Source organism: Eurosta solidaginis, chromosome 4, assembly GCF_040869045.1.
Source record: "Eurosta solidaginis isolate ZX-2024a chromosome 4, ASM4086904v1, whole genome shotgun sequence".
In the NCBI taxonomy this organism is placed as follows: Eukaryota; Metazoa; Arthropoda; class Insecta; order Diptera; family Tephritidae; genus Eurosta; species Eurosta solidaginis.
The window spans coordinates 231,084,224-232,197,676 of NC_090322.1; the positions used below are offsets into that span (position 1 = coordinate 231,084,224).

Below are 1,113,453 nucleotides of genomic sequence, written 5' to 3' on the forward strand. Positions count from 1 at the left end.
ACAACCGTGTAGGAAAATGAACCGAGGGAAACCCTGGAATGTGTTTGTATGTCATGTGTATCAAATGAAAGGCATTAAAGAGTATTTTAGGAGGGAGTGGGCCATAGTTCTATAGGTGGACGCCATTTAGGGATATAGCCATAAAGGTGGATCAGGGTTGACTCTAGAATGCGTTTGTACGATATGGGTATCAAATGAAAGGTATTAATGAGTATTTTAAAAGGGCGTGGACCTAAGTTCTATAGATGGACGCCTTTTCGAGATATCGCCGTAAAGGTGGACCAGGGGTGACTCTAGAATGCGTTTGTACGATATGGGTATCAAATGAAAGGTGCTAATGAGCATTTTAAAAGGGAGTAATCCTTAGTTCCATAGGTGGACGCCGTTTCGAGATATCGCCATAAAGGTGGGCCAGGGGTGACTCTAGAATTCGTTTGTGCAATATGGGTGTCAAACGAAAGGATTTAATGAGTATTTTTAAAAGGGAGTGGGCCTTCGTTCTATAGGTGTTCGCCTTTTCGAAATATCGCCATAAAGGTGGACCAGGGGTGACTCTAGAATGAGTTTGTACGATATGGGTATCAAATTAAAGGTATTAATGAGAGTTTTAAAAGGGAGTGGTGGTAGTTGTATATGTGAAGGCGTTTTCCAGATATCGACCAAAATGTGGACCAGGGTGACCCAGAACATCATCTGTTGGATACCGCTAATTTATTTATATATGTAATACCTGCCAAGATTTTAAGGGTTTTTTATTTCGCCCTGCAGAACTTTTTCATTTTCTTCTACTTAATATGGTAGGTGTCACAACCATTTTATAAAGTTTTTTCTAAAGTTATATTTCGCGTCAATAAAACAATCCAATTACCTTACAATATTTCATCCCTTTTTTCGTATTTGGTATAGAATTATGGCATTTTTTTCATTTTTCGTAATTTTCGATATCGAAAAAGTGGGCGTGGTCATAGTCGGATTTCGTTCATTTTACATACCAAGATAAAGTCAGTTCAAGTAAGCACGTGAACTAAGTTCATTAAAGATATGTCGATTTTTGCCCAAGTTATCGTGTTAACGGCCATGCGGAAGGACAGACGGACGCCTGTGTATAAAAACTGGGCGTGGCATCAACCGATTTCGCCCATTTTCACAGAAAACAGTTAATGTCATAAAATCTATGCCCCTACCAAATTTCAAAAGGATTGGTTAATTTTTGTTCGACTTATGGCGTTAAAAGTATCCTAGACAAATTAAATGAAAAAGGGCGGAGCCACGCCCATTTTTAAATTTTCTTTTATTTTTGTATTTTGTTGCACCATATCATTACTGGAGTTGAATCTTGACATAATTTACTTATATACTGTAAAGATATTAAATTTTTTGTTAAAATTGTATTTAAAAAAAATTTTTTTTTAAAAGCGGGCGTGGTCCTTTTCCGATTTCGCTAATTTTTATTAAGCGTACATATAGTAATAAGAGTAACGTTCCTGCCAAATTTCATCATGATATCTTCAACGACTGCCAAATTACAGCTTGCAAAAATTTTAAATTACCTTCTTTTAAAAGTGGGCGGTGCCACGCCCATTGTCCAAAATTTTACTAATTTTCTATTCTGCGTCATAAGTTCAACTCATCTACCAAGTTTCGTCGCTTTATCTGTCTTTTGTAATGAATTATCCCACTTTTTCTGTTTTTCGAAATTTTCGATATCGAAAAAGTGGGCGTGGTTATAGTCCGATATCGTTCATTTTAAATAGCGATCTGAGATGAGTGCTCAGGAACCTACATACCAAATTTCATCAAGATACCTCAAAATTTACTCAAGTTATCGTGTTAACGGACGGACGGACGGACGGACGGACATGGCTCAATCAAATTTTTTTTCGATCCTGATTATTTTGATATATGGAAGTCTATATCTATCTCGATTCCTTTATATATGTACAACCAACCGTTATCCAATCAAACTTAATATACTCTGTGAGCTCTGCTCAACTGAGTATAAAAACAGCGCAACTTTGGCATCTTTTTGTTTGAATAATATGCAAGGTAAACTGTGAATGATGTCACCTTTGTTAGCTCTGTCATTTCATAACTTCGCGCGAGTGGTAAATTTAAGCAATACTGAAATGTTCCTATAGATACTTAGAAAGATATATATACCTACGCATTCAGAACTAATGACTAATGTATACTGAAACTATAATAAAAGGAAAAAAAAAACAAAAAAAGCAATTACTTTTCAAGTTGTTATAAATTTTTTTAGATTTGTTATATTAATGGTCGCAGCCTATAATTATTAAGTTCTATTGCTTTACTTAAAAGTATTAAGGTAATTACATACAAAACTTACAAAAAGACGAATTAGCTCTTCTTATACATACGTATTTATGTATATGAATTTAATTGGAGTAAATACGTCTAGCATATTTGCGGCATTAGTTTGTTTCGACTTTTATTATTATTATTTTTTTCATAAACAAGCGCTGGAATTCGAATTGGTTTCATACGACTGGTAAACGTTTTCTAAGCTCACTTAAAATTCCCCAATTCAATTGTATGTGGAGCGTTAAAATTCACTTGCAATCTATCTACATGTGGCCGATTTTCAATTGACAGATAAAAATATCATTTTAAATCTTTTAAGCAAGACATGTACACTCAAATAAAAAAGTATTGGCGCTATGTTTCCTACCATACAAACTTTATACAGTAATTTTTTTATCAGCGAGCAAATGATCAACTCAACTGACCAAATAAGTTGTTAAAAATCAGGAAGTATTTTTAAGGGTTTAGGATAAGCATTTTATTTTACTAAAATCCTATGATCTACAAAACTGCATACTGAGAAAGGTATTATTTCCTTTTAAAATTTTTAAGGGCTTAGTGACGAGTCGTATTTTGAATTGGAATTTTGGCGAATTTTCGTAAGCTCTTGAATTTCAGTTTATAAAATCTTTATTACATATTTTTACATATCTTTATAAAAACAAAATAACGAAAACAATTTTTATAAAGCAAAGCTAGTGAAAACCGCAAAAAGCCTTTGTGTCAATACTTTTTTCCGTGAGTGTGTATTAGACTGAGTCGATTTATTAACCGATATCGCGCCGTCGATTTTTCGATAGGAGTTTGGCTCAGGAAAAAAAGTTCCACTACGCATACCCAAAAAATAATTTTCAAGCCTGCGAAAAAAAAAACATGGCTAAAAGGTAAATTTTTCTGCCAAAACACTCCCCAAAACCCCAAAAAGAAATTTTTTTTTCAAAAAACTGTTATCGCCAACGTTTTTACAACAGTTTTTTGAAAAAAAAATATCTTTTGAGTTTTGGGGAGTGTTTTGTTCGAAAAATTTACCTTTTCGCCATGTTTTTTTTTTTCGCAGACTCGAAAATTAATTTTTGGGTATGCGTAGTGGAACTTTTTTTTCTGAGCCCAAATTCTATCGTAAAATCGATGGCGCGATATCGGTTAACTTTCGTCCATTCAAATGGTGGTTACAAGGAATATGGTGAATTTAGATTTTTGTTCTATCTTTCGGGGCACCCTCCTAAATATGCCAATAGATCAGAAAATGATTATTGCAAAGTTTCAGGCCAATCTGATAATGGCATTGAGGTCAAAGTTAGGAAAAAAGCGATTTTTCAGAAAAAACTTCAGTGTTTCGTCAATAAAAGCGAAACCATTTATGCCATTTATTACGTCATCGTATATCATTCGATAGGCAATTTTTTTGTATTATTTTGATCTTAATACTTACTATTTTTACAAAACACTTATTTTTAGCAGTATTTGGCATTTATCCGATCAGGGTAGCCGCAATAAAATTAGTTGTATATATTGTAAATGAAAAAACTTACCGTACCTATATACACGTTTAGGACACTTTGTCCTCTTTTTTGGCAATAATAAATAAATCACTCTTGAAAAGGTTAAAATAAGAACACAAAGAAAAATCGGAAATGAAAAAACGGAGGCATTTTCGAGGTGCTGAAGAGGTTATAGCTGCAAAATTGTCAGTACTGTTAGATCGATACAATGTTTCCGATAGAAATGCGGTTTGAATTATAGCAGCTACAGCAGAAGCATTAGATCACGACCCACAGAACTTAATTATAAGTAAAAGTGCTATACGAATCCGTAGACAACAATTTCGGCACTAAAGAACAAATCTCATAAAAAGTACATTCAAAAATTCTGATCTAGATGGTGCCATTGTGCACTGGGATGGAAAATTGCTTCCATATTTGTTGAGTAAGGACAATGTAGAGAGATTAGCGCTTTTAATTACTTGTGCTGGTTAAAAGCAATTGATAATGGTTCCATTCCTTGAAAATAGTACGGGGATTACTGAAGCAATAGCTGAATTATCAGCAGTTGAGCAGTGGGGAGCATCTAAAAAAAATCAGGCAATATGTTTTGATACAGCGGCAGTAAATACTGGTCGTCATAAGGGAACCTGTATTGTGCTAGAGCGATTACTATGGAGAAATCTTCTTTATTTAGCATGCCGCCACCTTATTTTGGAAATACTTTTAAAAAAATGTTTAATTGTAAAATGGGCACATCAACTGCACTTCAACCAGATATATTTCGCAAATTCCAGAATGCGTGGTCTAAGTTAGACAAAAAGGAAAAAAAAAATACAGCTTTAGCATATGAGGAATTTAGAAATAAAATAAGTAATCCAGACCAAATAATCAATTTTCTTATTACGCAGTTAAACAATCATCAACCCAGGGATGATTATAAATAATTTATTCAGCTTTGCCTTATTTGTGTAGGATGTTGTCCGGTGGGAAAAGTTACTTTCATGGTACCTGGGAGCTTTCCATCACACCAGATGGATGGCAAAAGCCATGTGTTGTCTTAAAATATACCTTTTCATGGAAGAGTTTTTGTTAACTGATTTAGAGAGAAAGAGCGTTAAAGATATAAATTTGTTTACAGTCAATATTTATGTAAAAGCATGGCTTACTCCCCACGAATCCACACACGTTAGTTCAGTACAGAACAGTTAACAAAGAAATTGCGGACAAAGCATTGTCTAAAATAATTAACCATTTGCGGTATTTTAATTCGGAGCAAATTGCTTTTTCATCTTTCGATGGTACTTTGGAAAAAAAACGTCAAAACCAGAATGGTCAGAAAATTAATATTCGAAGTGGGAAACGACGAAATTATTTCTGACGACAGAGATATAAAAGCATTAGTTAATTTCCAAGAAGTTGACAATTTGTTAGATAAAGAAATTGATTAATTTGTTTCTTTTCGCACCCTAAACTTTTTCAACAGATTTGAAATTGATACAAATTTTTTGAATACTGATCCCGGCTTGTGGCGTGAAAATTACCATTATTTAAAAGCTTATAGGATAGTGAAAGGTCTAAAAGTAGTTAATGACACAGCTGAGAGAGCTGTAAAATTAATCCAAGATTTCATTTCATCCTTGACAAAAGACGAAGAACAACGACTGTTTATATTACAAGTTGTATCTGAGTGTGGGAATCTTTTTCCGGATTCTTCAAAAGCTACCTTATCTAAACCATTACTTTAGTTCGCAATATAATGTTATAATATATGTATGCATAAGTAAATCAGAAATGTAAAAAAACATTATAACTTTGTAACAATATATGTTTGAGCTAATAGATATATGTTTAAATTAAACGTATTATATTATTGTAATGTCCATAGACGTTTACATGGAAATTCAAAATTAGGGATATCCACTATGACCTGATCTGATAAATGCTAAATACTGCTAAAAATAGCCCTTTTATAAAAATATTATTAAGATCAAAATCAATGCAAATAAAATTACTATCGAATGGTATACGAGTCCTCAATGAGGCACGTGTTAACATTATCGGATTTGCCTGAAACTTTGTATGTATCATTTTCTAATATATTGGCATATTTTAAGGGGCTGCCCCAGCGGAAAATCTAAAATTGATTTCTTGTGGCCACCTTAGTGTATAGATAGCGTACAAAAGACTTAAGACACGAACGCGCAACCCTCTACTTGCTAAGCGCATTTGCACATTCGATCGGCGGCACGTATATTTAACGCTCAGAGCAATATATGGGTGGAGTAAAGCACTTTAACTCTTAATTTGAGGTTTATTCTTGTCGTAAATTTCTCGTTTTGCTTTGAGCTCGTTTTGTACAGTGATAAATTATTTTTACAATATGAAATGAAATACTAGAAGGTGCGCTTCGAAAGCTTTACTTTTGCGCAGCCAAAATCGGTCTTATTGTTTACTAACAAGAACAAAATAACACAGTCGAGTGCTCTCTCTAGATGATACTTCATGCATGCTGTCTATGAGAGTCAAGAGTATCTAGGGTCAGCAAAAACTGGAAACTAAAACCTAAACTGTTTTGTAGCGATGTATGGCCGTCTTCAGATCCATACTAACATATGAAGCTATAGCATAGTTGCCGGTCACGGGCAAACAATACAATATTTTGAAAAAGAATAGAGTAGAGCGGACAGCTTTCTGCAAAAAAGTATATAAATGCAAGGTGGGGTAAACTCCGAAAAGATTTTAGGCCAAGCTTCTATTCTAATTCCAATTTGTGTCGTGCCCCTTTTTAATTTTCCTATAAAATTGGCGGGACGGGACCTTCATGTTTTACACCAACTGCGAACGGCATCTGCAAAGCAGATGAGTTTTCAATGTGAAGCTTTTCATGGCATAAACAAACTCGGAGTGCTTGCCAAATGCTTCTAAAACATTCTTGGTCCAGCTTTTATTTCCATTTTCTTATGTTCTTCACCTGGAAGTCAAAAACTGCTGTGATGCGGTCGATGGTTGACGTTGGGTAAGTTGTGATTTCGTTCAAATATCTCCTTGCAATGCAATCTAATACAGACGCATGCCCGCTTTACATCTAATAGATTCTCTTAGTCTCTCGCTTTCAAAGCCCTGCACGAGCATGTAAGGGCATTAAGTAAAATATTTTCGTTAACTCTTACTGTGGTGCGCTGCTCACTGCACCTGACAAACCCAGGTATGCTAGCCCCTGACCCTTCCCAAACATATGTTTATCTCTCTTCTTGTCTAGCGCCTTCCAACATACAAGAGCTCCATACGTTAGTATACAGTCCCCAATACCTCCCGAAAGCTCTTTTGCAGTTAAAGTATGCTGCCAGAACTTTCTTTGATTTCAGCTCAAGGCTATTTTTCCAACTTAATTTGGAGTCGAGTATTTGAGTGGGCAATTTGAAAAAATAAGAGTAAAGTAACAGTTAAATATATTTCATATATTTCTATTATTGACCTTCTTAAATGCGCCGTTCTCTCCAGGCTAACGAACTCAATGTTTGCTTTCGTTGAGTCATCATATGAGCCACATTATTTTCAAAATTATACGTTATGCACGATCAAAGCACTTTAAGTGTAATTCTTCTCGTCTTTTGTTCATTTTCTATGAAAACTAATTATGCTAACTTCCGTTGATTACACAAACATAAATGGACTAATCAAGAATATAGGCTAATGAAAATCAAATACAACAACAATGGGAAAATATTTCGATAACCGATCAAAAAATGAGAATATACATACAAAGGAACATACAAATTATAAAATAAGGCACACATATTTGAAAAATCATTAAGTCAATTATATAAAATTGGGTTTGCCTTTTTATGTTTTCGGTGGCTGCTGTGGTGTGGTAGTAGCGTTCTAGTCTACCAGACCGAATATCTTGTGTTCAAATCCCAGAAATGGCAATATCAAATACTTCAGTAAAAAAAATTTCTAAGCATTGTCGCAATTCGGCAGTGGTTTGGCAAGTATTCTGGGCCTAGTTCTGCCATTAAATGCTTCCATCTCGACATATATAGAAATAAGTAAAATGTAGAAGGACGAAAATTGAAATAGAAGCTCTGCCTTAATTTTCTCGAAAGTATATCGGGCTTCGTATATGTATTTTTTTCTTTGGATGATTTTATGGCCAGCAACTATGGCGCTAAAACTTATCTAGGCGAGTGATGACTATGATGCCTGTCCAAAAAGGTACCAAGCACAAAAAAAAAATAAAGTGGCGTTAAGATATTAATACAAAAATAGTTTACTTAACCCTTCTGTTACGTTAAGGTCATTTTCTGACCTTTTTTTTCTTTTTAATATCTCTTGATATGAGGAAAATTTTGGAATTTCCTTTCATGGTTTTGTGCATCAAGCAAAATTCCATCTAAAAAGCCTAACAAGCAAGGTTTAGCCTATTCCAATAACTCTTTAATAAATGAACTTACGTGAGGGGTCCATAAGGTTATTCCTTGACCAGAGCTGTTGTTCCTAGCATATAAAGAAATCATCATATGAAAAGTAATATAAACGATAACAATTGGATACAATGGACGTTTTAGAATATTTAGGCGAAAATCTTGTTTACGTTAAGAGATATGAGGCTATTTTTCCCTAAATATTCATTGAGATCTATATTTTTTATACCGATTTCAAATAATAACTGCTTAAAAAGTGGTGGTATATTAAGGAAATCTTCTTATTGATGAATACAATCGGAAGGTATGCCAGTGCCAGATCACTTCCGAGAGGTGAATCCCGCTTAAAAAACTTGTTTAAAACTATTTTGATGTTAATTCTTCCATTAGCTGAACTATGGACCTTCGTTATAGAACACCCGCAGCCTACGTATATATGTATATAAAACATAGGAATTATAATTTCGATACCTTTTCAAAACACATGTAAGTTTTTCTTAAAGTAACAGAAGGGTTAAATGAAAAAAATTTTGATTATAACGGTGGAAGATGAGAGCCGAAATAAAAATAAATTGCATGTATTATAATGACGCCTTTTCTATAATTTTTTTCTCTGTCTTAGCAAGTTGAATTAGATCCATGTTAAGCTGCGGAAAGATCACGTCACAATGTGGTCTATGCGAGGCCACAAAACAGTGGTACAACGCGGGGTGGGGTCTTATCATCAACGCTGTGGACGCAGGTCATCAATGAATTTCTTAGGTGGTTCAAAAGAGGTAAAGAGGACGCCATGCTCGTGGCTATGCAGACGACGTTACAATCGTCATAAGCAGCAGATATTTTCCCTAAAATCCGCATGCGAAAATAAGCAAGCTAGTGCAATTTACTAGCTAAAATCACGTTCCTAATTTGACCAAAACTTAGCTTGAATGGATGGAGTTACAAGAAACATCAAGCACAATGTATCCAGAAATTATACTAGATAGTAAGTTGTCGTGGAAGGTCCCTGTGGTATATAGATAGAAAAAAGTCTCTGTGGCACTCACACTGCGCCCAAATTCTCTCATTTGGTATTTATGTTAATTTTTCCACCGAAAGAAATGAAGCTTGTATAATCAGCAAATCAGGTTTTTTGTTCTTGAATTAACAGTTATTAAGTAAAATTGATCGCATTATGGTTAATTTAACGGAGTGTTTTGTCAAAAAAACAAACTTTTATGGTCATTTCAACAGAGGAAAAATTGTTGGCCTCACGTTAAAAATATTCTTCTTTAAAAACGACAGATTCTCAATTAATCCAACTGATTTTTCTATTTAAAGAAATCTCTGTATCTCTGTAATATCAGCAGCCACTGTTATATTTTTAAAGTTTTTATTGGGTTTCTTTTTTGGCTGACTTTAAGAAATGTTAGTTTAGAGCTTAGTGGCCACCGTTTGTGATGGTAGCGTGCTACGTCTAATACACAGTAAATCCTAGGATTAAGGCCTGTGGTGGAATTCACTTGTTTTTAAATGCGATTTGTAGATATTTTAAATAAATTTTAGCTTACAATAGTTTCAGTGGAAGAATAATAGAAAGCCAGCTAAAGCCGCTGACAATCCTAAAACTGTCTTTTATAATTTAGCGACAGTAGCTGATGGATGTTGTTTCTGAATACCAAAATCGTTATTGTTATCGATTCGGAAGGGAATTCCTTACTTGAAAAAGCCATATCAAAATTTAAAAAAAAAAAAGTTTTTTATTTTTATTTTTTTTAACAGAGCTGTGGCCACCATTTTATGCATTTTATGTTGATTTGACAATTAAGATGGTTAGCTCAGAATCAAAAAATTGTACGAAGTTGATTCAACAGCTTTTTATGATGGATAAAAAATTACAGAAATGTCCGCTGTAATTCGGTTGATTTTACCAGTTTTGCTTTCAGTGCAGATTTGTAAATATGTATGTATGTGTATGCCTAGAAAGGTAATGTTTTAAAATTAACAATAGCTCACCCAGAAGTTGAAAAAAATAATTTTAAGCTTTTTGAGAAGAGCAACGTTTTCTTCTTATCGGTAACAACCAACTAGATGTTGTTTTGTTGTCGGCTTATTATCATCGGTTTCTGATTGGTTTCTTATCCGCTTGTTATCTTCGGATAATAGATTGACAGATTTGATTCTGTTGAACATAGCCTTCTTTGTCTTAAACTGCAAAATCACTTTGCATTTAGCTCATCTGCTGTGCAACTGATGCAGAGCTACCTTACAGATAGGTCCCAGCATGTGAAGGTTGACATGAAACTGTCTATGTTACGTCCACTGTCGTCTGGTGTTCCCCAGGGGTCCATTCTGGGACCTCTTCTGTTTAGTCTTTTTGTGAATGATGTTTTCTCTGAATGTCGACATGCAAGTATCCACGCATATGCGGATGACATCCAATTATATAGACAACTAACATGTGCGTTAATTTCAATGATGACCTATCTTCTCTCAACTCCTGAGCGTCACGAAATGGCCTTCGTCTCAATGTTGATAAGTGTTATGTGTTACCTATAAGTAAAAACGTCTCGCAACTTTCCCTCCTCTATACATTGGGGATCGAGCTATTAAAACTGTCTCGAAAGTAACTAACTTAGGTTATGTCATTAACACTGACCTTACCTGCACGGATCATATAAACTCTTCTGTTGGCAAGATATACTATACCCTAAGGAGTCTTCGGATGTCCGCCGCGTTTACACCGGCTTGCATAAGGCGAAGACTTGCCACTCAACTTATAATGCCTATAATTTCATACCCTGATCTCGTGTATAGCAAGCTAGACTCTCAGTCTGCACACAAATTGGATGTGGCTTTCATGACCATGTTACGCGCTATGTCTTCGGTCTTACGAAATTTGTGCATATTTCTACCTGGAGGGCAAGCCTTTTGGAGTGTGAACTCTCTGAGTACGTAAAAGTTAGAAATTGCATGTTCCTCTTTCACCTTATAAAGGGGAAGTCGCCTAGTTATCTCTATGAAAAGCTAATATTTCCTAGGTCTGCTCGTTCTTATGATTTGATTGTTCCGCAATATAACTTTCTCTCATCGGCTAGACTATTTTTCATCAATGCTACGCGTTTATGGAACTCAATTCCTTCTACTATACGCAGTAGTCTGAATAAGAGCAACATTAAGACTATTTTAACCTCATATTTCAGTAATCTTGTAACTTAACCGATTTTTGTTTAATTGATTCTTTATTCTTTTTACCCTGAAGTGTGCTTTCTAAAACCTTATGTATTTTCTTGTTATATTGTTTACTTACAGTTTTATTTATATTTCCATTTTAATTAACTTTTTCTCTAATAATGTTCCTTTATATGTGTTAAAATATTTAAATTACTATTGTTGTACTAAAAAAGAATTACTTTTCTTATTGTACTAATGCATTTATTAGTAAATGAATGAAATGAAATGAAAATATTATTATGTGTTTTATAACAAGCTGATGATTCGTCGATAACAAGCTAATAACAAACTAGTAACACTCCGATTAGAAGTCGATAGCTTTTTCATACCAATTCGACGACTTTTTGCAAACAAGTCGATACAGAACTGACAATTTTTTGATAGCAAATCGATAAAAGGCAACGAAAAATTTTTAAATTAAATTTTTTTTAGCTTTTTGATGACATATCGATAGCTTTTCGATTAAATTTCGATAAATATTAGATAACCTTTCGATAATTTTTTAAAAGAAAATCGATAATTCGTCGATAAAAATTAATATCCCGTCTATATCAAGCCAACAACTAATCACCAAAAAACCGTTAGCACTTGGCAAGCTGATACCACGTCGCACAGTGTTTCGTGTAGAACAAGCTAGCTGGCAAAATTATTTTATGAGATTTTCCGTTTCATATGCAGTCATTTATTACAACTACGTCATTTTTTCAGCCATATGTTCTTTTTTTTTTCCAAAATTTTACTTCATATGCATACATTTGCTTATTTCATATACAGTAACTCATGTGAATAAGTGACATAGATCCAAAAAAATTTAAAGGACTTAAGAATATTACTTTATTGTACTTAAATTGAATGGAATACAAATCTCAATACTCTAAAAAATTCTAAAAATTCGGAAAAAAAAAATTTAAATTTTTTATGAAAATTCGTCGAATTTTTTAAATATAATTTTCTTATGGCAAACTAGTTAAAATAAACTTGGGAAAGCGGAAATTGTAAGAATTATCCAAAATGGGGTGTCTACTTATTTATGTGAGTGACTGTACATATGTACATACATATTTTGTATTTATTTGAGTATTTATCCTGGCACTAAAATTTTTACAGAATTATTTTATAGTACCAGTCAGGAATGTAAAAGTGAATTACAATAATAATAATAACAATGTAAATAATTAAATTAATTATGTGAAATTACTTATTACAAAAACTTAAAAGTAAAGTATCATACAAAGTAGAAAAGGCAATAGATTTAAATTGAAGAAAACCTGATCCAACAAAAAGTTATAGGGTAGGTTATCTTTTATAATTATGTTATTATTCGCTATCATCACTTTCATTGGATGAGTCACTTGTGGAATAGTCATGAACATCAGCAACACAACTGTGAAAGCTTGAAACAACTGGGGTAAAATTGCTGATTTTATAATATCAGTACTATGCACTAAGAATTTATGAACTGTAACAGGCAAATTAAACCAGGGATAGAGATCTATGTATAGTTTTTTAGTCTCGACCGCAAATTTATCAAATTTTTGGATATTTATATTGTACCCAGATGCTAATGCGCGAAGGAGAGTGTCGAATCTTTTGATGAGCGTTACATCCAATCCCGTAATCTCAGCACTAGCCTCAGAATTTTCGAAAAACCTACGAGCAGTGTTGCCGTCATTGGTATTGCCGAAAGCTGGTTTTGGTTTATCTTCATCAATCCATTTTATGTACCTTTTTTTATGCCTTGGTGACTGGTGCGGTAGGTTGTGGCAGGTTGAAGTCAATGATCTTCGCCTTTTTGCTTTTGGTGTGATCTTGTTGACCTTGCGCGTTTATTTTTTTATGTTTTATGGCTACATGTTTGTTCCCTGTACCAGGGAATTGGTTTTGCCGTTTGTATATTAGCTTTAAAGGTTCAAATATCTCGTCGGAGCTGGTACGTACATACATCCTATTTGATATGTAGAGATAACTAAATCTACAAAAAAAAAAAATTTAAAATAGATGTGCAAAGAATTCGTAATGGTTTTTTTCTTTCGACTATTAGAGAATACTTGGTACTATTACATATGTAAAATTTAGACCGGGTGTCGGCGGATGTATGAAAATTTTTTGTTCCTAAAGTTAGAAATGTAGAGAAAAAATACCTTTTCTTCTTAATAACAGAATGTTAAATATTTTGAAAATACTCTTATTGCGAAAGGATTACTATTAAAAAATTTTACTTACCTTCGAGCTTAGAATACATCAAAAAAATTATGTAAAAGTGTTCACCTGAAAGAAATATGAATCTTAATATTCAACAAGAATTTTGCAAATTAATCAATGCATTTTACGGCCACTCCTGCCTTCTTACTTCAATTACTCAATATATATGACAAAAATATCAAAAAGAAGCAAAAATCCCGTTATTTTGTTTGTTTTCTTTCATTTCTCATTACACTTTTCTTGGAATAAGAACTTTGTTTTTGTCCAGCTAGCTTGTTCTACACGAAACACTGTGCGTCGTCCGGTTACAATTTCGATTTAGCTTTTGCTTCCTTTGCTTTGCTCTCCCTTCGTTTCATTTTCGTTCCATAACTTTTCTTTTTTTTTCTTTTCTTTTCTTTTCCTTTCTTTTCTTTTCTATTCTTTTCTTTTATTTTCTTTTATTTTTTTTTCTTTTTTCTTTTCTTTTATTTTCTTCTCTTTTCTTTCCTTTTATTTCATTTTCTTTTCATGTTTCTTCTTTTTCTAGCTTTTTGTTAGCTGATTTTTGAGCTAGAAATCTCCAACATTCTTACGTCATACTAGTTTAAACATGGATACCTCTTTCCGCCTCTTCCGCGGCCACCGTGGTGTGATGGTAGCGTGCTCCGCCTACCACACCTTATGCCCTGGGTTCGCACCCCGGGCAAAGTAACATCAAAATTTTAGAAACAAGGTTTTTAAATTAAAAGAAAATTTTTCTAAGCGGGGTCGCCCCTCGGCAGTGTTTGGCAAGCGCTCCGGGTGTGTTTCTGCCATGAAAAGCTCTCAGTGAAAACTCATCTGTCGTGCAGATGCCGTTCGGAGTCGGAATAAAACATGTAGGTCCCGTCCGGCCAATTTGTAGGGAAAATCAAGAGGAGCACGACGCAAATTGGAAGAGAAGCTCGGCCTTAGATCTCTTAGGAGGTTATCGCGCCTTACATTTATTTTTTTTTTTACCTCTTTCCACTCAGGCATATGAATACCACGCTGCATGCTTTGTAATTGGTCTCTCAGTATTGCATTTTTTGTTTCTATTCCTTTTTAAACAAATGGGTACATTCATATGTATGCAGTACTTCACTTACAGCATATTAAAACCAAACTGGGAAAATATCACTTGGTATTATTATTCTCTTTCGACTTTAGTTGCCGCTGAACAAGCAGAGAAGCAACATCGGGTGAGGCTATTGTTTATTTGCGCATTTGCGAAAAGATATTTTGCAAACAAACGCTCATGCGCAGAATATTTTCTTGGTTTAATGTTAACAATTTATTTTGTTTAAATTTTTTAAAATTACTTCTTGTGTGTTAATAAACCTATACGTATGCACGTCCTACCTCATTGATTTTTCGTCAACAGCTAAACCACTACCAATAAGATGATTTTGGTTTTACTCACACAGCCACAGTTTTGATTTTGGGGACCACTGGTGTAGACGTTTCACCTTCTAGAACTGTTGTATCGCATACTTGGTTAGTTAGCCATATACGTGTGTATGTGTGAGTAACAAGTTCTTCTCTTAGCTACATGTGTGTATGTGAGATATCTCTTCACTTCGCGCTGCTAGTTATGTGTGTCGAATATTCTTTGTTGCCTTGTACATAAGCGTGGCTGCATAGTGATGTTAACATTCGCCACAGTATTGTCACGGATATTAGCATCACTAAGTTATCCCATCACTAAGGCGATGCTAAGGCCATGCCAAGCAGTATTTACGTTAATAATCAAATCAAGTATACACATATATAAGGCAGCCCAGAGAGATGTCACACACAGATGCATTTACTTATACGCCTATGTGCGCGCGAGGGACTGTAAACTACAAACATTCGCATCAATAATTCAATCTTTATGTATCTACATAAACTAATAAATAATTGCGTCTACACATATGTACCATGTACGAATACGAGCAGCGGAGAGTCAATGCGCAAACACATGCATATATCTGAGAAGTTTGAGAGCTACTGGACTAGTAGATTCTGGAAGCGCCTAAAAGATGTATAAAATTGTGCAATTTTAGTTATAGCTGAGAAGTTTGAGAGCTCATGGACAATGCTAATACATTCTGGAAAAATGCGAACGAGGAAACGAAAGGGTATAAAAGGCAACAGATGTAGAGGCGCTGTAATTCAGTTTGATTTGAGATTTCGATTAAGCGCTATCTAGCGAGCTATAGCAGAAATATTTTGAATAGTAGAGTTTCATTTGAGCTTTCAATCAGTTTAGTTATTAAGCTTGCTATTCGTTGCAAAGTATAAGTGTTATTGTGAAGTACTGTAATAAAGACCATTTTTCAATTATTCAATATTGGAGTTATTTATTCAACAGTTTAGCGATACGAACTTAGCATAGGGTTGCAAATAAAAGGATTTGCAAATAAATTCGTTACAATTGGTGTCAGAAGAGGAATTGTTGAATAAATTCCAGAGGACAACAAGGACATGGCAAAGTTCGGTGAATTGAAGATCCAGCAACTAAAGAAGGAGTTGGAAGCCCGTGGATTGAATACAAGTGGCGTTAAACTCGAACTTCAGGCACGGCAACGAGAGGCAATGGAATTAGAAGGAATTGACGTGGAAGAGTATGACTTTCATCTTGAAGGCGAGGAAACAACAAAAATGGAAGAGACAGTTACGCAAACAGTTACGAGCACAGACTTGAACATGATTTTGGCTGCAATATCTGCTCAAACATCGACAGTGGCTTCTCAACTGGAATCGCAAAAGACAGGTATAACATCTCAAATGGCATCCCAACTGGAGTCGCAAGAGACACGAACAACATCGAAGATTGAAGCACTGGAAACACAAATTTCTTCACAACTTGAAGAACAGAAGACGTATATGGTATTCCAACTGGAATCGCAGGAAACCCGTATAACATCACAATAGGAAGAACAGAAGACATATTTGGCATCTCAACTGGAAGAGCAAGAGGCACGTATATCTGAAATGTCGGCACAAATTTCGGAACAGGTATCATCGCAGCTTTTTGTGAAACTGGAAGAGCAGGATGCAAAAATTTTACAACTCGAGGACAAAATTGATGCCGAAATAGAAGCGTTAAAAGGTCGTATGGAGCAGTTACACCTAAACCGCCCAGCTGTTTCAGCGAGTAATCCAAAGGTAAAGACACCATCCTTTGACGGTTCTGTTACTTTTCAGGTCTTTAAGCTACAGTTTGAGAAGACCGCAGCAGTGAACCAATGGAATGCTGAAGATAAAGTTGCAGCTCTGTTCGTGGCACTGAAAGGGCCTGCCGCGGAAGTCTTACAGACCATCCCAGAGTACGAGCGAAACCACTACGAAACATTGATGAGCGCTTTAGGAAGACGTTACGGAAGCGAGCATAGGAAACAGATATTCCAAATTGAGTTGCAAAACCGTTACCAAAAAGCAAATGAGACATTGCAGGAGTTTGCTTCAGATATTGAAAGATTGGCTCATCTTGCAAATGCAGACGCACCCGTGGAATACACTGAAAGGGTAAAAATCCAGAGCTTCATAAATGGCATACGAGATGTGGAAACGAAGCGGGCTACATATGCGAATCCAAAACTAACGTTTGCTGAAACGGTATCGCATGCACTGACTCAGGAAACAGCCTCACTTTTGAGTAAGCCAGCATACAAAGCTCATCACGTGGAAGTGGAAAAGCAAGACTGGGTAGACGCAATTTTGGAAGCATTGAAGGGTACGCAGCAGAAGAATAATGATGCAGTCAAATGCTTTAAGTGTGGAAAGCCAGGGCATATTGCGCGTTATTGCAACACCAACCCTAACAGTTCCAACAATGTGGGTGGTCGTAAACGCATAGCAGAAGGAGATGAGCAAATATCCAATACAAATCAATCGTTAAACTAAAGCGAGTCAGCAGCAAGGGGCGACAGCTGACTCCCTAAATTGAATGCCCCATAATCTCTATCTCACAAATTGGAAGAAGGTCGAGCAATCTTACTGTCGGAGGACATGTGGATGGAAAGGAACGTTTACTGACTGTAGATACGGGTGCATCTCATTCCATCATTCGAGCTCCATTGCATGGAGCAATATTGCGTACAGCCACTGGAGAAGACACCCAGGTAATTGGAGAAGTAGAATGTGAAGTAGCAATTGGGAACGTCACGGTGCTACACAATTTTATAGTGGCAGGTATTGTTGATGAAATCATAATTGGAGTGGACTTCTTAATCAACCAAGGCATCAAAATCGATATGCACAGCAAGACGATGCGATATAAGAACATGGATGTGCCACTTAATTTCGGCTACGAGAGAGGCTACAGTAGTAAACGAGTGCTGGTGAAAGAGAGTCAGCAAATACCACCAAAATCAGAAGCAGTCATCTGGGCAAAGGTTGATGGAGATTGTGGGACAAACAAATTGTGGGTTGTCGAAGCAGCCAATAAATCAGCACTGAACATACTTGTAGGACAAACCCTGGCTATGACAAAACAAGATGGACGTATTCCGGTAAGAGTACTAAATGAGTTCAAGTCACCATTCAATTTGACCAAAGGAGCTATTTTGAGAAGATGCCAAGAGGCCGAAGTAGTTATTAACTGTGAACAGCCCCAGGAACACGTTTCATCTTGTAATACTGATCTTTCAAAGGATATCACGGCATGGACGCATGGGCTAGAGGAAGCCTATCAGAGTAAGGCAAAGCAACTGCTTATAAAATACGCGAACATATTTGACCAGGATGGTTCCAAACCAGGCCGCACCAATGTTGTGAAACATCAAATTGACACTGGAGATGCCGAATCCGATCCGTCAAGCTCCACGTAGTGTTCCACTAGCGAAGCGGGAAGTTGTGAGTCAAATCATACAAGAAATGAGTGACAGCGGCGTCATCGAACCATCAGCTAGTCCATGGAGCTCACCGGTAGTACTTGTAAAGAAGAAGGATGGAAAAATGAGGTTTTGCGTGGACTACCGGAAGTTGAATGAAGTTACGAAAAAGGATAGCTACCCGTTGCCAAGAATTAACGACACTCTGGACTCGCTATCTGGTACGAAATGGTTTTCCACACTGGACTTAAAAAGCGGCTATTGGCAAGTTGAAGAGAAGGAGGAAGATAAAGAGAAAACAGCCTTCAGTGTCGGTGATGGTCTTTGGCAATTTACAGTGATGCCTTTTGGACTTTGTAATGCACCAGCTGCTTTTGAGAGACTCATGGAACAGGTACTGAAAGGACTACATTGGAAAACATGCTTGGTGTACCCGGACGACATCATCGTATTGGGCAAGAATTTTGATGAACATCTTAAGAACTTGGAGGAAGTTTTCCAGAGAATAGCTGGCGCTGGTCTGAAGTTAAGTCCCAAAAATTGTACGCTGTTTAAAAAGGAAGTAAATTATTTGGGCCACAAGGTAACTACAGAAGGTGTCTGTACAGCGAATGAAAAGATAGAAGCAGTAAAGGATTGGCCAAGACAACAGAACATACATGAATTGAGAAGTTTTCTTGGGCTGTGCACATATTACCGCCGATTTGTACCAAATTTTTCCAGCGTAGCCCATAGCCTCCATGAGCTTACAAGAAAAAACAAAGCTTTTGAATGGAAGAAGGAGCAAGAAGTGGCTTTCCAAACATTGAAGGAGCGTTTATGCACTGCCCCAATGTTAGCATATCCGATTCTAGATACATATGCGAGTGGATATGCTATAGGAGGCGTTTTATCACAACTGGTCGATGGACAGGAGAAGGTAGTTGCATACTACAGCCGTTCGATTGAAAAACCAGAGAGGAACTACTGTGTTACGCGGAGAGAGCTGTTGGCATTGGTAGAGTGCATTAAACATTTTCACAAATACCTCTACGGCCAGCGATTCCGTTTCAGGACAGATCACGCAGCGTTGAAATGGCTTCTGGAGTTCCGTAATCCGGAAGGACAATTGGCACGGTGGATCGAGCGACTAAAAAGCTACGACTTTTCCATTGAGCATCGAAAAGGTAGTACCCATGGAAATTCTGATGCAATGTCACGAAGACCATGTAGTTTGGAATGCAAGCACTGTTCAAAAGCCGAGGCTAAAGAAGACATTATAGATGTCCGGCTAATGAATATAACATGTACAGATGAATGGGACAAGGAACAGCTAAGAAAGTGCCAGCTAGAAGATGCAGATCTGTCACGCGTTATGTAATGGCTCGAACGAAATGAAAGACCAAACAGAGAAGAGATGTCAGCAGAGAGTCCCATTGCGAAGTCATATTGGGCACAGTGGAACAGTTTAGAATTGATATCCGGTTGCCTTCATCGAGTATGGTAAAGTGAGGATGGTAAATACAAGAATAAACTGATAGTTGTTCCCAGAAAGAGGATTCCTGACGTGCTCAGCCAGCTGCATAATGGTCCAAGCGGAGGTCATCTTGGAATCACGACGCTCGAGAAGATTAAACAGAGATTCTATTGGGTTGGTTGCCGTCAGTCGGTAACTGAGTGGATTTCGAAATGCGAGGTTTGCAGCAGACCGAAAGGGCCCAGAACACGAAGTCATGGCCAGATGAAGCAATATAACTCAGGTGCGCCATTTGAAAGGATTGCCATGGATGTCGCAGGTCCATTTCCTACTAGCAACCGCGGAAACAAATACGTACTGGTGGTTATGGATTATTTCAGTAAATGGCCAGAGGTATACCCAATCCCAAACCAAGAAGCAGAAACAGTAGCAGAAGTGGTTAAAAACGAATGGGTTGCAAGGTATGGTGTACCAATGGAGTTACATTCTGACCAAGGCAGGAATTTCGAATCAGCTGTGTTCCAGGAAATGTGTAAGTCATTGGGCATTCGAAAAACACGGACAACTGCATTGCATCCTCAACCCGATGGTGTGGTAGAACGATTTAATAGAACATTGGAGGAGCACTTAAGAAAAGTAGTAGACAAGTACCATAAAGAATGGGATACCCGCATACCATTATTCTTGATGGCTTACCTATCAGCAGTACATGAGACAACGGACCAAACCCCTGCAAAAGTAATTTTTGGCAATGAATTTAGACTGCCAGCTGATTTGAAGTTTGGGATAGATGCCAATGCGGAGAGAAATGTCAGGAAATCCACTAGTGATTTGGAAGAAGAGCTAAGAGAAAAACATGATCTGATAAGGCAACGAACAAAGATTATGAGTGACAAGATGGAAGCCAGATATGATAAAGCAATTAATTCAGAAGGTTTTCAGGAAGGAGATTTGGTGCTGTTATACAACCCACAACGTAAAAAAGGTTTGTCCCCGAAATTGCAGTGTAATTGGGAAGGCCCATACAAAGTTGTAAAACGGATCAACGATCGGTAAACCACGAACCAAAATGAAAGTGGTCCATTTGGAAAGGCTGGCAACGTTTAGATCGAGAGATTTGTCTGATCGGGACGATCAGACTTAGGTGGAGGGCAGTGTCACGGATATTAGCATCACTAAGTTATCCCATCACTAAGGCGATGCTAAGGCCATGCCAAGCAGTATTTACGTTAATAATCAAATCAAGTGTACACATATATAAGGCAGCCCAGAGAGATGTCACACACAGATGCATTTACTTGTTCGCCTATGTGCGCGCGAGAAACTGTAAACTACAAACATTCACATCAATAATTCAATCTTTATGTATCTACATAAACGAATAAATAAGTGCGTCTACACATATGTACCATGTACGAATACGAGCAGCGGAGAGTCAATGCGCAAACACATGCAAATATCTGAGAAGTTTGAGAGCTACTGGACTAGTAGATTCTGGAAGCGCCTAAAAGATGTATAAAATTGTGCAATTTTAGTTATAGCTGAGAAGTTTGAGAGCTCATGGGCAATGCTAGTACATTCTGGAAAAATGCGAACGAGGAAACCAAAGGGTATAAAAGGCAACAGATGTAGAGGCGCTGTAATTCAGTTTGATTTGAGATTTCGATTAAGCGCTAACTAGCGAGCTATAGCAGAATTATTTTGAATAGTAGAGTTTCATTTGAGCTATCAATCAGTTTGGTTATTAAGCTTGCTATTCGTTGAAAGTATAAGTGTTATTGTGAAGTACTGTAATAAAGGCCATTTTTCAATTATTCAATATTGGAGTTATTTATTCAACAGTTTAGCGATACGAACTTAGCAGAGGGTTGCAAATAAAAGGATTTGCAAGTAAATTCGTTACAGTATTTTCTGGAGAGATTTATATTTACATATTTCGAATAGCGCACTAACTCAATTTCGATAAAAAAAAAGTGACGCTTTCGGTTACGCCGGGAACCAACAGAATTTTATCAGTGCGGTTTACTTACTTACCTATGCTAAAATAGTAAATAAATAAAACCACATTTAAATATTTTTTATGTATATTTTTTAACAAATCGAAAAAAATTTTATTATTCATGTACTTTTTGATCAAAATCATACAACTTTTTCAATTCTTTCTCATCATCTAGTTAATATCGCATAATATTATTTTGTTCTTGATATCTTTTTTTTGTTCTTTTGTTGTTGTTTTTTTTTTTATAATAATTATTATAATATAATTTAATAATAATAATTCAATTTATACATAAGTATTTCATGCATTCTTTTTAATAATGTTACATAAATCTTTTATTTTAATATTATTAATAATATCCTTAATAATACTTTAACTTAAGTATTGTAAATTACGCGTGCATGAAAATTATTTACAAAATTTTATTTTTGTTAAATTCTTTCGTTTAGTAAGTTGTTTATAATTTTTTGTTCCTTTTTTTAATTGAATTTCACGCATTTCCTTGTTACGTTTAAGATGAAATGGGTTTTATGTCCCAATTTTTTGTAGTTATATAATAAAATGTTTCATTTGTAAGTTCGATTTAATTTATGCGTTTTTTTTTTGTTTTTTTTTTTTTTTTGTTTTTTTGTTTGTGTGAACTATAATTTTTTTATATCCTACTATTTATTGTTATAATGATTTTGCCGATTTTTAATTTGTTCTGCTGTTTCCTTATGTATTTATGTCTTCTAATATTAGTATTGTTTTAATTATAATTAATGGATATTGACTATATTTCGTAATATGTTATGCAATCCTGAAAATGATGTTTCTCAAACGAGCTCCTTAGCCGCTGCTCATTTACTTATATGTTTCGGGTTCTTTTTTAGTTTAACATTTGGGTATGTGTTTTTTTTTCTTTTTTATTTTTGTTACTTATATAAAGGTTTTTATATTCTCTTGTTGTCTGATAAATTGCTTTATGTTATTGCAATAGATGGCAATTGATTCTGAACTAAAACCGCGTTTCGTCGCATATATGTCGCATAAACATTTTTATGCGTTCTATAATTTATTATATATATTTTTTGTTATAAATCGCTAATTTTTACTATGCTAATAATTATTAGTTTGGTATTAAATTTTTGTTTGACTAATCATATTAAAAAGTATTACTTAAAAGATACTTTAGCTACCAAAATTTTGCCCTAGTACAATTCCCATACTTGTACGTATGTATGCATGTATGTATGTATGTATATTTGTATATGCTAATATGTATAAATTATTGTTATTTCTATTCCATGGAAATATTGATGGCAGCATTAGCATTGCGCGCCATCGTTGCGTGCTGATTTTTTTCTTTTCCGTTTTATACTTATATAATTTTTAATTAATATATATAAACTTATGTATACCTAAATGTATGTATGTATTCGTACCAGTGTGTTGCTATACAACGTGTTATTAACTCGTAAATAGAACTAAAATATTTTTTTATTTTTCGTTTTTGTATAATTCGTTATATTCTTATTTATTTTGTTATTACTATTAACATAAATGTTATTGAATTTTGTTTATATCTGTGCATTAGGGTGTTCGCCATTTAAAAAAATTTTTTTTTGCTGTAAACTCGAATTTTTGCGTTAAAAATAATGTTGCAATGAAAAACGTTCAAATTTTTAGACCGCAAATTGATATTAATACTACAAATATTGTGGTTAATATTAGCAGTTTCGATAGTTCACTACGCCTCTAGTGATAAATGCTGGCCAAAAACAACATCAAGGCAAGTAGTTAGAAAAAACAGCCACACACATACGTACACAGAAACAAAGAGCGCACATTACTCAGTCATATACACGCATATACATAGAAGGCAACAATTAGTATGAGATGCACAGATGTATAGCGCATATTAATAATACATATACACACATACACATGGAAGCCGACAGCCAATAATTAATACAGGAATGAGAAATAAATAAGCAACTTTGAGATACAAAAACCAGAAATAAATAAGCACCTTTTCGGGAAGGCTCTTCGCAAAAAGCATAGATCCTAGGATAAATAGGTGAACGTTGCAAACTGATAGTAGAAAAGCGAGACAGTCCAACTGATAGTCAATCATTTTGATTTTAACACGCTATCAGTGAAGTACGCGAATATATTAAATTGTTAAAATCTTCTGCGATAGTAGTGCTTTTAATAAAAAACATTTTACTAAACTGAATATTTGAATTATTTATTCTACAGTTAAGTCGAACGATAACAAAAGGTGCAGAATTTAAGGAATTTTATATATCTTGTTGATATTATAAATATGAAAAATGTTATACGTTTGTCTTTGTAACTCAATCATAGTAGAACGGCTTTAAATGGATTTGTATGCTGATAGCTAATAGTCATGAAGGATCTACTGCCTATTTTTTTATTGGAAAAAAGGTAACGCGAAGTCCCCTGGGAGCACTTGCTGTCAAATAATTTTTTAATTATTTTGTGACACAACAATTTGGGATGAAGTTTTACACAAAGATATAAATTAGTGTGGAAGGTCTACTGGTTAGATTTGTTTTTGACAAAAGGGGGGTTTAGTCCAACACTTTTCGGCAATATAACTTTCAAATTACTTTTAGCCGTTATTACCTTAAATGTATTGAGTTTCAACATTGATATTAATTCTAAAGGCTGTTAATTAATAAAGGTAGGAAGAGCTTGCAAACTCTTCTCAAATAACTAGATTAAAATTCTGGTGACGTCTTTTGTCCATTCCCTCCCTCTCTTAAAATGTTTTTAAAAATAGGAATTTTTTTTGACTATTTCAATATTACTTTAACACTATTTGGGACTGCTTCGAATTATTTTAGAAACCTTTTCGGGATTATTTAAAAAAATTTTAGGACTATTTCGGGATCGTTTCTGCTCAAGATTTTCTCGAGATATTTTGGATCAGTTTCTTGGCTGTTTAACTAGCATTATCGTCGAAACCATTACATGACTAATTCGGGACTATCTTCATAAATTTTCCATAGTAATTCAGTATTATTTTGCACCATTTCGAGAACATTTCCAAGGTCCTTTCGAGGCTGTTCGAGAGTCATATTGAAAGTACAGAAACGGAGAATTTTTTAACTATTTCTGGATCATTTCGAGATTATTTTTCGGATCTTTCATTACCATTTAGGGATAACTTCACAAAAAAATATTTCAGGGGAGTATTGAACACAATCTTTTTTTAGAAATCCAGTACATCCATATTTTTATGGTTCATGATGGGTTTTGTCTCCAGACGGTTTTGTAATTGTGTGCGCTATAATGCTGGATCCTTTTTGGGAGGGTTTCAAGATTATTTTTTGTATCGGAAATGTTTTCATAATTATATTGGAATATATCGCAACAATTTTATGTTGTATTATCTACGTGGGGACTAGACCGCGAGTAAAGGCTACTTATATATATATATATATATATATATATATATATATACATCAAATTGGTATATGTTAAATGGTTCATTAAATATCAACCGGCTGAGAAATATGCACGTATGTTTGTTTGCTGATTTAAAAAAATAAATACGTCTTTTTCTTGAAGTCGTACCATTTTTTCTTAAACTTATATTAATCAAATACAAAATTTTATCTTTAAAATAATTCAAATATGTCATATAAATCGACAGCACAGAAAAAACTAGCTTCACATATAGCACACACCCTAATGTATATACGTGCTTGTAAGTGTTAAGCGCTCAATTCTCTCAATGGTCGATTACTTAAAAATTTTCGCCATTTATTTTTCTATTTTCTTTAAATATGTTTATGTATTTCGTCTTTTTTTTATTAATTTTAATTTAAATTTATTTCACTACAGCTTTTCAAATTAAAGCTTTATTAACCATGCTCGCATTTAATTATGAACAAAATTATAATCACTAATTGTGAATAATATATAACGCTTCCTAAAATTTAATACATAATTAATTTTTTATTGGTATAAATTAATATTTAAATTGGTATACATTTTTTTAATTTGAAAATTTCTAAACAATTTTCTTTTATTAAAACTAGGTATATCAATCAGTGGTGCACTCGAGAGATTCGTAGAGCTTCAGAAAATTCAGTGAAGAAAGCAGTCAATTAGTTTTAGCTTGTTCTTCAAGATATAACAACAACATGCGCCAATTTTATGCGCAAACACTCTTCATGTAAACACATACTAATACAAAAAATTTGCGATTGAAGACGAAGCTCTGCCGGCATTACGCACCACTGATATAGATCAATAGTAGCAATTTATAAGCTGAAAATATTAAAAACAATTTCAGTAGAGAGGCCATACAATTTATTTGGTTACCTGCATCCGTGTCAAATACTAGTAAATTAAAATTTTACATAAGTATTTACGTAAGAAGTTTGTTTATTGAAATTAAGGTTTATTTTCATCTCTCTAAAAAAACAAAAACACAATAAATATATTCCATATGAAGACCTTTGTGCGCTTTAAAGTTAATGTATATTTATTTATAATTTTAAATTGATTGAAGTGGTTAAAAAGGATCTAAATTGGTTTGCTTTACAATATTCACACATTATTCATAAAATCAAGGGTAAGCAAAGAAAATTGGAAAAATCCGCTATTTTCTTTCGGAGTTTTCTATTGCTGAAGTAACTTTAGAGTTTTAAAATGTGGTGATTGATTTTATTTATTTATTCATATTTTTGCAGGATTTTCTCATTGAAATCAGACCTGTTAAATATCAGTTAATATTAATAGTCATTCAGTTCTTTGTCCTTTTAAATTTCAATGATTATATAATTCGCATGACCTAGCGATTAATAATTAACTAATTAAACAAATTATCAAAAGTATCGATGGTTACCCCGACAGCAGCATTGCACGCCATTCTATGCATCCCGCCTGCAGACCTAATGGCCAAAAACATCGCGTTGGCAACTGCAACAAGGCTTAAGGCTTCAGAGCAGCTTGAGTGCAGGCCATAGCTGAATAGCGTTATCTAATATCGGGCAAACGGAATATGTGGTCACGTGCCTGAGGGTGCTTAAGCTGCAGTCGCATCAATATATATATTGATGATCAGGCAGCGATTTAGGCAATAATCTCATAAAGTATTTCGTCAAGAAGTGTTCTAAAATGCAACGAAAGCATTGGGAAAACTTCGCTCAGGCCTGACCATACAACTATACTGAATTCCCGTTCATAAAGGAATAGAAGTTAACTAAAAGGCGGATGAGTTGGCAAAGGTGCGTGCAACACTCGCTGAAATGACAATAGACGTCCCAATCCTTTTGGGAGAAATTAAAAGAAGACAAGGCTGATAGTCTTAGCCGCTAGTGCCTTTTCAAAGTAATATAATTTTTTATAATTGTATTTCTCATAAATAAATAAATAAAATAAATAAAAGAAGACAGGAGCTGCATATGATGCATCAAGCAAGAAAGGCGTGGACAAAAGCGCTGGAAAATATTTAAGATCATATACAAAGCCTACGCCAGGTCAATGTTCCAGTTATTAGGGGCGGCAGGATTGCCAGATCTCCAGGCAATATTTAAGCTATGTCCTAGATAACTTCCAGTATTTGCCAAGAGGACGGAGTTATTCTATAACACAAGTCCTAGTAGCTGATTGGGGTTCTTCCGTTGGTCGTAAAACAAATTCTGGACATATTCAGTCTATGTGAGGTTTTTATTGACCGATCAGTTCAACCTTACCTAACCTAATGATGGTTATTGGCCATTAAAGAAATAATCAAAAATAATTTGAAAAATGAGTCGTTATTTTGGAATAAAAACTATCAGGTAATTAAGAAAAATCAAATAATTGAAATTAGTAATCATAATTAAATACTTTAAGTGTGTTGTTACGAAAATTTCATAAACAACACGCTAAAATGTTAAAGAACTGCCCGTGAGCCGAATAAACACGTTAAGTGAATGTAGCGTAAATATGTAATTTGAAGTAAAAAAAACGAAACAATTGCGTGAGTCAAAAAAACTCAAACGGTCGTTCAGGAGGGTATCACTCAACCGCTGTATGAGTTGCGATTGCTAAAAGCGCTCAATATCACTAAAATGTCATCGATGAACTACACATTTTCCAGTTTAAGTTCAGAAAATTACAATCCAAGCTTAGAGTTTAAAATATAAATTAAGACAAATACAATTCAAGTTCAGCAAATTACAACTCAAGTTCCGAACTTTTGATTCAAGTACAGAAAATTGTAGTTCAAGTTTAGAAAGTTGCAATACAAGTTCAGAATTTCCAATTTAAATTCAGAAAGCAGCAATTCAAGTTCAGAATTTCCAATTTTTATTTATAAAACTGTAATATATAGTTGATTTATTTTCAAAACAATTAGAAAACAGCTCTTTTTATTTGAAAAATTTCCAAAAAAAACACAAAATCCGTTTTTCCAAAATAATGATTGAAAGACAAAATCAATACAAGCTTTATTTACAATGATACGCTTAAACAAACTGTTTCATGATTTGCATTTTAAAATAGTTCAAATAAAAAAAAAAAATATTTGGGTATTTCGGAGAATATGAATTCGTTTGTTTTGAATGTTATCGTAAGCAGCAAATATTATTTTCGCTTCTCTACATAGGTTCATACATATTTACGTACATATGTAGCTTCAGTGCATCAATTAAATTCTTAATGTCATCTAACTATGTAGCTTTGTCACAAAAAATTTGCATATTTTCTTTAACATTTTACCACAATCACACAATTTTCTTCATAATATGTTTTTAGTAAATTCCTGCGCTTTGAATCGACTTATTTAACCCAGTACTTTTTTATTTGGTCCTAGCTCTGCATTTAGAAATTTTTTGCTAAATTTTTTCGATGATAATATATGTATATGCATGTATTTAGTTCGTATGTATGAAATGGTTTATATAACATATATTCATATCTATACTAGACATTTTTTATTGTTGTTCTTTTATTTAACTCCTTTCTTCAACAGAAATAAGCTGACCTCTGGTTTGAGATGTTTGAATGTATAATTTGACTATGTTAAGAAGGTAAGTTGCTCCCGGGGTAAATGCAGCTTACAACTTCTAAAAATATCATAATTTTAGCCAATTAAACCGAAATTCAAAGTAAGTTTAGTCTAACGAAAGCATGTGCGATGATTAGAAACTAAATGTTCTATACAAAGTCCACAAGAAAGAGGATCCTGCAAATGACGCCGAATATCGCGGAACAAATCTTTGTCAAGCGTATTGTGCGAAAGATTGATGCCCACTGTGAATCGGCTGGTTGGACCTTAACAGTGCGGCTGCAAATCTGGTAAACCCACCATCGATCAAATTTACACTATGCGCCGAATCCTCGATAAAACCCGCGAAAAAGAATTGACACTTATCACCTCTTCGTCGATTTTAAAGCCGCTTTCAACAGCACGAAAAAGAGCTGCCTATAGGCCGCTTACGGCTATGCAAAATGACGTTGAGCAACACCATGAGCTCAGTCAGAATTTTGGAAGTATATTTCTGAGCGGTTTGAAACTAAACAAGGTTTCAGACAGTGTGACCGTCTATTGTGCTATTTCTTTAATTGGATATTGGAGAAAATGATATTAGCAGCAGAACTTAACCATTCTGTAGCAATATTTTATAAAAACTACAATTACTGGCGTAATCTAATGACATCATCGACTTTAGCACCCACGCCGTGAGCTTTGCTGACACCAAACTGGAAAAAGAAGCGCAAAAATTGGATTTAATAGTAAATGAGGGTAGAGGCCCCCACTATGCTGGAAGGACCAGGTGGGAAACGATTCACATTACCTTTGTGTTAGCTGTTTGCACCAGTTCATACAGTGAATAAGCGACTGGTGCGTCTTGTTGTATGGCCATAACTATTTAAACGGTTAAGCGCCAAAAAAGTAAGCAAGAAAGTTACAATGCAAGAAGTAATTCTGTATAAATAGTGAGAATTTGAGATTTTTTTCAGATCATTAGCAGTTTAAATTTCAATCAGATGCGAAAAATTCCTGAGCAACGGAAACCCAAGGTTTTAAGTAATCAACAATCGATTCTGCAGTTTAGATCCTAGTGAAAATGAATGACGTAACTATAAGTGGTATAAGGCGAAGTCGAAATACAAAAATAGCTAATTTTAAATAAACTTTTAATGAACATACGACATTAGATGTACAACAAGCCAAATATTACACACAGCTCGAAACCCATTGAAGATATATGAAATTGACATATTGGGCTTTTTTTCTTGGACGTTGGGGCAGCAGAGTGTCCTCAAATAGCCCAATGAAACCAGGCTAGTCCTGTTTATGTACCCATACCACACGGTGCCGCCTGGGGGAAAAACGCCCTTTTACTCTCTGCAAATTAGGGAAACTAAACTCCTATTGGAAGACCCCTTCCCAAAAACTATGTGTACAGAGAGTTTTTCGGCGTGAAAACGAGGGCAATGAAGAATTACGTGTTCTGCGATTCGGTGACAGAGTATGAACAGAAAGTATTCTCCTATATGATACGCATTTGTAGATAATCCTTGAAAATGCTGTGCGCACTCAATATCCGCGTCTAGTATCATTCAGCTACATTCCGAGGTAACATGAAGGTTCAGCGCCTTTTTCTCGATTCTTCCCACTGTTCGTGCCACCTATCTATTGTTGGTGATCTTGCACTTTTCTTGGCATCTTCAGATAGTCGGCCGATTCCATTGATCATTGGGCTAATCTTGTTTCTAATGTCATACCACGATTTTAGTTTTCTTGCGATTTAACCCGGGAACACACTTTTCAGAAAATTCTTTTATTCCAGAAACGCACAGTTCAACCCAAGCAAGCATCAGGAGTTATAAAAGCTCTCTCTTAATCGAAGCGCTTACATTCAATAAGGGTTCATTAAAGGGTCCGAAATAAACGCGTTTCGCTTTTTATAATGTACGTCCGACATAAGCCTTTTTTCATAAATTATGTGAGCCTAATTAGGAGTCCGATCACACTAGTGAATTGGAGTCCGATCAGACTCCTATTACGCTCATAAGTTTTTCTTATATGACTCTTTTCGGAGTCATATATATATAAGGGATTAGGACTGCATGGTTCAGAGCGCATTTTCAAATAGGGTAGAATATTTGGAAGCCTTGTTGGAAAGTATGAAATATGGAATGGAACTCCTTAACGATTGGGTATACCGACAGCAGCACTAATCGACGAAGAGTCGACATACTACCCGGGGTAAACTGTGGAGGCAATTGGTTGTTGATATACGAAATTTCCTTAATATTTACACACATTATTATTATGCGGATAATTGAGAAATGATTGGAAATTTGCTTGAACACCCTTGGCATAAGGCTCAAATTTTTTCATTATATTGTAGTCATAAAATAATCATGTTTTTCAAATATTTCGGACTCATATCGTATTCCTAAATTATGAGCGCTCCCAGAATGTTTGATGGATTTCATGATTCATGTATGTAGTAGTTAAAATTATCTGGTAAAATTGTGTGTAAGTCTTTCATGCTTTCTATTGGTTTATGTTTTTTTTTTTTGTTTTGTTTTGTATATTTTTGTATAAATATTTTTTTATATATAATAGTCTAAATTTTCGTTTTACCGCTTATTATATATTTAGTTTCAAATATGGCAATAAAATCTCTGCAATTACTTCAGTTCTCTTTTGTGGTTGTTGCTGTTTCTATTATTTTACTATAGTCTAATAATGTGTATAATTGGTTGCCGCAAATTTTGTTTGTAAGTAATTCTGAATATAGTTTACATGTTGCTACAATTTCTGATCATGCTATCATTGGAATTAATTTTTTTTTTTGCGTACGACTGGCTAATCATATTTCTATTATTTGTTGTTTGTTTTTTTTTTTTGTTGTTTTGTTAATAAATTTATAATATCGCTTTTGCATCGTATATTGTTTTAGGTCGAAATTCTTCTAGTTGAAGGCAATTGGCGAATATTTTGTTGAAATTATTTACGCAATAAATATACAGTGTTTTGTTTTGTTAATTAAAGTTTTAAAATTTTTTTAGTTTTTATATTTTTAGGTAAGATTGTGGTTTGATGATGAAATTTATTCATTTTTTTGTGTTTTTCTTAATAAAAAAAAATTTTAAATTACGAAAATACAAAGTTTCTGAAATTTAATTTAAAGTGAAAACTATTGATATTTGGAGTAAAAGTATTCGCTGCGCTATATATGTATGTTTTTTTGTACACATGTGTATATCTTATAAGTTAACTTACGATATTTCAATGTACATGTATTAATATCTTAGTTTTTTTTTAATTTATTACTTTCGCAAAATATACATACAAATATTTTTTATATATACTTTGTACAATATTTTTCAAAAATTCGAATGTACAAATCGACCGCTGAGTGAAATATCATCCTATTTTGGTTATAATTTTGAAAAGACCTTATCTAAAAAAAAACTTATGGATATCTAAAGTCCTATTTCGAAATTCGCTTGAAGAACATCCTATCTCAGAATCTTTTTCATAAGCGCCTCAGCTAATGCCAAAATGTATAGAAATTGAGCTGAAATAGGGCGTTTTTGTGACAATTTCTGAGATCGGGTGCTCTTCAAAAGGATGTTGAGATAGGGCATTTTTGAAACAAATTCCGAAATAGACCATTATTTAAATGTTTTTTTGAGATAGCGCGTTTTTGAAACGCCAGCCCCCAGATAGGTTGATATTTCACACAGCAGTCGATTTATGTACGTGTGCCAATAATATTTTCAATTCTAGTTTGTTAATAATTATTTGGTTCTAAAAATTTCAAAAAGGATTTTATTCATATATTTACAATTTACTATAGTAGTATCTAGTATGTATGTATAATAAACATTATTATTATTTCGAATATATATAAGGCAATTTTTTATTAGTACTTGAGAAAAAAATGAAATAAAATACAAAAAAATTGTTGAGTCCAATTTTGGTTTAAAAAATAGTGCATTTAAATATTATTGAAGAAAAAATGTAGTGTAGTATCTCACCTAAAGTTTTTGTCAGCATTTTTTAGGAGTAGGAAAATAATAAAAATTTTAGTGTGCTTTAAATAGTATGAAGAATTTGAAATTTTTAATTATAATTGCTCGGTTGAAGAAGTATTATATTTTTGGAGTTATTAGTAGGTGTACTCTATACTGATTGTGTGCCCATTACGCTGTAAGAATTTATTTTAAAACTAGCTGCGTGTTTACAGATAGGGGCTTCTAAGTTTAATTTCATACAATTCTATATAAGGACATCACTATTTTTTTTTTTAGACCTATGGTTATGGAAGACCACTTAAACCAAATTAAAAGGAGTATGGAAACTACTTTGCCTTCATGATCATACAATTTCTTCCAAATACCAAAAAATTATATCTAATTTATGTAGAGCTAAGTATGTATATATTTCAATTTGAAGCATAAACTCTCCATATATCAAAAATAACCTGCACAAATAATCGCGACACAATTGATTTGTCGTATCTTTGCAGCCACAGGTCTTATCACAAAACAAAAAATAAAGTAAGACAAAGATAGAAAGAAGCTAAACAAAAAGTAGGCGGAAAGAGAAACAAAACCATAAGCAAAAGGGAAATAATGTAGAAAGCAGATCTTTAAATAAGCCCAGCCAGATACATCATACTGAAAAAACAGTTTACAGATTGTGTAACATAATACCTGATCAATGTAGAATCTGACCTTATCCACCTCTCATATGCATTCTATAATGCAGTGGTCAAAACTTGAATTTGCGGCTATGTTGGTAAGAGTAAAAACATCGCAATTGTAGTTCATTGATTTACAAGCAACGAGGTAAGATATATGCACCCGTGGTTTTTAACACTCAAAAAATATTGCAAGCGCGATGATTGCACAAATTGAAACTTCGCGCATAAATAATTATTAGCAAAATATTTTATATCGAGTCTTAAGAATTGTGTTCTAGTTCAAATCACTGAACTTTCGAAAGAATAAACGCAAATGTTTTGTATAGATAATACTCGTTATAGTTGTAGATCTTCACAATTTAATGTATGTTTTTCCATACTTCTCCTATAGCATATCAAAAACTAGTTGATTTACTATTCCTTAGCTTCTGCTCTGTAACAATTGCTGTAGAATGTTTAAAGTATCTTAGCGAAATTGTCGAAATATTTGGCCGAATATATGTTTATGTTTATGTTTATGTTTGTTTTTTTTTTTTTCTTATTGCAATTTTAACCATGGCAGAACGATACAAGGTCGCAGCATGGTAACATACCTACAAACATAAATAAAAATCCCATGTACTTTTTTTTTGTAAATTCGATGGACAAATGTCAAAATCGTACTGAGCCGGAAGTTGATGTATCAAATCAAATAAAAAAGTTTATAATAATCAGCTGTTCCATGCTGCCACTTTGTGTCGTTCCGCCATGATTTTAACTTTAAGTTAGCAAGTTCATGCTCTCGCTCTCACTAATACTCTTACATTTTAATTTTTGTCGACCTTTGGTCTAGACCAGGGGGTAAATTCCGTAACTGTGAAAAACTGAAAAATGTACACTCACTGAAAACTCATTTGCACACACAATTTATACTTTAAATTTTCATGCGATTCTGTAAATTATTGTGCACATTGTTTTGCTGAATGAGCGCTGAATGTAAAAGTCTTATGTCAGTGAGAAAATATTCATCTAACGCCATGAAAACAAAAAAGTCATTCTGCAACAGTGCGTATGAGTTTTGAATGTCAGAATAGTGTACACTGGCTGCCAAGAAAACTCACGAAGTTTTTATCAGTGAGTTTTCTTGTTTACAGTTTTGCTTTACAGAATCACAATTTCAAAGTTTACACAATTTCTTGTGTACACCTTAAAACTCACAGTTAGCGAATAGGGCCAAGGGCTATTCATTTCATAGCACAATTGTTCCCTCTCAATTCACACGCATATGATTCGCTCTGTCGTCGTTAATTGAGTTAAGCGGCAGTTACCCACCGACGTGTGCCGTACGTACGGACGTTTGTCGAATGAAACACGTTTGACCGAACCCTCACGCCCGTAGGGATCAATGTGTGCGTCTGTGTACATGTACATAACATATTTGTGTGTGTATTGTTTACAGATAAGCACTGTTGCCATTGACCATTTTGCATGCATGCTTATGGAAACATCAGCTTTTTCCAATTTAATTTTTGATGTTGTAAAGTGCTGGAATTAATATTAAATAAATATAAATAGATAACATATTTATAATCTGCACTTTTACGAAACTATTTCGAATTATTTTCTCAATTTTTCAAACTTTAATTAGGTGTTTTTGCATGAAACTGCCAACGGTAAAAAATTAGCGCACAAAAGTTAACTAGGCAACTTTGTCTAGTGAGAGAGCGATCAGCTGACACGTTCTTACGGAAAAAATCAAAATTGTTTTGATTTCTACGTTCCGGGCTACGTACGTACGGGCGTTGCACATCGGTGAGTTTTCGTTTACATTGCATACTCATAAGATAGCTGACACGTTTTTGGTACGTACGTTCGTGAGTAACTGCCGCATTAGTCGTCGCTTGGCACTTGGCGTAGCAACATCGGTGATGGGTATCGGCTGATCGGTATCAAAATATGTATGAAAAATTATACGCGATACATGTGTTTGTTGTTAGCTCGTTGCTTGCTAGTAAGCGACTAACGCCCCGATTCTAGTGTGGTAACAACATTCTTTACCACGGTAACGAAATCATGTGGAAACTTTTACACCCTTTTGGTATTCTATCCCCGAAAGTAGCCGGATAATTTTTTACCCACAAAAGTAGGTGGTTACATCGAAATAACCAAACAACAGCTGTTGTTTAGAAAAAGGCAAAACTGAAAAATAAAGAATTGTAAGCGCAAATAAGTAAAGATAATAGTAAAAAAGTGTTGCCTCTTGCGATTTTTGTTTACATTATGTACTTTCACAGAATAAATTACAATATAACTATGTAAAATCTTATGCATATATGTACATATATACACATCGTCTCGTTTATTTGTTAGCCTCGTATCTACGAGTGATACATTTTCGGTAAAGCCATGGCGAAACCATACAAGGTGGCAGCATGGTGACATACCTACAAACATAAATAAAAATTCCATGTACTTCGTTTTTGTAAATTCGATGGACAAATGTAAAATCGTACTGCGCCGGAAGTTGATGTATCAAATTAAATAAAAAAAGTGTATATTCAGCTGTCCCATGCTGCCACCTTGTATCGTTCCGCCATGGTTAAAGCGAAGAAGCCCAACTTTTAAATTTCACCACAGACATTGGTGAGTTTTTCGATGATGACAGCGTTACCACTTTGGCCAGAATCGCGAATAAAAGAACTGGTAACGATTTTCGTTTACATAATGTTCTGGGGACTATTTTACCGGTAACGCTCAGAATCGGCCCGTAAATGAAAAATCAATTCACCCGCACGATTTCGCTCTCACTAATACAGGTGCACTTTCAGTTTTGAATAGCCCTGGTCTAGACTCTAGAGGCTTATCGAATGGTTGGTGTTAGTACATGAACTTTACCACTTTATTCGTATATTCACCAACTTTTTAAACTTTTTAGCCCATTTTCATTTTCTACCACTTCTACCACCAAAGTCGAAAAATCTACAAACATTTCAATATTTTCGCATTGAAACCAAAAAATGCGATCATAGGGTAACCTTATTTAACTGCCGAGCACCCCCAAATAACATTAAGAGGTGACACTAGCCAATTTTGAAAAATTTGTGCACAAATTAAAACCATTGTTTATGAAATACCTAATGTAGTAAATAAGCACGCAAATATTTTTTCTGCGCTATTTTCATCAGTTTTTTTTTTTTAATTTTGAACGAAATTAAAAAAGTTTTAAGTAAACGGAATTCGGTTATTGTGTGGCAGTATTTTTGGTATATTGGAAAATTGTTGTTGTAATTAGACATTTCGGTAAATTTTCGTCAGTATTAACTCGGACTTTTAAATATAAAAGTCCTGAAATAAAAGTTAAATCCGGACTTTTATTTTTTAAGGCCAAAATAAAAGTCCGGCTTGATAACAAAGAAACGGCTGATACGAATTAAATTTTTTTTTTTACTCAAAAAATAAAAATACAGATTTTACCTTTATGGAAAAAGTTCGAAAAATAAAAAGGATGCATGATTCGCCATGATATTGCTATAGGGATATCTGGGAACTCAAAAATTTTCACCTAGGACAATTTTTTGACCAGGGCTTTTTCGACTCCGAAAAAAAAAAAGTATTATTTTCCGTCCCTGATTATTTCCTTGAATTGTGATTTATTATAAATTATGAATTGTTTTTTACAAATATAAACTGTAGCAATTTTTTCATGGAAACAAATATCTACTAACTTCTTCCATTATTTTAATTTTTGGTCTACCAACATTCTCTTTTTAAAAGTCCGTGCACTCTTTGGTGTGTGTGTATGACTGAGTACTATCCGCTCTGTATTGCTGTGTGTGTATGACTGAGTACTATCCCCTCTGGATTGCTGTGTACATGTATGTAGGGCTGTTTTCTATTTCATTTGCTTGCCTTGCTGTTGTTGTTGTCCAGCATAGTGACATATGGGAACTGCTAATATTCGCCATTGTATGTAAGCACGCAAACAGGCGACATCAACAGTTGCTACACCGCTTACTCCGCGACTACTAAATAAAAGATAATAAAAATATGCGTGAAGTGAGCCAACTCTTTTCGTTTCATTCTTATAAGAAAGAAGTAAAAAAATACTACCCTTCTGCCCTCGCTGTTGAAAAGTGCGCCGAAGAACAGTAATTCATATTGAAAATTATCAATGTTTACCGGCTTTATGGAATGTAAAGCTTTTATTATTATTTAATAAAATTTTTATAAATTTTTTTATTATTTAATAAAACTGCTGTAGTTGCAAGTAAAAAAAAGTCATCATCCGATGACGACATATTCACGACCGAACGCTACGGTTTCTCAATGCAAATGTTGATTGATGGCTTTTTATTTGATAGTCGCGGGGCAAGCGTCAAATACCCGACACGCACTCATACAAAAATTCAGTCAATCTGGTTGTAAATCGCAGGAGGCTCTTATATGCATTTAAATTAATCAATCAAGGGCTACGACTATTTCAGAATCACCTCCGACCGAACCAGTACCGAACGCGTTCAAAGGGTTGATTGCCATTTCGAAGGAAATTACAGTGTTAAAATTTTCAGTTGAAAGTACTGCGAGGGTACAGAATAAAAACTAGTATAGACTATTAGTACAATAGCTCTGCGCTAGTTCGCAAGTGTTAGTAAATAATCTTACTGAACTTATTTTCGGAAAAGGACTGTGACATCGGCTGCACTCTATAAAACCTACATTGCATGCATAGGGACCAACGGAATGAAGAAGGTTGTGCACTACTTAGGAAAATGTGGTCTATGGTAAAATAATGTATTCTTATTTCAAAAATTGATTTGATGTTATTATTAGGGGGACTCATTAAAGCATATAAATTTATAAGGTGTAAAATTATATCCATTTACACACGCTGTTATATGAACGCACCTAGTAATATTCTTGATAAACATAACAGTAGTCAGCTGTATTATTGCCAAAAAAGAAATTGTAATTATTATACAAATTAAAAAATGCCAAGATTAAGTGAAAAATCAAAACTGAATCGTCTTTACTAAGATATTCTTGTAAATGACTTGCTGATGTTGGAGATTTATTATGAAAATGACTGTTGTTATGTTTGCAAGGTTGCATTCCTTTGAGTTTACCGCGTTTACACCATGAAATGTGCGCGTAAATTTATACAAATTGTGTAAATGATTTTTCCTACAAAATTTGACAGTTCATTTACGCAATAGATAAATTTATACGTTTACACACTTTATAAGGCATTTATAATGATCATTGAGTCCCCCGATTGCCCCGTTCTTCGGTGAGCTCTTAACAATACACTTCAAATTAATTCAAAAGCAGCAGTTCAACTCAAAATAGTGTATGGAAATGCCAATCATAAAAACTTTGGTTTCTTTATACAAATGCGCCTAAAACTATGCTATAATTTCTGGTACTAAGTTTTCAGTTAATGGCTCAAACACATTCACGGCGACGATAATGCGACTACCGCCACTTCGCGGTAGACACAAATTTAAATAACTTTTGAAATGTGTATTGGAAATTTAATAATCAAGCGCGGTACCAAATTACAAGAAAATGCTATAGAAGTTTTTTCCCTTGGTATGCCACAATTTAATTGCATTTCCGAGATGAGTTTTTCAACCTCAATTTTAAACCTAGCAGTAAGTAATGGAAAAGTGCTAACAGAAATTTAGCTTTTCCTTTGGTTTTTTATTAGCATGGAAATACATATTTATATCAGTGATGGCAGGTAGAAAAATTTAATCAAATTATTCGTCGCTGTCCGTATGGCGAAACTTTTATTTAAGGATTTATATCCGCATTGTCAATTAGCTGGACAAACCAGAAACTTTTTGCTAAGCTTTTTTATCTTGATTGCTTTTTTTCGAATTAGCAACATCCTCTCCAGACTGCAAGCAGTAAAACTGAGCTGTTGAGATGGATCGGTTTTTCCTAATTAAGGATAAAACATTATTCTCCAGCATAATAAAGCATAGGTGTATTATTTATTTAAAAAAAATTCAAACAAAACATTATGATTGTAAAGCATCGCTAAATTGTTCCTAAATTTATTTAAATATACAAAATGTATATAAATCAAAGTGTGACATTTAATTGTTTAAGAAATCGTTGTTACAATACTATTATACTAAGTATTTACCTAATTAAAAAGTCGTTTAACCCTTTGGTACAAAAGCGCTCGAAAGATCACGCTTGACGTGTTTTATTTTTATATTTTAACTTAATTATATTTTTTTGAAATTTATTATTCCCAGATGTATGTATGGATTAACTTTTTATATATTTGTGTATATATATATTTTATATTAGTTTGATTACCTATGTATGTACAAAAAAATACATATCTGCTACTTTCTTATTAATAAACGCATTTACATTAAATTTATGAGATATCTTTTGCAATTTTTTTATTTTATTTTTATTTTATAATTTTTTTTTTGTAAATTTTTCCTTTCGCATACACATGTGAAAATTTGTTCAGGAACAAATCTTTTGCTAAGTTAGTTATACAGTTTTTTTTTTTAATATTTACAATGGTGGTATATTATTTTTTGCTTAGAAATGTTATTTACATATTATTGTATATACAATTAAACTTTATTACTAATAGCTACTTAAACGCAATATTTCGTACATAATATATTATTCGTTAGCTTATTTAATTTAATGATATAGTGTTGTTCAATTCGTTTAGGCCTAAAACTCTTAGCATTCCCTATTTGCTATGCAAATAATTAATTAGATTTATTTTTTTTTTTTTAATTTTTATATACTCGTTTTTTTATTTTGTTTTTTTTTTTTTATATTTTTTTGTTATTATTTATCTTACTAGCACCGTGTTTGTGTTTTGCATTGAACATTTTATTTATAGTTTTAATATTATTTCAGATTTATTAGTTGGCTCCTTATTATAACATAGATTGAAAGATAAAAGTGACCAATTACTCACTTTTGACTGTCAAATTAATGCGCGAAGAATGCCCACAGCAGGACCGAATATTTGCTGGGCAACAAAACGCAAATTTTCTACTTGAATAAAGGCTTAAAGAAATACAACACGTCACTTACTTCGCGTACAAGAAAGAAACTCACAGCAAAGTTCAATGTAAAATGAAAAATATGCTGCACTTTACTTTTTGCCATTTAAAGTAAGCGTCTGATAAAAATTGGTGTGTTAAATTATGTAATGCTATTAGCAAATTGCTATTATTCTAATAGCAAATAACTATTATTATGATAGTGAAATTTTTAATTTCGTTGCTAAATAAAATAGTTTACGTCAGTCGTTATGTGACTTACTTTACGCCACGTACGTGCTTTCAGCGGAAATAGCATATATCGTGACGTTGACGGATTGTATCTGCTGAGCTCATAAGCATAATTCCTTTTATCTGTAGTTATATTACCAATTGCGATTTTAAATAAAATTTTGTGAATTTGTATGATATTTTGTACAAATTTATTACTGGCAGTGATTTTTCCTTTGTATTCTACTTCTTTGTATATATATATATTTTTTTAAGTTTGACTACTTTCAAAATATTTTCGAATGCTTTAAAATTGGATAAAACAGAACACGTCAATTAATGGTGACAACAAGGCAAAAAAGTTTAATAAATTTAGTTGTTTTATACAAATAAATTAAGAAATGCATACTCTTAAAATCGCTGACTAAAGATGGGACAAATGATGCATGCAGTTCGCTGGTTATCCCCTATCATTGTCTAACAATATTTCATAGCATAGCACAAAACCTAAAAATTAAATAGAATCAGAATACTAACAACCAGTTAATGGTGATAAACTACTTCAAAGAACGCCAGAGAAACTGTAACTGTCACTGTGTTGGTAAAAGTATATACCTTGTCGTAGTTGTATTTAGTCGTTGATCGACGAGCAAAGAGGAAAGATTTATACACGCATGTTTGTTAACACTAAAAAAAATTTTGTAAATATGCTATGAAAATAGCATTAAATTGCATAAGTCTCACAAAATATATTGCTAATAATAAACATTCTGCGCATGACCGTTTGTTTTCAATTATGTTTTTTAGAATTCGCAAATAAACAATAGCCTCTTCAGATGTTGCCACTCTGCTTATTTGGACTACTAAACGGCACTTTTTTTGCAAGCTAGTGAAAATAAAACGCAAGGTAGATTAGAGAATTCCTAGAAAGCAACAACACAAAGTTAGCTAGTTGAGTTAGCTGAGCAGTCAGTTACATTTAACAAGAGTCACCAAACATTTGGTAAATTTTAATCAATTTAATGTCCTACTTTAGACCAGTCACCATCCATTGCATTTGAGAAAATTAACTTGCCTTTAAACATTCTGCTGTGCATATTGTAATTAAGGCAAATCAAGCAAGATGGAAGTGACAACTGAACCATTTTGTTGTCGTAGGAATTCTTGCTTCAAAAAATTTCAAACTAGTGCATTCACCTTTTGTGGGGTGACTATAAATTTAAAATCATTTGTTAAAGCCGTAAAAAGTTTTTGTATAGGCTGACGTATGTGTTTGGATCTTTGCATCCGACAAACGATATGTATGAAGACTTAACGCCACCCGACAGCAGTTTTCATAGCACAACTCGATTTGAAAGTAAACTTATTACCATTTTAGTTCAAGGGTTAACGGATTCAAGGGTCAAGGTATCATCAAACTGTTTTCAATCGCCAGCACGCATGTCGTTGGAAGCATCCAAGGGCCAAACAAAGAAGTTTCTTGTACCGGAGTGCACCATATTCATAAAAATCGAACGTTGCCCATGTCCGTCCGTAATATTCTTCTGAATATTCCAATAACTCGAAACCGTTTGCGCTGACTATTGATCTTACCACAGAATAGTAAACAGCAGCAATAGAATATCAGCGCGCTTGTATGTGAGAAAAAGTAGCAGAAATAGCATTTAATAAATAGAACTAAAGCCATGAAGCGCCAGGCTCCTGCGACTTTACGGATATTTTAAACTTTTAAATATCAACAAAAAAAAAATATATGATTCAACGGGCTTAAAATTTTTTAATTCGACACAAGAGCTTCTACCGAGAAAAGTGAACTATCAAGCTCTCTATTACTTCGTTTAATATATTTTTGTTCTATGGTAAATTAAAAATCTCTCTTTAAAAAGTAATAAAAAAAATTAATCCGGATAGTACTTAGCAGATCACGCAAATTTAACAAGATAGCGTTAAAGTATGGTCACTATGATATTCGAAACCAATGCCGTGTAAAAAAGATATGTATCTTTCAATCAGCGCATTATACAGACATTTTCTAAAACCGCACTAATAGAGACTGCACTTGTTTCTCAGTAGAAACTGTATTTGAAAATAAAAATATGTAGATATACTTTTTTCATCATAATTTACTCATAATGTTATTTGGACGGATAGTTGAAAATCATGAAACAAAATACGATGCTATGTAAAAATATGTTTCAAAGAACTAAAAGAGGAAACTTGAAATTTTTTTTTAACGTTTGTTTAATAATACTTACGAATTATTTCTTATGGTAATATAACTACAAACTTTATTAAATCTTGCTGTAACGGCGAAATATACGAAAATAAAGGCGCAAAAGTTGTATGTCTTCAGACCTTAGAAGACATACAACTTTTCCCTCGTTTCGCCGCTAACGTTGTGTTACCAGCTGAGTTTGAAAACCCACATCTTTATTGCTCTGTACGTAAGCCACAGGCAATGCAACGCCAAAGTCACGCAAAATAAATTCCAAAATTTGAGTTTTGGCATGCCTTGGCAGTCAATTATTTGGTATGTCTTCAAATTTTAAATTTCTTCTCTCAATTCAACTATATTTTTTTCATTTCTTAAAATATTCTTGTTTTTTATCTGAACGAATTTTTGTTTATATATTTTTTTTCCAATGACAAATAATTAAAATGTGGTTTTTGCTTTGCGTTCATTGTGACAGATAAAATTTCCACGTGCGTTATTTCAAAGTGACGCCAGTGCAAAAACAACGCAAAAGCCAAATGTGTTCAGGCGTTTATAAACACGTTACCTTTTTGTCGAGTTTTTATTTTGTAGTTGCGACGATATATAGGCAGAATATGCTATGCTGGTATATTTTTAAGTACATATGTATGTAACTGCTAACTGAGTACTTCCGAACTGGTGCTAATGAATGCAGAGCGGAAAATTGGTAGCCACATTCGTATGTATCAGCATCGGTTAGGTGTGAGATACATATATGTATTGAAATTAGTTAATCAAGCGCAACTACTATTTTAGAGCATCTGAACCATAGAAGGCGACAGAATTAGAGAAAAAGAGCCGTCTCTTAATTCATCCAATCTTCCTACGTTAGTTCGGAACTATTGCGACTATTGAATAGATCCTCGATCGATTTGTATAAAAGATAAAACGGGGACGTAAGCGAAAAAGAACACTGCGAAAATTATTCCAGGAATATATACGTAATTACAATTTATGATTTACACTCACGGAAAAAAGGTATTGACACAAGGATTTTTTTTCTGTTTTCTCCTAGTTTTGCTTAAGAAAAACAGTTTTCGCAATTTTTTTTACGTATACAAAAATGTAAAAAAATCACTATGAATTGAAGTTCAGTATTTTTTGTACTTATTAAGTGGATGAAATTTCCCAAGTGTACCATATTTCCGATGCTTCCGTTACATAATAATGCCGCTACTAAAAAAATGCTGTCAAACCACAGCACTGTAAGCAGATGAAAGAATAAATAGCTGCGAACACATATACACAGCATCTAAGAGAGTAGACGAAATTGCATAGGCACATGACACATAGGAGCAAAGAGCGCAGACAGCATTAAAATAAAAAAATGTAAGGCGCCACAACCTCCGAAGAGATCTTAGGCCGAGCTTCTCTTCCAATATGCGTCGTGCTCCTTTTAATTTTTCCTACAAATCGGCGAGACGGGGCATACTTGTTTTATGCCGACTCCGAACGGCATCTGCAAGTCAGATGAGTTTTCACTGAGAGCTTTTTATGGCAGAAATACACTCGGAGTGCTTGCCAAACACTGCCGACGGGGATCCCGCTTAGAAAAATGTTCTTCTAATTGAAAAAATGTCTTTCTAAATTTTTGATGTTGCTTTGTCCGGGGCGTGAACCCAGGATCTTCGGTGAGATATGCGGACCATCACACCACGGCGGCCTCCAGACAGCATTACTCACACATATACATAAAAGACAACAGCAAATATGAGATGCAGAGATATGAGAGATGTCAATTAGCATTCCATCTAGAAGGCTGTTTGCGAAAAGTCTAGAGCTTGGAAGAACAAGGCGAACGAGGAACGAGGCAAATGAGAGTATATAAGCAGCGCCTTCCTGGAAAGAATTAATCAGTTTGATTTTAAAACCCCTAAAGCGAAGTACGTGAAAATATTAATTTGTTGAAGTTCTACAATCAGAGTGCTGTTAATACATACAAAACATTTGAGTTGATTTATTCGACTGATTAGTGATTCGAACGATAGTTGAAGGCAAGGAATAATCAAGAATCCTTGAAAAACGTAACAATTGGTGTCAGAAGAATAGTTTTAAGGGACAAAAAGGCATGTTCAAGTTGAGTCGGTTGAAGACCCCGCAACTGAAAAATGAGTTGGGAACTAGCGGATAGTAATAAGTTCGAACCCCTATCACGACTACGAAATAGAGATATACGCCGCCGCTTAACGCCGCCGCAGGATCTTTCCCAAATCGCCAAAACGTCGATTCCCTTAAATACATACAAACAAAACCTTTCCTAAATATTATTTTTTTAAATAGAAAAACGCTTTTTTAAGCAAGAACACCGACGGGCCGCCCACGCCGCCGCCGGCGATATAGTGATCGGCGTAAGCCTCTACTAGGAAAGGTTATTTGTTCTACCAGTTGAAAGCACAAGAGGCTCGCATAACTTTGCAGCTGGAAAACATGAGATAAGGGTATCATCGCATCAAAATTAAGCCAAATAAAGTTAAAAACTGCTGTAGTAGAAAGTACAAAAAAAGTTTGAAAAATTGCATAAGCCGATGAATAGTCTAAAATCAGGACTCACATTTTCAACCGGGTCTCCTTAAGGATCATTAAGGATCTTCCCGCATTGCGAAAAAAGCAGCATTGCTTTTTAAAGAAATAAATTATGCGAGAAAGATAATTTCCAGGCCGAAAAAGAATAAAGTGGGTTTAATAAAAAATTTGCCAAAAAATTTAATCAGAAAAATAGAATGTGTATTAGTTAAATTTTTGATTTCATTAATATACTTTTACATACATATGTACATTCATACCAGTTAACTAATAGGCATACATATGCTGTTACAATTGTACATATGTACATACAAGTACCTAAGTATATGATGCTTTCGTATGCGCCACAATTACTCTCGAATATGACTGCTCATAACTCAAAAAGTAATAAAGATACCGATCTCCGGTTTTTACCAATTTCAAAAACGAATTTTCATTTTTAATAAATTGTTTAAAAAACAGTTTATTTTTTTTCGAGTTAGGGCTCTTTTCTTGCGGTGCGTCACATATGTGCAATCTTTATTGACTTTAGCTATTTTTCTTGTTTTGATATTTGAGAAATTTATATATTATGGTAAACGATTTTTTTTGCAACTAAATAAATATTTAGCTTTTTTTTGTCATTATACCTTAAGTTAGTATTGCCGATTTTTATAAGCTACATGATAATTTTGTATATATCCTATTTGTTGCTTTTAAATTTCACTCTTCATTGTAAATTTTATTTGTAGTATCCAAATTTTATTTTTATTATTAACTTTCATGTGTGGTTGTATATATGTACATCGTTTCATTTTGTTATTAATTTCAATTTTTATATTTTGTTGGTATGAACTTATGTATGTTTGTGTGTGTACTGTGAAAAACAGCACATTCTCGCATTTATTGTATATATGTTGGTATGTATATTTTTTTTTAAATAATTTTTATTATCATATTATTGCTGTTATGGGTGTATATATAAATATGTATAAGTATGTAAGAACTTATGATTTTTTTATTAATATTTATTGAATTTTAATTGTATAATTTTATAATTGTTTGTATTTTTAATTTTTTTTTTTAATTTATTGGCGCAGTTACATGCATTTATTTTATGCTTTATTTAATTTTTTTTTTTGAATTTAAATTTAATTTTATTTCACTAGCTAAATATATTTACATATTTAAACTGGATAATAAATATATATATATTTTTTTACAGCTCATTTACACAATTACTTACATACGTACTTACTCTTTATAATGATATAATATTTTTCTCTTGTTACAATTTCATTCATTCCTTATGTTCCGTTGTAATTAAAAAATATTATTAAACTAATTATGTACTATTTTTTATTTAAATATAACTAAATGTATATGTATGTATGTAGATGTATTTAATTTAATGTAATGTATGGCAATGTATTTATGTGTGTATGTATGCATGATTCTGCGTCCGTTTACGGGCGTAGTATGAATTTGCTTCAAAGTTTTTAATTGCTACTTTTTAATTGTCGGTTGCTTAATGAAGCGCGCTGCTAATAATTTTTTTTGCTAATAATGCGTGTATATTTTTATATGTATGTATGTTTGTATGTATATGTATGGCTATATGCTAATGCTTCCTTTTTTATTATTGTTATTTCTGTGTCTGTTTCTGTTGCATGTTTTATTATGACTAAGCTGCAGTGTTCCTTTACAATCTCCAGAAGGCTTTTCTTGTTCTACTCAATAGATTTTTACTTTTTACTGTCTATGCGTATGAATGTATGTACTGTTCTGCTAGTTATGATGTTACTTATGAATATTATATAAATATTATGTAGGCATGTTGATGTATAAGGGTGGCCATAACTTACAGTGTCATCAGAAACACTAATAAATAGCTGTGTTTTTTACATGTATATACATGTGCACGTAAACTTTATATGGACTGCAAAGTGTGCAACTTTGTCTACACTCATGAAATTGTTGGGCAGAAAACTAAATACATAAATGTAAGGCGCGATAGCCTCCGAAGTGATTTTAGGCCGAGCTTCTCTTCCTATTTGCGTTGTGCTCCTTTCAATTTACCTGCAAATTGTCGAGACGGGACCTACATGTTTTATGCCGAATGCGAACGGTATCTGCAAGGCAGATGAGTTTTCACTGAAAAGCTTTTCATTGCAGAAATACACTCGGAATGCTTGCCAAATCACTTCCGAGGAGCGACCAGCTTAGAAAAACTTTCTTCTAATTGAAAAAACTGGTTTCTAAAATTTTGATGTTGCTGTGCCCGGGACGGCAGCAGAAATTAGAACTGATAAATTTCAGTTGCAACTGAAATGTGTCTCTTCATTATATCTCTACACTATTCTCCACTTCTATGACCAAAATGTGTCTGTGTCCACGATGCGTCGAAACCGCGCATGCAGTTGTATATACATGTAAAAAAATCACGGCTAATACGTTATTGATCTAGATTACCGGTTATTGGTTTATGCGCAGGGTGTTGAGGAGCGAGTACGGAAAGCCAGCATAGTTTTCTACACCTGTAAATCGACATTTGGTAAAAAATGGTGTCTCAGACTAAAGATGGTGGTATGAGGCAGTGGTGCAACCTGTGCTGTTGTATGGCTCTATAGTGCGGTGGGAATTGTAGTTAAATCTACAGAAAGTTCAGCGCACTACAAAATTTGGTGCCACCAACGCCTGCCCCATGGCGGATTGAGACCCCATATTAGACTTCCTTCCAATGGACATGCACATACTGTGCATGTAAGTACTAACAACAGTGAGGCACTGAGGAAATCTGAATTCTGGAAGCATATTCAGAAAGGGCAAAGAACTATCCTTACTTTACCGTAAAATCTAGTTCGAGTGCAGCGTTAATACTGTCACTCCAAGAAGGAATGATTAGAAGAGGGTTGCGGATCCAGTTAATAATGGTATACAAATCTACCGTCATTCAAAATGTCGTCGTATTGTAGTGTATTGTACAGAAGTTCTACAAATCATTAGAGAAAATCAGCAACAAGCTTACACCATGCGATAGCTCACAACTAGTTGAAATACCATTATCTCGGCTTCAAGGAAATCGCAGGAAATGAGATGGTAGATAGACTGGCACGTAGCGGGTCAGCGGAAGGAGATAAGGGAATAACCAGCATCGAGGTAGGAATAAACCTAGCAGCAGCCAAGCGGAAAATTCGAAAAGTGAAAGGGCACTACAGAAGTTCTAAAGACGTAACTGCCAAAGATATTGTTGAATACTCTATGTGCAAATCCGGCTCGAACATGTCTTAGTCCGAAGAAATTCTAGAGCAGGGGATTGCAAGATCTGTCGTACCATATAAAAACCAGCTATACAGGTAATAAACAGCGATCCACATATTTGAAGCTTCCCAAGAACCACCGTCAGAGGTAAAAATATAGATATTGATGTAAGAATATAATACGACCTTACGACAATATCAGCATCTTAGTTGCCGTCTGCAGACAAATCATAAAAACTCCCATGACGTTACGTTTCAGTTTACTTGTAATTGGTAACATCTTATTAATGACAGTTGTTTAGACAAACTTATATCGAAGTTTATCTAGATCAGTGGTCACCAAGTTTGAAACAGTGGTTGGTAAGAGTAAAATCATCGTAGTGATAATGGTTTACACGTTGACTAACGAGCAACGAGGCAGGAAGTATGCACGCATGGTTTTTAACAATGAAAAAAATTCGCAAATATGCTATTATTTATTGCTTGAGTCAAACGAAAACAAAATATACTGCTAACATCAAACAATTAAAACATTCTGCGCATGAGCTTTTGTTTGCGAAAATAAATTTGTTTGAAATGCGTAAATAAACATCTTATAGTCTCTTTCGGTGTTGCTACTCTGCTTGTTCAGAGAATAATCATATGCGTGAAGTGATCGCGAATAATTATTTCACTAGCTGACGACCTCTGATCTAGATTATGTACGATACCATTGTTAAAATTAAATGCCACCCCTAGTGATGTATGTATGTGTATGTGTATGTAGCAATGCATGTATGTATTGTGTATGTTTGTATGTTGTTGGCGTTATACTTAAACGATCTAATTTTTTTCTTAATTTCATTATTATTTTATATAAAAACATGGTGACTGCTTCTCTTGGTACCGCCACACACACACACACATGCATATGCGCACATTTTTTTTTTTTTTTTTTGATATTGTGAATATGGCTGGTGTGGTGGGGCTGATGAACTGATGCGGCGCAGCGTTCTAGCGGATGTAAGTATGCTGGTAGTAGCTTTGATCATATCGCTTGATGACCTTATGAACGCCATCTACCTTTTCCTAAATGGTCCATTACAAAAATGCAAATGTTTCGCGGTTGTCGTCTCAGTTGTACTCCTTCTCGATAGTTGTAATTTATGTGGTTGTTGTTGATATGATATGACAAGCAATGTGAATATATGTGTTCATGTGATGCGTTTGATGATTCGGATGCAGGTGAGATCATCTGCTTTATTGTATACGTTGCTTAAACGCTATTTCTTACGTAGGTATTTAGTACTCTCGTACATATGGCTATGATGCATTTTAATCTTCATTTCAAATTTTCTTTTCATTTTACTTGGTTCATGTCTCTAAACACATTCGCACACACATACACATATGTATACACAAATTGATCGCTGTCACACAAACTATTTTAATTTGGTTAGTCTAAAATCGTTGATTTTTGCACTCGTATATACTTGATACTGTTAGTTATATAAATATGTGTGTCTAAAAGAGATGAGCTTTTTTGGTTGTGTGGCTGAATATATAATTTTTGCGCTGTGATATTGATGGCCGAAATGTGTTTTCGCTTTTTTTGGTTGAAAATTTTCCATTTTTTTTTTTAATTTTCCTTTTTTATTGCGTTTGGTGAGGAGTTTTTAGTTTTCGTTTTTTTAAGCCGGTGCTGATTTGCTATTGCTAAAGCGGTTTTGGTGTTTTTGTAAATTTATTGTTGTTTTTGGTGCTGCTTGACTATATTGAGACGACTTAATTGCATTTTGTATTGTATTTAGTACTCCCAATATCATGCATCCTGTATTTCACCTTTCAGTCCAGGCACCCTGTGGTGTTGGTTATGTCCTAAACGATTGGCTAAATCCTGTACAACATCACGAAATATTACCGTATCTATGTTTTCACCTAATAAGTATAATAAAAACCAATCGCCCATCTTCGAACGACGAACGATTATTTCAATTGCGTCTCGACGCACTAACCTGAAAATTGCAAGAGAAATATGGCATTAGTATAAATTATTATTTTTCATTTAAAATGTGCAAGAAAAAGAGTTCAATTTAATTGAAAAACGAATTCCAAAAAAGAAAAAAATTTTAAAGCTACAAGTTTGCTTTTCATCATCATCATAAATTGGTGCATAAACGCCTAGGCGATTTTCAAAAAGTGAGTACCAAGTACTCGTAGAGTTCGATTTGTAAACATACAGGTGTACGTCTAGAAAACTTATGCTTTAAAATTGACTAGAACTCGTCCAGGGACTGCAGTTACACCACAACAGAGGTAACTTTACCAGAAGTAAATAACTTCGAGAACTTCAGAAGAGATATGTCGGCTTGTTACTGAAAACAAGCGACATCGGTTTGTTGTATTGATAGAGAGTTGTAATCGTCGAGTTTTCGCTTGGTTATCAGCTTGCTATAAATTTGTTATCGGTTTGCAATCGTCTTCTTATTGATTTCTTATTGGCTTGTTATCGAAGGATTACATATGTGTCATGGATTTGATATTGAAATTTTTTTTGTCTTCGTTATTAATAGATAGCATGCCGATAAAAAATTGGGTAAACTCCGATTACCTTTAGATAGCAAATCTATAAATTTCTGATAAGAAAATCGATAACTTTTTGATAACATGTCGACAACAAATTGGTAACACTTTGGTAACAAATCCTTATTAATGTCTTATTATATTATATTTTATTTTATTTTATATTATTTTATTTTATTTCATTTTATTTTATTTTATTTTATAATATTTCATTTTATTTTATATTATTTCATTTTATTTTATTTTATTTTATTTTAAAAAAATGTCTTATTATATTATATTTTATTTTATTTTATATTATTTTATTTTATTTCATTTTATTTTATTTTATCTTATTTTGTTTTATTTTATTTTATAATATTTTATTTTATTTTATATTATTTTATTTAATTTATTTTATTTCATTTTATTTTTTTAATTTTGTTTTATCTTATTTTATTTAATTTTATTTTAATTAAAAAAATGTCTTATTATATTATATTTTATTTTATTTTATATTATTTTATTTTATTTTATTTTATAATATTTTATTTTATTTTATTTTATATTATTTTATTTTATTTTATTTTATTTTATTTTATTTTGTTTTAATTGTTTTATTTATTTTATTTATTTTATTTCATATTATTTTATTTTATTTTATTTTATTTTTTTTATCTCATTTAATCTTCTTTTATTTTATGTTATTATAATTTATTTTATTTTATATTATTTTATTTAATTTTATTTCATTTTATTTTATTTTATTTTATTTTGTTTTATTTTATCTCATTTAGTCTTCTTTTATTTTATTTTATTATATTTTATTTTATTTAATCTTAGGTTATGTTTATTTTATTATACTATTTATATTTATTTTTCTATATTATATTATATTTTGTTTTATTTGAATTTATTTCATTTTATTTTATTTTATATTATTTTATTTTATTTTATTTTATTACATTTTATGTTATTTAATTTTATTTTATAATATTTTCATTTTATTTGATTTTATATTATATTATTTAATTTAATTTTATTTTATTTTAACAATTTTTGTAGTTATATCGGCCTACTGAATTGTGGGTTTGAACCCGCGATCTTATTTTATTTTATTTTATTTTATATTATTTTATTTTATTTCATTTTGTTTTGGTTTATTTTATTTTATTTTATTTTATTTTATTTATTATATTATATTATATTATATTATATTATATTATATTATATTATATTATAATATATTATTTTATATTATATAATATTATATTATATTATATTATATTATATTATATTATATTATATTATATTATATTATATTATATTGTATTATATTATATTATATTATATTATTTTATATTATATTATATTATATTATATTATATTATATTATATTATAATATATTATATTATATTATATTATGTAGAAGTTTTTTTCGCGCAGAGGAAATAAAAACGTGTCCGTTCGCTTGACAATATTTATTCAGAGTGCCGTTTGAAAAGTGGTATGATCTTATGTCTAATAGTTACATGTATAAATACATAAGGGTTATATACAACTAATATGTCGGTATGAGTTTAGGTTTGCAGAGTTGCATTTAGGATGTAACAAACGCTCCCTCAAACCAAACTCCATATTATCAAAAATTACATTTCAGATACATTACATTTGAATTTTTATTAATTTAGAAACATCAGAATGCGTTTGCTTTCCCAAAGCTTTAGTGAGAATATCTGCAGCATTTTCATTAGTCGAAACATACTTCACCACGATTTGTTGTTCTTCTAACTTTTCACGTATATAATGAAACCGTATGTCGATGTGCTTGCTCCTCTTCTGGACCATGGGATTTTTCACCATAAATAGTGCACTTTGATTGTCACATAAAATAGTTGTAGGCCTTTCTATGTACTCATTGAATCCAATTTCGCTAAGAAGACTTCGGTGGAAAACCAGTTCTTTCGCCCCCTGACACAACGCTACATACTAGGCCTCCATCGTGCTTAGTGCAACGACAGGTTGCTTTCGGGATTCCCAGGCTACAGGCCCACCAGCGATCAGAATAACATAGCCCGTATATGATTTCCGGTCACAACTATCACTGCCCCAATCGGAATCTGTGAAACATAAGAATTCTTCAAAATTAGCAGAAAATGTTAATTTACCATCAGGATTCTTCGCCAAGTATCTTAATACATGTTGAGCGGCATTCGTATATTCATTATGTGGATGCGCATTAAACTGTGACAATTTGGATACAACATAAGCGATGTCTGGCCTTGATATCACAGCTAAGTACATAAGAGCACCGATCAAACTTTGATAGCGATTTGTTTGCAGATCGTTACACTGCTTATCGCATTTCTTTAGCGCCATACCAGGAGCCCATGGAGTCGCCGCTGGCCTGCAGTTTACCATGCCCCATTGTCGAAGAATCTGATTTGTGTACCGCCTTTGATGAATAGTGATTTCACCTCTATCACCAACGCGTTCAATTTCCATGCCAAAATAAAATGATAACGGGCCACGATCGACAGTCTCAATAAATTTGTTTAAATTTGATATAATATTCAACATATCATTTTTGCTCGAACATGCCAACAACATATCATCAACATATAGACCAATAAGGTTGATGTTATCACCATCACGACGAATATAAACGCTTGTGTCGGACTTGCACCTCACAAAGTTCATTTTCAATAAAATATCTGTTGCCTTGCGATTCCATTCGCGACCAGCTTGCTTTAGCCCGTACAAAGCTTTTTTCAATTTACACACCTTATGCGAATTAATCGGGTCCTCAAACATAGGTGGTTGCAGCATGTATACATCATCATTTAGTTCACCATTTAAGTAAGCTGATACTATGTCAACATGATTGACCAACAATCTATGTTTTGCAGCTAACGCCAAAATCAAACGTATTGTTGAGTGGCGAACTACCGGTGCAAAAGTTTCATGATAATCCACATTATATTTTTGCGAGCACCCTAATGCAACTAGCCTGGCTTTATATTTTTCAATGGAACCATCGGACTTTCGTTTCAGTGCAAACACCCATTTGCACCCAATCACATTTTAGTTGTTTGGCTTTTCCACCAACTCCCAGGTGCCATTACGCAACAACGCTTCATATTCTGCTCGCATTGCTGCTTTCCAATGCTTCGCATCGCTTGAGCTCAAAGCTTCAGCTACCGAATCCGGATTTTCAATTACCGAGTTCAACATCTCAGGACCAGCCTCAGAGCAATACACCTTACGCGGTCTTCCTACGCTACCCGTGCGTACTATTCTTGGACGCCCTCGCTTTCGTCCGTAAACAATTTCTACCTCTTCTTCACTCGAATTTTCACTTGCGCCTTCGACGTCGTTTGCATTATTTTGCACACTCACCACGTTTTCTGCTGCTGCCATGGTATCAATATCGCTCAATTTATTATTAGAAATTGCTCCAAAATCAATATAAAATGGTTCCTCGTAGTTTTCGTCACTACATTTAGTTTTTTCAAATGAGTCCTCAAAAATTATTACATTGCGGCCGATTGTAATTTGCTTGGAAGTCATATCAAATAATCTATACCCTTTAGTTACATCATGGTATCCGACGAATTTCAGTTTTTTGCCTTTTGGTAAAAATTTACTGCCTCTTGGTTTTGGGCCTTTCTGTAGAACCACCACATCAGAACCAAACGTTCGAAGGTGCGATACCGTCGGCTTCCGCCCATGCCATTTTTGATATGGTGTCACATCACCCAACACTTTCGTAGGTGACCGATTTCGTACATATGTCGCCGTACTAATGGCTTCTGCCCATAATGCTTGTGACATACTCGATGCATTTAGCATACACCGCCCCATTTCCACCAGGGTCTTATTGGCCCTTTCAGCAACACCATTTTGCTGTGCTGTATACACTACTGTAGTTTGATGCCGAACACCTCTCTCGGCGAAGTATTTCTTAAACTCAGCGTTAATAAATTCTTTTCCGTTGTCACTCCTTACCGTTTTAGAGTGAAGGCCTGTCTGCTTCTCCGCTGTCGCAGCAAAAATTTTAAATTTCTCAAATGCTTCCGATTTCTTGGTTAAGAAATACACCGTCATGTACCGCGTGAAATCATCGACAAATGTAATAAAATAAGATGCTCCACCGATCGAACTAGTCCCAATCGGCCCACATAAATCCGTATGTACAAGTTCTAAAATGTCTTTTGTAAAAACACTACCATACTGCGGATATGGTTTGCTATGAATTTTACATACAGCACATGTGAAACAGTCCAAAGACTTCGGTATTTTCACATTAAAACAATTTACCATATTTAAGTTTGATAATTTATGTAAATCTCGTACATTTAAGTGACCGAACCGTCTATGCCAAGCGTTGGCATCATCACTGATTACACCATTTATGCTTTCGACTGCTGTACTTGCAATTAAGCTGGAGACATTGGTGCTTTATCGGTAACCGTATCGGTAACCTTTTAACAGCTGATTCGACCAACCTTATGAGAATCAATGCAATCGATTATTGGTGCCGCTAAAGTCGTAACCGTATCGTAGCCAACCAATTGGGTTTTGGTTTACCGTCGTAACGATAAACAGCTGATTACGTTAGGGATACGGATACAGCGATACGACATACGGCACCAATGACTCCAGCTTTAAATCTGCGAAATAAATACCGTTCGTAAACGAAGCAGTCAAGACCGTCTCTTTATTACTATGTCATTATAGCATTTGATCCAGAAAAAGTAAATACATTTCCACTCTCAATAGCTTTGCCTATGGAAAAGAAATTAGAGTGAAGGCCTGGAACGTACCATACGTCACGCAATTTAATATTGGACTACTTAGTTCTCAATATTACTGTTCCCTTCCCATGTGCATAAATGCTTCCACCTGATGCTAATACAATCTTATGCTTTTGGCGACTAAGAGAGCTGAAGTAATTAGCATTTTTACATATGTGTGAAGTCGCGCCACTATCAATAATCCATCTACTGCTTAGCTTAGTTTCTCTGTCAACTAATGACCATGCTTTGTCGCTTGATGCATTATTATAGCTAGCATTCGTGCACTGAGAGCGAATATGACCTCTCCGCCCACATCGATAGCATTTAATGTTTTTTGACTTGTTATTTTGGATGCTCTTATTTCGCATACCAACCTCTTTTCGTTCAATGTTGCTGTTGTCGCCATCACTTACACCTCCTCTCAAGTTGCTGCTGGCGCTGCCGCTGGCGCTGGCGCTCCCGCCACTGCTGCTGTTGACTCTGAATTTTCGGTGCTTGTCATTTACTGAAAAAACGCTTTCACCGCTGTCTTGCCGGACTCCTTGCCTACGTTCTTCTTCTAAAATTTTGGAAATAAGTTGATCGTAAGTTGGCAATGTATCGCGGCTCTCAATCGCCACCACAAAATTTTCCATTTCGTCCGGTAATGAACAAAGTAATAAAACAGACAAAAAATCACCGTTTGTTGTCATACCAATTTCCTTCAACTCATCTACCGTAGAACTAAACTCATTTAGTCGAACCGAGAATTTTTCGCCGCTTGTAAATTTAAAGCGCACCAATTTTTTGAATAAATTTACTTTTCTACACGCTGTATCAGACTTATACAGAGCAAATAAAGTATACCATGCACTTTTCGCTGTTCCAGAGTGCTTGATATGTATAAGTTCACTGGGTTTAACAGTCAATGTAATAGTAGCTAGGGCCTTTTTGTCGATGCTAAGCCAAACCGCCTTTCCAGCTTCTTATTCTGGACAAGTATCCACGACTGCACTCCATAAATCCAATGTGATGAGTAGGCTCTTAACCTGGATAGACCACGTGCCATAGTTATCGCCATTCAGCTTTTCTACATTCGCGATCGAATTAGACATTTTAATTTAATAACTTTATTTATTTAAACCGATATATTAATTTAACTCTTTAATTTACACTTTTCTTTAATTTTTACTGTATACCGACTAGACAAAGAACCAGAACGATTTCTGGGCCCATAACCTTTGTAGAAGTTTTTTCGCGCAGAGGAAATAAAAACGTGTCCGTTCGCTTGACAATATTTATCCAGAGTGCCGTTTGAAAAGTGGTATGATCTTATGTCTAATAGTTACATGTATAAATACATAAGGGTTATATACAACTAATATGTCGGTATGAGTTTAGGTTTGCAGAGTTGCATTTAGGATGTAACATATTATATTATATTATATTATATTATATTATATTATATTATATTATATTATATTATATTATATTATATTATATTATATTATATTATATTATATTATATTATATTATATTATATTATATTATATTATACTATATTATATTATATTATTTTATATTATATTATATTATATTATATTTTATTTTATTATGTTATATTTTATTTGATTTTAAATTATTTTATTTTATTTTATCTCATTTTATCTTCTTTTATTTTATTTTATTATATTTTATTTTTTTTTTTAATTTAATTTAATTTTATTTTAAGGTTCGATTCGAGCTCAAGGCCAGAACAATAATTTTTTTTTTCTAATGATAATTATTGTTATTTTTTAATTTTTCTAAATTTGAAAAATTGTATTTTTGTTTTTGGAATAGTAAGTAGAAAATTTTTCAGACAACCTGCCATAGCTGCGCAGATAGATCCATTTCGAAGGGTGCTAAGCCTTCATCATCAGTACGCTTTAGGCATGCTGTGCTAACCATTTAGCTATACAGCGGTGGTGTGTTTGACTGGCAAATTTGCTACTTCTATTCCTTTTTACCAACCATATTTATTCAGCGTTGCGCCATCTGGTGCAAATCACTGATAATGTTGGATTTTTGTTTATTGTCAATTACTTTGTTTGACATTCCCAAGTGCTCATGGTTTATTAACAATTGTTTTTGTTTTTATCGGCCTGTTGATAAATGATTCAAGGTTCGATTCGAGCTCAAGGCCAGAACAATAATTTTTTCTAATGATAATTATTGTTATTTTTTAATTTTTCTAAATTTGAAAAATTGTATTTTTGTTTTTGGAATAGTAAGTAGAAAATTTTTCAGACAACCTGCCATAGCTGCGCAGATAGATCCATTTCGAAGGGTGCTAAGCCTTCATCATCAGTACGCTTTAGGCATGCTGTGCTAACCATTTAGCTATACAGCGGTGGTGTGTTTGACTGGCAAATTTGCTACTTCTATTCCTTTTTACCAACCATATTTATTCAGCGTTGCGCCATCTGGTGCAAATCACTGATAATGTTGGATTTTTGTTTATTGTCAATTACTTTGTTTGACATTCCCAAGTGCTCATGGTTTATTAACAATTGTTTTTGTTTTTATCGGCCTGTTGATAAATGATTCAAGGTTCGATTCGAGCTCAAGGCCAGAACAATAATTTTTTCTAATGATAATTATTGTTATTTTTTAATTTTTCTAAATTTGAAAAATTGTATTTTTGTTTTTGGAATAGTAAGTAGAAAATTTTTCAGACAACCTGCCATAGCTGCGCAGATAGATCCATTTCGAAGGGTGCTAAGCCTTCATCATCAGTACGCTTTAGGCATGCTGTGCTAACCATTTAGCTATACAGCGGTGGTGTGTTTGACTGGCAAATTTGCTACTTCTATTCCTTTTTACCAACCATATTTATTCAGCGTTGCGCCATCTGGTGCAAATCACTGATAATGTTGGATTTTTGTTTATTGTCAATTACTTTGTTTGACATTCCCAAGTGCTCATGGTTTATTAACAATTGTTTTTGTTTTTATCGGCCTGTTGATAAATGATTCAAGGTTCGATTCGAGCTCAAGGCCAGAACAATAATTTTTTCTAATGATAATTATTGTTATTTTTTAATTTTTCTAAATTTGAAAAATTGTATTTTTGTTTTTGGAATAGTAAGTAGAAAATTTTTCAGACAACCTGCCATAGCTGCGCAGATAGATCCATTTCGAAGGGTGCTAAGCCTTCATCATCAGTACGCTTTAGGCATGCTGTGCTAACCATTTAGCTATACAGCGGTGGTGTGTTTGACTGGCAAATTTGCTACTTCTATTCCTTTTTACCAACCATATTTATTCAGCGTTGCGCCATCTGGTGCAAATCACTGATAATGTTGGATTTTTGTTTATTGTCAATTACTTTGTTTGACATTCCCAAGTGCTCATGGTTTATTAACAATTGTTTTTGTTTTTATCGGCCTGTTGATAAATGATTCAAGGTTCGATTCGAGCTCAAGGCCAGAACAATAATTTTTTCTAATGATAATTATTGTTATTTTTTAATTTTTCTAAATTTGAAAAATTGTATTTTTGTTTTTGGAATAGTAAGTAGAAAATTTTTCAGACAACCTGCCATAGCTGCGCAGATAGATCCATTTCGAAGGGTGCTAAGCCTTCATCATCAGTACGCTTTAGGCATGCTGTGCTAACCATTTAGCTATACAGCGGTGGTGTGTTTGACTGGCAAATTTGCTACTTCTATTCCTTTTTACCAACCATATTTATTCAGCGTTGCGCCATCTGGTGCAAATCACTGATAATGTTGGATTTTTGTTTATTGTCAATTACTTTGTTTGACATTCCCAAGTGCTCATGGTTTATTAACAATTGTTTTTGTTTTTATCGGCCTGTTGATAAATGATTCAAGGTTCGATTCGAGCTCAAGGCCAGAACAATAATTTTTTCTAATGATAATTATTGTTATTTTTTAATTTTTCTAAATTTGAAAAATTGTATTTTTGTTTTTGGAATAGTAAGTAGAAAATTTTTCAGACAACCTGCCATAGCTGCGCAGATAGATCCATTTCGAAGGGTGCTAAGCCTTCATCATCAGTACGCTTTAGGCATGCTGTGCTAACCATTTAGCTATACAGCGGTGGTGTGTTTGACTGGCAAATTTGCTACTTCTATTCCTTTTTACCAACCATATTTATTCAGCGTTGCGCCATCTGGTGCAAATCACTGATAATGTTGGATTTTTGTTTATTGTCAATTACTTTGTTTGACATTCCCAAGTGCTCATGGTTTATTAACAATTGTTTTTGTTTTTATCGGCCTGTTGATAAATGATTCAAGGTTCGATTCGAGCTCAAGGCCAGAACAATAATTTTTTCTAATGATAATTATTGTTATTTTTTAATTTTTCTAAATTTGAAAAATTGTATTTTTATTTTATTTAAAAAAAGTGTCATTATATTTTATTTTATTTTATATTATATTATATTATTTTATTTTATTTTATTTTATTTTATTTTATTTTATTTTATTTTATTTTATTTCATTTTATCTCATTTAATCTTTTATTTTATTTTATTATATTATATATTATATTATATTTTATTTTATTTCATTTTATTTTATTTTACTTTACTTTATTTTAATTTATTTTATTTTATTTTATTTTATTTTATATTATTTTATTTTATTTCATTTTATTTTATTTTATTTTATATTGTTTTATTATATTATATATTATATTTTATATTTTATTTTATTTCATTTTATTTTATTTTATTTCATTTTATTTTATTCTACTTTATTTTATTTTATTTTAATTTATTTTATTTTATTTTATTTTATTTTTTTTATATTATTTTATTTTATTTTATTTTATATTATTTTATTATATTTTATTTTATTATATTTCCTTAAAATGTTCTCCTTTGAGGGTTTACACTAAATATCGGTTATAAACAACAAGATACTTAGTGCTATTTAATTCTATTAACTAGTTACATTGGTTTGGTTATACAGCTATTGGTAAGATTTTCTATAAATAACTACATATGTATCAGGTTTTTAAATTTATATAATTCATCGTAGATTAGTGTATGCTTAAGAATTTCCTAACTATAGAGCTTGTCGATAAAATCACAGCCTTCTGTATCGCTCGTCGCTTTTCGGTGAGTTGAAGTTTCTCAAGACTACAGTTTAGTGATTTTGGGATAACTCCTATTGAGGATATTATAATGGGAATTATGTCAACTCTGTGCAGTTTCCACATCTCCTTAATTTCGTGTGCCAGACTTTGATATTTTCTGAGCTTCTCCGCATAGCACTTCTGTAGGTTGTGTGTATTTGGAACACCTATGTCTATTACATAAGCCTGATTCTCCTGCTTATTTACGATCGTTATATCAGGTCGGTTATGTGGCATGGTTCGATCTGTTAAAATAGATCGGTCCCAAACCATTTTGAAAGTGCTGTTTTATAGCGTTGCCTCTGGGGTATATGTGTAGTATGGGCATTCCGATGTAATTAGATCATAACGCAGAGCTAGTGTTTGATGTACGATCTTTGCTACCTGGTTATGCCTTGTAAGATATTCGGTAGCCGCCAATGTAACACATGCACCGGTTATGTGGTGAATTGTTTCGGGATGTCTTTGGAATCGTCTACAATTATCATTTTTAATAGGCGCTCGCATTACATATTTGCAGTGGTTCCTTTTTGCAATAACCTGGTCTTGGATGGCCAGCATGAACCCCTCGGTTTCAGCGTAAATACCAGAGTGACTTAACCACTCATTGGATGCTGATTTGTCAACTTCTGCATGTCCCAGAGCATATGCGTGTCTTCCGTGAATAGCTTTCATTTTCCACTCTTATTTTATTTTATATTATTTTATTTTATTTTATTTCATTTTATTTTATTTTGTTTCACCTCATTTAATCTTCTTTTATTTTATTTTATTTTATTTTATTTTATCTTAGGTTATGTTTATTTTATTTTATTATATTATTTATATTTATTTTACTATATTATATTATATTTTAATTTATTTTGTATTATTTTATTTTATTTTATTTTATTTCATTTTATGTTATTTTATTTTATTTTATTTTATTTTATATTATTTCATTTTATTTTATTTTGTATTATTTTATATTATTTTATTTTATTTTGTTTTATTTTATTTTATTTTATTTTATTTTATTTGATATTATTTTATTTTATTTCATTTTATTTTATTTCATTTTATTTTGTTTTATTTTATTTTATTTTATTTTACTTTATTTTATTTTATTTTATTTTATTTTATTTTATCTCATTTAATCTTCTTTTATTTTATTTTATTATATTTTATTTTATTTCATTTTATTTTATTTTATTTTATTCTATTTTATTCTATTTTATGTAATTTTTATATATTTTATTTTATTTTTTTTATATTATTTTATTTATTTAAATTTTTTTTAGTTTTTTTGCACATTATTATTTCACATAAATGTAACCAAACACTTTAAAAGCATGTTACAACTAACGAAATCCTAAAATAAAGAAATTTCAATTAAAACCTGAAAACCATACCACGTGTTCTGTTTTTGTTAACATCAGTGCATTCAACTCTTCGAGCATACAATTTTTTTATATACTCAGACAAACTGCGCCTACACTACACACTCACTTTGCTTACATTCCGGCACTTTTAAATGCCTACGCTTACATTCTGGATTCCCCTATACCGTGAACATATATGTTTTCATATAAAAAATATTTCGATCAATTAGCCCTTTGGGACAATATCGCTCCCATCTTAAGCAAGTACCATAACTATCAGATATCTTACATAACTTCTTTTCAATTCTTCAGCTGAGGGCTATTAATAAACCAATTTCTGAACACAATCACTTGTTTTTTAATAAATTTTCTATGTGTTTGTAGTTAATCGGACTCTTTTCTTCATCAAAATAATACAAAAAAAAAAAGCACTTGAATTTACTTACCTAAATCGCATACGAAACAAATACACCCTCATACGTGGTGAAAATATAATTACTATTCTATATATTAACGTTAGTAGCGTTAGAAACGTTAAAAGTATAAACCAAAACCAAAGAAAAATATAAATTTTCTCATTAACAACATTTAATGGCAATATGCAAATGGCATCATGTTTCTCCACCTATAAAAGAAAGAAAATAAAAATTATTTGAAATTATACTATTTACATATATTGTGATAGTCAAATTTACCTCCCCACTTGAACCATATTTAAAAAATGTACATTTGGTCATTCTGGGAAAAATGTAGATCATGGGGTCCATACGATCCTCTTGATCATCCTCCATATATTTTATAACTTTCCAACCAAATTGCAGAAATTCGCCATCGAAAAATTTATTCATAAGAAACATTTGACCTGAAAAAATAAATAAATAAAAAAGTTCTTAAAAAAACATATACATATATATATATCTGTGGAGTTTTGACAAAACAACTTATCTCAAGATAGGAAATATTTTAGATATTAATTGCATGTAATTTTGTCAATTGGTATGCATATTTTGGTCTTACTGGTTTATTTATATGATGTTTAGTTAGAAAGTTACAGTATCCGAAAAATCAACTTAACTCATTTTTTTTTCTAAACTGCGTCGGTGAAAACAACTTTTCTCAGTTAAGTCGAAAAATTCGAAAAACTTCAAATAATTGTAATCATTGTAGTTTTTCTATAACAACTTATTTCGATTTAAGGCGGCCATGAAAATAAAAATCATATTTCACAAAGCACCTTTTTTCCAAATAAATTGTTATGTCAAATTACAATTAATTTTTTTGGCAACTTATATTGAAATAGTTTGTTTTGTGAAATTAGTATCGGGGTAATTTTGAAAAAACAAGACATCTTATTTTGAAATACGTGCTTTTGTAAAAGTGAAAAGAGTGTTCAATATATTTTTTATCTATAAATAAGTGCTTTTGCCAAATGCTGTATTGAAAAAATTTCAAAAATAAGTGATTTCGGTTACAATAAAACCATTAAAACTAAATATGTAACCGGGACGCCAGATGGCAGATATGGCTAGGAAAGTGTCTAAAAATACAAATCTAGTTAATTTATCAGAAACAAAGTGTGTCAAAGCCATATTTTCATGATGATGGATTAGTGTTAGAGCCGCCACATAATGAGGCAATGACATCTTTTGATACTGGTGTTATTGATATACTAAATTCATAAAACGTGCAACAAAAAAATACGAAAAAACAGTGAAAGTGATACAGAAAGTCCAGAATCTTGTGGTAGTGAAGATATTTTTTATGACACAGATTTTCTTTACTCGGATTATATACCATCTACTCTGTCGAATTTGAGTTCTACTTCGGAGAATATCGAAGACAGATCAGTAGTCGCAAGTTATAGTACTAATTGGGATCTACCCGAAGAAAATGATTCTCCCCCAAGAATGAAGGAAATCAAAAAACTTAATAAGCAAAACAAAAATTTGGGTAAAGAGTCCTATACTAATAAAAATAAAAAAATGCCAGCTAAACAAATTCAAAGGTTAAAAAAATGCCGCAGGAACTGTCACTTAAAACTAAACTTTGACCAGCAGAAAACCCTTTTTAAAAATTATTGGAGTTTGGGGGACTACACTAAACGCCGACAATTTGTATCAAGTTTAATTGAAGTTGAGGCGAAAAATTCTTAAACTTTTCGAAAATCAGCAAATCCTCGCGATCGCAAATATAACTATTTGTATCACTTTGATATCAGTTCCGCAAGACATCGGGTATGTAAAATGTGTTTCTTAAAAATATTTGGGGAAACCGAACAAGTGATCAAAAGAGTAAACAAATACAAAGTTCAGCTGGAGTGTGGTGGACTTATTAAGGGAGATCGCCGCGGAAAACACACTCCATCACACAAACTCTCAATTGAAAATCATAATGAAGTTTTGGAGCACATAAGCAGCATACCAAAATATCAAAGTCATTATAGCCGTAGACACACCAACATGTTGTACTTCCAAAGTGATCTCAATATTTCGAAGGTATACAATCTGTATGCGGAAAAATTTGATGATCCAGTTTCAAAATCGAAATATTGTGAAAATTTTCGTTCTTTGAATATCAAACTCAAAAAGCCGCAGCTTGATTTGTGCAACACTTGCGAGAAGTTTATGTTGCAAATACAAAATTCTTTGGACGCCGAAGAAAAATCTAGTCTTAAGTCACTATAAAAAGAGCATCACGACCAAGCAGACTTTGCCTAAAGCTGTAAGAAAGCCGATAAACAACTTTCTGTAGCCGACAAAACTGTCATGATGTTTTCAATGGATTTACAACAATGTTTGCCGACTCCACGTATAAATGCATCGGTGTTTTGTTACAAGCGTCCGTTATAGACATATATTTTCACAATGCATGAGGGATCTACAAAGAAAGCCCATTGTTTCATTTGGAATGAGACAATCGCAAAAGGGAATCAAATGATATAGGGTCGTGTATTTTTAAATGCCTTTCAACGCTACCTCCGATGGTCAAACACATTATTTTATATAGTGACTTATGCCCTGGGCAAAATCGCAATGCCAATATCTGTGCAATGTTCCAAATTGTTTTAAAAAGCACAACTATTGAAACTATTGACCAAAAATTTCTTGTAGTTGATCACACCCATATGGAATGTGACACAGTACATGCCCAAATCGAAAAAAAGAAAAAAATTCTTCAGGATCTATCCAACATCCACATGATTGGGCAAACCTTATCGCAGCTGCGAACAAAAAGTATATAATTCACGAACTAAAACAAAACGACATGTTTGATTTTTCCGGCTTGTTAAAAAATAACTCTAATTGGAAAACAACAAATAGCTCAGGTACACGCATACATTATTTTATCAAAGTCTGAGTGAAAAATCATTTTAGGTCTGCAGGCGTTTCGAGAAGACCCTATCTCATTATATTATCATAAGTTATAGTAGAAAATATTTCCCCGGGTTCACAAGTTGTCAAAAATGGATTTAAAAAATGGAATAAGCAGCACACTGCAAAAATTTCTTTTGGAAATAGTCATAAAGAGAAGTTTTCAAACCCGGAGGCAGCATTTTAATCTTTGGATGATATGTATAAATATATAATACATTTATTCACTTTTAAATTATGTTTTCCCACAGGCGAGAAATTCGAATGGAAAAATATACGCTGTTTGCGGTATAAAAAGTCTACACAAGGCGTATTGCATTATAAGAATTCCGTTGACTGTAATGAAAGATTCAAGGAGTTAAATATTAATCAAAGACGACGAAAAAATTTGGATTTTTCGTTAAATAATTGCTACGCAGGACCCCTGGCTATTTCTTCCAGCAAGAAGAAAGACTTGTTGGATGTGTTACCTTTTATAAACACAGAGTTCCACTGTTACTACAAAAATTTAAAAGTTGAAGGCGATTGCGAAGTGGAAGTAGACTCAGATATTGATGAAATCGAAGAAAATGAATAACGAGATTTTGGTAATTATAATAAAATTTAATATTTTAAATAAATGCATATGTAACTATTCATAAAAGTTATTGGATTTCCATAAAAATATACTATGTGTTTTTTACGTTTCACCTTATTTCACACTTGTTTGCTTGGCTAAGTCTTACAAAACAACCTATTTTGAAATAGGTGGAAATTTTTATCTATTTTATGTAGAAAATAGTTTTGACAAAACAACTTAATTGAAATAAGTATAAGTTTTACATAAAAAAATTTTGACATAACAACATATATAATTTTAAAGGCATTTTAAAGAAAAGTACTGCATTAAAAATTAAGAAATACATTTTAAAATGCGGGGCAAATTTCCTTTTATTATATACGCTGTATACTTTGCATTAAATATCTTTCAGTTTTATTCAAATCACATATTTAGCTCTACTGAAAAGTTGTCAGATTTGAAATAAGTTGTTTTGTCAAAATTCCACAGAATATATATTATAAATGATAAATGATAAGCATAACGGGAGCCTTAAAACTACCCCGACAGCAGAATAGCATGTCACATTCCGCCTATGGACTTAATGGCAAAAATTATCGCGTTAGCAACATCAACAAGCCTTACGGCCTCGGGGCAACTCGAATGCAGGCCGTGTGGCCATAGCAGTTTTGCCCCATCTAATATTGGGCAAATGTTATATATGGCCCCGTGCCTGAGCTTCAAAAGAGATCTTGGAGTTACAATTGAGCGGGATGGTTGCCAACCAAGTTCAAAAATTGCAGAACATACTATACACGTCAATACAGATGATTCTTAATTAACGGAAGGGGTCGGCCGTGAAGGTAACAGCAGAAATTATGGAGCAAGCATGTTTGAGTTTCTGTCGCGGCAATATGTATATTGATAGTCAGGCGGTGATTATTGCTATAATCTCACACAGTATTTAATCAAGAAGTGTCCCGTAATAAAAAGAAACAAATTTACTGGGTTCCAGGTAAAAAGGAATTGAAGGTAACGAAAAGCCGATGAGTTGACGGTAGAGGCCCCAATCCGTGGGATAAATCAAAAGGAGACAAAAGTTATATATGATCCATCAAGCAGGAAAGGCGTGAACAGAAACGCGTTGTTACAAAATTCCTTAGATCATGTGGAAATATAAGACCCACAAAGTAGCTCATATCTCTAGAGAGAAAATAATTAACGCTCACGATGGGCATACTAACTGGACACTGCATTCTGGCGTAACATGCGCCAGTTCAAGGTCCAGGTATTAGGGGCGGCAGAGTTGCCAGATTCCGAGGCAGTAATAAAGCTGTATCCCAGAAAACTTCTAGTATTTTCCAAGAGGACGGAGTTATTCTATAACTTGATTCTGGCGCCTAATTGGGGCTACTTCGTTTGGTCCTCAAACTAATTCTGCTAACACTATGGCCACATTCAGTTTATCTTTGGTCTTTATTGATCGGCCAGTTCAACCTAACTTACACTGCGGAAAAATAGTATTAATTGCTAAAAAATGCAAGTATTGACTATTTTACGGGATTCCTTAAAATAACTAACTTTCAATTGACTACAAAAAATCGATTATTAGCTGATTGTAAAGTCGTGGAGCGTTTCCATCTCAACCACTGTAACTGAGAAAAGACATAACTTATAAGAGAATATGCCTACAAAATGGTTACGTTCCCAAAGCCTGGAAAGGGGTGTGGGTGGTGTCCATTCCTAAAGCAAGTAAACTTAACTATTCGGAGTAAAGGGACTTTAGGCCAGTAAGCCTCCCCTTATTTTATTTAAACTAGCGAATTACTGTAACATGAACGCAGCTTAGCCTTTCACGAGGTAGCCAGCATCATCGAGAAGTCATTGAACTGGAAAAATACACCTTCATATCCTTCCTCGACATTAAGGGTGCTTCTAAGAACGTTCAAATGGAGGCCATCTACAGGGTACTTACACGACACGGAACCCAAGACTCTATAGTTGAGGGATCGATTCCGTGCTCAGGAGTACGGTCGTCAACGCAACTTTAGGGGTTGGTTCAGTTAGTAAAATGCCTATACATCATCAATCTTTTGGGCAGAAGGAACGAGGGAAGTTGCAGACGTCCACGACTTAGTGGTTCTGATCACAGTTAAATTCCCGTCAACGTTTAACTAGCTCATTTTTTTGGACCTTTGCGATGGGCAGGCCAAAACGCGCTGCAGGATAAACCCAACAAGCGGAGCTTTTCTCGTGCACAAAAATCGCTTCCTTTTATTTACTGAGGCTAAACGGCATTACGATAAATCTCTCTTCTGACTCTAAACATCTTGGCGAGATACTCGATTCCAAATCTAGTTTGAGAATATCCTTGAAGTGAGATCAAAGAAAGTGAGGAAATGGGGTTTGCAATCGCATATCATTCATGGCATGTACATCACATGCATCCGACCGATACTAACGTAAGTAGCTCTTGTAGGGTGAGAAAAGTACAGTAATGCTAGCATTCCGTGTTTTGTCAGACGCAGTGAGCAGCGCACCTCAGGAAGTGTTAAACGAAATTGCTTTCTTAATATTTCCATAAGTGTTTGTGCAGAGATTGGCCGCGAAAGTTGGGTCTATGGCAAAGAGAGTCCAAAATGTGGAAATCAGTCGATTACGCGCACGCGACGATATAAGATAATATGACAAGGGGACGAATAAAAGAAATCCCAACTGATCAAACGTCAGAGACCGACCACATGGCTATTTTTTGATTTAAAGGTATAGAACATATGATAATCTTAAAGGGGGAATGCCGAAAGGGTGGGAGGATCATGACAATCTACACAGGCGGCTCAAAAATTGAAAAGAGAACTGAAACTGGAATTAACGCAAAGCGTCTGCACGTAAAACCGTACCGCCTCTCTGATTCATGCGGTTTCTTCCAGGTGGAGGTTTTTGCCATAAAAAGAACAGTCAGACTGCTCCACGACAGTATGATCCCAGGCATCAATTTGACGATCTTTGTCGAGAGCCAGGCCGTCTAAAAGGCATTTGAAGCACCTAAATGTCTCACTTTGCTGAGCTCTAAGCCAGGAAAGGATTCGAAATGGATGTATATCTCCGTATGACCACTGCTACGTTATCTTATGAGGAAAATCGAAGTAAATGAGATTATAGCAATGGGCTTGCTGTGAACCAACCGGAATTATTGTGATGTATCAAGGTCCCCATGGCAATTCTTGGATAGGAAAGCAACTATCTTCCTACCCAAGCTAAACAAATAGGCAATGAGAGTACTTACGAATGTCCTCGCAGGTCGTTGCGCTATTGCACCAATGTTCTGAAGGTGGCGCATAACAACAAGCTCGCTCTTGGGAAGCCGTCATGGCGAGAAGGTAGAGGAACCCATTCATCACTTTATCTGCCAAAGTGCAGGACTGCAAACAAGACAACTCAGATTTCTGGTCGCACAGTTTTTCGACAGTCTGGGAGAGGTTGCAAAAGTTGATCTTTCGCTCCTACTAACGTTCCTCAGAGAAAGCAAATGTTTCGCTGGGGACCACTAGGAAATAATATGGTTGGAAAAATGTGCCGCCATCTGGCACTCACAATGTAAAAGAATTTCTCCGAGTGGAAGTGTGGGAAATTCCTACGCATGCCCTCTTAACCGAAACTGACCTAACCCTAGAAAGGTGTTAAGTTTTCACGCTGCATTGCCCATTAGTTTTTAGACTAAAATTAAAAAAAAAATGCTAAAAAAACATATAAATAATTTTTTTTTTCAAAAAAAAAAAAAAAAAAACAAGTAAAGGTGTCTAAGTTCGGGTGTAACCGAACATCTATATACTCAGCGTGAGCTTCAATTGTACATTTCATTTCAGATAAATTACTTTTCTACATAACACATGGCACCGTCCACTTAAAAAAAATGTCTCCCCATTTCCTCTTACAATAAAACTTGATAAGTGAAATATCATTGATTCAAAACTATTTTTTGCTAAGTTATAGCTTATTATTCTAGTCTACGACCACTTTAAATTTGTTTTATATCTAAGTTGCCGTGGTCTTTAACCGATCTCGTCCATTTTTACTAGAAATATTTTCTGCAATAAGGAAAATAGGTGTACCCAATTTTGCAACAATATATAAATTTTTCTTCGAGTTATGGCTCCCGAAACATAGAAAATTGCTTAGTCATAAAAGGGGCGGTGCCACGCCCATTTCTTAAATTTGAAGGTTTTCATCTTTATTGTTATAAATCCACTTGGGAAATGAAATACCATTGATATAAAGCTCTTTTTTGCAAAGATATAGCTTATTTTATTCGTCCACGACCCTTTTTAAAATCTTTTATGTAAAAGTGGGCGTGGTCCTAAACCGATTTTGTTAATTTTTCTTCAAATCATTCCTTGTAGTAAAGGCAACCTCTGTGCCGAATTTTGTTACGATAGGTTTAATGATTTTTGATTTATGATTAATAATATTTGTAAAATTGATTTTATCATAAGTGGGCGGTGCCACGCCCATTTTGAAAAAAATTTCCAAATTTTTATCAAGAGTCCCAATTACAGTCAACATTTCAAATTTCAACATTCTAGGTGTGTTATTTACTAAATTATCAGGTTTTTTGTGTTTTCCAAAATTTTATATATATAAAAAGTGGGCGTGGTTATCATCCGATTTCGCTTATTTCCAATACCAATATATTCTGGGTCCAGATAAGCTAGCGTACCAAATTTGGTGAAGATATCTCAATATTTATTCAAGTTATCGTGCTAACGGACGGACGGACGGACGGACGGACGGACGGACATGGCCCAATCAAATTTTTTTTCTTTTTTTTTATTAATTCGATAAAAATTTAAACAACGTGACATCAGGACGGACAAGGCGACAGCTGTTTCGATTATACCTTGTAAATCTCTTCAAAGCCTTTTCTCCCGGGAGTGGGAGTCGAACCCACACTCCTACTATAGTTGAAATGGTTATAAACGCATTCAGCTACGTCATGCCTTAGTTGTTGTAAAGTTTTTCCAAATTGCCTTCTTTTTGCATATTTTAATCTTTTACACATTGCATACTTCGTATGCAATTATGTGTTAAAGCTATGCTTGGTACGGCGGTTTTCAAAGAAACTTTTTTTGTTGCTGTTTTTGTTCTATTTATAAAACTACAACGAATTAACCAATTTTGTCTGTTTGTATGATTTAATAATCGGGGATTGCCCGTATTGCTTTTTTTAAATGTATGAAAACATTTATTTGAAGCAATTTTTTAATTTTATAATTTATTTATTAATTTGGGAAAAATTTAAACAACGTGACATCAGGACGGACAAGGATGATGTCACGTTGTTTAAATTTTTCCCAAATTAATAAATAAATTATAAAATTAAAAAATTCCTTCAAATAAATGTTTTCATACATTTAAAAAAGCAATACGGGCAATCCCCGATTATTAAATCATATTTTTTTCGATATTGATGATTTTGATATATGGAAGTCTATATCTATCTCGATTCCTTTATACCTGTGCAACCAACAGTTATCCAATCAAAGTTAATATACTCTGTGTGCAAAGCACGCTGAGTATAAAAACGAAACAAATAGATTAAAGTGCACTATAGTTTATTTGTAACCAATTTATAGTTAGCTTATCGCTGGATTTTTTTTCCTGCTGGGTAAATCTAAGTATTTAATTAATACTATCATCATTGTTTGACATATTTATTAAAGCTTCAACATAAACATTTATATTGATTATATATTTATGGTCATCTATAAGCTACTTTAGTTCACAATATTTATAAAACAAAAATCCATAGTCTATAAATTTGATGATTTCAGTAGCCAAATTAATTTCTTCATTTTAATATCGAATAAACAACTTTAAGAAAGCTAAATACGTTTAATGGCATGTCAGCAATCTGGAGCAGCAAGATTACTGGATAAATTAGCTACACTCACTCTGTGCCTTCACATTTGAACTTTAAATAAAATTTTTTTTAGATAGAAAAAATCGTTACTTTAATGTTTTCATCATATATTTAAGTGGTAATTAATTGATGATTTTTAAACAAAATTTATTGCAAATTTTCGGAGCACATTTTTTACTATGTAAATATTTACAAATATCGCACAAATGCATCTATATAAATCGATTTTCTGCAAATCATTTGGGATAATCATTTTTTCAGAACTGCTTTTCCCTTAACAGCACATTCTACATGACGTAAACTCTAAAGAACTACTTAAGATATGCAAAAATTATGTTTTATGTATTTTTTCTCCAACATACTTGGAGCCAAAACATATATCAAACATATTGTAGCGAATTTTAGTAAATTCTCGAAAATTCTGGTGTGGCTCGTTACCAAACTTTCGTATAAATAATAGCAAATGTTCTGTATATAAAATATTCTTTATTAACAGCACTACTATCGCAGTAGATCTTCACAATATAATGTATTCCCTTATTTCACTTAAAGCGTGTTAAAATCAAACTGATACTGAAACAACAAAACTTAAAGTGTCCAATGAGCTTGCACTACACTTTTTTTTAAAATTCATGAAGCTAATAGATATCATCTTAGTAGAAAAGGAAGTGAGGAAAAAAGCTTTTTCCAACTCAGTTTGTGAAAGATTACATAAGATATGAAAAACATGTATTCGAAATGTTGTAAATAAATAAGAAATGAACTATGAAGCTCTAATTCTATTTAAATGGTTTTGTAATTGCTGAAAGCACGCTTAAATATAGGCTGATTTGTTTGTTAAAGGTTCTCTTCTCGCGAGATTCTCGTGTCTCGAAATATTCTAAATTTATGTTCTTCTTTTTTCACTCGTGGGTTGTGGAAATATTCGCTTCCATTCGAGAATATATCGTTAGCGCTATATAAAACTGCCAATACAACGATTGGGAAGGACCTCTCAAAACCATTTAAAACCAAATTAGGCTTTCAGTGATTTATATAACATGTTGAAGAAGATAGTTCTAGCAGTAGAACTAAAGCGTAATGGTAAAATCTATAATAAGAGCCTAAAATTATTGGAATATACTCATGATAGTGATATTATTGGCCTTCATAAACGCTACGTGAGTTTTAATTTCTCTGGATTATTTAAAGAAATAAAAAAGTGGGTCTTGCGGTGAATGAGACTGTGAAGGATTTTGTCTAATTGAGAACCAGCATTAACAGCATAAACAATGTCAACTTAGAAATGAAATGGAGTCAAACTCTTGCCAAAAAATGCTTCTGAGAAGGCAATTGACAAAAAAAGTCCTCCCTCGATGAACAAAAATCACGCTCTACAAGTCGGCCTCTCCGTTCTATCTATTCTATGTATAGTTATGAGATGTATGAGTTTTACACAGATGTGAAGATAGTGCAGCGAACCAAAATCCAAATGCCTCACTAGTTAGGTCACGTTATGCGCATGGACGAAGACGTTCCGGCCAAGAAAGTATTTCAGTAAGCAACGCAGTTTGGAAGTAGAGGAGCGGAGAGAACTCCACAAAAAGGTGGAGGAAGAGGGAAAGGCAGGTGGAGCTAGAGTTGACCTCACTTGTTGTTCCAGGCCAAATGGTTATTTTAAACAGAGATGTTATCCTTTGTACTTAAAAAAAAAGAATTTAAAGGTGAATTACTCTTGATTATAGTCCTTCGCCCTAACCACCGAGATTTCACATTGGTATAGCTAAACATATCATGAATTTTTAAATGTTTAATCTATTACTTGCATCACTTTTCACAAATGCAGTTTTTTATTTTTAATTTTCTGCAGTAACTTTTATTACTTTGGGTTTGTTTTAAAGCCAAAAGTATCTCTAAATTGAAATTTCTTGGTTTTGTTTTAAAGAATTTTTTAGATTTCAGATTTGTTGCTCAGTTAAGTTTAAAACTTAAGCTGAATAAAATTAAAAAAATAGCCAATTTAGTAGAAAAAATTTTGAAAAATTGCTGAAACAGATGGTTTTAAATTTATACTCAAACACTTAGCCATGTAGCTTTTTCACACTTCAGTAAAATTCGGCCCGGTAAGATGGCGTTGCATTGGCAGTTTTGTAATGGCATCCGCGATATTTATTTTAATAGAATCTATGAAGTGTTGTGGTTAGACCAGGAAAATACTATTCTGACTGAATTCCTCAATTCTCAATGAAAACAATAAACAACGCTATATACATACAAACATATGGACTCAATGACGGTGTGCTAACAGATATATATTGATTGGCTATTTTGTTGGCGATAATTGATGTTAATGACTGCTTAAACTTATGCCAAATAACATAAAATTGTTGTTAGTAGGTTATAGTTTTACAAAAAAAAAAAAAATAATGTAAAAAAATTTTATAAGATTTAATTGCAAAATTTAACACTTTACTTACCTATCACATTTATAAGTGCCAATAATTCGCACACATAGTATCTGTAAGCCCACCAGTTGTGATACCTAATAAAAATTAAAGTAAACATATAAAATTAATTATTGTTGTTAATTATTTATGTACGTAGCATTATTCCGAAGCATTATAGTATAAGCAATAATTTATCGATAGTCTCGTCAATAAAAAAGTCTTAAAAATATTTTTACTAACTGACGTTATACATACAAAAAATTCTTTACGTAATAGACCTAAAATTTCATATACTCGAAATTAAAAAAATAATGACGATATAAACAGAAAAGTTAAGATATTTTTATTACGCTTTATTTTTATGCATATTTTGTCGATATAAAAAAAAGATATGAAAACAATTTTAATTAATTATTGAATAAATTTTGACTTGATTTTTTCCAGCTTTTGAATAGCGACTGGTGTTCGGACCTGTTCAATCTCGTTTTATTAGCCATTTGTTATCGGTTTGTTACCGGCGAGGTATCAATGTTGTCGAAGAGTTATAAGTTTTTTATCGATAGTAAATGATATCGATAACTTATTGGCTAATTAAGTGTAACGAATCATAAGATTCTCGATTCTTATTCGCTTCGTTATCGTACCAATCACTGAACACTCAAATGTTCTGTATATAAAATGCTATTTTTCAACAGCACTACTCTGATAGCACTGGTTTACAGCCAAAATGCACCAGATACGTCATTATGAAATTCCTATGTAAAATCACCCTCTGATTCCGAAAATCAAGGTTATTTTTAATTCCATGGTAACGTTTTTGAGATATTTACGAATAACCGTTTTTTCAAAATAAAAAAAAAAAATTGGGTCCACTTAATCACATATATCTCAAGAACGAATTAAGCAGATCAAAAACGGTTTAAAGCTTTTAAAAGGTAATAAAATTTGCTATAAACTGTGCATACAACACTTCTTGATAAGCCCTGCACATTCAAAGATAACGAACAATCATTACGGATTTTTTCAATTTTTTTTGTAAACATATAAAAAAATTTGTACTTTGCGAGGAAGGATCTCGAAAACTTAAAAAAATAAAATAAGCTTTCATTAAACAAAATCGATGCACTAATACAAAAGTTATAAGCTTTCAAGTAAATATATCCATTTAACACTTAAGTACCTTACTGGTACATATGTGTTAGTATTCGTATATCAGTTAGTTAGCAGGTTCGAAGGGTTATTAGATACAAAAAACTGTTAATGTCGTTTTCTCAAACCCAGGTAAATTTCAAGCAAGAGCATATTTTTAAGGCAGGTAGTGTTTTCTTTGTAGAACTAGGGAACCTTTTTGTCTAGGTAGGCTTGAATTTTTACTTGATCTAAATGTAAATAATAGTACATGCGCCTTGTTCCTTCATAATATCTGCAAGGCTCGCCGGATACTGTTCAGTTTATAATTGCAGTTTATATCCCGTCATATACTTAAAAATATAATATTGTTACGAATACTAGCAAAACTAAGGGGTGCTGCCATCTCTAAGCCGATGGTAAGCAGCGCCTTGCATGCACATCCATAGATCAATCATTATGTATCTACATAAACGAATCAATCATTATGTCTACACATATGTAGGTACAAGCAGCTGAGAGCAACGCACAAGCACATTCAGATATCTTATCTGAAATGCTCCTAAAGGTATGCAATTGTGATTGTGGAAGTGTCGCTCACACATACAAGCGCATGGGGTATGAGAGAAGCTAAAAAATTATACATCTGTAGTTGTAGCTGAGAAATTTATAATTAACTAAGTAAAGTTCTGGAGGCGCCTAGAAGATGCCACGAAAAATTCACAATGGTATAAAAGGCGCGACAGTAGAGGCGAGAAATCAGTTTTCATTTGAGCTATCAATCAGTTTGGTTATTAAGCCAGCTAGTTGCAAAGTATAAGTGTTATTGTGAAGTACTGTAATAAATATCATTTTTCCATTATTCAATATTGGAGTTATTTATTCAACAGTTTAGTGATTCGAACTTAGCAGAAGGGCAAATAAGAGGATTTGCCAGAAAATTGGTTACAATTGTTATCAGAAGAGGAATTGTTGAATAAATTGCAGAGGACAACAAGGACATGGCAATGTTCAGTGAATTGAAGATCCAGCAGCTGAAGAAGGAGTTGGACAGCCGTGGATTGAATACAACCGGCAATAACCTAGAACTTCAGGCACGATTACGAGAGGCAATGGAATTAGAGGGAAGAGTATGTCTTTCATCTTGATGGCGAGGAGACAACAAAAATTTAAGAGAAAAACGAAACATCGCAGACAGTTACCAGCACAGACTTGAACATGATATTGGCTGCAATATCTGCACAAACGTCGACAGTAGCATCAATGTCGTCGCAAATGTCATCTCAACTGGAAGAACAGAAGACATATATGGCATCCCAACTAGAATCCCAGGAGAACCGTATAACACCTAAGATGGAAACTCAACTTGAAGAACAGAAGACATATATGATATATCAGTTGGCTGAGCAGTTGAAAGCACAAGAAACGCGTATTTCAGAAATGTCGACACAGATTATATCCAAGATGGAAGCACAAGAGGAGCGCTTATCATTGCAGGTGGCACAAATGTCTTCGCAGTTAGAAGCACAGAACACAAAAATTGTACAGCTCGAGGACAAAATGGATGCCGAGATAGAAGCTTTGAGAGGTCGTATACAGGAGTTGTAAATAAATCGCCCAACAGTTTAAGCGAGTAATTCAAAGGTAAAGCCACCATCGTTTGACGGTTCTGTTCCTTTTCAGGTCTTTAAGCTACAGTTTGAGAAGACCGCAGCAGCGAACAACTGGAATGCTGAAGATAAAGTTGCAGATCTGTTCGTGGCATTGAAAGGACCAGCAGCCGAAATCCTACAGACGATTCCCGAAGGAGAGCGGAACAACTATGAAGCATTGATGGCCGCTGTCGAGAGACGTTATGGAAGCGAGCATAGAAAACAAATATTCCAAATGGAGTTACTAAACCGCTTCCAGAGGCCTGGTGAAACATTGCAAGAGTTTGCGTCGGATGTTGAAAGGCTGGCACATTTAGCGAATGCGGACGCACCCGTGAAATACACTGAAAGGGTAAAGATTCAGAGCTTTATAAATGGCATACAGGACGTCGAAAAAAATCGAGCTACATACGCAAACCCAAAGCCAACATTCGCAGAAACGGTATCACATGCTCTGATTGAGGAAACAGCGTCGCTTCTGTGTAAGCCAGTTTTCAAAGCACGCCGTGTGGAAGTAGAAAGGCCAGAGTGGGTAGACGCAATATTGGAGGCGCTGAAAGGATCGCAAAAGCGGAGTGAAAAAGTTATCAAATGCTACAAATACGGGAAGCCCGGTCACATTGCACGTCATTGCGATCTGGTTCCTAATAGTTCCAACAATGTGGATGGCCGTAAACGCAAAGCTGGAGGAGATGAGCAAGAGCGAGTAAGAGGTAGATATCGAGAGCTAGATCCAGCTATTGAATGCCCTGTGATATATGTGTTGCAAATTGGTAGAAAATCAAGCAGTCTTACCGTCAGAGGGAATGTGGATGGTAAAGAACATGTACTGACTGTAGATACGGGCGCATCTCATTCCTTGATTCGATCTGATTTGGTCTACAGGAGAGTAAAATCATTACCTGGAGCGAGGTTGCGTACGGTCACTGGCGAGTATAACCAAGTCCGTTGAGAAGTGATCTGTGAAGTCTTAATTGGGAAGGTCATGGTTTTACACAAATTCGTTGTGGCGGAGATTGTTGATGGAGTTACATTGGGAGTGGATTTCTTGATTGACCATGACATCAATATCGATATGCAGAGAAGGGTGATGCGTTATGAGAACCAAGATGTGCCACTTAACTTCAGTTTGGAAAAAGGGTTTAGCAGTAAGCGAGTGCTGGTGGAGGAGATTCGACAGAGACCACGACAGTCAAGGAAAGTAGATCGAGCAAATGTTGATGGATCGAATGGGCCATATAAAGCGAAATCAAAGGTACCTGCGAGAAAAACACTGGCATTGGACACTGGCTAATGGACGCGCTAAAACGACTGAAAAAATTTTCCAGAAAGAATGCAAGGGTGGTTTCAAGCCAGCGCGCACTACTGTTGTGAAACGTCAAGACGATACTGATGATGCAAAGTCAATCCGTCAAGCTCAAGCTCTGCGAAGTAGTTCTTCATTGGTCAAGCAACAGAGTGGGAGGGAACGATCCAGGATAATGAGTAGTAAGATGAAACACAGGTACGACACAGAAAATAATTCGGAAGGCTTCCGGGAGGGAGATTTGGTACTGCTATACAAACCTCACCGGCGGAAAGGTGTTCCATCCAAATATCGGTGCAGTTGGGAAGGCTCGTACAGAGTTGTGAAGACGATCAGTGATGTCATCTACGGCATACAAGTAATTGTGAAATCACGAAATAGAAGAGTGCTACATTTGGCGATGCTAGGAGCGTTTAGATCGAGAGATTTGCCTGATCGGGACGATCAGACTTAGATGGAGGGCAGTGTTACGAATATTAGTAAAACTAAGGTGTGCTGCCATCTCTAAGCCGATGCTAAGCAGCGCCTTGAATGCACATCCATAGATCAATCATTATGTATCTACATAAACGAATCAATCATTATGTCTACACATATGTAGGTACAAGCAGCTGAGAACAACGCACAAGCACATTCAGATATCTTATCTACAGTAGAGGCGAGAAATCAGTTTTCATTTGAGCTATCAATCAGTTTGGTTATTAAGCCAGCTAGTTGCAAAGTATAAGTGTTATTGTGAAGTACTTTAATAAAGGCCTTTTTTCCATTATTCAATATTGCAGTTATTTATTCAACAGTTTAGTGATTCGAACTTAGCAGAAGGGAAAATAAGAGGATTTGCCAGAAAATTCGTTACAATATGAATAAAAGGGCGCGAGAGTTTGAGTGTACAAATGATCCAGATACGTCCTGTTTCATCTGCGGTCAATTTATCGTTAAAAGGATGCGACGTGTTTTTTCAAATCCTTTGATAGTTACATACTATAAGTATTTTGGAATTGAGCCTGAAAACAATGAAAAACCATGGACACCGTCGAATTGATTTTTTCGGAACCGGAACAAAAAGGTGCGTTGTAAAAATTAGGAATTTGTTCTCTTTAATGCATAGCTGACTAATTTCTGAAACTATCTATATAGGCGACATATGAAATTTAGTACACCAATGATGTGGAGAGAATCAACTTGCCATTCAACGGACTGCTATATTTGTACTACGAAAGTACTTGGTGTTGGAAATTCAAGAAAAGTAACCTATACGAGCGTATCTACAGTGTCATTACCAGAACTAAATTCAATGGAAGCTACATTGCCAGAATAAAATTTAACTTTAGTTTCGGCTCCAGTTTCATTGTCAACAGCAATATCTGATTACGCGGCATCATGTTGTACTGGATTTCAAACGGAAGACGAAAGAAACTCTTTGTCACAAGCACAACTCAATGATTGGATAAGGGATTTGGATTTGTCAAAGGAAAAGTAAGAACTGCACGCCTCTCCTATGCAACAATTTAAATTTGTTTCAGCCGATGTTAAGGTAATATATTGCACAATATTAAAGAACTCGTCACGAATAATTTTCCAAGTACTATACGAAGGAGGACAGTGCTTGTTACTGCAAAGACATTGCTGACCTATTCAAACAATTTGGTGAACCATATGATTCAAAAGATGTGGCGATTATTCATAAACTGCAATAAATTAAGTGTAAAGGCTGTCTTAATGCATATTGGCAACCAAAAGCCATCTATCCCGATCGCGCATGCAGTAAATACGAAGGAAACGTAAGAGATAATGTAAAAATTGCTCAAATTGATCAAATACGAAGAAAATGATTGGAAAATATGTGCCGATCTTAAAGTCGTTGGATTTGCTATGTGGTTTAAAAGGTGGATACACAAAATACTGTTGCTTTCTATGCAAATGGGATAGCCGAGCTCGTCAAGGCCACTACATCATAAAGGATTGTTCAGAATGAATCGAGTTTCAAGTTGGGATGGATAAAATAAAATACTCTCCACATATAAGGAAGAAACAATAATTCTACCTCCGCTCCACGTCAAGCTCGGCCTTATCAAAAACTTTGTCAAGGCTTTGGACAAAGAAGGCGAGGCTTTTCATCATTTGAAGACAATCTGTCCAGAGATTTCAGAAGCAAAAATAAAGGAAGGGATTTTTATGGGACCGCAAATAAGGAAAATGATGACCAATAAACATTTCAAAGAACTAGTGTCACCAGTGGAGGCAGCAGCGTGAGATTCTTTTGAAAAGGTCGTTACTTCTTTTTTAGGCAAACACAAAAGTCCTAACTAAGAGATCATAGTGAACGACTTAATCAAAAATTATGCGGAAATGGGTATATAAAAAAAATATTTAAGACCATTTTCTCAGTTAACTTTAAAACCCTGCCCGATAAACAAAAAATTGTATACAAATTTTTAAATTTACATGAGAATATATAGCCCTAAATCTGAATTCATCAAAATGTAAACAAAAAATTTGTTCTGAATTGAAAGATAAATCCAGCCTAAGAAAATTATATGTATACTAATGTGTCACTTATGTATTTATCTAATATACTTTTTTATTTCCTTTCAGGATTAAATATGTCTTTAAAAATTAATTTTCTACACTCCCATTTAAATTTTTTCCCGCTAAATCTTGGCGACGAAAGTGACGAGCATGATGAATGGTTTCACCAGCAAATGAAAATGGTTGAAAGTCCGTATCAAGGATTTTGGGATGTCGCTATGATGGGTGACTACTGTTGCTTTCTCATAAGAGAAACCGATCCTAATTTAAATGAGCGTCAAAACAAGACACATAACTTTTTCAATTATAAAATAAGATCATAGAGTTAAGACAGAATCTTATGTACATATGCTATTATTTGTAGGGTACTTAAGTTTTACGATATGGATATATTTATTTGAATGTCTATAACTTTTGTATTAGTTCATCGATTTTGTTGAACGAAAGCTTATTTTTTTTTGTAATAAAACAGAGCTTAGATAGAAAAAAAAACATGCAAAAAAATAAAAAGTTTTTGAGATCATTCCTCGCAAAGTACAATTTTTTTTTTATATTTTTACAAAAAAAAATTGAAAAAATCCGTAATGATTGTTCGTTATCTTTGAATCTGCAGGGCCTAGCAAAAAGTGTTGTATGCACAGTTTAAAGAAAATTTTATGACATTTTAAAAGCTTCAATCCCTTTTGGAATTGCTCAATTCTTTCTATCTATATATGATTAAGTGGACCAAATTTTTTTTCTTTGAAAAAACGGTAATTCGTAAATATCTCAAAAATGTAACCATTGAACTAAAAATATCCTCGCTTTTCGGAATCAGGGGGTGATTTTATATAGGAATTTCATAATGGTGTCTCTGGTGCAGAAAAAAATTGGAATTTGTGATTCAGTGTAGTAGAACTTCATATTGCATTAGCATGGATCATTTATAACATATCAAAATCAAACTAATTGACCATCACTTGAACTGCACTGCCTCGATCACCTATTTCTTTCAGAGTCTAAACTTTTCGCGAGCAGCCTACTCAATTTTACCAATTAGTAGCTCATTTATTTCTCTCGTCTTCTGCATCTCATTTGTCCCATCGTCTTCTATTTAAGTGTGTGAATAATGTGTTTTTGCGATAAAGACACTCCTCGAAAGTTTCAAGGGTGACATCGATGCTGATTGTCCTTTGCCGGATATTGATCAGGCACTTTCCGGTAACAGGCAACATTAAGGTACTAACTAGCCCGACCATCTCGGGAACGATTTAAAATGACTACATTGAACCTTCTAGGCCATCCCACCTCCCACCCCCTGATACCATGAGGAAGAGTTTATTTACCGCAAAATATTTGTATGACACATTCATATTTGTAACAGGATTACCCTCGCTTAGAGGTCGACAATTGGATTGTAGAAGCTGTGATTTGCGCTAATCAACCCGTTGAATCCCAAGTAATGTCGTCTGCGCTCTTTGTGGCTGTGTACAATGTCGCCTACTCTCTAAGCTGCTGTGTACCTACTTGTGTGCGTAGCTATTTCTTGTCTCATATGCTTACATTGCTGTGATTGTGTAGCGTTTATTTACTACAGGCATAGTTAAGTATCGCATTTGCTAATATTCGCCTCAGTAGAAATATTTCGTAACTTTTTCGGTGGTGAATAGATATTTTTTCGATAGCAAACCGGTATTTTTCGATAGCACATCAATAACTTAACCACAAAAAGTCGATTTTTTCGATAACAAATCAACATCTCTTCTATAACAACTCGATAACTTTTAGTTAAAAAATCCATATGTTTTCAATCGCAAATCGGAATTTTTCTAAAACAAATCGATAAAAAATCATTTACTTTTCGATAATAAGCAGAAAACACGTCAATAATTCATCAATAATAGGTTCCCTCTCCCACATAACTATATCGGTGAAGTGCTCCACTCTCAACGATTTTTTTCAAGATTCGTAATTAAGTTGGAACAAATATCGATAAGAAATCATTTACTTTTCGATAATAAGCAGACAACACGTCGATAATTCATCAATAATAGGTTCCCTGTCCCATATAACTATATTGGTGAAGTGCTCCACTCTCAACGATTTTTTTCAAGATTCGTAATTAAGTTGGAAAAAAAATTGAAGGTATAAGCTATTTAAAGATAATAGTAAAAAGAAATATACAAAAACAACAAAAAAAAAAAATTTGACGAATTTTGACGAATTTTTAGGAAGTATGTGAAAATCACCTAATTATTTTTAAGTTTTTATTAAGTTTACAATTTACAAAGTCTATACAGCCACGTCCCATTAGAAAAACAGAAATAGCTCACCTCGCTTAAGTAATTTCCATAGTATAAGGTGTATATAAGTTTGGTCATATATTATACACGAGCGTATCGGACACGGTACAAAATTGTTAGCATGAATTATATATGATAGATGGTACAGGGAAGCTGATAACAAGCCGATAGCATGTCTATAACAAACAAATAACAGTCCGATAATAGTAACAGCCCTATAACCGTTCGTAATCATAAACGAACTTTTCCGAACCCTGCTTCTTCTTCTTTTCTTTCGAATGGCTCCGAAAAGATGCCAAAATAATCCTTAAACAATCTCAAAATAGTCCCTGCACGACCCCAAATATATACTATCGCGACGTAGTATAATTTTTTCTGGTTTAAGTTTTGAGAAATAACAAATATTTATAAACCCTTACAATAACATAATGTCGACTTTACATTATGCTAACTCTAAAAGAGAATCGGGAAGTTCAACCAGGTGTAGTGGAAAACTCGGCCTTATTCTGTTAAAAAATATATTACAGTATAGTGCTATTTTAGTCAGTATATAGAATTAAAAAAAAAATTCTATATTATTTGTATAGTCTTTGACTTACCTTAGATTTTCCCATAAATAATCTAATAGTAATTTCTTTTTTTGTTTTTTCTCGGCTTCGGAACAAATTCCTATATCTAAGTCCATGATAAGTGCATGAATTTTGCCACCTTCCCAAGATTTCCACAGCCATCTTGGTGTATAAAATAAGATCGCCTGGAAATTAGAGGAAGAATATTTGTTAGATAAAATTATATGGCTGTTGGTTATTTAGTTGTTTACTAAACATATTCTTCTTATGTGAAAAAAGGTCACAAAGTCGTCATACATTAAACAAATTTTTGTAAAATATGACATATTTTGATTTTTGGTTGGTTTTGTTTTAAGGGGGGATTTTATTACTATATAAAACATATTTTCATGATTTTACAAATCCTTTTAAATTATGATCGCAGTTGAACATCATAAAAGTAATTTTCATTCTTCACACGCAAATTCTTCATAAATTTTTAAATTGTTAGATGTGAATGTAGCTTAAGTAAACTTCAGCATTTAAAACAACCTTTCGATGCTTTAAGGCCCGAGCACATACGAATTTCGATGCAGCATTGCACATGCAGCACTGATAGGCTAATTATAGCTTCCCATGCAAGTACATGCTATACTCAAAAATTGTTTGTGTCGGGCCTATAAGTATATCGAATGCTCGATGAATTTCCTTATATTTATTTCGAAGCAGCAAAAATAGAAAGCCAGACGACATATAGCAAACTAAAGGCGATGCCATCAATACAAGGATATTTCAAGTTTTACCTCTTCAAGCGGCAATACATAAGTTAAAAGGCGGTTAAGATTACTCTATGGATCTCAAAAAATTTAGATCGATTTTTTTGATTTTAAGTACTCAAAGTCGATAATATGTTGGCGATATCGCATAACTTTTTTGTCGCGATAAGACACGGTCAAAGGGTGACGCACAGCGGTAAAAGTACAGATTTTAATATATTTGTCTTCAGAGGGTAACCTGACATTGCACTCCAGTCAGGATCAAAGTTTCATAGAATTCACTCGGGGACATTAAAATTGGGCACGATGTTGTGGAAAGTTTATCCCTTAGACATTCACAGCAAAGAGGGATTAGGGAAAAAAAGTATTTTTCGCACACTCTTGAAAGAGAGATATATTAGACTACTCCCTAACACCTCCAGAAAACTTAGTACAAGGGAAAGAAAGCGCGGCAATTCCGAAACAAATGTAACATTATATAACTTTAAAATCCTATAAGGCATACTTTCGTACTTAATTGGCGCTTAAACGTTTAAACGATTATAGTCGCCCAAGAAGGCGCACCAGGCGCTTCCTCGTTGGCTTAACTGACGCTAATTGGTCACAACTACATAATTTAAATCGTTCTCTACCTGTCGCTTCGAGCGGTGTGGGGGCCGCCCTCTTCCTCTGCTTCCATAAACGGCGTTCCGATAAAAAATCTTTCCTATTGGGAATATCGTCTTTCATTCGCGTAACATAACATAGCCAGCGTTGCCCCTGCGTTTTAATTCGCTGGCCCATGTTGATAACTGAATAAAGCTCATTCAGCTTATTATCAAATCTTCTTTGGTCTCGCCGTCGCTAATGCGTTTCATCTGATATTGTCATGGTCCACGCTTCTGCGCCATAAAGCAGGGTGGGTACGACAAGTGGTCTGTAGAGCCTGATCTTCATTTGCCGAGAGATGACTTTATTTTTCAATTGCCTACCTCGATAAGAAGTTATATGAGAATAATATCGAACATTTTCACAATAATTAAGTTTAACGAAAATGGGGGCGTGCACCTCCCATACAAATAGAATTTTTAATACAACATATCTCTGGAAGTGTGATAATAAGTTGAGATATATATGAGGCTAATCTCTAACATTTCTCAAAGAAAAAAAGTTGATAATGCATTCACCTAATACTTCCTGGAAATTGCAAAAATATAAATTGTTGGAACTCACTTCAATCTAATACGAAAGCTATAGGAAAAGCGGGATGTTTCAAACGAGCTGTAAAAGCTTTCATCAGTTCTAAACGTATGTATCTTAAACTATAGTCTTTCTTTCCACTCCGAGTGTATTTCTGCCACGAAAAGCTTCTCAGTGAAAACTCATCTGCTTTGCAGATGCCGTTCGGTGTCCACATAAAACAAGTAGTTCCCGTCCGGCAATTTGTAGGAAAAATTAAAAGAGGCACGATGCAAATTGGAAGAAAAGCTCGGCCTAAAATCTGTTCGGAAGTTATCGCGCCTTACATTTATATATTTTTATATTTATCTATTAATTTTTATTATATTTGATCATTTTATTTATGACATATAAAAGGCCAGTGTATTTATTTTAAGAGTGAATAAAAGCGAAACTTATAAAAATATGAGTAGATGTGAGTTGAAAAAATTAAATGGCAGTAAAAGCTGAACTTTGGCAGTAAAATCTTAAAACATGGACTTATCGTTTTTTTGCATAAGAAGCAGACACACCGGATCATACAGTTCGGAATAACTTCAGCACCACTTCACGATTATTTAAAGTATCATTTCCAGAAAAACATTAAATAAAAAATGAACAAAAAAAAAAAAACGATAAAAAGTTTTGTTTTCATTGGCTTGCAAATTAGAACATTTTGTCGAAAACATGTTTTCGGTTGAATTTTTCATATATAAGATTTATATCTATAAACTCTTAATATACACGATGTTATTTTAATTTATCACTAAGACTTTCGTGTCAACTTCGAAGGTACATATGTATGCTAAATTTAAATATTTCGCAGTCGTTTGTACAAAATTCTTAATACTGTTCGACCTTCGTTTTATATGATTTTCTTTAAATTTTAAGTAATGTAAATCCTTCACAGTCAAGTTCTTAAGTTTTTGTTTCTCTTTGGCAAATAAGCTTAACGTCAACAGATCACCTTGCTCCACTGTGCTGCTGTTTGGTATTACCCAGCAGTCAAAAGCTAAAAACTCAGCAAAAATTCTAGTTCATTGACTAGAATTTTGTGGGTTTATTCAAACTAGTAAGGTTTTGGATAGGTTATTCACAAACATATTGCCAGTCGGACTCGTTGAAATACGCAAATGTTTTCTGCCGGCTATTTGCATATCAACGGACATATAAACACAAACACGAGCACATAACACCTCACTGATACTTCTAGAGATTAAAAACGTCATTAAAAATTCCAAGCCTTCTAAATCAGTAGGGCCAGACGGAATAACCATGCCGATGATAAAACACCTTTGACATAAGGGCATCTACGTAACGCACGTTTTCTACTTGTCATTTATGCCTGTCATTTCAGAATAATCAATAATTGCAAGGATGGTCCCACTATCAAAACCTGGAAACCCTGATATCTACTGATATCATTCGTTTTAAATCCAAATATTTGGTAAGCCAGCCATCAGCTTGGCTTCTGTGAAATTCATATTGCTACCACAATGCTAAACACCATTATCACCCAGATAAATTACGGACTGAACCAACCAAAACTGCATCACAGACCCTGCTCGTGGAACTTGACCTGTCAAAAAATTCTGACACCGTCAACCCTTGTCTAAACAGATGGACCGCAAATTATCTGAGAGGTCGGCAAGCGTCGGTTCAATTTGAAAGCACAATCTCGAAACCTAGGAGAACTAAACTCGGGGTGGCGCAGTTTGGTGTCCTATCTTCAATTCTCTTTAAATTATACATATCAACGCTATTTTCAGCACCAGAACGAACTACAAACGTTTCCAATGCTCATGATTGCACGTGGCCGCTCAAGATAGTTATCAACACAGTCTTTCAATTTTTTATCACCTCTGGTCCGACCAAGTTCAATGCCACTCTGTTTAAGACATGCAAGGAACAAAATTACCTAAATATTGGACAATCATGTCGATTGCATTACGTGTCTAATAGTTGAGTCACTCAAAGATCATAAGTGTAACGCACGACAGCAGTTTTACTTTTAAGGCAATGCCTTCGAAATTGTATCTAAAGTACAAATCTGCCCATGTAGTGCGCGTCGACGGCTTGACAAACACACACTGAAAAAGGCTGCAGGCGTACTAGAATATTGCAAACAGAACTACCATGGGATGTCTTTTTATGACGTCTGAACACCACATATATAGTGAAGCAAAAGAGCCCAACATAAAGGAGCATAGTAAAATTCCAAATAGATAGTTTTTGCTGAATTGTCACAAAGCGTGATATCCCAGCAATCAACAGCTTGATTTAACCCCGCCTCCCAGACAGATAAATAATCATAGCAAGCACTACGAAGAGATACGATACCTACCAAATCAGGCGGTTGATCCAGATAAACATAAGGAGGACCTAAGCCTAATCCGCACTATGTTGGTAAATATATTCGCTAGGTCGCACTAAGTGAGCGCTGTTATCAATATAGTGTATAAACTATTTACTATGTCAATTGGTATGATATTGGTGTATATAATAACTAGTATGCAATCTGGTATAATGCTGACGCAGAGGCCGAATAGCATATTACTGGGTATGATCCTGATGCATACACTGACTAGTATGGCATCTGGCACGAATCTTGTGTTAACAATGACTACTTTCAAAAGGTATAATGCTGATGCAGACTGGCTTATATGGAAAAAAGACAACAGAACTTTAACTAGTTCGGATTTTTGGCAAACTATTACCCTTCTAGTATAAAATTAGTTGGATACACTGCAGGGTTAGCTCTTATACAATTTTACGTTTTATAATAAGAATTTGACAATTGTTTGTGGCTTCGGGTACAAACCATCAACGTACAAAGTAAAAAAGTAATTCGATCATCATGAACAAATGTCTGAATTTAAAGATTTATGTTTCATATTCCGTTGACATATTATTATTAAATTATATCATTAAATTAGCCAAGTATAATAAGTTAGTCAATAAAAATAATACGCTCTAAAGAATATTTGAACATCTGCTGTCAATTTGCCTACGACTTCTTACACAATTTTTGATGAATCGTCTTATGAGGCGCCATTGTTTTAGTAAATAATTCTAGTCGTAGGTGTGAAAAAAGCCTTGACAGTGCTGTTTGCATTTACTGTAATTTGAAATCGTTTTTTTTATTTCCTTATTATTTTTATGGAAGTAAGCATATGTAATGCGCTTCTATTTAAGTAGTATTATTCACTTATATCATGTGAGCAATAAGTGCAATCATATTTTATGATGTATAATTTTTTTTGGACACTCAAAACAAAGTTAATTAAACTCATAGTATTTATCAAAGCAATATTTCTACCATATTCTATCGTTAAATTTGATTACTTAAATTCATTTTAGCTATTTGCGAAGGATTATACATTCATACACTTGTGAAGTACATGTGCACGGGCATAGTCAGTCTTCAACGAAATCGGGCAGAACTTTACAAAACGAATGATATGAGCACCAAATACTCATGAAGATCAATGTGTTAACATAGAGTTGTACGTTTAAAAGTTAATGTTTTTAAGATAAAGTAGAGTTCACATAGAATTTGAAGTTAAACCACAACAGAGGAATTTTTAACAGAATCAAATAACTTCTGGGCCCTATCGTCACTTACGACCAACCTAATATAAATGCACGCAAGTCATTTTCTGTCATGCACATACAACTTGTATGAGAGCAACTCAAATTGAATTTGCTGCGTGAAAACCTAACTCGATTTCCAATCTTTGATCTGCGCGACATTTAGATTTCACGTTTGCACACATGCTTTACTTTGTCGCAACGCATGCTTATTTGGGTTAGGGCAAAAAACGCCGGTTGTTTGCGTGCGCTAAAAAAACGCAGTGCGGTTTTATTAGGTTGGCTTGTAAGCGACCATATATGTATACGATAAGCGATAGCACAATGGCTACTTCGTGAAAATCAGGCATGCTTAACCAACGAAACGATATCATTTCGTTACGATAATTAACGTTAATAAACGAAACAAAGTCATTTCGTTTCGTTTATTAACGTTAAGAACGTCAAATTAACGAAATGATTTTGTTTCGTTTTCTGCCATATCAAAACGAAATCAAATCGTTTATGTTGATTATTAATTTCAAACTATGTTGGCAAAGATGATTGATGACGGAGTCATTAAAGGTGAAAGCATTAGCCAAGTTGATTGCAACTCTTCTCATGAATTTTGACAGTACGAACATTTCTCAGAGTATTTTTGACGTTACCACCAACGAATTATACAAACAAATTACATGGAGTTTGTGTGTATGTCCGGTCGCTGTTACCTCCTTACGGCTTCACCGTGGCTATAGCATTGCCAGCACAATTCAAACATAAAGTATCACGTTTTTGTTAACGTTTTTAACGTTAACGAAAGCTTTTCGTTTCGGTTAAAAACAAGAGACAATTTATCTTGATAATTTCTTTATCGATAATATTTCGAAGTGTTTCAACGGAAACGGTGGACATTTTTTGATAAGCGATTAGCTTAACGTTAAGGTGCATCCCTGGTGAAAATCAACGACAGCTCTTTTAGTTCATTGTTTACTACATAGTTTGGCAGCTTAAGTAGAGGTTATGTTGCGAATAGAGTGGAAGGCAGTGGACTAGGCAGTCGAATGTCATATAATGAAGGAATGGTGTTCGGAGATTTTTCAAAGTTAAAAAAAAAAAATGATAAAAGCTTTAGTATAAATAAAACTATTGTTTTAATAACAACAAAAACGCCATATATATTCTGTATACATAAATTTGTAAGGATTATCTCACTTTAAAATTTGAATTAAATAATCTAAAGTTTTGTTTTGAAACTGAGTCGAGAACTGTGCGTGTGAATGTGCGAATTTTCACCGATCAGCTGTTAGTTGCCCTACTTGGTAAAATTTACAATGTTTTAGTTTGATTTCGATGGTCGTACGATGAGGAAGTGTCGCACGCGCGCTTAAAACAGAGTACCAAAGAGTGCGTGTGACACGTATTCACTGTTGAAGCATTGAAATCATACTAAATAAATAGTTGATTTTGCTTTCGTGCTCGCTACGCGTTCGTGTTTACTAACACATTCTCAATTTGGTAACCGTGTAAATGTAGTGGTGCCCACCGCTGTTTATGATAGAGATCCAATTTTATGTATTTGGCCTGTTGCTAACACCGAACCTTTACGAACCTTTTCGAACCTTTTCGAGCCTTTTCGGATCTTTTTTGACAAATATCCGTTACGGTTTTTTTTGATTTAGTCTCCAAGCCCGCGATAAAATCTATGCAATAGCTTAAAAAAAATAATAATATATTATGCATCTAGCGGATACGTATTGTCCCTAGGTCACATATAACATTGATCTGATTTACCATTTCGGAGTTATTTTGATTTAAAAAATGGCATTCGATCACGGATCGTAGGCTTTCATCACGGCCCCTAGCGTTTTAACAAGAGCCTGGTTGGCTTCTTATTTGTAACAACCATACTATCGACAGCGAATTCCTATCGTCGAGTTATAGGTTTGTTATCCTCAAGTCATCGGCTTTTTATTGGTTTCTTATTGGGTTGTTATATCCGGGCTTCAGATGAGTCATCGGTTTTATAGTGAAGTTTTAGCGGTGCTTGTTTCACCTATTAGTCCTCGACAATATATAGCTAACACACCGATGACACTCCGATGAAAACTCGATAGTTTTTTGATAACAAATTAATAATGTTTCGATAACAAGTCGATAACTGTTCCAAAACAAGTCGATTTCTTTTCAATAACAAATTGATAACACGTCGCTAACAAATTGCTAGTATTCCGATAATATTTCGATAACTTTTTGATAAATTTTCGATAGTTTTTCGTTAAGAAATCAATAAATTTTCTATAAAATATCGATAGCTTCTTAATAACAATCCGATAACTTGTCAATAATTGTTGGTAACATATCGATAGCATTTCGTAGAATAATAGCTAATAACCCTGCAGTCAAAAGCCAAAGTATTCTGCAAAAATTTTAGTTCATTGACTAGAATTTTGCGGATTTATTCATACTAGTCAGCTTTTGAATAATTCATTGACTATCATTTTGTGGTGTTATTCATACTAGTTAGTGTATGAGTAGTTAATTGACTAGAATTTTGTGGCGTTCATCATACTAGTCCGTTTTAAATAGCTCGTTGACTATAACTTTGTGGTGTCATTAAAACTAGTTAGTATTTAAATAATTTATTCGACTAGAATTTGGTCTTTCGGCTCGAGGAAATGCATGAGTGCTTTCTGTAGCCAATTTGCAATGCATACTTAAGTTGACAATGCTAGATATCGTACAAATCAACGGGCACATAAACACAAGCATGACGGGTCAACCCTCACCGTTACCTCAACAGAGGTTAAAGAAGTTATCGAAAAGGCCAAGCCTTCCATATCAATAGTTCCAGAAGGAAGACCTATACCGATGACAAAACACCTTGGCCATGAGGGCATCAGTAGCCTAGGATATTCTTTCTACTTGTCGTTAAAAGCCTATGCCTTTCCAGAATAACAAAGAGTGGCCGGAAACCCAGCCAATATCTACCGATATTATCCATTTAGTCAGTAACGAAAACGTTTAAAGCCGTTATGTTTCCCTAAATTAAATGAAATTCTTCGGTTATCCAGCCATCAGCATGACTTCCGTAAAGTGCATATCACTACCACCATTCTGAACTCCATTAACACACATAACAGGACGGCGCTAGTGAAGCTTGGCCTGCTTTGGTACAGTCTTCCACTACTGGTTCGTTCCTTCTCCGTTAGATAGATAGATAATTTATTGAGGATTGCTCTGCGACCATTGGTCAGAACCTGATCCCATCCGAATTCCATGATGAACCCTAGCAGTTCTTTGGCTTGAGGGATTTAATGTGGGAATGTTCTGGCCATGGTGGAACCATAAACTTAGCCCTGCGTCTTGAGATCCCGCCACATTCATGTGTTATTCCGTTACTTTTTAGTTTTCATATATAAGTATATATTTCTATTAAAAGTTATTTTTATTAAAAGTTATTTTCATTAAAATTTATTCCAAAGTATGTATAATGTATTGAAGTGATACATTTTAAAGTTATATACATATGTATATATATACATATCTTTTATACACATTGTGACCAATATTGGCAACACTAAGGGATACTATCATCTCTAAGGCGATACTAAGCAGTCAATTGTATGTACATAAACAAATCAATCATTATGTCTGCACATATGTGCACATCATCAGCGGAGAGATACGCACAAACACATGCATATATCTGAGATACTCATAAAAGTATGCAATCATCGATGGAAGTATTACTCACATATATACGCGCATATGGCTATGCGAGAGGCTATAAACGTGCATCTGTAGTTTATAGCTGATAAATTTATAGCTGGTAAACAAGTAGTAAATTCTAGAAGAAGAAACGCCTAGAAGTAAGCGAACGAGACAGCAGAGAGTATAAAAGGAGCGAAAGCTGAATAAGCTGGAATCAGTTTGTTTTGAACACGGTATTAGTTGCGAAGTGAAGTTTAATTGTGAAGCACTTTCAAAGCAGTTTAATAAAGACCATTTTGCAATACAGAATATTGGAGTGTTGTATTCAACAGTTTAGCGATATGAACGTAAGCAGAAGCTTTCAAATAAGAGGAATTGCCCTAAACTCGTTACAATATGAAATATAATGAATAACATGAATTTCAGCTAATTTATCAATTTTCAAGTAATTTTTCAACCCAACTGAGACTTGTATATTAACTAGTAGGATGCTGATGCAAATATTGACTAGTATGTCAACTGGTATTACAATGATGCATAGACTGAGTAGTATGCCAACTGGTGTTGAATACACTGACTAGTATATCAATTGGTATGATATTGGTGTATATAATGACTAGTTCGTCAATTGGTATGATGCTGATGCAGAGGCTAGCAATTGATATTTCGTAGGACATCGCCGTGTTAAAAATACTAGTTGCTAATATGGAAAAAAGAGAGAACACATACTAGTTGGAATTTTTGGCAAACTAGTATTCTTCTAGTATACAACTAGTTGGTTTGACTGCAGGGTAAATATACAACCTACCGATTACCAACAGAAAGCTTGTCGACAAAAACTAGTAACTTATTAAAGATTTAACACTTGCATAACCATTCGATAACTTGTATAAATAATAATGATAACTCATCGATAACAAATTTATAACAAATAAATAACAATAATATGCCATCCGGTTTCGATTTCGGCTTCGAATTTGACTTTCAATCTCTCTGTTCCTCTAGCCCTCATTTCTTTTTTTCCTTGTCCCTCCTCTCCTTTCCTTACCGACCATCGTTTTTATACACAGCTTTTATTGGATAACGGTTGTTTCTACAGGTATAAAGGAATCGAGATAGATATAGACTTCCTTATAAATCAACAGTATCGAAAACAATTTTGATTATCCATGTCCGTCCGTCTGTCCGTCGGTTAACAATAACTTAAGCCAATATTGAGATATCTTCACCAAATACGATACACGGGCTTATTGGACCCAGAATATATTGGTATTGAATATAAGCGAAATCGGACCACACCCACTTTTTCGATATAGAAAATTTCGAAAAATGAAAAAATTGGATAATCCAAAAATGAATATCGCTAAGCTAATGAAGTTTGGTAGATGAATTGGTATTATTATGCAAGACAAAAATTCCAAACAAATTTTCTTATATAGGCGTAACAGCACTCACATTTAAAAGAAGACAATTTGGAAGTTAAACAAGCCGGAAATCAAAAGCCGTTAAAGATATTTCATTGAAATTTTGCATAGGAACTATCGTTGCCAAATTATATGGATAATCTAAATTGGTTAAAGACCACGCCCACTTTTTCTAAAGGTCTAATCTTTACAAAGTTTGCAATATCTCTATGGTATTAAACTACAGTACCTGGCCGACCGAGATTTGCTCGGCAGTCTCCAAGTATTACGCATAACATTCTTTGTTCTATATGTCATCAGTAGAGTACTATTTCGTCTAACTAACCCAAACCTAAATGGCAACCCTACTCAAAATATCCTATTGTAATGCGGAGTGGAATACTTTTCGTTTGATACCCATATCGGCATATCTCATACAATTTTTTTTAATTTCGAATAGGTGGCAACCTTGTGAATCATTCTGAGAGGCAACACCTAGGTAGAAAGTCTTAGAAGGTAATACATTATCTTTGTGCCAAATTTCATTTAAATCGGTTGAGCCGTTCCCGAGATCGTTCGGCTACTATACAAACATACAAATATACAACAATTGCCCATTTAAAGTTATAAGATAAGATTTGGCTGATATTCTACCTCAGTAGTGGTATGGTTAAGCTAAGAACAAAACTAAAATAAATTTTGAAAATGGACGGGTCACCTCCACTTATTTTGTTACTCTTTCCAAAATGCTTTTAATGCCATAAGTCGAACAAAACTCTCAATCCGAACGAAATTTGGTATAAACATATTTTTCATAGCTACAATTGTTAAACTGCATTTTTCCCCGCTCAACGCAACTCCCTTTAGAGCTGCCAAAAACCCACAGAAAGGATTTTTTACCGACTCCCAAGCACAGCGCACAACCAAGGACCGCAATTTGGATATTTATCGCCTCGCTCTGCTTATGTTCTAAAACCTCCAACTTAAGCTTACATAATATAATGCCAGCATTCAGTAGTTAAACAAGACATTAATTTCCTCCAAATCAAAGAGGCTTACAGCAACCTCACTAATGGGACACCATTCAAACCCATGTAGTTTCTATAACATCATGCATATTTTAAGTATTTGAAAACCAGATGACTACTCAAATAAATAGGGTTAAATTTGTGAATATGAATACATATATATGTACACAGGTGTATAATGTATGTCATGAGTTTTTTTTAAAAGCGTATTAAATTTGCAATTGATCAACTTTAAGAGCAGGCGTTGATAGCTATAAATCAAAATCATTCGCAGCATTTACGCTGAAAGGGGTCTAAGTTCAGACAATTTATTGCAGCAATATTCCTTTCAGATGAAAGTGCTTTTAAATCCAAATTTTTATTGGCCTAAAAGGAAGTGCTCTATATTCGGAGCGTAATTATAATTTTTGCTAACAGTTGCAAATATTTGTACGGTTGTTTGCGCCGTTCCATAAATATTCCATATTGAAGTTTCAGTTTTGTAATGAATATGTCAGTCTTGCTCTTGAAATGTTCGCATTTACTTACTTATTAAGGTGGCGCTTAACCGTTTAAACTATCGTGGCCGTCCAACTAAGCGCGCCAGCCTCTTCTTCATTGGGCTAACTGGCGTAAATTGGTCAAACCAAAGGCATTTCAGTTGTTTTCTACCTGGTCCTTCCAGCGGAGTGAGAGCCATTCTCCTCCTCTGCTTCCATTGGAGGGTTCCATTAGAACTTCTTTCTTAGCCGGACCATAGCTTTCATACGTATAACATGGTCGCTGAACTTTTTCGGTGTCTGCGTAAGGCTCGTACCCCTCATCATTAAATATTCTTCGGTAATCTTTCGAATAATTTTAAGCTCAAACACCCCCAGAACCACCTCATCTGATGGAGTCTAAATCAATGAAACTAAATTGTGGCATATAAGCAGCTCATTTTTGTGCTGTCGAAGGTGGTTTTAAAATCGACGAAGAAGTGATGTGTCTCAATATTTTTTTTTTTTTCAAGATTTTGCGTATAATGAGAATCTGTTTGATCATCTGAAACAGAACTGATAAGGTCCAATCAGCCGATTCACGGTTTAACTGATTCGTTTAATTCGCGATTGAAACAAAGTAATTGACAATAAACAAAAATCCAGCATTATCAGTGATTTGCACCAGATGGCGCAACACTGAATAAATATAGTTGGTAAAAAGGAATAGAAGTAGCAAATTTGCCAGTCAAACAAACCAGGTTGTCTGAAAAATTTTCTACTTACTATTCCAAAAACAAAATAAAATTTTTCAAATTTAGAAAAATTAAAAAATAACAATAATTATCATTACAAAAAAATTATTGTTCTGGCCTTGAGCTCGAATCGAACCTTGAACCATTTATCAATAGACCGATAAAAACAAAAACAATTGTTAAAAAACCATGAGCACTTGGGAATGTCAAGGAAGTAATTGACAATAAACAAAAATCCAGCATTATCAGTGATTTGCACCAGATGGCGCAACACTGAATAAATATAGTTGGTAAAAAGGAATAGAAGTAGCAAATTTGCCAGTCAAACAAACCAGGTTGTCTGAAAAATTTTCTACTTACTATTCCAAAAACAAAATAAAATTTTTCAAATTTAGAAAAATTAAAAAATAACAATAATTATCATTACAAAAAAATTATTGTTCTGGCCTTGAGCTCGAATCGAACCTTGAATCATTTATCAACAGGCCGATAAAAACAAAAACAATTGTTAATAAACCATGAGCACTTGGGAATGTCAAACAAAGTAATTGACAATAAACAAAAATCCAACATTATCAGTGATTTGCACCAGATGGCGCAACGCTGAATAAATATGGTTGGTAAAAAGGAATAGAAGTAGCAAATTTGCCAGTCAAACACACCACCGCTGTATAGCTAAATGGTTAGCACAGCATGTCTAAAGCGTACTGATGATGAAGGCCTAGCACCCTTCGAAATGGATCTATCTGCGCAGCTATGGCAGGTTGTCTGAAAAATTGTCTACTTACTATTCCAAAAACAAAATAAAATTTTTCAAATTTAGAAAAATTAAAAAATAACAATAATTATCATTTGAAAAAAATTATTGTTCTGGCCTTGAGCTCGATTCGAACCTTGAATGATTTATCAATAGGCCGATAAAAACAAAAACAATTGTTAATAAACCATGAGCACTTGGGAATTTCAAACAAAGTAATTGAATATAAACAAAAACCCAGCATTATCAGTGATTTGCACCAGATGGCGCAACACTGAATAAATACAGTTGGTAAAAAGGAATAGAAGTAGCAAATTTGCCAGTCAAACAAACTAAATGGTTAGCGCAGCATGCCTAAAGCGTACTGATGATGAAGGCTTAGCACCCTTCGAAATGGATCTATCTGCGCAGCTATGGCAGGTTGTCTGAAAAATTTTCTACTTACTATTCCAAAAACAAAATACAATTTTTCAAATTTAGAAAAATTAAAAAATAACAATAATTATCATTAGAAAAAAATTATTGTTCTGGCCTTGAGCTCAAATCGAACCTTGGATTGTTGTAGTTTGCAGGATATCGCTTTCTGTTAGTTGGGCAAAGTTTATTCATGAATGGTTTAGTCTTCTATTGAAGTCGCAAGTCATACTGGCAAGTTTGCAACAAATTATGATTGGCAATTTTTCTAAGGGTCCTCGCAGTATTGTAGTACAGTATGTGCGGACAGCACTCATCTTCAAAACTTTATTTCATGAAGATCACTTAAACTCTTGTCAATAATAAATTATACATTTTTTAAAATCAATTTATTTCAAAATCTTTTACCTTCCGGCCAATAAAAATAAAGCATATTCTTTCATTTAATCAAATTTAATTTAATGCATTATAACCTATCACTCAACGCAACCGAACAAGCCGTACAGATGTTCTTGTCGTCATAAACATAAATAAATACATACGTATGTACTCAGTAGGGATGACGATTTTCGGGATTTTTTGCCTCTCCGGATTTTTGCTATGTGAAAGTTCAATCTCGGAATCCCGAATACAAAAAAAAAAAAACAAATAAGGAAGGCTAAGTTCGGGTGCAACCGAACATTACATACTCAGCTGAGAGCTTTGGAGACAAAATAAGGGGATATGACCATTTAGCAAAATGAACCTAGGGTAACCCTGGAATATGTTTGTATGACATGGGTTTCAAATGGAAGGTATTAAAGAGTATTTTAAAAGGAGTGGACCATAGTTCTATAAAAGAACGCTATTTCGGGATATCGCCATAAAGGTGGTGTGTTATACGATATGGGTATTAAATGAAAGGCGTTAATGATTATTTAAAACATAGTGGGCCTTAGTTCTATAGGTGGTCGCCTTTTCGAGATATTGCCATAAGGGTGGATCAGGGGTGAATCTAGAATGTGTTTGTACGATATGGGTATCAAATTAAAGGTGTTAAGGAGGGTTTTAAAAGAGAGTGGCGCTTAGTTGTATATGTGAAGGCGTTTTCGAGAAATCGACCAAAATTTGGACCAGGGTGACCCAGAACATCATCTGTCGGGTACCGCTAATTTATTTATATATGTAATACCACGAACAGTATTTCTGCCAAGATTCCAAGGGCTTTTGATTTCGCCCTGAGAACTTTTTCATTTTCTTCTACTTAATATGGTATGTGTCACACCCATTTTACAAAGTTTTTTCTAAAGTTAAATCTGGCGTCAATAAGCCAATCAAATTACATGTTTCATCTCCTGTTTCATATTTGGTATAGAATTATGGCATTTTTTCATTTTTCGTAATTTTCGATATCGAAAGAGTGGGCGTGGTCGTAGTCGGACTTCAGCCATTTTTTATACCAAGATAAAGTGAGTTCAGATAAGTACGTCAACCAAGTTTAATAAAGATATATCGATTTTTGCCCAAGTTATCGTGTTAACGGCCGAGCGGAAGCACAGACGGACGACTGTGTATAAAAACTGGACGTGGCATAAACCGATTTAGCCCATTTTCACGGAGAACAGTTATCGTCATAGAGCTATGCCCCTACCAAATTTCACAAGGATTGGTAAATTTTTGTTCGACTTATGGCATTAAAAGTATTCTAGACGAATTAAAAGAAAAAGGGCGGAGCCACGCCCATTTTGCAATTTTCTTTTATTTTTATATTTTGTTGTACAATATCATTACTGGAGTTGAAAGTTGACATAATTTACTTATATACTGTAAACGTATTAAATTTTTGTTAAAATTTGACTTTAAAAAAAATTTTTTTTTTTAAAGTGAGCGTGTTCGTCATCCGATTTTGCTAATTTATATTTATAACACATATAGTAATAGGAGTATCGTGCCTGCCAAATTTCATTATGATGTCTTCAACGACTGCCAATTACAGCTTGCAAAACTTTTAAATTACCTTCTTTTAAAAGTGGGCGGTGCCACGCCCGTTGTCCAAAATTTTACTAATTTTCTATTTTGCGTCATAAGGTCAACGCACCTAGTAAGTTTCATCGCTTTAGCCGTCTTTGATAATGAATTATCGCACTTTTTCGTTTTTTCGTGGTTGTAGTCAGATTTCATAAAGTTAAAACAGCAATCTGAGATGAGTGCTCAGGAACCTACATACCAAATTTCATCAAGATACCTCAAAATATACTCAAGTTATCGTGTTAACGGACAGACGGACGGACGGACATGGCTAAATGAATTTCTGTTTTCGCCCAGATCATTTTGATATATAGAAGTCTATATCTATCTGGATTAGTTTAAGCCGTTACGGATTACTGTTATGCGAACAAAGTTAATATACTCTGTGAGCTCTGCTCAGCTGAGTATAAAAATATACAAGTTTTGCCAAATCGGCTTTAATTATAGAGATATTCGGAACTAAAAGTAAAAAAATCTAACTTTTAAGTATTTTTGCGGTCATGTCAGTTTTATAAATTGTTACTGTACCTAAAAGTACCACCTCTTCTCTTTAAAATACATTTGAAAATGTTGGAGGATATTTTTTTGCTTCGAGTAACTAACTTTTGAAGGGTACGAGTGATACTTTAAGGTAAAATAACGATCTTAAACAAAATTTTGTGGAAGTTGCATGACCTCATATGTACCTAAAACCATGTTTTTTGCCCTTTGGGTTCTAATATCTTTCTTTTTGCAATTTTAGACGCGAATATCTCGAAAGCCGGAACCAACATGGATAATTTCACTTCAGATTTAGCTTTGTGCAAAAAGAATTAAAGAAACCATTAGCAAAAATCTTTTCACAGTTTTTTTTATAATATTATTTGTTTCATTTCTATGCTTGTTCTGCTACTAAAAGCGGGGATATTAGCTTTAAATTATTTAAATGCATACTTATATGCTATTTTCAACAATCATGGAATTTTTGGAACTTGAATAAGACCGGTATACCGCCATCGTTGTTCCGAGTATGTACTCAGGTGCATACATATTTGTATGATAAACCTTCGATCATATTATACGTGTTCATATAAAATACATTGTGACATATGCTGTCATGATCTCACTGGCATTCTGCCAACTTGTCAAATAAACCAATTTATCTCAAAATACTATAGCTATCTACATTTTTTATTTCTGTTTAAGGGAATCAAGAGAGGCCAATGATGTGACAAAGGCTTGATACGATTTAGGAATGTAATTAATTTTTTATTACGATGCGCTTTTAAGCAAGAAGCTTCTCAGGGAACAAAACTCGTTTTGCTAAAGGAATCAGTGTTCTAGTCACCCTGAATAGGATAATCAAGAGATATACATAATAAACATTTTCAATTTCTTAGCAATTAAGTAGTTGTATTGTATTGTAGTATTTCAAAATCGATCAAGCCGTTCTTGAGATTTAGCGAGAACTGTTAACTTTATGGACACATTCAGTTTATGTGAAGTACTTAACGATCGATCAGTTCAATGGAACCTGATTTCAGGCAATCTGTAGAGGTCTAATTACACTTACAGTGCATTGTATGACGAAACATTACATAGCATGTGAAACATAGACCTGGCTGTACTTTACGTAGCGTACATAGTCTATCGCTGACAAGGGCAAACGCACACACAAATAAAGTTAGTATGTAAATTATATACAAACACAAGCAAGCAATATGTGCTACTCTGAGAGTGATGCTCATTTTTCCACTCTTTTTAATAAAAATGTTAACAACACGAAGAGTCAGAAGGGCCCATTACTGATACATAGCATAGACTTGACTTGGCTTGAGAACTGTCACTTACAGTTCTGTTAAATGAACATTGCATGTTACTGATTACTCAAAACTTAGCAGCACTTAACTTGACTTGGAAGTCTGTTGAATTTTGATTTTCTATGTAAGTTCTAAGTGACGTTTACATTTTGAGATGCCATTTGTTTGTTTCCATTTCATTTTGACATTTTGTCATACAAATTGACATTTATTTAAAAATAAATTTCAACGCTGATTATGATGCCAGATTTTATGCGCCAAGTGGAGTATAATGGTGGCTAAGTTGCCAAGTTTACGCCAAGTCAAGTCAAGTCTATGCTAAGTATCAGTAATGGAGGCTAAAGAGTCGGGCGCATAGCGTATACATAGAAATCAAACTTCAACGGACTTCCATGCAATGCAATGCACTGCGTGGTCTAATCAAGTACACACAAACCCCATTGAAAAGATATTGTTTGTGAGAGTAATATTACTGTGCCATGCTATGCTATGTAAGTATAATTGGCCCTTAAGACTTACTTTTCATTTACATGAGAACGGTACTAAGTAAGAACAAACTATAACACTTCTTAAATTTCAGTAAATATATATCTATCTAACGCAAAGTTGTATCTTTATTTGGGGAGTCCCCCTTTTTTCATTTTGCAAATACATATCCTTTATCTCACGTTGTACGCTTACGAGAAGTTCGCTTTGGTAATTTTTATGAAAATTACCGCATACAAATCCTGCGAGCGATAAGCGATTGACTGTGTGTTCAGCGTCTGATATTTGCATTATTTATGCAAAATTAATTTGCCTTTCTAAGTGACTGTGTGCTCTGCGTGTGTTTGTTTTCATACGCATTCAACTTGAAAATTGATTTTGAAAACATGCCAAGTTTACATTACAGCGCCTTTTGTAATTGTTTTAACAATTATGTTCAAAAAACAAGAAAACACAGGCACACACCTTCATGTACATCAATCGCAATTTAACATAGAAACAAACCAAATGCAACTATCGACAAAGCAACATAAAATTATTTGAAAATTGCATGCTCAATTTCTGCGAAAACGTCATTGGTGCATATCTGCAATTTCTACATATGGATGAGGTGAGCGCCGGTAATTAATAATATGTATGACTTAAATTTACGGATACGCCATGGCTAATATTACGAATTTTGGGAAATTCCTGATAATTATACACTTTCTGCCTTATTAGACTACTTTAGGAGTAGTACAATTATACTTCACTTCAGAACTAATAGCGTATTTAAATCAAAACTGATTAGTTATTCCTCAGCTTGCGCTGCTTTTATACTTTCTGTTGCCTCGTCCACATATTTCTCGCAAGGTCTAGACGTTTCACTTTCTAGAACTGTTGTTCTCCTGCTTGGTAGTTAAGCTATTTGCGTGTGTATGCACTTAGCTGATGACTACATATGTGTATGTGAGATATTCTTCGTCGCTTTGTATGTGAACATGTACATAAGCGTGGCTGCTTGCTGTTTTTGTTGTTGTGATTATTTACTAACAGCATAGTGATGCTAAAATTTGCCACAATATGTATGTCACTACCCATTTGCATATGTTTATGTATACAATCGGTTGCTGAAATTCAACCAATACAGATTCTCTATGGCCCTGATTTCCCTTGTTTTCTTTCTCTTCCCACCCTTTCTTCATCTCCCTTTCTTTCCGTTGCTTTCCTTTTATTTTATCTCTATAGGTTTTTTCCTTTCATTTCCTTTATTTCACTTTCGTTTGCTTAACTTTCCATAATTTTTCCTTCCGTTCCATTCCTTTCCTTTCCATTCCTTTCCTTTCCCTTCCTTTCCTTTCCATTCATTTCCTTTCCTGTCCTTTCCTTTACTTTGCTTTTCTTTCCTTACCTTATCTTTAATTTCCTTTCTTTTCCTCTCCTTTCCTTTCCTTTCCTTTCCTTTCATTACCTTTTCTTTTCTTTCTTTTCTTTTAATTTCCTTTCCTTAACTTTCTTTCTTTTAGCTTTTTTTCCTTTATTTTATTTTATTTTATTTTTTTATTTTTTATTATATTGATATTAGAAAAAAATTGCAAATTTGACAAACTTTAGAGACCAACTGCAAAGTGATGCGTTCATATGGCTGAGTGGTTAAAGGCATTTGCCTTTACACCAGTATGAAGTATGAATGTTGGAGATTAGAGTTCAATACTCAGCTCCCGAAGATGAAGATGATGAAGAAATGAAATTAAGAAACATGTCCTAGTAACCATCGCCGTTTGTAAACTTTGAAATTTTTCTCTAATATCAATAACAACAAGTAAAGGTGTCTAAGTTCGGGTGTAACCGAACATTATATACTCAGCGTGAGCTTCAAATTTACATTTCATTTCAGATAAATTACTTTTCTACATAACACGTGGCACTGCCCGTTTAAAAAACATATCTCCCCGTTCCCTCTTACAATGAAACGTGATAAGTGAAATATCATTGATTCAAAACTATTTTTTCCTAACTTATAGCTTATTATTCTAGTCTACGACCCTTCTAAACTTGTTTTATATCTAAGTTGCCGTGTTCATTCACCGATCCCGTCCATTTTTACTTGAAATATTTTCTGCTATAAGGAAAATATGTGTACACAATTTTATTACGATATGTTAGTTTTTCTTCGAGTTATGGCTCCCGAAACATAGAAAATTGCTTAGTCATAAAAGGAGCGGTGCCACACACATTTTCAAAAATTTTAGTGTTTTCCAATTTAATGTTATAATGCTATTTAGAAATTAAAATTCTATTGATACATCACTATCGCAAAGATATAGCTTGTTATTTTCGTCTACGCCCGCAGACCCTATGACGACATAGAAAATTGCTTAGTCATAAAAGGGGCGGTGCCTGCCCATTTTTTTTAATTTGAAGTTTTTCCTATTTATTGCTATAAATCCACCTGGGAAATGAAATACCATTGATATAAAGCTCTATTTGCAAGGATATAGCTTATTTTATTCGTCCACGACCGTTTTAAAAATCTTTTATATAAAAGTGGGCGTGGTCCTTAACCGATTTCGTAAATTTTTCTTCAAAGCATTCCTTATAGTAAAATCAACGTCTCTGCTGAATTTTGTTACGATAGGTTTATCGATTTTTGATTTATGATTAATAATATTTCTAAAACTGATGGCGTGGTTGTCATCCGATTTCGGTCCTTTTCAATACCAATCTGTTCTGGGTCCTTAACTGGACCAAACTTGTACACGTGTAATAAACTTGGTGAAGATATCTCAATACTTACTCAAGTTTTCGTGTTAACGTACGGACGGACGGAAATTGGTCAATAAATTTTTTGTCGATACTGATAATTTTGATATATGGAAGTCTATATCTATCTTGATTCCTTTATACCTGTACAACCAACCGTTATCCAATCAAAGTTAATATACTCTGTGTGCAAAGCAGTCTGAGTATAAAAACCATTATATAAAGCAATATGAGCAAGTATCGTTAATTAAAAAAATTTTTTATTTTATTTTATTTTATTTTATTTCGTTTAATTTCATTAATTATACTCAGTTGAGCAGAGCTCACAGAGCATATTAAGTTTGATTGGATAACGGTTGGTTGTACATATATAAAGGAATCGAGATAGATATAGACTTCCATATATCAAAATAATCAGGATCGAAAAAAAATTTGATTGAGCCATGTCCGTCCGTCCGTCCGTCCGTCCGTCCGTTAACACGATAACTTGAGTAAATTTTGAGGTATCTTGATGAAATTTGGTACGTAGGTTCCTGAGCACTCATCTCAGATCGCTATTTAAAATGAACGATATCGGACTATAACCACGCCCACTTTTTCGATATCGAAAATTTCGAAAAACAGAAAAAGTGCGATAATTCATTACAAAAGACAGATAAAGCGACGAAACTTGGTAAATGAGTTGAACTTATGACGCAAAATAGAAAATTAGTAAAATTTTGGACAATGGGCGTGGCAACGCCCACTTTTAAAAGAAGGTAATTTAAAACTTTTGCAAGCTGTAATTTGGCAGTCGTTGAAGATATCATGATGAAATTTGGCAGGAACGTTACTCCTATTACTATATGTACGCTTGATAAAAATTAGCAAAATCGGAGAAGGATCACACCCACTTTTAAAAAAAAAATTTTTTTAAAGTAAAATTTTTACAAAAAATGTAATATCTTTACAGTATATAAGTAAATTATGTCAACATTCAACTCCAGTAATGATATGGTGCAACAAAATACATAAATAAAAGAAAATTTCAAAATGGGCGTGGCTCCGCCCTTTTTCATTTAATTTGTCTAGGATACTTTTAACGCCATAAGTCGAACAAAAATTAACCAATCCTTTTGAAATTTGGTAGCGGCATAGATTTTATAACGATAACTGTTTTCTGTGAAAATGGGCGAAATCGGTTGATGCCACGCCCAGTTTTTATACACATTCGTCTGTCTGTCCTTCCGCATGACCGTTAACACGATAACTTGAGAAAAAATCGACATATCTTTAATGAACTTAGTTCACGTGCTTACTTGAACTCACTTTATCTTGGTATGAAAAATGAACGAAATCCGACTATGACCACGCCCACTTTTTCGATATCGAAAATTACGAAAAATGAAAAAAATGCCATAATTCTATACCAAATACGAAAAAAGGGATGAAATATGGTAAGGTAATTGGATTATTTTATTGACGCGAAATATAACTTTAGAAAAAACTTTATAAAATGGTTGTGATACCTACCATATTAAGTAAAAGAAAATGAAAATTTCTGCAGGGCGAAATAAAAAACCCTTAAAATCTTGGCAGGTATTACATATATAAATAAATTAGCGGTATCCAACGGATGATATTCTGGGTCACCCTGGTCCACATTTTGGTCGATATCTGGAAAACGCCTTCACATATACAACTACCACCACTCCCTTTTAAAACTCTCATTAATACCTTTAATTTGATACCCATATCGTACAAACTCATTCTAGAGTCACCCATGGTCCACCTTTATGGCGATATTTCGAAAAGGCGAACACCTATAGAACGAAGGCCCACTCCCTTTTAAAAATACTCATTAACACCTTTCATTTGATACCCATATCGTACAAACAAAGTCTAGAGTCACCCCTGGCCCAGAAAGGCCAACTCCCTTTTAAAATACTCATTAACTCCTTTCGTTTGATACCCATATTGCACAAACGAATTCTAGAGTCACCCCTGGCCCACCTTTATGGCGATATCTCGAAACGGCGTCCACTTATGGAACTAAGGATTACTCCCTTTTAAAATACTCATTAACACCTTTCATTTGATACCCATATCGTACAAACGCATTCTAGAGTCACACCTGGTCCATCTTTATGGCGATATCTCGAAAAGGCGTCCACCTTTAGAACTAAGGCTCACTCCCTCTTAAAATACTCATTAATTCCTTTCGTTTGATACCCATATGGCACAAGCGAATTCTAGAGTCACCCCTGGTCCACCTTTATGGCGATATCTCGAAAAGGGGTCCACCTATAGAACTAAGCCCCACGCCCTTTTAAAATAATCATTAACACCTTTCATTTGATACCCATATCATACAAACAAATTCTAAAGTCACCCCTGGTCCACCTTTATGGCGATATCTCGAAAAGGCGAACACCTATAAAACGAAGGCCCACTCCCTTTTAAAAATACTCATTAACACCTTTCATTTGATACCCATATCGTACAAACAAAGTCTAGAGTCACCCCTGGTCCACCTTTATTGCGATACCTCGAAAATGCGTCAACCTATAGAACTAAGGCCCACTCCCTCTTAAAATACTCATTAACTCCTTTCGTTTGATACCCATATTGCACAAACGAATTCTAGAGTCACCCCTGGCCCACCTTTATGGCGATATCTCGAAACGGCGTCCACCTATAGAACTAAGGCCCACTCCCTTTTAAAATACTCATTAACACCTTTCGTTTGATGCCCATATTGTGCAAACAAATTCTAGGGTCACCCCTGGTGCACCTTTATGGCGATATCTCGAAACGGCGTCCACCTATTGAACTAAGGATTACTCCCTTTTAAAATGCTCATTAACACCTTTCATTTGATACCCATATCGTACAAACGCATTCTAGAGTCACCCCTGGTCCATCTTTACGGCGATATCTCGAAAAGGCGTCCATCTATAGAACTTAGGTCCACGCCCTTTTAAAATACTCATTAATACCTTTCATTTGATACCCATATCGTACAAACGCATTCTAGAGTCAACCCTGATCCACCTTTATGGCTATATCCCTAAATGGCGTCCACCTATTGAACTATGGCCCACTCCCTCATAAAATACTCTTTAATGCCTTTCATTTGATACACATGTCATACAAACACATTCCAGGGTTTCCCTCGGTACATTTTCCTACATGGTTATTTTCCCTTATGTTGTCACCATAGCTCTCAACTGAGTATGTATTGTTCGGTTACACCCGAACTTAACCTTCCTTACTTGTTTTGTTTTATTTTTTTAATTTTAATAAATTTAATAAAGTATATAAAATTTTATTTGATTTTAATTTATTTTATTTTATTTTTGTAATTTATTTTATTATATTTTATTTTGTTTATCTTTATTTTATTTTTATTTTATTTTATTTTATTTCATTTTATTTTGTTTATTTGATTTTATTTCATTTTAGTTTATTTAATTTTTTTATTTTATTTTACCTTATTTTTCCTTTTTATTTTATTTTGTATTATTTCATTTTAGTTTATTTTATTTTTTTATTTTATTTTATCTTATTTTTTCTATTTTGTTTTATTTTATTTTATTTTATTTTGTTTTCTTTATTTTATTTAATTTGGCTTTATATTATTTTATTTTATTTTGTTAATTTCCAAATTATTACACAAAATTTTTGCAACCGAACTAAAAAATAGTCCAATTTTAATATTCTCGGTTGTTTTTATAAGCACTTTGAATATCAGCAAAGAAAATTACAATTGTACTCCCCACAATCTTTTTTTTTTTATTTGTTCACAAGATCAAATCTCGGCCCATATTACGTGTAACGATCAGTGACTTAAAACCATTTTCAATCAAGCGATAGCTAAGCAACTGTCAGACTATTTCTAAAAATTTTAATAAGTTATGGATCTAAAGAGTAGTTCGCATATGCCATTAATCCGATCCACCATTTTAGAGTTATTGTGATTTACAAAATTTAATTTCGATCACGGATCGTAGCACGTAATACGGGCCCTGAGTTTGTTTGCATGGGGCATACTGATTTTTTCAGCACAACTATATCAAACATACTTAGCGTCCGTAGTGTGAGTGTTAACATTCTCAGAGTTGAAATACGTGTTTGATATTGATAGCGGTATCATTTTTAAATTGATATTTTAGAGGTTTCATTATCTTTTTTGAAATTTGTTTAATGGCCTGCACTACTCCACGAGAACATCTATCATTACATTTGTAATTCTTTTCACCTTAAAATTACAGATGGGCCGTAAATCCGGCGCGAAAATTTCAACTTTACTTTTTATATATAAATTTACATTTTGAAAATCTTAAAATAAAGCTAGGCAATTATTTACTTTCACTTAAAAACTCTAGGAAATCACCGTGTGCATATTTGTCTATGTAAACATTTGCTTGTGTATGAAATAATACGCCGGTATTTATGTTGGACCTTATTTAAATTACTCTAAATTGTGTTATAATTATGACAACCATATAATAAGTTATCCGTAATTGACAGGTCTAAATATCTCACTCAATTTCCTAAATATTCACGGTCGTTTATTAGGCTGAGTACATTCATACAAACTTTAGTACTTATGTATGTATATACTGTAAGTAGATAATCTTGGGACTATTTGATGGCCCATGTCAAACATAATAGTTTTACAGATTTGTTCAGTGCCAAGAAATACGCAAAATGACAACAAACTATTTATATAAATTGTGTTTATTTTTTCTTAGTTTATTTTAAGTAGTTTGAGAAATTTGACTATGAGAGCATTGTGGGAGAAGTTTGTAGACTTCATTCGAATATTGGAAGTGCACGATTTTTTTGTCGAATTTAAATCAGGCCCGTTTTACGTGTTATAATCCGTGATCGAAACACATTTTTTAGATCACAATAGCTCAGAAATGGTGGATCAGATTAACGGTATATGCGCACTAGCGACAAATAGTACTCGTTAGATCCATGACTTATTAAAATTTTTAGAAATAATTTGATAGTTGCTTAACTATCGCTTCATTGAAAATGGTTTTCAGTCACACCAATCAGTAATAAGGGGCAAGCTATTGAAATTCAGAAACGAAAATTGTGCGCAACTCATTCTGTTCATATTTGAAACCTAAGACATCCTGCAGATCATAATTACAAGTTTAGCCAGGAGGTCCGTATTTTAAATAACCATATAATACTATAAATATTTTGATGCGATATACCTCCAAAAAAGTATGAGGTCTATCTTCCATTCTACCTCTGCTGTTTTTGCATTTCTCCTAGAAATTGGCGGATTTAAATATTTTACCCGAACTCCGCAAGACATTTGAAACGCTGATACAACTTTTTCGATTAAAAGCTATTCATGGTAAAAATACAAACGCGCTGTGAGTTCTGGCTTCTCTGGGTTGGTTAGAGAAGCTAAAAAAGTAGGTCTTGTGGTAAATGAGGACAATACGAATTGCTTTCTGTCTTGCAAGAAAGAATCGCATTCGCGCCTTGGCAGGGGCGGAGCCACGCCCATTTTTTTAAACTTGAAGTTTTTCCTATTTATTGTGGGCGTGGTTATCATCGGATTTCGCTCATTTTCAATACCAATCTATTTTGGGTTCAGATAAGCTCGTGTACCAAACTTGGTGAAGATATCTCAATATTTACTCAAATAATCGTGTTAACGGACAGACGGACGGACGGACGGACAAGGCTCAATCAAATTTTTTTTCGATACTGATGATTTTGATATATGGACGTCTTATCTATCCCGATTCCTTTATACTTGTACAACCAACCGTTATCCAATCAAAGTTATAATATATGAAATATAGCATAAAATCAATATCAGTTTGGAAATTAAACGGAGAATTACTCTTGTTGCCAACAAGTACTACTTTGGACTGACTAGGTACGAACAAAAATCAAGCTTATGGACGGAGTCGAGGGAAGTGGATTGTTCGACAGAAAAGTTCTCTGGAAGATTTGTGATTCTGTGCTTTGTTCCGACGGCGAATATGAGCTTTATGCAGATATGAAGATAGTGCAGCGAATAAACACCCAAGGCTCTGCTGGCTAGGTTCTGTTATGCGAATGGACGAACACGAAAATTTTTCGATCGTCGATACCGCAGTTTGGAAGCATAGGAAGAGCGAGACTTCCACTGAGTTGGAGAGACAGGTGGAGGAAGACTTTTGTATGCTTCTTTGCATAATTTTTATAACGAATTCCAAATAGATGCGTATCCTACGTCATAAACGGTAGCTTTTTTTTCAAACATACAAACTTATATTTAATGTTTGAGCACAACAAGCTGACGCCCTCCAACGTAAACATTATTCTCGCTAAAATGTCTGTGGTAACAAGTCATAGCCGCTTAAGTTGAGATAAGATGTTTCGAAAATTAATTTTCGATTTTATTTTATACCTACTAAATAAACGCTTACTTTTTTATATTTTAAAAATGTATAATGCTCCATATTTGGACCAATGATGTTAAGTGAAATTTGTGTACATTTGATTTTATATTCGAGATTTGAAGCGTTTTATAAAACCTTTTCGATTACGTCATTTTTGACTTAGGCTATTATGACGTGTGGCTACAAATTTACATATGTTTTTATGTTCGTTGCCCGGAACCCATCACTACTATAGTACAATCTCGAACGATCTATTCTTCTTTCACAATAAATTTTATGTTGATTAGAAAACATATAATTTCCAAGATTGCATAATAATTATCCCAACGCACGTGTAAAAAAATAAACAAAAACAAAAAAAAAAACATTTAATGCATTAGTTTTTCTGCTTGTTCTCCAGTTGTGCGTTTTTAACAACGTGGTACGAGGTTTGGCATTTAAGTTCCGGGAATATACTTTTTATTCAAAAACTGTAGACACTTTTTCATTCGTTAGGGGGCATCATCCTTTTAGTTTGAGTTCAAAGTTGAAATAGATAGCACTTTGGTAGTGAAAATGTGTGGCATACATTTCAAGCAAAGTGTTTTAATTATATTTGTAGTGAAATTTGGCGAAAAACTAAATCGAGTAGTCACTGAATATGAGGCTTGGATATTTAAGTAAAACGCTTAGATGCGTACACAAAGTCAACAATGCATGGAAATGCGTGAGGAGCTGACAACGAAAGCAAGGATATCAAATTCACATCTGAGGGCAATCTTGATTGTTTTTTTTTTCGATATCCACGGCATCATTCTTCGTGACTACGTTCCCGATTGCCCGACAGAGACTGAGAAATTCTATGCTGACGTTGTAGAGAGGCTGTGGGCAAGTGTTTTTCATGTGTAACCCGAACTCGCCAAGGATGGCTGGATCTTGCACGACAATGCACCGCCCACTCCTCACTCGTTGTGCATGAGCTTTTGGCCAGAAAAGGCATCCCAACTTTGCCTCAGCCACCCTATAGCCCCGACATTGCTTCTTGTGCCTTTTTTTTACTCCCCAATATGAAGGGAACTCATCATAGCTGCGTACAAGAGCTGCGAGAAGCTGAAATGAGGTACTAAACGGTATAAGTTCGGGGACTACCAAAGGTGCTTCTAAACACGGGAGAAACGTTCTAATCTTTGTGAAGAGTTAAAGGGGGATTATTTTAAAGTTCGATATTCATAAAACTTCATTTTCTTATTTTTTATGGACAAATTCCCGTAACTTAATTTCTACACCTCGTAAATATGATAACTTATAAGTCAATATGTATGTAGCATCACGAGGTCCACACATTCATCCAAATCAAATTTGTTTGCTTATGTTTCCAAATACGACAATCCACTAACCATGTACAAATGTATAATAAATGTCGGCGGCGTGGCATTTTCCGACACTAGAAATAAATTTATTACCGTATTTCCCCCTAAGTGATGACGCGTAGACGACGTTTTTTTTAAGTTAGCGGTGATCAAGATCTTTTTTTTTTTCATGAAATTTATTGCTAATGATGGTCATCGGCGTGAAAAAAGTGTAGTGATGCAAATGAAGCTCACTGGAAAGTCACTATACTATAAATACGAGAACTGAAGACATTCTAGCTCTGGTGAGTTTTGGGTTGTACCTGCTTTGATACTCAGCACCTGCATGACGGACAGGACGCCAAGTGCCATCTTATCTTCCGACGGGCGCCAATTAGTCACACCAAAGGAGTTAAGATCTTCTTCTACCTGGTCCTTCCAAAGGAGTGGGGGCCGCCCTCTACCTCTGCTTCCATAGGCGGGTTCCGATAGAAACACTTTCTTGGCCGGAGCATCATCTTTCATTCGCATAACATGGCCTAGCCAGCGCAGCCGCTGCGTTTTCTTTCGCTGGACTATGTTGATGTCTGCGTATAGCTCGTACATCTCATCATTATATCTTCTTCGGTACTCGCCATCGCCAACGCGTAGATGTCCATAAATCTTTCGAAGAACTTTTCTCTCGAACACTCCCATAGCCGCTTCATCTGCTGTTGTCATGGTCCACGCTTCTGCCCCATATAGCAGGACGGGTACGATAAGTGACTTGTAGAGTATGATTTTCATTCGCCGAGAGAGGACTTTAATTTTCAATTGCCTACCTAGTACCTAGCATTTATTGGCAAGATTGATTCTTCGCTGGATTTCAGTGCTGATGTTGTTGCTAGTGTTGATAGTGTTGATGCTGGTTCTGTCGTTGATAGTGTTGATGCTGGTTCAGTTTTAGTTTCAGCCATACACAAATCAGTTTGTTACACAACGCCATTTGTTTGGTTTCGTCATACAAATACAAAGTTTTGTTGTGAGATAGTCATCATCAGTAGGCTCTTATATAGAGGGTCTAAAGATGATGCATTTAAATTTCACCTTTAACATCACCCATAAAGAATCTTTCGAAGCGATAATAACGTGCAGTTACTTTAAACTTAAATAAATTTGCATCGGATTTTGGGGATGCTGCCATATAAGTGTTAATAGCGCAATGAATCAAAGTCACATTTTTATTTATTTTATACACACATAGTACAGCAGTTGGTTTGTCCTTAAAATTTCTAATATTTATTAGAATACTTATATGTGCATTTTCGCTTGCAGTGGTCCAAAATTGCATATAAAAACTTTCCTTATGTGTTCCTAGAGCCAAGACGGACGAAAACATAAGACCCATTTTTCTAAGTTTCATATAACTTTTTGAAAAATCGGTTTTCGATAAGCGTGATCACTCACAAATTGTCATCTATATCCTCTAACACCCTCGCGACGAAACTTGCTGCTTCAACAGGGTTGGATGAAAGAGATATGATTGTTAGAAGCGTTGAAAAGATAGTTGATCTCATGCGGAGATACGTTAATAGCAGAAAATATCAGGGTTTATTCCTGATATATAAAAAAAAAAATACCTATTACAATGTCCACACTGAAGTTTGTTGTGCAAAACTCTCATGTCCGCCGATTGAAGCCCAATATATCTCGGCCTATTTAGAACATAGTTTTCATTGTACAAAGATCAGATATGATCCGCTGGAAAGTGAGGAACCTCTCATTTATTTAAAAAGCAAGAGATATATGCGATGACCGAAAATAGAATCCCGAAATTTTTAAAATATACCAACTGTTGACCATCTTTTGACACTCTTACAAAAGTACTGATTTTTCCCAAAAGTTTTGTATGCTTACTTATGTTTTTTCATGGAAAATAGAAAGTTAGGAAAATTCTGCTTGAGTGCACCATTTTTGAGACATACCATGCTATGATTTCAATTCTATTTCAATATCGATCAAAGTAAGAAAGATTCATCTAAGAAATTATATGTGGAACGTACAGTAAGAAGAGAAAGGATGGGTTATATAGACCTTGCATCTCCTGTTGCTCATATATGGTTTTTGAAATCGCTTCCTTCAAGAATTGGAGCATTATTGGATATGTCTCTCAGATATTTTGAGCATGTTTTATATAGCGATAATTATGTCGTGATAGATCCGCTTGTTTCACCTTCTTAAAAAGGCAATTTTTTTTATGAATACTTCAAACAAAATCGAATAGTCTTTGAGTTGCGATTATTCGAGTAATCTAAATAAATCAACTATTCGAATAGTGAACTTCGATTGATGAGCGAGTCAAAAATTAAAATCCAATAATCGACTACTCGTTTAATCGAATTATTCGGATATTTTTAAGAGCTTTAGTAATACGTTGATGTCTTTATTGGGATAACAAAACGTATTTGTAATGACTGTTCTCTTTTAACAACTATTTCTGTTATGTGCGGCATAGTTCATTGTTCAATAATTCCTGACCCGTTTTCAGAGAAGTCAGAACTGAATTATTCGTTTATTTAAAACGAATTCCTTAAACTTTATAAGAAAGAAATATGAAAAAAGGGGGCTTGCAAAATTTAGAATAGATAAGAACTTCCCAATTTTTTTTTGTTCGGGTGTGACAGAGCTAATACTTTTTAGTGCATCTAGACCTGTTAAATTTTAATTTAATTTAGTTTTTTTATGGCCTTGTTATTAATAATGAATTTGTTGAAAAATTATCAAAAATTGTCCTTATTTTTGGACATAAAGAATTATAAAAATAATTTGAAAAATTGGCCATTGGTATAGATAAACAAAATAGTAAGTTCCTAAAACAATCATATAGTTGAAATTAAATAATAATCAAACATTTATTACTTTAAATTTGTTTATTTGATTATTTTCAATATTAATGTGAAAGAGGCATTTTACAATTGAATTTTTCTCACAATATTTACATGTACAAGTAAGCTCAGTGAATAAGACTATAAAGTTGTGAATCTCGACTAGAAATCCACGGCTTTGACAGTTAGGATATTTACTTATTAATTTTTAAGATTGCAATATTCTATAAAAGCGTGCAACTACTGTGATATGTTGATGACATTGATATCATCGGCATAAACACTCGCGCCGTTAGTTCTGCTTACTCCGCACTGGAGAAAGAAGCGGTAAAGATAGGGTTGATGGTGAATGAGGACAAAACGAAGTACTTGCTGTCATCGAGCAAAGATTCAGCGCATATGCGCCTTGGCAACCACGCTACTGTTGGCAGCCATAATTTCGAAATAGTAAAAGAATTTGTTTATTTAGGAACCAGCATCAACACTAGCAACAACATCAGCTCTGAAATCCAGCGAAGAATCACTCTTATCAATAAATGCTACTTTGGACTAGGTTGGCAATTAAAAAGTAAAGTCCCCTCTCGGCAAACGAAAATCATACTATACAAGTGACTTATCGTTGCCGTCCTGCTATATGGTGCAGAAGCATGGACCATGGTAACATCAGATGAAACGGCTCTGGGTGTGTTCGAGAGAAACGTTCTTCAAAAGATTTATGGACCTCTACGCGTTGGCGATTGCGAGTACCGAAGAAGATTTAACGATGAGCTGTACGAGGGCGGGCCCCACACCGCTCGAAGGACCAGGTGGAAAACGATTTAAACTTCCTTGGTGTGGCCAATTGGTGCCGGTTGACAGAGAGACGGAGCGACTGGAGCGCCTTGTTGGACGGCTATAACCGTTTAAACGGTTAAGCGCCAATTAAGTAAGTAATTATTTAAGAAATTTATTCCTATTGATACTTGAGAAAAATTGCAAAGTTTACAAACAGCGATGATCACTAGGACATGTTTCTGAATTTCACTTCTTCATCAGCTAGCTCCTCGGGAGCTGAGTATTGAACTCGAATCTCCAACCTTCATACTTCATACTGGTGTAAAGGCAGATGCCTCTAACCACTCAGACATATGAATGCCCCGCTGCTCGCTTGTCTCTAAGTATTGCCTTTTTGTTGCTATTCCTTTATAGGTATATACAAATTTTATATGTTTCTAATCCTAATTCTGTGGAATACTTATAGGCGCGCTCAAGAGCTTAGTAACATTAAGGTTTTAGAAGTGCATTTATAAGCAATACTTCCGCTTTTCACTATTATATCAATATTATTGTCTGTATTTAACTAGCGAGACATGCTCATATTGCTTTATACAATTGTGTTTTTTATTGATATTAGAGAAAAAGTGTTTATCCCTTTTGGTTTTGGGTTGATGGAAGGTTTTTGCAATATTTGTATCCACGTTGCCTTTGATTTTTAACGCTGGACTAAGGTTTACTTGTAATCAAAGTATAAACGCAGCACAATGCAAACTGAGAAAGAAGATTGGCCTATAAATTCTTGAACCTACAACGCACCTTGTATTTATCTATTTAATTTTTTCATATCAGATATTTATTTATATTTTATTCGCTTTGTCACTTTACCGATCATATTTCGGTTCTAACGATTTGAAAAAAGTTTTAGCAGAAAACTCTATTTTGCTTAAAATTTCAACTAAACTGAACACTGCTTCAAATAAAAAAATCAAATCTCCTTAACACCTTCACTAAATTTTGTATCATCCCTTAGCAACATTTCGACAAAATATGGCCATTAGCGGTTATTCATTATAATTTAGTAGATCATAATTTTTAATTGGGGTAACACTTTAGAACGTAATAAATCATAAATAAATAGCATGCAATATAATATACAATGTATTTGTGTAAATATACCTTATATATTTGGTAATAATATATTGGATGATATAAGCTACAGCTAAATTATTTTATTTTTCCTATCTTTATAGACTGTCAAAGCCTGCGTAATTTGGACTGCGAAATGCCCAAGTAAATTATTAGAATATCTGCTACTTAATGTGAATATTAAATATGTGTGAAAATATTTTATAAATATCGACACTTTAATGGATATTGATTAGAAATATAGATGAGGTGTGAGCAATGTGTTTATAAAAAGTCTTAAGTAGTTGTGGCTGCACAGTCAATTAAAAGTTAGACGTAAGTTTTTTTGCAACACATCTTTTCACTGGAAATATGAAGAGTACTTTGGTCAGCTCTACGTTCTTACACTGAAAGAAAAAAGCTGCTAAAATCAACTGAATTACAGGTAATTCAACTAATATTTATGTCAACTTTTATCCATACCAAATAGCGGTTAAATCAACTTCGATTATGATTATGCATTGAGCGTCTCTAAAGTCAAATCAACAAAAAAGATTCAGCAAATATAAACCACAGCTTGTTAAAAAAATATAGAAATTTATTTGCCACTTGAAAAAAACCTTTTTCTAAAAACTTTGATATTGTTTTTTCCAGGCCACGAAGCCCGCATGGCTCTTTTAACTAACATTAATCGCACTCTAATGCTTGGTTTTCACTAGGTCAAATTTGACCACAAATTTGGCAATATCTAAGAAAATGGTTTGTCATAAAACTTCAAACGCATTTGTTCTCCATTTTGACTACAAAGTGATAAGAAAATTGACCAATAAGTGAAACCGGATATTGCCAAACAATATGGCAAATTCTACATTAAAATTTAATTTCCTAAGTGCTAAAAATATATTTTCGTTGGCGGCACATCAATAAATATTGTCAAAGCGTGCTAAACTCCGGGAAATAAAAATATAGGTTGTGAAATAAATGAACACAAAGCGTTAGCATAGGTTTTGACCACGCACTGCTTTGCCGACATCGAGTCAGTATTGTAACATAAGGGAGACCCTTTTGACTCAAACTTGGCATAAGGAATCGAGATAGATATAGACTTCCATATATCAAAATTATCAGCATCGAAGAGAGTTTTTGATTTCCCCACATTCGTCCGAAATTTATTATACTGGCTTATCTGGGCCCAGAATAGATAACTTCGAAAATGGGCGAAATCATAACCACGCTCGCTTTTTCGATATCGAAAAATAGAAAAAATGCGATTATTCAGTAACAAAGACCGATAAATTGGCATAAATTGAAAAAAGTTGCTTAAAGTCTTAACCATCACATAATTTGCAATTTATTTATGACACGTAACTACGTTACCATTATATGTTGCTTACTGCGGGGTACGAAAATTTAAACAAGTAAGGGAGGCTAAGTTTGAGTGTAACCGAACATTACATACTCAGCTGCCAAATTACAGCTTGAAAAACTTTACCTTCTTTTGAAAGTGGGCGGTGCCACGCCCATTGCTAACTTTTTTACTAGCTTACTGCGTCATAAGGTCACCCCAACCAAGTTTCATCGCTTTATCCGTCTTTGGTAATGAATTATCGTACTTTTTCGGTTTTTCGAAATTCTCGATACCGAAAAAGTGGTCGTGGTTATAGACCGATTTCGTTCATTTTAAATAGCGATCTGAGATGAGTTCCCAGGAACTAACATACCAAATTTCATTAAGATACCTAAAAATTTATTCAAGTTATCGTGTTTGCGGGCAGACGGACGGACATGGCTAAATGAATTTCTTTTTTCGCCCAGATTATTTTAATATATAGAAGTCTATATCTATCTCGATTAGTTTATGCCGTTACGGGGTACCGTTATGCGAACAAAATTAATATATTCTGTGAGTTTTGCTCAGCTGTCTTCTCTAATTAAGCTCTACATAAAACTTTCAACACCAAAGTGGAACAAATAGTGACAAATTTTAACGAGTCTTGGTTAGGACATTGTATCATATTGTGAAGAATATTAGCAACACTAAGAGATACTATCATCTCTAAGCCGATACTAAGCAACCACTTACTTACTTACTTACTTAATTGGCGCTTAACCGTCTAAACGGTTATGGCCGTCCAACAAGGCGCGCCAGTCGCTCCTTCGCTCCGCCAACCGGCGCCAATTGGTCACACCAAGGGAGTTTAAATCGTTTTCCACCTGGTCCTTCCAACGGAGTGGGGGCCGCCCTCTACCTCTGCTTCCATAGGCGGGTTCCGATAGAAACACTTTCTTGGCCGGAGCATCATCTTTCATTCGCATAACATGGCCTAGCCAGCGCAGCCGCTGCGTTTTAATTCGCTGGACTATGTTGATGTCTGCGTATAGCTCGTACAGCTCATCATTAAATCTTCTTCGGTACTCGCCATCGCCAACGCGTAGAGGTCCATAAATCTTTCGAAGAACTTTTCTCTCGAACACTCCCAAAGCCGCTTCATCTGCTGTTGTCATGGTCCATGCTTCTGCCCCATATAGCAGGACGGGTACGATAAGTGACTTGTAGAGTATGATTTTCGTTCGCAGAGAGAGGACTTTACTTTTCAATTGCCTACCTAGTCCAAAGTAGCATTTATTGGCAAGATTGATTCTTCGCAACCACTTGTATGCACATAAACAAATCATTCATTTTGTCTACACATATGTACATGCAAGCAACGGAGAGATACGCACAAACACATGCATATATTTGAGATACTCGCAAAAGTATGCAATTATCATTACTCATATATATACGCGCAAGTGGCAATGCGAGAGGCTATAAAACTGCATCTGTAGTTTATAGCTGGTAACTAAGTAGTAAATTCTAGAAGAAGAAACGCCAAGAAGTATGCGAATGAGACAGCAGAGAGTATAAAAGGAGCGAAAGCTGAATAGGCAGTAATCAGTTTGATTTATGCAAGCTATTGGTTGTGAAGTCAAGTGTTATTGTAGTCTAATAAAGACCATTTTTGCATTATTGAATATTGTAGTTTTTTATCCAACAGTTTAGCGATACGAACGTTGGCAGAAGATTTGGAATAAGCGGAATTTCAAACAGTTCTTTCCAATTGATGTCAGAAGGGGAATTGTTGAGTAAATTCCGATGACTTCAAATAGTGGAGTGAATTGAAGATTCAGCAACTGAAGAAGGAGTTGCAGAGCCGTGGACTGAATACAACCGGCAATAAACTCGAACTTCAGGCACGATTACGAGAGGCAATGGAATTAGAAGGAATTAACGTGGAAGAGTATGTCTTTCATCTTGATGGCGAAGAGACAACAAAAATTGAAGAGAAAAAGGAAACATCGCAGACAGTTACGAGCACAGACTTGAACATGATTTTGGTTGCAATACCTTCTCAAGAATCGACAGTGTCATCTCAACTGGCAGAACAGAAGTCATATATGGAATCGAAGGAGACACGCATAACGTCAAAGATTGAATCACAAGAAACTCGTATTTTACAAATGTCGACACAGATTACATCCAAGATTGAAACTCAACTGGAAGAACAAAAGACATGTATGGCATTCCAACTGAAATTGCAGGAGACACGCATAACATCCAAGATGGAAGAACAAGAGGAGCGCTTATCATTGCAGGTGACACAAATGTCTTCGCTTTTAGAAGCACAGGAAGCAAGGGTAACTTCAAAGCTGGAAGCGCAGGATGCAAGAATCGCTAAATTTCAGGCAGAAGTCGATGAATTATAAGGTCGCATGGAGCAGTTGCAACTAAATCGCCCAGCAGTTTTAGCGAGTAATCCAAAGGTAAAAACATCATGCTTTGACGATTCTGTTCCTTTCCAGCTTCAGTTTGAGAAGACCGCAACAGTGAACAGCTGGAATGCTGAAGATAAATTGCTGCACTGTTCGTGGCATTGAAAGGACCAGCTGCTGAGATCTTACAGACTATCTCAGAGTACGAACGTAAGAGTTATGAAGTATTGATGGCTGTTGTTGGACGGCGATATGGAATCGAGCATAGGAGACAGATATAACAAATGGAGTTACTGAACCGCTTCCAGAGACCTGGTGAAACATTGCAAGAGTTTGCGTCGGATGTTGAAAGGCTGGCACATTTAGCGAATGCGGACACACACGTGAACTACACCGAAAGGGTAAAAGTCCAGAGCTTTATTAATGGAATACGGGATATTGAAACGAAGCGAGCGACACTCGCAAACCCAAAACCTACATTCACAAAACGGTATCACATGCTCTGATTCGGAAACAGCACCGCTTCTGTGTAAGCCAGCTTTCAAAGCGCGCCGTATGGAAGTAGAAAGGCCAGATTGGGTATACACAATTTTGGAAGCACTGAGGGGATCACAACAGAAAAATGCTGGAGTTATGAAGTGTTTCAAGTGAGGTAACCCGGATCACATTTCACGTCATTGCAGCACCGGTCCTGGTAATTCCAACTTGGCTGGTCGTAAACGTAAAGCTGGAGGAGATAAGCAAGAGGGAGTCAGATGTAAATATCGAAAACTTGCCCCAGCCATTGAATGTCCTGTGATATATATCTCGCAAATTGGAAGAAACTCGAGCAGTCTTACCGTCAGAGGAAATGTGGATGGCAAATAACGTGTACTGACTGTAGATACGGGCGCATCTCATTCCTTGATCCGACCTGATTTTGTCAACAGGAGAGTAAAACTATTACCTGGAGCAAGATTGCGTACGGTCACTGGCGAGTACAACCAAGTACAGGGAGAAATGTTATGTGAGGTCTCAATTGGAAAGGTCACGGTTCTACACAAATTCGTTATGGCGGAGATCGTTGATGAAGTCATATTGGGAGTCGACTTCTTGGTTGACCATGACATCAAGATCGATATACAGAGTAGGATTATGCGCTATAAGAACAAGGATGTGCCACTTAACTTCAGTTTGGAGAAAGGGTTCAGCAGAGTGCTGGTGGACGCAATTGGACAAAGACCATCAAGGTCAAAGGCAGCGAAATCAATAGTACCTGCGAGAGAAACAAAGGCATTGACAAAACCAAATGGACGCACAAAAATGAAGGAAAGAATTTCCCAGAAAGAATGCAGTCACTTGTATGCACATAAACAAATAAATCATTATGTCTACACATATGTGCATACAAACAGCGGAGAGATACACACAAACACATGCATATATCTGAGATACTCACAAAAGTATGCAATCATAATTACTCACATATACACGCGCATATGGCTATGCATGAGGCTATAAACCTGCATCTGTAGTTTATAGCTAGTAAGTTTATAGCTGGTATCTAAGTAGTAAATTCTAGAAGAAGAAACGCCTAGAAGTATGCGAATAAGACAGCATAGAACACAAAAGGAGCGAAAGCTGAGTAGGCAGTAATCAGTTTGATTTAAGCACGCTATTGTTTGTGAAGTCAAGTCTTAGTGTAGTATAATAAAGACCATTTTTACATTATTGAATATTGGAGTTATTTATTCAACAGTTTAGCGATACGAACGTTAGCAGAAGATTTGGAATAAGCGGAATTTCACAAAATTCGTAACAATATCATTTAAAATTACTCTTTAAATGTGTACTTGATAAATATATGTACGAGAGATCACGCTGGATACATAATGTTCGGTTTCGCCCGTGCTTAGACTTGTTTCTGATTACTTTCTTAATTCATTCATGCAAAAAAAAATAAATTATTAATAAAAAAAAAAATAAAAAAGCAAAGAAATTAATGATTGTTAATGTTAATGGAAATTTTACAGGTCTTGTTCAAACAAAGTCGATACTAGCTTTTGCCAGTGGGTTTCACCCCATGTTTCTAAAAAGATATGCAAAATAAATAACACAAATTTTAAACTTATTTTAACGTTGTGTATTTGCGAATTTAGGTACTGCTGAAACCATAGAATATACAATATTTTTTGTTATAATATTTGGAGTATAAATAAAAAGATTTTTCGATGAGCCAACTCCGGAGCAGGCTACCTACATACAATTGGTCATGGATCAAACATGAATTGGTTAGATTGACTCCTACCACAGCTAATGACTGTCCTTGAGCTTTATTTATAGACATTGCGAAAGCTAACCTAATAGGAAGTTGGAGGCGTTTAAAATTTAAAGGCATATCTGTAGGTATTAATGGAATACTTGGTATGAAAACTGTGTTGTTTTCGAAATGTCCCGATAAAATCATTGCTTCAATGACATGCGTTAAAAGTTTTGTGATGATAAGCCTTTTCCCATTACATAAGCGCGGAGGATCCAAATTACGAATCACAATTATCATAGACATTCTTTTAAGGATCAGTCGATGAGAAGGAGTTCCTTCCCCCCAAGGAGTTAAGAAACTCAATCGGATAATGCACAGCTTGGGATTCTTCCACGACTGTGTCAGTGGATTGATAAGTTGTATCGAAAAATTCCATTTTCACCAATTCCACGTTTTACTGGAGGTGTTAGGACTTAACGACATATAGCTCCTTATCAATTTTCATTATCCTACTATTACTACATCCAGAGATATGCAGTATGATATATTCCATTTTTATGGGAGGTGCCAGGCCCCTTATCCCTCGCCCCACATTTTCTTGGTTGTGTTAGGGATTGAACTCATATAACTCCTTACTGAACTTCAATGTTCTAGCATGAATACCTTCAGAGTTCTGCAATAAAAAAGATTCCATTTGTATGGAAGGTGCCACGCCCCTTTTATATATTGAAATTATTTTTAGCCTATGACCATCCCTGGAAGGCTTCTAGTGGGTTGTGCAAATTTGCTTGTGATCGATCGATCCGTTTCGGACGCAACTCGATCTATACATACGTACATAATTTGAATTTTATATATAGATTCTGCTCTTCCGTTTATATAGGTTTGTAAACAATTTAATTAATATATTATATATATAACTTATGTTATTATAACCTACCTGAAAAAATAGGCAAAAACACACCCATTGATAGTATTTGTAATGTTTTTTTGTGTAAGAATCTCCATCCGAATTGGCAATACCCGGATAAGGTACGGATATACCCTGCTTCTTATTGAAATATTCGAGCAAGGTATATGTCGAATGTATCCAACAATATGTATTGAGTACATCCTCTGGAATATCTTTTGTATGAACACAATCGATTGGATTACCAACGTATTGTCTTGTGGTTATAATCAAAGAGAAGGACATCAAAATCATCACAGTAATTGAGTAGTGTAAACGGAATACTGGCGAATCGGTTTTAACGTGACTGACCTTTACAAGGTTTTTCAATCCACGAAAAACATCTAACATTTTTCGCTTAACGAAAACGTAACGCGAGCGATATGAAACAGGTAAATTGTGTCTATTTGTTGTGAATTTTTTTTCTTTATCGTATTCGTGATTATGTTAATTATTTTAATGCATGTAACTAGTTTCAACCTCAATTTATTTTGTATGCACTCTATTTTTGTTTTATGTATTTGCATGTATGCAAAAATTTAGTTTAAGTAAAATTTTCAATTGTTTCGTTGGAAAGTCGCGGTTGGATGCAACTTCCGTAAAATTTTTTGCTACGAGTTCTTTCTTTTTCGCGCCGGTCCCATAGTTTTAATGTGACGTATTTGGTATTCATAGGAATTTCGTTATATTTCGCAGATCCCCACTTACATTTTGCTTTATATTTATAGTTTTTTATTTCATTTAGTTCATCTGAATTTAAGGCAGACGCACAATGGCACTTGAAATTTTTATGATTTTTAATAAATGATTCGTGCTTTTTCGTAAGTTTTAAAAAATTTTGCATTTTAATCGTTTAAACTTGTTTTTTGTTTTCATGTATGTATATTAATACACTTATTTTGAAATATCCATATATAAATATAAGTATGACTGTGGCAGTGTAGCACTTCACTTTATTTTATCGTCTTCGAAACGGAAAAGTTTCATTAAATAAGGCACACAAAAATTTACCAATTTGGAACTGCTAAAGATAAAATATGGGGTACTTATGATTTCATATTTTAATACACGAAGTGAGTATGAAAATGAATGACTCTCCTGTAAGTAGAAAACATCTCTGTGTATTGTCATGTATGTCGATTTTGTTGCCTTTATATAACACAGGCCAACACTCAATTTGCTTCTTTGAATTTATCAACTGATTCTAGTTAATTTGGGAGCGCTGAATTCAAATCTGTAATCAGTTTGTCTCTATCAGCTCTAGTTTTCATGATATAGCTTTTTTATACCCTCCACTTTTGACTGTCTGTCAGTTTTTTCAAAATTTTTTTTTTAATCAAATTTTCTTATTTACAGCTATAGTAGTTGCCAAAAAAAAAACATTTTTTCGGAAAAAAATTTTTTACCCAAAATTTTTTTCCAAATTTTTTTTCCTCAAAATTTTTTATTTGCTGTTGTAGTTATTGCCAAAAAAAAATGCCCAAATTTTTTAAGTATTTAAAAAGTAAAACTTTTCCATAGGAATATAAAAAAAATAAAAAGAAGTAAAACTGTTTCATACAGATTTATTAAAATAAAAAAAATTCTCACAAAGCATTAAAAATATAATTTATATATATATAATTCTAGTTACAGAATGTAAAGCTTCCTTTAAAAGACAATCTGGAATGAACAGCCGGATCAGAGTCTCTTTGCAAATTCCAACAGTAGTCTGCCATCATATGTGTATCCCACCTTCCCTGGTTCAGATTCTCCATAATTTTGATATCTTGGTGAAACCTTTCTCCTTGTTCTCCAAATTTTCGGGAAATCAGTCCAAGTGACTGTGCAAATAATGGATTTTAATACTCATGTTGTAGCCAAGGTCTCTGAACTTATCCAGCATATTCTCCACTAATTGAACATAATTTGGAGCTCTATTATTTCCCAAGAATTTTTTTATAACTTGCACGAATGATGCCCACGCATTTTGTTCAGTTTCGGTCATTGACTTATCAAAATCGTTGTCATTCATAAACTGCCTTATTTGGGGACCGCCAAAAACTCCTGCTCTAATCTTATCTCTACTTAGATTAGGCATTTTGCTGCAAATATATGCAAAACATTCCCCATCGCGATTCAGAGCCTTAACAAACTGCTTCATGAGTCCCAATTTGATGTGCAACGGTGGTAGGATGATCTTTTCACGTGGAAATAAAGCTTCATTTACAATATTTTTATCGCCAACAATCATTCATTTTTTCAATTTTTTTTGGCCAAATTTTTTTTCAGGTCATAAGTTAAGTGGAGGGCATAAAAAAGCTATATTATGAAAACTAGAGCTGATAGAGACAAAACTTATTACAGATTTGAATTCAGCGCTCCCAAATTAACTAGAATAAGTTGATAAATTCAAAGAAGCAAAATTTTTTTTTTAATTTTGTCGGGCTGTGTAATTTAAGACAATTCAAGAAGCGACATTTAATCAAAATTTGGAATTTTTAAAACAAAGGAGCTCAAATTATTATTCAAAATATCATCATCTTTCATTACTAATTGGCGTTTAAGCGCCAACGTGATTTTGGCCATTGTGCTTAACAAATCACGCCAGCTATACCAATTTGAAGATAATTAACTTCAGATGGAATGGATAATAGACTGTACCATCAGAGTTTGTATCTGTAGCTACAATTATCTTTTTGAGTACAAGGTAAAAGAATTCGCACGATAGCGGGTAGGTTATGTTATGTTTTTATGTTTGTTTAGGTCAAGCCTTTTTCATCTGACAAAATTTTATTTGGTAATGTTAGGTATGGTGAAAAGGGAGTGCGTGGGAATTTCCCACTTTTTCCTCTTACTCACTTATTAATTTAATTTGCGCTTAACTGTTTACTGGCGCGAATAAGTCACACCGAGGGAATTTAAATCGTTTTTCACCGGGTCCTTCCAATGGAGTGAAAGCTGACCTCTTCTCTGCTTCCATAGGCAGGTTATGATAAATTTATTTTCTGTGTCGGATCCATTATCTTTCAATCGCGCAATATGCCCTAGCCAGCGAAGCCGCTACGTTATTATTCGCTGGACTAGCGCTTACCAACAAAGCATTTTCCCTCTATGATAAACCCAAGAAGAAGTGAAAGATTCACATTTCCAACCTCTGCCAGACTGTCGAAAAACCATGCACCCAGAAATCTGAGTCGTTTTGTTTGCAATTCTGGACATCGGGAGAGAAAGAGATGAATCGAAACCTTTTTCTTCTCAATTTAACGGCTTTTGCGGAGGGAGCTAGTTGGTATGCGCCTCTGTTGGAGCATTGGTGCGATAGCGATATGACCTGTATGTATTTTCATGGCAGATTTGTTTATCGTCAGAAGGAAGCTAGTGGCTTCCCTATCAAAGCATGGACATATGGACCGTGATACCTCGCAATCATCCTGTTCGGTCCACAGGAAGTCCGTTTCCCTTATCTTATATTCCTCAGTTTTTCTAAGGAGGTAAGCTTTTGGTGGTTATTTGGAGCTATCCGCCTCGCTTATGTCGATTTCGGAAATGAGAAACATTGTTGCATTATGAAAACAAGCGAAGCTCGATACCTCCGACCGGTATACCACTTCATCGCGTTGGACTCTAATGCCTAAAAGTAGTTGCACAGACAGCCCAGTTCTAAATAGTGTTTCGTAGAAAGAAGATAAGGAATAACTTTCCGAGAAAGGTTATTTAGAATGGGCTAGGTGTATTCAATTTCAAAAACCAATTAAATCGAATGTAACAAAAAAGTAACAAGCAGCAAGAATAGAGAAATAATAGGAGATGGTTCACGGTCAAAGATCTATGAAAACAAGTAAAACTGTTCAAAAAATTCAGCTTCTAGCCAATAATCGAGCAAGGCAAAATTATAGAAAAACATTGAACAATGCCTCAAACAAACACGTCAACCTGCGAGTTGAACCAGAGCTACATACGTAGGCCAAAATATAACTGGATTCTCGAATGGGTGGCCCACCAAAATTAGGCGTTTAAATCGTTCGCCCACTCCTCCGATCGTTTACAGGCTGACCTTACTGAAGCAGCGCATGCACTCATGCTAAACGGACCCCACGTCGGTCGATCGATGGCACTCCAAACACTGATATCGCGACGAATAAATGAATGTACGAGACTCTTGCAATTACAAGTGGTGCTCTCGCCTATTAAGTGTATGCTTTCTAATTTATACTTGACTTTTCTCATTTCCATATGACGCTTTTGAATATTCATTTGTAGCTTTCTGATTTACAATTGACTACTCTCATTTTCAAATAACGCTTTCGCATTTACAATTGACTTTTCTAATTTTCATACGAAGAGTTCGCATTTTCTTTAGAATCTTTCTAATTTCAATTGCTTAGTCTAACAATTTACAAATCTCATTTCCATATGACGGTTTCTCATTTACAGTTGACTATTCTTATTTTCAAGTGACGCTTACTCATTTACAACTGGAAATTGTGTAAGCATCCGAACTAATTAAGTCGCCGAGGGGCGACCCTGCTTAGAAACAATTTCTTCTAATTAAAAAAACGGGATATTCGGTGTGGTGATTACATCACGGGGGCTGGCTGTGTAAGTCTAGTAAGAACTTTAAAATAAAACCAAAAATTCAATACATCTTAGATTTTTTGAATGGACGACATAATAGCAATCGTTTTCTCCTAGATATTCAGATTGAAATTGTGGATTGATTGGTTGAAATTGTGGATTAACGCCGTTTGCAAATAAAAGGATGAACTTATAAAAAGATCGAGGGGAAAACCTAGCTTAGTTTATTAAGCACGTGGAGTTTCAACAGCAGAACACTTATTTAGTCCTGACAACTCTTTGAGACGTTGAGAGAAAAGTATTATAATCAATTCAACAGTCAAATGCCACTGGCTGGTATCCTGTCCCATTTATGGTTTAATCTTTTCATATTGAAATTGTCTTCGGCAACGGAAGTGTTTACAAAATGGCAGGTGGGTGTAAACAATAAATATCGACGTCAACGGCTCTACTAATCTCTTTGGTGTATCTTTTGATTGTAATTTTACTTTCAGTTTGACGGAGGTTCGCGTGGGACAGCCGAGCCAAGTACGACAGCAGTTTGAATGACGTACAGAGCCATACAGACAAGAGCAGAGCAGACGAAGCCATGGCCCAATTCACCACATTTAAGTAGTCCTAACAAGTGATAGAACGATACGAGTACTGAGTATCGATGCTTTTCCAAAAAATACTTGAGTATTTCGTACTCAATGCTTTTTTCCAAGTACTGAGTAAAGTATCAATGCTTTACCTCAATACTTTTCCTCGATACTTTACCAAGTGCCGATGGTCTACATGTTTAAGATCAACAAAGTTCAGTCCATTAACACCACAACTTGAGCATAAATTTAGATCGTGGACGATGCGGTAAAAGCTCTCCATTTAACTTAAATCGACTTTTTGATAATAGTGGAATGGGAGACGATTTCTGCATATGGTGCAAAAGAAAAGTATGATTCACTAACTGCATTATGAAAAGCTGCTACCTCCATAAAATTTCAATACATTTTAAGTTGTTATGCAATATAACTTTTACAGCAACGTCGACGATACATTGGTATTGAAAGTGATCGAAGCCAGACTATATCTACGCCTACTTTCAAAAATGCTTCAACAAATACTGATAAAGTGGTGAAACTTGAAGAGTGTAAAAAAGTAACGATACGCAATATAAAATTCGTAGATTTTAGGCCGAGCTTCTCTTTCAATTTGCGTCAGGCTCCTTTTAATTGTTTCTACAAATTAGTGGTACGGGACCTACATGTTTTACACTGACTCCGAAGCAGATGAGTTTTCGCTCAAAAACTCTTTTCAAACTGAAAAAACTTGTTTATACATTTTTGGTGTTGCTTTGTCTGGGGCTTGAACCCAGAATCTTCACAATGGTAGGAGGAGCACGCTACCACCCCACCACGGCGCCGCCAATATAAATTTATTAAAACGGCACGTTACTGCAAGACTTGTAAGGGTCCTCTTTTTCCTCTACTTCCTAATTTCAAAAGGTGGACTGCAAATTATCTGTCTGGTATGCACACATCGGTGTAATTAGGGAACGTAACATCTAAACCCAGAAAAATTAAACAAGGTCCTGTTCTATACCCGCTTTTGTTTAACTTCAATATATCGCAGCTCTCTTCACCACCAGAAGGAGTTGCAATTGTTTCCTACGTCGATGACTTCACGATAATGGCTACAGCTCCCGGCCCACCCATCAATGAGTCATGTAATAAAATAAACAACTATGTACCTTATTTCTCCCGCTGTTTCTACTCGCGAAACCTGACATTTTTACCGACCAAATCATAAGCGGTCTTATTTACAACATACACAAAACAAATGTCATCTGACGTTCGATCAGGATCTACATTTTGGCGAGCATGCATCAGAAATTGTATCTAGAATCCAAAATTGTCAAATGTCTTGCCGGCAGCACTTGGAATAAAGATAAAGAGACGCTCAATACCTCTTACAAAATAATTGGCCGCTTGCATGCTAGGCCTCCCCGATATGGGTGCAAAACCTAAAGGTTACTCACTGGAAGAAAATATAGGCCTGTTAAAACACCGGTCTCAGAACCGATAAGGGCTGTCTTCATATGACCCCAGAGTACCACCTATATAGTGAGGCGAGAGTATTCCTCATTAGGGAGAGAAATGTTATGGTGAATAAACAGTTTCTGACACACAGAAACCTGAGCTTCCCATCATCTCATTAAAGAGGCCTAACAGGTTAAACTCTTACCTGTCCAGAATCAACCCGAACATACATAATGTACATATGTCCTGCTTGCAAAATGTCCCCACATTACACTAACCATCTTTTTAATTGCTATGTGGAACCAACGCCTCTAACACCCCTTTCTCTATGGTACACTACTGTTGAAACTGCAGGTTTCCTTGGACTCCCGTTAGATGATATTGATGAAATTTTGGGAGTGGCCGCACCTATTGGATGGAGCGAAGCATTGTTACAACAATAGCCAGTATAGATTTGGTAGTGCAAAAATATACGATTTACCTTCGAGGAGATTTAGACCCAGCCTCTCTTCCAACTTGAGTCGTGCTACATATTTTATGGTGACTCCGAACGACATCTGCAAGGGAGATGAGTTTTTCCTGAGCAGCTTTTCATGGGAGAAATACACTCTGAGTATTTGCTAACACCACTTCCGAGGGACGACCCCTTTTAGGAAAATTTTTTCTAACTGAAAAACTTTTTTTTTAAACACCATAAGTCAATCAAAAATCTTTTAAATAATATTCGTGATGTTTTTCTTTAAACGTATCCTTAAAATATATGTAAGAGCACACAAATAGGTATAAACTATTCGGTTTCGTCCAAACTTATACTTCCTTACTTGTTTTCTATTAAATTCAAACCACTCGATCTGATTTAAAAAAAAAAGTTACTTCACTTTTGGTAAAAATTCCAACGTACTCACTTGGATCGAGTATACTCGATATATTTTACTGAGTATGAGTACTAACATCGATACCTTGATCGGAGTATTTTATATGAGCACCGGTATCGATACTTTTTCTAAAATTCCTATCACTAGCCCAACAAGACGGCTTTACCTTTTAGCTTGAAATTCTTCCAAGATATGATTCTACCTTTAAATCTTTTCATATACTTGCGATCACCTAACGAACAGCTGGTAATATTTCGACTATTCTGCTATCATTTGTTAAATCAAAAACAGAAGCCTTCCATATAAACGAAGAGGCAGCTTGAAAGTTTTCAGCAAAAAGTTCTGATCAGACCCCGTTATTCCTGTTATTGATACTTGGAGGCAAAATTGTCTCTTAAGGCTAGTTTTTTGGAAACTTGGAAATTAAATTTCAGTAGTGAACTGATGCTCGTGGCATCATAGTGAATCGAAATTAAGGCTATACAACTTAACAATATACCAGAGATTTGAAAGTCACTTTGACATTCGCGTTGATCCAAATAAAACATTTTACAAATCTCCACAAAAAGCGGTAAAGTAATCCACAGAGTGGTTTTTGTACCATATCATCAAAAAAAAAAAAAAAACAATCTGCAGTGCACATTTGTTAACTCAAATATTGTTTTATGTTTATGCCTGTCAATTATGGCAACAACTTGCACAAGTGTAATATCGTTCTCAAAAATTAAAATAACTAAAAATTTACTTTGTTCATATAAGGGGGTTAATCGACTCACTAATTGTATTGCGTGAGCATGATTTTGGAATATTATTAAAATATTTGCAGCCAAAAAAATTCGAAAAGAATTTTGCAAGTAGTAAGCATTTGAAATGTATCATTCAAATTTCTACACTATACAAATGTATGAAATCCAAAGCATTTATTGCCTAATCACTTGTATTATAATGTACTATTCACCCAAGTTTTTACATGGTGATATAAAAAGTATGATATCTAACGCAAGGAATGTTATTTTTCATGATCATATCCTCAAAAAGTCCCGGCATTAGTAGCTTCGTCCTGGGCCTCCACATTCTTAGTCCGGACCTGCGTATGCATACCCAAAAGCTTTTAGTCAATTCACCATATGCTGCAAATCGATTTACAAGCATGGAAACTAATCCATGTTTAAACAATCCGCTCTTCGAAGAATTATTTACAATTTAGGCCCGGTTTTTCAGTACAAGTTCAACTCAGTTTGTCAGTTACGCTTAAACTTATTCTGCAGTTTTTCAGTCTACTTTAACTGAAGTTTAAGTTTAACTGAAGTTTAAGCTGATCTTAAGCGGCCGATCTAGTCGGGTTAAGCTCTAGTTAACCTATCATTTATTTGCATTCGTTCGAAATGGCGTCCAATATACCCAACAAGCATTTTGACTTGAGTACCATTAGAGCTCATGTTGATACTAGGCATACTTCCAAAATCTCAAGAGTTGTTTCGAACCAGTGGCTCAACTCGAGAATCATACCGTACTCAGCAAAAGAGGGAATTTTTATAAAGTAAAAAATGCTATTACTAAAGTTGAAAAAATTTAATTAACAACTTGTGGTTCTCTAACTGGTCTCAAATGTAAGATTCCATACTACAGTATTTTCACGAAAATAAAATGAAATTATATAATTTAAAAAATAAATAAATGTGAGGGGCGATAACTTCCGAAGAGATTTTAGGCCTAGCTTCTCTTCCAATTTACGTCCTGCTCCTTTTTTTTTATTTGTCCTACAAATTGGCGGGGCGGGACCTACTTGTTTTATGCCGACTCCGAACGGCGTCTACGAGGCAGATGAGTTTTCACTGAGAGCTTTTCATGGCAGAAATACACTCGGACTGCTTTTCAAACACTGCCGAGGGGCGACCCCGCTTAGAAAAATTTTCTTCTAATTGAAAAACCTTATTTCTAAAATTTTGATGTTGCTTTACCCGGTGTGTGAACGCAGGCATTCGGTGTGGTAGGCGGAGCACGCTACCATCACACCACGGTGAAATTATATAGCTCAAAAAAAAAAAAAAATAAATGTGAGGCGCGATAACTTTCAAAGAGATTTTAGGCCGAACTTCTCTTCCAATTTGCGTCGTGCTCCTTTTAATTTTTCCTAAAAATTGGCGTGGCGGGACCTATTTGTTTTATCCGACTCCGAACGGCATCTGCAAGGCAGGTGAGTTTTCTCTGGTAGATTTTCATGGCAGAAATACACTCAGAGTGCTTACCAAACACTGCCGAGTTGCAATCTCGCTTGGACAAATTTTCTACTAATTGAAAAACCTACGTGAACCCAGGATCTTCGAAGTAAATAATTTATATATGATTTATTTTTGATAAATTGCGCTTCATTACTGCTATCAACCTCGTGCTTATTTCTTACAATAAATAGCTGTTAGTTTTGGTGTTACCACCTTGGAGATTTTTTTCAACTCCATCTCAACTCGAAATGCAATGTAGGATATCAACTGGAGAAATGTGTTGAATATATATTTCAGAACTGTACATTTCTCAAAATCTCTCGAAATTAGGATAATAATTGGAAAATATTAATGACGTTGGAGATCAAATCGAAAATTTTTAATTTAAAAAATGTCTCAAAAGTTGGATAGTGATTGGAGAATGAAGTTGGATATCAACTCGAGAACTATCTGGTTTAGAAATAATTAAATAATGATGTTCGATATCACTTCCGGAACTAGATATATATTTCGCTGTAGATTTTTTTCCATATTAGTTGGGTAAACAAAATCCAGCTGTTGTCGTATCTACAAATTATCTAGCTAATGAAAAAACCAATGTTGCCGCACAAAAAAGCGTACCCCAAGGGCGGCCTTAAACTGAGACTGAAAAACTGCTCAGTGGTTTAACTGGAGCTACAATTTGACTAGAATTTAAGTAAACTTAGTTTAAGCTGAAAACCGGGTCTTAGTCTATAGTTATTTGTTAATCTCACACTATATTATTAGTTGCTGGCCGTTAAGTCTTGGCAGTCAACAACAATAAAATACTAAGCTCTTCGTGGGATATGCGATACAACAGTTTGAATGTAAGCATATTTTACGAACTGTGTGTATTGAAGTCTAAATATTTACAGTTTTTGTTGATTTTTTCTCAAATTTTCAAGGAAAATAAACATACTATTTACATACAAATTAGGTACATTAGCTACGTTCTACGAGCTAGAGATATACGCCGCCGATAAACGCCACCGCCGCCTCCGATTAGGGTCGTTTTTCGCACGCCGCCGCCGAAAGTCAAAAATAACGGCGCTGCGGCGGTGGCGGCGTCCGGAGCGTTACTATATTTTCTACTCGTTTAAGACTGTTTATGCCATTTATTGTTCATGTCGAAAATTGGTCGGATATGGTCGAAAGTGGTATCAACGGATGCGCAAAACTGCCAGTTATAAGATACTAATTTCGAAATTTAACTCGTTATAAATGTTCAAAAGTTATTTAAAAAAACAAGGGTTTTCGATGTCTGCTTAACACGGACTTTTCATCACCCAATTCACCAAGTTATTAAAACAAAACACTAAAAGAAAAGTTATATAATAAATTTTTATGCTCACTTTGCATATTTTTTTCAAAAAATAATAATGAACAATGAGTTCAAATAAAATGACCCAAGGCGTTTCAAATTGTTTTCAAATTGTCCTCGAGTTGTAAAAAAAAACCAAAATACCCAAAAAGGGTGCAGATTTTTTTTAAAAATATTATATTGCGATTGGCTGAAAGAATAATCGAAATCAGTGATGCAAAATCCTTTAGCAGGTTCTAGGGGCATAAACAGTCCATTGAAATGATTCTTACCTCATACTTAAGTTGAGGATATATGTATGTATGAGAAGGGTTTGAAAAATCGCTTGGGCCTACATTCAAACATCTGTTGTTTATTTGCGAAATTATACAATAGCGTCCGAAATTTTAATTTTGATTTTCACACTTCATCCTTCAACACCCAAGACTACCGGTTTGACATTTCCTAAAGTTGGCTGTCCTACCCAAAACTAGTCCTTTGGAGTGAATTACATTGATTATAGCATATCAACCAAGTTTAAATATCAACTACACGTTACGGCTCCATTTACAAATGTGAATACGTAGGCACATATATTTACCAGATGAGGGTTTGTCCTTCGCAAGAACACTCAAAGTGGTAAAGCAAAAGCTTTCCGAAGACAGTCGAACTAATGGCCGTGTGTGCTACTACCCTAACGTAGTGGACATTCGAACTAGTCTGAAAACTGAAGCTACGCGGTTATCCATAATCAGCTGTTATATCATAAGGCCGGAAAACAGCAGTAAACATTTTCAACTTAAAATCGGTCGACTCTCATTCTAAAATATCGTTTTGATTTAAGGAAGACTATTGAAATCAATGTTGTGGACACAAACGTCTGCAAACTTTGGTCTACATTTTAAAAATTTTATCCAGGGTCCCATTACGCAATGCCTTCCACTTAGATTGCTTATGATTTCGAAGGCGGCATCCTTTGCCGAATAGTCACTCCCTAACGTTTCATGGCGTTTCTCTGGTGTAGCTCGGTAGCATACCGCGACAAAAGCATCCGTTGGAAAGTCTTCGGGGCTACACCTAGAGCTTCTAGGAAAGTGAAGTCGACGAAGGTATGAGTTCGAAGTCGCAGTCCTATAGCTTCTGTACTGGCATATGTTGTGAGGTTTAGGAGGAGTGGTAGCGACTCGTTGTAGGGATTGCTACTGTTCGCAGATTGGGAATTGTAGCTCTTAAAAACAGCCGAAAACACTGGAAATGCCCTGTGCTACGAGAGTCATGAGTATTAATAGACCATTAATAGCAACCGTAAGTCGCCTTTGTGCGTGACCGGCAAGAAGCCACAAATGATTTAAAGAAATTGTGTTCGCGACGATTATTAGGAGTTAACCCTAGGTGAAACTATGCTTTGCACGAGATATGCAGACAAAAGTGTGGCTATTTTATGTATCTCTTTTTCTTTTCAGCAGACGCAGCAGTACCAATTCCAAAGACAGGGGTTAGGTTCGAAGTCTCTCTGGAGTAAGTGAACGAGGGGCAATCCCTCCACAAGGAGCTACTCCTGAAAATGTTTCAACGATCTGCGAGATCTTGAGGCAAAAACCCCGGATCCTTCCGAAATGGCCAACACGTTGATTTCCTTAAATACATACAAACAAAACCTTTCCTAAATATTATTTTTTTAATAGAAAATTCAAGCTTCTTAAAGTAAGAACACCGGCGTACGCCGGCGCGCCGCCTACGCCGCCGCCGCCGTTAAAGCGATCGGCGTAAACCTCTACTACGAGCTACATTGGCGGAATAAGACGAAATTATTTCACACAAGCTGCTCAGTGAACTCGTTCACGTGCTCGTATAATACTCGTATATACACACAAAAAAATGTTGGTGGCACCAAACCCCGACTTTGTGATGTTGTTCTACATATAAACCAAAATAGTGTGAATTTCATCCCCAAAAGGTGCTATCAAAAATCATTTTTAAAATAGAATTTAAATTATAATACAAAAATTGGACGTTTCTTCGAGCCGGGACTTGAACCAAGGACATTAGATGTGAAATGCGAATCACGCTACCACCACGTAGGCTTTCCGCTGTGTCTTCTTCATCTGATTATCTGACGCCATCACTCAGTGTTGACAGGCGTTAACCATATGACTCAATAGGTGACTTCAGGGGGACAGGGTGCAAAGCAAAGACGTAATTTCAGTCTACACCGAAGTTTCCAAAATGGAGTGCGGTGTAGGAACGGGTGTCTTCTGCGAACATCTTAAGGTCTTACTGCCTGTGTATCTATCCAGTTTCGCGGAACCGTTAGAGGTGCATCGTCCACTTACATCAATCAACACAAACATACATAGCAGATTCAAGGAATAAGCAGTCTTTAACTGGTACTTCTCGGACACCTGCAAGATAGTGAAGCAAACATGGCCGAATTAGGACAGTAAGAGAACAGAACATCTAATAAATAGGTCAAGAAAGGCATTTTTTTATGATCACTGCCACAATTACGGCCAACTGGCCGTTTGGCCTGCATGCCAAAAGAGAGGGGATATCTTTTAACAGCATTTGCAGAAGCTGCGGCAGCAAAGAAACAGACGTGCTGAATGTCCAGCTCTAGCACACGTTAGGGCTCTAACTATGGGCAGATGTATGTATTAGACTGGGTCGATTTATTAACCGATATCGCGCCCTCGATTTTTCGATGGGATTTGGGCTCAGGAAAAAAGTTCCACTACGCATACCCAAAAAAATAATTTTCGAGCCTGCGAAACTGCATCAATTTTTTCGATTTTTCATGTATTTTTTTTTTATTTTCAAGATTCGAAATCATTTTTTATCTATTTTTTTTTCATATCAATTGGCAAATGCAAAATTTGTAAATGCAGCTTTTGAAAAAAAAATTTCTTTTGTGGAGATTTAGAAGAATTTTGGTCGAAAAATCGACTTTTTTCCGCAGGCTCGAAAATTATTTTTTTGGGTATGCGCAGTGGAACTTTTTTTCCTGAGCACAAAAACCTATCAAAAAATCGATGGCGCATTATAGGTTAACTTTCGTCCATACAAATCGACCCAACCCAATATGTATACTGCCAGAACTTCAAGAAGTAACTAAATGCTCTGTAAAAGATATACGTAGGTTCATTCTCCGCTCCAAATGGTTCGTTATCAGAAGGAATTGGTTCCAGAAAAAATTGGCATAAAAATGACGCCCCGTGCAATAATGGCTCGGATTTTTGGTACCCGGGTGGCACATCAACCAACCAACCAACCACCACACCACTGGGGCTTTCTGTTCATATCTGCTGTTACTCAATACAACGAGCAACAGCGTTTACTACTAAATTAGTTTAAACATCACTCCAAAGAGTGCAATACTGCATAATTACACCAAACATTATGCTATTTTGGTGCTAAATTTGAAAGTAGACCAAATTTTATTTTGACATTACTCCGAAAAGTGTCAACAGTGCACTGAATTTTTTTGTGTGTAGCAACTTACCACTACGTGCCTACAGAATTCGCTGAAAGAATTCGTAATTTACTAAAAAACATTAAAAATCTCTGATAGACAAAAACTCGTTCTTTTCATCAGCTGGCAAAAGACCACGGTTGAACCTCAACCTATGTATTTTGGGTGCTTCCATTTTAAACTCATAAAAAAATTATATATTTGCAAAACAAATCAAATCAAATGTTTCATTGTGTTATATGTCTTATTTGTTTGTCTTTCTGCGGTATTATCATAATGAATAAAACGGTGCTATAAATTTAATGAACTTGGCTGTGCATTGTTGGTTTTTTAAATTTTGCAAAGTGTATGAATTAAAACTTCAAGGTGTTGGTACCTCAAACCTACATATGTATACATTAAGCAACCAGTATAGAGCTTGAAAAAAAAAACAGCGAAAGTTTAACCAAATTATTGCATTATCGGCTGTATTTCTATAATAATATGAGCCATAGTCCAACTGAGCTAAAAATGTTTTCATCGCATACCAGAGTCTTGTTGATTAAGTACATCGCTGGCATAAGGCTTTTTGGCTGACAAGTGTGGAGCATTTCTATAATTTCTTAGCAACAACCTCTGGAAACAGTCGGGAAAGCGAGAAGCATACAACTGTGTTGGGTTCCAGGGCATATGGGAATAGATGGGATTGAGAAAGCGGATGAGCGAGCTAAAAAGTTTGAATTCCTCGAAGCTTGTGCCGCAGATGTCCCAACTAAATTGGCAGAAATTAAGAGAATGATTGACCAACAGGAACGGTATGGACCCAAGTGCATGGCTATAAAGTGTTGAAGATTATATGCAAGTCTTACAACTTTAGACTAACAAAGTTACTCCTATAAATGAAAAACAGCACTGTAAGCTCACTATGGGTATTCTGACTGTGCACTGCTCTCTGGCGTCACTTTTAAACTATGCCAAGTGAGTGATATCAATGTGGGAAGTGCTGTTTGGAGGAGGAAACGAATTGTACTCATGCCCTGCAATCGTCAGGCTAGTACTTTAGCTATTAGGGGAATTAAAAATGCGTAGGTCTTACAAAGTTTCCCGTATTTGCCAAGAGAATGGAGTTATATTATAAAATAGCTCCGAGTTTTAGATGCCCACACGGGCCGATCTATTCAACTTTAAGTTACCTAGCCACGATTTCTGCAATTGCAATGTACTATTTAAGATTTAACGTACAATTTGTTACTAGTCTGAATATATTTTCCAATAATAGTCATAAAGTTTGCGAAGAAAAAATATATATTTCTGATTCTAGCGATTATCCGTCGCTAAAAATGTTGCATACTTTACGTTGTCCTTTGTAAGTTAGGTTATACCATCTTAAGATATCCAAGAGTATCTCGCCCCTCTGTGAATGTGTGTTTACAAAGGAATATTGACTCTATATTAACGGTTCATTACGTAACAAACACATGAACTTCCAAGTATGGACTCTTAAGTACTCCTTTTTTAAGGATATTTTTTAGATGGACTATCTTTCCTGTTAGAAAGTATTAATATAAATTTATGCAGTTGATGAGCGAATCACACGAGTTTGCGCTGAACTCTTTCAATTCTTATACTCTGCACACTGAGTATATCGGTTTAAAATTAAGCTTTGAGCGCACTAAGGCATTGTACAGGATTTTTTAGTATATGGGTCCTTGAAATCCTTCGCATATTGTCACAAAAAAGCTAAGTTAATATAATCTTTTGATTTAACACCGTTACCAAAAGATAAAGACGAAACGCAAGAGTTCCATTTTAAATCGAATATATGAAAGAAACCACATCCATTGACTTGGTAAATGTTTTGTGACAGGATTTACTAATATTCATTCGCAAATAATTTTGGAAGACCCAATTATTAATAGAACTCGGATCTTCCCTCAGACGCTATACGTCAGATTTGCAGAAGATCCTACGAAAAAGTTCTAAATGGTCTGCATAAAAATAATAATTTGAATTTGTTTTAAATGAAGCACAATCATCTATAAAAAGTAAGAACAAAATAGGTCCAATGATGCTTCCATGTAGTACACAAAACACAAAATATAATATATTATCCAGGTAACGACAGAAAGCTTGAATGAAAACCCATGTTTCTTTTATTCGAATAACATGGTGTAGCCAGTGAAGCCACTGTGGTTTAATTTGCTGGACTATGTTGATGTCTGCGCAAAGCTCGTACAGCTCATCGCTAAATTTTCTTCGGTATTCAGCGTCGCGACTGCGTAGAGGTGCTTAAATATTTCGAAGAAGTTTTGTCTCGAACACTCCCAGAGCCGCCTCATCTGATGTTGTCATGGTCCATGCTTTGGCACTGCATAGCAGCAGGGATACTTTAAGTAACTTGCAGAGCATAATTTTAATTTGAAAGAGGACTTTACTTGTCAATTGGATGATGTTAAAAAGAGGTGAAAGCTGCACATGATCGACCGAACAGAAAAAGCATGGAAGCAAGCACAGGACTGCGAATTTGTTTGTACGATATGGGTATCAAATGAAAGGTGTTGATGGGTATTTTTAAATGGAGTGGGCCTTTGTTCTATAGGTGGACGCCTTTTCGAGATATCGCCATAAAGGTTGACCAGAGGTGACTCTATAATGTATTTGTACTATATGTGTATCAAATTAAAGGTATTAGTGAGGGTCTTAAAAGTGAGCGGTGGTAGTTGTATATGTGAAGGCGTTTTCGAGATATCGACCGAAATGTGGATCAGGGTGACCACGAACATTATCCGTCGGGTATCGCTAATTTATTTATATATGTAAATACCACGAACAGTATTCCAGCCAAGATTCCAAGGGCTTTTGATTTCGCCCTGCAGAACTTTTTCATTTTCTTCTACTTAATATGGTAGGTGTCACACCCATTTTACAAAGTTTTTTTAAGTTATATTTTGCGTCAATAAACCAATCCAATTACCATGTTTCATACCTTTTTTCGTATTTGGTATAGAATTATGGCATTTTTTTCATTTTTCGTAACTTTCGATATCGAAAAAGTGGGCGTGGTCATAGTCGGATTTCGGCCATTTTTTATACCAATATAAAGTAAGTTCAGATAAGTACGTGAACTCAGTTTAGTAAAGATATATCGATTTTTGCTCAAGTTATCGTATTAACGGCCGAGCGGAAGGACAGACGGTCGACTGTGCTTAAAAATTGCGCGTGGCTTCAACCGATTTCGCTCTTTTTCAGAGAAAACAGTTATCGTCCTAGAATCTAAGCTCCTACCAAATTTCACAAGGATTGGTACATTTTTTTTCGACTTATGGCATTAAAAGTATCCTAGACAAATTAAATGAAAAAGGGCGGAGAGACGCCCATTTTGAAATTTTCTTTTATTTTTGTATTTTGTTGCACCATATCATTACTGGAGTTGAATGTTGACATAATTCACTTATATACTGCAAATATATTAAATTTTTTGTTAAAGTTTGCCTTTAAAATTTTTTTTTTTTAAGTGGGCGTGGTCGTTCTCCGATTTTGCTAATTTTTATTAAGCATACATATAGTAATATGAGTAACGTTCCTGCCAAATTTCGATATCTTCAACGACTGCCAAATTACAGCTTGCAAAATTTTTATATTACCTTCTTTTAAAAGTGGGCGGTGCCATGCCCATTGCCCAAAATTTTACTAATGCGCCATAAGTTCAACTCACCTACCAAGTTTCATCGCTTTATCCATCTTTGGTAATGAATTATCGCACTTTTTCTGTTTTTCGAAATTTTCGATAACGTAAAAGTGGGCGTGGTTATAGTCCGTTATCGTTCATTTTAATTAGCGATCTGAGATAAGTGCCCAGGAACCTACGCACCAAACTTCATCAAGATACGTCAAAATTTACTCAAGTTATCGTGTTAACGGGCGAACGGACGGACGGACGGACATGGCTCAATCAAATTTCTTTTCGATATTGATGATTTTGATATATGGAAGTCTATATCTATCTCGATTCCTTTATACCTGTACAACCAACCGTTATCCAATCAATGTTAGTATACTCTGTGAGCTCTGCTCAACTGAGTATAATTACGACAGTCCATCTATATTATTTTTGAAAAAGGACTGTAAGGAGGAAATACCCTTAATTAAATTGGTTTCCTGTTATCCGCTATCAAAACTATCCCCATCAACAACAAATGTAAGTTTAAATTTCACACGAGTTGGATATTGAAACAAGCTTTTTTTGAACGAACATGCATATGTATATCTAAATATCATATGCAATTTTTCCTTATTTTAATAACTGATTTCCTCATTTTTAGGAAATTTTTTGTTTAAGTACAGTTTTTTTTTCAGCATACTAACAGATGATCAATTACGCATACGCTAATTTACTTCAACCTTTAAGAAAATAATCCACGTTTTTATGTTTCTAAATTTTATAAAATTTTTAAAGAGAAGAAAACTAAACAACCGAAGATGCATACATATGCACTTTTGGACTTAAGCATTTCATTTTTCTGCAAAATAGCGAACATTTGTATAAATACCCTCAAGGGTAGTCAATAACTGATGATCAAAATTTCTTGTTCAGAAATAAGATTTTCTATAGTTCAATAATCCGCAGTTTTGGTTTTCATATCTAACATAAAAGCTTCCACTAGCTTTAAGGAGTTTCCACTATGTGTACGCCTTCTTTCTCTGTACTTCAGAAAAATTTCCATAGACTTTTCCACGTGCTCGGAGTTAGCGTAAAAGGGCATAAAATCTTATTTAAAGAAATATGTAGGACTTTGGTCTGTTGCGGAAGCAAAGAAATAGAAACAAAAGAAATAAATCTTAATTGTAAACTTTTACACTAGGTCTAAGCAATCGAAATTGTACCAATAATCGAACTAGTCCACAATTGGTAATATATATATATCTAGTTTGGAAGCATAAACAAATTAATGCAACGCATACAGTTTCAACGGCCTAGGACAACGCCATGTTAAATTTGCTAGTTCAGATAGTGGAAAAGCTAGTCCCCCAGCTGGCTAGGAAGCTTAGAATATGCCCACGCCAGGTATGTCTGTGCTAAGGAGCAACTAAAATACTCAAAAGATTCAAATGGTTGTGTGGCGCAACCCCTTCAAGGGGCTTCCAACGCAATTTATAGCTTCTCCAACCCAATTGTCTACCTCATCTACCCGTGGTGAATCCTGTTTCTTTAGCAGCCAATGCTCTGGTGACCCCAAACTGCGCATAGAAGTAGGGGTGTGAGGCGGGATAGCCTAGAAGATTTAGTGTGGTCATATCGTTCTCGAGAAGGGCACGGGCTTACGCCTTAATGTTGCTTGTTACCAGAACGTAGTGGATCTATATCCGGCAAAGGGACATCAATATCGATAATGCACCAAAAAACTTTCGAGGAGTGCTTTTATCGCTACAACAACAACAAAAACAATAGGGCAAACTAGTAGGAATGTGGAACGTACTGCAAGAGCACCAGTTTTTCGCGGGTACGAACTTCGCTTCATGCAGTCAACCATATGACAAAAAAACACATGATTATCTATGAATATATTCCCGTACGAATTATTAATCTACACATCTGCATCCTCACATACATACATGCCCACACAAATGCATAAATACAAAAATTATATTTATTCACTTTTTCAAAAAATACGCGATTTTACTGCAACAAATTTTATTGAATTGCTTAGTAAAATTCAAGAACAAATTTCATAGTGAGGTGTGAATGAGAAATCTGGATTCACATTAATTCATGACTAATTGTGTTTTCCGCTCACAAACAAAAAAGGAAAAGGAAATAGCAATACAAAAATTAAAATAAAAAAAAAAAAAAAATTATACATAAAAATTTAAGAAAATGAAGTAATGTAAAAATAAAGAAAATTGAAAAAAAAATAAATAAATTTTAAAAAAAGTTTTTGACAACAACCCTAACACAAATATTTTAAGCAACATGTGCTTTGCAATTTTCCTAAAATTTTGTTGTACCAGCTGTAGATATGTATGAATTTCACGCATGTAAGTTCGTTGATTTTGCTTCAGTGAAATTTTTATATACTTGCGGTATTGTTAATTTTAAAATTCCACACACGTAAATTTTTAGTAAACAAAGTTTTTGTGTTTATTTTTAAATAATCATGGTATACAGTGGTGTTGTTTGAAAAAAAATTTGTCCATTACTAGAGCGACGTAAACTGGCACAATCCAAATAATAATCGAAAAACACACTATTTTAAGATTTTTTATTTAGTCGTTTTTTTTTTTAATTAAGAAACTTTTTTTATAAAATAATCTTTTTTAATAATATTTTTGAAAAGAAAAATTGTTTTTATTATTTTTCAACATTTTTTTGCATATAATTAGCTTGATGCAAACAATACTCTTTAAACTAATGTCATACACAAGAGCCATTCCACATCAAATCTACCTAAAGTATATTCTACATAAACAGGAGGTATTTTTTTTATCTTTGATGATAAGATTCAAATTTTGTTACAGATTAAGAGACGGCTATACACATAATTTGTCATAAGTTACAACAAAGATGTATCACTCACTTAAATCGGAGGCTTGGCGCAAGGGTGCGGATATGGCAGAACAGAATATACACCAATATAACGATGGCTTCAAATTAACAGAAGGGATTGGGTCCGCGGTTTATGTGTCCATCGCGAAACAAAGAGTTTCCACAGGCTGCGAGACCACTTCAGTTTATTTCAGACGGTAACTGTAGCCATGATAAAAGCAGCAGAAATTGAAGCAGAAGGAAGAATGTACGAAGCGTGCTTGAGCTGCAGTCGCGTCAATATGTATACACTGATAGTACGGCTGCGATCAAGGCAATAATCTCACACAGTGATTTATCAAAAAGTGTCCTGGAATGCAAAACGGTATTGAAGAGACTTCGTTCAGGCCGGACTATACGTCTATTTTAGGTTCCCAGCCATAAACTAAAGAAGAAAACGAAAAGGCAGGAAGGTGCATTTCTCGAAGAACCGACGGTAGATATCCCAATACGTTTTGGAGAAATCAAAAGAAAGCAGAAGTTGCATATAATCCACCAAGGAAGGAAGACGTGAACGGAAGTGCGGGGCAAATTTTTAAGATCATGTGCAATTTCTGTGACGTTAGACTCACAAAGTTGTTCATATACCTGGAGTCACATGCTTATAATTAAGTCTCGTCAGTAACCGAAAATTGAGGAAGTGCGAGTTACAGGCAAAAATGGTTAACCATCCTGTTCATAAATAATTTTTCTTCTTAGTTCGCATGGCTGGGTACCCGGGTACCACAAGGCAGTTCATAGAGTATGCAGGACATGTGGAAAACCAATTTGCCCCAGTCATACTCAAAATAAGCGTTCTGAGTGTTAAGATTTGAAAACTTATAACCCTTTTCATGTTACTTATTAATTTAAAATGTAATCATTTATTATTTACGTGAGAATTACTAGTGGTACCTGGGTATCCCAGCCATGAGAACTAGTAATAAAAAAACTAACTTACTAAAAAACCCAAGTTTATGAAAGTATATTTGAAAAATTTTTTCACCTTTTTGTAGAAAACTTATTCCCATAGGACGCCACAAAATTTTATCTCGTTTCTATTTGTAGATTATGTAAAAGTGGCTTTTGAATATGCAAAATGTACCCGGGTATCCATATATGAACAGGACGGTTAAAGTTCCAGTTACCAGATCTGAAGGCTGCAATTCAGCTAGGTTCTAGACAACTTCTAGTTTTCGCCAAGAAGACGGAGTTATCCTATAACGTAAGTCTTGATTACTTATTGTGGCCTTTTCGTTTAGTCGTCAAATAAATTCTAGTAACACTATGAACTCATTCAGTCTTCACTGACTGGCGACACCAAGATCGTTAAATAAGCACAACCGGCGAACAATATTTAAGACAAAGATGAAAAATTAGCACTGTATTTTGATGCGAAAATAGAAAATAACTTCTCGAATTTGTTCGAGAAGAAATTTCGAAAAACTCGTAAGGCTCGCCATCTTTTCGGCATTGAATTTAAGCGCTGCTTTGGCAACCCAATCTAATTTGAACGCCTACGGAGCAAGCTTCGAGGGATGCGTCTTCTCGGCGAGCTCATCCGCTTTTTCATTTCCATCTATGTCCATATGCCCTGTGACCTAATAAAGATGTAGGCTTCTCACTATTAAGGCATTGCTTTCAACCTAACTCACTACTAGATGCTATGCTATGCGATGTTATTGTATTAATTACTGCCTGACTGTCAGTATAAAAGTTGCCGCGGTTGCAGCTTAAGCATTTTTCTTCCAGTGATTCTACTTTTTTGGTAACGACAACTTTTTTCGCTTGAAAAACGCTTCAGTGATCTGGCAGCTTGAAGGACATGTTTATTACCGGATGAGCACAGTATATCGCACATGCTATCATTCCACTACTTGGGAACCATCGGTGTACACGTGTATGTCCTCGTTCGCCATTTTAACACCCTTGCGCCTCCCATCTACCTCTATTGTGGCTCTAAGAGACCTTTCGAATCGCAGATACGGAATCTGTCTGTAGGTTGTTCGCCTTGTAAGTGATGACGCTGTACTAAAATTTCCTTATATTTGGAATTGTTTAAGAATATTACTTTTCTGATTATAAAATAAAAAATAAATGTAAGGCGCGATAACCTCCGAAGAGATCTAAGGCCGACCTTCTCTTCCAATTTGCGTCGTGCTCCTCTTGATTTTCCCTACAAATTGGCCGGAATGGACCTACATGTTTTATGCCGACTCTGAACAGCATCTCCAAGGCAGGTGAGTTTTCACTGAGAGCTTTTCATGGCAGAAATACACAAGGAGCGCTTGGCAAACACTGCCGAGGAGCGACCCCGCTTAGAAAAAATTTCTTCTAATTGAATAACCTTATTTCTAAAATTTTGATATTGCTTTGCCCGGGTGTGAACTCCGGGCATACGGTGTGGTAGGCGGAGCACGCTACCATCACACTACGGTGGCCGCTTTTCTGATTATTCAAGAAAAATATATTTTTTAACTACCGTACCTACCATCGACATGGTCTTCTCTATAATCCTTCAGAAGTTTGAAAGCACTTTATTTAAGTAGTCGCAACAAGCTACGAAACCCCGTTTTTACTTTATTTAAATAATGCATCTGTGGAAAATGCCTGTATCGGATTCTTATTTAACTCCGACTTAACAATTTATTACTCATCATAATGAAGACTTAACACCTTGAAATTCTTAAGTCCTTAACGATTTGTCGCTTTGATTTGGAATGACTCATGCATATATATGCAAGTTAAGCTTTTGAAATTTTATTTAAAAGTGCAACAGCGGCCTAAGCTCCATATAAAACAAAAACAACCACATAGCAATTTCGTCCAGAGAACGAATTTTTTTCAAATTTCTATTTGATAACTGTGATCGCATCCCAGTTTGCACTTTATTCGCTTGCTTGTATATGTGTAGAGTTGTTGGAATAAAGTTTTTGTTTTTGTTTCAACATTTTCGATGTGGAAATGTAAATACGCGCACGTTATGAAAATATACAGCAAAAAAAAAACAACACTTCACATATACTAAATATATATTGATCGTTCGATTCACGCATAAGTTCGATCAAAACTTAGCACACATGTGAACAATGTTGCATATACCTACATCGAATATTCATATATATATACACATATATATGAATCTAATTAGATCACCATACAACACAACAACAAAAACAACGAATCGTAGGAAGCGCGTAAAATGCCTGCCAGTGATAGAACTTAACGCGAGCCGACGAAAATAAAATAATTGTGGTGGTTCCCATCTGGAGATGTCCCGTTTAGTGTGGGCGTTATGAAATAATATTTTCTTAATATTTTTTTTTTTTTTTATTACTTTTGCACTCATTAGATGTCGCGCTTACTTCGCGATGTACACTAACGTCAGCCCATTCTAAGCACTATGATGACACTTGGTAACGCGACGCAATCGGCCAACACAATGGATCGCACAATCCATGCGCGTTCATCTCGACATCAAATTAAGAACTATTCGCTCATTTGCACCAGCATAGACTTTTGGTCACATACACGGCCAAGCATACCGTTAGCAGCGGTACCTGAGTTTTTTTCCCGAATTTCTCAATGTTGAATTTTCCAATTTTCCGATCTCATCATCTGATCTTGAGAGTTCAGAGTTGTAGCTGCTTTGCTCATTGGAAATATTTGAATGAAATTATGTAAAATTTGTTCTTTACACTCATTTTCTTTCTTTCTTTCCACTAAGAGCTCTTTGGTGGTGGCAACGACTCGACACAAATCACATGCAGTTGCACAAAAATTGGCGCTAATTGATGGCAAAGGCTAAAAACGTACAGTTCACATTTGGCATCATACAAATAGTTGTGCTCTTTGATTTTCTCTTTTACGTTTGCAATTAAATTTACGCATTTCACTCAATTTGAATTTTTGATGTGAACACAAATGACTGGCGTTTATTTCAGTTTTTGTATATATTGCATACTTCCGGTCTGTTGTGCGCCTCTTAACCGAATGACAATATTTGCCGGCTAGATGAGCATTTTGGTAAGAGCGTTTCTTTTTCGCACATCAGACTGCAAAGTAGACAGCAGCCGTTGGTAATTATTTTTATTTTTTTTTTTTAAAGAAGAACTTGAAACATACACATAAACACAAAATAGCATATATAGGCTGTAAGCCGAAAGGATTTCAGTTTATGAAAGTGTGATATTTTGATTGTGTCGTTGTTGTATTAAAACAATACACTCAATACACTTTTCATTGTGATAGTTGAAACGATGAGCGACGTCAAAGAGTAGGCCTTAATGTTTGTTAATGTAGTAAGCACAGTGTTTCAATTTCAAAATAGTTGCTCAAAATATAAAGAAATTTCGATGTAATTAACGAGAAAAGAGTGGTATTTCAATCTTAGCACTCGGAAGTCAAATAACCAAATTTGCTTAAATAAAAAAATGCAATTGCAATGATAAAAAACACAAGTAAGAACGGGACTGCCTTCGGCTGTACCGAAGACTTCATACTTTTCATGAATGGGGCTGAACAATAATCTTATCAATCTTTCTATCTGAACGATCGGTTGTAGGGGATAGTATATACTATATACATATAGCCCCGATCAAAGTGATTTATTGAGGAAATCTTCTATGATATATTAGAATATATATCACCGAGTTTCACGTTTATACTTTTTAAATTGCGGCAGGAATGACCAAAATCGTCTTATCTGAACGATCGGTTGTATGGGAGATATATGTATGTTACAGTGGTCCGATCCTACCGGATCCGACAAATGTCTAATATAATACAAAACTACATACTTTTGCCAAATTTCATTGAGATATCTCAAAATTTGAGGGACTAGTTTGCGTTCAAACAGACAGACGGACGGACGGACACACGGACATGGCTATATCAACTCAGTTCGTCGCCCTGATCAATTCGGTATACTTAATGGTGAGTCTATCTTCTATATTTCTCAACGTTACAAACATCGGACCAAAGTTAGTATACCATTTCATGTTCATGAAAGGTATAAAAATTTAATTTCCGAGTCCGTCTCAACATAAGCTTTAAATTTAGGGGCGGAACTTTTCACCTTTTTTACTTCCTATGGCGACCAACCCAGTATATTGTACAAAACCTTCATTTTATGAGCCGATCTTAAGTCTAGATTTTTGTTAACTCAAAACAAAGATCTGAAATTTTGAAGTTATGCATACTATTGGACTCCCCAATTCAATACCTACCGACTTGTATACCTACTCAATTAAATATTATTTCCACTGCTTACGCAGAGAGTAATTGGTAAAAACTTACAAAAGGATAGGCGAATATGGAGAAGACAATCAGTTTTTGTCTCTCCTGAACATTGTAGTTTTTTGAGTTGATAGGAGTTTTTGATCTAAGTGTGCGATATTTTTTGATTGGGATAATGAGTTCGAAGGTAAGTTTTTCCTAATTTGAAGGAGAGTATAGGGCACAGCTGGCCTCAAACTACCAAAAATCCCATAAACATTACCCACTAAGGTGTTACCGTGACCGATCGCAGTATGTCTAGAGTTCCTCACAACTCTAAGGCTTAAGATTTATCGACAGTTTTACAACAGTATTTTCGATGCTGATTTCAGTCCTTTCCAGCCTCATAACAACCTTCTTTGCATACATTGATTACATTAATTATTAATGCAACAACAACGATTGCAGCCTTTAATAAACCTACGTTTTCAAAAATGGAGTTAAATGAATCACAGCGGCGGCATCTGCCTATCACAACTCATGTGCATAAAAATATCACGACCTCTGCTGCTCGGCTATACCAAAGATTTAGACCATTCCTTTGAGAATTTAGCGTGATACGGAGCTATAAAAGTCACTGTGTGATGGCTATTGTTGACAAAGAGACTAACAAGCAAGGGGCCAAGTATGGATCCCTTTGGGGCGTCCATCATTGTTTCCATTTGCACTGATATATCTGTCCAATTAAAAACAAATTAAAATCTATCAGATAAATACCTTTATATTATCTATCAATAATTGCTACCCAATCTGAAATATATTTTTGTCAGCAATCTGTATTATACGGAGCTAAAGGCCCCCGAAAAATCTAGTTAAAAAGTACTCGTATGTGATCCAAGATTTTTATAATAGCAGTCGATTAGCTGTACCCAGCTCTAATGATATGGCGAACGTAAATTTTATCTAGACACTGTTGCTTTATTGTTAATTTTAAAGATGCATCTTAGGACACCAGCTTCTGGCACCGTCATAGTTATGTAACCCAAACGTGACACCCGAAAGAGCAAGCAGATTAACCAAATAAAAAATTCGTTGGACTTAAACTTAGTATTACTAACTTTGTGGTATATTTTCTTTTTTCAAGTGTAATAGGCAGTATTCCCCTCTTGATTGCAGTCAAAAATTTGCCACTAAACCAAGGGCATGATGAGGACTTAAGTTATAAGTTTAAGCAACTTTGCATTATGAATGACCAGACACTTCCAAAGAAGGCACATATGCAATGCTTGATATTCAAAAAACACAAATTCAAAGAAACGACTGATATACCGGAAAGCGATTGATATGATTTAGGTTAGCATATTTTTAGCGATAGTCACTTTGGCAGAGGGAAGCTTACTTGTTCATTATGAAGGTACGGTGTGATACCACTAAACGGTAACTTGAACTACAACTGCTTAAGGAGTCAGAGCGATCATGGCGTGTATAAATCCTTCTAAAATGTAAATTACCACATGCCAAAATACTTTCTCGAAACTCTCGTAAAAGCTGGACAGCCAAGTATAAAGAGACTGACAGGGTGTAAACAAGCTATCGATTTGTGCTCGAAGTGCTATATTTTTACTATCGATAACAAAGGTTATCGATAAACTATCAATGTGCTGTCAAAATGTTATGAACTAATTATAATACGAGTATCGATTTGTAACCAAAAGTAATCAAAAAAATATCGATATGTTATCAAAAGTTTACGATTTGTTATCACAATGTTATCGATTCACTGCTGAAAAGTTATTGGCCATTTATTGAGAAGTCATCGATATGTTATCTAAAATTCATCGATTTGTTATTGATGTATTATCAATTATTTTCGGCGTGCGTCAATTATCAAAAAGTTATCGATTTGTTACTATAAAGTTATAAACTTGCTATCAAAAAATTATCGATTTGCTATCAAAACGTTGTCGATTTTTAACATGTGCTTTACATATTTTTAAGCAGAAGTTATCGATTTTTTAACAAAAAGTTTTCGATTTTTTATTCAAGGGTTATCGATTTGCTAACAAAGACTCAACGGATTTTTATGAAACATAAAATGATAAAACTCAAATATAAAATTTTTGGAACACCTGTAAAACTTCGATAACAACCCAGTAAGATACCAATAAGAAGCCGATGACTCGGGGATAATAAGCTTAGAACAAACCGATAACCCGACGAGAATAATTTGCATTCGATAATAGGCCGATAATCAAAAAAAAAATAACTTGTTGGGGTCGGTTGCTACCGAAATTATTTGTTGCATGCATCACTTCAACTTAAACCCCAACTTCAACCCCTGGGCGAAGTCTTGCCAACTTTAAGATGATAGTTGGTTTAACGTTCAGCTGTGTGGGATTCAGGGGGTTGATAAGCGCAATACAAAGCTTTAGAGCTTCAAAGCTTCCGCAACTCAATTGTCAACCTCACCTACGCGAGGGGAATCCTGTTTCAAATATGAAAGTATCACACACAAATTTAGCAGCCGAGGCTCAAGTTCTTCATGGAACTAGGGTGTGATAAGGGCTGGATGGCCTAGAAGGTTTAACGTGGTCATTTTCATCGTTCCCAAGATGGTATGGCTAGTAACCTAATGGTGGTTGTTACCGGAATATACCGGATCTAATCCGGCAAAAGACCATCAATAATGATAACACTCCTAAAAACCTTTATCGTTAATACAGCAACAACAACAACACTACACATCGAATTTCACGAGTACTTAGTACTCACGTCTTTTATTTTCTAATTTTTAGGTGCTAAACGTTGCGATTCCACTGTGCATGATTATTTTGCTAAGTAGTTTAAATTCATACTGTGAGCGAAATGTCACTATTAGTCCTTCGTCCATCGCAGGACCGAGCATAGATAAATATGCGGATGTACGATAAATTATGCATTACACTCACATCTTTACTTCATGTAATTTTCGCGTTTGATTATTACTTCTTATCAACACACTAACATATTTACGCATGCGTGTCGTTGGCAATTTTCATCTTGTGTTCTCGTCACAGAATATCAATATTCTCTAATACATGTATGTGTGTACCTATGTACAAAAATGGAAATAATGAATGTCAAGCAGCATAAATGGTCATAACATAATGTTGCCCACTCGCATGCAAGAGTGACTGTAAACAATGTATTTCATTTACACATAAAAGATGCACATACATATGTACATATACATACATCTGTTTCTGCCTACTCCCAATTGACCGTCGGTGCGAACAACAAAATGTCACCCATTCAAAAAGACTTGAAGCGTGCCATCGAACATAATCATAAGCAACGTCATCCTACATAGGCTATGGCAGCATCAGGAATGATTAAGATGCAGTTAAAACTACGCATTATGCGTTGACTTCAGTAACAAATACATACATACAAGAACAATAAAAAAGATATGTATGGCTTAACAATGGTGAAAATCTCGACGACAGAAATTAGAAATATGATATCAAAAACATGTCACGAAAACAAATTTTCTGTCACAAGTGAAAGCGTCGCAAGACTACAAGTGAATCAGTATTTTAACGAATAGGACAGCGTATTGGAATTTTATTGTGCTCAGCTCAATCCGCAATGAAGTCGATCCTACAGAACGCGCTTACTACACCAGCAGTGATGTTTTACGCACTGGAGAGATACTTGAGCTGTTAAAGGATCGGGAACATCGGGAAAGTATTTTTATAACCGCTGGATGAAGAGAGTGTTTCAGACGAGAATCGCTCTAACGAAGATAAGGGAGAAAAGTTGAGAAAATTATCTAAGTGGCAGTAAATGACTCATTGCGAAGTGTTATATGCAGGAGCATTTGTCGATGACGAAAAAGCTATCCTTTAAATGAAGAACAGTTGGCAAAATACATCAAGAATGTGTTGGTATCTTTACTATAAAATGTGGATACAGACTTTCTTGAAACATTTACGCGTCTGCAGAGAGGAATGCCCACTTCATCTTTTTATATGAAAAAAAAATATTGACGACTGAAGTTACTAAACATACTGGATCCCACCCTGTTCTAAGGACAACAAACACTCACAACGCTGTATTTTATGCTGTAGAAATGACGGCAACTTAACTGAAAGTGCATTTGCTGTTGATCCAGTGTCAAAATCGCCTGAATCAAGTACACCTAAGCTGTCTGAGTCATATGTGTGGTCATCTTAACTGAAGTTGTCACTTTTTCAGCACCGAGAATTACAGAGCCTCCAGCAAAAGACAAATAAACCAGTGTCAGTCGCTGCAATGAAGCAAACAATATCAGGAGCGGTTATGCACGACGACTTAAGTTGGGATGTACAAGAAGTATATGCTTTGAACGTATTCCCCGATTTGATCGGCATATGATATTCCACCTTACACATTTTTTGGATAATTCTTCGGCAATGAAATAATCAATATGGTGTATAATTACTTACTTACTTAATTGGCACTTGACCGTTTAAACGTTTATTACCGTCCAACAAGGCGCGCCAGTCGCTCGTCCTCCCTGCCAACCGGCGCCAGTTGGTCACACCAATGGAGTTTAAATCGTTTTCCATCTGGTCCTTCCAACGGAGTGGAGGCCGCCCTCTACCTCTGCTTCTATAGTCGGGTTCCGATAGAAACACTTTCTTGACCGGAGCGTCATCTTTCATTCCCATAACATGGCCTAACCAGCACAGCTGTTGCCTTTTAATTTGTTGGACTATGTTGATGCATATAGTTCGTACATCTTATCGTTAAATCTTCTTCGGTACTCGCCATCACCAACGCGTAGAGGTCCATAAATCTTTCGAAGAACTTTTCTCTCGAATACTTCCAGAGCCGCTTCATCTAATGCCGTCATGTCCCATGCTTCTGCACCATATATCAGGAGTGATACGATAAGTGACTTGTAAAGTATGATTTTCTTTTGCCGAGAGAGGACTTTACCTTTCAATTGCCTACCTAGAGCTGATGTTGTTGCTAGTGTTGATGCTGGTTTCCAAATAAACGAAGTCTTTTACTATTTCGAAATTATGGCTGCTAACAGCAGCGTGGTTGCCAAGGCGCATATGCGCAGACTCTTTGCTCGATGACAGCAGGTACTTCGTTTTGTCCTCATTCACCATCGAACCTATCTTTACCGCCTCTTTTTCCAGTTTGGTGTAACCAGAACTAACGGCACGGGTATTTAGGCCGATGATGTCAATGTCGTCAGCATATGCCAGTAATTGCACGCTTTTATAGAGTATTGTTCCAGAGCGGTTAAGTTCTGCAGCTAGTATTATTTTCTCCAGCATCAAATTAAAGAAATCGCAAGATAGGGGTCACTCTGTCTGAAACCTCGTTTAGTTTGGAATGGCTCGGAGAGGTTGTTGTTGTTGTTGTAGCGATAAGGCTGCTCCCCGAAGACTTTGGGGAGTGTTATCGATGTAATGGTCCTTTGGCGGATACCAATTCGGTACGCTCCGGTACCACAGCACCATTAAGGTGCTAGCCCGACCATCTCGGGAACGATTTATGTGGCCACATTAAACCTTCAGGCCATTCGCTCCCTCCGAACACTTAAGTTCCATGAGGAGCTTGGGGTCGCCAGAGCCTCGTCTGTTAGTGAAACAGGATTCGCCGCGGATAGGTGAGGTTGGCAATTGGGTTTGGAGAAGCTATATATTGCGCTGGCAACTTGAAGGGTTGCGCTACACAGCCCCTTGAATCTGGTATTTTAGTCGCCTCTTACGACAGGCATATCTACCGCGGGAATATTCTGACCCCCTAACCCGCTGGGGTCCTTCCCGGAGAGGTCCTTCCCAATTCTGACTGAGCTGATGGTCTTGCTCAACGTCATTTTGCACAGTCGTATAATTTTGCAGGCGGTTGTCGCAGGCGGCTTTAAAATCGAGAGGTGATATGTGTCGATTATTTTTTCGCGGGTTTTTTCCAAGATTTGGCGCATTTTGAAAATCTGGTTGATTTACCAGGTCTGAAGCCGCACTGATAAGGTCCACGGCCGATTCACTGTGGGCTCCAATCTTTCGCACAGTACACTTGACAGGACCTTATATGCGATATTAATAAGGCTGATGCCGCGATAGTTGGTGCAGTTTGCAGTATCCCCTTTCTTGTGGACTGGGTAAAGAACACTTAGATTACAATCATCGGGCATGATAGTATTTTGGTTAAAAAGTGTGTAGTATTTTGGTTAAAAATGTCATGAGAGGCAAACCCTTCGAAATGATACACAAAAACCTTCATTTTGCGAACATGTACCAGTATGATGAGAAAAACTAAGTATGTAAGCTTCGCTCACTCACTCAACGACAAGTTAAGAAAATAATCCCGAAAGAAAAGCATGGTTGAATACTTCGCTAAGATTGCAAGCAGTTCATAACAGAAAATTCTCCGCGATTAGGTTATAAAATGTAGTCGCTAAAAACACCTCAAATATATTTGATAAATTCCGCAATGTACCAAGGTTCGAATCCAAGAATAAATCCAGAAAGAAAAGTATCTGAAACCAACAACACCGCTCTGCCTAATGCTAGTCGAAGAGGGCAGACATTAGCCTTTCACGATCCATTTCGACAGCTTGTTCACGAATGTTAACGTTCTCCTCGTTTTAAAAATTGCATCTTATTATAATTCAGAATGTTCATTTCTGGAAATATACCAAGCATGTGCCTTAAACAGATAAATTTAACGTAATATAAGCAAAAGAAAGTAAATGTCTATGCATAAACAATGCTTCACTTTTCAATATAGGATATGAGAAAATCAAAATTTATAAACTGGATTTTGTGCGTGTCCTATACAAATATTAAAGTCACGTACAAACAATTTAATTATTACACAAAAATTTTTTTTTCGATAAAATAATTTAAATTTTTTTTTTTTTTTTTTTGTTATTTTAACAAGATTTAATAGAAGTGCTAGCAACTGTAGTTTTATTGTTTGTTTGTTTTTTTTTTGTTTTCAAATATAATTTTTGCTGAAATTTAACCTGACTCGATGTAACCACAAAATATAATGATTTTTTTGCTCTCTCGTATATACATGCTGATATGCGTTTTTCGCACACATATACAAATATTTCAAAAGCAGGTTTTCTTTATTTTTTAGACATGTACCACACAATATTTACGCACTAAGTAATCTGCCTGAAAAGTTATAGTTAGTCTTTAGGTTGAAAACTGAAAAAACGCGTGCGCTACGCTACAGCTACGCATTCACAACGATTGGCCAACCAGCAGAGAACAAATGTCGATCGGTGTACCGCTTACAAAGCGTGAAGTGCTAATACTCGTTGTTGTTCTACCGTAAACAAATGGTTTTTCCTGGGAGCCAAAGAGAGCCGGAATATTATAGGGAGCTATAAGAGCCATTGTGTTAGTATTATTGGTTTTCGGGATAAAGCAACGGTTATGCCAATAAAATGATTGGACCGTATATAAAACATAAATAAACCAACAAAAAAAAATCTGTAATATGAACGAACTTTACTTTCAACGAGTCAGCTACCTTCATATAAAACAATTATTTTGTATGGTCAATGGACGCATAATGCGCTGCTGCAACAAAATTCAAAAACCAGGATACATTGTTTCGGTCATAATATATATGTTAACGTAGCACAAGCACACATTTGCAAAGAGTGACTTGAATGTGTAGTCGGCTGGACGGCTGGACGACTGGACATTTTGTGGCCTTCACACTGACCAAACAGATGTTGACAATGAACTAGATATCCCCAAAGCTTTTGTTAATGCGTAACTTAACCGCAATGAATGCAAAGAATGCGTCAAAAAAAAAAAACAACTAAGAAAAAACGGAAGAACCGAAATATTGTTTCAAAACTGTAAACAAAAACAATGCTTATGTATGTATATCTCACACATACATACATGCATATGTGTCACTATATATGCTTATGTTAATGACCTTTTACATAGCAGGCAGGTAGCCTAAGTGATTTAAAAAAAAATTTTTATTTATAATGAATAACATCAACTTCTTAAGATTTATGAAGTTTGTGCTATAAATAGGATAAAATTGTTCCTTATTACAGTTCTTTCTGACTTATGACTCATAACTCATTTCATGCAATCTTTGCATTGTCTGCTTGCTATTCACAATTTCCACTTGAATACAAGCATAACCCACGTGCTTTTTCCATACGTATATATGTATATACAAACACATACATATTTATGTTAATACATATATATAGGCATAAGTAAGTAAGTTCATCTGAAAGTTTCTAACTGAAAATAAAATAAACTAAACAACTCATCTATTTTTAAACTAATTTTTCATTTCAGCATGGACTCTGTGAGTGGCAGCGTCCCACAGTGGGGACAAACAAACAATTTTTTCTTCGTTTTTTCTTATCAGGTCGTAATTATTGCCCATTTGTTGTTCTTAAAGAGATATTCGAAGATTTAGCAGAGAACTGTCCAGCACGGGTTTTAAATGTTTGTTTGTTTAAATAAAATAAAATAAAAAGAAGGAAAACAAAAAAAAAAAAAAAATAAAAAAAATAATTGAAATAAAATTAAATAAATAGAAATAAAAATATAAAAAAAAAAATAAATAAAATGAAATGAAGTAAAACGAAATAAAAAAATAAATTATTAAAATAAGGAAAATAAAATAAAATAACACAATATAAAGTAAAGAAAATTAACGGGAATGAAAGGAAAGGAAAAGGAAGGTTAAGGACGAAAAGGAAAGGAGAAGAAAGGGAAAGAAAAAAGAGGAGAATAGAAAGTCTTGAAGTGACATATGGGATATGGTCAGCATATACGCAAGGAATATACTACTCGAATATACTACTGAGAGTAGCTAAAGAACTCACGTGGCGCGCTTCCGTACCCGAAGTTATGCTAAACGAGGGAGGTTAGGTTTTAGTGGGTAGCCAATCAATGAGAGAGTCCTACCCTCGGAGAGGATCGCTGCTAACAACCCGGATAGTGCGTAAAGCATCAAAATTAAAAAAAAAAAATTTATTTTAATTAATTTATGCTAAATTAAATTAAAATAGATTAAATTAAATTAAATTAAATTAAATTAGTATAAATTGAAAACGTACAATAAAAAAATTAAATAAATAAGATGAAATTAAATAAGATTAATATAAAATAAAATTAAATTAAATTAGATCGCATTTTAGTTTATAATAAAATACAATAACTCAATAAAATAAATTATTGTGAATCCATCTCAAACTCATTAAATTTACGAATGTTAAAATATAATAACATTTTATTAAATGAAATAAAAGAAAATGAAATAAAAGAAAATAAAATAAAATAAAATAAACTAAAATAAAATAAACTAAAATAAAATAAAATAAAGTAAAACATATATAAAATAACACATTATAATATGTGGAAAATGAACGGGACAGAGAGGGAATGAAAAGAAAGGTAAGGTACGAAAATGAAAAGGAAAGAAAGGGAAAGAAAAAAGGCGAGAATAGAAAGCCTTGAAAAATACAATAAAGCCCGAAAAGTAAGAGGAAAGGAGGGTGAAAATTTGAAAGGTGGACCGAAACCGTAACCAGAGTGAGAGATGCGGCCGGACCTGAACCAAAACGATCGCCAAATTTAGTATAGATTTAAAATCTTACACGGGAATCTGAGACAGAAACAGAGCCATAAAAAATGTAGCATCAATGTATGTAACGCTTGCGTTCGTGTTCTATGTGGTATACTTTGTTCCTACTACAGTGGTTGAAATTCAACTTGCTACAAATGAGCCATTGCAATGGGAAATATGCAGTAAAAGCCTTAACACTTGAAACTTGCACTTTTTGTACTAAAATTTTATGAGATTCAAAACCGCATACACAAAATTTTTCTTAAAATTAAAGGACACACATTTTATTTTTTTCCCATTTTTGTTGAAAGAGTCAAAAATTTTTTTAACAACAACAAATTTCTTCTGCATCTAGAAATTTTGCTACAAAAATAAAACATTTCAAAATCGGTAAACAATTTCGAACTGCTCAGATTAATCAAACAAAATGTGCAATTTATTCCCACTGTGTGTCTCGACCCGCCCTTCATATACGCCTTTCAACCAATTATATTTTAATTTCTCAGGCATATTCACATTATGTCTAGAATCGTTTACTAGTTGAATAATATGTGTGCATCTAATTTTTTTCTTCAATTTCTTTGGTATGCAATACACACCACAATTTTATGTAGAATGAGACGTTTTTTGGTTGCACGGTCTTTGGAATACGTTTGTGGGTGAATATTCTGAATAAGTAGGTGAGTAGATGGCTAATGTCCAATGCGGATGAAAAACTCAATAAAAACAGACAGCATTAAGTTTGAATTTTTTAGCAATATTTTCAACAAAACGCCTTATTTGAAAGATCACTGGTAGTTGCTTAGACAATCAGATTATCAGGCCTGTTCTGAATTCCGACTCGGAATGAAAAGTAAAACGACATTGATTTCGACTCGGTTTCTATTTGGTGTTCTCAATTCCGATTGTAAAAAATCGATTCGAAGTCGATTTCGAATCGTTTTCATTCCGATTCGGTAACCAGTTTAATCAGCTGTTTTTGTTTATGTGTTTTGGTTTAAGTATCATAAAATTTTATTTTAATTAAAAAATGCCTGCAGATATGGTTTTTGATGCGCAGACGCAAGAATACGTGCTATTGTGCGTGCGAATCGTAAAAATGCGCTGGATCGGAATTCAGAACAGGTCGACTTCATTTCGATCAGCATCGATTTGTTTGCCTAATAGATTTCTTGATAGAAGTTTTTAAAGAAAGATTTATTATGCCAATTTAACTCAAATTTAAACAAAAAATACACACAACTCTTCCAAATAAAATGAAGAATTTAAAAAAAATTATTTGAAAGACAAATATCGCAACATTTGTGTATAATCTGCCAATTAATTTTCATTCCGACTGCTCAGAGGCAATACTTTTCAAACCGATAATTTTTGGTCGGAATCGAAATTGAGAACACCAATCCATTTCGATTCCGAAAAAATTGATCGGAATCGGAATCCAGAACAGGCCTGTATATCTATCCCATTTCGATGACTGCAAAATGCAATGGAATGAATTTGATGATACTTAGTGGCCTCTAATGTGACCTTTGGGTTATTCTGATAAATGTTCAAAACAACAGTTACTGGATAATTTGGTCAAGGTGGGGCAAACCTCAAATCAGATTTCTCATTCGCAGTAAAGTTCCACTAAAGGCAATCATTTCATTGAAAATTGCTTACGAATTAAGTCGAACCTCAACTCCGAAGCTTTAATAAACTTGAGCCTTAATAACTGATGGGCTATGGGATTACCCAGGTACCGAACTTGCTTATTAGATTACTACAAAAAAAAGAAGACCTACGCCGAAAGAAATCGAGTTGGTTGTTCTTGAATAAATATACATTTCGTAAAATTTTTTGCATTATGGTTAATTTAACTGAGATTTATGTTAAGTAAATAATTGTCTCTAATATCAACAAGTAAATAAATTCGTTTAGTCATTTTAACAGAAGAGATACTTTTGATCTCAAATTAACTATATAACTGATTTATAGTTAAACTTAGCGAGAGAAAGTGACCTTATAAAACAGCTCGATCCCGGCGACCCCCAAATAAGGGATATAAACCAACTCATTAGAATGCTTGTGGATGAACACAAACGAGCGAAATGGGAGGAGCACCTAAACGGTTGTAACCTCTCTGCCGGTGTAGGTAAAATTTGGCCCACCGTAAACTCCCTATCGAATCCGTCTAAGCACAACAACAAAATTTCCATCGACTTTGGCGATAAAGTGCTGTCGGATGCGAAAAAATGCGCGAGTGCTTTCTGCCGACAATATATAATCCATTCTACGGTCGACAAAGATAGACGGAGGGCCAACAGACAGGCACATAAACATAAATTCAGCGTGCCTCCAATTACCATCACCGCCAAAGAGGTTGAGGACGCCATCGGTCATGCTAAACCATTCAAAACAGTGGGCCCAGACGGCATAGCCATGGCGATGCTTAAAAACCTAGGGAAAGAGGGTTTCAAATATTTAGCACATGTCTTCAAACTGTCTCTTTCCACCTTTGTCACTCCCCTACTTCAAAGCAAATTTTCAGCTAGCCTGTCATCAGCATGGCTTTCGAAAACTCCATAGCACCACCACCGCGCTAAATGCCATTGGCACTCAGATAAATTGCGGTTTATAAAAGGTGCACCCCAAATTATCTGGGTGGTCGGCAGGCACCGGTGCAATTTAGAAACGAATCATTAAACCAAGAAGAATTAAACAGGGGGTGCCACAGGGTGGTGTCCTATCCCCACTTTGGTTTAACTTCTACATATCAAAGCTACCTTCGCCACCAGAAGGAGTTACTATCGTTTCCTACGCCGATGACGGCACAATAATGGCCACAGGCACAGGCCCACAGATCGATGAGCTTTGAAACAGAATAAACGGCTATCCCCTGATCTCTCCAGTTTTTCGCCTTGCGACCGACTAAATCATTCCCTACTTTATTTACAACTTGGACGTCCCAAATGTTGACCATTTTGAACATCCGCGTCGATGGCACTACGCTACCGACTGTCCTACACCCCAAAATCTTGGGTGTGACATTTGATCAGGATCTACATTTTGGTGAGCATGCAGCCGCAATTGTACCGACAATCCAGAGCCGTAATAAACTCCTCAAATCTCTTGGGGAAAAGATAAAGAAACGCTCATTACCACTTACAAAGCAATTGGCCAGCCGATTGCATGCTACGCGTCCCCGATATGGTCGCCAAGCCTAAAGATCACTCACTGAAAGAAGCTACAGGCCTGCCAAAATACTGCCCTAAAAATCCCCAAGGGATGTCTTCTTATGTCCCCAGAACACCATCTACATAATTAGGCGAGAATACTCCCCATCAGGTAGAAAAATGAGATGCTAACCAAACAGTTCCTGTTGAATACCCAGAAACTTGGGCATCCCAACAGACATCTGATTGATGAGCCAACATCGGCCAGGGGCTTAAGGAGTCATCCCCGAAGCATTATGAGGAAATACGGCACCTGAGCACTCAACCATATGAAGCCAAAAAACACAACCAGTTCCTCAGCGAACTCCACAAGCAGGCGTCGGACCTTTATGCCAGGAATTACCCGGTGAATCCAGTACTCAAAGAACTGTATCCAAAACTTGTGGAAGAGGAACGCATACTCCCCAGGGAAAAGCGAGTCACTCTAGCTCAACTTCGATCTGGATACTGAAACAGGTTAAACTCTTACCTATCCAGAATCAACCCCGACATACAAAATGTATGCCCCGCTTACAATATGTCCCCACATGACACCAACCATCTCTTTAATTGTAATGTGGAACCAACGCCTCTAATACCCCTCTGATTATGTTCCCCCCTGTTGACACTGCAAGTTTCCTTGGACTCCCGTTAGAGGACATTGATGACAATTTGTGGTTGGTCGCACCTATTGGATGGGGCGAAGCACTGCTACAACAACAACAACAACATAGGTTATCACAGAACATTATTTTTAGGTCTCCGGGTATATGACTTTTCCAAGTAATTGAACTCAACGGAGTCAATGCAGTACGATTTTATTTCTAACATACTCACTTAATTGGCGCTTAACCGTTTAAACGGTTATTACCGTCCAACAGTCGCTTCTTTGCTGGGTAAACTGGTGTCGATTGTGCTTTGATAGGCAGGTTCCGACAGAAATACTTTCTTAGCCGGAGCATCATCATTCATTCGTACAACATAGCCTAGCCAGCGTAACCGCTGCGTTTTAATTCGCTGTACTATTTTTATGTCTGCATAAAGTTCGTATAGCTCATCATTAAATCTTCTTCGGTATTCGCCGTCGCCCAAGAGTAGATGTAGAGGTGCGTAAATCTTTCGAGGTAATGTTCTCTCGAACACTTCCAGAGCCGCCCCATCTTTTGGTCCATACAACGAGACATATACGATAAGTGTCTTGTTTTTGTTTGCCGAGGGAAGACGTCACTTTTCAATTGCCTACCTAGTCCAAAGTAACATTTATTGGCAAGAGTGTTCCTTCGCTGGATTTCAGAGCTGATGTTGTTATTGGTGTTAATGCTGGTATCCAAATACACGAAGTCTTTTACTGTTTCGCTTCTGATTTTTAGCTTCGAATAACAGCGGCTGTTGCAGTCAATCGGTATATTGAACTAATCAAACATGCACACTTTAGGAATCAATCTTTATCGTTTAATAGAAAGATGTTTTGGAATAAAAAGAAGTAAAATGTCAAAAATCGTTCAATAGATTATTTATTAGTTGCTGGTGAAACTGGTTAGGTTAGGTGCGAGGGGTGAACGTAAACCAGCGATATTAGACCCGCTGCGATACCACAAAAAGTAACCATTTCCTTTCCGCCTCGAATATTTTGAGAAATTGATAGAGGTTACCAAATTCTTGGAGTCTTACTCCATAGCCTCGAAAAGGGAGCTCCCAGGAAAGCGCTGCTTTGCGCCCTTTTGCGATGGGCACTTGCAGATAAAGTAAATAAGCGTTTTCTTCTGTTCATAAAGTGTGGAAATTTTAACCCTACTTAGGGTTTTAGGATCACATTTTGTTAAGGTTTCCTTAAATTCCGACATCCCGGTGCTAATAGCCATTTTTCGTCGACTTGACGGTGTATGTGCTCTTTGTTTCGGTGTTCCGGAACCCATGTGAGGTGTATACGGTTTAATGTTAGCTTAGAATTGAACGAGTAAGTGGGTTCGTTGCCGATTTTGGGTGTCCCTTACCTACCTGTGGCTTCGTTGATGGCTGTTACTTCTGACTGAAAGAAGCTATAGTTATCTAGAGTAGGAGGTCTATGTCCCTTGACAAGACTCCACCTTCAACTCTGCCTTTTAGCTGGGAACTGTCAGTGTTTATGGAAATGCTGCCTTCAACAGCAAAGCACTATCCGACTTAGCCCAATCATCCCTGCTGGCGATGTTTGGCATAAACTGCTTTACACAACTGTTGTAGTTGCACATCATTCTGTGTTAGGATGAAAAAATTGTATTTGTATAATATGCTACAGTATCCTATAGTTTTATAGTTCCAATTGAACAGCTCTCTTAAACGGTGTGCTGGCGTTGTACCTGCTGGCTAACAGCTATATCAAACTATAGAATATCAAGAATGATCTGAAAAGAGCATCTCTAGGCGTTGTTCATAGATCACCACGAGGGTGGCCACAAGAAATCAATTTTAGATTTTCCGCAGGGTTACCCCCATAAAATATGCCAATAGATTAGAAAATGATACGTACAAAGTTTCAGGCCAATCTGATAAAGTTTACACGTGCCTCATTGAGGTCAAAGTTAGGAAAAACAGCGATTTTTCAGAAAAAAATTTTTTTGTGTTTTGTAAGTAAAAGTGAAACCATTTATGCCAGGAACTTGACTCGTACAAAATTCCATAGGTAATTTTATTTGTATTGATTTCGATCTTAATAATATTTTTATAAAACGTTTATTTTTAGCAGTATTTAGCATTTATCAGATCAGGTCATAGTGGATATCTCTCAATTTGAATTTCTATGCAAACGTCTATGGACATTACAATATTGAATGGTAAACGAGTCACGTGCCTGGCATAAATGGTTCACTTTTACTGACGAAACACAAACATTTTTGTTTTTTGAAAAATCGCTGCTTTTCCTAACTTTGACCTCAATGAGGCACGTGTTAACATTATCGGATTGGCCTGAAACTTTGCAGTAATCATTTTCTGATCTATTGGCATATTTTAGGAGGGTGCCCCGAAAGATAGAATAAAAATTAAAATTCACCATATTCCTTGTAATCACCATAATCACCACTTATGCTTATCGTGCATGATCTGTAACTTTTGCCAAAAGATTTTAGCTTTGACGCCTTGCTCAAGGCTGGCTATCATACGACTATCCCATACAGCAGTATGATTCGGATAATTGCGGCATAAATCCATCTGCATATATTGGGTGTGAGTGCTCTTTGTAACTAAGGGATTTTAAGGACACTGACTACGAATTTAAAATTTTTATACTACTAAAGGCTTTATTTATAAAAAAAACTAGCTTAACCGGCAGATTTTATTCTATCCGAAAATTGGTTTGCCTATATTTAAAGAGTGATCTATTCCACTTGATTTTTTTTTTTTTTTGTTCTGATTTCCACTCCCACTCACTCAAATTGTATATTATTATCTCTCCTCCTTTGTCACCTTTCAGCCTCTACCTCTATCTCGCCTACTCCATCTTTCTTTCTTCTACCTTAACCTCTCTCAATTTTTCTCCGTTTGCTTCACTTCCCTTCCCCTTTGCACTATTTCCTACTCCCACTCTCTTTTCTCTCTCTCGTCCCTCCCTAGTTTTCTATGTTTAGAAAGTGTAGACAATTTTAATATCTGCCTTCAATATGAATATTAATGTCACAATTAATCAAGCCAGATCAAACATATTTACATAACGTTAGATGACCAATGTGGGCTGACACCTCTGGGTATAAATATATTGGTATTGATGTAAAAATACCACCGCACTGCTGCATAACTTTGTTCTTCAAATACTTGCAAATGCATTATACACCATAAAAAATTATTCATAAAACAAAATTTCTTAAGTAAAATGATTTCCATGAGCAGGAATTTATGCAAGTTTTTACAATAGGGTGAGCCTTAGCTGTACTTAGATACAGTTACGAACCAAGATTCTCTCTGGAAATGTTTGTTTGGTGTTTTAATGCTCACGAAAACATAGTATGATATAAAACATGGCGGGACCATTAACAGGTGAGTGCCAGAATTCAGCTGATGGTAATTTTTTAATATAATTTGACACTTCAACTTCCAACGACATTAGTCCAATGACTTACAAAACAAAGCACATGGAATTTTTGTTTATTTTTGTAAGTATGTCACCTTGTATAAAAACAATGTAAATCTGATTACGAGAACACGAGCCTGAAAGTTTTTTATGCTTTTACTTGATTTGCATTAAGGCCATTTTTATTGATATTGCCAATTTTATGTTTAAAACACATTGAAAACTTAGCATTAGTAAAGTCACAAGCCACACATTTGTGCATGCTGTATGTGGACCAGCTAAATATTATAAGGCTTAGTTTTCATTGGTTCAAAATGATTGATTTCAAAAACTGCCTCAAATTGATACGCTGCTTTAGGATCAAAGGAGTTTCCATTATGTCACATACACAAATCACTCGAAGTCGTTGAAGTGAGCGGTCAAAACACAAGTGAATTTCTTTTGTTAATTTATTTCACAACTTGTTTCACTATTTTCCGTTGCTCCACATGCTGTGGTATTAAAAATATGCTAGACGAAAGAAATTGCCAACATTTTGGAAAACTTAATTTTAATGTTAAATTTGGCAAATCGTTGGGGAATTACCGTTTTTGCTTGTTGGTTAATTAAAATTGAACTTTGTAGTCAAAACGGTCGACAAACCCATTGTAATTTCTGGTTTTCAGTAAGTCGTACCTGATAACATACTTAACAATATTAATCAAAACGGCTGGTCGTACATCGTCAAATGCGTTTGCCATCTACAAGTGAAATAATTAAATAGATTGTATACTGCTTTATCGATTTCTAATCAATTATGTGACGTAATGGATCAGTTTCACCACAACTCACCAGCGGGTCAGCTTGAAGCAATTTTTGAAGCCAGTCGTTTTGACCAAACATCAGTTTTTATTACCTAACGATCATTTTCAAAAGGAGTCGCATTTTTTAAGGTGCACCCTATTGTGCATATAAATGTACAGCATATATGTTTGCATATTAAAACGAATGTGCACACACACATGAACAGACATTTGCAAATACGTTGGAAATCACTGAACGAATAGGAACTGTCATCTCCATTCACTAGGCTTGCACACATATGTCGGCGGTGTTTGAGCGATTGTCTAAACACTGCATAACCATATGGTGTTGCGAAGAGAGAACTTTGTTGCAGCATGCATACATTTGTTTATATTATTATTTATGTATGGGTTTTTCTTAGCTTGTCGTGGTATCATAACTTGTTGGTATCTGAAAATCGGTTGTGGCTACAGTTGTATGCCAAATATGTGAATATTGCCAGGACGAAGACCTGACTAGTCCAGTCTGGTTAGGCATTGTCCGATTGTTAATATAATTCTAAACTATTTTCCTAACAATTAGTATTATCGCGAAACTTCTGTCAATTGTTATCCTTTGCAAATAACTGTCGAATCAACTTTGCACAAATTGTTGATTCTGATTTGGGTGCTTCAACGGTCAAATCAACAAAACAATATTAGCACAAACGTAAGCCATAGCGCTGTTTATTTGACAACTATTAATGTCGTTCTGAGAAAATAAAAAAAAAAAGAACTGTTAAAATAAGAGATTTTGGTTTACATAAGAACTGAAGGCTGCTGATATGACAGAGTTTTCTCCAGCACCATGCTCATAAGAAAAAAGTGGTGACCGCAGTCAGCGTAGGTTTCGCATAATGTCGACAGTTGTTCGCTGTTAAAATTACCAAATTTCAGTTGCCGCGTCCCATGCACGTGATAGTTACTATTAAATCGTACAGCTGGGTATACAATTTTCAGTTTCAACGGAAATGCATGCCTTACCTGTTTTTTCTTTTTTTTTTTGTACTCGCGCCACTACCAAAGTCTTTGCTAAGTTTTTTTCTTCTGCTTAATATAAATCCAGCAATAATGGCTATAATGATGTATTTGGATAGCTGCCCATATCCAACTCTCCGTTTGTGAATATATACATATACATACACATGCATCCATTCTGTTCACAAGCACCCTTTTTGTATTGTTTAATTTTTATTTGTACATTACGTTTCTTGTAAGATTGGTGCTGTTGCTGATTTAGTTCTGAAGGAATGGACGACTGCTTGACTAATGCTAATCTAAACAATGGGGGGGGCTCCAGCAAGCAATACATGTGTACATATGTACATAGTAGATATGCTTGTGCACAGGTCTGTCTGTACGTTGTGTTAAGACGCGTCTAAGATGAAATACCTACTACAATAAATAAGCGAAAATGAAGAAAAACTAAAATTTAGGCTACAATTGCATTTTGCATTTCCGGCATAGACGTCTAAATTGTGCTAATACTATCTAGCTACTGACTGCCTGTTGGCTTATATAGAAATGAAAGTGGTATGGTCGTATAGTTGTTGAGTAGCAAACATACGCGTTGTTCGTCCCTTTGAAGATGACAACAGCATGATCATTGTTTACTATATAGTTTGGCAACTTAAACAGAGGTTATGTTGCGAATAGAGTGGAAGGCAGTGGACTAGGCAGTCGAATGTCATAAAATGAAGGAATGGTGTTCGGAGTTTTTTCAAAATTAAAAAAAAAAATTGATAAAAGCTTTAATAAAAATAAAACTACTGTTTTAATAACAACAAAAACGCCTTATATATTATATGTACATAAATTCGTAAAGATTATCTCACTTTAAAATTTGAGTTAAATAATCTAAAGTTTTGTTTTGAAACTGAGTCGACAACTGTACGTGTGAATGTGCGAATTTTCACCGATCAGCTGTTAGTTGCGCTACTTGGTAAAATTTATTGAAAGGAAAATCAGTTCTTTGATATTAGTTTGTCGACGCCATATATACCAGCAGAATAAATGAAAATAATCAGAACATACTGTACTTATAAACCCGCCTTTTTGTTTTTTAACCTTTGAAGTTTAGGTTTTGCAGGTAAGCACCCTATCTTTAACGACGCCAAGGTTGCGCATAAAAAAACTATGGCTACAAACTCATACGTCATATTTATTAACCATTAACCATCTCATAGTTAGAGTTATGAAACAAATCTTTATCATACTTATCTGAATAATTATTTAGATTAAATCTTTATGTAGTATCTAATGAATCTAAACCAGAAAGAATAATTAGCTTGCCTGGGAGCTACGTTTAGACCTCACACGTACACAATCAGCTTTTTACACGTACACAACAGTGCTATTCTACACTGAAACTTTGACTATGTTAGTAAGAGTGTTATGGTCGTAGTGGTGTATTGGTCAAGTCGTCGATATACGTGCAATGAAGCAAGTCGAATGCACGCATTGTTTGCAAACATTCAAAAAATATTTCATTAATATGTTATGAAAAAAAAATAAATAAATAAATATGTACAATATAGTTGTAATTCTTTGCAAGCACCCTAGAACGAATTAGTTCATAGTGTTACCAGAAGTTTGTTTAACGACCAAACTGAAAGACCATTTCAAAAACCATGACCTATGTATGTTATAAAATAACCACGTCTCTTGGTAAATACACGAAGATCTAGGATCTATGCCCATTTTTTGCTTCTAGATCTGAAAGCTGTATCACTCCTAATGGCCGGTACAGGGCACGGGCGCAAAACGAGTTCGATCGCTTCCTCCTCCAATCCGCACTTCTTAAATCTGCTATCATTGACTATACTAAAAGCACGTAACGCCAGAAGGAAGTTTTTGAGTCAGAATACGCGCCATGATTTTACAATCCTTTATTTTAGATGATAAGAATAACTTTTTTATTCTCAGGTTGTAATACCAACACATAACAGTACCGCGCTTGGGTTCATGCCTTTCCTGCTTGGTCGATCATGAGCATTTCACGCCTTCTCTTACTCTCGCCCGATCTAATTGGGACGTCTACGGAGGAAAGCGTGATTTTAGCTAGCTCATCCGCTTTTTAAATCCCATCTACTCCCATATGCCCTGGGACCCAATATATATGTATGCTTCTCCCTATCCCGATTACTTTCAGGAATTGCTTACACTCTAATACACTTTGAAATGTCATGCTATGCAAAATAATTGCCTTAATTGCTGCTTAGATGTCAATGTTGACGCGGCTGAAGTTCAAGCTATTTTCATCCAGTGTTTCTACTGCTCTGTTTACGGCTACTAATTCCGCTTGAAAAAACACTTTAGTGGTCTGGCAGATTGTAGGTTATTTTTACTCTGTTACCTAATGGTCAGTTGTTTAGAGTACGCTCAGAGCTCTAAGACTAGAACTTTGGCTGATCCAATTGGGTCCCGCAAAAAAATGGCACTGGAAATCGCGGACTTTATTTTTTTCATTTGATTTTATATTTTTGTTCTCCATAAAAAATTTTACAGTGGTTATGTTAAAAGAATATCAAAGTTAAGTAAGATTATGCCTTTGTATAAAGAGGTATTTTTCGTTTCTTCTGGTCGATATAAAGGAATTTCTTACAAATTTTTATACCTTTCATGAAAATGAAATGGTATATTAATTTCGTCACGAAATCGAAAATTGTAAGTCCTTAAAGGAAAATAGATAGACCCACCATTAAGTATACCGAAATAATCAGGTTGAAGAGCTGAGTTGATTTAGCCATGTCCGTCTGTCCGTCTATCCGTCTGTCCGTCTGTCCGTCTCTCCGTCTGTCGGTTTGTATGCAAACTAGTCCCCCAATTTTTGAGATATCTTGATAAAATTTGGTGAGCGGGTGTATTTGGGTGTCCGATTAGACATTTGTCGGAACCGACCGGATCGGAAAACTATAGCATATATCCTCCATACAACCGATTTTTCAGAAAAAGAGGATTTTTGTAATATCTTACCCAATTTAACAGATTGAAGCTTCAAACTTCACCATATACTTTCGTATATTGCACATATTGTTGACTGAAAAAATTGATGAGATCGGTCGTATATATAGTATATATCCCCCACAACCGATTGTTCAGATAAGGAACTTTTCGTAATTACTGCCCCATTTTAAGAGCTAGAGGCTTCAAATTTCAACGAATGCTTAGGTATATAGCATATATTGTTGTCTGAAAAAATCATAAAGATCGGTGGTATATATAGTATATATATGGTAGTATATATAGTATATATATATAGTATATATATATATATATATATATATATATATATATATATATATTTTCGCAAATTTTAGCCCCATTTTAACAGCTAGAAGCTTCAAATTTCACCAAATGCTTACGTATATAGCATATATTGTTGTCTGAAAAAATCATAGAGATCGGTTGTATATATAGTATATATCTCATACAACCGATTGTTCAGATAAGAAACTTTTCGCAATTTCTACCCCATTTTAACAGCTATAAGCTTCAAATTTCACCAATTGCTTACGTATATAGCATATATTGTTGTCTGAAAAAAGCATAGAGATCGGTTGTATATATAGTATATATCTCATACAACCGATTGTTCAGATAAGAAACTTTGTGCAATTTCTGCCCCGTTTTAACAGCTAGAAGCTTCAAATTTCACAAAATGCTTACGTATATAGCATATATTGTTTTCTGAAAAAATCATAGAGATCGGTGGTATATATATTATATACCCCATATAAACTCAATTTTTGCCCCCTTTTTACGGCTAGAAGCTTCAAAATTCATCAAATTTCATCAAATATTTACGTTTACGTCATATATTGTTGAAATACGTGATTCGCAGTCATAGTTTTTACACGCAGACCACAAACAACCAGAAACTTTGCATCCTCACACAAAGTACCTACCTGTTTTTTATTTTATATTTATCTTAAAAATCGTTAAGGTATGCAGATCTGTTCACTATATATTTCTTATCTTATACATCCGATTATTCGGAGATTACGAACGGATAGGATTATTGTTCAGCCCCATTCATGAAAGGTATGAAGTCTTTGGCACAGCCGAAGACAGTCCCGTTCTTACTTGTTTTTTTCCTTTTGCTGCAATGTTAAGGTGACCTGAATAATGTGTAAGGCTTCATGTTTCTTCTGTAACATGAAAATCGATCGCAAGATTGCACAATTCTAAATCGATTCCTTAATCATAAATATCTCGCTCCCTGTCCCGTCTGAAAACTTTTTATCCCAAATTTACAACCTAATAGAGACATAAGTTTAGTTCAAAGTATTAGGTCTCTAGGTTATCGGGAAGTTCCTGAAAACACGAAAGCAAAATTTCCAACATTGCACACTTTGTAAATGGAATTTCCAAAAAAACAAAAAAAAAAATGGACTGCAAGATTCCACAATTTTGTGAGGAAGTTAACCGAATCACTTCTAACGAAACTAGTATAGAGGAAGTAAAATCAACTTTGAACGTTGATCATATATTTCACAAGACAAAAAAAAATTGAAATAAAAAAAGTTTCATTTGATTTGAAAAAATTTTCATTTGATTTTAAAAAATTTGATTTGATTTGATAAGAGTTTCATTTGATTTTAAAAAAATTAAATTTGTATTTAAAAAGTTTCATTTGATTTTAAAAAAGTTTCATTTGATTTTAAAAAAGTTTAATTTGATTTGAAAAAAGTTTCATTTGATTTCAAAAAAATTTCATTTGATTTTAAAAAAGTTTCATTTGATTTGAAAGTTTCATTTGATTTTAAAAAAATTTCATTTGATTTTAAAAAAGTTTCATTTCATTTTAAAAAAAGTTTTATTTGATTTTACAAAAGTTTCATTTGATTGAAAAAAGTTTCATTTTATTTTAAAAAAGTTTTATTTGATTTGAAAAAAGTTTCATTTGATTTCAAAAAAATTTCATTTGATTTTAAAAAAGTTTCATTTGATTTGAAAAAGTTTCATTTGATTTGAAAAAGTTTCATTTGATTTGAAAAAGTTTCATTTGATTCTAAAAAAGTTTCATTTCATTTTAAAAAAAGTTTTATTTGATTTTACAAAAGTTTCATTTGATTGAAAAAAGTTTCATTTTATTTTAAAAAAGTTTTATTTGATTTTAAAAAAGTTTCATTTGATTTAAAAAAAGTTTCATTTGATTGTAAAAAAGTTTCATGTGATTTTAAAAAAGTTTCACTTGATTTGAAAAAAGTTTCAGTTGATTTCAAAAAAATTTCATTTGATTTTAAAAAAAGTTTCATTTGACCTGAAAATGCTGTAAAACCTTGAAATTTTACCAGATTCTTGCGTGTTTGAGAAGAGTAAGATACTCTATTTTTGTTTTGAAAGTGTACTATACGAAGAAATCGGTTTTTTCAATCGAAATCGTAATATGTTTGTATTTAGACTCTAAATTTTAGAGGGACATTATAGATAAAAATATCATCTCCAGTTAACCGAGACTGACAATTCCATAGTTAAGCTCAGTAGAAAAAAAACAGTGTTCTTTAGTGAGACACCCTAATGTATAAGCTAAGGCTTGAAACTATTATGTATTTTTTGTGTTGTGTATTACAGGAATATTTTGGATTTGTTTGTTTAACATTTTCAATAAACTAAATTCTGTTGCTGAGTTAAAAGAATGAGATTGAGCGATGACTGCAGCAAACGAGTATCCAACTGTTTTTTATATTCATCACAATGAGTACGCTTATGTTAATGTGTTATGCCTTTGTAAATAATCCCCATCATTCTGCTACTCGAATTCACAATTGAAAGCGAAAGAAACGTCGCGGTTTTATTTCTTTCTCATAATTACAAGTTGTATCACATACATCATTCGTTTTAAATTTAATCTAGCATATATGAGTCACTCTAACATTTTAAAAGACAAATTAGCTGTCCCTTGCTAGAATAAAAGCATGTAGGTAATGTTTTTTTTAAACCTTTGGGAAAATTTTGGATTTGAGTCTGGAATTTTTTTTTGTATTTTCGCGGAGCTGCAAAAGTGATATTGGGGCCACAATAGAGCCTTAATAACACAGTACTTAATCAACAAGTGTCCCCATAAGCATTGGAGGGACTTCGCTCAGGCCGGACCATGCATGTATACAGTGTTGCCGCTCATTGAAGGTAATGAAAAGGATAATTCTGAAAATCGAATACTAAAGCATTCGAATGGATGGACCTCATAATCCCGACGACACACAATCCAGGCATAATAAAATTCCGACAAATATATTATCCTGACTAGGCAGAAAGGAGTTCTGTGCAGAAACACTGTGGATTGCGGTTTTGGATAGGCTAAGAGTTATTTTTTTGGAGCACGGGCGAAGGCCACGTACTCAGAAAGGTGTTCTAGGCCGCATATGCAGAAAAGCGTTCTGCATAGCAATGCCGTGGATCGCGTAGAATATGCTGGATCGTCTAAGAGCTATTTTTTTGAAGCGAGCCGAAAACCGCCTACGCTGAAAGATGTTCTGCACAGAAATGCTGTGGATCGCCTAGCCGCTGTTAGAGAGCTAAGGGTTAGAATTTTTATGCGCTGCATGTTCGTGTTTAGATTATGAACTGTCTTGGTTTGGTCATGTCGAGATTGTGTGTTTCGGAATTATGTTATACAACCATTAGGATGGGTGGATTTGTATGGACGAAAGTTAACAGATATCGTGCCATCGAGTTTTCGAAAGGATTTGTGCTCAAGAAAAAATGTTCCGCTACGCATACCCAAAAAAAAAAAATTTCGAGCCTGCGAAATTTTATTTTTTTAATTTTTTTTCGACTTTGATCTTTAAGGGTTTTTCATGACCTACTAAAAAAAAATTCAATATTTTTTTTTTTTTCAAATAACTGTTATCGCCAACGTTTTTAGCGGACATTTTTGGGTCGGACAGGGTATCCATGAAAATTTTACAATCAAATGAAAATTTTTTTAGTAGGTCATGAAAAACCCTTAAAAATCAAAGTCGAAAAAGAGTAAAAAAAAATGAAATTTCACAGGCTCGAAAATTATTTTTTTGGGTATGTGTAGTGGAAATTTTTTTCCTGAGCCCAAATCCTATCGAAAAATCGGTTAATAAATCGACCCAGTCTAACACCCATATCGAATAATCGATTAATCGAGTATTGCAGGTATCAGTATTGATGTAAGCGCTTCTGGTGGAGTATTTGTATCACAGTAAAAAATACTTGGATTAATATCACAACCTAATAATGAAGGAGTAATAACTTGACCATGGATACAATCGCGGTTGCCACTTTGGTCCATTTGGACCAAAAATGGTCTCCTCCAACCCCATTTGGTCCGCTGGCCCATTTTCTTCAATTTTGGACCTTGTTAGTCAATAGCCACGATTTTGGTACTTTTCTTTATTTTCCATTAAGGTAAAAATTTACAATATTGCCCAAAAATTTCGCAAAACATTCGTTAACCCACATATAACTTCGAATTTACTTCAATGGAACTCTCCCCGCAAAATATTGCTCAGTCAATAAAAGGTACCAAAACAATGACAATTCACCTAGGAGATAATTTAGACGAGGCAATAAAATAAAACCAAAATGTTGTCCTTTTTATTGAGATCTGTTCCATTCTTACGATGAATTTTGGAAACAAATGAAAACATTGCGTGGTAACCGTGGGTACAATAACCAAGCAATCCTATATGTAATATTGATTCCTCGTTTATTAATACACTAGTTTATGCCCATGAGGTTTACCCCACGTTCTATAAAAATATGCAGGCTACTCGTAACTGGCCATGGGTAAAACATGAGTTGGTAAGATTGACACCTGCTAATGCTAATGACTGTTGTTGTATAATATATTCATATTTGTAACAGTATTCCCCTCGCTTAGGTGAGGTTGACAATTGTGTTGCAGAAGCTCTGAAGCTATAAAGGTTTGTATTGCGCTCATCAATCCCTTGAGTCGCAGCTAATGATCGTCCTTGAGCTTAATTGAATAGGAAATTTGAGGCCTTTAAAATTGAAAAGACAAATCTATCGGTATCAATGAAATCCTTGGTTTTAAACTTTTCGAAATTTTCCGATAAAATGAATTGCTTCAATGACATTCGTAAAAGTTTTGTGATGAAAAGCCTTGTCCTTCCCACTACATAAGCATGGAGAATCGAAATAACGAAGCATAAATATTATGATATTATGGACCCTCTTTTACGGATCAATCGATGAGGAGATATTTCTGATGGCTCAAAACTTGGGACTCTTCCACGACTGTGTTAATATAGTGATAAGTTTTTTTGGTTCTAGTGATATTAACATCCTCATTTTAAGGTGCTAAAAATGCCTTTTCTCAAAGCCATTTTTAGTTTGTAAAGATAGGCTCAATATTTGGAAGATGATGTCATAATTTCTCAAAAACTTGCAGGAAAATAAATGAAATCTGTTAGTAAAGAAATAGGAATTTTTCCGTAATTAATTTCAAGAAGTTATTTAGCAAAAGCTGCTGCTGAAGTGTTTCCGCGAAAATGCCCTCTCATATTTCTAAAGAGAGTAAATTTTTGTACGTAAAGCCGTCTATAGACGAAAAAGCACGCATTTACTTCAACTGCGGCTGTTCCAGCAAGTAACAGGAAAGCACCACCTTTGGGATGATGATTACACCTTAAATTCTTAAGGGTTCGGTCTAAAACTTACAGCGACTGTTTATGAGTCATGGTGCGCACATCGCACACCCTCACTTTGGCCTGACTGTTTGCTTATGTTGTACATCGGTGTATCAGATGTTTGCAGACAGTGGTCATTTAAATGCGGAGTTGTACATGCACTACACAAAGGGTATCCGCGGTATCTGAGAACTGTCATATTTAATTCTCTTTTTGCTTTTACATCAATTAATAAAAAATTAAACAGAAATATTTTTTTCCGGTTCCTCCAGGCGTCTCCAAAAATACCAACCCTAAAGATAACATAAAAGAATACTAAAGGAATAACAGCGAAACTCAACTCTGCAATCAAACTATACGTGTTGAAATGACCTGATTTTTTAAGGCAGCCATAGTTCTGAAAGTTTTTTTTTTTTCAATTCCATATATTACTGGTGCTGTTAGGACTTAACGTCATATAGCTCCTTACAAATTTTCATTACTCCATTCGTATGGGAGGTGCCACGCCCCTTCTTGCTCACCCCTTTTTTTCTTAGTGGTGTTAGGGATTGATCCAATTGAACTCTTTACTGGATTTCAATTTTCTTGTAATACTTCAAGAGTTATGCTGTATCAAACATTCCATTTGTATGGTAGGTGCCACTCCCTTTATTTATATTGAAGTTATGTTTAGCCTATGACCATGTTTGGAAGGTTTCTAATGGTTATTAAAATTTAGTTGTGATAGTCCGATCCGTTTAGGGCACAACCCGTTTTATACCTACATACAAACATTCATAATTTTAACTTTATATATATAGATAGAACATGTGGATAGACTGAAGTTAGCAAAAAATTTTAACGGCGGAAGATTAATAAACATCCAAAAGGAATAACAGCCAAACAACTCTGTAGTCAAACTTTAGCTGTTATAATAACCTAAAACTGTTTTCACACAGAAACTTAATGATCTCATTTCACCTTCTAATGAAATCGTAAATTTTTTGCTTTCACACAGAAGTAACTGCTCGATTAGTATGAAGGATGAAATGTCAAGCGAATAAAATGACAATGCTATATGACAGACAATCATGGCGGAACGATACAAGGTGGCAGGATGGTGACATACCTACAAACAAAAAAAATTCCATGTACTTGTAAATTCGATGGACAAATGTCAAAATCGTACTGCGCCGGTAGTTGATGTATCAAATCAAATAAAAAAGGTTATAATCAGCTGTTCGATGCGGCCACCATGTATCGTTCCGCCATGCAGACAATGACATTTACTTTGACAAATGACATTTTTAAGAACTGAACACACCAAAAACTAAGAAGCGGAACGCTGCCAACAGAGTTGCATTGTGCTTTTGATTTCATTAGGCATTCGATTAGGTACTAATGAAATAATTATAGATTCGAATTTTGTAGGGAAGATTGAGCTCAATAAGCGTCTTAATGTAGAAAACTGCCTTTATTATTCACTAAGCCGTCTGTGTGAAAACAGTATAAGTTTGTACGGCAGCCATAGTTCCGAAAAATCCCATTTTGTAAAGAAGGTGCCACGCCCCTTTTCCCGAATAGCACATTTTGCTAGAGGTGTTAGGACTTAACCTCATATAGCTCCTTACCAATTTTCATTATCCTACCATTACTACATCCAGAGATATGCAGTATGATAAATTATATTTATATGGAAGGTGCCACGCTCCCTTCTACCCCAACCCACATTTTCTTGGGGTGTTAGGGATTGATACCATATAACTCCTTACTGAATTTCAATGTTCTAGCATGAATACCTTCAGAGTTATGTAGCATCAAATATTCATTTTGCATGGGAGGTGCCACGCCCTTTTATATATCGATATTATTTTTATCGTATGACGATCCCTGGAAGCTTTCTAGTGGGTTCTGCAAATTTGTTTGTGATCGGTCGATCCGTTTAAGACGCAAGTCGATCTATACCTACATACATACATACATAATTTGAATTTTATATATGTAGGTATATAGATTTAAGTGTAATATACGAATATACGAATATACATATATACATATATACGAATGTTACTCCTTATGTATCAATTAAGGAAATATAGCCGCTAATACTCGATACGGAATTCAAAAGAAGCTAAAAATAATACTGGATCTGAAATGCAGATTCCCGCCCGTAAGGACACGCAATGTTAAAAAGGAGTAGGAAATGCAAGAGGCTCGAAACTTTGTGAAGTAATCCATTGCGCGTAAAAAAAGATCTAAGATTAATGTTTAGATGGTCCATTTTTTTTTTTGCGAATTTCCTACTGTGTTGCTCTACCACTGCTAGGAATGTCATGTGTAAAGCTTTCAATTTTTTTTTTTACTTTTCCCTGTTATAAAGCTTTGTATACTGAACATTCAAGTTCTAGAAAGATTTAACAGAGAATACACGCAACAAAAAAGTTATCTGGGGAAACAGGCTTTTTTGAACTGTCCCTATAGAACAAAATCTCTGTTATAAATCTGTTAGTACCGTTTGTATGTGACAGAGTCGCTAGATGGCGCACTGAAGTATTTAACATTTGTTTGCACATCGGTAGGTAGTGCAGTTTACGGTTTATGTTGATTGGCCGCGAGCTTCATCGGTGGAATGTACATGGCCATACAAGCATAATCTGCATATATCGCCGCTGTTAGTAGGACTTATGTTATAAGCCAATTTTTCTGTTATAAATTAATTTCCAACAGCACAAAATGATAGCACAAAATGTATAGTTTTCATTCTGTTAACATTAAACATTAAGCACCATTTAGAATATGTCGACAGGTGTCGTTAAAGTGCACTGTTGATAATACAGTCAAATTTGGTTTTCTAGCGTTGCCAGAAGAATTTGTCAACAGAATTTTTTTCCTAAATCCCCAAAATGGAAAACTTTTTATCTGCCATAAACTTTCTGCGTTATCGGCATACAATCTTAAATCTAACTTGATTATTGTATGCTGAAATCAGAGACATACCATATGTGAGTTTCGCGTTTGTTTTTAACTAAATAAATATTTTTATTTCGTACGCAAGAAAATTTTAACGAATATGACCGATTAAATGACTTTATGGAGAGCTATTGTCATGTGATTCTGGTAAATAAATCTTTCCGGAGCCCGAAATAGGACGTGAACTGCATTCATGTCTTGTAAATCCATAAGCATTAAAATTAAAGTTAGTGCCTTTTTATTCTAGTTTTCATAGAATAGTTTGATTTACACTGCTTTTATACTTTCGAATCAATTGTACAGTAAAACTTTATTAAAATAGTATTTTAAGTTAAAATATAATATTTCTGTGTACAAACCATTTTTCAGAGAATGAAACCGTTAATATTTATTTTATACTGCTTTGTTGCCTTGAAAAATTGATTTACTGCTTTTTTGGTTGCAAAATTTAAGATATTCGGAATATAAAACAAATTTTTACCTTTTTTATCTTAAGCTTTAAATTTTTAAAGATATGTTGCTGTATTTCTTTTGATAAACTATATTTTTTTCTAATTCCCTTTTGCTGTTTGAAGTCCTTCTCGTATAGCTTTGTCCGACGAACGAGCTTCTAGCCGCTTAAAAGTGTTTTCTTCGCCTAACTATGCAAAAACGACGGTGTTAAAACGACCACAGCAATCAAAACAAATATACGAAGAAACTAAAAAGTTTATCCAATTAAAAGTAATAAATATAATTATTGTATGCCAACTCTCACCCAACTTAGTGCTTGGTTTTCATTACGTCAAAATAGTTGACATAAAAATTGCCTCAAGCTTAGCTGCTGGTCAGTTGGGATCAAAGTCGTTTCCAGTATGTCACATTACTGAATCTAAGTCGATAAGGTAGTGTATGGTCATAAGCCATGGCAAAATTTTAATTGGTGGGAGGCTTGTTGGCAAACGAAAATAAATTGGCCACATGTCAGCAAATGAAATTTGAATGACAATTTTCCACGAACACAATCACATTCCATGTTGTATGAAAGGCCATTTTCTTTGACGTTGCTAAGTTTGTGGTCAAATTTGACCTAAGGAAAACCAAGCATAAGATCCTATATTTTCGAGATCTCTTAACTTATCTAAACTTAAAATTTAGGGACGGTCTTTATAAGCTTTATATTTCGTACCTTTCCTCCTCTCTAGATCTCGGAAAATAACATACATTAAGGTAGCGAAAAAATTTTTATGTAACCTCCTTACAAGTTTTGTAAAGATCTCGGAAATTGACATTTATCAAGGTTGCCAAAATTTTGAATACAAAGTGACAATTAAATAGACCAATAAGTGAAAACGATAGTTGCCCAACGGTATGGCAAATTTGACATTTGAATTTCATTCGCTAGCATATTGAAAATTTACTAACGTTTTCCAAATGGATTCCCATCATTAAATAATTCCATAGCATATGAAATAACTGGTCACCTGTCACTTTATAGTTTGTGATCAAATTTGAGCTAGGGAAAACCAAGAATTGTAGTTTTGACGCAATTTCAATTTGAAAAGTGAAGAAAAATATTTAAGCTCCAACTTTATATTTTTCAGGATTTAAAACAATCCCTATTTCAGCACATTCCAATCCAAATTATTCAAAAACTGTTGGATCTATATAAAATATACATATATTTTAATATACACACATATATATTAATAACAAATAAGAATAAAATAAAAAATAAAAAAAATAATATCAAACTCACCTGAAAAAATAGTGTAAACGCCACCCATTGATAATATTTTGTATGCTTTATCGTTAGAGGTCCACGTCCCTGTGAATTATGAACCCCAGGAAAAGGCACCTCGGAACCTTGCTTCTTCATGAAAGCGTCTACCACTGTATATGTCGAATGTATCCAACAATATGTATTAAGAACATCTTCCGGAATGTCTCTGCATAACGTAAGAGCAGCAACAACAATAAGTAAAAGACATCAACGAAAGAAAAACAGCAATTAACACATTTAGTATAAAAAATGGCACAAGTGAGTCACAAACGTGCAGTAGGGCAGGCGGGGGATCACAAAACAATTTGTCTGTACGATATTAGATTTTGGTAAAGCAATAAATGTGGTGGCCCGACCACTATATTTGAATTTTGAAAATAAATGCGGTGGCAACATTTATTACTTTTCGAAATCTTGGTAAGAGGTGACATTACATGTAACGGGTGTTAAAGATTTGAGAAGGGTGTATGTATGTATATATTTATAATAGGTTTTCTTTTTTGAGCAAATAGTTTTAAGAGTTGTATGTGCTTAAATTGAAAATATTAGTTAAAGCATTTACTATATAGATAAAAAGAAGTTGGTAAATACATATATATAATACATAAATATAAACTATTAAAAAGTGGATACCTATATTTCATGAAATTAATATAGCGTTCAATGTCGTGTTATTTTCAAGTTTGCATCAACTTCTACATTAGGGTGTCCTTTATTTCCTACTTTTTTACTTTGTTTGCTGCAGTTTAATTTTTTTCGCATTATTTCTAAATGGTTTTTACCAAAGAATCCAGAACAGTTAAGGCACAAAGATTTTGTGGGCTACACGGTAAGGTGTTTGTCTAAATTTGTTTATTTTATTTATTTTGAATGACAGGAAAAGATTTGAAAAGAAGTGAGACGCTTATACAGGAGGAAAAAGGAAGAGGTAGAGAGGCGTGAGTGCGAGGAGCTTGAGATGTTAGTAACCAGGAATAACGCCAGTCAACTTCAGCAAAAAGTTCAACGACAGACGGAAGGTTTCAAGTCGGGGGCCAACTCCTGTGAGAACTAAAACGGCGATCTGATAACCAATGTTCAAAGAGTAGTTAGATTATGGTGGGAACACTTCTCTCCCCTCCTTAGTGGAGACAGCAGTAATAAAAATAGTAATAATAAAATAACCAGATTAAAAACAATAAGGCCGCGGGCGCTGATGAATTGCCTGCGGAGCTATTTAAATACGGCGGCGGGTATATAAATGTTCTTTGACCAGTACACAAGTAGAGGTATACTGCAAACTGTGCCAACTATTGCGGAACCAGTCTTCTTAATATCGCATATAAAGTTCTGTCAAGCGTATTGTGCGAAAGATTTAAGCCTACCGTGAATCGGCTTATTTGATCTTATCAGTGCTGCTGCAGACCTTATATATCCTGAGTGTCGAGACACATCACTTCTTCGTCGATTTTGAAGACACTTTCCACAGCACGAAAAGAGCTGCCTGTATGCCGCTGTGTTTGAATTTGGTTTTTCCGCAAAACATATACGGCTTTGCAAAATGACGTAGAGAAACACCATCAGCTCAGTCAGAATTGGTAAAGACCACAGGTCGTGCGATTTGTTTAATTTGATATTGGAAAAAATTATACTAGCAGCAGAATTTAACCGCTCTGGAATAATATTCTAAGAGCGTTTACTGTCGTATACTGACGACATCGACATCATCAGCCTGAACACTCGTGCCGAAAGTTTTTCTTATTTTATACATGGGTTTGATGGTAAATGAAGACAAAACGAAATATCTGCTGTCAAAGGGTCAGCGCATTTGCGCCTTTGCAACTACGTCATTGCTGTTAGCCATATTTTGAAATAGTAAAGGGCTTCGTTTATATGGGAACCAGCATTAACACCAACGACATCAGGTCTGATATCCAACGAAAAAGCATTCTAGCTAATAACTTCAACTTTGGACTAGGAAGGCCATTGAAAAGTAAAGTACTTTATCGGCAAACGAAAATCATGCTCTACAAGTCACTTATCGTGCCCGACCTGCTATATGGTGCGGCTCTGGGAGTGTTCGAGATAAAAGTTCTTCGAAGGAGTTACCGATCCCTTCGCGTTGGCGATGGCGAGTAAAGAAGAAGATTTAATAATGAGTTGTACGAGCTTTATGTAGAATCCAAAGTAGTTCAGCGAATTTGGCTGGCTAGACCATGTTATGCCAATGAAAAATGATGCTCGGGCCAAGAAGGTATTCTTATCCGAACCCACCTATGGGAGCGCATAAAGAGTGCACTGCTTCAAGTAGCAAAAAAATAAAATTTCTTCGGAAATAAAGGACAGCCTAAAGTTTGAAGTAAATATTTTTTTGTTATGTGTATGCATTAGGCTGAGGAAATGTGCATGATTTACTACTTTCTTGAACTTTTTTGTCTAAGGGCAGGCAATACATACATACATCTATTTGGATATATGCAGTGCATAAAAGCGTCCGGAAAAAAAGCCTACCTTGTATGTACACAGTCTATGGGATTTCCTACGTACTGCCGCGTCGTAACAGCGATCGAGAATGTTATTAGTAAAATAACAGTTGCATTTGTGTGTAGGCGAAAAACAGGTGAATCGATTTTGACATGAGACACCTATTTTTTGTTTTTGCATTTTGCATTTCGTATAAGGCATTTCAAATGCAAACGATTAACCCAAACGATTATTCCATATATTCCAATCGCAATCACAATGGCGGGCAATGGTAATTGCAATTGCATTTATCATCATCATCATCATTATCATCATACGATGGATGTTGCGGCGTGCGATGAAGTCAATATTGTTGTAAAAAGTAAAAACATAAAACACAAGACAAAAAAAACGTTGTTGACATCATCAACAGCAGCAGCAGCAAAGTCCAGTTTCCAGCGAGCGCACCACCGTGACGATATACGCGCACACAAGCGCATGCATTGGTGGTACAGAGTGACGCGCAGTCGCAACGTGGGCGCACAGCCGCAGCGCAGATGGAGGCGGAAGTAGCGACGATAGTGGCAGTAACACAGTAATGGAGGCAAATAATAGGTAAAATCAACCATTTTTTTTTTTTTTATTTTTTTGTTGTATATTTCATTATGGTATGCGTAGTAGTGTTGGAATTCATTGCGTTATCGATTTCAATTTTAATTTCATTTAACAATTTCAATAGGTGTTTACGGTTCGTTGCAATTCGTTTGATTTCATTTCATGATTTTTTTTTTTTTTTTTTTTGATTTGTTTACGGCCCCCAATTAGCAAAATTTAGCACCAATATAGTGATATCATAGCACAAGCATATGATATACGCGTAGTATGCAGACGATAGTTGAGTTGATTTGGTGTTCGTGTCCGTGAAGGAGACGAAGTTGGAGTCGGAGTCGGACGGTTGTATTGGATAGTTGGTGTAGGATTGAGATAAAAGAATTTTGGTTTTTTTGCGAAATATAAAAAAGAATTTATGTTATTAAGCGAATACTTTTGATTTCTTTTAAATGAATGAAATGCAATGTTTCAAACAAAAAATTTTAAAATATTTTAAATAAAATGAGAAAAGTTTATATTAAATATATTAAATTAATAATACGACTGCGCCGTTATCAAATATTTGTAATATTCTTGTTTCAATAATTTCAACAGGTAAATACGTACTTCATTAATACATAGAATAATTACAATTACATTACTTAATAACAGGAATCGTAATAATTACTGACTACCCGATACTTTGATAATAACAATGCGTTTTGTGTTTTTCCTAGTTATTTGTGTTAATTTTTTTTTTTTTTTTTTGACTGTGTAAAACACAAGCACAATGATGAGGTAAGAGCAAAACGTACTCTGGCAATAATATTACAAATACAATATGAGTAATGTAATTTTAATTGTAATTTTAAAGTAATCTTTTTATGCTGGCAGATGAAAGGAGAATTCGCAAACGAAATTTGAATTGTTAATAAATTTGATTAAACCACCTTAACAAAAAAAAAAAAAAAAAAATGGAAATAAAAAAAAAAATTTTAATAAAAAAAAAATTTAAATAGACAAACTAAATGTAACTATTTCACTAGTCACAGGATAAGCTTTATTTCATTGAATCACTGTAACGTCCTTGAAAAAAAAAAAAATAAATAAAGAAAAATTAAAAAAAAAAATTAAGAAAAAATATTGAGGAAAGGTTAACTCTGCTTTCATCTGGCCACTTGACGTCAGAGCGCTGCCACAACGCCCAAGAAAAAAAAAAAAACAATTTAAATAAAATTATTCAGTAGATAATTACCAAAAAATAATCTATTTCTCATGTGCTCCACAGAGAAATTTGTAATGAGAAGAATTATTATCGCGGTATACAAAAGTTAGTATAAAGAAGTTTTTTTTGCATTTTCCAGCAAGTTTTGCTTCAGGGGTATTTCAAAGTCACGGGTGGGATATTTTTACTTGACTTTGACACAAATTTAAGTAAATTCTTTTCAGTAATCTAAAAATTTTCAAAATTTTATCTATTGAAGGCGAATATTTGTTGAATATGAAAATAATTAACTATTGAATTTAGGTCTGCATTTTACAAAAAAAAAAAAAAAAAAAAAAAAAAAATTAGCACCTTTAAGCTTGTGACGGGTAGGACAAATCACAGTACGAGTATGAGCGCATAATGTGTGAATAAATTTAAACTCGTCACTACGATGCAACAAATTATTTTGCACCTTTGATATAACCAAAAACCTGAATTAAATTGAGTTCCAATAGGATTAATCTAACTACTTGGATACTTGCGCAGGCCAGAAGCTCTAGAATTTTCGGGAGCATACAAATGAGCAAAGAAAGGTATCGGGGCTACCATCAAGCAAAGCAAACTTTGATGCTGGAAAGTGTTTTGCAAGGAAGTGGATCGTGATATTTGGGGGTAAGGATGTACAATAGTAATGAAAAAATTCCACGACGAAAATATGAGACACATAGCTGACGTTCTGTTTCTCATTCAACCCCCGCAGAGACTATGGGCACATCACAGAAGAACGCCACAACATGGCTTCATTGCACGAAGAAGAGATAAAAATGGCCCTGCGCAGCATGAATCCTAGAAAAGCGCCAGGTTAACTGCAAATATCTGCCCAGAACCTGTGTTGCACATGTACAACAAATGTTTTGAAGCAAGAATTTTCTCCACCAGATTGAACAAAGCACGGTCAGTTTTTATTACGAAGGGCAAAGGGGACTTCAATTCTTCATCGTTATTCCGCACGCTATATACGATGGATAACGCAGGAAAACTGATGAAGATCCTTCCTGAAGCAACGTCTCACGTGAGTAATAGAGGATGAGGGAAGGACTTTCTCAACGACGAAATGGCTTCCGGAAAAGTCACTCTGCAATAGACGCCATTACAGAGGTGATAAATAAAGTCGAGAAAGCCAAGACTGATCCCCACCCAGACCACTAGTATTGCTCTTCAGATTGAGGCCAACATGGTAAGACGATATAGTTGGGGTATAAAAACCCTATTTCAGGGTAACTCAATACCTGATGGAAGTATAGAGGACGTACGAAACCACTTTCGGTCAAAGAACGGTTATGTTATTAGACGGAGCAATACAGGGCTCGTTACTGGGCATCAATCTGTGGAACAGTACTTACGACAGTCTTCTTGCGCGGCGTAAATAGATGTCTGAGGGTTGATCACGGTTTTCAGAATTACAAGTAGTATTGGCTTTAAATGAGATACTAGTTCTACGCTAGCTTGAAACTAGTGCGACTAATGGCGGAATATATCAGTGATGAGCACAATTATACATTCACAAAATTCGTATGTGGTAAAAGCTTCGCTATACCCGAAAACGTTTAGAGTGCTTTAAAATAACGGTTTAAGTTGATGAAGAAACCTAATAGAATATACGATGCCTGTTACTGTTTTGCTATTAAATAAAACATAAACCACTTTCAATTTTAGACTCTATACGTAATACATATACAACTCTTCAGCGTTTAAACCAGCAGCAAAAAATCTTTTGGTTCAGATGCTGAACGTCGAGTAAAATATTATTCGAGCGAGGGAAATTTGTTTGCATGTTAACAAGCTTTTGTATTGTCTTTGCAGAGTATATGTAAGAAAGCTCCATACGCGTGTGATGGTTTGCTAAAAAAAAAAATTTACTTATTTTAAGCTTTTAAAGCTTTATTTACTTCATCATTGCTTGTTTTGCTGTTATTGAGAAAAAGTACTTTTAATTGGGTATATATGTATGTTTATCTATATTTTACGTTGCATAATTATTCTAAATGTTGAGGTCAAAGGTATATATTCGTTATACTACATACATTCTTTGCGTGTTAACATTTACATACCTTCAGCAATATATCTGTATATAACTATATATGTATGTGTATGCATTTTATTTTACTGTTGATTTTTTTTCGTATTGTCGTACTAATCCAATTGTTTTCACACAATTTGATGAAACAAATTTTATTATTGAAAATAAATGTCATTAAAAAATATTTTTAATTTTTATAGTTCACGATACTACGATTTGCGGACAAAAAAATTAATTACTTACATAAAATTTTTATTTTTTTTACCAATTAGTTATAATCTAAATATGTGTATGAAGACACAAGATAAAATGATATAAAATTACAAAAAAATACTTGTTTTGAATTTTATATGTAATTGAATTTTATATGTAATAACTTTTTTGTTGTTTAATTTAAACAAAATGTACCTGAAAATTTTTAGCATTTAATACATATGTACTTCAAAACGCGTTGAAAATTATGTATGTAGTATTGTAAATACTTAAATATGTAGGCGATAAAAAAGACTTTCTTGTGAATGTTATGAGAATAATGTGCGATCATAGGAATGCAAATTTTCTTCTCGAATAATTGGTATGTTTTAAGTTATCGACGTTGCGCGAATGTAAGGATGATTATCAGCTGCATTTAAAAATTTAAATTTAAAGATGAGGGCATACAATATGCAATATAAGATAAATTTTTGTGATAAGCATTTGTTGTTTGTTACGGCAGCAATGATTGGCTGGAAGGTTCATTATGGTACTATTGCAGATAAAAACTTCTAAAAAAAAATAACTCGATAGCCTATAATTACAACTCTATTTTAGAGTAACTGCTCTCAAAAGTTGACATCAATACCACGCAGACAAGGAGACTGCTTACTGGACAATGCTTCGTTCGAGTGTAAAAACACGCTGCGCATGTGAAAGTTATCGGGACACAAGAGTTATGCGGCAGTTACCCACCGACGTGTGCCGTACGTAAGGACGTTTGTCGTACGAAGCACGTTTGACCGAACTCTCAAGCCCGTAGGAATCAATGTGTGCGTCTGTGTACATGTACATAACATATTTGTGTGTGTATTGTTTACAGATAAGCACTGTTGCCATTGACCATTTTGCATGTATGCTTATGGAAACATCAACTTTTTCCAGTTTAATTTTTGATATTGTAAAAGGCCGGAATACATATTAAATAAGTATAAATAGATTACATAATTATAATCAGCACTTTTACATAATTATTTCGAATTATTTTCACAATTTTTCAAACTTTAATTAGGTGTTTTTGCATAAAATTGCAAACGGTCAAAAATTAGCGCGCAAAAGTTTACTAGGCAACTCTGTCTAGTGAGAGAGCGATCAGCTGACACGTTCTTACGGAAAAAATCAAAATTGTTGTGATTTCTACGTTCCGGGCTACGTACGTACGGGCGTAGCACGTCGGTGAGTTTTCGTTTACATTGCACACTCATAAGATAGATCGTGTCAGCTGACACGTTTTTGGTACGTACGTTCGTGAGTAACTGCCGCATTAAAGAGATACGCACATCTTAAGGCAAGTCTCATCAAAACTGAAACTGTGATTGTGTTAGCAAGATATTACGATCGTTGTGATAGTAGTTTAGTGCAGACGTCGGCAAGATGAAAATGCAGCTGTGTTAGTGAAAGTGCTATGGTCGCGCAAATCACTTGGTGCATCGTTTTGTGTTGCTCACTCGCTTATTTTTAGCAAGCAACAAGCGCAGATCGTTTGAGATCAATGGCTGGAAAATAGTGAAATATGGACAACATTCGTCAACATTGCGAGCAAGTGCTCAGCGGCTACTAAATGAAAGAGAATAAGAATACGTGAGAGTTGAGTGCGTACAATTGTACCACTGTTCGCCGACCATTAGTTTAGTCGTTGATCAACGAGCAACGAAGCAAGCTGACTGAATGTAAATATGGTAACGTTTTTAGTCGTGTTTTGTGCGAAACCCAAGTGAGAATTTAATGAACCGGTTTTTATTATTGTTGCTTCTGCAGACCTGAAAAGCCTAATATTTCTCAAATAGTACAAATCCTGCAGTACAACCTCGACACAGAACCGATATGTACCAAACCTTCGTCGACTTAAAAGCAGTTTTTGTCAGCACGAAAATTAGTTGCCTGTATGCTGTTTTATAGGATTTTGAATTTCTTATGAAACTTCTTTGACAATAACGCTTAGTGACGTCATCAGTTCCGTATGGATTGGAAAGGGCCTCTTCGAAGTTTTGAATGAAAAATCGAACGGGGATGAACGAATGACTTTTCACAAATAGATATTGTAGTCGTTTAGAGTAAAATAATGTTAAAAGATTCACCTTTTCTCGTGTAAAACAAAATTCGTTTCTCAGCAGAGCATTCACGGATGTACAGTTAACTCGATGTTCGATATTAAATAGCCCTTTTCTGTAAAGTGAAGCACAATCATCAACATCATAACTCATATACATACAAATAATATCAGGAATACTTTGTAGACAGAGAGAAGCATAGCGTTCCCGTGTCCCGATTTCTGCCTTTATGTTTACCTTTCGATGGTGTTATTTTACACACAGGCTTTGGCCACAGAAATAATGATGTTGATTATATTTGTTATTTTTTTGTACATCCCAGCAATTGCTCTCTTAAATTGGTACCGAAAATTACGACGACGATCTCAAAGGCGGTGTGAGGTATTTATGTATGTTAATATCAATATATATATATAAATAAATGCACATAAGGGCGGATATTAGCAATTCCGACACATCACTATATCGATAGTTATAAAATACTGCACAACTAAAACAGCAGTGTAAACAGATGAGACAGCAAATAGCTACGCACAAACGTAAACAGCAGCTATCTATATTACTTGCACATAGGCATAGTAGATAACAGCGAATTTGAACCGCATCTAATCGAGAAGGTTGCTCGCGAAAATTCTGCACCAGAGGTCGCCAGCGGGTAAAATAATTATTAGCGCTCATTTGGCTTATTTTGTTATTTAGTTTAGTAGTCGCTGAACAAGCAGAAAAGCAACATCGGGTAGGGCTATTGTTTATTTGCGCATACAACAAACAATGTTTTAATTTTTTAATATTAGCAATATATTTTTTTTTAAATTTTTTGCTACACTCAAGCAATAAGATAATATTTTTATAGCATATTTGCAAATTGTTTTTTATTTAATGTTAGTAAAAATGCGTGTCGGCATAGAACATGTAGTTTCCGTCCCGACAATTTGTAGAAAAAATTAAAAGGAGCACGCACCCTACATGTATTTTCTTCAACATTTGTGTATACATCTTGCTTCGCTACTCGTTGATCAAAGACTAAATTACCACTAAGAAAATTTTCATCTTACCAATACAGCCAAATTTTAATTTTGGTGACCCCTGGTCTAGACCTTGAGAGAAATAGGCAAACGGGGAAGCTGATAGCATAAATGTTGAAATGTTTACTCGGTTTGATTTTAACACGCTATAAGAGCAGTAATCGAATACATTTTGAAGTTCTACTACCAGAGTAGTGTTGTTTATAAAGAGATTTTGATATACTGAAGATTTCAGTGTATTTATTCGACGGTTCAGAGATTCGGATAACAGAAGACGAAAATTTTTCAAAAATTCACAAGATTCCTTACAATATAAATAAATACATATCAATATTTCTATGAATACCAAATCTCAAAAATATAGCTCGTAAAATTTGCCAGCAAATTTTAATTTTTTAATGCAAACAGCTGCCGCCAGAAAAAATGCTTACCACAGGATTTTAAAGGCTTACAATGCTCAATTAACATAAACTAGACTCTGTTCGATGCAGCTTTGAAGGTAATTATTTTTAATAATTTTGTTTCATATTCAAATGCAACTGACTTCAAGAAAACTAAAGATATATTTTTATTTCGACTACTGTTGTTGATGTGAAATTTTACGTTAAAATGCTAACGAATGACTCAAATTTAAAGTTTCTAGTAGATTGGATGTTTTCATTTTTGTATCATGAATAACGATGACCACTGAATCGATATTTTATAATTTTCTTCTTTTTGATACCAGTTGATATTTGCCATATGCATCATGTCAAATAAATAAATTCAATCAAAATGAATTACAACTATGAAATTTCGATAATAATAAAAAACACTATTTTTAATATTTTTTTTTATTTGGTTTATTGGTGAAAGTTAGTTAGCAGATTTAAATTTTTTTCAACTTTTTTTTAATTAAATGTGATTTCAAATTGTACTTGTGATTTGAATGTGAAAAGTGAGCGGTGAGCAGTGAGGAGTGAAAAGTGAAGTGGTGATTCAATTTCAGTGATTCAATTGGTTCATGTGATTCAAGTGATTCATGTGATTCATGTGATCCAAGTGATTCATGTGATTCAAGTGAGCGTGATAGTTGATCACAAATTAAGGGTGACTTAAAGTTATCCAAAAAGTATTTAAGTTGGTTGAAGTAAAGAAGTGATTAGTGGCATTGAATTACATACATAAAAGTTTTGAGAAAATTGTGAGTACTATTTTATTTGTTTTTGTTATTTTTGTTGGTGACTTGAGAAAAATTTGGCTTGATTTGAAGTGAGTTAGTGAGCGAATTACTTTTATTGAATAGCGGTTTTTGTTTTATTTATTCATTAATCAGTGAGTTCAGTGACAGTGAAAGTTGTGACTGAGAGTGATTGAGTGAAGCGAAGTGAGAAGAAAGAATTACAAATAGATATAATTTAAGATAGAAAAAAATTGAAATAAATTAGAAATGAAATTATATAAATACATATATGAAATGAAAATATCTAATGAAATCTAACACTCAGCAACACGCAATATTTGAATGTAATGATGGTGCCTTATACTTACTAAATACATATCTACATACATATTTGCTTATTGTCTACTTATTGAGCTTTTACTGTAGTAAAGGTTTTTTAGCTGACTAGGAATAAGGTTTTTATAGAACGATCTTGTAGTAAGACTTTGCGTTTTAAATATTTGACACGAAACTAGGAAGCTATTAAACTTAGGTGCGTAATTTTTACGAGCAAAATATCATTCTCCTGGTGTGACTGGTGGGACTACGAAATCAAGCGTCTGGATGAATTTACTTCCCAATTTCAGAAAACCTATTGAAATATTTTTAAAACTAGATGAACCATGTGCTTTTTGGTACATTTTGCAAAGAAAAAATATAAGACAATTTTCGTTTGTGACGGGTGTGACAAGTTACAACTGGGCGCTTTGATGTAACAAATTATTTCACATTTGATAAAACCAATAAAACCAAAACCTCATCAAAATTGAATTTCTAGACTTGGCTCAAGTCATAAGTTAAAAGACAGCCCCTCGATTAGAATTTTTTACTCGAAGTGTCTTTTTTTACTAGATTGACAATATATGGGACAAACTGATGGATATAAGCTTGAGTTGAGAGTCTTCTAGATGACCCTTTACTGATGAGGAGTGTGATGTACTTACATGAATCAATTTATGTTCTTGGTATGGAATATCCAATATAGTCTTGTTTAACAAGATGCGCGATAAAAATATCATCGAAAGTTGTTGTAGTTGGATGTGGAATTAATAGCCTGGATGTCCAGATCTTTGTAACCAATCATATAAAAGAAAAACTCACTACCAATCTTTCAGTACGTTGCTCAAAAATATTGTTGGTTTCAGCAATATCTTTACCAAAAACTAATTAAAACATTTAACATACAGTACAACTAACAATTCAAATAATATCAATTTTATATTTGAATATCAATACATTTATTTAAACTTTGACAAGATAAATATTTTGCATTGTAAGTAAAGAAACATAAGAAGAAAAATTTCATAAGAAATATGAATTACAAATAATACCAATTTTAAATACTAATAAGTGTATTTGAATTTTCATCAAAATTATTAATCGGCATTATATAAAAGATTTTTCAATATACTAAAGAAATTTTCCAATTGTAAGGGGGCGTGTAATGGGGCCTTTATTTCATTATATTACTCATGAATTTAATATTTTATTACCTATATTTACGAACGCATCTTATTGTTCTACACTTATTAATCGATGTCAATAAAAGCCATCACTACATTTCTCGAGCAACGTAACGAAAGGAAATGAAAATCGGACGATAACCACGCCCACTTTTTCGGTATCGAAAATTTCGAAAAACCGAAGAAGTTCGATAATTCATTACCCAAGACGGATAAAGCGATGAAATTTGGTAGGTGAGTTGACCTTATGACGCAGAATAGAAAATTGGTATAATTTTGGAAAACAGACTTTTAAAAGAAGGTAATTTAAAAGTTTTGCAAGCTGTAATGTGGCAGTCGTTGAAGATATCGTGATGAAATTTGGCAGGAACGTTACTCCTATTACTAAATGTGCGCTAAATAAAAATTAGCAAAATCGGATGACAAACATGCCCACTTAAAAAACAAAAGTTTTTTAAGTCAAATTTTAACAAAAAATTTAATATCTTTACAGTATATAAGTAAATTATGTCAACATTCAACTCCAGCAACGATATGGTGCAACAAAATACAAAAATAAGAGAAAATTTCAAAATGGGCGTGGCACCGCCTTTTTTAATTTAATTCGTCTATAATACTTTAATGCCATAAATCGAACAAAAACTTATCAATCCTTGTGAAATTTGGTATAGGCATACACTTTATGACCATAACTGTTTTCTGTGAAAATGGGCGAAATCGGTGGAAGCCACGCCCAGTTTTATACATAGTCGACCGGTCGTCCTTCCGCTCGGCCGTTAACATGATAACTTGAGCAAAAATCGATATATCTTTACTAAACTTAGTTCACGTACTTATCTGAGCTCGCTTTATCTTGGTATTAAAAATGGGCAAAATCTGACTGTGACCACGCCCACTTTTTGGATATCGAAAATTTCGAAAAATGAAAAAAATCCCATAATTCTATACCAAATACGAAAAAAGGGATGAAACATGGTGATTGGATTAGTTTTTTGACGTAAAATATAACTTTGGAAAAAACTTTGTAAAATGGGTGTGACACCTACCATATTAAGTAGAAGAAAATGAAAAAGTTCTGCAGGGCGAAATCGAAAGCCCTTGGAATCATGGAAGGAATACTGTTTGTGGTATTACATATATAAATAATTTAGTGGTACCAGACAGATGATGTTCTGGGTCACCCTGGTCCACATTTTGGTCGATTTCTAGAAAACGCCTTTACATATACAACTATTAAAATACTCATTACCACCTTTTATTTGATACCCATATCATACAAAAACATTCTAGAGTCACCCCTGGTCCACCTTTATGGCGATATCTCGAAAAGGCGTCCACCTATAGAACTATGGCCCAGTCCCTTCTAAAATGCTTTTTACTACCTTCCATTTGATACCCATGTCATACAAACACATTCCAGGGTTACCCTAGGTTCGTTTTACTACCTGGTTATTTTCCCTTATTTTGTCTCCAGAGCTCTCAGCTGAGTTAGAACCGAACTTAGCTTTCCTTACTTGTTTATATCTAATGATCATCTTGAAACACATAATTGCTACTCGTTCTACATACCACGGCTGCAACCTTGGTGATATTCTTATCGAACTTCTCGTCAAGCATGTACCAATTGATTAATGTAAGTACATTACAAGGACTATGATTTGAGGGTATGCACCGGCAATGCCAGTCCCTTTATGCAGATTGGTGGATTGATGTCAACGTGAGGGCAAAAGCCGACCGAGGAAAGAAGAAAATTCAAAATTGACATATTTACAGAAGTGGCTATGAAAATAAGCGAAGTTTTGGTGTTGAATTCGTGGTGGGGGTGAGACTTTGTTGCCAAGTACTGACGCCGAACCGAATTCTTTTAATATATCAATCACTTGTGGTCACGCACCGATGGATGAGAAAGACGCATAACGCTTAGAAAGCACATACGATCGCTGCCCTAGCCATGATATAAAAGTCATGCTTTGCGATTTTAAACGCCAGTGTGAGCAAAGAATGTGTTTTTGGACCACGGTCGGAAAGTTCAGCTTTCACGTTCAGAAAGTTCAGATTTCACTTCTCCTTAATGGAGAAAGCAATGTACTGCCTAGGGATGATGAACCCGACCCCGCAACCGATGATGGTGGAATTAATGTCCTCCCACATAATTTTTACCAAATCCGAATAGAAATAATCATATTAAAAAACAACAAGGAAGCTATACAAAGACGCCGGCGAGGAGTTGGTAAGGCGCATGCATAAGTTTCTTTGCAAAATATCATCGGACGAGCGAATGCGTGACTATTGGGATCTAAGTGTTCTTTTTCCAGTGTACAAGAAGACTGACCCTGCGAATGCGCCAACTGTCACAGAATCAGCCCTCTAGGTAAATTCCTCTCTTCGCAAACGAAAATCGTGCTCTACAAGTCTCCTGGATAGTTTAAATTGTCCTTGGTGCTAAGGATTGGCGACTGGTGCGACTTGTTGGCCGGCCAAAAGCATTTAATTCGTTAAGCACTCATTAAGGCAGTAAGTAAAAATACAATTTTGCAAGAAGTTGATGGAGTTATTGAACCTTCGGCGTGTTGCAGATACATATACATACATATGTGGTATATATGTACCTACATAGATGTGAGTGTGATGATAAAATATAAAATTTAATGATGTAAGCTTCTAACTGTTATGTACCAAATCTTAGTTTATTAAATTATTTCGATGTAATTTTTCGTAATCCTCTCAGGCTGTAATCTTTCACTTTTTTTACCTAAATTTAAATATTGAATAACTCATTTTTTTTCTTAACTATGTATCGATGGTACCATGTCATGCTAACATATTTATATTCTTCTTCGCGTGGAAAACTAGCGTAGTTCGTTATTCACATGAACCGTGTTAGTCCTAGATGAGACTGACGATATGTCTTTTCTATAATAATATGGAAACAAAAAAGTTTGTGAAATTTTGCTTGTGAATGTGAATATTTAAAAACAATTGTTACAAAAACTATGTGAAATGTGATACGGCGAGTGATGAAATGTACTCATGTATTTTTGTATGTAAATGTGCTAAGTTTTGAACGTTTACCATAATATGAGTTATGTAAATACTTAAGTGATAACTAATGACTATGTATGTAAGTGTGAAGGTAAAAAAATTATGTTTTCATATATTTTTTTATGTTTTAAACGTTTTTTCTCTTTCATTAAATATAAATTTATGTAGAATGTTTACAGCTACATTTGTTTGTATGTATATACCCGGCTGCAAGTGCAATGAGCGATTGAAAAAAGATAAAATGTGATTTACGAAACATGAGTCGTGAGATTATAAATCTTTATATGAAGAAAGTTGTGAGCGTGAGCTTGTTTTTTTTTGTGATAAAGTATATAAATATTTTGTGAAATTCGAAGCTTTTTGTTTTTTTGTTTTTGTACGTTTTAACGTTGCTGTTGTCTGAGAGAGCATAAGCAATTCCAAAGCACAACAATTTGCCATTGGCCTACAGACCTGTAACCAAGCGTTGATATTTATATGTCGTTGTTGTTGTTGACTTGATGACTTGAAATGATGTGACATTGTAATGGGTGTGAACTGGCTGTGAATTGAGTTGGTTTTTAGACAGTTTGCATTTTTTTTTAATTTTTATATATGATTAAGCGTGAATTCATTTTTTTTATGTAAACATTGGTAAATTTTTATTTTTTTTTTTAATTATATAACTCAATTTATAAATAATAAGAAATAAACTTAAGTTATTAAAATTAAATTTTATTGTTTATAAATTTTTTTTTAAGCGTTACGATGATGTGCTAATACGTGATTTGAATATTTTTTTTTTGTTTGGTGACTGATGGTTGAAACAATTTCAGTGAAGGCTATTTGAAATGGGTGATTGAAGATGATTTTTAGCGATGCAATCTGAGAAATATGCGTATACTATGGAGAATTTGCGAAAATGTGAGAGGTGATTAGAAAACGAGAGCGGGTGATTTTTGTAAGTAAAAAACGAGAGCTTAATTAAGTTACAAAAAAATTAAATTTACAAAAATTAATGAAATTAGAAAACTTTTAAAACTAAATTTAAATTTAAAGTGATAGTTATAAAAAAAACACAGGTTATGAATAGGGTAAATATATGGAGTACAACGCTGCACATACAATTCGGAGTACACAGGTCTTTTTTGTTTGTATTTGTTTTATATCATTTTAACACAACAACACAACAAGCGAGCTAGCGTTTTTATGTTTATGCAAATAAATATTTACTGTGGAACATTCGTTAGGAGAGGAAATTAAATAATTTTATTGAGGAACTCCTTTCTTTATAGATTTAATTCCGGTGTTGAGTTTTTTTATTCTTACTTGCTGTTATCCCAAATTTTTCTAGCTTGTTTAAAGCATATAACAAATATTAATTTAATATAAATTATTTATATAACGTAAACATTTTTAACATAACTAAGAATTTATAATTAGTTTCAAATAAATTTTTCTATTTATATGTCAATATTTTGCTTTACAGCATTTTCTTGCACCCATAAACTAAAACCCCGAAAACCTGATAAATAAATATTTAATTATAAAACCCCCATCTTATATAATATTTTCCTTTTTTAGCTAATATTTAAAACAACGCATAGCAATCTTTAATAAGAAAATATATCGAGCCTATCCTTTAAAGACGACGAGAGTTGATGCCTTCTAATATTGGGAATCTTCAAAAAAAAAAAAAAAAACGATAAATTGTTGCAGTTATTTTATGATGTGATATATGTACATATACGCAACTATGAATTGAAGTCTAAGCTCCTATTTTTTATGAAATATACAAACTTGACCTTTAACATTTGTACATATATGATATATAAATTAAACTTAATAATCGATTTTTTTAAAAATGACAATTATATATGTGTCCGCGATTGGTATACCAATGGTAGAAGGCGATTAAAATATCATGTCTTACCAATCCTGAGTGGTGATAATTTCAAAGGGTGCAATGCGTGCGTGACTCTAGCAAGGTAAAAAAAGAAAAAGAAACTGCACTGCGGGGACGAGGACAAGCCATTTGTGACCGGATACAGTGTATCGCGTGATACTGGTATTCAGGTCGTGTTTCCTACACTAAGGATTGGGATGAATTGCGGGGACTGTGTTTTCATATCGAATGTGTGTTTTTTTCTCAATGTCATGAGTCCACTTTCAGGGAACAAAACATACTTAATGAAGCTATGCAATCTCTTCTCCGCTGAAGTTGGCAATAAAGCATTCTCTTCAAAATAATGTGGTGTTCTTCATTAGAAGATCGAAGATAAGATTGATATGCACATCCCTAAATTGTGTGTACTTAATGATTTTTTGCTGGCTAAATGGAGATAAGCATATGCCTATCACTTGTGGAGAGCAGTTGATAATGTAAAGAGTGGGTTTGTGCTCACTCTTCGTTTTGAAGTGTTTAAGACTGCGTTAGGTTATACTGAATGGTAGCATCGCATTTTGTATAAATGTGATTAGTAGCTGGGACTTTGTGTCATAGGTGTGAAAGGACATTTCGATTCGATGTGACCAAAAGGTTGCCGTCATATACCTTAGTTGTGATGCCTATTATTCCCGGTGCTCAGAAAAGGTTGTGCACAGCTTCTTTCTGTGGTATTATATTGTATATCTCATGATGTCTTACGGGTCAGAACATTATGCAGCGAATTACTTATGCATAAATTAGAGTGGTATTGGAGCACAGAGTGTACATTGCACATACAATGGAAAATGGTTAAGATAGGCCTTGCATTGTTGAATTATGAACTTGTGATTGTAAATCTAATTACAAGCTAATTTGGTACCAATGATCGTGCATCGAAGCGTTTAGCAGCGAAAGTGGAGCCTTTGTTGGGCCATTGAAGACGCAATTAGATCCGTTGTGTGTTTGACATCGTGAGGTTGAGCAACACATGCGGATTCTCACATTAAGCATATAATATAAGTTGGCATTCACACATTTCTGCCGAATTATCAATTTTTTTGAATCTTTCTAATAAATTTTTGGCGGGAGGAAGTTCAACGACTATGCTTGTTATATATCTGTAGATACATGTAAACGGACATCGCGCACAATATGCATGAGTACGTATTGTTTTTTTATAAGTTTTTAAGAAAACAAATATATGGAATTTAAATGTTAAAATTGAAAGACGTTCTTTATTAGAATAAAAATTGAAGGAAGTATAATTTGATTTTTTTTGTATAATTTTTGAAAACTTTTTAATGTATTATCAATGTATATGTTAAAGCAAAGAATGCAAATTTTCTAAAAATATTTAACTAAGATTTCAATTCAAGTAGCTTTTGCCAATTTCAGCAAAGTGTTTTTGTTGTTGTGCCTAAGCAATATATCGTTCTTTTAATAACTGTATGACTATCGAATTAGTATTTTTCTTGCTATAGATACAAAGTCGTTTCAGTAATTATGCGGCATATTACTAGATTTTTATTTATGAACATATGTATGTATATCCCTTTGTCGATAAGTTCATTACGAACTGCCGCTCGCTCGCTACTTGCCACCTTTCTGCGATTAAATATTATTTCGATTTTACTGTGTACATTTCATTTACAACAATACCAAAGCATTAACAAAAGCAATAGCAAGAGTATTTACATATTTAGTTGCATCTTAGAGTGGGTGGGTGGCGACGAAAAGCAGCGGGGTTTAGCCAAAACTTAATTATATTGAATAAAATATATGAAATTTCTTGCCTATCAGACATGAGCTTTTGTAAACTTTTTAGATAACGCTTTTCTACATAATTATTGTTGTTTTTTTAAATACACTCCATTTTCTTTAGCTTCCTTTTTGTATCACACTGAGTATTTTTTTACTGCATTTACTATTGCTATTATTATTGTTATTGCTTTTGCATTATTACCGAGAAAGTAGGCATATGTATATTTAATTTTTAATTGTTATTATTATTTTTTTTAAATCCAATTTTAAGTATAGTTTTAAATATTGCAAAGCATATATATCATATAAATAAAATATTTTTATTTTTAATAGAATTTGCATGCGTTTCATAAGCCAATCATACCTTTTCCCATATTAATATATTTGCGTTCTATATAGAAATTAAAAGTCTGTAGCATATGTATGTTTATATTTATGTCAATATTAAAGGCTTAAGAGTATGTACACGTAGTATAAAGAAAAAATCTAAATTATATATATACCTATTGCAGCTACTATTTATATAGATACTGAAACGAAACGCACGCACGCGCACACACATACGAATAGCTAACATTTAACTGATTGAAATATAAAGCAGCGCTTAAGGTAACTTCCTTTTTTATTTATATACACAGACATATGTACATTCTGAAGTACGAACAATAAACCGAATAAAAAAAGCAACAAAAGGAATATGTACACAAACATACTAGGGATGAAAATCCCGAGTATAGCGGTACCCGAAAATCTTGTGATTTTTGGACATAAACCCCGTGATTGTTGAAATTACTATTTTAGTTTGCATTTAAATAACTTAAGACTTCTTTCTGAAATATCCCTCTTGTAAGAGATAAGCAAGCATTACACTGGCAAAAATAAAAAAAGCAAGTGCCAAAATTTTTGAAATGGTTTCTGAAGGCTTTCCTTCACAGAACACCTAAACTTAAAGCCAGATTTTCGAAATTGGTTGAAGTTTTAGAGATATTTGTATCTAAGATTGCGAAAAATACAGGCCAACAAAAATTCCAATAAATTTTGTAACCAGAAACAAGAAAATAATTTTCGAAATTTTGGATATAGTGAACTCGCATCTGGAGTCAAAATAGTCTCGGCATTTCAAGTTTTTGAGATATTCCAACCTAAATGTGTAAAAAAACGTTTTTTAGGTAACGCGTGGATAGAAAAGTCTTTGGACCTATCCCTAGAGGGCGCCACCATGATTTCATCCGTATAAGTTTTAGAAAGCATGAACCATCAAATGTCACCTGTCAAAATTTAATAATATTTCGTTTATTTGTTTACAAATTACAGCCATATGAAACAACTTCAAAGTTTTTTTATGGGAAAAAATACCGTTCAAGCTCAGCACAGGCTTCGAAAGTGTTGTGGGGACTCTGCTCCGCCAAAAGCAAGCATTTGTTGTTGGTATGCTGAATTTAAACTATGCGTCACCAAACATTTGAAGAGATTGCCCATTTTCATATGAAATGAGAGAACAATTGTGCTTTGGCGCGAAGACCTGTGATTTTTAAATCACCGATCATGCATCACGCTCTCGTCGTCCAAAAGAGGCAGTTACCACAAAAAGATTGAAAACAATTCTGCGAATTGATCGTAAAATGAAATTGATTAAGACTAGTGATATCGTAAAGATAAAAATAAAAAAAAAACGTGTACAACATATTCTACACGTATGCCTACAAATGAAAAAGTCTTTTTTTGAAATGGGTGCCGCCGCGCTTGCTGAAGCAACGTGTCCGAAGTCATACATAACAATAGAAAAATTGTGTGAAATAAAGTTCGGATTGTTCCCCCGTCCAACGGGGTCTTCAGCGCGGGTCTACAGCGATTGTTATATATTTAAAAATATCAAAAACGAGCTCCGTGAAAAAGATTTGGGTCAGATGAAGAAGTGATTGCCAAAAGTGTAGTGTATTTTGAGGGCCTTGACAAATCGTCCTACAAAAAAGGTACTAAGATGTTAAAGAATCGTTGGACTCATTGTATACTCTCAAAGGCGAATATTTATGAATGAAGTCGAAAAAAAAACTATTTAATTTTTTTATTTAGTTCAACGATTTTTTTACCCACATGTTACATTTGAGGTCCCAGGATTGAACTTTCAGATACCAGAAATCCAGGTAGGCAAAAAATCCTGAAAATCATCATCCCTAATTCATACGAATTAATGCTCAAGTGTACCCGCCGAAACAACTCTAAAAAAGCTCAAGCTGGAACGAAATGAGCCGCGCAGAAGACAATGCTGTGAAAAAGTCATTAAATTAATGTACCCGCAAGTTTATGCAATATCACCGTTATACTAATATGCATATCCACCATAATAATTGCATGTAATTTTTCAATGTTCATTGTGTAGGGCATGGGAATTCGCATGCTGAAGCTATCAATTTTCAGTTATATTTGGCGCATTCCATAGTAACGGGTTAGAAATTTTGACATGTATTGTAAATTTTATCACTTAAAGGCGAATACACAATTGATATGAAAGTAATGAAATTTTTAAACTGCAGTGTGTAACTATCGATTCGTTTTGCCCAAAATTTCCTATATATGTAGGTAGTCCTTTGCCTAGATTAGTATTGACGATACTTTTATTCCGGGAAGTTGACCGGGGATCGATATATTCTATTCATGGTTTGATTTGCCTAAAATTTATTCTATAGGCAGCCCTTTTTCTCAGATTATTATTACACTGGAACTGGTACTGAGATTAGGACTGAGATTGGGAATTGGACTTGAGCTATGATTGTAACTAGAAGTGGAACTGGGAATGAGAGATGGAGAAGAATAAGAACTATAGAGAAGAGAAAAGAGCGAAGGGGAAAGAGACTGAGAAAGAGATGTAGAATAAGGGATAGATGCAGCGTGATCGGGATAGATGAGAGAAAAGACGGAGAAAAAGATGCAGAGAAAGGGAATGGCAGAGGAAGGTGTGAATGAAATGGTAAGGAAAAGGAGGAACGGGAGGGAGGAGGAGTAAGAGGTAAACACTTCTTAAAAGTTATGCAGATATACCAAAGTAAAGCCAGAAAAACGTCTGCAGAGTGCGCCTAAACGTCGCAGATGAAAAAGTTTAGCAGCATAAAACGAGCTTTGGCATTTTGGATTATAAATTTTTCCTTCGCCTATTTTAATTTAAAAATATTTTCATAAATTAAATTAAATTAAGAATAATATAGTATCGTAAATATAGTATCGTAACAATTATAATAATCAATGATGTTAACGCCTTGTGCTTGATTCGAATCTACGTAAAAACTATTTAGAATAATTGCACCAATTTATATTTAGAATACTTGTTAGGAGAATTCCCGCTAAATTGATACATCTGCATAATGAAATCTATAATAATATCGCAAATTTATTAAATAAGTAAGCGTGTATGTATTTATTTATATGTAAATAATTTTTCCCCAAAAAACTATGGATCACCCTAATACACATATCACAACCCCATTCCATTATTTTTAAGTTCTATCCCTTTTGACATTTCTTATTTTTTTATGAATTTTTTTTTTGTAGCACAACTATACTTTTACAACTGTTGTTAAGCTTATTTGAATGAGCTCTTTGTTGTTGTCATCATCATCATTTGAATGGTATGGTATTAAATCATGACATACGACATGGCGTACAAAGCAATTCTATTTCAATTTCCATGCTTTCTTAACGTTTTTTTTTACATATTTTTCACGAGCGAACAGCATAACGAAAGTAGGTTAATTTTATGGCATTGCGAATATCATAGCTTTTTGTATGTGCTCTGTGTATATACGCACATAACTATGTATGTATGTGTGTAAACTTATTTGAAAGTTTCTAAGGCGGAGTAATTCCGAATGGAAATTAAGTATACATTTAGAGTTATAGTTCACCCTTTTCAGTTGCTTTAATAATTGTGAAGACATTGAAATTAAAAGAAGAAAATAAGCTCAAGTATTCAAAGTATACATTATATATGTACTTATACGTGCTATGTTTTTAAGAAACTGTTTTATGAAGTTCCCTTTTTTTTTGCTAAACTAATTTAAATATGCAGGGAAAGTCTTATAGGCCAAGGCGGATTCAATATGTTGTATGTCAACTAAATGGTTTTATGTTACACCCTTGTTTACGTGAACATTTTTTCTTGTCTTATGTTGACACATCAGTGACTGTAGGATTATTGAATGTGGTAGTTCGTCATCCACTCCATACTTCGAAAGTGACTAACTTGAGGCATGGTTATTGAAAAGATACAAAAAGAATATCAATTAAAGCCACTCCTTGCAAGAAACTTTGATTTGAAAACTACACGATTTACTACGAGAACTACTATCAGTTCATATTTATACCATCGCCCTTTCAACAGAAGCACGAATGTGCATATTAAAGTGTTTAAAGGGTTAGCGATTGGATGTTTTATATTTTACTGTATTATGAACTCACACCAACTTTCAGCGGGTTGGCCGACTTGGAATATATTCTCAACAGAAATGCTTGTCGTTAAAGGCGATTAAAACACCCAAATGATGCAAGAGGCTGTGTAACGGAACCGTTTAAAGGGGTTGCCAGCGCAATTTATAGCTCCTCCAACCAAATTTTCAGCCTCATCTACTCGCTGCGAATCCAGTTTATTTAGCAACTTGCTTATAGAATTAGGGATTGGGGTGCTGGAATGGCCTAGAACGTTAAATGAGGCCATATTAAATCATTTTCCAAATTAGGTTGGGTTGGGCATGTACCTTAATGGTACTTGTTATCGGAACGTACCGAATCTACATCCGGAAAGGATCATCAACATCGATAACACTCTCTAAAATTTTCAGGGAGTGTCATTGCTACAGAAACAACATGATCTCATTAAATTTGGCGACTGTTTCCGAATTTCGTTCATATAAATAATATTACGTATACATCTAGGGGGACCTAGTATGTTATATGTTATACTAGGGATGACGAAGCCGGTATTTTTTAAGTCTTAATACTCCCGAGATTATTGTACTTTAATTAATATTTGAAAATAGCAATTCACTGTTCATTTAAATAAATTGAAACATCCTCCACATAAAAGGTTTCTAAAAGTTTTTATTGCACAAGACCAAAATTTGTTCAGGTGTTCGAAATATTGCGAAAAACGCCTTTTTCTGCTATATTACAGGTAAAAAAAAAAAACCAATCAAATTGTAACCAGCTGTCCGTCTATATTTTGTCAAAGTTTTTGACTTAATGAACTCGAACCTGAAGTCAAACCAGTCCCGGCACATCAAGTTTTTGAAATACTCGAACTTAAAAGTGCAGAAAACACAATTTTTATGTACATTTACGTTGTTACATTTTTTTTATTATTCCTTAAAATTTATTTTTGTGTTCGTTATTCGAACTGAATGTACCAGTCCTACTTTTTTGAATCCGTTTCAAGCTTCAAGAAAATCTTGTGTTTTGATTTTGAGAAATCGTTAATTGAATTTACTGAGTTTGCTGTTTACTGTTCAGATTTTTTTCAATATCTCGACACCTGCGCAAATACCCAATAAACTCAATATATGTAACACTGTTTAGATAGAACAGCTGATTTTATGCTCGCGGAAAATTTCATTTAAATCATAAAATATATATATAAATTTTTATAACTAGCTGTTTTGTATTATAACTACATATGTCGGTACATATGTATGTGTTGCAGTTTATTTCAGCAAATATAAAGAAATCTAAAGAGTAAAATTTTGGTATAATACCAGAACCCCGGGCTTGAACTTTTGATTACCGAATATACTGGAAGATAAAAAATCACGAAAATCATCATCCCTATCTCTAAAGCGGCGGTTTTGATTCCATAGTTCATTGCATATGCTAAAGGGAAATCACTTTCGATTTTCGGTGACCTTTTTTTTATTAACTTGAAAGCGGCTATGATTTTCTACACATTATTGGGGATCCGTTTTTCCGGAAAAATACATATGTTTCTGTCTAAATCTTACTCTATTGAAAAAACAGTGTTTAATCTACGTAGGGCTAACCCACCGAGTTGCTTTTCTAAAAGACCAGTTGTGAAGTTATACAAAGTATTGTTAAACTAATTCTAAGTCATTGCAATATTTATTGTTCAACTAACTACTTACCTCTCTGAAGGCTATTTAAAGGTATCAAATTGTACATTTACACATTTCTCAAAAACATATTGCTTTTTCATAAATACATTTGCACTTTTTTCAAATAAATGTACCTTTTTCTCAAGTATATTCACTCATTTCTCAAATAAATCTGGTCCTTGTTCAAATACATTTGCAATTTTTTCAAACACAAATGTTCTTTTCTGAAATGAAATGGGTCTTTCTTAAATAAATTTTCCCTTTTCAAATTTCCCTCTAATCAAACTAATTTGCCATTTTCTCAACTACATTTGCCCATTTCTCCAATACTTTTGTCCCTTTTGCAAATATAGTTTGTATGCAAGATTGAGTTCAATAAGGCTTTTGGGCTCAGTTTTTCAGTAGTTGGTTAAGCTAAGCTTAAATTAATAAGCTTGCTTCAACTCTAGTCAAATTAAAACTCCAATTAAATTACAGAGCAGTGTTTCGGTCAAAATTTAAGGCTGTAAGAAAAAAGCCTACCCCAATTTTTTTTATGCAAATTATTTCTTTTTATCTGCATATTTCTTGTAGGTACAGAAAGAGCTGGATTTTGTTTACGCAACCAAAGTGGAAGAAATATTTCTCCAGCCTTAGAGAAATATATTTCTTATTTTGGAGCTGATATGAACATCATTCTCCAATCATTATCCAACCTTTGAGAAATTTTGAAAGATTCATAGTTCACGAGTTGATTCCAACGTCATTCACAAAATATTCTCCAACCCTTGATAGACTTTGAGAAATATAAAGTTTTTAAATGAATATCTAACATTGGATATCGAGTTGAGGTGGAGTTGGAAAAAATCTTTTCCAAAGTGGTACCACCAAAGCCAACAGCTGTTTATTTGAGAAAAAAATACCTAGTTGGTAGCAGTAATGAAGCGCGTAAATTAAAAAAAAAAGTATAGATGTTTATTGGGACCTAATATTTGAGTAAAATTGGAGAACCACACTTGTGTACGTTTCCTTTTTCTCAACCAAAGTACAAGCATTTTTTGCGGAGAACGCTAAGTTTCTCAAGTTGAGCTACTATTTCTAAACAAATAAGTATGCTTGTTATCAACTTTACCTCTAATGGCACTTAAGCCCAAATGCTTGTTGGGTATATTTTGCAAGTTTAAGCCTAGTTAATTGAAATACTGAGTTGAACTTGTACCGAAAAGCCAGCCCTAATGTAGAAAAATTAGACTAATTGTTCCATTAAATCCCTGTGTGACATTGCTGTTTCAATCTCTTGCATAAATTTAAACAACTGCCAAAGCAAAAAAAAATTTTCTTTCTTCTATTCTAATTGAATAATTTTTTGAATTAAGAAAAAATTTATCATACAATAATAATGATAAAATAATTATAGTTAGGCCTTGAGCTCGATTCAAACCCGAGATCTTACAAATCAGTAGGCCGATATAACAACAAAAATTGTTAATACATCCCAGAGCACGGGGAAAAAGTGTCAATAAAATATGACACTATGCACTATGGCATCATTGCCATCAAACAAGTCCAATTTTCACATCCATTATGCAACAGATATCGCATTGCTGTGAATACCAATTGGCAAGTACCAAAATAGAAGTAGGAATAATAAAGACAAACAAAAAACCGCTGTGATTGCTGAATGGTTATAGCAGCGCCGCCTAAACGTTGCCGAGGAAGGAATTTGGCAGTTCCCAAAATGGATCTATACAACGAGCTTTGGCAGTTGTGTAAATTTTTTCTTTCTTCTATTCTAATATAACAATTTTTTCAATTAAGAAAAAACTTATAAAATAAGAATGATAAAATAATTATTGTTAGGCCTTGAGCTCGATTCAAACCCGCGATGGAAAATATTTTATATAGTTATTTACTAGTTTTCATTTACATAGTAGGAAAATGGTACACAAAGAAAAAACTAAAAATAAAATACTAATAAATAATAAAATTCGTAATTATTATAAAAGCGTATAAGAAAAGGGTAGGCAACGTGGGAAAGTAGAATTGTAGTAGAATTTATGGAAGAAAAGACAAAGAGAAAGTAATTATAATTTGCAGTATAGTATAGTTGAAAATAGTGATTCGGGTTTAAGATAGTAAAAGCGGTAGGCGAGTAGAAGCTTAGTTTATATGTATGGAACAATAATGCAGAAGCAGTCGAGGCAGGGAGTTTATATAGTTGGTAATTAAGTTAGCTGTTGTAAATTATTAAAATTTAAATTTTTTCAAGTTAAAATTAACACTTTTATATCTGTCTCTAATTAGTTAGTTATTCAAGTAAGCTGTTAGTTGCAACTATAAATTTGTATATATACTTTTTGTAATTTTATAAATTTGTTTTTAACTTTTAAAAACGTAATTAAGAATTTTACAGAACAAATTCATAAACAACAAAGCTACATTTTAAAAACAAAATTTTTAGCTTACCAGCAAAGCAATTAATATTTTTTTCATTTTTTTTTTTTATAAGCAACACATAAATAAATTTTTTGTAGTGTAATAAAATTTTATCAAGTTCAAAGCTTCAAATACAAATAGCAACTTTTTTACAAATTACAAACTGTACAATTAAACAAAACAAACATTTCACTCGATTATTTACTTATTAGCACATAACGACGCATTAACAACAATTCAATTTAATTGATATTTCAATTACAGTTTAAGATAATAATAAAAATAAATTGCGCAATAAAAATGCATTGATATTTTTTACTTAAATTAAACTTAAATAAAAAAACAAACTGAAAAGGATGCATTAAGAAGCGTCTTTGCAATAATTATTTTGATTATTTATTTTAAATTAGTATGTGTGTTGTACATGTGTTTTTTTTTTGTGTATATAAATTTACAATTAAACACAATATTGTGCAATAAAAGAACAGTTCAATTTATCAATTTAAATATGTTTAGCACATCACGTAAAGAGAACATGCGATTTTGTGACATTTTGGAAACAGCGTTACTTCCAAAGAAATGAAGCTAGTAAAATTTAGTGAGGCATGCTCATATTGTTTTATACAATTGTTTTTGTTATTGATATTAGAGAAAATTGCATAGTTTACAAACGGCGATGGTTACTAGAACATGTTTCTGAATTTCATTTCTTCAGGTTTGTTGTTCTTGTGTTAACAGTTATTCAGCAAAATTTGTTGCATTATGGTTAATTTAAAGGAATTTTTGGTCAAGAAGACAAACTTATTTAGTAATTTCAACAAAAGAAAAATTGTTGACCTCAATTTAACAATATTCTGTAAAAATAGTAGACTCGCATACAGTCTAACTGATTTTTCTGTTAAAAGACCTAATTTCGGTGGTAATTTCAACAGCGAACAGCTGTCAATCTTATGATATGCATCAACTATTTTAAATAGGAACATACGCTCACGGCGCTCACTACTCTGTTCTCATGATTATCGTGGCACAGAAATTTCTGTAATATCAACAGCTACTGTTGCATTTCAACAGTTTTCATTGGTATTTTTGGGTAAATTGTATAATTGTTAGGTAACACACCACATCTAGACGGCCACAGTATTTTGATTGTAGCGTGCTCCCGCAAATTCTGAGATCAACATCTGGAAAAACGATATTCAAAATCTTTAGAAAAAGTTTTTTTCTTTCCCTTCTTCCCTTGAATCTTGATTGAATGGATCTTTTAAACGGTCTTTTAATTTGTGTCAAAAATGAAAAAATTTTCGGGAAAATTTTTATAAATTTTTTTGAAAGCCTTTTGCCAAATGTAATGAAATGTTGGCAAAAAACGTCAGTAATGACATGCGAAATATTTATCATATTGCTAATTAGCGCTGTCGACGAAGGCAAAACCGTGTCTGTTATGTTCATTTCGTATCCCTTCTCTCTGGCTTGCTTTGTTATATTTATAGAAATACAAAAAAAACTGTTTTCAAAAAGGAGCAGCCAACAAAAGCATAATTTTGGTACAAATGTACATTTAAAGTATGTGCTGTATAGAAAATAAACTATGCAAAGAAGGATATTAGGAACAGTTACGTGACAACAAAGGCATAGCGACAGGAGTGTGGTTCGAATCCCACTCTCGGGAGGGAGGAAGGGCTTTGAAGAAATTTAAAAAAAGTCACGTTGCTTTAATGAAATTTTTTCGCACACTAAAAGCAATAAAGCGAACTCCCGCTTTTAAAAGGAGTAAAATAAATTTGTTTATATTTTATTGCACAATATTTTGTAACGTGTGTCTTGTTGCATTCAACGTCTGTTTAAATGGTTGTTCAAATATGCTTGTGTGCGTTTGTTTAAATGTATAAATATACGTTCATTATTAGCATGATTTTATTGGCTAATTACTTTTAGACACTTGAAAATAATACTAGTGGTGTTTTAGCGTAAGTATGAGCCTAAGAGCCTAAGTATTGTCAAACGTAAATGTGTAATTGTGTTTCAGTGGAGCACTTTTATATTGCATCAAAAAAATAATAGTATTAAAAATTCTTTTTAAAGCTTTGGCTATGAAATCCTTTGTATGATATATCATACAGATACAAATTTGTTGTTTTTATTAATAAAGACATTTTAGTTTAAATAGCATGTAAAACACACAATTGTCTTACCTCACAGGAAACGCTGCACTATATTCGAAAATTCGCCACTTTATTGTTTGTTAAAAATCGTGTGTAAATATATATATTTTTAATTTAAATAAACATGCATTGATAAATTTGTTAAAAAGTTATTAAAAATAGTTTTTTTTCTACACTTGATATTCATCAAAATGTTTAATAAAAAGTAGTGCTTCTGTGCGAAGCCTTTTATTTATTTATTTTTTTTAACTCAGAGTATGTGAGACAAGTGTAGTTAAATATTTTGCGTAAGTAAGTAATTAGCATGTGTTGTGAAGCGATTATTATCCTTACTTGTGCTGTGCATATTTTGCAAAAAAAAAATTATATAAAAATTTTTGTTTGGTTTTGACCCCAAACACTTAACGACGCGTAGTTTGTGCTGTGGAAGATTTTCTTAAACCTCACATAGTTGTAGCTGTAGTATATAAAAATATAAATTCTATTTAAAATGTTTAAGGCAGGTGTTGACTAAGTGTACGTGTATTTATTTACAATACAAAATGTGTTTGCTTTAGAATAGTTATTGTTTGTTTTTTGTTGTGTTTTCGGGACTAGTTTTAAGAGTGGTTGGTTAGCTTGTTTTAACGTTTTTAAATATTTATTTATCTACACAAGTTACGGTAGGATTAATATTAGCTTAAAGTTAAGTTTGTTGTAACACTTAGAAAGTGCATTCACTTGCTAAAATTTATACAAATGCTTATAGTAAATATATAATTAAATTATACATATATATATCTAAGACTGTTTCCGAAAAAGCCGTTTTTCTTTTTCAGCAGGCTCAAAGGGTTAGACTATATCTTAATATAGGAAGCCATTTTACAAAATCGCATGCCTAAAATTAAACAGCGATCAACTCAGAAAATAAAAATGACTGACTTCCGCGCATGCGGCAATGGAATTTTTAGTTTTTCACAGCCACTTTTTGGGTGTGTGGTGGAGCTATATATAATAAATTATACAGATCGTTAGGTATCGAATTGGATGATCAGGTAGTATGTGTAACTTCAAATTTTCAGAATTTTGACTAAGCCCCTTTTATAACTCGATGTGCGATATTATTATTATAAAATAGTAGTAGCGAATAACGATTCAAACATTATTTTAGATCTATTTTTTTTAAATATTTTTTATGGTAATATCGCACACCTAAATCAAAAGCGTGAGCTAAATCAAAAATCTTCAGCTATGAGTATCTCTTGAGTTGATCCTATTTTATTCGCTTTGACTTAACAAAATGATGCGATCTCTTTAGATGTCACTTAATGCTGTTTCGTTATTTTTTCGATCTGATATGATCTAATTTATATGTTAGTCTAATACAGGTGATGCGATTTATATTAATTAATTTATTTATTTACTTTAAATCATTTTGACTTAAATTCATATGATATTTATTTATGTCTTCTGATTTTATGTGATGTGGTATCACTTTATTTCAAGTGACATGTAATTTAGGATTAATTCAGTATCTCATGATGTGGTTTGAATTGAATTTATTTACAGCCCAGGGCCTATATCGTAATATAGTTTCATGGTATTAGTTGACTATATTTGACTTGGCGTGATTTCATTTTATTTGATTTTACTAAGTTGATGAATTTATGTGATATTAATCTGATTTGACGAGGTGTGGTGTGATGTGATATCATTTGATTTCTAGTGACATGAAATTTAGGTTTGATTTAACTTCTCACGATGTGGTTTGAGTTCAATTGATTTACAAGACAGGGCGTGCATAGTAACGTAATCTGCAGAGTTCTTACTTTATGGTATTAGTTGATTTAATTTAAATTGTCATGTTTTGATTTTATTTTATATTATTTAACTTCAATTTATTTGATTTTAACTTATTTCCTCTGGTTTGATTTGATGTGATGTGATATAGTTTTACTTCAAGTGACATGAAAATAAGGTTTAATTTAGTATTTCATGATATAGTTTGAATTGAATTGATTTTCAATTCAGGACCCGTATGGTGTTATACGATCTGTGATTGAAATCAATATTTGTAGTGTGAAATATGGGCTACGAATACTTATTAGATCCATAATGGATTATTATTTTTACGAACAGCTGAGCAGACTTAGGTCTGCTGACCGAAATTGTTTTTCAATACGTTATCATATAACATGATACGGGGTCGTGTTCTATCTCGTAACCTCTGAAATTTGTCATAGTTCAATAGCCATTGTTTCTTTAAAAAACTATAGAAATAAATGAAATTGAGCTTTAAAAATTATCAATTACAGCGAGCAAGACGAGGGGTTTAATAAATTAATTAATTGAATACATTTCAGTTGAGTTGATTAATTTTAATGTCATTTGACTTCAGCGTCTTATTTGATTGGGTTGGTTTCACACTTGAGTAGGCGCATTTTAATTTCGATATCGCAGTCGACGCGATTTTGAATTAGATATCAAATTCGAGTTCGATTGCAACTTCTGCCTCATATTTGAACTAGATTTCGAATTTGACTTCGATTACGAACTCAACATCAAATTAAAGCTCGATTTCGATACGAATTCGAACTAGAATTCGGCTTCGAACTCGAACTCGATATCATCTTCGAATTTTAATTAGATTTCTATTTTGAATTCGAACTCGATTTCGTAATGAGATCAAATATTGAATTTGGTTTAGGTTCAATTCCATTTTCGATTTTGATTTGGATCTCGAAATGTAATGCCTTGTTTTATTTTATTTGATTCAAGGGTAATTTAAAAAAACTCTGTTTGGAAAAATTGGAGCTTATAACGATTTTTACGTCAACCATTCATTGAATGACTCTTGTTCGGATTTGGTTTAATTTAGCTAAGTGTAATCTGGTACGATCGAATGTCATTTTACATTTTTTTAAGAATGTTTCTTATCATATATACACATTAAAATTAAAACTATATCTTTGGGCCTGCATGGAATTTTTTCCCGGAAACCGTCTGATTTATAGGCATAAGTTTTAATATTTAAGGCATTGTGAATCAACATAATATATCGCTTAAAAAAGTTTTTAATAGCTTTTGATAAATAAGCCATGTCACCAACTTTTCTAAGGTCAACATAGAAAACTTTAAAAGAGATGCAACATATATACAGGAACATACAGTCACGCCCATCGGAAAATGAAGAAGGTAATTTGTAGAAAACTTTTCTAGCAGTAGTTATACAAATTTTATCAAAATAATTGATGCTGGTGCTGAAAGTTGAAACCAAAAAGAAAAAAAAACGAGACTTCAGGAAAGGCAAGAGCGTACAGTTACTGGCGTATGCTAGTGATATATATATTTCTGGCGAGCTTGTGAATTGTGATTTCGTCTTTTTGTGAACCAGAAAAAACAATGAAAACTTAGAAATCAAACGGAGAATAATCCTTGCCAGTAAGTGTTATTTTGGTATGAGAAGGCAACTAAAATGTAAAGTCCCCTCGATGGAAAAAAAAAATCACGCCCAACAAGTCGTTCATCATACCTGTCCTGATGTATGGCTAGGAATCATGGACGGTGTCGAGTTGAGATGACTTTTGGAGTATACGAGAGATAAGTTCTCTACAAGATTTATTATTCTACCTGTGATGCCGACGGCGAGTACCGAAGGAGGTATAATGATGGATTGTATGAGCTTTACTCAGATATGAATATAGGGAAGGAAATAAAAACATAAAAGCTTCGCTGCCTAGGTCATATAATGCGAATGAATCAAGACGCTCCGGCAAAGGAAGTATTTCAGTCGATACTGCAGCTCATAAGCAGAGGAAAGCACGGATTTGGGAGAGGCAAATAGAGAAAAGGTTTAACCTCCCTTGGTTCTCCCAATTCACGTAAGCTATCACAAACATGGATAGCTGGCGTGTTAAGTGCCAGCTATTTTTCGATCCCTTTCTGCAGACCTTGATTTCCAAATTCTGTTGGAGTCAGCCCCGTATAAATTTTACTAATTTTTTTATCTACAATGTGTATAAGTAATTTCTAATATTTATGAAATTATTTGAAGGGTGTTTGTAATATAATAATTCATATTTTAACTAAATGCAATTTGGTCAATTTAAGCGCGTGATATATTACCGACCGAACTGTGAGTGACTGTATATATATATATTGGAAATTGTTTTCTTATTTTACTCATATTCAAATATTAGGGCACGTATATTAGGGTGGAGTGTTCAGATAATTGGTTGTATCTTTTTGCTGCGTGTTTCAATCACAGAAATCAAGAAAATATTATTAAGAGACCTATATTAGCTTCACTTTGACCATTTTATACCAAATATTACAAAAAAAAAAAAATAGTACGTATACGCAATGGTACCCGTGATTTAGGTGGTACGAACATGTTTGCGTTGAATTGGTCATTTTCTTTCTGAAAAAAACGGACTTCTTTAAAAAAAAATAAAGTGTTAATCTTTACGCACTAAACAGTTTTCTGGATTTTGGCAATTTGTTTTTTTCAGCTGAGCTAAGCATTGCTTTCAATACAAACTTTTCAACGTAATTTTTGTATAAGAAAGAAAATGCAACGGTCTAAAAAAGTTAATAAACTTAAGAAACAAGTTCTTTACAAAAACTCTGTTGCAACATTTTAAACGCATATAAAGACCAATCCCAAAGCATTCTAGAAACTATAATCATGCTCAAAAATTCCTTCGACTATGTTCTTAAAAGGCAGGTTTGATAATATTTCAAACGGGTGACACATTTGTATAACACCTTTCCTTTGATACCCATATCGTACAAACAAATTCTAGAGTCACCCCTGGTCCACCTTTATGACGAAATCTCGAAAAGGCTACCACCTATAGAACTAAGGCCCACTCCCTTTTAAAATACTCATTAACACCTTTCATTTGATACCTATATCGTACAAAAAATTCTAGAGTCACCCCTGGTCCACCTTTATGGCGACATTTCGAAAAGGTGTCCACCTATAGAACTAAGGCCCACTGCCTTTTAAAATACTCATTAACACCTTTCATTTGATACCTATATCGTACAAACAAATTCTAGAGTCACCCCTGGTCCACCTTTATGGCGACATTTCGAAAAGGTGTCCACCTATAGAACTAAGGCCCACTGCCTTTTAAAATACTCATTAACACCTTTCATTTGATACCAGTATCGTAAAAACAAATTCTAGAGTCACCTCTGGTCCACCTTTATGGCGGTATCTCGAAAACACGTCCACCTATGGAACTAAGGCCCACTCCCTTTTAAAATACTCTTTAGCACCTCTCATTTGATACCCATATCGTACAAACAAATTCTAGACTCACCCCTGGTCCACCTTAATGGCGATATCCCTAAATGGCATCCAATTATAGAACTATGGCCCACCCCCTCTTACAATACTCTTTGATACCTTCAATTTGATACACATGTCATACAAACACATTCCAGGTTTACCCTACGTTCAATTTCCTACATGGTGATTTTCCCTTATTTTGTCTCCATAGCTCTCAGCTGAGTATGTAGTGTTCGGTTATACCCGAACTTAGCCTTCCTTACTTGTTAGTTCCAATTTCGTAAACAATGGTGCTGTTCCTGCTTTTGAGTTATATTCAAACAGCAATTCCTCCCAAAATTTTTGTTCTATGTTAATCTCAATTGATGATATTATCAGTGGTATTTCGAAGCTTAAGCACTCTACAAGAACAGATACCTGTGGTCTCTCGGCTGCATTGCAGAACGGTTGCGATAGCTTGTGTATAGAAATCTTGGAAAAAAAGTGATGTCTCGTTTTCGTTTTAGAAGCTTGTCTAATGTTGCTGCAAAAGGTGGAGTGGTAGTCGTCTGTCTGAGAGTTAGAGACGGGTGGACCCACGTAGGTGTATTTAGGCTTTATTCTCCGTACTGTACGAATGCTGGTCCTTGTGTTTTGGCAGCACACTGCAACGAAGGCGCCGGTTGGAGGGCTGCCATTGCTAAGCCAGGAACAGCTTTGAAAGTAGCAGCGGCAAAAACATGAACTGCATTTAATTGATGTCGCATTCATAAATATTCTTAACTAACATACGAAGCACTTGGTCTGGGCAACAAGCAGTTGATGATTCCTCCTTACGTTAGTACGTGTCATACAAGTTTTGTTGTCGACCAATGTTGTGTTCTAGCCCAAAACATTCCGAACGATGTAACTATATTTTGCACGTGTCACACAGACAAAAATATGAGCATGTGAAGTATATCATTTTCCGGCATATACAGCAGAACCTCATGCTACGACCGGGGTTTGCACAATAGCTTCCAGTGGTAGGAGAGAGTGGAGCCTTTTAGCTGCAAGCAGCTGTCAAGAGGATGGCAATTTGTAGGAGCGACGCAACAACTTCCCCATGGTCCAGTCCGGTTGAAACTGCTAGTTTCCTTTGACTCCGGTTAGAGAACTTTGGCGACAATTTTTTATTGGTCGCGCGCAATACAACAACAACAACAGTACGCTGCAGACTTTTGAATGTGGCGCTATTTTTACTATTTAATAATACTTAATACTTAATATTAAAAAACCATGTTGATTGTGTTATCGCTAAACTTTATGCAATGCTTGGTTGCATTCCACGTAAACGTTCAGAATTCTCTGCTTTTCACACACCTCTTTGAATCCCATTTTAAGTATGCCACCATTATTTGGCGATCCTCCCAAAAGTTCCAAAAGTATTTCTAAGGAACGCTTTGGGGTCTATAAGATTTACCTTTCATAACCTTAAATTTTTAGTTGTCAAGAGATCCATTCTTTCTTTGACTTTTATATATAGCATTAATCTACTATGGAGACGTTGACTGTGCTGCACTCCTTAAGAAAATAACTTTCTATGTTCCAAGAAGAGAACTTCGTAATGTTTGTCTCATTTTATGGAATATAAGATTGAATTATGGAAGAAATGCGCCAATTTCACGTACTTTGACTTAATTTTATAAGATTTCATTATCTATCGAGATTGGTTTTTCATTGCTTTAATATGTTTTCACAAATATTTTAATAATGTTATTTTTTAGTTTGTTTACTTGTTAGTTTATCAGAAGTTTTTATAAAGTTCAGCTAAGTATATATATATATACTTTCTTGCTACAAATATTGGAAGTCTGTTAGAACAGTTTTGCTTGATTTTCATTAGGTCAGAATAACTGACATCAAAAACCGCAAAATTGAAAAGAGAAATTCTAAAAATTGCCTAAAAAAGCCTAAAAACTCCACTTTTGTAGTAAAAAAATCATAAAATTTTTGTTTACACAGCTATAAATTCAAAACGGATGGGTCGATTGGAATATGGGGGTGAGGTAAGATGTAAAAAATTCTTAATATCTCCAAATAGCACAAATGTTAGGGAAGAACAACGTCAGCGGGGTTTGCTAGTTAATAAATAAATAAGGTATTTTATAAATCGCTCCATCCTAATATTTCATATTTGCCTTCAGACGTACATGTAACATCTATATGTGTATGTAATAAGCATTTAACTGTGTATTAAACTTTATTCTGTAATATTTATTGTTGTATATTATTAATAAATAGGCATATTACGCACACGTACACACGCACATAAATCACAAAACACACACAAAAAGTAAATAAATAAATAATTATATAAGTGAAATAAGGGGGAGACAAGTCAAAAATCAATTACTTCGTTGTGTGGGGCGTTAAAAACAGAAAAACGGGGTACTGGCAAAATATTAAATAGTTAAATATTATTGAGTGACTTACAATCTTAATTGAGATTATTTTTAGTTTAATTTTTGTGGGTAAATATAAGTATATTGAGTATTTATTTAGTATATGATAAATATTTTTATTTTTTTTTTTAGTATACATTAAGTTATGTATAAGTTGTGAAGGTAGTAGTAGCTGTATATAAACTATATATAGTTGTAAGTATATATGTATGTATATATTGCATTGTTTAAGATTATCGATTAAATTTATTTATATAAGTATGTAGGTATATGTGTTTAAAGTAAATAAATACGAGTATATATATTAGTTTTATTTGTTTAAGCAAACTCAAACGCAGTTATATTTATTAGTTGCATATGTGTTAATTATCGAAATTTCAAATCAAAAATTCAAAAATAAATTCAAAAGAAATATACGTTTATCAAAGTCGTTATATTTAAGGCTTTGATTGCTATAAACCTTTTGCTTGCATTTGCTATGCAATACAATATTGTATATCCGAATGAAACAAAAAAAAAAACACACAACTTGTAACAAAAGTGTAACAAAAATTTGTTTGCCTTCGCATTTTTTACAAAAATATAAATTAACGGTAAAAATTCTTTACAAATTGCTCGATTGCCAACATATATGCTGTCCGTTATTTTATGTGACTGCTATAACAAATATATATTTGTATATATGTATATATATGGCAAAAATAAAAAAAGCAAGTGCCAAAATTTTTGAAATGGTTTCTGAAGGCTTTCCTTCACAGAACACCTAAACTTAAAGCCAGATTTTCGAAATTGGTTGAAGTTTTAGAGATATTTGTATCTAAGATTGCGAAAAATACAGGCCAACAAAAATTCCAATAAATTTTGTAACCAGAAACAAGAAAATAATTTTCGAAATTTTGGATATAGTGAACTCGCATCTGGAGTCAAAATAGTCTCGGCATTTCAAGTTTTTGAGATATTCCAACCTAAATGTGTAAAAAAACGTTTTTTAGGTAACGCGTGGATAGAAAAGTCTTTGGACCTATCCCTAGAGGGCGCCACCATGATTTCATCCGTATAAGTTTTAGAAAGCATGAACCATCAAATGTCACCTGTCAAAATTTAATAATATTTCGTTTATTTGTTTACAAATTACAGCCATATGAAACAACTTCAAAGTTTTTTTATGGGAAAAAATACCGTTCAAGCTCAGCACAGGCTTCGAAAGTGTTGTGGGGACTCTGCTCCGCCAAAAGCAAGCATTTGTTGTTGGTATGCTGAATTTAAACTATGCGTCACCAAACATTTGAAGAGATTGCCCATTTTCATATGAAATGAGAGAACAATTGTGCTTTGGCGCGAAGACCTGTGATTTTTAAATCACCGATCATGCATCACGCTCTCGTCGTCCAAAAGAGGCAGTTACCACAAAAAGATTGAAAACAATTCTGCGAATTGATCGTAAAATGAAATTGATTAAGACTAGTGATATCGTAAAGATAAAAATAAAAAAAAAACGTGTACAACATATTCTACACGTATGCCTACAAATGAAAAAGTCTTTTTTTGAAATGGGTGCCGCCGCGCTTGCTGAAGCAACGTGTCCGAAGTCATACATAACAATAGAAAAATTGTGTGAAATAAAGTTCGGATTGTTCCCCCGTCCAACGGGGTCTTCAGCGCGGGTCTACAGCGATTGTTATATATTTAAAAATATCAAAAACGAGCTCCGTGAAAAAGATTTGGGTCAGATGAAGAAGTGATTGCCAAAAGTGTAGTGTATTTTGAGGGCCTTGACAAATCGTCCTACAAAAAAGGTACTAAGATGTTAAAGAATCGTTGGACTCATTGTATACTCTCAAAGGCGAATATTTATGAATGAAGTCGAAAAAAAAACTATTTAATTTTTTTATTTAGTTCAACGATTTTTTTACCCACATGTTACATTTGAGGTCCCAGGATTGAACTTTCAGATACCAGAAATCCAGGTAGGCAAAAAATCCTGAAAATCATCATCCCTAATTCATACGAATTAATGCTCAAGTGTACCCGCCGAAACAACTCTAAAAAAGCTCAAGCTGGAACGAAATGAGCCGCGCAGAAGACAATGCTGTGAAAAAGTCATTAAATTAATGTACCCGCAAGTTTATGCAATATCACCGTTATACTAATATGCATATCCACCATAATAATTGCATGTAATTTTTCAATGTTCATTGTGTAGGGCATGGGAATTCGCATGCTGAAGCTATCAATTTTCAGTTATATTTGGCGCATTCCATAGTAACGGGTTAGAAATTTTGACATGTATTGTAAATTTTATCACTTAAAGGCGAATACACAATTGATATGAAAGTAATGAAATTTTTAAACTGCAGTGTGTAACTATCGATTCGTTTTGCCCAAAATTTCCTATATATGTAGGTAGTCCTTTGCCTAGATTAGTATTGACGATACTTTTATTCCGGGAAGTTGACCGGGGATCGATATATTCTATTCATGGTTTGATTTGCCTAAAATTTATTCTATAGGCAGCCCTTTTTCTCAGATTATTATTACACTGGAACTGGTACTGAGATTAGGACTGAGATTGGGAATTGGACTTGAGCTATGATTGTAACTAGAAGTGGAACTGGGAATGAGAGATGGAGAAGAATAAGAACTATAGAGAAGAGAAAAGAGCGAAGGGGAAAGAGACTGAGAAAGAGATGTAGAATAAGGGATAGATGCAGCGTGATCGGGATAGATGAGAGAAAAGACGGAGAAAAAGATGCAGAGAAAGGGAATGGCAGAGGAAGGTGTGAATGAAATGGTAAGGAAAAGGAGGAACGGGAGGGAGGAGGAGTAAGAGGTAAACACTTCTTAAAAGTTATGCAGATATACCAAAGTAAAGCCAGAAAAACGTCTGCAGAGTGCGCCTAAACGTCGCAGATGAAAAAGTTTAGCAGCATAAAACGAGCTTTGGCATTTTGGATTATAAATTTTTCCTTCGCCTATTTTAATTTAAAAATATTTTCATAAATTAAATTAAATTAAGAATAATATAGTATCGTAAATATAGTATCGTAACAATTATAATAATCAATGATGTTAACGCCTTGTGCTTGATTCGAATCTACGTAAAAACTATTTAGAATAATTGCACCAATTTATATTTAGAATACTTGTTAGGAGAATTCCCGCTAAATTGATACATCTGCATAATGAAATCTATAATAATATCGCAAATTTATTAAATAAGTAAGCGTGTATGTATTTATTTATATGTAAATAATTTTTCCCCAAAAAACTATGGATCACCCTAATACACATATCACAACCCCATTCCATTATTTTTAAGTTCTATCCCTTTTGACATTTCTTATTTTTTTATGAATTTTTTTTTTGTAGCACAACTATACTTTTACAACTGTTGTTAAGCTTATTTGAATGAGCTCTTTGTTGTTGTCATCATCATCATTTGAATGGTATGGTATTAAATCATGACATACGACATGGCGTACAAAGCAATTCTATTTCAATTTCCATGCTTTCTTAACGTTTTTTTTTACATATTTTTCACGAGCGAACAGCATAACGAAAGTAGGTTAATTTTATGGCATTGCGAATATCATAGCTTTTTGTATGTGCTCTGTGTATATACGCACATAACTATGTATGTATGTGTGTAAACTTATTTGAAAGTTTCTAAGGCGGAGTAATTCCGAATGGAAATTAAGTATACATTTAGAGTTATAGTTCACCCTTTTCAGTTGCTTTAATAATTGTGAAGACATTGAAATTAAAAGAAGAAAATAAGCTCAAGTATTCAAAGTATACATTATATATGTACTTATACGTGCTATGTTTTTAAGAAACTGTTTTATGAAGTTCCCTTTTTTTTTGCTAAACTAATTTAAATATGCAGGGAAAGTCTTATAGGCCAAGGCGGATTCAATATGTTGTATGTCAACTAAATGGTTTTATGTTACACCCTTGTTTACGTGAACATTTTTTCTTGTCTTATGTTGACACATCAGTGACTGTAGGATTATTGAATGTGGTAGTTCGTCATCCACTCCATACTTCGAAAGTGACTAACTTGAGGCATGGTTATTGAAAAGATACAAAAAGAATATCAATTAAAGCCACTCCTTGCAAGAAACTTTGATTTGAAAACTACACGATTTACTACGAGAACTACTATCAGTTCATATTTATACCATCGCCCTTTCAACAGAAGCACGAATGTGCATATTAAAGTGTTTAAAGGGTTAGCGATTGGATGTTTTATATTTTACTGTATTATGAACTCACACCAACTTTCAGCGGGTTGGCCGACTTGGAATATATTCTCAACAGAAATGCTTGTCGTTAAAGGCGATTAAAACACCCAAATGATGCAAGAGGCTGTGTAACGGAACCGTTTAAAGGGGTTGCCAGCGCAATTTATAGCTCCTCCAACCAAATTTTCAGCCTCATCTACTCGCTGCGAATCCAGTTTATTTAGCAACTTGCTTATAGAATTAGGGATTGGGGTGCTGGAATGGCCTAGAACGTTAAATGAGGCCATATTAAATCATTTTCCAAATTAGGTTGGGTTGGGCATGTACCTTAATGGTACTTGTTATCGGAACGTACCGAATCTACATCCGGAAAGGATCATCAACATCGATAACACTCTCTAAAATTTTCAGGGAGTGTCATTGCTACAGAAACAACATGATCTCATTAAATTTGGCGACTGTTTCCGAATTTCGTTCATATAAATAATATTACGTATACATCTAGGGGGACCTAGTATGTTATATGTTATACTAGGGATGACGAAGCCGGTATTTTTTAAGTCTTAATACTCCCGAGATTATTGTACTTTAATTAATATTTGAAAATAGCAATTCACTGTTCATTTAAATAAATTGAAACATCCTCCACATAAAAGGTTTCTAAAAGTTTTTATTGCACAAGACCAAAATTTGTTCAGGTGTTCGAAATATTGCGAAAAACGCCTTTTTCTGCTATATTACAGGTAAAAAAAAAAAACCAATCAAATTGTAACCAGCTGTCCGTCTATATTTTGTCAAAGTTTTTGACTTAATGAACTCGAACCTGAAGTCAAACCAGTCCCGGCACATCAAGTTTTTGAAATACTCGAACTTAAAAGTGCAGAAAACACAATTTTTATGTACATTTACGTTGTTACATTTTTTTTATTATTCCTTAAAATTTATTTTTGTGTTCGTTATTCGAACTGAATGTACCAGTCCTACTTTTTTGAATCCGTTTCAAGCTTCAAGAAAATCTTGTGTTTTGATTTTGAGAAATCGTTAATTGAATTTACTGAGTTTGCTGTTTACTGTTCAGATTTTTTTCAATATCTCGACACCTGCGCAAATACCCAATAAACTCAATATATGTAACACTGTTTAGATAGAACAGCTGATTTTATGCTCGCGGAAAATTTCATTTAAATCATAAAATATATATATAAATTTTTATAACTAGCTGTTTTGTATTATAACTACATATGTCGGTACATATGTATGTGTTGCAGTTTATTTCAGCAAATATAAAGAAATCTAAAGAGTAAAATTTTGGTATAATACCAGAACCCCGGGCTTGAACTTTTGATTACCGAATATACTGGAAGATAAAAAATCACGAAAATCATCATCCCTATCTCTAAAGCGGCGGTTTTGATTCCATAGTTCATTGCATATGCTAAAGGGAAATCACTTTCGATTTTCGGTGACCTTTTTTTTATTAACTTGAAAGCGGCTATGATTTTCTACACATTATTGGGGATCCGTTTTTCCGGAAAAATACATATGTTTCTGTCTAAATCTTACTCTATTGAAAAAACAGTGTTTAATCTACGTAGGGCTAACCCACCGAGTTGCTTTTCTAAAAGACCAGTTGTGAAGTTATACAAAGTATTGTTAAACTAATTCTAAGTCATTGCAATATTTATTGTTCAACTAACTACTTACCTCTCTGAAGGCTATTTAAAGGTATCAAATTGTACATTTACACATTTCTCAAAAACATATTGCTTTTTCATAAATACATTTGCACTTTTTTCAAATAAATGTACCTTTTTCTCAAGTATATTCACTCATTTCTCAAATAAATCTGGTCCTTGTTCAAATACATTTGCAATTTTTTCAAACACAAATGTTCTTTTCTGAAATGAAATGGGTCTTTCTTAAATAAATTTTCCCTTTTCAAATTTCCCTCTAATCAAACTAATTTGCCATTTTCTCAACTACATTTGCCCATTTCTCCAATACTTTTGTCCCTTTTGCAAATATAGTTTGTATGCAAGATTGAGTTCAATAAGGCTTTTGGGCTCAGTTTTTCAGTAGTTGGTTAAGCTAAGCTTAAATTAATAAGCTTGCTTCAACTCTAGTCAAATTAAAACTCCAATTAAATTACAGAGCAGTGTTTCGGTCAAAATTTAAGGCTGTAAGAAAAAAGCCTACCCCAATTTTTTTTATGCAAATTATTTCTTTTTATCTGCATATTTCTTGTAGGTACAGAAAGAGCTGGATTTTGTTTACGCAACCAAAGTGGAAGAAATATTTCTCCAGCCTTAGAGAAATATATTTCTTATTTTGGAGCTGATATGAACATCATTCTCCAATCATTATCCAACCTTTGAGAAATTTTGAAAGATTCATAGTTCACGAGTTGATTCCAACGTCATTCACAAAATATTCTCCAACCCTTGATAGACTTTGAGAAATATAAAGTTTTTAAATGAATATCTAACATTGGATATCGAGTTGAGGTGGAGTTGGAAAAAATCTTTTCCAAAGTGGTACCACCAAAGCCAACAGCTGTTTATTTGAGAAAAAAATACCTAGTTGGTAGCAGTAATGAAGCGCGTAAATTAAAAAAAAAAGTATAGATGTTTATTGGGACCTAATATTTGAGTAAAATTGGAGAACCACACTTGTGTACGTTTCCTTTTTCTCAACCAAAGTACAAGCATTTTTTGCGGAGAACGCTAAGTTTCTCAAGTTGAGCTACTATTTCTAAACAAATAAGTATGCTTGTTATCAACTTTACCTCTAATGGCACTTAAGCCCAAATGCTTGTTGGGTATATTTTGCAAGTTTAAGCCTAGTTAATTGAAATACTGAGTTGAACTTGTACCGAAAAGCCAGCCCTAATGTAGAAAAATTAGACTAATTGTTCCATTAAATCCCTGTGTGACATTGCTGTTTCAATCTCTTGCATAAATTTAAACAACTGCCAAAGCAAAAAAAAATTTTCTTTCTTCTATTCTAATTGAATAATTTTTTGAATTAAGAAAAAATTTATCATACAATAATAATGATAAAATAATTATAGTTAGGCCTTGAGCTCGATTCAAACCCGAGATCTTACAAATCAGTAGGCCGATATAACAACAAAAATTGTTAATACATCCCAGAGCACGGGGAAAAAGTGTCAATAAAATATGACACTATGCACTATGGCATCATTGCCATCAAACAAGTCCAATTTTCACATCCATTATGCAACAGATATCGCATTGCTGTGAATACCAATTGGCAAGTACCAAAATAGAAGTAGGAATAATAAAGACAAACAAAAAACCGCTGTGATTGCTGAATGGTTATAGCAGCGCCGCCTAAACGTTGCCGAGGAAGGAATTTGGCAGTTCCCAAAATGGATCTATACAACGAGCTTTGGCAGTTGTGTAAATTTTTTCTTTCTTCTATTCTAATATAACAATTTTTTCAATTAAGAAAAAACTTATAAAATAAGAATGATAAAATAATTATTGTTAGGCCTTGAGCTCGATTCAAACCCGCGATGGAAAATATTTTATATAGTTATTTACTAGTTTTCATTTACATAGTAGGAAAATGGTACACAAAGAAAAAACTAAAAATAAAATACTAATAAATAATAAAATTCGTAATTATTATAAAAGCGTATAAGAAAAGGGTAGGCAACGTGGGAAAGTAGAATTGTAGTAGAATTTATGGAAGAAAAGACAAAGAGAAAGTAATTATAATTTGCAGTATAGTATAGTTGAAAATAGTGATTCGGGTTTAAGATAGTAAAAGCGGTAGGCGAGTAGAAGCTTAGTTTATATGTATGGAACAATAATGCAGAAGCAGTCGAGGCAGGGAGTTTATATAGTTGGTAATTAAGTTAGCTGTTGTAAATTATTAAAATTTAAATTTTTTCAAGTTAAAATTAACACTTTTATATCTGTCTCTAATTAGTTAGTTATTCAAGTAAGCTGTTAGTTGCAACTATAAATTTGTATATATACTTTTTGTAATTTTATAAATTTGTTTTTAACTTTTAAAAACGTAATTAAGAATTTTACAGAACAAATTCATAAACAACAAAGCTACATTTTAAAAACAAAATTTTTAGCTTACCAGCAAAGCAATTAATATTTTTTTCATTTTTTTTTTTTATAAGCAACACATAAATAAATTTTTTGTAGTGTAATAAAATTTTATCAAGTTCAAAGCTTCAAATACAAATAGCAACTTTTTTACAAATTACAAACTGTACAATTAAACAAAACAAACATTTCACTCGATTATTTACTTATTAGCACATAACGACGCATTAACAACAATTCAATTTAATTGATATTTCAATTACAGTTTAAGATAATAATAAAAATAAATTGCGCAATAAAAATGCATTGATATTTTTTACTTAAATTAAACTTAAATAAAAAAACAAACTGAAAAGGATGCATTAAGAAGCGTCTTTGCAATAATTATTTTGATTATTTATTTTAAATTAGTATGTGTGTTGTACATGTGTTTTTTTTTTTGTGTATATAAATTTACAATTAAACACAATATTGTGCAATAAAAGAACAGTTCAATTTATCAATTTAAATATGTTTAGCACATCACGTAAAGAGAACATGCGATTTTGTGACATTTTGGAAACAGCGTTACTTCCAAAGAAATGAAGCTAGTAAAATTTAGTGAGGCATGCTCATATTGTTTTATACAATTGTTTTTGTTATTGATATTAGAGAAAATTGCATAGTTTACAAACGGCGATGGTTACTAGAACATGTTTCTGAATTTCATTTCTTCAGGTTTGTTGTTCTTGTGTTAACAGTTATTCAGCAAAATTTGTTGCATTATGGTTAATTTAAAGGAATTTTTGGTCAAGAAGACAAACTTATTTAGTAATTTCAACAAAAGAAAAATTGTTGACCTCAATTTAACAATATTCTGTAAAAATAGTAGACTCGCATACAGTCTAACTGATTTTTCTGTTAAAAGACCTAATTTCGGTGGTAATTTCAACAGCGAACAGCTGTCAATCTTATGATATGCATCAACTATTTTAAATAGGAACATACGCTCACGGCGCTCACTACTCTGTTCTCATGATTATCGTGGCACAGAAATTTCTGTAATATCAACAGCTACTGTTGCATTTCAACAGTTTTCATTGGTATTTTTGGGTAAATTGTATAATTGTTAGGTAACACACCACATCTAGACGGCCACAGTATTTTGATTGTAGCGTGCTCCCGCAAATTCTGAGATCAACATCTGGAAAAACGATATTCAAAATCTTTAGAAAAAGTTTTTTTCTTTCCCTTCTTCCCTTGAATCTTGATTGAATGGATCTTTTAAACGGTCTTTTAATTTGTGTCAAAAATGAAAAAATTTTCGGGAAAATTTTTATAAATTTTTTTGAAAGCCTTTTGCCAAATGTAATGAAATGTTGGCAAAAAACGTCAGTAATGACATGCGAAATATTTATCATATTGCTAATTAGCGCTGTCGACGAAGGCAAAACCTTGTCTGTTATGTTCATTTCGTATCCCTTCTCTCTGGCTTGCTTTGTTATATTTATAGAAATACAAAAAAAAACTGTTTTCAAAAAGGAGCAGCCAACAAAAGCATAATTTTGGTACAAATGTACATTTAAAGTATGTGCTGTATAGAAAATAAACTATGCAAAGAAGGATATTAGGAACAGTTACGTGACAACAAAGGCATAGCGACAGGAGTGTGGTTCGAATCCCACTCTCGGGAGGGAGGAAGGGCTTTGAAGAAATTTAAAAAAAGTCACGTTGCTTTAATGAAATTTTTTCGCACACTAAAAGCAATAAAGCGAACTCCCGCTTTTAAAAGGAGTAAAATAAATTTGTTTATATTTTATTGCACAATATTTTGTAACGTGTGTCTTGTTGCATTCAACGTCTGTTTAAATGGTTGTTCAAATATGCTTGTGTGCGTTTGTTTAAATGTATAAATATACGTTCATTATTAGCATGATTTTATTGGCTAATTACTTTTAGACACTTGAAAATAATACTAGTGGTGTTTTAGCGTAAGTATGAGCCTAAGAGCCTAAGTATTGTCAAACGTAAATGTGTAATTGTGTTTCAGTGGAGCACTTTTATATTGCATCAAAAAAATAATAGTATTAAAAATTCTTTTTAAAGCTTTGGCTATGAAATCCTTTGTATGATATATCATACAGATACAAATTTGTTGTTTTTATTAATAAAGACATTTTAGTTTAAATAGCATGTAAAACACACAATTGTCTTACCTCACAGGAAACGCTGCACTATATTCGAAAATTCGCCACTTTATTGTTTGTTAAAAATCGTGTGTAAATATATATATTTTTAATTTAAATAAACATGCATTGATAAATTTGTTAAAAAGTTATTAAAAATAGTTTTTTTTCTACACTTGATATTCATCAAAATGTTTAATAAAAAGTAGTGCTTCTGTGCGAAGCCTTTTATTTATTTATTTTTTTTAACTCAGAGTATGTGAGACAAGTGTAGTTAAATATTTTGCGTAAGTAAGTAATTAGCATGTGTTGTGAAGCGATTATTATCCTTACTTGTGCTGTGCATATTTTGCAAAAAAAAAATTATATAAAAATTTTTGTTTGGTTTTGACCCCAAACACTTAACGACGCGTAGTTTGTGCTGTGGAAGATTTTCTTAAACCTCACATAGTTGTAGCTGTAGTATATAAAAATATAAATTCTATTTAAAATGTTTAAGGCAGGTGTTGACTAAGTGTACGTGTATTTATTTACAATACAAAATGTGTTTGCTTTAGAATAGTTATTGTTTGTTTTTTGTTGTGTTTTCGGGACTAGTTTTAAGAGTGGTTGGTTAGCTTGTTTTAACGTTTTTAAATATTTATTTATCTACACAAGTTACGGTAGGATTAATATTAGCTTAAAGTTAAGTTTGTTGTAACACTTAGAAAGTGCATTCACTTGCTAAAATTTATACAAATGTTTATAGTAAATATATAATTAAATTATACATATATATATCTAAGACTGTTTCCGAAAAAGCCGTTTTTCTTTTTCAGCAGGCTCAAAGGGTTAGACTATATCTTAATATAGGAAGCCATTTTACAAAATCGCATGCCTAAAATTAAACAGCGATCAACTCAGAAAATAAAAATGACTGACTTCCGCGCATGCGGCAATGGAATTTTTAGTTTTTCACAGCCACTTTTTGGGTGTGTGGTGGAGCTATATATAATAAATTATACAGATCGTTAGGTATCGAATTGGATGATCAGGTAGTATGTGTAACTTCAAATTTTCAGAATTTTGACTAAGCCCCTTTTATAACTCGATGTGCGATATTATTATTATAAAATAGTAGTAGCGAATAACGATTCAAACATTATTTTAGATCTATTTTTTTTAAATATTTTTTATGGTAATATCGCACACCTAAATCAAAAGCGTGAGCTAAATCAAAAATCTTCAGCTATGAGTATCTCTTGAGTTGATCCTATTTTATTCGCTTTGACTTAACAAAATGATGCGATCTCTTTAGATGTCACTTAATGCTGTTTCGTTATTTTTTCGATCTGATATGATCTAATTTATATGTTAGTCTAATACAGGTGATGCGATTTATATTAATTAATTTATTTATTTACTTTAAATCATTTTGACTTAAATTCATATGATATTTATTTATGTCTTCTGATTTTATGTGATGTGGTATCACTTTATTTCAAGTGACATGTAATTTAGGATTAATTCAGTATCTCATGATGTGGTTTGAATTGAATTTATTTACAGCCCAGGGCCTATATCGTAATATAGTTTCATGGTATTAGTTGACTATATTTGACTTGGCGTGATTTCATTTTATTTGATTTTACTAAGTTGATGAATTTATGTGATATTAATCTGATTTGACGAGGTGTGGTGTGATGTGATATCATTTGATTTCTAGTGACATGAAATTTAGGTTTGATTTAACTTCTCACGATGTGGTTTGAGTTCAATTGATTTACAAGACAGGGCGTGCATAGTAACGTAATCTGCAGAGTTCTTACTTTATGGTATTAGTTGATTTAATTTAAATTGTCATGTTTTGATTTTATTTTATATTATTTAACTTCAATTTATTTGATTTTAACTTATTTCTTCTGGTTTGATTTGATGTGATGTGATATAGTTTTACTTCAAGTGACATGAAAATAAGGTTTAATTTAGTATTTCATGATATAGTTTGAATTGAATTGATTTTCAATTCAGGACCCGTATGGTGTTATACGATCTGTGATTGAAATCAATATTTGTAGTGTGAAATATGGGCTACGAATACTTATTAGATCCATAATGGATTATTATTTTTACGAACAGCTGAGCAGACTTAGGTCTGCTGACCGAAATTGTTTTTCAATACGTTATCATATAACATGATACGGGGTCGTGTTCTATCTCGTAACCTCTGAAATTTGTCATAGTTCAATAGCCATTGTTTCTTTAAAAAACTATAGAAATAAATGAAATTGAGCTTTAAAAATTATCAATTACAGCGAGCAAGACGAGGGGTTTAATAAATTAATTAATTGAATACATTTCAGTTGAGTTGATTAATTTTAATGTCATTTGACTTCAGCGTCTTATTTGATTGGGTTGGTTTCACACTTGAGTAGGCGCATTTTAATTTCGATATCGCAGTCGACGCGATTTTGAATTAGATATCAAATTCGAGTTCGATTGCAACTTCTGCCTCATATTTGAACTAGATTTCGAATTTGACTTCGATTACGAACTCAACATCAAATTAAAGCTCGATTTCGATACGAATTCGAACTAGAATTCGGCTTCGAACTCGAACTCGATATCATCTTCGAATTTTAATTAGATTTCTATTTTGAATTCGAACTCGATTTCGTAATGAGATCAAATATTGAATTTGGTTTAGGTTCAATTCCATTTTCGATTTTGATTTGGATCTCGAAATGTAATGCCTTGTTTTATTTTATTTGATTCAAGGGTAATTTAAAAAAACTCTGTTTGGAAAAATTGGAGCTTATAACGATTTTTACGTCAACCATTCATTGAATGACTCTTGTTCGGATTTGGTTTAATTTAGCTAAGTGTAATCTGGTACGATCGAATGTCATTTTACATTTTTTTAAGAATGTTTCTTATCATATATACACATTAAAATTAAAACTATATCTTTGGGCCTGCATGGAATTTTTTCCCGGAAACCGTCTGATTTATAGGCATAAGTTTTAATATTTAAGGCATTGTGAATCAACATAATATATCGCTTAAAAAAGTTTTTAATAGCTTTTGATAAATAAGCCATGTCACCAACTTTTCTAAGGTCAACATAGAAAACTTTAAAAGAGATGCAACATATATACAGGAACATACAGTCACGCCCATCGGAAAATGAAGAAGGTAATTTGTAGAAAACTTTTCTAGCAGTAGTTATACAAATTTTATCAAAATAATTGATGCTGGTGCTGAAAGTTGAAACCAAAAAGAAAAAAAAACGAGACTTCAGGAAAGGCAAGAGCGTACAGTTACTGGCGTATGCTAGTGATATATATATTTCTGGCGAGCTTGTGAATTGTGATTTCGTCTTTTTGTGAACCAGAAAAAACAATGAAAACTTAGAAATCAAACGGAGAATAATCCTTGCCAGTAAGTGTTATTTTGGTATGAGAAGGCAACTAAAATGTAAAGTCCCCTCGATGGAAAAAAAAAATCACGCCCAACAAGTCGTTCATCATACCTGTCCTGATGTATGGCTAGGAATCATGGACGGTGTCGAGTTGAGATGACTTTTGGAGTATACGAGAGATAAGTTCTCTACAAGATTTATTATTCTACCTGTGATGCCGACGGCGAGTACCGAAGGAGGTATAATGATGGATTGTATGAGCTTTACTCAGATATGAATATAGGGAAGGAAATAAAAACATAAAAGCTTCGCTGCCTAGGTCATATAATGCGAATGAATCAAGACGCTCCGGCAAAGGAAGTATTTCAGTCGATACTGCAGCTCATAAGCAGAGGAAAGCACGGATTTGGGAGAGGCAAATAGAGAAAAGGTTTAACCTCCCTTGGTTCTCCCAATTCACGTAAGCTATCACAAACATGGATAGCTGGCGTGTTAAGTGCCAGCTATTTTTCGATCCCTTTCTGCAGACCTTGATTTCCAAATTCTGTTGGAGTCAGCCCCGTATAAATTTTACTAATTTTTTTATCTACAATGTGTATAAGTAATTTCTAATATTTATGAAATTATTTGAAGGGTGTTTGTAATATAATAATTCATATTTTAACTAAATGCAATTTGGTCAATTTAAGCGCGTGATATATTACCGACCGAACTGTGAGTGACTGTATATATATATATTGGAAATTGTTTTCTTATTTTACTCATATTCAAATATTAGGGCACGTATATTAGGGTGGAGTGTTCAGATAATTGGTTGTATCTTTTTGCTGCGTGTTTCAATCACAGAAATCAAGAAAATATTATTAAGAGACCTATATTAGCTTCACTTTGACCATTTTATACCAAATATTACAAAAAAAAAAAAATAGTACGTATACGCAATGGTACCCGTGATTTAGGTGGTACGAACATGTTTGCGTTGAATTGGTCATTTTCTTTCTGAAAAAAACGGACTTCTTTAAAAAAAAATAAAGTGTTAATCTTTACGCACTAAACAATTTTCTGGATTTTGGCAATTTGTTTTTTTCAGCTGAGCTAAGCATTGCTTTCAATACAAACTTTTCAACGTAATTTTTGTATAAGAAAGAAAATGCAACGGTCTAAAAAAGTTAATAAACTTAAGAAACAAGTTCTTTACAAAAACTCTGTTGCAACATTTTAAACGCATATAAAGACCAATCCCAAAGCATTCTAGAAACTATAATCATGCTCAAAAATTCCTTCGACTATGTTCTTAAAAGGCAGGTTTGATAATATTTCAAACGGGTGACACATTTGTATAACACCTTTCCTTTGATACCCATATCGTACAAACAAATTCTAGAGTCACCCCTGGTCCACCTTTATGACGAAATCTCGAAAAGGCTACCACCTATAGAACTAAGGCCCACTCCCTTTTAAAATACTCATTAACACCTTTCATTTGATACCTATATCGTACAAACAAATTCTAGAGTCACCCCTGGTCCACCTTTATGGCGACATTTCGAAAAGGTGTCCACCTATAGAACTAAGGCCCACTGCCTTTTAAAATACTCATTAACACCTTTCATTTGATACCTATATCGTACAAACAAATTCTAGAGTCACCCCTGGTCCACCTTTATGGCGACATTTCGAAAAGGTGTCCACCTATAGAACTAAGGCCCACTGCCTTTTAAAATACTCATTAACACCTTTCATTTGATACCAGTATCGTAAAAACAAATTCTAGAGTCACCTCTGGTCCACCTTTATGGCGGTATCTCGAAAACACGTCCACCTATGGAACTAAGGCCCACTCCCTTTTAAAATACTCTTTAGCACCTCTCATTTGATACCCATATCGTACAAACAAATTCTAGACTCACCCCTGGTCCACCTTAATGGCGATATCCCTAAATGGCATCCAATTATAGAACTATGGCCCACCCCCTCTTACAATACTCTTTGATACCTTCAATTTGATACACATGTCATACAAACACATTCCAGGTTTACCCTACGTTCAATTTCCTACATGGTGATTTTCCCTTATTTTGTCTCCATAGCTCTCAGCTGAGTATGTAGTGTTCGGTTATACCCGAACTTAGCCTTCCTTACTTGTTAGTTCCAATTTCGTAAACAATGGTGCTGTTCCTGCTTTTGAGTTATATTCAAACAGCAATTCCTCCCAAAATTTTTGTTCTATGTTAATCTCAATTGATGATATTATCAGTGGTATTTCGAAGCTTAAGCACTCTACAAGAACAGATACCTGTGGTCTCTCGGCTGCATTGCAGAACGGTTGCGATAGCTTGTGTATAGAAATCTTGGAAAAAAAGTGATGTCTCGTTTTCGTTTTAGAAGCTTGTCTAATGTTGCTGCAAAAGGTGGAGTGGTAGTCGTCTGTCTGAGAGTTAGAGACGGGTGGACCCACGTAGGTGTATTTAGGCTTTATTCTCCGTACTGTACGAATGCTGGTCCTTGTGTTTTGGCAGCACACTGCAACGAAGGCGCCGGTTGGAGGGCTGCCATTGCTAAGCCAGGAACAGCTTTGAAAGTAGCAGCGGCAAAAACATGAACTGCATTTAATTGATGTCGCATTCATAAATATTCTTAACTAACATACGAAGCACTTGGTCTGGGGAACAAGCAGTTGATGATTCCTCCTTACGTTAGTACGTGTCATACAAGTTTTGTTGTCGACCAATGTTGTGTTCTAGCCCAAAACATTCCGAACGATGTAACTATATTTTGCACGTGTCACACAGACAAAAATATGAGCATGTGAAGTATATCATTTTCCGGCATATACAGCAGAACCTCATGCTACGACCGGGGTTTGCACAATAGCTTCCAGTGGTAGGAGAGAGTGGAGCCTTTTAGCTGCAAGCAGCTGTCAAGAGGATGGCAATTTGTAGGAGCGACGCAACAACTTCCCCATGGTCCAGTCCGGTTGAAACTGCTAGTTTCCTTTGACTCCGGTTAGAGAACTTTGGCGACAATTTTTTATTGGTCGCGCGCAATACAACAACAACAACAGTACGCTGCAGACTTTTGAATGTGGCGCTATTTTTACTATTTAATAATACTTAATACTTAATATTAAAAAACCATGTTGATTGTGTTATCGCTAAACTTTATGCAATGCTTGGTTGCATTCCACGTAAACGTTCAGAATTCTCTGCTTTTCACACACCTCTTTGAATCCCATTTTAAGTATGCCACCATTATTTGGCGATCCTCCCAAAAGTTCCAAAAGTATTTCTAAGGAACGCTTTGGGGTCTATAAGATTTACCTTTCATAACCTTAAATTTTTAGTTGTCAAGAGATCCATTCTTTCTTTGACTTTTATATATAGCATTAATCTACTATGGAGACGTTGACTGTGCTGCACTCCTTAAGAAAATAACTTTCTATGTTCCAAGAAGAGAACTTCGTAATGTTTGTCTCATTTTATGGAATATAAGATTGAATTATGGAAGAAATGCGCCAATTTCACGTACTTTGACTTAATTTTATAAGATTTCATTATCTATCGAGATTGGTTTTTCATTGCTTTAATATGTTTTCACAAATATTTTTAATAATGTTATTTTTTAGTTTGTTTACTTGTTAGTTTATCAGAAGTTTTTATAAAGTTCAGCTAAGTATATATATATATACTTTCTTGCTACAAATATTGGAAGTCTGTTAGAACAGTTTTGCTTGATTTTCATTAGGTCAGAATAACTGACATCAAAAACCGCAAAATTGAAAAGAGAAATTCTAAAAATTGCCTAAAAAAGCCTAAAAACTCCACTTTTGTAGTAAAAAAATCATAAAATTTTTGTTTACACAGCTATAAATTCAAAACGGATGGGTCGATTGGAATATGGGGGTGAGGTAAGATGTAAAAAATTCTTAATATCTCCAAATAGCACAAATGTTAGGGAAGAACAACGTCAGCGGGGTTTGCTAGTTAATAAATAAATAAGGTATTTTATAAATCGCTCCATCCTAATATTTCATATTTGCCTTCAGACGTACATGTAACATCTATATGTGTATGTAATAAGCATTTAACTGTGTATTAAACTTTATTCTGTAATATTTATTGTTGTATATTATTAATAAATAGGCATATTACGCACACGCACACACGCACATAAATCACAAAACACACACAAAAAGTAAATAAATAAATAATTATATAAGTGAAATAAGGGGGAGACAAGTCAAAAATCAATTACTTCGTTGTGTGGGGCGTTAAAAACAGAAAAACGGGGTACTGGCAAAATATTAAATAGTTAAATATTATTGAGTGACTTACAATCTTAATTGAGATTATTTTTAGTTTAATTTTTGTGGGTAAATATAAGTATATTGAGTATTTATTTAGTATATGATAAATATTTTTATTTTTTTTTTTAGTATACATTAAGTTATGTATAAGTTGTGAAGGTAGTAGTAGCTGTATATAAACTATATATAGTTGTAAGTATATATGTATGTATATATTGCATTGTTTAAGATTATCGATTAAATTTATTTATATAAGTATGTAGGTATATGTGTTTAAAGTAAATAAATACGAGTATATATATTAGTTTTATTTGTTTAAGCAAACTCAAACGCAGTTATATTTATTAGTTGCATATGTGTTAATTATCGAAATTTCAAATCAAAAATTCAAAAATAAATTCAAAAGAAATATACGTTTATCAAAGTCGTTATATTTAAGGCTTTGATTGCTATAAACCTTTTGCTTGCATTTGCTATGCAATACAATATTGTATATCCGAATGAAACAAAAAAAAAAACACACAACTTGTAACAAAAGTGTAACAAAAATTTGTTTGCCTTCGCATTTTTTACAAAAATATAAATTAACGGTAAAAATTCTTTACAAATTGCTCGATTGCCAACATATATGCTGTCCGTTATTTTATGTGACTGCTATAACAAATATATATTTGTATATATGTATATATATTCATGATTATACATATATATTATATATATAATTTAGAACGTTTTATTTAAATATTTTACGCATGTATATATGCCAGTATAAATATATATAGATTTTTTAAAATATGCAACAAACATGGTGTGTGCGCAAACGCTTACGCTGCCACATTTATTGTTGTGGTTAAATTAAGTTTTAGTTTGTTTGTTGATTGCAACAAATACTAATTTTGTGATTTTCAAAACTTCAATACAAAAATTTCACAAAATTGATAATTAAATATTATTATTATTTTTTTTTGGCTCTTAAATTTTTTTAAGCATTTAAAATATTTTGAAATGTGTAAGGGTTATGGTTGGGTAAAATATATATATACATATTATGTTTATAAAAAGTATATATATGTATATGTTTATATATGTAAGATATCCATAGAATTTCAATTATTTGCATTGCTGTTGTATACTTTACTATAGATAAATTGTTAAAGATATTCCAAATTTATTATTTTAATTGCACATTTATTAACAACATCAACAACGACAACTACTTTTGTATTATACATACTTTTATATTTTTTTATTAATTTTTTTTTTTTTTTTTTTTTTCTGAACATAATTAGACATTGCAATTGGTTTTATATTTTACAAAAAAAAAAAAAAAAAAAGAAAAAAGTTATTCAACATATACGAAGTTACCATTAAGTACTATATATTATACGTACCTTTCTGCTTTTCATAACTTATTAACTGAGATGAGGTCGAAAGTGTTGTAATGAGATGAACACGAATTTGTTGGTAATTTTTTTTAGATTAAAATTATACTTTTATATAGTTGAAAGCATATTTGCAAAGTTAAAGTTGAATAAATTATGGCACGAAATGTTAGCTAACCGTTAACTACTTGTAATAACAACAGATATACACAAGGCAAAGATGTATGTACGTAATACCAGATAAAGAAGACATTAGAAAAACTGCACACACATTTGTATGAATACAGCAAAAATGAGACATAGATGAGCGAGAAGTAAACAGCCAATAAGTCGGGTAGACTATTCGCAAAAATTCTAAGCCATGGGAGAAACTAATGGCAAAGCAACTGAGTGGTATATAAGCGGCGCAATCGAAGGAACCAGAATCAGTTTGATGTTAATACGTTGTGAGTCAAGGACGCGAATACTTTGAAGTTTTAGTACCATTGTCTTGGTGAATACTTAAAAAACTTGTTGTACAGAATATTCGGGTTTATAAGTTTGATGAAACGAACCGACAAATCAGACAAATTTTTATTATTCATATAAAGCGTCTATGTTGGCCATCTTTACAATAAATCTCAAAATCTAAAAGCGTGGGAACATCGAAACGCGTAGAAAGGAAAAACAAAAATTTAACTTTGCCGTCTCATTTCTTGGCCGAAAAGCTTTATCAGAGCTAACAGATAATATAAGTATGACCTAACAAGAAAAAAAGTTAAGTGTTTTTGAAAATTATTATTACCTAAAAATATGAATTAAAATTATGACTTGTAGCCGTTGAAACATGCAGGTATGAATTTATGTTATTTGTATATGCACATAGGCGTTTTATGTTGTATAATTTAATGGGGAATATTGTAGATAAATTTACTTTGCATGTCGTTATTTTTTAATTCTACACAATCAATACAATCATATACGAGTACGAGAGGGTAAGATAAAATTGTTAAAATAAAAAAAGAAGTTAACAATAGTCCACGAGAAGTAAGATTTAAAACAAGAAAATCATATATTAAAAAAAAGTATAAAATAATGTATTTACGTGCAATGAACTAATTTAATGTAATATTTTTTTATCTTAAATGTGTTTATTACTGTATATGATGTTCGTATGTATATAAATGTTTTATTAATTATTTTCAAAATAAATATGATATGCATTTTAATGATTTTATACATATGTAATGTAATTGCATTACTAATATTTTGTTATGTAAATATATAATTACAAATACAAAATTTTTTGTTTAGTTACTAAAGATCACACACAACAACATTTATACGCAGATGCAGTTACATACTTTTAATCTAATACTTCAGTGTATCTTGGTGTGTGCATGTTTGTGGTTATAAATATATATCTATGTATAGTTGTCGTGCAAAAGGCACTCAGTCAAGAAAAACTATTGGTGCAATGAAATTTTGCTTTTTTCGACTTTTTTTGCTTCAAAAAACAAAAAAAAACAGTTTTCGCAATTTCTTACAACAACTTTTAAAAATATTTAATAAAATCAGTTTAAACTAAAATTCAAGATCTTATGCGAATCTCACAAAAATTCGAATTCGAAATACGAGACTTCAGTAAAATTTTGAATAAGAGTTGTTTGATTTTTTCCGAGTTTGCACTTTTGTAGCTCATTGAGTTTTAGTAGGTAAAATAAAGTGTTAATCTTAATCAACTAAAAAAATTCTCTGATTTTCGGCAATTTTTTTTCAACTGATTTAAATATTTTCTTGCTCATAAGAAAATTCAATTATGTTAAAAATTAGAAGAAAAAGCTCAACTCAGCTGGAAAAAAACGTCAACAATCAGACAGTTTTTTTTTTAGAGGATTAAGACTCTTTAGTCTACTTAAATGCAATATGTTACATATGGGTGTGTATGGGTCGATTTATTAACCGAATCGCGAAATCGATTTTTCGATAGGATTTTGGCTCAGGAAAAAAAAGTTCCACTACGCATACAAAAAATAATTTTCGAGCCGGCGAAATTTTTTTTTTTTTGATATTTGATTTTTTGTTTTTCAAAAAACTGTTATCGCCAACGTTTTTAGCGGACATTTTTGGGTCGGACAGGGTATACATATCAAAACTTTTTAGTAGTAAGTCATGAAAAAACCTTAAAAATCAAAAAAAAAAAAAAAAAAAAAAAACCAAACAAAAAAATTTTTTTTTTTTTTTTGGGTATGCGTAGTAGAACTTTTTTTTCTGAGCCCAAATCCTATCGGAAAATCGATGGCGCGATATCGGTTAACTTTCGTCCATGGTTCAACGATATGGTTGGCTCATCTGTACAATAACAAAATATGTCTGTTCAAATTGTCGAAATCTGTGTATTGGTGCGAATGGTATGGAATGGAAGCATAAAACTTAGAAGTTCTTGTATGTGTAAGAAAATGTTGCCAATGGGTTGGTTTCATTTTGAGTTTACCATCTCCTTTTGACAATCTCCTCGACCATGCAATGAAATAAATAAAATTAGCTGATGATATGAGCCAACCATATAATTGAGCCATGCTTTCGCCCATACAAATGGACCCAGGTTAATGCATATTCAGAAGAATTCTCAAAAATATGTAAAAATTTTAAAACTTAACTTAAAATTTGTGTTTCGTACTCGAATTTTGCGTAAAATCTTGAACTTTAGTTTATATTGATTTTATTACATATTTGTACATGTCCTTGTAAAGAAATAGCTTGGCAAGCAAAACTAGTTAAAGACAACAAAATGTCATTGTGCTAATACTTTCTTACGTAAGTGCAAGTGTTTTTTTTTTATATATGTATATCTATATAAATATATATTTATAATGTCTAACGTTACTTGTAAACATGTTTTTATGATATTATTTACATTTTATGCTATTTTTGTGATTAAGTTTGTTAAATTATTGTTAGTTTTTATTTATCTACATATAAAACTAAATGTGTTGCGGGGACTCAAAATTGTTGAGCGTTGAAAAATATCGTTAAATTTGTATATAATTTTTTTTTTGTTTTTACTCATGTTACGCTAATCAATTTCAATACACAGACACACATATACGCGGCAATAGAGCTATGTTTTGTAAACTTTTTTATAATTGAGATATTTGTTTAATAATAAATGAAATTTTTTTTTTGTTTTTGCAATTTGCAAATTTCCAAATTTTGGCTTGTTTTTTGTTTTAAAGTAGGCATAACACTTAAATAGTCATCGTTATTGATAGATGTGAATATGTTTGAATACATTAAAGTATTGTTTTTTTGTTTAAGTTTCAAATCAAAAACAGAAGTTTGAAAATAGAAAATACAAATTTAAAACAGCTTGTTATTGAAGAAGTATGCTTGTTTCAAAAAGGAAGATCAAAGGAAGTGGAAGAAATATGTGCAAATTTTAAGTAGATATTTTGTTGTTAAGTACATATGTTTGTATGTATTTAGTAGTAAAGTATGCCATCACACGAAAAGCGGCTGAAGTTTGGAGAAATTTAATTTTGTAGATTGGCAAACCATTTTGCGAATATAACAACAAAAAATTACATACACTTACAACTAATTGAGTTGAAAATTACAATTTCGTATATTTAAATGTATAAATGTATAGATCTTACACCTATATACATATATATATATATATATGTGGTATATACAAAAAATTTGAGGAAACAGCATTTAATTTAAGATTTGAAATTTTGTGCAATTTTGTTCTGCCAATTTCTGGTATAACTTTCATTATGCTATATATATATATGTGTGTGTATTATATATACTTCCATAAATTTGTATGTTAATCCGTTTCGCTTAAAATATTATTACGATTGAGGGAAACAACTTGCAATATACATTTACATATAGACGTTTGACAGCATATGTTACAGCATACGAGCAATGTATCCTAGAATTTTTACATTTCTTTAAAACAAACAAACATTTTATTTTTAAATAATTTATATATATATAAATATTCCTTTGATTTTAGAAGACTAATAGACTGGATTTATGATGTTGCAATTTGGCACAAAATATTTTGTTATTTCTATTATTATTTTTTTTGCGAAGCGAACGACATAAATCGTAGCAATAATTTTTGTTTAACGTAGACATTCCGTTGCAGGTCTTTTGTCATAAAATATCGATTTTTAGTTGAGTTGCGATCTGTTTTGCACTTTGCATTTCATATAGCGCGCGAAAATAGTTCATATAGGCAATGTTAAGTTTTTTCTTTATATTTGCATCCCCAAAGTTTTTTTTTTGTTGCTAGTACGAGAGTTTAAAGTTTGTTAAATTTGTTTGCATTAGTTGCGTATGATAAGAAAAGTAATGAAATTTGTGCGGAAATTTCAAATAGATTTTGTGTGCAGAATTTTTGCGATAAATACTCACGTCAACAAAGCTGAAGCTCAAGACATTAAAGAAAATAGTTATTTTAAATTGAAATACACATCTTAAACGATAGAAAAAATATAAAGGAATCATTACTGATTATTGCTTCTGTATAAATGCAAATTTAAAATGTGTAGTCAGCTCTTATGATATCTTATCATATAGGTATTTATCATCACAACACATGGTATCATGACATGATCGGTTGGCATTGAGTTATAATATAATCGGCTGATACTGAATGTTGCAGCTACATAACTGCAAAATGTGAAATGTGAAGTCAGCTATTATGATATCTTTTCATATAAGCAATTATCACCACAACACATGGTATCATGGTATGGACGGCTGACATTATATCATAATATAATCAGATGATACTGAATGTTGCTTCCGTATAATCACTGAAGCTCAAGAGTTTAAAGAAAATAGTTTTTTCAATTGAAATACTCATTTTACATGAAATCATAATGGAATGATACTGAATGTAGCTTCTATATAAACGCAAATTTGCAAATTGTGTAGTCAGCTGTTATATATCTTAAAATATAATTATTTATCACCACGTCATATGTTATAAAGATATGATCGGCTGATACAATCCGATCGTACTGAATATTGCTTCGGTATAAATGAGTATTTGAAATGTGGATATCTCGCTTTTATGAGAAAAATTTTAACTCAACTCTTATGACATTTCATCATATCAGCATTTATCAACACATCACTTGATATCATGCTATGATCGGCTGATATTGAATGTTGCTTTTCCACACATCATGGTTCAGGATTTCACATAGTGTAACAAAACATATAGGATCAGGACCGCTATAACTAACATATTACATATTGTGATGTCACATAATATGATGATATGATTGATTGGTATCGAATATTGTTATTATATAAATAACGTTAAGTGATTCGAAGTTATTTTTAAAACTTCGTATCATTTGCGATTTTATGATCAATGAAACAATGGTATGATTATTTTCTGAATACTCAATCGCAAATTTTGCGCAAAGCAAGGAATACAAGTGTGGGATGGTATATAAAAAAGCGCAAAATCCCAAGTCACAGCAGAGTTAAAAATATGCACCAAAAGAGGTGATCGTGCTAGTTGTCACCAAGGCCAGGGTAGAACTCCGTCTTAAAAATAATGTAAATATTTCCCAATCTCAGCACTCATACTGCTGTAAGATAAATGGCATAATAAAAACCAACAGTATGATTCGACTGAGACAACAGCTTCTTGATAACAGCTTCTTGCCTACGGCTGTGGCAAACTTACACAGGATTATGATTTTTTTAAATCTTGAAAAGGAACTAAAGCTTTTTTCAGTCACCTCCTAAGATATAAATTTATGAACAACTTATTTGTGATACGATGTCAAAGATACATCTCCCTTAACAAAGCGAGCTTAACATTAAGAAAGTTGTATTTAGTCTGTAGTGATAATTAAACGTCACATCATCAGAGCATATCATATCACAGTGATAGAGCAACAGCACATTGTATCCATTTAACATATGTGATGTCACATCGAATAATGCAATCACTGTCAGCTACATTTAAATTGTTTCAATGGTGATTACTGATTCTACACTGCAAGAGGAAAATGCACATTTTTCTGCATTAAAAAAATAAATATATATAGACTTATATATCAAAAAAAAAAAAAAAAAACCCTCAAACTTCAGCGTTGTAGAAAAAGTAAGTATATCGCTGTGACAAGTGGAATACAATTTTATGGTAGTGGAAGTTTGAAGCATGTTCGAGTGAATCGAATTTGGAGTATTCTCGCAGTGAGGTTGTTATTGAAAGTGCTGCCAATTGCTTTGTGTGTGTATTGGGTGAGTAGCCAATTTGTGCGTATGCTTTCTGTCAGAGATAACATTTTTGGATGAAGAGAAATGTTCTAATTAGTAGATATAGTAATTTTTTGTTAATATTAGACTATTTCCAAGGATCCTAGTTGAATGAAAAGGGCACAATTTTTGAGAAAATTATACAAAAAATATAAAAACCATAACGTATAACAAAACGTATAACAAAATAAAAAACGAAAAAAAAAACAAACAAATTGAACCAAAATTACAATTAGTTTCAAAAATGATTTCGAAGAAGAATTTATGTAATTACCATTTTCTTCCCTTTGCGTATGGGATCGTTATGTGGCTAGCTTCCGGCTGCGCTGTATTGACACGGAAGGTACGACCACACACTCGAACACCACCTACGCACGCACACACGCACAAAAGTGCAGCACAAACACCGAAAGCAATGTATTTAGCCAACGTCTGATGTGTGCCTACGTTACACTGCACCTCCACAAAAGATCGGTATATATATATATGTAATATCTATGCATATAAATATAGATGTAGTAATTCAAGGCACAACTGAGCTTCTCTAACAGCAACAACGAATATGACGTTTATTTGATTGACAAAAATGTGAATTCGAAACGCCAGCAGAATTATTTTAAGCGTTTGGCGAAAATCAAAATTTTTTATATGCTGTGAATATGTTTCTGTTTGGCTTTTCTTTGAATGTAGAAAATGGACTGTTTGAATTGCGTGTGAACGCGTACAATTACGTTGTTGTGGTAAATACTTTTGTAGGTAGTTAGTTTTGTAGTAGATATGAAGAAGTATGTAAAACGGGTACAATGAAATATGCGTGACAACTTTACCTACTCCCTGTAGTTTTGCGATTTATTAATTAACGGATTATTTATTTACAGTTTTTGCTGCTATTTTTGATTTGAGTTAATAGAATTTGATTTTAAGCAATCCCATTTTTATCTTTTTTTTAACTAAACTATTTTGTTTTATTTTTGATTTATTGTTGGTTATTTGTTTGCGTGGCAATTTATCACATTCGCTTTGATGTATTTATATTTAAATTCGTTTTCTGCTTCTAATTTAGCTTAGTTAGTTTTTTATTTAATTTAAGTAATTATTCTTGTTTTATAGTGGTTTTCTAGCCAATCTTTTATGTGGTTCAACGTTTAATTTTTTTCCTACATATTTTCCCACGCATGTAAACGTAGTCTTATCATTTCCCGGAAATTTTGTTTTGTTTTTTGTTTTTTTTTGTTTTAAATGCGAAATACGCTTCTCTAATTTTGTTGTTGTCCTTGTTTTACGATCCTTTTTCTATATCCGTTTCTTTCATTTGTTGTTGTAATATTAATTTTATACAATTGTTAAGTTTTAGCTTCACTGATATCTCTAGCAATTGCTGTTGTGTTTACTAGTTTGGCTTTTGTTGTTGTTGTTTGGGATTTTGGCTTAATTGGATTTCCAGTTGCAGTATTAGTCGTTGTATTTGTTGTTGGAAGAGGAGCAATAAACGTTGTTGTAGTAGCAGCAGAAGTTTCATAGTCGTAGTTAACCTTCGTAAATACACAATTTCATACAAATATTAAATAAGCAAAAGCAAACGGATCAAAGAAACAGAGCAAAAAAAAATATAAAACAGTTTTCAGTTGAAAAAAGTTGATGTTATAATTTTCAATTATGACGCACGTATTGTAGATCCCCTCAGCGCTGGTCATTGCCTTTAACCCACACTCCAAAAATATGTATACGTAATTGTATGTGCTTAACACTAGCACGGACTTAGACATAATACTCTTATTATTTAAATCGTACATACAAATATTTTAAGTAAGTTTAAAGTACTTCAATTTCAGTTTGTTTTTGCTGCTTGATCTGTTTTTGTTTGTACAGCAATAATCATTTGGGAGAAGAGTGTGGTCGTGGTATATGGAAAATGTGTATTTATGTAGCTATCTTGTTTGTGTATATCAACCGTTGACTTCTTGCAGTTAAATGTCGTAAAAATTACCTGCTTTGGTTCGTTTTATCTTTCTATCTTGAATTTGCACAGTGACGCTTTTTAAAAAACTACAAACGCAAAATGTGTGTTACCAAGTTAATTTTTAGGCCGAGTTGAAAAGGGAAGCGAAACGCCTTTACAAGAAAAAAAAAAAGTTAAACGCAGAGAGGTGTGAGTGCAAGGAGCTTGCCATCCACCAGGAATAACTTCAGCAAATTTTTCCAAAAAAATCCGGCGGCAGAACTTAACCGCCATGGAACAATATTATCAAGAGCGTGCAATTATTGGCGTACGCTGACGAGATTGACCCCATCAGCCTGAACACATGCGACATAAATTCTGCAAAATGTTGCGAAACAGATGGATTTGATGGTGATTGAGGACAAAACGGAATATCTGTTGTCATCAATCAAAAGTTCATCGCATTTGCGCCTTGACAACCACGCCATTGTAGGAAGCAATAATTTTAATATAGTAAAAGGCTTCGTTTATTTAGAACTTAGCATTAACACAAACAACAAGATCAGTCTTGAGATCCAGCGAAGAGTTAGTTGTGCCGATAATTGCTACTTTGGACTTAGTAGGCAACTGAAAAGTAAAGTTCCCTCTCAGCAAACGAAAATCATGCGCTACAAATCACTTGTCGCACCCGTCCTGATATATAGTGCCGAAGCATGGATCGTGTCTACAACAGATGACGCGGCTCTGGCATTGTTCGAGAGGAAATTTCTTCGAAAGATTTACGAACCCCTTCGTGTTGGCGAGTACCGAAAAAGATTTAATGATGAGCTGAACGAGCTATATGCAGACATCAACATAGTCCAGCGAGTTAAAACGCAGCAATTGCGCTGGCTAGGCCATGTTATGCGAATGAAAGTATTTTTATCGGAACCCGCCTATGTAAGCAAAAGAGGAGGGCGGTCGCTACTCCAATGAAGTGATACACGCACTACATGGTACTGTGCTGGGATTAGAATCTTGAAAACTTCTGCCAAGAGAATGGAATATAGAATGATAAAATAAGTCCTGATACGCAATTCGGGTTTTTCCGTTTGGTCGTCAAACAAACTTTGGTTACACTTTAAACGCGTTCAGTTTACGTGAGGTCTGTACTGACCGGTCAGTTCAACGTAACATAACAGGTCTTTTTTACACATACTTCTTTCACACGTTCTATCTCTATTTTTTTTATGAAACATTTATTTCACTGAAAACAAAACACAAATTTAGTTTGACTAGCGCCACTGTGCATTGTATGTAGTTATATATTTGTAAGTGTTGTTATACAATTTTTGTATTTTCTGTCTTTATTATGTAGGCATCTACATCCAGTCGTCCTCTGCAGGCTCAAAAAATGCATAAAAAATTAGTTTTTAATCTAGTTCGGTAATTTGCATGTACCTTATTTTGTGTAGTAAAATAAAAATTTTGTTTAATATTAGTTGGGTTAGAGCTTTTTGTTACTTAATTATTTACAAATAATACTATATGTGAACGAAAGGCTTGCATGTTTTATTTACATCACTTTGTTCATTAAATTAAAAAATTAATAATATAATTACGTATTTTGTACGAATTTATAATTCAAGTTTTATTTCATATCTTTTTTAAATAAATAAAAAAAGGCTTTACATCTACCTTTGTTCAGTGTAGATAAAAACTCAAAAGGGATAGTTTGATTTTTATTGCAGATACCTTGAACCATATCGTAGCAACTACGCTCCTAATTGCTTCTTTTTGGTTGGTTCTCCTTAGTTGAACATATAATTTAAAATAACCAATTAAAAATAAAAATCAAACAACAGTTATCTCTCTTTTGGACCAACCAATATGCGATAAATCCTTAACGAATTGCCATTATTATTTCGTATTTTTTATAAAGTCCATCCACTGTATTGAAAATTTTCCAGATATAATACATCGTTAATATCCAATTCCTCAGAGGATATGTAAAAATGAAAGGCTAGGCACTAGCCCTAAAAACCTGTCTCTTCTTGATTAAGAGTCGGTTTTGAAAGCCTATATATTTAGCCGTTAAACAGTTGTGAACTAAATAAAAGCAGAGCGGATTTTGCAAATGAAGATTGTTTTCTGCAACGCAAAATTACTAGAAGATCTTATAATCGATTTATGTGCTCAACCATAAGCTTAAAAGTCAAATATTTATTACAATTAAATATTTCGCAAACCTTTGAAAGGCGTAATATAACATTGTTCTTAGAACGATGAAAGCTACACATTAAACTCAATTTAAAATTAAATAAAGAACCACTTTGATTCAATTTCTGATTTGGAAAGAAAAAGTTTTGAAATTACTTGAACGATAGTTCCAATATTATTGGGCAGAAGCTTGTGTACATTTCGTGGCCATTTACTTTTCGAAATTACTTTGATATCAAAGCGAACTATTTTGGAACTTTTCTGGATGTATGTTTTCTGAGAAAAGTTAAATGTGATTATTAAATCTTAAATTAATTTAAGCTCAATAAAACATGCTTATTTGATAAATATTAATAATTATCACCAAAAAACTGAGAACTTTTTCCAACTAATGCTTACCAAAAAGTCAAATCACTGCACCAAAAATAGACATTTGGATGCAAATATAACCGCAAGAAATTTTATCTCCAACAAATTGGCATATCCCAAATTTCAATAAAACTATATTTTACAATAAAAACGAAATATAACACATAATCAATTAAGAAGACAGAGGATAAACTTAGGCAAACGTAAGTAAATACTTAAATACAGAAAAACTAAGTAAATAACATTCAGCAGTCGCACTAATTACATAAATCAAAAACAAAACACCAAATACAAACAAACATTTAAGGCAGCTACAATTTTACGCATACATTGAGAAGAAATACAAAAAAGAAAAAAATTACAATACCAAATGAATTATATAGAAAACGGCTGAAATATAAAGTTAAAGATAGTTAAAAAGAGAGAGAAGTATTGTTTATATGCGCTTAAGCAAATAGGCAATAATACAAAAACAAACAAGTAAGAACGGGACTGTCTTCGGCTGTGCCGAAGACTTCATACCTTTCATGAATGGGGCTGAACAATAATCTTATCCCGTTCGTAATCTCCGAATAATCGGATGTATAAGATAAGAAATATATAGTGAACAGATCTACATACCTTAACGATTTTTAAGATAAATATAAAATAAAAAAGAGGTAGGTACTTTGTGTGAGGATGCAAAGTTTCAGGTTTTTTGTGGTCTGCGTGTAAAAACTATGACCACGAATCACGTATTTCAACAATATATGACGTAAACGTAACTATTTGATGAAATTTGATGAATTTTGAAGGTTCTAGATGTAAAAAGGGGGCAAAAATTAGAGTTTATATGGGGTATATAATATATATACCACCGATTTCTATGATTTTTTCAGACAACAATATATGCTATATACGTAAGCATATGGTGAAATTTGAAGCTTCTAGCTGTTAAAACGGGGCAGAAACTGCGCAAAGTTTCTTATCTGAACAATCGGTTGTATGGGATATATACTATATATACCACCGATCTCTATGATTTTTTCAGACAACAATATATGCTATATACGTAAGCATTTTGTGAAATTTGAAGCTTCTAGCTGTTAAAACGGGGCAGAAACTGCGCAAAGTTTCTTATCTGAACAATCGGTTGTATGAGATATATACTATGTATACTACCGATCTCAATGATGTTTTCAGACATCAATATATGCTATACACGTAAGCATTTGGTGAAATTCGAAGCTTCTAGCTGTTAAAATGGGGCCGAAATCGTAAAAAAAATATATATATACTATATATATATATTATATATACCATCATATATATATTATATATATCACCGATCTCTATGATTTTTTGACACAACAATACATACTATATACGTAAGCAATCGGTGAAATTTGAAGCTTATAACTGTTAAAATGGGGTAGAAATTGCGAAAAGTTTCTTCTCTGAACAATCGGTTGTATGAGATATATACTATATATACAACCGATCTCTATGATTTTTTCAGACAACAATATACGCTATATACGTAAGCAATCAGTGAAATTTGAAGCTTATAGCTGTTAAAATGGGGTAGAAATTGCGAAAAGTTTCTTATCTGAACAATCGGTTGTATGAGATATATACTATATATACAAACCGATCTCTATGATTTTTTCAGACAACAATATATGCTATATACTTAAGCAATCGGTGAAATTTGAAGCTTATAGCTGTTAAAATGGGGTAGAAATTGCGAAAAGTTTCTTATATGAACAATCGGTTGTATGAGATATATACTATATATACAACCTATCTCTATGATTTTTTCAGACAACAATATATGCTATATACGTAAGTTTTCGGTGAAATTTTAAGCTTCTAGCTGTTAAAATGGGGCTAAAATTTGCGAAAATATATATATACTATATATATATACTATATATACCACCATATATATACTATATATACCACCGATCTTTATGATATTTAGACAACAATATATGCTATATACGTAAGCATTCGTTGAAATTTGAAGCCTCTAGCTCTTAAAATAGGGCAGTAATTAAAAAAAAAGTTCCTTATCTGAACAATCGGTTGTGGGGGATATATACTATATATACGACCGATCTCATAAATTTTTTCAGGCAACAATATGTGCAATATACGAAAGTATATGGTGAAGTTTGAAGCTTCAATCTGTTAAATTGGGTACGATATTACAAAAATCCTCTTTTTCTGAAAAATCGGTTGTATGGAGTATATATGCTATAGTGATCCGATCCGGTCGGTTCCGACAAATGTCTAATCGGACACCCAAATACACCCGCTCACCAAATTTTATCAAGATATCTCAAAAATTGTGGGACTAGTTTGCATACAAACAGACAGACGGACAGACGGACATGGCTAAATCAACTCAGCTCTTCAACCTGATTATTTCGGTATACAAAATGGTGGGTCTCTCTATTTTCCTTTAATGACTTACAATTTGCGGTTTCGTGACGAAATTAATATACCATTTCATTTTCATGAAAGGTATAATTACCCATAACAAATGAAACACAATACGTTGTCATTGTTATTGTTCTCTGTTAAATTAACACTTTCATTATTTATCTACCGCGCTTCACACTTTGAATGCTTAATTATCTATTTATCCTTTGTTAAGTACTTATGCACACTTATACAAAATAATTCACTTACGTAGCTTTGTAAGCGCAACACGCTAGCCAAGGCAGGGAAGTTAACAACGAGACGATGATCTTACGCGTTGGTAGTCACATGATAAAGAGTACAATACAATGGAATCGTAGCAATTTTATATGACGAGTTCATGGACTATCATATAAACAAACAATATTGTGGCGAATATAAGGAATTTTGACACGTTACTATGCGACTATTAATAAAATGTTGCACAAATGCAACAGCAATGTAAGCAGATGAGACAACAAAGAGCTTCGTATACATACACACAGAAATAAAGAGCGCGTATGACATTTCTCACTCCTACTCACAAATTCCTAGAGCACAAGAGCGAATATGAAATGCGGTAAATGATAGACGTAAATAAGCAACTAATCGAGAAGGTTGTATGCGAAAGTTATAGACCGTGGGAGAAATAGGCGAACAAGGCAACAAAGAGTATAAGAGCGGGCCAGTCCAAGTGATAGTGAATTTGTTTGATTTTAGAACGTTATGAGTGAAGTACGCGAGTATATTTTGTAAAGTTCTATTATCATAGTAGTGCTGTAAATAAAAAGCATTTTATATATTGAATATTTGAGCTCGAAAGCTCAGTAATTCAAACATTAAGAGAAGGTGCAGAATGATCGAGAAATTTCTTAAACTCGCAAAAACTGTTGTCAAAGGAGGAATTGTGTGGTTTTAGGGGACAATAAGAATATGGCCAAGTTGAATGAATTGAAGGTCCAAAATCTGAAAACGGAATTGGTGATATTCACCACGGTAGTATGTATATAGGAGTTACAACTAAATCGCCCAGATGTTTCAGCGAGTAATCCAAAGGTGTAGCCTCCATTCTTTGACTGTTCTGCAAGATACAGTTTCAGAACACCACAGCAGTCAATAGCTGAAATGTAGACGACACAACTGCTGCACTATTTGTAGCACTAAAGGAACCGGCAGCGGAAATATTGCAGGCGATACCCGAAACATGCCGGAAGAACTATAAAACATTAATGAGCGCTGTAGAGAGATGTTATATAGGAAGCAGATATACAAAATATGGTTCCTGAACCAATTCCCAAAGGAGAATGAAATACTACAGGAGTTCGCGCTGACATTAAAAGGTTAACACATCTTTGAAATACAGAAGCTTCCTTACAACAGACCGAAATTCGGAGCTTTATAAATAGAATACGGGACGGCAAAACTGTTATTTGGAGGGAAAAGAAAACATTATGGCTGAAAAAATAATTTATGACTTTTGATTATACAAGATTTATGATATGACATTGAAACATTAAAGTATCAGAGCTTGTTTTTAGAAAAACCACTGTCTGAACTTCAAAAAGTAGTCAAATTCTCTGTAAAAGATATCAACAAGTTCACAGTCTGGTTTTGAACGGAACACCGACTAGACATACTAAAAAAACATCACCTGGTATGAGGAGAATATATATCAAAATGGCGCCTTGTGTGCTACTTAGCATTGGGTCGATGGTATGCGGGCAGCAGAGCAACCGACCTACCAAAGGTTATCCTTATGTATATATAATAATACCGACATATCCATGTAATATACCGAATAACAATATGCTTATGTAAATGGAGGGTAGTACTTATCATCATTTAAAGGTATTATTAGAATTGTGGGCTTCCGCGCAACAGCGTATCAGTTGAAAAAAACGCAGTATGTATATGCTACGTAAATTAGAGGCAAAGTGATGAAGGAACAATAGAGGGAATTGTATATATTAAGTGGAATACACATCCACATATATTTGCATATATATATTTACAGTATGGTTATAGCTAATTAGCAAGAATAAATCCACGCATAGTATAAAGATAATAGAAACTGCATTAAAAGAAAAAGAGAGGCTGCATAGTACCTTTGTAGTGATGTGGCTTGGCGCTATTATATACTGTAATTAGTTTGAAGCAGTGGTGCACTCGTGAGCTTCGGAAAACTCTTCGGTGTTCACCTACATGTCGCGGGAGCGCAGTGACAGCGATTCAGTAAAGCAACCATGCACTCTGTTTTAGCTTGTACTTTGGCCGGTCAACATCTCATACGTGAATTCTGTTCCCGAACATTCTCCACGTTAGCACTCACTACCACAAAAAAAAGCTGCGTTTGAACTCAAAGCTCTTCCGGCGTTGTGCACCACTGATTTGAAGTGAATTAAAACGATTGTAAGAGGATTTATTTATTTAAATTAGCTTAACACAAAAGAAACAGTGTAGAATTGTAGTGAGAGAGCGAGAAATTGTGTGTGGCAACATACGGTGGACACACACACACACACAAAGGAAACTTAATGAGCAGTTAATTAAAGAAGAATCGATAAAAAATACAAGGACACGTAAATGGTGGTGATAAGTATAAAGATATTAAATTGTGAGAAAGTGATGATTATGATGCGCATAAGGAGGGGAGGAAATGTTGTTGCTAGGAAATGAGACAAAAGAGAAAAGTTGGCTTGAGTTACTGCGGTACGCTGATAGATGTTGACGCAATAGCTAACGATGACAAGGTTGATGTTGGTGAAAGTAATGTTTTTGTAGTATGCAGGACGATTTGATGTTAAGAAGATAAATAAACGCAGTATTCCTTTGCAACACAAAGTATGCGCAGACGACGTTAAAGTTTCGATGACTGTGCAAAGAAAATTAACTCATTTAGTAAACTTTTTACTTAGAAAACGAAAAAAAAGGGAAGAAACCGAAAGTATGCAGTAACAACAAAAAAAAAATATATATATATATAATAAGTAACCCTTAACAACTTAACTAGATGCGCATGATTACATTTTATCTAAAACTAAGCATTCATTAAGCATAACATCACTAAAAATTTAGAGATAGTGGAAGCTTTTTCTCTCCTTCATCAGCGCCAATTGCATATCAAATAATTTGTGAAAAATTTCGAAAGGAAATTATCTCTTGTTCGGGATTAATTCAGGATTGAATAAGGAACAACGACGGGACCGTTTCAACACAATTTTAGTCAAAAGACTATAAAAACAAAAAAAAAAAACATTCTTTGCCCGATTAAACTCTGAGGAGTTGAAGAACCGCTCGAATGGTCTTTAATGTGACATTAATAGATATATTATGATTTTATCAACAACGCTGGTCATCAACCAATTGTTTAGGCGTTTCGACAGACGAGCCCCTTATGCTGATGAATATGTTGGGACCAAAGTAGAACGAGATGTTTGGCGCAGGGTTGCGCAAATGGCAGAACATCCTATGTACGTGTATACCGATTGTTCCAAATTAACGGAAGGGGTCGGGTCTTCTAATTATTGTGTCAATCCAGAAATAAATAGACTCTACATGCTGCCAGATTACTGCAGTGTTTTTCAGGCGGAATTTGGTGCGGTGAATTAAGCACCAGGAATTCTTGAGGACCCGTGGATAAGCTGCAGCCGCTTCAATAGTTATATTGACAATCTGGCGGCAATTAAGATAATAATGTCGCACAATACTTCTTCAAAAAGTGTCCTAGAATACAAAGGAGCGACTTCGATTAGGCCGTACCATACATCTTTACTAGATTCCCATTTATAGGGGTAGAAGGTAACTTAAAGGCAAATTAGGTGGCATAGAGGGTGCAGCACTCGATGAATCTTTGGAAGACATCTCAATCCGTTTGGGGAAATCAAAAGAAGACAAGGGTGGAGCATAGATATTTTACTGTTAGAAATGTCGGTTTCACATTACAATTAAAAATGTGGTTGGTGTCATGTGGGTACTAGACATTGCATGTATAATATAGATTACATATGTCTGGGTTGATTCTGGACAAATAGGAGTTTTACCTGCTACAGTTTCCAGAACGAAGTTGGGCCATAGTGACTCGTCGTATCTCCCTTGGTAGTCTGCTATCTTATTCTGCAAGGGTTGGATAGTGTATGTCGATAACAGGGTTCGCTGGGCGCGACCTGGCAATGATGTATACCGAATCTGTCAAACGGCTGAATTGGCAAATGTCAAAACTCATAATAAAAAGGTAGCTGTTTCCTTATCCTCCTTTGAGACGGTGCTAGATGAAGCAGTTGTTTGCTATGGTATCCAGGTTTGTGACAATTAGCAAAAATTTTCTGTTCGGCATTTTGTCATGCTCTTGTATTATGAGCTCTTTTGCATCGCTATGTAGATGAAACTTCGGGGGTCATAGGAGAACAAACCGTGACAGACCAGGCGTACAGATCAGCTACGCGCAGCACATGAGGGGTCTGATAATTGCTTTTTTAGTTGTTATTAGCGTTTGTTTATTTTTTCCCAAGTGGCGCCGACATGCGTTTTGATGATTTGTTGCGGGTTTGTACCTTAGAGTTATCGAACGTTACCTCTAAATAGTTCCTAAATTGAACTAATACTTTGCGAGCAATCAGATAAACGGGTCCTCGTTTGTTGACTGTGTCAAAAGCTGTTGACGGCTTTTTGGAGGCATGCACCTTCCCTCGACAGCCTGAGCGACTCAGGACCCTTTTTCCCCAATCAAGAACTGTCATTTAAATGTAACACCATTTTACCTCATTTAATTTATAAATCGGTCAGATTTGCTATCGACCTGACTAAAAATTATCGAGAAATGGCGGACGGTAAAGATTTCATTGAATATTTAGCACTAGATTTATTCACCTTCACCAAATTTTTAGCGAGCGCGCAAGTTTTTGAATGGAATTTCTATGCCCAACTCTGGCTTTTGAGCTTTCATTTTCAAACTTTAAAAATAAAAAAAATATTTTAAATGTTTTAATGCTTTGATTTGAAACTGTTACAAAATATCACGCTTTGTCGTTTACATTTTTTATTACCCGTTATAACAAAGTTGTGCTCCAGATACACATCTAAGAAGCTAAGGGTTAAATGCAACAAAATGCAGACCGAAATGAAAAATAAACAATGCCGTTACCGTAGTGACAAAAAAACTAAATAAGCTCTTCAAAGAGCGTAGTATTAAAAAAACAAAAACTTTGCATATAAAAACTCTAGAAAATGAAACGCGTTAAAAAGAAAAGCGGAATGATGAGCAAAAAAATTCAGGAAAATTAATTGAAATGATGTAAAAATGTTTTCTTTATGAAAGAAAAGAATAACACAAAATTCAGAATATATTCCTGCAACTCTTTCCACATGTTAAATTTTATTTTCGTGGATGCTCTTTCTTATCTTTTGGATGAATTTTTTTTTTTTTTTGCAAATTATTTTCCCAACTTACTGTAGATGTTAGCACTACAAATTTGCTTCGTAGTAAGAAAAAAAAATCTTATTATTAACACTAAAGTTTGTTGCCTGATAGTATGCATTGCTTTAATTTCTTTTAAAGTTGATGTTGTTTGTAATTTTTTTTCTTTTTTAGTTTCGTAACGTTGAATTCGTTCGCCTACACGAGTCAGTGAATTTACTCATTCCTCTGCTCTTTCTTATGTTTCATAACAGAAAGATCTGCTTGATTAATGTTTGCTTCTTAATTTCATTATGAATGTAGCGGTGCTGTGGATTGTGTAAAAAGAGCAATTTCTTATTTCATATCCTATTTTCTCTTGATACTTGCTTGATTCAAGCGTATTTTTTTATCAACATAGTTTAATGTTTTTTCTTGCTTTCCGTTCTTATTATTTGTACGTTCGCTCGCTCACTCGCTCGGAAGTAATATTTTCTTATTCTGTCGTTTTTTTTTCCTCTCGATATATCCAAGCTTCTGCGTTTTCACTTACTCTTTTATTGTTTGTTTTAATTTTGCAATTAAAGGCATAACTTTTAATTATTTTTAATTTTTATTTTAGCTACATGTTTACAGAAAACATAGCTAAAAATTAAGTGTTTAACTACTGTTATAAATATGTCAATATGTTTCACTGTGATGTAATATTCACAATTATTCGTATTTGTAGTAGATTTTTTAATTCCTTTTATAAACAATGAATGAAGATAGTGCTATCCTGATACATGGCTAAAAAACGGTTTCTATCGGAACCCGCCTATGCAAGTAATGGAAGAGGGCGGCCCCCGCTCCGCTTGGAAAGGCCAGGGTGAAAACGATTTAAACTCCTTTGATGTCACCAATTGGCGTCAGTTGGCAGAGCGAAGAAGCAACTGGCGTGCCTTGTTGGACGGCCATAACCGTTTAAACGGTTAAGCGCCAAATAAGTAAGTAAGAAATTCTAATACATGTACATAGGCATCTGTGTAGGTGGCCTCTCATACGCATAAAACTATGCTGCAGTTTTGATTAATTAATATTTCTTCTTACTCTAACTCTTTGGAAAACGAGACGCTTAACCAACGATACCTGCGTTGGCGATAGTGTCTACGAACGTTACTCTGAATCTCACGTTGTCGGTTATCGTCTAGCTTTACGTTATTCGTCAACTAACCGAAAGCAGTTGTCACGTTTGTTTTCTTACTTTGTTTTTGATTATTTGCTTCCACTTCAACAGCAACTGTTTGTGTAAGAGAATACAGAGATTAGGCACGAGTCGGCTATTATCGTTTTAATGAGATCGTCTTTCGCATCGTATTGCTCATGGCAGAACGATACAAGGTGCAGCATGGGACAGCTTTTTTTTTATTTGATTTGATACACCAACTTCCGGCGCAGTACGATTTTGACATTTGTCTATCGAATTTACAAAAAAAAAAATACATGAAATTTTTATTTATATCACCATGCTGCCACCTTGTATCGCTCCGCCATAGTATTGCTAAACGTGCTACAAAAAACTCACGCCAATTATTTTGGACAGCATAGCATCAAAGGTAATGTTGCTGTTAAAGTGAAAGAGATAGGCCTCGCAGGAACTCTAGAATCTAGATACTTGAAGAGGGATTCAAGGGGTTGATAAGCGCAATACAAAGCTTTATAGCTTCAAAGCTTCTGCAACCCAATTGTCAATCTCACCTAAGCTAGGCGAATCCTGTTACGAATATATGTATCATACACATATTAAGCGGGCGAGGATCCTCCTGGAACTAGAGGGTGGAAGGGCTGGAAGGTTAAATGCGGTCATATTAATCGTTCCAGACATGGTCAAGTTAGTACCTTAATGGTGTTTCAGATACTTCGGCAAACGTCTTTATCATTAATACAACAACAATAACAGAGGGTAGAACTGCCAGTAAGCAGCTAAACAACAATGAAGATATACAGAGCAAGATGTGTGTACAAGTTTTTACAAAACATGAAAACGTACTGCAACTGCACAAAGCTCATAGGAACTATCTCAATAACTTTTGCTGATTCGAAATTTTTAGGCGATTTAAATGCAAGTTGATAAACATATTTTGCCTTAATCTTCTAGCAGAAAACCCTGTTTATATGCCCTTCAAATTGGCAGTGTGATTGATGATGGAATTATAAGAAACACTTTTTTGCCTCCAAAAAAGGAGAATATCGTATTCTATGATTCCTTTGCGAATTACCGGAAGTTATCCAAAACCAGTTGCCCTGATTGTGCGAAAATAAGAGGCCTCACTGTATAAATTGACAACCTAGTAGAATGAAACTGTCCTTAACTAGCGTAGGTACCTTGCCCGACTATGAGGCTGAGTAGCTTAGGGCCGGAATCTACGCCGTTTAGCCTCACAGGAGGGCGGCGGGATGTCGGTGAATAAGAACTGAAAACCCCCTAATCCAGAATGCTATGCGGATCATGCCTATCGGACGATTTGCAGTCAGGGGATATATTCGGCTGTATTCCAACTCAGGAAATATTGATGGCCTTACCACAGTAAAGGTCGCTGCTGTGGCGAACGATTCTTTCCCCATATTTAATACTGAACAGTTGAGCTGCTTTATCGGGCAGGTGATCGTGCGTCCAAGATGAACGACTCAATATCTTATTTTAATAAGGAGGATGGAATATGGAGGACAAAGATGTAGAGTGGAGTCCCCCGTAACTGCCCAGTAAGGAAAACACTTCATGTGAACTCCAGGGTGATGGAAGGTGAGGCGTAGGGCGACAGACAAACGGCTGAATAAATCGTTATGTTGGGCAAATATAGTGCATGGAAGGAAGCTAACCGTCGAAATATCGCAAGTAGTGTCCCTTTTCCTAGTAGGTACACAAAAATGAAGACATTTTAAACACCTTCTGGCGAGCCTTCACCATGCCAAGCCAGCATGAGATGTTCTATATAAGACATTTTTTAAGAAGGTTTGGAGATATTCTTCATCCAAAAGCCCTGCTTTCTACATGCAAGGCGCGATAACCTTCAAAGAGATTTAAGGTAAAGCGTAGGTATTCTACATAAAAGGGCTAAGCAGTACTGATGCTATGTTAATCTATGCCACCAAATGAAACGGCACGTGTTTTTAAGAGTTCCGAAATTTTCATAGGCAGTACAACGCATTCGCGTCAACTCGTGTCAGTAGCGACAATACTTAAATCCGCAAAGTTATGCCTTTAAAATGCCTGGCATAACTGTTTTTAACGAATATCATTAAATCTTGTGAAAATAATTACCTATGTGCATAAAGGCAAATTAAAGCTTAACTTAGCTTTTTTTCTGTTTATAGTAGGAGTACAAAAGGAATGTACTTATAAAAATATATTATTTTTGTGTAACTCCAAATATTCAGAATTTACTTATTTATAATAAACTTACTTATTATATGTTTTACTTAGCTTGTTTAACGTTTCACACGAATACATAGTAATACTTTCATGAATTCGCCGTTCAAACTATTTTTGTATTTATTTATTTTTCTATATTGCTTTCTCTTTCACTCGCTCATTGAACGATTTGTAATAAGATTTGCGCATATGTAAATACATGAATTAAGTTTTTTTTTATCCGTAGTTATATTATTGTTGTTGTTAAATAAAAAAATTTAATTTTTGTGTATATATATTTTTTTAAAATTTTTGTCAACAGCAATATATTTTTAGGTTATATGTATGAAGATAGATAATTAAAAAAATGTTTAAAAAAAGATACGTATATTGATTGAGATTATGAGATATTGATTGATTTGTTCAAATTTTTTTTTTTTTTTTTGATTTTTTGATAGAGAGCAAATCATATGCAATTCACAAAAGAAAAAGAAGATTTTATGGATTAGTAAGTTTGTTAAGTGGAAATAGCGACACTCACCGATGATCTACTCACTTGCATAAACGCATAAACACCACGTAAAAACTCCATGTTAGGCTGCTGCTCTGTACCTTTGGTAGTGCGTTGCGCCCGACTGATATATTGTTTAACAGTGTCGGCAACTATATGCGGCTTGAGCTTACGTGATAATCTGTAAGATAAAAAAAAATAATGTTATTTAGCTGTTGGTTGGGCTCATAAGATTAAGTGAAGATTAAAATGGTAATTTCTAAGATACATAAATTCAAACAACTCCTCCTCCAACATACCTTAGGAGTCTATTAGACATTTACGGGGTATTCAATGGATGGTCTTAATTACATTGAAGTACATTCAGCTATAACTACATGGATCGGCTGCATGTCGAATTGCAGTAAATTTACCATACAATGGTGATTGTGTGAGACCACGAAAGTAGTCGACAGGGGCGCACCGCAATGCGCTAAACGCTAGCTATCAACCAACTGGTCACGCGGTTAGACGAGTGACCCTTCAAACTTAAGGCGTATGCAGATGACGTGGCAGTTGTCATATTAAAGTCTTTCAATAATTAGCTCTTTGATGGATAGGGTGCTTTGGGATATACATACTAGGGCATCTAATGTCATGTTGACCGCCAATTCGGAGAAGACAGATATGGTCTTGTTTGTTAAGAAGTGCAAAAACCCGAATTGAACTAGGCCTATCATGGTAGGGGTAAACCTGCAGAAGAAACCTTGCACAAAATCTCTAGCAATCATTCTACATAGCAGGTTGCCGTGGAAGCCCAATATGAAGGAGAGCGTATAGAAGCCATCGACGACACTTTGTGCATGTAAAATATTGTTGTGGTGTACAAGGGATCTCTCGTCATCTCTCTCTAATTGGATATTCACAGCGATTGTCTAGCCCATCCTATACCATAGAGTCATTGTTTTGCAGACAGCCCCACAGGAAAGTATCTATCTCAAAAGATTTGAGGAGTTATGCAAACTATCAGTGCTTAGCATTATGGGAGCCCAGAAAACAACCTCAATAGTTGCACTGAATACCATTCGGCACATTCAACCTCAAGAGCTGGTGGCGGAGTACATAGCGTTCACAGCTGAAACGAGGCTTAGTACCTCGGGCAAACTTAAACGCAAATCATAAGTCCATATTGGTATAGGGTTATCAATTACTGAACGAACAGACAACTTTAGTCCATACCTGCTACCTGTGGTAATCTGGAGAGAAATTGATCTTACAAGCTGCCAGATTACTGTACTTTTTTTTAGGCGGAAGTAGTAGCCTTAACCGAAGCAGTAGAAGAACTGAAAGCAAAAAACTTAAAGTGCAGGCGGGTCAACTTTATATTGACATCTAAGCAGCAACTAAGACAATATCGCATAGCATAACATTTTAATGTGTTAGAGTGTTAGGAAAGATTCGGGAGAGGAATCAGCATACAAGGTGTATGAAAAAGCGGACGAGGACGCTAAGTGCGCATTCCTCGAAGCTTAATCCGCAGTTATACCAATGAGATTGGGCGAGATTAAGAGAAGGCACATGATCGACCAAGCGGGAAAATTGTCGAACCAAGCGCGGTGCTGTAAAGTGTCGAAGACCATGTATAGGTCTTACAACCTTAGACGGACAAATTACTCGTAAATAACTTCATACCCATTGCCTGCACACTGATTTCCGGCTTTACAGGCTTTTTAATTACACCTGGGCAGTGATATCAGATGTAGGATGTGCGTGATGAAGAAGAAAACAATCGAGCATGGTTTGTACTCGTGCCCTGTGCTCGCAGGTCTAAGTTTTCAGCTATAAAGAGTGGCACATCTATCAGATCTAGAAGCTGCAAGTAACGTAGGTCCCAGAAAACTTCAAATTTGGCAAGAGTTATTTCTAACATATGTCCTGATTTGTGATAAGATCTATCAGTGTTGTCGTAAAAGAAAGATTATATATCACTAAAACTCATTCATTCTATATGAGGTCTTCACGGACCAGCCCGTGCAACCTTACCTAACCTTATCTAAAAAATTTGTAACATGAAATGAGATAAAGGAATACCGAGAGAAGTATGAAAAACTCAGCAAGGGATAGATTTAGACGAGAGGCGACGGGGGAGGGAGTAAGAGATGGAGCTAGAGATAAATGGGGACAGAAAGAGAGAGAGAGAGTGAAAAGGGGTGAAAGGGAGAGAAAAAGACGGAGATGGAGAAATAGATGTATGTAGAGAGAGCAAGGAGGACTGAAAAACGAATAAAAGAAAGTAGAAAAACGGGAGGGGTACTATGAGGTGAAAACTTTTAAAAAAGTGATGCATATAAGCAAAATTTGGGGTAGTACAACGTGTGTAGGGTTTTGCAATATTTAATAAATTAAAGTTAAAAATAGCTTTAAATATGCCATATATTGAGAAGTGAACAGAAATACTGCAATGACCATGCGTCATTGGTTTGCTGTTGTTTATTTAACACTCTCGCTACGTTAGGTAAATACGCTTTGCACTATGAAGCGGTGAGAGAGTAGTAAAACTTGAACATTAAATAAGCTTTTTGAAAAAAGCAATCAACTCTAATGGAGATTATCTTTAAATCTCAACTTCAACTTGCTGTTCTCTATTAGTCCGCATGTTTTATTAATTAAATAAAAGTACAACTTGTAAATGGGAAAGCATGAATACAATAATTAACGAATTACTTATGCTGCAAGCGCACGAAAACTTACATTAATTCTTTATTTTTTTTTTTGCGTGCGTCCATTGTGGACTCACATTTGTATAAAAAATCCTTTTAATGAATGCTTTCCAAATTTGTGAATATCTGTGTATGTGTAGGTGTGTGTTTCTACCCACTTTGTTTTCATTAACGGCCCGATTCTTAGCGTTACCGGTAAAATAGTACCCAGAACATTATGTAACCGAAAATCGTTACCAGTTATTTTATTCGTGATTCTGGCCAAAGTGTTAACGCTGTCATCACCGAAAAACTCACCAGCGTCAGTGGTGAAATTTAAAAGTTGGTTTTCTTCGCTTTACCCATGGCGGAACGATACAAGGTGACAGCACGGGATAGCTGAATATAAAATTTTTTATTTAATTTGATACATCAACTTCCGGCGCAGTACGATTTTGACATTTGTCCATCGAATTTACAAAAACGAAGTACATGGAATTTTTATTTATGTTTGTAGGTATGTCACCATGCTGCCACCGTGTGTGATTCCGCCATGGCTTTACCGAAAATGTGTCACTCGTAGATACGATGTTAACGAATAAACGGGACGATGTGTATATACATATGTGCATACATACATACGTTTTTACATAGCTATATTGTAACATATACTGTGAAAGTACATGGAAACAAATATGTATAGCAAGAGGCAACACTTTTTTACTATTATGTTTACTTATTTGCGCACACAATTCTTTATGTTTCAGTATTGCCTTTTTCTAAACAACAGCTTTTGTGTGGTTACATCGACGCTACCACCTATTTTAGTGGGTAAACAATTATCCGGCTACCTTCGTGGGCAGAATACCAAAAGGTTACAAAAGTTACCATATGAAGAAAGTTGCCGTGGTGAAGAAAGTTGTTACCACATTAGAATCAGGCTGTAAGTGACAAACGTACATACCTTTGCATCTTTCGTAAAACAGAGCACTACGAAAATGTTAATTCACACGAGCTGTAAACGACCACAACAACAAATCCGTAATTGTTTGTAGGTGCTAATTTTGTGCTTCGGCTTTCGCACGCTCATTAAATCAAATGCATTTACATGCTCTTTGTGATTTAAATAAACGCTATGTGGGAGGGAGGGAATGGTTGCTGAATGTGGGTGCGGTAGGAGATTGATGCTTTTCATTATGCAAAATCATATAGAGTTTATTAAATTTAAAGCTGTGTAAATTTATATTTAGTTTTTGCGATAAAATCAACTGGGAAATTTTACTAAACTTAATGGTCTTATCGATACCGTGTTATTCTAGCTGCGGCAATATACCCAATTCCTCAAGCGCTTTCCAATGCCATTGACATCATGCGAATTATCAAACCGCTTCCGTGCATATTCCTCAAAGCATATAGTTTACAATGTCAGCGATTTTGAAAAAAAATTTATCCTTAAGTCTGATATTTTTCAAGGTCTTTAGTGTGCTATGTGTGGCAGGACAATGTTAAAATGGCATATGGCGTGTATAGGCGAGGGTTGCCGCGGCTATAACAGGTATAAGAATTCACATATCTAGTGCAGAGCTACAGAGAGCTAGATTAATAGCTTAATTCAGTAATTCAGTCTCATCTCAAGTATCTTAAATACAAATTTTCTAAAGAGAAAAATTTTATGATTTAAGATGATATCGATAATAAATAAGCGAAAATTACAAAATATATCACCAAGTTAACAAATAAAAGCAACCGACGCGGAATCAGCATGCTTAATATCGCGATACTCTCCATATTTTCGTCATTTGTTACAAAACGCAAAAAATCGCTTAGACGCTTAATAGCCAATTAATGGCCACGCGCCAGGAAACCTGAATCGTCTTGCTTTAAGCTCTGGACATCATCAGATAAAGTGTTACATCGAATTTTCTTTCTCTCCATAATGACAGTTTCTGACGAGGAAGTTTTTTTGATAATGACCACCGTCGGAGCATCGACGAATTAGCATATTGCTCAAGTGCTCTCACTGCAGATTTGTTTATGCTAATAAGGAAACTATTTCCTTTCCTATCAAAACACGGCCATCAAGACCTTGAGACTTCGCAATTAACCCGGTTTGTTGTCAAGTAATTTTCCTTAATTTTCAGCAAAAATTCACCTGCCTTGTGTCGCTTACAAAAAGTAGATCCGCAACGCTATTTTTAGAAAAATTTAGAGGTAGCAGCACTCAAATTGGAGACAAACTCAGCTTAAGTCTCCTCAGAGTTAATATCGCGCCATGTGTTTATTTTAATTTGCTTAAATATCAGCATATGCACTAAAATATATAAGTACGTATGTATTGATGCATTTTAAATATGCCATAAAATGCAATTAAACACAAACGAGCGGGGTAAAAAATGATATTAAAAGAACATGTCGCGTTAGGGTCGTTAATCTTTCTACAAGTGCTGGTATATACTTATTTTAAGATATATGTATGTTAGAGCGGGTCAAATTGTATGGATGGATTTTTTCCCATCTGGAGTATAGCAAAAACGTAATCTACAGATGATTCTAAGAAAAATTGCTGAAGACACCATAGCTCTAAGTCCGATTTGCAAAATAGATACTTTGCATTTGAGTGTAGGGTTTGGCCAAAAAATCTTCATAGCTTTTGATAGAATTACAGAAAAATTATCATATTGGGCTTATCTTAAAGATATTTTATGAACATTTCAGAATCTATATTAATATATATAGTGTTTTTGAATTTTGGTAGAGATATCAGGCTTAAATTATGGGAAATCAGCCTTAAATGAACTTTTAAGTAATATATTATCATTTTTAACAAATTTCTTATGGAAAAAATTTTTTTCTTTACAGCTAAAATAAGTTCAGAACATTTCCAACAACTTTCATTCAGATGGTTTTTCTTTTTTTATTTTATATTATTATATAAGTATACCTTTTTATTAAGTCGCTTTCATGTTTGTCCCCTCATTTCCATACGAATTTTTAACCCACGGAAAAGCCTTTTTCGGTAACTTCTCGTTGAGCTAGACACTTGATACTTACAGCATAGTTCAGATCTGGGAGACATTACAATGCAAGTGAAAAAAACATCAGCTAGGTTGCGCACGGATCGAGATATACAGAAAATTAATTTTAAAATGGGAATTTTGCGATCGACTTTTAACCAACTTCTCGGAGATCCAGAGACTTCAAACTTAGCACATAGTTGGCAAGTCGATGGCACTAAAATTCGTGGAAAAGAAAATGCCGCTAGGTGGCAGACGAATGGAGATAAACGAAAATCCCTGAAAAAACGCAGGGAATCTTGCGATCGATTTTTAAGTAACTTCCAGGTGAGCTAGAGACCTGAAACTTGGGCCGTGGGTCAGAAACCGGTGACAATGCAATATTTGGTCAAAAAAATTTCGCTAGGTGGCGCCTGGATCGAGATATTAAGGAAATTAGTTTTGACTTTGGAATCTTTCAATCCATTTTTAACTAACTTTCCGGTGACCTAGAGACTTGAAACTTAGTACACAGTTCGAGGCTTGGTGACAATACAACCTATAGGAAACAAAGTCCCCCTAGGTGGCGCGCTAAGTGAGATAACTACAAGTCCTTGAAAAACGAGGGGAATTTTGCAATCGATTTTTAAGTATCTTCCCGGTGAGCTGGAGATATGAAGCTTGAGCCGTGGGTCAGAACCCGGTGACAATGCAACATTTTATAAAAAAACTTCGCTAGGTGGCGCATGGATCGAGATATTAAGAAAATTAATATTGATTTGAGAATTTTTCAATCGATTTGTATCTAACTTCCCGTTTACCTAAAAACTTGTAACTTAGCACATAGTTTGCGAGTCGGTGGCACTACAATTCGTGAAAAAAAAAAATGCCGCCAGGCGGCAGACGAATAGAGATAAATGAAAACCCCTGAAAAAACGCAGGGAATATTGCGATCGATTTTTAAGTAACTTCCCGGTGCGCTAGAGACCTGAAACTTGGGCCGTGGGTCAGAACCCGGTGACAATGCAACATTTGATAAAAAAAAAAAAAAAATCGCTAGGTGGCGCACGCGTATCGAGATGGTAATAAAACAAATTCTAATTTGCGAATTTTCAATCCATATTTAACTAACTTACAGGTTACCAAGAAACTTGAAACTTGGCACTCATTTAGAGGTCTGATGACAATACAACTTATAGAAAACAAAGTTCCGCTAGGTGACGTGCTAGTCAAGATGACTGCAAATCCTTTAAAAACGTGGGCAATCTTGCGATCCATTTTTAAGAAACTTTCCGGTGAGCTAGAGACCTGAAACTTGGGCCTTTAGTCAGAACTCGGCGGTTGCACAATATTTGATCAAAAAAATTTCGCAAGGTGGCGCATGGATCGAGATATTAAGAGAATTAATTTTGATTCGGGAATATTTCAATCCATTTTTAACTAACTTCCCGGTTACCTAAAGACTTTAAACTTGGCACTTAGTTAGAGGCCTAGTGACAACACAACTTATAGAAAACAAATTCCCGCTAGGTGGCGCGCTAGTCAAGATAACTGAAAATCATTGAAACCCGAGGGGAACCTTACAATGGATTTTAAGAAACTTCCCGGTGAGCTAGAGACTTGAAACTTGGGCCGTGGTTCAGAACCCAAAATTTCAAATGCCTTTTTGTAGCCAGCACTAAAAAAGTGAAAATAAAAAGATGACAAAAAATTTTAAGGACTACCTTTGTAATGCATTTTGACTAAAAAACTTTAACATGAGCTCTTGTAAAATAAATTTGGGATTTAAAATTATAAAGGTAGAGCGCGTGCTTAAATTTTTAATAATCAATTAGTTATTCCCAAGTACATGGTTTGCCTTAAATTGAAAGATTGCGCTCCACCTTTATAGCTTTAAATCCCAAAATTCTTTTACTAGAGCTATTGTTAGTTTTTTAGTCAAAATTCATCAACATTTTGTCTGTATTAAAGGAAAATAGAAGGCACATTTTTTGGGCCATTTATATAAAGGTAGTCCTTAATATTTGTGATAATATTTCTACTAAAACGAATTCGAAAAAAGAAAACTGTCTGTTTGAAAGTTGTTGAAAATATTCTGATCTTATTTTAGCTGCACAGAAAAAAAATTTTTTCCATAAGAAATTTGTTAAAAATGATAATATAGTAGTTAAAAGTTCATTTTAGGCTAATTTCTCACAATTTAAGCCTGATATCTCTACCAAAATTCAAAAACACTATAGATATTAATATAGATTTTAAAATAAAATACCGTTCAAGTAAGCCCATTATGATATTTTTCCTATTATTCTATCAGAAGTTACGAAGATTTTTTGGACAAACCCTACATTAAAATGCAAAATATCTCTTTTGCTAAAGTGGGCACCTCGAAATTGGACTTAGAGCTATGATGTATTCAGCAATTTTTCTTAGAATCGTCTGTAGATTACGTTTTGGCTATACTCCTGATGGGCAAAAAATTTGACCCGCTCTAATGTATGTACATATGTCCATGTTAGCATACAGATAAATTATATATGGTTTTTGTGCACAAGCACAACCACAAACGCACTCAAATTTTACTCAGCTTTTGCACTAGATATTGTAATACCATTGGCTTTCATTGCATTTCATACGTTTAATGCTTAAGTCAAGATAAGTTTATGCTTAAGTTTAAACGGATACATGTATACACATATGTACACATATTTACACACACACAAATGTGCAAAGCACTTACATGTGTGCATTCACATTTCTTCATATTAATCAGAAAGGTATTTGTGGGTTAAATTTAATTTCCACTTTTATTACCGCACTAAATTTATCACACGCACACATAAGCAGACACTTCTCTCATCTAAATACCTATGCTTGTGCCTTCTTTATGTGAAGGTAATAGAGACTTATGGTGCAGTATTTCCGGTTAAGAAGAATAAGTGTCTTTGTGATCATTACTAAAAATTTGTTGGGCGCTTAGTGAAAAGGTCTAAGATAGAGCAAGAGATAGAATAAGAATAGAAGCATATGACTATTTGGGCACAAAATACAGCAGAAAATTACATTTAAATTTTTACTACTGTCAAAAGTGAGTGAATTTCATGGCACTTAAGACGACGTTTAAATTGAAGTTTCCAGAAAAAATTTTTTTTGTGCATTTATAATATCATAAAATGCTAGCACCTCTCGTTGACTTTATAACTTCGGAATAGTCCATTTTCCAAAGCTCGGTTACAATTTATCGTAATTGTATGTACTTTTAGTAGTTTTTATCTACATTAAACATTTTAAGTGGCACTTGAGTTATATGAGCAAATTTCCTACATACCATTTTGTTAACGGATTTGGTACTAAGTCACATGCAAGGATATTCTCACTGACATACAAATTCCTCAATGTGACATTTGTGCACAAATAACGCATGTCTTCATTCCAATTTCGCTGTTTAAGCTAACAACAACATTATGTATGTGTATATTCCTTGTAGGCGCACCTTAAGTGTAACGGTATGTGTGTAGTATAGTCAGTTAATTTGTTATTCAAACGTAAAATATTTGTAGAAATAATTTTACACTTGAGTGACAGTGAAAGGATGAACTGTAAATTACAAAACAATTACCGTGAGTTCACTGTCCTGCAGAAGAAATATTTGTCTTTGTAAGTAATCTATTTATATATTAGAGCAATATAGACAACGACTAAAATGAACATTAATTTGCATATACATTAGACTGGGTCGAAAAAAAAGGTTGAAAAAGTCCACGGAAAGTCGTAAACTGCTCACATTATTAATTTTCGATGCCAATATTTTGTATGCATACCAAACCCAAACAAACCAAGGAAATATAATTTAAAGTGTGTAGCAGCTTAACCGTCTTGTTCATAGATGGGTACCCGGGCACTTTTTGCATATTCAAAAGCCATTTTTACATAATCTACAAATAGAAATTAGTTAAAATTTTGTGGCATGCTATGGGAATAAGTTTTCTACAAAAAGGAGAGAAAATTTTTTCAAATATAATTTTATAAAGATGATTTTTTTAATAAATTAGTTTTTTATTACTAGTTCTCATGACTGGGATACCATGGTACCACTAGTAGTTCTCACATAAATAATAAGTGATTACATTTTAAATTAATAAATAACATGAAAAAGGTTATACGTTTTCAAATCTTAACACTCAGGACACTTATTTTTAATATGACTAAGGCAAATTGGTTTTCCCCAAGTGTTGTATACTCTATGAACTGCCTTGTGTTACCCGGATACCCAGCCATGCGAAAAAAAAAAAAAACATAATAAGCACGGCTCAAGGTTTCCTTAAAAACAATTTGTTTATTCTCGTATTTTAGATAGCAGAAAAAGTTCAGAATTTTAATTTCATCAAATAGCCTAATTTGAATTAAATTAAAATTTAAATTACTAAAATTTTTTTTTGCTATTTTACTAAACCTTGTGCAGGGATTGACCCCTAAAGGGGCTCTACGCTTAAGATAATCTAACGAGCATACGATTTTTTCTCGAACACAAACGAGAGTTTCGGGACCCGATAGATCGACAAGTCGGTTTCTCGCGAGACTTTCGTATCTGGAAATGTTCGTTAATCTCGCGAGCTTCGCGACATCCAATTTAGGCGCTATATTAAAAGTATTTACACACTCTGTTTTTGTTTTTACTTGTTATTGTTTTGTTGATTATATTGTCTTTCCAAAGATACTTCACACAAAATATATTTACATTATAGTTTTGCTCAAGGGGAATCTATACCAGTGGTGGCAAAACGAATTCAACCAATTCGCCGTGCAGAAGAATGTCAGGACCAAAGACTATTTTCGTTGATTTAGATTAACTGACACATTATTGTATAAGGCGTTTTATGGATAATTATTAAGAAGAAGCAATCAGCTGTTAGGATAAAAACACCTGGTACTGAATTCGCCTTAGTTTTGCTCATAATATTCCGATTTTTTTTTTTCGAGAAAACGAGAACTTGGTTTTTCGCGAGCTTCTCGAATCTCGAAACTCTCGTAATGCTCTCGAGTTTCTTGTCATTCAATTCAGTCACTTTGCTGCCAAAATTCTATGAATTTCGAAGATTTTAACTATTGGTCTTTTCAATTTTTGGCTTGTGCTGCAGAAGAAATTGTATACTCTACCAAAAATAGCAAACGCATCGATTAAGTTGAATGTCGCGAAGCGAGCCTTACGAGCATTTCGATATTCGAGCTCTTGCGAGAAGCAGAGACTCGCGAGAAATCTCTTCTCGAACAAGTTCGAAAAATCGTAACTATAAATCTAATCGATTAAACGGAATCACAATTGACCGAACGTGCGAAATCGACCACATCACGACGGCTTTTGACTTCCAGGTAAAAAAACATAAGATATTCTTCAACACAGATAAAGGAGGAAGGCCTAGATAAAGTTAAGGTCATTACATGTACATTGATGACTCAAAAATGAAAAGGGGCCCTGAAGCTAGAATACTCAAGGCATCCGCAGGTAAATCAATCATACGGACTTGCTGACTAAAGCAAGGTCTTCCAGGTGGACGTCTATGCCATGCCGCCTTCGAGGCATATTAAAAGGGTTATCAAGAATTGCTGACATCCATAAGGCACGTAAATATTGAAGTGAATAAAGTAAAAGATGATAAGGCCAGAAAAGGGTTCCGAGATGGATATAATAGAGGCTTCGTAATACCACCGCTGGGTTTTTTCCTGAGGAAAGTTGAGGAATTTTTAGATAAGGGCAACGGACTTACCGTAGACCAACCGCGATAATTGCGAGGTCGCAAGAATAAGCCATATTGTATAAGAAAGCGACTAGCTCATTTCTCATGCTTAACAAATCTGCAGTGAGAATACTTACGTGTGTCATCACAGGTCATTGCACAATTCCATCAATTCACCGACGGCGGCGTATACCTTGGTAGCTACCTTTGAAGAGGCTGCCAAAATTAGGATCAATAGGACTTTATTTATAACTTTCTCTGGCGATTACCAGGACTGCAAACAAAATCACTCAGATTTCTTCGCGCACAGTTTTGGACCGTCTGGCAGAGGTTGTGAAAGTTGGTCTTTCCCTCCTATTAGGTTCATCAGAGGAAGCAAATTAATCGTTTGACGAATATGCCGCCACCTGGCATTCACTGAGGAAAGTCACAATGGACACAAATGTCTCCGAGTGGAAATGGGAGAAAAATTCTACGAGCGCCCTCATAACCCAACCTAATCTTATTTTGATTAAAGTTCGTGAATTGAAAAAATGCGTACGATTTGCTCCGTACCAACCAACAAAAGCTTATTAAAATTCCTTTGAATCCTAGTATGGTTACATCAGACATCCTTAAAGTATGCTTTCTTTTTCATTAAACTATGAAAAAAATGACTATTTCGAAGCAACTAGCAAGCTGAGAAGGATATTCAAAAACAAAAATAATGAAATATTAATTTTAGAAATTGAATGTCAGAAAATAGCTCGATTTTGTTCACAATAGCCCTTAAATCCGCATTCAACATGATGGAGTTTTCTTTTCTAAAAATAGTGATACCCTGTTGGTTCTTATCAGTTTTCCCGTGGGTTTGTGTGTTCTTTTCACAAAATAATTTCCACTGATTAACAAAATGACTATAAAAAGAGCGGTAGATGATCTTTTTTAAAACTTAGAATTAAAGAGTGCAATATGAAGTTAACATTTTTTCAAGAAAAAAAACAATGCCATGCGTGATATATCCAGTGTGTTACCCTAAGGAATTTAGATTTTCTAAGAAACTAAGCAATGCAGAAATGTCTTTAACATATATATTTTTTTGGACGGACAGATAATTTCTTCATCGTTTGTGATGCGCATATTTTGTTGCATGTGCTTTGTTTCCGGAATACAGATTATTAAGTCCTCTGGTATGCCAAATTTATGAGTTTTAAGAGACACAAGAAAGTCATCAATGGCTAGTGGTCATAAGCAAAAACAAAGCAAACCCCCTTGAGAGCAACCTCTATTAACAATAGCAGGGGCGTAGCGACGGGGGGAGGGTTTAAACCAGCAGTATGCTCTTCTAATAAAATCCCTGTTATTTTGCCTCGAAAAAGTGCTCAAACAAACGTGGAGGATTACTACCGTATACAAATTTTTATCCCGTTTCTAGACTCAGAATTTCAGAATTTAGAATTACGATTCAACATTTTAAAATGTAAAAGACACATAAGTGTTTTTTCGTATAGATATGAGTGTTTTAAATAAAATTTTTTTCTATTTGATCAGTTTCTTTCTTTTGAATTTAATATACGTATACTTTAGATCTCATGCATAGGCTCAAAAAGCATGAATTCTACTTATTCCTGAAGGAGGTACTTCGGTTTTTTTTAATCAATTTATCTATGATTAATATTACAGTAATGCGATTCTGTAGCTTTTTATAATGTTCACATATTGTTGAAAATCTTGTGTACGCTTCCAGTAACAACGGCAACGAACGAGAGATCTTTTTCAACTATTAGGCTGATTAAAAAAATTTTTTTTTTGAACCTCCTCCCAAGGTAATTTTCTGGCTACGCCCCTGCACAATAGTCTCAGTTATCTGTTTAGCAGCAATCAAATTTTTCCTCTTTTTAGTATAAACTATCACCTCTATCACCCAGCGAATAGTCTATAGTTTACTGGATAGCTTGATAAGTCAGCGTGCTATATTTTTAGACTCCGAAACCTTTTCATATTTTCCTATATAGCTTTAATTATTAGTCTTCATTGTAAAATTTTATTTTAAATTAGCTCCATTAATGTGCTGATCCAAGATTTTTGCCATATTCTTAATAATATTTAAAAGACGTCCCCTTGGCCTAAAAAATAATCCGTCGTCAAATAAAACAACGGTTGATAATGAAAACTGTACCTTCTAAAAAATTTAAACAGTAAAGGTTAGCAACGGAACCATGTATATACATATATGTACATAAATTTTATTTATATCCTATATTTTTCTCTTTTGAAAAAGGTATTCACTATGACATACTTAATCATTTAATTTTAAAATTAAATCCATAATATATAAAACACCTTCCAGCAAATAGCAATTCAGCTTGAGTTAAACGATAACTTGTCAGTCTTTTCATAGTTATTAAATTTGTTCGTGTGAATCATTTACTTTCACCACACCTGCCCTTCTACCCAAATTTGCATGTGCTGTTGTCTGGCAAACAAACGAGGCTATTTACTTGACAGTTGGTGACCCACTTAAACTCTTAATGCCACAATTGCGCGTCACATGACATTCTCTCACAATATTTATTTTTCTGTTTAAGAACTTAAAGTTATAACTACTATGTTGAATTCAGCATTTTTGAATATAATATAGTTTTGCACACAGACAAACAAAACAATTAAGGAAGACTAAGTTCGGGTGTAACCGAACATTACATACTCAGCTCAGAGCTTTCGACACAAAATAAGGGAAAATCACCATTTATCAAAATGAACCTAGGGTAACCCTGGAATGTGTTTGTATGACATGTGTATCAAATGAAATTTGTTAATGATTATGTAAAACGTAGTGGGCCTTAGTTCTATAGGTGGACGCCTTTTCGAGATATCGCCATAAAGGTGGACCAGGCGTGACTCTGGAATATGTTTGTACGATATGGGTATCAAATGAAAGGTATTAATGAGGGTTTTAAAAGGGAGTAGCCCTTAGTTTTATATGTGAAGGCGTTTTCGAGATATCGACCAAAATGTGGACTAGGGTGACCCAGAACATCTTCTGTCGGGTACCGCTAATTGCGCTCTGCAGCACTTTTCTTCTTAATATGATAGGTGTCACACCCATTTTGCAAAGTTTTTTCTAAAGTTATATTTTGCGTCAACAAACGAATCCAATTACCATGTTTCATCCCTTTTTTCTTATTTGGTATATTATTATGGCATTTTTTTCATTTTTCGTAATTTTAGATATCGGAAAAGTGGGCGTGGTCATAGTCGGATTTCGGCCATATTTTATACCAAGATAAAGTGAGTTCAGATAAGTACGTGAACTACGTTTAGTTAAGATATATCGTTTTTTGCGCAAGTTATCGTATTAAGGGTCGACTGTGTATAAAAACTGGGCGTGGCTTCAACCGATTTCGCCCATTTTCACAGAAAACAGTTATCGTCCTAGAATCTAAGCCTCTACCAAATATCACAATTTTTGTTCCATTTATGGCATTAAAAGTATCCTAGACAAATTAAATGAAAAAGGGCGGAGCCACGCCCATTTTGAAATTTTCTTTTATTTTTGTATTTTGTTGCACCATATCATTACTGGAGTTGAATATTGACATAATTTACTTTTATACTGTAAAGATATTAAATTTTTTGTTAAAATTTGACTTAAAAATTGTTTTTTTTTTAAGTAGGCGTGGTCGTTCTCCGCGTTTGCTAATATATATTAAGCATACATATAGTAATAATTATCGTTTTTACAGACGGACGGACAGAAGGAAGAACGGAACGACGGACGGACGGATGGTCATGGCTAAATGAATTTCTTTTTTCACCCAGATCATTTTGATATATAGAAGCCTATATCTATCTCGATTAGTTTATGCCGTTACGGACTACCGCTATGCGAACAAGGGTAATATACTCTGTGAGCTCTGCTCAGCTGAGTATAACAAGTAAGGAAGGCTAAGTTCGGGTGTAACCGTACATTACATACTCAGCTGAGAGCTTTGCAGACAAAATAATGGAAAATCACCTTTTAGGAAAATGAACCTAGGGTAACCCTTGAATGTGTTTGTTTGACATGGGTATTAAATGGAAGGTATTAAAAAGTATTTTAAAATGGAGTGGGCCTTAGTTCTATAGGTGGATGCCATTTCGGGATATCGCCATAAAGGTGGACCAGGGGAGACTCTGTAATGTGTAATGGGTATCAACTTAAAGGTATTAATGAGGGTTTTAAAAGGGAGTGGCCCTTAGTTGTATATGTGAAGCGTTTTCGAGATATCGACCAGAATGTCGACCAGGGTGATCCAGAAATTCATCTGTTGGGTACCGCTAATTTATATATATATGTAATACCACGAACAGTATTCCTTCCAAGATTCCAAGGGCTTTTGATTTCGCCCTGCAAAACTTTTTAATTTTCTTCTACTTAATATGGTAGGTGTCACACCCATTTTATCAAGTTTTTTTCTAAAGTTATATTTTGCGTCAACAAACGAATCCAATTTTCCATGTTTCATCCCTTTTTTCGTATTTGGTATATAATTATGGCATTTTTTTATTTTTCGTAATTTTCGATATCGAAAAAGTGGGCGTGGTCATAGTCGGATTTCGGCCATTTTTTACACCAATACAAAGTGAGTTCAGATAAGTACGTGAACTTAGCTTAGTAAAGATATATCGATTTTTGCTCAAGTTATCGTGTTAATGGCCGAGAGGAAGGACAGACGGTCGACTGTGTATAAAAACTGGGAGTGGCTTCAACCTATTTCGCCCTTTTTCACAGAAAACAGTTATCGTCCTAGAATCTAAGCCTCTACCAAATATCACAATTTTTGTTCGATTTATGGCATTAAAAGTATCCTAGACAAATTAAATGAAAAAGGGCGGAGCCACGCCCATTTTGAAATTTTCTTTTATTTTTGTATTTTGTTGCACCATATCATTACTGGAGTTGAATGTTGGCATAATTTACTTATATACTGTAAAGATATTAACTTTTCTTTTAAAATTTGAATTTAAAAAAAATTTATTTTAAAAAGTGGGCGTGGTCGTTCTCCGATTTTGCTAATTTTTAGTAAGCGGACATATAGTAATAAGAGTAACGTTCCTGCAAAATTTCATCATGATATCTTCAACGACTGCCAAATAACAGCTTGCAAAACTTCTAAATTACCTTCTTTTAAAAGTGGGCGGTGCCACGCCCATTGTCCAAAATTTTACCATTTTTCTATTCTGTGTCATAAGTTCAACTAACTTACCAAGTTTTATCGCTTAATCCGTATTTGGTAATGAATTATCGCACTTTTTCGATTTTTCGAAATTTTCGATATCGAAAAAGTGGGCGTGGTTATGGTCCGATATCGTTCATTTTAAATAGCGATCTAAGACGAGTGCGCAGGAACCTACATACCAAATTTCATCAAGATACCTCAAAATTTACTCATGTTATCGTGTTAACGGGCAGACGGACGGACGGACGGACGAACATGGCTCAATCGAATTTTTTATAATAAGGGAAAATAACCATGTAGGAAAATGAAACGAGGGTAACCCTGGAATGTGTTTGTATGATACGTGTATCAAATGAAAGGCATTAAAGGGTTTTTTATGAGGGATTGGGCATAGTTCTATAGGTGGACGCCATTTAGGGATATCGCCATAAAGGTGGAACATGGTTGACTCTAGAATTTGTTTGTACGATATGCGTATCAAATGAATGGTGTTAATGATTATTTTAAAAGGGAGTGATCCTTAGTTCCATAGGTGGATGCCGTTAATGGGTCTTTTTAAAAGGGAGTGGGCCTTCTTTCTATAGGTGGTCGCCTTTTCGAGATATCGTTATAAAGGTGGACCAAGGTTGACTCTAGAATGCGTTCGTACGATATGGGTATCAAATTAAAGATATTAATGAGGGTTTTAAAAGGGAATGGTGGTAGTTGTATATGTGAAGCCGTTAGGGGTGATTAATTAATTTATAAATAATTAATAAAAGCAATAATCAAAAATAATCACGATTATTTATTGAAAAATAATCAAAAATAAAAAAAAAAATTTAAATTTTCTTAGATTAAAAACCACTAAACAATTATAAATACTTAATAAATAAAATTAATTAAAATATTAAATTAATCGAAAAATTGAGAATAATCAAACATTAAATATATTTAATTTATTTATTTTATTATTTTTGGATAAAGAGGCAATTTTTACAGCAAGTAGTAAAGAGTTAACTAATTTTTGCGCATGTCTTCGCAACTAACAATTCATTGAAAAAATAATTAAAAATAATCATAATAAATTAATTTGCAAAATCAACTATTTTCTTGGACTAAAATAATAATTAAATGAAATATTTAAGAGCAATCATACATGGAATATATGAAGGTTATTTGTTTGATTATTCTTGGTGAAAGTTAATTATTTGATTACTCTTGGACAAAAAGAAAGTACTTAAATTAAGTAATAAAGGGTTTAAAGGATTATTATTAATTTATTAATAATTAAATGAAACAATAATCAAATATAATCACTATTTTTGCCCATTAAAAATAATCAAAACTAATTAAAAAATTAACCATTTACTTAGATTAAAAACTATGAAGCAATTAAAAATTACTAGTTGATTAATTTAATGTTGTCCGAATGAAAGGTGACGCTCCGGCTAAGAAAGTTTTTCTATCAGAACACGGCAGCAGCCCCCACTCCGCTGGAAAGACCAGGTGGAAACCGATTTAAACCCCCTTGGTGTGACCAATTGGCACCAGTTGGCAGAGAAAAGAAGCGACTGGCGGCCTTGTTGGACGGCCATAACCGTTTAAACGGTTAAGCGGCACTTAAGTAAGTAAGTAGTTAATTAATGTTTGTGTGAAATGGCATAATTTTTGGCAGATAATCACTAAACAAATGCCTGAAAACCACTTAATGTAATTAATAATCATTAAAATTTTAAAGCATTATTATTTAATAGGCCTGAGTTAAATATAAACAATTTTATTTGAAAAATAGGTCGGGTTAGCTCAAATATCATTGAACTGCATAAAATACAACTTGGCAGCCTTCCTGGACTTTTCTTTGGATATGGTAATAAATGAAATTCTAGAAACCTTAAGGGCAGAAGGAACGAGGGTAGTCACATACGTCGACCACTTAGTGATTCTGATCACAGGTAAATTTCCGCCAACTATTAGCGAGCTGATTGATACGACACGTTGCGGTATTTCACGTTTGTCATTGCAAAACAGGATGGGGGTAAGTCCAACAAAATCTTTCTTATCCACAAGGAAAATAAAAGTCCCCTCCTGAGATTCACTGAGGCTTAACGGAGCAACTATAAATTTCTCGTCTGAAGCCAAATATTTTGGCATGATACTTCAGCTGAAAAAGGGTTTTTGAGTTAAGATCATAGAAAGCTCCGACAGCTTACAACACCTGCAAAAGAATTTTCGGGAGGAACTGGTAACTATCACCGCATACCAACCATAACATTAACAATACAGCCATTCAACCGATACTTACTTATGGAGATCTAGTTAAAGGTGCTACACAAGAAGTTTAATCAACACAGTATCGGGAAGGTGGAGAGATTGGTATGACTAGCTGTGTTAAGTGCAGTAAGTAGCGCGCTCCAATAAAGCTTAAACGTAGTTTTTCAATTGACATCTTTTCAAGTGTTCATGTGAGAATTGGCCGCAAACGGGGGTCTGCGACTAAGAAAACCTAACATGAGAAAATTAACCAAATACGGGTATGCGACTTTATTAGATGACTTGAGAAGGAAACAAATAAATGGATCCACAACTGATCAAGAATTTGACACCGACTATAACATGGCGGCCACCGTGGTGTGATGGTAGCGTGCTCTCCCTACCACACCATATGCCCTGGGTTCGAACCCCGGGCAAAGCCACATCAATTTTAGAAATAAGGTTTTTCAATTAGAAGAAAATTTGTCTAACGGGTTCGCCCCTCGGCAGTGTTTGGCAAGCGCTCCGAGTGTATTTGTGCCATGAAAAGCTCTCAGTGAAAACTCATCTGCCTTGCAGATGCCGTTCGGAGTCGGCATAAAACATGTAGGTCCCGTCCGGCCAATTTGTAGGGAAAATCAAGAGGAGCACGAAGCAAATTGGAAGAGAAGCTCGGCCTTAGATCTCTTCGGATGTTATCGCGCCTTACATTTGTTTTATTTTTATAACATGGCAGTTTTTGACTTCCAGGTGCAGAACATAAGATAGCCTTCAATCGAGAAATGAGATGAACGCGTATACTGTGGTTGGGGTATAACCATACAGGCAGCTCAAAAATGGGAAATAAAACTGGAGCTGGAATATACTCAAAACATCTGCAGTTAAATCTATCGTACCGGTTTGGTGACTGATGCAGTATCATTTTGGGTGGAGGTCTATGCCATGAAGAGAGCAGTTAGACTGCTTCAAGAAAGAACGGTACCAGGCATCAATATAACATTTTTGGCTACACCTACGTCGATTAAAGGCACTCAAATCCGACGTCATAAAGTCAGATATCTTGCGGAAGTGACGAGCCTTGCTGGCGTTAGAGACGGCCAAAATACTAAAAGATTCAAGGCGTTGTGAAGCGAAATCTTTTCAAAGGGTTGCCAGAACAATTTTTAGCTTCTTCAACACAAGCGTCTACCTCACCTAACCGTGGCGAGTTCTGTTTCCTTAGCAGCAGAGGCTCTAGCGACACCAAGTTTATCAAGGACCAACGGAGTGGGAGAGAGATGGCCTAGAAGGTTCAGGTGCTTGTTACCGGAACGTACTGGATTCGTGTCTGGCAAAGGACCATCAACATCGATAACAACGCCCAAAACTTGCTTCCTTCTCAAGCTAAACAAATATGCAGTGAGAATACCTCCGACTGTCATCACAGGCCATTACGCTGTTGCACCAATGCTTCGATGAAGGCGCATACCAAAACACTTTCCTTGCTGAAATTTTAAAATTGAAGAGGAAGAGGACTCGATTCTTCAAATTCGTTGCCAACGAACAGGACCTGTAAACAAGTTGACTTAGATTTCTGGGTTTTTCGACAGTGTGGCAGAGTTTGGGAAAGTTGATTATTCACTCCTACTTTATCAGAGAGAAAAAATCGTTTTTTGAGTACAAAAAAAATAAAAGAAAAATTTATCTTTATGTATATTTGTTTAATGGTGTGTGTTCAGTTTATACTTATGTTTAAGAATTCATGAGCTTATAATAATTGAATTTCAATTATTATGTTTTCTAAGAGAAACTGAAAGGAAGAAATATTTACTGGCATATTGCGATGGACCCATTTCGAAAACCGCCAACGTAATCATCATCAGGCAATTTTGTAATTTTATCAAAGGTTTCACCGGGATTCGAACCGTGAATCGCATGGTGAAACTTCAGAAGCCTTTAACCACTAGGCCATCCTGCTGGTATTTGTTTTCATGCTTAATTCAGTTTTTCTCATTTCTACACTAACAATAAAATTGAGACATTTTGTCTGTATATTGATTTGTGTGCCATGTAGATTTGTTTTTGTAAAGTTCTTCTTCGTTGCGAATGAGAAGCTCAATTGTGTTGTTAGTGTAGAAATGAGAAAAACTGAATTAAGCATGAAAACAAATACCAGCAGGATGGCCTAATGGTTAAAGGCTTCTGCAGTTTCACCATGCGATTCACGGTTCGATACCCGGTGAAACCTTTGATAACAATACAAAATTGCCTGTTGATGATTACGTTGGCGGTTTTAGACATGGGTCCATCGCAATATGTCAGTAAATGTTTCTTTCTTTTCAGTTTCTCTGAGAAAACATAATAATTGAAATTCAGTTATTATAAGCCGGTGTTAAGCTCATGAATTCTTAAATATAAGAAAAATTTATCAATATTCTCCTTTTGGGTATATTAAGTTCAGTTGCATCTGAACATCCACTGTGTTGCTTAATTTGGTTTTTTTTCAGCGTAATAACGGACGCTGCCTGCTTCTTTTATTTGTAATACGCCATTGTCATATCATGATTGAACTAACTAAATTTTTCGACATTTCCTATGCCATGATATTGGCATAAATGTTCCACTTCTCACATCAACTTATAGTCAGCGCATTTCGGTACCCAACCCGGTGTGCTTCATTCAGTTTTGATTCTCAATTGTAAAATCGTTCCAACTGTTCGCTTGATCTTTTTTCTGCATTTTGTCATTTTATTTAGGAAAACTTTGCTATCACGGATGCTCACGACAGCAAAATAAATTGGTATTTTTTGATTTTTGTTTTCGTTCTTTTTGCTTGCTGCTTCCTACTTTTTGTTTTATTAAATTCGATTTATTAAACGCATGTAATGAGGGTTTTCGAATTGCAAAACGAGAATTTTCTGGTGCGCCGTTTGCAATGTATATTTTGCTATTTTTTTTTAGGTATGCTAAGAAGATTTAATATTGATTTTTAGTATGATAACAAAAATGTCTCTTCGAATTTGCAATCTTGATATAAATATGAACATTTGAGTGCCTGCGTATTACAATTTCTTCGAAAAATTGGTTGCAAAGAAAGTATGCAGATATCTTTTGAGGGAAGAATACAATAACAAAAATGTTGGACAGTTAAAAAAGCGATAAATTATAAATAAGCTCAGTAAATGGATTTTGGTATGTTTGTGGTAAATATGTGCGACCCTTTAATTTCTTTATAAGTAAAATTGTAGGGCAGTTAAGACAAGAAAATTTAGTATAAATGTCGTTGCCTTTTTGTCATTCAAAAATTCATTACAAAGCAGTTCACAAATTTGTCATAAGAAAATTTATGGGAAATTTATAAATTGTTAATGTTCTTTTAATTACAGAAAAAGATTTGAATCGTTTAATGACATTTCATAATCCCGCTGGCATAAAATTACTCCAGAAATAGTTGATTGGTTCTATTGAAATAAAGGGAAGCATATTTGGAGGTGCATACATACATAAGTACATTGGGCAGAATGAGTCGGGTTTTATTCCTGCTAATATACACTGTTTTCCAAAGAATTGTTTAAATTGGACTCTTATATCCATAAATACTTAGATTTGGCCATTTACGGCATTTGTCAAGCCCATGGTACTAAAATTTTTGCCACTCTTCTAGGCCGCTCAACATTTTGCGTGTAGCATTATCGACAATGATTTGCTGACTCCATCCTCGAGAAATTGTCATTGTCGATTCTGGATACATAGCGAGTAATTCAAGGATGTATCATCATTTTTTATCCTGTGCGAATACTTTTTGAAGTACACGTTTGGTTAGGTTAAGTTGAAATGGCGGTACATGAGGACCTCACATAGACTGGATGGGTCCGTAGTGTTACAAAAAGTTTATATAACGGACAAACTGAAAAACTTTGTCAAAAAAGAGGAACTATATTATAAAATAACTCCGTCCTCTTGGCAAATACTAGAAGTATTCTATGACCTATGCCACTTGCTGCTTCTAAATTTGGCAACTGTATCACTCCTAATCGCGGGAGTCTTAGCCTGGCAGGGGTAGGGCATGACATGACCCCCACATCTTACATTAGCTATCCTGATCAATCCTAATTTAAAGGCATGTGACGCCAGAAGGCAGGGTCCAATCAGAATACCAGTCATAAGTCTGCATTCCTCTCTTTTGAATGATCCCACTCAGCATTTAGATGATAAAATTTTTAATTCCCCTACATATAAATACAATTTGAATACTCTTTTGACTAAATAATGAGTTATTATACAATTGAACAAAAGAAATTATCAAATATGAATACTTTTGATGATCAAAAACTGGAAAGCATTTTTCGATCAATTTTTGGAATCATTTTTGAAGTCCTTTGATGATTAAATTTTAATATTTCATAAAAGCCAACAAAAAGAATAATCAAATATGCTTACCTTTGATGATCAAAAACTGAATATAGTTTTTCAATCACATTTTGGAATCATATATGAATCAAATGTGTTTACTTTGGGTGATCAAAAATGTATAATAATTTTTAAATCAGCTTTCTGAATCTTTTCTGACAATATTTGTTTTCTGAATAATGAATTTTATACTTGTTAAAATTTTACTTTTCATTGAAAAGCTTATTTTTTTCACATACACACATTTTTTCAATCATGAAGTTCAGAAAAAATATGTATATAAAATTTTTATTATTAAGATATTCTTCAAGACAATGTAACAGTGTAACAATGCTGCTAGGGCCTGAAGATTTCCCCAACGATTTCTCCACCTTCGGCTTCCCAGAAAATTCATAATAGTTGAACAATACAAAAGTTGTGTTCTATTTTACCAGGTAAGTAAAACTCTCTTGACATATGTACCTGGATAAGTCTTCAACATCCCGTATCGTATCGTATTTTAAGATATTGAAGATCATAGCTGATGTTGGATGTTGTAGTCGCAGGTGTATATCGGTCAAATTTGTTTGCGAGTGACCTGTGGTTCAAATAGCTCACTTCCGCATGCTTTCTTCCCCCCCATTGAAATAAGATTATTAGGTAGTATCTTATTTTGAATTAGAAATGAAGAACAAATGCATCGTAATCGCATTCAAACATGATTCAAAAATCTCAACCAAAACCATTGAAATATGTTCACGAATATGATCAGAAAATGACTGTGAAAAGCAGTCAAATATTACTCTAAAACAATTAAAGCTCAATTTTACAACGATATCAAATATGAATAAAAAGCGTTTCAAAATATGAATCATAAATGACTATTCAAGAATAATCACATGTTTTGTACATTTTTCTCCCGACGATACATTAATTTTCGAACCGAAAGTGCTTTTAAATTTGAACGTTTATTAATCATCTTGGGGTATGATATTTAAATATTTTTTGATCAAAATTTTCAAAAAATGCTGGCTGGGATAGAAGCAATTTTTTTAGTCTAATGTTGTATGACATACACATAATATTCGAGACTTTACAGCGCCGCTATTGGCCCCACGCCTTTCCCAATTGGTCGATCATGTGCACCTCTCGCCTTTTCTTAATCTCGCCTAATCTGATTGGAACGTCTGTGGAGCAAGCTCCTCTTTTTCATTCACATCTCTTCCCATATGCCCTTGGACCCAGTATAGATATATATACTTTTGCCCTTCCCAATTCTTTCCAGGGATTGCTTACGCTGTAACACACTTTTGGATGCTGTGCTATGCGAGATTTTCGCCTTAATTGCTCCTAGCCTCTCAATATAAAAGTTAACACGGCTGCAGTTTAAAATATTCTCTGTCAGTGTTTCTAGTGCTTTGGTGACGGCTAATAATTCCGCTTGGAAAAGGCTACAGTGATCTGGCAGCTGGTAGGATCTGTTTATTTCCGGATAAGCTGAAATAATACTCTCCACTACTTTGGAACCATGTGTGTGTACATGTAGCGTCTCGTCCGCCCTTAGAGCAGCACACTTGCGCCAACCACCCACCTCTATTGTGACTTTAAGAGCCCACACAAAGCGCAGATAGGGAATTAGGTAGTCTGTTCGTCGTTTAATTGATGACGCCATACTACTATGGTGCGCACTCAAGTTGCCCCGAGGCACTGCGCTCGTTGCAGTTGTTAACGCTATGTTCTTTGCCACCAGATCTACAGGTGGATTATGCAAGATGGCATATATTGCAGCCGTCGGCGTTGTTTTCAGGGCTCACGTAACGCTAAGCATTGCTGATCGTGATGCAGTGCGATGGAAGCTACTCTCAGAGCTGCCTTTTGCTTTGCTTTTAGAAAAAAAGTGCGCGCTGCTGTTAATGAATTTTCCTCAGATTGATATATAAAGAACCACCACTCTGCAAAATTGAAAAGTTATACCTACGGCTTTTAATTTGCGGCTTGCAAAATTTTAGATTTTCCTCTATTAAATTTGGGTTGTACAACGCCCCTTTTCCTAAGTTTTATGTAGTTACAAACCGCAAGGATGTTGAATCTTTTGTTACCAAAATACTTTTTCTTTAAATAAGCGTGGTTGTCAACCGAAACTGTTAATTAAGCAAGGTGTATATATAACTGCAGTACCACCTATATGTCAAATCATCAAACGGCTTGCAAAATTTAAAATTTTCTTCCCCTAGATGTAGGAGCCGCAACATCAGTTTCCAAAATATTTCCTAAGTTGCAATTTTTCTTCATAAAGTCAAACTACATATCAATAAATTTATTTATCTTTGATAATGAATTATAGCATTTTGTCCAGTTTTCGAAATTTTGATAGATTTTTGGGCGTAGTGCCCACCGATTCCGTATATTTTCACAAAGCATACATATAATAGTAAGGGTAACCTTCGTGTTAAGTTTCAACGGATTGCAAATTTTTAAGTTTTCTTTTTTCACATATGGACAGTGTGGCGCCCATTTTCTAAAAGTTTTTATTGATCATAAAGTCAAGCCACATATCAAGATTCATCAACTCATCGCTCTTTGGTAATGATTTATATATAGCATTTTTCTATTTTCGAAATTTCGAGTTTGTTAATGTTCAAAATGTACATGCACAAGGTTATGGTAAGGACAACCTCCCTTCCGAATTTCAACACGATATTTTCAACGGCTTGCATTTATGGCTTAGAAAACTTTCAAATTTGCTTCTTCTAAATGTAGGCGGTGCCGCGCCTATTTTTCAAAATTGTGTGGTCACTCCAGATATCAAGTTTCATCAGTTTATCAGCCTTTGGAAATGAATTTATACATAATTTCCATTTTTCGAAATTTTCGATATGGAAAAAGTGGGCGTAGATATCGTGCGATTTCACCAGTTGCCAATGCGGAGCTATTCTGGGCCCAAATACGCCGTGCTTCGAATTTTGTAAATATTTCTCAATTTTGTAGTGAAGTTATGGTTTCAACGGACGGACGAACATGGCAAAATCAAAATTTTTCGATGCTGATAATTTTGATACATATACTTATATTATTCTATATCTATCTCGATTCCTTTATGACATTAGGATCTAGCGTTATCCAATCAAATTTATAATACCATTGTCTACATATACACTATGGGTACAAAAATCAAATCGATATGAGATCTCAGGTATCAATTATTATAACTTAAGACATCAACAACATAGGAACAGTTTTCAAAGCCACACTTTTTTCAGTTTACAAGTAATAAGTTCAACAATTACCTCTGTTTAAATTTAAACAAATAAAGCGAATTTTATATTCTCCAAAAAACGCTTAAAACTCATTAATGCTGATGGTTTCCGTGGTTATTTATTTTATTTCCTTGATTAGTAGGTAAGAGCAAATATTTTATAATATTTCCACTTAACACAAATTTCATCAAAACGTCTGGTTTTTCCGTTTTACAAAACAAATTAATTAATATTAATTTTATATCAATTTGCGTTCAGCATATCGAGCACATTAGCCTAATAAATAATTTTTAGCAAATTTTTTGTTTGAATTTGTCGAAAAACTATAATAAAAACCGCGCGACATATGCGGCTATTGTATTGCACTAACGCGATAAATGTGTTGTAAAATGTTATTGCTGCATGTGGCAGCGCAAGCGATTATGTGGCAAATTTAACTGTCAGTGATTATGTTGCAAAATTGTTACCAAACATTAGAAATTTATGTAACCATGAGATTTTTATTGTTATCAAATGGGCGGTTATTATGAGTGGGCACGCGCAACTTGGACGATAAATAAAAGAAAAAGATATAGAAAAAAAGTAGAAGATACAAAAAAATTACATGAAACTATGTATGATACATGTCATGCGTGTTTTTATATGTAGCACTTACTGACGTTTTTCCCCAAGTGTTGGTGTGTGTGTGTGTATGTTAACCGATGCATGCGTATGACTGCGTATGGCATTTTATTATACTCAGTTGAGCAGAGCTCACAGAGTATATTAAGTTTGATTGGATAACGGTTGGTTGTACATATATAAAGGAATCGAGATAGATATAGACTTCCATATATCAAAATAATCAGGATCGAAAAAAAATTTGATTGAGCCATGTCCGTCCGTCCGTCCGTTAACACGATAACTTGAGTAAATTTTGAGGTATCTTGATGAAATTCGATATGTAGGTTCCTGAGCACTCATCTCAGATCACTATTTAAAATGAACGATATCGGACTATAACCACGCCCACTTTTTCGATATCGAAAATTTCGAAAAATCGAAAAAGTGCGATAATTCATTACCAAAGACGAATAAAGCGATGAAACTTGGTAGGTGAGTTGAACTTATGGCGCATTAGTAAAATTTTGGAAAATGGGCATGGCACCGCCCACTTTTAAAAGAAGGTAATTTAGAAGTTTTGCAAGCTGTAATTTGGCAGTCGTTGAAGATATCATGATGAAATTTGGCACGAACGTCACTTTATTACTATATGTCTGCTTAATAAAAATTAGCAAAATCGGAGAACGACCAAGCCCACTTTTAAAAAAATTTTTTTTAATTCAAATTTTAAAAGAAAAGTTAATATCTTTACAGTATATAAGTAAATTATGTCAATATGCAACTCCAGTATTGATATGCTGTAACAAAATACAAAAATAAAAGAAAATTTCAAAATGGGCGTGGCTCCACCCTTTTTCATTTAATTTGCCTAGGATAACTTTAACGACATAAGTCAAACAAAAATTTACCAATCCTTGTGAAATTTGGTAGAGGCTTAGATCCTAGGACGATAACTGTTTTCTGTGAAAAAGGGCGAAATAGGTTGAAGCCACGCCCAGTTTTTATACACAGTCGACCGTCTGTCCTTCCGCTCGGCCGTTAACACGATAACTTGAGCAAAAATCGATATATCTTTACTAAGCTAAGTTCACGTACTTATCTGAACTCACTTTGTATTGGTGTAAAAAATGGCCGAAATCCGACTATGACCACGCCCAATTTTTCGATATCGAAAATTACGAAAAATGAAAAAAATGCCATAATTATATACCAAATACGAAAAAAGGGATGAAACATGGTAATTGTAATGGTCTATTGACGCAAAATATAACTTTAGAAAAAAACTTGGTAAAATGGGTGTGACACTTACCATATTAAGTAGAAGAAAATGAAAAAGTTTTGCAGGGCGAAATCAAAAGCCCTTGGAATCTTGGAAATAATACTGTTCGTGGTATTACATATATAAATAAATTAGCGGTGCCCGACAGATGATGCTCTGGATCACCCTGGTCCACATTTTGGTCGATATCTCGAAAACGCCTTCACATATACAACTAAGGGCCACTCCCTTTTAAAACCCTCATTAATACCTTTAATTTGATACCCATATCGTACAAAAAAATTCTAGAGTCATCCCTGGTCCACGCTTATGGCGATATCTCGAAAAGGCGTCCACATATAGGACTAAGGCCCACTCCTTTTTAAAATACTCATTAACACCTTTCATTTGATACTCGTATTGTACAAACGCATTCTAGAGTCACCCCTGGTCCACGTTTATGGCGATATCCCGAAAAGGCGTCCATATATAGAACTAAGGCCCACTCCTTTTTAAAATACTCATTAACACCTTTCATTTGACATCCATATCGTACAAACAAATTCTAGAGTCAGGCCTGGTCCACCTTTATGGCGATATCCCTAAATGGCGTCCATCCATAGAACTATGGCCCACTCCCTCTTAAAATAGTCTTTAATACCTTCCATTTGATACATATGTCATACAAACACATTCCAGGGTTACCATAGGTTCTTTTTACTACATGGTGATTTTCCCTTATTTTGTCTCCGCAGCTCTCAACTGAGTATGTAATGTTCGGTTACACCCGAACTTAGCCTTCCTTACTTGTTATTTTTATGTTGAAATAAAGTTTACTCCATGCATTTACGACGATTGTGCTGATAGTTTGTTGAATAAATACGAGCGCATAGCTATGTATGTAGTAAGATAGCGCACAATGATGAGTACAACAAAAATGATGCCAATGACAGCGACAACAATAATAGTTTTGCTATGACATGATAATGACATGTCTAATCCAGCGTATTACAAGTTGTATGCTTATTATGCTGTTGCGTTGCTATTTTTGTTATTGTTATATATGTATATGTATTATTTTTCAGTTATCGTTATCATTTGTGGCATACATATATGAGTGGAGCAGGTGAGTGCAATTTGCAGAATATCTTAATATTAATTGAGTTCATTAAGAAATAAAAGAATCAGTATAATTAGTGGTTAACTTTTGCTTTTGTAGAAAATACGAAGATCTTACTTCTAAGATTGCACTTTAAATATACATTGTTAACTTGTTTTAAATTATTGAGTTTCGAACAATTGATTTTTGATATAGTTTTCCCGTTGATGAATACCATTTGAAAAAGTACAACCGAATTTTGCTGGCTTAAAGAGCTCTTGAAGCTACAGTACACCTGGGCGTATGAGTAACATTTTATATACCAAGACGGTATATGATCAGAGTCAACAATGAAGAAAAAGGAGGAAGTATATATCTGATATTTTCTTGTATTCTAAAACTTTTTAACCAATATCCGCCCATTGGAGCAGTCATTTTTACTAATTTTTACAACTCTTTCTAGTTTTCCTATGTCTTTAAGGGAAATTGCTCGGTCTTCAAGCTTTGTGTGACAGAAGAACTTGTTTCTCACTCACGTTTGCCTATAATGTTATAAACTCTAAGATCAGCTATTCCAACGTATCCGACTTATTCATTCCGTATGTTCCTCCGCCTTATCTACGGAATAATATACTATTTATCGAAGCAACTCAGAACGAACTATGCTATGAATGAGCCTATATCCAAGACTATACATTTAGCAAATCGATATAGCAGTGTTCTTAATTTTAATAATGGCTTATATAAGTTTTTTTTTTTATATATGTTTAAGCTTGAATTCTTTTCTATTTTTAACTAGTCTGTAAGAAAGCCTGTACTTTTTAGACTGAATGAATAATAAATAAATGAAAAATAAATAAATAAAAGAAGCATCCATCTATTTTGAGTCCTAGAGCATATGCGAATAGATGGGAATGAACAAGGGGATGAACTAGTTAAAAAGGGCTCATCTTTCAAAGCTTGCTCAGACGATGTCCAAATTAGATTGGGCGAGATTAAGAAAAGGCGTGAACTGCAATAATCGATCAAGCGGGAAAGGCGTGGACCCGAGCGCGGGGCTGCAAAGTGTCGAAAAACATGTGTAGGTCTTACAACCTTAGGCTAACAAAGTTATCCTTATCCTGTAGACTCACGGCGGGTATTCTGACTAAACACTGTTTACTAACGTCACAAGCTTTTAAAGTAGGCTAAGTCAGTGATTGTAGATTTAAGAAGTGCTGGTTGGAGGGGAAAAAGGCCGAGCATGTTTCGTGCTCCTGCTCTGCTCTTGACAAGCTAAGACTCCAGCTATAAGGAGCGATACGGCTGCCAGATGTAGATGATCATTTTCTAACCATCGCCGTGTGTAAACATTGCAATTTTTCTCTTATATCAATAAAAAAAAACCATTGTATAAAGCAATGTGAGCAAGTCTCGCTAATTAAATACATATCATAATAGGTTTTGGTTCTTGATAGGGTTTTTCAGTCTGGTCGTTAAGCAAACTTCTGGTAACACTAAGGACTTACTACTACTGTTCTTGCAACTTTAAGATTCGAATGAGTATTTTGTATAGTTTTAACCTTAATTACTTAATTGGCGCCAATTGGTGACACCAAGGGATTTTAAATCTCTCGAAAAACTTTTCTCTCGATAAGTGACATGTAGAGCTTCATTTTTGTTTGCTGTTTCTAAATGTAGGGTTTTCTACTTGAGTTAAATATACTTTATTTTTGTAAATTATTTTTGAATTATTTTATTTTGTATATTATTTCAAAATGAAAATTTTATTGATAGTTATTTTAAAAATTAAAAATGTAAAGATATTTAAATTAAGTAATAAACAAAGATTTATTAAAATATATAGTTATTACTATATATACTAAACGCAACTAAAATCAATATCAATTTAACACAGAGACTTAATGTAGTAATAAGTAAAAACTTTTAGACTGGGTCGACTCTCTTTTCTCAATGTTGACTTTGATAAAATTCACTCATGGTGCATCCGAAATCATCTGTCTTTAAATATAAAAACGAGGGCTTAGTCAGCTTTATTCGCAGGCAAGGTTTGAAAGCTTTTTATAAGGTTTTGGGCGCTTATTTTTATACAAGGCTGAGTTTTTCGATCCATATCGAGTTCGTCCAGAGTAATAGCAATTCCTGTTCAGATTAATCTCTATAAATAAATGTGAATAACGCGAGAGTGGACACAGGTATATGTTTTACCTTCAGAAGGTTTATAGGCATGGTTTGTTTCACAACGAATAACGGGAAGTGAATAAAATAATACACGGTGCAATTTGCTTGAAATTCGGTGTATGGGTACTTCCGTGACTAGCTCAATATTTGAGAAACTTTTACTTCCTGGAAGTGACCGATCTATCTTAATATATATATTACTTCTGTACGAGTATTTGTAACTGAACTCCTCCTAGACGACTAAGCCGATTTGGTGAAATTTTATGTGGTTATTTAAGTGGATTTGGGGATGCTTTAGTTTTAAAATATGGCCCGTTTACTTTCTGAGAAGAGAACCAGGACCAACCCATTAAAAAAAAAAAAATAATAATAATTTATCGTGCGATTTGCTTCAAATATGGCTCAGCTATACTTCCTTCACTAGATTTTTATTTGGGAAACTTATATTTGTGGAAATTGGACTAGAGACTGGCTTATTTAAAACACTCATATTAAGGAAGCGATTCGCTAAACCTTTAGTACACTTTATATCTGTGGCCTTTTCTTTCTAACAAGAGGGCCACAGTTCGAGCAATTTGTTTAACATTTTCTATCTACGCAGCCTTTCGAATATGTTAATCTTATATATAAAAGCTAATTTTATAACTGAAGATTGTGAACGGTTTATAAACCGTTTGCATATGTTAAGCATTTCCTAGATATAAATCAAAATATGCACCAGGATTCTATTATGCTTTCATAATATGGGTAACGAATTGGATTTGTTTGTGGGAATGTTAACAAGGAACGGGGGTTAAAAAACGATAGAGATAGAAAAGAGAGTTAAACGAAAAGCCTAAGGTAGAAAAGGAGAATAGGAAAAGGGGAGAAATAAAGGAAAGAGGAAGTTAATAGGGAGGGACTCAGGGTGAAGGAAAAGAAATAAATTGCGAGTCGTAAATGTAGAAAAGAATAAAGAAAGTGCATGGAAAAAATAGAAAAAACAAGAAGCAAGAGCAAGGAGGAAGATGAAGAAAAATAGAGAGAGGTTCAGGAAATAATGTGGGAATAGAAGAGAGAAAAATCAAGGAAGTAAAAGGGAGAAAATATGCGGGAAATTCAAGGATCAATTATGGAAAGAGTAGGGAGATGCAAGAAGATAAACATTTTTTTTTTGCAGAAACTAAATTATGCCTCCATTTACTGGGAGAGTAGATGCATTACAGGGAGGTATATAATCGGGAAGGAGAATGTCGTAACTATTTTTCTATATATCGCTCAGGACAAAGTCTACTGGTCTCTTTAGTATACTTTTAAAGCGCTCTATGTTTCTCTATTGTGAACCACGCTCGAATATGCTTCTTTCATCTGATGTTTGGCAAGTGCTGCCCAAAACTTTGCGTGTAGTAACAGCTTCTTAATAACACTTACTCCCAGGTTATGAAAGCTATTATTAATTTATTCACTTAACTGCTGGCATATCTTAATAAAAATGTAAAAAATAAAAAAAAAAACCTAAATTTGTGTTATCGATCCACCTCTAAAATTTTACTATTTGATCTTACTTCACCAAGCGTTCTGTGTATTTTATTTATATACAGCTTAAAAAGAAGGCGCTCTAAAAACCAACTTGTGTATATTTGTACGTTTTTATATTATGAAAGATAAACCAGTTTAAATTCAAGCCCTTTAACAGTTTTTACATTAACTAAATATTTTACGGCACTTTCTACTTTGACTTGTTTTTAATATGTTTTTATATTAATAGTTTGTAACGTAGTTGCAATTTTTACTGTAAGTTTGCACTTGTAGACTACTTCATGCGCATAAAAACACTTGCTACAGTTTCTTTTAGGGCCTTCATACAATCGACGAACTTATGTGTATGTATTGATGTATTTACCCACACGTGTATATCACTTTAATGACGATGTGAATATATAATTTTGCAGCACCTTAGTTAGGTCGTTAACTTAACAGCCGCAAAACGCACAACAAGAGTACTCATACACTTGAAAGTAATGAAAATGAGCACTACCCTTAGGTGCAACAACGACGCAAATTTTGATGTATGTATGTATGGGCATATAACGCAGTTAAGTGAAACCTATGCAGTTGTTAGTAAAATTTTACAGGCGTAAGAAACCTAGCTTACAGACGTGTCTCTGTAAGATGTTGAAATGTTGGTATTTGAAAAATAAGTGGCCGTATGGGATGAAAGGACTACATGTTCCCGTGTCTGAGATATGGTAGGGATCTCGGGGCCTCAAAAGAGCCGAATGATTAGCGCGACTATGCGAAAATGACAGAACATACAACTCAAGTGTATACCGATGTTTCCTGATTCACAGAAGGTGTCGGGTCTGCAGTTCACTCTGTCAATCCAAAAATAAATAGATTTTACAGGCGCAAATTGCAGCCGCGAAGAAAGTAGCAGAAATTCTGAAGAGAGCGCGCCTAAGCTACAGTCGCGTTAATATATTTGCTGAGAGTCAAGCGGTCTTCGCTCAGGCCGAATAATGCGTATATAATGCGTTAACGGTAAAAAATTTGTAGAAGGTAACGAAAAGGCCGATGAGTTGGCAAAGGAGGGTCCAGCAGTTGATCAGAGAGAAATCAAAAGGAGACAGGAAAAGCGGATATATCAAGCAGGAATAGCGTGGATAGAAGCATGGGGCTGCAAACCTTTTAAAATCATGTGCAACTTTGTGAGTCAAACGAAAAAGTGGCTCATAACTCTAGTGAGAGATAACGTAATGCTCACGATGGTCATACTTACATCACATGCTTATAAGTTAAGCATCAGATATAAGATATTCACTTTGCAGGAATAAACAACTGAGCATGTTCTGTGTTCATGTCCTGCGCTCGTAAGGTCAAGGCTCCAGCTACTACTGGCGGAAGAGTGCCAGATCACGAGACAGAAATTAAGCTAGGTCCTTGAAATCTTTCAATATTTGGGAAGAGAACGGAGTTATTCTAGATCATAAATCGTGGTACCTTATTGGGTTTTCCGTTTGCTTTTCAAACAAATTCTTGTATCAATATGAAAATACGCATTCTATGTGAGGTCTCTATTGACCAGCCAATTCAAACTAACCTGTATGTAATTATTAAAGCTGGTTTCGCAAATGAGTCAAGGCTGATTATATTTCAGCTTACAATATAAATAAAAGGGCTTTATAAATGTGTGTAAATAAAATTGAGGAAGAGCACTTTGACTACTTTAAAGCGCAACAGTTGAATTCGGTCGACTTACCTACATATACACAGAATATAATGTTATCTCTACCATTTCAAAATCACTGTCACATAACTAAAAGCGCTAATTTTTATGTAAAGAAAACAAATACAAACTACAGGCTATGCAGAAATTATTAATAAAATGTTTGTACTTATTCAGCCCCCCAACAATGCTACATCGTATTTATTTATGAAAACATTATAGTTATGGACATATTAATCAGCGTACTAGAGCACAAAATTAGCTCAAGCTTCAGCGAATGAGTAGCAACAACAATGCTAAAAACAATTGTTGCCAAGCATCAAAATAACGAAAAATTCGGTCATTGCCAGCAAAAAGACAAAAAGTCGATTGCCGTATGAATCTATTATTTAAGCAGACAAGTATTAGGAATAACTGTAGACAAATAAGTTGAATAGAAAAATACCACAAGTACAATTACTGCTATCAAATGACATGTTATAAAATAGTTAGATGTAGAGCAAATTAAGAAAAAATTGAAATGACCAAGACCCAGTTCATACGCGATTTTTACGCGTTACAAATGAATAAATGTCAGAAGTGAACAATGTAAAATAAAGCTTAAGCAAAAACTTATTATAAATCGAAATAATATACAAGAGAAAAGTCATGCAACATAAAACGGAAAATACACCTACATACCTAAACGATTTTTAAGATAAATATAAAATAAAAAACCGTTAGGTACTCTGTGTGAGGATGCAAAGTTTCAGGTTTTTTGTGGTCTGCGTGTAAAACCTATGACTACGAATCACGTATTTCAACAATATATGATGTAAACGTAACTATTTGATGAATTTTGAAGCTCAAACCGTAAAAAAGGGGTAAAAATTACAGTTTATATGGGGTATATAATATATATACCGCCGATCTCTCTGATTTTACAGACAACAATATATGCTATTGCGTAAGCATTTGGTGAAATTTGAAGCTTCTAGCTGTTAAAATCGCAAAAAAAATATATATATGATATATACATATAATATATATACCACCATATATATATTATATATATCATGCGATCTCTATGATTTTTTGACACAACAATATATACTATTGCGTATCCTACGCAATCGGTGAAATTTGAAGCTTATAGCTGTTAAAATGGGGTAGAAATTGCGAAAAGTTTCTTATCTGAACAATCGGTTGTATGAGATATATACTCTATATACAACCGATCTCTATGATTTTTTCAGACAACAATATATGCTATATACGTAAGCGCTTGGTGAAATTTGAAGCTTCTAGCTGTTAAAATGGCGATAAAATTGCAAAAAAAAATATATATATACTATATATATATATATACTATATACCACCATATATATACTATATACCACCGATCTTTATGATTTTTTCAGACAACAATATGTACAATATACGAAATTATATGGTGAAGTTTGAAGCTTCAATCTGTTAAATTGTGTAAGATATGACAAAAAACCTTTTTTTATGAAAAATCGGTTGTATGGAGGATATATGCTATAGTGATCCGATCTGGCCGGTTCCGACAAATGTCTAATCGGACACCCAAATACACCCGCTCACCAAATTTTATCAAGATATCAAAAAAATTGAGGGACTAGTTTGCATACAAACAGATAGACGGACAGACGGACAGACGGACATGGCTAAATCAACTCAGCTCTTCATCCTGATTATTTCGGTATATTTAATGGTGGGTCTATATATTTTCCTTTAAGGACTTACAATTTTGGGTTTCGTGACGAAATTAATATACCATTTCATTTTCATGAAAGTTATAAAAATCTGGACGGGTTACTTTTACGAAGTAAGGAAACGGCGAATAATTCAATCCCCTTCAGCGAAAATTGTAGTAGAAAAGTACTTTTAGTAGTATATTAGTACTGATAATACATTTGTAAATGCCAGCAGGTTTTAGAGGAAATAATTAACTTTCTACTAAATATTTCGTGAATTGATAAAGGTTGGATTGGTCATTCTTTCAGAATTTATTTGAAGAATGCCGTACGTTATAATTTTATTCAAAAATACACTATTTCAAAATTTGTTTCAAAAACTCCCTATATGAGCATAAGTTCAATGCATTTTGATATAAAAGGGAGTTAATGAAAAGCATTCTGATATAGGGCGTTCTTCAAGCTAATTCTAATATATGGCGTTTTTGTGACAAATCCTGAAATGGGAAATTTTATTATTAAATTTGAGATACGACGATTTTGAGCAGGCAACCGATATGAAGTGACAAAAAATAAAATAAAAGAAATTGGCTTGGTGTCTTAGAACTTTCTATTCCGACCTTGATTTTGACAGAAGAATTAAGCTTTTGTGCGGTCCTGCTACACAGGGAGTATTCATATTTTTATTCTGAAATTTTGTAAAGCTCTTTTCCGTTAAGTATTCGTGGAAGTCTTCCGGATAAACCGTTAATTTATAATATTCGGAACACGTTCGTTTGATACTAACTCACGAGGTCCGAATATATCAAATAAGTATACACATAATATTCCAAATATAAACCGATTCCCCCAATTTTTAAATGGAGACGAATTTTCCGAACATACGGAATGAATAAGTTAACATGCTCAACGAGTACATTTCGTTATGGCATCTCCATTATTTACTAATGACATTTTTACGTGAATCGATTTATTAGTCGAATTTTTGACGTTGAGCGGTAAATTTTGAATTGGTTTATGTTTCGGATGTTTATAGGTTTACGAGAGTGCTCGTTTTCTTTGTGTCCATGCTTTTCATAAAACCTATGTTCGGGCCACACTAAAAGATCATGGCATAGTTAGTAAATTCATTATAAAATTTATGAATGTACTAAAGAATTATGCACTTCATAACTTTTCGGGTATTTGTAAACTGATTCTACTATTTCTACTACTACTATTAATTTTCGAAAAATTGCAAAGAAACAACACAGTTAACAACACAGCATGTCAATTTGATTTGGTAGCAAAATGGCTGCAATTTTAAAAAAAATTAGTCAGTAGAGCAAACCTATTGTGATTGAATCGTGAATACGAGCATTCTGTGGAAAATCGTAAATTTTTGCCTTTCATCAATTTAATCTCCTTATGAAATAGTGACAAATGCCAATATACTTTAAACGTATCAGACCTCAACGTACCAAGGAAAAAGAACTTTAAACTAGTATAGCTGATAGCTAAGAAAAAAAAACTATCTGCTAAGATAAAAAAAATCGTATTGAAATAAAAAAAAAAAAATAAAAAAATTAATAAATAAAATATCCAATAAGCACCAACCAATGTTTTCTCAGCAACCATTTCTTTATTCCTGCATATTAGATTAGGTTGAACTGATCGGTCAATAAAGACCTCGCGTAGACTGAATGTGTAAATAGTGTTACCAGAATTTGTTTGACAAACAAAGGGTAGACCCCCAGTCAGGTACCAGGACTTATGTTATAGAATAACTCCGTCTTCTTGGCAAATACTAGGAGTTTTCCAGGACCTAGCTCAATTGCTGCCTCGATATGTCAACTCTGCCTAATAATGTTCTACGAAAGCGCCCAATACCAACAAAATACGAAAAAAGAAGCAAAACCGACTAGATTTTCGACTCCACTGTTATTATTATTATTACTCGGCAGCGATGCACTGCGATATTCATTTAGATTTACTGTGCTTTCCCTTTAGCTTATTACTATATGTGGAGGCTTTTAATGTATATTACTACCCTTTAAGGCTTTTCTCTTCATATCCTGAAGGGACTAACATTCACACTACCTAGATTTGAGAGTCGCTGCCTTGCCAGAACGACGCATTTGCAGTGATATTTTGTAACTATCAAATAGATCCAATTCACGTTGGCCACATCGTAGACAACAGTATCCCGTATAGTGCCCAGTGAGAGTTCATAGGTCCTCTCTGCTTGAAGAAGTGAATTTGGCTGGTATTATAGCTACTGGAAATATAAAAAATTTGACCAGTGTCTTTTACTTATTCTTTCCCTAGTGTGTCCCTTTATGAATCCATAAAAGGGCTTTGGGCCATAAGATATTATTTAAATACCCCGGTTGGCTAGATAGCCTGCCTGTTCATTACCTCCTTGTCCCTGATATCCGGAAACACATCTTGCGTAAGACTGCATCGCCCGTAGGCCTACCTAGCTGTCCGTCAAAATGAGGATAAGTTTCTTTGTTTATATTCTCTGCAGCAAATTTCTATTGCATGGATTTCTGCCTTAAAAACTTAGGGGGGAGCATCCCATTGGTATCGATATCTTGAAGTTCGGCCTATAGATACCAGCTACCGTCGTTCTGTTATCAAATTTTAATCCCTACGTGAACCAGACCTCTTCATCAGATTAAGTATGGATTATTTATTTGCGGAAGAGTTCTGTCCTCAATGAACACTTCAAAATTTTCTGAAAGACTGGGCATTGCATTACATAGCTGCAGTGTGAGATTTTCTTTGAATTTTCTTATTAATTTCATTTACTCTTTCGAATCCATTAAGAATTTACCACAATAAAATAATGAGATATTATAAGATAATTGTAGTTATACATAAGTCAAGCCAAATTTTGAAATAAAACTTGTTATTTAGGAAAGAAACCTCGAAAAGGTGCAAAAATAGTACTCTTGCTCTCTTGTGGAGAAGTACCAGTGATGACGTACATTTAAATCACTTATGCTAATTAACCTAATTCAGTTATTATATAGTTACAGTAAATCTTTTCCTGTTTCTATTTATTTCCTTCTTGTCTACTTGGCTGCTCACATTAAGATTTGGACAAAAATGGCATCACCAAAGGACCCGATTTATTATACCTTTCATGAAAATGAAATGGTATATTAATTTCGTCACGAAACCGAAAATTGTAAGTCCTTAAAGGAAAATAGATAGACCCACCATTAAGTATACCGAAATAATCAGGTTGAAGAGCTGAGTTGTTTTAGCCATGTCCGTCTGTCCGTCTGTCCGTCTGTCTGTTTGTATGCAAACTAGTCCCTCAATTTTTGAGATATCTTGATAAAATTTGGTGAGCAGGTGTATTTGCGTGTCCGATTAGACATTTGTCGGAACCGACCGGATCGGACCACTATAGCATATATCCTCCATACAACCGATTTTTCAGAAAAATAGGATTTTTGTAATATCTTACCCAATTTAACAGATTGAAGCTTCAAACTTCACCATATACTTTCGTATATTGAACATATTGTTGCCTGAAAAAATTTATGAGATCGGTCGTATATATAGTATATATCCCCCACAACCGATTGTTCAGATAAGGAACTTTTCGTAATTACTGCCCTATTTTAAGAGCTAGAGGCCTCCAATTTCAGCGAATGCTTACGTATATAGCATATATTGTTGTCTGAAAAAATCATAAAGATCGGTGGTATATATAGTATATATATGGTGGTATATATAGTATATATATATAGTATATATATATATTTTCGCAAATTTTAACCCCATTTTAACAGCTAGAAGCTTCAAATTTCACCGAATATTTACTTATATAGCATATATTGTTGTCTGAAAAAATCATAGAGATCGGTTGTATATATAGTATATATCTCATACAACCGATTGTTCAGATAAGAAACTTTTCGCAATTTCTACCCCATTTTAACAGCTATAAGCTTCAAATTTCACCAACTGCTTACGTGTATAGCATATATTGATGTCTGAAAAAATCATTGAGATCGGTGATATACATAGTATATATCTCATACAACCGATTGTTCAGATAAGAAACTTTGCGCAATTTCTGCCCCGTTTTAACAGTTAGAAGCTTCAAATTTCACAAAATGCTTTCGTATATAGCATATATTGTTGTCTGAAAAAATCATAGAGATCGGTGGTATATATATTATATACTTCATATAAACTGTCATATTGACCCCTTTTTTACGGCTAGAAGCTTCAAGATTCATCAAATTTCATCAAATAGTTACGTTTACATCATATATTTTTGAAATACGTGATTCGTAGCCATAGTTTTTACATGCAGACCACAAAAAACGTGAAGCTTTCCATCCTCACACAGATTACCTACCTATTTTTATACCTTTCATGAAAATGAAATGGTTTATTAATTTCGTCACGAAACCGAAAATTGTAAGTCCTTAAAGGAAAATAGATAGACCCACCATTAAGTATACCGAAATAATCAGGTTGAAGAGCTGAGTTGTTTTAGCCATGTCCGTCTGTCCGTCTGTCCGTCTGTCTGTTTGTATGCAAACTAGTCCCTCAATTTTTGAGATATCGTGATAAAATTTGGTGAGCAGGTGTATTTGGGTGTCCGATTAGACATTTGTCGGAACCGACCGGATCGGACCACTATAGCATATATCCTCCATACAACCGATTTTTCAGAAAAAGAGGATTTTTGTAATATCTTACCCAATTTAACAGATTGAAGCTTCAAACTTCACCATATACTTTCGTATATTGAACATATTGTTGCCTGAAAAAATTTATGAGATCGGTCGTATATATAGTATATATCCCCCACAACCGATTGTTCAGATAAGGAACTTTTCGTAATTACTGCCCTATTTTAAGAGCTAGAGGCTTCAAATTTCAGCGAATGCTTACATATATAGCATATATTGTTATCTGAAAAAATCATAAAGATCGGTGGTATATATAGTATATATATGGTGGTATATATAGTATATATATATATATTTTCGCAAATTTTAGCCCCATTTTAACAGCAAGAAGCTTCAAATTTCACCGAATATTTACTTATATAGCATATATTGTTGTCTGAAAAAATCATAGAGATCGGTTCTATATATAGTATATATATCATACAACCGATTGTTCAGATAAGAAACTTTTCGCAATTTCTACCCCATTTTAACAGCTATAAGCTTCAAATTTCACCGATTGCTTACGTATATAGCATATATTGTTGTCTGAAAAAATCATAGAGATCGGTTGTATATATAGTATATATCTCATACAACCGATTGTTCAGATAAGAAACTTTTCGCAATTTCTACCCCATTTTAACAGCTATAAGCTTCAAATTTCACTGATTGCTTACGTATATAGCATATATTGTTGTCTGAAAAAATCATAGAGATCGGTTCTATATATAGTATATATCTCATACAACCGATTGTTCAGATAAGAAACTTTTCGCAATTTCTACCCCATTTTAACAGCTATAAGCTTCAAATTTCACCGATTGCTTACGTATATAGCATATATTGTTGTCTGAAAAAATCATTGAGATCGGTGATATACATAGTATATATCTCATACAACCGATTGTTCAGATAAGAAACTTTGCGCAATTTCTGCCCCGTTTTAACAGTTAGAAGCTTCAAATTTCACAAAATGCTTTCGTATATAGCATATATTGTTGTCTGAAAAAATCATAGAGATCGGTGGTATATATATTATACACTTCATATAAACTGTCATATTGACCCCTTTTTTACGGCTAGAAGCTTCAAGATTCATCAAATTTCATCAAATAGTTACGTTTACGTCATATGTTTTTGAAATACGTGATTCGTAGCCATAGTTTTTACATGCAGACCACAAAAAACGTGAAGCTTTGCATCCTCACACAGATTACCTACCTATTTTTTATTTTATATTTATCTTAAAAATCGTTTAGATATGTTCAAATTTCACCAAATGCTTACGTGTATAGCATATATTGTTGTCTGAGAAAATCATAGATACCGGTGATATATATAGTATATATCCCATACAACCGATTGTTCAGATAAGAAACTTTGCGCAATTTCTTCCCCATTTTAACAGTTATAAGCTTCAAATTTCACAAAATGCTTACGTATATAGCATTTATTGTTGTCTGAAAAAATCATAGAGATCGGTCGTATATATATTATATACTTCATATAAACTGTCATTTTGACCCCTTTTTTACGGCTAGAATCTTCAAAATTCATCAAATTTCATCAAATAGTTACGTTTTCGTCATATATTTTTGAAATACGTGATTCGTAGTCATAGTTTTTACACGCAGACCACAAAAAACCTGAAACTTTGCATCCTCACACAAAGTACCTACCCGTTTTTATACCTTTCATGAAAATGAAATGGTATATTAATTTCGTCACGAAACCGAAAATTGTAAGTCCTTAAAGGAAAATAGATAGACCCACCATTAAGTATACCGAAATAATCAGGTTGAAGAGCTGAGTTGTTTTAGCCATGTCCGTCTGTCCGTCTGTCCGTCTGTCCGTCTGTCTGTTTGTATGCAAACTAGTCCCTCAATTTTTGAGATATCTTGATAAAATTTGGTGAGCAGGTGTATTTGGGTGTCCGATTAGACATTTGTCGGAACCGACCGGATCGGACCACTATAGCATATATCCTCCATACAACCGATTTTTCAGAAAAAGAGGATTTTTGTAATATCTTACCCAATTTAACAGATTGAAGCTTCAAACTTGACCATATACTTTCGTATATTGAACATATTGTTGCCTGAAAAAATTTATGAGATCGGTCGTATATATAGTATATATCCCCCACAACCGATTGTTCAGATAAGGAACTTTTCGTAATTACTGCCCTATTTTAAGAGCTAGAGGCTTCAAATTTCAGCGAATGCTTACGTATATAGCATATATTGTTGTCTGAAAAAATCATAAAGATCGGTGGTATATATAGTATATATATGGTGGTATATATAGTATATATATATAGTATATATATATATATTTTCGCAAATTTTAGCCCCATTTTAACAGCTAGAAGCTTCAAATTTCACCGAATATTTACTTATATAGCATATATTGTTGTCTGAAAAAATCATAGAGATCGGTTGTATATATAGTATATATCTCATACAACCGATTGTTCAGATAAGAAACTTTTCGCAATTTCTACCCCATTTTAACAGCTATAAGCTTCAAATTTCACCGATTGCTTACGAATATAGCATATATTGTTGTCTGAAAAAATCATAGAGATCGGTTCTATATATAGTATATATCTCATACAACCGATTGTTCAGATAAGAAACTTTTCGCAATTTCTACCCCATTTTAACAGCTAGAAGCTTCAAATTTCACCAACTGCTTACGTGTATAGCATATATTGATGTCTGAAAAAATCATTGAGATCGGTGATATACATAGTATATATCTCATACAACCGATTGTTCAGATAAGAAACTTTGCGCAATTTCTGCCCCGTTTTAACAGTTAGAAGCTTCAAATTTCACAAATGCTTTCGTATATAGCATATATTGTTGTCTGAAAAAATCATAGAGATCGGTGGTATATATATTATATACTTCATATAAACTGTCATATTGACCCCTTTTTTACGGCTAGAAGCTTCAAGATTCATCAAATTTCATCAAATAGTTACGTTTACGTCATATATTTTTGAAATACGTGATTCGTAGCCATAGTTTTTACATGCAGACCACAAAAAACGTGAAGCTTTCCATCCTCACACAGATTACCTACCTATTTTTATACCTTTCATGAAAATGAAATGGTATATTAATTTCGTCACGAAACCGAAAATTGTAAGTCCTTAAAGGAAAATAGATAGACCCCACCATTAAGTATACCGAAATAATCAGGTTGAAGAGCTGAGTTGTTTTAGCCATGTCCGTCTGTCCGTCTGTCCGTCTGTCTGTTTGTATGCAAACTAGCCCTCAGTTTTTGAGATATCGTGATAAAATTTGGTGAGCAGGTGTATTTGGGTGTCCGATTAGACATTTGTCGGAACCGACCGGATCGGACCACTATAGCATATATCCTCCATACAACCGATTTTTCAGAAAAAGAGGATTTTTGTAATATCTTACCCAATTTAACAGATTGAAGCTTCAAACTTCACCATATACTTTCGTATATTGAACATATTGTTGCCTGAAAAGATTTATGAGATCGGTCGTATATATAGTATATATCCCCCACAATCGATTGTTCAGATAAGGAACTTTTCGTAATTACTGCCCTATTTTAAGAGCTAGAGGCTTCAAATTTCAGCAAATGCTTACGTATATAGCATATATTGTTGTCTGAAAAAATCATAAAGATCGGTGGTATATATAGTATATATATGGTGATATATATAGTATATATATATAGAATATATATATATATTTTCGCAAATTTTAGCCCCATTTTAACAGCTAGAAGCTTCAAATTTCACCGAATATTTACATATATAGCATATATTGTTGTCTGAAAAAATCATAGAGATCGGTTGTATATATAGTATATATCTCATACAACCGATTGTTCAGATAAGAAACTTTTCGCAATTTCTACCCCATTTTAACAGCTATAAGCTTCAAATTTCAGCGAATGCTTACGTATATAGCATATATTGTTGTCTGAAAAAATCAAAAAGATCGGTGGTATATATAGTATATATATGGTGATATATATAGTATATATATATAGAATATATATATATATTTTCGCAAATTTTAGCCCCATTTTAACAGCTAGAAGCTTCAAATTTCACCGAATATTTACTTATATAGCATATATTGTTGTCTGAAAAAATCATAGAGATCGGTTGTATATATAGTATATATCTCATACAACCGATTGTTCAGATAAGAAACTTTTCGCAATTTCTACCCCATTTTAAAAGCTATAAGCTTCAAATTTCAGCGAATGCTTACGTATATAGCATATATTGTTGTCTGAAAAAATCATAAAGATCGGTGGTATATATAGTATATATATGGTGATATATATAGTATATATATATAGTATATATATATATATATTTTCGCAAATTTTAGCCCCATTTTAACAGCTAGAAGCTTCAAATTTCACCGAATATTTACTTATATAGCATATATTGTTGTCTGAAAAAATCATAGAGATCGGTTGTATATATAGTATATATCTCATACAACCGATTGTTCAGATAAGAAACTTTTCGCAATTTCTACCCCATTTTAACAGCTATAAGCTTCAAATTTCACTGATTGCTTACGTATATGGCATATATTGTTGTCTGAAAAAATCATAGAGATCGGTTCTATATATAGTATATATCTCATACAACCGATTGTTCAGATAAGAAACTTTTCGCAATTTCTACCCCATTTTAACAGCTAGAAGCTTCAAATTTCACCAACTGCTTACGTGTATAGCATATATTGATGTCTGAAAAAATCATTGAGATCGGTGATATACATAGTATATATCTCATACAACCGATTGTTCAGATAAGAAACTTTGCGCAATTTCTGCTCCGTTTTAACAGTTAGAAGCTTCAAATTTCACAAAATGCTTTCGTATATAGCATATATTGTTGTCTGAAAAAATCATAGAGATCGGTGGTATATATATTATATACTTCATATAAACTGTCATATTGACCCCTTTTTTACGGCTAGAAGCTTCAAGATTCATCAAATTTCATCAAATAGTTACGTTTACGTCATAGATTTTTGAAATACGTGATTCGTAGCCATAGTTTTTACATGCAGACCACAAAAAACGTGAAGCTTTGCATCCTCACACAGATTACCTACCTATTTTTTATTTTATATTTATCTTAAAAATCGTTTAGATATGTTCAAATTTCACCAAATGCTTACGTGTATAGCATATATTGTTGTCTGAGAAAATCATAGATACCGGTGTTATATATAGTATATATCCCATACAACCGATTGTTCAGATAAGAAACTTTGCGCAATTTCTTCCCCATTTTAACAGTTATAAGCTTCAAATTTCACCGATTGCTTACGTATATAGTGTGTATTGTTGTGTCAAAAAATCATAGAGATCGGTGATATATATAATATATATATGATGGTATATATAGTATATATATAGTATATATATATTTTTTTTACGATTTCGGCCCCATTTTAACAGCTAGAAGCTTCAAATTTCACCAACTGCTTACGTTTATAGCATATATTGATGTCTGAAAAAATCATTGAGATCGGTGGTACACATAGTATATATCTCATACAACCGATTGTTCAGATAAGAAACTTTGCGCAATTTCTGCCCCATTTTAACAGTTAGAAGCTTCAAATTTCACAAAATGCTTACGTATATAGCATATATTGTTGTCTGAAAAAATCATAGAGATCGGTCGTATATATATTATATACTTCATATAAACTGTCATTTTGACCCCTTTTTTACGGCTAGAATCTTCAAAATTCATCAAATTTCATCAAACAGTTACGTTTTCGTCATATATTTTTGAAATACGTGATTCGTAGTCATAGTTTTTACACACAGACCACAAAAAACCTGAAACTTTACATCCTCACACAAAGTACCTACCCGTTTTTTATTTTATATTTATCTTAAAAATCGTTAAGGTATGTAGATCTGTTCACTATATATTTCTTATCTTACACATCCGATTATTCGGAGATTACGAGCGGGATAAGATTATTGTTCAGCCCCATTCATGAAAGGTATGAAGTCTTCGGCACAGCCGAAGACAGTCCCGTTCTTACTTGTTTACCCTAAAGACATTCCCTGACTTACTTTCATTTGCCACTTCAATAATTTCGCAGTAAATATTTCTTATGTAAAATATATATGAAATTTTAATAAAACAAAAAAAAAAAAAATCTATCATCAAAGTAGCAAACTAACCCATTGCTATTCTCTCAATAGAAAGTTGTTGACTGTACACCATAAAATTTGCCCTTTTTTGTTGTTGTCCCATTTTAATGTAGATATGAATAGAAAAGAAAAAAAATATATGCAAAAGTAATGGATGATAATAGTTTTACGCAAAAACTGTCTGGAACACGGAAACGAGGTAGTACAACGGGGAAGTACAACGAAGGGTAGCAGAGGTATAATCAAAGTGAAAACAAGAAGAGACTCTGTAAAAAGGAGAACAGGCATTTAAGGAATTACAGAACAAAGGAAGCGATGCATATATGTGTATGTGCATATTTATTAGGGTGTGTGAATTTGATGGGATTGGTTATATTCTAATGCGTTCCTAAAAAATTTTATATCTACATTTGGAGTCTAAGAATGTCTAGAAAACAAAAACGAAAATGAACAAGTTAGGAAGGTTAAGTTCGGGTGTAACCGAACATTACATACTCAGTTGAGAGCTATGGTGACAACATAAGGGAAAATAACCATGTAGGAAAATGAACCGAGGGAAACCCTGGAATGTGTTCGTATGACATGTGTATCAAATGAAAGGCATTAAAGAGTATTTTATGAGGGAGTGGGCCATAGTTCTATAGGTGGATGCCATTAAGGGATATCGCCATAAAGGTGGATCAGGGTTGACTCTAGAATTTGTTTGTACGATATGGGTATCAAATAAAAGGTGTTAATGAGTATTTTAAAAGGGGGTAATCCTTAGTTCCATAGGAGGACGCCGGTTCGACATATCGCCATAAAGGTGGACCCGGGGTGACTCTAGAATACGTTTGTACAATATGGGTATCAAACGAAAGGTTATAATGAGTATTTTAAAAGGGAGTGGGCCTTAGTTCTATAGGTGGACGCCATTTCCAGAAATCGTCATAAACGTTGACCAGGGGTGACTCTGTAACGTGTTTTAACGATATGGGTATCAAATTAAAGATATTAGTGAGGGTTTTAAAAGGGAGTGGTGGTAGTTGTATATGTGAAGGCGTTTTTCAGATATCGCCCAAAATGTGGACCAGGGTGACCCAGAACATCATCTGTTGGATACCGCTAATTTATTTATATATGTAATACCTGCCAAGATTTCAAGGGTTTTTTATTTCGCCCTGCAGAACTTTCTCATTTTCTTCTACTTAATATGGTATGTGTCACAACCATTTTACAAAGTTTTTTCTAAAGTTATATTTCGCGTCAATAAACTAATCCAATTACCATGTTTCATCCCTTTTTTCGTATTTGGTATAGAATTATGGCATTTTTTTCATTTTTCGTAATTTTCGATATCGAAAAAGTGGGCGCGGTCATAGTCGGATTTCGTTCATTTTTTATACCAAGATAAAGTGCATTCAGATAAGTACGTGAACTCAGTTTAGTAAAGATATATCGATTTTTGCTCAAGTTATCGTGTTAACGGCCATGCGGAAGGACAGACGGAAGACTGTGTATAAAAACTGGGCGTGGCTTCAAACCGATTTCGCCCATTTTCGCAGAAAAGGGTTAGCGTCATAAACTCATACCCCTACCAAATTTCAAAAGGATTGGTAAATTTTTGTTCGACATATGGCATTAAAAGTATCCTAGACAAATTAAATGAAAAAGGGCGGAGCCACGCTCATTTTGAAATTTTCTTTTATTTTTGTATTTTGTTGCATCATATCATTACTGGAGTTGAATGTTGACATAATTTACTTATATACTGTATAGATATTAAATTTTTTGTTAAAATTTTGCTTTAAAAAAATTTTCTTTAAGTGGGCGTGGTCCTTCTCCGATTTCGCTAATTTCTGTTAAGCGTACACATAGTAATAGGAGTAACGTTCCTGCCAAATTTCATCATGATATCTTCAACGACTGCCAAATTACAGCTTGCAAAACTTTTAAATTACCTTCTTTTAAAAGTGGGTGGTGCCACGCCCGTTGTCCAAAATTTTACTAATTTTCTATTCTTTTTCACAAGTTCAACTCACCTACCAAATTTCATCGCTTTATCTGTCTTTGGTAATGAATTATTGCACTTATTCGGTTTTTCGAAATTTTCGATATCGAAAAAGTGGGCGTAGTTATAATCCTATATCGTTCATTTTAAATAGCGATCTGAGATGAGTGCTCAGGAACCTACATACCAAATTTCATCAAGATACCTCAAAATTTACTCAAGTTATCGTGTTAACGGATGGACGGACGGACGGACGGACGGACGGACGGACATGGCCTAATCAAACTTGTTTTCGATCCTGATGATTTTGATATATGGAAGTCTATATCTATCTCGATTCCTTTATACCTGTACAACCAACCGTTATCCAATCAAACTTAATATACTCTGTGAGCTCTGCTCAACTGAGTATAAAAATCTGATTGAATATTTAGATAAAACGAAGCAACAACCCCACAAAAAGTTTTAGCTCACTATTGGCTTCAAAATTTTTTGGAATCTGTAATTTCGGGTTTAATGAAAAAAGATTCATCGGCCTCTTACCTAATAAAACCATTATCGCGAAATTGGTATTTGATTAACAGCAGCCGACCATTATCTTGATTTTATTGGTTTGTTATTGGTTTTTTATCACCGGGACTTCTGCTACTTATCGGCTTATTTTAGCCGCGTTACATGTGTGTAATTGACTTTATAGTGCAGTTGTATCGATATATATGTCATAGCAAACCCTTTAGTCCTCGAAAACAAATCGATAACACATCGGTGATAAGCTAATAGCACTCAAAAAAATAGATAGCTTTTTAATACCGAATCGTGCATTTTTAGATAGTAAATCGCTAATTTTACGTTTAAAATCAATCGCTTAATTAATTGATAACTTATAGCTATTGATAAGCTTTCGATTAACAAGCCGTAATTTGTCGATAATAAATCGATAGCTCTTCTATAATATACATAAACGAGACAAATGAAATGCTTCAGAAACATTTTTCGCTTAATACACAGCAACCTGGGCATCCCAACAGACATCTGGTTGAGGAGGACTACCTCCCAAGAACTTAAAAACCCTTCTCCTTAAGCACTATAAAGAAATACGGAACTTAAGGTTTCTCTTGTATGGAGAAAAGGAGCGTAATAAAGCCCTCACAACCAGGACTACTATGCCAGATGAACCAAGTTCTTAAAGACAATTACCGCAAACACGCTGCACATAGGTAGATTTTGAAGTTTTAGGCGGCCAAAAATATTTTATTGCCCATATCTTCTTAAAACTGTTTAATAAATGAAAAATTATAATAATTTGTGTATTTAATAGCTTATATTAAAAAAATATATATTACACTGTGTAACACTAAAAACGTTCTGCGCAGTGAGGCTATTTTTCTTGTTGTACAGCATGAAGTGTAATAACTTAGTTCTGTCTTTATCTTGGGTAAATTTTTATAGGTTTTATGAAAACTTATGATAATTTGTATTACTAATCGGTTATGTTAGAATAGATATTACACTGTGTAAAACTAAAAAATACCTGCGCACTGAGGCTATTTTTCATGTTGTACAGCAACAAGGGTGTATCAAACCCTCTATCTAACCCACTATCTGCAAGTATATGCAGCTAAATTTGGCAGTTGGCAAGCTAATTGTGCCAAGTACAATGTTAAAAACTAATTTTCACTTTGACTGACTTGCAAACATAACAAAACTGTGTTTGAACACCAAAAATCAAAAAAAATTTTTTTTAACATCCTAAATAAAATAGGTTATTTATCAATTTATAACTTTTAAAAATCACAAACAGCATCAATAATGTTAGTATTTATCTGAAATACCAGAATCCGCCACAATTACTCAATTTAATTATCTGGAAACTTAAAATATTCACGTTAAAACATGCGATTTCACATAGGTTAAAAAAAACCCATAACACGCGTTTCAGAAATAGCTAAATTCCGATTGCTTGACAGCAAACGCCAGATTTGCGAAGAATGGGAAGGGGTAGAATTATTGTTCCCCTGTCTATTCTTGAGCCATGGGAATGCTTTTTTTGTAACTTTCAGAAATTCAATTATGACCGCCTAAATGTCTAAAATCTACCTATGTGCGCTGTTGAGGGAAGCAACTTCCGCAGCGAGATATGCGTTCTACAGCTCAACTTAGATCTGGATACTGTAGAGGTTAAAATTTGTTTTATCCAGAATCAACCCCGACATACTCAAAATATGTCCCGCATGCAATTTGCCTCCACATGACTACTTTTCATCTTTTAATTGCAGTGTGGAATTAACGTCGCTAAACCCCCTATCTCTCTGGTCCAACCCTGTTCGAGCTGCAAGTTTCTCGGACTCCCTTTAGAGGATATTGATGGCATTAATGAGTAGTCGAACCTTTTATATGGGGCGAAGTATTGCTGCAACATTAACATGTTTGCACATCAAAAATATATACAAGCCAATTCTAGAAGAAATAGTGTCGCGAAAAAAGGAATACCCGCCCTAATGTATATCAATTTTGTTAGAAGTATAATTGAGTAGTGAACTTAAATATAAAAGATCAAGAAGAAGATGATGAAACAATGCCTAGTTCTAGGGAATAAGCAAGTGTTTTGAATAGAAGTAGAATGATATAAGTAGCACAAAGTTAATAGTTCAAGTAACTGAAGCAGAAACAGAAAAAAAATGCTAAGCCGCACTAAAATTAAGATACACTACGAACTATTTTCCTAAGTTAGCTTTATGACAAAGAGGTAAAGCGTAGGTAATAATGGGAACTAGTTAACTAGAATAAAATAAATACTAAGCATTTCCTACTAACTGTGTCAGCAAACAAATAAAATAACAGCGATATTAGCCAGAGAGGTGCGAAAGCAAAACAATGGTGTAACTGTCACACTTTATTCCTTCGTACTCCATAGAGTATATATTTAATGTGAACTTAGGCACAAATGTATTTGGGAGGTCTGAAACTTAAAGGGAATGTATGTATTATGAGACCATTAGGAAAGAAAGTGTAACAAAAACTATTTACTAAGATTTGCTTGCTTAGTTCCTTGCTCTTTACGAGTACTCAAAAGTATGTGTAGCGATTAGAGATGATGAATTTCGGTATTTTTTGCCTTTAAAGATTTTTCGGATATGGAAGCACAATCTCGAGGTCCCGAGATCATCCTGAAATTACGACAATATAAATTTAATATACAAAAACACAAGTTACAGTAATTGTTTTTTGTGGCATTTTGGTTGAAATAAATTTTACATTAAAGGAGTATGCTGATATCGAAAAAATAACAGTTTTATTAAAATGGGTTAAGTTTTTGAGATATTTGTGCCGAATCACACAAAAAACACTTTTTTGCATACATTTGTAATTTCTAGAATTTTTTTTTTAAAACTTACGACACGGGTACAAGCTGATGATATCAATATAGTTAGCAAAAGCTAGTAATTGCACGCTCTTAACAAAAATACCGTTCTAGAGCGGTTAAGTTCTGCAAGTTCTATTATTTTCTCCGGTCAAAAATTAAAAAAAAAATGCCAGAGTAGGAATAACCCTGTCTGAAACCTCGTTCAATTTCGAAAGGCTTGGAGATATCTTACCAATTTTGTGGGGAAACCAAATTAAAAAATAGCGGCATACAGGCAACTACTTTCTTAAATCATCGAAGAGGTGATGTGTGTAAATTTTTGTTTTCACTGATTTTTCCCAAGATTTGGCGCATAGTGAAAATCTCGTCGATGGTACATTTACCAGGTCTGAAGCCGCACTGTTGTCGTTTTTGTAGTGATCAAGACATTCCCCGAATGCCTTGGGGAGTGTTATTGATGTTGGTGGTCCTTTGCCGGATGCAGATCCGGTACAATCCGGTACCAAGCGCGACCATCTCGGGAACGATTTGTTATAACCACATGCGAACTTCTAGGCCATACCAACCTCCCACCCCCTAGAACCAAGAGGAGCTCGGGGTCAACAGAGCCCCAGCTGTTAAAGAAGCAGGATTCGCCACGTATAGGTGAGGTTGACAATTGGGTTTGGAGAAGCTATATATTGCGCTGGCAACCTGAAAGGGTTGCGCTACACAACCCCTTGAATCTATTTGGTATTTTATTTACCTCTTACGATAGGCATACCGACCGCGGATATGTTTTAACCCCTTAACCCGCTGGGGACTAAATCCGCACTGATAAGGTCGAAACAGCCTATTCACAGCGGGCTTAAGACTTTCGCATAGTATGCTTTACGAGGCCTAATATGCTATACTTAGAAGGCTGATAATGTGAAAGATGGTGTGGTGTGCAATATCCATCTCCTTGTGATCTGATTTAGTCATCGCTTTGCCTCGGTTTTTGTGAGCCGTACATCATATGATACTCATATGATTCATTTGGCATCTTACAGCATTTTAAATTTTTAAAATTTTTTAAACCATCTTTTGTGTGGTTTTGTAGCATGTTGAATAAATTGCACTGTGTCTACTAAATATATGAGCATCATGCGGCAATTGTATGCGCCAACCAATACAAATGTCAGTTCTGCACACAAACTGTGTATGTTTATATAGATACATTTATTGCAGTAGTTGCAGCCATACTCTAGGGAGCAACATCATTTAAAGGCAATGACATGAACAAAAAAAATAGAAATTTTTTTTTTTAAATAAATACTTTGTGCATTTGTGTACTTTTTTGCAGTAAAATCACAGTAAATGTCAACAAACTACATTTAAAAAATTGTACTTGAGGGCCCTTCTTGTCGCAACTGTTATTTAAATTTGTATTATTATGCAGACTTTTGTATATCAAATCAGTTGCCAAATTAACACAGACAAACTAAAAATACAAAATTGGTATTTTATATAAATTTTGGCTGACATTAATTTTTTTGTTGTTGTATTAGCCACAAAAATACTCCTCAAAACTTTCTTTATTTGGATCACAGCATCTCTGTAGATCTAGTATCACTAGTACCACTATTTTCGAAACGATTTGAAATATCCGCGTTATACCATCATTGCTCAAGAAACATTTCTGTTTTGAGAAACCTTTGGGAATAGAACATGAATTCGTCAGGCACAAGCAAGATGATATTTTGCCGAATAATCGCAATACATCACTATGCCGCTGGTAAATAAATGCTGTACAATAATAATAGCAAAACGAGCAATCACACATTAATAAGCAGCAGCTAAGAGAGAAGAAGGAAGAGAAAAATGATACACATACCTGGACACAAAAATAAACCGTGCATATTAGTCAGCCACAAACAAACACATCCATAGAAGGCAACAGTGATAGCGCATCAGAAATCAGTTATTATTACACAGAAATAAGAAATAAATAAGCAACTGTTTGAGAACGCTGTTCGTGAAAAGTCTAGAACCTAGGGCAAATAGGCGAACGAGACAACTTAGAATATACAAGCAGCGAAAACTGGGGAATTATCATTCAGTTTCATTTGAACACGCTACAAATGAAGTCCACGAGTAATTTAATTGTGAAATACTACTACCACAGTAGTGTTGTAAATAATGAACAGTTTGCTTTACTGAATTTTTGTGACCAACCAAACTTATCATTATCACACTCACATACAGGCGCACTGAAAATTTAAAAATGAGTTTTTATAAAGAAAAAGAAAATTGAAATCTCAGCTACTTTCACCCATTTTACACTGCCTTCCTCTTTCCAAAAAGTATGCTTGTTTTACTGTTTCCTTTTTGTTAGATTTTTTCTGTCTGAATGTGTGCCTCTGTATTTAGCCATTGGGAAATTTTGAGCAAAGTTGTTTGATTATTTCATTAAAAGTAGCAACAGCTGTCGCATAATCTCTTTGCCTTAGATAACTTTTGTCCATCTGTCTGATTTCTTTTTTTTTTGCTTTACTTCCATTTGTTATTGCTGCAAGGTACGCCTTTTCTGTTAAAAGTAACAACTCATTTTTGTTATTATTCTAAGTATTTTGTTTTTTGTTTTGTTTTCTTTGTATTTTATTTGCTGTGTAACTTGTTTTTCTTCACTTTTGTTACGATGATTGAACAATGAACCCAACTTTTAGCTCGAGGGCTAGTTTACTATTATTTATGGCAGAAAGCAGCACGTATCCCAAATAATTTACCTAACAAAACATTATTCTTTTATTTGCCAAAATTCTACTCATATTTGGTTTTGTTATGATTCATCATTACTATGGGTCAGCGCATTATTTCTTTTTTTCTTAAGTCATTTACTGCACTTGTCCAGCAGTAAATGGGTCGCTTCCAGTGATTGTTGCTTCAACCATTAAATTAAATTGATGGTCTTCAGCAAAGGTTTTTAATATGGAATCCCTTTTCCAAATAATACCCGAAGAGAAAACAAAATTAAATGACTAAATTATGCAGTATTTTCAAGCTTAATTACGCTGTATGTATGCTCCAAGATCTGAGTTTGGTTCGCTCTATAGCACTTGTAGCACTTTGCGAATTGACGCAGAGCGGAGCCTATTTTCCCCATTAGAAGTAACAAAGATCTGGGTCCTGAAAGAGGTTCAGAGATAGTGCGATTTCTTTTGCCAGATAATGGATAAATTGACTACTGACTGATCATATCGATAGGGTTGACAAAAACATTGCCGCATTAATTTCTAACTTATTTTAACTTAAACCCCTAATCCATGATCTAATGCGGATCGTGCCTATTGAATGATTTGCAGCCAGGTGAGATATATGGCTGTAAGGACGCTGATTTTGTGAACGGTTCTTTCCCCATATTTAATACTGAACCACTGAGCCCGCCTTGACAGGTAGGTGTTCATACAACCGAGATGAACAACTCAAATTCTTATTTTAATAAGGAGGATGAGAAAGGGAAAACGGTTTCGAATCCACATGGAGAAGTAAGGTGGGGAAGGGTACGGATAAGAAGGATTAAGCTAGCTGCCTCGCAGTACTAAGAATTGTCCAATGCATGGTAGCAGTGGTTGATCAAAAAACTGAATCAAGCATTTGCAGTAAGCCCGTGAGGCGGTGTGATTAAGTCGAATGTAGTTCAAGAAGTTTTCTGCGAGAAAGCCTCGGTACTGCAACCGATGGGGAGGAAAAAGCTTCGAACAGCAGAATGAAGTGGCAACGTTCGGCGAAAATCGACAAACCTGCTTTCGAGAGGCAAAACTGAACAGAACAATGGTGCTGCGATTTTTACATATAAACTTCCAATACCGTAAGGTGGAGTAGTGCGAATTTCTGTTTACTGTGTCGATCCTGGATAAATAGATCCTGAAGGCTGCCAAATTATTGCAGTGTCGTTCAAGTGGAAATTGCCCTGGTGGTGCTCTGGAAAGCAAAGAACTATTAGAGGGACATTCCTAAGGACCTACCATACATCTTTACAGGGTTTTTGGTCTTAAAGTGATAGAAAGTAACAAAAAGCCGTTGAGTTAGTAAAGGAAGATGCAGCACTCGACGGTAGACGTCCCAACCCGTTTGGGAGACTGGAGACAGGCTAGGAGAGAAGCGCGAGGAAGAAAAATTTCTAAGATCATGTTCTAATACATCGAAGTTAGACTCTCAAAGTTCCTCATATATGTTAAAAAGGAAGACTTATGCTTCCCGATGGGCATACTACCTGGACACTGCCCATTAGCGCCACATGCCTATGTATAAGTAAGGTCTCGTAAACAACAGCAGATTTGGGAAGTGCGAGCTGTAGGAAAAACAATGGCTGAGCACGTCCTGTGTTCGAACTTTGCGCTCACGAGTTGAAGACTCCACGTATTAGGTCCGGCAGATTTGACATATCTTAAGGCAGAAATTAGGAAGTGCGATCAGTTTGAAGAAACGGCAAAGCGCGTTTTTTATTCGAGTGCTGCGCTCACAAACTAAAGGGGTTCCACCTACTAAAGGCGGCAGAGTTGACAGATCTTGAGGCAGCAATTAAGCTTTGTTGTGGAAAACTTGGAGGTTTTTGCCATGATTTCGGAGTTTTTTTTATAATATAAATTTTGGCACATAATTGGGGTTTTGTCGTTTGTTCGTCAAACAAATTCTGGTAACACTATCGATAAATTCAGTCTCTTTGGTGCATTTATTGTAGGTCAATTCAAGCTGGCCTAAGCTGATACTAATTTTGAATGCCTGTACAACAATGAATGTGCACAAACTAACGACGGTAACGGTTTCTTCACAGTTACATTACAACTGATCACAATCTTGAGTTTGTTTTTATATTCAGCTGAGCAGGCTCACAGGTTATATTAATTTTGTTCGCATAACGGTACCCCATAATCACATAAACTAATCGAGATAGATATAGACTTCCATATATCAAAATTATCTGGGCGAAAAAAGAAATTCATTTAGCCATGTCTGTCCATCCGTTCGTCCGTCCGTCCGTAAACACGATAACTTGAGTAAATTTTGAGGTATCCTAATGAAATTTGATTTGTATATTCCTGGGCAATCATCTGAGATCGCTTTTTAAAATGAACGAAATCGGACTATAATCACGCCCACTTTTTCTATATCGAAAATTTCGAAAAACCGAAAAAGTGCGATAATTCATTACCAAAGACGGATAAAGCGATGAAACTTGGTAGGTGGGTTGACCTTATGACGCAGAATAGAAAATTGGTAAAATTTAGGACAATGGGCGCGGCACCGCCCACTTTTAAAAGAAGGTAATTTAAAAGTTTTGCAAGCCGTAATTAGCAGTCGTTGAAGATATCATGATGAAATTTGGCAGGAACGTTACTGCTATTACTGTATGTGTTCTAAATAAAAATTAGTAAAATCGGATGACGCCCACTTTTAAACAAAAAAATTTTTTAAGTCAAATTTTAACAAAGAATTGTATATCTTTACAGTATATAAGTAAATTATGTCAACATTCAACTCCCACATTTGTCTCCAAAGCTCTGGGCTGAGTATTTAATGTTCAGTTACACCCGAAATTAGCCTTCCTTACTTGTTGTTCTTACATTCAGTCAGGAAAATAATTTAATGGGAGAATAAGAAAGCCTTTTGTCTTTGGTTTCGACAGAGTATTTTACGTCTAATGTTACTTCAATATTGCAATGCGAAATATGCCCATTTTCTTGCACTGAATTTCAGCGCTACTTTTACTGTGCTGCATATTTTTCTTAATGTCAATCGTTTGTCAGCTTTGTGGTACCGCACATTTTTAGAATACTACCCCAACATTTTGTGTTGTTTCTTAATTCTCTATCACATTCAATCAAGGAGGGTATGACCGTAAAAGCGTTGCTCTTTTGTCCATTTTCTGTCCATTTCTTTCATTAAGTTCCAAAGGCTTTTTGTTACTTTTCTTCGCTTCTTAGACTCCATTCTGTCTGCTAATTTTTGTTTTTAGTCAAAATAAAAAGTATGCACTGTTTCCTTCTCATTTTAGTGAGCTCTACGCGAATTTGTCGTCTCTTTTAACCAGTATTTATGCAAATTTTACAAAATGATAAACTGCACAACATTTTGCAAAACTTTGTATTTTTTTCGGGTGTTTTGTTTTACCTCGGTTTAGTAGCGGCAATTTTATTTGATGATAAAATTGTACGTAATGATGATAAAGTGGCAATTTTTTTTCGCAACAAAGTGTCAACATTTTAACTTAGCCTCATGCAGTTTTCAATTTAGATTGCTACGTAAGAATACAAAGTAAGTTTTTAAGACTTTTAAAGTTGGCAATATGAGGATTTTATAGAGGAAAGATAATCACGACTTTGTGTACACCGTAGCGAAACAAAGTAGATCGTAAGACCCCACTCTTCACTTTATATACAATTAAAGCGACTGGAATTCTGAGAGGAAAACAGTCAATTTGCTGGGTCTATTTTTCTTACTGAAGACTTAAAATAACAATTGTCAGCCACAAAATAACATATTCGTATTCTTTGAAAGTAATTTAAATAAAAACAAGTAAGGACGGCTGTGCCGAAGATTTCATACCTTTCATGAATGGGACTGAACCATAATCTTATCCCGTTCTTAATCTCCGAATAATACGATGTATAAGATGGGAAATATATAGTGAACAGATGTACATACCTTAACGATTTTTAAGATAAATATAAAATGAAAAATGGCAAAAACCCCCTTATCTGAACGATCGATTGTATGGGATATATATTATATATAGCTCGGATCGAAATGATGTTTACAGGAAATCTTCTATGATATATTAGAATATATATCACCAAGGTTCACGTTTTTATATTGGAAACTAAGAGAGAAATGGCAAAAAATATTCTATCTGAATGATCGGTTGTATGGGATATATACTATATATAGCTCCGATCAAAGTGATTTTTTCAGGAATATACATCACAGAGTTTCAGATTTATACTTTCTAAATGGCGGCAGAAATGACCAAAATCGTCTTATCTGAACGATCGGTTGTATGGGAGATATATGTTATAGTGTTCCGATCCTACCGGATCCGACAAATGTCTAATATAATACAAAAATGTATTCCTGTGCCAAATTTCATTGAGATATCTCAAAATTTGAGGTACTAGTTTGCGTTCAAACAGACAGACGGGCGGACGGACAGACGGACATGGCTATATCAACTCATTTCGTCGCCCTGATCAATTCGGTATACTTAATGTTGAGTCTATCTTCTATATTTCTCAATGTTACCAACATCGGACCAAAGATAATATACCATTTCATGATCATGAAAGGTATAATAACTCTAACTAAATTAAACATTTTTTCAAAATGACAAGCATTGCTGGACTGGTTGCGACGCTACGGTTTACGCTTTTAAAAATCCAACAAAGGACATAATTCTAACTCAATTTGTCTTGTATAAAGTATGAAGTGAAGCAAACCAATATCACAAGAAAGTCATGTGGTTTTGGCATTCCTTTATTTGTAATGTCGTTGCTGTTACAGATTTTCAAACTAATTTATATTCTACTTCTTGCACAAAAAACGATTTTTTCTTCTTTAATGAAACGATGTATGAGCAAAATAAATACTTTTCCAACAACTCCCAGATTTTCGAGAAGCCCTAAAATCGTAGTCCTCTGTCATGGACAACGTCACATAAAGCGACGAATCGTGCCTTCTCCTCTTCCACCTGATTCTGACAGTTTCTGCAGGGAAGCTTGTTGTATGTAAGCCCATTCGTTGGAGCATTTGCGCAATAGCTCAATGACCTGTGATGAAAATTGTAAACCCCAGCGGGTTAGGGGGCCTTAGAATATACCCGCAGTAAGAAATACCATACTGATTCAAGGGATTGTGTAGCGCAACCTTTTCAAGGGGTTGTCAGCGCAATATATATCATCTCCAACCCAATTATCAACCTCATCTACCCTTAGCGAATCCTGTTTCTTTAACGACCGATGCTCTGGCGACCTAGTTCCTCATGGATCTAGGGTGTGGGATGACCTATACTATGTGGTCATAGCAAATCGTTTCCGAGATGGTCGGGCAAGTACCTTAATGGTGCTTGTTACCGTAACGTACTGGATCTGCATCCGACAAGTTACTATCAATATCGATAACACTCCCCAAGGCCTTAGAGGAGTGTCCTTATCGCTAAAACAACAACATCATGACAATCGTAAATATACTCTTTGCAGATTTGTTTAGTTTAGAAGGAAGCTAATTGCTTTCCTATCCAACCATGGTCGTAAGGAACTTGAGACCTCGCAATCATCCCGCTTGGTGTAAAGCAAGTCCCTTGTCTTCGCTTATATTAATCTTTATTCTCAGCGGCGATTGTGTGGACCTGTCCGCATTGTTTGTGTTCATTTTGGAACCTTTTCTTTCCCTAATATCTAAAAATTTTCTTTTCAATAGCCTTGTATCGTGGGACTCAGAAAAGACGTTTAGATGTTAAATATACCAGCGTATCTCGACACCCCGTATGATATCCGATTTTATGACATTAGGTTTTAATGCTATATTTGAGCAATCCGGCTGCTCCCTCTATGGCTCATAACTCTGCTTGGAAGAAACTGCATGACTCGGGAAGCTGGTAAAATTGATTTACTTGTTTCAAGGTTCGATTCGAGCTCAAGGCCAGAAAAATAATTTTTTCATATTGATAAGTATTGTTATTTTTTAATTTCTCTAAATTTGAAAAATTGTAGTTTTGAATTGTATTGATTTACTTGCAAATGTTTTGAGTACATTTCAGATTCAGCTGTCTTTTTTAATTTCTGAGCCGCCTGTCCAAATTTTAATGACCCTACCTCTGTAAGAGTGCATGCCCGACGGTTGGAATCTAAGTGTTCTTTGCCCAGTCCACAAGAAGGGCGATACTGCAAAATGCACCAACTATCGTGGAATCAGCCTTCTTAATATCGCATATAAGGTACTTTCATGTGTATTGTGCGAAAGATTGAAGCCCACTGTGAACCGGCTGATTGGACCTTATCAGTGCGGTTTAAGACTTGGTAAATCTACCGTCAACCAGATTTTCACAATGCATAAAATCTTGGAAAACACCCGTGAAAAGAGAATCGACACACATTACCACTTCGTCGACTTTAAAGCCGCCTTCAACAGCACGAAAAGCAGCTGCCTATATGCCGCTATATCTGAATTTGTTTTCCCCGCAAAACGTATACGGCTGTGTAAAATGACGTTGAGCAACACCATCAGCTCATTCAGAATTGGGAAGGACCTCTCCGAGCCGTTCGAAACTAAACGAGGTTTCAGACAGGGTGACCCCTATCGTGCGATTTCTTTCATTTGATGCTGGAGAAAATTATACTAGCTGCAGAACTTAACCGCACTTAAACAATATACTATAAAAGCGTGCAATTACTGGCATATGCTGATGACATTGATATCATCGGCCTAAACACCCGCGCTACTAGTTCTGGTTACACCAAACTGGAAAAAGAAGCGGTAAAGATGGGTTTGATGATGAATGAGGACAAAACGAAATACGTGCTGTCATCCAGCAAAGAGTCAGGGCATACGCGCCTTGGCAACCGTGCTACTGTTGGCAGCCATAATTTCGAAATAGTAAAAGATTTCGTTTATTTGTGAACCAGCATCAACACTAGCAACAAGATTAGCACTAAAATCCAGCGAAGAATCAATCTTGCCAATAAATGCTACCTTGGACTAGGTAGGCAATTGAGAAGTAAAGTCCTCTCTCGGCGAACGAAAATCATACTCTACAAGTCACTTATCGTACCCGTCCTGCTATATGGGGCAGAAGCATGGACGATGACAACATCAGATGAAGCGGATTTGGGAGTGTTCGAGAGAAAAGTTCTTCGAAAGATTTATGGACATCTACGCGTTGGCGATGGCGAGTACCGAAGAAGATTTAATGATGAGCTGTACGAGCTATACGCAGACATATCAACATAGTCCAGCGAATTAAAATGCAGCGGCTGCGCTGGCTAGGCCATGTTATGCGAATGAAAGATGATGCTCCGGCCAAGAAAGTGTTTCTATCGGAATCCGCCTATGGAAGCAGAGGTAGAGGGCGGCCCCCAATCCGTTGGAGGGACCAGGTGGAAAACGATTTAAAATCCCTTGGTGTGACCAATTGGAGCCGGTTGGCGGAGCGAAGGAGCGACTGGCGCGCCTTGTTGGACGGCCATAACCGTTTAGATGGTTAAGCGGCAATCAAGTAAGTAAGCAAGTAACCTCACTAAAGGCTTTCCTCCTGTTCTTCCTCATGTTCTGCACATGGAAGTCAAAAACTGCCGTGATGTGGCTTAAGTCAGAGGAAGAGGTTGTTTAATCATCCCCTTGTCATTCTACCTATAATCGTCGCATGCCCCTTTCGCGGGCAATCCTGCACGAACATTTGTAAAGGCATGAAATAAAAAAATATGTTTAACCCTTCCTAAGGTGCGCTACTCACTGCACCTTATCCCTAGTGAGATAACGTACGTCTGTGAGACGTACGTCGTTTTAGTTTTGCTATCAGTCTCCCACAATCTTAAAGAGAGAACATTCTCATTCTCAGTTTTCTCAGTTCTATTTCCAGCTTGTCAGTAGTAACTTTTTTGTTTGCTGAAATGTATACGATTGTTTTTAAAAATACGTCTAAGAGACGCATTGTAATCTTTTACTTGACTACAAGTTTTATATGTAAATTTTGCCTAAATTGGTAATTTTAGCTAATATTTTTTTAAGTATAGTTTAAAACAGTTAATTCATTCAATTGAAGTACAAAAAAATTTATTTTATTTTAATTTTTTTGCTATAAACTGAGGTCCTTCGAAAAATACTGATTTTTGTAAGGACCAGTCCAAGACAAGTCAAACTTATTATTCTCAGCTGAGCAGAACTCACAGAGTTATTAACTTTGTTCGCATAACGGTAATCCGTAACGGCATAAGCCAATCGAGATAGATATAGACTTCTATATATCAAAATGATCTGGGTGAAAAAAGAAATTCATTTAGCCATGTCCGTCCGTCCGTCCGTCCGCAAACACGATAACTTGAGTAAATTTCGAGGTATCTTGATGAAATTTGGTATGTAGGTTACTGGGCACTCATCACAGATTGCTGTTTAAAATAAACGAAATCGAACTATAACCACGCCCACTTTTTCGATATCGAAAATTTTAAAAACCGAAAAAGTGCGATAATTCATTACCAAAGGCCCTTAAAGCGATGAAGCTTGATAGGTGAGTTGAACTTATGACGTAGAATAGCAAATTAGCAAAATTTTGGACAATGGGCGTAGCACCGCCCACTTTTGAAAGAAGGTAATTTGAAAGTTTTGCAAGCTGTAATTTGGGCGTCGTTGAAGGTGTCATGATGAAATATGGCAAGAGCGTTACTCCTATTCCTATATGTGAGCTAAACAAAAATTAGCAAAATCAAATAATGCACACGCCCACTTTTTAAAAAAATTTTTTTAACTCTTAGACGCATAAGGGACATATATGTCCCCGAGAAATTTTCACCATTTGCAGCAATACTGGCAACCCAAAACACTTCTAACTTCATTTTATTTAAACTTGACTATACCTTGTTAAGTTTTACCGATGGCAACATGGATAAAAACCGTTATGTGTGTAAATACTCGTGGACAAAGAATCAGAAATCCCTTTAGCAAGTCGGTAGTATTTAGAACTGTTTAATTCTATCTAAAGAATATATATCGATTATTTTTTACTTGATTTGTTCTCACTGGTAAGTAAAATTAATACTTTATTAATAATTTTTGGTTTTTTCGTAAAAGTGATGAAAATTTAGCAAAAAAACGCAAAGGGACGCGGGTGTCCCTATATGCATCAAAGGAGACTTTTGCTTTCAACTATTAATATTTTATGCTTTGTAATTATTTCAGGTGTTCACTATTATTTTCGTATATTTTGGTGTCAAAAATGTCTTTAAATCGACGCAGAGAATTCTCGTTGCGGGAAGAAGAAATTATATAGGAAGAGGACCAAACATTTTTAGCGCAAGATATGGATGCCGGTGTGACTGCCGTTGAAATTGAACCTTGCTCAACCCCTCTTGAGCAAGATGTAATTCAAAACCAGCCACCCAGTGCTAGTGCCCCATCTTTTAATTGGCGAAAAAATGCGCATTTGCCCCATAATTTTCTGGAGGAACAAGAATACGATTTCGGTAAGGTTCTCATTGCTGATAGCAACCGCACTTCTGATAAGGAATTAACTCCTGTAAACATTTTCGAAAAGGTTGTTGACTTCGAAATCTTAATTGATAAGATTATAGTTCCTGAATCAATAAGTTATGCTGAACAAAACGGCCGATCCTTTACTATTAGTAATGAAGAGGCGAAAGCTTTCTTCGGAATGAACTATGTAATGAGCTATCATTGCTTACCTACATTTCGGAACTATTGGTCTACAGATATTGATATGGGGGTTCCTTACATTGCTAATGTGATGACTATAAGCCGTTTCGAAGAAATACGAAGAAACTTGCATTTTAGTGACAATTCTAAAGAGCCGCGTAGGACCGATCTAAATTATGATAGAGCATTCAAAATACGCCCCGTTTTGGAGCACTTCAATCGAACTTTTCAAAGCTCTATGACCAATACCAAGAACCAGGCAATAGACGAACATATGGTTAAGTTCAAAGGTCACAATATAATGAGACAATATGTGAAGAATAAGCCCATAAAATGGGGACTCAAATTATGGTGCAGGGCATACACTTCTACGGGATATTTATTTCAATTTGACTTGTATACTGCAAGAAAAATAGCGGTCCTGAAATTAGTTTGGGGGAATCGGTGGTATTGCAATTGTGTGAAAATTTACAGGGTTTAGGTTGCGAACTATACTTCGACAATTTTTTCAACTCTCCTAATCTTCAGTACCAATTGACAAAAATGAACATAAAAGCTTATGGGACAGTACGATCAAATAGAAAAAATATTCCAAAAACGTGCCAGCCGACAAAAATATTAAACGGGGTGACATTTGCACGACAAGTAGCAATGGAATTTCTTTCATAAAATGGATGGATAACAAAGCTGTATTTATATTGACAAATTTTGTATCTCTCATACCGACATGTACAGTCAAGAGGCGGGCTCAAAGTAGTGGTGAGAAGATGAGTGTAACATGCCCTGAAGTTGTTATAAAGTACAATAGAAACATGGGAGGGGTCGATTTAATGGACCAAAAAAAAGCGTGCTACGAAGTGGATAGAAAGGCTAAAATAAAATACTACCTACGACTAATTTTCGACATACTGGATATCGCTATGAATAATTCGTATATAATTTATTGCAAGCTGCACGAAGCTAAACGCATCGAAGGAACTTTGATTTCAATTCTAGAATTTCGCCAGGTAGTAGCTCGGTCGCTAATTGGCAGTTTTACATCTCGACAAAGGTCTTTGAAGTCAGTTGTTATGTCCAAAAAGCAAATATGTCTGGCCTATAAGCACGGAGCACCCACACATATAATGAAGAAGGAAACTAACAGGAAAAGATGCGTACAGTGCGCAAAAAATCGTGTAGAGAATCGCACAAATAACACTTGCTCTACATGTAATGTTCATTTATGTTACACTTCAGAACGTAATTGTTTTGCAGAATATCATTCATATTTATTTTATTAAAGTACTTTATAGAAAGTTTGCTATTCCTAACATAATTTGTGTTTATTTTAAAACAAATCTGCTCAACTACTTTTCTTTCGAGAACTAAAAACATGTATATCTTATCGCATATAGGGACATATATGTCCCCTTTGAGAAAACACATAAATATAAAAATTAAAATTTTTTTTTTTCAATTTTATGTTGAAGTAAACCAAAATGAAAATATACAAACCAAAAAAATTACTACCTTGGTTTCCTTATAAACGTGTAAGGGTTAAAAGTCAAATTTTAACAAAAATTTAATATATTTGCAGTATATAAGAAAATTATATGAACTAGAACTAAGGCCCAATCCCTTTAAAAAATACTCATTACCACCTTTCTTTTGATTCCCGTATCGTACAAGCAAATTCTAGAGTCACCCCTGGTCCAACTTTATGGCGATATCTCGAAAAGGCATCCACCTATAGAACTAAGACCCACTCCCTTTAAAAGTACTCATTAACGCCTTTCATTTGATTCCAGTATCGTACAGACACATTCTAGAGTCACCCCTGATACACCTTTATGGCGATATCCCAAAATGGCGTCCACCTATAGAACTATGGCCCACTCCCTTTTAGAATACTCTTTAATACCTTCCATTTGATACTCTTGTCATAAAAACAAATCCCAGGGTTTCCCTAGCTTCATTATCCTACATGGTGATTTTCTCTTATTTTGTCCCCAAAGCTCTCAGCTGAGTATGTAATGTTCGGTTACACCCGAACTTAGCCTTCCTTACTTGTTTTTAATGTATTTAAAAAACAATATTTTTTCTTTAAAAAATATTTAAAATAAGTGAATATATATCAAATAAATGATTAAAAAAAAATGTAAGTTTTTTTTTATATATTTAGGGTCCTTAAACTTGAACACGTCTCTCAGACGTACGTTATCTCTCTAGGATAAAATAATAACGTTATCATTCTAGGGTTATATACCTAGGCGTGCTAGCCTTTTCTCCTTCTCAACCGTATCTTGATTGCTCTCTTTGTCTAGCGCGCTCAACCAGACAAGGGCTTGATTAATGTTCGATTGGCTTTTTATGAATGTCATGGATGATTGGCAGTGACAATCCCTTCCTCCCGAAAGCTCATTTGCAGTTGTAGTATGCAGTTGTACCATGCTAAGATATTCCGTTTCAAAATAGGATCAAACAGGATCCCTTACTCTTATACAAAATAAACTTGTAACGACGTCTTCACATTCCTGCTGGAACATATTTCATATTTCTGAAGTATGAAAATCCAACTTTCTATTCAAAGTTTGAATAATCATTTCTTAATTCTGCGAATGGTGGGCAGTACTTTGAATATTAGGATATTGCCATGAGTTCTTATGAAAAGAAAGCATAAAGTTTATCATTTTAAGTATTATTGTTTTTCGACAAAAGCCTTCCCTTTTCCATATGCTTCCTCTTAACGTCGTCTGAGAGAATAACAGAATAACAAGCTGCTGAAAAAAGGATCAAAAGAAGTAAAAATTACTTAAAATCCTCGAAAAAGTCCAACATGCTCGTGATAAGCTCAACAATTTTCTAGTAATGGGCAGTGAGAGAATGAGCGCGTACTCACTGCTCAGATACTCAGGCTATGCGAAAATGTACGACCAAAATTGGGAGCTCCAATGCATGCTCACATGAGTTCGAAAACCCCTATATAAAAAGCTCGATATTTTCGTTAAACTTTCTAGAATTTTTGAATTTTTTTGAAAATGTTTTTGAGATTGGTTTAGTAAGAAAACTCATTGACGGTTTTTTTAACTAGCGAAAAAATTTAGTAAAAATGACAGAATATATTAAAAGTTGGCAATGCTGTTTACGAGTTTGCCGCTGCATTTACTACTTGCCTATATTGAGACTATTTTTAACTCTGAATAAAAATATTTTTCCCTTGATATTAATCTGTCGTACTCATTAAACAAGCGTCAGCATTATGAATCATTTTAAGCTTTTTTTATTTTGCTCACAAGTACGACAAAGTCCCCAACGAACTGAACTTACTTAATCAGTAAACTTTCAATTTGACTTCGGGAGTTAACGCTTTCGATTTAAGTACAACTATCACGTTTCCGCAATTATGTATTGGCAATTTTTTTTTTGTTAGTTCTGATTACAGCGCGTAATTCTAGGCCAGTGGTGCACAACCGCGGATTAACTTCCAATACACACGCTACTTTTTTTGTAATAGTGTGAGTTTACATGGAGAATTTTCTACCATAGAATCCACGCATGAGATGTTTACTGCTTGAAATGCAAGTTAAAACTAATTGACTGTTTATTAGCAAAATCTCTGTCGCTGCACTCACAGGACATGAAGGTGAACGCGAAATAGTTTTTCGAAGCTCTACGAAGCTCTCGAGTGCACCACTATTCTAGGCAAAATACTCATAATGCAGGCACAGAAGTTGAATGTGAATTGTTGGCAAATTAAAAGAAATAATGACGGTTGTACCTAAGGAGGCGAGGGTTACGCTCTTTTTCTGGTTATATCTATATACTCATTACTTTAAACATATAAAGGTAGGTATATTAAATAAGGAAACAAAATATGAGTGTAAATATGCATTAGGGTGGATGTAATTTTGATCTGTCAAGGGTTACGCGTCGCCAATTTAGTAGCCCGTTTTAAATGTCATGCATTTAAGAAAAGGTCGCTCGCAACGAACACCAATTTTACTGCACAAATTTTTGTGATGCTGAAACAACATAAGCTTAATGTAATTATGAATATTAACCTCGTTTCGATCTTTATACTGCTTCATTATATTTTTACTGATTGTAGCATATAAATTATGCTAGAAGTACATATCTCCATATGAACCAAACCATATGTCTTTTTACGTACGGATGCCCCCAAGTTTCCCTTCTATTGTATTAAGAAAATTAAAATCAAAAAAGAAGAGAAAGAGCTATGAAGCTCCAAGGAAAGATGATGAAATTTGGCTAGCTATCAATGATGATGGTATAGATGTTCCCGCACCCGATAATGACGAAGTAAAAATAGCTATAACCAGAACAAAAACAAAAAAGTCGCAAGCGCTTATGGATTGTCTGCAGAGCTATTCGAATATGCAAAATGTACTCGAATGAATGCATGCCCAGTCCAGTAGAAAAGTGATGTTGCAAACTGAGCCAACTATCGTGGAATCAGCCTTCTTAGAATTGCATATAACATCCTGTCAAGGTGCGGAATATTGAAGCCCAGTGTGGATCGGATTAATAGCTGGACCTTAGCCGTGTGAGCTCAGACCTGGTAAATATATATTGCTATGTCTGAATTTGGTCTTCCCGCAAAACTTATACGCCTTTTCAAAAGGACGTTGAGTAGCACCATCAGCTTCGTCAGAATTGGGAAGGACCTCTCCGAGCTATATGAGGTTTCAGAGAGGGCGGCCCTCTAAATTATAAAAGCTGCAGAACTTGACCGCTCTGAAATTATATTCTATAAGAGCATTCAATTGATGGCGTCTGCCGACGATTTTGCATCATCGACTTTAACACTGGCACCGTAAGTTTTTCTTCGATAACTAGAAAAAAAGGGAAAATATAATTCTGATGAAGTACCTGTTCTTAGCAAGCAAAGAGTCGGCGCATTTCCGCTTTGGTAATAACATCACTGGTGGCTGGCAAAATTTCCAAATAATCGAAACGATGCCCTATATTTGGCAACCAACATAATCAAGAACAATAGCTGCAGTCTAGTAATACAGCGAGAAGTAACTCTTGCCCACAAATACTTCTTTGGACTAAATAGGCAATTATGGGTCTCTACGCATTGGCGACGGCAAGTACCGAAGAAGAATTATCGATGAGCTTTTCTAGCTTAAAGCTGACACCACACGATCCATCAAATTAAAACACAGCGGCTACACCTGCTAGGCTGTTGAAAGATAATGCTCTGGCTAAGAAAGTAGCCCAACGAAGAAGCGAATAGCGCGTCTTTTTGAACGAACGCTGAGCGCTAATTGCGTAAGTAAGAGGTATTTTTTTAGTTAGTGACACCTCATGTTTTATATTCTGCACTCGACATAGGGCAATATAAACTCAGATAATTTAAGTTACATAAAAATTAAAAAATTTTAACGGAAAGCATAAGACCCCTACAAAAATGTTTGATAAACACTATTGAGCAAATGATTTAAGTTATCGTATAGCGATTTAACAGGTGATCCAGGCTGTTTACTATTGTGAACATTATTTTTTCAAACATACGCTACTTGTGTGAATTCACAATGGTCCAAACACTAGTCCTTTCTGTAAAATTTTATATATGAAATATTTCAAAGCCACCCTAAAGTGCATACATACATGTAAACATATGTATGAGTAGCTGTATGCATGCACACAATCAAGTACTTGTTTACGCTCCATTAATTATTACCAGCGTATATGTACCTTGATCCAAAAATCCAATTTCCCTGTGTATTTTACCGACCGGCAAATGCCAATAAAAGCTATACCAACCTCAAAACAATAACAACCGTGCACTACGTCAACAACAATAATAATAACGACTAGTAGCTTTGAACTATGGGAACGATGCCGTCGACAGTGACATATTTAAAAAAAACAAGTAAGGAAGGCTAAGTTCGGGTGTAACCGAACATTACATACTCGGTTGAGAGCTGTGGAAACAAAGTAAGGGAAAATCACCATGTTGTAAAAAGAACCTAGGGAATGTGTTTGTATGACATGTGTATCAAATGGAAGGTATTAAAGAGTATTTTAAGAGGAAGTGGGCCATAGTTCTATAGATGGACGCCATTTAGGGATATCGCCATAAAGGTGGACCAGGCCTGACTCTAGAATTTGTTTGTGCGATATGGGTATCAAATGAAAGATGTTAATGAGTATCTTAAAAGGACGTGGGCCTTAGTTCTATAGGTGGACGCCTTTTCGAAATATCGCCATAAAGGTGGACCAGGGGCGACTCTAGAATTTGTTGTACGATATGGGTATCAAATGAAAGGTGTTAATGAGTATCTTAAAAGGACGTGGGCCTTAGTTCTATAGGTGGACGCCTTTTCGAAATATCGCCATAAAAGTGGACCAGGGGCGACTCTAGAATTTATTTTATACGATATGGGTATCAAATGAAAGGTATTAATGAGTATTTTAAAAGGGCGTGGGCCTTAGTTCTATAGTTGGACGCCTTTTCGAAATATAGCCATAAAGGTGGACCAGGGGCGACTCTAGAATTTGTTTATACGATATGGGTATCAAATGAAAGGTGTTAATGAGTATTTTAAAAAGGAGTGGGCCTTAGTTCTATGTGTGGACGCCTTTTCGAGATATCGCCATAAACGTGGATCAGGGGTGACTCTAGAATTTGTTTGTACGATATGGGTATCAAATGAAAGGTGTTAATGAGTATCTTAAAAGAGCGTGGACCTTAGTTCTATAGGTGGACGCCTTTTCGAAATATCGCCATAAGGGTGGACCAGGGGCGACTCTAGAATTTGTTTGTGCGATATGGGTATCAAATGAAAGGTGCTAATGAGTATTTTAAAAGTGTGTGGGCCTTAGTTCTATAGGTGGACGCCTTTTCGAAATATCGCCATAAAGGTGGACCAGGGGCGACTCTAGAATTTGTTTGTACGATACGGGTATCAAATGAAAGTTGTTAATGAGTATTTTAAAAAGGAGTGGGCCTTAGTTCTATAGGTGGACGCCTTTTCGAAATATCACCATAAAGGTGGACCAGGGGTGACTCTAGAATTTGTTTGTACTATATGGGTATCAAACGAAAGGTTTTAATAAGTGTTTTAAAAGGGAGTGGGCTTTAGTTCTATAGGTGGACGCCTTTTCGAAATATCGCCATAAGGGTGGACCAGGGGCGACTCTAGAATTTGTTTGTACGATATGGGTATCAAATGAAAGGTGTTAATGAGTATCTTAAAAGGACGTGGGCCTTAGTTCTATAGGTGGACGCCTTTTCGAAATATCGCCATAAGGGTGGACCAGGGGCGACTCTAGAATTTGTTTGTGCGATATGGGTATCAAATGAAAGGTGTTAATGAGTATTTTAAAAGTGCATGGGCCTTAGTTCTATAGGTGGACGCCTTTTCGAAATATCGCCATAAAGGTGGACCAGGGGCGACTCTAGAATTTGTTTGTACGATATGGGTATCAAACGAAAGGTGTTAATAAGTGTTTTAAAAGGGAGTGGGCTTTAGTTCTATAGGTGGACGCCTTTTCGAAATATCGCCATAAAGGTGGACCAGGGGCGACTCTTGAATTTGTTTGTGCGATATGGGTATCAAATGAAAGTTGTTAATGAGTATTTTAAAAAGGAGTGGGCCTTAGTTCTATAGGTGGACGCCTTTTCGAAATATCACCATAAAGGTGGACCAGGGGTGACTCTAGAATTTGTTTGTACTATATGGGTATCAAACGAAAGGTGTTAATAAGTGTTTTAAAAGGGAGTGGGCTTTAGTTCTATAGGTGGTCGCCTTTTCGAGATATCGCCATAAAGGTGGACCAGGGGTGACTGTAGAATTTGTTTGTACTATATGGGTATCAAACGAAAGGTTTTAATAAGTGTTTTAAAAGGGAGTGGGCTTTAGTTCTAAAGGTGGTCGCCTTTTCGAGATATCGCCATAAAGTTGGACCAGGGGCGACTCTAGAATTTGTTCGTGCGATATGGGTATCAAATGAAAGGTGTTAATGAGTATTTTAAAAAGGAGTGGGCCTTAGTTCTATAGGTGGACGCCTTTTCGAAATATCACCATAAAGGTGGACCAGGGGCGACTCTAGAATTTCTTTGTACTATATGGGTATCAAACGAAAGGTGTTAATAAGTGTTTTAAAAGGGAGTGGGCTTTAGTTCTATAGGTGGACGCCTTTTCGAAATATCGCCATAAAGGTGGACCAGGGGCGACTCTAGAATTTGTTTGTACGATATGGGTATCAAATGAAAGTTGTTAATGAGTATTTTAAAAAGGAGTGGGCCTTAGTTCTATAGGTGGACGCCTTTTCGAAATATCACCATAAAGGTGGACCAGGGGTGACTCTAGAATTTGTTTGTACTATATGGGTATCAAACGAAAGGTGTTAATAAGTGTTTTAAAAGGGAGTGGGCTTTAGTTCTATAGGTGGACGCCTTTTCGAAATATCGCCATAAAGGTGGACCAGGGGCGACTCTAGAATTTGTTTGTACGATATGGGTATCAAATGAAAGTTGTTAATGAGTATTTTAAAAAGGAGTGGGCCTTAGTTCTATAGGTGGACGCCTTTTCGAAATATCACCATAAAGGTGGACCAGGGGTGACTCTAGAATTTGTTTGTACTATATGGGTATCAAACGAAAGGTGTTAATAAGTGTTTTAAAAGGGAGTGGGCTTTAGTTCTATAGGTGGACGCCTTTTCGGAATATCGTTATAAAAGTGGACCAGGGGTGACTCTAGAATGCGTTTGTTCAATATGGGTATCAAATGAAAGGTGTTAATGAGCATTTTAAAAGGGCGTGGGCCTTAGTTCTATAGGTGGACGCCTTTTCGAAATATCGCCATAAAGGTGGACCAGGGGCGACTCCAGAATTTGTTTGTACGATATGGGTATCAAATGAAAGGTGTTAATGAGTATTTTAAAAAGGAGTGGGCCTTAGTTCTATGTGTGGACGCCTTTTCGAGATATCGTCATAAACGTGGAACAGGGGTGACTCTAGAATTTGTTTGCACGATATGGGTATCAAATGAAAGGTGTTAATGAGTATCTTAAAAGGGCGTGGACCTTAGTTCTATAGGTGGACGCCTTTTCGAAATATCGCCATAAAGGTGGACCAGGGGTGACTCTAGAATTTGTTTGTACGATATGGGTATCTGATGAAAGGTGCTAATGAGTATTTTAAAAGGGCGTGGACTTTAGTTCTATATGTGGACGCCTTTTCGAAATAGCGCCATAAAGGTGGACCAGGGGCGATTCTAGAATTTGTTTGTACGATATGGGTATCAAATGAAAGGTGTTAATGAGTATTTTAAAAAGGAGTGGGCCTTAGTTCTATGTGTGGACGCCTTTTCGAGATATCGCCATAAACGTGGACCAGGGGTGACTCTAGAATTTGTTTGTACGATATGGGTATCAAATGAAAGGTGTTAATGAGTATCTTAAAAGGGCGTGGACCTTAGTTCTATAGGTGGACGCCTTTTCGAAATATCGCCATAAAGGTGGACCAGGGGTGACTCTAGAATTTTTTCGTACGATATGGGTATCAAATGAAAGGTGTTAATGAGTATTTTAAAAAGGAGTGGGCCTTAGTTCTATATGTGGACGCCTTTTCGAGATATCGCCATAAACGTGGACCAGGGGTGACTCTAGAATGCGTTTGTACGATATGGGTATCAAATTAAAGGTATTAATGAGGGTTTTAAAAGGGAGTGGCCCTTAGTTGTATATGTGAAGGCGTTTTCAAGATATCTACCAAAATGTGGACCAGGGTGATCCAGAACATCATCTTCCGGGTACCGCTAATTTATTTATATATGTAATACCACGTACAGTATTCCTTCCAAGATTCCAAGGGCTTTTGATTTCGCCCTGCAAAACTTTTTCATTTTCTTCTACTTAATATAGTAGGGGTCACACGCATTTTACCAAGTTTTTTTCTAAAGTAATATTTTGCGTCAATAGACCAATACAGTTACCATGTTTCATTCCTTTTTTCGTATTTGGTATATAGTTATGGCATTTTTTTCATTTTTCGTAATTTTCGATATCGAAAAAGTGGTCGTGGTCAAAGTCGGATTTCGACCATTTTTTGCACCAATACAAAGTGAGTTTAGATAAGTACGTGAACTGAGCTTAGTAAAGATATATCGATTTTTGCTCAAGTTATCGTGTTAACGGCCGAGCGGAAGGACAGACGGCCGACTGTGTATAAAAACTGGACGTGGCTTCAACCGATTTCGCCCTTTTTCACAGAAAACAGTTATCGTCCTAGGAGCTAAGCCTCTACCAAATTTCACAAGGATTGGTTAATTTTTGGTCGACTTATGGCATTAAAAGCATCCTAGACAAATTAAATGAAAAGGGGCGGAGCCAAGCCCATTTTGAAATTTTCTTTTATTTTTTTATTTTGTTGCACCATATCATTACTGGAGTTTAATGTTGGCATAATTTACTTATATGCTGTAAATATATTAATTTTTCTTTCAAAATTTGAATTTAAACAAATTTTTTTTTTAAAAGTGGGCGTGGTCGTTCTCCGATTTTGCTAATTTTTATAAAGCAGACATAAAGTAATAAGGGTAACGTTCCTGCCAAATTTCATCATGATATCTTCAACGACTGCCAAATTACTGCTTGCAAAACTTCTAAATTACCTTCATTTAAAAGTGGGAGGTACCACGCCCATTGCCCAAAATTTTACTAGTTTTCTATTCTGCGCCGTAAGCTCAACTCACCTACCAAGTTTCATCGCTTAATGCGTATTTGGTAATGAATTAGCGCACTTTTTCGATTTTTCGAAATTTTCGATATAGAAAAAGTGGGCGTGGTTATTGTCTGATATCGTTCATTTTAAATAGCGATCTGAGATGAGTGCCCAGGAACCTACATACCAAATTTCATCAAGATACCTCAAAACGTTAACGGACAGACGGACGGACGGACGGACATGGCTCAATCGAATTTTTTTTCGATACTGATGATTTTGATATATGGAAGTCTATATCTATCTCGATTCCTTTATACCTGTACAACCAACCGTTATGCAATCAAAGTTAATACACTCTGTGAGCTCTCCTCAACTAAGTATAAAAAAAGAAACAAGCACACGCATACTTACATATGTGCATAAAACAAACAAGTAAATAAAATACAACAGCCGCTCTAAAATATAGTAAGCACTTCATGGCAGCGAATAGAGCATAAAGAATCGCAGATTGGAATGAATGTAACCTACACTAAAAGCGCCATACAGTTGTCACCTGCAACCAGGGCTGTAAAATAAGAGTTACACTAAAAATAATGAAAAGAATTGGCGCATGTTGTTGTGGTTGTTGTAGCAGTGCTTCGCCCCACCTAACAGGCCTCACCTCTAACGTGAGTCCAAGGAAACTTGCTGTTTCTACAGAGGTGTACCATAATGAAAGGGGTGTTAGAGGCGTTGGTTCCACATTACAATTAAAGATGTGGTTCGTGTCATGTGGGGACACATTGCATGCGGGGTATACATTTTGTATGTCGGGGTAGGTTCTGGATAGGTTTAACCTGTTACAGTATCTAGAATGAAGTTGAGCTAGAGTGAGTCGCGTTTCCCTGGGGAGTATGCGTTCCTCTTCCGCAAGTTTTGGGTACTGTTCCTTGAGTACTGGATTCACCGGGCAATTCCTGGCATAAAGGTCCGACGCCTGTTTGTGGAGTTCACCAAGGACTTGCTTGTGTTTTTTGCTTCATACGGCTGAGTTCTCACATGCCGTATTTCCTCAAAATGCTTACTGAGATGACTCCTGAAGTCCCTAGGCGGTGTTGGCTGATAAATCAGATGTCTGTTGGGATTCTCAGGTTTCTGGGTATTCAACAGGAACTTTTTGGTTAGAATCCCATTTCTCTCCATGATGGGGAATGTCTCGCCTTATTATGTAGATGGTGTTCTCGGGACATAAGGAGACAGCCCGTGGCGATTCTGAGGGCAGTATTTTGGCAGGCCCGTAACTTCTTCCAGTGGGTAATTTTTAGGCTTGGCGACCACATAGGGGACGCGTAGCACGCGTCTTGCTGGCCAATTGCTTTGTATGTGGTAATGAGCGTTCCCTTGTCTTTTCCCCAAGTACTGCCAACAAGGGATTTGAGAATTTTATTACGGCTCGGGATTTTCGGAACAATTGCGGCTGCGTGCTTACCAAAATGTAGATCCTGATCAAACGTCATACCCAAGATTTTGGGTTGCAGGACAGTCGGTAGCGTAGTGCCAGCGACGTGGATGTTCAAAATGGTCGACATTTGGGACGTCCATGTTGTAAATAAGGTCGCGGAGTATTTAGTCGGTAATAATGCCAGGTTTCGCGAGGCGAAAAAACTGGAGAGATCAGGGAGGTACCCATTTATTCTATTGCAAAGCTCATCGATCTGTGGGCCTAGGCCTGTGGCCAATATTGTGCAGTCATCGGCGTAGGAAACGATAGTAGCTCCTTCTGGTGGCGAAGGTAGCTTAGATATGTAGAAATTAAACAACAGTGGGGAAAGGACACCACCCTGTGGCCCCCCTTGTTTAATTCTTCTTGGTTGTGATGTTTCATATCTAAATTGCACCGATGCCTGCCGACTACCCAGATAATTTGCGGTCCACCTTTTAAGACATGGGGGAAGTGTAGACCCTTCCAAGTCTTGCAGTAACGTGCCATGATTGACCGTATCAAAAGCTTTTCATAGGTCTAGCGCAACGAGTACTGTTCTATGGTGGTTTTGATTAAAACCGCAATTTATCTGGGTGCTGATGGCATTTAGCGCGGTGGTTGTGCTATGGAGTTTTCTAAAGCCATGCTGATGATAGGCTAGCTGCAAGCTTTGAAGTAGGGGAGCAAAATCGCTTCAAGCGTCTTTGCTACTGGCGATAGGAGAGATATCGGGCGATACAACTTTCCTATGTTAGCTGGTTTCCCAAGCTTTAGTAGCGGGACCACCTTCTCCATTTTCCATTTTTTAGGTATGACAAAGGTGGAAAGAGACAGGTTGAAGACATGTGCTAAATATCTGAATCCCACTTTCCCTAGGCTTTTAAGCATCGGCATGGCTATGCCGTCTCGGCCTACTGATTTGGGTGGTTTTGCATGACCGATGGCATCCTAAACCTCTTTGGCGGTGATGGTAATTAGTGACGCGCTGAATTTATGTTTATGTGCGTGTCTGTTGGCCCTCCGCCTACTTTTGTCCACCGTAGAATGCATTATATATTGTCGGTAGAAAGCGCTCGCGCATTTTTTCGCATCCGACTGCACTCTATCTCCAAAGGCGATGGAAACTTTGTCATTGTGCTTAGACGGATTGGATAGGGACTTTACGGAGGACCAAAGTTTACCTGCGCCGGCAGAGAGGTTACAACCGCTTAGGTGCTCCTCCCATTCCGCCCGCTTCTATTCATCCACAAGCAATCTGATGCGTTGGTATATTTCCCTTATTTGGGGGTCGCCGGGATCGAGCTGTTATAAGGTCACGTTATCTCGCTAAATTTGCGGCCTCCGTCGGGAAGTGGGGCCGAATTTCGGGAATTTTACCGGCGGGAATGAAACGTGCCGAGGCGGATTCAATGACCTTGCGGAAAACACGCCCCCCTTTGGCGGGCATCAGTCGAGATATGGAGGGCAGCAAAGCGGTTTTCTGTAAAGGATTTGTATTCGTCCAGCTTTCCTTTTTTAAAGTTTATGAAAGTGCGTTTTTCTGTGATGATGAAGTCGGCGATACGCTCGAGCGAAATAAGCATAGGAAGGTGGTCGGAAGCCAATGTTACCATCGGCTGCCAGTTGACGCAATTTACGAGTTCTGCACTCACGATTGAAATATCCGGCGAACTGTGACAGCTTCCTACCTTACGTGTGGGGGCGTCTCCGTTTATGGTGCAGAACGTCATTTCTTCTACTTGATCAGCCAACATCTCACCCCTACTGTCCGCCCGCAGGTTTGAATGCTATAGATCGTGATGGGCATTGAAATCGCCTAAGATAATGCGATTGCTGCCAGTGAGTAAGGCGCTGATATTAGGACGGTATCCACAGGGGCAACAGATGGCAGGAGAGATGCAGATGTTGATGATTTCTAGGTTTGCATCGCCTGACCGGACAGATAAGCCTTGACGTTCTAAGACTCTGTCCCTGCGGTCGATGCGAGGATCAAATATATGATATTGCGCAGAGTGGTATATGATAAACGCGAGGCCGCCTCCATTTCCGCTCTCGCAATCTTTTCTGTGGACATTATACCCAGAACAGGTCTGCGGGGCAGATCTTGCTGTGAGTTTAGTCTCATGAATCGCAGCAATGCGGATGTTGTGCCGCTTCGTGAAATCGACTATCTCCATTATCTTCCCAGTTATTCCATTACAGTTTAACTGCAGAATTCTGAAGTGTATAGGGGGAGACTCTGGGAATAAGTGACTGGTGACTACGCCTGGGTTGTGGAAGGCTAGGACGCAACTGCTGTTGTGGCCCTGGGATTGGACGTCCTTGGGTAAGCATTGGGGTACCCGGTGTATTTAGGTATGCGGTCTGGCCACATGGTGGAATGAAACCCATCGAGGGGTTGCCGCCGCGGAGACCAGAACATCTACGAAAGTGGCACCGTCCACGGCAGAAGCTGCATTGGGCGGATGTCGCAAACATATATACTCTGTGCTGGCAAAGGGTGCAAAGGGAGTTAGGGACTAAGAGTCTATTTCCCTGACCTACACAATTGTGGAGGAAAAGAGGGGGGAGAATACGGGCTTATTATCGGCGTTGTTCCCGTCTCTACTACGGAGATTGTAGAAATGAGTGGGAGTAGCCATAAGACCTGGTGGCGCCGTGGGGCGCGAGCAGCAGCGGGTACTTGTTGTGGCTTGCGGAACAGCGGGGCTGCTGGATGGTAGTTGGGTGGCGCGCTAAGGCGCAGACTACGGGGCGTCCTAGGGCGTGAAAAGCAAGGAGCCACAAAAGATTTATAGAAGTTACGTGGACGTCTGGTTTTGGGATCTAGCCCAGAACAATCCGTCCGATGCAACCATCCCTTACACGAGACACACTGAAAAGAGTATGACCGTCCTAAAAAGATTCTTTTCCGGCAGATGCAGCAAAACCATTTCTCACGACTGGGGTCAGGAGGCAGACCCAGATTGGGTTCGATACCTTCCCGGAGCAAGGGAATATGGAGCAGTCCATCTGCAAGGAGCTGCTGGAAGCATGACAATTTGTGGGAGGGACGCTACAAATTAAATGGGGTTACACTGAAATGGCAGTCCTTGGTCAGGAAAAATCCCGAGTCGCTCCGGTACATAGAACCGATGACCTTGGGAAGCGAGAATTGGCGCATCTTATCATTTGGTTAAGAGTTATTCTAGAGCTATGCCATAAACTTACACACATCAATACATACACCATATACACCATGCGATATGCAAATTTGCAGGCAAACTAAGCTTATTCCTCCCCCCCACCACCAAGTTCGACTGCTTAGCAAATATAGGAATATGCTGTATGAAGTATAGTTGGTGGTAAACGTTGACTCGCTGGCAAATTGGGCAATATAGCTAACGGAAATATAACTCTTATACATACATATATACATTGCTCAGAGCATGTGCATGGTGCTGCATATATGCATATATATATGCATGTACACAGGTGTGAGTATGTGTGTAAAAGTAAACACTTTTGTCGAATGGAGTTATGTTGGTTGGTAAGCGGCTGGGTTGTCAGCGTGATAAAATATTGTATACGAGCAATGGTAAACCTGCTTCGGTCTTTACTCTTAACGAGTTAGTTTATATATGTATTTTTGTTTATATATGGAAATGTATGCGAATTTCCATGAAATTGGAGATAAACGTTGATAATATTTCACTTCGAATAGCGGATATATTGGTACCTGTGTTTAGTAAGTATTCTAGAAATTGATTTTTACACGTTTAGCACTTAAGTAAAAAGCTTGTAACATTTCTTGGATGGCAGGCAAAAATTTATGTATACTTTCTCTTATCCTCATGAGCTGTTATTAAAGTGTGAGAAGTGGCGGAGACAGGTGTTGTTGTGGATGCATAAAAAAGTTTATTGAAATATATTTTGCGTAATCCATTTCCCGTTTAAGATCTATGTAAGATGAAAGATGTTTTCCGAATAAATTTGCCTTGTTTAAGCTAGCTCAAGACGTATTTCTAGAGAAATTCAATGTGATTCAAATGCACGCTAATAAAATAAGAAACAAAGAGAAGGTGCGATTAACTCCGAGGAGACCCGGACCGAGCTCTATCGGAATTTCACTCATGCTACTTTTAAATTTTTCCTGCAAATTCACGGAAAGGTAGATGAATTTTCGATGAAAAGTTTTTCATTGCAGATATACATTTGGAGTGTTTTCCAAACCACTGCGAAGGAGCGATCTATCTATAAAAAATTCGCGTGCTTCTCGACATTCAATTTTTGTTGACCACTTATGAGGTTTTGCATTTTATCAATTGAAAAATGTTATAACGTTGAGAAGGTGAATTCACAGTAATTTTATTGTTTCTTAATTCCGGTGACAGCCACATGCAAAAAAATACGTATACCAAAACACTAGTGGGGGGGGGGGGGGGGTGGGGGGTGGGGGGCATGCAGACCATCAATGCTAGGCATAGCGTGAGCCTAAAAAACTACCCTCACAGCAGCTTTGCAAGCCATTCTGCACATCCCGCCTGCAGACCAAATGGCCAAAAATATAGCGTTAGCAACTGCAACAAGGCTTAAGGTCTCGTGACAGCCTGAGTGCAGGTTTCATGGCCACAGCAGCATAGCGACATCTAATATAGGATGACCAGACTATATGATCTCGTTCTTGATCTTCGAGGGACATATGAAGGCTACAATAGAGCCAGAGAGTTGACGCAAGGGTGCGAAAATGGCTGAGCACACTATGCACGTTTATATCTATGGTTCTTAATTCACGGAAGGGGTTGGATCTGTTCTTTACTGTGTCGGTCCAGAAATAAGTAGATCATACAGGCTGCCATATAACTGCAGTTACTTTCAGCAGAAAGTGTGGCCGTGAAGAAAACAGCAGAAATTCTGGAGGTAGTTTGGTTAAGCTGAAGTCGCGTCAATGTATACATTGATAGTCAAGCAACGATCAAGGCAATAATCGCACAGATTACTTCATTAAGAAATGTTCCAGAATGCAAAGAGGCATTCGCTGCGGGAGGATCATGCATTTATACTGAAATCCCAGCCATAGGGAGATAAAAGGTAACAAAATGACCGAAGCATTGACAATGGAAGGCGCAGTACACGCTGAGTCGATGGTTAATATCCCAATCCATCATGTGCAAATTCTACGCCGTTAGACTCACAAAGTGGCTTATATATCTAAGGAGAGACGACTCAAGGCACACGAGGGGCATATTAACTGAACACTGCCTCCTGGCGTCACGTGTTTTTATGTTGGGCCTCGTCAGTAACAGTAGATGTGGAAAGTGCGAGCTGCAGGAAGAAACGGTTGAGCATGTTCTGTTTTCTGTCCTGTGCTAGCCAGGGCAAGGCTTCAGCCGCTAGGAGCAGCTGAGTTTCTGGATCTCGAGTTAGTATTTGCTAAGAGGATAGAGCTATTTTATAACAAGTTCTGGTTCCTTGTTGGGGTTTTTTAATGGTTGGTCGTCAAAGAAATTCTATTGGTACTACGAACTCATTCAAGATATGTGAGGTCTTTAATAACCTATGAGAAAGACGCAGTTATACAGATTTAGTGAGCGCTAATTTATACCCTCTATATATTTTATTTGTATACAATATCGAAGCATTTTCAGCCACTTTTCTTGAGCACATGCACTATTCACAAAAGAAACATTCGAATCGAAATAAAACAAGTTTTATACTAAAATTGATTCAAACTAATTTGAACTGAGAACACCAACATGACTCGGCATAAGTAAGTATCGATCATGATATAATAATAAAGGTGATATCAACAACATAACCGCACTTTTTCGGTAGCTCTAATTCCCAGTATTTATTTGTATTACAAAAGTATTAAATTTTGACTGCCTAATCAGTGGTACAAAATTCCGCAAAAATTTGTTTTCTGCTAAAATTTTTCTATATCCTTTTAGTGAACACAAATTTCCGTTAATATTTTTGACTAAACAATTCTAGTAGTAGCTTATATAGTTAAACTATATCTAAACGCATAGTAAATTCTACTCCGATCGTAGTAGAACTCACAGAAAGTTCTGTATGACAGACAACCCTCTGAAATATGCATGCCGAACTTGTCAGAATAAGGGGAAACGTCAAAGGGATGAGAATACCTGAACACTAATTTCATCATGGTATCGATTTATGTTCTATTTTCAACAAGGGCAAGTGGGATGCGAAGCGTTAGAAGAAAAGTTGTCGATAAACAACAAAAACACTGACAAAGGATCGAGGAACAGAAAAATTAAAAAAACAAAAATTTGGCTGGCAATGTAGAAGTGAACTTGACTGAGAATGTAGGAAGACAAGCCGCCATGGCAGTATAAACGCGTTCATCAAAGTTTTTTCCCACCGCTATATACAAAGCCGTGAATATTATGTCAAATATTTAAAATAAATAATTCATAACATATACATTTTTGATAACTCATTTATTGAATTATGTATATATTTTTTGGTCCAAAAATTTCGGGAGGGGTTTCAAACGGCGCGTGTTAACCTCGAAAATAACAAATCCGAAAGCGAAAAATTTTAATTTTAACTCCGTCCAGAGATATTGGCAGTTGAAGCTCGCAATTTTGATGTGGTTGTTGTAATTTTATTATACACAGGAAAAAAATGTGTGTACTGAGGAATTTTGCATGGATTTAATTTTGATCCCACCAGTGATGGAATGGCCAGGATAATTTTTATAGCGCCGCCTAAGGCAGCCAATGCAGAAAGGTGTTCTGGGTGAAAATATTATGCATCCCTACCCCGGTTTCCGAGAGACCTGGAGTAATTATTCAATTTCTGTTAATATTGTGACGAATATTATGATTACTAAACGATACTACCATCACTAAGCCGATACTAAGCAGCACTCAAATCAATCATCATGTACACACATACATACAAGGCAGCAGAGATATACTAGTATATACAAAGTACAAAGTTAAAGGACCGATATCACAGCAACCTACGTGCCCGATACTGATGAATATTATTGTTGAAACACTTTTCCCGACGCAAGATCGCTGGACTTATCCAAGCGAGGATCTAAAAAGTACGGAAATTCCGCAAATTACAGAGCAAGAGGTGCTGGACGCTGCAAAAAGAGTTGCTGATAACAAATCCCCAGGACCCGACGAAGTACCAAACATAGCCCTTAAAGCCGCGATTACAACTAGGGCTACATTATTTACTGATCTTTTTAATGCCAGTATGCAAGAAGGCGTGTTCCCTCGCCCGTGGAAACGACAAAGACTTGTCTTATTGCTGAAACGTGGTAAACAGCCGGACCAACCACCCTCATATAGGCCACTTTGTATGCTGGATTCCCTAGGGAAGATTTTCGAGCGTATAATTAGTGAGCGCATACAGCTGACTCTAGAAAGACCAGGTGGTTTATCGAATAGTCAATATGGATTTCGCAAATCAAGATCCACCGTAGATGCAATACAAACAGTCGTCAATATAGCTAGAGAAGCTATCTCTGGAGGCCAAAATAAAAGGAAGTTCTGTGCACTGATTATGTTGGACATCAAGAATGCTTTTAACACTGCGAACTGGATGCAGATAATGGCAGCGCTGCAAAGCTTCGGCACTCCAGCTTACTTACGCAGAATTATAGGCAGCTATCTTAAAGACAGAGTACTTCTTTTTGACACGGATCAAGGAGCAAAAGAGTACAAAATCACAGGAGGCGTCCCGCAGGGATCTGTTCTCGGTCCAACGCTTTGGAATGTAATGTATGACGGGGTGCTAAAGATTGATCTACCAGAAAACACGCAAATTGTGGGATATGCTGATGATATTGCAGTGGTAGTAGTGGCCAAGAAACTGGACCTGCTTCAAGCATTATGTTATGACGCCGTAGCAAGAATAAAGGAATGGCTGACCAATACAGGACTGGAGTTGGCTAGCCAAAAGACGGAAGTGGTATTAGTAAGCTCCAAACGGTCGGCGAACGAGTTAGTCTTAACTGTCGGGGATCATCAAATCACCTCAAAGGATTCCTTAAAATACTTAGGAGTGCACATTGACTCTAAGTTAACTTTCAAAGAGCACTTCAGAGCGGTGGGGGAGAAAATTACCAAAGTTAATGGATCACTTATGCGAATAATGCCTAACATTGGTAATCCGAGCGAAGCTATACGTCAGCTATTCTCCACAGTAACCAGCTCAATAATACTATACGCAGCACCAGTGTGGTATGGATCTAAACAGACCCATCAAAAATATATATTAGCAGCGTACCGACTTGCTTCTTTAAGAATAGCAAGTGCTTATCGAACGTTGTCCGACGACGCGATCCTTGTTCTAACCCGGAAAATCCCAGTGGACTTACTGGAAAGCGAAATGGCCGATCTGCATAACACTAATATCGAGCGACCATCTGAAGAAGACAAGAAAAGAGCAAGGACACAAACAATAGCTAAGTGGCAAGAACGGTGGGAGGCCTCGAGTAAAGGGCGTTGGACTTTCACACTAGTTTGGAACGTAGCTCAATGGAATGAGCGGAAGCACGGCGAACTGAACTACCATCTCACGCAGATAATGAGTGGACATGGCGGTTTCAAAGAGTATTTATGGAAGCGTAGGATAGAGGAAGATCCTCATTGCCCAATGTGTACCACAGAGTTAGAAAACGCAGAACACGTCATGTTCTACTGCCCCCGTTTCCACGAAGAAAGACTCACCTTGCATGGAGTCTTTGGGGAGGAACCTACCACGAGAAATTTAGTTTCACATATGTGCAACAGGAAAGAATGCTGGACTGCAGTGAGCAAAATGGCATTTATAGTTATGACACGCCTGATGGATGCTGAGAGGGAGCGCAGAGAAATGCGCATGCGAAGCAGTGGCGATTAAATGGACACTCAGAGCAAATAGCGGGAACCTGGACGCAGGGACAACAGTAGGCTCTTAAAAAATGAGAAATATGGAACGCCACCCTGAAGTAATGCGAAAGTGGTGCCGGGGTGGGCGACGGTTCCAGAACGGGGCTGTTTTTTAGTCTACGGACACACGGTTGCTGCGACGGCAGCAATTATGGTGCATTAGGCATTTTGCAGCCTCCCCGCAAAAAAAAAAAAAAAAAAAAAAAAATATACATGTACATATGTGGCTGGTAACCAAGCATGCAATTCGCGAAGTTACTAGACCTTAGGAGAAATATGTGGACAAGGCAACAGAGAGTATAAAAGCAGCACAAGCTGAGTAGTCAGTAATTAGTTTAATTTAAATACGCAATTAGTTGTGAAGTAAGAGTTATTGTGAAGTACTCTCAAAGTAGTCTAATAAAGATCATTTTGCATTATTGAATATTGAAGCTATTTTTTCAACAGTTTAGCGATTCGAACGTTAGCAGAAGGTTTGGAATAAACGGAATTTTACTAAATTCGTTACAATATCTTTTGAACGACTTAACATTTTTTTCCGCCTTCGGATTATAAATACTGAGGTCCATACGCGTCGTTTGACACCTCCTGATATTTTTGGACAAGTATTTGCAGTCGAGCTCGGTTTCTCAAAAAAAAAAATAATAATAATAAAGAAACTAAAACGAAACATGTAGAATTGCAAAATTTTATTTTGCTGATCATCTGCCGTAAATTTTCGTAGTTTACAACAAAGCAATGACGCTGAAAACGATGGGTATACCGCTTTGTGCTATGGGTATGACGTTCTTTAGCGCTCGTTATTTTGCGGTATCGCTTTTAGAGGAAAACAAACCTTAAGGTCGAACACATAAGAATAACCTATTTGACGATCCCCATGCAAACACATGCAATCAACTGCAGCGTCATGCGTTGACAGATGAGTTAACTGCAGGTGTTTGTATGGGGATCGTCAAATTGGTTATTCTTGTGTGTTCGGGCATTTAACAGGTGTTCTTTAATAGTAACCTTATGTGAAAGGAAACAGTGTTTTAATTGCATTAAACATAATTGTGATCCGTTTAAGTTTGTGTATGAAATTGGTATTAGATGAAGAAAGAATCACTTCAAACCACAAACTAAAATCAAAATATATATAAATGAAAATCACAAATTAACTAAAGTAACATAATAAAAGTATCACACATAATTCTGCGACAACCTTCCCCAAAGCTTCGCCCGCACATGCCAGCAATTATTTTAACCCCACAACAGTTGCATACTCACATTTTTGCTCTCATTTGCTACACAGCTTGTTATATGGCATTAGACCACTAACGCCATAATGTCAAAATGTTATTGGGTTAATAGCGTTTGTGGCCTGTTTCTTTTGCTTGAGCGCTTGCACAAAACCACAATGCAGTAACATGCTTATACACACACACACAGCTGCATAATTTTTCTTATATGGACACTGTATGATGAGTTCCACATACGAACGAATACGTCAAGTGTTAGCCAAAAGGAATTTGTTTATAGTTGAAATTGTGTAGATGCTTTTGTGTATGTGGGTACTTGTGTGATTGCGTGTGTGTGTATGCTATGTACACGTACTTATGCTCTCTAATATAAGTGTGAGTAGGTGTTTTGTGGTAACGTCACTGCAGTCTTTAGCTACACATTTTGATGGTAATGTGATGGCAAGTGAAAACTTAATTTTCTTCATATTCATATGCGAATGTATGTATGAGGCATTCCACGGTGGTTGGTTTGGTGCAAATCGTATGCATATTTACACTTTTTCCTCATTTACATGAAAAAAACAATAACTTTAAAGGACCGAATATTTAGTTAAAAAAAATTTATTTAAAATAATCTTATTTGAGAAAAAAAAAAAAGAAATTTGTTTTTGGGTTTTTTTCACATATCACTTTTTTATAGTTTTTTTTTTTAAGCATTTTTTCTCACGGTATGAAGGAGCCTCGAGTGCAAACGTAAGCTAAGTGTATATAAGTAGATTTTTAAGTGATATCTTATATGGGGGTATACAGAATGTAAACGTAAGTGTATTCTCCATAGTAAAGTGTAATGTTGGAACAAAATTATCGGCGCAAACATTGAGCTGTGTTGTTATTGTTGCTGTTGTTGTATGAAAGCAATGCTTCGTCTCATCAAATCAGTGCGGCCACTCACAAATTGTCATAAATATCCTCTGACGGGAGTCCGAGTAAAGGAGCTGTTTCAACGAAGTTGCACCATGAGAATATGTGTGTTAGAGGCGTTGGTTGCACACTGCAATTGAAAATATGGTTGGTGTCATATTGGGATACGTTACAAGCAGGATATATGTTGGATATGTCGAGGTTGGTTTTAAATAAATATGAATTTGACCTTATACAGTATCCTGATCAAAGTTGAGCTAAAGTGACGCGCATATTCCTGATATTGAGTTCTTAAATTTAGATTTCAGGGGTTTTGAATTAAAGAATGGGGTTCCCTGGAAAGTCTCTTACATTGTAGTGAATGTACCTTAGAACCTTACTAGAAATATACGCCGCCGACAAACGCCGCCGCCAACGCCGATTTTGTCCACTTTTCGCAAGCAGCCGCCGAATGTCAAAAATATCGGCCCGGCGGAGGCGGCGGCGTCGGGCCCGTTACTATAGTTTCTATTTCTCTATTCGTTTTAGACTGTTTAGGCCATTTATTGTTCATGTCGAAAATTGGTCGGATATGGTCGAAAGTGGCATCAACGGATGCGCATCATTGCCAGTTATAAGAAACTATTTGCGAAATTTAACTCCTTATAATTGTTCAAAAGTTATTTAAAATAACATGCGCTTTCGATGTCAGCTTAACACGGACTTTGCATCACCCAATTCAGCAAGTTATTAAAACAAAACACTATAAGAAAAGTTATATTATAAATTTATATGCTCACTTTGCATTTATCAAAAAATTTATTATTAACAATGAATTCAAATAAAATGACCCAGGGCGAACGTGATTTCCAATTGTCCTCAAGTTGTTAAAAAAAGCAAAATACATACCCATACACTTCATCCTTCAACACCGAAGTTTCCCGGTTTGAAATTTCCTAAAGTTGGCGCCCCTATCCAAAACTAGTTCCTTGGAGTGAATCACATTGATTATAGCCTATCAACCAAGTTTAAATATCACCTACACGTTACGGATTCTTTTACAAATGTGAATGCCTAGGCACATATATTTACCAGGTGAGGCTTTGTCCTTCGCAAGAACACACAAAGTGGTGAAGTAAAAGCTTTCCCAAGACAGTGGAACTAATGTGTGCTACTACTCTAACGTAGTCGACAGTGGAACTTGTCTGAAAACGGAAGCTACGCGGTCATCCATAATGAGCTCTTATATCATAAGGCCGGAAAACAGCAGTAAACATTTTCAACATAAATCGGTCGACTCTCATTCTAAATTTGATTTAACTAAGACTATTGAAATCAATGTTGTGAACACAAACGTCTGCAATCTTTTATCTACATTTTAAAAATTGTATCCAGATTCCTTGTAAAATTATAATTATGTAGATGCGCCGAGGATTGTTAGATTTTAACCCATTACGCAAGGACATCAACTTAGACTGCTTATGATTTCGAGGACGGCATCATTGGCCGAATAGTCACTCCCAAACATTTCAAGGTTTTTCCCTGTAGCTCGGCAGCATAGCGCGACAAAATAATCCGTTGGAAAGTCTTAGGAGCAACACCTAGAATTTCTAGGAAAGTGACGTCGGCGAAGGTATGAGTTGGAAATCGCAGTCCTATAGCTTCTGTACTGGCATATGGTGTGAGGGTCAGGACGCGTGGTAGCGACTAGTTGTGGGGATTGCTACTGTTCGCACATCGGGAACTGTAGCTCTTAAAAACAGCGGAGAAAACTGGAGGCACCCTGTGCTACGACAGTCATGAGTATAAATAGACCAATAGTAGCAACCGTAAGTCGCCCTTGTGCGTGACCGCCAAGGAGCCACACATGATTTAAAGAAATTGTGTTCGCGACGATTATTGGGAGTTAACCCTAGGTGAAACTACGTTTTGCACGAGATATAAAGACAAAAGTGTTACTATTTTATGAATCTCTATTTCTTTTCAGCAGACGCAGCAGTACCAATTCCAAAGACCGGGGTTAGGTTCGAAGCCTGTCTGGAGTAAGCGAACGAGGGACAATCCCTCCGCAAGGAGCTACTCCTGAAAATTTTAGAACGGTCTGCGAGATCTTGAGGCAAAATCCCGGATCTTTCCGTAATGGCCAACACGTTGATTTCCTTAAATGCATACAAACAAATCCTTTTCTATATGTTATTTTTTTAAAAATAGAAAAATCAAGCTTTTAAAGTAAGAACACCGGCGTACGCCGCCGCCGCCGATAAAGTGATCGGCATAAACCTCTAAATCTTACCATGCTCCTTTTCTTCGTACTGAGATGATTTTTTAGGTATTAGGGAGGCAGGGCCCCTTCAATCAGATGACTGTTGTTACTCCCAGGTTTCTGGGTATTCAGCAGAGAGTATTTGTTGAGCATTTCATTAATTTCCTTTATGCGGAGTTTTCTCGTCTCACTGAGAAGATTATGTTCTAGGGACTTAAGAAAATATCCCGTGACATTTCTGAGTGTGGTGTTTTGAGAGGCCTGCAATTTCCTGCATTGTGTATCTTTTATGCTTGGCGAATATATTGGGAACACGCAGCATACAAGCGGCCGGCCAAGTGTTGCTGGTTAGAGATGTGAAAATACTGGACTTAATATACAATTGTGGATGCGTAATTATCAAAATATAGGTCCTAATCGAACGTCACACGCTTTTTTTTTGGTGTAGTACAGTCGGTAACGTAATTACATCGCCGTGGATGTCTAATATGGTTGACATTTGTGTTTCTAACAGTTTCGGATTTTTTGAGGTTAAAAAGCTGTGAAGAATAGGTATATAGTCATTATTTTAATAGCATAGCTCATCAATGGATGGGCCGGGATCTGGTGCCATTATCGTGTATTCAAAGCGTTGGATAAAATGGTAACTCCTTCTATTGGGAAACAGAGTTTCGATTATAATATTGTTAAACAAAAGGTGGCGAGGGCATTGGTTTAATACTTCTGCGTTTTGATGTTACGTTCCTGTACTGCACCGACTCCTGTAGACCACACAGCTAATTTTCAACCCACGTGTTTAAGCTGGACCATTTGAAGACTTGCAGTTACGTGGTGTGATTAAATTAGTTAAAAAAATTTGATAAGTCTAGCGCTACGAGAACTAATTTACTTATGGTGGGGTTTTTGATTCAGATGGCGTGTTGTCGATTTGTTATCGATGGGTTGTGGGCGTGTAGTCCATTTATAATCGAAATCTTGTATATTTGCTGTCGATAACAAAAGATGCACTTCTTTATCGATTTTTCGTCGAAAAAGAATCGATTTTATATCAAAAATTCATCGATATATTGACTAAAATTTATCGATATAATGTAGAAAATAACCGATTTGTTTAGAAAATTTTATTGATTTGTTATTGGAGCGTTATTTGCATGTGTGTGTATGTTCGTTATCGGAAATGTATCGTTTCGTTATCAAACGGTCATCGATTTGTTATCAAAAAGTTATCGATTTTTATCGAAAAGTTGTCGATTTGTTATCGGAATGCTAGCAATTTTGTATAGGATTATAGCCAATTGGTTAACGAAGAGTAGTCGGTTTTTTGTTAAAAAAGTAACGATATAACTTCAATATAAATTCGACAAAATATCAGTAATCCGTTGAAAACAAGCCGATAGAAAATAAATAAGCAGCCGATGACACGGCTAATGATAAAAAAAAAAACTAAGCGAAACTTACTACTTTCTTGGGAATTCTCTGCATGTTTTTAAAAACGAATATTTTGCACATACATATATGCATAGTCTTATTATACTCAGCTGAGCAGAGCTCACAGAGTATATTAACTTTGTTTGCATAACGGTAATCCGTAATGGCATAAACTAATCGAGATAGATATAGCCTTCTATATATCAAAATGATTTGGGTGAAAAAAGAAATTCATTTAGCCATGTCCATCCGTCCGTCCGTCCGCCCGTAAACACGATAACTTGAGTATATTTTGAGGTATCTTGATAAAATTTGTACGTAGATTCCTGGGCAACTATCTCAGATCGCTATTTAAAATGAACGAAATCGGACCATAACCACGCCCACCTTTTCGATATCGAAAATTTCGAAAAACGGAAAAAGTGTGATAATTCATTACGAAAGACGGCTAAAGCGATGAAACTTGGTACACAGGTTGACCTTATGACACAGAATAGAAAACTAGTAAAATTTTGGACAACAGGCGTGGCGCCGCCAACTTTTAAAAGAAGGTAATTTCAAAGTTTTGCTAGCTGTAATTTGCCAGTCGTTGAAGATATCATGATGAAATTAGGCAGGAACGTTACTCCTATTACTATATGTGTGCTAACGAAAAATTAGCAAAATCGGATAACGAATACGCCCGATTTAAAATAAAATTTTTTTTAAAAGTCAAGTTTTAACAAAAAATTGAATATCTTTACAGTATATTAGTAAATTATGTCGACATTCGAAGCCAGTAATGATATGGTGCAACAAAATACAAAACTAAAAGGAAATTTCTAAATGGGCGTGGGTCCGCCCTTTTTCATTTAAATCGTCTAGAATAGTTTTAATGCTATAAATCGAACACAAATTTACCAATCCTTTTGAAATTTGGTAGGAGCATAGATTTTATGACGCTAACTGTATTCTGTGAAAATGGGCGAAATCGGTTGAAGCCACGCCCAGTTTTTATACACAGTCGCCCGTCTGTCCTTCCGCTCGGCCGTTGACACGATAACTTGAGCAAAAAACGACATATCTTTAGTAAACTTAGTTCACGTACTTATCTGAACTCACTTTATCTTTATATAAAAAATGGCCGAAATCCGACTATGACCACGCTCACTTTTTCGATATCGAAAATTACGAAAAATGAAAAAAATGCCATAATTCTATACCAAATATGAAAAAAGGGATGAAATATGGTAATTAGATTGGTTCATTGACGCAAAATATAACCTTAGAAAAAACTTTGTAAAATGGGTGCGACACCTACCATATTAAGCCGAAGAAAATGACAAAAGTTCTGCAAGGCGAAATTAAACGCCCTTGGAATCTTGGCAGGAATACACTTCCTGGTATTACATATATAAATAAATTAGCGTTACCAGACAGACGACGTTCTGGATCACCCTGGTCCACATTTTGATTGATATCTCGAAAACGCCTTAAAATATAAAACTAAGGGCCACTACCTTTTAAAACCCCCCTTAATACCTTTGATTTGTTACCCATATCGTACAAACACATTCTAGTGTCACCTCTGGTCCACCTATATGGCGATATCTCGAAAAGGCGTCCACCTATAGAGCTATGGCGCACTCCCTTTTAAAATACTCTTTAATACCTTCCATTTGAAACCCATGTCATACAAACACATACCAGGGTTACCCTAGGTTAATTTTGCTAAATGGTGATTTTCCCTTATTTTGTCTCCAAAGCTCTCAGATGAGTATGTAATGTTCGGTTACACCCGAACTTAGTCTTCCTTACTTGTTGTTATTTTATTTATATGTATTCTTCACATTCAGCGCATTTGCCTATTTAATTTTTATTGAAAGGATTGCAGGAAAGTAGTGGTTATATGTACATACATATATACAGAAAAGTTTGTATATTTATATAAATTTTAGAAATATGCTGCACTTGTATTTGCTACTACTTTTCGTATAACTGTAGATAACAGTTATCGTTGTTGCTATTATTTGTAAAGGACCCCAATTGCTTTCTTTTTTAAGCGAAATTAAATTGGCAAAAGTTTGACGTTGGCTTTCTGGGTCACAATGGCGCATGCGCTTTGATGTTGGTGTAAGCGCACTTTTATTTTAACTATGTATATGTACGAATATATGTGAGTAGAATTGTGCACACCAATGTGAATTGCAAGCATTATGGAATTTTTACATATATAGCATCGAAAACGAATAAAGCAGTGGCAATTTTTATTAAACTTTGTCAATAATTTTTTTCTTCTTGTATTATTTTCGATAATTTCAAAAAAGACTTCCACGACTTTTGTAGCTGAATCTAAAGTGTCTTAACAGTTGTAGACTACAATTATAAGATAGTTGGTCACGGTCGGGGTAGCTAGGGCTTGTAGCTAAGGGGAAAAAGTTCAAATTACTTTTAGAAAAAAAGATTAGTTTTCTTTTTGACCTAGAAGCTTTAATGTGACCTGATAAAATCAGAATGGTTGCGCTTAAGCCTCAATAACTGGAACGTACCGGATCTACGTCCGGCAAATGATCATCAATACTGATAAAATCTTCAAAACCTTCAGGGAGCACCTCAACAGAAATTATGTCAACAAAACTCCGACTAAGTAGATTTAATTTCTTGATGCGGGACTTCATTAGAAATCTGTGAAACTCAGCATGTGCGGTAGCAAGTAAACGTTGGTTTTGTATCAAAAGAACCGCACTACTTAGACTTGGAACCCGCCACATAAGAAAATAATCTAAATATATCATCAAAGACACAAAGTTATGATAGTCACATATATTTAAGATTGCCACAACAAAAGTATCGAAACGATTGGAGAATATCCACACTGAAAGTACTTCTTTAATACCGATGAAACTTCTGCCCAATTTGTTGATGTCCTCGTCAAGGTAAAAGCTGACATCCAAAAAAATCTGGTCATCAAACTTTGCGTTAACTAAATCAGTCATGCAGTAAAAAGAAGATTCGGTGTGAGATTTGCTGCACTTTATTCATAGCTGTGCAGAGCTCATCATTATACCTCTGTTGATACTCACCGCCGCACGGTGGGGTATTTGATCAATAAAGCTAGCAAAAACTAAAACAGCAGTTATTTCTGTTAAAAAAGTGGTTGTTTCACTTCATTGTTATGAAAGGAAATTTTTGAGAGTAAATTCACTGTCTTCCATGCAGAATTAGTTGGATCGAGCCCCCCTTTTCGGAGGGACCCGGCGTCATATTTTAGCATTTCTATTACCACTTTGGAGTAGGGTTGCCACTTAGGGTTGCCACCTCACCTCTTTTTTATATTTCTTTGTATATCCACTACCGTCTCGCAAACGGCTTGACCGATTTGAATCAAATTTGGTACATCGATATAGTATTACATTTTACAACTTTTCACCTAGGTGTTGCCACTGAGGATGATTTCACAAGGCTTCCACCTTTTGCCAATAGGGGTATCAGTCTCTTACGAAATGGTGATCAACACCACTCAAAAAGCGCGGGTATGCGCAGTCGTTTCTGCTAATAAACTTTGACAGAAACATAAGTTAATGTATTGCCAAAAAATTACTGACATGATATGCCATGAAAAAAAGATATATCTTTTTGTTTGCAAGAGTTTTAACAGCATTACAAGCATTACAAGTAGAATAACTCAGTTAAAACATACGGTATAAAGAAACTAACATATGAACTAAAAACACATTTACCTAGCCTAAAAGAAAATTTAACTAGATTTGATTAAGGCTAAACAAGTGAAAAATTGTTTAGGTTAGAACTGTATATTGCTTTTTAGTCCAAAAATACATCGAACTGCACACAATTTTTATACAACTTTAGATGTGCGCGGTTAGCTCCGCTGACGTTGCAGATGTGTCTTGTGGTATGTATACTATTCAGTGGACATCTAGGGACGCCAGAGAGAGGTATTTAAATAAAATTGGAATATTTTGAAAAATTGACTTTTGGCCAGCTAAATTAATCAAATACTCCACCGCGAGTCGGCGCCTCGCACAGGTGCACAAATCATCCAGAAAATTTTCTCTCGAACACTCAAAAAGCCATCTAATCTTATCTCAAAATTGTTCATAGTTCCGAGCCAGACATCAGCAACTTGCAGAGGGTGAGTTTTGTGTATCAAGAGAGAACTTAACTTTTAAATTGTACTCTCAGTTCAAAAAAGTAACATTTGTTGGCAATAATTATTCTAGGTTATATTTCTAAGCTGATATTAATCGGCTAGTATATCTCACTACTTTAGAGCAATTATCAAACTTATTGACGTAACCCAATTGTCAAAAAATAACTTGAAATTTTGGTTCATGGGAATATTGGTAGCCAGATCTAAAACAATATCCGATGATATTCCCAAACCAAAAGACTTGCACGTTCTTTCTCCTAGAGGGTGAAATCGTAAATAATGCTAGATACACCAGTCCTATTAATCATCTTGAAGCCCCACTTGTGGGGCTTATTCGGCAGTTATTGTGTTGTCCTAATAATCATATATTTTCGCATTACTTAAAAATCTACAATCTACATATTTATTCAGGAATAAAATTAAATACCTTTATATGCAATCATTTGCTCGTCAACACTGTGGAATTCTTATTGAGAAATCTCATCGATTTTTTTTATAAAATCCAGCAACGGACGAACTTTATATAATTTATCATACCCCGAAATCCCTCTTTGAGTTTGCTTAGCATTATTGTTAAAATATAAATATTGTTAATTTTCTCAAAACGATTTCTTGGCAAAGCATTTGCAACCGCCGTTAGTTTGAAAATTTTTCTATATGATGGAATATTCTCTACTATACACCAAGGTATAGTAATATACCAAAAATTCGTCGCAAATCTTTTGCCAAACTTCATCTGTAAAGAACTGGATGAAGTATTTTATTGTTTGCTTTAGCTTATTACAGTGCACTTCGTTTTTCCAACTGAAATCACCTTCCACTACTTCTGAGCTCCACCATCTCAAACTTTGTAAATCTATTTTCTCAATCAGACCGACTTCCACATTTCTCAAAGATGCAAACAAATTTTCTAAATTTTCGGTTCTTCTTCATTCCCCTCATCTCCAGAATCATCCTAACCAAAATTAACAATTTTTTCAAATTCTCTCTTGGTTAGACCTCACGGACGCATCTAAATATGTACATACATAACTAAATTTTCATTATTTGGAAATTACCATAATTGACCAATGTTGCCCAAAAAATTTTTAAAAGCAAACAAAACACTTTCATGATTTTTTTTTTGCTTTCTAATAGCTCCCTCATCTTTATTTATGTCTACTATTCACTTGTTTTTACAAATAAATATTTTTTTCACTATCTTTTTACACTTTTCTGATAAACACTTAACTTGCGAAATAATCACTACAAATTCTCACCTCAGATAACGGATCCTCAAATATAGCGTGCACAAAAAAAAAAAAAAATCTCTATGCTTGTAAAATACATAAGCTTAGCAATGCAGAAAAAACTGTGGTCAAGAAAATAAAAATAACGGGACAGAAACGCCTCTAAATATAATGTTGCCTGTGGGCAACTCCTGCCTGAGGGTTAAATTCAGAAATAAAAGAATACAAGAAACTTCTTTTCGCTGTCAAAGGCTGTTTTAAAGTCTGCAAAAAGATTGCGAGTGTCGATTCTCAACTTCTGTACGATCTGGGGCTTCCATCCCACGTGCAGTAGGCTAGATAGAGCCTTACAAGCGGTATTATGCAGGCTTATTCCTCGGTAATTGGTGCAGAGCGCCAGTCCTTAGGCATACGCTTATAACCTTATTTTGCTGAGGCGTTGATGCAAGCCCTTTACAAACTCTTCGGATCCGTGTTTGAACTGTTCGGTGGATAGTTTCCAGGTCGCCATTATCATTCCTGAAGAAATCTCGCCCCGTGTTGAAGCCTTTCGATATACGCCGGATTTTTCCAAAGAATTTTTACGCATTATTGATATCTGCTTGCATTTCAATCTTTTCACACTCACGTCATTCTACTTGTGTTTTTTTTTTTTCTTAATAGACTTCTGTTTTTCTTTGTTGCGATAACGTTCCAACGCACTTGTAAGCCGCATGGTGACGTAGGTAGCGTCTTTTTTTTCTAGGCAGTGAGACATTCCTCATCGTACCTGTTTTTTTTGCGGGATCGCTGAAAACGTATGTGCCATCATCTGCCGTACCTAATGAGACAGAAACATGTTCCCACTGCTCGATCACACTGTCAGGTCTCTGATTGCGCTCAATGTGCGGAGAGAATCGCCGTCAAAACTCATCTGCAAAGTAAAAAAGAAAATTCAAACTAGAAGAGAATATCGGCCTTAAATCTCTTCGCAGATTATCGCGCCTTGCATTTGTTGTATTTATTTAATCCTAACAGATTTACTCTTAACACACTGGCAATCGAACCTTTAAGTAACATAATAGACTCAGTGAACTTTGGTTTTTGCTTCCTGCTTTTCCCTCGGGAAATGGGGCTGCATAACTCATTTCTCCAACCTGCAGCACACTTACATATAATATGCATGAGACTCATTCAACCAAAACATTGCTCTTGATTATTGTTGCTGTATATAAAACATATAACAAAAAACTCCTAAACAAATGTGGCTACTTTGAAATTTAAATGCCATTTTTTACTTTTGCCTTGTCTGCACTTATATGCATGTATAAATATACACACACATATTCACACACACACATTTGTATTTGCTTATACGTTCCAGTAACAAATACAGGCTGATAGGCAATTCCATATGTGTATGTGTGTGTAGATATGCGTGTATTTTTGCTCTCAGCATTTGTATGTTTGACTAAAGTGTAAACAATCTTTTGTTATTAAAATTTTAAACGATTTCTTTGTTATTCTTTCACCCCAAAGAATTGGATTTTGCATCCTTTTGTAAAAGCAATATTTGTATGTGTGCGTGCATGTGCAGGCTATGGCTATTGTTTGTGTACTTCAAAACGTTTCTTATGTAAACCTTGGTAAAGCTGTAAGCGGTGAGGTGCATCAATTGTTTATTTTCGATGCAATGTATTTTTACACTCAGCTCAGCAGAGCTCACAGAGTATATTTATATTGTTCGTATAACGGTAATCTGTAACGGCATAAATTAATCGAGGTAGATATAGTCTTCTATATATCAAAATGATCTGGGCGAAAAAAGAAATTCATTTAGCCATGTCCGTCCGTCCGTCCCTAAACACGATAACTTGAGTAAATTTTGAGTTCCTGGGCACTCATCTCAGATTGCTATTTAAAATGAACGAAATCCGACTATCACCACGCCCACTTTTTCGGTATCGAAAATTTTGAAAAACAGAAAAGTGTGAAAATTCATTACTAAAGACGGATAAAGCGACGAAATTTGGTAGGTGGGTTAACCTTATGACGCAGAATAGAAAATTAGTAAAATTTTGGACAATAGGCGTGGCACCGCCCACTTTTAAAAGAAAGTAATTTAAAAGCTTTGTAAGCTGTAATTTGGCAGTCGTTTAAGATATCATGATGAAATTTGGCAGGAACGTTACTCCTATTACTATATGTGTGCCAAATACAAATTAGCAAAATCGGATGATGAACACGCCCACTTCAAAAAAAAAATAAAATTTTAAAAGTCAAATTTTAACAAAAAATTTAATATTTTTACAGTATATAAGTAAATTATGTCAAGATTCAACTCCAGTAATGATATGGTGCAACAAAATACAAAAATAAAAGAAAATTTCAAAATGGGCTTGGCTCCGCCATTTTTCATTTAATTTGCTTAGAACACTTTTAATGCCATAAGTCGAACAAAAATGTACCAATCCTTGTGAAATAATTGTATACCAAATACGAAAAAGGGATGAAACGTGGTGATTGGATTGGTTTTTTGACGCAAAATATAACTTTGGAAAAAACTTTGTAAACCGGATGTGACACCTACCATATTAAGTAGAAGAAAATAAAAAAGTTACGCAGGGCGAAATCAAAAGCTCTTGCAATCATGGCAGGAATTCTGTTCGCGGTAGTACATATATATATAAATAAATTAGCGGTACCCGACAGATGATGTTCTGGGTCCACATTTTGGTCGATATCTCCAAAACGCCTTCACATATACAACTAAGGGCCACTTCCATTTAAAACCCTCATTAATACCTTTAATTTAATACCCATATCGAACAAACACATTATAGAATCACCCCTGGTCCACCTTTATGGCGATATCTCGAAAAGGCGTCCACCTATAGACCTAAGGCCCACTCCCTTTTAAAATACTCATTAACATCTTTTATTTGATACCCATATCATGCAGCACATTCTAGAGTCCCTCCATGTCATACCCATGTCATAGAAACACATTTCAGGGTTTCCCTCGGTTCATTTTCCTTCATGGTGATTTTCCCTTATTTTGTCTCCAAAGCTCTCAGCTGAGTCTGTAGTGTTCGGTTACGCCCGAAATTAGCCTTCCTTACTTGTATCTTTACTTTATATCGCTTTTCGTAATAAAATTTAGATCCAAGTTGTTAGATTTGTTGAGATAGAAAGCTTAACTGATTGACGAAAACGTATTTTTTTGCTTATATTAATTTATAATTTATTTGGTCGATATTTCGACTTCAACTGAAGTCATCATCGGGGACATATGGCTATATATGATCGACTTGATCCAAAAATATTTCAGCTAGTTCTTTATATAGTAAATTAAAAGTTGCATACGTAAATAGCGCGTAGGAAAAGCTCTGATCTGGTGCGCTTCTAGTATATTCGGAACATCTAATAACTTTTCTGTATAATTTTCTATAACTTTTTATTCATACCCTTAACTTGCGGTTTTTGTTGTTGTTGCCGCGATAAGTACACTCCTAAAAATTTCGTTGATGATCTCGTGCCTGATAAACAACCGGTTCGTTCTGTTAACAAGCACCATTAAGGAAACATAAAATATGACAAAATTTAAGCACCTCTCACCTCCTAGTACAATAAGAAAATAAGGTCGTCATAGCCGCGGCTGCTAAAGAAACAGAATTTGCCTCGTATAGCTGAGATCGACGATTGGGTTGAAGAAGCTTTAGATTGCCCTGGCATCCCTTTGAATCATTTGGGTATTTAAGACGCCTGTTACAAAAGTATACCTGCCGTATGTGTATACTAAGGTCCCCTTAGCTCTTAGTATTTTCAAAAACCGTTAGTTATCTAACTAAAGGGCGACTAGCACACATTTGGTGTTCACAAACCCGTTCAGGCAATTGAGCTTCTCTTAAAAAAAAGATTTCTGTGGCAGGAAAAATGTGCCAAGGAAAATGTATTCCAAACCAAAACTAGAACCTATATTATACAATAACACCGCCATCTTAGAAAATACTACAAACTTTCTTTCACTTGCTGATTTTAGACGGGACATCTGTATCACTCCTTGCAGCTGGGGTCTTAGTCTGACAAGAGTAGGGCACGAGCAGAAAACGTTATTTAGGAGCATATGACTCCAGAAGGTCTTCTTAATGACAAGAGTAACTTTGTTAGTTTAAGGTTGTGAGACCTGCATATAATCTTCACTTTGCAGCAACATACTCGGTTTAAAGGTTTTTCTGCTTGGTGGATCATTTGCAGCCATCGCCTTCTATAATCTTCCCAAATCTGATTTGAACGTCTATAACAAGCTTCGAATGATGCGCCTTGTTTATCTAGCCTGTCCGCTTTTTCGTTCCCATCTCTGCGTGTATGTTTTGCCCTATTCCGAATCTTTACAGGGATTGCTTTGACTCTTTCGTACTTTAAGATCTTGTACTGTGAGAGATGGTTGCCTTAATTGCCGCTTGGCGGTCTGACGTAAACTGACGCGGCTACCACTTTCGCCTGGAAAATATAAAAATCATCTGGCAGCTTATTGAATTTGTTTAATGCCAGATCTGCGCAGTATAACGCAGAGCCTTCTTCCTCCCCTACTTTGGAACCATCTATATACGTATATCACCTCGTCTGGCATTTGAGAGCTGTTTTTTATTTCGGCACCAGGTCCACAGGTGGAATGTGAAAAGTTATTGTGTAGCCACCGGGTTGGATCCCGGTATGCTAAGCACTGATGGCCTACATACCCCTTCTAATATATTCAAGTACGTTCTTTTTTTTTTGAATTATAAGATACTCATAGTATAGGATGGGCTTAACAATCGCCGTAAATATCCAATGAGAGAGAGACCGCACGTACAGCCTTGCACTCTTCACTCTCTCCCCCGCGTTGAGGTTCCACGACAACTTACTGCCTGCAATGATTGCTAGATACATATTTGGTACAAGGTTTTTCCTGCAGGGTCGCACCTGAAACATAAAGGGTTCCTGAAATCTCGAAATAATCCCAAATAATCCGAAAACATGTGATACAGTCCCATACCTTTCACTATTAATTAAAGTCCTAAAATTCATTACGTATGGACAAATATGATACTTAGTTTCATATTATTTGAGAGCCAGACTCACCTCTCCAATCGGCTTCCAAATTTTCCAACAAATGATACATATATAATTGCCTACTAGAAAACATTTTTCTCTTTAATAAAAAATTCTTCGTCACCCACTTACAACTATAAAATTCCCAAACATTAATAACTTTTTGCATAGCGGAAGCATGAGGCTTGTAAATATTTCCTTGCTTCTAATAAACGGAAATAATTTATCAACTTAGGCTCAATTAGTTACTACCTTCCTCCGTAGCTTGGATACATAAACAGAAATAGCAAAAAAAAAAAAATAAACAAGTAAGGACGGGACTGTCTTCGGCTGTGCCGAAGACTTCATACCTTTCGTGAATGGGGCTGAACAATAAACAGATGAACAGATGTACATACCTAAACGATTTTTAAGATAAATACAAAATAAAAAATAGCAAAAAACCCCCATATCTGAACGATCGGTTGTATGGGATATATATTATATATAGCTCCGATAGAAATGATTGTTTCATGAAATCTTCTATGATATATTAGAATAAATATCACGAAATTTAACGTTTTTATATTGGAAATTAAGGGGGAAATTTCTAAAAATCATTCTATCTGAACGATCGGTTGTATGGGATATATACTATATATAGCTCCGATCGAAGTGGTTTTTTCAGGATATCTTCTATGATATATTAGAATATATATCACCGAGTTTCACGTTTACACTTTCTAAATTGCGGCAGGAATGGCCAAAATCGTCTTATCTGAACGATTGGTTGTATGGGAGATGTATGTTATAGTGGTCCGATCCTACCGGATCCGACAAATGTCCAATATAATACAAAAATCCATCCTTGTGCCAAATTTCATTGGGATATCTCAAAATTTGAGGGACTAGTTTGCGTTCAAACAGACAGACCGACGGACAGACGGACATGGCTATATCACATCAGTTCGTCGCGCTGATCAATTCGGTATACTTAATGGTGAGTCTATCTTCTATATTTCTCAACGCTACAAACATCGGCCCAAATTTAATATACCATTTCATGTTCATGAAAGGTATAAAAATTTCTAAATTCGATAACAAACTAAACAAGAAGAATTAAGTTGAGAGTCAGACGTTAACTAGAAAAATTTAATCAGTTTTTATCAAGTTAAGCGATGTTGAACCAGAAAATAGTTAAGGATACAGAAAAATACTTGAAGTTTAATTAAGAAAGCAACAAATAAGCTAATATGAATAGAAAAAGAAAAGAAAAAAGGAAAAGTAAAAAAAAGGAAATTGCGGTTGAGAAAAATAGAGATTGAATTAATGAATTTACACAGCGCTGGAAGTGTTGACTATCAGATCGTTTAGAATGGAAGACATTAAACGGGATAGTGGAGAACAAATTATTTATTGTCGGCCACAAAAACGCTCTTAATTGATGACAACATTTTAATTAAAACACATGATGACGCCAACTAGCATCAAATTCACAAGTATTTAAGTAGCATTATTAGTCTTAGTCACAGATGGTACTCGTATTATCTAAAAAGGCGATAAAAATGAGATTGAAAAACATGTAGGAATAACAAAATGCCTTTGAAGAAAAATTTAATAACAAATATATACTTACAAAAATACATATTTATATATTTTTTTCAGAGAATCATTTCAAGCCACAACTATTGAAAATGCATATGAATATCGTGAGATAAATCTTTATATAATCGCCCATAGAAAAACAGAAACCGCACGCTAGTAAGGCAGCTCGTTACCTTTGACAGATAACTTGAAAATTTTTCAAAATTCAAAAGTGTTAAGCGAAAATGGTATAAGTACCAAATACTCGTTAAGATAATTCGAGCTTACTCAAGGGTTTGGACACACTGGATGTTAATTTATTAGAATAAAATATATTAGGGCCAATATAAGCCTTTTTATATATTTTCTTGTGTTTTATTTTTAATTGTACCTCAAATTTGTTTCGCTTCTCTCTGCATTTCTTTCCAGATCCTTATATTAACATATGTTTTTATTTTTATTTTTTTTTCAGAAATGAAGCCATCGTTGTTATATTACTGTGCAATTTTTTATAACAAGTTGAGACCTCACATTGGTTTGGCTATAGTTTGAGCTTCGAACTCGTTTAGGTTTATTTTTAAATAAATCGGCTCATATTTTGAAACAGTTTTTAGTACACACTTGAGTTTAATTATTTTGGTTTTATTTAAAAATATTAAGTCAATCAAAATTCACACTTGAGATTAAATTTTTTTAAATATTTTTTGGTATGACCTTGGATTTTTTTCGAAATTTTTGGGATGATTTACTTACTTAATTGGCGCTAAACCGTTTAAACGGTTATGGTCGTCCAACAACGTGGGCCAGTCGCTCCTTCTCGCTGCCAACCTGCGCCAATTGGTCACACCAAGAGAGTTTAAATCGTTTTCCGCCTGGTCCTTCCAACGGCATGGAGGCCGCTCTCTACCTCTGCTTCCATAGGCGGGTTCCGATAGCAACACTTTCTTGCCCAAAGCATCATCTTTCATTCGCATAACATGGCCTAGCCAGCGCAGCCCCTGCGTTTTTATTCGCTGGACTATGTTGATGTCTGCGTAAAGCTCATCATTAAATTTTCTTCGGTGGATACTCGCCAATGCGTAGAGGTTTATACATTTTTCGAAGAACTTTTCTCTCGATTTCTTTAATATAATTTTCATATATTTGCAAATAATAAATGGTTCACATAAGTTCAGCCAAAATTTTAGTTTGCGGATTGTTAAAAAATTTTCCATACATAAATTCTGTTTATGAGTTAAATTTGGAGGATTAAAATCCAAGTGATGAAAGAAATTTTAAAGTCCTTAAATTACTTTTGCTGTTTTCTTGGTCAAAAATCCAGAAGGTATTGGTAATGGTCAACATAAAAAAATTAAATACACGTGGCTACTAGCTTCTAAGTTCTTGCTTTCCAACTGAGCATATTGCAGTACAAAGCTGTTAACCGGCATTTATGAAGGAACTTGTGGCTTGAAAAGGTGCTGACCCGGTATCGCTTTTGCATATTTTGTGCAACCGAAGTGGCAGCAAGCAAAATAATAAAATGAAGACCTAAATTCGGATTCACCTTCGAAATTTGTATGCATACATGTATATAAATCTAGCAGTGAGAATAATTCTCAAAAGCTCAATTGTATGAAAAATACCTTGCAACCGATTTTGCTGCTCATTTATATAAATGTGAAAGACATGTACAAATCTACCATAGTAATTTTATATACAGTTATATCGTTGCCGACCTGCCTGTTAGTTAACTGTATTTGTTTGGTTTCTCCGCCAGTCATTTGATAGGTTGATGCGCTGTTTTTAATACCAACCCTTCGACCTAGCACATGGCCTGGTTTGTGTTGTGAACGCTTGAATGTTTAAAATTTATTGCGTTGCATTCACTTTGCACTGCAATGCAATGCATTTTTGCAACAGAGACACAACAGTATACAAACAGAGTAAAAAATTAAAAATACAACATTAAAACGAGATTAAAACAAGTACGGAAGGCTAAGTTCGGGTGTAACCGAACATTACATACTCAGCTGAGAGCTTTGGAGACAAAATAAGGGAAAATTACCATGTAGGAAAATGAACCTAGGGTAACCCTGGAATATGTTTGTATAACATGGGTATCATTTGGAAGATATTAAAGAGTATTTTAAAAGGGAGTGGGCCATAGTTCCATAGGTGGACGCCATTTCGGGATATCGCCATAAATTTGGACCACGGGTGACTCTAGAATGTTTTTGTACGATATGGGTATCAAATGAAAGGTATTGATGAGGGTTTTAAAAGGGATTGGCCCTTAGTTTTATATGTGAAGGCGTTTTCGACCAAAATGTGGACCAGGGTGACCCAGGACATCATCTGCCGGGTACCGCTAATTTATTTATATATGTAATACCACGAACAGTATTCCTGCCAATATTCCAAGGGTTTTTGATTTCGCCCTGCAGAACTTTTTCATTTTCTTCTACTTAATATAGTAGGTGTCACACCCGTTTTACACAGTTTTTTTAAGTTATATTTTGCGTCAATAAACCAATCCCATTACCATGTTTCATCCCTTTTTTCACAGTTTGTATAGAATTATGGCATTATTTTTAATTTTTCGCAACTTTCGATATAGGAAAAGTGGGTCTGGTCATAGTCGGATTTCGGCCGTTTTTTACACCAAGATAAAGTGAGTTCAGATAAGTACCTGAACTAAGTTTAGTAAAGATATATCGGTTTTTGCTCAAGTTATCGTGTTAACGGCTGAGCGGAAGAACAGACGGTCGACATTGTATAAAGACTGAGCGTGGCGATTTCGCCCATTTTCACAGAAAACAGTTATCGTCATAGAATCTATTCCCCTACCAAATTTCACAAGGATTGGTAAATTTTTGGTCGACCTATGGCATTAAAAGTATTCCATACAAACTAAATGAAAAAGGACGGAGCCACGCCCATTTTGATTTTTTTTTTTTGTATTTTGTTGTACCATATCATTACTGGAGTTGAATGTTGACATAATTTACTTATATACTGTAAAGATATTCAATTTTTTGTTAAAATTTTACTTAAAATTTTTTTTTAAAGTTGGCGTAGTCGTCATCCGATTTTGCTTATTTTTATTTATTACACATATAGTAACAGGAGTAACGTTCCTGCCACATTTCATCATGATTCCTTCAACGGCTCCCAAATTACAGTTTGCAAAACTTTTAAATTAGCTTCTTTTGAAAGTGGGCGGTGCCACGCCCGTTGCCCAAAATTTTACTAATTTTCTATTCTGCATCATAAGGTCAACCCACCTACCAATTTACATCGCTCTACCCGTCTTTGGTAATGAATTATCGCACTTTTTCGGTTTTTCCAAATTTTCGATATCGAAAAAGTGGACGTGGTTATAGTCCGATTTCATTCATTTTAAATAGCGATCTGATATTAGTGCCCAGGAACCTACATACCAAATTTCATGAAGATACCTCAAAATTTACTCAAGTTATCGTTTTAACGGGCAGACGGACGGACGGACATGGCTAAATGAATTTCTTTTTTCGCCCAGATCAGTTTGATATATAGAAGTATATATCTATCTCGATTAGTTTATGCCGTTACGAATTACCGTTATGCGAACACAATTAACATACTCTGTGAGCTTCGCTCAGCTGAGTATAATAAAAACGGTTGAAAATCAAAATAAAACTCTGACAGCAGTAAAATGTCGAAAAAAAAAGAATTGCGATACACCAAAAACAGACAAAACAATACAGCAAACACTCAGAGTACAAAATTGGACTATACAGTCACACCCTAAAACTAAACACGACATACACATACACATACATGTAAATTAAATTGCTTGCCTACAAAAACGGAATGCATAAATTCATAATGCTTGTTCTTTTACGTTGAAGGGCATGCTTGCAGGAACGCTTTTGATTAATTTTTTTGTTTATTTGGGAAAACAGAGTCAATTGCAGTTGTGAGAGGACATGCCATTTTATTTTTTTATATTTTGCTTTTATTTTATTTTATTTTATTCTGTTTTATTTTGTAGTATTTAATTTTATTTTATTTCATTTTACTTTAATTTTTAATTTAATAAATTTTTTATTTTATTTTTTTTTTTAACAAACTTAATTTTATTTTATAATTTATTTAATAAGTTGGGAACAATTTAAACAACGTGGCATCTGGATGGACAAGGCGACATCTGTTTCGATTATACCTTGTACATCTCTTCAAAGCCTTTTCTCCCGGTAGTGGGATTTGAACCCGCACTCCTACGATGGTTGAAGTGTTACAAACGCATTCAGCCACGTCATGCCTTTGTTGTTGTAAACCTTATTCCCAATTAATTAATTTTATTTTATTTGAATATATTTTGCTCTATTTTTTCTTACGTTCTTTAATTTCCTTATTCCATTTTATTTTATTTTGTTCTATTCTATTTTATTCTATTCTATTTTATTTTATTTTATTTTATTTTATTTTATTTTAGTTTATTTTATTTTAATTTAATTTATTTTATTTCATTTTATTTTATTTTATTTTATTTTATTTAGTTTTATTTAATTTTATTTTATTTTGATTAATTTAATATAATTTTATTTTATTTTGTTTTTATTTTATTTTATTTTTATTTAATTCCATTTATTTTATTTTATTTTTATTTAATTCTTTTTATTTTATTTTATTTTTTTTATTATATTTTATTTTATTTTATATTATTTTAATTTATTTTATCCTGTTTTTTTTTTTACTTAAATTGTTGTATTTTATTTCATTTTATTTTGTTTTATTTTATTTTATTTTATTTTATTTTAATTTATTTTATTTTATTTTATTATGTTTTATTTTATTATAATTTATTATATTTTATTTCTTTTATTTTATTTTACTTAAATTTATTTTATTTTATTTTATTTTATTTTATTTTATTTTATTTTTTATCAAAGTTTATTATTGAAAAGAATCAAGTTTTATTATATATTATATCGGGCGCCTCGGGATTTTTCTAGACCATGGGCTGTCATTTAAGTGTAACTCTACTACAACAACAACCACATGTCCTTATTCTTTATAAAATATCAAATAAACTTCTTGGTCAGAAAAGTCGTGTTAAAATCGTCCTCTCAATACATCTCTGGATAAGGTTGATTCGATTTTTTTTTTCAACTTTTTTGCAAGAAGTTGTTACTTTTATGAATATGCATTTTTTTGTTTGTTATTTGTATGGTATAAAGATCAAAAGCTGTTGATTTTAAGCAATGCTTTAACCTCGCAGCCAAGGATTATCAATTCTTTCATATTGAACAAAATAGTTCCTCAAAGACGTTTTTCATAAGTTGTTTAGAATTTTTCTACCAAGACTATTCCCTGCTCGTAGTATAGTTCATATCAATTCAGAATTCTATAGTTGATGATGTCGGAATGGACGCGATTCAAGGCAGCATAGAGAAGTTTGTTGATTGGTTCGAAATTATTGGTATTCAATCTATCATCGATTTCTCTTAGTTGAAACAAAAGTGATGCTTTGTTGAAGATCTTTCAAACCATCTTAGGTCTGTCACACTAGCTATGTACGGCAATTCTCGTTTGGAAATTTCTTATCGTTTTAACGTAAAATTTCGCACATTGCTTTAGTATATAAAGAAAAATGGATTTATTCCCGTCATTCCCGTATTTAATGAAACTTTTACTCAAAAGTTATCACTATTCAGGTCCCTGCAATGTGTTTCTATATATATTAAAATATTTTAATGTATATAAATAAATGTGTGTAAACACTTGTATAGTTGTCTTTTTTGCACAGTCCAACGAATGCGTTTTACAGATTTTCCTTTTCAGTGAGTGCAATGAACCTTTCAAACTTTTGTGCAACAAACAATCCTTGTTGCTTCGCCGATCACAGCCACATTGATGCCCTGCTCGCGCTATCACCCGCATATGTACATAAGCGTAACCGTAGAAATATGCCGAGTTGGTTTGATGCATTTGTGTGTGTGTGAGCTTATGCAATACGAAATCAAAATTGTATATATTTAAAAGCTTAAATTGAAGCAAAAATTGTTTAAAATTATGCAAGTTTTCAAATAAAAAAATTATGATAGGTATTATAGCAGTTGAATGCAGAAATTTAATATTTTAGGATTGTGGGTTTGAATCGCACTCCAGGCCTTAAAAATAATAATTTTTTTTTTTTGCTATTAATAGGATAGCTTGAACTGGCCGGTAAAAGAAACTTCACATAAACCGAATGTGTGCATAGTGTTAACAAAATTGTGTTGATGACCAAACGGGAAAACCTCAATTTGGTACCAGAATATATGCTATAGAATAACTCCGTCCTCTTATCAAAATTTAGAACCAAGCCTAACTACTGCCCCTAGTAGTTGGAGCCGTGAACTCGCGCGCAGAACACGATTAAAACAGAAGCACATAACGTGCTAAGGCATCCCTTCTTGTAGCTCGCACCTCTTAAATCCGCTCTAACAACAAGGCCTAACTTATGTGACGCTAGAAGACGGTTCCAGTTAGTATGGCTTTATGTGTCTTAATTCTTCTCTATTTATATATAGTAATAAATTTGACAGTCTAACGTCTGAGGATTTGCACATGATCTTGGAAATGTGGCAGCACCGGACTTATGCCCACGCCTTTCCTGCTTTAACGTTCATCTTCAACTCCTGTCTTCTTTTGGTTTCTCTCAAACGGTTTGGGATCTCTACCTCATTGGACTCTTCCTTACCTTCTATCCTTTTTTGATCAGGAACTCAGTACAGATGTTTGGTTTGGCGAAGTCTCTCCATTATTTATTTGCATGTTAAGACAATTCTTGAAGAAGTACTGTATGAGATTATTGCCTTGACCACCATTAGTCAATCAATATACTTATTGACGCGCCTGCAGCTTAAGCATGGTTCCTTCAGAATTTCTTTTGGTTTCTTCACGTCAACAAGTTTTGCTTGAAGTAAGCGGATGGACACAGCAAACATTAAACCAGAGCCTTTTCCTTAACTTGGAACCATTGATATACACGTTAAAAGTATTTTCTGCCATTTTCATACACTTACACCAATGTATCGGCTCCACTTACGCCCTAAGATCTCTTTAGAAGATTAGGCACGAGACCATGTAGTCCATTGACCTCTTATTTATTTGCGCTATACTCCTATGCCCAAACGCCCTTCTCTGAATATGCCTTGAGGTCTTAAGTCATGTTTCGGTTGCTTGCTATTAGGTCTGCAGGTGGGATGTGCAGAATGGCATGTATGTCATGTGTTGCCGGGGTAGTTCTCAGGGCTCTTGTAAGGCTAATCATTGATAATCTACATACCCCCCCAAGTTTTTTGTTCTACGTTCTTTTTGTGTGGCTCTCAAAAATCTAGGACCCCATAGTAAAGTATGGACTTTAAAATCGCTGTAAATATCCCAAGGGAGGGTTTGGACTATATTCATAGTATTTTTTTGCATGCATGCAGTACCATGGAGGTTTTCTTCGAACCATCTTCCTCATGGAAGATGTTACAACTAACAAAACTCTATAAAGAAACAAATTTAAACTTGAACTTTAACACTAAACCACGTGCTTTGTTTTATTTGTATCTTTATTTCCAACAAAAAAGAAGGCTATACATCTCTTGGTGCACTTCGTGCATGCACAAAAATTGTGTAATCTATATGTAGGTGACATGCCGTGTGATTTTGCTTCTATCAACTGTATTACGTACATTCTTCGCACTACACACTGCAGTGTTGTGACCATTGTTCTTGCGGTCTCTATTACTGAATTCATCATACTTTCATAGACGCTTACGCTTACCCCTACGCCTGTGCCAACACCTTACGCTTACACTCAGGATTCCCCCAAAATGTGAGCAAAGATGTTTACGCATCCAAAAAAAAAAAAAAAATAATTTTGTTAATGCTTTGAGCTGAACCCATGATATTACAAATAAATAGGACCATAAGCAACATCAATATTTCGTATTTCAGACTTTCCACACCTCAAAGTTTCCTTTATTATTCATGTTCAGATGATGCGTTTTCCTATATTTCTTTTGGGGACTTTATTTGCTAATTTTCCTTACTCCTCTTCCATGCATGCTTTCTGACTTAGTGTTATTCATTTTCGTTTCCGCCACTCGCATCTCTCACAGCGTGTGCATTTAATTCTATTTTTTACAATTTATCTATATCACCTTATCACACAAATTTGTCTTAAATGTGCGAAAGTTTTAAGTAAATCTTTGCGCTCGTCCTAATAACATTAGATTGAAAGTAACTGGGTTGTGCTAAACTGGGGCTCAATTTACCTGTCGTCAAAGCTATCTCCACTTTTCTTTTCAGTTGATTGAGTTTTTTTTTGTTAATATGCTTACTACCGTTTATTATCTTACTTGTTGTGGTAATTGGCATCTTCTGTATTTTTTTGTAAATATCAACGGGATATCATTTTAAATAACTTATGGTGTATTACATGCTTTATCAGTTTACCGGTACGTGCTCTAAGTTGAAGTGAATTTTTGGTATAAAGAGCGATTATGCGCTCTTTGTGGTGAAGTGTGAAATAATTTTGTTCTTTATCTTAATGTTCGTGTTTACACCAAAAATTTCCAATATTTGCCCAACTGCTGTAACATCTAATTTTGCAGGATTTGATCTTCTAATTCCTTCTTCTTTTTACACTCAGCTGACCAGAGCTCACATAGTATATTAATTTTTTTCGCGTAACGGTACGCCGTAACGGCATAAACTAATCTAGATAGATATAGACTACTATATATCAAAATGATCTGGACGAAAAGAGAATTCATTTAGCTATGTCCGTCCGTCTATCCGTCTGTCCGTCTGTCCGTAAACACGATAACTTGAGTAAATTTCGAGGTATCTTAATGAAATTTGGTATGTAAGTTCCTGGGCACTCATCTCAGATCATTTTTTAAAATGAACGAAATCGGACTATAAACACGCACCCTTTTTCGATATCGAAAATTTCGAAAACAGAAAATGCGCGATAATTCATTACCAAAGACGTATAAAGGGATGAAACTTGGTAGGTGGATTGACCTTATGACGCAGAATTGAAATTAGTAAAATGTTGGACAATGGGCGTAGCACCGCCCACTTTCACTTTTAAAAGAAGGCAATTTAAAAGTTTTGCAAGATGTAATTTGGCAGTCGTTGAAGATATCATGGTGAAATTTGGCAGAACTCTATGTGTTCTAAATCAAAATTAGCAAAATCGGATGACAACCACGCCCACTTAAAAACAATTTTTCATAGTCAAATTTTAACAAAAAATTGAATATCTTTACAGTATATAAGTAAATTATGTCAACATTCAGCTCCAACATTTGTCTCCAAAGCTCTCAACTGCGTATGTAATGTTCGGTTACACCCAAACTTAGCATTCCTTACTTGTTTCATTATATATTAACATTATTTTCCTTCCGCGCCCTGCTATGTCACTTCAAATTTCATATGCCACACTTTTTAGCTTTAATTTTTCATACCAATGTTTGTTTTGTAAAATTTTATTTAAAATAACTAAAATCTCTCCATTAGATTGAATGCTAACAGCTTACATATAGGACCAAATAGAAGAAGATTTTACTTCTTTTGGTTTACTGAACATAATACACAGGATATAGCACGGTCTACGAAAAAAGTCTATAAAAGGGTTTTTTCTAATTTCACACATTTACTAGATATTGGAGGTAAAAGTTCAATCTCAAACTATATAAGATTTCCAATAAGGATGGGACCATATATCTTATGGAGAACTTTACTTTCAAACATCATACTATCCTCTCTTGACATCATTAGAAGAGGTGTGACGAGAAATTTATAAAAAAAAAAAAATTAAAAGGCGCGATGCACCTCCGGGGAGATTGAGACCTAGCTGCTTTTCGAATTTGCGTCATGCTTTTTTTAATTTTTTTTCTACAATTTGGCGGGACGTAGCCTACATGTTTTTTGCCAACTACGAACGGCAGCTCCAAGCAGAGGAGCTTTTCGTGCAGAAATACACTCGCAGTATTTGCCAATCTACTGCCGAATGGCGACCACGTATAAAAAAACTTTATTCTAACTCTTGTTTCAAAATCTTTTATATTGCTTTGTGCAAAAATTGAACCCAGAATCTTCAGTTTGGTAGGTGGGGCACGTTACCACCACCCCACGGTGGCTACCAGTAATATTTGTATCTGTTCGCAAGAAAGCGATTTAGTTTTTAATTGCTAAGACAAAGGATGTAGCATATGAAATGGGACAGCTTGCAGACTAAGAATAGGAAGTTGAATTTGAGAAGAATAGTAAGAGAGATATGGGTGATAAAGGAGGGGACTAACCCAAAGCGAGGAATATGGTAAATACCTTTGTTGATTTTATGTATAAAACTTTTCTGCTTACTGATACTATAGAAAAATTACAGAATTGCAAGCGGAGATGGTTACAGGGACATACTTCTAAAACTCACCGTTTTATTAGCCGGCTTTTCGGTTGCTGAGTTTTGAACTTAAAATTTTCTTCGTTCACACTAGTGTTAAGGCAGATACATACATCCACTCAGCTATTTAAATGCCGCCCTGCACGCTTTGTAGTTTGTCTCTAAGTGTTAGCATTTTTGCTCAATTATCTCTGTACACGGTTAAGTACATATCAGTATACTCTATGCTTTTAGTCCAAATAATGTGGAATATTGTTACGAATTTTGGGGATTTCTGTAATTATACACCTTCTGCTAAGTTCGAATCGCGGAACTGCCGAATGAATAACTCCAATATTCAGTATTGCAAAATGGTCTTTATTTAGACTACTTTGGGAGTAGTACAATTATACTTCAATATCACTTAGTTCAGAAACCATGTCTTAATCAAACTGATTACTGCCTGTTGGACGGCCACAACCGTTTAAACGGTAAGTGAGTAAGTGAGATTACTGATTCCTAAGCTGGTGCTGCTTTTATACTCTCGCTTATCCCGTTCGCCAATCCTCTTAAAGTCCAGACGTTTCACGATGATGTGTTCTAGAATAGCTGCACCTTTGTTTGGTTACGCAGTTATATACATGTATATTTGTAGTTTATGCTTTTCTTCTAGCCATATGCGTGTGTATGTGTTTGTGAGTAACTATTTATTCTCTTAGCTGATGCCTACATATGTGTATGTGAGATATTCTTCGTCATATTCAAAGTGTTGGTTTCCTTAATGTATATATGTACATAAGAGTGGCTGCTTGCTGTTTTTGTTGGTGTGATTATTTACCAATAGCATAGTGATGCTAATATTCGCCACAATATGATTTTCTAGCAGTGCATTTTCAACAATGCTTTCGCTGTTCACTGTTATATTAATATTATTTATATGCACCTAATAACCGAAACAGGCTTGTATTGCTTTATATACTTATTCAATGGGCCAAGGATGTTTGATGAGTACCGAAAAATCGTACCTTGCTGTGGTTGAAGGCCAATGTAAAACTTCTTAAAATGTACAAGTCTTGGCACTTGGTTGTCATGCAACTTCACATTCGAGTTAAGTACCCACAGCCACTATGATGCTTCCGAAAAGCCTCTTCCAAATGAGCAGAAATGAAGCGAGATCCACGGTCTATCTGCTCCGCGCACCTGGTCCAGCTTTAAAGTCTTTGTTCAGACTTTCGTAACCGAAGCTACCACCGAAGCTATTCACCTACTACGAATCTGTTGCCAAGAAAATAAGAATAAAAATTAAACTAACAATAAAAAATGTGTAATAAGCCCCCAAAAACCATAAACGCTCTGACTACCAGTTATTACCCTTCGCCTACACCGTCCTCTCCATCCAAACACATTCAAAGCATATCTTTTCAACAATTCAATCGATCGGGTTTTAGAGAGAGCCCTACATACATCATTCCCATTATTCCCATATATAATACCCCATTTGTTAAAGAGCCCGAATACTCCAGACAATCGTACAAAACATGCAACACATTCTCACGCATTGCCCTACATCCAATCATTTTATTCAAAGTCTTCTTATGAAAAAAACGCATTAAGTGCACCATGACCTTTTTTATCACAAAACCCAGACTAAGATTAAATTTAAAGTCTGGATTTTTTGTCACAAAAGAAAAGTTCCGGATGTACTAGAAGGTAACGCTACCCTTATGTTCGCCACTTGTTAACAATCAGACCCTCTAACCACCGCATCAATACCATTTATCCAATAATTCCGAAGCAACGGCACGCTCGCACCCCTTTTCGAACTTATTATCACCACCAGGTCAAGAGAAGGTTCGCAATATGTAGCACAAGCTACAAAGAGGCCACGATATACTGTAAGAACAGCATGAATACTCAGATGCCAGTCATTCTCAACAACTCAGCACAACTGCCCTGAAATTCTCAACATTTTCTCCCTCACACACTTCAATTGTGGAGTGAAATTATCCCTCTCCCCTATAGTCAGTCACAGGTATTTGACCTGAGTCATATACCTGATGCTGACCTCACCTAAACACTGGTGTAAAAGTAGAATATTTCGAGTTCAATATTCATCTCCCAAAAACGTAGCTGATGAAGAAAAGCAACATAATCTAAGGCACATGCAACTTTGAAAGAGGGCAAAGACCCAAATACCGGCAGCGTAAATTGCAATCCTAAACCCTCCATAGTTCAATGCCTTACATTCAAAAAGGCGGTGCTTAACACCGGCAATTTAAAAAAACTAGTTTATTGCTTTTTAACTAAAATTCACACTTGACTTTTAAATACTTTAAGCGTTTACCTCACACACATGTTTAGGTTTTTTTTCCAAACATGTTGTGTATTTGCTCTTTTTTTGTGGCAATTGTAATGAGGATTTGGAGCACGCCCTCTCACGCAATCAACTAACTACCTACTTTGTGTTGCTTAAACCATCGCGGTACTTATATTTCATATTAAATGAAATTTCATCTTATGAATGAGATGCAATATGAGAGGGGAGCATAGTTTATATGTAAGTTGTAAAAAATGCAAATGTTGAATTTCATGCCCAACGCGTCCTCGCATTAAAAAAGTTAAAAAAGAAAAACATATGTAACGCTTTGGCTTTTGCTTGCAACATCAACAAAACTTGGTACAAACACATTTGTATGTCTGTATGTGTGTGAAAAATTGTGCTCGCTTGTTAGCATTGCTAAGAGCATGAAAAGTGCAATTTTTGCTAAACATTTCCGGCGCTAAGCACTAGACGATATAAATCCCACAAACAGTTTGATATCCGTTTAGCTTTGAGTTGAATTAGGTTTAATGTTCTGAAACAACAAAGTAATGAAATCTGCTAACGTAAGTTGGTAATGATTTATTTCCTCTTATATTCGATTTTATATTTAACGTTGTCTGTAAGGACAAATTACAGTTTACTTCTATTATATTAGAATCAATAATCAATTTCCAACTAAACAGGAGCTCTTCCAAAGTCTAAGGAAGTGTAACGGATATGATCAATCCTTACACGATCTGGTACGAGCACCTTCTGGTACTAGGCCGACTGCCTGGGGAACGATTTTTGTAACACCTGTAACCTACGGAGTAAATATTCTCAGCGTCTTAATCCGCTGGAATTAGGAATAATAAGTTGTAAGATTTTATCTACAAAAAACGTTGTTTATTTTTTAAAAAAATAAAAAGGAAAATTAAAAAAAAAGGAAAATGAGAAGGGGTTAAGCCCCCAAAAATTTAATTTTTTCATTTATTTGGGAATTATTCATACAATAATACCATCTTCCGGTCTTTTATAGTACAAAACATTACTACATGAACATTTTATAAACATTTAAGTAAACAGGAACAATAGAATTTAAATCTTAATATTAACAGCCTTCATAGAAGAAGAAGCATATAACATGATTATATCAGCAAATATAGGTAAATAAACCACATGATTAAAATAAAGAACAAGATATATAAATACTACAATATTAAAATATTACAATAGGTGGCCAATTCAGGTCAATTATGATAAAAAAAAAAAATTGTAAATAATTTGTCTATAATTTCTTTCGTTTATACAGCTTCTTACAGTAGTTGGAATAGAGTTCCAAGTGCTTATGTTGTTAACAAAAAAGACTAGATTTAATGGAACAAAGTTGAGATTTGGAACAATAAGATTATTTAAAGGGTTAGATCTATGAAACATAAGTTTTTCGTAAAAGTAGGATGGTGTTTTGTGGCAATTAGTTTTACAAGAAAAATACAACCCCTAGCCTTCAAGTAATTGTGGATATCACAGCCCAGAAGCAATGACTTCCAAGCAGAAATATGATCAAACTTACTTAGACCGTATATGTAGCGTGTTATATGATTGAAGGCTATAACAATTTTATGGGCAGAACAAGAGTCTAGTTTATTGTATATTAACTCTGAATAAGTGATTATCGGCAACAGTGGCTGAATGGCCAGTTTTTTACGTATAACGGCTGGAGTAAACATTGACGATTGCCTTAAATTGCGTAGAGTACCGTATACCCTCCCTGCCATAAAATTAATATGATCTGTGCATGTAAGGCTAGAATTTACCATAAAGCCAAAATTTTTATATTGTTAACTATTTTTATCAAATTCTTATCAATATAAAGGCTTTGTTCACCAATTGCCATCCTCAATCTTATCCCTTAAAAAAAACGTATAATTGCATTGACCGACTAGTAGAGAGAGTTCCAATTAAGAACGTCAAACTTATTTTCCCTAAGAGTTATTCCCCCATTAATTGGGTTCTCAAAGTCCAAATACTCCGATTACAAATGTAACCAATATTCACACAACTCCTGTCAAATACACCCTCCCGGCCCACTTAGGGCTCTCTTGTGCAAAAATGTACTAGATATCCATGACCTGTTTGCAAAAAACCTAAACTTAAGTTAAGATTTCCTACTACAAACGAAACGTCCCGGATTTACTCGAACGTCACCTTAACTCTTACTAAAATTTTAACAACGCATTTGTCAATTATTTAAGACTTCCGTTTTTCTCCTATTAAACAAGCATGAAATCAAGTCGAATATTGTGCGGTAATGTCGAGCCTCGCTGGCGTCCATATAAGTCATCTATATATCCCCTTTCCTGGGTTTCAGGGGACACCGATATTGAAGAATGAAGTTCTGTAAGAGCTGACTATAAAGGTACCGAAACAGATATGAGCTGGGCAGCTGTCCGCCGCACGGCCACCGTTGGATTATATCCTAAGGAAAATGAGTGTAGGGAATTGTACTTGCTGTGGATCAACCAGGATGATTGCCACGTTTCAAGGTTCTTAACGTCATGTGTGGATAGGAAAACAACTAGCTTCCTTCTCAAGCTAAACAAATCTTCATTGAGAGCACATACGGCTGTCATCAAATGTCAATGACCCGATTATGGCACAAGCTCCTTCTGCAGAAGCTGTCAATATGAGGAGAAAGAGAAGCCGATTCAATACATTCCCTGCAAATATCCATAACTGTCAAGAAGGCGACTCAAATACCTGGGCGCACGAGAATAAGGTTCATCAGAGAGAGCAAATGATTTGCTGAGGATCACTAGTAAGTAATCTGGTTGGACGAATGTGCCACCAATAGCCACACACTGTATGCACTTACAATCGACAAAGATGTGTCTCTCAGCGTTGAAGTGTAAGAATTTTCCACTTACATATGCCCTCTTAGCCTTACCCAACTACATCAACACCCGCTATGATTGAAAATATTAATAACAATTTTTCAACACCAACATCTAAATCATTCAATTCAATGATTCATTAACATTTTCTCATTCGGTATAAATAAAAAGCTATCACTCAGCACTGCATTTATGCATATGTATGTTCATATAAACCTACCGTTTTGCTGGTATATTACGCTTATATTCTCCTTGTAATTGTCGTATTGAAGCGCTACGTCCCAAACGTCCTTGTGCTGTCGATTGTCCAATAGTTGCAATACCACTACGTAGTGATGTACCCAATTCACGATGATGTACAGCTATAGCACTTTGTGTCTCTATGGCATAATCAAGACCGGGCAATTCCAATGAGGTTATCGGATGAATGCGTGTCAATGACAGTGAACTCTCCAAAACGGTTCTAAGCAAAGGTGCGCTGCGTAGGGATCTCAAACTACCGCGACGAGTAAGTGGTTCCGGTTTATACATTTATACGAGTAATTATTTAAATTACGTAAAATTCAATAATTTGTATTTTATATATTTAATTTACATTAAAAGTTGACGTATTTTTTTTTTTGTATGCAAATTGTAAGCAATTTTGTTTTCGCCTAAGTTATTTAAATGAAATTATAATATGCTTGCAACTATTGCAAAAAAAAAGTACTTTAAAATACTCTGCAACTCGTACAGCAAAATTTGGTTGTCTTCGCGCTTAAATGCCACGTTACCTTGCGTGTTAGTTTACTATAACACGCTTTTTGCTTACGTTACACAATTTCTATATATTTATCGTTTTCAGCGGTTTTGTTCTTACAAATTTCGGTTATTTTTGCAGTTTGTGAGTGATTCAATTATTCAACGGTAACACTAGCACATGCCAACTTTAAACGGCGACGTACACAGCTGACTTAAAGTGCATCAACGCAAATCGTGTTATCGCGTAGATGTGAGAAACGCATAATTACTCAGTATGTGAACAGCTTTTTTGAAAAAAAAAAATCTAGCTTGCAGCGTTGCCTATATAAAATGCTTCAGTCTAGTAATAACATTTTGTTTACCGTTTATACAAACGTGACCGTTACGTCCAATTATGATGTTTATCTGATATTTTCACAACAAAACTGTTATGTCACGCAAGTTTTGTTTACATAGCTATTTTCAGGGCTTTTGAATTCTTTTGTTGAGTCCTTCTTTCTTAGTTTTATTATGAAGGTATTTACAAGCATGTTTATGTATATTTGCATAATGCATTTAGACTAGAGTGACACATATGACGAATATATGTGTGTATGTTTATTAAGCTGTGTTGATTTGCATTTTGGGCTCAGGAAAAAAAGTTCCACTAAGCATACCCAAAAAAATAATTTTCGAGCCTGCAAAATTTGAACTTTTTGACTTTTTTTTCTTTGACTTTTGACGTTTTTTTCATGACCTACTTAAAAAATTTTCACTTGATTTTAAAATTATCATGTATACCCTGTCCGACTCCCTATGCCCCAGTTGCACAGGGATCTTCGCTTGCGTGGTCGGCGGTTGCTGGCCATTCAGAAATACCTGCCATCCCACTACGGGAAAGTCATGTATCCTGGGCTATAAATTCGTTCAAGCCCTATAAGTCACCCGGCCCGGGTGGCATCATTCCTGCGCAACTTCAAAGGTTTTTAGGGATTTCCTGCCGCTGGTTGGCCATCATCTACACTAACTGCCTCAGGCTTAACTATATCCTTAAGTCGTGGCACATATTCCGAAGGCCGGCAGGAGCTCTCATGTGTCACCTAAGGATTTCAGTCCAATCAGTCTCTCGTCGTTTCTTCTTAAGACGTTTGAGCGGCTGATTGACCTGCCCTACGGGAAAGGATACCTGGGGGTTACTATCGGCTTCACAGCATGCGTACTGCAAAGGCAGATCGACGAAAACGGCTCTCCATTCGATTGTAAAGCAAATAGGGGGGGTCTCTAGAACATAAATAGTATGCTCTGGGTACCTTACTAGACATCGAGGGGGCTTTTAACAATGTATTACCGGGGGCAATCGAAAGAGCTCTGGTGGGTTTAGGAGTTGAAGCGGCTCTGGTTGAATTTATTAGCAAACTTCTATTCGGCAGAATTGTCGCAGCGGAGTGGGGAGGAGCCACAATTAGGAGGAAGGTGTGCAGGGGCACGCCACAGGGGGGTGTCCTATCTCCTCTGCTCTGGGTTGTGGTAATCAACGAGCTTCTTGTGGAGCTGGAAGCCAATGGTTGTCGGGTGGTTGCCTATGCAGATGACCTCGCTATCCTAGTCAGGAGCAAATTTCTGGGCACACTGCGCGATGTTCTGCAGGGCTACCTGGATACTGTGGCTAGGTGGGCTGAATCATGTGGATTGGCGGTCAACCCGGGAAAAACAGAATTGGCTCTTTTTACAAGGAGATATCAGATACATGACTTCAGAACTCCTTCGATTGGAGGGGTACCGTTGGTACTTACTGACAGGGTTAAATATTTGGGAATTGTTCTGGACAACAAGCTGTCCTGGAGGCCTAATGTGGAAGATAGGGCCAGGAAGGCCGCGGTTGCCTTGCACTGCTGCAGGGGGGCTATCGGAAAGAGATGGGGGCTCTCGCCAGGAATAGTACACTGGCTTTATGAGATGGTGGTCAAACCGATTCTGCTCTATGGGGTGTTGGTCTGGTGGAAAGCACTGGACACGGCGAGTACCTCCAAAATGTTAGTGTCAGTGCAACGGACGGCGCTTATTGGTATCAGTGGCGCTATGAGAACAACACCTACCTTGGCACTGAATGTCATGCTGAATATACATCCGGCAGATATTGCGGGAAAGGCAGCCGCGGCCCGGTCGTTGGTCAGGCTTCGTGATATGGGTTATATGCTTTCTGATTTCGGACACTCTAGCCTTCTTACTAGTTTCGACTTTATCCCGGACAGGACGGACTATTGCATGCCGGTGGCCGCTCCCTATACAACCTTAACCCCAGTCATTCCCCCGAGGGAGGAGTGGAGAAGAGGAATTATATGGGGCATGGGACCGGTTAACTTGTTCACGGATGGGTCGAAGTTGGACGGAAAGGTTGGAGGGGGGGTATTTTGTCAAGAGCTAAATGTAAGCCGCAAGTTTAAGTTGGCTGATCACTGCAGTGTATTCCAAGCGGAATTTGCTGCGATTAAGGATGCGGTAGATGAAATGCTATCCAGCGCTACTACGGTTAGGGAATTTAACATCTACTCTGATAGCCAAGCGCTATAAAGGCCTTGAGCTCAACTACAGTGCGATCAAGGATGGTCTGGGAGTGCCTGACCTCACTTGCGATTGCATCGAATTATTTTACAATTTAGATTATCTGGATCCCGGGCCATAGGGATATTCCGGGTAACTGTCAAGCGGATCTCTTAGCCCGAATCGGTACAACTGAACCGGATGAAGATGGCTGTAGGGATTTCGGGATTCCGCTAGCCACATGTGGATTGCTCTTCCATAGCTGTGCCTCGAGTCAGCTCAGCAAACGTTGGGCGGACACTACGTCTTGCAGGATATCAAGATTTTTCTGGCCGAAAGTGGATGGAAGGAGGTCTGCTGAAATAATTGGGTTCAATAAGGCTCACCTATCAATGGTGATTGGGGTTATGATAGGGCACTGTCCCATGGGTATCCATGCGGTACGTCTCAATATATTGGAAACTCCATCCTTCTGCAGCTGTATGGAGGATGATGAGGTGGAATCACCAAATCACTTTATGCTTGACTGCCCAGCTTTTGCCAGAACTAGGCGAAAGTATTTCGGTCGTGACTCACTTGGATCTCCCGAGGAGCTATCCAAGGTTGGGATCGGGATCATTCGGAACTTTATCGTTGCTACACAACGATTCTCTAAGTAGTTATATCTACGTCACCGTTAGTTTAGTTTATTATATGTGGTATCACAACGGACCGTCATGTTGTCCAAGTGAGCTTCCCCTATCAGGGAAGCTACCACCCAACCTAACCTAACCTAACCCTGTCCGTTTCAAAATTATCGGCTAAAAAACTTGCCGACAACAGTTTTTCGAAAAAAAAAAATTTTTTTTTTGGGTTTTGAGAAGTGTTTTGGTGAAAAAATGTATTTTTTCGCCATTTTTTAAGGGTTTCCTCAGAAACGTGCAATCGTGTTGCCGATGAAAACGAATTTGTCTCGTAGTTCCTATCCCACTTAAAATTATGCGATAAAAACGTTGGCATTAACAGTTTAAAAAAAATTTTTTTTTTTGGTTTTTGGGACTTGTTTTTGTCGAAATCGATTTTTTTCATTTCCAAGGCTCCCAATCATTTTTATGTATATGTTTCCGTTAGATCCACCAATAAGTATAACAAAATTATCAGGGGACGAGCCGAGTTGATTTAGCCATGTCCGTCTGTCCGTCTGTCCGTCCGTCTTCCCGTCCATCTGTCCGTTTGTTTGAACGCAAACTAGTCCCTCAATTTTTGAGATATCTCGATGAAATTTTGAAAGCTAGCATACTTTGATGGGGGATTTGACATTTGTTGGAATCGACCGGATCGGACCACTATAGCATATACCTCCCATACAACCGATTGTTCAATAAGAAGGTTTTCGCAATTTCTGCCCCATTTCTGCCTCATTTTATTAGCTAGCAACATCAAATTTTACTATAAGCATACGTATTGGGCATAGATGGTTGTCTGAAAAAATCGTCAAGATCGGATATATTAGGATTTTCATCATTTTTATCGAAATCGATTTTTAGTCCGATTTAGACGATTTTTCAGACAACCATCTATGCCGAATTCGTAAGCTTGTGGTAAAATTTGATATTGGTATATGCTAAAATGAGGCAGAAATGGGGCAGAAATGGCGAAAACCCTCTTATTGAACAATCGGTTGTATGGGAGGTATATGCTATAGTGGTCCGATCTGATCGATTCCGACAAATGTCAAATCCCCTATCAAAATATGCCTGCTTACCAAATTTCATCAAGATATCTCAAAAATTGAGGGACTAGTTTGCGTTTAAAAAACGGAAAGACGGACGGACAGACGGATGGACGGGCGGACAGACGCACATGGCTAAATCAACTCAGCTCATCCCCTGATCATTTTGGTATACTTATCGGCGGGTCTCACGGAAACATATACATAAAAAATGATTTGGAGCCTTGAAAATGAAAAAAATCGATTTCGACCAAAACAAGTCCCAAAAACCAAGAAAAAGTTTTTTTTTTAACTGTTAATGCCAACGTTTTTATCGCATAATTTTAAGTGGGATAGGAACTACGAGACAAAGTCGTTTTCATCGGCAACATTTTTGCACGTTTCTGAAAAACCCTTAAAAAAACACTCCTCAAAACCCAAAAAAGTTTTTTGTTTTCAAGAAATTCTTATCGCCAAAGTGTTTAGCGGACAATTTTGAGACGGACAGGTTAAACATGAATATTTTAAAATCAAATGAAAATTTTTTATGTAGGCCATTAAAAAAACCTTAAAAATCAAAGAAAAAAAAGTCAAAAAACTCAAATTTTGCAGGCTCAAAAATTATTTTTTTGGGTATGCTTAGTGAAACTTTTTTTCCTGAGCCCAAAACCTATCGAAAAATCGATGGTGCGATATAGGTTAATAAATCGACCCAGCCTCATGTTTATAGATATCTCTATTTGGGTGTGCGATATTTGAATAATAAAACATATATAACTAATTTATTTATTGCCTTTCAAATGTATTTACAAACGGAGTTCTCAAATAAAACGTTGTTAACGCCTATTTCTATACAACCCGACTTCTGGCATATCACCGTTGATATTATTCTATAATAGGGGCGGAGTTTACGCAGCACATTACCACTATGTTGATTGCATGCGTTTCTGCCTGCTACTGGTGAAAGGTAAAGGGAGAACCTTCCTGTAGGAAAAATCTCTATTTCAAACCTGGTGCGCTTCTAGTGTTTTCGGCACCCCTACAAGTTCGCGCATTTAACATGGCGATGTCCTAGGCGTTGGAAATTGTCTCTGCTGCATTACCTTTTCTCTAGTTCCGAACTAGATAAAAATTTAAATTTTAGAACTAGTTGCTTTACTGGCACTTTTTTAATAGTTTGGAACTGGTGTAACAATTTACAATTCAGATCTACTTGGCTCCGAGGCGCACCGAAATTTTACGTTTCTTCTAGTATATGATATTATACCCTTTTCCAAAAGTGCCATACTGGTGTGGAAAGTGTGGCAAAAAAGACATACTCATAGGGTCAACTTCTTCAGCTGTTATCAGTTTTTTTGTTGGTGGCTTATTTTTCAAATATATGTTAAATATGATGTATAACAAGTAAGGAAGGCTAAGTTCGGGTGTAACCGAACATTACATACAGACAAAATAAGGAAAAATCGCCATGTAGGAAAATGAAGCTAGGGTAACCCTGGAATGTGTTTGTATGATATGGGTTTCAAATGGAAGTTATTAAAGAGAATTTTAAAAGGGAGTGCGCCATAGTTCTATAGGTGGACACCTTTTCTAGATATCGCCATACAGGTGGACCAGGGATGACTCTGGAATGTGTTTGTACGATATGGGCATCAAATTAAAGATATTAATGAGGGTTTTTTAAGGGAGTCGCCTTTAATTGTACATGTGTAGGCGTTATCGAGATATCGACAAAAATGTGGACTAATTTTTAATTTTTATAATTTTTATTTATTTATATATGTAATACCACGAAGAGTATTACTGCCATGATTCTAAGGGCTTTTCATTTCACCCTACAGAACTTTTTCATTTTCTTCTAATTAATTTGAGGGAGCTACGGACTTCTACATTAATCCTTAATTTCCCACAATATTCAAAAAAATAGTTACATGTTTTTGTTCTATGATGGGAGAGTTCTAAATCTCTTCGATATACTTTGATGTTATAATAAATTTTTTTGGCTCAGCTAAAGCAAGGAAGGAAAAATTTTCCGCAATTTTTTTTTGCAGCCTATGTTTATAAAATATTTGGTAAAATTTTTCATTGGTTCAGCACGCTTTAAGAATAAACATAAAAAAGATTTGGAAGAATGATCCTTCTAGATATTAAAATTTTATTTCTTATCTTCAGGAGGTTTCTTCTTTTTGCGCAAAAAAAATTATTTATACTTGCCACCGGAGCTAGCGCCCGGACCGCCCATCAATTTACTTTAACTCCCAATTCGATACTAAGGTGGACCTGATCCAATTCTAGGGAAAAATTTGCAGTTTTGTGACTTTTGTTTTCAATCGGATAATGGAGATGCTTTAAATTTAACAATTTTACGGGATTAATAATTTTCACAAAAAAACCCGCACACTAATTCTTACCACATTTCATTAAAAAATTATTTAATATTTTATCCGTTATCATTAATGGTGCACAAATGGAACATACAGCCAAAAATAAATTTTTTTTTAGTTTTATATTCTTTCGGATATGCTTCAAAGTTTTTTTTTTTTGAAATTCGTTGTTATTATTATCAAAAATATTAATTATATAATTTCTATAATTTTTTCCATATTAATCTCACACTAGTTGACAACTTGGCTTCTTATAAAATTATAAAATGCTTTCGATTTCTTTGACTTTTTTATGGAATCCCCGTTTCGAATATCTTTTTAACTATGCGATTTTATTAAAAAACCTAATATTTGCATGCAAAATGAGAGAAATTGCTTCTAATGCTACCACACTGACAAAAATTGTATGTTTATGCATGCAACTTTAACTTTAATCTAAATATCTAAATAAATATATAAAATAGATTATATATGTGCAATAATTACTTGAGTGTTGTTAGCTATGCCTCAAAATGGAATTTTTGTTATTTGTTACTCCTTATTCGTCCAGGTGCTGGTATTCTATTATTGCTTGGCTGTGGAATTGATCCTCCTTTGCTGGTTCTTCCCACTTCTATTAGTGTTGTGCGCAAAACGTTTGCTTCAGCTTACGTTCCCGGCCGCCCCTATGCTATGTTTGCGTGTTTGTGTGAACTTAAGTTGTGACTGATATACCGCACACTTTTTTTTTTTTTTTGAAACACACACACACATACAAGTGCTTATGTGTAAATATACAGCCACTGTTTGATTTAAGCTGTTGCTCCGTTTGCCGTTTGTTCGCAATCTTCAGCAATATTTGTTGTTGTAATATATTTGTGCGTGTTGTTGCCGTTGTTGCAACTTTATGAATTTGTACAACCGTTTACTGTATATAATTAGTCTATTCTGACAATCATTGCGAGTTTGCTTTTGAAATTTGTCTCCTGTTGTTGTTGTTTTTTGCTTTTAATCTAGTTTTTAAATTTTCTATGGCAGTTTTATTAGTTACGTCGATCTTCAGTTTTAAATTGTATATATACTTTTATGCGTGTGTGTGTTTGTATGTACGTGAGAATATAATTCAAACGTTTTTTAATTCGTTGCTAATTGTTTACTAAAACGATGAGCTCTTTGTTTTTATATTGCTAAATGTCATTTACATATGTATGTATGTATACCGTTATTATTTTCTTCACTTAATTGTATATATATTAGTGAGATGTGAGTATTTATAAATGAAAGCGTTTGAAAACTCGTTAATTTATATATTTTTTTAATTTTATTTTAATACAAATTATTTTATGAATGTTGTTGTATTTTTAATTAATTAATAATTAACTATACGTAACGATTCGTATAAAAAAGTTATAGGGAAGATCGCCGTAATTTATTGCTACTATATATAATCAATAATTATTGGTATACTTTTGCTATGATGTTTTTTTTTTGCTTTTGGTGCATTCAAAAATCACGAACACAATATCGATGTTAATGTTAGTGTTTTTTGGGTGCTCTATACGGATGTTAAATGTATGGCGCAATTTTTACCACTTTATTGGGCCATGTGTATGTATTGGTGCACTTTTTCTATTAATATTTATATGAGTATGATAGTTTCGCACGATATCGATAACTACTATATAATACAAATTCACATATTCACAAAAATATGTGAGTTGATGGATTGATGTGCTCATTGTATATATATTTTAAATACGAACACATATGTAGATATTAATATTTGTCTTCTTCTTTAACCGTTGCACATTTTCTTATGGCTCTCATTTGCCTGGTTGTTATTGATTTTTACTTTACTCGTGTTTTTGCTTTACTCTGTTGCTTTAATAGCACAATACTTGAGTGTCCCTCACTATAGGCAGCTTGTTTGTTGTATTGTCGGGCAGCAAATCAAATGGGTAGCCACATTATGCTCCCAAGATTGCTAATACACCACAGCAACGTACAATGCCACCGTGTCCAATCCATTTTTGTATGCGCGTTGCGAGCAAATTTTGTAATATAAAATAAAATTCACTTCGCCATTGTTGGAGTTTTAACTGCAATGAGACGGAGAGAAAAACATTTTTTTTTAAGAAAACAGAAATAAGAAAAAAGTAAATATACATATGTAAGTTGTAGTGCAATAGTTTTTTTTTATAAAATTAATAAGCATTACTTAAGCGATCGAACTTAGCTACAGAAATTTTACAGCTACAGGTTATACAATTATTTGAACAAGATATCACCGACTGGTTGAAATTCTACCAATATAAACGGCACTATGCTTTTGTTTTCGTTCGACTTCTTCCCCTTTCTTTCCTTTTCTTTTACCTCCTTTTCTTTGCTTTGTTCTAATTTCTTTTTCCTTCCTTTTTTTCCTTGTCTTTTATATTTTTTTTATATTTTTATTTTACATATTTTGCCTCTCCTTCTTTTTCCTCTCCTTTTCCTTCCCTTACTTTCCTTTCATCTTCTTTCATTGATTTACTTTCTTTTCCTTTCCTTTCTTTCCTTTCCTTTCCTATTTCCTATTTCCAAGTTATTGTTATAAATCCACTTGGCAAATGAAATACCATTGATATAAACGTTTTTTTTGCTTATATATAAAAAAAAAATAAATGTAAGGCGCGATAACCTCCGAAGAGATCTAAGGTCGAGCTTCCCTTCCAATTTGCATCGTGCTCCTCTTGATTTTCCCTACAAATTGGCCGGACGGGACCTACATGTTTTATGCCGACACCGAACGGCATCTGCAAGGCAGATGCGTTTTCACTGAGAGCTTTTCATGGCACAAATATAATCGGAGCGCTTGCCAAACACTGGCGAAGGGCGACCCCGCTTAGAAAAATTGTCTTCTAATTGCAAAACCTTATTTCTAAAATTTTGATGTTGCTTTGCCCGGGGTTCGAACCCAGGGCACACGGTGTGGTAGGCGGAGCACGCTACCATCACACCACGGTGGCCGCCAATATATATTCATATATATATCTTATCTTAATCCTCCACGACCCTTTTAAAAATCTTTTATATAAAAGGGGGCGTGGTCCTGAACCGATTTCGTAAATTTTTCTTCAAAGCATTCCTTACAGTAAAGGCAACGTCTCTGTCGAATTTTGTTATGATAGGTTTAACGATTTTGATTTATGATTAATAATATTTGTAAAATTGATTTTATCAAAAGTAGGCGGTAACACACCCATTTAAACATTTTTTTTTTTTTTTTTTTTTATCAAGAGTCTCAATAATCAGTCCACACGTCAAATTTCAACATTCTTGGTGTATTATTTACTAAATTATCAGGTTTTTTGAGTTTTCCAATATGTTATACACATAAAAAGGGGACGTGATTACCATCCGATTTCGCTCATTTTCAATACCAATCTGTTCTTTGTCCAGATAAGCTCGTGTACCAAATATGGTGAAGATACCTAAATATTTACTCGAGTTATCGTGTTAATGGACAGACGGGCGGACAGACGAACGAACGGACGGACATGGCTCAGTCAAATTTTTTTTCAATACTGATGATTTCGATATGTGGAAGTCTATATCTATCTCGATTCATTTATACCTGTACCTAGTGTACTTAACTTATAATTGTTTTTTTCGCTGTGCGACCACAACAGTTACGGAAAGCAACTTTATGGTAAATATTTCGTCAAAATTTCCATACCTTAAATCAGTCACAATGCAAACGCTTAAATACACCCCTTGCCATATGCAAGCTAATGCTAACAGAGCACATCCACCGTCAAGCCGACGAAAGACTGCTACAAACACAAATGTTACTTACACGTTTATATAGCGATCCGCTTGATACAGAACAGACGCCCGCTTGCAGTCATACCTTGTCGAACACAGATGCTGCTTATAAAAATCCACCAGTTAGCCTTTTAAATCGAATATGCCAGAGTTACCAAGCTAGGTTGCTGCCTTATCGCATTAGTTCAGCTCAAATCGGATGTTCAGTGGCTATCCAAAGGATACTTGTCCGCAATCAACCACAAGTAGTGAGCTGCTTGATCCACTATCAAAAGAATCGCTCTCGATATTCCCTGGAGAGTGGGGAAGCTTTCCCAACTTGCCTCTCCATACACTGCTCCACCTTTTACTGGAAGGATCAGGTGGAAAAGGATTTAAGCTCCCTTTGTGTGACCAATTGACGCCAGCTAATACAAATAAGAAGCGACGGGTGCGCTTTGTTGGATGGTTATAACCGTTTAAACGGTTAAACGCCAATTAAGTAAGTAAATAAGGAGTACTAACAGAGAACTGCTTCTTAGGTAGATATGAAGAAAGGTTAGGAATGGTCACTTGGCGTCAGTACTGCAAGAATTATAAAGGAGATTAAGAGAAGAAAAGGTTGGTTAACGATATTTGCAACTGCCTGGCGCTAAGTGGCGCAAGACAATGCTTTACGGGAGCTACATTTATAGATAATCTGCGCTAGATCATGAAGTTGGACGTCCAGGACTTGGTAGGCTTATCAGGTCTTCAAAATTGTTGGAAGCGGAATGGTAATGATTTCATTTCGTGTTATCACAACGGGCCTAATATCACTGCCCTAAGTATGTCCTCGGGCAGCCACTTCCATCAGACCTAACCTTATTTAGCGTTAACATTACCGAAAGAGAAAAAACTATTTTTGGAAGCTTAAAAGAGCTGTTCAACTGTTATACACTCGCCTTCTCGATTCTCATAAAACGTGCCTAGAATAACAAAAATAGTTACACAAAACTTTGTGGTCTCACGTGCACAATGTGATCCCAGGTCGAGTTATATTTTGGTGTTTTATTGTTTCAAAATTTGATTTGACATAGATCTGTGCTATGCCTTGCGAATACATAATGATACTAAATAAATTAAAAAGTGCGAATGTGTGCTTGAGTTTAACATATTCCAATGGCAGGAAATGTATGCTTAACGAAAACCTGTCTTACCACTACACTTGCAAAAATATACATTTTGTGATGGGAGCAACAAAAACGAGGTGTATACTCGAGGAGGAAGTGTACTCAAATCTACATACATATGTTGTATATAAACAAGTTAAACTCACATTTCAGCTAAGTTCACTAGCACGCTCTAGACGTGAGAATGGTAAAAGGTGACCACCAACGGTTGAAAGTTAAAATAAAGCATGAACGGCTGATGAAAGCGTTTTGTGCGAAAGAAATTTATTAGTTTTGGTGTTTATTAGTTTTCAGCACACGCATTTTAGATTTAAGATAGCTCACGTTCCACTGTGTGGCGCTATGCGGTGTAAAAAAAATAAAAATTACTTTACAAACATATGATATATATCAAATATACCTTATCTCGTCATATGTATATATGAAGTTCTCGAATACATGAAGATAAATATTATATATTCGTAGAAATAACACGTTCGTACAAGAAAAGCAAGTGGGTTCATATGGAACTTCAAAGAGTGATTATAAACATAGAGAAAGCCCTGCAATATAAAGAGTATGACATAAGTGACCTGCAAGACTTCGAAAAATCTGTGGTCACAAGACTTAACAGCACAAGTCCATTTTTGGCAAAATTGAGTTATTATCATGGTTGAATTCTCCTTATTCGATTTCATATTGTGTCAAAATTTTGCGAAGATCACTCCAATAGTTAACGAGATATTAAGAAAAGGCAAACATAATTTAAACACAATAACATATAATTTTAATTTTTGAAATGCTCTCCTAAAAAGCGTAAAAAACGCACTAGTGCTGTTAAGCTTTGTGAACACAGAAATGCAGCTAAACATGCGATTATGAAAGGTCTTAATTACGTTGAAGTACATCCAGCCATAACCAGATGGATCGGCTACATGATAAAAGTGCAGGAAGATAACTTCACAATGCTAGTGTTATGAGGCCGCGAAATCAGTCAAAGTGGTAGGGTATTATCACTTCTACTGTGAACTTTGGTTAACAATCAAGTGCTCTATTATATGACTTTGCAGTTGTCAAAAGAGGCAAGCGCCTTATAACAATAAGCTCCTTGATTCAACGGGTGCTTTGGGACCTACATAGCTGGGCAGCTAATGATAAATATCCAATAATTGTTTTTGAGAACACTGGAGTATACAATGTGGTTTATCGCCCTCTCCCTTTCTTTCTTTGGTTAATTACAGCGAGTGAAAAGCCTATTGTTCGGCCGGTGTGCGTCTAATCCTGGAGAGGTGGGCGCACCGGGTCGATCTCAGCGGGAGTAAGCGGGTTGGAAATGAAAATAAGCAAAATAGACGAGATTTCTCGTTATAATATATGTGATTTATTGGGTAAATGTAAAAAACTAGCAATAGTTACAATATTACCTGAATAAAACGCAGAAATACGGCAGAGATCGCTGGCGGCAGATGTTAACTGGTTGGCGGTTGAAATCAAAGAGGCCGGTTGTATAGCAAGCTACAACCGTTGACCCGCAAAATCCTCCGTTTTGGAGGGGAAAGGCACCCACACATCAACCCCGACATGCATATGCATGAGTGCTGACAAAAAGCACACATACACGTGCATGTACATGCATGCACATGCATGAGGGTGATGGTGTGGGTGGTTGTGAATTAAGTCGAGTATCGATTTGCAGAGTTGCATTGGGGGGGTCGCAATCAGTTGCGGAAAAGTTAGGCATCCTGCCTAAACATGCCGGCCCCCCTTGCGATACGCAACATCGTTTTCCGCCAATGACCTCCGCTGAAACGAGAAAAAATTAATGTAAGACTTACACACTAAACTTAATCTAAATGAAGAGTTCGTCGGCGGCGCAAAATGGCCGGGAATCCTTTCCGACTTGCTTAGCATGCCACCTAAGCTAGGATGATAAAAGTTAACGGTGATGAACAGATGTAAGTGAATATTTCTTGCCATTGAATTATACATAATTCTTAAATATAGAAATTCAGAATGTAATATGTGTATAGTCGGTGGCCAGTAAGGCTGGACGAAGAGGCCGAGGTCTCCGTTCCAGATTGGCACCATTTTTTGTTATTCTTTGGTTGTTGTCGTTCCGGATGGAGAGGCCGAGGTCTCCATTCCAGATTTGATGGTTTTGAGGTTTTTCTGGGCTGGACGAAGAGGCCGAGGTCTCCGTTCCAGCGTATAACGTGTCGTGTCGCTCTCAGGGCGACTGTGGCATTTTTATGGATGTGCCAGGGCGAGTGGCCGTGAGGTTGGTTGGGTGATGCGCGTTTTCGCTGCAGCGCATGCATTTCGTCAGTTGTGTATTATATTATTACCCTACAAAACACCTGGTCACAAACTACCCACGCCCTTGCAAATGTGACTACGAATATAACCTGTCACCGTAAAATGACTAGTCAAATGACGTGGAGTGACGAGAGCGTTTTTGCAAAGTAGTTAGTGCTGTGATTTCGAGAAGCTTATATATTTCAACATAACCAGCAAGATTGCAGTGTGTGGGAGGTTGGAGCGGACGTGATTCCAAGCCACCCGCGCAAAATTACTTGTTTTCGGGATACGCGTGTTGTTTTCTTAACAAACGTACGTTAAAATAGGTGAATAAACCGAGTTTAAATCGAAGCGTAGAGGCTGACGACGGTATTGGTTTAATTTTGTGTGACAGCTCATGACGAATAGCGAACATCGTAATTAAATTGGAAAATGTACCAACTGCCGGTGCTTGCATGCAGATTGGCGATGCGTTCTTCACGACGCGTTCTATCTGCACGTACCATTATGCTAAATGTACCATGCAACTCTGTCGTGTATTTCTTGGTTAGCTGACAGCTGGTATGGTGAATTTGTGGTGTGCGAGTATATATATATACATATATGTATTTGCTTGCCCTTGAAACAAAAACTAGGTCACTGGGGTAGTAGCACACTAGGCCGGTAGAAAAGGTTGACTTTCCCAATTTCGGGACTTTGTCGTGTCGGGATTCTTTACTTTCGGGACTCGAATGGTTTTTGCACCGAGCTCTTATAATGACCTTTTGTGATATTTGTTGTTGAAAAACAACAAGTCCTGCCCCCCAGCCAGAAAACAGTACCCAAAAAAAAACGGAAAGGGTAAAAAAAAAACGACAACAAAAAAAATGTCTTTGTAAAAAAAATGTTAAATTTTTTGTGCAAGGAGAGGTTTGTTTTTGTTTTGTTTTCCTCCTTTTTTTTGAATTCATTTGTTATGGATGACTGCTTGGTACTGCAGTAGATGCCCGTATTGGCAAAAATACAAAAGACGCGTCAGTCCCGATTGTGATGTTATGTGTGGTTTTCGGTACTTATTTTGTCCATTTAATGTTCGGTATCCGCCCTTAGTCTGACAGCACTAATGAAGCTGCCGTGGTTATTGCGGGTTGCCATCCAGTTGTTTTCCCGTAACAGGAATTTTCCAGGATACATGAATGCAGGATTGTGGTGGATACATTACCCTCACCACATTGTTATTTGGATTTTCAAGCTGTTTAAATGTAAGTATGACGGGTTCCTCACTGATTTTTAATAGTTTTTTCTAATGGGTTTTTTTTTTTTTTTTTTTTTTTTTTTTTTTTTTTTTTTTTTTTTTTTTTTAGATGGAACCGATGCAAATGCTTCTCGTGTGTTTGGAGACTGGGGGAGAGGAGCCAATCCAGGTGGTGGCGGACGTACAATACCCGGAGCGGGGAGGAGGTGTTGCGACAAGTTAGGCCCTGTGTGCTCCGGGCCCTGCAGACGCCTCTGGTGGTTAAGTTACGCGGGAGCACCACCGCCTGGTACGCCAGGTTCCATAAGGCGCACGAGAACGTGTTATGGGAGCCGCAGCCAGCACAGGGTCCAACGCCTCAGGGGGGGTATCGATGTCGTGTGTGCCAACGGCATCTTCGGTCGTTTGGAGGCTTGATTGCCCATCTTAATGGGCATATGCCGTTTTACCCGTATCGGTGTTGGAGTTGCCCCAAGCGGTATGCGTCGTCCGCAGCGCTCTCCGTGCATCGCCGTCTTCGCCACTGAAGTGGGTTTCTGTGCCACTCAGTTACGGCTGTGAAGTAATTTAATTTAATATTTGTTGAAAAAAAAATAATAAATGGATTTATATTATCATTCATATGCTTTCGGCCTGATTAGTTAGGTTGGGGGGGGGGGGGGGGGGGGGGGGGTTCTTGTGATTTAACCTTGTGTTGTCTTCTCTACTCTTAGACAGACGCAAACAAGAAACGCACCATTGGGTGGTCGAGTTGGGTAACATGGCTGGCAACTCTGTCGTTTCTCGTTTTCTTGTATGTATCATACATACATACATACGTTGGTTGAACATTCCATTATAGAGAATGAAGCAAAAACAAAAATGAATCGAAAGATTTATTTTACCGTTTTTGCTTCAATTCATGTGGAATTTTACGCGTTGCTGGACAAAAAAGGTAAGTGGTAAAATATTTTGCAATAATTTTACTGAAATAAATATTTTTTATGTTATTTCAGATTTTAATGCATTTTCTTTTATTTTTCAGGTGACGGGTGATGGGGATCCAGGAGATGGAGCAGATGGGTTTGATGTATCGTTTTCCCTTTTTTTCTTTAGTTTTCTAGGTTACCGGCATCGTAAAGGGGTGCTCCAACTGCGGCGTCGGCCGCGCCGGCAGTTGTCACACCTTTGCGATGTCCATTTGTGCACTTATTAATTAATTTTTTCTTTGCAGGTTGATGATATTGGATATCCTATCTCTTTTATGATACCTCACAGCATAGTTAATCATGTCAAGAAGACATATCATTGTTTTGCCATAGTGAAAACTGGGGACTTGCATCCTAGCGCTTTAATGCCTTTAACATTCTCCTATTTCTTGATTCGAACAATTTTTTTTTTTTTTGTGTCCGATCGTACATACATCAGCGGTATTGGATTATGGACGTAAAGGAAATTTGTATTTTGGCTGGTCAGAGAAAACCTGAACATTCGCCATGGTGTGTTGCACATTCTTCGTGCATGTGCAGATATCGACGCTTTTATTGTGCTCACCTACACCAGGGCTTGATTAGTTTGCAGCAGATCAGTTGCCCAAGACATTTGATCAAGTAAAATTGCGTTCGAAGGCTGGTTCTGTATCAGTTTGGTTTACGAGTTGTTACTTGATTGGTACAGCACTATTTGCAATAATCTGCCGTGGATGTAAGGTAGGAAATGAAACTTACAACAAACTATCGACAAAATTCAATATACGGCGTGTTATTTGAAATATGTGAATTGGTGGTGGAAATGCCTTTTCATACCATCACTGGTTTACTAGAGCATAATGACTTACAAGCTTTTGGCCTGCGAAATTCTTCATTTCAGTGTCAGCACAAGTCCCATAAAATCCCCAAGAAGAAGAAAAGCAAGTACCAAAGACTCAACCATTAAACTAAAATTAAGTAATTTCCGACATAATGCGGAGTTTCGGCGGCAGCGATCAACCACGCCTAGAAAGTGTCAAATTGGTGGAACCCAAACTGCAACACCAATTACGTGGTATGTTTAATGAAGCCTCTTTAGTTGCAGTGCGACGCAAAAATAGTCCTTGTCCAACACGGCTGATTTGGAATTTCTTATGCGTACGCACCCAGTAAAAAATTAGCGCGTATGCATAAGCATTTGAAAGATATGAGGATATTAAAAACGTGTCTTAAGTATTCCGTACTGGACGTCCCCAAGATTCTATGGATGAGACAGATCAGCAAGAGTCTGAAGGTGAATTTTAGTTCTATAATTTCCTTGAAATTTGTCTTCTACTTTCTTTTTATTAATTAATTTTTCTTTTCTTTTCAGAACATAAAGGCTGTCACTCTCAACTGCCTTAAGGCACGTATTTCCTCAAAAATACGGTTTGGAAAATTCGTCACTAATGTGCTACCTAGGAAAATTAGTATCATCCCGGCATTCCTTTCGTTTCAACAGCAACCAATTCGTTCGTTAACCAGATTTTCACTTAATAAAGGAAAAGGTAAGTCTGTAAAGGTCGTGCTAAAACGTTTCAAATGCCTGTTGTGATACTCGAGGATGTCGTGCCTATATTAGAAGATGTATTTGGTGTATTTAGGTTAATGACTGATACAATTGTTGAAGCACAAGAGCTGGTGCAAGTGCGTCCGGTCTTTAAGAAACAAATATTAAATGTGTGGCGCATTTGATATTTTTATTAGATAGTACAGCAACAACGCATGAACAGAATAAATGGGTATGTTGTTCTGTGCGAGATTTAGTACGCGCGAATGTGCGTAGTGCTTTCAATTGTGATACATTATGACATTTGTGTGTATTTCGCTTGAATGTGATAAAGAGTGGTTACTCAAATGATGAGAACAATTTAACGATTGTATTCCCAAATGCAAAGGTTATTAAGCTACTAGTTGATTGTGGAATGAATGTTAACGCCAAAAATTAGGCCAAATCAACGCCCCTACATGTTGCTGTGCAACCATATAACTATTCTAATGATATTATATCGTTGCTATTGGAACACGGTGGGGACCTAGATCAACTAAGTGAATCGGATGAACGTCCATTCAATTTGATTGTAAGCAATCCAGCCAATGCCATACCACTAATGTATTTTATGACTCTTAAGTGTCTAGCTGCTACAGTTATAAGTAAATATAAATTTCCTATCACAATCAAATACCAAAATTACTTCAAGATTTTGTTAAACAGCATGACCCTTGAGAATATACGTATATTTTCCGTCTCAAATAGGATTTCGTGGTGTTCGTTTCTTCAGTAATAAAAGCAGTAAAGGCAAAATGGGTCTCCCCCGTGTATTTTTTGACATGACTGCTGATGGACAGCCTCTCGGCCGCATCGTTATGGAGCTACGTCCCGATGTTGTGCCCAAAGCAGCTGAGAATTTCCGTGCCTTATGCACAGGCGAAAAAGGCTTCGGTTATAAAGGCTCCTGTTTCCATCGTGTCATTCCTAACTTCATGTGTCAAGGTGGTGATTTTACAAATCACAATGGCACTGGTGGTAAATCTATCTATGGCACTAAATTTGCTGATGAGAACTTCATCTTGAAACACACTGAACCCGGTATTTTGTCAATGGCTAACGCTGGACCCCACACCAACGGATCGCAATTTTTCATTTGTACTGTAAAGACAGCATGGTTGGACAATAAGCATGTGGTTTTCGGCAAGGTTGTCGAAGGCATGGATGTAGTGAAGGCTATTGAGGGTTTGTGCTCACAATCGGGCAAGACAAGCAAGAAGATTGTTGTTGCCGATTCTGGTGCGCTTCAAACAGCGTATATTATTATATATATACATACTTTAAAATACAAATAGTATATACTAAATAAATACAAAAAAGCTTAAAGTTTTTAGTAAAAGAAATAATTTTATAAACACTCGAACAGCATTGTCGCAGTTAAATTTTTGAATATTCAGTATGTACTTCAAAGACTTTCTAGTAAAATATTTGAAGGCGTGCATTCAATACAAAACATTTCACTAACAATGTCTGGACTGGGTCGTTTGGATACGAACACATCCAGGACGTGCCAAAAGGATATTCAAAAAAGTCAGCATTCATAACCTATCTTTACAAAGCTCGATGCAAAGTTATTTGTTAGACAAAGTGGTGACTAGTTTTTGGCGTCGTCTGAGATAGAGATACTACATAAGCTTTGCGTCAGTCCGCTACTTCCCCCCACCAGTGGTAAGGGTAGCAGATACTGCGCAAAGTTGTAAAAATAACATTAGTCGGTTTTTTTTTTTGTTAAAACCTCGTTCAAGTCTGGCACTTCCCCCCACCAGTGGTAAGGGGTATCAGATACTGTTCGAGGTAAGGGAAGTATCCACCCGGTGGGATGCACTCCCGCTTTTAACGACCTTTTGTAAGTCTGGTACTTCCCCCCACCAGTGGTAAGGGGTACTGGATACTGCTCAAGGTTAGGGAACTTTTTCCCACTTGCAAAAAAAATTTTTTCTCTTTTTTTTTTCATTGGAAAACTCAAATTTATGAGTAGAAAAGATTTTGGGTGATGTGATGATTTTTTTTTCTTTTTTAAATTCAGTTGGCCGAGTGCCTTTGACCGAGTGCAGATGCATTATGTGGCAGATCCTGGATCTGCGTTAGGGTTCTGGTGTCCTTGCTCTGGAGAGCGAGTGACTTTTGAGTTAAATTCTTGGAAAGTGAGAAAGATAATGGGCTGAAAGCCTTAAGGTTCTGTGGCAGATCGGTTCACCCTTCTGCGGTAGGTTGTTATGATGTCCTCGTTATGGGATAACGAGTGAATGGGATGGTCTCTGGTGTCCTCGCTCGGGGCGGGCGAGTGAATTCGGGGATTTTCTGGTGTCCTCGCTCTGGGTGAGCGAGTGAATTATGGGGTTTTCTGTTCAGGGGGGCCCCCGGTTAGTCTTGTTAAAAAAACTTAGATCGAAAAAAAAATGTTTTTTTTGTTTGCGAGCTTTTTGTACGCTCTCCCGCGTCTTCGTGCGTCTCGCTCCGTAGTCAGGTGTAGGAGTCCCTCCGGCAGACTCGAAACGAGACCGGAGGTAGAGAAAAAAAAGAGAAGATGTAGGATCGCCCTCCGGTAGACTCGCACCATCACGAGACCGGGGGGTTGATTAGGGCATAGCCACAAGCTTAGGGATAGCGGGGCATCACGGCGCGTGGTTGAAACGCGTCTTCATGTCCCGCGCTCCCTTTCCCCATTGCCATCGCGTCGTACGTTTTAGGATTCCCCTCCGGTAGACTCGCACCATCACGAGACCGGGGGGTTGATTATAATATATGGCTCGGGAGAAACGCAGGCTTAGGGGTAGAGAGACACGAAGACGCAGGTTCCTTAATTTGCTTTCTATGCTATTACAACCGTGGGCCTCTAATTGTAGGTAGTCGGGGGAAATGGTGTTTTGGGTTTGATTTTTTTTTGAAGGGAGGGGTATGGAGGAACGGAGGGATTGTTAGGAGGAGCACTTAGCCTTCTCGCAATCCGTCTCTTCCGTTGGAAGAAGGATCAGTTTGACCAAAGGTCGTCTGACTTGACCCTTCTCGGTTTTGAGGTCGACTACGCGTACTCGGTCATCTTCGCCGGGGTGTACGTTGACAACTCGACCTAACCTCCATTCGTTGGGAGATAAGTGGTCCTCTTTGAGGACAGCGAGATCTCCCACTTTTATATTTTGTTTGGGATGCTTCCACTTCACTCTTTTTTGAAGTTCGGATAGATATTCGGTTTTCCATCGCTTGCAGAAAGTGTGATGGAGGGCTTTGAGTTTCTGCCACCGATTGATCATCGAGGCAGGGCTCTCACTAGCATCCGGCTCTGGCGGAGCCAGTAGATGGCCGCCAGTGAGGAAATGACCTGGAGTAAGCGGCTCAAGGTCCGTTGGGTCATTGGATGCCGGGCTGAGGGGCCGCGAGTTCAGGCATGCCTCGATGCGGCACAAGAGTGTATGGAATTCCTCGAATGTAAATTTGTGTGGTGAGGCTATCTTTTTGAAGTGGCTTTTGAAGCTTTTCACTCCAGCCTCCCACAGCCCTCCCATGTGGGGAGCGCCCGCAGGGATGAAATGCCAAGTGAGTGACTGGTGGCTGTACTTCGAGACAGCATTGTCTCGGGCTTGTGCCATGAAAGTTTTGAATTCCGATCGTAGGGATCGTGAAGCTCCGACAAAGTTTGTACCGTTGTCGGAGTAGACGTTTTTGGAACATCCGCGTCTAGATATAAAACGGGCAAAAGCCGCAAGAAATGATGGGGTGCTGAGGTCAGTAGTGGCCTCCAGATGAATCGCTCGTGTGGAAAAACACACGAAAAGGCAGACATAGCCTTTGGATAGTCGACACCCTCTGCCGCGGTAACTTTTAATGTCGAAGGGTCCGGCAAAGTCGACTCCAGTATTCGTGAATGCACGGCTGAATGTCGTGCGTTCGCGAGGGAGAATACCCATGAGTTGGGTCTGAGCACGCTTTCGGTGTACAGTGCAAACTTTGCAATTGTGAATTGTAGCCCTAATCATGGTTTTGATGTTAGGTATCCAGTATTGGGTGCGTATCAGACGCAACATGAGTTGGTTCTCCCCATGCAAACTTTGTTGATGAAACATTAGGACTGTCAGCCGGGATAACCGACAGTTGTATGGGAGGAGGATTGGGTGGCGTTCAGTAAAAGCTAAGTCCTTTGACGCCCCGAGTCGCCCTCCTACCCGAATGATGCCATCTTGGTCTAAGTAGGGATTAAGTGAGAGTATTACACTTTTCCCTCCAATTGGTTTTCCGGCCTTTAGATCATTATATTCGGAACTATAATGTTGTTTCTGATAGATTTTAATTAAGATTTGGGTTACTGATTTGATCTCATCAGGAGAGATTAAAGGTGACTCGACCTGAAATGATTTTTTTGTTTTGGGGTGAGTTCTTCGGTAGAACCTCATTACGTATGAGAGCACCCGTAAAGCCCTAGGTAGGTCTGAAAAGCGTTGAAGAACATCGATAGTATTTACTGTTGTTGTTGCGCAGGTCTTCGCCCTCTTTTCTTCTACGGAGGTGATGTAGTCACTTTCTTGTGCTGGCCATTGGGAAGTGTCTTCTTGCAGCCAAGAAGGTCCCTGCCACCACAACGAATTGTTGACCAATTCAGACGCAGGTAATCCTCTGCTACCTAAATCTGCTGGGTTAGATTCTGAGTTTACATGCAACCAGTCCTTATTTCCGACCATGTCGATGATCTTGGTGATCCGATGTGCGACGAAAGTGGACCAGGAACACGGCGGTTTCCTTATCCATGCGAGGACGATAGTTGAATCCGTCCAGAGGTGCACGTTTACTGGTCCCAACTTGAGGTTCCTGAAAATTGATTGGGTGATTTCCGCTAACAGCACGGCTCCGCAAAGTTCCAAACGTGGAAGAGAAAGAGTTTTCACTGGGGCTACTCGGGTTTTGGCTAGAAGCAGGTTCGTGCAGACATTATCATCCGTTTTGACGCGCATGTAAATGGCTGCTGCATAAGCCTTCTCGGATGCGTCACAAAATCCATGGATCTCGATGTCGGTTCCTGGTGAAAAGTTGACCCATCTAGGTATCCGGATTTTATCGATTTCATGGTATTGGTCGGTGAAGGTTTTCCATCGTTCCAGCGTACTGGTAGATACTGGTTCGTCCCAAGCGGTGCCTTCCAACCAAATACTCTGCATGAGTATTTTTGCCACAATGACCATTGGTGCCAGCCATCCCAAGGGATCGAAAAGTTTGGCGATTGCTGATAGTATCGCTCTCTTCGTAATGTTTTCCGGGTTGTCCAGCGTCCCTGCTTGAAAATAAAATAAGTCGGAGAGGGCATTCCATCGAATACCTAATGCTTTCACTGAACTGGTATCTTCGAATGCCAGGAAGTTTTCATTGAGCAGGTCTGCTTTGGGGATGTCCCTTAGAATGTCCTCTGAGTTGGAGGTCCATTTGCGAAGTGGAAAGCCCGCTGATTGTAGGACTTGACGAATTTCATCTCTGGCTTTAATAGTCGATGTGATCGTATGTCCACCCGCTAACACATCATCTACATACATGTATTCTCGCAGTATGCTAGCCGCTGTAGGGTGCGAGTTTGAGACGTCGTCTGCTAGTTGTAGGAGCGTTCTTATCGCGAGATATGGCGCGCAATTCACTCCGAAGGTAACCGTCTTTAATTCGTAAAGACTGATAGGGTCATTCGGGGAAGTGCGATGCACAATACGTTGAAATTTGGTGTGATTTTCGTTCACCCAAATTTGTCGATACATCTTTTCGATGTCGCTATTGAATACGAAGCGGTATAGTCTCCATCGTAAGATAAGTATGGGTAGGTCGGCTTGTAGAACTGGGCCTGGGGGGAGAATATCGTTTAAGCTATTGCCGTTGGCCGTAGGGCTCGAGGCGTTAAATACTACGCGTACCTTGGTGGTTGTACTTTCTGCTTTTACAACGGCGTGGTGGGGCAGGAAATAATTATCCGAATCGTCGGATGGAATATTCTTTTCAATTTTTCTCATATGTCCGAGCGTTTCATATTCTGACAACACTCGAACATATTCTTTTCCTAAATCAGGGTTTTTTATTAGCCGCCCCTCATTCCGGAAGAATTGAGAGCATGCACGCTTCAGGGATGGTCCTAAGTTAATATTGTTAGGGTAATCCTGCCGGAATGGTAGTGACACGATGTACCTTCCATTCTCACTTCGCTGCGTTGTTTCTTTAAATAGTTGTTCACAGTACCTTTCATCCTCATTCAATATTTTATTTTTGGGTACATTTTCTACCTCCCAGAAAGCTTTGAGTTGATTGTCTAACGCAACCTCGTTGTAAAAAGACATAATGCTCTTCGTTGGATTCGGTGATTCGATACGACCGGTTAGTATCCAACCGAACACTGTCTCTTGGGCTAAGAGTGTGTTTAGCACATTCTTCTTTATACCGCTCATTATAATGTGGGGATATATGTCTCCGCCTAGTATGAGGTCTACGTCTTCGTTGACGTAGAACCTCTTGTCTGCCAAAATCAAGTCTGGGAATGCCTGCATAGTCATTGCGTTGATATGGCAGGATGGAAGATTCCCAGTGAGTTTCGTTAGAACTAGTACGGGTGTAGTCAGGCTGAAGCAGGGATCCACTGGTGAACGTAGTTCGATGTTGGATGCTTCTTTCACCTGAGCTGACACCGCATTTGTGATGCCTGAAACATGGGCATGCATTTTCCTCGCTGGCAAATTGATTCTGCGTTTCAGTCTTTCAGTTATAAAGGAACATTCAGACCCAGAATCAATTAATGCCCGCGCGGAGAAGTCGGTACCATTATGGTGAATGTGTACGCGAGCAGTTCCTAATAGCACGCCTGTGCTGGAATTGGCATGGCAGGATTTGACATTCTGATTTGCAGAGGAAGGTGGTTGCCCCGATTCCTGTCTTTTCCTTGCCTGTGCCGAAGTTGATGGGGCATTATCCGCATCTTTGAAGGGATTTCGTCCCGCCGGTTGCTGAAGTGTGTCCGCATGCAGGAGCGTGTGGTGACGAGAGTGGCATTTGGAACAGTTGTATGAGCTGGTGCACCTCGTCACTGTGTGTCCTGGGGATAAACAATTCAGGCAGCCATTTGTGGATTTGACGAATTTAATCCTTTCTACCGGATTTAAATCGCAAAAACGTGAACAGTTGCGTAATCTGTGCTCCGTAGATTTGCACATTTTACACATTGATTTTGTTGTTTGCTTGGTTACTTTGGTTTGAAAAGCACCAAGTCTTTTTGTAGGGTTTTCCGTCGACTGGCGCGACGTGTTTGCTTTTTGCACTTTAGAAGTGGCATTCCCTGTAAAACCAGACACGGTTTCAAGTGTCTGGAAACGATTTGACAAGAATTTGTCCATATCCTCCCACTTGGATATGTCCGTCTTGTGGTCAATGCTCTGCTCCCATAGAGCCAACGTATTTTCAGGTAATTTTGTCGAACATAAATAGGTAATAATCGCATCCCAATTTGAAACATCGATCTGATGTGTTTTTAAAGATGCCAAGCAATTATTTATGTCGCGCTGTAAGGTTTTGATAGAGCTGCCGCACTCACTATCTATCTTTTTTAAATTAAACAAAATTTGTAGTTGTGAGTTTACGAGAATCCGTTTATTCTCGTATCGCTCACAAAGGTTTTTCCAGGCTGTTTCGAAGCCTTCATTTGTCAAAGGACATTTCTTGACAATGTCCTTTGCCTCACCTTGGGTTTTTTGGTTAAGGTGGAATAACTTTTCTACCGGGCTTAAGCGACTGTTATTTTTATAGATGGCCGTGAACAGGTCACGAAACGTTGGCCAAGATAGGTAGTCACCCTTGAATACCTCAGTATCGCAAGCTGGCAGGCGGATACTGTGTTCGCGCCCGCGTTCTCCCTCAGGTTTGACTGCCCTATCTTTTTCCTCCTTCAATTTGGCTTGAAGTTCAGCCATGTTTGACATGCATCTCAGGAATACGGCATATGCCGCTTTATGCTTGATCTTGACCGCTGCAATTTTCTTTGCGTCGAGCGTGTCAGAGCCAAGCAACTCCTCTAGGGCGTTCTCTGCTTTTTCCCACTTAGCTTGCAACTCTTTTTGCTGTATTGCAAGAGTGTGTACAGTGTGCAGAGCCGCATTGATGTCATTAAAATCGGCCTCGAATTCGATTATTCGATCGGCCAATCTAATATATGATTCCATGTTCATGGATTAAAATTTGTGATCAAATTAAAAGGGGTTGTAAAACTGAAAAAACCTGTGCGAATCACCCAACCAACAATTATTAAAATATAGAAAAAACTCTTTATTTAACGCTTTCAATTTGTTTATTTTTTCACTGACTTTGCAGCTTATTTGTGCCGAAAACCAGGGAGAAGGGGAGAGCAACAACAACGTCTTTTGTGGAATTAACGGGGGCCACTCGCCACTTCAACGTTCAAATTTGTTATAAATAAGTGCGCGCGCTAATATAACAACTCGACGAAAAGTGTAAAAACTCAGTGAAAACTGTTGTAAAAACTGTGTCGATTGAATTAGTGAAAATTAAAGTGCTTGAAAAGAAAATGAAAATTGCCACAGCCGTATGGCGTGAGATTTTAATGTGAATGTGAGGTTATGTGCACCTCTTCCTTGTGCTGTGTCCGGAGAGCCTTACCGCTGGTGGGGGGACAGACCAGATAGTCACAAGGAATGTTAAACGACGTTTATGCAACGCGTTTGCACTTATTTTCCTTTTCGGCACTAAATTTTTTACACTTTTCGCGGTTAATCAGAAATCACTACGCACTTTAAATTGATTTTTCGCACTTTTTATTTGTTGTTTTAACCAAAAAAAAATGTGGCAAGAAATATTGCACTTACTCAGGTATTTTTTGGTGACTTGTATACTGGTGATGATGTGATGATGTGGCAAGATAACTCGGTGCTGCAGTGGCTTCCGCTGGCTGTCGCTTGCTCAGTGTTTTGACGCTGGTATTAAATAATAGACTTTTTGTTGGTGGGCAAAATACTTTTCCTGATGAATTTTTGTGAGGAATTCTTAAAATGTGTGCGGTCAGCTATGATGCTTTGTTGTGGACTGTAATTTAAGGTGCTGTTTCCAATTCCTGGTGAGATAGGACCAAATGTTCGGCCGGTGTGCGTCTAATCCTGGAGAGGTGGGCGCACCGGGTCGATCTCAGCGGGAGTAAGCGGGTTGGAAATGAAAATAAGCAAAATAGACGAGATTTCTCGTTATAATATATGTGATTTATTGGGTAAATGTAAAAAACTAGCAATAGTTACAATATTACCTGAATAAAACGCAGAAATACGGCAGAGATCGCTGGCGGCAGATGTTAACTGGTTGGCGGTTGAAATCAAAGAGGCCGGTTGTATAGCAAGCTACAACCGTTGACCCGCAAAATCCTCCGTTTTGGAGGGGAAAGGCACCCACACATCAACCCCGACATGCATATGCATGAGTGCTGACAAAAAGCACACATACACGTGCATGTACATGCATGCACATGCATGAGGGTGATGGTGTGGGTGGTTGTGAATTAAGTCGAGTATCGATTTGCAGAGTTGCATTGGGGGGGTCGCAATCAGTTGCGGAAAAGTTAGGCATCCTGCCTAAACACCTATCCTATGCTATGGAGTCCTTGTTTGGTAGATAGGCGCACAAAACAAAACCTTTATCATAAAATTAGAAAGGGTATGCAGGCTTCTAAAGCTTAACACTATACATTCCACCTGTAGACCTCGTCTCGCAGAACAGCGTTAACAACTGCTACAAGGCTCAGTGACTTCGGGCAGCTTGAACACAGACCAAATCACCATAGTAGTAATGCGTCACCAATAACTGGACGAACAGACTACCTTATTTTGTATCTGCGCTTCAAAGGGGATTCTTAAGCCCCTATAGAGGTATATGGTTAGCGCAAGTCTGCGCAAATAGTACTAGAAACGATACACGTATACACCGATTGTTCCAAAATAATGAAAGATATTTGGGTCTGCGACATAATATGCTGATACGAAAAAAACAGATCCTACAAAGCAGCGGGATGACTGTAAAGTTTTGCAGGCGGAAGAACTAGGCAGCTAGCTTAAACTACTGCCGCGTCAAGTTTAATATTGACAGCCAAGTAGGAATTAAGGAAATAATTTGGCAAGCCACAACATCTAAAAGTATCTAAGAATGTAAGCAATCCCTGTAAAGAATCGGAATAGAGAGAGGCATACATATATATTAGTTACCAAAGCAAGTGGGAGCAGATGGGAATGAAAAAGTGGATGTGTTTGCTAAAAGGTCCCACACAGCTTGCTCCGTTGACGACGTAAATAGATTACGCGGGATCAAGAGAAGGCGAGAGTTTTACAGAAGGTAATCTTGTTTTAAATCGAGCCTAGTCAGTGATAGCCAATGTTTTGTACTCGTACTCTGCGCTTGCCGTGCTAAGACTCCAGCTATTTGGATTGATACAGCTGTGAGATCTAAAAGCAACAGGTGGCATAGGTCCTATAAAACTTATAGTATTTGACAAGAGGATATAGTTATTTTTTACTACAGGTCCTGCCGTTTGATAGGGTTTTTCAGTTTGGGGTCTAACGACTTCTAGTAACACTATAAACGCCATAAATTTATGAAGGTTCTCACGGACTGGCTAGTTCAACCTTACCTAACCTGCATAACCAAAACCATTTGAGATTTCGAAATGAGCTTCGAAAATGAAGATATGGAAATTCGCAGGAAATTTTAGATACAAAGGCGAATAACAGAAAAAGGAAGACAAATCGATGTAAAGATAGAGAAAAGGTTTTATTTGAGATTTGAGATTTAATCCAGTCGTGAGAACGATTGTAGAGGGTGAGAAAAAGGCAGGAAGGAATGAAATTCCGAGGAAATATGCAGATAGGTAATATAAAGGGAAGAAACAGTGTGAAAAGGAGACAGCAGATAAAATTTAAATGGAGAGATATACAGACCGAGAGTGATATTGTAAGTTAAAGTGAGAGATAGACGAGATAAAGAAGGAGTAGAAGAATAAGGACAGTACGTTTCATGGTGGATGGAGAAAGAAAGATGCATAGAGAAAAGTTAAAAGTGAGGGAAACAGAAAGTTTAAAGAGTATGGGGGTACAGATGGGTAAAGTAGAGACAAATGAAGAGCTAGAGCAAACCTAACTGGATCATCAAATTATTTCGAAATTTTTTCGGTGTATTTAAGTACTATTTTAGGAACGTTTAGAGATCAATTATGAAATATCCCGGGATCGCAGATAGCTTTTGGAAATTTTGTATACAATTTCGATTGAGGACTATTTCCTGAACATCATGATCATTTCAAGACTATTTCCGAATTATTTTGGGATTGTTAGTTTTGGGGCAAAATAAGCCAAGTTTCATCGAAATAAACTGAGTCATTTTGGTTTTATTTAGCAAGAAAAGCAATCAGTGGTCATTCCTACATCGAAACATCCAGATGTCCATACGTCCCAACTTACATATTTAAAATATAGGTTTATAGGTTTTATTATTCATATAGATTATGTTCCAAATTATTTTGAAAAAGTTGCTAGTTTTTTGGTTACTTACAGGATAATTTCGTGGATTATGGGATTGCGGAACTATTTTAAAATTATTTCGAAGCTGTTTGCAAATAATTTGGCGGCTTCTTCCAGGTTGTTTCGGATCGTTTTATGGTTATTTCTGGATCACATCGTGACAATTTGAGATCATTTTTGGACTCTCTCGAGTTAATTTTCCGGTGTTTTTTGAAATGAAATCAATGGTTCTTTAGGGTTTATTTTGGAATACTTTTTGAAACAAATGCAGGATTTTTCGGTCAGTCTTGGACTATGCTCCGAATTATTTCATGACTATATCTATCAATGTAGCTTAGGGATTATTTTTGGATTTTATATTTGGATTCAAGATTTGTTGAACTGTTTCGGGACTGTCTCTTCATTGTAATCCAGATCTTATCCGGACTGTATGGGAGAAGTTTCTTGGCAATTTTTGGTAATAATATCACTATTTCGTGTTTGTTTTCGAGGCTAACTCGGGATCATTTCGGAACCGGTATATTTTAGGAGTCATTTCGCGGCTTGTGGGAATCAAATTGGAATTATTGTTACGGAATATTTTTGAGCTTTCGCCTGATTGTTTTTAGATTGTTATGGAAATTTTTCAAGACCACTAATAGATTTTTTCGTAAAAAAAGTGTTTCAGAGGAGTATGGGGCCCACTGCTTTAACTTCAGTACACCCTGGATCATTACGTGTTTATATGCTGGGCATATCAACCATAACTAATTTACTTGAGTTCATAACTCATATTTCGAACGGGTTCATAGAAATTCTAACACCGGCGTTATATACACCGATTTAAGTAAAGCATTCGATAAACTATGCCACTCATTACTTGTATATAAACTCGACATGCTTGGGTTTCAACCTAATCTCACTCGTTGGATTTCCTCCTATCTCTGTGGCAGAACACAAAGAGTAATCTTTAAAAATATGTTTTCGAGTATCAATAGTGTCACCTCTGGTGTTCCTCAGGGCAGCCATCTTGGCCCGATTCTGTTTTTGCTATTTATAAATGATATCTCGACAACTATAAAATATTCTAAAATCTTGATGTATGCTGATGATGTAAAACTTTTTAAGACTTACGCGTCGATTGGAGAACGTTCTTTACTTCAGATGGACTTAGATTGCTTAGCTGCTTGGTGCATTGTGAACCACATGCCGCTTAATCTTCAGAAATGTAAATTTTTGTGTATTTTTTGCGCAGGTGTTTACAACCAGATTTTTACACAATTAACAACCAAAACCTTGAAAGTGTTAATGTTTTTGTAGACTTAGGAGTTAAAATGAACTGCAAACTTAGCTTCAACACTCATATAAGTGTCACTGTCAATAGAACTAAAGGTGTACTAGCATTTGTGAAAAGGTGGTCAATAGAGTTTAGCGAACACTACGTTACGAAAACCCTCTTCACAACATTGATTAGACCGATATTAGAATATGGCTCAATGTTTTGGAATCCGCGTATTCAAGTCCATACTGACAGGCTCGAATCAATACAAAAGCAGTTTTTACTATTTGCCTATTTCAATGGGACTCTTAATTTAATCTTCTACCTTATACTAATCGATTAAAAATTATCAATCTTCCAAATGTTGCTAGTTGTAGAGAAATGATTGGCGTAATATATATGACAAAACTACTGAATGGATCGATTTCCAGCCCATTTCTTCTGAACGAAGTGAACTTTATTGTCCCTGTCGCACTACGGGACACTACAAACCTGTTCTTTTAAAACAATGTAGAACGAATTTCGAACTTAACGAACCCTTCCGGTGTTTGTGCCAAGATTATTACTCTCACTCAAACACATTTGATATGTCGGACTCCCTTTATTCTATAAAAAAGACTGTCGTTATCTCTCTTAATCATTAATGCTGTATATGTTTGTTTCTATATTCTATTAATTTAAGTTTTACCTTCAGCTGATGATATTTTTTCTGTAGCTGAGCACTAGTAGAGCTCGACGCTTGACAAACCACTGCCCATAAATGACTCGGCCCAAAAAAAAAATATATAAATATGTTATAAAATAAATAAATAATAAAAAAAAAATATTGAACCAAATTAGCTTGGTGTCATTGGGCCACTTGAGGGCGGTGCGCTGCCACAATGTCCAATTATTATTATTATTATTAATATTATTATATCGTGATTGTGTCGCTGAAGTTTCGGTATATTTTCGGGAATAATCATTTTTGCACTGCGTCAAAAGTGTTTTCAGAATCATATCGGGGTATATCGCAATGATTTTATGTTGTACTTTCTTTGTGTGGTCTGGGCCGTGAATGTAGGCTAGTGTTTATATAATTAGCATAAAAATTTGTATACGATATAACATTTTATTACTACTCTCTTTATATATATCAAATTTCAGAGGGTCCGCGTACCATGAAATTCACATACGGAGCAGCACGGGGGTCGGTTATTGTTTCTGACATTTACAATATAGTTTTCAATTTTCAAATGCCTGGTGATTCCTTCTTAGTTGGGTATGCTGAAGACATAACTGCAGTCATTATAGTACGAGACACAAACCAAGCACGCATAAAGCTCAATACGAATAAATGAGCGGCTAGACTCGTGTGAATTCTAGGTGGAAGCAAAAAGAACAGAGTTGATATTCCCTACTAAAAAACATATGCCGCTAGAAGTTAGCTTTGAAACCTTCTACGTGTATACGTATAACATCAAATAAGGTAGAAAACTACCTAGGAGTAAGGTTAGGCTTCCGATTAACATATTAAGCGCAAATACAACATGCGACTGAGAAGGCATCTAGACATGCATCGTTGCTAAGCAGGCTGCTGGCCAACATCGGAGGATCAACAGAAAGCAAAGGAAACTTCGGATGGATATCACCCTATGTATGGCTCCGAATTGTCGGCAGACACACTTCGTAAGAGTAATCGTTGTAACAGCTGTACAGTGAACAGGTCGTTGCGAAAGAGGGCATCAGTTTATAATAAATATATACATAGTATAATATTTCTTAAAAATAAATATTTTAGACGCCAAATATCTGAGTTGTGAACTAAGAACATTTTGAAAAAGTAAAAATGCATCATTTAAATTAAAAACAATTTTTTTTACATATATTTCTGTAATTTAACACTTTTGTTCACGTTCGCAGCATGAATAATGATATTTAGTCATTTTAATGTAAATATTCTAAAAAATATATATATATACATATATATTTTAATATATCTATGCAACTGTGAAGAATAATCGTCTGTCATTTATGAAACTGCCTTCCATCATTTTGTTTTTAGGCCACAAAAAATCAAATAAAAATTCGAGGCGCTTAGACAACATTTTGATGACGTTCTCTTTTAAAAAAATTATTTTCTAAACAGTTGCGTTAACTTTATTTTTCTAACTGATTACTTATACGTACGTAATATCCGCTTACATAATACAATCCACAGTCAGACGTTATTTTCATTGGACTTATCCATTTGGTAATTTTTTTATACCTTTCGTCAAATTAAGTGCTCGGTATAACATTTTTGTTTGTCACGAATCTCAAAATTATAAGTCTTTAAAAGAGAAAAGATAGACCCATTATTAAGTATAGCGTATTGATCAGGGTGACAATCTAGTTTCTCTGTCTGGCTGTTTCAACGCAAACTTGTCCCTAAATTTTTGAGATACCGTGATGAAATTTTGTCAGCGGGTACATTTTGGCGTCGGATTAGGCATTTGCCGGAAACTGGATCGGAGCATCATAGCATATATCCTCCAGACAACCGGTTTTTCTGAAAATAGGTTTTTTTGTAATATCTTCAACAATTTATCTGCTAGCAGCTTCAAATTTCACCAAATGCTTTCGAACATTGCACATATTGCTGCCTGGAAAATTCATAGAGATCGGTCGTATATATACAATATACTCCATTCAACCGATTATTTAATCTTTTCGTAATTTCTGTCCATTCTTACAACTAGAAGCTTAACATTTCATCAAACGCTCACGTATACGTCATATTTAGATTAGATAAGTGATTCATGGTCAAAATAGGCCACAGCGATTTATTATTTATTTTACAATAATGGAAAATATCGCTTATCTATATATGTACATCTTTTTTCTATATATATTTCATATTTTATACAGCCGATTATTCAGTTATTACGAATGGTATAAGGTTATTACTCAGATCAGGTCGTGTAATGTATGAAGTCTTTGGCACAACCGCAGACAGTCCCGTCCTTATTTGTTTTCTTTTGTAGAACAAAATATGATTTGATATGACTTTTCGCCTATAGCTATCTTAGCTGGTAAATAACTACATCAATCAGTCATGAGAATGAGACCGAAAGCGTTGACTTAAAAACGGTGTGTGATTTTTTACCGTTGCATGCGCTGGGGGTTAATGTTGAATATACTGGAGTGTGATTAAGGGAAATTTATTTTTGTTAAGTAAAACGTCTTACTTTTTTTAGTTATTGTGATATGTGTTATCATGTCTCATATAGACTAAATGTGTGCACAATGTTGCCAGATTTTGTTTGACGACCAAATGTAAAAACCCCAGTTAGGAATAACTCCGTCATCTTGGAAAATACTAGGAGTTTTCGAGGACCTAGCATAATTGCTTCCTCTAGATCTGGCTACTCTGCCACCACCAGTAGCTGGAAACTTCACTTCACCAGTGCGCTAGCACTTCCTACATCTGCTGTTACAGACAAGGGCTCGCTTAAAAGCATGCGAGAAAGCAATGTTCTATTAGTATGCCCATCGTAAGGCTCAAGTCTTTGTACGTTTAAAGTCGTAGAACATACACATAATTTTAGCAATTTTGCAAGCCCTGCGATTCTACCCTTGCCTTTCAAACGAAATGGGAAGCCTACTATAGATTAATTGAGTGCTGCATCTTACTTTGCCAGTTATCAGCTTTTTCATTTCCTTTTATCCCTTTATGACCGGGAACCGATTAAATATGTATAAGCTTCTTTGGATTCCAGAAAACTTCTAATAGAATACTATGTGAAATGTTTGCCTTGATCGCCGCCTGACTATCAATATATATATTGAGGTGACTGTGCCTTAGGCACACTTCCTCCAGAATTCCTTCTCTTTCTTTACGGCTATGATTTCGGCCTAAAAGACATTGCAGTGACCTGGCAGTCTGAGAGATGTACTGATTTTTGGACTGACACAGTAAACAGGAGACATGATTTATTTCGTTGATTTGGAAGCATCGGTAAACAGGTGTTAAGTAATCTGTGCATTTTACACCCTTTCATATAACCGCCGGCTCTATTGTAGCCCCAAGATTTCTTTCGATGCTTAGGAATGAGAAAGCTTAGTACTCAAGTTTCTCCGATGGCTTAAGCTCTTTTGCAGTTTCTAGCGCTATATTTTGGACATTATGTCTGCAGGCGTTATGTGTGAAATTACGTGTAATGCTGCAGTCGTGGTAGTTTTTAGGGCTTCAGGCATGCTTATCATTGATAATCTGCATACCACCTCTAGCTTTTGGTATTCGTATTTCTTTGTTTGGCTGTCTGACAAACTAGGGCCTTCTATCAAAATATGAGCTTAAATATTTCCGTAAATATTAAATGGGAGAAATTTTTTCTGCATTGGCAGTGAGCTTGCCTTCATATACCAAGGCACGTACATCTCAAAGCGCCTGATCCATCTAAGAGCTGATTTTTGGTAGACATCTACGGCCACTGACGACTAAAATGTCATCTGTGTACACTGTGAGTTTCGACTAGTCTTCAAAACCGCCTTAGCAATTGGTTGATAACCAGCGTCCATATTAGCGGTGATCATACCCTATCCGGCGGAACTCCTCTGTTTTCAGATATTGTGCTCTCACATAGACCGAATTGAACTGCTTCAATTAAATTAAACTGTCGATGATTACTCGTTTCGAAACATTGTTGAAATCCCGGGCGATGTTCAGTAAAAGACAAAAGCTATATTCCCATTCCTGGGTTCAAACCCCGGGCAAAGTAACATCGAAATTTTTAGAAATAAGGTTTTTCAATTTGAAGAAAGTTTTTTAAAGCAGGGTCGCACCTCGGCAGTGTTTGGCAAGCGCTCCGGGTGTATTTCTGCCATGAAAAGCTCTCAGTGAAAACTCATCTGCCTTGCACGGCATCGGAGTAGGCATAAAATTATGTGGGATCTACGGCCAATTTGTAGGGAAAATCAAGAGGAGAACGACGCAAATTGGAAGAGAAGCTGGCTTTAGATCTCTTCGGAAGTTATCGCGCCTTACATTTTTTTTTATTTTTTTTTTATTCCCATTCTTCCAAAGCTTTCTCTGTAAGCATGTTGTGCTAAAGACAATAGTTCCCATTCATATTTGATTTTATATACACATCCATTAACCTGTCTGAGAGGATTAGCATAAAATATATCGAGCTAATAGGCCTTTAGTATTTCGGATGCAGATTACTGGTTCTTCCTGCTTTCCGAATGAAGGCTACTCGAGATTGCGGGACGTTTTCAACTTTTATGCAGCCCTTAAAGATTATCCTAACCCTTCTACAATCATAACACCCTCCATTTGTAACATAACAGGGAATTTCTCTTATGGACCCGATGATTGAACTTGGTGAAAGTTTTATCTCCCATTAGATGTTGGTATTTGTCACCAATCCTACTACTCGTTCCGTATTTGGAATCTTGATGTTGTTACACAACTCTTAAAATTCTTCTCCTAATGGAAGGAATGTTAAGTAGCGCCTTCAAGGACTCTTCACTACTGTGAAACTATTCCCTGTCGTGCGTTTTTATCAGACAGGACTTTCACCGGTCTCGCCGTTTTTGCTGTCCTCACAGAAAGTTTTCCTTGGCCCTGCTGATTTCTCGTTTATAAGTAGATCCTCAACAGATCTCGGTACTCATCCTACTTTAATCCTTGTAATATAAGCTAACTTAATTTTACTTGATTTTTTTTTCGCACCCGTATCAATACAAAAAAATTACTCCAGAGTATGTATATACATATGTACATATGTGTGCTTATGAATGTAACGAAAAGAAAACCAATAAAGGCTGAATAAAATGTATTTGTTATAACAATTTGCTAAATTTGTCCATTAAATAATTTATTGTTCCAGCTAATTTTCGTGGCGCGAAAAGTAACAGGTAAAGTTACACACATACAACCATTCAAACATACATACATAAATAATTCATTGAAAATATATCAAGCGGAATAAATTGTTATTTTTCTTAGTTCGAAGCATGCGAGTTGAAACCAACTTATTGTGTGTATTTTTGTAGGTGTGTATCTTAGGTCCAGGTACCATATTGTGACGGACTAATTCCTGCTGAGGTATGCCCAGTCCGTCCAGGGTTCCTATATTTGGTGGGGGAACCTATTCCGATGAAACTAAATAGACAAAGGAGTTCTGAAAACGTTATAAAGTTTATTTAAAAAGGGATAGATATCATTAAGAGCTACTCCTATTCTTTGTCCCTGTCTAAATAAGAGTAGCTGAGGTAGAACCCCTCTGCTAGCTCTCCGTCAGTTGGAGTAGAAACCTCCTACTGAATATAAAATAATTCACGAAATGAAGTAGAAACCTTCAGGTCGTGTTGGTCAGTGGTAGAAGCCCACTGACTCGTATGCCTATCTCCTAGCTTCTGATCTTACAAGCTAATTTGCCGCCCTTATATACGATTTTGTACGCCGGTGGACAGTTATTTCCTAAAAACAATTCATTGTAATAATTCCTCAGTTATAGAATTATGTAGGACTGCACGCAGGCAGTCAGTAATTTTACAATAACAATTATAAAAGTTGGAAATGCAAAAATCGAATTCTAGTTTAACGCTACTTTCGCTGTATTCTATTGGTACATACATACGCTTACATGCTCACATGCGTTTTCCTTCTTTCCATTATCATACATATGGTGGTACATCGGTATATATACATATATGCATATTTTCGATCATGTATGACAATCCGCTATCCCGGCATTTCATATCCCAATTTTAGGGAGCCCTAATATACATAGCGAACAATGTGCCAAATCTCGTACGTACGCTTGTTGTATGCCTGCCGTGTTTTCCAGTGTTTGCTTTACCTATCGAATTCGATCATTTGTGTTTATGCGTGTGTTCGCTGTCACTTGGTTTTGATGGTGCGTTGGCCTCGTTTGGATGCTTTCGGCTTCTGCTTAGGGCGTGCGTTGGTGTGTCGGATGCTTGTACGTAAGTATGTAGAGAAAAGTCCCAATTAGTAGCAGCGCTTAGTTTGGCGACTTTTACTGCTGATCTTTGTTTATCTAAATTGTTATGTATGTTGTATTTGTGGCTGAGTGCATTGGATGCGCAAAGGGTTGGTTGACCGGCATAATTTTATGTTTTTGTGCATTTCCATTTTCCTTCCAAATGTTTTAGTGTATGTTAGGGTGACCTATATTTGAAACTTATGTGGGCGAAAAATGTAAATATTGTGCTTGCGTGCAAAAGTGCGCAAGTCTGGTTTATCCTTCAAATTAGTAAATAATAATTCAATATGCGACCGCATGTATTTGTTTTGACGTGTAATTCATATAGGTATAATTCATGTCATAAAAATGGATAAATGTTAAATTCAGAGTTAGATTCAATTCTTGTATAACATGTATGTAAGAAAAAATAAAAAAATAGGTATATGTTGTGAGGGTACAAAAACCCTTGGTTTTGGGGTCCTCACACTCCCTACTCACCTACCGCAGCGAAGCTTACGGTCACCGTGCCGGTGCGTGTGATCCGTACTCGGAAGCAGTGCTTGCCCACACTGCGTCGGAAGGATTGTCGGGTACGTCGCCCTGGTTGGTCCAGGTGCCTTTGTATTTCCTCTACGAGTTCCTGGGGTAGTGGGTCAATGCCGGATTGGTTGTCCCAGCATGTCGGTGGGTTGGTCTGGGCTTTGTTCAGCCAGCGCCTTATCTCCCTTGCGATACTGCCTGCGTCGTCGTGGTTTTCGTCAGCCTCGCTGGCCATTATGCTCAATGCGTCGCTATCTCTGTCTTCGGGGCTGCCGTCGACCCCGCTGGCCGTACGGCTAAATCCTTTGTTATCGTCCTCGTTGTTGTCAGTGGGGCTGCCGTTGACTCCTTTGGCCTTACGGCTTAATATTTTCCTGTCGTCTTGGTTCGGTGCTTCGCCTATCGCCTCCGCGATCCTCACCTTGGTCGGTGGTTCCATCCTTGTGTTGGGGTCGTATATCCGCATTCGGAGGGTGACGTGCCGCTTGTACTCGACGAACCCCCGGCCCTGTACCTCCTCATCGTTCTGGCGTATCGAGAGCTCACCCTGCTGCTTTGGTGGTGGCTCGTTGACATCTTCGTCCTCGCTCTCTGAGGAGATGGGGATTGGTGTAGGGTCCCGAACGACGGCCCACTCCTCGGGTTCGGACCTATACTCTTCGGTACTGTCGTCGTTGCTTTCCTCTTCGTACGTGGCAGCCGGTGCCGTTCGTCGCAGCCGCATCTTCAATGGGGCCCACTCGCACCCTTCACTTTGTTTTTCGGAATACTTATGTGTGTCCATTATTACTCGCTTTACGATACTTTGAGGTTTGGACTGCCGCGGCCGGGCTTATATATGTTTTCTTCTGACGCGCTAGACGGTACTTTTCCTGGCAGCGGGTATCACCCAATCCTTCTTACCATATTAGTTATTGTAACTTTCATCAGGATGTTGCTATGTTGTTGCTCGGCGCTGCCCTTCCAGTTGGTGGTATGTAGGATGCCAGCCTGTATTTTAAATGAAAAACTGGTGGATTTTCCTTAGGGTGTTCCCACCGTATATGGTGGATTTTTTCCTCTTCTTTTTTTTGCGTAAAAACGTGGTATGTAATAAGCCTAGTAAGGAGTGCATTTATGTGGTTATGTAGTTGTGGTTAGAGCTTACCGGGCTTTAGTGGTTGATTCGAAGTCCGGGTACTCCTTGAAATGAAATTTCTTCGTGTATGATTTGATACTGTTGCGGTTGGGCGTGTACGTTACTACCGATTTGATTCGAGTTGCAGTAGAATCTCACGTAATAATCCGTTATTCCGGAGCTGTCTCTGGGTGTGTGTTCATTTAGGGCTGCTATAGCAAACTGTCTTCCTAGGTGTAATCTTGCTACAGGTATCGGTCCTTTGGCGATCTGTACTTGGGTTCCTCGAGCGACCTGTACCTGATTTTCTGGAAATGTTCGTGCCTGATTCTCCGTATTGTTGTGCACTTGAGCGTCTTTATATACTATCAGTTGTTGGCTCGGACTTTGGTCCTCTTCGTGTTGTCTCTCGGTCTCTTCACTGACTCGTGTGAGCGTACCACAGATGGCTACCTCGCTGTTCTCTCTCTGTTGTTGTACCTCGGGGATATTGTTTGTTGTTCGATTGGACGATGTTGACGGGATTTGATCTTCACTAGCGTTCTTCTTGTTACCCTGTTCATTCCTTTGCTTTATGGATTCATTATTGTCGGCGGCGTTTGTTGCGTGGTATGCTTTCAGCTCACTTAAGTGGGCTGTCCTCCTCCTTCCTCTGAAAACTTTGTCTAGCTCTACGATCACTGGTGATACAAAGTTCGTTATCCGATGGGGTCCACTGTACCTGGGCGCTAGTTTGGCTGCAAAGTTATCCACCGCTTTTGACAGCTGATGCTCCTTTACCAGCACTAGGTCTCATATAGCCGGTCGCCATTGCCTTCTTCTTAAATTATAATGCTTTGCTTGCTCCGCTGATGCTCGCTCTTGCTTCCGTCGTACCATCTCGAATATCTCCTTCATCTTCATTGATTTCTCGGCTGGATTAGCTACTCTCTCACCTGTACCGAATGTATGCTCGTCGTAAAGGCTATTGGGAATCCTTGGTTCTCTGCCTTGTACTACATATGCTGGACTGTACCCTGTCGATTCGCATACGCTTGTGTTTAATGCGAGTGTTATCTCTGGTATCAGCTCGTCCCATGTTCTCTGCTCTATCCCTGAAAACTGTGCTATCATCCTCTTGATGTTGCGGTTCGCTCTTTCTGTCGGATTCTCCTGCGGTGTGTATGGTGCTGTCAGCTGGTGTTTTACGCCAAGCTCCTCCAAATACTTCTTAAAACGTTTGCTCACGAACTGCGCTCCGTTGTCTGTGATTAATACCTTTGGAATGCCAAATCGTGCCAAAATTCTCTCTCTAAATCCTCGTACTACGCTTTCTGTTGTTGCCTTTCTAATTGCCATTATCTCCACCCATTTTGAAAATCTGTCAACGAAAATTAATGCCATTGTATTACCATGTTTTGAGCGTGGCATTGGACAAAGTCTGCACACACTGTTGCCCACGGTTCTTCTGGAATTTTAGTTAACATCTTACCCGCGGCCTGTTGTTGACTAGGTTTGTATACCTGACATCCATGACATTGTTGTACGTACTTCCTTACGTCTCTGAACATTCCGGGCCAGTAATATCGTGTCGTCGCTCGTGCAATAGATTTTCGAACGCCCATGTGTCCTGCGCTTGGTGTGTCATGAATTTCCGCCAGCACTCTGCGTCTCTGTGGGGTCGGTACACATAGCTTCCACGGTACTGCGTCTTCACCATCAACTTGACTCTCTATTCTCCTGTAGAGCTTTCCGTCCTCGATCACATAGTCTGGGAATTTCTCCGGAGCCTTTCGTACCTCTGTAATCTTCGCTTTTAGCCACTTGCACTCGTCTTTGCCTTGCTCTACTGTCAACGTAGCTAGTTGCTCGTCCATCGGCTGTCTCGAAAGTGCATCTGCCACCACGTTTAGCTTTCCTTTCCGGTACTGTACGTCGAATGAGTATTGTTGTAGTTCTAGTGCCCATCTAGCAATCCGTCCCGTCGGACTGTCTATTGCGTTTAACCATTTTAGAGCTAGGTGGTCTGTGATTACCGTGAACGTGTATCCCTCTAGGTAGGGTCTCATCTTCCTTATCGCCCACACTATTGCCAAACATTCTTTCTCTGTCGGGGAATAATTTGTTTCTGCCTTGTTAAGTCGCCGACTCGCATAAGCAATCACTCGTTCTTCGCTGTCTGATCCTTGGGTGAGCACTGCTCCGAGGCCAAAATCGCTTGCATCCGTCTGTAGGCAAAACTTCTTCGAAAAATCTGGGCAAGCTAGTACAGGTGCTTGGGTGAGTGCGGCTTTTAATGCTTCGAATGCCGACTGCTGCTCTTGCGACCACTTCCACTTCCTTCCTTTCTTTAGCATTGACGTCAACGGGTGTGAAACTTGTGAAAAGTCTGAGACGAATCTCCTGTACCACGATACCACTCCTAGGAATCTTCGTAGTTCGCGTAAATTGTTTGGCGGTGTCAACTCTTTGATGGCTGCTATCTTGTCCGGGTCCGTGTGAATGCCTTCCTCGCTAACGACATGACCTAGATACTTTAAACTTTTCTTAAAAAACTCACATTTTTCCGGGTTTATCTTAAGGTTTGCTCTTCGCAGCCGTTGAAATACTTCCGCCAGGTGTCTTATGTGTTCTTCCAATGTTTTGCTCGTAATGATGATGTCGTCTAGATATGCGAATGCGTAAGGTTCCAACTCTGGTCCTATAACGTGATCGAGTGCTCTCTGGAAAGTTGCTGGGGCTGAGTGCAGACCGAACGGCATTACTTTCCATTGATATAGCCCACGTCCGGGTACAGTGAATGCGGTGTATTGTTTGCTGTTTTCTTCCATGGGGATTTGCCAATATCCGTTTTTTAAATCGAGGCTGCTGATAAACCGAGCACTTCTCAATCTGTCCAGGATGTGTTGGATACGGGGTAATGGGTATGCGTCTGGTACTGACCTTGCGTTTAGTTGGCGGTAATCTACGCATAATCTCCACTTACCATTTTTCTTCCTTGCCAAAACTATTGGTGCGCTGTGCGGACTTCTAGAAGGTTCGATGCAACCTTTCTCGATAAGCTCATCGATTTCCTTATTAATAATCTCTTGCATCTTGGGATTCTTCGGGTAATATCTTTGTTTTATGGGGCGGTCGTCTTTCATCACTATCTTGTGCGTGGCCACGTTGGATACACCTGACATTTCCTGGAACATCTTTAATTCTTTGTTGAGAAATTTACTCACCGACTCGTCTGTGTTCGCAACTTTTTGGCTGTTATCTTTGTGACTACTTTCATTTCTACTTTCGACCATTGTTGTACAAGTGACCGCACCCTCCTCCTGATTGTTTGTGTTCAAGGTTAGCGTTTGTTCTCCGCATCTCATCTCCATGTTCACCTTCGCTAGGTAATCCGTTCCAAGCACCACTTCGTCGACTAGTCCTGGTAGGATTAGCATTTCATTTCGCAGCACTTGGTTACTCATTCTCACTTCTACATCTACCGCTTCTATGATCGTCTTAGGTTTGCCATCTCCCAGTATCACTCGTGTTTCTGTCGCCTTGAATATACCTGTTTTCAGCCTTCTTGCCAATGTTCCACTCACAAAGCTTCGCGTCGCCCCTGTGTCGATTGCTGCTACTACCTCTTCGCCATTCACCGTAATATTCGCCAAGATCCGGCCCTTTGTATGTCTTAACGTGTTTAGTTTTCCCGAGGTTGCGTTTGGGGAGACCCCACTCCTCGGTGCCAATGAGGTCTCTGGCCGTTTCCCTGCGTTCGTCTACAACAATTTCGTGTGAGTGTGCCTACTTTTCCGCATGTCCAGCAGAATTCGATGCGAGGGCTACGGCAACCGTATGCGACATGGCCGCCTCCTCCGCATCGTCTACACGCCGTGTTTGTATCGATGTATCTTGGTGCCGGGTCTAATTTCTGGGATGGTTGTTTCTCTGTCTGCTGTTCCCGCTCCTCTGCCTGTATATATTGGTAACGTTCTTCTGGGCGCCTTGGTACAAATGGTCTTGCCGTTGGTCGCATCGGATCTCTGTCAGGGGTAATATTTTCATAATCTTCTACCAAACTTACCAATTCTTCCAGGCTGCTGACCTCGCCTCTTTTAACATACAGCTGGATTTCTCTGCGGGAGTTCCTGTATATGCGGTTTAGCTTTTGGTCTTCGGTGTAGGCGGCATGTCGCATCAGCCCTTGTAGTGCTAGCACATAATCCTTAAACTTCTCTCCTGGTCTTTGCATGCGTGCCCGTATCTCGTCGTCCAACTGTTCAAAATATCTGGAGCTGAGGAAAAATTTTAGGAAATCTTTTTTGAATGAGTCCCACTCTTTCCAACTCCGATTATTATTTCGGTACCAAACCAACGTTTTGTCTTTGAGTAGCTCCGGCAATGCTCGTGGTATCGAGTTGACGTTTATTTCGTATCCTTCTGCCAGTTCTTCCACGCGTTCTATGAACCCTAGAGGATCCTTGCCCCCGTCGTATTTTAAACCCCATTTTCTTACCCGGTCCATAGTGGTTGCGTATGTGCCTGGCTGTTGCATCGCATATAGTGGTGGTTGTGGGACCTCGTGTTGGATGGGTGCGCCGGTTGTATTCTCGTCATCCGTTCTCGTAGCGCTTGGAGATGTCGAACGACTACTTGCCTGTGGTTTGTTTAGATTAGATGTCGTCCTTGCATGTTGTAGAGCTAGTTCTGTAAGCCGATCACGCCATTTCTCGTTGTCCTTTTCTGCCTGTACGAACGCCGCCAATCGCTTCCTTAGTTCGTCTACCGTTCCCGTATCATCCAGCTCGAACTCCGAGTGGTAACTTACCAGCTCCTCTCGGGTCAGATAATATACCCATGATACCTTTACCATTTTCTTATTTGCGTATCTTTCCTTGTTAGTTTGTCTGCTTAGCCTTCGTTGCTTTGCCTTCCATATATCCTTGTTACCTTCCTTTATGTAAAGCCTTGATGATTTCCTTGATTTTATTTAAGCCTGCTCGGGCGCCATATGTGACGGACTAATTCCTGCTGAGGTATGCCCAGTCCGTCCAGGGTTCCTATATTTGGTGGGGGAACCTATTCCGATGAAACTAAATAGACAAAGGAGTTCTGAAAACGTTATAAAGTTTATTTAAAAAGGGATAGATATCATTAAGAGCTACTCCTATTCTTTGTCCCTGTCTAAATAAGAGTAGCTGAGGTAGAACCCCTCTGCTAGCTCTCCGTCAGTTGGAGTAGAAACCTCCTACTGAATATAAAATAATTCACGAAATGAAGTAGAAACCTTCAGGTCGTGTTGGTCAGTGGTAGAAGCCCACTGACTCGTATGCCTATCTCCTAGCTTCTGATCTTACAAGCTAATTTGCCGCCCTTATATACGATTTTGTACGCCGGTGGACAGTTATTTCCTAAAAACAATTCATTGTAATAATTCCTCAGTTATAGAATTATGTAGGACTGCACGCAGGCAGTCAGTAATTTTACAATAACAATTATAAAAGTTGGAAATGCAAAAATCGAATTCTAGTTTAACGCTACTTTCGCTATATTCTATTGGTACATACATACGCTTACATGCTCACATGCGTTTTCCTTCTTTCCATTATCATACATATGGTGGTACATCGGTATATATACACATATGCATATTTTCGATCATGTATGACAATCCGCTATCCCGGCATTTCATATCCCAATTTTAGGGAGCCCTAATATACATAGCGAACAATGTGCCAAATCTCGTACGTACGCTTGTTGTATGCCTGCCGTGTTTTCCAGTGTTTGCTTTACCTATCGAATTCGATCATTTGTGTTTATGCGTGTGTTCGCTGTCACTTGGTTTTGATGGTGCGTTGGCCTCGTTTGGATGCTTTCGGCTTCTGCTTAGGGCGTGCGTTGGTGTGTCGGATGCTTGTACGTAAGTATGTAGAGAAAAGTCCCAATTAGTAGCAGCGCTTAGTTTGGCGACTTTTACTGCTGATCTTTGTTTATCTAAATTGTTATGTATGTTGTATTTGTGGCTGAGTGCATTGGATGCGCAAAGGGTTGGTTGACCGGCATAATTTTATGTTTTTGTGCATTTCCATTTTCCTTCCAAATGTTTTAGTGTATGTTAGGGTGACCTATATTTGAAACTTATGTGGGCGAAAAATGTAAATATTGTGCTTGCGTGCAAAAGTGCGCAAGTCTGGTTTATCCTTCAAATTAGTAAATAATAATTCAATATGCGACCGCATGTATTTGTTTTGACGTGTAATTCATAAAGGTATAATTCATGTCATAAAAATGGATAAATGTTAAATTCAGAGTTAGATTCAATTCTTGTATAACATGTATGTAAGAAAAAATAAAAAAATAGGTATATGTTGTGAGGGTACAAAAACCCTTGGTTTTGGGGTCCTCACAATATATATTTTGGTACATACAAATATACTCACTTAGACATTTATACTAGAAAACATTTATACCAGTTCATATAAGTAAATGCTAAATCATTTACTTTCCAATCTTTAGCAAAATGCGAACAATATTTTTAGTAAACCTCACAAATGCCGAAATGAATGTACATACATTAGACCTGGCGTTAGTCATATGGTTTTTTTGGAATTTCAAATTCGGGTAGCGATCAAAATATGCGATTTGATGCCAAAAATGATGTAGCATATTTTCAGGCTGATTGGATCAAAGGTCAAGATTTTTCAAAAACACCCAAATACATTTTTTCAATTATTTTTTTATTTAATTTGATATATTATACATATTATTTTTATTATTATTATTATTTTTTTATTTTTTTTATTTTAAATCAATGCAGATTTTGTATAGGCTGGGAAGTCCTTTCGGTAGCCTTCTACAGTGTGTAACAAGTACTGTTTATCATCTTCATTGTACGTCAAGCATCTGTAAAAGTCAGTTATTAGCTTGACTTTTCTTTCCGCGGCATCATTCACAACAGTAATGTATTTGACGATCTGTTCCCCTTTACACAATGCTTCATTTTTAGGCCAGTTTGATGGATCTAAGCGTAAGAAATCCACTGAAATTTCCAAATGAGAAAAACACTTTTTTGTGTTGGTAGTTACAAAAGAACTTAAATCTTTGGATGTGAATAATTGTAATTCATCAACACATACACAGACTTTTTTTTAAAGGGAGATATCATCACCGATAGGATTGTCTTCATTGGACTCTATTTGTAATGCTAAAACCATCTTGTTTTTTATTTTTGATGCTACATGTGGATCAAAAAGGCAAGTGCAACTGCTTCCTCTGATATATACCACAGATGGTTTCGAATTATGTTCAATAGGAATGTAGATAATTTTTTATCAAAGAAGCCAATAATACCCTTTATCAGTTCCATATTTCTATTTGGCGCTTCAACTACATTTGCGGTTCTAAACCAGTATGGTATATAGAGAGTTACTAAGAAAACGCACATATTTCGAACTCTATTCAACTGACTCGCTGACATGCTGAAGTGTGTTTTAAACATATACATTTTTAAGGCATAAATGGTTTTCGACATGAATCGAATATGAGATGTAGCTCCAGCTGAACGAAATGTAAAATTTGGAATGCTACCACCAAGAAAAAGCTATGCAAGCTGTAGAAGCTCTCTATAATCGTGTCGAATGTGTACTCTCGCTAAAAATTCAAGATAAAAGTTTTTCTTTTTTCGCGTTCCTCAAAAGCTATGACACTCAAAATATTTTGATACTGCATACAAGTGCTGTATCCTTTTGAATTAAGCGTGCCCCATTGCCGTGCAAAACGCTCAAAAATAGCAACCTCTGGGCCACTGGATTTTACGAAATTAATTTCAAAAACAGAATTTCTGCTATATGCTGGCGACATGGTAACCACAATAAACCGCGTTCCAGTTTACGTTCTAATAAAGTTGCAGCACCATTATGAGGGCCAGTATTTGCAGCAGTTGCATCAAAACATATCAATTCTAATGAATTCGGCATATTTATTTTTAACTAATAGTCGTAGATTGATTAAGCCACTGCATCACCAGTTCAAACTTCAATGATGGGTATAACTATCAATTTTTCAATGTTCTCTGACGTTAGTACAATAGCCAAGCGATCAAATTTTTCTTTTCCAGCAATTGCGGGAAGTATATTTCCGTCCCAATGTAATACAAATGTTTGGGGGATCTATAAAAATTAAGCTTAAAGAAGAACTTATAACTTGGCCAAAAAAATATTACCTTAGAATTTTCAATAATTTCTTTGGAATGACGCCGACGATATTTTTACGCTGTTCACGCAAACTTGCATAATTTAGAAAAAGATCCTCTATTTTGTGACCCAACACCTTAACAGTTGCAATGATAAAATGTATAGCGGTTGGAGATGACATATTGCCAGCATCTATACAAGCTAGCATTCTGTCGTCTATAATATGATTTTTTCCACGTTTTTGAACCGGCCTATTGGAGCAACTTGGGATGTTTCTTCCAAATCCATCGCCTGCAAATCATTTCCCGATACATCACTCTCAAATTCAACGTGTTCCATAGTCAAGTCTACACAAAATTATTTCCACAAAAAAATTAGCCTCTGTGTGTGCAAGCACTATATAATAATTACCTGAAGTGCTTGTTTTCTCTTCCAATCTTTGTGCCCTACTCTTTTCTTTATTTGTAACAATTCGATCGACCCAAGTCATGCTACCAATACGCCAATTTTCTCGCTCCATAAATCTCTCTTGCAAGTTTTAGTCAGAAGATTTTTTGCTGACTACTTACTTACTTACTTAATTGGCGCTTAACCGTCTAAACGGTTATGGCCGTCCAACAAGGCGCGCCAGTCGCTCCTTCGCTCCGCCAACCGGCGCCAATTGGTCACACCAAGGGAGTTTAAATCGTTTTCCACCTGGTCCTTCCAACGGAGTGGGGGCCGCCCTCTACCTCTGCTTCCATAGGCGGGTTCCGATAGAAACACTTTCTTGGCCGGAGCATCATCTTTCATTCGCATAACATGGCCTAGCCAGCGCAGACGCTGCGTTTTAATTCGCTGGACTATGTTGATGTCTGCGTATAGCTCGTACAGCTCATCATTAAATCTTCTTCGGTACTCGCCATCGCCAACGCGTAGAGGTCCATAAATCTTTCGAAGAACTTTTCTCTCGAACACTCCCAAAGCCGCTTCATCTGCTGTTGTCATGGTCCATGCTTCTGCCCCATATAGCAGGACGGGTACGATAAGTGACTTGTAGAGTATGATTTTCGTTCGCCGAGAGAGGACTTTACTTTTCAATTGCCTACCTAGTCCAAAGTAGCATTTATTGGCAAGATTGATTCTTCGCTGGATTTCAGTGCTGATGTTGTTGCTAGTGTTGATGCTGGTTCCCAAATAAACGAAGTCTTTTACTATTTCGAAATTATGGCTGCCAACAGTAGCGTGGTTGCCAAGGCGCATATGCGCTGACTCTTTGCTCGATGACAGCAGGTACTTCGTTTTGTCCTCATTCACCATCAAACCCATCTTTACCGCTTCTTTTTCCAGTTTGGTGTAAGCAGAACTAACAGCGCGTGTGTTTAGACCGATGATATCAATGTCATCAGCATATGCCAGTAATTACACGCTTTTATAGTATATTGTTCCAGTGCGGTTAAGTTCTGCAGCTAGTATAATTTTCTCCAGCATCAAATTAAAGAAATCGCACGATAGGGGGTCACCCTGTCTGAAACCTCGTTTAGTTTCGAACGGCTCGGAGAGGTCCTTCCCAATTCTGACTGAGCTGATGGTGTTGCTCAACGTCATTTTGCACAGCCGTATAAGTTTTGCGGGGAAACCAAATTCAGACATAGCGGCATATAGGCAGCTCCTTTTCGTGCTGTCGAAGGCGGCTTTAAAGTCGACGAAGAGGTGATGTGTGTCGATTCTCTTTTCACGGGTTTTTTCCAAGATTTGGCGCTTTGTGAAAATCTGGTCGATGGTAGATTTACCAGGTCTGAAGCGCACTGATAAGGTCCAATCAGCCGGTTCACGGTGGGCTTCAATCTTTCGCACAATACACTTGAAAGGACCTTATATGCGATATTAAGAAGGCTGATTCCACGATAGTTGGTGCATTTTGCAGTATCCCCCTTCTTGTGGACTGGGCAAAGAACACTTAGATTCCAACCGTCGGGCATGCTTTCGTCCGCCCATATTTTGCTAAGAAGCTGCTGCATGCGCCTTACCAACTCCTCGCCGCCGAACTTGAATAGCTCCGCAGGCAATCCATCAGCGCCCACGGCCTTGTTGTTTTTTAATCTGGTTATTGCTATTCTAACTTCGTCATAATCGGGCGGGGGGACATATATTCCATCATCATCGATTGCGGGATCGGGTTCTCCATCTCTGCGCGGTGAATTGCTGCCTCCATTTAGGAGAGCAGGGAAGTGTTCCCTCCATAATCTAAGCACTCTCTGGACATCAGTTACAAGGTCGCCGTTTTCATTCCTACAGGAGTTTGCCCCGGTCTTGAAACCTTCCGCCTGTCGCCGTATTTTTTGGTAGAATTTTCGGGCGTTATTCCTGGTGGCTAGCAGCTCAAGCTCCTCGCACTCACGCCTTTCTGCTTCTGCTTTTTTCTTCCTGAAAAGGCGTCTCGCTTCCCTTCTGCTCGCTTTTAACGTAGCCCTGTAGGCAGCGTCTTTTCTTTCGGTTGCAACGCGGCATTCTTCATCATACCAGTTGTTTTTTCGTGGCCGCCGGTAACCAATTTTTTACTCGGCGGCAGTATGAAGTGCTTTGGAGATATGCTCCCACTGCTCCTGTATTCCTTCAGGATGAGTTGTGCCCTCAGAGAGCAGGTGTGAGAGTCGAGTTGCGAAATCATTGGCAGTCTGTTGTGATTGAAGCTTTTCGACGTCTAGCTTTCCTTGTGTTTTTTGTTTCTTGTTTTTAGCCGCGTTGAGGCGGGTGCGTATTTTGGCTGCAACGAGATAATGGTCCGAATCGATGTTAGGTCCTCGGATCGTTCGCACATCTAAAACACTGGAGGCATGCCGTCCGTCTATCACAACGTGATCGATCTGATTGCGAGTATTTCGATCAGGAGACAGCCATGTAGCTTGATGTATCTTTTTATGCATGAACCTCGTGCTTGATATGACCATGTTTCGAGCACCGGCAAAGTCAATCAGCCTCAGTCCGTTAGGAGAAGTTTCATTGTGTAGGCTGAACTTTCCGACTGTAGGGCCAAAAACACCTTCTTTGCCCACCCTGGCGTTAAAGTCACCAAGCACGACTTTTATATCATGACTGGGGCAGCGCTCGTATGTGCGTTCTAATTGTTCATAAAAAGTGTCTTTCACCTCATCGTCTTTCTCCTCTGTCGGCGCATGGGCGCAGATGAATGATATATTAAAAAATTTTGCTTTTATTCGAATAGCGGCGAGACGCTCGTCCACAGGCGTGAACGCCAGCACTTGGCGAGAAAGTCTCTCTCCCACCACGAATCCGACGCCGAAACTGCGCTTATTCGCATGGCCACTCCAATATATGTCACAATTTTTTATCTTCTTTCTTCCTTGCTTCGTCCAACGCATTTCTTGGATGGCGGTGATGTCAGATTTTGCTTTGACGAGGACATCAACCAGCCGGGCATCTGCACCAATCCCATTCAGGGAGCGGACGTTCCAGGTGCATGCCCTCAATTCATTGTCCTTCAAACGTTTGCCATGGTCATCATCAATAGAGAGTGTTGCTGACTACTGCTGACTGGTAAAACTGTCAAACGATAAGCTCTTTGCCAATTTACTTCCCTGCAGGAACATTGACGCTCATTTCAGGCAAAATTTGTATCAGCACGGTAAGAGCAATGTGAAAAAATGATGCGAGCTTTCACTAATTTCTTGTAGGGATGTGAATGTGTGTGTGGGGAAATGGACAGATTTCACAATTTTACTGAAAGGCCATCGCGTACCTTTTGGTGTTGCTCTCTCGCTGGGAGCGATTTTATAGTTTGACAGTTTTATACTATTTTCACACAGACGGCTTATTGAATAATAAAGGCAGTTTTCTACATTAAGGCGCTTATTGAGCTCAATCTTCCCTACAAAATTCGAATCGATAATTATTTCATTAGTAGCTAATCGAATGCCTAATGAAGTCAAAAGCACAAAGCAACTCTGTTGGCCGCGTCCCGCTTCTTAGTTTTTGGTGTGTTCAGTGCTTAAAAATGTCATTTGTCAAAGTAAATGTCATTGTCTACATGGCGGAACGATACAAGGTGGCCGCATCGAACAGCTGATTATAACCTTTTTTATTTGATTTGATACATCAACTACCGGCGCAGTACGATTTTGACATTTGTCCATCGAATTTACAAGTACATGGAATTTTTTTGTTTGTAGGTATGTCACCATGCTGCAACCTTGTATCTTTCCGCCATGATTGTCTGTCATATAGCATTGTCATTTTATTCGCTTGACATTTCATCCTTCATACTAATCGAGCACTTACTTCTGTGTGAAAGCAAAAAATTTACGATTTCATTAGAAGGTGAAATGAGATCATTAAGTTTCTGTGTGAAAACAGTATTACTAGAAATGGTCAGAAAAGTAAAGGATCACAGCTAATGTTAAGAAAATTATAGAGCAGAAATGAGATGCATGCAAAAAATAGCAGCACTACGTATAGTATATCTAATCAAATAAAAAAATTAATTGAAAAAAAGTATTTGGGTGTTTTTCAAAAACGTTGACCTTTGACCTCATTATCGTGCTGGTTGGCACCATCCAATCAGCCTGAAAATATGCTACATCATTTTTGGCATCAAATCGCATATTTTGATCGCTACCCGAATTTGAAATTCCTAAAAAAAATTAACGCCGGGTTTAATGTACATATATATACGAATCCCTCATAATTTTCATAAATACTGAACGCTTTGGAAATATGTACATATGTATATGTATATATGTTAGTAGATTCAGTCGAATGTTGGTTATATTAAATTAAAGAAAAATATTGATTTTCAATGCTCATGACGAAGCTGTGAAGATGACAAACCGAAATGTTGGCAAGAGTAAAAATATAAACCTAGAAATTCCAAAGGAAATACGAGAAAAGTAGTAACCACAGCAGGGGTGTGAGTGATAGATAAAAAGAGAAGAAAGTAATCCAGTATATAAATATAAAATAATAGACGATTTCCACTATAGCAATTCAACGCATGGCTCTAGAGTAAGCATTAGCGTTGATTTTACTGTGGTATTAAACTTGATTGTTGTTCATGATATAAAAATAGCAAACAAAAAATATTTTGCGTCATCAAGGATGTTGAAAGGACATTACCAAACTTGATTGCTTGCTTTCACTTTATTTAATCGTTTGAAAGTTTATGCGAATTATACTGACTGTAGAATTAAGCTAGATTTCTTCTGCTCCCTCTCGTGGGGAGCCCGGAGGCCCTAGAGGGCGCGTCCCCAGGTGGTGGATAGGGGAATGCCCCCAGATATGGGTGGTAGGAGAGAAATCAAATATCTCTCGCCGACCACACAGGCCGAAGAAGGACACTTCGTTAATAAAGCAAAGAACGAAAAAAAAATCTTGTCGCCTCTTTGGGAGCCGAGTAGCCGGCTAGTGGGCGTCTGTTCTCCATGTAAGGAGCGGCCTGCTTCGAGCAATCTGTGAACTCATCACTCGCTGATTGAAATTTAAATAATATTCTAGCATGGATCAAAACGCTAACGGAAACTATTCTCCACGGGGTAACCAGCATTTGCGGCACAATCCCTCTGCTTCGACAGCTGGCACATCGGATGTGGAGGTGCCAAATTCACGCTTTAATATTAGGATGAATGAAACTGAAACGACCGACCAAGATGATATTCCTGAAAGTAACCAACATCACAGAATCGGCATGAAGTATAAAACACAAATATGTACATGGAATGTACGAACTCTCTATGAGAGTGGTAAGCAACTTGAAAGCAGCGATACAAAATAGACATATTAGCCATAGAAGAGTGCAGATGGACAGGATATGGCCGAATAAATGACCAAGGAACAACGTTCCTATGCTCGGGCCGAATTGAAGGAGCGAGTCACACCAGCGGCGTAGGTTTTTTAATAACAAGTACAATAGTGAAAATTATCATTGAATGGGTGCCGATAAGCCCCATAATTATTATACTTAAACTTCGCACTAGAGCAAGGAAACTAGTCATCATCAATGTTTATGGGCCAACAGAAAGCCAAAATGACGAAATCAAAAACGAATTTTTCGATACGCTCAACAGCAGCGTAAATTCACACGTTAATCAAGGGGACATATGTATTATTCTGGGCGACCTTAATGCTAAATTTGGATATGACAATGATGGTCTAGATATATACATGGGTAAACACAGCCCTCGTACCCAGAATGACAATGGTAGTAGGCTTATAGGATTGTGTTGTGAAAACGGTCTGGTGATCGGTGGAAGCTTATTCCCACATATATTAGTCCACAAAGCAACATGGATGTCTTCGGATCAACGCACCAATAACCAAATTGTTCACGTATTAACAAACAGCATATGGAGGTCATCCTTGCTAGACGTGCGCGTTAAAAGAGGAGCAGATGTTGGTAGCGGTCACTACCTTGTAGCTGGTAGTTTCAGATTTAAGTTAGCCGCAGTACAGAAAACACTTCAAAAAATGAGCAAGAAAATTGATAGTGAGAAATTAAAGCATGAAGAATATCAAAATGCCTTTAATGCCGCAGTACGCGAACGTGTTGAACAGGTAAACACGAGTGGTAGTACAGGTGACAGGCTAGAATCCGTTAATATAATCTACCAAGAACTTGGTAGCAGTATCCTTAGGCACAAAAACAAAGCAAAGAAAGTATGGCTAACAAATAATAAGTAGACACTTATTTAACAGCGGCGGAAAATTAAAGAATCGCTTCTCAGACGGACCAACAACAATGACACGGAGGAAGCAAGGCAGTTATCGGCAAGATATAAAGAAAAATGCAAGCTAATTAAGAAGTCTGCTAGAAAAGACAAGAGGGAATGGGCTGACACATTAGCAGGTCGAGCTGAAGCGGAAGCCAGATTAAATAATATGAGGGAACTCTGTGAGATTAGTAGGGAACTCACCGGAAAATACAGGAGTGGTAAAAACCCGTAAAAGACTTAAACGGAAATCTTGTTACTGAAAGCGAACAACAAATTAGTGTGTAGATGGAACACTTCAAGAAAGTATCAAATAATCCTGTAGGTGAAGTAGCCTTAAATTCCAACACTTTTGCTGCAAACTACAACAACCAACCCCACTTCAATGGAGTAAACAGCGCGCCCCCTACGAAAAATGAAATAATTTTAGCAATCAATTTTTAAAAAAGGGCAAGGCCCCAGGAACTGATGACATATATGCTGAATACCTCATAGCAGATCCAGATACCGCAGCTGAAACCTTACTTCCAATCTTCCGTCAGGTATGGGAAGAAGAATCCTACCCTCGTCAGTGGAATGAAGGCATACTTGTATAAATCGCAAAAAGGGAGATACCTCTGATTGTAACAACTACAGAGGTATCACCTTACTCTCGATTCCTAGAAAAGTGTTCTCCACGATCTTACTGTACCGAATTCAAGAGGCGGTGCAAGAAACTCTAAGAGAAAATTAGTTTGGCTTTAGACAAAACCGATCCTATGTTGATCTAATAAATACCTTCCGAATCATTGTTAAACAATGCTGTGAATACAGAACATCAGCTTATTTACTTTTTATCGACTTTAAAAAGGCTTTTGATAGTCTCTACAGAAAATATATTTGGGAAATACTACGAAAACGAGGGATGCGCAATAAAATAATTAATATTATAAAGGCAATGTATGCCGAATTTAAGTGCCGGGTCAGTCACGTTGGGTGCCTCTCAGAACCCTTCGAAATTAAAAGCGGGGTGCGACAGGGATGCATACTCTCGCCGCTCTTGTTTACCTTGGCATTAGACGAGATTATGAGTAACGCAGAAAATGGTGGACACGGTGTACATGCTGACGATGTCTGTCTGCTAAGTCACAGAAGTAATGACCTTCAACACAATTTAGAAGCTGTCAACACACATGCAAAGGAGGTCGGACTAAGCATCAATACAGCGAAAACCAAAGTCACAAGATGCGGGTATAGTATTTCATAAAGGCCACTGATGCTTACGGTTGACGAAAATGAAATCGAAGGTGTAGAGTCCGTTGTTTATCTTGGTAGTATTGTCTCAAATAAGAGCGGTGCAGATGAGGACGTCCAGTCTCGCATAAACAAAGCAAGAATGGCTTTTGGGCAACTGGCAAACGTGTGGAGGTCCAGTCAAATATCTTTAAAAACGAAGCCTCGACTGTTTAATTCGAATACTATATCAGTACTCTATTATGCTTGGGAGACGTGGAAAAGCTCAACTTTAATTAAGAAACGTCTAAAAGTTTTTATTAATAAATGTCTGCGCCGAATTCTGAAAATTCGAGGGCCAGAAAGAATTTCAAATGACGACTTATGGTCTAGAACAAATCAACTTAAGGCTGCCACAGAAATAACCAAGCGCAAATGGTCGTGGATTGGTCACACTCTCAGTAGACCTCCAGTAAATATAGCCAGATAAGCATTGCGATGGAATCCACAAGGAAGCCGACGACCTGCTGCACCTGCGAAAAGTTGGCGCAGAACTGTGGATAAAGAATTCGAAGACGCAGGATACACGTGGAATGACATGACAAGAACTGCACCTAACAGAATAAGATTTAAGTCGGTGGTCGAGGTCCTATGCTCCAATAGGAGTTGAGGATGATGATGATGATGAAAGTATGTTTAGTGAGTAAGCAATGGATTTATGGACCTCTACGCGTTGGCAATGGCGAGCACCGAAGAAGATTTAACGATAAGTAGTACGAGCTCTACGCAGATATCAACATAGTCCAACGAATTAAAATGCAGCGGCTACGCTGGCTTGGCCATGTTATGCGAGTCAAAGATGACGCTCCGGCTAAGAAAATGTTTCTGTCGGAACCCACCTATAGAAGCAAAGATAAAGGGCGGCCCCCACTTCGCTGGAAGAACCAGATGGAAAACGATTTAAACTCCCTTGTTGTGACCAATTGACCGGTTGGCAGAAAAAAGAAGCAACTGGAGCGCCTTGTTGGCCGGTCATAACCGTTTAAACGGTTAAGCGTCAATTAAGTAAGTAAGTAATGGACTGATAAAATATGCCAACAAAAGATTGGTATTACGACTAAAACGAAATTAGCTATTTCAAATTTTAACGTCTAAAAAGAAATTCTACTCTTGTTTGATAAGGGTTTGCTGAAAATCGTTCCAATATTTATTATTTTTAGTGAAGAGTGAAGTTATTACACAGGTGAGGTAACTTTACCGGAAACAAATAATTTCGAGATTTTTGAAATTCGGCGGCCAATCGGCGGGCGAATCGATTTTTTTTATTGTTAGATTATTTTGTTATTTTTATGGACTATATGTTAAGTTATTAATTTTTAGAGGGAGGTCGTTATGCGCCTGTTACACCTAGTATGTATTCATTGGGGGCGAGCACTGGGGACTCCAAGGTATTGGCTGCGGGTTGAGCCACCTTGTTTTGCTTTGAAAAAACCCGCTTTGGGATAAAAAATTTAAACTATGTCTTTAGAATATTTCACTAACCAGTTGAGAATTACAAGCACACTCAATGGCTAATGAAAGAAACGAACGAAAAATGTTCATAGTTTAAGTCACTTTAACACTTTCCCTTTTCATTCCTTTTTTCTTTCTTTACCTTTTCAGTCCTTAACATTTTTATTTTATTTTCTCCTTTTTTATATTATTTTATTTTTATTTTTTGGTTTATTTTGTTTTGTTTCAATTTATTTTATTTTATTTAGTTAAACTTAATTTTGTATGATCTTGTTTTATTTTTTTTTTTGTTTTATTTTATATTACTTTATTTAATTTAATTTAATTTCATGTATTTAATTTTATTTAATTTAATTTTATTTAATTTTGTTTTATTTTTTAATTTTACTTTATTTTGCTTTATTATTTTTTATATTACATTGTTTTTTCTATTTCATTTTAATTTATTTTACTTTATTTTATTTTACTTTTTTCTTTTATTTTATATTACTTTATTTAATTTAATTTAATTTCATGTATTTAATTTTATTTTATTTAATTTTGTTTTATTTTTTATTTTATTTTATTATTTTATTTTATTTTATATTATTTTATTTAATTTTTTTTTATTTTGTTTTATTTTATATTACTTTTTAATTTAGTTTTATTTCATCTATTTAATTTTATTTAATTTAATTTTATTTAATTTTGTTTTATTTTTTAATTTTACTTTATTTTGCTTTATTATTTTTTATATTACATTGTTTTTTCTATTTCATTTTAATTTATTTTACTTTATCTTATTTTACTTTTTTATTTTATTTTATTTTATTTTATTTTCTTTTGTTTTGTTTTATTCTATATTATTTTAATTTATTTTATTTTATCATATTTGTAGTATAGTCGATGACGGTTCTCTGATATCTATTTATTTTGTTTAATTTAGTTTTGTGTCATCCTGTTTTATATTTTTTTATTTTATTTTATTTTTTTTATATTTATTTTATTTTATTTTTATTTTTTTATTTTTATTGTTTATTTTGTTTTATTTTATATTACCTTATTTAATTTTATTTTATTTAATTTTCTTTTATTATATTTTTTTCTTGTATATTTTGGTTTATTTTATTTTATTTGGTTTTTTATTTAAAATTCTCTCCTTTGAGGGCTTATATTAAATATCGGTTATTTATCGTTATTTTGTTTTATTTTATTTTCTTTTTTTATTTTATTATCTTTTATTTTATTTTATATTATTTTAGTTTATTACATTTTTAGTATAGCCGATGACCTTTCTCTGATATCTCATATCTTTCACTCTGCATAACCTCACATAAGTACTTTAATTATCGAACACACCCATTCGGATATCACTTAACATCCCACCTGCTCTATTCGAGGTTATTCAAGTATATTGGCAAGACTTTTCAATTGTTGCCTTGATTCTGTGGAATGTCGAAATGCTATTCATTTGAAGGTACTTTTAAGCTATCAATATCATTGTGCTGCAAAAAGGTGAGAGGAGAAAAGAGTTGTAGGTATGCAGATGCATATTTAGATTATTTATGCTCACGTGTGCATATGTACATATTGTGCAATGCATACCAAGATTCTTGTTATAATAGACAATATTCACTACATGAATTGGATGCAGTTAATTGGAATACAATCGATTGGAATGTACATATAAAATTTGTTTATCTAGTAGTGTAGTGTCAATGTTTGCATTATCTAGTTGTGCTTTGTAAGAAATTTGTACATATGTTCATATGTATGTAGGTAACTCCTGCATTTGTATTACCTTAGAAACCTTCTGTCCCGAAATAGTTTGAATAAAAACCTATTTACATATTTTGTATGTATGCAAATACTTCAAAGTAGATACATTTAAGCGTTGCAGTTTTTAAAACAATGGAAGTCATTTTTATTTTAATTTCTCTTATAAGGACTAATTCCATGATCACAATCATCATACTTTTGCCGACACTATGTAGTCCTTTGTGAGAATTTTTTTATAAATTTTCTATACATGCGAGGCTGCGTTAAAACATGATTACCACTAACAAGAGAATTCAGATAAACGATTTGGATTCTTCAATTTGAATTGAAAATAAATTGTTTCCTTTTCGATTTGACTATAAATTAACATCCTGTCTTATTTTGTTCTGAAAACATGATGAGGAATACGTGTTCTGGTTGCCTAACTTTCTAGTTTTGTTCCTGACCTGACCTTAGGTCTTATTTAGAAATGAGGCAAGCCAAAGCTTTATGTAGTCTTTGACTATGAAAGGGATTCCATTTCTGCTTTTGAGTAGGAGGTTCTTTATCTTCTATATTACTTACTTACTTGATTTCCGCTTAACGGTTAAAACAGTAATGGTCCTTCAACAAAGCTCGCCAGACACTTCTTCGCTTTGCCAACTAATGCCAGTTGGTGACACCAAGGGAGATTACATCGTTTTTCACTTGGTCCTTCCAGCGGGTTCCGATGAAAATATTTTCTTAGCCGGAGCGTCATCTTCCATTCACATAACATGGCCGAACCAGTGTAGCCGCTGCGTTTTAATTCACTGGACTATGGCAGTATCCCATATGAGATCAAGGAAAGCTCCAGCAGCATACTAAGTCATAAGGGCTTTTGGGCGGAACTCGGGACTGGCACCATATGTCATTAATGGTATGTCAGCACAGTTATTCGATCGATACTAACATATGGCGCTATGGCATGGTGAAAGGCGCTAGACAAAAGCAGTAATCAACAGATGATCGAGAAGGTACAAAGGCTGACATGCTGGGAATGTCAAGCGCCGTGAGCAGCGCAACTCAGAAAGCGCTAAATGGCATCTTTCACTTGACGCATCTACAAGTCATCGTGCAGGGATTAGCCGCTAGAGGAGCTCTACGACTAAGAGAATCCAACATTTGGATAACAGCTAAACAGGGACACGCGACGATTCTGGACGATATGACGAAAACAGACCACATCACAGATTTTTGGACTTCCAGGTTCAGAACATACGATATCCTTCAAGGGAGGAATGGGAAGTAGGCCTGGACAACGCCAGGGGCTTCACAATATATACCGACGGCTCGAAAATGGAAAAGGGAACTGGAGCTGGGATGTACTCAACACATCTAAAGTTAAGCCAAATAATCCAACTTCATGACGCATGTAGTGTATTTCAAGCCGAGGGTTATGCCAAAGTTAGAACGACAAAGCGGTCTCGAACACCGACGTAATAATCTTTGTTGAGAAGCCAAGCCGCCTTAAGGGCATTAGAGTCCAACATGATAAAATCGGACACCGCGCGGAGGTGTAGAGTCTCTCTGGCTTCTATTAGTAATCTCAATGGCTCCCTCTGTTGGGTCCCTGGGTACAGCGGCATTGAAGGGAATGAACTTGCGAATGAGATGGCTAGGAAAGGTTCCGACTTAAACGTAAGTGAGGTGGACAGCTCCGTCCGACCGTCGCTGAGTTATCTCCTAGGGAGAATCGAGGAATATGAGAACAGGGCAACGGACTTGCTATGGACGAATAGGCAAGGCAGATGAGCTTTCACTGAGAAAATTTTCATGGTAGAATACACAAAAACATATGAGGCACTACCTGCAGCTAAAGATACCAGTAGTATAAAACTACATGCTGGTAAAAACACACAAAACTTATTTTTAAGGATTTACTGAAAATGCACAAATTCACTATTTTTATTTAAAATTGTTTTTTTAGAAGCATTTTTTATAAGTATTTTTGTAACTCTTTCATTTTGACTTAAACAACAAGCAAGTTCAAAACGCTATCTAAAAACTTTTGTTTGTTGTTTTTTTGAGAATTTTTTTTTTGTGACGGGTGTTGGTAATTTTCTTCTAAATTAATGAGAATTTATTTGTATCATATTTTTATAACAAGACCGATTTTATGTTTTTATTTTCTTTGTAGAAGCAAGGAAAAAAGCGTATAAAGTTGCATTAAAAATGAGTAAAATTGTATAGGGAAAAGGGATTTAGACATTTGAAATTGTTTAAATTCGTAATTTTTCAGAACTCCGTGCCCCTTGCGCAACTTCTACATAAACTTTATATTTATTAGTTTTTGCGCTTTTCGCATATTTAAAGGGGCAAGCTTGCAAATCCAGACAACCTCATAAAAATATGGGCCACCATAATTAACATATATAATTATTTAAATGTGGCCGCCGTGATGTGATGGTAGCGTGCTCCGCCTACCATACCGAGGATCCTGGGTTAACGCCCGTGCAAAGCAACATCAAACATTTTAGAAACAAAATTTTTCGATTAGAAGAAAATTTTTCTAAGAGGGATCGGCCCTCGGCAGTGTTTGGTAGGCACTCCGAGTGTATTTCTGCCATGAAGAGCTCTCAGTGAAAACTCATCTGCCTTGCAGATACCGTTCGGAGTCGGCATAAAACAAATAGGTCCCGTCCCGCCAATTTGTAGGATAAATTTAAAGGAGAACGACACAGATTGAAAGAGAAGCTCTGCCTAAAATTCCTTCGGAGGTTATCGCGTATTACATTTTTTTAAAATTATTTAAAGGAACTAGGAGCATCCTAAAAGAGTTCTTTTAATTTTTTTCATTTATTTGTCATAATAAATCAAAAATAAATGTAGGTATATAAAAGTGGGCTCGGTCTTTAACTGTTTTCGTTCATTTGCTCTTATGCAATTTTTTTTGTTGTGACTATTTGAATGCTTTTTGATTGCTTATTAATAATATTAATAGTATTTTAAGTTATTTTGAGCAATTTCATTTCAACATTTAGAACTTTTATTTACACATATGGCTTTACTATGTTCTGTGTATTCTAGGACCATCTTTACATAAGACGTCAGCATGAATATTATCCGATTTTGTGCATTTGATATAATGATAGAGAGATGAATCCCATGGAACCCACATACCAAGTTTCAAAATGATATCTCATCATATAATGATATCTCAAACTCAAATTATTGATTTATAGTTTATAGATTGTTCAGCGGACTTTGCGGTGCGCCATGGCGTATGAGTAATTTGTTATGTAAACGATTCATTTATTACAAACGTTAAAAGAGATGGTTAGGTCAGTGCTACTTGATGTTTTAGGCGAGTTGCTCGAAATAAAGTTTTATGGTTAGCATAATACAACTAACGCATTGATCGTGAAGTTTGAGACAAAGGTGTCGCATTTGATGATAAAGCTCTTAAGATAATGAATTTATTTTTTTTTTATTTTATGAGTTTTAGTTTTGGTACACTCACTCATTTTTATTTTTTTATGTTTATCTTGGACCCAGGATTTTCGGTGTGGTGGGTACGCTAATACACCACAGCAACCGGTCGATTACTTTCGCAGTAACTTTTTCTTTAGCACAGTGAATTATATATTCGAAAAAATTATTGTAAAATCTAGGCTTTGTACGCCAAAATTTTCACTTCGATATTCTAAAACTGAAAAAAAATTATTGTTTTTGTTTACATATCTCAACTCTGCATATACGAGTAGAACAACATGGTATATGTATGTATAAAGTGGGGAAAATCGACTTACATACAAGTAAGGTGGTCTAGCCCAGTTGATGAACAAATATTTATCCTTTTTATAACACCTTCTTTATTCATAGAAGGGTCAGCATCGTTAAATAAAATGACTTTTGAAAGATGTTGTCTTTGAGCTGAAATCATTAGTGCGTTGGGCCACAAAGGCCTGTGCATATTGTGATCTTAATAAATAAAAATTTAGTAAGCTTAAACAAAAATGACTTGCTGTAGCAAATAAGCACTTCCGTATATAGTAGGTAAACAATAGTTCATTATTTAAACCAACACTAAACAATAATTAAACACAACAAAAAACATTTTGGATATTCACACTTTCGAAATACTAACAACAATGAGTTATTGCCATATTGTTTCATGAGAGATTCTCCATTTACCAAAGACAAAAGGATTAACTAAAAAGGTTGAATGACCAAAGGTGTATAAACAGAACAAAAAGTTCAAAGGTAAATTGAATTTGTCTCAAAGGTAAAATATATTTAACTTATGCATACAAAAAGACGGAAGTCTGCATTTATTTTATGAGATATATGTGGAGATGTTGAACTACCATTATATTCATAAAATATTACGGCATGAGGCTTAAATATAGCAACATTTTGTTATCTTTCATTTTTATCTTAAAATTTAGCCACAATATATATATGTGTGCGTGCATGCGCTTATACAACAACAAAGTAAAAAAAAAAAACAGAATTGAGCAGAATAAGCAAAAAGGTTTTATATTGTTTATATAATTGCATCTTACATTGAGAGAAAAATACTGGTAAATTCAACCGAAATTTCTGTCAATTTTTATCCATCGAAACAAGATGTTGATTCAACTGCGCACAAATCGTTGATTCGGAACTGACCCTTTTAGTGGTCAAATGAATAAAAAAGTAGTTACGACAGCTTTGTACGAAAGTACCTATGTTGCGACATTTGCCAGGCAGATGAGTTTTCACTGAGATATTTTCATGGCAGAAATACACTCGGAGTGCTTGCCGAACAGTGCCGAGGGGCGACCCCGCTTAGGAAAATGTTCTTCTAATTGAAAAACCTTATTTCTAGAATTTGTATGTTTCTTTGCCCGGGGTGTGAACCCAGGGTCTTCGGTGTGGTAGGCGGAACACGCTACCATCGCACCTCGGCGACCGCCATATAAATACGTAAATATGTGCATATAGTACATATAGCACATATAGTACACAGCGTACACAAGTACAAAGTAGAGAGTACAGTGAGCGTAAAATTCTCTTTGCAATTTGCTCATGTATTGACTATTGATCGCTGTTTAAATGACCAATGAGATCAGTTGTGTTAACAAAAAAATCAGTTAGATTTATTAGGAATCTGTCAATTTTACAGAATTTTGTTAACTTAAGAGCGACAATTTCTCTTCTGTTGAAATGACTAAACTAATATGTTCGCTTGACAAAGAACTCGGTCAAATTAACCATAATTCGATCAATTTCACCGAATCTCCGTTATGTCAAGAACAACAGAACCGATTTTTTGATTTTACTAGCACCATTTATTTCAGTGCATAAATAACCCTGTAGTCAAAATTAGTAACAGGAAAGTGATAAAACCTAGTTTGATACACATTCATAATTATATAGTGTCATACGCTGCTTTAGCTATGGCAGAAATTGCTATGGAAGGATAGTCAGTTGCCCGAAAATTGCACATTCTTAATATGAAGAGACGTAGCCATATTAAAAGTCGACTAAGCTATGCTACTTTTTTACTTGTTGTTGCTGGAGTTTTCTAGCACTGCTTTGCCTCATTCATTAATTATCATCAACGTCATATAAAGTAAGTCAGATGAAACGTGCAGTTTCAAGAGGGTTGGGACAGAGAGATAAAGATTTAGAGGAGTTGGTTTAACATTAAAATTGAAAATATGGTAGGTATCAGGTGAAGACGCACTACAAGTGGGAAATACATTGGGTTTGTTGGGGTTGGTTTATGCATGAGTCTATTGGGAGATTGATTTCCTAAACTGTGAGTGCAGAATATTTGCCTTTTAATATCCATGATGGCATTTTGTGCTCCTTCTTTCATACGGCAGAAGTCTTAGGTGCCAGATAGCTTCAAGTTGCTTACGAGGCTGACTTTTTAAGTTCTTCGGAGGCGGGGCCTCTTTCATCAGATGTCTGTTGGGATGCCCAGGTTTCTGCGTATTCAGCAGAGAGTGTTTGCTCAGCATTTCATTTCTCTCCTACATGGAGAGTATCCTTGTCGAATCGTGTAGATGACAAACCGTTGCATTTGTAAGCCTAGTGTTTTACAGGCCTACATTATCTCTTTCATAAACACTATCGTATTCTCGCATCAAAATTATCTTTCATATAACCTAATTTACAACTCTCTAGTTTTGCAGCTGTGAGTTTTTGGACTAGTGGAATACCTCACTGCTAAGCATTATCTTTCCCATCACCACATTAATATCTTATATGCCATTTTCTACATCAAAGACTTTCAAATTTGCTTCATCACATTTTATCACCTCGTTTGTTTGGCTTTGTACTTACCTATATGCATATATAAATACAAACTGGCATACATTGGGACTGCCCCTTTTTCACCTGTCATACAAAGCAATCAAGCAAGGGCAAAATTCTCATAACGCAACCAAGTTAATTTTAAATAGCATTTGCCCTTACCACGTACATACATACACATATATGGTAGTACATATCCTTTTGTGCTTAGATTGACGATGCTGTTGCTGCTACATTTTAATTTTCTACCGACAACACTCAAAAACACACACCAAACATATTCACATTCTTTCTACAAATATCAACTCATCGAATAACGTTTATTGTTGCCTTTACCTTTATGTAATTACCTTGCCTGCTGCTCTGTTGTTGTTTCTATTCAGGCCAAATGACGCAGCAGCGCAGTTCATGGGGTAAGTCTTGATTGTTGTCATTAGTAGTTAGCATTTGCAGCTTAGACAAGTTGCTCTTAATGAAGTGCCCGTATTTTTAGTTTTTTTTTTTCGTTTTTTGTTTTAACACACCATCATTACTAGCAGCATAATCTTCGTTCTCTTAGGGAGCATTATACACACACATAAACACTTTGTTATCCTTCGATATTTGTCTTTGGGGTGTACTTTGCAATGTATTTTCTTAAAATTTCCTTGTGACGATTTTGCTTGGCCAAGTGTAAGGTAATTTGTTATCCACAGATCCAAGGATATCTCGTTGATGATTAGAAGTGTAGCTTGGATCTTTTGTGGTCGCTTTCAATTACCTTAAGGTTTTGGTATTTTCTTTTGTTATTTTGCCCTTTTCTTTGAATCTCTTAAGATGTGATGTCCTTTGTTAAGGATTGAAGGATGATGAAGAAATGCTTATCAATCGTCAAATTAATATTATGTTTTTTTTCCTTTGTTGGTAGAAATAAATTGGCTTCATACCGTAATCCTTGCAAAATGTTAAGGGAAACGAGATCAGGAGCAATACTATACTAATTGGCTTTTAACAGGTGATGTTAGTTACGTAAGTTTAAGTGAAGTTAAGATGGCTGCTGATAAACAATCTTTTTGTTTTACTTTGGAGTAAATTAAGACAACAATAAGTAAAAATACCCTTCCTGAACGCTTCGGCCAAAGCATGTAGTGAAGATCCGCTGGAGGCGCTACTTAACCTACATATAAGGAGATGATGGGAAAGAGTTGCGTTGGTGACAAATACCAAAACTGAATGGGTGATAAAAACTATTGCCAAGCTCTAATATCCGGATCTAGATAGAGTCATCCTCGCCATATTGTAGAACTTATATTTTGCATTTCCATATACATTTGTGCAGCTTTTGAGATAACGCAACTTCTCCCACCACCAGAATTGGAAATTATTTAATTATGGAAACCTTTACATTGTATAATACATTCGGAGATTATGCCAAATCACTTGCTTAAAAAAATCTGTTTAAAGTATTTTGATGTTAATTCTTCCAGAAGTAGGTATAGATTACATAAATTTGTATTTATTTAAAAATGTACTTAAGAGGCGAACTCTAGCAAGTTAGAAGTAGTTGGTCTCCGTGGCTTAAACCAATGCTGGTTAGGCGATGACGCATGTGTTGAAGTTGGCGGGTAACTATTTTTTCGAAAAACTTGGTGATAATTAAAAGCTTAGCTATGCCCCTATAATTCTTAGGATTGGATCTACTCCCGTTTTTAGTATGATAAATCACTGCTTCCAAATGAATGAGGATGATCCAATATTTTTCTATAGCTTAACACATTAACGTCGGCTGTACTTTACAAAGTACAAAAATCGGGGTACTTTCCGAAAATTTTCATGCACAAACAATTATCGATTTATTACTTGTACAGTTAGCTGACAGTCTAACGTACACCTTATAATTTTTTGAAAGCCACTGGATTTATATTTTGAAGTTTCAAAACTAATCAGTTACAAAAAAATTTCGTGTTTCAAGAGGTGTGCTTCTATAAAGTGATATAAAAGTGTATTGTTTTCTTTTGAATAAGTTTGGTAATTATAAAAGTGTTCCATAAGGTAAGAGTAGACATCCTGTATTGAAGGCTTTTTGTGAAGTGGAATTATGTTTAGCTTTTAACGTGTGAAAATTTGGTGTACTTTATAAAGTACAGCCGGCATATATGGTTTCATATTTTCTTCTTTCTACCACAAATTTAGAAATGTCTGCAACAAAAAGGAAATTTACTTTCCACGCAAAAAATGATTTCAAAGGGCTTGAAGAAGCTGTTAATGCACTATTGTGTGATGATAGTAAGAATAATGATGTGGCAAACCCCGACTTGATCATCATTCCTCCCGAGCTAGACCCACTAACCGACTCCGAAGAATGAAATGAAATGAGGACAATTTAGATGATAATATGCTGCCAACAGATTGGCCAGGACATGTTGGCTCGACATCGATGAGAATGTGATTGAATGTGATCAATCAACGGGCTCAGCATCAGTAATAAACTCCCTGTTAGAAAAGCAGGATCAACCTTCAATATCTTCATCGAACTCCATTTCAGAGAAATACCTAGCAATCAGTAATTGGTTACCTATGCTTTTTGCTAGTTATGGAATATTTTATACCATAATCATTTACTGCTTGCTTACTTCTCTTTTATAGATACACGAAATTGTAAATGTCTAAAAAAAGATCCAAGATACTCCATCGAATACAATGGCAATATATATATTGAAACATTTGATACAACTAAGGAGAGTTTTGCTGAGTATACACCAACCATATATTAGATAAGTTCACGGCACAGCACTTAAGCATGCAATTAAGAGCACAATCAGGCATCGGAGAAAAAATTGATTTCAAATCTAAAATACTTTGAAGAACTTTTACGGATATTGACTGGATTGAAATAATTAAGATTAATACGTCAACTGAAAAAACTCTGCAATATTATATTTAAAAGTGAAAGCTGCTGGAAATCCAGAAGCTTTTCTTTTAGAATTAACAGAACTAAAAAATTTGTTTGTATTATTGAAAAACTGACGTTAAAGACTAGTTATGTAAGCTTTGTAATATTGTTGATTCAGGCGATAAAAGTTGGAACGAGCAACAAGATAAATACTTTGAAAATTCAGAAGCTATTACCGATCTCTTAAAACATTTATAAAGCCTAGATTTAATATTATTAAGCCTCACAAGTTGTTAAAAGAGCCAATGTGGCTTAGTTGACCCAATACTAACGCATTGGAAGGGAGCCCTCCTTCAGAGAAGCAAGAAGAGTGCTATTAAATAAATAAGTTGCTGACTCTAGGTCATAAGATGCATACAGGTCTGAACAATCATGGTGAGCAATCATTTATTTAGTTTAAGGAAGTTGGTTTTATGTAAATATCTCGAACGAGATTTAAATTTTAAAGCGTAAAACACCGTAGGAGGTGGAAAATATTTTAAACTGTTTCAAGCGTAGGACGTAGGAGATCTTCTAGAAGAGATAAAATAGATACTAGACACCCGCAGAGTCATCCACAGAAACCAAACCAAGAATGTTATTCTTACAATTTAAAATATCTTTTATCTAAAAATTAAGTTAAACGGGAACAAAGTTTATTCACCAAGAAATGGTTTAAATATTCATCACCCAAACTCAGTTTGTTTCCAAGTAGAGATATGTAGAAAATATGGGCATATTCCTTATGAATTAGCGATAATCACTCTCACTTGCGAACGTGGTCACAATAATACTTAAATCGTAAATAGCTAAACTTACACTCTTATAATTTATTACTTCATATAGCATACCAATACCACACACTTCACGTACACTTAAAAATATATACCGCATAGTATACATATACACTGTAACGAATTTACTGCATATCTTCATATTTGCAACCTTCTGCTAAGTTCGAATCACTAAACTGTTGAATAAATAACGCCAATAATTAATAATGCAAAATGGCCTTTATTAAATTACTGCACAATAACACCAATAGCTTGCTTAAATGAAACTGATTTTCAAAATAATACTGCTATTTCTCGCTAGATAGCGTCTTAAATCCAACTGATTGTCGCGCCTCTACTGTTGCTACCTTTTATAGTGTTTGGCTTCCTCGTTCACATTTGTAGGCGTTTCTGTTCTAGAATATACTAGTTGGTTATCTGCTATAAGTTTCTCAGCTATGACTACAGATGCACAATTTTTATAGCTTCTCTCACAGCTCATGCGCGTGTGTTTGTGAGCGACACTTGCACAATTATAATTGCATATCTGAGATAAGATATCTGCATGTGTTTGTGCGTTGCTTCTCCGCTGCGTGTACGTAAATATGTGTAGACATAACGATTAAATTATTGATGTGCATACAGTCGCTGCTTAGCATCGGCTTAGAGATGACAGTACCCCTTAGTGTTGCTAATATTCGTTACAATACTAATACTATACATACCATACCTTACAAACCATTTGGCAGAGCACAAACAAATACTAAGCTTACGCTTACACTTACATCAGGACTCCCCTATGCCGTAAGAAAAGATGTTTACATATCTGAAAAATAAATATAACCACTATACAAGAAATACCACTTCCGTGAACTTTTTTCCTTGTAGACCGTAATTTGCAGTCTCTGATTACAAGCTTTATTAAAAGAGTGTGTACGAGTTGTAGCCCAAATCGAATGTCAAAGCTATATATGAAAATATAGCAATAAATGAGCTGTGAATTGTTGGTTGCTGGTATTTAGTGTATAATAGATAAGTTATTTGTTTTATATTTATATATATTGAATTATCAATTTTGGTTTTATATATTATTTTATAGTTCGTTGCCGTTTTGAATTTGTTTGTCATTTGCGCCATTCAGTTTAGTATTACATATGCGTCATTGTTGTTGGTATCTCTTTCTTAGTTTGTATCCACTTTTATTATTATTGAGTCAATTGTCTTTTTAGCTAAGTGCTAATGCACATCCTTTTTGTCTTGACGCCGCACACAAACTTGCTTATAACGCCCTCATTTATCAACGCCATCCACACCATGCCACGACACTTCACTATAGAAACACAAAGTTCTCTATCTATTCTACAATTTGGATGCATGCTTGTAGATAGAAGTGATTCTAGCATACTCTTATTGAGCTTATTTCTCTGTTTTTAAAGGACTTGCGGAAATGTGGCCGATACTCGTAATTTAATTGTGTATTGTGGTCGTTCGTTGAAACCGATACTAAATTGCTTGATTCTCATTTGATTTGAGTAGATTACAATCTCTGCTGTTCGCATATTAAGTATATTAGGGCATGACGACACTCACACACAACATTCCAACACTCAAACACAACACTCAGACACTCCCTGGTCACAGAATTCTATAATCAGCGCAAAGCACTAAGCATTTGTTGTTCAGTTCTCAATGGACGAACCAACGCTGCGTTATTTTCATGCTACGAGCAGCCCTTCGAAGTGTTAGTAAGTGATAATCGTTTGTTTGGTTGTTATGCAGTTAAACTGGTTTGGCAGTAAAGTGGTCACTTAACTATTGAGGGATAATTTGCTTTTCAGTTTGACATTTATCGGTTGGATTTAGCATTCCAGATGATAATGTAATGATGCCCAAAGATGAGATCATAACGTAAGGCTTACAATAGCTAACAATATGCCTATTTATATTATGTAAGTATGTAAATTACACTGGGTCGATTTATTAACCGATATCGCGTCATCGATATTTCGATAGGATTTGGGCTCAGGAAAAAAAGTTCCACTACGCATACCCAAAAAAAAAAATTTTAAAGCCTGCGGAAAAAAATGCGAAAGGTTAAGTTTTTGGACTAAAACACTCCCCAAAACCCAAAAAAAATATATTTTTTTTTTTAAATCAGCTGTAAAAACGTTGGCGGTAACAGTTTTTTGAAAGAAAAAAAATTTTTTTCGGTTTTTGGGAATATTTTGGTCGAAAAATTCAACCTTTCGCCAGTTTTTTTTCGCAGGTTCGAAAATTATTTTTTTGGGTATGCGTAGTGAATCTTTTTTCCTGAGCCCAAATCCCATCGAAACATCGATGGCGCGATATCGGTTAACTTTCGTCCATTCAAATCGACCCAGCTTAATGTACATACATATATGATACTATATGTAAAACATAGAATAAACCCTGTGACTACACTGCCAAAGGAGTAAGTAATAATAATATCCCAAAAACTAATTTGAATTTTGTTAATGCCATAAAATCTGGTATTCTATGTGCACAACAAGTGAATCTGAATTTTGTGGTTTTTTGGCTTTTGAAAGCGCATTATCAATTTGAGTTTTATAGGGTTCACTATTGTATTGGTATTTGCACGTTTAAAGCACATTCTAGAAGCTTAGAATCAAGCGCTCTCTATAACATTCTTGGCAATATAGAAAAAATTTAAAAAACATTGAAAATTTTCATCAATCATCCGCTAGCTCTTTCATGGCACTGGATTTGAACGCAGAAGTAAGATCCTTTCAAGTTCAATTGAATTTTTATCACACACATAGTAAATACATACTCCTTTGATACTCAGCGTGCTTTGCACACAGAGTATAGTTATTAATATATATTTATACTCAGCTGAGCAGAGCTCACAGAGTATATTAACTTTGTTCGCATAACGGTAATCCGTAACGACATAAACTAATCGAGATGGATATAGGCTTCTATATATCAAAATGATGTGGGTGAAAAAAGAAATTCATTTAGCCATGTCCGTCCGTCCGTCCGTCTATCCGTCTGTCAGCAAACACGATAACTCGAGTAAATTTTGAAGTATCTCGATGAAATTCGGTACGTAGGTTCCTGGGCGCTCATCGCAGATCGCTATTTAAAATGAACGAAATCAGACTACAACTACGCCCACTTTTTTGATATCGAAAATTTCGAAAAACCGAAAAAGTGCGATAATTCATTATCAAAGACGGATAAAGCGATGAAACTTGTTAGGTGCGTTGACCTTATGACGCAAAATAGAAAATTAAAAAAGGTAATTTACAAGTTTTGCAAGATGTAATTTGGCAGTCGTTGAGGATATCATGACGAAATTTGGCAGGAACGTGTGCTGAATAAAAATTAGCTAAATCGGATGACGAACACGCCCACATAAAAAAATTGTTTTTTTTTTAAGTCAAATTTTAACAATAAATTTAATATCTTTACAGTATAAAAGTAAATTATGTCAACATTCGACTCCAGTAAAAATACAAAGATAAAAGAAAGTTTCAAAATGGGCGTAACTCCGCCATTTTTCATTTAATTCGTCTAGAATACTTTTAATGCCATAACTCGAACGACAATTTACCTATCCTTATGAAATTTGGTAAGGACATAGATTCTGTGACGATATCTGTTTTCTCTGAAAATGGGCGATATCGGTTGAAGCCACGCCCAGTTTTTATACACAGTCGATCGTCTGTCCTTCCGCTCAGCCTTTAAAACGATAACTTGCGCAAAAAATGACATATCTTAACTAAACTTAGTTCACGTACTTATCTGAAGTCACTTTATCTTGGTATAAAAAATGGCCGAAATCCGACTATGAACACGCCCACTTTTTCGATATCGAAAATTACGAGAAATGAAAAAAAGCTATAATTCTATACCAAATATGAAAAAAGGGATGAAACATGGTAATTGGATTAGTTTATTTACGCAAAATATAACTTTAGGAAAAACTTTGTAAAATGGGTGTGACACTTCCTATATTAAGTAGAGTAAAATGAAAAAGTTCTACAGGGCGAAATCAAAAGCCCTTGTAGTATTGGCAGGAATACTGTTGTGTGTATTACATATATAAATAAATTAGCGGTACCCGACAGAAGATGTTCTGGGTCACCCTGGTCCACATTTGGTAAATATCCCGAAAACGCCTTCACATATACAACTAAGGGCTATTACCTTTTAAAACCCTCATTAATTCTTTTAATTTGATACCCATATCGTACATACACATTCTAGAGTCACCCCTGGTCCATTCTTATTGCGATATCTCGAAAAGGCGTCCACCTATAGAACTAAGGCCCACTACGTTTTAAATAATCATTAACACATTTCATTTGATACACATGTCATACAAACACATTCCAGGGTTACCCTAGGTTTATTTTGCTAAATGGTGATTTTCCCTTATTTGGTCTCCAAAGCTCTCAGCTGAGTATGCAATATTCGGTTACACCCGAACTTAGCCTTCCTTACTTGTTTATATATAATAAAGGAATCGAGATAGATATAGCCTTCCATATATTATAATCATAAATCAAAAATCGTTCAACCTATCGTAACAAAATTCGGCAGAGAGGTTGCCTTTACTATAAGGAATACTTTGAATACAAACAACGAAATCGGTTAAGGACCACGCCCACTTTTATATAAAATATTTTTAAAAGGCTCGTGGACGAATAAAATTAGCTATATCTTTGCAAAAAAGTGCTGCTATCAATGGTATTTCATTTCACAAGTAGATTTATAACATTAAATAGGAAAAAATTAAAATTAAAAAAAAGGGCGTGGCACCGCCCCTTTTATGACTAAGCCATTTTCTATGTTTCGGAGCCTTAACTTGAGGAAAAATTAACGGATCGTAATAAAATTGGGTACACATAGTTTCCTTATAGCAGAAAATATTTCTAGTAAAAATGGACGGGGTCGGTTAAAAACCACGCCCACTTTTATTTAAAAGAATAATAAGCTATAACTGAGCGCAAAATAGTTTTGAAACAATGATATTTCACTTATCAAGTTTTATTGCAAGAGTAAATGGGGAAACATTTTTCTTTTAAACGGGCGGTGCCACGTGTTATGTAGAAAAGTAATTTATCTGAAATGAAATGTACAATTGAAGCTCACGCTGAGTATATAATGTTCGGTTACACCCGAACTTAGACACCTTTACATGTTTTAAACAATTTTCTGGCACCAATAACTTTTGGAGTTTAGTTATTTTTTATTAATTTTTTGAAATTTTTAAAAATAAACCAAACATTTCTTCATAATAAAAACAACTTTTTGCACTTACAACATAACTCTAGCAAACACACGCAGTCAAAAAGTGTCATAAAAGACATTAAAATCGGAGCGCTTTTACTCATTATGAGCTCATGTAAGAGCTTGAAATAAGTATACACCTCTTCTTATAATGGTAGTACGATATAAATTTTATTTCCTTCATTATGTAAGAAAGGAGTACAATCAGACTCTGAAAAAGGAGTATGACCAGATCCTTTTTACACTCACAATCAGTTCACAATTTACCTTCTATATGCATCTTTTTTGGGCTATGAGGAGGAGGAGTTTTGAGGACACGGGCGGCCGCCGTATGTGATGGTAGCGTACTCCGCCTACCACACCGAAGATCCTGAGTTCGCATCTCGGACAAAGCAACATCAAAAATCTTAGAAATAACGTTTTTCAATAAAAATAAAATTTTTCGAAGCCGGGTCGCACTTCGACAGTGATTGGCAAGCACTCCAAGTGTATTTCTGTCATGAAAAGCTCTCACTGAAAACTCATCTGCCTTGAAGATGCCGTTCGGAGTCGGCATAAAGCAAATAGGTGCCGTCCCACCAATTTATAGGAAAAATAAAAATAGGCGCAAAACATAAATTTGAAGATAAGCTCAGCCTATGATATCTTCGGTAGTAGGCGGAGCACGTTACCATCACGCCACGGCGGCCGCCCTTCTTCTTATATACATACATATATATTTCTTCTGTAAATGAATTCCTCCTAAACGACTGAACCTTATTGATGAAATTTTGTGTGTGTGTTCAAGGGGATTTAAGGATACTTTTGTTTTACAATTTGGTTCGGAATGGTGTCCAGGAGCCGACCTTTTTCAAATAATCTTATTTATGGTACGATTCGCTTGAATTCGGTGCAGGGATGAGGTACAAACATAATATTTGAGAAATGGGCTGGACCATTCTAAATAAATAGTGTGCAGTGCGATTTGCTCAAAATTTTTTATAGGGGTACTTACGTGTCAAGCCTATTATTTGAGGAACTTTTCTTTCCAGGAAGTAGACCAACAACCGACTTAATCCAAGAAATTTTTTTTATGGTGACACACGCTTGTAATTCGGTACAAGGGTACCCATTTTACAAAATAATATTTGGGAATCTTTTTATTCCGAATAGTGGACCTAGGGCAGACCTATTCCAAAAAACTTATTTATGTTGCGATTCGATGAAATTCGGCGCAGGGCGCTTCTTTGAGAAATAAAATATTTGAGTAACTTATCATTCCGGGAAGTGGACCACGGGTCGACTTTTTCTAAATAAAATAGTGTATGATGCGATTCGCTTGAAATTCAGCATAGGCGTACTTCCGTGGCTAGCATATTATTTGAGAAACTTTTCTTTCCCGAAAGTGGTTCGGCCTATTGTAATAATTCCTACGCATGGTTTGATTTGCTTCAGATTTGATACAGGGCTACCTATTTGTCTTGGTTAATATTTGAGAAACTTTTCTTTCTGGCAAGTGGGCCAAGAGTCTACTTATTCCAAAAAATCTTAATTTCGTCTTTTGAAAAGGAAAATAAGATATCTGAGTGCGAATTGAAAATTGAGAAAAGAAGTGGCAGTAAAAAAGTGAAGAATGTAAAAGGGGAAAAATATGAAGGAGAGACAGGAGTCTATATGTAGAGAACAAGGGAGAGTTAAGAACTAAAATTTTTCTGTGCAGAAACTTAAATATAATTAATGCTTTTGTTTAGGGGTCGACTATCTAAAAGTTTTATATAGTTTTGTAAGAGTTTATACAAACAAAGATATTGAAACCAGTCAGTCAGGTGAAGCAAGTATTCAACATTTGGTACTAAGAATTTTTATGAGGAAATTAAGGTGAGAAAGCGAATGCTAGTATGTGTAATATGGAGGGAGTTGTAGTGAGAGTGAGAACTTCACTCAAAGTGGGAATGGGAATGTGAATTTTACCGGAAGTAAGAGTGGATGTGATAATAGGACTGGGATTGGTGTTGAGATAGGTGATTGGGAGAAGTAGTAGATATGCATATTGAATAAAGGATGGACAAGAATTAAAAGAAGAAATGGAAGGTAGATCTTCTAAAAGGAGTATCTTCTATAAAGGGAGAGAATCTAAGTTCCATTTTTAAATATACGCAAACCACTCCCTATTTCTGCTCCAAATTTTTATTCATTTTAAAACAAAAATATTACCATTTTGCACAACATAAATTTATGTTTTAAAATATAACTAATATGAATAAAAAATTACGGAAAACTTCAAATTTTTTTTTTTTATATTTAATCAGTCGTTTGTATTTGGTCTATCAATGTCCTGCAAGGCAGGTGAGTTTTTACAAAAAGGTTTTCATGGTAGGAATACACTTGGGGTGATTACCAAATCACTGCCGAAGGGCGACCCCGCTTAGAAAAAGTTTTTTCAAATTTATGAAACCAGTTACTTAGCTTCTGGGTTTGCTCTGTCCGGGGTTCGATTCCACGATTTTCGGTGCTGTAGGCAGATCACTATGCTACCACATCATGGCGGCAAACATTGGCTATATATAAAAGTGAAGAAATAAGTACAAAATCTAAGAAACTTAATGGCAACATCAGAACCCATGATATGCCAGCGTTCCTGCATACCAACAAAAAAATTTTTAACAACGATCAGAGCAGAAAAGAAATTTAAAAAAAAATTTGGTTCTTTCTGAGTCTAAAACAGATTTCTTATTTGTCTTGAAAAGTTGGCTTTTCAAGAACATTTGAAGATTTTTCCGGGATTTTTTTTTTTTGCAAAGCCTGTGTAAATTTTCACAGATATTTTCATTGTTTAACTATGATTTAATATCTTATCATATATGATATATAATATTCCTCGTATTTTTGTACTTTTATTCTAATATTACGCATATATTTTTCAATGCTCACCTACACATATAGTTTCCATTTCTTTTGGAACTATTTTCATAATTTTTGCTGACCTGCATATATAAATGCTTAACAGATATTCGAAGCCAGCCAAAAGTTGTATCTAGCATTGGCACTTCAATAACACACTTCAACCCAAATAACTTTAACAAAAACTCTAATTTCAAACAGATTTATGTGGCACTGTAAAATACTTTGCCCCAAGATTTTCAAGTAAATAATACAAATTCTTTGTGCGCAACTACTACAAGTTGGGAGATAGATGGAAAATGTGCTCGAAAAACTTTCCATTTTATCGCACTTTTAGGCTACAGGCTCAGCGCTGCTGCAGCATTGGCATTAATGCAAAGATTTAAGAGCAAGCAACTTTAGCTATGCATGTCACTCTACCGCCTACTCCTCCTTCTGACACTAATCCCTACATACTCTTGTTTGTTTGCAGGTATGTGCATAATTATTGGATGCGCTCGTAATTTTGGAAATCTTCAAACAAATATTTCAGATGCTAATGTGAATTGCGTTAGTAACTCAAAGTTTAAGTTATATACGTGTAACGTATGCGACTTTGTTGGTAGCTATGTGCTAGCATCTTTATCAATTCTAACACATGCATATATTTATATCAAAAATATATATATGCGTAGGCATTTATGTGCTTTTGAGGCTAGAATATGTAGATAGTATTGAGTTCAGTGCATACGGTACATCATAATCTCCCATTAGCCTATTTGTCAGTAAATTCTGACACACATATTCTCACACATACATATATGCAAGAAGTGCCATGCAAACGAATTTCTAGTATTTCTTTTTGTTTTGGTAAAGAGCATATTAAACATTTTTAGCTTTTGTATAAGAAAGGTTAACATATCTTTGTGCCAGTTATTGGCATGAAAACATTTTCTGTGATAAACTTTTTTTAATTTTTAAAACAAAATAAAATGTCGTTCTAGGTTTTTACCTGGATATTTGCTCTTGCATGTATGCAAATTTATTCCAGCTTGTAGAATAAGCTGCTACAAAGCAATAAAATCTAGCCCGGAAATTCTTCAGTTGCTTTGTCCCCTGTAAGCCATTTTTAAATAATTTTGGGTAACATTCCACTGTTGGTATTGTAAGCATTTTACAGTTTTCGTCTTAAACTAGTGGAAAACCATAATTTTATCAAAGTATTTATTAGTATCTATTTTGTCGTTTTTAGTGAAAAAAAAAATAAGCGTTGCAAGAGTCAAATTTCTTTTGATAGTCATAAGTAAAACCAACTATACCTTAATCAGGTTATGCTTTTTAGAAATTTCACGGGCACAACTATTTTATTTAATTGTATGGTCAACGCCCTTGATTGATGAGGAATGTGAGGAGTAGTACCTAGGGCCTACCTAATTATTTTCTAGCTTTTGGTATTATTATTACTTCATGTAAGTGTTGTTTTCACTAAAACCGTTTAACTTAAAATTTTTTTTTATTATTTTATTTTAAAGTTTTTAGTTTTTATTTAATTGCCTATTATTTCTCATTCTATTTAGTTCATTTAGTGACTCATTATTACAAGCACTCTTTCCTGACAATTTGTTACAATCGAAGTCCTCAATACATAATCCTTCCAAAGAATTTATTCGATTCTGCGCCACGTATGCTTGCCCCTCCTCGAACTCCAAAGTATTTCGATGTGACTTCTACCGGACTGTATATAATATTTGTTCCAAATATGAACCAAATCGGACCACAAATACGATTTTTTGAAATATTTCGATCCGTACGCCACCTATCGGAGTTTTTTTCCTTTTTTCTTATTATGCATTGTCATCGGGTTCTGAACTATATTTCAAGTTTCATGCGTGTAGCTTATTACAAAATTCGTTCACAACGGTCAGCCGCAAAAAGAGTCAAGCTAAATAAAACAGTTTAAAAAAATCATAACATGAAAAGTTGCTCATACGCCATGGCATAACACAAAGTGCCTTCGAGTTTGAACAAACTTGCTATAAATCGATAACTTGAGCGAGCGTTGAGATGTATGGCTGAATTTTTGTATAACACCTCCTTGGCACGCATCCCCCATTCCATAAGAATGTAATCGGACGATAACCAGCCCCACCTTTTGTATATAGTATACAATTTTGTAAAGTATCACAAACGTGAGAAAATAACCAATTCATGCGATGGTAAAAATACTAAACCCTAAGTAATATTTTCAAAAAAGAGGCGCGGCTTTGCCCATATCGGATAAAAAAAATTTCAAATATTAGTGATTATAAATCAAAAACGATTAAAGTTGACATCACAAGCAACGGCTTGGTTAGGTTGAACTGACCGGTCAACAAAGACCTCGCATAGAGTGAATATGTTCAAGGTGTTACCAGAATTTGTTTAACGACCAAACGAAAAACACCAAATAGGTATCAGGCCCTAAATTCCAATTTTCTCCAACGCTTAAACTCCATCGCTAAAAACAGCTAAAACAGTATTTAGTGCGCAGCAAAGTATGCATCATAAAGAAAAATCGCTTAAGTTCTTTGTAAAAGTATAATAGTTGGGCTGTTATTCGGTGCAGTGAAATAACTGCCAAAGGAAATAACTCCTATGAAATAACTCCCAATAAAATAAGTCCCAATAAAAATGAAATAACTCCCAACTTTAATAAATGAAATAATTTCCAAAGAAGGAAATGAAATAACTCTCAACATTTGCCAGTTATTTCATAATGAAACTACAAGTCCCAAAAAATGAAATAAACCCCAAATCAAAATTTTAAATTGTATTTTTATACTATATAATCAGTTACAATGAGATTTGAAAAATACAGCAAACTATTATGGCGGCCACCGTGGTATGATGGTAGCGTGCTCCGCTTACCACACCGGATGCCATGGAAATAAGGTTTTTCAATTAGAAGAAAATGTTTCTAAGCGGGGTCGCCCCTCAGCAGTGTTTGGCAAACGGTCTGGGTGTATTTCTGCCATGAAAAGCTCTCAGTGAAAACTCATCTGCCTTGCAGATGCCGTTCGGAGTCGGCCTAAAATCATGTAGGTCCCGTCCGGCCAATTCGTAGAGAAATTAAAAGAGGAGCACGACGCAAATTGGAAGAGAAGCTCGGCCTTAGATCTCTTCGGAGGTTATCGCGCCTTACATTTATTTTTTTATTTTTATACTCAGTTGAGCAGAGCTCACAGAGTATATTAACTTTGATTGCATAACGGTTGGTTGTACAGGTATAAAGGAATCGAGATAGATATAGACTTCCATATATCAAAATCATCAGTATCGAAAAAAAATTCGATTGAGCCATGTCCGTCCGTCCGTCCATCCATTCGTCCGTCCGTCCGTCTGTCCGTTAACACGATAACTTGAGTAAATTTTGAGGTATCTTGATGAAATTTGGTATGTCGGTTCCTGGGCACTCATCTCAGATCGCTATTTAAAATGAACAATATCGGACAATAACCACGCCCACTTTTCCGATATCGAAAATTTCGAAAAATGGAAAAAGTGCGATAATTTATTACCAAATACGCATTAAGCGATGAAACTTGGTAGGTGAGTTGAGCTTGTGACGCAGAATAGAGAAATAGTAAAATGTTGGACAAAGGGCGTGGCACCGCCCACTTTTAAATGAAGGTAATTTAGAAGTTTTGCAAGCTGTAATTTGGCAGTCGTTGAAGATATCATGATGAAATTTGGCAGGAACGTTACTATTATTACTTTATGTCTGCTTAATAAAAATTAGCAAAATCGGAGAACGACCACGCCCACTTTAAAAAAAATGTTTTTAATTCAAATTTTAAAAGAAAAGTTAATAGCTTTACAGTATATAAGTAAATTATGCCAACATTCAACTCCAGTAATGATATGGTGCAACAAAATACAAAAATAAAAGAAAATTTCAAAATGGGCGTGGCTCCGCCCTTTTTCATTTAATTTTGTCTTTTAATGCCATAAGTCGAACAAAAATAGCCAATCCTTGTGAAATTTGGTAGATGCTTAGCTCCTAGGACGGTAACTGTTTTCTGTGAAAAAGGGCGAAGTCGGTTGAAGTCACGCCCAGTTTTTATACACAGTCGGCCGTCTGTCCTTCCGCTCGGCCGTTAGCACGATAACTTGAACAAAAATCGATATATCTTTACTAAACTCAGTTCACGTACTTACCTGAACTCACTTTGTATTGGTGTAAAAAATGGCCGAAATCTGACTATGACCACGCCCACTCTTTCGATATCGAAAATTACGAAAAATGAAAAAAATTCCATAATTATATACCAAATACGAAAAAAGGGATGAAACATGGTAACTGTATTGGCCTATTGACGCAAAATATAACTTTAGAAAAAAACTTGGTAAAATGGGTGTGACACCTACCATATTAAGTAGAAGAAAATGAAAAAGTTTTGCAGGGCGAAATCAAAAGCCCTTGGAATCTTGGAATACTGTACGTGGTATTACATATATAAACAAATTAGCGGTACCCGACAGATGATGTTCTGGTTCACCCTGGTCCACATTTAGGTAGATATCTCGAAAACGCCTTCACATATACAACTAAGGGCCACTCCCTTTTAAAACCCTCATTAATACCTTTAATTAGATACCCATATCGTACAAAGACATTCTAGAGTCACCCCTGGTCCACATTTATGGCGATATCTCGAAAAGGCGTCCACATATAGAACTAAGACCCACTCCTTTTTAAAATACTCATTAACACTTTTCATTTGATACCCATATCGTACAAACAAATTCTAGAGTCACCCCTGGTCCACCTTTATGTCGATATCTCGAAAAGGCGTCAGTCAACCTATAGAAATAAGGCACACGCCTTTTTAAAATACTCACTAGCACCTTTCATTTGATACCCATATCGTACAAACAAATTCTAGAGTCACCCCTGGCCCACCTTTATGGCGATATCTCGAAAAGGCGTCCACCCATAGAACTAAGGCCCACTCACTTTTAAAACACTTATTAACAACTTTCATTTGATACCCATATAGTAAAAACAGTTTCTAGAGTCACCCCTGGTCCACCTTTATGGCGATATCTTGAAAAGGCGTCCACATATACAACTAAGGCCCACGCCCTTTTAAAATACTCATTAACACCTTTCATTTGATACGCATATCGTACAAAAAAATTCTAGTGTCACCCCTGGTCCACCTTTATGGCGATATCTCGAAAAGGTGTCCACCTATAGAACTAAGCCCACGCCCTTTTAAAATACTCATAAATACCTTTCATTTGATACGCATATCGTACAAACAAATTCTAGAGTCAGGCCTGGTCCACCTTTATGGCGATAGCCCTACATGGTGTCCACCTATATAACTATGGCCCACTCTCTCTTAAAATACGCTTTAATACCTTCCATTTGATACACGTGTCTTACAAACACATTCCAGGGTTACCCTAGGTTCTTTTTACAACATGGTGATTTTCCCTTACTTTGTCTCCACAGCTCTCAACTGAGTATGTAATGTTCGGTTACACCCGAACTTAGGCTTCCTTACTTGTTTTTATTATGTACATATGTAAAAGTTATAATTGCAAGAAAACTTGAATAGTGTCGTCGAAGTAAACGTAATTTATTTTAAAAAATCGCATTTTTTTATGAAATTAACATAATTTAATAAAAGTACAAACTAAAAGGAACAAGTCTGCGTAGAACGCCTTTCTACATAGGCGGCCTTCGGCCGCTTATGCAGAAAGATGCTCTACGCAGAATTACTGTGCATCGCGTGATTTTTTATTAAAAATTTTCTATTTATTTGTAAAATAAATGAATAGAGTTGAATGAAAAAGGTCCATTTTCCTCGTTGGTACTATTTAAAATTCGTTGGAACAATTTAAAGCATCTGGTACCACCAAGCAAGCAGTGAATTAGATAAAATGGCTTTATGATTGTGTTCGCGGAAAGTAAACAAATAAATCATTAAATTTTACAATAACACGCAAATTTGAACAATTGAAAATAGTCGATTGTGGTTTTATAAACATTATAAAATGTACATATGTATAAAATTCTTGTGAAAGTGTTATTATGTAGATAAAAAGTGATAGTTATACCATGGTTAATTTAACTACTAATTACTAGTAAATTGTTAATAACAATTAAAAATTACTAACTGATTCTCGTTGGGGAACTCCTTGAGAACCTATTTGCAAAACTTCAAATTTCAAACCCCTTTGGTTTACGAATATAGCCAATTTGTCCCTTAATGTATAGCCGACCCATACAAACTGTTAGAAGAACGTCAAAGTTTGATAAATTTGTATTTTTAAGAAATGAAATAACTCCCAATTTCAAAAAATTATGAAATAATTCCCAAAGAAATTTTATTGGGGATTATTTCATTTGGGAGTTATTTCATTATGAAATAATTTCTAGCAAAAATTATGAAATAAGTCCTAATGAATTGGGAGCTATTTCATAATGAAATAAGTTCCAATTTGTATGGAAAATATTTGGGAGTTATTTCATTTTTTTGTTGGGAGTTATTGCATTTGGGAGTTATTTCACTGCACCTGTTATTCTTGTGACCATATGGAACTAAATGCTGCATTATTTTTTTTGCACTAAACACTATTTTGGCGTTGGAATTAGCGAAAGCTGGAATATGGAAACAGGACTGACGATTTATATAAACAGCGTTTCTTTGGCAAAAACTAGAAGTTTTCAATCACCTAGATTAGTAGCTGCCTAGAATCTGGCAAATCTGCCGCACCAAGAAGCTAGATTCTTGTCCTTGCGAGTGCAGGTCATGAGCAAGGGACACTGTTACTGGCGAAGTGGCTGTTGTAGCAGGGCTTCGCGATATACAAAAGTGCAATAGCTCACAAATTGTCAAATAATAACCTCTAATGGGAGTCCGTGGAAACTAGCTGTTTCAACATGATTGGACCAAAAAGATAAAGGTTTTAGAGGCGTTGGTTTCACAAAATAAAAAATAAAATAAAAATAAAAAATAAAAAGTAAGGAAGGCTAAGTTCGGGTGTAACCGAACATTACATACTCAGTTGAGAGCTGTGGAGACAAAGTAAGGGAAAATCACCATGTTGTAGAAAGAACCTAGGGTAACCCTGGAATGTGTTTGTATGGAAAGTATTAAAGAGTATTTTATGAGGGAGTGGGCCATAGTTCTATAGGTGAACGCCATTTAGGGATATCGCCATAAAAGTGGATCAGGGTTGACTCTATCAAATGAATCAAATGAAAGGTGTTAATGAGTATTTTAAGAGGGAGTGATCCTTAGTTCCATAGGTGGACGCCGTTTCGAGATATCGATGAGAATTTTAAAAGGGAGTGGGCCTTAGTTCTATAGGTGGACGCCTTTTCGAGATATCGCCATAAAGGTGGACCAGGGGTGACTCTAGAATGCGTTTGTACAATATGGGTATCAAATGAAAGGTGGTAATGAGTATTTTAAAAGGGAATGGGCATTAGTTCTATAAGTGAACGCCTTTTCGAGAAATCGCCATAAAGGTGGACCAGGTGTGACTCTAGAATACGTTTGTACGATACGGGTATCAAATGAAAGGTGTTAATGAGTATTTTAAAAGGGCGTGGGCCTTAGTTCTACAGGTGGATGCCTTTTCGAGATATCGCCATAAACGTGGACCAGGAGTGACTCTAGAATTTGTTTGTACGATATGGGTATCTAATGAGAGGTGTTAATGAGTATTTTAAAAGGGCGTAGGCCTTAGTTCTATAGGTGGACGCCTTTTCGAAATATCGCCATAAAGGTGGACCAGGGGTGACTCTAGAATTTGTTTGTACTATATGGGTATCAAATGAAAGGTGTTAATGAGTATTTTAAAAGGGCGTGGGCCTTAGTACTATAGGTGGACGCCTTCTCGAAATATCGCCATAAAGGTGGGCCAGGGGTGACTCTAAAATTTTTTTGTACGATATGGGTATCAAATGAAAGGTGTTAATGAGTATTTTAAAAAGGAGTGGGCCTTAGTTCTATATGTTGACACCTTTTCGAGATATCGCCATAAACGTGGACCAGGGGTGACTCTAGAACATCATCTGTCGGGTACCGCTAATTTATTTATATATGTAATACCACGAACAGTATTCCTTCCAAGATTCCAAGGGCTTTTGATTTCGCCCTGCAAAACTTTTTCATTTTCTTCTACTTAATATGGTAGGTGTCACACCCATTTTACCAAGTTTATTTCTAAAGTTATATTTTGCGTCAATAGACCAATACAATTACCATGTTTCTTCCCTTTTTTCGTATTTGGTATATAATTATGGCATTTTTTTCATTTTTCGTAATTTTCGATATCGAAAAAGTGGGCGTGGTCACAGTCGGATATCGGCCATTTTTTACACCAATACAAAGTGAGTTCAGATAAGTACGTGAACTGAGTTTAGTAAAGATATATCGATTTTTGCTCAAGTTATCGTGTTAACGGCCGGGCGGAAGGACAGACGGTCGACTGTGTATAAAAACTGGGCGTGGCTTCAACCGATTTCGCCCTTTTTCACAGAAAATAGTTATCGTCCTAGAAGCTAAGCATCTACCAAATTTCACAAGGATTGGTAAATTTTTGTTCGACTTATGGCATTAAAAGTATCCTAGACAAATTAAATGAAAAAGGGCGGAGCCACGCCCAATTTGAAATTTTCTTTTATTTTTGTATTTTGTTGCACCATATCATTACTGGAGTTGAATGTTGACATAATTTACTTATATACTGTAAAGATATTAACTTTTCTTTTAAAATTTGAATTTAAAAAAAAAAATTTTTAAAAAGTGGGCGTGGTCGTTCTCCGATTTTGCTAATTTTTAGTAAGCAGACATATAGTAATAAGGGTAACGTTCCTGCCAAATTTCATCATGATATCTTCAACGACTGCTAAATTACAGCTTGCAAAATTTTTAAATTACCTTCATTTAAAAGTGGGCGGTGCCACGCCCATTGTCCAAAATTTTACTAATTTTCTATTCTGCGTCATAATTTCAACTCATCTACCAAGTTTTGTCGCTTTATCTCTCTTTTGTAATGAATTATCGCAATTTTTCGGTTTTTCGAAATTTTCGATATCGAAAAAGTGGGCGTGGTTATAGTCCGATATCGTTCACTTTAAATAGCGATCTGAGATGAGTTCTCAGGAACATACATACCAAATTTCATCAAAATACCCCAAAATTTACTCAAGTTATCGTGTTAACGGACGGACGGACGGACGGACGGACGGACATGGCTCAATCAAATTTTTTTTCGATCCTGATTATTTTGATATATGGAAGTCTATATCTATCTCGATTCCTTTATATATGTACAACCAACCGTTATCCAATCAAACTTAATATACTCTGTGAGCTCTGCTCAACTGAGTATAAAAATAATGTGGAAACATGTTACAAGCAGAACATACTGCATTGGGTATGTCGGGGATGATTCTGGATAAGTAAGAGTTTAACATTTTACAATATCCAGATCAAAGTTGAGCAAGAGTCCTGCTTTTCGTCAACCGCGAATCCCCGTTATTTTGTCTTTTCTTAAAACTGCTGAGTGCTTACGTAGATTACTTCTAGGTGGCGTGGCCTCTTCAATCAGATGTCTGTGGGGATGCCAAGTTTTCTGAGTATTTAACAGAAACTGTTTGTATGGCATTTCATTTCTATTTTTTATGGGAATTATTCTGTTGTTGTTGTTGTATTAAAGACAAAGACACTTCTCGAAGGTTTTAGAGAGTGTTATCTACGTTGATGGTCCTTTGCCGGATACAGATCCGGTACGATCAGGTAACAAAACACCATAAAGTTACTGGCCCGACCATCACGGGAACGATTAATGTAACCACATTTAACCTTCTAGGCCATAATGCCCCTCCACCCCCTAGTGCCAAGAGGAACTTTGGATTGCCAGGGCCTCGCCTATTAAACATGTGTATGATACATGCATATTTGTAACAGAATTCTCCTCGCGTAGGTGAGGTTGAAAATTGGGTTGCGGAGGCTATAAAGCTTTGTATTGCGCTTATCAACCCTTGAGTCTCTGGGGACTATTCTCTTTCTACTGTGATATGGAGTGAGACGAAGATATCCCGGGGCAGTTATGAGCGCGATATTTGCGTAACGTACAAACGGCCCTTCAGCAGGGTCATTTGGGGTCACATAATAGACTCAATGCCGATAAGGCAGTGTGTGGTTAAAACTCAAGCTTAATTTTTGGGTTAATTTCCTTCACAACACATTTCGTTATTTCCGGTCTTTCACTTGCTTCGCCATTATTCGTTGATTGATGGGACACCAATTTGCAGAAAAAAAAACAAAACTTGCTAACAAATTAGTTAAGGAAGTTTTAAAGTCAAACTTGCCATGCTGTTGGTAATTGTCGTTTTCTCTTATCTATTTTTAAATTAAATTTTCACTGTCAAAACGTATGGCAAACGCACTTGGCGTTGTGTGACCAAGTTTGCGTTCAAATTGACCTAGTGAAAACCAGGCACTTGTTAGTTTTAAATTAAATGCAACCTAAAAGTAGAAATTTGCATAAATTCTCGAATTACTTCAATAAGAATTTTCTTTTTTTCTTCCTCTCCAAAATGCAATTTTATGTTTGATTTCATATAATTTTCTCGAATGAATTGCAATTCCTATTCATAAAACTTATGCAGGAGGGGGAGCTTAAAGAGCCTTAAGAATTATGCACAGCACCATTCTACATGCCAAATATTTTTAGTTTCTTTAAGTTACCCCAAAAAGTGTTAAAAATTGGCTAAGCAAAATCACCGTGACTTCCTAAAATTAACACAAAAGAGAATGCTTTCATATAAAATATAACTGACATGTAAACATTTTTAGTTTAACGAGAGGAATTTAAATTATTATTACACAATCACGCAAACATACATATTTACATAACGTAATCACGTATGTATAAATACACACTAAAAACATTGACGTTATATAATGCTTTTTTCATATCACAAAAGGCTTATGGCATCAGGCCTTAGTTCTATAAGGAAAATTTTTTAGGAAGACGTAATGCTTATTATACTCTATGTTTTTGGTATTTATGTCCTCAGGAATAATACTTATCTAAAATAAAACGCTATGTTTCAGGCTTCTTGACCTCAAGGTTTATCAAAAGAATCATTACAATCGATTAGATAGAATATAGCAACTTTGATTTAAGGCTTACATACGGTCATATTATAAGATAATGAAACAGTAAAAAAAACCTTATTATAAGATTTAGGAATCAGGCAGAATAAAAAATAGTCTGCACAGGACTTGAATTAAGAAAACAAAATGATTTTAATTTCCTCTATTCCTTAGAATCATCTATTTTAAAACTTTATTTAAGAATAGATTGTAAATCTGTTGTCCAACACTTACTTCCAACTTACGGGACAAGTAATAAGATTAGATATAAGATAATTGCTGTTTTGTTGGAAATAAACCGTCACAGCATATGCATGACTATTATTGCTGACACACAGAGTATTTAAACAAAAACGAAGAAAGTGGTTCAGTACTCAGCTAGAAGTTGAAATTAGTTTCATTTTGACGTACTTTAAGTTGTAGCATCTTTTTACAATATTTAGTAACATTGATATAAAGTAATAAAGAGCAAAAAAAAAAAAAAAACAAAAAAAAAAAATTAAATAGTTCAAATTAAATAAAATAAAACTTAGAAATGCAAATAATTTGAAATAAGATAATGAAAAATAGAGCAAAAATGTAATAAGAAAATAAAACAAAAAAAAAATAACATTAAATAAAATATAAAAGGAATGTATGAAAAAAAAATTATCAAAATGAAATATATTAAAAATTTATGAAATGAAATAAACCTAAATAAAATAAAATAAAATGATGTAAAATAAAATAAAATAAAATAAAAAAAAAATAAAATAAAATGAAATAAAATTAGATTAAATTAAATTAAAGTAAATTAAATTAAATTAAACTAAATTAAATTAAATTAAATTAAATTAAATTAAACTAAATTAAATTAAATTAACAAATTAAATAGTACAAATTAAGTAAAATAAAATTAAACTTAGAAAATCAAATAATTTGAAATAAGATATTGAAAAATAGAGCAAACATTTAATAAGAAAATAAACTAAATAAAATAACATTAAATAAAATATAAAAAAAATATATGAAAAAAAAATATCAAAATGAAATAAATTAAAAAAATTTTGAAATGAAATAGACCTAAATAAAATAAAATAAAATGATGTAAAATAAAATAAAATGAAATAAAATAAAATAAAATCAAATGAAATAAAATAAAATTAAATGAAATTAAATTAAATTATATTAAATTAAATTATATTAAATTTAATTAAATTAAATTAAAATAAGTTAAATTAAATTAAACTAAATTAAATTAAATAAAATAAAATAAAATAAAATTAAATTAAATTAAATTAAATTAAATTAAATTAAATTAAATTAAATTAAATTAAATTTAATTAACTTAAATTAAAATAAATTAATAATTTGCCGACCAGTTTGGAATTTATTTGAATTTTATTAGGCTTTGCTGGTCTAGTGAAGTTAATCCAAGTAAAAACTCGTAAAAAAAAAACAAAAACGGAACACATCTCTCGCATACAAATCGAACTGCACATTCTCTACCATTTTTACATGTACAGAAAGCCGTATAGAACCACACCAACAAAACAACGTGGTTTACGAAATTCAATGCAAAGGTGGAGATAACGAGAACTGCAACAAAATATAATTTGGAACAACGAAAAGAGCACTAGGAACCAGATTGGCACAGCAGACGCCGATATAAGAAAGAAGAAGACCAGCACTGCACTTGCTCAACACGCACTAATACATGGACACACACCTGATCTAAAAAATGCAACAATAATAGATGTGGAGAAAAGAGAAAAGACGAGCTACACATTGGAAAACTTACACATATTACAAAGAAGGGAGAGAACGATGAACAGAAAATTAAACACAAAGTTTACTGCTGCTAGCTATTTGGCTTATTTATGACATTTTAATATGACAAAAGTACCCAATGCTCATGGTACTGATGAATGTTTTTGGTTTTAAATATTGTTGTTTTATTTTTAATAATCGGGGATTGCCCATATTGCTTTTTTTTAAATGTATGAAAACATTTATTTGAAGCAATTTTTTAATTTTATAATTTATTTAATAATTTGGGAAAAATTTAAACAACTTGACATCAGGACGGACAAGGCGACAGCTGTTTCGATTATACCTTGTAAATCTCTTCAAAGCCTTTTCTCCCGGGAGTGGGAGTCGAACTCGCAACCCTACGATAGTTGAAATGGTTGTAAACGCATTCAGCTACGTCATGCCTGTTGTGAAGTCTTTCCCAATTGCCTTCTTTATGCATATTTTAATCTTTTACACATTGCATACTTCGTATGCAATTATGTGTTAAAGTTATGCTTGGTACGGCGGTTTTCAAAGAAACTTTGGTTTTTGTTGCTGTTTTCGTTCTATTTATAGAACTACAACGAATTAACCAATTTTGTCTGTTTGTATGATTTTTAATAATCGGGGATTGCCCATATTGCTTTTTTTTAAATGTATGAAAACATTTATTTGAAGCAATTTTTTAATTTTATAATTTATTTAATAATTTGGGAAAAATTTAAACAACGTGACATCAGGACGGACAAGGCGACAGCTGTTTCGATTATACCTTGTAAATCTCTTCAAAGCCTTTTCTCCCGGGAGTGGGAGTCGAACTCGCACCCCTACGATAGTTGAAATGGTTGTAAACGCATTCAGCTACGTCATGCCTGTTGTGAAGTCTTTCCCAATTGCCTTCTTTATGCATATTTTAATCTTTTACACATTGCATACTTCGTATGCAATTATGTGTTAAAGTTATGCTTGGTACGGCGGTTTTCAAAGAAACTTTGGTTTTTGTTGCTGTTTTCGTTCTATTTATAGAACTACAACGAATTAACCAATTTTGTCTGTTTGTATGATTTTTAATAATCGGGGATTGCCCATATTGCTTTTTTTAAATGTATGAAAACATTTATTTGAAGCAATTTTTTAATTTTATAATTTATTTAATAATTTGGGAAAAATTTAAACAACGTGACATCAGGACGGACAAGGCGACAGCTGTTTCGATTATACCTTGTAAATCTCTTCAAAGCCTTTTCTCCCGGGAGTGGGAGTCGAACTCGCACCCCTACGATAGTTGAAATGGTTGTAAACGCATTCAGCTACGTCATGCCTGTTGTGAAGTCTTTCCCAATTGCCTTCTTTATGCATATTTTAATCTTTTACACATTGCATACTTCGTATGCAATTATGTGTTAAAGTTATGCTTGGTACGGCGGTTTTCAAAGAAACTTTGGTTTTTGTTGCTGTTTTCGTTCTATTTATAGAACTACAACGAATTAACCAATTTTGTCTGTTTGTATGATTTTTAATAATCGGGGATTGCCCATATTGCTTTTTTTAAATGTATGAAAACATTTATTTGAAGCAATTTTTTAATTTTATAATTTATTTAATAATTTGGGAAAAATTTAAACAACGTGACATCAGGACGGACAAGGCGACAGCTGTTTCGATTATACCTTGTAAATCTCTTCAAAGCCTTTTCTCCCGGGAGTGGGAGTCGAACTCGCACCCCTACGATAGTTGAAATGGTTGTAAACGCATTCAGCTACGTCATGCCTGTTGTGAAGTCTTTCCCAATTGCCTTCTTTATGCATATTTTAATCTTTTACACATTGCATACTTCGTATGCAATTATGTGTTAAAGTTATGCTTGGTACGGCGGTTTTCAAAGAAACTTTGGTTTTTGTTGCTGTTTTCGTTCTATTTATAGAACTACAACGAATTAACCAATTTTGTCTGTTTGTATGATTTTTAATAATCGGGGATTGCCCATATTGCTTTTTTTAAATGTATGAAAACATTTATTTGAAGCAATTTTTTAATTTTATAATTTATTTAATAATTTGGGAAAAATTTAAACAACGTGACATCAGGACGGACAAGGCGACAGCTGTTTCGATTATACCTTGTAAATCTCTTCAAAGCCTTTTCTCCCGGGAGTGGGAGTCGAACTCGCACCCCTACGATAGTTGAAATGGTTGTAAACGCATTCAGCTACGTCATGCCTGTTGTGAAGTCTTTCCCAATTGCCTTCTTTATGCATATTTTAATCTTTTACACATTGCATACTTCGTATGCAATTATGTGTTAAAGTTATGCTTGGTACGGCGGTTTTCAAAGAAACTTTGGTTTTGTTGCTGTTTTCGTTCTATTTATAGAACTACAACGAATTAACCAATTTTGTCTGTTTGTATGATTTTTAATAATCGGGGATTGCCCATATTGCTTTTTTTAAAATGTATGAAAACATTTATTTGAAGCAATTTTTTAATTTTATAATTTATTTAATAATTTGGGAAAAATTTAAACAACGTGACATCAGGACGGACAAGGCGACAGCTGTTTCGATTATACCTTGTAAATCTCTTCAAAGCCTTTTCTCCCGGGAGTGGGAGTCGAACTCGCACCCCTACGATAGTTGAAATGGTTGTAAACGCATTCAGCTACGTCATGCCTGTTGTGAAGTCTTTCCCAATTGCCTTCTTTATGCATATTTTAATCTTTTACACATTGCATACTTCGTATGCAATTATGTGTTAAAGTTATGCTTGGTACGGCGGTTTTCAAAGAAACTTTGGTTTTTGTTGCTGTTTTCGTTCTATTTATAGAACTACAACGAATTAACCAATTTTGTCTGTTTGTATGATTTTTAATAATCGGGGATTGCCCATATTGCTTTTTTTTAATATATAATCGAAACAGCTGTCGCCTTGTCCGTTCTGATGTCACGTTGTTTAAATTTTTCCCAAATTATTAAATAAATTGTTGTTTTATGTTGTGTGTTGTTTACACCTTAATTTAATACTTTATATGTAAGTTTGTCACAAATGTTTTATAGTGATTTAGGTATGTGTTTTCAAAAATGAATCCTCTGTTTGTTTTAGTCTTGTCTTTTTGTTATTGAAAATAAAGATTATGCCCCTGAGGATGCCCAGGAGCTTGGCGAAACGTAGGGTGATATTTTTTAGAAAAGGTACGAGTTCTTACTTGGATTAACTACACTAGACCAGCAAAGCCTAATAATATTCAAATAAATAAAATAAAATTAAATTAAAATAAATTTAACTAAATTAAATTATAGTCAATTAAATTAAATGAAATAAAATTTAATTAATAAAATTATAAATAAAAAAATAAACTAAATTAAATTAAATTAAATTAAATTAGAAAATTAAATTAAATTAAATTAAATTAAATTAAGATTAAAATAAATTAAATAAAAAATTGTTTAAATTTAATTAAATACCTACGCTATACTATTCACAAACCTAATTAATATAATTAAGGAACTATGGGTACTAAATGAAAAGTAGAGGAAATACTAACAATATTATTAATAATTAATTTTTAGTATCCTGAATTTGGGTATTGATTCATGTTGCGTTCGAGTTAGGATCTGTTTTATGTTATCATGAAAGCTCTTCTTTTGAATATGCATACGTTAAAACAATTCAGGAGCTAAATCACATCTAGGCTTGGTAAATCAGGTGCTTTTTTCATATGCCTGTACGTTTATATCACTTTTAAAAATTTTTAAGAAATAAAGTTGTAAGGTGTGGCTGGAAAGTACAATTTATTGCAACAGCAATACAAAACACAACATACAACAAACACACGTAAGTGAAAGATGCCAATACCGCATTACCTAAAATGTTCTTCCTTAACAAAAAAATTGTTTCCTATATTGTTAGTGAAGTTTTTCGGTAACATTTCTTGTGGATCTTGGTTCTGTGGCATATAATTTTTTTTTTTTTTTTTTTTTTTCAAGCCAAAAAATACGAACTTCGCAACATAACCCTACTACAACAGCAAAAGATATTTTATACTCAGCTACGGCTTTGCTCATGCTAAGGTTTTTTTTATTTTCTTCAATGAACAAACTAACTAGCTCAAGAGTTTAATAAGTTTGTCTCTTGCTACACATTTTCCAGCTAGCTGATTGTACGTAAAGACTGATTCGCCCAGAACTTTTGGCAGGTTTGGCAGCATACATTTGGCACGCGAAAGAAAGTTGTTAAAGCAGCAACAGCAGGAAAAATTGCTCGAGCATAAGTTTTGGATGATGCCCTTATTTTTGTCGCTTTGGGCTCAAACTTAGCGTGCCACACAACTAAATTCAAACTGTGTGACTCATATACGTATATCTGTATGTATTCATATATCTTTTCAATATATGTTGTAGCAAAATGTTGCATACATATAAAGACAAAACAGCAATATTCAAACACGATTGGCAATGTTCCTTGTATGTGCTTACTTACATCCACATGTGCGCTTATTTAAAATTGGCATAGATTGAAGTGAAAAGTGGAGCATGTATTGGTTAAAGAATAGCTCTTAGCTTTCGTAGTTTTGCTCATGTTCTACAGAGTGGAAATGTTTCACTTGCAACCTACATAGCGTAGCCTCAACCCCATTCGCTGAACCATATACCGGTGTTTAGAGTGCTGTAGCAGCACAACGCAAGTGGTGATCGAAATATATGTATTCATGTGTTGCTGTAGGAGCAAAAGCTAAGGCGGCAGTGGAGCAAGACTGCGACCAAGCAACGTGATGCAGGTTCCCTTATTATTTATTTTCTACATATAGATTTCGATGCGCCAGCTGCCAGAGAAGTAAATATATGTAAATATGTATGTACATTTGAGTGACTGCTTCTGTGTAAATGAATGAGTGTCGGCTATCATAATTTTAATTTTTTTCTTTGGTTATTTTATTCATGTAGTAATTAGAGCTTACGATTTCTTCTCGAACACAAGCAAGATTTTCGAGACCCGAGAAATCGAGAACTCGACTCCTCGCGAGATTCTCGTGTCTCGGAGTTCTCATAAATCTCGCGAGTTTCTCGACATTCTTATTTAATCGCCGTATGGACAGTACCTATGCACTTTTTTTTTCACTTGTGACTTTTTTGTTGATTATATTGCTTCAATGACATTTAACTCAAAACATATTTTTATTATACATACAATTTTGTTCGAAATATTTTATTTTTTCAACGAGACATCAAAAACTTGCTCATCAAAATATATTGCTACTAGAGCTTTCTCGCGAGTCTCGCCTTCTCGCGAGATTCTCGAATCTCGACTTACTCGTAAGGCTCCCGAGATTCTCGAATCTCGAATTTCTCGTAAGACTCGCGAGATTCTCGACTTTCAATGCAGTCGCTGCATTGGCAATATTGTATACATTTCTGGGTTTTTTACTTGTGGTTTTGCGGAAATTTTGGGTTGTGGTCCAGAAAAAATCGCAAGCTCTATATAAACAGCCAATGAATCGATTAAGTTCAATGTCGAGAAGCTCGCGAGCCTTACGAGTAATTCGAGATTCGAGAATCTCACGAGCCTAACGAGTCATTCGAGATTCGAGTATCTAGCAAGCCTTGCTAGTAATTCGAGATTCGAGAATCTCGCGAGAAGGCGAGACTCGCGAGAATTCTCTTCTCGACATGTTTGAGAAATCGTAAGCTCTAGTAGTAATATATTTTGATGAATAAATATACGTATGTATGCTTATGACAAGTGTGCTTTAAAATAATATAATTACATAGCGCCGTCTATAGTTACCTTGAATCGAATCGCTCTATTTTCGAACTAGTACAGAGCTATCGCATTAAGATAGGGTACTAAGTATGATTCTGTTCAAAGGCAGTGCATTCAACTGATACTTTTAACACGTCTTATTATCTAATGAGATGATAGTTACCAAGGTTTGCATACTTTCAACACGCATTCTTAACTGGTTCAATCGTAGGTGGTTCACTGGTTCAAGGGTAGATTGATTGTCATAAACAACACATAGCTCGGAGTTAGGCCTGAAGGCACAAATGAGGCTGCCAATTGTTCCGCTGTGTATGGGATTGGCACCAGTTTTTAAGAAATTATTCAATTTGTAGTGCAAAAACGATGCTTTGCGTGACTACCTCCCATTTTTTTCTTCAGGGTTAGTTAAAATACAGTGCTGCCCAATAAAAAAGCAATTTGAGGTTTATTTCATATGAAAACCATTTGTTATTTGAGTAAAATAACGCGCACATTAATCACACATATTGAAGTGCAAAAGTTCTGAATTTTTTCGCAGAGGAAATAATTTAAATCAGTCAATAAAAATAAGTACAGTATTTTAATAAAAAAATTTTTGTTTAATACGTCTAAGTTGATCTGGCCGGTCAATAAAGAACTCATTATGACTGAAAGTGACCATAGTGTTGCAATATGTGTAAAACTCATTCAATTTTACGAATGTAATAGACGAACAGACGATTAAATCCAAACGAACCCAGAGTTGTTTCTTAACCAGAAGCAACAACACAAAATGCCTTGTGTACAGAGTAACACATCGAACCAGAATGCTTCTTTTTACGAAAATTGGTAAGATTTCCTACCAGCCATCCCCATACGGGCCACTATCCATGCTGGGCTCGATTGAAACAATTATCGAGCGTAGTTTTAGCGAGCGTCAACAGCCCATGTGGCTTGTAAGATATTCAGTTCGGATTTCAAAAATAAAGATTTACAATAGATGCAACACAAACAGTTATCATTGTAGCCTGTAAAGCCATAACCCGAGGACAAACAAAAAAAAGCTCTGTGAAGTGATAACTTTAGAAGTAAGAAGTCTCTTTAACAGCACTAAGAAACTTTGGCACACCTGCCTACTGGTGCAGAAAAATTGACAACTAATATTTCAAGAATAGAGTACTCTTTTTTGATAAGCATGAGGAATCAAGAAAACACAGCATCATTCGCAGTGTCCCTTAGGAATCTGCTCTAGGGCCAACGCTGCGGCCGGAGATGGACATCACTAAGACAGCAGTGTTTTTGGTAAACTTAAAGCGAACTGTAGATGAGTTGCTATTGTTGTTTTTGTAGCGATAAGGACACTGCCCAAAGGCTTTGGGGAGTGATATCAATATTGATGGTCCTTTGCCGGATGCAGATGACGTTCCGGTAACAAGCAGCATAAAGATAATAGCATGACCATTTCGGGAACGATTTGGTATGACCACATGCAACTTTCTAGGTCATACCTCCCTCCCACCACTTAGATCCAACAGGAGTTCTGGGTCACCAGAGCCTCGGCTGTTAATGATATAGGATTCTCCATGGGTAGGTGAGGTTGACAATTGGGTTGGAGAAGCTATATATTGCACTGGTAACCCGTTGAATCAATTTGGTACTTTAGTCGCCTCTTACGATCGGCATACCTACCGCAGGTATATTCTAAGCCTCTAATTCTCTGGGGCTACTGTGGATGAGTCAATACTAACAATAGGAGATTATCAAATAAATTCCAAGCCGACTTTGAAGTATTCACAAGTAAACATTGACTCAAAATAAACTTTTTAGGAGCACTTTAGGGCGGAGAGTGAGAAAGCTTTGAAAGATCGTGGAGCCCTTAGCAAAAAATCCCCAACAGCGGCGGATTAGGCGAAGCTTCCCATCAGCTTATGACCAGCGGAACCAGCTCTATAATATTATAAGCTGCACCAGTCTGGCACGTATCCAAAATGACCATCTGAAGATGCCAAGACAAGCTCAAGGTTACGGACAATAATTAGGTTGCAACAACGGTGTGAAGAGTAGAGGAAATGACACCAGACCTTCACTTTAGTTCGGAATATAGACGAATGGTACGAGAGGAAACACGGATAAGCAGTACGAAAGAAAATTAATTATTTTTTAATTATAAATTACTTTTAACACTGACGTAATTTTTGAATAGTTATGAAAATTTTCATTGTTAAAGCGAGCAAAAAGAAAACCAGCACCACAACGAGCTAATCAAAAACCATAAAAATGGCGCAACTTTAATAACAATGCTGTCGTGAATTTTAATGAACTACGATGTGAAATCTCGACTGAATTAAATCGGATACTAATTTATGAGCATAAATCAGCCATAACCCAAATAGGCGAGGAATTAAGTAACACAGCAGCCGATTTGCATAAATATTCACGGTCTTCCACAACTATTTATTAAGATTACCTTTTTTATTTCACCAACACTTTTTCTGATACGTTGATAATAAACGGTTTTAATTCGTGTATACATATTATTTGTTTGTTTGTTAGTGTAAAAGTAAAATGGCACAGAAACATACAGCTCCAAAAACTAAACTTGAATGCCCATATCGAGCACTCAAACTCAAAAATGATAGGATGTTGCATTAGAGGTTTACGCCGATCACTTTATCGGCGGCGGCGGCGTAGGCTTTATTATATACTGGCGGCGGAGTACGCATGTGTTCTTACTTTCAAAAGCTTGATTTTTCTATTTAAAAAAATAATATTTAGGAAAGGTTTTGTTTGTATGCAATTAAGGAAATCAGCGTGTTGGCCATTTCGCAAAGATCCGGGGTTTTTGCCTCAGGATCTCGCAGATCGTTCAAAAATTTTCAGGAGTAGCTCTTTGCGGAGGGATTTTCCCTCGTTCATTTACTCCAGAGAGGCTTCGAACCTAACCCCGGTCTTTGGAATTGGTACTGGTACGTCTACTGAAAAGAAATTAAGATACATAAAATAGTCACACTTTTGTCCGTATGTGTCGTTCAAAGCGTAGTTTCACCTAGGGTTAGCTCCTAGTAATCGTCGCGAACACAATTTCTAAAAATATTAATGGTCTATTAATACACATCACTCTCGTAGCATAGGGCGCCTCCAGTTTTTTCGACTGTTTTTAAGAGCTACAATTCCCGATGTGCGAACAGGTGCAATCCCGACCACCAGTCGCTACCTCGCCTCCTGACCCTCACACCATATGCCAACACAGAAACTATATGACTGCGACTTCGAACTCAAACCTTCGTCGACGTCACTTTCCTAGAAATTCTAGGCGTAGCTACCAAGACTTTCCAACGGATGCTTTTGTTCGAGCTACAACAGAGCAGCACCTTGAAATGTTAGGGAGTGACTGTTCGGCCAAGGATGCCGCCCTCGTCTAAGTGGATGTCATTGCGGAATGGGTGAAAATCGTATAATCTTCGGCGCATCTACATAATTAAAATTTTACAAGGACCCTGGATAAAATTTTTAAAATGTAGACCAAAGTTTTCAGACGTTTGCGTTCCCAGCATTGACTTCAATAGCCTTCGTTAAATCAAAACGATATTTTAGAATGAAAGTCGACTGATTTTAAGTTGAAAGTTGTTAACTGTTCTTTTCCGGCCTTATGATATAAGAGCTCATTATGGATGACTGGGTAGCTTTAGACTAGTCTGACTGTCCACTACGTTAGTGTAGTAGCACATACGGTCATTAGTTCGACTGTCTTGGGAAAGCTTTTACTTCACCACTGTGAATGTTCTTGCGAAGGAAAAAGCCTCACCTGGTAAATGTATGTGCCTACGTATTCCCATTTGTAAAAGGAGCCGTAACGTGTAGGTGATACTTAAACTTGGTAGATAGGCTATAATCAATGTGATTCACTCCAAGGAACTAGTTTTGCAGATGTTTTAATATATGCCCAAGTGAAGTTTAAACCCTTCTCATATGTACATATCTCCTCAACTTAAGTATGAGGTAAGAATCGTTTCAAAGGGGTGTTTATGCCCTTGGAACCTACTAAAGGATTTTGCGTCACTGATTTCGCTTATGCTTTCAGCCAATCGCAATATAAATTTTTTTTTAAATCAGCACTTTTTGGATATTTTGCTTTTTTTTAACAACTTGAGGACAATTTGAAAACATGTTCGACGTGTGTCATTTTATTTGAATTCATAGTTCATTATAAATTTAAAAAAAATGTGCAAAGTGAGCATATAAATTTATTATATAACTTTTCTTTTAGTGTTTTGTTTTAATAACTTGGTGAATTGGGCGAAGCAAAGTCCGTGTTAAGTTGAAATCGAAAACGCCGCTTTTTTTAACCCTAGGATTTATACCCAACTTTTACTACGACTTCTTATACCCGGGTACAGGTGTGACCAGTAGCCTGTTTTACCCGTTTTTTCTCATTTTTTCTGAGAAACAAGTTATTTTTTTTAATGCAATATTGTAGCTGACTGTCTTACGAACATTTTAAGTAGTTATAAACATATATTTGAAGCCTCTTCTAAGAATTGCACGCATTCTAAGTTATTTCTAAGAAGTCAATAATTTCTATTGTTGTTAGAATTTTTAGAATACAACTTTTTCGCGCACTCTTAATTATTTAGAAGAAGGCATTATATATTTATCCTTGCTAGAATTTGCTGACAAACAACATTTGATATAATCCAACTACCTGGCAGGTAAGAAATGCTTCCAGAAACTTAAGGGTTGCAGCTATATAAACGGCAGTTTTGCGAGTTTATATTCATTGTAAAGCGTTCTTTTGAAGTGTGAAGTTGATTAATATTTATGAAAATAACAAGTCAGAAAAAATTTGAAATATTACAACATGGATTGCAGAAGGAACATGGAATATTTGTCTTCGAATCAATATATGAGGTAAATACAAATAACTTCATAAATGGAATAAAAATTAATTATTTTTATATAGATTATCTGACGCTGAAAAAGAGCAGTACATACAAAACCTTTTTGACGAAATCTCAGATGATGGATTATTTTCCGACCCTGAAGGGGATGAAAGCGAACAAGTAGCAGTAGCAGATGGCGTGGTTGAATCGGATGTAAAAGACCCTGATTACACAATTGACAATGCCCAGGTAGATGAGGCTGATTACGAAGAATCTGACAATGAATCCGATGCTGCAGATGATTCTGAGAAGATTAATTTGCATGCAGCTGAATTCGTGGCACGTGATAGAACCATATGGAGCTCACAGCCACGACTTGCACGCCACACTAGGCAACAAAATATTTAGCGATAGCGAAATGGGCCCGCAAGATCAACTACTATGATGTCAATAGTCAATAAATATAAATGTTTTATGACTCCGGAAATGGTGGATATTACAGTACACTACACCAACAAAAAAGCAGAAGCTACATATGCGGAATTAAACGCGAAACATCCAGAGGTGGAACTAAAAACATGGAAGAAGGTTACTTTGAGCGAAATGTATGCGTTCATTGGAGTGCTTGTTATGACTGGCGCTAACCGCAGCAATGCCGAATGTGCGCCGAACTTGTGGTCGGTGGAAAATTGTCCATTATATCGTGCGTCAATGGGCATTAACCGCTTTCAGGCCATACTGCCGTTTATAAGGTTTGACGGTGGCAACACACGGGCACAACGTTTGGTAACTTAACAAAGCTGCACCAATATCCGAGCTGTGGACCATGATGAACTACAACTTTGAGCAGTCATATAAGCCAAGAGAATAACTAACGGTATACGAGCAGCACCCGTTTCACGCAATACATCCCATCGAAACCGGCAATATATGGCATCAAAGTGTGGTGGGTATGTGATGCCAAAAACGCATATCCACTGCATGGAAAAATATATACTAGCTAAGCACCTACGGGACGGGAAACTAAACAGGGTGAACGCGTGGTCAAGGCTTTAGTAAGCCGCTTTCATGGAACCGGCCGAAATATAACGATGGACAATTTTTTTACATCCCTAAATCTACTGCAAAGCTTGTCATCCATGAATTTGGCGGCAGTTGGAACTCTGCGGAAAAATAAGCCCTACATACCAAAGGAGATGTCGGCACACAAAGATCATGCAGAGGGGTCAAGTACATTCGGTTTTAGGCCCAACATATCCATTTGCTCCTATGTGCCGAAAAAAAACAAGGCAGTTATATTACTATCATCAATGCATGACGATGATCACATTGGCGAAAGCGGCAAACCAGAAATTATCGAGTTTTATAACAAAACGAGGAGTGGACGTGATGGACCAATTGCTTGGAGAATATACTTGCCAAAGGATGACAAAGCATTGGCCGTTGTCCCTATTCTTCAATATGATTGATTGGACGGCATTGGCAGCGTACATCATATTTTATGAGAATAATCCCAACATCAGATGCACCAAGCACTCGCCAAGGAACTGTCTATGCCCATAATTGAAGAGCGGTCCGTGAATCTGCAAGTGATGCGGAACTTCATCACAAAAATTGCAGTCGCGAGTTTCATAAGTTCGGCCTTGCAAGGAAGTGCTGACAATAGGCCATAAACGCCAGGTCCCGTCCGGCCAATTTGTAGGGAAAAATTAAGAGGAGCATGACGCAAATTGGAAGAGAAGCTCGGCCTTAGATCTCTTCGGAGGTTATCGCGCCTTACATTTATTTTATTTTTTTTTTATCTAGTTATAAGAAATAATCAATAAAATAATATTTTATAAAGAAAATAATAAATAAAAATGTTTTTCCTTCAAAAAATGAGAAAAAACGAGAAAATGCTACTGGCCACACCTGTACTCGGGTATAATAAGTCGTAGGTGTCAACTTTGAAATCTTATATATCATCAATGCATTGACCTAGCATGACAAATAAGACACCAATCGACGTAGATTTACTTCGTTTTCCTAGATCAAGTCAATATCTTGAGCGATTTAGGAGCTACATCACTCCAAAGTAGCTACTGGCCATACCTGTACTTGTGTATAAGTCCTAGGGTTAAATATCTTTTGAACAGTTAGATAGAGTTAAATTTCGCAACTAGTTTCTTATAACTGGCAGTGATGCGCATCCGTTAATACCACTTTCGACCATGTCCGACCAATTTTCAACATGAACAATAAATGGCCTAAACAGTCTTAAACGAGTAGAAAATATAGTAACGCGCCGGATGCCGCCGCGCTGATATTTTTGACATTCGACGGCGGCGAGCGAAAAACGACCAAAATCGGCGACGGCGTATATCTCTATGTTGCATATACATAAATATATTAGGGTGGTAAAATTTTTGTTAAATTTCAATTCTCCCGGGAATCCTCTGGATCATTGGGAGACTTGAGAAGCAGAGGTCGTGATATTTTTATATACATGAGTTGGAAAGGGTAAACATCGGCGTTGTGTTTCATTTAACATATGTACATATATGGTTATAAGCCCAATAATGACATCTATTTTTGGAAAGTATATTAATTAAGGGCGCTGCCAAACTAAAGACAAAAAATTAACAAATTATTTGGCTCAAAAATTTAACCAGTCTTCTATATGGATTTATCTGGATGAAATCGTTGATATTACATTTACATGCAAAATTATTTATCCGGCTCAGGATCTTTCTAACGCGATAATGGGTTATCTACATGAAATTCTATTTAGAAATGTTCGTTTATATATTAGTGGCATAAAAGGAACATTAAAGCTGTTCTAAATTCAGATATTCTAAAGATAATTTAGTTTAAGTAAATTCATCGATACTGCAGCTCATTTTAAGGTTTTACCCTAATGTACCAACTTTTATGTTACTTTATGACTGTTTACAAAGCAACAAACACACAATTTGACACAAATGCGATGGTAATGTTGATGGTGATATGAAACTATGCCGCCAACACTAGAAAACCATTTACACCTACATACATACATACATACGCGCATGAAAACAAGTATATATGTATATATAAATTCATAGACTTATGCCCGGGTTTTCAGTGCGAGTTTAAATTATTGTTAAAGTTTTTCAGTAGTTGGTTAAGCTAAGCTTGAACTAAGTTTGGTTAAACTCCAGTTAAACTGCTGAGCAGTTTTTCAGTCACAGTTTAAAGCCGCTTTTGGGGTATGTTTTTTTGTACGGCAACATTGGTTTTTTATTATCTAGATAATTTGTAGATACGACAAGGGCTGGATTTTGCTTACCCAACAAACATTTGAAATATATTTCTACAGCGAAATATATATCTAGTTCCGGAGGTGATATCCAGCATCATCTATAGTATTATTCTAAAACACGGCACTTAGCTAGGCCAAACTATAATACGTATATAAATGAAATATAAAACGAAAGCTTTTCATGAGCACGTTTGTACAAAATTATAAAAATTTAAATTGGTTAATTTGACCATGAGAAATTAGCGTTTAAAATTTGCTTATTTACCCCTGCATTGTTTTTGTAGACTCAAATTCTAATTAGCAAAAAATCATATGTGACCTGGAATCATGAAAGGACCCCATTGTGCGAAAACAAGTTTTCGAGAAAAATGCGTTTAAACTTATTGTTTAGCTTGACTCTGTGTAGCGGCTGGCCGTTGTGACCGAAGTTTGTAATTAAAGATTAATTAACTTCCCCATAAGCTACAATCTTGAAACTTGGAATATAGTTCATAACCCGATGATAATGCAATAATAAGAAAAAAACTCCGATAGGTGGCGCATGGATCGAAATATTTAAAAAAATCGTATTTGTGGTCCAATTTGGTTTTAAAACTAAGAAAGTTAGAAAACTGCGGGTTATTACATTGGAAAGAGCGTTAAATTTCCTATAAGAATCACTCAAAAAGTGAAGAACGGTATTTTCGCACAATAGGGTGGTTTCATGATTCCAGGTCACATATGTACTTACATACATACGTATTTACATTTTCATTTTATAACGGCCGATTCAAATAAATGCTTTGGTAGCTTCAGGTAGCGAAGAAAGGCAAGGCGTTTCGTTGTTACCCGATTATCGGGGGTTACATACTAGTTATCTAGTTATTCTTAAACCAAATAGTTCACAAGTTGATATCCAACTTCATTCTCCAATTACTATTCAAAGTTTGAGACAATTTATAAAATTTGTAGTTCTCGAGTTGACCTACAACGTCATTAGCATTTTCAAATTATTATCCAAATTTTGGGAGATTTTGAGAAACGTACATTTCTCAAGTGAATATTCAACTCGTTTCTCCAGTTAATATCCCAAACTGGATACCGAGTTGAGGTGAAGTTGAATAAAAATCTCCAATATGGTACCACCAAAGCCAACAGCTATATATTGTGAGAAATAAACACCTTACGGATAGCAGTAATGAAGCGTAATAATAAATCATATATGTTTTACTTTATTTTCGTGAAAATACTATATTATTGGAATCTTACAGTTTTTCAACTTAAGTAGTTAATAGCATTTTTCGCTTTATAAAAATGCCTTCTTTTGTGAGTACGCTATGATTCTCAAGTTGAGCCACTGTTTCGTAACAACTCTTGAGATTTTAGAGATATGCTAGTTATCAACATGAGCTCTAAATGTACTCAAGCCCAAATGCTTGTTGGGTATATTCGAAGCCATTTCGAACGAACACAAATCGCCAATAGGTTAATTAGAGGCCGATATGAACATGGGGCCGATATCGAACTGGCACGCAGCACTCCGGATGCCGAGAGCGATACACTCTCGGTATCTGAGTTTGCGGGCCAGTTCTTTACTGGCATGGACGAGCAGCTTCTGCTAGAATACGACCCGTCGGATGCCGTATTCGACGATACTTCAGATAAACCTGCACCACTCTAAGGCAGCCTCGGCTGCCCTAATCTTACGCCTCAGCGCAACAGATGAGGACGTCGTTCTAGTCCAGGAGCCTTGGGTCGTTGGCAGCAAGGTCTGTGGGCTCTATCCTAAGGACTACCAGCTGGTGACCCCGCCCATGGCAGGTAGAATCAGATCTTGTATTCTAATAAAGAAAATTCTAGTATTTATTCTGCTATCTTTTTTCAGCGACGAGGACCTGTATTAACCTCGAGCTACAGGACGGAATGCTCTGGCTGATGTCCACCTATCTGGCGCACGATCGCCCAACGTCTGTATAGGACCGGCTCTGCAAAGCGGTACGGGAGGCCCATGGTAAAGGGTGTCCGATAATAATCGGAGCCGATGCCCATGCATATCACACCTCTTGGGGCTCTACCGACATTAACACTAGGGGTGAGTCTCTTTTTGATTATATTATTAACAACAATTTAAATATATGCAACTCTGGAGACAAACCAACTTTTATCACCTCAAATAGAAAGGAGGTTCTAGATATTACTCTAGTTTCAGGCCCAGTTTCTGACCTTGTCGAAAATTGGAGAGTTTCCAACGAAAACTCCTACTCTGATCATTTGTATATAACTTTTACCATGCTTTTGCGTACACCGCCTAGGGTGGCTTACAGGAATAGGAGACGTACGGACTGGTACCTTTACAAAAAAGTCCTATCCTTTACTCTCCTAAGAAACGCTTCTCACGGTAGATCGAGCCTACCGCTAAGAACTGATGAAGCACCTCCTTTAGACACAACATTTGAAAAACTGTTTAACGAGGCTAAGCACACTGGAATCTGGTCCCATTATAAGGACGCCTTAAAATCTTTCAAGAAGTCAATCCAGAAGGCCAAAAGGGACTCCTGGAAGAACTTCACCAATGACATCGAAGAAGTCTCAGAGGCCAATCGCCTTCGAAAGGTCCTCTCCAAAAACCCCATACCTCCCAGCTGCATTGGTACAGCGAACGGAGAATGGGCCACATCTAGTACGGAAATTCTAGATACCCTGGTCAGCACTCACTTTCCAGGCTGCACCTCTCAACCATACCTCTTAAACACGCAATCTAACCCATGGGCAATCAAGTCCTTTAAACCCTTCAAATCTGTGGGAATGGGTGGAATATTTCCCGCTGAGTTGCAAGCTGCAAGCGATCTTATAAGCCCGCTGCTAGCTAAAATCTACAAGGCCTGCCTCAATCTGGTATATATCCCCACGGAATGGACCAAGGCAAAGGTAGTCTTCATACCAAAAGGAGGCAGGATATCGGGCAACTGTCCAAAGGATTTCAGACCAATAAGTCTGACCTCCTTCCTCCTAAAAGTTCTAGAACGATTACTGGACGCCTATATTAGACGATCGGCAAATAAGGCACTAATCTCCAACAACCAACACGCCTACTTTAAGGGCAAATCCGTAGAGACAGCTCTACATGCTATCACTACTAAGATAGAGAAGGGTCTTGCCTTTAAAGAATTTACGCTGGGTATCTTTCTCGACATAGAAGGAGCCTTCAACAACGTTCTCCCAGCAGCGGTCACAAAATCTCTATGTTCACTAGGGTTGGAAGAGCCTCTTGTGAAATTCGTCGAGCTCCTTCTAAACAAGAGAAGCATTATCTCTGAGCTGGGCAACTCATCGTTAATAAGGCATACCAATAGAGGAACCCCCCAGGGGGCGTTCTTTCTCCACTACTATGGAACCTGACGGTAAACGGTTATCTATACTACAGCCCACCGGATGCCAAGTCATTGCATATGCCGACGACATAGCCTTGACAGTTACCGGCAAACACCTTCCGGTACTTGGCGAACTCTTGCAAAATGCTCTTAATCTAACAAATACTTGGTCTAGGGAATGCGGACTCAGCATCAGCAGTGAAAAAACTGAGATGGTGCTGTTTACCCGCAAACGCATTATACCGGAATTTACCTCCCGTCCCTAAATGGAAGGGAAATCAAACTCTCTACCGTGGTTAAAAATCTCGGAGTTATTCTAGACAGGAAGCTTGACTGGAAGCGAAATGTGGAGGAATGTTCCAGGAAAGCCACAATGGCTCTCTACGCTTGTAAGTCGGCAATTGGAAAAAGGTGGGTTCTCCAGCCACGCGTAGTCCATTGGATCTACACGGCAGTGGTGAGACCCATACTCTTCTACGCCGTCACCGTATGGTGGACGGCACTCGATATAGAATCTAACAAGAGCAAAATAACGAGAGTGCAGAGGAAGGCGGCAATGCTTACCAGCAGTGCCCTCCCCTCCACTCCCATCAAAGCTTTTGAAACCATATTATTCCTTCTCCCAACTGATCTGTATGGTAGATACCGTGCCTCCTGCAACGCGACAAGGCTCAACGCTATCGAACCATGGAGGGACTGCAGGTTTGGTTACACCCGGATCCTGAAGCAAGTCCCCGAAACCTTCTTGAAATTGGACCGTACAACATCGTCCCCTTGCTGGGACAACAAATTTTCCACAAGAATCCCAGAGAGGAACGAGTGGGCAAACGGCGAGGAGCTGGGATCTCACGAAATCTCCGTTTTTAAGATGGCTCTAAACTAAACAACAGAGTCGGCAGCGGAATATTCTCGGAGAAGCTCAATCTAAGTGAGAGCTTTCGCTTACCCGACCACTGCAGGGTTTTTCAGGCTGAACTCATAGCTATATGGGAAGCAGCCCTCTATCTTACTAACCTGCAGGTAACCAATTCTATTTCAATTTTCTCTGACAGCCAAGCTGCCATAAAATCCCTGCAATGCAGTAACACCTCGTCACTAGTGGCATTGAAGTGCAGAGAAACCGTCAAAAAACTAGCTGAAAATTGCAATCTAAGCATAATATGGGTTCCTGGCCACTGTGACATCTCGGTAAACTGCGCTGCGGATGAGCTAGCTAGGGAAGGCACCAACTTGCAAATAATAACTTCCGCGGGTTGGGCCAGCCCTCCTCTAAACACTTGCAAACACTGCCTGCGATCTCTTTTCACGCATCAGGCAAACGCCAGATGGGCCAAGGAACCTACGTGTAATATATCCAAGCAAATCTGGCCTAAGCTGGACGGAAAAGGTCGCAAACGGTGATATTGTTAAACCGTATCTCTATAAGCCCACTATTAGGCCTTCTTACAGGTCATTGTCTCATGGGCACTCACGGTGCCTATATGGGCCTACAGACAAATGACTTCTGCCGCAGCTGTAGGGACGAGGAGGAGATGGAAAGCGTAGAGCACTATCTGTGCCACTGTCCCGCACTGTCGAAAACCCGGTACCAATGCCTCCACAGACACTCCTTTGGGTGCCTTGCGGAGCTTGAATCTTTAAACCCAAACGACATCTTGCGTTTCATTAGGCAAAAGCCTCACTGGGGTCTAAACGTTCTTCTTCTTCGAAAGGTAGGGTAACAGGAAATAGGGACCCCCGCGTGGTAGCACAACGGGCCACAACGGCCTATGTGAGTCTCCGCTCGGACAGCGGAGACAGCCACTTTAACCTAACCTAACCTAACTAGAGTTTGACCCTGCAAGATCGACCGCTTTAGCTCAGCTTAAACTTTAGCTAAAGTAGACTGAAAAACTGCAGAATAAGTTTAAGCGTAGTTTAGCTGACAAACTGAGTTAAACTCGCATTGAAAACCCGGGATATAAACCGCTAAATTGTGAAAGGCGCCTGAAAATAGGCAAATGTCTTAGTTAGAACAATTAAAAACATTGTTGCAAAACAAAGGCATACTAAAACTAGCTTAAAGTAAAAATCTATTCTAATTATATATATATATATACATAAAATTTTTAATCTAAGTCATTGCCGACCAACCACCAACAATTTTAAGCACATTCTTCCACATACATACATATCTATCCATGCACCGAACAGACTTACATCCACATACATATTTAGTATATAAATGTTTGGATTTGCTTTCTTTTAGTCACAAAATGAACATTGAACCAGGGACGGAAAATAATATTTTTTTTTCGGAGTAGAAAAAGTACTGGCCAAAAATTGTCCTAGTTGAAAATGTTTGAGTTCCCAGGTATCCCTATAGCAATATCATGTCGAATCATGCATCCTTTTTATTTTTCGAACTTTTTCCATAAAAGTCCACATATAAAAGTAAAATCTGTATTTTTATTTTTTGAGTCCGATAGAACTAGTTACACTCGGACTTTTAAAAATAATAGTCCCGAAATAAAAGTTAAATCAAGACTTTTATTTTTTAATAAAAATTTTAAATAAAAAAAAATGTATTTCGAATAACCCGTTTCTTTGTTATCAAGCGGGACTTTTGTTTTTAAAAGTCCGAGTTTAACTAGTTCTATCGGACACAAAAAATAAAAAACCGATAATAATTTTAATCTTCATCCAAATATATTAAAAGTCCGAAATTAATAGTTTTGCAAGGACTTATATTATGAAAGGAATAACAGTTTCAGCCCCTGCATTGAACATTGAAGGCGTGAACATGACGGGCATAGCAAACGTGCTTAACACACACATACATTCGCATATGTATATTTGTTCACATATTTGAATGAATTCGACTGTGTGTGTGATTTTGTTCATATTAAGTGCAATTGAAAATATGTAGAGTAATCTCGATTCATTGCATTCACTGTGCATTCAAAGTTTAATATATTTATATTTATTTATTTTAATCTGACCTGTTAAATAATGATTAAAAATTAAATGATTATTAATTATAACGCGTGGTTTTCAGGTTTATGTTTAAAGCTTTTTTCCAGTAGGTACGCCTTTTTATTGATTAATAATTAATTAATTTAACACAAAAATAAATAAATTAATTATTTTTTATTGCAAAATTAATATAGTTACTTGATTGTCTTAATTAATTTTTGTTAAGTTTATTATATAATACAATTATTGATTATTTTCAATTATTTCTGTAGTTTTCCAAAATCGTAATATATTTGTATAAATACATCATTTTCCATCTTAACGACGCAGGCCAAAGGCAGACAGGGAGAACAACCCATATAATAACAAGATGTTACTCCTCAAAGGTTGACGCTATAAAGTTCTGGGCTGTTGTACAATGGGGCGCACGACAGATAATGGACAGCGTCGATGCGGCGAACACTATGGTAGAAGCGACCATGCGCTGCTTGAATCGCGCATGCAACAGCTCAATGATATGAAAGAGAGCTTGGAGACGTAAAAAAGACGTGTACTGGTGGAGCACTAAAGTTTGTGGTCTATGCAGGGGCTATGCCACATAAATGCTCCATACGGCCGGTAACATAATGGAAAGCCTCCTTAACAACGGACGATAGCAGGAATTAATAGTGGAGGAGGTCTGCTGTATCAAAAGTACGGGTTCCACATAGGTCACTCCATAATAAAACCTATATCAGAGGTAACAAATGCGTTAAGGAAAGCCCAATCGGCATGCCATCAAGCAGATGCCGATTGTCTTGAGTATTGATTACGCTGTAGGTGAAAAATTACTTCACCTTCTTTACATTCTGTGCGACTTAGCTGCCGTGAGTACAACACGAAACTGCGAGCTGAAGCAGCTTAAATTAAACAAAGTAAAGTGCAAGTTAAACGGAGGAATTAATGAACTTGGACCGTACTTTGCAATAGTGAAAACTCAGATCGTGATCCGATCACGAAGAGACAAATACCAACCATAATCAAAATGATTGCGGATGTAGTGGTATCCTGGAAGTACCGTTCAGCTTTTACATCGCTCCAATGCAAAGGGGCGCTATGAATTGCTTCAGCTTATCACGGTTTTTGCAGACGCAGTCCATGTCGTTGCGGGAACCATACCGATGCATTTAATCCGGGGAGAAGTAGGCGGAGGAAAGAGCTCACAGAGCGCGCTTTCGTAACCGATTTAATGCAAAACGTGGTCCCATTCGCGCAAAATGCGCTGGCAATATGCCAATTTCTCGTCGATATATAAAGGGTAATATTAAATTTATTTAAAATCGATATCGGCTTAAGCAAAAATGGCTGGTAGTTTTACAAGGACTAAAAGTGGTAGCTCATTTCACATAAAATGAAACTATAAAAATGCAACAAATTTGTGTTATCATTTGTAACTAGTATGCTCTGAACGTAAGACGTATGAAGTATAACTTATCCCTAATGTGTTTCTAATATATTTCTGCACTTTGATAATACATTTTTATACGTCCATATAACTATTTTTATCGTTATTAGCTTCGAAATTTACGTTGCTTTGTTTGACTTGGCTCATAATGTTCAATTTTTACCTCTTTTGTGCGTTTATTCTGTAATTCCACGTTCAGCCATTTTTTGTGTGAAATTTATTTTTTCACTTTCATCTAATTTCGTTTGGTATTAAATAATAGCTGCTGCTCTTTATTGACAATGAAAAGCAATGACGTGGAAAAGTAAATGCATTGTGTACATATAAATTTGTAATATTTATCGATCTTTCTTTGCAATGCGAGTAAGATATCTATGGTGCAAATCTTACTCACTTAGACCACAAACCCATATTGTACATACGCTAGATGCGCCCTAGTGGACATAACGGCCATAATGGTTAGCAGTTGGTTTGTCTAACATATTTTTACATATTGTGCCAAATAAAAGCTGTTTCAATACTTGACTATGCCGCCAGTAATAAATGCTGGACAACGACAACAACAAAGTAAGCAGATGAAATAGAAAACAGCCACCCATACCAGCACACAGCTATAAAGAGCACGTAGCATATACGTACTGTACACAGAAGGCAACAGTGAAAGCGAGATACACAGGAAGGTGATAATTAAATAAGCAACTAATTGAATTTTGGCCCTGGCGGAAATAGGCGGACGAGGCGACTGAGAGTAAAAAAGCAGCGCAAGTTGAAGTACGCGAATACCTTAAATTGTGAAGATTTACTACCATAGTAGTACTGTTAATAAAAAGCATTTTATATACCGAAACTTTGAGTGATTTGTATGAACTCGATGGATTAATCGAGAATTCTTGAGATTTGTAGCAATATCTTAGGATCAAGGATATGTTGATAACACATCTTAGTTAACTTGAGTACAAGAAGACTCTGTATTAACAAGAATACTATTTCTATCCTTCTCTGGGAATAATTTACTACCGTTAACTACCGTTAAATACTGCGGTACCAAACTGGGTGTTGCTCGAGTCGGGTTTGAGTTTAATTTTGCTAAGGCCAACTTTATAAAACTAAGCCAAGATCTATCCAAAATCACGTAGCCTTAATTTAGTGGAGATAAAGACCTAAACGTCTCGCATTTAAATAAGGTGCGTAAATCTGGTTTACTAAAGAAGTGAACGCTTCAAAAAATAAAACAATAAAACCGGCCCTTAAACTTGTTCAAGAAATTGGGTTTAATTAAGAACTTTTTACAGTATGCAATTTTACATTAGAATTATATGGAACTCAAACAAGTAAAAGGCGGAATGTGTCTAAAAACATTCCAGGAACTGTCGCGAAATTATTCCAAAAACATTCCCAAAGTGATCCTGACACCCTCCTTTATTGATTCTGAAGTTGTTTACAAATAATTTCCAAGTGATCCTGATATAATATTGTAACTGTCCTGCAATTGTTCCGAATGGGTACCGAAATAGTCTCGAAAATATTCCAAAGCTATTCCGCAATGTACCCGAAAGTTGCTTAAATTTTTGTTAAATTTTCCCGAGACAGTATTAAAATTATTCTGAAGTTTTCCAAAGTGATTCTGAAACAGTTCCAAATTGTACCCTAATAGTAGCGAAATAATTGTAAAATGATCCTGTAACTGTCTCGAAATGGTTTCAGAATAGTTTCGAAATGATCCTGAAGTTGTTCTGAAATAATATCTTAAATAATCAGTAAGCGATCTGAAGCCAATTGAAAATTGATTGCGACATAGTCTCGAAGGGATCCTAATGACATCACGAAAACTTTAAATAAACCCGGAATGATTTTGAAAATTTTCCAAATCGGTCTCAAAAGAGTGTTGAGATGTTTACAAAGAGGTCGTGTAACTCTCTAGAAATGGTTTCTGATATCTTGAGTTATTCGGAAGCGACCCTAAAATTTTTCCGAATTGATTCAGATATAGTCAAGAAATGATTCGGAAGACATCCCAAAATGGTCCAAGAAAATAAGATACAGTTTCGTCTTCTTCAAAGTTTTATGGAAGCTCGGCAATGCTTTAAGCAGGGACAAAGGTGACACCTAGCGCCATATTAAATGATATTTTAAAAACTATCTCTATCAATTTCATGTCAAGGTAATTATAACTCATGAAGATATTTTTACCATAAAGCAATCTTCTAATTGCGGTCCAGCTATGATTGCCACATGGCCATAAGGGACTTTAGATTGCACAATCTCCTGGAGTGGTTTACAACATATCTGTTGCCCAAATATTATATTTCCCTCAAAGGGTAATAAAAACGGTGGTAAAACCGACTTGTCCTCCTCGATAACGCCCATTTGGGAACCTTTTTTGCCCAACTCATAAACAAATTTATTCCTTTTAATATCAATCATATCAATGCGAAGTCTAGTGGACGCCAGCGCGGCTCAACACTTCTGTAGGTATTTAGATTAAAAAGAGTACTAGGCACCCCTGTGGAGGTAACTTACTTGAAGACCACCATTAATTTCGATTACGACCGGACTCAAAACAAACCTCTTGAAGAACCAAGTAAGTCGCAATACTTTCGGCCAATTATGGAAACAGTAAGGGTAGTCTCGTATATAAAGTTGAACTGTTTGAAAATAAATTGAAAGTGAAGTTTTTCTGATAGCAGTCTGATTCCAGATAGAAGGACTTCGCACAAAAAAGTAGTCGCCTACCATCGTTTGATGCCTGTCAATTGACCTCATGTGGGCCTCAGCTATGGACCACATTCTCCAGTCCTTTCCCGTAAATTTTAAAAGTTATTATAACTAGCAAATATACTGAGCTATTATGAGTTTTTTTCATAATAAAATTAATGGAATATAAAGCAATGGTCACCGTGGTGTGGTTGTACCGTGCTCAGCTTACCACACAAATGGTCCTGGGTTCAGGTCCCAAGCAATGCAACATCACAAAAATATATATATTTCAATTATCAAAAAGTTTTTATAATCGCAGCCACACCTCGGCAGTGGTTTGGTAAATACTCTAAGTGTATTTCTGCCATAAAGACCTTCTCAGTGAAAATGCATCTTCCTTGAAACTGTCGTTCGGAGTTCGCATGCAACATGTAGACCGCGTCGCGCCAAATTGACCGGAAAATTAGCAGGAGCATGACACATGTTTGAAGAGAATTTCGGCCTACATTTCTTAGTAGGTGAAGCGCTCAAAAGTATAATTTTTTAAAATCTCTCAACCTATCTTTATTTAATTAGCGAGACATGATCATATTGCTTTATACAATTGTTTTTGTTATTGATATTAGAGAAATTTTACAAAGTTTACAAACGGCGATGGTTATTCGGATATGTTTCTGAATTTAATTTTTTCATCAGCTAGCTTCTCGGGAGCTGAGCATCAAACTCGAAATCTCCAACTTGCATACTTTATACTAGTGTACTGGCAGATGCCTTTATCCACTCAACCAAATGAATGTCCCGCTGCTTGTTTTGCAATATCAATAACAAAAAAATTTTACAAAGCAACTAGCAGAACCGGCAGACGTTGTTCTGCCCTAAATTTTGCCTATCTGCATACATTTTAATAAGCTTTTTCCGTTTAACTCTGCCCTACCCCTCTACACTTTTTCCTAATATTTTTATTCACTCCTCCCTCCGTCTTTTTCGCTTCATCCCCGTCTTCGTCTCATTCTATCTCTTTCTCAGTCTCCTTCTCTCTTTTCTTTTCTCTCAAGTTTTTCTCCTTCTTCTTCATCTCTTATTGCCAGTCCCAGAGGGTGGTATTTATTTTTTTCCACTCCCACTCCGAGTCGCAGTCCTAGTCCTAATCCCAGTCCCAGTTCGTCTCTGGTGTACTTCCCGGAAAAAAGCATCGTAAATATTAATATAAGCAAATTTATATACGAAATTTCAGGCATATCGTATAGGACGTATGTAAATAGGTATGTGGGTATTATTAATTCTTGCCTTTATTTCGGCTTCGCATGCATATTTATCAGTTTTGCCAGGTTGATGCGACTAAATCGAATAACACAAAGAATTTTAGAGCTCCCAGCAACAGCTTTCATTTGATATCCATAATACCTACACATTCTAGGGGTATCCGGGTCCATGTTTTGGCCTATATCTTGAGACCGTAGTAACCCAGCGGTGTAAAACTTACTCTGTACTAAAGCATACAAAAACAGCTTCAATTACATACCCATAATGCAAAAACACCTTCTAGGTGTATCCGGGTACACGTTTTATGCTATATCTCGAGATCCTAGCCTCCGCAGTTGTATGAAAATTGTCCCTGTACTATAGCACTCATCAACAGTTTTCATTTGATATCCATATTGTATAAGCACATTCTAGGGGTACCCGGGTCCATGTTTTGATCTCAAGACCCTATGCTCGTAGCGAAAAATAGGGTAGACGTTGGCCGATTCTCAGACCTACCCAATATGCCCACAAAATTTGATAAGAATCGGTTCAGCCGTTTCGGAGAAGTTAAGCCTCTAACACCGTGACAGAAGAATTTTATATACCCACTATGAATTTTTTCTAAAAAAAAATCAAAACTCAAGAATGGCTAAACCGATTTGGGATTTCAAAAACTACTAACCATCATCTCCCCTTCCTGTATCTTTCCTAAAAATTTCATGGCAATCTTTCTATCCGTTCTCGAGTTATGTAGTGACAATCAAAATGTATACTTCTTTTTATATACATATATAGATATAAGCATGGCTTGCTAAATAAATACAGATAATAATATTGATATAATAGCAGCGGAAGTATTGCTTATAAAAGCTTTGCTATAAATCCAATATTACAAAGGTCTTCATAGCGCGCCTGTAAGTATTCCATACAATTAGGATTAAACATATAAAATTAGTATGTAGTTAATGGTGAATAAAGGAACAGCATATGGTTGAGTTGATATAGGCATCTGATTTTACACTAGTAAAAAGTATTAAAGTTGGAGATTTCGAGTGCAATGCCCAGCTCCCATGAAGCGGTTGAAGAAGTAAATTTCGGAAATATGTCCTAGTAACCATCGCCATTTGTAAACTTTATAATTTTTCTCTAATAATATATAACCTTTAGTTTAGAGCCCTGCTTTAGTCACAACATATTTAAATTTCTTAGCGAAATTTTTTGTTCGATGCATTATCCTTCCCAAACATACACATCATATCCTCGTTATAAATAAATAAGCGAAACAACGCCTCAGCTAAACGCTGATTTCATAATTACTTCCCCTGCCTCTCCCAAAAGCTGTCTGTATCACTTTTATCATTGAAACATGAAAGAGCACAATAAACGCTTATCAATCTGCAACTTAGTCATTACCGTCATCAACCACGTGATCATTAGCATCATCCGCAAAAAGCAGCACACAAATTAGTAGCAGAAACAGCATGTGAAAAAAAACAACAACAATTGCTATCAAAATATTCTCTTATGCTCTATCAAACAACAAAATAACAGCTAACCGAACAATTTCATTCAATCAATTTAACACCAATAATTAATTCAATTTCATTTGATGGCATAAAATGCATCAGAGCGATAACAACGAGAATGGACAACAACAACGACTATGGATAGTAGACAGAGTGGACTTTAAGCATGGACCAATACACAATCTCCTAACCTCATTCGTATAGCATCGGCTTATAATGGCATTGCCATGGCAATAGCAAAGCTTATTGGCGAGCAAATCATATTACGTAAAATATCGCTGGCGGCAAAACTACTACACATCATAGGCTATTGAAAGAAGATCTTAATTAAAATATTATACAGACTAATTATATTACACTTCCGCAACTTAGTTGCTTACTAAATAATGCTGTTAGAGGAAGTAGAATGGCGAAGGAGCAAAAGAAAATGTTGTTTCGATAAATTAAAAAGTCTTAATCAGGAATTGATTTGAATATTGATTTTGTATGAGAATGTGGACAAAATGAACTAAGGGCAATTTACCTTCATAAAAGAAAGTAGTATTTTGCCGCCTCTTTCAGCTCACAGCGCCAAATCTTGAGCGTGTTAACCCGTGATTTGCCTTTGGACAATTCTGGTATAGTCAATTGAAAAGCTTGTTAAGGCTTATAGTGACTGGACAGAATGAATACTGCGGCCAAAAGCTGCTTTATATCTACAAGTAAAATAGCTTTTTAATCCAATAGAAAGGGCAATAAGATCTACAAATGAAAATATGAGACTAAAACCCTCGATTTGCAAATGTGTTACTATGATTGTGAAGATGCGAAAAGGAATGTTCACACGTTTAAGCACTTATTGATGAAAAATAAGATTAGAACCTAGACTCCTAAATCAGCTGCCTTTTTTTAAAAAAGCGAATTCTCAAATCTGGAGTTAGGTAAGATTCACATATGTCTTCTTTTCTACTTGCGGATTGAGGGTTAGAACATGCCCGCGGAGTGGTTGTCTTCTGTATATACTGCATCATAGATATTTGTAAACAGATCTTATCTCCTGGCTTTGGGTAGGCCCCCTAGTGAGGGTATCGCGAGGACTGTAGTTTCACATTGCATGCGAAATAATTAACTTTTAGGGAAGTTAATTGTAAAGAATAGATCTTCAAAAATTTAAATTGATTGCCCTTTCGAAAATGCAAAAATAGCACGATTATGCTATGGATTGCAGGCCCTTGCTCTAAAGCATACTTAGTAAAGACTCCATTTCCATTTTGGCCAATAAATTTAGAAATAGGGTATTCCCTTTGGAGTAATGCGGTCTCTTATTCTGACTTATTCTAGGCTAACCATACACTTTTCAATCGTATCTTCTCTTTAAGGTCAAAGAAAGGTTGATCACATCTCTTACTTGTGCGGTGATACCTAATGAATAAATGGTTGACAAAGCAAATGGACATCGCTTATAGATAACAACTTATAATTAAAAGGCTGGAGAATGTGCTCACTCTTCTCCTTGCAATATCTTAAACTGCGTTAAGCTATGCTGAAAAGCGGCATCGGATCTTAAATAAATATGACTAATAAATGGGACTTTATGTCGTAGATGCGAATGGACATTTTGATTCGATGTGACGAAAATGTCTTAATCTCATCCCTTTATGGTGATTCAGATTAATCCTGACGCACAAAAAAGGCTGTTCACAGCCTTCTTTTGTGGTACTGTATCTTGTAGTTCTTCGAAAGATTTATGGACCTCTACGCGTTGGCGATGGCGAGTACCGAAGAAGATTTAATGATGAGCTGTACGAGCTATACGCAGACATCAATATAGTACAGCGAATTAAAACGGAGCGGCTGCGCTTGCTAGGCCATGTTATGCAAATGAAAGATGATGCTCCGGTCAAGAAAGTGTTTCTATCGGAACCCGCCTATGGAAGCAGAGGTAGAGGGCCGCCCCCACTCCGTTGGAAGGACCAGGTGGAAAACGATTTAAACTCCCTTGGTGTGACCAATTGGCGCCGGTTGGCGGAGCGAAGGAGCGACTGGCGCGCCTTGTTGGACGGCCATAACCATTTAGACGGTTAGGCGCCAATTAAGTAAGTAAGTAAGTAAGTATCTTGTATCTGATTTCGTCCCAAGATTTGAATCGGTAATGGAACTCACAGTGGAGATGCCTTGCAATCGGATGCTCCAATAGCCAAAAGAGCTTCTATGGGGAAGCAAATCGTGGCGTTCGGGAAGAAAGAATTCTGCCCTTTGGGGCGTTATTATAGGAGTGCAAGTACAAATGAAGGTAGGAAAGATTATTGGAGCGATATGAAGAAAATAAAAGAGGAGGGCGGGCACAAAAAGGAGAAAAGACAGACAAAGTAGATGAGTATGAGAAGGGGACCACTAAGGAAAGAAAGACGGACCGACAAAATGTACAATAAGTATGCACCCCAACGATATGACTTACGTCGCAGATAAGGCCCTCTTTCAGCATATCTTGGCAAAGACTGACACCATTTATCATTGAATTTTCAGACTTAGCTACTTTCTATCGAGTAGGTTTTCGCTGCACATTCACACCTAGAGATTATTTATGTCGAAAACAACGGTATATATGTACATATCTTCTCTTGGGTATTAGTTAGTTGGTTGTATGCTGCTATAACTAAATTTGATTTCTCTATCAGTAATCGAAAAGACCTCGGGGTGGTGCGTCTTTGGAAGCCAAAGGACAGATGAGACGAAAAGCCTAGCATATCCCTTCGGTGACTAGATGAGTTCTACGAATGGATCACACTTGACTTTAGCATCAGGAAAAAACTTTTACCGAGACTGTTGTTCGTAAACAAGAGGTGCGCGAAAGTTTTGTTACATGCTTACATTTTTTTTTTTTCTTTTTTTTTTTATATATGACCTCTCTAATACACCAACAGTAGTAGGCACATACCACACTGCATATGCATCTACTGTGACAGACATTTGATCGATGACCATGCACCCTAAAGTAGACCAAGAAAAATCAATATTATTGAACTTTAAATAAAGTTTGCACTTAACCAGTGGCATGACAGACATAAGAAAAATTAGCACTCGTTTGTTCGGATTACAAAAACTTTTAACTAGAGTTATGCGCATGTAATCTATAACTCACTTACTTACCGTACTTACACAAACATAAATTAACATATATTAAAATATACATACAACCTGAAGCAGACTTGCGTAAAATTATCGCTGTAAGTAGGAGTTTTGGTATTAGTTCTAGGGTTTTGCTGTGTGCCAGGTCGAACTTTTACATTGTCAGCCAAGTAGCAACTAAGAAAAAAATTCGCATAGCACAATATGTAAAAGTGTGTAAGAGTGTAGGAGTAGGGAAGGGGAGAAAAATTCATTTAAATTGGGTCACATGGTATAGTGGAAAAGATGGGAATGAAAAAGTGGGTGATCTACCTAAATAAGGTGCATCTTTCGAAGTTTTCTACATAGGCATCCCTATCAAATTGGGCCAGGTTAACGAAATGCGATAAATACACACAATCGACAAAGCGGCAAAGGAGTTGATCCAAGCGAGGGTCTGTAAAACGTCGAAAATCATGTGCATTTACAATTTCAAAATATAAAGTTGCTATTATAATTTAAAAGAAAGAATTTTGGGCTCGTGACAGCTACTCTTACTAAATATTGCCTTCTAGCGTCACATGCTTTTAAACAAGGCCTAGTAAGTGACAGCAAGCGTATGAATTGCGTGTTGGTAGTAGAAACAATCGAGCAAGTTTTTTGCTTGTGCCCTGCGCTTGCTGGGCTAAGACACCAGCTATGAAGAGTGATACAGCTTTCAGATGTGGAAGCAGCAAGTGGAATAGGTCCTAGAAAGCTGCTGGCGTATGTCAAGAGGACAGAGTTGATTACCTGGGAGCTATAATATAGGTCCTGGCTGCTAAAAGGTTTCAGCTTGGTAATTAAACAAACTTCTCGTAACACTACGGGCGCTAACATACTTTGTGAAGTCTTCACGGATCGGCCGGTTAAACTTTCTATAATTATAATTAGGCCTCTATGCACTGTGACCTTTATTTTGATCTATTAGGATTGACCTTTCAGCCTTTTAGGGTACTTGTATGCTTTAGATGTTTCTAAGTAGATACCTCTTCGGGCTTATACTTCATATTACGAAAGATTGAAGAGTCACGCCACGTAGATGGGGAAGACTCTGCCTTGGCAGAGTGATGCATTTGCAGAGAATACGGGTCGGCGTTCAATCCTCCAGATTACCAAAGCTACAGATTTTGGTGTCGCATAGATTAAATTTAACTTACTTAGGTGACGTCGTCGACTACAGTCTCCGATGTAGTAGCCGGTGAGAGTACTTGGGTCATCTCTGCTGAGATTAATGATTTTTTTGATATTTTCGTTGCTGGAAGATTAAACATTTTGACCTTCTCTGAAGTGCTTTGGTTCCCAAATACTTATGGTTTCCCTAGTGTGTACTTTTGATAGACCATCAAGTGTTGCCTTATAGCCTGGCTAGTCTGCATATTCATTACCATCGTATCCTTTATGCCTTGAAACCCATCCTGGTAAAACCTTGGTTTTGACTCATAGGCAATTTTAGGCTCCTTCGAATACATACGCTAGTTTAAAAGTAATTGTTTAGGACTGCAAAGCATGCAAGGCTGTCTTGCTGTCTGTCAAAATTAGGATACTTTTCGAGTATAAGCACTTCTATTGCACTTGTCTCTGCACCTATTTTCCGGCATCAAATTTGGCCAATACGAGAATCATACCTTCGAGCTGGGACCAGTTTTTGGACTCTTTCTTTTCCAAAGAGTTCCGTCCACAACGGCACCTCAAAATTCCGTAAAATTGTGAGAAAAGGGCCATTGCATTACTTGTCTAAATATGGGATTTCCTATGAACTTTCCCACTACTCTCAAATATTCTGTCATGATTCCGATCTTTAGCTTAGAGATAAATATTGTGAAGCCCTAGTGCAGCAAGAGTTACCTTTTTATACTAGCTCAAATCACTATTAATTGGTACCCACTTAATTTTTTTGCTAAGGCGCTTTCACAGCGTCTTATTTCGTAAAAGAGCGATAACTCGATATACTCACACACTCTCTTATTAAAGGTTATCTTTTACTCTTTACTCTCAATTAAAAATACCGCCTCTTGTTATACAGAGTAGAAGACAAAAACAAAAAAACCGACTGCACCTCTTGACCGACGCAAAGTTTTTTGACCACTATTAATTCGTACAATGATTAAGAACTGCCATAACAGTATAGTTAAAAAAATTCATAAACAGAAAACCGTTGTGCTTAAGTAAAGACTTGGTTCAAAAGACAAAGCACGTGTTTTTTTTTCAATTAGTTGTGTTAGTTAGTATACAGTAGCCAACAATGGCTCGCGATAAGCCGATATGGGCTGAAATTCGTAACTTAATAATAGAAAAGGTGAAATCTGATAAAACTAAAGCCAAAATATCATTAGATCTAAAGCTACCGATATCTACTATACAAAGTATAGTACAACCCTAAAAAAACAGAGGTCGTATTTCTAAAATTACTGCTCGCGATACTGGTGTGTTAGACAATATAATACAGAAAGATCGTCGGAGGTCTTTAAAAAACATTGCGAAAAAATGGCCAGATCGGATTGGAAAGACTGTGGGCTGCGATAAAACCTCAAAGAACTACTGACGGATTACGGTCCGAAATTCAGGAAATTGGGACTCTATAACTTCCGAAGAATGCAAAAGCTTGGTTGACACAATGCCCCAGCGACTGCAAGCTGTGTTAAAAAATAAAGGTGAACGTACTCACTTTTAAAATAAATAAAGATCACTGTACTCGTGCGAATAAATTCAGTTTTTTTGTTTTCTCTTTTTGAAAGGTTTGTTAAATTTGTTTTTGCTTTTGTTTTATCATGTTTTAATAGCGCTAATATTTTAATTTGAAATTAACGAAAAATACATGTGCATATTTTCAGGGTGTGATATTTACCCTTTTATGTGATATGCTGTTCTGAGAAAAGTTTCTAGAGAAAAATGCTGGGTGTACGAATTAATAGTGGTTTGGGCTAGTACCTTTTATGAAATTGAAATGGTATATTAACTTCATCACGAATCTCAAAATCGTCAGTCCTAAAAAGCAAATAGATAGACTCACCAATATATATAGCGAAATGATCAGGATGAAGAGCTGAGTTGATTTAGCCATGTCTATCTCTCTGTTTGTATGCAACGTAGTCCCTCAATTTTTGAGATATTGTGGTACAATTTGATGAGCGGATTTATTTAGGTGTCCGATCAGACATTTGTCGGAACCGGCCGGATTGAACCACTATAGCATATACATATGTATGAGGGATATTCATACATATATACAACCGATTTTTCAAAAAAAAAGAGGATTTTTGTCATATCTTCCTCAATTTATTAGATTTAGGTTTTAAACTTCACCATATGCTTTTCTATATTTCACATATTTTTGTCTGAAAAAATGCATGAGGTCGGTCGTATATATAGCATATATCCCCCACAACCGATTGTTAAGGTAAGAAGCTTTTCGTAATTACTGCAACATTTTAAAAGCTTAGAGCTTCAACTTTCACCTTTACCACCTTTTCATAGACCGGGTCAGATATATAGTATATATTGTAACGAATTTCGGAAATTCCGCTTATTTGCAACCTTCTACTAATGTTCGTATCGCTAGACTGTTGCAAAAAAAAAAAACTCCAATATTCAATAATTCAAAATGGTCTTTATTAGACTACTTTGAAAATACTTCGCAATAACACTTATACTTCGCATCTGATAGCGTGCTCATATCAAACTGAATACCAACTGCTCAGCTTATGCAGCTTTTATACCCTCAGCTCAAATTTCTAGACGTTTCTTCTTCTAGAATCCTCTACCTGGTCACCAGCCATACGCGTGTGTTTTATAGTGTATAACCATATGCGTGTATATATGTGACCGAAGTACTAACTGATGATGATATGCGTTTGTGAGAATCTCTCTGCTGCTTGTATGTATGTGTGTACATGATTATTACTTTGTTTACGTACAAGTGTGGCAGCTTGCTTTATTGTTGTTGTGGCTTTATTTTCTTAGTATCAGATTAGTGATGTGAGTATCACTTAGTGTTACTAATATTCGTCACAATATCTCATAAAACCGATTGTTCATATAAGAACCTTTTCGCAATTTCTACCCCAGTTTTACATCTAGGCGCTTCAAATTTCACCGAACGCTTATTGTTGTCTGAAAAAATCATAGCGAACGGTGGTATACATATTATATTCTCCATATAAACTGTAATTTTTACCCCCTTTTTAACGGTTAGAAGCCTCAAATTTCATCAAACAATTATATTTACGTTATATATTGTTAAGATAAGTGATTCATTGTCTTAGCTATTTCATGCAGACAACAAAAAAGCGTGAACTTTGCATCCTCACACAAACTACCTACCGATTTTATTATTTTATATTAATCTCAAAAATCGCTTAGATATGTACATCTATTCACTACATATTTCTAATCTTATAAAGCCGATTATTTGGATATTACGAATGATATAAGATTATTCTTCAATGCCATTAATGAAAGGTATGAAGTCTTCGGCACAGCCCATCCTTACTTATGCTCTATTAAAATAGGGAAGAGCGGTATTCTCACTAAGGCACTAGGTGCATCAACAGGAAAAGTTTTCATCGCATCCGTTAAACTATTTGATGCAGTTTGCTGAATTTTGTTGTTGCTGTCACTTCTATGGTCTTCGGCCACCAAACAAAGGAAGCACAGGGTATCCGCTTCAAAATATTATTAAATGTGCAGTATACCATACCTCCTGCTGTGGGGTATATACATATGTATGTACATGCATATTTTAACAGTTTAAAATTTGTCTATATGTGACAGACATTCATAATTTAATGGAAGTTTTACACTTTTATGATAACATTAAAATGTCGCAGACTCTTTTTATACCTTTCATGAAATGGTATATTAACTTTGGTCCGATGTTTGTGGCGCTGAGAAATATAGAAGATACACTCACCATTAAGTATACCGAATTAAGCAGGGCGACGAACTGAGTTGAGATAGCCATGTCCGTCTGTTCCTTTCGTCTGTCTGTCTGTTTGAACGCAAACTAGTCCCTTAAATTTTTAGATATCTCAATGAAATTCGGCGCAAGGATGTATTTTTGTATTATATTAAACATTTTTCGGATCCGGTAGGATCGGACCACTATAACATATATCTCCCATACAACCGATCGTTCAGATAAGACGATTTTGGTCATTCCTGCCGCAATTTAGAAAGTATAAACGTGAAACTCAGTGATATATATTCTAATATATTATAGAAAATATTCTGAAAAAATCACTTTGATCGGAGCCTTATATAGTTATATACCATATGTGAAACTTGGTGATATATTTTTTAATATATCATAGAAGATTTTCTGCAAAACTCTCTTTGATCGGAGCTATATAGAGTATATATCCCATACAATCGATCCCTCAGATAGAAAGATTTTTGGGAATTACTCCCTTAATTTCTAATATAAAACCATCAAACTTGGTGATATTCTCTATTCTAATATATCATAGAAAATTTCATGAAAAAATTATTTCGATCGGGGCTATATATAATGTATAAGTTAACACAATACTTTGTGAACTTCTCCACATAGTCAAAACAACATTTCATAAATTCCATTCCCACAGAATATTCTGCAACCAAACAAACCGTTCGCATATTTGGGAGTCGTGTTTCAATCAAAAGTGCAATTGCGCTGCACGCGCATCCGATAAATTTTTAGTTGATGAAATTAAATACCTTTAGCGAGCGAAACACGCGCAACCGCTTGTTCGCTCACATGACCAAATATTTCAGCTGAGCGCTACGCGCGCAAACACTTTTTTTGCTTACCAAGCATCTTTGGTCAGGTAATCAGGCTCAGCAAGGATAGCTTATAACTTTAAGCTTAAAGAATAAGTCAGTCTTAATTTTAGCTTTAACGGAAAGGCACATAGTGCCGCAAACCCGACGTAGTTTGGTATAAACCCAACAGGCACAAAGTGAAGCATAATTAATTAAATTCCTTAAGTTAGATTAAACGAAAGGCACATAGTGCCGTACCAGTAACTGATTTAATTTAATAAACGACAAATTTTAAAAACGAAATAAAGTCGTTTGTTTAATTATATCCCATACAACCAATCGTTCAGATAGAACGATTTTTGGCCATTTCTCCCTTAATTTCCAATACAAAAACGTTAAGCTGTGTGATATTTATTCTAATATATCATAGAAGATTTTCAGTAAAAATCGTTTCGATCGGAGCTGTATATAATATATATAACATACAACCGATCGTTCAGATAAGGGGGTTTTTTACCATTTTTTTATATTTAACTTAAAATCGTTTAGGTATGTACATCTGTTCACTATATATTTCTTATCTTATACAGCGCAATATTTGGAGATTACGAATGTGATAAGATTATTGTTCAACCCCATTCAAGAAAGGTATGAAGTCTTCGGCACAACCGAAGACAGTCCCGTCCTTGCTTGTTTTGTTTGTGTTTCTGTTATTTTACTTTCCATCGTTGCTGTCACTTTAGCCAACGCCATTACTTTTATCACCAGTTAACGTTTTTCATTATTGTTGCTATTGCTTTAGCAGTATAACATTTGCTCTAAGTTTCCCTGTACACACATACATATATATACACACGTATATGATTTTAAGATACGCGTGTATATACATATTTGTATGTGTGTTTCTACACATCAACACATACATTATACATTTAAATAAATTGTATTTGGGTCAAATGGGGTGCATTTATGCAGAATGCATTTTCACAATTTCGATGTTACTGGGTCACTGCAGACAACACAGCTGCATTGGACAACAACAAAAAAGTACTACAATTTTATGGAAAAACCTATTAACTGTGCATACCTATGTATGTACATTAGGGCGGGTCGATTTGAAAATTGCTCATTGCTCTATGAAAATCGTATTCTAGGGATCAAAATAAGAAACTTTGTAGAAGGAACCATACCCCTAAAACGAATTCTGATGTCCCCCCCTTTGGGTCGAACTTTTGGGTAGGGGCAATTTCAATTCTACCTGCTGTGTCTTGTGGTGGCTTAAAAAAAACAACATAAGCAATTTTACGATCTGCAATTGTGTCACAGTGATACCTTCATGTCAACGGTTGAATAAAAAACCCACACAACTATGTTTACGACATGCAAATGCATCACAGTGATGCCTTGGTTTTAAAAGGGGGTTGTAAAAACGCTAATTTCTAATATTTTTTTTTAATTTATTTTCTATTACTAAGTTAAATTCATTTTTTCATTTACATATGTTCTGACTAAATAAATTTCTAAAGAAAAAAATAAACTCCAAAAAGAAAAAACATAGGAATTTCAAAGTGGGATTTTTCAAAATTTGCAAGTTCGACCCAAAGGGGGGGCATCAGAATTCGTTTTAGAGTTATGGTTCCTTCAGAAAAGTTTCTTATTTTGATCCCTAGAATATGATTTTCATAGAGCAATGGGCGATTTTTCTGCCTCCCCACAAATCGACCCGGCCTAATGTACATATGTATGTATAGGTCACAAACGACATGAGCAATACTGTTCCACAAAGCTATAACTCACTTAAGTTTGGTATATTTTCTGGTTGTGTTTTGTCTTTGGTTTTTGTTTATGTTGCTGGTGGTGTTGGCGTTGCAGTTGCTGTTGCTTTTCATGCCATAACAATAAATACAAATGCGGTTACAACGGTAAAATTTAATACACAAACACCAAAAAACAACAACAACGACAACTGCAACTGCAACAAGATAAACAATGCAATAAACCAAAAGAATATTAACCGAAAGGGAGTGACATATATGCGACATATTCATATCAATATATGTACAAAAACAAATAAACAAAAAACATATTGCACATACATATGTAGTATATGTGACAGGTTTACATATGTTGTTATGTAAATAGAACATAAGTGGATAGTTAAGTAAATAGGCTGGGCTGACAACCGGCAACGCTTTCACAGTTTGCTGGAAAAGCAAAATTGGAATTAAGGCCAAACAAGCGACGTCGTAAGGTAATAGGGTAGATTGTATAATTAAGTCTACAACAACAGAATGTTGCTGAATACTTACAAGCCTAAGAATATTAGTTCAAATTTGAGTCATAGTCGAATTGGTTCAATGCGTATTTATAACGTGTAGATTTTTTCATAGCATATACTTGCAGGAGTTCTCAAATAGGTTGGCTTATTTTATGTATAGAGGCACACAATGCTTTTGGGTATATCTGTAAAGCCCAGAGCAAAAAAATGTAAAAAATTTTACTTAATTTTATGTTGTGAATATCTTACTTACTTTCTTAATTGGTACTTAACCTTAAACAGGAGCCTACACTTCATAGCACAATCGTGTTCTTCTTGCATATGCAAAAGAGCAATAACCTTGAATTTTTAGAGAATTATGGTCTTAACGGTTATGGCTATTCAGCAAAGCACGGCAGTCGCTTCGTCGTTAGGCCAACTGGCGCCAAGTGGTCACACCATGAGAATTAAAATCGTTCTATACCTAAAAAAAAAGAGAATGCGTAGTTAATGTTGCCATCTTCCTCTGCTTTCATAGGCAGGTACCGACAAGAATACTTTTTTCCCAAAGCAACATCTTTCTTTCACATAACATAACCTAACCAGCGTAGCGGCTGTGTTTTAATTCGCTGGCCTATATAGATGTCAGTATGAAGCTCGTACAGCTCATCACTAATCTTCTTCGGTACTCGATAGCTCGATTCTTGTTGATGTTGTTTTTTGTGTTAACACTGGTTCCCAAATAAACGAAGTCTGTAACCATTTCAAAACTATGTCTGCCAACAGTGGCGGCGTTATCAAGGCGAATATGTGTTGATGGTTCGCTTGATTACAGAAAGCTTTTCGCTTTGTCTTCAGTCACCATCAGACTCATTTTTGCCGCTTCTATTTTCGGTTTAGAGTAAGTAGAACTTACGGCGTGCGTGTTCACGCCAATAATGTCAATGCCATCAGCATACGCCACTAATGTTCGTAAGTTCGGCAGCTAGTACAATTTCATCCGGCATCATCGCACGATACGGCGTCACTTAGTCTGAAACCTGATTTGGTTTCAAACGGTTCGGAGAGGTCCTTCTCAATTCCGACTGAGCTGCTTCTTTTGCTAAACGTAATTTTGCACATTCGTATAAGTTTTTGTTTGAAATCAAATTCTGATAAACGGAAAATAGGCAGCTGCTTTAGAAGGCGGCTTTAAAACCGAAAAGGGAGTACTTTGATCATTTCTGTTTTCTAGGTTTTTTCAAAAAATTTTTGCGCATTTTGCATAGAAGTTGATGCCTGTGTAACTCCTCGCCATATTTGAATAGCTCCTTATATTTTATATGAAAACTAGCAGGATACTCGGCGTTGCTCGGGTTGGGCAAATACTAATCTAAATAACAAAAGTGTATTTTAACGCATTCCTTCCCGTTCCTCAAAGTCAAGCAATCAGTATATAAGATTTTATTGATCTTCCTCAAAATGTACCTCCCAAATTTTCTTATTCTACCCTTTATAGTTTCCTCATTTCTTAATCTTCTTTTTTACACCCTCTACCACTCTCCTTCTTTTTTCTTAGACAGCTCATTCCTCTAATTTATCACTATTTGCTTTATTTTTCAAATTTTATTTTGTCACACACAATTCATACTCAAAATCGTTTAAATTAATCAAAATATTTTAGCTGCACAATTTTTGTCTATCATCACATTTATATATTTGTTTTTACAATGGAATGCTTAAATTTAATAAAATCTTTTAAATCACTCAAAGCAATCGCTTTAACTTTTTGTGAATTCAATGCTATGACCAAACAAAAGTCCTTCACTTAAGTACGTATGAGTAACTTTTCTGACATACAAAATTTGTCGCACAATTCAGTGGCGCACGTGAAACTGAAAGAAAAAATTTGTAATTTAAAATTCTAATTCAATTATTATAAGCCGGTGTTAAGCTCATGAATTCTTAATAATAAGTATAAAATACTAATTTCTAAAATATGAAAAACTTTCGTCTTGATGGAAGGATCCTATAGCCATCATTTGGTGATGTTTGATTTGGTGATTATCGGAAATACGTTTCCATAGGGAATACATACACAGAATTTGATTTTTATATATATAGATATTAAGCACCTCGGCGACCGAGCTTTGCTCGGCAACGTTTCATTGTGCTGGCAACGTTTCTTTCTTTTAATTTCGAATAGGTGGAAACCTTGAATGGCAACCCTACTCAAAAATGTCGCTATTGTAATGAGGAGTGAAATACCTTTCGGTTGATACCCATACCGGTATATCTCACACAATTTTTTTCATTTCGAATAGGTGGCAACCCTATATGGCAACCCTACCAAAAATGCCCCTATTGTAATGCGGAGTGAAATATCTTTCGTTTGATACCCATATCGGCATATCTCATGCAATTTTTTTTTTCATTTCGAATAGGTGGCAACCCTAAACGGCAACCCTACTCAAAAATGTTGCTATTGTAATCCGGAGTGAAATACCTTTCGTTTGATACCCATATCGGCCTATCTTATTCAATTTTTTTTTCATTTCGAATAGGTGGCAACCCTAAACGGCAACCCTACTCAAAAATGTCGCTATTGTAATTCGGAGTGAAATACCTTTCGTTTGATACCCATATCGGCATATCTTATGCAATTTTTTTTATTTCGAATAGGTGGCAACCTTAAATGATAACCCTACTCTAAAATGTTCCTATTGTAATGCGGGTGCAATACCTTTCGTTTGATACCCATATCGGCATATCTTATGCAATTTTTTTTTATTTCGAATAGGTGGCAGCCCCAAATGGCAACCCTACTCAAACATATCCCTATTGTAATACGGAGTGAAATAATTTTCGTTTGATACCCATATCGGCATATCTCATGCAATTTTTTTTAATTTCGAATAGGTGGCAATCTCTGTGAAATATTCTGAGTGGCAACACTTAGGTAGAAAGTCTTAGAAGGTGAGACATTATCTCTGTGCCAAATTTCATTTAAATCGCTGGAGCATTCCCGAGATCGTTCGGCTATAAAAACAAACAAGAATTGCTCGTTTAAAGTTATAAGATATTCTCAGATATTCATCCCAATTCTAAACGAAAATTCCGTGCGAGTTTTTCCCTTCTCCCATTCCTCGTATTCTAAATAAAAATTCCTTGTGAGTTTTTTCCCTTCTCCCTTTCGTCCTATTCTGAACACTGTTCGAAAATGAGGAAACCGGTTATGGGAGAAAAGTAGGTATTATGAATGTGAGGGAGAGGGAGATTTCTTTGCCATATCATAGGAGTTTTTTCACTAGTTAAATTAAAGGGAATTCATCAAAATAGTTAGAGGAAATTCGTTCTTTTAAGAAAGAACACTTATTTGTACAAATTTGTGCTAAAATATGTATTTACATTCTACCACAATATTCTCACTGTTAATACAACAACCACAATATTCTTTATTTTAAGTCGAAAAGTATATCATAAACAACGGAAGAGCTCTTTGTATATTTGATGCAACCAACCAGAAATTGCGCAAGGATTTTTAAGAAGGCTTAAATAGATTTTGGCATATGGCGAAAGGCGAACTCAACTCGACGTGGCCGCCAGAAAATTGTTTTGCAGAATGAAAGCAGGCAACTCCGGCGGATTTGTGTTATCCCGCCGTCTTCTTCCTATGCTCTCCTCTGTTGATGTTGCTGTGGCACTAATTCATTACTCATTTCAGTGAATACCACATGAAATGCAATAATATGCATTGTTTATACCTTATTTCTTCATTTCAAACAAATTCGCAACAATAATTAAACTTTTCAGTTTTTTAAACAAAATAAGAAATGCGCAACGAAATTTCAATTGACAAAACAGCTGACTTCGAAAATTCGAAATTCCTATTCCCCAATTATTCTTCTCCCTAGGAGAAAAGAATTGAAGGAATTTTTCCGCGGGAATACAAAAATCCGCGAAAACAAAATTCCGCGAGAATATTTAGAATTGGTCTGATTATTATTCAAAGTTGCTTTCCTTTGTTCTGTCTCTTAATGCCGGAAATCCAATACGGCCATGAAAGTAACGTTTCTATGCTTTACCGACCTCGGCCTATATAAGCTTTAAGCAATTTGTTGAGAATTTACGTCGCCTATTGGTCGCATCCGAATAATATACAAATCGTTGTTTTATTAATTTGCATACAAAGAGACAGAGAAACAAATAACAAACAAAAAACTTATAAAGCAATACTCACCACGACTTCAAGTAATAAATTATCTAATCACGTGCCTACATAACCTCCTCTGCATTACAGTTATTAGACGATGTTATACGTTTTAAATATTTTGTGCACACACTTAGAAAAAACCACCTTAATAAAATTAGGAAAACATTTTCTTAATAAATTTTCCTAAGTTGCGAAAAATTTGAATTTTATGTGTCAGAATTTATTTATTTATTTTTATACCTTTCATGAACATGAAATGGTATATTAACTTTGGTCCGATGTTTGTAGCGTTGAGAAATATAGAAGATAGACTCACCATTAAGTCACCGAATTGATCAGGGCGACTAACTGAGTTGATATAGCTATGTCCGTCTGTCCGTCCGTCTGTCTGTTTGAACGCAAACTAGTACCTCAAATTTTGAGATATCTCAATGAAATTCGGCACAAGGATGTATTTTTGTATTATATTAGACATTTTTCGGATCCGGTAGGATCGGACCACTATAACATATATCTCCCATACAACCGATCGTTCAGATAAAACGATTTCGGTCATTCCTGCCGCAGTTTAGAAAGTAAAAACGTGAAACTCGGTGATATATATTCTAATAAATCATAGAAGATATCCTGATAAAATCACTTTGATCGGAGCTATATATAATATATATCCCATACAATCGATCGTTTAGATAGAAAGATTTTTAGCCATTTCTCCCTTAATTTCCAATGTAAAAACGTTAAGCTTGGCGATATTTATTCTAATAAATCATAGAAGATATCCTGATAAAATCACTTTGATCGGAGCTATATATAATATATATCCCATACAACCCATCGTTCAGATAGGAAGATTTTTAGCCATTTCTCCCTTAATTTCCAATATAGAAACGTTAAACTTGGAGATATTTATTCTAATATATCATAGAAGTTTTCCTGAAAAAATCACTTTGAGCGGAGCTATACATAGGTGCATATATTTGTAAAAACTGAATCGAAATACATACTTATAAACAAAAAGTTATATTTTAACTGATATAAATTTTGTCGAAGTCAATATCGTCGACATGCTCTGGTTCAGATAATAAGCCAATAACTTCAATTGTTAATGCTCACGACAGAGCGTTAGGTGGACGTTTATGTGATGTATACATACATATGTATATTCCCGAAGCACTCAATTGCTTCGAAGTATCACCCATAATAGACGACCCTCAGGTAGGCGTGCATACATAATATAAGTTGATGGGATAAGTGCACAACTCTTTAATTATGGGAAAACTCATATGACAAACAATGAAGGCTATTCAGTGCACAAGTTTCCTTTTCTGGGTTTTCACCATTTCAGGTATAACTCTCTTTTTTGGGATCTAGTGTTGTAGACTTGAAATAAGGATATTCCATTATTAGGTCACTGCGATTTTACGTGGCGATTACAAATAAAAACGCAAAATTTCGCAATGGTTTCTTTATTTATCTGAAGTTATATGAAATTCCCTTTAATGTGTATGTATTCGTTCAATGGAATTGAGCAGAATCAGGCAAGTTTTATTCTATTGAAAACGAAAAATTTTCTAAGTTTACCAAACCAAGACAGCCACTAAGTCTAAAACAAAAAAAAAAAATTAAATAAAAAAAAATGCCTACGCGGCTGAAACTTACCAATGCTGTTACAAACTGCCCAAGTATGTTAAATAAAAAAGCTTGAAGTCAAAGCAGTTATCGAAAAATCCACCACGCGGCAACAAAGTTGGTCAAAAATTTTGGACTGTGAAATGATTTTTACACTTGTTTCAATTATCCAAGTTTCATATTGCTTATCATGGTGATCGTGGGTTTTTTACTTTGCTGTGTATAGATTTTCTTAACAGCTGGTTATTAATCTGTTGCATGACAAAACATTTTTGAGATTGGAGAACATTGTTTTTTGGACCTTTAGCATCCTCAAAATGAAAAAAGTTACACTGTGCGTCGTCAGGCAATTTCGTAATGTTTTTTTTACAATAAAAAAGCATTACAATCGCAATACTCCAGTAGATGTTTTCTTTTTTTTAATTTTAATTTATTCTTTACTTTATTTTTTACTTTATTTATTATTATACTCAGTTGTGCAGAGCTCACAGAGTATATTAACTCTGATTGGATAACGGTTTGTTGTACAGGTATAAAGGAATCGAGATAGATATAGACTTCCATATATAAAAATCATCAGCATCGAAAAAAAATTTGATTGAACCATGTCCGCCCGTCTGTCCGTTAACACGATAACGTGAGTAAATTTTGAGGTATTTTGATGAAATTTAGCATGTAGGTTCATGGGCACTCATCTCAGATCGCTGTTTAAAATGAAACATATCGAAAATTTCGAAGAAACGAAAAAGTGCGATAATTCATTACCAAAGACGGCTTGTCGCCGCCCACTTTTAAAAGAAGGTAACTTAAAAGTTTTGCAAGCTGTAATTTGGCAGTCGGTGACGATATTATAATGAAATTTGGCAGGAACGTTACTCCTATTAATATATATATTCTTAATAAAAATTAGTAAGATCGGAAAACGACCACGCCCACTTTAAAAAATAAAATTTTTAAAGTAAAATTTTAACAAAAAATGTAATATCTTAACAGCATATAAGTAAATTATGGCACCATTCAACTCCAGTAATGATATGGTGCAACAAAATACAAAAATAAAAGAAAATTTCAAAATGGGCGTGGCTCCGCCCTTTTTCATTTAATTTGTCTAGGATACTTTTAATGCCATAAGTCGAACAAAAATTTAATAATCCTTGTGAAATTTGGAAGGGGCTTAGATTCTAGGACGATAACTGTTCTCTGTGAAAAGGGAGAACTCGGTTGAAGCCATGCCCAGTGTTTATACACAGTCGACGGCCTGTCCTTCCGCTCGGCCCTTAACAAGATAACTTCAGCAAAAATCGATATACCTTCACTAAACTTAGTTCACGTACTTATCTGAGCTCACTTTGTATTGGTATAAAAAATGGCCGAAATCCGGCTATGACTACGCCCACTTTTTCGATATCGAAAATTACGAAAAATGAAAAAGATGCCATATTTCTATACCAAATACGAAAAAAGGGATGAAACATGATAATTGGATTAGTTTGTTGACGCAAAATATAACTTTAGAAAATAACTTTGTAAAATGTGTGCGAAACCTGCCATATTAAGTAGAAGAAAATGAAAAAGTTCTGCAAGGCGATATCAAAAGCCCTTGGAATCTTGGCATTAATACTGTTAGTGATATTTCATACATAAATAAATTAGCGGTACCCGACAGATGATGTTCTGGGTCAAACTGGTCCACATTTTGTTCAATATCTCGAAAACGCCTTCACATATACAACTGCCGCCACTTCCTTTTAAAATTCTCTTTAACACCTTTAATTTGATACCAATAACTTACAAACAAATTCTAGAGTCACCCGTGGCCCACCTTTATGGCGATATCTCGAAAAGGCGTCCACCTATAGAACTAAGGCCCACGCCCTTTTTAAATAATCATTAGCACCTTTCATTTAATACCCAATTCGTACAAACAAATTCTAGAGTCACCCCTGGTCCACCTTTATGGCGATATCTCGAAAAGGCGGCCACCAATAGAACTAATGCCCACGCCCTTCTAAAATACTCATTAGCACCTTTCGTTTAACACCCATATCGTACAAACAAATTCTAGAGTCAACCCTGGTCCACCTTTATGGCGATATCCCTAAATGGGGTCCACCTATAGAACTATGGCCCACTCCCTCTTAAAATACTTTTTAATACCTTCCATTTGATACGCATGTCATACAAACACATTCCAGGGTTACCCTAGGTTAATTTTCCTACATGGTGATTTTCCCTTATTTTATATATTTCCCTACATAGCTCTCAGCTGAGTATGTAATGTTCGCCGGAAGTTAGCCTTCCTTACTTGTTTTTTATTTTATTTTAATTATTTTATTTAAATTCAATTTTATTTCATATTATTTTATTTTATTTTATTTATTTTAGTTTATTTATATTATTTTATTTTATTTTATTTTATATCATTTTATTTTATTTGATTTTTTTTATATATTGCATACTATTATATTTTATTTAGTTTAATAAATTTTATTTTAAAAACTTTTTTTATTTAAATCATTTCACTTTTTTCTTTGTTTTCACTTTATTACTTAATGTAAAGTGTGCAAATATGTTACAACGAACAAGACCCCAAAAAAAAACTAATATTAACGTTTACCTCTAAACCACGTGCTTTGTTTAATAGTAAAAAAAAAAATTACGCATTTGCTGATATTTTCGATTATATGTCGGGTTCATTATTTGCAATAAAACAGCAGTGTATACATCTTTTCGAGCAACTGCATGCACAAAAATTGTGTATAAACTCAGAAACTTTTTTTGTATGTACGTAAGTGTTCTGTTTTTCTTGATTGTCTGTGTGATTTCACTCATATCAACTGAACCACATAACTTGTTCCCACATTACGCTTACATTTCATTGTATTCAATACAACATACCAATAACACACATTTTCATTCTACATATATCCCCCACGTAGCATACCAATTACAAATATCGCGCTTGCGCTTACATTCAGAATTTCCCAATAACTTGAGTAGTTTCAATTTTTAATAAAACTACTTGTCCAGATTTACGGAGAATTTTCAAGACGAAATGTCATGTACCGTTTTTCCTGATATTAATATTTTCTTTGTTTTTGGGAAACTTTCTTTTTTTGGATGTGTATGAAAAATATACATTTTAACTTACATAACACTCGCATTTACGCCACTAATAATGCATATTTGTACCATTCAGTTGGCATTTGCCGTTACAGTTGCCGAAGTTTACAGCACAAGCTCCTATAACCAAGAACTCATCCGCAATCATATAAACATAACGTATTACAAGTATTATATAAAATGCATTTGTTTATAATTATGTATGCACCAAAATACATATATTTACACACACGCAAAAGCTAAGTTGAAAACACAAATAATACCGGTATTTCATAGTTAACTGCATCTCCTTTGCCGGCCGCACTCTTTCGCCTGTCTAGAACAGAACATCACCCAAAACGGAAGTAAGCCTTTTCCATTTGCTCTATGTTAGTATTGTTGGGCAGTTAAGCAATTGTGCATACAAACAAGTATACACACACGCATATATGTATAAATGTACGAATAGTAAGCGGATAGGCCTAGCAGATCGTCAGGCCGGGCACGATGACCTTATTTATGTGCACTCGTTCGCTTTTCGCACAAATTCTTTCGAAAATTTGCATATATGCCGTTCTGGTACCACCGCTCTCTTTCTTTCACTCTTATATGAGATTTTCTTGTTATTAGTTTGCTGGCTCGTTAGCTCATTGCAGCGGTAACGGCTTGTCGACCCCAAAGCTGCACTATCGATTGTTTTTGTTCATCATTGGAATAGTCAGCGTTTATAGCGTCTACATTTAGTTTCGTGTGGCTGCGACTGCGCTTGTATCATATCACATGGAATTAGGTTATATTGGTAACACTGATTTCAAACAATACTATCCAAAACACAGACATTTGTATGTGTGGATGTGTAAATTTTACGTGCGCACTCAAAAGCGTGCCACCATACTAGATAGCTTTACCCAAATTAAGTTAAATTGGTTTGGGGGTGTAGGGTGTAGAGATTGAGTGTTGGTGGTACTGTTATTATAAAATTTCCTAACGCGCCGGTTGCTGGTTGTTTGGTTGTTCTTTTCTATTTGCCGGTTTGCCGGTACGTGGTTAGTGTTAGTGTTTTTGTAATTGCGCGTAACTATATACATGCATATTTTCTCTAAATACCCAGTAGTGTACAAAAATCAGTTAAGTTGTATTTTAAAGTTCATTATTTTTATACTCAGCTGAGCAGAGCTCACAGAGTATATTAACTTTGTTCGCATAACGGTAATCCGTAACGGCATAAACTAATCGAGATAGATATAGACTTCTATATATCAAAATGATCTGGGTGAAAAAAGAAATTCATTTAGCCATGTCCGTCCGACCGTCCGTCCGTCCGTCCGTCTGTCCGTCCACCTGTAAACACGAAAATTTGAGTAAATTTTGAGGTATCTTGATGAAATTTGGTATGTAGATTCCCGGGCGCTCATCTCAGATCGCTATTTAAAATGAACGAAATGGGACTATAACCACGGCCACTTTTTCAATATCGAAAATTTCGAAAAACCGAATAAGTGCGATAATTCATTACCAAAGACGGATAAAGCGATCAAACTTGATAGGTGCATTAACCTTATGACGCAAAATAGAAAATTGGAAAAATTTTGGACAATGGGCGTGGCACCGCCCACTTTTAAAAGAAGGTAATTTAAAAGTTTTGCAAGCTGTAATTTGGCAGTCGTTGAAGATATCATTATGAAATTTGGTAGGCACGTTACCCCTATTACCATATGTATGCTAAATAAAAATCTGCGTAATCGGATGACGAACACGCCCACTTTAAAAAAATTTTTTTTTTATGTCAAATTTAAAAAAAAAATGTAATATCTTCACAGTATAAAAGTAAATTATGTCAACATTCGACTCTAGTAATGATATGGTGCAACAAAATACAAGGATAAAAGGAAATTACAAAATGGGCGTAACTCCGCCCTTTTTCATTTAATTCGTCTAGAATACTTTTTATGGCATTAGTCGAACAAAAATTTACCAATCCTTGTGAAACTTGGTAGGGACTGTTTTCTGTAAAAATGGGTGAAATCGGTTGAAGCCACGCCCAGTTTTTATACACAGTCGACCGTCTGTCCTTCCACTCGGCCGTTGACACGATAACTTGCGAAAAAAACGATATATCTTAACTAAACATTGTTCACGTACTTATCTGAAGACACTTTATCTTGGTATGAAATATGGCCGAAATCCGACTATGACCACGCCCACTTTTCCGAAATCGAAAATTATGAAAAATGAAAAAAATGCCATAATTCTTTGCCAAATATTAAAAAAGAGGTGAAACATGGTAATTGGATTGGTTTATTGACGCAAAATATAACTTTAGAAAAAACTTTGTAAAATGGGTGTGACAGCTATCATATTAAGTAGAAGAAAACCAAAAAGTTCTGTATGGCGAGATCAAAAGCCCTTGGAACCTTGGCAGGAATACTGTTCGTGTTATGATATATATAAATAAATTAGCGGTACCCGACAGAAGATCTTCTGGGTCACCCAGGTCCACATTTTGGTCGATATCTCGAAAACGACTTCACATATACAACTAAGGGCTAATCCCTTTTAAAACCCTCGTTAATACTTTTAATTTGATACCCATATCGTACAAACACATTCTAGAGTCGCCCCTGGTCCACCTTTATGGCGATGTCCCTAAAAGGCGTCCACCCATAGAACTATGGCCTACTCCCTCTTAAGATACTCTTTAATACCTTCCATTTGATACACATGTCATACAAACACATTCCAGGGTTACCCTAGGTTCATTTTGCTAAATGGTGATTTTCCCTTATTTTGTCTCGAAAGCTCTCAGCTGAGTATGTAATATTCGGTTACACCCGAACTTAATCTTCCTTACTAGTTATTAATTTATTTCAAAAGTGTTCAGCTTTTTCTGAAACCTCCTGAACACCTTTAAGGAAGTGAGTGCCTGCCCAGTCATAGTGGATATATATAATATATTATCTATATCCACGACAGGCATGCTGGTTGAAAGAGACAGCCATAAATACACGGGTTCCCATCAGGGGTAAAATGTTTTGACTCACAGGAAGCAAGCTGCGACATATGTACCCCTTGCGCGACCCTATCATTTATATGTTTATATTGTATTAATGTGTACTTTTATACAGATCTCATCACCTCATTTTGGGTTCGGTCCCCTATTGGGATCGCAGCGGCTTTGGGTTTTTTCTCAAATGCGGGGAGAGTATACTCATATTATTCGCTCTGATTAGGCCATACCGTTTTTCACTGCGTGCACCTGCATTCAGGGGAATTCATTCCCGATGCTTGTCTCACAAAACTCAATCATTGAAAACTGATCCTGAGGGCCAGTGAAAAAGTTCGTCAAATACCTTTATTTTAAATAATGTTGCAAAACGTTGTGTAAACGATGAAATTAATGCCCATTGTCAGCTGAAAGCAATCGATAATTATATGAGCGGTCCAGTGTCTTTTGAAGGGATGCTTTCGACAACCCACCTAGATCACTTGCGATAATTGGAATTGGAATTGACGCTTGATTAATTTGGTTGAGTATATTAGTTGTGAGAAATGGTTGAAGTGTTTTTGCGAAAATATTTTTTAAGCAAAAGAACTTTGCTGTAGGTCTGTTATTTGAAGATATTAGCCACGGCCTTTAATTGTGCTTGAAATCGAAGATTGAACGGTGCGTATTGAAGATGTAGCTTGTATCATTTTGCTTTTTCGAGCGGACGATAATTCTAACTACGGTACATCCGGGCATTAATGTGAGAAGGTGCGTTGCATTGAGTAACATGTTGTTACAGGTCTATCGAAGTTTTGCAATGAGAAAGTGCAAATGCTCGAGAAAAGTCGTTTGGTGGAAAGGATATTGAACCAGAAATTAGTTTCTTGTCAACACTGTATCATACATTGGTATACTGGCTAAAACGAAAACGGTTACATTCCTTCGACATGCTTCCTTTGAGTAAAGTTGTTTTTTTTTTATTCCATCACAACCTCTTACCGTAACCAAAATCCTTAGGAATTTTATATTAACACCCGTTATGTAATAAAACAGACAGGTGAACTCATTTTTACAAAATAAGAGTCGCATTTGAAACTTCTCGCCCTCATAAATTTAAATGTTACTTCTTGACTCATCGGCAGCATTGACTTTTTCAGTATCATAAAAAAAATAAATGAACGCATTTCTGAATTATGAAGTAACGTGCAGTAAAAAACGCCTGTGGTCTCTATTTTGCTTTGTGGGAGGGTGTTATTTCCTTTTCCTGAGTGGAAATGGAAAAGTTTTAGTCAACGGAACTGATCCTCAGATCTAAATATTGTCCATATCAAAGGAATATGGAAACAGATTTTTGACGTCAATGGGATGATTGATGATCTGGAACATGGGCTTGTAATACGGAAAATTGGAATTGGCGGTAAATACAACATTTGTCTATCTAAACTAAGCGTCCAGAGGTAGGCTCATTGAGCAGAAAAAGATGGCTGACATAAAAATATAAAGCGGCAAAATTTTTATCGCAACGCTGCTTAAAAATATCAGAGCTTATAGAAATTCATTGATGGCAAAAAAGAAAACCGTGTCTTGCCAGAACTTTATTTTAAACAGCTCTGCCTCTTCTTGCTCTCTCTCACCCCCCCCCCCCCCTCCCCCTTTGAATTTCTAGCAAACTTTATTCGGCTGGTTCAACTTCCCCATCCCTTTCAGTCTTCCTTCTAATCTTTCAGTTTTCTTTCTTACTCTTCCTGGAAGAGCTTCTTACTCTTCCTGCAAGAGCTCTTACTCAAGTCTTATTATCACTTTTGCTCTTTATCTTATCCTTATGTTATTCTCACTCTTCCTGCTAACCTTTTCTTACTACTTTGTATCAAACCATTAACTTTATTCTTTCTTGAACTCAGACTCTCTCCCTCTTCCTCTTGTTCTCCTAAGTTTTCCAACTTCCCTTTAACTTTCTCTACATTTTGTTCCCATATCATCTGTGTTCTCTTCTCTTTTCTTCCATTTCCCTGCTTCCAATGTGGAAATATATCGAATTTGGCTTTTTTCTGCAAGTTAATAAAAAGTATCAAAATAGTACCAACAATTTTCCTTCGCCACTACTTTCAAATTCATGACCCGCTTGGTTTTATTGCGTCGTGGCTAACGTCTATATTCTGTCTTTCGGTGACTGAAAATTTATGTGATAAATTCCAAGCTTTCGTATGGTTTTTAATGTTTTAATGAAAAGGGATATATAGCAATTGTTAGTAATTGCATACCAGAACACGGGTGAAAATTATTTTCTGGTTATACAATATTTAGTGATAGTCGAGTTTGAGCTCTATTTTTATTAATTTTAGTATATAAAAATCACTATGTTTGTTCCTGATGGACTCCTAAATTACTGAACCGATTTTGAATTCGTTTTGCACCCCGTGTGTAGTTCGATCTAGCTTGAAATATAGCATAGTTTTATCTTAGTTTATATCCGCAATATTATTTTATTGCAAATTTTTTTTTGGTTATACGTAATAACAAAATGTTACGTAGACGCACCGCCACTTACATTTTCAGGTGGTGCGGATAAACTTCCCTGTAATTGGTTGGTGTTTAATTAAACAACGTGCTTATGTATAACAAGTAAGGAAGGCTAAGTTCGGGTGCAACCGAACATTACATACTCAGTTGAGAGATATGGAGACAAAATAAGGGAAATCACCATGTAGGAAAATGGACCTAGGGTAACCCTGGAATGTGGTTGTATGACATGTGTATCAAATGGAAGGTATTAAAGAGTATTTTAAGAGAGAGTAGGCCATAGTTCTATTGATGGACGCCATTTAGGGATATCGCCATAAAGGTGGACCAGGGCTGACTCTAGAATTTGTTTGTACGATATGGGTATCAAACGAAAGGTGTTACTGAGCATTTTAAGAGGGAGTGGGCCTTAGGTCTATCGGTGGACGCCTTTTCGAGATATCGCCATTAAGGTGGACTAGGGGTGACTCTAGAATGTGTTTGTACGATATGGGTATCAAATGAAAGGTGGTAATGAGTATTTTAAAAGGGAATGGGCTTTAGTTCTATAGGTGAACGCCTTTTCGAGAAATCGCCATAAAGGTGGACCAGGGGTGACTCTAGAATATGTTTGTACGATATGGGTATCGAATGAAAGCTGTTAATGAGTATTTTGAAAAGGAGTGATCCTTAGTTCCATAGGTCGACGCCGTTTCGAGATATCGCCATATCAAACTAAAGGTGTTACTGAGCATTTTAAGAGGGAGTGGGCATGAGGTCTATAGGTGGACGCCTTTTCGAGATATCGTCATTAGGGTGGGCAGGGGTGACTCTAGAATGTGTTTGTACGATATGGGTATCAAACGAAAGGTGGTACTGAGCATTTTAAGAGGGAGTGGGCATTAGGTCTATAGGTGGACGCCTCTTCGAGAAATCGCCATTAGGGTGGGCCAGGGGTGAATCTAGAATGTTTGTACGATATGGGTATCAAACGAAAGGTGTTACTGAGCATTTTAAGAGGGAGTGGGCATTAGGTCTATAGGTGGACGCCTTTTCGAGATACCGCCATTAGGGTGGGCCAGGGGTGACTCTAGAATGTTTGTACGATATGGGTATCAAACGAAAGGTGTTACTGAGCATTTTAATAGGGAGTGGGCATTAGGTCTATAGGTGGACGCCTTTTCGAGATATCGCTATTAGGGTGGGCCAGGGGTGACTCTAGAATGTTTGTACGATATGGGTATCAAACGAAAGGTGTTACTGAGCATTTTAATAGGGGGTGGGCATTAGGTCTATAGGTGGACGTCTTTTCGAGATATCGCCATTAGGGTGGGCCAGGGGTGACTCTAGAATGTGTTTGTACGATATGGATATCAAATTAAAGGTATTAATGAGGGTTTTAAAAGCGAGTGGCCCTTAGATGTATATGTGAAGGCGTTCTCGGGATATCGACCAAAATGTGGACCAGGTGATCCAGAAAATCATCTGTCGGGTACTGCTAATTTATTTATATATGGAATACCACTAACAATATTCCTGCCAAGATTCCAAGGGCTGTTGATTTCGCCTTGTAGAACTTTTTCATTTTCTTCTACTTAATATGGTAGGTGTCACACCCATTTTACAAAGTTTTTTCCAAAGTTATATTTTGCGTCAATAAACCAATCCAGTTACAATGTTTCATCCCTTTTTTCGTATTTGGTATAGAATTATGGCATTTTTTTATTTTTCGTAATTTTCGATATCGATAAAGTGGGCGTGGTTATGGTCGGATTTCGGCCATTTTTTATATCGAGATAAAGTGAGTTCAGGTAAGTACGTGTGCTAAGTTTAGTAAAGATATATCGATTTTTGATCAAGTTATTGTGTTAACGGCCGAGCGGAAGGACAGACGGTGGACTGTGTATAAAAACTGGGCGTGGCTTCAACCGATTTCGCCCTTTTTCACAGAAAACAGTTACCGTCCTAGGAGCCAAGCCTCTACCAAATTTCACAAGGATTGGTTAATTTTTGTTCGACTTATGGCATTAAAAGCATCCTAGACAAATTAAATGAAAAAGGGCGGAGCCACGCCCATTTTGAAAATTTCTTTTATTTTTGTAATTTGTTGCACCACATCATTACTGGAGTTGAATGTTGGCATAATTTACTTATATGCTGTAAAGATATTAACTCTTCTTTTAAAATTTGAATTTAAAAAATTTTTTTTTTAAAAAGCGGGCGTAGTCGGTCTCCGATTTTGCTAATTTTTATTAAGCAGACATAAAGTAATAAGGGTAATGTTCCTGCCAAATTTCATCATGATATCTTTAACGACTGCCAAATTACAGCTTGCAAAACTTCTAAATTACCTTCATTTAAAAGTGGGCGGTGCCACGCCCAATGGCCAAAATTTTACTAGTTTTCTATTCTGCGTCATAAGCTCAACTCATCTACCAAGTTTCATCGCTTAATGCGTATTTGGTAATGAATTATCGCACTTTTTTGATTTTTCGAAATTTTCGATATCGAAAAATTGGGCGTGGTTATTGTCCGATATCGTTCATTTTAAATAGCGATCTGAGATGAGTGCCCAGGAACATATATACCAAATTTCATGAAGATACCTCAAAATTTACTCAAGTTATCGTGTTAACGGACAGACGGGCGGACGGACGGACGACTGTGTATAAAAACTGGGCGTGGCATCAACCGATTTCGCCCATTTTCACAGAAAACAGTTAACGTCGTAAAATCTACTCCCCTACCAAATTTCAAAAGGATTGGTTAATTTTTGTTCGACTTATGGCGTTAAAAGTATCCTAGACAAATTAAATGAAAAAGGGCGGAGCCACGCCCATTTTGAAATTTTCTTTTATTTTTGTATTTTGTTGCACCATATCATTACTGGAGTTGAATGTTGACAGAATTTACTTGTATACTGTAAAGATATTAAATTTTTTGTAAAAATTTTACTTTAAAAAAAATTTTTTTTTAAAAGTGGGCGTGGTCCTTCCCCGATTTTGCTAATTTTTATTAAGCGTACATATAGTAATAGTAGTAACGTTCATGACAAATTTCATCATGATATCTTCAACGACTGCCAAATTACACCTTGCAAAAGTTTTAAATTACCTTCTTTTAAAAGTGGGCGGTGCCACGCCCGTTGTCCAAAATTTTACTAATTTTCTATTCTGCGTCATAAGTTCAACTCATCTACCAAGTTTCGTCGCTTTATCGGTCTTTTGTAATGAATTATCGCACTTTTTCGCTTTTTCGAAATTTTCGATATCGAAAAAGTGGGCGTGGTTATAGTCCGATATCGTTCATTTTAAATAGCGATCTGAGATGAGTGCTCAGGAACCTACATACCAAATTTCATCAAGATACCTCAAAATTTACTCAAGTTATCGTGTTAACGGACGGACGGACGGACGGACGGACGGACGGACGGACGGACATGGTTCAATCAAATTTTTTTTCGATCCTGATTATTTTGATATATGGAAGTCTATATCTATCTCGATTCCTTTATATATGTACAACCAACCGTTATCCAATCAAACTTAATATACTCTGTGAGCTCTGCTCAACTGAGTATAAAAAATATTGTAGCGAATGATATCAAGTATAGTATAGCACATCACCAGGCCCGTCGAGAAGGGGGGGGGGGGGAGGGGATTAGCCCCGGACCCGAGTTTCTTCATTAACATTATAGTGAAGTGTGAAAAATAAAAATGTATATATATAAAAAGAACGGCTAAAATGTGTGTTAGTTGGTCACCGGTGTTTGAAGAGATGCGTTGGTTGATTTTATTCAAGCTTTCACACAAGTTCCGTAAACCTCACGCGTCGGTAACTACATAAGTTTGGTTGCGATCAACGTACAGGGTCTCGAGATATAGGCCGAAACGTGGACCCGAGTACCCCTAGAATATGTTTATAGAATATGGATTACAAATGAAAGCTGTTGATGAGTGCTTTAGTACAGAGCAATATATTATACAGAGACGGACTGGGACTGGGATTAGGACTAGGACTGGGACTGAGACTCGGAGTGGGACTGGGACTGGAACTGGAATAAAATACATACCACCCTCTGGGACAGGCAATAAGGGGTACAGAAGAATGAGAAGAAATTTAGAGAAGAGAAAAGAGAGAAGAAGAAGGAGAAAGAGATAGAATGAGACGAAGATGGAGATAGATGAAGCGAAAAAATGGAGGGAGGAGTGAATAAAAGGATTACGAAAAAGTGAAGAGGGGGGAGGGTAGAAACAGAAGGAAAAAGTTTATTAAAATGTATGCAGATAGGCCAAATTTAGGGCAGAACAACGTCTGCCGGGTCTTATAGTGTTATGTATAACACGATAACTTGAGTAAATTTTGAGGTATCGTAATGAAAATGGGTGTGTCACTTCCTGGCCACTCATCTCAGATCTCTGTTTAAAATGAAGGAAATCGGGCTATAACCACACCCATTTTTTCGATATCGAAAATTTCGAAAAACACAAAAACTGCGATAATTCATTACCAAAGACGGATAAAGCGATGGAACTTGGTAGGTGGGTTGACCTTATGAGGCAGAATAGAAAATTAGTAAAATTGTGCACAATGGGAGTGGCACCGCCCACTTTTAAAAGAAGGTAATTTAAATGTTTTGCAAGCTTAAATTTGGCAGCTGGGTATGTAATGTTCGATTACACCTTAGCTTAGCCTTCCTTACTTGTTTCATATATAAAAGTACATATATAATTGAGGGGATGTGTGGAATAATGGTATAAGTCGAGTTACACCATTTTTCCATAAATGAACTAAATAGAAAGAGCACGATTACATACACATACCATATTAATCTTAGAAAATAATAGTTATATTTAACAAAGATATAAGCTTCATTTATGGTATAACTGTCTAATAGAATTTTGTAGTTGCGAAGCATCTAAATGGTATGAAAATATATTCAGTATCGTAGACCAGAAAGAACTGAAAAATAAAAGAATTGAAGTGGTTTTAAAAACGACTAAGCAGACAGAAGACTCCATTGCTAAAAATAGAAAAAGTTTAAAAATGATAAAAGTAGTAAAAAAAGATTGCTAAAAAGCAATCTAAATAATAGAATATAATGTATTTAACAATGGTTTTTAATGTATCTGTTATTTTGTTTAATAAAGTATCTCAATAAAAATATTTGATATTCGATCTATGGAATAACGGTATAACTCAAAAAAAGAAACCATTCATTTTCTAATAAAATTATGTATATATAAAATTTGTTACTTTTTCATATCAAAGAATCATACTATCTAAAATCCTACCAAGTAGGATTATTATAAATTTATTTTTACATGCATTGTTAAGTTTTTTTTTTTCACTTTTCTCAAAAGTTTGATTCTTGAGTAATACCGTTATTCCACACATCCCCTCAATTGTCGATACAGGTAGGCTTCCACGTTTAGCTTGTTTCAATTTCTCTCTCTACAACCATAATTGTGGTTTTTGTACTTGCAAAAAAAAAAAAAATGGAAAACAGCTCTTGTTTTTCTTGCATTAATCGCTATGTCTAGTTGTTTACATTCAAATGCATATATGCAGATATATGCGCCGATGCGTTAGTTTGTTGTTGTTATCATTATTATTACGAGTACTATGAAATACGGCTTGTAATGGTTATAACTGGGTTTATGGGTCGATTGGGTGCAAAGCAAATCGTGAACGTCAAACAATTACGGGAAATGATTGCTGAAAAAATGCGAAAACATAGGGCAAAATGGGAAAAAGCCTTAGTACAAAGTGGTGGCACAAAACAAAAAAGGTTGAAATAAAGTCACATTTGTAAGTTTGAAAAAAAAAATAGTCATGAAATACGAAATGAATATGGAAGAGTGCAAAGGCAACCCAAAACAAAAAAAAAAAAATAAATAAATAACCAAAATGCAAATAAAACAATAATATAAGCAGAAAAAAGTACGAACAAAAGTTTGTGAAACAATCTGGAGCAGCAAAGAAAATTATGCAATAAAAAGTGGTTGGTGTTAGAGGATATTGCCCGCAAGGCAGTTTATTATTTTCAAACTAGCGCATTATTAAAGCATTTTTGTTGAGTATTTGTGTAGGATTTTTAAAATGAGCACTTTTATTTATTCTTTTCTTTCTCTTTGTAACCACAATTGTGGGAGCATGGAACTGTTGAAAGTGAAAATCATAAACAGCAAAAAGGTTGATATTTTTTATCTAAATGATTTTTGAATTTTAAATTGCATTAAAGATATTTAAGAAATTAAAATGGTAAAAATTTAAAACTATTGGCGGTGGCGAGAGAACAACAAACATACTATTGAGCAAATAAGTAAGTCTAAGTGCGGGCGAATCCGAACTTTATATACCCAACGTGAATTGTTGATGTTTTTGTTGTAGTCATAGGCATGTTGATGGTGTGCTATCGATGTTAATGATCCTTTGCTAGATGCAGATCTGGTACGTTGCGGTGACAAGCACTAATAGTATCCTAGCCCGACCATCTAGGGAACGATTAAGTATGACCACATGGAACCTTCTAGGCCATACCGCCCTCCCACCCCCTATATCTATGAGGCACTTGGGGTCGAAAGAGCCTCGGTTGCTAAAGAAACATGATTCGCCAAGGATAGATGTGGTTGACATATGGGTTGGAGAAGCTGTAAATAGCGCTGCACAACCCTTGAATAAATTTAGTATTTTAGTCGCCTCTTACGACAGGCATACCTGCGGCGGCGAAATTCTAAGCCCCCAACCCGCTAGGTGCCGCCAACGTGAGTTCTCATATATATATATACTGTGACGAATTTTAAGGATTTTTGATTATTCTGCACCTTCTGTTAACGTACGTATCACTAAATAATCAAATTATTAAACCAAAATTTTCTGTACATTAAATTATCTTTATCTAGCACTACTATGGTAGAATATCTTCACAATTTAACATATTCGCGTACTTTGCTTATAGTACGTTAAAATCAAACTGATTCCTATTACATGAATTGCATCCTTTATCGGTCTTTGGTTACAAAATATCGCATTTTTCTTATTATACCTTTCATGTACATGAAATGGTATATTAGCTTTAGTCCGATGTTTGTAACGTTGAGAAATATGGAAGATAGACTCACCATTAAGAATACCGAGTTGATCAGGGCGACGAACTCAGTTGAGATAGCCATGTCCGTCTGTCCGTCCGTCCGTCCGTCCGTCCGTCCGTCCGTCCGTCTGTTTGTTTGAACGCAAACTAGTCCCTCAAATTTTGAGATATCTCAATGAAATTTGGTACAGGGATGTATTTTTGTATTATATTAGACCTTTGTCGGATCCGTTAGGATCGCACCACTATAGCCTATATCTCCCATACAACCGATCGTTCAGATAAGACGATTTTAGTCATTCCTGCAGCAATTTAGAAAGTATAAACGTGAAACTCGGTGATATATATTCTAATATATCGTAGAAGATATCCTGAAGAAATCACTTTGATTAGAGCTATATTTAGTTATTTCCCATACAACCGATCGTTCAGATAGAAAGATTTATGGCCAATTCTCCCTTAGTTTCCAATATAAAAACGTGAAACTTGATGATATATATTCTAATATATCATAGAAGATTTCCTGTAAAAGTCGTTTCGATTGGAGCTATATATAATATATATCCTTTACAACCGATCGTTCATATAAGTGGGTTTTTTGCCATTTTTTATTTAATATTTATCTTAAAAATCGTTTAGGTATGTACATCTGTTCACTATATATTTCTTATCTGATACATCTCGATTATTTGGAGATTACGAACGGGATAAGATTATTGTTCAGTCCCATTCATGAAAGGTATGAAGTCTTCGGCACAGCCGAAGACAGTGCCGTCCTTATTTGTTTTTTTTTTTTGTAATTTTTGTATAATTTTTTATGAAGGGGGCTTGGTCGCAAGCTGATTTTGCTAATTTTCGGAAAGTGAATTCTAATTGGCAGGGAAAAACTATATGCCAAATATCAACATGATATCCTCAACAGCTTAGAAATTATGGCGAAGAAGACTTCTTCTTATAATTGTTGGCAGTGCCGGGCCCACTTTCCAAAATTTTTGCAAATTTCGATTTCTTCTCCTATGGTGAATCCACATATCAAGTTCAATCAGTTTGTCTGTCATGATCAAAGTTAAGTTGTTTGCCCGACCATTGCATTTGTTTTTACGATGTAGCCTTAAATTTTTTTGAAAGCAAATTTAGAGATGAGCTATCGATTTTGTATCGAAAATTTATCAAAAAATTTTAGATTTGTTATCAAAAAGTTAATGCTTTGTTATCAACTTGTTGGTGTCTATAAAAATTTCATAACATAACTTTTCGAGACCAAATCCTTAATTTTTTGAAAAACATTCCGATATTTTTCTATAAAAACTCGATAGTTTTTTTGGTAAAAAATCAACAAATTTTCCATAACAAATCGATAAATTTTCAAATAAAAAGCGTTAACCTTTCGACGATAGGTCTTATTGAAAAAAAAAACGTCTACAACATACCAATAAAGCACCGCTATATATCCGATAATATTTATAGTCAGTCACATAACTTTTCAATTCTGTCTGAACTCTTCCTAAATAGTTCTGAAATTATCTTGAAAAATTCGAAACTCAAAATGATTTCGAAAAATATAAATAAACAAATAAATAGGTACAAGGCGCGATAACCTCCGAAGAGATTCAGGCCGAGTTTCTCTTCAAATTTGCATCGTGCTCCTTTTAATTTTTCCTACAAACTAGCGCGACGGGAACTACATATTTTACGACGACTCCGAACGGCATCTACAAGGTAAAGGAACTTTCAGTGAGAAGCAGAAATACACACGGAGTGTTTTCTAATTCACTGCGGAGAGAAACTACCTTTTATAAATACTGTTCTATAATTGAAAAACGTTTTCTCTAAATGTTATTAGATTGGCGGCGCCTCGAAATCGTACCTAAAAAACCTCGAAAAGTCAAAAATAGTAATAAAATGATCTCAAAATAGTTGTGGATATTCATGGACTATGAAAAGTCTTTTAACTATCTCAAATAGCCCAAAAATGATCTGACTGAAAGTAGCTCATACGGAACAGGATTGAATACCCGGGGAAAAAACCATTAAAATTTGTTATACTCCCAGCAACGAGAGGAACAGCCAAACTCATTAACCTATGTAGAGAGGATATACGAAAGCTCACTGGTTAATATACGGGACAGTATAAACTACGATACCATTTATAGGATACACAAATCTGCGGATTTCAAGAGTTGGAAGATGAAATTCCCGTTCACATTCTCTTCAAATGCGTTGCTATACCAAGGCGGCCTCTCTGTCAACTAGAGCCGTGACTTTTAATGCCTTCGTAGTATGAAGTAAAAAGCCTGAAGAGGTACTTAAATACATTTAAAGCCTCCACAAACAGTAATAGGCCGAAAGGGCAAGCACAATAAATCTAAATAAAGGGCGAACGGCATTGAGGCCTAATAGTAATAATAAATAATAAGAAGTTTACAAGTCCAAAGCAGTCTCGTCTATAACGAATCAACCAAATTTTTGTGCAGTGCTTTAAGGCTCTTTTCTGTTAACTAAAGTAAGTCGTTTTATACTAAAATTCTCATAATTGATATTGCCCTACATCAGATGTTATTATAGACAGTAACAGCATATAGTGGAATTTGTCACTGTTCGTCATCGTGATTCTTTGGTCACTGTGAAAAAATCACAGGTACGGTAAAATTTAGAAAATCAAATACATACTTATATTATCATAGATATAGGCCGGGTCGATTTGTGGGGAGGCAAAAAAATCCCCCATTGCTCTGTGAAAATCATATTCTAGGGATCAAAATAAGAAACTTTGCCGAAGCAACCATAACTCTAAAACGAATTCTGATGTCCCCCCTTTGGGTCGTAGGGGAAAATTTTGAAAAATCCCACTTTGAAATGCCTATGTTTTTTCTTTTTGAAGTTTATTTTTCTCTTTAGAAATTTATTTATTCAGAACATATGTAAATGAAAAAATGAATTTAACTTAGTAATAGAAAAGAAATTAAAAAAAATTATTAGAAATTAGCGTTTTTGCAACCCCCTTTTAAAACCAGGGCATCACTGTGATGCATTTGCATGCCGTAAACATAGTTGTGTGGGTTTTTTATTCAACCGTTTTAAAAAATGAAGGTATCACTGTGACACAATTGCAGATCGTAAAATTGTTTGTGTTGTTTTTTTTAAGCCACCACAAGACACAGCAGGTAGAATTGAAATTGCCCCTACCCAAAAGTTCGACCCAAAGGGGCGGACATTAGAATCCGTTTTAGAGGTATGGTTGCTTCGGCAAGGTTTCTTATTTTGAACCATAGGATACGATTTTCGCATTTTTAAATCGACCCGCCCTACTATATATATAACAAGTTAGGAGGGCTTAGTTCGGGTTTAACCGAACCTTACAGCTGAGAGCTTTGGAGATTTATGGCATCAAAAGTATTCTAGAACAATTAAATTAAAAAGGGCGGAGCCACGCCCATTTCGAAATTTTCTTTTATTTTTGTATTTTGATGCACAATATCATTACTGGGGTTGAATATTGGCATAATTTACTTATATACTGTAAAGATTTTAAATTTTTTGTTAAACTTTGACTTAAAAAAATTTTTTTTTTAAAGTGGGCGTGTTCGTCATCCAGTTTTGCTAGTTTTAATTAGCACACATATATTAATAGGAGTAACGTGCGTGCCAAATTTCATCATCACATCTTCAACGACTGGCAAATTACAGCTTGAAAAACTTTTAAATTACCTTATTTTAAAAGTGGGCGGTGTCACGCCCATTGTCCAAAATTTTGCTAATTTTCTATTCTGCGTCATAAGGTCAACCCACCTACCAAGTTTCACCGCCTTATCCGTCTTTGGTAATGAATTATCGCACTTTTTCCGTTTTTCGAAATTTTCGATATCGAAAAAGTGGGCGCGGTTATAGTCCGATTTCGTTCATTTTACATAGCGATCTGAGATGAGTGCCCTTACATACCAAATTTCATTAAGATACCTCAAAATTTACCCGAGTTATCATGTTTACGGACAGACGGACGGACATGGCTAAATGAATTTCTTATTTCACCCAGATCATTTTGATATATAGAAGTCTATATCTATCTCGATTAGTTTATGCCGTTACGGATTACCATTATGCGAACACAGTTAATATACTCTGTGAGCTCTGCTCAGCTGAGTATAAAAATGAATGTTTGTATGTATGTCATCGATGAACTCAAAAACTACTGGACCGATTATTATGAAAATTGATATATATATGTATTTTTCCACGGGAAAAGTTTGTATAATGAGTGCTTTGATACCGGGTGACTAGGTTCTCGAGATATAGGACAAAACGTGGACCCGGGTAACTCCAGGGTCTGCCGGGTCTGCTAGTATATATATATATATATATAGTCTAAAGCTTCTTTCTGTACCCTTTATGCGCTGTTCAACATTTTTTGGTAAAAATAATTAAAAGTGTGTAAGTGCAGTCCTTAAGGTGAGAAGTGAACTTTAATTAAACCAATGCAACAAACAACAGCTGCAGCTGAAATAAAATTTGCAATTGTAAATAGAGTGTTGAATAGATTTTGTAATTATATGCAGGTTATGCGACTAATTACTTTATAGCCGCTAGCGTCAACAAAAAATTTAAGGTTCTTTTTGTGCACAACCAAGCAACAAAATCAACCAAACGCCGTTGAATTGCATTTAAGTGGAGAGTGAGAAAGTTGAAATAAAATGAGGAAAAAATATTTAAATTTGTATCGTTGTTTGTGTTTATATAAAGGAATTAAATTTTTGCAGACAACAGCTCAGTAGTTTGTTACTTTATGTAAAATAGGATGACTTACGTATCTCTATACGTTTACGCAAATATTTGCATAGATGTATGAGTACAACGGCAGTGCAACCGCTCAGTAAAAGTGTAATCTTACAAATGCCTTTCAGTAAGTAAATAAAGTTATAGATATAGTAGGAAATGTGCAAAATAGCCTGCAGGAAAAGAAAAGTGCAAGAAAAGGAGAGTTTTGCTCTATGTGCCACTGCCAGAGTTAACATTATTATATGTATATGTAAGTGGAGTTATCGCTTTGCATACAAGATGAGTGCATATGACTGGTTTACTGGACCGTTGCATATTTGCCACATGCCACTGCTAGTTATCATTTTTCAAGATAACATGACACTGCAAATATCAGCATTTGAGAATAATGTATGCAAAATTGCTTCCTTGAAAGCAACCAAGCCATATCTTAATGAATATGTATGTACATATCCAACAAAGAATGCTGTGAGGGATAATGAGTTATAAAGAATGAATTTTAAAATGAGATATATATAAAATTATATATAAGGTTGACTCAAATCTTTCCAGAAAAGGTCTGAGTAATTCTAGCCGATCGCAACAAAAATTTTTTTTTTTTTTTTGAAATAAAAGAAATAAATAAAAGAAACTTAAAATATAATAAAATACAAGAAAAATTAAATAAAATAAAAAAGGTTAATTGAATGCATTAAAATAAAACAAAATAGTATAAAATAAAAGCAAAGAAAATTTAATTAATTTAACCAATTTTAGTAAAATAAAATAACATAAAAAAAAAAATTAAATAAAATTAAATAAAAAAAAAAACAAATAAAATAATATTAAGTTAAATTAAATAAAACAACGTAATATAAACAAGTAATGAATGCTAAGTTCGGGTGCAATCGAACATTACATACACAGCTGCTAAATTACAGCTTGCAAAACTTTTAAATTACCTTATTTTAAAAGTGGGCGGTACCACGCCCATTGTGCAAAATTTTACTAATTTTCTATTCTGCGTCAATAGGTCAACTCACCTATCAAGTGTCATTGCTTTATCCGTCTTTGGTAATGATATTGAAAAGGTGGGCGTGCGTATAGTCCGACATCGTTTATTTTAAATAGCGATCTGAGATGAGTGCCCAGGAACTTGAATACCAAATTTCATTAAGATGCCTCAAAATTTACTCAAGTTATCGTGTTTACGGACAGACGGACTGACGGACGGGCATGGCTAAATGAATTTCTGTTTTCGCCCAGATCATTTTGATATATAGAAGTCTATATCGATTAGTTTTATGCCGTTACGGGGTATCGTTATGCGAACAAAATTAATATACTCTGTTAGCTCTGCTCAGTTGAGAATAAAAAAAAATATATATATATAGTAGTATATACATAACATTAAGAAAGATAGAGTTCAAACCAGACTGGCACTAAATATTGTATAACCAGAAAAGAATTTTACACCCGTATTCTGGTATGCAATTACTAACAATTGCTATATATCCCTTTTCATTAAAATCATTAAAAATCATAGAGAGCAAGAAGAGGCAGATGGTGCCATTAGCGAAAAAGTGAGAATCGTGTTTTATTCATATGGCGATTTCAAATCTATCTAAACGTTTGCTGTGTCAGCCAGAGCTCTTTAAAATAAAGTTCTGGCTAGAAACAGTTTTCTTTTTCGCCGTCAATGAATTTCTATAACCTCTGATATTTTTAAGCAGCGTTGCGATAAAACTTTTGCCGTTTTACATTTTTACGTCAGCCACCTTTTTCTGCTCAATGAGCCTACCTCTGGAAGCTTAGTTTAGATAGACAAATGTTGTGTTTTTGGACCATTTACCGCCAATTCCGAATTTTCGTATTACAAGCCAATGTTCCAGATCATCAATCATCCCATTGACGTCAAAAGTCTGTTTCCATATTCCTTAAGTGTGGACAATATTTAACCCTGAAGATCCATCCATTCAGTTCCGTTGACTAAAATTTTCCATTTCCAGTCAGGAAAAGGAAATAACACCCTCCCACAAAGCGAAATACAGACCGCAGGCGTTTTTAACTGCACGTTACTTCATAATTCAGAAATGCATTAATTTATTTTTTTTATGATACTGAAAAAGTCAATGCTGCCGATAAGTCAAGAACCAACATTTAAATTTATAAGGGCGAGTAGTTTCAAATGCGACTCTTATTTTGTAAAAATGAGTTCAGCTGTCTGGTTTATTGCATAGTGGGTGTTAACATAAAATTCCTAAGGTGTTTGGTTACGGTAAGAGGTTGTGATGGATTAAAAAAAAAAACAACTTTACTCAAAGGAAGCATGTCGAAGGAATGTAACCGTTTTCGTTTTAGCCAGTATACCAATGTATGATACAGTGTTTACAAGAAACTACTTTCTGGTTCAATATCCTTTCCACCAAACGACTTTGGTCAAGCATTTGCACTTTCTCATTGCAAAACCTCGATGCATCATGGTCCAGCCCTCGACACCATGACAAAGCGATAAGTTACTTCTTATTTGTGCATTGTTTAAACTTCAAACACAATTAAGGGCTGTAGTCAACTTTTTCCACTCATTGACCTGTAACAACCATTGAGTAACGTACCTTCTCACATTAATGCCCCGATGAATTCTCGTCCGCTCGAAAAAAGCAAAAAGATACATCTTCAATACGCACCGTTCAATCTTCGATTTTCAAGCACAATTGAAGGCTGTGACAAACCTCTTCAAATAACAGACCTACAGCAAAGTTCTTTTGCTTAAAAAATATTTTGGCAAAAACAGTTCAACCATTTCTCTCAAACAACATACTCAGCCAAATTAATCAAGCGTCAATTCCAATTCCAATTATGGCAAGTGATCTAGGTGGGTTGTCGAAAGCATCCCTTCAAAAGACACTGGACCGCTCATATAATTATCGATTGCTTTCAGCTGAAAATGGGCATTAATTTCATCGTTTACACAACGTTTTGCAACATTATTTAAAATAAAGGTATTTGACGAACTTTTTCACTGCCCCTCAGGGTCAGTTTTCAATGATTGAGTTTTGTGAGACAAGCATCGGAAATGAATTCCCCTGAATGCAGGTGCACGCAGTGAAAAACGGTATGGCCTAATCAGAGCGAATAATATGAGTATACTCTCCCCGCATTTGAGAAAAAAGCCAAAGCCGCTGCGATCCCAATAGGGTACCGAACCCAAAATGAGGTGATGAGATTTGTATAAAAGTACACATTAATACAATATAAACATATAAATGATAGGGTCGCGCAATTTGCTTCCTGTGAGTCAAAACATTTTACCCCTGATTGGAACACGTGCATTTATGGCTGTCTCTTTCAACCAGCATGCCTGCCATGGATATAGATAATATATTATATATATCGATTATGACTGGGCAGGCACTCACTTCCTTAAAAGTGTTCAGGAGGTTTCAGGAAAAGCTGAAAACTTTTGAAATATAATAATAACTAGTAAGGAAGGTTAATTTCGGGTGTAGCCGAACATTACATACTCAGTTGAGAGCTATGGTGACAACATAAGGGAAAATAACCATGTAGGAAAATTAACCGAGGGCAACCTTGGAATGTGTTTGTATGACACATGTATCAAATGAAAGGTATTAAAAAGTATTTTAAGAGAGAGTGGGCCATAGTTCTATAGGTGGGCGCCATTTAGGGATATCGCCATATAGGTGGATCAGGTTTGACTCTAGAATTTGTTTGTACGATACGGTTTTAAAATGAAAGGTTTTAATGAGTATTTAAAAAGGGAATGAACCTTAGTTGCATAAGTGGACGCCGCTTCGAGATACCGCCATAAAGGTGGACCATGTGTGACCCTAGAATTTGTTTGTACGATATGGGTATCAAATGAAAGGGGTTAATGAATATTTTAAAAGGGAACGGGCCTTAGTTTTAGAGGTGGACGCCTTTTCAAGATATCGCCATAAAGGTGGACCAGGGGTGACTCTGGCATGCGTTTGTACAATATGGGTATCAAACGAAAGGTGTTAATGAGTATTTCAAAAGGGCGTGGGCCTTAGTTCTATAGATGGACGCCTTTCCGAGATATCGCCATAAAGGTGGACCAGGCGTGACTCTGGAATATGTTTGTACGATATGGGTATCAAATGAAAGGTATTAATGAGTGTTTTAAAAGGGAGTGGTGGTAGTTGTATATGTGAAGGCGTTTTCCAGATATCGACCAAAATGTGGACCAGGGTGACACAGGACATCATCTGTTGGATACCGCTAATTTATTTATATATGTAATACCTGCCAAGATTTTAAGGGTTTTTTATTTCGCCCTGCGGAACTTTTTTCATTTTCTTCTACTTAATATGGTAGGTGTCACAACCATTTTATAAAGTTTTTTCTAAAGTTATATTTCGTGTCAATAAACCAATCCAATTACCTCACCATGTTTCATCCCTTTTTTCGTATTTGGTATAGAATTATGGCATTTTTTTCATTTTTCGTAATTTTCGATATCGAAAAAGTGGGGCGTGGTCATTGTCGGATTTCGTTCATTTTTCATACCAAAATAAAGTGAGTTCAAGTAAGTACGTGAACTAATGTTCATTAAAGATATGTCGATTTTTGCTCAAGTTATCGTGTTAGCGGCCACGCGGAAGGACAGACGAACGACTGTGTATAAAAACTGGGCGTGGCATAAACAGATTTTCGCCCGTTTTCACAGAAAACAGTTAGCATCATAAGATCTATGCCCCTACCAAATTTCAAAAGGATTGGTTAATTTTTGGTTCGACTTATGGCGTTAAAAGTATCCTAGACAAATTAAACGAAAAGGGCGGAGCCACTCCCATTTTGAAATTTTCTTTTATTTTTGTATTTTGTTGCACCATGTCATTACTGGAGTTGAATGTGGACATAATTTACTTATATACTGTAAAGATATTAAATTTTTTTGTAAAATTTTACTTTAAAGAAAATTTTTTTTTAAAAGTGGGCGTGGTCCCTTCTCCGATTTTGCAAATTTTTATTAGACGTACATACAGTAATAGGAGTAACGTCCCTGCCAAACTTCATCATGATATCTTCAACGGCTGACACATTACAGCTTGCAAAAATTATAAATTACCTTCTTTTAAAGTGGGCGGTGCCACGCCCACTGTCCAAAATTTTACTAATTTTCTATTCTGCGTCATAAATTCAACTCATCTACCAAGTTTCGTCGCTTTATCTGTCTTTGGTAATGAATTATCGCACTTTTTCGGTTTTACGAAATTTTCGATATCGAAAAAGTGGGCGTGGTTATAGTCCGATATCGTTCATTGTAAATAGCGATCTGAGATGAGTGCTCAGGAATCTACGTACGAAATTTCATCAAGTTACCTCAAAATTTACTCAAGTTATCGTGTTAACGGCCATTCGGAAGGACAGACGGATGACTGTGTATAAAAACTGGGCGTGGCATCAACCGATTTCGCCCGTTTTCACAGAAAACAGTTAACATCATAAAAATCTATGCCCCTACCAAATTTCAAAAGGACTGGTTAATTTTTGTTCGACTTATGGCGTTAAAAGTATCCTAGACAAATTAAATGAAAAAGGGCGGAGCCACGCCCATTTTGAAATTTTCTTTTATTTTTGTATTTTGTTGCACAATGTCATTACTGGAGTTGAATGTTGACATAATTTACTTATATACTGTAAAGATATTAAATTTTTTGTTAAAATTTTACTTAAAAAAATTTTTTTTTAAAAGTGGGCGTGGTCCTTCTCCGATTTTGCAAATTTTTATTAGGCGTACATACAGTAATAGGAGTAACGTCCCTGCCAAATTTCATCATGATATCTTCAACGACTGACAAATTACAGCTTGCAAAAATTATAAACTACATTCTTTTAAAAGTGGGCGGTGCCACGCCCACTGTCCAAAATTTTACTAATTTTCTATTCTGCGTCATTAAAAATTCAACTCATCTACCAAGTTTCGTAGCTTTATCTGTCTTTCGTAATGAATTATCGCACTTTTTCGGTTTTACGAAATTTTCGATATCGAAAAAGTGGGCGTGGTTATAGTCCGATATCGTTCATTTTAAATAGCGATCTGAGATGAGTGCTCAGGAATCTACGTACGAAATTTCATCAAGTTACCTCAAAATTTACTCAAGTTATCGTGTTAACGGGCGGACGGACGGACGGACGGACATGGCTCAATCAAATTTTTTCGATCCTGACTATTTTGATATATGGAAGTCTATATCTATCTCGATTCTTTATATATGTACAACCAACCGTTATCCAATCAAACTTAATATACCCTGTCAGCTCTACTCAACTGAGTATAATAATCATGATTATTGGCCATTAAAAAATAGTCAAAGATTTTCGTGATTATCGGCCATTGAAAAAATAATCAGAAGGAATAATATTGATGATTGGACATTAAAAAATAATCCTCACAACTAGCCAACATTAAAAATCATTAAAATTTTTAATTAAACTGGTCTGATTATTTTGGTAAGAACATAAACAAGTGTATTTACATTTTAGAGCTTAAAGTAAATTTAAATATTACTTAAATGTGTATCAAAGCTTTCGTCATTTATTAGCGTTTGAGGTAACATATGTACTTGCTTGAAGGTTTACACCCATACTTATAGAAACGTGCACTACTAGCTAAAACATTGCACTTTTCCGCTATAGAATACATTAACACACACACGAACACAAATTGTTCTTTCCTGGATGTGTGTGTAAGCGCACAAGCATACTCGTATATGTGACTTTAAAAAAGTTCTTGGCCATGTTGTTATAAATTGCTTTTAGCTGTATGCTAACGTCAAGTTTTCTACACATGACATGTGTTTGTAAATACACACAACGCACGAATACATACAAATATGCAAACGCATACAAATATGTGCGCGACATGCCAGCAAGCAAGCAGGAACAAATATACTTACGTGCTTTTGTTGTCACTTTTTAACTTTGCTCTTGCGTTTGAAACAGAACTTTACAAGCTTTGACCCTTTTACGCCTCTATTCCGCCGCTTACAGCCGCTTACAAACACACACACAGCTATCGCCTACGTAACATTGTTTATGTTTGCACTAACCTAAAGACATGCAAACATAGACTCGAAGCGCGTACTTAACATGCATCAACGAACCAGACAAAAGCAATAGCAACAACAAGAATTTATATTGGGAAGACCACTCAACAAAGGACAACGAACGAAGAATGGCAAAGTGGCAATAGTATTGCTGCAGAGCGAATGTTGGTGAAGTGACGTTTGCTGGTTGTGAAAGCGACAGCATTATTCCCATTGTTGCAACAATACATCAAAGATATTGATAGTGGCAATGGTAGCAACAGTAACTTCCATTGGTGCTGGTAAATAGAACAGCAGCAGCACAAAGTGCAGGCTGACACTTGGTTGTGGTGTGGTTAACGTCTCTAAGGTAGATGACGTATAGTGTTATGGCTTTTAACAAAATGTGCAGAAAATAAAACACTAAGCCGTTTCGCTTTTAGAAACTATTAGCTAATGCATTAAGAGTACGATTACTTATGTTTATATTTATATTTATTTACTTTTATTTTATTTTTTGGTTTATATATCTCTTTTATTGGTTTTGATTTAATGCACACATTGTATTCGCTTTGAAATAAATAACTTCTAACAAATTTCTGAATATCACAAGGACAAACAGCATATCGATAATATAAATTTATTATATTTAAATAAATTGTAGTATTGCTCAAAAGTACTCAATCGGCTAGGTCTATATATACATATGCGAACATAGTTGAGCTCCCAATGAGCCCCTCCAAAAAACACCATACATACAGTTTATCTACTTACTTACTTTATTGACGCTTAACCGTTTAAACGGTTATGGCCGCCAAACAATGCGCGCAAGTCGCTCTTTCTCTCTGCCAACCGGCGCCAATTGGCTACACCAAGGGATTTTAAATCGTTTTCCACCTCTTCCTTCCAGTGGAGTGGGGCCCACCCTCTACCTCTGCTTCCATAGGCGGGTTCCGACAGAAATACTTTCTTGGCCGGAACGTCATCTTTCATTTGAATAACATGGCCAGCGCAGACGCTGGACTATATTGATATCTGCATAGAGCTCGCACAGCTCATCGTTAAATCTTCTTCGGTACTCGCCATCGCCAACGCGCAGAGGTCCATAAATCTTACGAAGAACTTTTCTCTCGAACGCTCCCAGAGCCGTTTCATCTGATGTTGTCATGGTTCATGCTTCTGCCCCATATAGCAGGACGGGTACGATAAGTGACTTGTAGAGTATGATTTTCGTTTGCCGAGAAAAGACTTTACTTTTCAATTGCCTACCTAGTCCAAAGTAGCATTTATTGGCAAGAGTGATTCTTCGCTGGATTTCAGAGCTGACGTTGTTGCTAGTGTTGATGGTGGTTCCCAAATATACGAGGTTTTTTACTACTTCGAAATTATGGCTACCAACAGTAGCGTGGTTGCCAAGGCGCGTATGCGCTGACTCTTTGCTCGATGAGAGCAGGTACTTCGTTTTGTCCTCATTCACCACCAATACCATCGTTACCGCTTCTTTTTCCAGTTTGGAGTAAGCAGAATTAACGACGCGGGTGTTTAGGCCGATGGTATCAATGTTATCAATATATGCCAGTAATTGCACGCTTTTATAAAATATTGTTCCAGAGCGTTTAGGTTCTGCAGCTAGTATAATTTAGTTTATTTTTCACCAGCGATCACTTTCCGAACACTCCGTCGAGTATTTCCATAGCACACTTAATTTGACCTAATATAACTTGTCATACACACCCGCCCAACAGGGTTTGAGCTGCTATGTGACCGCCAAATCAAAAATAAATCTTGATTACCCTGCAGTCAAACCAACTAATTAAATGCCAGTTTTCCAAAACTCCCAACTAGCGTTTTTAATACGGCGATGACCTAAAAAATATAAATTGCCAGTCAGTGTATTAGCATCATACCAGTTGACATAGAAGTCAGCATATGCATAAGAGTAGTACCACTTCATATAATTTTTACTTTATGAGACCACAGTACCCTTTGGCTACTATTCAGACTGTTAATCAGAGACATATCGGTTGACATGTTAGTCGATCTAGATACCAGGTGGATGCCTTTTGATAGACTAGTCGAAAAATAAATCAACATTCTACCAGTTAAAATACTAATTCATGGTATATTAGTCCTTTTCTTGTTGAAAATTTACTAAAGCATGCACATCGTCTTCGTTGGTTTGAGGTATCCGCCGAACGCCATACCATCCGACTATGGGGCTGAGCGGTTAAGGAACCTACATCTATACCATTTCGCCTCATATAAGCGCGGTGGGACGTCAGTAACTAAGAACTGCCCACCCACTAATCCAAAGTGTTATGCAAACCTTATCGAAATTATGGGCGTGTTCGATTTTGACTAGTTCCCACAGCAGCCTGTTCTGCATCTGACAAGAACAAAACATTTCGGAGAAATATTTTTACTTTTGCTTAATTTATCGAAGGTCGAATAGACGGACATGGCTCTTTTCTGGATTAAATATCATATGATTGGCTTAAACAAAAATGTGACATAAGTCGCTGCAGCAATACCTGTGTGCAGTAATGATTTTAATTATATTTGTGTATTTAGTAGGATATTACATATAAAAAATGAGATATAGACATCGTCGTCGATTCTCAACAGATCACCTCATAGCACAGTTAGGTCACCTTTTACACATGCCTAAAAATTCAAAAGTCACAATACGCCAGCAACACACATTTTCCCATCACAGGCAGAATTATGAAAAAATGTTGATACTTGTATACTTGCAATACCAACAAGACACTCATTTAGTTTTCCTCGCTATGGTGAATGTGAGTGTTTATACATAGCTCTATGTAGTTGCTGTGGATACGTGGGTATAGCGTAATTCAAGATGATGAGCTTACAAGTCAGATGAATTTAAATGCCTACCCAACCATGCATAAATTAACCTAAATATGTATGTAGGTATAACATCTTTCTCTCACTAATATACTTCTGCCCTGATTATAATACGTAAATACCCTTCAAAGCGCGGGAGGGAGGGAGTGCTGGAGAATTCGCTGAATTCTCATGCAAATATTAGTGAGAGATTATATCTGTCAGCTCGTTGCATCGTTGTTAGGTTTGATATTGATTTCAATGTGAAATAGCTGATTAGATATCGCAGCTCATTGAAGCATAATTTCTATAGATAAAATTTGAAAATTCAAAAGATTTTTTTGTTTTAAGCTGTGTTGATTGGCGATAAAAATTACTATGGATACATATGCAATGAAATATTTCTTGTATTTAAGTATGAAGCGTATAATAAGCTTTTGACATTGTATTAAAAAGCTAATTTTCTGGTGAAAAAGCAAAGTACGGTTTGAAATGATTATTTTGAAGCTATAAGAAGAATCCAGTATATAGGGGTTTAGTTTAAATGAGATCATAATATTGCAAACGTGACTGAATTTGCTGTGGTAAGAGACGAGAATATGAAGTCTCCCGTCCTAAGGTTGCTCAAAAAAAAAACTTCCAAGTAAAAAAACATATATCTTTGACTGAAAGTTTACACAACTTAAAATTTTTAAATTATCGAAAACGTCTTATATTACCCTGTCTCACTCCATAGTTTCTAAACAAGTTTCGGACGATTTGTCTTAGTACTACGATACATTCACTTCCTTTAATCTCTAAATAGGTTTAATTTTTCAAGTCTCTAGACTTCCATTTATCATAGGATCTTAGGCTACTTATCAAAATTTTTACAACAATAATAACAAGTAAATTAAGAAAGAAAATTAAAGTAACAAGAAATATCACCACTAATCTCAGAAAATTTGATCAAAATGTGTGCATGTGATATTACTATGAATAAATTATATCCACATGATGTGATTCGATGATATCATATTGTGACGAATATTAGTGACACTAAGTGATACTCGCAACACTAGTCTGATGCTAAGTAAATGTAGCCACAACAACAATAAAACAGGCAGTCACTTGTATCTATATAAACGAGTCAATCATTATGTCTACATATATGTACGTACACGCAGCGGAGAGAGACGCACAAACACATGCATATATCTTATCTGAGATGCTCCCAAAAGTAGGCATTTACCTGAGGAAGTATCACTCACATATACACGCGCATATGAGAACCTATAACGTGCATCTGTAGTTATGTTATAGCTGGTAATTTTATAGCTGGTAGCAAATTCTATAAATAGAAACACCTAGAAATATGTCAACGAGGAAACCAAAAAGTATGAAAGCAGAAGCAATTAACATGTACGGATGAATGGGACAAGGAACAACTAAGGAAGTGTCAGCCAGAAGATACAGATCTGCCACATGTTATGCAATGGCTCGAATGAAACGAAAGACCAAATAGAGAGGAGATGTTCCTTGCATCGAGTATGGGAGAGTGAGGACGGTCAATGCAAGAAGAAATTGATAGTTGTTCCCAGAAAAAGATTCCTGACTTGCTCAGCGAGCTGCATAATGATCCAAGCGGAGGTCATCTTGGAATCACGAAGACACTGGAGAAGATTAAACAGAGATTCTATTGGGTTAGTTGCCGTCAGTCGGTCACTGAGTGGATTGCGAACTGAGAGGTTTGCAACAGAACAAAAGGGCCTAAAACCCGAAGTCATGGCCAGGTGAAGCAATATAACTCAGGTGCGCCATTTGAAAGGATCGCTATGGATGTCGCAGGTTTGTTTCCTACTAGCAACTGCGGAAGCAAATATATTCTGGTGGTTATGGATTATTTCAGCAAATGGCCAGAGGTATACCCAATCCCAAATCAAGAAGCGGAAAGAGTAGCGGAAGTGTTTATAAACAATTGGGTTGCAAGGTATGGTGTACCAATGGAGTTACATTTTGACCAAGGCAGCAATTTCTAATCAGCTGTATTCCAGGAAATGTGTAAATCATTTGGAATTCGAAATACACGGACAACTGCATTGCATCCTCAGTCCGATGGTATGGTGGAACGATTCAATAGAACATTGGAAGAGCACTTAGGGAAAGTAGTGGACAAGTTCAATAAAGAGTGGGATGGATACCCGCATACCATTATTCTTAATGGCTTACCGATCAGCAGTGCAGGAGACAACAGGCCAAACCCCTGAAAAAGCAATTTTTGGCAATGACCTTCGACTGCCAGCTGATTTGAGATTTGGTATAGATGCCGATGTGGAGAGAAATGTCAATAAATCCACTAGTGTTATGGAAGAAGAGCTGAAAGAAATACACGATATGATAAAGCAACGAACAAATATTATGAGTGACAAGATGAAAGCCAGATATGATAAAGAACTTAATTCGGAAGGTTTTCAGGAATGAGATTTGGTGCTGTTATAAAACCCACAACGGAAAAAAGGTTTGTCCCCGAAATTGCAGTTTAACTGGGAAGGCCCATAAAAAGTTGTAAAACGGATCAACGATGTAGTTTACAGCATACAAACTATTGGTAAACCACTAACCAAAATGAAACTGGTTCATCTGGCTGGTGGCGTTTAGATCGGGAAATTTGTCTGATCGGTACGATCAGTCTTAGGTGGAGGGCAGTGTGACGAATATTAGTGACGCTTAGTGATACTCACATCACTAGTCTGATGCTAAGTAAATGAAGCCACAACACCAATAAAGCAGGCAGTTGCTTGTATCTACATAAACGAATCAATCTTTGTGTCTATACATATGTACGTACACGCAGCGGAGAGAGAAGCACAAACACATGCATATGTCTTATCTAAGATCCTCCCAAAAGTAGGCAATTATCTGTGAAAGTATCACGCACATATACACACGCATATGAAAAGCTATAACGTGCATCTGTGGATATATTATAGCTAGTAATTTTATAACTGGTAGCAAATTCTAGAAATAGAAACGCCTAGAAATATGTCAATGAGGACCCCCAAAAAGTATAAAAGCAGCAGCAGCTGAGGCACGTTTGGGTTTGATTTAAGAACGCTATCTGTTGAGAAGTAGTAGTTATGGTGAAGTACTTGAATAAAGGCCATTTTGAATTATTATTGAATAGTGGAGTTATATATTCAACAGTTTAGTGATTCGAACGTTAGTAGAAGGTTGCAAATAAGAGGAAGTTCAGTAAATTCGTTACAGTATGATATACACAAATATGTCGTGATCTATTTAATTAAATAATATTCTATAATTATATGAAAAACCATTATCAGCAATCAAAATAAAAAATATCATCACTGATCTCTATAACCGTCGATTAGGTTATGTGGTCTCTTGCCTTGTGATAACGCTATGAGTATGTAACAACCATAAGGTGTGACTTATAACTTTTTTTTACTTAACTATAATCTGAAATATAAGATGTGATTTATAACTTTTTTTTTACTTAACTATAATCTGAAATTTTCAGTTTTTGCAGATCATCTAAAAGCGTGATGCAATGAGATAAACAAATGATACCTTTATTATGTGATGGACTACGAATTAATATGCTTATCTGTATTTTCAAATTTTATAGGTTTTTGCAGATGATGTACTTCGCTATGAACTCCTGGTTTATTCATTAGCAGCAATCAAAATTCTCAAAAGAATTGATTAGAGTAATGTGACTTATTGTCTCGTTATATTCCTACAAGGACATGATGTATATACGATGTCATTGATTTTTCAAAATAAATGTAGGTAGATTATCGTTCAAAATAAAAAATATCACCACTGTTCTTAGTGAATTTCCTTGAAGTGCAGCAAATCGTTGCCTTGCAATATTGCCAACAATATTGCTAACAAATGATATATAGATTTTCAAGCAATATTTTCGACTTTTCTTTATTCTACAATTTGGTAAATTTTGCAGATAATAAGCTTCAATAAAATTTATATATATAATGAATATACCACCAAAATGTTTGCATTTACTAAAACAAAGTATATCACCAGTGATCTGACTAAATTTCTATTGAGATAAGATATTTCTATCCAAGTGACATCGCTGCAAGATCTTGTGATATACTTTGCAGTGTGTAATGCGAATTCCTGAAGGTAATCTTGAAATTTTTTAGTGAAATTTCTACAATAAAATTGTGATTCATAACAAATTATAAAGACAAGAAACAGAAAGGTGCATAAATATTTTCACACTTTAAAATTTTATTGCCATGCTTGCCGTCATCCCCTTCTCACTCATCAGAGCATTCTCCATTTCTATCTTCAACTCAAGCACTTCTCCAAAAACTCTATTGTATTTATTCTTCTCTACCCAAGAAATTTATTATAATTGCATGACTTTTACCTTTTAAATTCTTACCAATTTCACACTTTTACATTCGTAGCTGACAATAAGCTCGTACGTGCATTTCCTGGTCGGCTTATCCTTGCATATGTTAACAACCTTTTCTCGCATTTTCTTGTATGTAATCATATGTTTGTATATAATATATCTGTATTTTACCTTTAGCTGTGCTTTTGTAGAATAGATTTGCATATATGTAAGTCCGTAGTACATATAGTCATACACACATACATACATACATTTCTCTTATATGTACATAGCTAGATGAACGCAGTGGGAAATGTAAAGAGATAAAATCAAAGGTAAATGAACTCAACGAAAATAGTATTGTTGTTTTTATAACAGCTGAGTAGATCACAAGTAAAATGAAATGCAAAATAAAAAAAATATTTTTTTTTAAATGAAAACAATTTACAGTAAATCTACAACCACAACAAAAACTACAAAAAAGCTCTCCTACTGTCATCAAGTACAATTTGCGTTAAAAGTTGTTACAACTTTTAGTTTTATTTATAATCTTCTTTTTCGTTTATTATTGTTAAAAATAGTTAGTTCTCTAGTAGAAAACTATAGCAGCAAATAAATTTCAACTGTTAGACACCGTGGCGTATACGCAACATTTGTTGCAATAAGATGGTAGATAGCTGCATAAGGGCTCGAAACTCAATTGTACTGCTTCAACTCCGAAAGGAGATGGTTAATTGGGTACACGTTCTTCGTGTCTGCAGGATCGGCGCACCAACATAACATTCTGATAAGGTGTTGAGATTCTCACGCCGACGTTACCACATTCTAGGTCTGTGCATTTTAGTCGCAGGCATGCCAATATCCTAAGATCCATGAATTGCTGGTGACTTTCAAATTGGAAGACAATGGCTACAAAAAGCCTTATTCTCCAGTAATATCCTCATTTTATCAGACAGCCAGGCAGCCTTGTGTACATTTCAGTCTCACACAACCACTTCTAAGCTAGCCGATGAATGAATTGGAGTCCTTAATAATCTAGGAGCCAAAGACAAGATTTTTTTAGGGTGGGTTCCCAGGATTCAGAGATATGAAGGTAATTAACAGGCAGATAACCTAGCCAATCAGGGTTGTATAACAGAATTCTTTGTTCTAGAGTCCTTCTGTGGACACACACAATGGAAACTATATGTAACTGGGAAACAAAAAAGTTCAGACAACTCCATTGGATTTAATGCCCAGGGAAAAGACAGGCCAAACTATTTATACTTGCAACAATGAAAATATCAGCCAAATTCATTAGTCTTAAAAGGGGTATGTGATATGAAGTAAAAATGCTTAAACGCTGCTTGAATGCATTAAAACCCTCCACAAGTTGTAATTGACTGTAAAGTCAATCATAATAGATACAAATACGGGTCGTAGTGCACCGAGTCTTTATAATAATAACAAAAACACAGTCTCCATATTTGAACTGTATAAAGGTAGTCTCAGAGTATTCTCTAAAGACAAAATAGTAATACCTGATGCTCATGTGTCATGTACGGCCGCAGTCAGCTTGAAGAAGATGATGTCTCTCAGTCAGTGATATCCTCTTTATCTCTATAGAGAGAAAAGTTAATAAGGATCGTAAACGGGGATGATTCGTGAAATCATGCCACATCCGTTCATACTAAGGCTAGCCGGATTTCTGATTGCACCACCGCCACGTATTTTTTATTTGTTCGCTTATAATTTTGTGATGAGCACTACTGAATCAACCTAGAACATAAGCTAGAGCAGAAATCAGTCAACTGGAAATAAAGGCGTTTATTCATTTCTTACTTAGCCCGCTCACTCAAGGAATTTACGGTACAAACTAAATCTGTCCCATTGCTCTTACCAAGTGAAAGATTACCCGCGCCATGTCATCTCTTCTCGAATCAGAGAATTAGTGTACCTCTAAATTGTTCTCTTTGCCCTGTTTTGTTGCATGGACTGAGATGCAAATAGAAAATCTATAACTTTTGAATTTCCATAACTGGTGATGGTGATTTTATATTAGTTGCTATTAATCAAGCGATATTTCCTTGTGGTGATGCATGTCAAGGTGCAGTGTCTGTCATATGTTTGCCTCCTTAAAAAATTATTTTCTTTACACACCACTGGGATTATATCTGTATGCATGAGCAACGGTAGTATTATGTAATCGCGAAATGCCCAATAGGCTCTTTCACAAATTTCTCTCCAAAAAAATCAGACGTTCGAGATTGTACTGTCAATACTCACACTTGCTGAATAAACACAAATATGCATGGAAAACTAGGAATATGCCGGTGAACGTGCTTAGACGAACAAAAATTGTTGTTAGTTAAGCTCTTTCATCACATCATGAATTTATGTGTATATGCATGTATATATACGTTAACAAGAAAACTACTTGAAATAAGCAAATAGTAATGGAAGAAAAAAATGTAATTTCGTGTAGCAAATTTAGGTGTAGCTTTCAGGTGTAAATGTTTTATGTATATGTATATATGTGTGTGCGTATGCATGACTAGTATTTCGTTTATATATCAAACACACACACACTCATCTTCCAAAATATGCATTAGCAAAAGCCAAAAGGAAAACTTCTTTTTGTTCTTCGTGATTACAAGCAGAAGTTTAACTTACTTATTTTCTTTATGAGGTTGTTTTTATTTTGTTTTTGCTTTGCCTTCTTTACACCACTTATTTTCATTAAACTTGCTTTTGAAATTGCTATAGCAACAAACTCGTGTTGACCACAATTTACTCAGCAGGTACTGCAAATGAAAGTACTTTTAGTGTTGGCACTAAAACTGAAATTAAGGAAATTGAATTAAAACCCAAGAGGCCTCAGGTTTGTTGATACATGCCGGTGTAATTATGACGCTGAAATATGGCGTACATATGTGATTGGGATTATAGTTGCTATCGTTATATATGTTGGTATATATTAGCTTAATAATGTAAGAAATGTATCCATTGTAACTGGTGAGGCCATCAAAAAATTATGCAATACTGCTTAATTATTTAATATGCTTTGCATTGCAATACCATTTTCAGAAAAGGAAAAATATTTAGCAATTTCTTTTGTTTTTGGCTTTCAATATTTCGTATTTAGTTATTATAAAAGCTGCTTTTGATTTGATTTTGTTAGTAGTAATATAAACCACTGCACACCCATACACGCTAATGAATTGCATCGTTTTTTGAAATGCTGATATTTTGGAGAAAGTTTTAAGTTTTTATAACCAGCACTAAAAACAAAAATTATCACTACTGATCTCAGTAAATTTCGTTGAAGTGTTGTGATTTGTTTCCTTGTGATGACACTATAAGAAAATGGTATTTATGTGACTGATTTTCTACTAAATTTTTTGACTTAGTTGTAATTTATATTTAATAAAACTTAATTATAATTTATAATTATGTAATTTGGAATTTATTGATAACTTCAGAGTTTATGCTTTCTCAAAAATATTTGTTTATATTCATCAACAAGTTTGCTACAATAATAACAAAAAAATATTGCCACTGATGTCAGATCACTTAAGTGATATGATTTATTGCTTTGTGATATCTACATCATGCGATTCGATGAGATCTTGTTATATGAAGAAATGATAATTTTTATATGATGTGATTTATTTTCAACTTATCTATTTAACTGTATTATGTGCTGCAAAAATTGAGTACCACCACCGACCTCAAGAAATTTCTTTTAAGCGATGCAAATACTGCTATGAACAAATATTATCCATCACATTATTCAGTTCTAAGTTATCTTTTGACTTTTCTAGGTTGTAGATACAATTTACAAAATTTTTATACGTGATGCACCTCAAAACGATTTGTAGATATATTGATGTAGATATATCTGATCTGAAAAAAAATCGTTAAAGAAAGTCTCTTTCTACAAGTTTTGTGAACAAGGCTATGGTTAAGTCAATTTACTATTCATATTTGTTGCCAGTGACAGATTTCTGACACTAGCTGGAAAAAGAAAATAGCAATTAGCTGATTAATTGCCGATGAAATGTTGGTGACATGTCGTTAAAACTGCGACATCGGGAACCCGTAGATAAAAAATCGCAAATACGCTCTTGATCTGCCTAATTCAGTTATTAAGGTTGTTATCGATAGCAAAACCGCAATATATCGGTAACTTTAAGATAATAAACCGATAATAAATCGATAGTTGGTCAATCAAGTTTTTTACCGATAACAAGCCAACAATGCTCTTCTCAAATATTCCCGAAATTATATCTCAATACTAGCGAAAATAATACCGATGTTATCTCGAAACTATTCTTTTAACAATCACAAATCTACTTCGAAGTAGTTCTTAAAAAGGTCTTGAAATGATCTCAAAATATTTCGGAAACTACCCCTAAACTAAACGATGCCAACTAAGAGTCAAAACAGCAGCAGAATAATCTCAAAATGATCTCAGTGATCCCAAAATCGGTGCTAAATCAATCCTTCAGTTATCGTGAACAGAATAGTCGCCAATTGATCACGATTAAATACTGAAAATAATACTGATGTTATCGCGAAAAAGTTTCTAAAATAGTATCAAAATGATCACACAATTTATCCGAAATCATTCCACAATTATCGCGATATATTCGTTTAACTAATACCGAAATGATCACTGAAACATTTCCGATATGATTTAAAAGTACTTTCAAAATAATCCCGAACGTTGCCGAAGATAATCAAAAAATTATTTCAAAAGTGTCCGAGAAGGATCCCAAAATTGTTTCAACACAATATCGAAAGGATCACCAAAGCGTCCAGAAATTATATCAAAACTGTCCCGGGAACAGTCTCTGCATGGCCAAAAAATATAATATCTTAAGATGATTCTGTTGCCTGTGAGCTTATACTAAATTTTCCTTACGAGAAAAGAGAAAAATATTTTGTTTCATTCAGAATGAAATAAAATTCAAGAAAAAAAAATACTAAAAAAAAATTTTGAAAATTTTGTGCTAAATCTTCCGGACGCGAATGGTCAATCTAATATTAAAAGCTGACGATTTGTATGTGTGTATATAAGTAAAAGTATAACTCAGTTTATTTATTGTCTATTAATGCTTACACCCGTCCATGTATGGTGAACACAAATTTGCACAAAATTTTTATATCTGTGTGGCAAACACCGCAGTCCATTGTGTGAGAGTTCTATACAAATTTTCATGATTTCCGGTTAAATGCTTTTCCGTTTTGGTTATCGTGTGTCACGCGTATGTCAGACAAATATAAAAACATATATAAATATAAATATATTAATTCATACGTACATACTTTTTATATTTTGATAAATTTCGTACACAGCACACCATAAATGAAAATAAATTCAAAATAAATACATGAACCACATGTGCGCTAACACATATGTAGATAGTCATATAATTGTGAGCACAACAAGCAATGAAATTGGAAACAAATTTTAACATATAAACTTGTTACTGAAAACGCTCGGATATCATTTAAAAAGACTTCAAAGAATTGCTTATTGGATATACTTATCTCCATATGGATCGGGTATATCATGGAAAATCGTGAATTTCGCCAATTTTTGGACTGCTCTTCTTATTAATTTTCAAAGCCAATATATTTTAAATATTTCACACATCAACTAACTAAGAAAAAAAATTTAAGTAAGAGTTATAAAAAATTTTGGAAAAAAAATTGTTTAAGAAAAAAGAAGCAAAATTGATAAATTGAATAAGCATCAATCTTTGTTCCCTTAAAACAATTTATTTTATTCTCGCATGTTAAAAAGCAGAAAAAATTCAAAATATTCATTCACTACTGGAAATTGACCAATTCTATACCAGCAAACTGGAGTAAACTGGAGTAAGTTTGCATATATAAACAACGCTTTAGATCACCAGCGTATGAGAAAATAAAAATTTAAAAACAACATTTTGTACGTGCTTCGAAGGCTTTAAATCTGCGCCCCCAAAAGCGATCTTAACATAAACGCTGGTGAGAAGGAGCTGATACTGTCTAATTACAAGCATAAAATATCATAGTTTCGACCGGTCTTACTCTGTCTACGAAACCCATAGTTGCGATATGGCTATGTACGGCCATCATCAGATCCATTTGACAAGTGTCATAAGACCGAGTTTCCCTCAAAAGGGGAATGCAAAGGAAGTCGCAATTTCATTCTATACAGACGTTTCCAAAATGGAATGCTATGTGGGAATAAGTGTCCTCTGTGAGCATCTTTAGGTACCGCTGTTAGTCCTTCCTCACAAATTTGCAAGTATTTTTTCAGCTGAAGGTCTGGTTATAGATAATGCGAGTACGCTCCTGTCGGAGGACTTGGTGAGGAAGTGCAAGTTGTGCATTTTAAGCATTATATAGTCGTGGTCTATCTGTGTGAATACCCAAAAAAATGTTTCAGAGAAAATTTTATTTATTCTTTAGTTAAGGTCGCAAACTTAAAAAAGGCGTACGATTTGTCCTGCACCAGTCGTGGATTACTCCCGATAGACATACTGTTAAACAAATTTTAGGCGATTTTTAATGCATTGTGCAAGTACTGGCACAATTTATTTTCACGAATACATACAAATTATGTACATAAGTATGTGTTATTCTGAATTAATTTATGAATCTGTGTATACGCACATGTATATTTTTGTAAATATGTATATGCGAGTAATATAGGCATTGTTTGATTGTAGTACAATTTTAGTATTGACCGACCAGCTTGAGAGTTATATTTGTTCTGCTGCACACATATTTATGCATATGTGATTGTTTACAACTGTGTATACATTAATATTTATGTAATGGCGGTAGCGGTCTTGTTGAATAAAGCATAATGGCATAAATTTACATACATACTTAGATAAAAGCAATACAAATAAAATTGGAAATGGTCAATAAAATCGTCATATATGTGAATTTTGCAGAGCGATTTATGCCTCCCTACACCATAAATATATATATATATTTATATATGTATGTTTATTTATGCTATGCTTGGAACTACACAAAGGGATGGAAATTACAAAATACTTTGGTGCAAAAAAAAAAAGAAGAAGAAAAAAGAAAGACAGCTAGATGTATTATTCACTGCACAAAATTGACTGTAATTTAGATAAGATATCGCGTTGTTAAATCAAATACGTCATTGTTGTTTTTGTTTGTTAGAGCAAAGAAATGAAAAATGAGCAAATTTGGTTAGAAATAAATGCAAAACTACAAAGATTCTCACAATAATAAATGTGTGCAGAAAAACGGAAAGATATTGCTATATAATTTTGAAGGCTTCATAACTTTAAAATATAAAATAAATAATTGTTTTTGCTTTTGATATTAGAGAAAATAGAGATAATATAATAAATCACTTTATATGGGAGATATGACAAATTAATTAAAAACAAAACTAATTGTTTAAGCAAAAGCAGAATTCCAATATGCAATAAGAGTATGAACATGAGCAAGCAAAGCACCTTCGGCGAATTTAAAAATTAATAGGCCGGTATTTTGCCGCCAATAATGCGCTAATTGGTTGAGGAGTAAAAACTTTTTCACGATTTTCTAAATGCTGTTTTTTGGTATGCTTCACTAAGTTGACGTGAAGATAGCGTACCACCTTCGTAAAAACTGACTCATATTTCACTTACCGAAATTCGACTAAGCTGGTATTTTGTTGCGTATTAGTCGCTAACTTTACGGCTAAAAACCAAACTCTTTTATTTTTTTAAGTGATTTTTGTTTTAGGTGTTTTAGAAGGCAGATTTTGTAGGGGACCCAGGTAACATGTTCATAAAAGCTGTGCAGTTAATTTGTAATTTACATCTTACAAATGAAATACATATATACTGTTATTTTATAAATTCTTAAACCTGCTATTTGTAATAAGTTTAAGTAGTTGATTTTGTGAAAATTCTTAATTTGAAATATATAATTGCTTCTACAGTAAATATAATAAGCATAGGAGTCGACATGGACTGTCCCACCGTAAAAGAAAACCTATTAAAAATTTTATTTGTTCAAATATTAAAGATATAAAACAATTTTCGGCTTTCATAATCATCGTAATCATAATAAATTGGCGGCTAACCGCTTAAGCGGTTTCGGCCATATCGTAACAAGTCATGCCAGCTATACCTGTTTGGTGATAACTGACGTCAATATGGAGCACCAAGCCTGCCTCCCCCAACTCAGTGAAGGTTTCTCCCTTGCTCTGCTTCCAAACTGCGATGTCAAATGAAATACTTTCTTGTTCAGAGCGTCTTCGTCCATTCGCATAACATGACTTAGCCAGCGAAGCATTTGGGTTTTTATTCACTGCACTTTCGTCACGTCTGTGTAAAGCTCATACAGCTCATCATTATAACTCCTTCAATACTCGCCATCGTTATCACGAACAGGACCACATCTTTCGGAAAACTTTTCTCTCGAACACTCCAAGAGCCACCTCACCTTCTCTTAACACCGTCCGTTACTTCGAGCCACAAATCAGGACAGGTATGAAGAGCAACTTGTAGAGCGTAATTTTTGTTCGTTGAGAGAAGGCGTTACTGTTTAATTGTGTACTCAGTCCAAAGTAGCACTTCTTGGGAAGAGTTATTCTTCACAGAAAAAATACTCTGAGCAGAAAAGCGAAACCTGAAGTCCGTTTCACAAATCAGATCTTGTAACAAAAGTAAACAAGTAACGAGAAACATGGGCGCCCTAAATTTATGTGAAAGCAGTCCCGGGGTGAACGACGCACACTGGTAGGTCTTATATGGAGTTGGTGGCCAAAAATGCTTCCAGTTGAGATATCAACGTGAAACTTTGGTCACGGCTTTACAAATATGTGACAACTATTTTTTCATAAAATTGTTGTGGGTGATACCTTCTTACCGACCCACAACCACCTACATTCACCGCATGCATACAAAAAGTAAGTGGTTGTGGGGGGAAAAGTGGTAAGATGTGTCTATCGCAAATACAATGTTTAATAGGATTAAATAAAGAAATTAAAGTTATTAAAAGATCTTGCATATATAACAATAAGAAAACAACAAATAAACACAAAAGTTTACATTTGCATATGGTCGACTGGATAAAATAATGTCGTATGTTACATGTGAGCACATATAACATACGATAATAATTTATCAGGGTAATTTACGTATATTTTATAAAAGAATGAAAATTTGGAATAAAAAATTGCGCGATTAAAATATACTGAGTCGTTTTTTATTTATACATATTTTGAAGTCTGGTAGCATCATTTTTGCTCAATTCACTGCGTTTCCCCCTGATCCCTTAATGTATAGTCTACCCATATTAACACTTTAGAATTTTAAAACTTTGACTAATAACAAGATATAAGTCCCAACGTGAGGATCGGCGAGGAACCCAACTAAAACTTTAGCTAAGCTTTAAATATTTGTGCAAATAAACACTAATAAAGTCAATGGTGAAATTTTAAATAACAAAAAAAAAACACAACAAGTTAAAGACACTAAAATTATTTGAGAATGAAGCAAATACCTCTGACTTCAATACACGTTTTCATTTGTTTCAATACAATGATATTTAATGAATTTTTAAATAGCTTAAACTTGCACTTTTTTTTTAATTTGCTCACACTGCAAAAACCAACTAATAATATTACCTAACTTTTGAAGCTTTATGAAAGAGTACAGTTCGAATACTACAAAAACAAATATACCTTTTAAAAGGCTGTTCTAATAAGAGATACTAACGATACATTTGGTGACAAACTTTTCACTTAAATTTTTTTATTTTTGGCCTATGGAACCGATCGCTGTGCGATGGCTCCAAATGGAGTGGTTTTTAGTCCACGGACACACTGTTGCTGCGACGGAAGCAGTTATGGCGCATTAAGCATTTTGTATACCATTTCGCACAAAAAAACAGTAAGACAGTTTTTAAGGGGCGCCTCGCTAACTTCAGCGAAGAATCAAAGAAAAGCGTTTATAAGAGTTTGACAAAGTTGATATAAAGTACTGTTTAATCCGCGCTCTACCCACGCTAACCTCATATAGTCTTAGCGGAGCACACAAAAAAATGCGCTTAAGAAAGTGTGACAATTTTTTTTTGCCAAAAATAAGCGAATAAAACACATCACACTAGAATGTAAGTCGCATTTCAATCAGAAAGTGCAAGTCAGCTTATACGATTTAGCTTCGTTAACTTGACGTAAACTTAGCGAAGTATCAAAAAAACAAAACAACTTTTTAAAGAAGACTGACGATATTTTATAAGCTTTTATTTAGTTTCACTTGACTGTTGTTTTTAATCAAATTTTGCAAGTTAAATTTGATACACTTATCGGTGTCCGATTGAGCTAAAATTTTGCAAGCGTGTATAGCTCCGATAACAATGCCATATTACTTTGCGAGAAATCGATAAATTAATCGATAACAGAGTTATTGGTAAAGATTTGTGCTCACCTTGGCATAAAAGCCTAAGTTCTCAAGAACACAGGTAACTTCGTTTTGTTTATGTATACAACGAACGTAAAAGTTAGGCTATTATCGCCAAATGTTGCATACTTTTCTGTGCACTTGATTCTGTTTTACAGATTTTTATTTTTGGCGATAATAAAAGCCTAAGTCCTCAAGAACGCAGGTAACTTCGCTTTGTTTGTGTATACATCGAACGTAAAAGTTAGGCTATTATCGGTAAATGTTGCATACTTTTCTGCGCACTTGATTTTGTTTTACAGATTTTTGGCGATGGAATTTTAGCTAAGCGAAAGTGAGAACTTTGTTTTAAAACAGAGTAGAGATCTGCAATGAGTAGTTGTAAACACAACGCGACATAGGCAAAGTCACAATAAAATATGATTTTAAGTTAGTTAACACTGTTTGACACAATTTCATATGTGCTCGCTGTCAAAAATGCTTCAACTAACTTAGTCACATTTTATTTCGATTATATTTATGCCCCAATATATTCGGATCATGATAGAAAAATCCGTGTACTCATACTGAGTTAGGGTTAATTAAACGTAGGGTAATTTGGTTGAAAGCCTTTTTCATCCTGACACCGCGTTAGCGTTGAACGCGAAAGATTTGACAACCGAAGAGGCTGATATCCGAAGTGAAGCCATTTTTGGCAGACACATACGATAAGTTTTCTCGAAAATCTGTATATTCATATGTATGTATGTAGTATGTATTTAACGTTTTGTTCTTGCAATAACACATTAACATATTGTTTGAGGGATGGTTCCTTTACCTGGATACGGCTGCTGCGGTGGTGGCGATGATGGGAGTGGTGATATGTCGCTTTGATATTGGTGGCGGTTGAATGTGGTGGCGGTGGCTCCTGTGATCGCTTAAAGTCAAGGATTTTATAATCCTTTACGTGTTTTATAAAACAGAGTTTGGCTAGACTTCTCTGAACACTGCACAATAGGGCTTGCACTTATGCCAAAGAGTTAAAACACGATCTAATAAAGTTGATATAATTCGAGGAATTGTATTTTTTTGTTTTCAATTTCTTTTTATAAAAAGTTAATACGAGAAAAAGGAAATTCAGAACCGGGAAGGTCAAAATTTGCGAGTGAATGTCATAAAGCAATTGCAACATTGTATATACATATATACATGTATTCCGTCAACCAATGGTTGGGGTTGCCAGAGGGGCGAAATATACTAAGTGTTATACTGCGCACAATTTTCTGAGTGCTCAGTATGATTCATGAATACAATTCAAATATAATATGTGTAATAAAATATAAAAAAATATAAAATGTGTAATAAAATACATATTTGTAAGTGTAATAATTCATAAATTCAAATAAGCTTAAATTCCATAGAAATATGTAATAATACATATTGAAGCATATAAGTAATTCATGTCTTTTTATAAATTCAATGTTCTTTATACTAATTTAGATAAATAAAGGAGTAGGTGGTTGACGCCTGCGCCAGTCGCTCCAACACATGTGTATGCACATATATACAAATTCATTTGAAAGAGTTGAACAAAGCATGGGGCGCATTCCCAAAGCACAACTGCTGGCGTAGTTGATTAGTGATTACTTCTTGGAACGCACAGTTGCAACTTTACGATAAATTAGTGAGCATAAAAATGTTCCGCTCCATTCACTCAACGTTTTTATCGATTGGTTGTTGACAGTTGGCTCAACGTATCGTTTCAAAAGCACAATTTCTTTCACTCAGCTGATAACTGATTAGCCAAGCTAGCAGTTGCGCTTTGAAATTCACCCTTCGAAGCAAACCTTTGCTTCGTATTTCAATTAAAATTTCATACGAAAGTAGACCAAACCGAGAATAGTTCGTGAGAGACCGTTGCCGCTTGTATCCATATGTATCATAGCTTATATTTACACATAAATTTTTGTATGTAAACGAATAGATCAGGCTATCTGCGTTTGGTTGCTTTATACTCATACTCAAATTGCTGCGGATTTAGTAGAGTATCAAAAAGTTACCTGATGCCGATCTCTGCCACAAAGTAAATTTGTTGGTTATGAATGTGGATTTATTCTGATACATTGTGAGGTCCTAAATGTTCTTTACTATACCATCAAAATTTAACACGCTTTTTATTAGAACAATTAGGACTGTGATATAAACTGTAAAATTTAATAATTTAGGTGTAAAGTTTTAATGTTAAAAATATATAATTATGTAAAATATGGATTTTTTTTTGTCGCAGACGAAAAAGCCTAATTATCGTTAAAGGTTACAATGAACTTATAAAGTGTTATATTTCTTTACAGTGAATTTATCTTTTACTTTTTAGTTAATTTTATTAACCAATAATAAAAGTTTATTTTTAAAAAAGTTTTTTTTTCTTTAATTTTATTTCATTTCGTAAACAAATAGCGACTAATACGCAACAAAATACCAGTCAAGTCGCACTTCGATCAATGTAATATAAGTAAGTTTTTACGAGGGTGCTTCGCTTACTTGACATGAACTTAGTGAAACACCCCGAAGATTAATCACTTTTCTTCGTAACCAATAGGCGAATAATTTTCGACAAAATGCCGAACTTTTACTTTTTGCTATTCTCCGAAAGTGCATCGCTAACTTCATGTTCATAATGTAAGTATTACATTGTTGTTTAAACTTTGTTTCAAATGTAAGTATATTTTACAATTTTGTACAAAAATCTGTTTTCACTAAATTTACAGATTCATATTGAAACATGCAAACCAACAAAATGTTCAACTGCCTGAACTTTGGTTTACATGAAAATTTGAGAAAAACTTTAAGCAGTTTCTAGAGCTCACACTTTCCTTTCTTCGTCCAATTCCTCTTCTGTTGTTTTGTACCCATTGGTGTTTTCAAAACTTACTTCCTTTCAAGCTTTTCCTCTTCTCGCTTTCCTCTCGCTTTCGTCTCCCTTTTCGCCAACCGATCCCTCCTTTTTCAACCACGAGTGCGAGTTTTTACATAGTTACGTCCACCATTCACCTCCCGGAAAACGACTATAAGTACTATCGTTTCAAAAAGTTGGCAATGTACTTAATTATAATTGTACCTTTTTTTACATATATCTACATCATTTTGCAATAATTGGAAGATTTTCAAAGTCATGACTTCTAAAATAAAATATTCTTCATACAGTGGTTGAATTTGGAAAATTTCATACACTTTCATAAAACTGAAACTGAAACGCAATATACGTAGGTCGCACGTCACTTGATCATGCTGAGATAACACTTCTCGCCTAAAACTTTTGCACTCTCAACAGGCAAAACTCAAGTAAACCGCATGTGTCAATCCAAATGTGTTTTTAGGAGTTTATAAAAGCAAACAGAAAAGCAGCAAATGCAATTTTTCTTTTTAAATTGCGGAAATTATTTTTTTTTTTTACTTTGATGAAGTTTTGGGCGAGAATTGAGAAGGCAAAGTTTGATTTTACTTTCCCTGCTACGCGTTTCGACACTTCCACGTCTTCTTCAAGGAGTTTGATAGTATTATTTAAAAGAACATGTTCTTTATCAACAAACATAAATACAATTAAATTACAGAAATCTGTATTTATGTCTGTTGGCAATGATTGTGTTTTTTAAATAAAATTATCAGACTACCTGAAGAAGGCGCGAAAGTGTCGAAAAGCCTCTGAAAGGAAAAGAAGGAAAATTTTATTTTGCCCCCTCAATTCTCGGCCGGAAAGGCTCATCAAAGCAAAAAGAGAGTTTAAATGGCTAAACATGTAGCATTTTAAATCAATTTCATAAAAATTTACGGATATACATGTAAATTCGAGAAAATTTTACTATAATATAGATTTGCATATTTGGAGGTCTCTGATTTTTTTTTCAGTAATTTTTGACGGTTTTTTCCGAAATTTGTTTAAGAATTTTCGCCACAAAAAGTCAGAAATTAAGTTTTGTTATGTGGAGGAATATCCAAAAATGTTTGGGAAAAAAGTTAGCAAAAATCCGTGCAAGTTTTGACAGACCTATAACTTCAAAGTACTTGAAACTGCATGCTCAAAAAGTGCAGTGAACTTCAAAGATAAATTGTCTCGAAATTTCGGATTGTTTCGAAAACAGTTTTTGGATTCGTTTGCATGGTTCCATCGAAAATTAAAAAAATATTAATTTAGCCAACGAAGTTTAAAACAAATTTCCACTTTTTTTCTGTTTGCTGGTGTAAATTTATTGAAGTGTAAGTGATTTCGCCAGCACACCGCAGTCCACCTGTGCTTTTAATTGATTAAGGTAAATATAAAAACACCATTTTAAATGAGTTAATTCAAGCACTTGTCAAAATAAAAACGGATTACATAAATGCCCTTTGTTACTTCTTCTTTATATATATACGCATGCGAGAGCATACAGTACAATAAGACATAGGAACCAATGTGGATGTATGCGTGAGAACATATTGTGATGAATATAAGTGACACTAAGTGATACTGACATCACCAGTCTGATGCTAAGTAAATGAAGCAACAACAACAATAAAGCATGAAGTCACTTGTATCTACATAAACGAATCAATCATTATGTCTACACATATGTACGTACACGCAGCGGTGAGAGACGCACAAACACATGCATATATCTTATCTGAGATGCTCCCAAAGTAGGCAATTATCTGTGGAAGTATCACTCATATATACACGCGCATATGAGAAGCTATAACCTGTATTTGTAGTTATGTTATATCTGGTAATTTTATAGATGGTAGCAAATTCTAGAAGTAGAAACGCCAAAAAATATGGCACCGAGGAAACCAAAAAGTATAAAAGCAACAGGAGTTGAGGCCCGACGAATCAGTTTTGATTTAAGCACGCTATCTGTTCAGCACTAGAAGTGTTATTGTGAAGTACTTTAATAAAGGCCGTTTTGCATTATTGAATAGTGGAGTTATTTATTAAACAGTTTAGTGATTACAACATTAGTAGAAGGTTGCATATAAGAGGAATTGAACTAAATTCGTTACAATATTTAATACGAAATATCACGTAATCTGAAAATGTCCCTGCAAAAAATCATGCGTTTAATTCCTTAGGAGAGTGATCTACGATTGATCTCTTTTGTCTCTATTGGGATATAATTGATCTCCTCTAGTCTCTTCTGGGCACAGTTGGGAAAAGTCAGTTTAAAACTTTTGTCGCAAATTTTAAGTAGCAATAAAAAAACGAAACGAAATGGGTCAAATGTAAAAAAAATTAAATGGATATGAAACGAATTATTTCATAAATATCCGAAGCCGCATGCTGAACCTAATACACCAGTAGTCTAGGTTTCGTTATCGAATGATTTGTTTATCTTATATTTTTCTACAATTCCAATACGAACAAGTAATGAAGGCTAAGTGAAGGTGTAACCGAACATTACATACTCAGCTGCCAAATTACAGTTTGCAAAACTTTTAAATTACCTTCTTTTAAAAGTGAGCGGTACCACGCCCATTGTCCAAAATATTACTAATTTTATATTCTACGTCACAAGGTCAACCCACCTACCAAGTTTCATCGCTTTATCCGTCTTTGGTAATGAATTATCGCACTCGCCCAACGCTTTTATTTACTTGTCTGATCAACGCCCTAGATTGATGAGGGGTGTGCTGACTAGTACCTAGGACTTACCTAATTATTTTCTATCTTTTAGTGTTATTACTACTTAATGTAAGTATTGCTTTCAATAAAACCGTTTAACTTAAATTTTTTTTTATTCATTTTATTATACTGAAATTTCACTAGCACAATTTGAATTTACGTGCTCCAAAGTATTTTGATGTCACTTCTACCGGACTGTATATAATATTTGTTCAAAGAGCCAATTCAGACAGACAAGTACGAGTTTTTTGAATTTCTCAATTTTTTCGACACCTAACATGAATTTTTTTGCTAAAGCGGTTTCAATTTCTGTATGTCAAACAGGCATGCTTAACCAACGAACCGATATCATTTCGTTACGATAATTAACCCTAATAAATGAAACAAAGTCATTTCGTTTGGTTTATTAACGTTAAGAACGTCAAATTAACGAAATGATTTTGTTTCGTTTTCTGCCATATCAAAACGAAATCAAATCGTTTATGTTGATTATTAATTTCTAACTATGCTGGCAAAGCTGATTGATGGCGGAGTCATTAAAGGTGAAAGCACTAGCCAAGCTGATTGCAACTTTTCTCATGAATTTTGACAGTACGAACATTTCTCAGAGTATTTTTGATATTACCACCAACGAATTACACAGACATATTACATGGAGTTTGTGTGTATGTCCGCTCGCTGTTACCACCTTACAGCTTCACCATGGCTATAGTATCACGTTTTTGTTAACGTTTTTAACGTTAACGAAAGCTTTTCGTTTCGGTTAAAAACGAGATACAATTTATCTTGATAATTTCTTTATCGATAATATTTCAAAGTGTTTCAACGGAAACGGTGGAAATTTATTGATAAACGATTATCTTAACGTTAAAGGCATCCCTGACGTCAAATATGATTTCCAAATATGAGCGAAATTGGACCACAAATAGGTTTTTTGTGAATATCTTGATCCATGCGCCACCTAGCGGCAATTTTTTCTTATTTTTGCATTGTTATCGGGTTCTGAACTATATTACAAGTTTCAAAATTGTAGCTTATCGGGAAGTTACTTAAATTTTAATTACAGAATTCGCGCTGGCCGTGCAGCCTGTTAAGTCAACCTAAATAAAACCGTTTAAAAAGGAATCCTTAATACCAACTTTTGTTGTTTTATAATCTTCTTTCACTATCTCCTAAACTATGCTACCGATCGTCACCGAGGGGAGGGAGAGGGGTAAAAAGTTATAGAAAATGGGTCACGTAGTTTGGGTACGTTCCCTAACCCTTGCGTTACCGCGCTTAATCATTCAAATCATGGGCTCAGCTTCAAAGCTCTTCTTACAAAAGCAAAAGAGAACAGTTCAACGCAAACAAAGATATCAAAACTGGCATTGGTCACATACTCCTTTGCGACTCATCCCGGATTTATCCTAGATTAATCGCTTTTATTGCAGGGGTGTATTTTATAACTATTTATATAAAAGACATTTAAATTGGGGTACCTTTTTATTTTTTTGCTCTTTGCCACAAGTTAAGGACCTTACCTGAAAAAAAAAAGAATTGGTTAACTTTATTGCGCAAAAGAGTTTATGTTTAGTGGTGAATAACTTAAGGTATACAGCTTAAATTACACATTTAAAACCCGCTTAAAAATGTTTCTATATGGACAACAATTTACATAGAAAGTATACCAGAGACTGTAGATAAATATATCGCACACTAACTACAAAAGAGTCACAACTTAAAATTTTTCAAAATCGGTTTTTTTCCGTAAACGAATTCACAGTGCACATCTCTAACTGCCCCTTAAATTTCGTTGTCATTATTTTCTTCTTTAACTGCAAAATTACCGTTATGCCAGTTTTGGTGTTGATTGCATCGCTTTCGCTCTATCAACTAAAGAGTACTATTTTTAGTTGTGTCAATGTGCTTAAGAACAACTGAACAGTTTTTTACGCATAGAGTGTATTATTTTAAATTCTGACTATCTTGTTGCAAAAAACTTTTAACTTTGTTGTGAATTAATTAAAATTGTGCCTTTTTATACATAAGAGTGTAAATTTGCTTGTATTATTGTGAAATGTGCCTTTTTTGATGAAATAATTGTGAATGTACGAGCAGTAAGTTTTCTTAGAAATAGTCATAATTCAAAATTGCTATATATTTTGTCCGTAAACAAATAATTACAATACAATTTCATAAATTCATTTTATAATGAAGGTATCCTTCTTTGTAAAACTGGATTTCAGTATAACATTATAACATTTCACATAAGCCGTTTTTCTTCTCTCCTGAACATTTACATTTTTTCAAGTTGTGACTCTTTTGTAGTTAGTGTGCGATATGTTCCTTACCTCGAGTGGGGGCAACAAGATATTTAATCATTGAGATTTCGTTCAATTCTGGATTTATTTAAGAATAAAAAGTATTTATATACAAACTCCTAAAATTATGTTCTTAAGCTAATTATATATTTACAAGTATGTATTTATATGTAATATAATAATAAAAAAAAATTTTTCAAGTTAAACTAAAAAATAATTAGGTTGGTCCTAGGTACTAGTCATCACACCCCTCACCAATCTAGGGTGTTGATCAGACAATTAAAATAAATCGTTGGGCGCACAAAATTTCTAAAAATGTGAGGCGTAGCATAACTTGATTAAGGTTCAGTTGGTCTTACTTATGACTATCAATAGAAATTTGACGCATCCGGTTTTTATCGGAGCCCCCCTATGGAAGCAGAGGCAGAGGGCGGCCTCCACTCCGCTGGAAGGACCAGGTGGAAAACGATTTAAACTCCCTTGTTGCCGGTTGGCCGAGAGAAGGTGCGACTGGCTCGCCTTATTGTTGGACGGCCCTAACCCTTTAAACGGTTAAGTGCTAATTAAGTAAGTAAGTAAGTAACACTTACTTCATGATGAACATTTTCACAAACGTTTTCTCACCGCCACCAATCGCTTGAACTCCTTACACTATTAAACAGTTCAATCTCCTTCTTTAAAATTTTAATCTACAAATAAGAAAAGTCTTGTCATTGCCTTTTTCCTTCCGATTACAAGGTTTGATATAATTTTTTTTTATCGAAGAATGAGTTTTTGAATCCAACGACGTTTAATGTTCCACTTTCTGAGTGCGTTGAAGGCGATCATTAGTTCACTACGCAGGTTTGAGCTCTGGCTATCAAACCAAGAATTTTTCGGCACGGACCGATAATTGCCTTTAGTGGTTTGTGCTGTTACTCAAATTGTTGCAGTGATAACAGCATTTATTCGATCGACAAAGACCCTGGAACAAATAAAGTCTGTTTTGGAAGACTTGAGACGGCGTTGTGATACCTTCCAGTTGAATAGGTTGTCCGCATCCTTTTGTTGTGGCAATACAGGTCTGAAATCACAGAACGGGTTAAGAAACTGATTCAAAGTTGAAAGACTTGAAAAATATGTCATGGTTTTAATTAGCGCTGGTCGGTTTCCATGAAACTCTGGATAGGAACACAGATACGTCGGAATCTATAGTACACATACGACCGTTGAATATAATAGCAATTATCATGTGATCCGGGTATTATTTTGATCCTGCGTGAACCCTATCAAACAGGCCCTGAGTGTCAAAAAGCAGATAGCATAATTAACCACCTTTAGGCTAACTCCACCGCAAAAAGTTAATTCAGCACTGAAATCCCCAATCTCTGCTCCGTTCTCCAGAAAAAATCAACAAAAATATATATTCATTTGACTAAAGTTGTTAAAAATTGCCACTGCTATTTTTGTGTTCACTACTGTTACATAAGTCCGTTAAGCGCCAAACAGCCTCAAGTAAAAAGCCACATAACTTTATTTCAGATTTGACACATAAGATAAAAACAAAAAAAAAAAACAAAATTAAGAAAATGTACAGCTTGCAAGTCTACTTATAGCTAGCCTTTTTTGGTGCCCCAGTGAATGAAGCCAAACTTCGGCTACTTTGTTAAAGTTTGTAATTTACTACTTTGTACTTAGTGCGGTTTTTATTTGGCTGTGTGTTGCCATTGACCTCAGATACTGAGTAAAGTTTAAAAGGACTCTATGGATGGCACATTTCAAACATGTCCAAACTTGCCAAATACATTTTCCTTACAAAAAAGTACATATATACCTATGCTAAATCTTTGTAGAAACAAATTCTTTAGAAACTGTACTTAGAACATTTTAAGCAAACGATTGGAGACACAAATTGTAGAAAAATCTCGATTTTACGATGTGTAATTGAAAATTCGGACAATTTCTTAAGTATCAAGTAAGGGCGTCTAAGTTCGCGTGTAAAGAAAAAAGCATACATTAGGGGGGGGGGGGGGTAAAATTTTGTGAAATCGACTTCATAGGTTAAAAGGACATTAAACGGAAGTGTGAAGCTGCCCTTAAAACCGGACGTCATATAACCAATTTACAACGAAAAACCCTTTTCGGCTGTATTTCGAAGGATCAAACAAAATTAAAAAAAATTTTCCAGAAACCCCCTCAACATAATCTTTAAATTTAGGGCGGCCATTAACAACTTTTTTTTTCGACCCAGTCTAATAGGTAAGCTCAATCTAGGGTAGCAAGGCTGTGTCCTGGAAGTCCAGCTGTCTTAAGAGCATAACAACGACTACTTCGTAAGAAAATAGAACAGGATATGGACGAGATAGGCAAAGGACTGCCAAAATATCCTCATGCATACACACTTCGCTATAAGCTATCATTCACCATAGAAAAGGTGTATCCCTGGAGGTGCTTTCAGCCCGCGAAAGGACTTGATAGTTTACAGGAATGAAAAGGTTTCGGAGTCAGCAGGTTTTCTCTTTTGTAATCCCCCTGTCTAAGCTCGTATTACCCAGGTGATACTTCAGAAGCTAGGCGACCCAACAGTCCTCTGGCTGGAAAGGGTGTACAGAGCCTGGTACTAACCCGACTTACATACCACAAAGATAGAGGAAAACAAAAGTATTCTTTATGCCCAAGGGAGGCAGACAAACGCACGAAAAATCTTCAGACCAATATGCCTCATATTCTTTATGCTTAAGGTCGAGAGGTCTTTGAAAATCTACAGTGGGCCAACAAAAACGGGGCAAAACCTTACAAGGGCGCAGAAAATCACATCGCTTGGACTCAAGCAATACTGGAGAACAGAACTCAATACTGTGGTTGCAGTGGACAAGATAATACTCGAGCTTGATAAAGCACACGAACGAATGTATGCAACTACGTTCGAGTTAAGCTAAAAGTGTTTTTATTTCCAACAATTTCATCCAGTATGTTTAAATTTTTTTCACTCACATCCAATTACTTCATACGCTCGAGCTCCGGTTATGAGTGTGGAAAAGTTGCGCTAACATGTAAGTCATCATTAAAGGTCTACAAAGGCGAAAGTTTGTTATTATAATATTTTGCAATAAGCAACAATTTGCTTGATTAAAAGGCGCCTAAATCTGAACAATGAAAGTTTAGATTGCGAAAGCGAAAAGTTGTTGATTGCTTATGAGTAGCAGACCAGACAGGATCTTGTTTAGCTGCTAAATAAAGAAACGCTGTGTTGTGTTTGTGTTACGAAATATTTTTGAATTTGAACGGTACTTTGTACAATAACTTTGTGTATTCGCTTCAGAGTTGTTTTAAATTTAGAATTAACAAAAGGCAGTGGAGCCTCACGTATAAATAACAAGCTTTGATATATAAGCTACAAAAATACCACATGGAAAACTAGAAGGTTGCCACGAAAAAAAAAATGTTTAAATTAGATGAAAAGTATTAAAAAAGTATCCTGCAATACAAGACGACGTGGCTGCCTCCCCTTCATAAGTGGTACACAAAAAAGCGAAGGCAGGGATTGGGAACATACATGGAATTTCTCGGGAACATACAAAACCCTATCAATAAAATTCATAAAAGTTGACAAAAACATAGGTTAGGTTAGGTTAAAGTGGCTGCCTCCGCTGTCCGAGCAGAGACTCATAGAGGCCGTTGTGGCCCGTTGTGCTACCACGCGGGGCCCTATTTCCTGTTACCCTACTTTCGAAGAAGAAGAAAGTTTAGGCCCCAGTGAGGCTAAACCAGCGCGTTTGCCCAATGAAACGCAAGATGTCGTTTGGGTTTATAGATTCAAGCTCCGCAAGGCACCCAAAGGAATGTCTGTGGAGGCATTGGTACCTGGTTTTTGACAGTGCGGGACAGTGGCACAGATAGTGCTCTTCGCTTTCTATCTCCTCCTCGTCCCTACAGCTGCGGCAGAAATCATTTTTCTGCAGGCCATATAGGCACCGTGAGTGCCCATGAGACAGTGACCTGTAAGAGGGTCCACTAGTGGGCTTATAGAGATACGGTTTAACAATATCACCGATTGCGATCTATTTTCATCCAGCTTAGGCCAGATTTACTTGGATATACTGCATGTAGGCTCCATGGCCCATCTGGCGTTTTCCTGCTACGTGAAAAGAGATCGCAGACAGTGTTTGTAAGTGTTTAGAGGAGGGCTGGTCCAACCCGCGGAGGTTATTGTTTGCAGGTTGGTGCCCTCTCTAGCTAGCTCAACTGCGGCGCAGTTTTCTGCGATGTCACAGTGGCCAGGAACCCATATTATGCTTAGGTTGCAATTTCAGCTAGTTTATTGAGGATTTCTCTGCACTTCAGTGCCACTATTGACGAGGTGTTACTGGCTGTCAGAGAAAATTGAAATAGAATTGGTCACCTGCAGGTTAACAAGATAGAGGGCTGCTTCCCAGATAGCTATGAGTTCAACCTGAAAAACACTCCAGTGTTCGGGTAAGCGAAAGCACCCGCTTAGATTGAGCTTCTCCGAGAATATTCCGCTGCCGAATCTGTTGTTTAGTTTAGAGCCATCTGTAAAAACGGAGATTTCGTGAGATCCCGTCCTCACGCCGTTTGCCCACTCGTTCCTCTCTGGGATTCTTGTGGAAAATTTGTTGTCCCAGCAAGGGACGATGTTATATGGTCCAATTTCAAGAAAGCTTCGGGGACCTGCTTCAGCATCCGGGTGTGACCAAACCTGCAATATCTCCATGGTTCGATAGCGTTGAGCCTTGCTGCGTTGCAGGAGGCACAGTATCTACCATATAGATCAGTTGGGAGAAGGAATAATATGGTTTCAAGAGCTTTGGTGGGAGTGGAGGGAAGAACACCGCTGGTAAGCATTGCCGACATCCTCTGAACTCTCGTTACTTTGCTCTTGTTAGATTCGATATCGAGTGCCGTCCACCATACGGTGACCCCACCTGGCCGCCTTAGAGCAGCGATTCCAAATAAGAGGCTACCTACATCGCGTCGACGAAATGACGAAGGGACAATTAAACGGAATAATAACTGACCTAAAATCCGAAAGCAACCACGTATTTCCAGGTTCAGAGCACACCATATCCTTCAATAGAGGAATGGGAAGAATGCCTAGACAACGGCAGGGGCATTACAATCTACACCGACGGCTAGAAATTGGAAAAGGGAACTGGAGCTGGAATGTACTCAACACATCTATAGTTAGGCCAATCATTCCAACTTCCTGATGCATGCAGTACATTCTAGGCCGAGGTCTCTGCCATAGACAGAGCAGCAAAACTGCTTCGGGATAGTATTTTCTCCGACAACGACGTTACGAACTTTGTTAACAGAAAAGCCGTCTTAAATCCATTGGAGTCCAACATGATAAGGTGTCGAGCTTCGCTGGCTTTTATAAATCATCTCAATATCTTCCTTTGCTGGGGCCCTGGGTACAGCGGTATTGAAGGTAGTGAACCCGCAGATGAAATAGTTAGGAAAGGTTCCAATTTGGGCAAAAGTGAAGTTGACAGCTCTGTCCGACCACCGCTGGGTTATATCCTTGGAGAAAAATCGAGGAAAATGAGAACAGAGCAATGGACTCTCTATGGACCAACATGTTTGACTGCGAAGTCTCAAAGTCCTTATGGCTATGCTTGGATAAGAAAGGCACAAGCTGTCTTCTCAAACTGAACAAACCCGCGGTGAGTGTACTTAAGAGTGTCATCACAGGTCATTGTGCTATCGCACCAATACTCCAACAGAGGCGAGTACCAACACGCTCCCTCTACTAGGATGAGGAGGAGTCGATCTACCACTTTCTCTGTCAATGTGCGGCGCTTCAAAAAAGAAGGCTTACATTTCTAGGCGTAGGGTTTTTCGGCAGCTTGGTAGAGATTATGAAGGCGGACGTCTCCTTCTTCTTGGGGTCATCAGGGAAAGCAAGTGGTTCGTTGAGGACCACTAGGATGTAATGGGGTTAAACGAGTGTGCCGCCACCATGCACTTAATGAAGACACTCACAATGGACAAAATAAATCTTCGAGTGGAAGTGTGGGTAATACACATGCACGCCCTGTTAACTTAGCCTAACCTACATCGCGTCATTAGAAGCTATCTCAGTAATCGCATCCTTATATATCAAACCTCAGAGGTTCAATGCGGAGCACAGTGATAAATTCTTGGTTCTAACTTGTGGAGCACCAGCTCCGATATAATAAATATATGGTTGATACTCTTACCAAAAAAAAAAAACAAGTAAGGAAGGCTAAGTTCGCGTGTAACCGAACATTACATACTCAGCTGGGTGCTTAGCTGCGTTGGTTTCGTAGGGTTTCCTAGATAGTTTATAAGTGGTTTTTAATTCCATATCACATTAGTTTGGGAAATATCGACCAAATTGTAGACCACGGGTGACATTTTCTGGAACGATTTTCTTTCATCCTTTGTTAAATAAGGGAAAATCACCATATAGGTAAATGAACCTAGGGTAACCCTGGAATGTGCTTGTATGACATGGGTATCAAATGAAAAGGATTAAAGAGTATTTTAAAATGGAGTGTGCCTTAGTTCTATAGAGGGACGCCTTTGGAGATGTCGCCATAAAAGTGGACCAGGGGTGACTCTAGAATGTGTTTGTACGATGTGGGTATAAAATTAAAGGAACTAATGGTGGTTTTAAAAGGGAGTGGCCCTTAGTTGTATATGTGAAAGAGTTTTCGGGATATCGGCCAAAATGTGGATCAGGGTGACCCAGAACCTCATCTGCCGGGTACCGCTAATTTATTTATATATGTAATACCACGAACAGCATTCCTGTCATGATTCCAAGGGCTTTTGATCTCGCCCTGCAGAACTTTTTCATTTTCTTCTACTTAATATGGTAGGTGTTACACCCATTTTACAAAGGTTTTTCTAACGTTATATTTTGCGCCAAAGAAACAATCCTATCACCATGTTGCATCCCTTTTTATAAGCTTTTATTTACTTTCACTTTTGTTGTCTGTAATGGAATCTTGCAAATTAAATTTGATACACTTCCCGGTGTCCGATTGGGCTGAAATTTTGCACACATGTATAACTCCGATGACAATGCAATATTACTTTGTTAGAATTAGATAAATTAATCGATAGCACAGTTATCGGTAAAGATTTGTATTTACTTTAGCATAACAGCCTAAGTCCCATACAAACACGCCGGTACCTATCCGTGGAGTGTGATATTTGGACGTGGTGAATCACGTGTCACGCGTGGTGAATCTCATCGCTTGCGAAAAGCGGAGACACAACCCTCTGTTGTATTTCTGTGTATAACCAACATAGCTGAATTTTTAAGGCTGTTTAACCCTGTAATCTTTTCTGTAATTTATTTTGCTTTTGGAAAAATTACCTATTTGAAAAAAGCTGGCTGAAAAATATTGGCATAACAGCTTAAGTTAAATCAAGAATGGAAAATCTTTGGAAAATTTGAGCAGATGTGGCAATTTCGCGCGTCCGTTGAACGAAATATTGACAATCTGCTGATCATCGCTAAGAAATTAGCGACATTCCATCAACTAAGCAGCACTTTAGCAATACTACTGTTATTATTTGGCTGCTCAAACACACAAATATTAATTGTGCATTAAATCTAAAATATACAAATACACCATAATAATTTACACGGCCAAAGCCATAATAATTCACACGGGTCATCATTTCTTTCTCTGATTCAAAATCTGAACTACCAGCGCTACCGTCAACAGCTCAGTGTCATCACTGCCAGTAGCGCCAATAACACCAAACTCGTGCCTGACACACAAAAGTCGTTTCACTCAATAGCGCAAGTAAAATTTACTACGCACTCACTACTAAGAAGCGTCAAAAATTCGCTTGGAGTAATTTCGTCAATGAGCTACCATTGAGCTGGCACCGCACTGGCGCAGGCGCCATGCAATTTACATCACTAAAATTGCGCGAATGCCCAGGCTCATGACTTCAATACTTATATTTACAATGCTTTAAACTTTAAATACACCTCTGAAGTTGCTGCGCATAAAATGTGTACTAATAAATTCCAATACGCATTATACGCAGATGTAACTGATATATGTGTTTTTGTTTCACCCCCTATACTTATATTAAAAGTTTTTATAAGAACAAGCTTCTATTACTTGTTAATAAAACGAACTAAAAAGTAAAAAAAAAATTAAAGAAAAAAAAAACTTTTTTAAAAATAAGCTTTTATTATTTTGGTTAATAAAATTAACTAAAAAGTAAACAATAAATTGACTCTAAAGAAATATAACACTTTATAAGTTCATTGTAAGCTTAAACGATAATTAGGCTTTCTCGTCTGCGACAAAAAAATTCTATATTGTACATAATTATATATTTTTAACATTAAAACTTTACACCTAAATACTAAAGCTTACAGTTTATATCACAGTCCTAATTGTTCTAATAAAAGCGTGTTACATTGCGATAGCAAGAAAAGGAGATCCTAAATGTTCTTAATTATACCATCAAAATTTAACACGTTTTTTATTAGAACAATTAGGGCTGTGATATAAACTATAAGATTTAATAATTTAGGTGTAAAGTTTTAATGTTAAAAATATATAATTATGTAAAATATAGAATTTTTTTGTCGCAGACGAAAAAGCCTAATTATCGTTTAAGCTTACAATGAACTTATAAAGTGTTATATTTCTTTAGAGTCAATTTATTGTTTACTTTTTAGTTAATTTTATTAACCAAAATAATAAAAGCTTATTTTTAAAAAAGTTTTTTTTTCTTTAATTTTATTTACCATTATGATTTTCATATTTGGTATAGAATTATGGCATTTTTTGCATTTTTCGAAATTTTCGATATCGAATAGTGGGCGTGATGATAGTCGGATTTCGCCCATTTTTAATACCAAGATGAAGTGAGTTCAGATAAGTACGTGAACTGAGTTTGGTAAAGATATATCTATTTTTGCTCAAATTATCTTGTTAACGGCCGAGCGGAAGGACAGACGGTCGACTGTGTATAAAAACTGGGCGTGGCATAAACCGATTTCGCCCATTTTCACAGATAACTGTTATAGTCACATAAGCGATACCCTTACCAAATTTCACAAGGATTGGTAAATTTTAGTTCGACTTATGGCCTTAAAAGTATTCTAGACGAATTAAATGAAATATGGCGGATCCATGCCCATTTTGAAATTTTATTTTATTTTTGTATTTTGTTGCACCATACGATTACTGGAGTTGAATATTGACATAATTTACTTATATCCTGTAAAGATGTTAAATTTTTTGTTAAAATTTGACTTTTAAATTTTTTTTAAGTGGGCGTGTTCGTCATTTGATTTTGCAAATTTTTATTTAAAACACATATAGTGATAGTAAGCTTGCAAAACTTTTAAATTACCTTCTTTTAAAAGTGGGCGGTGCCACGCCCATTGACCTAAATTTTACTAATTTTCTATTTTGAGTCATAAGATCAACCCGCCTTAAAAGGTGCATCGCATTATCCGTCTTTGGTAATGAATTATCGCACTTTTTCGGTTTTTCGAAATTTTCGATATCAAAAAAGTGGCGTGGTTATATTGCGATTTCGTTCTTTTTAACGATTTGAAATGAGTATCTAGGAACTTACATACCAAATTTCATTATCGTGTTTACGGACGGACGGACGGACATGGTTAAATGAATTTTTTTTTCGCCCAGATCATTTTGATTTATATAAGTCTATATCTATCTCGGTTAGTTTATGCCGTTACGGGGTACCATTATGCGAACAAAATTAATACACTCTGTGAGTTCTACTCAGCTGAGTATAATAAGGAGGGTTAGACTCCCGACTAACATGTTGAAAGCAAACTCAACATGTGACTGAGAAGGCATCGAATAAATGTACATTTGCTGAGCAGGCTGACGGCATTTATCGGAGGACTAACAAGAAGCAAAAGGAAGCTGTTGATGGACATGAACTTATTCTCGTTAATGAACGGGTTCAAGTTGTGGAGAAACATAATTCGTAAGTACAGTGAACGCAAACTATAAGAGAAGCCTCCGCTTATCTCACTTTATCCAGCCGTACAAGTGAATAGCGGAACAATCGCTGCCGACCTATTAGTGCTTAAAATAAAAAAAAAGTTTTGGGAAACAAAACAGCAGATGGGTAGAGAGCGCATGAACGTTGCTAGCGAAATGAGCAGGAAAGAAACGTTAAGACAGGTGCAGAGCGAAACCAATAACAGATGTTTAAGCATGGAGCACTAGATGCTTTGTATAGGTAAAAAGAGGTCCCGGGGTGGGCGGCGGAATGATGGGTTTTTTTGTTGCTGCGACGGCAGCAACAATGGTGCATTGAGCATTTTAGATCTATAAACCAAAATAAAAATGCCTAAAGTCGAGTGAAGATCGCATTTTTCGTACCCAAATATATTAAACCGTAATCTATAATGAGGAAATTACCCCTCATAACTGGTATAACAAACTAGAAATCTACAAAGCCGTCTGCGTTGATATGTTTTTTGCGGTGCTATTCAAATATATCGGCGAAATGTATGTCTGGCGATTTGAATCTTAGTGTTCTCTGCGCAGTCCATAAGAAGTTGGATCCTGCAAACTGTTTATTCACAACTTTTGGAATAATGGATTTGATAAACTTGTGTACTTAAGACTTGTACATACATATGTATTAATCATATTCACTTAAATTTAAGCAGACATACGCTTTCGTATTGTAGATATATATAATGTTCGTTTACTTATCTAGCTTTTACAGCCACTTATCAAATTTCAAATAAACCAAGCTAGTACTTAAGTTGAATTTTAAATGGCTTCCGTATAAAAATTGCTACCTTGGCAAACGCTGCTTTGTTTGTATAATTTTAGGATGATGCTGTGTGGGCATTGCAGCCGTAGGCCATTCATTCATGAAAGAGTACAAACTCTGAATAAAGCGTATTTAATAATGTTGCCGTCGGCGTAGCCAAATAAAAGTAGAGATTCAGCAAGCCGTTGGCTAAGTAACATGTGAAAGTGTCCGGCACAGTGTTCTTAGTTTCATACCTGAAGGAATTACTGGTTTCATACTACTTTCGCTGAAGTTCCCTGTCTACACATGGATTAAATTCCAATTCGGTTATCAGCGAAAAATCGGAAAATTATACTTTTAGAACTGCAACATAATTTCTGATGCAACTTTTTCATATATTTTTTTTGTACAAAAATCTTCAAAGCAAAATTCTTAGCAATTTTTCTTTTCCTTGAGTTTTATTTCTTTGTATATAATTGTTGGTGCATTTTTTAGGACTGCAAAATTTCGATTAAACTTTTAGTACGAATTAGAGAAATAAATACTTTGTGAATGAATTGATACCAAATAAGATTGTTGGCCCTCATATTTGTATAAAGAATTTGACTTAGTTGTCCACTTTCTCAGTTGTACGAAGAGGCTGAATAAGTAATGTGAGCGTGAACTCACAATGAGAGGTTCCGTGTGAAAATAAGTTAGGAATTCAAAAGCGCGGTAAAAGCACTGCGTACGAGCATATATGTGATACTTCTATATCACTACTACTGAACTGTGCAGCCTGCCAAACATTACAGTACAGATATACAACGAGAGAAGGATACAAAATCTCAAGGCTGTCGTTAAATTTTTGTAAAAAAGGGAGTTAAATATACATATGTATATTTCAGCAAGCCGTCTTGCTTCTATCAATATTGTACATTAGGCTATTTCGTTCTCCAAATGAAAAAGTAAGCTTTTGTTTTCGTTTAGTATTATAAAATTTTTATTGTTTTAAGAACTCTGCAGAATAGCATTACCGATTTGTGCTGAGTGACCAGATATACGTATGTAAATGAGCGCCAGTCGCACCTTCGCTCCGCCAACTGGTGCCAATTGGTCACACCAAGGAAGTTTAAATCGTTTCCCACCATGCTTCTGCCCCATATAGCAGGACGGATACGATAAGTGACTTGTAGAGTATGATTTTCGTTCGCCGAGAGAGGACTTTACTTTTCAATTGCCTACCTAGTCCAAAGTAGCATTTATTGGCAAGATTGATTCTTCGCTTGATTTCAGTGCTGATGTTGTTGCTAGTGTTGATGCTGGTTCCCAAATAAACGAAGTCTTTATGACTGCCAACAGTAGCGTGGCCCTGACTCTTTGCTCGATGACAGCAGGCACTTCGTTTTGTCCTCATTCACCATAAAACCCATCTTTACCGGTTTGTTTTTTCAGTTTGGAGTAAGCAGAACTAACAGCGCGGGTGTTTAGGCAGATGATATCAATGTCATCAGCATATGCCAATAATTTCACGCTTTTATAGTATATTGTTCCAGTGCGGTTAAGTTCTGCAGCTAGTATAATTTTCTCCAGCATCAAATTAAAGAAATCGCACGATAGGTGGTCACCCTCTCTGAAACCTCGTTTAGTTTCGAACGGCTCGGAGAGGTCCTTCCCAATTCTGACTGAGCTGATGGTGTTGCGCAAGGTCATTTTGCACAGCCGTATACATTTTGCGGGAAAACCAAATTCAGACATAGCGACAAATAGGCAGCTCCTTTACGTGCTGTCGATGGCGGCTTTAAAGTCGACGAAGAGGTGATGTGTGTCGATTCTCTTTTCACGGGTTTTATTCCAAGATTTGGCGTATTGTGAAAATCTGGTCGATGATAGATTTACCAGGTCTGAAGCCGCACTGATAAGGTCCAATCAGCCGGTTAATGGTGGGCTTCAATCTTTCGCACAAGACACTTGAAAGGACCTTATATGCGATATTAAGAAGGCTGATTTCACGATAGTTGGTGTATTTTGCAGTATCACCCCTTCTTGTGGACTGGGCAAAGAACACTTAGATTCCAACCGTCGGGCATGCTTTCATCGGCCCATATTTTGCTAAGAAGCTGCTGCATGCACCTTACCAACTCCTCGCCGGCGAACTTGAATAGCTCCGCAGGCAATCCATCAGCGCCCACGGCCTTGTTGTTTTTCAATCTGGTTATTGCTATTCTAACTTCGTCATAATCGGGCGGGGGGACATATATTCCATCATCATCGATTGCGGGATCGGGTTCTTCATCTCTGCGTGGGGAATTGCTGCCTCCATTTAGGAGAGCAGAGAAGTATTCCCTCCATAATCTAAGCACTCTCTGGACATCAGTCACAAGGTTGCCGTTTTCATTCCTACAGGAGTTTGCCCCGGTCTTAAAGCCTTCCGTCTGTCGCCGTATTTTTTGGTAGAATTTTCGGGCGTTATTCCTGGTGGCTAGCAGCTCAAGCTCCTCGAACTCACGCCTTTCTGCTTCTGCTCTTTTTTCACGCGTTTCGCTTTCCTTTTCAACTCACGATAGCGTTCACACACTCCTCTTGTCGCGCTCGCTTTTAACGTAGACCTGTAGGCAGCGTCTTTTCTTTCGGTTGCAATGCGGAATACTTCATCGTACCAGTTGTTTTTTCGTAGCCGCCGGCAATCAGCTTTTCCTCGGCGGCAGTACGAAGTGCTTTGGAGATATGCTCCCACTACTCCTGTATTCCTTCAGGATGAGTTGTGCTCTCAGAGAGCAGGTGTGACAGTCGAGTTGCGAAATCATTGGCAGTCTTTGTGATTGAAGCTTTTCGACGTCTAGTTTTCCTTGTGTTTTTGTTCCTTGGGTTGAGCCCTTATTGACCAAAAACCGAAAAAAAAGCAAATAATGCCAACTGACAACTGACATTTACGTATTTCTCGCGAAAAAGGGTATGTTAAAAAAAATTACAAACTTGATATGATTTCAACACCAATAGCAGCCAGCCCAGTACTTATATTTTGTTTACTTCATCAAAAAACTCAAAATAAGTAAAATTTTGAAAACCCGTTTATTCAAGCTAATTCACTTTAAATTATTTTTGAAAACATTTAAAGAAATGCTTGTTGGGATGTATGTATGAGTATATTTTTATACATGTATATTTGAATTTTTTTCATTTCAAAAATATGAATTCTTCGCCTTGGTTTTTTATTTCCTATTGATGTAAATAATATACTTTGTATGGCTGCAACCCATGTTTAAATAATAAATACATCAAGCCTTTTATTGTATTTCTTGGCCTTTTCATTGTTTAATCGACTAAATTGAGATTTTATAACAATTAGTATGCAGAAGTTGAGTAAAGGGGATAGTGACCGGTTGTGGCCCTTTAATACTTTTTTTACACACGCTACTAAAATTCACTAACACTAGCAAAGCCCGCGCATGCGCAGAACATACATTTGCACAGTTTCAGCAAATAATGATTGACAGAAAATTTGCACATTAGGAAGATAGGAAGGTATTCATATAGAAGTATTATATATATGCGTACGAGTAACTTTTTGTTTTCATACCTCTAAGCAGAATTGAAATAGTAATGGTAGCCATTACAGTCAGCGTAGGCAGCCACCGTATACATAACAGTATTTAGAACCGTAACAATATCCATAACCTTTAAAACAACCATAATCGTTAGCGTGATTGGCCCTGTTACCATACAACCATAACCGTCACCGCGGTCATCGTATCCATGATAATAACACTCGTTATTATAATAAATGCTATCGTTAACATAAATGTAACTGTAACTGTAATTAGAATATCCGTAAACGTAAACATATAAAATATTATAAACATAACTGAAAACATTGATTTTGAAGTTATTGTAAAACGTCAAAATAACCGTGAAAGCAACTGTAAACATACCCGAACCATATACGCAACCGTATACATAACCGCTATCAAAATTTAAAGTCAATGTAAACATAACTGAAAACGTAACCATAAACACAACCATAAACGTGACAGTGAACGAAGCAGTTAACGTAAGCTTAATCTTAAACGCTAACGTAAATTAACCTCAAACGTAACCGTAAACGCAACCATACATGTTACCTAATTAGACTTATCCCTTACCGTATCAGCCAGCGAAGAGTTTACCATAGCCGCTACCGTAGTTAAAATAATCGTTACTAACACTTTTTGTGTAACTTTTAATCGAACTTCAACCTGAAAAGCACACAAAATTTTATAGGAAACTGTTACCGCACTCGAAACGTACTCATATCTATTTTCGACTGTGTCTTCTGGCCACCTCTGCTAAAGCCTTTCAATAGCTAAGTATGTATTCATAGTAATTTGTCGTGGAAACTCCATGTGGAGGAGTGTTTTGTGGTCCTGCGTGGCTACAATTGAATGCAAGAATGCACGGCGGGCCTATCGCCGAAACTCTCTGATTGGGTATTTACGACAATGGTCAAGCTCGCTATTTACTAGTTTGGTGGACAGACAAAAAGTGTTTATACTAGATGTTATGCAGATTATCAATGACAAGCAAAACGGAAGCCCTGAAAACTACTCCGACAGCAGCATTGCATGCTCAATTGTGCACATCCCGGCTGCAGACCTAATGGCAAAAATATAGCACTAGCAGCGTACCTGCCATAACATTATAGTGCCATAACATATGGGGCAAACTTTCTACATGGTTCAGTGCATTAGTTTCGAAAAGATTATTGGCACCACAAAAGAGCCTGGGGGGGCGAAAATAGCATAATATATTAGACACGTGTATGTCGATGGTTCTATTTTAACAGAAGGTGTCGGGTCTGCTGTAAGCTGTGTTGTTCCAGAAACAAGTAGATCTTACAGGTTACCAAATCATTGCAGTTTCTTTCGCGCACAAATTTTAGAAGCGAGAAAAGCAACAAAACTTATGGAGAAAATGTTCTTAAGCTGCAGTAGCGTAAATGTATTTACTGATAGACAGGCGGTAATTACGGTAATAATCTCACACAGTACTTCATCAAAAAGTGTCTTGTGATGCTTAACAGCATTTGAAAAGTTTTATCTTTACTGATCTCCTGGTAATTTTGGAAAAGGAGCGTGCAGCATTCGACGAATTAATGGCAGACGTCCCAATCCGCTTGAAAGATATCAAAATGAGAAAGCAGTTGCATGCGATCCATCAAGTAAGAAAGACGTGGAAAGAAGTGCGGGGCGCCTTTTACTAGGAGCAGAAGATATGACAGATCTCGATACAGCTATTAAGCTTGACCATAGAAAATATCTTATATTTGCCAAAAGGACGGAGTTATTTTATAACATAAATCAATATTCCTAGTTGGGGGTTTTCCGTTTGTTCGCCAAACAAATTATGGTAACTCTATAGACACATTCAGTTATGTGAGGTCTTTATTGACCGTTCAGTTCAATCTTACCTATAGCCTATAGAAATTTGCTATGACTTTAAAATATTTCAGTTAAATATATTGAAATGTTTCATGGTTCTCCACCGCTAGTCAACAAGCCTAATCATAAGCCTATGTTTACTCATTTATTTTTTATGGTCTTACGCCTACACATATTTGCTTAGTGTTAGTGACAGTTAAGCGAAATGAGCAGACAGGCAAACAAAGTTACCAAAAACTGCAACTCTGTCATTGACACTCATTCACCAAAACAAAATAATTGCACTAACTAGCACTATGTTAATAAACCCTCTCACATACCTCACATCTATTTAGGTATGTACATAATTCAGTGTTGCATATTCGTTAAGTCATTGCACGTAACTGTATTTGCCATGAGCTTTTGTTAGCTCATATGAGTCTCTGTATGAATGTGAGTCATACCTACTAGTGGCGTTGGCATGCTAACTTATATCTGGTAGTTACTTTTATTCTTAAAAATTTAGTTGCAGTTAAGCGTCATTTTAAATACAAAGTGTTTTTGTAGTCTAGTGGTTACTAGCGGTTACTGCCAAATAATTCGTATATATTTGATGGTGGCAGCAGGAATGTTTAGTTTGTCGGCAACAGCAACGAAATCTCTATGAATATTCATTAATTCTTTGTACTCACTGCAGTTGCTGTTGAGATAGACCCTTTTGTTTTTTTTTTAAAAATTGCAAATATATCAAATCTGGTTGTTGCTGTTGTTTTAGTTTTAATAGGGTCGTTGCTGTTGTTTAGTCTTAACGTCATTGAAGGAATCTTACAAGTACGGTCCTGATTTAATACCCACTTGCTTTCTTAAAAAATGCGCTGAACACATTTATCAGTGCCTAACTGATTTATTCAATATGTCCCTCAAACGCGGAGTTTTTCCTTCTGCTTGGAATTAATCTTTTCTCATACCCCTTCACAAAAGTGGCAGTAGGTCGTGTGTAGAAAACTATCGAAGAATTGTAAGGTTGTCGGCCATCCCAAAGTTGTTTGAAGCTATAGTTACCAATCATCTAACTTTTTCCATTTCTACTTTGAATGCAGAACCGCAACACGGCTTCTGTAAGGGAAAATATACCATTACTAATTTACTTGAATTCACAACTCATGTTTCTAATGGATTTTGAGAAAATCTTCACAAGGTTATTATTTATACTGATTTCAGTAAAGCATTTGACAAAGTATCCCACTCCATATTTATCTACAAGTTGGATCGACTTGGCTTCCAACCTGATCTCACCCAGTGGATGTCATCGTATCGCTGCGGTCGAACGAAAAAAGTTTTTTTTTTTAAAATACTCTTTCAAGTGTCATCGATCTTCCCTCTGGCGTCCCACAAGACAGCCCCTTTGGTCCAATTCTGAACTTGCTATTTATTAATGATATCTGTACCATTTTAAAATATTCCAAATCTTAATGTATGACGACGATGTAAAACTTTTCGTCTATCGAAGGACGTCCCTTGCTTCAAGCGGATTTAAGCTACCATGTTACTTGGTACAAGGCGACTTCAATGCCGCTGAACCTCAATAAACGCAAATTCATATGCATCTCTCGAAGATCTTTCCCACTAGCCTCTTACGTAATTAAAATTTTTTGTCTTCTATCAGTAAACTGTTTTGTGGACTTGGGACTCACGATAGGTACTAAACTTAGTTTCAACCTTCATATTAATGGTTGTCAATAAGGCTAGAGGTGTTCTTTCATTCGTGAAATGGTGGTCCATAAAATATAGTGACCCTTATGTAACTAAAGCACTTTTCACAACTTTATCTACACCATTATTAGAATACGGATCAATAGTCTGGAATCCAAAATATCGAGTTCATGCAGATTGAATTGAATCAGTACAAAAGCAATTTCTGCTTTTCTCTTTAAGAAATATTCAGTGGGACTCTGCGTATAATCTTCCCCCTTATACTAGTCGGTTGAATCTTATTAATCTTCCGACTCTTGCAAGGCGTGGAAAAATATTAATGTTTGTGGCTAAACTACTGAATGGACTAATTTCTAGCCCCTTTCTTTTGACGAAGTAAACTTCAATGTCCCATCACGAGCGTCAAGACACTACATACCTCTTCTTCCGAGGCACTGCCGAATTAATTTCGAATCAAATTAAACTTTTCGGTATTTGTGTCATGATTTTAACAGTCATTCTAGCTCATTTGATATAACGGATTCACTTTTTACCATAAAGAAAACTGTCCTATCCTATCTTAACTCGTAACAAAAACAAATAAAAATAAAAATTTTACGCACTAAAAAGATCACTTACTTAACAATGTAGTATATGTATAATTTCAAAAAGTTATGTATAATACTCAGCTGATGTTGTTTATTCTGTAGCTGTGCAGTTTTAGATCTCACCGCTTAACAAACCTCCCCCTGTCAACAACTCAGCAAAAACAAATCCGTGCGTCATGCGGATGCGACCATCGCGCCGGTTGGGCGGGCTTTGGAGGGTATTAATCCGTTGGGTATTGTTATTATTATTAATAATCGCCCCATTCAATAAGTGTTGCTGGCCACAAGCCGTCATTAAAGTCCAGATTTCATCATCAAGCTAACGAAGATGTTTCCTTATCCCTCTTGAAAACAGGGCTAAATCAAATAGTTGTTAGATGGAGTGTCCAGGTTTGGGACAGTTTAGCGAAAACTGTCTGTTCGGCATTTTGTTATGCTCTTAAATATTGAGCTCTATTGATGATGATTAAAGGTCATAAAAAAACATCACGTGGCAGTTCTGAATATAGCATGGGGAAGAGCTGAACCTTCTTTGTCTTGAATTGGTATGCCCTGATTTACTATGTCAAAAGCTTTTTCATTCATATAACATGACTTAGCCAGCGTAGCCCCTGTGTCTTGATAAGTTGGACTATATTGGTGTCTGAGTAAAGCTCGTATAGCTCATCCTTCAAACTTTTTTGGTACTCGCTGTCACTGACGTCCAGGGAAGCATACAACTTTAGAAGAACTTTTCTCTCGAACAATAAATAGCAGACCCGCCTGTTGCTCTTGTTTTTGGTATAAGTCCCACTACCTTGGGTACGATTTTAGCCACATTAAACTTTCTAGGCCATCACGCCCCAGCCCCCTTCCAGTACCATGAGAAAATTGGGGTACCAGATCCCCAGTTGATAAAAAAAGAGGACTCACGACGGAGTGTCCATCTCACCTGGGTTGGAGAAGCAATAAACTCTGCTAGCATCCACTTGAAAGGCTTGTGTTATGCAATCCTATTTGATTTGGTGAATAGTGAAAATCTGGTCGATGGTAGACTGATAAGGTCGAAAAAAAGTGATTATTGATGGGCTTCGATCTTTCGCACAAAAAGCTTGACGGGACCTTATATGCGATACTACGAAGGTTGCTTCCGCGATGTTTGGCGCTGTTTGCAGGATCTTCCGTCTTGTGGACATTCGTTCGACCATATTTTGTATAGAACTTGATGCATGCGCCGTACCAACTCTGGTAGAATTTGCAATCGTTGTTTTAGGTGCTTAGTAGTTCACCCGTCTCGTACTCACACTTGTTTGCTTCTGATTTTTTCCTGTAAGAGCGTCCCTTTTAAGCTCGTGGCAGCTTTCACACAACCTTCTTGTTGCGTGTCTTAAGTTTGGTATAGTAAAATAAAATAAGTTCAAGAAAAAATAACTTGATTTTATTTTTACAATGACCTATATATTTCCCAAGTTTATCCTTTAATAACTAATGAGTTCATAGTGCACGTTAGAAGTGATTTGAATTTTTCGATCTCATAGCTTTAAAACTTAAATGCCTCCATATGGAGCTAACAAGTATATACTCACACCTACGTCCTTATAGTTAGTCTAAAATAACTTCAATTCATCATTCTCTGTTGCTTTGACTAATTTTCTTGTTAAATTCTTAAGTGCACGTACTTTAACTCAAGAATGAGGCAATTTCGGAAAACTTCAAAAATGTGAAAAAATTTTAGAGCAACAAAGCAAGTATTAAAACAAAAGCAAAATCAACAAAACAACAACAATAAGGAAAACTTAACTTCAGACAGCAACAATTCAAAATTGTGGCAAGAAGTCATTGTGTATGAATTAAGTAAACAATGAATGAGCAAAGCTTTTCTGAAATGTCACGTGGCTTGAATTTTAGCAAATGAAGCGGGTGCGCAACGCTGACAAAAGCCATTTAAGTATGAAGCAGGTGAAGTGAGACAAAATAGAACTTGGCATATACTCAAATGTGTCGCAATTTAAACAATTTCTTTGCACTTCATGTCAATTTTCCATGCTTCACTTTTCTAGTTATACGGCCTAAGTTACATTTAGCACAAAACACGTTTGACACCAAATCCACTTAGACCTAAATTGCACATATACATACACACTTATATAACACAAACAAAATAATAATAAAAACAAGTAAGAGCGGCAGCATAAAGAAACCCGAAAACAACAGAAACGGCATAAAAAAGAAGGAATTTAAAAAATAAAAAGAAAATGTCACAATACTAAAACAGTTCATGTGGGCTGAGCGACTTAGGCCCAGTTTGCAGTAATTGTAGATTACATTAGGGTGGAATAAAAAACGAAGTTTTTCAAACTTTTGGGGTTAAAACGCAACATTTCGTTTTAGTGAAGAAATCTATCTTTAAAATTTAAAAGAGAAAACATAGAATGTATTTGTGGCGAATATAAGCAATTGTGAGACATCACTATGCCACTAGTAAACAAATGTTTCATAAGCTCAACAGCAATATTAGCAGATGAGACAACAAATAGCTACTACGCACATATGTACACAGCAGCTAAGAGAGCAAACGATACAACACACGCATTTATATAGCCACACAGTGCGCAGAGAACATTATTCATAAATACACATAAAAGACAATGAGATATATGAGATGCAGCGAATGAGAGGAGTTAATAACAAACTAACGACATTGTCTTTTCTGGAAACAATGTTAGCTTCATGTTGCACTCCTAAACTCCAGCTTTTGTACCAAGTCACCTAACGCTATGTAAGTTGGCTCTTTTTTTGTAGATAATTAGATCATTTTTGTTGTGCAGTTGAAAATATTTTGTGAAAGGAAAACACAAGCGCACGGGAACGCTGAGAAAAAACAACAGGGCAGCGGAGAGTCAATGCATAAATACATGCATATATCTGAGATACTCCTATAAGTATGCAATGAGAAAAACTATAAAATTGTGCAATTGTAGTTACAGCTGAGAAGTTTGAGAGCTACTGGACTAGTAGATTCTAGAAGCGCCTAGAAGATGTATAAAATTGTGCAATTTTAGTTATAGCTGAGAAGTTTGAGAGCTCATGAGCAATGCTAGTAGATTCTAGAAGATGCGAACGAGGCAACCAAAGAGTATAAAAGGCGACAGGTGTAGAGGCACTGTAATTCAGTTTGATTTGAGTTGTCAAGCAGTTATGACTAAGACGATATCTAGCGAGCAATAGCAGTATTATTTTGAAAGTCAATTTCCTTTAAGCTATCAGTTTGGTTATTAAGCTATTCGTTGCACAGTTTGAGTGTTATTGTGAAGTATTTTAATAAAGGCCATTTTTCCATTATTCAATTGGAGTTATTTATTCAACAGTTTAGCGATACGAACCTAGCAAAAGGGCAAATAAGAGGATTTGCAGAAAATTCGTTACAATATGTACATTAACCTGGGTCGATTTGTATAGACGAAAGTTAGCCGATATCGCGCCATCGATTTTTCGATAGGATTTGGGCTCAGGAAAAAAAGTTTGACAACGCATACCCAAAAAAATAATTTTCGAGCCTGCGAAATTTTTTTTGTTGGTTTTTTTGTTTTTTTTTTTTTTTTTTTGATTTTTAAGGTTTTTTGCATAACCTACTAAAAAAATTTCATGTATACTCTGTCCGACCAAAAATGTGCGCTAAAAACGTTGTCGGTAACAGTTTTTTGAAAAAAAAAAATATATATATTTGGGTCGGACCATGAAAATACATGGACATTTTTTTAGTAGGTCATGCAAAAAACCTTAAAAATTAAGAACAAAAAAAAACCAAAAAAAAACTTTCGCATGTTCGAAAATTATTTTTTTGGGTATGCGTAGTGGAACTTTTTTTCCTCAGCCCAAATTCTATCGAAAAATCGATGGCGCGATATCGGTTAATAAATCGACCCAGTCTAATGCACATACATATCTAAGTTTTCACACATAAACTTAATCGAGTCACAATTCTATTTAATGAAATAATTAAGTTTCTCTTTTAATACAGGGCTTTTACTTCATTAAGCGAACTACTGTCAGCAGCCCCAAAAAATATTTGGTTTTTACAAAAAAATAGGATTATGAAACGCAGCCGTTTCCTTCTTAACTATGTATACAATCAAAATAAAATGCATGCGCAACTACCCATAGATGTTGCACATAACCGAATATGTATCTATTTTCAAAAAACCATTTTATATTTTGCAGCAAATGCAGCGAAAATTAAATTTTGAATTTTTTGATAAATTATTGAAAGTAATTTATTTTTGATTGTCATTTGTTACATTGACAATAAAATTCGAAGCACCAAGCAAAGCCGATTTTTCACTCCATTAGGCATTCAATAAAGCAATATTGATATAATTAAGAATTTGTATTTTGTATGGAAAATTGACTTCAATTAGGGCTTTAATGTAGAAAACTTGACTAATTATTTCATTAAGCCTATGTGTGAAATTGGCATAACATTGTAATATTAAATGTATTTGTTTTTGATACTGCCTGCTGTCTATTCATATATACATATTTTTTAGAGTACTTTATACTTACATTCAATTTGAACACAATATAATCGTATGTGAGTAAGTGCTACATGTGTACCTTTCAACCTAACCACTACTGACATACATGGTAATGTTAACAACAACCACAACAAAAATGAAACAATTGCGGTACTTAATTTGTTGAATAGCATCATTGTATGGGTATCTTCAAGTGCATAATGACACAGTCATCAGCAGTAAGTCCCACATTTCAATAATAAAAATGGGGAAAATGTAAAATAAAAAAAAGTAGGAGATTGGATGTAAAAATACGTGCGACATGCAGTCAAAAAAAAGAACCTATAAACGTTCGAAGACTAGTTATGTTACATAAAACTGACACCCTAAATACGAAAATAAAAAAAAAAATCGTAAGTACGAAGTAGTCGTGTAGTTCAATGTGCAAACCCACAGAGGTTAAATTTGAACCACCACATACTTGGGTAGCTTTACCAGAAACAACACCGATATTGACAAGTAATTATTGAATTATTAATTTCGAATTATTAAATTGGAGTAAACAGTTTCTTTCGGCTTGTATTCGTCGAGTCATCGGCTTCAGCAAGAAAAAAAATATGCGATTACTGTAGGATGAATCCAGAATGAGTCGTATAGGGGTATCCAGTTTTGATCATTTTATGTATGTAGGTCTGAGTGATCTCTTTTATTTAAGCATGCCCTATGGAGAGAACAATTGTACCTGTTTTTGCATAAACGGGTTGTGTCGGACAGGTCCCCTTCATACCCCTACGGGTACTGTCGTACAGATCCGTTTTCTACTTTTCTTATATGCTTAGACGTGCTGTTCGTCACGTCTTATTTGTATCGCTACCTATCGGGATAAGTTCTCCGCACTCTTCCGGCACTGTGGGGCAATTTTTTTTTTGTTCGCTTATGAGTACCATCGGATAAATCCTCTTTCTACCTAAACGGAAACTCTTACTGGGTTTATCATTTTGTGAATAATAGGGCGGGTCGATTTAAAAATCGTTCATTTCTTTGTGAAAATCGTATTCTAGGGATCAAAATAAGAAACTTTGCCGAAGGAACCATACCTCTAAAACGAATTCTGATGCCCCCCCCCCCCCCTTTGGGTGGAACTTTTGGGTAGGGGCAATTACAATTCTACCTGCTGTGTCTTGTGGTGGCTTAAAAAAAAACAACACAAGCAATTTTACGATCTGCAATTGTGTCACAGTGATGCCTTGGTTTTAAAAGGGGGTTGTAAAAACGCTAATTTCTAATAATTTTTTTTAATTCCTTTTCTATTACTAAGTTAAATTCATTTTTGCATTTACATATGTTCTGATTAAATAAATTTCTAAAGAGAAAAATAAACTCCAAAAAGAAAAAAACATAGGCATTTCAAAGTGGGATTTTTCAAAATTTGCCCCTACGACCCAAAGGGGGGACATATATATAGAATATGATTTTCATAGAGCAATGGGCGATTTTTTTGCCTCCCCACAAATCGACCCGGCCTAGTGAATAAAGTACACATTTTTTTTTTTTTTTTGTATTGATTTTGTAGAAAAATAAAAGTTAAACCAACCCTGCGATAATGGAATATATGGTCTTAGTATTTGAGGCTCGGTATAAGGCCCTAAATTTTGCTCCTTTCAATTCAATTAATTATTTTTTTATTTTACTCATTTCGTTGCCGTTGTTTGGTTGTTTCTAAAAATTGGCTAAATAAATTTCAAAATTTCCAATCCCAACTGTATCTGAAAGGGACTAGAAGAGATCGATTGTGCCTCAATGTAGATAAGAGGTATATTATTCAGTGTCCTTGTCGGCTTGTTACAAAAATTTCGTTGACCCTATATGGAATTTTTATCAGTTTTTCTTTCGTAACAAACCGATGAGTCGTTGTTAACAAATCGATAACACGCCTATAAAAAATTCAATAGAAAATCGACACATTTTGATAGCAAATCGTTAATACTTTGGCCAATATCAATAAGCTTTCGAAAATTATTCGATATTTTTTCGATAACAAGCAAAGAAAAGTATAACAATACGTAAAAAAACTGACAACACTTCTATAACAAATCGATATTTTTCGACAGCAACTTGTTAACTTTTTAATACTTTTTCTATAAAAGATTTAGGTTATTTCATAGGACAACATGACACTCTTTATAAGCTTTTAAAAATATCGCGAGGGATGTCAAAACACGCGTTACAGAATTCGAAAACAGAAGCTAAAAATTTTTTTTCTTTCAAAAGATACTTTCAAAAAACCGAAAACTTACCCCATATTTCTTATCTGGGGGCGGGATTCATTGTACTGTTTTGTAGAACACCTTTCTGCATAAGCGATGTTCTGCCGTATATGTTTCCAGATTCGGGATCCTGAGTCCAAAGAGCGTCCGCTATTTCCTTAATCGATATTTTTCCGTAAACAAATCGATTTTACTTCGATAGCATACACATATCTTGTCAACGAAACTGATGCCGCTATTCATTATGATTTAGTAGCAGTAGATGTCGCAGCAAACAGCGATTGATAACAATTTGCGTGTTCTTTATATAAGCAAATGTATGATATTTTCCAATATTTTACCAAATTTTATAGAACTTTAACAACGTTCTAGAAAATATATCGAACATTTGTTAGTTGTGTTGAATAGAAAAAAAGAGAAAATAACAAAATAATGAAAAAACCAACACAAGAAAATTGAATAAAAAGTAGAGAAAAAATCGTTTTGAAGTAGTAAGAAAGTGCCCGCCGCGAAAAGAATATTGACAAGGCAGCAGTATCAGTAAGTCATTGATTGCCATGAATTGTCGTCTTTGATGATAGTAAGAGTGATTTACTTTGGTGTTTCCTTCCTGTCATGCCGTTAACGTGTGCTGTTATCACACGCCGCACATAACACGTATAGCAAAGAGACTTTATAAAATGGATTTACCTTTAACGATTAAATATTTATATACATACAAATATGTATATATGTATATAGATATATATAAATTGACACCTGAGAACATATTATCGCCAACGAACATAAAAATTCACATGCATGCCAAGTGGGTGGGTGTGTGTCAACACGTCAATTTCACATTTAATGGGCGAAATTTTTGAAGGTACAATTTTTGCGTTCTTTTAAAAACGGGTTTATTTTCTTAACATTTATGGGTTCTTCTACTTGTAATGCGGTCAATTGACAACGGCAAAAAGCCTGAGAACAAAAGCTTAAAACTTGTCCCAAAAAAAAGATGCGTTAGTTGTTTGACAGAATATTTCCTGACGGTACGGGCATAAGTGATATCAGCACGAATCAACGACTGACATGTTAACGAAAAAACCTTGCGTAACTATGAGAAGTAGTTGGAATGAGGGAATTTAAATAAAGATAACCAATCTAGCTGTTGTTGTTGTAGCGCTCAAGACACTACCCACAATTTTGGGAGTAAAATCGGTGTTGATGGCCCTCTTCCAGATATAGATCCAGTATGTGCAAGTGCTTATTAAGGTTTAAGCCTGATCATCCCGGGAACGACTTACTATGACCACACCGAACCTATCTCGCCTCCACTTCCTAGTTCCATGTGGTCGCCAGAGCCTCAGCTGCTAAAGAAATAGGATTCACATAGGGTAGGTCAGGTTGACAATTGTTTTGAAGAAGCTATAAATTGCGCTGGCAACCCCTTGAATAATTTGGGTATTTGAGTCGCCTCTTACAACAGGCATACTTGCCAAAGGGTATATTCCAAGCTAGAGTTAACCGATCTAGTCACTATACTATACTTTATATATACTTAACTCCTTATGTTATTATATTAGATTCTAGTCACTATGAATGTCGATTTTTTAATTCATTTCCAGTATATTGGCTGCCTTTTTGGCCGAAATATAGATTGAGCACAATTCGTATCGACATTTAACAAATTTTTGTACCCATAGGCAAATTAAAATGACTTTCTCAAACTATATGAAAATTTACAAGTCTACATTTATCACATTAGATTTCAGACAAGTAAAAAAATTTGCTCACGATAACAAGACGATATTTTGTTGATAAAAACTGGATAACTTATTAATAAAAAAATTAAAGAAAAAAAAACTTTTTTAAAAATAAGCTTTTATTATTTTGGTTAATAAAATTAACTAAAAAGTAAACAATAAATTGACTCTAAAGAAATATAACACTTTATAAGTTCATTGTAAGCTTAAACGATAATTAGGCTTTTTCGTCTGCGAAAAAAAAATTCTATAATGTACATAATTATATATTTTTAACATTAAAACTTTACACCTAAATTATTAAATCTTACAGTTTATATCACAGTCCTAATTGTTCTAATAAAAAACGTGTTAAAGTTTGATGGTATAATTAAGAACATTTAGGATCTCATTTTCTTGCTATCGCAATGTAACACGCTTTTATTAGAACAATTAGGACTGTGATATAAACTGTAAGCTTAAATATTTAGGTGTAAAGTTTTAATGTTAAAAATATATAATTATGTACAATATAGAATTTTTTTGTCGCAGACGAAAAAGCCCAATTATCGTTTAAGCTTACAATGAACTTATAAAGTGTTATATTTTTTTAGAGTCAATTTATTGTTTACTTTTTAGTTAATTTTATTAACCAAAATAATAAAAGCTTATTTTTAAAAAAGTTTTTTTTCTTTAATTTTATTTTTTATTTTATATATATTCCGATTGGTTCTTCTTTAATATTAAATATATGTGTAAGTAGGCTTTCCAATCTATATTTTATGTGCGAATAAAACTAAATTATTCCACTGTTTTCCCAACGTTTCGCTAATATTTTTATTTTTAGCATCATCAGGGGAATATTTATTAATTTATCTGTTACAAACAATATATAAAATTATGAAAATTATCAATTAGTTTTCAAAACAGACATGAAAAACAACAAAGAAAAACAATTTGGTGAATAGTTTAACATTTAACAAGATAAACTTACGTTATTTTGTCATTAAATCAAAACTGTTGTAAAAACATTAAAAACATAAATCTTCACAATATAATCATTACCATCTGACTATCATGGTAGCATTGTCAATACTAAAAATTATTGTTTTGTAAACAAACAATGTAAGCGGCCGCTATGTTTTCCGTATCTTCGCGTTTATTGATCGTCTTTTCTCGTCATTCCATAATTCTCAGGCTCTCAAGTGTATATCTTGTTGCTTCTCTCTTTTCCTTATCAATAATTTTCGTGTTGGTAAAGTCAGCTGAGTGTCCACTTGTTAATATATGTTGCGCTAGTGCTGTACTTGTTTTTTGTTTTCTGATTTTTTACTTTTAGTTCGTTTTATTAACAAGTAATAGAAGCTTGTTCTTAGAAAAGCCTTTTTCTTAAATTTAATTTAAATATGAATTTTTTTTTTTATTTTTAGTAGGGCAAATTATTATGGCTTTGGCCGTGTAAATTATTATGGTGTATTTGTATATTTTAGGTTTAATGCACAATTAATATATGTGTGTGTTTGAGCGACCAAATAATAACAGTAGTAGTGCTAAAGTGCTGCTTAGTTGATGGAATGTCGCTAATTTCCTAGCGATGATCAGCAGATTGTCAATATTTCGTTCAACGGACGCGCGAAATTGCCACATCTGCTCAAATTTTCCAAGATTTTCCATTCTTGATTTAACTTAAGCAAGCTGTTATGCCAATATTTTTCAGCCAGCTTTTTTCAAATAGGTAATTTTTCCAAAAGCAAAATAAATTACAGAAAAGATTACAGAGTTAAACAGCCTTAAAAATCCAGCTATGTTGGTTATACACAGAAATACAGCAGAGGGTTGTGTCTCCGCTTTTCGCAAGCATTGATATTCACCACGCGTGATTCACCACGTCCAAATATCACAATCCACGGATAGGTACCGGCGGGTTTGTATGGGACTTAGGCTGTTATGCCAAAGTAAATACAAATCTTTACCGGTAACTGTGTTATCGATTAATTTATCGAATTCTAACAAAGTAATATTGCATTGTCATCGGTGCTATATATGTGTGCAAAATTTCAGCTCAATTGGACACCGGAAAGTGTATCAAATTTAACTTGCAAGATTCCATTACAGACAAGAAAAGTGAAACTAAATAAAAGCTTATAAAAAACCCTAACATGACTATGAAAAATTGATAGCACGAGAATCAAAAACCGATAACTTATCGATTACATTTATTGTTGATGAAAAATATAATCACACGCTGATAGCAAGCCGATAACGAACGGTTTACACGTCGATAGGAAAGAGATAACAAGCTCCTAACACGTAGATAACAATCCGATAACTCGCAGATAACGGTTGCTATTGATAACACGTCTTTAAAGATTCCCCCATATCTTGAGCAAATATTGACTTGCAAATACTGACTTGCAAATTTTAAAAAAGTTTGAGAAAGTAATTTAAATTTGCCTTTGGATACAGAAATTAGTAAAACGCCGACATGAACTGAGCTCAATCAATATTTGGGGCCATTATGAGCTTACAGTCCCCTCTTTTCAATAATGAAAGTAACTCGGTTAATTTAAAGTTGCAATACCAACACATATTCTTCGACACTTTGCCACGCTTGGTATCACATCTTTCCTGCTTGGTTGAAAATATGAAGCCGCCACCTTCTTTTAATCGCACCCAATCCGAGTTGGATTTCCACATTAAAAGCTTATGGGAATGCGCTCTGTTGAACTAGATTATACAATTTTCTATTTCCTAATATTCGCAAATGCCATGCGACCCAACATTGATGTATATTTCTTCCTATCTCGATTTCTTCCAGGGATTTCTTAGACTCTAACACACATTAATATGTTTATAAATGCCTGCATATTCTTCCGCTCGACGGGGGGAATCAGTAGTGTAATAAGGCACCATCCATGGATGAAGCTATTTTCTCACCATGATTGCAGCTCGCATACTTCCTTCGAGATGCAAGTCTGCGCTCTGAGCTCAGAACCCTTTTGCTCCTGATTAGACCCGTGGCTCCTGGATTAGTTCCACGTCAAACGAACCTATCTCAAAGGTTAGGGGGAGTTCGATCGACGTCACTTTACTTTGTTGGAGGTATATCTGTAAGACTCGCAGCTTTATGGGGCTTTTTGGCCTACCTCCCACACCTTCGTTTTGATGTCTGCTTTCGCCTATTGCCCTTTTTGATTAAAACTTTCGCGTTTTCCTCTAAACCTACTTCCCGAGGCGTAAATTTCAATTTAGATGTTACGCAAAGCTATATCGAAAATTTTAAAATAATATATTTCAGACCGCTTGTTGTAGTACGGAAATTAAAGGATTAAGTCGGATTTTTTTTAGTTGTTCTGTCAGTCTGTTCTTTAAAACGTTTTACTACACCCAAGAGTGAGCATTGATAAAGGCAGAAAAAAAAAATTAGAGTTGACGGTGTCAGCCAGCTTGGCAGACATTGTAATGACATCACGTGTGAAAGCAATAGCCATGTCCGAGAAATTTCACGTAATAATAGTCTTAGTTTTCATATTTCTTACCATTTTATTTGCACTTCTACTCGTATGCGCAACCATACAAACTGGCTTTGTCTACGACTTCACAATGTATGTATCCTGTAAAATATCAGCCATATGCCAGCGGCCCTTTTCGTAGTGTCAAACACCTTTGCTCCAAATGAATGCATTTTCTTTGCTACTTTACAATGGCGCTGAAACAACGTTGCCATGTCCTCGCGCGCCACTAACACGATGCTAATGTTATGAGTCAAGTGAATAGAAGAGTCATGCATCTACATACGTAAGTTAGTTGTATATGAAAACAAGCGTGAAAGCAAAATTGGCAAAAGTAACAAAATGTATTTAAAGAGGGGGCGGAAAACGTCGAGTGATATGGTTAGATGCCTCGAGCTAGGTAATACAAAATAAATGAAAATCGTAAACTTAAAGCAAATTAAGATTTCCGTGTACATAAACACACACCTCTATAAACTGCCTTGAAGTCACGAGCATGCATAATATAAAGTTGTCCTTGCATGTAAGTAAATATGTACTTCTGCATGTATATATTTATGTGTATGGGTATGTTTTACGTTTTGTTGCCGGCCGGTCGTGGTATGCGTAACCCAGTGCAAGGGCATTTTTAATGTTTTTACTTTATGCCGGTTTATGAGCGACCGTATAGAGCAAGCGCCAATGTGTCTAAGCTTTGCAGTACGAAAAGTAGGAGGAAATGCTTTGTGTATGCGAAGGCATTGCTTTGATAAGCGAAAACTAAAGTTTCAACTATAAATTTTTATTACTTAGCCCTAAGGCGAAAATGTAACTCTATGGGATAATGGCTGTACAACTACTAGAGCAGCAATATTTATATAGAAAAAAAAACCGGCCAAGAATTTAAGTCCAAAAACAAGAGGTTAATCTATATAGGTTATACAATGCATTGTTCAGCTGCAGAGTATATTGAATTTTGTAGGCAGCTTTTGTGTGCCTACAGAGAAACCTAAATCTCAAATTAAAGTTTAAAGAAATAACAAACATTATATAAGATTAAAACTAGTACGTTTCCGGTAAAATATTTGCTGAAATGAGTACTTACCTATCCTTTTAATTGGCACCTACCAGTTTATATGGCTATGACCATGTACCAAGGCGCACCAGTTGCTTACTCGCTGTGCCAACTGGCGCCAATTGGCTACACCAAGGAAGTTTTAGTGGTTTGTCACCTGGTCGTTCCAGAGGAGTTATGGCCGCCTTCCTCCTTTGCTTTATAGGCGGGTCCCGATAACAACTCTCTCTTAGCAGGACCATCATCTTTCAATCGCATAACATGGCCTAGCCGCTGTGTTCTGATTTGGTAGACAAAGTGGATGTTGGAGTAACACTTGTACAAACCATCACTAAATCTTTCTAGGTACTCATAGTCGGCAACGCGTGCTGGGTGCGTAAACCCAAAGCCGCGTCATCAGATGTTGTCAGTATCCAAGATTCTTTTGCACCCTATGGCAAAGCGGGTACGATACGTGACTTGTAGAACATGAATTTAGTTTGCCGATACAATATTTTACCGAGATATAGCTTACATAGTCCGAAATAGGCCTTTATTACCCAACCTGGCATTAAATTACCCAAGCATGAATTTTTATAACAACGAGTGTAATGCTCGGACGTGCATTCAAGGCGCTTGTAGAATGTGTAACTTTATCGTCCTTATTCGCCGTCGTTGCATGGGCGCAAATGAAAGAGATACTCAAAATTGTTTGATTTTATTTAGATAACGGTGACATTCATCCATCGGCGTAAACATCAGTACTTGGCAGCAAAGTTTCTCTCCCAATACAAGTCCAATACCAAAAGTGCACTTATTTGCAAGGCCACTACAGTAAAGGTCAATATTTTTTTACTTTCACGAGGGTATCTACCAGCCGAAAATCTCCACCAATCCCATTAAGGGAAAGAACATTCTATTTGCATTCCCTTAAATCCTATGCCTTTAAACATTTACGAACTCATCATCAAAAAAGACGTTTCAAGCTATGCGAGGTTTGATTGGTATTTTCATTGGAGTTTGAATATACGAGTTGGCTCCCAAGCATAGCGTATAACCCGTTGAGCAATGATGGGGCTTTATTGGTACGCCATTATATAGCGAGCCGCACTTTATGGTGATCAGGTGCCACTGATGAAGTCGCACAGCTAGCCCTTAAATCGATTATGACAAAGTGTCCGAGCTAGGTCATCTCCTTCTCACATTAGCTCATCACCTAGAGAATGTTGAGTGACTACCCAGAGGCTACTTGGAGGCAAGCGCCCAAAATTAGTGAGCTGCTTGAACTACGTACAAAACTAATCACCCTGGCCATTACTATGTGAATGGTAATCAGAAGCTTCCACTCTTACGTGGATTTCTACGCACAGCTCCACCCTCTGGAGAACACTGTAACGTAGCAAAATGCTACGTCACAACAACCCACTCACAAGCCCTATCATTAAATATGTACATACCCTAGCATTTAAATATACATACCCTACGATCGCCTTGCACAGCGAACAACCATCCGCACATAATATGCCATTTAAATATACATACCCTGCGATCCCCTTGCACATCGAACAACCACCCGCACATAGTATGCCAAGTACCAACAGTGAACAACCAACCATACTCAGCACGTGTGGTACTGACTATCTGGCGTGCATTTTTCATTCGCTATCATAACGAGGAGTTATTGATGAGCTGAATTCTTAACCATTTTATACGCTAACAAGTATGAAATGGCAAACGCCATCACTCAATGCATACTTCACCTAGGTAAGTGAGGCTGAGGCCAACTTACAATGGTAGGTATCAAAGGAATCCCAAGGTGAACGGGGAAGACTCCCAGCGAACCCATCGGGCTCATGGATCTCCCCCCCCCTCACCTATGGGAAACCAACCTTTGCACAACGTCCCACGGGATAGAAGGGGATACGCTCCCTTTCTACCTTGAAGGACGGATGGGCACGGGTAGTTCCTCCAAGGCGCGTCGAGGACCAGTCCTGGGCTCCACTTGTGGGACATTCCAGGCCCAATACATATCAATACGGGTGGCATTTGTCGTAGACAGTTCACCCAAGGTTGCCGAGGATCATCTCGCTCCCCGACCCCTGGATGAGGTGCCGAGCCATATGCAACGGTGGACCTTACAACACCACTCACGGTCGCTAGGACTCTTGTCCGAGGCTCCCTGAGAGGAGTACTGGGTCTACCCAGCAACAAATGGGGGATGGCATGAGGCGCGGACAGTTCAATCAGGGTGGCCGAAGAGCAGCTCCCTCCCCCGCCTCCTGATTGGGGTGCCGAGCCCAATGCAACGGTGGACTTCACTACACCGCTCATGGTCGCTAGGACTCTTGTCCGAGGCTCCATGAGAGGAGTACTGAATCTACCCAGCACCCATGTATACAAATACATCTATACGTTGGGTAGTTCTAATAGATACTTTATACTTCACCTAGGTGAAACTGCGCCCTTCTTGCCCGCCGCCGTCAATCGTTAGCCGTAGGAGCACCACCGTAATCCGCCTGAACCAATCCGAGTAAGCTTTCTCTGGGGGTAAGATACTATTTGAAGATCACCACCACAGTTCTCTGAGAACCGCGACCCGTACCGTCATTTTCGAGACCCGCTTCCGTCGCTCCTGCGCTATCATCTGTGGCATCTCCCTCTCTATCTCTCTCTCTCTCTGGGATCAAAGGCTGCCGGCATCGAAAGGCAAAAGCCGCATCGTGTGTGTGTGCGTGTTCGGAACAAAACAACAACTACTTGTGTTATTAATTGGAAAAGGTTAGTGGGACCTTCGCCTGACCCTGGAGCGGCTAAGCTTACCTCAGCCTTCGACAAAACCCACCACACAATATTTCACATAGTCATTAATTCAATTGACTTTGTGCTCGTTTTAAGTGGTGATAAGTTGAATTGATATAACCACATAACTTCGAGATACTGGTGAAATGTATTCATTCGGACAATTCTCGCTGGATTATACGAGCCACAAACTTACAAAAAAAGTAAAAACCATGATTTTAAATTCGCTTCTATTTAAAAAAAAAAAAACATTTTATACATACTTCCAAATTTCAATGTAAATAGGACACAAAATAATGAGACACATTTAAACACAACCAAACTTTGATATTAAAATAATTCATTATAAAAATCTGCCCCGTAAAATCATTATTAAAATATGAGACTAGCATACAAATGTCTGGAACCAGTACCTAGCTCGATACATATACATAGACAAACGCGTACACTAGAAATTGAAATATAAAAGCAAAGTTATTATCTTTGTTTATAGCATCATGTGAAAGATAGACTGACAAGCAAACAGGCACATTCGCAGGACATATGCACGACCATGTCTAGATTAACTTAATGAATGTACAAAGCTCAGAAAGGCTCACTTCAGCAAACACAAACATAAAAATATGTTTGTAAACAAACACGAAGTCGAATGATGTAAGTATGTGAGCAAACGTGGGAGTAAAGAGCACCCAGTAAGGAATATATTAATGCAGTGCGTATTGCAGTTAGAACCACTGCTAGGAGAGGAAAGGAAATGAAAGGAAAGGAAATGAAAGGAAGGAAAGGAAAGACAAAGAAATGAAAGGAAAGAAAAGAAAAGAAAAGAAAAGAAAAGGAAAGGAAAGGAAAGGAAAGGAAATGATAGGAAAGGAAAGGAAAGGAAGGGTAAAGAAAGGAAAGGAATGGAATGGAAAGGAAAGGAAAGGAAAGGAAAGAAAAGGAAAGGGAAGGGAAAGGAAGGGAAGGAAAGGAAATGAAAATAAGGAAAGGAAAGGAAAGGATAGAAAAGGAAAGGAAAGAATGAAAGCATAACAACCGTTATCGACGAGTTCCCGTTCGCTATCGATGGTTTATGGGCATGGTATAGGTTATTTTTTTGTTTTCGGCTTATTACCGAAAGACTATAAATTTGTCAACTATAGCAAGCGTTAAGGATGAGTTTAAGTTAGTTATCGGATTGTTAATCTGCTTAATATTGATTTGTTTTCAAGATTTTATCAAAACAATATCTATATGTTATTAAAAAGTTATAGATTTATTACCGCTTTGTTATTTTTTCCATAAGAAATCGATAACAAATTCAAATTTTTCCGATAGATAGTCGAAACTTCTTCGACAATATTTATCAAATCAATATTTTCTCGATACGTTTTCGATAAATAGTCCTAAACTTTTCGAGAAAAATTCCCTATTTTGTCGATAATGCATCGATTACGTTTTTGTAGTGATTACAAAACTAAAAATTATCGGTAATATACCAATAGCAAGTCTATAACACACCGAAATCTCTTCGAAACTCTTGCTTTTGTTAATAATTCGATAGCTTCCCGCTAAGAAATCAATTATATATTTATTTTTAACGATCCGATAATAATAATAGCCCAAAAATTTTCGTATTCATAAATTAATTTTTCCAAAAAAGTACGTACTAATATTGTCCCGAAACAGTCCCTACGATACAAGAGATTTACCACTATCGAAACTTATTTTGGTTGCAACATATAAGATTTAAAGAAACATTAGGCAATAAGTCACACTAAATAAACTCAATGATAGTGAGAAAATAATTGAAAATAAAAATTTGTCATTGAAAAGACCAAAAAGAATAAAAAACAAGTAAGGAAGGTTAAGTTCGGGTGTAACCGAACATTACATACTCAGTTGAGAGCTATGGTGCCAACATACGGGAAAATAACCATGTAGGCAAATGAACCGAGGGAAACCCTGGAATGTATTTGTATGACATGTGTATCAAATGAAAGGCATTAAAGAGTATTTTATGAGGGAGTGGGCCATAGTTCTATAGGTGGACGCCATTTAGGGATATAGCCATAAAGGAGGATCAGAGTTGACTCTAGAATGCGTTTGTACGATATAGGTATCAAATTAAAGGTATTAATGAGGGTTTTAAAAGGGAGTGGTGGTTGTTGTATAGGTGGTCGCCTTTTCGAGATATCGCCATAAAGGTGGACCAGGGGTGACCCTAGAATGCGTTTGTACGATATGGGTATCAAATGAAAGGTGTTAATGAGTATTTTAAAAGGGAGTAATCCTTAGTTCCATAGGTGGACGCCGTTTCGAGATATCACCACAAAGGTGAACCAGGGGCGACCCTAGAATTTGTTTGTACAATATTGGCATCAAACGAATTGTGTTAATGAGTATTTTAAAAGGGAGTGGGCCTTAGTTCTATAGGTGGATGCCGTTTCGAAATATCGCCATAAAGGTGGACCAGGGGTGACTCTAGAATGTGTTTGTACGATATGGGTATCAAATTAAAGGTATTAATGAGGGTTTTAAAAGGGAGTGGTGGTTGTTGTATAGGTGGTCGCCTTTTCGAGATATCGCCATAAAGGAGGATCAGAGTTGACTCTAGAATGCGTTTGTACGATATAGGTATCAAATTAAAGGTATTAATGAGGGTTTTAAAAGGGAGTGGTGGTTGTTGTATAGGTGGTCGCCTTTTCGAGATATCGCCATAAAGGTGGACCAGGGGTGACCCTAGAATGCGTTTGTACGATATGGGTATCAAATGAAAGGTGTTAATGAGTATTTTAAAAGGGAGTAATCCTTAGTTCCATAGGTGGACGCCGTTTCGAGATATCACCACAAAGGTGAACCAGGGGCGACCCTAGAATTTGTTTGTACAATATTGGCATCAAACGAATTGTGTTAATGAGTATTTTAAAAGGGAGTGGGCCTTAGTTCTATAGGTGGATGCCGTTTCGAAATATCGCCATAAAGGTGGACCAGGGGTGACTCTAGAATGTGTTTGTACGATATGGGTATCAAATTAAAGGTATTAATGAGGGTTTTAAAAGGGAGTGGTGGTTGTTGTATAGGTTGTCGCCTTTTCGAGATATCGCCATAAAGGTGGACCAGGGGTGACTCTAGAATTTGTTTGTACGATATGGGTGTCAAATGAAAGGTGTTAATGAGTATTTTAAAAGCGAGTAATCCTTAGTTCCATAGGTGGACGCCGTTTCGAGATATCGCCATAAAGGTGGACCAGGGGTGACCCTAGAATTTGTTTGTACAATATGGGTATCAAAATAAAGGTGTTAATGAGCATTTTAAATGGGATAATAGGTGGGCGTCGTTTCGAGATATCGCCATAAAGGTGGACCAGGGGTGACCCTAGAATTTGGTTTCACAATATGGGCATCAAACAAAAGGTGTTAATGAGTATTTTAAAAGGGAGTGGGCCTTAGTTCTATAGGTGGACGCCTTTTAGAGGTATCGCAATAAAGGTGGATCAGGGGTGACTCTAGACTTTGAAAGGTGTTAATGAACAAATTAAAGGTGTTAGTGAGTATTTTTAAAAGGGAGTGGGCCTTCGTTCTATAGGTGTTCGCCTTTTCTAGATATCGTCATAAAGGTGGACCAGGGGTGACTTTGGAATATGTTTGTACGATATGGGTATCAAATGAAAGGTGTTAATGAGAATTTTAAAAGGGCGTGGGGCTTAGTTCTATAGGTGGACGCCTTTTCGAGATATCGCCATAAAGGTGGACCAGAGGTGCCTCTAGAATGAGTTTGTACGATATGGGTATCAAATTAAAGGTATTAATGAGAGTTTTAAAAGGGAGTGGTTGTAGTTGTATATGTGAATGCGTTTTCCAGATATCGACCAAAATGTGGACCAGGGTGACCCAGAACATCATCTGTTGGATACCGCTAATTTACTTATATATATAATACCTGCCAAGATTTTAAGGGTTTTTTATTTCGCCCTGCAGAACTTTTCATTTTCTTCTACTTAATATGGTAGGTGTCACAACCATTTTATAAAGTTTTTTCTAAAGTTATATTTAGCATCAATAAAACAATCCAATTACCATGTTTCATCCCTTTTTTCGTATTTGGTATAGAATTATGGCATTTTTTTCATTTTTCGTAATTTTCGTTATCGAAAAAGTGGGCGTGGTCATAGTCGGATTTCGTTCATTTTTCATACCAAGATAAAGTGAGTTCAAGTAAGCACGTGAACTAAGTTCATTAAAGATATGTCGATTTTTGCTCAAGTTATCGTGTTAACGGCCATGCGGAAGGACAGACGGACGACTGTGTATAAAAACTGGGCGTGGCATCAACCGATTTCGCCCATTTTCACAGAAAACAGTTAACGTCATAAAATCTATGCCCTACCAAATTTCAAAAGGATTGGTTAATTTTTGTTCGACTTATGGCGTTAAAAGTATCCTAGACAAATTAATTGAAAAAGGGCGGAGCCACGCCCATTTTGAAATTTTTTCTTAGTTTTGTATTTTGTTACACCATATCATTACTGGAGTTGAATGTTGACATAATTTACTTATATACTGTAAAGATATTAAATTTTTTGTAAAAATTTTACTTAAAAAAAAAATTTTTTTTTAAAGTGGGCGTGGTCCTTCTCCGATTTTGCTAATTTTTATTAAGCGTATATATAGTAATAGGAGTAACATTCCTGCCAAATTTCATCATGATATCTTCAACGACTGCCAAATTACAGCTTGCAAAAGTTTTAAATTACCTTATTTTAAAAGTGGGCGGTACCACTCCCATTGTCCAAACTTTTACTAATTTTCTATTCTGCGTCATAAGTTCAACTCATCTACCAAGTTTCGTCGCTTTATCGGTCTTTCGTAATGAATTAACGCACTTTTCGGTTTTTCGAAATTTTCGATATCGAAAAAGTGGGCGTGGTTATTGTCCGATAGCGTTCATTTTAAATAGCGATCTGAGATGAGTGCTCAGGAACCTACATACTAAATTTCATCAAGATACCTCAAAATTTACTCAAGTTATCGTGTTAGCGGACGGACGGACGGACGAACGGACGGACATGGCTCAATCAAATTTTTTTTCGATCCTGATTATTTTGATATAGGGAAGTCTATATCTATTTCGATTCCTTTATATATGTACAACCAACCGTTATCCAATCAAACTTAATATACTCTGTGAGCTCTGCTCAACTGAGTATAATAAACATATCTTACTGACAAACCCCTTTTTTGCTCACCTTTTTTGCGATCTCCCGAAAAAATGCTCAAATTTTCCAGTGGGTCTCAAGTTTCTGTAGGCATGATTTTTTGAACAGTCTGATAGAGATAGGACAGGTGGAAATATTGCTCCTTATTAAATTCATATTGGAAAAAAAGTGGCTGAAGACAAATGAGAAAGCATCTTGTTGAAGGCAGGCATGCTTAACGAACGAAACGATATCATTTCGTTACGATAATCAACGTTAATAAACGAAACGAAGTCACTTCGTTTCGTTTATTAACGTTAAGATCGTCAAATTAACGTTAATTTGACGTTCTTAACGTTAATAAACGAAACGAAATGACTTCGTTTCGTTTATTAGCGTTGATTATCGTAACGAAATGATATCGTTTCGTTCGTTAAGCATGCCTGGTTGGAGGAATGTGCTTCCATGCAACACTGACCGACTTCCGCTTCCATTTGTCTTTTTCCACTTTGTCTTTCTCTCTTACTTTTTAGCCGAATTCCATTTAATAATACAAAAATTTTGGATTTTATTTACATGGAGAAGTATGCATTTCTTTTAAATTAGTTGCTATTTTGAGCTGAAGCTTTGTTACTATTCTCCTTTTCCTACAGGGATATACACATCTGTATATACATATATTGTTTGCTATACTTACATGTATGTACATACAGCGTTTAACTGAGTACATATATGTCCAACAGCTGTGGTAAGAAAAAAGGTGCGCTTACAAAATCATAAATAAATGTGTGTAAATTTGTAAGTTGCTACTGTACTATAAAGGAAATCAGGAAAAAAGTAGAGCTGTAGCATATTTGTGTACGTAAAGTTCATAAAATATGCAAAAGTAAAGTCACGTGCACTGAGAAAGCTTAAGTTAACGATGGGGAAAAAGATTGACTATAAGAAAAATGTTGCACGTAAGTATTTAATAGGACCAAATGGGGAAAATTGTACATCAAAAGTTGCAGTAATATGAACAGTAAAACAGAAAATAAAATTTTATTGAAAAGTTTCTGCGACCAGGTGTTATTTATTTTAGCTGAATTTAACATTAACATCTTGCAGTTACAAACGTAGCTTAAGACACAGATGCGATATTAATAGCAAAGGTAAGGTTATGCAGTAAATGGAGGGATATTGTGTAAACTAAATATGTATAATTCAATATTTTCTTATAAGTTTCCTGTATTTTTAAACCGCTAACCATAAATTGCTCATTTTATTGTAAACCCATTAAAAAACTATAGGTATTGATTTTATAAGATCTTACGACACACCAAGACAACCAACTGATGATAATATGCTGTCATTTATAGAATACACAAAAAAATCAAAATTGCGGACTTAGATGCCTTTTAATCCCATTTCGCATTTACTAGATAGGGTTGTATACATGTTCTTATGTAACATAGTCTTTTAGCATAGTTTTCACAAATTTCCAAAAGTTTGATTAATTTATAACTTTCACACTTGGCAAGGACCAATGTCAATGCAATAATTTGATAATAAGATGCCATCAACCTGATTATCCTGACATTCATATCTTGACAACTACCGAGCGCCATATTTTCAATCAATTGTTTGGCGCTTATCGAATAGAAAATAAGGTAAGAAGCGTGCCGAGGGATGTACAGCAGAGAGCGAGCATGAAACTCAGAGCACCAAGCTGATTTCTGTTTAATATAATCTTAACCCTTCTATCGAACCCCACGGATGGTTTACCATCTAATTTTCGATTACTCGTTGCAATAATAACACTTCGAACTCCATCACTTAGTACGAGGAAAGCAATGAAAGAGAGATTGTTTCTAGTTGTTGTCTGTCAGAACTGTCTCATGACGAAATGATCGGGAAAAACAAAATCGAATTAAAAAAGGAAATATAAATAATAGTTTGAACAACTAGAAAAAAGACACGCCTTTATAGCTTATTGAACTAAAAACAAGTAAGGATGGGACTGTCTTTGACTGCGCTAAAATAATAATGTAATGAAATTTCAAAAATTTGAGTCACCAGTTGTATGTTTTTAATAACAATATATGCCTTATATATGTTTAAGCATGCTATGAAGTTAGCTGTAAAATTAAGGAAGAAATTGCGAAAACCATCTTATCTGAACAACCGATTGTATGGAAGATATATGATATAATGAAGCCATCTGGTCAGTTCCGACAAATGATTAATCGGATACCTAAATATACCCGCTCACAAAATTTCATCAAGATATTTCAAAACTTGGGGGAATAGTTTGCGGTCAAACAGACAGACGAACATACGGCCGTGGCTAATTCAACAAAGATCTTCATCCTGATCATTTTGGCATATTAGCTGAAGGACCTATGTATCTCTCTTGCTTTAAGGACTCAAGATTTTGAGATTCGTGTCAAACTTAATATATCATTTCATCTTCATGAAAGGTAGTGTAAGAAAATAATCAACCAGGAGCTTCGCCACCAAATTATGATTTTATTATCTGCTTATTATCAACAACGAATTACTATCGCCGATTTATCGGATTTTTTATCGCCGAGACAGCAGCTTCTAATTTAGTTCGTATGGGCTTATCATAGGCGGATGTTTCATCGGTTTATAGTGTCATCGGTATTATAATGAACTTTTATCGATTTGTTTCATTGCAAACCTGTGAGTCGTCAATAACAAAACGATAACCCGACCATAACAAATTGGTTGCACCACGATAAAAAATCGTTAGCATTTTTATAAAAAAACAATAGTTTTTCGGTAACAAATCGATAACTTTTCGATAACTTTTCGCAAAACTAAAAAATAAAAGTAAATTTAAGGCGCGATAACCTCCGAAAAGAATTCAGGCTAAACTTCTCTTCAAATTTACAGCGTGCTCCTTTTTAAAGTTTTCGCACAAATTTACGGGACTGAACCTACATGTTTTATACCGACTCCGAACGGCAACTCCATGCTTAGAAACTTGTTTCTTAAATTTTGGTGTTGCTGTGCTCGGGTCGTGAACCCAGATTATTCGGTGTGGTTGGCGGAGCACGCTACCACCACACCACGGCGTCCGCTAAACGCCGATAACTAATTATTGACACTGCGGTAGCAAATCGATAGTTTTTATAACTTAGCAATAACTCTCCGATAAACAGTCCATTAGTTGTCGATATCGTTACTTTTTTGACAACAAATCCATAACTTGTCCGTTACTTTTCGGAAAAATATCGATAATTTTTTGATTCATTATCTTTAGTCAATCGCAAGATTTTCGATAAGACGGATAAATCGTCGAAATAAGTCCAGTAACTGATTTTGCCTTTTTGTCGATAGCAAATGTATACCATTTCGATTACAAATCGTTGAATCGGCTAAACCTCGTCGATAACGCAACTCCTTTTCTCTCCCTTTCTTCACTTTTATCCTTTCCCCTACTTTCCTTCCTTGGCGTTGCATCATTTTATTATACGCAGCATTATCGATATTAATTTACTGTTTTTTTCTTCCACCTTTTCTGTTTCATCTGCTTTAGATGTACTTTTTTTTCATTCTAGTTTTCGTTTCTCTTTTATACATAAATATCATCGATTTGTTTTTCTGTCCTCTCTATTTTCCATATGTTGATTTGCTGTTTCATTTCGCGCAGATCAACTCTACCACGTACATTGTTCCCACGTTACGCTACAATGTAATGACTACACTTACTGTATTCCATACCAATACCGCATACTTAGCCTACCCTACACATAATGAAATGTTACGTATACGCATTGAAAGCCATATTTTCATGTAGTAGGGATAAGTTTCTGTGTAACTAATGTGTTTTCAATACAACAACATGCTAACTTGATCTATGCCCTAATCCTAATGGAAAAAGCGCTTAACCTGAATGAAGCAATTCGGGGTTTAGAACCCAATATTTAATTGTCTTGATATTTTGCATTAAAATTAAATGTTATTCAATTCACATTTCGTCAACGAAATACAATTACATTTTAGTGGTCCCAACATGGTTTTGACGAAAGAAACTTTAAAATAAACTAATCAGACAGACATTGAAGGCACCATTGGTATCTAAACAATGCCATGCCAGATGCAAAAAGAAACTTTCGCAAAATATATATTTTACTTAAATTGGAAGAAGCCTAACGCATGACCGCATAAAGGGTGGCATTAAAATAAAACGTTAAAAATACCTGAGGCTAAGGGCGAAAGTATAAAGGGTATAGAAGTTAGCAAATACTTTGGTTGCTACAGCTAGTTACATTTGCACGTGCATTAGAGGTATTACTTTCAGGCTTGTATATAAAAATAAAGGCGTAATTTTTTGACATGCAAACGCAAATGATATTTTGTAGATCGAGAGAAGACATCTAGAAAAAATTCGAGCTTAAGAAACTGTACCACATAGCTATGCTTTTTGCATTATAAAGAAATCTGATGATTAGTGTTTTTTTAATCTTTTTGAAAGACTTCAGGAAAGATATATGCCATCCGGGTAGTACTCACTTAGGTGTTGTTATAAAAAAGACTTGTAAAATGACTTAATTCAAGACAAACAAGTAAGGACGGGACTGTGCCGAAGACTCCATACCTTTCATGAATGGGGCTGAACAATAATCTTATCCCGTTCGTAATCCCCAAAATAGAACTATATAGTGAACATATGTACATATTTTTAAGATAAATATAAAATAAAAAATGGAAAAAAAACACCTTATCTGAACGATCGGTTATATGGGATATATATTATATATAGCTCCGATTGAAATGATTTTTACAGGAAATCTTCTATGATATGTTAGAAAATATATCACCAAATTTAACGTTTTTATATCGGAAATTAAGGGAGAAATTGACAAAAATCGTTCTATCTGAACGATCGGTTGTATGGGATATATACAAGATATAGCTCCGCTCAAAGTGTTTTTTTCAGAAAATCTTCTATGATATACTAAAATATATGTCACCGAGTTTCACGTTTATACTTTCTAAATCGCGGCAGGAATGACCAAGATCGTCCTATCTGAACAGACGGACATGGCTATATCAGCTCAGTTCATCGCCCTGATCAATTCGGTATACTTAATGGTGAGTCTATCTTTAATATTTCTCAACGTTACAAATATCGGACCAAAGTTAATATACCATTTCATGTTCATGAAAGGTATAAAAACGATTTATTAAGATATTGGTTGTGAAAAACCATTACAAGAGAACTATTTTAAGTTCACGGGTTCGAATAGAGCTCAAGGCCTAACCATAATTATTTTATCTTATTATTATTGTGATACATTTCTCCTTAAATAAAAAAATTGTATAAATTAGAACAGAAGAAAGAATTTATTTTAAGACAACTGCCAAAGCTCTTTGTATAGATCCATTTCGGGAACTGCTTAACACCTTCATCGGCGATGATTTTATTAATGTCACGATAGCCAACAAATATGACTAAAAAATTATTTTTGTTAAATATAACCATTATAACAACCAAAATCTGTTGAGGCTATAAATAAGCATTATAATAATAAAAATACTTTTTTTTTTGGATATCAGTAACCAAAAAATCTAAACTTTTCTTTTCAATATGCTATGTATATACTCTTGCTTAAAATTTAAAAAACAATTTATTTTGCAGTAGCATTCCGAGGGAAGCCTTTGGAATAATTTTTTGAGAGTATTGAACTGAAAATGCTATTACACGTGCCATGTTAAATCTTTCAAAAATATTAGAATGTCCTGATTTAAGACAACAGAGTGTAGAGGCTAAGAAGGTGTTGATGTTTGCTGCTACCTTAGAATAAGAGATTCCTAAAAAACATACACGTCTTTGCTTAATGAAGTTAATCAACATCTGCATCGTCGTAAAAATTTACGAGGAGAGCCTTTCCGAGCCATTTGAAACTTAGCAAGGAAACCATATATGCTGAAATTCTTAGCTGTAGAACTAATCCGCAAGCAGACAATACTTTGCAAAGGCATACAATTACTGGCGTGTGCTGATGACATTTATATCATAGGTCTTAAAAAACGTGTCATAAATTTTGCCTTATCTGGCGTTGATGAAGAAGCAGAAAAAGTGGTTAATGCGGAGAACGAGGAAAAAAGGGCTGGCTACTATTTTCTGCACATTCAGGACTTGGTAGCCACGTCAAGGATTTTGCCTGTTTGGGAGCCATAATTTACAGGGAAAGCAAAGAAGCTCTTGCATAAATAAAAATAATTTGCTCAGACTCGAGCAAACAAGCCCTCAATTACTCAAAAACTCGAGACACACCAATTGCCCGTCCGTATGGATAAGGCCCAACGTCACCCTAGAAATACAGCAAAGGATCACTCCAATTGTTTAAGTGGTAAAATATAATATCAGCAGGAAGCTAGGAAAAAAAGCTTTACGCAAAACTAGACTGGAAAATGATGGAAGCCCGCACTATGGGTTGTACACTGGCTGGTATGCTTTTCAAGCCGAAATCTTCTATGGAAATCTGACCTCGCGTGCAGCAATAGGAAATTCTCCCGCAGTGTAACTGATAGAAGCAGTGCTACCTTGAAATAATTTAATAATTCTGTAGGCGAAATTGAGCCCTGCCGTATGACGTTCCGAAGAAAGCTAATCCCACATACCGGGTTTAATTTCCGGGTACCCGGAAGGCAGAGTTAAGCTCGGTCATATACAACTTCACGATATACACATATAAAAATATTTAATTGTTGTTATGTCATAAAAAATTTAATATATCGTAGAGTGACATTCGATTACAAAACCAACCATAGTAACAACATCTATATAACAAAGCTGAAAATGTATCTTATCACATTTTAACCAAATCTATGTTTGATATCGCACCGGATATTCAAGGCAATGAATGAAGTAACGTTAGAGGTTAAGCCTAGGTGGTCACCCACTTATAAATATTTTAGTTAAAAAACATAGTGGCAACGCATAAGTAACAAGTAAGGAATTCTAACTTTGGCCGAAACCGAACATTACATACCCAGCTGTACACTTTAAATGTTGTTGTGGTTTGTTTGTTAATACTATTGTTTGCTTAATAGTATTACAAGGCTGCGCAATAATATGTATACATATGGTTCTATTCTGAACAAATTTTTCTTCGTATTATGGCTTCCGAAACATAGAAAATTTCTTAGTCATAAAAGGAGCGGTGCTATGCCCATTTTAACATTTTTTTTTTCATATTTTTATCAAGAATCTCAATATCAATCCAGACGTCAAATTTCAACATTCTAGTTTTATTATTTACTAAATAATCGGGTTTTTTTTGTTTGTTTTCCAAAATATTATATATATAAAAAGTAGGCGTGGTTATGATCAGATTTCGCTCATTTTCAATACCAGTCTATCCTGGGTCCAGATAAGCTCGTGTACCAAATTTGGTGAAGATATCTCAATATTTACTCAAGTTATCGTGTTAACGGACAGACGGACGGACGAACAGACGGACGGACATGGCTCAATCAATTTTCTTTTCGATACTGATGATATTGATATATGGAAGTCTATATCTATCTCGATTCCTTTATACCTGTACAAACAACCGTTATCCAATCAAAGTTATAGTACCCTGTGTACAAGTAGAGCTGGGTATAAAAATTCCAGGAACACAATGCACTGCCTGTGAACCAAATTTCAATGAAATCCGTTGAGCAGACTCCGAGATAGTAGCATATATATAAACCTACAATAATGGCTCTTTTAGAGAAATAAAATGGTCAGGCTTCGTCCGCCAAAATTCATCCAACATAGAAGATGAATCTGCTGCCGATAACAAGTACAAAAACAATAACAGCAGAGTGAGACTCCAACGAGCTCGGAAAAATACCGTTACGGTAGAAAATATATGCCCTGCGTAAACATTTTCGTAACCTTCATATATAAGGCGCTAATATGTCTTGAAATTAAAGGTAAGGGCGTAAAACATGTAAAATAGTTGGGCAACGCCCATAATGAATTTTGGTTGCTTAAGTGATTATTTGTAACCAAAAAAAATTTTCTTACGATAGTGGTTGCAAGTTTCCCCAAAAAAATGTTAATGTTGTTTTCTTGTCACCTTTTAATATATATGAAATTTATTCATTGCTCTCATTCCCTAGTTTTAAAAAAAATCTCATTAAACAAGTTTTTATTTTTCAACTTAATTGCAACAGAATACACTGATGTTGTAACATTGATGCAGTTGTGGTAAATGAGTGTTATACGCGCCATTTGGCCAACATTGCGTGTTTGACTTGGACTGAGCTCTCACTTGACCAAGCAACGCTGCAAAAACCCCTTAAGTAGAAAACGAGTACACCAGCAGCAAACGCAAATTCAAAATTACATTATGTGCAAATTCTTGTAAGCAGACATATATACACATATAAATGTAGATGCTCTATATTGAAGAATATATACCTATACGTGTGTATGTATCACAGTTTTGGGTAAAAAAATGAGTAATGAATGCAACATTCTCTGCAAATTGCATGATGCTTTCTTAAAAAAAAAACCTGAAGTAAATTGCAGTTTTTGTCGGGCTTTAATAGGACTTGACACATAATGACTTAAAGATTCAAAGTCTAATTATTTTATTGAGTGGTCTTCAGGTAGCCGCCGTGGGTGTGATAGCGTAATGAGAAATCAAAATAAATTAACACTGGTCATGGTCCTCTTGAGAGTAGGGACTCTGGAATCAATGTGGCCAACAGCCCGATTATGACTTCATCGTTGTCGATCGTTGTCGTGCGGATCAGCGCATCAATATGATATGTGTAACAAATTTTACTACAAAAGTCTCAGTCTCCAACTATTTTTACGGATCTTGTCAAATATATCCGCTAATGCAACGGGCTTTTTTTCATTGGACAAGTCTTGCCGTTCTGCCGCTGAATTACACAAAAGCTGGCTAGCAGATGCTGGAACTGTACACTCGGATGGGATTTGGGACGCTAAACAAGTTTCATATTAGTGTACGGCACACTCCGCGACTTTATAACAGCGCTACAACATGTAGGATAGACTTGATCGAGCTCTGAGATGTCATGATAACGCGAGAAACCAAGCGCAGTAGAGGACATACACGGAACAGCGGCTAACTTAATATCCAACATCAAAAGTATTACACGGCGACATGATAGATGTGGTCATCGTATTTGGGAACAGAATCTAATCCATTATGCAGACCCTGCAACAGAAGCTGGAAATATGCCGGCCTATATACTGAAAGAAATGGTGCTAGTAAAATCAACAAATCGACTCTATTGTTCTTGACATAATGCAGATTCGGTAAAATTGATCGAATTGTGGTTAATTCGACCGAGTTCTTTGTCAAGCGAACAAATTAGTTTAGTGATTTAAACAGAAGAGAAATTGTCGCTCTTAATTCTGTAAAATTGACAGAATCCTAATCAATCTAACTGATTTTTTCTGTTAACACAACTGATCTCACTGATCATTTCAACAACGAACAATAGTCAATCCATGAGCAAATTTCAAAGAGAATTTTACGCTCACTGTGCTCTCTACTTTGTACTTATGACGATGGTACTACTTGTTAAAAAAAAAACACCAAAATAAGAACCACCAAATCAAAAAAACACAATTTGGGAAAACAACAAAATACTAGTTTTTCAGTTAACATTACAAAACGAAAAACCCCTTTTTTGAATTCACAGTGCATTACACTGCAAAAAATTATGCGATACCGGGACACCTATTTATCGGGTACAATTTTGCAACTTCTCCTCCAAGCGAAATAAAAAATTGCTCCCTCTTGTTGCAAAAGTTGTGTTTGAACGAACAGGACTTTTCCAAAATTAGTAACATTTTGTTCAAGTTTTTACGAATTTCACTAACGCGAACGAATCTAATAAGATAATAAAAAACATCCTTTTTAGTGTTGACGTTTCCGACGGCATAAACGTTTGAGTTGGTTTGGAATCGTTTCAAAATAAAGTGTTACGAGAATTAAACCGAATTACATGTAAAGTTACTCCAGTGGTGAATTACCTTCCCGCGATTCGAGTCTTTACTTTTCTATAACTTAAAAGTTCTCTATTTAAAATATTATGTCAAACATTTATCTGCAAGTTTTGTTCGAAACAATCAATTGGGGCAACTCTACATGTGAGAGAAGAAATTGAGAATGAGCTGCAACTGAGGAATTGAGAATCAGTTTCGTGAGTACTATTTTCATGTCTATTTGAAAAGTGAAGTGACGCGCGGCCAAGTTCAAAACTATAAATTAAACAAATCTTAAAAAAAAAAATTTGGTGAAAATGCGTTTAATAAATGTGTAAAATGTTTAATGTGTGCTAGCATATTTGATGTACGCCCAATTGAAGTTCGGTTATTAAGTACATACATACATATGTACTTATTTGTCCGATTTTTGTTTTAAATTCAAAGCAAATGACAACATTTTATATCAAATGTGCCTACACAAATATAACTACAATTATAATATAACAATATGGTGAAAATTTTTGAAGAAAAAGTTGAAATAAAGTTCTTGAAACAACGCCAATGTAGTTCGCTAGAGTATGTACTAACGCGTTTGTAAATATATATGTAGCAAACATATAAATATGTAACAATAATTATTATTTATATATTCACATAACCGATATCGCGTCATCGATTTTTCGATAGGATTTGGGCTCAGGAAAAATAGTTCCACTACGCATTCCCAAAAAATAATTTTTGAGCCTGCGAAAAAATGGCAAAATAGTCCCTCAAATTTTGAGGTATCTCAATGAAATTTGGCACAAGGATGTATTTTTGTACTATATTAGACATTTGTCGGATCCGATAGGATCGGACCACTATAACATATATCTCCCATACAACCGATCGTTCAGAAAAGACGATTTTGGTCATTCCTGCCGCAATTTAAAAAATAGAGTATAAACGTGAAACTCGGTGATGTATATTCTAATATATCATAAAAGATATCCTGAAAAAATCACTTTGATCTGAGCTATATATAGTATATATCCAATACAACCAATCGTTCAGATAGAAAGATTTTTTGCAATTTCTCCCTTAATTTCCAATATAAAAACGTTAAATTTGGTGATATTTATTCTAATATATCATAGAAGATTTCATAAAAAAATCATTTCGATCGGAGCTATAATAAAATATATTCCATACAAGCGATCGTTCAGATAGAAAGATTGTTAGCCATTTCTGCTTAATTTCCAATATAAAAACGTAAAATTTTGTGATATTTATTCTAAATATCATAGAAGATTTCCTGAAAAAATCACTTTGATCCGAGCTGTATGTATGTAGTATATACATATACCATGCAACCGATCGTTCAGATAGAAAGATTTTTAGCCATTTCTCCCTTAGTTTCCAATATAAAAACGTGAAACTTGGTGATATTTGTTCTAATATATCATAGAAGATTTCATGAAAAAATCATTTCGATCAGAGCTATGTATAATATATATCCCATACAACCGATCGTTAAGATAAGGGGGTGTTTTGCAATTTTTTATTTTATATTGATCTTAAAACCCGTTTAGGTATGTACATCAATATATTTCTTATCTTATAGATCTGATTATTTGGAGATTACGAATGGGATAAAATTATTGTTCAGTCCTACTCATGAAAGGTATGAAGTCTTCGGCACAGCAGAAGAGGGACTGTCTTCTTTCCTTACTTGTTTTTTTTTTTAGAATTAATCTAGCGATACACGACAATATTCATTGAAGAATAGCGGGAGAGTCTTTGTATGCGCTTAATATGAATTTGCTTTGCACTTGCTTCTATTGCCTTCACCCACATTTGTAGTTATTTTATGTTTTTTTCTTAACTAGAAATTTATCGTTAAGTGCTTTTATCAGCCTCGCCAACAATGACGAAAACAACAACTGAAAATTGTAAAGTAAATTGCTACGTCATCAACGAAACGTTAAACTTACTATTACCTGGCAGTGGACATTGTATTTCAACTTCATGGTACATGGCTAAACTAGTTGTTATCCTGATGCTTTGTCACCAACGTATTTACATACCCAAATATACATAAGTTTATATTTGTACAGTTTCTGAAAATAGAAATGTGCTAGCGCTTTTTTTACACTTTTTGATTCATGTTGGATAAAACTAAATTGACAATTTTGTTGTCGTTTTATCGGCCTACCGATTTTTAAGATCGTGAGTTTGAGTTGAGCTCAAAGCCTTAATTTTACTTATCCTACTTTGCAATGCAAAGTCACTAATAGCACCACAGAACAAATTGAAAGAGATTCCGCGGGACCTTTCTTAGAAGAGTAAAAGCTATTTGTCTTATTTCGCCGGCAAGAGACTGTACCCTTTCACACATAGTAAGCTATAGCATGAACTAACTTGTTGTTCTTGCTTTTCCAGCTCTATTATCTATAGCGGCGGCTTCACTTTTCAAAGCCATTCCAACAAAGTACTTTGGCTTTTCGATATTGCATAGCATTATTTTGATGTTGAAAATGCTTCGTTACAATTTTATCAATTCATCCCCGCTACCGGAAGCGCTTAGAGATGCTCCATTCAATGATGGGAACTTTTTTTACTTTTAAGCATGCTTGCTTAGATTTTTTATGGCGTTCTAAATTTGTCATATTTTGCTATCCTTTAGGTAATTTTTTATTTTTTACTGTATTCATTTTGTTAGAGCATTAAAAAATTCGTGTCAATGTTGGCATGCTTTGTTCAGACAATTTTCATGGTGAAAACTGTCTTTCTTTGCGGTTATGTGGAAAATTTGTATATGTCTACTTATATATGGATGTACGAGTGTATTATTTAAGTTACTGTCAATTTTAGTAAATGTTTTACTAATACAATAAAAAATTTTGTTAGAAAATATTTTTGAAATATTCAGGCCTGTTCTGGATTCCGATTCCGATCAATTTTTTCGGAATCGAAATGGATTGGTGTTCTCAATTTCGATTCCGACCAAAAATTATCGGTTTGAAAAGTATTGCCTCTGAGCAGTCGGAATGAAAATTAATTGGCAGATTATACACAAATGTTGCGATATTGGTCTTTCAAATAATTTTTTTTAAATTCTTCATTTTATTTGGAAGAGTTGTGTGTATTCTTTGTTTAAATTTGAGTTAAATTGGCATAATAAATCTTTCTTTAAAAACTTCTATCAAGAAATCTATTAGGGAAACAAATCGATGCTGTCCGAAATGAAGTCGACCTGTTCTGAATTCCGATCCAGCGCATTTTGACGTTTCGCACGCACAATAGCACGTATTCTTGCGTCTGCGCATCAAAAACCATATCTGTAGGCATTTTTTAATTAAAATAAAATTTTATGATACTTAAACCAAAACACATAAACAAAAAGAGCTGATTAAACTGGTTACCGAATCGGAATGAAAACGATTCGAAATCGACCTCGAATCGATTTTTTACAATCGGAATTGAGAACACCAAATAGAAACCGAGTCGAAATCAATGTCGTTTTACTTTTCATTCCGAGTCGGAATTCAGAACAGGCCTGATTGTCAGCACCGAAATTGTTTGTTTGGTTTTAAGTACTCTTCTATACTAACATACACACATACATAGCTTTTTAACTACATTTTTCCATCTATTCCTTCAAATCAGTAGAACTCGTGATATTTGACTAGAAGCGCTGATTATTTTAATTATTGTTCATGGCCGATTATTCGAATAATTGTTTAACAGCGAGATGTGTACAAATATACATATATTAACTTAAACTATTAAGAGAATGTACAGGAAGAGTTAGGTTAGGTTAGGTTGAACCTTGAAAAGTTGGTTCAACGACCAAACTATCCCTATCCCTATAGAAAACCAAAACTTATAACATACATATGTTTAATTAAATTTTATTTTATTTTAATTTATTTCAACTTCTTCAGGTTTCTTAATTAAGTTTTTTTTTATATGATAGTATTTTTTATATTATTTCAAATTTAAAATTTTATTTTACTAAATTTTTTTTATTAACTTTTTTTATATTTTTTTTTACTTTTTCTATTTTATTTAATATCGTTTTATTTTATATAATTTCATTTTATTTCATTTAATTGTACTTTATTTTATCTTATAATATTTTATCTTACTTTATTTTATTTTATTGTATTTTATTTTTTACCTTATTTTATAATTTTTTTATTTAAATTTTTTTTATTTTATTTAACTTTTTTGTTTCACGTTCTTGAACTTATTTAATTCAGGTTTTTTTTTTTTAATTTGGACGTATTTTATACTATTTGTTTTTTTAAATATATCAATTTTATTTTTTTTATTTCACGAATAGTCGTTGAGTTTCGAATATTCGAACAATTTAAATAAATACATTTAGTTGAATTCTCCCCTTAACTTTTACTTTGCGTAAATTATTTTATATTCAATTTGCTATTATCCACTTTTGAAAAAATTTTTTGTTTATTTATTTATTTATTTTTTTCAAATGAAATTCACTAGTTTTTGTTTACTTTGATAACGTAAATAGCTTTAGTAATTGTTTACTAAATTCAAAGCAAATTGCGCTTGAACTAGATAAATAAAAAGTTCCTTTTTTTCGTTTCCCTTCGAAATGCATATTGTGTTTTTTTTTTTGTTCACTTTGCATGCAAATTCCGTCATTGATTGCACGGTCAACATGAAAGTGAATAGCGTTAGTATTAGTTTTTGCATTTTTGATTGTTTGTTTAAAAACATTCACTGATTTCTCAAACAACGGGTGGTATGCAATTTAATGTACGCTACCAGACAGATATGTTTGAAAGAGCGCGATTTTACTTCTGGTTGATTTAAGTACTACCATTGACGGACCATGTCCCGTATTGACTTTAGCTTTCTCTATTTACATATAATAACGAATAAAAAGTAGCAAAGCCTGGAAAAATTAAAAAAAAAAATCCAACCAAATAAGTTAGATGTTTTATTTAAAATTAACTATTTACACCCAAGCATATCCATGTCACCTGAATAGATGGGTACCGGTTATATCAACATTCAAGTTGATATTTTAAAAAACTTTTATTTTGGTTTTGTTTTTAAAAATTTATATTTTGTTTATTTTTGAGTTTAGATATTTTCTAACTAATTAGAATTTTTTTTTTTTTAAGTTATTCAAAATTTTAAGTTAACACGAAAACTCAATTAAAATTATTTTAAAAATTAAAGTAAAGAGTACAAAGTAGTTAACACTATACCGGTGTGTATGTATACTTAAAATTTTTTGCAGAACTGTTAAATTTCCATTCATATTAATGATCATTAATATATTTGACTTTGTTGGTTTTAATGATTAACAAATTTTGTTGAGGCATGTAAAAGAAAAAAGACCTAAAAATAAATTGGGTCAGGATACCGATACCGGAGCTAAATACAGTTGAAAAGGATAAATTTGCAGTAGGACCCTCCTCTGCCCAGAAATTAAGACAAAATAGTGAATTCCACAAAAGCGTAGTTGAAGAACATCCGCTATTTACCTCAGCATATTTACAACTTGCAATAAGAAACTTGACTATAAAGGACTCAGGACCAGGTCTATAATGTTACAGAAAAATAACTGACTGGCCCACAAGAGTGGTAACAGATCAGTTACTTCGTAGAAAACTCATTTAGAGCGAAAGAGAGCGGCCTGGTGGCAGGAACAACAGAAGTCTTATAAAAAGTGAGAAAAAAGGAACACCACTCCGAAGTTGTTCGAAAGTGGCGGCGGGGTGGGCGAGAGAGAGTTTGGGTGCCGCCGAGGCTTTCTTCGCTCTCACTTTCACATGGAGCTTATTATCTGGTATAATTCCTGGATATTTTGTGCCAAATTTTTCTTGTAGGGTTACCTAACCAAGCTAAGGCTTAGTACAATTAGGGAACTCATATTATCTAGTACATACTGGAAATAAAACTCATGATCATAAAATTTTTTTTTAATAATTATTTTACAGATCTAACTAAAATCACCGTAGTACGTTTGCTCTCTCCACAAATCACTGCACAGAACAACAATTTCTATTTTCAACATTTATCTCATCTTATCATCACAACAAAAACTGAAAAATGTTCATTAATTTTGTGTTATTTAATTTATATTATACTAGTGGGCTTTGCCCCCTGCTCGCTACGCTCGCCAAACCCCACTCCATCTTCCGATAGCTTCGCTATCTCCAGTGGTGCCCCCACATTATTTAAAATGTTTTTTATTAACAGTTTATTACTTCATGTTCGAGTTCTGTTTCTAAGTCTCCCATATCCAAAAATTCAATCTTTGACTCCGCATCATATAACCCTAACATCAATTTGCTTTTCTTTGCTTTTGCCATACGGTAATTTTCTCATGCTGATTTACGCTTCTCGGCTTTCTTCTCATCATATTTTTCTGCACGGTTTTTTAAAATTTTTGATTTGTTTTTCTTATAGAATTTTACATCGATATGTAAGTTTGATTAGATAACGGTTGGTTATATAGGTATAAAGGAATCGGCATAGATATAGACTTCCATGTATCAAAATCATCAGGATCGAAAAAAAAATTTGATTGAGCCATGTCGGTCCGTCCGTCCGTCCGTTAACACGATAACTTGAGTAAATTTTGAGGTATCTTGATGAAATTTGGTATGTGGGTTCCTGAGCACTCATCTCAGATCGCCATTTAAAATGAACAATATCGCACTATAACCACACCCACTTTTTCGATAACGAATATTTCGAAAAACAGAAAAAGTGCGATAATTCATTACCAAAGACAGATAATGCGATGAAACTTGGTAGGTGAGTTGAACTTATCACGCAGAATAGAAAATTAGTAAAATTTTGGACAATAGCCGTGGCACCGCCCACTTTTAAAAGAAAGTAATTTAAAAATTTTGCAAGCTGAAATTTGGCAGTCGTTGAAGATATCATAATGAAATTTGGCAGAAACGTTACTCCTATTACTATGTGTACGATTAATGAAAATTAGCGAAATCGGAAAAGGACCACGCCCACTTTTAAGAAAATTTTTTTTTTAAATAAAATTTTAACAAAAAATTTAATACCTTTACAGTAATAAGTAAATTATGTCAACATTCAACTCTAGTAATGATATGTTGCAACAAAATACAAAAATAAAAGAAAATTTAAAAATGGGCGTGGCTCCGCCCCTTTTCATTTAATTTGTCTAGGATACTTATAATGCCATAAGTCGAACAAAAATTTACCAATCCTTTTGAAATTTGGTAGGGACATAGATTTTATGACGCTAACTATTTTCTTGGAAAATGGGCAAAATCGGTTGAAGCCACGCACAGTTTTTATACACAGTCATCCATCTGTCCTTCCGCATGGCCGCTAAGAGGATAACTTGAGCAAAAACCGACATATCTTTACTGAACTTAGTTCACGTACTTACTTGCACTCTCTTTATCTTGGTATGAAAAATGAACGAAATCCAACTATGACCACGCCCACTTTTTCGATATCGAATTTTACGAAAAATGAAAAAATGCCATAATTCTATACCAAATACGAGAAAAGGGATGAAACGTGGTAATTGGATTGGTTTATTGACGCGAAATATAACTTTAGAAAAAACTTTGTAAAATGGTTGTGACACCTACCATATTAAGCAGAAGAAAATGAAAAAGTTCTGCAGGGCGAAATAAAAAACCCTTGAAACCTTGGCAGGTATTACATATATAAAAAATTAGCGGTATCCAACAGATGATGTTCTGGGTCACCCTGGTCCACATTTTGGTCGATATCTGGAAAACGCCTGCACATATGCAACTACCACCACTCACTTTTAAAACTCTCATTAATACCTTTAATTTGATACCCATATCGTACAAACACATTCTAGAGTCACCTCTTCGAAACGGCTTCCACCTATAGAACTAAGGCCCACTCTCTTTTAAAATACTCATTAGCGCCTTTCGTTTGATACCCATATTGTACAAACGCATTCTAGAGTCACCCCGGGTCCACCTTTATGGAGATATTTCGAAACGGCTTCCACCTATAGAACTAAGGCCCACTCCCTTATAAAACCCTCATTAATACCTTTAATTTGATGTCCATATCGTACAAACACATTCTAGAGTCACCCCTGGTCCACCTTTATGGCGATATTTCGAAACGGTTTCCACCTATAGAACTAAGGCCCACTCTCTTTTAAAATACTCATTAACGCCTTTCGTTTGATACCCATATTGTACAAACGCATTCTAGAGTCACCCCGCGTCCACCTTTATGGAGATATTTCGAAACGGCTTCCACCTATAGAACTAAGGCCCACTCCCTTTTAAAATACTCATTAACGCCTTTCGTTTGATATCCATATTTTACAAACGCATTCTAGAGTCACCCCTGGTCCACCTTTATGGCGATATTTCGAAACGGCTTCCACCTATAGAACTAAGGCCCACTCCCTTTTAAAATACTCATTAACGCCTTTCGCTTGATACACATGTCATACAAACATATTCCAGGGTTTCCCTCGGTTCATTTTCCCTTATGTTGTCACCATAGCTCTCAACTGAGTATGTACCTGTTTCACTTTGTTTTTCCCAACAAACCTTTTCTTGTGATCCGGTCTATGAAAATGTGGCTTATGACGCAATAAATAAATTGCGAGAAGCAGCTGTTAAAGATAAAAAAGCAGTTCTTCAGTTTCTTAGTAGTTTTTCTTTTGAATTATAACCAGTCATGCCCAAAAGGCAAAGCACAAACCAGTTTCTGACCGATATTTTGGGCTCCATTGCCATCGAAAAGAATGCTATCAAAAAAATATGAGGATGCTTCACTAGCCACCAAAGTGGCATCGTCTTTCATTTGTGCTTTTTTCCCTACATTTTTAGTACACCTCTAAGCAAGTTAGGACTTCCTAGTTTTCACCACGTTAAAGAGCGTCTCAGAAACTATCAAAACCAGGAAAAAGTGGAACAAATTTGTTTGAGTCATAAGACACCTTTTCATAGACGAGGTCACATATAGTAATATTTTACCCTGGTCACAACATAAATGTTGGAACGCGACATTTCATATTTGAATGGAGTGTAATATTTCACATCGAAATGTAATATTTTCACTTTGTCTTTCTCAACAAACCTTTTCTTAGCATTGAGACGTTGAATATGTTTTCTGTCCGCCAACTCAGCTTCGCTTAAATTTAACATCTTTCTACAAATAAAAAAAAAAAAGGACATACTAGAGAAAATCATACCACTGAAATAAAATAATCCCGGAAGAAAAAAAACTTTTTTATATAATAGAAGGATATTATATAATACAAATTTTGACTTTCTTCAAGCAACTGCAATGTTTATTATTATCTTAAAATATAAACGAGTAGAATTCTATTCACAGACTTTCAATAAAAAATTGAGCAACATACATAAATTTTTGTTTAAAAAATATGGCACTTCTATCACTAAAATATTTTGTTGCGGTTGTCTTAGTAACTGTGCCAAAGTAGGAACAATTTGAGTAAGTTCTCAATTGGATTTATGCATGAATGATTAATTGAGTTTGCGCTTCTGAATGCGCCAAATAAATTTCTAAAGTCATTCCTTAAGCTCGCCATCAAACTATAAAAAAAAACTTCCTTAAAATTTCTTCTTGTTTTGGCTACTGCAAATATGGCTTCTGAAATTGTATGCAGCAACTAACTACACTATTTGCCAGCAACACAGCAAGTGGTGGGGTGGTGGGTGGATTGCCAGCAACATTTGTGGTTGCAAGAAGCGTATTTACAAAAGCAATGCCAAACAAATCTGTAGTTGGAATATTATCAAGAATATGATGAAGCTAAAGTGAAATGTCAGTTAGTTTTCTTGTTGTAACTGTTGGCAGCAAAGATGCCACAAACAAAATTTTATAAGCGTAATAGCAAAACAGTAGAAAGAGAGAACATGGAAGTTGAATAGTTGAAATTGCAGCAGTTGAGGTCATTGAATTTACAAATTTTTTTTAGATTGCTACAGCTGCTGAAATAAAAGGAAAAGTTTGGCAAAATGCCGTATACATGAACTTTACGCTGTGTCAATGTGTGTGTGTTCGTGTACGAGTATCTATAGGAATAGTTACTAAGAAAATTTCGTGTTTTTTGAATTTTATTCGGAATGATTAAAACAAAGATGAGAACCAATTGTGTAGAGCACTTAAATTACTCAATGGTCAGTCACAGCTGTGCACACAAAACTTGTGCGTACAATTTAAATCCTGAAATAACATTTAGAAGATAGAGTATGAGAAAGAGCTTTAGACAAGTGGTATTTAATAGATAGCTACCATGTATAGAAAGCAATTTGGTTTTTACTTGAACAAATTTTTGAGATTTGTCCACTCACTTCAATTATTTAAGGTATATTAAAGGAAAATCTATTCGTTTGGTCCTCATTTTGACATATTTCACCCATTTTTTTTTTTAAACAAATGGCAACTTTGTAAAAATACATAGTGGTAACAATTAAGTAAAGAAGCAAATATTTTGTAGCACTGTTTTACAAAATTTTTATAATAGGGTTCAGTATATACCTATTTGTTAAATTAAGGTCATTTGGTGACCTTTTCTGCTTTTTCTTTCCTACATTAGATAGGAGAAAATTTTTGGAATTTCCTTTCATGACTTTGTGTATTAAACAAAATTTCTTCTAAAAAGCCTAAAAAGCATTATTTAGCTTAAGCCAATAACTGATAATAAATAAACTTATACGGGCGCACCATAAGGTCATTCCGTGGCCAGAGCTGCACTCTAAAACTTTTGTATGAAACTAAGATTGAAATGGGGGTAAATTCCTGTTGAAATAATTTTTTGGTGTAAAAATGCCCATTTATTGTACGTATTCATGTTGAAAATCAAAAAATGGATGATATTACTATAAAAAAACGTGTAATATTTTGATTTACACCCGAAAAGTACGTAGTTTTACGCAAGAATTGTGCAAAAGTACACATGCCTTATAATTTCACACAACAATGTGCAAATTTCGGTCACTTATTATCGTATTTTGCTTCAGGTAACTGTAAATTTTCATTTTCTGTGAAATCGTCGTGTTTGTCGTGTCGTGGCGAAAAAGAAGTTAACAAGAATTAAAATATAAATATAAATAGGCGAATAAGTTATAAAATATATGTAAATATATATAAGTGATAAGCTTTAAAATATATGTAAATATATATAAGTGAATAAGCTTTACAAATATATAGCAAATGTTTGTGTGTAAAGTGTGTGCAAAGCAGTTCTACAAATTAAAAAGTTATCATTTGCATTTATACGCGCATAGGGAACTGAGTTCAATTTTGTTTGAATGTTTGTTTCCAAAATGCAATAAGAAGTTTTCAAGCTACAATGTCTATGCAGTCCACTTTTCAAAAAAGCATTCTGCTAAAGACGCCGTAGTTGAAGATGTCTCCAATGTGTACCACAAATTCAATTGCTCGATGGCTTCTTGCGACTTTTTCGCTATAAGCATACATGAAGTATACTCACATATTTTAAAGCATTTTGCTTATAGCAAAAACGTCAACTGTCCAGTAATTACTTGTTTGAAACCATTTAGTAATGCGTCCTCATTTCGATCACACTTTTTCCGGAAACATAGCCAAGAGAATGACTATTCGCTGGAAAAAGATGTGGGCGAAAATAATGAACTATCGCTAAATACGATTACTTGCCAGGAGTTGCCAAATAGTCCTAGTTCTACCCGCGTTAATAGCTTAAAGAATATGTTAACACAGTTAAAATGCAAATATAATATTTCTGAGACCTGCGGAGAGTTTTTGTTTAAAGAGCTGTTTAATATAATAAATAATGATACAAATTCGCAAGTATTAAGAGTGAATAAAATATTTGCTAGCGCTGAGCAACGAATTATAAAAGCAGAGGTCATTAGTTGCATTCAGAACTCTGACTTAATCAATGATTTAAGAAGCATTATCACAAGGCGCAGGCAAAATAATTGTTTTTCAAAAAGTAGTTCCTTCGTTTCTCCAAAAGAAATTTATTTAGGTGTAGATAATTATCACAAACAGTGCGTTTATGAATATATACCCCTACTAGAGACGCTGGAAAGTTTGCTTACCGATGAAAAATATTTTGAAGTCTTTTGTGAAAAGAAAACATGTAAAAATAAAATGTATTCTGATTACCATGACGGTGTCGTGTATAAAAACCAGAGCTTTTTTAACTCCGGTGAAAAACGCCTTGAGCTTCTTATTTTTCAAGATGCATTTGAGTTGTGCAATCCCTTGGGATCATCAAAAAAAAAGCACAAACTGATTGGATTTTATTTTATGGTAGGAAACATTGATGTGAAGTACAGATCTCTGATAAAAAACATTCAACTAATTTTATTATGCAACGAAAGTTATATAAAAAATTTCGGGTTCGAAGCTATTTTAAAACCATTACTTAGGGACTTGAAAACTTTGGAGACACAAGGTCTAACTTTTCTGAACAAAAAAACTGGCATGCAAGAAACTCTATTTGGAACTGCGTTTGCAGTAATTGGCGACAATTTAGGTTCGCACCAAATTGGCGGTTTTAATGAAAATTTCAGTTTCTCGCAATATATTTGCAGATATTGTTTTTTTGAACGAAAAAACTTAGCTTTAAAAAATATTGAAATTTCGAATTAAGTAACAAAGACAATTACAACGAGCAGCTTATTGAAGGCTGTATGAGCAGAGGGGTTGTTCGCGACTCCGTGCTAAATGGTCTCAGATATTTTCATGTTTGTAACCCAGGATTACCACCGTGTATAGCGCATGATTTATTTGAAGGTATTGTACCTTATGATTTAATGGAAATTCTGAGAGGATTAAGTGTAACCTTTTGTTTTACCTTTGATTACATAAACGCCTTTTTAAAAAGTCTAAGAAAAACTTTTGCATTACGTCTGTCATTTCCAAAATTAAATTGAAAAAGCTTATAGGGAAGGCAGATGAAGTAAGACATATGCTATTTCTAATGCCTATTGTTTTAATGAATGTTGTCACTGACTATGAAAATCCAATATACTTGTTATTTAAAGCAATGATAAACATGTGCCGGTTGATATGTTCTGATAAAATATCCGAGTCTGAGTTGGAATTACTTAACTACCATATATATGTTTATTTCGAGTTACGAGCAGAATATCTTCCCAACATGAAGCTTAGACCCAAACATCACTATATAAAACACTATCCAGAACTTATAAGATAATTCGGCCCTTTGAAAAACTTTTTTTCTCTGCATTTTGAACACAAACATCAATACTTCAAAAATATTGCAAAGAAATGTAAAAATTTTAAAAACATTACTTTAACCTTAGCAAATAGACATCAATATTTTCAAGCAAGTATTTTTGGAGATAGATTAAGAACAAATATTATAAGTGATAATGTCTATGAATTAAGTCACGATATATTCAATATAAATATTCCAAGAAAGTATTTATTTGTATCCAAAAAGATTTTGTTTTGTGGAACTAAATATAGAAATAACGACGTTATACTGTTTTCAGTTGACAAGCAAGGTTTTGTGTACGTTCTTACAATCAAATCTATTTTAATAAGCGCAGATTATACTGAATTTGCACTATTTGGAAGTTTAATGAGAATGTGGTATAACAGCACCATTAGTTTATACAAATCTATACCCACAAATGACGACAACTCTGGCTTTATAAATAATAATGGCTTAATAATACAGCAACCAATAAAAATTTTTAGCTTGAAAAATAAGAAATACTTTGCACCATTTTCTTCTTTAGTAGAAAATATATAAATCAAGTACCTCGTATGGCAAATTTATTTATGAATCTTTAATGTATTAAGTTTTAGTTTTATTCTTAGTATAGTTATAAGTAAACACTTCAAGATGAGCAAATACCTATGCAAAGTATGGGGCGCGGATAGATCAACAAAAAAAGGATTTATGTGTAATGCTTTGATCGGTCACGTAATACAAAAAGGTATAAACAGCAAAAAATTTCGACTAAATAAATTTTTATCTAATATAAATTATATTTCTAATTTTTAGCTAAATCTCTTTCCCTAAATGGAACCAAACTTGTGTTAGAATGTGAAGGAACAGAAATAGAAGACGATGAGACGTTGAAAACTGTTTTAGAGGAGAAATGTACGCTATTACTTTTAAATCATGCAGACGAGTGGACACCTGAGAGAAAATTTATTAATCCAGCTGACGATATCAACACAACAACAGTTATCCAAAGTGAACCGCAAACCCAGACATCTACTATTTTTTCTTTATCCGATGATGAAATCACGCCAAATCAGACTTCCACCTTAGAAGGAATATGCACACAGCAACAGACCCAAAACATGGAAAATGAAAACGTTTTGGTAATATTTTCCGACGATGTAAATATGGTCAATGATCATGATAATTCCAACATGGATACAGAAAATCCCAAGCGCTCCGAAGATAATTCTGTCAAAATAAATCCACATGCAACTTGTGATAAGTTTCAATGCTTTGTTATTCCATGGAATAAATTGCCAAATGAGGTACTTGTGGCGTTAAATAATAAAAAAAAATTAGGAAACTTTTGAAGTCAGTTGCGAACGTAATAGTGGACGGATTACGTGAAATTTCGCATTACATACCGATGAACATTTACAGAGCCGTTGCTCAGGCTGCAGCGAACCAGTACCCTGATTCATTTATCGAAACAGATTCACAAGGAAATGCTATGTCCTTGGCACCAATAATAATAATAAATAATTTTTTAAATAGTACGCTCAGATGATCTGCATTAAATTCATGCATACCAAATAAAAAAATAATCATTGAACGCTTTGGGCACAAGTTGCGTTAACTGGGAACCACAAATAACAGACGCAAGCATGAATGATATTAACAACAAAAAAAACTATTTGTTATCAATGTTTCAGAAAAAAAATCTTCAAAAAATTGAAATAGAAAATGTACGAAAGTGTATGGCAGAGTGCTTCTCTGCACAAAGATTATTTTTTAATGACACTAAAGAAACTGCAACTGTTCAAAATATAGACCAATGGCCAATGATATTCCACAAGAGCTGCCTATATGACCATCTTAATACGTTAATGGAACTCGATATTGAAAATTTCAAGTCAAACTTCGAATTGTCTAAACCAAAATTAAGATCATTTTTTAAAATACAGGATAAATGCACTCAATTTATTTTCACGGCTATTGCTAAATATTTCAAGGAGAACGACGAGCTCCTTTTTAAATTGTATAAGGTACATACACACATTAGTATATACATATTTTTTAATATTTATATCAACTTTCAATTTTTCAACTCTTTAGTAACTTTCTAATTATTTTATACATTATTTCAGTTTGGAACGACAATTGAAGAAGTTGAAAAAGAAATAAAAGAGCCAACGCCCTGCATTTCTATTATAGGTGAATATTATAATATTATATATATGTTAAACGAACGTATTTTAACCCTTTCCAGGGCACTACCAGAAATCACAAAAATTAATTAAAAATTTTACTTTGTTTCGTTCATTTAAGTTATTTATTTAAGAAAATATAAAATAATAATTTTATAATTTTGCATTAATAATTTTATTATTTTAATTTTTATATAATTTTTTATTCATTTCATTATTTTCTAGATACATATCCAGAAGACTGACCTCAAAACATATCATTTATTTTTTTAGAAAGGAAAATTACCTTTAAAGAAACAAATGGAGATTTACTTGAGTTAGTTTTACAGCTACTTTGTTATTATTATATATTCAATTTAGAATATCCAAAAAATATTTCGCAAACGTGTGAGTTTTTGATGCGTTATTTTTTCAAATTTTATCCGTCCCAAATACGTGGAAAAAAAAAAACACATTAATAATATAGCAAAAATAAATACGATTATGAGAAAAATCGATGCAACTGTAAATTAAATTTAAAAAAATATCTTAAAAATTCAAGAAATATTTATACAGTATTAAAAAAATCTGTGAAATTAATGCATTAATTAAAAAATTTAAGTTTTTTATTGTAGTTTTGTTATATGATAAATTTCATATCAAAACCGATATGCATTGAACCCAACCCCATCAGATTTTGATGTAATTATTAATATATTAATTAATTATTATTTAATAATTATTTAATAAATAATATTTATGAAATTTATGAATTAATATTACTTTGTAATTTTAGTTTTCTTCTTTGTAAAAAGTATCTTAATAACTTAATGAATAAACAAATGTGAATAAATAAATATTTAAGTTAAAAATTAAATTAAAAAATATCTGGCCTTTTATTTACAAAAAAATTGGCCCTTTGTGTTTAAAATCAGGCTCTTAGGGTGTAAATATAAACAACTGGTGAGTACAATTTTAGGCATATTTTGTCTAAAGTATTACACATTTTTTGCGTAAAATTAAACAAGAAATTTGTAAAAATAAAGATGTTTAATATTACACATATATAGTGGTTAAAGTGTTGCCTAACATTATGGTAGTAAATTTACGATTTTCGGTTTAGAGTGTGTTGTTCTGAGCATAAGAAGAAATGATCGTATTAAAAATAATACAAATTATAAAAATTGGATCTTTTAGAACATTTGTGCGAAGTTTTTTTCCAATTAGTGTTGCGAGTCTATTTTTTCCTAAAGATTTATGGAGAACTATAAATTCTAGGCCAATTTCAAATGATAACTGCTCAAAGAGTGGTATTATATTATATAAAACTTTTCAATACAAAATACACTCGAAGGGTATGCAAGGCGACCCCGATTAAAAAAAAAATTTTAAAATGTTTTGATGTTAATTCTTCCATTAACTGAACTAAGGACGATCGGTATGGTAGGCAAGCATCCCACGTATATACTGCGTCCACCATATCGCAAAAATACAGATACATAATCAATTACACCAATAAATTTTAATAAATGCATCAGATATTATTAAATTTTTTACTGATAAGCATTACAAATAACAAGAGGAAATACTTATGTGAACCACAATATTACACAATATTGTCTTCAGCATTGAAATTTAGCATGTATCGTAAGAGTTCGTATACATGAATATAAGGATAATCAATAAAATGTATAAATGTTGAAAACTGCATCTGCGATTATAAACCTTTAAGCCGATATACATAGAAAACTTAGGGCTGGTCATCACGTGACTTTAGCAACACAAGTGTAAGTTTTTTTTTAACGTAACAGAGGGGTTGAAAACATACACTCAGAAAAAAATAATTACCTAAAATGAGAAAAACATTTGCTAACAAAATTTTCTTTGAACTGACGAAAATCGCAATGTAATGAGTAAGAATTTCAAAATTTTTGCATACCGCATTTCATTTGAGGGAAACTTTTTCTTAAATTTTTTTAAGTTCAGAAAGTTGCAACTGAAGTTCAGAATTCTCAATTCAAGTTCAAAAAATTACAATTGAAATTCAAAAAATTAAAATTGAATTTCAGAATTTCTATGTCAATTGAAGTACAGAAAAATGTCTATGAAAGTACAGAAATTATATTTAAAGTTCAATTAAAAGTTCTGAACTTCAATTGTAATTTCTTAACTTCAATCGCAGTTTCCTGAGTTTCAGCTGAAATTTCTGAACTTCAATTGTAATTTTCTGAACACCAATTGACATTTCTTAACTTCAGTTGTATATATCTGAACTTCAACTGCAAGTTTTGAGCTAAACCTGCAAAAGGTGTTAACTCCCTTTCGATTATGTCGTGGTTAATTTGAGACTTTATTAGTACCTTCTTTGAAAATTTATATTAACTTCTATATATACTTTGTTCGCTACCTCTGAAAACTAATCTGAAATGATCTCGAACGAGCCCGAAAATTTCTCTCAATTATTACCTAATATCTATTGCAATGGTCCTGAAGTTATCCATAAATGGTCCAAATAATACAGAGACCAATCAAGATCCCAAATTGTTCACAAAATTAAATTGAAAATAATAACGCAATAAATCCAAATTGATCTCGCAACAATACTAGAATGATACCAAAATAATCCCGAAAACAATATCGAAAAAATCCTGAAATGTATACAAAATAGTTTCAAAATAGTCTCGAGCCCTGAGAAAGTGTTTAAATGAATTTTTGTCAAAAACCAATAAAATAATTTTTTTTGTTGAAATATAAGAGAGTGTTACATGTGTATGTGTGTGATAGGGATGACGATCAAGGCATCGCAGTGCTTTTTAAGTCCCACATACATAATTTAAAATTTGTTCCACTATTATCCCTTTTTTGGGAGAAAAAAAAGTAAGGAAGTCTAAGTTCCGAAACCGACCCTTTTAAAAATCTTTTATATACAACTGGGCGTGGTCCTTAGCCGATTTCGTTAATTTTTCTTCAAAGCATTCCTTATAGTAAAGGCAAGCTCTCTGCCGAATTTTGATACGAGAGGTTTAACGATTTTTGATTTATGATTAATAATATTTTTAAAATTTATTTTATTACAAGTGGGCGGTGCCACGCCCATTTTAACAAATTTTTTCTAATTTGTATCAAGAGTCTCAAAATCAGTCCACATGTCGAATTTCAACATTGTAGCTGTATTAATTACTAAATAATCAGTTTTTTTGTGTTTTCCAAAATGTTATATATACGAGTATAAAAAGCGGGCGTGGTTGTCATAAGAGTTCGCTCATTTTCAAAACCAATCTATCAAATTTTTTTTCGATACTGATGATTTTGATATATATAAGTCTATATCTATCTCGATTACTTTATACATATACAACCAACCGATATCCAATCAAAGTTGTAATACCCTGTGTACAAGTGCAGCTGGGTATAACAAGCGTTACACTGAAGAACAAAGGAAAAAAACAAAAATTGGCAATATTTTCGCTATTGATTCTTAAAAGTCTTTATTGTTTTCCGGAGAGTGGGTTAAATCCCACATCAAAAATTTTTAAACAAATTTTTCTCAATTGATATTAGAGAAAAATTGCAAAGTTTACAAACGGCGATGGTTACTGGGACATATTTCTGAATTTCACTTCTTCATCAGCTAGCTTCTCGGGGGCTGAGTACTGAACTCGTTCCTCCATCATTCATACTTCTTACTGATGTAAAGGCGGATGCCTTTAACCACTCAGCCATATGAATGCCCCGCTGCTCGCTTTGCGCTTCACTTTTTCTCAATCAGAAAAAAGTTTGTCTAAGCGGGGTCGACCCTCAGCAGTGTTTGGCAAACGCTCCGAGTGTATTTCTGCCATGAAACGCTTTTCAGTGAAAAGCTTTGCACATACCTGTCGGAGTCGGCATAAAACATATAGATCTCGTACCGCCAATTTGTTAGAAAAATAAAGTAAGCACCTCGCAAGTTAAAAAAAAAGCTCGGCCGAAAATCTCTGCGGAGGTTATTGCGCTTTGCAGTTTTTTATTTTTTTTTTTTTTTTATACCAGAATCGAACTTTCAAATACCCAAAATTCTGGCAGCCAAAAATCATGAAAATCGTCGTAAAAAGAGGGTGAAAACATTTCTGCATTTCGTTGCTACGCAATGACTTTCTAAGTAGCTAAAGCTTACGTCGCTATTATTTTATGTGGTATCACAATGGCTCTTCATGATATGCAAGTGAGCTTCCCCTAGAAGGGCAGCTACCATCTCTCTTTTCGTCTTCTATTTGATAAATGAACAAAAAAAGGACTGCTTGGTAGCCAAGTTATAGGACCTCAGAGGGTTGTTAAGGGCAATACATTGCTTTATAAATATCATCATTTCCGAGGGGAATACTTCTACACATATGAATGTATCATATATGTATTTAACAGATGAGGCTATGCTGACCTGGGATTTCTCATGGAACTACGATATGGCAGGAAGGATTGCAAAGAAGGTTCAACGTAGCGGATCTATATCTGGCAATACTAGCATTCGCGCCTTGGCAGCCACGTAACTGTTTACGGGTGTGAATTCGAGACTTAAAGGATTTCATCTATTTAGGCGCCAGAATTAACAACAAAAATAGTGTCAGCTCCGAAATCAAACCAGGAATAACTCTTGCCAACTAGGGCTACTTTGGACTTAGTAGGTAATTGAAAAGTAAAATCATCTCTCGACAAAGAAAATTCGCGATCTACAAGTCGCTATTCATAGCTCTGGAGAGAAAATGAGGTGGCTTTGGAGTTTTCGAAAGAAAAGTTCACCGGAAGATTATTGGTCCTGATAGTGAGTCCGACGGGTGATAAACTGTATGAGCTTTAGGCAGATATGACAATAGCGCAGCGAATATATGACTGGCTAAGTCATGTTAGGCGAATGGACGAAAACGTTCCGTTCACGAAATTATTTCAGTCGACACGGCAATGTAGAAGCAGAGCAAAGCGGGAAATCTTCACTGAGGTGGGAAAGGAAGGTGAAAGACATGATCTCCCTTGGTACTGCCAATCGGCGACAGTTATCATGAAAGAGGGATACCTGGCCTGACTTTTTGCGAAACAGCCAAAATCGCTAAGGTGGGTAAGCGCCAATAAATGATGAAAAGACCACTAACATCGCAGTAGGAAGAAGATTAAATGATTACATATCAAGTAGTATTCCTCTATATGACCTTATAAAATTTTTAAAGTAAATGATTGCTTGAATAAAAAACTGATACTTTTCGAGATTTTCTATGAGGGAACGTATTAAATTCCCTCATAAAAAATCGCGAAAAGTATCAGTTTTTTATTCAAGCAATCATTGTTTGGTCCGCATAAAAGTTCAAATTTTATGCCGCCTTGCAAAAAAATATATAAAATACATGGAACCTAAAGATCACTATGAACTAATTCAGTCTATGTGAGGTTCTCACCCACCAGCCAGTTCATGCTTTCGTAGGCAAATTAAAAAAGGTTTCAAAATATGCTGAAAATAGTTGTTTTGTCTTCACATTTTTTTGAAAAACTTCTATTCTACTAACGATAAAATATTACAAAGCTCTATATCACAAAAGATATCGCTCAAAGTTCAGAACACTTCGATGGCAGTATGCTCTTACGATACAATCAAATCAAATACACTTATTATACTCAGCTGAGAAGAGCTCACAGAGTATATTAAATTTGTTCGCATAACGGTAATCCATAAAGGCATAAACTAATCGAGATAGATATACAATACTATATACCAAAATGATCTGGGCGAAAAAAGAAATTTATTTAGCCATGTCGGTCCGTCCGTCCGCCCGTAAACACGATAACTTAAGCAAATTTTGAGGTATCTTGATGAAATTTGGTATGTAGGTTCCCGGGCACTCATCTCAGATCGCTATTTAAAACGAAAGAAATCGGACTATAACCACGCCCACTTTTTCGATATCGAAAATTTCGAAAAACACAAAAAGTTCGATAATTCATTATCAATTGACGGATAAAGCAATGAAATTTGGTAGGTGGTTTGTCCTTATGACGTAGAATATAAAACAAGTAAAATTTTGTACAACGGGCGTGGTAGGACCCACTTTTGAAAGAATGTAACTTGAAAGTTTTGCAAGCCGTAGTTTGGCAGTCGTTGAAGATATCATGACGAAATTGGGCAAGAGCGTTACTCCTATTCTTGTATGTGTGCTAAAAAAAAACTAGCAAAATCGGATGACGAACACACCCACTTTAAAAAAGTCAAATCATAACAAAAAATTGAATATCTGAACAGTATATAAGTAAATTATGTCAACATTCAACTCCAGTAATGATATGGTGCAACAAAATACAAAAATAAAAGAAAATTTCAAAATTGGCGTGGGTCCCCCCTTTTTCATTTAATTTGTCTAGAATACTTTTAATTCCATAAGTCGAACAAAAATTTACCAATCCTTGTAAAATTTGGTAGGGGCATAGATTCTATGACGATAACAGTTTTCTGTGAAAATGGGCGAAATCGGTTGAAGCCACGCCCAGTTTTCATACACAGTCGACCGTCTGTCCTTCCGCTCGGCCCTTAAGACGATAACTTGTGCAAAAATCGATATATCTTTACTAAACATCGTTCACGTACTTGCCTGAACTCACTTTATCTTGGTATAAAAAATGGCAGAAATCTGGCTATGACCACACCCAATTTTACGATATCGAAAATTATGAAAAATGAAAAAATGCCATAATTCTATACCAAATATGAAATAAGGGATGAAACATTGTAATTGGATTGGTTTATTGACGCAAAATATAACTTTTGAAACAACTTTATAAAATGGGTGTGACCCCTTCCATATTAAGTAGAATAAAATGAAAAAGTGCTGAAGCACGAAATCAAAGCCCTTGAAATCTTGGCAGGAATACTGTTCGTGATATTACATATATAGATATTTTAGATGGAATTATGAGTTACCCTGGTCCATATTTTAGTCGATATCTCGAAAACGCCTTCACAACTAAGGGCGACTCCCTATTAAAACCCGCACTAATACCTTTAATTTGATACCCGTATCGTACAAAGACATTCTAGAGTCACCCCTGGTCCACCTCTATGGCGATATCTCAAAAAGGCGTCCACCTATAGTACTAAGGTCCACTCCCATTTAAAATACTCATTAACACCTTTCGTTTGATACCCATATCGTACAAACACATTCTAAAGTCATCCCTGGTCCAGCTTTATGGCGATATCTCGAATAGAACTAAGGCCCACTCCCTTTAAAAATACTCATTAACACCTTTCATTTGTTACCCATATCGTACAAAGAAATTCTAGAGTCATCCCTGGTCCACCTTTATGGCGATATCTCGAAAAGGCGTCCAACTATAGAACTAAGGCCCACTCCTTTTAAAAATACTCATTAATACGAATATTGTACAAACAAATTTTATGGCGACATCTCGAAAAGGCGTCGACCTATTGAATTAGGGCCCACAACTTTTTAAAATACTCATTAACACCTTTCATTTGATTACCATATCATAAAAACACATTCTAGGGCCACCACTGGTGCACCTTAATGCCGATATCCCGAAATGGCGGCCACCTATAGAACTATGGCCCACTCCCTTTTAAAATACTCTTTAATACCTTCCATTTGATACCCATGTCATACAAACACATTCCAGGGTTACCCTGGGTTCATTTTCCTACATGGTGATTTTCCCTTATTTTGTCTCCAAAGCTCTCAGCTGAGTATGTAATATTCGGTTACACCCGAACTTAGCCTTCCTTACTTGTTTTATATTCTCCACAATAAAATTTTAGTTATCAATGCAAAGCTACTTAAATTGTTGGAATGCTGCGCTTAGCATAAAACATTTTGCCACTATTTTTCTTGCAACTGCACAACGATTTCTTTTACAAAGATTCAAAAAGATGAATTTACAGCACAGAAGCAGCAAATATGCGTCTATAGACTGCAACTTTCTACAAGAAAAAAAAAATAATAGTAATAATGGCAGACACTTGAGACTTTGATGCGCAAAAACGAATACCCAAAAGCATACTCAAATATTCATGGCAAGAAATTCAAGCGGTTGGCAGCACGAAATCAAGAACGAGTAATACTCGCACTAATATAAGAATATAAGAATGAAGCTTCGAAACGCAAAAGATGTTTTATTTCTTAACACCAACTTGTGATAGAGCATAAAAGTACCCATCGCGCTAATGGTATAAATATGAAATATAATACATTAAAGTCGGTATTTTTTGCGCTTCGAAATGCATTTCGCTTTGTTTGACAAGTCATGTCTGTGGGAGCATGAATCGATTGTTTTGCGGTTTTTGTTAGTGCAGATACACTTGTTATGTTCTAATAACACACACACGCACATCTAGACATGTAGACCGCCTACGTGTATTTGCCAAACATCTACGTGCTGCCAAATAGTGCCACACGTTGATTGATTATACGAAATGTCTGAATGAATTTCTAACGTTATAAATGAACTGCTGCAATGCTTTTCTGGTAAGCGAATAAGTAAATGGAAAGAAGAAAATTACATTAAAGGAAAAACGTTGAAAAAGAGAAGTATTAGTGATAGCTATAAAACCTCTTTCTCAGGAAATCACAGTTTCTAAACAAGAAGTTCAAGTTCGATATGCGAATTGTCTTCTGCTTTAGACTACCATACGGGTATGGCGAAAAATTCACTTTGAGTATTATGGTTCATATGGGAGTAAATCTAACTAAGTGCTTGAAGTCTGTATACCCACTCTAATTTTAATGTATGTTCTTTTTTGGGCAGCCTTACATCAAAAAAGGACTTCATAGTATAAGGCTTTTAAATCGCTGTAAATATCTAATGAAAGAGAGTACGATAGACCCCACGTAAACCCAAAAATTCATAAAGCGCAAGCGCCGCTTATTTCAATCTTTACCCCACGTTGAAATTTCACGAAAACTTTTATACAAAGTTTCTCCTTCCAGATCACACCTCCTAACTTATGTCCAGATATATTCGGAACCATATACCTCTTAGTAAACAAGACCATATTGTTCTTCTCCGCGTTTGCGCTCAACCTAAATTTACGCGTACACCGAACGCCTGATCTATTAAGGAGTTAATCGTTGGAAGGCAGTTTTCACTTATGACAACTGAAAAGTCACCTGCGTATGCGGTAAGTTTGACGATTCCCACATCGAACCGCCTAAGCAGTTGTTTGACAACCCGCGTTCATAACAGAGCTGACTATACCACGATTTACGGCGTGCCTCTGTCCGATGATTAATACGAAGTATCAATTGAAAAAAGTTTTATTTTGTTTGAAAATATTTCATTTGATTTTAAAAAAGTTTCATTTAGTTTGACAAAAGTTTCATTTAGTTTGACAAAAGTTTCATTTGGTTTGAAAAAAGATTCATTTAACTTGAAAGGAAACAATTTTCTTTTAATTGGGTAAAAATTTCATTTGATTTGAAAAAAGTTTTATCTGTAAATAAAAAGCTTCATTTAATTAAACAATTTTTTTGATTTAAAAAGTTTAATTTTATAAATAAAAGTAAAGTAAAGATGAAAGTATTTTAGTTACAGTTTCGAGGAAAAACCTACAGAGAGTTATTTCGACCTCTATAGTTAAGGGAATTAGCATTACATGTGTATATCAAAGTCCTTACTATGCTTACTTACCATAATAACGGGACACATTTTTCAAAAAATATGAAAACTAAAAGTTAAAGTTCATTAAGTTTTTCGCCGACTCTATCAATTTAGTTTGCATTTTTGTCATCTAGCGTGAGAAAAAGTTGCTTCTATTCACCCAACAGCAACCAGCACTTTTCACGAACTCTTTTTTCGCACATTCATATAACTCTTCATGAACCGCGTTTACAAAAGCACTCGAAAAAAACTTCAAAATTTTTCCTGTTTCACATATAATTTTTTTTTTTTTTTTTGTAACAAAAATCGAGTTTCTTTTGACCACTAATTAAAATTCATATGTTGAAGACAAATAAATCATGCACTGCACTTGCAACACCACTTGGCTGCGATTTTTTGCTGTCGCTTTTGATAAAAATACGTCCGGAATCCGGTTACTGCTGCACACATGGATTTATATATATGTATGTAAGGCGCGATAACCTCCGAAGAGATCTAAGTCCGAGCTTCTCTTCCAATTTGCGTCGTACTCCTCTTAATTTTCCCTACAAATTGGCCGGACGGGACCTACATGTTTTATGCCGACTCCGAGCGGCATCTGCAAAGCAGATGAGTTTTCACTGAAAGCTTTTCATGGCAGAAATACACCCGGAGCGCTTGCCAAACACTGCCGAGGGGCGACCCCGTTTAGAAAAATTTCTTCTAATTTAAAAACCATATTTCTAAATTTTGATGTTGCTTTGCTCGGAGTGCGAACCCAGGGCATACGGTGTGGTAGGTGGAGCACGCTACCATCACACCACGGTGGCCGCCAATATATATATGTATAAGTACATATTATGTATACGCAAAGTTATTGTTTTGCAAATATTTTCGAAAACAACATTTGAGTAGGGTGAATGTGACACGTCAGTCGAATGTCTATTTTTGCGTTCAGTGGATTATATATCTATGTCACAACTCATGTTACTGGAGTTGACCAACTAAATCCTTATCTTGTTGAAAATCTTCGTCAGTGGGTTGCATCGAAAAAAAAATTATCTGCACTAGAAGAGTAAGAAAAAAAATTGTTTATCGCTATTTTTGGTGATGTGATGGTGATGATAAGTCATAAATAAAAGATACTAACTTTTAAGTAAAATATATTTTAAGCACAATATATAGAAATAATTAATAATCTAAGATATTTTATGTTAGAGAATATATGACAGCTTAAGTTATGCAATTCTATGTTCGAGTTTGCGCATAATGGGGTCATTTTCATTTAATAGCTAAAAACCAATGACATTTAATTAAGTGTGTTCTTAGGCTATTGCAAGCACATGTACTTTATTCTCACATTTACCCTTTGCAATTTTATGTTAGTAGAAAAAGCAATAAAATGCTAGCATAAATAAGAATTATTGGCCATTTGTTATCATTGATTCAAGTCGCATAGGCGTTGACATATTTTTTGTTGCTCATACGCCGTGGTGCACCAAGTATGAGTAGTTGGGAGATTTATACAATTATTTATTTGTTATATGCGCAAAACGTATAAATGTCATTATTTCATAACTTGCTCTATTCGCATATTTATAAGGGAGTATAAACAATTTTTATCTTTATTTATGTTGGTTGTGAGTTTACTACAATTTCGTATTTAAGCACCATAAAAATACATATTGTGGCGAATATTAGCATCACTTTGCTTGTAGTAAATAATCACAACCACGAATATGGCAAGCAGCCAAATTTATGTACATGCACACACATAACAAGCAGCTCGAAGTGAAGAGATATCTCACATACACACATGTAGTCATCAGCTAAGAGTTGTTACTCACTGTTGTTTGATAAGTGAATAGTGCTTATTTTGTTTAAACAACCAAGCAGGAGATATAACTATTCTAGAAGGTGAAAAGTCTAGACCCTAGGAGAAATATGCGAACGACGAAACAGAGAGTAAAAGAGCAGCGCAAGCTGAGGAATAACTAATCAGTTTGATCTTAACACGCTTTTAGTGAAGTACGCGAGTAATTAATTTGTGAAGTATAATTGTGCTACTCCAAATTAGTCTAAATAAAGACCATTTTTCAATACTGAATATTGGCGTTATTTACTCGACAGTTCAGCGATTCGAACGTTAGCAAAAAGTGTATAATTATCAGGTATTACCTAAAATTTGTTACAGTATACATGAATATATTAACTCATAGTAGCAGCCTAAGTAAAGCATGCTGAAAATATCTCAAAGAATCGAGTAGGTCAACGAGAGCTAACACAAACCAGAGAAGTACCTACATTGAAATATTGCTAGATTGTAATTACACTGCTGGAAAAATTAAATGATCAAAAAAATATTGCAAATTTTTGGGAAAATTTTCAAAAGCCCGTAACACGAGATGTAAAAAAATGATAGTGCCTAGTTTTAAGATTAAGACTTAAAAATTTTGTAGCCTCTACGATTTTTAGCCTCTATCTTCGAAAATCAGCAACTACAAAATATGTATATTTTTTTTGTTTTCCTGGTTTTAGTCTACGTGCGTGGAAATACTTGTTTTTGCTTAACCGCTATTTGGGTTGTGTTTTTTGTTTATTTAACGTCAATTTAACTTTTCACACGACCTGATAAATCCCCTCCTTGCCGAGATATTTGTCTTCACTTAAAAAGGGATCGTTTTGTTTTTGATTATTGATAACTCAGCAAAGGAATGAACGCACAGGAGACTGAAAGCAGATTTCGAGAACTTGAATTAATGACCTTTACATTAAAAAAAATAATTGTTTTTGTTTTTATCGGCCTATTGATAAATCATTCAAGGTTCGAATCGAGCTCAAGGCCAGAACAATAATTTTTTTCTAATGATAATTATTGTTATTTTTTAATTTTTCTAAATTTGAAAAATTGTATTTTGTTTTTGGAATAGTAAGTAGAAAATTTTTCAGACAACCTGCCATAGTTGCGCAGATAGATCCATTTCGAAGGGTGCTGCGCAGCTATGGCAGGTTGCCTGAAAAATTTTCTACTTACTATTCCAAAAACAAAATACAATTTTTCAAATTTTGAAAAATTAAAAAATAACAATAATTATCATTAGAAAAAAATTATTGTTCTAGCCTTGAGCTCGATTCGAACCTTGAATGATTAAAAAAAATAAATGTAAGGCGCGATAGCCTCCGAAGAGATCTAAGGCCGAGCTTCTCTTCCAATTTGCGTCGTGCTCCTCTTGATTTTCCCTAAAAATTGGCCGGACGGGACCTACATGTTTTATGCAGACTCCGAACGGCATCTGCAAGGCAGATGAGTTTTCACTGAGAGCTTTTCATGGCAGAAATGCACCCGGAGCGCTTACCAAACACTGCCGAGGGGCGACCCCGCTTAGAAAAATTTTCTTCTAATTTAAAAAATTTCTTTCTAAAATTTTGATGTTGCTTTTCCCGGGGTGCGAAACCAGGGCATACGGTGTGGTAGGCGGAGCACGCTACCATCCCACCACGGTGGCCTCCAATCTTTACATTTCTTTCCAAAATTATGTGTTTCTTTTTGTGACATATATTTGAAAGGTCAACAAAAAAGGGCTATTGGTAGCTTTTTGGAAACTTATGCGAAAACAATGAGGAAACCTCTAATGTTAAGTTTGTCTTTAACACCCAGCCTATTTTTCCAGCCATTTTTTGTTTCACTCGATCAAACAGACGGATTGCATCTTGACTGTAGTCTACATCAATAGAAGTCACTAGCCGAGAAACTTCCACATCAGAGGAATATCGTACAACCACGACTAAAAACCAAAAAAAAAAATAAAAAAGAATCAATTTTGACGAAAAAACTAATAAAAACTTATAAAAAAAAAGTTTTTTAGTTGTCAGGACCGGAGTGGTAATGGCGATGTTGCCAGCCGATTGCGTCTAATTAGTACCGCATCAGCATGTATATTTTAGCAACGCGAATATCTGCTAGATGGGTGCAGCCCAGCACGCATACCAAAAGGGCAAATTAGCTGAGAGCGCCCACCATGAGGTAGTAAGTAATCATTGAGCTGCAAAGACTATAACTTGGCATCCTTTCTCGACATTAAGGGCGCTTTCATGTCACGTTTAAATGAAGACTATCTGCAGAACTTAAAGAACTCAAGAACATATAGTTGTCTGAATCGATTTTATGCTCAGAAATAGAGTCGGCAATGTAACTCTAAGAGCTGGCACTCTTAATAATATAGTTAGCAGAGACACACCTAATATCGGTGTGTTATTGGCTCTTCTTGTAATATTGGTAATTAATGATACTTAAGAAATTGTTTGGGCCAGAAGGAAGGAGGTAAGTTGCATACGCCGAAGACTTAGTGATTCTGATCACAGTTAAATTCTTGCCAACGATTAACGAGCTCATGTATATGGCAATTTTCGGCATTTCGCGATGAGCAAGGCAACGGGATGGGGGTTTGCCCAACAAAAGCGGAGCTAGTTTTGTTCTAAATAAAATCAGAAGTCATCTTCTTTAATTGACAGAAATTAAACGGCACAATGATAAATCTCTCTGCGTAAGCCAAATATCTTCGAATGATACCCAACAACAAATTTAGCTCCAAAAGGTAACTTGAGGTGAGATCAATGAAAACTCTGACAGCATGCTATACTTGCAAGAGGGCTTTGGGAAAAAACATGGAAATGTCGACGCATATCATCGATGGAATTTACAATACAGTTGTCCTAACAATACTAACGTATAGAACAATAAGCGGTAGAAGGCGTTAGACATAAAGAGCAATCATCGTTCTCGAGATGGTCGAGATAGTACCTTTATGGTGCTTGTTACCGGAACGTAGCGGATTTGCATCCGGCAAAAGACCATCAACATCGATAATATACCCCAAAGCCTTCGGGAAGTGTCCTTATTGCTACAACAACAACAACAAAAACCAACGCTGGGTTATCTCCTGATGAAAATCGGGGAACGTGGGATTAGAAAACGGATTTGGTGTGGACCAACCGGGATGATTGCGAAATCTCCAGACGCTTATGACCATCCTTGGACAGGAAATCAAATAGTTTTGCTTCTAAATCCAAACAAATCTAATGGAATTATCACAGGTCCATGCGCTATTTGAACAATGTTCATAAGCTTTCAAGATGTGAAGAAAGAGGAATCTTTGTCGATTTCCAGGACTACAAGCAAGACGGCTCAGATTACTCGATGCACAGGTTTTTGAAAGACTATCAGAGGTTGGCAAAGTAGATATTTCACTTCTACTTAGGTTCGTCAGAGAAAGCAACTGTGTAGTGAGGAACACAAGGAAGTAATCTTGTTTGACGAATGTGCATCCATAAATTGATCAATTAAGCAATTCAATGAATTTGCAGAAATAGAAACTTCGGCAGGTATTATAGAATAAAATAAGGAATACATATCTAGTGAATCATTTAAGTAAAATGAAACAATATGAGACTATAAATAAAAGATGTAGACACAAAAACAAAAAAAAAGTGCGATGCGCAGAAAAATTTGTGTGCAAAGAAAACTAGTTAAAACAAATAATGGTGAAAGACAATCGAAAAATTACGTTTACGCTCTTTCGATCGCACAATCAAGCACTGACTGATAGAAATACAAACAACACGTAACCAAGAGACAAGCCAGACAAACGATTTACTACCCTCAAGTAGCAAATAGCAACATATACACACATGTGCATTAAATCTGCTTGCTGTCAGCCGATAATTAACCAAGAGTTGTGTGGTTTGAAGGTAGAGCTTTTCCCTGTGTGGGTGAGGCGGTTTAGCGACAAACAAATTCAATGATGCGAAGCCAAAAATTTCATTGCTTATTGCAATCACTGAAGGAACATGCTTGTAGCTTGTCTAGTTTATACTACATTTGTACATATTTAACGCACCTTCTTATATATAAGCAAATATATCTAGATTTACAGTGCAATGTCTAGTTTAGCAATTACTTGCCCAAGCAATAGAAATAAATAACAAAATCGTTTTTCTGATTGTTTTTGTTTGTTCAATAAGAAAAGTTGTTGACTAAAAATACAGTAAGAAATCATTTGAACTTGTGCACTAAATGAAGCAATTCATCGTGATTTGACACAAATGCGAATGCATTGACAGCGCAATTCAGAAATAAAGTTTCTAAGTAAAGAAGCTTTCAGCTAACAGATTTTGAAAGTAAATAATGCTCGATTGATTAAATTATTTAGCGAAGTAAATTTCAGATGTGACTCTTTTTGAATAGAGCATAACAAAACATGGAATTCTTGTATATTCGCCCGACGCATAATTTGCATTTATTTTATACTTCCAAAACAAATATCCCATAAAAAAAAAATATTTATGAACTAAGCGGGGATCGCTTTCATTGCTTTTAAATGTATAAAAGCATTTATTTGAAGCAATTTTTAATTTATAATTTATTTAGTAATTTGGAAAAAAAAAATTAAAAAAAAATTACATCAGGATTAAGACATGCCGTAGTTAAATGCGTTTGTAAATTTCAACCATCGTAGAAGTGCGGGTGCGAATCCCACTAACGGGAGAAAAGGCTTTGAAGAGATTTACAAAGTGTCTTGGCCGGGCCACAGCTCAGGGATGGTGCCGGTCACGATATAGTGCCGAAAAGAAGAAAAGTTTGGTATTAGAATTTTAATTTAAATATAAGTATCTTTATTTGAAATAAAAACTAAGTACATTAATTAACTAATACATATATTTGTAGGTTACCTTTTTGATGATTCTGGTATCGCCGGTGGGATACGTCCGTACACGTTGATGTTAAAAATCCAAGAAGCAAAATAACAGAGTTTGTTAAGCCCGCTTGTCAGTCGAACTGTTTATTTATTCCTGCGATGTTTATTTGCATGGTTAGCTTAAACGGTTCGACTGGCTCTGTTAAAAAATATAAATCGAATGCGAGGGCAACCCAATATATTTTAGAGTTTGGACTGTTGGCCTAAACACAAAGTGTAATCGCACTAGCTGTCGTATTTTCCGTCCTGATGTCATGTTTTTTAAATTTTTCTCAAATTATTAAATAATTTAAAAATAAATGAAGTTGGTTGGATGGTCGCTGTGCTGCTCAGGCCGTGGAGACCGGACTTAAGTAGCAACCTAGATGCCATTTTGATGCGCACTCTCCTGAAACGAATTGCATTTTGTACACCGTGTGTACTCAAACAATTTGGTTGCATCAATAAACCCTCTAATGTCGTTTGGGCATAATTTTGACACCGCGCCTAGGTCGGGCAGTACACAACTATCCACAGTTCGGTGTCTCATGTTCGCCAGTACCGAGCACTTGAAGAGGAAATGGGTGACTTACAAAAGTCAACACTACAGCTCCTGTACCTATTGTTAAAGGATATTATTATTATCTCTGGCCTGAATGTCTCTTTCCTAGACATACTCAGTATAAACTTTGTTATTCTCTAGTTGTAGTCGGGTCATGTTTGCTTGTTGTATTGCAAGTATTCGTAGAGTACCAATTGCAAGTTGCAGTTTTCTCGAAGTTGATAAAATTATCACTATTGATGAAGGTGGCCTTTGCACCGTGACTGTCTCAGAGGTGTCTAACAATTCACCGGCCTTTGCCAGTTCATACGCCTTTTCACTGCCTTCGATGTTCCTGTGAGCGGGTACGCAAGGGAGCTAACACAAAAAATAGGCCCTCTATATATGCGTGGATGTTACTACCTAAGTTTGGAAGACGACTGGATATTGCTAATGGGAGAAAACCCCCGCACTAACAGTGCAGTCCGTTTTGGATCCGTCAGTGTAGAGTGAGGCTACTCACTCTTCGTAAACTTTGTCGGCTGAAAAATCTATTCTTGAAAGAAACCTCGTCCTAAATTTTTGCAAAGTTTAATATGGGTGATATGTAATCTGTTGTCGCATCTATGTTGGGGAGCATTCTTAGGATATCGCTGTGGCCATAAAAATTTTCGCTCCAACTTCTTGACTACCTTAGTGATGGCTGAGCTAGAAGCTGTCAGGCCTGTGTGAAGGTCCAATGGCATTGAAGTATTTTCCATCTGTCACAGAATAATATTAGTTCCGTCTTCTTTGGGTTGCTACTGAGGCCTGTCTTTGCAGCAGTAGACTGCTTAGTACACCCTGTAAGGTTTCGCTAAAATTTTATGGAAAATAATTGGAGGTATTTTGGTAAATTTGGTGTGCCTGTGCAAATACCGAGTTTGAAGGATATTATTATCGCAACCCGTCTTTGAAAAACAAAATTACACCCCGTTGGAAAGGCAATGTAGAGAATGATTAAGAGCTAAATTATGTATAAACAAGTAAGGAAGGCTAAGTTCGGGTGTAACCGAACATTACATACTCAGTTGAGAGCTGTGGAGACAAAGTAAGGGAAAATTACCATGTTGTAAAAAGAACCTAGGGTAACCCTGGAATGTGTTTGTATGACACGTGTATCAAATGGAAGGTATTAAAGAGTATTTTAAGAGGAATTGGACCATAGTTCTATAGATGGACGCCATTTGGGGATATCGCCATAAAGGTGGACCAGGCCTGACTCTAGAATTTGTTTGTACGATATGGGTATCAAATGAAAGTTATTAATGAGTATTTTAAAAGGGCGTGGGCCTAAATTCTATAGATGGACGCCGTTTCGAGATATCGCCATAAAGGTGGACCAGGGGTGACTCCAGAATTTGTTTGTACGATATAGGTATCAAATGAAAGGTGTTAATGAGTATTTTGAAAGGGATTGGGCCTTAGTTCTATAGGTGGACGCCTTTTCGAAATATTGCCATAAAGGTGGACCAGGGGTGACTCTAGAATTTGTTTGTACGATATGGGAATCAAATGAAAGGTGTTAATGAGTATTTTAAAAAGGAGTCGGCCTTAGTTCTATATGTGGACGCCTTTTCGAGATATCGCCATAAAGGTGGACCAGGTGTGACTCTAGAATTTGTTTGTACGATATGGGTATCAAATTAAAGGTATTAATGAGGGTTTTAAAAGGGAGTGGCCCTTAGTTGTATATGTGAAGGCGTTTTCGAGATATCGACCAAAACGTGGACCAGGGTGATCCAAAACATCATCTGTCGGGTACCGCTAATTTATTTATATATGTAATACCACGAACAGTATTCCTTCCAAGATTCCAAGGGCTTTTGATTTCGCCCTGCAAAACTTTTTCATTTTCTTCTACTTAATATGGCAGGTGTCGCACCCATTTTACCAAGTTTTTTTCTAAAGTTATATTTTGCGTCAATAGACCAATACAATTACCATGTTTCATCCCTTTTTTCGTATTTGGTATATAATTATGGCATTTTTTTCATTTTTCGTAATTTTCTATATCGAAAAAGTGGGCGTGGTCATTGCGGATTTCGGCCATTTTTTACACCAATACAAAGTGAGTTCAGATAAGTACGTCAACTGAGTTTAGTAAAGATATATCGATTTGTGCTCAAGTTATCGTGTTAACGGTCGAGCGGAAGGACAGACGGTCGACTGTGTATAAAAACTGGGCGTGGCTTCAACCGATTTCGCCCTTTTTCACATAAAACAGTTATCGTCCTAGAATCTAAGCCTCTACAAAATTTCACAAGGATTGGTAAATTTTTGTGGCGGAGCCACACCCATTTTGAAATTTTCTTTTATTTTTGTATTTTGTTGCACCATATCATTACTGGAGTTGAATGTTGACATACTTTACTTATATACTGTAAAGATATTAACTTTTCTTTTAAAATTTGAATTAAAAAAAAATTTTTTCTAAAAAGTGGGCGTGGTTGTTCTCCGATTTTGATAATTTTTATTAAACAGGCATATAGTAATAAGTGTAACGTTCAAATTTCATCATGATATCTTCAACGACTGCCAAATTACAGCTTGCAAAACTTCTAAATTACATTCTTTTAAAAGTGGGCGGTGCCACGCCCATTGTCCAAAATTTTACTAGTTTTCCATTCTGCGTCATAAGTTCAACTCACCTACCAAGTTTCATCGCTTTATCCGTATTTGGTAAGGAATTATCGCACTTTATCGATTTTTCGAAATTTTCGATATCGAAAAAGTGGGCGTGGTTATAGTCCTATATCGTTCATTTTAAATAGCGATCTGAGATGAGTGCCCAGGAACCCACATACCAAATTTCATCAAGATACCTCAAAATTTGCTCAAGTTCTCGTGTTAACGGACAGACGGACGGACGTACATGGCTCAATCGAATTTTTTTTCGATACTGATGATTTTGATATATGGAAGTCTATATCTATCTCGATTCCTTTATACCTGTACAACCAACCGTTATCCAATTAAAGTTAATATACTCTGTGAGCTCTGCTCAACTGAGTATAAAAACGAGTAAATTTTCTTCCGTGAACAAAACTTCGTCCGACTCTTTCCCTCAATATCACTCTCCTTTTTTCTTCCCTCTCCCTTTCCCTCTCTTTTTCTCTTTCCCTTTCCTTCTCCTTCTAAATCTCCATATTCTTATCTTTCCCCTTTTTCTTCTCTCTCCCTCTCTTCCTCTCTATCTCCTTGCCGATTTCCCTCTCCCTTCCCCTATCCCTCTCAACCACCCTTCACATCTCCTTCTCTCTCGCTCACTATCCCTCTTCGTCCTCCCTCCCACACTCAACCGACCTATTTGTTTTCTTTAGTTTTTTTCCCTATCTCGCTCGATATAAAGCTGAATTTGGTACTGTGGTTCTTGAATTTGAGATGGACTTTTTTCCTCCTGCAATTCCTTCATGGGGTTCCTCGTAGTCAAATCAAGCTCGCATTTATTCCGTAATCATTCTAGCGGGCTCGCTAAAGGTTTATAACTCGATTTGTAAATCGAATGGATATAAGCTAATGTTATAGAAATCGCGACTCGATTTAGTAAACTCAAATACCCTCACACAGCACCTCCAACAGGTAGTTTGTATATTATTTGAAGTCAATAAAAGGCAATACCTTTAAAATCCCAGCCTGGTTATAAAGACTTTGCTTGTATCATTTTACTTGTTCCAGTTTCAGTATGTAAGTTCGTACTTACTAGTGTAAGTTGTTTTATTATATTTTTCTCACGAAAATTGAGACCTTACAACATTTTAAGTTTTTACACAAACAATGTGTTAAGTTGAAGTTGCGTCAAAATTATCGTACACAGTTCTTTATCGAAAAGTGTCCTGGAATGCAAAGAAACATTGAAGAGGCTTACCTCAGGTTTCTGGTCATAAAGGGATAGAAGGTAATGAAATGACCGATGAGTTTGCAAAGCAAAGTACAGAAATCGACGGTAGACGTCTCAACCCGTTTGAGAGAAATAAAAATCAGAGAGGATTTACATAAGGTACATCGATCAGGAAGAGTGTGGACAGAAGCGCGGGGCTGCACAATTTCTAAAAATTATAAAAATCATAACCCTAGAGAGAGAAAGAGAGAATAAAGGCTCACGGTAGACATAATAACTGGAAACTGACTTCTGGCCTAACCTGTTTATAAGTGAGGCCTCGTCATTAGCAGTAGATGTAGGACGTTTGAGCTGCAGAAAAAGATGGTTGAGGCAAGTTCTGTGCTAACTCGCGAAGAATCGTGAAGACTTGGAAAACTTCTAGTATTTGCAAAAACTGTGTACGGAGTTATATTATAACAAAAGTCCTGGTACCAAATTGGAGTCCTCACATTTGGTCGTCAAACAAATTCTGGTTACCCAATGAAAACATTCAGACTTTATGAGGTTTTTTTGATCGGCCAGTTCAATTCAACCTCAGCCGGCCCCGGACGTTCATTGCCCTTAGAATTTTTATTGTATATGAAGACACCGTAATTTATTTTGCAAAAACCTAATATTGCACTGTGAGTTCTGGTTAAAAGCAAGGTGCAAGGAACACTTGAAGAAATTATTATTTTTTTTTAAGTTGCGTACATGATACATAGTACTGGAGTAAGAGGCGAACACTTATACGCCATGTCGGTCGAATCTTTCTTTCACGTATATGTGTATATAAATTTGTATGTATCTATAAGTAACAGTCATGTGTGCTTATGCGAATCAACTTTTCTATTTTGTAAATGTATTTTTAATATAGCTACATCTATATATATTTTGCGTTAGCTTCACTTTCAACAGTAAGAGAACCGTAGTGTGTTGGAAGATAATTGTACAGAGAGCCGGCGTATATGCCGCCTGGTATACACACACTTTTATTTAAGAAACTAGATAAGGACGAGTAGATATAACCACTTTCCTGCAGCTCGCTTATAAACTACAATTATTCGTTTACACACGCACAACATCACATAAAGTCTTTTGGTTAAAAGTAACTTAGAGATACCAGTAGATGCTTGCATTGCTCCTCTTTCCTTTATATGTTTTTTTGAGGATAGCTTGTTCTGCAGAAAAATTATCTGCATTGGAAGACAGGACCAGAAATCTGATCAATTTCCCGCTCTTTTTAAAATAGAAAACGTCTTCTAGACTGCTATTGAGATGGTAAGACCCCATAGTGGGATTCGGGGTATGCTTGCTACAGAGCAGCATCAAGACACAAAATGGCTGATGCATCCAAGCAAAAGATTTAAGAGAAAACGGATTACATCTGGATGGTTTTGGCTGCAAGCGCAGCTTGCAACTGGTACCTAAATCACTTTTAAAATAACGAACTTAGTTCAAAAAGATTAGCATTTAGTAAGGAAGCCTCAATCTAGGTCAGGTCTAGTCACGCAGCGTCGCGCAAGATATCACACTTTTCCTACTTGGTCTTTCATATGCAACTTTCTCCTTCTTTTAATCTCGCTTAATCTGAAAGAAATGCCTACCGTGCTTGGTGATCCAATTCAGATGTGTACTTCTTCTTATCTCAATTATTTCTAACGAGGAGAAAAAAAGAAGGGATGAAGAGAACAAAAGAGATAGATACTCCGATATCGGTGTTTGGTGATTGGGATACTAAATGTTTTTCTGATCTCAGATTTATTTCAAAGACTTTTTCAAATTAAGCTTGTCCGGTAAGTCAGTGGCGAATGATACCTGTGGGTTTAGTGATACGCCGACTGAGTGGAAAAGCTCTTCCCTCTAAATATTCAGTAATATGGGCTTGGCTGTTGGGTGATTCTCTCTTTACGGGGAGCCTCATTCCTAAACCCTAGCCAAGTTTCAGTAGATAACTCGTCGAAATTCTTTCAAACAAAGCGGCGCTGTACTATTACGCTGATGAAAACACCTCGTTAAGCAAGCGGAATCAAAATCATTCTGTAATATCTACAGTGACGCTGCTTTACACTATCTCCGGCCATGAGTCATGAGGGTGTCGCTGATTTTTAGAATTTACCTTTCTACATTCCACCGAGAGGGTGTTAGCATATTACCCAAATTCTTTTCAATCTAGTTTTTTGCAACTTCTACTGGAAGTTCCACGCTATACCAATCCGACTGGGGGAAATTCCTGTCTCCGTTCAATGAATGTTTTTAATTTACTTCATTTTGTTTTGTCCGAGTAGAACGCTCTGTAGCTGATCTTTCCATCAAGTTTATTTGCGGCTGATCTCTTGCTTAAGAAAATTTATTGACGACAAAAATGTTGTCGATAAACTGTTGTTGCTTGCTGGATACACTAGATTCACCTCACTGCAATAAAACTCAGCTCTTGCCTAATATGTTCTTAAAAATCTTCCAATGGATAATTCTGCGATCGTAGGCGTAGTCTGTAGCCTAGACGTAGTCTGTAGGCCAGGCTTCGTTTGTGGGATTAATATGCTGTATGCTGTACATAATGTAAACGTAAGTGTATCACTTACCCTGCATGTGGAAGCAATGTACGATGTAGAATTAATATAAGTTTAAAGGAAGTGAATATAAAGAAGATGAAAGAACTAATATAAAAAGATGAAGAAGAAATATAGTATAATTAGCTATACCCGGCGTACGTTGTAACGCCCGATATCGAATGAATGTTGCGTTATTCTTTCTGTTTTGTTTGTTGATAATTTTGTTTATTGTTCTGTAAATTGAATTGAATTTTGTACACATATTTGGCGAAATTTTCGGTTAGAACATTTTATTTTTGCATTTTATTGTAATAAATGTGGGTATACAATATTTTTAATTTTTTCGGTGCAGAGATAAACAAATTTTTTGGCGTTTCAACTCTAGAGCAAGCAACCTAAGCATGATTGGTGGCCATGTGAAAAGCACGGACTCAGTAAATGTAATCCAGCAACAGTAAGCGATTGTCGTTCGTTGCTTCGATTACATTCGGCATTAATTTCTTAGCGCAAAGTCTGGTTCCATTGCACAATTTTGTTGGGTCTAAATTCCTAAAAAGCATGATTGGTGAGCCAATTTTCAAAGTTAGTGTATACGCAGGCATTCCGGGTGATTCTAAATAGCTTTGAAATTCAACTGGATAACTCACAATTTGATCTTCATCTTCGATCGATTTATATTTCGTCACTTTACCAGGAATTTGGTTTTGATGCGATCATTGATTTTGTTACCATGATCATATTTGGGAGCTAATATTCCTCGTTCGCATAGCCAAAAAAAACTTAAATTTAAAATTCTTTATTCTGAAATATGAAAAACCTTCGTCTTGATCGAAGGAACCTATAGCCGAAATTTGGCGATGATACGTTTCCACAGGGACACACACACAGAACGACGGTAACGAGGGCAGATTACTAAACGTCCAAAGGAATAACAGCCAAACTCAACATTGCAGTCAAACTTATGGTGTTAAAATAACCTAAGTTTGTACGGCAGCCATAGTTCGGAAAAATCCCATTTTTAAAGAAGGTTCCACGCCCCTTTTTCCCAATTCCACCTTTTACTGAAGGTGTTGGGACTTAACGTCATATAGCTCCTTACCAATTTTCATTATCCTACCATTACTATATCCAGAGGTATGCAGTATGATATATTCCACTTGTGTGGGAGGTGCCACGCCCCCTTTTCCCAATTCCACATATTCTTGGTGGTGTTAGGGATTGACCTCATATAACTCCTTACTGAATTTCAAGATTCTGGCATGTATACCCTAGAGTTATGCAGTACCAAAGATTCAATTTGTATGGGAGGTGCCACGCCCCTTTTATATATCGAAATTATTTTTAGCCTAAAACCTTCGTGTTGATCGAAGGAACCTATAGCCGAAACTTGGTGATGATTGAAGTGTGGGAAATACGTTTCCATAGGTAACACACACACAGAATTTGATTTTTATATATATATATTTCTATGGGAGTTGCCACGCCCCCTTTTTCCAAATTCCACATTTTCTTGGCGGTTTAAGGGATTGACCTCATACAATTCCTTACTGAATTTCAATATTTTGGTATTTATACCTTCAGAGTTATGCAGTACCAATGATTTTATTTGTATGGGAAATGCTACGCCCCTTTTATATATCCAAATTATTTTTAGCCAAAAACCTTCCCGTTGATCGAAGGAACCTACAGCCAAAATTTGGTGATGATTGAAGTGTGGGAAATACGTTTCCATAGGTACTCACAGAATTTGATTTATATATATAGATAACAATGTTGATAATGATTTGGATGAAAATAAAGATGCAAGGCAACTAAAAAAGGCAAATGGACGAAGGCAGGAACAGAAAGATTAGAAGGCAAAATTGAAGCCGAAACCCAAACTGGTTATCGAGTTATCAGTTTGTTATCGAAGTGTGAACACAATGTTATTGATGAGTTATCGGTATATTAGATATGTATTATCGACGAGGTATACACGATTTATCGAAGTGTTATATATGTGATATCGATAAAAGAGTTTACCAAAAAATCAGTTGTCGAAAATTTGTCAATTTTCTATGGGATATTTATTGCTTTATTCTCGAATAATTTACTAATCGATAAATTATCGATTTATTAACAAAATGCTATTGATATATTTTTAAAAGTCTTTCGATTTGTTACCGACAATTTATCGATTTTTATTGGAGTCTTACCAGTTTGTTATCGGAATGTTTTCAAAAACTTATCGATTTCCTTTCGAAACGTTATCAAATTGTTATTGAGAACTTAAACCTTTCTGATCAAGGAAGTATCGATTTTGTATCGGAAAGTTATAAAATTTTATTTTTTACCAATGTGCTACCAATTTGTTAATGCGTTTTGATAGATTTGTTATCGACCACTCGTAGGTTCGTTATGAATAGCACTGTTTTCACAAAACATCGAAAGTAAATATGAGAAGAATTTAATTAAAATGGTGATTAAAATTGTCACTACACTTTTAATGTTCGCTGGTGTGGATGAGATGTTACAAAAATTGTTTTAAGTGATGTGGCAACCTTTATAACTCTGTAGCGATTTTTGTAATACGAACAATATCACAAAATCTCAGAGCTGAGTATATAACGTATCACTTAAACCAAATCATTCTTATAGCTTTATATGCTATTGATTGTGTGTATGTATATGTGTACATACATATACCCATATGTGCTTGTCTTTTTGCTACTAAATAGCGCATATGGCAGCATCTTTAATTTTTTCTTATTATACTATATTTTTATACCCAGCGTGCTTTGCACAAAGAGTATATTAACTTTGATTGGATAACGGTTAGTTGTACAAATATAAATGAATCGAGATTGATATAGACTTCCATATATCGAAATCATCAGTATCGAAAAAAATTTGGATTGAGCCATGTCCGCCCGTCCGTCCGTCCGTACGTCCATCCGTTAGCACGACAATTTGAGTAAATATTGAGATATCTTAACCAAGGTACAATAGCGTATCTGGACGCAGAACAGATTGGTATTGAAAATGAGCGAAATCGGATAAAAAACCACGCCCACTTTTTATATATTGTAATGAATTTACTTGCAAATCCTCTTATTTGCCCTTCTACTAAGTTCGAATCACTAAACTGTTGAATAAATAACTCCAATATTGAATAATGGATTAATAGCTCAAATGAAACCCTACTATCAAAATAATACTGCTATGGCTCGCCAGATAGCGTTCCAATCAACAGCTGCCCGATAGCTCAAATCAAACTGAATTCCAGCGGCTCTACATTTGCTGCCTTTTATACTCTCCGATTTCAACGTTCGCATCTTCTAGGCGCTTCCAGAATCTACTAGTCCATCAGCTCTCAAACTTCTCAGCTGTAACTATAATTGCACGGTTTTTATAGCTTTTCTCATTGCATACTTTCAGGAGTATCTCAGTTATATGCATGTGTTTGCGCATTGATTCTCCGCTGCTCGTATACGTACATGGTACATATGTGTAGACGCAATTATTGTTTCCTTTATGTAGATACATAATGATTGAATTATTGATGTGAATTCACGTCACTGCTTAGCATCAGCTTAGAGATAGGAGCACCCCTTAGTTTTGCTAATATTCGTAACTATATGTAAAGTTTTGGAAACCACAGAAAACCTGATAATTTAGTAAATAATACACCAATCTCAACATTCTAGATTTGGCACGTGGACTGATATGGCGACTCTTGATAAAAATTTGGGAACATTTGTCCAAACGGGCGTGGCGCCGCCCACTTGTGATGAAATCAATTTTACAAATATTATTAATCTTAATTCAAAAATCGTTAAACTTCAAATTTAAAAAATGGGCGTGGCACCGCCCCTTTTATGACTACGCAATTTTCTATGTTTCCGGAGCCATAACTCGCAGAAAAATTAACGGACCGTAATGAAACTGGGTACACAAATTTTCCCTATAGCAGGAAATATTTCTTGTAAAAATGGACGGGATCGGTTAAAGACCACGGCAACTTAGATATAAAACAAGTTTAAAAGGGTCGTAGACTAGAATAATAAGCTATAAAATAGCAAAAGATAGTTTTGAATCAATAATATTTCACTTATCAAGTTTTATTGTAAGAGGAAATCGGGAGAAATATTTTTTTTAAACGGGCGGTGTCACGTGTTATGTAGAAAAGTAATTTATCTCAAATGAAATGTACAATTGAAGCTCTCGCTGAGTATATAATGTTCTGTTACACCCGAACTTAGAGATCTTTACTTGTTAGTTTCCAACATTTATTTGCTAACATTTTTCTTTTAAGCAACATGCCGTCTAGCTCGGTAAAATAAAAAGAAACGCCTCCTGTCAGCGTTTCTTACCGCTTGTGTATGCGCTCTTTCTGCTTACTGATTCCCTTTGGTCTGCAACTTTGGCACGTACAGAATCAGTACCCTTAGTGCAATGGGCCAATGTTGCTCACGTTGGTGCATATTTTTTGCACGATTCTTTCGGTCTGTACACATTCTTTTCCGGTTTTATAAGTACCTAATGTATTTTGTGTTTTAATATTACTCTTTTTAGCAACTAAGTTCCTATGTACACATAAACAAATATATGTACTTTCATACACACATTCACGCGTATAAAGAGTATTCGCGTTCATCACTTCCTCTTTGGTTTTCCTCCTTTAAGCAAAATGTACAACTCTAATGGGAATTTACAATTCTTACTTTGCCGCGCCGCAATCTATGACGCTGTTGGTTGCAGCTGCGCACTCAGTGCAAAACGCAGCAAGGCACATTTTTAACTCGAATACAATGCAATGCAATGTTGTGTGTTTGATATGGATTTGAAAAATTATTCCTTTTAAGATTTGTACATATGTAACTCTGGCTTTTTGAAAACTTCATTTTCTTTTTATTTCTGTTATTCTTTATTGTTATATTTGTATTATTAGCTGGTATATAATTCCAAAGTAAAGCGCTGCTGCTTTGCTAATAGAAACTTTGTTACCGATGTTAAGGGTAGATATTACACAATTTGTAACTCTCTTCGCTGAAAAATACTGAAAAGAATGTTAACACAGGTACCCTAATAAACAACAGTGTTGTCTTCTTTTCTCCACCCAAGTATACACACCGAATTGCGAACAGCAATATCATGGTTCCAAGGATAATCACGCGCTAATCGAAACCGTCGTAGCAAAAAAAAAAACTTTGTGCTATGGAAAGGAATATTTCCAAATATACTAAAAGTAATGGAGCGCTAGGAGTGCTGGAACGAATACAGAATTTTTTTTGGAGACCTACAAAAGACAAACTATAAATCCATATCAAGATAAATCAGACTAATAAGAAATAGAGTAGAGCTCTCCTTAAGCTGCTTATGGACCAGTTAGCTGCAATTATTCTTCTTTTAAAGTTATTAGTGGACTAACCAAAAAATGCGGATTAGTGCGTACACAAACAAAGAATATCAAGCACTTGTATCCGCTAAAACACATATACATAGTCATGCTTCATAAAATGATTAACCGCTCATAAGCCACGAAGCAGTTCAGTACTAAATTGCCTTATTGAGCAAGAAAGTCAACTATGTTATACGAAAACACTGATTGGAATAAGTAAGACTAACAGTAGAATAAAATGAATAAAGTCATAATAGTCTTCTGAGGTTAGCAACACAACGATGTACACGAAACTAAACTGAATACAGCGCCAAAGTAAAACTGATGAAAAACGAACTATACAGTATGTTAAACACGAAATCAACATGCTACTGAGTTAAAGCGACTATGATATCAATTTATTCTCAAAAATGTCATATATGCATGAGGGTTATGTGTTACGGGGCACTCGTATGTATTTTATAAATTACGTGCAAGTCACTTATAATATTTTTCTGTACTTGACTAAGTACACATTTAGACACAATTTTTTGGCTCATGACTAAGTGCACTAATTTTATTAGTACCCAAAGCAGATCTCTGTTATGGACTCACATGCGAAAGCCAGTATACAGAATTTTCACTCCAATTACAGAGCAAGTGGTGCTATGGTGGAATACTGATTGCCATGAAATCATTATTTAGTTATTATTTATTATTAGCCATCCCGGCGCGGATCTTGCGCAAAAAAATACAACACATAGTTGCACAAATCAGCTCTTCTATTAGTCAATCGTATAAAACTTACATGCGCTTGAACTGCCATCTGGCGAATGTTAGTAACTGCCGGTAATGCAGTGTTAGTTCTAACCAAATATTCACAATAGTGCCACAGTAAAAAAATAGATTTCTTTGTGTGCTCACAGTCGTTTATTTTTAACAAATTATTTTAATAAAAGATAGCTAAAGAAAAGCACTGCGACCAATAATGCTCGCTAATAGCACGAATCCCCATCTTTACAACAAAAACATTATTGGTAGATTTGAATTCCAAATAAGAGCGAAAACGGGATCTGCACATAAAAATAGCAATTATATAATAATATATATGATTGTGTTTGATCTTTCAGCATATTACTGTATGTGGAGGATTTTAATGCATTTAAGCACTTATTCAGGCCGTTTAACCTATATCAAGTGCAGAGTCACGCCATCTTAATGGGAGGGTTTCTGCCTTGCGGAACCAAAACATTCGCAGTGAAAGTGAATCGGCACTTTATCTTCCAGCTAACAAAAGCGATTTTGTAACCAATAAGATTTAACTTGCTTAAAATATTTCCTACACTACAGCGTTTCATAAAGTACCCATTGAGAGTTCATTGGTTATCTCTTCTTAGATTGATGAGTTTGTCAGATAAACTCGTTGCTGGTGGTATAAACAGTTTGGACTGTCATTAACGAGGGTATATAATCTAGTCTTACCTGAAATGCTTTTTTTCCCAGCTGCTTGTGGCTTTCATAGTGTGTGCCCTTCTGAGTTGAGAGAAGGGCTCTTGTAGTTTGCCTTTTTATTAACTCCATGTTTCTGAAACCCATCCTAACAAAATCATGTTTTTGGTTTTTGCATCATTAAGAACTCAAAAGCATTTATCCACTTCCTCAAAGTTGTTGTGCAAGACTAAAAGGCCAGCAAGGTTGCCTGGTTGTCTGACATAATGAGAGTGCTCCTTGTGGATCAACCTCTCATATTTAAGTTCGGGCCAGAGATACCAGCTCCTGTTTGCCATCATCAAATTTTGAGCCATCAGTAAACCAGACCCAGTCAGGGTAATTATATGGACTCTCTGTTTCCCAAAGAGTTATGTCAACAAAAGACAACTCAAAATTCTGTGAGATTTTGAATGTAGTGGCCTCTGCATTACGTAGTGGCAATATGGGATTTTTATGATTTTTATACTCAGTTGAGCAGAGCTCACAGAGTTCCATATATCAAAATAATCAGGATCGAAAAAAAATTTGATTGAGCCATGTCCGTCCGTCCGTCCGTTAACACGATAACTTGAGTAAATTTTGAGGTATCTTGATGAAATCTGGTATGTAGATTCCTGAGCAATCATCTCAGATCGCTATTTAAAATGAACGATATCGGACTATAACCACGCCCACTTTTTCGATATCGAAAATTTCGATAAACCGAAAAAGTGCGATAATTCATTACAAAAGAGAGATAAAGCGACGAAACTTGGTAGATGAGTTGATCTTATGACGCAGAATAGAAAATTAGTAAAATTTTGGACAACGGGCGTGGCACCGCCCACTTTTAAAAGAAGGTAATTTAAAAATTTTGCAAGCTGTAATTTGGCAGTCGTTGAAGATATCATGATGAAATTTGGCAGGAACGTTACTGCTATTACTATATGTACGCCTAAAAAAAATTATCAAAATCGTAAAAGGACCACGCCCACTTTTAAAAAAATTTTTTTTTAAAGTAAAATTTTAACAAAAATTTAATATCTTTACAGTATATAAGTAAATTATGTCAACATTTAACTCCAGTAATGATATGGTGCAACAAAATACAAAAATAAAAGAAAATTTCAAAATGGGCGTGGCTCCGCCCTTTTTCATTTAATTTGCCTAGGATACTTTTAACGCCATAAGTCGAACAAAAATTAACCAATCCTTTTGAAATTTGGTAGGGGCATAGATTTTATGACGCTAACTGCTTTCTGTGAAAATGGGCGAAATTGGTTGATGCCACGCCCAGTTTTTATACACAGTCGTCCGTCTGTCCTTCCGCATGGCCGTTAACACGATAACTTGAGCAAAAATCGACATGTGTTTAATGAAATTGGTTCGCGTGCTTACTTGAACTCACTTTATCTTGGTATGAAAAATGAACGAAATCCGACTATGACCACGTCCACTTTTTCGATATCGAAAATTACGAAAAATGAAAAAAGTGCCATAATTCTATACCAAATACGAAAAAAGGGATGAAACACGATAAGGTAATTGGATTGGTTTATTGACACGAAATATAACTTTAGAAACAACTTTATAAAATGGTTGTGACACCTACCATATTAAGTAGAAGAAAATGAAAAAGTTCCGCAGGACGAAAAAAAAACCCTTAAAATCTTGGCAGGTATTACATATATAAATATATTAGCGGTATCCAACAGATGATGTTCTGGGTCACCCTGGTCCACCTTTATGGCGATATCTCGAAAAGGCGACCACCTATACAACAACCACCACTCCCTTTTAAAACCCTCATTAATACCTTTAATTTGATACCCATATCGTACAAACACATTCTAGAGTCACCCCTGGTCCACCTTTATGGCGATATTTCGAAACGGCATCCACATATAGAACTAAGGCCCACTCCCTTTTAAAATACTCATTAACACCATTCGCTTGATGCCCATATTGTACAAACAAATTCTAGGGTCACCCCTGGTCCACCTTTGTGGCGATATCTAGAAACGGCGTCCACCTATGGAACTAAGGATTACTCCCTTTTAAAACACTCATTAGCACCTTTCATTTGATACCCCATATCGTACAAACGCATTCTAGAGTCACCCCTGATCCACCTTTATGTCTATATACCTAAATGTCGTCCACCTATAGAACTATGGCCCACTCCCTCATAAAATACTCTTTAGTGCCTTTCATTTGATACATATGTCATACAAACACATTCCAGGGTTTCCCTCGGTTCATTTTCCTACATGGTTATTTTCCCTTATGCTGTCTCCACAGCTCTCAACTGAGTATGTAATGTTCGGTTACACCCGAACTTAACCTTCCTTACTTGTTCTTATTACTTTCTTATTCATTGTCATGTTTCCAATCTCCAGCTTAGAAATATTTTGAAGTCTTGTCACAGCGAGTTTTGCCTCTTTTTTTAAAAGAAAAAGGGAACAAAGTATTCCCTCTATGACACTAGGTGCATCGGCAGGGGCCATTTTAATCGCACCCGTTATTACAAGAAAAAAACTAGTCTATGCAGTTTTTTTCCTTTTCTTTTTTTTTCTTTGGCCAGGAGCATAGGTGGTTATTGGCTTCGCAGCAGAATTAAATATCCATTACACCATTTTGTGAGATAGATCCCATGTTTAGTAGTAGAGGTGAGTACAGACCTATTAGCAAATATCTTACCTACTCAAAATACTTGTTAAGCAAAAAAGCAGGAACTGCGCATGATAAACCAAAAACAAAAGGCCCGGAACTATAAGCTAAGCTGAATTGTTTCACAGATTATGAGCAAGCCGTTCAGTTTTGTCACTCAACGGAGATGGGCGTCTCTTCAGCACGCTGCCTCTTGGCATATTATTCTTCTTCTTGTATCGATTAAGATATCCGATGAAGACGGTTATAAATCCGGTATTTTCCGGAAAATAGCATTATTAATATGCTATCCCGACTATCTGGAAGACGAGTTAATATGACAATGTTAAACCTACTGGTTCATAAAAGCTCTTCTTTCCGTTGGGATATTGTGTTGCCAGAGCATTGCCTGCTAAATAAACTAGATCAGGTACGGGTAAATGAGGTAGAAAATAGGGTTGGAGAAGCTATAAATTAAGCTGGCAACCCCTTGATTTTTTTACCAGCTACGGTGTTGTTTTTCTTTTGTAGCAAAAGGAAACTCCACAACATGCCCGCAAACACGGCGATAATAAATCGATAGCTCACGTATAACAGACTGTTATGATATCGCTTCAATCATATCGACTTTAATTTGTACTTCCTGTATTCCCCCACAACAGCATAACTGACCTTCACACTACTCTTACAATCTATATTCCCCTTAAAAGCATACCACTTAAGCTTACGTTCGGGACTCCCCCGCTAGTGAGAGAAGAAGCTTTTGTTAAACTCAAAATTTTCTGACGTTAAATACGGCTAATAATATCTTAGGTCATTGAGTTAGTTTCTAAGCTTTGATTTTTAAACCCAATCACATTTAAAGCAACTGAAAAGTTAGTGCACGTATGTGGATATGAAATAACATACCTTTGTGAACTCATATAATTAACAAGTTAGATACTTCATTTTGTAGAACATATACACAAATTTATGTACAAGTATTTATACAAATGTATATACGCTAATTCTTCTATTACACGACATTTCTTTTATTATAAATAAAAAAATAAATGTAAGGCGCGATAACCTCCGAAGAGATTTTAGGCCGAGCTTTTCTTCCAATTTGCGTCGTGCACCTCTTGATTTTTCCCTACAAATTGACCGGACGGGACCTACATGTTTTACGCCGACTCCGAACGGCATCCGCAAGGCAAATGAGTTTTCACTGAGAGCTTCTCGTGGCAGAAATATACCCGGAGTGCTTGCCAAACACTACCGAGGGGCGACCCCGCTTAGATAAATTTTCTTCTAATTGAATAAGCTTATTTCTAAAATTTTGATGTTGTTTTGCCCGGGGTGTGAACCCAGGGCATACGGTGTGGTAGGCGGAGCACGCTACCATCACACCACGGTGGCCGCCATTTCTTTAATTACTGTAACGTAAATGCTTTTTTCTCCTTTTGCACTACTTCCATATGAATATATTAGTATGCATATATATATCCATTCTGTGACTCTTTGTCACTCTAACTTTCTTATTGCCAAGAGTCATCTTTGTTATCTTTTCACTTCACAAGTGTCTAATAACGACGGCCAACAATTTGGTCTTCAAACGGTGTAGACAAATGTTAGAGATAAATAGTAAATGCTGAATATAAAACGTGAAAGGCATATATTGCCACATACACATATGTTTGTTTTGGATTGTATCACTGCAAAAAATCGTGCTATTAATCCTTAAGGAGATCGGTCTGCGATTGATCTCTTTTGTCCAGATTGGGGTATAATTGATCCCCTCTAGTCCCTTTTAGGTATATTTAGCATCAGTCAGCTTGAAATTTATGAAATTGAAATTGAAAAAAAAAAAACAATAAAAAATAAAGAGCAACGAAATGAGTAAAATAAAAAGGTTAAATGTGATTGAATAGAATTATTTAAGAAAAATGCGGAGCTCTATAAAAAAAAATTTAAAAAAAATGCCCTTACCAGTAGAAAGAGGACTTCTCCGACAGTATCCATAGGCGAGCAAAGAGAATCTGTCCGACCGTACCCGCAGAGGTACAAGGAGGATGCGTCGAACAGTACCCGTAAAGGTATAACGGAGAGTCGAAAAAGGATCTGTCCGTCAATATCCGTATCGGTACAAAGAGGGCGTATCGAACTGTACCCAAAGGGGTACAAAGAGGAAGTGTCGAACAGTACAAAAAGGATCTGTCCGACAGTACCCGTAGGGGTATAAAGAGGAACAGTCCGACACTACCCGTTCAGGCATAAACAGTTACAATTGGTCTCTCCATAGTACATGCTCAGAAGATAAAAACTGGCTATAATCGCGTATTCCTTTGCTATTCATCCCGGATTATTCCCAGAATAATCGCATATTTTGCAGGGATATATATTGGCATTGAAAGCGAATTGAAGAAAACTTATAATCATTTAAAAATAAATATAGTTTAGTAAAACTAAAAAACATGCTTATAAATAATTTCCGGTAAGCAATTGATAATTACGATAAGCTCTCGGCAAACAAAAAACACGCTCTCCTCTCATGTATAGCTCAAAATCATGGACGATACCTTGTGAACATAAGATGGCCCGTGGAGTGCTTCAGATAAGGTTTCCGGAATAAAAATGTCAAACAATGTTTGTAACTCTCTAGGCTAAGCGAGCAAAGAGGCTCATCTAGGTGAAATTATTGAAAACTCGCAGCAGTGGCTAAATTAAATAACGCGCTACAAAACGAGCTTATTAGCCGAGACACGAAGCTCTGTTGGGCATAATGTATAACCTCTAGCTGAATGATCGGTTGCGATGAATCTTGGATACACACACTTAGTGGAGAATAGCGCAGAGATAAAATGGAGGGACATTTCAATATGTGATCAAATTTATAATCGTTTAAAAATAAATATAGTTTTATAAAGCTAAAAAACATGCTTATAAATAATATCGAACTAAAAAGATAAAAACAATCTTCCAAATAGGTTAAAAACCATAATGAACGAAAAATACTAGTATCATTTCGAAAAAAGCATCGGTCGCTCGATATATGAGCATTTTTCTTTCATTATTGTGTTATACTTATTTTGAAAATTATTTTTAACTTTTTTTTTAAGTTCAATACTATTTAAAAGCGTGTTAGTTAGTTTTATTAAACTAGGTTTATTTTTAAACGATAATAAATTTGATCACATATTGAAATGTCTATCCATTTTATCTCTACACTATTCTCCACTAAGTGTGTGTGTCCACGATTCACCGCAACCGATCATTCAGCTATAGGTTATACACTATGGCCAACAGAGGTTCGTGTATCCGCTAATAAGCTCGTTTAGTAGCGAGTTATTTAATTTAGCCCCTGCCGCGAGTCTTCAATAATTTCCCCTAGATGAGCCTCTTTGCGCGCCTAGCCTAGAGAGTTACAAACATTGTTTGAAATTTTTATTCCGGAAACCTTATCTGAAACACTCCACGGGCCATCTTATCTTCACAAGGTATCGTCCATGATTTTGAGCTAAACGAGAGAGGGGACATAAAGAGCGTGAGCTTTGTTTGCCGAGAGTTTATCGTAATTATCAATTGCTTACTCTGTTAAGCGGTTAAATGTAACAAAGCATGTCAAATGAAACAAGACATATGATATTATAATTTAATTTAAGGCTATAAAACCTTTCAGAAAAATTTGCTTGGGCATATTTTTTAAAAGAGAACTAAGTCACAGAGTTTTGGCTGAGTTCTTTGCTTTTATTTTACCAACAATTATAGCGGCGATATTTTATTATCTCAAGGCTTAAACCAATATGCCAAGTAGCAATTTATCTAAATATCTTTTTCACTAGAGAACAATACAGATGTCAAATAAATTCCACTTAAATTTCAAAGCATTTATAATACAAACAAGTAAGGAAGGCTAAGTTCGGGTGTAACCGAACATTACATACTTAGCTGAGAGCTTTGGATACAAAATAAGGGAAAATCACCATGTAGGAAAATGAACCTAGGGTAACCCTGGAATGTGTTTGTATAACATGGGTATCAAATGGAAGGTATTAAAGGGTATTTTAAAAGGGAGTGGGCCATAGTTCTATAGGCGGACGCCATTTAGGGATATAGCCATAAAGGTGGACCAGCGGTGACTCTAGAATTTGCTTGTACGATATGGGAATCAAATGAAAGGTGTTAATGAGTATTTTAAAAGGTAGTGGGCCTTAGTGCTATACATCGACGCTTTTTCGAGATATCGCCATAAAGGTGGACCAGGGGTGACCCTAGAATGTGTTTGTACGATATAGGAATCAAATGAAAGGTGTTAATGAGTATTTTAAAAGGTAGTGGGCCTTATTGCTATATATCGACGCTTTTTCGAGATATCGCCATAAAGGTGGAACAGGGGTGACTCTAGAATTTGTTTGTACGATATGGGTATCAACTGAAAGGTGTTAATGAGTATTTTAAAAGGGAGTAGGCCTTAGTTCTATAGGTGGACGCATTTTCGAGATATCGCCATAAATGTGGACCAGGGTCACTTTATAATGTGTTTGTACGATATGGGTATCAAATTAACGGTATTAATGGCGGTTTTAAAAGGGAGTGGCCCTTAGTTGTATATGTCAAGGCGTTTTCGAGATATCGAACAAACTGTGGAATAGGGTGACCCAGAACATCATCTGTCGGGTACCGCTAATTTATTTATATATGTAATACCACGAACAGTATTCCTGCCAAGATTCCAAGGGCTTTTGATTTCGCCCTGCAAAACTTTCTCATTTTCTTCTACTTAATATTTTTCAAAGTTTTTTTCTAAAGTTATATTTTGCGTCAATAAACCAATCCAATTAATATGCTTCATCCCTTTTTTCATATTTGGTATAGAATTATGGCATTTTTCTTTTCATTTTTCGTAATCTTCGATATCGAAAAATTGGCGTGGTGATAGTCGGATTTCGCCCGTTTTTTATACAAAGATAAAGTGAGTTCATATAAGTACGTGAACTGAGTTTAGTAAAGATGTATCGATTTTTGTTCAAGTTATTGTGTTAATTGCCGAACGGAAGGATAGCCGGCGACTGAAAAAAAAAACTGGGCGTAGCTTCATCCGATTTCGCCCAGAGAAAACAGTTACCGTCATAGAATCTATGCCCATACCAAATTTCACAAGGCGGAGCCACGCCCATTTTGATATTTTCTTTCATTTTTATATTTTGTTGCGTCATATCATTACTGGAGTTGAATGTTGACATAACTTACTGATATACTGTAAATATATTAAATTTTTTGTTATAATTTGACTTAAAAAATATATATTTTTTTTTAAGTAGGCGTTTTCGTCATATGATTTTGCTAATTTTTATTTAGCACACATAAATGAATTGTAGTAACGCTCTTGCCAAATTTCATCATGATATCTTCAACGACTGCCAAATTACGGCTTGCAAAACTTTCAAATTACCTTCTTTCAAAAGTGGGCGGTGCTACGCCCGTTGTCCGAAGTATTACTAATTTTCCATTCTACGTCATAAGGTCAAGCCGCCTACCAAGCTGCATCGCTTTATCCTTCTTTGGTAATGAATTATATCACTTTTTGGGTTTTTCGAAATTTTCGATATCGAAAAAGTGGGCGTGGTTATAGTCCGATCTCGTTCATTATAAATAGCGATCTGAGATGAGTGCCCGGGAAGCTACATACCAAATTTCATCATGATGCCTCAAAATTTACTCAAGTTATCGTGTTTACGGACGGACGGACGGACCGACATGGATAAATACATTCCTTTTTTCGCACAGATCATTTTGATATACAGAAGTATATATCTATCTCGATTACCTCGATTATCTCGTTACGGATTACCGTTATGCGAACAAAGTTAATATACTCTGTGAGCTCTGCTCAGCTGAGTATACAAATTTTAGCTTACAGTAATTTATCAGCTTACCTGACAAAGCATTTTCGTAATTTCATGTCGCAGTTATGAGTAGATAAGGATATGTTGAGAAGTAACATGCACAAGCAATAACAAAGTATGGCGTAGCAGAAAAATTTAAGTGAAAATAAAACTCACCAAATAAAAGCAAAACTCATTTGCGGAAGTTATAAAACGCATTTTTGCCAACTCCTTGACTGCTGTCTCATGCAGATGTTGAGTATATCGCTTGATGTTAAACATTCCCAAACATACACAAGTCCAGATACATACAAATATATAGATACGTGCACATATGAATTAAAGTGTTCATATATATAGTTTTGCAGTTGCAGTTGTACTCTATATTCTATTCATTTTTCTTTATTCATGGGCACTTGAAATGCGCGTGAAAAAGTTCACAAAGCGAACTACATATGTACATATTTTGCTTTGAGTGTTGCAATATAAAAATGTTTTTTGAATTACTTTTGGGAAGTTTTTCAAATATAAGTAAAATTAAATTAAAGTAAATTTATAACAGAGAAAACAAACTATCAAACGCTAGCAATAAACCTAGTGGTTGCATATTTAGCAACAAAATTTTATATACGACAGGCTTTAAACACTATAGAATGGGTTGAATAGGAAAAGAAATAGTAATAGGAATAGGAATAGTAATAAGAATAGTAATATGAATAAAAAGAGGAATAGAAATAGAAATAAGAATAGGAATAGGAAAAGCAATAGGAATAGGAGTAGGAATGGGAAAAGGAACAGGAGTAGGAGTTGAAATATAAATAGGAATGGGAAAAGGAATAGGAATTGGAATAGGAATAGGAATAGGAATATGAATATGAATAGAAAAAGAAATAGGAATTGGAATAGAAAGAGAAATAGAAATAGGAATATGAATAATATTAGGAATAGGAATATGAAAAAGAATAGGAATAGGAAAAGCAGTAGGAATAGGAATAGAAATAGGATTAGGGATAGAAATAGGAATATGAATAAGAATAGGAAAATAAATATGAATATGAATAGAAATAGGAATAGAAGTAGGAATAGGAATAGGAATAGGAATAGGAATAGGAACAGGAATAGTACCTTAATGGTGCTTGTTACCTGAACATACCGCATCTATATCCGGTAAGGCATCATCAATATTGATAGCACCCTTCAAAACCTTCGGGAAGTGTCTTTATCTCTACAAGAAGAAGAAGGCGAAAATGGAAGCAAGATAATGAAAAGTGATAAAAGGAAGGAGTGGAAAGTATGTTTTGTAGGAAGACGAAGGACAGGGCATAAGGGAATTAAAAGTAGCGAAGCAGATGAAAAAAAATACAGGCTGTAGCATAGAAAGTATAATTTTATAATTAATCATCAGTCAATATTGAGACTATGCAATATCTAGAGATCTGCTTGAATAAAAATTAGTCATCGCTTATTTAATAAAATTAGACTTCGATAATGAAATGTAACTGAAGCTGGCTATAATTTTAAAGTATTTTAGTTACCAAGATAATCATTAAGAAAACTGAGCTTTTATACAATTTCAACAAACCTCGTACTTTTAATTGCAGTTCATGTTGACTTTTTGTGCGAGAATTCATATCATATTGCAACGCTTGACAAAAATTTTAAATACGAATCTCCCTTTAACATTTAAGTTTTGCATAACTTATTTATGTAAAACAAAAAGAATAACTACACTTTTTTACAATTTTTCATACAGCTCTTGCCAATAAATTTTGTACAAATTTCCAACAACATATAGCAACGAAAATTACGAAACTACACCTACTTGCTCACGAAAGGGCGCATTCTTAATAAAATATTTTTTGAACAGTTGCCAAAATTTTTTGGCTACAGTTTTTAACTATGAAATATTGTAGAGCAAAAAAGTCAGTGCATCAAAGGTGGCAACAGTACTCGAATACAAAAAAAAAAAAAAAAAAACCAGAAATACCAACAACAGCCGCGTCAGCACACTGGCATAAGAAGCCAATATTTCATTAACGTGATATGCGCTATAAATACCGTTGCACATACGTATCAGCTTTAAACTACTCACATACAAATAAACATATCTATGAGCTTGCATTTCGCTAAAGGCTTGCTAGCGAATACCAGCTCTGTGAAATACACAGTTAGAACAGTTATCCAGCATGAGTGCTACATAACCTAATTTCTGACTTTGCACATTTGTGGTGGAATTCAGCAAAGCTGAAGACATCAACTTTTTCACGTTCCAAACATATCGCTTCATTTGAATGGCCCACAGTAACTTCAAATTATATCGCTTCGCAAAGTATACCAATGTTGTATATAATATACCTATGTGTATAATATACACTGTATATGTATGTATGTTTATATTCAAAAATATAAGTATATAACTGCTTTTTGTGTGTAATTTTTTGGCAGTTCAACTCTTGGTGCACCACGGCGTATGAGCAACATTGGTGATATGCACAAAAATTCATTCATCAAAATGTTAAATAAGCACTACAATTGATTTCGTTGGGTATAAAATATGAATGTATGTACTTGATGGCTTATCTGATAGATCGTAGTATTCTTGTATTTGGGTAATTCTTTAAGACAGCATGACACTGCTAATACGCATTAAAAAATATCGAGCGTCTTGACATCAGTATTAATAATCCTAAGGCGGAAAATAAAAATTTTAACTCGTTCAAAAGATATTAACGAAAAACCGAAAAAAGATCCGCTGGTACCTCCGAAACCGGGGGTGGTATCCATAGTATCGCCAACTTCAACTGCAAATATCTCCGGACAGAGATAAAATTTTTCTTTTCCACTTCGGATTATTCTTCTCGAGATTAATACGCGTCTTTTTCATTTTGACGCGTACTAGCAGTGTTTATGCTGTCGTGAAGAATTACCTGTATTTGTGTATACTTACTACTTTTTTATTATTTTTTAAAAACTGTATACCAGTGTGCCAAGCGGCAGTGGAAAAGATTGAAGGAACACACACATAAAAACTGCTGAGTATAAAATGAACGATTTAAAGCATCGAAAAGTACAACCACTCGTAACTATTTACATACAGCTTCAATAATTTACTATCATGCCATCGCTATGTAACTGACCACACACAAATACATAGTAGTAGCGTCACAAGTACACTTCTTAAGTGTTTTTAAATTTAAGCAAAAGTTGATAATTTGTTTATGTTGTAAAATTTAATTTTTTCTAATTAATGGCGACCAGGCTCTGACGTTCATTCAATGTGACACGTTGACATCAGACCATGTAATATCCGAACACATGCGATATGTGATCTAATGATAACACACTTTCATCATATCGTTAATGCTGTGACTTAAGATCTCGTGATATATAAAAGGTTGAACTGGCTGATTCGTGAAGTGTTTACATACACTACATTGCTAAAAAGTGTTATCAGAAGTTTTCTCAACGAACAAACTGTAAAACCCTTTCAAAAACCGGGACTTATGATATAAAATTACTCCGTCCTCCTGGTAAATAATCGAAGCTTTCTAGGAACAATGTTATTTGCTTTTTTTTAGATATGGTAGCTGTGCCTTGTGAGTGCAGGGCACTGGCATAAAACGTGCTCGATTGTTTCCTCTTCCAACACGCATTTTCTGCCAGCTGCTTACATGAAAAATTTTTAATTTAAAAGCATATGAAAACTTTGAGCAAATTCTGTAGCCGCGATTACCTTCGCTACATTTTGGAGTATGCTTAAGGAAAATAAAACATTCTTTGTCTTGATTGTGAGTTTTGTTTCGTCGACGAAAGATTTCGGCAACATTACGGAGACGCATACTCGAAGTTAGGCTTTTACTGGCCAGACAGTTTAACGTTAGCAGCTAATCTTATCAAATAACAAAATTTTCAATGAGGGAAAAAATATCTTTTTCTAATTCTCTTTACGTGCATAGAACTTTCTTACATTCCCAAAGTAAATTCCTCAATTTAGTCACAATTTTAACTTGAGAAATTCATTTAGTTAAACAAAGACAATTTCCACTTAATTCCAATTTCGTTTTAGGCACACACTCACTCAACTTATAAAAGATCATGTGCCATATTATATGCTTTTAAGCATCCCCATTATAATTTTACTAATTTATCTTGACCGCTACGTAAAATACGCTTATTTTATTGTTAAATACAAACTTATATACATACGTATTCATTTAATGATATTCGCTTAAAAAGTGAAATAATTAATGCCTTCAGTCGCTTATTTGCATACACCTAGAAAAAAAAACAATTAGAAAATATTTTCTAAACAAATTTTATTTAAGTTAAGGAAAATTTTAATTTAAGGACTAAGAACTTCTAAGCATAATATATATATTATTTCTTGTTTCTGCCTGTACTCCTCTTAAACGAATAGACAGATTTTAACGAAATTGTTGTCTCTGTTCAAGGAGGTTCGAGGATGCCTTACTCCCACCAATACGTCCGTTTTCTTTCTCTTTCCAAGTTCGATATGCCTTAGACTAGTTACAGGAGTACTTAGACTTGTTAAAGGAATACTTTTAGAAACACCTCATTTCATAAAGTGTAACCGTAGCCGACCTGTTCTAAGAAATAATATTTTGTGCGATTTGTTTAAAATTTAGCTGACCTACTTATTATTCAATAAACTTCTGGAATCTAATTTATGCTGTTCTTTGCTTGAAATGCGGTATAATATATGATAAACTTTAAAATCCGAAAAGTAGACCAGTGGTCAAACTATTCTGAAAATTCCTACATATGGAGCAATTTCCATGAACACTTTATAGTGGTTTCTTCTTCACTGTCTGTTGCTTGAAAAACTTTTCTTGACGTTAAGTGAACCAGAAACCGACCTATTCGAAAAAAAGGTTTATGTTACGATTTGCTCGAAATTTAGTACAGGACTTCCTCTCGCACAATTTTATTTCTGGCGCCCTTTCTTAAGGGAAGTTGTACCACGATTGTGCAACTTGTTTGAAATTTATTATTTAATCAGCACTTCGAAAATTTTAGTTTTATGTATAATCGAGTCGTTGGTGAAGATAAAAGCGAAGAAATTGCAAGGGAATTTAGGAGAGACGGAACCCTATATAAGTGACGGAGATGAAAAAAAAATGTAGGGAGGTTAAGAAGTTGAGTGGGAGTAGAAGAAAAAGAATGTGGTTAGACACGGAGGAGATACATGGAGAAAACATGGAGAGGAGGACACGTAGGCAAAAAGATACAAAAAATTTGCTTTGCAGAAGCTACAGTATGACAAATATCTCTGTTTAATGAGAAAGTAGATACAACACAGAAACAAATATTAAAGGATAGGAGATGGTCACAATTATGTATAAATATATCAAATGTAAAGATGAATGCGAGTTTAAAAACTGTACCAGCTTTTGAAATGTAAGTGTCCTAGAGTTTCGAAATGATTTATGAAAACAAAAATATTGAAATCGGCCACTCATATTAAACCAGTATTCCATATTGGAGACAGAGACGCCGCATAAAGGAAATAGGGTTAAAAATGAACTGGGAGCAGCAGAGTTAGTGGGTGTTAGGCTAGGAGTGGAATTGGAAATATGGGTTTTATTGGTGTAGCGGAGGATGTGGGTGTAGGAATGGAATTTGAAGTGGTGATAGGGGTGGGAGTGGGAGCGGTAGTTGGAGTGAGAATGGGTTCGAAAGTGGGAAAAAAATAAATGGAATAAGGGAAAAAGAGGAATAAGAAGAGAAATGGAAGTTGAAATAGAATAGAAAGTATAAGAAAATGGGATTGACAGTGAAAAGGGTATATTGACCAGGTTTTGAGTTGTAAGCTATCCTATTTTCAGGCAAAAAAAATGCTGCCTTTTACTCTAATTTTTGGGCAAAACTTTACATTTTGGGGAATTTTTTTTAAGTTCTTTCTCAACCATTCTTTGAATGTACGAATTAGCTCAGTGATTAAGAGCAACCGACTGTCAACTTGAGAAACTTGACTTGAATCTACGGCCACGACAGTGAAACAACTTAAAGTTTTTGGTTTTTTTAATACAGGTTTCTTGTTGTTTTAAAAACTTTACTTTTATTATTACCAAGGAATAAAAATAATTTTGCGTTTTAAGAAAATTTCGTGTCTTGATTTATGAAAGGGTTTCTATGGCGATACATCGTATATGTACCATTTTTCCTGAGTTTCCATAGCTTTTTTCTTCTTTAATGAGAATAATTTTTTTTTTTAGTGTATATACCAGGGTATTGTCTATTGCAATTCGATTCACTTTTTCTTAAACTTTGGTGCTGTGAAGCATACTGTACTCTAGGTCATTAAATTATTTATTTTTCTTTTAGTTTCTCTTTGTATAATGTAAACATACCCTTAAGGGAAATTAGTAAAAAGCGATACAAATTTCTGATACAGAGCAAGACCTAAAGTACTAAATAGATCTTAGAGCTAAAGAAACTATATTTTTTCTAGTTCTAAATTGAATAGTTTGTGCTTTCATATTTAACATATATTAGATAAATATGTTATTTCCAGTAAAAAACTTTTACTAGATTTAAGGAGCTTCGACTATTAATATGCGTTCTTCCCCTATACTTCAAAGCCTTTCCCGCTGATATTTCCGTTAGAGCGGGGCTATCGAAAAAGAGCATAAAATCGTACTAGAGGCAACATGAAGAATAACTCTCTGGTTCGGGACCATCGTTTAAGTACCGACAAACTAGATCAACACTGTAAATTTTTACTTTTAATAGTTTGAATGATCGAAAAGGTACCAATAAATCATCTAATTCTAAAGTTGAAATTATATTTAGTGTGAAACTATAGAAAATTTAATGCAACGACGACAATCTCTGCCACCATTCACCATCTTATAGCATTTAATAACATAGAGGGGTTAGTGGTAATGGTTCCGAATGCACTAGAAGCGCACCAGTTTTAAAGTAAAGATTTTGCGTACAGGGTACTTGCATATGTATATACAAACATACCTTCATTTCAGTTTCTTTTGTTTTTGTCTTCCGCTCATTTTTAATTTCCCTCAAACATTTTACGTACTTCCGCTTTCATTTTATTTTTCAACATTTGCTTCACCTTATACTCGTTGCACCTCAATCTACACACCCTTGTGCTTTCAATTAAGAAAGTTATTCATAAGCATTTATTAAATGGTAAAACTGCCCTGATATTATTCTGCTTACTTCTACTTAAAACGTCGGTCACTATCGTATTGGCTGAAGCTTTGGACGTGTTTTATATCGCTGCTGATGTTCCCAACAGAAAATTTTGTTAATTTTCATAAATTGTGAATAACAAATATACGATAATAGTATCTAATCATATCGAAGCTCATAGGTTTGAACCTGGAAAGAAATGCCTAAAAGGCTTCTCTATACGGCTTTCTCCTTTGCCACTGGTGAGCAAGCTCTCCGATTGTATCTGTGTTGCACAAACTTCTGCTAACTCTATAAACTTATTTCATGTATTTGAGGTCCTCGTGGACCGGCGAGCGCAATCTAACTTAACAGTTTGTATTTATACGATAAAAATCAACTCAGAAGAGATTCAACTACTTTGCAAAAAAAGTTGTTGATACCACGCTACAATTTAGATCTTATAGAAGAAGAATAGCTGCAACTTTGGACTAGGGAGATATATGAAAAGTAAAGTCCTCTCGACAAGTGAAAATCATCTTCTACAAGCCACTTATAATATCGGTGCTGCTTTATGGTGCACGATTTCCGGACCTCTACGCGTTGGCGAAAGCGAGTACCGAAGAAATTTTAGCGATGAGCTTTACGAGCTCTATGCAGTCATCAACATAGTCTAGTTAATTATTATTGTAGGCTCACAACATAGCATAATTTAAGGTTACAAAGCAAGACATAGTAAATCATGAAATAACCGAGGAAACAAGGCATTACATGACATCACATGAAATAGGTTTTTTATTTTCGTGGAAGGAAATAATGCTTCATGCACTGACCGGAAAGTCTAAATTCTCACTGTAACACTCCTCAAGTGTATAACTACCTTCTTCCTTGGAGCGATATTCACTAAGACCCCACATCCCACAGACTTCACCCATACGCGTACCTAAGCCAGCATTAATTCGGGTTCGGCTGCGTGCTACGTGAGCTGTCATTATGCTAATAGGCATCCATTTTCTCATTCACTTATCTTATGCCTCAAATATCTGTTGACTGTATTCCATCCAACGCTTCATTTGGTTATGTTGTTTATGACATTACCTTGGATTAGGTCCCTTGATATTGTTTATCCTCCTCACAGTTGGGCGAAGCGCTCGCATTCAATGAAGGTGTGGTGTACATGGTCGAACGTACCGCAGTGCAGACAATTCGGATTGCCATACTTACACAATCTGTGGAGATATTTGCGGAAGTTGCCATGTCCAGTTAGAATATGGGTCGGTTTAAAAACAACCTCTTAGTGTGGTCGCTTCAACCATGAGTTTAGTTCAGTAACTAGTTCCTTGGTCCACCTGCCTGCGATACTGCTGCTATGCTGCTATTATTGCCAGTGTCAAATTGATCCTTCTCACACCTGAATGGAAACAGCAGCTCTACTTGCTCCGCTGTCTAATATTGATTTTCTTCCCTCAGCTGGATTATATATCGGAATGGTTTCCGCGACCACCGGAAAAGCTTTTGCCGATACCGTGCAGCAAGCCAAAGCGATTCGGTTCTTCTGAAATTTTTTTGCGTTGGCTCAGATTGCTGCACTGTATAAAAGTATGGAATCCAAAGCTGATGTAAGCAGCTTTCTTTGTATGGCTATGGACCACCTGTGATTCCTATTGATCTATTCAGGCTCGCTATTGTCTGCGCAGCGCTTTCGCAAGCACGAATGTGCTACGAGAAGGTACGCTTGCGATCCAGCCGCACCCCCAGATATTTTGTTAAAGTGCTGTCATATATCTGATAGCGAAAATCCGCCTCATTGTGAAGACCGTGATCAGCCATTCTTACTTTTACATTATGCATGACCTGGTTTGGTTTGAGCTGTGCCATCACGCTGCTTCTTGCTCTCATACCTGCCACGTCATCTGCGAAACCGACGACAAATGTGCTTCCTGCCGTGTTTAATCAAAAAAGACCGTCGTAAGTAATATTCCAGAAAGCTTGGCCTTGTACCGAAGCCTTGGCTGCTCCGTGTGTTACTTTAACCTTTCTTTGACTGTGAGTAGTTTCATACCTGTTTTCCAGGTAGTCCCTTTAGAGTTCCCTCTACGGGAACAACGCTGTCAGCTAGACAGTCCTCCTCCATCCTCTAATGCTCTCGGGAATTGTTGCTTCAGAAAGCTCTTGCTCAATGCATTTTCCAACATACATTATGGGAGGTAAGACTATGGAGATTTCGAGTTTCCTTTCTCTTTTCGACATGACATTACACATCATATGACAGCGCTACCTATCATAACGTAAAATTCCATCATATAATATAACATTGTATTACTTTTTAAAACATAAAATAACATTACGTTAAATAAATAAACATACTACAGCACAACATAACATTACAACAATACATAACATACAATATGATATAACATAATTTAATATAACATTACATATAATATCACAAAACACATAACATGACACAAAATGGCATTACATAACATAAGATAGCATATTCTAACAAAGCATAGCATAACAAAATATAGGATACAATTTCAGTACATTACATAACATAACGTAATCCAACATAGCATAGTAAAACATAACTCAATGTCATATACCACAAAAATATAAGAGCACAATATCGCTGCACATTAACCGTTTGCTGCAAAATACTTTTATATCAAAGGATATCTCTCAACTTGTCTTACAGATAGAAAGCCAGAAATTAAATCCTACGTCAGCTGAAATCAGCACGGCAAATAAAACCTATTCAAATATCAGGTCGACTGTTGAAAAGCTTTGCAACAAATAAAAAAAATCTTACCTAAGATAGAAATTTCTTTGTTGGTTTGTAAAGGCATTAACAGTGAGTGGTGCATTCTTTACTGGCCAGCAAACTCGTCATATCCGTCCGAATAAGTGGAAGCTCGTACAAGTATTCACATGCATATACGCAATCTAAGAAATTGGTATCTTGTGAGTATGTGTGTGCGTCTTTTGACCTGCTGGTATGTAATTTGCGAGCTATGGCATTTTTAAATTAGCGTGTTTTAACATTGTTTGTTTTGTTTTTTCTCCCTTTTTTGACATTCAAGTAATTGTTTTCTACTTTAAAATTCTCTTTTTTGTTACTCTTTTTCCACTTTACCGCTGAGTTTTAAATTTTTACCTCTTCCGCTGTTGACATTCAATAGCTCACCCTCTCACGATCCGTTTTGCTGCTTAGTTTTGCTACGTAATTGCAATCGCAGTTTATACTCACGCTTTTTTCTTAAGTTACAATGCCACTTTTGCGTGAATTACTAATAATTATACTCAGTTGAGCAGAGCTCACAGAGTATATTAAGTTTGATTGGATAACGGTTGGTTGTACATATATAAAGGAATCGAGATAAATATAGACTTCCATATATCAAAATAATCAGGATCGAAAAAAAATTTGATTGAGCCATGTCCGTCCGTCCGTCCGTCCGTTAACACGATAACTTGAGTAAATTTTGAGGTATCTTGATGAAATTTGGTATGTAGGTTCCTGAGCACTCATTTCAGATAGCTATTTAAAACGAACGATATCGGACTATAACCACGCCCACTTTTTCGATATCGAAAATTTCGAAAAACCGAAAAAGTGCGATAATTCATTACAAAATACAGATAAAGCGACGAAACTTGGTAGATGAGTTGATCTTATGACTCAGAATAGAAGCCTAGTAAAATTTTGGACAACGGGCGTGGCACCGCCCACTTTTAAAAGAAGGTAATTTAAAATTTTTACAAGCTGTAATTTGGCAGTCGTTGAAGATATCATGATGAAATTTGGCAGGAACATTACTGCTATTACTGTATGTACGCTTAATAAAAATTAGCAAAATCGGAGAAGGACCACGCCCACTTTTAAAAAAAATTTTTTTTTAAAGTAAAATTTTAACAAAAAATTTATTATCTTTACAGTATATAAGTAAATTATGTCAACATTCAACTCCAGTAATGATGTGGTGCAACAAAATACAAAAATAAAAAAAATTTCAAAATGGGAGTGGCTCCGCCCTTTTTCATTTAATTTGTCTAGGATACTTTTAACGCCATAAGTCGAACAAAAATTAACCAATACTTTTGAAATTTGGTAGGGGCATAGATTTTATGACGTTAACTCTCTCGTGTGAAAATGGGCGAAATTGTTTGATGGCACGCCCAGTTTTTATACACAGTCGTCCGTCTGTCCTTCCGCATGGGCGTTAACACGATAACTTAGTTCACGTGCTTAGTTGAACTCACTTTATCTTGGTATGAAAAATGAACGAAATCCGACTATGACCACGCCCACTTTTTCGATATCGAAAACTGCGAAAAATGAAAAAAATGCCATAATTCTATACCAAATACGAAAAAAGGGATGAAACATGGTAAGGTAATTGGATTGTTTTATTAACGCGAAATATAACTTTAGAAAAAACTTTATAAAATGGTTGTGACACCTACCATATTAAGTAGAAGAAAATGAAAAATTCTGCAGGGCGAAATAAAAAACCCTTAAAATCTTGGCAGGTACTACATATATAAATAAATTAGCGGTATCCAACAGATGATGTTCTGGGTCACCCTGGTCGACATTTTGGTCGATATCTGGAAAACGCCTTCACATATACAACTACCACCACTACCTTTTAAGACTCTCATTAATACCTTTAATTTGATACCCATATCGTACAAACATATTCTAAAGTCACCCCTGGTCCACCTTTATGGCGATATCTCGAAAAGGCGAACACCTATAGAACGAAAGCACACTCCCTTTTAAAAATACTCATTAACACCTTTAATTTGATACCCATATTGCACAAAAGAATTCTAGATTCACCCCAGGCCCACCTTTATGGCGATATCTCGAAACGGCGTCCACCTATGGAACTAAGGATTACTCCCTTTTAAAATACAAATTAACACCTTTCTTTTGGTTACCATATCGTACAAACAAATTCTAGGGTCACCCCTGGTCCACCTTTATGGCGATATCTCGAAAATGCGACCACCTATACAACAACCACCACTCCCTTCTAAAACCCTAATTAATACCTTTAATTTGATACCCATATCGTACAAACGCATTCTAGAGTCAACCGTGATCCACCTTTATGGCTATATCCCTAAATGGCGTCCACCTATAGAACTATGGCCCACTGCCTCATAAAATACTCTTTAATGCCTTTCATTTGATAAACATGTCATACAAACACATTCCAGGGTATCCCTCGGTTCATTTTCCTACATGGTTATTTTCCCTTATGTTGTCACCATAGCTCTCAACTGAGTATGTAATGTTCGGTTACACCCGAACTTAACCTTCCTTACTTGTTTTTTATATTTTCCACAAAAGTGATATATTTAATAACAAAATATTTCACAATTTTATTCTTGCGTCAAAAATTTTAACGCAGTTACACGAAATTAAAAGTTGAACTTGATTTTCGGTTTTTTAGTTAAAATGAACTGACTGGTATTAATTTGAGAAATCATGTGTGCAGCTGAGAGTTCGAGATTTAATTAAAGTGCATAAATGGAACGCGATTAAAATTTTGCAGCAATGTTTTGAAAAGAAGGGTTCCTGGATATTTTTAAAGTTTAATTACATACTTTTATCATGTGAAGAACGTATAAGACTTGAAATGAGTTTAGAAAATTATATAAAGCATATGTTGGTTGTATGGCCGACTTGACCGCGGCTAAGTAGCACTCTAGGCCCTATTTTGATGCACTTTCCTTCGGATCCAATTAGCATGTATATTTAATAACTGAACAATGAGCTATTTTTACTCGAACGATTTTGTTAATTAAATAATCTTGATGCCAGTAATGGACCGTATTGATACCGCTCTTAGATTTGAGTGCAGCCAGAGTTTGGCACATGATATTTGCCAGGACATGATATTCGTCGGCTGCTAAAGAAACAAAATTCGCCACAGGTAGGTGAGGTCGAAAATAGGGTTGTAGAAGCTACAAGTTACACAAAGAACCCTTTCAACGGGTTAAGCAACACATCCCCTTTCATAAAATTGGTATTTTAGTCGCCTCCTATGTTACGCATACCTACCATGGGTATATTTTAGCCCCCTAACACGCTGGGGAAGAAAACTCCCGTAATTGGTGATGGTGCTATAAACTAATTAATTGGATCAAATTATTTTATATATTATTTATACTAGCAAACCCGGCAGACGTTGCTCTGCCCTAAATTTGGTCTATCTGCATACATCTTAATAAGCGCTTTCCGTCTAACTCTGCCTCCCCGCTCTACAATTTTTCCTAATCTTTGTATTCACTCCTCCCTCCGAATTTTACGCTTCATCTATCTCCATCTTCGTCTCATTCTATCTCTTTCTCAGTCTGCATCTCCTTCTCTCTTTTCTCTTCTCTCAAGTTTTTCTCATTCTTCTTCGTATCTTATTGCCAGTCCCAGAGGGTGGTATGTATTTTGTTCCAGTACCATTCCGAGTCTCAGTCCCAGTCCCACTCCGAGTCTCAGTCTCAGTCCCAGTCCTAATCCCAATCCCAGCCCGTCTCTGGTCTACTTCCCGGAAACAAGCATCGTAAATACTAATATAGGCAAATTTATATACCAAATTTCAGGCAAATCGAATAGGACGTATGTAAATAGGTATGTGGGTATTATTAATTCATGTCTATATTTCGGCTTCGCATGCATATTTATCAGTTTTGCCATGTTGATGCGACTAAATCGAATATCAGACTGAAAATTTCTTAAAAGCTCTCAGCAACAGGTTTCATTTCATATTAAAAATACACACACATCCTAGGGGTATCCAGGTCCACGTTTTGGCCTATATCTCGAGACCCTAGTCACCAATAGGTATGAAAACTACTCTGTAGTAAAGCACTCATCAACCGTTTTCATTTGAAATCGATATTGTATAAACATTGTCTCGGGGTATCCGGGTCCACGTTGTGGCCTATATCTCGAGACCCAACACACCCAGCGGTATAAAAAATTATCCGTAGTAAAGCACACATCAACAGCTTCAGTTTGATATCCATAATGTAAAAACACATCCTAGTGTTACCCTGATCCACGTTTTGGCCTATATCTCGAGACCCTAGTCACCAGTACGTATGAAAACTGCCCTTTATTAAAGCACTCAACAGCTTTCATTTGATATCCATATTGAATAAACACATTCTAGGGGTACCCTGGTCCACGTTTTGGCCTATATCTCGAGACCCTTGTCACAAATAGGTATGAAAACTACCCTGTACTAAAGCACTCATCAACAGTTTTCATATGATATCCATAATGTATAAACACATTCTAGGGGTACCCGGTTCCACGTTTTGACCTATATCTCGAGACGCTAGTCACCAATAGGTATGAAAATTACCCTGTACTAAAGCACTCATCAACAGCTTTCATTTGATATCCATACTATATAAACACATTCTAAGGGTGCCCGGGTCCACGTTTTGGCCTATATCTCGAGACCCTGGTCACCAGTAGGTATGAAAACTACCCTTTATTAAAGCACTCATCAACAGCTTTCATTTGATATCCATATTTTATAAACACATTCTAGGGTTACCCTGATCCACGTTTTGGCCTATATCTCGAGACCCTAATCACCAGTAGGTATGAAAACTACCATTTATTAAAGCACTCATCAATAGCTTTCATTTGATATCCATATTGTATAAACACATCCTAGGGGTGCCTGGGTCCAGGTTTTGGCCTATATCTCGAGACGCTAGTCACCAATAGTTATGAATATTACCCTGTACTAAAGCACTCATCAACAGCTTTCATTTGATATCCATACTATATAAACACATTCTAAGGGTGCCCGGGTCCACGTTTTGGCCTATATCTCGAGACCCTAGTCACCAATAGGTGTGAAAACTACCCTGTACTAAAGCACTCATCAACAGCTTTCATTTGATATCCATATTGTATAAACACATTCTAGGGGTACCCTGGTCCACGTTTTGGCCTATATCTCGAGACCCTTGTCACAAATAGGTATGAAAAGTACCCTGTACTAAAGCACTCATCAGCAGCTTTCATCTGATATTCAAATTGTATAAACACATTCTAGGGTGCCTGGGTCCACGTTTTGGCCTATATCTCGAGACCCTAGTCACCAGTAGGTATGAAAACTACAATTTATTAAAGCACTTATCAACAGCTTTCATTTGACATCCATATTGTATAAACACATCCTAGGGGTGCCTGGGTCCACGTTTTGGCCTATATCTCGAGACCCTAGTCACCAATAGGTGTGAAAACTACCCTGTACTAAAGCTATCATCAACGGCTTTCATTTGATATCCATATTGTATAAACACATTCTAGGGTTACCCTGATCCACGTTTTGGCCTATATCTCGAGACCCTAGTCACCAGTAGGTATGATAACTACCCTTTATTAAAGCACTTATCAACAGCTTTCATTTGACATCCATATTGTATAAACACATCCTAAGGGTGCCTGGGTCCACGTTTTGGCCTATATCTCGAGACCCTAGTCACCAATAGGTGTGAAAACTACCCTGTACTAAAGCACTCATCAACAGCTTTCATTTGATATCCATACTATATAAACACATTCTAAGGGTACCCGGGTCCACCTTTTGGCCTATATCTCGAGACCCTAGTCACCAATAGGTATGAGAACTACCCTGTACTAAAGCACTCATCAACAGCTTTCATTTGATATCCATATTGTATAAACACATTCTAGGGTTACCCTGATCCACGTTTTGGCATATATCTCGAGACCCTAGTCACCAGTAGGTATGAAAACTACCCTTTATTAAAGCACTTATCAACAGCTTTCATTTGACATCCATATTGTATAAACACATCCTAGGGGTGCCTGGGTCCACGTTTTGGCCTATATCTCGAGACCCTAGTCACCAATAGGTATGAAAACTACCCCGTACTAAAGCACACATCAACAGCTTTCATTTGATATCCATATTGTATAAACACATCCTAGGGGTACCTGGGTCCACGTTTTGGCCTATATATCGAGACCCTAGCCACCAATAGGTATGAGAACTACCCTGTACTAAAGCACTCATGAACAGCTTTCATTTGATATCCATATTGTATAAACACATTCTAGGGTTACCCTGATCCACGTTTTGGCCTATATCTCGAGACCCTAGTCACCAGTAGGTATGAAAACTACCCTGTACTAAAGCACTCATCAACAGCTTTCATTTGATATCCATATTGTATAAACACATTCTAGGGTTACCCTGATCCACGTTTTGGCCTATATCTCGAGACCCTAGTCACCAGTAGGTATGAAAACTACCCTTTATTAAAGCACTTATCAACAGCTTTCATTTGACATCCATATTGTATAAACACATCCTAGGGGCGCCTGGGTCCACGTTTTGGCCTATATCTCGAGACCCTAGTCACCAATAGGTGTGAAAACTACCCTGTACTAAAGCACTCATCAACAGCTTTCATTTGATATCCATACTATATAAACACATTCTAAGGGTATCCGGGTCCACCTTTTGGCCTATATCTCGAGACCCTAGTCACCAGTAGGTATGAGAACTACCCTTTATTAAAGCACTCATCAACAGCTTTCATTTGACATCCATACTATATAAACACATTCTAAGGGTGCCCGGGTCCACGTTTTGGCCTATATCTCGAGACCTTTGTCACAAATAGGTATGAAAACTACCCTGTACTAAAGCACTCATCAACAGTTTTTATATGATATCCATATTGTATAAACACATTCTAGGGGTACCCTGGTCCACGTTTTGGCCTATATCTCGAGACCCTTGTCACAAATAGGTATGAAAACTACCCTGTACTGAAGCACTCATCAGCAGCTTTCATTTGATATCCATATTGTATAAACACATTCTAGGGTTACCCTGATCCACGTTTCGGCCTATATCTCGAGACCCTAGCCACCAATAGGTATGAGAACTACCATGTACTAAAGCACTCATCAACAGCTTTCATTTGATATCCATACTATATAAACACATTCTAAGGGTACCCGGGTCCACCTTTTGGTCTATATCTCGAGACCCTAGTCACCAGTAGGTATGAGAACTACCCTTTATTAAAGCACTCATCAACAGCTTTCATTTGACATCCATACTATATAAACACATTCTAAGGGTGCCCGGGGCCACGTTTTGGTCTATATCTCGAGACCCTTGTCACAAATAGGTATGAAAACTACCCTCTACTAAAGCACTCATCAACAGCTTTCATCTGATATCCAAATTGTATAAACACATTCTAGGGTGCCTGGGTCCACGTTTTGGCCTATATCTCGAGACCCTAGTCACAAATAGGTATGAAAAGTACCCTGTACTAAAGCACTCATCAGCAGCTTTCATCTGATATTCAAATGGTATAAACACATTCTAGGGTGCCTGGGTCCACGTTTTGGCCTATATCTCGAGACCCTAGTCACCAATAGGTATGAAAACTACCCCGTACTAAAGCACTCATCAACAGCTTTCATTTGATATCCATATTGTATAAACACATCCTAGGGGTACCTGGGTCCACGTTTTGGCCTATATCTCGAGACCCTAGCCACTACCCTGTACTAAAGCACTCATCAGCAGCTTTTATTTGATATCCATATTGTATAAACACTTTCTAGGGTTACCCTGATCCACGTTTTGGCCTATATCTCGAGACCCTAGTCACCAGTAGGTATGAAAACTACCCTTTATTAAAGCACTTATCAACAGCTTTCATTTGACATCCATATTCTATAAACACATCCTAGGGGTGCCTGGGTCCACGTTTTGGCCTATATCTCGAGACCCTAGTCACCAATAGGTGTGAAAACTACCCTGTAATAAAGCACTCATCAACAGCTTTCATTTGATATCCATACTATATAAACACATTCTAAGGGTACCCGGGTCCACCTTTTGGCCTATATCTCGAGACCCTAGTCACCAGTAGGTATGAGAACTACCCTTTATTAAAGCACTCATCAACAGCTTTCATTTGACATCCATATTGTATAAACACATTCTAGGGGTACCCGGGTCCACGTTTTGACCTATATCTCGAGACCCTACTCACAAATAGGTATGAAAACTACCCTCTACTAAAGCACTCATCAACAGCTTTCATCTGATATCCAAATTGTATAAACACATTCTAGGGTGCCTGGGTCCACGTTTTGGCCTATATCTCGAGACCCTAGTCACCAATAGGTATGAAAACTACCTTGTACTAAAGCACTCATCAACAGCTTTCATTTGATATCCATACTATATAAACACATTCTAAGGGTGCCCGGGTCCACGTTTTGGCCTATATCTCGAGACCCTTGTCACAAATAGGTATGAAAACTACCCTGTACTAAAGCACTCATCAACAGTTTTTATATGATATCCATATTGTATAAACACATTCTAGGGGTACCCTGGTCCACGTTTTGGCCTATATCTCGAGACCTTTGTCACAAATAGGTATGAAAACTACCCTGTACTGAAGCACTCATCAGCAGCTTTCATTTGATATTCATATTGTGTAAACACATTCTACGGGTACCCTGGTCCACGTTTTGGCATATATCTCGAGACCATTGTCACAAATAGGTATGAAAACTACCCTGTACTAAAGCACTCATCAACAGTTTTCATATGATATCCAAACTGTATAAACACATTCTAGGGGTGCCTGGGTCCACGTTTTGGCCTATATCTCGAGACCCTAGGCACCAATAGGTGTGAAAACTACCCTGTACTAAAGCACTCATCAGCAGCTTTCATTTGATATCCATATTGTATAAACACATTCTAGGGGTACCCTGGTCCACGTTTTGGCCTATATTTCGAGACCCTTGTCTCAAATAGGTATGAAAACTACCCTGTACTAAAGCACTCATCAACATTTTCCATATGATATCCATAATGTATAAACACATTCTAGGGGTACCCGGGCCCACGTTTTGTCCTATAACTCGAGACCCTACTCACCAATAGGTATGAAAACTACCCTCTACTAAAGCACTCATCAACAGCTTTCATCTGATATCCAAATTGTATAAACACATTCTAGGGGTGCCTGGGTCCACGTTTTGGCCTATATCTCGAGACCCTAGTCACCAATAGGTATGAAAACTACCCTGTACTAAAGCACTCATCAACAGCTTTCATTTGATATCCATACTATATAAACACATTCTAAGGGTGCCCGGGTCCACGTTTTGGCCTATATCTCGAGACCCTCGTCACAAATAGGTATGAAAACTACCCTGTACTAAAGCACTCATCAGCAGCTTTCATTTGATATCCATATTGTATAAACACATTCTAAGGTACCCTGGTCCACGTTTTGGCCTATGTCTCGAGACCCTTGTCACAAATAGGTATGAAAACTACCCTGTACTAAAGCACTCATCAACAGTTTTCATATGATATCCATAATGTATAAACACATTCTAGGGGTACCCGGGTCCACATTTTGACCTATATCTCGAGACCCTACTCACCAATAGGTATGAAAACTACCCTCTACTAAAGCACTCATCAACAGCTTTCATCTGATATCCAAATTGTATAAACGCATTCTAGGGGTGCCTGGGTCCACGTTTTTGCCTATATCTCGAGACCCTAGTCACCAATAGGTATGAAAACTACCCTGTACTAAAGCACTCATCAGCAACTTTCATTTGATATCCATATTGTATAAACACATTCTAGGGGTGCCGGGTCTACTTTTTGTCACCAATATGTATCCTGGTCCACTTCCCGGAAGTAAAATTATCCGACATTTTATTCTAGATATCAAATTTCAGGAAAATCAAGCCATATATACGATAGTTTAGAATAAATGTGTGCCTTGTCCGCTTCCCGGGAAAAAAAAAACTTTTCACAAACACTCTCCGGGTTCCTACTAAGTTATCCTGAAAATTTGAATAAAATCGGCGTGGTAGTTTCGGAGTCCATAAGCCTCACTTAAACATACAAACATACATACATACATACATACATACATACACACATCGTATTTTATATATATAGATTAATAATCAACCTCCTTAGCCAAGGTGCGGGAGTAACTTAAACCTAAAAAAAAAATAATAATTTTGTGTTGTCGAATCTCCTTTGGAAAGCCTTCTTAGAATATCGCAATATTGCCATATTGTCGTTCCAGCATATAGACTCCCTGAGCCTGATGGCAGAGCTTAAGTATAACATTTAGCACGTCTGTTGGGCATGCCCTAAGTGTTTCTGCTACCATTTCACATGCCGCCCGTTGCAATTGTTTTAGTGTTTTAATGTAGTGCTTGTCTGGGGCTGGCCATTACACTATCGCTCCGTAAAGGATGCGACTTATGTCTTTTGTGTACAGAATGGTAGCATTTGTAAGCCTTCGTGGAATCTAAGTGTTCTTTGTCGGCTTCGAAACGGAATAAGAAGCGAAAAGCAATTGAAACACATCACCTCTTTGTCATTTTTAAAACAGCCTTTGACAGCTTATGCCGATATATCTGAATTCCCGTAAAACTTATATGGCTGTGAAACTCTAAACAACACCAGCAGCTAAGCTAGAATGGATAAGGACCTTTCCGAGCCGTTTGAAACTGAACATGGTTTGAGATAGGATGACCCTCGCATGATATCTTTAACGTTTAAGCAGACATCAACTTAGTCCAGCGAATAAAAATACAGCGACTACACTGGCTAGGCCACGTTAAGCGAATGAAATACACATATTCCATTGTTATCAATTGGCGCCCATAGGCCTTACGAAAAAGTGACTGGCGCTACTTTTTGGCCAGACAAAACTATTTCAACGGTTGATTAATTAAAAAAAAGAATATGGATATCAAAAAGAGGCCTAAATTTCTTTCAGAATTATTAGATGCAAAACGTGGGAAAGGACACACAAAATTGGCTATGCCTCAAAGTGTTTTCAAGGTATCGATTGAAATAAAGATCCAGATGGGGCGAAAATCTGTTTATGCAATATGGGTATAAACTGAAAAGGGCTGAAAAGTTACGCTGACCTAAAAACTTTTTGCACGCTAGTGATTTCTACATTGAGTGAGTCTTTCGTTTGGATATTTCAAACATTTTAAGAACTTTGGACCATAACTTCGATTTTGAATAGCCAAAAATCGTTTCTACAGTATGGGCAATAAACGAAACTTGCTAATAAATTCTGCAACTAGTAGTGGCTATTACTTGATTACATCAGCCGGTTTTGGAGATATTTGCAAAAATGGAAAGCGGACATATCAATGAACTGAGTAACAAAAAAATTTTCCCTTGAGTACTCCAATCAATTTTGGAAGTGAAACCATGAGCTGCCATGTACTTTGTTCAATAAAAGAAAACTTTAACTTGACTATATCAAAGATAGTTTCAAAATATCGATTAATATGTAGAGCTGTGAACCTCTAACGTCTCAGTCCTAAAAAAAAAAACAAATATTTCAAACGATTTTTTTTTTTATAATTTAAGTTCTAATTTAACTAATTATGATTGCTACCTGATCTCAATATATGTGTCTATTGTTGTTATAGCAAAATAGTACATACCCGAAGGTTTTGGGAAGTGTTATCGATGTTGATGGTCGTTTGTTGGATAAAGATCGGGTAAGTTTCTATAACAAGCACCATCATGGTACAAACCCGACCATTTCGGGAACGATTTTATTTGAATTCACTGAACCTTCTTAGCCATTTATCCCCCCAACTTCCTATGTCCATGAGGAATTTGTGGTCACCAGAATCTCGCTTACTAAATTAACAGGAATTGCCATTTGTATATGAGGCTGACAATTGGGTTGGAGGAGCTATAAATTACGCTGCTAACCCACTAAAAGTGTTGCGCTACACAATCCCTCGGATCTCATTTCTTAAGCAAAGTTAAGTCGAACTGAGATAAAATTTGCTCACTGTGTGGGGAATTTGAGAATGCAGGTGCAAGAGTACGCATAGTCTTTGTAAACGTAAGTGTAGTTACTACTCTACAAACCGTTATGTTATCAGTTTGTTACAAAAGAGTTAACGGTTTGTTATAATGAGCTGTCGGCTTTTCATCGACAAATTATGAATAAGCTGTCCATTTCTTATCGATGCGTGATCAGGTTTTTCTAGCTGAGTTAGAAAAACTATTGATATGGTTAAAAAATGTATCGTTTTGTTATCGAAAAATTATAGACTTATATCAAAAAGATATCGATTTGTTATCAAAAATTTCTCGATATTTTATTAAAAATTAACAATTTCTTATTGGAATGTAACCAATTTCTGTTCGGAGTGTTATCAATTTGTTGTCGACAAGTAATCGGTTGGTTATCAAAAAATATCGATTTCTTCTAAAATTTATACATTTGTTAACAGAAATTTATCATTTTTGTTTCGGAGTCGATTTACGATCGAATATTTAGCGATTTGCTATCGAAAATTTTCGAAGTTCTACCAATATGTTATTGGTATATTAAAGATTTTTTATCGAAAAGTGATCGGTTTCTTACTTTAAAACTATAGATTTGTTATAGAAAAATATAAATTTTTTATCGAAAAGTTATCTATTTCACATCAGAGTGCTGCCAGTTTGCTATCGGCGTGTTATCAATTTGTTATGAAGTAGACACGGAACAAAAAAATGAAAAAAAAAAATTTCATGACTCGTCGATAAAAAGCCAACAACTTCCTGATAAAAATTCGCTATTAAAAATAAACCAATAATAAAGCAACAACTTGTCGTTATAGGTTGTTTACGGTAAAAGTAAGGCGAAGTTCTGTTCAACAATCCCGAAATATTATATTTCTGATAAAATTATCTCTATTGTGGTTCAACTGCAGCACCTGGGCGAAATGAAAAAAATGTATTAAATAATCATAAATGAAATAATCATTGAAGTCACTGAAATGGAACAAAATAATGCTCCATTGCACGTTTGCTATAGATTAATAAGGAGCTAACACAAATGTAAAAATGAAATTAGCAAAAATACGGCTGCTCCAACAAGAATTTGTCAAATAGCGCAAAGTGTGTGTTGGCGTTAAGCGTCAGACTGAAAGACTAATCGTTTTTATTTCATTCACACTGGTCAAATGAAAAATGATCTGTAACTTTGTCCCGAAGCTGTCATTTGCTGCCTTTTCAACCGTAGCTGCAGTATAAATGTTTTATGGTGAAAGCTTTAATTTAGCTTCATAACAAATGTGACACTAAGCAATTGCTGCTGATATACACGCACAGCAGCGCACACAAAAATAGCAGTGAATTTTTTTTTAAAGAAGCTCGCCCCTTATTTAAGAAAACAATTTGACGAATTTGATATAAACTTTGTTATTTGTCAAAAGTAGATTTTACCAAATACTGAAGAACCATTGCCACTTCAACAAATTAAATTTTTCATGATATGTTTTTATTTAACCATAAATATAAGAAGGCTGCTATTTACCGAGCTGTTAAAATGTGAACTGTAGCAATGCAATCAAAATACCACTTTAAAACAATAAGGCAATATTTTTATCCTTCTTTAAGCACTTCTCTGCTTCTCTAACTCTGACCTCTTTTTGCAGGATACTAATTAAATCGAGAATCCCCCTCAGTGGAGAGGAAATAACTCGACGATACTTTACTGTACAGGTTGTTAATCTGTAGCGATCGCCGAAACCTTGGGCATTGCGACTATGTCTTCTAGGTACTCTAGGTACAACATATACTCCGCCTCCTTGTTTATTTGGAAGAAGGTTGTATGCAAAGCAGCTTGCAATACGGTGTCGGTATGCTATTATTCTAAAAAGGGATGAGGGACATGTCTTTGGAAGTTTAACTATTCCAAGGTACTAATTTTTCTCCGCCCTTTCATTTATTTTTATTATTTATTTTAATTGCTGGATTGAGGATAGGTAGCTTTTTATTTGATTAGTAGACATAGTAGGGCACTGTTAGTTTGGCTTAGACTTCACAACAGACACAAGCGGAATGCCATATAAATGGCGTCAGATCCCGCTGTGGCGAAAAAAACTTTAACGTATATTTGCGGTTGTGTTAAGTTCAAAGCATTCCTAGAGAGATGCGCGTGCATAACTGCGGTGCACTGTTGCTTATCCACACGGTTCGTAGCAAAGACCAGCAATATATCTGCTGGTGAGCGAGAGGAAAAGTCAAGATTTTTCAAACATCGACACATTTTTAAACGGTTTTATTTAGCTTGACCCTACGTAGCGGCCGGCCGGCTGTTGTGAACGAATTTTGTAATTAAAATTTAAGTAACTTCCCGATGAGCTACAAACTTGAAACTTGGAGTATAGTTCAGAACCCGATGACAATGCAATAATAAGAAAAAACACCATAGGTGGCGCATGGATCGAAATATTTCAAAAATCGGATTTGTGGTCCGATTTGGCGCATATTTGTAATACATAATACATACATGAATAGAAAGCGACCTATAAAAAATCGCCGCTAGGTGACGCAGGTATCGAGATATTCAAAAAATCGTATTTTTACTCCAATTGGCTCATATTCGTAACGCATATTACATACATGAATAGAAATCAACATATGAAAAAAATCGCCGCCAGTTGGCGCTGGGATCGAGATATTCAAAAAGATTTTATTTGTAGTCCGATTTGGCTCATATTTGGAATAAATATTACATTAAGTCCGGTAGAGGTGGCATCAAAATACTTTGGGGTTCGAGGAGGGACACGTATACGAGGCGCAGCGTCGAGTAAAGTCTTTGGAAGGATTATGTATTGAGGACTATGTAATCCGTCACTAAACGAACTAAATAGAATGATAAATAATAGGTAATTAAATAAAGACTTGAAAATAAAAAATATACAACAAAGATATTTAATTACATGTATTTAATTAGCAAGCTGTGCTCATATTGCTTCATATAATGGTTTTTGTTATTGATATTAGAGAAAAATTGTAAAGATTACAAACGCCGATGGTTACTAGGACATGTTTCTGAATTTCATTTCTTCATCACCTAGCTTTTCGGTGGTTGAGCATTGAACTCGAATCTCCAACATTCACATCAGTGCAAGGCAGATGTCTTTAGCTACTCAGCCATATTAATGTCCCGTTGCTCGCTGTACAATTGGTCTCTAAGAATTGCCTTTTAGTTTCTGCTCCTTTTATTCACCATTTAGGCACACACACTCTGTATGTAGTTTATTCCTAATGGTGTGGATATGATTTTAGGCGCGCTAATGAAAGCTTAGTAACATTTGTTCGGATACAATTTTTCTCTAATATAAATAACAAAAACCATTGTATAAAGCAATATGAGCAAATCTCGCTAATTAATTACATATGATCATATTGATATAACAGTAACAGCGGAAGTACTGTGAAACATATCTTAGTAACCGTCGCCGTCTGTAATCCTTACAATTTTTCTCTAACGTCAATAAAAAATTTTAAGTTAAATGGGTTTACTGAAGACAATACTTACATTTAGTAATAGCAATTCTTAGAGCCAGAAAATAATTAGGTAGGTACTTGGTAATAGTCATCACACTCCTCATCAATCTAGGGCGTTGATTAGACAATATAAATACCTAGGACCTACCTAATTATTTTATAGCTTTTAGTATTATTATTACTTATCGCTGGTTTCAAGTTTAAAAAAAGAATTTCCTTGAAATATCGAAAACAAAACAAAAATTGTATTAACAGAAATTGCTAAAAATTGCCAATACTATCTATCTGTTCTCCGCTGTATGTACATATGTACGTATATCTTTGCTTAATTAAAAGTTACGGTTCTGCTTTCTTGCAGCCTTATCCAGTTAAATTAATAAGTAAGTTAAGCGGGTTAATTGTCAAATGTGCAATCAAATTGAAATAAAAGCTTAGCATAATTAATGTTTGCAAAAGTTAAAGAAAGGATTAATAGTGGGAAAAAATGTGTCAATATCGTTGATGTTTTGTCGGCTTATTTATTTGTAAGATCGAGGGTACGAAAGGTGAAGAAAACATTCTACGAGCGCCAAGAACGCACATACGAGCGCTGCTTCAGTCATGATATAAGGGTTGACTCTTTAACGCCAGGGTGGGCAAAGAGGATGTCTTTGACCCCACGGTAGAAAAGTTCAGCCTCCACAAGGAAACCTCCCCAATGAGGCAAATCGACTTCAACGGTGCTCAAAACATGGTCGTAGTCAGCATCAGGTTAAGGCAGAAAGATATACTACATCAAGCGACATGGAATGTTGTGATAATCGTGCGGCATGCCGCCTTTGTTTTACAAGTAAGCACGAGAAAAGACGACAACTGCGTCCTTGTGGCCCATGTCCAGAGTGCTTAGAATGATGATGAACCCGACCCGCAATCGATGATGATGGAATCAATGTCCACCATTCGACTACCACGGAGGAAGAATAAAAAATTAACAAGCTCGCGGGCGGTGATGAATTACCTGTGGAGCTCTTTTAATACAGCGGCGAAGAGTTGCTAGGACGTACGCATCAGATTCTTCGCAAAATATAATCGGACGGGCTGACGATTGGAATCAGTGTGTTCTTTGCCAAGTTCAGAAGAACGGGGATCTCGAAAACAACGGCAATTATTGCAAAATCAGTATTCGTAGTATCGCTTATAAGTTCCGTGAAGTGTATTGTGGGAGAGATTGCAGCCCACAGTGAATCACCAAACTACAAATCTTGGAAAAAACCCCGCAAAAAATAACTGACACACATCAGGCTCTCTTTGGTTAAGAAGCCACATTCGACAGCTCGAAAAGGATCTGCCATCATGTCTGAATTTGGTTTCCCGTTAAGGAACGTAATCAGCTCAGTCAGAGTTGGGAAGGATCTCTGCAACGACACACTCCGGCGAATTAAAAAAGCTCTCTATCTTATGCGTATAACAGGAAAGCAGAGGAAGAGGGCGGCATACAGTCCGCTGAAAGGGTCAAGTGGAAAACGATTTTAGTTCCCTTGGTGCCATTCATTGACACCAGTTAGCCCAACGTAGAAGCGACTGACGCGCCTTGATTGACGATCTTAACCATTAAAACGGTTAAGCACTAATTTGGTAAGGAAGTTTAAAACTTTAATTGGTGTGCTTTACACATTTTCAATTACCCACCAATTCCCTTTGAAAGTAGTATGATGTAAGACATTCACTTTCTAAACAAAAACAATTATTTTGCTGTTCAACAGGAAAACAATTTGTCAAATTTTAACAGGATTTAAATGAATACCACACAAAATTAATTCCGCCCACACAAATGGGTTTTGTGTAAATAAGTAAACATACACCTAAAGATATAAATTCCACCTAACAGAGCACACACGATTTTTATAGTATTCTACCACCCAAAAGCTATTTATGAACATATACATACACAAATATTTGGTAGAGTAGGGTGGAGAAACAAACGAAAACAGAAAGTAGCCCAGCTTGGCAAACATCAGTTGTAGTAACAACAACAATAGCAAGAATTTCAGAAGTCTTAAGAACAACTTAAAAATTCATTGCCTTCATGTTGGCGACAATGATAGATATGGGTTACAACTACATACGCAAAATAAGGCGGGGTCGTGTGAAGTTGTGAGGCTTAGTAGTTTGGCATATGCGCTGGTAAGCGGTAAGCTTAATGCCACTTAAATCTCTAGTTTAACCAACTGCTTTCTAGGAAAGGACATTTTGCGAAAAAAACAAATAAATTTGTAAACATATATACATGCAGATATGTGTGAGCATATTTGAATAAAGTTTCATAAATCAGTCTTCAAATATATATATATATATTAGGATGGGTCAACTTAGTCATCCTAAATATAATGTAACAGAAACGAAACTTGAGAAAATTTCTGAGAATATATGCACTTGAAATCATGGTTGAAAGATTGTTTGCTGTGGCTGGTCCTTTATGTCTCCAGTCAACACTATGGCGCCATTTTTATGCCACATCTTATTTGTGAGAAGGCCGAAAAATGTTCAAAAGCCTCGGTGTGAATGACATTACACGATATCCGCCCCATTGATTTTATATGTTTGAGCCGTTCTTTTGTCTTTACATCCCCCTTTATTCATATATTTGAGAAGCTCATTTGTCTTTAAATTAGCTAAGGTTACGAAGACGTGCATGGTAATATCCAACACTTCCATAAGGAGACTTTATTTTCCATTTTGAGTGTCTTAAGCTGATCTCGGGTGACGGCACATTCCTCCAACCAGATTTCTAGTAGTCCTCAACGAAGAATTTGCTTTCTCTGACGAACCTTAGTTGAAGTAAAAGATCCACTTTCCCAACATCTGCAAGACTGTCGAAAAACCTTGTGCCCAAAAATCTGAGTTCTTTTTTTAGCAGTCCTGGACGTCGCCAGAGCAATTGATGGAGTGAATATTCTTTCTCCTTATTTTGCTATCCTGTAGAGGGAGCTTGATGGTATTTGCCACCGTCAGAGCATAAGTGCAATAGTTGAATGATCTGTGATGATACCAGTTTGTTTTCGCCCTGCGTATTTGTTAAGTTTGAGAAGGAAGCTAGTTTGCTTATTTGGTCAACAGTAATTCCCTATCCCCAATCTCATAATCCACGATTTTCATTATAAGCGTAGCGGTGGCCACACGAAACTGTACGCCTTGCTTATGTCCATTTTGGAACTTTTCATGACTATCTTACCTGCAAACTCATTCTTTAGAATAACTCTGTGCTCTAAGATCAAATAAAGGAGACATTTGGTAGCCTCATGGACGCCAGAGAGGCTCGAAATATCCGCATAATTTTCGACTTTATAACGTTGTAGTCGAATTCTTTTAAGTCGGCGTAGCTTTCGACAAAGATCGTTACATTAATGGATGGGGCCGTGCTGTCCTTGAACCGTCTGGTTGCTCCCTCCTTCGCATAGACCTCTGCCTGGAAAACACTGTATGATTCAGTCGGCTTACCTGCAGATGCTTTGAGTACATTCCACTCCAGTTTCTTTATGTTCGGCACCTGGAAGAAAAAAGCTGTCGTGTTGTGATCAGTGTTTGATGTGAAGTTAGTTGTGATTCCGTTTAATTGAGGAAGCATCAATTGAAAAATTATATCAAAACCTTTCTGAGAGGCGCGGCTCATTGCGCTTGACACACCCAGTTATACTAGCTGTTGCACCTTCCTAACCTTTTGTTGATTGCTCTTCTTATCTAGCGCCTTCCACCGGAATAGAGCTCCATATGTTATTATCGGTCGATGTTTTATATGCCATGGATGATATGCGGTGATAGTTTCCAGTTCCTCTTAAAAGCACATTTGTAGGTGTAGTATGCCATAAGAGCTTTCTTTAATCCCACTTCAAGGTGCCTTTTCCAGTCTAATTTGGGGTTGTGTTATATGCCAAAATTATTTGCTTCAGAAGAGAGATTTATCGTTGTGCCCGTCAACCTCTGTAGGTTAAAGAAGGTATTATTATTATAGAAGATATTCTTGCCAACAATACAAGCTCCGTTTTTTTCTGGACTTACACCAAGCCTGTTTTACCCTGCCCTTTGCAATATGCGCAAAGTGCTTCATTTATGACCACGATATTGAGAGCCCTAGCCGTAGACACAACTTTTTTCCTAATATACTATTGGCGTTTATTCTTCAATTTAGCTTAGACATTAGAAGAACTGCTAAGTGGTCCTAGTGTTTTTTTTTTTTTGAGAAGTTAATGACAATCCATGCAGTCTCCCTTAAGCTATTCATCTAAATTGCGTTTTTTAATTAAAACTGGTAAATAAGATATCACACTAAACAATTGCTTTTCCTTAGTTATTTTTGAGTTGCAATTTTAATATCAGCGAACGACTAACTCAATTGATATATATTGGAATGATTTTCCGTCATCCCTTGTCAAATTTGGTTTGGAGACAAACCAGTTTCCGCGCTATGCCATCTTCAGTGTAATTTTTAGCTCTAAATTTGTCACAAATTTTTCTTCCATCACAAATCATCCCAATCAAATGTATCTACATATACTCAAACATACCAAACTTATTAATGTTTAAGGTTAGAAAAGTTTGCCCACTTTGGTAGCAGCTGCTTTGTAAACATACACGTACACATATAAATGGATATGTAGATATTGTTGAGCAATACGTGTTTGTGTATCCACGGAATATAGAAAAATTGTCATCATGTGACGGGAATCAATCCAAAGTCATTTTATAACATAAAAAGTCATATATCTAACTTTAATGCGTAAAACGTGACTGCAGCATGTAACCACAGTAAAGCACCGACTAAATGAACAGATGGACATATAAAGTAATAAGAAAAGAAATAAGTAAAAGCACGAATTGCGCTTGTCTGCTGGAAGAACTGATTAGTTCAAATTTCATAAAGAAATTTACCTTCATTTCAAAGGCTTCCAAGGCCAATGGTATAAGGTCCGTTGTGATACCACGAAATCACCGCATTATGTTTCCTCTTCGAATCATTTTGAGGACCTGATAAATGCTCCGATATGTCAAATTGCACATTCTTGAGCGTATAATCTAGATATAGAACTCCCATAAGGCTAGCTCTGTCGTACGCCATTCACCGCCTCTCAGTTGCAAATGAGGTAAGCGACCGTTCTTCCCGCTTTATCCTCCTTGCTACTCCTATACCCAGTACGCCTACTAATGTTGAGATTTTATGCTTGTTTAGGGTGTAAAAGAGATGAGGATTGTGTAGGATTCCATTTCGGCCATGTTTCTTAGATGTCCGACACCCCTGTGTTATTAGCTTTCATTCGTCGACTTGACAGTAGATTTGCTCTTTTAGCATTTAGCTTGCATGTGGCAAGAATCTTACTTAAGCGTTTTTTGTCAGGAAGTTGTTTGCCTAGTTGTACCCTACCTAGCAAGCTCATCTACAATGCAATACACGAATCTGTTGAGTCATCTTTTGAAAAGATCGACAACGGTTAAATATTTGTTAAGAATTGAACGAGTAAAAGTCAAGAGATTTGAAAGCCACCTGGAAGTCGCTGTAAATAAAGATTTCGTTGCCAATACTGTGTGTCGTAATGGCCGATATCTTTGCTTGGAATATATTACAATGATAGGGTAGAGTGGGGGTGAGACGAAGGTTTAAGTCCTTGGAAAAAACGTGTCTTCCTACTCTGCCATATAAGTAACAGACGTCGGTATATGCAGAAATATTGGCGTCAGTAGCAGGCCTCCTATCCCATTCCGCTCAGTCATCTCTGCTGGTAATATTTACCATAAAGCTGCTATCCCCAAACATTAGGAGCGCACAGCGGTTTATGCTTGGGGGATGAAAACAGTATTTATTTAGTATGCTTGAATAGTATGCTAAGGTTTTAGCTAGATATAAGAGTAGAATGTCAAGAATGATCCGAAGAGCTTCGCTGGGCATTGTTCTTAGCATACCACTTATTGTGATCATGCCATCTATGGTCTTTACCAAATAAGTTTAGATTTGACGCCTTGCTCAAAGCTAGCAACTACACGACTATCCCATACAATACTAAAGCCCGTATGAACGCGGCATAAATCCTTCCAGAAGAGAAGAGAGAAGCCTCTCGCAATTCTACCTGCACAAGTTCGCATACAATTTGAGAGAACTTGCACCTGTAAGCAATAGGTTGCTCATCAACATATGCCACGATCTTCTCTCTTCACCACCCAGTAGCTCTTTGTAACGAGTTTTCCGTTAGGTTCTGTAGAAGCGGGGAAAGAATACCACACTGAGGTGTGCTCCTAATGACATAGCGTCATCAATCAACGTTCCCCAGTGAAGAAAATATACTTTACTTCCCTTGGGTAGCTGATAAATAAGTCTCGCTTGGAGCTTATCTAAGACCAGATTCCTTAGAACGTTGATAACGGTTTCCTACGTTGATTTAAATTTAGTGTATGCTTGTTGATAGCTGTATAGGAGGTAGCTATCAATAGTAGTAGTGAGAAGATTTGCTACCTGTCATCTCTAGGGCCTTGAGTACGAAAGACGAGAGACTTATAAGTCTGTAGTTCTTTGGCTAGTAACGAAAGGCTTTCCCTGCTTTAAGAATCAATATAACTGTGACATTTTGCAATGCACAGTTGAGCGGGAATGGTCCCACGGTAACGTACTATTCCGCAAGAGAGCCTAAGTAAATTAGCTTTTTTTCATTTTTCGGAGCAACACTTAAGTGGAATTATAATCAGAAAAGAAAATCGCTCTTATGTTTAACATTTTCACAATATAAGCGGAAACTTTTAACTTTTCTAAGCACAATCTACTCTCAAACTCCCCACTGCTTTATGACCACAAATGTATAAAGATTTTAAATTTCGGGTTTAGCGCAAAGGGACTCGGAAGCATAGTAACGCTGTGGAAAAAAAATTACATACGACTGCACATTATTTGTTTGTGTGAGTCAATGGCATGAATATCACCTACTGAATTATATCCAACACAGACTGCTATCTACGCAATACCCTAACACTACTTACTACTACTAAATTGGAATCAAGTAAAACTAAACTATTCCCAAAGTTTCATTAAACACATACTGCACATCTGCATGCTACGACCGTCACAGTGGCAATGACCGCTTGAGAATAAAAGTTGCACACACGCATACAAATGCGACATGGTCATGGCAATAACGAATACCACCAACTAAAATACCTACAGACGTACACATACACTTACCTATGCATACCTGGTAAGACGAAGGTTTTAACTACTATAAAAAAAAAATACAAAATATATAATTTAACCTCACAGAAATGACAACTAAAGCAAAAAAAGCCCAACTAAAAAACTTCAGTCTCAGCGCACTGTTTAGGCGCGCACTAGACGCTGACCCAGCTAGGGGCGAACCGAGCAACTTCGACGATATTTTGCCGCAACGAGCGTAACGTGTTTGTAGTTAAAATTCGTAAACGTTCGGCACTTCCTTGTCAGCGCTCTTCTCTCCTTATGTATGAAATGTGATTGCCTGAAAATGTGTTCGACACTTCTTTGTTGCCCGACTTTGCATTTAGCACAAGTTTTATCACAAAGTCTAAGCTGCAAGTAGGATGTGAAGATTGTTTGGTGGATAGCCACCATTAAACGTTATATAAACCTTGTGTTACTATTAATTGAAGACGTTTACTTACGCTGGATTGCAAGAGTTGCGTGAAACTAAAACTACTTTGTTTGTTCCTGATGTGTTTTTTATACCCAGCTGTACGTGTATACAGGGTATTATAACTTTGATTGGATTGGATAACGGTTTGTTGTACAGTTATAAATGAATCGAGATAGATATAGACTTTCATATATCAAAATCATCAGTGTCGAAAAAAAATTTTATTAAGCCATGTCCGTCAGTTCGTCCGTTAAACGGTAACTCGAGCAAATATTGAGATATATTCACCAAATTCGTTACGCGGGCTTATCTGGACCCAGACTACATAGATGGGTAGTAGAAATGAGTGACAATTTAGAAAAATGGAAAAAATTAGATAATTCAAAAAGAAGTACCGCTAAGCTAATGAAATTTGGTAGGTGAATTGGCTTTATGACAAAAACATAAATTCAAAAAATTTTGAAATATGAACGTGGCACACCCCACATTAAGAAGAAGCAAATTTGGAAGTTTAACAATCCGTAAATCAACAGACGTTAAAGATATTACAATGAAATTTGGAAGAGACATGACGCTTACCAAATTATATAGACTGAAGATAACGAAATTTGACTAAAGACCACTCCCACTTTTCCTAAATTTCTAACCTTAATAAAGTTTTCAATTATGGGACTTAACTACATTTGCTGATATTCTGCCAAGACCAAGGTATCAAGTGCACAGCTGGTTATGTGATGTTCGGTTTCATCCATCTTAGACTTTCTTACAAGTTTTTGTTTTATTTTTGTTATCAAATGAGAATCTGATAGCGTAAATTTATCAATGTCTAAAGCTTTTTATATGTGGCTATTATCGCTTAAAAGTTGTCTGAAGTTAAAGATTTATTTGTATGTTTAATTTGGCAATATGTGTCTATTAGTATATGTAATCTGCTAATGTAGTTTTTGCTAGTTTCGTTCACTTCCGTACGAAAAACCGTTCGATTAGCCCCCAAAGAAAGTGGTCTATAGTTGATCTCTTTGTCTGCATAGCGGCGTAACATATCCCATTTTCTCTGATCTCCTAAAAGGGGGCCGTTATGTACCGCAGAGGGATGATTAACCCGATCCGGTAATCGGTTATGATGACATTAATGTCCACCCTCACGATTTTGTTGAAGTCCGAATATCATTACCCAGATTAAAAAACAACAAGGGCACTAGTGCTGATGGAGTGCCTGCGGAACTATTCAAATACGGCTGCAAGGAGTGGGAAAGGAGCACGCACTATCTTCTTTGCAAAATATTAGAATAAAAGTGTACTTTGCCCGATCCACGAGAAAGGGAATCATGCTAACTGCGCCAACTATCGCGGTACCAACCTTCTTAATATCGCATATAAGGTCCTGTCCAGTATATTGGGCGAAGTATTGAACCACACCGTGAATCAGCGAATACCACCTTTCGAATCTGGTAAATCTTCCATCAATCAGATTTTGACAATGCGACAAATCTTGGAAAAAAAATGTGAAAAAAGAACTGACACACATCACCACTTCGACGTTTATAAAGTCGCCTTCGACAGCACGAAAAAATCTGCCTATATGCCGCCATGTCTGAATTTGGTTTCCCCGAAAAACTTATGCGGCTGTGTAAAATGACGTAAAGCACTTAGCTCAGTCAGAATTGGAAAGTACTTCTACAATCCTTACTATTTAAGTGACTTAAACTATGAACATTTTTCGTTCGTTTGTTTCATTAGCCATTGAGTTTGCTTGTAATTCTCGACTGGTTAGTGAAATATTCTAAAGACGTAGTTTAAACTTTTTATCCCAAAGCGGGCTTTTTCAAAGCAAAATAAGGTGGCTCAACCCGCAGCCAATACCTCGCCCCCTATTAATACACAAAATGTGTAACCGATTCGCCCGCCCAATCACCAAAGCTTAGACATGATCCTTCGAGCCGTAGTGGTGCCGGTAAGCGAGGGCTTCATTGGAGGCAATAATATAGATGTTGGATCCGAGAATTTAATTAGCGGAATTACATTCCCGTTTTTTTTTAGGGAACGAGCACTGGGGGCTCTAAGGTATTATTAAACTGTATCTTTTGAATATTTCACTAACCAGTTGAGAATTACAAGCAAACTCAATGGGGAATGAAACAAACAAACAAAAAATGTTCATAGTTTAATTCACTTAAACATACCCGCCCGCCGAATCACCTAAGCTTAGACACTTACCGAACAAGGTTTCAGACAGGCTGGCCTTCTATCGTGCGATCTCTTTAATTGATGCTGCAAAAAGTAATACTATCTCCGGAACTTAGCTGCTTTGGAACAATAATCAATAAAAGCGTTCAATCATTGGCGTATGCTGATGATATTGATATCATCGGCCTGAATAACCTCTTCGTAATTTTTGCTTACTCCAAACTGAAAAAAGAAGCGGAAAACATGAATTTGATGATTGGCGAGACACCATCAGCTCTTTAAATCCAGCGAAGAATCACTATTTCCAATAAATGCCACATTGAGCTTTGTAGGCAATTGAAAGGTAAAGTCCTCTCACGGCAAACGAAAATCGTTCTCTACAAGTCACTTAACGTACCTTTGCTCGTATATGGTGCAGAAGCATGGTCCATACCAACATCAGGTGAAATTATAAACTGTACGATCTTTCTGCAGACATCAACATAGACCAGTAAATTAAGAACGCAGCGGCTACGCTGGCCAGGCTATGTGATGCGAAAGGTCATCACATCAGCTAGGAAAGTATTTCTATTGGAACTCGCCTATAGAAGCAGACGAGGAGGGCGACCTCCCGAATTGAAAGATCCAATTGGAAAACGATATAAATTCCTTTGGCTCCCAGTTAACCGAAAAAAGAAGCATCTTCAGCGCCTTGTTGGACAGACAACAGTTTAAATGATAATTAGACAATTTTTTTTTGGTTTTTTTTCTTCAAAACATATACGATAGAATGTTGAAAATATTGTAAAAGTCTTTAAAAAAAATTATAAAATCAACGAGAATTCCCAAACGTCGGATAGAAGTGGGATTTGTCCAATTGCACCCATAGGCGAACAAAGAGATATCTCCGACGTTACCAATAGGGGTACAGAGAAGACATGTAGAACAGTACCCGCAAGAGTATAAAGAAGAGTAAAAAGGGATCCGTTTGACAGTACCCGTAGGAGAAGAGAACCGGTCCTACGCTACCCGTTTAGACATAAAAAGGTACAATTGTTATATCTGTGGAACAGGCTCAATCAAAAAAGTAACTTTAGCACATATAAAGAGATTAAAACTGGCCATATTCGCATCTCCTTTTTCGACTCCTTCCGTATTCATTATAGACTCATTGCATTTTTTGTAGGATATAAACGTATAAGTATATTTGAGTTGTGTATGAAGAGGTTGATGGTTGCACACACTTACTTATTAGTAATAACAGTTATGTAGATTAAAACTTACTTAATATGAATCCGTTTTCGAAAGTTGTTTCCTAAGTATCACAATAAGGTCTTACCTGAAAAATAAAGGAAAAGAGATAAGTGAGTTTCAATTATCATTGCCATTTTAAAAACTGAGAGATTGAGTGTTTGTATATATTAGAAGCGCAAGTTTTTACGGGAGAGTGACTTGGAGAGCCATCAGCGGCCACAATTTTAATTGACTTTACGAGCACATATGATAAAATTTTAAAGATAACTAACTAGAACATTTTCATTTTGAAATAAGATTAAAAATATTATAACATAAAAATAATTTAAAAAATGTATGTATATTTTACAAAGTAGATAACCCTACATATACTCCCCCTCCAGTGAAACGAAAAATTTATTTTTTTTAATGTTAATTTACAGTGTATATTGATTACTGTAAGAATTTTTGTTGTAGTTTGAAAAACGTTTGAATCTTGTGTTGTAGATATATTCTAATTCTTTGTTTTTTAATTGTCAGAATTTTGAGAAAGTGTTTATGTAATTGTATTAAGTTTATGTTGGTATTGATGTAAGTACTCAATTTTTCCATTATTTGATGTACTTGATGACTGATTTTTAGTTGTTGTTATTGCTTACTTGTTGTATTAATATTTTATGTATATTAATATTTGGTTGTTTTATTGCTATGCTGTTGAGGCTAAAAATAACTTAATAGCTGTTTGTAAAATATTGTCAATTATAATAATTTTTTTGAAGAAATTAGAATGAGGTTGAATGATAGTAGATGGCAAATTTGTGTGCGCAATCATTCAAAAATTAAAAACTTGTATTACGTTCAATATATAATTGTATTTTGCATAATGTATGCCCAAGTTGTTGATAAGGAATGAAAAGTTAAGGGTGATATGAAATTGTCAATGATTCGTGTCAAGTTATTGAGTTTAATATTGAGTTTTTATATGATTTTAATTTCAATATGAAATTATTGATATTTGCAAAATATGTCGATAAAATTTATTTTAAGAAATCTTTAGAGATTTTTTAAAATTGTAAAAAATTTTTTGATTTTATTTTAAAAATCAAAGTTATTGCTTTGTTTTGTAGAGTTTTGTGTTATTATCGAATTGAAAATGAGATTATTATTTAAATATGGATCTATTTGTATTGTGGAGTTTGTATGTTGTTGTTGTAAAATGATAATGATTGTATATAAATATTTTTGAAAATAAACTGGAGGAATGTACATTATTAAAATGTAATTAACGAAACTATAATTTAGAAAGATTAATTAAATTTTTGTATATATTTAATAATTTTATCAATAATTGGTATTAAAATATATATTTAATATTTTTTTTATAAATTGATTCAACGAAACATTTAGACAACGAACTTTATTAAAAAAGAAAATTGTGTACTATTTTTCAAAAAATATTAAATTGTGAACAAAATATCTCACCAAATGTTGAAGGCAGGTAGATGTTGGAGATAAATTATAAATTCATGTTGAGATTGAATTTAAAATCCAAATATAACGTGACAATGTCGTTGTCGATACATTAGGAGATAAAATTGTAACAGCTAATATAATTAATACGAAGTAAAGGATAAGATCTTCTTTAGCAATTTCAGAAGTTGTGAGCAATAAAGCACAATAAGCACACGTGAAAAAAATAAGTATTCCAAAAAGTTGGTTAATTGATTTGAACGCAACGAGTTATATACATATATCTGATAATCTTCTTCGACATCAAATTCTTTACATTGTTCTCTTAGTCCAGAAATGTCCTAGTTTCTTCTATACTGACGTGTTACATCATCAAATATTGCATAGACGGTAGATCCTGCTGTTCCTTAATTGACTGGTAAAGACACGTTTGCGGCACATCCAAGAGCTCCGTATCGACTCGACTCGATGGCCACACATTCTAATTGAGGCGCACACCATCATGATCTTCATTTTGTTGAATGAATTTCTCGTATGTTGCCGTCACGGATGGATGGGTTTTAAGGAAAATTTGTTAATAAATAGCACGAAAAATAGTTTTTAAACAATTCCTTTGGTTCGATATCGCCATAAATATAATGTTGAACTATATATTTAAATAAATTTATTCTATTTATTATTTATTATATTCACTTTTTTTAAAAATTTTAAAGATAACTAACTAGAACATTTTCATTTTGAAATAAGATTAAAAGTATTATAACATAAAAATAATTTAAAAAATTTAAGTATATTTTACAAAGTAGATAACCCTACAATGGTCGCAACGTCAAATTTCAGGTGATTAAAGTGTTAACGATATTGACGTAATGCCCATTCGGCTTATCCGAAATGGTCATAGCGTAAATTTTTTCTTCTTTAAGTGGCCAAAAGGTCAATAACTTTGTTTCGCTCCTTCATATGTTAAAATTTTTTAGCTACTGCTGAATTAGAATTACATTTTCTTGTTTACGATATATTTTTGCTTAGTCAAATGAAAGGACCTTTATTTTATTTAAAAGTTTTGATACCGCGCCTATTTTTTCTAAGTCCCATTCAACTCTAAAATCACAAAAGAACTGACCCATTGAGGTTCTCTCTGAAATAAGAAGGTTTTTCTTATAAAACAAAGAGTTAAGAGAAAATTTAAAATAAAAATTGCACCGAAAGCAAAATTAAATAAAATGTAGATGCATACGTACTTATATAGTTTTCAGATTACCTTGCGAGGTTGTTGCAACTCTATTTAAAACACCGGCTCAAGACCTCTTTACCCAAACAATGCTTGAAGAAAAATTATATAAGTTAAGTCACAATGACCACCCATGTAGTTCGATCTGCTTTCTGATGCACTCTATAGCATCACGAGTACAATACATAACGTCATCACCTTGACTTGCAGTGTAGGAGTAGGTGATGCACTCTTTAACATCACGAGTAGAACACTTCGCGACATCAACATCACTTGCAATGTAAGAATAAGTGATGCACAGTTTGACGTCACGAGTACAACACTGCGTCATCATCATCACTTGCAATGTAAGATTAAGTGATGCACAATTTAACATCACTAGTACAATACTTAACGGCATAGCCATCTCTTGCAATGTAAGAGTGGGTTATTGCTGGGAGAGCTATCTGTATGTATGATAACGGCCATTTCTTATTGGAATTCTTTCTCACTATGATAATAATCTTCACCGAATAGAGTATAATGTTTGCGGTGAACAACGTTGACTTCTGGGAGAGTATAATGCATGGTAGAATAGAGTAAGCTAGCGGTAACCTCAGTATTTTTGTATAATGTTTGTTTCATAGCGAAAACCAGTTTCTTGTTACAGCAGAGAGCAAGTAAGCGATAGGCCAATTCTTATTGGAATTCTTTCTGATCAGATTTCGGTTGCAATTTGAATGTGAAGGTCGTGCGCTACGATATATGTAGTATTAGTATTAGTAGACCCTGTTTGAATTAATAAATAAAACTATTTAAAAAATTAAATAAAATATTATAATTTATATACAGCGGTCAAAAATAAATACTCAAAAGCAAGATTGGGGCTCAGAATCGGCAGGGATAACATCAACTGGGACACCAATAAAACTTTTCCCGAAGGAAAAATGACACCGACGTTGGCACAATTCACTTGGGAAATAATCATAGGAATTTTTATTTTCAGATAATTTTATACCATGCTTTTTGGGATGACCAAACAAGCATAGGGTTAACATCCGCTTATATATGCATGATCAACTGTTTTTGGGTAGTGGATGAACTAACAATAGAGGTTCTAAATGACCCAGTGAAATATAAATTTCAAACCAGGAGGAGACGCTATATTATGGATCTCTTTTTGCTAGAAGCGAAAAAGGGAAGCTATAAAACAACTACGAAGAAGGAAATGCAAAGACGGTTTTGTTGAACCACATACATTTGATGTTGTACTGAATGATCCCGCAATACAAGGCACACTTTCGGAAGACATTTCAGTTTAAATAGCTAAGCCATTATTCGTGGGGTGTGATAATGTCACGCAAAAATAAATCAGACTTTTGTATACTGGTAGAACGACAAAATAGCGGAGGAGCGTAGGAAATGACAAAAAGCACAGCAAAATGTACAGATGGCGCGTATATCACCGCGATATGTATAATGAGCTATACGGTACCTACAAAACCCAAAGAACATCGCTTCATTAGAAATTGTATAAAAGAGCATGATTCAAGGAGCTCACAGGTAGTGACTATTTTGATCCTCGGGAATTGGATCATAGAGCGCTGATGTTTACAATTAAAGGAAAAAAATCAGAGCAACTTACATGGCTGTCACTTATAAAAATATTCATCGGAACTATTCTCCAGAAATATGGTTGAAAGACCTATCATGTAAGGGACGTCGAAGATATTTAAGTCTCATAAATAACAGAGCAGAAGGTACTGACTACAACATATGGAGTTGCTGATAATAAATATTCAGGTCCTTATGGTGTGCCAAATATAGCATTTAAAGAAGCGATAAAATCTAGAACATCTGTATATATAGACATCTTTAATCCCATTATCCAGAGGGGGTATTTGCCCTCTTATGCATACGCAAAGACTGTCACTTTTTCTAAGATTTTGTAAGATAATAGATAATAGATAGATAATGGATCACTGTATGTTGGATTCGTTAGAAGGACTTCTATAGCGTCTTACTAGTGAGCATATACAGTAGACCCTGAAAAGCCCAGGTTGCTTGTCAAATATTCAGTTTGGATTTCGGTAATCAAGATTCACTATGGGTGCAATACAAACAGCTTTTAATAAAGCCTTATAAACCATAACCCTAGGTCGAAATAAAAAAAAGCTCTGTGCACATATAACGTTCGATGTTAGAAATGCTTTTAGCATGGCAAACTTAATGTAGATAACGACAGCGCTACGAAACTTTGACTGACTTCATCCCTGAATATTGAGCTATTTTAGTGACATATGTGGCGGAAGTATGGCGAACAAAACTGCTACCTCATACAGATATGAGTGGGCACTGTGGTTTCAAAGAGTATTTACACAAACGTAGGAAAAAGTAGGATCCTCACTATCCACAGTGTTATACCAAAGTGGAAAATGCAGGATACGTAATTTTTATTTGCTTAAATCGCGGCAACCGTGGAGTGATGGTAGCGAGGACCGCCTACCACACCGTATGCCCTTGGTTCACACCCCGTGCAAAGCAACATCAAAATTTTAGAAATAAGGTTTTTCAATTAAAAGAAAATTTTTATAAGCTGGGTCGCCACTCGGCACTATTTGGTAAGCGCTCCGAGTGTATTTCTGCCATGAAAAGCTCTCAGTGAAAACTCATCTGCCTTCCGCATACCGTTCGGGGTCGGCGTAAAACATGTAGGTCCCGTCCGGCCAATTTGTAGGGAAAATCAAGAGGAGCACAACGCAAATGGAAGTGGAAATGGAAGAGTAACTCGGCCTTAGATCTCTTCCGAGGTTATCGTGCCATACATATTTATTTATTTATAAATATTTATATACCGGCAGAACGTTAGGAAAAGCTTTTTTAGCAAAAGTAAAAGTGTGCAAAGGAAATGAGTAAAATTAATTTGAATTTTCATGACATGACCAACATTTGTGATTTGTGGTAATAAATCAACGATAAAAAAAAATAAACCTTAGGAGACAAACAATTTTATGCAGAAAAAGTTTAGATTATAGAAACAAAACCATTTGAACTAGCGCACTAGACTGAAAGAATAATAATAATAATATTAAAAGCCCCTAAAAAAAAAAAACAAAAATATTCCGTAAATTTTTAGTATAACGCAAAACAAAAACAAACATTTGAAAGATATGAATTATTATTTAAAAAAAAAACGAATTGTTTTATTATGGCAAAACGCACTGAACTGACTAATGGCAGTGGCGTCATGGTGACTGAATGACATTTGAAACTAGAACGTTTGAATGTTGGTGTCAATGAACGCAGGAATTGCTTTAATGATACAGTAAAGTTTCCATTAAAATACAGTCTTAGAATCGCGTACATTGTTGAGAACTTGATGAAAATACGTAAATTAGGGTGAACAAATCCGATAGGTGGTACACCGTCCAGATATTTATAAAATTGATACCAAACGGCGGTCGCCGTGGTGTGAGATAGCGTGCTCTGACATCCACGCCGAAGATTCTGGGTTAATGCCACGGGAAAAGCAACATCAAAATTTTAGAAAAAAGGTGTTTTAATTAGAAGAAAATTTTTTTAAGCGGGATCGCCCCACGGCAGTGTTTGGCAAGCACTCCGAGTGTATTTCTGTCATGGAAAGCTCTCAGTGAAAACTCATCTGCCTTGTAGATGCCGTTCAGAGTAGGCGTAACACATGTAGGTCCCGTCCCGCCAATTTGTAGGAAACATTAAAAGGAGCAATACGCAAATTGGCTCGGCCTAAATCTCTTCGTAGGTTATCGCGCCTTACATTTATTTATTTATTTATTATTATTATTATTATTTTTATTTATTTTTTTTTTTGATACCGAATAGAGGAATCATGTGTTTGAGTTGTGATGAACTTCTCATTAAGCTACTAACTTGAGATCTCAAATCTAAAAAGTTTTCCGCCTGGTCTTTCAAGTTCAAGAAATCGCACGCTAAGTGGTCAAGTTTTCTGAAGCCTCCAACGTCCAGTAGAGTTGTTTGCAAATTCTGACTGAGCTGATGGTGTTGCTCAAATTGTGAGAGTAAACCAAATTCAGATATTTCTTTATATAGGCGAATACCTTTCGTTATTTCGATGGTAGAATTTTAATAGACGAAAATGTGATGTGCGACGATCTTTTTTTGTGCAACATTTTTCTAAGATTAGGCGCACAGTGACAATCAGTTCGATAGTATATTGACTTGGTTGAAAGCCACACTTATAAAATCCGAGCAGACTATTTACGACGGGCTTCAATCATTTGCAAAATACGCTTGAAGGTATGGCATATAAATTAAGAAGGCTGATTACGGAATAGTTAAATCAGTTTGCAGGATCCCATTTTTTGTTGACTGGGTAAAGGACTCTTAGATTCTTGTCAGCAAGCATGCATTCGGTCGATAATTGGATAGGGGGGAATTTATTTAATCACAATGATTGCAGCCATGAGCTCATCAACTTTGGCCGGTATATGACTTTCTACATTACTGTGGACAGAAAAGAATTACCTGCATTTTCTAAATATTTTCTGGACATCGGTTAAAAGGTCTCCATTTTCCTTCTTACAGATGTTGCTCCGAACTTAAAATCTTGTCTGTCACCGAATTTTTTGGTAAAATTTGCCGTTGTTACGCCACGCACTCACGTCTTTTTGTTTCTGCTCTTTTAATGCTCTGAGTCGATGGTAAGTCCCTGAATCTTACGTACATCTAAAACACTGGAGGCATGCCATCTGTCCATCAGAACTTAGTCGATCTGATTGCAATGACCAAGGGAATTTTTTCCAAAATCTTTACTTCGAATTTTTTTTTTTTAAGGGGGCGTGTTCGTTATCCGATTTCGCTAATTTTTGTTTAGAACACATATAGTAATATGGGTAACGTTGCTGCCAAATTTCATCATGATATCTTCAACGACTACCAAATTACAGCTTGCAAAACTTTTAAATTACCTTCTTATAAATGTGGGCGATGCCACGCCCATTGTCCAAGGTTTTACTAGTTTTCTATTCTGCGTCATAAGATCAACCCACCTACCAAGTTTCGTCGCTTTATTCGTCTTTGGTAATGAACATTTATAGTGCATACAAAGAACATTTCAACTCACCATATTCACTCATATCACAAATCACACAAGAAGATTGCGCATTGCGCATATAAACATTAGTTCAGCTCTTTTTTATGGGCAATTCTTACGTCATTTTCTTTTAGTTCTTGTTTTTTCTCTCTTTCTTTCATTCACTCAAACAGTTAACTGTGCCGTAGTTTCGCAAAACGAAGCAATTTTGAACTCGTGAATGCGCAATCTGGGTACTCATATGAACAGAGTATATGTGGAACTTAAGAGCGAATTGAGAGTTTCACAGAGTTGCACTGCCAAACCGCCATTTTATACAGGGTAAAAGTGTAACGCTTTTGCGTTGCGAGCAGGCCACAATTTTCATAAAAAAGGAAAATACTTCGTAAAGGCGTTGCCTGTTTTTTAGAATAGAACAACAACCCTTGCGCGGCGTAGAAAAAGCGTAACACTTTAGCCAGAAAAAAAAACTCTATAAGATACCTCAAAATTTACTCAAGTTATCCTGTTCACGGACAGACGGATGGACGGACGGACGGACATGGCTAAATGAACTTATTTTTTCGCCCAGATCATTTTGATATATAGAAATCTAAATCTATCTCTATTAGTTTATGCCGTTACGGGGTACCGTTATGCGAACAAAATTAATATACTCTGTGAGCTCTGCTCAGCTGAATATAAAAATGTTTCTGGCTTCAGGTAATTAGAAATTTCACAGCACAACAAACATGATTTCCAGATATTTGGTCAAACTTACTTAATCCGAACACATCACGGTTGACATTCAGAATTCAACGTCGGGTTTGTGTGCAGAGTAGGGACTCAGTTTGCCGTAAACTAGCTGAGAGTAGCAAATTATTGGCATAATACATTGTATACCAAGCTTTCTCCTAACGATGGTGGGAGTAAAGATTGCAGACATTCACAGGTTCCTCAGAACATTATACACTTTACTAATAACAGAATTCACATGATCGCAGCAAGTCAAAGTTATATTGGTAATGAAATCAAGATTGTTTACTTTGGACACTAGTTTTAGACCTTTGTCGGCAATGTACGTAAGTGGTATATTTTGAAATTTGATTCGCTTTTTAGCTCTAGGCACTACATACAATTTATCACTATTTAGACATAATTTATTTTTCATCGCCCGTTCAGAAATTGATGTAAGGTCCCTATTCAACTTCAAGAATATATCACCTGTGTCCTCATGAATCCCGGATAGATAAAGTTGGATAACATCAGCATAAGCATGCATGTATACGTGCTGGCATACATAGAAAGTATCGTTAATAAAAATACTGAATAGTAACAGCCACAATATAGATCCCTGCGGTACCACAGTGAGTACCGGTTTTAGACCAAAGGCTTCGGAGCCTATTTTGACAAGCCTTAATCCATCTGTCAAATAGCTCCGCATAAGAATGCAAATCACAGTAAAGTCTGCTGAATTTTTTCGAAGGATTCCCTAATGTCATCCAAAATTTTTAATATAGCCGTAGAACAACTCTGCCTAGCTATGGAGCCCGACTCATATGGGGACAAGAGGGCAAACTTTTTACAATGGTCATTATGCTCATGCATTTGTTCGGACAACAATATCTCGTAGACTTTTGAGGGAGCAGGCAATATCATTTTTACTGCGAAATTTTCAATGTAGATAGGATTTGTGTAATTGTTCAAATGTAGCATTCACTCATTAAGTTATTCACTCATTTGTACAAACATATATTTCAACCCGTATTGGAATGCCTTAAAATGCATTGACTCTTACATACATATTAATACATTTGTACATGCATATATTTTGGCTAGCTTTGGTACGGCCTGAGATTCTATTGACACATTCATTCATTTGTACAAACATATATTTCGTACACCGTGTATCATCTGGTAACCTGAACCTTGGTATGCTACTGTTTGGAGCTTGCTCGCAACAAGCTTTTACTTGTAGACAAATTATTAACATGATTCATTTGTGCTTGCGTTGCAGATTCCACAGCTAATTTTATTTGTGCTTAGAATGCAGTTCCCAGGGAACTGAACTGAATGTATATGTGTGTTATACACTTAGTTTGTAAGTATTAGTGTAAGTAAGTAGTTTAGCTCAGAGAAATTTTATATAAAAGAAACAACTTTTGAATAAAGAACTAAATTCAATCAGCTGCCGTTTCAATGGCAGTTAATTCTATCAGGTGCCGCAAAATGGGCACTGCAACCTAAGTTACTTTATTTTCATTCCCCCAAACATTACACAATTAAAATCCGGAATTTCGCTTAGCAGAGTCTATCACACAATTTGACAATAGGTCAAGTCAAATGGGCTCAACAAACGAACTCACTCAACCTCAGCAACGCAAGCTCAAATAATGTGCTGATGTGCCGTAAATGAATAAGCATAGCAATTACATTCAATGAATATTTAATTTACTATTTGGTTATGAAAACAAAGTTATGAATTTTTAGGAAAGAATAAAATTTTATACAGAGAATGTGTACTGAGAAGGGAAACTAATAAAAGTGACGAAATGATAAAACTTTTACTATTTTAATATTGATTTTTCGTATGAAAACTGTGGGAAATTAATTCTGCTTTTATTTCTATTTTCTTTTTTTTTTTTCTTTTTTAATTTTCTTTTATATACCCACCTACTTGATTTGTATATTTATGCCTAGTCAACTTTGCAATAAGTGTCCTGCTGAGATTTTCCCTCCCTGCATACTTTCATGTACTATGCCTAATCTATTGAAAATACCGCAGTATTGACCACCCAATCGTTCAAACATCTAACAATATAATTTATGTATGTGTAAACATACATATGTATTTTTGTTACTTTATGATGATTAACTGTTTCGCATGAACGCACATGACAAATGATGGCGTGATTTTTTCAAGCTAAATGCTCGCTTGCCTTTGTCATTTACTTTGGAGAATAAAATAGCAAAAAGTTGCGTATACGCCATGTATAACGTTTTCGTGCCGTTCATAAGCAGTCGCGCTGTTGACACTTACTTAACTTACCTATATTGCGTGAAAGAATTTGACTCCCTCTCTAGTTTAAGTTACTAGTGCACGGCGGCCCCCATGGTGTGGTGGTAGCGTGCTCCGCCTACCACACCGAAGATCCTGGGTTCATGCAACGGGCAAAGCAATATCAAAATTTTAGAAACAAGTTGTTTCAATTAGAAAAAAAATTTTCTAAGCGCCCCCTGCAGTGTTTGGCTAGCATTCCCTTTGTATTTGTGCAATGAAAAGTTCTCAGTGAAAACTCATCTGCCTTGCAGATGCCGTTCGACGTCGGCAAAAAACAAGTAGCTCCCATCCCGCCAATTTGTAGGAAAAATTAAAAGAAAAGGAGCACGACGGAAATTGGAAGAGAAGCTCAGCCTAAAATCTCTTCGCAGGTTATCGCGCCTTACATTTATTTCTTTAATTAAAAAAGTAAGGCTACAAAAGTATTATGGTAGACATTGATTAGCTTATCCAAATACCCTCAGTAGAACACTTTCTTACCGGGTGTCCAATTTTAGAGAGACAACGGCAAAAACACTTTGGTTCTTCAAACCCTTATACTTTTCTAAAAGACGCATCTCACGCTAATGTAATCGAAATTTTCGATTTCGTATCAGAATGTAAACTTTTCAAACTCATATGAAACAGCTTTGATATATTCTAACATTAATATACATTCTTATGCACATACTAATTTACTATATACTTATCCAATAATATTATAACTTTATTTAGATATATAATTTTTACTACTATTTTAAGTCGAGTCGATGGCCACAGCTGCTAGTACTATATATATATTTAAGTTTTATATTTGTATATATTACTTAATAAATAATAATAATAATATTCAAATACGTTATTTGTTTTATATTTGGCTTACATGCAGTAATGACGACAAAAATAGAAGTGTTAAATTTTTCACTTTTCGGCAACTTTATTCTTCCTTTTCCTATTCATCTTTTATTCCGATATTTCAGAAAACAAAAATGCCATAAATTTTGAACCGAAAACTAAGCACAGCGCCTCCAAAAATTGTTTCGAAAAAAATTCAAAACTCGTTCAAGTTTGCGAAAATTTCGAACTTTTTGTAAAGAATTTTGTTGTTGTTGTTGTAGCAGTTTTTTCGCCACATAAAAAAAGTTCCATTACTCACAAATTGTCATCAATATCCTTTAGTGAGAGTCTGGGGAAACTTTCTGTTTCACATGGGCCTGTATTACGTTTCAGGATATGTGATCAAAACAAATTTTTTAAATAAAAATAGCTCTGAAATTGTAAATCGGATTATTTATTTGTAAACCCTTAAGATGCATAACTTATTACAATTTTTAGAAATAGTTTGATAGTTGCTCAGCTTTCGTTTGAGTGAACATGATTTTCAGGCACTGATCCCAAAACGTAATACGGGCGCAGGTTTGGACCAAAGAGATACGTTGAGAGGCGTTGAGCGCACAGTGCAATTGAAAAGATAGTTAACGTTATGTGGGGACACACTAATAGCAGGGTATGCATTGAGTATGTCGGGGTTTATTCTTAATAAGTAAGAGTTTAAACTATTGTAGTATATAGATCGAAATTGAGCTAGAGAGAGGCGCGCCTCCCTGGAAAGCTTAATTTTCTCCTCTGCGTACATTATGCCAACAATTTTCTAGTGAACCTCATTCACAAAAACAAGTATGCTGAACTGTATTTGTTTTTGTGAATGAGGTTCACTATAAAACTGTTGGCATAATAATTCGACGACCTTTTGTGAATGTAACTGAGGGTCTGACGGCTGACTTCTTTTAAACCGAGTTTCTAGATAGTGCTAATGGAGATGACTTCTCGAGTTCATGGGAGGCGGTGCCGCTTCATTCAGATATCTGCTGGGACTCCCCAGCTTCTAGGTTTTCAGCAGAAACTGTTTGCTTAGCATTTAATTTGTCTCCTTTGCGGGGAGTATTCTCACGTCACTATATGGATGATGTTTTGCAGACATAAAAAGACATCCCGCTGCAATTCTTGGCGCGTATAGTACTTTGGTAGGCTTGCAGTTTCCTTCAGTGTGTTGTCTTAGGCTCGATGAATATACTGAGGATGGGCAGCATACAAACTGGCCTGCCAATAGCCCTGTAAGTGGTTGTAAACGAATCATTGTATTTGCTCTGCAGGTAAGAGATTGGACGATTTTGTTACTGTTCTAAAGTTAAGGTACAATTTCTGGTTTATGGTCGCCAAAATTTATTACTTTATAAGTGATCATGGGTGTTTTTGTTTAGTACTATGTAACGGCATTGGATTTAAGGTACCATCGCTGATACATGCTCGCCAAAATTTCGATACCGATTGAACGGTTCACCCAGTATTTTAAAATGTACGATATAGCGTAATACCATCGACATAGATATGCAATATTGTCTATATTTTTATTTTTTTTTTTGTCATATTTTCTTTAATCTCGTTAGAGTTTGTAGTCTTCTTTATAGTTAGCATGCATATTAAAAGGGGTACACCTAATCATCTTTCGTTGGGAAGAATCAGTAGGTGGTACCACTTCTGGCAAGTTCGTGTGCAATGCAGTTTCCATCGATGCTCTTTGGCCGGGCAACCATGAAAAGGTGCGCACGTTTCTGTGTGACCATCTCTTGAAGAAATCAGTGACAGAATTGAACGAGTAAAAGCTAGGAGGTTTGAAACAACCTCTCTGTGGCTTAAAATAAAAATTTGGTTGCCGATATTGTTTGTCCCTATCCATGATGGCGGTAGACACTATAGTACGGGCTCGGGTAGTCTGAATGAGAGTTGCAGCTTTGGGTCGCTTTGAATATAATCCAATTCGAAATCTGCCGTTCAGCTTGGAGCTGTCGGTGTATATATAAATGCTGCCGTCAACAGCAAGGCACCTATCCGACTATGCACAATCATCTCTACTGGGAATGTTTACCATAAAGTTGCTTTCCGTAGAGATCGCACAGCAATCTTTACTAAGAGGAAGTAAACTGTATTTGTGTTGTATGCTATTTATTTGACAACTCTTCTGCAAACGGATATCAGGAATAAGAATATCAAAAGTAAGAATAATATGAAAAACTTATTATATTCGTTTTAAATTAAAGCCGATTTCAGTTCAAAGTTAACAAAACAATATATGGATACACTGTACTCGTCAAAGAATATGATAGATTAAGTTTTATTAATTCACTGTAATGTTAAATCTTTTATGTCTCCTATTATCTTCATATACAGAAAACATTCTCATTAATATAGCTATTTAGTAATATCCAAGAATATAAGTATCAATGTATCATGTAATACCAAAGATTATACTTGTTCATGTTAAATCACATTTAATGGACCCATAAAGTAGTTTTAATATTCTAAACTAGAATGGCGTGCGTTTGACATCTTCATCCCTTCAAACAACATTCACAAACTGCTCATTAAAATGCGCCTACTTTGTATGTTTTTGATTATGCATATGACGTTATTTTATTTACTTATGTGTCCTTATTTGAATTTATGAATTTATGCTTACATTCCAGTGAATAAATTCTTTATCATGTGCATATATTTGCAATATATGTTGATGCTTTTACCATTTAAGAGGTTATAAATTTTGTAATTTCTATCATAAACATCGTTAATAAAATATTCATAGCAGTATACTATCAGTAAATAATAAACAAATTTGTAACACATTTTCGTGAAAAAAAGAAAATTAGAATAATAAAGAACAAGTTATTATACAAATTTATTTTAGTAAGATACAGATTTGATTTTTTTTTTTTTCATCTTAACCACACATTGAATAAATGTGACATCATATTTTATAAGAAAAGTTAACTTGTGTACATTTATGTGATAGAAGAGTATCAAAGCGATTATAGTTTGATTGCTTAAAATTAAGCATATTTTGTTCACATAAGGAGTGTTGGCACATTCATTGAATTACTTAAATTTTACAGATAATGAAGTTTTTAACTTTGATATAACCGGTAGTCTACATTTGTAGCAAATTAAAAAAAAAGTCAAATAAAATAAAAATGTCCTAAACAGCATTTCCCAAGGGTTTCAGTGGCTTCCTAATAATCAATTAATATTCTATTAAGTGCATAATAACATTCAAACTACTTTCAGCTTTACCCCCAGACCCTACGTGCAAAAAACACCACCTCTCAGCCGATAGCCTACATTTGTAGGCATCATATGAAGTATATAGAAAATGTTAACACTTTTTTGACTTCAGCTTAGCGAAACATAAATTTAAAGCTGTAACTTCCACAAGCTTACTAAAATATTTCACTAAGGTAGGCCCTTGCCGATGGTGTGATGGCTTTGCCGAACTCCATAGCTATCTACTATGTGTCCGACAGATATTCCGTCTACGCTGTTCTTTCTCAAAGGGTGACTGGGGAATTCGTTTACTATGAACTGTGTCTACTAGAATTCTGCAGGCGTTTGATATACCCGGTTATACTTCAATGCAACATTCCCGATATCTTGTATCAATAAAAGGAGCAGATAGGGAGGAGAAGAGTACGACGAATGCAGTTAAAGGGTTTAACTGCGACAAACTCTCGGTACAAGTATGAGGTGTAAGAAACTTGAGATGGCAGAATGATACAAACGCGCATAACTATCGATCCTTTTCTGTTACTTCTGGTGTTTTCAACGAGAAAAAAACAACTCATCCTATACGTATATCAATACCAATACCAATACCAATACCAATACCAATACCAATACCAATACCAATACCAATACCAATACCAATACCAATACCAATACCAATACCAATACCAATATCAATACCAATACCAATACCAATACCAATACCAATACCAATACCAATACCAATACCAATACCAATACCAAACTAATACCAATACCAATACCAATACCAATACCATTTCCAATGCCAATGCCAATGCCAATACCAATACAAATACCAATACCAATACCAATACCAATAATAATACAAATACCAGTACCAATACCAATACTATTTTTGCATGTGTAAATTAATATATTATGTAAATAACTTATAAGAAAAAAATTTTTGCAAGCTAGGTGTTATCATTAAAAAAAAAATTAAGAGCAATTCTCATCACCACAAAACTTACTGAAAACTATTTTAAAATAATTCTGCGCACAATAAGGTTACTAAAAAATCGGTATCTTTTTTGCTTGGTGCACTTTTTAACAAAGCTTTTAAATTAAATCCAACATAATCAATTAAAAAATTATCTCATGCAGACAAAGCGGATACACAAAAGTACGTATGCAGTAAAATAATCGTAATCCTGCCAATATGTTGAAAAAAGCGCAAAACTCTTATTTTGTTTATAAACGCCAAAATAAATGATGCAAAATGTGTTTTGGTTTTTTCTTCGAAATATTTGTTTTGCAATACGATATGACTAAAAGCCTTTGTTTTCATTACAGCCTACAACATTATGATGTTTTTATAACCCTTTTTCTGTAAAACTCGAGTTGATGTTGCCGTCACTCGGAACCAATTCCCGTTTGTATTAATATAATTGCAAAATGGTTAGTTCTTTTAAAAGAGGCATTTTTGTTTTTAACTTTTATTTAAAGTTTTTTTTTCTGAAATAGAGCAAAATTTCTTTAGATCAGACATTCACCGTTCAGTTATATTTTGCCCGCCCATGGAGGTTTCCGTTCATAAGAGTGGGTATCAATTTTAAATTCTATTTTAAAGAAAAATTTGTCTAACAAATATTTATGCACGTGTTACGGTGAAAATTTTAGAGCCCAAGTAGAGAGGGGAGGTTTAGCCAAGGGCGCGGAACTGGCGGAAGATACGATAGAGGTACATGCCACATGGAGGACATATGGTATACTGGATCCGACAATAAGCAGAGGCTGGCAGGCCATTAAAGTGTCTGTCAGGGGATGTAGCATACATAACCAATAAGCACGTATACTCGAGGTAATCTGCTGTCGCAATAACTTATTGTTGACAACCAGGCGAACATTAAAGCAATTATCTCGCAAAGTAAGGCATCTATAAGTGTATTGAAGTGCAAGTAAAAACAGGGAAGCTTTGGAACTGGGAGAAGTTTATAATCATTATAGTTTCCGACTCATCTTGCCAGATACGCAGCCAGGAGTAGAATTCTAAGGTGTCAAAAAAACACGTCAAATCAAGTTTTAAAGTATAGAAGCAGCTATAAGGGTGAGGTCAAACAAATTTCTAGTATTTACCAAAGGGACTTAGTTATTTTATAACATATTTGTGTCCTGGTTCTTTTTAAACGCCAGTGTTTATCTAATGAGCACTTCGTCACTTGTTATTAATTGATAAAAAATTTCACTTTTTCCGTTTACGAGAAAGTCGCGACCGTCCAAGAAAAGTTTTTGATTGTGATTAAAGGTTCGTATCCGCTCAGTAGAGGTTTTTCGAGCAATCTTATAGCATGGTGAACAGCCTTTGGGAGGACAACTTGTTCAGAAAATTGTACTCGAGACTTTGTGCATGAAAAACTGTTCGACCGGAGGACGTGTAGGCCTTATAGAGATGTCCCTTAAGAGAGGCGTCTCTTTATACGTGTATGTATTTCTATAACTATATATGTATATATATTGCCTCACAGTTTTACATGAATTTTGTGATTTTATTTTCTGTTACCAACAATGCTTTGAGCCGCATACACAAATTCCCAATGGCTACAAATTGCAGATATATTTTATAATATTTCATATTTTCACTGTAAAAAGAGGGCAGCAAAATAAAAAATTATTTACATATACAATATGCAATTTACATATACAATTTTCAATGGTATGTTATAAATAAATATGAGCAAATGTAATAAACATGTGAAATTTACAAATAAAAATAAGTGTCGTAATTTTTTTCACGCATCGCATTTACACATCAATCTATCATCGCTGGTCAATTCATTTGTCTGCTAACGCCTGCTAAAGCCAACCAGCCAATGTTGCAACAGAAAGGCATGCCATAAAAATCTTCTAAATACGTCATTTCAAAAAAATATTATTTTTCGCATTATCATACATGAAAATAGTTGTTATTTGTTTATAAGTTTGTTTGTCTTTTCATATATATTTATTTTGTAAATAAATTCGTCAGCTTGTCTGTTTAAAAGGCTTGTGTCTGTTTGAAGGCCAGTGTGTCTGCCACTTTGTCTTTGCTGCAAATGATGCCTGGCCACCCATGCCGGATTGTCTATATCGTACGTTAAATCTTATTGTTGCTTTAAGTTTTTACTATTGTAAGATTTACCTAAATGCTTAAGATAATATTACAAATATTGTAAACAAATATGCATGTAAGCATATCTATAGTTTTATTTATATTCAAATAGATTAAGGGGGTGGTGTAGCGCAACCCTTTCAAGGGGTTGCCAACGCAATATATATCTTCTCCAACCTAATTGGCAACCTCACCTATCCGTTGCGAATCCTGTTTCATTAACAGCCGAGGTTCTGTCGACCCCGAACTCCTAATGAATCTAGGGGGTGGGAGGGCGGTATGGCCTAGAAGGTCGCATGTGTTCGTAAAATCATTCCCGAGATGGTGGTGCTTGGTAGCGGAATGTACCGGATCTGCATCCGGCAAAGGACCACCAACATCGATAACACTCCTCAAGGCCTTCGGGGAGTGTCCTTGTCGCTACAACAACAACAACAACAGGAAAAGAAAATAGAGCATTGTATTATCGACGAGCAGTCAGATTGTTTATGGGTGTGTACACATATATATCTTGTTATCGGCGTGCCATTGGCGAGATATAAATGAGTTAGGGATTCGCTACCAAAGTATTATGTTATCGATGAGTTTGTTTTCGAAAATATATATATTCCTTGTCAAAATATTATCGAAAAGAAATAGAATTCCTATCCACATATTCTCAAAAACTTATCTCTTTGTTATTTTTTCGATAAAAATCGATTCCTTTTCCATAATAATTCGACAGTTTTTCGATAACGATTCGATAATATTTCTACATAAAACCGATATTTTTTCAGTATGAAATCGACATTGCAACGAATTTAAGAAATTTCTTATATTTATGCACCTTCTGCTACCGTTCAAATCGCCAAATTGTTGAATAAATCACTCCGATATTCAGTATTGCAAACTGGTTTTTATTTAGATTACTTTGAGAGTAGTACTTCACAATTACACTCCACAACCATTAGCGTGTTTGAATCAAAACTGATGCTTTTATACTCTCGGTTTCCTCGTTCACCCATTTCTCCTAAGGTCTAGTAATTTCGCGAACACTTGCACCTCATGCTTGGTTACCAGCTACATAATTACATGTATATTTGTAGTTTATAGCCATATGCGTGTGTATATGTGAGTAACTACTTCGGCTGATGGCTACATCTGTGTGTGTGAGAAAGCTCTTCGGCGCCTTCTAAATAAGTGTTGCTAGCTTTAATGTGTACATGTGCATCATGTTTTTTGTTGTGTGATTATTTACTAACAGGTTAGTGATGCTAATATTCGTCACAATGTTTTTCGATAACAAATACAAAACAAGAAAATATCTTGTCGATAACATGTCCATAACATTTGCATGAAAAGTGGATATTGGTCTCATAGTTTTTCGAAATTACAAACGCGTCGATGATTCACAAATTAATAGCGGTATTTTTTCTAGAATAGCTGTTTTCGGTAACAAGCTGATAGTTCAGCGAGACCAAACCAAAATTATGGCGAGTTATTTACCATTTCCGAAATTTAGACAGTAAAACCCAAAAAAACGTTCTCGCTGAGAGTGAGACAATATTTGAAAATAAAAGTTAAACATTGAGAAAACCGAAAAGATGCAAGGGTTTGTGTAGCGCAACCCTTCAAGGGTTTGCCAGCGCAATTTAAAGATTCTTTAACAAAACTGTCAACCTCATCTACACATGACGAATCATGTTTCTTTAGCAGACGAGGCTCTGGTGGCCCCAATTGCATCATGGATCTAGTTTCCGGGAAGGTCGGGACCTTAATGGTCGTTGCTTAATGGTGGTTTTAACCGGAACGTACCCGATCTATATCCGTCAAATCGCTACATCAACAACAACCACACAAATTAACAAGTAAGGAAGGTTAAGTTCGGGTGTAACCGAACATTACATACTCAGTTGAGAGCTATGGTGACAACATAAGGGAAAATAACCATGTAGGAAAATGAACCGAGGGAAACCCTGGAATGTGTTTGTATGACATGTGTATCAAATGAAAGGCATTAAAGAGTATTTTATGAGGGAGTGGGCCATAGTTCTATAGGTGGACGCCATTTAGGGATATAGCCATAAAGGTGGATCAGATTGACTCTAGAATGCGTTTGTACGATATGGGTATCAAAAGAAAGGTGTTAATGAGTATTTTAAAAGGGAGTGATGCTTAGCTCCACAGGTGGACGCCGTTTCGAGATATCGCCATAAAGGTGGACCAGGTGTGACCCTAGAATTTGTTTGTACGATATGGGTATCAAATTAAAGGTATTAATGGGGGTTTTAAAAGAGAGTGGTGGCAGTTGTATAAGTGGTCGCCTTTTTGAGATATAGCCATAAAGGTGGATCAGGTTGACTCTAGAATGCGTTTGTACGATATGGGTATCAAATGAAAGGTGTTAATGAGTATTTTAAAAGGGAGTAATCCTTAGTTCCATAGGTGGACGCCGTTTCGAGATACCACCATAAAGGTGGACCAGGGGTGACCCTAGAATTTGTTTGTACAATATGGGTATCAAAAGAAAGGTGTTAACGAGTATTTTAAAAGGGAGTAATCCTTAGTTCCATAGGTGGACGCCGTTTCGAGATATCGCCATAAAGGTGGACCAGGGGTGACCCTAGAATTTGTTTGTACAATATGGGTATCAAAAGAAAGGTGTTAACGAGTATTTTAAAAGGGAGTAATCCTTAGTTCCATAGGTGGACGCCGTTTCGAGATATCGCCATAAAGGTGGACCAGGGGTGACCCTAGAATTTGTTTGTACAATATGGGTATCAAAAGAAAGGTGTTAATGAGTATTTTAAAAGCGAGTGATGCTTAGGTCCACAGGTGGACGCCGTTTCGAGATATCGCCATAAAGGTGGACCAGGGGTGACTCTAGAATGCGTTTGTACGATATGGGTATCAAATGAAAGGTGTTAATGAGTCTTTTAAAAGGGAGTTATCCTTAGTTCCATAGGTGGACGCCGTTTCGAGATATCGCCACAAAGGTGGACCAGGGGTGACCCTAGAATTTGTTTGTACAATATGGGCATCAAACGAATGGTGTTAATGAGTATTTTAAAAGAGAGTGGGCCTTAGTTCTATAGGTGGACGCCGTTTCGAAATATCGCTATAAAGGTGGACTAGGGGTGACTCTAGAATGTGTTTGTACGATATGGGTATCAAATTAAAGGTATTAATGAGGGTTTTAAAAGGGAGTGGTGGTTGTTTTATAGGTGGTCGCCTTTTCGAGATATCGCCATAAAGGTGGACCAGGGGTGACTCTAGAATGCGTTTGTACGATATGGGTATCAAATGAAAGGTGTTAAAGAGTATTTTATGAGGGAGTGGGCCATAGTTCTATAGGTGGACGCCATTTAGTAATATAGCGATAAAGGTGGATCAGGGTTGACTCTAGAATGCGTTTGTACGATATGGGTATCAAATGAAAGGTGTTAATGATTATTTTAAAAGGGAGTAATCCTTAGTTCCATAGGTGGACGCCGTTTCGAGATACCGCCATAAAGGTGGACCAGGGGTGACCCTAGAATTTGTTTGTACAATATGGGTATCAAAAGAAAGGTGTTAATGAGTATTTTAAAAGGGAGTAATCCTTAGTTCCATAGGTGGACGCCGTTTCGAGATATCGCCATAAAAGTGGACCAGGGGTGACCCTAGAATTTGTTTGTACAATATGGGTATCAAAAGAAAGGTGTTAATGAGTGTTTTAAAAGGGAGTGGGCCTTAGTTCTATAAGTGGACGCCGTTTCGAAATATCGCCATAAAGGTGGACCAGGGTGGCTCTAGAATGTGTTTGTACGATATGGGTATCAAATTAAAGGTATTAATGAGAGTTTTAAAAGGGAGTGGTGGTAGTTGTATATGTGAAGGCGTTTTCCAGATATCGACCAAAATGTGGACCAGGGTGACCCAGAACATCATCTGTTGGATACCGCTAATTTATTTATATATGTAATACCTGCCAAGATTTTAAGGGTTTTTTATTTCGCCCTGCGGAACTTATTCATTTTCTTCTACTTAATATGGTAGGTGTCACAACCATTTTATAAAGTTTTTCTAAAGTTATATTTCGTGTCAATAAACCAATCCAATTACCTCACCATGTTTCATCCCTTTTTTGTATTTGGTATATAATTATGGCATTTTTTTCATTTTTCGTAATTTTCAATATCGAAAAAGTGGGCGTGGTCATTGTCGGATTTCGTTCATTTTTCATACCAAAATAAAGTGAGTTCAAGTAAGTACGTGAACTAAGTTCATTAAAGATATGTCGATTTTTGCTCAAGTTATCGTGTTAACGGCCATGCGGAAGGACAGACGAATGACTGTGTATAAAAACTGGGCGTGGCATAAACCGATTTCGCCCGTTTTCACAAAAAACAGTTAAAATCATAAAATCTATGCCCCTACCAAATTTCAAAAGGATTGGTTAATTTTTGTTCGACTTATGGCGTTAAAAGTATCCAAGACAAATTAAATGAAAAAGGGCGGAGCCACGCCCATTTTGAAATTTTCTTTTTTTTTTGTATTTTGTTGTACCATGTCATTACTGGAGTGGAATGTTGACATAATTTACTTATATACTGTAAAGATATTAAATTTTTTGTTAAAATTTTACTTTAAAAAAAATTTTTTTTAAAGTTGGCGTGGTCCTTCTCCGATTTTGCTAAGTTTTATTAGGGGTACATATAGTAATAGGAGTAACGTCCCTGCCAAATTTCATCATGATATCTTCAACGACTGACAAATTACAGCTTGCAAAACTTATAAATTACCTTCTTTTAAAAGTGGGCGGTGCCACGCCCATTGTCCAAAATTTTACTAATTGTCCATTCTGCGTCATAAATTCAACCCATCTACCAAGTTTCGTCGCTTTATCTGTCTTTGGTAATGAATTATCGCACTTTTTCGGTTTTACGAAATTTTCGATATCTAAAAAGTGGGCGTGGTTATAGTCCGATATTGTTCATTTTAAATAGTGATCTGATATGAGTGCTCAGGAACCTACATACCAAATTTCATCAAGTTACCTCAAAAGTTACTCAAGTTATCGTGTTAACGGCCATGCGGAAGGACAGACGGACGACTGTGTATAAAAACTGGGCGTGGCATCAACCGATTTCGCCTGTTTTCACAGAAAACAGTTAACATCATAAAATCTATGCCCCTACCAAATTTCAAAGGGATTGGTTAATTTTTGTTCGACTTATGGCGTTAAAAGTATCCTAGACAAATTAAATGAAAAAGGGCGGAGCCACGCCCATTTTGAAATTTTCTTTTATTTTTGTATTTTGTTGCACCATGTCATTACTGGAGTTGAATGTTGACATAATTTACTTATATACTGTAAAGATATTAAATTTTTTGTTAAAATTTTACTTTAAAAAAAAAATTTTTTTTAAAAGTGGGCGTGGTCCTTCTCCGATTTTGCTAATTTTTATTAGGCGTACATATAGTAATAGGAGTAACGTCCCTGCCAAATTTCATCATGATATCTTCAACGACTGACAAATTACAGCTTGCAAAAATTATAAATTACATTCTTTTAAAAGTGGGCGGTGCCACGCCCATTGTCCAAAATTTTACTAATTTTCTATTCTGCGTCATAAATTCAACTCATCTACCAAGTTTCGTCGCTTTATCTGTCTTTGGTAATGAATTATCGCACTTTTTCGGTTTTACGAAATTTTCGATATCGAAAAAGTGGGCGTGGTTATAGTCCGATATCGTTCATTTTAAATACCGATCTGAGATGAGTGCTCAGGAACCTACGTACCAAATTTCATCAAGTTACCTCAAAATTTACTCAAGTTATCGTGTTAACGGGCGGACGGACGGACGGACGGACGGACATGGCTCAATCAAATTTTTTTTTCGATCCTGATTATTTTGATATATGGAAGTCTATATCTATCTCGATTCCTTTATATATGTACAACCAACCGTTATCCAATCAAACTTAATATACTCTGTGAGCTCTGCTCAACTGAGTATAAAAAGTAGACATATCTCACCAAAAAGCCTTTTTTCGTATTTGGATACCGGTAGTTATACGTGATAAACCGAATTGCTTTTCTGGTTAAACGCTAAATCAAATTTCTGGTTTTTATGTTGTGTATTAAGCACTGCATAAAAATATATACATACATACATATGTGTGTGAATAAGTTTATTTGTTTACCTGGATATAATGAAGAGATAATATTTACGCATTGACAACATCGATTTAATTAAAATTTGTGCAACAAAGAATTCCCTGTCGCTACATTTTTAACTTTGTTTGTATAGCCACGTGTTCGCCCATATAAATATTAATTTACTATAAGCTTTGCCGAAGTAACATAACTAATAGACATCATCGATATAAATATGTAAGTATGTGCCCTTTTGTATATAATTTCTGCTTGATAATAAAATAACATAACATAAATATATACACACATACATTGACATATTAACATTTATTTGTTTATACATACATACGCATATGGCACGCTAGTTACATATACATACATACATACATATGTATGTACAAGTATGTGTATTAATTTTGTTTTAAGTATCATACTCATGTAAGTACTCGTACAACCACAATATGGCAAACAATGCAAACGTGTTAAGTACATGAAATGTCTGCAAGTACATTGGACGTTTAAGTGAGCAAAACATTGATTGTCTAACACGCAAGGAAATTGCTTAACAATGCTAAGTGAGCTTACGGCTAACGCTCTAAGCTTTAAACAAAGGCCAATGACATTGATGACATATATAATTTAAGATTTCATTATTTTTTACATCGAAGATAAGAGGATGTTTCACCTCAACGATAATGCGAAGTTAAGACATTTCTCTTCCGCCTTTGAAGTTGAGATACAGTTTTGATAGAAAGAACATTTTTGATAGCAGAAAGTCTGCAAGATTTTACAAAAACTTGATTTCTTTTTTGATGTGCAAACATCTTTGTCAACAGTATGAGGGTATAATGAATGTAACGTGAAAACACAAACGTAAGCGTAGTTTCTGAAAATGGTATGCTATATGGGAGGATACATAGTGTTTACTAGGGAATGTATAAGGCTAAGTTTATGATCAAGCGTAATCGCATCACGCGATGCGACGAGAATCGCTGTTAGCGATCAATTATACTAGTGCATATGGATATGTTTATGACAAAGTGATTTAGCGTAAAGCGAATTGAGCGATTAAAAGCGACAAAAGCGACGAAAATTTGCAACCAAAATATTTTGATTTAGTTGAGGGAAATTAGCGAAGCAATATGGATGTTTTTATTGGAAAGGTACGTGACAAGCAGTGTTTGTGGAATTTGCGTCATACAGTTTACCACAATCGCGATTAGATGCACTTGATATTTTTTTTCATATGTATACTTCTTAAGTATTTTTCTTGTAACAAATAGCTATTTTCTAATAACAAAATTTTAAGAGTTAGTGTACGCATCTTCCTTTCATCTACACTGCCACAACATGAATAAAAAGATGTTGAGTTATACTGTTGAGCATTCCATCGCTTGCGATTCCGCTCTACTATAAACACTACATCGCCAGCGATAACGTTAGCAAAAATGTAATAAGCGATGGAGCGTTTCTCGTCGCATCGCGCGATGCGATTGGGCTCGATCATAAACTTAGCCTAAGCGTAGGTATAGTGAATGATATTGGTATGTTGTATGAAGTATTACAGAATGTCTAATGGAGTTTTCTTTCCAGAAAATAATGTCACCCTGTTCGGTTTTTCTCAACTCTCTCGTAAGTTTGTGCATTTATAAAATAATTGCCACTGAATAAGAAGAGGGGTACGATTTTTAACATACTCGTCATTTTTGCAGAACGACAAATGACATAGTTTAAGCCCCAGCGGGTTAGGAGATTAGAATATACCCGCGGTATTTCTGTCGTAAGAGGCAACTAAAATACCAAACTGATTCCAGGGGTTGTGTAGCAAAACCCTCTCAAGGGGTAGCCAGTGTAATATGCAACCAACCCGTGGCGAATCATGTTTCATTAACAGCCGAGGCTCTGGTGACCAGGAACTCCTAATTGATCTAAGGGGTGAGAGGGCAGTTTTGGCCTAGCAGGTTACATACGGTCATACCAAATCGTTCCCGATATGGTCGGGCTAGTATCTTTATTGTGCTTCTTAACGGAACGTACCAGATCTGCGCGTAGGCGTAGCGTGTGCCTATATGTATACCGTATGTAGTATTTCAAAATGTATAAGCCTAGGCACAGTATACTGTATGGTGTATTAGATAATGAGTTAGTAGTTATCACTTTGTAGCTTTGTGTGGAAACAAGGTACGTGGGAAAGTTGATGTGAGCAAAATTGCGCCGAAACTCAAACGAAATATACCACTTACATTTAAATTAAAATCTCTGAGCATATTTACAATTTGTATGCATGCAGGTGCACGAAGAGATATATACACTGCTGTACTATTGAGAATAAAGGGTCAAAGGTATAACGACAAACATGCGCAAAAGGGAGGATTTTTATTACTGATTCATCCGTTGTTTACAAAAACAAACAACGTGATTACGTATTCAGGTTTATCTCGAAAGCGCTCCTGGTACAAAATTAAAAATAAATTTCCTCTCCACATCCCGTCTTTCTTTTCCGTCCGTTCACCGTTTCGTTTTTCTTTTAATAATATGCTTCTACACCCACTTTAATTCCATTCCTCCCTTTTTTTCTCGCTTGCTTTCGCACTTCTTATCCTATGACTGCACACTTACAAATTTCGGTACAAAATATCGAGTAGCTGTTTCTAACTCATTTGGAGATACAGCAAATTTAGCTTTTTCTAGTAAAAGCCAGAAACTTTTTAACTTTTCCAAAATGTGTATGTAGTAGACCCTATGGCTTACTCATAAACCATGTCAGCCTACTATGAAATTTGCATATCTTCCATCATGCAAACTGTCCCAACCAGCACTACCACCAACAAAACCACTAACAATGTATTGATAAATAAAAGGCCATTTTGCAGCTTTTTCTTTGGCGATATTTTGTTAACCACAAATTACTCAATATGTTACTATTACGGTTTGCGGTTAAAATGTGTAAACAAAGCATAACTATCATTAGGCAGCAAAAAGTATAACAGCAATTAATAAAGGAAATTTTACAAGCGTATATTAAAGCTCCACATACCTAGTTCAGTAACTCACTAATCGTTATTTTGGTTATTGAAAATAATAACCGAAAATGAAGTATGTAAAATGCTTTTTAAATGAAAGAATGCTTTTAAATATGAAAAATGTACCAAGTTTACATAAAACCTACCAGTACATAATATGTTTATATATATTTTTTTTTTATTTTATAATTTGTATAACTCTTACGTTGAAAATGGAAACGAATAACTTGGCGCTCAAATAGGAGAAGCGTTTAAAATCAGAGAGTGAAGATAATTTGGTGGAATAGTTTACCTTGTTAAATGATACAAAAGAATATATTTGCGAATTTGCTCATAATGCTTACAATAGTTGAAAACTTTTTTTATGCTCAATAGAGTCGTACCGAAGCCAGTTGATTTTAGCAGAAGTCGAATTTGTAAACTTTTTATGTGTAAACATCTTTGCTCACGGTAAGGGGGAATATTGAACGTAAGCGAAAATTCTTTCTATTTTTTCGATTTTTCGACAGGGTAGATAATTAATAAATATTCGAACAAATTTCCGTCATTTCTTGTCAAATTGGGTTTGGAAGCAAACCAATTTCGGTATTGCGCCATCATCAGTGTCATTTTGTTCGTTGTGAGACACTGATAATGGCGCAGCGCTGAAACCGCTTGCCTCCAAACCAAATTTCAAAAAAAAAGTCGTAAGAAGAGTCTTTATATGTGGTATGCAATTTGGGGGATATATGTACATATGTATGGGGACGGTAAATGCAGGCATAGTGTGTAAAAATGGTATATGTGTTGTATGCAGTATTAAGGAATATGTAAGCACATAAGAATTTAAATATTGGTATATGTACCGTATGAGTACAAGAAACTGTGTTCGCATAAGCGCAGTGTGTGGTATTAGTAGTGAAGTAGAGGGCGTATGGTTTTCCTCGTTTTAGGTAAGTGTTCATTTCTAGGAGTATAACTCGCCTAGTTTTTGTGATATCAAACATTGCGGAAAATTTAGAAATACAATCAGTTTACATCATGTTAATCAGTGGAAGTGATTTGGTAAAGCAAAGTACTATGGTGAACAATGTTTAAAATGGGCGTGACTCCATCCCTTGTCTCCTTATAATATTTTCATTGACATAATACGAACCAAAGTCTACCAATCCCAATGGATACCTAATAGGCCGGGTCGATTTGTGGGGAGGCAAAAAATCGCCCATTGCTCTATGAAAATCATATTCTAGGGATCAAAATAATAAACTTTGCCAAAGGAACCATACCTCTAAAACGAACTCTGATGTACCCCCTTTGGGTCTTAGGGGAAAATTTTGAAAAATCCCACTTTGAAATGCCTATGCCTTTTCTGTTTGGAGTTTATTTTTCTCTTTAGAAATTTATTTAGTCAGAACATATGTAAATGAAAAAATGAATTTAACTTAGTAATAGAAAAGAAATTAAAAAAAATTATTAGAAATTAGCGTTTTTACAACCCCCTTTTAAAACCAAGGCATCACTGTGATGCATTTGCATGTCGTAAACATAGTTGTGTGGGTTTTTTATTCAACCGTTTTAAAAAATGAAGGTATCACTGTGACACAATTGCAGATCGTAAAATTGCTTGTGTTGTTTTTTTTTAAGCCACCACAAGACACAGCAGGCAGAATTGAAATTGCCCCTACCCAAAAGTTCCACCAAAAGGGGGGATATCAGAATTCGTTTTAGAGGTATGGTTCCTTCGGCAGAGTTTCTTATTTTGATCCCTAGAATAGGATTTTTACAGAGCAATGAGCGATTTTTAAATCGACCCGCCCTAATACCTAAATATGCGTTCGTCAATAACATGGCTTTTGCAAAAATTTGGATATCTTGTAACGAAGTACAAAAGTTTATCAAAACATACAATATATTGGTATGAGAAATGGAAAAAATCGATCGATAAATACTTTCGATTTTTTCACATCGAAAATTTCGAAATTTGAAAAAAAGCTATAATTCATTACACAACTTCTGATTAAAAGATGAAATAGAGTAAATAACTTTATGACAAAAAAATTAAGGCAACATTTTTTAAATGGACTTTTCACCACCGACATTTAATAGAAGAAAATTTAAAAGTTGTGCAAGCCATTGATATGGTTAGCAACTTGTATTGTTCTTGCTTTTATATATAAACCAGAGCACAATCGGTTGAGGACCGTACTTGAAAAAACACGGCATGAGTAATAAGTACTAGCAAAGTTCGATGTGTGAACAAACTGTCACATGTCTAGAAAATTTATGTTTTTAAGTTAACAGGAGCTCACCCAGGAGTTGAAATAAAATTGCAACTGAGGTAACTTTATCAGAAACAAAAATTTTTCGAGCTAAGAAAAAACCGAAGCCAATAAGCTATGCTATTTCTTTTTGTGGGTTTTTTATCGATTTCAGATTATAATCGTCGAGTTATTGATTTCTTATTGGCATCATGTTGCCGTGCCATTGGCTTTATATTGAAGTATTTTTGGCTTAATAAATAACTTATTACAGACGCGTTACCAATTTTATATTGAGGTTTTATCTGTTTCATAAAAAAGATATATCAGTCGTTGATAAATCGATACCAGATCGGTTAAAAATTGATAGCAATCCAATAAGTTATCGATATATTTTGGATATCAAGTTGATAACTCTTGGATAATAAATCTATAGCTTTACAATAACAAATAGATAACTTTTCGATAATATATCTAACACTTTGTTATAATATATCGAACGTTAATTGATACATTTTCAATAGCATATCGATAACTATTGATAACTTTTTGCTAACAAATCGTTAACTTTGTGATCATTTATAACCTTTGTTGGCAAATTTATAACGCGTAGAAAACTGATAACTTATCGATTACAAACCGTTAACGCTTCTATAACAACTTGATGCCACTCCTTGCCCTAGCCTAAACATTTAATTTATGTGACTATATTATATTGGAATTCTAGCTGAGAGGTATGGGATGCAACAATTCCCCTTTATTACTTCACCTGCCTTAGAAAACATAATGGTTTTTAGCAATAATATAGGTGATAGAAAAAACAGTATAGATCTCAAATGCGCCGAAATATTCGATCGAATATTAACATATCGTTTAAACACCAAATGCAGACCAAATCAGAGCACTTAGCGAATGTTTAATATTTTTACAAGAACAAAATATCAATTCGCAGCAAAGCATGCAAACAAATATAATCTCAGAGGCGAAAATTACAAAAATTAGTTGAACGCATTAATTATATATTTACGATATTGTGCGCTCTTGTTCTAAAATATTTGTAATGAATAAAGGTGAAATAAATTGCTTTAATTTCTTGGCAAACAAATGCTCCTTATATTACATCGAATTATGTAAGTATATTTGTACATTCCGAAATTATTTCGTATAGCATTCATAAATTTAGGGCACTGCTGTGTTTTGCTTTTGCAGGTTGGCAGGTTCGATTGATACTTTAACGCAAACCCAGTTGAATACTCAGATGTGCCCAATAAAATCAGTATTAAATGCGGAGGCTTCTATGTAATAATAGTTATAGGTAAGGACAGATCATTTGGATATATTCATGGTCCGCTGTGTTATCCCAACGTCTAATGGTGTTACGATTACTACGCTTAAGTCAGATATCAGTATATGAAATTTTTCCAGACAGTCAAATTCGGATCCACACAGATATTCACTTCAACTTTATTTTGCTTTTAACACTGAGCATAAACTGAATGGATAACTCCATATTGATTCCCTATTGATTTCTTTTTAAATATCGCTCTTTTAGCACTCCAATTACAGCGTATAGATGAACATTAGTATCGTAATCTTAAGTTTTCCATCAACCCCTTGAAAATTACAAGTAGCTATAATCAGTTCTACAGCTGTATAATGCGGAAACAGCCTAAAGTTTGAAAAGCTGATCTGAAATTTATCTGACGAGGAGCAGAGGGTAAGTTGCCAGCGGATTTCTGAAGCCTATACTGGCAACAAGTTTAGTTCGGAAGTGCTCGATTGGATCAATATATCTACGAAGCAATTGGTCGATTTGTTCCTGAACGCTCAGACACATATACATATATATTTTTTTATAGTAGTTCGATGCCACCGCTCATTACCTCTATCGCATCTTTAATGGCGACAACCTTCCCCTGGCAGATATTTTTCCTATGATATTCACCGGCTGCAGATTAAGAACATCACATAGTGCCAATGTAGGTGTTGTAAGAAGATCTTTACTTTTTCCAACAATCGCCAATGACTGTACTGGTTCCGTCCTCTAGATCGCGATTGAAGGTTCTAGGTACCAAGCTGGTCGGATTTTCCATAATATTATACAGCAACTGTATCATACTTCGAGAATATCTCCTTTGTTTGCCAATTGCCCCTTTAAATCAACACCAGGCATCCTTTCCCAACCCACAAAATTATCTTGCATTTTATTTGATATCTGTGGTCACAAGTAATTATCGTTTAGGTACTATTTTTACATATGACACCGGAGAATGTGTGCGTTTAGAAGGACAATGTAGAAACTTCAAGTCGTTTCTATATCTAAGCTATATGATGCTCGAGCAGCTACGCACTGAAACAACGCACTGGAATCTATTTAATAATTTTGGAAAAATTTAAACAACGTGACATCAGGACGGACAATGCGACAGCTGTTTCGATTATACCTTGTAAATCTGTTCAAAGCCTTTTCTCCCGGTAGTGGGATTTGAACCCGCACTCCTATGATGGCTATGGAATAATCAGCATTGGAATCTTAATGGCATTCTTCATACTTTTCGTTATATGACGCCCAATAAGTTTTGCATAAGTGGTTTGGAAGTTTGATGACATTCTCTTGATTTTGTTCGAAATGCCACCAGAGCAGTAACGACCGTAAAGGATGCATTGGAACCTTGAAGACATTTAGGCATATTCGCTCAATAAGAAGTTAGCTTGTGCGACGAATAATCCCAAGTACTCAACCCTATCTGACATACCAGAGATGCTATTGCAATTGAGGTTGGTTCGAGAGTATCGTACCTCTTCGTTACAGCACCTGCTCTTGGCAGCTCCTTCTATCTAGGTTTTGAAGCGGTTGGTTGACAACCATGATCCAAATAAAATGAAATACAAGGCGCTATAGTCTACCAAGGAACTTTAGGAACCGTTTGTCCTCCAATTTGCGTCATGCTAATTTTAATTTCGACGGACGCCGTGATGTGATTACAGCGTGTACCGCCTACCACACCGAAGATCCTGGGTTCACGCCCCGTGTAAAGCAACATCGAAATTTCAGAAGCAAGTTTTTTCAATTAGTAGATATCTTTTCTAAGCGGTGTCGCCCCTCGGCAGTGTTTGGCACGCACCCCGATTGTATTTCTGCCATGAAAAGCGATCAGTGAAAACTCATCTGCCTTGCAGATGCCGTTCGGAGTCGGCATGAAAAAAATAGGTCCCGTCCTGCCAATTTGTAGGAAAAATTAAAAAGGAGCACGACGCAAATTGGAAGAGAAGCTCGGCCTAAAATATTTTCGGAGGTTATCGCACGTTACATTTATTTTTTTAATATTTACTTTTAATTGTTATTGTAAATTTTAATTCTTCCCCCAAATTGGTGGAAAAGGTAGATGAATTTTCACTGAGAAACTTTTCATGGCAGAACAACACTGTTTGCAAAATTACTGCTGGAGAGCGAACCCGCTTAGAAAAACTTTTTTCTAAATTCTCGATGTTGCTTTGTCCGAGGTTTAAGTAAGGAAAAAAAAGCACGCGATATGTCGTAATTCCCGCTATCTTTCTCGAAGCTATCACTGCCCTCTATCAGCTGTGATCATCCTGTTACTCATCAGCCCTCTAGTCAATTCTACTAGAGTAGACTTGACTAGTGTCAATAGCGCCTTTTCTATAGTTGAAGTTGCAGATTCCCTCGGTGTCCAGAGAGGTGCCCAGATCAAATTCATTGATGTAAAGTGATGTTTCTATATGTTTTACAAACAATTAAGAACCATTTCAGCAGCCCTGTCTTAACCATAGGCATGCAAAGCAGCCGAAAATTGCTTTTGAAATGCTGCTCCTTGCATAAATTTTTTAAAAGAAATGAGGATGACTCCGTTTGCCTCAAGTCTTAAGAAGTGACGTAAGAACTTTTCCTAGCCTTGATTTTAACCAAATTATAGTGTATGAGGATATAATCCAATCTTAAAAAGTTTGCATTAATTGAAGCTACCTGGCCCAAAAAAACCCCTCTCAAGTTACATAAGACTCGTGCCATCTCTACCAGAGACATTTTAGCGGCTTAAAAAGAGTTAAAAACACATGCAAAGAAGTTTTTCGACTTGAGAAACGGGTGGTCTTTTTACCAGGCCAGCAATTCCAGAAGCACAAATCAGTGCAACTGTTTCATCCAGAAGATAAGTGGCCAAAAGCAATCAGACACCTCACCGATCATTGCGCAGTTTACACCGATATCGTTTAGGTATGGTATTGTAGAGGGATTCCTCGAGATGAATTTCTTATGCCTCGCGGAATTACTATACTCTGTCAGGTTTTCCCAGAATATTACTCATAATATCCATTTGGATGTGCTTAACTGCGACTTGAAAATGCGCAACCTGCCTTTAAGACTTTCCAGTCTAAGCCACGATGAGTGTTCAGGGAAAGATTGAACTTGTTCACTGGGGCATTGTAAACAGTTAAAGACAGCACCGCTTGCGTCGCAGGACCTCTTCACAAAATTGCCTCAGTTTGTAACAATACATAACGTACACTAGTGAAAAGGGTGAAGTTGGGTTTGTATGCTAGAGATATAAATAATCCATTTGTGGTTTTCATGTCTTGATTGAAACTAGTGTTTTTTTGTTTTAGTGTAGGTTTTGTCTTCAAGCTTCGGAAATAATCAATGAATGTTTAATCAATTCGAAAATTTGAAAAGCTATATTTATAGGTTAGGGTTTGGAAGAACTTTCTTAAATTATTTCTAAAACCTTTTTAGACAAAATTGCATCTGAGCTGTGAATTAACAAAACTCACAACCGAAATCACAATTTTTTCCAAATAAAACAGATTTCCTCCCCAAGCTATATTAATTGAATGAATTCAAGATTCTGCTGATTTCCCCCTTAAACAAAAAATCTTAAATATTGAAGGAGCACATATAGAAATTAATAGCACAAATATACCGTTGTAATGGCAATTAAGTGTACTTGTAAGCACAAATTATTGAAGTAAATGTCCTTATATATTTGATTGGTTTGCTTCGTAATTCCCTGTTCAAGCATAGTACAATAGATTACGTTTTGAATGAATAAGTAATAGGAACAATAGTAATGGCAAACAACAAAGCCCGGGAAATGGTTATTACATAGTCACAACAACAAATGCAAAAACCGGCGTACACATATTTATAAGAACATTGAAACGTGCACATACACACGCACACACAAGTTTCAGTACAAATTTGAGCTTTTCCTACTTGTATTTGTATATTTATTAGTGCAAAGTTAATTTGTATGCATGAATGATGCCGCCATCTTCGGGGACCTGAACTTGAACGCCATAATTTGCAAACACATTCAACCTCAAACCCAATATTTCAATGGGAATAAGCGAAGAGTGAATCAATTTCACTCGTCTCAGAATGAAGATAACAATTAACTGTTTTGTGTGTTATTGCCACACATGACCATTTAATTGAAGACTATAAGTGCAAATCGAATTCCGCCTTATGTGACTGAACTTTATAGTAACTGTAACCTGCACACGAAGTGAACAAGCGCATAATAGTTTTGTTCTAGCATGGAAAAGGGTAATGGAAAACAATAAAAAAGCTATATGTACAATATAGGGTTCATATTTGTAAGTATGCTCATTAGGATGGCTCAAGCCCTTACATACTATTATGAGGAACAAAACTTACTCAAATTACATGATAATATTTATAATGATATTAATATCTGAAATTAAATATACAGCTGATAGCATCTATCGTATAGCTCGTCAAGCTTCAGTTTTTTGAAGCTAAACTTTACCCAAAGTGAGCGTGTCCATTAATCAATTTAGCTCACTTTTATTATAAAGTACACTAAACCCGCTGATCCGCCTGCGAAAAAAATTTTTTCAAGTTCCATCACAAACACATGCCTATGTTACTTCCAGGAGCGCCTAGAATTACTGCACGAAATTTCATTGCGTTCCATGTTGTGGTTTAAAAGTTATAAGTGCCCAAACGATCAGGCATGGAACTTTATAGACATGGATTTTCCTCTGTATAATATTACAGTATATTTTTCACTCCAAGTCAATTCTACTTCTAGTTTTTGCTCCTGAAAGATCGAAAAGGGTTTATATTAAACAGAATCAAAACTGACCTCACTTCAGCTGCAAAACATAAGATATTTTTCAAGGGAGCATAAAGAGGAAGTCCTAGACAGTGCAAGGTTCATTACAATCCTGAAAAAACAGCCCAAAAATGGAAAAGAAGAAGACTGTAGCCGGAATTTACTGGAAGCATCTGCAGATAAATCTATTGCACCGGCTCCCTGGCTCAGGCAGTCTCTACCAGCCGAAGGTTTTTGCCATAGAGAGAGCAGTAGACCGCTTCAGGATAGAACGGTCGCAGACATCAATGAAACAATCTTTCTCGACAGACAGGCCGCCATTGAGTTCAACGTGATGAAGTCGGATATCGAGCGGAGCTGGCGGCCACGAGGCAACATAATTCTCTCTTTGCTGGGTTCTAGTGCACAGCGATATTTAAATTAATGAATTTGCAGATGATGTGGCAAATGAAAGATTCCGAGATGGACATAAAGAAGGCTGACAGTTCCTTCCAACCACCGCTGTGTTATCTCCTGAGACAAAATCGAGGAACACGGGATAAGGGCAACGGACTGACCGGGATGATTCCGAGGTCTCGCCTTGACCATGTTTGAATAGGAAAGCAGCTAGCTTCCTCATAACCTAAACAAATCGATAGTTAAAACACTTACGGGTGTAATCAAAAGTAATTGTACTATTTCACCATTGATCCGAAGATGGCGCCTACCAACAAGCTCCCTCTGTAGAAGATAACACGATCACTTCCTCTGCCGATGTCCAAGACTGCAAACAAGACGACTTAGGTGTTTTGGTTGCACTTGTTTTGACAGTCTGGCGGAGGTTGGGCAAGTGGATCTTTCACTCTTACCTATGTTTGTCATAGAACACAAATGTTTCTTTAAGGCCCACTAGGAAATAATATGGTTGGACGAATGTGCCGCAACCCGGCACTCACAGGTGGAGCGAGAGAGAGTTTTCTTCTTCACTTAAGCTCAAAATGGGATGGTGACAAGCCCATTTCCAAAAATTTGTTATTTCATTTTCCTGTTACAAATATACCTCGCCTAATATATTCGTCCAAACCCTTTAAATGTCATTCATATTAAAGTGGGCGCCCTTATCCAATTTTGTCCATTTTTTGTAAAATTATTTAAGGTTTTAAGGAAAATGTGTATACCTAGTTTTTGTCAAAATTTGTCTTCGCCTAGTGACTGCACTGCGTTTTGCGGTACGTGTGGTTCATAATTTACTGTTTCGTACAGTATTGTAATGTACTGTATTGTACACATTACATGAAAAGTTCTGTGCTTTCCGATACATATTGTAATGTAATGTGCCGTAAGTAATGTGTGTAAAAAGTAAAAAGTGCAGTGACGTGAGTGTTTCATCAATCTATCTCAAAATTTACTCAATTTATCGAGTTCACATATCGACGGACGGATTCCTGGGTACAAATTGGAAGAGAAGCCCAGCCTCAATCTCTGGAGCGGTATATTACGTCAACTATTAATTGTTTTTACCTATACTGTAACGAAATTTCCTTACAGTTTTTCCCGTCAGTTGAAAGGACCCTTAATGAAAATTTTGAATCAAAAACAATACGAAATGATCCCGAAATAGTTAATAGTCATTGTCGAAATAGATCTCAAATTTTCTCACGCTTTCCTTTCCAAAAAATCGCTTATGATGCAAACATGCGCAAAGAAATTTGATTTTATTTCTTTAATAATTCGGTCAAGTTAGGTTTTTTCTTTTTAGTATTTGATAAACATGAAAGGCTCCACTTGCCTTATGAAATTTTGCTTGTTCTGCTGATCGCGCCAAAAAATATTCCACATACATATGTACCAAATATGTTTAAGTTGGAAAAGCAAAAATGGCAGAAGCTAAAGAAAATTACAAAGCGAGAAACGGGGAATTAAAACGGCTGAGTGGGTAGAGGTATCTGCATTGACACTGGTATGATTGCAGGTGTATTCGAATTCAAAGCTTAGATCCCACAAAAAAAGGTTGATGTAGAAGTGACATTCACAAATATGTCCTAGTAACCATCGCCGTGTGCAAAATGTATAATTAGTTTCTATATCACAAGCAAAAAATTCTATGATGTTGGACACTGGGAGCACTGCTAACAATGCTATAGATCCAATATTGCCGATCCAAGCCTATTGAGCGCGCTGAAAAATATTCCACACATTATGGGTTTCACATTGCAGCTGAAAATAGCTTAGAGAAAGGGCGCATTGAAAACTCTGTACCCTAAGCCGTCTTTGGCGTAGCCTTTGGGCATATTATGAATTAGTAAGAAAAGTTTAAATGTTCAATAAATAGTCGCTATCGAGTACTTCGTAATTCGGGAAATCAACATTAACAGCGAAAATAAAGTCAGCTTAGAAATCAAATAGAAAATAACCCTTGGCAGCAAAAGCTACTTTGGATGAATTAATCGGGGATTGCCCGTATTGCTTTAAATGTTTGAACATTTATTTCAATCAATTTTTAATTTTATAATTCATTTAATAATTTTGAAAAAATTTAACACACATAGCACATAACTACATACGAATTATGTGATATGTGGAAATTTATATATGCGAAAGATGGCAACTGGGAAAAACTTTACAACAACTAAGGCATGATGTAGCTGAGTGCTTTTGTAACCATTTTAACTATCGTAGGAGTGCGGGTTCGACTCCCACTCGCGGGAGAAAAGGCTTTAAAGAGATTTACAAGGTATAATCGAAACAGCTGTCGCCTTGTCCGTCCTGATGTCACGTTGTTTAAATTTTTCCCAAATTATTAAAAAAAAAAGCTACTTTGGATTAAGTGAGAAATTTAATAGTATTTTTATTTTTATTATTATTAAATATTTCGGCTTAAATAAAATTTTTGAACTAACAAGAAAATAGCACTAGTTTCTATGGCTATCGGCTCAAATTGAAAAGTAAAGTCCTCACTCAATGAATAAAAATCAAACTCTACACGCCGCTCATCACGGTGCCGAGATAAGATGATATGGCTATTGTAGTGTTCGGGAGAAAAGTTTTCCGGAAGATTTATGGTACTGTCCATGATGCCATAGGCGAGATTAGAAAGAGGCATTATTAAAATGGAGTTGAGCGTATAAAATCTCAAAGGCTTTGCTGGCTAGGTCATGTAATGCGAATGGACAAAGACGCTGCGGCCAAGAAAATATATAGAATATTTCAATCGACACCGCAGTTAGAGAATGACGGAGACTTCCACTGAGTTAGGAGAAAGACTTAGATGAAGACTTAATCTTCTTTGGCGCTCCCAATTCGAGTAAGTTTTCTTAAAACGAAAACATCTGGCGTAACTTATTACGAAGCCATGGTTCAATTATATGGTTGGCTTATATAATCAGCTGATTTTATTTTTATCATTGCATGGTCGATGGGATTGTCAAAAGCTGATGGCAAACTCAAAACGAAACCAACACATTGGCAACATTTTCTTACCACACACAAAAACTGCTATATTTTATGTTTTCATTTCATTCCATTCGCACCAACACCAACACGCAGATTTTGACAATTTGAACAGACATAATTTGTTGCTTTACAGATGAGGCAACCGTATAGTTGAATCATGTTACCAAACGGTATAAATCGCTTGTGCGGTTAAGCCACATTTAATAATATATATTTTTTAACAAAAACAAATAAATTTATTTCTTTTTAAAGCCCGATCAGCTTTCGCTTACTCATTTTCCACATTTAACTAAACGCACTCACGTGTACAAACAAACTACCTTTTTTTCACGCACATTTTTTTCAATTTCCTTGAACTCCTGTTGACGCGAAATTAATCTGTTAAATTTTTATCACAAATTATACTTTTTATACTCAGCGTGCTTTGCGCACAGAGTATATTAACTCTGATTGGATAACGGTTAGTTGTACAGTTATAAAGGAATCGCGATAGATATAGACTTCCATATAACAAAACCATCAGTATCGAAAAAAAATTTGATTGAGCCATGTCCGTCCGTCCGTAAACACGATAACTTGAGTAAATATTGAGACATCTTTACCCAATTTGGTACACGTGTTATCTGGGCCCAGAATAGATTGGTATTGAAAATGAGCGAAATCGGATGATAACCACGCCCACTCTTTATATATATAACATCTTGGCAAACACAAAAAACCTAATAATTTAGTAAATAATACACCTAAAATGTTGAAATTTGATACGTGGGATTCTTGATAAAAATTTGGAAAAAAATTTTAAAAAGGGCTTGGCGCCGCCCACGTGTGTAAAATCAATTTTACAAATATTATTAATCATAAATCAAAAATCGTTAAACCTATCGTAACAAAATTCGGCAGAGAGGTTGCCTTTACTATAGGGAATGCTTTGAAGAAAAATTAACGAAATCGGTTAGCGACCACGCCCACTTTTATATAAAAGATTTTTAAAAGGGTAATGGACGAATAAAATAAGCTACATCTTTGCATAGAGAGCATTATATCAATGGTATTTCAAAAAGGACGCATCCCTTGAAGCTTGCTCCGTAGATGCCCCAATTAGATTGGGCGAGATTAAGCGAAGGCGAGAGGTGCACATAATCGACCAAGCGGGAAAGGCGTGGGTTCAAGCGTGGGGCTGCAAAGTGTCCAAGATTATGTGTAGGTCTTACAACCTTAGACTAACACAGTTCTTCCTATCATTAAAAATAGAGGACTGTAGACTCATGACGGGTGTTCTGACTGGACATTGCCTTCTGGCGTCACATGCCTTTAAATTAAGCTTTGTCAGTGATATCAGATGAAGGAAGTGCGGGTTGGAGGAGGACACGATCGAGCACGTTCTGTGCTCGTGCCCTGCACTTGCCAGGCTAAGACCCCAGCTATTAGGAGTGATACAGCTGTCGGATCTAGAAGCAGCAAGTGGCTTAAGTCCTAGGAAGCTTCTAGTATTTGCCAAGAGGACGGAGTTATTTTATAACTTAGGTCCAGATTTTGATAGGGTTTTTCAGTTTGGTCGTTAAGACAATTTTCTGGTAACAATACGGACTCAATCAATCTATGTGAGGTCCTCATGGACCGGCCAGTTCAACCTACCTACCCCCGTGGATTTATAACAATAAATAGGAAAACTTCAAATTTTAGAAAATATGCGTGGCTCCGCCCCTTTTATGACTTAGCAATTTTCTATGTTTCGGGAGCCATAACTCGAAGAAAAATTAATGGATCGTAATAAAATTGGGTACACAAATGTTCCCAATAGCCGGAAATATTTCTAGAAAAAATGGACGAGATCGGTTAAAGACCACGCCCACTTTTATATAAAAAGGTCGTAGACTAGAATAATAAGCTACAACTCAGCAAAAAATAGTTTTGAATCAATGATATATCACATATCAAGTTTTATTGTAAGAGTAAATGGGGAAATATTTTTCTTTTTGCCACGTGTTATGTAGAAAAGTAATTTATCTGAAATGAAATGTTCAACTGAAGCTCACGCTGAGTATATAACGTTCGGTTACACCCGAACTTTGATACGTCTTCTTGTTTATGTTTTTGTTATTGTTTTAGCACTTATTTTATGGTAATTTCTTCTTTTGTTTCTTTGCACCGCGCTGCGCTTTACTTTTGAAGTGCTTTAGTTTTTTTTTCTTTTTTTTTTTGCTTTGCAATGAAAGTAAACTAACGATCGACTTAATACCCCATCATCCAGCGTACAGCACTCAACTTATTTCATTCACATTTTCCACATAGTCACCGAAAACCCTTCGCAGTGACCTGCTATCACTAACACAAAAACCTTTCAGCTCCAGCTTAAACCTCAAACTTAGTTGGATGTGTAGCCCTTTAGCTAGTGACTATAATATTTGGCTTAATTTATTTATTCTCTTGGTAACTGTAAGTTTGCATTTTATTTTACAAACAAAATGGAGAATGTGTGCATGTGTTTGCGTATGTGTGTGTGCTTTCGTTTTATTATACTCAGTTGAGCAGAGCTCACAGAGTTTATTAACTTTGATTGCATAAAGATTGGTTGTACAGGTATAAAGGAATCGAGATAGATATAGACTTTCATATATCAAAATCATCAGTATCGAAAAAAAATTCGATTGAGCCATGTCGGTCCGTCCGTCCGTCCGTCTGTCCGTTAACACGATAACTTAGTAAATTTTGAGGTATCTTGATGAAATTTGGTACGTAGGTTCCTGGGCACTCATCTCAGATCGCTATTTAAAACGAACGATATCGAACAATAACCACGCCCACTTTTTCGATATCGAAAATTTCGAAAAATCGAAAAAGTGCGATAATTCATTACCAAATACGCATTAACCGATGAAACTTGGTGGGCTGGTTGAGCTTATGACGCAGAATAGAACACTGGTAAAATTTTGGTCAATGGGCGTGGCACCGCCCACTTTTAAATGAAGGTAATTTAGAAGTTTTGCAAGCTGTAATTTGGCAGTCGTTGAAGATATCATGATGAAATTTGGCAGGAACGTTACTCTTATTACTTTATGTCTGCTTAATAAAAATTAGCAAAATCGGAGAACGAACACGCCCACTTTTTAAAAAAGTTTTTTTAAATTCAAATTTTAAAAGAAAAGTTAATATCTTTACAGCATATAAGTAAATTATGCCATCATTCCACTCCAGAAACAATATGGTGCAAAAAAATACAAAAATAAAAGAAAATTTCAAAATGGGCGTGGCTTCGCCCTTTTTCATTTAATTTGTCCAGGATGCTTGAACAAAAATTAACCAATCCTTGTGAAATTTGGTAGAGGCTTAGCTTCTAGGACGGTAACAGTTTTCTGTGAAAAAGGGCGAAATCGGTTGAAGCCATGCCCAGTTTTTATACACAGTCGACGGTCTGTCCTTCCGCTCGGCCGTTAACACGATAACTTGAGCAAAAACCGATATATCTTTACTAAACTCGGTTCACGTACTTACCTGAACTCACTTTGTATTGGTATAAGAAATGGCCGAAATCCGACTATGACCACGCCCATTTTTTCGATACCGAAAATTACGAAAAATGAAAAAAAAACCATAATTATATACCAAATACGAAAAAATGGATGAAACATGGTAATTGTATTGCTCTATTGACGCAAAATATAACTTTAGAAAAAAACTTGGTAAAATGGGTGTGACACCTACCATATTAAGTAGAAGAAAATGAAAAAGTTTTGCAGGGCGAAATCGAAAGCCCCTGGAATCTTGGAAGGAATACTGTACGTGGTATTACATATATAAATAAACTAGCGGTACCCGACAGATGATGTTCTGGATCACCCTGGTCCACATTTTGGTAGATATCTCGAAAACGCCTTCACATATACAACTAAGGGCCACTCCCTTTTAAAACCCTCATTAATACCTTTAATTTGATACCCATATCGTATAAACAAATTCTAGAGTCACCCCTGGTCCACCTTTATGTCGAAAAGGCGTCCACCTATAGAACTAAGGCCCACGCCTTTTTAAAATACTCATTAACACCTTTCATTTGATACCCATATAGTACAAACAAATTCTAGAGTCACCCCTGGTCCACGTTTATGGCGATATCTCGAAAAAGCGTCCACATATAGAACTAAGGCCCACGCCCTCTTAAAATACTCATTAACACCTTTCATTTGATACCCATATCGTACAAAATAAATTCTAGGGTCACCCCTGGTCCACCTTTATGGCGATATCTCGAAAAGACGTCCACCTATAGAACTTAGGCCCACTCCCTTTTAAAATTATCATTAACACATTTCATTTGATACCCATATCGTACAAACAAATTCTCGAGTCAGGCCAGGTTCACCTTTATGGCGATATCCCTAAATGGCGTCCATCTATAGATCTATGGCCCACTTCCTCTTAAAGTACTCTTTAATACCTTCCATTTGATACACATGTCATACAAACACATTCCAGGGTTACCCTAGGTTCCTTTTACAGCATGGTGATTTCCCTTACTTTGTCTCCACAGCTCTCAACTGAGTATGTAATGTTCGGTTACACCCGAACTTAGCCTTCCTTACTTGTTTTTAAATGACATTTGTATTTATTGTTGATGCTGCTGTGTTGGTTTTTATGGTTTTCATGGTTATATATTTAGAATCTTTTTGTGGATTGGTGGAATTATTATAGTAACAATACTACAATGTTGACACTGAGAATAATGTCGCGAGGTCATGGATCGCATATGAGTACTTAGGATTATGGCCCTTTTCGTTTCAGCCATTGCATACACATACGAATATCTCTTAACTGTTTGTTTTGTTAATTAACGTTCAACAATCATGACTATGAACTTTTCTTGTGTGTGTGTGTATACGCGTTTTTGCTTCATGCAGTGTAATGCAAAAAGTTCGGACAACTTGTGAAGTTTAAGTGATAAGCTTTAATTGATGCGACAGTGTTAGTTGAGAATTGAATTAGCGCAGTTTTTTGCTAAGTAGAACGCTGACAGCTTGCACTTATTGTGATTTGACTAAATTCAATTTAGTATTTCTGCATTATATTAAATATTTATAAACTTATATTACACATATCTAGTAACCATATTTTTGTGAAAAAGTTAAGTTACATTTGAAAAATAAATGAACATAATATTGCGGCTTAACTACAGCAATATAGAGCAGAACTTTAAGTTAGAGTTCAGCTTTAAGCCAATATAATTTTCTTGAAGGAAGGCAGTAACTTGTGATAAAAACTTTTGGTTTGAAACTAGGACTTAAGTGCCAAATAAGTACTAGTTCGTTAGTCACTTGATTTTTTCATCATCATCATTATCATCTTCCTCAACTCCTATTGGAGCATAGGGCCTCGACCACCGACTTAAATCTTATTCTGTTAGGTGCAGTTCTTGTGATGTCATTCCACGTGTATCCTGCGTCTTCGAGTTCTTTATCCACAGTTCTGCGCCAAGGTTTCGCAGGTGCACCAGGTCGTCGGCTTCCTTGTGGATTCCATCGCAATGGTTGTCTGGCTATATTTATTGGAGGTCTTCTGATTTCTTCTTGATTTTTTCGAGGTACAAAATCGACAGTTTGGATGTAATATTTAAAATTCAACATATATTTGAGAAATAGGTCACACACAAAAAAACTGCTGCCAGCCGTCAGCGAAAGAGGGGATAATATCGTACTAGAAGCAACATGTAGAATTTTGGTCGGTTTCGGAGCCAAAGAAATTGTACCAAGAAGAGAAGTAAATCGAAGTGGTAAATTTTTACACCAGAATGGAACTAGCGAAAAAGTGCCAGTAATAATCAACTAGTTCTAAAGTGCAAATTTTTATCTAGTTTGGAAATAGAGAAAGAGTAACGCAGTGGGAACGATTTTCACGGCCTAGAACGTCGCCATGTTAAATTCGTCACTTGAAAGCATGTAACAGCGATAATTTGCCATTAATCAGTAGTTCCGAATGCACTAGAAGTGCGATATTTTTGAAATATAGATTTTCCCTACAGGGTCACAATAAATAAATCAAGGCTTAAAATAAAAGAAGCAAACCATCCAATTAACGAGGAACAATATCTTTATTTTAGCAATTTGTGAGGATAGCTACCGTTAACTCTCGATCTGTATAAACCTTTGTCATGGTCAACTACGGCTTATCAGAGACATGGATACATTATCTTTTCACCCAAGTCCAAAGAGGTACATCGCATTACATGTTGCAGTGTTAGGCAGACGATGTCGCCACAGGGTTATGTTTTAAAACCTCTTTTGTTTAAATGCTATAAATCATAGCTTATTTCCTCATCAGAACGATTTACCTTAGTTTCTTGTGACAAAACTGCACTTTAACTGCGGATGATGAAATAAACAGAAAATGTTTACGCCGGGATTGTGGCACATTATTGAATAATTGAGGAATACCGAGATTTACCTCGAAATGTTATTTTTCTGAAATTTTTTAAGATTTGTCATCGGATTTACAAGTTAAAAATCCCGCAATTTTCGGGTTTTTAAAAGCTTGGGATCCTAAAGTAGGGATCCAGAATAACAACGGAGCCTGTTTGCTTCATAGTTGAGAACCAGTTACTTCTCCATACTTTTTTTACTTTAAGAACTTGCCGAAACTTTGCTTCATATTACCAGCGATGAAGTATATGGTGATCGCATTTATTACGAAAAGTTTTCAGAAGACACATCAACTAAACTTCCACGATTATGCCCTTATGATATTGACATTCGATATTTCTCCCACCTAGAATTCAGCTGTAGCCGCAGTTTCCTTTTCAGACAACAACAATACTCTGAAATATCTTAAAGTGTACTGATAATGCCCAACCTTATTTAGTTATTACCTGAGAATTATTATAAAACAAAATCTTTGACGTAGCCATACAAAGATGCTACTGTACACTATACACTCACAAAAACAAATTCCAAAGGCAGTCTTGGATCTGTAGTTTAACTGGAGTTTAAATTTGACGGGAGTTTAAAAAACTCAGTTTAAGTTTAGCCTAATCAACTATTGAAAAACCGGGTCTAACAGCGCTTCTTTGGTAGTAGATCTTCGCAATTTAATATATTCGCGTACTTCACTTATAGAGTGTAAACCTCAAACTGATTAATTCTTTCCCAGACTGCACTGGTTAGATACTTTAAGTTGCTTCATCGCCTATTTATTGCGGCGTCTAGACTTTCCTCGAACAGCTGTCTCGATTCGCTGGTTGTTTGCCTCTTTCATATCTCTGCATCTCATACTCGCATATGTATACATGTGAGTAATATCGTCTTCGCTCTTAGTTTCATTGTATATGTGTGCGTTTCTATTTGTTGTCTTATATATTTACATTGATTGCTGTTGTGATTATGCAGCATTTATTTACAATTCACAATATCTTACAGCTTGGTATAGATTTAAAGTTGTGTTCCACCCAAAATAGTTTTGTTCCCCTTCTTTTGAAATACATGCATGCGTTATAAAGCAGCCACGCTTTTAATATCATCATTAAATATTAATAATTAAATTCCTACCCTACATATGTACATTTTACTTATAGGTAAGTATAAACTTATTCATATTTTTCGCTTTCTCACGCTTTCATACACAAATATATTCCAGATATATTTAAGTGTACCTGCCATTCCATTTACATCGATAACGAATCCAATGAACGGCTGCAGGCGTGCGTGAGTTAAAATTGAGACTTTTTAATCCCTTTTTTGAGAATCCAAAATAAGTAGCGAGAAGATATTAATTTTAACTTCATCATATGAATATGTATTCAATACGATAAGTGCTGTTAGGCATAAGAAGCACTTATGAATATCACATAATTAAATAAACTTCTTGTAATTTTATAACACGTTTAGTGAAAGAGATACTTGAGAGCTTTGGCTAAAATTACCTTTATATAAATATCATTTTATCTTTTTCCATAAATAGCTAATCAGGCATTGTTTTTAAATGTTCTTTCCTTTGCAGTATAATTTTAAAGGACCTAAAAACCTTTAAGTTAAAGCTGTAGCATTTAAATTTTATAAATCAATAAAATGTTATATTATATCAATATGAAGACCGTCAAGTACATGAGAACTCGTCTAGAGTCATTGTATAACTATATTAAAGAAAACAACTGAAAATATTATTTATTTTAGTATCTAAGCTCATAAATATTAGATAAATAAACATTATTAAAAAAAAAATTTATATAAATTTTACTTTATTTTTGAGGATTTCTGTTAAATATGTACATATATATATCATATAAAGCAGCAAACAAGAAAATTTGAATGGCAATTTATTTTATTGATATTTCAGTATATCAAAGAATTTTGTTATGAAACTATGCAAAATTAGCATCACAACCGTGTTCCAAAAATTTCGAAAATTCGAGGTAATTTTACGAAAATTCCAAGCTTTTTTTCACACTTTACTGAATTTTTTCCAAATGTGCTGCTCTGTAGCTCAAACAATTTAGTTTAACAAAATAAAAGTTTTAGGTCTATCAAAACTCACACTTATTTTTAAAACTTTTTTCCTTAGAGGTGTTTCTGATTCTCTTCCACTTATAAAATAAAGTTGTGCGCCTGTAAAATAGAAGAAATTTTAAAACACACTTCGGAAAAAAAATTCAGAAACCAACAGCACAATTTGAGAGACCTGTTACTTGTATTTGTAATTTTAGAAAACTCTAAATAAAAAATTCGAAATTTTCTTAAAATCTTCTTGAATTTCCGAGCTTTTACGAAAACGTTTTTTAGTCTGTATGTCTGCTTTTATGGAGCTTTACTGCCGAGAAATTAGAAGGCAAAATTAGATTTTCCTTTTCCCACCTACGAGTTTCGACGCTCTCACGTCTTCCTCAGGGAGTCTAAAGATTTTATTTTAAAACACAATTCATTAACAACATACATAAATAAAATTAAGTAACATTAATTCGGACATTTGCATTATTAAATTAAACTTATTTAATTTTTTGAGTACATTTTATATATATTTAAACTCAGTACCAACATATATTTTAAATATTACATTCTAGCTCTGCATCTATCTTTGTACTGCATGACCCCTGTGTAAGCGTTGCTTATTTTGTCCATATCCTCTTTAAAATTCATCACCGTGTTTAATTGTTGTTGTATTCGAAGGCTTTCTAACATCATTCTCACTTTTCCTCTGTTCTCGATATCTAATATTTTCGTATTTGCTAAATCCGCTACATGATTTTTATTTTTACGGTGGTGTGCTAGCGCTGTTGTCGTTTTTCCGTTTTTTGCATCAGTCATCTGTTCGCTAATACGTACTCCCAAAGCTCGCTTCGTTGTACCTATGTAGCGCTGTTTACATATTTCGCGATCATTGCCTTTACATTTAATTTCTTATATAGCGTTTTGTTGTTTTTCTTTCTCAATAGTGTCCTTTGTTCTTGTGAATAGTCTGTTTAGAGTATTGTGTGGTTTATGTGTATACTTTATGTTATCATCTTTCAATATTTTTCTGATCGCCTGGTTGTTCGTTAGTCCAGGTATATAGCTTAATCCAATGTATCTACCCTCTGATTTATCCCTATGATGTTTTTCGCAGTACCCAATTGTTTTATTGTATTATTAACTAGCTTTCCGATTACTGTAATTGGATAGCTATTTTTTAAAAATAAATTTTTAACTTTGATTTTTTTAGGGTCAATAAATTGTTCGTCACTTAGCATAAATATTTTCTTTATTAGACTGGTCGCTGTATTAATTTTTTGATACCTCGAATGGTTGGAATGGTAGTTTATAATTCTACCAGATGCAACTTCTTTTACGTACCAGTTGAATGTTAAATTGTTAATTCTGTGTATTTCTAAATCTAGGAAGGCTAGTTTATTTTGTTTTTCTGTTTCCACAGTGAATTTTATTTTGGTATGTTGCGCATTTAGTACTTTAAGGATGTATTTAGTTTTAATTATAGCAAATATATCATCTACATATTTTGTAATGTAGTTGATGCATATGTCGTTGGTTTTTAGTTAAGCTAGGCTGTCATCAATAATTTTATCAAGTACGGAATCTGCTATTTTCGGAGATAGTGGACTGCCCATTGGCATACCGTGAACCTGTTGGTAAACCTTTCCATTATATTTCATATAATTGTTGTCCCGTAAGTAAAAATCAAGGATAGACTGAATAAATTTTCTACCGATCGTATGTTGCTCCAGCTTTGGCCATTTTCCCATAATTGTTTGTATAGCTAGATTTATGGGGATATTCGTAAATAGGAAGAACACGTCGAAAGATACCAGCATTTCATCTTATGCTATTACGAGGGGGTTTAATGCTCTTTTTAGTTCATATGAATTCTTTACATTGTACTCATCGGATATGATGTTTTTCAATATATTACTAACGAATTTTGCCAGCCTATAGCATGGAACAGTGGTCGACTATGATATTGGTCTCAGAGGCGTGTTTAGCTTGTGCATTTTGGGAAGGCCGTAGAGCTTTGGTGCATTGGCTGCTGCACAAGAAAGCTGGAACTTTTGTTTTTTATCTATTTTATTTTCCTTCTACAAATCGTTTATAATATTATTGTTCTTTCTCATTACGCGCTGTGTTGGATCGGTTCCCATTAATTTGTAAACTTTTTTGTCTTCCAATAGTTCCATCATGTTACCCTCGTAGTCTCTTTCATAATAACCGTCGTGTTTTTTAGTCTGGTTAGCATTGCTGCAATTATAAACTTTATGAAATTTTTTTCTTTTTATTAAATTACAAAAAGGAAGAGTTTAATTAAAGAGATTTTATTTCAAAAAATGCCACTGCTATTTTCGTGTTGGCGCTGTTTATATATATAAACTACAGCGGGTCAAATTTTTTGCTCAGGAGTATAGGAAAATCGTAATCCACAGATGATTCTAAGAAAAATTGCTGAAGACACCATAGCTCTAAATCCGATTTCGAGGTCCGCACTTTTGCAAAATAGATATTTTGTGTATTAATATCTATTGTGTTTTTGAATTTTAGTAGAGATATCAGGCTTAAATTATGAGAAATTAGCCTAAAATGAACTTCTAACTACTATATTATCATTTTTAACAAATTTCTTATGGAGCATTTTTTTTTTTACAGCTAAAATAAGTTCAGAACATATCCAACAACTTTCATTCAGACAATTTTTCTTTTTTCGAATTCATTTTAGTAGAGATCGCGGGTTTGAATCGAGCTCAAGGCCTGAAAATAATTTTTTATCATTATTGTTGTTATGATAAATTTTTCCTTAATTGAAAAAATTTTTAAATTAGAATAGAAGAAAGAAAAAATTTAGACAACTGCCAAAGCTCGTTGTATAGATCCATTTCGGGAACTGCTAAATTCCTTCATCGGCAACGTTTAGGCGCCGCTGCTATAACCATCCAGCCATCACAGCGGTTTTTTGTTTGTCTTCATTAATTCTACTTCTATTCTTGTTCGTGCCAATTGATATTCACAACACTGCGACATCTGTTGCAGAATGGATGTGAAAATTGGACTTTTTTGAAGGCAACGCTGCCATAGTGTCATATTTTATTGACACCTTTTTTCCCCGTGCTCTGGGATGTATTAACAATTTTTGTTGTTATAACAGCAAAAATTTTAGTAGAGAAAAATTTAAAAAAAACCCGTATTTTCAAGTAATGGTCGATAATGTGCAACTCTCGCCTTTTTTTAATCTCGCCCACTCCAAATGGGACGTTTATGGAGCAAGCTTTGAGGGATTCTACATTTTTAGCTGCATTTTCCATCCACTTTTTCATTCTCATAACCTCCTGGACACTTTCCAGGTATTCTTACAGTGTAACTATGCTATGCGATATAATTTCCCTAATTGCTGATTGGCTGTCAGTATAAAGTTAACGCGGCTGCAGTTAAAGATATTTTCTTCTGCTTTGGTTACGGCTGCTACTTCCGCCAGAAAAACCCCGCAGCGATCTGGCAGCTTATAAGATCTGCTTATTTCCGGATTTGCACAGTATACCGCAGATCCTGGTCCCTAATTATTATAAAGATCGCTGATAAAACTTTTTTGAAATAAATTAGTTACCATGTCATTCGTTTTGATATGTGCGATACATTAGTTGATGTGCCAAAATCATTTGTTTCACAAAGTTTCTCAATTTATAGCGTTACGGGTCGATTTGAATAAGGCGCATATTTACCTAGAAGAGGAAAAAGAAAGAGAGAACAATTTTAAAATAATGCATAAACTAATGAGAGTTAAATACATACATACATGTTGTATATGTTTTAAGTAAACTAGTATTTTCTGACATGAGTTTTCAAGTTTTTTTTTTATCATCTTTCATCCAACAGAAAAATTCGAAGTGACAACGTAGTACAGTTAACCACAATTTTAATGTGTTAGAAGCGTAAAAGCGTAAACGTACGAAAGTTTTAAAAAAATTTAAGGCATTACTTATGCATTTGAAGAAGACAGGACAGAATATAAACACAAATAGAGCAGTGTTGCACAACGCCAGCTGAGCTTAGAATAAAAAGGTAACTATTTTTGTATTGGTATGTATGTGTTTACGTGGAGAATGTTTGAGCATAGAATTCACGCATAAGAGACATTTACTGCTTGAAATTCAAGCTCTAATGGCCGCCCCACAATGAAGTTTTTCATATAGATGCGACGCAATCTTATGCGCTATGAGTAGATTGCACGTATTTTATGGAAGACGGCAGATCGAGCGACACTAGCAGTATCTGGCGACAGGAAAAAGTTGACAATTTTCAACTTTTGCTACATGTAAAGCATAAGAAAAAGAGGTAGACATTTGATTAGGCTATGTGTGTTTTCACACTTTGCAAGTGAAATTATTTGTGCCACTGTTTAGTACTTTTCCAACGTTTTTCACGATTAAAAACTGCATTTAACAAAAGAATACAGGACAAAGTATTTATATTATTAAATATTTCTCTCATTAATGAGGATATTTTTCGCGAAATTATGCATGTTAATGGGCTAGTCGGAACAAGTTATAAGTCCGAAGTGATATTTATATTTACAAATGCAACATTTTGCGTGATTATGGCAATGTTACTCTTATACATAAGATTGCGGTGAACGCACCTATATGAAAAAGTGCATTGTTATTTTCCGAAGCTCTACGAAGCCTTGGAGTGCACCACTGGAATAAAGTTATACATACTAACAAGCTAGCGACTAAATGTGCATTGAAATAAATAAACTTTTCTAGTTGTTAATCAAATTTATTCAACTTAGCGGACGTTGAACTTTTGTAAATTCATATTTAAAACGTAAATAAGGGTGAAAAATTGCCTGTAAAAGTTTTAGAAACCAAGTTAACATAGATGCCTACATTCACGCGCCTTACAAAGTTGGTAAGCACTATCTATACGTATGTAAATATGTTTTTTACTATGACATATACAGATACTAACTAATTTGTAAGTCCATCTTGTTAATGTAAGTTGTTTTAATGGGAGAGTGTATGTGTGTAAATGTTGGTAACGCAAGTTCTTTGTAATGGCTTTTATGTGTAGTATTTAAAATTTGTTTTAAAGCATTTACGAAAATTAAAATTTATTATTACACACAACATCTGTGTTATTCGCTTGCCCGCGTGTATCAAACTGGTTTATTGTTAATTCTATTATAATATTACAGCTTGAGAACTTATAGCTAAAGGGTTGCCATATAACAAGTATATAACATCTCCCTTTTAAAATATATTTCAAACAAATTTAGTAATAAGAAATAAGAAAACTTGGTACTCATTATAATATTTAGTAAAATATAGGAATTTATATTAGACGCAAACTCGTTTACGCAATCATTTCGTGTTTCTTCGGAGAACAGTACCATCCTCTATGCGAATCCAATACGATTTGTTGCTCTTATTCAATCTTTTTCTGATGCTGATACCACACTTCTTCCCCTTCAAGGAATGACTGCTTCGGCCTTACATTGCTATCATAATATCGTTTCGATGTCTGATTTTTAGTTTTTATATTTGGTTGTATAATATTATCAGAGTGCGCGTTTTTCTGCTCATTAGAAGCTCTGTTAGCGATGCATTTATATCTTTTAATGGAGTATTGCTCCATTTCTCTCTTGTTCTTTCTTATTAAATTTTTGGCGATCGCCACATACGTTTCTGCAAACCCATTCACCTGGGGATACCCCGGGCTCGTTGTTGTCAACTTCGTGCCAATTTTCTCACAAAATCTTTAAATTCAAAAGAACTGAATGGCATGTTGTCAGAAACTATTTCAATGGGTATACCATGATTGGTAAGATGTCCAAGTAACGAGAGTAATAACCAGAAACAATCAGATATATTTTTGATCCGTGCTCACAAATGTCAACTTCAAGCTTATTAAATGGCAACGGTGGGACATCAGGTGCAATCATCGGTACTTGAAAATTTGAAGTACGATACTTTTGGCTTACATTACAATTCGTTATTAATTTTTCAATATCTTCTTCGATTTTTGGCCAGTATACCAGACTACAGCTCTTTTTTCGTTTTTTCTACTCCTAGGTGCGAAGAATGTAACTGAGCGAGAATGCTCTCACGCAAGTCCAGCGTGACTACAACTCTGGCATTGAGGAAAATTATATTATTTTCAATATGCAACTCATTTCGAAGCTTCCAAAAAAATTTGTATTTGCTGATAGCATTCGTTTGTCTTTTGGCCAACCGTTTATTAAACACTTCTTCAACTCATCATTTTGTAAAGATTTTCTAAATTTTTCCATTAGCCCATTCGTAATATTGATTGAATCGTAATAGCGGGATAGAAAATCTGCAATGTACAGGTATTTTCCTGGTATGTGGACTAAATTTATATTATATTTGATCAAACTCAGTTTCATTCGTTGGAATCTTGCAAATGGAATTTTACAGAAATCTTTTTTCATTATTTCTACCAGCGGTTTGTGATCGCTTTTAACTGTCACGTTACGACCATAAATATAATAATGCAATTTTCTACAAGCAAAAACTACAGCCAGCAATTCTTTTTCGACAACGCTCAAGACCGAATTTCGATGCATCTATTTCAATTGTGATATTTTTAGTTTCGTCAAAGGTTTTTTGGCGTGGGAGTTTTTGCAATCATATTCTTTACCAGTTTCAAGCAGTTTTTGTGGGGCCATTTGCCATTTGAAAACAACTGATGTTTTTAAAAGTTCTCTTAGTGGCTGCGAAATTTCGGATAGGTTTGGAATGTATTCCCTGTATAATTTACCATCCCCAGCAGTTTTTGTAAACCTTTTTTGTCTTTAGGTTGTTCGATTTTCATTATAGCTTTAACGCGATCTGGGTCGCATTTGATACCATCTTGGCTTATTATCTTACCGAAATATTTCACATGAGTAACTTTATATTGCATTTTATATAAATTAAATTTAAAATTCATTTTTCTGATGCGTTCAACAACTTTAAAATTGTATCCGTTGGATGGAATTTTTTAAAAACTGAATTTCGATTCAATATCGGTCATACACAAAATCTCAAGTTTACCGGGTTGTATTTTATAAAGCTTGTCCGCACTATGCAGTTTGCCGTAGATATTGAGTTTTTTTTCGTTAGTCTCAATGTGTGGTTTAGCAAAAGTTTTGGAATTCTATGCTCCTTCAACGAAAATTAGCAAACACACCCGCTCACTGCCCTCACACATACACCCACGACACTTTCTACGTTCTATTTTAATAATTGAATGGATTTTAACTATCTTGATTTTCCAACCTTTATATTGGTATATATAAACTAATCCTATAGTTAGCTTTTGGATGATTTTCGCTTTCGTTACTAGTCTTGGTAATAGCTCTAAAAGAAATGGTGATATCAATAATATTCAAGAGAGACTGATATGAAAAAAATTTGTTGAAACGTTAAATAACATAGTACAGCTTACAGAAACTTTTCTTGGCGTTAAAATGATATACATATTTCATAAATCGGAAAATACAATAAATATATGTAAAGCACGAATAACCGTCGAAAAATTTTAGGCCGATATTCTGCTCCGATTTACGTCATGCTCCTTTTAATGTGTCCTACAAATTGGTGGGACGGGACCTACTCTTTTATGGCGACTGCGAAGGGTATCTGCAAAGCAGATGAGTTTTAACTGAGAGCTTTTAATAGCAGAAATACACTCGCAGTGCTTACCAAACACTGGCGAGAGGCGACCCAGCTTAGAAAATTTTCTTCTTATTGAAAAACTTGTTTCTAAAATTTTGATGTTGATTTGCATGGGGTGTGAAGCCAGGATCCTCGTTGTGTTAAGCGGAGCACGCTACCACCACGACACGGCGATTGATAATTTTCGCGAGACATTCTCTCAGTCCAGAACGTCTGAGTTATTTTTTATTTTCACCTATAAATAAGGGGTTGTCAGAGGATCTTTTGTCAATTTGTTGAAAATAAAGAATAGTTAAAGCTTTTGTGTCTTAAAAATATTACTCCCATTGCAAAGCTCGTACCATACTCGTACTTCAACTCTCCACGATTTTTTTCTTTCCATACTTTTTTTACCACAAAAGCGAAAATACCAAGTAAATCTTTGCTGTACTTATGCCTCTGGGAAAAATTTCAAAAAGTGAAGTTTTTAAGTGTTAGTATGAAATGTTAAGAATTTTAATATGGCCAGTATACTTAAGAAACGACAGCTTAAACTCTTTGGTATTCTGCATAAGGACTAGTACAAGAAGTTCTGCAAATGGAAATATACTCATAAAGTGCTAAGATCTTATTCGCTTGTACTTTTTTATATGGATAATAATATGGAAAAATATATCAATACAAGGTAAGGAAATTTATCATTTTATTCGTTGCCGTCCGAACGGCCGAGCTTTTCTAGAGAGATACGACATAAACTTTTGTGCATCTATTTTATCTACTTTTAGCAACATTGTTTGCACATTCTTTTTGTTTCTGTAACGGTTTTTTTGTATTTCTTATTCTCAAAAGTTTTGTATAATATACATTGTTATCTTCGTACCACTTTAAGGTGTCATGAGCGTTATGTTCTGAAGTAAACTCCATTCAAATATAGTGTGGCGAATATTAGCATCACTATGCTGTTAGTAAATAATCACAACGAAACCTCATTCAAGCAGCAACTCTTATGTACACTTACACATACAAGGCGACAAAGAATATCTTACATACACTTATATAGTCATCAGCTAAGTGAAAAAGTTTTCACTCACACATACACACGCGTATAGTTAAATTACCAAGCACGAGATACAACAGTTCTAGAGATGAAACGTCGAAAGATGCGGACGAGTCTACAGAGAGTATAAAAGCAGCACAAGCTGAGGAATGATAAATCAGTTTGATTTAAATGCGCTTTTGTGAAGTACGCGATATTGAAGTATAATTGTACTATTCCCAAAGTAGTGCAAATAAAGACCATTTTGCAATACTGAAAATTGGAGTTATTTATTCGACAATTCAGTGATTTGAACGTTAGCAGAAAGTGTATAATAATCGGAATCCCCCAATATTCCTTACAATAGATTAACCATTATGGGGGAAAAGCAGAAAACGTTTTTGGGGACACTTTTTCATGCAAATTTTTGCGTTAGTGATTGCCTTCGTAGAAAATAACGTGGATTTATGTCTACATTCAAAAATAGCTTGCCAAATCAGTCTTGTTTGCCAAACTTTTTTATCAAGGTGGTTTTTTTCGAATAAGAGTACTCTCGCCAGACTGCAAGTAGTAGATATGGGCACCTAGCAAATTTCTTTGGTGAATATGTTACATTGTCCATAAACGTGCAAGGGAAATACTTTCTGCCGTCTCTTTTTCATTCCAATTTGGAACTTTTTCGTTTACGTGAGTTTTAATACAATTTTTCAGCTTGACTCGTGTGACTTGCATAAGAGTAGTTTTGGATATTTTGTCAAGATGTCTTGTTAACATGGATCGGTTTTTCTCATTAGGGATAGAACATTATTCTCTAGCTGGGCGCCTGATGATCCTTTTGGACGATCACGTCATGTATCAGGAATTATCCTTTAAGCTTTGTCAACTTTTTGTAACTAATATTGGGATAATTCGTCCAAACATTTTTTTTATGTATCTCTTTCTTCATTCTCGTTTTCCTTGATATTGAAAGTTTGACTTCAGAAACTGATATATGTTTAATAATACTATGAAACACCAATTCTGAAAAATAATTTGAAGCCTACTTTATCCTAACAAAACAACTTATAGGAAGTTATAAATTTGCAGAACTTTCCGTACCAGTCTTAACACGGCCGAAGGATATCTTGTGACCAATTTAATCTTTGCATGAAAATATAATATAAACAAGGCAAGCTTTACCGTAAAATTGCTCCTAAAAATACAAATTGTGGTTAATAGTGTTATTACACATTTTTATATAAACTTTTTAAAATTTAGAATGCTGATTGTATTTTCAGTTAAAAGAAAATTTCCGTTCCAAGGGATGAGATATTTTAAGGAAAAACTGAAGAGTTGACAACAGCTATTAGTTTATCCGTAGGATCAGTTGAAGAAATAGCTATTCTTCTTATCACAGGCCAGGTAGTTCTCCAGATAATACCAGTGCAGAATTTAATGCAGGTCACAATTACTGTCACCATTTTGAATACTTTTGTGTCAAATGCGGTATGCAATATTATACAAATACCGGGCCTAAATGAGTAAAGTAGTTCCGTTCTAGTGTCTTTCGGTGAAGCCAAAACTTTGTATGTTTCCATTAATAAATAAGAAACTTTTAGATACATACATAAATATATAAGCATTTTTTTGTACATAAGGAAGTATGATTATGTATGTATCTATGCATATATGAATGCTTAAGTGTACGCACGGGAATGTATGGCAATGACCTCGCGTTTGTGGTTCCGAAAGGAATAGCTTAGGCATAAATTAAATTATACGAAAATGGCGTGAATTTATTTAATTAGTACATTAATTAATTGTGCGACAAAAGCGGTAGTTGAGTAGTGGTAAATGAATGGAATAAGAGAAATATCGAGCGGTTTGTAAATTTAAAGTTATACGCAGCTCAGCTGCTACATTTGATTTCTAATGGAATACCTTCGGCTTTTTATTTCACCTTTAATAAAATTACCAAACACAACTGCACGCAGTTTTATTAAATCATTATCATTAATAATCGGCGCTTAACCGCCAAATCTATTTTGCCCGTTTCGTAACAAGTCATGCCAGCTATCCCTGTTTCCGGATAACGAATACCTATAACGTTAAGTCAAATGTTATTTAACTTATCTTTGCCAACTCAGTGGAGGTCTCCCCCTTTATCAGCTTCCTTAAGGTGTTTTCGATTGAAATAGATCCTTGGCCAATCGGTTTCGAATGATTCGGAGAGGTTTTTCCCAATTCTCGCAAAGCTGGTGGCGTTGCGCAACGTCATTTGGCAGAGCCTTACTTAGTTTGAACGAAACTAAATTTTAGACATTGCAGCTTAAAAGCCGCTTCTTTTGCCCTTTCAAAGGTCACTTGAAAATCGGCAAAAGGGTGGTGGGTGCCGATTATCTTATCGTAAGTCTTTTCCAGGATCTGGCGCATCGTGATGATTTGGTCGGTAGAAGATTTACCAGGTCTGAAGACGCACATATAGGGTTCAATCAATTCGTTTTCTGTGGTTTTCAATCTTTAGCACGCTTAAGTTTTATGGAACCTTTCTCGTGATATTAAGCTGAGACCCAACGCCTGAACTGGCCAGCCGATGTAAGAGTACGCACATTTTAATATCGCAGTGCTATTGGAGAGTGAAAATTCTAAATAGAGTTGGCAGTTGGAGTTGATTTTGTGTGCGTTTAGCTGTATTTGTTGCAGCAGTGTTACATTTTGCGACGGAGAATCACGTTCTTCGACAAAGTTTGAGCAGCTGTAGCAACGTTGCGCGTTCGAGGAATGAAATGCTGACTATATATTGATCATCACTAGCAAAACAAATGCCACATAAAAATTTTCACTGCGCTATTGCAGCATATAATCCGCACTGAATATTAGCAATATTCCATCAATCAAGTAACAATTTAGCAATATTGCTATTATTATGTGGCGACTCACGCACACGTTTTGTCACATCGACTGACACAAAATCTAAGGTGCGATAACCTACGAAGTGGTTTAAGGCCGAGCTTCTCTTTCAGTTTGCGGAGCGCTCATTTTAATTTTTCCTACAAATTGGCGGGCCGGGACCTATATGTTTTATGCCGACCCCAAACGGCATTTGCATGGTAGATGAGTTTTCACTGATATGCCTTTTCTTTGCAAAAATACACTCAGAGTGCCTGCCAAATCACTATCGAGGGTGAACCCCGCTTAGAAATTCTTTCTCCTAATTCAAAAAACTTTGTTGTAGACATGAACTCCAATTTGATTGAATTTTAAAAATTTGCAATTAATTTACACTTATATATGCATATCCTTACCTTAGAATAACTTGCCTTGTAACTTACCTTGCGAGAAAAAGTTGAAAAAAAATTATAAGAGGTTGAATAAAAATAATAAGTGGAAAAAACCCCTAAGATATAAAAATATTGCAAAATATAAAAATTTATAAAATACTTACTTGCGAAAAAAGACCAAAAAGTTCTTACTTACCTTAATACAAGTGTATACTTATGTACCTATGCCAGTGCAAAAAAATAAAAAATTAAATTTCAAAAAACTAAAAGTAAAGTCAAATACTTACCCGGTACGTGCGCGCTAAAATAAACTGCAAATAAATTTTAACAAACAAAAAATGCAAATTGTAGAAAAAATTTACATTTTCTCACTTAAGAATTACAAAGTGCTGAAGATAAAACAGGTTTAAAGTAAATTAAAATTGGGAAAATTACCCGAAGAACTAAAAATTTTGGAAAGCAAAGAATCGAAAGCATACGCATATAAGCAAACACAATCGCAAACACAAAGCAAGGAATTATTTCCAAGCAAACTTGTTTCTAAAATTTTTATGTTGCTTTGCCCGGGTGCGTGCACCCAGGATCTTCTGTGTTATAAGCGGGAGCAAGCTAACACCACACCACGGCAGCTGCGGAAATATCACTGCTTACAAAGAATAGCCGTGACTGACTGTCTGTGACGGTATCTGCTTAGCATTTGCAAACTCGTTTGCAAACATAGGCTTTAACAGAGTTCTCGTCTCAGGAACAATTTACTGCGAAGCTATTAACCAATGATAAAAGCAGATGTCCGGTATAATACCGCCGTGGTGGCTATACAAACGCCTTTGCTATAAGGGTCGATGTCCACTGTGAAACCTGTCTGAAGAAGTATTTTATCAAGAGCTAAATGTAAGCCGCAAGTTCAAGTTGGCTGATCACTGCAGCGTCTTTCAAGCGGAGGTTGCTCCTCCTATAGTTAGGAAATTTAACATCTATTTTGAAGGCCAAGCAGCAATCAAGGCCTTGAGTTCAACTATAGTGCGAGTCCTGGACCTCCCTTGCAATTGCATCGAACTATTTTATGATAAAGAATACCTGGGTCTCACACCATACTGATATCCCGCGTAACTGTCAAGCGGATCTCTTAGCCCGCACTGGTACAATTGAACAAGATAAAGATGGTTATTGGGATTTTTTGACTACCCGATGGGAATCCATGCGGTATGTATCAATATACTGTAAACGATATCCTGCTGTATTGGGGATAATGAAGTGGAATCATCGAGACTCTTATGCTTCATTGTCCAGCCTTTTCCAGAACTAGGCGAAAGTATTTCAGTCGAGACTCACTAAGATCTTCGAAAAACTTGCCCAAGCTTGATTAGAAACCAAATCGTTGCTAGGGAATGATTCTCTTAGTAGCTATTGTAACGTCACCGTTATTTTATGTGGTATCACAACGGACCTTCATGCTGTCCAAGAAGGCTTCCCCTACCAGGGCAACTACCACCTAACGTAACCTAACTAACCTTACTATATGTATGTGTATGTGCATATATACATACATATGTGCTCATGGGACTGTTCTGCATTTTGAGTAGTTCTCAACAAACATATTTGTGAAACACAATATTTAATAAATTTTAATAAGATTAATTAACTTTGCACATATTATCAATACAATTTTTTCGCTTTGAACTCTAACATATTTAAGAAAATATGCTCTAAGCAACTTTACTGTTATTTTAAACCTAACAAAACATATTTATTTAAATAAATGGTATTTTCAATTAAATCTGTTGAAACATCAGTGCACTAAAATTTTATTTACATTAACTGATTTATATGATTGTTGCACAAATACATTCAAGCAAAAGTTGTAAATATAAAAGAAAGTGCCGTTGGCAAATTATTGTATACAAACTTATATGCATATAAGTATGGGTGTACATATACAGTTGCGAGTATGAAAAAAGCTGTGGCTATATATATGGCATTTCCTCAGTTCTTTTTTTATATTGTAGATAGTTTAAAAATTATGGAACCAAAACTTTGCAAATAAGTCTCAAAAGCGCTTTCGAAAAACCGAGGGTTGAAGAAATTTTACTAAATTTTCGATTTTTTATATAGAGTTTTCTTAATTTTTTTTTTTTGATGCAGTTTTGTAACCCAAGACTAGAATTTTAACACAGTATAATCTGTAGGACTCTTGAAATTCGCATAGATTTTTGGTAATTTTTTTTTTTCGATGCCTGTTTCAGTTTTTCCCCATAGAAAAAATAAAGGTACGCATCCTTGATGTGGGGGGAAATGTTATAAAATACCTTTTCGAAAAAAATTTAAAACTCAAGGCTAACATTGGGCAACTATACAGATACAACTTTATCTGTTATATAAATAAGCAAGTTAAAATATTTGCGATAGTTATTCTAAAATAAAATTGCAGCCCATTAAACAAATTAGAAGAAAGTTAAATATAGTGCTTAAATATCAATTTAAAAATGACATTAACACAGATGCCAAACACGTATTTAGACTCACCCCAGCGGGTTAGGGGGCTTCGAATATACCCACGGTAGATATGCCTATCGTAAGAGGCATAACCAAATTGATTCAAAGGGTTGTGTAGCGCAACCCTCTCAAGGGGTTGCCAGCGCAATATATAGCTTCTCCAACTCAATTGTCAACCTCACCTACCCGTGGCGAATCCTGTTTCATTAACAGCCGAGACACTGGTGACCCGAACTCCTGATGGATCTAGGGGGTGGGAGGGCGATATAGCCTAGAAGGTATCATGTGGTCATACCAAATTGTTCCCGATATGGTCGGGCTAGTACCTTTATGGTGCTTGTTACCAGGACGTACTGGATCTACATCCGGCAAAGGACGATCAACATCGATAGCACTCCCCAAGGCCGTCAGGGGTGTCCTTATCGCACAACAACAACAACAACGTATTTAGACTATGATACTATTGTCACACACACTACGTAGGTTACATGTGTTTGATGTCGGTATAATGAAAAGACCAGCAGACATGAAGCAAACGAACTCGGTTTGATCCCTTGTAAACTTGTAAAAATTTCTGAGTCTCTTTTCCAGCTAGGAGAGCGTTACATATATATCAAATTTAATTCAGTTTGCAAAGAAATATATGAAATATCGTTAGGTAGTAGCCTTAATTGAAAACGCTACTAAATTTTTAATATATTAAAACTTGATTTTCAAAAATCTCAAACAACTGACATCCATGTGGTTTGGGAAGTCACTTATTTTTGTTACTTACTTGTATTAAATTCTTTTTTCATTTTTTTTTATACGATATAATGCACACACCTGTGCTATATTGCACAATATTATGAAAATATTGCATTAAAATTCCAGAAATAGCAATTGCATTATTTTTAATTTGTTTTTGATATATTTACTTTTAATTTCCACCAATTAGATTTTAATTAAATATTTTTCAATTGTTTTAAATTTTTGTTTTGCTTTATTCTTACATAAAAACATATTATTTTCACCTATGTGCCATTGTCATATATTGCTCCATATACAGAATCCAAATATATCCAACCACGTATACAAACAACAACCACAAACATATTTATTTTCACACATTCATTTATTTTCTGTGTTTTTACAAATATTTTGTTTTCATTCAATGGCAATCATGGTGATATAAGTTTCTTCCTGATTCACTCACAAAGCATTCGGGATCGATCAATGTCATTTTGTACTATGTTTGAGTTTCAACGCAGCCAACAATGCCAATATAGCTTAAGATGGTTTTTTGTGCTAGTTTCCTTTTATTGCTAGTAAGAATTAGTTTTTACTTATTTTTGTGATAGCGACGGATGTTTTCATCTGTGCCACAGGTGACAGGTTTAACTATTAGCACAGCTGGTGACATCGCATGCTCGTTTCTGCTTTTATCCATAGCTCGCGAATTGATGTGTTTGTTTATATAAGTAACTTAATTTGTCGTTATTTTCTTCTATTATTTTATCGATTACTAGGATGCTTTGTTATTGATATAATAAAGGGGATTATACTTATGTATGTATTATAGTCATGCATAATGGTATGGTGGCATTGTAAGAGAGAGAATCACGCAAAAAAAATCTTATACGATAAAACTTCCTATTCAAATCTGGAGAGTTGAACTTCTTAAAAGGTGCCACCATTTGTTTCCTTGGCTATTGGAATAAATTTCTTCAAATTAGTGAAAAATAAAAAAAAAAACAAGTAAGGAAGGTTAAGTTCGGGTGTAACCGAACATTACATACTCAGTTGAGAGCTTTGGAGACAAAATAAGGAAAAATAACCATGTAGGAAAATGAACCGAGGGTATTCTTGGAATGTGTTTGTATGACATGTGTATCAAATGAAAGGTATTAAAGAATATTTTATGAGGGAGTGGGCCATAGTTCTATAGGTGGACGATATTTAGGGATACATAAAGATGGACCAAGGGTGACTCTAGAATGTGTTTGTACGATATGGATATCAAATTAAAGGTACTAGTGAGGCTTTTAAAAGGGAGTGGTGGTAGTTGTATATGTGAAGGCTGTTTCCAGATATCGACAAAATGTGGACCAGGGTGACAGAGAACATCATATTTTGGATACCGCTAATATATTTATATATATAATACCACGGACAGTATTCCTGCCAAGATTTCAAGGGTTTTTTATTTCGCCCTGCACAACTTTTTCATTTCATTCTACTTCTACATTCTATGGGTGTCACACCCATTTTACAAAGTTTTTTTCTAAAGTTATAGTTTGCGTCAATAAACCAATCGAAATACCATGTTTCATCCCTTTTTTCGTATTTGGTATAGAATTATGGCATTTTTTTCGTTTTTGGTAATTTTCGATATCGAAAAAGTGGGCGTGGTCATAGTCGGATTTCGGCCCTTTTTTATACCAATACAAAGTGAGTTCAGATAAGTACGTGAACTGAGTTTAGTAAAGATATATCGATTTTTGCTCAAGTTATCGTGTTAAAGGCCGAGCGGAAGGACAGACGGTCGACTGTGTATAAAAACTGGGTATGGCTTCAACCGATTTCGCCATTTTTCACATAAATAAGTTATTGTCCCAGAATCTAAGCCCCGACCAAATTTCACAAGGATTGGTAACTTTTTGTTCGACTTATGGCATTAAAAGTATCCTAGACAAATTAAATGAAAAAGGGCGGAGCCATGCCCATTTTGAAAATTTCTTTTATTTTTGCATTTTGTTGCACCATATCATTACTGGAGTTGAATGTTGACATAATTTACTTATATACTGTAAAGATATTAAATTTTTTGAAAAAACTTGACTTCAAAAGTGGGCGTGGTCGTTCTCCGATTTTGCTAATTTTATGAAGCATACATATAGTAATAGGAATAACGTTCCTGCCAAATTTCATCATCATATCTTCAACGACTGCCAAATTACAGCTTGCAAATGTTTTAAATTACCTTCTTTTAAAAGTGGGCGGTGCCACGCACATTGTCCAAAATTTTACTTATTTTCTATTCTGCGTCATCAGTTCAACTCACCTACCAAGTTTCATTGCTTTATCCGTCTTTGGTAATGAATTATCGCACTTTTTCGGTTTTCGAAATTTTCGATATCGTAAAAGTGGGCGTGGTTATAGTCCGATACTGTTCATTTTAAATAGCGATCTGAGATGAGTGTCCAGGAACCTACATACGAAATTTCATCAAGATATCTCAAAATTTACTCAACTTATCGTGTTAACGGGCAGACGGACATGGCTTAATCAAATTTTTTTTTCGATCCTGATGATTTTGATATATGCAAGTCTATATCTGTCTCGATTCATTTATACCTGTACAACCAACCGTTATCCAATCAAAGTTAATATACTCTGTGAGCTCTGCTCAACTGAGTATAATTAAACAAGTAACGACGGGTCTGTTACGCCTGCGCTGAAGGTTCTCATACCTTTCATGAATGGGCGGAACAATAATCTTATGAAATTTGAAAAATCTTAAAATCTGGAGAATCAGCTGTGTATATGGGATATATTATATGTTTCTGAATTTTGAAGCTACTAGCAGTTAAAAGAGATAAGAACTTATATCAGCTCCGAAATGCAGCGAAGACTCATTCTTGAAAATAAATACTACTTAGGACTAGGTAGTCGATTAAAAAGTAAAGTTAGCTCTAGCCAAACGAAGATCATGCTCAACAAGTCACTTATCGTACCTGTCCTACAATATGCTGCAGAGGCATGGACGATGAAAACAACAGAAGAGATAGCTTTGGGAGTGTTCGATAGAAAGTTCTTCGAAAGACTTTCAACGCATTGATGCTGGTGGGGTACAGAAGAAGATTTAATTATGAGCTCTACGAGCTTTGCACAGACATCAACAAAATCCTGAAAATTAAACCACAGCGGGTCCGTGGAATTGGATGAAATGAAATGATGCTCCGGATAGAAAATTAAACCGCCTATGGAAACAGAGGAAGACTGTGGCCGCCACTCCGCTGAGAGGGCCAGGTGGAAAACGATTAAATTCCACTGATGCTACCACTTGGCGCTAGTTGGCATAAGAGGAAAGCGACTGGCGCGCCAAACGCCAAATAGTGAAGTACGAAGGTAATATAAATGAAATTCGCAAGAGATGACCGAAAAAAAAATTAAAAATTTCAAGGCAGGATAGCCTCAGAAGAGATTTTATGCCGAGCTTCTCTTCCAATTTTCGTCATGCGCCTTTTAAATTTGCTATATTTTTCCGGGATGGGACCCACATGTTTTACGCTGACTCCGGACGACATGTGCAAGGCGGATCAGTTTTCATTAAGACGCTTTTCATGGCAGAAATACACACAAAACGCTTACCAAATCAATGCCGATGGGCGACCCCGCTTAGAAAAACCCATTTTTCTAATTGAATAAAGTTGTTTTAAGATTTCTTTAACCAAAACGGTTTTATAAGAATAATGTGGGCAAATTATCTGAACTAAAAATATTTTTAAGTCTTGATTATTTGTTTATAGTATTAGGCCATTTGAGTGCTCAATTTTGTATCAAAAAGTTTTGTTTCACATTTCATTCTAAGCTCTTGTCATAACACACATTTGCGCTTTTTTGTGTACGATTGAAGAAAGACGACTTGCGGCATTGCAGTTTCGTGCCTAAAAAGCTTCGCAATACTGAACGCACATCTTAGTTTGTATATCTATCAGGCTCTTTAGTATAAAAGGGTAAGCTTCAATCATACAAAACGCTCAAAATATGTCATGTTCTTTAATACCGTAACCAACCAAAACAAATATATATATATAAATATAGTTTTGAATATAATGGTGCCTTAGAGAAAATATTTTTACTGTCCAAATTATAAAATTAAGGACCGCAGGAAAAAGGGTCATTCCGCCAGGAAAAGCAGCACGGATAAAAAATTGGAATTAAATAAAGGTCTTTCATAGCGTAAAAACGTGAAGTAGTCATACAAAACATTCAGGATCCAAATGTTGGGGTTGCAGTTAAACAGGTGCTTTTTTAACATGCTTATATTAGCTTCACTTGTATATACGCTTGTTTGTAACTCTCTAGCCTAGGTGCGCAAAGGAGAGTTAGACCCATCTAGCGGCAATTAGTTGTGCTTAATAGCGGAGACGCGAACCTCTGTGCTACGGTGGTATCAACATCAAATATCTAAGTGTATTGTAGGTACTAAAACGGCATCATATTTGCGTGTATTTTTAGTTTTTAAACGAATTTTGTAATTAAAATTTTAGTAACTTCCCGATAAGCTACAAGCTTAAAACTTGGAATATAGTAATAAGAAAAAACTCCGACAGGTGGCGCATGGATCGAAATATTTCAAAAAATCGTGTTTGTGGTTCTATTTGGCTCATATTTGGAACACATATTATATACAGAAATAGAAATCGCTTTTTGAAAAAAAAAAATCCCACTAGGTACGGCAAGGATCAAGATATTAAAAAAAATCCTATTTTTGGTTCGATTTGGCTCATATTTGAACAAATATTATATATAGTAGAAGGTGGAAGTGACATCAATGTACTTTGGAGTTCGAGGAGGGACAAGTATACGTTACACCGATTAGAGTAAAGTCTTTGTAAGGATTATGTATTGAGGACTTAGATTGTAACAAATTGTCAGGAAAGAGTCCTTGTAATAATGAGTCAATAAATGAACTAAATAAAATGAGAAATAATAGGCAATTAAATTGAGACTATACACTAAAAATTTCTAAAAATGTGCAGCGTAGCATAACCTGATTAAGTTTCAGTTGGTCTTACTTATGGCTATCAATTGAAATTTTATGCGTCCAACGATTTTATTTAATTGCCTGATCAATGCACTAGATTGATGAGGAGTATGATGACTAGTACCTAGGACTTAACTAATTATTTTCTAGCTGTTAGTATTATTATTACTTAATATAAGTATTGTTTTCAATAAAACCGTTTGACTAATAAATTCTTTTAATTATTTTATTTTAACTATATTTATATTATTTACCATAAAAACATTATTTCGGTAGCAACCGATAACTGGAAGTTATTCAAAAGCTGAATTATCGGCCTCTTATTGGTTTCTTATCGGATTGTTATCAACCGTTCACAGAAGCTTTTATCCATTTTATATGGAAGTTTTATCAGTATCTGTTTCATAATAACCCGATATGTCTTTGTTAAAAAATCGATAACACGCTGATACTACCATAAAAATCGAAAATTTTCAATAAAAATTAGAGCAGGCTTTGCTAAGAAACTGATAACTTTTATTTAGCAAAACGAAAAATTTGTATATCAAATCGATACCAATCGACAACTTTTGTACAAAGCTCCATAACTTTTCGATTACAAACGATAGTATGAAGATAAAAAAGGATAACAAGCCGATAACAAACAGTTAACTTTTCGACAAGAAATCGATAACACACCGACAAAAATTAGTAATACATAAATAACCAATCGATGATTTTCCATACAATTTCGATAAACTTCTGGTAATATAGCGACGGCTTTCCGCAAATGGCCGGTAATATTTCGGTAATACATCGATAACGTCTTGATAACAAATCGATTACTTTTAGTAACGTTCCGATATCCTTTTGATAAAAAATTGATATTAAATCGGTAAAACACTGATTAGAATATGATAACAAGTCCATAGCAAATAAATTACTTTTCGAAAAGAAATCGATTACACGCCCACAAAAAATTGGTAATACATCAATAACAAATCGATGAATTTTTGATAAAAATTCGATAAATTTCTGATAATACATCGATAAATTTCGATAAAACACAGGTAAAATTTGGATAACACATAGGTAATATATTGATAACAAATCGATAACTTTTTGGTAACATATCGGTATACTTCTGATAAAAAATATCTAACGTTTTGTTTAAAAGTCGACAATATGCTGAAAAAATAAGTCAGCAAGAAAAGTCTATACCTTTTCGTTAAGAAATCGAGAACACGTCGACAAAAAAGTGTGATACATTAACTACAAATCTGTGATTTTTGATAAGAATTCGATAATTTCCTTAAAATATATCAAAATCTTTCGATAAATGGCCGCCAATTTGCCTTTAGTTAATGGATAACGTTTCGAAATCAAATCGATATCTTTTTGTTAACATATCGATATCCCTTTGATAAATAATTGATCATTACCTTGTTAACACCTCGTCGATAACATACTACCTTGCCTTGCCTTCGATCGTTCTCTCATCGTGATGGGGTGTAATGACTACACTTTCGTTTACATACTCTAATATTGGTTCTGTTCCCTGATATTTTAAAGCTGATTCGAATAATATAAGGTTTTAAGCTAATTTTTTTAATTCAATGCAATTCAATGCAACGTAACCAATTTTTCCTTTGTACAGTGCGGAATGCTAAAGTGGACACACTAGTGTACATCTATATATGTATGTCAAACATGTGTAGGAAGTAAAACATACATATGGGACAAAAGATGTTAAAGAGCTTAAGGATATTTGCTGAGTCTTAAATACGGACAGCAAAAGAGCGAAAGGTTTGGAGTTTGTAAATTGCTATAGTTTTTTTTATTTCGCATAACGCTTAAACGAACACAAACTAATAAACATACAAACAAACGAAATATACAAATGTACACTCACTTTGTTCATATGTTATATGTATTCATACATATATTTGCCATAGTTTGCTTGATATCAAATCATTTCATTTCTAGTAACTCTAATCTCCTGTTGCTTCAAATCACTTTTCACAGAAATTATGATATACAAGTAGAAAAGAAGAGATAAAGATACGGAAGCAAAAAGAAAACCAAATCAGAATATGCCTTAAGGATATTATTGGGCATATCGACCCAAATGCTTTTCCTTATTGTAGCGGTGATCAAAAGAGCAGAGTTGATGGATGTCGGGAGACATATGTATGTATGTAAATATTTTTTATATCTATGCAAGTTTTCAGATGCTTGTTTATATGTGTAAAGTGCATGAAAATGCTTACACTGCACTTATATGAGTTTTTGGGATATTGCGAAATTGAACTACTTTCGTCTATGTATAAAAAAAGCAAAATCTGATGAGAACTTCTAGCAAAGAATGACTTTCAAATAATAACATTACAAAAAAAAAAAACGAAGAATTTTATAAACAAAACTGAAAGTTGTCATAGTAATAATTTAGGTTGTAGTAGATTTTATATAAGTGCAGCCACGAGTATTTATGTTTATGCCTTGCTACTTCAATCGAGGATGACTTGCGAACAATGCAAACCTTTTCATAAGTTACGTATACGCACTGTCAGACAGAACAACGCACTAAAGTGCTGAAAATCAATTTTCTTGTTTGTTTAGCGCATTCTTGATCTAAATAATAATTTTATGGAGTATAAGTTTCTTCTTCGCAGTTCAGCATATATAAAAGAAACAATTATTGTTTCTGCGACCTAAACTGCGCTATCGATACCGGTACTCATATAAAATACTCGTATCAAAGTATCGATGCTATTACTGATACTCAGTAAAAGATCCAAGTGAGTACTTCGGAATGTTTAACAAAAGTGAAGAAATTTCCCTAAAAAAAGTGAAACGACTTTTTTTTTAAATGTGGTTTTGTAGAAGTTTAAGCTTGGACTAAACCGAACATTATATACCCATTTGTGTGCTCTTACATATATTTCACGGATACATTTAAAGAGAAACGTCGCGAATATTAAATGATTTAAACGAATAGTCTTTAAAAAAAAAAATCAAAATTTTCAGTTAGAAAAAACTTTTCCTAAACGGCAGTGGTTTGGCGAGCACTACGAGTGTATTTCTCCCATGAACAGCTTAAGCTTCTCAGTGAAAATTCATCTACCTTGTAGGTGCCATTCGAAGTCGGCATAAAACATGTATGTCCCGTCCCGCCAGTTTGTAGAAAAAATTAAAAAGAGCATGACACAAATTGGAAGAGAAGCTCGGCGCAAAATTTCTTCGGAGGATATCGCGATTTGCATTTATTATTTTTTTTTAATAAATTTATACTGTACATCGTAACTTTTTTCCACTCCTCAAGTTTTACCACTACATCAGTATTTGTTAAAGCATTGTTCGTTTTGCCCATTTTTTAAAGTAGACGTGGCTATAGTCTAACTCTGACCATTTTCAATACCAATATATCGTCGACGATGTTGTAAAAGCTGCTAACTCCATCCATTAAAATTTTACAGTAGGACGAAAAATTATATTGCATGACAAGTTAAAATGTATTGAAATTTTATGGAGTTTGTTGAAGTTAGTGATTCTGGACAATAAAGACATACTTTTCTATTACCACAATATGAAGAAATCGTCTCCCATACCACCATTATCAATCAAAGTCGGTTTCAGTTAAATGCGGTGCTTTTACCGTATCGTGCACGATCTCAGCTAATGCTGAAATTATGGTGTTAATGGACTGAACTTTGTTAATCATAAGCATGTAGACCATCGGCACATGGTAAAGTATCGGGACAAATTATCGAGGTAAAGTATCGATAATACTCACTCACTACTCGTATCGTTCTATTACCAGTCATGCTACATATATGTACAAATATGTTGTCGTGGTTTCAGGTCATAGGTGCTTTCTTTATGAATAGAACTTACACAAAAGTTACTAGGCATATATTGATTAGCCTCAGTTAAAACACATAGATGAAAAAGAAACCATCCCAGCAAACATTTGGAGTCATAAAGGATTCAGAAAAGAATTCTAAGTTAGAGCGTTTTAGCTCTTCATGAGCTCGTTAAGGAGTCCCAAATGAACGTATTTATCTTCTTGCTTGACCTTGGTGGTCGATATATTTCTTATTTAATATTTCATATGAGGCTGAATAGCAGTCGTACGTGGCACATTTTGGCTTCATAAACAGCTCATTTTCAGCATTTATGGGACTCTCAAAAGACAAATTTTTCTTCTGAGGATATCGCGCCTTACATTTATTTTATATTTAATTGAAGAAGCGTGAAAGAAATATTAAAAAATAATGCCGAAGAGAATCCTCCCTAGATAGGCCATCAGCCAGGTCACACCGAGAAAGAAATGTTGAAAAAACACAGTAAATATACAAATTACTAAAGGTGGCAATATTACTCAAAAATTAAGAGCAAGATTCGCAATAAACAATGGATTGATTCAAATTGTGTGTTTTTAAAGAAATATTTTGCAAAATAAAATGCGAATATTTGTTCTGATATTGCTTTTGGGATATGGCTCATAATTTTCATCATATCAGAGTCATAAAGGACTTCCAAATGATCATTGTACGAATGAGTTAGAGAATATTTCGGCGCTATTTCACGCTATTTAGATCACTATGGAAACAACTTGGGCTCATTCCAAAAGGATTCGAGATAATTATAAAACGTTAGCAAATATATCGAATTAATTTCAGGACTGTTTTTTTATCATTAGGTAGGATTCGGAAGAATTAATTTATGAATAGAATAAGTTATTGGAGTGTTATAATTATCGGCATGCTATCGGCAAGTTACTGGATTGTTGACTATGTGTTATCAGCTGGTTATCTGTAACAAATGTTATCGAAGAGTAATCGGCTCATTATCGAAAAGGTACCAATTTGTTATCATAAAAATATTTACTAAAAATTTATAAAATTATTAATGATTTCTTACAGAAAAATCGATTTGTTATCGAGAAGTTATCGATTTATTATCATTTTTTTTTATCAACTTTTAATTGTAGCGGACAAAAAGTCACTAGGTTAGGTTAGGTTGAACTGGCCGGTCCATGAGAATCTCACATTGACTGAATGAGTCCGCAGTGTTACCAGAAGTTTATTTTAACGGCCAAACTGAAAAACCCTATCAAAAACCAGGACCTACTTATATTATAAAATTACTTCTTTGTCTCGGCAAATACTAGAAGCTTTCTAGGACCTAAACCACTTGCTGATTCTAGATCTGATAGCTGTATCACTTCTTATAGCTGGAGTCTTAGCCTGGCAAGTGCAGGGCACGAGCAAGGGACGTGCTCGATCGTTTCCTCCTCCAAACCGCACTATCTACATCTGCTTTCACTGATCAAGCCTAATTTAAAGGCATGTGACGCCAGAAGGCAGAGTACAATCAGAATACCCGTCATAAGTCTACAGTCCTCTTTATTTCATGATAGAAGCAACTTTGTTAATTTAAGATTGTAAGACCTACACATAATCTTCGACACTATACAGCCCCGCTGTCAATATAAAAGCTAACATGGCTGCAGTTTCAGCTATTCTCTTCCAGTGTTTCTATTGAAGAAGTCCCCAAAAACCGATAAGTTTTCGATAACGAATCGAAAACTTCGATAAATTTTCGGTAAACGCCCTTATCTTCTGATATATACCTATAACACACCGTTTCAGTTGTTTTCATGCACGGACCAATCCCATTATTTTGCATGCAAACCGGTGGTTCTCTGCGAGAAATCGAATAACTGTTTTAATTGAAAATATCAGTTTTAGGAACTATTATTTGCGATCTATGACTTATTTCTTTAAATTTCTACTACAGCAAGCAACCAAGCAAATAATTTTATACAATGCGTATTAACTCTTCAACTCAGCAGAAGTCTGTTCGTGTCTCCTTCACTCCATGCGTGTATTTTGCGCGCTAGATATTTCTTATGATAGCTCCACAGAAATTTCTTTCAAGTATGGCATAAAGCAGCAGCTTTTTATCCTTTCGAGCTATATCTAGCAAGCCATTCATAATAGAATACGTAGACTAACAACAAGGTTCAAAGAATTTTGTTATTCTCATAAAATCCAGCCACCATACAAATAGAAATAAAAAACTATGGATTTATGTTTTTTTTTTTGTTACAATAAGCTCTTCTGCTATTTATTCCCTATTTCACAACTGCAAAGAAGTAAAATTTGTAAAGATGCGCATAATTGCTTGTATTTAAAACCAAGAATTTCCTTAATCATTTACCTATTAATTTCAAAAATCTTCAGTAAATAATTAAAACCTCTTTCTACCATAAAACCGTTCAGACGATTCCTCAGCTGAAACGCATTAACTGTCCTTACAATTATGACAGCATTAATTAAAAAATCGAAAATGATTGATGGCAATGAAATATTACAAAATCTGCTGAATAGTCTATGCTTTCGAAAATTGTCGCCGCTGTTACTTGCTGGCAAATGTAACGACATTCATCAAATGAATACACACGCACACACACACATAAGCATAGATACAGCTGCAGTACAAAAGCTTTGGCAATCATATCGCATGGACGCTGACTCAGATGATGCTACCTATATTGATGTTTCTTTTGCTTAAAATACTATTTATTTCTGCTTTATCTGGTCATTCGTCATTCAGTCTCATTTCCGCCAATCGAACTTTCGAAAATCATTCAGTATCATATATTCATTCATTCAGTCACATACACGTATGCATACATACATATTAATTTGTGTATAAAATATATACATTTTGTTTGTACATGGTAAAAATTTGATGTCTTAACTAATGGAAGTCGGTAACCAATGCGCTCTTTACCCATTCTGGGCTAAGAAGGGGAAGCTCGACAAGGAAAATGAAATCTATTTCGTTATTGATTTCGTTTTAGCAAAGTACACCCTCAGAGGTCAATTTTGTGGATGGATAGAACAAATAATGGAAATTAAGCCATTACAGCGTGGGGCTCCATTGAGATCTGAAATGGTCGTCGAGCACCCACGGATGCTTCGATCTCTATTCAGGAAAAGGTTTCGGAGCTGGTGATCTTTAGCTGTAACTGAACCTATTACTGTAAATGTAATTGTAAGTCTAACTGAACATAGCGATTTTACTGAAGCCATGAAGGACCGCAAGATTCCAAAATCCCTCAAACTTTAGATAAAGTACTGATATAGCGTAAGATGTTCACTCTGCAAATGGCCCTGAGGTTGTGGCACGAATAAGAGAAAGGACATATCTGAAAGTGCATAAGATAGTGGTAAAAAACACGACTAGGTGGAACTAAAAAACTGAACAAATACATTTGTTTTGGTGGACTCACGAAAGCCCTGAATACTTGTTTTTTGACTGTAGCCTCTACCATTTGTTTTTTTTTTCATATACATAGATTTGTATGTTTGTATGTATATTTCTATGTTCGTATATATAGCACACATATTCTGCGGCCCCTCAAATCAATGTGATGTCTTAAGTTTTTAATACGACTTGTAGTCCTTGATGGAATTCATATATGTAATTAGGTTTGAAACCTATGCTCTTATATGCGTATATGTGTGAGTACATATGTATGAATGCATGTTAACTCTTACGGCATGCATGTATGTGTTATTGGGTTATTGTGTATATATACACATGTATATGTTTGTGCTCTGCGGCGTAAGTTATGCTGCACAAATTAAGACCTCAGCCGCATTGGCAACTGTCATTCAATTGATCCTCATCGTTGCCATTGCCGCCGTTGTTATTGGTGATATGCAAAATCAATGCATTAATCAAAGCGCCTTAGTTTGATGGTGAAAATATACGCTAGCATGCCTGCATGTAAATGTTTGCTCACACATACAAGTTAAGGAGCCCAAGGACTAGGGCTCCAAAAAATTAAAGTTGGGGGCCGCCCCGCGTTCCCATTACAACCTGTAAAGATCCAAATAAAAAATAGTTTATTTTCCGCTTAAGAATATTTACCATTTATTGTCGTTGATTATCCAAAACAGACTGAATTTTATTGTTAACTTAAACTAATTCTAAGCTTCTACATTAGTCTAAGTGATTTCTTAATTGCTGACACTGCACTTCCCACGATTGGGCAAAATAATATTTTAGCGCTTGCGCGGTAAATCACACAACTTGCATTTTGTCCGCATATCATATTGCTTACGCTTCAGTTCCCATGAATTGCATTTTGGCTGCTTGCGCAATATGATATCGGATAAATTACCTCCGTTGGATTTGCTCGTGTTTGCTGAAGTGTGGTGTCAGCACATTCTTAAAAGTAAGTGTGTCTGCCCCCTTGTTAAGTATCCCCCTTTAAACATCTGCGTCCCGCAGATGAGCTCCTTTTTCAGAAGGATTTTGTGCATGGCCTCGCTTATCCTGATCTATGGTCTGATTTAGTATTGGAAAGTTGATTGTATTGTGAGTTTTCTCCAGATAATGTAGCATACGGCTGCCAGAATGACCAAGGCAAGAAAGCCAAAATTAGCGAAAGGTGAAAATGTTTTCCATGCTGAGGCCGTGAATGTAGTTAAGGTTCAATTTTAGTCCTTCGCTCGTGATGTTTAGCAGGGGCGGTGGCAGGGCCTGCGCTGTGCGTACTGATCTGCTGGTAAATGTTTGATTTCCCACCGTTACTGTTTCTGTGTTCAAAAGAATGACGTACGTTCCATTTAGGAATGTGGAGTAGTTCCTGCCTTGTAACAGACTTTCAAAGTTTGTAACAAATATTGTTGAGTCCTCGATCATCTCGACGGTTTTGGTGTTGTCTGGTTCAAAGTGGCATTTGGCATCGCCACTTTTAACTATCCTAGCTAGGCACCCGTCTTCGCGAAGTTTGGTCAGAGATTTGGGAGAACAAATTGTTGTATTGCTGATCGAAGTGCAATCCTCGTTCAATCCGAACGTCTCAACTTCGCTCATTAGCATTTTTTTGTTGTTGAGGTCAACGTGTTGTCCTTTTATAACAGCGGCCCGTGTTTTAGGAGCCGGTAGCCATCTGGTTTTACCTTTGGCATAGACAGTATGTACAAAAACTATTATCAAACAAGATAACTTCTGCCAAAATGCGCTTTGTATAACTTTATTGTTTTCCTTGTTGTCATTTTCTCGTTTTTTTTATACTTAGCTGAGCAGAGCTCACAGAGTATATTAACCTTGTTCGGCAATACGTAACGGCATAAACTAATCGATATAGATATAGACTTCTATATATCAAAATGATCTGGGTAAAAAAAGAAATTCATTTAGCCATGTTCGTCCGTCCGTCCATCCGTTCGTCCGTCCGTCCGTCTGTCCGTCAATCTTTAAACACGATAACATGATTAAATTTTGAGGTATCTTGATGAAATTTGGTAAGCAGGTTCCTGGGCGCCCATCTCAGATCGCTATTTAAAATGAACGAAATCGGACTACAAACACGCACCCTTTTTCGATACCGAAAATTTCGAAAAACCGAAAAAGTGAGATAATTCATTACCAAAGATGGATAAAGCGATGAAACTTGGTAGGCGCGTTGACCTTATGACGCAAAATAGAAAATGAGAAAAATTTTGGACAACGGGCGTGGCACCGCCCACTTTTGGAAGAAGGTAATTTAAAAGTTTTGCAAGCTGTAATTTGGCAGTCGTTGAAGATATCATGATGAAATTTGGTACGAACCTTACCACTATTACTATATATGTGCTAAATAAAAATTAGCGCAATCGGATGAAGAACACGCCCACTTTTAAAAAAAATTTTTTTTTAAGTCAAATTTTAACAAAAAATTTAATATCTTTACAGAATAAAAGTAAATTATGTCAACATTCGACTCCAGTAAAGATATGGTGCAAAAAAATACAAAGATAAACGAAATTTTCAAAATGGGCGTAATTCCGCCCTTTTTCACTTAATTCGTCTAGAATACATTTAATGTCATAAGTCGAACAAAAATTTACCAATCCTTGTGAAATTTGGTAGAGACATACACTCTATAACAATAACAGTTTTCTGTGAAAATAGGCGAAATCGGTTGAAGCCACGCCCAGTTTTTATACACAGTCGGCCGCCTGTCCTTCCGCTCGGCTGCTAACACGATAACTTGCACAAAAACGATATATCTTGACTAAACTTAGTTCATGTACTTATCTGAAGTCACTTTATCTTGGTATAAAATATGGCGAAATCCGACTATGACCACGCCCACTTTTCCGATATCGAAAATTACGAAAAATGAAAAAAAATGCCATAATCCTGTACCAAATATGAAAAAAGAGATGAAACATGGTAATTGGATTGGTTTTGTGACGCAAAATTTAACTTTAGAAAAAACTTTGTAAAATGGGTGTGACACCTACCATATTAAGTAGAAGAAAATGAAAAAGTTTTGCAGGGCGAAATCAAAGGCCCTTGGAATCTTAGTATGACATATATAAATAAATTAGCGGTACCCGACAGAAGATGTTCTGGGTCACCCTGGTCCACATTCTGTTCGATATCTCGAAAAAGCCTTCACATATACAACTAGGGGCTACTCCCTTTTAAAAACCTCATTAATACTTTTAATTTGATATCCATATCGTATAAACACATTCTAGAGTCACCCCTGGTCCACCCTTATTGCGATATCTCGAAAAGGCGTCCACCTATATAACTAAGGCCCACTACGTTTTAAATAATCATTAATACCTTTCATTTGATACACATGTCATACAAACACATTCCAGGGTTACCCTAGTTTCATTTTGCTAAATAGTGATTTTCCTTTATTTTGTCTCCAAAGCTCTCAGCTGAGTATGTAATATTCGGTTACACCCGAACTTAGCTTTCCTTATTTGTTTTTTATTAATGTCTGCCATTCTTCTATTTGAACGACATTGTGGCGTCACATTGATGGTTCCGCTAAATAATTGACTTTTGTATGCCAAAATCAAAGTCAATTGATTTCAAAATAAAAAATAAATTCAATCGAATAAAATTCAATGCTACTACTCTACATCCTTTATTATTATTATTTTATTTTATTTATTTTTTTTTTTTTACTGAGACACATTATCTTTGCTTAAACTTCTTTGTTGCAAAATAGATTCTGCGTTACAATAAAAACAACCTAAAATAAATTAAGAAAAGAACCACAATTGATGGTTTTATCACAAATCAACAATCTCACTCCATATGGCACTTTTCTTCATGATTTTTATCTATTCGTCCTCGAATTGATATCTAACAGCTTATATATGTATATACAGCTTCATACATTTATATGTATATGTACTTGTCGTCATGATTGTCAAACTTAAAATGTATAAAATAATATTGTGATAATAGAGGAAGTAAGGAATGGTTTTTGTCTGCTGCTGCGATTCACTCAGTTTTACACTTCTCTTTGCCTCTAACAACGGTTTTGTCTCGTTTATAGATATTTCTTTATTTATTTAAGCGCTTAAGGGTTGCATTGTCGTGCTTGAGCATTTCCTAACGCAAAAAAAAAAAAATTTAGCACTTGCCCAACATGACTGTAGAAATATTGACACAACATTTCCATTTTATAAACTTAGAAAAAAATGGACGAATATTTTATTTAAATCACATTTTTTAGAGTAACTCAAACATAAAAAAATCCATGCAGAAATAAATACTTATCATTTATATGAATTATTTCAGGCTTGGCTGATCCATTTATTTTGGTGCAAATGAAAGAATTCAATTCACCATTCTGCCCAACGTTTTGCTGACAAATTTCAGCATCATCAGGGGCAACTCTGTTTATTTTTAAAAAACAAAAGACATATATCAATTATACATTCGCACAAACAGAAGAAATAAATGCACTTGCATTTTCGCAATACTCACTACAATATTAAACAATTATATTAGAGCTTAAAACTAGTACCATCAGTACCACTTCTTGTGGTAGTCTTGTCTAAATGAGAGAAATAACGCGATACACATTAGAGAGTCTAAGAATATTACAAAGAAGGAAGGAGACGATAAACAAAAAAGAGGACACCGATAATATAGCTTCAGCTTATTTGTTATGCATAAGAAAATGAACAGCAATTTAGTTTAGACAAGACTACCACAAGAAGTGGTACTGATGGTACTAGTTTTAAGCTCTAATATAATTGTTTAATATTGTAGTGAGTATTGCGAAAATGCAAGTGCATTTATTTCTTCTGTTTGTGCGAATGTATAATTGATATATGTCTTTTGTTTTTTAAAAATAAACAGAGTTGCCCCTGATGATGCTGAAATTTGTCAGCGAAACGTTGGGCAGAATGGTGAATTGAATTCTTTCATTTGCACCAAAATAAATGGATCAGCCAAGCCTGAAATAATTCATATAAATCTTAATTCGAACTGATCGAAAAAATTACAAGAATTTACTCTCGGAAGGCCTGCCGACACTACACACGGTTTATTTTTAAAATTCAAAATTAAAAGGAAAAACAAAAACACAAGGGAAAACAAGATGAAGCAATACTACAAACACATGAAATACAAATATGGACAAAATACATGCATTACACTGAAACACTATAGCAAACAAAAACACAAACTAGCAAAACAGATCGAACAGTTAAAGTTTTTACTGCAATGCAAGCAATACGGGTTAATCCCAAATTACTTATCAAATTCCATAAAGAATGTAAAGGCAGCAACAACATCTGGAAAAATCAAACAGCAACTGGAAAATTCAAAACGGGTTTTTCTCACAAAAATTCTAAACATCGAAATAAGTCAGACAAATATCAACATCAAAACAACCAAACACTACTTGCACCACGCACTACAACAACTGAAAGCATCTTTAACAAACTCCGAGGTAGACGCGTTCACCAATCAACAGAACCTCCAAAGTCAAAACAAAGCCAACGAAAAACGATCAACACTTATGACAAAAATAGAGAGACTTAAATACGTACAGATGCAGAAGTTAGGGATACACAAGAACAACAATTGGTTTGTTAACAAAACAACCGTCGACTTTCCCGATGAAGTCAGGTGGGTACTCTCTCTTGGTAGAAAATTCACACTACCAACAACAAAAACAAGTTTCTCACCAATACATACTATAGCTGAAATGGAGCAAGTTATCACAGGTATAAAAGACGAAAAAGAGAAAGAATCGGCAAGAAATATGCTAAGTAACAGAATAACACTCTTTAAAAGAAACATAAAACACAACGCTGCGGAAAAATTCATTTTAGCATCATTCGCCCACACAAAGGAGTTTTTGAAATCCCACAAAAACATTGTCATAACAGATGCTGATAAAGGCAACAAAACGGTAGCAATGTACGAATCGGAATACACAAACAAGATGAACGAATTACTAGAAGACAAAAACACATACAAAACCATACGGGTAGACCCAACGAACACTCTACAGAGAAAAAACAATAAAATAGTAGATGAGCTTTACAAAGCACAACACATAACGAGAAGAGAAAAACAACTTCTCACATGCACAGCAGCCATCGCGCCAAGGCTTTATGGACTACCAAAAGTTCATAAACCTCAAGTTCCTTTACGTCCCATTGCCTCGTCTGTCCTGGTCCCCTGTTACAATTTGTCAAAATATGTTGGAGAAATTCTCAAGCCACTTATTTCAGAAAGATTTAATGTGAAAAATGCATATGAATTGAAAGATAGACTAACTAATATATGTTTGTCCGATGATGAAGTGTTTGTCTCATTCGATGTCATTTCCCTGTTCACAAATATACCGACAATGCTTGCAACCAAGATTATAATGAACAAATGGGACAGAATACAAGAAACAACAAAAATTCCAAAGAAAAGATTTCAAGAAATCCTGGACTTTTGTCTCAAAGACAACAATTATTTTAAGTGCAATAACAAATTATACTTCCAAACATTTGGAATGCCAATGGGCAATCCCCTCTCCCCAACCATTGCGGACATTGTTATGGACGAACTACTTGACAACACCATCTCGGAGCTGAAACAACACTACAATATTGACATCAAATTTATCAACAAATATGTAGACGACATTTTTGCAATAACAAAACGAAGCGACACGAACAAGATTCTAGAGACACTTAACAAATATCATCCAAAACTCAAGTTTACAATAGAAATGGAGGAAAACGAAAGCATCCCCTTTATTGATGTCCGTATACATAGAGACAAAAACAATATAATTCTGAACTGGTACTCTAAACCCACCTCCTCTGGACGTCTGATCAACTATTTCTCTTCCCAACCTAGGAAATATAAAATCAACACAGCGAAAAATTTAATTAGTAAAATATTGACAATAAGCCATAGAAAATTCCACGAAACTAACATAGAAAAAATATACAACATATTAAAAAGCAACAACTACCCAGTGCAATTGATACGCGAACTGATCACACAAGAGAAAATAATAACAGGAGAACAGAAAACGAAGCAACAAAACCCAGAAACATCTAATGTGTCAAAAAAATATTATAGCGTCACATACATACCAAAACTCAGCGAGAACTTTGATCAGAAAATATTAAAGCAACAAAATATTACGCTTGCATACAAATCGAATGCAACAATATCCAGCATTTATACGAAAATGAAAAGCCCAATAGAAAAACAACAACAAAGCAACGTTGTTTATGAAATAAAATGCAAAGGCAACGACGACGAACGCTGTGATAAAGTATATATCGGAACAACAAAAAGAGCATTAGGCGTCCGCTTAGCCGAACATGAATCGGATATAAAGAAGCAAAAACAAAGCACAGCCTTAGCTCAACACATTTTAAGTAGTGGCCACGCAGCTGACTTTACCAACACCAGAATCATCGACAAAGAAAAGAGAGAAATAACGCGATACACATTAGAGAGTCTAAGAATATTACAAAGAAGGAAGGAGACGATAAACAAAAAAGAGGACACCGATAATATAGCTTCAGCTTATTTGTTATGCATAAGAAAATGAACAGCAATTTAGTTTAGACAAGACTACCACAAGAAGTGGTACTGATGGTACTAGTTTTAAGCTCTAATATAATTGTTTAATATTGTAGTGAGTATTGCGAAAATGCAAGTGCATTTATTTCTTCTGTTTGTGCGAATGTATAATTGATATATGTCTTTTGTTTTTTAAAAATAAACAGAGTTGCCCCTGATGATGCTGAAATTTGTCAGCGAAACGTTGGGCAGAATGGTGAATTGAATTCTTTCATTTGCACCAAAATAAATGGATCAGCCAAGCCTGAAATAATTCATATAAATCTTAATTCGAACTGATCGAAAAAATTACAAGAATTTACTCTCGGAAGGCCTGCCGACACTACACACGGTTTATTTTTAAAATTCAAAATTAAAAGGAAAAACAAAAACACAAGGGAAAACAAGATGAAGCAATACTACAAACACATGAAATACAAATATGGACAAAATACATGCATTACACTGAAACACTATAGCAAACAAAAACACAAACTAGCAAAACAGATCGAACAGTTAAAGTTTTTACTGCAATGCAAGCAATACGGGTTAATCCCAAATTACTTATCAAATTCCATAAAGAATGTAAAGGCAGCAACAACATCTGGAAAAATCAAACAGCAACTGGAAAATTCAAAACGGGTTTTTCTCACAAAAATTCTAAACATCGAAATAAGTCAGACAAATATCAACATCAAAACAACCAAACACTACTTGCACCACGCACTACAACAACTGAAAGCATCTTTAACAAACTCCGAGGTAGACGCGTTCACCAATCAACAGAACCTCCAAAGTCAAAACAAAGCCAACGAAAAACGATCAACACTTATGACAAAAATAGAGAGACTTAAATACGTACAGATGCAGAAGTTAGGGATACACAAGAACAACAATTGGTTTGTTAACAAAACAACCGTCGACTTTCCCGATGAAGTCAGGTGGGTACTCTCTCTTGGTAGAAAATTCACACTACCAACAACAAAAACAAGTTTCTCACCAATACATACTATAGCTGAAATGGAGCAAGTTATCACAGGTATAAAAGACGAAAAAGAGAAAGAATCGGCAAGAAATATGCTAAGTAACAGAATAACACTCTTTAAAAGAAACATAAAACACAACGCTGCGGAAAAATTCATTTTAGCATCATTCGCCCACACAAAGGAGTTTTTGAAATCCCACAAAAACATTGTCATAACAGATGCTGATAAAGGCAACAAAACGGTAGCAATGTACGAATCGGAATACACAAACAAGATGAACGAATTACTAGAAGACAAAAACACATACAAAACCATACGGGTAGACCCAACGAACACTCTACAGAGAAAAAACAATAAAATAGTAGATGAGCTTTACAAAGCACAACACATAACGAGAAGAGAAAAACAACTTCTCACATGCACAGCAGCCATCGCGCCAAGGCTTTATGGACTACCAAAAGTTCATAAACCTCAAGTTCCTTTACGTCCCATTGCCTCGTCTGTCCTGGTCCCCTGTTACAATTTGTCAAAATATGTTGGAGAAATTCTCAAGCCACTTATTTCAGAAAGATTTAATGTGAAAAATGCATATGAATTGAAAGATAGACTAACTAATATATGTTTGTCCGATGATGAAGTGTTTGTCTCATTCGATGTCATTTCCCTGTTCACAAATATACCGACAATGCTTGCAACCAAGATTATAATGAACAAATGGGACAGAATACAAGAAACAACAAAAATTCCAAAGAAAAGATTTCAAGAAATCCTGGACTTTTGTCTCAAAGACAACAATTATTTTAAGTGCAATAACAAATTATACTTCCAAACATTTGGAATGCCAATGGGCAATCCCCTCTCCCCAACCATTGCGGACATTGTTATGGACGAACTACTTGACAACACCATCTCGGAGCTGAAACAACACTACAATATTGACATCAAATTTATCAACAAATATGTAGACGACATTTTTGCAATAACAAAACGAAGCGACACGAACAAGATTCTAGAGACACTTAACAAATATCATCCAAAACTCAAGTTTACAATAGAAATGGAGGAAAACGAAAGCATCCCCTTTATTGATGTCCGTATACATAGAGACAAAAACAATATAATTCTGAACTGGTACTCTAAACCCACCTCCTCTGGACGTCTGATCAACTATTTCTCTTCCCAACCTAGGAAATATAAAATCAACACAGCGAAAAATTTAATTAGTAAAATATTGACAATAAGCCATAGAAAATTCCACGAAACTAACATAGAAAAAATATACAACATATTAAAAAGCAACAACTACCCAGTGCAATTGATACGCGAACTGATCACACAAGAGAAAATAATAACAGGAGAACAGAAAACGAAGCAACAAAACCCAGAAACATCTAATGTGTCAAAAAAATATTATAGCGTCACATACATACCAAAACTCAGCGAGAACTTTGATCAGAAAATATTAAAGCAACAAAATATTACGCTTGCATACAAATCGAATGCAACAATATCCAGCATTTATACGAAAATGAAAAGCCCAATAGAAAAACAACAACAAAGCAACGTTGTTTATGAAATAAAATGCAAAGGCAACGACGACGAACGCTGTGATAAAGTATATATCGGAACAACAAAAAGAGCATTAGGCGTCCGCTTAGCCGAACATGAATCGGATATAAAGAAGCAAAAACAAAGCACAGCCTTAGCTCAACACATTTTAAGTAGTGGCCACGCAGCTGACTTTACCAACACCAGAATCATCGACAAAGAAAAGAGAGAAATAACGCGATACACATTAGAGAGTCTAAGAATATTACAAAGAAGGAAGGAGACGATAAACAAAAAAGAGGACACCGATAATATAGCTTCAGCTTATTTGTTATGCATAAGAAAATGAACAGCAATTTAGTTTAGACAAGACTACCACAAGAAGTGGTACTGATGGTACTAGTTTTAAGCTCTAATATAATTGTTTAATATTGTAGTGAGTATTGCGAAAATGCAAGTGCATTTATTTCTTCTGTTTGTGCGAATGTATAATTGATATATGTCTTTTGTTTTTTAAAAATAAACAGAGTTGCCCCTGATGATGCTGAAATTTGTCAGCGAAACGTTGGGCAGAATGGTGAATTGAATTCTTTCATTTGCACCAAAATAAATGGATCAGCCAAGCCTGAAATAATTCATATAAATCTTAATTCGAACTGATCGAAAAAATTACAAGAATTTACTCTCGGAAGGCCTGCCGACACTACACACGGTTTATTTTTAAAATTCAAAATTAAAAGGAAAAACAAAAACGCAAGGGAAAACAAGATGAAGCAATACTACAAACACATGAAATACAAATATGGACAAAATACATGCATTACACTGAAACACTATAGCAAACAAAAACACAAACTAGCAAAACAGATCGAACAGTTAAAGTTTTTACTGCAATGCAAGCAATACGGGTTAATCCCAAATTACTTATCAAATTCCATAAAGAATGTAAAGGCAGCAACAACATCTGGAAAAATCAAACAGCAACTGGAAAATTCAAAACGGGTTTTTCTCACAAAAATTCTAAACATCGAAATAAGTCAGACAAATATCAACATCAAAACAACCAAACACTACTTGCACCACGCACTACAACAACTGAAAGCATCTTTAACAAACTCCGAGGTAGACGCGTTCACCAATCAACAGAACCTCCAAAGTCAAAACAAAGCCAACGAAAAACGATCAACACTTATGACAAAAATAGAGAGACTTAAATACGTACAGATGCAGAAGTTAGGGATACACAAGAACAACAATTGGTTTGTTAACAAAACAACCGTCGACTTTCCCGATGAAGTCAGGTGGGTACTCTCTCTTGGTAGAAAATTCACACTACCAACAACAAAAACAAGTTTCTCACCAATACATACTATAGCTGAAATGGAGCAAGTTATCACAGGTATAAAAGACGAAAAAGAGAAAGAATCGGCAAGAAATATGCTAAGTAACAGAATAACACTCTTTAAAAGAAACATAAAACACAACGCTGCGGAAAAATTCATTTTAGCATCATTCGCCCACACAAAGGAGTTTTTGAAATCCCACAAAAACATTGTCATAACAGATGCTGATAAAGGCAACAAAACGGTAGCAATGTACGAATCGGAATACACAAACAAGATGAACGAATTACTAGAAGACAAAAACACATACAAAACCATACGGGTAGACCCAACGAACACTCTACAGAGAAAAAACAATAAAATAGTAGATGAGCTTTACAAAGCACAACACATAACGAGAAGAGAAAAACAACTTCTCACATGCACAGCAGCCATCGCGCCAAGGCTTTATGGACTACCAAAAGTTCATAAACCTCAAGTTCCTTTACGTCCCATTGCCTCGTCTGTCCTGGTCCCCTGTTACAATTTGTCAAAATATGTTGGAGAAATTCTCAAGCCACTTATTTCAGAAAGATTTAATGTGAAAAATGCATATGAATTGAAAGATAGACTAACTAATATATGTTTGTCCGATGATGAAGTGTTTGTCTCATTCGATGTCATTTCCCTGTTCACAAATATACCGACAATGCTTGCAACCAAGATTATAATGAACAAATGGGACAGAATACAAGAAACAACAAAAATTCCAAAGAAAAGATTTCAAGAAATCCTGGACTTTTGTCTCAAAGACAACAATTATTTTAAGTGCAATAACAAATTATACTTCCAAACATTTGGAATGCCAATGGGCAATCCCCTCTCCCCAACCATTGCGGACATTGTTATGGACGAACTACTTGACAACACCATCTCGGAGCTGAAACAACACTACAATATTGACATCAAATTTATCAACAAATATGTAGACGACATTTTTGCAATAACAAAACGAAGCGACACGAACAAGATTCTAGAGACACTTAACAAATATCATCCAAAACTCAAGTTTACAATAGAAATGGAGGAAAACGAAAGCATCCCCTTTATTGATGTCCGTATACATAGAGACAAAAACAATATAATTCTGAACTGGTACTCTAAACCCACCTCCTCTGGACGTCTGATCAACTATTTCTCTTCCCAACCTAGGAAATATAAAATCAACACAGCGAAAAATTTAATTAGTAAAATATTGACAATAAGCCATAGAAAATTCCACGAAACTAACATAGAAAAAATATACAACATATTAAAAAGCAACAACTACCCAGTGCAATTGATACGCGAACTGATCACACAAGAGAAAATAATAACAGGAGAACAGAAAACGAAGCAACAAAACCCAGAAACATCTAATGTGTCAAAAAAATATTATAGCGTCACATACATACCAAAACTCAGCGAGAACTTTGATCAGAAAATATTAAAGCAACAAAATATTACGCTTGCATACAAATCGAATGCAACAATATCCAGCATTTATACGAAAATGAAAAGCCCAATAGAAAAACAACAACAAAGCAACGTTGTTTATGAAATAAAATGCAAAGGCAACGACGACGAACGCTGTGATAAAGTATATATCGGAACAACAAAAAGAGCATTAGGCGTCCGCTTAGCCGAACATGAATCGGATATAAAGAAGCAAAAACAAAGCACAGCCTTAGCTCAACACATTTTAAGTAGTGGCCACGCAGCTGACTTTACCAACACCAGAATCATCGACAAAGAAAAGAGAGAAATAACGCGATACACATTAGAGAGTCTAAGAATATTACAAAGAAGGAAGGAGACGATAAACAAAAAAGAGGACACCGATAATATAGCTTCAGCTTATTTGTTATGCATAAGAAAATGAACAGCAATTTAGTTTAGACAAGACTACCACAAGAAGTGGTACTGATGGTACTAGTTTTAAGCTCTAATATAATTGTTTAATATTGTAGTGAGTATTGCGAAAATGCAAGTGCATTTATTTCTTCTGTTTGTGCGAATGTATAATTGATATATGTCTTTTGTTTTTTAAAAATAAACAGAGTTGCCCCTGATGATGCTGAAATTTGTCAGCGAAACGTTGGGCAGAATGGTGAATTGAATTCTTTCATTTGCACCAAAATAAATGGATCAGCCAAGCCTGAAATAATTCATATAAATCTTAATTCGAACTGATCGAAAAAATTACAAGAATAAATACTTATCTACTGACATTTATTGTTTGAAAGTTTTTATTGTTGTGCAAATTTATTCTACTGTAGTATATTTAATTGTTTATGCTTTTATGGAGTTTTTATGTTTCTGTTGGGTTCCATTATTATTATTTTTTGTATTATACTTCCAACTACAGTTATGTTACTTCGTACAAATTTCCGTTTTAGCTAGAAATTTAATTATATTTCCACAACAAAAGGAAGTATTAATATTAAATAATTCATATTTAAGCAACTTGTGAGAGATTTGCTGATATTTTTAAATTCTACAATGGAATGAAAATGTGTTGAATTTAAACTTATGAAAATCATAAAATTTAATTAATTAAAATTTTCGGTTCTTTTTGTTCAACGGATTAAGTAAAAGATTATTATTGATTATTATGGGCAATTTAACCTATTCAGGATTAGTGTGACGTAAAAGCTACAACCGCTTGTTCTATCGCTTTTGCCTATCCTTAAATAACTTTAGCCATAACATTTTTTAATATATAAATTGTTGTTAAAGGCGACAGTCAAAAATTAAGCAACTGAGAATTAAATTTGACTAAGAAAATTTTGTTTATATGTCTTTACTCCTCAGCGAATCGTATTAGTTTCAAGCTAGCGCTAACTATCGCAATAAAAGACGTTAGTAGTTTTAAATCTGCCCAACTGCAGTGCTTTCAATTAAAAAAAAATAATAATGAATGTAATGCGAGATTACCTCCGAAGTGATTTTAGACCGAATAGGCCAAATTGGCAGGACGCGACCCACATGTTTTATGCCAACCCCGAACGGCATCTGCAAGGCAGATGAGTTTTCACTGAGAGCTTTTCATAGCAGAAATACACTCGGAGTTCTTGCCAAACACTGCTGGGGGGCGACCCCGCTAGGAAAGATGTTCTTCTAATTTAAAAAACTAGTTTCTAAAATTTTGGTGTTACTTTGACCGGGGCGTGAACCCAGGACCTTCGGTGTGGTAGGCGGAGAACGCCACCATCGCAGCCGCCGTGCTTTCAACTAGACCTGTTAAATAATGATTAAAAATATTAATAATTATCAATTTTATTGTTTGATGTTCAGTAGACTGGGTCGAAAAAAAAATGTTGCTAATGTCCGCCCCTAAATTTGAAGATTATGTTAAGAGGGTTTCGGAAATTTTTTTTTAATTTTTTTGATCCTTCGAAATACAGCCGAAATGGTTTATTCGTTGTAACTTGGTTATTTGACGTCCGATTTTTAAAATTGATATGTCATTAATTTGGCCTTGACAGTTTGGCTGTCGTTATATGTATAACCGAACGCATTCACATGAAACACCTAAATCGCTTAGAATTCCTCGTAGGTACATTGCTTCTTTGGTACTTTCGGTTATTGCCATATATTTACCTTCAGTATTAGATAACGCCACGGTACGTTGCTTTCGCGCTTCCCAACTAATTGCTGCACCAGCTAGTAAAAATGCTTAACCACTGTATGACGCCTATCGGTAAGATTTGCACCCCAATCGGCGTCAAAAACTCTATATAACTTTTTACAACTTTTAGTATAGATAAGACCAAAACTCTTCATTCCATTCAAATAACGTAAAACTCGTTTTGCAGCCTTCCAATGCTCTTCATTATAATTAGTATTAAATTGACTTAAATAGTTTACAGCAAATGCAATATCTGGACGAGTTGTTACTGCAAGAAACATAAGCGCTCCAATTAAACTTTTATAAGGATACATTGTTACTTTTTCGTAAGTCTTGTCAGGTTTCATAAACTTTATGTTACTTTCCATTGGTGTCAAGGCAGGCTTACATTGCGCCATATTAAAACGTTCCAATAGTGCCTCAGTATAATGTTGCTGTGTTAGGAACACTTGATGAGTATTTAAATTTTGTTTAAAATTAACTCCTAGCCAGCGTTTAACAATACCCGTAGCCCTAATTTCAAAATAATCAGCCAAAGCCCGCTTGACAGTTTTTATCCACGTACTGTCATTCGATGCTAATAAATGTCATCTACATAAATAGCTAATAATAAAAACTGCTTACCCTTTCGCTTTGAAAATAGACAGGGATCATATTTAGATGCATTTAATCCAAGCTCGTTAAGCTTTTTTGCAAGCCTGTTATAACACATTAATCCAGATTGGCGGAGACCATACAACGCCATCTTTAGCATACATACGGGGTTTTTGATATTTTGAAGTTGTTTAAGCCATCGACCAACTGTCTCCTCAACTTGTTGACTATGTTTTGTTAACTCTTTACTCCAATCGGTAGATTTTACTTTTTCAAGAACTGCATTTAGTTTTTCTGGAATCCCCATGTAGACAGTCTCTTTGAGCTCTCCATTAAGATAAGCCGTAACTGCATCCATTTGATGTATCTCGAGGTCCATTTCAGTTGATAAAGCTGACAGAAGCCGTATAGATGTCGAACGCACCACTGGTGCATATGTTTCGTGAAACTCCTCCCCTTTACGTTGTGCACACCCCTTATCCACTAACCGAGCTTTCTTCTTTCCGTCATCCTTAACACGAAGCACTAAACGATTGCCAATAAATTTACGTTCAGTAGGACGTTCACAGATTTCCCAAGTGTTTGTTTTTAATTTGCGCCAGGTATTCGTCTTCTATTGCTTTCTTCTATACCTCAGCATCTGGTGCAGACTCGGCTTCAAGCCAAGTTAATGGATCAAGACTTCCTACAAAATTAGCCTTCGCACATTTTTCAAAAACATATTCTTCTGAATTCACTTCACACAGCCCGTCACTTTGTGACGAATCACCTGGAATCTCAGCTTGCGAATAAATTTTCTTCGGTCTTCTGCGTTGACCATGTTGCAACTGTGGTCGACCTCGTCCACGTTTTATGTTTACAACCGATGTGTTATTGCCACTGCGTATTTCATTATCGCTTGTAACTACTACTTGCGAATTACTTAAATTCACTGGGATTTCGACCTTATTTTCATTTTCAAATGTATATATTTCTTCATATTCGTTATCAAAACCAGGTTCATTTCGACCGCAACTGATAAGCCTTTGATTCGGCTGAATTGCCTACCATTACACATGGGAAAGAACGGGACTGCATTTTGTCTTTCGACTTGTCCTTATTCAGTACATATACTTTTGACCAAAAATTCTTAAATGTGCCACGGTTGGAGTTTCATTTGACCACATTTTATACGGCACTTCACATGTCGCTTTATTATACACCTATTTTGCAAATAAAATGCCGTGTTAATGGCTTCATCCCAAAAATTTGGAGGTACACCCGCCTGCTTCGTGAAACACCTGGCCATCTCGACGAGTGTTCGATATTTATGTTCGGCCATACCATTTTATTGTGGTGTATACGGCGTAGACAAACGACGCTTTATGATGAACTTTTGTAGAAACTCATCAAGCTCTCTATTGGAACATTCTCGACCGTTGTCCGCTTGCAGCGCTTTAATTTTCCGACCCGTAAATCCCTCCGCTGCCGCTTTAAACTTTTTGAATGCCTCAAACACATCCGATTTTTTTTTTAATGAAATGCACTTCGCACCACCTCGAATATTCGTCAATAAAAGTTACGAAATACTTTGTACCTGAATTTGATGCACAACGCATCGAACCCCACATATCGCTATGAACAATTTCGAGAACAACATTTGTACGATTCGTTAATCTTTAAGGGAAAGCCGTGCGCGTTTGCTTTTCACTCACACATACTTCGCATACCGACAAATTTTGCTTGGGTTCTATATCAAGACCGTAAACGGAGTTGCTCTTTGCCATCTCCTTCAAATCGCGCTCATTCAAATGACCCATTCGATAATGCCACAAATCAATATTGTTCTTCGGTTGAACTATAAACGCATTATTTTCGATCTGATTTTTCATGAAATATAGATTTCCATCTCTTTTCGCAGTAAAAAGTACACTTTTGTTTTTGTCAATTACCACAGCATCACATTTACGAAAATGGACTTCATAACCTTTATCCATTATCTTAGATACAGATAATAAATTTGTACGTAGATCAGACACATACAGCACATCATTAAGTGTTATATTTTTCTCGCAATCATTTTCGTCTACAACCACTTTCACATCACCGATAGCTATTATTATTATTGAGTTATGGTTGGCTAAGTTAAGCAATTGATTTAATTCAGACTATTGCTCAAAATTATTTTTATCTCCACTCATATGAGAAGTAAAACCATTATCCAAGCACCACTTTTTATTTTCACCAGGCACAAGAAACTCGATTCAATTGCATTTAAAGATGCATTTTGCATTTCACGGGACTTATTTTCGTCCTTCTTTACACTTTGTTTAGAATGTTCTATCTTCGTTTTACAGTCTCTCGCATAATGACCAAAACTCTGACATCGATAACATTTTATTCGCTTTTGACCGCGTTTCGCGTCAAAGTTATTGTCATTTTTTTTATTAAAAATATTTTTTTTTTTTGATTCTGATTTCTTTTAACATATAATGCATCATTTTCGTTTCTTTCTTGTTTCACTTTTCGCGATTCCTATTCTTCCAGAACCTTTACGCGAAGTATTCTTGGGCAAATCATCAAGCGTCTCTAGAGCACAACGAAACGTCTCATAAGAGTCTGGCAAACTATAAAGAAGCAAAATTGCTAAAAGCTCATCGCCTATTTCAACTTTGATATCTTTCAATTTCCCGACTGCATCAAAAAAATCGTTTAAATGCTTTCTCACGTTTTCACCATATTTCATACGTGCAAAAAGGCAACTCTCTTTAGTAAAGTCACACCGAGCAGGCGCTTTCTACTGATATATAGCGTCAAGCTTTGCCAACATTTTCTGTGTATTTTCACATTCTACCACTAGTCCAACTCAGATGGACTCATAGCTAGCATAATGTCCACACATGCTTTCTAAAAAATAAAAAAAATAAATGTAAGGCGCGATAACCTCCGAAGAGATCTAAGGCCGAGCTTCTCTTCCAATTTGCGTCGTGCTCCTCTTGATTTTTCCCTACAAATTGGCCGGACGGGACCTACATGTTTTATGCCGACTCCGAACGGCATCTGCAAGGCAGATGAGTTTTCACTGAGAGCTTTTCATGGCAGAAATACACCCGAAGCGCTTGCCAAACACTGCCGAGCGCCGACCCCGCTTAGAAAAATTTTCTTCTAATTGAAAAATCTTATTTCTAAAATTTTTGATGTTGCTTTGCCCGGTAGTTGAACCCAGGGCATACGGTGTGATAGGCGGAGCACGCTACCATCACACCACGGTGGCCGCCAACAACAAAACTGCTTCTTGAGCAGCCGTAGGACATTCCTTGCTCCCTTGCGCATACGACCGCAAATCGTTTTTGACAAAATCGCACGCATTTGCATTTTCCACATATCGTAGTTTTACGCATTTAGCGGCTCGATACGAAAATTTGAAATATTGCACGAATTTGCAAAATTCGTTAAGCTTCCGTTACCGCAAAACAAACTTAGATATATTTAATTCCCGTATTCGCGTGGCTCTGGGCCCATAACCTGATAAAACACCGATTTTAGAGTATACGACCAAGTATTTTATTGTAGAGTAAAACACTGAATGAAAAAAAATATAATTCAGGTGGCAAATAACTCAAATACTCAGACGTAGATAAGCTTAAAATTAACAAGTTAAAAAAGTTACAGTTGAACAATATTCATTCAAGTCATGTTTTTATAGTTGAACTGCTTATAAATAGTTTAATAAATAAATACATACATGGATTTGATCTCAATAACTGTATTTTATTTGTATGCTTAGTAGGTACATATCGATGGTAGTTTGCAGACAGATCGCAAGTGACGAATTTCAAATTTTGTTTACTATCAAAACTTAGTATTAAATATTTGAACCACTTGAACCGAACCGGTTCGGCAGTTCAGAGGTAGCCGCAAACCGGTTCACGAACCGGTTCAAGTTTTGCCTGAGTGGTTCGAACCACTGAACCGAACCGCTTCGATTTTCGAGGCGGTTTTCAGCCCTGGTTTTAAGCCTATCTATATGACCTCATATTTCATATTCATTTGAAAATTTATCAATAAAAATTAAAACTTATTTCTGGGTAATCACAGTCTGCGACGAGATTTCTGTAAATTTTAAATATTTGTGGATAAAGTTCAAAGTGTCAAATTTCGTTCAGCCAGACGACAACGCTAAGGTGTGTTGAATTTATTCACCGCCTTTAACGCCAAGGTTGGCAAGCAAGGTGTTTTTAGCTCGACTGCTGGAAAGTTCAGCGTCGACGGTAAAACCTCCCCTACTTAACTCAAACTAATCGACTTCGTCATTGCTCGAAACATGGTCACAGCTGGGACCTGCATTAATTATAAAAAAAATACATTAAACTTTATGGCTATCTCCCGGTTGAAATACATGTAACCAGATTGACCACGTTAAGATAGATGGATGCCATGCATTCAGCATTTTAGATATACGTACGAATCGGGGATCTTACATCGATTAGGATTACTTTGTTGTTCCTGCCGAAATAAGTGACCGCATCTGCGCGGCTTACAGTAAGGAACAAAAAACACAGAGAGGGATAGACGTCAAAAGGTTGCAATCGCAACTCGACTCTGACACCTACTCTCAGAGAGCAAAAATCAATCCGACGGAATGCAGCAGCAGTGGGAGCATAGCTCTAAAGCACTTCATACTGCCACTGAGAAAAAAACTGGTTACCGGTGACCACTAAAAAAGAGCTGATACAATGAAAAGTGCATCAAGAAAAGCCTGTAACGCTACCGAGAGTTTAAAGGGAAAGCAAAACACCTTAACAGGAAAGAAAAAGAGTGAGAGGAGCTTTAACTGCTAGCGACAAGGGAAGAACGCCCGCAAATTTTTACAAAAAAATTTTCCGATGACAGATGGTTTTAAGCACGCGGCAAAGTTCTGTGAAAACTAAAACAGCAACCTGGTAGCCGATGTCCAGAGAATGACAACATTATGGTGCAGTACTTCTCTTTGCTCCTTAGTGCAGTAAACGATGAAATATCCAGATAAGATGATGAACCCGAACACGTAATCGATGATGATGGATTGATATTCCATTACCAATTTTTGACGAAGTCAATATTAGAGTGAACAGACTAAAAATAACTAGACCGCGTACGCTAATGGATTGGCTGCGTAGCTAATCAAATACATCGGCGAGGAGTTAGTAAGGCGATTGCATCAACTTCTATCCACAATTTGGTCTGAAAGGTGCATGCCCGACGATTAGAGTCTAAGTGTTATTTTAGAACTGCGTCAATTACCAGAGAATCAGCCTTCTTATTACACTGAAAGAAATGGTGTTAGTAAAATCAACAAATCGGTTCTGCTGTTCTTGACTTAACGGAGATTTGGTGAAATTGATCGAATTATGGTTAATTCGACCGAGTTCTTTATCAAACGAACAAATTAGTTTAGGCATTTCAACAGAAGAGAAATCGTCGCTCCTAAGTTAACCAAATTCTGTAAAATTGACAGATTCCTGGTCAATCTAAGTGATTTTAACACAACTGATATCACTGGTCATTTCAACAGCGATCAATAGTCAATACATGAGCAAATTTCAAAGACAATTTTACGCTCACTATACATTGTACTTATTACGATGGTGCCACTTGTTTAAAAAAAATACCAAAATAAAAAAACCACCAAATCGAAAAATCTCACAGAATGGGAAAACAACAAAAACTATTTTTTTTAATTATCAATACAAAACGAAAAACCCTTTTTTGAATTTACTGTGCAAAAAATTATGAGATACCGGGACATCTATTTATCGGGTACAATTTTGCAACTTCTCCTCCAAGCGAAATACAAAATTGCCCCCTCTTGTTGCAAAAAGTTTTTTGAATGAACAGGATTTGTCCAAAGTTGGCAATATTTTGTTCAAGTTTTTACTTATTTTCATTCATGCGAACGAAGTTAATAAGATAATGAAAACCATCCTTTTTTTAATGTTGATGTTTCCGACGACATAAAAGTTTGAGCTGTTTTGGAAACATTTCAACTTAAAGTGTTACCAAAACCAAACTTTCCGAGTTATATGTAAAGTTACTCCAGTGGTGAATTACCTTCCTGCGATTTGATTCTTTACTTTTCTATAAATTACATGTTCTCTTTTTAAAATTTTACGTCAAATATTTTTACTACAAGTTTTGTACGAAACAATCAAGTGTAGCAACTACATGCGAGAGAAGAAATTGAGAATGAACTGAGCTGCAACTGAAAGAATCAGTTTTGTGACTACTATCTTCATTTATATTTGCAAAACGAAGTTCAAAGCTATAAATAAAATAAATTATAAAATACAAAATTTGGTAAAAGTACGTTTAATAAAACAAAGTAATAAAGTGTATAATGTTTAATGTGTGCCAGCATATTTGATGTAAGCCCAAGTGACGTTCGGTTAGTAAGTGCCACCTTGGAGTGATGGTACCGTGCTTCATCTGCCACACCGTATGCCCTGGGTTCGCAATCCGGGCAAAGCAACATCAAAATTTTAGAAATAAGGTTTTTCAATTAAAAGAAAATTTTTCTAAGCGGGGTCGTCCCTCGGCAGTGTTTGGCAAGCGCTCCGAGTGTATTTCTGCCATGAAAAGCTCTCAGTGAAAACTCATTTGCCTTGCAGATGCCGTTCAGGGTCGGCATAAAAAATGCCAATTTGTAGGGAAAATCAAGAGGAGCACGACGCAATTTGGAAGAGAAGCTCGGTCGAGGTTATCGCGCCTTACATTTATTTAATTATTTATGTATATGGCAAGATAGGTACTTTCGTACAAAACTGTCGCAACAACTTTTTTTGTTCATTTAACTACTAAAACGGTCAACTACGATTCAACGATTTGTGCGCAGTTGTTTCAACATCTTGTTGCGATGGATAAAATTTAACAGAAATTTTGGTTGAATTTACCCGTTTTTCGGTTGATTTTACCAGTATTTTTCTTTCAGTGTATCGCATTTTTAAGTGCCTGTAAAGCGTATTGTACTAGCGATTGAACCCCTCTGTTAAACGGCTTATTGGGCTATATTAGTGCGGCTTCAGACGTGGTAAATCTAACCTTGACCAAAATTTCACTATACGCCAAATCTTGGAAAAAACCCAAAAAATAGGAATTACCCACATCACCTCTTCATCGGTTTTAAAGCCGCATTCAACAGCACGAAAAGGAGCTGCCTATATGCAACTTTGTCCGACAAAGCTGAGTGTCTTTAAGAAGACAGAAAAAAAAGAAATAAAGTCAGTGGTAAGTACACGCATAAATATATATATATTTTATTATAAACATATACTTGAAATACAAGATATAAAGACATTTCAATAAAAAATATCTACTATTACAATAAGCCATAAAAGCGAAATGTTTTGCACTTGTAAGAAGTGTTTCTTTTTTATGAGGTTTCGCCTCAAAGTAAAGAGTACTTTGACTATATAAAAACAAGGTATAACGATATAAAAAACGACATATGTAACAATATACTTACTATATATGTAACGATAAGAAAATATTGCCTGCTACAATAAAGAACGCCATAGAAGAATTACCTACACTTTAGGCGAAGTGAAAAGATGATGTTGCAGTACATTTCATGAGGACAATAAGTAGTATTTTCTTTCGGAAAACTTATGCATTCAATACACGCTATTACTATGCTGCTGCAAAGACGTTGGTACGTGTTTTGAGTATTTCCGTTTTATATGTTTTGACATATAAGTATTTTATGTGGAAAAAGAATTGCTAGCAAGGTTGTAAAGTAGAATATATGTTGTGGTACTTCAAGTGCAAAACAAACAAAAAATATATACAAATAAAGCTCAATAAAAGCCGATTACTTATATGACAGCAGGATTCAAAGGCTAATACTTGTGTATGTTTATTCGTAGGTCCCTTTTAAATCTATCATTTTACTAGATGAAAAAGTTGTATGTGAAAAGAGCACTTTCGGCATAATTTATGTCGTCAAACACGCACAGTTGTGAAATATTGCCCTCGCTTTATAAAAACAATATCTATATACATATATAAAATTCAAATTATGTATGTAAGTATGTATGTAGGTATAGATCGAGTGCGTGGCACCTCCCATAAAAATGGAATTTATCATTCTGCATATCTCTGGATGTAGTAATGGTAGGATAATGAAAATTGGTAAGGAGCTTGAGGTTAAGTCCAAACACCTCCATTAAAATGTGGAATTAGGAAAAGAGGGCGTGGCACCTTCCCCACAAATGGGATTTTTCAGAACTATGGCTTACAAACTTAGGTTATTATAACAGCTAAAGTTTGACTACAGAGTTGATTAGCTGTTATTCCTTTCGGATGTTCAGTAATCTTCCGCCGTTAAAATTTTTTGTTAACTTCAGTCTATCTGCATCTTCTATCTATATATATATATATAAAGTTAAAATTATGAGTGTTTATATGTAAATATAAATCGGGTTGCGTCCTAAACGGATCGGCCGATCACAACTAAATTTGAATCACCCACAAGAAACCTTCCAAAGATGGTCATAGGCTAAATATAACTACAATATAAAAATAGAAGGTGGCGCCTACCATACACACTGAATGTTTGATACAGCATAACTCTGGAGGTGTTCATGCAATAGCATTGAAATCCAGGGAAAATAAGGGGTGTGTAAGAAGGGACGTGGCACCTCCCATACAAATGAATTAATGAAAATTGGTATGGAGCTATATGACGTTAAGTCCTAACAGCACAAGTAATATATGGAATTGAAAAAAAAAAAAAAAAAACAAGACAAATGGGACTTTCAGAACTATGGCTGCCTTAAAAACTTAGTTTATTTCAGACGTAGAGTTTAATTGCAGATTTGGGTTTGGCTGTTCCTTTAGTATTCTTTTATGTTATCTATAGGGTTGGTATTTTTGGATACGCAAGGAGGAATCAGAAAAAAACACTTCTGTTTAATTTGATATTAATTTATGTAATTTTAAGGTGTAATGATCATTCCAAAGGTGGTGATTTCCTGTTACTTGCTGGAACAGCCTCAGTTGAAGCAAATGCGTGCTTTTTCATCTATAGACGGCTTTGCGTACAAAAATTTACTCTCTTTAGAAATATGAGACGGCATTTGGGCGGAAACACTTCAGCAGCAGCTTTTATTAAACAACTTCTTGAAATTAATTATGGCAAAAGTCCTATTTCTTTACTAGCAGATTTGATTTCTTTTCCTGCTAATTTTTGAGAAATTATGACATCACCTGAAGCTCTTCACAAACTATAAATTGCTTTGAGAAAAAGCATTTTAGGCATCTTAAAATGAGGGCGTTAATTTCACTAGAACCAAGAAAACTTATCACTCTATTAATGCAGTCGTGGAAGAGTCCCAAGCTGTGTATATCCGATTGAGTTTATAAGCTCTTTTGAGACATCAGAAATTTCTCCTCATCGATTGGTCCTTAAAAAAGGGCCGATAATATCATAATATTTATGCTTCGTTATTTCGATTTTCCACGGGAAGAAGGCTTTTATTCACAAAACTTTTACGGATGTCATTGAAGCAATTCATTTTATCGGAAAATTACGAAAACAAACAAGCTTAAGACCAAGTAATCCATTGATACCGATATATCTGTCTTTTCAATTTTAAATGCCTCAAATTTCCTATCCCTATCATTGAAGCTTAAGGACGATCATTAGATGCGAATCAAGGGATTGATGAGCGCAATACAGATATAATTATATCATACAACAACAGTCGTTAGCTGTAGCAGAAGTCAATCTTAAACGTGGGGTAACACAGACGGACATAAGCTAGTATACAAATAAAAAGAAGAAAGAGTTTAGTAATTTTGCACACACTCTACTTAACTAAAACAGATAAACTGGATAATTTAGTTTGATTTTAACAATACTATAAAGTCATTTTAATTATGTATAAAAATATTTGATCATTAATTATAAAATAAATCAAACAATTGCAGATTGCAAAAGCATATCAAAGATTATTACAGTTGAACACTTATGCATATATATAAATATTCAAACGAATATACGTACTTAAAATTTCTTCTTATTTGTTACAACAACTCAATTGAATAATCAACAATGCTCTTTTAACTATCGCAAAAACATATTACATTATCTACCCTGTAGAGAATTCAGTAACTAGAGATAAAAATTTCTGGTACAAATTACTAGATCTGAAGTACCAAATGAAAGGCCGGCGATTAAAAGTGTATTTGTTTTAAGAGTGAATTAAAGGGAATATTTATAAAAATTTTCGTAAAAATGCGGTAAAAAAATCAAACGACAGTTAAAGCTGAACTAATCATTTTTTCTTATAAAACATGGTCACATCTATTTATACAATTAAACATGGACTTATCGTTTTATCCATAGAAGCAGACAAACCGGCTTCGGAAAAATCTCAGAATCAATTTGGGTATTTTTAAACTCAGCGTGCTTTGCACACAGAGTATATTAACTTTGATTGGATAATGGTAGATTGTACAGGTATACTGGAATCGAGATAGATATAGACTTCCATATATGTTGTTATTGTAGTGATAAGGTTGCTCCCCGAAGGCTTTGGGGAGTGTTATCGATCTGGTCCTTTGCCAGATACAGATCCGGAACGCTCCGGTACCATAGCACTATTAAGGCGCTAGCCCGACCATCTCGGAAACGATTTATGTGGCCATATTAAACCTTCAGGCCATTCCCTCGCTCCCAAGTTCCATGAGGAGCTTGTGGTTACCAGAGCCTCGTCTGTTAGTGAAACAGGATTCGCCGCGGATAGGTGAGGTTGACAATTGGATTTGGAGAAGCTATATATTGCGCTGGCAACCTGAAGGGTTGCGCTACACAGCCCCTTGAATCTGGTATTTTAGTCGCCTCTTACGACAGGCATACCTAGCGCGAGTATATTCTGATCCCCTAACCCGATGGGGGGACTCCCATATATCAAAATCATCAGTGTTGAAAAAAAATTTTATTGAGCAATGTCCGTCCGTCCGTCCGGCCGTGTGTCCTTTAAAACGATAAATTGAGTAAATATCGAGATATCTTCAACAAATTTGGTACACGAGCTTATCTGGGCTTAGAATACATTGGTATTGAAAATTAGCGAAATTGGATGATAACCACGCCCACCTTTTTTTTATATATATAACATTTTGGCAAATACAAAAAACGCGATTATTTAGTAAATAATACAATTAAAATGTTGAAATTTGACGTGTGGACTGATATTTAGACCCTTGATAAAAACTAGAAAAAAAATTTAAAACGGGCGTGGCACCGCCCACTTGTGATAAAATCAATTTTTACAAATATTATTAATCATAAATCAAAAATCGTTAACCTATCGTAACAAAATTCGGCAGAAGCTTGCCTTTACTATAGGGAATGCTTTGAAGAAAAATTAACGAAATCGGTTAAGAGCCACGCCCACTTTTATATAAAGGATTTATAACAGGTCCTTGGACGAACAAAATAAGCTATATCTTTGCAAAAAAAGAGCTTTTTATCTATGGTAATTCATTTCCCAAGTGAACTTATAACAATAAATAGGAAAAACTTCAAATTTTAAAAATGGGCGTAGCACCCCTCTTATGACTAAGCAATTTTCAATGTTTCGGGAGACATAACTCGAAGAAAAATATGCATATCGTAACAAAATTGGGTACACATATATTCCTTATAGCAGGAAATATTTCTAGTAAAAATGTAAAAAAAGAAAAAATAAGATTAGTTAAGGATAATATATAGATGACTTTAAAAAGGGTCGTAAAAAAATTATAAGTTAAATCTTATCGGTATCTATCGTATTTTCTGCCATTATAACAAGAAATGGGAAAAAATTCAAATTTTGAAAAATGGGCGTGGCACTGTCCCTTTTTTACAATGCATTTCCCAACGTTTATGGAGCCATAACTCGACGGAAATTTGGTGCACATGTATAATAAGATATTTCTAGTAATAGTTGGAAAATTTCGTTAATAACCCTGCTAATGCTTTTTAGTACAATGGCACTTGTGTGTTTATGTTTGTTGTTCAATTATATCTTTATTTTAAAATAAACAGTAGGGAAATCCCCATATCTGAGGGAAATTTCATTATTACACGCTCAAGGTCATTGGTGTTAGCCTTTGTATCCTTTTTGCTTCTTTTAAACGAAAATTAGTAATATAACCATATGTATATGCATTATTGCGCAGCCTTGTAACACCATTAAGAACACAAAACAAACAACAACAGCATTTCAAGTATACGGCTGGGTATGTAATGTTCGCTTTCACCCGAACTTAGACTTCCTTACTTTTTGTATTTTAACAATAAAAAATTTATGAATTTATTTAATCGAGATGATGGAGGCTATAACTTGAAGAAGAAAAAATAACTCGGAAAAGAAATTTTCTTTATAACGAGAAATATATCGAATAAATGCCAAGATGGGGACGGCCATCGTGGTGCGATTGTATCGTTCTCCGCCTACCACACCTACGGTGCTGGGTTCACTCCCCGGGGAAAGCAACATTAAAAATTTAAGAAATAGGTTTTTTTCAATTATAATACAATTTTACTCAGCGGGGTCTCATCGCGGCAGAAGTTGGCAAGCATGCCGAGTGTATCTCTGCCATTAAAAGCTTCTCAGTGAAAATTTATCGGCTTTGCAGGTGCCGTTCGGCGTCGACAGAAACAAGTGAGTCCCGTCCCGCCAGTTTGTAGGAAAAATTAAAAAAAATAGCACAATGCAAATTGGAAGTTAGCGGGGCCTGTAATCTATTGCGCCTTACATTTATTTTTTAGAATGCCAAAAAATCAATTAAAAAACATGCTACATTTCATAAATAATATAAACTCTGCGATAAACGCTTACAGCTGAGTTTATAATGTGTGGATCCACCCAAACTAAGCTTTCTAACTGTTTTCTGTTTAAATGGTTGACAAATTGTTTCAAGCGTTCTTAAATCTTTAAAAGCTACATATTGTAACGAATATTAGTGACACTAAGTGGTACTCACATCCCTAGTCTGATGCTAAGTAAATGAAGTCACAACAACAATAAAGCAGACAGTCACTTGTATCTACATAAACGAATCAATCATTATGTCAACACATATGTACGTACACGCAGCGGAGAAGCAACGCACAACCACATGCATATATCTGAGATACAATGAGAGTGTGCAATGAGAGAAGCTATAAAATCGTGCATCTGTAGTTACAGCTGAGAAATTTAATAGCTGATGGCCAAATAGTAGATTCTGGAAATGGAAGCGCCTAGAAGATGCGAATGAGGAAATCAGAGAGTATAAAAAGCAGCAATAGTAGAGGCGCGATAATCAGTTGGATTTAAGACGCTATCTAGCGAGCAATAGCAGTAATATTTTGAAAATTAGTTTCGTTTAAGCAAACTATCAGTTGCGAATTAAAATTGTTATTTTCAAGTAGTCTAATAAAGACCATTATTGCATTATTCAATTTTGGAGTTATTTGTTCAACAATTTAGTGATTCGAACTTAGCAGAAGGTTGCAAATAAGAGGATTTGCAGTAAATTCGTTACAATTGGTGTCAGAAGAGGAATTGTTGAATAAATTCCGAAGATTGGGAATACAACTTGGACATGGCAAAGTTGAGTGAATTGAGGATCCAACAAATGAAAAAGGAGTTGAAGAACCGTGGATTGAATACAACCGGCAATAAGATCGAACTTCAAGCACAGCTACGAGAGGTAATGTAGTCGCAAGGAATTGATGTGGATGAGTATGTCTTTTATCCTGATGGGGATGAGACAACAACAAAAATTGAAGAGAAAAACGGAATATTGCAGACAGTTACGAGCACAGACTTGAACATGATTTTGGCTGCAATATCTGCACAAACCTCGACAGTAACATCAATATCGTCGCCAATGTCATCTCAATTAGTAAATCAGTAGACACATATTGCAGAAATGTCGTCAAAATTACCTCGAAGATTGAAGCACAAGAAACGCGTATGTCAGAAATGTCGACACAGAGTACATCCAAGATGGAAACTCAACTGAAGAAAGAGAAGCATATATGGCATCCCAACTGGAATCGCAGGAGACACGCATAACATCAAAGTTAGAAGAACAATAGGAGCGCAAATGTCTTCGCAGTTAAAAGCACAGGAAGCAAGGGTAAGTTGGAAGCACAGGATGCAAAAATCGCTCAATTTCAGGCAGAAGTCGATGATTTGAAGGGTCGTATGGAGCAGTTAAAACTAAATCGCCCAGCTGTTTCAGCGAGTAATCCAAAGGTAAAAACACCATCCTTTGACGGGCCTGTTCCTTTCCTGGCCTTTAAGCTACAGCTTCGGAAGACCGCAGCAGTGAACAACTGGAATGATGAAGATAAAGGTGCAGCTCTATTCGCAGCATTGAAGGGGCCAGCAGCCGAAATCCTACAGACGATTCCTGAAGGAGAGCGGAACAACTATGAAGCATTGATGGCCGCTGTCGAGAGACGTTATGGAAGCGAGCATAGAAAACAGATATACCAAATTGAGTTGCAAAACCGTCACCAAAGAGCGAATGAGACTTTGCAGGAGTTTGCGTCGTTTGCTGAAAGATCGGCTCATCTCGCAAATGCAGACGCACCCGTGGAATACACCGAGAGGGTTAAAATCTAGAGTTTTATAAATGGCATACGGGTCGTGGAAACGAAGCGAGCTACATACGCAAACCCAACGCTGACATTTGCTGAAACGGTATCACATGCATTGACTCAGGAAACTGCCTCCCTATTGAGTAAGCCACTATATAAGGCTCATCGTGTGGAAGTAGAAAGTCCAGAGTGAGTAAACACAATCGTGGAAGCATTGAAGGGTACGCAGCGAAAGAATGATGATGCAGTCAAATGCTTTAAGTGTGGAAAGCCAGGACACATTGCGCGTTATTACAACACCAACCCTAATAGTTTAAACAATGTGGGTGGTCTTAAACACAGAGCTGAAAGAGATGAGGAGATCTCCAAGACCAATCAATCGTTAAACTAAAGAAATTCAGACGCAAGGGGCGACAGATGGCTACCTCAATTGAATGCCCCATAATCCCTATCTCACAAATTGGAAGAAGGTCAAACAATCTTACTGACGAGGGACATGTGGATGGAAAGAACGTTAACTGACTGTAGATACGGGTGCATCTCATTCCGTCATTCGAGTGGATTTAGTCAACAAAAAGATAAGACCATTACATGGAGCAAGATTGCGTACAGCCAATGGAGAACACAGCACGGTTCTAGGAGAAGTAGCATGTGAAGTCGCACTTCGGAACGTCATGGTAATACACAATTTTATAGTGGCAGAGATTGTTGATGAAATCATAACTGGAGTGGACTTCTTAATCGACCAGGGCATCAAGATCGACATGCAAAGTAAAACGATGCGGTATAAGAACATGGATGTACCACTGAATTGCGGCTACGAGAGAGGCTACAGCAGTAAACGAGTGCCGGTGGAAGAGAGTCAGCAAATATCCCCAAAACAGAAGCAGTCATCTGGGCAAAGGTTGATGGAGATTGTGGAACAAACAAATTGTGGGCTGTCGAAGCAGCAAACAAATCAACACCGAACATACTTGTAGGAAAAACCCTGGCTATGACAAAACAATATGGACGTATTCCGGTAAGAGTACTCAATGAGTTCAAGTCACCACTCAAACTGACCAAAGGAGCTATTTTGGGAAGATGCCAAGAGGCTGAAGTAGTTATTAACAGTGAACAGGTCCAGGAACACGTTCCATCTTCTAATACTGATCTTTCAAACGACATCACGGCATGGACGGAGGAGCTAGAGGGAGATTATCAGAGTAAGGCAAAGCAACTGCTCCTATAGTACGCAAACATATTTGACCCGGATGGTTCCAAACCAGGCCGCACCAATGTTGTGAAACATCAAATTGACACTGGAGAAGCGAGGCCGATACGCCAAGCTCCTCGTAGTGTTCCACTGGCAAAACGGGAAGTTGTGAGTCAAATCGTACAAGAAAACATGCTTGTTATACCTGAACGACATCATCTTATTGGGCAAGACTTCGATTAACATCTTAAAAACTTGGAGGAAGTTTTCCAGAGAATAGCTGGCGCTGGTCTGAGACAAAGTCCCAAAAAGTGTGCGCTGTTTAAAAAGGAAGTAAATTATTTGGGTCACAAGGTAACGACAGAAGGTATCCGTACAGCGAATGAAAAGATAGTGGCAGTAAAGGATTGGCCAAGACCACAGAACTTGCATGAATTAAGAAGTTTCCGTGGGCTGTGCATATATTATCGGCGATTTGTACCAAACTTTTCCAGCGTAGCCATAGCCTCCATGAGCTTACAAAAAAAAAATAAAGTTTTTGAATGGAAGAAGGAGCAAGAAGTGGGTTTCCAAACATTGAAAGAGCCCCAATGTTGGCATATCCGACTCCAGGAGCAACCCTTATTCTAGATACGAATGCGAGTGTATATGTTATAGGAGGCGTTTTATCACAACTGGTCGATGGACAGGAGAAGGTAGTTGATTACTACAGCCGTTCGATTGGAAAACCAGAGAGTAACTAATGCGTTACACGGAGAGAGCTGTTGGCATTGGTAGAGTGCATTAAACATTTTCACAAATACCTCTACGGCCAGCGATTCCGCGTCAGGACAGATCACGCAGCGTTGAAACGGCTTCTGCAGTTCCGTAATCTAGAAGGACAATTGGCATGGTGGATCGAGCGGCTACAAAGCTATGAATTTTTCATTGAGCATCGGAAAGGTAATACCCATGGGAATGCCGATGCAATGTCGCGAAGACCATGTAGTTTGGAATGCAAGCACTGTTCAAACACCGAGGCTAAAGAAGACATTATAGATGTCCGGCTAATGGCTATAACGTGTACGGATGAATGGGACAAGGAACAACTATGAAAGTGTCAGCTAGAAAATACAGATCTGTCACATGTTATGCAAGGGATCAAACGAAACGAAAGACCAAACAGAGAAGAGATGTCAGCAGAGTGTCCCATTTCGAAGTCATATTGGGCACAGTGGAAGTTTAGAATTGATATCTGGTTCGCATCGAGTATTGGAGAGTGAGGATGGTCAATGCAAAAAAAAACCGATAGTTGTTCCCAGAAACAGGATTCCTGACATAATGGTACAAGCGGAGGTCATCTTGGAATCACAAAGCCGCTCGAGAAGATTAAACAGAGATTCTATTGGGTTGTTTGCCGTTAGTCGGCCACTGAGTGGATTGCGAACTACGAGGTTTGCAGCAGAGCGAAAGGGCCCAAAACCCGAAGTCATGGCCAGATGAAGCAATATAACTCAGGTGCGCCATTTGAAAAGATCGCTATGGATGTCGCAGGTCCATTTGCTACTAGCAACTGCGGAAACAAATATGTAATGATGGCTATGGATTATTTCAGCAAATGGGCAGAGGTATACCCAATCCCAAATCTTTTTCCACCAGAGCAGAAATGTTTATAAACAATTGGGTTGCAAGCTATGGGGTACCAATGGAGTTATATTCTGACCAAGGCAGGAATTTCCAACCAGATGTGTTGCAGGAAATGTGTAAATCTTTAAGAATTCGAAAAAAATGGACAACTGAATTGCATCCTCAGTCCGATGGTATGGTGGAACCTTTCAATAGAACCTTGGAGGAGCATTTAAGAAAAGCAGTAGACAAGTACCATAAGGAGTGGGATACACGCATACCATTATTCTTGATGGCTTATCTATCAGCAGTGTATGAGACAACGGGACATACCCCTGTAAAAGTAATTTTTGGCAATGACCTTCGGTTGCCAGCTGATTTGAAGTTTGGAATAGATGCCGATGCGGAGAGAAATGTCAAGAAATCCACTGGTGTCTTAGAAGAAGAGAGATACCCGATCTTGTAAGGCAACGAGCAAAGATTATGAGTGACAAGATGAAAGCCAGATACGATAAAGCAATTAATTCGGAAGGTTTTTAGGAAGGAGATTTGCTGCTGTTATACAACCCACAACGAAAAAAAGGTTTGTCCCCGAAATTGCAGTGTAATTGGGAAGGCCGCATATAAGCTATTAGCAAACCACGAACCAAAACGAAAGTGGTTCATTTGGAAAGGCTGTCAGCGTTTAGATCGAGAGATTTGCCTGATCGGGACGGACAGACTTAGGTGGAAGGCAGTGTGACGAATATTAGGGACACTAAGTGATACTCAAATCCCTAGTCTGATGCTAAGTAAATGAAGTCACAACAACAATAAAGCAGACAGTCGCTTGTATCTACATAAACGAATCAATCATTTCGTCCACACATATGTACGTACACGCAGCGGAGAAGCAACGAACAACCACATGCATATATCTGAGATACTTCCGAAATTATGCAATGAGAGAAGCTATAAAATCGTGCATCTGTAGTTACAGCTGAGAAATTTTATAGCTGATGGCCAACTAGTAGATTCTAGAAATGGAAGCGCCTAGAAGATGCGAACGAGGAAATCAGAGAGTACAAATAGCAGCAACAGTAGAGGCGCGATAATTAGTTGTATTTAAGACGCTACATAGCGACTAATAGCAGTATTATTTTGAAAATCACTTTCGTTTAAGCAAACTATCAGTTGCGAATTATAAGCGTTATTTTCAAGTAGTCTAATAAAGACCATTATTGCATTATTCAATATTGGAGTTATTTATTCAACAGTTTAGTGATTCGAACTTGGCAGAAGGTTGCAAATAAGAGGATTTGCAGTAAATTCGTTACAATATGTAGATACGAATTGCACAATGTACCTAGTTCACATTTCTGTAAAGTTTAGAGCGAAAAATTTCGTCGAAGAAAGACGCCTCTACGACGAGTCGAGTACCAAAGAACATTTAATGATCAGCTCTACGAGTTTAATGCAGAAACCAACATAAGCCAACGAATTAAAACACAGAAATCATTTTTATCGGAATCCGCCTATGGAAGTAATGGAAGACGACGGTACCCACAGCGCTGAAAGGACGAGGTGGAAAACGATTCAAATTCACTTGGTGCGAAAAGTTGGCGGCAGTTAGCCCAACGAAGAAGCAAAGTCTTGTCTAGAGTTTAAACTTTATAGTTCATGCTAAAATATTATTGTGAAAACGATTGAAAATGGAGCGATGATACGTCTGTGTACTTTTATGACAAAAAACTTGGCTGGTTTGGTATTTTCGATATTCAATTTATTTTCTCAAATAAAATATAAAAAAATATATTACAGTCTAAAATATTAAGGAAAATCAAGATTACCCTATGAGTATATAAGCTTTATACGACTTACAAGCTTTATAGGGCATTTGCGAGTTATCATGAATATTTCAATTGTCTTTCATACAAAAAAATTCACACACCGTTTTTTCTTTTTTTTTGTGCCAAAGCATATCATTTTTGAATGAAGGTTGTCTTATGTGGATCAATATGTAATATCTTAAAAATTTATGATAGCTTCCATCACATAAAATATGCTTCTTGCGCGTACAATACAGATATATATATATTAGAGCGTATCATGAAAAATATTTCAGCCGGAATTTAATTGATTTTTTTCCTTATAAATTCACTATTGGGATTTTGATTTAAACGAGCTATATATTGTTATAAAGGTATTCATCCAAAGGGTATTTCGTTTGGGAAAGTGCCAACCTAATCATCATTTTTTTTAGCAAAAGTGTCTCATCATTTGCTTTAAAAACTTGGGGCTTTGGAAGTTAAAATTTAATTTTCTTTTCCCATCAAAGCTTTGAACTATTTCAATTAAGTACTTGAAGAAAAGAATATGTTAAAACCTTGTTTTTTTAATAAATCATAATCATTTAGTGCAATTTGTTTGTTTAAAACACGATTTAGCACTTTTATCGACAATTTTGTAATTAAAGTTCCCTAACCTTCTTTTACTTCGTGATGATTTTTAAAAATCAACTTTTAATTTTAAAATATTAGTTTGAGTTAAAGATTTCTTACCTTAAAATAACATAAAAGTAAAAATTAATATTAAAATAGAGAGTATAATTTGACCTTTTTTTCTTTGAAAACCATATCAGTAAGCTAACGCTGAGGGCACAATGCAGTCTATGAGCTCCGTAAGGCGCGAAGCCATATTTGATACCATATATTTGAGAATTTTCAAACATTTGCGATCTATTCGAATTCCAGATAATATTTTCTCTATTCATCATGATACGGTCTACTTAACACTCACAACCACTTGCTGATCCAATATGTAAATATATGTTTGTTTTTCTTGCTTTACTTAAACTATTGATATTTTTATACCCAGATGTACTGAAACACAACTTTAAAACCAACTAAAATTTTACAGGAAAACGTAAGCTATATTTTATTTTTTAATTTATGTACATATGCACTCAAACTCCGTATGAACTTTTAAGCGTGTAACTTTATCTACACTTATGAAATGGTTGCGTAGAAAATTAGTACTGCAAAATTTCAGTATGCATCATACTCAGTTGCAACTGAAACGTGTCTCTTCATTCTATCTCTACACTATTACCCACTTCTTTGGCCGAAAAGTCTGTGAGTCCACTGTTCATCGTAACCGATTCAGATGACAGATAGAAAATTTATTAGATTATCAAAGCAAAAAACATTCTGTCGCATCCATTGATTCTAATTAAAATTATATTCTTTCTCAGCAAAACCATTTCTTATATCTGAAAGTTTACAAAAAATATAGACTTTTTTGATATATCTTTAATAACAAACCGAAAATCAATATGGTATTATAAATAATAAATAATTATATGCAAATTTCGTTATGCCTCCAAGGTAATTTAGGCCATATGATATGATTTTACCATATCACATGATGCGATATCATTAAATGTGATTAAAAAAAATCATGAGATAATCAAAAAATATTCAAAAAAGAATAAAAAATCAACTTCAAAAAAAACATGATATAAATTCATATGTTAAGACTTTAATTCCAAATCTTCCTTGTCACTGTTTTACGTTGTGTTTTCGTATTGATAAGACCAATTTAGAAAATGAACTGGAAGAATTGGCATTATTATAACATCAATAATAATCATTATTGCGAAATTTATTTTTATTTTTTTGTATAAAATTGTGTTATGATAATGAAAACCATGTGATATCATATGATATGATGAAAAAATCAGCAGCATAAACAAAAAAACATTATACCAAATTTTTCTTTAGCACTATTTTGCATTGTGTTGGTGATATTGCAAAAAAACATGTGACGGTCGCAATCATTCTCAAGAAAAGCATGTGATTTTATCAGATGAGGCTATCGTGTTGTCAACTGAGCTATGTGAAAAAGATCATTATTTCCAACTTAACAAGTAATTCAAGTGATAAAGTTCATGATTGGAAGGTTTCTAGTATAATTTAGATGATCTGCTTTATCACTTAAAATATTGTGAATGTATGAAATGCAAGTTATGTCACATGATTTAATAAAAAAGTGATTTTGAAACAAACCATGAGATCAATTCAAGTAATCAAAAAGCATTAATACCAGATCATGAAGTAATTAAAATGATATACTCACATGACATGATTCATAAATTAAAGATGTTCAAAATTTCTAAGTTGATTTGCGTTTTATAAACGAATAAATGACTCGATACACCTACAAATAGAAGGGGTGAGATTTTATGTGTAATGTCCGAAGAATAAGCTGAGAGCTATTCTTCGCAGAAAAAATGCGGAGTGTTTTTCATACCACTGCCGTTTAGAAAAACTTTCTTAGGTATTTGATATTGGATGTCTACGGAGTTGAACTCAGGCCTTTGGCGAGTATGCTGCCATGACAACACACAATAACAAACTTTAAAATCATATCTTAACCAAAAAAAGTAGATTCATAAGAAAGGTCTCCTCAATATCTATGTATATTATTTCGGCAATTTTCTCAGAAAATTTAACAAATTTAATATAACTTATTGTATAATGCCTCATAAATATTGTATCCATTATATATATCAAAGCATACAGTTTGGTATATAATTCTTATTTTCAACCGAACTTTTTCTCCTTTGGTAAAAGTTTTCCTGTTTGTTTGTTTTTTTTTTTTTTTTTGAGCTAAGAATGTTCTTTGTTTTTGTGGAAATTATAAATACATGTAGTACAAAAAACGCGTTTCTCCACGACATAGGGCACACAATTATAAAGGCTCACTATTGTGTGCCATGCGCCATATAAATAGCCTACATACGATTACAGCTGTAATGTAGCAGAAACGATTTGTGTGCTTACATCGCGCCATAATTTAAGGTGACTAAAAATATATATATATTTCTTAATTCCACAACATATTGCATTGTTTCAAATACAATGTTGCGTTGAGCTGGAAAATTAAAATAAAAACAAAAAGCAACATAACCACAATAACATATGTAAAGAACCTCAACAATAAGTCAACATGGAATTTGTCTGTAATAAAAGTAATGGCAAAACTTTTTATTTTTATTTTCAATTTATACATATACAAACATATCAAATTATTCACAAATATTTACATAAATATATTTTTTAACGCAAACTATATGTGTATCTTACAACAAAAAAAAAACATACAATTTATTTATTTTTTCATTACAAATTATACTTCTATATTATTTACGTGATTCTTTTATTGCCAAATTTGTTGTGATTGCCCATTTATGTTATTATAATGATACTCATAAAAGTCAACCTGTCAAATTGTTGTATTTGTACTTTTGTAGCTTCAACTCGTTCACTTGGCAATCAAAACAGCTGCTGAAAGCGTCTGCTCTTTTTTATTTTTGAATATGCAACACTATACAACACTATCAATCAGGTGGACAATTACCTAAGCGGTTTCAACTGAAACCACTTAGCCAACTCAACTCGATTACTTTTTATTGTTGCTAGCTAGTGTTTTAATTGTAGTAGTTAGTAACGCAATACAGCTTATATTAGCTTCACTTATACGTTTGTAACTCTCTAGGCTTGGCGCGCAAAGAGACCCATCTAGCGGGAATTATTTAAGAAGGCAGTGGTTAAATAACTCGCTACAAAAAGGGTTTGTCCTTAATAGCGGAGACACGACCCTTTGTACTACGGTGTGTTGTTTATGTTTTTTAAACTATATTTATGTTATTTTTGTAATAGTTTTATTAAAATTTATATATTGTCTTAGCACAGGTAAAAGTTGCTCCTTTCAACAAAATTTTTCAATAAAAGTAGCAAACAAGATTAAGCGAGAACTACATTCAAGCGTAAAATTTTAAATGTATGAAGTTATCAAATTTTAGTTTCACACACCTTTGTTGTGTAAATATCTGTGCTAGCGTAAGTGTAGTCTTTGTAAGTGGTATGCTATATGGGGGATATGTGTAGAATGTATATAATTGCAGGCGTAGTGTATGGTATTCATATATTGAATGTATGGAATACTAGAGAACGTGTGCACGTTGGTGTAGTGTGTGCTATTGGTATTGGAATATTGTATGTAGTATAAGAAAACTTAAATTAAATAACATAAAATAAAATAAAATAAAATAAAGTAGAATATAATAAAAATAAAATAATATAAAATAAAATAAAATAAAATAAAATAAAATGAAATAAAATAAAACAAAATAAAATAAAGTAAAATAAAATAAAATAAAATCGAATAAAATAAAGTAAAATAAAATAAAAAATAAAATAAAATAAAATAAAATAAAATAAAATAAAATAAATTAAAATAAAATAAAATAGTATAAAATAAAATAACCCCTTGCGGTTAGATATACAGGGTAGGTGGGAAATAAAATACCACCCGCGGACCAAAGTCGCAATGAGAAGAATAATCTTTTCGTGCTTGGCAAACACGCGAATCATAGCCATACCTCTGTGTGGGCTAACCACCCCCCAGAGTGAGCAGCGATTCCTAATATAGTACTGGAAGCCTCGGACGAGCGCCGTAATGATCAGGGACGGCGCGGGACATCGCAGCCTGATCAACCGATCGATGAACAAGGAAATAACCAGGACAACTCTCAGACAGTAACGAGTGTTTTGTCGGTTGAACCAACAACCACCGAAGCTGTATCCCCAACGCAACGCATGAGATGGACAGTCGAAATGAATGAGTTTATCATGCGGAGTTACTACAAGATAACCAGGAATGAAACGAACACCAGTGGATATAGACCTCGCCTTTTCGAAGCTTTCTGTCAAGCTTATCCCAACATTACAGTTATCATACAGCGTATAGGCGACCAACGCAGTGCAATCATAAGAAACAAATACATACCACTGCGAAGATTGCAAGAACTAAAGGAAGAGGTGGCCAAAGAACTGGAAGAGGGAAGTGAGTCAGTTCATGGTAATGGTACAAATAGTAATCCAGATGTTGCCGTAATAGCTCCAATAAGCAATGATATACCAAATATAGAAATTGGTATTTCTGAACACGAAAACAGAATCCCCCATACCAGCAATACATATGAAGAAGAAACATATATGAAGCTGACATTCGAGTTCCAAACAGCAATACAAGAATACGCCGGTACAGATCCGTTACTAAGGCCCATCATCATGAAACAAAGCTCAACAAAAGCAATGGCAATAGCTGTTAAATATATGAACAACTTTATACTGCCAACATATCTCAATGATAATGTTTCGTCTTTTGAGATGCTACAAACGGCAGTGTATGCAGCAGCCATTGCAATAACCCGGGTATTAAGTGGTAAAATTAGGCCCCAGAATGCTTTTAAGGCAACAAAAGTTAAAGGCAAACCAGCCTGGAAGCAGCGCCTTACTAACCAAATAGAAAATCTACGAGCACAACTCGGTCGAATCACTCAGTATATAGCTGGCAACAGAAGCTCGAAAATTGTGAAGTGGTTTGAAGAAATTAAAGAAACTTATAGAATGCATTCAAGACACGACCTAGCTAATGAAACGGCAGAGAATCTGCACGATACATTACGTCAAAAATTAGCTGTAAAAGTAAACAGACTACGCAGATATACTTTATCCGAGAAACGGAAGGAGGCCAATTTAACTTTCCAAAGAAATGAAAAATATTTTTATAGGCGACTTCGAATCAGCACAGAGATGGATGGAGATGAAACACCAGAAACATTCCAGGTAGAAAGATTCTGGAAGTCAATCTGGGCTGAAAGTGTGAGGCATAATGAAAATACTCCATGGATTGGGAAAGAATACCAAAAAGCGAACAAAGTTGAAATTATGGAAAACGTAACCGTAAGTGAGAGGAATATAAGTGAAGCAATCAAAAACACCCATAACTGGAAGGCCACAGGCCCCGATAACATTCATAACTTCTGGATTAAGAAGTTCACATGTACGCATATATATATAGCGCAATTTTATACATTGTTTTTACAAAATAATACTTTGATACCTGGTTTTCTAATAAAAGGTCAAACATATCTGTTGCCAAAAGATAAGGATGATACTAAGGACCCTGCGAAATATCGACCAATAACATGCTTGTGTACGCTTTACAAATTGTTAACAGCATGCATTGCTAATAAGATCTACCACCATCTAAGGACGCAAAATATACTTGTTATTGAACAGAAAGGTTGTGCAAAAAATTCCCACGGATGCAAAGAGCAGCTTCTTTTAGACTCCATTGTAATGGAACAAGCATACCACAAACAAAGAAATATATATACGGCATACATCGACTACAAGAAAGCCTATGACAGTGTACCCCACTCATGGTTAACTGAGGTGCTAAAAGTGTATAAACTAGCCCCAAACATAATAACTATTTTGAACATCTTTCGAATACATGGGAGATAACACTTAATCTAAAAACAAAAAATGGACTCCAAAGTATTTCCACGATACCCATTAGAAGAGGCATACTACAAGGAGACAGCTTAAGTTCTCTTTGGTTCTGCCTCGCGCTTAATCCACTATCTACCTTGATTAATGATACCAAAAATGGATTTAACATAAAAGGAAGAGAAGGTGCATCGTATAACGTCTCACACCTCCTCTATATGGACGATATTAAGTTATACGCAGGGTCCGAGCGGCACATGAATGAGCTCCTTCAAATAACCGAAGATTTCTCACGAGATATTTGTATGACATTTGGGCTAGATAAATGTAAAAGACTGAGTGTTCAGCGCGGAAATGTATTAATGCATAATTTTCCCTTATCGAATAATGAAAAGATAGATGCATTAGAAGCAGATGAGTCCTATAAATACCTAGGTTATATGCAGGCCAGAAGAATACATCATAATGTCATGATATAGAACATCACTGACTGCTTCCTAGATAGAGCAAGATCCCTCCTTAAATCCGGTCTTAATGGCAGGAATTTATTTAAGGCAATAAACACGTTTGCGATACCAGTGCTAGCGTATAGTTTCGGAGTATTAAAATGGTCTGACACGCAGTTGGAAGGTGTTAAAAGAGCGACTCGAACACTGCTCACAAAATACGGAGCACATCACCCGAAATCTGCAGTGGAGAGAATAAACTTATCAAGAAGTCTAGGAGGGCGTGGCCTGATAGATATCCAACATCTTTGTAAAAAACAGATCGCAAACCTACGCCAGTATTTCTTAGGGCAGAACACAGCACTACACCAAGCTGCATGCGGAGCGGATAAAAACTATACGCCTTTAAACCTGTTTAATCTCGACATACAGAATGAAGAAAGCGATTCTATTCATTCAGCATGACTCATTGATGAATGGAAAATGAAAACACTCCATGGCAGACACCCCTATTCATTAAGTCAACCAGGGATCGATCCCGTTGCTTCAAACCTATGGCTGAAAAATTCAGGAATCTTTATGGAAACTGAGGGCCTCATGATAGCAATACAGGACCAAGTCATCGCCACAAAAAATTACTTAAAGTACATTGTACGCGCTGAAATAGACAGTGACAAATGCAGGAAGTGCCAACAGCAGTCGGAAACAATACAGCACATAACAGAAGCTTGCGTTATGCTCGCAGCAACAGACTATTTAGCACGACATAAAAACGTAGCGAAAATCGATCACCAGCGCTTGGCAATTCGTATGAATCTACTTACAGAAGAGGTCCCGTATTATAAATATACTCCCTCGGCAGTGCTAGAAAGTAGCGAATATAAGCTGTACTGGGACCGCACTATACTTACAGATAGAAGTATACCCCATAACAGGCCGGATATAGTCCTATTAGAAAAGAAAGAAAAGAGCGCGTATTTAATTGATATTGGGGTTCCCAATACGCACAACTTGAAAGACGTGCACACAGAAAAGAAAAGAAAGTACACAGGACTTGCTCAGGAAATGAAGTTGTTATGGCACCTTGATAAAGTAAGCATAGAGCCAATAATCATTTCATCAACAGGCGTGGTACCCAAAACCCTTATGACGACCCTGGAGAAACTAAAATTATAAAATAAGCTTCTACCTATTCACAAGGCAGTAATTCTATCAACAACATCCATTGTTTGTTCGTTTTTAGACATTGACATGTAATTTACAGATTATTATGAATTTACCTATGTATATTTAGTATAAATAGTTTATATGTCTTGTTGTATACAACCGATGTATAATGTATAGCCCAAGGTGGAGCTCAAGAAAGAGATAAACTAAAATAAAATAAAATAAAGTAAAATAAAATAAAATAAAATAAAATATAATAAAATATAATAAAATAAAATAAAATAATACAAAATAAATTAAAATAAAATAAAATAAAATAAGATAAAAATATACTGATTTATCGACCTTTTCTTCTTAACTTTCCAGTTTGCTGGCTCGAAATCTATGTTTTCTTGTAAAAACTAATAAAACACAAGTTTTTCGTTCTGCCAATATATTTATAATTACCGTCGGTAATCGTCTTCAGGACAGTTAGTATTATACTCCACGTTAAGCAGTACAAACGTGTAAATAAAAATTTTGTCCTGAAGACGATTACCGACGATAATTCCAAATATATTGGCAGAACGAAAAAATTGTGTTTTATTAGTTTTTGCAAGAAAAACATAGACCTCGAGCCAGCAAACTAGAAAGTTAAAATAAAATAAAATAAAATAAAATAAAATAAAATGAAACAAAATAAAATACAATAAAATAAAATAAAAAAATGTAAAAGAAAATAAAATAAAATAACATAAAATAAAATAATATAAAATAAAATAAAATAAAATAAAATAAATAAAAAAAAATGTAAAAGAAAATAAAATAAAATAACATAAAATAAATGTAATGAAAAGCATTAAAATAAAATGTATTGAAATCGATTTTTACTTGACAAGTTATTGGTTTGTTATAGAAAATTAATGGATTTATCAACAAAAATTTATGTATATGTTGGCAAAATGTTATCGATTTGTTGGCAAGTTTTTACCAATTTCTTATAAAATATTTATCGGTTTGTTGTAAAAAGTGTGTTAAAAAATGCATACATTTTTTCTGTAAACTTAGAGATTTTTACTATCGGAGTGTTACAAACATGCTATCGGCATTTGGAGAGAAATCGGAAAAGATGGGTTTTGATGGTGAATGAGCACAAAATGAAATTTCTGCCCTCACCAAGCAAATAGTTAGCGCATTCGTTTCTTGGCAACCACGCCACTGCCGGCAGCCATTATTTCGAAATAGTAAAAGACTTCGTTTATTTGGGAACCAGCGACATAACATTTGAGAGCAAGCGAAAAATCACTGGTGCCAATTATATTATAATACATTTTCTTATATTCATTCATCTCCCACTATTGAATATAATACTTACTTGGTTCTCTTCTATCATGAGATAATTCTTCATAAATAAACAATGTTTTTTCCAAATACCTCTTAGTATGACAAATATGTGAAAAAGTTTCGATTTGAGAAATTCCAAAAATTTAAAAATTGAAATTATTAATAAGTAATCCCTAAAGTATAGGAGGGGGTAATGCAATAAATTTCTCTTCACTAACATTGTACTATAATGCAAAATTTCGAATGTGCACTATTTTTTTTCCAGCCTAATGATAGTGCATCCTTTTTCAACTGCGACTAAAAAAAATTACGCAGTCGTTTTTTTTTGTCACTACTACTACGAGTGAAAACTTGGTATTAAATTAATGTAAGTTTTCTATGCCTCCACTGAAAAGAGTGAAGAAAAATGTTTGTGCACTAAGCTGAAGCTGTTAGTGTTTTTACTACCACCTTTTAAGTTTCAGTGAAACATTTTTCAGCTTCACTAAAACTATAGCCAAGTGGGGCCGCTATTTTTTGCTTTGCTACTCATCTGTAAGTGAAGAACGTTGCATTAATGCACTACCCTAACCCTGATCAAAAGTGAAATAAAAATAAATACAATAAAACTGTTGAGGTGTAAATTTTAGGTGGCTTTATGGCTACCACCTGTGTTGATTTTTGTCGGCCTATGAGAAGGAATTTTATGTGCGTATTTATGTAAAATTACAAAAAATTAGCTGAATTTTTTTATTTGGTTTATTTTATATCATATATTTATATGTTTATTTAATAAGCATTATACTAATGATCTTATTTTTGTTGGAGAAAACATTTAGCAAAAAACTGAAATTTTTATTTTTTATTAAATGGCTTTTAAATATTTTGCGTATATGTAAAATTTTAAAAGCATATACGATTTTGTTTTGCGGTGTCTGTGATTCCGATTTGTAAACAACAAACATACACGCATCTATAGTAATTAAGTTACACAAGTAAACAGAAAATTCTTCTATTTTTAAACATTTCATTTTAAAACAAATTCAATGGCATGGAACCCACATTGGCATTGCTCACTAAAACTGCAACATTGAGTTTGAAAATGTGTATAAATATTGAATTGAATTGCTAACAACGAATTACTTTACACATACAGTGTGCTTATCGCAAATGGTTGTGCACTACAACATTGTAATGAAGACGTTATCGTAAAGCTCATCATTATAACTCTTTCGATACTCGCAGGCGGCATCACGGACATGACCATAAATCTTCCGGAGAACTTTACTATCAAATACTCCAAGAGCCACCTCATCTTCTCTCGACACTCTCCCAGATTCCATGCCATACATCAGAAAAAGATATGATGAGCGACTTGTAGAGCGAGATTTTTGATCGGCGAAAGAGGACTTTACTTTTCAATTGCCTACTCAGTCCAAACTAGTACTTGTTGGCTTAAGTTATTTTTACTTTGATATCTAAGTTGACATTGTTTTCGCTGTTAAGCTGGTTTCCGAATAGACGAAGTCCTTCACAGTTCCGAAATTATATCCGTCCATAGTGACGTGGCTGCCAAGGCGCAAATACGCCGCTTCTTTCTTGGATAAAGCAAGTAATTTTTCTTGTTATAATGTACCGCAAACCCACTTAACAAATACACTTCTAAAAAAATATCTAGCATAATACGAAATACTGAGACCCATTACATAAAACATTCCGCACTTTTCTCATACTGAGGAGGGTTTAGCAAAAATCCTAGCTGATAAGTTCAATATTTATCTTTTTCACTGATTTTAGCAAAACTCATGATAAATATATTTCTATTCAGGGATCGCAACGATTGTGACTTTTAAAATAAAAGTCAAATTGTAATAGTTATTTTTTGACTTTTGTCATGAAAGTCAAATTTTAACTATTATTGTTGACTTTTATAATATAAGTTTGAATTTGTTTCGAAAAGTAATATATCTCAACCCTAATTCAAAATATTTCTAGTTTTTATACCTTTCATGAACATGAAATGGTATAGGTCCGATGTTTGTAACGTTGAGAAATATAGAAGATAGACTCACCATTAAGTATACCGAATTGATCAGGGCGACGAACTGAGTTGATATAGCCATGTCCGTCTGTCCGTACGTCTGTCCGTACGTCTGTCGGTCCGTCTGTCTGTTTGAACGCAAACTGGTCCCTCAAATTTTCAGATATCTCAATGAAATTTTGCACAAGGATGTATTTTTGCATTATATTAGACATTTGTCGGATCCGGTAGGATCGGACCACTATAACATATATCTCCCATACAACCGATCGTTCAGATAAGACGATTTTGGTCATTCCTGCCGCAATTTAAAAAGTATATACGTGAAACGCGGTGATATATATTATAATATATCATAGAAGATATCCTGAAAAAATCACTTTGATCGGAGCTATATATAGTATATATCCCATACAACCGATCGTTCAGATAAGGGGTTTTTGCCATTTTTTTATATTTATCTTAAAATCGTTTAGGTATGTACATCTGTTCACTATATATTTCTTATCTTATACAGCGCATTATTTGGAGATTACGAATGGGATAAGATTATTGTTCAGCCCCACTCATGAAAGGTATGAAGTCTTCGGCACAGCCGAAGACAGTCCGTCCTTACTTGTTAATGTTAGGTTTGGTTTTACTGGTCTGTAAATAATTAATTATTATATTAATAGTTTGTCTCATATTTTTGTAAAATGTATATTTTACAAGTTATATTATATTAAATTATTATACATAGAAAACGAGTAAATTAGAAAAACAAAGTTCATAGACCGTATAGCCGACTATTTCCAAACCATGACTAGTTTGCAAAATTCTTAAATTGAACAAAAATACCGAACATTTCTACTAAATTCTTTTGTTCTGGGATAAGGCTTTGTCCAAAAATCTCTTAAAAAATTCTGAGACCGCGTTAACTTAAGGATGATTTTTGGACCCAAAATTTCCCTTAGTGTCACCAATTGACCTCAGTTAAAAAATTAAAAATAAATGTAAGGCGCGATAACCTCCGACGAGATGTTAAGCCGAGCTTCCCTTCCAATTTACGTCGTGATTCCTTAAATTTTTCTTACAAATTGGAGGTACTGGACCTACTTGTTTTATGCCGACCCCGAACGGCATCTGTAAGGCAGATAAGTTTTCACTGACAGATTTGTATGGCAGAAATACACTCGAAGTGCTTACCAAACACTACGGAGGGCAACCCTGGTTGAAAAAATTTTCTTATAATTGAAAAACTTGTTTCTAAAATTTTGATGTTGCTTTTCCCGGAGCGTGAACCCAGGATTTTTGATGTGGATGGCGGAACACGCTACCATCGCACCACGGCGGTCGCCGTTGGCCTCTATTAGCCCAGGGAAAAAGCGAAAGGATCAATGGTTAAGCGCGAGTTACTTAACCCTTTCGCCCCTACTGGGACAATACGTCCCAGCAAACTTCAAATATGTGTATAACTTTTAATTTTTATCCAATTACGCATTGAAATGTGCCATATAAAACCTTGGAGCCTTCTTTGATGATCAGTAACCGCATTCCGTCATTATTGACATCTAGTTTCCCGTTACGCAATATTTTGCACAGACATGTCGCGAAATTTCATCAGCAATGCGTTTTATTTCAGTGTAAAACGTCTATATGCTACCGTTTTTATTCGTAATATACCGCTTGCTGTATAGTCTAGGTGTGAATAAATATTATTCCTTCGAAATTGGAAAGAAATTATAATGAAAAACGTAAGTTTTTTATATTTATAACTGCATTGGGACATATAATCCCAATAATACATTTGTGTGCGATAATAATATCCCAATATTTGTTTATACCTTTAGACGTGTACAAATTGTTGGCCCTTTTGGTATTATTGAGACTTATTCGTCCCACTTATAAATGTTAATAAATGTTATTGGGATTATATAACCCAGGATAACGGTAAGGATTCAGGTATGCCAAGCATCTTATATTATAGTCATATTGCAGGATTAGCTATCGTAATGATGAAAACACCGCCTGATTTCGAAAAAAAAACTCAGGGGTGAAAGGGTTAAGTAAATTCCGAGATGTTTCAAAAATAATTTCGAAACAGTCCTAGCATGATCCCCAAATATTGTCCAATACAATCTGGTCGAGAACAAATCCCGAAACTATTCCAATACGATACCACAAAGAGTGGCAAAATTATCCCGAAATAAGCCTGGAGTGATCCAGAAATAGTTCCCAAAGGCTTCTGAAATAATTCCCTAAATACCGATAGCGAATTAGTCACGAAACCAATCCCAAACAGGTAGCAACCCAAATTTTCTTTCGCTAAATATGAGTCAAATAATCTTTTGCTTGATATTCATATAGGCTATGTATTACTGCGTACATGTTTTGTATGACTTTATATTTCTTTTTCGAATTATTTGTAACCACAAAAGTCAAAAAACCACTTTTGATTGTTATTTTTGGTTTTTATTTTAAAAGTAAATTTTTACCAACTATATTTGAATTTTATAAAAAAGTTAACTAAAGTTAAGGATGTTATTTGTGACTTTTATAATAAAAGTCAATATTTAATTTTTACTTTTAATTTTTATTATAGAAATCAATTTCTAACTTTTATTTTTGAATTTTATAAAAAAGTCAACTTTAAACTTATCTTCTGACTTTTTTGTATCAAGGTCACATATATTGAGGATTGTGTAAATGTGATCACTGGCAGTCTCTCCTCCATTCCGCGCACTATTTTCGTTACTTTTACCGATCTCTTCTTGTCTGCTTCGAATCCTTACTTGCCTTCTTTGAAATCACGTTTCAAGAGCACTTTCTTATAATTTTTATAATGTTATACAGATAATTTTTCTATTATTTTGGGATAATTTTGGCGATATTTCGAGACTATTTTTCGGGACAATTTTGTTTTAATTAACGTGCAGATTTAGTATGCTCTACACTGAAAGAAAAAGACTGGTAAAATCAACCGAAATACGGGTCAATTCAACCGAAATTTCTGTAAATTTTTATCCATCGCAACAAGATGTTGAATCAACTGCGCACAAATCGTTGATTCGTAATTGACGGTTTGAGTAGTCAAATGAACAAAAAGTTGTTGCGACAGCTGTGTATGAAAGTATCAATGTTGCCATATAAATAAAGAAATGTAAGGCGCGATAACCTCCAAAGAGATGTTAGGCCGAACTTCTCTTCCAATTTGCGCCGTGCTCCTTTTTAATTTTTCTTACAAATTGGCGGGACGCGACCTACTTGTTTTATGCCGACTCCGAACGGCACATGCAAGGCATATGAGTTTTTACTGAGAGCATTTGATGGCAGAAATACACTCGGAGTGCTTGCCGAACACTGCCGAGGGGCGACTCGGCTTAGAAAATTTTTCTTCTAATTGGAAAAGCTTGTTTCAAAAATTTTGATGTTGCATTTCCCGGGGTGTGGACCTAGGGTCTTCGGTGTGGTAGGCGGAGCACGCTACCATCACACCACGGAGGCCGCCATATAAATACGCACGTATGTGAATACACAAATACTCATGCTTGCTACATATACACACATATGAATATAGACATGAAAATAGTAGGCACAAAACTGATTCTCAATTCTTTCAGTTGCAGCTCAGCTCATTCTCAATTTCTTCTCTGACATGTAGTTGCTACACTTGATTGTTTCGAACAAAACTTGTAGTATAAATGTTTGACGTAACATTTTAAAAAGAGAACTTGTAAGTTAAAGAAAAGTAAAGAATCAAATCGCAGGAAGGTAATTCCCCACTGGAGTAATTTTACATGTAATTCGGCAAATTTAATTTTCGTAACACTTTAAGTTGAAACAATTACAAAACAACTCAAACTTTTACTTTGTCGGAAACGTCAACATTAAAAAAGGATGTTTTTTTTAATATCTTATTAGATTCGTTCGCAATTCCTTTCAGTGTATGTAGACAAACCTCTTGAAAAGTTTGAATATAATAAAAGATAAATATAAGGTGCAATAAACTTCGAAGAGATTTAAGACCACACTTTCTTCCAATTTGCGTCGTGCTCCCTTTCTAATTTTACAAATTGGTGGGACGGGACCTACATGGAATATGTACCGATGCGACGATTTCGAACGGCATCTGCAAGGCAGATGAGTTTTCACTGTAAAGATTTCAATGGCAGAAATACGCACGCAGCGTTTGCCAAATCACTGAAGAGGGCGACGCCATTAAGAAAACCTTTTCTTCTAGTTGAAAAAATCGATTTAAATATAATAAAAGATACAAATAAAAAAATAAAAGGCGCGATAATCTCCGCAGAGCTTTAGGGCCGAGCTTCTCTTCCAATAAATATAAGCGCTCAATTAAATATTGAAATAACGAGAAATTTTATTTATTGGAAATATCAATATCAATTCAGTCCCATTTAAAGAGAAGTCTCCTGCTAATTTAAGGAAGACACCTGCCGCAGCTATGCAGATAGAACCATTGCTAAGCCTTTATCATCAGTACGATTTAGGCCCGCTGTGTTAACCATTTAGCTACAAAGCGGTGGTTTGTTTGACTGATAAATTCGGATTCCTCTTTAGCAACTATATTTTATAAGCGTTGCGCAAAGGACTGATACTGTTGGGTTATTGTTTACTATCAACTACTTTTTGACCCTTCCATGTGGTCTTGGTTTATATATAATGTTTTTGTTTTCATCGGCCTATTGATTAAGAATTCTTGGTTAGAAATCGAGCGCAATGCCTATACAAATTATTTTCTAGTTAATTATTGTTTTATTGCTAGCTATTTTTATAAGCTTTTATTGCCTGAAGCAAGTTTAATTGAAGGGTCAGAGCACAACCGATTTTTGTCGTGGCTTCACATTTTATGAACCAAATTAAGTCAGAATCCAAAATTTAAGCTTTTTCTACCAAGCCGTTTTTGAGAAAATCTGATTTAAATTTTGAAAATAGCAAAAAATTAGTACTAACTTTTTTGATCTTTTTTGATTTGTGGTCCGATTTGGCTCATATTTGAAACACATAATACATACAAGAATAGAAATCGACTTATGAAAAAATCGCCCCTAGGTGGCGCAAGGATCGATATATTCACAAAAATCGTATCGAAAATTTTGAATATCTGGATCTTTGCGCCACTTAGCGGCAATTTTTTTCGCAGGCCGTTTTCTATTCATGTATGTATAATGTGTTCCAAATAGGAGCCAAATCGGACCACAAATAAGATTTTTGTGAATATCTCGATCCATGCGCCACCTAGCGGCAATTTTTTTCCATAGGTCGATTTCTATTCTTGTATGTATTATGTGTTCCAAATATTGGCCTAATCGGACCACAAATCAAAAAAGATCAAAAAAGTTAGTACTGATTTTTTGCTATTTTCAAAATTTAAATAGAATTTCCTCAAAAATGGCTTGGTAGAAAAAGCTTAAATTTTGGATTCTGACTTAATTTGGTCCATAAAATAAGAATCCACGAGAAAATCGGTTGTACTTTGACCCTTCAATTAAACTTGCTTCAGGTACACCGTGTGTTGTCTGTAATCAAATTTTGCAAGTTAAATTTGATACACTTCTCGGTGTCCGATTGAGCTGAAATTTTGCACACATGTATAACTCCGATGACAACTCAGTATTACTTTGCGAGAATTCGATAAATTTATCGATAACAGAGTTATCGGTAAAAATTTGTATTCACAAGGGAATAAAAGCCTAAGTCCTCAAGAACGCAGGTAACATCGCTGTTATCGCTAAATGTTGCATACTTTTTGTTGCATATTTTTCTGCGCACTTGAATTTGTTTTACAGATTTTTGGTGATGGAACAGAGCGGAGATCTGCATGAGTAGTTGTAAACTGAACGCGACATAGGTAATGTCACAATAAAATATGATTTTAAGTTAGTTAACACTCGAAGTTGACTTCTAAGAAACCTTGTAATATTGATGCATTAACAGAAATGGATAGGATGAGAAACGTTACAAATAACTAAGTAAAGATTATATAACTAATTTAAACAATATTTTATCCTACTAAAAATTCATTTTATATTAAATTTAAGAAAAAAGCTTTTCTAAGAACAAGCTCCTATTACTTGTTAATAAAGCGAACTAAAAAGTAAAAAAGAAAATAAAAAAAAAAAAAACTTTTTTAAAAATAAGCTTTTATTATTGGTTAATAAAATTAACGATAAGAAAAGGAGGTCCTAAATATTCTTAATTATACCATCAATATTTAACACGCTTTTTATTAGAACAATTAAAACTGTGATATAAACTGTAAGATATAATAATTTAGGTGTAAAGTTTTAATGTTAAAAATATATAATTATGTACAGTATGGAATTTTTTTGTCGCAGACGAAGAATCCTAATTACTGTTAAAGGTTACAATGAACTTATAAAGTGTCATATTTCTTTACTGTCAATTTATTTTTTACTTTTTAGTTAATTTTATTAACCAATAATAAAAGCTTATTTCTAAAAAAAATAATAATTAATAGAGCTATAATATGACTTAAATTAACACTTTCGTTGAATGGATATGTTTAAAATCTTAAAATAGAAAAAATATTTTGCGAAGAAAAATTGTTGGGAAAAAAATTTACTTAGAATATGCCATCAAAAGAAGCGCACCCAAAATTGCAAGATAATTTTCAATTGAAGCATTAAAGTCATTTATTATTTATTTTAGTTGAAAACTGCTAAGGAGAGCATTACATATGCCTTTTCTGTCTAGCCATTTAAATTTGATATTTTCATTTATTTAGCGTACGCCTCGTTTGCTGCAGCGAACGATTTATTTATTTGATTTCCTTTTGAATATGTTTGCATTTTTTGTTAAATTTTCTTATTTGTAAATGTTTATTTGTAAAACGCACATTTATATCGTAGATATACCGAATTTTATTATCATAATATTAACCGCAAATAAAAGCTTTGCTAATTCAGAATAAAAAGAAGATGAGATAGTATGCAGTTTATTAAAATATAAATTATTAAATTTATATGTAAATATTTATTCGTTTAAAATAGAAAAAAAACCAATTTGAAAGCTTTCATGCACAAATTAGATTATGAATATGAAATAATTATTAGAAGTTAGAAAAATTATTTTGAATAATTTATTTATAATTACATTATTGCATACAGCAGCGAACAGAAAAGCAGCAGTGGCAATTTTTATCTGTTTTGGTCAATTGAGCTTTTTTTTCCTTTTCGTTACATAAAAAAACATTTCTATGAATATTTTTGCTGGAACTACGCAAACCAATTTCAAACATTCTTTCGAAAAATTTGAAAATTCCAGAAAATTTTTCAAAAATTTGAACATTTTATTTGGTTTTTTATACTCAGTTGAGAAGAGCTCACAGAGTATATTAACTTTGATTGGATAACGGTTAGTTGTACAGGTATAAAGGAATCGAGACAGATATAGACTTCCATATATCAAAATCATCAGAATCGAAAAAAAATTTGATTGAGCCATGTCCGTCCGTCCGTCTGTCCATTAACACGATAACTTGAGTAAATTTTGAGGTATCTTGATAAAATTTGGTATGTAGGTTCATGGGCACTCATCTCAGATCGCTATTTAAAATGAACGATATCGGACTATAACCACGCCCACTTTTTCGATATTGAAAATTTCGAAAAACCGAAAAAGTGCAATAATTCATTACCAAAGACCGATAAAGCAATGAAACTGGGTAGTTGAGTTGAGCTTATGACGCAAAATAGAAAATTACTAAAATTCTGGACAATGGGCGTGGCACCGCCCACTTTTAAAATAAGGTAATTTAAAAGTTTTTCAAGCTTTAATTTGGCAGTCGTTGAAGATATGATGATGAAATTTGGCAGTAAAGTTACTCCTTTTACCGTATGTGTGCTTAATAAAAATTAGCAAAATCTGAGAACGACCACGCCCACTTTAAAAAAAAAATTTTTTAAGTCAAATTTTAACAAAAAATTTAATATCTTTACAGTATATAAGTCAATTATGCCCACATTTAACTATGGCAATGATATGGTGCAATAAAATGCAAAAACAAAAGAAAATTTTAAAATGGGCGTGGCTGCGCCCTTTTTCTTTTAATTTGTTTGATACTTTTAATGCCATAAATCGAATAAAAATTTACCAATCCTTGTGAAATTTGGTAGGAGCTTAGATTTTAGGACTATAACTGTTTTCTGCGAAAAAGGGCGGAATCGGTTGAAGCCACGCCCACTTTTTATACACATTCGACCGTCTGTCCTTCCGCTCGGCCTTTAACACGATAACTTGAGCAAAAATCGATATATCTTTACTAAACTTAGTTCACGTACTTATCTGAACTCAATTTCTCTTGGTACAAAAAATGGCCGAAATCCGACTATGACCACGCCCACTTTTTTGATATCGAGAATTACGAAAAATGAAAAAAAGCCATATTTCTATACCAAATACGAAAAAAGGAATGAAACATGGTAATTGGATTGGCTTATTGACGCAAAATATAACTTTAGAAAAAAACTTTGTAAAATGTGTGTGACACCTACCATATTAAGTAGATGAAAATGAAAAAGTTCTGCAAGGCGAAATCAAAAGCCCTTGGAATCTTGGCAGGAATACTGTTTGTGGTATTACATATAGTACCTGGGCAACCGAGCTTTGCTTGACAACGTTTCGTTGTGCTGAGAAATCTTTCTAATAGTAATCTGTGGGAAATTGCAATTATTCATTTAAAAGAAAATTATTTAAAATTAAGTCAAATCATGTGTAAGATTTTTTACGAAGATTTTTAACTTTAATGTCCTCCTTTAGAGCTCTAATAGAATATGAGTAAGTAGAGCACTATTTCGTCTTACTACCCCAAGCCTAAATGTCAACCCTACTCAAAAATGTCCCTATTGTAATGCGGAGTGGAATGCCTTTCGTTTCATACCCATATCGGCATATCTCATGTAATTTTTTTTTAATTTCGAAAAGGTGGCAACCCTTAATGGCAACCCTACTCAAAAATATCCCTACTGTAATGCGGAGTGAAATGCCTTTCGTTTGATACCCACATAGGCATATCTCATTCAATTTTTTTTTAAATTTCGAATAGGTGGCAACCTTGTGAAACATTCTGAATGACAACACCTAGGTAGAAAGTCTTAAAAAGTGATACGTTATCTCTGAGCCAAATTTCATTTAAATGGGTTGAGCCGTTCCCGAGATCATTCGGCTATACAAACAAACAAGAATTGCTCGTTTAAAGTTATAAGATAAATAAATTAGCGGTACCCGACAGATGATGTTCTGGGTCACCATGGTCCAAATTTTGGTCGATATCTTGAAAACGCCTTCACATATACAACTAAGGGCCACTCCCTTTTAAAACCCTCATTAATACCTTTAATTTGATACCCATATCGTACAAACACATTATAGAGTCACCCCTGGTCCACCTTTATGGCTTTACCTCGAAAAGGCGTTCACCTCTGGAACTAAGGCCTACTCCCCTTTAAAATACTTATTAGCACCTTTCATTTGATACCCATATCGTACAAACACATTCTAGATTCACCCGTGGTGCGCCTTTATGGCGATACCTCGAAAAGGCCTCCACCTATAGAACTAAAGCCGACTCCCTTTTATAATACTCATTAGTACCTTTCATTTTATACCCATATCGTACAAATATAGAACTAAGGCCTAATCCCTTTTAAATAATCATTAACACCTTTCATTTGATACCCATCTCATACAAACACATTCCAGGGTTACCCTAGGTTCTATTTCCTACATTAATATTTTCCCTTATTTTGCCTCCAAAGCTCTCAGATGAGTATGTAATGTTCGGTTACACCCGAACTTAGCCTTCGTTCCTTATTATTATTATTATTATTATTATTATAATTTTTTTTTTTTTTTTTTCAATTTGCAATTTCGTAGCTAAATTGATTTTAGTCTAACAAAGTACAAGCTATAGGTCTCTCGAAATACGCATTGATTTTCGAAAATTTTGTTTCAAACGTTGCTTCCAGTTTCTTCTTAAAAAATAACATGTTTGCACTTTGTATGAATGAAAATGTGCAAATTTTGAGAGACGTTAACTTGAACTATTCAAAACAAATTCAGAATAGTCCATATGAAAAGTTCGAAATTTTCTCGAATTTTTTTCTTAAACAATTTTGAGATGAGTCTGCATAGCTGCAGAATTTAATTGCAGATATTTGATAAGGAATGCCACTGCTATTTATCTGTTTGCTGCTGTTTATATAAGAAAAAAATAATATTAAACTCTAAAATGCTGTACAGGTTTAATTTTATTTAAATGATTACTACTTATTTTTTTTAAATCGCTTAGAGCAAAAACTTTTCTATTCAATCGATTTATAGCTTACAGAAAATATTATCTATGAAGATACATAATATTTACTACCTTTCAGCAAATAAATTATCTACATCTCAATTATAAATTGATGCCAAATAATCCAAATAAACTAACACTAGCATACCTAAAAAAATAAAATAGCTAATTGAAGGTAAAATATTTTCTCAAATTGAAATATTGTACCATGACGATATCTGTACATTGAGGTTCTTGAAAAAAAATTAGAGGATAGGTCGTTTTATATACCCAATGAACCCAAATTAACAGTTTTTAGAATTTCTCTCTACCTGTCTGTATGTATGCCTCTACCCACATCACTAAGTATTGAGTGAAACTTTCACTGCTGTATTAACCGGAGTCTAACTAACTGTTTAGGATACGTCTTAAACACTATGCACCTGGGATCTTTCGACCGAATAAAGGAACACGGGTATTTTTCGAATGTGCTTGTACAACATGGATATCAAATTAAAGCTTTTTATGAGAGCTCAAATATAAAAAAAATAAGCAAGGACAGGACTGTCTTCGGCTGTGCCGAAGATTTCATACGTATCATGAATGCGGCTGAACAATAATTTTATATCTTTCGTAATCTCCAAATAATCGGATGTATAAGATAAGAAATATATAGTGAACCGATGTACATACCTATACGATTTTAAAGGTAAATATTAAATAAAAAATGGCAAAAACCCCCGTGTCTGAACGCTCGGTTGTATGGGATATATACTATATATAGCTCCGATCGAATGGATTTTTACAGGAAATCTTCTATGATATATTAGAATAAATATCACCAAGTTTAACGTTTTATATTGGAAACTAAGGGAGAAATGGCCAAAAATCTTTCTATCTGAACGATTAGTTGTATGGGATATATATATACTATATACATATAGCTCCGATCAAAGTGATTTTTACAGGAAATCTTCTATGATATATTAGAATAAATATCACCAAGTTTAACGTTTTTATATTGGAAATTAAAGGAGAAATTGCCAAAAATCTTTCTATCTGAACGATCGGTTGTATGGGATATATACTATATATAGCTCGGATCATAGTGATTTTTTCAGAAAATCTTCTATGATATATTAAAATATATATCACCGAGTTCCACGTTTATACTTTCTAAATTAAGGGAGAAATGGCCAAAAATCTTTCTATATGAACGATTAGTTGTATGTTGTTGTTGTTGTTGTAGCGATAAGGTTGCTCCCCGAAGGCTTTGGGGAGTGTTATCGATGTGATGGTCCTTTGCCGGATAAAGATCCGGTACGCTCCGGTACCACAGCACCATTAAGGTGCTAGCCCGACCATCTCGGGAACGATTTATGTGGCCACATTAAACCTTCAGGCCATTCCCCCCTCCCCACCCGCAAGTTCGATGAGGAGCTTGTGGTCGCCAGAACCTCGTCTGTTAGTGAAACAGGATTCACCGCGGATAAGTGAGGTTGACAATTGGGTTCGGAGAAGTTATATGTTGCGCTGGCAACCTGAAGGGTTGCGTTACACAACCCCTTGAATCTGGTATTTTAGTCGCCTCTTACGACAAGCATACCTACCGCGGGTATATTCTGTTCCCCTAACCCGCTGGGGAATATTTCATTGTATGGGATATAACTATATAGCTCCGAACAAAGTGATTTTTTCAGGATATCTTCTATGATATATTAGAATATATATCACCGAGTTTCACGTTTATACTTTCTAAATTGCGGCAGGAATGACCAAAATCGTCTTATCTGAACGATCGGTAGTATGGGTGATATATGTTATAGTGGTCCGATCCTGCCGGTTCCGACAAATTTCTAATATAATACAAAAAGACATCCTTGTTTAAATTTCATTGAGATATCTCAAAATTTTAGCGACTAGTTTGCGTTCAAACAGACAGACGGACGGACAGACGGACATGGCCATATCAACTCAGTTCGTCGCCCTGATCAATTCGGTATACTTAATGGTGAGTATATCTTCTATATTTCTTAACGTTACAAACATCGGACCAAATTTAATATATCATTTCATGTTCACCAAAGGTATGAAAATAATTTTTGGGTTTTCTTAATGCATTCACAAGATCAAGGCCAAATTGCGCACTAGGAGAGCCCAGAATTTATTTTTACGTTAGAGGTTGCAAACGAAAGTTATTTACAGGTTTTTTTTTATAAATGGATGAAATTCATAATTTCAGTTTTTCGAGAATACACAGAATACTTCTAGTTGCAAAACTGACCGGACCAGAGATCTTTGAATAAAATTTTTGTAATGGATTTGTATGAAAAAATTAAATTTTCTTTGCGTTTTTCCAACAAGTAAAGATTTTAAATTACATCCCTTTGCATTAAAACAGGCGAAATTAGCTCAAATATATACCAGAATGTACGGCTCCAAACAAAAGATCTGAACAACGCCCTTATATAAAGATTGTTTTTCTAGTGCAACATCCTCTTTAACGAGGTATGTTTCACACCTTTGAGTGATTACACGACCTAACAGCGAGCCCGGGGTATCGAAATTTTGCTGAAAAAATCTTCCCGCCGATTTCGTTAACACCTCTATAAAGAAATATTACAACCCCCGAATCGGCTGCCGTGGTTATATGAATCAGCCGTCATGATATGAATAACAATAATACATATAAGGGTGTATAAGAAGGGCTTAAAACCTGCACATCTCATAAACTATGAAAAAGTTCCAACTAATTTCATACAATTTTTTTTTTTTTTGGTTGTGAAAAAACTTCGTTTTTACTTAACCACCTCTGGGCAAATAGCTCTGATAAAAACTGAAATATAATAAAAGCTTTGGCCCATCAAACAAATGAAAGAAATGTTATATTTGATTCGAAAAAAGTTTCATTTGATGTGAGATCACAAAGTTTAATTGGATTTGATAATATTTCTTTACCTGAAAAAAAGTTCCATATAGTTTGAAAAAAGTTCAAGTTTGATTTGAAAAAAAAACTTCATTAAATTTGAAAAAAAAAATTTTTACTTTGAAAAAGATTTATTTGATTTGAAAAAAGTCTCAATTGCTTTATAAAAAGTCTCATTTGATTAAAAAAAGTTTCATTAGAATAAAAAAAGTTTCATTATATTTGAAAAAACTACATTTTATTTGAGAAAAAGTTTCATTTGATTTAAAAAGAAAAATCCAGTTGATTTGAAAAAAATTTTATTTAATTTGAAAAAAGTTTCAATTGATTCATAAAAAGTTTCATTCATTTGAAAAAAAAAATTTATTTTATTTGAGATAAAACTTCATTTCACTTAAAAAAGTTCCAATTGATTTGAAAAAGGTTTTATTTGATTTGACAAAAATTTCATTTGACTTGAAAAAGAATCCATTTGATTTAAAAAAGTTCTAATTGATTTGAAAAAATTGTATTTGATTTTAAAACAGTTTCATTTTATTTTAAAAAAGTTTCATTTGATTCTAAAAAAGTTTAATTTGCTTTGAAAAAATTTAATTTGTTTTGAAAAAAGTTTAATTTGATTTGAAAAATAATTCATTTGATTCTAAAAAAGTTTCATGTGATTTGAAAAATGTTTCACTTGCATTGAAAAAAACTCCATTTGCAAAGTCATAGTTGACTTGTAAAAGCACTCGATTGGATTTGCAAAAAAATTCCAACTGATTTGAGAAAAATACATTTCATTCGAAAAATGTTTCATTTGAACTGAAAAAAAATTCCATTTGATTTGAAAAAAAGCTTCATTCCGAATTTCAACATGATATCTTCAACGGATTTGAATTAACGGCTTTAAAACTTTAAAATTTTATTTTTCCAAATGTGGGCGGTGCCTGTTTTATAAAATTTATAAAGTATTTGTATATGTAGCAAGGGAAAGCTCGAAATTTCAACACGATATCTTCAACGACTTTTGATTTACGGTTTGGAAAACGTACACATTATTTTCTTCTACATGTGGGAGTTGCAACGCCCATTATCCAAAACGTTTCCACAATTTGGTTTGTCGTTATTTAGTCAATTCACATATCCAGTTTCGTTCATTTATTTTTCTTGGGTAAAGAACTAAGGCATTTTTTCCATTTCTCGAAATCTTCGAAATTTTCAATATGGAGCTATCCTTGGCCCATGTTAGCCAGTATGTCAAATTTTGTAAAGATATCTCAGTTTTTATTCAAGTTATACTTTTTTTCGATACTAATAATTTTTATATATGAATGGTATAGCTATCTCGATTCCTTAATGCCATTACCGCTATCGTTCTGCAATTAAAGTCCTTGTGTACAAGTAAACGTTGGGCAAAAAACTGCAATTCATGTTCTAATAGATTTATTGAAATCTGTAACCATCCAACACACATTTTTATCATGGCGCAGTTATTCAAAAAATCATTCTTCACAATTATTCTCTTTAATTACTTACCTTTTATAATCGGAATAATCGTGTTCGTTGTGTTTTGAAAAATCTGCTTAATTGATGAATATTCGTCATGCGATTTGAATATTTTGTGAAGCGTTAATTTTTTGGCACACCTACACATACATATATGTATGTAGGTTTTTTCTATGAACACAAAATATTTAGTTATAGTACACTTATTTTTTTGAACACTTTTATAGTTGTTGTTGTTGTTTGTTATTATAAAAATATTTGCTTTTCTTAGTTTCTCAATTTGCAAATGCAAATTTATTACGAATAAATATGATTGAATAAGTATGTATGTATATATATTAATGGTGTGTAGTAATGGCTCACACTTTGATGAATGTATTACGCGCACTAAGTTCAACAAATTACGATGAGCTTACATTTGCTAACCATATGTTTGTGATTTAATGCTTACATTTGTTTTTTTTTGTTGATGTTTGTTTCCTTGCACACACTTTATGGAATATGAGAACTTTTCAGTATTGATTTGAATGATTTTTATTATTTGTTCTTTGATTTTTTTTTTCACAAAAAGTTCTTTGTTATGCTTATATTTTTTAAGCCTATGACGATGAGTTTTTATTGTTTTTGTAATATTTTTTTTTTTACAGCTGATTTTTTATCTTTGTAATGTTTTTTTATTGAAATGGTAAAAATTGTATAGCCAATTCAGCTTTTTTGCAATGTCATTTGTTGGCGCTGCTCTTGTTCTTGCCACGGCTGCAAAGCTGTGCTGAGCTTTCGTTTTGTATGTTTGTAGGCCATGCTTGCTTTAATGATGTATTAATCGGTTTTATATTTTTAATATGAGCTGTAATTATTTCAAGTTTCGCACGAATGATTTTATCGCTTTAATGAATTTTAGTTTTCAATGCATTTCTTACATTGCTTCGCTTTAAAACTTTCATACATTTATTTTTTCTTCTGAATGAAAAGTTTTCATCCTTATTTTGCTTTAACTTGTTTTTGTTTTCTTTATTTCGTAACTTTTTTGTCATTTTTTTAAATGCATTTGCTTAAAATCTTTTAAGTTTTATGATTTTCATAATTTTCTAATATTGCTAAACTTTAAATTATGCGTTTTATATGAACTTTTTTTCTGAACATTAATATTACTTTGAGACTTTTATTTTTTTATTTACTATTAATCATGTGGTACGAATATTTTTTGTTTATGCTTTGTCTATTTTTTACGCTTATTTATATATTTTAGTAGTTTCGGTTTTTTCCCAATTTAATTTTTAATAACCGTTTAATTTATTTATTCAATTAATGATATGTTTAATTAATCGCATTGCATTACCCTTAAATATTTGGACCCTATTTCAGTCTATTGAGCTTTGTTTATTTGCAAAAATTTATTGTTGTTGTTTCAATCCCATAAAGTTGATATTTTCATTACAACTGTTTTTCTTATTATTATTTTTTATTGTTTACCTGTTTATACGGCAGATTTATTTAAGTTTTTTTATTTGTCGTTGTTGTTGTTCTTGTTGACGCTGCAGTTGCTATTCGCTTAACAACCCCCTTCTGCTACTGGTTCCAATATAAGTTTGTTTTTTATTTGCTGTACTTCTCTTATTTTCCATAGTAGTTTGCTTAACTCCATTCAAAGTACAAAATCCAAATGTTGGAAAAACAAAACCAGCACACGTTAAAACTTTTCAACTCAATTCCAATTCAGTTCATGCCATTTTCCACATTAACGTCGGTTGGCTGCAAAAAAGAAAGAGCGGCGTGAGTGGAAAATGCAGCAGAGTTTAAAAAATTTTGGCGCATAAATAAATTGTGCGAATGAAAAAATTGCTGTATTAAAACTTTCTTACACGCTGACGTTAAGAAGATAATGTGGAAAAAAGTTAAAAGAAATAAGATACAAAGAAAAATAAAACATAACACTTTGAGCAGCTCAAGGAATTTAAGAGAAAACCAGTAAGATTGTGGTTGTGTTCAGCTGTGCCACCTTTCTGTGGTGAAACTGAGAGACTATTTGCTAAAATTTCACAATTTCAAAATTTCGTATTATCTGAAGAAGCAAATGCTTAAGATTTATATTATGGACGTGAAGTTAGCGTAGCGTCTTTGGGGGATCAAAATATTAAAAGGTCGGTATTTTGTCGTAAATTATGCGCTCATTAGTTGGGAAGAGAAAAAAATGTGTGCGCTTATCCAAGTGCCTTTTTGTTTGGCATGATTCGCTAAGTTCACGTAAAGTTAGCAAAACTTAGCAAAGTAAGCAAATAATATACATTATATTATATTACATTTTTATTTTTATTATATTACATTGATCAAAATGCAATTGAGATAGTATGGTGCTTATTAGTATGCAATTAATTGCAAATACTAAAATTTTGTCAAGTGTTTTTCGTGTCGGATCTGAACAAAAGTCTTATCAAATTTTAAAAATTCACAATATCTGAACAAACAGTTCCTTAAAATATACTTTATTAACGTGAAGCGTAGTCCTTTGATAGATGAACAAATTAATAGACAGGTATTTTGTCGCATATTATTCCGCGCGTCATGCGGGTGCGCCCCTCGTGTCGGTCGGGCGGGCTTTGGAGGGTACTAATCCGTTGGGTTTATTACAAAAAAAAAGTTCTTGCATAGTGAAAAAATTGTCGTACTTTGCAAGCGCACTGCTCCTTTCGAAGTTCGACTATGCTGGTATTTTGTTACTTATTATTGACTAATCAGTTGCGTAACGAAAAATTTGTTCACTCTTTCTCAAATTCTTTTCATGTTGGGGCTTTCCAGAAAACCAAATTTCATAAAGATAGCTTATTTATATATAGTTTAATAAAATCAAAGTATTCGCTGGATATATAAACAAAAAATATATATATATATATAGCAAAATAAAACCCTAAAATAAAAAGATGATAAAAAATTTTAGGGACTACCTTTATATAAATGGACCAAAAAATAGAAGGCAATTTTTCCTTTAATACAGACATAATCTCGTTGAATTTTTACTAAAAAACTTTAACAATAGCTCTTATAAAAGAATTTTTGGACTTAAAACTATAAAGGTGGAGCGCAGTCTTTCAATTTAAGGCAAACCACATACTTGGGATTAACTAATTGATTATTTAAAATTTAAGCACGCGCTCTACCTTTATAATTTTAAATCCCAACATCTTTTACAAGAGCTAATGTTAAAGTTTTTTAGTCAAAATTCAACAAGATTATGTCTGTACTACAGGAAAAATTGCCTTCTATTTTTTGGTCCATTTATATAAAGGTAGTCCTTAAAATTTTTTTATCATCTTTTATTTTCACTTTTTTAGAGCTGCCTACAAAAAGGCATTTGGAATTTTGCGTTCTGACTCACGGCGCAAGTTTCAATTCTCTAGCTCACCGGGAAGCTGCTTAAATATCGATTGCAAGATTCCCCTCATTCTTCAAGGATTTGCGGTTATCTTGACTAGCGCGCCACCTAGCGGAAATTTGTTTTCTATAAGTTGTATCGTCACCAGGCCTCTAACCAAGTGCCAAGTTTCAAGTCTCTAGGTAACCCGGTAGTTAGTTAAAAATGGACTGAAAGATTGCCAAATCAAAATTATTTCTCTTAATATCTCGATCCATGCGCCACCTAGCAAAATTTGTTTGATCAGGTATTGCATTGCCACCGGGTTCTAACTCAAAGCCCAAGTTGCAGGTCTCTAGCTCACCGGGAAGTTACTTAGAAATCGATCGTAAGATTCCCCCAGTTTTTCAAGGATTTGCAGTTATCTTGATTAACGCGCCACCTAGCGGAAATATGTTTTCTATAAGTTGTACTGTCACCAGGCCTCTGACTAAGTTAGTCAAATATGGATTGAAAGATTCCCAAATTAAAATTTGTTTTCTTACAATCTCGATCCGCGTGCGCCACCTAGCGATTTTTTTTTTTTTTTTGTTTAAATGTTTCACTGTCACCGGGTTCTGACCCACGGCCCAAGTTCCAAGTTTCTAGCTCACCGGCAAGGAACTCAAATATCGATCGCAAGATTCCCCCCGTTTTTCAGGGATTTGTAGTTATGTCAATTAGCAGGCCACCTAGAGGAACTTTGTTTTCTATAAATTGTATTGTTACTAAGCCTCGAACTGTGTGCCAAGTTTCAAGTCTCTAGCTCACAGGGAAGTTAGTTAAAAATGAATTGAAAGATTCCCAAATCAAAAATAATTTTCTTAATATCTCGATCCATGCGCCACCTAGCGAAATTTTTGTATCAAAATATTGCATTGTCACGGGGTTCTGACTAACGGCCCAAGTTTCAGGTCTCTAGCTCACCGGTAAGTTACTTAAAAATCGATCGCAAGATTCCCCGCGTTTTTTCAGGGATTTTCAGGAATTTTCGTTTATTCGAAATGGCAGCATTTTGTTTTCCATGAGTTGTAGTGCCATTGACTCGCAAACTATGTGCTAAGTTACAAGTTTCTAGGTAACCGGGAAGTTAGTTAAAAACGGATTGAAAGTTTCAAAATCAAAACTAATTTTCTTAATATCTCGATGCGTGCACCACCTAGCGAAATTTTTTTGATAAAATATTGCATTGTCACCGGGTTCATACTCACGGCTTAAGTTTCATATCTCCAGCTCACCGGGAAGTTACTAAAAAATCGATTGCAAGATTACCCTCGTTTTTCGAGAATTTGTTTTTATCTCACTTAGCGCGCCACCTAGCGGAATTTTGTTTTCTGTAGATTGTATTGTCGCCAAGCCTCGAATTGTGCGCTAAGTTTCAAGACTCTAGGTCACCGGGAAGTTAGATAGAAATGGTTTGAAAAATTCCCAAATCAAAACAAATTTTCTTAATATCTCGGTCCTCGTGCGCCACCTAGCGAATTTTTTTTTTTTGATGAAATATTGGATTGTCACCGGGTTCTGACCCACGGCCCAAGTTCCAAGTCTCTAGCTCACCGGAAAGGTACTCAAAAATCGATCACAAGATTCCCCTCGTTTTTCTGGGATTTGTAGTTATGTCAATTAACAGGCCACCTAACGGAACTTTGTTTTCTATAAATTGTATTGTCACCAAGCCTTGAACTGTGTGCCAAGTTTCAAGTATCTAGGTCACCGGGAAGTTAGTTAAAAATGGATTGAAAAATTCCCAAATCAAAAATAATTTTCTTAATATCTCGATCCATGCACCACCTAGCGAAATTTTTTTATCAAATATTGCATTGTCACGGAGTTCTGACTCACAGCCCAAGTTTCAAGTCTCTAGCTCACCGGGAAGTTACTTAAAAATCGATCGCAAGATTCCCTGCGGGTTTTCAGGGATTTTCGGTTATCTCGATTTGTCTGCCAAATGGCGGCATTTTGTTTTCCACGAATTGTAGTGCCATTGACTCGCAAACTATGTGCTAAGCTACAAGTTTCTAGGTAACCGGGTTGTTAGTTAAAAATGAATTGAAAGATTTCAAAATCAAAAATAATTTTCTTAATATCTCGATCCATGCACCACCTAGCGAAATTTTCTTTATCAAATATTGCATTGTCACGGGGTTCTGACTCACGGCCCAAGTTTCAAGTCTCTAGCTCACCGGGAAGCTACTTAAAAATCGATCGCAAGATTCCCTGCGTTTTTCAGGGATTTTCAGGGATTTTCGTTTATCTCGATTCGCTTGCCAACTGGCGGCATTTTGTTTTCCACGAATTGTAGCGCCATCTACTCGCAAACTATGTGCCACGATTCAACTCTCTGGATCACCGAGAAGTTAGTTAAAAGTCGATCGCAATATTTCCATTTTAAAATAAATTTCTGTATATCTCGATCCGTGCGCCACCTAACGGATTTTTTTTTCACTTGAATTGTAATGTCTCTCAGATCTGAACTATGTTCTAGGTATCAAGTGTCTAGCTCAACGGGAAGTTACCGAAAAGGACTTTTCCGTCGGTCAAAAACTCATATGGAAATGAGGGGACAAATATTAAAGCGACTTAATATAAAGGTATAAAAAATGAGAATTGTTTTCACTTTTTATAGTTAAAATAAAAAAAATATAAATTAATATCTTCATTTTACGATGACCTATGTAATGAAGAACGCATTGATGTACTTCTTATGTAAGTTGCCTAAAAGTATTTATTTATTATTTATTTTTTATACAATATTATTTATAGTTAAAATAAAAAAAAACTATAAATCAATATCTTCATTTGACGATGACCTATGTAATGAAGAACTCATTGATGTACTTCTTATGTAAGTTGCATAAAAGTATTTATATATTATTTATTTTTTATACAATATTATTTATTGTTTATACACAAGTAAGACTATGTCTTTTATAGTGTTATACATAGAAATTGATAACATTAACTTAACATTTTTAAATCAATTGATAACATTAACAACATTTGATAGAGGTGATCACACTGCACTAACGCTTTAGATTTCTCGAAAGCATTTGATACTGTTAGCCATATAATTCTTCTCCAAAAACTGGAATCATATTTCGGATTAAGCGACAATACCATTACATCATTAGGTGTCTATTTAGCAAATAGCAAACTGAGGGTTGTGTCTAAGAAAAACTGATCGAAACTATTGCCAGTAGTATGTGGTGTACCGCAAGGCTCGATCCTCGGTCCGGTTTTATTCACCCTCTATATTAACAACCTTGAAAGTTGTTGTAAAAACAGCTCTTTATATCTCTATGCCGATGACGCACAAATATATCTTTCTGCACCTTTAGGACTTTCTGAGGATCTCATTTGTAGAGTAAACGAAGATATAAAGCAAATCTCTCTATGGCCGAAGTCTAATAGACTTAGTCAGAATGTGCCGAAAATGCAGACAATTATGCTGTCTTATTTTCCATATAATGCTAATAGTTTTCAGCCAGTCATGTTGAATGGGAGGGTTGTTAATTACGATAAAGCTGTTAAAACTCTTGGCTTCAAAGTAAATACAAATCTCACGTATATCGATCATGTTAACTCTTCAATTAGTAAAATGTATTTTGTGCTAAGGCAGCTATAGAGAACATCAACTTATATTCTTCAAGAAATTAAACTCAAGCTAGTTAACTCTTCAATTAGTAAAATGTATTTTGTGCTAAGGCAGCTATAGAGAACATCAACTTATATTCCTCAAGAAATTAAACTCAAGCTAGGTAAAACTCTATTAGTTTCTATATTGTTATAACAAGAATTGATATATGGCTGCCCTGACAAAGCTTCGCTTGGTAAATTGCAGCTCTTAATTAATAACGCCGCACGATATGTATATTCAAAGAAAAAATTTGATCACATTTCACAATTTTCAAATAATATTCTGGGCTACTGCTTAGCCTCATTGATCGTCGTTAAATTTTGTTTATGCTTAAACTAATCCACAGCCGATGTCCGAGTTACCTTTATTCTAAAATAAAATTTGCACAATCGGACCGTACCTGCAACATAATTGTACTATACTTTAAGTATTCTACAACGTCAAGAATTTTTTTCGTTAGAGCTGTACAGTTGTTGAATTCTTTACCTAATAAATTAAAAAGGAAATCTAATCTTAAATAAAAATTGGCTGTTTTCTCTATATTTTCTTCCTATTCCTTTTCACCTGTTACTATAACAATGATCTCTAATCTTCTATGTGGGCACATATTTATTTTATTTTATAATTGATTTAAAAATGTTGTTAATATTATTAATTGATTTTAAAAAGTTAAGTTAATATTATCACTTACTATGTGTAATACTATAAAAACATAGTCTTACTTGTACATAAATAATAAATAAATAATTAACAAAAAATAACCTCTTCAATGAAACGAGCAATTATTAATGTCTTCTTGTAACAAAAGTGATTTTCTATTATATTTTCTGACTGACATCATTTCCATAACCTTGTAGTTAGAGCTTACGATTTCTCGAACTTGTTCGAGATGAGATTTCTCGCGAGTCTCGCCTTCTCTCGAGATTCTCGAATCTCGAAATACTCGTAAGGCTCGCGATATTCTCGACATTCAGCTTATTTGCTGAATTGACAGTATTATATATTATGATTTTTTCTCAAACACACGAATCGAGAATTTCGGGACTCGAGAGCTCGAATCTAGCGAGAAACGAGAAGATGTTCGAGACTCGAGAACTCGACTTCTCGCTTCACTCTCGGGTATCGTTATTCTCGCAAACAATTCCGAGACAAGTAATAAGCAGAATTTATTTATTTATCAATTAAAAAATAGAATGCAACACATAACATTTAATAAATATGCATACATACATATACATATAAAGTTTTTTGTATAGAAAACAGTAATATGGGCTATTAGTTTTAGATTATTAATATGTATGCAATTTGTATTAAATTTTAGTCAATATATTTTTTGTAGCTGGACAATACATTTTTCAAATCCTGTGATCGACCCAAATGAATTAGGCAGTTGATTACGTATTATAAGCTTAGCCTCTGCACCGTGTATATGCTCCATTTTTTCACTGGGAATATTTTCTTTTGCTGTTTTTTTGGAAGGCACTGCTCGGGTATTCGATTTGTGGCTAGTGATAATAAAAATATGGCTGCATTGCACAGACAGCAATTGGCCTCATTATTCGTTTTTGTTGCATACTGCCATACCCAGCCTCTTTCTGGAGGCATTGCAAATATTATTAAATATTAATATTAGCCGTGTTTTTTAACACGCGTATATCCGTTTACGCTTAAACTTTATATTGACTGCTAAGAGACAAACTATAAATACACCTCTGAAATTGCTGCGCATAAATTTTGTCCTACTAAATTTCAATACGCATTATACTCAGATGTAACTGAAATATGTGTCTTTGTTTCACCCTGTACACTAATTCTATGTATTATATGTGTGTCCACAATTCATCGCAACTGATTCAGCTATATGTTATACCCTATGGCCATCAGAGCGTTGCGTCTCCGCTTTTCGCTACACCCTGTTGCTGTAGCTAGTTGTTTTACCACAGCCGCTAGATGGGTCTCCTAAGCATTTTCTAAGCGAAGATAGGCGTTTTTTAACACGCGCAAACTAAACGTATACGCGCGTGTTAAAAAACACGGCTATTAAAATATTAAATATTGTACGTGTTCTTTTAAAAAGTGGATATGTATGAATTATGCCTCTGAGTTGGAAAATAAAAATGTTATAAAAAAATTTACACATACGAGTTGATTGAGATGTCACAGAAAAACGCAATAAAGTGAAAAAAAGTGCCAAGTGAATACATATAATACTACTACAGCGGCTAAATTCTATGTCGAGAAGCTCTCGAGCTTATCGAGTATTTCGAGAATCTCGCGAGCTTTACGAGAATTTCGAGATTGAGAATCTCGTGATCTATACAAGTATTTCGAGATTCAAGAATATCGCGAGAAGCCGAGATCTCGATTTCTCGAGTCTCGAAATTCTCGCTTGTGTTCGAGAAGAAATCGTAAGCTCTACTTTTAATAGACAAATTTTTACTGTTATAAAATTAAAGGACCCGAACGAAACTGAGTCGCCTTCCTTAAAACCTCGTTAGTTCTGTCAAATCTGTTTTTATGTACCGCCTGCTGCGTTTTCCTTTGCCACTAATTGGCTTTTTCTTATAGAAAACTTTTTATTCCTAAACACAAAATAGCTATAGAAGTAGGAGTTTTAATATTTGATTTGAAATGCATATTCCTTTTTTTGTAAAAATAGTGACCCTCGCATTGGCTATGGAGTAGCCACACATAAAAAAAAATTAGATATTCAAATACCCTAATGAAATCAACTGCTTTCCTAAGACTTCTGTCTGCGGTTTGGTCGTTTCTCGCAGTTTGAGGATTTAAAGTTCGACTCGTTGCAATAATCCGACAACTATCCCTCCTTTCCATCCGAGGCTTCTTCCTTCTCAATTTGGTTACAGTTTTTATAGTTGAACGGCCTTAGACCTGTTTTCAATGTCTCGCGCAACTATGCCAAACGCTCTGTTATCCTCCATACACAATCATTTCTTTACTGTTATAATTTCTGAACCATTGTTAAGTTATGCATAAATTTAAATTCATATTTAACAAAAACATTTATACATTTAACTTCCCGTAACAGTGAATAATATAGCGACTTTAATTTAAACTATTTAAATATCATTTGCAATACATTAAATTGCACTACCCTGGTTTCTTGCACATGAAGAAAAACGAATTCACATAAACGATAAAAATAAAACAAATGAGTGCGAGGAACAGGAAAACGCTCGAAAGGAAGCGATAAGAGCGCATATAAATTTCAGCTTTAAAACGGACATATTTTAAATAGATAAATATATAAACAATATGCAGTGGACAATTACGACTTTCTACAATTTTATTTTCAATGTATAAAGAAATTAACCAAAACCCAGAAAAAACAGAACAGACAAACAAACAAAGTAACGAAATTTAAGCTTTAAAGTCAAATATTGCGATGAAAGCACAAAATGTACAGAAAAGTAGAAAAAAACGAAAGGAAAAACAAACAAAAAATCAAACTATACGAATATAAAATTACATTACTGCAGTTGTAGTATATATAAATACATATATGTATGTGTGTGCGTATGCATTTGATATATGCCTGTGATGCCATATACAACAAACTTGCAAACTTCCATGCCATGTGGCCTTTACGGTAAACGACATGTCCGCCTCAAACACATTAGCCGAAAGCATAAGCGGGCCAAAAGAATAGAGAGAACTGGCAGCGACAATGCATGCCATGCAAATTCAGTAGCACGCATACACAAACAATATTTTTCGTATTTATTGGGTATGTGTATGTGTGCGTCTAAGTATTTGCTTACTGGCTCGAGCATGGCACTACTGCCACACATTATGCCACTTATACACTCATGATGGCTTTATTCTATTGTTATTATATAATACAACGCTAGCACTATACTTCAACACCGGCAGTCAACACCAACCCGCGCTTTCATTTTGGCATAATCACATACAATACCTATTTCACAGTGGGTTGAGATAAGGGCAAAGTGATCACACAATAAAAATGGTTTCATGTAATCACTTTAGTAGCCTGTTGTTTGTGAGCTATATGCTTTTCAGTGTCATTACATTTTTGAAATGTAAATATCTTTGCTCACAGTATGAACGAATGATGAACGTAAGCGTAAGGTATAAGTGTAAGCTTAAGCGTAAAAATTGTCTTTTTAAGTGGCATGTTACATGATATGTTATGTATATGTAAACTACTTTCTTTTTTAAATAAAATTTGCACCTTTTTACTGTCGTTATCGTCGACGTTGATAGTTGATAAATAGTCAATCATTCAACCCTTGTACTGGATGTCTAAGACATCATCATTCGAGTATTCAAAGCTCGTGAGATGCTCGCAAATTTCGAGGCTTTCAATATTTTTTAGCAAAACTACTTGCTGTGAAGAAACGCCTGCAGGCTTTCAAATGTATCAAAAATATATTTAAAGCTATGAACCAGAAATATTCATCACTTGACGATTATGGTATCTTAGAATGGGTGGATCATGTGTTATCAACTTTTAACGACCACGCTAATAAAAGTTATTAATTAAAAAAAAAAAAAAAGTTTACATATTTCATAATTTCCTGTAGAAAATTCGAATAAAGTACAAGTGAAAGTGTTCGGCAATACTAGCTATATAAAATTTTGAAAAAGAAGGCGTTACCATGCCCACAGGCAAAAAAAATTTAATTTTGTCGCACATCGGAGTTTATTTGTCTCATACCATTGATAACTGAGTATATGTAGCCTAAATAATAATCTGTATAGATGTTTGGAAAAGTAGGCTGTGCCACAGATGCCTGTACGATATCACGGTGGTACAATAAATATATATATAAGTTTTGCAAATAAATGGAAGAGTAAGTATTTTCCTTACTATAAATAAGTTAAAGTTGTGTGTGTGACATATGAGCGTCCAAAGTACTGAATCGATCTTGATGAAAATTTCACAATAAGTTCATGTGGTCACCAGGTACTTTTCTGGCTACATAGAATTTATAAAAAATAAGCCGTGTCAGGTAGTAGAAATGAAATTCAAATTAGGAGCAAGAGTGAAAGTGAAGGTAGGAATGAGTGGAAGTAAAACTAAAATTCTAAAATTTATTTTAAATATTTGCTTTGGTATATATACTTCGTATATAAGTTTATTCAGGTGGGAGAGGTAAAAGGAGTGAAAGTGGGTATGAGGATGGTAGTAAAAATGGGAACGAAAGTCGTGTCAGAACTGAAACAACAATTTAAACTCGCTATATCTATGTAATTATATTACTGGGTATACAATATTTGATATATGCATTTTGTAGATGTGGATATCCAGGTGAAAGAGGTACACGGCTTGGGTGTGAAGCGCGACTGGTAGGGGAGTGAGAGTGCGAGTGAAATAAATCTTTAAATTTTCCAGGTATTTGAAGAAGGTATTAGATATTTGGTATAAATGTAGATTCTATAAATATATTATATATATGAAGTGGGAGTAGGAGTGAGAATGGGAGTGGAAAAAAGTGTAACTGGGAGTAAGAGTGAGAGTGGGAGGGAGTAAAACAAAAGTGTAAATTCGCGATATTTCCGTAACCTTTTCAAGGGAGTATTCAATGTTTGGTATAAAGATTCGATATATGTGGTAATTCGGGTTGAAGAGATAGAAGCCGTGAAAAGAGGGGCGGGAGTGATAGTGTGAATAAAACAAATATTTTGTTTTCAATGCGTCTGTAATTTTTTGAAAAGGGTATCCAATATGCGGTGTAAAGTTTCCGTATATGAAGTAATTTAGTGTGGAGAGATAGAGAGTGGGAAATGGGATAAGAGTATGAGTGGTAATGAAAGAGGGAGTGGGAATGAGAGTGGGAGTGGAATTAGGAATAGGAAGGGGACTGAGAGGGGGAAATAGGAAGAGTAGGGGTTGGAGAAAAGGGAATAAGGAAAGGATAAGAAAATAAAATTTTTAATTTGGTTCAACCATTTTCAATTTTTAAGGTTAAATTTTTTTTCATTAGTAAAATTTAATGAGTTTAAGACGACTCCTCTGCATCAAGCAAATAAAATGAAAAAAAATAACAAAAACAAAAACAAAAACAACAAACGAAAAACTGAAGTTAAGCCAAATACATACAAACGCACTCGTAGCCTAAGGGTAAGCCTGCGGGATGAGAAATTTGACGACTCGATTTTAAGTGGTTTAATTCCTTTCAATAGTTCAATTATAATAAATGTAAGTGCTAAAAAAAAACTTGTTTGATGATTATTGTTTGAAACACAAACAGCGAAATTTCATGGTGTGCTTCTATAAAAAAAAAATATTGATATATCCTATTATCTTCACTTCATTCCATCTACCTTTGGCCAAAATGATACATTATGAATGAAGAAAACTTCTACGTCATCAAAAAAAAAAAAAAAAAAAAAAATTATGAATGCAAATATAATGAAATTTCAAAAGAATTTGTGTAAGATCAAGTTATTAAAAAAATGTGCTCCATCATTCCAAGTTCAAAGTAAGTTTTTTTTTTTACTTTACCTTAGACTTGTGCCCACTGTGCATTGCTGGCTACCGGCAAATGTGGCTATTGCCATCGAAGTTAGAAAACCAAACTAAATAGCATTTTTTGCATGAAAGCGAAAAAATTTATAAAAAAAAAAAAATAAAAGATAAATATAAGAAAATTTTCAAACCAGATAGTAGAGCCGTGGTAGCGGCGTTGAAAGGGTAACACTTAACTTTGTATTGCTGCAGTGAAGTGCTGGTGGCATAATAAAAACTGCTTAGCGTAGCAGGCTATCACATCTAATTTATTTTAGTTTATTTCCTTTTATTTTAAAATTTGTTTCATTCTCTTTTTTAGCACATTTACGCTTTTCCTCTTATGTATTAAAGCTAGTTTTCTATTTCCTCTGTTTAGATCATTATAGTTATTTATTCGACCAGTAAGGCATATCATATTACATATATTTTCACCGTTGTTATGACTGCTGTGACCTTAGCTTGAAATTCAAATATTTTCATGTACAATAAGTCAAAAAATCTAGCCTCCAATGCGTCTTGTGAACAACGATTTTTTATAGTTTTGTTTTCTTCTACATTTTTTTGTTATTCAATTAAATATGTTGAAATTACAAATTTTTGAATTAAATTAGTCTGAGTTTTAGAGAATTGTTTAAAATTCAAAAAATAAGAATACTTATCTAAAAATTCCTTTTTTTTTTTTGGTTTTGAAACAAAAGTTAGTTTTCCTTTATTAAAAGCAAATAATTTTTTTATTACAATGTTAAATAAACGTCTATATTATAAATTCAAGGAGCAGTTATAGAAACTTCATGATTTTTCACATGTTGTCAAGTATTTATTTCTTTTCAATCTTCTTTTTTTCAATCATTTTTTTTTACTTTCACTACTAACATATACATATCTACCATTCTGCAAGTATATATATAACGAAAGGTAGTTTTCTCGTTTATTCAACTAATATGTTAACTTTTTTGTTGTATTTCAAGTTGGCACTGCTGAAACGGTTACTGTGCCATTGCAAGCAACGTTCATTGTTCTTTTTTTCTCCTTTTTTTTTGCTAATGTGCCCTAGTTCAAGCGATTGCTAGCTGTGGGTCGATCTGTCCGATAAAAGTTATACGTTGTATGAAGGTAGACAGATTGAGTAGCGATATGTTGTTGTTTGGTGGTGTTGCCGAGGCCTTCGATAGGTCGATGGGTTGACTGAAAATACGAATGGCCATAGTTTGTCTGAATGATGGGCTAAATACTTATACTAGTTTGCATGTTGAAGCGAACAAAATATGGCACAGGCCAGCTGGTGTTTTTTTTTTTCAGTCAAATGGTAGCTCGTTTCTGCGCGTATTTTGTACGAAGTTATTGCCGTTTTTCTGTCGTTTTACTCGTATACGTAATACTTACTAAGTTTGCGTCGTTTTCATTGTTTCCCGTTTCAACGTCATCTTCATCGCAAAACAACAAACACATCAACTGCATGTGTTGCATTGTACAAAGACAAATTCACATAAATAGATAGCTACATCATTAATGAAATTTCAAAGGTAAAGTGATGTTTCTAACCAAACTTAATCCGGTTTTGGCTGCCGTCAATTTTTCGAGTACCATATTTATAAGGCGTTACATACAGCAGACTGTTAAATTAGGATAATACAATATAAACCATTATTAATTATATTGAGTTATATTTTGATTAATTCTCAGAAGTTGTGCCTCTTTAATGATTCCTAATTAATTAATTTCACAAACCTACTAAATAAGTTATTATTATTTGATTACCACTATATAATTATTTGATTAAACAAACTAAATTTGATTATTTTTAATTACAAATTTTATATAATTGTTCGATTCATGTTATGTTATTTTGATTATTTTTTTACATAATTAATACAATTAAATTATTATTTTGAATTAATTTTAATAATGCATAATTAACGCATAGTGAATTTGGATTCACCAATTTAATACAGTAATAAATTGAAATTTATTAATAATTTGAATAATTTCAATTATCAATTGTTTTTGTTTTTATCGGCCTATTAATAAATGATTCAAGGTTCGATTCGAGCTCAAGGCCAGAACAATAATTTTTTTCTAATGATAATTATTGCTATTTTTTAATTTTTCTAAATTTGAAAAATTGTATTTTTCGCTTTTGGAATAGTAAGTAGAAAATTGTTCAGACAACCTGCCATAGCTGCGCAGATAGATCCATTTCGAAGGGTGCCAAGCCTTCATCATCAGTACGCTTTAGGCATGCTGCGCTAACCATTTATCTATACAGCGGTGGTTTGTTTGACTGGCAAATTTGCTACTTCTATTCCTTTTTGCCAACTACATTTATCCATCTGGTGCAAATAACTGATAATGCTGGATTTTTGTTTATTGTCAATTACTTTTTTGACATTCCTAAGTGCTCATGGTTTATTCACAATTGTTTTTGTTTTTATCGGATAAATGATTCAAGGTTCGATTCGAGCTCAAGGCCAGACAAAGTAATTGACAATAAACAAAAATCCAGCATTATCAGTGATTTGCACCAGATGGCGCAACGCTGAATAAATATAGTTTCTAAAAAGGAATAGGAGTAGCAAATTTTCCAGTCAAACAAACCACCGCTGTATAGATAAATGGTTAGCGCAGCATGCCTAAAGCCTACTGATGATGAAGGCTTGGCACCCTTCGAAATGGATCTATCTGCGCAGCTATGGCAGGTTGTCTGAACAATTTTCTACTTACTATTCCAAAAACAAAAAATACAATTTTTCAAATTTAGAAAAATTAAAAAATAACAATAATTATCATTAGAAAAAAATTATTGTTCTGGCCTTGAGCTCGAATCGAACCTTGAATAATTTCAATTATATGATTATTTTAGTTACTTTATTATTTTATTTTAAAACAATTATTTTTGATAAGTATTTTAAATTTATAATTAATTAATTATAAGTTGCTAAGTAAAAAAAAAAAAGTATTAATCACTAGAATTAAAAAAGGCGAAGAAATGAACAATTATTAATTTTAATAGAGAAATTCTAGGTCTAATTTACAGAAATAGCAAGCTTAGAGCTAAAATCATGTTTTTTTTTTTTTTGAAGAAATACTTAGCGACTTCCATAATATAGCGGCCGCCAAGGCTCAAGTCTGGTAAATATTCTATGCAATTTTAAGTATATAAGTACCTCTTAAAACAGTGAAAGATATTAGATATTGCTTTTGTCTTAATACTCTGTTATATGGCAGTAGTTTCTGTTGTATTCCGATTATATTTGTCAGATTAGTTTCATCGTTTTCGTTGAAACCACCTGAAAAACGGAGGGCAGCCTTTCATGGTTAAATCAAATCGGCTTGTCTTCCTTTGCTCTACTCTCTGAAAAAATACTAAAATAGTGCAAAAAATTAACTCGACATAAACTACCCATCTCACAAAACTCCAAACGATTAAAAAAGTTATTTGAAGAGAAAGCGAAGAAGTTCTATGAGCTAGCATTTGATATGATACCAGGATTAATGAGGGCATTTTAAGGTTTTAAGCGCAGGGTAAGCTCCTATGAAGACGAAAGCAGCGAACTGGTAGCCGATGTCCAGAGGTTGCTTAGGTTATGGACTGAACCCTATTAAATAAATAATAAAAGTAAAGCGCGATAACCGCCGAAGAGATTTTATGCCGAGCTTCTCTTTCCCAATTTGCGTCGAACTCTTTTAATTTTTCCTACAAATTAGCGGGATAAAACCTACATGTTTTATGCCGACTCCGAACGGCATCTGCAAGGGACATGAGTTTTCACTGAGAGCTTTTAATGGCAGAAATACACTCGGAGTGCTTGCCAAACACTGCCGAGGGGCGACCCCGTTAATAAAAAATGTCTTCTAATTGAAAAAACTTGTTTCTAAAATTTTGTTGTTGCTTTTCCCGGTGCGTGAACCCAGGATCTTGTGTGTGGATGGTGGAGAATGCTACCATCACACTACGGCGGCCGACTGAACCCTATTCTGCGCTATTAAATAGAGAGGACAATGAAACGTCCAGGTAATAAAATTAATCGGAGCCCACAATGGGTGAGGAAGGAATAAATGTTCCCCTACCAGACTATGTCGAAGTTACAAAAGCGATAACAATGGCATAAATGCTTTCCCATCCGACAAAGAATAGCGATTACCACATAAAAAAATACATCAAGGCCCCGAGCGCCGATAGGTTGCCTACAGGGCTATCTCTGACGATTGGAATGTAAGAAACCTTTGCCCAATTTACAAGAATGGACATCCTGGAAACTGCGCCAACTATCGCGGAATCAGACTTCTTAGTATCGCATATTAGATCCTGTCAAGCGTATGGTCCAAAAGATTAAAATTGCTGATTGAACATTATCAGTGCTGTTTCAAACCTGGTAAAACAACTATCGAACAGAATTTCACAATTCACCAAATATTGGAAAAACTAACGAAAAAAGAACTTTCCACATTACATCTTAGACGATATGAAGGACATCTTCGACAGCACCAAAAAGGATTTGCCGCTATGTCTGAATGTGTGTGCAGGATAACGTTTAGCAACACCATCAACTCAGTCAGAATCGGGAAGGAATATTTGGAGCTGTTCGAAACTGAATGAGACTTTCGCCAGGGTGCCCCTTTTTGTGGGATTTGTCCAATTTGATGATGGCGAATATTATACTATCTGCAGAACTCTCCAGTATTTTGTACAAGCGTGCATTAATTTCAAATTGCCGTTTTTTAGAACATGCGAATACGATAGCGAGCAGACGTGAAAACCTTTTGCACATTTTTCGATGCAGAAGTAATGAAAAATAATAATAAAAAAGTTGAAAACAAAAGCAAAGTTACTACAGTGCCTGAATTAAAGATGCGTACTTCTATTATTGTTAAACCGAAAGTAGAACAATCGTGTGAAAAAACCAAGAAAGATTTAAACAACAAAATTAATCCTAAGGAACTAAAGATAACAGATATTAAAGCTGGTAATAATGGTATTATGGTGATCGATAGTGTTGATAAAATGAAAGAGACAAAATAAAAGAAATAATGGACGAAGAAATTAGCAATGAATATGAGATAAAGATACCTCGTGAATATAAACAAAGACTATTTATAACAGGTATGCAATTTGAAAAGAATGGTGATGAATTAACTGAATGTCTACGAAAACAAAATAAATGCTTTGAACAGGGTGAAGTAAAAATTATTAAGCAATATAATGTTAAAGTTAGTCACAAAAATTATTATAATGCAATAGTTGAGGTGGATGTGGAAATATTCACTGAAGCGTTAAAATTAGATATACTGAATATAGGATGGGAAAGGTGCAAAGTATACGATGGTGTTGATATAACAATGTGTTTTAAATGTAAAGGATACAACCATAAAGCTAGTGAATGCAAAAATGAAGATGTTTGTAGCAAATTCTTGGGTAAACATAAACCCATGGAGTGCAAGGAACAACCAAAAAACATGTGCATAAATTGTATTAGAGCTAATGAGAAATTAAATCTAGGGCTTGATACCAATCACCCTTGCAATAGCAGACATTGCCCTGTCTACTTAAAACACTTAAATGTAAAAAAACAAAGGCTAGGATACTAGCAACTAACAATCAGGCCACTGGCTCACCTGGACCATGCTAATGTTATGCAACGTATAGTATCAAAGTACCAAAAACGATCCACAAAAGACATCAACAATGACTTTAAATGGATCTATTTAAACATAAATAGCTTAGTAGCTAACAAATCAGACTTGGAAGTGTTGGCGGAAGTTCATAGACCAGGCATCATACTGTGCTCTGAAACTTGTACAACCAAAGATATTCTAGACAATGAATTAAAATTGCAACCTGTAAAATGATAACATGTGATTCCCATAGCAGGCACACAGGAGGTGTGTTAGTTTATGTACATAGTACAATTGATGATGTTATTAATATCTTAACAGACCTTAAATATAAAATAGGTGGAAGAAAACTGCTATCCGAAGGTGTGCTAAAAGATTGTATATCGTATACCGGATATTTCTATGCTCAAATAATCAATAACAGCTTATAAGATGGTGTAGTACCTGGAATGTGGAAAACGTCAACAATAATACCTGTGGAAAAAGCTAAAAAGACAATGCAACCTGAAGAACTTAGATCCATAAATAACCTGCCAAGTGATGCTAAAATTCTCGAAGTCGTTGTTAAGAATCAGTTGGTGAATCATCTTGAAGTAAATAATATACTAGTCTACCAACAGTCAGGATTTAGAAAAAAACACTCCTGTGAGACAGCGCTGAACTTGGTGATATCTGATTGGAAAGAAGAGCTAAACAACAAAAAAGTAGTGGTTTCAGTTTTCCTTTACCTCAAAAGAGCTTTTGAAACGGTGGATAGAGAGATATTAATAAAATAAATGCAGCGGATTGGCATAACTGATATTGAACTTAAATGGTTCCGCAACTATTTGAAGTAGAGAAAGCAGAAAACAGTTATAAATGCTGTGACGTCGGATGAATTAGAGGTACCCATAGGGTTACCTCAAGGCTCAGTATTGGCACCTATATTATTTCTTATATACATAAATGACATAGTCAATGCTATCGAAGGTTGTGTAATTAGACTTTTTGCGGATGATGCATTAATTATGATAAGTGAAAATAATATTAATACTGCACTCGCCAAAATGCAACATGAAATAAATAACTTGTATAAATGGTTGTGTGGTAATAGACTGAAACTAAACATAAATAAAACTAAATATATGATAATAACAAGGAGGAATATCAATGAGGAGGATATAGCCGAGCTAAAAATAAATGATGAAATCATACAAAGAATTAACAGTATAAAATACTTAGGAATAATAATTGATAATAAACTCAAATTTGAAGATCATATAAATTATACAATTAAAAAAGTTGCTAATAAAATAGGAGTGATGCAGAGAACAACGAAATTCATTCAGAAAATGTACAAAATAATCTTATATAAATCAATTATAGAACCGCACTTCGTGTACTATCCGTCCATTCTATTCATTATATCGGATAAAGAAGTAGACAAGCTCCAAAAGCTTCAAAATAGATGCATGAGATTTATTCCTCAGAAACCTAGAGATACACGAACGGCTGACATGTTGAAGACTTTATACTGGTTAAGTGTGAAACAAAAGATTTTTTTCCACTCCATGAAATTCATATTTAATATCAAACATGGAAATGTACCTGAGTATTTAAATAAAAATATAGCATTAGTTGAGCAAACTCACAACATAAATAGAGGAGCAAACATAATTTCAAATTGACGTTTTTTAGAACTGAAATTGATCAACAGATCATTTTCTACAAGGGTCTGAAAAGTTACAATGATCTGCCTATGGATATAAAAAGTTGCAACCAAATAACAGTATTTAAAACAAAATTATATGAATATTGTAAAACCTTAGCTATAAATTAAAAAACTGTAATATTTTCAAATTTACGAATTAGGCTTCTGGCCGTAATAAATAAATAATCTAATCTAATCTAATTACTGGAGTATTCTAAAGAGACGGAAAATATTGGTTTGATTGTAAATCAAACGAAACAAATTACCTGCAGTCATCATGCAAAGAGTCGTCGCATTTGCGACTTGGCAATGATACCAAGCAGCCAGAATTTCGACAATGTAAAAGACTTCGTTTATTTTATGCTGGTTATTAACACAAAAACATCAGCTTGTCGTACCCCTCCTGCTATATGGTGCAGAAGCATTCACTATGACAACATCAGATAATTTGCCCCTGGTAGTGCTCGGCAGACTAGGTCTTCGAAAGCTGCATGGGATAGTCTAGCGCGAATACCAAGGAAGATTTAATGCTTATCTGTACGAGCTCTATGCAGATACCAACGTAGTCCATTAAACAATAAGAAGTGATGCTCCGGCCAAAAAAGTATTTTTATCGGGCCGCCCTCCACTACTCGACTGAAAGAACCAGGTGAAAAATGATTTAAACTTCTTTGGTGCTAGAAATTGGCGCCAGTTATCCCAACGAAGAACCAATTGATGCAACTGTTTGGTGGCCGAAACCATTTAAAGGGTTAAGCGGCAATTTAGTATGTAAGTTATTATTGAAATTTTAATCATTATTTAATAGGTCTAAACTTATCACTGAACAGGGATCTTAGATCTTCGCAATTAAACTTGGACATGCACATATATGCCGAATAAAGTTCATGGACAATATGAACGCTTGCGAAAAAGATGAAAGAAAGTGTTAAGCCAGTGAGTTGAAACTGCGCCGTATTGTTACTTAAAATTTAGAGATGACACTTTATTCAATAGTCGATTTTTTTATGGTTACGACTTAGATACTTTTTCCCTTACGACGTTAATAATGTGCGCGAGGATAAACACTTTTACGTAAAAACAAGTAAAGGTATCTAAGTTTGAGTGTAACCGAACATTATATACTCAGCGTGAGCTTCAGTTGTACATTTCATTTCAGATAAATAGCTTTTCTACATAACACGTGGCACCGCCCGTTTAAAAAAAAATTTCTCCCCATTTCCTCTCACAATAAAACTTGACAACTGGAATATTATTGATTGCAGACTATTTTATGCTAAGTTTTTAAGCTTATTATTCTAGTCTAGAACCCTTTTAAAATTGTTTTATATCTAAGTTGCCGTGGTCTTTAACCGATCCCATCCATTTTTACTATAAATATTTTCTGCTATAAGGAAAATATGTGTACCCAATTTTATTACGTTCCGTTAATTTTTCTTCGAGTTATGGCTCCCGAAACATAGAAAATTGATTAGTCATAAAAGGCGCGGTGCCACACCCATTTTCAAAAATTTTATGTTTTCCAAAATAGTGTTATAATTCAAATTATATTGACACAAAGCTCTTCTTCGCTAAGATATAGTTTATTATTTTCGTCTACGACCACTTTAAAAATCGTTTATAGTTATGGCACCCGAAAATTGCTTATTCATAAAAGTTTTTCCTATTTATTGTTATAAATCCACTTGGAAAATGAAATACCATTTACTTAAAGTTTTTTGGAAAGATATAGCTTATTTTATTCGTTCACTATCCTTTTAAAAATCTTTTGTATAAAAGTGGGCGTGGTTCAACCGATTTCGTAAATTGTTCTTCAAATCATTTCTTAAAGGCAACCTCTCTGCCGAATTTTGTTAGGATAGGTTTAACGATTTTTGATTTATGATTAATAATATTTTTAGAATTGATTGTTTCACAAATGGGCGGTGCCACGCCCATTTTTTTATTTTTTTTCAAGAGTCTCAGTATCAGTCTACACGTGAAATTCCAACATTTTAGGTGTATTATTTACTAAATAATCAGGTTTTTTGTGTTTTCGAAAATGTTATATATATAAAAAGAGGGCGTGTTTATCATCCGATTTCGCTCATTTTCAACACCAATCTATTCTGGGCCCAGATAAGCTCGTGTACCAAATTTGGTGAAGATATCTCAATATTTACTCAAGTTATCGTGTTAACGGGCAGACGGACGGACGGACATGGCTCAATCAAATTTTTTTTCGATACTGATAATTTAGATATATGGAAGTCTATGTCTATGTCGATTCCTTTATACCTGTACAACCAACCATTATCCAATCAAAGTTAATATACTCTGTGTGCAAAGCGCGCTGAATATAAAAAAATATTCGTTCTTCCTCACAACCGCTATGAAATATTTTGTTCGGATGCCAATATAGGTCCTTAGAACTATGATACTTTCACAGGAATACTTTTTGCCGGTTGCAATAATCAAAAAATGACAAACCATACATATTTCCCTATACATTTTTATACGCAGCTGAGCAGAGCTCACAAAGTTCATTAATTTTGTTCGCATAACGGTACCCCGTAATTGCATAAACTAATCGAGATAGATATAGACTTCTATATATAAAAATGATCTGGGCGAAAAAAGAAATTAATTTAACCATGTCCGTCCGTCCGTCTGTTTGTAAACACAATAACTTGAGTAAATTTCGAGGTATCTTAATGATATTTGGTATGTAGCTTCCCGGGCATTCATCTCAGATCGATATTTAAAATGAACGAAACCGGATTATAACCGCGCCCACTTTTTCGATATCGATAATTTCGAAAAACCGAAAGAGTGGGATAATGCATTACCAAATACTGATAGAGCGATGAAACTATGTAGGTGAGTTGACCTTATGACGCAGAATAGAGAATTAGTAAAATTTTGGACAATGGCGTGGCACCGCCAAATTTTTAAAAGAAGGTAATTTAAAAGTTTTGCAAAACAGTAATTTGGCATCTGAGTATGTAATGTTCGGTTACGCCCGAACTTAGCCTTCCTTAATTGTTTTATTATAAATTTGAATGTGCAATGTGGACGCCTCAACATTAGCAGCAAAGTCTTATAGCTTGATATAATAAAAAATTGATTTTTAATCCCAGTGAAGATCGACACTGAAGTAAATACATTCTTTGGTGTAGACCATAATTTTTTTTAACTACCAAAAGCAAATTCGCTTGCAAGCACTTTTTTTATTTTCCGCAAATAAGAATATTCATGACATATATTTTTTATGCACTTCACTTACATGAAATAAAATCACTACATACATATAAATAACGGCATGCTAGAAACGAGCTACTGTTTTTGTTGTTAATGGTTGCTATTGTTATATAAAATAACAATGAACTAATTTTTATAGTCAATTGTTATTATCACCAACGGCAATAACATCAGCAACAGTGAGCAAAAATAGTTGGCACTGATTGAGTAGATCGTTAAAGTGTCTGTGTGCGTATGTGTGTGTGTTGATATTAAGTGATGGCATGTAGTGCCTTTGGCGTCTCTCACTGTATCGCCTCTTAGTTTGATGCTTTTATTATTCTGTTTATATTTGCTTTTTATATCATTATCTTTAAAATATATTTGTTTTTGTGTTTATTTTTTTGTTTTTTTTCGTTTAACTTTGTTTGCATGCTACCATTGTGTTGTGATACTCACTACTACAAGCAAACGAATATATTCATACAAACGAACTTAAACAATATATAATTGCATCAAATTATGCTTTATTCATGATGACCATATTTTTGAAATATGTGAGCTATGGGTAGGTGTGTGTATGTATGTTTGCACAAAATGCACACAAGCGTGCAATTCTATATATTTATGCATCTACACATGTGTGCACATATATATATATATTTCATTGTTGAATTTAAGTAGCATAATATTATGTGCTCAGCAACTGTGCCGAAGGATATTCGAGCGTGAATGGCAAGCGCTGGCATTGTTTAGCTTTGCATGATTTATAACAAAAAAAAAAAAGGGTAACACAGCTGTGAGTTTTCTAATTTTATTTGAAATTATTACCATTAAGCCGAATAGTCACAAATGGAATTTATTTCGGTCAATGCCTTATGAAAGTTTAAATGAGAATCTATTTTTTTTTTGTGTTTTATTTCACTAAATCATTTTATTAAATAAGTTTTTTGAAAAAATGAATGAGTTAAGCTCATAGCAGGAAATTTCAAAATAAATTTAAAATAAAATTGCATCATGCACTTTTCAATGTCGAGTAAAGTGGGAAGCACCTGACAACTGCTATTTGAAGCTCTATAACTCCAATTTACAGGCCGACAAATTTTTGACCTAGATATGAGCGAATACTTTTCTAAAGGCACTTAAGCTGAACCCGGTGTTCGAGTTGTTAAAATCGATATTTGTTTTCGAGTTATTTGTACCTAAAAATGCTAAGAACATGTGCTTCTGCTGCATTAACTGTGATTCTTCGTCACGAAAATTTTTTTTCTAGTAAAAAACACAATTAAAATTTGAAGGCGCAACTATTTTCCTCGAAAGTGAGTGTAGTATGTTTTTACACAAAGTTACTCTTCGAAGTTTAAATATTCTTCTTTGAACTGTATTAGGTTTTCTCCTTGCAAAATTTTTGACAAATTTTAATTCTACAGTTAACAACTGTAGGCGGGTGTAAAGAATGCATTTTCGAAAAAAAAAACACATTAAATTAATGAAAACAGAAATTAAAAAAAAAAAAAAACATAAACTAGATCAACTTCTCCATCTGCAACACAAATACAAAACCCAATATAAGAAAGTCGGCCTGAAAGTGTGCTACAAATGTTGCATTTACTTGCAACTATCAATAACGTTGAATACACAACCGTATGTATCAATATAACACAAATAGATATCGGGAAAAATAAAAAAAAACAAAAATATATGAGACAAATAATGGCGCTTTCGACCGGCATATGTAGATTTTTAATATAAATTTATTTTTGTGGCGAAATTGCATAATGAATGCAGCCAAAAAACGTGTGCAAGTATATCGAAACTATTTCGATCAGTGCTCTGCTAAGCGCAACGAATATTAGCCATAAAATCTAGGTTTGAAATCTGACGACTCGGGAAGTATAAAAAACACAAAGATATCGGAAGATATATTTTGCAGGATCGTAAAAATTATGATACCAAATAAAGTAAAAATACAATACGTTTCGAAGGAGTTCAAGCACAAACACTGTGACCTCGGGAATTTTAACAGTAGTTTCTTGTAGCACATGGCGTATGCGTAATATTTGCACCATTTTGAATTGTATTTTACATACGTTTCTTATAATTCAAACCTACCCTACCAACAATCATTGTTATTAACATATGATACATTTTCAAAAATCAATAAGCAAATATTGGCTACAAAATTAAGTATTTCTTCGGCTTTATCTGTCTTTGAAAATTGTGCAGAGATTTTTACTATATTTAAAAATATAATATAATTAATATAATTAATTAATATATTTTTCTTTAATATATTTTACTTTGTGACCAAAAACAAGTTAAGAAATTGGTGTATACTTTCAGGATATACAGGAGTTGCTCTTTGAAAATAAAAATAAAAATGTGTGTCTCTCAATCCGTAATCTTTGAAAGTAAAATATAAAGAATAGCTCGGATTCACTTTTATGTTTGCGTGCTACTTTTCACTTCACTCCTTATCTCGCGAGTATATCGAAAAACTGCTTTATGGAATAATAATAGCGGATGTATGAAAGGGCATAAAAACTAAAAAAAAAGAACTTAAATATTTCTTGAAATTTTATCCCTAAAATGTGGGGCTTTGCATTCACTCGCTTAACTAAGTAAATGTTTTCACATCGCAATTTCCTACACCTTTTAAAGAAAACTAAGATTAAATTTTTACTTCAAACAAACTTGTATATAAAAAAAAATATATATATATACTAGCAGACCCGGCAGACTTGTTTCTGCCCTAAATTTGGCCTATCTGCATACATTTTAATAAGCTTTTTCCGTCTAACTCTGCCCTCCCCCCCACCACTCTTCACTTTTTCCTGATCCTTTTGTTCACTTCTCCTTTCGTCTTTTTCGCTTCATCTATCTCCATATTCGTCTTATTCTATTTCTTTCTCAGTCTCCTTCTGCTTTTCTCTTTTCTCTTCTCTCACGTTCTTCTCATTCTTCTACATCACTTATTGCCCAGAGGGTGGTATGTATTTAGTTCCAGTCCCAGTCCCAGTCCCACTCCGAGTCTCAGTCCCAGTCCTAGTCCTAATCCCAGTCCCAGTCCGCCTCTGGTCTACTTCCCGAATAAAAGGATCGTAAATACTAATATAGGCAAATTTTTATACCAAATTTCAGGCAAATCGAATAGGACGTATTAAAGTAGATATGTGGGTATTATTAACTTATGTCTATATTCTGGCTTCGCATGCATATTTATCAGCTCTTCCAGGTTGATGCGACTAAATCGAATATCACAATGAACATTGCTGTAGAGCTCTCATCAACAGCTTTCATTTCATATCCATATTACCCACACATTCTAGGGGTATCCTGGTCCACGTTTTGGCGTATATCTTGAGACCCTAGTCACCAAGCGTTATAATGTATTACTCTGTACTAAAGCACTCATCAACAGCTTTCATTTGATATCCATATTATATAAACACATTCTAGAGGTACCCGGGTACACGTTTGAACAAAGTCAACCGATGCATCTCTTCAAACTCCGGCGACCAACTAACACACATTTTAGCCTTTCCTTTTATGTATATAGATTTTTATTTTTCACACTTCACTATAATATTAAAACGAAATGCAGATATTCGTTGCTTTTGAAATTCGGCTTAAAAATTGCACATGGAACAACTAAAGACTCTCCTGAATTAAACAAAATTTCTTAGTACTTCTAAGTTGCGGGCCTGGTGATGTGCTATACTTGATATCATTCGCTATAATATTTTTTATTGATAAGCACGTTGTTTAATTAAACACCAACCAATTACACGGAAGTATATCCGCACCACCTGAAAATATGAGTGCCGGTGCGAATACTTAACATTTTATTATTACGTATAAATATATAAAAAAAATTTGCAATAAAATAATATTGCGACTATAAACTGAGATATAACTTTTCCTATATTTCAAGTTAGATCAAACTACACACGGGGTGCAAAACAAATTCAAAATCGGTTCAGTAGTTTAAGAGTCCATCGCGAACAAACAATGTGACACGTGATTTTTATGTATAATGATGTAAGTCAACTTTAGCTTGTGACGTGTGGGAAAAGGCATATAGTGTGTGAATAACTTTCTACTAGCTGCTTTCATGTTAATGTTTATTTTTGCTAACACAAAAACCTTAATTCAATTTTGATTCTTAAGAATTGGTAAATCTGACTCACTCATTTAGTGTATTAAAAACAACCTTTCGAATTCCAATTTTTTGTGTAGTTTTTCCGCTACATTGACCCAATATTAATCCATTTTTGATTAATCTGAAATTTCGTTTGATGACGTTTTAATCATTAGACCAGATTTGTCTATTAAGTTGTTTTTGAAATATTTAAACAATTTTTTTCTTAAATTAAGTGACCAAAATCGGTTTCTCAAACAGAAGCTGTAGTCATTTCTAAATTTGTTGTTTGTTACTAAAATATTTTAATTATGTTAGCATTCGTTCAAACCAGATGAAAGCTAATGAAGCATGCTAACCAGGTAATTTCCTGTTTTCACTACCTACGCTATCACTTAGTTTAGGGTCGTCCTCTCATGAAAACTTCAAAATTAATTTTCCTGCTAGAAAAGTGTTCTTCCAATTGAAGAAATCTGTTTCTAAAATTTTGAAAATTTTCTTAATTTTTTGTTTTATAATTTTTATCGCTACGAATCATGGTGGAATAAAATAATCTTTAGAAAACTTCGTCCATTTTTGGAGTTTATCGCGCCTTACAAGTCAACCTAATGTAAACGCACGCAAGTCATTTTCTGTCAAAAATGTCTCATGCACATATAACTTGTATGAGAGCAACCCAAATTGAATTTGCTGCGAGAAAACCTAACTCGATTTCCAATTTTTGTTCTACGTGGCATTTAGATTTGTCGGTCGCACACATACTTTACATTGTCGCAACGCATGCTTATTTGGGTTAGAGCACAAAACGTCGGTTGTATGCGTGCGCTAAAAAAACGCAGTGCGGTTTTATTAGATTGTCTTGTTACACTTGTTTATTTAAATAATCACAGAGAAACTTAACGTTCAGGGGCCCATTTCACAAAAATTTAAGTCTTGTAGCACATAAAGAAAAAAAACAACCAATTTTTAAACTAAGACATTATTAAAAAAATTTTAAAATTATATGAAAATAAATAAAAGAATAATATGTTAACTAACACTAACTTAACAAAAAACAAAGCAAATAAAGCAAATAAAGTTACGCAAAATCTTTATTATTTAAAGCTATAATTTAAAGTACAAATTAACAACACACAACCAATTTTACAAATATGCATCAAAATAAAAAATAAAAAAATTTTAATTATATAAAGAAAAAAATACTAAGTTAACTAACACTGATTTACTTGACACGGAATAACTTGAAAATAGAGCACACAAATTACAAAGAAGAACCATTAGTAATAGAATCTGTAATTTTCAAGAACAAATAAACAATAAACACCAATTTTTAAATTTATTTAGCAAAATGAAAAACAAATTTTAAAAGAAATAAAGAAAGTCGTATAAAAAATACTAAGTTAAATAACACTGACACACAAGGTCAACAAAAAATAGTAAATAAAAATTATGAAAACAAATTAAAACACTAATTATTAAAACCTTTAATTTTTGTAATGTTAATGATAAACAATAAAAATTACAAATTTGAAAAATAATAAAGAAAATAAATTTTTTAAGTACAAATAAACAATATACAACAATTTTTAAACTAAAATAAAAAAACGGGAAAAATTTAATAAAAAAAGTGTATGTTTGGAATAAATGTATATTCTTTGTTCTATATATAGAACTAGCAAAGAATTAACAAATGTTTCTATTTGTATGAATTATAATAAATGTTTTCATACATTTAAAGCAATAAGGGCAACCTCCCCTTAATTCATACAAATAGACAACAGTGGTTAATTTTGGAAAACCAAAACCAGTTTCTTTGAAACCGCCATACCAACAAGCATAATTTTAACACATGATTACATACAAAGTATGTACTGTGCAAAAAGAATAAAATATGCAAGCAAGGCAATTGGGATAAAGTTTACAACAACTAAGGCATGACGTGGCCGAATGTGTTTGTAACACTGTAAACATCGTAGGAGTTCGGGTGCAAATCCCACTCCCGGGAGAAAAGGCTTTGAAGTGATGTTACAAGGTATAATCGAAACAGCTGTCGCCTTGTCCGTCCTGATGTCGCGTTGTTTAAATTTTTTCCAAATTATTAAATAAAATGTATATCCTTTAGTTTTTAACTAATCTGAGGTGCTAGTTACGCCGAAAAAAAAAAATAAAATAAAAATTTATTCGAAGCTTCCAGACAATTTACCTATTTATGGAAACGCTTTAGGAAACAAAAAATTAGCTTAAATTGAAATAAAAACAAATCGCTTAAAACTGTCTCGAATAATTAATCAAACCAAAGTTGGCCAGTAAATTTGGCTTTACATTTTATTTCAATTTAGTTTCTAAAAAATTGTATTTTTAACTTAAAACATTTATGCAATTATCTTATCATTTCTTTTAAGCTATATATATGTTAATTACCCTCTTAACTCGAGTTTACTTGCAAGTAGGCAAATTATGTAACTTACCATTCTGTCAGCCGCTCTCACTCCCTCACTGCTGCAACGTTCAACAAACTCGTAAGTTTTTGCTTTATTCAATTATGTGTTTCTACTTACACCACAATTCAAATCCGAATTTTTGCACACTAACATACATTTTGAACTCATTTTTCGAACATTTGCATTCTTATAACTTATAGCTAATAAAATACATTGGAGCTATTAGCAACATAACTTAGCACAATTTTTATTATGTGCCTTGGCTTTTTCCAACACACTTTTGTTTAAACATAATTAACTTAAACACATTGAAATTTTTTCAATGAGAAATTAGTTGCGCGGTTTTTTTATAAAACACTATAATCTTTGTTTTAGTTTTAATATTTCACAAAAGAATGCTGTAAACTTCTAAATGAACACAAGAAATTTGTTTGCTACTTTGTATAATTTTATTTTATTTTTTCTTTAATTTTAGTTTGTCTCTTTGATGCTTCCTTTTTATTTTATTATTATTATATTTTATTGAATTACATATAAAAGTGTTACTATTGTTTGACAACTCCCGTGTTCCGGTTTTTTTACACTGCACTTCCGTTCTTATGCATCAACCGCGACTCAACACAACTCAACTGAACTGAATATATGGCGCAGTGTCCAAAAGCAGGCCTAAACAGACAAAAGTTGTGCCAGCCATAACAGCAGCACGCAGCTAGTCAAAGAAAGAACCAGTTCTCCCCAATATTTAGTATTTGAGTCTCTGCTCTCGACCACAACTCTACGACGCTAAGCTTAAAATGCACGAAGCTGCAACAGTCAACGTAGCAGCAGCAGCAGCAGCAGCAGCAGCAGCCACGCTAGCAAGCAGCGAACGAACTACTACGAATGCAACGCGAGCTATTGACGCCGGCAGTGATCCAGAAATTGCATTAACAGTTAGTAATGTCAGTTGGCAGAAATGTTGAGGCAAGCACTATGTTGGTACTAAATGATTATGATGATGGCAAATGCAATGGCAATGGCAATGAAGTTGTCTTTGGTAAACGCGATATTCTATGCGCCATGCCAGTGTAAACATAGAACAATATGTGGAATGTTATAAGTATCAAAAATTCACCAATATTTAAGATCGATCAAGAGTTTGAAACAAATATCTCTGATCAACATAACTGCAAATTTATATGCAGTAACCATAATCAATTAGATATGAGTAAACTTAATGCGCTGAGATAGGTTGATGCGCTTTTGTTTGTTTCAATTTTAATTTATTATTATTTTTTTTTTTTATCAATTATTGAATGCCGTTCTGTACACGTTTTGATTAGCGCACATACGAAATAACCTACAAAGCTTTGAACCCGGCTTATGTACATATGTTTGCACGTTTAACTTGTTCTTCCACGTTTGCCTTCTTTATGTTGTACATACACTTTACATATATGTTACTTCACAACACTTATACACTCTCAATTCTAAATTGGCGTTTATTTAGCGTCTTAGTAGCGCACAGCTGTCATAACATGTGCGTACACGCGGAAACTCAAATGAAAACTGAAACTATTCTACAATTTGAAACATGGATCTACAATCTGATGTTGGCAAGTTCTATAGCATTGAATATGCTATGTTGTTGTTGCATATGATATGTTGTGGTATTACTTTGTATTTGGTAAAAAGACAAAACAAAAAAAATCACCATAAACACAAGCATTCACACGAAAATGCTCAAATACCTAAATATTGCCCTAGTGTACTCTCATGCTTCTACCCAAAAAATTGTATCGGTTTGTTAGCCGAACAATAAGGCGCGCGAACATTTTTCAAAGCTAACGAATACATAACAAAAATACACAAATACAAATTTTAAATGAAAATACACACAGAATTGTACCACTGCAGCATAACACGAACTAATTTTGAGTTTGAAAACGAAAAACGACTAACAATAACGACACAAATGAGTGTTTATAGTTTATGTTCAGGTGTTACATGAGCGGAAATATAGAAAAGTGTAACATTGAGCGCCAGCAAAGTAGTAAAGCGTGATAGTGTTGAGTGCGAGAATTAGAGAGCTGATTGTTTACTCGCTGCGCGCTAGAGCTTTAACATAAATTTTCTGTACTAACATTTTTGTATTTTGAAAAGAATGTTATTAAGCATAGCCGTGTAACTTTATATGAATGATGTTAATAAACGATTTTTATACACTCTGAATATATTTGAGAAAACACAAATCAGGTGTGCTAATTTAAATTTTTTTTTTTTTTTGTCAATATCTAACAGACTACCATCTGCGCTTCGAGGGCGATCTTAAGGCCACAATAGAGGTGGACGGTTGGCGCAAGGGTGCTCAAATGGCGGACGAGGTATACATGTGTACACAGATGGTTCCAAGGTAGTGGAAGGGTCCCAGGGCATATGGGAATAGATGGGAATGAAAAAGCGGATGAACTAGCTAAAAAGGCTTGCTCCGTAGACGTCCCAATTATACTGGGCGAAAGTAATCGAAGGCGAAGGTGAACATGATCGACCAAACAGTAAAGGCGTGGTTTCAAACGCTAGGCTGTAAAGTGTCGAGCATTATGTGTACGTCGTACAACCTTAGACTAAAAAAGTTGTTTCTGTCATTAAAAAGAGAGGACTGTAGACTCATGACGGGTATTCTGACTGGACACTGCCTTCTGGCGTCACATGCCTTTAATTTAGGCTTGGTCAGAGATAGCAGATGTAGGAAGTGCGGGTTGGAAAAGCAAACGATCGAGCACGTTCTGTGCTCATGACCTGCGCTTGCCAGGCTACGACTCCAGCTATAAGGATTGATACAGCTGTCAGATCTAGAAGCAGCAAGTGGCTTAAGTCCTAGGAAGCTTCTAGTATTTGCCAAGAGGACGGTGTTATTTTATGACATAGGTCCTGGTTTTTTATAGGATTTTTCAGTTTGGTCGTTAAAACAAACTTCTGGTAACACTACGGACTTATTCAGTCTATGTGAGGTCCTCATGGCCCGGCCAGTTCAACCTAACCTAACCTTGTCAATATCGAAGTTTGTAAAGAAATGAAATTTGATATAGCTTTTAAGGTTTCTCACATTTTAATAAGTGAATTTATTTTTATATGTAGTCTAGAGCAAATTTTATTTTAAATAATTTGCAAGTGCTATATGTATAAGGATGTAAGTATATATGTATACAAAATTTAAGTTTTACATATTTATGCTTAGTCAATATCAATGGCGAATAATAACAACAATTTACACGTAGTATGTTTTATTTCTATTATTCGGCCTTAGCTTGTAGCTGGCTCTGTTTAGTTGTATACATTTTTCGTTAAACATCTCTAAAGGTCATTGCATAAGGTCAGAGTCACATTCATATCTGAGGCGTATACATATCTGACATTTCTCCTAAGAAATTCTTCATCCATCAGTCTGCCATTAATTCTTCTTATTTCATTGTTGCACGTTTTCGTAGGACGGGTCACATATGTAGTCTGGACCAGGGGGTATAGAATAAGAAGTATTTGGCAGATGCGCTACTTGACAGCAATTGATTCCCAACCTTTCGACTATATATTGAAAAGGCTAGCGCAAGCTTTCTGCTTTAATGTCGTTTTTGTTGTTGTAGCAATATAGACACTATCCGAAGGTTTTTGGGAGTGTCGTCGATGTTGATGGTCCTTTGTTAGATATAGATCCGGTACGTTCCTGTAACAATTATACTGTTAAGGTATTAGCCCCACCATCTCGGGTATGATCTAAAATAACCATATTGAACCCCCTAGGCCATCCCGCTCCCCCACCTCTTAGTTCCATAAGAAATTTAAGGTCGCCAAAGTCTCGCCTGCTAAATATGTGCAGGATACATGCATGTTTGTAACAGGATTCGTCTCGCGAAATTTAGGGTTGCGGAAGATATGAGAAGTGCTTATCTGCTCCTTGAAAACCTTTTCTGGTTCAATCGTGCATGTAACTCGTTTGATTGTGTGAATAGTGTTACTAGAAATTAAAGCGACTAACGGAAAAGAAAATACCTGGCACCAACCAGTATATGCTGATGAGCTGGCACTGCTATTTAGATGTAAATATTTGTTTATCACGAGCTTCTTCTTTTATGGTTACCTTGAAATGCTAATGATATAAACTGAATCGTTCATCCTTAATTACTTACTTAATTGTCACTTAACCATTTAAATGGTTTTGTCTGCCCACAAGACGCGCCAGTCCCTCTTTTTTTGCACCGGATACTTTTCACGATCTGGGTACTTTTTTCAGAACCGGGCACTTTTGTAAAATCTGATACATTTTTAAAACCAAATATTTGTTAAGAACCGTGTACTTTTTAAGAGCCGGTTACTTTTTTCAACAGAGTCCATTTTTGAACCGGATACGTATTTTAACCAAAAACTTGTTTAGAACCGTGTCATTTTCAGAATCAAATACATTTTTGTACCGGGTACCTTTGTAAAATGTTATGGGCTGGGTACGTTTTTTTTTTTTTAATTGTGCATTTTTAAAGCCGGGTACTTTTTGAACCGACTACGTTTCCGAACCCGAAATTTTTCTAAAACCAGGTTATTTTCTGAACTGGTTACTTTTTTGAACCTATTAATTTTAATCCTTTCGTATCAAAAAATGCACTTTTTGAGAATATACCGCTATAAAACTATGGTCGTATGGTTTGCGCACAAGTTTCCCCGAAGCACTGAGACTCGTTGCAGTTGTTAACGCTCTGTTCTCGCCATCAAGTCGGGATTTTACTTTATGCCAAGAATTGATGGCTTTCATAAAAAAAAAATTTAAAGCGCGATAACCTCCCAAGAGATTTTTGGCCAAGATTCTCTTCTAATTTGCGTCGTGATCCTCTTTATTTTTTCCTACAAATTGGCGGGATGGGACCTATTTGTTTTATGCCGACTCCGAACGGCATCTGCAAAGCAGATAAATTTTCACTGAGAGCCTTTCATCGCAGAAATACACTCGGAGTGCTTGCAAAACACTGCCGAGGGGCAACCCAGCTTAAAAAAAATTTCTTCTAATTGAAAAAAATTGTTTCTAAAATTTTGATGTTGCTTTGCCCGGGCGTGAACACGGTATATTCGGTGTGGATTCGGAGCACACTACCATCACACCACGGCGGCTTACATACCACCTTTAATTTTCTGAGGCAGGCTCTTTTAAGAGGATGTTAAAGCAAGAATATGCTTTAAAATCGGTGTTAATAATCAAAGACACCCCAGCAATCTTTTACTCTCTCCTCCACATTGAGTTTACACGACAACTTGCTGTGTAGAATGATTCCAACACAGTTTTTCCAAGGTTTCTGCTGAAGTATCAAATCTCCCAGCTTAGGTCTATACCAATTCGGCATCTTATACCTTTTAGTAAACAAGACCATATCCGTCTTCTCTGTATTCGCGGTCAACCCGACATTTGACTCCTAGGTATGTATATCCCGAAGTGCCCGAAATTAGTGGAAGGCACTTTCCACTTGTGAAGTCATGCGTATGTGCGTCATATGCGTATGCCGTAAGCATAACGGGTTCATCATCGAACCGCCTGGGATGTTGGTTGATAACAAGCGTCCATAACAAAGATGATAGTACCGCGTCCTGCTACGTTCCCTGCTAAATAATTTCATGGCTTCATAAAACCCTCATTGTGAAGTAATCGTCCAGTTATTCAAAAAGAAGCCGATTTATCTGGTTATGGCTGGATATACTTTAATGTAGTTAAAACCATTAATAATCGCCCTTTTAAAGATATTGTTGAAAGACCCGGCAATATCTAAAAAAACTTCTAAGGCATTCTCCTTGTATACACAGCTTTTAATATATTTACAACTACACTTTGCAGTGTCAAGCCTACCGACTTAATTTTGGTGTACGCCTCTTATGTTATGGAGAACAGTTTCTTTTCCGTGTTGGACTTTCAGTACTTATATATCCGCAACTCAAAGGTTATGAGCAGAATGATATAAGGTTAAAGTTCCTGTAGTCTTTGGAGTATATGTGACCGATCTTCCCCGCCTTTGGAACGAAAATTACGCGAGCAGTTCCACAAGAGTGTGGTACTTGATTCAGTAATTCAGTATTATGACCCCGTCGAACATTATTATAAGTCATTTCGAGATCACTGCTTTCAAAATTTTTTGCATGACATGGAACATATTATCTGGATCCGCTGACTTGAACTTCAAGGAAGTCTTTACAGCACATTCGATATTGGTATCAGTCACCGAACACAGCTCTAACCGCTCCTTGATTGAAGTGTAATTGCTGCAGTCTTCTGGCTCTTCTAGAACATATACCGGTAGTAGATGTGTATAGAAAACCGCATCAAGGGATACCTGACCATTTCCTTTTCGCTCGAACACTCGAAATCCGCATAGAAATTTCTCAATGAGCCTCCTTCCCGCTGGAAATTTCACGCTTGTAGATCCTGTACTCGTCTCCGCAAGCTCCGCTATCTCCAAACTTTTTCAGCTTAAACATTTATTGTTTAGGCCCAATGCCTAACTTTTATCTGATTGACGGCGCCCCTCCCTAACGTTTTAATAATATTTCCAGCCACCCACACTCACGCCGCATTTGTGTGCATGCATGCACATGCATGCGTTTCATACGCATGCACGTGTGTGTGCGGGTTGTCAGCACCCATGCACGTATATGTGGGGGCTGTTGTGTGTGTGGCTTTTTTTCTCCTCCTTAATACCAGAGGACTTTTTCGCGGCTTAGCGGTTGTCCTCAACGGGATAACCGGTCTCTTTTTCGATCGACCGCCAACCAGCACACATCTCAAGGATCACCATCGTCACTTAAAGCGCCAAGGTAATATTGTATCAACACTGTATATCTTATATTGCATCACTCTAAATTAAAGTATTATTTTATAACGAGGAATTCCTCCTGTGTTTTTATTTATTTCTTTTGAGCGAACCATCCACTCCAAGATCGACCCGTGTGCGCCTACCCACTGCCGGTTCCAGACGCACCCAGGCCGAACATTGGTCCTCCTCACCAGGAACTAAAAGCGCCTCTTTGTTATACAGTCCACAACACAGCACAATTTATCAACCTCAAAAACTTTTGCCGAAGGATTTTGCCTACTACAAAACTTGCGAATTGCCACAAAAACTCATCAAAGGATTTATTTGCCAAACACAACAGCGATAAAAGTGGGATTATATTATATTATACAAATACCGGAGCCACAGCACAAAGAGAAGTAAGTGTTATATTTCTTGCCATTTTTTTTAAGTGTTATTGAAGAAAAATAAAGAAAACACCTGTGTTGTGCGCGAAATATTGAAATCGAGAAGAAGTGTAAAAAGTGAAATTACTTAGTGGGCACCACTTGATTTGTTAATTTATTTCAGTCCTTGTGATTATCTGGTCTATCCCCCCACCAGTGGTAAGGTTTTCCAGACACAACACAAGGAAGAGGGTAACCTAACCTCACTTTCCGCACCATACTAAATAGGTTTTTGTTGTTGTTTATTTGCACATCACAAACACGAAATCAAGTTCAATTTAATTTAATTAATCCGGTGCTCACTTCACTTTTTAAACACTTTTTACACTTTTTCTTGCGCTTAGTTTCGTATATTGCACGCATTTTTTCACTTTCTCAAAAATACACCCATTATTTGTGGAGGTGGCGAGTGGTCCCTTTTTTTGTTGTCGCTGCTGTGACAAAAAGTCCATAAAATAAACCCTTTTTGTTGTCGCTACCAAGACAAAAAGTCTGCAATAAACAAAGTAAATAATAAACTCGAAGTTCAATAGTTTTTATTTAGGGCTGGGCAGGCATATTAACTCAGAAGAGTTCTATTTTTCTAATCGGAAATTTTCTCGTTAATAAACGTAAATAAAACAATGGAAACCTACATCCGTTTAGCAGAATCAATCGCAGAGTTTGATAAAGATTACAGCCTTATTCCGGAGAGCGACCATAGCAAACACACCCTTGCAATACAGCAGGAAGAGTTGCGGCTCTTGTGGAAGAAGGTAAAGTCTGCGTTTGATTCGCTATTGGGATCTGATGAGGTGTCAGCAGATGACGTTATGGCGATCAGAAAGAAGCAAAAGGCAGCATACGCAATCTACGTGCGATGTTCAGCGTCTATATCTGCTGAGGCAGAAAAATATAAGAAGGATGAAAAGAACGTCAACCCTGAGCAAGAACCTCATGGGCATAAAATTCGCCTCCCTGCTTGCGATACGGAAGTTTTTAAAGGGGATTATCTGTCTTGGCCAACTTTTCGCGACCTTTTCACGGCAATTTATATAAACAATTCTAGTTTGAAAGGGGTGGAAAAGTTATTCCATCTCAACAACAAAACGCAGGGCGAAGCAAAAGATATCGTAAAAAAATGCCCTCTCACAAATGAAGGTTTCGAGATGGCCTGGAAAAACTTGTGTGAAAGATACGAAAACAAACGTATCTTAGTTAACACACAACTACAAATTTTATTTAACTTAAAAAAGGTAGAAAGTGAGTGTGGCAGTTCAATAAAAAAGCTGCAAAATGATATAAATAATTGTATTTCGTCCCTCAAATGCCACAAAATTGACACTTCCAATTGGGATGCAATCCTGACCTATCTATGCTCAACCAAGTTACCAGAGAGCACGCTGGCTCTTTGGGAGCAAAGTATAGACCATAAAATGGACATATCCAAGTGGGAGGATATGGGTAAATTCCTGTCTAATCGGTTTCAGACACTTGAAACAGTGTCTGGTTTTACAGGGCATGCCACTTCGAAAGTGCAAAAACCAAACGCGTCGCGACAATCAACGGAAACCCCTACGAAAAGACTTGGTGCTTTTCAAACGAAAGTATCCAAGCAAACAATAAAATCAATTTGTAAAATGTGTAAATCCCCTGAACACAGATTACGCAACTGTTCACGCTTCTGCGACTTAACCCCAATAGAAAGGATTAAATTTATAAAATCCACAAGTGGCTGCCTGAATTGCTTATCCCCAGGACACACCGTGACGAAGTGCACCAGTTCCTACAACTGTTCCAAATGCCACTCTCGTCACCACACGCTCCTGCATGCGGATACCCTACAGAAAAACACCACCTACAACCCGCCCCAACACTCCTACGATAATAGGCCCTCTACTTCTAGACAGGCATTAGCGAGACAGGAATCAGAAAAACCAGGTTCAAACGGGAACAAAAATGTGACATCCTGTCATACGAATTCCAGCACAGGTGTGCTATTAGGAACTGCTCGCGTACACATTCGCCATAATGGTACCGACTTCTCCGCACGGGCATTAATTGATTCAGGGTCTGAATGTTCCTTTATAACTGAAAGACTGAAACGCAGAATCAATTTGCCAGCGAGAAAAATGCATGCCCAAGTTTCAGGCATCACAAATGCGGTGTCAGCTCAGGTGAAAGAGGCATCCAAAATTGAATTACGTTCACCAGTGGATGCCTGCTTCAGCCTGACTACACCCGTTCTAGTCCTAGCCAAACTCACTGGGAATCTTCCATCCTGCCATATCAACGCCATGACTATGCAGGCATTCCCAGACTTGGTTTTGGCAGATAAAAGGTTCTACATCAACGAAGACGTAGACCTCATACTTGGAGGAGACATATATCCCCAAATTATACTGAGCGGTCTGAAAAAGAATGTACTAAATACACTTTTGGCCCAAGAGACAGTGTTCGGTTGGATACTAACCGGTCGCATCGAAGCACCGAGTCCAACGAAGAGCATCATGTCATTCTACAACGAGGTTGCGTTGGACAACCAATTAAAAGCTTTCTGGGAGGTAGAAAATGTTCCCAAAAACAAAATGCTGAATGAAGAAGAAAGGTATTGTGAACAGTTATTTAAGGACACAACAAAACGTGATGAAAGTGGAAGATATACAGTTTCGCTACCATTCAGGCAGGATTACCCTGAGAATATTAAATTAGGACCGTCCCTAAAGCGTGCATGTTCACAATTCTTCAGAAATGAGGGGCGATTACTGAAAAACCAAGATTTAGGAAAAGAGTATGTTCGGGTGTTGTCAGAATACGAAACACTTGGACATATGAGAAAAATTAAGAATAATATACCATCCGACGATTCGGATAATTATTTCCTGCCCCACCACGCCGTTGTAAAGGCGGAAAGTACCACTACCAAGGTGCGCGTCGTCTTCAACGCGTCAAGTCCGACGGCAAATGGAATTAGTCTAAACGACATACTCCACCCAGGTCCAGTGCTCCAAGCAGACTTGCCTATTTTAATTTTACGTTGGCGACTGTATCGCTTCGTCTTTAATAGCGACATCGAAAAGATGTATAGGCAAATTTGGGTGAACGAAAATCACACCAAATTTCAACGGATTGTCCATCGAACATCCCCCAACGAACCCATCAGTCTTTACGAACTAAAGACTGTCACCTTTGGTGTAAACTGCGCCCCCTACCTCGCGATACGGTCACTTCTACAATTGGCTGATGATGTAGAAAATACCCACCCAATAGCATCGGGTATACTACGCGAAAGTATGTATGTCGACGACGTTTTATCGGGAGGGCATACAATAGCGTCAACTATCAAAGCAAGAAACGAGATTCGCGATGCATTACACTCAGCTGGCTTTCCATTGCGCAAGTGGACATCAAATTGTGAGGAAATCCTTCAGGACATCCCCAAAACGGATCTACTCAGCGAGGACTTCCTAGCGTTCGAAGAGGCTAGCTCGGTGAAGGCACTCGGAATACGATGGAACGCGCATTCAGACATGTTTTACTTCACCGCAGGAGTTTTAAGGAATGGCGAGATCATCACCAAACGCGCAATCCTATCCGCTATAGCCAAACTTTTCGACCCTTTAGGCTGGCTTGCACCAATGGTCATAGTAGCAAAAATACTAATGCAGAACATCTGGTTAGAGGGCACCGGGTGGGATGAACCTGTCTCCCCAACTACCTTAGAACGGTGGGAAAATTTCACCCAACACTATAGCGAAATAGATAACATTAGGATACCGCGGTGGGTAAATTTTTCACCGGAAGACGACATAGAAATCCACGGCTTCTGTGACGCTTCCGAGAAAGCATATGCGGCAGCGGTATACATGCGCGTAAAAAGAGACGATCAGTTTTTCATTCACTTACTCTTAGCAAAAACCAGAGTAGCTCCCGTGAAAACCATCTCGCTACCACGTTTAGAACTCTGCGGCGCCGTGCTTCTCGCAGAAATGATGGAATCAATATTCCGAAATATTCATTTGGGACCCGTAAAAGTTCACCTCTGGACGGACTCAACCATCGTACTCGCATGGATAAGAAAGCCGCCCTGTTCCTGGTCAACCTTCGTCGCACACCGAATCACTAAGATCATCGATATGGTCGGTAGCAAGGACTGGCTTCACGTGGACTCGGAATCTAATCCAGCGGATCTAGGAAGCAGAGGACTACTTGCATCAGAGTTGACCAACAATTCGTTGTGGTGGCAGGGACCTTCTTGGCTGCAAGAAGACAATTCCCACTGGCCAGCACAAGAGACCGAATACAAAACGTCCGTTGAGGAGAAGAGGGCACAAACATATGCCACGACAAGGGTAGATCATGTAGATATTCTCGACCGTTTTTCAAATTTACCCAGGGCTTTAAAGGTTCTTTCCTATGTTAGGAGATTTTATAAACGAACTCACCCAAAAACTAAAGCAATGTTCCACGAAAGGTCGTGCATAATCTCAGCCGATGAGATTAAGGCAACGACTCAAGCATTAATACGAGTCTGCCAGAAACAATTTTACGGGACAGAATATTTAAAATTGAAAAATAGGGAACCTATCGATCGAAAGAGTGAAATACTGTCACTCAACCCATATATCGACAAAGATGATATTATTAGAACAGGGGGGCGGCTAGGGGCTTCAAAGGACATGTCATACAATGAGCGTCATCCGATCATCTTGCCGTACAATTGTAGGCTGTCTCGCCTTACAGTTATGATGGCTCATCATGACTCCCTTCATGGCGAGAACCAGCTCATGCTCCGTCTTATCCGAACCCAATACTGGATACCGAATGTCAAGACAATGATCAGAGCCATCATCCACAAGTGCAAAACCTGCATTATTCACCGAAAGCAGGTACAGTCCCAACTTATGGGGACCCTTCCCTGCGAACGGACTACTTTTACCCGCGCGTTCACCAATACCGGGGTAGACTTTGCAGGGCCTTTCGACATCAAAAGCTACCGCGGTAGGGGATGTCGACTGTCAAAAGGCTACGTATGCCTTTTTGTCTGCTTTTCCACTAAGGCCATCCATTTAGAAGCCACTAGTGACCTTAGTACCCCAGGCTTCCTCGCGGCCTTTTCGCGTTTTATCGCGAGAAGAGGATGTCCGAAGAACATCTACTCCGACAATGGTACGAACTTTGTCGGAGCTTCCAGATCTCTACGATCGGAATTCAAAGCCTTCCTGGCAGAAAGCCGAGACAAAACAGTCTCCAAGTATAGCCATCAAGCATTAACTTGGCATTTTATTCCCGCTGGCGCTCCACATATGGGCGGCTTGTGGGAAGCGGGAGTGAAGAGCTTCAAAAGCCACTTCAAAAAGATCGCTTCTCCCCACAAATATACTATGGAGGAGTTCCAAACACTTTTGTGCCGGATTGAGGCGTGCCTCAACTCGCGCCCTCTCAGTCCGGGGTCGAATGACCCAACGGACCTGGAACCACTAACCCCAGGACATTTCCTAACGGGCAGCCATCTTCTGGCGCCGCCAGAACCGGATGTGAACGAAAGCCCGGCCTCCATAATAAACAGATGGCAGAAGCTCAAGGCCCTCCATCAAACCTTCTGCCTTCGTTGGAAAACTGAATACCTTTCCGAACTTCAAAAACGAGTGAAGTGGAAACAGTCAAAGCAAAATCTTAAAGTGGATGATCTAGTTGTCATCAAAGAGGACAACTTATCTCCCAACGAATGGAGGTTAGGCAGAGTCGTCAACGTACACCCCGGCGAAGATAACCGAGTACGTGTAGTCGACCTCATAACCGAGAAGGGTCAAGTCAGACGACCTTTGGTCAAACTGATCCTTCTTCCCACGGAGATAGATTGTGCGAGGACCAAAAGCTTCGCTTAACAATCCCCCCCGTTCCTCCACATCCCTCCGTTCAAAAAAAAAAAAAAAAAAAATTCTATTTTTTCATTTAAAAAAAAAAACCATCCCACTTACTCGTTATTCCAGAACGAGTATACCAGAAAAGCCTTTACGCAGACCCTCGGTCTGCCACAGAAAGCAAAGGCACTCGGCCCATAATCCTTTTAAAATTTTCAAAATTTCAAAACCCAGCGCTCGCCCACCGAGGCCAATCAACCACCCTAATGCAGATCCCCATCTGCCACAAAACACTTATTTTTAATTTTCACAACCAAACCCCATTTCACTCACTCACCCCGAGCGAGGACACCAGAACCCTAACGCAGACTCAGGGTCTGCCACAGAACGCAGATGCACTTAACCAAAGAATCGTTGGCACAATTATTAATACAATTTTTGCAATATGTGGAGGCTAAGTTGGGCAAAAATGCTCAGGAGCCGCCGGCAACGCGAATCCCGATGCGTTTATTTATGGATTTCAAGCCTGGCGGTGGCCTATGTATCATCTTCAGCACAATGTTTAGATTTCGTGCCGAGCAACGCGAAAAAAAATTTGATTTTTCCGTTGGTAAAAATCCACCACGTAAAGATCCAAATATCCAATTGGTGATTGACATTGAACAAGCGTTGGTTGAGGCAAATCTTTATCGTATACATTATATTTACATCAGACCAGAAGTAAGCAAAGATTTAGCACAACGATTACGTGATATACTAATTACCAGACGTGTAGAAATCGTATTCGATGAGGATGAAGCTACTCACATTATATATCCGGTGGTTGATCCTCATCCAGATGAATATGCACGACCAGTTTTTAAGCGCGGAAATCATGTAATGTTGCATTGGTATTATTTTCCTGAATCATACGACTCTTGGGCAGTAAATACTTTTGATTTACCCGAATTCGTCCCCGAAAATCCAGACTCAACTGGAGAACGTTGGCTTGTTTCGGCATCTTGGGTTTTGGATTTGGAGCAATATAATGAATGGATGGTCGAAGAGGATTACGAAGTCGATGAAATGGGCAAAAAGAAAACACATAAACATCGTATGTCTGTTGATGATATGATGTCATTTGGAACGGATGAAAAGAAACGCGTTTCTTCTGGTGTAAGTGGTACTACGACAGGTAAACAAAAGCGACGTCGTTCACCATCACCAAACACTTCGAAACCTGGCAAACGTAAGCGTTCGCCAGCCGTATTGCATAAAAAATTGCGTAACGAAGATGACGATGAAGATTTGACACGTGACATGGATGATCCACCAGCAGAACCGAATGTTCAAGAGGTTGTAAAATCAGCGCCCATGCAGTCAACTGCTAGTCCAGCACCAGGAGGAAAATCACGTGCTGACAATGATATGATACCCATTAAAAGTGGCACTATGACAGATTTAGATGATGAAATGACAGGCGGTAGCGCGGCTCCGGCGCTTTCCACTGGCGATGGTGAAAATTCACAAACTGGTAAAACTAGTGACAACAGTAATACTCAAGAGTTCTCTTCCTCTGCCCAAGAGGATATGGAAGACAATGTTACCGAGCAAACCCATCACATTATTGTACCCTCATATTCGGCTTGGTTTGACTACAACTCTATCCATATTATTGAAAAACGTGCCATGTCGGAATTTTTTAATGGCAAAAATAAATCAAAACCTCCTGAAATTTTTATGGCTTATCGTAATTTTATGATTGATACTTACAGATTAAATCCAACTGAATACTTAACCAGCACCGCCTGTCGCAGAAACCTAGCTGGTGATGTATGCGCTATAATGCGTGTACATGCATTCCTGGAACAATGGGGTCTTATAAATTACCAAATCGATGCAGAATTACGTCCAACACCAATGGGTCCACCTCCCACTTCACATTTTCATATATTATCAGATACACCATCTGGTTTGCAATCGTTGAATCCCCAAAAGACGCAACAGCCATCTGCAGCCAAAACTTTGCTTGACTTAGACAAGCCGAAAGTAATTAAAGATGGTAAAGAAGGTTCTGTTGAAGGTGACAAACCAACACCACAACAGCAGCAACAGCTGCCACAGCAGCAAATCAATAATCCACAACAACAGGGCGTATTGCAACAAACTCAACAACAGCAAATGAATATGAAAACAAAAACTGCACTGGCCAACATGTTGAATAGTCGCTTGGGTAACAGCAATGGTGGGGCAATACAAATACAACAACAGCAACAGACGATGGTCGTAGCAGCAGGTGGCACCCCAGTACCAGAACAGTCGCTTCAACAACAACAGCATCCCCAGCAAATAATACAACATCAAGTTGTAGTCGCTGGTAATGCCCCACAGTCTGGTATGATATTGCATCACAATCATCAGCAACAGCTGCAATATCAGCAGCGCCAATTAAATATGGATCAAGTGGGTATCACTTCATCTCCTAATGATAGTGCTTTAAACATGATAATGGAACACGAGACCCAGCAAAATCAGTCCCAACTATCACAACAGCTGCCACGCGAAAGAGGTGATAGATCACCACCTGAAATTAGCGATATTGTATCATCTGTGGCGACAATAACGACCAGCACATCCATGGCATATGTAAATACTCCACACGGACTCTTTCCCATGCCATTGGGCAAGTCATCCAAATTGCCGCAAGTATCAAAAGCCAAAGCAAAATTCAAATTCCTTGGAAAATTTATGGCTAAGGCTGTTATGGATAGTCGAATGTTGGATCTACCATTCTCAATACCGTTCTACCGCTGGCTATTGAATGAAGAATATTCAGTTGGTTTAGCCGATTTGGCACGTGTCGCACCCGAAGTGCAAAGTACATTGGTAAGATTACAGGACGTGGTACTTGAACGCGATCAAATATTAAACGAATCGAAACTTGATGCAATGGAAAAGACTGAAAAGATTGAATCGCTGGATTTGGATGGATGCCCCATAGCTGATCTTGGATTGGATTTCGTTTTACCAGGCTATGCAAATATAGAACTATGCCGTGGTGGTCGTGATACGCCAGTAACAATTCACAATCTACATCAGTACATCTCATTGGTGACGTAGTGGTTCCTTGTTGAAGGCGTGCAGAAACAATTTGAGGCGCTACGAGAAGGATTTGACTCGGTTTTCCCGACACAACGTCTGCGTATGTTTTATCCTGAAGAGTTGGAAAATGTTTTTTGTGGTTCTGGTGCTTGCAACTACCAACGATGGGACGTTAAAATGCTTCAAGACTGTTGCCGTACTGACCATGGGTTTACCCAAGATTCCCAGGCGATACAATATCTATATGATATCCTCTCTTCATATAATCGTGACGAGCAGCGTCTTTTTTTACAATTTGTGACCGGCTCACCCCGACTACCGACTGGAGGTTTTAAGTCTTTAACACCACAGCTAACAATTGTGCGCAAAACACTTGATGGTAATCAAAATCCAAACGAATATTTACCATCAGTGATGACATGTGTAAATTATTTAAAATTGCCTGATTATTCAAGTCAGGAAGTGATGCGAGAAAAGCTTAAAGTTGCCGCGAATGAAGGCAGCATGTCGTTCCATTTATCATAAATATTGCAATGTATAGCAACAAAATTTATTAAAAAGAACTAAGTGCTTATAATTGGCATAACGAATGATACACACATCTTCAGATGCATAAAAATTTATTTAGCGAGCAATTGAGAAATTTGAAGGAGGTGTCAAATATGTATAAATACAGACATATACTATATCTTTAATATATCCTTAATTACTGAATTCATTATGAAATTAATTTAACCGAATAATATTATTTTGAATATAAAATTAAAATAAAACAGCCAGTGCGATTAACATTAAAATTGCTAGATTAACGCACAAGTAAAATCCCATCATACATACATATACATATATAAACAGGTATATCCAAGTTTTGCGACGAATGTTCTGTAATGACGCAGACTTGTTATCCTATCTCACCCATGTAATTACTATAAAATAAACTCTCTGATCGGCGGCAAATTGCGGTGGCACAAGTTCCCCAGCCTCAATCTACACAATCGCCTCAAGGTGTCATGACACAGGCTGGATTCATACAAGGCCGCCCCAATATGCCGCTTCCACCGCGTCCGCAATTCTACGGACACAATCCGAATTTAAAATTACCACCTGACCTTTTCCTTGTTGGCTGTACATTTATATTGTGGAGTATGATGAAACCGATGCAAATGAATTGCCAATTTGGATGGAGACGATACGGCAATTTGGTGGTGATATTGAACGCGTTTATTGTCAACGCGTTACACATGTGCTCTGTCGTACGCAACGTCATGGGGTGGTGATGCAAGCATTGCGCGACTCCAAACGTTGCATAACAGCATATTGGTTGAGTGATATTTGCTTTAAGAAACAATTACTGCCGCCATGGCAAGCACTTCATCTACCGTTTCCCAGTCAATTTGGATATCAGAAGCCTCTAGATAAACACATAATTTCAACACATGGATTTGAAGGTGAAGAAAGCTTTCGCATACAGCAAATGGTAGAAGAATGTGGTGCCATATACACATCATACTTATCGAAGCATAATACAGTTTTGATTTGTAAAAAAAAAAACCCGAAGGTGATAAAAACACCGCTGCCAAAGAGTGGAATATACCGATTGTAAATGCAGTTTGGTTGGCAGATATTTGCATTGGTAATCTGAGTGGAATGTCGCAATATGAAAATCAGAAGTATCAGCAATATTCGTTAGCTGCACCATTTAGGATCGATTATCCGTTGGTACCACATTTGATGGCCGCGTGGAAAGCCCCAATAAATCTTACACAAGAAGCGCTAAATGCGCCCAAAATGATTAAATGGACTTACCGTTTTTCGGCTTTCGAATTATTCAATTTTAAGACTGTATGCGAATCAATGATTGACAAAACTTATGCGCTAATATTGGCTGTAGGGCATTCTATTTTCCATCACATGGGTGGCTTTAAGTTAGCGTCAATGACAAAATATATCGCTGAGAAGCTGAAACCTTGCGCACGCACTGAACCACAATTGGTTTTCTTATGCCATGTTTTTGGCCCATTTTTACAGCGTATCGACTTGGAGCAACCCAACACGGTAGCTCAGGCATCTTCAAATTTCGGATCTGTGATTAAATAAACGAAGAAATCTCTTGTCAAAAGGTTTTACCTTGAAAGATATCGCAAATATCACACTGGTGTGATCGGAAAGCGAGATAAATTTACACCACAGCAGGAACACGTCTACTCAATTAAAAAATTAGCAAGCGATTGTACTACGGCCACGCGCCGTAGTAAAAATAATGAAACAACGGAAAAATTCTTTCGATTAGTCCCGTTTGTTTCAATTCTGAGAAATTTACATTCTATACACGGGTGTGTATGAATGTGCACAATTTTTTTTGTCTTTGCGGCTGGTAAATATCTACCAGTGCATGGACTTTTGTAAAGGCAAAATGTTGGGGCACTGAAAATGGTAGTAGAAGTTTCGTGAAAACGATAACTACGGTTTATATTGGCACCAAAAAATTCCCAATTTATCGTAAAACAAACAAATCACAAATAAATCACATCCCAAAACGTCTACCTACCACAACCATTTTCCAAGGTACCAAAATTACTGCCGCCAAATAACCAAGGTCAGCTTGCTATCGTTTACGTAAAACTTTTTATTTTCCTTCAAATTATTCACAAAAAAAAACAAAAAAAAAAAAACTGAGAAAAATAGCGCAGAAAATATTCGCGTACTCAGTCATTATATTTCTCCACTCAAAAATTTATTTCCTGTTTAAGTTCTTCACAAATTTTTTCAAAATTTATTGATTTGATCAGTATCGCCCCCTAATGGTAGTTGGGTGGGCTCTGCAATTCAATACTTTAAAATTATCGCAGTATACAGTATACGTTTTCAGTGCGAAAATACTGAAATATTGGTAGAATCTAGGTTTTGGTAGCGGTAGTAGTAGAAAATGAAAAATGGGCCAAAAAGGTATGTCAAACTACCAATGCGGTAAAGTATGGGCACTGACTGCCCATATACTTATACCAACGTATGTACATACATGCCGAGTTTTAAATCTACATTATATTAGGGATGCATAAAATGATGCAAACGGGTACCGAAGAACCCGTTTTCGAAAAATCGGTACCGGAGCCAAATACCCTTCGGGAACCGTGCCATTTGCTAAAGGCCATCAATTAAACCGGACTAGAAGCGTACTTGGGAAAAAAATTGAATAAACAACTCTCATAAATTACCGAAAGGTAATACAAAAAGAGAAAAATGACACATTCTACAAATGATTCTCCTCATCCAAAACGAACATTTTTTTATTTTTTTCTTTACATCGCATACAATTTTGCTGTCCAAACATTTTTTTTGTGGCGGGCAGGGAAGTTGTTGGGTTTTAGCACCAACAACACAAATAACAGCGACTCAAAAGAACCCACGCTATACACTTTCTACCCGGTTCGGCACCAGAATGTGTGAACCGAAAATCGTAAATGCTCATTTTCTGCAGCACTAGTGTGCACGTGGCCAACTAAAACGCTGCCGGGTGACACAAAATAAACAAAGTAAGGCACTAAAGACCCAGGCACATAACGTGGGTTGAAAGAGGCCATACACATGATGTGCGCCAAATACAAATATTTTTATACTGCTACAGATGTTTGCCCCCTACGCAAGCGCTACTAAAATATCCCAAATCTCAACAATACAATTAGGGACCACTCGCCCCTGCACTTTGACAATGACCCGACCCATTGAAACCTATTTCACTCCTTTCAGAAAAATGGGTCGTTTTGCCGCTTTAAAACGTAATGCTGCCACGAACGCAGCGCGTTATTCGTCGGAATGCCGAGTGTGTCTTGAGCGACACCCTATCCGCTTGTGCCCAGCCTTTCGGGCGAAAAGACCAGAAGAGCGCCTCTACGTAACCATTCGCGAAAGCTACTGCGGAAATTGTCTGGCACCTGATCACCGCTCTAACGCGTGCCCGAGCCAAGGGCGATGCAAACGGTGCGGCGAGAAGCACCACACGATGCTGCACATCGCCTCGATCGACGAAGAGGAGCAGCTATTACAAGAAGCCCGCTCCAAGCCATGGAGCGTCCAAGTGGAAGAGGAGCTAGATTCACCCCGAGAGCGGATAGACGACTCCATATCGTTATATGCGTCGGACGCTGGAACGGAGACTGGACCTCTTCGTCCACACCAAAACCGAGATGCCAGCCGAACCGGAGCGGAGACGCGGTCTCTTCGCCCGACCATACCATCTACAGCCAAATCATTTCGACCACTTCTGCAGCACGAGAGGAAGCGGCTCCAACAAGGGACAGCGACAGCACAGCGCCATACATATAACGGCCGAGCGGAGACCCGGTCTCTTCGCCGGCAACCCAGGAACCCCCAACGGAGACGACATCCGCGCGACCGCAGAGCGGAGACAAGGCCTCTTCGCCTGCATCAACGACATCAGCCACAAGATCGCAGCCACGGAGGCAACACGCTGCAGCTCACCACCGTGTCCGCCTTCCGGTCAGGGCTTGTAGCCCAGCATTCAGCAGCCACCGCCACCATGATACCAACGGTAGCGATCACACCCACCGCGGTCGTGAAGATAGAAGCTGGGGGGCGGCTACACCTCGTCCGTGCCTTGATTGACGGATGCTCCCCCACCACCGTTATCGCAGATGAGCTAGCCCGGGAGCTCCAACTCCCTACCAGCACCATTGGCGGACAAGCAGGATGCCTACTACGCATACGAGGAAGACACGGCCAAAATAAACGAATTGCAACCCATGCGGCGGTCGTGTCCAATTTTCGGCGAATGGCCCCCACGACCAGCGTCGACAGCGCCATCGCATCCCCGTACGCACATCTCCGTCTGGCGGATCTACAGTTTTATTCATCTGCCCCGATCCGCCTCGTACTAGGGACAGACGTATATGCCGAAATAATGCTACCAGGGATTCTGCCCACCACGTTTGGCCCTTTGCTGGCTCAGAGTACCATCTTCGGTTGGGTACTCTCGGGCACAACCAAGGCCTAACATGAAAATGTTCGGTAACGACCGAAATCCATGAATTTTTACACTTTTTTTATTTTTTATTGAATTCACAATGGAGGTGTGCGTTTAAAATCTTGTATCATTACAATAAGTTCTTTTTTTTTGAATTTTCTTCATACAAAATTCACAAGCATAGAATTTCCAATGAATTGGTAATAAACGGCAAGAAATATGAACACGTATATCTTCTTACTTCTTTTCGCAATCCCTAGCTCTAGGCAAACCTGGCTCACGCCTTACACCATAACGGGAAAATTGGTGAATGACCGAGGCAGCAGCAACCAAGCTCCCACCATTTTGCGTGCCGCCAAGCCGGCGGACTGTCCGGCATTATGTTAAGTTAGATATAATTAATTATAAGTTTTTTATTTTTTTTCTCTTCTTCACGGTCGGTGATCCTTGGCGGACTGTGAGGTTGCGTACCGCAAGGGGGGCGGCATGTTTAGGCCCAATGCCTAACTTTTATCTGATTGACGGCGCCCCTCCCTAACGTTTTAATAATATTTCCAGCCACCCACACTCACGCCGCATTTGTGTGCATGCATGCACATGCATGCGTTTCATACGCATGCACGTGTGTGTGCGGGTTGTCAGCACCCATGCACGTATATGTGGGGGCTGTTGTGTGTGTGGCTTTTTTTCTCCTCCTTAATACCAGAGGACTTTTTCGCGGCTTAGCGGTTGTCCTCAACGGGATAACCGGTCTCTTTTTCGATCGACCGCCAACCAGCACACATCTCAAGGATCACCATCGTCACTTAAAGCGCCAAGGTAATATTGTATCAACACTGTATATCTTATATTGCATCACTCTAAATTAAAGTATTATTTTATAACGAGGAATTCCTCCTGTGTTTTTATTTATTTCCTTTGAGCGAACCATCCACTCCAAGATCGACCCGTGTGCGCCTACCCACTGCCGGTTCCAGACGCACCCAGGCCGAACATTTATTTTACCTGTCTTCTAAGAAAACTCGTTGACAATTTCAAAATTTTATTTTTAAATTATTTTATACAATTTCTGCACTTTTTTAAGAAAATTATTCCTGGAACCAAAGGGAAAAATAATTTTAAATTTAGAAAAATTTTTTTGTTTTCCTCATTTTAATAGCTATTTTACACTTTTAACGGAATTTCTTTTTGAAGTCGGGTAAGGAGAATATAATATACACGCAGCAGGTATACCTGTCATAAGAGGTGACTAGAATACCCACTTGATTCGAGAGATTGTGTAGCGTAACCCTTTCAATGGGAATGGCAGCGCAATTTATAATTTCTCCAGCCCTAATGTCAACCTCACCGCTCTTGCAACCCCAAATTTCTCATGGAACTAAGGTGATGGGGAGCTGGATAGCCTAGAAGGTTCAATGTGGACATATATCGTTCCCAAATGGGCGGGCTTATACTTGCTGACTTTATCGCTACAACAATAACAGGCCTAAAGCTTCGTTTTCATTATGGCATATATGTTCTCAAATGTTGTCAAAATAATGAAAACGAGCTGTCAAATAGTATCAGTTGCGTTTGCAGTCAGGTTTGACAGCTCACTGTCAGACAAAATGGCATCCAAGTGAAAACGACCACATTTCAGTTTGCCAGCGCAGTTGGCAAGGTTTGACACACAAAACAGATTTGCCAACATGCTGGCAAATCTGTCATTAAACGTGCGCACAGCTGCTTTCACACAACATATATAAAAGTCAAATTTTATAAAATTTGCAAAAAAAATTCGATTTATTAATTTGTTGCATTGTGCTTTTTAGTTTAAAATGGAGGCCGTAATGAATGACTCAGCTTCAAATTGTGCAATTTTCGTTCACCCAGTCGGTAATATCATTGAAAAAAGAAGCGGGTGAGAAAACTGACTGAAAAATTGACAGCCGAGCAAACGGAGAGGCTAGTTCATTAGAGCCATGAGAACAATGCTGTTGAATTTTTTATAATTAAAGTACTCAGAGCCGCAGTTTGCAGGTATTCAGGCACCTGCATGCAGCTACATGCTTGCCATCCAGTGCCCCACAGCAATTAGGGATTTTCCATTGCTGTTCAAAACGTTGAGCAATTTCTGTCCATTCTTCATGACTGCTGGGAACCTTGACGAAATATAACCAACATTAATATATGTGTAGATTTGTGTCTGATTAAATAAATCACATGAAAACTCATTTTTAAAAAGTCGTCTTTCAAAGTTTTAAAAATAGCACCACATGTCTCACGTATTGCATGACAGGTGGTAGTTTTTCCCAACAGGAAAACAGTCATCAGGCTAGAAAAGCTATTTCCTGTTGCCAAGTAACATAAAGTTACTGCCAATCTTTCCCCTACCGAGATAGCTTCCCGGATCTTTCTATTAGCTTTGTAAACGTATGGGGTTATGCGGTCCACAAGAAAGTCAAAGTCCTCCAGAGTCATCCTCAAAAAACTGTTACATCATTTTGGATCTCGCACGAACAGCTTAGAAGCCAGTGTAGCGTAGAACCCACATGTTCCTCTATCCCGAACCCCTGGCTTAACACACCACTGCTTCCGCTTCCTTAGCTGGTTCCGCTTTCCTGTCCATGCCCTTAGGCTTGTCACAAAACAAAGAGTCGCAGCAGCTATTGCTATTTGTTTATTTTTTTGCATTTTTTTGTTTAAATTAATTATTTGATCGGCTTTTACAAAATTTAGTTCACTTTCGTACTTCTTCTACTTTAATTTATTGTCTTTTGTTCAAAAGAATGCAACAGCTGATGGGCTGTCAAAAATATTTACTTAACGTTTGACATCAGTGGCGAAAACTGGATGTCAATCGACTTACACCACAATTTGATGACAGTCTTTGACACACACTGCTATATCGACATCATGCCAGTTTTTAATATGTAATGAAAACACATTTGACACCAAATCGCCATGGTGACAGTTAAGTCAGTATTTTATGTCAGTGATTTTGACATAGTGAAAACCAAGCATAATAGCACAATAATTTTACAAAGTTTCATTAAAGATATAGGTATAACAAATTGTGGGTGGTATACTTGTTATATTTTACACCGTTTGCCTATGTATTTTATTTTTCTAGCGCAATTAAACAAAAATCCGATTTCAGTTATCGTGTTTGAACCAGGCATGCTTAACGAACGAAACGATATCATTTCGTTACGATAATCAACGCTAATAAACGAAACGAAGTCACTTCGTTTCGTTTATTAACGTTAAGATCGTCAAATTAACGTTAATTTGTCGTTCTTAACGTTAATAAACGAAACGAAGTCATTAGTCAAGTTGATTATCGTAACGAAATGATATCGTTTCGTTCGTTAAGCATGCCTGGTTTGAACAAATATACCAACTTATTAGTGGCCCAGTTAACTTCACTGCTGACATTCAAATAATATATAAAATTGCTTAACATACCAGTACTATGAACCACATAGCAGCAAAAATGTGAAATGTAGTAAACATAACGCTGTTATTAACAGTACCAAAGAGCTGTTACAAGAACTCTACGAATCCCCAACAGAACAAATGCTGCTGCAGCGAACGCTGACGCTGAATAACTTTATGCTATACGCTCTCCCAAACAATTTAAATACTCAATAATGCTCTCTATACTTCCGCATCTAATAAATTTGGTGTTACTCATACGCTCCGTAGCACATTTTTGAACAGCGGGCTTTGCAGAAGGCATTAACACCAGCAACGCGCGCGTGTTGTATCTATTTGGTTATTGTGCATTTTTGTTTCTTTTGCATAATATGTCGATATGTTTGTAGCGCTTCAATTGTTATTTATATATGTAAATATACACATAAATACAGTTATATATTAGGGTGAATGTACATAACTCATGCAGCTCTAACTATCCACATATATACATATATACTTATTGACGAGCGTGTCTGTTTGCATGTTTGTGTGTGTGTGTGTGTAATGATTTGTTAGGTTGCTTGCTGTTTTGTCGAAATTGCGCCATAGTAAATCCAATGCTCGAAACAACTAAAATGCTACCAATGACGGCAGCGATGACGATAAAAACGATGCCGATGATGACGTTACTGGTGTTGACGATGGCGAAAGCAAACATTTTAAGCCAAGCACTGTGATGACGATGAGTGCAATGATGAAATTGTTGGTGAGCAAACCGGTGTACCGGTGTGAAAGCAAATGTTGCATCAGAACGAACGAAACAGTGCGAACTAACAAATTGATAAAATAGTAGGATGCTTCTCGAAGTGCGGCTGCAAAGTGGAAAATTGGTATGGTTTTGTAGGTTGAAATAACTTACATATATCCTGTTTCTGCAACAAACAAAAACAAAACAACAACAAAAATCAAACTCAGCAAATTATCAATACCAAGCAGCGTTAGCAGCGCCCAACACACAGTTTTACACAAACAACACTTTTCTAGCCGGTAACTCTCAAGCAGAGCGTGTTGAGCATGTGTTTCTTCCTGCTTCTTGCAAAATTGCGTTCGCCCCAGCAGCAAGCGTTTCGTTTTAGCCGACAATTTTTGTGATGCAATCGTGATGACGACAAAATGAATACGTCAATTAAGAGTCAGTATTGAGGTTAACTGGTACTATGAATGCGGCTGTGAGATTGTGGCCGCAGCTGCCCTGACCCATCGCCTTTCCATTGTCTTTTTTATTTTTTGTTTTTTTTTTTTTGTGTTGTTTTGTGGTTTGGTGTAAAAATAGAACTGCACCTTAAGGCATCACATGAATTGTTATTAGTACATTTGCTTTTTGCTCACATTTGTACTTTGGTTTTGGCCGTTAGCGCTGCTCCTGATACACTTGCATCATTTGTTAGAATTGAGCCTATCTGCTTTTCTTCACCTTCTTCTACCCCACTATCAAACTACGTATTGCTTTGTTGCCCTCTGCAACCTGCGTTAGTGCCCTTATTGCCATCAGATGGAAAACCTCATTTCTATGCCCAGCTCCCTGAGTAAGTGTGTTGTGGTTTGTGTTGGTCTCTAAGCGTATTTTGTTGTTGTTGCCTTATTTTTGTTATCAACATTGCTGTTACATTCCAAATGCGTCCCAATTTGTATGATTTCGATTTTATTCATCAATTTTTCTTTTGTTTTTATTCTTCGTTTTACCCAATAATTTGATGTTTTTTGCTTATACCGCATAGTATGAAAGGTGTAACAACTTTTTCGTTTAGACTATAACTGCTTTCGACGTCGCATAAATCCTCAGGAGATCGGAGTTAACCGACTTCTAAATATTTTAACCTAGAGCTGGTAAAACTAGGCAATCAAACAAAAACTTACAGGATAATTTACATCAGCATGCTCCAGGCAACTCTTACAAATAGCGTTCTTGTTGTTGCTGCAGCGATAAAAATACTCCCCGACGGTTTTGGCGAGTGTTATCGAAGTTGATGACCCTTTGTCGGATATAGATCCGGTACGTTCTGATGACATGTACCATTAAGGCACTAGCTCGATCATCCACTGAACGACTTAATATGACCACATTGAAACTTTTAGGGCATCCCGCCCTCCACCCCTTGTATCAACAAGGTACGTGGGGTCATATTCGTAACAGGATTCTGCTCGCGAAGGTGGGGTTGACATTTCGGTTGCGGACGCTGTAAGGCTATAAAGTTTTGAGCTGTCATTAATGTTAATAAATAGATGGCCTCATATCTCCAACGAGGTCAGGATCTTCCAGAAAACATTTAATCCGCAATCGATTTCAAAGACTTGATTGCCACTTGGTGGCACATTAGTCCTCGCCACTAACAGCAGATGTAGAAAGTACGCGCTGCAGGAAGAATCGATTCAGCACGTATTGTATTGGAATTCTGGGCACGCGCGGCAAGTCTCCGGCTTCTAGATGGGGAAGAACCCCCAGATCTAGAAGCTGACATTACGCGAGGTCCTAGAAAACTACTATTATTTATCTAGAGGCCGGAGTTATTTTATAATATAAGTCCAGCGGGTTTTCGGTGTTTGTTCATCAGACTAATTCTGGTAACACAACGAATATATTTGGTCTATTTGAGATAACATTACGAAATTGCCTGATGATGATTACGTTGGCGGTTTTCGAAATGGTATCATCACAATATGCCAGTAAATGTTTCTTTCTTTCTTTTCAGTTTGTCTTACTTACTTACTTACTTACTTAATTGGCGCTTAACCGTCTAAACGGTTATGGCGCCAATTGGTCACACCAAGGGAGTTTAAATCGTTATCCACCTGGTCCTTTCAACGGAGTGGGGGCCGCCCTCTACCTCTGCTTCCATAGGCGGGTTCCGATAGAAACACTTTCTTGGCCTGAGCATGATCTCTCATTCGCATAATATGGCCTAGCCAGCGCAGCCGCTGCGTTTTAATTCGCTGGACTATGTTGATGGCTGCGTATAGCTCGTACAGCACATCATTAAATCTTCTTCGGTACTCGCCATCCCCAACGCGTAGAGGTCCATAAATCTTTCGAAGAACTTTTCTCCCGAACACTCCCAAAGCCGCTTCATCTGCTGTTGTCATGGTCGATGCTTCTGCCTCATATAGCAGGACGGGTACGATAAGTGTCTTGTAGAGTATGATTTTCTTATTGGTGAGTCCGGTCAATTTTCTTAAATTTATTGGAGTTAAGTAGGCTATTCGACCTACTTTGGTTTTCAGTGCAAATAAAACAATTTTACTTCACTGTCTCGCTAGTCACCCTAGCATCTTCAGGAGCGAGATCTATATTCAACAACAAAATCATTATACATATTTTGCATTACATTTTAAATTTTAACAATTAAACATTGAATTACATATAACAAAAAACAAAAACTAAAAAACTTACAGTATTTGTTTATATTATTAACTAAAAAATTAACAAATTATTAGTACCGCGCGTATTGGGTATCATTGTCATACTAAAGTGCTTATAGGCATAGTAGGTACGCAGAGGCAATGTCAGCTGTGTCTTCCTTTTTATTGACTGTGTTTTCCCTTTGTTGCAATATTCGTAAGCTTTCCAAAGTGTATCTCGCTCTCCCTCGTTTGTTTTTGTCCAATATTTTTGTGTTTGTCAGATCAGCTCTGTGTCCACTGGTTGTTGTGTGTTGTGATAATGCGGTGTTGCTTGAGTATGATTTTCGTTCGCCGAGAGAGGGCTTTACTTTTCAATAGCCTACCTAGTCCAAAGTAGCATTTATTGGCAATATTGATTCTGCGCTGGATTTCAGTGCTGATGTTGTTGCTAGTGTTGCTGCTGGTTCCGAAATAAACGAAGTCTTTTACTATTTCGAAATTATGGCTGCCAATAGTAGCGTGGTTGCCAAGGCGCGTATGCGCTGACTCTTTGCTCGATGACAGCAGGCACATAATAATTGAATATTCAATTATTATAAGCCGGTGTTAAACTCATGAATTCTTAATAATAAGTATAAATTGAGCACACCATTAAACAAACACTCAACCCTAAGTTCTGACTTACATGGATCTCCTGATATACAGCCACGCTGCCAACCTTCCTTCAAATTTTGACCCATCAATGAACCAGATAACGAGCTTGGTTATTTACTCCAGTTTTTGCTCGAGAAAATAAAGATCATGGAGCCGGCAAAGGGGGCAGTCGTCGGCGCACAAATTTAATGTAGTATTAAAATATGGCCACGTAGTCTCAACATAAGTGTGGGCAATCGGGTTAGGAGGCTAAGCTATTTCTTGCTTTTAATTATGGCTGCCACGAGAAGCGAGTGAAATCCCCAGGACCAAATGTTACTTAGGTTCTAAACAAGGACTACTTATAGACACAACATAAAAAAATCTTTACTTCCAATATTAAAGAAAAAGAGATAAATCAAGCCGGACCCAAATCAATGACTTTGGTGACATCAGTCAGAATGAAGGGGACAAAAAGATTCTTCATAAATAATCATATACGAAACCACCTCAGCTAGTTTTTTGAGGTAATTCAATCGACAAATCATTTTTTGTGAAATTAGTAAGAGCAGACGGAAAACCAGAGTAAGCATTAGCTACCAGCCGATTAGTATAAATGTACTACGCTGATGATGATGAAGATGTCTAGTGAGCTATGATGGCTTCAACTCATTCGTGTGATAATGCTACTTCGCACGACACTCCACGTCGAGCTGTCTACTTTTTCAGCCAGTTCCTGTTTCCTGTTGACAGCTGGTAAGTTCTTGTGATTATCACCCCTAAGTGACCCTTAGATATGATATCCTCCATTACATCATGTGACGGGAGGTATGCAGATGTATATAATTTCAATATTGACTACGCTTGACCGAGGAAAAACAAGTTGAATTTTTTTTTTTTTTTTTTTATCTCCGGCCTATTTCAGAATCGAATAAGCTACATTACGCAAGATGTAATGGATAATAACTGTTACGCCGCCACCACTTCTTCTCTTACGAACCGTATTCTGGTCGTTAAACACATCGCAAGCTCAGAGGTCTGATCTTGCTGTTAGCTTCATTTCTTATGGTACAGTAATAAGAAGGCTTCATTTCTTATGGTACAGTAATAAGAAGGTTCTGCTTCATCACAAAATCAGTTTTCCCTGTGAACTTCCCAGTTCATTCATTTCTTTTAAGTTACGCTATTTTGTGTATACAACCCACCAAAGTCAAGCTTGCAATGGGTTTGCAGTCATTGTTCTCGAGGATTAAAAGACAATATACAGATATACGAAGCAACATGAAGAATTCAGAAGGAAGTTGTGGTTAGAGTTTGAAAAAGAAACTCGATTTCAACTACTGGCTATATAAAATCTTTATTCGCCAGCTATTAGATTTTCTTTCTTCTAAGTTTGTTTTATGCTTTCTTTAGTATCTTACGGCTTTGCCACATTTGCCACTGTGCTGCTTTTTTAATTTTTCTAAAAAGTTCTGCGTTCATATGATATATTCATATGGCCGCCTTAACCTACCGGTACCGCCGCCGCGTTGCGTTGAGAGCTACAAAACATGAAGTAAAGTGGCAAAAGATATACGACAAGAATTCAATTGAGGCCACTTCAGCGCGAATTTGTTTTCCATTTTTATCACTCCTCTCTTCTGTACTGTGTTTTCCACCTTCACTGTATTCCTTTTACATTCATGATTAATACATATATACATACAAACGTATTTATTGCATTCGTATTGAAGTGTGTTGACAGTTTTCTTCTTACATTCATGTATGCTTGTGTATGCGTGTGTGTGTGGACGTATTAATGCACCACTTCCTGTTTCTTATACTTTCCGGATTGTAAAATATATGTATGTATATATATATATCCATAGATATTTCTATGTATGACGTTTATATCCCGTTAAGTGCATAAACATGTATGTACATATATATGTCAGTTTATCAAGTGCATACAAAACACACAAACACAAATACATATAAACAACTTTTGCCGTTTATAGTTCACATACATTTGAACACGTATTTTATTGACATATGCATATGTATATGTGAGTTTGTGTGTTTGCTCGTCGGATTGACACAATTTCCAGTTGCGCGCTGCCTGGAATTTCGGGAGCTTTGCAGCCATCATGTGCATACAGCGTTGTTGTTCTTGTTGTTCTGTCTGCAAAATCGGGTTGGCATAATTTCATTTCGTTTCAGTTTTTGTTTCATTTCGTATCGTCTCAATATGCTCTTATATGTTTGAAAGTACTTTGCTCGTTGTTGATGTAGGTCTGGATTTTCAGGGCAAACACGGGCAAAAGCTATGAACGTTAAGAATTTGGCACTGTGTTGAGTGCAATGCAGACAAATATAATTTGTATGTCACTTTTTCAATCGTTCTATTATTGTGCTCTGTGTCTTTTTAGTTTTATTTTGTTTTTCTTTTTTCTTGTGTTGTTTTGTTGCTCTCGTAATTAAAGTTGTTGAAAGCAACCGAGCTATCAAAAATCCCAGCTAATTGGAAAAGGTTACGAGCCGTTGAGGTTTGGCAGAAATCTTTGTGTTTGGCTATATCTTTCATTTTTTTTTTTTGGTATGAGCTAATACTAATTTTTATAAAACAAGTCAATGAATGTGCTTTCTTTCTCGTATTCGATTTTTCATGTTACTCTTGACTGATGTAATGATTTCCATGTTAACTTTTTCATACTAACTTAGCGACGATATTCGAAGAATTTCAAGTACACATATACCAGGAAAATTTTGTAAAATTCGTTAGTGCGTTCATAGCTAAAGTATGCTTCAATCACCTGGAATCCGATATACTATTCACACTCTTTAATAATTGGCTTGAAAAGGAAAGCAAGACGCCTTTACTGAAAGAAAAAAACAGCTCCAGGAAGGCGTGGGTGCGAGGAGTTCAAGTTGCTAGCTATCACAAACGGCGCCCGCAAATTTTCGAACAAAATTTGGCAACAGGCGGATGATTTTGTGTTCGAATCAAACTTTTGTAAGAACGAAAACGGAGACCTTGTAACTGGTGTCCCGATAGTAATTAGTTTATGTAATATTTAAAAATGGAGACAACAATTTTCTGCCCACGGGTGATGATCCCATGACCCGATCCCGAAATCAATGATGATGCAATTAATGTCCCCCATCCGAATATGACCAAGTTAATAAAGCAATAACCTGATTAAAAACAAGAAGGCCGCGTGTGTTAATGGATTTCCTGCAGAGCTATTACAATACAGCGGCGAGGAGTTGGTAAGGCGTATGCATCAGGTTCTTCGCAAAATATGGTCGGACTAGTGTTCTTTGCCTAGTCTACAAGAAGGAAGTCATATTAACTGAGCCAACCACCCTGACGGAATCAGTCCTCTTAAAATCGCATATAGGTTCCTATCACGCGTATTGTGTGACAGATTGAAGATCTTCGTAAATCGGCTGATTGGTCCTAATCAGTGCGGCTTCAGATTTGGTAAATATACCATCGACTAGATTTTTATTATGCGCCAAATCTTGACAATAAAGCACGCAAAAATAACACACATTACCTCTTCGTCGGTCTTAAAGCCGCTTTCGAGAGTATGTAAAGGGGCTACCTGTATGCCGCTTTGTCGGAATTTGGTTTCTCTGTAAAACATATGCGGCTGGGTAAAATTCCGGTGATCAACACTATTAGCTCAGTGAGATTTAGGAAGGACACTATAAGCTCTCAGTCAGAATTGGCTGAAAGACACTTGAAACCAAACCTGGATTAGGACAAGTGATCCACTATTACTTAAATGCAAATGCAAGGGACATCATCGGCCTGAACATCTGCGACGTAAGTTTTGCTTTCTACAAACTGGAAAAAGAAGCAAAAAATATGGGTTTGATGATGAATGTAATGAAAACAAAGTACCATCTATCATCAAGCAAAGATTCAGCGTACTTTCGGATTGTCAACCACGGCAGTATTGGTAGCCATAATTTGGAGATAGGAAAAGACTTCGTTTATTTGGGAACCAGCATTATCACATTGCACAGCATCAGTATAATGCTACCCTCTAGGCAAACGTAGGGTCATACCCCACAAGTCATCGATCGCACCCGTCCTGCTATATGGTGCAGAAGCATTGATCATGACATCATCAAACGATTAACGGACCTGTACGAGCAAGCGACGGCGAGTACCGAAAAAGATTTAGTGCTGAGCCGTATGAGCTTTATGCAGACATCAACATAATTCAGCAAATTAAAATACAGCGACTACGCTGTTATACGGATAAAAGATGATACTTCATCTAAGAAAGAACATTTTTCAGAAACCGCCTATCCAAGGAGGGGAAGAAGGGAATCCCCTTTTCGCTAGAAGGATCAGGTGGATTTAAATTCACTTGGTGTGACCAATTGGCGCCAGTTAACTTAACAAATATGTAACGTGCACGACGTGTAAACTTTTAAGCTCCAATTAGTTAAATAACTGCAAAAAACTTATTTTTAATGTTGATTTGCCTTAACGGTACCTTGTGGTACCTTAACCTAAGATCTTCGGTGTGGTAGGCTGCACACTCCACATCGACCGCCGTTGGTTTTTGTGTTTATTTATTAATAACCTGTCAATGTAACAACACCAGTTCAAGGATTGGGAAGGACCTCTCCGAGCCATTAGAACCCAAAAGGAGTTTTATACAAAGCGACTCCCTTTCGTGCGATTTCCTGAACATAATGATGTAGAAGATAATTATAGCTGCATAACTAAATCGTGATGGTAGAATTATAATAAGAGCGTACAATTGCTCTCGTATGCTCATGATATTGATGGTTTAGGCCTGAAAAAACGCGCTGCGAGCTCTACTTTCTCAGGACCAGATTAAGAAGGAAAAAAGTGGGTCTTGCGGTAAATGAGGAAAAGATAAAGTAATTGCTGTCATATAAGAATGAATCAGCCCATTCGCGCTTTGGTAGTCACGTCACTGTTGAGGAATATAAATTCGTGACTTTTGAAACAATTCATCTATTTTTCATTAACTGCAAAATAACTTTTTCCAACAAGTGCTACTTTGGCTTGAGTAGGCAATTAAAAAGTAAAGTCCTCTCTAAGCAAACAAAAATCATGCTCTACAAACTGCTCATCATACCTGTCCTGATGTATGGCTGGGAAACATGGACGGTGTAAAAAGAAGATGAAATGGTTCTTCGAATATTCGAGAGAAAAGTTCTCCGGAAGATTTACGATCGTGTTCGTTATGTCGACGGCGAATATCTCAAAGGGTTATAATAATGAGCTGTATGAGCTTTACGCAGATATTTTGATATTGCAGCGAACAAAAGCACAAAGGCTTCGCTGACTAGATCTTGTTATGCAAATGGGCGAAGATGCTCCAGGCAAGGAAGTATTTCAGTCAATACTGGAACAAGGGGAAAGGAGAGCCCTCCACTGAATTGAGAAAGGTAGGTGGAGGCAGACTTGACCTACCTAGGTGCTCGGAATCGCCGACAGTTATTGCGAAACTTATCAAAATTCCCTACACGTTGTTAAATATGGTTTTATGCTGCAATGATTCTTACAAATACAACAAAATGCCACAGAATCTTAGCCTACAAGAAAATATCAGCCAAGGAACACTTTCGATTGGAAGTTTATCTAAACTTGTTGTTCGAAGCCTAGAAACTGCTTTAGCTTTTTTTTTTATAAATTTACATATGTTCCAAAATTGAAACTTCCCACCGTTTGAGCAAATTTTCTCTTTCCGCAAAATGTTTGGCAAATACTTAACCAAATTTCTATTAGTTCTCATTTGCCATACCTTTTTGGTATGTATGTATGTATATAGATGAAGAATTCTTAGGCTCAAAGAAATTAATATCAAACAACAACATGAGAGGCATTCGAAATTGTTTCAATTATTTAACATTATGCGGTATCAACGAATTGCAGTCTTACTACATATATACATATATATATATATACATTTTTATAGCTCCAAAATCAACAATCGGCAACTATCAATCACGCTCTTTCCCCAAAATAAATGCTCGAATAATACATTTACTCAACTTTCGCTCAAAATTTTTAATTTTCACTCTCAATTAGCTCTATAACAGCAAATTATCCATGCTCTCTCCTCTTTGCTATTACTCGCACACTATTACTCATACTAAGAAAGCTCACAAAGTGTGTATGCAAAAAGCTCTATATTTCTGTTTTCATTTACATATTTTGAATGCACGTTTTTTGAAAAGTATGCGCGTGTAAGGTATAAGAAGAAGAAAGTCACGAGACTTAGCTTTCAGCTGTGGTGTGAATCGCTTACAGCAACGCCGGTAGCAACAAAAATAACAACAACAACAACACGTGAAAACAAATGTAACACCATACAAGGACACAACAATAACATACATATTAACAAGCAATACACTCGCACCAATACTATAAAACACCCCAACTTCAGAGCGGGTTACCGGCCACTTACATACATATTTTGTACATTCTACTTCACTGTTGTACATTTGTATGTGTGTATGTATGAGTATTTGACGCTGTAACAGAAGGCGCGTGCGCTACTCAGCATACCAAAATGTGCTTACTTATTTGTTTATTACAAGAATTCCGCATCATTAGACCTTCGGCAATGTTGCAGTAATTGCTGTTGGCTTCCATGCTGCTGTTATTACTGAAGCTTCTACAGCTTCTGCTAGCAGCAGTAATTGACTTTACGCTTTTTCTTTGCACTTTGCAATTTGCCGAACTTTCTTTGAATTTATAGTTGTATTTGTGATGATTTGTGTATTTTTTTATTTTTTTTTTTTCATTCAGTGCTTGGTTTCGAACAAATTTTTTTTCTTTGACGTGTTAAAAAAAATATAAGAAACAAGTAAGGAAGGCTAAGTTCGGGAGTAACCGAACATTACATAATCAGCTGTGAGCTTTCGAGACAAAATAAGGGAAAATAACCATGTAAGAAAATGAACCTAGGGTAACCCTGGAAGGTATTTGTATGACATGGGTATCAAATGGAAGTTATTATAGAGTATTTAAAAAGGGAGTGAGCCATAGCTCTATAGATGGACGCCATTTCGGGATATCGCCATAAAGGTGGACCAGGGGTCAACCTAGAATGCGTTTGTACGATATGGGTATCAAATAAAAGGTGTTAGTGAGTATTTTAAAAGGGAGTAGGCCGTAGTTCTATAAGTGTACGCCTTTTCGAGATATTGCCATTAAGGTGGACCAGGGGTGACTCTAGAATGTGTTTGTACGATATGAGTATCAAAATAAAGGTATTGATGAGGGCTCTAAAAGGGAGTGGCCCTTAGTTGTATATGTGAAGGCGTTTTCGAGATATCGACCCAAATGTGGACCAGGGTGACCCAGAACATATCTGCCGGGTACTGCTAATTTATTTATATATGTAATACCACGAACAGTGTTCCTGCCATGATTCCAAGGGCTTTTGATTTCGCCCTGCAGAACTTTTTCATTTTCTTCTGCTTAATATGGTAGGTGCCACAAAAAACCAATCCAATCACCATTTTTATCCCTTTTTTCGTATTTGGTATAGAATTCAGACATCTTTTTCATCGGTTATATCGGTTTTTGCTCAAGTTATCGTGTTAGCGGCCGAGCGGAAGGAAACACGGTCGACTGTATATAAAACCTGGGCGTGGCTTAAATCGATTTCGCCCATTTTCACAGGAAACAATTATATTCATAGAGGCTATGCCCTTACCAAATTTCACAAGGATTGGTAAATTCTTGTTCGACTTATGGCATTAAAATTATTCTAGACAAATTATATGAAAAAGGGCGGAACCACGCCCATTTCGAAATTTTCTTTTACACTTGTATTTTGTTGCACTTTGTCATTACTGGAGGTGAATGTTGACATAATTTACTTATATACTGTAAAGATATTCAATTTTTTGTTAAAATTTGACTTATAAAATCTTTTTTTTTTAAAGTGGGCGTGTTCGTGATCCGATTTTGAAAATTTTTATTTAACACACATACAGTAATATGCGTAACGTTTTTGCCAAATTTCATCATGATATCATCAACGACTGCCAAATTACAGCTTTCAAAACTTGTAAATTACCTATTTTTAAAAGTGGGCGCTGCTACGCCTATTGTTCAAAATTTTACTAATTTTCTATTCTGCGTCATAAGGTCAACCTATCTACCAAGTTTCATCGCTGTATCCGTCTTTGGTAATGAATTATCGCACTTTTTCGGTTTTTCGAAATTTTCGATATCGAAAAATTGGGCGTAGTTATAGTCCGATTTCGTTCATTTTAAATACCGATCACAGATGATGATGCTCAGGGACCTGCATACCAAATTTCATTATGATACTTCAACATTTACTCAAGTTATCGTGTTTACGGACAGACGGACGGACATGGCTAAATGAATTTCTTTTTTGGTCCAGATCATTTTGATATATAGAAGTCTATCTATATCTATCTCGATTATTTTATGTTATGTTATGCGAACAAAGTTAATATACTATGTGAGCTCTGCTCAGCTGAGTATAAAAATTTAAGAACTCCCTAAAATAAAAGAAATATTAAATGTATTCCGTCTCACTTTTTTTTTGGTTCTTCCTTGCCTTCGAATTTTATTTTATTTATTTATTTTTTTTTTGTTCTCCCAGTTTTTGCCAAAAAATTATGGTTAGGCAGCATGACGGGGTTAATGGACGCAATAATGTTGGCACGCGTTTTGCTCCACAACAACACCACACCATTCCACCATTGGCTGCAAGCACCCACTAGAATGACGTGTCGTAGAGGCCAACTGGCACATAGTTCATTGCATGGCTAACTGGCTGCTTGGTTAGTTGGCCACTTCCTTGTCTGTATGGTGGTATTTATAGAGTAAACGTCGGTAAGTTGACGTTAGTTGGCAAAAGATTTGTCAGCTATGTGGTGCAAAATTTATTTGCAACTAAAACTCCATTATCTTGGTAATACGCTTCATAGGTTTTTTTTTCGACCCAAGCTTATTAAAAAGAGAGGACTATCAAATAACTGTTGAGCTCTTTAAAAAAATTTTATAAGGGCATAAGCTTGATGTTTATGATTCGGTGCTAATTTAGTCTCGACTATTTATGCCTAACTTCTGTTTTAAATTTTTGCAGCACAGAGAGCATCTGCGGCGGCCACCGCGGGGTGCAAAATTTACTTGCAACTAAAACTCCATTATCTTGGTAATACGCTTCATAGGTTTTTTTTTCGACCCAAGCTTATTAAAAAGAGAGTACTACCAAATAACTGTTGAGTTCTTTAAAAAAAATGTATGAGGGCATAAGCTTGATGTTTACTGATTCGGTGCTAATTTAGTCTCGATTATTTATGCCTAACTTCTGTTTTCAATTTGTGTAGCACAGTGAGCACCTGCGGCGGCCACCGTGGTATACTGGTAGCATGCTACGCGTACCACACAAAAAGTCCTGAACTCAAGTCCCGGGGGTAAAGTCGAACTGGCCGGTACATACACTGCAAGAGTATTTGTGTCAGGAAAAGCTCTGCTTCGAAGCTGCCGTTTGGAGTCAGCATAATATATGTGTGCAGGTCCCATCCCGCAAATTTTTAGGAAAAACTTTAAAAAAAGCACAAACAAATTGGATGATAAGATAAGCTCGGTCTTAATATTCTCAAAGGTCAATCGCGCCAAGTATTTTTTTTTTTATCATTCACAATTTCTTTTTTTCATTTTTTCTTCTGCGGATGAAAGTTTTTAGAATCTCAAATAAAAAATGAATTGCTGTTCGTTAGTCTCGCCTAAGCTCGGAAACTGCTACACTGATTTGTCCAATTTTGGGTTCTAAAATATTAACGGAAGTCCAGGGAAAGTACGAAAAGTCAGTAAGCATGATAAAAATATCAAGAGCTAGCTGACCCAGCAAACTTCGTAGCTCCTCAGGATATATAGATATATATAAATTTGGCCTATCTGAATACATTTTAATAAGCTTTTTCAGTCAGGCTCTGCCCTCCCCCCTCTTCGTTTTTCCTAATCCTTTTACTCACTCCTCCCTCCGCCTTTTTCGCTTCATCTATCTCCATCTTCATCTCATTCTATCTCTTTCTCAATCTCCTCTGCTTCTTTCTTTTCTGTTCTCTAAATTTCTTCTCATTCTCATTTTATTCCAGTCTCAGTCTCAGTCCCACTCCGAGTCTTAGTCCCAGTCCCACTCCGAGTGTCAGTCCCAGTCCTAGTCCTAATCCCAGTCCCAGTCCGTCTATAGATAATATATTACTCTATACTAAAGCACTCATCAACAGCTTTCATTTGATATCCATATTGTATAAACACTGTCTAGGCATTCGCTGGCCCACGTTTTGTCCCATATCTCGAGACCCTAGTCACCCAGGGTTATGAAAATTGCCCTCTACTAAAGCATTCATCAACAGCTTTCATTTGTTATCCATATTCTATAAACACATTCTGGGGGTACTCGGGTCCACGTTTCGGCCTATATCTCGAGACCCTGTACGTCGATCGCAACCGAGCCTATGTAGTAACCACCGCGTGAGGTTTATGCAACTTGTGTGAAAGTTTGAACAAAATCGACCTACGCATCTCTTCAAACAATGGCGACCAACTAACACACATTTTAGCCTTTCTTTATATATATATAGATTTTTATTTTTCACACTTCACTATAATATTAAAACGAAATGCAAATTTTCGTTGCTTTCGAAATTCGGCTAAAAATTGCACATGGAACAACTAAAGACTCTCCTGAATTAAAAGAAATGTCTTAGTACCTCAAACCACGGGCCCTCTCAGAAACCCCGGGCCTCTCTCTCATCGGTTTAATTAAACACCAACCAATTACACGGAAGTATATCCGCACCACCTGAAAATGTGAGTGCAGTTGCGTATATGTAACATTTTATTATTACGTATAAACTAATAAAAAAATTTGCAATAAAATAATATTGCGACCATGGACTGAGATATAACTTACCCTATATTTTAAGTTAGCTCAAACTACATACCGGGTGTAAAACAAATTCAAAATCGGTTCAGCAGTTTAGCAGTCTATTGGCCTCAAACATAGTGACACGTGTTTTTTATTTATTAAGATATAAATAAATTGGTGTTCGTTAGTCTCGTTAAATCTTAAAAATTACTTGACTGATTCCAATATTTTTCTTCTTTTCATTCGTTGCGGTTCATGGATGGTTCAAGAAAAAAAAAAATTATAAAGTGGGTGGTGCCATGACCTCTATTAAGAAAACCGCCGTTCCATCAGCGAAATTATTTGAGGCAGGTATTCAATATTTGGTATGGGGATCCCATATATAAGAGAGGTGTAGGGTTAGGAACTGGATTTGGAATACGGGTAAGAGTTACAGCGGGAGTGGAATTGGGAATGGGATTGTAATTAGGAGTGATAGTGGGAGGGGAGTGCTTGTGGGGGTGGGAGTGGATGTTGGGGAAATAGCGACATTGGGATTGGCAGAGAACAGAGTTGAGTGTATTTTTTTACATCCAAATTCAACTAAACGAACCTTTTCTGTGTTTGTGTAAAGATTATAGAACTCACTCGAGAATAACTAATGTTTCGGACACGCTCTTTGCAATGAAAAACACGGTTCTGCATTCTCTTAAAATTAAAAAAATTATATATGCATTTCATCTATTGTATAAGTGTATCTGAAATTCTCAGCTGATGAGCTTCTCTCTAACTGAGCAGATTTAGATCTCGAAGCGTAATAAGCCAAATACTCGGTAAAAATAAAAATTAACAAGTAAGGAAGGTTAAGTTCGGGTGTAATCGAACATTACATACTCAGCTGAGAGTTTTGGAGACAAAATAAGGGAAAATAACCAGGTGGGAAAATGAACCGAGGGAAACCCTGGAATGTGTTTGTATGATATGTGAAATGAAAGGCATTAAAGAGTATTTTAAGAGGGAGTGGACCAAAGTTCTTTAGGTGGACGCCATTTAGGGATATCGCCATAAAGGTGGATCAGGGTTGACTCTAGGATTTGTTTGTACGATATGGATATCAAATGAAAGGTGTTAATGAGTATTTTAAAAGGGAGTAATCCTTAGTTCCATAGGTGGACGCCGTTTCGTGATATCGCCATAAAGGTGGACCAGGGGTGACCCTAGAATTTGTTTGTACGACATGGGTATCAAATTAAAGGTATTAATGAGGGTTTTAAAAGGAAGTGGCGGTAGTTGTATAGATGGTCGCCTTTTCGAGATATCGCCATAAAGGTGGACCAGGGGTGACTCTAGAATGCCTTTGTACAATATGGGTATCAAACGAAAGGTGTTAATGAGCATTTTAAAAGGGAGTAATCCTTAGTTCCATAGGTGGACGCCGTTTCGTGATATCCCCATAAAGGTGGACCAGGGGTGACCCTAGAATTTGTTTGTACAATATGGATATCAAAAGAAAGGTGTTAACGAGTATTTTAAAAGGGAGTGATCCTTAGTTCCATAGGTGGACGCCGTTTCGTGATATCGCCATAAAGGTGGACCAGGGGTGACCCTAGAATTTGTTTGTACGACATGGGTATCAAATTAAAGGTATTAATGAGGGTTTTAAAAGGAAGTGGCGGTAGTTGTATAGATGGTCGCCTTTTCGAGATATCGCCATAAAGGTGGACCAGGGGTGACTCTAGAATGCCTTTGTACAATATGGGTATCAAACGAAAGGTGTTAATGAGCATTTTAAAAGGGAGTAATCCTTAGTTCCATAGGTGGACGCCGTTTCGAAATATCGCCATAAAGGTGGACCAGAGGTGACTCTAGAATGTGTTTGTACGATATTGGTATCAAATTAAAGGTATTAATGAGAGTTTTAAAAGGGAGTGGTGGTAGTTGTATATGTGAGGGCGTTTTCCAGATATCGACCAAAATGTGGACCAGGGTGACCCAGAACATCATCTGTTAGATACCGCTAATTTATTAGTATATGTAATACCTGCAAGATTTCAAGGGTTTTTTATTTCGCCCTGCAGAACTTTTCCATTTCTTCTACTTAATATGGTAGGTGTCACACCCATTTTACAAAGTTTTTTCCAAAGTTATATTTCGCGTCAATAAACCAATCTAATTACCATGTTTCATCCCTTTTTTCGTGTTTGGTATAGAATTATGGCATTTTTCCATTTTTCGTAATTTTCTATATCGAAAAAGTGGGCGTGGTCATAGTCGGATTTCGTTCATTTTTTAAACCAATATAAAGTGAGTTCAGGTAAGTACGTGAAATAAGTTCAGTAAAGATATGTCGATTTTTGCCCAAGTTATCGTATTAACGGCCATGCGGAAGGACAGACGGAAGACTGTGTATAAAAACTGGGCGTGACTTCAACCGATTTCACCCATTTTCACAGAAAATAGTTAACGTCATAAAGTATATGCCCTTACCAAATTTCAAAAGGATTGGTAAATTTAGGTTCGACTTATGGCATTAAAAGTATCCAAGACAAATTAAATGAAAAAGGGCGGAGCCACGCCCATTTTGAAATTTTCTTTTATTTTTGTATTTTGTTGCACCATATCATTACTGGAGTTGAATGTTGGCATAATTTACTGGCATAATTTACTGTAAAGATATTAAATTTTTTGTTAAAATTTTACTTTAAAAACATTTTTTTTTAAAAGTGGACGTAGTCCTTCTCCGATTTTGCTAATTTTTATTAAGCGTACATACAGTAATAGGAGTAACGTTCCTGCCAAATTTCATGTTGATATCTTCAACGACTGCCAAATTACAGCTTGCAAAAGTTTTAAATTACCTTCTTTTAAAAGTGGGCGGTGCCACGCCCATTGTCCAAAATTTTACTAATTTTCTATTCTGCGTCATAAGTTCAACTCACCTACCAAGGTTTATCGCTTTATCTGTCTTTGGTAGTGAATTATTGCACTTTTTCGGTTTTTCGAAATTTTCGATATCGAAAAAGTGGGCGTTGTTATAGTCCGATATCGTTCATTTTAAATACCTATCTGAGGAGAGTGCTCTTTAACCTACACGCCAAATTTCATCAAGATCCCTCGAAATTTACTCAAGTTATCATGTTAACGGCGGACGGACGGACAGACATGGCTCAATCAAATTTTTTTTCGATCCTGCTGATTTTGATATATGGAAGTCTATATCTATCTCGATTCCTCTATACCTGTACAACCAACCGTTATCCAATCAAAGTTAATATACTCTGTGAGCTCTACTCAACTGAATATAAAAATTAAGTAAAAGTTAAAAATTATATATTAGCATGGTTTTATCGGGCCACTTGATCTTTTGCGTTGCCCCAACGTCTGAGAAAAAAGGCAATTTCCTTTAGAGCCTTCGAGTGCCATTTACGGCTTTCTTTCTAGCTTCAGAGCTTCCGCAACCCAATTGTCAGCCTCAGCTACACGTGGGGAATCCTGTTACAAATATGAATTAACAGGCAAGGTTCCAGCTATCTAAAGCTTCGCATGGAACTAGGCGGTTGGGGCGGGATGGCCTAGAAGGTTTGATGTGGTCATGTTGATATTTCCCGAGATGGTCGGGATGGTATCTTAATCATGCTTTGCTACCGGAACGTACCGAATCTGATTACGGCAAGGCACTATCAATATCGATAACAATCCTCAAAGCCTTCGTGGAGTGTATTTATCGGTAATACAACAACAACAACAGAAACAGAATAATAGGTCTCTCAACCCCGCACCCTTGACTTCTATCGAAAAAAAAATCTCACATGGTTTGCTTTACACATGAATTAGTTGAAAGAGTTCCAATAAAATTAGTATTTAAACCATAGGTGGACAAAAATTGAAGACGATTACCCTTTCGCATATGCAAAGAGAGAACATTTGTGCTACGTTATGCAGACCTCTGATGTACAAAATTCTGTGTAGATGGTGACAATGACGGCTACCTTAAAGATTCTTGTCCGCCAATATTATCTGCGGTTAATCAATCTACAGTACAATGAGGTTTTAAATTCCAAGATATTTTAGTGCGTGCGTTTATATAGGTATTTGTGTTTACATAATTTTCCATGCACCTAAGCACATGTGCAACACAAATTTGTAATACAAAGTACCATAACTTTCGTAATTTTGTAAAGAATTTTTACACTCAGCTGAGCAGAGCTCACAGAGTATATTAACTTTGTTCGCATAACGGTAATCCGTAATGGCATAAACTAATCGAGATAGATATAGACTTCAATATATCAAAATAATCTGGGCGAAAAAAGAAATTCATTTAGCCATGCCCGTCCGTCCGTCTGTCCGTTTGTCCATAAACACGATAACTTCAGTAAATTTTTTAGGAATCTTGATGAAATTTGGTATGTAGGTTCCTGGGTACTCATCTCAGATCACTATTTAAAATGAAAGAAATCGGACTACAACCACGCCCACTTTTTCGATATCGAAAATTTCGAAAAACCGAAAAAGTGCGATAATTCATTACCAAAAACGGATATAGCGATGAAACTTGGTAGATGCGTTGACTTTATGACGCAAAATAGAAAATTAGTAAAATTTTAATAGGCGTGGCACGCACACTTTTAAAAGAAGGTAATTTAAAAGTTTTGCAAGCTGTAATTTCGCAATCGTTGAAGATATCATGATGAAATTTGACAGGAACGTACCCCTATTTATATATGTGTGCTAAATAAAAATTAGCAAAATCGGATGACGAACACGCCCAATTTAAAAAAAAAAACAAAATTGTTTGTCAAATTTTAACAAAAAATTTATATATTTACAGTATATAAGTAAATTATGTCAACATTCAACTCCAGTAATGATATGGTGCAACAAAATACACAAATAAAAGAAAATTTCAAAATGGGCGTGGCTCCGCTCTTTTTCATTTAATTCGTCTAGAATACCTTTAAGGCCATAAGTCGAACAAAAATTTACCAATCGATGTGAAATTTGGTAGGGGCTCAGATTCTAGGACATAACAGTTTTCTGTGAAAAACGGCAAAATCGGTTTAAGCCACGCCCAGTTTTTATACACAGTCGACCGTCTGTCCTTCCGCTCGGCCGTTAACACGATAAGTTGAGCAAAAATTGATATATGTTTACTAAACTTAGTCCACGTACTTACCTGAACTCACTTTATCTTGGCATAAAAAATTGCCGAAATCCGACTATGACCACGCCCCCTTTTCGATATCGAAAATTACGAAAAATGAAGAAAATGCCATAATTCTATACCAAATATGAAAAAAGGGATGAAACATGGTAATTGGATAGGTTTATTGACGCAAAATATAACTTTAGAAAAAACTTTGTAAAATGGGTGTGACATCTACCATATTAAGAGAAGAAAATGGAATAGTTCTGGAGGGCGAAATCAAAAGCCCTTCGAATCTTGGCAGGAATATTGTTCGTGGTATGACATATATAAATAAAATAGCGGTACCCGACAGATGATGTTCTGGGTCACCCTGGTCCACATTTTGGTCGATATCTTGAAAACGCCTTCACATATACAACTAAGGGCCACTCCCTTTTAGAACCATCATTAACACCTTTCGTTTGATACCCATATTGTAAAACTACATTCTGGAGTCACCCCTGGTCAACTCTTTTTGCGATACCTCAAAAAGGCGTCCACCTATAGAACTAAGGCCCACTCCCTATTAAAATACTCATTAAGACCTTTCATTTGATACCCATATCGTACAAACACGTTCTGGTGTCACCCCTGGTCAACCTTTATGGCGATATCTCGAAAAGGCATCCACCTATAGAACTAAGGCCCACTCCCTATTAAAATACTCATTAACACCTTTCGTTTGATACCCATATCGTAAAACTACATTCTGGTGCCACCCCTGGTCAACTTTTATGGCGATATCCCGAAATGGCGTCCACCTATAGCACCTATGGCCCACTCCCTTTTAAAATACTCTTTAATACCTTCCAGTTGATGCCCATGTCACACAAACACATTCCAGGGTTACCCTAGGTTCATTTTCCTACATTGTGATTTTCCCTTATTTTGTCTTTGTCTCCAAAGCTCTCAGCTGAGTAGGTAATGTTCGGTTACACCCGAACTTAGCCTTCCTTACTTGTTATTTTTGTGTTAAACTTAGTGTCTCCCGACGACTGAGATAATCGAAAAGCAAGGTAATATTGTTGAAGCGAATATAACCAAATAACCAAATAAATAAAGAACAAAATAAAAAAATGCACAACTAACGCAGCATTCCAATTAAGCGCGTCCTGGTGCAATGTGACCAAATATACCAAAGCATACACATAAACATTCACACACATTTGTAATCAACTGAAATTGCTGTATTACCACCTGGCATGACTCAACAATGCGTTGGCAAAGTTTAATCTTCCGTTGCAATGCGTTTGCCGCGTTAGTAGCAAAGTGTGGCATCCGAGCCGTCATCAACAGACACCACAGGCGCGTCGCCGTTGCTCAAGTCTTCTTCCGCAACAACTCTCAACTCGACTAGCAAGCAAAGAAATACAAAATGCCTGCATGTAGTTGCATGAGTGTGTGTGTGTGCGTACGTTCGTGTTGGTATACTACATTGCTATTTCTTTTATTTCAGTGACATTTTCTCAAGCATGCTTACATATACATGTACATATATACGGATATATATGTATGCATGTATGTAAATTTTTATTATTTTATATTTCATTTATTTTTATTTTATTTCTTGTACGTCATTTTCTTTATTTTCATTTGCATGTGAAAGCGCTAAAATTCACGCCATGTTGCTAGTGTTGATGACAAAACTTAAGCTATAGTGAAATAAATATATAAAAAAAAAAGAAAAAAGCAAGGAAGAACGCGCGTATTGTGTTTGAGAACGTTGGCAATGCGACAACAGCAGAGCAACTACATTACAAAAGCGTATGCGATTCAATCTCTTGCTTGTATCTGTTCTTAATCTTGTGCAGAGATACTTCCGGTCTGTGGTTATCTGAGTGATGATAAGCTGTGCAATAAAATAAACGATCATCTTCCAAGTCTTTCCAGTTTCTTAGCCTCGCAAAACCTGACCTTATCAACGACCAAACTTCAGCAAATTTATTTAAAACGTGGATAACAAATGTCGTACATCTTGAACAGCCAAGTCGAAGACATTACGCTAGCGGCTGTATTATATTCAAAAATACTGGGTGTGACGTTCGTACAAGATCTACGTTTTAGCGAACCTGCATCCGCAATTAAAATACAGAGCCGTAACAAAATCCTCAAATCTTCTGCCGGTAGCTCTTGGGGTCAAGATAAAAAACGTTCGTTACCATTTACAAAGCAATTGATCGGCCGCTTACATGGTACGCGTCACCAATATGGTCACCGAGCCTAAGGAATAAACGCTGGAAGAAACTAAAAGCCTGTAAAAAAACTACTTTTAGAACTGCTGCGGATTGTTTTCTTATGTTCACAGAACACCTTCTACACAGTGAGGCGGGAGTGCTCCCGATTATGGGGATAAATGAAATGCTGAACAAACAGTTTCTGTTGAATACCCAGAAACCTAGGTATCCCAACAGACATCTGATTGAATTAGCACCGCCTGTCAGGGACTTATTTAGTCATCTCAGCAAGCATTAGGAGAACATACGGCACCTGGAAATTCAGCCGTATATGGTAGAAGAGCATAATAAGGTTGTCAGTGATATCCAACAAAAGGCGTTCGACCTTTGTGCAGGGAATTGTCCGGCGAACCCCATTCTTAAAGTTAAAAACCCGGAGCTCGCAGCAGAGGAAACTACTACAGGAGACGCACGTCGCCCACCCTAACTCAACTTCGATCTGTATAACAGGTTAACTTCTTACTTATCCAGAATGAACCGCGATAATGTATGTCCTGCTTGTTAAGTGTCCGCACATGATACCAACCATCTCTTCAATTGCAATGGGAAACCAACGCGTCTAACACCCCTTTCTCTCAGGTCAAGCACTGTTGAGACCGCAAGTTTGTGAGTAGTCGCACCTATTGGATGAAACGAGGCACTGCTGCAACAACAAGGATGGAAAAGAAGACGGCGATGATTACGAAGACAAAGACGAAGATGAACGGGAGTTTCAAAATTTTGACAAAGACGAAAATGTAGACGAGGGCGTAGACGTTGTTGTAGACGTAAACGTGGACGTAGGCGTTGATTTAGAAGTAGGCAATAGAAATAGGCCTAGACGTAGCCGTGGACTTAGACGTAGACGTAGACGTAGACGTAGACGTGAACTTAGACGTAGACTTAGACTTAGACGTAGATGTAGACGAAAACATAAATAACGACGCAGACGTGGACATAATAAGGACGAAGGCGAAATACAAGACGAACAAAAACACGTAAACGAAGGCGAAGATTTGACGAATGCGAAGATGAAAACATATAGAAGACAAAGGCCAGTATGAAGAGAGAAGGACGACGATGAGAACGAAGGGAAGACGAAGATAAAAAATACACTGAACACGACGACGAAAGAAGACGAAGACAAAGACAAAGTTCGAGACGAAGGCGAAAACGAAGACTATGACACAGATGAATTTGAAAACAAAGACGAAGAGAATGAAACAGTTGAATCCTCAAAATACATTGAAATTAATTGCGTGTAAACTCATTTTTCAATTTTAAAATATTCGAAATAGCACGCGTTATGGAAAGGTCTCCTTTTCGACTTTCACTTGTTTTAAGTTGATAATGAAAAGATTTTGTGGCTTGAATTTGGGAAAAAGGGCAAACGAAGAAAATTAAAATTACAATAAAATGTAGACCCGCGGGACTGCTCAACAATTTTAGGAATATGCTTACTAAATTTTGATCAGTCACACCTCTAAGTATAATATGGTCGTTTTTTTTTTTTTTTAAATTATTAATAAAATTTTAAAGTTATATGAAACTAAAGGGGCAAATGGGGTTGAGTGGTAGCTTTAAGAAGAATTAGCGGAACTGAGAATGCAAGTTATATAACAAGAAGTCTTTCATGAATGTTAAAACTGCCTCAAACTACCTTATGGTGAGTGTAAGGGAGAAGGAAATCCATATCTGCCTTGTGATAACATAATTCTATATGATATAGACCAGGAAAATAACACAGCAAACATTGACAGAACTTCTGCTTTAAGAATTCTGATATATAAACAAGTAAGGAAGTCTAAGTTTGGGTGAAACCGAACATTACATACCCAGCTGTACACTTGAAATGCTGTTGTTATTTGTTTTGTGTGCTTAATATTGTTACAAAGCTGCGTTATAATATATACACATGTGCTCTATTCCGAACTAATTTTTTTCGGGTTATGGCACCCGAAACAAAAAAAATTGCTTAGCCATAAAAGGGGCGGTACCACGCCAATTTTTTTAAATTTAAAGTTTTTCCTATTTGTTGTTATAAATCCACTTGGGAAATGAAACAACATTGATAAAAAGCCCTTTTATGCAAAGATATAGCTTTTTTATTCATCCACGACCCTTTTAAAAATCTTTTATATACAAGTGGGCGTGGTCCTTAACTGATTTCGTTAATTTTTCTTCAAAGTATTCCTTATAGTAAAGGCAACCTCTCTGCCGAATTTTGTTACGATAGGTTTAACGATTTTTGATATATGATTAAAAATATTTGTAAAATTGATTTTATCACAAGTGGGCTGTGCCACGCCCACTTAAAAAAACTCAAATTTTTATCAAGAGTCCAAATATCAGTCCACACGTCAAATTTCAACATTCTAGGTGTAATATTTTAAATAATCAGGTTTTTTGTGTTTTCCAAAATGATATATGTATAAAAAGTGGGCGTGGTTATTATCCGATGTCGCTCATTTTCAACACCAACCTATTCTGATTCAGATAAGCTCGCGTACAAAATTTGGTGAAGATATCTCAATATTCATTCAAGTTATCGTGTTAACGGACAGACGAACGGACGGACAGACCGACGGGCATGGCTCAATCAAATTTTTTTTTGATACTGATGATTTTGATATATGGAAGTCTATATCTATCTCGATTCCTTTATACCTGTACAACCAACCGTTCTCCAATCAAAGTTATAATACCCTAGGTACAAGTACAGATGGGTATAAGAAAGAGCAGTTCATTGAGATAGTAGGCTTATAGTTATGGCCGTTAAAATGATCTATAACTTCTATTCCTAAGTCTTTCATTGGTTTAATGGCAACCAAAAAAATAACACACAATCTAACGTGAACTCAACTGTTCCCCGACAATTAAGCAATTATGAAATTTACAAGACCTTGTTTGAACTTCATTCGTATACAATTTTTGGTTTTTGTTTGTTTTTTCGTTTGTAGTTACATATCTCTTCGTACTATTTATATTTGTCTGAGAATACATAACTTCGGCATAGACCGCTAACGACCTCTTGGTTTGGTGTGCTTTTGGATATATTTACTGCATTGAAAAATTCCTTTTATTCCTATTCACACCAAAAATTAATGTACTCCTTGGTTGCATTTAAAATTTTTTACTGTGTGAGTTCCGGTGTTGGTTTTAAGTTACCTTTATGCTGAGTCGCTTTTTATTCGATCGAGCTTTTTCAATTTTTTTGAACGGTTTTTGAACAATTTTTGGTTAATGATTATAATACAAATATTTAGCACTAGCAGGCCCTACAGATATTGTCCTGTCCAAGATTCGGAGTGAGAGTTGAAGTAAGAATGCGAGAGGGGAGGGTTGTGGGAGCAGAGGTGGCATTGGCAAATGGAGTGTGTATGGTAATGAGAGTTGGAGTGGGATTGGGTGTGGGAGTGGTAGGGTGAGAGTGACAGTGACAGTTAGATTGACAGTGAAAGTGACAGTGAGAATAAGAGTGGGTTTGAGTGTGAGACTGGATGTGCGTGTGGAAGTGGGAGTGGAAGTGGGAGTGCGACACAATGTAAAAAAATTCCAGTTGACACGCAAATAAGTTTTAGAAAAATTTCATGATAGATATTTTTAGTGTCATAAACACCTAAGTCGAGAGAGGATGATTCGCACAATTTATTTTTCATTTTATACCAACTAAATAAGCACTAACGATTTTAGATTTGGAAAATGTATAAAGATATTTATTTGGAATTTTGAACTATTATTTTGAACAATATTTGTGTTTATTTGACTTTTATATTCGAGATTTGAAGTGCTGTAAGTGGTGTAACAACTTCGATGACGTAATTTTAGACTTAAGCTGTTATGACTTGTGACCACAGATTTTGTTAACTTTCCATTGTACATAAAGGTGGTTATGTAGTTTTTTTCCATTTATAAATTTTTTTTTTTTTTTTTTTTTGATTTGAAAGGCTGAGAATTAAAAAAAAATGTAGAAAAGAGGCGTCGAAGACTTGCGTACGGATTTTGTCGGATGCACACACACTCAATTACACACATACATATTAACGAATTTTGTTATGCATTGGCGCAATCGAGTGCACAAAAATTTACAGCTGTATCAGCAAGCCAAGCATTTAACGAACGTGCGCTTGCAACTACAAATGCACACATACAAACATGCATTCATGCAGTAGTGGACAATTTTTGGTAAGGCTCGACAGACGTAAAGTTACCGAACGAGCGCATACGGGATGTATAATTAATGGTTTCAACTTTTACTCGATATTTCCTCTTCGTTGTGTTTATTATGTATACACAAACACATATTTTGGAGCTTTTAGTGTAAATATAACTGGCTGTGTTTTATGTGTGCGTGTGCGCTTATTTAGTTGGCATCTTATATTGTAGTTTGCTTTATTTGTTTATACCCGTTTGTGGTAGCAAGCAGATTATGTACTATTTAAAGTCGAAAAGTTGAATACAATAGGCGCTCACAAATTAGAACCACTTTGTTCTTAGGGTGATTCTAATTTCTGAAAAATTCTAATTCCTGGGCGTCTTTTTTTTTATTTGTATAAAACCTTAAAAATTTAGTCAATTTGCATTAAAAAACTACAATGATATTTTCTCTTATTCAATTTTATTCATAAAAACTAGAAACATAAGATAACAAACCAGTACAATACATATCACATGTTTTTTATTAAATATACAGATATGTATATATACGCTAAATCAAAACAAGATCCAGAAAACAAAATCTCCAATTACAGTAAATATATACATATTTTTTCATTAAAAATACATAAAAAAATCGATAGAAATACATTAAAAAGGCCAAAAATTAATCAAAAACTTCATAATACTATGTACAAACACACACCCAATTGGCAATTTATACCATTTGTGCAATTTATTACGTAATTTATCATACAATAAATTGTAATAATGAATTGCCAATTTAAAAAAATGCGTAATAAATTGCTTCAAACCGCAAATGCAACCTTGTAAAGTGTGTTTATTGAGTAGATTAAACGTCAGTTACGTATGGCTCAACTATATGGTTGGCTCATCTCATCACCTGATTTTATATTTGTCATTTCACTGGAGTCGTGATTGTCAAAAGAACATGGCAAACTCAAAATGAAACAAAAACGTTGAACACATTTTCTTACAACAAACAAAAATTTCAAAGTTGTATGTTTTCATTCCATTCCATTCGCCTAATACCAACACGCACATTTTGACAGTCTGAACAAAGGTATGTTGTTGCTGTAGAGATGAGCCAACCAGTTATCAAATTACTATTGTGTCAGGTAAATAGAGTGGTAAATAGAGTGGTATTCAATTTATTTCTTTGTTTCAACATAGTATAACTAATATTCAGCGATATGCAAGCCTCGTTATAGGTATTAGAAACAGCGTTTAAAATTGATAATATATTCGATTTGATTGCAGATGGCGCCACATGAAATTCTAGGCTAACCGCTTCCCTTGAATACTTTTTTCAGGATTTTCCAAGAACTGAACTTTGGTTTCCAAGGACAAAGTATTTTTCTTAGGTTTATTTGGCATTTCATTGAATTACTTACTTTTAAGCAAATAATGCCAAAACACGTGCACACGAATCAAATTTTACACAAAAAATGTACAGAGCCGCGCAGAAAATCCAACGACTGCCGAGCGTAACATGAATTAATTGGGGATTCCCCTTTTTATATCTATTTTGAAACACAAAAAAAATAAATAAGCTAAGAAATTAGAATTTCCGATTCTAACTTCAGATCGTGTGATGTATTGAAAAAGTTTATTCTAATTTCTCGACATTTTAATTACTGAAGGTGCCAGTTTGTGAGCGACTACTGTACCAAAGTGTAGTGCATTCGATTAAGTTTTCGAAATTTTACCACTGCAATATACGTGTAGATGTATTCCTTCTTTTCAGTTTTCGACTAATACAGCGACTAATTTTAATTTGAAAAATCTTGCAAGAAGCTGAGTTTTCGGTTCTCGATGATTCCTCGGGTCCCGAAATGCTCGCTTGTATTCAAGAAGAAATAATTTCTTCTGAAATATTCGATTCAGTTGTTTTTTCGTCTGTATTACGCAGACGTTTGCTAGATGCAAAAAAAAAATGTTTCTGAAAGACGACGTAAAAACTAAAAAAATACGGAAAGCTGGTGTATGAAATTGCGGCATAGAAATCCTTTTTCAAGTCTGGAAGAGTAATTTTCTTAAAAATTAAAACTATTTATTACCTTGGTTATAGAAATATTTGTCTTAAAAATTGCGAAAAATTTATTTAAGAAATACATTATAAAATTGAGTTGTGCAACTGCAACGGCCGTGGGTTTCTAGTCAAAGTGTAATGAATAAAATCAGAAGATAAATAAAATTAGAAACAAAATTTTGTTGTGTTTTGGTATCAAAGCAATCATTGTTTGTATAAGCGAAGTTGCCTTAGTATTTATACAAAATTTTTCTAATTAATTCTTATGAGCTACCTACATTACATATTTACATGAATACATACTTACATACTAAGTATAAAAAATATGAACTGCGTAGATACATATATTCAGCTCGGTGGGAAGCGCAACCTCAGCGCATATAACACTAGTTGTGGGAAATGCTTAGTAAGCAAAAACGGTTTAGAATAATTTAAGTGGCAACGCGTCGTCGGAATAAATTGTGTGCAGGCAAAGGTTGGTGGTGATCAATTAGTCAGCTTTAAATTGAAACAGAATACGCCTCAATTTACGAGACAGTAGACTATCGTAGCGCGTGTCGGAATATATGTATGTACAATTGAATGAATATGTATATAAGAGACAATGCCTCTCAAGACATGCCAAAACGAGTCAAAATATATGTTTGTACAAATGAGTGAATGAATGAATGACTGAGTGAATGAATGAATGCTACAAAGTTGCTAAACTTAACAGTCGAGTGGTGAAGTCAAATGGAGTCGAATTTGACAATATTCGCTTTCATAACTAAAAGTGTTGCTTCTTTATTTTTTCTGCAGCGTTGATTTTTTTAGTACCATAATATACCTTAAATACACTACAGTTGCCAGAAAACCATTAACATCGAAAAACTTCACCAAAATCTTTGGGGAGTTACTTTATCGCTATAACGCTATAACAAAAACCACAAATACATTACGTCATCCTAAAATATGAAATTTCGCACAGGAAAATAACGCTGTAGTCAGTGTTACCTCTTGCGGGCGGTTGTTGCTTTCCTTTTGTATATCTGGATGATTGCAGATCTGAAACATCATGAAGCTGAAGATGAGTATGCGGCAAGCATGTAATACTGTATATGCTCTACAGTACCAATATTTACTTATTTTAGCCGAGCTTTAAGAGAGGGGCTCGTTAAGCAAGAAGAGGTGAATGGTGTATAAATCTGTAGCGGCAGACGTTTCACAGCAATGATGTTTCAAAAGATTTAAGCTTATTGATTTATCTAATGACAAAAAGGAAGCCTGCGGCGTGTCAGATTTTAAATCTTAATATCTCTGGAAAACCCCGAAAACGCTCCTTGGCAATATTAACTCGACACATTCTTCGGAGAACACATAATCAAGTTGGACTTGTATCCAATAAAGGACTGACCATACCATAGCAAAACTTGTTCGTGTGAAAAATTGGCATAAAGATTCATGCACATTATACGACGCGACATGTAGCGACAAAATAGTCTTTGCATGTATTCTTATGGAGCCATGCACATCTAGGGACCGTCGTACGACAGTTATGACCAAGTTGACCAATTAGGCAAAAATGCCGCGAATATTTTGTAGGAACGTGTCGCTACATGTCGCGTCGTATAATGTGCATGAACCTTAATAACGCGAAAAAATATCTTCTTTGAGAGGGACACAGGTTAGCTTGCAAACATGAAAACCAGAGAAGGCTTAGAACTCTGTCAGGCTCTACAGTGAGTTGTCGATAACAAATTTCTAAGTTATTGAGAACATATCATCAACTTTTGTATTGACAACAAATTACTTTTCTATAGTAAATCGATACACTTACTATAACATTTCGATTTAATGACTACACTCACGCTAACATTCTATATACACACACACCGTAAGCAAACATCTTTAAAAATTTGAAAATTAAATTGAAAAATTAATACTAGACATGATACACCTGCAAAGATATTTTAGGCCGAGCTTTTGCGACGTGCTCCTTTTAATTACCCTCAGCGTGCTTTGCACACAGAGTATATTAACTTTGATTGGATAACGGTTGATTGATAAAGGAATCGAGATAGATATAGACTTCCATATATCAAAATCATCAATATCGAAAAAAAATTTGATTGGACCATGTCCGTCCGTCCGTCCGTCTGTCCGTTAACACGATAACTTGAGTAAATAGTGAGATATCTTCACCAAATTTGGTATACGAATAGATTGGTATTGAAAATGAGCGAAATCGGATGATAACCACGCCCACTCTTTATATATATAACATCTTGGAAACACACAAAAACCTGATTATTTAGTAAAAACACACTTAGAATGTTGAAATATGACGTGTGGACTGATATTGAGACTCTCGATAAAAATTAAAAAAAACAAGTAAGGAAGGCTAAGCTCGGGTGTAACCGAACATAAAATACTCAGTTGAGAGCTATGGAGACAAAATAAGGAAAATCAATCTGGGGTAACCCTGGAATGTGGTTGTATAACATGTGTATCAAATGAAAGGTATTAAAGAGTATTTTAAGAGAGAGTAGGCCATAGTTCTATGGATGAACGCCATTTAGGGATATCGCCATAAAGGTAGACAGGGCTGACTCTAGAATTTGTTTGTACGATATGGGTATCAAATGAAAGGTGTTACTGAGCATTTTAAGAGGGAGTGGGCCTTAGGTCTATCGGTGGACGCCTTTTCGAGATGTCCCCATTAAGGTGGACCAGGGGTGATTCTATAATGTGTTTGTACGATATGGGTATCAAATGAAAGCTGTTAATGAGTATTTTGAAAAGGAGTGATCCTTAGTTCCATAGGTGGACGCCGTTTCGAGATATCGCCATAAAGGTGGACCAGGGGTGTCTGTACGATATGTGCATCAAACGAAAGGTGTTACTGAGCATTTTAAGAGGGAGTGTGCATTAGGTCTATAGGTGGACGCCCTTTCGAGATATCGCCATTAGGGTGGGCCAGGGGTGACTCTAGAATGTTTGTACGATATGGGTATCAAACGAAAGGTGTTACTGAGCATTTTAAGAGGGAGTAGGCATTAGGTCTATAGGTGGACGCCTTTTCGAGATATCGCCATTAGGGTGGGCCAGGGGTGACTCTAGAATGTGTTTGTACGATATGGGTATCAAATGAAAGGTGGTAATGAGTATTTTAAAAGGGAGTAATCCTTAGTTCTATAGGTGGACGCCTTTTCGAGATATCGCCATAAAGCTGGACCAAGGGTGACTCTAGAATGTTTGTACGGTATGGGTATCAAACGAAAGGTGTTACTGAGCATTTTAAGAGGGAGTGGGCATTAGGTTTATAGGTGGACGCCTTTTCGAGATATCGCCATTAGGGTGGGCCAGGGTGACTCTAGAATGTGTTTGTACGATATGGGTATCAAATGAAAGGTGGTAATGAGTATTTTAAAAGGGAGTAATCCTTAGTTCTATAGGTGGACGCCTTTTCGAGATATCGCCATTAGGGTGGGCCAGGTGTGACTCTAGAATGTTTGTACGATATGGGTATCAAACGAAAGGTCTTACTGAGCATTTTAAGAGGGAGTGGGCATTAGGTCTATAGGTGGACGCCTTTTCGAGATATCGCCATTAGGGTGGAACAGGGGTGACTCTAGAATGTTTGTACGATATGGGTATCAAACGAAAGGTGTTACTGAGCATGAGTGGATATTAGGTCTATAGGTGGACGCCTTTTCGAGATATCGCCATTAGGGTGGGCCAGGGGTGACTCTAGAATGTTTGTACGATATGGGTATCAAACGAAAGGTGTTACTGAGCATTTTAAGAGGGAGTGGACATTAGGTCTATAGGTGGACGCCTTTTCGAGATATCGCCATTAAGGTGGGCCAGGGTGACTCTAGAATGTGTTTGTACGATATGGGTATCAAATGAAAGGTGGTAATGAGTATTTTAAAAGGGAGTAATCCTTAGTTCTATAGGTGGACGCCTTTTCGAAATATCGCCATTAGGGTGGGCCAGGTGTGACTCTAGAATGTTTGTACGATATGGGTATCAAACGAAAGCTGTTACTGAGCATTTTAAGAGGGAGTGGGCATTAGGTCTATAGGTGGACGCCTTTTCGAGATATCGCCATTAGGGTGGGCCAGGGGTGACTCTAGAATGTTTGTACGATATGGGTATCAAACGAAAGGTGTTACTGAGCATTTTAAGAGGGAGTGGACACTAGGTCTATAGGTGGACGCCTTTTCGAGATATCGCCATTAGGGTGGGCCAGGGGTGACTCTAGAATGTTTGTACGATATGGGTATCAAACGAAAGGTGTTACTGAGCATTTTAAGAGGGAGGGGGCATTAGGTCTATAGGTGGACGCCTTTTCGAGATATCGCCATTAGGGTGGGACAGGGGTGACTCTGGTATGTTTTTGTACGATATGGATATCAAATTAAAGGTATTAATGAGGGTTTTAAAAGCGAGTGGCCCTTAGATGTATATGTGAAGGCGTTCTCGCGATATCGACCAAAATGTGGACCAGGTGATCCAGAAAATCATCTGTCGGGTACTGCTAATTTATTTATATATGCAATACCACTAACAGTATTCCTGCCAAGATTCCAAGGGCTGTTGATTTCGCCTTGTAGAACTTTTTCATTTTCTTCTACTTAATATGGTAGGTGTCACACCCATTTTACAAAGGTTTTTCCAAAGTTATATTTTGCGTCAATAAACCAATCCAGTTACCATGTTTCATCCCTTTTTTCGTGTTTGGTATAGAATTATGGCATTTTTTTCATTTTTCGTAATTTTCGATATCGATAAAGTGGGCGTGGTTATGGTCAGATTTCGCCCATTTTTTATACCAAGAAAAGGTGAGCTCAGGTAAGTACGTGGGCTAAGTTTAGTAAAGATATATCGGATTTTGCTCAAGTTATTGTGTTAATGGCCGAACGGAAGGACAGACGGTGGACTGTGTATAAAAACTGGGCGTGGCTTCCACCGATTTCGCCCATTTTCACAGAGAACAGTTACCGCCATAGAATCTATGCTCCTACCAAATTTGAGAAGGATTGGTAAATTTTTGTTCGACTTATGGCAATAAAAGTATTCTAGACAAACTAAATGAAAATGGGCGGAGCCACGCCCATTTTGAAATTTTCTTTTATTTTTGTATTTTGTTGCATCATATCATTACTGGAGTTGAATTTTTACTTAATTTACTTATATACATTAAAGATATTAAATTTTTTGTTAAAATTTGAATTTAAAAAAATTTTTTTTTAAAAAGTGGGCGTGTTCTTCATCCAATTTTGCTAATTTTTATTTAGCGCATATAGAGTAATAGTAGTAACGTTCCTGCCATATTTCATCATGATATCTTCAACGACTGCCAAATTACAGCTTGCAAAACTTTTAAATTACCTTCTTGTAAAAGTGGGCGGTGCCACGCCCATTGTCCAAAATCTTACTAATTTTCTATTCTGCGTCATAAGTTCAACCCATCTACCAAGTTTCGTCGCTTTATCTGTCTTTTGTAATGAGTTATCGCACTTTTTCGGTTTTTCGAAATTTTCGATATCGAAAAAGTGGGCGTGGTTATAGTCCGATATCGTTCATTTTAAATAGCGATCTGAGATGAGTGCTTAGGAACCTACATACCAAATTTCATCAAGATACCTCAAAATTTACTCAAGTTATCGTGTTAACGGACGGACGGACGGACGGACGGACGGACATGGCTCAATCAAATTTTTTTTCGATCCTGATTATTTTGATATATGGAAGTCTATATCTATCTCGATTCCTTTATATATGTACAACCAACCGTTATCCAATCAAACTTAATATACTCTGTGAGCTCTGCTCAACTGAGTATAAAAATTAAAATGGGCGTGGCACCGCTCACTTGTGATAAAATCAATTTTACAAATATTATTAAACATAAATCAAAAAACGTTAAACCTATCGTTACAAAATTCGGCAGAGAGGTTGCCTTTATTATAAGGAAGCTTTGAAGAAAAATTAACGAAATCGGTTAAGGACCACGCCCACTTTTATATAAAAGATTTTTTAAAAAGGTCGTGGACGGATAAAATAAGCTATATATTTGCAAAAAAAGAACTTTATATCAATGGCATTTCATTTCCCAAGTGGATTTATAACAATAAATTGGAAAATCTTCAAATCTAAAAAACGGGCGTGGCACCGCCCCTTTTATTACTAAGCAATTTTCTATGTTTCGGGAGTTATAAATCGAAGAGGACTTAACAGATCGTAATAAAATTGCGTACACAAATTTCCTCTATATTAGAAAATATTTCTAGTAAAAATGGACGGGATCAGTTAAAGACCACGGCAGCTTGATATAAAACAAATTTAAAAGGGTCGTAGACTAGAATAATAAGATATAACTTAGCAAAAAATTGTTTTGAGTTAATGATATTTCACTTATCAAGTTTTACTGTAAGAGGAAATTGGGAGACACTTTTTTTTTAACGGGCGGTGCCACGTGTTATGTAGAAAAGTAGATTATCTGAAATGAAACGTGCAATTGAAGCTCACGCTGAGTATATAATGTTCGGTTACACCCGAATTTAGACACCTTTCCTTGTTTTTCCTACGACTTGGCGGGACTGAGCTAACACGTTTTCCGCCGATTCCGAGGGGCATCTGCAAGGCAGATGAGTTTTAACTGAGAAGCTTTTCAAAGCAGTAATACACTCGCAGTATTTACAAAATCACTGCTAAGGGACGTCCCCACTTAGAAAAGTTTTTTCTCATTAAAAAAACTTGCTTCTAAATTTTGTATGCTGCTTTGGTCAAGACAATAACCCAGGAACTTCATTGTGGTAGGCGGTGTGGTAGTACAACACGGTGGCTGCAAAATATCATAGCATATCAATAGCTCTTTGCTTCTAAAGTATTGAAAGAGTTAGGGTATGCTGTAGGGTTGCGCATTGCTTCTCCGTTTTCAGGACAGAACAAATATGGAATTTTATTTAGAATTATGTGGAGTATTATGTAGAGGCTGCTTCTTTTTCATCCAATTCTCTTCATGCTGCGTTAACTCACTCTGCATTGAAATAGGAGAAGCCAGCGCCTGTTTGAAAAGCGACCCCAAATTCTACAGTTAACAGACTAAAATGATTATTTTTAATTGAATGATAATAATGATTTGTAAAACCGGCTTGTCAGCCAATTTAAAAACACGCATATGCTGTTACATCTCCCCACTGGCTATATTGTATGCAGTATAACTCGCACTTGCTCTCTGCTACTAAAGTATTTTTTTTTTATGATTCCATAACTAAGGGTTTATTTATCTGTCTGTGCTTGTGTCTACGTGCATTGCACTGCTTTAGCGCAAAGCCGCTGACTGCGTACGTGACGCGTTCATTTTTTTTTTTTTTTTGGGTTCTTTGCTTTTCTGTCGAGCTTAGCGCTGCAAATTTTTGGGCTTGGCTTTGTATGCGCCTTTGAATGTATATTTTTCATACGACTTTCATTTACAGCAGCCAATGTTGCCATAGTTGCTGATGTTGCAGCTGCCGGCGGCAACATGCCATCGCTTGTCCCCTTTTGTATTGCTGAGATTCTACATTTTTTTTTTTCTGTTTTTACGTGAAGCGGTGTGCTTTGGTTTTCATTTATTTCTCCTACATTTTATTTTTTTTTTGTTCCATTTCCCTTCACTACATTTGGCAGTGCATCCACCAACCTTACCTTGCTTCTCTTCTGCTTCACGCGTTTCAACAGCAAAACCAAGCATTTTAATATGCGCTTTAAATGTTGTTGACCCTATTCGCTTGCTTGGCTTTTGCCTCGTTGGATCGCCACAACGAATTCCATGCCAGAAAACGACTTTAAATCTTTAAAATAACTATTGAATTGCAGTAAGTATTAGTTGGCGCTTAACTGTCTAAGCGCTGCTAGTCCTTGAGGTGATCGGTCGAGTGTAGTAAAAACAGCTCCTTGTCTCCGTTGACAAGTATATAACAAATATCTAATGGTAATATAAGCTTAAAAGACCGCTTAAGTTTTATTTGCATAAGTGAAGCGATGTCTGCATGCTAAATTGCAAAAAGAATATTTCGAAGTGGGCCTGTATAAGGTCAAGAAATCAGTGAACGTTGGTTATCAACCTACTTCTATAACTTACCCGCCAAATTTGCTGTGTACGCAGATAACGGTGCAGTTGTCAAATGTGGAAAGTGCATTCCAACAAATTGCGCTTTAATGGATTGGGCGCTTCTAGATATACATACATGGGCATCGAATATCGGATTGACCACCAACGCAGGGAAGCCGGATATGGCCTTGTTTACCAAGAAGAATAAGATCCCGAATCGATATAGGCCTAAGCTAGGAGCTGCAACCCTTTAGGGAAAAGCTTGAAAAAAATATATCTAGGAATCATTCTAGACAATCAGTTGTAGTGAAAGCTCAACTTGACTAATATTACGATATGATAATAGGGTCATAGTAGTACAACATCATTAAATACTGGACGATAAGACTACGTAAAGAAGAAGGTGTGGTGCAAATAGCAGACGAGGCGATGCACGTTTATACCGATGGTTCCAAAAAAATGGATGGAGTACGGTCTGCGGTATACTGTGCTGATCCGGAAATAAACAGATCCTACAATCCGCCAGATTACTGTTGCGTTTTTCAGCCCAAAGGTTTCTACTACTACTGGAAATGCGTAGCTTTAGCCCAGCAACAAACGCAATAAGCTCGCATACCACAATATCTTTAAGTGCACTTGAGAGTATACAATCTTTGATAAGAATAATGAAATAGAGAAGCATGCACCTATACAGGGGCCCATAACAATAGAAAAAAGATGGAAATGAACAAGCGGATGAACTCGTGCCGTAGGGGCTCTAACCACAATGGACAAGATTAAAAGACCACGAGAGTTGCAAGCGATCGAGCAAGAACCAAAGACAAGCGTGGAGGTACAAGATGTCGAGAATGTCATGAGCAGTTCTTACGTCCTTTGACTAACAAAGTTATTCTCATCACTAGAAGGAGAGGCTTTTAGACTCACGTTGGCTTCTCTGACTGGAGACGGCCTTTTGCCGTCAAATGTTTTTAAATAAGGCCTAGTCACTGACAGCAGAGCAAACAAGAGCGGGTATTAGTGGGAAGCGATCGAGGATGTGCTGTACTGCTTAATAGTCTCACAGCTATCAAATATGGCTTTTGTGCCAGAAATCTTCTATTATTTGTCAAGAGGACGGCGTTACTTAATTTCACAGGTCACGTTTTTTTACGAGACTTTAGTTTGGTCTTTGACCAAACCTCTGGTAACACCGAAGACTCTTTCAGTATATGTAAGGTTCTCACGGGCCGCACAGTTCAACTTAACCTAACTAGGACTATTGCACCTTCAGTCAAGCTGCCTCGAGGTCTTAGGGTCTATGGGTGGCTTAAACATAAGCCATTTTTCAGTTTATTTGGGCAACCGCAAATCTCTTCTTATTTTTAGACGGTTTTATTTAGCTTGACTTGACAGGCTGGACGGCACGAATTTTGTAATTAAAATTTAAGTAACTTCGCGATAAGCTACAAGCTTGAAACTTGGAATATAGTTCAGAACCCGATGACAATGCAATAATATGAAAAACAACACCGATAGGTGGCGCATGGATCGAAATATTTCAAAAAATCGTTTTTGTGGTCCGGTTTGGCTCATATTTAGAACACGTAATACATAGATGAATAGAAAGTGACCCAAGAAAAAAATCGCCGCTATGTGGCGCAGGTATCGAGATATTCAAAAAAATCGTATTTGTACTCCGATTTGGAACACATATTACATACAGAAATAGAAATCGCTTTATAAAAAAAAATTCCGCTAGGTGCGGTAAGGATCGATATATTAAAAATACTCGTATTTGTGGTCCGATTTGGCTCATATTTGGAACAAATATTACATACAGTCCGGTAGAAGTGATATCAAAATACTTTGGCACCGAGTCGAGTAAATTCTTTGAACGGATTATGTATTGAGGACTTAGATTGTAACAAATTGTCAGGAAAGGGTCCTTGTAATAATGAGTCACTAAATTAACTAAATAGAATGAGAAATAATAGGCAATTAAATAAAGGCTAAAAACTTGAAAATAAAATAATAAAAAAAAATTTTAAGTTAAACGGTTTTATTGAAAACAATACTTACATTAAGTGATTATAATACTAAAAGCTAGAAAATAGTTAGTTAAAAATGTGAATGGTATCTTAAACTGATTAAAGTCATAGTTGTTAAGTAATGATTAGATAATGCTAATGATTGCTAATTAACCTTCATTTTCGAAATTCTCTAATTCATTAAATAATTAGAATTAGTTCAACTAATTCCCATTAGATAATTAAAGTTTTTATTCCAATGGTAATTCTAATTGCAATTAGGTGGCATTAGCAAAAAAAAAAATTGGTTTACCTTTACAATTAGAAATCTAATTGACTTCTGTTAATACAATTAGATATTCAATTAGATCGAATTAGAATCAATTATTTTGATAAAAATAAATTAAAGTGAACGAATAATGATGTAAATAAATATAAATAATTGTTTCTAATTCGAGCTAATTGAATATCTAATTGCATTAGCAATTTCTAATTGTAAAGGTAACCAAATTTTTTTTGCTAATGGCAACTAATTGCAATTAGATTTACCATTAGAATAAAAATTTCAATTATCTAATGGGAATTAGGTGAACTATTTCTAATTGTTTAATGAATTAGAGAATATAAACCAATTGCCTCAATTGCTAATTCTAATTGGAATTTAACATGTATGATTAAAGTTCAGTAGGTCTTACTTATGACTATCAATTGAAATTTGACGCGTCCAACGACTTTATTTAATTGTCTGATCAACGCCCTAGATTGATGAGGAGTGTGACGCCTATTACCTAGGATTTACACAATTATTTTCTTGCTTTTAATATTATAATTACTTAACCCAGATATGCCGACGGACCTCCAGGTGAAGCAATTTCCACAAATTTTTTTAATACCATTCTTTAGCATAAAATATTACAGAAATTAAGATAAATTTAAAAAAAGTATATTTTGTAGGGCTTACTATATGAAGTACGCTCTGGGTTAATGTAAATATTGTTTTCAATAAAACTATTTAACTTAAAAATTTTTTTTAATTATTTTATTTAACATACGGACGTAAAATTGCCCTTTTTAGTACTAATAAGCATTAAGATATTTCTAGAGCTTGGAAGGCATGGCCAACCAAGCTGATATAACGCATGACAGAGCAAAAACTTAGAAGCTAGTCGATGGCACTTCGCTGGCAAAAAACTTTTCCATCAGAAACCGTCAATTGGGTGCAGACTGGACTTACCTTGCTTCTAATAGTTTGCGAACACAGTTGCATGCAACGTTTCAAAGAAACAAGAAGTTCTAAGGCTGCAAGACTTATTGAGCCCAATAGCGAAGAAGTAACAAAATCAAATGCTTTTAGTCAAAATATGAAAAAAGTTAAGGGTACACCACAACTTTGGAGAGGATGACAGATACTTTGCTTATAATTGCATTTAATTTCAGGATTCTAGATTTCTCTAAAATCCAAAGGAATGTAATGTTGTGACTCCAGCTTCCTCCGGAAGGAATGATGCGCAGACGTCCCTGACGACTGAGAGGTGAAGATACGCTTTTTATTTCATGTGTATTACAACGATGTTCTGACATTACGGTCTCGGCTTACTGCCGTAGTTATTGTCTTTTTTCGTGCTCATCTTCTTTTTACTATCAGTACCAGGATATCGTGGAATGAAACGGGTAAAGGACTTGCATCGTTCCATTCAGCCAGTGGTGAGTGGTGTTTTGTTTATATTGCACCTGCTCGCGCCCTTAAAATTAATAACGTCGACCAAAGAAAAAATGATGTCATGTGAAGACACATTATATGCTAGACATAACTGCATCTGTTGTGGTTGATTCGGGATAAGTTAGAGTTTAACGCTTGATAGTGCCCAGACGTACGTTTTGCTAGAGTGACGCACCTCTTCCTACCCTTTCGTTCTCTTCAACTTATGGAGCTTTTGCCACAATTTTCTGTGTAATATGCGTCTTAAATACTTTGTAAGGCGTTTCTCCCTTATAACTTTGGCCTACCTGACCTCAGTTGAGGACCTTTTATTTCCATTCTTTGCTATGTAAGCGATCAGTCATTTTGACAGGTTCTCAAGTAAGCAGGTCTTGCAGTTAAATAAAAAAAAATGAATTAATGAGCTATAAAAAACACTATTATAAGACATTTAGAGGGAGACGAAAGATTAGAATTCAAAACCAAAGCCAAAACCGGTACCGAAACGGGGCGGCATGTTACCAATTTTTTATGGAGTAACTAAAGTTTTGTTATTGATGAGTTATCATTTTTTGTTATCGAAGTGGTATGGGCATGCTAATAATTTCTTAAAAATAAAATGTAAGGCGCGATAACCTCCGAAGAGATCTAAGGCCGAGCTTCTCTTCCAATTTGCGTCGTGCTCCTCTTGATTTTTCTCTACAAATTGGCCGGACGGGACCTACATGTTTTATGCCGACTCCGAACGGCATCTTCAAGGCAGATGAGTTTTCACTGAGAGCTTTTCATGGCAGAAATACAATCGGAGCGCTTGCCAGACACTGCCGAGGGGCGACACCGCTTAGAAAAATTTTCTTCTAATTGAAAAATCTTATTTCTAAAATTTTGATGTTGCTTTGCCCGGGAGTTGAACCCAGGGCATACGGTGTGATAGGCGGAGCACGCTACCGTCACACCACGGTGGCCACTAATAATTTCTTATCGGTAAGTTATCGGTTTGTGTGCTATCGACGATATATAGAGGAGATGTTGGTTCGTTATCGAAGTGTTTTCAAATGTACGTCGGTAGTAAAGGTTCAATATGAGTTAATGGGATATTAGCGAAGATTTTTCACCTTTTTTATCGACATTATTGAAAATTCATCGAATATTTTTCGAAAAGTTATCTATATGTATGTTTTTATTTTCTTATCTATATGTAAACAAAAAGCTATCGAATTTTTATCGAAAAGTTGTCAATTTTTTATCAAGAACTTAACGATTTATTTTCGTAATGTTATTGATTTTTATCGAAAATTTGTCAGTTATTTTGCGAAGAATTATCGACATTTTATCAAAAATAAATCTGTTTGCTAACGAAAAGCCATCAATTTCTTATCGGAGTTCAAACAATCTCTCATTTGCATGTTTTTGGCATGTTATTGAAAATCTATAGGTTTGTAATCCAAATGTTATCGATTTTTTATTCAAAAGTTTTCGATTTATCACGAAAAGTTATCTGTTTGTTATGGATATTTTTCGAATTGCATTAATGCGTTACCATTTTGGTATCAAAAAGTTATCGATTTTTTTATCGGAGTGTCATCGATTTATTATCGAAAATTTTCCCCTTTGTTTTAGAGAGTTACTAATTTTCTATCGTAAAGTTTTCGATTTGTTATCAAAGGTTATCGATTTTTTTTCGGAGTTTCATCGATTTATTATCGACGACTAATCGGTTTTTTTTGAAACAGATACTGATAAAACTTAAATAAAAAATTGATGCAACATTTGTAGCGCGTCGATAACAGTCCGATATGAATGTAATAAGGAAGGAGCTCATGCCAGCAAACAATAAATTCTTTTTATCGGTTGTTACCGATAGGAATCGTCAAAAAGCCTCAGATTAGTTATGTTTAGTAAACTTATCAATGTTTAGGTTTAAATTTAACACCTGGGCGAGCCGTAGGTAACTTGAAAACATTAGTTTTCTATATACAGCTGTATGCTAACACATCTTACTTCACGAGTACTTAGTACTCACGCCTTGTTTTTTATAATGATTCGAATATTCAAAATTCATACCCTCAATGCATAGTAATTAGAATGCTTGCTGAGGTTAGGTTGAACTGGCCAGTTAATGAGACCTCACATTGATTGAATGTTTTCATAGTGTTAACAAAATTCATTTCACGACCAAACGTAAGAACTCCAATCATGTGCCAGGACTAATGTTATAGAACAACTCCGTCATATTGGCAAATATTAGAAGTTTTTTAGGACCTAGCTTTATTGGTACTTTGAAACCCTGCAACTCTGCTGCCCCTAATAGCTGGAGCCTTGAACTGGCGTGCGTACGACATGAACACAAAACGTCCTCAACTGTTTCTTTCTACAGCACGCACTTTTTACATCTACTGTTACTAACGGGGCTTAAGTTACAAGCATGTGACGCCAAAAGACGTTTGCCGAGGCTCTCAAAGATGTGCGGTTTCAACCGGAGCTCCATAATGACTGAACAGTGTTTCAGTATTGACAAACTGCTCCGACGCGTTTTACTTTAGCTAGTCGCTTAACCGAATAATAAACGTTGCACCTCTGAAGCTTCATTAAAATTAATAAAACACCCTCCACAACCTTCTCTGAACTAAATTGACATTTTTGAAGTACCTTAAAATTATTACCCCATTATCTTTATTTCTTTAAATTTAATTAAAATTTTACACTTTGTTTATTTATTAAGATTTCTTTAAGGTCATTAAATCTTCAATTTCAAATCACCATTAAATTGTCGACAAACACAGCAGGCGTGCACAGCGGACGGTGACCCATGTCCGAAATCATGCCAGTAAATTCTGTGTTAGTTTACAATTTAACCACTCCCTCTTCTGCTTCATAGTTAAATTGCTGTAACTTTCATTATTTCAAAGTCGTTTGCTTTCACAATTCATCCTTAAGGCCACAAATTTTCTGTATGTAGTTAATTATATAAATAATAGCTCAAAAACTTATTCAAAATGAAAAAGCTCATAAAGGGCTGCAGTTCACTTCCGCGAAGTTGTTGGATATGATGTGGTGGTGTTCTTAACAATAAAGGCAAATCCCTTAACATTAGTTAAAAAACAAAAACACCAAGCAAGAAAGAGAAATAAGACGTAACCACAACAGGGCTACCAAAAAATACAACAAACACCTCAACTATATACGAAATACAGCAATCAAACTGAAATGAATAAAGTAAACAACATAAATATAAAAAGCGTACGCCAGCGCCAGGTGGGTAACCGACAATTTTTTGGACAAATGTAGCGCAAACGGAAACCAAAGTCGAAAAAAATTTAGTTAACCCTACGATAGATTGTGGGGTCTGGCCAGACGAGAAGGCTTTATTTTTTTGAATAACTTTACTTGAATAACTTCACTTTATTGGCGGCTACAGTGGTGTGATGGTAGCATGCTCCGCCTACAACACCGTATGCCCTGGGTTCTCAACCAGAAACTAGGTTTTTCAATTAGAAGAAAATTTTTATAAGCGGGTTCGCCCCTCGGCAGTGTTTGGCAAGCGCTCCGGGTGTATTTCTGCCATGAAAAGCTCTCAGTGGAAACTCATCTGCCTTGCAGATGCCATTCGGAGTCGGCATAAAACATGTAGGTCCCGTCCGGCCAATTTGTAGGGAAAATCAAAAGGAGCACGACGCAAATTGGAAGAGAGGCTCGGCCTTAGATCTCTTCGGAGGTTATGGCGCCTTACATTTATTTATTTTTTAACTTTACTGCTACCCACCCGATCATGAAAAGCTTTAGTGACTTTTGAAGTTTAGAGGCGGTTTTTATAATAATTCCGAAATCGACATTTTTTTTTATTTTATCTGTTTTTTTGTTCGAAAGTTGATTATGTCATATTTTAGCGTTGTCACTTAGCTAGACGAACATAGCCTATAAGACCTCATAGTTCGTATTCATTTCAAAATTTATCAATAAATATTCAAACTTATTTCTGGGTAGCCACATTGTGTGATGAGTTTCTTCAAAATTTTAGTAAAAATTCATATATTTGTGAATTTTGTTTTATCTGTTTTTTTGTTCGAAATTTGATTATGTCATATTTTAGCGTTGTCACTTAGCTAGACGAACATAGCCTATAAGACCTCATAGTTCGTATTCATTTCAAAATTTATCAATAAATATTCAAACTTATTTCTGGGTAGCCACATTGTGTGATGAGTTTCTTCAAAATTTTAGTAAAAATTCATATATTTGTGAATTTTGTTTTATCTGTTTTTTTGTTCGAAATTTGATTATGTCATATTTTAGCGTTGTCACTTAGCTAGACGAACATAGCCTATAAGACCTCATAGTTCGTATTCATTTCAAAATTTATCAATAAATATTCAAACTTATTTCTGGGTAGCCACATTGTGTGATGAGTTTCTTCAAAATTTTAGTAAAAATTCATATATTTGTGAATTTTGTTTTATCTGTTTTTTTGTTCGAAATTTGATTATGTCATATTTTAGCGTTGTCACTTAGCTAGACGAACATAGCCTATAAGACCTCATAGTTCGAATTCATTTCAAAATTTATCAATAAATATTCAAACTTATTTCTGGGTAGCCACATTGTGTGATGAGTTTCTTCAAAATTTTAGTAAAAATTCATATATTTGTGAATTTTGTTTTATCTGTTTTTTTGTTCGAAATTTGATTATGTCATATTTTAGCGTTGTCACTTAACTAGACGAACATAGCCTATAAGACCTCATAGTTCGTATTCATTTCAAAATTTATCAATAAATATTCAAACTTATTTCTGGGTAGCCACATTGTGTGATATATATATTTGTGAATTTTGTTTTATCTTTTTTTTTGTACCAAATTTGATTATGTCACTTTTTAGCGTTGTCATCTGGTTAGACGAATATATTTTTCAGCCTACAAAACTTCATAGAACGAATTGATTTCAAAATTTATCAATAAAAGTTTAAACTTATCACAGTGTGCGACGACTTTTCTTCAAAATTTAAATAAAAATTAAAATATTTGTTGGTAAAGTTCAGAGTGTAAAATTTCGTCTGGCCAGACGACAACGCTATGTATTGAATTTATTCAACGCTAATCGGAGACCTAAAATCCCTTCGGAGGTTATCGCGCCTTACATTATTTATTTTTAATCGGAGGGTTAAATTTCAACCACACAAATCCACCTCCAGATCATCGCTATACACTTCAATACTCACAGTTGCGTACTCTGCGTGTTTGCGTAGTGAAGTTCGTTGAACTGCGTTGTGGGTTTTCGGTTGTTGAATTTAAGCAATGGCACCCATGTTGGGCAGACAAGCGTAGTTCGTTCATACTTTGTTATATCCTTATGGTTGCTCGCTTGGACATTGCTGTTGGATTATTGTTATTATTACATCATTTGTGTATATGTTGTTGTGTTCATTTTTATTTTTGGAAAGGTGTTCATGTTACCATTTGGTTAGATTCCAGCTGTTTTGATAAAGCTTATACTTTCCACAGTTAGGTGCATTTACGCGCCATTCAATCTATGCTTGTTTTCGATGTTGGTACTGTGGCCTTGGTGTTGATGCTGTTTTTGAAAATGCCAAGAAATTTTGTAGCATAAACTTTTTCGTGTAAGATTTCAGTACATACGATATATGCTTGCTTCTCTGCAAACGCCTTTTGGCTTCACATGCTTGTAAGTTAAGCCCCGTTAGTAACAGTAGATGTAAGAAGTGCGTGCTGTAGAAAGAAACGGTTGAGGACGTTTTGTGTTCATGTCCTACGCACGCCATTTCACTAACTTACTACGAGTAGAAGGGCCTCATGTGGAAAACATTAAACATTTTCTAAAAAAAAATTATTATTTCCGAAATGCTAAACTCTTCACAATCCAGCTAACAAGACAGGTATGCCAGCAGAGGGGGTATTCTTTATCCTCTACTAAGGAACTTGACGCAGAATACTCTGTTATCTGGACTACAGTCTACCTGCTGGCTGCCAGATCATTGCATATGTTGATGACATAGCCCTGACCGATACTGGAAAACATTTTCCGGTACTTAGCGAACTCCTGTAAAATGCACTGAATCTAAAAAAACTTGGTCAAAGGAATGTGGACTCAGTATCAGCAGCGAAAAAAATGAGATGGTGCTCTACACCCGTAGACGCTATATAACAGAACCTATACCCCCGTCGCTAAATGGGAGGGCAATTAAGTTCTCCACCGAGGTGAAATATCACGGCGTGATTCTAGACAAGAGGCTAGAATGAAGGCAAAATATGTAAGCACGTTCCAGGAAAGTCATACTAGTGATCTGCGCCTGTAGGTGGCCGATTGGAAAAAGGTGGGCTTTCCAGCCCCACATTGACCATTTGTTCCACACGGTAGTGGTGCGACTCGTATTCTTCTATGCATTCACCCTATGGTGGACGGTTCTAAGTATCAAAATTAACAAACAAGATGGAGTCTCCATCCCCACATCGTCTATTTGATCCACATGGTAGTAATGCAACCCATACTCTTCTATGCATTCAACGTAAGGTAAACGGCTGTCCATATCAAATCTAACAGGAGTAAAGCAACAAAGTTGCAGCGAATGGCGGCTATACTTACTTGCGGTGCCCTCTCATCCGCTCCCACAAAAGCACTTGAAACCATACTGTTTCTTCACCCTATTAGCCTCTATGGAAAATATTCAGCTACCTGTAACGCAGCTGGGCTCAGCGCAATCGACACTTGGAGTGCCTGCAGTTTTGAGCATACCTAGATCCTGAAGCAAGTCACCGATAAATTCTTAAAGCTAGAGTACACAATACCGTCCCCGTTTTGGGACAACAAATTTTCCACAAAGATTCCAAAGAGAAGCGTGTGGGAAAATTGCATGAAACCGGGAAACCAAGATTTCCGTCTTCACGGACGGCTCTAAATTGAGCAACATAGTTGGCAGTGAAATATTCTCAAGGAAGCTCAATATATATAAGGGTCTACGCTTACCAGACCACTGCAGTGTTTTTAAACTGAGCTTATGGCTATCTGAGAAGTTGCAGTCTATCTAAATATCCTCCCGATGACTTACTCTATTTCCATTTTTTCTGACCGCCAAGCTGTCATAAATCCCTGCAATGTAGTGATACTTCGTCACTTGTGGCGTTAAAGTGTAGGCAGGCAGATAAGCTAGCTGATAAGTGCAACCTATGTATCCCCAATAGACTGAAAATGTTCATAGTGTTACCTGAATATATTTTATGACCAAACGGATTAATCTTAATCAGGTGTCAGGAATTATGTTGTATATAGGTGGGGGTCAATTAACGTTATGATCATAAGATAAATTGGCCGTATGACTACTTTAGATGGTCATAAGGTCAATTGATTTTTTTATCACCTTTCTTAATTTGACTATATTTCCATTTAATAAATTGTAAGGTCATTTGTGGAAAAATACCACGTAGAGCAATTCAAGATCAGCACAATATCAAGAAACTTCTACAGGATTAGCTAAATGCTTAGTTGAATATTTTCTTATTATTTCTTTAATTAAACCAAAATTAGAAAATATGGCGTTGCAGGTGAAAATTTGTAATAAAAACGCGCAATTTTTTGTTTGAAATTTTCTCTAAATAAAATTTCCCTTTCATTCAAAAAACGTTCATGTTTTATATGTACATTTACCGCAACCATTTTCTCCACAGTCAATAAAAGATTGATATCCTCCTCTGATTTTGCAAATGTGTTTTTAAATGGCAATTTGACAGCAATTTCTTTTAATTTTCGCTTTTTCTTATAGTCATCAAATGCGTCAAGTGTTTATTGTTTTCACTGTTTTAAATAATAACGTGCCGCAATATTTTCGACTGTAAATTGAATATTTTGGCATTTTATTGAACAAAACCGTAACTGCTCGGTTTTATGGTACTTAACAATTTCAAATCAAACGCCAAAAAACATTTGTGCACATTTTTATGGTATCATAAATTTTTTTTAGGATTCTCACCAGACGCGCAAGCACTTTTTGCTTTGATGAGTTTTTTTGCGGCATAAGGAACAATGTGATATGCGAGCAACTGAATGAAATTAAAAACAAGTAAGGACGGGACTGTCTTCGGATGTGCCGAAGACTTCATACCTTTAATGAATGGGGCTGAACAATAATCTTATCCCGTTCGTAATCTCCAAATAATCGGAAGTATAAGATAAGAAATATATAGTGAACAGATGTACATACCTAACAGATTTTTAAGATAAATATAAAGAAAAAATGGCAAAAAACCCCCTTATCTGAACGATCGGCAGTATGGGATATATATTATATATAGCTCCGATCGAAATGATTTTTTCATGAAATCTTCTATGATATATTAGATTAAATATCACCTAGTTTATCGTTTGTATATTGGAAATTAAGGGAGAAATTGCCAAAAATCTTTCTATCTGAACGATCTGTTGTATGGGATATATACTATATACAGCTCGGATCAAATTTATTCTTTCAAAATATCTTCTATGATATATTAAAATATATATCACTGAGTTTCACCTTTATACTTTATGAGGTGGGTTTGGTCAAAGGCTGAGGTATGCTCAAGTCAATCCAGAGTCGGATGGAGGTCCCACTTCCCCCACCTAAATAAATATACAGTAAATTAGTGTTTTGATTTCGAACACACACACCCGCGACTCTCAGGCTAAAATATCCACAACCTTGAATCCAGGAGAGAGAGAGAGAGAGAGAGATGTTCAGTAGGTAGTGTCGCTGACAATATAGTGTAACCCGAGGACGACGGCTCTCCACATAGAGAGGGAGATAGAGTGCTAGCTAAGCGGTGACTGAGATGGCGAAGACGACGGTGGCTCTCGCTAAGGGGGGCTAACGGCGGTAGTAATGACGGCGGCAGTTAGGATCACGCCCGAAGAGAGAGTACTGAGTGACGGTGCCTCTCACCAAATAGCTATGACGACGGTGGTGGCTAGACTTCGGGATGGGATGTCTAAGGATCGGGATGGCGACGATGTTGTACCTACGGCGAAGTGTCGATATTAGTATGAGGCTAGTCTAACTAACTACAATATATTGGCTCGGGTATTCGGCTAGAGTAGTAGGGAAGTTTGTCCCGCCCAAGGCGTTGGGAAGTGTTCCCCTCTTACCTGAGCTGTATATCCGTGCATTACCCTTCCTCTGAGTAATAGGGGGGGTGAGCCCCGTCTTACTCAAGGGAGATGATAACAAAATATTAGGGTTGCCCAATAGGCCGGGAGGGGAAGTACCATCGGCAGAACCGACCTTGTAACTTTACCCCCCCCCCCCCTCGACACAAAGGGAGTCCCTGGAATATGGGTGAGGCTGCCCAATAGGCCGGGAGGGGAAGTACCATCGGCAGAACCAACCTTATAACTTTACCCCCCGTCGACCCAAAGGGAGCCCCTACAATGTATTTATATTGGCTCGGGCAGTCTGCCAGGGTAGTGGGGAAATCCGCTCCACCACTGGCGTTGGGACGGATTTCCTTCCTACCCGAGAAGGCTGCTCGTGCATTACCTTTCCCATGAGTAATAAGGGGTGTAAATCCCGTCTTACTCACCGGAAATGTGGGTAAACCTGCGGGGCGTCCGATAAGCAGGGGGGCGTACCATCGGTGGAACCGACCTTGTAACGCACCCTCCTAAACCAAAGGGTACCCCTTGTCGACCGTCAATGGCGGCCGACACGCACTTCACTTACCTACGGCGAAGTGTGCCTGGTGTACCCCGGCCAATCATTTTATTCAGATGTAACTATGAACACATTGGGAATTATGCTCGCATTGTCGCGCACAGCGCGCCACGAATGAAAATTCCCAAGCATTGTGCGTTCACCATCGCTGGCTTACCTTGTGCCTGCGCGAAGGTTGTTGGACCGGTATGTATGTATATATGTATGTCGGTACATACACTATAGGGGTGGGCGTTAATGGAAAATATAATGTTAGGGGCGCTAAATAGGAAATAGATATTGTGGCGTAGCATTTGCTACGTTACAGTCCCCCTCCTACTTCGGCGGACGAAAGGTTGTGGTATTCTAGGGTTTTTGCGCGGAGGCCTGAACTACCATGGGCAGAGCCCAGGTATGTTTTATCATCGGTTAAATCCGATGGCTTGGCCGACATGTGTGTATATGTGTTCGTTGATGTTTTTATTATTATGATTGATTGATTTTTTTTTCTTCTCTTTTTTCAACAATAATGTGTACATTTCATTTGTGTTTAAATTTACATTGCAAGTTCGAAATTCATTTTAAATTTGCATTTCAAAACTAAGTTATTTACATTTCATGTATAGAAAACTTATCAAGCTAGGTCGGATCTTGCTTCTCCTCAGCCAGCGAATCGTACCATCATGGAGTGTTCTTTCAGCTTGATTATGGCGTGATCTTCGTCCACCCTACGCGCCGTGTTACACCCTTTTGCGATTTAGCCATAGTCCGGGCGAAGAAGTCTGGGGCGTGGTTTCCATTAGTAGTGTCGTGTGGCTTTCGGGTTGGTGCATACGGTATAGTATCACTAGTGGTTGGTTTGTCGCATACGATGGCGTTTAGATGGCCAGCTATTAATGGCGGGCCCCATAATGTCTTAACGTCCAGTATCCGTGGCTTATTTAGCGGCCACGGTACTTCGCCGAATGGAGGCGGTTCTCGGGCATGGCATCTTTTGTTCGTGCTTCTCTCGGCCCGACGACGTTGCGGTTAAAATTTATTTCGGCGGTTGATGTGTGTGTTGATTCTGGTAGTTCTTGGTGACAGTTCCGATAATCTTGTTTTGAACGTTGTGCCACACTTGTTTTGATAACCCGTTCGGTAGGATTTTTGTGGGAGGCATACGCTGCAGTAAATCGGTGGGTGATGTTATGATCCCTCAGGATCGTTGCCGGGGCGTTAGTGACGAGTTGCTCACCATTATCGCTGAGGAGGATGGCCGGGTAATAACGTTGTTTTAGTGGTGTGTTGTGTCTGTGTTCTGCGGCAGTGTTTGGCCCTTCTAGGTGTGTGGGTGCTTTTTGGTGTGTTTCTATGAGCTCTAGGAGTTCTCTCTTTCGCTCTTCGTTGAGGTGTTCCGCTTCTCTTATGTAATGCAGGGTTACGGGTGCATTTTCTTTGGTTGTACCGGCTGAGGTAAGGGGCTTTCCACCCAGTGAGACGGTAACATTGGCCTCGGCAAAATTAGGGATAACAGATACCAACGTACTGGCTGTTTGACCATTGTATTTGACTTTTACCAGGTAGGAGTGGGTGCTCGCAATGCAAGATTGGTCGGCGAGTTGCACGTTGCAACGATTGGATAACGGTGAAATCTTTCGTCGTTCCAGATGCCTTCTTATGGCTTCATTGATGTATGTCACGGTGGCCCCCGTGTCGATCAGGGCGCTGCACATCAATCCTTCGATAGAAGCCTGTATGTAAAAACGTCCGTCGTTCCCCTTCCCTTTGGCTACGCATGAAAATAGTGCGGATGTTATCGGATTATTTCGGTTCATTCCGTAGCATGCACAATCCCTGGAGAGCGTTCCGTCTCTGCCGCATCTAGAACAAAAAAGTCATCTTTTTTTGGTGCAATGGGGCCGGCGGTGGCCGCGTTTCTTGCATCACCAGCAGGTGTTTCTTGCATCGTAACGGTCAGTGTGTGTGGACAGGGAGTGCGTTATTTGATCATTCTGCTCCTCCAGCTCCTCGATTATTACTGTGCTTAAGCTATGTGCTAACAGTCGGCTCTGTTTGGCTTCTTCGCTCCGCAGTAGTTCGTACTCGTCGGTGAGCTCCATAAGCTACTCGTTTGGAACTCGTCCCGCTTCACAAAAAGGCGATACTCCACCCGTAGCCCGTCGAATATGCGTTCTAGATGATCTTCTTTGCACAAAGTCGGGTGGCGGCGAATAATCGTATGTAGGGCGAGGATATAGTCCTTGGCCTTTTCTCTGCTCGTCTGTTTTCTTTGGAGGATAGCGTCCTCTAACTGGCTAAAGTGTCGCTTCGGCAAAAAGAATTTTCCGGCTTCGGAGCGGAAGTCAGCCCATGTGTATATTTGTTATTTTCGCAGGCGGAACCATTGAAGGGCTATGCGACGCAGTATCTCTGGGAGGGTTGGGAGGAGTTGATCTGGCTTAATCAGATAGCATTCTGCCAGTTCCTCAATCCTTTTCAGGAAGTTGTATAATGTGTCGCCTCCAGCGTAATGTACATCCCAGTGGCGGACTGTATTCATGACCTCCGTGTTACTTATGCCGCTCTGTTCGCGCTGGGGGGATATTGCTTTAATTGTGACGGCCGGCATGGTATTTTTCGTAGATGTGACTGGCCTTGCCTCTTCGGCGGTGATCTCCATCTCTACCTCTCTCAAAAGATTTTCTGTTGACTTACGCTTTCGTTGCTCTCGGACGTATGCGCTGAGTGTGCTGCACAATTTGGCGATGGTATTCGGTGTAGATTCGGTAGCGTTTGCATTCACCGATTAGCCTGTCTTTCTTCAGCAGGTAAATCCAGCCTAGAGAGTCGACGTTGAGCGTGGTGGTGGTGTTTTCGGTTATCTTTGTGTCAGTTGTTGGTGGTTTGTTCGGTGAACCCGTTCCTACAGTGTTGGTGCTCTCGTTGGTTTTGGCACAGTCGCCTGAGGAGACGGGTCCCTGCTCGGGCGCCATTTATGAGGTGGGTTTGGTCAAAGGCTGGGGTATGCTCAAGTCAATCCAGAGTCGGATGGAGGTCCCATTTCCCCCACCTAAATAAATACACAGTAAATTAGTGTTTTGATTTCGATCACACACGCACCCGTGGCTCTCAGGCTAAAATATCCACAACCTTGAATCCAGGAGAGAGAGAGAGAGATGTTCGGTAGGTAGTGTCGCTGACAATATAGTGTAACCCAAGGACGACGGCTCTCCACATAGAGAGGGAGATAGAGTGCTAGCTAAGCGGTTGCTGAGATGGTGAAGACGACGGTGGCCCTCGCTAAGGGGGGTTAACGGCGGTAGTAATGACGGCGGTAGTTAGGATCACGCCCGAAGGGAGAGTACTGAGTGACGGTGGCTCTCACCAAATAGCTATGACGACGGTGGTGGCTAGACTTCGGGATGGGATGTCCAAGGATCGGGATGGCGACGATGTTGTACCTACGGCGAAGTGTCGATATTAGTATGAGGCTAGTCTAACTACCTACAATATATTGGCTCGGGTATTCGGCTAGGGTAGTAGGGGAGTTTATCCCGCGAAGGCATTGGGAAGTGTTCTCCTCTTACCTGAGCTGTATATCTGTGCATTACCTTCCTCTGAGTAATAGGGGGTAAAACTCCCTGTGTAGCAGGACCGCCCAAATGCTTAGCTCTTTTGTCAAAGTCAAGGCCGGAAGTTCTAAGACAATAAGAAATTTACTTTTATTTAATTTTTTATTTTTTTTTTGTCAGTTCATTGCGGCTGCTGAGTAGAGTATAGCCCCATATCAGCTGCCATCGTCCTACCTCAAAATATTTTTCAAAAATTTCCCCATTTCAGGATTTTTCACAAAAACGCCATATATTAGAATTAAATTGAAGAATGCCTTATCCCAGAATACTTTACATTAACTCCCACTTACATATGTCAAAATGCATTGAATTTATGCTCAGATAGGTAGTTTTTGAAACAAATTTTGAGATAGCGTATTTTTGAATAAAATTCTGACGTACGGTTAGGTTAGGTTAGGTTGAACTGGCTGGTCCATGAGGACCTCACATTGACTGATTGAGTCCGTAGTGTTACCAGAAGTTTGTTTTAACGACCAAATACTAAAAGCTTCCTAGCCACTTGCTGCTTCTAGATCTGACAGCTGTATCACTCCTAATAGCTGGAGTCTTAGTCTGGCAAGTGCAGGGCACGAGCACAGAACGTGCTCGATCGTTTCCTCCTTCAACCCGCAATTCCTACATCTGCTATGACTGACCAAGCTTAATTTAAAGGCATGTGACGCCAGAAGGCAGTGTCCAGTCAGAATACCCGTCATGAGTCTACAGTCCTCTCCTTTTAATGATAGAAGCAACTTTGTTAGTCTAGGGTTGTAAGACCTACACATAATCTTAGACATTTTACACCCCCGCGCTTCAACCCACGCCTTTCCCGCTTGGTCGATCATGTGCACCTCTCGCCTTTGACGTACGGCATTCTTCAAACAAAATCTGAAAAAATGACTACACCAACATAACTCTTTATCAATTTACGAAATTTTAAGCAGAAAATGAATTATTTCCCCTAAACTTGTTGGTATTTACAAATTTATGATCACTACTAATATACTTCTCAAGGTACCTTTCTACTAGATCCTACGATTTCTCGAACATGTTCGAGAAGAGATTTTTCGCAAGTCTCGCTTTCTCGCGAGATTCTCGAATCTCGAATTACTCGTAAGGCTCGCGAGATTCACGAATCTTGAATTACTCGCAAGGCTCGCGAGATTCTCGCATCTCGAATTACTCGTAAGGCTCGCAAGCTTCTCGACATTCAACTTAATCGATTCATTGTCTCTTTTATATAGAGCTTACGATTTCTTCTGGAGCACAAGTCCGCAAAACCACAAGTAAATAACTCCGAAATGTAGAGAATATTGCCAATGCAGCGACTGAACTGAAAGTCGAGAAGATCGCGAGTGTTACGAGTAATCGAGATTCGAGAATCTAGCAAGCCTTAGGAGTAATTCCAGATTCGAGAGTTTCGCAAGCCTTACGAGTAATTCGAGATTCATGAATCTCGCAAGAAGACGGGTTCTTGATGTCTCGTTGAAAAATAAAATATTGCGAACAAAATTATATGTATAAAAATATTTTTCGAGTTAAATGTCATTGGAAGCAATGTAATCATCAAAAAAGTCAAAAGTAAAAAAAAAAACAAATGAATAAATACTGTCCATACAGCGATTAAGTAAGAATGTCGAGAAGCTCGGGAGATTTACGAGTACTTCGAGACACGAGAATTTCGCAAGCAGTCGAGTTCTCGATTTCTCGGATCTCGAAAATCTCGCTTGTGTTCGAGAAGAAATCGTAAGCTCTATTTTCTACTATAATTTTCGCTAAAGGGCATTGCATTATTTCCCGTTTTCCTTACTTGATAACAGCAACCCGTCCAGATTTTTAAATTTGGGAGTGTCAGAGCTCTGTCATCATTTATAACAAACCTCTGTCATCATTGAGAACAAAACATATAGTAATTGAACCATGCCTCCGCCTTGTATTTTATATTTTTTGTTTTTTCATTTGAAAAGTCTTAAATTTCATAATTTTTTTTACTTCTTACAGTTTACTGAATTTTTGCTACTGACGGTATTGACTTCTACAAATTAGAAAAGCGAGAGAGAACAAAACCTAAATATGCCATTCACAAACTTTCTCCGCCACTCTCTTTCGACACTTTTGTGATATTTAAGGCAAATAGTAGTGGAAGTATACGAAGCTTGATTAAGGTCCGATTTTTCAGTACAAATTCAAGTCAGCTTGTCGTTTCAACTACGCTTACACTTATTCCGCAATTTTTCAGTCTACTTTAACTAAAGTTTAAACTTTGCTTATGAGGCCGATTTGGCAGGTATAAGCTCTTGTTAACCTATCAGTTATTTGCGTTCCTTCGCAATGGCGTGCAATATACCCAACAAGCATTAAATCTTTTAGTTTGATTAAAATTTATTTCCAAAAAGCTCTTGTTTAACTTGAAAGGATGTGAAATAGGGCGGCCACCGTGGTGTGATGGTAGCGTGCTCCGCCTACCACACCGTATGCCCTGGGTTCGCACCCCGGGGAAAGCAACATCAAAATTTTAGAAATAAGGTTTTTAAATTAAAAGAAAATTTGTCTAAGCGGGGTCGCCCCTCGGCAGTGTTTGGCAAGCGCTCCGGGTGTATTTCTGCCATGAAAAGCTCTCAGTGAAAACTCATCTGCCTTGCAGATGCCGTTCGGAGTCGGCATAAAACCTGTAGGTCCCGTCCGGCCAATTTGTATTGAAAATCAAGAGGAGCACGACGCAAATTGGAAGAGAAGCTCGGTCTTAGATCTCTTCGGAGGTTATCGCGCCTTACATTTATTTTTTTTTTTTATGTGAATTAGAAAAATTCTGTTCTCAGTACCAATCAACATAAAATATTAAATAACTGTGTTTAAAAATTTTTTAGATACAAAAAAATAACTACTAAATTTCTAAAATCTAGCAATTTAGCACGCATGTATACATACGCACATGTATAGGTAAAAGAATTCGCGAATAAATGTTTGCGAGTTTAGTGATACAGCAGAATATTTGACAACAACTGACCTCAAAATTGTCACATTGCACTGCAGCCACTACTACACGAGCACAGCAGAACGGCCGCAACAGCATATTGATTGCCAATGTGGATATAAAAAAAATATCAACAAAATATATGCGCCAAACTGACAGGGCAAAAACACGCGTCTATATGTATGTATATATATATATACATATACAATATTGCAATTGTGAGAATGCAAACATAAATGGTTGAACAAATAACGGGAACCAGAAATTGCTTTTTAGCGAAATGTTTCAAATCACTCTATAGAAATGCAATAGCGGTAAGTAAATCCAACGTGAATGCGCATAGAACTTTGGTATTTGACCGGAAGCAGAGTAATGCAATACGAAAGTACGCATTTTGCATGGAGTATGCCATATGCTGTGTATTGCAAACTGCAACAAGCAGCATACATTCTCTAGTAAACATATATATTGATAAATTTATTCTTAATACATTTTTACATATAAACGAACGTTAGACTAGGTCGATCTCCATGTAAAAAATAAGTTTGACACCTTTTGCTGAAATTTTTCTATATTACAAGCATGTAAAAACTACAGTTCTATAGATTTGCAAATGGTCATGGAGGGGGAGAGGGGGAGGGAGAGGAATATGGAGAAGGAAAGAGATAGAGAGTCGTAGTGGGAGCGGTAGAGGAAGAGCGAGAGGAAAAGTCATTGCCGTGAGCGGTGGAATATGAATTGAATGAGGAGAAATACGAGCGGAATAGGAATGTGCAAAGCTGGAGAAGTGTAAAAGGTTTAAGGGAAAGAAAACCAGAAAGCTGACTCCTAATATCAAGGAGATTGATGGACAGAGGAATATAAAGCAAGAGGCGGAGCACATGTCAATTAAAGTACTTTTATATGTATTTAATTACCAAGCTTTGCTCATATTGCTTTATACAATGGTTTTTGTAATTGATATTAGAGAAAAATTTTAAGTTTACATACGACGATGGTTACTAGGACATGTTTATGAATTTCACTTCTTCATCAGCTAGCTTTTCAGGAGCTGAGCGTTGAACTCGAATCTCCAACAGCAGCTAAAGGCTTGCACTGATATGAATGTTGGAGATTCGAGTTCAACGCTCAGCTCCCGAAAAGCTAGCTGATGAAGAAGCGAAATGCAGAAACATGTCCTAGTAACCATCGCCGTTTGTAAACTTACAATTTTTCTCTTATATCAATTAAAAAAGTACTTTTATTTCGCTTTTAAAACATCCCGTGAATAAGGAGCTACATAGACTGCATGTATCCATGGTTTTGCTCGCACTTTTAACTAAACTTTTAAGGAAAAAATAAAGTTTTCATTCCACTGAAAAATTTAGCTGCGACATAAGGTCAGTTTTCATAATATCAATTGGTCTTGTGTTCACTTCAAATGGTCACAATTCCAACTGCAGTTATGACCATATGAATTTCTCTTTACCTCAAATTTTCTAGTGGTTACAATGTCAACGTTATTGATATCAACTCACATTGTCCAAAGTGGTCATAAAGTCAATTATTTTGTTTCACATCTATACGTATTAAGATGCGCGACGGAAATAGGGGAAAGTTACAGCAGCTTACACGAAAACAGCAGCAGTAATTTCTACAAAATTTTTGTCAACTAATTTTTATTCGATAATTTGAGAAAAATCTTTCATGAAACTTGGAACTGAAATTATACAAATCAACCTGACAAACATTTCCGGAAATTTTACAAACCAGTCTAACAAATATTTCCGGATATCTGAAATATCGTTAAGAAACAAATTTTTTAAAACAATCCGATTTTTAGGAAATCTATTGCTTGTACTTTGTTAGAATAAAGTTGATTGGGCTACGAAATTGCACACTGTTAATAAAATATATAAAAAAAAACAAAGTGAGAAGGTCCCAAATTTCTTAAAATTAGAGTTCAAATTGGAAAAGGGATTGGTTTGCATAGTTGCAGCTTCAAAACTCAAATTTATTCCGAAATTACTGAAAACAAAGAAAGAAGAATTTAATTCATTTAAAAACGCACAATGTCTCGTGGCATCTGGTACGCAAGCTAAACGGCCATAATAGTAAAGCGTCATCAAATAGTTAACGAGTATTGCGTTTCGAAAAAGCTCTTAGAGCAACAATAGATGTGGATGGTAAAATAGCGGATGAGGCGGCACATAGTTTCAAAGTAATAATATAATATTTTTCAGGCGGAAGTAGTAGCAGGGAGCAGCAGAAAGACTGGAAGAAACCGCAGCCGCATCAACTTAAATATTAACATCTAAACAGCAATTAAGGCAACAATATCGCAAATCTCAACATTTAAAAGTGTTAAGCAGTCTTGGCGAAAAACGGGATAGAGCGAAGCAACATTTATATTTGGTTCCAGAACATACGGGAATAGACTGGAATACAGAAAGAGATGAGCTAAAAGAGCACATCCTTCGAAGCTTGTACAGTAGATAGCCCTATAAAATGGTCCGAGAATAAGAAAAATCGAGAGCTGCACATGTTCGATCAAACAGGAAAGATGTGGAACATAGCACGAGGCTGTAAAGTGTCAAAAATCATGTGTAGGTCTTACAGCCTTTGATAAACAAAGTTACTTATAATATTAAAAACGAGAGGATGGAAGGCTCACGGCGGGTATTCTGAATACACAGGGCCTTACTAGTGAGGAGGAAACTAACGAGCAGGTTTTTTGCTTGTGTCCTGTGAACGCATAGTCCCAGTTTTTTATATGGGTTTTCAATTTAGTTGTTAAACAAAAATCTGGTAAATATTTGAGCTTAAAAATTATCAAATTTGGGAAAATTTACATAAAAAGATACCCAAGAACTGGTGTGCGGCACTTACTTTAATATATTTCACTTTCATTTCAGTGAAAAAAGGTTTAAAGCTGAACCAGTAATGATTTATTTGACTCTTTATATCAGCAGCAGTTCAGTTAAACATTTCGTCCATCCTTCGAAGTTATTTTGTTTTTGTGTTTGTCTCGATATTCAAAAATACACTTTTAACCTATTTCTCTTAATGATCGTAAGGTAAAACGCAATTCTCCGCCCTTTGGAAAGCGCATAAAGCCAATTGACCTTGTAGCCGTTGACTTTATGCCAACTTATTCCGATAAAGTCTCTCCAAAACCCCCAAAAATAGATCTTTGTATGATTCTCTCTTTCGACCCAGTCTAATATACATACGTAAAATGTGCCCATTTGGCACACGCTCAGAAAAAACGGTAAATTTCAATTCAATGAATAAGAACTTTTTAAATTTTCTTTAAAACTTTTTATTAATTTTAGTGAAATTTTCTTAAATTTTTTCCATCACGAATACTTAATTTAATATTTCTCACAGTGTTTACATTCACGAGCTAGCTAAGTGAATTAGAGCACTCGACAGTAAAGTGCACCTCCACTAAAAATCCAATGTCGTGACAGTTACACAATATAATTTTTAATTTTTCTTAATTTTTAAAAAATTAATTATATTTGTCTGAATTTAGCGAATGAGTTCTATGGCAAAAAATCACATACAAATTTTTGACTTATTTTGTTTTGTTGTTTTGTACCAATTTTTGTTATTTAAATAACTATTTTTAGACTGGGCGAGATCAAGCGCAGGCGAGAGGTGCACATGATCTACCAAGTGGGAAAGGCGTGGGCTCAAGCGCGGGGCTGTAAAGTGTCGAAGATTATATGTAGGTCTTACAACCTTAGATTAAAAAACTTGTTTCTATCATTAAAAAGAGAGGACTGTAGACACATGACAGGTATTCTGACTGAACACTTCCTTCTGGCATCACATGCCTTTAAATTAGGCTTGGTCAGTGATAGCAGATGTAGGAAATGCGGGTTGGAGGAGGAAATGATCGAGCATGTTCTGTGTTCATGCCCTGTGCTTGCCAGGCTAAGACTCCAGCTATTAGGAGTGATACAGCTGTCAGATCTAGCAGCAGCAAGTGGCTTAAGTCCTAGGAAGCATCTAGTATTTGCCAAGAGAACGGAGTTGTTTTATAACATAGGTCCTGGTTTTTGATAGGGTTTTTCAATTTGGTGGTTTAAACAAACTTCTGGTAACACTACGGACTCATTCAGTATATGTGAGATCCTCATGGATCGGCCAGTTCAACCTAACCTAAATAACTATTTTCTCATGCCTTTAAATTAGGCTTGGTCAGTGATAGCAGATGTAGGAAATGCGGGTTGGAGGAGGAAATGATCGAGCATGTTCTGTGTTCATGCCCTGTGCTTGCCAGGCTAAGACTCCAGCTATTAGGAGTGATACAGCTGTCAGATCTAGAAGCAGCAAGTGGCTTAAGTCCTAGGAAGCTTCTAGTATTTGCCAAGAGAACGGAGTAGTTTTATAACATAGGTCCTGGTTTTTGATAGGGTTTTTCAATTTGGTGGTTTAAACAAACTTCTGGTAACACTACGGACTCATTCAGTATATGTGAGATCCTCATGGATCGGCCAGTTCAACCTAACCTAAGTAACTATTTTCTCCGTTTAACTTTTTTTTTTTTGAGTGTGTGTTTATATTTTTGTTCATGCCAGCTCCAAATGCGATTCGTGATTTTGTTATACTATTGCGAATTATTGCCCAATCAGTTGTATATGTATGTATATACATACATACAAAAATACTGTGTACATAAATTCGCATCTACCAAAAGTACTAGAGTGACAATTTTAATGGAAATTTTAATATCCTCTCATATTTAAGGCATTTAATGATGGCAGACATCATGCCCACAAAATGTCATTCATAATTATGGCACATATGTTTGTTATAGACCATATTGCATTCTACCTATCAGGATATGATTGTAATTCGCATACTTGCTGCGCTGCTGCCGCGTTCGCCGTTTGTAATGTTCATATTATTTAATAATGTACTCTTTTGCTATGAGATATGCATTTGTAAGTTGCTAAGTATGTATTGTTTACATGTTGGTACGTGCTTATGTATGAATGCATTATAATTGTTGCATTTGAGTTGGTCGCGAGCATTTGAAACTCACTTGCTCACTAACTAATTGGATGCAGCCCAATCATATCCACTCACAGCAGATCGAGTTTTGAACTCGAATGCATATTAATTGCAATTATTTCATTGTGGTTTATTACCATACATGCGAGTTTCAAATTTTTTAAAGCTCAGCAAATTTAGTCAGTACAATGCTTTAATTTTGTCTTTAAAGGCAATAAAGCTCAGAAAACAAATTGTTACCGAGTGACGTAGGTAAACTTAATTGATTACGACGTTTACAGTAGCGGGGTTAGCTCCAGGATCCCAAATGTGTACGTTAATCGAATTATCAATATTGATTCGGACTATCATCTTGTGGCAGCCATTAGAAGTACTAAGATAATGGATCCTCTACATAGTTCTCTCATCTATTCATCGAAAGAAATCTAGAAATTTATTCTCACACTCACACTGCACTGCCATTGTAAACGTTTTATTGTAATAAGTTGACAAATGAATGACCTATTTTCTTACTGTTTGGCATAAATTGCAAACTCAAAGGGATCATGTTTCCCTTAGCTCTTTTAGCGTAGTCCCCTGTTCTTTCACTTTCATAGATAAGCTCCGATAATAATACCTTTCACACGCATAACAGTCCTGCCAAGCCAACGCAGTCGCTGTATCACGTCTGTTTGTCAATATCTGTTTTAATCTCATATAAGTCATCATAAAGTATCTCACTTTCTTAGAAAAGAAAGCCGATACCTACACAGTCACGTTGACTCCCAGACCTACGGGGTATTTAAGGCAGCGTTATTGTAAAGTCAGCGTAGCTTTTGAGCCTTATCACTCAAGCTTTAATAAACTGATCAAAATGTAATTTCATAAATCATGGATAAAATAGTAGTAGACATTGGTGCTTTGAAAAGGAGCTAACTGAACTTGTTAAAATAAAACCTATTAGTACAACATTCAGCCTATTACTGCAGTGCACCATTAGTTCTGCTTCCTAAGGCCTGAGAAAAGAGCATCAAAGAAAGAGCTTCACGTCGTCAATGATATTATCGATGAAAGCCATACCGGTTGAGGAGTCAAACCGTGACTAACTCTACAAATCAACTTCCTATAGAAGTAATGTCCTTTTCAGGCGCGCTTTATCAGTCTCAGTACCCATACCCAACTTACACACTGAAAGAAATGGTGCTAGTAAAATCAACAAAACGGTTTTGTCGTTCTTAACTTAACGGAGATTCGGTGAAATTCATTAAATTATGGTTAATTCGACCGAGTTCTTTGTCAAGCGAACAAATTAGTTTAGTTATTTCAACAGAAGAGAAATTGTCGCTCTTAAGTTAACAAAATTCTTTAAAATTGACGGATTCCTATTCAATCTAACTGATTTTTCTGTTAACAAAACTGATCTCACTGATCATTTCAACAGCGACCAACAGTCAATGCATGAGCAAATTTCAAAGAGAACTTTACGCTCTCTATTTTGTACTTATGACGATGGTGCCACTTGTTAAAAAAAAAACACACAAAATGGGAAAACAACAAAAAAACTAGTTTTTCAGTTATCAATACAAAACGAAAACCCCTTTTTTGAATTTACTGTGCATAACACTGCAAAAAATTATGCGATACCGGAACACCTATTTATCGGGTACAATTTTGCAACTTCTCCTCCAAGCGAAATGAAAAATTGCGCCCCCTTTTTGCAAAAGTTTTGTTTGAACGAACAGGAATTTTCCAAAGTTAGTAACAGTTTGTTCAAGTTTTTGCGAATTTTCACACACGCGAACGAATCTAATAAGATAGCAAAAAACATCCTCTTTTAATTTTGATTTTTCCGATAGCATAAAAGTTTGAGTTGTTTTGAAATTGTTTCAAAATAAAGTGTCACGAGAACTAACCTTGGCGAATTACAAATAAAGTTACTCCAGTGGTGAATTACCTTCCCGTGATTTGTTTCTTTACTTTTCTATAACTTACAAGTCCTCTATTTAAAATATTATGTAAAACAATTATACTACAAGTTTTGTCCGAAAAAATCTAGAACAGGAATATCTATTATTTCAATAGATTTCACTGGTAGTGTCATTTGACAACAAACTCTGTTAAACAGAAATCCTTTCCATATCAACAGTTTTGATTGGTATTCCTAGAGCGACAGTAATAATTGTTAATTTAACAAAACTAAAAGTATAATGAACAACTTTTTTTGTTTATTTGACTACTAAAACGGTCAATTAAGAATCAACGATTTGTGCGCAGTTGATTCAACATCTTGTTGCGATGGATAAAAATTGACAGAAATTTCGGTTGAATTTACCAGTCTTTTTCTTTCAGTGTCTATATTTAAGAATAACTGAAGGTGTCGAAAGAAGATGAAGTAGACCTTGATGCAAACGAACAAGGCGGTATATGTCAATTATGCAGGTAATATGGAGATACCAACATAACTCAACGAGTAAAATTTTACAGGCTTCTCTTGTCTTGTCATATAATGCGTATGGATGAAGATACTCCATTTCAGCATGTACTCCTATGTAACTTTTTAGCACTGTATATATGTAAGTGTGCGTGGAAAAGCGGGAAAGAAAAGAAAAGGTAATTTTTATTGACGAGTTTTGGGCGTATTCTGCATTTCTTATCGACGAAATATCGTTTTGTCCAGGTGTCTTAACAACGAGGTATAGACGACTTATCGATTTGTTTTAGAAGTATTGTAGCTTGCTATCAATAACATATTTTATCGAAGATTTATCGGCATGTTATCGAAAAAGTATCAATTTACTAGCGCAAAGTTATCAAATTCTTATTGAAAATGTATCGATATGCTTTCCAAAATGTGTCGATTTGTTATCGAAAAGTTACCAATTTTTCATGGGGGCTTTACTAGCTTTTTCTCAGACTGTTATTGATTCGTTTACGAAAAGTTATTGATTTAATATCGAAAAATAACTAATTATCTATCGAAAAGTTATCAATACGTTATCAAAAAAATATAGATTTCGTATCAACAAGTAATCGATTTGTCATCGGAAAATTAATTTGTTTTAAAAAAATTCCGAATTATTGGTTTCTAATCATAAAGTTATTCATTTCCCATCGCAGTGTTGGCAATTTAGTAACGGCATGCTATCGATTCGCGCTTTGGTAACCAAGTCACTGTTGACGAATATAAATTGGAGATAGTGAAGGATTTAAATTCCCTAGGTATGACCAATTGGCGCCAGTTAGCAGGGCGAAGAAGCAAGGGTCGTAACCGTTTAAACGGTTAAGCGCCAAATAAGTAAGTAAGTGAAGAATTTCGTATATTTGGGAACAAGAATTAACAGCAGAAATACTGTCAGCCTAGAAATCAAACGGACAATAACTCCTGTCGACAAATTCTACTTTAAACTAAACAGGCAGTTGAAAAGCAGAGTTCTCTCTCTACGAACAAAACTCATGCACTTCAAGTCGATGATGAGCGATGTATGGCTGATAAACATGAACGATGTCAAAAGAAGGTGAGACGGCTGTTGAGTGTTTGAGAGAAAATTTCTCCGAAAGATTTATGGTGCTGTCCGTGATGCCGACGTCAAATACCGAAGGTATACTGATGAACAGTATGAGATTACACAGATCAGATAGGTCCTGTTACGAGAATGGACAAAAACGCTACGGATAAAATTGTATTTCAGTCCATGTCGTAGCTTGCAAGCAGAGTAGGATAAGATCTCCACTGAGCTGGGAGAGGCAGGTGGAGGAAGACATTAACTCTCTTGTTGCTGCCAATTGACGTCAGTTTACCCCAAGTATTTTTTTTTTTTTTTTTTTGAATCTTGGTGTCCTGGTCATCTAAATATATCACTTTCGAGGGAGGAGAAGAGACCAACTCATCTGTATTTCTCTACTCATGCTCTTTGTGAGTTGACTGTGGTGTTTTCCATCATAATCAAGCTTATACTAAACGGGGAATTAAACGAAAACATTTTTCTACCCATTGATTTTTTTTTGCTAACAAAACATAAACTTTCCCCTACTAAAATTTAGCTTTCAATTTCCCGCTAGACAGAGCTGGCAATAAAAATTCCTTTTCAACATTTTAGCCTTCTTAACCCCAATTTAGTAGTATCCCACATATACGAGACCAAACACACAGCACACACAAACACAGTTTACATGTACATGAATGCATCAATGACAACTTTATGCGCACGGCACTGGCGCACGTGTGACCATCAAATACGTTTAAAGCACACACAAATGCAAGTGCAGCAAACAACATACATACACGCACACAATGCTTCGTCGAAAAAAGTGACATTGCTTTATATATATTTCAGTTCACTTTTTTTTCAACTTAAACAAGCACAAAGCATACTCCCTATCTCTCTTTGTTTTTTTTTTGTTTAATTTTTTTATACTCAGCTGAGCAGAGCTCACAGCGATTATTAACTTTGTTTGCATAACGGTAATCCGTAACGGCATAAACTAATCGATATAGATATAGACTTCTATATATCAAAATGATCTGGGTGAAAAAAGAAATTAATTTAGCCATGTCCGTCCATCCGTCCGTCCGTCCGCCCATTCGTCCATCTGTCCGTCTGTCCGTCCGTCTTTAAACACGATATCCTTAGTAAATTTTGAGGTATCTTGATGAAATTTGGTATGTTCCCTTCAAAAAACGCGAGTACTCCATAAATAATGTAAGGAATACTCCTTTAGGAGTATGGGAGTATTCCAAAACTAACCTGTATTCATACAAAAAATGTGCTCCAATTAACATTGCGATGTCCTAGGAAAGGAGTAGGTGATCCCACTTTCGCTTTGTTTGTGAGTATTCCATAGAGTACATACGTGAGAGTACTTTCTAAAGTACTTTCACTGTAGTACTCCATGGGGCACCCACAGAGGATCATATGCCAAAGTACTCCTACGCGAGCTTTAAATATCTGCAATTTTGGTGGTTGGTTTTTTAACTATATGTATGTCTGTCTTCTGGTGAAAGTAGTATGTGTTTGTATTTCATTTGGTAGATATATGTAAATATTATGTTATAGTATTATATTTTTGAATTAAGTTTCGTATATATGTTTGATAGTAACCGTGCAAAATGGGAATTAAAACGACTTGGTTTTCAAATAGAATATTTCTCTATACTATAGTATGTATACATAAAACCAGTTGCACGATTGCATTTTATCAGAGTTACCATAGTAAATTTTATTATCAGTTATTTGTATGCAATATTTTACTTTTGGAAACTCTGTTCGATCGTCATCGTGTCGTGATCACGGTAGTTAAAACACGAGCAATGATCGGTTGAAAAATTTTTACAGGGTAGGTTCCTGGGCGCTCATCTCAGATCGCTATTTAAAATGAACGAAATCGGACTACAACTACGCCCACTTTTTCGATATCGAAAATTTCGAAAACCCGAAAAAGTGCGAGAATTCATTACCAAAGACGGGCAAAGCGATGAAACTTGGTAGGTGCGTTGACCTTATGACCGAAAATAGAAAATTAGAAAAATCTTGGACAATGGGTGTGGCACCGCCCACTTTTAAAAGAAGTTAATTTAAAAGTTTTGCAAGCTGTAATTTGGCAATCGTTGAAGATTTCATGATGAAATTTGGCAGGCATGTTACACCTGTTACTATATGTGTGCTAAATAAAAATTAGCGAAATCGGATCACGAACACGCCCACTTTTAAAAAAATTTTTTTAAGTCAAATTTTAACAAAAAATTTAAAATCTTTACAGTATAAAAGTAACTTATGTCAACATTCGACTCCAGTAATGATATGGTGTAGCAAAATACAAAGATAAAAGGAATTTCAAAATGGACGTAACTCCGCCCGTTTTCATTTAATTCATCTAGAATACTTTTATTGCCATAAGTCGAACAAAAATTTATCAATCCTTGTGAAATTTGGTAGGGACATAGATTCTATGAAGGCAACTGTTTTCTGTGAAAATGAACGAAATCGGTTGAAGCCACGCCCAGTTTTTATACACAGTCGACCGTCTGTCCTTCCGCTCCGCCGTTAACGCGATAACTTGCGCAAATAACGATATATCTTAAATAATTTAGTTCACGTACTTATATGAAGTCACTTTATCTTGGTATAAAATATGGCCGAAATCCGACTATGACCACGCCCACTTTTTCCGATATCGAAAATTACGAAAAATGAAAAAAATGCCATAATTCTGTACCAAATATGAAAAAAGAGATGAAACATGGTAACTGGATTGGTTTATTGACGCAAAATATAACTTTATAAAAAACTTTGTAAAATGGGTGTGACACCTACCATATTAAGTAGAAGAAAATGACAAAAGTTCTGCAGGGCGAAATCAAACGCCCTTGGAATCTTGGCAGGAATACTGTTCGTGGTATGACATATATAAATAAATTACATAGAAGATGTTCTGGTTCACCCTGGTCCACGTTTTGGTCGATATCTCGAAAAGGCGTCCACCAATAGAACTAAGGCCCACTCCCTTTTAAAATACCCATTAACACTTTTCATTTGATATCCATATTGTACAAACTCATTCTAGAGTCACCCCTGGTCCACCCCTATTGCGATATCTCAAAAAGGCGTCCACTTATAGAACTAAGTCCCCTCCCTTTTAAAACACTCTTTAATACCTTTCATTTGATACACATGTCATACAAACACATTCCAGGTTTACCCTAGGTTCATTTTTCTAAATGGTGATTTTCCCTTATTTTGTCTCTAAAGCTCTCAGGTAAGTATGTAATGTTCGGTTACACCCGAACTTAGCTTTCCTTACTTGTTTTCTTTTGTTTTTTTGCAACACTTAAAATCCTAGCGACCCAGTTTATATACGCCGGACTTTGCGTGTTTAATTCCAAAAGTAAATTTAGCTTTTACTAAATACATTTCTATTTTGTTTTTACTTTTTAACGTAATATGCACGTTTTTTTCGAACGGTTTTTTTTTTAAGTTGACAGCTCGCAATTTTTTGTCACTTATGTTGATTGTTGTTGCTGTTGCCGTTTCCGTCAGTCGCTATTACTTTTGCCTTTGCCATTGCCATGAACTGTTTCTGGTGCAAGTGCAGTAGCGATGGCTCTTGATTATTAACATAATTTTATACTGCATAAAAAACGCGTCATAAAAGTAACAAATCTTTTTTTCATCTGCACGAATATTTCTTTTTACCACTTTTATAGCACATTTTACAATGTTTTGTTTTTTCGTTTCAATTCCTGCGAAATTTTGATGTTGTCGACGTTGACGATTTTAAGCTAACTAATTTGTTGGAAACGTTATTTGCTTGTTATTTTATTGCTGTAACTAGTGACTTGTTGTTGTTGTATATATATAAAGTCAAACAATTTTGAACAGAGTTGGCTTCATGATCGTTGGACACGAGACAGTCAGTAACTTACATGGTTGCCACTTCGGTTAATTTGGAACAAAAATTGTACTTTTTTGAAGTACCCTCAATGACCAGATTCCCTGATATAACAAACCAATCTCTGTTGGGCTAGTCTTAATTTCGATATAGACTAAAATATATATCAGAAGCATACATTTTAAGGTTGGCACTAAAAAAAGTAGCTGGAAACACATATATTGTACTTTGAGTTAGTAGTAATGTGAATCTGGTCAGATGAACCTCAAAAGCGGATAAAAAACTGACTTAGTTTGTTAACTCTAGTGAGGTAACGTACGTCTGTTAGACGTAAGTCATTTTCATTTTGCTCTCAGTCTCCCACAATCGTAAAGAGAGAACATTTTCAGTAGTAACTTTTTTGTTTGCTGAAATATATACGATTGTTTTTTAAAAATACGTCTAGAGACGTTATCTTTTACGTGACCACAAATTTTATATGTAATTTTTGCCTAAAATGGTAATTTTAGGGAATATTTTTTTGAGTACAGTTTAAAACAGTTAATTATTTCAATTGAAGTACAAAAAATTGTATTTTATTTAAATTTTTTGCTATAAACTGAGGTCCTTCGAAAAAGACTGATTTTTGTAAAGACAAATCCAAGACAAGTCACACTTAATTTTTGTATATTAAAAAACAATATTTTTCTTTAAAAAACATTTAAAACGAGTGAAAATATATCACATAAATGATAAAAAAAAAAAAAAAAACAAAAGGCAAAAAAAAAAATGTAAGATTATTTTTAAATCTTTAGGGTCCTTAAACTTGCACACGTCTCTCAGACGTACGTTATCTTTCTAGGGTAAAAAAATGAAGTTATCTTTCTATGGTTAAACAAGTGTACAAATAGCCATGCTGAAACGTGTGTTTTCTTCTTTTACTATTTAGTACTTACCCTGCATACTTTAAGGCGACTTTACGTATTGGCTTCATTTTAGAAAATACCTTTTGTACATGCCTTAGTACTGCTATCTTGCAGAAAAATTTTAAGATTTTTCTAAAACACAAGATAAATTGGCAGAAGGAACCAGATTCTTAAATTAGTTGTTACAGTTTGAAAAATTTTGAAGAATAACTTTCTTTCTTGTGTGAGCGCTCCCGAAAAATTCCTATCACATGCTTTATGGCGCGTATAAGTAAAAGTATTCTTGTGAGAAATGAATATATGCTAGTATTGATATATTAATAAATAAGATGGAGTTGGAATTCAAACAAAATTGACAAAAATGGTTAGTCATGCTGAGTTTGTAAAGAGCATGGTAGAAGGCGGGCTAGCTGAAAAAAAAAATAATAATATGAGAGGATACCCTGCAAAAAATCGTGTGATATATCCATAAAGAGAGCGGTCTGCGATTGATCTCTTTTGTCGACAATGTGGTAAAATTGATACCCTATAGTCCCTTTTGGGCATATTTGGCATCAATCAGTTTGAAATTAATGTATCCAATTGAAAAAAAAAAAAAAAAAAAAAACAATAAAAAACAAACAGCAACGAAAATAATAAAATAAAATAGATTAAATGTGATTGAGTAGCATTATTTAAGAATAATGCGGAGCTCTATACCGAACATAAAATACTAGGACCATATGCTGAATTATCGTAATATTTGTTTTGTTTGAATATTGTATTATGTATATTGTGAGTTTGAAAAATTATAAATCTGTAATAAATCCCGTACGAGTAGAAAGAGGACTTTTCCGACAGTACCCATAGGTGAACAAAATAGACATGTGTGACTCTGGCTGTAGGGTCACGAATAGAATATGTCCCGCACTACTCGTATGGGTACAAAAAGGGTACAAAGAGGCAGTGTCGAACAGTAGAGAAAAGCTCTGTGCGACAGTACCCGTAGGGGTAAAAAGAGGTCTTGTCGAACATTATAAAAAGATCTGTCTGACGGTACTCGTAGGGGTATAAAGAGAGCCAGCCGATACTACCCGTTTAGGCATAAACAAGTACAATTGGTCTCTCCATAGGACATGCTCAAATAAATGGGACCACTCCAACCTATATAAAGAGATCAGAGCTGGCTATAGTCGCATACTTCTTTGCAACTCATGCGGGGCGGCCACCGTGGTGTGATGGTAGCGTGCTCCGCCTATCACACCGTATGCCCGGGCAAAGCAACATCAAAATTTTAGAAATAAGGTTTTTCAATTAGAAGACAATTTTTCTAAGCGGGGTCGCCCCTCGGCAGTGTTTGGCAAGCGCTTCGGGTGTATTTCTGCCATGAAAAGCTCTCAGTGAAAACTCATCTGCCTCGCAGATGCCGTTCGGAGTCGGCATAAAACATGTAGGTCCCGTCCGGCCAATTTGTAGGGAAAATCAAGTGGAGCACGACGCAAATTGGAAGAGAAGCTCGGCCTTAGATCTCTTCGGAGGTTATCGCGCCTTACATTTATTTATTTTTTAGTTGCATTTTTTGCAGGGTAAGTTCAGAAATATGCCTATAGTGCTATCACAGGTGCGATTGGATCATGTGCTACAGAGATTCTGAAAGTATTTTTATCAAGCCCTTAAACTTTAAGGGCTCATACTCTTAAAATTGTGCACAAAGGCGACGATAGATTTCTATTCAATGCTAATGAGTGCTTTGTCACAACAAGAATAGTCCTATAGTGTTCGTTCGCGTGCCTGAGCTTCGAAAGAGATCTGGGGTCTACAATTGAGCAGAAGGGTTGTCGCCAGGGTGCCAAATTAGGGTAAGTTTTTGTGTTTGCCATTTACTGTGTCGATAAGTTGATCCTACAGGCTGTCAGGTTTATGCATCTCCATTAAGGCGGAAATTATAGTCGTGAAGAAAGCAGTAGAAATTTGGGAAAAAGCCCGCTTAAGCTGTATCGCGTCAATATATGTCTTCACTGTCAGGCGGAGATCAAGGCAATAATTTCACAGATAACTTCATCAAGAAGTGTTCTGGAAAGCAAACAAGCATTGAAAAAACTTTGCTCAGACTGTACCATACATCCTTATTTGGTTCCCGGTCATAAAAAGATAGAATGTAACGAAAAAGTCGATGAGTTGACAAAAGAGGGAGCAGGACTCACTAAATAGATGGTACACATACCAATCCATTTGGGGAAATAAAAAGGAGACAGGAGTTGCATATGAGCCATCAAGCAGGAAAGGCGTGGACAGAAGCGCGGGACTGAAAAGTGTTTAAGATTATGTGCAAATCTTACGGCATTAGACTTACAAAGTGGCTCATATCCCTGAAGAAAGAAGACTTACGGCTGTTGATGGGCATACAAACTAGACACTGCCTTCTGGCGTTATAAGCTAGCCCTCGTCAGCAATAGCAGTTGTAGGAAATGCGAGCTATTGGAAGAAATGGTTGAGCACGTTCTCTGTTCGTGTCCTGCGTATTTCGCTTCTGAGGGCTTTTAATATCACAAATTTGAAGATCCACTAGGGTTAAGTAAGACCTATCGCTCAAGTTTATTAGAGTTTGAATGGCACATTGGGATGCAGCATAATATTCTTGAAGACCCCAATTATGTTAGTTGCATCGCTTAAGAGGATGTTGCGTCATGTAGGAACTTTATGCTCAAAGACCTAAGCAGCTTCTACGAAGACATGACGTGGATGTATGTACTTATAAAAACTATATAAAAGTGTTTCGAAAAGCTTTTTTCCAACTATTTCGGGTAGCAAAACTTTATGTAAACTCTGAGTCTGAATAATATATTTTGTGCGTTATAAATAATGATTAAGAAAAAAATCGATGTGGCAACTTTGGCCAGTGTGTCAGTTATTGTTTTATTGCATGTTACATTACAAATCTTCAAAATTTTTTGGTCCGTAATTTATTCATAGCGCGAAAGTTATGAGTGTGTCTAGTTTCGTTGTTGCTATTGCGAAAATAAGTACCAAAACGAGTAACTATAATGTATTTGCATGATCAGGGATTCGCGAACATGAAATAAACCAATCGAAGGCACGTTTTAACTCCGAATGCATTCGCAATTGTCTACTCCATCTACATAAAATATCTGCAAATGAGCCATATAGATAAAAGCCTACCACAGAAGTCCTAGGCTCAAGTCCCGAAAAAATCAACATCAACAAATTAGATAAAAAGTTTTTTCAACTAGAAAACAGTTTTCCTAAGCGAGACTGCCCCTTGGAAGTGATTTGCGAAATACTACGAGCATATTTCTGCAATAAAATATTTCTCAATGAAAATTTATCTACCTTGCAGATGTCGTTCGGAGTCAGCAAAACGCGGAGGTCCCGTCACACCAATTTTTAGGAGATATAAGTGATCTGAATTTTCAGCTGGAACCGAGCGTACGGCAATATATTCCACGTCAACCCTCTCATTCAGCCAACATGCATCCGTGAACAGTTTCTCCAGACACCCACCCCATATTAATTCCCTCGATTCCTCTGGTTCGAATAGCTCACTACCGCATGCTTTCTTGAAATAAGATTGTTATGTAGTATCTTATTTTGAATGAGATATGAAGAATAAATGCATCGTATTCGCATTTAAAAATGATTCAAAAATCTCAACCAAAACGATTGAAATATGTTCACGAATATGATCGGAAAATGACTGTGAAAAGCAGATAAATATTACTTTAAAACTATTAAAGCACAATTTTACAATGATATCAAATATGAATAAAAAGCATTTCGAAATAGGAATCACAAATTATTATTCAAGAATAATCACATTTATCGTACATTTTTCTCCCGACGTTACATTAATATTCGAGCAGAAAATGCTTTTAAATTTGAACGTGTTTAGTCATTTTTGGGTATGATATTTAAATATTTTTTGATCAAAATTTTCAAAAAATGCTGGCTGGGAAATGACAGAAAACATCTTAAAAGATAAATTTTGTATTAAATATAAAAGGTACTTGTTTTCAGTCTATTTCGTTCCCTGGTTAAAGTTTTTCGCGTTAATTTTTTTAGCATATTTATTTGCGGTTCAATATTATGACACGAAAAGTTATTTAATTTTAAATAATTTTGAGCTCCAGGCTTAAAAATAATTATTCTGTCTTATTATTGTTATGATACATTTTTTCTTAGATGAAAACATTTTTTAAATTAGAATAGAAGAAAGAAAACAATTTTTTATATAAGAAAAAAATTATCATAACCAGGGGCCGAAACTGTTATTCTTTTTATAATATAATTCCTTCAAAACTATTAATTTTGGACTTTACATATATTTGGATCAAGATAAAAATTATTTTCGGATTTTTAATAAGAAATTAAAAAATTGTTTTAATTCGGATAAGCCGTTTCTTTGTTATCAAGCCGGACTTTTATTTTGGCCTTAAAAAATAAAAGTCTGGCTTTAACTTTTATTTCCGGACTTTTATTTCCGAGTTTAACTAGTTCTATCGGACTCAAAAAGTAAAAATACATATTTTACTTTTATATGTGGACTTTTATGGAGGAAAAAGTTCGAAAAATAAAAAGGATACATGATTCGACATAGCTATGGAGATACCTGGGAACTCAAACATTTTCATCTAGGAACATTTTTTGACCAAGACTTTTACTACTCCGAAAAAAAAAATTATTATTATTTTCCGTCCCTGATCATAGCAATAATAAGATAAAATAATTATTTTTAGGCCTTGAGCTCGATTCGAACAAGCGATCTTACAAGTCAGTAGGCCGATATGATATCAAAAATTGTAAGCTTGCGCCAGCAATATTCCTTTTAATATATCAGTTTCCAGACGGTTTCTGATTTTTATTTTGTTTAAATTTATTTTGGAAAAATGTGTTCTACATTCGCTGATGAGTATGACAAGCACATTGCATCTGCAACGAATGCAGCGTATATAGAGTCAGCTCTGTTGGTAGTAGAAATAGTTTTCCAAAACACTTCTGGGGGAACTTTAGAAATGTCTTCAAAACTTTTCTTAAATTCTAAAAACTTCAATTACCTATACTCGTTCTCAAAATCCTGCACAATTTTCTTATCTATTGTGTGCGAAGAATGTTGCAAGACCAGATGAAAAGAACAACTCCTTTGGGATCCATGAAACTTAAGTTTTGTAGTACAACATTGTTAAAGCCAAAACACTTTTTAATTTGATCATACAGTTCACTACAAAAATAACACAATCTTGTTTAAATTTAACTTTTTCTTGCTCGAAAATGTTAGAGGCAGTCTTAAATCGTCATTTTTCATTAGAAAATCGTCAAAGCGTCATTCTAGTTGAAAATCGTCAAAATGACGACGGCGTTGTAAATCTGTCAACGCTGCACACAATTATAAACTAATATCACTCATACGCCATGTACACTAAAATATCTTAAATTTCGCAATGCAAAGTGCAGCATCAGCATAATCTTTAGCGCACGAAATGGCACGAAGCAAATCTTTTTATGAATATTTTTTTATTTATAAATAAGATAGTCGCTGCCTTATTTAATAAATTTTTATCACAAAAGACATTCATACTTACCCACTCTCAATATCGATTATGGGCGTGATGCTTATCTCCTGCACAAAAAAAAAGCCGTAATTTCGTCACGTTATCTACGCCACCAGCTACGACAGTACGAATACAACGAGCAAACAAAAACAAAAACACACGCAAAAAATAATCAGCCTTAAGTAAACGCCAAAGTTTCGCTTAATGTTTTATCGCCACTTCATTTTCTACTTTTGTGTTCATAAGCTTACTTACTTATATATATATGTACTGTGTGCTTGTGGGAGTATACCTGTTCGTTAATGTATGTGTTTGTGTATGTATATTGAGGTAAGTAAACTAATGCATTTGAAAGCTCAACAAAAATGGTTCTCGCTTGGAATTTTCATTAAACTTACCATAATGATGCATAATTTTAGGAATTACATGTTGCCATGAACATAACAAACTCACTGCGAAAATCTCTGAAGAAACAACTAAGTGTGATTGTATGTGTGTAGTTGGATGGTAATGAAAGAAAGCACAATGAAGTGTAAGTACATGTAAAGCAGTGAAGTAATAAGCTGAAGTGAAACAGAATATATTATACCAGAGTGCAGACTTCTTTCTAGAAGATGATGGATACTAAGTATATAAATTTGTGGAGCCGAAACAAAAACGACGAAATACAGAGAACAGATGAGACTGTTAGTTCAAAAAGAGCATAACTGAGATTAAATCTATTTGATTTTCCGCGGCAGTACTATCCAGTTAATAAGAGCTAGAACATCACTACTTTCGGATTAACGCCTGTATGCAAGAAGGTATATTCTCTAACACATGTAAATAAAAGAAAAGAAATAAAAGACTGATTCTGTCGCTGAAGCCTAGTAATATGATAGACCAGCTATCCTCATGAAGGCCTTTTCTATTTTGTAATCGTTACAAAAGGTTCTTGAGGATATTGTTATCGAGCGCCTACAACTAACCCTAGAAGTCCACGCAGCTTTCCTCAATTTGGATTTAGAAAAGCAATGCTCACGGTAGATGCAATACAAACAGTTTTCAGTATATTTTGTGAAGCCATAAACAGAGCTCAAATACAAGAAAGCTCTTTGCAATAATTACCTTGTATATCAGGAATGCTCCTAACACTGCGCTCAATGCGGATAGTGACAGCGTTACGAAACTTTGGCAGGTGTACTTTTGTAATGTAATAGGAAGCTATTTTAACAACAGGGTATTACTATTTGATACAAATCAGGGACGAAGAAAGCGGAGCATCATTGGCAGCTTCCATCAGCAATCTGCCCTAGGGCCAAATCTGTGAAATGCCATGTTTATGGATCGTTGTTTTGTTGTCGACTATGAATATCAGCTGAATCGTCGCCAAGAAACTGTATCCAAGTATATGGTAATAACGCCAGAAGAAATATAAAGGAATGGCTGACAAATATGGGGCTGGAGGTTTTTGCCAACAAAACGCAAGTAGTGCTGGTGAGCTCCAAAGGCCAGTTTGAAGTATCTAAGAGTAAACATTAACTCAAAACAAGTAAGGACGGACTGTCATCGGCTGTGCCGAAATTTTCATACCTTTAATGAATGGGGCTGAACAATATTCTTATCCCGTTCGTAATCTCCAAATAATCGGATGCGTAAGATAAGAAATATATTGATGTACATACCTAAATGATTTTTAAGATAAACATAAAATAAAAAATGGCAAAAAACCCCCTAATCTGAACGATCGGTTGTATGGGATATATATTATGTAAAGCTCCGATCGAAATTATTTTTACAGGAAATCTTCTATAATATATTAGAATATATATCACCAAGTTTCACGTATTTATATTGGAAACTAATGGAGAAATGGCCAAAAATCTTTCAATCTGAATGATCGGTTGTATGGGATAGGTATATACTATATACATGTAGCTCCGATCGAAGTCATTTTTTCAGGAAATCTTCTATGATACATTATAATAAATATCACCAGGTTTAACGTTTTTATATTGGAGAAATGGCTAAAAATTTTTCTATCTGAACGATCGGTTGTATGGGATATATCCTATATATAGCTCCGATCAAAGTGATTTTTTCAGGATATCTTCTGTGATATATTAGAATATATATCACCGATACTCACGTTTATACTTTCTAAATTGCAGCAGGTATGACCAAAATCATCTTATCTGAACGATCGGTTGTATGGGAGATATATTTTATAGTGGTCCGATCCTACTGGATCCGACAAATATCTAATATAATTCAAAATACATCCTTGTGCCAAATTTCATTGAGATATCTCAAAATTTGAGGGACTAGTTTGCGTTCAAACAGACAGATGGACGGACAGACGGACGGATAGACGGACTTGGCTATATCAACTCAGTTCGTCGTCGCGATCAATTCGGTATACTTAATGGTGAGTATATCTTCTATATTTCTCAACGTTACAAACATCGGACCAAAGTTAATATACTATTTCATGTTCATGAAAGGTATAATTAGCTTTTAACAAGTAATTCAGGGCGGTGAGTAAGAAAGTTTCTAAGGTTAGTGCAATACTGCCTAACATCGCTGGCAAAACTACCCATCAGATATTATCCTTAACTAGCTCGGATCTAAGCTCACATACCAAAATGCTTATTTGACGATGTCTAGCAGCACGGTGCCTGTTTTATTTCAATAAACAACAGTTTCCCTACTGTTTAGGGAAATAGCGGAATGGTGAGTACGAAAAAAATTGAAGATGCTCTGTTTCTCCAACAACCTTTCATGTTGACTTTTTAGACTAAATGGTTGCTGTTGTAACAGCAAAAAAAGTTGTGGGCCATCAGAACTTACACTTAACTGAGTTTAAGGATCTTTGCATGGGATACTGGTCTGAATATGCTGCTTTTGTTACAGCGTGTGGACTAACTGAATTTTGTGGCTTAACTTCGTGTATGAATGTCTAGTGTTAGTTTTTTGGACACAACCCAAGAGCTCTTGTTAACCGACCTCATGCCGCCATAGTTACTGATTTTTAACCCTGCACTGAAGACCAATAAATCTATTGTTTGTTTGGGGCTCGCTTCAATAGTATGACTATGTACGCTGGTATGAAACTTAAGACCCCTGTGTAAAGCCAAATCATAAGTTTTGATTTAGAGCCAAAGGTTCTGCTAACTATTCTGCTGCACGGGTGTTCTCGGGTTTCATTGAAGGTCTTTCCACAATAAGGCCCTTAAGGGATCAGTTGGGGATATTTTAGTAGTGATTTTTACCTGAATTGTTACTAGTTAGAGCTATTTTTGATGAATGATTTTGGTACCCTTTGTAACAAATTTTTAATCTTTTTGTAATGATGTTTTTGTTTCGTATCAGTTCGCGTATCTGTGAAATCATGTGCGTTATGCTTTGGCACCTTTTCCGAATTATTTTGGGATCAACTGAGAATTGATTTGTGATCTTTTTTGGGAATCATGTCGAGATGACTATGGCGTTATTTCGGTATAATTACGGAACAAAATATCTTGAAGAGTCTTTGGTATTTTATCGACTTTTAATCGAGCTTTCAGTTTTTATCGGCTTTTTCTCGAACTGTTATTTGCTACCGAAATCAACCTATCGACAAATTTTCGACACGTTGTTGATTTGTTATCTCTAACAATCGTTATCACAAGCTTTCGATTCTTTATCGATGGTTTATGGCCACATTAACAATTTTCCAGCGAAAAGTTGTCGTTTTTTTATCGAACAACATCTGCTACCAACGGGTTATCGATTTGTTATCAAAGATTTGTGCTTTTGTTTCGGCGCTTTATTGATAAGCTATCGACGGGCAATCGGTTTGTTATCGCTTATCTTTTATTGCTGTGTTATCGATTTCTTATCGACCATTTTTCGATTTTTTTAGAAATGCAAGCAGTTTTTTTTGACTATTTTCGGTACGAAATATTTTCGGTACGTTATTGGTTTATTATGTTATTTATTGTATATCTAAGTTGTCATATTCTTGTGCTCTAGCGCTGGGTATAAAACTGAAATAGAAAAGCTAAAACTAGCAGAGAGGCAGAGTTGAATAAGTAGATAAAGTAAGAAAATTGTTGCATGCAATTTTTGTGTGCTGTAAACAAATGCAAAAAGTTCCAAAAATTCATGCAAAGAAAACCCTGAATGGACGTGCCAATGAGGCTTATTATAGGTATCTACATTTTACAATGGTTTTTGTTGTTATTACCATATATGCAGTACACTAAACATGCCTGAATATTAAATTTTGAAAATTGTCTAGCATAGTTAAGAATATTTATTTTTTCGACTGCCGCTGCAAAAGAAAGCAAAATGTGCGGCGATTATGTGAAAGGTGTGTGCTGGGCTTTATTTTTAAAATCTGCAGTTAAAATGTTGTTGTTTTTGCATACTTTGCATACAAAAATGAAACCTTAACAAGAAAAAGTTAATTTTAGTAAAAACAAGCAAGGAAGGTTAAGTTCGGGTGTAACCGAACATTACATACTCAGTTGAGAGCTATGGTGACAGCATAAGGGAAAATAACCATGTAGGAAAATGAACCGAGGGAAACCCTGGAATGTGCTTGTATGACATGTGTATCAAATGAAAGGCATTAAAGAGTATTTTATGAGGGAGTGGGCCATAGTTCTATAGGTGGACGCCATTTAGGGATATAGCCATAAAGGTGGATCAGGGTTGACTCTAGAATGCATTTTTACGATATGGGTATCAAATTAAAGGTATTTATTTATTTATTTATTTATTTATTATTACGGTCTTTAAGACCTAGTTTAGGTTAAAATAAGAAATTAAACATAACTACTCATGTCACATTTAGTGACGTACAATATAAAAACAATTTTTCTTTGAACTTACTAATATTTTCACAGTCTTTCAAATCAGAAGGTAACTCATTATACATTTTATACCCTAAATATTCAAGAGACCTTTTGGCGAACTCAGTTCTTATTCTAGGCAGTCTTATATTATTGCAATTTCTTGTTCCATAATTGTGGATTTCATGATTATAATGTATTTTACTACTCAGGTAATTCGGTAACATTCCTAACCTAAGTTGGTGTATAAATTTCAATGTGAAATAACTAACTGACAGTTTAATACTAAGCCAGTTTAATCTATTGAGCATTACAATTTTTGGCGTTCTTGGAGGACATTTTAAAATAAATCGCATTGCCTTGTTTTGCTGTATTTGAAGTTTCTTAATATATATATCATTACTTAATAGCAGAATAGTAGGACAATAAATAAAGTGTGGTTCAATAATTGAACGATATACCAATATTTTATGACTTTGACTGATATGTTTACATGTTCTATACATGAAGCCTATTTTCTGTGCAATTTTCCTTTCCAGATAAGTTACATGCTCTCCAAAATTTAGATTATCATCAATCAAAACTCCTAAATACTTAATTTTGTCTACTCTTTGGATTTCCATGTTTTTTACCTTCAGCGTAATATTATTTAAACTATTGTTACTTATGATATTGGTGTTTTTACAAAATATCATGAACTTAGTTTTTTCGACATTTAATTTTAGTTTTCTAAGGCATAACCATTTGTATAGCGAGTCCAGGTCTTCTTGTACTTTCAGCATGGCACATTCTGCATATTTTTCACTTATGATAAGCAATGCATCATCCGCAAATAGACGTATTTTACAATATTTTAAGCATCTTTTGATATCATTGATATACAATGTAAACAATATTGGCGCCAAGACCGAGCCTTGTGGTAAACCAATGTTAACATCCACCACTGATGAAACCTCCTTTCCAATTATCGTTCTCTGTTTTCTGTCACCCAAATAACTCCGGAACCATTCCAAAGCCTTTCCTCTTATACCAATTTTAAACATAACGTCCAATAGCTCAGATCTATCGACAGTTTCAAAAGCCCGTTTTAAATCCAAGAAGACAGACACCGTAAATTTTTTGTCCGCCATGTCTTCTTTCCAATCTGCAATTACCATATTCAACGCTGTTTCACAAGAATGTATCTTCCTGAATCCCGATTGTTCTGGGATAATCACATTGTGCTTCTCTAAGTATGCCACAAGTTGATCCTTCACCACTGTCTCCATAATTTTTTCATCTGTAGGTAACGGGTTAATTGGACGTAGTTCCTCAGGTTTCATTGTATTTTTTACTTTTTCAACAGGTATTATTGTTGAAATTTTCCAGTAACTAGGTACAATACCGCTGTTTAAGGATTCGTTAATTATGTCTTTGTAGAAATTAGCAGTATATGTCATGGCATCTTTAACGACACCCTCCGATAAAAGCTTGTCGCCGCCATATTTGTTTTTAAGTGATTTTGTGATAATAATAATATCGTCCACTACAATGTCAGTAAATTTAAATGTTTCAAATGGATTACTATGATTTGCGCTTATTTCATCCCCATTTACAATTTCTTCGATGCTATCATTAATTTCAACAATACTTTGTATAAAAATCATATATCATATTCATTTTCCAGGCATTCACCGTTAATTACAATTTTAGTGATATGTTTTTTAACATCATTAAGCTCGACGAGGTCTTTTAGACACTTCCACATACGTTTCATATCGCCATTGTTATGATTTACTCTATCTTCCATGTATTTCTTTTTTTTATAAATTATGGTTCTTTTATATCTTTTCTTAATGACGTTATATTCGTCCCAAAATCCAGTATTTTGAGCAGTTTTATAAGATTCTATTTTTCTTTTATGCAGGTTTGTTAATTCTCGGTCGTACCACTTATTTCTTATCTGTATTTGGGTCCTCTTTATATAAGTCAGTGCTTGCATAGCCACAGTTACAACTTCGTTTAGGGCTTTACTTTTATTTTCTACTCCGGAAATTGACATAAAGCTGAAATCGCATGTTCGTAGCAAAGTTAAAAGATTTTCAGCACTATAGTACTCCCAACATGTAACAGTAGCATACCTTCTCATTTTACAAAGCCTTGTTGTTGGCACTTCGAAGTGGATTGTCTCATGGTCAGAAATGCGATGTTCACCTATATTTACTGCTTTAACTTTATCATTGTTACTGAATAGCAAATCAATTCTTGTAGACGAGTACTCTGTTATCCTTGTGTCGAAGTTTATCCTTTGTATCATTGCCATTTGTGCAAATAAACTTGTTAGCTGGTTTGAGTATGTTGACGATACATTTACATTGATATTAAAATCACCAATTATTAAATTATTATCCGCCTCCTTGAGATGTTCAGTGTTGATTTCATTTAGATAAGTAATAAAGGTGGAGTCACTGCTACTTGGTGAGTGATATAGTACACCGATTTTCCATTTTAACGCGCATTTGTTTATTTTTACAATAATGCACCACACATTCATGTTGATAGCTTTATTACAAACTATGCTAAATTGTATATTTTCATTCACATACATGACAACACCGCCAGTGTGCCTACTTTGAGAGTCGCAACGAATGCATTTGTATGTCGGAATACTAAGTTCAGAATCCAAGATATGTTCTGTTGTACACGTTTCCGTACATAACACAATACTTGGTCTTCTTATTTCAATAAGACGTTCCAGCTCGATTTTATTCGCTATGATACTACTAATATTAAGATAAATGCATTCCAAGTTGTATATATTGCTATCTCGATTTAAATAATATTTTGACTTTTGCGCTGCTGTAAGGATTTTCTTTGGTTGCTAATAAACAACTTTCCTTTTCCTTGCATCTAGCTTTTGTTGGTATACGGGACAAGTTCTATCCAGAGTATCATGGTTTTCGTCAAGTCCTAGATTCAGCTCCTTTTTTGCTCGTATGCAGTTAATGCACTTGTTTACTGCATCTTTTATGCATTGTGTATGTTTATGCTCACCCAAGCATTTTGTGCATACTTCCTTTTCCTTGCAGTCAGCCGCTTTGTGATTGAAGCCTTTGCATTTAAAACAACACAATACCTGCACTGCATCATATACTCGGCAACGTTCCCAACCTACATTAAGCCTCTCTCCAGCTAGTACATTTTTGAACGCTTCAACATTCATTTCTATCACAGCATTATAATAGTTTTTCGCGTTCTTTTTCACTTCATATTGCTTAACAATTTTGATGTCCGTTTCACTTAAACAAATGTTTTGTCGTTTAATTCTTTGCACCAGTTCCTCGTCGCTATATTTAAAATTTATACCAGTCACCATGACTGCTGGTTTCACTTTTTTGGGAATCTTAACCTCATAGTTATTTCCCAGATTGTTCTCAATGGCATTTTTTATTTTGTCACGCTCATGGTCATTTTCGCTTTCAACAATAACAACTCCGCTTTGCCTTGCTACTATATTAGTTATTTGCAGCCCTTTAGGATCAACTTTCGAGTTTAGGTCAGTTTTGGTTATTTCTATATTTTGCTTTTTATTCGGCTTGACAATTAGGGGATGATTCTTTCTAATGTCTGGTAACACTTCTTTTTTTTGTCCATCATTTTTTGTTATCGCTGCGTATGACACTTTGGCTTCAACACTATTAACATTTTTCTTTATTTCATTGCACATTTTTTTATTCTCTTTACTTATTTCTTCAATCATTTTCTTATTGTCATCCTTGTTTGTTTTCAACTCATCACAGACCTGCTCGCTGCTTCGCTTGAAGCCTTCAGCAATTTCCCGTATTTTGTTTACTTCTACAACACTCTTTTCGCATGATCCTTGCGCTTTTTGCATTGCCTTAATTCTGTCGCTAAATGCAACTTCCACTGCTTTTAAAACTTGCTTTATTTCTCTTTCATGTTTCTTGAGAGCATTATCAAATTCATTCCTGTACTCAGATAGTTGTTTGCCATTTTTGCTCACTACCATCTGCATGTCTTTTAGAATGTCATCTACGTTATGCACATACTGCACACAATCATTACACATAAATCTAAGCATTTCACATTCGTCTAATTTATTAACACTGTATTGGTCTATGCCAGAGCATTTTGGTGCTAAATGATAATATCTCCCACATACCCCTTCGCAACGAATTTTTGACACTTCTTCACGTATTGTACTTTTGCACTTGTCGCATTTACTCTCCATTTTTTATACAGAATGAATATATGTATATATATGTATCAAACTTTGTAAGTGTATGCGTTTTGCTTTCTTTATTTAGAGTCACTTTCTCGCAAATATATTAAATTTAAAAAATCAAACTTTATTTGGTATAATATTCTTGAAACCAACTTCTGCTTCCGCTTTTTGAGTCTCTGTCTCACACATTATTTATTCTTAAAAAGTATTTGAATATAGTTTTACCATTTTAAAATGTAAAATTCAAGGAGCAGAAAAAAAAATGAGGGTTTTAAAAGGGACTGGTGGTTGTTGTATAGGTGGTCGCCTTTTCGAGATATCGCCATAAAGGTGGACCAGGGGTGACTCTAGAAAGCGTTTGTATGATATGGGTATCAAATGAAAGTTGTTAATGAGTATTTTAAAAGAGAGTAATCCTTAGTTCCATAGGTGGACGCCGTTTCGAGATATCGCCACAAAGGTGGACCAGGGGCGACCCTAGAATTTGTTTGTATAATATGGGCATCAAACGAATGGTGTTAATGAGTATTTTAAAAGGGAGTGGGCCTTAGTTCTATAGGTGGATGCCGTTACGAAATATCGCCATAAAGGTGGACCAGGGGTGACTCTACAATTTGTTTGTACGATATGGGTATCAAATGAAAGGTGTTAATGTGTATTTTTAAAATGGAGTGGGCCTTAGTTCTATAGGTGGACGCCTTTTCGAGATATCGCCATAAAGGTGGACCAGGGGTGACTCTAGAATGAGTTTTTACGATATGGGTATCAAATTAAAGGTATTAATGAGAGTTTTAAAAGGGAGTGGTGGTAGTTGTATATGTGAAGGCGTTTTCCAGATATCGACCAAAATGTGGACCAGGGTGACCCAGAACATCATCTGCTGGATACCGCTAATTTATTTATATATGTAATACCTGCCAAGATTTTAAGTGTTTTTTATTTCGCCCTGCAGAACTTTTTCATTTTCTTCTACTTAATATGGTAGGTGTCACAACCATTTTATAAAGTTTTTTCTAAAGTTATATTTCGCGTCAATAAAACAAGACAATTAGCTTACCATGTTTCATCCCTTTTTCGTATTTAGTATAGAATTATGAAATTTTTTTCATTTTTCGTAATTTTCGATATCGAAAAAGTGGGCGTGGTGATAGTCGGATTTCGTTCATTTTTCATACCAAGATAAAGTGAGTTCAAGTAAGCACGTGAACTAAGTTCATTAAAGATATGTCGACCTTTGCTCAAGTTATCATGTTAAGGGCCATGCGGAAGGACAGACGGACGACTGTGTATAAAAACAGGGCGTGGCATCAACCGATTTCGCCCATTTTCACAGAAAAGAGTTAACGTCATAAAATCTATGCCCTACCAAATTTCAAAAGGATTGGTTAATTTTTGTTCGACTTATGGCGTTAAAAGTATCCTAGACAAATTAAATGAAAAAGGGCGGAGCCACGCCCATTTTGAAATTTTCTTTTATTTTTGTATTTTGTTGCACCATATCATTACTGGAGTTGAATATTGACATAATTTACTTATATACTGTAAAGATAGTAAATTTTTTGTTAAAATTTTACTTTAAAAAATTTTTTTTTAAAAGTGGGCGTGGTCCTTCTCCGATTTTGCTAATTTTTATTAAGCGCACATATAGTAATAAGAGTAACGTTCCTGCCAAATTTCATAATGATATCTTCAACGACTGCCAAATTACAGCTTGCAAAAGTTTTAAATTACCTTCTTTTAAAAGCGGGCGGTGCCACGCCCATTGTCCAAAATTTTACTAACTTTCTATTCTGCGTCATAAGTTCAACTCATCTACCAAGTTTTGTCGCTGTATCGGTCTTTTGTAATGAATTATCGCACTTTTTCGGTTTTTCGAAATTTTCGATATCGAAAAAGTGGGCGTGGTTATAGTCCGATATCGTTCATTTTAAATAGCGATCTGAGATGAGTGCTCTGGAACCTACGTACCAAATTTCATCAAGATATCTCAAAATTTACTCAAGTTATCGTGTTAACGGACGGACGGACGGACGGACGGACATGGATCAATCAAACTTTTTTCGATCCTGATTATTTTGATATATGGAAGTCTATATATATCTCGATTCCTTTATATATGTACAACCAACCGTTATCCAATCAAACTTAATATACTCTGTGAGCTCTTCTCAACTGAGTATAAAAATAAGAATCTTACTCAAAGCATTTTTTAACAAATTGTTGACATTATACCCAAAGGCGTAAAAGCATCAACAGCCAGCTGAAACATTAAGACTTCTCTAAGCACAAATGTGGCAACAAAAAAGGCGGTGCGGTGAAGTGAGATGATAGCGACTCATAAAAGTCAATAAACTGTGCGCAAGCATAACCAACAATAACATTACAGTATATATGCAGTAAATGTGCTAACTGCTAATAGCTGTTAAAGTTGGAGGCATGCCATGGCACTGTTGTCCGCCACAACCATCACAACCGCCATAACCACAACTAGTGGTGGCTAGCTTTCTACAACTTTTTTGTTTTTGTTTTGTGAAAAGTTAAAATGTGCTGCAATTTTCACATTATTTTTTTGACTCTTATATTTTCATTGTATGCGTTTGACAAAAGGGACTTGTTGTGAAAGATAAATACTTGAAAGTCAGAAAGGCAGTGAGCGCGTGTGTGTGTCTTTGGCACACATATTAAAATTTGTTATAATAATGAAAAAAACTATAATTTCATTAAAACGATAAGCATTAACAACTCAAACCTTATCAATTCAACTTAGCGCTCAGTTAGTTTATGCATAGTGTGAAGTTGGTATCATAATTTTATGAAGTACACAACATAACACTTCTACAAAAAAAGTAAAAAAATGTATTTTAAAACATTCATATCAAGTTATTAATATTAGAAACTCTTGAATATGATAACATAAACATAATAAGAATGAGTTATAGCTAATATTACAAAACAAAGAGTGAACTTAACGATGCGGTATATTTTATCACTTCTGACAAATCTTAATATGTAGCATATGATATCATTTGATGTGATAAAGTAAAGGAACTTACAAAAAATCATGTTATAAATTCTAGCAACACAATTCATTACTCGAAAATCAATTTAATACTGCTGTGCATCGCATCTTCTTTGTAGTAAAATCAATAAAAGGAATCATATGCAAAATGGCATGTGACGGCATCAATCATTCGCAGAAGAAGCATATGAAGGTATCAGATGCTGTGATAAGGATGGCAACTAAGCTATGTTATAAGAATCATTATCTTCACCTGATGAAGTTACCCAAGTGATAAGATTCGCTATGTAGAGATTTGCAATATTACTCAGATGATGTGTCTTATCACTACTGTTAACATGATGAGCATGTGATATCAATCATTCGCAGAAGAAGCATATGATGGTATCAGATGCTGTGATTAGGATGGCAACTAAGCTATGTTAAAAGAATCTTCATATTCAGCTGATGAAGTTACCAAAGTGATAAGATTCGCTATTTAGAGATTTGCAATATAACTCAGATAATGTGCCGTATCACTACTGTTAACATAATGAGCATATGATATGATGGGGATGTGATAAAAATATCAGCTGCAAAAAATCACATAATATATTCATCTTATACAATTCATTACTCCAAATCTTCTTTGCCAGAATCTAGCAATGTTTCTTCATTTTAATGAATCCAGTAAAAATAATACATTTGCACGGGAACATGTGACGGTATCAGATGACGTGATTATAACATGCCATAAGTAAGAAAGTGTCGTAAGCATAAATATTTTCATAAAATGTAATCAATCAAGTGATAAAGTCACATTATAATCTAACTTTTTCAAGATATACAGCTTTACTTAGATGATGTGCTCTATGACCTCTGAAAAATTATGTTAATATTAAAAAAATGTCTATCATATGATGCCAAAAAAAATCAGCTGCAAAAAAATCACATGGTAAATTCATGTAATAAATTAAATTACTCAAAATTTCCTTGACAGTATATATTTTGAATTGTTTCTTCGTCTTAGTAAATCCAGTAAAAGCAAAGAGTTAGCAACAAAACTTGTGACAGTATCATATGATGAGATTATGGTATGCCTTAAGGTAAAAGATGTGGTAGGAATCATTATTTCCAACAGATCCAATCAGTCAAGTAATAAAGTCCTTTTAAAAGATATTTGTTTTCAAAATCTCCAGACTTATCACTTCATAAAAATTGTGTTAAATTATAACATAATATGATGTGATAAAGGACATCTGTAAAAAATCAAAAGATGAATAAATGTAATAAATTCCATACCCCAAATAATTTTGGCATTCTTTTGCATTCTTTCTTTGTATTAGTGCTTCCAGTAAAAATAATGTATTCGGAAGTAAACATGTGAAGGTATCAGATGACGAAATGATGATGATTATGACATGTTATAATATAGAAGATGTGAAAGGATCAATGTTTCCAACAGATCTAAATGATAAAGCCATAAAATTACATTATAAGGCACATTTTTTGAAGATTTCCATATTTACCTAGATGATCTGCTTTAAATTATGTCAACATGATAAGCATGTGATATCATACGTTTTGATTCAAGAAATTCGCCTGGAAAAAAAGCAAACAATGAACTCGTGTAATAAAATTCAATACTAAGAATTTTGATTGGCCTTATGTGCTTTGATTCTTCGTCTTAGTTAATACAATAAAAGCAATAAAAGAGAACATGTAAGATACATGTGCGTTGTGTCTTCCAACAAAAAATAGTATTTGCAGATAATGGGCTTTTATATATCTGATCCACAATGAAAACGAAATTAGAAGACACCGAAACAAATCAAGTGTATGGATAGCAAATTAAAAAAGTAATTCACGAAAAAATATATGACATTTGTACTAAAGGCATGTGATGATATCATACGCGTAGCTGAGCTGCTATTTAGGTCTCATATGAACTCAATGTGACGATATCATATGATGGTAATTATAGACACGTGATAAGATTAGTAATAGCGAACATTAAAAAAACACTTGATCCATAGTGGTATCAGTCCACAGCTACTCTCCGCCATAAAATTAAAATACTGAGATGACTATAAAACTACAATAGGATGTGTTTTAAATTTCCAGAAAAGAAAAAACAAAATATACAAATGAAAGAGAGTCTAAGATAAATATTAATCGTTAAAGAAATCGAAGAATAAGCAAAAAAAGTTAATCAATGTTGATTGAAGTATCCTATGATGGCAACGGCGAGCCAAATCATTGACAACATTCCCATTAGCAACATCAACAGCATCAGCATAATAACAGCAACAATCGAAACCGTCTGCTTGTCATTTCGTTGAGCTTGATAGCAAATTTACGATAAAATCTTGTAAAGCCTAAAGCCAAATATAAATCAGCCCTGCATACATATGCGCATACATACATAGTTACTTGCCAAAATGATAATCAACGTATTGTACATTATATAAATTATTATTGAGCTGACAATGCTGGTTAAACCAATAAATGCGACTTGATAGTTCAATCGATATAGTAAACATACATACGCACAAAAATGAGGAGTTAACAACAAGAATTGGTTATTATTTAAAAAGCGAAAGATATAAAGATATAAAGAGGATAATATGCGCATAACTACATGAGTGTCGTGGAACAGAACAAAAGTTTCTGGGTAACTATTGATGTACAAAAATTTACAGCACGGGCATCTAGCTATACCCAAACTGATTTGGGCTTTTTGAGAAAAACTTCATAGGCTTCTTATCAAAAATATAAAAGTAATTATTTTACTATGACCTCATTAGCATAGCAATATGTTTTCTTATTGCTTTGTTAAAGCACGTATTACAGATGTTTTATAGATTTTATATTGAAGTCTATCAGTTTTATAGCAAGCAATGAGTCGTCGATATCAAATTTCTGGTTCTACGATATGAAAATTGGCAGTAGTTGTTATTGTGATAACCAATTTCCACTGTTTATCGACTTAGGTGGTAGACCTCTGATGAGTTGCAGGAAAAGATAATTTAATATAATTATGGCAGCAAAGCTATGATATGTCCGGTTTAGTGAAATTTGCTCAAATTTTATAAATTCTGCACATAAATGACTTCGTTCAAATTTAGAAATCTTTTTTTTTTTTTTTTTTTAATTTTAAGACTGTTTCGGGAAGCCTTAGGAACACCTTTGGAGTTGTTTTCTAAACTTATTCAAGCTCATTGCAGCATTTTTTTAAGGATCACTTCAAGCATTTCTGCACTTTGCACAAGCTATTTTGAAATTATTTCTGAAGTTTAACTGGTTACTTTCTAAACCGTTATGGATAAATTGGGCTTTATTTTTAGTTAATTTTACAATTTTTTTAAGAATTATTTCAAAATTTTTTCGAAACTATTTTGCAATCAAATAAGAAATATTCCATTTTATTCTGGAAATATTTGCGGGATAGTTTCTGGGAATTGTCTTCAGGATTATTCCGGTACTACATCGGGATTATATTCGTGATGACTTAATGATCTTTTTGAAATCATTTCAATACTGTTTTGGGATGAATTTCACAATCTGAGTGATTATATATAGGGTTGCAGGCTTCAGGCCGTACTCCGCCGGCCACACCGAAGATCCTGTGTTCAAATCCCGTCAATGCAACATTAAAAATTTAGAAACAAGTGTGTTCAATTTAATCTGGGCGAAGTCACCTCTCTGTAGTTACTTTTCAAGCTCTGCCAGGTTTTTCTGCCAATTAAAGCATCTCAGTGAAGATACCGTGCGTAGTCGGAGTAAAATAGTAGGTACCGTCCCGCCACTTTGCTTCAAAAATTAAAAAGAACACGATGAAAATTGAAAGAGAAGATCTGACTAAAATTTCTTAGGAGGCTATCGCGATTTGCATTTATTTTAAAAAGACTTCGCTAATTTTGGAACCAATATTAACACAAAAACCACACTTTGATGTAGATAAGCAAATGAAAAATAAAATCCTCTCTCGAAAAATTAAAGTTATGATCTATATGACACTTATAATAGACGTCCTGCTTTATGGTGCATATTTGTGGACCATGACAAAATAAGATGAGGCGGTGTATGTTGGAACGATTTTCCGTCATCCCTTCTCAAATTTGGTTTTGAGACAAACGGGTGTCGGCGTTGTGCCATCATCAGTGTCGATTTTCGTTCTGATCTGTTGTTTGTCGTTTGTCTTGTATTTATGGTTCGTAGGTAGCAGGTATTGTCAAAAATTGATGCTTGTGTATATTTAGTTATTTGTATGTGCTGTGTGTTCATTCAGAACCGAGGGTGGTTTTAACTGATCGATTTGTGTGGCCGACTGAGGCAGGTAAAAATCCGTAATTTTAGTCGTTTAACCTTCTTGGTGGGTTTGTTGTTTTGGTGAGTTAATTCTTTTGTGTTTATTTGTTGTTGTGTGTTTGTCTGTTGTATCTGTTGATTACTTTGTTTCTTGTAAACAAGTTTTAAAGGCTCGAATATTGTGAGCGAAATTGTGTTTATCTGTTCGTTTGTTATTCTACCGTCGAATATTTTCTGTTTGTAGATTTCCATGTTTTCGATGACGTTTTATTGGTGTTTGCTTGGGAACATTCATTCTCAACCATGTGATTCGCTAAGTTAGACTCTTGTAATCTCTAATGTGTTCTCTGAATCTCGTTTATATTTGCCGTCCTGATTGTCATATGTAACTATGTTGGCATCCGCATGTAAGTTTTTATACGGCGTGGCTGCTAAACGGCTCAGAGGATCCGCTAGCGCTAGTTTCTAGTTTTGGCCCTAGATTGTTCGATGTTTTGAATGCTGTGTTAATGTTGTATTTTTTAAAGAAGTTTGCCAATTTAGGCGGCCCTCTTCAGTGTTCGAAAGAAAAGTGCATTGGCAAATTTATGGGCCTTTACGCGGCGGCGAGGGCAAGTACCGGAGGAAATTTAATAATGAGCATCACGATCCTCATGCATACACCAACATAATCTAGCAAATATAAACACGGCGGCTACGATGACTAGCTCATGTTAAGCGAACGAAAGATGAAAGGTTATAGCTATTGGCAAATAATCATTAAACGATTGCCTAAAAACTACTGAATGTAATTAATTACCATTAAATTTGTTACGTTATTGAATATTTCTAATTTCAACCTACAAATTATCCCAGCTCTTCAGTGTCTCAAGAAAAAATATAAAATCACAAAAGTCATATTGTTATTAAAAATTTTCGAATTTTACTTTATCTTACTTCCGAGTAAATCCATACTTTAAACCTGTTAATAGAAGTCCAATTGAGTGCTTGCACTGAACAAAATTTTACCACTTCCAGAAACATCAATAACTCTGACTTATAATATATTGTAACGAATGTTAGCAGCACTAAGCGATGCTATCATCTCGAAGCGATGTTAAGCAGTGACGTGAATTCACATCAATAATTCAATCATTATGTATCTACATAAACGAATAAATAATTGCGTCTACACATATGTACGTATACGAGCAGCGGAGCGGCAATGCACAAACACATGCATATATCTTATCTGAGTTGTCACAAGAGAGAGCAGTAATTTGTGCACGTAGTTGTGGCTGGCGATTTTGTAGCCGAAACTAACTAGTAAGTTCTGGAAATCGAAGAGTCTAGAAGTATGCAGCGTAAACTATAAAAGCGGAGCAGGCGAGTAAGAAGTAATTCAGTTTGATTTGAACCATCAAGCAGTTCGATCAAGCGCTATCTAGCGAGCTATATCAGTATTATTTTGAATAGTAGAGTTTCATTTGAGCTATCAATCACTTTGGTTGTTAAGCAAAGTATAAGTGTTATTGTGAAGTATTTTAATAAAGGCCATTTTTCCATTATTCAATATTGGAGTTATTTATTTAACAGTTTAGCGATACGAATTTAGCAGAGGGTTGCAAATAAAAGGATTTGCAAGTAAATTCGTTACAATATAAAAATTGCTTAAAAATATGCTTTACAAATATTATTTAAGTTCAAATACCCCAATATATGAGGAAACAAATAAAACAACCCATAATTTTGTGGCGGCATAAAACCATAAAATAGTCTTTAATTGAATTACGAAAATAGTATTATTATGCTAACAGAAAATACAATTTTTCAAACCAACAAAAAATCAGTTGTTCAAGTATTATGCCTTGCATTTGAAAATGGAATAAACAGAAATTTAAATTCGAAAACAAAAAACAAAAGGAATGAATTAGTTTTCAAAGGTTTTTGTGTTATCGGACGATGCGCGCCGACATTTGTTGGTTGAAACATAAAAAGCCAAATGTGTGTATACACCGTAATATTTGTATGGCTGTACAAGAAAAGTGCGACCCCTTTATATACATATAAAATTATCGCATATTCCAGCGATTTAAGAATATTTCGTTCATACTCCGCACGCAGCAATTGAAATGTTAATATGTCCTGCTCAGTAGGGGAAAAATTTAGGGGTTTGGAAGCACGAATGCTGGTGGAATACAAGTTCATGGGACAAATTAATATGTACGAACAGAGCAACATACTCGTATATACCTGATATTATACTCATCCATATATGCATGTTTGAATGTATGTACTTCTGTGCTTCTGTAGCTAACACAATTATTGTTTTGCTCCACCAAGTTGTCACACGCTGCATTCTATCTTCGAAAACATCACAGGCGTGCAATGTGGCCATAAATTGAATCCGAAAAAGTTCAACATGGTTCGCTTCTGCCGTTGCTTTTAAGCTGCAATAAGAGAAATAGAGCCATAAGGAATATATTGATGACGGTTAGGATAGCGAAAATACATAGATTTGACAGCGCGATATATTCCTTTGATGTATGTATATCACCAGCCAAATGCTGCTGTATTGCAGAAAATTTTTTATCAATTTAAAAATCGTTTCATTGTCTTTCCATCATAGTCTGGCAAAACAATGCTTTTCACGCAGTAAGATGCAAAAAGGCAGAGCTCGTATACATTTTATTTGGACATTTGGTGAGCATTGGAAATATAAAAATAACGATTCAACAAATCCTTAGGTATTGGATTTAGACGCTGAAGTATGCTTGAAGAAAAAGGTGCCAGGACCAAGTACTCGTGAAGATCAATAAGACTTATACAGATTACATGCATTATTTAATAAGCTCTTACGTAATTCTTGTAGCATCCTTCCAAAATGTTGTTTGGATTCTTTAGGGATCAGCCACGAATCTTTTTTTTAAATATTATCGGTAAATAAATGATGAAGTTCTTATCAATTACAAACCGGTAACACTTCGACTTAAACCCGATAACTTTTCGATACTCATTAAAAATCGAACACTCGTTGGAAATATATCATAACACGCCGATTACAAATTGATAGCTCATCGATAACTTTTCTATAACTCAACGATAATAAAACGGTAACACTCCGATAAAAAACAGATATTTTTTCGATTAAAAATCGATAAAGCTTCTATAGAAAATCGATAACCCTTGACAAAAAGATATAAATCATCGATAACAAAAGATACCGCTACAAAATGTACAGAACTTCCAAAAAAAATTGATAACTCGGCTATATTTCGGTGATATCCCGCCGTTAACAAACCGATAACTCGTTAAAAATAAATGGATAACACGCAAGTAAGCCGTATATAAAAATGTCATACCCGTCAGATTTGTTATCGAAAACACAATGTTAACACTTCGATAACAAATTGAATAACATGCAGTTCGGTCTCGGTTACCCATCTTTATTTTCTAAATTAATCTATATCTGTTTTATAAAAGGGCCTTATGAACCACCATGCCATGAGAAAAATATGCGCCAAGAGATATATACCTTTTTTCCCGTAGTCCTGGTAATCATTTAAGATAGTGCATAATCCAAATTTGCTTCTTCTTGGATGACAGCGAGACTCAATATTTCCGAGCGATTTCAAATTAAATCAAATTGGATTCTTACATCTTGAAAGCAACCTAGCTATCAGCAAATATCATTATATAGAACACCAAAGTCGTGCTGTTTTGGAATAACCTAGCAGCTATTCGTTGGGGTAGACCTCGACTTGGAGGGCACTGCATGAGTAAAGAAATGGTTAAGAATGCCTGACCCTGAAATTCTTCCACTAAAGTCTAGCGTCAACTACGTTTTGTATTTTTGGACAATCATTGTAAGTTTTAATTTTTCGCTCCCTCCTCCTTTAATTCTTTTTATCGAAGAGTACTCTATATTCTCTATCTGACCAATTAGAGCTTAGAGCTATTTTGATACTGTTTAACCTTACCCTTTCAATGTCATCTAGTATTGCTGTGCTTCGTAGTTGACTTACTTAGAGCTTTGAGGTGCCCAGTATTCACAGAGTGCTCCGGGAAATAATAAATGCATATTCTCACTCAGATGAACTTTTTCTTAAATCCAATGAAACTTTTTCCAAATAAAATAAAACTGTTTTCAAATCAATTAAATTTTTTTTTCGAACCAAGTGAAACTGTTTTCTATTCAAGTTAAACTTTTTTTTAAATTTAAATGAAACTTTTTCCATTAAATCAAATTTTTTTAGCAAACAATTTTATGGCATCAAAGAAATTTTTTGAAGTTAATTGAAATTTTATATTTTAGATGATTCTATCGTCTATTATCTATTCAACTTATATATTTATCGCGCATAATTGCTTGACTTTATCGTTGAACTAAATTTCGTGAGAATCTAAGAAAATAACGGACTGAAAAAATGTTAGATTAATTTGTTTAATTTAAATTTATGTCAAATGTTCAGTAGATCTAAATTCGCGTGAGCATAGCACTTATAGTTTCTAACTTTTTTTGTTCAAGTTACAAAGTATTTCTTTAAGATGGAAATACGTATATGATTTTCTTTCCGACATATGTTGTAAACTTACTTGGCAGAACATAAAAGGGAAGATGACTCAAATAAAAAAATTGTTTTTGAAACTTGCTACTTAGTTTTTCTTACAATTTGAAGGGACCATGTAGGTCCCATGTTTTATACCGAATCTGAACAGCAAAATTCATTTTCATTTTTGCCAAGTTGCCAACATTGCCAAGGGGCGCATTCGCTTAGGTAATATTTTTCTGTAATTAAACAAACTTTTTATACCCAGCTGTACTTGTACATAGTTTATTATAACTTTGATTGGATAACGGTTGGTTGTACAGTAGTGCGGGGCAAATTGTATGGGGAAAAAACGTCAGGTGTACATCCAGTTTCTGAATCTATGGGTCATACTAAGTAATATTGTCCATAGCACCATAGGTCTGAAATGAATTTCGAGCCTCCCTAATTTTGTTAGAAAATTTTATATCCCAATCCGAATCCGCATTTGACATTTATTTTCAAGTATTTTATTTGTGAGAGCCGCTATTCGGATTGGGATATAAAACTTTCATACACAATTAAAGAGGCGCGAAATTCATTTCATACCTATGGTCCCATGGACAATATTACTCAGTTGACCCATAGATTCAGAAACTGGATGTGCACATCAAGTTTTCCCCCATAAAATTTGACCCGCCCTATTGTACGGGTATAAAGAAATCGAGATAAATATAGACTTCCATATATTTAAATCATCAGTATCGAAAAAAAAATTGATTAAGCCATGTCCGTCTGTCCATACGTTAACACGATAACTTGAAAAAATATTGAGATGTCTTCACCAAATTCAGTCTGAACTCAGAATTTATTTGCTATTAAAAATGAGCGAAATCGGACGATAATCACGCCCACTTTTTCGATATCGAAAATTTATAAAAATGAAAAAAATTAGATTATTCAAAAATTAGTACCGCTTAGCTAATAAAATTTGGTGGGTGGATGGCTTTATGAAGCCAAACATAAGCTCTAAAAAATTTTTGAGCGTGGCACCACCCACATTTAGAAGAATAAAATTTTAAGGTTTAACAAGCCTTTAATCAAAAGCCGTTAAATATATTATATTAAACTTTGGCAGAGACACAAACCTTCCCAAATTATATAGACTGATTGAATATTGACTTATTTTGTTTTGTTGATTTTCCAACAGGGTGGATAAATGATGTACATTGGAACGATTTTCCGTCATTGCTTTTCAAATTTTGTTTCGAGAGAACGCGATTTTCGTTCTCGAACGATGATGGCACAACGTCGAAACTGGTTTGTCTCGAAACTAAATTTGACAAGAGATGACGAAAAATCGTTCCAATAGACATTATTGAAGATAATCAAAATCGCTTAAAGACCACGCTCACTTTTCCTAAAGGTCTAACCTCATTAAAGTTTGCAATAACTCTATGATATTTAACTACATTTGACTGATATTCTACCTCAGTAGTGGTATGGTAGGCTAAGAACAAAACTTAAACAAATTTTGAAAATGGGCGAGACCCGTCACTTTTTGTGTTACTCTTTCCAAAATACTTTTAATGCCATAAGTCGAACAACAACAGCATTTCAAGTTCACAGCTGGGTATGTTATGTTTGGCTTCACTGCAACTTAGACTTTCGTATATGTTTCTAAAGATTTTGGTGTGGTTTTTCCGTGACTTGAACCCTGGGAATTCGGTGTAATAGGCATAGCACGATATCATCAAACCACAACGGCCGCCATAAATAAAGTGAAACAAACCACTCTGTTCTTGCTATTGTGCCTGGCTATTTAAGCTAAAGTTTTAAGTTATATTAATGGAAAATTGTAGCGAGCTCGTCTGCCGCAACGTAGGTCTAGGGTTCAAATGTCTAAGTCGAGGGAAAGGCAACATCAAAATAACTTAGAAAAAAGTTGTTCTATTATAAACAGTTTTTTGAAAGACCTCACCCTCGACAGCGGTTTGACATACAATTGGAGGATATGGAAAATATACATAATTTCCTCTTAGAAAAAAATTTGCGAATAGGTTGCAATATTCTCTCAGAAGTGCATTTTTTAGCCTTTATTTTCCGACCATCTCTTCAACAAGCAAATTATACACCAGTCAAGGGCATGAACTTATTGGGTTGATTGGTTTAGCTAGGAAAGTGAAGTGTCGCACTTTTTTCCGTTCCTCTGGTAAATAAATTTAATATACATTTTTGTTGTTATATCGGCGTACTGATTTGTAATAACCATGTGTAAATCAATTGGCCAGAACCAGGATAGAAGCAGAAATAATGAAGACAAACAAACAACCGCTGTGATAGCTGAATGATTATAGCAGCGGCACCTAATCGTTACCAATGAAGGAACTTAGCAGTTCCTGAAAGAGATCTATACAACGAGCTTTGGCATTTGTCTAAATTTTTTCTTTCTTCTATTTTAATTTAAACAATTTTTAAGAAAAAAATTATCATAACAATAATAAGATAAAATAATTATTGTTAGGCCTTGAGCTCGATTCCAACCCGCGGTCTTAAATTTAATATCAATGTAAAAATAAATTCGATTAAAAAACAAATAATAGAAAGATACCCTTGTCAGGATGTTTCCGCGCAATCCACCCATAAAATTTTTTACATACCCAATTATGTGTAAGTAAAAAGATTTCGGTAAATTTAACTGAAACGCTTTTTGGTACCTACGGGCAAAAATCTCTTGCGGGGAGTAGTGTAGCTAGTCTCCGTGGACTTACCTTCCATTTACGCATGCTGCGATGTCGACAACTTTCCCTCCAAGCCCTCCCTTAATGCGGAGTCCATTAACCTCTCGAGTGTCTTCAGCTGAAAGGATGTCAGACATATCGGTCTGAAGTCTTTAGGGGTCGCGGGGCCATTCCTTCCAGCTTTTGGTATAAAGGTGACCCTTGAATCGTTCCAACACCGTGGAATATAGTTAAGAGCACAAACTCCTTTGAGCCACAAAGAATTCAGCTCGATTGTTTGCTGGAATTGTATCGGGGCCAATCCATCCGGCGCTGGTGCTTTGAAGGGCTTGAACGGCACTAAAGCCCATTTAATTTTACCCTTAGTAATGAACTTCCCCTCATACGGCTCATCAGCGTGTGTCTCCCTCCAGATCATTACTTCATCACTAGCGACAGGAAAGTGCATACTCAGGAGCAGGCAAAGGGTACTCTCTGCCGAATCCGTCCATGTCCATCAGATCCTTGCAGGCATCCCGGGACACATTTTGGAGCACCAGAGAGCACCTTTCTGAGCCTAGATCCCTCAGACACCTTCTCCATTTCGCTACACAACTTCCGCCAGGAGGCCTTCTTCGACGACCTTAGCAGTTTCTTGTAATCCCCTAGGATCATCCTGTACGCATCCCATTTTTCAGCCTCCCTGGGTGCTTTAGTAAGATTATGCTTTCCGTCATGGCTTGCGTAGATTATCTATGTCCCTGTTCCACCATGGTGGTTTGGTCTTACCCCTAGATTTCTTCCTAGGACAGGCCTTATCAAGAGCCTCCCCGCATGCCTTCGTGAACGAGTGAACCATATTATCCAGCTCCATAGAATTCTGTGTTATATCAAAACTAAATCCTGAGAGCCTCTTTTGAAGCTCCTCACTGTAGATAAGCCAGTTGGCGTTTTTGAGGTTCCTATGCCAGACCGTTTTGAGCGCCACCCCGCCGAGGTCAAAGCGGACAACTCTATGATCCGAAAAAGAGTGGTCATCAAGCACCGTTCAATTTTTTATCATAGATTCCCCGCTGCCCGAGATCAGGGTGACGTCCAGAACCTCCTGTCTGCTCTTAGAAACAAACGTGGGCACCGAACCTCTATTACAAATCCTAAAGTTATGATAAATAACAAAATCAAAGAGTGACTCACCCCTATCGTTCGTGTCTCCACAGCCCCAAGCCTCGTTTAGAGCAAGTAAAAGGCTGACCTTTTTAAACTGGCCCATAAATATTTAGGCGACATATCAACCTAGAGTTTGCCACAGCAATGAAAACACTGCATCTAAGACACCTTAGTTTCTTCAGGTATCAATTTCTATTTCTGAATATAAAAAAGCTGCAAAAATATAAGGATGTTGGTTCCTGGGATATCTGTGCATGGAATATGTAAACACTGAAATTATCGGAAAATATATAAAGATAATTATATTTGTTGTTGAAGTGAAATTTATACCGAGTAATATCTGACGAAATTTCTATTTAATTTAATTTAGTTTAATTTTTTTTTTTTTTTCTATATCCTGCTGAATTGGGGCTGTACCATAAAACCCATGATTATTTTTGAGTTTTCATTCACATATACCGCAATTACAAATCAATTTTGTATCTTTGCTTGGATTCCTAAAACTCAATATTTATACACTAAATAATTTAAATGATATTGTTTTGGTTTGTTTTTGATAAAGCACGGAAAATATATGATTTTTCCAATGCCAAGCTCCTACGAACGTGCATTTCGGTTGATTTCATGTCAAAAAGTTACTCATACGCCCTGTCGGATAGTAGTCCATTTCGCTACCAGTGTTAGATACTATTTGCTAAATGGGGAGCTTGCCATATTTTGTCTTAAACGACTCGAAATGTTTGCTGTATTGCAAATAAAAAATAAAAGTCCGTACCTTCTGCAGGAACTCTGGTCTGATTTTGATTTGCTTACTAGCTAAAATCGTGGAATTGCCTTAAAAGGGTTCTTCTTTGACAAACATTTGAGGTGAGATCGCAATTTTGTTGTAGTTTTTGTAACATCTTATTATGTAGTATATTTTATATATAAGGTTTCGAATGTATATGTTGACAAAATCCATTTTTCACAATTTGTGCCAAAAATGGCGAAATAAATTGGGTATAGATGTTACCTTTTTGAATATAACATAACAATAACAGTGATACGTCAATGAAAATTTTGCATATTCCACTTCTTATGTAAAAAGGTCAGATATAAAAATTCAGCAAAAACGGAAAGCGTTTGCATAGTTGATTCGGTGAGGCAACGTTTGGGAGTGTGAGAAAATTTTTTTTTTTTTTTTTTTTTTTTTAACAAAAAAATAGGATAGAGCTTAACATTTGGCGTTATCACGAAGTCAATTTAAGAGATATAAAAAAAAATAATGGGTGTGGGTATAAAACCGCACCTTTCCTCCTATAGAGCTCTTTTACGCTCTCCGTTTCTCATCTTTGTATTTCCTCCTCAATTTTCTACATTACCTCTCCCTAATGGCCTTAATCTAAATTTCTCTGTATTTACCCTAGCTCAATCCCAATTTCTCCCTTTCCTTTCACTTTTAGTTTCGCATTTTCCATAACTTATGCAGATAGTGCTTAAGCCTTGCCCGATTTTGTGCAAAATTTCGTTAAATTATGTATGCCAATTTGGATTATGTTGTGGCTCACTTCGGGGTCATTTGGGGGTCTTTTCGGATTGATTTTGAGGACTACTTGTGGTCTTCCTGCAGTAATTTGGGTGTAACTCGGGATGGTGTTTGGAGCTCACTACGGGTTTTATTTTATTTCTGGGTCACCTGTGGAGATTTTGAAACCACTAAGCTACTTCAAACGGATCAAGTAGCCTTTACCAGATAGTCTTAGTGCCAATTTATAAGATAATGCCATCATTGGGAACTGACATATCGAATAATTATTGTAATGGAAAATATTAGAGATGCAAAAAGTGAGCGCGTTTACCATCCGAGTATACCCATTTTCGGTAGAAGCCAGTCTTGTGACGAGAAGTGGTGCGCCGAAGATCGTTACAATACTAGTACCTCAATATAGGTTATAATCAGACAACATAGAAGAATCAGCCTTTGGACAGTTGGGCGGACGGACCCTAAAATCGTCCCAAAGTGGTCTTGAAGTGATCTCGAAATAGTTTTGGAAGGAACTCTACATAGTCCTCAAAATCATCTGGAAATGACCCCAAATTTGACTCGAAGTGATCTCCAAATGACCCCGGCAAAATACCGAAAATATCTCAAAAATTATCTTGAAGTGACCTCCCAATGACCCTAAAAAATCCCAAAAATCATCCGGAAGTGACCCCAGAGGATCAAAGAGAGTCCCCAAGATCATTCCGAAATGACTCCAAAGTGCTTCCCGAATGAACTTTAATAATCCTGAAATGAACCCAAAATATCACCCAAAATGATCTCGAGATGACTCCGAAATTACGCAAGGCTTAGGACAAGATGACTCTTCTCGTGCAATTTTATTAACGTTATTCTGGAGAAGATACAATTTAACAACAAATCCAAACGGCTATGGTGTAAACCTACCATAACTGTCCTTATATATGGCGGGGAGACATGGATGCTGCCAATACTAGAAGAAGGAACTCGTATTATAGAAACAATTGCTTTTGGACCAAGGACTTCTAATGATAAAATGGAGTCGTGTTACTAATTTTCTCAAATATAATCAAATAATTATTAGATAGAGAGAGTAATAATTAATAATAACTGCCTGCCGTATGACGACAAACAATCACTCTTCTTGACATTTTTTCACTAAGAATTTTTCGATTACTTTCCCAATTCCCTTAAAGAATGGAAATTTTTTAATTACTTTTGGGATTCCTTGTAATGTAATTGGAAAATTTTCAATTATATTTTTCAGTACCTTCCAAAAGCATTGCAAAACAAATTACATTTGCGCAAAATATTTTTTTCAATTAAAAACTAAAAATTTGTTTGTACTTGAGCCTCAAAAAAAAGAAATTGCTTTTGGTATTTTTTTAAGGATTTGAAATGTAATCAATTTCTTTACTGCGGAGGAAAGGAATTGATTACTTTCCTCAAGTATTTGTAGAGAATTGATGGTAATTTAATTCCTAAAATATATAATCATTACTACCCAGCTCTGATCGAACAACACATAGGATGAAAATACTATAAGTACATTTTTCTAAATTTATTTATTATTTTTAAAAAATATAGCTTTACAATTAAGCTAGAGAACGCAAATAAAAACAATATTTTACGCATCGATATAAGTGATTGTATAGAGAAAAATTTAAAATAGCAAATTCACCACAGGCAGTGAATTCTGAAAAACAAATTTTCATTTAAAACACATTCAGTTATGCACATTTGTATGCAAATACATAAACTTACAAAGGCAACAAAAATAGGACCCTAGCTATAAAATATTGTATCAAACGCTGTTGAAATGTACATACACAGAAACAAATTGACATACACATATACATACATATGTAGATAGAAAGTCAAGCGTAAAGCTTTTCTTTGTCCATGACATTCAACTTTTCGCTCGTTTGTGTTTTTGTATATGAATGTACTATATGTAAGTATATGTGTACGTATGAATAAAATGCAAATATTTTAAAATTTTTGCTCACTCATCTCCCTACAGACTCGATCGTATCTTTATCATTGCCGTTTTTTGTTTTTTTTTTTTTTTGTTTGGTACGGAACAAAATTTAAATTTGAGCATTTTAAATTTATGCATTCCATAAATATTGTATATGCTTTTTATTGATTTAATTAATTTAACATTGTATTTTGTTTGGTAGTTCAGATGGCACACCAGACTTATAAATATTCTTAGAAGTATTTATTTGACCTTTGAAATCAAGATGTTGTAAAAGTTCAGAATATTTATTGCGGACTGTATAAGACAAATGAAAATGTTAGCGTAATAAATTTGTCTGCTAAAAACCTTGTTTGGCAATGTTAAGTTGAGAAATTCATTGCTCATTAATTTAAAGAATATATTAAATCAAGTTTGTGAATTGTAGTATTTTCGTCGCGCTCCTTTTTAATTTTCCTACAAACTGGCACGACGGGACCAGCATGTTTTATGTCGACTCCGGACGGCATCTGAACATATGAGTTTTCACAGAGAAACTTTTGATGACAGAAATGCACTCGGAGTGCTTGCCAAGCACTGCCGAGGGATGACTCCTCTGAGAAAAATTTTCTTCTAATTGAAAAAACTTGTTTCTGAAATTTTGAGATTGCTATGCGTTGTTTCGTGAAACCAGGATCTTCGGTGTGGTAGGAGCTACCACCATACCACGGCAGAAAAACATAACAATATTTTCGAACTCTTTTTGCCGTATGTGCTATCTTTCAATCACATTTTATGTAGGAAACAACCAAAAGCTTACAATTTTACACGAATACACACTTTTTGAATTTCATAATGGAAATATTATCATTATTTTTTTTTTCTGTTTCTAATTTACATACATATATAGATTTTATGCATTTTGTTGCCTGGCCATTTTTAGGCATTGCATTTGAGTTATGTAAGTAATCCAGACATGCTTCTTCCGAGCATATAGTGGGCTGGCCTTCATTTTGTCGGTGTTGTTGTTGTAGCAGTGCTTCGCCCATACAATAGATGTGACCACTAACAGATTGTCATCAATATCCTCTAACGAGAGTCTAAGGAAACTTGCATTTTTAACAGCGGTGAACCAAATAAACAGAGAGGGGTGTAAAAGGAGTAGGTTCCACATTGCAATCGAAAAGATGGTTGTTGTCACGTGATCATGAGACACATTGCATGTAGGACATACGTTATGTATATCAGGGTTGATACTGGATAGGTAAGAGTTTAACCTGTTATAGTATCCAGATCGAAGTTGAGCTAGAGTGACGCGCGTCTCCTTAGGGTGATTGCTTTCCACTTCTGCAAGTTTAGAGAATTTAACTTTAATAAGGCGTTTCCTCTTGCAAAGAAATCCGACGCCTTTTTGTGGATATCACTGAGCACTTATGTGTATTCCTCTTCTACATACGGCTATGTTCCCAGGTGCCGTATTTCCTCCTACTGGTTTCGAAGTCACTCCTTAAGCCCCTCTACAATTAGATGTAGGTTGTGATGCCCAGGTTTCTGGGTATTCAACAGAAACCATTTGCTCAGCATTGCATTTTTTCCTTTATAGGGAATGTCCTGGGGGCATAAGAAAACAGCCCGCAGCGATTCTGAGAGCAGTGTTATAGCAGAACTTTATTTTCTTCCAGTGAGTAACGTTTAGGCTTAGCGACAATATCGGGGACGCATAGCATGCAAACGGCTGGCCAATTTCTTTGTAAGTGAAAATGCGCGTCTTTTTATCTTTATCCGAAGTGATGCCGGCAAGAGATTTGATAATTTTATTAGGCCTCTGGATTTTAAGCACAATTGTGGATGAATGTTCGGTAGCGTACTGCGATCGACGTGGATGTCCATTATGGTTTTTCTTGTTTTTCGTATTAAATTTTTGGAGAAAATTACAATTCAACAGACCTTATATGTACATTACGCCGGGTCGATTTGTGGGGAGGCAAAAAAATCGCCCATTGCTCTATGAAAATCATATTCTGGGGATCAAAACAAGAAAATTTGCCGAAGGAACCATACCTCTAAAACGAATTCTGATGCCCCCCCCCCCCCCCCTTGGGTCGTAGGCGCAAATTTTGAAAAATCCCACTTTGAAATGCCTATGTTTTTTTTGGAGTTTATTTTTCTCTTTAGAAATTTATTTAGTCAGAACATATGTAAATGAAAAAATTAATTTAACTTTTATTTTAGAAATTAGCGTTTTCACAACCCGCCGTTTTATCGACCCGCCCTAATGTACATATATGGGGTGTGTTAAAAGAATTTCAAAAAAAATATTTCTAAACTTTTAAAATTTCAAATACTTTTCGTAACAAAATTGTAAACAAAAAACAAGTAAAGGTGTCTAAGTTCGGGTGTAACCGAACATTATATACTCAGCGAGAACTTTAATTGCACATTTCAGATAAATTACTTTTCTACCTAACACGTGGCACCGTTGTTGTCTTCCCATCTCCTCTTACAATAAAACTTGATAAGTGAAATATCATTGATTCAAAACAATTTTTTGCTTAGTTATAGCATATTATTCTAGTCTACGACCCTTTTAAATTTGTTTTATATCTAAGTTGCCGTGGTCTCTAACCGATCCCGTCCATTTTTGCTAGAAATATTTTCTGCTATAGATAAAATCTGTGTACCCAATTTTATTACGATCCGTTAATTTTTCTTCGAGTTATGGCTCCCAAAACATAGAAAATTGCTTAATCATAAAAAGGGCGGTGCCACGCCCATTTTAAAAAATGTTTCCATATTTGTATCAAGAGTCTCAATATCAGTCCACACGTCAAACTTCAACATTCTAGGTGTATTATTTACTAAATAATCAGGTTTTTTGTGTTTTCCAAAATGTTATATATACATACATACATATATATAAAAAGTGGGCGCGGTTATCATACGACTTCGCTCATTTTCAATACTAATACATTCTGGGTCCAGATAACTCGTGTACCAAATTGGGTGAAGATATCTCAATATTTACTCAAGTTAAAATGTTAACGGACGGACGGACAGACAGATATGGCTCAATCAAATTTGTTTAGTCACTGATGATTTTGATATATGGAAGTCTATATCTGTCTCGATTCCTTTATACCTGTACAACAAACCGTTATCCAATCAAAGTTAATATACTCTGTGTGCAAAGTACGCTGAGTATAAAAACAAAAAAATGGTAAGTATAAAAATTTAAGTATTAGCGGTTGCATAAATTTAGATGTTATAATTTCTTCTTTCCCGATGGCTCTTATTTTGGATACAAAATCCAACATACAACTTTTTGTAGTAATCACAAGGATAGTGTTCAAAAGTATACGACACACGAAATTTGTCCGCTGTCTGAAGTGTTATTTTTTCCATTGTAATAAAACAATTTTAACAAGTAAGGACGGGACTGTCTTCGGCTGTGCCGAAGACTTCATACCTTTCATGAATGTGGCTGAACAATAATCTTATCCCATTTGTAATCACCAAATGATCGGCTATATAAGATAAAAAATATATAGTGAACAGATGTACAAATCTAAGCAATTTTTAAGATAAATATAAAATAAAAAAAATAGGTAGGTACTTTGTGTGAGGATGCAGAGTTTTACGTTTTTTGTGGTCTGCATGTAAAAACTATGCCTACAAAACACGTATTTCAATAACATATTACGTAAACGTAGGTATTTGGTGCAATTTGAAGCTTCTAGCTGAGCTTATAATTTTGGGATTCATGACGAAATTAATATACCATTTCATTTTCATGAAAGGTATAAAAGATGTTTAAGTTAAACGGTTTTATTGAAAACATTACTTACATTAAGTAACAATAATACTAAAAGCAAGAAAATATTTAGGTGGGTCCTAGGTACTAGTCATCAACTTCGGGCGTTGATCAGACAATTAAATAAAAGCGTTGGGCGTGTGAAATTTCTAAGAATGTAAGTGTAGTTTTCAATAAAACCGTTTAACCTAAACATTTTTTTAAATAAGTTTATTTTCAAGTTTTTAGTATTTATTTAATTGCCTATTATTTCTCATTCTATTTAGTTCATTTAGTGACTCATTCTTACAAGGACTCTTTCCTGACAATTTATTACAATCTAAGTCCTCAATACTTAATTCTTCCAAAGAATTTATTCGACTCAGCGTCACGTATGCTTGTCCCTCGGCGAACTCCAAAGTATTTTGATGTCACTTCTACCGGACTGAATGTAATATTTGTTCCAAATGTGAGATAAATCGGACCACAAATTCGAGTATTTTTAATTTCTCCTTGCCGCACCTAGCGGGGTTTTTTTTTCATAAAACGATTTCTAATTGTGTATATAATAAAAATTAAAAATAAATGTAAGGCGCGATAACCTCCGAAGAGATTTTGGGGCCGAGCTTCTCTTCCAATTTGCGTTGCGCTCCTCTTGATTTTTCCAACAAATTGGCGGGCCGACTCCGAACGGCATCTGCATCCTGAAAAATTATATATTCGTTTCACTTTTGTTCCCTTTTATACCTCATTTGACAACTGCTTTAAGTGATTTACCACATCAATCGGCATTCAGTAGCAATACTTTAATTCGTACCTTTTATTGTGGTTATGTATGTTATTTGATGTGAACGAATAAGGAAAATGCAAACTTATTCCTATAGATTTACTGCCATTCAAACTAGCATTCAAATTGCAGGCTTATATTTAGTGACATTCAAAATACTTCAATAAACACAAACAAACAAAAATTTACCACACCAATATGGTAATCCACTCTCATCATCCACTTAATATGTCTCAATTGAAGAATTTATCAAACGCAATGGCATCACAGGTACTTACATATTAATGAAGTATTTAATGGACATAATGAGAGTCAAGGAAGTAAGTGATGGAAATTACTCATTACCAGCAATGACACACATGCTTGCTTGGTTACTTACATAACGATACGTATGTATGTACATTTAAACATATATAAATAATAAATGTATTTGCAATGATGTCGTAAGATGCAATCCATAAACGACAGGTTGTTCGACGAAGTCATCAATAAATCTATGAGCAAATATATATTCGTTTGAATATATATATAGAAATGGTATGGGTTCGTTTGTTGAGCATCCTTGATATATGTATATGTTTATCGCACAGGCCCACATACCTACTTTGGATGTATGTATGCAGCGTGATAAAGAATTCTACAAATAACTGACTGATACGTGAACCTACAAGGATATTTAGGTCTCTTACGAAGCTCGAAAAGTACCCTCATAGGTTTCGGTGGTGACTATGGATTTAATTTAATCATCCTTTGGAATCAAGACAATAAACCGATCTCCAGCACTCATATCAGTACTCAGCGTTTGTATCTTAGCAACATTTTTTCGGGACCGTTAGAGCCAATTTTTGGGTTTCTTTCTTCTATTCTACTCTGCATTTCTGGGGAGTGCTTCTCTAAAAACGTATCATAGGCTAATCGGATCGAAGACTTATCTGCTTTTGTGCTGTAAAGGTCTGCTTAAAGTATCACCAAGCTGAAGCCTTGCGATTTCTTATAGGCCCTGGGCGTGAATAAATTCCAGCTATTAAGATTAGTCAAAGCAGAGGTGGATGGCGGCCCCCACTACGTTGGAAGGACCATGTGGAAAACGATTTAAACTCCCATGGTGTGACCAGTTGGCGCCAATTGGCGGAGCGAAGGGTCGACTGGCGCACCTTGTTGGACGGCCATAACCGTTAAGAGGGTTAAGCACCAATTAAGTAAGTAAGTAAGTAATTAACATTAGAACAGTCACCATTTAGTTGAAGTGAGACATCGTTAACGACCGGCGACGCATTCATACGATAACCAGTTCTTCTAATAGATAGCCTATGCCTATGCATTTTACAAAGCCATGTATAATTTGTTCGAAAAAAAGCTGATCAGAAACTCTAGCAAAAATACTTCCTTCCACATTTGACCAGCAGGAACTATTCACCTTCAGTCAGGGTTCGTTAATTTTATTGTTAAAGGTATATAATCTTAAAATCTTTGCAGGTTTATATAGCCAAGCTCCCATTCTAAACCCAACTTCTACTCCCTCGGCTACATAAAGATTATAAGTAATATAAAGTAAGGTCGAGCGAAAAAAAAAGCTATATGGCCACAGTGGTATCCTAAAATTGCCCTATAACGTGGATGCTACATACCACCCAAATTTGGCATTAATTTCAAGGTGAGATTTCGCTCAAGAACGGAATGGTCAGCCGATAAAGTTTACTAAGAAGGCGTTACCATACTCAACACTGACGTGTTAGTAAAGAGATTTTCAGGACCACATCCACCATAACGCGACACTAGGTCACCCATTCCCTCTGCGATTACCCAGCCCTGGTGAACATGAGGTTCGGAACTGCAATATTGGGGCGGTGTCAAAATGCTCCATTGGACAACAGAAGATTTATTGATTTGAGTAAACACATAACAACTAACCAACCACCTTTCAAGCGTTTATCATCAAATGGGATGACTTTTGAGCACCATTTTCTTTCAAGAATTTAAGTTCGACGCACCTAACTCGATTAAACACTTGAGCTGTTCTGGTGCTTAGGCCCGCCTGTAATAAATAGAGATTCAAATACAAGTACTGGAAGACGAACAGCTGTAGCACTGCCCCTCTTTGGCAGCCACGTCTCTTTTGCCGCATATAATATTAAGACAGGGAATGATTTTCTCTATTTGGGAGTCAGCACTAATAGCAAAAACAATGTCAGCTTAGAAATCAAACAGAGAATAACTCTTTCCAACAAGTGCTTCTTTTTACAAAGTAGCCAACTGAAAAGTTTAGTCCTGTCTCGACGAACACAATTCACCATCAGCGATTAAAAACCCAAAGGCTTCACTGGCCAGGCTATGTTATGCGAATGAACAAAGACGCCCGGACCATAGAGGTATTTCGGTTGAAACCGCAGTTTGAAAGCAGAAGAATAAAGAGGCATCCACTGATCTTGGAGAGGCAGGTGAAGGAAAACTTGGCCTCCCTTGGTGCTCCCAATCGGCGTCAGTTACCGCGAAACAGGGATAGCTGGCGTGACTTTTTAAGAAACGACTTAAGTGACTTACGCGCGTAATCATAATATAAAATAATTTAGAAATTCTATTTAAGCCTTAAAAAGATGTTCGTTGAGTTTTAGTAAAATTTTTCTTAACTTTCCTTCATGGTATGGGGAAAGCTGAGAGTAGGCGTTAGGTGTAAGCGTGGGCTTTTGAAGTGGTATGCTATATGGGGATATATACACTTTAAGTGCAGTCGTAGTTTGTGATATTGGTTAACTCAATGGTGGAGAAGAGAATGTAAAGTGAAGTCTCTACACTATATGATAATGTGGGAACAATGCATGGCAAGGCAAAGCAAAGCAAAATTTGTTATGCGTGGATTGTAAACGACTTTTAAACAAGCTATCGATTTGTTGCTGAAGTATTACATATATTTTTGTTATCGATGAGTTCACGATGATTTTAAATATATTATTTATCAAAAGGTTATTGATATAATATCAAAAATATTATTAATATGTTATCAAAAATGTATCGATTTTTCTGATTTTTAATAATCGGGGATTGCCCATATTGCTTTTTTTTTTTTTTTTTTTTTTTTTTTTTTTTTTTTTTTTTTTTTTAAATGTATGACAACATTTATTTGAAGCAATTTTTTAATTTTATAATTTATTTAATAATTTGGGAAAAATTTACACAACGTGACATCAGGACGGACAAGGCGACATCTGTTTCGATTATACCTTGTAAATCTCTTCAAAGCCTTTTCTCCCGGGAGTGGGAGTCGAACTCGCACCCCTACGATAGTTGAAATGGTTGTAAACGCATTCAGCTACGTCATGCCTGTTGTGAAGTCTTTCCCAATTGCCTTCTTTTTGCATATTTTAATCTTTTACACATTGCATACTTCGTATGCAATTATGTGTTAAAGATATGCTTGGTACGGCGGTTTTCAAAGAAACTTTGGTTTTGTTGCTGTTTTCGTTCTATTTATAGAACTACAACGAATTAACCAATTTTGTCTGTTTGTACGATTTTTCATCAAAATATTATCGGATTACTATCGACAATGTATACATTTTTTATCAAAAAAGCTATTGATTTTTCATCGAAAATTTTAAATTTTTTGTCGAGGTGTTACCAATATGTTATCGTCGTGTTAACCATTTTTTAGCAATGACTCATCTGATCGTTATGTAACAGACACCAATAAATAAATATCTTAATATATAAAAAACGCGTGTCACCAAATTTTTTGCCCCGATGGACTTCTAAACTACTGAACCGATTTTGAATTTGTTTTGCACCCCGCGTGTAGTTTGATCTAACTTGAAAGATAGGATAGGTTATATCTCAGTTTAAAGTCGCAATATTATTTTATTGCAATTTTTTTTATTTGTTTATACGTAATAATAAAATGTTACGTATACGCAGTGCCACTCATATTTTCAGGTGGTGCGGATATACTACCGTGTAATTTCTTGGTGTTTAATTAAACAACGTGCTTATCATTAAAAAATATTATAGCGAATGATATTAAGTATAGCACATCACCAGGCCCGCCGAGAGGGTGAGGGGTTTCTGAGGGGGCCCGCGATTTAGAGGTACTATGACATTTTTTTTTAATTCAGGAGAGTCTTTAGTTGTTCCAAGTGCAATTTTTCAAACGAATTTCAAAAGCAACGAAAATCTGCATTTCGTCTTAATATTATAGTGAAGTGTGAAAACTAAAAATCTATGTATGGGGTATTCCATCCCATTTCGACCAAATTTGAACCCGACCCCTTTAGAATTGGCTGAAAGTGTTTCTTCTTTTTCTAGCTTACGAAAGACGTTTTTCAGAATTTTTCCAAATTTTTTCATCCAACTCAAAAAAAGTTATGAATTTAAAAAAACACCGTTTTAGTTTTCAAAATGCTATAACTTTTTCAAAAATTGACAGTTTCGGATCTTCTTTTTTAAATTTGTTTTTAAATGTACTTTTCGGAAAAAATACAAAACAATTTTTAGTTTTTTTTTAATTTTTCAGTTTTTCGAGATTTTTCGAATTCCCAAACGGTCAATTTTTGAACAAGTTATAGCATTTTGAAAGAAGAAACGGTATTTTTTTTTTAAATTCATAACTTTGTTTGAGTTGGATGAAAAAATTCTGAAAAACGTCTTTCGTAAGCTAGAAAAAGAAGAAAAACTTTCAGCCAATTCTAAAGGGGTCGGGTTCAAAATTGGTCGAAATGGGATGGAATACCCCATATATAAAAAGAAAGGCTAAAATGTGTGTTAGTTGGTCGCCGGTGTTTGAAGAGATGCGTCGGTCGATTTTGTTCAAACTTTCACACAAGTTGCGTAAACCTCACGCGGTGGTTACTACATAGGTTTGGTTGCGATCGACGTACAGGGTATCGATATATAGGCCGAAACGTGGACCCAAGTACCCACAAATGTGTTTACAGAATATGGATAACAAACGAAAACTGTTGATGAGAGCAGAGGGTAATTTTCTTACCCCTGGGTGACTAGGGTCGCGAGATATAGGCCAAAACGGGGGCCAGTGAATGCCTAGACAGTGTTTATACAATATGGATATCAAATGAAAGCTGTTGATGAGTGCTTTAGTACAGAGTAATTTATTATCCAGAGACAGGCTGGGACTGGGATTAGAACTAGGACTGGGACTGAGACTCGGAGTGGGAATAAAATACATACTACCCTCTGGGGCAGGAAATAAGAGATGCAGAAGAATGAGAAGGAATTGAGAGAAGAGAAAAGAGAGAAGGAGATTGAGAAAAAGATAGAATGAGACGAAGATGGAAATAGATGAAGCGAAAAGGACGGAAGGAGAAGTGAATAAAAGGATTAGGAAAAAGTGGAGAGGGTGGAGGGCAAAGTCAGACGAAAAAAGCTTATTAAAATGTATGCAGATAGGCCAAATTTAGGGAAAGACAACATCTGCCGGGTCTTCTAGTTAAAAACAATTTTAATAATTCAGCTAATGTCTAACTTTTTTAAGGAATTTTGTGAAACTGAAAACATTTCGTTTTATTTCAACTTTGTACAGTATCCGAAACATAATAGGTGAGTTCAGGATTTTGCGCAAATGGTTCGGTACCATTTTATTGCAAATAGTATATTTTTTCAATATTGAATAGCAAATCATCAACTGTCAAAACAAAACAAAAAGAGCAAAGGAAATATTTTAAATGAAAAAAGTTGCCAACGACATGTAGTTTATATTTGCTATAGCAACGCTTCCAACGTAAAATACACAAAATTCTGAACTCTCTTAAAATTTTTTACGCAGGATTCCAAATATACGTGGTCACAAGTCATTACCGTTTTAGATTTTAAAAAATTAAAACAAGGCCAATCCATACCAGGTGGTGGCAACGCGAATTCAACCAATTCGCCGTACAGAACAAAATCAAGTCAAAAGGAAATATTCATTGATTTCGATTAACTGACATGTTGTAGTACAAGGCGTTGTATCGAAAATTATGAAGAAGAAGCAATCAGCTGTTGATATAACAACACGTGGTATTGAACTTGCCTTGATTTGTGATGCTGATTTTGAATAATGTGTTTTTATATTTGACGTTGATATTCAAGATTGGGAACTTTTTATACAAACTTTCCGATGGCGTGATTTTAGATATAAACTTTCTAATTTTACAATCTGATTAAAGTCTGAAAACAAACATTTCGTTCACCAAAATTCGGGGATCCAGGAAATCCAGATTTATTGCCATCTGTGGTTGACTTTAATTTAAATGTGACGCAAATTAAGATTATGTGAGCAAAGTACATGTTTATATTTAAAGCGATTTTCCCTCAATACTTTTGTTTTTTTATTTTCCAAATCGAGACATCAAAAGCATTACATCACATTAACCCATTTATTTGTGCAGTTTTCGACTTAATTTCCCTCTGGGAGTCTCAGAATGCTTGCAAATTTTTTAATGCCAATCAACAATGGTCAACCAACACAGGGATCGTACAGATATTCGGTATGTAAATATACACATATGGCGGCCGCCGTAGTGTGATGGTAGCATGCTCCGCCTACGACACCGTATGCCCTGGGTTCACACCCCGGACAAAGCAATATCAAAATTTTAGAAATAAGGTTTTTTAATTAGAAGAAATTTTTTCTAAGCGGGGTCGCCCCTCGGCAGTGTTTGGCTAGCGTTCCGGGTGTATTTTTGCCATGAAAAGCTCTCAGTGAAAGCTCTTCTGCCTTACAGATGCCGTTCGGGGTCGGCATAAAACATGTAGGTCCCGTCCGGCCAATTTGTAGGGAAAATTAAGAAGAGCACGACGCAAATTGGAAGGGAAGCTCGGCCTTAGATCTCTTCGGAGGTTATCGCGCCTTACATTTATTTATTTATTTTTTTTTAAATATACACATACGTACATACATATAAGTATGAATATATGAGTAAGCATTTACAATGGATACAGCGCGATCTGTTTAAATAAATTCGATTGAAACACTTTACTAAATGAAATGATAAAGAACATGACTAGATAAGATTACAGTTCGCTAAGTACATTCATTTGTGGAGCGCTCCACGATTGGTGCGGGGCAAATCCTACGCAATTTTTCAGTTTTCGACTTAAACTTAAGAGTAACTATAACTTTTTCAGACTAACTTTTTCATTGCATTAGAAAATATTGTGTGGTACATGTCTCCTCCTCCACCCTCCTAAAGATATTTCTATATGTCGATGAAAAACCCAAAATAAATATGGCCTTTTACGGGTCAAAAAAAAAAAAAAAAGATCGCCCGGATTTTTGTGGTAGTAGTGAATCAGGTGGTATTTGAGCAAAGCTTTTAATATTGGTAAAATACACAAACTCCCAAGTAAGTTGACTGTTAATTGTTTAGTCGGTACTCCGTTCCCACCATTTGGTGCAGACAATGAATCTGCTGATATCTTTTATAGAGCATTTAACTATTTCCTTAAGTTACGGATGTATATAACTGCCCATATTTGGAAACCAAATGTGTTCTAGAGCTGGGGACTCACGCAAGTACTGTGTGACTGCCCTCCCAATTCTAAAGATTTCTTTCGTTTACCTATTTAGTAAGTCCTCTGTTCTCCTGCTATCGTAATTCGGTCAGGTTTGTTTGGTTATCTTCTTCTTTGAATCTGCAACGTATGCTCCTATCAACTAATGTAAGTGAACTATGCCTCCGCCATTGCAAGTTTGTCTGCTTTCTCGTTGTACTCATTGTTCCTGTGAGGGTTATGTATGAGGGTTATGTTTACGAAGTTAGATGCGGCTTAAAGCTACCTCTTGCAGCTATTGAAGACCTAAGATGAAGTGATTGTGAGTTTAAGTGTTATGAGCGGTACTTCGCTATCTGAGTAAATGCCCATCTCAATTGGACTCACGTAGTCTTACTGACGCACAAGTTGCAGTTACATGTATGTAAAGGTTCAGAGATAGCTGCTTTAGCAACAACTCGGCACCATTTCAGTGCACTTTCTAACCCTGCGATGGCTGCCCGCTATACTGTATTCATCTTTTTAATGTTTGTTTATGGCCGACCGCCATGCTATAGATTCATGTTGTTATGGATGCAACGAGGAACTCCCGTTTCACCTGACGATTCTTCTACGTTCGCTTTTCGATTTACAACTAAGCTTGCTGTCTATATCGACGCGCAGATACTCTTGCAGGCAGTGTAAAGGCAATGCTATTTAGCGAGTGCAACTGAAACTGTTGTAAGTAGAATTTTACCCTTATTATTAGGTTTTACGTTAAGGCCAATTTTGGCTGACCAGACGGTAAAACTATGAAGCACCCCTTACAGTATTGTAGCTAAAGTCGAGGGAAATGAATTTTTATAGCATTTAGGGCATTTTCTGTATATGCTATCACTTTCGTTTTATTTTGATTGAGCTTCAGCCGAATATCGTTCAGTGCGACTACCCACAGAAGCGTTGAGAGAACTCCCCCTGGGGAATTCCACTGCTCACAACACGGGTAGTTTAAACCGAACCTATGTTTAAAAAATTGATAGGACCTAACTTAGAGGCGTATGATGACTACCAAATGTCCTATCATATAGGAGCGTTCATTCACTTCAGTGTGTGCCTCAATGACATGTTTGGTATTATATGGTGACTCTGAATTTGAGGGACTGCGACGCAAGGTATAACCGCGTCATGCTTAATCTGGCCTTAATTGCAGCCTCAATATTTGATAATTTTGTCGCCCTTTGTAGATCGTCCGTTTTTCTGCAGTCCGTCCTTCTTAAAGTGTTGTCCAACATCGTAACACCTGCATATGGTCTGAAAGATTTTGTAATATTGACGGTTACAAGCCAGTCTTGATGGCTTGTTGGATCATATGCAACTCTTTATCTTTATAAATTTCTTCAAAATTGTTTAGAATACCGACCGCATATTCATCCAATGCTGCATCCTTCCTTATTCCATTAAATTCAACTTAAAATATTAGTTCAATTTAAATCTTGTAACGATTAATTTGAAACACAAAATATTTAATGCCGAATATTTTAAATTTTTACCGCAATACGGGAAGTCACATTCCCAAAAGCTTACTAAACAATTTCTATTGTGAAGCAAGCCGCTGTAAAAACAAGTAAGGAAGGTTAAGTTCGGGTGTAACCGAACATTACATACTCAGTTGAGAGCTATGGTGACAACATAAGGGAAAATAACCATGTAGGAAAATGAACCGAGGGAAACCCTGGAATGTGTTTGTATGACATGTGTATCAAATGAAAGGCATTAAAGAGTATTTTATGAAGGAGTGGGCCATAGTTCTATAGGTGGACGCCATTTAGGGATATCGCCATAAAGGTGGATCAGGGTTGACTCTAGAATTTGTTTGTACAATATGGATATCAAATGAAAGGTCTTAAAGAGTATTTTATGAGGGAGTGGGCCATAGTTCTATAGGAGGACGCTATTTAGGGATATAGCCATAAAGGTGGATCAGGGTTGACTCTAGAATGCGTTTGTACGATACGCGTATCAAATGAAAGATGTTAATGAGTATATTAAAAGGGATATATCCTTAGTTCCATAGGTGGCCGCCGTTTCGAGATACCGCCATAAAGGTGGACCAGGGGTGACCCTAGAATTTGTTTGTACAATATGGGTATCAAAAGAAAGGTGTTAATGAGTATTTTAAAAGGGAGTAATCCTTAGTTCCATAGGTGGACGCCGTTTCGAGATATCGCCATAAAGGTGGACCAGGGGCGACCCTAGAATTTGTTTGTACGATATGCGTATCAAATTAAAGGTATTAAGGAGGGTTTTAAAAGGGAGTGGTGGTAGTTGTATAGGTGGTCGCCTTTTCGGGATATCGCCATAAAGGTTGACCAGGGGTGACTCTAGAATGCGTTTGTACGATTTGGGTATCAAATGAAAGGTGCTAATGAGTATTTTAAAACGGAGTAATCCTTAGTTCCATAGGTGGACGCCGTTTCGAGATATCGCCATAAAGGTGGACCAGAGGTGACCCTAGAATTTGTTTGTACAATATGGGTATCAAAAGAAAGGTGTTAATGATTATTTTAAAAGGGAGTAATCCTTAGTTCCACAGGTAGACGCCGTTTCGAGATATCGCCACAAAGGTGGACCAGGTGTGACCCTAGAATTTGTTTGTACAATATTGGTATCAAAAGAAAGGTGTTAATGAGTATTCTAAAAGGGAGTGATGCTTAGTTCCATAGGTGGACGCCGTTTCGAGATATCGCCATAAAGGTGGACCAGGTGTGACCCTAGAATGCGTTTGTACAATATGGGTATCAAACGAAAGATGTTAATGAGTATTTTAAAAGGGAGTAATCCTTAGTTCTATAGGTGGACGCCGTTTCGAGATATCGCCATAAAGGTGGACCAGGGGTGACCCTAGAATTTGTTTGTATAATATGGGTATCAAAAGAAAGGTGTTAATGAGTATTTTAAAAGGGAGTGATGCTTAGTTCCAGAGGTGGACACCGTTTCGAGATATCGCCATAAAGGTGTACCAGGTGTGACCCTAGAATTTGTTTGTACGATATGGGTATCAAATTAAAGGTATTAATGAGGGGTTTAAAAGGGAGTGGTGGTAGTTGTATAGGTGGTCGCCTTTTCGAGATATCGCCATAAAGGTGGACCAGGGGTGACTCTAGAATGCGTTTGTATGATATGGGTATCAAATGAAAGGTGTTAATGAGTATTTTAAAAGGGAGTAATCCTTGGTTCCATAGGTGGACGCAGTTTCGAGATATCACCATAAAGGTGGACCAGGGGTGACCCTAGAATTTGTTTGTACAATATGGGTATCAAATTAAAGGTATTAATGAGTATTTTTAAAGGGAGTAATCCTTAGTTCCATAGGTGGACGCCGTTTCGAGATATCGCCACAAAGGTGGACCAGGGGATACCCTAGAGTTTGTTTGTACAATATGGGCATCAAACGAATGGTGTTAATGAGTATTTTAAAAGGGAGTGGGCCTTAGTTCTATAGGTGGACGCCGTTTCGAAATATCGCCATAAAGGTGGACCAGGGGTGACTCTAGAATGTCTTTGCACGATATGGGTATCAAATTAAAGGTATTAATGAGGGTTTTAAAAGGGAGTGGTGGTTGTTGTATAGGTGGTCGCGTTTTCGAGATATCGCTATAAAGGTGGATCAGGGGTGACTCTAGAATGCGTTTGTACGATATGGGTATTAAATGAAAGGTGTTAAAGAGTATTTTATGAGGGAGTGGGCCATAGTTCTATAGGTGGACGCCATTTAGGGATATAGCCATAAAGGTGGATCAGGGTTGACTCTAGAATGCGTTTGTACGATATGGGTATCAAATGAAAGGTGTTAATGAGTATTTTAAAAGGGAGTAATCCTTAGTTCCATAGGTGGACGCCGTTTCGAGATACCGCCATAAAGGTAGACCAGGGGTGACCCTAGAATTTGTTTGTACAATATAGGTATTAAAAGAAAGGTGTTAATGAGTATTTTAAAAGGGAGTAATCCTTAGTTCCATAGGTGGACGCCGTTTCGAGATATCGCCATAAAGGTAGACCAGGGGTGACCCTAGAATTTGTTTGTACAATATGGGTATCAAAAGAAAGTTGTTAATGAGTATTTTAAAAGGGATTGGGCCTCAGTTCTATAGGTGGACGCCGTTTCGAAATACCGCCATAAAGGTGGACCAGGGGTGACTCTAGAATGTGTTTGTACGATATGGGTATCAAATTAAAGGTATTAATGAGAGTTTTAAAACGGAGTGGTGGTAGTTGTATATGTGAAGGCTTTTTCCAGATCGCGACCAAAATGTGGACCAGGGTGACCCAGAACATCATCTGTTGGATACCGCTAATTTATTTATATATGTAATACCTGCCAAGATTTTAAGGGTTTTTTATTTCGCCCTGCGGAACTTTTTCATTTTCTTCTACTTAATATGGTAGGTGTCACAACCATTTTATAAAGTTTTTTCTAAAGTTATATTTCGTGTCAATAAACCAATCCAATTACCTCACCATGTTTCATCCCTTTTTTCGTATTTGGTATAGAATTATGGCATTTTTTTCATTTTTCGTAATTTTCGATATCGAAAAAGTGGGCGTGGTCATTGTCGGATTTCGTTCATTTTTCATACCAAAATAAAGTGAGTTCAAGTAAGTACCTGAACTAAGTTCATTAAAGATATGTCGATTTTTGCTGAAGTTATCGTGTTAACGGCCATGCGGAAGGACAGACGAACGACAGCGTATAAAAACTGGGCGTGGCATCAACCGATTTCGCCCGTTTTCACAGAAAACAGTTATCATCATAAAATCTATGCCCATACCAAATTTCAAAAGGATTGGTTAATTTTTGTTCGACTTATGGCGTTAAAAGTATCCTAGACAAATTAAATGAAAAAGGGCGGAGCCACGCCCATTTTGAAATTTTCTTTTATTTTTGTATTTTGTTGCACCATGTCATTACTGGAGTTGAATGTTGACATAATTTACTTTATACTGTAAAGATATTAAATTTTTTGTTAAAATTTTACTTAAAAAAAAATTTTTTTTTAAATGTAGGCGTGGTCCTTCTCCGATTATGCTAATTTTTATTAGGCGTACATATAGTAATAGGAGTAACGTCCCTGCCAAATTTCATCATGATATCTTCAACGACTGACAAATTACAGCTTGCAAAAGTTTTAAATTACCTTCTTTTAAAAGTGGGCGGTGCCACGCCCATTGTCCAAAATTTTATTATTTTCCACTCTGCGTCATAAATTCAACTCATCTACCAAGTTTCGTCGCTTTATCTGTCTTTGGTAATGAATTATCGCACTTTTTCGGTTTTACGAAATTTTCGATATCGAAAAAGTGGGCGCGGTTATAGTCCGATATTATTCATTTTAAATAGCGATCTGAGGTGAGTGCTCAGGAACCTACATACCAAATTTCATCAAGATACCTCAAAATTTACTCAAGTTATCGTGTTAATGGCCATGCGGAAGGACAGACGGACGACTGTGTATAAAAACTGGGCGTGGCATCAACCGATTTCGCCCGTTTTCACAGAAAACAGCTATCATCATAAAATCTATGCCCATACCAAATTTCAAAAGGATTGGTTAATTTTTGTTCGACTTATGGCGTTAAAAGTATCCTAGACAAATTAAATGAAAAAGGGCGGAGCCACACCCATTTTGAAATTTTCTTTTATTTTTGTATTTTGTTGTACCATGTCATTACTGGAGTTGAATGTTGACATAATTTACTTATATACTGTAAAGATATTAAATTTTTTGTTAAAATTTTACTTTAAAAAAAATTTTTTTTTTAAAGTGGGCGTGGTCTTTCTCCGATTTTGCTAATTTTTATTAGGCGTACATATAGTAATAGGAGTAACGTCCCTGCCAAATTTCATCATGATATCTTCAATGACTGACAAATTACAGCTTGCAAAAATTTTAAATTACCTTCTTTTAAAAGTGGGCGGTGCCACGCCCATTGTCCAAAATTTTACTAATTTTCTATTCTACGTCATAAATTCAACTCATCTACCAAGTTTCGTCGCTTTATCTGTCTTTGGTAATGAATTATCGCACTTTTTCGGTTTTACGAAATTTTCGATATCGAAAAAGTGGGCGTGGTTATCCGATATCGTTGATTTTAAATAGCGATCTGAGATAAGTGCTCAGGAACCTACGTACCAAATTTCATCAAGTTACCTCAAAATTTACTCAAGTTATCGTGTTAACGGACGGACGGACGGACGGACGGACGGACGGACGGACATGGCTCAATCAAATTTTTTTGTCGATCCTGATTATTTTGATATATGGAAGTCTATATCTATCTCGATTCCTTTATATATGTACAACCAACCGTTATCCAATCAAACTTAATATACTCTGTGAGCTCTGCTCAACTGAGTATAAAAAAAGAAATTTCTAAAATAGAACAGGAGAAGCTTTGGGCGAAAGAGGAAAAGGGCTGAACCATGCAATAAAAACGGAAGAATGTCTCAACGTCCTTATTGAATATGCAAATGTACAAGCCATAAAATCCTCTAACAATAATAGCTGAAGCGAAAACCAAAAACGGCAAAAGCAACAAATGTGCATAGTAAAAAAAAAAAAAAAACAACGATATCATAGCCATCAGGCACACACTGTACAACAAGAGCAAACACAATTTTTGAAAAAATCTACAAAAGTCAAAAACAAAACGCATTTTGGGTCTGCAAGCACCGGCACTCACAACTACAAATACAACGCTCAAAATACCAACTGGTAAACAATACAACGGCAGCAACAGCGCAAGCCACAACAAAAAATTGGTTTAGCATAAGCTAGCTGTAGGAACATAGTAACATAGAAGATTTTAAAAACAAACACATGCAAGCATTTACATATACATGCATAGAAATTATTGTATTGCTCATACCATATAAACCAAAACTGCCCAGAAATCAAACCAATTTGTCTTAAGCAAATGCAAAACGTAATAGCAAGCTGCCTTATACTGTTTTCACACAGAAACTTAATGATCTCGTTTCACCTGCTAATGAAATCGTAAAATTTGTGCTTTCACATAGAAGTAACTGCTCGATTAGTATGAAGGATGAGACAGACAATCATGGCGGAACGATACAAGGTGGGAGCATGGTGACATGCCTAAAAACAAAGAAAATTCCATGTACTTGTAAATTCGATGGACAAATGTCAAAATCGTACTGCGCCGGTAGTTGAGGTATCAAATTAAATAAAAAATGTTATAATCAGCTGTTCGATGCGGCCACCTTGTATCGTTCCGCCATGCAGACAATGACATTTGCTTTGACAAATGACATTTTTAAGCACTGAACACACCAAAAACTAAGAAACGGAAACGGAAGTGGAACGCTGCCAACAGAGTTGCATTGTGCTTTTGACTTCATAAGGCATTCGATTAGCTACTAATGAAATAATAATAGATTCGAATTTTGTAGGGAAGATTGAGCTCAATAAGCGTCTTAATGTAGAAAACTGCCTTTATTATTCAATAAGCCGTCTGTGTGAAAACAGTATTATATTAATGAAAAAAGCACTCCCAAAACTTTAGGAGTACAATGCTGAACTTAATGTCTCCTCTTCAGTGCGCTCGGTTATGCGCATGTTTTTGCTGATGATGTAATCGTAAAAAGATTTTCCAAAAATTAAGAGGGGTGTTGCGCATATGGAAAATCTTTTTCCGGTTATCAATCCCGCACGCTCCGGTCCTAGCACCTTCATGCAAAGTCCGACTTCAGGGGAAAAGATTTTTTTAGCCACTTAAACTGGAGCGAGATTGAAGTTAGTGCGCAGACGTCGCACACGAAATGCATCATCCATGAAAACTATCTATCTACAAAGTATAAATTCTGAAAGAGATGACTTCTGTACGTCTCAGAAGATAAGTGCCAATGTTGCTATATTCGAATATACAACTCTAAAAACGGGCAATTTCCTCAGAGGATACTTACTACATGGTGAAAGCTAGAAAGCTCCTCAACTTATACATTTTATTCACTTTTAAAGAACCGGTTACTTTTTTAAATCTGTTTGCTTTTTTAAAACCGGTTACTTTTTACAACCGGTCACTTTTTAAAACCGGTCACATTTAAAACCGGTTACTTTTCAAGACCGGTTCTTTTTAAACATTTAAAAAAATTTCGAATATGGAAATTTTGCTTTTGAGTTTAGCGAAACTTCCCAATAACCTAGGCACCTGAAACTTTAAAATAAAAACAAAATTCTGAATGGGGCAAAGATCGTGATATGTACAAAAACCGCCCTCGTATTTTTCAAGGGTCATCTACAAAATTTCGTCAAGAATTTGGTATAAGGGGTCATGCATATAGTAGCGTCACGCTCTTTGGGGGGAGGAGATCTGCGATTTGAGACGAAGTGTGACATGCGGGGAGGGGGGTTTAGCACTTATGTGATGTCACGTTATTTTTTGCATATTTTCAAGCGTCCAAGGTCCATGCAAGTTTTCAAATTTGGCTGGTCTTCATTCGACTTGCGATTGGCAGCACTGTTTCATTCAAAACAAGTAGGATACCAGCTGTTCACAACAACATATGTTTTACAGTGATACTTATGTTTATTGTTGGCGATTTCTTTTTATACTGTTGTAATGAGCAATTCCAAAAACGCTTCATAATCCCATCTTTATAAATATGTATCACATTTTATGTCAAATATATATGAAATTTATATTTATTAAGGCCATGATGTGACGGGGGGTCATATATGCGCAATCCTAAATTAATTTTAGAAAATCGCCTCAAAAACTTGCCGAAAGCTTTTGGCTTAGAATTTTGAGTGGTTAGTTTCGGAGTAGTCCGGTTTGAGCATGATAGTTTAAGTTCTAAATGTCTTGGTTGTGTGACTAGTTCAGTGTTTCAATTTAGGCTTACAGCAACAACAACAATATTTTACGTTTTGATTCTCTTTTGGTGCATTTATATGTTCGCTGATTTGAATGAGTCGCTGCTTCTCGACATCCGCTTGGCCACAACGGATGTGATGCCAAAAATGCAAAAACAATTTAAACAACGCAAACACTTTCGCTACTACATGTGTGTACCATTCCAAGCACACACATATTTATATACAAACAGTAATAACAGAAGCTAGTAACAAGCTAAAGTGCCTTCCGTCAAGAAAAATTATATCAGTTGACAGTTTGAATGAAAAATAGTAAAAAAGTTATAAGAGAACATAGATGAATAAGTAGCTAAGCAATAATTATCTTGTAGAATAAATTAGTATTCATTGTCATTGTTTTGGGGATAAAAACAAAATCTTGCTTGCACTCTTAATCTAACAAAACAAAACCTTACCTAACTTCACTTTCGTTAACAGAATCTTCAAACCTTAATATGAACTTCCGTTTCTGGAATAAAATTTTTATTGAATTGAGTATGTAATTAATCGTATAAGTTTTTAGTGCGCCGTCTCTTTGAAACGTACTAGCTTACATCAAATATATTTCAAAAGAAGTCTAAGTTGTAGAAATGCTGTTGAACTTGCCGTGTCTGAGTAAAGCTTTAGAGTTGTCGCAGCTTTCCGTCCCTATTACGTTAATGCAACCGCCTTATAAACCACCGATGTTTGACTACTGTCATACTTGTACATTCGTCTATACGTCAGCCAGAGAGTCCACCATTCATATATCGTCCATCAACCTTGCGCCTACATAAGAACATTTGTATCTTAGCTGGATCCGCATGTCACATACAATCTGTCTACTCGCCCTCCAACATTCGTACATTTCTCAGCTTGTATGTGCCAACCACTTTCTAATTGCCATCATTCACCTGCTGCTGCTGCTGCTGCATAGTACCTGCATAGATATTGTTGTAGCTAACAAAATGCAACAATAACAAGCGGCATACTCTAACATGGTGAACAACTGAGTGCTATGCTTACCATAATCTTGCATACAATGCCTCACGCTGTATACACACCTAAACACGAGAGCACATCAGATTTCGTTACGTGATGTGTCGTACCACAAATCTTCACCTTGCCTAAGTCCTAGCAGTAGACATTGTCAGTCTGCTACCGAAGCAAATAAGCGACGACCAGTCAACGTGTCACATCGTCCACCCATTACCAACTCAACTGGTAGATATCACCTAGAATGCTTTAGTTCCACAACAACTCAAGTCACATTTTCGGCTTGAAATGACAATAAAGTTTGTTTTGATTGTTTTCCTGTGTTTTTACCCTAAACGCCATGGAATATGATACTCACACATATGATGTATGTGCATTTGTATTGTTGATGCTTGATCCGTGTCCCATATCAACTTCTATGACGATTTTACTCAGATTTAAGCAGATATAGGAATATGTATGAGAGAAAGTGGGAAGTGCATACCATTATGAAAGCAAAATGGTGAAAGCAAACTGTTGTATATGGCAATAAAGCAGCAGAGTAGTTGTGCATCACAGTGAAAGATAGGAATTTAGGAATGACGGAATGACGGAATAATCGTAAAGAAGCTCAGAAAAAAATGTACGCCCATCTACATATGTAGAATATATTCACTTTATAAGAGAAAGAAGGAAGTAGAAAATTTAAAGAGTGAAAGATAAAGAAAATGCTTTAGAAAAAAATACTGTTGGTCTCGCAGAGCAGTGTTGAATGCCGATGAATCAAAAGTGAGCTAAAGAAAAGCAAAAATAGAGCGTCGACTAATTATGGCGCAAAAAAGAATAAACACAAAAAATTCATTTTTTCTCTGATCAATATTAACATTGTACAATATAAGTCGTAAGTGAGCTACTGGGAGGCAGTGATTAAATGCTGGGTTTTGTCGAATCTTTCTACCATGTTGTTGTTGTTGTTGTTGCTGTTGTTGTTGTTGTAGTGATAAGGTTACTCCCCGAAAGCTTTGGGGAGTGTTATCGATGTGATGGTCCTTCGCCGGATACAGATCCGTTACGCTCCGGTATTACAGCACCATTAAAGTGATGGCCCGACCATCTCGGGAACGATTTATATGGCCACATTGAACCTTCAGGCTATTCTTCCATCCCCACCCCAAAGTTCCATGGGTTGGAGAAACTACATATTGCGCTACACAACCCCTTGAATCCCATCTTTCTCCCATCATATACTTGCTCTATCAGAGTGCAAGGTAAATTTCAAATATTTTGATATTTCTACAAATAAAAATTTTTTTTAAATATAAGGTTTTGCAGAAGACTAAGATCAGGATTAAAATCAATGAAATTCCTAATGAAATTACTTTGCCGATTATTTGTGTGTACTATCTAAACTCAGTAATGGTTCAATAGTTTGGTATTTGTTCCTTGTCCCGTGAATCATATATGATTCATGTGAGTAATTTTGTACCGCGTTCGATGCGCTCGTGTATCATAATGAGCAACTTTTGATATACTTTGTACTATGGAAATTACTTAAACGTGATGAGCTATTTCTGTTTTCGTATGGGACGTGGCTGTATATTATACTTTGTAAACTGTAAACTTAAAAAAAAAAAAGTATGTGATTTTCAATAACTTACCTAAAAATTCGTCAATTTTTTTTTTTTTTTTGGTATTGTTTAATTTTTTTTACTGTTATCTTTAAAAAGCTTATATCTTCAATATTTTTTCCAACGTAATTACGAATCTTGAAAAAAATCGTGGATGGTGGAGCACTTCACGCATATTATTATATATGGAATAGGGAAACCGTTAAGGCAGCACCAAAGAAAGACGTACATTTTCCAACCCCAAAGTAAGCTGCCACTTCGCCTGTATTTAGTTATCTCTCCCATTGGCGAATGGGTTATAAAATCATTTGATTCATTTGAATCTTCGATTATATTCCCCAGGCGCTGCAAAGAAACCATCATTCAAGTACCGCTTATAGAGAAATAGAAGGCCAATGAGTTATAAAAATAGTGCAGCGCTCGAAAAATCTACGGTTGACGTAACAAACCACTTGAGAGAAATCAAAAGAATGCAGGAGTTGCATATAATCAATCAGCGTGGCACCAGATGCATGAAGCGCGGTATGCAGGAAGAAATGGTTCAGCACGTTCTGTGTCCATGCCCTTTGCTCGCGATATCTAATCTAGATTTACCAAAGTCGGCAGAAATGCCAGATATCGTTGCAGCAGTTAAGCTCGTTCCTAGTAAACTTCTGGTATTTGCCAATACGCTGCAGCTATTTTATAACATATGTTGAGTGAGGGTTTTCCGTTTGGATGTCAAACAAATTCTGGTAGGACTGTGGCCATATTCAGTATCTGTGAAGTCTTTATTGACCGACAAGTTCAGCCTAACCTACCGAATGGAACTTTACGCCTAGAGTCCACCGCCGTATACACTTATGGCTGTCAAGATCTTTTCTGCCAACTTCAGGCAGACCGAACATCCACGAAAGCGCACTCTTGTTGACGACTTTATAAGAATTCAAAGTCGGTAGTTGTTTACTTTAACAGTTAAACAGCGACCATAAGCCTTCCGGGTTGACATTTTTTACTGCAGACAATCGCTAAATGAAGTGACATCTACTATATCACAGCAATAATGGGAGTAGCATTTGAGAGGAGAGTTAGTCAGCAGATCATGTTAACCCTAGTCAGATAACGTACGTCTGTGAGACGTACGTCGTTTTAATTTTGCTCTCAGTTTCCCACAATCGTAAAGAGAGAACACTCTCATTCTCATTTTTATCAGCTACCATTACCAGCTTGTGAGTGGGGGGTCTTTTTCAGTAGTAACTGTTTTGTTTGCTGAAATATATACAATTGTTTCTTAAAAATACGTCTAAGAGACGTATCAATATCTTTTACGTTACTACGTGACATGACTAATTTTATATGTAATTTTTGCCTAAAATGGTAATTTTAGCTAATATTTTTATACTCAGTTGAGCAGAGCTCACAGAGTATATTAACTTTAATTGGATAACGGTTGGTTGTACAGGTATAAAGGAATCGAGATAGATATAGACTTCCATATATCAAAATCATCAGGATCGAAAAAAAATTTGATTGAGCCATGTCCGTCCGTCGGTCCGTCCGCCCGTTAACACGATAACTTATGTAAATTTTGTGGTATCTTGATGAAATTTGGTATGTAGGTTCCTGAGCACTCATCTCAGATAGGTATTTAAAATGAACAATATCGGACTATAACCACGCGCACTTTTTCGATATCGAAAATTTCTAAAAACCGAAAAAGTGCGATAATTCATTACCAAAGACGGATAAAGCTATGAAACTTGCTAGGTGAGTTGAACTGATTACGCTGAATAGAAAATTAGTCAAATTTTGGACAATGGGCGTGGCACCGCCCACTTTTAAAACAAGGTAATTTAAAAATTTGGCAAGCTGTAATTTGGCAGTCGTTGAAGATATCATGATGAAATTTGGCAGGAACGTTACTCCTATTACTATATGTATGCTTAATAAAAATTAGCAATATCGGAGAACGAACACGCCCACTTTAAAAAAAAATGGTTTTTAAAGTAAAATTTTAGCAAAAAATTTAACTCTTTACAGTATATAAGTAAATTATGTCAACATTCAACTCCAGTAATGACATGGTGCAACAAAATGCAAAAATAAAAGAAAATTTCAAAATGGGCGTGGCTCCGCCCTTTTTAATTTAATTTGTCTAGGATACTTTTAATGCCATAAGTCGAACAAAAATTTACCAATCCCTGTTTTCAGTATAGTTTAAATTCATTCAATTGAAGTACAAAAAAATGTATTTTATTTTAATTTTTTTGCTATAAACTGAGGTCCTTCGAAAAAAAAACTGATTTTTGTAAAGACAAGTACAAGACAAGTCAAACTTAATTTTTAATATATTAAAAAAACATTATATTTCTTTAAAAAACATTTAAAACAAGTGAATATATATCGAATAAATTATTAAAAGAAAAAAACAAAAAAAAAATTCAATTTTTTTTTATATCCTTATGGTCCTTAAATTTGAACACGTCTCTCAGATGTACGTTATCTTTCTAGGGTAAAAAAATAACGTTATCTTTCTAGGGTTAAACAACAGAGAGAGCTTTTTTCATATGGGTACAGTAACTAACACGTAAGATGCCTAGATACAAATGCCCACTTCACCAGGCTCTCAATTAATCTTGAAAGCTCACCTTAGGTCTGTTATACTGCCAGAGCTAAAAGTTTTTATATCTGACCGATCTCTGCTGATTTCAACCTCATTTACACCGGACACAGTTTCCTTCACTTGTACCGCAACCCTTGAGGCCAGTGCTATCCGACCATTGCCATTTGTAATTTTGTAATTTGACGAAATATGCCAAAACTTCCAAAATTTATTGGTTAACAGCGTAAACTTAATACAATCCACCACATTTCTCACATATGCATGTTTTCCCTAAATCAATCTGTCTATTTGCTTAGTAGATATAACGCAGAGTAAGCGATATTTCGCTTTAAAAAAGAAAATGTTTGTGCAAATTGCAACTTAAAAAAAAATAACTTCAAATCTCAAAATTTTTACAAATGCACACATATTTACAATCAAACAAACTGACGTCCTCATAAAGTTATTATTCACTTACACGTACTACTGACACACTAACATCCTGCTGCGATACAAACTCTGTACAAGCTGTTGAAGGAACAGACAGTCGCCTGCGGCATTACAACAGCGTTTGTCTGTAGACCGATGATGGACTAAAAAGTGAATGTGAAGTAGAAGACAACTGAGCGCGCATGTCAAAAGTTGCACGAACAGCAGCAGCAACGGCACCAAGAAAAAATCACTTTTGTTCACATCTCAACGCAATCAAATACTTGATATGGGGCAACAATTCTTTGTTTTATTACAAACAAAAAAAATGTATACCCAGCTGCCATTAAAAACAGCTTTTTTAATAAAGCTGTAGTTCTTTCCTTTTACCTTTCTTTATGAGTCGAGGTAAGTAGAAAAAGATTGAAAAGATTTAAAGATTTTACCCATCTGAGCTGTTCCGTTCGGATATTTGAGAAAGTTTCGTCGGCTTTGTTATTAGCCTGTTTTATTGCCGAGTCATCGGCTCGTTTCTCATCGGCGGGTTACAGATGTGGCATAAATTTTTTATTGAAGTTTTGTCGATATCTAAAATAAATAAATGTAAGGCGCGATAACCTCCGAAGAGATCTAAGGCCGAGCTTCTTTTCCAATATGCGTCGTGCTCCTCTTGATTTTCCCTACAAATCGACTGGACGGGACCTACATATTTTATGCCGACTCCGAACGGCATCTGCAAGGCAGACGAGTTTTCACTGATAGCTTTTCATGGCATAAATACACCCAGGGCGCTTGCCAAACACTGCCGAGGGGCGACCCCGCTTAGACAAATTTTCTTCTAATTGAAAAACCTTATTTCTAAAATTTTGATGTTGCTTTGCCCGGCGTGCGAACCCAGGGCATACGGTGTGATAGGCGGAGCACGCTACTATCACACCACGGTGGCGGCCAATATAATGTAATTGGCACTTTGAAAAAAAAAAAAACAGATATTAACTACACCAAGCAGCCGGAAGAGACATGTAAACTCTTACTTAAAACTCACTTTCTTTTCTATTCTCACTTTCTTTTCTATTCTATATTATATTCTTTCTATTCTATACAGGCTGTCAACCACCACCTATAAAGGTACATTTTCCAACAATCTTTGGTAAAGGAAAACGCCAAGGAACAAAACTCACCACTGTCAAACGAGTGCAATGGGCCTTGTCTACTTTCAGCCCAATCAAGTCACCACTACCGGATGAGGTTTATCCTTGCCTATTACAGCAAGGATTAAATCATATAGCCCCAGACTTATCCATTTTATATCACTACTGTTCGGCAATGTTACGAACAAGTGGACACAGGTTAAGATAGTGATTATACCAAAGTCAGGGAATCCCGAGCAACTGGCCTCTTTGTATCGATCAATAAGCATGAGATCTTAGATCAGCATATCAGTGAAGTAAATCTAAATAAATTCCCTCTTTGTGGGAATAAGTTCGCCTACCAGTCAAGGAAATCCACGGAAACGGCTATTCATAGCCTCACGGTAAAAATTGAAAATACTTTAGAAGCAAAAACATAGCCCTCTGCGCTTTTATAGACATCTCAGGGGTTTTCGATAACATAACACATCAAGCTATTGAACAAGCTATACTAGACAAGAACATAAACCCTATGATTATACGATGTGTGCTGTCCATACTTTGCTGACCATAGCATTTGGAACTGGGAGAGACAACTTATCCAATTGCGGCCATAAGAGTATGCCCACAAGTAGTGTACTCACCGCTTTCCTGTGGACGCTGGTCATAGTTGACCTGCTTCAGCTACTGAAAACCAAGTGACACATGAAGAAACAATATAAGATCACATGCAACATGCCCTTCAACCCCTTCGTTAGAATGCTATCCTAAACAAAGCAACAAGTGCTTTCTTCACCTGTACTTGACTCTATAATATTGTTACGAATATTACCAACACTAAGGGGTACTGTCATCTCTAAGCCGATGCTAAGAGTGACTTGTATGCACATCCATAAATCAATCATTATGTATCTACATAAACGAATAGATCATTATGTCTACACATATGTATGTACACGCAGCGGTGAAGAGATGGACAAACACTTGCAGATATCTTATCTGAGATGTTCCCACAAGTATGCAATTGTAATTGTGGAAGTGTCGCTCACAAATACACGCGCATATGAGAAGCTATACACGTGCATCTGTAGTTATAATTAAATGGAAGTAACTAAATAAACTCTGGAAGCGCATAGAAGATGCAACGAGGAAATCACAGAGTATAAAAGAACCACCAGTATAGGCGCGAGAGTCAGTTTTGATTAAGCACGCTATCTGTCGAGCAATAGAAGTGTTATTTTGAAAGTACTTGAATAAAGGCTATTTTGCATTATTAAATATTGGAGTTATTTATTCAACAGTTTAGTGATTCGAACTTAGCAGAAGGTTGCAAATAAAACGAGGATTTGCAGTTAGTTCGTTACAATATTGTAAATCTAATAGACCCTTTGCTTCCGGAGGTTTGTGGCAGATAAATAAAATAAACAAATGTAAGGCGCGATATCCTCAAAAGAGATCTAAGGCCGAGCCTCTCTTCCAATTTGCGTCGTGCTCCTCTTGATTTTCCCTACAAATTGGCCGGACGGCACCTACATGTTTTATGCCGACTCCGAACGGCATCTGCAAGGCAGAAGAGTTTTCACTGAGAGCTTTTCATGGCAGAAATACACCCAGAGCTCTTGCCAAACACTGCCGAGGGGCGACCCCGCTTAGAAAAATTTTCTTCTAATTGAAAAACCTTATTTCTAAAATTTTGATGTCGCTTTGCCCAGGGTGCGAACCCAGGGCATAAGGTGTGATAAGCGGAGCACGCTACCATCACACCACGGTGGCAGATAGCCAGGCAAAAACAGCAACAGCAAAACTAAGCAAACTGCATAGACTAGTTGGCATTGGCATAACGGGTCGGATTATGACGTCCCCTGCTGATTAAATTAGTGCTTTAGTGGGAATAGCGCCCTTCCCTATTCTGATAGAGAAAGAGGCAACATTAATCGCACTAAGACTTCAAAATATTTGGGAGTTGAAGCTAAAGTAATGGGAAAATTCATAGAAAATCCCATATTACACCTTCGGGACGTAATGTCCCCTAAGCTCAGAATCTCACGGAATCCTATAAGCTCAGAATCTCAAAATCTTACGGATAGGGCATATGAAAGTAATAAGAAAATTCATGCCATATTACAACTACGTGACGTGATGCCCTATAAGCTCAGAATCTCACGGAACTTTGAAATTTCCATTGTGGACAGAACTCACTGGGAAACAGGAAATCCTTATAATGACCCTGACTCAAAGGGCTGGTTCATGGGGGGATTGAAATTCGATGACGGAAGAACGGGAGCTGGCATCCATCAGCCGAACTTTAAGAAATCGATGCCAAGGGGATGCTACCGCACCATATTTCAGGCAGAAATCCATGCAATAGAAGTTTTGGCAAAGAACGTCTACGGAGTGACTCTTCCTCGAAGAGCATCCACATTATGTCGGACAGCTAGTCGGATCTACGTGCCTTGCAATCCTACACAATTTGGATGTAATTAGTTGATGACTGCATTGAAATCCTTAATGACCTGGGAGCCAAAAACAAGGTTTTGTTAGGTTGGGTTCCCGAACATCAGGAACAGGAAGGTAATAAACATGCAGATTACCTAGATAAGCATGGTGCTACAGCAGCATTCTATGGTTCAGAGCCCTTCTGTGGACTTAAAAAGCACACACTAGGGAAACCATAAGTAACTGGGAAACAAAACAATTCAAACGTCACTTGATTGACTATTCAGGGCAAAGGCAGGCCAAATTGTTTGTAATTCCGGCAACGAACGTATCAGCCAAACTTATTAATCTAAGCAGGGAGGACCTACTAACTCTCACTGGGTACTATACAAGGCACTGTAGTCTACGGTATCACGTATGGAAGTTAAATCTATCCGATACTCAAGTTTGTCGTTTCTGTGAGCTTGAGGCTGAAACGCAGGTTCACATTCTCTGCGAATGCATCGCTCTGACAAGGCAGAGAATCTCCAATCTAAGTGGTGTGGTTCTTAATCCCCATGTGATATGGAGTAAAAAGCCTGAAAAGGTACTTAGATACATTAAAAGCCTCCACATAAAAAATTTGGCTGAAAAATTATGCACAATAGATCTACGCAAAGATCTCAGTGCTTCCAGGCCTAATAATAAAATAGTCGTCTTGATATTTTTATGGTGAAAAGAACGGACAATGTCAGTATTTGATGACATAACAATTGCAGTGTTCTAGATACCTTATATCAATTTAAACTCAATAAATCTTTAGCTCGCTCCAGAAACCCGGATCAAAGGCGATTCACTCGATTCTATAATACTTGTTTGAATAAAATTTTGAAGATCCTTTCTGTTGTAACAGCGTGGTATAAAAGCTGCATGACTTAAAGTAACAACAACAATGCTAATAATAGCAACAATTTGTTGGATACCCAACTTTGAAATATTCTAACAAAAGCATCAAACATACCACCAACGCAATCGCAACAACAAATATCATTCTACATATAACAAATAGGACAACAGTCAGCTGGAGTTTTTATATAGAGTCTAGAGCAGCAATAATGAAAATAACAACAATGAGTTGATCCAAAAATGCATGTATGAAAAAAAAAAATGCAAAATAAAGATATTTAAAGAAGGAATAGGAGGCTGGTTGCACAAAAAAATTAAAAATTCATATTTACAATTGCATCAGCCGGAAATGCTGAATTTGTTAGCCCATCCGCAATGTTGCTTTGAACCCAAAAAAGCTTGTTGGTTGCTCGTTTTCCATACAACACGTAGTAGCATAATAAAATAGCTGAGGCAACAGCATCTAACAAATTCTAGTAACAGTTGAAATAGAGCGTAAAGGCAACAACGACAATAACAACAAATACATAAAACGTAACTAGATATCAACGACAACAACAATTGCTGCAGTAAATACATATTAATTGGGCGTATGTTCCAGCTAAGAGTGGGAGGATACGTGGGATTATCGAAAATACCAAAGTGTTAACAAAAGTCAGTTGATTTTCATACACTCACAATAGATTTTTGCGATTTGTACTACATAATATTCACAATTATCAATTTAACTGGAGACGAGAAGAAATAGTAGGCGTAAAACCACTCGATGAATTCATTAAAATCGTAGCAAACCAATCAGGGTATATTTAAATGCTTGAAAATGATGCGGTAGGTAATAGCCTGTGTTAATGGAAACAAAAGTTCAAAAGAAGCTATCTGAAGGATGTGTGAAATAGTTGTTTTTTTTTTTTTTTTTTTTTGGTAACTGAACCAAAGACAAAATTCGTACTTAGAATGCTACTGCAGATATTTTGATGCCTTCTTTCCTAGATTATGAGACACTAGGGACACTATTATTTTCGGCAATGGTTTAGGGACCGATCTTTGCGAAAACATCTAATTTCTGATCCGCCGCAAAGTACTAAGTCCTGCCAGGGATGAAGTAGAACACGTTCAGAAAGCTGGAGTACCCTTGATTGGTAAACTCTTATCACGCCCCATGAAGCCGTATTATCAACCAATCGCTAGAGAACTAAACTAAAAGTGAGATCAATTTGAATATCAAAAAGGCGCTTAGGCGCGGGCTATGATATGATAAAACCATTGCCAATTATGGAGTCCAGGGTCTTCTACCTTAATAAGGAGTATTTGCAACCAGTATAATTTAACAACTCCCCTCTATTAAGGCCAAGTGTGACAACGCCCCTGCATATCTATAATAAATAAAAATAAATGTAAGGTGCGATAACCTCCGAAGAGATCTAAGGCCGAGCTTCTCTTCCAATTTGCGTCGCGCTCCTCTTGATTTTTCCCTACAAATTGGCCGGACGGGACCTACATGTTTTATGCCGACTCCGAACGGCATCTGCAAGGCAGATGAGTTTTCACTGAGAGCTTTTCATGGCAGAAATACAATCGGAGCGCTTGCCAGACACTGCCGAGGGGCGACCCCGCTTAGAAAAATTTTCTTCTAATTGAAAAATCTTATTTCTAAAATTTTGATGTTGCTTTGCCCGGGAGTTGAACCCAGGGCATACGGTGTGATTGGCGGAGCACCCTACCATTACACCACGGTGGCCGCCCCTGCATATCTATAGCTTTACACAATAAACGAGTAACCAATACGAATACAAATACATAGTTACATATGTGATTGTGTATGTGACAAGGAGTAAAATGAAGTATTGTGCAGGAAAAGATGTGCAACAAAGGCATGCCACAAATGTGGGATGTATTCGACAACGGTTATAATAATAATACCAACAATACAATAACCATACAGTTGAATCACTGTAAATGCAATAACGTGGCAACATGCGGTATTTCTTTATTGTTTGATATTTTTTTGTTTATTTTTTTCATTCTTAACTTTCTTTTAACCCTTCTTAGTCGTACAAAATATATGCCACATCTAATGCGAATTCTTTTACGGTTGACAGCTGCAGTGATCAACTGCTTTTGGCATTATTGTCATGCAAGCGACTTCAATTGCCCATAAAGCAGAAAAATTCACACCAAAATAAAATCCATAACATAAAGTAAACCTGAAAACAATAAGAGAAAATCATCGAGATATAAACGATATAGGTCATACACAATGAGCTTTAGGGCTACCGACATAGATTTTGGTAAATTTGAGCATCACAAATTGAATCAAATCCGGAAAAGAGAGGGGCTTCAGAAGGAAATGGAGTGGAGGAGAGAAATGGAGAGTAAATGCGAGAACGATAACGGGATAAAGAGACCGCGGGGGAGGGATAGAAAAGGAGGGTGGAAAGGGAGAGGAAGAAGGAATGGGAGAGGGCATGGAGAGGGTGAAAGTTAGGGCGCTAGAGAGGGAGGAGGAGAGGGAGAAAGGAAAGGAGAGTGATATAATTTGCGATTGTGATAGTTATAGTTATATTGATAGTGATATTGGCAGTGATAATGGTAATTATAATGGTAATAATAGTGATAGTGATAGCAGAAGTGATAATGATAGTGGTAGTGAGATTCAGATTAAGATTGGGATTAAAAGTGAGTGTGGGAAAGAAAGAGACGGAGAAGGAGAGGAGATAAAAAAAACACAAGTAGCGATAATCTCGAAAGAAATTTTAGGTCGAGCTTATCTTCCGATTTGCGTCGTGCTCCTTTTTGTTTTTTACAAATGGGAGCAACGGGCTTTACGCCGACTCCGAACGGCATCTGTCACGCAGATGAGTTATCACTGACAAGCTTTTCGTGGCAGAACAACACTCGGAGTGTTTGCCAAATCACTGCCGAGGGGCGCCCCTGCTTAGAAAACCTTTTTCTAATTGAAGGAACTTATTTCTATAGTTTTCATATTCAGTAGGCGGAACATGTAATCACCATACCACTGCAGCCAGGCAAGAGGATAAGCTAACCTATATTTCGACAGGGGAGCGCCCGACAGTTTGAAAAGGCCCTGCACAATAACTTCAAGGTAACGCTATCTAAAACTCCTTCTCAAACTCGTAGAATCTTGTTATTTATATAATTTAAAAATGCCCTATCGAAGCTCAAAATGTAATACGATTTTTAAGACTTAGTGTTTTCGAAACGGCATCTAAGATGGGGCTATCTTCCATTCAGTAATCGATATATTACCGAATTGTGTGAAAAAATATACTAGCCCAAGCAAGTTGGGGGTCAGAATAATCCTTCGGTAGGCGTGCCTGTCGTAAGGCCTTCCAAAAATCAAGATTCAAGTAGTTTCAAGGCATCGAACAAACTGCTCCCTCGACTTTCGGGCTAATACAAGTAGGTGAAAGTACAGCGCCTTGGAATCCACGACACTGTTGACGAATATAAAATATAAATTATAATGGATTACATCTGCTTATCGTTAACAACGAAAATAATGTCAGCTTAGAAATAAAACGGTGCGTAGCTCTTGCCTATAAATGATACTTTTGAATCAGAAGCCAATTGAAGAACTCTTCAAATATGAAGAGCGACATACACTGATTTATGTCTCGGAATCATGGACGGTATCGGTATCGAGGAAAGATGGAGAGATGGTCATTGTATTTTTCTAGAAAAAATCTCTACGCAATATTTATGGTACTGTCCGTGATGCCGAGGGAAAATATCAAAGGAGATATACTAATGAGTTGTATGAGCTTCACGCAGATATAAAGGTAGTGCAGCGAACAAAAGCCTAAGAGATTCGATGGCTGGTTCATGTATGCGTATACTCGAAGGCTCGTTTTGAAAGCAAGGCAAGAGGGAGAGTTTCAATGAGGTGCAAGAGGCAAGTGAAGGAAGTAATTTTTTCAACAAGATTTACAAATGCAGTCGACCTGTTAAATTAGAGTCAAAGCTGAATACTACATTTTCGAGAGAGCAATAAGTGAGCAGCAGCATTTGCGAGCGCCGGAAGTATGACTCCACAAATATATGCGCCTATTTATTTGGTACATACGCTGCATGCATGGAGCCATTCATCCAATAATTCATTTCGAGACTAATTGGTTGACCTTTTTATGTAATGTTCTCATTCGATGATGATAACAACACGCATTGCATTTTGCACCAAACATGCACTCAACAATAATCAAAACCAACAACAACAAATAGACATATGTATGACAGCAATTGAAGTTGCAGTAAGTCACAGTAGGTCGCATGCATGCATGACAATAATTACATACAATGCGCTTTGTATTTGACACGTGGTGAACGCTGAGCTACAGTTCAAATATGTAATTTGCACAGCAGAATACTGATGCTGACTCACTGACACAAACAGCCGGTGGCATCATTATTGTCAACATTGTTGTTGTGCCATTTTCTATTGCAAAGCATAAATGACTTAATATTGCTGTTATGGAAATTATTATTTGTAGAGATGTGTGTGTTTTGTATGTATATAAATGTATACCAAATTACTTTGTGTTAACGCTATAGGTGATGAATGTACTAAATAGTTTGTAAGGCTTCCAACAACAAGGGTTATAAATTCATCGTCAACGCAATGTGAAACTGCATCACAAAAACCTACTGAACTGGAAGGCAAATCCAAATATGCCAAAATTATTATTTGTTTGTAACAAAAACAAAAATAATAGCAAAAATTTAGACACTTTTATTATTGCGCCGCTACATCATTTTTATACCTTATACCCTAAGTTTATGGGCTCACCATAACCAGAACATTCCCATATTAAATCTCTCAGGCTAAGATAACTGCTAGGCTTCATCAAGGAATCGGTTTAGATGAGCTGGTCAGGGCATAATTAACTAATGGTCGCAGTGCAATCCTCAATTAATCATCTATCTATCTAACGGAGAAAGAACGAGCCAGTTGTTGTTGTTGTTGTTGTAGCGATTACGTTACTCCCCGAAGGCTTTGGGGAGTGTTATCGATGTGATGGTCCTTTGTCGAATACAGATCCGATACGCTCCGGTAACACAGCACCATTAAGGTGCTGGCCCGACCATCTCGGGAACGATTTATATGGCCACATTGAACCTTCAGGCCATCCCTCCCTCCCCACCCCCAAGTTCCATGAGGAGCTTGGGGTCGCCAGAGCCTCGTCTGTTAGTGAGACGGGATTCGCCGCTCGAAGGTGAGGTTGACAATTGGGTTGGAGAAGCTATATATTGCGCTACACAACCCCTTAAATCCCAGAACGAGCCAGTCGTGGTTGACTGTGTCAAAACAGGTCAAGCTGCACTAGCACCAGCCTATGATGAGTGTTAATGGAGTTCAGACCGGTAGTAGTGATGTGCACTTTACGGAAGTCAAGCTGATGGCTGGATAACCCCAGAATTTCCTTTATGTTTTATGTTTTGTTTGACAACTGTCTATATTATTATTCGTTTGAAAGTGTGTTTAAATGAGGGAATTATAACGGCTCTAAACGCCTTCGTTACTGACTAAGGGCATAATATCTGTAGATACTGGCTGGGTTTCCGGTCTTTGGTAGTGGGTTTACCCTTGCCATTCTCCGTTACTCTGGAGTGGCAAAAGCTTTTAACGACAAGTAGGAAACATGTGCTAGATTGTTGATGCCTTAATGGCCAAGGTGTTAGGCATCGGTATAGCGTCTGGGGCTATTGATATATAAAAATAATTACTAACACAAAGTTACAGCCAATAAACAATACTAAAACTGATTAGTATGAATAACCCCACAAAATTGAATAACCCCACATGAATTAATAGTACCCACATACCTATATACATATGTCCATCCTTTTCGATTTGCCAGAAATTTGGTGTATTAATTTGCCTGTATAGAATGTTAGCTGACTATTTTGGCCTTTAACGGCAGGGCTAAGATGGCAGCGTGCTCGCTTACTATATTGGAGATCCTTAGCGCAAGTCCCAGAAAAATATTGCAATGCAGCATTAAATTTGTTGTTATACGTCGTCGCCAAAGTCTAGGGAGGATTATTCTCAAAACAAATGTTTGATAGCATTTCACACATATATCATTTATCTATATATATAAAAATGAACGATTGTATGTATGTCATCGATAAACTCAAAAACTACTAGATCGATTATTATGAAAATTAGTATATATATGTATTTTCCACGGAGAAGGTTTGTGTAATGAGTACTTTGATACCGGGTGACTAGGGTCTCGAGATATAGGCCAAAATATATACCCGGGTAACTCCAGGAAGTGTTTGTACAATATGGGTATCAAATGGAAGCTGCTGATGAGTATTATGATACTGGGTACTTTTTGTACCCGTGGGTGACTAGGGTCTCGAGATAGAGGCCAAAACGTGGAACCGTGCACTCCTAGAATGTGTTTATACAATATGGATGTCAATTGAAAGCTGTTGATGAGTGCTATAGTACAGGATAATTTCCATAAAACTGAGAGGCTAGGGTCTTGAGTTATAGCCCAAAACGTGGACCCGGGTACCCCTAAAATGTGCTTATGCAATATGAATACCAAATGAAAGCTGTTGATGAGTGCTTTAGTACAGGGTAGCTTTCATTCCTATTGGTGACTAGGGTCTCGTGATATAGGCCAAAACGTGGACCCGGGCACCGCTAGAATGTATTTATACAATATGGATATCAAATGAAAGCTGTTGATGAGTGCTTTAGTAGAGGGTAGTCTTCATATCTATTCGTGACTAAGGTCTCGACATATAGGCCAAGACGTAGAACCTAAAATCCCTAGATTGTTTGTGTAATATGGATATCAAATGAAAGCCGTTGAAGTGTGCTTTAGTACAGAGTAATTTTTATATCGCTGGGTGACTAGGATCTTGAGACATACAATGTGTGTGTAACATGGATATCAAATGAAAGCCGTTGCTGAGAGCTTTAAAGTAATTTCCATTGTCATATTCAATTTAGTCGCATCGACCTGGCAAAACTTATAAATAAGCATGCGAAGCCGAAATAAAATAAAGACATGAATTAATAGTACCCACATACCTATATACATGTGTACGTCCTATTCGATTTGCCTGAAATTTGGTGTATTAATTTGCCTGTATTAGTATTTACGATCCTTTTTTCCGGGAACTATACCAGAGACAAACTGGGACTAGGATTAGGACTGGGACTGGGGCTGAGACTCGGAGTAGGACTGGGACTCGGAATAGGACTGGAACAAAATACATACTTGTCCCTTGCACTGGCAATAAGGGATGAAGAAGAATGAGAAGAACTTGAGAGAAGAGAAAAGAGGGAAGGAGAAGGAGGCTTAGAAAGAGATAGAGTGAGATGAAATAGAGATAGATGAATTGAAAAAGGCGGAGGGAGGAGTGAATTAAAGGATTAAGAAAAATATAAGAGGGGGAGGCAAAGTTAGACGGAAAACGCTTATTAAGATATATGCAGATAGACCAAATTTAGGGCAGAACAACGTTTGTCGGGTCTGATAGTTACTTATAATAAGAATTTGAGATTTTAAAAATATGTAACGGGCCATTTTGGACTTTTGATTTTGAATGATATTTGTTATATTTCACTTGTTTGTACGAGATTTAAAGCAAATTTTACATCTTTTTCGATGACCTGGTTTTAGACTAGAACTACAATGGCTTACGTTTTTTTTTTTTTGTTTTTTTTTTTTGTTTTTATTAATTAACGGATGTGTAAAGGCTAGGCATTAACCTCTGCATTATGATTGAATTAGAAGGCCTTTCAAAAACATGAAATAAAAAACTCAAGTAGCGCATTCCAACTCCAATTAATCATTTAATTAAGTTATGTTATCGCACCATCACATTGTCATCGAAATTAGTTGGCGCTTAAGCGTCCCGGCAATTTTGGCCGTTAATTAACAAGATATTCCAGTTTTTTCCGAAGTTATCCCAAAAAAGTAGCGAAATGGTCAGTAGAAAATTCTCGACATGATGGCGATATTATATAGAAACAACCAAAAAAATTATTATAAAAAGTGCGGAATGCAAACACTAAACGTTTCTCAAATAGTCCCAAAATGATCTTGAATTATCCCCGAAACAAGCTTTGAAATAACCACAAAAAGATCCCGAACAAAATTCCCAGCGGTTCTGCAATAGTTTTGAAGTTATTTGAAAAGAATGCCGAGCACATCTTTGAAATGACGGAAAATAGTAACGCAGTTATTCCGAAAATCATCCCGAAACTTTCCCGAAACCATCTCTGACCCATATCGGTGCAACCGTGAAATGCCCTTGATAGTATTCCAAAAACAATCAGATAAAATCTTAAGACTTTACTTCGAAATATATCTCAAAATTTATCACGTATTTTTGCACACATAAAAGAATCAACAAAAAGACATATTTTTAAGGTATAAAATAAATGTTACTTTATTTTAAATGTAACATAAAAAAAATTAAAAAAAAATGTTTTTTAAAGTAAAATTTTAGCAAAAAATTTAATTTCTTTACAGTATATAAGTAAATTATGTCAACATTCAACTCCAGTAATGATATGGCGCAACAAAATACAAAAATAAAAGAAAATTTCTAAATGAGCGTGGCTCCGCCCTTTTTCATTTAATTTGTCTAGGATACTTTTAGTGCCATAAGTCGAACAAACATTTACCAATCCTTGTGAAATTTGGTGGGGGTTTAGATTCTGGGGGCGATAACTTATTTCTGTGAAAAAGGGCGAAATCGGTTGAAGCCACGCTCAGTTTTTATACACAGTCGACCGTCTGCCCTTCCGCTCGGCCATTAACACGATAACTTGAGCATAAATCGATATATCTTTACTAAACTCAGTTCACGTACTTACCACGCCCACTTTTTCGATATCGAAAATTACGAAAAATGAAAAAAATGCCATAATTCTATACCAAATACGAAAAAAGGGATGAAACATTGTAATTGGATTGGTTTATTGACGCAAAATATAACTTTAGAAAAAAACTTTGTAAAATGCGTGTGAAACCTACCACATTAAGTAGAACAAAATGAAAAAGTTCTACAGGGCGAAATAAAAAACCCTTGAAATCTTAGCAGGAATACTGCTCGTGGTATTATATACATATATAAATAAATTAGCGGTATCCAACAGATGATGTTCTGGGTCACCCTGGTCCACATTTTGGTCGATATCTGGAAAACGCCTTCACATATACAAGTACCACCACTCCCTTTTAAAAGCCTCATTAATACCTTTAATTTGATACCCATATCGTACAAACACATTCTAGAGTAACTCCCGGTCCACTTTTATGGCGATATTTCGAAAAGACGTCCACCTATAGAACTGAGCCCCACACCCTTTTAAAATACTCATTAACACCTTTCATTTTATACCTATTTTGTACCTAGAGTCACCCCTGGTCCACCTTTATGGCGATATCTCGAAAAGGCGTCCAACTATAGAACTAAGCCCCACGCCCTTTTGAAATACTCATTAACACCTTTCGTTTGAAACCCATATTGCACAAACACATTCTAGAGTAACTCCCGGTCCACTTTTATGGCGATATTTCGAAAAGACGTCCACCTATAGAACTGAGCCCCACACCCTTTTAAAATACTCATTAACACCTTTCATTTTATACCTATTTTGTACCTAGAGTCACCCCTGGTCCACCTTTATGGCTATATCTCGAAAAGACGTTCACCTATAGAACTGTGCCACACGCCCTTTTAAAATACTCATTAACACCTTTCATCTCATACCTATTTTGTACCTAGAGTCACCCCTGGTCCACCTTTATGGCGATATCTCGAAACGGCGTCCACCTATGGAACTAAGGATCACTCTCTTTTAAAATACGCATTAACACCTTTCATTTGATACCCATATCATACAAACAAATTCTATAGTCACCCTGATCCACCTTTATGCCGATATCTCGAATCGGCGTCCACCTATAGAACTAAGCCCCACTCCCTTTTAAAATTATCATTAACACATTTCATTTGATACCCATATCGTACAAACAAATTCTAGAGTCAACCCTGATCCACCTTTATAGCGATATCCCTAAATGGCGTCCACCTATAGAACTATGTGACTTTAAGGATCCTATGACGTTGAAGGCACTTTATGTATCCTTGGCCAGAAGTGGTATTGAATATTGCTCAATAATATGGAATCCTTTCTATGAATCTAACTCCTATAAAATTGAGAAAGTTCCAAAAAATTTTACAAAATTGCTTTACGTATGCTTCACTGGCCAGACGGCCTTCGATCATATACCAGCAGCCACAAGTTGCCTGGTCTTCAGGCTTTACATGACAGAAGAGCTTTTATCTCACTCGTGCTTGCCTTTAATGTAATAAACTTTAGTACGAATTACTCTGATTTATCTTATCTGTTCATTCCATATATTCCACTGCGTGATCTTCAGCATAATATATTATGTATCGAAATAACTCATAAAATGAATTATACTATGAATGAAAGGACTCTACATCTAGCAAATCGATTGATCGAAATAACACTACTATTAATTTTATTAAATATGTAATAAAGGGTTTGTGTTCGCAACCCTCTCTAGGGGTTGCCAGCGCCATATATAGCTTCTCCAACCCAATTTTTAACATCACCTAATCGTGGCGAATCCTGTTTCATTGACAGCTGAGGTTCTGGCGATCCCAAGTTACTCATGGAACTACGGGGTGGGGAGGGCGGGATGGCCATGAAGGTTTAATGTGGTCATATACATCGTTCCCGAGATGGTCGGGCTAGTACCTTAATAGCGCTTTGTTACCGGAACGTACCGGATCTATGTCGGGCAAAGGAGCATCAACATCGGGAACACTCCCGAAAGTCTTCGGGTAGTATCTTTATCGTTAATACAACAACAACAAAGCATGCGCGCACAAAGAAATGACTAGTAATTCAGATTAATATTATTGACAGGTTGACTTAGCACATTTACACATCATTGCCCACAACACGTAAAAATGAAAAGTTAAAATATTTTTTTTGTGGTCGATGTATTTTGAATTCATGTTTAAAACTGCATTAAAAAACAATTTTTCAAAAAAAAGTGACTTAGCACATTTTCACATTAAGCTAAAGAGATGTGACCCGGTCTATGAAAAAGTGGCTTATGACTAAAAAAACTTACTACTACTAAGAAACTGAAGAAATGCATTGTTTATCTTTAACAGCTGTTTCTCCCAATTTCTTTTTTGAGTCATAAGCCACCTTTTCGTAGACCGGGTCACATATATATTTAATGGGCTTGGATAAGGCTACAGCGACGCTTATCGCTTTTTCGAAATTGCTTGGAACTCTATCTGTATAACTCAGTTAACAAAGTCAAATGGTCTAGGACAATAAGATGTAGAGTTAAAACAATTAATCGAAACCGTTTCAGAGAGAGGGAGGTGGTTGGAATTATGAGCAAAGTTTTCCTAAATTGTTATATCCCTATTTATACGACCCACAGACTTAATTTAACTGGTCTAGGTATATATAAAAAAATTAAAATATGTCCAAGGAGTGTGGAACCCCCACCCCTCTTTCCACACTACCATCAGTCTATATACCAAAATTCATACAAATTCGTAAAGTCATTCTGGTTTGATTGAGTCACAATTATTCAATAGCAACTATTTTCAGCTGGTAGAGGACCACCCTTTTCCGAAAAAAAAAAACATCCCATAGATCCTTTCAGTTTATTGATTTACTGCATGCCCAATTTGATCTTAATTAATCTATCTATTCTGCCGTGATTGAGTAACAAATACCAACGTCTGGACATCTGGATAAAGGTTCAAACTTTCATGTTTCAAGCTATGTCTTTGCCCTGGGCACTCAATCCAATATTTTCTGAACTACTTTGTTACTCATGGTTTCCATAGTGTGTACTTTTTGAGTTAAGAGAAGGACTCTGGATCATAGAATGCTCAGATAGTACTCTACTTGTTTTGTATGTCTGCATGTTTATGACTTCTTTTCTCTGATGCCTGGAAGTCTATCCTAACTTAACGTTGTTTTTGGCAGATTATTTAGGACACCTGTGCATTCATCCACTAACCTAAGAGTAATTATATAAAACTTTAAGGCACGCAAGGCTGCCTGGCTGTCTGGCTTAATGAGTATACTCCTCCTTCTCCAGGATAAGCCTTCCCGTAAACATTCTGTACCGCAAATTTCTATGGCATGGCCTCCTGCGAAATAGTGGTATGGGATCCCATTGGTATCATTTTCTTGAAGTTTGGCCTATAGATGCCAGCATTGGTTTCCCTTCATCAAATTTTTATCCAATCGTGAAAAAACCTTTGAGTCAGAGTCAATTTATATACTCCCACTTCTTCAAAAAGTTCTGTGTCTAATGGACACCTCGAAATTCCCTGTCATAATTTCGCTTTTTTTGGGCGGCCACGGTGGTGTGATGGTAGCGTGTTCCGCCTACCACACCGTATGCCTTGGGTTCGCACCCCGGGCAAACCAACTTCAAAATTTTAGAAATAAGGTTTTTCAATTAAAAGAAATTTTTTCTAAGCGGGGTCGCCCCTCGGCAGTGTTTTGCAAGCGCTCTGGGTATATTTCTGCCATGAAAAGCTCTCAGTGAAAACTCATCTGCTTTGCAGATGCCGTTCGGAGTCGGCAAAAAACATGTAGGTCCCGTTCGGCCAATTTTAAGGAAAATTAAGAGGAGCACGACGCAAATTGGAAGAGAAGCTCGGCCTTAGATCTTTTCAGAGGTTATCGCGCCTTACATTTATTTTTTTATTTATAATTTCGCTTTTTAGCTCAGACATATTTTGAGATCTTGGTACAGCAAGTGTTGACTATTTCCCTATTAGGATAGGTATAGGAGGTATTCCTACTAAGGCACCAAGTGCATCATCATTGGACGTTCTCATCGCACCCGTTATGCCAATACGAACTAGGCGACATAGTATATTCTATTGCTGTTCTTTGCAAGGTTTTCCGCCACCAAACGAAGGAAGTATATATGATTATGGGCTTCACAATAGCATTAAAGGTCCAGTATACCAAGTTTTGCAATAGAGTTGAATGCAAGTGAAGAAAGCTCCTACAATATGATGTTAATTTTGCGCTTAATTCCAGGTAAGACAGGAGTTTCTTGGGAAAACTCGCTTTTGGTAGAGAAGTAAGCAACGAAATATTATCATAATCTAAAAAAACCTTGAACTAACTTTGTATAAAAATCATATGCAGATATTACATGCTTTTTCAAGAGCAAATTAATCCTATGAAATAAAAAAAGATACTAAGGAAAGCAATAATTGCAAACTTTCCAACTAACCTTACAAAAAAGTCCCTAGGTTTAGTCACGTATTTGGTGGATACATTCTGCGACCAAAATATTGGTATTATTAATCTTCAGAGTGTATAATTACTGCGCAAAAATGTAAGAAGGTGTATGTATGTGTACACATTTATCAATTGCAATACACGTACATACATATATAGACATAAATACGAATTACCAGAAAAACTACCTTCTCTATATACTCATTTTATGCCACATCACGACCTTAGCCAAATTAATACTTCCTTTTTTCTAGCAAAGGCACGCCAGAATTTATGCTCCATATCATTCATGCGCACATTTTTGAAAGCTTCCCACAACACTAAGAGAAACAATGAATATATACGGGAAATACAAAATGACAAAAAAAACATTGCTAATATTCAGTAGACACCTAAAATATGGTCTTCATATATTATCGGATATGAGCGAACCATTGAAGCCAATACGTTTAATGGCAAGGAACACAGGCAATGAGCCAAATTGCCCGTTGGATACTTGCACTTGAAATGTGGTAACGAAGAAATCAATGATAATTATGATGAACAAATAGTTTAATGAAGTCGTTCGTGTGTATTGGCTGTGTTTCATAGCATAGTAAAAATAATGGAGACTTTATAATAAAGAGCGTAGTGATTTTGATTGCACTGCTGGTCAGCGGATATCCTCAATACTATTTATAGCGGAATAGGCAATCTGCAAAACGTGAGCAACTTAGTACTTAGTAGAGCAACTTAGTTCAGCGCAGTCCTGCATCACGTTATATGGGAGGAAAGCTTTATCAGAAGGCTCAAAAAAGCATATATGCTTAATCAGCTTACTTCCCACCAAGCAACACCCATGCGACAAGATATCTGCTTTCAAGTCCATGTCTGTCTAGAATAGAGTGATTATATAATGATAAAGAAGTATCTTGAAATGCAAGAAACTATTGGAAAGATTTAGATGAGGCCGTAGCATACATCTATACTGCGTCATAAAGGTATAGAATATAATAAAAGGCCAATGAGTTGAAAAGGAGCGTACTGCACCCTATAAATCGACGGTAGACGTCCCAATACGTTTTGTATAAATAAAAAGGAAACCGAAGTTGCATGAGATCTATCAGGCAGCAAAGGCGTGAATAGACGCGCGGGGCTAAAAAAATGTTTGCTCAAATTAATGAAAAGTTTTACGCAATGAACGAAAAATGAATGAATTGAAACTTTCCTCAGGAACTTTTTGGAGGAAACGGTTTCCTCATTTCATGTAAGTATTTTTTTCTGAATGTTTTCTCAAATCGGCTAATGTTCTAAATTTGGTAACTTTTCATTAATCTGTAGTTTTTCTCGTACTTCTAGATCAAAGTAAAATTCCCTCAAGCCTTAAAAAAGTAGTAGGGAAGCGTAGTCTAAATGTATACATGTCCTTATAATGGAGGTTTTACTGTTATTATCACATATTCTAGCAGATACATAGAAACTTCCACATATAATTAGTATTGCGTGTGCCGAAGTTACGTGGGCACCTGTCAATTGAAGACCCAATCCCACGGTGTAACTTAACCCTCTGCAACTGACGTGATAGTCTGGCAGGCACCAATGAACAGAAAAATAGATTTTGCGCTATTATTTTACACACTTTTGTTTCCTCGGGTGTACCACAAGGCTCTGTACTAGGCCCTCTCCTGTTTAGTCTTTTTGTCAATGATGTGTTCTCTGTTTGCCAGTACTTAAATATCCATGTTTATGCCGATGACATTCAATTATATTTGTCTAGCCGTATTGGTCTCGTCGAGGATTTGTGTTTTAAAATTAATAGTGATTTGTCTGCAATTTCGAAATGGGCGTTTGAAAAATTTCTCTGTTTAAATGCTCAAAAGTCCTATGTGTTGCCCATTAGTAACAGTGTTGTGCACGTTGAAGATATTCCTAAATTGTTAGTTGGAAATAGTGTTCTTCCGTTTACTGACAAAATTAGGAATTTAGGTTTTATGATAAATTCTAAATTGAACTGTGTTGACCACGTTAATAAAATCGTGAGTAGTGTTTATTCGGTTTTACGCAGATTAAGAATGTCTGCCTCGTTTACTCCCTTAGAGACAAGAAAAAAGCTAGCTGTTCAGCTTATAGTCCCACACATAACGTACTCAGAGCTAGTTTATAGTCAGTTTGATTCTGCCTCGTACTACAAAATTGATGTTGCGTTCAACAATATCACGCGTTATGTCTACGGCCTAAGGAAATATGATCACATCTCTCTATTTAAGCGCGAAATACTAGGATGCAGTATTTTTAGTACACTGAGGCGCGAAACTGTATTTATATGTTCAAGCTCATCGAGTTCAAAACCCCTCAATATCTTTACGAAAAGCTTAAATTCCCAAAGTCTTGTAGGCACCGCAATCTGTTAATCCCCAAATATTACTATCTGGCCTCATAGAGGCTATTTTTTGTAAATGCTGTAAGGCTTTGGAACTCTATACCTGATTTTCTCAAGGGTGCTTTGAGTAGGAGCAATTACAATAAGGTGATCCATGATTACTTCAGCTCAGCGTGAATATTGTGATTTCAACATAACTGCATGGCTACATCTCTTTCACTTCCTATCTCTGTTTTTTCTTTCCTACCATATTTAAATGGCTCTACTCTTTAGACTTAAGTGTGTATTTAAGGTTTAACATTAAATTTAGTTTTAACATTAATATGAATTATAAGAAAATCGTTTTATTGTTAATTTTAAACTCGAATTTAGTTTTATGGTAATTATATTGCATTTATAAAACGGACGATGTGCTATAAAAGACTCAGTCTTACTGTCACAACCACTTTGTTCAACTAATAAATTTGAATTTGAATTTTGAATTTGAATTTTGAATTTGAATTTGACTTCTCCTCACGATCTCCCTTTACCTGCATATTGCATACTGATGCGTATGTTAGTATGCTGAAAGCGATTGAAGGGAGCACATGAGTTGTTTTGAGCGGAAAAGTGTCTACGAGTCAACCACGTCAGTTTTAAGTAGGTGACTGGGAGACAACCATCTCAGTATTTAAGTCATAATTTTTTTAACGCTCGCGTCAGTGAAGTTGTTTCGATATCCTATATTTCTAGTTTATTTTGTTCTGATGGATTACTCAGGCATTAATGATCGCCCTTACTGTTCTAAGAGAACTTCATTCGGGACTTTTAAAAGCTAATTATAAGCTTTGGAAAGCCTAACTATAAAATGAATATCGGCATGTTTGACATGAAATATCTTTTTATTTAACCACTGAATTTTTCTCTTTTTTAAAAGATTGATGAACTTTATTGTACACTAAAATAAGTTAAAGCTTTTGTTGAAAAATATATAATATGGTATATATTGTTGTTCTTTTTTTATAGATATACATTTTTCAGGGTCAATTTGAGCCATGTAAATAAATACCGTTTAAAATTAATTGACTTTTTGAATTATAAAAAAAATACCATAAATAAAAACGTTCACCTTGGAACTTAAAACAGGAACGTTTTCAAAACTTTTGCAAAATTAGGCGAGAAAATATAAGCTATCATAATGTTGTCTGGTGGACTACCTATCCTTTGATCGGCGGCATAGCAAGTTGGTCCCAATCGGCTGAATTGGGTGTTCAAGTCAACCAGCCTTGGTATGGCCGGAGAGGACTATCCATTCCATTTCGGGTTAATGGCACCGGTTGCACGGCAACTCTACCGCGAGTTCCGTGCTTGTCTCAGTATCCCTCTTTCATTGATTTTGTTATCTCAATATCTGATTAATGTAGTAATCAGCATGAGGTATGTGTTTTGTCGCAATTTAGGAAACGTGACCAACCTTTTCTGCCCAGCCGTGCCACAACAATGTATGATACATTGTTAACGACAAACAGGTTTTGCTTACAAATTGCTTAAGGCCGCACTACGTTGACGTACGCTATGAGCCATATTGTGCTTCATTTTCGCTTCCATTTCCACGCCAATTATCTTACTAATTTTTCTCAAATTTCTACTCCAATTACACCGTTTTAAACTCCATTTTAGGCTCCATCACAATTGAGGGCTGTGGTCAACCTTTTCCGCTCACAGACCTGTAGTAACGAGTATCTGCCTCAACAATGTATCCGCAATGCAGGAGAGAACCAACTGCTTCGCTCCGACACCGCTTAACACCGCACTACGTTGACGTACGCTATAAGCCACCTTTGCGCTTCATTTTTGCTTTAATTTCCACTCAGATATCACTATCAATCTTCGCTTCAATTTCCGCTCAAATTTGCACTCCAGCATCACTCCATTTAAACGTCATCCACAATTGAGGGTTGTGGTCAACCTTTTCCGCTCACAGATCTGTAGTACCGAGTACCCGCCCCAGCAATACCTTCGCAAAGCAGCCCGCCCACTGCTGTCATCTGACAACGTCAAATCTTGCAACAGTTTTGGATGCGGCCATCCGTTCTGCAAACGCCTCCTATTCGCAACGCAGTCTAAGGCAGCTTCAAAACTCTCAAAAGGCAAGATGAGCAGTGGCCCACTAGTACAATTATCGATTGTTTTCAACTGACGATAGACATACGTTTCTCCATAATGCACAGTTTTTGCTTCCGATTGTCACAATTATGGGATGTAACCAACTCTTTCGTCTGCCCCTCAGGGTCAGCTTTTTATGAATTAGGTTTAATTAGACAAGCAAGAGACCGAATTCCCTTGGGTCTTGCACACCAAAGGGAAAACTATGTCTGCTCAGAGCTAGTCATAAAGTGAACTTTTTTGAAACCACAGCCCCCGCGATTATCCCACAAGGAGCCGAACCCATAGAAAGGAGGCGAGACCTGAATACAAGCATCATGTGGTGCAATATACTAGGTCACACTGACTTTTCCTGCTGCAGCGGTGACAGTTTTTAAAGACCATGCTTAGGGACCCGCAGTTGATGCGCCGCGTCCACTCTGCTCCCTTTCGAGTAAAGTCACCTTACTCATGGATTGGTTAGCCATGGTATTATGGTCGCCTTTTACGGCTGGCATACCTACCGTGGGCATATTCTAACCCCTAACCCACAGGGGGAATATAATTAGTATTATCGGAAATCGTTAACGGTTGCTATTTGTCTAATCACCATCTACATGACATCTTGCGCATAATTCATTAACTTCGTGAGTGTATCGCCTTTTCGGCACTAGCCCACACACGTGAGTTGCATCCAAATTTGTTTGAGCGCTTCGCTGAGGGCGTTGTCCTATTCAAAGAAACGGTTAATATACAACCATATTTAAAGTGTTGCATGCACCGTTATTTCTTACCAAAATACAGTCGTATGTAAAAACATAAGTACACATCCAAGTATATAAATCCTTACATTTATATATATAAATGCAATTTCCTTCCCCTCACAATCCTCCTCATGCGAATGTTACATAACATGTACGGCTGTGCTTACACAAACAATTGTTATTCGCGGTGCAACTGTAGCTGAATTATACATAAACATAGACATTGGCATCTCAAAACAAGGCTCTTAAATACCGCAGATGTCTCAGCAACAACAAAAATCACTATGGAAGCGGTATGACTAACGATGGAGTATTTCATGCTTTCCGTTTAACAGGAATGTGCCAGAAAAGATAGCTTAAGTGATTAAGTGGGAACGCGACCGTTTAAACTCATTCAACAAAAGATATCCATTCTCATTTTATTATGACTCCAAACTTTGCTATAAGGCGATATCATCAATCCAATGGCAAACCTCAATGCATAGATTTTTACGTATGTTTGTATATACATATGTTTCACTTCCGCGTGGCTAAATGAGTATTTTAAGCATTTTTGGCATACAAAGAACAAAATTTTTAAATTTCTTTATTTTCTCTGTTCACATTAAATTGCCATCGTTCTTAAAAACAGAAAAATTGTGATGATACAATTGCAGAACTGCTAATATGATAGGTATTTTCATAATTCACCAGCGCACGAAATTGTGTAGGTACATATGGAAAATAGTTTCAATGTCTCTGAAAAACAGACCTAAAACATAAATTATTGAAATCTTAAATGATTAAGAGTATCACATAGTAAAGCTTTGTTAATAAAACGGCCCCTGAATTAAATTTTTCATATCGATGAATCGTCCATTTCAATACGATAACATGCCGAAATCATAACACTATTAAATCAAAAAATTTTGTATAAAAAATCAATAACTTAATTAATTGGCACTTCACCGTTTAAACGGTTATGGCCGTCCAACAAGGCGCGCCAGTCGCTTCTTCTCTCTGCCAATTGGCGCCATTTGGTCGGGAGTTTATATCGTTTTCCACCTAGTCCTTCCAGCGGAGTGACACCGCCCCTTCCTCTACTTCCATAGGCGGGTTCCGATAGAAACACTTTCTTAGCCGGAGCCTCATCTTTGATTCGCATATCATGGCCTAGCCAGAGCAGCTGCTGCGTTTTAATTCGCTGGACTATGTTGATGTTTGCGTAAAACTCGTACAGCTCATCGTTATATCTTCTTCGGTACTCGACGTCGCCCAGAGGTGTATAATTTTTTCGAAGAACTTTTCTCTAGAACACTCCCAGAGCCGCTTCATCTGATGTTGTCATGGTCCATGATTCTGCATCATATAGCAGGACGGGTAAAATAAGTGACTTGCAGAGTATGATTTTCGTTTCCTGAGAGAGGACTTTAATTTTAATAGCCTACCCAGTCCAAAGTCGTATTTATTGGCAGGAGTGATTCTTCGCTGGATTTCAGAGCTGATGTTGTTGTTAGTGTTAATGCTGGTTCCCAAATAAACGAAGTTTTTTACTATTTCGAAATCGAATAATCAATAACGTTTTTATAAAAAATCGAAATATTTTTGATAACTTTTCGATAACAAATGATAAACAATCGATAACTTTTGACAACATTTCGATAGAGTTTGGCAACAAATCGATAACTTCTTGATAAAATATCAATAACGCGCCCATAAATAATAAATCAATAAGAAGTCAGTAACGTTTCTTTAAATATAAATAAAAAAAAATTTAATAACCTATCGATAACTTTTCGATAAGCAATCGATAACTTTTGGAAAAGTCGACAACTTTTTGATATATGATCGATGACATTTCTATAACAACTTGATAGCTTTTTGATAAAGAATGGATTACTTCCGATAACTATTCGATAAGAAAATTATAACTTGTTGATAACATATTGTGGCGAATTTTAGCATCACTAAGCTGTTAGTAAATAATCACGCAACAACAAAAACATGAAGCAAGCAACACTTGTGTACATTAATTCATCAGTCATCATTTACACAAATACATACAAGGCAACGAAGAGATGTTTCACACACACACATGTGGTCATAAGCCGAAGTATTACTCACGCATATGGCTATGGGAGAAGCGTGGACTACAGATATACATGTATAAGCTGTTAACCAAGCATGAGATACAATCGTTCTCGAGTACAATTTCGCGCAATCACTAGACCACTAGAACAGACCACTAGACTAGAGAAATGGGTGACGAGAAAACCGAGTGTATAAAAGCCGAGGTATCAGTATTCAGTTTGATTTCAACACGCCATTAGTTGCAAAGTGAAGTATCATTGTGAAGTATAATTGTACTACTCCCAAAGTAGGCTAATAAAGACCATTTCCCAGAATTCCTTATAATTTACTTTTCGATAATAAACCTTTAACTCGTCGTCAGAAAATGGGAAACACATTTATGAGTATTCCATCGATAGCAAATTTATAACACTTCGATAACAAACCACTAGCTCGTCTGTTCCTCGTCGATAACGCACCTATGAACAAGCGACAGTTCGTCGAAAAGAAATTAATACACGGTCATAACCCGTTGACAACAAATCGTTTACTCATCGAAAACAAAGTATTAATACTTCCATAACAAATTGATAACTAGCCTTGCTTTGCCTTAATTTACTGTCTGATTTCCCTCACGTTCACTTTTCACATCTAATAAATATAGATTTGGTCGATTCTTCGCTCAATCATTAATCGGTTCTTCATTTGAATAAAATGGAATTTTTGTACACCAAAGCTAATTGCTTTACCATCCGTGACTATTATATCCCTCCGTTTGCTTCCTCGTCCGTATTTTGACCTGGTTGTGCCTTCCGCACGCCTCTTCTACGTTTCATGCCAATGTCATTTAAGTATCCGTCGGAGCAAAAGTTCATAGATCTAGCCAAAGGAAATATTACCGCCTGAGGCTTACCATCAGATGCTTCGTATTTAAGGTCTTTAGTATATAAGTGCTTTAATGCGTATGCACATTTCTAGCAATGAAAGCGATGCTTAGGCCTGAGGATACAGTGGGACCAAATCGCCAAGATTTGGTGTTACTTATCTGTAGAGAAGTACCCTAGAAATGCGTTTTCAAAGTCTGAATCGAAATTTCAAGGGCTCTTAGATCGTTCACCGCTGATTTTTTTAATAAAGTTGGAGGCAAGAAATTCGCTAGTCTGGGAATGAGGCGGGATATCTTCTAAAGTTAGCAAAAATGGAAGTTTATATCGAGGTATAGATAGAGTAGCAGAGTTACCAATTATAATCTTAAGCTTATCAAACAGGCTCCGAAAGGATAATCAGCGTATTCAACCCTCAACGAACATCTAGTTAAAATGGAGCCATCTTTGATATGCATTTATGTACGGAACACATAAAACAGTAATTTTATACCCTCCATAAAAAGAAATTTCAGCGCTACGTGTTATAAATATTCAAAGCGTTGCTCTTCACATGGTACGTCGCGGCCGACTGGCTTACATATATGTATAGCCTTTTGAGACCGAATTATAAGAAAACCTGCATATCGGCGTAGTTTTATATAGTTCGATCTACATTTCACTTATATATGATACTCCATTTCCTAGTTATAATGTACATATGTGTGTGTATGAACAAATGTTGCTTCGAGTCGCATTACAATATCCGCAGCATCATCATCATCGAAATGAGTAAATTCAACCGCAACATAAACTGCTTTGCCATTAGGTATCTATAAAAACAGCAGGCAAATAGGTATTCAGTCGGTTCTTTATCTCTTAGAGTTAGTTACTTGGCAGTGCAGCATAAATATTCGATATTAAAGTGATTTTGCCAAAAAATTAGTTCATCTGCCACTTCAAGGCGGCATTTTCATTGGCATGATTTAGTAGCTTCAGTAAATCATTGACATAAACCAATATCGCTGAATGCACATTTTTACTTTCATATGTATAAAATACGGAAGGAACAGTACTGTTCATATATAATTACAGTTAATATTGGCAATCGAAATTAGTGCATTGTCAATTCAAGCCTTCGTAATGGAGCGCGAAGCGATAATTAATGGACTTTTGTGATAATGTTCAATTGGCATACCTTGTGCATACTTTTTTAAACTCACTATTTGTTTTTTTAACTAAGAACTTAAATGTCATAAATGTGAGTTTTAATTTTTGAACACATGCAGTTGAGCTAGTAAGTTTAATGGTGGTAAGTTTGTTAAGAAAATGCCAAATATGCACTTAATAAATTTAAAAAAATGTGTCATCATTAATACTCGCCCATTACCAAGCTCTCTACCTTTTCCCATGGCGTCCTTCCTCTCCTCTTCTCTTTCGTCTGAACTTCCCTCTTCTATAGGCACATCACACTTTTTTTTTGCTCGTTCTGGGTTTGACTTTTCCTACCCCCCTCTATCTCCGTGCATCCTTCTGCCTATCATATCTACATCATCTTTTCCTTTTGCTTATTTGTCTCTCCGCCCCCTCCTCTTCCCCTTTCCTTTATCTCGATCTCCTAATCGAACTATGAATACAGTTTTTTTAAATGCTCATCCCAAATCTGCATATAGGTAAAAAGTCCCTGGCTTACTTTCCGAAGACAAAGGTTTCCCAAATATTTACCTAGTCAAAGAGGCAACCTTGTACGAAATTTCAAGCAATGCGCATAATACACCCCCTCCCCCCCCCCCCCCCCAAAAAAAAATACACAGTGACAACCTAGGGGGTTGTTAAGAACCCCTAGCCGCTTTAGCCACTTAACCTAACCTAACCTAACCACCAAGATAAAATAATTCTCAGTGAAAATTCGTCTGCGTTGCAGATGCCGTTCCGAGTCGGCACAAAAAAAGTAGGTCCCGTAACGCCAATTTGTAGGAAAAACTAAAGGGAACACGATAGGACGACACGAAAGATTGTCGCGCCTTACATTTATTTTATCATAAAAAGAAATAACTTAAAAAAAATGCTCGACAAACCAAAACAAAGTGAAGCAGTTCCGTGGTCAAATTCGAAAATGAAAATAAATAAAGTAGCGGTACCCGACAGATGATGTTCTGGGTCACTCTGGTCCACATTTTGGTCGGTATTTCGAAAACGCCATCACATATGCAACTAAGGGCAACTCCCTTTTAAAATCTTCATTAATACCTTTAATTTGGTACCCATATTGTACAAACAAATTCTAGAGTCACCCCTGGTCCACCCTTATTGCGATATCTCGAAAAGGCGTCGACCTATAGAATTAAGGCTCACACCCTTTTAAAATACTCATTAACGCCTTTCATTTGATACCCAAATCGTACAACACACATTCTAGAGTCACCCCTGCTCCATCTTTATGGCGATATCCTGACATGTGCTCAAGAACAACTTTTATGCACAGTTTTTGCAACAATTTTGAAGATAGAAATTTATTTCACAGAAATAAAAAATGTGCACTTAAAGAGTTTTTAATTACGAGCAAATTGGTGTTTGAATTGTCGGTAAAAGTCCAGTTGAGGGGTCGACAGCTAATACGCTACCAAAAATATCGGGAGAGGTGTCAAAAGACGCGTATTGATTTCGACAATAATAATCTGAAAAATAAATTCAATCCAGTAAAAAAAAATAACATAACAATACATAAATTTTTCAATTCACATTGTCAATTTTATTTCATATAAAATAAGATTTACTGGATTAGTTATTAAATGAAATGTTAGATTTCATTTTTTAATTTGCTTACATTAACTTTTTCTAAATACATATGTAGATTTTAAGAGCTTGAATCAGCCAAGGAAAACCTTCCGTGCTTTTTGGTCACGCGAGACAATAGACTAAAAGAACGCTCCCCTTTAGCCACTGACTAAAGTGTGCAAAATGTTCTTATTGCTATGCAGATTTTCGGAAAGAATAGTTCAATTTTTAAGTCATGAAATTTGTTCAGAAGTTGAAATGGTGGCAGAGAATCACATCCCAAATTTGCTAAGTGGATGTCTTTGAGATGAATGATTTCATCTATTAGATCCCTAGAAATATCGATACCATATATCGGGCAGAATGCCGCTGCCTTTTCTCTGAGCTCTTCCTACGTCAGATCCTGATACTTCCGCAAAAAAACTAAATTTAATCGCAATGTCATTTACGGCATCGAAACGTCTGGTCATGGTACCAATCAAGCAGTCCGAAAGAATGTAAAGAACTTGCTGTTTGAATTGAGTTTCGGAATCACACTCAGGTGATTCGCCAAGTGATTCATCGAACTGGCGCCTTCTTATCTTCCTTCATTTCCCTGCGAAGTTATTCAGAACTCCTATACTCGCTGCCAGAACCTTACATTCCTGAAGTATGATCGACCTTTATTCCCTGAACTTCTTCAACTCATCAATCAGGCTAGGTATATTTTCTGTTTCCACCTCCAGTGTGGCATTTCTAGCTTGCAGTACCAGATTTCGATGGTTGATTACCGTCAACAATTTGAGCCAAATGGAGGCTAAGAGGATACACTCAAATTTCCCCATATATGCTTCAATACCTTCAAATCCGTTATTGTTTCTGAACTCAGATTCAAAAGCTTGATTTCATCAATAGCTTTTTTGGGGAATGTGGGTTGCGAAAGGTTTGGCACTATCCACACGAGCAGACCATCATGTTTGTGACATGCAGTGCAAGTAGCAATTAGTTTTTTCCTTGAGAATGTCCCATCTCTGAGGGCTTGCGCTAAAGATATTATACAATTTCTGCATAACACCGAAAAATGTGATGACTTCTGCACAACATTCAGCAGCTTGCACTCCACATAAATTTAAACTATGACAAGCACAAGGTGCAAATATTGCCAGGGAGTTATCTCTCAGGATATGACTCTGCGCTCCTTTGTAATGACAGCTCCTATTTCTGCCATTATCATACCCTTGCCAGCGGCAGTCATCTAGTGGAATATTGTGCTTTTTTAGGGTGCTGCCAATCAGCTCAGCGACAGCTTCTCCTGTTTTTGCGTTACAATCGACAAACTCTAAGAAGCGTTCTTGGATTTTCCATTTTCCGGAGTCCCTGTCTAATAAAATATAACGCAATATAAAAACAGTCTGCTCACTATGCTCCGAATCAGGGGTCGCATCCACTATTACTGTTTAATACTTGACGGACTTTCTCTCGCCTTCTATCTTTCTAATTGCTTGACTTGCACAGATGTCTATGAACTCATTTTTTATTCCATCAGACAAATAATGTGCTTGGAGACTATTATTTTCCGTTTGAGATTCCCTTACCTCCAAATGTTCATGCAATAAGGGGTCATAATTTTCTGATCAGTTCCAAAACACCAAGAAAGTTTCCATTTTTTGGATTTCCGATCAATGAGTTATCCCCTCTAAATGCCAATCCTTTTTCTCCAAGAAATAAAACAACATCAAGAATTCTGCGAAGTAACTCTCCAGCGAGCTGCTTCATTTTTAAGGATTTCCGCTAAGAGAAAATCCACTGAACTTGCATTTCGAATTCTCATTTCTAATTGGCGCCACCCTATATAGCAAATTTTATGATTTTGACTATTGTCATATTCAGGAATTTTGTCGTGTGACCTCTTCCAATCTTTTCCTTTAGAATAACCTGAAGATTTCGTCAAAACTGATCGGGTATTTTCGGAAATTTTGCTGAAAAGCCGGCATGGAAAACAAAAAAGCGCTTCTTTTGTTGCACTCCAAACGAGCCAATTACGCTTTTCTTTTTCTCGGTTTTTTCAGAGTAGTATGGAGTATGATTTGAAGGAAATGGCGACCACTTAAGTCGTTGGGAAGTCGAAATAAAATGTGATTTTAAGTTAGTTGAAGCATTTTTGACAGATAGCGCTTATAAAATTGTGTCAAAAACGTTTATCTAACTTAAAATCATCCCTTTCCGCGGCCTTGGAAGTATTTAATAACAGAATACATACATACTTTCGAAAATACTTTGAAATCGAAAGCTTACATTTTGGTATTATTAAGCGATGTACGCAGATCAAAAGCAAACATTCAAGAAAAATTTTGCATTTTTCTTGAGCATGAAAATAGCATTCAAGCAATTTTGGCATTTCACGATGCATGGCAATTTATACATGAATACCGCTTTTATAAAAATAAAACAAAATTTACGAAACTTGTTGATACCAATCCTGAATATTGCTCAAATCAATCACCACATAAGAGTTCAATGAAAATATAGAGACTTGCATTCCATAATTGAGTTTCCCGCTTTTATAAACTGTGTTTTGCCGGGCCCCTAGTTATGTTGGAACTCCAAAGTTTCTACCTCATCGTGAGGTGGGTAAAATATTGATTGGTATATGTTGTATCAGAGAAAGAAAATACAGCATGCCCATTAATTTTTTTTTGCTGAAAAGTTATTAACAAAGACCAAATGTTAGTTTAAATTTATGTTTAAACATAAGTAACATACGCGTGTCGAATATGCACAACATAGAAATCATGTGGCTAAACATTAGCGTATACATCTATATTTGAATATTTGACTAATATTAACTCAATACCTATTTAACCTTGAATATGTACAACCGAACACGAACATGTACATTTCTCGCAAGTTACATCAAGTTACATCCATAATATTTATCAACCCAACAGATGTGATCAACGAGTTGTAAAAAAATTGTATAAAAGCCACGCGACTTCAATATCTAACCAACATTCAAATTGTTTCTAGAATTGTACAGACAAACAATACTAGAGACATGAAAACTCTACCTTTAATTTTGTTGGGCGTACTGGTCGTAACGATCACAAATAAATTTACAACGATAGCTCAAACCCCGACATCAACAACGGCAACTGGAGCAACTACAACAACAGCAGCTGGAGCAACAACAACAGCAGCTGCTGCTACAACAACAGCAGCAGGAGCTACAACAACAGCAGCTCCAGGTGGCGCTGCTACAACGGTAGCACCTGGTGGTGGGGCTGCTACACCGGTAGCACCTGGTGGTGGCGGGGGGAATACTGGTGGTGGTGCCGCTGGTGGTGGAAATAATGCAGCAGCTACACGACGAAGACGTGCAGCTGCAAGAAGGAGGAGACAACGTGCACGCAGAAGGAGACAACGTGCTGCAAGGAGAAGGAGACGTCAAAGACAAAGGCGTCAACGCAGAAGAAGAGTAGTAGTTCTACAGGGATAATTATATAAATACCATTTATTTACATTTCAACAATAAAAACTTACACGAATGAAATATCAATAAACAGCAGCAGATTCTTATTTATAAATCTACTCTTATTACATTTAAAATGAAATCAAAAGACTGGTAAATCAACCCAAATACGAGTCAATTCAACTGAAATTGCTGTCAATTTTTATCCATCGCTACAAGATGTTGAATCAACTGCGCACAAATCGTTGATTCGTAATTGACAGTTGTTGTAGTCAAATGAACAAAAAAAGTTGTTGCGACAGCTCTGTACGAAAGTAACTATGTTGCGGCATTCGCAAGGCAGATGAGTTTTAACTGAGATCTTTTCATGGCAGAAATACACTTGGAGTGCTTGCCGAACAGTGCCGAGTGACGACCTCGCTTAGGAAAATTTTCTTCTAATTGAAAAACCTTATTTCTAAAATTTTTGTGTTGCTTTGGCAGGGGTGTCAACCCAGGGTCTTCGGTGTGGTAGGCGGAGCACGCTACCATCACACCATGGCGGCCGCCATATACGTACGTATATATGGGCATACACATAGTACACAGCATACATACATACAAAGTAGAGAGCGCAGTGAGCGTAAAACCTCTTTGAAATTTGCTCATGAATTGACTGTTGATCGCTGTTGAAATGACCAGCGAGAGCATTTGTGTTAACAAAAATCAGTTAGATTGATTAGGAATCTGGCAATTACAGAATTTGTTTAACTTAAGAGCGACAATTTCTCTTCTGTTGAAATGACAAAACTAACTTGTTCGCTTGACAAGGAACTCGGTCGAATTAACCATAATTCGATCAATTTCACCGAATATCCGTTAAGTAAAAACACCAAAATCGATTTGTTGATTTTACTTCCACCATTTCTTTCAGTGTAGTTAAATTTTCCTAAATCGTTCTTGTTATTGCTACTTGCGTTATATCTCTCACGGAATATTCCTCATGAAGATTTATCTGCAAATGATGCATCAGCCAATTTTCTCTTAACCGTCTATATGTGTTTGAAAAATGAAGATTCAAGACCGAGCTTCTCAGGACCAACATGTTTCACGCGGACTCCTAACGGCATCTGCAAGACAGATGAGTTTTCCTTGAGAATCTTTTCAATCATACACAATAAAAAAAGTAAAAAATTATCTTTTCGAACATCATAACAAAAACCCTATTGCAGTTTTGCCTAATTTTTTGAATTTCAGTGGGGGGAAATATATTATTACTATGTATTATTCCTATTTTTTATCAATAACAAGTAAGGAAGGCTAAGTTCGGGTGTAACCGAACATTTCATACTCAGCTGAGAGCTTTGGAGACAAAATAAGGGAAAATCACCATTTAGCAAAATGGATTTAGGGTAACCCTGGAATGTGTTTGTATGACATGGGTTTCAAATGAAAGGTGTTACTGGGTATTTTAAAAGGGAGTGGGCCTTAGTTCTATAGGTGGACCAAGTGTGACTCTAGAATGTGTTTTAACGGTATGGTTATCAAATTAAAGGAATAAGGGGTTTTAAAAGGGAGTAGTGGTAGTTGCATATGTTAAAGCGTTTTCGAGATCCCGACCAATATGTGGACCAGGGTAACCCATAACATCATCTGTCGGGTCCCGCTAATTTATTTATATATACCATACTACGAACAGTATTCCTGCAAAAATTCCAAGGGCTTTTGATTTCGCCCTGCAGAACTTTTTCATTTTGTTCTACTTAATACGGTAGGTGTCACACCCATTTTGCAAAGTTTTTTTCTAAAGTTATATTTTGCGTCAATAAACCAATCGAACCACGTACTTATCTGAACTCACTTTGTATTAGTATAAAAATAACCACGCCCACTTTTTCGATATCGAAAATTACGAAAAATGAAAAAAGTGCCATAATTCTATACCAAATATGAAAAAAGAGATGAAACATTACCATGCTTATATAGCACACAGCATACATAAGTACAAAGAAGAGAGCGCAGTGAGCGTAAAACCTCTTTGAAATTTGCTCATGAATTGACTGTTGATCGCTGTTGAAATGACCAGCGAGTTCAGTTGTGTTAACAAAAATCAGTTAGATTGATTAGGAATCTGGCTATTACAGAATTTGTTTAACTTAAGAGCGACAATTTCTCTTCTGTTGAAATGACAAAACTAACTTGTTCGCTTGACAAGGAACTCGGTCGAATTAACCATAATGCGATCAATTTCACCGAATATCCGTTAAGTAAAAACACCAAAATCGATTTGTTGATTTTACTTCCACCATTTCTTTCAGTGTAGTTAAATTTTCCTAAATCGTTCTTGTTACCATGTTTCATCTCTTTTTTTGTATTTGGTATGGCATTTTTTTCATTTTTCGTAATTTTCGATATCGAAAAAGTGGGCGTGGTCATTTTTATACCAATACAAAGTGAGTTCAGATAAGTACGTGAACTGAGTTTAGTAAAGATATATCGTTTCTTGCTCAAGTTATCGTGTTAACGGCCGAGCGGAGGGACAGACGGTCGACTGTATATAAAAACTGGGCGTGGCTTCAACCGATTTCGCCCTTTTTCACAGAAATCAGTTATCGTCCTAGAATCTAAGCCCCTACAAATTTCACAAGGATTGGTAAATTTGTGTTCGACTTTTGGCATTAAAATTATCCTAGACAAATGAAATGAAAAAGGGCGGAGCCACGCCTATTTTGAAATTTTCTTTTATTTTTGTATTTTGTTGCACCAGATCACTACTGGAGTTGAATGTTGACATAATTTACTTATATAATGTAAAGTTATTAAATTGTTTGTTAAAATTTTACTTCAAAAAACATTTTTTTAAAAGTGGGCGATATCGTTTTCCGATTTTGCTAATTTTTATTAAACATACATATAGTAATAGTAGTAACGTTCCTGCCAAATTTCTTTATGATATCTTCAATGACTGCCAAATTACAGCTTGCAAAACTTTTAAATTACCTTCTTTTAAAAGTGGGCGGTGCCAAACCCATTGTCCAAAATTTTATTATTTTTCAATTCTACGTCATAAGCTCAACTCACCTACGAAGTTTCATCGCTTTATCCGTGTTTGGTAATGAATTACCGCACTTTTTCTGTTTTTCGAAATTTTCGATATCGAAAAAGTGGGCGTGGTTATAGTCCGATATTGTTCATTTTAAATAGCGATCTGAGATGAGTGCCCAGGAACCTACGTACCAAATTTCATCACGACACCTCAAAATTTACTCAAGTTATCGTGTTAAGGGATGGACAGACATGGCTCAATCAATTTTTTTTTTTCGATACTGATGATTTTGATATATGGAAGTCTATATCTATCTCCATTCCTTTATACCTGTACAACCGACCGTTATCCAATCAAAGTTAATATACTCTGTGAGCTCTGCTCAACTGAGCATAAAAAGGTAAAGCATTAATTGCAGTTTCGCATAATATACCAACAATTCGAAACTTTGTGGGCGATTAATACATTAAACTAACAATTTTTAGTTTTTTAAATTTTATTAGGAAGACTGAATGAGTATGAAGCATGTGCATGGGAACATTTGGTTTCTACCTATTTGCGCACGAAACTTAGGTATGCGTTTAGTTACGAATGTAGACCTTAGGTAGGAAACTAACGAGGTTAAAAGCGATTATAATGGAATTTCCAAAATACCCTTTGTTTTAACGCACTATCCTCATATTTCATATTAGTATATAAACAGAACAAAATATTGGGGTAAAGAAGTGTAATTGTTACGAATACAAATAACTACGTGTTTTTTTGTCCCTTCAAAATTTCTACGTTCAAGTTTTTTAAACGTGAAATAATATTTTCGTATATCGAGGGAGGAAAATGATTGGAGGCATTATCAACAGTTTTAAAAGAAAAATATCATGTATCTGAAGACAACTTAAGTTTCATCCTCAGTGATTTTCAAAGACATATTATTCCTACTCTTAATAAACGATGGACAGAAGATTCACGGAAAAAGGATACATTTTTAATGAATCAGAATCAGAATTTTCAGTAAATTTACCGAACTCTAAAGACGTTACAACCGACTCCACACCATCGTCTTCTTCTGGAAAATGTGGAGACCGTGCGTATCTTATTCAGATTTGTCAGAATACACACAGAGAAAAACTATTTTACAATTAACTTAAAATTGCGTATACCACAACTTAAACTTAGTCATAATTAACCTACTAATAAATAATAAATAAATTAGGCAGGCATGCTTAACCAACGAACCGATATCATTTCGTTACGATAAATAACGTTAATAAACGAAACAAAGTCATTTCCAATTTGTGCCAATTTGTGGCAACAACACAATAACATAAATAAAATAGTCAATCACTAACAATTTTTACATTTAACAGCAGATAATGATATTTCTTTTTAGCCCTTTTTTGGAAAACATTAATTTTAAATTTACATAAGCTATGCTTTTATTGTACAAAATTAAGTCATTGTAATATACACAAAATAGTATGTAAAATTTTAAACTCCTAGATAAATACTAAGGTATGTTAGGATAACACTAAACTATAAGCCTAAGAAATCTGTAAATATTATATTAGTTTGGGCAAATAAATAAACAAACTAAAAAAATAAATAAACTTTGTTTTCCATTGTCGAGCATAAATTGTGTAAGTACTTTGGTAGGATGTAAAAGTTTCTTGGGCCCATACAAAATTCTTTAATTAAGTCAACTTTGTTCGATTTACAATTGTTTTTTCTCTGTGTGTACACTAAAAGAAGAAAAATGCAATGCTACTTAATGAATATGGATTTGAACACATCTATAATGCACACATCTTCAAGGGTTACGTTCGATTGGAGAAGAAACAGAAGCTAAACTTGTGGAAACATTAAGGTTTGCTGAGAGTGAAAATAAGACCTTACTCTAGAGTCTCATAGAAGACGCAAGGCAGACAAAAATGTTAACGGATGAAGAAGCATTGAGCGTATTTATTGACTTGGATTTAACGAAAGCATAATATTTGTACTTGAGAAATTTAACGAACGAACGAAAATTATTACCATATTACAACGTGCAAGAAGTTAAGACTACTTGCTATACACCATCTTCAGCTATAGAAATTTCAGACACAAGTGCAAAAATTGTAAGACTTCAAGAATTATTAGATCACACTGCAGCTGGAATATTTACAATAGATTCAGTGCATAGGAATGGATTGAATAACTGGTAAAAAGAAAAAGAAACGTTTTAAATATTCAAAATAAAGTAAAAATAATTAACGAGCATTTGAAAAATAATGTGTGTTAAAATGATACATAGCTCAAAAATACGAAGTTGGGATGCAGACCGTTTATGACATTTTAAAAAGCAAATACAAGCTTTTAAAGTTTTGTGCAGAGAGTGATTCGGTGATTGGATTTCGTAACCCAAAAACTTTAAAGACAGCTGAAGAACCAAAAGTAGATTTGGCACTTTACGAATGGTTCAGACAAGAGCATTCTAAAGGCACTCCAATTACAGGACTGATGATAAGAGAAAAGGCTAAAATATACCACACAAAACTAAACATTGATTCTGAGTGCGAATACTCCAACGGGTGGTTGCAAAATTTTAAGCATATACTTGGAATAAAAAGACTTCATGCTCAAGGAGAAAAATCTTCAGCAGACTATGTAAGTGACAAAATGTTTGTAGAACAATTAAATGAATTGATATCACCGGAAAATCTTACCAGTGAGCAAATTTATAGTGCGGACGAGACAGGCCTTTTTTGAAAGTGTTTGCCCGAGAGTAGTTTAGTTTGTCATTATGAAAGATTCATAGATGGACATAAGGTGTCAAAAGAAAGACTAACCACTTCAGTTTTCGCTAATGCTGCTGGTACATACAAGTGCAAATCTTTAGTTATTGGTAAAAGTGCTCGTCCAAGAGCCCTAAAAAATTAATACGACCTTCCCGTAATTTTTAAGGCCAATTCAAAAGCATGGGTAACGCAAACAATATTTTTAGAATTGTTTAACAAAAACTTTGTGCCAGATGTCAAAGAGCATCTTAAGAAAATCGGTCTTACGGATGATAACAAAATCCTCCTGTTATTGGACAACTGCCCGGCACATCCAGACGTTCATGATTTTAAGGCTAAAAACGTTATTGTAAAATATTTGCCATCGATTTGTACGTCCTTGATCCAACCGATCGATAAGGTTGTAATATGGAGTTTTAAATGCCATTATTGTAAAACTATAGTGCAAAAACTAGTCTCGTCAAGTAATAGAGAAGATTATAAGAATGAATTTAATATAAAGAAAGCCCTGTGGTCAATCGATAATGCTTGGGACGCTGTTACTTCTGAAGTTTTGAAGAACGCTTGGAATAATTTGTTATGCCCAGATAATGGAGTTGCGTAGGCATATTTTTATAATTTTATAAAATATTTTCATGCACAGATTCATTGATTTTTGTTATAGGTATGGACATATCGAATACGGACGTGAATGTGGCACAAATGATCAATATTACGGATGACTTTATCACAGAGGATATAGAGACATGGCTGAAATGTGAAGAAAATGGCTCCCAATTTGCTGTTTTGTCATATGCAGAAACTATAAGCATGGCAAACAGTAACTCAGATGAACCTGAGCGAGACAATGGATTGGAAGATAATGATGAAGACGATGTAATTATTTCAGAAACCACTTTAAAAGAAGTGATAGAGGTATCAAGCACATTGGTGAATTTCCTGGATAGCCCTTGTTGTCTCGGAATTACAGAGCAGGATGAAATTCAAGTTTATCGCATACAAGAAAAACTTATAAAAGAAAATTATCAATTTTTGTTGTTATATCGGCCTACTGATTTTAAGATCGCGGGTTCGAATCGAGCTCAAGGCCTAACAATAATTTTTTTATCATTATTATTGTTATGATAAATTTTTTCTTAATTGAAAAAATTTTTAAATTAGAATAGAAGAAAGAAAAAATTTAGACAACTGCCAAAGCTCGTTGTATAGATCCATTTCGGGAACTGCTAAATTCCTTCATCGGCAACGTTTAGGCGCCGCTGCTATAACCATTCAGCCATCACAGCGGTTTCTTGTTTGTCTTCATTAATCCTACTTCTATTCTGTTTCGTGCCAATTGATATTCACAACACTGCGACATCTGTTGCAGGATGGCTGTGAAAATTGGACTTGTTTGTTGGCAATGCCGCCATAGTGTCATATTTTATTGACACTTTTTCCCCGTGCTCTGGGATGTATTAACAATTTTTGTTGTTATATCGGCCTACTGATTTTAAGATCGCGGGTTCGAATCGAGCTCAAGGCCTAACAATAATTTTTTTATCATTATTATTGTTATGATAAATTTTTTCTTAATTGAAAAAATTTTTAAATTAGAATAGAAGAAAGAAAAAATTTAGACAACTGCCAAAGCTCGTTGTATAGATCCATTTCGGGAACTGCTAAATTCCTTCATCGGCAACGTTTAGGCGCCGCTGCTATAACCATTCAGCCATCACAGCGGTTTCTTGTTTGTCTTCATTAATCCTACTTCTATTCTGTTTCGTGCCAATTGATATTCACAACACTGCGACATCTGTTGCAGGATGGCTGTGAAAATTGGACTTGTTTGTTGGCAATGCCGCCATAGTGTCATATTTTATTGACACTTTTTCCCCGTGCTCTGGGATGTATTAACAATTTTTGTTGTTATATCGGCCTACTGATTTTAAGATCGCGGGTTCGAATCGAGCTCAAGGCCTAACAATAATTTTTTTATCATTATTATTGTTATGATAAATTTTTTCTTAATTGAAAAAATTTTTAAATTAGAATAGAAGAAAGAAAAAATTTAGACAACTGCCAAAGCTCGTTGTATAGATCCATTTCGGGAACTGCTAAATTCCTTCATCGGCAACGTTTAGGCGCCGCTGCTATAACCATTCAGCCATCACAGCGGTTTCTTGTTTGTCTTCATTAATCCTACTTCTATTCTGTTTCGTGCCAATTGATATTCACAACACTGCGACATCTGTTGCAGGATGGCTGTGAAAATTGGACTTGTTTGTTGGCAATGCCGCCATAGTGTCATATTTTATTGACACTTTTTCCCCGTGCTCTGGGATGTATTAACAATTTTTGTTGTTATATCGGCCTACTGATTTTAAGATCGCGGGTTCGAATCGAGCTCAAGGCCTAACAATAATTTTTTTTATCATTATTATTGTTATGATAAATTTTTTCTTAATTGAAAAAATTTTTAAATTAGAATAGAAGAAAGAAAAAATTTAGACAACTGCCAAAGCTCGTTGTATAGATCCATTTCGGGAACTGCTAAATTCCTTCATCGGCAACGTTTAGGCGCCGCTGCTATAACCATTCAGCCATCACAGCGGTTTCTTGTTTGTCTTCATTAATCCTACTTCTATTCTGTTTCGTGCCAATTGATATTCACAACACTGCGACATCTGTTGCAGGATGGCTGTGAAAATTGGACTTGTTTGTTGGCAATGCCGCCATAGTGTCATATTTTATTGACACTTTTTCCCCGTGCTCTGGGATGTATTAACAATTTTTGTTGTTATATCGGCCTACTGATTTTAAGATCGCGGGTTCGAATCGAGCTCAAGGCCTAACAATAATTTTTTTATCATTATTATTGTTATGATAAATTTTTTCTTAATTGAAAAAATTTTTAAATTAGAATAGAAGAAAGAAAAAATTTAGACAACTGCCAAAGCTCGTTGTATAGATCCATTTCGGGAACTGCTAAATTCCTTCATCGGCAACGTTTAGGCGCCGCTGCTATAACCATTCAGCCATCACAGCGGTTTCTTGTTTGTCTTCATTAATCCTACTTCTATTCTGTTTCGTGCCAATTGATATTCACAACACTGCGACATCTGTTGCAGGATGGCTGTGAAAATTGGACTTGTTTGTTGGCAATGCCGCCATAGTGTCATATTTTATTGACACTTTTTCCCCGTGCTCTGGGATGTATTAACAATTTTTGTTGTTATATCGGCCTACTGATTTTAAGATCGCGGGTTCGAATCGAGCTCAAGGCCTAACAATAATTTTTTTATCATTATTATTGTTATGATAAATTTTTTCTTAATTGAAAAAATTTTTTAATTAGAATAGAAGAAAGAAAAAATTTAGACAACTGCCAAAGCTCGTTGTATAGATCCATTTCGGGAACTGCTAAATTCCTTCATCGGCAACGTTTAGGCGCCGCTGCTATAACCATTCAGCCATCACAGCGGTTTCTTGTTTGTCTTCATTAATCCTACTTCTATTCTGTTTCGTGCCAATTGATATTCACAACACTGCGACATCTGTTGCAGGATGGCTGTGAAAATTGGACTTGTTTGTTGGCAATGCCGCCATAGTGTCATATTTTATTGACACTTTTTCCCCGTGCTCTGGGATGTATTAACAATTTTTGTTGTTATATCGGCCTACTGATTTTAAGATCGCGGGTTCGAATCGAGCTCAAGGCCTAACAATAATTTTTTTTTATCATTATTATTGTTATGATAAATTTTTTCTTAATTGAAAAAATTTTTAAATTAGAATAGAAGAAAGAAAAAATTTAGACAACTGCCAAAGCTCGTTGTATAGATCCATTTCGGGAACTGCTAAATTCCTTCATCAGTAGGCCGATATAACAACAAAAATTGTTAATACATCCCAGAGCACGGGGAAAAAGTGTCAATAAAATATGACACTATGGCGGCATTGCCAACAAACAAGTCCAATTTTCACAGCCATCCTGCAACAGATGTCGCAGTGTTGTGAATATCAATTGGCACGAAACAGAATAGAAGTAGGATTAATGAAGACAAACAAGAAACCGCTGTGATGGCTGAATGGTTATAGCAGCGGCGCCTAAACGTTGCCGATGAAGGAATTTAGCAGTTCCCGAAATGGATCTATACAACGAGCTTTGGCAGTTGTCTAAATTTTTTCTTTCTTCTATTCTAATTTAAAAATTTTTTCAATTAAGAAAAAATTTATCATAACAATAATAATGATAAAAAAATTATTGTTAGGCCTTGAGCTCGATTCGAACCCGCGATCTTAAAATCAGTAGGCCGATATAACAACAAAAATTGTTAATACATCCCAGAGCACGGGGAAAAAGTGTCAATAAAATATGACACTATGGCGGCATTGCCAACAAACAAGTCCAATTTTCACAGCCATCCTGCAACAGATGTCGCAGTGTTGTGAATATCAATTGGCACGAAACAGAATAGAAGTAGGATTAATGAAGACAAACAAGATACCGCTGTGATGGCTGAATGGTTATAGCAGCGGCGCCTAAACGTTGCCGATGAAGGAATTTAGCAGTTCCCGAAATGGATCTATACAACGAGCTTTGGCAGTTGTCTAAATTTTTTCTTTCTTCTATTCTAATTTAAAAATTTTTTCAATTAAGAAAAAATTTATCATAACAATAATAATGATAAAAAAAAATTATTGTTAGGCCTTGAGCTCGATTCGAACCCGCGATCTTAAAATCAGTAGGCCGATATAACAACAAAAATTGTTAATACATCCCAGAGCACGGGGAAAAAGTGTCAATAAAATATGACACTATGGCGGCATTGTCAACAAACAAGTCCAATTTTCACAGCCATCCTGCAACAGATGTCGCAGTGTTGTGAATATCAATTGGCACGAAACAGAATAGAAGTAGGATTAATGAAGACAAACAAGAAACCGCTGTGATGGCTGAATGGTTATAGCAGCGGCGCCTAAACGTTGCCGATGAAGGAATTTAGCAGTTCCCGAAATGGATCTATACAACGAGCTTTGGCAGTTGTCTAAATTTTTTCTTTCTTCTATTCTAATTTAAAAATTTTTTCAATTAAGAAAAAATTTATCATAACAATAATAATGATAAAAAAAATTATTGTTAGGCCTTGAGCTCGATTCGAACCCGCGATCTTAAAATCAGTAGGCCGATATAACAACAAAAATTGTTAATACATCCCAGAGCACGGGGAAAAAGTGTCAATAAAATATGACACTATGGCGGCATTGCCAACAAACAAGTCCAATTTTCACAGCCATCCTGCAACAGATGTCGCAGTGTTGTGAATATCAATTGGCACGAAACAGAATAGAAGTAGGATTAATGAAGACAAACAAGAAACCGCTGTGATGGCTGAATGGTTATAGCAGCGGCGCCTAAACGTTGCCGATGAAGGAATTTAGCAGTTCCCGAAATGGATCTATACAACGAGCTTTGGCAGTTGTCTAAATTTTTTCTTTCTTCTATTCTAATTTAAAAATTTTTTCAATTAAGAAAAAATTTATCATAACAATAATAATGATAAAAAAATTATTGTTAGGCCTTGAGCTCGATTCGAACCCGCGATCTTAAAATCAGTAGGCCGATATAACAACAAAAATTGTTAATACATCCCAGAGCACGGGGAAAAAGTGTCAATAAAATATGACACTATGGCGGCATTGCCAACAAACAAGTCCAATTTTCACAGCCATCCTGCAACAGATGTCGCAGTGTTGTGAATATCAATTGGCACGAAACAGAATAGAAGTAGGATTAATGAAGACAAACAAGAAACCGCTGTGATGGCTGAATGGTTATAGCAGCGGCGCCTAAACGTTGCCGATGAAGGAATTTAGCAGTTCCCGAAATGGATCTATACAACGAGCTTTGGCAGTTGTCTAAATTTTTTCTTTCTTCTATTCTAATTTAAAAATTTTTTCAATTAAGAAAAAATTTATCATAACAATAATAATGATAAAAAAATTATTGTTAGGCCTTGAGCTCGATTCGAACCCGCGATCTTAAAATCAGTAGGCCGATATAACAACAAAAATTGTTAATACATCCCAGAGCACGGGGAAAAAGTGTCAATAAAATATGACACTATGGCGGCATTGCCAACAAACAAGTCCAATTTTCACAGCCATCCTGCAACAGATGTCGCAGTGTTGTGAATATCAATTGGCACGAAACAGAATAGAAGTAGGATTAATGAAGACAAACAAGAAACCGCTGTGATGGCTGAATGGTTATAGCAGCGGCGCCTAAACGTTGCCGATGAAGGAATTTAGCAGTTCCCGAAATGGATCTATACAACGAGCTTTGGCAGTTGTCTAAATTTTTTCTTTCTTCTATTCTAATTTAAAAATTTTTTCAATTAAGAAAAAATTTATCATAACAATAATAATGATAAAAAAATTATTGTTAGGCCTTGAGCTCGATTCGAACCCGCGATCCAAAAGAAAATTATAAATTGAAAAATATTAGACAAACAACATTACATGACTTTTTTTTAAGAAATTGTGTTCTTTTTTGCTGGAAGTAATTTTTTTCCTCATGTTTTCAGTAGAGAATTTCATGTATACATACACTGTATTTAATATAAAAATGTACATAATTTTCTTGAATTAATTTTTTTTAATGTAAATATGTATGCACACCAATGTTCACTTGTTAAATAATAAAAATATTAAAAAAACTATAATCAAAATTGTTATTCCATTAACAGTGAAAATCGATTATCCGTAATGCTTCTGGTCCCCACCATCACGGATAATAGAGGCCAGACTCTATTTAAATTAATTTCTATTTTGATGTGCTATTTGATATATTTGGTTTTTGTAGGCCTTAAAATAATTGTATTCATTGTTAAAAAATAAATAATTGATATTTTTAATAATTTTGAATTTCTTTTATTTTTTAAGGTATGGCTTTAAATTAAATCATAATAAATTACATTCCATTTGATGCCATATACCCTATTCTATATTTGCGCAAAATTGTATAACATACTATTCAGAAATAAAAAATTTATCGATTTCTAATCAGAAATTGGCATTTTTTTTCCACAGTGCGGTGGCCTAACCATATACTCGCAGCTAATTTTGCTACTTTTATCATAATTCATCCCTAATTACGTATACAAGTCGCTGTGCTAAGAAATCACAGTAAAAAACTTCACTGATCAATGCTTCTAGTGTGTATTGCCTTTCACGTGCTTATTTTGTTAATACATATATTTTATTTTTACTTTAAATAAAGAAAAAATGTAAGGCGCGATAACCTCCGAAGAGATTATAAAACCTCTGTATGGCATTTTATGGTGCACGCCTCTGTTCTTGGCGGTGACCAGTTTCAGCAGAGAAATGCAGCCAGTTTACGGTGGACATATCACGCATTCTTAATTCTTAGACTTCCTAGCAGGGATTATATAACTTTTCGTGGATAGTACTACATGAATTCTTCTGTTATTGAGAGCTAGTCTACAAGATGCAATATACCTAGTCAAAAACCAACGCTGAGATAATCAGGCTAGCTAACTAACTAAATAAACTAAGAATATAGAAATTTTCCCACAATTTTTCACTGTACACTGTGGCCTAAATTTTGATAACAACCCACTTTTTTTCTTTTTGTAGCGCTATTCCTACTCACCTTCCTGAGAAAGAAGGTTATGCAAAAGAAGTCGCTTGATAGTGAGTCATTTATCTACCGCTTGGTCTGGTTTTAATGTCCTGAATACGTCTCGTGCTAAGACAGTGTTGCAAAAATGTTGATACTCTTATTTACGGCTTTTTTTTTAAACCTGGTGGGACATAAAATGTCAGTCTTCAAAGAATTGTGCAGGTATTAACTATTGGAGCAGTGTGCGCGATCTCCTTACTAACCGTTAGTAATCAGGCACATGTGCTGTTTAGAAAGTCTGCATCTTAGTGATTAAACAGCTTGCAAGATGTTTGCCTTTGAGGTGGAGTACGGATATAAAATAATGATGTAAAAATGTAAATGGGATGGTAATAAACTGTGTCTTCCAAGTTGGTTGTGATATATTTGCTCAGTTGTTTTTCAGTCATTTTCAAATTTGATATGTCTACAAATAAATGTTTAACTTTACAATGATACCGGCAAATCTTAGACTGTGGCTTCGATAATGCCATTGATAGATATTAAGGTAAAAATATCTAAATATAACAGTTTTTATTTGTTCGAGTCAAATAAACAAATTTATACAAAAAAAAAAAAGTTGTTAGTTTTGTCTGTTATTGGTTCCCGGCAGTAAAACCAGTGGTATAGATAGGGGGCGGTTGCATCAAGGGGATCAATCCCCCATGGGAAAATGAAAACATAATTTTTTAAAAATTTTACTTATACATATTCATGTATGCATTCATTTGTCGAATTGCCATTAACCTTCTTGCAGTATTATATTATAGAATATTATAGAAAGAAAAAAATCTTTTCATGATAGTTACGAATTTCTTGCATACACATGAAAGAAAAGCCATTTTGGAAACAAGATTGAAGAATATGACTAAACTACACGAACGAAATCTTTAAAAGGATTGAACCTGGTTCGATGGGTTTCGAAATATGAGACCGTCAACGATTTTTATGAGTTATTTCCGTTCGTTTACGAAACTCTAAATGAAATGAGAACCTCGGAAAAATATGCAAAAGATTTAAAAAAACGCCACGGATTTTGAATTTTTAATAGGTTTACATATTATCAATGTAATTTTTCAACTTTCGTCGCGAATTTTAAAAGATTATTTTAGATTTGGTTCAAGCCATGGATCTCGCCAAATATTTACGCGAGGAAGTAAAAAAGATTTTTGCAAAAGAAGACGCTTCTTCTGAAATTTACGAAGCTTTGAAAAAAATTGCTGAAACTCTTGACATTGAGATTAAACACAAAAGAATAGCGCGAAGACAAAAAAAAAAAAAAAAAACACGGACAAATCCTGAAGTTCATAGTACAAAAGATTATTTTCGTGTAGCAGTGTGCAATCATTTCTTAGATTCTTACATTATGGATCTTGGGGAAATATTCACTTAACATGAATGAATTCTCCTAACTCTTTTCAAGCGCGATTTGAATGAAATTCAAAAAGTAGCTCACAAATTCATCAAGAGAGTCGAGGTTTATCAGGAATTTCTTACTGCGGGGCCACCTGACGTTTTTGCCGGACTAGAAGTGTGGAACAGATATTTGATTCATAGAGGCGATATTAAACACGGAAACTCTTTGGATGCGCTTGATCATTGTCCAGAAGAAATTTTTCCCAATATCAACGTATTGCTGAGGATACTTGCTACTTTACCGGTATCGAAATCAACCGCGAGACGCACTTTCTCACATTTGAAACGGATAAAGACGATTCTGAGAAACACGACAAAAGAAGTAAGTAATTATAGTTGCATTTAAATCTATTAATTTTATTCTAAAATTAAAAATTAACTTTTGCCTCATTTTTTTTATTGTAGAACCGCTTGAATGGACTGGCTGCTCTTGCTCTTGCTATTTATCATGACATTGCAATCACAGCCGGGGAAGTCATAGATAAGTTATCGAAAAAATCCCGAAAGCTTGATTTCCTTCTTTAATTATTGAAAGACTTTTTCGCATATTGATGGCACCCAAGTAAAAAATGTATCCCTATTTATACTCAGTTGAGCAGAGCTCACAGAGTATATTAACTTTGATTGGATAACGGTTCGTTGTACAGGTATAAAGTAATCGAGATAGATATAGACTTCCATATATCAAAATCATCAGTATCGAAAAAAAAAATTGATTGAGCTATGTCCGTCCTCCGTCCGTCCGTCTGTCCGTTAACATGATAACTTGAGTAAATTTTGAGGTATCTTCATCAAATTTGGTATGTAGGTTCCTGGGCACTCATCTCAGATTGCTATTTAAAATGAACGATATCGGACTATAACCACGCCCACTTTTTCGATATCGAAAATTTCGAAAAACCGAAAAAGTGCGACAATTCATTACCAAAGACGGATAAAACGATAAAACTTGGTAGGTGAGTTGAACTTATGCCACAGAATAAGAAATAAGTAAAATTTTGGACAATGAGCGTGGCACCGCCCACTTTTAAAAGAAGGTATTTTAAAGTTTTGCAAGCTATAATTTGGCAGTCGTTGAAGATATCATGATGAAATTTGGCAGAAACGTTACTCCTATTACTATATGTATGATTAGTAAAAATTTGAAATATCGGAGAACGACCACGCCCACTTAAAAAAAAAATTTCTTAAAGTCAAATTTTAACAAAAAATATAAGTAAATTATGTCAATATTCGACTCCAGTAATGATACGGTGCAATAAAATACAAAGATATAAGAAATTTTCAAAATGGGCGTGGCTCTGCCCTTTTTCATTTAATTTGTCTAAGATACATTTAATGCCATAAGTCGAACAAAAATTTACCAATCCTTGTGAAATTTGGTAGGAGCTTAGATTCTAGGACGATAGCTGATTTCTGTGAAAAAGGGCGAAATCGGTATGAAGCCACGCCCAGTTTTTATACACATTCGACCGTCTGTCCCTCCGCTAGTCCGTTAACACGATAACTTGAGCAAAAATCGATATATATTTACTAAACTCTGTTCACGTACTTATCTGAATTCACTTTGTATTGGTTTAAAAATGGCCGAAATCCGACTGTGACCACGCTCACTTTTTCTATATCGAAAGTTACAAAAATGAAAAAAATGCCATAATTCTATACCAAATAGGAAAAAATAGATGAAAGTTGGTAACTGGATTGGTTTATTGGCGCAAAATATAACTTTAGAAAAAAACTTTGCAAAATGGGTGTGACACCTACCATATTAAGTAGAAGAAAATGAAAAAGTTCTGCAGGGCGAAATCCAAAGCCCTTGAAACCTTGGCAGGAATACTGTTCGTGGTATTGCATATATAAATGAATTAGCAGTACTCGAAAGATGTGGTCCACATTTTGGTGGATATCTCGAAAACGCCTTCACATATACAACTAAGGGCCACTCCCTTATAAAACCCCCATTAATACCTTTCATTTCATACCCATATTGTACACACACATTCTAGAGTCACCCCTGGCCCACCATTAAGACGATATTCCGAAATGGCGTCCACCTATAGAACGATGCCCAACTCCCTTTTAAAATACTCATTAATATCTTCCTTTTGATACCCATGTCATAAAAACATATTCCAGATTTAACCTAGGTTCATTTTCCTACTTGGTAATTTTCCCCTTTTTGTCTCCAAAGCTCTCAGCTGAGTATGTAATGTTCGGTTACATCCGAGCTTAGCCTTCCTTACTTGTTTTTTTTTTTTTTTTGTTTTTATACAATATAATAAGTGATTCTCATGATCATAAAAAGAACCAAATAAAAATAAATTAAAAGTAAAAAAAGAATTGTCAAATTAAATCAACCCATCCCTCCCCCCACCCTCACAAAAAGCTATCTACGCCAATGAGTAAAACTGATTGAGTATAAAAGCTAGTTAATTTGAAACTAAAAGCATATTCAAATTGTTTCTAGAATTGTACAGACATACAATATTTGAGACATGAAAACTCTACCTTTACTTTTGTTGGGCATACTGGTCCTCATGACCACAAATAAATTTACAGCGATAGCTCAAACTCCGACATCAACAACAGCAGCTGGAGCAACTACAACAACAGCAGCTGGAGCAACAACAACAGCAGCTGCTGCTACAACAACAGCTGCAGGAGCTACAACGACAGCAGCTCCAGGTGGCGCTGCTACGCCGGTAGCACCTGGTGGTGGAACTGCTACACCGGTAGCACCTGGTGGTGGCGGGGGGAATACTGGTGGTGGTGCAGCAGGCGGCGGAAATAATGCAGCAGCAACTAGGCGACGAAGACGTGCAGCTGCAAGAAGGAGGAGACAACGTGCACGCAGAAGGAGGCAACGTGCTGCAAGGAGAAGGAGACGTCAAAGTCAAAGGCGTCAACGCAGAAGGAGAGTAGTAGTTCTACAGGGATAATTATATAAATACCATTTATTTACATTTCAAACAATAAACACTTAAATGAATGAAATATCAATAAACAAAAGCAGTTTCTTATTTATAAATCTTCTCTTATTACACACATATATTTAAATTTTCCTTAAACGAATCGATTCTAGGAAACGACGAAGGCCGCATATGTGCTTGGCTTACCAAAAAGTTGCTCCAATTGCACTTTCTTCTACACCTTCTTATACAGGCGGGGCTCGCTAGGAACCAGTACACTTTGTAACGCGCAAATGGTTTTTTACTTATTTTGTATTAAATCGGTTTGCTTTTATTCCCGTGCACTTAACGGCTGGCGCCGGAATGTTAAAAAAAAAACTAGTTCGATTTGAGAAAATTTGCTTGAATGTTTATGGTAAGCCAGAGGCTGTACTTCAACAAACATAAATAGAAATGCAATGCAATCACTGGATTCAAAAACAGCAATGCCACGGTCGATGACGGTTTGACTGTGGAGCTATTCGAATATAGCTGCGAGGAGTTGGTAGGGCACATGCATGAGCTTCTTCACAAAATATGTTCATGCATGCCTAACAATTAAAATTTTCTTCTTCCAGTCCAAAAGAAGGGTAATCCTGCAAACTTTGCCAACTATCGCGGAATCAAGCGTATTGTGCGAAAGATTGAAGCCTATAGTAAATTGGCTTATCGGATCCTTTCAGTGCGGACTCAGACCTGGTGTATCTGGCATCGACCAGATTTTCACTATACGCTAAGTGTTGCGAAAAAAACGCGAAAAAAGAACACACACACAACACCTCTTCGCCGATTTTGAAGCCGCCTTCTAAAGCAGGAAAGAAAATGAACTGCCTTTATTTCGCTTTGTATGAATTTAGTTTCCCTGCAGACGTTATATGGCTGTGCAAAATGACATTAAGCAGCACAACCAGCTCAGTCGGAAATGAGAAATACCTCTTCCAAGCCGTTCGAAACTTAACAAGGTTTCAAAAGAAGTTACCCCCCAATTTGATGCTGGAGAAAACATTGCTAGCTGCAGAACTTAATCGCTCTGACATCGTCGAGGCAAACCGCTCCGTACGACCACTGTTGGGTTATTCCTGAGTAAAATGAAGATGCAACTGGGGCAAAGGACTGTTGTCCAAGTAAATCTGCAGTGAGAAAACTTGTTGCGCTATTACATCAGTGCGTCGACGATGGCGCATGCCAACAAGCTCCCTCTGCAGAAGCTATCAGGATGTGGAGGAAGAGGCCTCGATTCATCACTCTCTCTACCGATGTTCCAAAATGTGAACAAGATGACTTACATTTCTGCGTCCACAGTTTTTCGACAGTCTGGCAAAGGTTGAAAAAGTGTATCTGTCACTCCTACTAAGGTTCATCAGAGAAAGCAAATGGTTCGTTGCGGACTAATAGGAAGTAATCTGGTTGGACGAATCTTACGCCCCCCCCCCCCCCCCCCCCGTCCCTCATTGGGAGCAATCGCAATGAACAAAAACGCCTCCGAGTGGAAGTTAGGGAAATTCCCGCGCACGCTTCTTAATGAAACAGCTGTACGTAACTATTTGAAATAACTTCTAAATACCACTTCAGCTAAAAGTATTGATAAGCACTTTCGAAAGCATTTATAGATAAACATATATTTTACAAGCCATATGAAACTATTCAGCTCATAATTTCTAAAGCGACAATCAGGTTCAACAACTTTCATAGATAAACATTTCTATCACACATCAACAAAGTGCTCTAACTTCAAAATATATACACACACACACACTTACATATTCACATTCGCTATTCCGAAAAGGTTGCACACACAGTGAATTTCAAGTGCGAAAGTTCATCATACGTCATTATGAGCAAATAAACTCGTACTTCAAAATTTTTTTTCACAACTTTTTTTAAATATCTTCCTACCTGATTTATGTATGTGCATGGGCGAGAGTATGTCACAAGAGAATAACAACAAGTTTGAAGTGTAAAAAATAACAAATTACAAATACATAAAACTAGAACAAGCTGAAGCAGCAATGCGGCAACAATTTGTAATTTTTTTTGTTTTGGTTTGCTGCTTATTTGTGGTTGACTTCATTCATAAACTTCGCTGTAAGAATACGCACAACCACACGCACACAAATGCCACGTATGTACATCATTTGAAATGCCACATAAAGGCAGTTACTGGTAATAGCGCAACAATTTAAACTTTGTCATCATATTGTTGCTGTTTCTTCTGCTGCTGCTGCTGTTGGCTGTTGACTTTTGAATGAAAAGTTATTGAAGTCGCTATTTGGATGGCTGACTTTGTAGGAAATATCGATGTTGTTGTTGACAAATTTTGTTGTTGCTCTACGTAGATTGTAGAATAATACAAAACGCAAAACTAGCAAACTGTCTGTAGCACAAGGAGTATTGCTATTATTATTTCTTTTTTTCACTTCTATTTTGTTGTTGTTATAATGATGTCGCTGAAGCAGCATTTACCTGCTGCGCCGCTGTTGCATTTCATTATTGTTTACTCCTTTACTTGTTTTTTCTTTTTGTCATTTTTGTTTTGCAGCAAAATATGATTCATGCTTGCACGTTTGCGCTTCAATGATGCCACCACTGTTGATTATGATTATTAACACTAGCACATATGTAGATACAAATAAGGTGTGTCTCATAACTATAGGACACATTTTTCTTTAGATAACTAGGTTAGGTTAGGTTGAACGGGCTGGTCCATGAGGACCTCACATAGATTGAATGAGTCCGCAGTATTACCAGAAGTTTGTTTTAACCGCCAAACTGAAAAACCCTATCAAAAACCAGGACCTATGTTATAAAATAACACCGTCTTCTTGGCAAATACTAGAAGCTTCCCAAGGCTTAAGCCACTTGCTGCTACTAGATCTGACAGCTGAATCACTCCTAATAGCTGGAGTCTCAGCATAGCCCTGACCTCTCGCCCAGTCTAATTAAAACGTCTACGGACTAAGCTTCAAGGGATGCTCCCTTTTTAGCTCGTTCATCTGCTTTTTCGTTCCCATCTATTCCCATATGCTCTGGGACCCAATATAGATGTATGCTTCTCCCTGTCCCGTATCACTCCAGAGAGTGCTTACACTCTAATACTCTTTTCACACAGACGGCTTATTGAATAATAAAGGCAATTTTCTACATTAAGACGCTTATTGAGCTCAATCTTCCCTACAAAATTCGAATCTATTATTATTTCATTAGTAGCTAATCGAATGCCTAATGAAGTCAAAAGCACAATGCAACTCTGTTGGCAGCGCTACGCTTCCGTTTCCGCTTCTTAGTTTTTGGTGTGTTCAGTGCTTAAAAATGTCATTTGTCAAAGCAAATGTCATTGGCTGCATGGCGGAACGATACAAGGTGGCCGCAACGTACAGCTGATTATAACCTTTTTTATTTGATTTGATACATGAACTACCGGCGCAGTACGATTTTGACATTTGTCCATCGAATTTACAAGTACATAGAATTTTTTTTGTTTGTAGGTATGTCACCATGCTCCCACCTTGTATCGTTCCGCCATGATTGTCTGTCTCATCCTTCATACTAATCGAGCAGTTACTTCTGTGTGAAAGCAAAAAATTTACGATTTCATTAGCAGGTGAAATGAGATAATTAAGTTTCTGTGTGAAAACAGTATAACACGCATTTAGATGCTATGATATGTGAGATTACTGCCTTAATTGCTGCTTGGCTGTCAACATAAAAGTTAACACGATTGCAGCTTGGGCTATTTTCTTCCAGGGTTTCTACTGCTTTGGTTACGGCTACTATTTCCGCTTGAAAAACACTACAGTAATCCGGCAGCCTGTAAGAACTATTTATTTCCGGATCAGCACAGTATAACGCAGACCCTACTCCTTGCACTACTTTGGAACCATCTGTGTACACATCTATCGCCTCGTCCGCCATTTGAGCACCCTTGCGCCAACCGTCCACCTCTATTGTGGTCTTAAGATCCCCCTCGAAGTGCAGATAGGGAATCAGGTAGTCTGTTCGTCTTTCGATTGATGACGCTAAGCTACTATGGACGTATGTTCGGCGCTCAAGCTGTCCCAAGGAACACACCCGTCGGGGTTGTTTTCAGGGCTCCCGTAATGCTAAGCATTGATAGTCTGCACACCCCCTCCAACTTTTTAAGTAGGTTGTTGTTAATGTGGATTTCCAGCAAATAGAAACTCCATGGTATAGAATAGGGCATACAATCGCTGTAAAAACCCAATGAGAAAGAGAGGGCGATAAGCTCAGGCATCCTTTTACATGTATAAAGTGCCGTTGAGGCCTTCTTCACCTTCTCCTCCACGTTGAGCTTCCATGACAGCTTACTGTCTAGAATGATTCTGGATATTTTGTGCAAGGTTTCTGCTGTAGATTCACCCCTCCTAACTTAGGCCTGGTCCAATTTGGGACCTTGTAACTCTTTGTAGACAAGACCATATCCGTCTCTTCTCCGCGTTGGCTTTCAACCAAACATTAGATGCAAAGAAATGTTTGCATTGACCCGCTGAAAAGTCCACCGTTTTTGATTATTTGCTCGTAAAATGGGAAGAAGACTGCATTGAGGTACACTAACGTATTGTGAGCTCTTAATTTTTGAACTCATAAACTGCAGCTCTAGTACAACGTCGCCTGTAAATGCTGCCAAATCATCAATGACCCTCCTCCCAAATTTTTTTTTGAAAAAATTTTGGGCTCTTTCTTCAAATCTCTCCAATATCCCCTTTTTCCATCCGGGCCATCTAAGTTCCATTTTTTCTCATCTGAAAATATAACCTGCGTGACAAAAATATGGGTTCAAAAAAGCAATTAAACTTCTGGGTGTAGCTAACTTAGATTTTAGCCGACAAATATTTGGGGCTTCTTGGAGAATATTGTTGATTTGCTTATGCTTGTCTTCCCGAGTACCACCAATTTTGAAGAGCTCAGCGAGGAGTTGCTGGCATTTGTTATTATTTTTGCATGGTTTTTTGTTTTTTTGAAATTTCACTAATTTTTATGCTCCGCTGAGTAGAGCTCACACAGTATATTAATTTTGTTCGCATAACGGTACCCGGTAACGGCTTCTATATATCAAAATTATCTGGGCGAAAAAAAAAAAAAATCATTTAGCCATGTCCGTCCGTCGGTCTGTACGTGAACACGATTTGGAGGTATTTTAATGAAATTTGGTATGTAAGTTCCTGGGCACTCTTCTCAGATCGCTATTTAAAATTAACGAAAATGGGCTATAACAACGCCCACTTTTTCGATATCGAAAATTTCGAAAAACCGAAAAAGTTCGATATTTCATTACCAAGGACGGATAAAGCGATTAAACTTGGTAGGTGGGTTGACCTTATTATGCAGAATAGAAAATTAGTAAAATTTTGGAAAGTGGGCGTGGCACCACCCACTTTCAGAAGAAGGTAATTTAAAAGTTTTGCAAGCTGAAATTCAGCAGTCGTTGAATCATGATGAAATTTGGCAGGAACGTTACTCCTGTTACTATATGTGCGTTAAATAAAAATTCGCAAAATCGGATAAAAACCACACTCACTTTAAAAAAAAAAAAATTTAAAGACAAATTTTAACAAAAAATTTAATATCTTTACAGTACATAATTAAATTATGTCAACATTCAACTCCAACATGTGTCTCCAAAACTCTCAACTGAGTATGTAATATTCGGTTACATCCGAACATCATTAACACATTTCATTTGATACCCATATCATACAAACAGATTTTAGAGTCAACCCTGATCCACCTTTATGGCGATATCCCTAAATGGCGTCCACCTATAGAACTATGGCCTACTCCCTCTTAAAATACTCTTTAATACCTTTCATTTGATACACATGTCATACAAACACATTCCAGGGTTACCCTAGGTTCTTTTTACAACATGGTGATTTTCCCTTACTTTGTCTCCACAGCTCTCAACTGAGTATGTAATGTTCGGTTACACCCGAACTTAGCCTTCCTTACTTGTTCATTTTATTCTGCTTAATATGGAAGGTGTCACACCCATTTTACAAAGTTTTTTCTAAAGTTATATTTTGCGTGAATAATCCAATCCAATTACAATATTTCATCCCTTTTTTCATATTTGGTATAGAATTATGGCATTTTTTTCATGTTTTGTAATTTTCGATATCGAAAAAGTGGGCGTGATCATAGCCGGATTTCGGCAATTTTTTATACCAAGATAAAGTGAGTTCAGATAAGTACGTGAGCTATGTTTAGTAATGATATATCGATTTTTGCTCAAGTTATCGTCTTAAGGGCCGAGTGGAAGGACAGACGATCGGCTGTGTATAAAAACTGGGCGTGGCTTCGACCGATTTCGCTCATTTTCACAGAAAACAGTTACCGTCAGAGTCTATGCTCCTACCAAATTTCCAAGGATTGGTTAATTTTTGTTCGACTTATGGTATTAAAAGCATTCTAGACAAATAAAGGAAAAAGGGCGGAGCCACGCCCATTTTGAAATGTTCTGCTATTTTTGTATTTTGTTGCACCATATTATTACTGAAGTTGAATGTTGACTTATATACTGTAAAAATATTCAATTTTTTTTTGTTATAATTTGACCTAAAAAAAAACTGTTTTTTTTTATAAGTGGGCGAGTTCGTCATCCTATTTTTCTAATTTTTATTTAGCACACATATAGTAATAGGAGTAACGCTCTTGCCAAATTTCATCATGATATCTTCAACGACTGCCAAATTGTTGCTTGCAAAACTTTCAAATTACCTTCTTTCAAAATTTGGCGGTACCACGCCCGTTGTCCAAAATTTTACTAGTTTTATATTCTACGTCATAAGGTCAACCCACCTACCAAGTTTCATCACTTTTTTCGTCTTTGGTAAAGAATTATCGCACTTTTTGAGTTTTTTGAAGTTTTCGATATCGAAAAATTGGGCGTGGTTATAGTCCGACTTCGTTCATTTTAAATAGCGATCTGAGATTAGTGCACAGGAACTTACATACCAAATTTCTTTCATTAAGATACCTCAAAATTTATTCATGTCGAATGACGCGCGTTATTCTTTTTCTTTCGGTAAGAAATGTCAAAAGAAAGAGGAATACTAGAAAAATGTATGCGAGTGTGTAAGTGATGTCGAAAATTCTGTTAATGTGTTGGAGTTTCCGTCATCTCTGTCTGGCAGGGCTGTACTTTTCGATATTTTTATTTTTATTTTAAAGAACATCACAAAAACATCTCACCAATTAGTTATCTGAATAAAAATGTGTGCTATAGTTATGAGATGCGGTACATAAATACATATACATAGGTATATGTTCATAAAATCAGGTATGCCAACTGGGAATATAGAGGAGAATCGAAAGAAATCGGAATAAAACGCAAACCAGTGAAAAGGAAAATGATGACAGCTATTTTGTGATGTTGCGCGATTTGTTGTATCAGCAACAACAACCGTGAGGCACCTGCTGACTTTGCAAATGCTCAGCTTACTTAAACTCTGTTCGCTATTTTAAAGCTAAATAAAGCAACAACCTTACTAAGCAACTGACAACTATTTAAATTTAAAGTATAGATTTTTTTACATATGCATCGTATTTGCGATATGTGAATTCAAATGTATGAACTCGGTGCCGATATAATAAGATATCTGTATTGTTTTAAACTGTTTATTAAGTTTAAGTATTTAAGGTGTTTTTTCTAATTAAAATAATTGATAATGGTACAAATAAATATACAGAGTACCTAGCCCTACTTGAGAGCGAGAGCTCTTTGCTGTGAAGCACAAGGCAGGCGAAATTTAGGTACTTTGGTTCTGTTGCTGAAGAGTATCTTGCTTGGGTTTCATTAAGGCCACCCGCGCACCCTGTTATATGTAGCTTGACATTGTGGGAAAAGCTCCCGAGACTGCGAAAACTACGTAATCCGCATATGCTACTATTTTAACGGCATTTTTATCAAGCTTGTGTAGTGTCTCGTTCAGGGTACAACCGATAGTTCACTACAACAACAACAACCACTCTCAGGTGTTCCTCATCGCAAGCTTAACGTCGTTATCGTCGAAGCCATGTCCGCCTGTACATTTCTGTTCTACAGCATGTATTTTGTCCAACTTCATGTTTGCTTGTCTATTCCGGCCCCTGAAGGGCTTTAAAAATAACGCTGTTTTATATACTACTGAATGCGCCCTCTATGTTTAGTGTGGCATCTAGGGTGTCATGTTTGTAGTGAAGTAGTAGACACACTCGCAGTTACTATCGCACAAGGCATTTACAGTTTCAAATCTATACCTGTCAATGTGTCTCACGTAGTTGCCAAACCACAGATACGTTGTTATATTTAGCAGCAAGTTATTTTTCATATATTTGACCACTAAAAGGCAATTTTATTTGATTCTTCATTCATAGTAGGTATAATATGCAGCCCGATTAAATCAATACGACGATCGTGTGAATATAAAAGCGCGATCTTGTAGCATAGTTTTGCTCGTCCGTGTATCTCCATATTCGGAATAATATTTGAAGAAATGCTACTTATCTGAAGCCTTTTTTGGTCACAAGTGACTTGCCGCAGTCTGACAGAACCGTAGTAATTGTACAGCGCCACTAAGAACAGCTGAACAACTGAAACGTGTTAGAATTCCACGCAAAGAAGTGAAATATGCTAGTCTTCCATGTCAACAGCTGAAAGGTGTTAGTCTTCTACGCGAGAAAGTGAAACGTGCTAGTTTTCCATGCGAACAGCTGAAACGTGATAGTCTAAAACTAAAATACCTGAACTGTACTTGTTTTCTACACGACCAATGACTTGTGCTTGGCTTGCATTGGAACTGGAAACAGGCTAGTCCTCTATAGGTTCGATGTTACTGTTTGCTATTTTCTTCCTAACTATATTGTATTTTAACCCATTATTTTTGCGAAATCCGTGTCCTCTGTTGGCGCGTAAGTACAAATCACTGACACATTGAAGAACCTTGCATTGACGTGCCTACTATTTGAATCCTCCAATGGGCTTGTGTCTCTTTAACAGATTGGAAACAACTACATTTCGCACTACCCATTTCACTTTACAGAGCAAAATAACGCTACTATGAGCCCTAGTTTTCCTGAGGACATAAGTTACCTGTACGAAAGTTCAGTAAAATTTGGGATATTCTATGCACACCTCCTTAGTGAAACGTTTTCTTAGGTTTTTCATGGTCACCTCTTAAAACAGGAAGACAACTAAGTAGCGCACGGCAGAAGTATGTACTTTTGAAAGCCAAGTTCAAGGTTAGTTGGCAGCTGTGTAAGGCTTACTGGTGAATCGTGCTAGTTTACATCACGTGCAAATATCTAAACTAAATAACAAATTATTTACTCAGTGTATAAGAAAATATTTACGTTAAGAGCTAAAAAATAGAAACAGTTTGAGTTTGTTTATTTAACTTTTGTTTTAACAAGTGAATTACAGCCAACTTCCGGATTTTATGTGTTCATCATAAATGGCGGCTTAAACCAGAAAATTATAGATCAACTCCGTAAAGTTTGTTGAACTGAGAAGAAAAGGAAGCGAGCGCTACACTGCCGTGATCTTTTGCGAGCTCTCTGGTGGAATTGGGAACCGGTATAGTTGTCGCAATGTAATACATAGAGGGCACAAATCAAATAGTGATAAAAAATTTTATGAGTTTTGGGCATAAAGGATATTTGCAAGAACATTGTTCCAGCGATGTCCTGAAAAATTTTGTGGGAAAGAAATTCTTTGGAGAATCAAAACCTCCTAACAAACACAAAATAACCATTTTTAATTATTTATAAAAGTATTCTATGCTCAGTACATATGAAAATGGAACCTGAAGCTGCGCCAACTAAAGCGGAATCAGCCTTCTTAATAGCGCATGTAAAGTCATGTCAAATGCATTGTGCGAAATATTGAAGCCCACCGGGAATCGGCTGATTGGACCTTAACAATGCGGCTTTAAACATTGTTAATCTACCATCGACCCGATTTTCACAATGCGCCAAATCTGATGCTGGAGAAAGTATTACCAGCTGCAGAGCTTAACCGCTCTGAAACAATATTCAATAAAAGCGTGCAATTACTGGGGTATTGACATTGACATCATCGGCCTCAACAAAACGTAGCACTTGCAGCGTTCGGGTAAAAAGCCAGCGCATTTGCGTTTGGGCACCACGCTACAACAAATACCTTTGCTTATTTGAAAATCAGCAATAACGCAAAAAAACCCTTATCCCTGAAATCCAGCGAATAATAACTCTTGCCAATAAATGCTACTTTGGACTAGGTAGGCAATTGAAAAGTGAATTCCTCTTTCGACAAACGAAAATCTATAAGTCTTTAGCAGTTCCTGTCGTGATAAAAGATGCAGAAGCATTGACTATTAAAACATCAGATAAAGCGGCTCTGAGAGTGTTCAAGGTAAAATTCTTCAAAAGATCTACGGATGTCGACGCGTTGACGATGGCGAATTCCAAAGAAGATTTAGTGTTGATCTTTACGAGCTTCATGCAGACATCAACATAGTCCAGCGAACTAAATATCAGGAGATAATGGCCTAGCCAATGTTATGTGAACGAAAATGACGTTCCAGCTAAGAGATTATTTTTATCGCAACCCGCCTGTAGAAGCAGAGGAAGAAGGCGGCCCGCACTCTGCTGTAAGTACCAGACGAAAAACGATTTAAATCCCTTAGTGTGACCAATTAGCGTCAGTTGACAGAGGGAAGAAGCGTTTGGCGTGCCTTGTTGATGGCCATTAGCGTTCAAACATTTAAGCGCCAATTGAGTGAATTGAACGAATATTGAAAAGAACCAGGCTGAGGTAGAAAAGTAAACTTCAGAGGCTAAGCAAGCCTTCAATTCTTGGCTGATTTGTGCTGCTGACTGCGTTTCTGTGGCAAGTGTGATCCTACGACAGTCTATTTGGTGTTTCACATCTTGTCAAAGTCTGGTTAAAAATATTTGTTAGAAAGTATTAGAGTGCGGTATGAAGAAATGCACACCTGCTGTTTTGAGCTGTGCGCCATGTTTTTTTTTTTTTTGGCAGTCAAGTTAAAAATCCAAGAAACCTATTTCAAAAATATCTCGCCCTCAAAGGCTTAGCAAGGTTCATCGTCCATTACAATTTTGTCGACCATAACTTTTTAAACAAGTCTTACCTGAAAAACTTTTTCATAGGGCTAGCCATTGTAATATTTCCGAATAATAATAAAATTGACTAACCATTATTTGTTATGAAACTATGTACATTGTAGTATGTAAGCATTAATGTAAGTACGTATGTGTAGGTTAATAACTTTTGTATAAATAGGAAAGAATTTCTTCAATAAAAAGAAATATCATTCCGACGCTAAACTTCAGCGCTTCAATTTTATTAAAAAAAAAAAAAATGTAAGACGCGATAACCTCCGAAGAGATCTAAGGCCGATCTTCTCTTCCAATTTGCGTCGTGCTCTCTTGATTTTCCCTACAAATTGGCCGGATGGGACCTACATGTTTTATGCCGACTCCGAACGGCATCTGCAAGGCAGATGACTTTTCACTGAGAGCTTTTCATGGCAGAAATACACCCGGAGCGCTTGCCAAACACTGCCGAGGGGCGACCCCGCTTAGAAAAATTTTCTTCTAATTGAAAAAACTTATTTCTAAAATTTTAATGTTGCTTTGCCCGGGGTGCGAACCCAGGGCATACGGTGTGGCAGGCGGAGCACGCTACCATCACACCACGGTGGCCGCCGCGAAATTTGTATAGCGCTATATATATATATCGGTTCTCTTGTGACTTTTCTTTATTCGTTTTTTTTTTTTTTTTTTTTTTTTTGTTGGCTGGTTGTAAAATTTCTGTATTTTTTTTTCGTTCTTAGTTTTTGCCTGCTTCCACTGTCCTAGAAGTTCCAATTGCTTCATGACCATGTTTGTCAGGAGCATTCACGGGAATTTATGCAAATTTTTGATTTGATGTTCGCTTTAGGCAGGGCTGCCTGTGCTGTCGATTGTGACATTTTTATATTTACTATTACTATCATATATTTTTTTAGTATTGTGGCTATTGTAATGATCAATCAAAGCAAAACGGCTAGCCAAATATCTGGAATGTTTGGTGTAACTCCTGTCTCTGGTTCAGCTGGTAGTTCATATTTTATTAGTCTATTCTCTAGTACTTCAGAATTTTCTTTCCCTAATTCATATCCGGTTATCGCTATCAGGATGCCGTGGGCAATCTTTGTCCACCAAGCCATGTTGAATTTTTCCTATAACTATTTTGCCTGCTTCTGTGTGAAAAAAATATTGGTTTATACTTTATCATATGCATTCCATTTTACTTTATTATCTTTTTTTTTTCTTATTTAATTAGCCTAGTTATTATTTAGCAAAAAAATCTTTATTCTTAAAAAAAAATTTTTGTTAAATTTAATATTTTTAATTAAGATATTTCAAATTACCTATTTAAAAAAAAATTTATTTATATGTTATTTTTTTTTTTTTTTTTTGTTTAATTAATTTCACAAAATAATTAGCATTTTTCTTTAAATTTTAGTAATAGTAGTTTTACTTTTCAATTTACAAATTATTTTAACATTTAATTTTTATGCCATTTAGCTATTTCTCTTTATTTAATTAATATTATAGGAGCTATTGTATAAAATTTGTTTCTAAAATTTTTAATTTTCTTAAAAAAAGATTTTAAATTTAATATTTTTGACATTTCTATTTTTTTTTAAATGGAAATTTATTTAATTTTTTTTTTTTTTGAATTTACTTTACAAAGTATTGTTTAAAATTAAATTTTATGCTATTGTTATTTTTTTTTTTCTACGCCACATTGGGCTTCAATTTTTTATCTATTTTTGGATTTAGTTTGTGCCATTTTCAAGGCTGACATCAAACTTTTGGAAACAAATTTTTTCATCCTACCATATTAAAAAAATTCCTAAGCAAAAATTTCGCTTTTGGTAATGGTTTAGCGTCCATAAGGCTGCTCAATTGATTCTAATCTTAAAAATACATGTAGTGTAATAACTTTTAAATATACTTATTTAAAGCTAGCAGCCGCCAGTCGTTCATGAATCTTCTTTCTTTTGCTGCCTGGCTAATGGCCAATTTTGTATTCCACTTCTCTATGCTGCTACTGCTGTTGCTGTTATTTTGTTGCAAGCCCATCAAATCTCTTTTGGTTGTTGGAAGTCTATCAAATTTCTTCTGGTTGTTGAAAGTCAATCAAATTTTTTCTGGTTGTTAAAAGTCCACCAAATCTCTTCTGGTTGTTAAAAGTTCATCAAGTTTCTTCTGCTTTCCAATGTTTTTGTCGGGTTTGTTTATACCAGGATATCCTCTAGCTTCGAACCAGTTTGTTGCCATTACTTTCCATAATTTGTAAAATAAGTTTAAATAAAAAGAACTTGGCGGGATCTCTTCCAGTAAGATCCTTCAAACAGTTTTCGCTTGTTAGGCAAATTTCATGTTTTAAGGGTCCAACTGGCAGGATCTTAATCCAACTAGATTTTTTAGCAGTTTTGCCAATTTCAAATCTAGTCTGGCAGGATCGCCATGTAATATTTCTGAATAATAATAAAATTGAAGCGCTGAAGTTTAGCGTCGGAATGATATTTCTTTTTATTGAAGAAATTCTTTCCTATTTATACAAAAGTTAACCTACACATACGTACTTACATTAATGCTTACATACTACAATGTACATAGTTTCATAATAAATAATGGTTAGTCAGCATAATGTGTAGTGACTTACATACCGTTACTGTGATTCAAGCAAACGTTGATTGACCGATATATTGAATGGTTTGGTAAATGCAAATGAACTCAAATGCTTATTTGAGTCAGCAAAAATGCATTGGCGTAAAGGCATACTGGATCATGCTACACCATATCTTTGGTACAAAGCTGAAACCGCAAACTATATAAAGAGCAAACGCCACTTCCAATGTTACGAAGAAACGGCTGATCCATTGCAAACATTTTCCAGACCTGACTTCATGAGAATCGCATTGTATATAACTTCGCTAGTGACGAAAAAGAGGGAAATTTCTTGATATACAAATAGAACTTATTTTTTGATTTCTCACCTTGATTAACTGAAAATTGGCTCACGGAAGAAACTGCACACTAACACAACTCTTTGCAAAATATTTCGTTAGTCAGAAAATATACAACGACTGGCAGCCTTATGATCCTTTTTTAACAGAATTGTCTAATACAAAAACATATGCCCCAGCGGGTTAGGGGGCTTAGAATATACCCATGGCAAGTATGCCATGGTAAGAGGCGACTAAAATACCAAATTGATTCAAGGGGTTGTGTAGCGCAACCTTCTCAAGTTGTTAGCGCAAAACATAGCTTATCCAACTCAATTGTCAAATTTCACCTAGCCGTGGCGAATCCTGTTGCTTTAACAACCGAGGCTATGGCAACACCAAGTTCCTCCTGGATATATTTGGTGGGAGGGCGGTTATGGCCTTAAAGGTTTCATGTGGTCGTACTAAATTGTTCCCGAAATGGTCGGTCAACATCAATAACACTCCCCGAGGCCTTCAGGGAGTGTACTTATCGCTATAACAACAACAACAAAAATAGATCGCAATAAACTTTTTTATTCGATCACAATTAAAGACACTTATGACAACTACGTTTATTCCTAAACCTTAAAATTTAGTATTTGACGCGCCTCAAATAATAGAGCTCTTCGAAACACTCCACTGTTGATTTTTATACCTTACTATTCGAATATTAGATTTCTTAAGATTATTTGAATAATCGTTGAGTTGCGTCGATTTTTATTTATTACGTATACGCTATGTATGAACCTACCAGATATTGAAATCTTTGAGTGGCATGTCTCCCAGTAATATTTTATGAACTTTTCGATTCCGTTAAAAAAAAATGTAGGAAGGCCTAAAAAAGTTCAAGAAATAAATGGTTTGGTAATAACGTGCAAAATCTAAATGTTTCTGTTCATCGCTCGTATAGTGCAAGAAATGCACTTTCGTGTCCACTGCTGCAGTTGGAGATGAAAGGAAATCGACTTTTCGAGACACGGTGTAACTCCAAATTTTTGATATGCGAAAGATATCAATTGCAATGACCTTTTGACAAATCACCTGCATTACTCTTTGGGTAAAAAAATTTGGAAAAATTTCAGCTCGCAAAATTGCTACATTTTCAGATTCTGAATATAAAAAGCTAAGTCATGAAAACTTACTTAGGGTGGAAACTCTGATCAGGCATAACATTCAAAACGACCGTACGGTTTGCCCTAACCAAAGGATTTTAAATTAGAAGTATTTGTATGTAACGGCCACATCGACAGAATACGATTGAATTATATCATTTACGCGAAATGTTTCGATCCTCATAGACATTCACATCACCGCAAAAATTTTAAAATGTTGTTGATTTCATAAAACTTATTTACAAAAGAATTTGCCCGATTTATAAAACTTTCCAATAAAATTACAGATTTAAGAATGTATTGACCCTATAAAGAGGTCAGTAACTAGTGATAAATATCTCTGCTTCAGAACATGACCTGACGTACCAAATAAAATCTAGTTCGACAGCAACTACATTTACACTAGTTTTTAACTATAGAAAAGGTAATGCAGCGGGGGGCAAATTCCAGAGCCTTGGAGCAGTTGGAAGCCTGTAAAAGAGATTAAGGACGTACAAGTAGTGATTCCGAATTTATTAGAAATGTGTCATCTCAGAACTAGACAGGCCTTTGTGTGGTGACAGCGTACTCGCCTACCACACCGAAAGTCATTGTTTCAAAGTCAGGCAAAAGCAAGACCAAAATCTTAAGGAAAAAGTTTTTTTCGGTTGGATTAACAAATACTCCGAGTATATTTGTGACATGAAAAGCTCATCATCGAAAATATAATTACCTTGGAAATGCTGCTCCTGGTCGGCATAAAGCATAACGTTATGTGCCGAAAATTTGTAGGAAAAATAAAAAAAAGCACAATGCAAATTGAAAGATAAACTTTACCTTAATCTCCTCAGAGCTTTATCGCGCCTTGAATGAAAAATTATGAAATTTTTTTTGCATTGTTGTTTACCTGTGCATATATCGGCATTCGAATATTTGTTCAGTAGCTATTAATGGGATAATGGACAAGGAGCACCTATTCGAATAATCGACGTTTTATGATTATTCGTTTTCGACTAATCGAATTCTGAAAATTAAATATTAAAGCATACGAATTATTTTGCTACATCTCAACTTGTAAAACCCTTTCGTCTCAAGCCGATTGCAGAGGTAGCCCAAAGAAAATGAAGTTAAAATTCCAAGTACGGGTACCTAATTTTAGTGTCGACATTCCAAACAAATTTAAAAAAAAGTTAACAAGAAAACAAATATTTAAAATTAACATGTTCGCCAAACTTTGTGAAATGTTGTTTTGTAGTTTTAGTGTTATAAGGTTAATGATATTGGGCAGTGATTGTGCGATTAATTTCTTTCTCTCGTTGACGCTATCCAAACACCGCATCTCTTTCCCTGCCCCAACAGCGTCATTATTGTACATCCATCTCCCTCATCCTGCCTGCTCATAAAATATATGTACAGAAATTGTGCGCTTATATTGATTGACGCCATGGCGTGTAATACGATGAGGAGATTTCGTATTTCTTGGTCTATTTGATGAACTCTTAGAACAATCAATGTTAGCACGTGTTGTACATAATTTTCTCCGTATGCCTCTCATGTTTGTATGCAGAGGCGTAGTAAGAGGCCCCCGGGCTACTCACAGGCGGCGCCAAATGGTCCGCAAAGCAGAACTTCCTGGACAATTTGTATTTTTATTATAACTTATTTCTGGAAAAAAAATTTTTATACTAAAAAATACATGCATATATCCAGAAAGGTTGTGGAATAATTGAAAGCATATCTCTTCTCTTCATATCTCACGGTCAACGCTACTTACTTATTTAATTGGCGCTTAACCCTTTAAACGGTTATGGCCGTCCAACAAGGCGCACCAGTCCCTCCATCTTTCTGCCAACCAGCGCCAATTGGTCACACCAAGGGAGATTAAATCATTTTCCACCTGGTCCTTCCAACGGATTGGGGGCCGTCCTCTACCTCTGCTTCCATAGGCGGGTTCCGTGTTCGCATAACATGGCCTAGCTAGCGTAGCCGCTGCGTTTTAATTCGCTGAATTATGTTGATGTCTGCGTAGAGCTCGTATAGCTCATCTTTAAATCTTTTTCGGTAGTCGCCATCGCCAACGCGTAGAGGTCCATAAATCTTTCGAAGAACTTTTCTCTCGAACACTCCCAGCGCCGCTTCATCGGCTGTTGTCATGGTCCATGCTTCTGCACCATATAGCAGGACGGGTACGATAAGTGAGTTGTAGAGTTTGATTTTCGTTTGCCGGGGGAGGACTTTACTTTTGAATTGCCTACTTAGCCCAAAGTAGCATTTATTTGCAAGAGTGATTCTTCGCTAGATTTCAGAGCCGATCTTGTTGCTAGGCTTGATTCTGGTTCCCAAATAAACGAACTCTTTTACTATTTCGAAATTATGGCTTCCAACTCTAGCGTGGTTAGCAAGGCGCATGTGCGCCGACTCTTTGCTCGATGACAACAGGTACTTCGTTTTGTCCTCATTCACCATCAAACCCATTTTTACCGCTTCTTTTTCCAGTATGGAGTAAGCAGAACTAACGGCGCGGCTGTTTAGGCCGATGATATCAATGTCATCAGCATACACCAGTAATTGCACGCTTTTATAGAATATTATTCCAAAGCGGTTAAGTTCTGCAGCTAGTATAATTTTCTCCACCATCAAATTAAAGAAATCGCATGATAGGGGGCCACGCTCTCTGAAACCTCGTTTATTTTCGAACGGCTCGGAAAGGTCCTTCCCAATTCCGACTGAGTTGATGGTGTTGCTCAACGTCATTTTTAACATCCGTATAAATTTTGCGGGGAAACCAACGTTCAACGTTACGAATTATTAAAAAATGCTTTCACAAACTCTGTCAAACGTGAATCTGAAACACGATGGAGCGCCAGAATACAAGCTGTTAGCGTTATCGTCGATGGGCTAGAGAATGTAGTAGAGTGCTTAGAACAATTAGCAAAGGACACTAATACCACAAGTGGCACCAGAAGCTAAGCTACAATTCTGTTGCAAAATATACTGCATTTTAGTTTCATACTATTAGTTCATTTATGGTATGAAATCTTAAGGAGGATTGATCGTGTGCGGCTCAGATTACAAGATCCGGGGATGAATTTTAGAGAAGCGTATCAGATCTTAAATCATTAGCGACTGAACTTTCCGAAATTCGAGACACTTTCTGTGAAGAAGCAAAAGAAAAAGCGAAGTCTCTTTGTGAAAAAAGGGATATTGGTTTAGTAAATCGTGTAAAGTGGTGCCGCAAAATGCCCGGAGAATCGGCTAGAGATGTTGATCTTTCCGCAGAATGTGAAATTTCTCGCGTTATGAAAAGTGTCGATCGTCCCCAACAAGAAATATGTACAATATTTATATTTAAATTTGAATTTCTCTTAGACGTTGGGAATTTGTTAAACATGGATAATAACGACTTAGAAAGAAATTGTAAGAACTTGAGTGAATTTTATAGTACAGATTCCGATGGAACAAAATTTTTTTTTTTCCGCAAGAACTGCCTACTTTTAAAATCTCGTATGGAGAAGATGTTTTTCCAAACTTGCGAGTGGCACTACAAATACGCTTGACTATCTCAGTATGAATTGCTAGCTGCGAACGTTCATTCAGCAAATTAAAACTGATTTTGACATATTTACGATCAACGATGGGACAAGGTCGCCTAAGTGACCTAACATTATTAACCGTTCATTGTGTTAAAATTTTATATCCATTCGTTGTTTAAAATGGCCTGACCAGACCACCTATGGGAAAACGTGCTTTGTTTATAGCGTGGTGTGAAAATTATGTCTTTAATCAATATAAGTGTAATACTAATAAAAAAAACAGAAGTTTGTTGACGAATCGCAGACCCACCAAATTTTTATTCCGTCGTAAACCTATTTCGCCCACGGTAGGGAAATAGCTGCTCATCTACTGTTTTTGCTGCGTTAGCGGTATATGCTTCTTGAAGATTGTGATTCATCATAGTCAAAATTGCGTCAATTTGTGCAGATTTGCTCAACAGCATACATTCAGTAAGAGTTTCAGTTCAATCAAAACGAAGAAACCGAAGCAACATTTTGAATCGATCTAACGTTGCATTATAAATATCAAAATGCCGAGAATACCATAGACCCATTGCTTGCATATTATTACAGTGGAGCACACCGCAAAATAATAGCAATAAAAACCAAGCATACATTTCCATTTCGCCAGTGTGCTTCCACTCTTTTGGCTTACATGTTGGATTAGCCTTATTTCAGGCCTTGCTCACTTCCACTGACGGACAATTCCACTATTTCAGGTGACATCATGTCACGAAAAATAGACACTGTAATCGGCAAAAATCTATGAGCAGGTCTCACTGGTCTGGTGCGGGTACTGATAAACCGGTTCCAATGGCGTGCTATAGGTGCTGGCGGTTACTTTTTCCAAAACGTATTGTCAATTTTGCACTAGTTATATTGCTTTCTTCACCTAGTAATCGATTCACTCCACTGGCAAGATTTGAGACACTATGCTCATTTTCGATTACTTAATCCCATCCAACGTCATAAAAGTCTTCGTTTTTAGGCAATTCTTCTTTGACCTAAAATTCATTCTCAATATCAGACACCTCTCCGTCATTAACAGGAACATAATCCTCATTATAATCGTCGTCGGTAGCATACGGATTATCTTTCTCATATTCCGCTGCAGTAAATTTACTCAGCACTACCTCGTGTTGGCGCACTTGCTCACTTGATAGATGATAACTACTTCTACAGATAGCTAATAGAGTCCTCTCTACTTCGTCTAAAAGTGATATTTCTGTTCCGGCGCAATATAAAAGAAAACACTTTATGAATAATACAGATCACTATTTCAATTGTAAATAAATACTAACTTGTTTCCGCTCAAACAAAAATGATTGCAAAAAGCGAAATCAATCATACACAAAGAAAATTTGCAACAAAATACAATTCTAACATAACTGGAGATATCTGGCGCCTGTTCTCGTGCTTTTTTCTACTAAATCCAGTAAAACTGCCGAAAAGTACGTTACATGACTATACCAAAATTGCAGTGATGGCCTGTGCAGGCCATTTACCCTAGCATATGAAGTTCTTGTGTAAAATATATTTTTTCATAATCACTTCGCTAGAAATGGTTATAACATTTTCAGGAGCTTCAGCTAACAGACCTGTATGGTATATTGACGCCGTTTTTTGAAAAATTAACGAAACAAAAAGATATACCCCTTTAAAAATCGAAATGGCCTGCGTAGGCTACATCACACAACGGAGGGTTAAGTATGGAAAAAGAAAAATTTTAAATGATAAATAAATAAAAAAATATTTTCCCCGAGCGCAAGAAAACCTCACTATGCCACTGTTTGTACGTACATACATACGTACATGAGTGTGTGCGTAGATAAATAGATTCACGAAAGTGAAATCAATTGTTTAGTGTGTGGCTATCAATGCTTTAATTGATTGTTTCGCAAGGTCATAATTATCATCGTTAAGCCTTTTTCTCAAAACAATCTTATAAATGGATGTATGCATGTAGCAGCATATGTATTTTAGCAGGAACTGAAAGAAAGCTTACATTTATTCGTGGGAAAGAGTTGCAGATAACCAGGAATAAAGGCGCAAAAACACAAGAAGGGTTCATACAATTTACAGCAGAGGTAAGTATTTTAAATGGTAGTTATTAAAAAATTATTTTTTTAGGCTTTATTAGAATTTCCTTTATGTTGCACCACTTCTTAAACCTCCCATTTTTATTACTTTCTTTGTTGGTAGTCTTGTGGAAGCTGCTTTGTGGTTGTTGCTTGGCCTGTCATATGTGGCAAAAACAATTACAGACACTCGTAAGTTTGTTACATAAATGTACTTGTCTAATAGCATACATATAAGTAAACAAGCCAAAAATTGTGTCCAAGGTAATACAAGAAACGATGCAAGGAATGTCGACAAGCTTTAAGCCAGCAAGAGGCGGGACAGGCTTATAGAAACTGTTACGCCATCTTATGCACCTCAATGCAAGATATAGGTAACGTTGTCTTTTTATACGTCAGCAGTCCCACAAATTATCTGCAGTCGGATCTGCTCAATGAGAGCCGACATCTTGCCAGGTCTTCTAAGATTGATAACATCCTTTGCAATAAAAACTGGCATACAATCACCCAAAACGGCAGCCTCGCAGTGGGTTAGGGGGTTAGCATATACCCGCGGTAGTTATGATTGTCGTAAGAGGCGACTAAAATATCAGATTGAAGGAGTTGTGTAGCGCACCCCTTTCTGGTTGCCAGCGCAATATATAGCTTCTCCAAACCCAATTGTCAACCTCACCTATTCATGGCGAATCCTGTGTCATTAACAGCCGAGGCTCTGGCGACCCTGAACTCCTTATGGATCTAGAAGGTGGGAGGGCGGGATGGCCTAGAAGGTCGCTTGTGCTCATAACAAATCGTTGCCGAGATGGTCGTGCTTGGTACCGTTACCTACGGGATCTGCATCCGGCAAAGGACCATCAACTCGATAGCACTCCCCAAGGCCTTTGGGGAGTGTCCTTATCGCTACAACAACAACAACAACAACACACCCAAACTACAGGTATGAATTATTGTCCTGTGAAGTGGGTAGGTACATTAAGGTTGGACTGGCCGGTCAACAAAGTACTCAAATAAACTGAGTGTGCCCATAGTGTTACCAGAATATGTTTGTTGACAAAACGGAAAAAATCCGTATGCATCTCGTAAGAGACGATCAAAATACCCAGGGACTCAAAAGTTTGTGTAGAGCAATGTTTTCGAGGGATCACCGGATCAATTCATAGCTACTCCAACCCACGGCGGCAGCCTTGGTGGGGTGGTAGCATGCTCCGCCTATCACACCGATATTCCTGGGATCAATCCCCGGGCAAAGCAACATCGGAAGTTAAGAAACAAGTGTAGGGTTCTTATTATCTTTATTTAACTTTGTATTTTAGTTACTTTGAACTTTTTAATTTTTAAATGTATTATCAATATTTTAAATTTCAATATTGATTTTCAATTTTCAAAATTTTTCATTGGGGTGAAAAATAAAAAATATTGACGTATACTTTTAGGCGAATTAATAAAATATAGTATAAAGCTTAAAACGTGGTTTCAATCACCACACTGGCGATCTTGCTTTAGTGATAAAGTGAACTTTTGTGAAAATTTAAAAAAAAGACAAATATGTGCGAATTGTAATAAAATCATAACAGATAACGAACAAAAAAAGTAAATTGTGCAAAATGAGAAGAATCTCTCAAACAAAGAATAATTAACAAAACAACAGACATTCATTCCAGTTTACATCGGTCAAAAAGCATACACGCCGAATTGGAAATAGCCTAAACAAAAGCAAAAACCAAAAACAAATATTTAATCAACAAAATATGAATATTTTGGTGAAACACTCGGACACGTACAACCGAACAATTACGCCTTTATCAGCCATAGCATCCAAGAAAATATTACAATCAATACGAAACGAATTTCGTATATCGTTACCCGAACGTTTACCTCACATAGAACCAATATCTAATGCAGAAAGTTTCATTAATTTCAACTCAGTACAAAGATCTGTAACATCGTACGAATTCCCATCAAGACCGTGTATCCGGATTGAACGTGTATCAACAAGAATTTGTAGAATAATGTGCAGTTTTTCAAGCTGATCCAAATCACTACTTCGGTTGCTCTTATTAAATGCGATGTTAAATAACAACAACAAAACAAAAATTAACTCATCAATATTGTATCATCCAACTATATTGAGGTCACGCAATCTCAACAAAGCCATTGCATAAACACAACTGTTATTTTTGAGTTCCCTGATTGAGCAGCTAAAACATCAAAAGCCATTGCATTAACAGCAACAAACTGCATATTCACAGCAAGTATTTTGGTGAACAGTTATATTTATATTATATGTGTTTATGTATGTATACTAATATATAGATATATTATTATTATTGTAAACTCTCTCTTTATAGAATTACTAGTTTATTTTACTGTTTTGTTAGTTAACTCTCTTTTCATTTAATTCATTATGATTCGTTCATCACAACATAATACGCAAACATGTACATTTACTAACAATTTAAACGACACTTTGATAGATTTATCATATGACACTTCTCAACAACAAATTACAAATCCATATGCAAATGTTACTCAAAATGAAATTTTGTCAGTTTTAGTAAAACTTCCACAATTTTGGACTAATTGTCCGGAAGCATGGTTTATTCATGCCGAAACACAATTTAGTACTAAAAACATTACACAAGAAAACACTAAATACGAACTCATCATTACAGCACTTCCGCAGGAAGTGATAATAACTATTTTGGATTTTATCCAAAATCCCCCCATTAATAACAAATTTACTGAACTTAAAAAAGTGTTGATAGAAAGACACTCACTTAGCGAAAATTCGAAACTTGATAAAATTTTAAACGATTCTGAGATGGGTGATCGTAAGCCATCAGAATTTTATCGCTCATTAATTATATTAGCCGGATCAAATTTTAGCGAAAATATTTTAAAGAAAATTTGGATGCGTAAACTTCCTAAAAATTTGAGTATGATTTTAGCTAGTTCGAGTTCTAATAATATTACCGAATTAACAAAATTAGCAGATAATATTTGGGAAGTGATAAACAAAAATGAAGTATTTTCGGTTAATAATTTTTCGGATACAAAAGCACAAAATTCTGTTGTTGAAAACTTGGTTAAAACCATCTCTTTGGTGAGTGAAAATTTTCAGAAACTTTCTTTGGAGTTAGATGAAATTAAAACAGAAATGTATCGGAATCAATCTAGGTCGCGTTCCAATTCTAGGAACAATTTTAGAAATTCTTTTAGGCGTCGTTCTAACTCGCGTAATAATCCAAATTGGTTGTGTAGATTTCACTGCAAATTTGGAAATAATGCTAGAAGTTGTGAACAACCTTGTTCTTATAACAAAAAACAAAGATTCAACAAACTAAATTCTTCCGTTCTTGCAGCGACGAACAGCGGAAATTTAGAATTTTCGACGCGTCGCTTATTTATTTTTGATAGAGAAAACAAACAAAATTTTTTAATTGATAGTGGAGCAGAAATTTCGGTATTACCCGCATCTAAATTTCCTCATACGAAACGTTCCGACATAATTCTCACTACAGCTAATGGCTCAACAATTGCCACTTACGGGAAAAGGCTTTTAAACGTAAATTTGGGTTTAAGACGTGAATTTCCCTTTACATTTTTGATTGCGGATATAGCCAAGCCAATAATTGGCGCTGATTTTCTTTGTAAATATGGTCTTCTTATAGATATTAAACATAAACGTTTAGTAGATCCATTAACCAATCTCTCAGTTAATACAATATCATACTTTTGTGATATTCCATTACCTAAATTATTTGTGGTTGACAATAAATTTACAAAATTATTAAAAGAGTTTCCGTCACTTATTTCAGAGCCAGATTATACTAAACCTGTTAAACATACAACAGTACATCGACTTGTAACAGAAGGTAGTCTTCCGTTTTCTAAGCCCAGGCGTTTAGATCCGGTTAAATACAAAGTCGAGAAAACGGAGTTAGATTTCTTAGTTAAAACAGGCATTTGTCGGCCTTCAAATTCTTCAGTAGCATCACCACTTCACCTTGTACCTAAAAAAGAGTTGAATGATTGGCGTCCATGTGGTGATTTTAGAAGATTGAATATTGTAACTGTTCCCGATCGTTATCCCTTACCTCACATTCAAGATTTTAATATGAACCTTCATAATAAAAATATATTTTCAAAATTAGATTTAGTTAGGGCATATCACCAAATTCCTATGGCTGAAGAAGATATTTATAAAACTGCTATTACAACTCCTTTCGGTATGTTTGAATTCATGAGAATGCCTTTCGGACTTAGAAATTCTGCACAAACCTTTCAACGATTCATAAATGAGGTAGTAGGTGACTTAGATTTTGTATATGCTTACATCGACGACTTACTTATTGCAAGTACAGACGAAGAACAACATTTAAAAGATTTACGTATCCTTTTTCAACGCCTTACAGAGTACGGTTTAAACATTAAACCAAGTAAATGTACTTTTGGTGTAACGAATATAGATTTTTTAGGACATAACATTTCTGGAACAGGTATTCGACCTTCCGATGAAAAGGTATCAGCTATTCGCAATTTCAAACGTCCAAAATCAGTTAGGCAGGCACAGAAATTTATTGGTATGGTAAATTATTATCATAGATACATTCCAAAACTAGCAGAATTTACAAACAAAATTTATGATCTAATTAACAAAGTAAATAAGAAACGTGACAAAACTTTGGTATGGGATGAGAATTCGAATGAAGCTTTTGAATGCATTAAAGATAAATTTGCATATACGATATTGTTAAATCATTTTAACAAAGATGCTAAATTATCTTTAACAGTAGATGCATCTAACACAGCGATTGGGGGCGTTATACAACAAAATTACAATAATGAAATTGAGCCCATTGCATTCTTTTCTAAAAAACTTTCTCCAACTGAAATTAAGTATAGTGCTTTTGATAGGGAATTATTGGCGATTTATTTAAATATAAAACATTTTAGATATCTTTTGGAAGGACGACAATTTACAGTTTATACGGACCATAAACCTTTGACTACTGCTTTAAATTCAAAAACAGAACGAAGTCCTAGACAAACGAGACACTTGGAATTTATAGCACAATTTACTGATGACATACAATACATTAAAGGAGAATCCAATGTTGTAGCAGATACGCTATCTAGAGGTTTTGAGGGTAATGCAATATATAATACAGAACTGAATTTTAAAATTTTACAAACTGAACAACAAAAAGATGATGACTTAAATCAACTTGTATCTGATTCTCAATATCTAAATTTAAAGTTAATTAATATTCCTATTTTAAATTTTAATATTTGGTGTGAAATTTCAGGAGAAACTCCTAGGCCATTTGTACCGAGTAATTTGCGAAAGACAGTATTTGATATTTTACATGGAATAGCACATCCGGGTACAAGAGCTACACGACGGCTCATAGTTAAAAAATATTATTGGCCTAATATGAATAAGGATATTAATATTTGGTCAAAAGAGTGTCTTAATTGTCAAAAGTCTAAAGTTTATCGCCATACAATATCCCCTGTTGTCAAAATTCAAATTCCCAAGAATAGATTTGAACACATCCATTTAGATATAGTTGGACCATTACCTATTTCAAAAGGACATCGCTATATTTTAACGATTATTGAAAGATTTACTCGTTGGCCTGAGGCATATGCATTAAAAGATATTTCAGCAACTACAATTGCAAATAAGTTTTTTAGAGAATATATTTCCCGGTTTGGAGTTCCCTTAAAGATAACAACTGATCAAGGTAGCCAATTTACATCGAAATTGTTTTCAGAGTTAACTAAATTACTTGGTAGTCACCAAATTACAACATCCGCATATCACCCTCAAGGAAATGGTATGGTTGAAAGGTTCCATAGACAATTAAAGACTACTATAATAGCTAGAGAGGACACAAATAATTGGTATGACGAGTTACCTGTCATATTACTTGGTTTGCGATCTATTTACAAAGAAGATATTTCGGCTACACCAGCGGAAATGGTTTTCGGTCAGAATTTACGGTTGCCAGGGGAACTTGTTGTGCCATCAGTTAAAAATTTCTCATCAACTGAAGTTTTAAGTAATTTACGTGAAAATTTTCGAAATGTTAGATCAAATTTAAGTCATCATAAAGATGCTGATACTGGAATTTATGTTCCAAAAGATCTTCAAACTTGTAAATTTGCATTCGTTCGAGTCATTAATAAACATTCATTACAACAACCATATGAAGGACCTTACAAAATTGTGGAAAAAGACCAAAAATATTTTAAACTTGAAATAGATAATAATATTAAAACTATTCCTATTGATAGATTAAAACCGGCAATAATTGAGACAACAGACACAAACAACACCAAGAATTTACATAAAAAGAGAGTTACATTCAATTTGTTTAATGATAAATTTTCTTGAAGGGGGAGTAATGTAGGGTTCTTATTATCTTTATTTAACTTTGTATTTTAGTTACTTTGAACTTTTTAATTTTTAAATGTATTATCAATATTTTAAATTTCAATATTGATTTTCAATTTTCAAAATTTTTCATTGGGTTGAAAAATAAAAAATATTGACGTATACTTTTAGGCGAATTAATAAAATATAGTATAAAGCTTAAAACGTGGTTTCAATCTCCACAACAAGTTTTTTTTTTTTTTTCAGTTAGAAAACAGTTTTTCTTGGCGGGGTCGACCCTCGGCAGTGATTTGGAAAGAACTCCGAGTGTATTTCTGCAATGAAAATCAGGTCGATTGTAGGTTTACCAGGTCTGGACCCGCACTGATAAGGTTCAAAAAGCCAATTTACGAAACGCTTAAATCTTTCGCACAATTCGCTTGACAGGACTTTAAAGGCGATACTCAGAGGACTGATTCCACGATAGTTGGCGCAGTTTACAGGATTCTCCTTCTTTTGAACTTTGCAAAGAGCATTTAGATTCCAATCGTCAGACATGCAGTCGTCCGGCAATAATTTTCAAAGAAGCTTCTGCACGCTCCTTACCAACTCCTCGACGCCGTTTTTGAATAGCTCCACTGGCAATCCATCAGCGCCCGCAGAATTGCTGTTTCTTACTCCGGATGCTGTATTGAATTTTTAAATAACTCTAAGCTATGCTAAAACATTGAAGTCTTTACCGCGCCGTCTACTCACAGTTCTTTTCCTTATGTTGTATTTTCATTGGGTACTGAAGTATATTCCAAGTTTCAGGACGCTAGCTTCATGCATACTTACTCATAAATTGATTGCAAGATTCTTCAATTTCCAACTGAAATTTTTAGTATAAAGAAAGTAAAATTCAAATATTTAAAAAAAAATTTTAATTTAAACGGTTTTATTGAAAGCAATATTTACATGAAATAATAATAATACTAAAAGCTAGAAAATAATTAGGTAGGCCCTAGGTACTAGTCATCACACCCCTCACCAATCTAGGGCTTTGATCAGACAATTAAATAAAAGCGTTGGACGCGTCAAATTTCTATTGATAGTCATAAGTAAGACCAACTGAACCTTAGTCAGGTTATGCTATGCCTCACATTTTTAGAAATTTCAACATGCTGTCTCCTACCACGGCAGCTACCACCTAGCCTAACCAAACCTTAGTGAGCTTGTTAAAAATATTGGCACTATGCGTACTGAAAAATCTTGAGTTATTAGTTTTTTAGAACCTATGCAGACATCAACATAGTCCATCTAATGAACACACGTCGGCTCAGTTAGCTAGGTCGTGTAGTGGAATGGAAGAAGATGCTCTGGCCCGGAAGGAACTCCGAGCAACTCCCGCCTTTGAAAGAAGCTGTAGAAGGAATGACCAGCTAGGGCAACTGGAAGGACCAGAAAATAAAGAAGTGACAGAAGCGAGTTTTTGGTCGGAAAAACACCTGAAACTAAACTGAGTAAGATTCGTGGCAAAATCATGATTTGCGGATAGATTTTCATAAGAAATTTGGCACTATTGCACCCATAGGTACCATGGCCAATAAGTCAGCGCCTTTTTATTCAAAACGGAGCAAATGCATTTTCGGATCAGCCAACATTCCGCTATGGAAAAATGTAACGCAAGTAGTTAAAAAAAAAAAAGTTTTAAGGAAATTTAAATATATGTAATAAGAGTAGATTTATAAATAAGAAACTGCTTTTGTTTATTGATATTTCATCCATTTATGTTTTTATTGTTTGAAATGTAAATAAATGGTATTTATATAATTATCCCTGTAGAACTACTACTCTTCTTCTGCGTTGACGCCTTTGTCTTTGACGTCTCCTTCTCCTTGCAGCACGTTGTCTCCTTCTGCGTGCACGTTGTCTCCTCCTTCTTGCAGCTGCACGTCTTCGTCGTGTAGCTGCTGCATTATTTCCACCACCAGCGGCACCACCACCAGGTGCTACCGGTGTAGCAGCCCCACCACCAGGTGCTACCGGCGTAGCAGCGCCACCTGGAGCTGCTGTCGTTGTAGCTCCTGCAGCTGTTGTTGTAGCAGCAGCTGCTGTTGTTGTTGCTCCAGCTGCTGTTGTTGTAGTTGCTCCAGCTGCTGTTGTTGATGTCGGGGTTTGAGCTATCGCTGTAAATTTATTTGTGGTCGTTAGGACCAGTACGCCCAACAAAAGTAAAGGTAGCGTTTTCATGTCTCTAATATTGTATGTCTGTACAATTCTAGAAACAATTTGAATATGCTTTTAGCTTCGAATGAACTGTCTTTTATACTCAATCAGTTTTAATGCTCGAAACCAATAACATACAAAATACTATGTTGTAGGTGGAAGCAAATCGCAAAGTACTCCCTTTTATTGTGTAAATTTGTTTATTTGACTCGAACAAGTAAATACTATTATATTTGATATATTCAGTTAAATATTTATAAACCGTATTATCGAAGCCAGAGTCTAAGATTTGCCGGTCTCATTGTAAAAATTGTATATATTTGAAAGTGACTGAAAAACAACTGAGCAAATATCTCAGAACCAACTTGGAACGCACAGTTTATTACCATCTCATTTACATTTTTACATCATTATTTCATATCCGTACTCCACCTCAAAGGCAAAAAAATCTTGTAAGCTGTTTAATCACTAAGATGCAGACTTTGTAAACAGCACGTGCGCCTGATTACTAACGGTTAGTAGGGAGATCGCGTACACAGCTCCAATAGTTAATACCTGCACAATTCATTGTAGACTGACATTTTATGTCCCAACAGGTTTGAAAAAACAACAGTCAATAAGACTATCAACATTTTTGTTCTACCTATTAAAACCAGACCAGGCGGTAGACAAAGGACTCACTATCAAGCGACCTCTTTTACATAACTTTCTTTCTCAGGATGGTGAGTTGGAATACCGCTACAAGAAGAATAAGTAAGAAGAACAAGGCTAAGTTCGGGTGTAACCGAACACTACGTACTCAGCTGAGAGCTTTGGAGACAAAATAAGGGAAAATCACCATTTAGCAAAATTAACATAGGGTAGCCCTGGAATGTGTTTGTATGACATGGGTTTCAAATGGAAGATATTAAAGAGTATTTTAAAACGGAGTGGGCCTTAGTGCTATAGGTGGACGCCTTTTCGAGAAATCGCCATAAAGGTGGACCAGGGGTGACTCTAGAATGTGTTTGTACGATATGGGTATTCTATATTCTGAGTTTGTTTCGTTAGTTAGCTAGTCTGATTATCCCAGCGGTGGTTTTCAAAGTGACTAGGTATATTGCATCTTGTAGACTATCTCTGAACAACAGAAGAATTCAAATAGTACTGTCCACGAAAATTTATGTAATCCCTGTTTTCGAGTGGTTTAGAGACTTTGCGGGCAGGCCTTCCTCGGTTGAGAGGACAGCAAATAGTCTAAGAAAAAGAATGGATGTCAGGTTCTCCGTGAAATGCAACACAACACAACAAGTTTTTAAATTAGAAAAAAAAATTTTTAAGCGGTGTCGCCTCTCGTCAGTGCTTTCGCAAGCAAGCCGAGTGTATTTCTGCCATGAAAAGCTTCTCAGTGAAAACTCATCTGTCTTTCGATGCCGTTAGGAGTCCACGTAAAATATGTTGGTCCCATCCCACCAGCAATTTGTAGGAAAAATTTAAAAGGTATTAATGAGGGTTTTAAAAGGGAGTGACCCTTAGTTGTATATGTGAAGGCGTTTTCGGGATATCGACCAAAATGTGGACCAGGGTGACCCATAACATCATCTGTCGGGTACCGCTAATTTATTTATATATGTAATACCAGGAACAGTATTCCTGCCAAGATTCCAAGGGCGTTTGATTTCGCCCTGCAGAACTTTTGTCATTTTCTTCTAGTTAATATGGTAGGTGTCACACCCATTTCACAAATTTTTTTCTGAAGTTATATTTTGCGATAATAAACCAATCCAATTAAAATGTTTCATCTCTTTTTTCATATTTGGTATAGAATTATAGCTTTTTTTCATTTTTCGTAATTTTCGATATCGAAAAAGTAGTCGGATTTCGGCCATTTTTTATACCAACACAAAATGAGTTCAGATAAGTACGTGAACTGAGTTTAGTAAAGATATGTCGACCTTTGCTCAAGTTATCGTGTTAAGGGCCGGGCGGAAGGACAGACGGACGACTGTGTATAAAAACTGAGTGTGGCTTCAACCGATTTCGCCTATTTTCACAGAAAACAGTTAGCGTCATAAAATCTATGCCCCTACCAAATTTCAAAAGATTGGTAAATTTTTGTTTGATATATGGCATTGAAAGTATTATAGACGATTTAATTAAAAAAGGTCGGAGCCACGACCATTTTGAAATTTTCTTTTAGTTTTGTATTTTGTTGCACCATATCATTGCTGGAGTTGAATGTTGACATAATTTACTTATATACTGTAAAGATATTCAATTTTTTTTTTTAATTTTACTTTTAAAAAAAGTTTCTTTTAAAAGTGGGCGTGTTCGTAATCCGATTTTGCTAATTTTTACTTAGCACACATATAGTAATAGGAGTAACGTTCCTGCCAAATTTCATCATGATATCTACAATGACTGCCAAATTACAGCTTGCAAAACTTTGAAATTACCTTCTTTTAAAAGTGGGCGGTGTCACGCCTATTGTCCAAAATTTTACTAACTTTATATTCCGTGTCATAAGGTCAACCCACCTACCAAGTATCATCGCTTTAGCCGTCTTTGGTAATGAATTATCCCACTTTTTCGGTTTTTCGAAATTTTCGATACCGAAAAAGTGGGCGAGGTTATGGTCCGATTTCGTTCATTTTAAATAGCGATCTGAGATGGGCGCCCCGGAACCTACGTACCAAATTTTATCGAGATAACTCAAAATTTACTCAAGTTATCGTGTTTACGGACGGACGGACGGGCATGGCTAAATGAATTCCTTTTTTCGCCCAAATCATTTTGATATATAGAAGTCTACATCTATCTCGATTAGTTTGTGCCGTTACGGATTACCGTTATGCGAACAAAGATAATATACTCTGTGAGCTCTGCTCAGCTGAGTATAAAAGGAAGTGGGTTGTTATCAAAATGTAGGCCACATTGTACAGTGATAAATTGTGGGAAAGTTTTCTAAATTCTGAGTTTGTTTCGTTAGTTAGCTAGTCTGATTATCCCAGCGGTGGTTTTCAAAGTGACTAGGTATATTGCATCTTGTAGACTATCTCTGAACAACAGAAGAATTCAAATAGTACTGTCCACGAAAATTTATGTAATCCCTGTTTTCGAGTGGTTTAGAGACTTTGCGGGCAGGCCTTCCTCGGTTGAGAGGACAGCAAATAGTCTAAGAAAAAGAATGGATGTCAGGTTCTCCGTGAAATGCAACACAACACAACAAGCTTTTAAATTAGAAAAAAAAATTTTTAAGCGGTGTCGCCTCTCGTCAGTGCTTTCGCAAGCAAGCCGAGTGTATTTCTGCCATGAAAAGCTTCTCAGTGAAAACTCATCTGTCTTTCGATGCCGTTAGGAGTCCACGTAAAATATGTTGGTCC

General features: G+C 35.7%; 3 protein-coding genes and 1 pseudogene across 10 annotated transcripts; 2 read left to right on the forward strand and 2 right to left on the reverse strand.

Annotated features, from left to right (window-relative positions):
• Nucleotides 1-37,007: 37,007 nt before the first annotated feature.
• shakB (shaking B) lies at nt 37,008-877,667 on the reverse strand. 8 transcript variants are annotated; one of them, XM_067785020.1, is made up of 11 exons: nt 876,089-877,667; nt 845,464-847,185; nt 390,019-391,610; nt 262,657-262,807; nt 185,616-185,749; nt 183,102-183,291; nt 84,433-84,587; nt 74,967-75,031; nt 63,377-63,543; nt 63,128-63,306; nt 37,008-50,846 (listed from the first exon to the last, which is right to left on the reverse strand). In XM_067785020.1, the coding sequence occupies exons 4-11, from the start codon at nt 262,705-262,707 to the stop codon at nt 50,654-50,656; spliced, it is 1,134 nt and encodes a 377-aa protein (XP_067641121.1). In that variant the 5' UTR covers nt 262,708-262,807; nt 390,019-391,610; nt 845,464-847,185; nt 876,089-877,667; the 3' UTR covers nt 37,008-50,653. The 8 variants fall into 8 exon arrangements, with proteins under 8 accessions (XP_067641121.1, XP_067641120.1, XP_067641128.1 ...); XM_067785019.1 differs by lacking the exons at nt 390,019-391,610; nt 845,464-847,185; nt 876,089-877,667 and adding an exon at nt 382,418-382,808; XM_067785027.1 differs by lacking the exons at nt 185,616-185,749; nt 390,019-391,610; nt 845,464-847,185; nt 876,089-877,667 and having other exon boundaries at nt 262,657-262,795.
• Nucleotides 401,210-401,858, forward strand: LOC137249160 (peptidyl-prolyl cis-trans isomerase-like). The gene has a single exon (XM_067780441.1). It carries the CDS (start codon nt 401,268-401,270, stop codon nt 401,805-401,807), a length of 540 nt encoding a protein of 179 aa, XP_067636542.1. The 5' UTR covers nt 401,210-401,267; the 3' UTR covers nt 401,808-401,858.
• An 11,846-nt stretch (nt 877,668-889,513) lies between the features above and the next one.
• LOC137247791 (uncharacterized) lies at nt 889,514-892,771 on the forward strand. The gene is given in 1 exon segment (XM_067778740.1): nt 889,514-892,771. A coding segment is annotated over 1 exon segment (3,213 nt). The 5' UTR covers nt 889,514-889,543; the 3' UTR covers nt 892,757-892,771.
• Nucleotides 892,772-899,157: 6,386 nt separating this feature from the next.
• Nucleotides 899,158-899,885, reverse strand: LOC137250102 (uncharacterized; annotated as a pseudogene).
• Nucleotides 899,886-1,113,453: the final 213,568 nt, after the last annotated feature.

Bases quoted from the DNA above. Each gene is read 5' to 3' on its own strand.
- shakB (XM_067785019.1), bottom strand. From the start codon at position 382,728: ATGTATAAACCGGAACCACTTACTCGTCGCGGTAGTTTGAGATCCCTA. The intron at 185,750-262,656 runs GTGAGTGTCGCT...AACAAAAAATAG, and splicing joins TGCAAGTGAGTAGATCATCG to GTGTCTCATGTCAAAATCGA. The intron at 63,307-63,376 runs GTAAATTTGACT...TTTCTTTTATAG, and splicing joins AATATGGTTCAAGTGGGGAG to GTGGAGAAACATGATGCCAT.
- LOC137249160 (XM_067780441.1), top strand. From the start codon at position 401,268: ATGGGTCTCCCCCGTGTATTTTTTGACATGACTGCTGATGGACAGCCT.